Here is a 938207-nt window from a genome sequence, read left to right as displayed (position 1 = left end):
TCGCAAAGAATGCAAGGCTGATATAAGCGTAATGAGTAAGATTAAGAAAGGGACGCTTAGATGGTTTGGGCATGTACAGCGAATAAACGAAGAAAGGGGTATAAGCAGATTGCATGACGCGAATGTGAAAGGTAGTAGAAGTCACAATCAAGTGAACCAGATTAAGTCGGGCCATGTCAGGAGTCAGAATAACCGAAGAAATGTATAAGGCGATGTATGAATGTGTATGAGGCAAGGTGTGTGTGCCAAGACCGAGTTATTTGGAATAGTTAGTTAGTAAAGTATTTAATATATGAGTACCCAAATCAGTCAACAATGTCCCCAGTCTATAACGTCCCGAACGGTTCTTATGACGTCAGAAGTGTGAGCTCGTCACTCGGTCGAACCCGGAATGTTCAGATTTAATAAATAAACTCATACATAACATTTGCTGTTAGTTGAACGATGTCGGGAGGACTGGACACCCGATTAGTTGAATCCGCCCCTGTCATCACATTACACTAGGTAACTTCATGTTGACAGTGTCAATATATTCAAGTTATCAACAAGTCACATTTTTGAAGAGTCTATTTAGAGACTTTTACAAACGCGACATTCCGATATTGCCTACACGTTATTATTATTTTATGTTGGTATTTAGTTCAATACACAATCGTCTAGACTTTCTAATGATAATCGTATTAATAATAACCGACGGTGACGATACACGGCGACCATATTGAAAAAATATACCTACATACCTATTCGATGCGATTAATAATTTGTTAGATTTTACAAATAATAACTACTTATCATTGTTTTCTATTATAATTGATTATTATGTACCTAGTACTTGGGACCATTGCACACCGCTGTTCGACCAAGTATTTTATTAAGCTCAAAGGTAAACCAATAAATGACACTAAATCTTTTGGAATTTTGCGAAACGAAATACATTAAATCATTAAGCATCAAACGTACACAGATCTCAATAATTTTGAAGGCGGGAACCATTTATTAGATAACCAATACCTCTGCCTTTGGTCACCCCAAGTGATTCGTTGCGTTTGGTGATTTAGCAGGGGTGCCGGGGTTCATCGGGTGAGGTGTGTTCAGGATACGCCTGCCCACCAGCTGTGTGACGTGCCAGATCGGGAGATGCTGGTTAGGCTGGCTCTCCGACTGGAGATATCCAACTGCAGTGGGAGGGATATATTTACATGTCCGTCAATCCTGGACACACTGATCAATAGATTCCTAAACAACCCTCATACCTTTTACCTTCCCAGAACTTCTTCTCTCTCCTTTCCTTAAGAAAAAAACACTAACATCGTCAAAAATAACATAGAATATGAGGGAAATTATTTTCCTCAGGGCCTTCTGTGTGTTGTTGAAGTAAAAAAAATACTGCTGAAGTATCTACAGTGCTTTTGTAATAAAGTAAAGAAACCTAATGCCAATCACCCACCAAATCAAATAACTAAAACTATCAAAGCTCTAACTGAAACTATCGAACCCGGTCTACGCGCACCGTTATCGTGTTCTAATAGTTCTAATACCTTTCGACGAGATATTAGCGCCTCTAATAAGATAGCCATACACCCAAAGCACTTAAATAATAAATAAGTCCAGTGGTGGGCGATATTGCCCACATTGAGGATTACTGACTGAAGTGTTAAAATTCTTTGTTCGCAACTGAAATAATATTTTTTTTCCACTTAATTTTTTTAGGGATGCTGTGCTTCCCAAACTGAAAGAATCCTGAAAATCTCCATACAAAAAATTTTAAAAATATTTTTTTTTTTTCAACCACAACATCAATAATGTCGTATTTTAAAATCTTACCACTCTAGCTCACCGAAAAGTCACGGACCGCCACTGATATACATAAATGTCCATACTTTTTTTTTAATATCAAGCGTTATGCAAAATCTTATTTTTTATCTATCCAGTACCTACAACACTAGACAATCAACGGTCTCAAAAATTACATGTCATGTTCTAAAGCTACAGTAGGTGGAAGGAAAGAAATTGGTTTTGCTAGGTAACTTTCGAAGAGCAGATGTGTCTAGGTACCTAATTGTTTTGTGGGACTTTTATTTCGTATCTACAATAATGGCTTACATGGTACCTACACACTTTGTACAGATGGCAGATGATTTTTCAGCTGTCTTGACTATATGAAATACATTGGTTGTTTCTTTCTTTATTAGAAACTGAAGTTCGTTGCAGTTACAGACACTTAGATTAGTCACCAATAAATATTTATAGATACTTCATTTTTTACTTAGCAAAAAAAATGATTAAAGACATTGGTCGACTAAATAATTTCATTTGTTTGAACGTTAGAATGTGGAAGAATAATATTCAAGTATAAATTAACAAAAATACATAAATAATACACAAATCTTCCCGTTTTGGAAGTTAGGGAAGAAACGTCCAAAAAGCAATTTATCAAATATAACAAAATGATCAAGTATAACAAAATTATCAAATATAACAAAATGATCAAATATAACAAAATAGACAAATATAACAAAATGATCAAATATAACAAAATGTTCAAATTTAAAAAAATGATAAAATATAACAAAATGATCAAATATAACAATATTATCAAATATAACAAAAATGATCAAATATAATTAACAAATGACCGGTCGGTGGCCGAGTTGACATCGCGTTTGGGTCCCACCCAGGGGTAGTGTGTTCAATTCCTCGGCTGGCTAAGTCCTCCATCACAACACAAGCAACATTTTCAGCTTACTGTGGTGGCAGTAAGAGTTTTTCAAATATTGTCAGGTTATTCGTAACCCGGGAATGTTTGACTTTCTTTTAAATTTTTTTTTTTAAAATAACAAAATTATCAAATTTAACAAAATGATCAAATATAAGTACGAGTAAATCATCAAATTACGTTATTTTGTGGCTTTATCACTGGACAGGTTTTGATTATTCAAAGATTTGTTTTAAAGCATAAAATATTGTGTTTTGATGAATGATTCTTAGATTGGAATTAACATATTATGTTAATATAAAGTTACAATTTACGGTGAAAGGATCAATTCCCAATTTCGGAATATTATTAATTAGTATCATCAAGCATACTGATTTCCCTTGTGAGTCTGTCTTTTAGTGATCGTACGTCTTCACGGAGAACTGATATTGCAAATTTACTAAGAAATTCTTCAAATTATTCGTAATTGTTAAAAACGGGACTGCGGGCCCTTAACGAATGAATTCATTTTAATAGATTTCATGTTAAACTTTTAGTAAAAAGGAATGTTTTCATATATTCATTGTTTTTCTCATTTCGTCATTTCCAGGGGGAAAAATGTAAAAATAAAACGTTTTTATATCAGGGCAAATGCAGGTGCATGAACACGTCTTGCGATATATTCGGAAAGTTCTAAAATTTTATTAGGAAACGGCCTGCTGTCGAATTTTTAACAGGATTTTAATAAATCGGCATTACTCATTTTTCTCCATGTTGTTTGACGAACTCGGGTTTATTTTGATTTTAAGAGCTATTTTTTAAATTGAAACTGATTATGTCTAGAATTCAGATGAGTCATAAAGTACCTACTTACTACTTGTAATACAATATTTAAAAAAAAAAAACTTTAAAATCGGAACTAATGTGTCATGTATTAACAAATTATTTTTTTTCTTAATAAAAAAAATATTGACCTTATTCTGATTTGTTCTTTAGATTAACTTTCAGCTTCACAAATCCTAAAATTTAAGATTTTAAAATTTTACAATTGGTAAATCGCGCGATTTTTCATCGTTGATCATAGTATAATAATAATTAATTAGTAGTTTACTAGAAAACATAGCTTTAAAATCGATTTATGGCGTTATTTGATGAAAACATTTGGAACACGGTTATTACGATAAAATGAAAACGATTAAACTAATAACAGGTATCACGCGGAAGTCCTGTTGGGGTAAAGCGATCAATAGTACTTTTTATCTTATCTCAATAATTGATCCACAAATGTCCATAATTACTATAATTAGGATAACGATGTTCCTATGAAGGAAATTACATACATTATTGGGTTTTTAGAATACCGACTACATCCTGAATCCTGATGGTGAGGCATTTTTTTGTGGTATTGTATACCATAGTTTGTGAAAAACATGTATTTAATTTTTTCTTATTTAATAAATCATTTCTAAATTTTTCTATCAAATCATAAGATTTGTAAGTAGGTACTTTAATACCTACCTAATTCAAATATAAATATTTCGCGTGACGTTTTTATTTCGAACAATTTTTCAAACTTTATTCAGGCTGGTGAGTATCATAATGTGAGTGGTTTATTTATGATCATAATATTGATTATGCCTTTTTAACAGCTCGTAGTAGGATCCGGGCTCAAGCGATCTCTGGCGGGATATTAAGGTAGCATTGTTCTTCCAAGGGTACTATCCAACACAGCCACCATCTTGAACCGGAAACGGTACACATAATCAAATTATATACATACTAAAAAACGTGGCGTAAATATTACTAGGGGCGTAAGGTCAGAACAATGAAAAACTTGACTTACGTATTACCATGGCGTTTGTTTGTTTAACCAGGCTCAAGGTCGGCTTTACCACTTCAACGTTAGACGAGCGTGTAAAAATCTAAATAGTAAGACGAATAGAGATTATTTTTAAAATAACATTACAACAGCTACAATTAGAGGTGCTACTGCGTACTAATAAATATTTCGTCGAAACTTGTTTCACTATTAGAACGCAATAAGCGGTGCAAGTAGATTGAATTCGGTAGTTTTAGTTAGACCGTTGAGAGAGTTGGAGGTCAGTTGGAGGAAAAAAAAGCGAACCCATTTTTTCGCTTCATTTCTCATCTAAATATAATACATCAATGGTTCGAGGAAAGCATGATGTATTTCGGTAGAAATTAGGAATGCCGGAAAGCGGATTATGGTACAACATCCTTATATTGTTTCGGGGCACTACACCCACACTAACCTAGTTATATTTGTATAACTATAAATTGATAATCAATCTGAGTGGAGACCTGCATCCATCAGTTAACTTAACTAAACAAATATCTTTAAAAAAATTATAACTTAACTGAACAAATATTTTTTTTAAAACACCATAGTGTCGCCAAGGAGTTCTACATTCATCTGAACACTGTTATGTACACTTGTACGGCTTCTGCATTCGAGACACGATGACACGAACCACAAACCTGATTGTGAATTTGAAAATTAATATCATGATAATCGGATGCCAATGATTCAATTAAAACGACTCCATTACGTAATCCGTACCATGACGCTAAGTGGAACAACGTATTATGATATTATGCAAAAGTGATTCAATTGAACACGTGTATTTACATAGCAGGTAAAAATAGATCGGTTCCTTTCAAATATGTATGCATACGAAAACGATTTTAAGAATGGAAGCTAGCTGACAGAATGCATAAAAACACTTGGTTATTTTTTAAATCAATTTTTTACGAAAAACGAATATCATTGTAGGTTTTGTAAAGCTGAAAGTATAAAAAAAATCCTTTTAAAAGAAGTAACTTACCAGTAAAGTACCAAAGTTAGAAAACCAATGATACTATCAAAAATACAAGGCACGTTATATTCATGTTGTAGAAATGACATTCCAGAGGCGTATGTGTGGTAAAACAGTGTATTATCGTATGAGAAATGTGGAGATTCGCAAAGTATACAAGGTTTATTTTACATTAGCTCTACACCATGTCAATTTTTGGAATGCTGTGTGTGGAGTTTTTTTTAAGGAAAGGAAAGAGAAGGAGGAGAGGAAGATCTGGGAAGAAAAATGGTATGATGGGTGGGTATTTGAATTCATCTCTCCCACAGCGGTGCAAGGCGATGGGTCGAGAGAGTCCTGCTGGAGAGGTAAAAAAATCACCCTCAACCAGTCTGTCCAAATCCAGCCCGCCACACACAGTAGGTGGGCAGACGCATCCGCTGCCAAGACCTAAACAATCCTCACCCCCATAAATCCGGGCACCTCTGCTAAGTCACCAAACGTAGCGAACCACTTTGGGTGACCTATAGCAGAGGTGTTGGCTATCCAATGAATGGTTCCCAAGGCGGCGGTACCCGTATCCTCCTCCTAAATTGAAAGACTGATGTAAGCGTAATGAGAAAGATCAAGAAAGGGACGCTAAGATGGTTTGAAAGAGGAAAGGAGTGTAAGGAGAATATACGACGCGAATGTGAATGGTGAAAGAAGTCAGAGACGATCACGAAAATTAAATACCTACTTGTGTCGGGCCATGTCGAGAGTCAGCATAACAGAACAGTATGGATGATACGATATATGATTGTGAATGAAGCAAGGAGTATGTCCGTCCTCTCTGCCTACCCCCGCGGAGAAACGGCGTGATGGCTAGTTAGTTTGTTTGATTATGATTTGCGACATAATTTGACCGTGAGATAAGAAATTTTTTTAATTTATTTATTTATCGTTTCTTTACATTGTATCTTTTTTTAAGTTAGAATTTTTAACCTCACTAGGACAAGCCTTTGTTGAGGTTAATAATTTTACAAAATATCAAAAAAATAGTACAAAGATTATAAGACATTTAAAATAGTACAAATATTAAAAAAAAATCAAATATTAAGATAACAATATTGTTACATTGACGTTTCTGCGAATTGGATACCTACATGGTACCTATTAGCCTATTCATTTCAATATAATGCTGTAAACATGTAGGGTGACCATGATATTTAATTGCAATGAAAATGTAATAAACTGTTATTTTTTTAAAAACAGAGAAGAAAGAAAAAGAGAATAAAAATACATTAAAAAATAAAAGGATGAAAAAATAAACTTTTTCTAAATATTATGCCACAATTTAAAAGGACAAAGATTAAAGAATATGTTGGAAATCTTCGAAAGGCAGAAATAATTTAACAGTGGTGGTAGTAGGAGATTTTCAAACATTGTTGGGTTATTCGTAACCCGGGAATGTTTGTCTTTCTTTTTAAAAAAAAAAATATTTAAAAAAAAAATGTACACAAGGAATTTGACGATTTAATGAAAGGCTATTAAATAGAAGTGGAGCCTGGTACAAATAATGTATCTGCCCAAATGAGGATTTAGGGTGAATTGCCATAAAGTTCAGACCAGAGCCAATTCTAGAAGTACGAATTTGTTTCGTTCTTTTCGCAGAACTAATATTGTTAAAAAATCTGCATAGCGTTTGTATGATAAATAGTTGTTTTAAATTCATGATATTACATTCCTTATAAAGTAACTGTGTAGGATATGTAATTTTTTTCCTGTACATAACTAAAGAAATGCCTCTCATATTCTGCAATTGTCATTATTATTTATTTGTTTGCTAAAAAATCATAAATTTTATCATTTTACTGTTGATTTTAAAGTGTTACAAGCCTTATTTAAATTTAAAAAGCCTAATTTTAAACGATACAGTACCTACCTACCAAGTAATGAGTATTTTTCAGAATATACACAACGTACTACCAATATTATTGTTATGAAAAACTAGAAAGCGTTACGGTTAATATAAGTACCTACGAATTTATATTTTTATTGCAGTACTTTTACGAGTAAGTGCCTTAAAATATACGTTTATTAATATAATTATATTTTAATCTTCTAGAAAATTAGATGAAAACTAGTTGATAAGCTACATAGATACGAGTACTATCGTTAAAGTAATTTGTCTATCAAAACTTTCATATTTTAAGATGGTTTAATAATAATATGAAAGCTCTTCGTGAACAATAATAATTATCACTCGAGCTTATCCGATGTTCCTCAAAATTAACAATGTTCATTAAATAGGCTGGGAAAAGATAACTTCCTAAATAATGTACCAACATTGTTCCCATCTTGTACCTACTCGAATATGTTAGAAGAACATGAGATTACAACTGTATAAGATGCAGTGGACCTAGAATCAAAACAGTATTAATCGTGACATTCAATTATAACAAATAAAGGGAACATCTATCTGCAGAAAAAAATACTTCTCCATCTTCATAAAGTTTAGAAATTTCTAGGATAATAAACTATTGTCAGCTCACAACGTCATTGCGTGAGCTACGTAGCTATATTTATTTATTTATTTATACTGGGTTTTTACAGATGTTCTCACTTTCGTGAGAACTATCCAGTTACATAAACTCAGTTAAGTTACAGACAAAAATCTACAAATTACATACATACAAGTAAAAATGCAATTAAATACAGGTTACGTACAATTAAAAAATCAAACAAATAATAATATAAAATTATACATAAGTTCAGTAAAATGACAAATAATACTAGGAGAGACAAGAGACACGAGAGTTACAGTGATACATAATACGAGTATAATTATCTAAATATATTATTTAGCAGCAGCAGAACATTTTTTTTTGAATCTGTGTAGATTATCGACGAAAATATCTACTTCAGCACACTCAATCTTGTTATACAGAATATCACTTTAAATGTCAAAAGCTAATACAGGAAGCCACCCGGAGAAAAATGAGTACGTCTTTTTTTATCAAGATACTGTTAAAAATGTGCAAGATCATTTCCCAACAAAATATTGGTCATTCAAAATATAATTGAACACATGTTCACGAAGCTGCACTTGTTCGAATCAATGTGAACACGTGTTCTAACTTCCTCATAACATATTCGTGCTTTACTGGTAGTTTGTGATGGAATTTGTCAGATCATTATAGACCTCCTCTTTTAACAAGAAAACTAAGAATTTGACCAGATTTTTAATAAATTAATAATATTTTATATAAGTGAGTTTTCTCCGTGCGTAGTAATTTTTAAAAGTATTTTATTCTCTTCAATAACAGATATCTCTTAATAAATTGTTGTTTTCTTATTGACGCAAACATAAATAATCTTCCGGTAATGACATTTAAATTGACATCGATTTCGATTTCATTATGTACAATCAATTCGTTGGTTAACTCTTGGTGAACCGCCGCAACATTTTCGGCATGCACCATCCAATTCTATTTTCGTCATAGTTTACTTGTTTTTGCAAAATTATGTTTTTGTAAATTGTACCGTCTTACCAGATAATCTGTCAATATATTTACAAAAATAGTATATACCTACTATGCAACATGTTGTTTCTTCAGAATTTTTTTACCGTAGTCATGAGACTACATTACAAAATGTTTGGAAGTAAGAGCTTCATAGATGCACGCACAGATGGCAGCGCATAGAGCTTGCGTGGAAGTCCGCAAGATGGAGCCAGTAGCCAGTAGTCGCCAGGGCCAGTGGGAAGGCTCTCAGAGAAACTTATGTTTCAGATTCCAATTAGGCAGCTTCTAGTTAAGTCTACTATGGAGTCACCATTATAACACGCGGAGTATTAATAATCCCTGATTAATCTAAACGAACCAATTATTTATAAACTCCTTCCAAGACGAGTTGGAGACCTGTTTGTACGAACACAACACAAAATAAATAAATTGTTAGGGAAAAAAAAATCCAGAATTGTTTCTTTAAAACTATCACATTTATTTTACTACCAGCTGTCATTCAGACATTCCTTTTTTTGTTTATTCAGTGGTCAATATTGATGAATCGAAAATAATCAATGTAAATTAATAGGTTGCAAAGTATGATAAATGCCAATGTTCATATGGTATAAGTTAGAAAAGCGAACTCGAAAGTGATTACATTAAATGTATTTATAGATTTATCCAGTGAAAATTGTGGAAATTCACTGAATTGCTCTGCACAAAAGTCCCAACCTTCTAGAGCAAGTGAGACTACGGCATCCCCGATTGAGGTAAGTTGTGAGGCTGAAGGTAATGGGGTAACGTTTGAATTCTGAATTGTGGTCTTACACCAGGGCGATACTAAGAGTATCATCCTCTCTGGAACGTGCTGCAAGTATAATTTCATTACTTGATACGGCCTATTCATCTACCATTTAATTTACTTTTACGCAAAACAGTTACACATTTAAAATGTTAATTTCCTCTTTCATCACTGAAAAAAACCCTTTACCGACCATTTAACACATGTTGCGTTCACAATATGATTGCATCCTTTATTTAGTACATTAGAGATGCACTGCGGCGCGTCAACGAACCTCCGCTATTATTACATATATTTTTATACCATATCCCACCACGTTTACCATCATTATTAGGAATATACTGCCCATTGAGCCCATTACCGTGTCTCGTCTCGTATCCCACGGAGTTGGGTATTTTTTACCGACAAAATGTCAAAGTATTGTATTCAAATTTATACGTGACACTGACCTTTCACATTGTATTCTTGTTCTCACACGGTTTCACTATAAATTATTTTATAATTATCTAGTAGTTAGCTATTTCATGGCTCTTTTAAATAATAAAACTAATTTGATTATCAAAAATTTAAACAAATGGATAAAAATTTACTTAATTTTATACGATATTTTTTTAAACATCGCTGTAAAGAGCTATGAAATACTAAAAGCTATGGTTAAAATATGTTTCGATCAAAGTATCTCAAGTGACCTACCAGGAAAGTATGGTACTGTATATTATCTGCCTGTATAAAATGTAAATAAATAATAATAATAATAATAATATATGTACATTCTAGCATCACGTTCATCAATCAAATGCATTGTGCATATGCTATACTGCTGATTTATTAAAATCCTGACAGTGACAGCATGTTTTTTCCCAATACACTATCAGTACTTTCATAATATATCTGAACACGTGTTCAAACAGCTGCGCTTATCCTGTTATGATGTAATGAAGAAAGGCAAAAATATTAGTATTTTATGAACACGTTTTCCGACGTCACGTCGCCAAAAAACATTCGTGTTTTACTGATATTTTATTAGAAAATCTGTCAATTCATTCGTTAAAGGCCTGTGGTCCCGTTTTCAATAGGATTGCGAATAATTTTAAGAGATTTTCAATAAAAACAATATTCAAAACCAGTAAATTTTATCCGTAAATAACAGACTGTTCGAACAATGATTCGGTGGGTACTAAATTAACTTAATAGTGACATTAAGTTAATTTAGTATTATATATTTTCCTGGGGCGTCTCTGACTTCTTCTTCTATCCATTTTTTCATTTATTATCGTTTTTTGTTAATTCTTAAAAATCACCATGACATTCATCCAATTACCATTGATCCATGTGAAAGCTCAAAGGCACGTAAGCGCAGACATTCGATGAGACAATAGTCCATCTTATTTAATTACGACGGTATTCTTTCCATATTTAAGGATACACTGGATGTCAGTCATAAGACGAGTATCTTCCGACGTGATACGTGACTGGACTAGTGAAGGGGTGTTTATTCAAATGGCTGAGTGCATCCCATGTTGCAACCAACCCCATTCAAATCGCCGTCTGCCTGACATCAATACAGCCTGATGAAAAGGTGATTGATTTTCTAAGTGTTTATCTTATTGGATATATTTTCAGTGTTTACGTAAAGGATTTAAAAGTTCTAAATTGCTCGATTGAAATTCCTTTTGATCTAATAAAATGAAAATAATAAAAATTTTATCATGATGTGTTATTCAAATCTTTTGTTCGTTAATTCCTCCATTTTACGTTTTTATTGTAAATTGTATGTTAACAAATAATTAATCAGGATGCGAAGACACAATACGTTTAAAAATTAATTTGTCTGAACAAACCGACCGGTCAGTGGCTAAGTTGGCAACGCGTTTGGGTCCCAGACGTAGTGTATTCAATTCCTTTAATAATAATAATAATAATACTTGGATGAATTGTATAGCGCCGTTTTTGTGCAAAAACACCTCAAGGGCGCTGTAAAAACTTATGCTTTGCTTTCTATGTCCTCCATTTTCCACTTTCTGCGGTGCTAATAGGATATTTTCAAATATTTTTAGGTTATTCGTATCCCGGGAATTTTTGTGTTTCTTCAAAAATATAATAAAAATTTAAAACCACTACGGTACCGGTATGGTACGGTATGTATTTTTAACATATTTTTCAATATTGAATTCTCACTAAAATCCAGAAGAAAAATATTATTTTTTAAAGATAGGAAGGCTAATAGAGATATTTAAAGTTTAAAATTAAACAATAACTTTGTAAACATCACTTACTATTATTATTATACTGCCCTGATGAAGCTACGGTTGTAGCGAAACCCGGTCGGCATTAAGTATTTACCTATAAGTGATGTTTACAAATGTCACATCACAAAGTAACCGCTTCATATGAAGAAAAGATATTTAAAGTGATCCGCAAAGGATATAAATGTAATTAGAAAGATTAAGAAAGAAACACTCAGATGGTTTGGGAATGTAAAGCGAATGAACGACGAATGGAGTGTAAAGAGAATATATGACCCAAATGTGAATGGTAGAAAGTGTCGGGGACGCCCGAGGAAGACTTGACATGATCAAGTAAACCAGAAACTTGAGTCGGGCCATGTCGAGGGTCAGAGTATCAGAAGAGTATGTAGGAGATAACGTATGAATGTGAATATTCCAAATCCGAGTTGTTTGGCGGTTCATCCTCCCCGCCTACTCCTGCGGAGAAACGGCGTGATGATTGGTTAGTTAGATTTATTTTTTGTCTTGCTGGAGCAATCCCCATGAGTTCCAAAACTCATCTTAGGAATGGAGGAACAATACAAGCAAATAATTACGGTAATGGAGGCATTTTAATTTCATTTTGATGTTGACGAATTCCATTTTTATAATAATTTAAAATGTTCCATTTTTAATTTTCCGCCAAAATGACTGATGTTTTTATTCATAAATAAGGCGTTGTTGACATCGGCCAAAATAGGTGACAGCCGTCATACCGGCTGCATCGTAATGACGTTGTAGCAAGTTTGAACCGTTTCGGAATGTGCGGTTTTAGACCGTTTTTATAATCAATGAAATATTATAATTAAATGTTCTTATTACAGTGATCAGAATCGGAATAATAAACTTTAAATCTTCCGCACATTTTGAACGGTCCCAATGCACAGATAAAAAATACCATATTATCTCTTAACATCATTAAAATAAAGTAGCTATCCGCGTCTGTCTGTTTGTACGCTTAGTTCTTCTAAACTTCGGAACGGAATTTGACAGGGTTTACACTATCATTTAGAGATTTTTTTCCGAAAGGTTTACATATATAATACATGCATTATGCATATAATATTTATAGAAATCAGAGAAAAGTCGATGTTTTATAATCAAGTCGTAAAAATATTTTTTCGGTACTACATTGTTAATGCTGGCTAAACCTTCAAAATAATGTACTACGGAATTATATATCTTAAAAATCGCTACAGAAAAGTGCGTTTTGTTATATGTCTATCTCTTAAGGATAACCCCTAGCAACGCCAGGTACACGTCAGCTAGTTGTCCAATATATTAGTGTTAAATTATATGAGAGATTCCGTGCAGTTACTAGTAACGAACCGAAAAATATTTTTTTTTAAATAACAAATATCATAAATTTGAACACTAATTATATTTTTGGCTTTATTTTAATTTTGTAGTATGGATAATATGAAGTAATCATAAATATATTGTGTAGTGTTTTTCTGAAATAATTATAAATATATTACACTGTGTTTTTAGTGCAGTTGAGTAGTTTTAGTTTTAGACTGATTTGGTGTTAGCATATGTTCTATTTCTAATATCCCTGTGTTTGGTATCCAGCTTTTTAATTGAAATTTAAAGGTTATAGGAGAGGACGGACCGCAAATCAACTCGGTCTTGGCACACACTTCCTGTTTCATTCACATTCATACATCGTATCATACCTACTCTTCTATTATTCTTACTCTTGACATGGCCCGACTCAAGTATCTGATTCACTTGATCGTGCCATGTTTTTATCGGGCGTCCCGGATTTCTGCTACCATTCGCATTTGCATCATATATCCTCCTTACACTACTTTCTTCGCTCATTCGCTCTACATGCCCAAACCATCTAAGCGTCCCTTTCTTAATCTTACTCATTACGCTTACATCAGCCTTGCACTCTTTGCGGATCTTCACATTCCTTACACAATCATACATGGTTTTACCGGTGACCGGATAAATCATCAAAATGATAATTCATCACACCTTTAAAAATTCATATAAAGTCATGGAAAGTGATGAAACAAAAACTTTAGTAACTGGGTTAAGTAGGTTAGGTTAGGTTAAGTTAGGTTCGGTTAGGTTTAAAAAATATATTTTCATCGTTTCTAATGACTTTAATCACTTTTTATAAGTGTGTTGAATTGTCACTGTGTTGAGTTATCATGGAACCGGTTTTAATACACACACGCCTCAGGGATATAGAAGCTTTATTGCCCAAATGTTGTATTTGTAGTTGTTTGTTGGATTTATTTTTGACCCCAAGGTCTAGTGTTCATAATAAACATGTTATATGCAATTTCTTGTGTTTTTTATTTATATTTTCATTTGCAGTAATCTAATCTTCACCCACCCTGTACTCCAGTCTATCTATCTGCATGCAAAACATAAAACATGGTGCCAGAAAGACGTATTTGTTTTACTTCTCCCCTCGCCATTATTTATTCCCGTTTAAAACGCAATGTGTTAAACCCGGTACGCGTGATGAATACCACGTCATATCGAAGCGATTCATGATAAAGTTCCTAAGAGTCAAATTCCCACTACATCTACCTACCTGCTATTTATAGGTATCAGGATATTAGGATTCTTATCACAACTCTGCAGGAAGCGAGATATTCAACAGCTGAATCATTCTGTCAGAACCGGCCTATAAAATTTATTGTGTCAATATCAATTTTTATTGAAAATATTAGGAAATTAAAAAAATGTGCATTCAATAATAATATGCTGTTACCTCAAGAGGGACCTTCAGAAAGATAAATAAAAAGGTATAATTCATTTTTTTAGAAGTTTGATATATTGGAACAGTAATACAAAAACAATTACAGTGTAGTACGTAGCAAAAAATCTTTCAAAAGCAATGTCTGCTCGTTTAAGATAGATGTTAGTAGTTGTTATAACATTTCTACGATTTAACAATAAAACATCAAAATGAGGTGAATATTTTCTTTAAAAATATAAAATAATGTTTAAAAAAATCGACAAATAAAATTAAAACAAAAATAACATATAAAATGACATTTTCAGTGGAAATTTTAAACCAACCATTCAAATGTGGTATATTAATAATGTTTTAAAAGAAAAAGTTTTATAAAAAAGGAATTTAATCCCTAAAAATAAAATAAATTTATTATCAGCAGTTTTTTTTATTATTTAAATATCCTGTCTTAATTAAAAAATGATAATTGCATAAATATTCACAGTTGGTTCTTATTCGTTGGATAAATTATGTTATTGTGAATAGGTAGGTACCCCCCCTAGAATTCCCTCTTCATTGATTTATGGACTATGGCACCCCCAACTTGGGGTATTTATTTATATTTTTGTTATTTTATTACTCTTTTAACATATAAATAAGTTTACACTTCACCACAATTCACGCTCTGCACATCTGTCCTGATGATGGAAACTAAGGCTATCCGAAACATTGGTTAAAGAGGTAGGAAGTAGGAAGCGCACCACAACATAATAACCCAGAAAATAATCACTTTAAACTTCTTTCCTTCGTAGATTAGTGGGTACTTGGCACAAATATTAAATAAAAATAACCATCTATGTATTCTTTGGCGGCCCTGTCCCCAATTAACGTGCAAATTGCAGGGCTTCCTGTGACCGAAACGGGAGCCGCGCCGAACAATGGGATTGCGTCAAACACCACGCGCCCTGCTTCCCTATACGGCGGCGGGCGGACCCTGCACCGGACTTGACAAGCAAACTCAGGTGCAGAGTTAAACTTTACTCCTTCTTAGCATGCGTTATTTAAATTTTCAATTCATCATTTGTTCTATTCAAAAAATATATTTTATATCTTCTGCGTGCATCTTAAAAATGACTTTTTAAATTTAATAAATGAGCTTATTTTATTATTATTTAAAGGACAAATAATTTGAAAAATCACATTCTTTTTATTTTTCTTTTTTCTTAAAAATCGTGTTTTCAGGAAGACGTTGTAAACATGAAAAAAAATAACAAACTACAGAAGAAATAAACATACAAAATGAATGATTAATTTCTTAAAATTTTGCAAATTCACTTTGTGGCATCAGGACATCAATTGTACTATTATACTATTTAGTACAATTTATGTCCTGATGAAGAGAACATCGTTCTCGAAACATGTCGATTTTTAAAAAATAAAGATTATCGTGGTAAAAACAAAGTGTTTTAATTTATTTCATGCAAGATTAATTGTTTGTTTTCTAAAACGGAAAGATTTGCCAAACACTCGCCGGCACACAAAAAACTAATTCGATAATTGTGCAAAGTGTTACTTCAAGGGTTTTAAAATTGTGTTAAAAATTAACTCACGGTTAGAGTTTAAAATACCTTGCTTAGTTTGTTGGTCACTAGTTGAGGGTTCCTAAATCTATAAATTTTGTTTAAGCCGTGCTTAAAAGCCCAAATTACGCTCTTCCTATTGCTCATCCTCTGCCAATTCCATAGGACGCAGGGAATCCAATCACCAGGATTTAAAGGATCAAAAAAACTTGATAATTAATTAATTCGAGACCTTGGTGTGATTTCGAAGCCAATCTCTCTTTCAATTCCCACATATCTGACATTAACTCCCGCGCCAGCAAAATGCTTTGATTTTTTATTCGTAGTGCGATATTATTATCTACCGGAATCGCCATGCAGAGAAAATATGAATCCCTTTTTCATAGTATCCTGAAATATAGCTCTAGTATTTAAATCCTTTCTGAATAAAATTATACCGTAGAAATAGAAAAAGTACAAAATAAGTGTACGCTTTGTCTATATTTGAGAGAATATAGTATGTACCATGGATTTATGTATCCACCTTGTTCTTAACAGGAATGCTCGATTTCAACACCTTAGAAGCACGTCAAAACTACCATACACTTTTTTAAACTCCGAAAGCAAGGACATTTGCATATCAGAATGCGCCAATCAACAAAGCGCCTCAATTGCGTAACGAGTCTGCATTAACCATCGACAATTTTTACGTCACTTTTGACGTATGTCAAAAAATAGTAAAACTGCTCCCATGACTTTTATACTTACATTTACCTCAAATTTGTAAATCAGCCTAGCGGTGTTATATAGAATATGAATAAATAAGAAAACTTTTTTGAAAGATTTGTTGAAAAGATTAAGTACTTTAATGAGATTAAATACTAATGGAATAAAATTTAAAGATTAAGTACTAATGGAACTTACCTTTTTAAGCTGTCGTACCCTTAAATTAAATATACCATTCCTAAGAGAAGTCCAGTTATATTCAATTTTCCAATTATGTTCTCAATCCTCTATCTAAATTTCCCTAATAAACAATTAGATAATGTTAATTAAGTGTTAATCTCAAGTGACCTACCAGGTAAGTATTGTACTATATATATTATCTCCATAAATAGTTAAGTTATAACATAGATCACTGTAGAAATGTATTATAAGTTTGTAGAGCGCCCTTGAGGTGACTTTGCACAAAAACGGCGCTATACAAGTCATCCAATTATTATTATTATTGCTTTATTGACGAAAAATCTATTGAAATTCAAAATGCAGTTATTTTTGTCGGTATTTTGATTTCTAAACACGCCATTAAATTGAAGTGTCGCAAACACGGCTGTACAATTTAAAAATCATTTATTTATTACTAATATGTTTTTTCCTCACATATTTTGATTAATTAGTTGTGCAATTGAATATCTTCGCATGGGCCCTTTGATAGCATGGCTCCAGTCCCCGGGCGTCTGGCCAGGCGGTCGGGGTCGCTTAATATTCATTCCACCAATAATTTATTGATAGTATATTTGTCACTTACCGGTTTCGCTTTTACATGAATCTCCTCGGGGCAGAATATTTAAAATTTTTGATAAATTGGCATACAAAATACAGAGCTCAGGGCCAATTAGAAACCCTACCTAAATAATTGATTACTAAATGGTTTTAGGTTAAAATAATCAACTAACCAATAATATACATTCATTAAACATTCACATAATGTTTTAATAATATTTGGAGATTTTTGTGCAAAATTACCTCAAGGGTTGTTCAGATATAATAATAATAATAACACTGGTCAACACATTTTTTGTCCCTTTAACGAAAGTAGCCAAATCTGACAAGAAATTTCACGCTCATTTCAGATATGATTAGTTTTTTTCTATCGCGTCAGGTTTTTATGGGTTTTAAGTTTTACTAAAATGTGTATTAATTCATATTTATTCGTGAGTTATAATTGATTTTTTGATTTTTCGACCATCCATTCCACTTGGTCATGCTGCAAACATGAAAGAGAACTATGACAACATGAAGCTGCTGTTAACAAAAAATAAATTTGTAAAATACGAATGGAAAATATGTGGTGATCTCAAAATAATAGGGCTCCTACTAGGACTGCAAGCGGGATATACAAAGTATTGTGGTTTTCTGTGCGAGTGGGACAGCAGAGGCAGGAAAAACCCTTATGCCAAGAAGGACTGGCCTACTAGAAAGCACCTTAAGCCTGACACGAAGAATGTTCAACATGCTCCCTTAGTAAAATCTAAAGATATCTTACTTACACCCTTACACGTTAAATTGGGTTTGATGAAAATTTTTGTAAAATAATGGAAATGGCATGATTTACTTAAAGCAAAAGTTTCCTAAGATCAGCGACGCAAAAATTAAAGAAGAAATATTCGTGGGACCACAAATAAGGGAGGTCTTGACTGATCCGAATTTTATAACAGTGTTGAGACCAGTCGAGCTAGCCGTTTGGTCAGCCTTCAATCTTCAGCCTTCGAATGTTGTCGAGAAATTTCTTGGAAGTCATTAAAGTGAAGACTATATCAGCATTGTTTCTGAAATGCTCATGGCCTATAAAAATGTGGGATGTAACGTCACTAAAAATACACTTCCTTCACTCTCATTTGAATTTTTTCCCAGAAAATATGGAAGATGTCAGTGACGAGCACGGTGAACGATTTCACCAGGACATTGCGGCTATGGAAAAGCGATACCAAGAAAAGTGGAGTCCATCTATGCTAGCAGACTATTGCTGGACCCTGCAGAGAGACTCTCAAGATACTCATAAGCGCAAATCAGGAGCAAAAAAAAATAAATTGAATTAGTTTTGAAATTATGTTAAGTAAGTACCCGTCATACTATGGAAAAATTATATAAAAAAACTTTGTTAAATAATAAAAAAACCTGACCTATTAAATTTTTTTTTTGTTTCATTTCGTGTTTATGGATACTAAATACATATAAAAAATTAGCTATGCTTAAGGGACTGCACTTGAAAAAATAAATGTTGACCAGTGTAATTGGATAACTTGTATAGCGCCGTTTTTGTGCAAAATCACCTCAAGGGCGCTGTACAAACTTATAATACATTTCTACAGTGATCTATGTTATTACTTAACTATTTATGGAGATAATATACAGTACAATACTTACCTGGTAGGTCACTTGAGATTAACACTTAATTAACATTATCTAATTGTTTATTAGAGAAATTTAAATACAGGATTTAGGACTTAATTGGAAAATTGAATATAACTGGACTTTCTCATTGGAATGGTATATTTAATTTAAGGGTACGACAGCTTAAAGGGGTAAGTTTTTAGTTTAGACCTGAATTCTGTTGGACTTGTTATGGATCTTAGTTCCGGAGGGAGTTTATTCCAAGCCTTCGGCCCAGATACTCCGAAAGCGCGATCACCAAACTTAGTATTTGGCTTGCGCTTAGGTTCTATCAGTCTGCCTACAGCTGATGATGTTGCCGATCTAAGAGTTGACTGCCTCAGACCATTGTTTTTTATATGGTTTATATTTACATATAATTTATATCTATATATGGTTTATATCTATTTTTGTGTTTGTATATCTATTTTTGGTTTGTATCTACACATGTAAAAGAGTGAGATAGAAAATAGCATTTGAAAATAAAAACAGTGAGATTAAAAATTAATTTGAAGGACAGAAGAGAGTTTAAAAAATGGCCTTTGCCGTTATGGTATTTTTTAAACACACTCCCAGTCCCAAGGGCTTCCAACCGTCTGGAGCCAGTGAGACTATGGCAACCCTTATTGGGGTATGTTATGAGGCTGAAGACAGTGGGGAGGGAAAGAAGGTGAGAAGAGGAAGATGGGAACGTACCTGAATATTCAGATCTTGCAAACCTATTCCAAACACGGATAGGGCCATTTTAAGCGACGTTTGAGTTCTGAATGGTGGTCTTTCACCAGGGAGATACTGTAAGTATCTGGTATTATTTAAATAAAGTATTTATAAAATAACACAAAATTAATTGAATTAAATTTATTCTCGCATGACGGGATTAAACCCGATATTATAACTAATTAATTACTTTCTCCCGTTGCTTATTGTCAATAATAATATTTAAATGATTTGGATAGCACCGTTTTTGTGCAAAATCCACCTCATGGGCACTGTACAAATATATAGTAAATGTCTAAAATGATATTTCAACTATAGACGGTCAAACTTTTATTTGGAATGTACATATTTTATTTTAATTATTATGTTAATTAATTAATATTTACATATTTAATTGTTATAATGTATACAGAACTTTATTTATTAAGTCGTAATTTTCAGTAAACTTTGTATCCAGGTGAAGAAAACTGTGGTTTTGAAACAACCTTTTGATTTTTTGGTTAAATATTGATTTGAATAGAGTTATTAGTTATTACTTTCATTTAACAATATAAATTTTAAAATAAAATACATACTAACTCTGCTTCTGCCACTTGCATTATAATAAATGTTAATGGAAAAAAATGTGTTTACTTTCTGTCCTTACCTATAATAATATTGACATAGCATTTATATAGTGCAGTTTAGTGTCGTTTCACTTCAAATGCGCTTTACTATAACAAACTTAAAAACGGTAATTTACTGTAAGTTGTCTTTTTCTTAAAAATATTCCTACAGTCTGACTTACCCAATACAGATTGTATCTGACCTATGTTAACCATTGTAATCTATGTTAAAATAATGGGAAAAAAGAAGTTTAAAAAAATAGCAAAGGAAGATAAAATAGTAACTAAAAATGTTGTGTAATCTGGATGTAAATTTATCTGCACCAAGCCAGGGCTGGATTTGGAATCAGAGCAGTCTGCCCCGGGCACTGAATCGAAGCGCTGATAACACCTAACTCTTAATAGTCCTAACACATCTCCCTTGAGATTATTTTTCACTAAAACGTCGCTATACAAAAATACAAATCTAATATTATCAATTACAGTGATCACCTTCCAAGGCGTCCATTGGTTTTTTTAAAGGGGTCGTCAAAATTTTATTCGCGCCAAGCGCCGTTTTGCTCAGGGCCAGCCCTGCATCAAGTTCTAATAAAATTGTGTTTATCTGAACTGTCTTAGTAAACTTACCGTGCATATACATTATACAAAACAGATTCAGAGCACACATAAAATAATTTGTACGTGTTCTGATTTTTTGTACCTAATAAGATGGAAGCCAAAAGTAATAACTTGTAATTCTAAGTGATAAGTTATAAGTCTATGTGATAAGTTATAAGTCTAAGTGATAGGAATAAACAAAATGCATAAATTAAGTTGTTAAGCGCCCTTGAGGTGATTTTCTCACGAAAACGGCGCTATACAAATAATCCAATTATTATTACTAAGCCATATATTTTGTATAGCGCAGTTCAGGTGATTTTTCACAAAACTATTAAAGTTATCCTTCATTATTATTATACAAAGAATCGGAATAACAGAACAGTATTTTATATAATTTAAAGCAAAGGAGCGTGTTTACTGTATATAAAGATAATATTGTGTGATATTCCACCCCTCTGCTTACCTCTATAGTGAACGCTTACTTCTGGCGTGATGATTAATAAAATAATAGAATAAAACTTATCGACAACTTTAAAAAACAACAAAGTGTTTCTTCTTCTCGTAAGCATGGCGGTAGTCACCGATCGCCATAACTCACAGAGTTCTAATCCCTCGAAGTCACAACGTTAATCAAACATAATTAACTCCTATAGCCATAAATCGTTTAAGTATAAAGATTGGCTATTAAGCTCACTGCGCTAAGTAGTCACCTCCAGATGCTGGGATATCGTGTTTTATCACCACCCAGCATCCAAGTTGTTTCCAACATCCAAGTCGGTTTGTTTTTTTAGTCGACTGCACATCTGGATACCACATTTTGATCTTATTCGGGTTGCACATCTTTGGTCAAACTACAACACTAATCCCACTAAAAGCTGGGTGCTCTAGCTTAAACCAGACAAAGAAACTCTTATAGATTTTGAATGATTTTAGTATAGAGCATGGGACTTTGTGTTTTGGGGAATTTGTAATTTGTTTGAGGGCTTTAAACAGATTTGAACTCGTTGACCGAAACGCATATTTCTTTTCATTTACAACTTCCCAGTTCATTGTGACTTGTGACGCTCTTACTATTGCTTGTATACGAATGTCTAATTTACATCACGCTGCTTTTGAAATTGGCTTATTGTCGAAACAATTGTTAGAACATCACTCTTTTGTTATAAGCATTGCATAACTTAGGAACAATGTTACGATATTTTGAGCAACATTGCTGTTGTACAATTATTGTTTAGGTATGAAGAAATACTTTTATTCTATCGTTGTTATTATTTGGTTATTTTTCATGGTCTTACCCAGACACCAATATATTACAGAGAAGATTACAAATTTAGAACACATAAAGGTAAATGAGAATGGTAAATAAATTTACGTTCACATAAAGTATTTGTATATTGAAGATTTAATAAAGACAACAATATCAAAGAAACATGCAATAGTTGACAATATTGTGTTATGTTACGTTGGTACAACTAGAAAACGTTGTTAGGAAATATAGCAAAGTGAAAGTATACATTGGTAATGTGGACAGTTTTATTATTTTGTGGCATGTTTCAAAAATGAAATATGAAGTATCACGCAGGGGTAGGCAGAGAGGACGGGCGGCCAAACAAACATCATACATCGTCTCATACATACTCTACTGTTATTCTTACTCTTGAAATGACCCGACTCAAGTATCTGGTTCGCTTGATCGTGCCATGTCTTCTTGTTCCTTCTTCTACCATTCACAATCACGTCACATATTCTGCTTACACGCCTTTCTTTGTTCATTTGTTCTACATACCCAAACCATCTAAGCATCCATTTCATAATCTCACTGATAACGCATACATCAGCATTTCATTCTTTGCAAACCTCCACATATTCAGTCTACTTTCGGCCTTACACCGCCTGTTTCAGGACTGTATTACCATCAGGGTAGGCTCCAGCGCTCCATTGTGGATTACTATTTGTACAATTGCTTGGTTAGCGCCAACGGCATTCTGTCCTCTATTAATGGAATATCCAGCCTTTACCCTTCTTTCAATATCTCTATCAGCCTCTCCATATCTCCTACAAAACTTCAATATGATTAATTTCTTCAATTACCTCCACAATACACTGTCTTTGTTCAGATGGTTCAAATCCAATTCGCGGCAATAACCCTTTTCTCCTTTGATTTATAATGCTTACAATATTATCATAATTAATATTATAAGAAATGCCGAATTCACTATTAATTTTGTATATGAGTATGAATAAATTATCCATTGTTCTGAAAGGTAACCGCACGACTCCATTTTTGTTATCTCTTCCTCATCCGGTTTACACTACAATGGCATCGTTTCCGAATACCTGGCGTGGCTGAAAATTGCAACGCCTGTTCTTATTAGTGCCAGGAGTGTTTAGAAGTTTGAATGGTAGTAGAAATCGAGGACCCCCGAGGAATATTAAACGCGATATCTCTCTACAGGATTGAGCACGGAGTTGAATTAAAGTCAATGTAATGTAGTTTTTTAACAGTAACACTGTGGTATACAGTGGTGAATGGTGAAAGAAGTTGGAGACGCCCGAGAAAGACATTAGTAATAACGAAGCATTGCGGGTTTTATTGGTGAGATATAAAGTACATCTTTTAAAAAAGCATTTTTATTGAAACGAAAAATTTATGTTGAAAATAAATTTTTCATTCATAAATTAAAATTTTCGACGCTTTTTTTCCATTTTTTATTTCATTAAAGTGACATAGCAGAAAGGGCAATAATGGCGCTATACAAATCATCCAAATATATTTATTATTAATTTTTTTTTAACTCTTTAAAAATTTTCAAAATAACCTAAAAAATAATGAAAATTTGAATTCTTTAATTGCCTATATTTTAAAATTTAAAACAGCAATAAGTAAAGGGTCAAAAAATCATTTTTCAGTTTGGTCTAGTATTTTGGCCTCGAATACCAATTTAAGTTTTGTAATGATAAGGCCAAATGTTTTCATAATTTAATATCATAACAAAGGTTAATAAGTATAACAATGTTGTACAGGAGAATTCCAGATGTCTATTGGTAAATGAATTAATCGTACCAAAACTAATCTGAAGGGCCTTTACTAAAGCTTAATAATTTTATAATTATCCTTAAATTTCTTAGATAATATTGTATTTAGTAGTTCCATCTTGAAAGCAATTCTCTGTCTAGACTTCATATTAAAATACTAATTAACAAACAAATTGTTCAAAGAGCACAACATAATTTGCTAATTGCTTTGGAAATTAACCCGGGGGAAGGGATTTGTCTGACCTTCTTCGGTTGTCCAAAATTCTAATTTACCTATTGGGATACCTACCTCATAATATTTCTAAAGTGTAACTCTATTTAGTACTAGATTTACTACTACACGGCTCCCCCGAGACTAATAAATAATAATCTTTTATTCCGTGGTATGGTACACAGACAAACATTCCTCCAACCACAACCAAAACGACTTTTGGACAAAGAAATATGCAATATTTAATTATAATAAAAGTAATAATTGGGTGGTTTTTATAGTGCCGTTTTTGTGCAAAATCACCTCAAGGGCGCTGTACAAATTGTTATAATACATTTCTACAATGATCTATGTTATTGCTAACTATATATGGAGATAATATACAGTACAAAATTAGTCGTAAGTCACTACATATAAGCCTTAGAGATAAGTCTGTCGTTCTAGTATTAACTATTTAAGAAATATATTTGTACAGCGCCCTTGAGGTGATTTCTCACGAAAACGGCGCTATATAAATTAGCCAAATATTATTATTATTACAAAAATACTTACCTGGTAGGTAACATTAACTATTGTTTATTAGCGAAATTTAGATACAGGATTTAGGACATAATTGAAAAATTGGATATAACTGGACATTCTCTCAGGAATGGTATATTTAATTTGCGGGTTTGACAAAGGTAAGTTTTTAGTTTAGACCTGAATTCTGTTGGACTTATTATGGATCTTAGTTCCGGAGGGAGTTTATTCCAAGCCTTCGGCCCAGATACTCCGAAAGCGCGATCACCAAACTTAGTATTTGGCTTGCGTTTAGGTTCCATCAGTCTGCCTACAGCTGATGATGTTGCTGATCTAAGAGTTGACTGCCTCAGACCAGTGTTTTTCGGGACGCATAGTTCAGAGATGTTTATAAAATTATTTAATATCCTCACTCTTAATTAAAAACTATTAAAATTATAACCTACTTGAAAAGAAGTACTAAAATATGTATTATGGATTCGGGAAGGAAGAATAAATTGATTCAATGTTGCAACCTAACAAAGATTAGCGCTTATATCATATTTTTCTTCTAGATACTGTTTTATAATTTCCCTCTTGTAATATTTTAATAAATATACATACAAATACTTACTTTAAAAAAATGAACATGCTTACAAACAAAACTTGACTTAATTTATAATTCATACGCCAAATTTTTACAATGTGACCTTATAACTTGGTACCCCTGTAAGGTCTCATTATTTTCGACATTGATAAAAAAATATTTAAAAATTAAAATAGAATATTTTGTTCCGTGGTATTCAAACAACTGAAAAATACTGAACGAACTTGACAATTCAAAGTTTCGTGTCAACAAAACTCAACGTTGGAAATTTTTTAAATCATTTTCTTTTTAATCGTTTCATTTCTGTTGTAACTATAAATATATTCTTCCATTTTCTTTTTGCATGTTTTCTTCTGTTATAAACGTTACAATTGAAATATATATCTACGGTAAATAAGAGCCAATAATAAACCAGTGTCCACGTCATCAAGTGCTTACAATATTTTAACTGCTATAAACCCAATTTGGTGTTTCAACGCCTTGAGAATAAAGCTTTTAAATCCAGAGTTCCCCAACATCCATTTTATCAACAGAGATGATATCGAGTATCGACCAAGATGCTTATTAATAAATCTCATCAGTGGGAAGATTAAAGAATCATTTTAGGTGGTCGTGAACCTGTTAACACGCGCGCGCCGATAAGTAACCCTTTCACTTTCATCCAGCAAACTGAACTCGCTCCGCGTACAATAATATTTTACATCACATTCCTCCATATCATTCTTGAACCAAATACCTTCGTACAGCGGCACTGGGACCAGTTATGCAAGCCTTTCGTCTTACTGCCTTACATCGATTAAGTCTTACCTTACCTGATTTACCTCTGGCTATAAGTAAACCTTATTATAAGCACGTTCAAAAGTACAAGCAAAAGCGATCAAGCAAGTATGATGTAGATTAAGTTAAGAAATTGATTATTCAATGAATTTCTGTCCTAGAAGACAATGATTTCACGTTATCATAATTTATTAAATTATAATTGAGAAATATTTATCTTAACCTACCTCTGGCTATAAGTAATAAAACAATAAAGTATTAGTTAATAAAGTAAGTAATTTCGAACGATAACAGGCATGCTACACGGAGAAAACGTGTAATGCTGTGATTTATTGAAAATCTCTTCAAAATAATCCTGTGAAAATCGGGACTGCAAGCCGCTTACTGATATAGTGTTGGTAAATTCGTAATAATATCGGAACATTTGTTCATTCTCCTGCGTTTGTCAAGACGAAATGCAAAAATGGTAGGATTTTTATGATTACGTGTTCGGACAAAACATTGGTATTTTACCTAAAGTTTATAAGGATACCTATCAATTCATTCATGAATGGCCTACAATCCATTTTTTAACAAGAATATGAATAATTTGAATAGATTTTTTATTAAATTAGCAATATTTTTTATCAGTAAGTTTTCTCCGAGTGTGAATCTGAAGTATTCTTCATACAGTTCCTATGTCCAAAAGGGTAAAATCGTTTTAAAAAATTTAATTGATTTTTGAATGGAGGACACTGGAGTCCCCAGTCCACAGGTTAAATGTTGAACGATTACTTTATTTGGAAATTTAAAAAAAAATTTGGAAAACAAGAAAGGAAGAGACTTCTATTTATTTCAGGAAAAACTAAAAATATTGAAAATATAGGTAATTAGGTTCTTAGTTTGGGTTATGAAAAAAATTATGGGTATTTCGTAACTTTCAAACTTAACGTACGAGAAACGTCATATTAAAAACATGGTGGTCGAAACTGTTAAAGCACGTGAAGTTTTGAACTTTCCCCGAGGTAAAAAATGTATTTTATAGTAATTAACATGAATCGATCAGTTATTCTAAACAAAATATTCATACTAGGCGTGTCCTGCGATTCTGAAATTTTCCATTTATTGACTTATGTCCTCGGCTTGGAGGCAACGATTTCGAACATGTTTATAGATTTACATATTGTTATTAATGTTTGAAAAGAAATAAAATGTACATAAGTTTTAAGACCTCTGGCCAGGTAAAAAAGTATAAGCTTCGGCGATCAGATAAGTATGGTATACGTAATAAACTACAATATGAATGATAACTTAATTTATAACAACTGTCTCTTGGGTAGCGACTTATTTAGATGCCGAAACGCCAAGTTACTGAAACAACAAGTATTGTATATAACAAGTACCGACGTTTTCACATAAATAAGTGGCATTCTATATTGAAGTTATGCAATTTAAAATCATTTTGCTATGTAATGAAAGCATTGTTCGATTTGGAGAGGTCTTTAATAATATAATGCTTTAAACAATGGAGTGCTGGTACCTACCCTGATGTATGGCAGTGAGGCATGTAACTGGCAGAGGAAAGATGAGAGTAGACTGAATGCTGTTGAAATGAGTTCCCTGAGACGTGTGTGTGGAAAAATCATGGATGATCGTGTGCGAAATGTGAAGTTCCGCAAAAAAATACAACGCTGATGTCAGCGTAATGAGTATTAAGAAAGGGACGCATAGATGGTTAGGACATGTAGAGCGAATGAACGGAGTGTAAGGAGAATATATGATGCAAACGTAAATGTTAGAAGAAGTCGGGCACGCCCGAGGAAAACATGGCACCATCAAATATATCAGATACATCCGAATAATAGAAGAGCATGTATGAGACTCTCTGCCTACCACTGCGAGGAAACGGTGTGATGGTTTTGTAGTTATATAATTAAACAACAGTTATCCTTTTTTATATATAAGTGGTTCGCCCGAGATCAGTTTTGATAAAAAGTTACAAACATTATAGCGTCTTGCGTTAATTATTGATAGCTTAACAGATATATCAAATCTCCATAGCTCATGATGATTCCTTACTGTGAAAACTGTATAATATTGATTACGCCAGAGCTAATTTTCTGAGAGTATAAGCTATTTCCGACACATCAAAATTTCTACAAAATTTTTCATTTAAATTTTAAGATAAATCAATTTGCCCAATAGATTAATTTTAATAGATTTAATTGGAAACACATTTTAGCTAGGCTATAAACTGGATTTTTTAAATCACACCACCATACATTGAAAAGAATCAACCATAAAATGTATGTTATCAAATCTCACCCTTTTCATTTGGTTAAATAAATACATGTATCTCTCACGGAACTTCCGCCAGAGTAAACATTATGTTAAATAGGTCCTTTGAACTCGGTGAGACTTGATGAATGGAGCTATTTTTTTTATCCCAAACAAGGATTAAAGCTCGAACCCTCGCCGGTGACCTCACACGATGGCCTGACTTGGCGTGGTGCATTCTACGAATCATTTAAACCTTCGAGCTTAAAATAAAGTTACCTCAATACTCTTAGACTTAAAAAAATATCTTATATTATTCTTAAAGTTAGAATTAAATACTATCAACGCAGATAAAAAATAATAAAATTGATATTTTTGAAACTATCATAAATTAAGTAACGATTGCTATGACTGCTTGTGAATTAAAAATAATAAATAAAAATAACATATGATAAAAACATTGTGGCTTAAATTTTGTTACTGCTAATAATGAGTTATCTAATTTTGAATGTTTTTCTTTTGGAAAGTTATAATAATTCTTTCAGCTTCATAAATAATATGATTATAATATCCAGTGATAGATGGTTTGGGCATGTAGAGCGAATGAGCGAAGAAAGGAGTGTAAGGAGAATATACGATGCAAATGTGAATGGTAGCAGAAGTCGGGGACGCCCGAGGAAGACATGGCACGACCAAGTGAATCAGATACTTGAGTCGGGCCATGTCAAGAGTCAGAACAATAGAAGAGTATGTATGAGACGATGTATGAATGTGAATGAGGCAAGGAGTGTGTGCCAGGACCGAGTTGTTTGGCGGTCCGTCCTCTCTGCCTACCCCTGCGGGGAAACGGCGTGATGGTTAGTTAGTTAGTTAGTTAGTTATCCAGTGATTTTTCACGGGTCTGCGCTAGTATTTTCAAAACATAAAATATGAAAAATAGCTGTGTCAAATCAAATTTAAGGTTTTTTTTTTAATTCACCTGATAAATTATTAAATTGTTTATGATGATAAAAAAATCAGTTTTCTTTAATACATATTTTAATGGAAAACACACATTTTACGAAACGATATGAGAGTAAAAACACGTTTGTTAAAAAAGCTTGATGTTTTCATCGCTGAGTTGAGAGAGGTAGGTTCTCTAAATGGACCATAAATAAGTCTCGTCATTCAAATTTTTACTCTCGCTGCATCGTAAAAACGTCGTTAAACTTTTTTCAAGGATATTATCCTCATCCCTGCGTTCACCTCGCAACAGTAAAGCTCCTGTCGTAAGTTCCCATACGAGATAGTTTATGAGAACATTACGAAAGTTTGTTTGGAGACACCCCCTAACTTCTAAGCTTGTTTGTTATAAATTGTAATATCTTTTAAGAAGATAACTTGTGGTGCCGAATGTGATTTCTTTGTAGTTTATCGGTGAATAACGATTTTATTTTGAAGCACTAGCTATTATTACATTACAGAACGGATATATGTTGAATGTTTGTAGTCTGAGGCAGTAAACTCTTAGATCAGTAACGTAATTAGTTGTAGGCAGACTAATGGAACCTAAGCGCAAGCCAAAGACTGTGTTTGGTGATCGCGTTTTTGTATCATTTATTTGAATCTTTCGTGTACATTGGTATTTCAACAAAGGGACTTTTTACTATTGAATTCCTGACACTTGATAAGCAATGCGTTTGAAGATTAATGAAATAAGTCATTTTTCGGTTAGTCATTTTATAGCTTGGGTATTTCTGAGTTAGTATGTAGATAGATATTTTCATTATTTTCGAAGATATGGCGATTTAAAACAAATTAAAATAATTCGCGCGGAACCTTTATTTTTGCCCCTCACCAGCGGTCTGCCGGCGCAAAAGATACCCGCCTAAAGTGTGTTAATAAAACATATTGGTAAATTGTAAGTACCTGCCTATAAAAGCTTGCTTTATATATGACAATTTTAACAATAGTTGAGTGTTGCGCTCATAGATCACCCGCCTTAATCCTCTTAGTAGTCTAACCATTTATTATTGTCTCCTTAACAGTTTTTCTCGGCATGGCTAAATAAATACTTTTTTCTAATAAACCAATCTCCAGAGTTACCTGTACATGTGCGTATCCCGTATCCGGGCGCCAGTTTTATCGCATTTCCGTGAAATGCAATTTAATCAAAAGAGATAACAAATTACTCACATATATCGTTTGCGCGTTAATAAAAAATGCTTATTACACAACAAACCATGTAGTAATAACAGACAATACGTTAATACTAGAGTATTTTTCGTAGATAGTTAACCTAGTCTAAACCAGTCTTGTTTGGAACATGCATATAAAGTGTTCATGCAAATTGTTATTAATGGTGCGATGAATATCATCACCGTCATCGCCTATAACGGAACTATTACGTGGTCACCGCTACATGGTAATGGATGTATTGCTATCCGCTATAAGTTTATGATAGGTAGTTTCACCTAGTGAAAAATAATTCATTGAAGACAACTTTTGACAACATTCATTGAAGAAAATCAGATAAAGATTTGGTCGCATCTAGGAAATGTACCCAAGACCTCAGCATTACAGGGGCTTTGCTGTAATGTTATATCAGTAAATTTAATTTGAATATATAATAATATATTTTCTCCATGAATATGTTACGGATAAGATCACAAATTTGAGGAACATGTAAGTATAAAAGGTCATGGGGGGCAGTTTTACTATTTTGTGACATTGCGTTCTCGCTTTCAGAGTGTGAAAAGTGGGATGGGATCATGGGATCTTTCACAAGGATTAAGTAAGTGGATTAAGTATAGTTCCAGTGATTTGTTTGAATTTTTTTTTGGTCTTTTAATTTTTTCAGTTTCATTTTTCAGCGTGCTCTAAGATGTTGAAAACGAGCATTCCTGTTAAAAACAAGGATGAATATAGTATTGGATATCTAATATATATAGTTAGCGTATAAAACTCTTTTGTACTTTTTCTGTTTCTATGATATTGATTTGTTTAGGAGGGCCCAAATATAGAATAGAACTATATTTTTGGATACTGCGAACAAGAGCTCATTTAATTATAATATCGAATACACAAATCTTAATATAAGTGTATAAAGAGGTATATTCGTATGTTGATTTTATTGTTTTGTTCTAGAGTGGAATCACCCAAGTCAGATACCACTGCTAGAATTTAATAACCAAGTATCAAGACATGATACCTTTTTTATTACACATTTCCTACGCATTTTTTTGTTTTCCTACATAACCTTCTTTCAAAAAGACAGCATTCAACACTACAACATATGTTTTTTTACCAAAGCTCACTATTTTAAAAGAACAGATCTTTACTTTAGAATTTCGGAGGCTAGTGATTTTTTCTGTCTACATCACTTTAATCCATTGTGACTCCCGGCCAACGCCGGGCACCGACCATTAGCTAAATAATGTCTATCGAAATATACTATACTTACTAATTACTAACAGTAAGTTCTTTGAATCCTGCGGGGTATTTGATATTATTAGACGTACAGAATAATTTAAGCGGTCATTCTGTATATTAATTTGTCTATTCTAATAATGAGCTAGGATGACGAGAACCATCCAGGAAACGCTCGGAATTAGTCTAATTAAACTGTATGATAAATATTAATGGTTCTTTTGATAGCAGATCATTTAAATGAGTGTGTGACTGTTGACAAGGCATCATTAGCTAATGGAGGACATTAGCCTTGTTGCGTTTTTACGCTTTGATGAATTAATTGAAGCTTTTGTCTAATATAAGCTTTTTTAAGCCAGTGAAACTATGACATCCCCAATAATTGAAGTATGTTGTGAGGCTTAAGGTAGTAGGGAGAATAAGTAGATGGGAAAGACGAAGGTGGGGAAGTATCTGGCTCTTCTGATCTTGCAACCAAAACGGCTAAAGTCAATTCTGAATGGAGGTCTACACCAGGGCGATACTAAAATTATCTTGAAAGCTGAAAAATATTCTCTTAGATTTTAAAAATTGACGTACACAATTGAAAATATAAAAATTTTGAACCCACGGATAAAGATTTTTGATTGGCTTGCCGATGGATTTTATTGTATATCCTGTAATTGCCACTCTACATGAAACTAAAACAACACGTTATTTAGACAAATGAATTATAAAAGTTATTGTCACTTAACTTTTGTTTCGCCATATAATAAAAAATAACTATATAATAACAATTTTTCAAAAGCCAAATGTTGTTACAATGAATTATTTCAAAAATTTCGGAAGCGTCGATGATACAGCTTTTAAATACATTTACAAAGCGTTGTGTTCTCTCTTTCAAACTCTGTTAAAACATATATCACCCCGTAATACGCAATGAGATGTGTCACTAGGAGAAATGTCTCCTAAAAGGACTCCCAAAAACACCAAAAATAAATTGGCGCTGATTGACCTGATCTAAGCTTCGCCAAAGTACTGGTATCGATACAACAACAATTATGAAGACCCAGAACCTTAAAAACATAACAAAGTAAGTATTCCCATAGATAAAAGATGAAGAGCCTATAAATGAGCGGTTAACTAGTCACGCCCGCCATTAGGGGGTCGTACCCATAAAACACTCCGCGTCACGACCTCCACAGATTCATCTCGATCGCTAATAACTTCATCCCGCGCCTCCCCGGGTCAAAGGGCAACTTCTGCATCGTCAGCCTCCATCTGGGTACCTCTGCCGAGGTATTGTGCATTTTAAATGCTACAAATTGTCATGTTAATTTATAATGCAGGGTTTCTATCAATAAATATCAAAGTTGCATAATCAATACTGCTTCTAAAAGTTCAAAAGGCCAATTACATCTCAAAATTGGGTTATATTCCGATTTCTAAAAGAACTTTTCGATTTTGAGAGTGGATTTTAGGAAGAAATTGCTTAAAAAGGGGTATAATCTACATAAGCATCTGTTTTCCCTGCTTAATTTAATCAGCCTTTTCTAGACGTACACTGCATTAATAAGAGCCAAGAAGAAACAGTAGAAAGCACGACGAGGAATGAATGAATGAATAATAACAAAGTAGAAAATAAAAGAAAAGGCAAGATTCTTCTGAAAAAAAAAACGTTGAAATTAGAGAAAGAAAAGAGCAACACAAAAAAAGAGACTAGAATATGCAAGAAGAGCCAATGAGAAGCCGGAAGAGACTAGTGAAGCCATGCATAGGCGAGAACAACCACAACGAGGCAAGTTCCACGAGCCAAAAAGAAGTAAGAAGAAGCCAGAAGAACTAAGAAGAATCAATAAGGAGCAAGAAGAGAATGAAATAGTGAAATAGTGAAGAGGCAAGAAAATGGCATGAAAATTTCAGAAACTCGAAACAAGATGAAGCGGGAAGGAGAACCTACCGGGACAAAAGTGCTTCTGTCTGGGGTGATGCAATCATATTCCACAGCTCCTATCTTAACCCGCATCATAACGTTGCCCAACCGGGTGGCGATGTAGATCCCCTAACTTACAGACAGGGGTGCTCTTGGGAGTTGTCACACAAAAAATTAAAAAATACGCCTCATGATATTTAAAAACTTGACTGAGGCCCTTTTAGAAGCAAGCGACTTTATGTAAATACGTCCCATTTTTTACTTCATTCTGTTTGCACCTTTTTTGGTATCAAAATCTAAAAAGTCCAAAGTAAACGGATATTCAAAATTCATACTGCGAACATTGTCAACAAATTTAATCTACACAAATTGATGTAGGTAATAAATACATTATAACCATATAAGAAGAAAATCAGTCAGTTGCATAATGTTTCTGCCACAGCTAAAAAGCTCTAGCGTCCTGAATTTTAAACAGTTTTTCCAACCGATACATCTAAGTCAACCAAACTGTTTTCAGCTCACAACCTAACATAAAATAACACTAGTTGAAATTCCCGATAAATATAATTTCCTCCTAAAACAGGATTAAAATAAATTGTGATACCTTTTTACGACTTGTACAAAACAGAAATATCAGTAATTTTAGAAAGGAAAATTATTCATATTTATTATTTTGACAAAAGTTTACGTCTGAAATGTGTAGATACCAATTAATAATATTTATTTTTAGTATGCATATTTACACTTCAGCCACCATGAAATATTTTTCCAAAGTTACAGATGACTTCATGAATTCAAAATTCATACAAGGAACGCGCCGTCACGCTTCACTGCACTCTTCCAAATTTAAAAATGCACTCGCGCCACGTGAGGAGACGATTCACGTGTTTTCCGGTACTATAATATTTTTACGATGATTTCAAGAGGTTAAATATAGCATCAGTTATGGATGATGGTTATTATTGCGTTTTCCATGTGGCCACATCATTTGTTGGTATAAGAATTCCTGGACTGAAGAAGGAGAAAACAGGATATTATGAAAGCAGTGAGATGAGAATTCAATTTTTGTAAAAAAAATTGAATGAATGCTAAAATGATCATGGGTTTTCTTGGATTAAACGGCCTCTTACGATACTTCTTGCCTAGCGAACATGAAAGTTATCCAAAATCTGTAAATAGAAGTCGATGCTTTGATGGGTGATGAGCTTCGTGGTAGAGTGGTAACGTCCTTTGCTGCGGATCCTGAGATCAAGGGTTAAAATTAAGACTGGTCCAAATAAAGAATAATAAAGTGGATAATCAGGAAATATTCGACACAACCAGTTAGAGACCGCTATTCGTAAATGAAAAGTTTGTTTGAGAATACTTTGGCTATGATTATTTAATTATATTATAAAACAAAACAGTACATTGGTTACAATGATGAAACAATGTACAGATATTACATATTTCAAGGTGGCTACCTATGACATGTTTCGTTGTAATGGTATCTATGTATATTCAGTAATTACCGGATGACCTGTGAAATGTATAGGTGCATGTTTGTATGTATGAGTGTTTATATATGTATGCGCATTGAACAGTTTATAATATTATTGACATGATGCAACTTTTAAATTTGGACAGTTATCCGAAAAAATGTCGATGTTAGAATACAGAAAAATATTATTGAATGTGTGAAGGGGGAATAATATGCTGCATTTGTTTTGTATTTAAGCGTATGGAATTGCGCTGTGTTTGGTGTACGTCTCAGAGGTATGTTAAAATTAATTAGGGAGAAAATTTTAGTTAAAACTTACTGCGCATCTTTTCGCTCCACAACATTATTGAAATCGGACATTCCGTAGTCCCACTGAATGGCTGTGGGTAGTATTTTTTAAAAAGCTATTGTTTATTGTTTATTTTCAGGTCAATATTAATTAAATGGAAGAAAAATCTTCAAAGAATTTCAGAATTGATACATGGGAAGTTCAAGTTGATTAATTTCTTAAAAATTTATGATATCAACAAACGTGGCACTTCCGATATGATCAAACACAAAATCCAAATAATCTCCAGAAAATCAACGAGGTTACGTTATGTTTAAAATGAGTTCGTCTAAAAATAACTTATTTAAAAAAAAAATTGAAATTGAAATTGTCGGACAGTGCATTAGTGCATGAAAAATGAAAGTTATTTAGCATCCCACTGGTAATAAGTCCCAGGTAATCCCACGGTTCTGGAACAAGCGCACGATGCATTGCTCTATCCATGCCTCGCTCTATGCTTTGTCTCAAATCATCTTTTCCGGCTCATAAATTATAATCAACATTATAAATTCGATGCACCGGCGTCCAACATTTCTTTCCTGCGAAGAAGACCTAATTTACTGCGGTACTTAATTTTTATGAGATTAGAAATTTATCATGTGAAATGATGATGAAAAATAGGAAGAAATTTGAAAATCTGGTTATAGTACCCGCCTAAAGTAAAAATGATTTCTTTATTCCACTTAAAATATATGTAACCTGCAAGCAATTTTACGTAGTTAATATTGTAAGAAATGTGAAGCTAGAAGTATTGATTTGTGAAGCCAAAAGTATAAAACAACAAGCCCCAGACTTCCGTTACAAATATCGATTGGGAGATTTAGGCAATCGATGAGTACAAACATAACTAGGATGACAGCTTCGTTTGGCTCGCTTATGTGTTCCAATAGGGCAGAACAGGGGTATATAACTCCGATCGAAAATTGAAACCGAAATATTGTGACGTCATATGATTGCCTAACTACAGGGTTTTCCAATAAGAGGTGTTATTTTGATATTCAATCGTAAAAGGTCAATGGTTTCGTTGCTTGTGGCACGTAGCGCCGTCTTGTTGAAAGTAGACGAATTTCGGCCATGAAAAATCATTAACTGTAACTGTTGCCCCAGCCTCATTTTCGAAAAAGTAAGGTCCAATGACTCCGCCTGACCATAAACCGCACCAAACAGTCACACGTTGAGAAAATAAAGGCATTTCAACAATAACTCTTGGGTTTTCCGAGCCCCAGATGCGACAATTTTGCTTGTTGACGAAGCAACCGAGGTGGAAATGGGCCTCGTCACTCAAGGTGATTTGCATTTTATTCACTCAAGTGAATTTTAATAATTTCAATGCGTTGTTGAAGCGTGTATCGTTCCATTTTTATTAATGGCGTAGTTTCTACTTGTCAAATTTAAAAAAATGACAGCTTCAAAAGTAACACCTACCGAAATAGCGGGCTATTCAAAATAACACCTCTTATTGGAAAATACTGTATATTGGAAAATACTGTATAATGGAAAATACTGTATATGTATATACCAATGAAAAACTTTGAAAGTATATAGAAGAAACTGTCAGAGTTGTATAATTGGTGTATAGTATAATAAGTAGGCTCCTTATGAGAATTTTACTGTCTATATATTGGCAAATCTGTGGTTTTTTAGGTTCAATTTGTTTCATAGAAAAAGACCGAAAATATCGATTTAGTGAGTGGTTTATTTATGCGGCAGAGCAACGAGAGACGCATACAGGCGCGATGAGACCAGGGCAATGATGGCGACTCATCGCGTTTTACACGTAAAGAAATAACCTTTCATTTTATTTAGTTTTCTTTACTTTAACTATTGGTTCATTTAGCTTCTTTATTTATTAACTTGTTCTTGTTCATTACATTCAAATGTGACTTATAAATCATATAATAAAGTGGTGACACTTTGTAACTTACTTATCAGAAATTATCTTAGAATTTCTGACCTTGATATTAATATTAAATAAAAATAGAGTCCTTCTTACAATCATGCATAGATCTTATTGTTTAGAAAATGTCAACAATAACAAGCTCAAAATACCATGTCTTTAGGTACTAGTCTAACAGTGTAAACTGGTCTACGATAAGAAATAAAACCTCTTCCGTTTTGTTACCTAACCATGCACGTTGTTTAAAATCATATTATGTTAATAAGTAAATAATAAAATTATATTTTGTTAACAGAACTTGATTTTCATTTAGATTAGCTTTTTTATTTTATGCTTTTATGTCTCATTTATATTTTTGTGGTAAGTTTTTCATAATAACACATGTCAAACATTAAAAAAAGAAATTCACATTATCAATAAAGAATTATTATTCAAATTAAATCATTTTCTGATTATAAGTAGGTAGTATCTTGTTGTCTTGTCTGAATTCACAATTTTACAATCAGTTACAATTTTGAAAATGTTAAAGCCAATTTGAGTTCATCATACAGAAATATTTCACATCACGCACAACGTTACCAACAATCGTTTTGGTTTGTTTATTATGTGCATATCGCACAAGAGTCCGAACTGCTCCCAACCGTCTGAAGCCAGTGAGATTATAGAATCCCCAATTAGGGTGTGTTGTGAGGCTGAAGATAGTGGAAAGGGGAAGAAGTAGGGGAAGAGGGGAAGTACCTGGCTATTCAGATCTGGTCATCAAACACGGCTGAAACCATTTAAAGAAAGGTTTCAAATCTGAATGGTGGTCTTACACCAGGGCGATACTAAGAGTATGTTACACTCTGGAATGTGCCGCAAAAATATACTTTATATTATTTTTAACTATGCTGACGTGTACGCGGCGTTACTCGAATCTTCTCTACTTTCTATAAATATAATATGCATGTATTATATATATAAACCTTCCGGAAGAAATTCTCAATATATGAAAATTCGTTGCGTAGTTTAGAAGAACTATGCGCACAAACAGACAGACGCGGATAACGACTTTGTTTTGTACTATTGGATATTATTAAATTCGTGAAATAACACAAAATAATTGCGACCTCCGGATTGCTAGTCGGAGGCCTTAAAGTATCAGTTAAAGTAGAGTCTTTGGAGGAATACTAATTAAATGGATGAGACGGTATATAAAATAATTATTACAGAACACACTCAAACTCGAACATCTACATAAACTCCTTTGCCGTCAACGCTTTCACCGGGTACTTAAATGATTTAATAGCTCTATGGCTAGGTTTACTAACTGTAACGGGGCTGTATAAAAGCTGAATAAAATGAGGAATGGTGGCTGTCGACATCCGCAATTAGGAAGTATCCATCAGTCCTGTGGAGATGATTATTTTAATTGGAATCGGTTGCACATGGTTGGGCGTACAGTGCAAGCGGAGTGCGGCAATGGGGATTCGAACCTAGTGAGCTTTTGGGTCTTACGCACCGGTACCTACTACCTACAAGTTACAAGTCGTAGGTACAGGCAAAGCATTTTGAATGTAGAAGACTTGTTTGAAATGCACATCATTGAATATATAAAAGTTTTTTTTTTCAAACTAAAAAAGAAACAAGGAACACCCAAAGATGCTGGGTGCACAGCGACGTTTATAGATTCCATTTAAATTTAGGTCACGTTTCGTTATGACGTTTGTAATTTTTTACATGGAACAGGCATGCACCAAGGAAAAAGTGTGGCAAGTAACAATTCAACCGTCATCGACTAAAGACCGTAGAGAAAAACCGCCATTTAATCTAATTATTCGTAGAACATGCTCACAGATAGTGTGCATTAGTTCATATGAAAAGGGGTGACTTGTGATTAATCGAACGTTCTTCTCAAGTTCAGTCCCCGCTGGACATCAAACCAAAGAATTACCAAACGTGGTAAGTGCAGAAATCTGGCGATTACTTTGTGCGTTGGTTGGGGTAGTGCAATCTCCATCTCGAATTAGTCTCCTGGAACAGCGAAAGTATAACGCTTTTCTGTGCCCCAAATTACGGTGACGCAATTCCAAGGTCATAGTACAAGATCACGATTCACCAATATTATTTTGTTAAGTATTTGTTTTGTTTCTTCAGCTTCATTTTTTCATGAATATCCAGTACTCATACTACCGTACAAGCAATGATGTCTTTAAAATCATTTAAGTGTACACGTTTCAAGAAATAAATGTGGCGTCGTTTAGTAATTAAATCGTCTTTATTGTCCCAAGTGCTTTCGAAAATTAAAAATCTCTTATTAATGCAATTATTGCTTTTTTACAAATGTTTCTGGCTTTCACCCTTCCTGGGTCATAATTTCAAATTATTGAGAGAGGGAAAGTGAATTTATATTTTAATTTTAATTTATATATCAATTATTGTTGAATGGTTCAAATTTATTTGACTTTCTTTTAAATCGGTGGTTAATGATAAGTAAATTGAAATTGTCACTGTCGGATTGGAAGAATTTTTTTCTTAATTGTCAAATTTTATGATATTGCACCGATTGGGTCTAATGTAATATTTGACGATATTTTATCAAATTTATGCTGACATTTTTGAAACCTGGCATTATACCTGGCTATTCATATTTTGACGAACTACCGATTTTTATTTCCAATCTACCGATTTAAGAGTTCTTTGTTTCATATTTTTTTTATGTTTGGTTCACCTTAACACAGTAATATTTTCTGACTCACTTAAAGATTTGCTAAATTAACAAATTTGACTTTATTTTGCACTTTGTAACTGCCATTAAAATTTGTCCATATGAACTCTTATTAATGCAATTATTATCAGAAATTATACTAACAAAAGTAAGGTGATATAACATTTATCTGGATACCTTGTAAAATAAGTCATTTACTATCGTAAGAAGATATGTTTGTTAAAAGTCCACTGTGCATAAATTATACATCACCGGCCGGATATTGGGCAACAGCCCTTGGTGTTTGTTTTTAAATTTGGAACAGTAATGAAAGGGCGGGAAGTCGCAGATGTTCCGATATGGCACGATCCTTGATCGGAAAACAAATAAACAAATACAAGGGAATGTTCGATAAAGTTCGATAATGCACAGAAATACCAAATACACGTAATAATAAAATTATAAATTAATGCTGATATGTTAATTTTAATTTTCTAGAAATAAACAGGAAAGGAAAACAAGCCAACATATAAAAATATTATAATTACTAGTTTACATCGGTTTCATGATAACTCAAAACAGTGACAATTCAACACATCTTTAAAAATATTGATATAAAGTCATTAAAGAGGATCAAAAACGCAATACATGATATAACCGATAAACCTATCTTACTTACCTTATTTAACCTACTTTTTTTCTTCACTTTTCATTACTTTGTATGACTTATCTGGTCACCATTTACATCGTATTGGGTTCTTTAAATTGACTGCGTTAATCACTAACAAACGCTGACGGGCTGAGAAACGGGAAACGGTATCGAAGGGGCTAATGTAAAAAAAAAAATAATGGGGTTGATTTACGATTTGAGTTCAATGTCAGATTTGATTCACAGCTTTGCCTAAGATATTCTTATATTATTAATGAGTAGATCGAGTTCTGATTCCAAATATAGACGATTATCCTTTTGTCAGAGCGAAAATAAGAAACGTGATCTCCAAAAAAATCCAAAAATATATAATGCTGTAAATATTTCATCGTTGCATTTTAAATTGTCTTACTTCCTGACGCTATCCTCCTGGGACTACCCTAACAACAAACAACCCCTCTTTAATAATAAGTGATAACTTACAACAGACTGCAGAATTGTGGCGACCACAATAGCCACAATGGCATCAAACCACACAAAGGTGTTCCGGGGAATCTTCTTTGTATTATAGTGTCAAAATAAGGTCCTCAGCAAAGACAATGTCAACCGAAACGTCTTTGAACACATCTCGCTGGGGGGCAGGAATGTCAATGTTTGATTAGCAGCTTCAAAAGGCAAAACTAATTCAAAGATGACACCTTTGGGTGCATTGAAAAAGTTGTTTAGTTTGGCAACATTGACGACTTCTCTGTTCTGTAAATAATTAAGGTACCTATTACTTAAAAAAATTTCACTTCTTTCTGTCTTGGCTGACTTCTCAACCCACGAGTTTTTCCCCTATTAAATAAGTTTAAGATTTACGAAATCTAGTAATGTTTTCATATTTAACAGACTTTGGGTTACGTTCTCACCACACTAAATAATAATTTATTTAACCTCGCGAATGATGAAACGCCTTTTTCATACAAAATATAAAAAATTTAATTTAATTTGAGCCCAAAATACCCAACGATTTTTTTTATAAAAAGAAAGACAAACATTCTCAGTTCACGAATAACCTGACAATTTTTGAAAATTTCCTACTACCATCACAGTAGGAAACACAACAGTTGCTTGTTTCGTGATGGAGGACTTAGCCAGCCGAGGAATTGAACACACGATGTCAACTCAGCCACTGACCGGTCTGAAGAATAATATTTTTTTAATCAAAAGTCTATGAAATTTTGGTGATATTTTTATTTTTATTTTAAAAGTCATATGCATAACCGGAAAGGTTGGAAGGCCAATGTACATCATATTTTCTATAGCCGGACAACTCAGGACAAGTAAAAAATCAAAATTAAATAGTTCCAGTAGGTAAGGTTTAAGAAACTTGATTTGTCACTTTCCTGATCTTCGCATACTCCACTCATGGAACCTCCATATTCACCACCCCTGAAGTCGATTCAAATCTCCCCATCCATAATTCTATTGTACCTTCGTAATATATGGTTTTATACACCTCAGGGGTCTCATTTCTAAGTATTCAATTTTATACCGCCCTTGTAGAATTATTCGAATTCCACATAGGGATCTCATTTCTACTGAATTTAGTATTTTGCCAATTTTACAAGGTTACTACCATATATTAAAAAAAATAATACAATTCTTAAATACATTAAAAAAAAGTATTAATAATATTATTTCGTAACTTCAATTAAAATTTATTTATAATATTATCTTCTAATTGAATTGTAATTCAACAAAAATTTTCATTGCTCACATCAAGTATTTTTGACTTTTTGGTTTGTTTTTTGTCTAAAGGTACTTCTGATTTAATTAATTTTCCTTTCCTCGTGTGTGTGATTATGCTGCATGTTTTCAATTTTACTCAGAAATACAAGTGACATATGGAAATTAATTATTTTTTTATTAATTTTATCGATAATTATTAGCTTGAAACACATAAATAAATATAGAAAAATCTTCTGAGAAAAAATACATGCCGCTAACGGGAATTGAACCCAGAGTCTTTTGACTGTCGGTCAGGTGTTCTACCAATTTGTAGATTTAAAATATAGTATTGAGAAAAATAATTTGTTTATATGACAAGATATTCAATCCCTTCAACATTTCCTTGACTTTCGTGTATCCGTTTTTCTTCAGTATTGTTCTCAAAGCTCTTGTAGTATTGTCGATTTATTGTATCCATCATTTGCTAAGAATCAAATGCAGCTACAATTTTGTGAATAATTATCGTGTGGTACATTAAATACATTGTCTAGGTACATTTGTGTCGTATGAACGATAAATGTATCAATCTTATTAACATCTTATCATCAGAATCTTGAATTGATGTCATACGATTTGGTACATGAATGATTCTTGCATCTTGGATGTTTCGACATGGAACGATTGCATTAGTCTGTCTGAATTGCAATTGCAGTCGCAAGTTGGTAACCATCTGTAAAACCAATTATGAAGCATAAATGAATGCTTGAGACATGTTGATTTGTCAACGTGTGCAATAAAAGGTCCGCTATTTCTTTAACACACTAACATGACTGAACATTTACTTCAAATAGTAACACTTTAGGTTTCTACGTTGGCAGAGTGTAACAGCACGTACCCGAAGGATTTTATATAACCAGCGATTTCAGTAACATATTGTAGAAAAGATAGATGTCATAATGGTTTAAGGCGATGCACTACGTCGTGTAATATTTTGAATCGAGCCGCTATCAATAACACTCCTTACGTAGATGGCGATAAGGCTTAAATTCCCGCTTCACACCATCCACCTGTTTTGATTTATGCAGGAAAAAAACATGGCCAAAAAGTGCCTTTTATTTTATTTTATGGATGTTCAGGCACAAATATTTAAATTTTTTTCGATCATTTTATAAATAACTTAATTTGCCACATTGAACAATAAAATCATAACCGAAAATGGGTTCGTAAGTAGGAGATTTTGAACTTAAAAGCATTATATTTTTCTGGGCTTATAAAAAGACCTATTTAAAAAATACTCAAATATTTCAAAGGCCAGGATGTATTCTACTCGCAGTATTTAATTAAAGCATCTGAAATATTTCTAGGCGACCAAATTTTCAAAAAAAAACCACATGATTTTAAATTACTACGTAGTGCATTGCCTTAAACGTTTAAACAAAGTTAATTACAATTTTTTTTGTTATTTTACAATTAATTAATTTAAAAAAATCAACACTTAGTTTCTTTTACTAATTACATAATACGTCTATTTATAATTTTCGACCTAGTTGCGCCATCTCTTGGGCCGGCTAGTAGCCAATATAAAAGAGCAAAAAAATAGTTTGAGAATTGAACCTTCCTCTCTAGAGACTGGCTCTGATGACTGAAACTGCTGTGAACGTTTAAAGTGTGTTTAAAAAAAATTGTTGAGGATTAAACCCGCGGATTGTCAACACCGCTAACACCAAAGTCAAATCCTAATTGGAGAGAACAGACGTTTATTTCGTAATATTACGTTTATTAACTAGTATAAATTTGTAAATATAATGTCATTCAATTTCAGAAAAGTGCGTGTATGTGTATGAGTGCCACCAAAAGAATTTATTGTTCTCTTCCTATTTGCCGAGCTTCAGCTCGATCGGATGTCGGGAATTGGGTTAATTTCCACTTCCAGGACTTCATTTCATTCACTCATTTATTCATTCAATCAAGCAAACAAAATTTAAATTCAAATAGATGTATTTAAAAATAATATACAGTATTTTGGCGGAAAGTTTTAGAGGGGAAGATACTTTCCATTTCTTTAAATTTTGCTTCAAATGACTCAAGCCATCTTTAGAGATAAGGAACTCTCCCATTTTCATTTCTGCCTCTCAACATACCCCGATTAGCGTTGCCATTGTCTCACTGGCTCCAACCAAATCTTTGCAATGTAAATGCCCAAGTATAGAAACAGTGTACCAATAAACATACTTCGGTCTTACAATAAATCTCCATTTTAACTGGTCAAATCACATTGACAACATACTCATATATAATAGATTAAGATCTGTTTTAGGGAAATTTTACTTCCTAAAAAATATTGTCAGCAAAAATATATTATACCGTATAAATAATGCATCAGCCGAATCAATTATACGATAAGGTGTCAATAGCTATGGATTAAGGTACAAAACTTACTTAAATAAATTAGAGCAAATAAAACTCCGTTTCCTAAAATTGATAGCAGGCAAAAAAAATCAAATTATGTGAAGGCGATTATAAAAAAATGTTTTCATTGTTTAACGTACTCCCCATATGTAATAGGGTAGATTACCAATTAACGCTGGATGAATTCACAGACTTCAAAAAACCTATTAACCACAATTACCCTACTAGACACAGAGAAGCACAAATTTTTATACTTAACAAATCAAAAAATGTGTAAGGAGATAGATTAAAGAGGCATAAAATCCCTGAAATGTTTAACGCATTACCTGAAGACATAAAAAGAGAGACATCTATCACTAAAATAAAAACAAAAATCAGGTCTTTCTACCTCCGTAGAACATGAGAACGTATACCTAAGTATAAATGAATGTATAATACCTAATATGCAATCTGTAAAAAAACGTACCGTACCTATAAGATGGACGTCGTAGAAATCAATCCTAGTTTTAGTATACTGCAAAAATTTAGTAAAATGCATCGTATCAATGAATAAATAAAAGTTATTTGTTGGAAAAAAAAATTATGCTTATTGAAAAAATGTAACAGTGAGACATTTCTTAAAATTAAACTGAATACTACTCAGTTTTGTAAGACACTATGTAAAACACAAATGTAAAAAAACAACTGAATAAATAAATCATCAAAAAAAAGCGGTTGGGTGCAGTTGGGGCTGCGGGATTCACATAAGACTGGGAAATATTTATGAAGTTGAGAAATGTTTATTAAGTATGAAAGTAATATTACAACTCGTATATTGATAGCAGACTAACAATTGCAGGTAGGTTTCTCTCAAATCAAGAAAATTGATGTAAATATTCATAAGTGGCCAATTTTAGGTGATTGACTATTGTTCCACCGTGAATTTGTTCACCTTTTCTCCCTGACCCATGACCATACAACACAATGCAATGAAAAGAAAGTTGCAATAAATTAAATGATATAAGGCGAGCACTTGTGAATCAATCGTTTGAAGAGCACTGAGGTATATAGATAAAGCTAACATTGGCTTTCGAAGTATGAGCCATAAACAGACAGCCGCCACACCCCCTTCCTACTTCCCTTCCTTTTTTAATATTTTGCAACGCTTTACTAAAGAATGTAGACTCTATTTATATAAATCAGTGTTGAAAAAATGGTATGATTTGTGGAGAAAAATAATTATTAACTATTTAAAAATAATTGTTATAATTTAACATCACAATAGCGATCCTCTACACCAGTGACCAAATTCACGTAAGCTTGGAAATTTACTATTGATACAAAAATTGCTGCAAATTTTCATAAATTGAAAATGAATACAGTAGAAAATATTTATCTACCAATAGAATGTAAAACATTTAAATCCATTGATAATATGTTTGTTTGTTAAGGTAGCAGAACTGCATTTTTCCATTATGCTATTTTACAGCGAAGACGTTTTTGATCAACGAAATTAGGGATCAATGAGTTATTTCATTTTGTTTGTGTCTACACACAATTAAATTTTGCAAAACATATACAACAAATAATTAAAAAATGCAAAAAGACCTGAAATTTATAATCAGAACGGTCAGACTTTGATTCGTTAGAAGTTATAAAAATCATAATTGTATATGTGTCGTTGGTATGCAGCTTATTAGAACATCGTTATATAGTCAACATATTCATACAATGTTATTCACATAAGAAATATTGAACGAACGCAGCGTAAATTTTATCGTTTTATTATCTTCTAACTACACATACTAATTCAACATTCTTATTAACTCCTGAAAATGGAAGAAAAGCAAACTACTTTTTTGTTAAAGATTATTCACTCCGAAGTACTGTTATTATTTTTTCTATGCCTGTTGCGAACATTCCCACACCTAATCAACTTCAACCTCATCGAGCTACTCGGCAAAATATACTATTCTGTAAAAATCATTCCGGGACTAACTACCACATAAATTCACATATTTTCATTTGAATATATGAATGCTAGTTTAACCTTATTTAAGAGACACATGAAAAATATTTTAAATATGGGTGATATTATGGATGACATGTCTAATAAGAATGCCATCAAAATTACTTACAGGTTACAGGTATATTTACAATCAATTAGTACACATTATTCAACATAGATTATTTAACCGAGAAGGTGGTGAGCGAACACGGGAGCGCCTGGCGTGGTGTGAAATCCTCGACAATCAGGAATTGAATTAATCGGTTCGATATCGCTCGGCCGGTCGCGGTGCTGGAGACCGTGTCAGTTATCAAGTTCGATATTGATGGACGAGTAGCCAGTAGAAGGCACTTCATTGTGAGACTGCTGCTGTGTTTGCTTGCCAAAGTAGCAATAATTATTTAAGAGTATCCCGTCAATATAAAAACTAAAACCATTTTTTTTTCTTTGTGTCATGCATTGTGTCTAAAAAAAATGTTATCTGCAACTGTTTTTTGCAAAGCTTTATCGTTATAATTTCCATACCAAAAGGAAGAATAGAGCATCATATGTGAATGCATACAAAATATAACACCGAATCAACGAAGATAACAAACAATCCTGATATCTGAAGAATGTATCCACCTGAAATAAAATTAATAAATTAATGATACTGATACTCTTATTGCACAGAATTCTGGCTTTATCGGGGTTAATCTCAATGCAACAAGAAAATACCAAGCAGACCAGTGATATCCCTTTCAAATCGTTATTAAAGTATATAATAATAAATCGCAAGCATGACCCCTTCGTGCTCAATGTCCAATGTTCAATAATATACTATGATCTTCGTTCTCCCAACTAGCTCGAGAGATCACGCGAGGACCAGCTGCGATGAAAAATATCAGATTTTCCCATCAAGATCAGATAAGGCAATTGGCAACACAGCCCTCACTCCTACATGAGAAGCTCTCGGAAGATAATGGGGATATCTCGGTCCATGATCTGTAGAGTCTGTCTTCCAGCATATATCCAGAATTAACTGTCTCTTGTCACGGAGCTGTACATCTGTAGAATCCCTAGTTCTGGCGGGACGAGTAAGAGAAAACTCGCGAAGAATCATGATGGAATGCGAGGAATTTGCTGGCTTTATGCTTTATAGAATGGTTTAAGGGCTTAATGATGTGGAATTTAAAAGATATCAAATAAAAATAATAATATCACGCGAGAGTGAGTTCAAAACTTGTATTGAGCTAAGCTTATAAGAAAGGAAAAATAATATTATCCTACAATCTTAGCTACATCGCACAACGTCGATGATGTGAGGTACAAAAAAATAACCTTTGGCCCTTTATCCACAGGCTCTGCATCCTACACGCATGTTATGAACTAACGTTGCAAACAACTTGTCTCTCACATTCCTTACACATCGCTACAGAAATCAAGAAACACATGTCACCACCAATCATAAAATCTCGAAGCGTCAAAACTGTATAAATTTCCAAAACCTCAAACTCACACACTAAAAGAGTTGCTGTAGCTGTCGTTTTTATATCCAGTCATTTCTTGGTTGTCTACTGTTTTTGCCATGTTTAAAGTCTCGATGACGAGAGTGACGAAGGTCTCGCCCGGCTGGCCGTCTGTGCCTTCGCCGACAATCATTTAAAATACGAGTATTACGACAAAATGTCGGCAACGTGTGCCCGTATCGAGTATCGGATACTTGCGAATCAATGTGGACGATACGCCTAATGGAATAATGAATTTTGAATAACATGCTAGAGAAAGGCAGGGCATTTTGCTTATTGAATTTTTGCTATAGTGAACTGATCAACCTTAGAAACAGAAGCCTAGAAAGAAACTTTTGGGCTTCTTGGCAAAGAGAGTCGTGTCGTTGTTACTTCACCCGAACCCAAATCATACATTAAAGCTATTTTTGGTTCAATTAGAGATCATCAATAGATGTTGATTGCAAGCAACAACAAAAACCCAAGTGCTTTTAAAGTTTCTTCACGGCAAAATCGCATCTCAAGGATTTGAATTAGGGTCGTTACTATTCTCAATGTTTTAATCACTATCTTCGGCTGGAGTTTTTTAAGCCCTGTAGATATTACTATACGCTAACTGAAGAGATAAACTGAAAGAAGTGTATCGTGAGCGTATTCGCCCGAATTAAGCTAACTTTTTCTTTACATCTAGTGAAATTGACCAAAAAATTTTGATATCAAAATTATTTCTTGAAAATACAATAAATTTAATTGGCCTTCGACTAGTTTTACGTAAAGGGTCATCAATTTTTTTGTCAAATCGCAATAACAGATAACACTTGGTATTGTGTCATTAGTGTTTCCCACGTTTTGCAACAAAACATAACTTGAACAACACTTTACATAATGCGTAGATTGAAAGAGATGTACAGTCCATTAAATATATAAATTCTAGAATTTCTGAGTTCTGAGTTCTACATAATGAATATTAAATACAACGGCTTGACATTAATCATGTTGGAACATGGACATTAATAATATTATGACGCTTGGCTCATGTGTTGCAATCGCGTACAGGAAACAAATGTAATTATTCCCACAGATTATTTAACTATGAGATGCATTGCGGCTTGCACGTGCACACGAAAACAATGAAAACCATGACTTCAGATGCATACTGATATACTTGCATCAAATGTCATTTATACACATCACCATTATTGGAGTACATAATACATGCGATGTTACAGTTTTTCTGTTAGTTCAACGTACATGAGAATGCTTAAAAGTAATCAAAAATTAGAGTTTTATGTAATAATTGTAAATGTGCGGTACGCTACAAAGTTGTTTTGTTCATTTATATTGTATTATAAAGTAATTTCCCTCAGGGCCTATGTCATCTTTGTGGATGCTGTGTTGAGGGTATTTTCAAGGGAAAGAAAGAAGGAGAGGAAGTAATGGAAAGGAAAAACTTAGGGGTGGGTAGCAATGGGATCAGTGTTTCCAGGAGTGAAGTACGAGTGATCTATCCCTCCCGCTACGCGCAAGGAGAGGTCAATGGGTATACCCAAACCAGCCTCTCTCTCAATCCGGCGCCCCACGCAGCTGGTGGGCAGGCAGGCGCGTCCTGAACACACCTCACCCGATGAACTCGGGCACCCCTGCTTAATCACCATACGCAGCGAACCACTTAGGGTGACCTATGGCAGAGGTGTTGGTTATCCAATAAATGGTTCCGGGGCGGCGGTAGTTTGAAATAGGAGCATCCTTCGAAAAATTAAAAGAAATAATAAATAAATAAGCGCACTGTTCTATTGTTAAAAATATTTGTATTCCCTGAAGGGTATTCTGTATACACTATATTGCATCGCTATTTCACGTAAGACGGAAGAATTTTTTACAAAATAGAATTACATGGAGAATTATAACGAATGGATGTTTAGTGATTTATAACGAAAATCTTCGAAAAAAAATGGTAAATTTCACAATATAAATGGCCATTAATGAGTAATAATAACTCGTAAATAATGGTTCCTTTGTAGGAAATACATTAAAAAAACCTTTCATTTCGATCAATCAATCGAAATTATTCTCAAGACAAAGACAAAATACACACAAGTGTTCAAATTGGCGGTGACTCATCACCACGAATAGAAAAAAAAATCTAAAATTGAAGTGAACAAGGTATTTGGATGAAGAATGTAGTTACTAGAATACCACCGTCATAGAATAAAGAAGAACACAAGAAATGTGACGTGGGCGTGTTTCCTGTTCCAAAAGTCTGACCATTGTTCGCTTAAATTTCATTTTCAGAAATTCGGTCTTTCAGTACAACTTCAAAATCACACGGACTGACGATGTATGATGTCAGGCAGTGTAAGGACAGTGTCTCGAACCTATAATTAAAAGGTACTATGTCACTGGCGAGATTGGTTTCCATTTTAAAAAAACATGTATATATATATATATTTGAAGGTGTGTGTATGTCTTTGTGTACCTATTATCTATTCAGTGACCATCGCAAAAACAAATAAGTGTTTTTTTATTCCTTTTTCGATCATATTTATTGTGATTGATTAATGAATTTAAATACTGTGTTTGCGGCTTGATAAATCATGCTATCAATTTGTTGAGAGGCTGTATCAGAAGGAGATAAATGACCATGATAAACGGTTTGGTATTTTATTGAGTTTCCGATTACAAATTAATTGGTTCCGCGTGCTTAAATAAAACAACCGATTACACCTCCCAAAAAAAGATTTACGAATTGCTGCTAAAAATATACGTGCCTTTAATCTCTATATTTAAACATTTTTTTGGGCATATTTTTTTAAACATCATCGCATTTTTGTTCACAATCAGAAATAAACCTTCGAGAAAAATTACAATTTGTAAAAACGAAGGCACGTAACTATATTTTGCATAGCTTATATTATAAATTATTTAGAAAATTGATGATTTCATTTCTATTGCATGATAATAATACAAATAAATTGGATTATTTGTATGGCGACGCCTTAAGGTAATGACCCACAGGTCCCACGTACTCAATGTACGCAACGTATTGACGAATCTGAACAACTTACGTTCCAAACATTTTCTAATAACACTTCAGAACACACAATCCTACGCTTCCCATACAACGCCGCTGCCCAGATCGGCGTGGGACATGTGAAAGAAGTTGGTGGAAGAACTTCCAACGAGTTGATTTGACCTGGCATTTGGCGCTAACTGACATGTGATGCTCGTTTGTTGTTAAATGGGAGATAAACAACTAATTGATTTGAACGACGTTACAAAGTGATTTATTAAGTAAAAACCAATGAATATCTCGATACCACGACTCACATTGGCATTGCATGCCTAGTATTAATGTGCACGGTGGCCTGGTAACGTGGGAGTGGATGCGTTGCGTATTTGGATCCGGTGTGTCCTTACCTTAACCCGACATTAATGCATGAAGCTTTCAAACAGAGTGTTGCCCGAATAAAAAGAGCTCTGCAAGTTCACCAGGGTAAGAAAGAAGCAGTGGCTACTTTGTGGCAACGCGACTGAATACAATGGGCCTGCTTATAGTCGTGTGAATAACGTGTGGCTTCTCTTCCGAAAGGACTCGGGTTCCCGGCATAACTGGGCCCCGGAGGAATTTTTATTCGCTCTCAGCATTATTTATTTAGGACGCGGAGATACTTGAGGAAGCTATCGTGCTCTTTTTGTACAATATTTAAGATTCTTGAGGAGCGGTTTACTATTCAAGAGGGTATCAACAATTTTATCTTTTGTCCACAATGCAATCCAAGTTATTCGACTATCGATAATAATATTAAAATGCTGGAAAATAAATCACATTTTTTTCTAAACTCGGGTTACGAAAAACCTAACAATGTATGATTTCCATATAAATTACCATCATGTATTTTAAATTCTGAGTAATGGCCTGAATTCGAATGAGCTTATCAATTTTATAACTACACACCATCAAGACCAGTTTTTCATTTGCCCGCATGCAGAACTAACCTTAGGAAAAATTTCTCGATTGCCCAAATATGTGCTTAGTATAACAATTAATAATGTCGACATTTCTAACAAAATCTTCATTGGTTAGATATTCAGTAATATCGAACCAATGCTAGAGTATGGAATGTATCCATAGCATCTCTTGTCCTTATCCTATATTCCTCTTCATCTTCCCTTTACCTTATTATTAATCTAATATTAGTCTACGTATAATGCAAAATAAAATCTATCCAACATTTGCATAGGAAACTTTAGTACCTATGTGTAGTTATGCACAGTTCGCAATTATTATTTTATTTTATTTAACATGTTATCTCGCTTTCTACCCCCGAAACATGCACTATCGAACGAAGAAAATATTGCTAATTTGTTAAGAATCTCTTCAAATTATTCGTAATCCAGTTAAAAGCAGGATTGCAGGCCTGAATTTGTAGGTTTCCTAATAAAATTTCAGTAAAACACGATTATTTTATCGCGATGTAGGAACATAAAATGTTCATAAATATTCTAATATTTTCGCATTTCGTCATTGTATATTATCAGGATAAATACAGGTGCATGAACACGTGTTCTAATATATTAGGAGTGTACTAAAAATTTAATAAGAAACTGCCTGCAATCCCGTTTTTAACCCAATTTTTACCCGTTTTAATAAATCAGCAATACTCATTTTTTTCAGTGCGTAAACTAAAATCTTTGTGGCATGAGGTTTGAAAAGTCTTTTGTAAATTGACGATATCAGTTTTCTATCAAAACGTTTTTGATAACACTTCTAGGAATTATCAGGTTCATTGGTAACCTTCTGATATAAATGGTATGCTTCCAAACCTTATGTTCAAGGCAAAATAAGTCAATGTCTTTATTATCAAAGTATTTATTGTTCTCATCGGGTTTTGAACCCGCTACATAATACATGGAAACAAATTCTATTATGAAACTGGTTTATAGATGATGAGCTGAACACTTGGTTTTCTCTTCAACAGCAGTATCATGACATTACTTACCTCATTAATGTAGGTAGGTACCTTCCTATAAGTATTTCCCATTGATCAGAATCGGAAGAGAAAATTTCGTTGACATTTTTTAACAGAGAGAAAACTCAGCACCAGTGAGTCGCTTCTAACTTTCAAATATGTATTATATAATATGTTCCAACACTGTAAAATAGTTTTATTCTGTTATGTATTATTATGTTGCAGTTCCAAGCTGGCCCATTGTTTTGTGTTGGAACATGGCTCATAATTATGTTCGAGGCAAAATTGAGAACCTTTATCGGATAAACGCCCCCAAACTCCAAAACAAATACTGCTCCTATTCTGTGGTTCTAAAACTTTCGGATGCAACGGAACATAAAAAAAAAAAAAAATTACTTAAGCGCATTATTTCAACTGTGTTCTACAGATCAAATCACATATTACGTAGATATTAGGGAGGAATGAATTTTTTTTATTCACAGAATTTCAAATTCTCAACATGGTTCAAGAATGAACCTGGATGACAACTTTGAGTGGCGCCATTAACCTTAAATCTATTAAAAACTATTTTTTTACATGTTACTAGAGCTCATCGTAGCGCATTTTAAGTAACTTTTATGATTATTATTGTTTATGGTGACATATTATGTCGGACTGTATTTTCTTGCTTGTACAACTCTTCTGACTTCAGTTAAAACAAATAGTCGAATATTGTTTTTTCAAAGCGCATAAAACTCAAAAACACTCCCGCGCATCGATTTCCTGATGCCACATTTATGTATTTACTCAAATAATTTATTTAAAGAAAAGTTTCGTTCGTGTCTTGTGTTTGGTGAACCAAAACCGTTTAAATACAGCATGTTACCGACGTTATAAACTACCGTTTGGGGGTGAAAAAAAAACATTTATTATTCTTGATAATGGAAAAGTGTTACCGATTTGAGCAGATTAGCTAAGCATTTAGAAAAAGGTGAAATGCCGTAAACCATCAGCAAATAATTTAACATTTTTATAATAAATATGAAAGCATAAAAAAATACCAAATAAAATATTGTACATTATTCTTATATGTATAGTATTGTGTCATACATTAGACATCGGGATTTTGAAATTCAAAAAAAAAAATAATTCACTTCATATTATAGGTGTCTTTGAAAAGGATAATTCAGATATTCAAAACACAATATATTTAGCGTTGACTTTTTGATATAGTTTTACATAACTTTTCGTGTCATTTTCGATACCTCATTATTTTCTGTTCTTATCCATTTAGAAGCCAAGTTGGGCGTTAAAACCGTATAAAAAATTAATTACAAAATTTTAACGTTTTTATTTATTATAAATTTTCAATCAACTTTCCCAACGTGAATAAAGTTAGTGAAACTCTGGCCTTTTGCATTGCAAATGTTTATTAGCTAGAACAATCTGCATTGTTGCGGAGGCTCGGTGGAGTATCCACAGCAATTTATGCCCGTTTTATAAAGCATGAAGTGGGCTGCATTTGCAGGATTTAATGACGGGACGTTGGCGTTACCACATCAACACCGTGACGTTGGCAACACTGCAAGTACCATAAACTATAAAATGTGAATATACAGCCGAATCTGTGCATTCAGCTCTATAAACCTATCTAGAGAGTGATTATTCACGACATTCTAGGTATAATCCGAACCATTTTTTTTTAAATATTTTGTTTAAAAGCTGTACTGTGCTCAGTATCAATTCGCATAGGTCGGTATGACATGTGCGTAGTCAAACTTTTGCAGACAGCCTTGTAAAACAATTTTTCCCACCACGACCTACGACGACCCCCAATTAGTTTCTTTCGTAGACTTTAAAATTTCATCCATCATCACTGAAATCCCCAGAGTTAATTCAATTCCATTCACAACCTCTCGGGAAATCACTACGATTATAAAATAACTAAAAACGAAAATCCCCCGGCCCCGACTCAATATCAAATAAACTTTTAAAATGTCTCCCTTCCAAAGCCATTTGCGCTCTCACCTTTATACTTCGTACTTTCCCAAAAGACTATAAAATCGCAGACGTTATTCTCATCCTTAAACCTGGCAAAGACTTCCGGCCTAAAACCACAGACCAATCAGCCTCCTTGCGTGTGCAAGGAGGAAAAATAGTAGAAAAACTCACACTCCACTACTCTCCATCAACTCTTGCGGGTGGTCGAATAAATTACAAATGGTTTCTATAATCGCCAACACACAGTAATCCTCTCCCTAGACGTCTGCAAAGCATTTCATAAAGTTTGGCACAGGGGTCTCATTATATTACAAAATGCACCTCCTCGGTACCCCCCTCTCAACTCATAGCTAATTTTATTGAATATACGTAAATTTAGAATCAAAGTAGATGGAATTTTCCGCACAGTAAGATCAGTAAGAGCCGGCGTCCCTCAAGGCTTTATTCTCTCACCAGCGATATTTTACAAATATTTAAGCGATATCCCCCGCCTCAGTGTCAAAACCATCGCACAAAAAAAGTAAATTTGCAGACGATACTGAAGTCATGTCAACCTCGGAAAGTGCAAAAACAGCTATCCGTCGCGTCCAAGCCCACGCTTCAAAACTACAAATTTTCTTCAAACAATGGCATATAAGCATAAATCCCTCCAAAAGCGCTGCCTGAGTTTTCTCGCGTAGATTTCCTAAATTGCCACCTAACATTAACATCTGTTGGAAAAAAAGCATCAAATACCTAGGAGTAACTCTTGACAATAAACTCACCTTGCAAAATCATATAAATGAAACCCTTAACTCAGCCGCCCTCTACCTAAGAAATAATAAACTATCAGCAAAAAACAAACTCCTAACTTACAAAACTAACATATGCAAGCCCCATCTGGGCCCACGCTTCATAGTCCCACTAAAAAAAACTCCAAACATTTCAAAATAAAGCCATACGCATAACCGGGTACAATAAAAACTTATATACCAAACATAAGAAACCCACACAGATCATCCGTAAAGATTAATCTCCCTATATTGCAGCCATGTTCCCTTGAAAATAATTATTAAAAACAAACCTAAAATACATATTTTTCCAACAACCATTATTATAAATTCATTATGAAAGAGAAAATGACCTTTTTGGCCCGGAGCTCAGTATGCCAATACATGAAAATTCAAAAATGTGCGTAATCAGTTGTTACGCCAGATCTGTAATGCATAGACACATCGACTTGTAGACCTAATCCATGCGCACTGCGCAGGCTTATATTTCTCCTCATTGCCATTTTCCCAACAATTATTATTATTCTGAAACGCCGCTCAATGCAAATGTAATTTATGCAGTCGTTGTAATAAACAAGGAACCCAATAGAAAATAAATCATATTACAATACGCATAACTCAATATGTTTTCTACTGATGACGTCAATTCTATAAATTAATATTTCGAACATATATTATGATCAACCATTGTTACGAGAATTATAATATACGAGTATATCCATCTATTTATATAAAGGAGAGTGTCGGTGGCGGACGGGCGGCGTTTTGATTTTTATACAAATCTAGGGTTTTTTTCCGAGATTGATGAAATTTTAAATACTTTCAAAACAAGATTAAAGTGACTATCTACTTTCGAAAAACTATGTGCAAAGCCCGGCAACGCTGAAATATCAACTAGTCTATAACTATACAACTACCTATAGTTAATATAGGGTTTTCCAATAAGAGGTGTTATTTTGAATAGCCCGCTATTTCGGTAGATGTTACTTTTGAAGCTGTCATTTTTTGACATTTGACAAGTAGAAACTACGCCATTAATAAAAATGGAACGCTACACGCTTCAACAACACATTGAAATTATTAAAATTCACTTGGAGACGGTTCGTAAAACTCGAACATTTTTGGGTCGTCGTGAAGCACCTTGTCGGACCGCAATACAGAAATTGGTGGAAAAATTCGAGCTGTTGGGACAACTTAGTGAAGAATAAAACCCGTGCACGTCGCTCACGAACAGCCGAGAATATTGCTGCTGTACCGAAAGTGTTGAAGAAAACCCAGGTTTGTCCATTCCTCGTCGTTCTTTGGAATTAGGCATTCCACAAACGTCATTACACCGTATTTTGCATGAAGATTTGTGTCTTAAGGCTTATAAAGTTCATTTAACACAAGAACTCAAGGCGGCCGATCATCAACAACACCTCTAAAATAAAATAACACCTCTTATTGGAAAACCCTATATGTAATATTATAAATACGATAGTGTATTTTTTGATTGTTTGTCCTTCTTTCACGTCGTAACGGAGTGACCGATCGACTTGATTTTTTTGTCATAGGGATAGCTGAAATAGTTGGATAGTGAAAGGTACAATAATTATAACTCCGAGATAATAAGTATACTATTTATAAAATACAACCGGTAGACGGTCAAAATGGAGAGAGCGACGAATACGCGTACTGGCCATTTATACCTCCGTTCGCGTCGTACATTGATCAGAGACATACGTTCACTATTATTCCATCGTCTCCAACCTACATAGGTACTTTCAATACGCGACTCTACCCTAAAATCAATCCCTCGCTTTAGCATACAGACTAAAAATAATAACAAATAGATTTTTTATTTACAATTAAAAATGTTATCATTTTCTTCTGGTAGTCTTTCCCGAGTCTTTCTTCTGGGTGATCGGATGTTGATCTGGCTGGATCTGAGTCTGTTGAACTATGGCTCTGAAGTTCTTGCCTCTGGTATTTGACCTGGCAACAAAAATTTCTTCTGTATCATTTTTCTCCGAGGCAAAATCAGAGACATACGTTCCCTATTCTTCCAAAGTCTCCAACCTGCGTTCATTACACTTTTCATCTCGGAAAAACCCATTCATACCTGTAAAAAAAATGTTTGTACAGTAAATTCTCCCTGATACCACGCAAGCAAACCCGCAGGTACAAGCTAGTCATGTATAAAGAAAGAACGACTTCTTAAAATTTGCTCTGTTAGATGATGTTGGAAATATCTCTACCTATCACTTGAAGACTTATTTTTTCGCTTTGGGATTCTGTTTCCCTACCGATCTAGAACCAACGTTTTGAAATTGAGTTAGTTAATTATTACCTTAGTTCCTCTTTTGGCAGGCATATATATATATATATACATATATGTGTCAATCTGTAAAAGAATAATGTCTGTCGTCTTAGCACAAAACATGAAAAAATTTTATTTTTACCTACTTACAAAAGCACCAAAGCATTTCTAAACATTATTAGTGACATAATCCCATTGGTTCCAGGCAGTTTGGACTTTTATCAGGTAATATAATATAATATAATAAATTTATATACAGCTCAAATAAATAATGGTATCTTTTAAAACGTCCAACCAGTCTCGTTAAATCGGACTCAATAAAACGGGGACATTGCGCAGACGCGTTTTTAAAATTCAAACTGCGTTCTCGGAACAAACGCATGCGCATGAACTAAGTAACGAGAACGCACAATGGCGGGCAAAAAAACGACAATGTCCATTCTCGGTGCAAATATTCAATTCAGAAAACCGCTTTGCGACGCGGGAGACGCGGCCCGTCGGCGAATCTAAAATGAAAAGAAAATGAGAGGAACGACAAGCGAGTATTTTTCTACCTACCGCTGGCATAAATGAATCGGTTTTAAAACAAAAACACGAAGGATGAAATAACGAGTCGTTTTGGCGGAGGAACAAAGACACGGGCAGCGTACCACGCATGCGCAGCTCTCCTTGTATGGTCGGTTGGCGCACGCGCAATTCATAGAAGAAATTGGAAAACTTATCAGATTAACAAACAGGAAAATTATTCAATGTCACGTGGTTTCTTGCGACTTTTTTTAGAGCAGTCACAGTCGTTCCAAACATTTATTATGTTTTAAATATGCAACTAAAATTAAATTTTTACATGCATTATTTTGGTTTGTACAAATTTTACACCAAGAATTCGGATCTCTTCGATAGAAACACTTCATCGACTTCACTGAGTTTTATTTGACAATGGAACAAACACATGCTGATTTTAAATATGTACATACGTGTAGGTATAACTTTTGTTGAAGCAGTCGTACCTGAAGTAGATTATTTTATTTATTATTTATAGCTATTGGATTAATTCATCATGTCAATATCTTGTAGTGTACAATAAAAAAACTTCCTCATATAAGAAGTAAAAAAAAAGGCGAGAAATTCTGCAGTAATTGCTTGACATCGGATCAAAAAACCACACGGCCGACGACGCGCGACGCCATTTCTAGGCAAAAAGCTGAACACCCATATAAGGCGGGTCTTCCATAGAGATAATGTATGGATAGTGGCGATTTATTGCGAGACAGTTTTGAAATTGGAACTTACACGGCTATTAATGCAAGGCGAATAGGAAACGGTATGTTGGATGCAATTAGGTACCTGACACGGTACTTAAATCTAATTCATATAGGTGCATACCTAAAAGCAAAAAGGAGCCGGTAGGTGCTCTCAGAACCGCCCTGGAAGACCACAATTGAGAATGAAACCTTGCTTGAAAGGACTTTACTTTTTTGTTGAAAGGGTCTGAATAGTCAGATATTTACTTCCACGCGTTCCTTTCCCCACTACCTTCAGTCACCTCATAACATACTGTAATTGGGGATGGTGTAGTTTCACTGGCACCAGACGGTTACAAATCTTGTGCGAATCTCACATTAAAAAAGAATCAAAAAGGAAAGAAAAGCCAAAACAAAGCTGAAAGAACCAATTCCAACCAAGAACGAGCAACTAAGAAATAACAAGAAGAAGCTAGCAGAAGCGAGAAGAAACGATCATAAAACAAGAAGGACCTAAACTAAGCAAAAAGAAGCTAGAATTATCATGAAAAATAATGAATGCGAAAGAAAATAAGGAAAAAACAGTGCTTATTACATCCCTTTCATACTTTTTGTCCTGCATTCCTATATTGTTCCCAAGTTCCTTTGTGTACTGGCTGATTAAACTCCAACCTCCCTTCTATCCTCAAAGCACGTGATCCGATTCCTAACAACTGCCCTCTGGTGTACCGTTCACACTGGGACACGATTGCTCCTGACTGGGGTGGTTTATTCGTATTGCATCGTACCGTAATTAACATACATTCTTGCATGCAAGATTAACGTAGTCCAAAACGTTTAACACCTTGAGATTACTATCAATTAGAATACGACCATACCCCGCCTCATTCACATAAGGTGTATTTTGATTAGATATTAGATGGTCCTCATTTTCAAAAGGAGAAAAAATCAAAATAATTTAAAAATACACATAACAGGCCTTTTCCTAATAAAATGTTAGTACATGTTTTCCGAATAAATCGGAACACGTCTTCATGCATCTTGGTTTGCCCTGTTAATATATAATGACGAAATGCGAAAATATGTTTTTTATGAACACGTGTTCCGATATAGTGTTAATTCCTTGTTTACAATTTTTTTTACATGAAACCTATCAATTCATTCGTTTACGGCCTGCAGTCCTAATTAGTATTGGCTTAGCATTACTAATAATTACTACCAATTCTGAAAGGTCATGTGTTTAATTCCTCGGCTGGCTAAGTCTTCCGTCAAAACACAAACAACATTTTCCGCTTCTGGGATGGTAGAAGATTTTCAAATATTGTCAGGTTATTCGTAACCCTGGAATGTTTGTCTTTCTTAAGCCCCCGAATACCCGATTTATAACAATTTTCTCGTTAGCACTTAAGTTCCAAAAAAGTGTTATTTTTAAGATAATATCTATAAATTTGTTATGCCGAAACGTTAATTATATGAAATTTCCTCGATAAATAAAAATCGCAAAGTAAGCTCCGAAAATTATTAAAACACGTTTTGTTCTGTTATTTAATATGTTATAGGCATGAAAAAATTCACAGTATATCATGAAATGCAACAAAAGCATTTCTCGAGAGATTTTTGGTCTATTTCAAACGAGTTGTGTTTTGTTAAATATTTTCACCAAATTATTACCATTTTTAATATTAGTGCGCTCTCTCTAACATTCGTATTTACATATTTCCCTTTCAAACCATCTTTGGACGCTTAAAACAAAACGAACAAAAAAAAGTTTTTTTACAAATTAGCAATATTTTATATCAGTAAGTTTTGAAGCAGAACTTATGAAGCGAGTTGAAATTAGTCAAGTTGACTTGGAAACTACATGCATAAAAAAGTTTTGCTAATATTAAAGTAACGTGAAACGTTTTCACTGAGACACCCACACAATTTGTTTCCCTTCAATAATCTATTATTATATTAAGAATATAAATCATCGTCCATAGCAAAAGTTTGCTCTTGATACGATATTTCTTATCGCATTCTCTCGAACGTGACAATCATCGGTTCCATAATGATGATTTAACTAGTGGACATTGAATAGGAACTTGAACACACAGGATGCAGATTTCCTATAAAATACTCGAGACCAATGGCTGTCGTGGTGAGATTATTATTGTTCTGTGTTCTGCGTTACTTCACTAAGTGACATATTTTCCAATGCGTGAAAGTCCGCGATCAGATCAGCTCCCAATAATGGTACGGATTCTGCACTCCATCATTATATTACAGTTTCCAATATTGGACGTTGGTTAGGTACTTGACATCAATGGAGATATATCCCATGGATATCGCTGTTATATTTTTTTCCTTTCAGTGCTGATTAGTTAAAGTAAAAAAATATACCATTTAAAAATCAAGCACCATAAATTGTGGGACCTTGTAATTTGAAGTTAACACAACTAACGAACTATCTATTTAAAAATATATAATTCAGACGATCGTCGTTTTAACACAAACAACTGGAACTGTTATGTTACCTGCTTCGAATTGACCAAGTACCTGAAAGAACAGTCATTTGCATCGAATTGACCAAGTACCTGAAAGAACATTCATTTGCATCGAAATGAACAAGTATCTGAAAGAACAGTTACCTGCATCGAATTGACCAAGTATCTGAAAGAACAGTCATTTGCATCGAATTGACCAAGTATCTGAATGATTATGAATCAGAATCAGTTTTTGGAATAACCAGGTTTCTGAATGACAAGAAATGACGGAAATTTGATATTAACATAAATATAATTAACCAATTTGGAATCTGTAATATTACTAGGTATCTGAGATTCGAACCATTAAACATTAAGGCGACACATGACTCTAATCACGGGGGTTTGCTCGAGGCTTACATTTTATTTAATTTCGGCTATTTCGTAATTTCGAAAGATCTCAATAAAACAGTACTTGCAATATATTTTTTTTTATGTAACCGTTTTAATATTTTATGAAACGTTTTTCTACTATAAATTAGCGGTAAGCACCAGATTTTATGTTTCTAGATGATGAGTAGTTAACTTGCCGAGGGATTCCTCTAGAAACATCTAAGATTTTAGTATTACATACATCAGAAATAATTTTTAAAAAAACCACGGAAAGATCAATTTTCTAGGCCTGCTAGGGCAAACACGCCGAATTTCATCACGTATACCGCTAAGATTGCCACATTATTTAAAAGATTTGCTAGGGCACATTCAACCGTAGGTCTATCCGATACACGAGGGCCGCGCGTCCATATTTGTGTGCACGGTTTCTTTACTTGCGTCGTTAAGATTCCAACTTTATTTTAGCGAATTGTATCGTCTTAAGTAAATCAATAGCCAGAGGCTACAATTTTATTAATGTTAGCATTTTGATGATGAATTTATTATAGGCAGTTATTCATAGTTAAAGTGCAACAATTTTTTAATAGTGGCAATCATCCTGCATCGCACATCCGTATGAGAATCGACGGAACACTCTCTATTCATGACGTTGTGACAGTGTGATCATGATCTTGTAATGATACTTCCCATTTATAGAAGAATTTCCCCGCGTTACATCGTCGCTTTATAATGAGATAATTTATTTTAGAAGTCGGACAGGCTTAGTAAGCTAGTAAGGTATATGAGTGAGCGTCTGCATACGACGTATCGACATATCGACCTATCAAATTGTTATTTTTTTGAAGCAACATATAAATAATTTTTAATGAAAATTAAATACAGTTCCTTAAAATAAAACAATTAGTAAGTTTTTCGTAAGTTTATCAGTGTAGTGACTACTAGAAACTGGAAGAAACCGAGAATGGAAGATATCCATAACTCTGATGAGAGACTATAACACATAATGTTAAAAAAATTGCTTTTGCGTTGTAAAGTTTAGTGAAATTCTACACCACCAAACGCCCTTGGGGTGATTTTACCAAAAGATGAAAACTGAGCTTTCCATTAGAAAATATCGGCACTCGTACTTCAATGCACCCAATTTTTTTTTAATTTTCTGGATAACGAAGTAAATCATATTACAAGGTTTTCTGCACGAGTCTCTTTATTCTGCATCCGTTGGCAATCCTTTGCATCAAATAAACATACAGATGCTCCGATATACAAATGTGGTTCCAAATCGTTCGCAAGTCAAACGGTGGATGCATTGAAGATGGTATAAACCAACTATTTAAAATATTCAACTCACGTAACGTCCCTGCTTGGCCAAAATGTTTATTATCCAAGAGAATTTTCTTTCGTTTTGTTCAATCAAGTCCTTCCTCTTAACCAAACATCTTTTTATCCTCTCCATTCGCTTTGTACACTTCTTCTCTCTCGTGTTCAGGCTGTTTCCCTTCCCCCTCTTATTCCTCTCCATTTCCTCCCTTCTCTTTTCGTTTCCGTTCATGAATTCTCTCCAGTTTTGGAAGATGTCAGGAGAATCGAAGAATTTATCAATTGTTTGCAAATAGTGCAGGTGGTCCAAATCAATTGCAGTTGAATGGTTATAAGAAGTTTCTCATCAGCAAAAAAAGGTTAAAGTGGTTGAATAAACGTAATATTTTGTTTCGTACGAACAAAAAAATTTGTGATTTTTGCAATTTAGTTATATAATATAATGACATTACCTAACAACTCGGTAATCATTAGAACCTTGACGCATTTTCACAGTAATTTATGTCTTTGGGAATTATTTGTTATTATAATGTTTAATTTTTGGAACTCTTAATTTACAGTTTTTTTTATATATTCAATAACATTATTATTCAATTTATTAAAAAAACAGCATTAATTATTCTAAATGCGTTATCAAACTGATTTTATAAGGGAAATAATTTTCCTCGGGGCCTATGTCACCTTTGGGGGGCTGTTTGGTGGGTTTTTTTGAGGAGCGGAAGGAGGTCTTGAAGAGATCCATGTTGTCGAGATGTTGAACGAGTCGTAGAAGCGACCCGTTCTCATGTGACAAATGTCAACCGAGTACATATGTTGGGCGCGCGTTTAGCGTGTTTCCTGACTATGCACCGGTGCCGAAGGGATCAATGACGCTAGTTCCTCGGAGCATCTTCCATTATAATACCGACAGAGCTAGGACAGCATACCTACCTGACGCCTTTGCTTTAAAGATTGCAATCCGTTTGATAAGATAGAGGAATCTATCAAACGGATCGCCCGTTTCTGCACAGTGTCAAGGGTTTTTTCAGATATTTGGAGCTCCAGACTAGATTTGGCTACCAAATTCAACAGTGGGGCGTGCTTGCGATTTGTACTAGCAAAATATAAAAGAAAAACATAAAATCTTTGGGAATTCTCAAATAATGGTGTTTTTCTTAATTGGTGTATGCAAGACTGCTCAGTTTGCAAATGAGTGCTGATGTCAAATCTAGTAGAAAGTGCATTTATTTTGTTTTTAATTACTGAAAATTTTTGCATACATTACATCATTCGATTACATTACTACTCTACTCTTTTGTAGAGAATCAGAGTGTACATTATAAATACTACGTATATATGGCCTAATCTGAAAAGAGGGAATCCAAAAAGTAATGTAAAAAATTATGCTAGTGAATTAACAGTTTTTTCAGTAATACTAAGATAGTAATAATATATCAATAACTACGAATCTGAAACGCTAATAGATGGAATACAGAATAATGACATATCGGGAAAACATGGTATAATTGAGTGAAACGTTTACTTAAGATAGATCAAGATCTGTAGCATTAGATTTAGTTGAAACAATACCCTAAAATAAAGTCGGAATCTTAACGACGTAAGTGAAGAAGACGTGTATAAAAATATGCTACGCGCGGCCCCGGCGTATTGGACGGAACTACGGTCGAATTTTCCTTAGCAAGCCTAGAAGATTGATCTTTCCGAGCGATTTATTTTAATTCAATCTCATAAACGTATTTCTAAAATTTCAGATATTTTTAATTGAATACCTAGGGAAGTTACGAATTCATCGTTTATAAAAATATAATCTGGTTCTTACCGCTAATTTTATAGTATGTTTTTCAAACCGAAGCCGGTGCTGTTTTTATTAATCTTCAATATGTATGTGTGCAATAGTATGTGTGCAAATTACTTAAGATTTGGGCCTCGAGAAAACCGTGTTATTAGAGTATTGTGTCATTTATTAACTTGAAGTGAGTTGGTATTATTTGCTGGTTAAATCAATCTTCAGAACTTCTTACGTATTGTATTAATTTCATGTATTGAGGTACAGAATAGCAAATATGAATAAATATTATCCCATAAATAATTAATAATTATATTCGGATGATTAGTATAGCGCCGTTTTTGTGCTAAATCACCTCAAGGGCGCTATATGAACAAATAAAAAATGATTCCTAAATTTTACTTTCACAATCCAAGTCGTATTTATTTTGTACCAAGAGTATAAATAATATATTTTAGAAATAACATTATTATAATTAAGTCATAATGATAACGTTTCTGAATGAAATGTCGAATTAAAAAACGACATGCAACATGATTGACATTCTTGTTATTAAGATGACAGGCGATAACCTATGACGTATTTGAAAGACCCGACCAAGTTGAATACAACATCATATCTCAATTTCAGAACTTCGCCATTAAGAGTTACAAACAATACAATATAATATAATTTGATCACAGTTTCACAAACAGACCTGCTGGGCGACTTAATGGCTTTAATTGCTTTAATTAAACACCGGCAACACATTCGTTTCACATCCATCAATAGATGTAATCAAAGACAACTGGCAGTATACTATGGGGGAATGGTGTACCCTACATGGCCTGATGATAGCTGCAACTCACGGCGGCTTGCATCTTGCTAAACAACTCTACACGAATGGCAACAAAAACTCTGCGGAGAGCTCATTGTTTGGCCAAAGACAATGAATCGATTCTTGGTCCAGACTTAATCACACAGCCACACGATAGCAACCCTTTCATAAAAATTTCCTTCTTTCCTCTGGCATTGAAAAGCTCGGTGGCACATTCAAAATTCACAGAAAGGTTGACCAATCTGTGGCTGGGAGATATTTGAAGGTATGGCCGGTTGTGAGATTGACTTTAATAAAAATAGACGATATACTAATTAACCAATATGACATTTATACGCTAAGAGAGGCAAGAAAGATGAACTTCACAAAACTCTGCCTTAGCTATTTATTAGACTCCTTGTTTTAGTCAATTCACACACCGTCTCACACTCTTCGATTATTCTGACTCTTGATATGACTCTCTCAAAGATTTTTTTTATTTCTCTAGATGGTGCTAATCTTTCTGGAACAACAATCTCTTGTTATTATTTATTTATTTCTAGAAAAATAATTGTCAATAGACGTGATAAAGATTTTAGATTTTCTCAATAAAATATTAAGATTGCAAAGTTCAACATTATTTGCTGTAGTATTTGTAAATAAGTAGTTTCAATGCCGCATAACACATGTAATTAGAATGTGTAGTTTCAAGTTAGAATAAATAGTTTATGTAGTTTTAAGGTGTCTCCATAGGTGTCAGTTGTAGAACCACGTGTTAGAGATAACTCTCGGACGTTTGGGTCTAATACCCGAATGATTACGAAAATCTACAGGCGAGGATCTTCAGTAAGCGTTTTTTCCGTTTCAGAATTCAAAATAATTTAGAGCATCTATAGAACGGACCTGAGTTAGATATTCATTGTAAATAGATTAATTCCAAACGAAGTAAATTACACAGTTACTAAACTTGATAGTATGGGTTCCTGAAAACATATTATATTTCTCAAAGACGATGTATAAAGACACTTGAAGGAAAAAAGCACATTATTTGACTTGGCCCTTTTTACTGCGTGTCCTATATTTGTGTGGTGTGTCTGTTGGTTTCTGGTTCACGGTTTTAATGAAGTCGATGCGTCCGACATGACGATTGACTGCCTGATACATTTTGGAGAAGTTTCATTGAATAACGCAGGTAGCAAGTTGCAAGTACAGGAGGCACTGCGACCGCGTTGAAAAAAGTCCAACATGAGGCAAAATGATTTAAAATTCACTGGAGAAAAAACAAAGCGCTTCACTTAGAATGGATTGCTTGGATTCTTGTGATGAAGTACGTACGCTCTATAAGGCAGACCGCTGATAGTTCCCACTTTGTCGTAAACATTGTATGTAACAGAAAGGGGGATTACAAGGGAGCCGTATATATTCGTGTTACATCATACATCACAAGCACCACATCGTGTAACATTTGGAATAGGGCCTCTAACAATAACACTCCTTATGTAGATGGAGATAAGGTTTACATTCTCGCTTAACACCAGCCGCCTGTTTTAATGGATGTATTTTAATTAGTTTTGCGAAGTACAGATACAAATATTTAAATGTTTTATTATCATTATCTAAAGAACTTAATTTGCCACAAAATAAATTGAAAAGGGGTTCGTAAGTAAGAAATTTGGAACTTGAAAGCAGTTTTTATAGTCCTAATCAAAAATATTAGAATAAATTAGTTTATTTTATTTTATATTTCAAAGGCCAAGTTGTGTTCTACTCGCAGTATTTATTTGAAGCAAATAAAATATTAAAATAATTAATGGTGGGGAACCATTTGGAACTTATAAAATATTTTTAGTAACGAAAAGCAGATATGAAGTTAATGTGTTTATGTCCCAGAGAATACCGGAAAACTTGAAAACGTAGGTGCCCCAGATGAAAACTCCCAGAGGCAGCGATTTCAAATGTGTAATTTTATGCCCTGTTGGCATTGGTAGTAAAAATTACCCAACACATTTTTGCCATCACAACCGAGATTGTTTTCGTAGCAACACATTTTTGAAATGCCGTTATTCAATATAAAAAATATATTCCCAGGTGCTTTTTTCGCCCTATCTACTTATTTTCGAACAGGAACGGTAAAGTTTTGTTAAGGGAAAAAATATTTTGTTGTAAAATATTATTTGATATTTATTATTATTGTTTAAGAAATAGAACGAATAGTTTCTAACTACTAGAAAATTATTGGTGAAATTTCAGGGAAAATATTGCATCCTAATATAGGGAATGAACATTGTGATATTGAATATATAATACTAGCGCTGACTCGCGAAAAATAACGGGATATTACAATTGTAGTATTTGTGACGAAGAATATATTTATAAAAAAAATATTTTCTCAGGAGATGATCAGAAATTTAGTTAACTTAAACAATTACGACATCTCGTCTGTCAATTATTTTACAAAAGAAGTACACATTTCAAATACTGTCTTAATAAATCTCGTCTGAATTGTTCCTACAATCAGTTCCAATTTAGAAATAGACTCTCAAATTCAAAGCAAATCCAAGTTCTATTATTCATTGAACCGGATTTATCACAAAGTAAATTAGTATTTTTTTAATAATATCACATTTGAGCACGACGCCAACACTACTGTATCGGATTTGATCGCTGATCCATTGATGTTAATGTCAAAAAAACAACATACAACTAATATTTCGTGGTTCTTCTGAATATTGTATAACCCATAAAATTTGTAACGGCTTACGTAAATAATGTTATGATACTTTAATTAAATAAAAGCCTCGAGCCAATTAATAATTGAATTTCGACTTCTAGCAACTCTCCTTTTTATGTCATAAATTCCAAATTCCTCCACGCCACCTACCCAGCATTATATATTTTATATTCATTTAAAACGTGCGTATCTAATCTTATGGTAAAAAATCACCGGCAGTATTCGACAAGTAGATCAATGCCGAATGAGAACATTTTTAATAATTAATCAAAACATTTTATATTTTAAGAATGAAATTTATTTAATTAACCGTACTTCGATACGTATCAAGTATTATCTACACAAAATCTCAACATCGTCAAAATGCTTCAGTTATCTCGTTTGTATCTAGATATATTCTAAATAAATCATCAACAATAATTCAGGGACTAACTACCACATAGAATAACCTATTTTTTGCCTTCATTACGTATCACTAAATAAAAAAAGTTACACAAAATCTCGGCACCGCCAAAACGCTTCAGTTATCTCGTTTAAATCTAGATATATTCTAAATAAATAATTAACAATAATTCAGGGACTAACTACCACATACAAGCATTTTTTTCTCGGTTTCATACGCTTTGGATAATTTTTGATCTCTGGTGATTCAACGTGTTGTTCTTGTATTATTTTGTATTTATTATGCTTATATAATTCACTTGCATAATGTGGATTGAATAGATGATCATTTGTGGAAAAGGATGTGGAAGGGTTTAGTTTTTTTGTGGGGAAGATTTAACCCGGACATAAAGCGGGAAAAAATAATAACATGGTATTTATACATCGCAGTTTAGTGTTATTCCACTTCGAGTGCGCTTTAGTAAATATCGACATATTTAATATAAGTTTTCCAGTATTTTATAGATACGTATTTGATATTTTCGTGTAGTGTAATATTATTATTTAGAAGCATCGAGCGATTGAAATTGATTTATAATTATTCTTTTCGTCCACTTATTTAATTATGTATTATGAAACTATATAATTATTTTCTTTGTTTTATTATATATTATATACATTCAAATGCAACTTTATATGTACAATTTTCATTTTATTTCAAGTTTAGCTACACATCAGAAAACTCTTGTTGTCTTTGTATCATGCTGTAATTCATATGTATTAATTATGACGCTCGTCAGGCGTTTATAATTAATAAATAAATATAAATGTTTCAAAAAGAGTTCAAAGATCAGAACTAAATCGTAATAAATGTTGTTTAAAAATTGAAAATTCGTATTTAGATTGAAACAATGTTTTGAAAATGAAATGTCCTTATGTAGTCACTTTATTATAAAGCGCCCGACGTATTCTCACTGGCATAATTCGAATTAAATTGCTTATAAGTTTTCCAGAATAAGCCTGCATTAAACTTCGTAAGTACGCTGTAAGGTTTTCAAATACGTGACTGATTGAAATAAGCTCCAATCACAATAGGAGTATTCTAGCGCGACACTATTGTGGAATATGACAGGAGTTTACACACGAGTATGTGTAGTTACTAATATATTAAAATTGATGTTAGCTAAAATAGCATCAACAATTTCTAAAATTCGTTCTTTTCATATAAAGAAGGCCAGAAGGTTCTCATTCACAAAAAAGTATAAATATCAATAAATAACAACCAGCTGATTTGCTAATAATGTATTTCAAATGATCAAATTTTTAATTTCAGAACTTTATGACAATGGATATGTGGAGAGTGTCTGTGGAGAGCAAAGGGTGGGTGGGCGGTCTGCGTGATTTGATTTTTTTAGAAATCTACGTTTCTATTCAGAGATTGATTTTTCCACACTTAACCTTTAAAACAAGAGGAAGGTCACTGTCTACACGAGATTTCCAAAAGAAATTGCATTTTCCCATCCCGATGTACCACGTGGTGTATAATTCGGAATCGGGCCGCTAACAATAACACTCCTTGTGTAGATGGCGATAAGGTTGATTCTCACTTAACACCAGCCGATTGTTTTGATTTATACGAGAAAAAAACATCGCCAAAAAGCGTGTTTATTACATTTTACTAAGTTCAGGCACAAATTTAAAAAAATTAATTAATCATTTTCTAAGGAACTTATTTTAACACATTGTACGATAAAACCAAAACCGAAAAGAGATAAGTAGGAGATTTTGAAATCTATGAGCCTAATACCTTATTTTTTTCTAGGTTTATAAAAAGACTTAAAATTCTGAATTATTTCAAAGCCCAAGATGTTTTCTACTCGCTCGTCCAAAATATTTCTAAGTCACCAAATTTTCAAACCAAAAATCATGCTTTTGCATTACTTCGTAGTGCTATCGCCTTAACCCAGAATTTTGTTATTTCTTGGTGAAAATTGCACACTTTCTTACGAAAATTTCTGTCTAAATCTGATTTAAAAAGTCTGCGTAAAGCCCGGGCAACGACCGGGATTTTAGTTATTTAAAAATCTCACAACTTAGACTTTACAGCACAGATTACGCCTTTGGTAATAAAGTATTTACTTCAAATTCCTAATTACTTTATTTACTTTATTTGCTTTATTTACCAACGCCATTGAAAATATCGTATCAATCTGACCAAAGATATCTTAATTCTATCCACACCATAAAGAGTAGGTTATACCAAAGACAATCACTAAAAAAAGATTTTCGGTAATTCTACATGTATTGTCCGACTCCGGATATTGCCCATTAAAACAACTCTAAATAGGTTGGTAGGTACTTACATACAGTGGCGGCCAGCTAATATGTGCTCCCGAGCGCCGAACAACCAACAAGATTTCCGACATGACTAATCACAATACGAAACTCGGTTCGGTTATAATATCTCATTCAAAAGGTACCTACTTATTAAGCGCGCTTAACTTGCAGACCGACTTTGACTTGTGCCTATGTTCGTAGCAGTTCGTTTTCGATTGCGATCCAAAATTTAACTGCTTTGTCGCATATTCTGTGGAACAGTCGAAAGCGTGGGTACATACCAGTTCATACTATTCTTTGCAAATAATACCATATCATGGACGGCGTTCGGGGTTTTACCACCACATCAGAAGGAACGGTTTATTCAGTAGAAAGTTAAACTAAAACGCGTATGTTTAATGTTATTGTCGATATCGTGGTTTCAATTTACCATCTGCTATTTTCAGCGAATGTTTCGCTTCTTGGATACAAGCATTTAAGATAAAACATGTCATTGAGAGATGAGTGATGGTCAGATTACTTATTATCAGTTTAGTCAGTACTCGCCGTTGCCGGGCACGGTCTGTTGAATTAAAAAATGTTCTTACTCTGCGAAAGTTTTTAAGTTTAATTGCAGGTTATATCGATCTTGTATATCAATTATTAATAAGGTATATCAATTGCAGGTTATACTAATTTATGATTACTTTTGTGTTTGTTCCAAGTGTAAATTAAGAATGAGTTTGAATGTGGAATACATTAAGAACAATAGGTCGAGTTTTGAAAACAACGTGATAATGAAAAATGCCTGTCCACCTAAAATCTGAACTGATAATAAAACATGAGTGAAAATCTGGATCGAAGAAGTTTACTCGATCATTTAACAAAACAATGTATAACAAAGCTTCGTAGCTCTGTGCATGTGATCAATTGAATAGTTTATTTTGTTTTACGTGTTTAATTTACGATGTTGATTCAGTTTGGACAATCAGCGGTGTTACTGATGTAACTCACCTTTCTTAAAAAATCAAAAAACATAATTCTTGTCATTTACATTTACAAAAAGTTTTGAGCTTAAAGGTTTTAGGAAAAGTTGACATCAGAATGCAATTGGATTCTGGCTACCGTGCCTAAGTTAAACACCATAATGAGCTATTTAATAAAAATCGATACAGGTCAAATTTCCCAGAACATGATTTCAATGTTACGTTTAAAACGTATGACTTCCTAAATAAAGTTCAGTAAAAGTGAACTCTGTAGAATTTACGCCCGCGACGATTTTTCAAAAGCTAACGGCCCTTTATCAATTTTACAATTTTTTTATAGTACTTGTTTATAAGAAGACTTTCCCGAGACTGTGAAATTACTAAAACTTTTGTGCACCATTCGTGACCTTTGGAATTACCTCAGTTGAAAGCTAAAGATGTTTCTCAACGTTAAAAAGAATAAAATCTTTTTTAAACACGTTGAGCCAGGACAGACTGATCGCACTATCAGTGTTAAGCATTGATAGAGGTCTTCGCTAAACAAAAGGAGCAGAGAATAGAACTTCTTTATAAATAGGTATGTACCTTTATTTAATTTATTTTATGACTTAATGTTGTAATCCGGTGAACCCCCATATATTTTGACCACCGGCCGCCACTGCTTACATATCCGAAGTATTTATGGTTTAGTGTGGGCAAAGATCGTTTATAATCTTCAATTACAGACAAATTTAATAGCCCGCTTCTTCTTTTAAATGGGGCAATCGATTATTTCTTTTACAACCTAATTGGACGTCAAATAAAAGGAACTTGGTAATTTGTTGGGTAAACAAACTTGACAACGATTCCTGGATTGAGACAAAAATTTCAAAGGAATCACACTAGGAGATTTATTTAACTACTTTAAAATATATTATTCAGTGGATTTTTTTTAATTTACAGACCTGTTGCCATTCTGTCAACTATACCCAAAATATTTGAAATGATTATTTATAAGAAATTACATCACCAAATTATGCCGTTTCTAGGAGAAAGCCAACACGGTTTCATGCCAAGAAAATCCACGGTATCAAATTTGTTAACATTTTCGCGATTGGTGGCCGTCGGACTGGACTCGAGACACCAAACCGAGGTAGTGTATACGGATTTTGCCAAGGCTTTTGATCGAGTTGATCATGATATTTTATTACTTAAAATGTTTAAACTTGGCTTCGATCAACTGACACTTATCTTCTTCACGTCATATCTAAAATCCAGAAGACAATATGTATCAATAAATGGACAGGAATCTAAACGATTCCCCGCCTTGTCAGGTATTCCCCAAGGGTCAAACCTTGGTCCTCTGTTGTTCCTAATACTTATAGACGACATCCAGGTCTGTGTAAAATATAGCAGATGTCTTCTATTTGCGGATGATCTCAAACTTTTGATGGAAATAATATTTTACGAAGACTGCTTAAAAATGCAATCTGACCTTGATGCTATAGCAGAATGGTCAGATAAAAACAAATTAGAATTTAATATTAAAAAAATGCGTAACAATGACATATACCCTCTCTCAGAAGCCCGTAGTTTTTGACTACACCATTAAATAGAAAAAAATTATGCCGAGTCAATAGCTATAAAGATCTCGGTATCGTCTTTGATCCCAAACTAACATTCTCGGACCACATATCACGACTTACTACAGCATGCTACAAACTCCTGGGGTTTATCACCAGAACATGTAAACAATTTCACGACCCAGATGCAATGATAGCCATGTTTGATGGCGTCATACGAAGTAAGCTGGAGTATGCTAGTGGTGTGTGGACTCCGCACCACACTAAGTATATTAATATGCTGGAACAAATCCAGAAAAAATTCCTCAGGTATGTCTATATGCGGATGCGTGGAACTTATCCAAGGTTCATGCACCATGTGGACTTACTTGAGGCAACAAATAGATTTAGCTTGGAAACTAGACGTCATGCAAATCTTGCAATACTTAGTTTTAACATAATCCATAACTATATTGATAGCCCGTTCCTCTTGGAATGCTATGGTTTATACGTGCCCGAAAACTTCAGCCGTAGTCGTCGACACGACTTATTCAAAATACCATACGGCAGAACAGATATTCTAGCACAACATAGCATGACAAGAGGAATGGTGCTATTGAATGAAATCTCAGAAGCACTAGATATATATAATTCTTCTTTAAATAGCCTAAAGTTTTTTTTGTATAATAATTATCTTCATAGGTGTTAAGATTGTCAAATTGAGAATTGTACAGTAATTGGATAATCTATCTGTTGTGCAATAAATAAAAAATAAATAAAAAATAAAAATAAAAATTTAAAAAAAATTTTTAAAAAAATTTAAAAAAAAATAATGCCCTGGTTAGTTTAGGTTATGGTGTATCGAAAAACAAAATATTTTGGAAATCCATGTTATGTTATAAGCATGTTTTTACCTGTCACAGATGACATCTATATTATATAGGTATATAAAAACACACACGTATTCGAATGCAACGTCATCTCAAAATTTTAAAGCGATCGGTGGAGAATTATCGGATATTTAAGAATTTGAACATAATTTTTTTTTTCTTTATATTTATATATTTCCTCTAAGAGACTGAGCTTTATTTTGAGTAAAGCCCGGATTACACGTCACCATTAATCTGACTTACACAATAAGATTATCGCATCTATCATTAGGGCATACCAAACCACTTTTCGTGTAGGTCTACAACATATTATTCAATAAATAAGTCACCATAACTCGGTAATTCTTGCTTGATGGTTAATCGGTGCTTAAAGTCGGGTTAAAAATAACCGACAAAGAATTAAACTCACTGACAATAAAATACCAATCAGATTTTTAAACTACCTCAGTAAATAATTTTAATAACGAACGGTTACAAATTAGGTCAGATTCATTCACACATATTTGACCACAGGTTGAAATGTTTTTATCTTCGTGAAGGGGGAATATAAGCACAGAAGTATATTAATGCAGGTACCTGCCTACATTAATATAATATTTTTAAGCAGAAAATTATTTTTTAAATAAATTCTATATTATTTTTAATGTTTTTCTTTTTTTTTTAATTTCTTGATTAAAAAATATTAATCTTAAGCTTGTAAAATAGTAAATAGATGTCGCACATTAAAATATAGGATATATAATTTATTGAAATACACTATCTAGATTGCATTCAGTTCCGGAAGAATCTTTCAATCATACATAAAGATAGCAACCAATAAAAATATGCGTTAGTAAAATGAAGATATTGTTGGTAGTTCTTAGTTGAAGTATGATACAGTTAAATGTGATCGTAGGGGATAGGGTCAGATTATCTCAGTGGTCGAGCAAAGCTCCGGCAAGGCTGAGGTCCGAATCTTTTTCTGTTATGTTATATTCTATAATGATTAAAAATTATCATATTCAGCAAGTAACTATTTAACAATGTTTTTTTTTATTTTATCATCCTTGAAGGCATTAGAATAAAGGTAACTTTCTTACCGGTCAGCACACCTTTGCAATAGTGTCGCCCCCCGCAGTAGATACAGGCTGCAGCAAAACAGTCAGAACACCAATCTTTGCAATGTAAATGCGCAAATATAGAAAAAGTGTACCAATATAGATACCTCCGTCTTACAATAGATGTCAATTTTAACTGGTCAAATCACATTGACAACATATGTAATAGATTAAGATCTGTACTAGGGAAATTTTACTTCCTAAAAATTATTGTTAACAAAAAAATATAATAATCTATATATAATGCATTAGCCGAATCAATTATAGGATAAGGTGTCAATAGCTATGGATTAACGTACAAAACGTACTTAAATAAAATAGAGCAAATACAATTCCGTTTCCAAAAATTGATAGCAGGCAAAAAAAATCCCATTACGTGAAGGCGATTATAATAAAAATGTTTTCATTGCGTAACGTACTCCCTATACGTAATAGGGAAGATTACCAACTAACGCTGGATGAGTTATGGAACACAGAATTCAAAAAACCTATTAACCACAATTACCCTACTAGACATAGAGAAGCAATAATGTTTATATTTAACAAATCACAAAATGTTTACGGAAATGGAATAAAGAGGCATAAAATCCCTGAAATGTTTAACGCATTACCTGAACACATAAAAAGAGAGACATCTATCTTTAAAATAAAAACAAAAATCAGGTCTTTCTACCTCTGTAGAACATGAAAACGTATATCTATGTATAAATGAATTTATAATACCTAATATGCAATATTTAAAAGACGTACATATGAGATGGACGTCGTAGAAATCAAACCTAGTTTTAGTATACTGCAAAAAAATTTGTAAAATGCATCGCATCAATGAATAAATTAAAGTTATTTGTTAAAAAAAATGTATGATAATACCTTTGCTTATTGAAAAATTGTAAAACTGAGAGATTTCTTACAATTAAACTGAATACTACTCAGTTTTGTGAGACACTATGTAAAATACAAATGTAAAAAACAACTGAATAAATAAATAAATAAAAAGACAGTGCAGTTTTGAAGGGATCTTAAAAAAACGGCGCAACTAAAAGAAATGGGGTTTATTTCATTGTATTCGGTACATCATGCCGTTTTATGCATCAAGTCTTGAAACCGACACCAGAAAGATAGTGGCCCCCAGAAGCGATACATTGATGAAGGCGAATTCTGTAGTTTTCGGCCGCATTTTGGCACATCTCGGAGATTCCCTCCTGAATTCGATCCTTCAGTTCTTCCAAGATATGAGTCCGAGGAGTTTCCTGACACAATGAGACCCCTCCCAGGTTCCTACCCCACCACACGGGATGTACCAGCCCTTCAAAACTGCACTGTCTTTACTTGTTTTGCTACACCCTATGTTTTAGATACAAAAAAGATCCTCCTACAAAATTAAATGTGTCAAGCTGTACTTCTAGCTAGCTACACCATTCAATTGAGTTACTAGTATGTATTCACAATAACAAATGCATATTATTTACCTTTCAAAATGGCGGGGGACTTTCCTGAATGTAAAGTGACCTCTGTATACGTTCGAAGTGCACGTCAAGTTAAAACCAATGCTAATATTAAATCTTATAACATTATGATTCTATTTAGGTAAGAATACACTCATGCATAAAGTCATCATAGAACTAGCGACTTGGTAAATTAGCTCATATCCTGTAGACAGGGTAGAACTCCTGATAACTTTTATTAATAGTTTCTAAATGGACACAGCAGGGCTGTCCGAAAAGTTGGCTAGTTGCGTATTACCCCAAAAGTCCAACAACCTAACACATTTGGCCGGGAAAATCTTAAATCATGGTTTTTAATATAATTAACTCACACGATTACAGCTACCCGATTAGAAATGTTTTGAGGAAGTGGATAGGAAAAGATTGGGATGATGGAGGTTTGTGAAGTCTGAACCTATACAAAATGTTATCACTGACTTATAACAACTATATTCCTCATAAATCCTTACGTCGTCTAATTCCGTGTCAGTTTTGACATCTTTAAAATGATTAGTGTTTTGGCTGCGTTGCATATTTCTCAGTAGGTAGGTAGGTACTGTCGCTGGCTTTTCGAGCCTAAACTCCATAATGTAGTAATGTACACATTTGACCTGGTAACGTTAAAACGAATTGCGTCTTTTTTAAGTGTAATATATATACTTTTTTAAATAATTAATCAAATTAGAATATGTTTTGAAAAATACTGCACCCCCTGCAATGCACCGCCCAGAGCGACCAGTTTCAAATTACGCCTACCTAATAACGGGTCTGGCAACATGTCCTAAAAGCTTTTCTATTTACAAGAATTCGACTCTGTTATCCCATGCAAAATATCAACGTTAAGTCGACTATATAACAATGTATCCTTGACACGTTGTCAATACTGGGGAAGCTTTTGTTTACCAACCAGTTGAGTAACACTCGGAAATGGGGCCTGTCATGGAGAAATTATTACTTTCAATTTCCTGCTGCGGTTGTATTTCAATTCAGGCGGGTTTCTCATTGTGCGGAAGACATTGGCTGAATGCAAAACGGCTAAATAAATGTTGCCCATTAGACGGATTCAGTTGTAGTGCATATTGATATCTAAAGAAGTAATATAAAGAACATACTAGTCAGTGGCGTTTCGTGCAATAGAGGAAAACGAGAAAATACTAGTAAAAGGAAGCTAAAGTTACTTTATTTTATATATATTAGGTACCTACTCATATATTTGTTCGATTTCACTAGAACTGGTTGTCTTCACAATATTATGTATCTCATCATAATATGTAATGTATTATTTGCAAGTGCGCGGTGGCTGGCCCAGCGCGGATTCCCGCTCGCCAAGCTACTAGCTGCTAAACACTCCAAAACGCAGTAGGTTAACAACTACATATGTCATGAGGCAGATGTAGGGCCCGCCTCAGAGAGCCGTTGATTTCATGTAGGAGGAGGGGGTGGGGATGTCACATGGAATCGAAATGAATGGTAGCCGATATGGTCACGTTGTGTTTAGCTGGAGGCGCGCCTCAAATAACGAACAGTTCCAAAATAGCACCGATCATTTACGATTGGTTTTATGATATGCGGCAGTTCGGACAAAGTAGGAAGTACTGCTATTTTGAAATTACTGCGAATTATTTGCAGTTGATAGTAGATCTGTTTTTGTGTGCGAGTAATCAACTTGTTGCATTCTTACTAAAAAAACGTGGTGTAAATATTACGCGGTCAGAACAGTGAAAAACTTGACATATTACTATGAAATTTGTTTGAATAAAACGGTCTTAAACCAGACTCGAAGCCGGCTTTTCCTCATCAACGTTGAACGGGCGTGTAAGACTCTAATTAGTAAGACGGTTAATGTTTAACAATGCACATTATAGATTGACATTTGGCGTTATTAGTTAATTTCTTCGTGTTTATTAGTTTATTGCACGTTATTATTATAGTAGATGACTTCTGCGGTAGTGAACATATCAAAAGTTGAAAATGCAAAGACGTGTTATTATTCTCTCCTCGCGAACGCTTCAAAACCTAAAAATCCTAAAATAAACTCATTTGTCCAAAGAAAATTGTGGATGGTAAAATAGGTACAAACAGTCTAAATAGAGCACAGTAATTATAATATTATGCTAGGAATACAATAGAAAAAAGTTACTTTTGGCGTTTCATTTTTTTCTTCCAATTGCCAACGTCGTTCCACTATGTCACGCGTCAACTCGATATTTTAAATAAATCTAACTTAAGTTGATATCGAAAATTCAGCATCTAGGGGGGGTCGGGTGCTGGCCGCTGGGGGCGAGGTGACCATTGAAATTATTTTCTTTTCCGGGGGGGGGGGAATTTGCGGCAAGCAAGAATTTCTGAGATAAAAACAAGGATTTCAATACAAAAATAACCGATTGCTGTAGAAATAACTAGATTATCTGAAAAACGAGCTAAGAAGCTAAACCACTATTTTGGAGCTGACGGCCTCAATTTAGAGCTAAATGTAGCTCTAAAAGAGCTGAGTTGGCAATATTGGTCCCGCGGGCTGCAGGCTACTGGAGACAAGTCCGCTCGTCTCAGGGTCATCGCCTGATGATGCATCATAAACGTACTTATTATAGTTAGAGAGCTAATCGCCTTGTTACTACCAACCCGTGAAAAATTTTCCCCTGTCTCCCCTATGGTCACTGATTATTTTGCTGACTTAAAAGATCATCTCGTTGATTTGATCTTCCGCTAACGAGGTATGTAGGTATAATTATATGCTTAATTTCAATACTAAAAAATGTATGTTAATCTCTCCCCAGTTTTCAACCCCACGAACCGCCACTGCTACTAGAATCATTATTACATACATCTTATCCCCTTATATTTTATGCCTAACTATCTAATGGTGCGATACATTTGCGAACTGGAACGCGAACCGAGCCACGAATTACGGGAAAGGAACGAAGCAACTGCAAGTGATCTATTGCGATTGCTTCGTTTCTTTCTCCTAAGTTGAGTACGTATGTATACGTATCATAATGTATCGTGAAACTAAAAAATCCTTTACAGCTCGAAACTTTGAAATTTGCAGACGGCCAATGGATTAATTGGGAGATTATTATTCGTACCCACAAAAACTGCACTAACTTCGCCACCGACTGCAAAGTTAACTGTGTCGTGTTATTAATATCACGATGAAATTTGAACACTTACTACGCTGAACGCTTCAGACGAGAATTTCCGAAGGCATTGAAATCTTCAAATCACATTCGCGTGATCATGATGTTCGAATAAGTTATAGTAGAATATTGTTAAAACATTTCGTTTAAATTTGGATATTTATTTTACTCTCAGAATCGGATATTTCGATTGGAGTTCGTTTATTTCCTTGTATTGATTTTCTACAAAAAATAATCCATGTAGGTATGTACTTTACTCGCAAATTACAAGCATTACAAGGTAGTCCGCTTTCAAGTACTGTATTAACATCGCGTCTCTTATATCCCGTATGGTCTAGTGGCTAGGATAGCTGGCTTTCACCCAGCAGGCTCGGGTTCGATTCCCGGTACGGGAAACCTTTTGCATTTATTTATCCAAAATTATTTTTTTTGTAATCAATATTTATTTTTAGGCAGATGATTTCGATGATTAAAAATAACTTGTTAGTCAAAACTCTTCACCAACAAATATTATTTTACGATCGCCATAGATACAAATTATATTTCTTGATTTTCATATCACAAGACATGAAAATAACACGTGGTGGTAAAAGAGATATTTATGCAAAAATATTTTTTTTACCCTTCATAAATGTTTGCATTGTATAAAATCAATGTTCATCGAGGAATCAATTTTATTTTTCAACCTCAAAAAACCAAAGAACGGCCATTTTGTAAAATGTAAAGCGAAACGAAAAACGTTTTTGTATTGAAAATTATTAGTTGTGTACTATTTTACGAAGGGAAAATTTGATAATAATGACTCAAGGATTTGCAAACCTACCAAGGAGATGCCAAGGAGGAACTAATGAATAAGATACCGAACTAAATAATTGCAAAAAATTGTTTTTTCATGACTTATTTACTGCCATCTGTACATATATTAAAAAACTAAAATTAATTAAAAACATCGGTACACAATTTGGTGTGTACGCCATCTATGGTTTAAAAATAATAATAACTAACTTGGGGGCAGTCCACATCGAACGTTGGATAGTTTGTGATGAAATAGAAAACCAATAAAATCAAATATGGGAAGCTATGTAAAGAAATATTAAATATTATTAGTAAGTGTTTTATTATATTCTCTTTCTTTGTAACAAATAGACATAATGATATGCTCACTGGGTTTTCCTTTGCTGAGGATTTCATACATATTATTAAAATTTAGCAGGATGGATAATATATAATATAAAATAATTATAAATATTTTAAATTTTTTTTTTGTTGAGTTGAGAGGTTTCAATTTCAGTTTGTATTTGGTGTCAGTATATTATCTATTTTGGATCTCCCTATGTTTTATAATATGCGTGGGATTTTACTGTAGAGTTTAGTACCATAATATAGGAAGCTTTTTTCCCAAATGTTATATTTGTAGTTGCTTTTTGGATATGTTTTTGACATGGAGATCTAGTGTTTCTAATATGTGTGTTAGTTGTTATTTCTTGTGTTTTGTATTTACGAAATGAGTATTATATAATGTAAAGGAGTATTATGCCTCAGCACGGGTAAACAACCCAGTGAGGCCAACATTACTAAATTGAAATATGAAATATTGTAAAAAAAATGTATCAACAATAAAAAAAAAATAAAAAAAAAAATTGTTTTAGAATAGAGTTGTTTTATTTTTATTTATATATACGCCTTAAAAAGGCTTTTACATAGAATTGATACATGATGCAGTGTACATAGGAGAATATCTGTATTATACAGGAGATACTGACAGTAAATAGATGTAATCCATTGCAAAGAAGGTACAAAATACACAATAGTTAAATTAAGATTACAAGTATAATGATAAAATATTAAGAAATAATTTTTTTTTAAAAACGTAAGAAAAGAAAAAAAGTTTTAAAACGTAAGAATAACATAAAGTAAAAAAGAAATTACAACAACACTACATATAAGACAAATCATTAAACTAATTTACCAACGCTACTCTAATTTGTAGGATTCAACAAAGTGTTGGTATAGATTATGCTTAATTCTATAAATGGAGTCAATAAATAAATCAATAGCACCCCCATACTTTTAGCCCAGATCATGCATCCTATTGGTCAGTGAGTGTGTCTGATAGTTGGTCGTGAATGTATTGCAGAAGAATGTTATATTTTGTCTTGTATTCCTAGTCGGCACATGGAGTTTAATAGTTGCAAGGATGGCAGGACTATCAATTAAGTTGTTGATGATTCTGTGTAACACAACAAGGTCTGAAATAATTCTGCTGTCAGACAGTGTTATTAGATGCAATTGATTCATCAAACTGACATAATTAATGTAATCAACAGGAATTCTGAGCTTAAAATTTACGTACGAAATTTGTGCTGAAGTTTTTCTATATTATTTTAGTGATATGATTTTGAGTTTGTTGAAGATTTCGTCAGTGCTAGTTCTTATGGTTAAACGCAACGCTCGTTGTATTCTACGTGTTCACAGATGGCGTTAATTAATTAATTTTGTTTAAATACGCTTTTGCAAGGTATTGCTTTACAGTATTAAGACAAATTATTTGTTTGCGCCCTCATATATGCAATATGAATATGAATAAATAGTTTTGTCCATATAAAAACTCAATTCTATCGAGAAAGGCATACAAATACAATATTGGATTGAATCATCGGTAAAATATTGTATTTGTGTGCCTCTCTCCAAAAAATTAAGTCTTTAAACGAACAAAACTATTGATTCATATTCATATTGCGTATATACGGGCGCAAACAAATGATTTGTCTTAATATTGTAAAGCAATACCTCGCAAAAGCGTATTTAAACAAAATTAATTAATTAACGCCATCTGTGAACACGTAGAATACAACGAGCGTTGCGTTTAATCTTAAAGGGACTTTCAGAATAATTTTCATTATGGCTTTTTGGGTTTTAATTAGTGATTTTAGGATATTGTCATTTGCACTGCCCCATCCGATAATACCTTATTCTAATGAGAGCAATTGGCAAAGAACCATGTAGATCTTTATTTTTTAACAGCCTGTTTCTACTGAAATTGTGGATAATCCCACAACTTTCTTTTAGCTCATGAAACTACGCAGATAGGTTTTTATAAATTAAATATTTGAGAAACTCCTCTCTGCCTTTGAAACTGATTTCGTAAAATGAAAAGGATACGAAGAGCTACAAACAAATTAGATAAACCATTCTCTAACTTGTTTTGGCGCATTAGTTCAGGACAAATCATTTAAGTCTTTAATTTTTTGTACTCAATGACTTATTCATGAAAGTTGCCATGTTAATATCCTTTAGAAAAGATGAGTTTTCTTCAGGGCTATGCAGGGTTAGAGCCGTTTCTAATTTGATACACAAATCCATGAGTTCTTTTGAAGTTTTCTTTTTGAGGTCATATTTTGCATAGAAAATCAAGTAATCCCTCAATTTTTATATCAACTGTGGGAATCGTTCTTTTACAGAACCAATTACTATGTCAAATATTGGAAATAAGCAGAGATGTGCAAAATGGGTACCCAAAACCATTTGAAATGCAAAATGGAAATGGGTCAAAACTTTTCCATTTGGAAATGCAAAATGCAAAATGGTTTTTAGAAAAGCATTTCAAATGCAAAATGCAAAATACCTATTTTCAAAATGCATTGAAAATGCAAAATGGTTTCTCAGGTCAAACAATTAAAATAATTATAGAATTTTTACACAATTTTGTCATTAATGGACATCAATGTAGAACAAACATATAACATGATGGTAAATCCAAAAACACCACGACTACAGATTATGAAAAAACAATTTTGCGCGGGACTAATGTTGCCAACGTAAAAACATAGAAACTGCTATCTAACATTTAATATTACAGCGTCATGGCCCCATGTTCAGTATTTGAATCAGGATTTTTTGTAATGGTATCACTCAATTGCCAGTGCTACTACCAGGGAGCAACTTGATAAATATAAATTATCTCTCATAGCGAGGTTGAGGACCGACTGATATTTGGGGCTTATGAAAAAAAGATGAGTGGAGATGGTAGGAAGAATGTTGCAAAAAAGCATTTAAAATGGAAAATGCATTGAGAAAAGCATTTAAAATGCAAAATGGTTTTTAGAAAAGCATTTAAAATGCAAAATGGAAAATACTAATTTTGCATTTTGCATTTCCATTTGAAATGGATTTATTTGAAATAAAGCACATCTCTGGAAATAAGTAATTTAATTTGAACACGCTTTGTGGTCAGCGATAGGCTCATCTTCTCATTCATCAAACAACAGTAAAATCTGCTTAAAATTGATAGCATCAACCAAACCTCTATTAAATTCCAAGTCACTCTTCATGTTTTTTTCAAATACGCCTCTGACTTTTAAGCCCATTTACTATTTTCTCAACCTTCAATTAGCTCAATTTTTACAATATTTGATTACAAATTTATTTTAAGTCTACACATTTGCCGCCCATTTAACGCCTTATGGCGAAAACGGCCTGGGTTTTGATCAACATCTTACCTTCAAATTCAAATAACACAATACGTACAGTAGAACCCCTTTAGGTACATTTCAGATTGACAAGGTTAATTATGCATGGCTATTGTGGATAGAAAAACTGTAAATATAAAAAATATTTCAAACATTTTTTAGTTCTTCCTTTGGCCGCCTACCGAGATAAGTATGTGATGCTTTTATATTGGTATGCTTTGTAGAATATCCAAAATTTTGTCAACATCTAAAAAAAAGTATAATAATGTCTACATCCTTTTCTTAAGAACCTTGGGGATATCAGAATAATTTAATTTTAAGTCAAGAACATTATAATAATAAAAAAATAAACCATATCGCGCCAAGTTGAGGAAGAATTTTTTTTTTTAAATAAATTTGTAGGTAATTATAATTATTTTATTCATAACTGGGAAATTTTTTTTACACAGTGGCAATGAAAAATAAAAAATAAAATTATATTTTATTATTTCTATTTGCTTGGTTGCTAAGGAAAAAAACATTCCTATATTGTGTGATTGTGTAAATTTTTAGTTCTGTATAAAATAAAGAGAAATGCGTACCTGATTGAATATGCCAGAAAATTAATTTAAAATTATCCAACAATAATTAAAACTGAAAAATAATGTCACAAATAAAAATTGGTTCCCAAAGAAATAAAAGTGAGAGCCTTTTGAAATATAATTTAAATAAACAGTTCATAAATTGTACATTCGCAGGACTTGAGATGGAAGTTCATAAATTAATAGTAAAAAAGAAAACAAAACAGGCATTGGTGCACAAACCCATTGTGAAAAGAAAAAATTGCCCTCCTCAAATAATATCAATACAATCACAAAACGATCACATAATTAGGATGAGAAAGTTTTACCTTAGTAAGAGTATGGGTGAAATGAAAGTGTATGATAAAATTATAACACCATACAATGTACAATCCAGATACAGAAATATCACACCTTTCCGAGGTCTTCGCATTTCTACCAATAATTCTCTAAAGTTCAAAAATAATTCTGTGAAGAATGATATTTCAAATTATAGTTTTAAAAGAAATGTGTCTCAAAATATCATTACAAGCAGGAGTAAAAATAATTCAGTTAATTTTTCATATCAGAGCAGCAGCCAGTGTTCGACCAAAGAAAGGTTTGAACGAATTAAACCAGTTTCAGCCGTGTGTTTTATCAAGTCAAAAAATATTGTTCAAGAGACTCCTTCAGATGCCGATGAAGACGAAATAAGTAAAACAAGAATGTCATTTCCAAGCAGGTCAAAAAATCAAATCTTTACTGATATAGATAATGTAGACGCCAACGTTGAAAAGTTAATACAGAAAATAAATATTACGGAGCAGATGGAGACCCTGATTAAAAGGACAGAAGAACTTTACACATCAATGGAAGAAATTTTATTTAGAATGAACCAAGGCGATTATGACCCGGTTATAAAAGCCAGTAACCAATTGTCAGATAAACCAAAGAAGTCACACAAAAATTATAAGCTGACACAAAATGGCAGCGATCTAAGTGTTAGTGAAGCAGATACGGATCTAACGAAATACTTATCAACTGTGGAAGAGTCTGACCAACAGGAAGATGAAAATAATGAAGAGAATTATGTTTACAGTGATTTAGAGAGTAGTGACGAGTATGAAGGAGAGGATTCGGATACTGCAAAACAAAACTACACTCAGGATCACAACGTGGATGATGAGAAACATACCAACATTGAATTATTAAACATACAAAACAACGTGCCCAGAAATATCTCATTAAATATGAATAATGACTCTATTTACAGAACTCCAGTCAGTAATGCATATCAAATAAGGCCCAATGAAAACATTACTATAAACCAGGCATCAGTAGAACCAACTATTAATTTCAAATCACCAGAAAGAATCAAAGGATTAAACAAATTTATGACCAACAATCCACATTTTAGCAATCAAAACTATTATTTGGATACACCTGAAACCAGTAATGCTTTCACAACCATCACCCCAATAGTTGAATCCTTTCAACCAACAGAAAAAGAAAATTTTGCAGGACGTAGCATGAAACCAAACAATATTTATTACACACCACCTTCCGAAAGCTGTAACAGAAATTATTTAAAATCAAACACTCTTAAAACCAATATACAGAAGTCTTTAATAGAATCCAGGGAACCTATTGACAATATTACTTATGCTGCGACTAAACTGTTTGGGCCTCAAAGTAGTAACGGGTATGTTGTGAAATATCCGGTTATGGAACATAAGCAATCAGTCGAATACTGGACGAATAACCCTCCTTTACCTGCTGAAAGGATATCCAGAGAAACTGCCAATAGGACCCTGATGGACATCGTAAATAGTCTTAAACCAGAAGTAAAAAGGGCAAATGCTAATTTGAATGTCCATTCCATGAATAATAATAATCAAGATGAATTCATTTCAGAAGTCAGTAATAATACTATGCTAGCATATAAAGGTGATCCAAATAGGCACCACCAAAATAATATTATGGAATATGATGAACAGGAAAACTCATTTTAGGATGTGTGGCCCTGTGTCAAAACTTGTTAAAAAATATGTAAAATTTGTAAAATGTGACATGTTCAAAATAATAAATAAAAAAAACGTAAAAGAAAAATAATGGCTTGAGTTTCAAACAGGCGGAAAGAGAATAAAAATTCAACATTGTGATAATATGACTATAACAAATTATTACTTTGTTTTATGTGATGACTGCCAGAGTCCCAACTGCCGGATCCAGTAGGACTATGGCACCCCAATTTGGGAAATTATGTGTAGGCCGAAGTGAGGGGTAAGAAATGGGAAATAGAACTTGGGAAAGATGGGTTGGGAAATAGTATTTAATAATATTTAGATCTGGTCAGACTGTATTTCAACGGAAGATGGTCTGAGGAACTTGCGTCACTGATCCCTTCGGCACCGGTGCAGTCAGGAAACATGCCAAACGCGCACCCAACATCTGTACATCATTCGCACATGAGACTGAGTAGCTTCTACAATTCATTCTTGCGTTCAACAGCTTTGCTGTGGAAAGATTCGCCAGCCTCTGAATTCCCTCCTACTACACGGATCTCTTCCAAAACTCAGGTTCACTTCTTCTCTTCCTCAAAAAAGACTCCACACAACATGTCCATAGACGCCATAGGTCCGAAAAGAAATTATTCCCCCGCGGGCTATGGTTGTTCTGGAAGAAAGTATTAATTCGTTAGTTACAGGGTAAGAAAATTACAACACATAAATTGTTTTACAAATATTTATTTTAAATATCTTATAAAAATACATTTTGTACAAAATCAGTAGAAAATCTTATCATGCACAACAAAAACAAAGATCACACTTACCAAACAAGAACATTCATACAGAAGACATTGTTATGAACACATATTATATATTTTTTTAAATAATGTAACAAATGTATGTTCCATAAGTATTTTTTATTTTGGTAAGTTGTACTGCATATTATGAACACAAAAATCACATTACATTTTCCCAGAAAATAAAAATACAAACGTGCTTTGAATTTTTTACATTATGAATGTAATTTATTTTTTTTAACTTTTAATTTCGAAACGTTATTTTTCATAAAACACATTAAAAAAGGTACCAATAACTGTAGTTTTCGTTACACGCACAGAATAAACATTTAATCCACATGTAAATAATAATGAGGTTTATTTCTAGAGTAAATCGCTATTTACATATTAAACAGTACTGACTTTAGTCAGTATCGAAAAATATCAGTCAGTTCTGGACGGAGATTGATATTCGATCGAACATTTTTATAACATAATTCAAAATAACTGAAATAAACGCTGTTTCAGATGTATGGAATAAAGTGGCATTAAAATCCACTCTGTCTACCTCCACGGAACGTGGAATGATATTACTAGCATTCATACTTTTAAATTTCACACCTACCAAGTCCGAACCACGAGTTGAAAGGCAAAATTGTAACGTACATGGCAACGTAATTTATCTATTTTGCCATGGTCTAGTTATCCATGTCTTAATGTAAAAACGATCTAGTCTTAGTTACAAAAATGCATGACTTAAGCAAATCTTCCACAGGGATATGCAAGTATCCAATACTCATATTGTGTACGTCACAAACAACTTGTCGCGTACAGACCGTATGCATCACGAGCCAGCATCGCCACCAATCATTACTGAATTCTTGAAACATCAAAACTAGAAGGCTTTTATAACCCACTAACAACCAAACAGTTGCTGTAGCTGTCATTTTTGTATTCGGTCGTTCTTTGTTGACTGTTTCGTTCCTAGTAGGTATTGATCTAAAGCGCATGCATTGTTACAAAGTTGTTTACAAAATTTCGGCAACGTATGCCTGTGTGTGAACCTCGGTGCAGATGTATGGCGGTGGTTGTCAAGATAATTGAATCATCATATCGGATATTTGCGTATCCCTGTGGAAAAAGAGCCTCATTGTGGTAGAATTGTAGAGTAAAAATTAAGTTCATACAATGAAAAATTAGACATTAAATTTTAAAAATTGTGCGTCAGAAAAAAAACACTAAGGACGGGTTGTTTCGGAGAATTTGAACAATTCATCAAATTTCAACGTTCATTTACGGGTTCTGTGAAAGTCCTGTTCAAATTCTGTTATTATATCATTATAGGCTAGTTGCTTGACAGAACTGAAATAAAAACAGATCTTAAAAATATCTTTCACAGAACTTGAAAATTAAATTTGAAGAATTGTTCAAGTTCTGCGAAACAAACCGTCCTAAGGACGGGTTGTTTCGGAGAATTTGAACAATTATTCAAATTACAAAGTTAATTTTCAGGTTCTGTGAAAGATTTTTTCAAGTTTTGCTTTTATTTCAGTTCTGTCAAGCAACTACACTATGCTGATATAATAACAGAACTTGAATAGGTCTTATAAAAAAAAGGAAATCAACATTGAAATTTGATGAATTGTCCAAATCCTCCGAAACAACCCGTCCTAAGGACGAGTTGTTTCACAGAATTTGAACAAATCTTCAAATTTCGAAGTAAATTTTCAAGTTCTGTTATTATTTCAGTTCTATGAAGAAACTGGCCTATTATGATACAATAACAGAACTTGAATAGTACTTTCACAGAACATGCAAATTAACTGTGAAATTTGATGAATTGTTCAAATTCTGTGAACCAACCCGTCATAAACACTTAAAATCGATGAATTGTTCAAATTCTGTGAAATAACTCATCCTTAAATTTTAATTGATGGTTTGAAGAACAAGAAAAAAAACATTAATATGGAACAGGGTCATAATAAAATTTCAGAAACAAGGTTTGTCAGTTTTATGACTCAAGTTAGACATTTTTATGATTTAATTCGCAACCTAATTAACAGTAAATATTGTTTGTTTTTGTGGTGGAAGAACAATATCAGACATGCGATGATACTAAATAAATCTTTATATTATAATATTAACTAAAAGCATCAAAGGAGGCTAAGGATGCAAGCGTGGAATGCAAATTCAAACAGAAAATTTAACATTGTTTTTTTTACATTTCGCTACAACACTTTGTCAGTGCATATCAACCTAAGATAAGTTTCTTTTGGGTGGTAACTACACATAATAATAAGATAAAACTAATTGGCAATATATTTTGACAATACATGCACTTTCGGTAATGGAATGAGGCAAGGTGTATAGGAAAATTGTGTTTATGAAACTAATTATTAGTTTTATGTAAGTAAATGCAAAGGTAAAAGGTTGACAACCTCTTGAAAATTAAGGTGTGAACTATTTGTTTTTTATATTATATACGATTGAACCCCAAAAAAAAAATGTTAGCGATGGTGATGTGCATTTTTTGTGGCATTTATTTATAATAGTTAAAATTAAAAAGCCTATATTAATATTATATAACTTAAAAATATAATTAACTAGATTTAACAATACAGTACTATAAAAGGAAGTGTATAAGTTTAAAGGCATTCTGTGATTGTGAATTTTCTATTTAATATGTTATATAATAATATCATTATTTAAAGTTACATAGGCAAAATGTTACACCTTCGGAATGCTTCTTACAAATTTATATAGAAACCAATGCTTTATGCTAGAAAATATTTTATTACTTGGTGTAATTTTAATAATGAGATTCTGATTTTGTTTTCAGTATTACAGAGATACGACATGATACAATATCAAACCCTAAAAAGTACAATATCTTATGCAATTACAATTTCAAAACATAATAGAAGAGATTTAAAAACTACACATAAAAATTATAACATTGAAAATAAAACAACAAAGAGTTCATTTAACTCGTTTTGGACGGATAATTGTTTTTTTTTTAAATGTTACTTCATTCATTCAGGGATTCAATTAGTAAAAATTGCACATATAAATTGTAAAGGGGACAGAACGTAAATATAATATTAGTCAAAGCGATAAAAAAATATTGCGTTAAATTTTTAAAATATCGTTAACGAATAAACAATAAACAAATGCAAAAAAATTATATAAAAAGATAACATTGGAGCATGCAATGAAGATCAGGAGGTTAAGATAAACTGACTGTTCAGATCTAGCCACTCAACATAGTTGAGGGTATACTTAGGATTCATTAACTGCTCTTTTGCAGACGGCTATATATTAATATTTTAAAGCATAACTTGCAAAGTTTCTTTTCCTAAAACGCCATCTATGAAACAGCAGATTATGAATTCTTTTAAATATACCCTTAAAGCCATTACAATGGAATCTTTCAATTATTTTTAAATTCGTGTTTCAGATACATTTTTTATGTGATCCAACTGGATCAGTTTGGAGAGAATGTTGTGATGCCGAAGGAAGGAAAAGAGAAAGGTTTGGTTGAAATGGCTATTGTTGTTTCATTTGGCTTTTGATGATTAAAAAAATACTAAAACCTAAAACAGTATTTTACTAGAATCTTATTAAATTGTTATTTGCACGAAAAAAGAAGTTGACGGTAATTAAAAAAAATAATTAATCAAAAGTCACTTTTGGATGCGGTGTTTCAATTTTATTATTTATTCGTCAACGATGTCTAAATATTAAGAATCAATAGATTATTCACTGAAATAAAATTAAAATTCAAACAAATAACTCAAATCATCATCACCGCCACAACTCGGAATCAAAAATCTTAACATAGCGGTGACATGGAAAACAAAAATCCCAACAAAATGAGTAGGCGATCTTCTTGAATAGTAAGTCACATCAAAACAATGTCAGTGAATAACGAATCGAAAAGATTATTATTAGAGATTCCCGTTTCAGCCTTATATTAAATTCCTTTCGGTAATAGAATTGTTCACTTCACGGCCAGAGCAGCTCAATGTTGGGTGATTGCATCTCCTCAATTATCTGATACTGTGAATAGACACACAACCAGCAGTACAACTGTAAAGAAGAAAATTCAACATTATCAATTATTCACAATAGAAATGATTAGCACCATAAATCACAAGAGTCCTGACTGTCTAGAGCCATTGAGACAATGAGACAATGAGAATATCTATGTAAATGTTATTTGTTCAAAATCTTAAATCTCCAAAACTTCTTCACCGATTGCATTGAAATTTTGACACAATATTGCATTAGAATACACATGTGTTTTTATATACCTAAATTATATAGATTTCACCTGTGACAGGTAAAAACATGCTTTTATTTAAACAGCGCCATCTGTTGGACGTAGAAGCAACACGCGTTATTGTTTCTCTATCTGCACAGAGAGACTGAGCCACAACAATGGTGGAGGGGTACAGCTAGTATAATAACATAATATAACAACTGAACAAAATAGTCTATACAGTAGAACCCCGTTAATTCGAACCCCGATAATTCGAAAAAACGCGTAATTCGAAATTTTCGCAAAAAAATTTCCGCTGAAAAATTTTTTCATACAAAATTTTTTTTAATTCGAAATTCGTTAATTCGTAATTCGAAATTTATTTTTGTCCGCGCACGAAAATTTGTTCGTGTAATTCGAAAAAATTTGATTTTTGCGAAAATAAATCATAATATTTCGTAAATCTGAATCTAAAAGTCAGCCGTGGCGGTAAAACGCCGAAAAATGTATTTTTACGTGGTTATACATCGTCCTAATTAGTATTATTATTTTGTAAATCTGAATCGATTTACACTGGAATGTCATATTTTTTCAAATTTATTTCGTATATCCGAGTTTAAAGGGCCGAGAAAATACATTTTACGCGGATATATGTAGTAGTTTTACGAGTTTACGCCAAATATCTGCATTTAAAGGGTCGGCCACGACGAAACTCGGCCGCGTAATTTCGATTTACGCGTAAATATATCGTATTTTTACTAACTTTACTTCGAATATCCGCGTTGAAAAAATACGGTGCGACGGAAATCGGCCGAAAATTTTCGATCCATGCCGAAATATGACATATTTTTACGAATTTACTTCAAATATCTGAACTTAAAAGGCCGACCGCGACGAAAAACTGCCGACAAAATTCGATTTACGCGGAAATATATCGTATTTTTACGAATTCAAATTCAGATATTTGAAATAAAGGGCCGGCCGCGACAGAAAATTACCGCGAAATCTTGATTTACGCGGAAATATATCGTATTTTTACGAATATCTCAATTTAAAGGGTAGGCCGCGACCAAAATCGGCAGCGAAATCTCGATTTACGCGTAAATATATAGCATTTTTATGAATTTATTTCGAATATCTGAATTTGAAGAGCCGGCTGCGACGGAATACGGCCGCGAATCCTCGTTTTACGCGGAAATATATCGTATTTTTACGAATTCAAATTTAGATATTTGAAATAAAGGGCCGGCCGCGACAGAAAATTACCGCGAAATCTCGATTTACGCGGAAATATATCGTATTTTTACGAATATCTCAATTTAAAGGGTAGGCCGCGACCGAAATCGGCAGCGAAATCTCGATTTACGCGTAAATATATAGCATTTTTACGAATTTATTGCGAATATCTGAATTTACAGGGCCGGCCGCTACGGTAATCGACCGCGAAAATAAAGAAATAATTGGTATTAATACGAATTTACAACTAAAATACCACACGGATTTGAAGAGGCGGCCGAGAAAATCGTATTTCGGCGTTTTTTTTTTTTTGTTTTTCATAAAATTTCGAATTACGTGGGAATTCGTTAATTCGAAATTTGATTTTTGATGTCCGCTGGATTTCGAATTAACGAGGTTCTACTGTATTTATAACTACTACCACGAACATGCAAAACATTAAAAAACAATAAATTAATATTTTTTGTTATGTTGTTTTTTTTTAGTTGATTGTTCAGTTGGTTATGTTTACTTTAGAAATAACGTCGTGTGTTTTTTATCAAAACATCAACTATACATACAATTGTTTATTATGGAATTGAGTACACATTGTTTCAGTGACAATAATAGAAGAAAAAATCTTACATTGTAGGCCATCCATATCCAATTCACTAGTGCTGCGTACACAGAATCCAACTGAAAAACACAAAATAAGCATTATTATAAGGTATGTACGTTTACTAAGCACCAGGAAATGCATGTCAAAATGCATAATTTGTTTCCCTTTTTTAGTTTTTTATTGCCATCGTTCAACACAAAACATTAACTTCAGATGTCTTTGAAGAATGAATGTCTTTCGTTGAAGATGTGTTCAGTGTTGAAAGTAAAACATGTAATATTTTATAAAGATTTATTACAGCAAGGATTATTTAAGTAATCGCAGCGCGAAAGGAGTAAGTTATTTTGATTAACGCTTTAAAACGTAGCGCGTAGTAGACTAACTGAGTACCTTCCCGCTGTCGCTTATATATAAGGTGCCAATACGATTCAAGTTGCACCTAAGAACGTTCCCGAACATTCTAGTTGCTATGGCTACAAACATTGCCACCCGTAACGCTGAGCAACGGCCGAAATTTCCAGTATGTTCTATGACGGCCTAGGTATCTTATCGCTTGCCACTGTGCACTAAGTAGTACTTGACACTGTCTGACACAAGTAGTGGCGTACCACTACAATAGTATGGTTAACATGGTTAACGTTATATAGTTAACACTGTCGGAGTTAACTCATAAAAAAATTTGGAAACAATTTCATTAAGTACATATTATATAAAATCAAAAGAAAAATTCCAAGTTGGTAAACAGGTTTTTTGGAAACTGGCAATGTAGAAGCATAACTCACATAAATATAATATCCTCCGAGAAGCCACAGTCCAAATACCAGTTGGAACAAGACAACAATGGCCATCAACGCTAGCCACGGAATCATCATGCCTCGGTTCATCTTGTTTATTCCCGCAACCTGGAATATAAATAACAGGAAATTTTTAGGTAGGCACATAATACATTAAAAACAATTTTCCAAGGGACTGGAGAAAAAATTTCTTTAAACCATTACTAGCCAAAAGAAGTACGTCGGAAAGCACGGCAGTCCTCACATAAGACCACGTACATTTCTCGATACCTTTCCACATATTCTTGACTTGTAAGAGAAAGCAAAATGGCAGTATAGAAACTGAGTGTGTAAAAAAGAATAAGATTACCCAACTTGTCGGAATACAAAGCTTGACTACTGAATTCGACAATGAATACCAGCGATATACGGCTTGATTTTGTGCTTTCAGCTAGTAACAATAACTGCAGATTATAGTAGTTGTTGGATAATTGAGCGGTGGATTTCTGAGAGAGTTATGTATTTTCAACATTATATACAAAAAACAATAGTAATCGCGAAGGTATCGGATGGTGAACTTACCAAAAGGATGCATGATATAAATAAACAGATCAGGTAGAAGATTAGCAACGCTCCAACAACTTGCATGGCTAAAAAAATAAATAAAAATAATCAAAAACATGTAAATTCAATAAAACAAAAACAAAAAACTAAAAATATAATAAAACACAACTTCGGACATACGGATGATGATTTGATTTCAACAGCTTATCAGACGGTTTGACGAATGTGTGAGTTTTCGCGATATTTCCATCAGAAAAGTCTTCAAGCCAGATTTTGGTCATCTATAGGTTAGCATCAGTCAGTCAGGTACTCCATTAAATTGATTCCAGGCCCATTGGGTATACAAAGTTATCAGCGCTGCACCTCAAGTTTCAGTTTATACAAATTTATCTGGTGTCAGCATATGAAGAAACCTCATTTCTCGTTCTTCCGCCTGTTATTGCTATTAAAAGATTGATTGAAATGCTATGCAATAGTGAAAAAACAATTAAAAATAATTGCATGCTACAATTATAAGGAGAGTTAATGAATGAACATAGGAAACGTGAATGCATTAGCACTTAGTAAATATGTATGTAATTGGTTTCTTTGTCCATTATTAGATTGTTGTTGATGATTCATAGATTGCATGACATTAAAGGCCAAGCAGTATTAAGATTAGTTTAGTTTAAGTTCATTGATTGCATTTATCAATGTTTATATTAGATAATGAGAAAACAGTTGAACGCAAGTAGGTACTCAGGACGGATTGTTTCACAGAAATTTAACAATTCGTCTAATTTGGAAGTTAATTTTCAAGTTCTGTAAAGCAGTTTTTCAAGTTCTGTTACTATGTCAGTTGTTTTCTAAAACTGAAATAATAACGGAACATTTACAGAATTTGAATTTTAACTTTGAAATTTGCTGAATTGTTCTAGTTCTGTGACGCAACCCATCCTTATTATTCATATCATAAACAATTTAAACGAAAAGTAAAAAAAATCTTTTTAATTTTCTTTATTTGTATGTACATCTTAAATATAGGCAGGTGAGGTTATATCAATTGTTAAAAATTTAATTAAAACCAATTCAACTGTTAAAAAGTATCTATCAGAGGTGAGGTTATATGGGATTCCAACACAATTGTCCAATAAATTGTTACGAAACAATCAAGTGCAAAAGAATTTAACTGAATTAGTTTCAGAGAGAGGTCATACATGATGTCGTCGTACTAGAAACTTCGGTCTTTTTCATTTTCATCTTAGAAGGAAGAAGACGATTGTTGATGACATAAGTGCAACCACTCTCTGGGATGACTATACAGGGTGTAACAGCAGGTACCCCTAGGATTTTAACAAGCGATTCCTGAGCACATTTGGAGTAAAAAACCTAGATGTCATTTTGCTGTTCGATGATATTGTTTTTTCAATTACAATTACATGTTAAGGAAAAAATATATTTTATTGTTTTAATTGTAAAAAACGATTTATAAATTTTTTTACTCCAAATATGCTCAGAAATCGCTGGTTAAATTCCTTTGGGTATGTGCTGTTACACCCTGTATAAAGCAAAAAAATTATTTTGTAGCAACATAAACTCTACCGGCGGGCTCTGACAACATGATTGAAATGACTCTGAAAACTGAAATTAGTTGAGTTAATCTAGAAATTCCAGACAGAATAAATAACAAAATTTCACAATGCCAGAGCTCACCGATTGGCAGTTTTTAGTGAGACACACAGATAAGAGATTTTAAGTTATATATTTAAGATTAAAAGATCTAAACAATTCAATCTGTAAAATCTGTACTCACATCCTCTGACATCAGACTCAAATAGCGGACTGTACAGCTGCGTGGAGTCTCCGCCCGCGAGCATGTAACAAACAAGGGTGATGAGGACTATGCTCATGGCTCCGATGTAGACGGCCACGGCTTTGCTGCCCACCTTCACGCTGTCGGACCAGATGCAAGGAGACCAGCACGATTGGAGTACAGGCATTTTGGAAGTTGTGGTTTACTGGATTGTCAAGCTAAAAAAAAAGAAATTATTAGTAAACTTGAATTTAAATTAAATTATGAAAAAATTATGGAAGCAGGAAGAAGCCACACTTTAAGGGTTTTTTCGGTCGATGGTTAGAAACCTATGAAACTGTTAAGAGTGCAGTTTTGATATAAGAATTAGATATATTTTCACCTTTTCATGTGATGATTGGAAAAGAGTTCCAATTTCTTGGATCCAGTAGAAGTATTGTACCCGGGTCAATCCGCATCAAATCATCCAGAAAATTTTGGATTTGTCACCCACCATCTCAGATTTTGATGAAACTTTAAATTTTTAATCCTTCCATATAGATAAGAAAATATACCAAATTTTACCTTCCTACCTCAACTCGTTTTTTTTTATGGGCAGTTGAAGTTTGGGCAAAATAAGCGTTTTTACATATTCCGAGCACTCCGGAAGAGCTTGTACCTTCAATGAAAAAAAATTGTATCTTTGTCATTTATAGTGCAAATGCAATGAAAATTTTCAATATTATCAAGAAAACTATGCTGATTGCAGAAAAAAATAAATAAACCCTTTACATTTATCTACTTGACTTTAAAAAATTACCAAAAGTAATTTTTTAAGTAATTTTTGGGACGGAAAAGGTACTTTACAAAAAAGCAATATCTCGGGAAGGTACAGTGTTAATGAAGTAATTTTTTTTTTTATTCATATCTACAAATAGCATAGAATCACATACAAAAATAAAATTCATGGCATTTTACTTGCTTCAATAAATAAAATCCATTTTAAACTTTTTTCAAACTTTTTGTAATTTTTTTTTTATTCTTATCTACAATAAACATAGTACAACCTAAAAAAATAAAACTCCTGGTATTTTGTGTGCTTCACAGTGTAGAAACGTTTCCGGAGTGCTCGGAATATGTAAAAACGCTTATTTTGCCCAAACTTCAACTGCCCATAAAAAAAAAACGAGTTGAGGTAGGAAGGTAAAATTTGGTATATTTTCTTATCTATATGGAAGGATTAAAAATTTAAAGTTTCATCAAAATCTGAGATGGTGGGTGACATGGCCTGGATGATTTGGTGCGGATTGACCCACCCCCAATTTGGGAACAAAACAAAATTTTACATTTCCTGCCTTAAAAATAATTATCGAACCGAGTAGCTACCTACTCTTAATATAAATAAATATTATAAACGGCATTTTTAACAGTTCTCGGTTTTAAATCAGCAAAACATACAACATGCAAGAACCCAAAATAGAATATAATATAGAATAAATAAACTCTCGATAACTTTGTTTACATAAGCAGTTTAGAATATTTTATTCAATAATACGGTATGGTAAAAGCATATGTGCTCTCATTTTGATTAGCGTGTTTATTTTATGACAGTTGATTTACGAAGACTGGAATAACAACAGATAACCAAACATTTTACATATTTACAATCATAATTTTCTACAATTAAATTTTTGAATTTGTAAATGACACGATTTGAGAATGAAATGAGAAAAATAATCACTTTATAACGCGATGTCAACCAAATATCAAAAGCTGGTATTTATTTAATATAATATGTGAAGATTTAATATAGAAGAAAATAATATTGATATAACGAAGTCCAGAGCAGTGACAAACTAGTTATGTGTCATGCCAGGAATCGTCATATTATTTTCTGTGGATACCAAAATTAAACAAATATGAATGAAGAAAACAATATAAACCAAATAATAAATTTTACACTCTTTACTTATTATTACGAAATAATCCATTGTAAGTGTATCACACCTGAGGAATTTCAGTCCAGGTGATTTCACCTTTATGAAATTATTGAGGTTGATTTTTACATCTCTCATTTCGGTTCGCTGAATGTGTTGATTAAAACACTTTAATTAAATATAGGATAAAGGGCTTAAAGGATTTACTTACAGAGTACAAATTAATTTGTTATTATCCTAACAAAACGGCACACCCACTTTTACAAACTCACGTTAGCACATACAAAATAATAACCAACACAAGTCTCTCAAAATCCCAACCCACGAGTCGTCATCATAACAATTACCAACTTGACAATCGCAAAAATAACTCTGAATTATTTAAATATAACATTCACGGGATGGAAAGGTGTTTTAACCAGTTGTTATATTTTATTACACGATTTAAGGTGACATTTAATTCATATTTGACATATTCACGTATTTGCAATCATGTACGATTAATTACAGATAAACACTTTAAATCACAAATAAGGAAGCTAAAACCAATTTTATATTCCAAAGCGCAAGATTTTTGAATACGCACCTCGCGGAATGAATGTGAACTATACAAATAATCATAGAAAATTTATAATATTTACTTTAAAGTATAGTAGTTACGTTTCTAGTCGGTAGAATCGCTACTTTTATAATATTGCATTTAATAAAATAGTTTCTTTCTGTATTAATAATATTGTTTGTTCGCAAGCGATTTTCATTGCAGTGCCACACCCAACTAACTTCACAGGTAAACAATTCCCTGGCGGTTGGCGCCAATGCTTGGTCGTTGTTGGCGCGAATTCTGGTTCATACCAGAAATGCAGAAACGGCTACGTGAGGTGGTGGACATTCGAGAATTCGAGCGCGCGGACAAGTTACAATAATTTATTTACCTACGTATTTCCAGGCGTGTGGGAATATTACTAAAACGTTGTTTTGCATTGTAATCATAATATTAGATAGTCTTACGTGACAAAGTCAATATAATTATAAAAATAATTCATAATCAATTATTTTTTCTACGCATATAAAAAAATAATTAAATTAAAAAAATTATGGCTTAAAAATACTTCCTCCTGTATTCGATTATAGTATTTACTTACAAATTTATTGTGTGCTTTTTTTAATCTTTGTGCTCTTTACGTAAATGAAAAACATTTCCTTTTATAACTTAACCGACGTAAACAACCTTCTCAGCGAGCTTATAGCTCAAGAGCAACCGATATACCAGGTCTATTATATCGATGAATTGATCTACATTTAACTTTTTTTCAAAAGGCGATCAAGCTGCCAGGGGAGCCTTTTACTTTACCATAATACCTACTATTACAATCAGTGATAATTATTTACCCTTACTTCCTTTCACTCATTCGACGATACCCATAACAAATCGGTTACTTCAGATTAGTCAACGGTTAACGCCTTGAAATAATTCGTTTTGTAATTCTAGCCACACCAATCTCCATGACTCAATGATAAATGGATCTGTCACTTGTACTTGATATCAAACCTTAAGCACTGGATTTAACATTCGCATTTCATAAATAGCCTCTCGGATAATATCCATTATTATTCTCGGAATCTGTGGCGGTTTCCACTTCCGCATGATAGTTAACATTGGACCATTGGGCAAGGAGAGTTTCAAAGTAATTGATCTGTAATGCTATACTGGAACCTTGTTATTTGATTTGCAACAATAACATTTGGCTGTCATCAGTTGTTTTGTTTTGCTCTATCTAAAATTAATTTTTTTCCATTCTATTTTGTTTTCTGGCCAAAAAAAAAGTGTAGTGTGTTGTGCCTTGAGGTTTCTTCTCCCTTCTGATCTTACAGGAGTCACTTTTCGCTGCTGATTTCCAGATATTTATAAACTTTTTTACTTCTGTCATTTTTCATACTATTATTGTAGTTGTTTACTGTTGTGAATAATGGAGGGAGATTTCCCTCCTGGACCCCCTACAAAGCCCCCAGATCCCTCTCCGGACCCCCCAGACGGGGAAAATGTAGAAATTTCTGACAGTGATTCTGTCATTTTGACTTCTACCAAAAAAAGGAAATTTACTCCTTCTTCCCCAATAAAACTTGACTCGCCTTCGACTTCACAGTCCCCACCAGCACTTTCTCAACTTCCTCCAACAAACTTTTATTCTCCTCATTCCCGTGGCCCATTCATAGTATACGCCCAAAAAACTGAGCAAGGAAAAACCATCCACCCTCTTGAATTTGGCAAATTCCTATCAAATAGCAAGAATCTTTCAATCAAGCCTGGAGGTGTAAAAGCCGAGGGTCGCTTCCGAATCTCCGTCGAATTCCTCTCAGGGTCAGCTGCCAACAGTTTCATCAAAAATATCTTCATTTCATCTAATTCAAAGTTCAAGGCATATATCCCTACTTTCAATGTCACTCGCATGGGCTTGGTCAGAGGTATCTCGACCGATCTGTCCATCGAAGAAATTCTGTCTTCACTTTCAACCCCCCAACACATTGGCAATCCCATAAAAGCCAGGAGGCTAAATTACAAGGACTCCTCTGAGGGTATAATTTCTTGGAAGCCCTCCCAATCTGTCGTTATCACCTTTGAAGGTCAATCTCTTCCCTCCCATATATATTTATTCTTCAACTCATTACCAGTTGAAATGTATACTTATCCCACCACTCAATGTTTCAATTGCTGCCGTTTTGGTCATACCAAAGCTGCATGCAGATCTCAACCCAGATGTTTTAAATGTGGAGAAAACCACGCAGCTGACCAATGTCCTTCTTCATCCTCACCTAAATGTTTTAACTGCTCAGGCTCACATACAGCTATCAACACATCTTGCCCAGAACAATCTCGCCAAAAAAATATTAAAATTTCTATGGCCTCTCAGAACTTGTCTTTTCTGCAGGCTTCTAAACTATTCCCGCCTGTCAAAAAATCATTTGCTGAGGCTTTATCCAGCAACTCCTCATCCAACTCTCTTCCCTCCACTACAACAACTTCTTCTCGTTCAACTAAATTCACATACAAAAACGCTATCTCTAAATCGGCTCCTGGATACGATCAGCCACAACACAACTCATTGCTCTTAAATCCCAATGGTTCACCTCTTTCAAATGCCACAAATGGGTGTGCAAATAATTATAATCCGTCCTCAATGAACTCTCTTAAACTTTCTGAAAAACTCTCCCAAGACAATTCTTCATTTATCCAAACTCTTATTATGCTTCTAATTGACCTTATTTCTTCTCAAACTAATCTACCGTCCAACGCTGCTACTATTATTTCCACATTAAAATCATTTATTCAAAATGACTCTTCAGGATGTCAGAATACTTCAGTGGAATAGCCGAAGTGCTATTTCTAACAAATCTGATCTCCTTAACCTATTAAATTCCAACATTATTTCTTTGGCTGCTATCTCGGAGACTTGGTTTACTCCATCCACCCACTTTAATGTGGGAGGGTATTCCTGTCTCCGCGACGACCGCCCGGAAGGTTCGGGCGGCGGTGCTGCCCTTTTTATTAAAAAATCCATATCATTTTCCCCAATAAATAATATCAAACCCCCCAATGCTGACTTTCAAATGGTTGCAGCTAAAATAAAGGACACATCCTTTATTTCAGTCTATCTTCCCCCAACAGCCCACTTCAATAAACAAACTTGGTTGCAAATTGTAAGTCAACTAAGCCCTCCTTTCTTTATATTAGGCGATTTTAATGCCCATTCCCCCGTCTGGGGTTCTGCTTTCTCCGACCGAGATGGTCGAAGTGTGATGGATTTCCTAGATCAATCCAACCTTTTCCTTTTGAATGACGGATCTCCTACTAGGATCTCACGCCCCAGCACAAACCCCAGTGCAGTGGATCTATCGATATGTTCTACTAGTCTGGCTTCTCTCTCCTCGTGGGTGGTGTCCCCCGACCCTTGCTCCAGTGATCATTTCCCAATCACCATTACTTATCAAACTTCTTTCCAATCAGACAAGTCTCATATTTCAGTAAGTTTCATATACCTATGTATACCAGATGTTATTCTTGTTTAATTTTCAACATAATTTCTCAGTAATTATTCTGTTTAACATAATACTGTTTCGCTCCTGTGAACCACTGTAAACATAACTCATGTATATTGTAAAAGCCTTTTACGGCGTCTAAATAAATAAATAAAATAAAAATAAAATAAAATAAAATATTTCGACAAAAATTAAAACGAAACACACCAAATGGGATGAATTTAACTCTCATATGGACAAGTTCCTATTAAATTCACCCGCCACCGATATATTTTCCGTCAAAGATGATTATAATAACTTCAAATCAATGCTCATAACTGCAATAAATAAATCAAATCCTCCCCCTAAAACTAAATCTCTCAAAAAACTCCCTCCAACTCCCTGGTGGGATGAGGAATGTTCCAAAGTAGTAAGAATTCGGAAAGCTAAATCTCTTTCCTATCGTTACAATATGACTATGGAGAACTATCTTATATACAAAAATGCTGAATCCAATGCCAAAAGGGTATTGAGGTCAAAAAAAAGATCTGGGTGGTACAACTTCTGCAGTTCAGTATCTCCGAACACTCCAATTTCGGAAGTTTGGTCTATGATCCGAAGATTTAGATCCTCCTTCAGTTCACCATCTCCTCGAGCGTCTCATTCTAAATGGATCGATGAATTTTTGGACAAAATTGCCCCCCCTTCTGTACCTAACTTAGATGAAATAACGCCCATCTATAATACTCCTATGTCTAATCATTGGCTAGACTCTCCGTTCACCTTAATTGAGCTAAAAAATTGTTTATCAACAGTCAAGGACTCATCTCCAGGCAGAGATGGTATACCTTACAGCATAATCAAAAATAGTAATGATAATGTTCTAAATCACTTCTTAAGCATCTTAAATAAAATCTTCCAGACTGGTATAATGCCTGATGACTGGAGTTGTCAAATAATCATCCCTATTTTAAAAACAAACAAATCACCAAATTCTGGATCCAACTACAGGCCAATCGCTCTTTCATCCACCCTCAGTAAACTTTATGAAAAATTAATTAAAAACCGATTAGAATTTTTTGTCGAGAGTAAACAGCTTCTCTCTCCATCTCAATTTGGATTTAGGAAAAAAAAATCCACTCAAGATAACCTTGCCATCATCAGTACTGATATTAATTTATCAATTTCTAAACAGGAAGTTTGTCTTGCCGTCTTTATAGATATAGAAGGCGCCTTTGACAATGTTTCCATCCCAATCTTGAAAAAAAAACTTCTAGGCCTTGGCCTTCCCCCCATGTTTGTTCAATCTATTATTAATCTATTTCTAGATAGAAAAATTTTCATTGAACTTCCAGATATTTTTCCTCAAAGTAGGTCTATTTGGAAGGGTTTACCACAGGGCGATGTATTGTCCCCCTTACTGTATAATATATACACATATGATATGCATGTCGCTATTCCCTAACAAGTAAAAGTTATTGAGTTCGCAGATGACATAGCTTTCTTCTTATCATCCAAAATCATCCCTCTCGCCGTCAAATATCTTAACGAAGCCATGAATGCCCTTTGCACATGGCTCACGTTAAATGGTCTTGAACTTTCAATCCAAAAGACTCAGTGTGTCACCTTCTCAAATCGCCATAAAAACCCCCCCGTTCAAATTTTATTTAAAAATTCTCCAATCCCCAACGCTTCTGAAGTAAAATTTTTGGGAGTAACATTTGATAGGAAACTTAAATGGTCTTCCCATATTAATAATTTAGTTACTAAATGCGAAAAAAATTTAAATATCATCAGATCATTATCTGGCGTTTGGTGGGGTGCTCACCCTACTTGCATTAAGTTGCTTTACAACGCACTTATTCGAAGCCATCTTGACTATGCCTGCCCACTTTTTAGTACTGCCTCAAAAAATGTACTTGATAAATTAGACAAAATTCAATCTAAATCTTTGCGAATTATAACTGGAGCGATGCAATCGTCACCCATCAATTCCCTTCAAGTAGAATGTTCTGATCCTCCTCTTTATTTAAGGCGTCAACTATTTGCTGACAAATTTGTTCTTAAATGTTTAAATTCTAAATGTCATCAGGTTATCCCCAGCGTCTCGTTGTTCATGCACTCAACTCATTCATCTACAATCAGAGCTTCAACTAAACCTCTTCCTGACATCTGTAAAAATTTTAAGTCTCTCTCAGAGCTTCACATTATCCAAAATGATCTACTTCCCTTATACAAATTAAAATATAGTCACATCACCCTATCCCCAACAATAATAGAAGGGATCGGAATCCTTAAAAGCCATTCCAATCTCCCGGCCCGAACTGTCAATAATATGTTCAATGACATTATTTCATCTAAATGGCCCAACTTTTCTCTTTTATTTACTGATGGATCCAAATCTCCCGACTCTCCTAACTGTGGTATAGGTATTAACGTTTACCACAATAATTCTAATGACAGAATATTTCATTCAATTTCAAATCAATTTTCAATATTTTCAGCCGAGTGCATTGCAATAATAGAATCTCTCAAATATATAATCAAAAATAATTTTGAACATTCCCTCGTTCTCTCTGACTCTCTCAGTTCCCTCCAAAAACTTAAATCCAGTCCTCTTCTTCATCCTGATGATCACTTTGTATGCCTTATTCGAGAGATGATAGCCTCCATTCAAAGCTCTGGTAAAACTGTAACTCTGATTTGGATTCCTGGACATGTTGGTGTCATGGGTAATGATATTGCGGATGCCTTGGCAAAACAAGGAGCGTCCAACCCTGTTGTTACCCTCGTAAACCACATTCCCCTATCTGACATTTTTTCCATCATCAAAGATAGATCCCGCAATGTTTGGTCGGAGTATTGGCACATTGCTAGTCAATCCAAGGGAGCCTGCTATGCCTCAATACAAAGGACTATTCCATCAAAACCGTGGTTTCAGCAATTCCCTCATTTTTCCAAAAAAGAAATTTCTTCACTCATTCGAATGAGGATCGGACATTGTTCCGTTCCTTCCCATCTTTTTAAAATTCACGTTGTTGACTCCCCAGATTGTACATTCTGTGGTCTAGAAGTGGGAACTTTAGATCACATATTTGTTGGTTGTCCCTCTCTAAACAAATATCCTCTCTTCTATCAAGCCTTATCTAAAATTGCCTCCCCTCCATTCAACATCTCATCTCTTCTAAGTCTGAACTCGACTCCAATTTTCATTATAATTTTGAAATTTGCCAATTTAAATAAAATTAATATTTAAATTCACCTTTCATTTCTCAATAATTTTAAATGATGGCCAAGAACACCCTTGAAGGGTGAAAGCCAGAAATAATAAGAAAAAAAAAATGCTATACTGAGTCATAGAAAGATTGTTTGCTATTATATTATGTGAACCAAGTCAGAGAGAAAAGCAATAAACCCTAAACTTATTTTTTTAATAAAATCATGTAAATCTTCAATGCAATTTGACTTGAGAGTTCGTTTTAAACAAACAAGGAAGACAAGTAACTCATTTTTTTTAAGTTTTTAATATTTGTAATTTGGTTCTGTGAATTAGATTTTGTTTTATTATGATTTTAATGGTGACCGGATAAATCATCAAAATGATAATTCATCACATTTTAAAAAAGTTATGTAAAGTCATGGAAAGTGATAAAACAAAAACTTTTTTAACTGGGTTAAGTAGGTTAGGTTTGGTTAGGTTAAAAAAAATTTTATTCATCGTTTTTAATGACTTTATATCACTTTATAAATTTGTGTTGAATAATCACTGTGTTGAGTTATCATGGAACCGATTTTAACATAGGTATATACATTTGATAGGTATATACATTTTAATATTTACATTTCAGAAAACAAAATAAATCGCATTTTCATGTAGTAACCTAATTAATTATTTTCCTTGCAAAGCAATTTATTTTATACCAGCTGTACCCCGCCACGCGTTGCTGTCGCTCTGTCTATCTGTGCAGATAGAGAAACAATAACACTTGTTGCTTTTACGTCCACCAGATGGCGCTTGTTATTAAAAAAGTTAGTATTTCCTCTCATAGGTGACATCTATATGATATAGATACACGCGTATTCGAATGCAACGTTGTTTCAAAATTTCAAAGCAATCTTTCTTCAAAACTTTCGGATATTTAATTTTTTTATCAAATGAACATTAACATTTTTATTTATATAGATTAAGATAGGTATATAAAAAGACACGCGTATTCCAATGCAACATTGTGAAATTTCAAAGCAATCGGCGAACTTTCGGAGATGACAAATGAACACTAACATTTTAATTTAGATAGGTATATAAAAAGACACGCGTATTCCAATGCAACATTGTGAAATTTCAAAGCAATCGGCGAACTTTCGGAGATGACAAATGAACACTAACATTTTAATTTAGATAGGTATATAAAAAGACACGCGTATTCCAATGCAACATTGTGAAATTTCAAAGCAATCGGCGAACTTTCGGAGATGACAAATGAACACTAACATTTTAATTTAGATAGGTATATAAAAAGACACGCGTATTCCAATTTAACATTGTGAAATTTCAAAGCAATCGGCGAACTTTCGGAGATGACAAATGAACATTAACATTTTTATTTATATAGATTTTACATTGGTTGCATATTTAACTTGCTCATCGTGTTTTTTTTTAAGTGGGTTTTCTATGTAATTTCACATGATGTGTTTCTCTTGCGTTATGCTTTCTAACTTATTTAATAAATCAAGTTCATGTGCTCTTACCATTGTTACTACAATAAAGAATATGTATATTAATTATGCATGTAATGGCCCAATAGGACGCAAATAATAATAATAAAATGAAAAATTTTAACACTTCATTTTTTAAATTAAGCAATCAAAATTGTCTTAGAATAATAACATATGACGTATAATCTAATATGATGTCTAATACCCTATTCATCATCTTTTGGAAAGTTGTAAATATGCACTTGGATCATACATTTACGTTTAAAATTTTACTAGTAACAATTGATTAAATTTCTAGAATATTATGCCAAGATATATAGGAAAATCGTCATAACCTACGAAATTTTCTTTCATTGTTCTTGTCGTTTAACACCGCCAATATTAGACCACGGAAGTTTGTTATCATGACAAATGAGTTTCCTATATTATATTAAATTGTTATTTGCCCTATTTACGTTAAGAGCTTGCAACACTGGTCATTTGTCAGCTGTATTATCGTTGGCAACTCTGTGAAAGCATTTTTTCTTTTAGCACCTCGTCCCACGGGTCGGTAAGCAATTGACATAAACCGAATGCTGCAAGACCCTGCGCAGAAAATTAAATTCGCTTTAGTAAGGGAACGGTCTGCAGCGCAGTTCAGTGTGGAACTTTTCTGCGCAGGGTCTTACGGCGTTCGGTTTATGTCGATGGCTTACCGACTGTGATCTCGGTAAGCAATCGACATACACCAAATGCTCTAAGACCCTGCGCAGCAAAGTTCCACACTGAACTGCGCGTGGTTAACTTACTATAATGAATTTATTTGTCTGCGCATATGTTATAGCACTCGGTTTATGTCGATTGTTTACCGACCCGTGGGCTTACTCCGTCAGTAGGATTAGGTTCCACGGCGGATCGTTTCAGAGCTTCCGAAACATATTCGACTCACCGTCAGCCGTCCTCTTTACAGATTTTTTCTCGAACGGTCCTCCCTACCCTCTAGAAAACTTTAAGACTTGCCCCCCCCCGTTACACCTGAGACCACCATCGCCCCACGCCCCCTATGGACCCCATAAAAGACCCATCAAGGGAAGTTTGTAAGCAAATGTTCTATTTTTTTTTAAATCCTACTTGTGACAACAATTTACTGCCGCGGGAAATAGTGAATTTGGGGCTTTTCCGTGAGATTTCTTCCATAGGCATTTTTTTTCCTAAAACAAATTCATCGATAGACATTCTTCCATTGGAGCACATCTGGAACCTCTCACATCTATATCACAGATTAATGACAGCAGATACCAATAAAAAACGCAATAGGGAAATAGACCACTGGTGTTAAAAATAGCGATGAAAGCGGTCAATTTCTGAAAAGCTTTGACACAATCACAAATATCTTAAATCCAACTCGTTCCCGCTGGGTATAGCGTACCGCAGAATATATTCTGGCACGTTGCCAGCAAACACGAGCTTATCTTTTGGAATGCTCTGGACTCCAAGCTGGAGATTCGTGACTCTTCGATTCCTCATTTGACTGGAGAAGGATTGCAAAAGCTGATATAATATGGGCGACCAGAATTAGCTGCATCAAACGGCCACCGACTAACGTCTCTAAAATCACTCGAGAGTTTGTACCCTTCGAAGAACAGCTTAGGTACTTGTTTATTTTCTGCTCTAATTAATGGCATAGTTAATTTTATGAACCGTGTGTGTGTAACAATTAATTGCATTGCGTCTTGACAGTTAATGCTAGTACTTTTCATACCCATGTACTTACTTATTACTACTGAATGCGGTAGTCGCCATTAAAATGTTATTGGAAGAAGCGAGACTAGCTGCCAGCGGTCCATGAAGGAGTTATGATATCAACCCAAATAAATAGCAGTGAGATTTGGAATCTGAAGGACGAAAACCGACTGAATACGGTGGAAATTATATTCCTGAGGCGCATGTGAAGATCCGAAAAAATAATGCAAGACCGAAAGAAGCATAATGAAAAGGAATGAAATAAGTGTAGGGAGTATTTGAGCCGAGTTATGTCAAAAGTTGGAATGTTTCGATTGTTGGTGCATGGGTGTGTTAGTCATGTGAAATATTCCTGCGTAATGTATAACATTATTCAAGTCCAATAAACTTTTAATTTTCAAAATCGGAACTACTTACCTATAGCACACCAGACAAGCGATAATTTAGTTACCAAATTATTTTATGAATTCATAATTCTTTATTCGAAATGCGTATTGTTTTGTTTACTGAGACAATGGGCGTGGTTTCACCGAATTGGGTTCAGTGGACATACTTTCTCATAATCGGAGCCATAAATAAACCACTCACTAGATCGATAACTTCGGGCTTTTTGTACGAAACAAATTGGTCCTAAAAAAACATAGATATGCCAATATATACACAGGAAAATTCGGAGCCTACTTATTATAATTTACACCAATGAAAAACTCTGAAAGTTTATTCCAGTCTTGCAGAGTTTTTCATTGGTGGATATAGTTAGGCAATCATGTGACGTCACAATATTTCGGTTCCAATTTTCGATCGGAGTTATACCTCCCTGATCGGTGCTACATTTTGTTGGATAAGTATGAATTCAAACTGTCTTGAATTTTTATAATACATCGGATATAAGTCGAAATTTTTCAAGTTTACTGACATTCGACATGTAAACTTACTCTTTTAAAAGGCAATGATGCTTAGGTTAATATTTGTTTTATAAATTCTTTCATATTCACAAATCCTACAATTATAATATTCCGTCATTTTTCATGGATCTGCGATGGTCAGGTCTGGTTTGGAATGTTAGAATGATATTTATTATTGGAATAAGAAAATAATATGTATAAGACAATGTAAATTAATCAATAGGTTTGCCACACGTACACTTGTTTACGTCCCCAGTTTGCCTTTGAAAAACGCAAAATCATTCAAATTATTACAATTTTTTGTATGAAAATTTAATGGTATTCTGTATTCCAGCGAATTCCAATTAATTAAAAAGTAACTACGCAATATTTTTTCATCGAAAATTCTGGCAATGGCTATTAAATATCCTCGAGAGAAAAATAAACACAAGCGAAACTTATTAAATTAGGCGTGTACCTATAGTTTTTTCCAGGTGGATATCACATAACCTACAAATGAATACAAAATGATTTTTATTAGTGTTTTTCACAACATTTTATGATAACAAAAAAACAATATGTACATTATGTTCAATTAGTGTCGCTGTATGAGACCACTTATCAGAAATTGAAACATTGCTTGAAATTGCTTTAGTATGTCTAATAACCTCACCAGAATAGACAGGTGGGTTCTTCAACCTTCTTTCCTTTCACCACTAAATCCTTCCACATATCTGTAGCTGGGATCCAAGATGATTGCAAGATTCTTCCCGAACTGAATGCAATCTGGATAGTGTCTTGGATAAATAAAACCACTTTTATTTTAATGTGCGACATCTATCGACTTTTCTGCAAGTCTAGGATGAATATTTATAACTTAATGGGTAAAACTCACAGACATAGGAATTAATAGACGAGAAGATAATGGCGAGGGGTAAAATCAACTGTTGAAGAACGAAGGGAGTGAAGCTGACTGTGATTCGTCAATAAATCAATCTGACAGTAAATAGGCATCTCGCATTATAATATCACCATTTACTTCTTAAAAGTAAAATCTGCTTTTGAATGAATAGACATTTTTACATGGGAGCGCAAATTACTCGCCACGTTATGAACAAATTTGCGAAGTCCAAATTCGGCAAAAAAAATCGGTTCTATTTTCAGAGTCGAATATTTCGTTTAAGTATTTAGTTAAGACACTTTTATAAATGTTCATAATTTACTTCCCAGCAACCAACCAGCTTTGTGTTTCGCGTCCAGACGTTTCTCGATGTGATAGTAACAACTGATTCATATTATACGATGTGAATAATATTCAATAATATGAATAATATAATAATATGAAGCATATTATGCTTAAAATAATGCTTATATATGGAATTTAATACGACAATTGGGTTTATTCTCTTTTTCACATCTATTTTTACAAGTTTTCATAGTACAAATCAACATTTTGCCGTGTTATTTCGTAAAATGAACCGATGATGCCTCGACCATAGTTCGCACAAGAATGATGACGTCACGTTTTCAAATTTCACTTGAGGCCATACGCGAGCACAGCCGGCTCCAATGGATCCGGTATGGGGAGTGGGGATAATACGCTTTTAATCACTTAGGGCAGGTCTACTAATATTCATATGTCTATGGTAAAACTTCAAATTGTAACATGTAATCATTGAAGACAATATTAGCGATTCTCAAACAAATCAGACTCTCAATGAAATTTACCACTTTTAAAACCAGGGATACTATTTTTTACATTTCCAGAATCTTACCCCTCAGAAGTGTGACAATTAAAAAAAACATGATTATCTGAGAGGTGTCTTTTTGAATAGGCACCCCAGGCGCAAAACACCTTATCCCGGCTCTAGGTAGAGGTAAGTACCTACCCACCCATTTACTTGGATTTTACTCGATAACTGCATGCCCAAATAATATACAATTTGCACAGAGAACGCAGTTCATTTTCGACGAAATTTATAAAGTAGGTACCTAAATGTAGGCATGCATCGCAATTTTTTTTGTACCTACCTGTAAACTTATTATTTCGTTCACCGTTTACAGTATTTATTTGTTCGGTGTTTAAATTATTCCATAAATCTCCAATTCAAAAATAGAACATAAATGACATTACACGTCCATATACATCAGCATATGAAAGCTTTGGATGATAATTTCACTTACCGTTATAGCTTTCTTAATTTAACGATTTCTGGAGCATAGCCAACCACAACATAAATCCAAACAATTTAAAGGAGCACTTTAATTAAGTAGTTTATGTCGATTTGAAGGATAGCTTTTATTGGTATGGAAACGTTTTAGTACAATTAAATTCTTGAATCAGTGAAGCATTAACGTGCCGTGACTTTTCTTGCCATTTATGATAATAGAGCATACGTAAGGTCCCTCTTCATTCAAGTGATGAGTCAACATTTTGGAGGAGGCCCACCACTTCCCCGCCCTGTTTTAGGTACTGATGGTACCCCTTCAGAGCTCTCGCAAGGACGCTAATTTTTTAAAAAACGAATCTACATTTAAAATTTCAAAACAAGACCTCCAAAATGTCCATGCATACGATGTTATTCGCAGTATGCAAGTGCTGTGTTTTAATAATTTTAGTAAGTTCTATTCTACTTGGTTAATATAATAAAAACACATTTACAAAATGTCAACAATAGGTAGAGAAGAATTAAAATAATACACAGCCACCTACAAAGAGAACAAAAAAGAAAAATGGTAAAGTATGCGCCTCTTTCTGTGGTGAAGGGGGTGTCGATACCCACTAACAGGCAGACCTAGGGAGAGAAAGCTGGGCGTTGGATTGGCTTCACGAGAATCAGGTTCCGCGCCCCTAAGCCAGGAAACCGGTTGTGCCTCGACGAGAAGTGTGAGTTGGGGTTGGGAATATCCCGAAGACCATGAGGAGAAAGCGTCGGAATACCTGGAGGCAGGGCGGAAGGTTGCCGATCCACGTTCGGCCCATCCTCAGTCCAGTTCCTGACCTCAGGGGAGGCGCTGCGAGCAGACGATGACACAGATCCCTCATCGTGATTTGATCTTGAAGTTTGATATGCACGGACGAGGTCTTCTGTCACCCCAGAGTTGGGGTACGCCGGACTGACACAAGAAAAATATAAGTTCAGTGCTACTACCAGCAAGCAGGTCACTCTATAGTAGAAAAGAAAGAACAAGATACAAAGCAGTGTATAAAAATAAAAGAAAATCTTAAAAAAATTATAAGCAGAATCAGTCTGTTACAAAATATCCAAAATAACCTGCAATAAGAGATAGAAAGTAAACATTAGATGCAAATAATAAACATTAGTATAATCAGGAACAGAAAATTTGTAGAATGCTAATTAATACAGTAAATAAACAGAAAGAAAAAGAAAAAAAAAACAGTTATAAATATGTACATGAAAACAATTGTCTCGTAGTCCATTGTGTCCAGGAGCAACACCTGGCGTTAAAGCTATCGATTTTAGTCTAGTACTCGACTCTAAGATCAGACCATCTCTCAACCCAGATCTTTGTATACTTCCTCAGACACTCAAAATTCACTTTGTTCGAGACGAGATCGGAGTTCCAAACCGGTCTCGTTGTTACTTTCAAACCGGCCAATAATTCATCTCTTGCATCCATCATAATCTCACAGTGCCACAAAATGTGCTCAGCGGTTTGATCAGAACTACCACACGCGCAGTTTGGATGTGGGGACAGGGAGAGTCTATGTAGTCTCCCCCTGAACTCACCATGTCCTGACAAAATTTGGGTCATGTGATGATCCAATTTAATGTGGGCTCCTTCCATTCTGATTTTAACTGATGGGAAGAAGGAGAAAGTCCATCTTCCCATATTCGACCTATCCCAGCGAGATTGCCACTCGTTGAGTGACAAATCACTCATTTGTCTAAGCAGTCCAGGAAGAGTCCCGACACCGCCTGGCGTAAGAGTTACGCCGAGATGGGTAGCGGGGAGTCCCCTGGTCAACTTTTTCTTCGTTAAAACCTCCCTAATTTCTAGATCGATTGGCAAAATACCGGCCAACACGGGCAAAGCGTCTGAAGCAACGGTTCTATAAGCACCGGAGAGCGCCAGCAAGGGGGTTCGCTGACCCCTCTTGAGAGCCGAGAGTATAAGCGAATTCCCCAAACGGTGCTCCCACACAGAGGCAGCATACGAGACTTGCGCCACGTATGTACCCCTATAAAGTAGTCGCAGCGCTGGGGATCGCAACCCCCACTCAGCTGTAGAGATTCTTCTCAGTTTCAAGAAGAGGGCCTGGGCCTTGCTGGAGACCTCTTTAACATGAGTTAAAAAGGAAGACGATCGATCTAGTGTTACACCAAGATATTTGACAGAGTCTGCAAATTGAATAGTGGAGGCTCCCATTCTGATGAAAGGATTTCTTCCTCTACTGAGGGTGCCTTTCATCAAGAGTCCCACGGTCTTTTGGGGGGCAAAGTTCAACTTGTTCCTCTCACCCCAACTGAGGATTGCTCGCAAACCTTCTTCAGCCTTTCTTTCCACTTCCCTTCTGCTGTCCCCCGAGACCAGATACAACTTATCATCAGCGTAGTCGACCGATGTGCATCCTTCAGGAAAGGGTAACCTGGAGGAGTCATCAAAATTTATATTCCAATATTTAGGTGCCAATATGGAGCCTTGTGGGCATCCCTTATCAACCTTACGCACTATTTTCTGATCACCATAAACGATCTCTATTGTGCGATCATTTAAGTAATCGCAGTTGATTTTAAAAAGGTCTGGTGGGCAGCCTCTATTTTTAATTTTGGTGATCAACATCGGCCACCACGCGTGATCGAAGGCACCAGTTATATCTAAGAAGATTCCAATGACATACTTCTTTGGACAGACCTTCACCCATTCAAGCGCATACATAATGGCGTGCTCGGTAGATTTCCCAGGGACGAAGCCAAATTGTCGCTCACATGCTGGTGAAAGATATTGCTGCAACCTGTTATTTATTAGTGTTTCCAAAATTTTGCTGAAAACAGGCAAAAGGGTGATTGGACGGTAGGCCTTCACGTCCGTCCTGAGTTTGTCGTTTCCCTTTGGGATAATCTTGAGCACACCTCTCTTCCATTCCGTAGGGAAAACTCCTCTACGCAGACATGTTTCCATAACCTGGAACAACTCTTCCTTGGCATGGATCCAGACGTTCTTCGCTATTATACCATTAAGACGATCGTGCCCTGGTGCCTTCTTCGGACCCAAACCCTTAATTATAACATCAATTTCAGCCTTAGTTACTTTTAGCGTTCTATCCTCACTGGCGAGGATCCTAGGTTGAAGCCGTGACAGAGCTCTTATCTGTTTGTGGTGGTCGTTTTCCCCGATTACTGAGTCTAATGGAACTAATTTATCCAACAAGGTGTTTAGTGTGCTGGTCACATCGGTACTCTCAGAGTTCCCAGAGGGATTATCCGATATGACGCTAGTCAAATACCGGTCAGAACCTTTTCCCGTTTTTTCGATTGCGCTGTGGATTTCCCACGGGTTGGCGTTACCCACTTGTTTTACCCAATTGTGCCATGCAGTTCGTTTTGCCGAGAGGATAGATAATTTGAAAGCTTTCCTGGCCCTACTGACACGAGTCTTAAGAGATGTGAGCATCTCTTGCGTGCCACCAGTCCTCTTTAGGGATCCAAGTGCCCTAAAAGCCCTCTTATAGTCCCCCTTCAGCAAAGTCAACTCACTCGACCACCACGGCGTTCTAATAGCGGTTTTTGGGTTTGATCTTCCCAAAGACCGTTCAGCAGCTGACACAACGGCTGCGTTAAAGTAATTCCCCAAATTATCCGGATCGTTTGCTGCTACGTTGTGAAATCCCCTTAGAGTGTCACGTAGAGCCTCCCCAAAGTTATCCCAATTCGCCCCTGTGGTTTTGAAGTTCCAGGAGGTTTTCGGAGCATGGGTCTTCTGGACCCCCACAGCAAAAGTAATTAGTCTATGATCGGAGACAATTGCGCTATCATGGACCTTCCAGTTTGACATCCTGGTCGCAACTGATCCAGAGCAAAGAGTTAGATCTATGTTGCTCTCCCCATGTATGTTTGCGAATGTGGTTAAGTGACAGTTTTCATTTAATAGTAATAGACCTTGCGCAGCAATTAGATCCTCAACGGCGTCTGATCGTTCCGTTCTATGATTATTATCGTCAAACCACATTGGGGAGCGAGCATTAAAGTCACCTCCAATAACTATGTTACGGCCTTTAAGCGCGTTAAGGGCGCGCGTCAAGCTCAGAATGTGTGGTCCGACAGGGTTGCTATATTTAAAGTAGACTGAGATTAAAATAATCTCTATCTGGCCAAAATTAGTAGATACACAGGTTTGGTATTCGTTCGACAGGCCAACCAGGAGGAGGGGGCTGATCAATGTGGTATTGACCAGGACACCCGCCCCCGGTGATCTGCCTACTTCAAGCACCGCCCCTGGATGACTTACTGGTGTTCTCCCTTGCCAGGTGTATTGCTCCTGGATGAGCATAAGGTCGATTTTCAGGTCGGACATGACCTTCAGCGCCTCGAGCGTAGCTGCCCGAGATCTCTGGAGGTTGATCTGACCTATGGTAAAGAGAGGGTTAACGGCCATAATCAGTCATTCTGACCTGAGCGTTTATGGCAGCCAACTGGGCCGGGCATTGTCTGTCACCTGTTGTGTGGTTGGACGGCTTCTTGAAACGGCTACAAGTAGCACAGACAGCCGCTTTGCCTTTGTTGGGGCAGACTTCGAAATCATGTCCAGTTGTTGCACAATGTCTGCAGATGGCAGCTTCCTGTGTACAAACCTTCGAAATATGACCATACAAATGGCATTTGAAGCATCTAGTGGCTCCAACGAAATCTCTAACCCTACAAGAATTCCAACCAAGGAAACAATGGCCACTGTCGATTAGAATTTTCCTGGCCTCGGGATGGCAGGTTAAGATCATGTTCATATACGGCCCGTCCCTCTTTCCGAAGAGCGAGACTCGTCGCATGGTCCTTATGTGATCTTCCTTGGTGAGGCTACCTTTATCTGAAATGTTATTAGTATAAATTTCCTCAAAAAGGGCCACGTCTGAGCTTGCTTCTCCTCTTGGGACGTCATACAAAACGATTTTGGGTAATCTGCCTTGGGGGGAGATCATCTTAATTCCTTGGGCGCTTAGTTTTTCTTCAGCCTTTTTGATGTTATCTAGACCTCCAAGAGAGGTGGTCTGTAAGGCCAGGCCAGCTCCCTTTATCTTACGAGTGCGCACCACTTGAAAGCCGTCCTTTTTAGGATCTAGAATTTCTGTGAGCGCTTTCTGTAGTTGTTCAGAAGTTTTACCCTCCGCGATCGAAGGGTAAAACAGCACCGTAGGTTGTTTTTGAGGTGTTGGTCGCTCTAACCCATTAAGTACAATGGTCTGTGATGCTGGGGCTCCCGAGGCTACACTGACATAACTCCTTCTTTGTGGTACAGTGACAGGCGGTTGTACTATGATTTTGTCCATTTTATCTGACATCTTTTGTTGAGCTTCCAAAAGTTCCTCAATGGTTGCACCTCTCGTTTTTACTTTTGTAAGTTCAATCGTCATGGAGGTCAAATCCGTCATGAGTGCATCTACCAAGGTGGTAATTTCCGTTTTGTCGGTTTTATTTAATCTATTGCTGCCATCATTAATAATTCTAACAATCCTCATCAGTTTTTCCATAGAGGGGATAATCCGTTCTTGTTCGCTATTAGGTGAATCATTAATTCTGGCACGTTTCCTATTTTCCTGGTTAGGTGAGTTTTCGATCGAAACTATGGTAGGGTTTGGTTGGTCATCAAGTAGCACGACTTGCTTGTCGCCTTTGTCTCTTTTATCACTCTTATTTTTTTTTCGTGGTTTCTTGTTTTTTTTATTGACAAATTCCATGAATTCTTTGATATTGTGAGTGGATATGGTTCCAGTAGACGTACCAGGTTGTTCTGAACCTGCGACATGCTTGTCACCATTGTCTTTATCATCCATTTTGTTCTTTCCAGAAATGAATTCCATAAACTGACTCAAACTGAGCTCCGCTTCTTCATCGCTTGAAATTTCATTCGTTGAGGACATTGTTTTCGAAAATTTGGGGAAAAATTTCCCTAAAAAAGGGAGAAATTTTTTCACTAGAAATCACATAAAATGTTCAAATACTTAATATCATTAAGCGAAAATATATTTACTAAATATGATAAATGGAAGCACCAAAAAAAAATATATATATATATATTTATTAAAATTAATTAAATAACTAAAGAGAGCCTGTCTAGTTCACTGGTTTCTGTGGAGAAAAAAAACATGGCCGGCGCCAAAAATGTCGAGTAATTAAAATCTTAAAAATAAGATTAAGTGTACAATCACTACACCGAACTGGGTATGGGGGGTGTCAAACGACGCAGGAAAATTTCCCGGGTCCGGATGACCGTAGTCACAAGTTAAAAAGAGCACTTAAAGGTAATTAAATTATTTAAAAAAAAAACAGTTTTAACACAAGTGTGATGAATTGTCATTGTGATGAATTGTCTGAAACACTCAACACAATAAAAACAACACTGAAATTGTATTAAGAGGATCACACGCAGATTCTACCTGCGTAGATTTTGACGGCGCACTTTTTAGTGTTATATTTGTCTCTCTAACACTATTATTACTAAAGTTATTACACTATTTATATTCGTATATCACAAGGATTATATTAGGCCCTCTATTTTTGAGGACTTAAATTGTTGATAAAATGCACAATTGTTGAATCGGTTTTCAAATATTTTTTTCCTATGCGTACCCGGGAAAAACGCGCACACAAGGGTTACCCTTAGGGGAACCTAAGGGATACGGGGGCACTTGGATGGCACCCAAACGGGAAGTTTGAATGCCAAATTGTTACTTTGAAAACTAAAAATACTAAAAAAGCACGGTTTATACACTTAAGAGAACTGAAAAAAAGCACAAGGCTTTAAGCCCGTCACTTATAATCCCGGTAACACACTTTTTTGTTCGATTTGCACGATATTAATGTTTTTTATGAGAAATATGGCGCTGAGCGAGAGAAAGTTTGACAGATCTGCTCAAAGGCGAGAACTGAACTGAAATGAGTCAACAGTACCCACCACTCTAAATCATTTGCACATTCTTTCACAGTTCAAGCAAAATAACTTTGGAACTACCACCATAATGTTTAATTTCCGCCAACTTTTATTATTTTCCTTGCCCTTCACCAATCCTCACCCATTTTTACTAATGTTTCTTTTAACATTCACACCATGCAGTGAATTTTTTAAATTCTCATCAATACCATCGTACTGTGTAAAAAATATATGGTTGTTTAAGTAGGTACCTACGTAAAAGGTGTAGGTACCTACTTAAATAATGCAAATCAGACAAAATGTTTTTCTAAAGATTCCATAATTTATTTTCCATTAAAAATAAAATCAATTTGAATAAAGAACAGAAATGTTTCGTAGACTTAAATGCCACTCAAAAACTTTTTGCAATGGAAGCTCATAAAGAAAGTCGTGGCACGCCCCTGCTAGAAAACAGTTTTATTTTTGACCGAAGGACATGAACATGTTCGAGTGGCTGTCGGAAAAAAAAACCTAAACATAGGAACAAGGAAAATAAGTAGTTGTGTTTTATCAGCGTTTTGAAATTATACCTAACTAGCTGACGTGTACACTACATGACGTGTACGCTTCATGGGGTAAGGTAAGTGTATAGCGCAGCACGAGGTATTTTTTTAACACCTTGGGAAGGGTTAATACGGATTTGTGACGTGGCTAAACCAGCGGCAGGAAAGTTTCGAAAGATACAGAGTAGGCCACCAGGTCTTGGTGGCGGAATACCCTCTACACAGCATCCCCTAAGATGACATAAGCCTTGAGGGTAATTATTATGTAAAAAAAGGTACAGGTTAGATACAAAAATGATTGATCAAATGTTTGCCAAAAATATATATATTTTCGAAATGTGCATCCACAGTGATGATTTTGCGGAACGAATTAGACCTCATTCATCCTTTCTTGGGATTATTGAAGAAAAAATGCGTAATAATATCTGGCCCCTAATACTAAAAACGACGATAATAATTATAGCGCTTCTTTTGTGAAAAAAATACAAATGGCGTTATATGTATGTATGTACAAGTCACTAGACTCGAGACAAATATGTAGGTAAAATACCTATGTAACTATTATATAAATATGTTTTGTTTGCTAAGCTAAAAAAGCCTAAAATATAAATTTTATTCACTGTCGTACGTTTGATTTCATAATATAATTAATATAGTATTCTATTTTAACATACTTGTTTTGTTAATTTTCCGACAAGCATCAAATTTGCAAGGCTTTTATGCTCCCTTGTTTTCTTGTTATTTTTTTTTAATGGCATTCTCTAAAATTTTTTCTCACCTACAGCACATCAATCTACGTAATATCTTACTTTGCGTTATCGTTCATATTGGAAACCACTCCCAACCCGAACTGTCGACTTCTACATAGAAGCCAACAACCACCAAATAATGCTTTACATTACCTACAAAAGCTCCCCAGAACTGCATAAAAAGTACCATTCTAGATCACGGACAGATCGCCGAGCCATAATAAATGGTTATTCATTGTGTCTTTTGGCCCTTGTTTTGCTATCCAATGTTTGTCGATTGAAAAACCTGTAAACCAAAGCAGCAAGGGAAAAGAAAAGAGAGATGTCGAGGAATAAAACGACTAAAGCACTCACCTATATCCGAGGCAACTCTCCGTTGCCATCTTTCGGAGAATACCGAGGCTGTTTTTTTATCCTCTTCTTTATACAAGAACGAAACTTTCGACCTGAATAAAGCAACTGTCACAAAACTAAAAAGTAAATTTAAAACACTTTACAAAAAAGTATCACGCTACAGTTGAGAAGAAAAGATTTAAACACGTTTATTTATTAAAGATGAAAGCTGGCGTGAGATATTGATCTTTTGCGGACCGACCCAAGAACAACCCGACTTGCAAACAACAGGTAAGCATTTAAGCACATAGTAACAAAAAATACGCATTATTCTGCCTACTTAAGCATGATTAGAGCGATGTTAAAACATTTTTGCTCGTTAGTATTTTTACTCCGTGATTTCAGGCTGTTGACCGCGGCTCGCGATCTCAGAGCGTCGAACAAACGAACGAGTCTGTGTAGTCACTGTAGTCTAGTCAGTATTCAGCGTTCAGTATTCTAGCGATCGTCGAGTCGCGTGTGTATTTTGACGCTGTTATTTTGGTGTGCATAACGCCGGTTAAAGTTCTGTTTTAACCACCGACTTAGTGGTTGGGCTAATTAAATTGCTAATAATTCCGCTATAAAGTAAGGGAACTGTTGCTTCCGATGTAATTGCAATGTGCATTCGACACCGATGCACTGGGCTGACCGTTGCATTTCACGAGTGCAGTTTGCTCGTATCAGATTCTGCGGTTTTACGAATCTGATGCACTCTTGGATCTTGGATGTATCATTGTAGTCATAATTAGTGGTGGAATCGAGGATTGAGATACAAGTATTAATTCATCTTGTGACAAATCTTCATTCTTATATTTTTATCTGATGAATTTGTGATTTGAACTTGTGTTATTTAACTAATTTTACTTGTGGCATTTATAATATAATAAAATAAATAGCTGTATTTAATTACATTATAATATATTTCTATTTACAAGACAAGCCTTAACTATATTATGTAGATGTAACGTAGAAACTTGGATAAATGGTTGTGTTGAGATCTGTGCATTTTTAAAGCTCGTAAAAGTTTATGTACATCAATACAATTGAGTGGGAAAAAGTACATAGTAAACAAAATAGGTGCGTACCAATTTGTTAAAAAAATCTCAGAGGATATACTGTCATTTATCACTATTTCTATAAACTTGTGGAGAGAATCTTTTAAATAGTGCAATTAATTTGTAAAATTGAGAAAATTTTAATATAGCTTGACAAGTAGATGTCACAAGAAATTTCAGTGCAAATAGTATATTTTGACAAGTTGACAGTAACTTGTGCAGTGTTTGTCACACATATTTACGATAAACGTGTGTTTCTGACAGTAGGTAACTACTAATATAATATTTTTTCTTATCATTAGATCTTCATCAAACAATTTGTTTTATGATATGCATGTAGCAGTGACATTAAACATGTGAGTTTTATGATTGCATATTATGCAAAGAACAACTATTGCACGTTGCAGCCAATTGTGTCGGTGACAAGAGCGCTTCTTGATGCAGTGACAACAACAGTGACTGGTGACAAGTGACAAGTTCAAGTGACATCTGAGAAGACTGGACCCATAAATGGATCCCTTTCTTGGAACTACAAGAACGAAGGAGCTACATCGAACCAGTAACAATAACAGACGATCTTAGGAATCAATTATTGGTAAACCATTTTCTATTATAATTACAAATTGCTAGCTGAAAAATTGATATAAATGTTGGCTTGGTAAGCTTCTATTTCTTTGACACTTTCTTTTTCCGATTTCTTACCCCGAAAACATCAAAATTTAAAAAAAAAGTTTAATAATTCGATTGTGTTTGACTCCAACCCTTTAGGGCGGGTTGTTTCACAGAATTTGAACGAAAGGAATTTGTTCAAGGAAAGATGAATTTTTATTTATATATTGTTTGACTGAGCGTAGAGATGTTCTGTTTTAACTCGATTCTTTTGCATTTCACCCGTCTACAATTTGTTTGTACATTCCGTTTCCGTTTCCAGATAGTGGCTGTTTTCATGGTTCAGTAAAGATTATTTATCAAATGTGAAATCGCCTTGTTTATTTGAAAATTATTATTCGCATTTTTTATTACTATGGTACCTACCAGCTTGAAAAGTTTGAAAAAATAATTGTCACTGTGATGGTGACGTTTCTTTGGAAAAATTGTATAATTCCTTATTATTTTTTTTTTAAGTTATATAAAATATTATTCGGTTTATAATTAAGGGTAGGTATTTAGCTAGCTACTTACAAATCTTATGATTCAGATGAAATTTAGTTTTTTATTTTATATACGAGAAAAATAGAAGCATGTATTATTTTTTTGACGCGAGGTCTACTGTTCACAGACCTACTAGTCCTAGATTACAATCTGAGTATACTTATACATAGTTATGGCCCGGTATATCAGTCGGTCCGTATCCTTGCTATGTGCGATATTCCTCGCTAAAGTTTAAGAGGGTAAAATCGGCCGTTCAAGCCTTGGTGAACCGCATAATAGTTTCCTTTTTTAGACGCCGAGGCGCTAGCAGTAGCCAATGGCAAACGTAACGTTCACGTGAGTAATTACGCACTCCCATCTCACCGAAATTTAAGTAGATTGCCTAATTTTCTCAGTATGGATTATTATGTTCATAGAGCGATGGGGGATGTACAATATGTACATGTTATTAATTGATTCAATCCAAAGTAGACGGATAGTCTTGTAAGAGGGATTTTTCACCATTATGACAGTTTTTCCAGCGGTCTATTCGTTATAATTTCATGAATAGTGCATTCACTCAAGCAAAACAAATAATATTTTAAATTAGGATCTTCGCTTATAACACCATGCTGATTGAAGTGGGGAACTTTATAAAAATATCAACACGTAACACTCCTAAAATATTTTCCGTATTACTAATTAGGTTCTTACACAACCGTTCAACGTTGGTGTTGTAAAGCCTGACTCGAACCTGGTTATAAGTCTTCATTGTTCTGACCTTGTAATAACCGACCTGACCGCGTAATATTTACACCCCTTTTTTTTAGTAAGGCTGTTTTGAAATCCCGATGACAGTAGAGAGTATAGATATACCACCCACGTAGACAGTAATTTGGTTTTCAAAGAGAAAAGAAGCAAATTCCTCTAATAAAATCATTGTGTAATATCGCCGATATCTGGGCTTACGACATATATACGGATTATGATCTAAGCCGCGCTAAGCTTGACATTCTAACCAAGCCGAGCTTAAAATCAAGTGATATACCAAGCTGGTCTCATGTTTACTTTTTGATGCCTATATGTCTATTATCTGTACCTGAATTTTTTTGTTTATTTTACTGATTTCTCCTGGATTTTTAGTAACCATTACAAAGTTATTATTATTATTAAAGTATTGCCCTGTTATTTTGCATTCTTCGCTTTTTTATTTGCAGTGTAGGTAATATTATGCGTTTCTCGTCCCATGTCCGTACATTCTTACATCCGTATCTGTTTATTTTATGTCTGTATTGTACGGATTGGTGCAAATGTGCGGTATCTAAATGATAAAGCTTTTTGAGAAATGTGTTTTATTAATTAAGGTTGAAGGCAAGGAATTTTTGAATTATCAATGCTCGAAGAAGTTGAAGTACCTGGTAGTTTTAACACTATCAAATGAATCAAATAGTCAGATGTTGTACAGCCTACGTGGTCGAAGGGTAAGGCACTTGACTACGAATCTGGGGATCGCTGTTTCAAATCCCGGCGTTCGCAAGTAATTTTTATCTTAATTATCAATTAAAAATAATATTTATGGTATATTTTCGGCACGTCCCAGAGACATTATTCTTAGTATCGCACTGGTGAAAGACCACCATCCAGAATTAAATCGTTGCTGGAAATGGTATTAGCCGTGTATCTGAATAGCCCGGTACTTCCCCATATGCTTCCCTTCCCCCACTACATTCAGCCTCGCAACGTATCTTAATTGGGGATGCCATAGTCTCACTGGCTCTGGATGGTTAGGTTAGTTGAAAATCTTGTACTGTATTCACATAATAAAGAAAATGTATGAATGTGAATAATGCAAGAATTGCGTACCAAGACCGATTCACTTCTTCCTGTCCTTGAAAAGATCCTCTACACAGCATCAAGTAATATTACATAGGCCATGCCATTAGGTAAAACGCAGTGCCTATTGAATAGGTACATAGGTACTGTAAAATCAGGTGAAATTTTCTAATCCACTTTTTCTACCCCAGACAGTTACAAACAAAAAAAAGCCTTACCAACGAACGATTTTTTAAATTTTACTAAAGGACAACCGTTTACAATACATCAATAGTTGTTTATCAGAAGTGTAAAATTTTAAACACGTTTATCAGTAAGATGGAATGTATTATTCTGCATGTAAGTAATAAGTAGTAATTAGGAACGTGTGTTTTGAATTTTGTGTTAAAATTTGCTCCATCTAGAGTTGGGCTTTCAATCCCGGGAATCTTTTTCCAGAATCGGGACTACGGTGCTACTCATATGTCTATGGGTGCTACCATTTTTCAATCCCGGGATAACAGGAGTTGTAACAACTGATTTCGACATGTCAGCAACTATTGAGATTATCGTTGTTTTGTTCTAACATCCAAACACACAAGCTTAAATACTGAATGTTATTTAGATTCAATAAAACTTTTCTTACTTCTAAGAAACGACATATAACCTACCCCAAAATCATTATTCTCAAGAATATTATGCAATAAACGACTTGCTGCCAATAAAAAAAATATATTCCCACGGTTGAAACAAGGACGTGAAACCTACAAAAAACCCGAAATACCGGGATTAAGACAAGTAGTCCAGTCAGTGGGGGATAAAAAAGGGCTCCACCTTGCAAAAGGTTAGGTAGTAGCGATTTTCACATATGTTGTTAAGATTGGGACTCTAAAGAAAAAAAAAAGTTTTCGACCTTGGGGGGGTCGAGCTCGATCCGCCATCTTGGATTGAAGGTGCCAAAATTTGTTTTTTTCAAAATAATTATGAAGTGGTTGATTTAACAAACAAATTTTTCAAGACAAACTTAAAAACAACTAAATTAAGCCCAGAATCTCAGTATCACAGGCAATGAGTTAGATGATGACATTGATGACGAAGACTGTTATTAAGTAACATAATTTATAGTAACATAATTCATAGTAATAATAATCTGTGAAGTAGACCTACTGGGGATACCACAATAAAAAAATTCGACATGTTCTCTACCTCATAGTGGTGTGGAAATGAGTTAGCAAAATTATTATAATTATGTAATGAATAACCCGAAAAATTTACAATGTTGGGAATTTCATCATTTTTTAGAAAAATATTCACATTTCCGCCACTGTGACTCGTTATCTATTAGACTTACAAAAAAAAACTTTCTACAAAAAATGTAGGTAATTTAGTTGTCTTTAAGTTTGCCCTCAACAATTTGGTTGTGAAAACGACCACTTCACAATTATTTTGAAAAAAACAAATTTTGGCACCTTCAATCCAAGATGGCGGGTCGAGCTCGACCCTCCCAAGGTCGAAAACTTTTTTTTTTCCTTAGAGTCCCAATCTTAACAACATATATCAAAATCGCTACTACCTAACCTTTTGCAAGGTAAAACTCCCCACTGACTGGACTAAAGCACAGCACCGGGATTACGGTGCCGGTAAAGGTCCGGGATTCCCGGGATATTGAAATCTCTAATCAATATGTATTTTAAAATTACACTAAATTAGTTAGGTGACAGAATGTGAACCATTTTTTTACTATGTATATTATCATTATTGAATCCGTTGATACATTATTGCATTAGATAATGATTTCATTATATATAATTGATTCAACAGCTGGCGCTATCATAGTATGGAATGTTTTAATCCAATCAACATAAACATTTTAACAATCGCATTAAATTCCGAGAATTATTTCTGGAATAATATAAATTTATTACAACACGTGCCTTGTCGCATTGTGTTGATCCATTCCTTGCTGTGAATCACAGAATATAAATAATTCATACTTCCTTGACTGATTGATTTGAAACTAAACACAAAAAACTATACGGAATATCACATCAACCTGAAGGGTGCTTTTTACCGTACAGGGCTAGAAAATAACTTTTATCTTTGTTAATATACTAACTTTTAAATAATAATATACCTAACTTTTAAACAGCATATTCAAGATATTAAAGATAAAATCACCCCCTTAATTAGCGTATTTAGCCATATAATACAAAACAAAGTAATCAAAAAGCTATTTCATTTCAAACCTAGAACATCAACAAAAAAATTATATATGGAAACAAAACTATTAAAATTAAGAAAATTATATGAATATAATTAATAAAATAAAGTTAGTTGTTTTCAGGTGAAAAAATGTAATAAGCAGTAATTGTTGAATGAAACACTAGTATATATTGAATTATTTCGCTGATAAGAGATAAGCCGCTATAGCTCAGTGGTCAGAGCTGTTGACCGGAAATCGAAAGGACACGGGTTCAAGTCCCGTTGGCGTCATATATCTTTTATCAGGAGATTTTTCAATGTGGATGAGTGTTTCAGGCTAATAATTATTGCTTATAAAAATAATTGTTGCTCTCAGTAACGTCTTGATAAAAGGCCACCTTTCAGAATTGAAAACTTCAATTGGCTTTCGCCGTGTTTGATGACCAGATCTTCATAGCCAGGACGTAATTCACCTTCCTCTTACCCATCTCCTTTCTCTCCCCATTACCTTCAGCCTCACAACATACCCCAATTGGTGATGCAACAGTCTCACTGGCTCCCGACTGTTGGGAGCAGTTGGGTTATCTTATACAATTGATTTAAAAAGAAATTTCATCTTCTTCTTCAGTGATTTAAATAATATTACATTGATGTGCTTACGAAAGTTAATTCAATAAATTGAATAACATATTATATTACATATTTATTGTAAAAGTATGATCCAATTCAATTGGATGACTTTTATATTACGTTGAAGTTTTGATTTTTATTTCCCCGTGTTGATTCTCACGTCATTAATGTAGAAATTTTAAGGCTTATAAAACGCATAAAGCGGTGTAAAATGAAACTGCAATTCGTTGAAATAAATGCAGGAATTCCAAATTACGTTCCCACCAACTGCATACTCCAATAAATAGCATCATACTTTCTCCCGAAGGTCTTTAATGAACAAGGTTATTTTTCATTGCGCTTTTTGATATATATTATTTAACTATGTACTGCATTTCGAATGCGAGACATTTATTGCATGTAAACAAGTCAAAATGAAGGTTTTACGCGGATATTTCTTATTTAAAACTACCTGACGTGTACCCGGCGTTGCTAGGGGTTATCCTTAGGAGATAGACATATCCATAGACATATGAATATTAGTAGACCTGCCCTAAGTGATTAAAAGCGTATTATCCCCACTCCCCATACCGGTTCCATTGGAGCCGGCTGTGCTCGCGTATGGCCTCAAGTGAAATTTGAAAACGTGACGTCATCATTCTTGTGCGAACTATGGTCGAGGCATCATCGGTTCATTTTACGAAATAACAGGGCAAAATGTTGACTTGTGATATGAAAACTTGTAAAAATAGATGTGAAAAAGAGAATAAACCCAATTGTCGTATTACATTCCATATATAAGCATTATTTTACTTTATTTTAAGCATATTCACATCGTATAATATGAATCAGTTGTTACTATCACATCGAGAAACGTCTGGACGCGAAACACAAAGCTGGTTGGTTGCTGGGAAGTAAATTATGAACATTTATAAAAGTGTCTTAACTAAATACTTAAACGAAATATTCGACTCTGAAAATAGAACCGATTTTTTTTGCCGAATTTGGACTTCGCAAATTTGTTCATAACGTGGCGAGTAATTTGCGCTCCCATGTAAAAATGTCTATTCATTCAAAAGCAGATTTTACTTTTAAGAAGTAAATGGTGATATTATAATGCGAGATGCCTATTTACTGTCAGATTGATTTATTGACGAATCACAGTCAGCTTCACTTCGTTCTTCAACAGTTGATTTTACCCCTCGCCATTATCTTCTCGTCTATTAATTCCTATGTCTGTGTCTGTAGGCCTTTTTAAGATACACAACTCCGTAGTACATTATTTTGATGTATCTCACAAGGTTTAGCCAGCGTTAATAATGTAAGATTATGATTACAAAACATCGACTTTTCTCTGCTTTCTATAAGGATAATATGAATGTATTATATATATATATATATATATATATATATAAACCTTCCGGAAGAAATTCTCTAAATAGTGACAACCCTATCAAAATCCGTTGCGTAGTTTAGAAGTACTAAGCGCACAAACAGACAGACGCGGATAGCGACTTTATTTTATACTATTTAGAGATTCAAAGATAATAATAACAGTTTATTTAAATAGCGCAATTTTGTGATAGATTACTTCAACGGCATTTTTTAATGAAAAAAATATATACAAGTACCGGCATGTTTTAAGACAAAATTGGAAGATGTAATCAGAACAACTGAGGAAGAAATCTATTACGGTAATTGTGTCGATGAGTGAATGTGGATGAATCAAGAACTGTATGTGCGTTACAGTCAGAGATGTGCAAAATGGGTACCCAAAACCATTTGAAATGCAAAATGGAAATGGGTCAAAACTTTTCCATTTGAAAATGCAAAATGGTTTTTAGAAAAGCGTTTCAAATGCAAAATACCTATTTTCAAAATGCATTGAAAATGCAAAATGGTTTCTCAGGTCAAACAATTAAAATAATTATAGAATTTTTAAACAATTTTATCATTTTGTAATGGACATCAATGTAGAACAAATATATTACATGATGGTAAATCCAAAAACATCACGACTACAGATTATGAAACCACAAAAAATTTGCGCGGGACTAATGTTGCCAACGTAAAAACATAGAAACTGCTATCTAACATTTAATATTACAGCGTCATGGCCCCATGTTCAGTATTTGAATCAGTATTTTTTGTAATGGTATCACTCAATTGCCAGGGCTCTTACCAGGGAGCAACTTGACAAATGTAAATTATCTCTCATAGCGAGGTTGAGGACCGACTGATGTTTGGGGCTTATGAAAAAAAGATCAGTGGAGATAGTAGGAAGAATGTTGCAAAAAGCATTTAAAATGGAAAATGCATTGAGAAAAGCATTTAAAATGCAAAATGGTTTTTAGAAAAGCATTTAAAATGCAAAATGGGAAATACCCATTTTGCATTTTGCATTTCCATTTGAAATGGATTTATTTGAAATAAATCACATCTCTGGTTACAGTGTTGTGTGGCGGTATATCCGTTCTACCTACCTCTTCGCAAAAAACAACCCACAATTTTTTTTTTAAGTTGATGAAATACACTTTAAAATTTAATCATTAGATTAAAAAATTACTAAAAATGAAAAATACTTATTATTGTCACCTCATTTTTTATTCGTTTCATTTAAAAATCTCTTAATAGTGCACAACTCGATACGTAATATCGCTGAAAATATTTATTCTTAGTGCCAGGAGGGGTTTTAGAGACTGGTTTGAATGGTAGAAGAGGAATCTGCATTGGAATGAGACACGGAGTAGAATTCAAGTCGATGTAATGTAGTTTTTTAACAGTAACATTGTGGTATACAGTAGTTAATGGTGAAGTCAATGACGCCCGAGAAAGACATTAGAAATAGCGAAATTAATTAACTGATAAAATAAAAAAAAATCACAAAGTTTCATTAGTTTTCTCAAATTGCTGTCGAAACCTTTGGTTTCATAGAGGTGTGCATTTAAATTCTTCTATGGTTATCTTCTAGAGATAGTTAATCTCTAAATACTATAAAATAAAGTCGCTTTCCGCGTCTGTCTGTTTGTGCGCTTAGTTTTCACTATCATTTAGAGAATTTCTTCCGGAAGGTTTATATATATAATACATGGATATTATATTTTTTGAAAGTGGAGAAAAGTAGACCAACGCCGGGTACACGTAGGCTAGTTGAACCTAAAGCGTGATGGTTTGTTATTATAATAACATTTAGATCATACTTCTAACAATGACAGTAATGGAGGCACAACGTTTTCCATCAGACCATATGATCTATTCCCAAAAGTGAACAACGCCGGGTAGACGTCAGCTAGTTGAATATAAAGCGTGATATTTTATCTTTATAACAACGTAGATCATACTTTTAACAATGACAGTAATGGAGGTACAACGAATTAACGATTTCCATCAGACCATATGATCTATTCCCAAAAGTGAACAACGCCGGGTAGACGTCAGCTAGTTGAATATAAAGCGTGATATTTTATCTTTATAACAACGTAGATCATACTTTTAACAATGACAGTAATGGAGGTACAACGAATTAACGATTTCCATCAGACCATATGATCTATTCCCAAAAGTGAACAACGCCGGGTAGACGTCAGCTAGTTGAATATAAAGCGTGATATTTTATCTTTATAACAACGTAGATCATACTTTTAACAATGACAGTAATGGAGGTACAACGAATTAACGATTTCCATCAGACCATATGATCTATTCCCAAAAGTGAACAACGCCAGGTAGACGTCAGCTAGTTGAATATAAAGCGTGATATTTTATCTTTATAACAACGTAGATCATACTTTTAACAATGACAGTAATGGAGGTACAACGAATTAACGATTTCCATCAGACCACATGATCTATTCCCAAAAGTGAACAACGCCGGGTAGACGTCAGCCAGTTGAATATAAAACGTGATATTTTATCTTTATAACAACGTTTAGATCATACTTCTAACAATGACAGTAATGGAGGTACAACGATTTAACGATTTCCATCAGACCATATGATCTATTCCCAAAAGTGAACAACGCCGGGTAGACGTCAGCTAGTTGAATATAAAACGTGATATTTTATCTTTATAACAACGTTTAGATCATACTTCTAACAATGACAGTAATGGAGGTACAACGATTTAACGATTTCCATCAGACCATATGATCTATTCCCAAAAGTGAACAACGCCGGGTAGACGTCAGCTAGTTGAATATAAAGCGTGATATTTTATCTTTATAACAACGTTTAGATCATACTTCTAACAATGACAGTAATGGAGGAATAACGATTCAACGATTTCCATCAGACCATATGATCTATTCCCAAAAGTGAACAACGCCGGGTAGACGTCAGCTAGTTGAATATAAAGCGTGATATTTTATCTTTATAACAACGTTTAGATCATACTTCTAACAATGACAGTAATGGAGGAATAACGATTCAACGATTTCCATCAGACCATATGATCTATTCCCAAAAGTGAACAACGCCGGGTAGACGTCAGCTAGTTGAATATAAAGCGTGATATTTTATCTTTATAACAACGTTTAGATCATACTTCTAACAATGACAGTAATAGAGGAATAACGATTCAACGATTTCCATCAGACCATATGATCTATTCCCAAAAGTGAATAACGCCGGGTAGACGTCAGCTAGTTGAATATAAAACGTGATATTTTATCTTTATAACAACGTTTAGATCATACTTCTAACAATGACAGTAATGGAGGTACAACGATTTAACGATTTCCATCAGACCATAATATGATCTATTCCCAAAAGTGAACAACGCCGGGTAGACGTCAGCTAATTGAATATAAAGAGTGATATTTTATCTTTATAACAACGTTTAGATCATACTTCTAACAATGACAGTAATGGAGGTACAACGATTCAACGATTTCCATCAGACCATATGATCTATTCCCAAAAGCTAAAAAATTACCCTGAGTGGTTAAGTAGATAATTATTGAGTATTTATTTATTTATTAGATAATTTGTATAGCGCCGCTTTTGTGAGATATCACCTCAGGGGCGCTTGATATTATTGTTGTGAATCTACTTCTCTTGTAGAAGCAAACTTGTAAGAAGATGTTATAGTCATTATTTCAGTACGTTTTAGGTTGATTATTTTGTATTTTATGAAGCAGTAATTTCATTTTGACGATAAAACATTTTTTGAAAGTTCACTCTTTTAACTTTAAATTACGCATGCGTTATCCTACCTTGAGATTTATAGCTATATTTTTAATCAAATAACTGTTTCCCCATTTCTTTCAACGGGTCCATTGTTTGCGAACGGGTCCAATAAAAATATAACTGGTGTTTGGGACCTTTAATGGAATGCAAACTTAAATGAATATACACATTTTTCGTGCATTGTACTCGGCGAGGTCACAGTTGAACCTCGCCTTTATGGTAAATTAAATTTGACAACTAGTATTTTTTTCCAGGAAGTCTGCTATGGAATTTAAAAATGGTAACGGTGATGTAGGTCAAAATTTATGCAGAAAACAAAGGTTAGGTTTAATAAAACTATACTTATTATATTTTAGAAATGCTCTAGTATGTTTTACACCCTAGTCTTAAAACTTTTTTTTATGTGAATACCGCATAAGAGTCCCAACCGCCTGCAGCCGGTGAGACTATGGCATCCCCATAGGGTGAAGATAGAAGGGAGGAGAAGAAGAAGGTGAAGAGAAAGGTGGGCAAGTACCCAGATATCCATATCTGGTCACGAAACACGGCTAAAGCCAATTCAAAACCACCAGGGCGAGAATCTTCTACACTCTAACGTGCCGCCAATGTACCTTAAGTTATTTGAAATTTTCGAAATGAGACAAATAAATCAAATAAATTTTCGCACGCCGGGGTTTGAACCCGCTACCTCCAGATTGCTAGTCAAGAGGCTTGCCACTCTAGCATGAAGGCAAGTTAACGCAAGTTCCACCTGGCAACAGTGTATGAGGAGTTTCATCACCGCCGCGTCATCAATATTCAATTGCGCGTGGAGAAACGCTATTCTTCTGAAAGGCAACGACTGCGACATTTGTCTGACAATTTTTTGTTAGTGACAAATAATGCTGACAACTGACAACATACCGATGCATGAAATAAATAGTCTGTAGTAGTCACGAATCAATTGCCTTACCGTGTGAATTAGTGGTAAAATCAGGATATTTAAGGTTCAAAGGGAAATTAGTAATAAAACTTTATGCAAATGTGAATGGCAGCAGAAGTCGGGCACACCCGAGGAAGACGTGGGACAACCAAGTGAATCAGATACTTGAGTCGGGCCATGTCAAGAGTCAGAATAATAGAAGAGTATGTATGAGACGGTGACCGGACATCACAATGATAATTCATCACATCTTTAAAAACTTATATAAAGTCACGGAAAGTGATGAAACAAAAACTTTATTAACTGGGTTAAGTAGGTTAGGTTAATTTTTTTTCAGCGTTTCTAATGACTTTATATCACTTTTTAAAAGTGTGTTGAATTGTCACTGTGTTGAGTTATCATGGAACCGTATGAGACGATGTATGAATGTGAACGAGGCAAGGAGTGTGTGCCGAGTTGTTTGGCGGTCCGTCCTCTCTGCCTACCCCTGCGGGGAAACGGCGTGATGGTTAGTTTGTTAGTTAGAGGAGAGTTTGATAGGTTAGGTTTGAATTTATGATGTTTCATAGTGAAAATGCCCAAAAATCCGTTCATCACAAAAAACACATCCCTTACCGTCAAATGCGAATGCTTCTGTAGTTTTTACGCGGATTGAAATAACTTATAAATTCTTGACTCTTTACAATCCATAAAAAAATATACATTTTATAATAATTTCTGTAATTCCTTTTTCAAACCCGATCACTGGATCCTTAAATCCTTTACCAGATTTTTTAATCTAATAATAATGTCACGGTTTAAGGACTCTGCCCACTACAATGTATCATGCCATGACCGTGCTATGACCGAGCCGCGAATTATGGGAAAGGTACGAAGCAACCGCAAACGGCGCGAAACCCCACTTGCGTTTACTTTGTTCCTTTCCCGTAATTTGTAACTCGGTCATGGTATGATCATAGAGCTACAATTAGAGGCGCTACTGCTAACTAATATCTCGTCGAAACATGTACCTCTATTAGAAGCCAATAAGCTGTGCGCGTAGACCGAAGTCGGTAATTTTATTTAGAGCGTTGGTAGAGTTGGAGGTCAGTTGGAGGTTTAATAGAGAGTTAAATATTACATCAATGGGTATGATTCGTTGTAGTGTTCGTGGCAGACTCCTGTAATATTTTGTTTTCTACCTCCATCTATTAATAATTTAGAGGCAATCCGGTTAAAAACGGGATTGCAGGCCGTTTCCTGATAAAATATTTTTTGTAAATTTCTAATAAATTAGAACACGAATGCACCTGCAGTTTCCTTGATAATATATAAATGCAAAAATATTAAAAATTTTATAAACACGTGTTTCAACGTCGTGATAATACATTCGTATTTTACTAAAAGTTTATCAGGAATCAATTCATTCGTTAAGGGCCTGTAATCCCGTTTTAACTGGATTACGAATAATTTGAAGAGATCCTTAATAAATTATCAATTGTAATTTTTCTCTATGCAATAGGGGAATTATTTTAACGCGATGAATCAAATGTCATACACAAATTACTAGCAGATTCTGAAGAAATAAATGTCAACTTACTACTTTGAAATGTCAGGTATTTTGTTTATTATTTAATCAGCTGTACTCGAACTACGATTAAATCATCGCCAGCATAACCAAACAAATAAAAATCGCATTTTTGCATTTTTTGCAACGTTTCAACATTTCATGTCCCTGTATTCCTGTAATTTTTCAAAGGGCATCCATTATTTTTCAAGTTTTCTTCCCAAAAGAACTTTACTCACCCAAGGGTGGACATGCGAACACAAAATAAAAATACATAGATGAGTACTAGAGTTTGCAAATACCGCACCTCTTTTAAATCCTGCGGGATGCGGGATTCGCGGGATTTTCAATCAATTCAATTATCTTTGATAGTAAGATATTATAAAAAAAGACACGGAAAGGGTAACATGATAGTAATTTAAGAATTTAAAAAATATACATATTATAAAAAGTTAATGGAAATTTAACATTATGCGTATTTTATGAAGACTTTAATGAATAAAAAAATATCGTAAAAATTATGAAAACAGGCATTTGAGATCATATTTGGTACTATTGATATTATAAAAAAATACACTGAAAACGTAACTAATACGTATTAACGACTGTGGAGAGTCTAGTCGCCAATATGAGAACGGACATTTCACTGCAACTCACAATCGCGTGCAAATCAAAACAGCACGTTTTTGGTGTAAATTTAGTATTTTTAACAATCCCGCACATGAACATTTTGCAAATCCGCGGGTTGAAATATTGCTGAAATCCCGCAGGATTGCGGGATTGCAAACCCTAGTGGGTACGGACCGGCGGACCCACCCGTTGAATTGTCGATTATACTATTATGTCAGAGTCGAACCCCATGGCAACAGACAACAAATGGCATAGATTAGAGTTCAATATCAAGTTACAAGAATATTCAAATCGTTAGTACATCTTAAATAGTAATCGGTAAGCCACGTAGCTTGAAAATACTCGATTGGAGCAAAACTCTCCGGCCATCAGAAAACCAGACAAAATGATAAAGCCTTATCCTTCAAAGCAAAGAAGCGGAGAGGCAGCAAGTACCCAGCAATTGGCAAATCGAGGGCTAAAAAGGTGATAAAAAGTACCAACATCATTGCCAGTCATTCTTTATTTGTTATCCGATGAAAATCTTTTTTTACCACGTTTTTTGCTGTGAGACTTTGTCAACTAATACATTCCACATCACATTTTCACTTTACTGCACACCAGCTAAAAATACGCAACTTTTAAACGTGTAGTACAGGGTTTTCCAATAAGAGGTGTTATTTTGAATAGCCCGCTATTTCGGTAGATGTTACTTTTGAAGCATTAATAAAAATGGAACGATACACGCTTCAACAACGCATTGAAATTATTAAAATTTACTTGAGTGAATCAAATGCAAATCATCTTGAGTGATGAGGCCCATTTCCACCTCGGTGGCTTCGTCACAAGCAAAATTGTCGCATCTGGGGCTCGGAAAACCCAAGAGTTATTGTTGAAAAGCCTCTCTATCCTCAACGTGTGACTGTTTGGTGCGGTTTATAATCCGGCGGAGTCATTGGACCTTACTTTTTCGAAAATGAGGCAGGAGCAACAGTTACGGTGAATGGATTGCGCTATCGAGAGATGATTAATGATTTTTTATGGCCGGAATTGGATGGTATTGATCTGGACAACGTTTACCTTCAACAAGACGGCGCTACGTTTTATTATACGCTAGTTGTTGTTGAAAAGCCTCTCTATCCTCAACGTGAGACTGTTTGGTGCGGTTTATGGTCCGGCGGAGTCATTGGACCTTACTTTTTCGAAAATGAGGCTGGAGCAACAGTTACGGTGAATGGATTGCGCTATCCAGAGATGATTAATGATTTTTTATGGCCGGAATTGGATGGTATTGATCTGGACAACGTTTACCTTCAACAAGACGGCGCTACGTTTTATTATACGCTAGTTTTTGTTGAAAAGCCTCTCTATCTTCAACGTGAGACTGTTTGGTGCGGTTTATGGTCCGGCGGAGTCATTGGACCTTACTTTTTCGAAAATGAGGCTGGAGCAACAGTTACGGTGAATGGATTGCGCTATCCAGAGATGATTAATGATTTTTTATGGCCGGAATTGGATGGTATTGATCTGGACAACGTTTACTTTCAACAAGACGGCGCTACGTTACGCTACACACAAGCAACGAAACCATTGATCTTTTACGATTGAATATTGAAATAACACCTCTTATTGGAAAACACTGTACATTCCACATCACATTTTCATTTTACTGCATACCAGCTAAAAATACGCAACTTTTAAACGTGTAGTATTTGAAACAAAAACAGATTTAATGGCTTTTTTATTTATATTGCAGCATGGCTCTCACTGTGTAAACAAAGTCAAATTTGCGGCATTAAGCTAGCCAATTAGTAGTCATAAACCCATATTATAAAAAAGAAAATGGCACAAAAAACAACAAACACCAATTGTTAATCTTTATCGTCTATTAGCGAATCAAACAAAAAAGGTGTAGTAATAAACTAGCTCGTTCGTTCAATCATGTTTTTGATCGATTGTGATTTTGATTGCAAGAACAATCTTAAGGCGATGCACTACGTCGTGTAATACTTTAAATTGAGCCGCTATCAATATTAACCCTTAAGTAGATGGCGATACGGTTTAAATTCCCGCTTAACACCATCCGCCTGTTTTGATTCATGCAAGAAAAAAACATCGCCAAAAAGTGCCTTTTATTTTATTTTGTGGATGTTCAGGCATAAATATTTAATTTTTTTTCGATCATTTTATAAATAAATTAATTTGCCACATTATACAATAAAGTTATAACCGAAAATGTGTTCGTAAGTAGGAGATTTTGAAAAAATCCGTTTTCATAGGCCTTATAAATTATTTTTTTCTGGACTTGAGAAGACCCTATATAAAAAATACTCGATTATTTCAAAGGCCAAGATATATTCTACTAGCAGTATTTAATTGAAGCATCTGAAACATTTCTAGGGGACCAAATTTTCAAACCAAAACACATGATTTTGCATTACTACGTATGGCATCGCCTTAAAGTAATTTCTTAGCGTCTTTGTATGCACATTCTATAAATTCCTACACCATATGTTATACGTCGGGTTAGGTCATGACTTGTGTAAAATTACATGTTAGATCTCTGACAAGAACACACTATTGCTGACTTAGCATTATTATGGTGCAAAACATTATACTGATAAAAAATATCATTAGTCGTAACAACAGTATTCTAGACGAGTAGACACTATACAGTAGACTAGTATACAGTAGAAAGGCAGTACAAAAGAACTGACAGAATGACAATCCATATTTTGAAAATTTATGATTGCGATTGCTGTGAATAATTAATAGGTAATAATTTTGATAAATAATTGTCGACCTATTATAATCAAGTAATAGCTCTTTATATAGTTTTCTTTAACATGATTATAATTTAATATACAGGGTTTTCCAATAAGAGGTGTTATTTTATATTCAAAGAAACTTTTCCCTTAAAAGATCAATGGCTTCGTTGCTTGTGTGGCACGTAGCGCCGTCTTGTTGAAATTAAACGTTGTACAGATCAATACCACCCAATTCCGGCCATAAAAAAATCATTAATCATAATAATAATAATAATAATAATATTGTTGTTATTATTGTTGCCGTTTTTGTGAAAAATCACTTCAAGGGCGCTGTACAATTTATTTCCTATGATCTACATTTATTATTTAGAAAAGATACCAAAACATACTTACCTGGCAAGTCACTTCCGACAAACACACTTATATTAAAAAGTTTATGCTTATACAAGATAAAACTGCACGCAGAGGACACTTTATCAAAAAACACTGGTCACCGCATGACCTTAAGTCTGCTATAGTTATCATTTTTATTTATTTATTTTTAATTATTATTTCTATTTATTTTATTTTATTTTTAGTATTTTTTACATTTTGTTTATTTAAATTGCCGTCGACTGTGAAAGTGGAGGTTTCTGAAATTATGGATACGACTGTCTGAAAAGGTGCGTTTTAAGTTTAGACCTAAATTCTGTCGAGTCTGCGATCATTCTCAAATCATGTGGCAGTCCATTCCAGGCTTTAGGTCCTGACACGGCAAAAGCACGCTCACCGAACTTAGTATCTGGTGTGCGCTTTGGTTCCTTAATCATCTCATCATCTCTTGATAGCGCAATCCATTCACCGTAACTGTTGCTCCAGCCTCATTTTCGAAAAAGTAAGGTCCAATGACTCCGCCGGACCATAAACCGCACAAAACAGTCACACTTTGAGGATAGAGAGGTTTTTCAACAATAACTCTTGGGTTTTCCGAGCCCCAGATGCGACAATTTTGCTTGTTGACGAAGCCACCGAGGTGGAAATGGGCGTCATCACTCAAGATGATTTTTCGAAGGAATTCTAATAATTAATAATAGTGAATTTTAATAATTTAAATGCGTTTTTTTATATATTTTTTTTATATTAACTCCACACAGGAGGCATGAAGAAAATAATTATCTCAGAGCCTAAGTCATCTTTGGGGATGCTGTGTGGAGGGTCTTATTGTGGAGAGGAAGGAGTGAACATGGGTCTTGAAGAGTCCCATGTTGTAGGAGGGAGGACACACAGAGGCCGGCAGTTCGTTCCACAGCCGAGCTGTTGAACTTAAGAACGAATCGTAGAAGCGACCCGTTCTCATGTGACAAATGTCAACCGTGTACAAATGTAGGGCGCGCGTTTGGCGTGTATCCCGACTACGCACCGGTGCCGAAGGGATCAATGACGCTAGTTCCTCAGAGCATCTTCCATGTTGAAGCTTGTTGCAAATTTTTATTAATGGCGTAGTTTCTACTTGTCAAATGTTAAAGTAACATCTACCGAAATAGCGGGCTATTCAAAATAACACCTCTTATTGGAAAACCCTGTACTTATACGGAGAAATATGAAAATTGCTATTTTTTTAAGAATCACTTAAAATTATTGGTAACTAGCTAGTTTACCCGGCGTTGCTCAAAGGATTTTCTCTGCTTTCTATAAGTATAATATACATGTATTATATATATAAACCCTTTGAAAGGAATTATCTAAACTATAGTGAAAACCACATCAAAATCCTTTGCGTAGTTTTTCTAAGAACTGAATGCACAAACAGGCAGACGCTGATAGCAACATCATTTTATTCTTTTAGAGATATTAAAATGTTTCTGATTCATAAGTTTCGTGTATTGAAATGTAATTTTATTAAAAAACATACTTAAGTACTAATTCAGCGATCAACTACTTGCAGGCGTTTTTTTAAATATATAAAAGGTTGTCGATTAATAGTACTGTACCTACTATTGATATTTTATTAAATTCCTATGACTTTTAATCAACCGCCCAATCAGTCAACGATTAGGTCAATCAACGGTTTGCAATACCTTTTTAGCGTATCCTTCCTTGCAGTGGGAAATAGTATGGTCCTACCACTAAGAACTCCTTTGTAACCTCTCTTTCTGATACTTACTGAAAAAAGGAGGAATTATAACGGAACTATCATGGGTACACATTTATCGGATGCCATCGTTGAATCATGGGTCCAATCAACAAGGAAATATGGCGAGGTGAATGTACCAGAATAACTAATGAGAACCAATCTTTAAACGTTATCCAATACTTAATTGAGTGATATTTGACGATCATTGCTGTGACGTATAATCAACGATTAAGAATTAACCGTTGCGGACAGGTAGGAATTAGTCGTACAAGGGACTTGGTTATTGATGTTGAAAACTTGAGCTTGATGTTTTAAATATCTTGCAAAAAACGCGTCCCAACTATAAATATTATAAAATTTTCGATTTTTCCTTATTTGCACGGTCTTACAGAATTATTTCACGTATTGAACTATATTTGAATGTCTAGTTCATACAATATGCCGTCTTTTTTTTACTGTGGTTATTTACGTTGATATTTTCAAAGCTTCATATTTGATGATGACTAATGAAATTGCAAGTTGAAAATAACCTATGTTAGCCTAGAATTTTTCAGATTTTTCTTCACTCTCTTCATTTTATTTCATGAGAAGTTTTATTGCTTCAGTACTAAGACAAACCTGCTATGAGTATGATTTTCCAGAACAAAAGATTTCGTCTACTATCTGTATGCTTATATCAATACTCCGTACTAGTTAGGTATATTATTATCTGTTTAATTTTAATAATATCCATTCATGGTATTCATATCCTTATGAGCACCATGTTATCTGGCAGATAAGGATATCAGCATGTTATTATTCTGCAGATTGCGCTATTTAAGTGTCGGCTCTATCTGCAACCCTTTCTGGACATTATAATACTGCCCCTTATAGAGGCAATATCTTTTCAACACACAGCATAGATATCTTGGAATTGTTGTATTCCATTCTAAATTCTAACACAGTTGAAAAATAATTGGCATAGATAACCTGACACTCTGTTTAATTTCAGAATAAATTTTTGCTCGAGCTCAACAATTAAAATAAAAACATGTTTGAGCCGTTCGAGACATATTTGTTTTTTTTTTACGAGGACGAGGGTATTCGCTTATGAGGTTTAAAGTATGCACGATTGTAGATTGTACGAGAATAATTTAGATTGCTGAAGTATGGGTGGTATTTGTTGATTGTTTCATGTAACATCGGTAAGTATGCTAGAGTCAGTGGATCTATCTCACTCGCAAGGGTGAATGATGACTACAGGATGTTTTGATGTGACGTTCACAGGAATCTTAACCGATTGGAGGCAATAGGATTATGGGACAACTAATTTTGAAAAAAAGTCCGAGGGATTTACTTATTTAATAATAAAAGTGAATAATATTTTTTTTCTTTATTCCGGTTTGTGGGAAGGTTAGTGCAATTTTACACATCCAATAGAGAGTACAATTACAATTCATATAAAATAAATTTAGAAAAGGTAGCAGTACATACTCGAGCGAGTGGTGTCATATAAGCGAGTGGTGTCATATTAGCGAGTGGTGTCATATATTATTTAATCAATACCATTCCTCAAAATATATGGAAACATATGAAAGTGCTTACTGCGGTTAAAGCCAATGAATCAACCTAGATTTCACCGTTTATCGTTTTTGCAAACTTGGCATGATAAGCCAAAAATTGCTCGGGTGGTTTAGAAAAATAATAAATAAGCATGTAAATGTAGTAAATAAGGAAAAATCATCGGTTAAGCATTTCTTTGTCGCTGTTGATCTATCGGATTGAATATTTGTAAATAACTATTAATTTTCTCCTTGGTTATCTGCTTAGAGTAATTTCGTCTAAAATAAATACTGGCGTGGTAAGAAAAAACACAGTGTCTTCCCTGAGACTCAATGAAGACACGGTGTTTTTACTTACCACGGCAGAATAGATACTTATTATTTAATATCTTAAAAATAGGTCGCGGGTTTGTATCCCGGCGATCGCAAATAAATTTTATTTTATTAATTTGTAGTATATTTGTCACACGCTCCAGAGTGGAAGATACTCTCAGTATCACACTGCTGTAAGACCACCATTCAGAATTAAAACTTTGCTTGAAATGGTTTTGGCTATGTTTGGTGGCCAGATTTTAATAGCCATGTCCCCTCTACCTTCAGCCTAAGAATATACTACAATATATTCCAAGACGGTTGGGACGGCTTAGAAAAAATATTGCAATGATTTGAGAAATATCAGAAATAAAGTAAAAACATTCAAAAGGTAGGTGCTACATACTTATACAAGATTTTTTATTAGAAATTAGGGAAACAAGCTAAAACAAGACCCGAATTCCTTATGTACGAAATTATGCAAATTTTAAAGGTTGTTTTCGAATAGTGTAATGCTTGCATCTGTCGCCAGGTGCGCTGCTAGTAGGCCGGCCTTTTAAGCAGGAGGTATTGGTAAGACCCAGGTACATAAGAAGCCACCTTGGAAGTAAACCAAATGCGACAGTTATAATGGCCACACTAACGTTTGACCACAGAGTCGGGATTAAGGTAATAAACTGCGCCGTGTGTGGTCACCCAAGAACTAAGAAATTTGAGTACCAAACTCACAAAACCCTTTACGACAAAGCTTAGAGAAGATTTTAGTCACTGTCCGTTAAAAATAATTTTAAGACCCATATAAAAGAAATGGTGTTCGGATTACTCCGACCACGACCTTTCCGACAAAGAATATTGCGCACTGACTATAAATACCGCACGCGATGATTCCACACAGAGATCATTTCATACTTAAAAAAAATATTTATAACACGTCATATTTATTAGTGTTTAATAATTTATTTATTATTTAGTTTTGGGACATTAAAATTTTGGAAAGCATTGGATACAGTATATAGTTTTTTTTACATTAACTCCATGCAGAAGGCTCTGAAGAAAATTATTTCCCTCAGGGCCTATGCCATCTTTGGGGATGTCGAGAGGAGGGTCTTTTTAAGGAAACGAAGGAGAGAAATTTCTGGGGGGAGAAAGGTATGAGTGATTCGGTTCCATGATACCTCAACACAGTGACAATTCAACACACTTTTAAAAAGTGATCTAAAGTCATTAGAAACGATGAAAAGAAATCATTTTTTCTAACCTAACATAACCTAACCTACATAACCCAGTTAATAAAGTTTTTGTTTCATCACTTTCCATTACTTTATATAACTTTTTAAAGATGTGATGAATTACCATTGTGATGATTTATCCGGTGACCGAGTGATTCGTAGGAATTTGCACGAAGAAAGAATCCTTTTAAATTATTGGTAATCGTGTTATAAACGGGATTGCAGGCCTTTAACGAATGAATTGACAGGTTTCCTGATACCCGTGTTCGAACATGTGTTCCGACATCGCGATAATATATTAGAAACTTACAAAAAGTTTTTAAGAGATTCTTACTAAATTAAAAACACTAATTTTCTCCGTGTGGGGGCGTGTCCCACAGAGACGGATGTTTGAATCCATTTCTCTCACTGATTTTAATATTATTTTGTAGGTACAATATAGGTAGTGTTCAATGTGCGCAATATTCTGCGACCGGAATTCTGTGTGGGTAATAATTTGTACGCAATTTTAAAAAGAAACATAATACCCTCAAAATTGTTAAATATTTTATTTGAAAATGATTCCTGTGATTTATTGCTGAATGAATTGATGAATAATATTCACAGATGGTTCTAATTTTAAAAGATTTGAATTCGGCTGTTGCCGTGCATAATTATTGGACACTAAATAATATCATATTCACGAAATGAGCCGTGAAAAGGGTCATGCAGTATTGCCATATTTTAAAAATTCGTCAAAGATTAGGTAGGTACCTACCTTTCTACATTGAGATTAAAGATTGATATAATATATATTATATCTGCTTCAAGAATTTTTTTACCTGGCAACCCTTCATCTTAAAACTACAACACTGAATATAATATGTTTGTGCTGTAAAAAATTAAGACAAAACGCAAAAATTTTAAATATTTGAAAAAAATCATATATTGTTGAAGTTTGGGTGAAGCTGCGCAGTAAAACTAGTTATAATATACAGGGTGTATCGGCAAGTACCCGACAAACTTTAACCAGCTATTCCTCAGCACATTTGGAGTAAAAAATGTTATGGGCGCTTTGCTGTCCGGTAACATTTTTTTCCATTAAAAACAAAAAATAAATAAAAAATCCACACTCCGTCACTGTCATTTGCCTTGTTTCTCGCGTTCAACAGCTGTTATTAGCAAGTGCGTCAAAAAGTGTCCTCGCTCTTTCGTACACACTAAAAATAATAGTTAAAAATTATACGAATGGTGCTGTGCCATTTCGTTGTGATTGTAAAAGCGCGCCAACGTAGGTACGTACGTACATTATTCAACGAAACTCGAACAAAATATTGTCAGACGGGTTTTCAAACTTTGACAAAGGATAAAACATTGGTGACATGTGGTGAAAATATGAATGGTAAATTTTTTATTTAAAAAAATGTTACCGGACAGCAAAGTGCCCATAACATTTTTTACTCCAAATGTGCTAAGGAATAGCTGGTTAAAGTTTGTCGGGTACGTGCCGATACACCCTGTATAGGAAAATTCAACAAAATGTAACATTCTTCTGCAATACATACACAACCAACTATCAGACACACTCACTAACCAATAAGATGCACGATCTGGATAACAAGTTTGGGGGTAGGTACTATTGATATATTTACCGACTCCATTTAAAGAATTAACCATAATCTATACCAGCACTTGAATCCTTCTAATTATAGTATACTATAGTAATGTAGTTTTAGTGATTTGTCTTATAAATAGTGTTGCTCTAGTTTCTACTTTTTTAAAGTTACTTTTACTCGTTTTACTAATATTGTTTCATGCTTTAAAAAGTTATTTTCTGTTCTTATAATCCACGTATAAGCCAAGCTGAATGTAAAACAAAAAAAAGTCTTCGAAATCTGTAAAAAAACAAACCCGTGACATTTCCGTTAAGTGGAGCTATCACTTACAAATTGAGGTTATGTTCCAAAATAAGCACACCAGAAGGAACAGATCGAAAATAATTAAGAAATTATATTTTGACAGTTGAAAATTCTCAAAATTAGTTGATCCTCAAAATATTCAATGGACTATATTCTTAAAAAAATATTGTTCTAAAAAAATAATCTCTCATTTTTCTTTATGCAGCGAAGAGCTTATTCTTGGAGCATTTGATATATTCTATTTATGTAGATGAAACATGAAGGGAAATAACACGTTTCACTTTTTTACCTCCAAGTGACCTCCAACTCTCCCAAGTAAAACTACTGAATCCGATCTACGCGCACTGCTAATCGCGTTCTAATAGTGGAACACGTATCGACGAGATATTAGTTTGTAATACTGCATCTAATTGTATAGCTCTATAGCTCTAATTGTAAGGCTGGTTCATATTTAAATATTCAGGTTTCAAAATATGTAAATACTGTGTTCACAATTTTTTAAATCAATTAGTTTGTTGAACATATCTATTAGAAATCGCCCAACGTATGCCAATTTCAATCAACTTTGTATCGTTACGACTCAAATGTCAATATTGAAACGGTCAAACGGAAGTAATTTAATTTAAGTTTTGGAAATAAATTTCAATGGTCTCTTTTTTACCGGCAAGCCTGTTTGATTTGAATATTGTCAATTAAAATGGTGTTGAACGATTGTAATTATATTTTGCCAGTACTAGGAACACGAGAAAGTTTTGGCATATAGAAGATGAGCCTAAACAAGCAAGGTAATTCCCATCAATCATTTGTAGCGCGTAAGACCGAATTTCATTTCACCAGTTTTTATAAACAAGAACTTATTTTATACTTACCCTGTACAAGATGCCCCGAGGTTTTCTTCAGAATAGTGTTATCTTTGAAGATGCTGTGAATTGTGTAAAGTGTGTTTTTAAGTAAAAAAAATCAACCCGTTTTAAAACTTAACAATAAGATTTGGTTAGGCTGACGATTGAACCTTCCTACCCAGGAACTGAAGTCGACAACTCTACCAGCCTCCCAAAATGTAAATCAGGTACGACCGACATTTATTTCTTGTATTAACTGCTGTAATATCATATGCCATCCGATTTCAGTGAAATGCGTATATATCCGCGTGTGTGTACGCAATTGACACCAAAAGTTGAGAATACATTGTCATTGACAACGAGACAATCTGCCGAGTTTCAGCTCGATCTGATGTCGGAAAGAGGGCTAGTTTCCGCTCCAAGATTTGCATTCATTCATTACTGAAAACAAAAGTGAAAATCCAATAGATGTTTTTAAAAAAAGGACACACAAAAGCGATTTACTGAAATACAGGGTTCTCCAATAAGAGGTGTTATTTTGAATAGCCCGCTATTTCGGTAGATGTTACTTTTGAAGTTGTCATTTTTTGACATTTGACAAGTAGAAACTACGCCATTAATAAAAATGGAACGATGCACGCTTCAACAACGCATTGAAATTATTAAAAATCACTTGAGTGAATCAAATGCAAATCATCTTGATTGATGAGGCCCATTTCCACCTCGGTGGCTTCGTCAACAAGCAAAATTGTCGCATCTGGGGCTCGGAAAACCCAAGAGTTATTGTTGAAAAGCCTCTCTATCCTCAACGTGTGACTGTTTGGTGCGGTTTATGGTCCGGCGGAGTCATTGGACCTTACTTTTTCGAAAATGAGGCTGGAGCAACAGTTACGGTGAATGGATTGCGCTATCGAGAGATGATTAATGATTTTTTTATGGCCGGAATTGGATGGTATTGATCTGGACAACGTTTACTTTCAACAAGACGGGCGTTACGTGCCACACAAGCAACGAAACCATTGATCTTTTACGATTGAATATCAAAATAACACCTCTTATTGGAAAATCCTGTAGTTTGCAACCATACACTGCATTTTTCTAATTTAATTAGGCATTTTGAATATATAAATAATCGTGTTTTGAGAGATGTCTCATTTGTATTATTTTCCTAAATTATTTGATTTTTTATAAAAGGACTTTTTTCACATTAACATCTCACAGAAGGCCAGAGGTATCCTTCAGAATCTGTGTTATCTTGTGGGATGCTGTGGGGTTCACATTTTTCACGAATGGAATGGAGCCTGGGTTTTGTGATACCAATGTTGTAGGAGAGAGGAAACACGAAGTTATAAGTGATAACAATTTCAACAGATCTTTTGCCTACTCGATCTGTTTTTGACGGATATGTCAATCATGAAGTGAATATTTAAGATCTTTCAAATTGTGTTTTTCTTCTGGTAGACTTAGGACAGGTTGTTTCGGAGAATTTGAACAATTCATCAAATTTCAACGTTCATTTTCGGGTTCTGTGAAAGTCCTATTTAAGTTCTATTGTTATATCATTTTAGGCTGGTAGCTTGATAGAACTGAAATAATAACAGAACTTGAAAAAATCTTTCAGAGAACTTGAAAATTAACTTTGAAATTTGAAGAATTGTTCAAATTCTCCGAAACAACCCGTCCTTAGTCTTTTTCTTTTGCTTCTCTTGAAAGAAACTCAAAGATGTTTTTTAAGAATGCCTGGTTTTCTAGGTTTCGAGTTGATACAATGTCACTATTTAACAACTTTGTGACTTTAATTTTCAATAATACCTACCTTCAATATTATTTTTGTGCATTACAGATTGGTGCAATCCTATTACAATAGACGTGAAAATAACAAAATATAATAAAAACATACAAAGCAATAACCGATATTTTTGAGTTCTTGTCTAAAATGACTTTTGAAATCTTCAAGTCCAATGTTGAAAATGTCAAGAGACCTAGAGGTATCATTTAGCAGCACCATACCTCTTGTCATGCTATGCTGGGCCATTACGTCCGCTCTTCCGTGTGGAATACAGAGCAAGTCGTGGCGTCGACCCTGACGGTAGTTGTTCGGTACAAACGATTTATAGCATTCCAAGAGGTATGGACTGTCAATGTAATAGTTCATGATGTAATAGTCCATAATGTTCTATCGCAGTAGGTATTCACGGGTACACCTACAATGCAATACCTTTAATAAATTATGCTAAATGTGTAGAGAATATGTTTATTCAAAAACGAAGAAAAATTCCAAATAATTCAATTTATGGAGTGTATTTGATTGTCTAGAAGGCCATCAAGGGGAAATACAACCTAGGAGCCATTAAATATTTTCCCACTGCAGACAATTAAACGTGCTTGCGTTGATAGCTATTTGCGTATCTACTTATTATGCCCGTTCATTGTAAGTATGTACTCGAATGTTGAACACGTCGATTCGATGAAAAAAATTGAGTCTTTGATTCGCCCGCAGTCGGTTTTGGTGTTCTTAACGAGATCAATTACGTCTTTAATCATCGAATATGTTAAAGAGAAGTCGGACGGTGACCAATGATTCATCTAGAATATTGGGACATTTAAAATAAACTGTTAATCTGAAAGTTGCTTAGGAATGACTCGCCATGTTTTGGTTTAGTTGCCAGTGGTCGCTGCCAAATATGGATGTCCGGAAACTTTAAACACTGTTTATGGATATCCTTGTACCTTTTGCCATGTTTTCCACTGCACCAGCGTTTCCCAAATCCCTTCTTGCGACAAATAATATAATGATTATATATACTGAACAGTCATTACAAAAAAGAAACATGGTATTGAGAAAGCCATTCTCAAAACTTAGTCCACAGTGGAGATCTATAACACACCCTGATGCACGACAGTTAGGCTTAAACTGGCAGAGGAAGGATGAAAATGGACTGAAATCAGCCTGAAGTGCATTTGTTGGAATACCACGTATAACATACTACCGTGAGTGAGGACTTGGAAAGTTAATAAAAAGCCACTATTATATTATTAGCTTTAACTAGACTTAAAGAAACGCTAAGATGGTTTTGGACATGTAAAGCTGATGGACGGAATAACGTATCGGGAGAATAATAGGCTTTTTTTATTTATAAAATGCTAGTAGACCCCGCAATGTTTCGCTATAGCTAATGTCTTTCTCGGGCGTGTCCGAAATCTTCCAACATTCTATACTGTATACCACAATGTTACTGATAAAAAACTACATTGCATCGAATTTAATTCGATTCCGTAACGCATCCCGGTGCAAAGATATTGCGTTAAGTATTGGCGTCCACTACTTCTACCATTCAAGCCACTCTTTAATCACTACTGGCACTAATAAGAACAAACTTTGAAATTCTCAGCGATATCGGTCGACTACTTTTGAGTTTTGCGAGCACAAACGATTTTTTATAAATTAAGAAGATTACCCATTTCATTAAGTAATGATTTCTGACATCTGGTCACCATGTAAATACCGGGCCTGTCAATTCAGATTCCAGCTACTGTCGTCTTATCTTCTCAATCTGTTCTGAGATGACTTATCTCCCTTGTACCCTGAACCTACAACTGGTAAATATGAAATATATATCCTTAATTATTATATTCCAGTCTGCATTCTGGCTATTATCGCGATCCGCTTGTAAATTATTCTTTTCGAAGGCGAGGTTTTTCGACATCGGTTTCGTATGATAATCTGACACTATAACACGCCTAGGTATGTGTATTTGAATTATGTGAGTTCTGCTAGCTGGTCTACTCAGGTTTAATATCATCATTTGTATTTTTTCATCTTATATCAGATTCTCTGAACCATTCCTTTCGATCTTTCGCAACTGCACCAATTTCTTTCCAAAGATCTTTGATTCTGTTATTACTGCAGGATTTCGGCCTATTTTATCCTCTTACGACATGGAAACATGGACTCCGAAATTCTAGAAATCTCAATATTTATGTCAGTTAATTATTAATAAAAGTATTATTCTTAATGTCACGAACACCTTAACATCAAACACTGACAAGAAAGATGGACGCCTCTGACCGCTTCCTTGAAATACCCTGGATAGATCGTTTGATATAAATGTAAAGGTTCTTCATTTAATGGCCAACTGATGATCCGAAGAATGTTTGATAGAAGATAAAAAATTTTCGTGATAAGAGTGCAGCTCTGAGCTGCAGGCAGGGCGAAGATTGCTCTGAAGACAGCCAACCAAAATGAAAGGACACCAGAAGTTAGAGAAGTCTCATCTTAATTTCAAGATTATGCATAATTTTGCTTATCGATTGTTCGTCCTTCAAGAGTTCGTCTTCATTTCCAATCGCCAGTTTTTTGGCTTTCCCACTCGTTTATTTTTAACCTCTTTCGTATTCTACTTACTACGTTCCAATTCAGGATGTATTCTATGAACCTCTTTTGTATTGGTGCTAACTGTTCTTGGCGTATCATAAATTATCTAAAGAAAGAGCTAACTACAATCTGGTTTAATTTTTACGGGTTTGGGCGTCAATTAGTCCATATCGAATTCGGATAGTGTAGAATTTTAATTTATTGTTAGAACTTGTTCTGGTCCATAGTGCTCTGATTGCTAACAACGGTAGTGGCTAACTACCTGGGACTTATATGTCTCAAGTTCCGGGGTTCCCAAACTTCTCACCACCATGACCCACATAAGTTTTAAGGAATATAAATAAGTTTATCGTTGTTCGGCTTGCAGTGTCGCGAATGATTTTATCGCCATTCGATTCGTATCATTCATTTTTCTCCGAGAATCATCAACAGAATGCCAAATATTTGTTAAAATACTCGTTTTTACTACAATTTAGACGTCGTGGTATTGATTGAAGATTTACATGTAGGAGATTTTTTTCTCTACGGAGATGCTTTGTAAGGGGAATCTCTAATAGCCCAGCTACACTACTCGCGAAGTTGATCGAAGTTGACCGAATACGATAGTGTGGGCACGAACTTCGCTTCGCTTCGGGCAACTTCGCTTCGCTTCGCCCGACTTCCGATTGTTGTCGGTAAATGCGCCCGAGTCAAAGGACTCGAAGCGTCACGGCATAAATAAACCAATCACTGACTGGTTGGACTGAGTTACTCGCGAAGTTGCACGAGTGTGTGGGCACGCACTTCGAACTTCGGCTAACTTCGTCGAGGACTTCGTCGAAGCGTCGAAGCGAGTAGTGTAGCGGCCGCTTTAGGAACGGGAAGAGTACACATGGGTAATGAAGATACCTTAGATTGAACTAACGGTAAAAAGACAATTTTCTCACCTGATTCTATGTTTTTATTGCAACCGTCCGTTAAAATAGAAGAATTTCCCAAACGGGTGAACGGATTGCTTGTTTTTGCACACTCAAATCTCAAATACTCGTAATACATCTATGTAAAAAATTTAATCGTTCCCTAGCAAATATTTTTTTTTCCAACTGACTATTCTTGTTCCGGAAATAATTTTGCATAACATTTTGCGCTGCAGACGAATACTTCCTTCCCGGGTAGTCAAACAATACACTATAAGAATATATTTTAAGACACGTGGAAATCACCAACAATAATTATTATTTTTTATTAAAACACAAATAACATTGTTTACATCACTTTATTTCGATACAAAATCTCAACATGTTTCATGAACCAAGTTCACTTCATCAGGAGCACAAGTATACTTGTGAGTACAAGAGTATACTTGTGCTCCTGATGAAGTGAACTTGGTTCATGAAACATGTTGAGATTTTGTATCGAAATAAAGTGATGTAAACAATGTTATTTGTGTTTTAATAAAAAATAAATAATGCCATCACAAAGTGAAAAGCAGTTAGAAGAAGTTTTCTTCGAAAAATTAATAATTATTATTGTAATTCGTTTCGAACTTTCATACTCTATACGAGTATATAATGGGTTGGTCTTGAAAAGACAGCCAGAACAGCGTTATATTTTTTATTTTTATTTTTTATTTTTTTTTTTTTTTTAAAATAATAATAATAATAATAATGTTTATTTCAGCTGGACAGAGCGGTGTGTGCAATGCTCTGCCCGCCATAAAAGTTTACATTTAAGTTGATACATAAAAATAAAATGAATAAAGATATAAATAAAAATAATAAATAAAAAATCAATACATTGATGTGCACATTAGGACTTTATGGTGGCTTGAGTGAAATTCTCCATCTCCGGTGTAGAGGCGCTCCCTGCCACTGGGCAACGGCCTGGACAAGAGTGTTGTCCGATCTCTGGTAGCGCTGACTCGTCCCGGCTATTCTGTGGCGCATCAAAGCAGCGAACCCATGCACCCTTCCTTCGGTGAACATCTGTGAAGCGCTGCATCGCCAGGGGAGGCCAAATAGGGCTCTGTATGCGTGGTTGTACTGTACTCGGAGTGTGTTCATGACGCCTTGTGTGTATGTCGTCCATAGCTCGCTAGTGTAGAAGCTCATACAATATGTTTGGAAAAGTTGCTTCTTCACCGGAGGACTGCATTTGTTGAATCTCCTGGCAAGCATGTTAGCTCTCACACTCAGTACTCTTCTTTGACGTTCTATGTCTTTTTTATCATTTAGGTCATCGGTGATGACATGCCCCAAATATTTGATTTCGCTGCAAATTGTCAGGTTGGCCCCGCCGAGACGTATGGGTGGAATGACAGTGGGACCAGTATTTGCTTTAAATATCAGCAGGGATGACTTTTTAGCATTGTACATCAGCCCATGACTGTCAACGTAAGCTTCGCATATTGCCAGAAGTTTTCTCATCGCTCTTATCGATGGAGCTAGTATGACCATGTCGTCTGCATAGCTAATATTGTTCATACATACCCCGGCAATATGGCATCCGATTCTTGTCGTATTTAGTGTTTTACTAAGTTCATCCATATACACGTTGAAAAGCACTGGGGACATTGAGCCTCCTTGTCTAACGCCGCACTTTAATTTGGCTGCTTCTGATAGGCTTTCATTCCATCTGACAAAGTTTTCCTGTTGGTTGTACCATGTTCTCAATATATTAACAATTTGTGGTGGAACTTGTCGTTCGGTCAGTTTTTTCCACAACGCATTATGACAAACCCTGTCAAAGGCTTTGCTTAAGTCTAGGAAGCATGCGTACACCGTTGTTTTTCTGGCTTTATAGTATTCGATTGTTTGTTTCATGCTATATATGGCCGTATCAGTAGAGCATCCAGCTTTGAAGCCCATTTGAGAGTCCTCTGTATTGAGCTTGTCTTCCGTTAAATTTAAGATGACCTTTTCGAAGATTCTTGCAATTATTGTGGCAAGAGATATGGGTCTGTAATTAACAGATGATGTCAAGTTTAACTGGCGGCTTTTTGGGATCGGTATTATTATTGTTTTGGACAGCTCTTTCGGAATGTGTCCGAGGCCGATCATGGCAGTGAAGAGAGAGGCAAGCAGTATTGTTAAATACTCCCCCGCATGCTTTACATGTTCTATCACTAGTCCATCGTGACCTGCAGATTTACCTCCTGCCATGTTGCGTATTGCTCGCTGGATCATCTCAGGTAATATGACGATGGACGGCTGTTGTTCTGGTTGATGCGTTTTTGTCTCAATCTCTTTAACCATTATTTGCGGTTGATCTGGTGCGGAGCAGAATGTATTTCTGAAAACTTCAGCAATATCTTTATTTACAGATTTTCCATCAATCTGGCTCGGTGCGGTGTATTTCGCTTTCAATACGGCATTGGTTTTATTCCAGAAAGATGAAAAATTCTTGCATTCAAAGCTGTTCGCTATTTTGTCCATTTTGTTCTGCTCAAAGCTTCTTTGACAATTCTTATATTTTTTCTTAAAAAGCAATCTGGTTTCTTTTCTAGCTTCCATGATGGGACCTTCAGTAGGTCGTCCATTCTGCAGCCAATTTATGTGTGCATTTCTAGACGCTTCATAATATAAGGCAACCTGCTCATTCCAACCCGCTGTAGCCTTCCATTTTCTCCCATTTTTTGGCCTTCTCCCTGTGTTAAACGCAGATATAGCTGAGTTACTCAATGCTTGTACAATTTTTTTGTATAGGTCATCGATTTGGGCTACATTCATCGTGGTGCTGTCATAAGTTTCTGTGTTGGTTCCATAAATTATCTGAAGTTGACCTATTGCAAATTGGGCATACCTGGAGTAGGACTGCACTTCTACATGACTTTTGGGCCGCCATCGACACGGATCCTCTACTTTTGTGTGACTTGCGGTATATGTGGGTAACCCATTAGTTCTTAGAGTGGTGTGCATTGGTCTATGATCAGACCAGTCGGACTTGTAGTCAATATACATATTTTCTATTGTATTGAGTACTGCCTGAGTCACTAGACAGTGGTCGAGCCACTTCGTGGTATTATGTGCATCGCTTACGTATGTGTAGGAGTCGAGCGGGAGTATGTCAACATCCGCAATTTGTAGGTTATATTCGGAGCAGAATGATTTAAGCTCACGTCCAAATGGCGAATTCATGTCGGCATTAAAGTCTCCCAGAATAATACAATTAGGGTTGTCTCTTTCCTCAATTATCGTGTGCATTTTCGATAGACAGGATAAATATTCCGGTAAATTATCAGTGTTGTCCACTGGCATGCATACACTCATGACAAGTAATGTTCCAGTGTTGAGTGTGATATCAATCGCTATTATCCTGGGAGTTTCACAGTCGATTGTCACTGCCTTGAATGATTTCCTCCATAGTATAGCTAGTCCGCCATATGGTCGTCCTCGTAGTGGGCCATTAGAGACATCTACCGCTGAGGTACCATAGCTCATGAATTCAGGGTGAATTTCGCTAAGAAAATCTAAATCAGTTGGTATAAGCCATGTCTCTTGCAACAGAATGATATCGTTTGTAATACACAGATCAGAAATAAATTTTTCTACTCTTTTTACAGATCGGCAATTGATCGAAGTGATGTTTAACTTATTCATTTTGTTGTGTTCCTTTCGTGGTTCGCTCGATAGCTTCTCTGTATCTTCTAAATACGATGCCTTGGGGCCAGAAATCGTGATTCATCACAGTTTTAATGTCGCTTTGCTGGATCATGATTTTAAATGTCCTGAATGGAGTTTCTTTGAAAGGTTTTAGGATTTCAACATTAATTACTTTTAAACCTTTATTTTCGCAAAATAATTTTACATCTTCTGTGTTTGTTTCAAGTGCGAAACAAACACAGAAGATGAAAAGAAAGACAAACATTCCCAGGTTACGAATAACCCAACAATGTTTGAAAATCTCCTACTACCACCACAGAAAGCCGAAAATGTTGCTTGTGTTGTGATGGAGGACTTAGCCAGCCGAGGAATCGAACACGCGACGCTCGGGTGAGACCCAAGCGCTATGCCCACTCAACCACTGACCGGTAATAATAATTATATATAATTGGAATTCATTTTTGACGAGACTGATAAATAGGACAGCAGTTCTTCATCAGTATTTTTCGATATCTTAACCAAATTGTTTACGGTGAGAGCGTTGCTTCGGGATAAATCTATATTCTACTAAAAAGCTTTTGCTGATTTCATGACGCCATCGGGAATTTATTCTGGGACAAAAAAAATCTTCGTTATAAATTCAGACTGCTTTCGTTTTATGGATTCGAAAAGAAAAAGAAATGGCTCAAATAATGCTTTCGACCATAATAAATATATTTTTAAAAATTCTCGGTTTCCTTCTCAAAATTAGGTAGCAGTCCATATTGGAGTGCTGGTGTCAACTCTGATGTGTGACAGTGGTATGGAATTGTCGGAGAAAGGTTGAAAGTATACTTAATGCTGTAGAAATGAGATTCCTGAGGAGTATGTGTGTAAAACCTGGTATTGCCATGTTACAATTGTGGAGTTAGTTAGATTTTTGTCAAAGTTTGAAGTCGTTAAATTAAGTATTTTTTTTTATATTCGAGAAATTTGATTTATTTCAGAACAGAATCTCGCTTATTCCACATATTGGTTACCTCTGCTCCGTGTGATTAGGAGGATTATTTACTGTTTTAACTTTTTTGTTTACGGATCAACGTCAGTCAGAATCATCATAGACCAATTATTATTTTGAAGATTGTATCAGAAAAGACTGTGGGGATATGCTTATTGAAAAACTTAAAACATGATCAGTACAACTAAATCGTAACTATAGATCTAAAAATATCTATGATAAAGCTGCAAAGTCTCTCGAACGTTGAGCTCTGACGTCAATGAATTTGATCAGCATTTCTGTCTAATTGTATTTTTAGTAAACTACATTTTTGGGAATTTATTGAACGATTCGTTTTAATTTTTTTGCTAACTAAATATATCATTTTTTTTTAAAATTATATTTATTCAATAAAAAAATATACAATGTGTGATATACATATATATATATTTCACTAGTAATAAGATAAAAGATATTATGATATGATTATTATTTATTATTTTTCAATGTTCTCCCATAATAAGCAATTGCTTGTGTGTATGGGATGAGGTATTATTTTCTTTTATTTATTTACGTTTTTTTTATTTAGTTTAGGTTTTCAGTATATTTTTTTAATTGTGTTTTGAATTCTTTGAAACTATCATTTAGTGATCTTATATTTTCTGGCAATTTATTGAAGAAATTTGTTCCTAAGTACCTATTTGTAGTTTTGCTGACCCAAAGTTTTTTTACAAATAGGAATTGGTAACATGTATTTTTGCCTGCGATTTGTTGTGTTTTTGAATGGTACGGTTTAGGATATCATCTTTGTAAACTTGTACCTAAGGTTGCGTGATACAGGAAAAGAGTATTTAATTTTCTGACTTTAAATTCTTTGAAAATGAGTTCAGATGAATATAAAAATGATTTCTTTAATATTATTTTAATTTATTATTTTAATTTAATTATTATTATTAGTTTTTGCGCAATGTAAAGAGGTTGTGTGTGAGTTTTATAGGCGCCCCCCATCCTATTATACCATATTGGATTATGGATTGACAGAATGCGAAGTACGTCATTCTCAGTAGTTCTTTATTTAGAATATGTCTCAAGCAGCTAAAAATAAAGGATAATTTTCGTACTCTGTTTTTGAGAATGGTTATATGTGGTATCCATTTTAGGCATTGGTCAATAGTGATCCCTAGATATTTGGTTGAAGTTTTAATTTTAATATTAGTACATAGTAAGTTACAGTGGTGTTGTTGAGTGTTTGGTGCAGAGTGTTTGGTGCAGAGTGATAATCATGTATGTGTAATAGGTACTATTATATTCTATCTATGTAATTTATTTAAAAAAGAGTGTCTGTGGTGGGCGGCATGGATTTGATTACTATACCAATCAACAATTTAATCTGAGATTGATGAAATTTTGTACACTTGACCTTCAAAACAGGAAGTAACTGTCTACACATTTATGTCATATATATATATATATATATATACATCAAAAATGTTTTGATAAACGGTTCTTGAAGCATCTCCCTCTAACATAAAAGTTCCCGCATTCCTCCAATTACCTGTTCCTGTCTGACAGTGTGGATTACATACCTACATCAGTAACATTACAACAATTGTACATTACCAGTCTGTTACGAAAGCCTCTGCGTGCCCTCAATGTGTATAATAGTCTATTATTGAATCTATTACGGAAACTTGTGCAGTGATTACCACCCGCGGTATCCCTCAGGGGCATGACATAGATTCGCAACAGGTGTATCAGTAGACCAGGGGTAACACAGAATCCCTTCCCAATTCTAACTGTTAACTTAGTATCGCAAATAGTTGTGTCAATTTTAAAAATTATAATCATTACACTCCACTTTATGAATAGAACCACAAGTTGATTCGCAGACAATATTTGCGACTACATCCCTAATATTCTTTTTTTAAATTTTTTTAATTTTTTTTTTATTTAGTTACTTTTTTAAATAATTAGGTACATTTTTGTATGGCACATGAAATAAAATATAAATATAAAATTAAAACAGATCATTGAAGTCCTCCTCACTAGGAGATCCTGTGCTGAGGGGGAATATATATGTTAGTATACGTTTTCAGCGACTAAGATGATGTTTTAAATATATAAGCTATTTCTTCTTCCGATATTTCCTTAAGCCAAGATTTGATGTCCTTAATGTAGTTATTTTTCGTTTTCCTTTGTTTGATGTTGAGAGGGAGTTTATTATATAATTTTATTGTTATAAGTACATTCAGTTGACAATTTTAGTCTGTAGCTATAACCTTTTACTGTCGTACTTATAAAGATTTTCTAATTCGCAGCTCAGCGTTGGTACAGCTATACGAGGAAGAGGACCGTATCGTGCTCGGGTTAAAATCGTTACTTATAGTAAAATTCACGTCAGATTATTTTATACTGGCATCACTTTGTTCCAAACCTTAAAAACACGGTTATTTTCGCATTTCGCGTTTTGTTGCCAACTTCACGTTTCTTCAGATGACATCTGTAATGTCATTGATCTGGTCCGTTTTTATTTGCAATTCGCCTACGTAATATGCATCCTGCACTTGTTTCGTTAAATTGATATTTCTATTTAAAATATTTCTTCGATAGTGCTGCAAATGGATATTAAATACATTTTCATTACGCGACAGATCGATATTTGTCAAACTTCGCGAAACAACGTTAGCAAATTCGTGCATTCTTCATATTACCGGCACTATCGTGACACTATAGCGGAGAAAACTTATCAATACAAAATTGCTAATTTATAAAGGATCTCTTCAAATTATTCGTATTCCGGTTAAAAACGGGACTGCAGGCCAAAACACGAATGTGTTATGGCGATGTCCGAACAAGTGTTCATAATAATTCTAATATTTTCGCATTTCGTCTTTGTGTACTACTATCAGGACAAACGCAGGTGTATTTATTTATTTATTGGATGATTTATATAGCGCCGCTTTTGTGAGATATCACCTCAGGGGCGCTTAACAGTTAATGCAGATATTACAAAAAAAAAATATATAAATATTACAAATTGAAATTGAAATTAAGTTAAATAAAATGAAGTACAGAAACAGGTGACACGAAGATGGAGAATCTGCTGCAAGAATCCTATGTGGTGAGGAAACTGGACCAGCTGCTGCAGCAAGAAAGTGCACCGCGTCCACCAACAGTGCCAGCACGAGGTTCGTCATCCATCCAGGTATGTGTCTGCTGCTAATAGAGCGCTGACACAATGTCCTCTCATGGATTCCAGACCTTAGCAGCACCGCTGTGACATTCGACGAAGGTAGAGGATGGAGACTCTGCAGCAAGAATCCTTGGTGGTGAGGAAACTGGACCAGCTGCTGCAGCGAAAGAGTACACCGTGCCCACCAACAGTGCCAGCACGAGGTTCGTCCCGTCCAGGTATGTGTCTGCTGCTAATAGAGCGCTGACACAATGTCCTCTCATGGATTCCAGACCTTGGCAGCACCGCTGTGACATTCGACGAAGGTAGAGGATGGAGACTCTGCAGCAAGAATCCTTGGTGGTGAGGAAACTGGACCAGCTGCTGCAGCGAAAGAGTACACCGTGCCCACCAACAGTGCCAGCACGAGGTTCGTCATCCGTCCAGGTATGTGTCTGCTGCTAATAGAGCGCTGACACAATATCCTCACATAGATAACAAACCTTAGCCGCACATCTGTGACGTTCGGCAAGTCCATCTCCTTGTACACTTGTTCCTGGTGATTATGTTAGTGGTGCATTGTCATAATAAATTACCCTGGGCACTTGTTAGGGCTTCCAAGAATTCCATTGAAAACATCTGGCGTACCTACAGTTACCGATTCTCGTCCCAAGTTCAACTTCATCGAATTTAGAATATTTTTTAGCACAATTTTCGATTATTCATTTTTAACACACTGCACTCTAATCACATTACTATAAAGTTCTGATTACTAATTGGTAAGTTAATTTTAAATGTTGATTGACTGATTTTTAAAATAATTTCAAAGGGATGTTGCCTCGTTTCCCTTGAAAATACTAAAAAAAACACAAAGCGGTTGGAAGACGGCATAACGCGTCCAGCTGCCACAAAGGGCGCTAACTAACTGAACACGTGTTCCGATATATTATTAATACTAAAAGTTTATTAATGGCGTGCTATCTTATTTTTAACAGGCCAGCCGATATAAATCTGACAGCTACTAATACGGCCGGTAAACACATCCGCAGCGATTATGAGTAACGTTTTCCACTATTCCGACCTTAAACACCCGTATAATATTTCTACCGCGATTACGGGTAAGAAAGTTAATTTTTAGATTTCATCACAATCATCACAGCTGTATATTGGAATTTATAGTAGGTAGGTTTTTAAACGGTTTTAATTTAAACAGTGTTTATTGTATGTTGCTAAAAGCTATAACCCGAAACGCCATGAAAGTAGCCCGTGCCACACGATTACCATCTCTCTGTAAAAGGGCGTGAGAAGTTTAAAGATTGGATTAGTAGACATACTATAATTAATTTAGAAACGAATCACGATTGGCGCTGTGTTACTTTAATCAAACATCATGCATACAACAGTTAATGGCCCATTTATAGCAATAACAAATATAATAATTCAGCTACATTATATCAAATCTGTTAGTTAATAGTCCAGTCTAGACAAATTATGAAGCTTATGTCACTAATTAATTTAAATTGTGTAGCGCAATTTAGTGATGTTGTACCTCGATTAAGTTTATAAATTTACTATTTCGTACCCGGCTTCGCCCGTGTTTCATCGTGCCTTTTTTGAAAAACAATATTTCAATACTACATAGCACACGATGGAACAGTTAATTTACCGTTTGTAGCAATAATAAATATATTTATTCAGATTCATTGTATCAAATCTAGGCTAGACACATTACGAAGCTTATAATACGTATGTCGTAAATGTACGGCACAATTAAGTGATGTTTTATCTCAATTATACATATACACGAGAGAAATAGATTTTTGCCTTCACGATAAATAAACATGCCTTATTAATAAAACGTCAATTGAAGAATGTTTTATCGATTTGCCTCAAATTTTCGTCATAGTGCAACAATAATCGGATTTTTAAGAACACGTGTTCCGACATCTTGATAATATATTCGTAAATTTATCCAAAAAGTAATTTTTTTCCGTGTATTCCCAGCTTATAAAATTACTATTTCATTGTTCGATACTACCCGGTTTCGCCCGAGTTCCATCTCGACTTTTTTAAAAACGAATATATCAATAAATGATTGAAATTTGTTTGCGAAAGAGTTGCACTGGCCAAAAAAAAATAGACAGAAGACGCTGTGCAAATATCATGACGCCTTAGTTCACTATCAGTGACATATTCCTGCATACCTTGCGAATACCTACCGCCTATTCAAGAAATGCTTGGAATATACACGAAATTTAGGTTCCTAACAATTTTTTTTTCTTTACTTTGTAGCTTGCCATTTGAAAGTAGGAAAACAGATTTTCTGCTTTATACTTTATAATAATAATAATGACCCAGTCACGCAGAATAAATCAGGCTTTTGACAGTTAGACGCAGTTATCTCTAGAGCCATTTTTCTCAGGTATTGGCGAGACCACCTCTTAAGTACTGTTTAAATCTTGCTCAATTTTAGTTTTCACACTTAATACTTCACCGTGAAGGTCGAAAATAATAATATCGACCCTCTTAAATTTCCTCTCGCTGTTTACTCATTAATCTTAAAAGTGTTGATCAATTTGTCATAAGTGTAAAACCTTCGCGTAATTCTCGCCCAGCGTAATGAAATTGCGAATTATTCATACGAATTCTTGCCGCTGCTCGTGTGTTAAAGGTACTATATGTATCCACTCCGCATGTCGGGCAGGTAACGCGATCGACGTCTCGAACTGGTTATTACCGATCATCTTACATTGGTTATAATACATTTCCAACCAGTGCTGGCGAACACGAAATCAATGGAAGTTAATGAAACGTAATGGGCGAAATAACAGACACGTTGAATATAACGACTCCTTGACAGGCTTTCTGCAGGGCACTAATTTGGAGCCTATGGCTATAAGCATTCGTTTTAATCAAATAATTCGCACGATATGAAAACATTCAAGTAGTCACAGACTTCCATCTAATTAGGGTTTTAAGATATTAATCTGATTTTAACAATTACTTATTTCATTAACCTGGTTTGACTGGTGTTCCGCAGGGTACCATAATGGGTCCTGTAGTCTTTTTTTTAAATAAAACATAGGGTAAAAGACTAAACAAACCGCTTACTGTTATGCAAAAAACATTTCGATTGAAATTCAAAATACTCCGTATTTGGTTATATTTCTTGCAAGGAATAACTTTTGATTCTGGATTGAATCTTTATGGTTTGTTTTATTTTTTTTTCGTATGTTCGAAATATTTTGTTGGTCATTGATCATTTTTGTGTCTGCAACACGAAGAAATACAACTAAATAAAGGAAGTAAGCCACTTGGGCACTGTTTCTAGAGGTATTCGGAAATAATCTGTTTACTAACAATGATTCATACAAGTCCTTGGAATTTGAAGCCCGTCCCCAATTCCCTATCTCTAGGCAGAATTAAATTAATGACATTAATATATCACTTGTCATTTTGGTAAATGCTAAAATGTCAATTGCTCTTTCCGCTAATATGATCAACGTCGATACCAAAACACTGAAGTTGACAAACAACGAATTATCTTAACTTGTTCGATTAATCTTATGTAAATTTAAATGGAGAAGTTTTCTGATTTGTTTGTTACCACTGTCGAAGGCTTGATCTGCTTTGTATAGCAGGCTGAATGGTGAATTGATACTCGCACGACTAATGTACTCTATATGGCGCATGTATCGATTTTATATTCATTGAGAGGAAAGAGGCAGTCAAATAATACACTGATTAACGGCAGGTGAAGATAGAATTCTACAAAATATTAAGCTTTAGGTGTTTTATACTTATATTGACAAAATAAAGAGTTTCAGTGTCAGTGGGATTATAAAATTTGAGGAATGGAAAGGTGGATGAGGATATTTGGGAAATATCAAATATTTTACATCATGTTACCAAGCAAAGCCATTACAAAGTTAGTATGTTCCATTCTGAATCGCGTCGCAAATTCACAGTCGTTTTTTATTTATTAATTTTCGGGAAATCGGCAGTTTACATTTAATCAGTTCGTACATAAGTATTATATAGCCAAAATAAAACCAATTATGGATTTTCTCCTTGTGACTATACTTCTACTGAGACAGCATAATATGGAATAAGTAAATTAAATTTGTAAGAAAGGAAAATGAATTAAAAAATTGATACAAAACATTACATTATATTAAACGAAAAATTTACAAAACAATACAATTATAGCCATGGAGAGAGGTTGTAGGTATAAATCAAATCATAATAGAAATATAAACAATAGAGACATAAAATTATTCATAAACCATCAGAGAAATATTCTTGTATTTGGTAAGTTCGCAACTGAAAATATCAACCTTGGATAATACGCTATTGTAATTATTATTGCATAGTCTGTTCAGGCAAGATTAAATGATTAAAGAGCAGATTGTTGGTTTTAACCCGAAATACAATAAGATCAACAAGTGACTAGTGAGTGTTTAAAATATATTTCATCGCTACATAGCTCATGAAGGAAATAGTTTTGCGAGGCGAAAACAATTATGTTGACCTAGAAAACAGAAAAGCTGTCCAAATTTCACCATTATGGATTTTAACATTATCTAGACGAATAGATTTCTGCTTTGTAGTAACATACCTACGAGTATTATACATAAAAATAAACAATAATAACACGAAAACGGATCAAAATCTGTGTTGAAAATCGGGGGCTACGCGTGTGATAATCCACGCCTTGACGACCAGTCCGCGTAAGTGTGCTTATTTCACAAATTATTCTTATACAATAATTTCGGGTCTCCCGACACGCAATTTAATTTGGGAGCCGACGAAGATACGAATGACAGCCGCGTGGGCTGAGAAATGTCTGGAAAAATGACTGGACATCGCTCTCAGAGCTTTGGGATTGTAACACTATTCTGCTGGTGGAATCTTTTGCCACAACAAACACCACTTATTCTTCATTATAAACAGGAGTAAGTCGCATCATCATTATTCGTACCATGATGTGGGAGGAATCATTAGATAAATTAAGATTTTAACTCTAAATTGGAGACTCGGGAGTTGATGGGACGCTGCTGGAATCATTTGTGACATTCACAGGAAGATCGTCATCGGTCTGTTACAATAATTACAAAAACTGCCATTCAGTGGCTTGGTTGGGAGAATATTCCACAATCAGACTTTCATAATTTCACCTAACTGTCTAATAACTCCAAGCATTCTCGGTTTATATATTACTAGCTGACCTGCACCCGGCGTTACTGGGGGTTATCCTTAGGAGATAGACATATACCATCAATGACTTTTCTGTAGGCCTTTTTAAGATATACAATTCCCTAGTACATTATTTTGATGTATCTCATAAGGTTTAGCCAGCGTTAGCAAGGTAGTGCCCGAAAATATAATTTTTAGATATGAAAATAAAACATCGACTTTCCTCTACTTTCTATAAATATAATAAGCATGTATCATGTATGTAAACCTTCCGGAAAAAAAATCTCTAAATGATAGTGAAAACCTTATCAAAATCCGTTGCGGAGTTTAGAAGAACTATGCGCACAAACAGACAGAAGCGGAAAGCGATTTTATTTTTGTACTTAGTAGAGATAGTATTTTGGGCGGAGCTCAATGGCATAGTTGGGAGATTATTGCATGTCTATCTTATTCTCCTGATCTTGCTTCGATCAAACTTTCATACTTTCTTTCCAAAAATTTCAAGCATTATCCATTTATATGTTTTGGTATTTTGGCTGAAGCTGTTGGATGTCATTTTTGAGGATTGAACAAACGTCTTGAAGATACCAATGTTATAGGATGAATGAAAGACAAAAGCCGGCATGTCGTTACACAGCCCAGATGTTGCCCAATAATGTTAACTATAATAAAATGTGCCAATTGGACTTGCGTTTGGCGTGTCTTCTGTGTTTACCGGTGCCAAAGGGATCAATCATGCTAGGTCTTTGTTTCCAATTAATAAGCTCTTTATACTATATGACGCGGAAGTGAATGGTAGAAGAAGTACGGGACGCCCGAAGAAGATATGTTGGGCCATATCAAGAGTTAGAATAACAGAATAGTAGGCATGAGACGATATAAACAAGTAGTGTGACCTAAGACAGAGTTATATGTCTGTCAATCTCAAGAATAGCAAGTTTTATTGTACTTTTAAAACATCCCGAATAAAGTGTTAAGCTTATTTTTAAATTTTATTCATATTTCTCAAAGCGAACAACAAACCTTAATGTACATAAAACATAAATGAATAACCTTATTAAAGGAATGAGATTGTATGTAGCCACATTTGGAAAATTAAAAAAAAAAAAAACCTTTTTATTTAAATCTCTTGATACGTTTGGTCTGACTTACACAGTTCTTGAGTTAAAATTGCAGCGTTTATACTTACATTTTCCAATAACTGTTATAATATGGGCAGTTGAAATTACAATATTCTAAAATCACTAATTAAAGCCCAATCCTAATCCATCGGTAGAACACAGGAGATCAGCGTCGAAGGGATCGTTCCCTTTCACTATATGCAATAGATAACATTTTTCAAAGATCTCAGATAAAAAACGTTATAAGTGATTTAAAAGCGAACTTATTAGGTTTATTTTATCTATGTATAGTTTGTTTCTAAACTAACATTCGTAAGGTGTATTGTAATTTGTTTTTCGAGTCATTTTTGTCTCAATGAGGTTAATGTGATGATCTTGTCTATACGTAATTTCTTTCACCGTCACTTTTTTAAAAGCACATTGCAATGCCATCAAATCTTTTTCCTGGTTACTATTTCTGTGGGCTGCGAATTGAGCGGAATGTTTGGCTTTTGAGTTAATTACAGATTTTTATGTGGTCATGTGATGCCAGGAATTTATTGAGGTCGTTATGCGTGTTGGCAAGGTGTAAAAACACTCTGATGTTTGTTTATTATTGCACTGTTTGTTTACACAATACGATAATATTATTACCTACCATCTTATTCTGTTTTTATAGGAATACAAATAAAACAGATTACTCCAGGGAGATATTACAAACTAGAAATAAATAGAGAAGTTTTTATTTATTTATAAAATAAATATCAAACTAAATTTAACAGGTGTGTTGTTTTGAACTACTAAATTTATTTACTGTACTGTTGTATTATTGAAGAAACCTTCCTTCGTCAGAGCAAAAATAATAGAAAAAGAAATTTGTTTTTTCTTTGATTCGAATTCTTGTACCTACTATTCCCTAATATTTCACTAAAAATGATACTGATAATATACTCGTATTTGTGCTTTACTTGCAAGAAAGAAAGAAAATCTGAAAAAAATCACGGATGCATGATTAATTATAATATTTAAAACATTTTGTATTTTTATTATTGAAAATACGTTACAAACAATATGGCGTTATTATTTGGAAGTTTAATGTATTTTTAAAAACTTAGACCTTATTATGATGGTAATGACGTTCTGATTATAAGAAGTAAAAATGTGAAAATTTCGTGACGCCGGAGCTCACCGTTAAATAACTTTTGACGCTGCGTTCTTTCAGTTTTTATGCTTTATAGTTAAGATCCGCGCATACCAGTGAAAAATCACGGATTCTCGAATCGCTTCCAATTTTTCTGTTAAAAATATTGACTAATTACTGGTACTTTATCAATTTAACTTTTTATTATTATCAAAATCCAAGTTTTAGAGATACAAACAACAACCAAACAACCAAAATTATTTTTTTAATGAAACGAATACATTAAACGGCCTTACTATTTAATGTAGTTTAAATTTTACACAACTGATAAACAACCATTAATGTGCGTTAAAATGTTGTTGATGAGTTGTGATAAATTTAAAACACATTTATTAACTATCCCGCAATCATGTGGGGGAGCAGGTAGTACCCAAAATTACTATCCTCCTTATATTAGCTTAAATACTTGATATATCATTTTAGTATTTCTGCGCAAATACATACGCTACCATTAATAATTGACTAAATAATCGGGATTTCTATGGTTTAAAAGCCCATAAGACAGAAAAATTCACCTGGTCGTCGGAAGACCCACTTGGTTACAGACGTTTTGTTTGGCATCTTGGCCTGTCAAGAGTTAATAAGGGAGCAAGTGTAGGAAATGGCAATTCAGGACAGTAGCAATCAACATACTTTTAAGTCATGAAAAGTGATGAAAAAAATAGGCCAGTAAACCAAATCCAAAATCACCCATTTAACCTAGATTTTTCATCAGTTTTCAGCACAGTCTGTTGAAGTGTGTTGAATTGCCACTGTCCTGAGTTGTCCGGTTACCGGAAAATGCACAGTAAAATGGGAAAAAATGATTTAGTATTTTATTGGTCCAGTATGATGCTGCAATGTAGCATGTACGTTACAATATAATAATGTCATCTCCTTCATCCATACTCGTTATTAGGTCGCGACTTCTTGAGAGGATCAACAACTAGGGCTGGGCAACACATCGGTCAACTTCTAAATATTTGATTATACTTTTAACGTACGTTATGATATTGTTGATATTGTTAAGTAATTAAATATGGAGAAAGATATTTAAAAAAATTATGATTTGCCTTCATATTCATCTTTTGCATACGATAGTTTCTCTGTTCATCAAGAAACAATGCTGTTTTTTTTTAAGAAAGACAAACATTACCGGGTTACGAATAACCTGAAAATAGTTGAAAATCTCCTAGGACCACCACAGTAAACGAAATGTTGCAGGGAAATATTACTTGTACTGGGATGAAGCCAGCCGAGGAATTGAACACACTTTGCCTGGGTGGGACCCAAACGCGATGTCAACTCAGCCATAAAATATACCTACGCATCATACACGCTTAGGTTTATAATATTATACTGAAGTAATTCGATGTTATTGCAGTTTACTTATTTTGGTTCACAATTCAATTGGACGGATAAATTAGATACATCACAGACTGCGGAAGAAATACCTGCCCATAAGGGCGAGGGGAACAAACCAATTGCGGGGAGCAGGGGAAGTGGCGTGTGTCTCTCCCTTTCAGTGATTTGTCGATAAATTAATCTGACAGTATACATGCAGCTCGCATTGTAATATCACCATTTAGTGCGCTAAAATAAAATCTGCTTACGCTACGTAAAAAAACTTCACTACAAATCCCAAATCGGGTGAGACAAAATGCGAGCTTGTTTCCAAAACAGAATTTTTTGTTACACTCTTTATTTACACACTTTTACAGAAGTGTTATAACTTACCAACCTCTAACTGATTACTAACCGTTGCCTTACTTTAGCGAATTTTTATTTTCTGCTCAGGGTTTTGTTACTTTAATGTGCGCTCTTCGGTGTTGAGAGTATGACTGAACTCATGGTGTAAAAAATATGGTCACGTGGTTTGTCTCCAGCTCGTCGAAGTGATATCCCACGGAAAAAACACGATTACGCATTAATTATCAAGATACTGTTAAAAATGTGACTGCATGACCATTTCCTAATATAATATTAGTCATTCAGAATATATGTGAACACGTGTTAAACGGAGGTGACCTTGTCCGAATAAATACAATGTACTATATGCGAAAATATTATTATTATGAAGAACATGTACCGGCATCCTGATAACATATTAGTGCTTTGATGATAGTTTGTTATGGAATTTGTAAATTAATTCGTTTTAAGCTCCGTTTTTAATTTCTTAGTAAAAAAAAATTGACTCGATTTTTAATAAATTAACAAATTTCATAATAGTGACAAGTCTATCAAATTGGATATCTATGAGATATACTCATTTGAGATCAGCGTGTCTTAAACCAATTAATAAAATTTACTTACGAAATTTTGCTTTATTGTTTATTTATTTAGACCGGTCAAAAAGTCGGTCAATTGACCGGTCCGTTTGGCCACCCATGTAAATAAATAAATGAGGTGTGACTCGCTACATGAGGCTAAATTGTTTAAATTATTGAATTGCCTCCATGTTCCGTTGTCACAGTTGTCACTGAACCAAAATTAACAACGGTAGGTAACAAAACTTCCACTGTAAAATAAATCGTTTTCTTTGAACGAAATATACGCATGAATAAATACAATTTTTTAATGGATTTCCATTTTTATTTTCTCTTACTCTGACTGTGACTGTCTTTTAAAACGAATTTTCTGAAATATTCATTGCTACCTCTTCACCACGTGTTACAGAAATATTGGCTTTAATAATTTATTGAGCTTTTAGTGGTAGGACCGTAAGTACTAACTTCTCAACGTATTGTAATTGTATGAGTATTTTTGTAACAAACTAACACAGATCTGGGAAAAAACACGGAATATTATAATTGTGCCATTAGTAAAGCCGAAGGAATTTGAGACGAAAATAATTGCCTCGTGATCATTGCCTTTCAAGCGAAGAAATATACCATTCCATTGTTGGTAAACATGAAAAATTACGACATCTGTCAAACATTCAAACTAAATAAATTAATAATAATTAATTATTTAAATAATGTTGGTACCTACTTTATCGTTTGTCTGATATTATTTATACTTATCAGTTCCAATTTTGAAAAGTTCTTGATTTTTAATAATATTACGCATCACGCAGAAATATGCATCACTTCACGCATGCACCGACGCATTTTAAAAACAACGTTTTACCATTTGACGTGTTGACTAACTGACCAACAAACTAACTAACCACCACCACTTGTCTGTCTTGGGACACGCTTCTTGCTTAATTCACATTCAATCTTACTTTTGTGTTATTCTGACTCTTGATCCAACTCAAGTATTTTAATTACTTGATCGTGCCATGTCTTCTTCAGGCGTCCCGACATTTTGAAGTTTGAATTATTTGTCTCGTTTTTACTTTCCCATAATTTTAATCATATCATCGCACTAATCAATTATCAGCTCTCCAAAAATTGTTAAAATAGTCGCGGCCGCTAATAATGTTCCCTGTCAAAATTTCCTGTTAAAAATGTCCCTAGTTAAAAGGTTCCCTACCAAAATGTCCCCGGTTAAAACGTTCCTAATTAATAGTCGCACAGTGGAAAGAACTGAAATAGAGAAATATTTAAATTAGGAAAATTTTGGTAAGGAACTTTATTACTGGAAACATTTTGACAGGGAACATTTTTACAGGGAAAATTTTGACAAAGAACATTGCTACTAGAAACACTATTACCTAGAACCTAATATAATATATATTTAATACATTATGTGTATAACAAGCACAGGTTAAAAGGTTAGGTTATGTTGAGTTATGTTGGGAATATTTTGGCACGGAACATTATTACTGGGAACATTTTCACTGGGAACATTTTGATAGTGAACATTGTTACCGGGAACATTTATTTATTCTTCATTATAAATACTCGCTAAACCGACAAAGCATTTGGTCAGTAGATTAATTTGAAAATATTAATTATAGAACTAAAGCACACATACTAAAACTAGAACCCACAATGTAGAAAATATATACCTAGAACCTAAAACAATATGTATATAATTAATCAGCTCTTAAATTATGTGCTTTGACTAGCAAATATTTTTTTCTAGAGCACCAGGATGCCAAAACATTACAACTCGTTTTAACGCAATACTCTAATAAATATAAAGTTGTTTGTTTATTTTACAAAATCTGGGTCATCATTGGTTTCATGGCGTAGTACAAACCCTCCATCAGTAATCAAGATGGGTGTCTATTTAAAATTATGTAAACAAGAGCGTTCTTCAAATTTAATAAAACCTCGTACTGGAAATATTTAAAAAGATCATAAAAATATCAAGGTCTTTGCTTTGATTGATATTAATGCGGTATCTAAAATAACTACCTTTCTTTAAATCAATCAAATTTGTTTGATCCAGCTTAGCAACCGCTGAACATAAAATCCCTAGAAAAACACACTCAGCATTTTATGATTTCTACAAGATCAGTGGCGGCGGTGCCAGAGGAAAGCAAATATGTGGTCACGTCGATAAATAATAATGTCGTCGAAACGCTGCAGTTTCACGGGAGGATTACATTATAATAATTTTTTTTATTGGTTGTAATCAGTGAACAGAAAATCCCTAGAAATGTAATATATACCGATTTGAAAGAAAAGGGATGTCGTTTTCTTTCAAATACAGATTTATCTTTTATTTTAGACAGGTCTATCAAACTTAATCCGACAATCACTAATATCTGACCAGCTGCGATAAAATTAGATGAATTAAAAAAAATAGAAATGATTTTTTTTTTGCGGCGACAAGAGATAAAAGCTAAGAAGAAACAAGAACAGCCAGGATTAATCAAGAAGTGAGACAAGAAGTGAGACAAGAAGAGGCAAGAAAAGCCACGGAGAGTCAAGAAGAGGCAAAAAAGCCAAGAAGAGCCAGGATCAATCAAGAAGAGACAAGAAGTGAGACCAGAAGAGGCAAGAAAAGCCAAGAAGAGACAAAAAGAGCCAGGATTAATCAAGAAGAGACAAGAAGTGAGACAAGAAGAGGCATCAAGAGACAAGATGGAAGGCATAAAGAAAGAAGAAAAAAAACAACGCTCAATCAATTCCTTTATTCCAGTCCTTCATAAATTCCAATATTAGTTTATTAGGTCGCCATGTATACTAGGGTGGATCGATTTTTTGTTTTTATGTTTTTCTTAGGAGCGGGGTGTGGAATGGATGCTCTATGGGGATACTTTTTAAAGTCATTATGACAGCATTAAGATATTTTGAGTGCAAGTACTGCCCCAAGTCAATTCAAATTTTTAAAAAAAGCGTGAAACTAGAAAAAGAAGGGTTTAATCTTTGCTCAATAAAAGTAGTTAAAATATAAAAAAATTAACTTTTCATTTACTAATAATATTATCTACTAATCAAGAAACAATAAAAGTACCATTGCTACACAAAAAAATCACAAACACTGTTAAAAAATATAGTCAAAAATCATAAAAGTTATTGTATTTTATAGTCCTTCTTCGAATTCAATACTGGCATTATACGACAAGATTCTAGCTTGTTTTGTATCCACCCTTCACGTCTTTCATGGCCACAAATAGCAGAGCATGATGCCGTTACCACTTTGATGCATCTTTCCGTGGCTTGCATGTGACAGGGCATCAATCGGAACTTGAACAAAATGTTGGATTCGATAATTTCGTGGTCTACAATGGCATCAATTAATGTCTCGCTAGATATCATTTTTGTAAGAGGTGCTTCTCATGGTTTTTCCCAGTAGATTAAGTCAATATCAATAGTCTTCTGCGTTGAAATTTAAAGTAGGTAGCTTAAATACTCTTATTGGAGAGAACCCCAACGTAAGTTCTCGGATACTTAGAATCCGTCTGAGAGCCAACTCTCTAATCTGTCTTCGTTCGTCGTTTAACATACTAATAAGTATATTTTCGCTTGGCCAAAATACCCGATGCGTTGAATTACGGGATCTACCACCTTTTTCAAATGCTCTGGAAGGTAAAGAGACAATTTTATCGTTTTGTGGAGGTATCTCGCCGGTTGAAGTCTGCTCTTGGTTGTCTCGAAGGTTGTGTTTTTATTTTAAACCACATCGGAGCATACACTTTTAGCACAAATTCAGTCAATATCACCTGATTTCTGTCGGATTCTTGGTCGATGTGTAAAGATGGAGAATTCTATTGGCTGTTGTTGACCAACACGAATGACAGATTTTACCCGGGTTTCTTTTCGCTAAGGTTTCATTACATTGTCCTTCGGCGATTGCTCGGCACATTTCCAATAAATAAAACTGGTCTGTGTTAAGGTCGTCACGGGATTTTGTAATTTCATAAGTAAGGTTCATAGGTAAGTTGCATTATATTGTTTGAAATTCTATCACAGGAAGATGTTCACAGTTCTTGAGTAACTTTACTAGTTGGCCGCTAAAGCTTCTAGGACCTGTTGTCAATCCATCAAGGTATTCGAAAAGGTGTCTCAAACTTAACTCTTTAGCATGTAACTGAAAGACCGAGAAATGAAGTGGATGATGGAGCTTTTCTTCAAAAAGTCGAATAATGCCAGACTTAGTTCCAGTATTAACTGCTGTTCCGTCACATCCGATAGCCACGATGCACGATAAATCAATGGATTTTGCCACAATATATGCAAAAAATTTGTGAGCTATTGTTTTAGCATCGCCGAACTTAACGCCCATGTGATCAATGTATTGTGAGCTAGGTTCTTTCAATAGACTAATATGTTCTTTTATCACAACTTTTCTGCGTCCATCCTCCATGATTAATGTTTTATCCTTTGACCATCAGACGATATGCAAATGCACAAATCAAAATGGGGCTGGTTGATGATAGTCAGTGTGGTCCTAGTTTTGGCACGAGCACGTCGAATCTTATTACGATCGATCACGTTTGTTGTTTGTTGTCACTAATCGGATATCTTGCAATGTAGCGCAGACGATGGCAGCACCTGCCTGATCAGAAATACTGTATCGATCCAATGTTCTGGATACAACAGATAGTCCACTGTCTGTTGGATTTATTACATAAGAAGAAGGAGTAGATGAAGCAAAGTAATGTTGGTCAGTTGGAAGATCAAAGTAAGCAAAACTTGAAACTGTACTGCGAGATATGGACGGTTGATCTAAAGATGCGCGGTGCGCGAGCGAGGCGCGAGAAAGTGGACTAGGCAATTTGTCAAATTTTCGCGGGAAAATATATATTATCGAATTTTTTTAATATTATTATTTTAGGCGCGGCAATTTTTATTCATTATGAAATGTAAAAGTAAAAATTAAATTATTAATATTGACACAAAACTGTTTTATAAAGGGACAATTTTTTACCAGATTTAAAAAAATTCAACTGCTTTGGGGCAGTACTTGCTTTCAAAATTTTAAATTGATATTTTGTATGCTTCATTGTATGTACCTAGAGCATCTATTCCGCACCCCGCGAAAACTAATTTATAAAAAATAAAAAATTCCATACAATGGCGATCCACCCTAATGTATACGGGTCGATACTACAACCTCTTTCCCAACCTAAGAGCGCGTCTTCAAGTCCTAACAAATCAGTGCTCCCTGGTGTACCGGTCGCACCGGGACAGGAGTGCTCCCGGTTGGGGTTGTACAATCGTATCGTGCGAGAATCATTTTTTTGCAGCACATGGACTCGAACCCGCATCCTCGCGAAACAGATTCAAAAGTGTAACTACGACACAACCGAGGCCAATGCCTTTGTGTATCTTTCCAATCACAAATTATTTTTAGTCGCGTTTGCTTATTTCGAGATCGATCCACGTGCTCTTCCCAAAGAGTCAGCGTGTTGAAACACGGGATTGGCACACCAATCTCTGATGCGAGATCAAAACTCAACCCGTACATCTCATAGTTCGCGGGAACTAGATCGGATAGGCAGTTTAGACTACCGATCAATCGACGACACTCTAAATAAACTCTAAAACACTTGTGCGTTTTATTACCGCTTCCTCTCAACGGGCCTAATGCTTAAATCAGTCCTTGCCAAACATAATACATTGTAAATGCTTTGAAAAAAATATGCTGGGATAAGACAATATGAAGTCGGAGATACTCCTGGCCTCCCGGCTGAGTTAACACTGAGGGTGGTTCTGATAAAGAACATAGTCTCTAATCCGGATTTCAGTGTCAACGATCAACCTCAAGAATTAAGAAGAAAAAAAACTCGTACACCCTTTTATAATGACAACGAGTGGGTCTTTTATCAATCGAATGCGCTGTTGTCATAAATGTGAATGTTGTCGTTACTCATCATTGCTTCTCCCGGACGGTTTTGTGAAGGGATAATTCATAATAATTTAATCGTTTATTTTATCTAATGCGTTATCTTTGTAAAATGTTTAAAAACATTGAATATCATTATATTTTCCAAATTGTTGACGTGTTGCAAATTGGTCAAAAGCCAAACAGAACTAATGAAAAGTAACAGATCGTATCAACGAACGAAAGATATTGGTACCAATTGAAACCGATGAATAAAGAAAGACAGCATAGTAGGGTTATCAGGAATACGTGAAAACGAAAACATTATAGACATTATTCGTGGTCTCCAATGGTACTAGAGTCCAGGGGAACGCTTTCCACGTTTAAGAAACTCCGTTCTAATGAATCGTCAAGTAGTCACTCGTTGCGAGGGATAACTTACATCTCATACAAATTAGGAGAGGTCAATGATGAGAGCAGCGAAGGATATATTAAATTGTTTCTGGGGGAATTCTCGAAGTTAAGTTTTTCATGTGGCCGTTTTCATGGCTATCGATTATTATGGGTTAAGTAAATATATAAAACTTTTGACTGTATATAGGACAGCATAAGAACGTAAAATTAGAACCGAATTATGACCTAGCTTAATTATAACGTTCACAAATAACGATAAATCATTATTAATAAGTATCACAGGTGAAAATCTGTTTTTTTTTCTAATACCGCAGTAAAAAATTAAGCACAAGCTTGTCTTCATCACTAACATAAACATCTTCACTATTTTTAATACTATAATATATTGATATTATAGTATGTGTCTATCAAGCTGCTAATATTGTTACATCAAACGCCCGGCATACTGTCCAAAATTCCAGAGTAATTCGTGGAAAACGATGGCAGATCTACATATTTTCAAAAAATTCATCATTATAATAAGTTAATTCTATTAATATTACGAACTATTCATTCGAAACTTCTTAGCTATTTAAGAGGCAATTTCATTGATAATGTCTTGTAATATTTTAAATCAAGCCGCTATCAATAACACCCCTTATTTAACATTTCTAGGCGACCAAATTTTTCAAACCAAAAACACATGATTTTGCATTACTACGTAGTGCATCACCAGACCAGATTCGGTAGTTTTAGTTACAGCGTTGGGAGAGTTGGAAGTCAGTTGGAGGTAAAAATGCGGAACCTATTTTTTCGCTTCATATCTCATCTAAATATAATACATAATGCATTCATCATAATTTTACTGGATTCTTAAGCCAGCGAAGTTTACGAAGGTGTTCTGAAATGTGCGAATTTTCAGAGGCCGGTGATGAGTAATGCCGCTGCTAACTATCTTAGATATTTTGGAAGGCAAAATGATCGAATCTAAATTAACACCAAGAAGTTTGCTGTGACTTTCGGTATTATATTTGCTGGCGTAAATAGAAATTGTTAAATTGTCTACGAAATGTTGTCGTTGGTTAGTCTAAGATGGATTCAGCTTCTGGTTATTTGAAGACATCCAAAGAGTCGTTTACCCAAACATATATTGTAATAGCTTCCTAAATACAGACGAATTTATTTTCTAGCGAATCGTGCCTTGTATTGATTCACTGCTCATAGTGTTCAATCGGGCACAATGTGGTTGGGTGTATGTCGTATGATAAAACATAATAACTGGTTCGTTTGCTATAGCGACAACAATGAACAATATCTGGACGCAATAAGTTCGGTTTAGCAAATGAGCCTGGGACTTTCTCTCGCCCTGCCGGTCGTTGGGAAAAGGCGAAAGTTGTGCTGTTTGTTGTTATTTGTTGTTTGTTGCGATGTTTATCATTTGGCTAACTAACTAGTTGACAAATAATAATATCTTGGTAAATTCAAGCCACTATAACTATTTGTGCGAATCGCTGTTGTTCTCTGCTCGCTGTGATAATAAGTACAAATGGTTGTTTATTTATTGTTTTTGTGTTTAATTCGTAGAACTCCATTTAATTTTTTTATAAATTTAATTTAGATTAAATTTGATAATATTATTATTAAGTTCTGCAAGTGTTTTAGTTTTTTATTATTGTGACAGCTGTTTCGGCTTACAAGGCCATTTTCAAACTGTGGTTAGTCCACATTGAGACGACGTTTTTATACTATTTCAAATGTAAATTTTGAAGGTGCATACATTGATTACATTGATTGCATACAATCAATGTATGCACCTTCAAAATTTACATTTGAAATAGTATAAAAACGTCGTCTCAATGTGGACTAACCACAGTTTGAAAATGGCCTTGTAAGCCGAAACAGCTGTCACAATAATAAAAAACTAAAACACTTGCAGAACTTAATAATAATATTATCAAATTTAATCTAAATTAAATTTATAAAAAAAAAAAAAAAAAAAAAAAACAAATGGTTGTGTTTTAAAATGCGCCGTAGGAAGATTTGCTTCACAATTTTGCAGGGGACCAAAATTTTTATCCATTAGATCAAAACCTTGCATGTAAAAATTGAAAAATCAGTTCCATACTTTCTGCTCGCCGTGATACGAGAAAAAATATATATGCTTGCTGTGATACACGAACAATATACATGCTCCACGTGACACGCGAATATATATCTGTAAATTTTACATGGACGGTAGTGTAATGGCGCGAATAAATTTGCAAGCCGAAACGGGAGTCGAGCCTCGAATTATGGGAAAGGAACGAAGAAACAGCAAATGGCTGCGGTTGCTTCGTTCATTTCTCATATTTCGAGGCTCGGCTCGCGTTATATTTTCGTAGATTATTAAAGACAAGCAAAAATGTGACGCAGTATTATTTTTTCATCGCTTATTTCGTATACCGGTTGAGCTCCCATATTACCGTAAAATTCCACTCATTCCAAATTCAATATTTGAAAATTATGCAGGCATCGTTGGAAAATTCCCTTTTTTATAGTTATACCATTTGTTTTTTTTTCAATTCTTTTCAAATATTTTCACGATCTTTAATGTTTTCGTAGGCCACCTGGTTACCCAGGTAGAAACTGTCCTATGTAGTGGAAATTGTGGCTTAGGGGGACTGAAGATTGAATTACGAGTTCAATGAAAACATAAAAATTGTTTTTCTTTTCTTTTACACCAAAATTATACAAAAGTTCACATTACTGTAATAATTAATAGAGAGATTTAAAAAATACGTATTTTCAGGTACAGAGTGAGATAATTTGATGTGATAATATGTCTAAATATAATTGTATTTTCGTCTTATGCACTTGCAGCAGTCAATATTTTTGCATCTACCCCTTTTACATTATCAAAAATGGTAGGTAAATTATCAAGAACGTTGAAAGACATGTGTTATTTTCCACATGGTCTCGTGTTTGATAGGGTTAACAAGTTTCGGGAAATTTTTAACCAAGGGTTTCCGGAACCATGTATTCTTTAAAAGTCCCTTCCTTACCCCCGTCACAACATCTCCCAACCCGATGACGATATAGTTCCTCTGGCTACACTACGATAATAGTACCCCATTACATTGTACTCAATGAGCATGCTGTTGGAAATACCCACATCACGCATTGCATGACCGTATAGGAAAATTACATTCCTTTGATTGATATTGGCTAAAATTGCAGATTCATGCCATTCGCATGTTCCAATACAACAGCAGACAGTTAACAGAGATACTGATTTATAAAATGTTTTAACACTACTTGTTGTAGGTACTAATAGTTCTCCGGTACACTGTATTTAAATTGTACTCTTGGGTATTGATTTTGATCGCTAATCTTAAAGAACATGATATCGACCGACTAGCAGTGGCTGAAATTGAAAATAAATCAGCTTTATTAAAAAAAAATAAAACAAAACAAAATTATTTGTTCTTACGAAATGTTTTTGAGTATTATTTTTGAATCATTCCAAAAGTACGACTTTCAAGAGACACAATATGTACAAGTAAATGCACTTTTCAATTACGAAATGCTTCATCATAAAACACTAACACTTAACAGAATACACTTATCATCTCTGCACTCTAATTACGGAATCAACTCTATTAGACACATCGCATTTGTTCTCAACACAATTTACATTAAACAATGAAATTAAAGTACCAGTAGTAAACAATCCTCTTGGTATGCTACGATAAATTACCGTTTAATAAATGCAAAGCTAAAATGGACACAAAAATAGGTGCTCTCCGGAACAAACTCGGAAACTAGGGATTTGTCCGAACGAATATTTTAATAATGAATAAGGGAAAACAAGAACGTAGGAAAAACAGCAAAGGTAAAACGGTAAAAAGGAAAAAAAAAGAAAGGAATAAGCGGAAAAGAGAAAGGTTGAAGGAAGGAGGACGGAATAGGAAGTAAATAGGGAATAAAAGAAAAAGAGAGGTCGAGGAAGAAGATAGATAAAAGGAATGGAAAACAGAGAAATAAACAGTCTTAATCATATAATATTATCTAACTGTACAAAACAAAATAAATAACAATAAAAACATATGTACATTTGTAGAAATGTATTACATATTTGTACAGCGCCCTTGAGGTAATTTCGCACAAAACCGGCGCTATTCAAATCTTATTATTATTATGTTGGAGAGAATAGGGCAATGAAGAAAGGACAAATAAAGGAAAAAAGTACACAATTATTTTCACCCATCTACATTGTCTCTAGGCAGCCTCCCATCCTCAGAACAGATGTTCAAATACTCTTGCCTAGGATGAAACATTCCTATCACATCGCAATTTTGACATTTTACATAATCCTAAGCGTTCCTGCTTTTATCGGTATCCAAATCAAGCACTGGAACTCGAAATCCCTTTATACGTCGAGTACAACAGATTCTTAATTTAAAATTATCACTTTAATTTGCTCACTTGGTTTATTATTTTTGCCAGAAATGCTGATTATATTTATATGCTCTTCTTTTTACGGCTTTGTGGCAATGGAAAATACTTTTTTTCCTCAAGAATTTATTTTACAACCGGGGCTTATTGTGTCATGAAATGATTCACTGCGACGTTCTTGCATATAATATGAGATGTGTCTGTGGTATGAAGGAATTTGAAAGGTCAATAAAAGGATGGCTCCACGAATTTATTTTTGCATTAATATTTTGTTTAATGTCCTTACTTAGGTACTGGATTTTTGCGGAAGGTTTTGAGGCATGTTTTGTTTGATCTGTGATTATTGACTTTGGAATTTTTTCTCTAGTATAAATAATTTTGTGGAATGAAGGATTTACATTTCTACGATTATTAGTCATTGTTTATTTTCTTTGTTGTTGTATTTTTATCCCGAATTCTTGCCATTTTTTATTTGATGTGTTAGGTGAATCATCAGGTCATCAGGTGTGTTTTATGTTTGTTTGAGTGACCAATTTCTTTGCTATTTGTGGTATACTCAGGTATTTCACATTGTATTTATCCTGTTACACGTTACACAATATATGACCACCCCTATAGATATGTAAGCTCTGCAAAACAAAAACGCATTTGCCTCATATTTTTAGACATTTAAAAAAAATTCTCAGGATTCCTTATAGTGTTTATTATTTTTATTTGTTCTAGCCATTTGTACATCTATGATTACAAATGTCAAATTTATTATTAATTACATCACGCATTATTACATTTTCTTTTGATTAATATGGTTCCTACAATCCAGTTTGAATCTATCAATTGGTGCAGACTTTATGGTTTCGGGCAGCGCATTATAATATTGCATTCCTTTGTACAGTTAACTACAGGGTTTTCCAATAAGAAGTGTTATTTTGATATTCAATCGTAAAAGATCAATGGTTTCGTTGCTTGTGTGGCACGTAGCGCCGTCTTGTTGAAAGTAAACGTTGTCCAGATCAATACCATTCAATTCCGGCCATAAACAATCATTAATCATCTCTCGATAGCGATCCATTCACCGTAACTGTTGCTCCAGCCTCATTTTCGAAAAAGTAAGGTCCAATGACTCCGCCGGACCATAAACCGCACCAGTCACACGTTGAGGATAAAGAGGCTTTTCAACAATAACTCTTGGGTTTTCCGAGCCCCAGATGCGACAATTTTGCTTGTTGACGAAGCCACCGAGGTGGAAATGGGCCTCATCACTCAAGATGATTTGCATTTGATTCACTCAAGTGAATTTTAATAATTAAAATGCGTTGTTGAAGCGTGTATCGTTTCATTTTTATTAATGGCGCAGTTTCTACTTGTCAAATGTCAAAAAATGACAGCCTCAAAAGTAACAGCTACCGAAATAACAGGCTATTTAAAATAACACCTCTTATTGGAAAAACCCTGTATTTTTTGTATTGGCTTTGTCCTTTTTAGTCGTCTAATTTCATTGCACGTTCTTGTGTTATATCTGTAAATATCCTTCTTGTTTATAATTTTCTTTGAAAAGTAAATTGGTAATAGGTTATTCATTATTTTATGTCTAAATATCATTGCGTTCAAAGTCAGCGTATATTTCACTGTTAGCCAATTTAGTTCCCTTAAAATTTTAGTTACTATTGAAAGTCTACTTCGCGTTAAGTTCTATTTTGGAGAATGAGCTTATTTTGTTCTCTGTCATTACATATTTGAATCGAAAAGAATCGTTGTGCATTAGTTACAATGTAGAGCAAAAATTGAGTTTTATATAATATATTGATTGTAGTTTTTGTGGAAATTTTAAAATTCTCTTTTGGGTTATTATGCCGTGTTGCGTTACTTATTTAGCCAAGTTTCAGACTGCATTACAGTGTCCATCATAGCTTGGATGCTGTGATAGCCCAGCGTCAAAGTGTCCACAATTTCAGGACCTGCTCAACCTTCCTGCCTATAACGTAGTATTTTTTTTAACAAGAAAATTAATTTATTTGTCTATCCTAAGTTTGAAATGCGTATTTCTTTTGTTTAAATTTTTGACAAGTAAAGTCAGATTTTGTGATACCTTTTTCAAGGATATCCGTTTTTTTCAATCGTTATTCACTAAGTAACTGATGAATTTTTTAAGGTAAAAAATACAAAAGATAAATTTCTGATATAAAAAAATATACTATGTAGAAAATTGTTGATATTATAATAATCTTTTTAAGAATAAAATATTCCTGCCGTGGATGCATAAGACCCTCTGCTGCAGTTAGCGGCACTCTCGATTCGAGTGCGATGCAAAAAAGTACATTCCCGACGCAAGCTCGTGCAGGCAGGAGCATAGCAACCACACGTGCAATGCGAGCGGCGCACACGGGCGGCTGATCTTAGGGGTGAGATTAAAAAGTAAAAAAAACTCCTATTAAAAAAAAAAATGGTTGATCTAAAGTGCATCTTATTCCAAGTGCCTGCTAATTAAGATATCGGAGTCCGTTGTCAATTAAAGTATTTTTTTCTGTTGAACCTCAGTTTTATTTAATAAGAGAGTTTGTGAGAAAATCCGGAGATACGACACTATCTCTCATACACACGTCATTTTCTGGTGAAATCTCATCATTCTATGATATCATCTGTTTAATAAGTGCTTGCTGCCAGGTAGAAATTTCTTTTAACTGTCCAAGATTCTTAGTGAAAATTAAATATGCACGGAGTGAGTGTAAATAAAATTGTAAAATAAAAACATTCATCAAAAATTTGAATTACGGTTGTCTGTGCGTCCTGCGTAACTCTGATTAACTAAACGTCAATTTGATTTGAATTTAAGTGTCATTTTCAAAAGCTATTAAGTACCTACCGACCTACCTATTATATGTATGCATAATATTATACACAAATTTTTGTTTTTCATTTTAAAAATTGGAGCCGATTTTTTTAAGAATTCAAACTGTCACATAAGATTTCATAGGTCTACGTTAGTTTCAACATAAAATCAATATAAATAATGTGAAAGTAAAAATATTTTTTGGTAGGGAGTAGAAAAGAGAAGGATTTTAGGTGAGCGGAAAATTGAAATGTGATCAATTACGCCAGTGGGAACAGAAAAAATTCTTTTCATTGAAGATGTGTTTTGTGAGACATGAGAACCAAAGTGTAAATGATGTAGAGTGGTACGGATTTCAAGGGTTTTCTCAGAACTTGATCCTATGTTCGATCCTAGGCATATTCTTATTTTCTTACAACAGGCTTATACCTACAAACTATCACGTTTACATTTGCTTTTTACTTGCTTTTATATGTCAAATGGTGAAGGTTATATTATTGCTTTACTATTCTATATTTATAATCTTCACTATACTTTTTATATAAAGTATGTAAAATATGTATGTAAAATGGCAGACCGAACGCCCTCGATTTAACAGGCCACGACAACCTGTCAAACGCTCTATATTTTGCTAACAATACAGGCAATAATTATTTCGTTAACTTTCTAATTCAAAGGCCTCATACACTATGTGTCGTATGATATCATGTTACTGCTGCCACTACCTAGTATATACATATAAACTTTACATTTCTTTTTAACTAATTTACGTTTGTATACCTTAGGAGTAGGCATATTCTTATTTTTTTACAACAGGTTTATACCTACAAATAATTATTGTATGCATTTACTATTTACTTGCTGTTATAAAATGGATACGGTTATATGTATTATTACTGTTACTACTGACAACTTACAATCTTCAGAATATAATTTTTTTTATGAACTATGTATGTAAAAGCCCAATGGGCGTATAAATAAATAAATAAATAAAATAAAAAATAGTGTATCTGCAGGTATATGTTGTTTCTCCCAATTTTAAATTCGTAGGTTCGGCATTTTTATTTCTCGCTACGGCCCTGCACGCGGTGCAGTACGCTAAGTAAAAATAATAATGGCTCATGTATATCTGCATTCTCTTCACTGTTTATTTAGTGCCGATGTTGTCTTTACTTTGCATTATCAAGCTTCAAGACGTCTCCCAGCTTTATTCCATTATTTGTTGACTGCAAATTGAACTGAATTCTTCGCATTCCTCAGTTTCAAATAAATAAAATAAAAACGTTGCAACAATAATAATGTTCAACGGGATATTAATTGGTGGTGTGGTTTTAGTTTGTCTTGGACATTCTTAAGATAACATTTTGCCTGTTAATCGTCATGTTTATTAACTTTATAAATCTCTAAATAGTATAAAATAAGGTCGCTATCTGCGTCTGTCTGTTTGTGCGCTTAGTTATTCTAAACTACGTAACGGATTTTAATAGGGTTTGCACTATCATTTAGAGAATTTCTTCCGGAAGTTCAAGATGGTGACCGTTAAATCTTATTCGTTTAAAAAAGAATTCTCTGCACTATCATTTAGATATATATATCATTTTTAAATGATTGTGCAAACCCTATTAAAATCCGTTACGCAGTTTAGAATAACTAATAGGGTTTGCACTATCATTTAGAGAATTTCTCCCGGAAGGCTAATATATACAATATATTCATAATATATTTATGGAAAGTAGAGGAAAATCGATGTTTTTTAATCAAGTCAAAAAAATAATATTTTCGGGCGTTTACATTGCTAACACTGGCTAAACCTTATAAGATACATCAAAATAATGTACCACAAAATTGTATATCATCTTAAATGACAAAAAAAGTCCACGATGGTATTTATATAAAATATATATCTATCTATCTCTTAACGCACTTTGTACGGGAAGGGTAGTTCCACCTTTACACCAGTTCTGCTTGAATGGCGGAAAAGGCATTGCTGTCCGATAATTTTACAGAATTTTTTTATACCAACCTTTTTGTAAGGGTCCCAACTATATGTATATTTATTTAAAAATGTGAACCAAGAATTCCCATATCTTTAAATCCTCGTCTTTTGTATGGAAGAATATTTTATTAAAAGTAAACTATATTTGAACCCGTAGAACGGGTAAAACATCCTTCCACTTATTGCACCGGAATTGCGGTATTTTTTGTTTTTTTTTGGTATGTGCAAAAAAAAAATTGCAACGCCATACAAAAAAAATAATGGCCCAACACTGACTTCAACTTCAGATAATTCAGTCGTATTACAAAAGTAGGCTTAATTTCAGAGAAAAAAATTTACGGTAGGGGTGTGGTACCACGTAAAAAATTTCATCAAAATTTTCGATTTTCTATTGTTTGTTTTTTCCTGTTGTTAAAAATGAAATTTGTAATTGTTATGTACTTAAAAGCCCAATAAATAAAGTCAATAAATAAATAAAAATATGTATTACTTTCATAGATATAGCTTTTTAAAAACTAAATCCATTTTCTCAAATAGGACCCTTATTTCGCCCGTATAAAGTGTGTTAAGGATAACCCCAGTAACGCCAGGTACACGTCAGCTAGTCTAATAAATAAAAATTACAGATACTAACTGCGCAATTCTTTTTATTCTGAAACGGTTTTATTTTGCCTATGACATATATTGCACTATTGCAACTGATTTCATTTCATGTTCCTAATAGAGTGACGCGAACAAAAACTAGTAGCTCTGTCAACAGTAAACCTTTCGTCCAAAAACTATGTTCACCATTTTCTGTTAATTCATAAATCAAAAACCATAATTTTCCTATGAAATCAAATAATTTGGAAGTAGGTACTTAAGAACACAACTACTTAATTATAAACCATATATTTTATGTAACTCTATTTCAAATAAGGAATTATACAATTTGTTAAAAAAAAACTTCACTATCTCAATGGCAATTATTTTTTTAAACGAATAAGAAAGTCCAAAAATAAACACGACAATTTAACATTAAAAAAAAATAATCTTTATTGAACCATTTAACGGCCACCATCTTGAACTGGAAACAGAATGTATAAACAAATTTATAGACAGACTAAATGCAAAACGCTCGAGTTAAAACAGGACCCTGCTACGCTCAATGAAATATCTTTCACTGCAAAATGTATGTATTACAGGTACATAGTTATTAATTTTAATAGTAGATCAATAAAATGAAAAACAAATACATGTATGTACGTAAACATAGATTGCTCCTCATTCTTGGCATTCCCGAGGCTTAAATTAAAATAGATTTATTAATAGAGTAGGTTCATTTATGGTCAATCATAAAACATTCTAAAAACAAGATAAGATGGGATAAAATGTTTACTAGGCAAATATTATTATGAAGGTACTACCAATATCATCATGTTTATTTCAAAGTTTTTTGTATGAAGATACATTAAACCTGGGGATAAGATACATTATACCAGGGCTTCCCAAAATTTTTTCAACTGTGACGCCCTTGGGAAGTTGCCATATTTTTGCGACGCCCCCCCCCCCGGACTAAAAATCTTAGCCCCCCGCCGCTCATTTGTACCAAGCGTAGTATTTTGAAGCCCTCCCCTTGAACGGGTCACGTAGTATGGGTACGTTACCTAATAACAATTTGTCAGAAAAACTCCAAATAGTATCAATTTTTTATTACAAAATAAAGAACACAACATAAAAACAAAAATGGAAGCAAACAAAAAAGATAAAAAAGCAATTTTTTTCTTTGGTATTAATGAGAAAGGATGTGCTTGTTTTTCTGAGAATAGTTTCTCAAAACGAGGTTGAAGTTTCGAAATCGCCACTCTCGTCTCTGCCTCTAAATTTATTTTTGATCTGTACTTATTTTTAATTACTGCAACTGCAGAGAAACCTGTCTCACACAAGTATGATGTCACAAACGGTAATAAAACCCTTAACGTTGCAGTGCTGATGGAACGATATTCTCGCTATAAAGATTGCCTCACGACGCCCCTGGGATGATCCCGCGGCGCCCCGGGGCGTCGCGACTCACAGTTAGGGAAGCCCTGCATTATACATTAAATAAAGCGAAGCGGAAAACGTGAATTGTTACGTCAGATATTATTTGAAATTTTCACGGCCAAAAGTATTTCATTTTTGGGTTATTATGCGTTGTGATTCCTCCTTATTTAGCAAACGTTACGTGCCCTACAGACCTTTCAACTTGGTTGAGTGGTTGTATCAATCTGCTTGAGTTGAATGTAAAGTTGAACCGTGTGGAGACGTGTTATGTGCGATATGGGGGCGTTGCTATCACGTTGAATAGTTGTAACGCCAGAGTACCGTAAATAAAATGCGATGCATGGCAAATGAACGCGAAGTTTGACGGATATTTTGACATAAGGATTTAACTTGCTCGTTGGATACTACTAGCAAGATTTACTCCGATAGAGATGCCAGGAACGTTCTTTTCATCCCTTTCAAGCTGTTAAAATGTATTAAAAAGGACGCAACGAATAAAATAGCTATTTTTTTCCTCTTAATAGCTTCATATTATGACTGATTTTTTTTAGTTCCACGAGCCATTTTCTCGGACGTTTGTCTTTTCTTTTCGTGTTAATAGTTAACAATGCTACCAGAGCGATCGCAATTTTATGTGTCTTTGATAAAGTTGGAGGCATACACGTGTGTTCCCTATAGTTACCAACTGACGAAATTGAACCAACCATCTCGTCGTCTGTACGCAACACTCAACGGTTGACACACAACGGTTGAACCAACTAAATTGAATGATCTGTATGGGGTTTTACAATGTCCATCACCAGAGCACATGTGCATATTATGTTGAACTGTGTGTTTTTATGTATGTATAAGTAATACCGTGTTGCAAGCGTTAATCATATTAATGTGGTTTTCTGGGTTTAGTTTTGTTGTAGCCGTCTTCTTATATATTAGATATAAAGAACTAATTAAACTGAGCCCCGTCGTCCCTAATAGGAATGAACACTGTAACGCTGTGCGAAGCGTTCACCAAAGTAGTTCAGCAACAGGCATAGTAACCCAACAAATAATCATTTATCAAATTTAGTTAAAAACGGAAAATATGTTATTTTTATTTGCATACAAATGTTAGTAGTCACTACCCGGTTTTCGCCAGGGATTTCTGTGACATGCATATTTGTGCCAATTTTAGCAAAATATTCTTAAATTTTATCACAAATATTACAACTCTCCAATAATTATGATGTAAAAACTTAATTATTGCGTTATTAAAATTTCGGTCAAATGTCTTGACACCAAAGCTCACCGTTTGACAGTTTTTACTGCCTCAGACAATCAGATGGTTGAGATTAAAATACGTTTGTACCAAGTAGTTTCAATTGGCAGGTTTTTTGTCAATAAAGATGATATCTGTATTTTTAAGGTTATGTTTTTGTGATTTGTACCTTTGTATCTACATAGTTAATGGGATGTTTATGTATTTGTGTCATGGATAATAATATTTTCATGTTTATTCTTTAATATTCAATGAGGCACTGGGCATCTTCAGGACAAGGACAGCATCTGGGCTGCTACAAATCTGATTTCGAGTTTGGGGGTTGCGGGTTCAATTCTGCATAAATGCAATCATTTTTTATACATGACCAGCTGACGTTTACCCGGCGTTGCCCGACTTTTTCTCTACTTTGTAGAAATATACTTGGCGTGTATTATCTATATATATATAAACCTTCCGGAAGAAATTCTCTAAATGATAGTGAAAACAGCTTTGAAAATCCGTTGCATAGTTTAGAAAAGCTAAGCGCACAAACAGACAAACGCGGATAGCGACTTTATTTTAGTACTAGCTGACGTGTACCCGGCGTTACTTAGGGGTCGCTTAGGATATAAACATAATATACCATCACTTACTTTTCTGTAGGCCTTTTTAATATTTACAATTCCGTAATACATTATTTTGATGTATCTCGTAAGGTTTAGCCAGCTTTAGCAAAGTAAGCGCACGAACATATTTTTTTATTACGTTGACTTGATTCCAAAACATCGACTTTTCTCTACTTTCTTTAAGTGTAATATGCATGTATTATATATGTAAACCTTCCGGAAGAAATTCTCTAAATGATAGTGAAAACCCTACCAAAATCTGTTGCTTAGTTTTGAAGAACTAAGCGCACAAACAGACAGACGCGGATAGCGACTTTATTTTATACTATTTAGAGACAATAGAGATATTTATCATGTCGGTATGTTGTTGGTTGCTGAACTTTCATACAACGCTTGACATTTTTCGCATGGATAACTGTAATACTGCACGATTATTTTAAAAGTTTAATTGTCTGTATTTGGTAAAAAAATTCACGTGTTTTGACAATTCGACGGCCATGTTTTTTTCTTCTTTGTATGATCTGATTGATTTTTTTTTTTAAATTTGGAAGGCGGGTTTGGGAACCGTCGCCCCTGGAACCATTTATTGGATAATCAACATATAGACCCCAAGATGGTTAGCAGAAGAGGGGATTTTTTCTCAGGGCCTCCTGTGTGGATCTAATCTAAAAAAAAATCTGAGTTGGAAGGAAATATCCATAAATTATTATAACCCGAACTAAGAACATAATTACCTATTTTATGCTTGTTTTTTCATACCCCCCGACGTTAACTGTTGTTTTTTTAGTGATTAAGTAGAAAAGAAGTTGAATTTCAATAACTTAATCGTTTAAAGCATGAAGCGGAATTCTGCAACCTTTTCCGTGTGTAATATTATACTTATTTAAGAATTCTGAAGAAGGCTACTACAAGAAGTTTTATATGCCATGCCTACCATACAGAAGCCACAATAATAATAATGAACCCCGTTGGCGGGGTTAAAGGTTTGATACATGATAATCTTCATCAAAATATACGTTGCAACATTATTATCTTTGTTTCAGACACAGCCTCGGCGGAGGAAGGACGTTAACATCACAACACCCAGTCAAAACAACTCGGAGGTTAATAAACACGACATTACTACCTTAATTGAGGCAGTTTATCCGTCAACCAAGCAACTTGTTTACGAGCCGAGATGAACGTACTGCGTAGCTTACTGAACAATAAATCTTCCCGCAAAATATTAATATTGATATAAATATAAACAAGAAAATACGTTGTCGGGTCGTGTTAGTTCTACGCTAGAAAGCATCGAAAACACAATATTTAAATATGCGAGGGAACTGTCAGATCGGATAACGCGGGAAAGCGTTGACATGTTCGACGTTTTCGACGTTTTGGAACGATGGGAGGGGGGATAACTTGATCGGCGGAGCGGAAGAAGCAAGATGGCGTCCCGCTCGCGCTCCCCGTCGCTGCCCACAGATGGCGCCAGTCCGCGGGAGAGCTTGCTGCGGCCGCCGAGAGATGCCAGCGACTACCCGCGCGTGTCGCAAAGAGTCAACGATTGGAACAGGTATGCCTGCGGGCGGCATTTTCAATTTACTTTCACACCTATCTTTACTATAATAAAATTACCCTAGTTTGTAAGATATTTTGGAATAAGTAGTTCATTCGAATGCATCAACATAAATTCATCTTTCACGGAATAATAATAAAAAAGGTATGTATCTTTTTTACTTCTAAAATCATGTCGAATAAACCCCCAAAGTTAGCGTGCTTTACCCCGGACTCCTGTATATTACAAACTTTGAATTGTCTTTATCTTAATTTAAAATGAACTCTAGTATATGTACCTTCCTATATATTTTTTAAATTTTCTAACCTAATCATTTATTTAAATAATAATACTAGCAAGTAATTTTTTATATTTTCTTCCATAATTATAAAATCACTTGTTGGCGCCATTTTAGTTTAAGGTTAAACGCAACGCTCGTTGTATTCTACGTGTTCACAGATGGCGTTAATTAATTAATTTTGTTTAAATACGCTTTTGCAAGGTATTGCTTTACAATATTAAGACAAATAATTTGTTTGCGCCCGTATATACGCAATATGAATATGAATCAATAGTTTTGTTCGTTTAAAGACTTAATTCTTTCGAGAAAGGCACACAAATACAATATTTTACCGATGATTCAATCCAATATTGTATTTGTATGCCTTTCTCGATAGAGTTGAGTTTTTATATGGACAAAACTATTTTCATATTCATATTGCGTATATGAGGGCGCAAACAAATAATTTGTCTTAATACTGTAAAGCAATACCTTGCAAATCGTATTTAAACAAAATTAATTAATTAACGCCATCTGTGAACACGTAGAATACAACGAGCGTTGCGTTTAACCTTAAATAAAATCAATAAATTTGTACACACCACTATTTAATCAAAAAGGATTGATATGTTTCAAACCCAATAGTTATAATAATATTATACGTTTATCCTAACAATTAAACCATTGGTTTTGAAAAAAGTAGATATCAAAAATTTAAATTGTTTTTATGAAGTTATTTATTTTATTTAAGTTAATTAGTTTGTACAGCGCCCTTGTGGTGTTTTTTTTACAAAAACGAGACTGTACATTTTATTCAATTATTATTACATTTTGTTATTTTGACAGTTGAAAGGTTCCCCTTAAATGACGATTCTTAGCCCATTTCAGCTTTTGAACAAATTGTGATAAGCAGAAGAGGACAAGTATCATGTTGTTAATCTTGTCGGCTTATCGAAATTTGATAGAAGACTGAAACGTACATAGAATCGGCATTTAGCGTGGACTTTTCAAATGTCAAGAAAACAAAAGGCACTGAATGTCCAGTTGATGACAATGTTACATTTGAATGTTTGCCAAACAACTGGGGCCTTAGTGTAATTCCCTTCGAAAAGTTGATGTAAATTTGTGTCGATCGCTTTATTGGCGCTATGTTAACTGCTAAGAATTTTATTAATACTATTGCAACAAATTGGGTAGCATTTCAGCTTTTGAACAAATTATGATCAGCAGAAGAGGACAAGTATCATGTTGTTAATCTTGTCGACTTATCGAAATTTGATAGAAAACTGAAACGTACGTAGAATCAGCATTTAGTGTGGACTTTTGAAATGTCAAGAAAACAAATGGCACTGAATGTCCAGTTGATGACAATTTTACATTTGAATTTTTGTCAAACAATTGGGGCCTTAGTGTAATTCCCTTCGAAAAGTTGATGTAAATTTGTGTCGATCGCTTTATTGGCGCTATGTTAACTGCTACGAATTGTATTAATACTATTGCAACATATTTGGTAACCCATTATATTCATTGTCACGGGAAAGCAGTATTTTTCACTGCAGTGATTGTACATTCATAAAGAAAATTGCAGCCCCAGTTAGATCATAAAGTACATAGTGGTTAATAAAATATCCCATCTCACATCGATTATAGTCCGGTTAGGTACCGTGAAGTTCTGCAGTAAACCCGTCAGGTAGGCACTAGGTGCAAGGCACGCCTGTAATAATAATAACACTTGCGGCAATAAAACAATATTAGATTCATTCATGCATGGGCCGGCGGGAATATTTCATGCCGACGGGCGGGGAATTCGGAGTTGGATTCTAAATTTAATATTGGGACAGTTTATTTTTAAAAAAAGTTTACGGGCGGCGCGAACGCCTGTCACCGGACAGCGAGATGCCAATTTGTGGACGATGCCATATTTGAGTTAATTTGCTGAGATTCGTTCGATACGTCGCACAATTAACGTAATGTTTTGATATATTGTAGCGATCTATGCGTGTTTTTGACGATACATTAATTTTGGATTTTATTGCACAATTCCTTTTTCTCCGCTTTGGTTTATTCGTAATACAAAAAGGAGCTGAAGGTCGGAGGTTTTCAATAACTGGAACAGCGTTCCGGTTGAGTAAAAATTTGATAAAGGCATACCGCTGAAATCGATTGATTGGATACTTCGATACTTTTTAAAACCTGCTGAATATTGTATTGGTTTTGTGAGATCTATTTAGGGATGATTATAATGTTTTTTATCCCATACTTATTTTCTTCATCTTAGTATTTTCGTTGTACGAATAGGATCGGAAGATCCGATGGTTTTTATTATCCGGAACAGCGTTCCGGTTGAAATACAACGCTTAATAAAGGGAGAGCTTCAATGGACGATGCTATATTTGATTCAATTGCTGGGATAATTCGACACAGAATTTGCATAAAATTATCATTAATTTGCAAGCAATAAATTAGAATTGTATTTATCCCATCATTTTTCTATTATTTCTCAATTGTTTCAATTCCTACCGAAGTTCATTCCTGAATTAGATTTAAAATGCTTTGATTCAACCGGAGCAAGGCTCCGATTCGTGAAAACTACCGAACGTACCCGTTCGATATTTGTCCAATATTTCGCGCTTGCGAAATATTGAAAAAATGCCTTACCAATTACATTCGTAAATTTTTAAAAAATATTGCTACCTTATACAAGCTAGTTTCCGCCACAGTTTTAAATAATTTTTATCTCAGAACTGAAACAAGAAAATCGTTACCAAAATATGGAAATAAACCGGAACGTTGTTACGTTTCGTGAAAACCACCGACCCTATCGAGCCCGTTCCTGATATAATAAACGTTTGATAAAGTCTTGTGTCTTATGTCTTGCCCTAATTTTCGCAAAAAATATTTGTAATTTATTTTAAATCAGAACAAATTCGATATTTCATGTGTAACTTTCATTGTTTAATAAAATTTTCCGGCGAATGCAAGTTATTGTTTCAAACGATTGTGTACATATGAATTTGAACTTAACACGTTTTTGCCTATCGATTTTCGGAAGGGATGTTATATTTTTCATTACATATTCCCAATTTCCAAAACCTGTAATAGTCATTGACTGTAAACGCTGAAATTTCTCCAACAAAAATGTTCATAGGCAACTCATAGACCTAATCAGATGTCTAAACACAAAATAAATTAAATCTCTGCATGTATTATCCCTTAAATGTATCTCGTGATAGAATCATAATCTATAACATGTCACTATATCGTCTACGAATTTATTTGGATTCAAAATAACACCAGACTGCGCTTTGTTGCAAAAAAAAATTTAACTTTGTTTTCTTATACAGGGTGTATCGGCACGTACCCGACAAACTTTAACCAGCTATTCCTTAGTATATTTGGAGTAAAAAATCTTATGTACACTTTGCTGTCCGGTAACGTTTTTTTTAAAATAAAAAATTAACTATTCATATTTTCACCACATGTCACCACTGTTTTATCCTTTGTCAAAGTTGAAAACCCATCTGGCAAATATTTTATTCGAATTCCGTTGAATAATGCACGTGTGTGTGCCTATATTTGCGCACTTTTACAATCACAACGAAATGGCACGGCACCATTCGTCTCATTTTTAACTATTATTATTTAGTGTATGCGAAAGAGCGAAGACGCTTTTTGACATACTTGCTTATAACAGCTGTTGAACACGAAACGCAATGCCAATGACAGTGATGTAGTGTGGAAATTTTAATTTTTTTTGTTTTTAATTGAAAAAAAATGCTACCGGACAGCAAAGGGCCCATAACATTTTTTGCTCCAAATGCGCTAAGGAATAGCTGGTTAAAGTTTGTCGGGTTAGTGCCGATACACCCTGTATATTTAAAATTATTTTAAATACATTTTTCCTGCACTTTGACAAAAGTTTATTTTTTGCTGTGTTTATTATTTATTTAATTATTACATTTGACTGAAAAACATGATTTTTTATGAAAAATGTAAATTAAAGTGAATGAGATTTTTCAAATTATTTTTCCTCTCATCTGAGCACAGACGTAAATTATTTCAAATCTAAAAAAAATCATGCCATTTATGTACAAATTTAGCTCTTTCATATAACAAACGTCGTGTACGTATATCAAAGAGCTATCCTTATATAACGCATTATTAATAATTTGAAAAGTTGGAGGTCTGACAAAGTTTTGACCTCCGTAAATCTTTTTTGGGAATTCGCATATTAATTTTATGATGGATGCTAGATGCATATGACAGATAGGAACACCTGTCCAAGTTCTCGAGAATATTATAAACTTTATACCATAATATACCTGGGCAGGTGCCTGATAACTGATACGTCTGTGGTCAATTTATGATATTTTCAAAAGTAGTTATTTTGTTAAAAATGTTACATTTCATAAGTTTGAGTTACCTTATCAATTATATTATAAAATTCACAAATGGTCCACCGAACCAAGTAAACCCGTTAAATCTTTATGACTAACGCGTGTTTGCTTTTTTTTTAAATTTCTCCTTTTTTATATGACACCTCACAAGAGCGCCCATGTTTGTACAGTGTAAAGACAGGGAACTATATCGCCACCCGGCTGGGCGGCGTTGTAAAGAGGGTTAAGATAGGGACTATAGGAATTGATTTATTAATGCGCCTTTTGAGGCCCGGTTAATACGAAGGAGGAAAAATAGGTGCCGGAATTTTGTGATGAAAAAAAGTGATCAGTTATGAAGATAAAGTAGTTAAATAAAACTTAATTTTATTTTCTTTTTCATGTTTTGAGGAAACAAAGTATTAGTCTCTTTATCTTTGGACTACACGCGTTATCAGAGAGCCATAGACTTTTCAACCTTTCACTATTCAATCTTTTTCTCCTCCCCACTTTGGTCAACTTCACAACTTTGTCATATAGTTCAACTGGCAATTGGGAATCTTTTGCGGTACTCATGATAAAACAAAAACTTGTTATTCTTCGATTTGCAAGGACCATTGAAGGTTTTATTCTCATAAGAAATATAATTTTGAAATTATCATATTTTGACCTAAGAATTATGTAGAAAAACAGTAGTGATGATGTGAGATAATTGGTGGTTGTTTGTTGTTTAACAGTGTTTGTTGTTTGTGTGTTTTGCACGTGGTTAGGGCGGCGGGCTTCGTGTCAGTGGGCGGCGTGCGGTACGGGGTGAGGCTGGCGGCAGCTAAATATAGCAGCGGGCCGCGGCGCGCGCTAGCCGAGTGCTGCGGCCAGTCTCCCGCCTGCTGCGGGCCGCACTCCGTCAGCGCCAAGCCCGAGCTGCCCGCCTGCTTCCGGGCGCCGGCCTCCACCGCCCCCTCCGCCCTGGACCGCCTGCAGCGCTTCCGCTTCGGCGGCCGCTCCGGGGGCGAGCGCAAGGCGCGCCCCGACAAGGCGGAGCGGCTGCGGGAGCTCACGGAGCGCCTCAAGGGGCGCGCGCCGCCCCCGCTGCCACCCCCTCGCCTGCACCGGGGCGCGCGCGTCTCCGCTCCCGAGTCCGTGCTCGAGCCTCCGCCTCCGCAACACCATGCCAACCTCGCGCCGCGCGCCTTCAGCGAGTGCGACAGCCCCAAGGAGGACGACCGGTTCGACGCCATCGACCTCAAACCGTGCAAAGTGGAGTCCAGAGCCATTGTCGGCTCTTACGCTCAACGTACCATCCCTTTCAGAAGTGCTTCCTTTTCCCAAGTGGACTTTAACGCGATCGACGGGAAATATCAGAGAAGTAATCCCAAGTTAGTGACAGTGTCGCGCAACGCGTACAAGCTAGGAGAGTTGCCGACGGTCGAGGACTCTCCGTGCGCCGGCTCCTCTGTGTGCGCCGCAGACTTGACTTTGCCGAGAAAGCGTGACGTCTCCTCTCGACCTTCCCCCAGCGCGGCAGATATTTCGCTCGACGTCGGTTCAACGCCGTCTGTCGATTCCGCAGTTGGGTCGGACGAAGGATTAGCTATGGACGTTTCGCTTTCCAGAATTCCGACAGTCGTTCCAGATCTCTCGCACAAGCACTCGGGTACCAGATCGCTGACCCACCCGCTGCCTGGCCGTAGTTCTAGTGTTGACAGTGACTTGTCATTTGCGGGTATAGACTGTGGAGGTCGTAAAAGTTTGCAGTACATTCCCAAAAATCATACTTTGCGCGAAGTCTGCGAAGAAAGTGATACTTCCCTAGCCGATAGCGCTCGGGCGCACAGTGACACGATCTCTCCCACCGAAGGGCCCTCTGAGAGGTTTTGCCCTTTCGATTTCCCTCTATCGGAGGGTGTGCAAAATCCGACTGATTTATTGTTATCCTTACCTTATGAACAACAAACAGACGTCGCTGTACGTATACAATCGACTGAGAATATTCAGCTAATTGACTCGTTGTCACCTGGGAATGTAATTTCTGAAAATAGCAAAGATCAAAGACAAACACCTGTGATTGAAGTGACGGCTGAGTGTACTCGCGCGCAAATATTTATAGAAACCCCCGAGGGTAAAGTTCTCAAAACTGCTACGGCAAGTGTGATACCTGTGCCGGTGTATGAATGCATAGTTAAAGAGTGGTCCAACATTCCTTCGGAGAGATGGGTAGGGGAAGATTGCGATGATGAAACGAAATTGTCAGACGCAAGAATGATCGATCGCCAGAGCACAAATGGAGACGGTAAAGAATTTTCAAACCAACAGAATATTTTAGAAACGCCTGATGACGAAACTATTACAAGTGAACAAGTAGAAAACTTATTGGCCACTGTCCAGAATGCGAGTAAACTGCCTCCCCCAGTATCCGAAGAAAAGAGACGCGTCCTAGATAAATCTAAACGAAGGAAAGGTATATACATAACAAAGTGGCCCATTCAAGACGAACTTAGCGGATTAATTTTACCGGAATCGGTTATCAGCGCTCAGTTCGGGGAAAATTTGATCAAGGATGTTCCAAACGGGGAAATTGTGAACCTTGAAACGGGTGATTCCGAATTATTTATTGGAGATAATGGCAGAAATAGGTCTCGAACGCTTTCTGACAACACGCGACCGATCGAGGTTAGGCAACCGGGAGATTCAGCGCGTTGGACTGGGCAAGACACGGCGTGCATCTGGACCTCTCCGCAAGATGAGCCCATGAGCCCCGAAGCTGACGATCAAGCTGCCCCGCTGTGGCCTAAGTCACTCACGGAGCCTCGATGGAATTCCAGACCGGCCTTGACTTATCAGAGTTCAGAGGAAAAGGAAGAATTTAGTATTCCTAAATTGAATAATAAGAGGTGCACCCTGCTGGCCAGAGCTGACTCTTTATCCGAAGGTGAAAGTGAATCAGGAGGACTGTCCACCCCTAACAGAGATAGAACATCCCCTTCTCCATTCAATCCTTCAGACGTGTCTGATAACGAGACTAGAGGTCAGCATACCAAAGAGAGGGGAGTGCATGCTCCTAGACGATATTCTAAAAGACCCCTTAGAGGTCCTTATGGTCAAATGTTAGAAGCAGAAATGAAGAAGCCAGAAGGAAAATTATCAAAACACGACGAAGAATTGAAATTCTTGGATGAACTAGTCGGATCACCCTCTGGAAGACCCATAAGTCCGAATGTTGGATCTAGCAGAACTTCCTTAGCTTCCAACACCAGCTCTCTGGGAATACCAGAACCGCGAATCGTAGTGTCGAGGAGTAGAGGTGCCGGTAATCATTCCTTGGACGACACCCAGTTGAAAAATTCTTTCGGTTTATCAAGTTCCCCTAGTCAGAAAACGGTGATTCGTTCATCTCCGAAGCGTAAAGTAAGTGCAAATATTCCCTACTCCGCTCCTAACCCAGTGACTTCTCCCTCTGAAAGTGTGAGTCGTGGAATAGTGTTTCACCAGAGGACCACCTCCAGCCCTTCCAAGCTGGAAGGGTTCTCTCCCCGGAACAGTAATGCCGATGACAAGAAGAAGCTGGAGCCGAGTCCAGAGCTGCTAGCAGAACTGTTGAGAGGGAGCTCAGAGAGACTCCTCACTGACACTTCTCTTGATGGCATTCCTTTCTGCGTCCAGCGACACAATGTAAGTTCTTCATTTATATTTTAGTGTTAAGCCAAAGCCTGTTACCAGACGATATTATTCTGCAATATCCGCTCGTTAATCTTCACCGATTGATGTTTGTTTTGGTTTTCTGTGTTTATTTCCAGCAATTAATCTACAGATCAAAGGAAACTTTTTGAATATAAAAACTCGCTTTACCTTAAAAAAATTTGCGATACGGTTAACTTTCCTATTTATTATAATAATAATAATGAATTCCTCAAATTCGTCTTCTTTTTATGAATTTTCTGGAATTTTCCTCGGTATAATTAATCGCCTTTAGATTTATAAACAATGCATTAAGTTATTCACGTGTTTACAAGATTATAATGGTGGAAATCTCAATCAACATTGCAACTTGCAACGATGCAGAATTTGCATTTCCGTCGACATTCTAGAAATTGTTGCTGATTTTTACCTAATAGTTAGATTATAACTACGTTGTGTTTGACGTATGACAGGCGTCTTCTATAACGGGTTTTATTAAAACAAATCAATTTTTCCTTTTAGCAGATTTTAAATAGAAATATTTCAGACATTACAAAATTGTTTTGCATCGAACATTTCGCCAATAAATACACCGCAATATCTTGGATTTGACACAAGAATATAGTTAGTATAAGTCCTTTGAGGTGATTTTTTTCAGAAAAGCTTTACCTTACAAATACTATTATTGATAAAAATGGGGAATGATGTACAAAAAGAACTCATGCAGTTGTTGGTAATAAAATCTTGTCAAACGAAGCGAGGCTAGCAGTCCACTGTGGAGTTCTGACTTCAACCCTAATGAATGGCAGTAAAACATGGAATGGGCAGAGTGAGAAAGTAGAATGCAATAGGAATGAGACCATGTAGTGATAAAACCATGCACGACCGAATGACTAATGAGTAATGAGGCGAATAATGCAAAGCCGATGTAGCTTAATGAACAAGATCAAGATAGGGGCGCTTATTTGGACGTAGAAAGGCGTGTCTGGAGAATTAACACTGCGCAAGTAGATGGAAGTCCATGTCTTACGGGACGCCCGGTAAGACATGGACGGCACGATCAAGTAAATCAAATATTTCAGATGTGTCGTGACAAGAGGCAGATAAAAAGAGGAGTATCTACCTACTCCTTGTATTTTTATTTATTTATAAGCGTTACAAACAGGATTATTTCAATTATTATTAAATTAATTTTTATAAGTGGAAGATTATTATCATTGACCAATAAAATAATGATATTTAAAATTGAAGAACAAAATTGAAAAAAAATAATTTAAAAACAGTTGATAAAGTGCGTCCACTTAAAGCTAAAACAATTGTAATTATTAAATACTTAATGCCTGGGGTTATGTTAACTTGGATATAAAAGTTATTTTCTTCAATTCAAACTACTGAAATCAATAAAGAAAGGAAAGATGATGATAAAGTAATGTTTTAAGAGAATGTTTTTATGCACAGCACAAAGGATAACAAATTATTAAGTAATAATTATTATGCAGAGCGGTTCCATGATAACCCAACACAGTGACAATTCAACACACTTTTAATAAGTGATATAAAGTCATTAGAAACGATGAAAAAAAATTAAACCTTACCCAACCTAACCTAACCTAACCTACCTAACCCAGTTAATAAAGTTTTTGTTTCATCACTTTCCATGACTTTATATAACTTTTTAAAGATGTGATGAATTATCATTGTGATGATTTATCCGGTCACCATACTAAATAACATATTAAACTAAGGTTGAACCATATAAGCAGGTACAATCCAAGTTATCACAAGTACTATGAATGTAGTTAATGTGTTGTGTTGTAACTTTGTTGATCATATAAGAGTTTTAAGGTTCATCGAGATATAGTTTTCGTCATTTCGCGTGCGTTGAGAAACATATTTCAAAAACTTTTCTGAACTCTTTCTACATTTGATTTATATGTAGAACGATGGAGGGTTTCACAATGTTGAAGCGTACTGTAGGTGAATTTTTGAAATCTGAACTTACTTTAAGTACAGGGTTTTCCAATAAGAGGTATTATTTTGGATAGCCCGCTATTTCGGTAGATGTTACTTTTGAAGCTGTCATTTTTAGACATTTGACAAGTAGAAACTATGCCATTAATAAAAAATGGAACGATACACGCTTCAACAACGCATTGAAATTATTAAAATTCACTTGAGTGAATCAAATGCAAATCATCTTGAGTGATGAGGCCCATTTCCACCTCGGTGGCTTCGTCAACAAGCAAAATTGTCGCATCTGGGGCTCGGAAAACCCAAGAGTTATTGTTGAAAAGCCTCTTTATCCTCAACGTGTGACTGTTTGGTGCGGTTTATGGTCCGGCGGAGTCATTGGACCTTACTTTTTCGAAAGTGAGGCTGGAGCTACAGTTACGGTGAATGGATTGCGCTATCGAGAGATGATTAATGATTTTTTATGGCCGGAATTGGATGGTATTGATCTGGACAACGTTTACTTTCAACAAGACGGCGCTACGTTACGCTACACACAAGCAACGAAACCATTGATCTTTTACGATTGAATATCAAAATAACACCTCTTATTGGAAAATAAATCCTAGCTTCTTCAAAGCCTTCGACGTGGTTGAAAGAGACAGAGTTGCATGTTGTGAGCCGTTCCACTTTCTTGTTTTTTTCTTTTAAATATAATAATCTTCCTATCTCGCAATGAATAGGAACGGTGCAGGTATATTTTAAGTCACGACAGATGAAGACCTGATCAGTGTCTTTTTGATTTAATGTTATATATAATTATAGCGAGGCGTTGCGACTGTCTGAGTTATTAGATTATTATTATTTGTTGGTGTTTATTATTAACATTTTGCTGCTTTGCGTAATGTATTGCGCTGGTCGCTGGGCGCCTCTAATCCTTGGATTGTATAACTGAACGAGGATCATGAGAGTTGAAGAACGTTGCAAGGATATACACTGAAAAAAACTATGTGTTTCGTTAGTTTTGCTACCCACCCTATTTCGTCCTGATATATTTATCTCTCTTATCAGGTAGTCTTCGACTTTTTTCTATACTTGTTCTTATCTATGCAAATAAGAGTTGCCCGGTGAGGGATTGGAATGTTCTTTAAAAACAAATCCACAGTTTTATTCCGCGATTGATGTAATTTTGCACACTTGAACTTCATAACAGGAGATTCCGACAAACTACTTTCACCCCATTACCCATTTGATACTTCTGGATGAAATTTTGCACATTTTTAATGTAATTTTTTAATAAGATGAATATTTCTGTCTACGTTTGATTTCGAAAATCTCTGTTTAACCGGGCAATATATTATGTTGTTACTGATTAATATCGAGCAAACAATAGTCTGAGACACCTTAATAGATATTTAACGCTCCATATTTCAGAATGTTGTAAATGAAGCTAAAAGTAATTGCGTTCAGCTCGAAATCTTAGTAAAAGAAAACTGTTCACGTCACTAGAGCTTCACCCTCTTGCTTGATTTTCTATTGTAAAATTATATTGTTTAATAATGAACGTATTACTAAGATCACAAATGTTTCTAGAGGGACCCCTACGGATAGAAGCTATTTATATTTAAGATCAATAAAAACAGGACCTTAGCATTCAAATATTGTATGTAAAACGATTTGATAATTTTATAAAACGTTTTTCAACTGTAAAATTTCTGTAAGCACCAGAATTTATTTTTCTAGACAATGAATTAGTAACATCCCGAGGGATCCCTCTAGAATTTTTTTTGATTTTAGTAGGTACGTTCATCAGAAATAATTAAAATAGACCGCACGGAATGATCGATTTTCTAGGCCTGCTAGGGTAAAGCCGACCGTAGGTTCGTAACCACGCCGGGCCGCGCGCTGAATATTGTTTTTACGTGGCTGCTTCACTTACGTCATTAAGATTCTGGCTTTATTTTAGGGTGTTGTCTCATCTTAAGAACTACGATAACGCTTTTCTGCGCGATATACATTGGTGTTAAATATTATAATTAGCAGATAAAAACCCACTGATGCCGTTTGCTGTTCTTCATATAATCAACTGTTATTTTTGAAAATAACAGAGGGCGCCACTTCCGTTAAAAACAATCCTAAATTGTACAGTCATTATGATAATAACACTATCAGATATTTAAAAATGATGTTTTTTACTGTTCCTAAACAGCGGTTTCTAGGTTTTTTCCGTGGAGATCGTTAGCTGTCTAAAATGGCCAAAATACCACTTGACAAACATGTTATTAAAACTATTTTTTCAGCATTCAATAAACTCAACCTTCTCTATAGTTTCTAAGTCTCTGATCTAAACCAATATGCTACAAATTGCTACACCGTTGAAAGGCAAATGAGAAGGTGCGACAACCTAATGTTAGGACCGGGTAATAATAGCTCATGTCTTCTTTTTCTTTTTCCCTCAGAATATTACGGTTGACAAACATTAAGCTCTCTATGCGTTATAAATCATACGAAACTGTCACATTTCTTGGTCGTTGAAGACAAAAGCGTTACTATGTTAGAAAGATACATCGTTAAATTTGTCTTTTAAATTTGAAGGATGGTTTTGCCTATTCTGATATTATATATTTCAAGAGTTTAAGTAAAATACAATGATTCCTCCCAGTTTTTTAAAAACTTAAGCAACAGATTGTAAGTTACTGTTTTAAGGTTAAAGTCTTGATACTATTTTCGTCAGTTTACACCTCGGTTAACGAAGTTTTTGTGAATGTCGTAAAAGAAAACTTTAAGAATATTTTGACTTCTGCCTCAGTAACTATCTTTTGTGATTGTTAATTGATAAATAAAAGATGTCCACTGTCTCGGTGTAATTATTTCCCTCCATTCTGGGCAATGAGGAATACATATGGTAGTTCGTTCCAGAACTTCTAGTATTACATAGTGGAATCCGAAAGCTTATTAATGAAAGCAATCTGGACAATCAAATGAAACATTTAAAATTTTATATATAAATACCAAGGCAGTGAAAATCTTTCAGTCAAGTTTTATTGAAAGAAAAGAAAAAAACGTTCGAGTGAAGAGGGATTTGACGCCTGGATAAACTTGGTTAAAACATCTCATTTCGGTACTACTGCTAGGATCATCCCATATACTCTACTTTAAAAACAAAAATAAAACGTAGGATCCAAGCAATTATGTAGGATATGGACAAAGATCTATGTTTTTCACCGGTACTATAATAATTCTCAAATATTTGTGTTTATGGCTCTGCTGAATGCAATAATACGAAAACTTCCTATTTACAATATCTATTTTTAGCTCGGATAACGGTGTGTTTGGTGGAGTCGAGCATTACCTAACATTAAGAAACTTGTATTTTCTGTTCATAATACATTACAATGCAGTCATTGAATTCTCCATAATACATTACAATGCAGTCATTGCATTCTCCATAATACATTACAATGCAGTCATTGCATTCTCCATAATACATTACAATGCAGTCATTGAATTCTCCATAATACATTACAATGCAGTCATTGCATTCTCCATAATACATTACAATGCAGTCATTGCATTCTCCATAATACATTACAATGCAGTCATTGAATTCTCCATAATACATTACAATGCAGTCATTGCATTCTCCATAATACATTACAATGCAGTCATTGCATTCTCCATAATACATTACAATGCAGTCATTGCATTCTCCATAATACATTACAATGCAATCATTGCATTCTCCACAATACATTACAATGCAGTCATTGCATTCTCCATAATACATTACAATGCAATCATTGCATTCTCCATAATACATTACAATGCAATCATTGCATTCTCCACAATACATTACAATGCAGTCATTGCATTTTCCATAAAACTTTTTTTATGTAATTTTTTTCTTTAAAAAGAAAGACAAGCATTCCCGGGTGATGAATAACCTGACTACATTTGAAACTCTCCTACTGCCACCCCAGTAAGCGAAAAATGTTGCTTGTGTCGTGATGGAGGACTTAGCCAGCCGAGGAATTGAACATACTACCCCTGGGTGGGACTCAAACGCGATATCAACTCAGCCACTGACTAGTCATTACAATGCAGTCATGGCATTCTCCATAATACATTACAATGCAGTCATTGCATTCTCAAAATACGTAGTCAAATATTGCTTACTTTTTAGCCGCTTTTGGAGAAATATTTGAAAAGTTAAAGACTCCGGCCAGGGTTTGCAAATCCCGCACCCTTTTCAAATCCCGCGGTATTTGCGAAATTTTTATGAAGGTGTATCAAATTGAAATATTATCAATATTTCGTTAAGAGGAAGCTACAAGCCAAAATGTCTATATTCTTGGTATACCTTATATTGTAGGTAATAGGCATTAAAATCGCTTGACAAACGGATTCTAGAAACGTTCGATTTCAAGCACAAAACTGGTTTTAATTTATTTTGTAAATAATTTTATAAGAAAACAAAAAAGTTAATCAAGTGGAACTATCACAGATAATCTTAGCTATAATACTGCATTTTTTACAAGTTGTTTCTTTTACGCGTTCGTACATTTCTGTTGAAAAAATATTTTTTTTAGTAGTTTGCATTTATATTTTTTATTGAGTAATTTTTTATTTTTATTTTTTATTCTACTCAAGCGAAACGATAGGAAAACCTTTAATTTATATAAAGCATATTTTTGGTATTCATAATGTACACCAATTCGTTATAAAGGTTAATCAAAATAGTGATTTGGCATTAAGCTTCGCCTATTTTTTATATTATTTGGTATCAACTATTTTTGATACTAGTATATTATAAAAATAGATAACATAGCACGTCATTTAAGAAGATTTTTGGTATCAATCATGTTTGTTACTAGTAAAATTATAGCAAGATATTGAAATGGAAATAAAATAATTATTTTAAGAAGACTAAGAAGACAAAAATGGTTCGTAAAAAATATGAACATCGTAACTGTCACTAACAAAACTCTTCATAGCCTTTTGAGATGAATCATCTTTACTATACTAGTAATACTAATTATTACTACATTAGTATTACTAGTGTAGTAATCATCTTTACTATACTAGTAATACTAAAAAAATACGTTCAAAACAAAAAGTAATAAGTATTTTTAAGACTTTGATGAAAAATATCATTGTATAAACTGACTTTTAAAAGGTACTGACTTTTGGGCATTCTGGTGCTTGCGTATTATATGACTTCACGTGCAAATAAAAAAAGCAAGTTTTTGGTGTAAATTTTAGTATTTTTATCAATCCCGTAAATCCTGCACATGGAAATCCCACAAATCCGCGGGATCAAATATTGCATAAAACCCAAATATATATATACAGGGAGTATCGGCACATACCCGACAAACTTTAGCCAGCTATTCCTTAGCACATTTGGAGTAAAAAATGTTATGGGCACTTTGCTGTCCGGTAATATTTTTTTAAAATTTTATATATATATGTATATTTAAATTTACAATATTTGATATTACGCACCAAACGACACAAATTAAGGTCATGATTAGTTTCTTAGAACAGGCACTGCCTATAGAGAAACTAATGTTGATTGCTTTGTTAACTAGGCCATAATGTATTCACGCCTGTTTTGCAGCTTTTCCTCGCCGTACATTTTACCTGTCAATATCATTGTGCATATATCCAATATACATGTATAAATTATTTGGCCTAGTATGTAACTTATAATTTTTCTACATCAAATGTAGAATAATAAATAAATAAATACATACATAATAACTACTGTAAAAAAAATAGTTATTATAAACAGAAACAAGCTGCATGCATTCGTTTCTAGAATATGACAATATTGGGCTGTCACCGGTTTTCCCTAGAATTGTAAGCTGGGTTAGGTATAAATTATAACATCTTGATATGACAACATCCTTGTGAAAACTTAATTATAATAGAAATATCATTTGATTGAATATGGTTGCTAATTGCTTCTGTTACTGATAGGGTGGGTTGTTTGGGAGAATTTGAAAAATTCTTCAAATTTTAAAGTTAATTTGCAAGTTCTGTGAAAGATTTATTCTGTTATTATTTCAGTTCTGTCAAGCAACTATCCTACAATGATATAATAACAGAACTTGAATAGAACTTTCGCAGAACCCGAAAATGAACGTCGACATTTGAATAATTGTTCAAATTCTCCGAAACAACCCGTCCTTTCTGTCGAGATTCAAGAGAGAGATTTTACCAATATTTAAAGTTTATATTTATTTTCAATGATATTTGAAACAGCTGTTTGAAAATGTTCGTAATATTGAACTATTGAACATTAAATATCAAAGAAAACAAATGAAAAATACAACGTTGAAACCTAATATGGTGCATAATTTCACTCCAAATTAGTCAGCTGACATCTTTAAACACTGGTCAAGAAGTAGTACCTACATGGTTGAATGCCACGTTTTTTTCCCAAAATAGTTACGAAAATTGGCGAAATCAATTACAAATTAATTGATAACATTGAACTATCTATGTGATCCCATTTGTCTTCTAAATCTGACATTAGATTTATTTTTTCGAGTTTTGCGAATGGATAAGTGTTAGCCAAGATGTTTCATTGAATGTAAGATTTAATTTCCATTTATTTACTAGAGTTATTTGGACAAAAACGCACAATTCAACTCTTTGAGCAACACCCTTCACTAACTATTCTTCCTACTTTTTTAAAAATGACTAAGAAATTCGTAAAATTATTAATTTGATTAGCTGGTTTTACAATTAAAACGGCGACATATTCAACCGTGACTAAAATGCGCAATAAGTTTTTCCCGAAAATTGAAATGATTTATTACGCTAAGGAAAATACTACGAAAAGCGTGACAGTCGGTAAGTAGGCGTCTACTGAGCATCCAACAGATGTAATTATTTAAAAAAAAGAACACGAATTTTCTCTCTGGAAAAGTGGATGATCTATTTGACATGATGATAATATAATTCTTTTTAAAAAACTCGTATGTGTGGTGTCACCGATGGTCTTTCAATTGAAACGGTCATGATAATATTCTTCTTTTGGCGCCCTCTCTTATCGGAGGTTAGCTACCGTTAGTGAAATCCTCACCCTACAGGTGTTTGTACCAGTTATGTATGCGTAGATTTCGAAGCCATGAAGTGTGGTGTTTTCCTCCGCCTTTTTTTCAATCAATTTGATTTTCATTTTAGTAATTTGTATTTGTCGCTCATCATAATAATATATCCAAGATATTGGGGTTATTTTCTCGTTTATGGAGGACTTGCAGAGGATTATACCTTCGTCGCCTGGCTTAACGCACGTTTTAAACCATCTAACCACAAGTCGGTCGAACAACACAAAAAGTAATTCAAGTCAAAGTCTTCCCGTGGCAGTAAAATCGTTTAAAAATGGAACTTGAGTTTTTCCCGCAACATCCAAGAACTTCCATTTGACACAGTGATAATAAAATAATTTAAGAATAGAACTCGAGTTTTTTTCCCCCTTCAACACAAACGATCTTCCATTTCACAAAAAAAATGATAATAAAGTCAATTAAAAAAGGAATTCGAGTTTTTCCCGCGGCAACTCCGATCTTCCATTTGACACAGTGATAAAAAACATTTAAAATGGAATTCTAGATTTTCCCGCGGCAACACCAATGATCTTTTATTTGACAAAACACGATAGTAAAGTCATTTAAAAAAGGAACTCAAGTTTTTCCCGTGGCAACACCGATGGTTTTCCATTTGAGAGCGTTTTAAATTTGGAACTCGAATGTTGTGACACATGAGCGATGCCGCGGGCCGCAGATCTGCGGCTATATCTCCTTTATACACGCATATTATTATGTATTACTGCCCGAAATACATGCCAGCGATACCCTGATGTGACTCAGCACAGCATCAGCGGTGTGTGTTGTGAAACGCCGCTCCTGTTGTTCTGTCTCTCTGTTTCTGCAAGTTCAGGCGTTCGAGTCAAGCAGCTGGAATGAAGTCAGCTGTGTACAGTACCAACGCGGTTAACGAAGCTCCTGACAACCAAAAGTCTTTATGAAAATTTGTCTGTTTTCATACCACGCGTATAAATCTCTTTGAACCGAACTAAAAATTAATAAAAAAAATTATTATTTTGATAAAAGCACAGATATTGAAAAAAAAATCATTGTTATGATGTCATTGTTTTCACATTAGCAGTTATTTGAGTTGTTGTAGATCAGTGATTAACAATCTTTTTTGGGAGTTGTCAGCGAAATTCAAATTTTAAAATAAAAAAAATCTATAATCTAAATTTAACAAAATAAACATCAGCAGAATCGGAACATCATAATAATAATTTGAACATCGTGATAATCGAAACTTCGTGAAAAATTGAAAAATCATGATTGATTCTGAATTATTTCTGAATTTTTAATAGTATAATTATTAATTTCTGCCAGTATTTTTTGGTTTTTGTTATTGTTACAGCTGTTTCGGCTTTCAAGGCCATTTTCAAACTGTGGTTATAACCACGTTTAGACGACTCATTTATATGTTTCTATTTTACCCCCTCCCAATTTAAAATGATTTATTACCGGTTAAACCGATTTATTGATAAAATAATTGTGACAATGGTTTTGATATTCGGTTATAATCGCAGTTTGAAAATGGCCTTGAAAGCCGAAACAGCTGTAACATTAAAAAAAAAAACAAAAAATACTTGCAGAACTTTATTTAGATTTTAATTAAATTTACAAAAAAATTTAATTTTTTACTTTTAGCTTTATGTAATAATAGTTTATATTGGGAGTTTTTACATAGGAATAGTTTATATTGGGAGCTTATAGTTTATAGCTTCTAGGAATAGTTTATAAAATTATGCAAAATCATATTACTACCATACAATTTTTATCTATATTTTATCAACTGCCCCAGCATCAGTCTTTTGTATTTAAAAATTGATAACTTATATTTTTCCACTGAAGAATGCACTTTATTCACCTGTGTAGTATTTTAGCCAATGAAGAGTACATATTATGGTAGTTAGTCCCAGAATTTTTACATCGAAAAAAAATCCCGACCTCTAGTAATCTGGTATTGGCGGAAACTTTTAAATGAAACGCGAAACTACGAAATGGAAAGCATAAAAATGAAAAATCTTGTACAAACTTTCGTTAGTTCGTTTAAACAGTGTGAAGTTTTGTTGGCAATCTTCAGACACTCCAAAGATGAACTAGTGGCTCTATACATTGTGCAATTTTTTCACAACTAACGAGAGGGTCCCTGTCTGTATAAGGGCAGGGAGCTATGTCGCCACCCGGTTGTACAGCGTTGTGATGCGTGTTAAGGTAGGGGCTGTAGGAAAGGGATTTATTAATGCCGGTCTTGAAGAGGCCCGGATTATATGAAGGAGGAAAAACAGATGCCGGCAGCTCGATCCACACAAACGTGTCAAAGAAGCGGCCCGTAAAAATAAATAATAATATTATTTGTATAACGCCGTTTTTGTGCACAATCACCTCAAGGGCGCTGTACAAATATATAACAAATTACAAATACATTTCTACAATGTTATATCTATGTTATTACTAACTATATATGGAGATAATATACAGTACCTACCATACTTACCTGGTATGTCACTTGAGATTAAGAGCGGGAGCACACAGAGAGCGGTCAGGAGTTCCGAGTTTCGCGTTCCGCGTTCCGCGTTCATTAGAATGTACTGATACTATAACAACAACGCACACATCGGGCAGTCAGACCGCGGCGGTCAAAACGGAACGTCGCGTTCTAAGAGTTCTTTTCCCGCCGAGGCAGAGAACGCCAGAACGCCGCGATGTCTGAGGTTACAAACACGGAAAAGTTAATTGAATTGGTTAGGGAAAGGAGTTTATTATACGATTTAAGTGATGTAAATAATCTATTCGTATATTTTGTTATTATTTCTAAATATTCTAATGTCTTTTCTTATCCTTAATAAATAAATACATACCTTAAAAATACAGCCAGCCTTTCTTTTGATGAAACACAGTTCCTCCAGTTAGTATTTTGTTTTTTCGATATCGGGTTGAATGATGTTGTACAATTCATTAAAACTATTAATCGACATTCGAAAATAAATATAGAATCGTTGTTCATCTTTAAGTAAATCCTGAAAAATACTAGTAAATTCGCCTTGTTTTTCTCGCGTTGTGTTGATTGGGTGCACCCAATACTTCCTTTTCTTTTTAGAAGCTGCTAAGCTCCACAAGAGCAATAATTCTTCATCGGATAATGAACTTTCTAGTGACATGTTGCATATGCAAAGACCCAAACGAAACTAGAACGCGAGAATTTGAACGCCGCTTGTGTGCTTTGGAACTCTTGAGCGGTCAACGGTCACTAGAACGCAGAACTCTGACCGCTCTCTGTGTGCTCACGCCTAAGAGCGGGAGCACACAGAGAGCGGTCAGAGTTCTGCGTTCTAGTGACCGTTGACCGCTCAAGAGTTCCAAAGCACACAAGCGGCGTTCAAATTCTCGCGTTCTAGTTTCGTTTGGGTCTTTGCATATGCAACATGTCACTAGAAAGTTCATCATCCGTGAAAATATATTGCTTTTGTGGAGCTTAACAGCTTCTAAAAAGAAAAGAAAGTATTGGGTGCACCCAATCAACACAACGCGAGAAGAACAAGGCGAATTTACTAATAATAAAATTAACTTAAAATTTAAATTTACTAGTAGCAATTTCAAACCAAGCTTCTACTTTTTTTTCGCGTTTTTTATAATTTACATCACTTAAATCGTATAACAAACTCCTTTCCCTAACCAATTCAATTAACTTTTCTGTGTTTGTAACCTCAAACATCGCGGCGTTCTGGCGTTCTCTGCCTCGGCGGCAAAAGAACTCTTAGAACGCGGCGTTCCGTTTTGACCGCCGCGGTCTGACTGCCCGCTGTGTGCGTTGTTGTTATAGTATCAGTACATTCTAATGAACGCCGAACGCGGAACTCGGAACTCGGAACTCCTGACCGCTCTCTGTGTGCTCACGCTCTACACTGTTTATTGTTTATTAGCGAAATTTAGATACGATTCGCACGCACAGGACATAATTGGAAAATTGACTTTCCGATATTAATTTATTTTGAAAATGTACATTTATTTTCTAATGAAGCTAACATCAACTGTGAACAGGTGTTCCTCTCGTGTACGTCGAGTTTCACTCACGTGCACTGAGGATTAATGCTTTTAGCTCCTTAGATCAGGCTCCATTAAAATTCCCGTAAAACAGACTCAATTTGCCCACATTGCGTCTGGACCTCCCTCCTTTGCACAGAATCAAGTAGGTTTATCAATTATTGTGAGGCTCTAGCCCAGAGGTGGCTCCCAAATACATTTATATAGGGTTAGCAGCTGGTTACTATTAAAGAATCTGTTAGCCCATACAAGAATTATACAAGAAGAAGCCAAATTTATCCGGGCTTCTTTAAAGCCCCGATAATAATTAAGCCGGTCTTAATCCAAACATTCCAATGCTAATGTTCAATTCATATCTTCACGCTGTTATTATTAAATGCCACAACATTGGGCATCAAAGATAGGAAAATCAATGGCCGGAGCACCATTTAAGAGGAAGCTACAAGACAAAAATGTGCACATTCTAGTTATACCTTATATCGTCGGTAATAGGCATTAAAATCGTTTGACAAACGGAGTCTAGAAACGTTCGATTTCAAGCACGAACTGGTTTTTATTTATTTTGTAAATAATTTTATAAGAAAGCAAAAATGTTAATCAAGTGAAACTGTCACAGATAATCTTAGCTATAATAATGTATTTTTAAAAGTTGTTTCCTTTTTGCGTTCATACATTTTTATTGAACAACTTTTTTTTTAGTAGTTTACAATCATATTTTTTAATAAATTTGAGTAATTTATTTTTATTTGTATTCTACTCAAGCGAAATGGTAGTAAAACCTTCAATTTATCTAAACCATATTTTTTGGTATTTATAATGTACACCAATTTTTTATAAAGATTAATCAAAATAGTGATTTGGCATTAAGCTTCGCCTTAATGACATTGCACTTTCGCATTCGAGTTTTTCGTGAGTTTCAGAGAATACATTCTATCATTCAGTCTTTTATGCAAGTGAAAGAATATTCTTCCCTTTCTCTACGACGCATCGTAAGTAACAGGATTCACCCGAAGTGACGTGCGTTGTTTTACAAAATACCAGTGTCATTTTATTATTATCTTTATAACTCAAGTATAGCCAATTTTGGGATATTCTAAAAGCGTCAACGTTACACCAACGCCCGCCGAAATCCACTGGCTATTTCCGCCGTAGTCTGACGTCAAAGTTGCCCACGAAAATCTACGATAGTTAATTAAACAAAGAATAACGAGCACCTACCTCACTGTTTAGTGTTTACCAACGTCATTTATAACTAAATAAACTAACTAGATACCGAAATACGTATTTGTGCAGTCGGGGGCGTAGGTACTATAAATATATATACTGTGGAAAAATCGCGCTACATAAAGAGTGGAATACACGGATTTGCTACAAGCAGTCGATTTTCGAAATGCACCGACGGCAGTGCTGTCTGTCCATGACAACTATGCGAAACAGATATCGATTGCTTGTTAAATGAAAGCAGTTCGTGGAAAATTTATTAGAATGTTTTTATGGGACTTACTACAATTTATTATTTACAATTGATAAAAGAGATGGTGTTGAAAATATTGTTGTATTTCTAGAATTATTATCTACGACTAACATTCTTATTTTTCTTATGCAAAGCTGTGGCCGATGGGGTGGGCGGGGAGGGAGGGGGGGAGATTAGAAACCCACTAAACTCCCTTTATACAGGGTGTTAAGGGACGTACTTGACTTACGTCAATCAGTGATTCCTGACATTATTTGGAGTAAAAAAAGAAAATTTAATTTTTGTGTCCGGTCACTTTTTTGATGATTTTTTCCCCTAAAAACATAAATTTGGAAGTAAGTCAAGTACGTTCCCTAGATGTTTTGTAGGTAGTGATAGTTCGTTATTTAGGTCTTCTTTTAGCCGTCTGCACTTATATAGTATACAGATCTGTACGTCAATATAATAAGTTCTATATGATACGATACTTCAAATAAGTTCATCCTTAAAATAATGTTGGTTTAAGTAAATATAGGAAGCTTTCTTACGGACAGTGTACTCGTGAGGAGTGAACTGTTTTTAGCGATGACATCTGGCGAAGCGGACTAGAAGCATCGAGCTTTTCCTGGAAAATCATTAATTTCAATAGCTCCTCCACTATACTGCGTACTTATTCTTGCATCAAAGACTCGACCATGTCATGCTACTACCATTCAAATTTGCGTCGTATGTTCTCGTTACACTCCTTTCTTCGTTCATTCGCTTTACATTCCCAAACCATCTAAGTGTCCCTTTCTTAATCTTACTTATTACGCTTACATCAGCCTTGCATTTTTATTAATCTAAAAAATAAAATCTAATTTCTAGAGCATTCAGTCTACTTTCATCCTTTCTCTGCCAGTTCCATGCCTCACTTCCATACACCAGGGTGGGTACCAGCACTCCATTGTGGACTACTAGCTTCGTTTCTTTGGATATTTTTTTATGCACCGACTGTGTTCAGTTCTCCATTAATGGAGTTACCTGCATTTACCCTTCTTTCAATATCTCTCAGCCTTCCCACCTCTAGTAAACATACTCCCTAAATACACAAACTCATCCACCTGCTCCAAGTATTCCTCATTCACAACTATATTGCGCACTTTTTTCTTACCCTCTCTTTCAAACACCATTTCTTTAGACTTACTTATATTCACATACATTACACTCGTTCTTCATACATACTTCGTCCATCCTACATTACATTACATTACACGCGTTCTTCATACATACTTCGTCCATCCTACATTACATTTCATTACATTACATTACATTAGACTCGTTCTTCATACATACTTCGTCCATCCTACATTACATTACATAACACTCGTTCTTCATACATACTTCGTCCTTCCTAGACACGAGAGAATGTAGTTTTAGTTTATTAGGGAAACAAACAGTTATAAATATTTTATTGAAATTATTACATGTTATATGGTTGCATGAACCAGTAAAGTTTCTACATAAAATTCGTATTATATACAGAAAATCATAAATAATAACAAAAAACACTTGAGTGAACACATACAAGAAAACACATAGATAGTGTAAATTAAACTAAGTACGGAGAAAAATGAGTGTTGCTATTTTTTTAATAATCTCTTCAAATTATTGGTTATCCGGTTAAAAACGGGATTGCAGGCCTTTAACGAATGAATTAACAGATTTCCTTGTAAACTTTTATCACGATGTGATAATATGACCTTAATCCGGTTAAAATCGGATTGCAGACCTTTAACTAATTAATTAACAGGTTTCCTCATAAATTTTCATCGCGATGTGATAATACGTATGTCCATAATTTACTGAAAGTTTATCAGGAAACCTATAAATTCATTCTTTAAAGGCCTGCAATCCTTTTTTTAACCGGATTACCAATAATTTTAAGAGATTCTTGATAAATTAGCAACACTCATTTGTCTCATAATACTTACATCACACAATAATATTCAAAGTTAAATAAAATTAAGAGAGAAAAATACCATAATTAAAATAATCTGACACACAGTATGGTTCGTAATTAACAATTAGCTTTATTTTTTTCCCATATACCATTAGTAAAAGTAAAGCGTCTGTAAAGATATTCTTTATTTTGTGCATGTCCTTCTGAAAAATTAATGTTGTGTATAGTTAGTTTTTGAGTGTTGGATGTGGTATAGTTGTTTCATACTGGTCAGTGGAAATTAACGTTTTCCACAAGGTAGTCATTCTCAACAGCGTTGTGAATAATTAGAGTGAATGAATATGAGTAAGAAAGAAAGATAAATTAATAAAATTAAACATGTTTTTAACATAGTGCATAACTCCATTGATAGCCATCCTTCTCGAAATGAAAACGGCGAAATTATAACCCCAAACCTCTGAATAATTTCAGAGAGTTTCCAAGATTATTGTAAAAGGTTAAAGATTTTGGCGCTAGGTGTCAGGCACATCCTTGAATAAGATAAAATGCATTTTCTTTATTTATCATCATGAAAAAATACCTCGGTTAGTTATTAGTAAATTACCAATTTTTGATTAAAGTAAGTTTTACACGGGGTGAACAAAAACTGGAAAGTTTTTACAATTAATTTTGAACTGTCAATTTAAAAGGCTGCAAAGACGTTTCTTTAATAAAAATCGAAAGAAACTGGGTCTTTGAGAAGTTATTAATTCTGTTTTATTTTTATTTTTATATGAATACCGCACAAGAGTCCCATCTGCTCCCAACCGTATGGAGCCAGTGAGAGGCAGTCTGCAACCATCCCCAATTGGGGTATGCTGTGAGGTGAAGGTTTTCGTGTGGGAAAGAGGAATGTGCGACAGTACCTGGCTATTCACATCTGGTCAAGCAACGTTTCAATTCTGAATGGTGGTCTTATACCAGGGCAGTACTATTTTGAATTTGCGATAGTATTTTCCACTCTGAAACGTGCCGTAAATATACTATAAATTATTTTTTATTAGTAATTTGTGAAATAACATAATTTAATCAAATAAAATTTATTTGCGCACGCCGGGATTTGAACCCGCGACCTTCAGTTTCCTAGTCGAAAGCCTTACCCCTCGACCACGGAGGCCGTCAAACTAACCGTGTACTAACTTCTCAAAAACTGTTGGAAAAAGCTTAGGCAACAATGATCGAGAGTGGCAGTAGTCCTAAAATAAAACAAGTCCTAAAAATACCCCAAAAATACATTTGTTATTGAAACCAATTGGTTTTCCACAATTTTGTTTTTCTACTCTTCAGGCAGCTTTTAAAAAACATTAAGTTTAGTGGAGTTTATCTCATTATTTTCATAATTGAAATACAGTTACATAGTAATAGTAAAATTAGCTCCCGTCCCGCCCCCGCCCTTGCCCCCGCCCCCGCCCATCGCCTCTTGGCAGGCCGCTTCCTGAACTATGTAAACCGACCAAATTTTGGGACACACTTACGTATGAATGAAATTAGGTAATACAAATTTTCACACGACTTTTGTCTGCATGACGTATCGCGTATTAAATGTGGACTGATGTTTTTTTTGTATTTTAAATCTACAACGATTTTTTTTAGGTTTGTGGTAATTCTTGCCAGAAAAGCAAGCTTTATTTATAGATATTTGCTTGGAAAGTTACACGAGTCTTCCAGAGTTGTTGAAACAAACAAATCTGGAACAAAACAAACTATTTCATTCATTCCCTAGTACGAAAACTTCGTACAGTTCCGTCGAAATTTTCATTTATTCCATATTAAAATGAAATAATATTTGTTTTACTAACACAATATAGTTATTTGTAATTCAATTTATGTATTGATTTTTACCATTTAATTTCCCATTTCATTTGATGTCGGTTTTTGCTATTTATATCTATGCTTTTATCTGTCGTTTCTACGTGTATTCTGTTGATTCATTTTGTTCCTATCTTATTTTTTTATATTGTATATATGCTATAGTGACAGTATTGATAAATTGAATTGCATATCCCATTCATGTAGCCGGAAAAAAAAACAGTTTTTACTGATGTACACAATTTGAATACACTAATGTACACAATAACTGATAGTAGAGTTTAAGTATTATTAAAAAAACCCTGAAGAAGTGAGCTTTGCTCATGAAACATGTTGGTAATAAACAATAAAAGTGGTAAAAACGAAGTATTTTATTAATTTCAATATAGTAGAGTTGTTTAATGTAGACAAAAAAACTATTATAACTGCCCATATTACGATTTTTCATAGATATAATTTGTAATAACGATATGCGGTCTGTGGCGACTATATCTTTATAGATTCTTATAATCCGTGCTTACGGTGGACTTTAAATATTCGTAAAGTATGTGGTTTTATATGACACCTAAAATAAAAAGAACCTTAAATATTCTTATGATCTGCGGTTACGAATTATAATCTGTCGTTACGAAGACCTTAACATTACTATAATCTGGGACAACGGTCACTTTAAAGATACTTACATATCGACTATGTTTGGTAAAACCCTTTAAGGCACAAAATGAAAACTTTATAGGAGACGATAAAAGTGATATTCAAGCATACATGAAACTAATTCAAAATCTAGAAGTTTATATGAAAGCGGTTTTTATGTCAAAATTTTGATGTTAAAGATTGTAATCATCAATATATATTATAAAAGAAAATGACAATGTGCATGCCGCTAAAACTCAGAAACAATTCCCGGTACGATCAAGGGAGTTATATGATGTGGTAGCCCTCTATCCATCATCCATGAAGAAGGTTCCCGTTTTTACCTGAAAGCCGTGCTTTTGAAGATATAAGGGCTAAACATTCGAGAGTATTCGGTAGCATCGGTAGCAAAACATCCCAGAACATTCTGGAATGTTGTGGAATGTTTGGGAATAGTTTGGAACGTTCCTGAACCTCCCGGAACATAACAAATCACAATGAACGAAATACGGGATTACAGGCCGTTTCTTAATAAAGTTTTAGTAAATTCCAATTCTATTTCGAATACACGAGGAAATTTATTTTTTTAGAAAAATGAGAATTGTTGAAAGCCCAGTTTTGAGGGGATAGTCCTCAGGCATAGCAGGCTCCCTTGAAATGACTAGCAATGTGCCAATACTCTGGCCAAACTTTGCGGGATCTATTTTTGAGGATAGAAAAAGTCATATATAGGGGAATGTGACATGTTGTACTATTCTGTATGAAATCTTTGTGGAGTAATATTTCCAAAAAATGTGGCTTGAAGAGTTTTACCAAATCACAGTCGATATGTATGGAGGTAACGATAACATCAAAGTTTTAAATAATCTGTTCTTACCCCTCTTCCCTCAGCTCTTACTAATCTCCAGAATTTGTTGAATTTAAACGGGCTTTAAAAACAAAATTATTTAAAAAATCCTACCATCCATAAATCTTAACTTGTTTTCAATGTTTTATAATAAAACATATTCTCAAACTTTTTGGTTTCGGTTGCCTCCTTATTGTACCTTTTTAAATGTCTATTCAGAATATTCTCATTTTTGAGCACAAACTGCCTCATGCTCTATATTATGTTTTAGTTTAAATGTTCTTCTTTTATCTTGTACTATAAGAGCACTGTTATTGTTATTCTTTGTTTTGTCATAACTTTGTATAAACTCTACATTTAGTGTTATATTATTACGCTAAATTGCTATTTTTATGTTTGTTATAATAAAGCGCACTTGAAGTGAAATGACACTAAACCGTGATATATAAATGTCATGTTATTATTATTATTACGGTGCAACTTCATCGTAATAGTAAAATCACTATGAATACTTCAATACTTGGTGATTTCAATAATAACTTTCTCATTATGTTTTGAACTTAAAATGTATGAGTGTCTCAATAACTACGGAGCTATTTACTCCTTTCATATTAATTTATATTTTCCATGGAACATGATTCTGTATAATTAACCCATATTGAATAACCCTTTGAATTCTGGATATTTGTTTCCCGCTGTTTAATTGGTGTAAACATCCTTTAATGTTTGGAGCGCTTTGACGTTGCTCAAAGTTTTAAGCTAAGTAATCACATCTTTTCATCAGAATGCAAAGTTTTTAATGGACTGCACGCTCAATGTTTATTAAATGTTTTTATAAGATTGTATTTTGCACAATGATAAATATTTTTAAGTTATCTTTTAATATTTCCTGAACCAATTTGATGCCCGACGTATGTTTGGACATACTTCAGCCAATCAATATTTAAATAATTTAGATGCAGTAGAATAATTTATACTAGCTGCCGTTTGGGCTATCGGGTTTTGCAGCATCTTAGATTTAATCGCAGAATTACGAATTTACGAAATCAAAGCTAAGGGTAACTAGAACAATAGATCGATAAAACACTATATCAAAACAATAGTTGGGAGCATGGTAAAATGATTTCAACGCTGTCGTATAAGCTGTCAATATAAACACCTTTCAATGTTGTTCGCTATGCAAAATAATTGGCTTGTTGAATTAATGAAACTCTTAGAATTGAAAGAAATCGTATACACCATCCGTAGACTTAATTATTTCATCTAAGACGCGATCAATTGTTTCCGTTCCAGCTTGAAGAAACAAAGTTAGTTATTAGTTGTTTTTAACTTTTACGTAGCCGTTTGACGATTAGTAATGTCGATTCATAGACAGATGCGCCAGTGTTGCCAGCATATGTCGATTTGCATTATCAATATCGATCTGGCTATCAACAGCGCGACTATGCTCGGAAAATCGGTATAAAATCATCGGTAGTTACGCCTATCGTTCCGATATTTTAAAAATATCAATTTCACCGTGCTAAACCCCTTTCATATTTATTTATTTATTTATTTATTTATTAACGCCGATTATAGCGGCTTTTACAAAAGCATAACAATTGTTTTACTTATTATAAATACAGAATATACATAGATAAAAAAATATAAATACAAAATACATAAAAGAGAACAATAGAAATGGTTATTATAAATACAATGCAACAATGTGTATATATAAATACTAATAAACAATTAATTTACAATAAATCCCGGATAAACTAATACTTTAAAACTGTATTTGGTTATATTCAATCAGAGAAGCGCTGACATACAGTTTTAATTAAGTGGTGTTTGTATGAGGATAAACTAGCAATGTTTATAGATTCATCCAAAACATATGTATTACCAAGTACATGTAGGCGATTCATTATGGAATTGAGTTCAGCGTTAGATCCTGTATTGTTGCAATGATAGGGTAATTTGAAACGAACTGATCGACTAGGTACACGGAAACATATTAGCGAAAGAAGTTCAGGGGAGTTCAACAGGTTGGTAACGATTTTAAATAAATAAAATAGGTCAAAACAAATTCTTCTTTCTTTTAATGTATCGAGTCCCAATAAATGTAACAGAGAGGGGTAATTAATGTTTTCGATGAGTATTCCCAATTTAAAATTAATATAACGTAAAAATTTATGTTGGACTCGCTCAAGGGAATTCTCATGTACACTGTAGTAAGGACTCCAAATGGTGGTGTTAAATTCTAGTTGGCTTCTAACAAGTGAAGTGTAAAGTAATTCGACAGTTTTTAAATTTTTAAAATCCTTTGAAATCCGTAAGACAAATCCTAACATTTGCATTGCTTTACTGGTTATATTATTAATATGTTTAATGAATGTTAATTTAGTGTCAAAGGTTATACCAAGGTCTCTTATTTCATCAACAGATAATAAGGTGTGATTATTGAAAAAGTAGGTGAACAACAATGGGTTTTTTTTTCTGTGGAATCTCATAAGTTGACATTTTTTTACATTAAGTGTTAATTTGTTTTTAAGACACCAATCGTTAAAGCTATTAATATTAGATTGAAGTGTTAGACAGTCCTCTATATTGTCAATAATTCTATATATCTTCATATCATCAGCGAACATTAGAATGAGAACACGGGTGAATATGTTTGTTACGTCGTTAATGAATAAATTAAAAAGTATAGGACCAAGATGCGAACCCTGGGGTACGCCACTGGTAGCTTCGAACATGTAGGATAAGTGATCATTAATACAGACAGTTAACTGACGCCTAAGTAAGTAACTCTTAAACCAAGATAAAAGGTTTCCATTAATTCCGAGTTTCAAAAGTTTATTAATGAGGATTTTATGACAGACCTTATCAAACGCCTTACTGAAGTCGGTATATATAGAATCAACTTGTTGTTTGTTGCAAGTGCATTGGAAATAAAATTTTCATATAATGTTAGGTTAGTCAAAGTTGATCTGCCGGAGATAAAGCCGTGTTGACAAGTTGCGATACAAGAGTTTACAAAGAAGCTGATTTTCTTAAGAATCAATTTCTCAAAAAGTTTAGGTATAGACGATTGAATACAGATAGGCCGATAATTTTCAACAAAGGATTTATCACCACTTTTAAATACAGGAGTTAAGTAGCTAAGTTTCCATATTTGTGGAAAGTGTCCTGTGGAGAGTGACTTATTAAACAGTATATTAAGCGGAACAGATAAACTTTGGACACAATTCTTAAGTAAGATGGAAGGAATCTTATCAGGTCCCGAGCTTGTTTTAGGTTCAAGTGATTTAATACAGACTATAATGTCTTCAATATCAATGTGTATTTGCGATAAGTGTAAATTTATATCAGTATTGAAGTAAGGAATTAAGTCATCTGGAATATCAGGTTCATACACGTCCTTAAAGTAATCAGCAAACATGTTAACAATTTCATAAATTTTACTGGAGCTATTTTGTCTGTAACGTATATTACCAGAAATACCAGCATCATTGTTTTTCATTGATTTTGTGTATTTCCAAAAGTATTTTACATCATGAAGTATCGTGTTCTCAACAGAATTAATGTAATTTTTATAACATCTTTTTGTCATTTTTTTGCAATCTCTTCTAATATTGTTGAATGCCATATAGTTGGGAATTGTTCTGTGTTCTTTATATTTTTTATGTGTTTCTTTTTTAATAATAATTAACTGAATTAATTCTTTGCTGAACCATATAACAATAACATTGCTTACAACTGCTGTCAAACTTTGCTCTTCCAATATTTTTTTTAATAAAATAATATATTGCGATCATTTTAAATAAGTTATAATTTAAAAAAAATTTATTACATTATATAATAATGACAACGCGATCAAACTCTAAGCCTGCCAGCAATCCGGAACTTTTGCAATTACTGGACAACAAGTTTGAAGACTTCAAAATTCATTTCCTAGAGAAAACCTTTAAGGAATTTAAAAACACTATAGTCGAAGTCATAAAAAATGAATTCAAGGAGGAAATTAACGAGCTTAAAAAGAAAGTGTTCCATTTGGAAAAACAAATTGAAAGCAACGACCAATTTAATCGTTCAAATAACGTCATTATAAGTGGGATCCCCGAAACCAAAAACGAAAATGTGTACGACATTCTCTCCAAAATTAGTGCTACCGCTGGTTGCAATATCACCCGACAAGAAGTGGATTTCGCCAGCAGAATTGCTCCCAGAAAAAATCATGATGCAAATAATGGTAAACCAAGGAACATTATCGTCAAATTAACACGCAGGTACCTCAAGGATGAACTTATAGCTGCAATAAGGAAGAGGAAAGGGATGCTCGCTTCTGAATTACAGCTCCCTGGTGCCGGTAAAATATACATCAACGACCATCTAACCCCAAAAAACCAACATCTGCTGAAACAATGTCGCGACATAAAAATAGCCGGTAAAATTCGCTATTGTTGGGTAAGAAACTGCAAAATATTTACTCGTATAAGCGATTCAACCCCCATAATCCTAATTGCTGACCAAGAGGATGTCAACAGGCTATCAACATTGAAGTCAACACAAGATGCACATTCTACCAGATCAACCGGCCCTTTAGGAAATATATAAATCTAACATTATTTAATTACTGTACAAAGTCACTAAAAAACACGATTCACACGATCTGTCACTACTCTCATGAATTATTACAACCTGCTAAGTACAAAAAACTATTACACATCATTGCAAGTAATTGTGCTATTACGACACAAATGTTATGTTTACAATCAATTAACCTAATCATAAATGAACTTCTTAACCTAGTTCTGTCAATATCTGATACCATAGACAAAATCACTTACCACAAACAAACAAAATATTCTCATGTTCAAAATTGCCCCCTTTCAAAGCATAATTACTTAATAACACATAAATTATTTTCACATCAATTTTACAAAAATACATATTTAGTAATGCTTAATTATATACTTTCAAAATGCATTCTAGCAAAACGGCAATAACATTTTACTATCAACATGTACGTGGTTTAAAAAGCAAATTAAATGATTTGCACTGCGAAGTGCTCAGTTGCAATTATGATTTAATTTGTCTTACAGAAACATGGTTAGACTCCTCAATCTATGACCATGAAATAGTAGATGATCGATATAATATTTACAGACGAGATAGGGACACATCGAGTTCTTTTAAAAAATCAGGTGGTGGAGTTCTAATAGCCATAAAAAAAGAAATGACATCTATCACAGTCCCAACACACAACTCAAAATTTACAGAAGATTTATGGATTAAATTTAAATTGTATGAAACATCTAGGCAAACCATCAACTTATGTTTGGCGTATTTGCCTCCAGATATTCCAATCGAAAATCTCAGAGATTTTTTCGAAAAGTGTCAAACAACATATAATAATTTATCATCAGAGGATGTAACAATAATAATGGGCGATTTTAATGTACCATCTATTCAATGCCCACTAAATGTCAATGAAATTCACACCAGACCAGTCATATATAATAGCCAAAAATCAATATCCCTACTAGAATTTCAAAATTTGACTGGACTTAATCAGTTCAATCACGTCTCTAATAATATAGATCGAATTTTAGATTTAGTGTTTTCCAACAATCACCTTGAAATTCAAATTGCTTCACATGTGCTATCTAAAGTTGACTCCTATCATCCTCCCATTGAATTCGAGTTTCTAATGTCTAAATACAGACTCCTACCCACCAACCCAGATCACATCAAATATAACTTCAATAAAACGGACTACACTAAATGCAATGAAATGCTATCACTAAATAACTGGAACGATCTTAATACTCTGAATTGTAATGACTCCCTACTACATTTTTATAACCTATTATGGCTATCAATTGAAAAACATACTCCGCGCTTAAGAAACAGCAACAAAAGGTTTCCAATTTGGTTCAGCAGTGCTTTGATCCACCAACTCAGAGAAAAAGAAAAGTTTAGAAAAAAGTGGAAAAAATACAAAAATCAATGTGACTATGACAGTTTTTCCATCTTGAGGGCTAGAGTAAAATTATCCATACGTTCCTGCCTTAAAGCCTATGTAGATTCCATAGAAAATTCTCTCCCTAACAGTATAAAAAATCTGTCAACCCTCATTAAATCGAAAAGAGTTTCTAATTCTCTCCCAAAAATCATGCATCTCCACGACAAATCAGCAACAAATGGCAAAGAAACATGCGAACTCTTTTCTACTTACTTCTCTTCTGTATTTAGCTCACCATCTAATTCTAAAAGTGACTCTAAACATTCTTTCCCACTCTATAATTATCCACTATCTCATATCAAAATAACCCTAGACGAGGTCAGGGTGAAGTTGAACACTCTCGATATCAATAAAGGTTCCGGTCCAGATGGTATTCCTCCACTATTCATTCGAAATTGTGCAGATCAACTTGCAGCACCTTTACACAAATTATTTGTCAAAAGTCTGAACGAAGGGGTATTTCCAGATCTGTGGAAAGTTGCCCACGTCATTCCGATCCATAAGTCTGGCAGTAAAAACGATGTAAAGAACTACCGTCCTATCAGCCTTTTATCTTGTTTTGGCAAAATATTTGAGTCCATTGTATATAAAGAAATATTTAATCATGTAACACACATACTTAGCCCTTTTCAACATGGCTTTGTAGCTAAACGATCCACAAACACTAATTTAATCGAGTATATGGAATTTCTGTGTAAATCAATGAATAAAAAAACACAAGTAGATGCCGTATACACCGATTTCAGTAAGGCTTTCGACAAAGTTAGTCACCCTATCTTAATGAATAAACTGGATAAAATCGGCATACACGGAAATCTGCTTCGTTGGTTAGAATCATATTTATCAAATAGAAGTCAATTGGTTACTGTTAACGGTTTTAACTCTTCCCCAATTTTAGTCACGTCGGGCGTTCCACAAGGATCACACCTTGGACCCTTGCTTTTCTTAATCTTCATCAACGACCTTACATGTAAACTCCACTGTAATTTTTCTCTATACGCTGACGACCTCAAGATATATAAAGCAATTAAATCTATGGAAGATTGTGAACTCTTACAACAAGACCTTAACACATTATCTGCCTGGTGTATTGACAATGAAATGGAATTGAATATAGCTAAGTGCAAAGTTATAAATTTCACCAAGAACACCAACAAAACTCTATACTCATATAGCATATGTGGTCACAATCTGGAAACAGTTGAATCGATCAAAGATTTAGGAATTATATTCGACAACAAACTAACGTTCAACCAACACATAGAATACATTGTAAATAAATCAAATAAAGTACTAGGTTTTATTGTAAGATCAACTAAACTGTTCAAGAACTCTAATAGCCTAATAATTCTATTCAATTCGTTAATCCGCAGTGTTCTTGAGTACGGGTCAACAGTCTGGAATCCACATTACATTACACAAGTATCCAGACTTGAATCTGTCCAAAGAAAATTTACACGGATTTTGTCTTATCGATCAGGTGTCTACCATCTTCTAAATGGGTATGAACAAAGACTTACATATTTCAAATTAGAGAGTTTAGTTAAAAGACGAAATATAAATGACCTCTTAATGCTTTACAAAATTGTGAATAATCGTGTTAATAGTAACTTAGTCAATCAAATCAATTTTTACGCCAGGCCCAAATATACTAGAAATATGAACATATTTTGGACCGAAATTTTTGCCAATAACACTGGATATTTTAATCCTATGTCTAGAATGTCTCGATCATACAATGATCTTGCTAAAATACACACTGTCATAGATATTTTTGCAAATAATATAACGTGTTTCAAGAAATATCTCCACGATTTCTGTACTTAAAAAAAAAGAAAAATAAATAAATAAAAAAAATGTTTAGTGGTTTAGAATTTTTTTAATATGTACTCTTTAAATTTTTCTACTTATTAAGTGCTTAAATCTTTGTAATTAAGTTTTAAGTTTTGTATTTAAATACTGTCATTATTTTACATGTTTGCTTATGTGAATGTGCAAATGTGATTGCTGCAGACACATTAGTCTAGGGATATTTATAATTGTACTTTTTTATTTTGTAATCCATTATTAATGTTTTTATAAATATCCTGTTTGTGTCTCGAATAAATAAATAAATAAATAAATAAATATCGGATACTTTCGTACTTTATGATGAATTAGAGGAATTGTGTCGGAAATGATACTATTCAGTTGAGAGTAAAATAGTTCTACGCTATAGTTGAGATCACCTTCCTTGAGAACAGACCAATTTACTTTGTTAAGTGCATGATTAATGTCCTGGTAATTAGCATTAATGAAATTACGACTACAATTTTTAATTAGGGGGTCACACTCTATTGTAATAGGTAATAGTATTGTAAGTGGAGGGTGGTGATTATCAATTGGGTCAAAGGATTCGGCTGACTCATAGACTTTTATATCCTCATCAGTAGAGAAAATTAAATCAAGTGTCCGATTACTACAATTCGGCACATTGTTACATTGAAATAGACCTAAATAGTTCGACATGTCTAAGATTTCTCTCTCGCACGCCGTTAATGGTAAGTAATCCAAATCATTAAATTTACAATTAGGTAGGTTATAATCACCGCAAATTATAATATTGTGATTAGGGTGGTTAGATTTGAGCAGCTCGACATCTTCACAATGATTTTTATACATTTTTATATTAGAATTTGGTGGAATAAACACATACAATGAAAGTTTTTTTGGATTTATCGTTTAACATTACAAAAATTTGCTCAACATCATTGTTTTTGTTTTTTAATAATTTCGATGAAATTTTTTTATTTACTGCTATCAGGACGCCTCCTCCTCTTGATTTGGAGCTGGTGTTCCGATTTCGGTCAACTCGGTAGATACTGTGGTTAGGTAGACCGAGCTCCGCTGAGTATATCGATGGTTCCAGCCAGGTCTCAGAGAGTATGATGATGTCCTGTGTGATGGTGGGTGCATTAGTTCTAAAGTCACTGAGTTTAGTCCGAAGTCCCCTGACGTTCTGGTAGAAGATGTAACGTGGCGCGGTTATAAGTTTTTTGGTATATTTGTTATAATTTTGGGTCTATTGTTGATATATTTGATGGTTAAATTATTTTCTCCCTTGCTTTTTCGATCCTCCAGCTCCTTCCACAAGTTTTGTACTTCTTGCCGTTGAAGCATTGTTAAGTCGTTCTTGGTCTTGATAATTACATTTCCATACGGTATTCCTTTTTTCTGTAGAACAGTTCTGGCTTGATATTTATCGGACAGTTCGACCTTGATGGGGCGTGTTTTATTAGTGTCCTTCTTACCCAATCGATACACTTTAATTACCGAGGTATCTACATTATCAACATTGTTAAGAATATTCTTGACATTATTCAGATCTTCGCTCATTGTTGCAGTTTGAGAATTGCCCGAGCTTTCAGGAACATTGAACATTATTACATTTTTAGATCGCGATTTTCTCTCGTCCATTTCATTCAAAGTTTCGCAAATTCCTGTTAGTTGTTCCGTTTCGATGTTGGTAGTTGACACATTTTTGGAATGATTAGGTGAAATTTTCCTGTAGGCATTCAATTCACCTTCAAGAAAACCAACTTTTGTGGAAACCAAACTAATATTGCCTAATAACACTGAGAGTTGAGGCGTTAATTTACCCATTTGTTCTTTAGTAAATTTATTAGTGGGATCCATGATGGTCGTATTTAAATCACGTATAATATTGTTTGCTAATGTGATGAATGCATATGTATCGCAGGAGTCCATGATAAAGTAGCTGGCGAGATAGGTTTAGCTGCCCTGACTTGTGTCGGCGGGAAGGAGTGAGTACTTGCGCTGACGGCTAGTACGGACACACACACAGTCACACTAGAGTAGTAAGTCGCGCTTGGTGGAATTAGGTACCAAATAGCGGTAATGGCGGATTATTTTTAATAAACTTAGGTTTTGAGTTAACACAACACGTATGTAGTAATGCACTACTTTCACTGCACTGTTACTAAATTAGCACTAGAGTAACGTATTACTTATGATCAGGATCTATTTAAATTAGTTATTTTTTTAATATTTTAGCAGGAGCTGATTCAAACACGTTAGTAATGTGTATATTCGTATTGTTGTATTCATACTTTATATATTGTATCGCATACTTTAGGGGGAGTCACTATATAAGCACTATATAAGCATAAGATTTTCCTATCGCTTCGCTTGAGTAAAATACAAATAAAATAATAAATTACTCAATAAAAAATATAAAAGCAAACTATTAAAAAAAATATTTTTTCATTAGAAATGTATGAACGCATAAAGGAAAAAACTTTTAAAAATACAGTATTATAGCTAAGATTATCTTTGACAATTTCACTTGATTAACTTTTTTTCTTTCTTATAAAATTATTTACAAAATAAATAAAAAACAGTTTTTTGCTTGAAATCGAACTTTCCTAGACTCCGTTTGTCAAGCGATTTTAATGCCTATTACCTTCGATATAAGGTATGCCAAGAATGTAGCTTCTTCTGAAGGGTTAACTGTCTCTTTCTGCTGTGCAACAGCGCTCGCCAAATGACTTTTCAATCTGCTGAATCCTCCACGATGTACAAATAAACCATTAGAATTTATTAGCACATTTTGTTCGTCACTAATATTCCATCAGTGCTTATTAAGCGCATTTTATCTCAGGATTGAAATTGATATCATCAATTATTTAAAGTGCTTGAGGACTGCATCATAAACAGTAAAAACATCTGACTCGCGATTCAGTGGTATTCCTTTATTGTTTATATTGTATTAATGCATTTTGCAACTGCACTTGCAACACATGCACTAAAATATTGAAGTATGCTTTAACCCACATTTCAAAACAAAATGAAGAAATGCCCAGTTTCCGAGTCAGATTTGTTTATAAACAATTCAAACGAATCTTTGTAATAAGGAGTTAATACTTGTGTTTTATTTTTTAATTTTGATTTAGAACCAATTTACTCTGCGTGACTCACAATCGACTGCAGACTTCAATCGGTTTCCATGCCAGAAAACAGATTTGGAAAAAGCTGGAAATCCCTGGTCATAAAATTTACACGTTTTACAAATAATTGGCTAGCTAAGAGTAGGTTCAGTAAACAACAGCGAGATTATTCGTTATTCTCAACAATTCCTTTGTACAATGTATTGGTACACTTTTGCATAATGATACACAGTGATTATAATATCTCCAGCCTCATTTTCGAAAAAGTAAGGTCCAATGACTCCGCTAGACCATAAACCGCACCAAACAGTCACACTTTGAGGATAGAGAAGCTTTTCAACAATAAGTCTAGGGTTTTCCGACAATTTTGCTTGTCGACGAAGACACCGAGGTGGAAATGGGCCTCATCACTCAAGATGATTTGCATTTGATTCACTCAAGTGAATTTTAATAATTTCAATGCGTTGTTGAAGCGTGTATCGTTCCATTTTTATTAATGGCGTAGTTTCTACTTGTCAAATGTCAAAATGTGTCAGCTTCAAAAGTAACATCTACCGAAATAGCGGGCTATTCAAAATAACACCTCTTATTGGAAAATCCTGTACATGAAAACAATGATGAAATTCACATTGGTGTGTAAATTATTAAAACAATATTTACACATTAAAAATTCTGTACACATCTCTCGTAATTTTTTTTTAACATTTTTAAATAATTTCATGAAATGTCATCTTTGGGGATGCTGGGTGGAGGGTATTTTTTAAGGATAAGGTAAGGAAAAGGATATGAGGGGTGAGTAGGAATCTGGGGATCAGTGTGTCCAGGAGTGAAGGACGAATGAATACATCCCTCCATCTGTGGCGCAAGGCATTGAGTCAAGGAGAACAGGGAGAGGCCCCAAATAGTGGAAGGCGCAATCAAAACACACCTCACCCGATGAACCCGGGCGCCCCTGCTAAATCACCAAACGTACCACTTGGAGTGACCTATGGCAGAGGTTTTGGTTATCCAATAAACGGTTCCCAAACTAATTGTAAAGATAATTTTCACACAATTTGTAAAACGTAATCGTAGGAAATAAGGCAAAATTACAGGGATATAGACCAACTTTATTCATGAATGCGTTACCCGGGCTTTACACAAGGTTTTTCGAAATCAGATCAGTGACTTTAATCATCAAAGTATCAAGTAACAGGAATTTCTCTCTCATTTCATCACGACGTGTCTGATTGGTAGGAAAAGGGGATGGAGTGGTTCTTAGAAATTTCATGTATACAGCGGTGACCTTTTTTGTTATTTTGAATATCAAGTGTGCAAAATTTTATTCGATCTTGGAATAAAACTGTAGATTTGTATAAAAAATCAAATCCACGCTACCCGCTACAGACACTCTTTTTTATATGAATAATTGTTCAATTTTTTGCCCTGTTTTCCCACATTTGTGGTAATTATTTTCAACATTCAGTGTTTAGTTTTAATGGCTACAAGACTAAATTAAAGAGGTGTAAATTTTACTTATCTAACTTCACTGGAGTAAGAGTATGTATGAGAGGATGTATGATTGTAAATGAGGCAAGGCGTGGGTGACAAACCGAGTTGTGTGGCGATCCGTACTATTTGTTAGTTTTTTTAACTTCACTGATTTCACCTTACCTAACCTAACATATTAACTTACTATTTATAAACATATTTAAAAAAATATGAATTTCAATAAGTGCACGGAGAAAAATGAGTATGGCTGATTTATTAAAATCCTGGTAAAACAGGATTGCAGGCCGTTTCGCAATAAACTTTTAGTTTATTCATAAGAAACACGTGTTCATGCACTTGCATTTGTCCTGATAACGTATACAATGACGAAAAGCGAAAATTTTAGAATTTTTATGAATAGGTGTTCCGACATCGCAATAACACATTCGTGTTTTACTTATAGTTTATTAGGAAACCTACCAATTCATTCTTTAAAGGCCTGCAATCCCGTTTTTAATCGGATTATGAATAATTGATTAAATTCTTAATAAATTAGCAATATTTTACATCAGTAAGTTTTCGCTGTGTATAATTTAAGTAGGTGTGATTCTCTCCATTTGTAATTTCGTCCATGTGTCTCTTGTCCGTGAGTAATTCCGGCAGTATCATATTGGTATGTGAAATTCACGTCTGTATAATTTCGTCCTGATACCAACTTGTCTACCCTACTTTAGAATGTTTCCTTTTAATGTCACCAGAACTTCGTGACCTTGCCCCATATTGTAATGTGTTTTCACTGAATCAAGGAGTCAGTACATGTTGTGTTGTACTCACTCTAGTCTCATGTTAAATAAACAGATTAAATTACAAGTCTTTATTCTAAACTATACACAGGTTGGTACAGGTAGATTGTAATTCGTAACCTAGTGGTAACTATACTGGTGGTTATGTGAACGTAAACCTCGTTTCCAAAACAGCATGTTTCCAGTTTTCTGTTATTAATATCAAAATTTACTCTGAAAAGAATCCTATGTTGGTACTTAAATAACTACCTACTTCATTATTCACATGTATTTTTTTATTATTTTTTTAAATTGCAAATAAGATATTATAAAATTTGGTTCGTTGATAACTCAATACAGTGACAATTTAACACACTTTTAACCTAACCTAACCCACTTAACCCAGTTGATAAAGTTTTTGTTTCATCACTTTCCATGACTTTATATAACTTTTTAAAGATGTGATGAATTATCATTGTGATGATTTATCCGGTCACAATAAAATTTGTACAAAAAAAGTCACTATCTCAATGAGAAATCTTTTTTTGCAGGTGGGTAATATAATACAAAAAAAATCCGTAAAGAAAATCCAAACATACACGACGAATTCACTTTTTTTTTAAATTATAAAACTTCTATTTAAAATAGTCTTTTAAAGAAACAAATGAAATTAAACGAAATAAATGCCGATCGGGTGGGACCGACATTTATTTCGTCTATTAACATTAGTTTTCAGAGAAATGCGGATATTTATCTCATGTGTGTTTATTTGCCACCAATATAGAATGCGTCGCCATCGATAACGAGTCTATCTGATAAGTTTCAGCTTAATCGGATGTCGGGATGTGGGTTAATTTTCACTTCACTAAAAAAATTGTGAAATTCAAATAGATATATTTGAAAAAAGAATTGTTACTGATCCTTAAAAACGGCCACCATCTTGAAAAGGAAAAGGAACGTACAAAAAAAAAATACTGATAGAAGAAATGCAAAACCGTCAACAACTGGCTTGCTAACCGGTTTCGGTAGACCCGTGTCTTTGCTAGGGAAAAAATAATCTTTACACGTAATTTAATTTGATAAAAAAACTTTTAATATGTTCTATCACCGAGTTTTAAATATTTTATTTCTGGTTAAGGCGATGCACTACGTCGCGTAATATTTTAAATTGAGCCGCTAACAATAACAATGGTGATGTTTTAAATTCCCGCTTAACATCATCCGCCTGTTTTGACTTATGCATGAAAAAAACATGGCCAAAAAGTGCCTTTTATTTTATTTTGTGGATGTTCAGGCATAAATACTTAATTTTTATCGATCATTTTATAAATAACTTAATTCGCCATATTATGTAATAAAATCATAACCGAAAATGGGTTCGTAAGTAGGAGATCTTGAACTTTAAAGCAGTTTTCATAGGCTTTATGCATTATTTTTTTCTGGGCTTATAAATATACTTAACTATAAAATACTCCATTATTTCAAAGACCGAGATGTATTCTAATCGCAGTATTTAATTAAAGCATCTGAAACATTTCCAGGCGACCAAATTTTCAAACCAAAAACATATGATTTTGCATTACTACGTATGACATCGCCTTAAGATATCAGTTCAGCCCATATACCTTTTCCAATTTAACTTTCATGTCAATCTTAAAAAATCGAATTGTGTTTTTAAGTTTGATGTTAGAACTCTCATTGGAATCTGTATATTTATTTATTCGATAAACAACAGTTCTATTTTTACGGGTTTAAAATTAAACTTTTAGTTAGTTCGATTTCCACCCAGGGTGATTGTATTCATTCCGCATATAATATTGTAACTTCGCTAATAATTCCGCCAACAAAAGTCAGTATTTTCGGCCGCGGCCGCCCACTTCAAATTCCCTGCATGCCTCTACGTAATGAAGTCACTACGTACATGAAAACATAGATGCCATAGTCCTGCCGACTGAATGTTGGTGTGACTCATAGCAATAATATTCAACAATGTGCTATAATGATTTAATATGTTCTTTGCGAGAAACTATACTACAGTCCCATTGGTCAGTGGAACTTGGCAACTAATATTGTATAACCATGGGAAAATAGGGGATCTGAAGGAATATGGAAAGACGAATCTGTTAACTAAACCTCACTTAACCCTTAACTTAACTTTAAAAAAACTAAACTTTAACTTAACCCTTTCAGCATCGCTCTTTTGTATCCACGCAATTTACCTTTAGTATATTATTTCGTGCTCGATAACACCTTAGATACAAAATTATTTCAAATTTTATGGCGTATTTGTTGTATATGTAGATTCTTTTACTAATTTTTTATTCCTCAAAGCCTCAAAGAGTTATTTATAAAATGAAAATAATTGTTTTTTTTATCGTTTAAAGTGTAATATTAAGGGGGTGACAGATAGCACTTTATGCATCATGGCTTGGCCTATTTCAGCACATCGCTCACGATACAATCCCAATGGGTATTCATAGTGAGCGATATGCTTAAAAATGACAATTCACGAGGGTATATCTTCTTCTTCTTCTTCAATGGCGCTACAGCCCATTTCGAGCCTTGGCCTCCTTTAACATGAGCCTCCACCGCCCTCTGTCCTCGGCCGTCGTCTTCCAATCTGCAACATGGAGTAGTCCTCTGGCATCTTTCCTGACATCGTCCTCCCATCTCAGTCTAGGTCTGCCCGCCTTTCGTTTGCCTCCCGGGTGTCCTGTTAGAACCTTCTTTGGTACACGTGTGCTTGGCATTCGGTGCACATGTCCGGCCCATCTTAGTCTTTGGAGCCGTAAATGAGTAGAGAGTCTGGGAGCTTGGTAGATGTCATATAGCTCCTTATTGTGACGGATTCTCCATGCCTCTCCCTCTCGCACCGCTCCTAAGATTCTTCGAAGCACGAGGGTATATATATAGCGCGCTTATAGCGTGGTCTGTCACAGGCTTTATACACAAATGGGCTTCGTTCTATACATAGACTTCATGATATAAAATATTGCTAATTTATTAGGAATTATTTTTAATTAATCGTATTTCTGTTAAAAAAGGGACTGAAGGTCATTAACAAATGAGTTTATAGGTATTCTGATAAACTTTAAGTAAAATACTCGTGTTTTGTTACGACATCCGAACGTGATTTAGTCATGATATATTATTAACACAAACAAAAACATGAACGTGCATGAACACGTTTTCCGATATTATTATGAATTTACTAACTCTTTATCAGGAAGCGGCGTGCAGTCCAGTTTTTAACAGAATTACCAATAATTTCAAGATTTTTTTCATAAATCAGCATTATTCATTTTTCTCCGTGTACGTATCATGAAACCATTCATTAAGCCAGAATTAATCAGAATTCTTGCCTGGACAGACTATGCAATAATTACAATAGCGTATTATCCAAGGTTGATATTTTTAGTTGCAAACTTACCAAATACAAGAGGCCCATAAAAGAATATTTCTCGGATGGTTTGTGTATAATGTTTATGTCTCTATTGTTTATATCTCTATTATGATTTGATTTATATCTTCAACCTCTCTTCATGGCTGTTAATGTATTGTTTTGTAAATTTTTCGTTTTATATAAAAAAATTTTCTATAAATTTTTTAATTCATATTCCTTTCTTACAAATTCAATTTACTTATTCCATATTCTGCTGCCTCAGTAGAGGCAAAGTCACAAGGAGGAAATCCATAATTGGTTTTATTTTGGCTGTATAAAATACTTATATACAAACTGATTAAATGTAAACTGTCGATTTCCCGAAAATTAATAAATAAATAAGCCTTTTACACTTAAACTACTATATGTGGCATACGTAATATATCATGTCAAATTTAAATCTGTCATTTAGAATCCTCCATACTAAACTTATATTAACCGAATTGAAAATATGCAAACAAAAATTTTCAAACACCTATCGTATCGTTTTGAAAATCATTAGTCTAACCCTTTTACTCTTTACATGTTTAAATTTGAAATTATTTTGACCTCCTGTATCTTTAAAATATTGTGAAATGCCTTATTGATTCACCAATTTTATTAGAAAGGATTGCATTTCATTGCCCTAAACGCAATATCAGACCAAACACAGTATTTTATATGCAACAGTCCAAATCGATATACGCACAAAACTTTTTGTTTGGAAATTAAAAAGTGTTAAATTAGTATACAATAATAATAATTAAAGCAATTATGTAGTTTTATGCACTTTGCAGTAACTTATTTGACTTTTGCGTAACCTACCATTAGTTAACCTACCTATTCGAAGCCTCAGAACACACTAAGCGTACTGCGCAAGATAAATATAAAAAGTCGACGCAAAATCTCAAGAGGAAGCTACAAGCCAAAATGTGTATATTCTTGGTATACCTTATATTGTAGGCAATAAGCATTAAAATCGCTTGATAAACGGAGTTTTGAAACGTTCGATTTCAAACACAAAAGTGGCTTTTATTTATTTTGTAAATAATTTTATAAGAAAGCAAAAAAGTTAATCAAGTGGAACTGTCACAGACAATCTTAGCTTTAATACTGTATGTTATAAAGTTGTTTCCTTTACGCGATCATACATTTCTATTGAAAAAACATTTTTTTGTAGTTTACATTTACATTTTGTATTGTATATTTTTAAAAAATTTGTTTTCTACTCAAGCGCGCTCAAAATATACCGATTATATATTATTAAGTCGCGTAAAAAGGCCAGCCAGATGCGCGCGAGATTTTGCTCGGCGTAATACGCATGGTGAGGCCGTGCATAAGACGCGACGTTAAATGATCAGCTTAAGATACGCTGTGTGTTTCCCCCCTAAAACTAAAATATGCAGGGTTTTCCAATAAGAGGTGTTATTTTGATATTCAATCGTAAAAGATCAATGTTTTCGTTGCTTGTGTGGCATTTAGCGCCGTCTTGTTGAAAGTAAACGTTGTCCAGATCAATACCATCCAATTCCGGCCATAAAAAATCATTAATCATCTCTCGATAGCGCAATCAATCCACCGTAACTGTTGCTCCAGCCTCATTTTCGAAAATGTAAGGTCCAATGACTCCGCCGGACCATAAACCGCACCAAACAGTCACACGTTGAGGATAGAGAGGCTTTTCAACAATAACTCTTGAGTTTTTCGAGCCCCAGATGTAACATATTTGTTTGTTGACGAAGCCACCGAGGTGGAAATGGGCCTCACCACTCAAGATGATTTGCATTTGATTCACTCAAGTGAATTTTAATAATTTCTAATTTTTTTTATTTTTTTTTTTTATAGTGAATACCTCACAAGAGTCCCAACTGCTCCCGTCTGGAGCCAGTGAGACTATGGCATCCCCAATTGGGGGATGTTGTGAGGCTGAAGGTAAGTGGGGAAGGGAAAGAGGAAGGTGGGGAAGTACCTGGCTATTCAGATCTAGTCACTAAACACGGCTAAAGCCATTTGGAGCAACGTTTCAATTCTGAATGGTGGTCTTACACCAGGGCGACACTGGTAGTATCTTCCACTCTGGAACGTGCCGCAAATATACTATATATTATTTTAATTAATTAATTGTGAAATAACACAAATTAATCAAATAAAATTTATTTGCGCACGCCGGGTTCGAACCCGCGACCTTCGGAATGGCAGTCCAATGCGTTACCACTGGACTATGCCGGCCGTAGTTGAAAGTTAAGCCGTTCAATGCGTAGTTGAAGCGTGTATCGTTCCATTTTTTCCAATGGCGTAGTTTGTATTTGTCAAATGTCACAAAATAACATCTTCAAAAGTAACATCTACCGAAATAGTGGGCTATTCAAAATAACACCTGTTATTGGAAAACCCTGTATTACGTCTTTGAGGTAAGGTAACATAATGTCGTCCTTTAATATAATTTTGTTTAATTCTTTTAATATTTCACCATCCCTGATCATGTCAGCGTTTCGCGTTCGTCGTATGCTTGTGAAAAAGCAGCCCGATGAATAAACAATCGTTGAATACTTTTTCCTCCTAAATATAGGCAAAATATATAGCACCTCACAATTTAGCGATTTCGGAACATGGATCTGATTAATTATGTCAATCACTCTCGTGCCAGTGCTAATTATTTAAAATATATTGGCTCACAAAGTTGGCTAAATCTTCATCGCTTTTATAAGTAAATAAATTCTGACCGATTATACATACCGTACGAATTTATTGCAATATTTGTTAATAATGGAAACGAACGAATTGGCGAGTTACATTATAAAATAATTTTTACGCAATACATATAATTTTTTTATGTATTAAGTAATATATTAATTATATGTAATTAATGCTCAATTTAATGTTAAGAAATAGATACGTATATTTATATTAACATTAGAGTTACAAATTTTACGTAAGCGTTGCCAACGTTTACGTTATAACAATGAGCTCTATACTCTGTTTAAGGAGCTAATCGTCACAAAGTTCATAAAACTGGGAAGACTTCGGTGGCTAGGTCATGTGGAGAGAATGACCGAGCATCAAGAACCAAAGTCCCTGCTGAGCTTAAGACCGATAGGGAGAAGGAGCCTGGGAAGGCCAAGGTTAAGATGGAGCGACAACGTCCTCAAAGATTTGTCTGCCTTGGAGCTTCGAAACTGGAAAGAGCTGGCGCGGGGCCGAGATGAGTGGAGGAAGGCTCTTGAGGAGGCCAAGACCCACCAGGGGTTGTAGAGCCAAAAGTGATGATGATGCCAACGTTTTCAATTGTTTTTCTTAGCAAATAGGTGATATTCGATTATTTGATGCCCACAGTCTCAAGATTATGCCAAAGTAGGTACTTAACAACAAAACTTACTCGATGAGGTATTTTGAGGTTGTAGAATTCATTGTTTTACCCAATTTACCTAATTTGAATTTATATAGTTTTCGTACTAGTCGCATATTAATACTCCCCGACTTTCGTAGCCACCTGTGGACTGCAACCCTAGATACCCCAATAAATCAATAACTCTTCCTGCATTTATGTGTATTTTTTAAACACGTCTATTTAATTTTTTAGTTTTGTTTTCGGTAATTAATGAATACAATTCATGGAAGCAGAAATTAACCCACTTCCCGACACCCGATCGAGCTGAAACTCGATAAATAGCCTCGTCGTAGATGACAATGCATTCTATTAATTTTCGTGGCAATCATTAATACACATGCAGACGTACACGGATTTAATCTGAAAAAGAATGATAACAGCAGTTAATATACGAAATAAATGTCGGTCCCACCCGATCGCCATTTGGCGAGGTTGGTAGACTTGTTGACTCCAGTTACTAGGAAGAAAGGTGCATTCCTCAGTCAAACCATGTTTATTAAAGTAATAAACATTTTGAGTATTATAGCTTGGTTTTTTATTTATTTTAGATTCAATGAGAGATTGGGCCTCAGGTGAAAATTTACCATGTCGTAATTGTGTTTTTGTTGTGCATATGTTATTCCTATTTGAGATCTTAGCGTCACTAATTACGCTTCTGAAAACTTGTTTATTTCACATAAAATCCTAACACCAGAAATTTCTTGAAATTTTCTAATTAATGGACAATTGCGATAAAAATAAATCGTTCAACTTATTATTAAACTCTGTGACTCAGACTTTCAAATGCGCACAAATAATATTATTATTAGTTAACAAGTCTCGGTGTAAACCTATAAGCCACATAGCACACTCGAACGGAGCTTTGCTGCTATAACCGTCCTTTATTAGGTGTTAGAAATATCTCTGTCAGTTAGCGAATGTATGACAGACATTGGCTATTTCCTATATATTATGTAAAAACGCTCTTCCGAAGCTCTTGGAAAGTGTCCAACCAAGCCTAGTTCAAAGTCAAACACAGCCGATATTTAACGCTCGAAACAGCGCGACATTATTTTAATGTGTGGCACTGAAATGTTCCACTTGTACGCATTCCGTTTGATTTATAAAATTACTTATGAATCATACGTACCTCTTATATTATGAATTCAAATTTCTTAAATTTCTCCTTTAAGGGCGGAGATCTACAACCCGTTTCCACAATAATTTTCTAATGGTTGTATTCGAATATTTTATTGATTATTAGTTGACAAGTATCCGGCGTTGCTCTTCTTTTCTCTACTTTCAATAAATATAATATTGGTGTCTTATATATATAAAACTTCCGGAAGAAACTCCCTAAATGATAGTGAAAACCCTATCAAACTCCGTTGCACTGTTCAGAAGAACTAAGCGCACAAACAGACAGACGCGAATAGTGACTTCGTTTTATACTATTTAGAGATACCAATGTATACGATTACGAATTTTTAAAGTGTATCAGGAAACGGCCTGTAATTCCGTTTTTATTATGATCTGTGATGTTCCGGGAAGTTCTGGAATTTTGTGGAATGCTCTCGAATACTCTCGAACGTTCTAGATTGCTAGAAATTTCTAGAGGGCGAAACTTCCAGCTATATAACTTCAAAAGCACGTACTTCAGGTAAAAACGGAACCTTCTTCATGGATGGGGGATAGAGGGCTACCACACCATGTAACTCCCTTGATCGTACCGGGACTCGTTTCTGTTTAGCGGCACGCACATTGTACACTTACTTTTATAATATATATTGATAAGAACAGAATATACCTAGTTAGCTATTGGTTAACGCTACTTTAATTTTTAGGATTCATCAAAGTGCCTTAGTTCTATAAATGGAGTAAGTAAATATATCTACAGTACCCCCAAACTTGTTTCCCAGATCTTACATCCTATTGGTATTGAGTTTGTCTGACAGTTGGTTGTTTATGTATTACAGAAGAATGTTACATGTTGTCTTGTGTTCCTAGTGCGTACATGGAATTTAATAGTGGCGACGATGGCAGGGATTTCAATGAAGTTGTTAATCAATATGTGAGGTATTGAATTCTATTTTCTAAATGCTACAGGCTTGCATTTCTACTAAAGCTAATCGACAGTACAATGTAAAAACCGAGATCTGTTTCCGTAAAATTTGTGCACAATGTATCATTAAATGCAGCTAAGGCATTTGTCGAGAGGTTTTTGCTCTATTTTAAACGAGTCAAGTTAAGTAAATATTTTTATAATTTTCGCTTAATTATAATGGTTTTTAACATTATCGCTCTCCCTCTCACATTTGTATTTACATCTCCCTTTTAAACCATCCTCGTCTTTTTCTTGAACGCTTACTACAGAGCCTTATTATAAGTTGTCGTTTCATCAATTGCATATGTGTGTGAAACATATCTGTGAAAAAGCTTTCGAAAGTCTTAGTTAAGTCTTTTTTGTAAACTATACACGAGTGTCATTTTAATTGTCTGTTTTATAATCAATGACCCAATCCTATGAAAGTGTATGTGGTCATCGTGATTAATTTTTACGTTAATATGGCGTGTGGCGCTTCTTTAGCCAACGTCGATCCTGTTAATGGACACTGTAATGCTGTCCGAAACGTTGGCTAAAGAAATAGGAAGCGCAACACGGCATAGTAACTAAAAAAATAATCACGACAATACTTTGTGGTGATCGTAAATCACATCTTAATTGTTGTCGAATTATTTTTTTAACAGACATTCCAATCGATGTATAAATTAAAATTGCAAACTTATGCCCATCAAGCTTTTTGCTCATCGATATGGATTCATTTATTTGTAGTTACATGGCTGTGTGTTTAATTTTGAAGTAATAATTAAAGATTTACGTCTAAGTTATCATTATAACATGCGTGTGTTTTCGATTTTCAAACAATCATAATACTATTGTTGAACTGTTCTCCTATTGATAAGCTACTTGCAATGGCTTGGCGCGTACAAATCCCCATGGCGTGAAAATACTATTCTACGATAAAACAATGAATTGTCTGATGCAGTGAGACAGCACATCAATGCTGACATGCAATATGCGTCTGTATCAAAATGATGACCAAAAAAACTTGAATTGAAATTTTGACGAATGAACTTACAGTCTTACATATACGAGGGGGCGTAATTAAGTTTGCGTAATGGGTAGGTAGGTGATTAGTGGGGGTGTCGCTGAATTAGGTACTAATTGAGCAACTCATTATTAGTATAAATACCGGGTTTTATCGTGATTACGTCATTAGTCTTTGAGCTATCGTCGACCAAACAAGTCAATCAAGGGGAGAGTTGTGAATATGGAGAAAATCGAGTTCCGCGCTGTTATAAAATTCCTTACCAAACAAGGAAAATCAGTTCAGATCATACTGAAAGAGATGTCATCCGTTTACGGGGACTCTTGTCCAAGTAAAACTATGGTTTACAAGTGGCATACCCTCTTTAAACAAGGCAGGGAGTCGCTTGAAGACGACCCACGGCCAGGAAGGCCTATCGAGGTGACCACTCCGGAAATTATTCAAAAAGTCGAAATAAATAATAGAAGATGGGCTAGCTGGTGAATATATTGAAAAGGAAAACTAAATTTGGATTTTTATTTCCACTCCTTACCCCCCCCATTCCACGAAATTAAACACGTTTCCTCGTATTATGAATAGTATATGACAGTATATTTTAGCTTCACAATATTGACGTCCAGTTCTGTGCGTTTGTTTTCAAATTTCCACTAAAAAATTATACTAATATATCTGCCTTCTAATACAGCTAGCTTTCAGCATATCAATATTGACTTTTAGTTTCTTATCTAAACATGCGCCGGTTTTCAAATTTCGGACAATAATTGCAATAAAAGTGTCTGATATAGAACCCACGTCGGAGAGCATGCGCAGTGGGTCCCATCCTAAGGCGCGTGCTCATGGAAGATTGTTCTGAAGTTGCCTAGCATGTGTCCAAGTCAGTACCAGGCCGATCGTTCGCCGAGACGCGGCGGTTTGCGAACGGAGCTTTACATTTTGACAGGTCTTGAAACCAATCTAGTTTGGATTAACGCAAACTCGGCAAGTCAATTGAAGAACAAATTAAATAGCTTCAGGTACGGCGCGGTTAGCTCAGTTTTTCAATGATCCCATTTCAATATAGTGGCATTAGTGAAAACATTTCAAAGTGAAAATGGACGCGTTTCGTGAAATTCGGTTTAGTAGGAGCGACGTATGAGGGGTGTGGTAAAAATATTAATTTATTATTTCAAAGGTATTTTATATTACCTGTGATGAGCTTTACATGAAAACTCCATGCAATTAGCCCCGGTGAAGGTTGTTTTACATGTGCGAATTGATTTCTAATATCTCCGAAAATAACCCACTTTGGTATCTCCCGATTTTTAAATGTTTACACGCCAAATCTCAATAATAAACACAACTGACTCATTAAGTAAACTGTATTGATTTAATCTTTTCGATTGCATCTGGCCGCATTTCATTTTGAGCGGGAATATTTTGAGGATTTTTTTGCAGTGAGATAAATCATACCTCTAGATATATTCCGATACATTTTAGAAGAGGTATGACCGAAATAATTAATTTAAGTTACAACAAATAATAATCTTACAATACTACAATAGTTCTATTTTTTTTCAATGTTTCAATGCCCGTACCTTTTAACATACCAAATTAACTCCTTTTTAACAGCGGCTTTGTGAATTTTTGGTCCCTACGCCATTAAAAAAAACATTTTGTTTTTATTGTCATTATTTCGTTTCATATAAAAATGAATTAATAATTTAAAATCCCGGTGAAAACGTTTCATGTTCATTTTCGTCATATAAGTATAATGTCGTCCTGTCAAAAATTGAGGTTAGGAATATAAGGGAGAAAAGAAAAAATGTTATGTCATGCCTACCCTTTCTGCAGTGTCTTTCAACTAATTTCGGTTGTCGGTGGATTAGTGCGTGATTCAAAATTGTATTCCTGTGTAGTGCGTAAAATTATTTAATTTCAATGAAGTTTTAATTTTCAGAATTTGAACTGTTAAGTAGGTGCTAAATTTATTTTATTAATTAATCATTGACAGACTTGGAAAATATTTTTTTGCAATAAAACTTTCAGTTTCATAAATCCTACAATTATAATATCATGTGATTTTTCACGGGTCTGCGCTATAATATTACCCAAAATCTAATCGTTGTTACCTTTTTTGTTCTTCTACATAATTTTAATAGCAACGTGATTAGTAAAGATTTTTCATGTCAATTTATATTAAGGACACTATTATTTTTTAGAGATTTTGAATTAACATCTGATTATATCCGTACTACGTACCACAGTTGACTTAACTCGTAATGCAGGGCAATAATGAAATATAATTATGTACATATTTAGTTGTTGTAGCAACGTGGTACGTACTAGAATAAGGGGTTTATAAAAGCTTTTAGAAAAATTAATCAACACTGCCTTAAACTTAATCCAAAAATTTAATTTTTGAGTTAGTTCTATTAATATTTAACCTTCTGGCATTAAAATCCTGGGCGTCACTGTTATCAATCCAGTATCATTTATCTAGCTCTGTTTACTAACAGCGTGTTTGGCGATTTACGATTAAAACGGTAAAACGAGATCAAGAAAATAATCACAAAGCTCAGTCCAGCCAAATAACAGGCTTAAAATGTTTTTTAACTCGGAAAAGCTTTTAAAAAAGTTTCAAATTCTTGATTAATCACCGTACAAATTAATTCAAGGTACATGGAATCTTTTTTGTAGTAAAACAGTACAATAATAAAATTTATTTACAAAATATGTTAAACGTACCAATATAACTGGAATTCTCTTCTGGAGGGTAGGCCTTTTCTAGTGTAAACTTACCCCTACTATGTGGGAATTCTGTGAACTTTATGTATCAGCATGGACGGAAATCTCTAATTAGATCTTATAAATGTATTTTATTATAACTAGGTTAAATAGAAATTTCAACAATATTAACATAAAGAAATGTCAGTTCATTAATTTTTACAGAATAAATAATCCAATATTTTTTCAATATACATTAAATGATAAAAACTTAAATTGCGTCAGTGAAATTATTGACCTAGGTATATTGTTCGATAGCAAACTAACTTTTGTGTATCATATTAATAACATTATCAATAAGGCTCTTAAGACTCTTGGATTTCTTTTGAGAGTTTCAAAAGACTTCAATAATTTAGGCACATTTATCATGTTGTACAAAACCCTTGTTAGATGCCAACTAGAATATAACTCTACGTTATGGTCTCCCTTTTACAATATTCATTCCGATAACATTGAAAAGATTCAACATAAGTTCCTGAAGTATATAAACTATAAATTGCATATTCCTGTAGAAAAGATTGATTATAACTACTTACTAGATAAATTGACCCTATTAAAACTTTCTAAAAGAAGAATAAACACAGATTTAATAGTATTACATAAAATACTTCATTAAAAAATTGACTGTCCTGAGTTACTCCAATTAATCAGCATCCACATACCCAAAAGATCTTGCCGAAATTTACTACCCTTTTATTTTTACAACACCAGGACACTGTCTTATCAAAATTCCCCGATTCCAAGACTTCACAGTCTCGGAAACAAATATTCTAATCTGGGAGATATATTTCATCTTAAAAATAATCAATATTTCAATTCTTTTATATATCGAGACACAAATAGACATCTATAATTTCCGCAACATAATTATATATTTTTATTTTTTGTTTTGAATATCTATTTATGTGAGAGTTCTTATCATTTTTACTAATGTATCTTATTTTATTATATGCTTTTCACATAGCACTCTTTTTAGGGTGAATTGCCTAATACAAAAAAAAAATATATGCTTTTGTTGTAACATTCAATATTTTTTCTTTTTTCGTTGTATTATGTTTCTCAAGTACAATTCTCCCGTCTGGAACCCACATTACAATATTCAGCTATTAATACAAAATAATTTCTTACGTTTTCTATGTTTTAAAAGGGGTATTTCTGCAATTTTGTTAGCTAAAACACTCTTTTAAATTAATATGCTTAAATTGTCGGACAGAAGGATTTTCACTGACTTGGTATTTCTATATAAAATTCTAAGCGATGCATTTGATGGTCCAGAATTACGTGCATTGATAAGCTTTCGGATTCCACTACGTATTACTAGAAGTCGAGATTTATTTCAGCTCAGATATTCTGAGACTAACTACCATGTGTATTCCCCATTGCCCAGAATACTTACGGAGGGAAATAATTATAGCGAGTCAGTAGACAGCTTCAATTTATCACTTAACAAATACAAAAGAGTGTTACTGAGACAATGTAGTTTTGTATAATAAATATGTAAATTTTTTACACTAACAAATACTATTAATATATAATTTTTACTATTCATATGTAAAAGCACTTAAAAAGGGCGTTCATAAATAAGTTAATAACAGACTCCGTTGTAAGAGGCCACGTTTGGCTTACTTGGAAATTACATTTGTAATACTCTTTTCAAGTTATCGCTGATTTTTTGATGGCTTTCACGAATTTTTAGATTTTTTCAAGAAATGCAACATAAACGGTTAATGATAAAAACTGTTTTGAAAAGGCAAAATGTTGTTTAATAATCGACCTGATCTAACTGTCGAAAATAAACACCGGAGATCAACCTCATACCATTGATGAAGTTGACTCACTTGCCATTTGAGAAGTGTGCTTCAATATTTGCGGAAGAAATTCATCGAATTGTGACAGATAGGTACCTTTTTTTCCACCATTGCAATGCGCGTGCAATGAGTGTTATGCAGTTTTTGGCCAAATATCCCGCGCATGTAGTTGATTTCACGTTGTGTGACAATTTTGATTTCTCGATTAAAAAAATTTCCTATTTGGAAGTAATCAAGATAATGAGTTCAAACATTACCTTGAGCCGTAAAAAAACCTCAATTAGTCCATTGCATCGAAGAAAGGTCACCTTAAAGGTGACCGAGGAACAAACAAGTAAAAATAAATGCCTATTTTTAACCACTCGACCATTGGGAAGTATTTAATAAACGTCATATTTGTCGATATTATATTTAAGACTGTTATATTTATAGGTTAAGACGCCTGTCCCGGTAAGACAATGTCCTGGGTTCGATTCCTAGTTGTGACCGTTATATTTTTATTTTCTGTTTCTTGTTTAGATTTATTAGTATTATTTTCTTCTTCATAGATAGATTATTAATAAATTAGCAATATTTTGTATCAGTAAGTTTTCTCTTTGTGTGTGAAGTAATTGATTTACATTAAAATCATAATTATTCTATTTACTCTTATTTGAAATTAAAATCTAACAAGCGCAGACTAGAATTTGTGAAATTTTATCTAAAGAACACACCACAACAAGGAAAATTCCTGCAGAATGATAAACTATAAACGATAATTTATAAAATGATAAAAAAATATTTTTTCTTGAAAGTGTGCTAATTTTTAGGCAGGTACTTTATCGCTTGTCTGAATTACATATTGTCATATCAAGTTCCAATTTGTGATGTGACAAATTTAAATTATTTTCTCTTAAAATATTGTATTATAGGTAGGTACGTTATCGGTTGTTCGAATTCTTTACACGTTTTCCGCTTTTGAAAATGACATTTAAATTCAAAGCAAATCAGAGTTCCAGAGTTAATTGAACAAGGATTTGCAGACGGACAAGGATTTGCAACAGATGGTTGCACGTGACAGACGCACAACAAAATTAATATTTTAAAAAATACGGAATCCTCTACTAGATCGTGTATCCACCAAACTAGATTGAATCAAAATGAGTTAAAAAATATTCAAGTTACAAAACTACATTCGCACAAAGAAACTACATTTAATTTTCAATAAAACTCCACAGCATCCTTCCCCCAGATATAAAACGAATAGAAAATTTAATGAGTACAAATTAAAAGGATTGGTAGAAAGACGACAATGAAACATCTTTAAAAGACAACACTAAAAACGACGGAAGAGGAAAAATAAAATAAAATCAATTAACATTAGTCCGCCACAGTATCGGAAATCCTAGTGAGGAGGACTAAGAAATTAAAAACCATTACTATACTTAAATTTACCATTATATTTCATATGTACAATGTTTTATATAATCGACAAAAAAAAATCCAAACTACTGCTACCAGTAGTGGCTCGTGACTTTTGGGTGTTCTGAGTGCGAATATTACAAAAAATTGAATTATTGATGTTGTAACTGAAAAGATTTTTTTTAGAAAATTTTCAGCTACAACAACATCAATAATGCAATTTTTTTGTGATATTAGCACACCAAAAAGTCACTAGCAGCCACTAGTGCAAACCAATTTGTAATTCTCTAAACGTAAAACGTCCTCGTTTTTCCAAAACAGTATTTAAATCTATCAGTTAATCATTTTTATCCAATATTTGAAAGTAAAATAAGGCCAATTTGAAAGCCAAAGCAGACTTTTTGAGGCGCCACTCTCTATCTCCCGCTTGACCAGACATCACTTATTGATTATTTATTGGCAGCCGTTTGACTCTTGTATCTCCTGCTACCCGGATACCATATTAACAAGTGGAGATCCACGAGCTCACGTGGTCCCTGTTTGGTCGGAATACCAAATGCTCTGCCCCATTATTATTAATGACCTTTTATAATTTGGGATACCTAGCTCGAGCACCACTCCGCCTAATATCGGGTCTTTAATCGTCTTAATTAGATGCAACTTTGTTGTAAATAAATTAGTGCATATTTAAAATAATTGCACTTCAAAGCAAGTAAGTTATTTTAATACATAACTGAAATTTGGATTTGAGGCCAAAATAACCAACCAAACTGAATAATTATTTTTTAATTATTATTTTTTTGATAAATTAATGTTTTTAAGACAAGATTTTATTTATGCATAGCACAAAGGATAACAATTATTTTTATAAGCAATAATTGTTCGCCTGAAACACTCATCCACATTGAAAAAATCTCCTGATAAAAAATACATGACGCCAACGGGACTCGAACCCGTGTCCATTCGATTTCCGGTCGAAAGCTCTGACCACAAGTTAAAGTTAAAGTTACAAGTTCAAGTATTTCACCTAAAAATGTAGACCATTTGTCTCAACGCCATCTAGTGAGAGAGTTAGCACTTACAATGCCTTTCTCATATAAAATAAAGTTGGTTGTTCTCAGGTGAAAAAAAAATGTAACAAGCAGTAATTGTTGAATGAAACACTAGCATATATTGAATAATTTCGCGGGTAAGAGATAAGCCTCCATAGCTCAGTGGTCAGAGCTTTCGACCGGAAATCGAATGGACACGGGTTCGAGTCCCATTGGCGTCATGTATTTTTTATCAGGAGATTTTTTCAATGTGGATGAGTGTTTCAGGCGAACAATTATTGCTTATAAAAATAATAATTATTTTTTAATCGAAAGGTTCAACAAATATCTATTGCGTGTATGTGCTATTTAATTTTTTGTTTATTAAATTGTAGGCCGTCAAAGAATGAATTTTTTCGTGATTTTGGAGACAATTTTCGCATTTTTTCGTGAGTTTATTGAAATTAATAAAAAAATAATCATGCCCTTCCTACTGTGTTAATATAATGATATATGAAATAAAACATAGTAAAAATACATTTTATCTTATTATATATGACAAATTTGTAATTCAACACAAATACCTTTTTTTATTTATTTAATATTTTATATTCATCATATAATTTACATAGCAAATGCGATAATCAGTTTTTTAAATGATCCTTAACTCACAAATAATTATAATAATTAAAATAAAATAACTTTGTTTAAATACCACTTTATTTGAAATAAAGTAAATAAATACCTTTTCACAAATAATTGCCATAACTTTTGATTAAATAAACATTTTTCAATTTGGTGGGGTTACGTTAGGTTAAGTTAGGTTAGGTTAGCCACAAATACAAATTTAATTTTTTCTGAAAAAGTGCATGATTATTTATTTACGGTATTTGTAACGGAAGATTTCCCCTTGCGTTTTTCCCCTAGTTCTATTTTTCATTTCGCAAAATTTTATGTTTTGTTTGGCTGAGCTTCTATTTGCTTCTAAATTCATTCAACAGTGGTATTAATTCATAATCGGTCTACCCGACAAAATAATTACGATTATTTTGAATAAGCACTTTGCAAATCTTAATGCACATTCATGACCGGTCAGTAGTTGAGTGGGCATAGCGCTTGGGTCTCACCCGAGCGTCGCGTGTTCGATTCCTCGGCTGGCTAAGTCCTTCATCACAACACAAGCAACATTTCCGGCTTTCTGTGGTGGTAGTAGGAGATTTTCAAACATTGTTGGGTTATTCTTAACCCGGGAATGTTTGTCTTTCTTTTAAAAAAAAAAAAAAAAAATGTGTTAATATCCTGGGATCAAAGGAGTACAAAATAATTACCAAAAGACACAGGGCACAATTTGAACCCTAAGATTAACATAGTTCCCGTGAGCGCTCAGGTCAGAGGTCCATTCCTTTGACAGTAATCTTGTTTTTTTGTTGAAGTTTACCAGAGTTATCATTGAAAATTCGTCTGCATTTCCGCAACGTGTCTTCCCAGGTAGCTGAAACTTGTTCCCATCAGGGTGGGATATATGCATTATAAGTGAATTGGAGTCTCTTGACATGTCCTGCATCTATTGGCGTTTTCCTTTCCCAACAGCGGCAGAGGTGGCGGTGTCCCGTTAGTAGTCCTAGCAGTTCTCTCATTGAGTTCACTGTCCATATCGAGTAGTTGCCTTGCTCGTCTAGGTTTTGGTCCGTTTATGAGTACTTTGGATTGTCTCATTCCGGTACCCTCTCCTAGTCCTTCCTGTTCTGGGATTCTAGGATTTGATCCCCCTTTCAAAGATTCTGAGGTTAAAACTGAGGACGCAATGTCACGATCACTCAAAACCTCCTTTAGTTTGAAGGCTATGTTTCATCCTGCTGTATTCTGCTTTAATTTCTCTACATTTTCATCGTATGCTCAATTTTTTTTTAATTCGTCTTAGACATATATTATAATCTATGGGTGAGTGTCCCACATAGTTGTAATTTACTGTGGAGTTTCAAATCCATATCCAGTATTTAAATTAAGGGTGGTAGATACTCTCGGTGTCATCCTGGTGAGAGATCACCATTCAGAATCGAAACTCTGTTTTATATGGCTGTATCCGTGTTTGATGACCAGATCTGAATAGCCAGGTACTTCCCAACCTTACTCTTCGCACCTCCTTTTCTTCTCCACTTCCTTCAGCCTTACAACATATCCCAAATAGGGATGTCATAGTCCCGCAGTTAGGAGCAGGTGTAACGCTTGTGCGGAATTCACTTTGAAAAAAATTTTTTTTTGAAATTTTTCCGTTATTTGTTTTTTTTTGTAAAGGTTTCGGAAAATCTCACTAACTACTACACTCAACAGTGTTAAACTGAGGTTAGTTAATTGCGTCACAGAGTACAAGACTGTGAGTAAAGTCACCAAGCGGAACCATTCCACTTCCGAGACAATAGCCACCGGTGCTGTCCCCGGGTTTCAATAAACCCATTAAGCAGAGGCACTTCGGCAAATTGCCCGATTCCCGTCAGTGCACTTGCACTGATGCCCGTACCATCAACACGCCCCTTGTTACGACTTGGCGGTGATGGCTTGTCCTTGCACGCGGCGGATAATGGTCGTCGTAAAAATGAAATTGTTTGGACAAATGAGGATGCTTTTGTTTGCACGGAATTGTTTGGAAAATTACTACGTCGAAACTGGGGAAGATTTTCCGGCAAATAATATTTATTTTGGCTAGTTGTTTGAACTAATTTGACTAAGTTTTCCGTGTTATATAAACTGGGGGAGATTTTCCGGCAAATGATATTTATTTTGGCTAGTTGTATTGAACTAATTTGACTAAGTTTTCCGTGTTATATAAACTGGGGAAGATTTCCCGGCAAATAATATTTATTTTGGCTAGTTGTTTGAACTAATTTGACTAAGTTTTCCGTGTTATATAAACTGGTGGAGATTTACGGCAAATAATATTTATTTTAACTAGTTGTATTGAACTAATTTGACTAAGTTTTCCCACGAAAATTATATATTTATTTATTTATTGCATCTCAATATACATAAAACACTTTTTTTCACATAAAAATCAACCTCTCTAGAACTAAGCCTGTATAATAGACACAGATAAAAATATTAGGGTAAGGTTGACAATTAAAGATACTAATTTCGGTTATCCGTGCAAGGGTGGTGTGATATATTCCTCCGTTATTAAATTAATCAAGTTCAATGTTTCTTTTTCCTTTTCTGATTTTTCTGTTTCAGATTTTCGTTTAGAAACCACTAACATTGTCTTCAATATTTAAATATTACAATTTGAGGTTTTACTCAATAAAGTTATTCCGAAAAATATATATTCATTCTAGACTTGCAGAAAAGTCAAAAGATGTCGCACATTAAAATAAAAAATAAGATAGGTTTATCTAAAAAAAGACGCTGTCTGGATTGCATTTAGTTCGGGTTGAATCTTGCGATCATACATAAAGATAGTTGCCAATAAAAATGTGCGGTGAAAAAATGAAGACAATGTTGGTAGTTCTTATTCGAAGTATGATACAGTTAAAAGTGACCGAGGGGAATAGGGTCCCATTAGCTCAGTTGGTAGAGCACTGTCCCGGAAAGACAAGGATCCTGGGTTCGTGTCCCAGATGTGACTGTTTCCTTTTCTGATTTTTCTGTTTCAGATTTTCGTTTAGAAACCACTAATATTGTCTTCAATATTTAAATATTACAATTTGAGGTTTTACTCAATATAAATTTATATACTTTGTTTACATTTTTGAGAAGCATAAATATTCAGTAGATCTAAATCTGCATAATAATTATTAAAGTTTACTAACGTTCTTCGAATGGTAAATTTCTGATTGTCTATAATAATTTTTTTTTATAGGCAAATGTTTTAATACTTTCAGCTACACAAATACCACTAGTTAAAAATATAATCAGATATATTGATGCGTATGTGAAAAAGGGGAAGAAATCGGGGACACCCGAGTAAGGGATGGCACGATCAAGTGAACCTAATACTTGAGTCGGTTCCATGTTCGGAGTATTTACGAGACGATGTATGAATGTGAATGAAGAAGTGTGGCGGTCCACCCTCTCGCCCACCCCTTCGGGGAAATGTCGTGATGGTTAGGTAGTTACTTACAGTACATATATTGAAATTGATATAATATCGGGCAGAATAAAAATCTCCAGAATCATTCGTGTTATTTACGTATTCATGTTAAAACGCGAAACAAAATCCTAAAATAAAGTCGCACAAATATGCGACAGATCTACGGTTGAATTTGCCCTCGCAAATCTCTAAAATAAAGTCGGAATATTAACGACAACGATATAAGTGATGAAGTCGTGTAAACACAACATTCGGCGCGCTGCTGTTCGAATTCGCCCGCAGGCTTAATGGATCTTTCCTTGGAGTTTATTTAAATTATCTCTGATGAACGTATTACTAAATTCTTAGATGTTTCTAGAGGGATCCCTCGGGAAGTTACTAATTCATCGCCTAGAAAAATAAAATCTGATGCTTATCTCTAATTTTATTAAAAAAAAATGAAAATACTTTTATAAAATTTTGAACACTTGCTTAAAATATTTTAATGGTAAGGTATTGTTTTTATAAATCTTAAGTATAAATAACCTACATCCGTATGGATCGCTCTAAATATATATAATCGTTATGAATTCGTCGGAATTAATTAAAATTTGAGCTTCGAGCAAATCCTTGTATTAGAGTCTAATGAAGGCTTGATGTAATGCATGTCAATATTATTCAATATATATTTAATGTCTGCACAGTTTCTATTAGCAAATATTATTAACGCTATTGGACAGATTCAAATTTTTAGAGTAAACTATATTTTGTATGTTTATTTTGAAATAACAAGAATAGTTTGTAATGCCCGATCAGTGACATGTTTTAAGAATAACAAAAATTGCGTTTTTTATAAATACTGGTATCCTTGGACAGCCGCCCATTTCACATCATAATTTTGAGATAATACCAGGAGTGTGCGGAGAAGTGCGCCGTGAAAGTTTTTCCGTGTAAATTACCGTCACCAGACAAATTTACACTACTGTTACGTGATTTAAATCGTTAAATGGCCTTCGTTTTTGAATGACACTTCTAAAACCGAAAAATACTAAATTTAACGATTTGAATCACGTAACAGTAGTGTAAATTTGTCTGGTGAAATTTACACTATTATTATACATTTATATTCAATAAATTGAATATAAATATTATTATTATCATAAATGTATATTTTTAATTTGAGTTCCGCGTTCATTCCCACCTGTTTGTTCCTGGGACCAGTAAGACCTTGGTATCCCCAGATGGGATATGTTATAGGCTGAAGTTAGTGGGGTGAGGAAAGAGATGGGAAACATGAAGGTGATAGGGAAGTACCTGGCTAATCAGATCTGGTCACCAAACACGGTTAAAGCCATTTAAGACGTTTCGATTCTGATTGGTGGTCTTTTACAAAGGCTATGCTGAAAGCATATACTGCTCTGGTATGTGATGCAAAAAATAATATATATAATGAAAAGTGAAATAATACAAATTAATCAAATAAAATTTACTTGCGCACGCAGAGATTTTAACCCGCGACCTCCCGATTCGTAGCCAAGAATTGTAACCACTCAACCACTAAAAAAAATGTTTTGACTTTATTATAACAAGCAATGGTCATAATTTCACCAAAAATAAAAATTGTACTAAAGTAATATAAATTAATGCGATGGAGGCGTTAGACAATTTTTCGAAACCTTGGCTCTGTGCTTGAGATGCTTCCAATTTGTGTTTGTTTGTGTATTTCGTTTTTTTCGCAACCATTGAAGAAGAGTGCGCTTGTGCAAAGTCGTTTAAAAAGTTTGAAAACCGCTGGTGGGTTAAGTGTAAGACAACACAAACAATTAACCCTAAAACGTGCCATAATAAATCACATGCATATCATAAACTAATTCCTGTAACATAAACGCCCTGTAATAACAATATGAAGTTTAATGCTATTTTTACTGCATTTTAGTCGGCAAGGTTAACATTCTTGTCTTACGAAATACGCCCGCGCTAGGAAATGTGTTTGCGTTGCGATGTTCGCCTCGGATTCTTTATACATATTCAGCCTTACAAAGAACGTGGTGAAGAATTTATTCTATTGATAAACGACCGTTTATGTGAAAACCTTACTTATATAGAAACTGAAATAAAATAACACAAAAAAATAATACATGCATTGAATATTGAAAAATATCGCATTTTGCTTATACGTCCAACAAATGGCGCCGTTTAAAAAAAAACATGTTTTTACCTGACACAGATCAGACATCTGTATAATATTGGTATAAAAACACACACGTATTCGAATGTAACATTGTGTCAAATTTTCAAAGCAATCGGTGAAGAACTTTTGGAGATTTAAGATCTTGAACAAACGAACATAAACATTTTTATTTATATAGATAATGCTGAAATTATTGTTACTAAGAGTACACATTGCCTCACAATTTAAGGCCCGGTATATCAGTTGGTTTTAATCTCATCTTGGTTGGAATGTCAAGCATAACGTGTAACAATCCGTATCACCAATATTACACGTATTATCTATGATTTTTAGTAGAGAGTTTCTTTTTTCTGTACAAAACCAAACTACACTGTCATCCGTGGATAATTCAAAATGTCAACGACTGCAGTTTATTTTTACGCAAGTTTTCATGGGGACATATACGTATTTCTCTGAAAACAGATGATGTTACAGCAGTTAATAGACGAAATAATTGTCGGTCCTACCTGATCGTTGGTAGAGTTGTCGACTACAGTTCCTGGGTAGGAAGGTTCAATACTCATTCAAACCAATTTATTTGTTTGTTTTAAGTTACACGACATTTTAAAATACATATCGTTTTCTACGGGTTGATTTTTTTTGTTTTGTCAAAATGCGTGAAGGTTAATTCTTCATTTCTCTGATTTGATATCAAACCTTTTGAATATGAAAAAAAACTGCAATCCTCTGCTCCGTAGATATGGGAATGAAATCAAATGCTTAGAGATGTGTGAGAGAAGTGTTTATTGCTAGTTTTTCCACCTGTTAGCATCCAAACATTTTTTGTGAAAAACACATTGGAATAAAAATCACTGTAATTCAGTCTGAACCATCTCTCTAGGTACAGATATGCAAGTTGACTGGTTTTTTGATCATGCTAGCTTTTCTATGGTTTTCTTAAATTTTATCACCTTGAGTACGTTTTACCACCCCTTCATTCGCCTTAAAACTACGTCTATTACCTTCCTGTAATAATACAACATTTTTAATAACATAGGTGGTACATATCTTCAGTTTTCATAGATCATAACACAAGTGAAGTTAACATGATGTAAGATTAGAAGTGACTACGTTTAAAAGTGCTACGAAGTGAAGTTCGTTTTGTGCCATTTCTAAGGCATTTCCTGGGAACACCCAATCTATTATTTGTGAGTGCACCGTACTTCGATTCGTACCGATTTTATGCAACTTGAGTGTGGTTTCTTCAAGAAAAGTCGTGGCTATAAATAAGTTCCTCCGCTTGTTTTAAGTTACATTACGTTTCTGGGTTCGACAGATAATCTGTAAGCCATTTTTCTTGTTTTCTTCGTTCGGAGTTAAGTCACTAATTTGTACTCCGTTTGTGGATTCTTCGAGTGATTATTGTATAGATACGGTTCTCGTCGATTGAGTTATGTCAATCTTCAAGCCCGTAAACACCAGTGGCATCTACAAGTAACCTTCAAAAGCTATTCATTATGAATGGAAACGTTCATAGCACCTTCAAATGACCAATGTTTGCCAGGGTTTTCATTCTTTAAGTCTGTAAACTTCTACAGCATCTTCGAGTGACTACAACAAAGCTGAACCTTTCTTCTTGTCTGGAAACGTGTATACTATCTTCAAGTGACGACAGTACTTTTCAAGGAAGTTGTACCATTCTTCATGTCTGGAAAAGTGTCGACTGACTAGAATACGTTAGTTCAGAACCATGTCGTTCTTTAGCAAGGTGGTTCTTCGTCTCTCCGGCCTGTCTGCGGGCCGGGGCTGCGAGCGCGAGTGATGCGGCCCCACGGTGCCCCACCGAAGAGCGAGTGAGCCCGGGATGCGGGCCGGGGGGGCGCGCGACGGGCTGCGCCTGCGACTCAGCTCGCCGTGCCCCGAGGGGCGCCACGAGGACCCGATGGACGCCGACGAGCAGCAGCGCCGGCAGGAGGAAAAGGACAAGACGGTGTCTGCGGGACTACTCGCGGTAAGAATCGCTGTAAACAGTAATTACGCACGATCACTTCTGCGTATGAACTTGTCTTAGAACCTTGTTTTTGTTTAAACTTTGAATTTTTGTTTGTACGTAGCAGTAGCGTGCAACTCGATCATCGATGCTTTAGGACATAAATATGTAGCAGTACCGTGTAATCATCAGTGTCTTAGAGAAGTGTTTCTCAACATAGGCCACACGCTCCTCCGGGGTCATTTGAACATATTGGAGGAAATGCGCAAATAATTAATTATTCATATTTTCTTAAAAGTTTTTGTACAATTTATTTTATTTTTTCATATTAAATTTTATTATTTTAATTATTTTAATCATAGTAAATTTTCCATTTACAGATTTTGGTCGTATCTACGATTGAAATACATAATGTTATTTTTTCTATAATCTAAAAAGTCTCCCAATTTATTAGTGTTATATTGCACCGAACGAATTAAACCTACTAAAAATGTATGTATGATTATGTATAAGTAGAGTTTGAATATTGAACTACGATGTAGTTTACATAGATTTCCTCACAGATCCGTGGCATATAATGCATTTTAAACCCGAATGTATTAGACGCTAGAACCTTATTGCCTTGGAATTTATATATGTAATCTTGAACCACAATGTTTCGGGACTGGTGTATTTAGCAATGGAGTCATATGTTTTTGAACCTTGAATCTCACTGTCTTAGGTCGTAGATTCTTATATTTCTTTCTTCATATTTTTCATAAAATGCATTGTAAACCAATATATAACTGAGATTATTACAAATTTGAGGTACATACAGGGTGTATCGGCACGTACCCGACAAACTTTAACCAGCTATTCCTTAGCACATTTGGAGTAAAAAATGTTATGGGCACTTTGCTGTCCGGTAACATTTTTTTTTAATAAAAAAATTATCATTCATATTTTCACCACATATCACCACTGTTTTATCCTTTGTCACAGTTTGAAAACCCATCTGGCAATATTTTATTCGAGTTTCGTTGAATAATATACGAACGTACCTACATTGGCGCGCTTTTACAATCACAACGAAATGGCATTGCACCATTCGTCTCATTTTTAACTATTATTATTTAGTGCGAATGAAAGAGCGAAGACGCTTTTTGACACACTTGATAATAACAGCTTTTGAACACGAGAAACAATGCCAATGACAGTGACGGATTGTGGAAATTTTTATAATTTTTTGTTTTTAATTAAAAAAAATGTTACCGGACAGCAAAGTGCCCATAACATTTTTTACTCCAAATGTGCTAAGGAATAGCTGGTTAAAGTTTGTCGGGTACGTGCCGATACAGCCTGTATAAGTTGAAAAAGGTCATGGGTGTAGTTTTACTATTTTTTTTATATGCGTCAAAAGAACTGCTGAAACTGAACTGAATTGCTAAACTGTATGAGTAGCGTTGAAGATGTCGATAATCAATTCAAAATCGTTAAGCAGTTGAGTCGCTCTGTTGATTGGCGCGTTCTTATAGGCATAAATTCTCGCTTTCGGAGCATACAGAGGTGCATGAGATCTCCCACGAGTCTACCTGTTAGTCATATATAAGCTAACCTATTTCAAAATATTACTTAAGGCGATGCACTACGTCGTGTAATATTTTAAATTGAGCCACTATCAATAATATCCCTTACGTAGATGGCGATAAGGTTTAAATTCCCGCTTAACACCATCCGCCCGTTTTGATTTATGCAAGAAAAAAACATGGCCAAAAAGTTCTTTTTATTTTATTTTGTGGAGGTTTAGGCAATATAAAATTTATTTTAGATCATTTTATGAATAACTTAATTTGCCACATTACACAGTAAAATCATAACCGAAAATGGGTTCGTAAGTAGGAGATTTTGAACTTTAAAGCAGTTTTCATAGGCCTCGTTCATTATTTTTTTCTGGGCTTATAAAATGACTTATATAAAAAATACTCGATTATTTCAAAGGCCAAGATGTATTCTACTCGCAGTATTTAATTAGAGCATCTGAAACATTTCTAGGCGACCAAATTTTAAAACCAAAAACACCTTATTTTGCATTACTACGTATGGCATCGCCTTAATAGATTGACTTCAATGTTTTCCTAAAAACAGCAGCGATGTGCAATGACCTATTGTTCTTCATAACCTCACTTGGCATACACTCATTGCTTCATTCATATTCATACATCATCTCATACACACTCATGTATTTATATTTTCTTAACATCAAATTTTTAAGATTTTCTCCAAATTTTTTTCTTTTCATTGCAAGTATTTTTCAAACTACGTGAGTGATTCTCATTTTTTTTCATTATGCTGGCATTCATACCAAAAATCTACCGAATCTATAAAATAGATCAGTGAGAACAGGCTTCCTATGCGATAGATACCAAAAGTTTAATAGACTTCAACTTTTGTTCTGTGAAATAGACCATAGAACCCAGAATCTTACGGTCGTCCATGTTTAAACCTTTAGTGATCAGGGGTGAGGCACGAAATGAAAGAAAGTTGTGAAGGTCACATGTGTTTTATTGATGAGTCAGTGTAGCCGTAACGAGGAGATGACGCTGGACAGAAGAATACACCGGATGCTGGCTGTGATGTGCTGTTCAGGCGCGGGTCAGTGAGTCGACGCCGGGCGCTGGTGACCGGGACTCGATGGAGGTCAGGCACTGGCGAAGAGCGTAGGTCTTCAGGCACTCCAGTGCTGACGAGACGGCCGAAGGTGCGACGGACCTTGAAGGCGGTTGAGCGGGAACGGCGTGACCAGTGAGGATGCTGCGTGTCCTCGTGGTGGTCATGGTTGCGTGGAAGAAGCGCTGGTCAGAGACGCTGGAACCAGGGCGCTTGTAATCCGAGTAGTGCTTGCCAGGAACGGCGATCTGGACAAGGCACTAAGATGATGTCCCGATAGAGTCCATGATGGTACGGGTGAAGCCGGGTATACGTCTTTCGCGCTAGTAAGAAGAGCGCGGTTGATCACTCGTTGAGCCTCGTAGACTGACGGCTGGTAAATAACTAACTGACTGACTCGCTGCGTCGGGCATATTTATACTACACGGCCGACGGCGGCAGTAGGTAGGTGGATGGCAACTAAATCCTAGGCACTCGCACAGACTGGATGTTTCAGGAACCTTCGATAGCGTGGCAAATATGCATAGGCGGCAGACTCGTTCCTTCTGGCGAGTTCTCGTAATGTGTAAGACTGATAGCGCGATAGTATTGTCGCGAGTAGATACTTGAAACAGGTAGGTTGCTTTGTTTTGATTTCGGCAGCGAGTACGTACCTAAGTAGGTCGAGCGGTTTATTATTAATTATTTAATCTGGATTATTCTCGACGCCACAAACCCATAAGAATAAAGAAGAAAACAAGAAGTGACTTCCATACAAATATGAATGGAAACAAATTTTCCATTTAGTCCAAGAGCCCATATCCCTGTCTCACTTACACTCGTCTGACATCGTACATCTCCATCCCATTTGAATTTCATAAATACACTTTTGTTTTGTATAAGAAATTTAAGCCTCGATTGGATCGATTGTAAATAGTTGTATTATTTTGATCAAAAACCCGCCCACGAGGCATTTCTTGTATTTGTTTTTTTTTTATATTTTTACACTACACATAAAATCCAATACTAATTATAAAATCTCATACCAATACTAACAGTAGTCCCAGTCTCATTAATTTATCCATCTTTGTAACAATCTTCCCCTCCTCGATGAGCCACTTGTGGGGCGCGACCTGTTGCTGACCTTTCTCCGCCAGGCCCACAGCCCCCAGACGGGTGGCCTTTGACCTTTCCACGCCGCGCCCCTGCTCCCTAGCCCACCCCCCACTCGATGACAAGCCGCACCCCAGTCTCAGAAAATAACACCCCCTTCTGTGGAAATTTCCACCCCATTCTGTAATATCGCCGATTTGATGGAAACTGCCGTCTAATAATTACGATACACTGACCTTATGTTTAGCAAAGACAACAACCTTGACGCCCTCCGGCCTCGAAGGTCGCGAGTTTAAATCCCGGTGTGCGCAAGTAAATTTTATTTTATTAATTCGTGTTATTTCACAATTTATTAATTGAAAACAATATATAGTACGATTGTGGCACTGAGAGTATCTCCAGAGTGGGAGATACTCTCGGTAAATTCACTTTAAAAGAAACTGACAAATCTGTTATAAAGCTGAATGCACATTCTTTTTATCGATATTATTTCTATTTCCTCCCTATTCTGTAATTTTCTCGATTTGATTCAAACTCCTGTTTTATGATGTAATGTAGTCTGGTGCATAAAAGTAACATTCCAAAAAATAACAACCCTATTATTAAACTCAATGCAGATATATTTTTATGGATTTTATGTGAACCGTTTAAACAAAAATATTTTCTTCGATCCAATACCACTTTGAAGACATTTTTAGAGCTTATTGAGGTGTTTATTTTTGAGCTGAGATTTATTTGTAAATAACGAGTTTGTTTGCAATAAACAACTATGCAGGTATATAGCATGCACAATCAATATTCGAAATGGATTTAGAATATTATTTGATCGAAAAAACAAAAATATTTGTAATTTCAATACATTTTTAGAGTTGATTAAGTTTTATGTTTTTTAGCTGCGCTTTTTTTTCTGTTAGCTAAGTATATATTAATAATTGAGGCAAAAAGGCATATTGTAGTAATAAATATTTTTCAAGACTATTTCACGAATTCAGGGTTTCAGATGACTTTAAGACCAAGGTGATCTTAATATTTTAAAATTGAAAGTAATATTTGTGTTTTTTGAGTTACGCTTGCTTAATTTTTGAGCCAACATCTTAAAGAGCCTTGTAGTGTGCACCATCTACGACAAGTAACTGATAATGTTTTTTATTTTTTATTTTTTATTATAAGAACTTGTTGAACATTTATACATATTTTTGATAATTCAACCGCCATGCTAGGGATGTCCCTGTGTTATGGCGGGTGATATTTACAGATTGGATTTATAAAATAAGTTAATTATAAGTTATAAAGTTATGCAATTTAGATTAAAATATAAGTTAATTAGATTATACAATTAAATAATAAGTAAGTAATAAAAATATACAAATATAATTAAATTAAAAGTTATTAAATTATACAAATTTAATTGCATTACAAATATTAAAATCATGGTTTCTAAATGTATTTATAGTAATAAAAATGGTATTAAATATTAATAATAATTGATAATTAGTTGATAAAATTATAATATAATTTAATTTATGTACCAATTTTTATATATTGTGGTCTCCAAGTGAACTTATCCATTTTGATATTAGTTTTTTATGTGACTCTAATACAGTAAGAAACGTTGCTTTAGTAATAGTTGTGTTTTATATAAATAATAATATCATAATACCATAAAAATATCAGCCTAGGGGCGCTTTGCGAAGGTGAAAAAATCACAACATTTAGAAATAAAATTAAAAGATGTAATATATTTATATTAGTCTATTTATCGACATTCGAATAATATTTACCTGATGTAGGGACGTTGGTACAATATTTTATCGACATTATCATTTTAGCTATCCATAAATTACAACCACTTGATCAAAGAGTTAAAATTACTAAAACTCTCAGAAAGAAGACTTGTTTGTTGACTTTAATTTTTATTTTTTTAACGGCATTATAGACAGCCCTGATTTACTTAGTTATGCTCATTCGCTTAGGATAACAGTGTTAAACTGCTAAAATAAGTGAAAAATACATGAATTAAATAACTAATTATGCATTTGAATTTTATTTACGTTTGATAATATTCTACGCAAAAAACATGGCATTTAGTAAAAAAAACTATTATTTTTTTGGTAAACTAATGTTTAAGACAAGATTTTTTATGCATAGCACAAAGGGTAACAATTATTTTATAAGCAATAATTATTAGCCTGAAACACTCATCCACATTGAAAAATCTCCTGATAAAAGATACATGACTGTATTATAGTCATATTATATTATAGTTATATTATATTATAGTTGTCCCGTTGGCGTCATGTATCTTTTATCAGGAGATTTTTCAATGTGGATGAGTGTTTCAGGCTAATAATTATTGCTTATAAAAAAAACTATTTAATATAATCAAATACCCTGTTACTCTAAATTTAGCTGATTTTTAAAGTAACGAAGTTTTATCTATATATTTTTAAACTCGTTATTTGATTAAATGTCACGTGTTTTTGTTAATAGAAAGTTCAATTACAATGATTTTTCATAAATATCTAGTGTTAGGATGGGTTGTTTCGCAGAATTTGAACAATTCATCAAATTTTAAAGTTCATTTTTCAGGTTCTGTGAAAGTCCTATTCAAGTTCTGTTATTATATCATTATAGGCTAGTTGCTCGATATAACTGAAATAATAACAGAACTTGAAAAAATCCTTCACATAGCTTCAAAATTTACTTTGAAATTGAAGAATTGTTCAAATTCTCCGAAACAACCCGTCCTTATTAGTAATTTATTCGTGATTCAAACTTTTAACCTCAAAAATCTCAGAATAATGGGAGATATAATCTTGTTGTCTCAAAGACACGATGTCCTCATATCGTTTTGTCTCCAAATTTTGTTAAGGCTCCGTAGTAAGCGTTCAAAGATGGTTTGAAAGGAAGATATGTAAATACGAATGTTGGAGGGAGCGCGCTAATTTAAAAAAAAGTTAAAATAGTGAACATATTTAATAAAACACGACTCGTTTGAAATAGAGCAAAAATCTCTCGAAAAATGCTTTAGTTGCATTTAAAGATACACTGTGAATTTTTTCATACCTAAAACATATTAAATAACGGAACAAAACGTGTTTTTAATAATCGAAGCTTACTTAGGTGGTTTGGGCATGTAGAGCGAATGAGCGAAGAAAGGAGTGTAAGGAGAATATACGATGCAAATGTGAATGGTAGCAGAAGTCGGGGACGCCCGAGGAAGACATGGCACGACCAAGTGAATCAGATACTTGAGTCGGGCCATGTCAAGAGTCAGAACAATAGAAGAGTATGTATGAGACGATGTATGAATGTGAATGAGGCAAGGAGTGTGTGCCAAGAACGAGTTGTTTGGCGGTCCGTCCTCTCTGCCTACCCCTTCGGGGAAACGGCGTGATGGTTAATTAATTAGTTAGTTAGTTACTTTGCGATTTTTTATATCGAAGGAATTTCATATATTTATCGTTTCGTATGGATATTATCTTTAAAAATAACTTTTTTTTTGGAACTCAAAAACCTTAATATGTTATAAATCGGTATAAAATGGGGATGCGGGGACTTAAATGTTATAATGAGTAATTAATTATCTTCATTGATTTGTTGGATTTTTCCATCTTGTCACGGTTCATAACTACATTTTCGTAGGCGAAAGCAAATTAATTCGATTTTCCAACAAATTCGTCTCCACTCTCGCAGAAACCATTTTGCCGATACGGTAATTAAATTGCTGTTGCCAAGTGAGTGCAAAAAGCCTTACGACACACCCTGAAGCATCTTGCTCTCTGGAATGAATTTTTTGATATAGGAACAAGCGATGGGCATAATCGAGATATGTATACATTTTGAACTGATCGATTATGTTGAAATCAAAATATTTGTCAATACTAAAAAGTTCTTAAGCCCTTCATTCCAAATTTCTACCATTTTTATAACATATTTCTCTTGAACGCGAGTAAGTTTATAAGTTCCCAAAAAAATTAATGTTATTAGGTATATAAGATAATATCTATACATTTATAATGCCGACACGGTAATTATATGAAATTCAGTCGATAGAAAAAATCGCAAAGTAAGCTCCGAAAATTTATTAAAAACACGTTTTGTTCTGATGTTTTATGTTATGATATGAAAAAATTACAGTGCATCTTTAAATGCAACTTAAGCATTTGTCTAAAGATTTTTGATTTGTTTCAAACGAGTCGTGTTTTATTATATATATTCACCATTTTCGTAAATTATTATCGTTTTTTAATAACATTAGTATTTACACATCTCCCTTTCAAACCATCTTTGAACGCTTATTACGGAGTCTTAATAAAAAAAAAATCGTAAGCGACGCCGGGTACACGTCAGCTGGTATAATATTATAAAGCCCATAAAGGAGGCTTTAACGGATGACAACCTGCTTGACTGTTGCCATAGAACCTTTCTCAAGGGGTTGAGGAATTATTATTCTTTGATTTTTGACTAGCAACAAGATAAAAAAGCTCTTCCGATGAGACTACTTGAATCAACTTGTATTATAGAGTACATTTTTACGTAATACGGAAGTTCATATCTTACGACCCAATTTTCTTGCGATTTCGCACAGCCAGTGGAACTGAGGCAACCACTATTTTTCTATTTATTTCTGAATTCACGCTATGAAAGATTGTACGTCATGTTCATTGTACCAAGCAACACATTATTATAGGTAACTTGTAGCAAGCCATATATTATTATAGGTAACTTGTAGCAAGCAATACATTATTATAGGTAACTTGTAGCAAGCAATACATTTTTATACGTAACCTGTACCAAGCAATACATTGTTATAGGCAACTTGTTGGAAGCAATACATTATTATAGGTAACTTTTTGTAAGCAATACTTTAATATAGGTGACTTGTAGCAAGCAATACATTATTATAGGTAACTTGTAGCAAGCAATACATTATTATAGGTAACTTGTAGCAAGCTATATATTATTATAGGTAACTTGTAGCAAGCAATACATTATTATAGGTAACTTGTAGCAAGCGATACATTATTATAGGTAACTTGTAGCAAGCAATACATTATTATAAGTAACTTGTAGGAAGCAATACATTAGTATAGGTAACTTGTAGCAAACAATACAATTGGTGTCCGTAATAATAATATTTGGCTTATTTGTACAGAGCTATTTTTGAGAAAAATCACTTACAAATAAGTATATAATAAAATTACTGGCTTACATCTAAGATTTATAATTATAGCTAGTGATTTACGATTAAGACTTGTGACTAATGCCTTTAATATAGTGTCTTAATGACATATATACTGCTGTTGCTTATAGAAACATATGTACCTAACAGTTTATAAGAATATTTAATAAGAAGATAAAATGTAAGTATGCAGTTACAGCGTAGTGAATGATAGATTTCATATGTAGCTTATTTATCATAGAAAGTTGTACAAAATAGGTGAAGAACTACGAACTATCATAAAATCACGTGTATTTGGATTGAATTTTTTAGATGCTTTAACTAAATACTGCAAGCAGAACACGTCTTGACCTATGAAATAATCTATCTTTTTTCAGAAAAAATAAAGTAAAAAGCATATAAAATGCTTTGATGTACAAAATCTTCTACTTACGAACTCCTCTCGGTTACGGTTTTATATTCTGGTAAATTGAGTTCTGCAGAAAATGATCGTAAAAGATTTAAATATTTGTGCCAATAACATAAAACACACTTTTTGGCGATGCATAAATCAAAACAACCCGCGACCTTCAGATTGCTAGTCGGGAGCCTTACCTCTCAACCATCGAGTCCGTCATTGTGAAGTTGAAGGAAGTGGGGGAGAGGTTTATGTAGGGGAAGGATGTTTCTTACTATTCGAATCTAGTTACTAAACATTGCTAAAACCTTTTCAATCAAACTTTTAGATTTTGAATGGTGTCTTTCACCAAGGCGATATTTACTAACATAACTATACATTGTTTATGTTCTTATAAAACAATGTCTCTAAAATCATTAATGTAAAGTGAAAGACGTAGTTATCCATTTTAAATAAATATATCATGGTTCAAACAAAGTTAACTTATTTTAATGAGTTTAGATTTGTCACGCCTGAATATAACCTGTCTAAAAAGTTCAAAACTGCTGCCAAAATTTCAATATAAGAAACCAAAATTCAACACGTACAATTTATATTGAAATATTAAAAAAAAGTGTTCATAATACCCACCGAGAGAAAAAAATCGTTGAACTAGTTTGTCTATACCCGTCTCGTTCCCATAAACCATTAATCCCATGGCATGACAGCTTTACTACTTGAAGCTTCATTACCGGAGGAAATTGCACCCTTAAAACAATTAAGTGGTGCTTCCTACTGCCCCCGGACAAACTCCGTCGAGTACTGTTTACATTTACTTTTCGACGAGAAGGGAAATTATTAATGCCTTTATTTTTTTTTGTTATTTTCAAAACGAACGGTGCATAAATAAAATTAGCGTAAATAGTTTACAAGTTTGTTTAAATAATTACTAGGGTCGTTGCCGATGACATATATCTATGAAATATCTGATGTGATTGTATACATAACCGGTAGGGTGAGTAAATCGATAAACGATATATTTAAAATTGTGGTGTATATTTGTATGTATGTGAATTGCCTTAATTGGTGGAGCCTTGTGAGTGCGCAGTGAGTAAGTTACTAGTAATGTTTTTTTCTTAAATGACGGCAGGGAGTCCAAAATATGTCGAGAGTTGAGATGGGGCAAAGATTGTTGAATGTTTGGAGAAATCGAGTTTGCTGCAGCGCTTGTTTTGTTGTTTGATGTGTACAATAGGCTGGAGGCGGGTACGTTTAGATGGTATGTTAAGGTTGATTTGAACCATTACCTAAATATATCGGTAATCAATGTTAGCTTTCCAAAATTATTATGGCACCGTATATCAGTCGGTCCGTATCCTCGCCATTGTGCGACATTTCTCGTGCAAATTTAAGCCGCAGAATAGTTCCCTTATTAGACGCCGAGGCGCTAGCAGTAACATATCATCACTCTAGTTCGTTTTTGTCCAACAGACCAAAACGTAAATCGGGAGAAATAGGGCTTCAAAGTTTTTTTTACGAAAAACGTACATACAATGAAATGAGCTCATTCTAAGCTTACTAAAATGATTTAAAGTAATGAATTTATTATTTTTAACCCTTAAATGCATACTGTTGCAAAACTGCAACATACCGTTCAAATCACCTTTAACTCTTTGGTGTATACTTAATGCATGCCGTTTTAGAATTATCAAGTTCACGGTAATATATTTTATCGAGTGGCATCACCTTTTTTTCTTTCGCGAATGTCAAATGTCACTTTTTCTCTAACAAAGTGAAGATTCTCGAAAATTGGTTGGAGGTTAGAATTACAGTTTTGTTTTGCTGTTATTGTTTTGATTTTCTTAGGTAAGTAGATACAATAATACAATACTTATATGTAATAACTCGTATTTTTCCGGTACACTTATTAGTTTTGAGAATTTTTTTTAGGTTTTTTATTTTTTTTTCATACGTAAATTGTTCATATTAATTTTTATTAAATACATGGTGTTGTAAACCTGCAACAATTTTTTTTAATCAAATATCATTAAAAAATTACAAAAAAATAAAATTCTTTATATTTCCTTGCATATGCATGTAAATATCTACAAAATATATTTTTTTCCAGAAAAATTAATAAATCATGCATTTAAGGGTTAAGTAAAATTCGTTCCAAATGTTTAAAATTACGCAGAAAACACGTTTTTTTATTTGAATATAAGACACAGAGTTGGATAAACAAGCTCGGAATATTCATTTAATTTTGATGGAATTAAGACAAACTTGTCTTGAAAACACACTAAAATTTTTTTTTTCACTTGTATCGTATAAATAAATGTTTTTGGAGAACAAATGCATACTTAACTCAATTTCGCTAAAAATGGTCTGTTGGACAAAAACGACCTAGAGCGACGATATGTCAAATATGACGTTTACGTAATCCAATTTCACCGAAACATACGTAAATTGTAAATTGCATGATTTTATCAGTATGGACGGTTACAGTCATCGAGTGATGGGGGATGTTGATGTTATTAATTGATAATCAATCTAAAATAGACAAATAGTCTGGTAAGGTATTAAAAAATCAACTCGTAAATTAGCCCGCCTAAAACATTTGACATTTTGAGAGCTCTCGATCTCCGATGATGTAGACGTGACGATAAGAGCATAGATATACCACTCACGCAGAAAATCAAATACCTTCCTCTTACAAAATCATAGACAATACGTGTAAATTTTTGACACCTAGGCTTCCAACCTATATACGGATTATGTTATTACTTAAATAGTCAAAGGAAGTTATACATTCGGGAATAATGATAGGCAAATCATTTCATAGCAACCAACCATACGTTTGACAAAAATACTGGCGTCAGTCTATTACATAAAAACGGAATAGGTCTTAGGTTAGATAACTTAGAGGCGCTAGAGTTAAGGAAAGCCAAAAACGTCAATAGCGAAGTCATCAACAACCAAATAAACCTAAATAAAAGTCCTATACTCAGATTGTTCCCTATTGACAAAGAGCACTCGCCTCTCAATCTCCCAACTACCCCTACCTCTTCCACTGTAGCTCAGACAGTCCACTCACCGTGATATCATCACATGTTAATTTAGATTTTAGAAGTTTAGTATTATACTGCCCTGATGAAGCTACGGTTGTAACGAAACCCGGTCGGCATTAAGTATTTACCTATAAGTGATGTTTACTAAGTTATTGTTTAATTTTAATAATATTTGCTTAACAACTGTTACATCTATTAAAGACCTTGGTGTCCCTCTTGATAGCAAGCTTTCTTTTCGGGATCACATAACTGCAATCGTTAGTAAATCCCTCAAACTACTTGTTTTCATCACTAGAATCACTTCGGACTTCAAAAACGTAAATACCCTTAGAACTCTTTACTGCTCCTTGGTTCGCCCCCATCTTGAATATGCTTGTGTTATTTGGTCTCCTTTTTATGCTGTCCACATTCGACGCATTGAATCTGTTCAACATCGCTTCTTAAGAGGGATTGCTAGGAGGCTAGGTTTAGAAAAAGGCAAATACTCATATGATGAAATTGAACTAACTCTAAACCTCTCTCCTTTGGAAGTCCGTCGGGAAAGAAATGACCTCATTTGCTTCTTCAAAATTATAAATGGTATTATTGATTCACCTACTCTACTGCAACTCATTTCCTTCAATATCCCCTCGCAAAGACTCAGAAATAATGAACTGCTCTTCCTCAACCATCATTCGACGAATTATGGATATTATTCACCACTGTCCAGAATGTGTAGACTGGTCAACTCAAGTCAAAACCTTAACTTTTTTGGGATAAGTCTGAATGATTTTTGCCAGTCGCTAAACAAGTGCCGGAATATTATAAGTGTCCTGTGGTCCTGACCCACGGGGTATTCTTGACTTGATTCGACTTGTCACTTTATTTTCTTATATTATATCTACCATATGTCTTTGCTTTCATGTACCTTTGTCTACTCCTGTATTTTTCATTTTATTTTATTTATTATTATTTTGTAATTTGGACGATGTCCGTTAATAGATAAATAAATAAATACGTCCATACTCCTGAAAACACAGATCCCTAGATTCATAACCATACCTCATACCTTTTTTATTCCCACAACTTACTCTCCTTCCTTTCCTTAAAAAATGGTGTGCGGTCAACGTAAAACAAAATGAATGTATTAATTTTTTGAAAATGAACTCACCAATGAACGCATCCTACTTTGCATGTTATGACAGAAATAGTCTCCCATCTCCGCCCAACTTCCGGCAAATGACCTTTGAACTATCAGCCTGCATTTCCCGGGCGGTTCGATGCAACGAGTTACAGCCTCCCCCCTCCTCCTAACCCCCACCCTCCCTCATCAACCCACCACCCCCCGCTGCAGGCCTGCAGCGCCGGATATCCGGGAAAACTTGGAAAGTATGGAAAGGGAAGTACTAGAACAGGGTTGTTGGGAAATGCTTGTCAAGTAATAGTTATATAAGAAAAATCAATTTGGCCGCAAAAAAAATAAGTTTTTTTGTTTTTCGCGGATTTAGTGGATGATGTGTTCAGTTTAAATTAATTATCTGTAAAAATAACCACATGTTTTAAAACTTGTCAAACAAACGCATTTTAGGGGGTGTTTTACGAGACTTGCAGCTTTTTGATAGGTTTTCCGAAAGCTCGATTATTCCCCGAAAATGAGTTTTTCTAATCCTTAGTGTCGTTTGTCTGAATTATTGACACAAATAATTTTGTATTTAAATACTATATCACATGTAGGTACTTTATCGTTCGTTTGAATTCTTCACACAATTTGTTCCTATTTTGAAATGACACTTGACTTCAAACCAAATTCGTGTTTATTGAACTAGAGTTTCATTCGCAGTTCAATAAAAAAATATAAAGGATCAGAAAAACACGAATTTGGAATTCAAACACGAATTTGGTTTGAATTCCAAATAAACACCAATTTGGAATTTAAACCAAATTCGTGTTTCTTGAACTAGAGTTTCATTCGCAGACGCATCGAGTTCAGGGAATGGATCCATCCACTATCTCACATGAAATATTGTGTATTGTAATTGTAATTAGTATTGTTACTTTATCTCACATGAAATATTGTGGGTGTTGAATCAATCCTTGCATCACCAAGACATTTACCGTAGATTTCCTAGCATCTCACCGCACTTGCCTCAATTATATGGTATTTTGAACCTTAAAAGCATTTTATTTTTGCTTGCTTGGCAAGGAAAAAATATTTCTTGAAATTATTCTAGTTGGTCGTTCCATCATTTGCAAATATATTTATTTTATCTTAAAAAAAGTGCGTTGCAAAATTCCTTTCAGAACATCGTAATTTTTCATTTTCAAACACATAGTACTGTATTTATTTACAGGAAAGCCTCATATGACTTATATATATTACATAAAACGCTTATTTTGCTGAAATATATATAATATTTTCGTATGTCATCATTATACAGGGTTTTCCAATAAGAGGTGTTATTTTGAATAGCCCGCTATTTCGGTAGATGTTACTTTTGAAGCTTTCATTTTTTGACATTTGACAAGTAGAAACTACGCCAATAATAAAAATGGAACAAAACACGCTTCAACAACGCATTGAAATTATTAAAATTCACTTGAGTGAATCAAATGCAAAGCATCTTGAGTGATGATGCTCATTTCCACCTCGGTGGCTTCAACAAGCAAAATTGTCGCATCTGGGGCTCGGAAAACCCTAGAGTTATTGTTGAAAAGTCTCTCTATCCTCAACGTGTGACTGTTTGGTGCGGTTTATTGTTTGGTTGAGTCATTGGACCTTACTTTTTCGAAAATGAGGCTGTAGCAACAGTTACGGTGAATGAATTGCGCTATCGAGAGATGGTTAATAATTTTTTATGGCCGGAATTGGATGGTATTGATCTGGACAACGTTTACTTTCAACAAGACGGCGCTACGTGCCACACAAGCAACGAAACCATTGATCTTTTACGATTGAATATCAAAATAACACCTCTTATTGGATAACCCTGTATTATATTTGTTATAACATTAAAGAGATAAAAAAACAATTATCTTGAGTTGCATCCTGAGGAAACTACCTAGGATAGATATCTATAAACACATTATCTGGTAAGATGTTACATTTGTTATCATTTTGGAAAATTCATCCAATTTCTACCGATTTATAACATGTTTCTCTTTAACTCTTTATGTTTTAAAGTTCAAAAAAAAATATTTTTAATAAAATATCCATACATTTTTTTATGCCGAAAAGTTAATTATTTGAAATTCCTTCCATGGAAAAAAAAAACTCAAAGTAAGCTCCGAAAATTATTAAAAACACAATTTGTTCTGTTATTTAATATTTTAAAGGCATGAAAAAATTCACAGTGTATCTTTAAATGCAACTTAAGTATTTGTCGAGAGATTTTTGGTCAACCTCAAACGAGTCGTGTTTTATTAAATATTTTCACCGTTTTCGCTTAGTTATTAATGTTTTTTTTATTATTAGCGCACTCCCTCTAACATTCGTATTTACATATCTCCCTTTCAAACAAGGATCCATACTTCTTCATAAGTATTGTGGTGTCTAGCCTACACACGCCAAACATAATGCTCCCTCAAATTTTCGGTAGTCAGTTGTCTGTTTCCGTGCCCAACATAGTTCCACTTCACAAAAATCCACTCATTTCGCTTTCCATCTTTTGGAAAATGGATAGAAAATTACATTTAAATCTATAGTTGTTTTCGAATCATCCGGTAGGCGCATTATATAATTATTTACACGAATCACTGCTGGAGAAATTATGATCTCAATTCGAATACAGCTTCCATGGGACAGGTCGTCTGTTGGGCAGCGCTCTCCCGACCCAAATTTCTATCAAACTTACAGTCACAATGGACCGACCTTTACAACCCAAAGTAGGTAGAAATAAATATCGATGTTTTGCACTCAATGTCAATGTTTTAATCGATGTTGGACGATGATCCCTGTCACATGTCCTGCCAAGCTTTCTTTTTAACTATCGATGTATTTTTTAACTGTATTAATGTATCTGGATGTTGAACGTTGAACTTTGTCGTATGTCGAAAGTGTTGAATCACAATCATCGATTTTAAATATCGAGCTTTGTTTTAATATGTCGGATCTTCAGTTCTCGTCAACCTTTGAATGTTGAGCTTTGTGACCGATTTTCAGTCCTCGTAAACCTTTGAATGTACAAAATTTAAAACTTTAAGTTTTTTGATAACACGCTTTAAATATGCACTGATTGTTGTCATTTAAAAAAATATTAATATCACGGTTGTTCTACCAAGCGATTTGTTATATTATTATATAATTGTTTAATTATTGTTGGTTATATATTTAAAATTCAGATGTATCATTAATTTTTTTCTCCAGTAAAATATGTAGGTATCTTTTCCGTTCGATGTATACCGCCTTTATTGTATTCTCCTCATTCCAAATATCTTATAACCCTAGTTTAAAATATTTTTTTTTTCATTTTGCTTCCCTTTAAGTCAGTGATGCTCAACCCGTGGTCCAATTTAATGTTATATTGTAATTCCAAAATAAAATATTGAACAGTATGACACACCAGTGAAAATTCTCGAGAGCAAAAAACTGACTTACTGTAAGGGGTGTACAGTACTAAAGACGAGTGGCTTCACAGAATTTGAAAAATTCATCAAATTTCAAAGTTAAAATTCAAGTTCTATTATCATTTCATCATGGGCCTGTTGTTTCACAGTGCTTGGTTAATAACGGAACTTGAATATTAAAGTCTGGTTGTTTTACCGTGATTTGCAAATTCTGTGAAGGTTCTATCTTATATAATTTTTGACCATTTACTTCACAGTACCTACTGAAAACGCAACAGAACTTGAATAAAACCTTCACAGGACTTGAAAATCAACTTTGAAATTTGACGAATTGTTTAAATTCTTTGAAACAACCCGTCCTATCTGAACATACAATTAAATTCACAACTTCGAATCATTGTTTCCATTATTCTTTGGGTTACTTCTCCTTGGAAGCTCATTTAGCACAATACTTTATAAGAACGGGTTATTTCACAGAATTTGAACAATTCATGAAATTTCAAAGCTGATTTTAAAGTTCTGTAAAAGTTTTATACAAGTTATGTTGTTTTTTCAGTTTTGTGAAACATCTGGCCAATAATGATATGATAACAGAACTTGAATAAAAAAGTAATTTGTAACAAATTTGTATGACTATTAATTACCCTTTGAACCAATAGAAAAATATATAAATAGTCTGGTTCTATTGTTAAAAAGAGTGTGTACAACTTCCCACTCTTGTGATGTAACCTCTACGGAAGTTCGCAACCATTAAAGCTCTCCTCTCATGTTACTACCAAATGTTATGAAACAGTTGTGTTTTGCTCGTGCTTATGAACTAACTTAAAAAATTATAGAAAATTATGTTATGATCACTGTTTCATGTACCAGCCCCGGCACGTGGCGTAACTTAGGTAATATTGCAAATAAATGGCGTAACGTAATAACCTAATTTATATCGGAGAATTTCATACTGAATCCCAGCTCTTTGTTAGATATTCAATCAGCTGCCGCATACCGACATTGTTCGGACGCTATAGTAAATTAATAACCAACGTAACAGGTACAATGATGTAGGTAGGAAAATTTCATAGGAATTCTGTGTGCTTTTTGTTCCACTCGGCCTCGTCGTAACAAGGTTACAATCGGAAATTAATTACAGACGTAACTACTATCGCAACATTGCATAGTGATTTTCCATGCCCTTTGTTTTAAAATTCATTTGATCCCGGGGTAATTGGAACTCTATCAGAAATTAATTATTGGTGACCGTTCAATCCTTAAAACTCGAAAGCAAAATCGGGGAATCACAGGGGTCAACTACAAAAACTGGTGTTTTGAGTTAAGCTTGGTTTCGGTAATGCCATAATCATATTTATTAGTACATACAGCCGTTTATTAGATACAGTTTGGCGCATAGTTGGGCATATGAGCATGCCAATCTTTATTTGCGTTTATCTCAAAACTATGTTTTTGTTGTCGAACTTTTTACCGGCTTATTTCCTTCTGGAGGGAAGAATGAATGCTGCGCAACTCAATGCCGACACATTTATGTTTTGCTTCGTTATGGTTATTCGCAGGGTTAGGCAGATAGGACGGACCACCAAAAAACTTGACACACGCTCATTTAGTCATTGTATAAATTAAGATAAACGCAAGTGCACGAACACGTGTTCCGATATTATTACGAATTTACTAAAAGTTTATCAGTAATCGGCGTGTAGTTCCGTTTCAACCGATTTACCAATAATTTGAATTTTAATAATTTTTAATTAATCAGCAATGATCATTTTTCTCCGTGTCCCCTTCTTAATCTCACTCACTACGCTTACATCAGTTTTGCATTTTTTACGAATCTCCACATTTCTGACACGATCATACATGGTTTTACGAAACATACGCTCCACGGACCTCATTTCAACAGCATTCAGTACTCAGAGTAGGTATCAGCATTTCATTGTGGACTGCTAGCTTCGCTTCTTTTACAGTTTCTTGATAGGGTCAACCGCGTTCAGTTTTCCATTGGAGTCCCTGCATTTACCCTTCTTTCAATATCTGTATCAGCCTATCTATCTTACCAAGTCCAAATCATTTCATCAAAGAGTCATCGTCCAATTCTTGATCTTTCTTAAATCTGCCGTCCATTCTTTTTGACACCTCTTCAATCAAATTCATACCTTTTTAAATAATTCATAACTTATCATTTTTTTACTAGATTCAAACTGTTTTTGTGCTTCACTTGCCAGTTCCATGACTAACTCCTCATTTGGTACCTGAATTCCAATGTGGCCGGATAGTTTCGCATCCGCTGCAAACCTTTAAATTGAATTTCCTGGTGTATTCACTAACCAAGGGTATACGTAAAAGAATTCGTAATGTACTATTTCATAGATGGTGCTAATTTAATTTTAAGGAAAAAGCACTTATGCAAGTTATGCTTAAAAATATTAAGATAAATTATATGTTTACGTCCAAAAAATAGGCAATTCTTTCAAGAAAGGCTTACAAATAGATTCTGTATCGTTGATTCAATCAAATTTTGTATTTGTATGCCTTTCTTGAAATAATAAATTTAGTTTTTTATATGGACAAAAATATTTATTCATATTCGTATACTGTATATTTTGAAGCTTAACTGGAATAAATTGGTTTTTTTTTCCTTAAAATAATTAGTTGATGAATTATTTTAAGATGAGCTTTAAGTACACAAAGTAATTATTATTTGTTCATATTATATTTCTTGAAAGGATCTATTCGTAGCACAGTACCATTGTCTCCAGTTCTGAATACCTACCATGCACTGTTTGACTTTCCCATACGTTATAAAAAGATTTGTACTACGTCGGTCCGCTTTATCGTTTTAAGCTCGTCACTATCACTCCAGTGGAAAATCGATATATTTTATGAGTAAGTACACAAACTTGTGAATTGTAACATAACACAAAATGTTATATTCTAAGTACAGCAGATCTCTGCAGCAGGAAGCGGTTTATCTCACCTGTGCCACTTTTTACTATAACAATATGTGCATACTATAAAAGCACTCGTTCACGTTATCGATTGTTTTTCTGGATGAAATTTATCTGGCAGATGTGAAAACAGGGCAGGCAAATTGTGATTATTAAGTGGAAGCTACACGCCAAAAATGTGTATACTCTTGGTATACCTTATATTGTAGGTAATAGGCATTAAAATCGCTTGACAAACGGAGTCTAGAAACGTTCGATTTCAAGCGCAAAACTGGTTTTTGTTTTGTAAATAATTTTATAAGAAAGCAAAAAAGTTATTCAATTGAAACTGTCACAGATAATCTTAGCTATAATACTGTATTTTTAAAAAGTTGTTTCCTTTACGCGTTCATACATTTCAATTGGAAAAATATTTTTTTTAGTATGTTACATTTATATTTTTTATTGAGTAATTTATGTTTTTATTTGTATTCTACTCAAGCGAAACGATAGGAAATCCTTCAATTTATGTAATGCATATTTTTTGGTATTCATAATGTTCACCAATTCGTTATAAAGATTAATCAAAATAGTGATTTAGCATTAAGCTTCGCCTTAAGGAATACCTAGCGATTTGGTTTTTCTCGTGTGGTAAAAACTGGTGGCGAAAAAGTAGAAACAGTTATTGCATAGAACCCTTATATGATCGAACCCAAGCATCAAAGAACCCAAGCATCAAATACTTTGATAAAATTGTCACTTTCTAAAAAGGATACATGCAAGACATACATTACATAAATCATTGGTAGTTATGTTTTTTTACGTTGCTGATATGGTGGTTATTTTTTAAAAATACATATATTTATTGTAATTTATAATAAAATCAGCATCTGCCGCTGTCAGTATTTGACAACGTATTTTTAACACATCGCCCCCTAGCAAAATATTTTCTATGTGATGCTGTGTGGAGGATATATACTCGTAGGGTTGGGCGGGGCTAGTTGAACCAAGGGGCTAGTTGGGCCACGCCAATATCTTCGGAGCCGAAAGACTTACGAAGAATGCTGAACATGTTATAGCAAGCTAGAAGAAGGGGACCGCGCCACCAAGCATTCAGTAGGCACATGGCATCCGTAACGTGTGTACTGGGATTTTGTGTGATTTTTGCTCCAAAAGTAAAAAAAGACTATCGACTGCTTTTTTGAAAATAGATACCAAGGAAAAAGATACCAAGTCAAGGTAAGTCAATTTGAAATTGGTGTTTACTTAACTATATCTTGTTAATTGTAAAATTGTAATACATTTAGTGGTATATGAGTTATCCGATGAAATTTGTAATAAAACATGGGTGGGGCTAATCGAACCATTCGGTTCAACTTGCCCCATTCAGATTCCTTACTGTAATTTTATTACAACAGGCAAAGAAAATGTTTCTCCCAATATCAATAACAATACTGTAACATCTACATCTAGAAGTGGTGTTTACTTTTCACCTGAAACCGTTAGACCATTTCCAAAGGCAGGGCCTAAAAACAGCTGCAAGCAGCGAGGAAGAAAAGAAGAGCTGCTATTTTAAAAGACACTCCTGAAAAGGATTCTCTTGCCCAAGAGCAATCTAAGAAGCAAAAGACAGGAACAGATAAGGCAACTAAGAAAAAACTCTTCACATTGTCAGACTCATCATCCGACAATTGTGAAGAAAATGCTTGCATAATTTGTGATGAGATTTATTCAGAGAGTTTTCCAGGAGAAGAGTGGGCTCGTTGTCACGCCTGTCTAAAGTGGGCATACCAAAAGTGCACATCTGGAACTATTCCAATGTACATTTGCCGATTTTATCGATCAAATAATTCTTAGAAAACTAACCTGTTTTATTATACTTGTTTTTTTAGATAAAATAATCGTTCTATTACCTAATGCTGTATGCTTTCATTATTTCAATAAATTTACTTTAATATCTTAATTTGTTTTATAAAACCATGAGTGTCAATGATAATACATATATGACACTATATTGTTCAACAAGCCCCGTGGGGTGGTTCAACTAACCCCACCTATGTAGCAAGTTGAACCATTTCTCCTTCTGCGTGAAAATTAAAATATCTTGCATAAGGTCAACGTATTATATCATTTCATGAATAACATTATGAAGCCAGATAATGAAGCTATCTTAATAAATTGAAAAAACAAAAATAACTATAAGAGTTTCAACTCTGGGGTCAAATTAGCAAAATCATGTTCAACTAGCCCCGCCCTACCCTATACTATGTCCTAATTAAGAGAATCTGTAACATGAAGGAATAACCTCAAGGGAGCTGGTGTTATCAGCGCCTTGGCTCCTTTGCGCCTGCACAGGGCCAGCCCTGTATAGTAATTGCTTTTAATGTCGATTATTATCAGTGAAATCATTAGACATCATTTAATGGCGCTAATAAACTGCGAAGTAACGCAATCAATTGGAACGTTAGAAACATGGAGATACAGCCCTTAACCTCATTATTATTACAATGTAATTAAAGCTTGTAAGTTAGTAGTTGCATAGTTTCGCGTTAACTGCAGCTTAAACTTAATTTGACTCTTGCCTGCATTGAACCGCAAAACTAAAGCTTATATTACGTGAGGAAATCCCCCAGTGTTTAGCGTTATAATTTAATGTGGTTGATTTATATTGGTATATTCAGAAGGTTACGTAGTACGCCTGGGGGTTGCTTTTTAAAGTATATCGGCTTCACTAAAAGTTTTTCACGAAAATTCACGTTTCTGGAAAATTTTCGATAATATTTCCCTAGGACAATACCTCCAAACGAAATTATAAACAAGTGTTTTTTTTCTTTGTAACTTCGTGTTTTCTATGTTACCTAAATCATATTTTTGTTGTACTTAAGCATATTTTTATACAAAATTATCGTTGGTTGTACTTCTGCAATATCTAGGAAGTTTCTGACCCCTAAACAAAAATATAGTTACACACCTTTATGTGAATTTATTTACGTTTTCCACCACGAATTCGTGAGAAATAAATGATAATTATTTACCTTTTTACGTTGTGAGGGTAGTCAAATGTGAAGAAACACGTAACATTCTGGTTATCATCGTTTATGGTGATGCAGTGTTGGGTTTGGTTTGGTTATGTTAGGTGAGGTTAGTGTTTCGATAGCTCTTGGAAATAGCCGGATATATTTCCGGCCGCGAATTTCTTCCGAAAATATTGCACAGCGAATGGGGATCGAACAGGATAAATCAGAAGATGCCACAAGAATACTGAAATTCCTAACTTGGTTATGGTGTCTTCAATGCTCCTCTTCCGGCTAGCACGTAAATAAACTCCACGGTGAAATTGCACTACACGGAGTGCAACCTTACAGAGGCAGTGTATATGCCCGAACAGTTAGATTAGGTTAGGGTAGGTTTGCTTAGGTTAACTACATCTCCAAAGGATTTGGGGTAAAAAGTCGCGTGGCGTATATGTGTTAAAGGGATGTATTTCAGTATCAACCTTTATGACCTTCCTTTGTGAAATTAAGATTATTATTTCTATGTAGGCTAGGTATTTGCCACTGTCCTTTATTAAAATATCCACGATTGTGTATGCTTGTGATAAGCGACTACAGTCTTCACTTTAGTTTCAGTACTTTACTGAAACTACTGCAATTAGGAATTAATTTAATTAATTGATTTTTATAAATTTTCTTTCCAGGACACAAGGACACACGTGGTCGTGGAACTTTACGACACCGAGCGATCATACGTAGAAGCTCTGCAAATCCTTGTCGTGGTGAGTACATCTATTTATTTATGATTTCAACACAATGTGATGATGGAGATGTCACCGGAAGACAAGTACGATTTAATAATAAATAAAATCGGTCCTTGTTTTCATAGAGAAACCAATTTCTAGTTCATTCAGTAATTTTAGAGCTTTTATTTTCAGAGAAATTTCAGAAGAATGATTATTATTTTGAAAAGCACTAACAGTGCGATATTTTAAGCTGGTTGAAAATAAAACTATTTATTTACGTAGAAGAAATCAAAGTCGCGAAAAACATTCCTCTCGTAATTAAAGCAGACAAATGAGATTCCAAGTTATGTAAAAGGCGTACAAAATTGCTGTGTAAATATAAAATACTTTTTGACCATCGTGTTTTTTCCTCTTCCAACCAGTTTCGGAAGACTTCTTTTGTGGTGGGAGTAGGAAGTTAAAAAACGAGAAGGTATATGATATGTAGGTATGTCGTGATGGTAGCCAGACAACTCAGGAAAGTGACAATTCAACACACACCTGAAAAGAGATGAAAAAACTAGGTTATTAAATAGGTTACTTAATGTTGGATTTACACTACTGAAAAATTTAAAATTGCCACTGTCTTGAGTTTTCATGGGGCCGTCATTATTGCCCTCGATTGTAAGGGAAAATAGCGATGTTAAGAATGGAACTTGACTTCGTAATTTTCAATGTTTTCAAGTTGTCTATTCCTACGCTTTTAGTATCACGACGAAGAAAGTCAAGCTTTGTTCCATTGTCTAAACTGTGGTCCGTTAGCATTTGGTGACTGGAAAATTAAAATTCATTTGGGACAATTTATTTAGTTTAAAATTTTACAGGGTTTTTCGTGCTCTTTGATCCAAATTCCATTAGTTCTCTTTCTCTCTCTCTACCCCAATCTGAGTAGCTTGATATCCGACTGAACAAAAATAGGAAAAATTCATCTTATTTTGAAGTGATTTTTTTATATCTTCATCGATGCATAATTTTACCTCTATATTTTATCTGAAATTCTGCGACTAGGTACAACTAGAGTCCCATTATTTTTGTAATTTGTTTACCCTCCTATAAATTGAAACAACGAGTTCGCACTAACGAGCCGATGTTATAAATCATTAAACATGTTTTTTGAGAGTGGAAGATACTTTTCGTAACCCTCTGATGACTGGCCACTAATCAGAATCAATACATAGCTCGAAATGGCTTTCACTATGTTTTTTCACTAGATTTATATATTCGGCTAATAGCCAACCTTCCCTTACACATTTCCATCCTCTACACCCTTCTCCCTCACAATTTTTTTCATAAATGAGTTTTAATATAGTTGCCCTGGTTCTCCGGATAGTTGGGACTACTAACACATAAAAACAAAAATATAAAAATTATTCCCGCCTGTTAAATGCATAGAACATAGCATAAAAGTTTCACCGTCAAGAGTTACACAAAGAAAAATGAGTACGGATTTTTAAAATCAATATTCTGTTAAATACGTGACTGCATGACCATATATATCTGAACACGTGGTCACGCAGGTAGCCTTGTCCAAATAAATATATTGGACGAGATGCGAAAATATTATTTATGTTGCAAGAACACGTATTCCGACTTCCTCATAATATATTAGTGGTTTACTGATAGTTTGTTATAAAATTTGTCAAATCATTCGTTATAGGCCTCCAGTCCCGTTTTTAATAGGAAAACGAATATTTTGACCAGATTTCTCCGTGTAGTTGGGCTATTATTTGCAATAATAAATGTAATATTGGGGTACACCTGCTGAAATTTATAAATGTTGAAAGCAATATAATATATAGGTTGGAAAGTTTTGTTCCTTACCACTCTTCCCTCATGGGGACTTCAGGGAATTGTGGAACCAGAAGATATAACCTCATATCCAATGAAAACCCTCTTTTTTTATATTAACTCCACACAGGAGGCCCTGAAGAAAATAATTTCCCTCAGGGCCTATGTCATCTTTGGGGATGCTGTGTGGAGGGAATTTTTGTGGAGAGGAAGGAGTGAACATGGGTCTTGAAGAGTCCCATGTTGTAGGAGGGAGGAAACACAGAGGCCGGCAGTTCGTTCCACAGCCGAGCTGTTGAACTTAAGAACGAATCGTAGAAGCGACCCGTTCTCATGTGACAAGTGTCAACTGTGTACACATGTTGGGCGCGCGTTTGGCGTGTATCCCGACTACGCACCGGTGCCGAAGGGATCAATGACGCTAGTTCCTTAGAGCATCTTCCATTGTAATACCGATAGAACAATGACAGCATACCTACCTGACGCCTGTGCTCTAAAGATTGCAGTCCGTTTGTTAAGATTGGGGAATCTATCAAACGGACCGCCCGTTTTTGCACAGAGTCAAGGGTTTTTTTCAGGTATTTAGGGGCTCCGGACCAGAGATGGCTGCCAAATTCGACAGTAGGGCGCACTTGCGATTTATACAGGGTCAGCAGTTGTGTATTATTAAAGTATCTGCGGGCCCTGTACAGTACGCCTAGCTTCTGAGAGGCCAACTTCACTCTGGCTTCGATGGAGCCCCCGTACCTGAGCTGGTCACTTATAGTTATACCAAACATATCAATGGAAGGCCTGTTCGGAAGATTGCTTCCGTTGAAGGAGATTAGATTATCATTTGGATCCCTTTTAGACGTAATCAGACAGGATTGGGTCTTTGAAACATTACAAACACATGGTTAAGTTTATCACAGGGACCGGGTTCCTGTTAAAGGAATGAGGTAAAATGAGAGATAGCACAATGGGCCTATGGCTAAGTGCTTAAAATTGTGTTAACCGTTTCCGCTCTTTAACAAATAAATAATAAAAAAATTGTTCCGTGAAGTTAATCAGTGTTATCTTGTGGTTCTCCTTATTAATCAGTCTTATCTTCTTCTAAGGGTAAGACTCTCGACTAGTAATCCGGTGACCAGATCTGAATAGCCAGGTACTTCCCCACCTTCCCCTTTATTTTTTTCACCTACCCTCAAAACACACCCCAATTAGGGATTCCATAGTCTGAGCGGTTCCAGCCGCTTGGGAACTGTTGGCACTCTTATGCGGTATTCACAAAAAATCGTAAATCAAAAATATGGAAAAATACATTTTCCTCCGCTTTTTCGTTTACCCTCCCGTATTCTGCATCGTTATCACAACCATTAGAGTGTGTTAACACACCCTTACCTACCCTTGAGCCGAGTTCACCCCAATCTGGCAGAGTGGTCGTTACTTGCAACTCTGGGAGTAGGTCAGGGCTCTCCTTGACATTACCCATATGTAAAACAACAACTTACTGCTTTCTTTTTTCCATTTTAACTTTTATTGAAGTTGTGCTCCGGAAAGCATATTTGTAAATATTGTTAGTTCTTTAGTCCTGATAGCAGATTAACAAAGGAGTGTAATGAGATATGAGGTAATACGTGAAAGCGAAAAGTAGAAGAAGTCTAGGACGCCCGAGGAATAAATGACATTTAATGTACACCGGGTTGAGTTTGATGAGTAGTAGGTAGTAGGAACCAGTGGCGGCTCTTCTATGGCGGTCATTTGGTCAATGACCTCCCAAAATATGCTTCAATCACAGACATATGGTAAAATCAACTGTTGAAGAACGAAGGGGGTAAAGCTGACTGTGATTCGTCAATAAATCAATCTGACAGTATATAGGCATCTCGCATTATAATATCACCATTTAGTTCTTAAAAGTAAAATCTGCTTTTGAATGAATAGACATTTTTACATGGGAGCGCAAATTACTCGCCACGTTATGAACAAATTTGCGAAGTCCAAATTCGGCAAAAAAAAAATTCTTCTATTTTCAGAGTCGAATATTTTGTTTACGTATTTAGTTAAGACACTTTTATAAGTGTTCATAATTTACTTCCCAGTAACAACGATGCGTACACTGGAGAATCGCTACATTCGACCAGATGTATCTCGATGTGATAGTATATGTTTCTACAACTGATTCATATTATACGATGTGAATAAGCTTAAAATGATGCTTACATATGGAATGTAATACGACAATTGGGTTTATTCTCTTTTTCACATCTATTTTTACAAGTTTTCATAGCACAAGCCACAAATTTGCCGTGTTATTTCATAAAATGCCTCGACCATAGCTCGACGCTAGTTCGAACAAGAATGATGACGTCTCATTCTCAAGATTCACGGGAAGCCATACGCGAGCCCAGCCGGCTCCAATGGAACCGGTATGGGAGTGGGGAATAATACGCTTTTAATCACTTTGGGCAGGTCTACTAATATTCATATGTCTATGGCTTCAATAGTATTAATATGAAAAAAGGACTTAAAAATCTTCCCGATTATTAATTTAGTTTTAATATTCGTGCATATTCGTACGGTTCCAGTGCCAAAGCGGGTTCCAGTGTCATCTAGCGTCCAAATGTATGTACCTACCGTTGGTCTTTTTAACTTTTGTCCCCAAGCTATCTATTTTTTTTTAAATAACTAACAATTTTATATGTCAGCTGTTAAAAGTTAGTACTTGGTGAACAAAAGGTAAATTCTTTATTGTAAATAAAGTACTTTTGAGAAGTTGAATTCCATCGATTTATTGTTATGTTTTTCAAAGTTTATATTGCTACCGACACTCTGAAGAAATTACTCAACCAACGGACAGCGAATATAATAATTACTTTGTGTTTATTAAGCTAGACATATCGAGGAGAAGTGAAGTTCTCTAATTAAATTCAGATCTTAAATAACCTAGTTTCACTGCCCGTAGAGAAGGGATAAAAACAATTCATTATTTGTTAACTACTCAAATAGCGCCATGTATTGGTTTGAAACTTAGAGCAAATTCTAACGTCAGCAATATATCAAAATAAGTCCAAGCATGTTCAAAATACCTACTTCTACACGGAGAAAAAATTACCGATAAAACTATTGCTAATTTATTAAGATTCTCTTCAATATATTCATTACACGATTAAAAACGGGATTGCAGGCCCTTAACGGATGAATTGATAGGTTTCCTGATAAACTTTTAGTAAAGTGCCAATTAATTGTTACGATGTCGGAACATGTCCATAAAAATCCTAACATTTTCACATTTAGTCATTATATATAATTAAGACAAACGCAGGTGCTAGAACACGTGTTCATATTATTACGAAGCTTATAATAGAAGAAGAGTGAAAGGTACCTCGAATATTGTGTTGGAAGATACATATAGAAAATAAACAAGTTTTGCTTTGGAAAACTATCTCCCCTATAAATTCCAGTCATCTAAGACGTTCAAAACAACCATTAAAAATGGCGTTCATTCGCGAAAACCAAAATTGTCATATTTCACGTTGATTGCAGCTGACTTTTATTATGAACCTAGTTTGCCTTTCGGCCGTGAAAGTCTCCGCTAGTGTCGCGTCTTGCGCCATCTCTGGTCGTGGCGCCAAAGCGAGGCCGGGAAATGGCGCCAAGAAGCAAGACGCCACAAACCGATGACAACTTTGTCACCGCTGAACGTATTTATTCATAGTAATAATGTTATGTATTCTAATCTTCTGCATAAAACATTAAACCATCGCGACGTTTACACATTGGATATGTTGTGGATGTTTATGGAAAACTTCGACATTTCGCATTTAGTTATTGGCGTTATTACAAGAATTCAATAAATTGAATGTAAAATATAGGGTACCTACACAGATTTTTCAATATTTTCTCTGTAGGCGGCTAAAGGAGGAACTAACGAATAGACGAACTAATTTTTTATAACTTACAGTTAGATAGTTGATTTATGCTTACAGTCACGACACATCCCGACTGCATAGGTGCGTATATCTGACCACATCTGAATGCTGCAGGTTCTTTGTTCAGTTTAAGAGTCTAGTTTTGGTATTGGTAAATATACTATATATATTCTAGTGTCCGGACTAAATATTTGTTAAACCTTAGGGTTTAACATTTCGGCCTCAAATCCTAATTTATGTTTTATATGGAAAAGTCCGTTCCTGTTAAGGACAACAACAACAGAAATCTTTAAACAGTTCGACTTACTAAGTATGCATAAAACTTACTAAAAAAGAGAAAAAGGCAAACACCTCACATTACAGACATTATCTAGTGAAGCGGTTAAAGAAAACTATATAATTTAATTTAATTTTTAAAAAGAAAGACAAACATTCCCGGGTTACGAATAACCTGACAATATTTGAAAATCTCCTACTACCACCACAGAAAGCTGAAAATGTTGCTTGTGTTGTGATGGAGGACTTAGCCAGCCGAGGAATTGAACACACTACGCCTGGGTGGGACCCAAGCGCGATGTCAACTCGGCCACCGACCGGTCAAATAATAAAAAATCTAAATAAAATAAACGCACTAAAACTGAACTAAAATCATAAAACCAGAGCAAAACAAATAGATGCTAAATAATACACCTACATAAGTGTAATTACTACCTTTGCACAAAAACTTCTGAAATTTTACATTTAAAGTTATACAAGGTGGGGCGAAACTAATGTCATAATTTGAACAGCGTGAATTTCTCGTCGTCCTGCAACATGTGTGTGAACAATTAAGCGTTTGCCTTATTAGCGTCTCGTGCAAATCCTCAAATAAACTTTCCTTGAAAACGGAGATCCTTGTTTTTCATTTGTAACAAAATGGCAGCCATTCACATTATGACATTGCTTTTGCCCCACATGCGTTAAAACAACAGACCGGAAATTGGTCAATTAAGCAGTAACAATAATTCCGAGTTTTTCAGGTGTGTATCGCTCTATTGCATGTTGTCGACTAATGCTCTGTCTGTCTACAATATAAATGTCAAAATGTCACAGCACTGGATACCGTAGAGTGAAGACAATATTCTTTACCATTTTTTATATTTATGTCTTACATTATCTAAGATATCATCTTCTTAAATTGTCAAAATTATGTAGATAATATTTAATAATTTGTTGAAGTATGCTAAAATATGCACACGGAGAAAACTTGCTGATACGAAATATTGCTGATTTATTAAAAATACTGGCAAATTATTCGTTTTCCTGTTAAAAATGGGACCGTGGGCCTATAACCAATTATTTGACAAGTTTCACAACAAATTATCTCTAAAGCACGAATATGTTATGATAATAAATAAATAAAATAAAAGTTTCGCATCACATCCATTATATTTATTCGGAAAAGGGTGATACGTGATCACTTATTAAGACATATTCTGAATGACTAATATTTTATTGGGAAATGATCGTGCAAACACATTTTTAATTGTATCTTGATAAAAAAGCCGTAAATCTTTTTCTCCGTGCAGGTATGTAGGTACAGCGCACACGCATACTAAAGTTCTCCGTGTAATCTCGCTAGGAATTCTGGCGAGATATTTCCCTTGATTCAATTAGAATGCTCCTGTTTTCCAGCGGAAATTTGGATGCGACCATGAGGGGCTATTAAACTTGTGGATTTGATTAATGGGGATGACGTCACTTGGCAACCGTGACTGGAATGTAAGAAGCTGATCTACAACCTTCATTATAATAATATGATGATATTTTTTTTTTCACGATGAACAACTTTTTAAAACTTTGGTGACGAAAGGATTCTTAATATTTGCGGTGACGATTATTCCGTAAATATTCGATCGATTACGATAATAATTATTTCATCGTATTAATATTTTATGAATTTATAATTTGAAATTCATTGCATATGTGAAATACGAAATAAACCTCATTTTAAATAAGTAGGTATCTGTCTACGGGTAAAACGGTCATTTCGAATATCCTGTTTTTATTTTAGATTCATAAACATTTCTACTTCTTGAAGAATAGGTACTTACATACATAACCTTATTTTTAAATGGACATCGAATCACAATAGAATCATAAGCCACTCATCTCTCTAGGGAATTCCCATGTCGAGATGTGCAGCTTTACAATTATAGTCAATCAATAATAAAAATAAAATACATATGAATTAATATTATATTGAAAATATAAACCTATAAAATTATTACAAAAATAACCTTTTCAGTTACTCAAACTAAAATTACAGTTGGGCTAATGCCCAGTACTGTACTGGTTACAAAAACATTATACTTACTAAATAAGTATTAAAAAGTAACACTGTTGGCTTATTAGCCACAATCATAGGGTGACCATGACACTTATTATATATTTTTCCGACTTTATGTCCGGGTTAAATCTTCCCCACAGGATAAACTAAACCCTTCCACACACATTTCCACAAATGATCATCTAGTCAATTCACATTATGCAAGTGCATTATATAAGCATAATAAATACAAGAACAATACGTCAACTCACCAAAGATCAAATGGGAAAATAATTCCCTGATTCCAGATATTTTCATATCAGAGGGTATTTTCAATTAGTGCTCGGTAGAGCTTCTAACAGGGCCTATAAATCCTACTGATCCCTCAACATAAATATTTAAAAAATCTTTCGTAATCCTACATGTATTTAAAATTACTGATTTTTGCATTTTTTTATATAATTTTTTTTAGATATAATACGCCTAAATTTTGAATGAGAGAGCTAGGTATAATGCCAGTAGCCGAAATAAGAAATGGTAATATTTTTATATATAATTTTTTTTGTGTTTAATTTATTATTTTATCAAGAAAATGAAACCCGTTCAACTATCAAAGTTAAACCCTCTAACGCAGCACCCACCCTATTTCATTACAATGTTTTAAGGTTTTTTGAGAATCAATTAATAAATAAAGATCGACACCTCCTCTTTTGGCCGCCTGCAAAGTTAAGCAGGTCAAGCTGCAGGTAATGAACTTGATTTTATACATGATCTAGAGGGCCAAAACAAATATCGTAGGTTTTCGCCATTTTAATTACGTGAATGTAATTTATTTTTTGGGTATATAATTTATTATAATTTTGACCTTTGGTGTGTCTGTGCCCAATTCAATTACTTCCGCGAAAGCCTACAATATCTGTCTGCTTTGATAAGGTCAACTCCTGGCGATGGTTCCAGAGCGGATGGCATAACAAATCACCCCCGTTATGTGTATTTTGTTTTAGTGTGGACAAAACTCATATGCTCACAACAAGAGTGTTATCTCTAGAAAACACAAAACTTACTTCTGACAAAACTTTACTTGGTTTTGCTGTTATTGGAAAAATGTAAAATACATATTTTTAAGGGTCAAAATGTACCTTGACACCAGTAAAAATAATAAAATATTAATTAATAGGTAAAATGGACACGCCATGTTTGTAACTTTATGGAAATATCAAATATAATGTTAAGGTTTTTAGTTAAAAGATAACATTTCGGCGTTCGGAATCATAACTATATTTCGATTAGTTCAATTATAGAGGGGAATGGCTTACAACAGCCAAATTTTTTTACGATTTGAAAACATGACACGAAAAATGTTAATTTATCATACTTCATGCCGCAGTGACGTCAAAATTACATGGTTGAAGAATTTTTTGAAAATTTAATAGGATGTCACTTTCTGTCGCGTGCGCTAGAATTGCTTGGAATCTCAAATCTGACCACGAAACATCTTCAATAACTCAAACGGGATTCCACAAGCTCCTGGCATGGAGATCACGTCATAAACCTTTCTTATGAGCCACAGAAATCATGTTGTGGAATTTCAAGATTTTTAAAGAATGAAGTAGGGAATTTCAACATGAACGTAATATTTATTTTATTGGAATATCTTTTGAAGGTAAGATAATCATATAAAGATAGCAACCAAAAAAGATAAATTAGTTGAGGATAATATAGGTAATATATTTAGTTCGGTACTGAGGTACGAAATCGAAAAAAAAATCGTAAATTAATCAGTTCTTAATGGACGAGTTTTTTGAGGCGTTGGCCCGGTAAGACATATCCTGGGTTCGATTCCCAGTTGCGACCGTTAGTTACCTTTTTTTATTTTCTGTGTCTCTTTTCTGTTACATGTTTCATTTAGGTTTATTAATATTATATTCTTCGTCAATGATGTGCATAATACTTTGTGATCTCTTCTCTTTTCTACAGATGTATTACCAATAATAAATAGACAATGGATTATGCGTCAATCATATTATTCTCTTCCATGATAGTTAACCATCGATAGGAGAGAGCACCTCTTAAATTTCGCGTAACTTGAGGGGACGATTAGTTGAAAAATTAAAGAAAAAACACGTGATATAGATTTTCGAAAAAACCATCACTTTTTGTTTTTAAATTTGAACTTGGCTTTGGTATAGATTCTCTTTTTACTTTTAGAATGTTTACGTGCATCCAGTTTTGCAATATGAGCGCAAAAAACGTGTATATCTACTGCATCACTTACTTCTGTTATTCTGAATCTTGATATGACCCGACTCATTTATTTGGTTCACTTGAACGTGCTACTTTCTTTGTTCATCCGCTCTACATGCCCAAACTATCTAAGCATCTCTTTCATAATCTTAATCATTACGTTTACCCCAAAGTATTGCATTACAGTTTTGTTCGTTTAAAAACTCAATTCTTTCGAGAAAAGCATACAAATACAATATTGTACCGATGATTCAATCCAATATTTTATCGGTACCTATGCCTTTCTCGATGGAATCGAGTGTTTATAAAGGGTTTTCCAATAAGAGGTGTTATTTTGATATTCAATAGTAAAATATCAATGGTTTCGTTGCTTGTGTGGCACGTAGCGCCGTCTTCTTGAAAGTAAACGTTGTCCAGATCAATACCATCCAATTCCGGTCATAAAAAATCATTAATCATCTCTCGATAGCGCAATCCATTCACCGTAACTGTTGCTCCAGCCTCTTTTTCGAAAAAGTAAGGTCCAATGACTCCGCCGGACCATAAACCGCACCAAACAGTCACACGTTGAAAATAGAGAGGCTTTTCAACAATAACTCTTGGGTTTTCCGAGCCCCAGATGCGACAATTTTGCTTGTTGACGAAGCCACCGAGGTGGAAATGGGCCTCATCACTCAAGATGATTTGCATTTGATTCACTCAAGTGAATTTTAACAATTTCAATGCGTTGTAGAAGCGTGTATCGTTCCATTTTTATTAATGGCGTAGTTTCTACTTGTCAAATGTCAAAAAATGACAGCTTCAAAAGTAACATCTACCGAAATAGCGGGCTATTGAAAATAACACCTCTTATTGGAAAACCTGTATGTACAACACTATTTATTCATATTCATATTACGTGTGTACGGGCGCAAACAAATAATTTGTCTTAGTATTGTAAAGCAATACCGTGCAAAAATTGTATTTTAATAAAATAATTTGATTAACGTCATATTTGAACACATAGAATGTAACGAGGGTCGCGTTTAACCTTAAAACTCTAAGGTACACAGGTAAATTCAATAAAATTAATATATTATTAGTAACTTACGCCGCAGAGATCTCCACGTGCGCTATAATATTAAACTTTTCATGTAAGCTTAATTTTCATTGACGTGGCTTACACAAAAATATGTACACGTTTTCGAAAACTCTACAATGTATCACGTGGCAATACCGTGTTGCCACTCTGTGAAACAATAGACTAATATTTAACTGGCAGGCAGCCGTTGTTGGCTTCCTGCCAGCGATAATGCCGCCAAAATTTGAACATAATGGAACTTGAACAATGGCGATTGTTAAAGTTTTTACTTTGAAGGTTTTGTGTTGAGTTTCTGTCAAAATATTTTAGAGTTGGATCATAATTTCGGCCGGTAAATGCGCTCTATCGTTGAATTTCATAGAGCTGATACATTATTTTTAATTTACACTTATTTAGATTTTCAGTTTCGTAGCACCATTTTAAGTAGTTTTTAACGTTTTTGACTGCTGTTAGGAAATTGTAACTAGGCTGACCATAAGACGAGTTTTTATTGTTTTTTTTTAAATCTTTTTTTATAGTTTTTTCGAGGGACAATACTTTTTAGTTGATTTCCTGCTAACCCGTCATTTTTGTATGTCATAATCCACGCCTTCATAGATGGCGTTAATTTAATTATTTCACACACTAATTAATACATTTTTTGCAAGCTACGCTTTAAAATATAAAGACAAATTATTTATTTGCGACCGTATATACGCATTATGAATATGAATATATAGTGGGAAATAATTCCCCTCAGGGCCCATGTTATCTTTGGGGGTGCTGTGTGGCGGGTCTAGGGAAGGAAGGGGAATAAGTTCTGGAAAGGAAAAGGTATGAGGGTGGGTAGGAATCTGGGGGACATTGGATTTTACAAAAAATTTCGTTTAAATTTTTTTTTCATTTTATCTTTAATAATAATAATAATAATTGGATGACTTGTATAGCGCCGTTTTAGTTCATTTAAAAAATTTTTTTTTTTGAGATTTTCATACAAGTTAGGAGGCTGATTTGATTCAGTGTCCCGGCCTTGTGATTTAGGAGGTTTTGCTGCAGCTCCCTCGCATCTCTAACAGTGAACCCCACGAAAGACTAGACTCTTATAACTTTCATACTTATATTACCTACCTACTCTTTAGACCAAAACCACCTCAACAAAGGCCAGGACACTGAATAATATATGTATTAAAAACATCAGGCCAACATGATTCAATGTCCTGGCCTGGGTTGAGGTGGTTTTGATCAGACTTGGTGCAGCCGTGAATTTTAGGATGTTGATGAATAAATCAGCTATACGAGGTTTATTCGGAATTTAAAGAACAACACCCAAGTGTTCCACTGAATAATATTTATATCATATTCTTTGATTTACCTACCTAGACGAAACACTTCATCACAACATTTTGATATTATTTACGAAACTCTATAAGCTTGTAGAAATAAATTCATCTTGTTTGTGCAGGAAACTTCTGTCTATCTTTCAAATATTATTATTTATGTAATGTTATCAATGTAATACAGGGTTGCCAAAAGTTGAATGAATGTATCTTTTTTCACCACTTTAAAACAAAGTTCTGTGCCATAAGATGAATAGTTATATTAATAAACAAGCTTTACTCTCGCATATAATCTGTCGACAAAACTTAGGGGAAAAACAAAATCATTAAATATTTTGCATTGTCATAAACATCATGACAAATTATGTTTTTAGGTAGTAAGTACTCAAATATAAAGATATTAATTTTTTGTTGAAAATCTTTACTATTACGTAATTTAAAAAAAAAGGAAAATTTTGGCCTTTTTCAGTTTATACATGGTGTCCGGAAACTAGTACACCAAAAAAAACAAAATTAAAAAGTTTTTACTCAATTTTTTTATGGTAACTAAAGGATTAAAAACACTTTTGGGGTGGTGACAGAAAGTAAACATGTGTTTGATTTTTTTCAAATTTGACTTGATAAATTCCAACTTTGGACTCGATTTACTCGAAAAAAAAAGTTCAAATTAAAAAAATTTATAGCACAAAATTGACTCTAAATATTACTCAATTCACTAGTTTCCCGCTTGTACCACTTGTTTCCGGATGCCATGTATAATCCAATGTCTAATGATGAGTAATTTATTTAATTATGAATGCCTTTCTCCTTCCAGAAATACCTGCACCCGTTGAAAAGTCCGGAGAACGTGGGTCTGGTGGACGCGACGCTGGTGGACGAGATCTTTTACCAGGTGCCTTCCATCCTTGCGCTGCACGAGGTTTTCCTCGAGGAGCTGAGCCGCCGCCTGGAGACGTGGGACGTCAAGCAGAAAGTGGGCGATGTCTTCATCAATGTGGTAAATATATTAACCCTCAGTCTGCCAAGACATCCACCGTGGATTTCCTAGTAGCCTACCGCACTTGCCTCGATTTTATCATATTTTGAACCTTTAAAAATGGTCTTAGCATACTATTTTTTTTATTCGCTTGGCAATAAGTAATGTATCTTAGTAATATCTTGTCAATATAAAAAATATTTTGCTCAGGATCATTGTCTTTCAAAAGAAGAAGTTTATCTATTGGATGTTAGTAAATTTGAAAACTTCACATCTATCATATAAATTATATAAATTCAAGACACTTAATATTCATACATCTAACCAAAAATGTAACACCGCTTATGAAAAGGATAGTCATTCAAAGAATATGTGTATGAACGGGTCGCTAAAGTATGTCCACTGGGCCTAGTTCAGCGCATATAAACCACATGCATTGTCCCTATCAATAATCTGTCTAAAAGCATCTGTTAAGCATTTGAACAAAAGAAATACACATATTAATTAAAGCATATAAATACACAATTCATAAAATAATATTGGTACCAACTTTATTGCTTGTCTAATATGATACTTAGGAAGGGTTTTTTCACAGAATTTGAACAATTCATCAAATTTTAAAGTTGATTTTCAAGTTCGGTAAAGTTTCTATTCAAGTTCTATTATTATTTTAGTTTTGAGAAGCCCCTGGCCAGTAAAAATATAATGATAGAACTTGAATAGAACCTTCACAGAACTTGAAAATCAACTATGAATTTTGATGAATTGTTCAAATTCCGTGAGAGTGTCCTTGAGGCGATGCCATACGTAGTAATGCAAAATCATGTGTTTTTGGTTTGAAAATTTGGTCGCCTAGAAATGTTTCAGATGCTTTAATTAAATACTGCGAGTAGAATACATCTTGGCCTTTGAAATAATCGAGTATTTTTTAGATAAGTCTTTTTATAAGCCCAGAAAAAAATAATGTATAGGCCTATGAAAACTGATTTAAAGTTCCAAATCTCCTACTTACGAACCCATTTTCGGTTATGATTTTATTGTATAATGTGGCAAATTAAGTTATTTATAAAATGATCGGAAAAAATTAAATATTTATGCCTGAACATCCACAAAATAAAATAAAAGGCACTTTTTGGCCATGTTTTTTTCTTGCATAAATCAAAACAGGCGGATGGTGTTAAGAGGGAATTTAAACCTCATCGCCATCTACGTAAGGGTTGTTATTGATAGCGGCTCAATTTAAAATATTACACGACGTAGTGCATCGCCTTAAAGAGTTCCAGTTTTGAAAATTAAATAACGTTACACTTTACTCATAAATATTTCGCATTACTTACATGCCCATGCACGAATAACTGAAATTAGTATGTTTAATTATTCTTCTATTGTATGGAGGAGGTTGAAGATGAACATCACAATCAGTAAGCAAGTCCACGGCCTCCGGGCATCATCAGTTCTGCTATGCAATGCGGGAATTGTCCGTCAGCAATATTATATTCGGCAGTCTAGTACTAATTGAGTGTATCTATTTCCAGTTCTCCAAGCCCTCCGTCACCGAGACCTACACCTCCTTCATCAACAACTGGAAGAAGGCCAAGGAGACCATCAAGGCCACCTCGGCGGCGCGGCCGGCCTTCGCCAGATTCCTGGAGGCCATGGCACGCGAGCACAAGGGGAAATTGTCTCTGGACAATCTGCTCATTAAGCCTGTGCAGAAATTCCCCAGATACGAGCTTCTGATTCAAAGACTGATTAAGCATACGGGTACATACATTGTTTGTTTATCTTTTGAGTTAGTTTATTCAGGATTTTATGTCCGACATTACCCCTCCGCTGTGAAGCGGAAAGATGACTCAATGAATGGCCTTGGTTCGAGGCTCTGAGGAAGAGGGTTCACAAACTGACAAACCACAACTACATATGTATTTATTTTAAAGAGTCCTTTTGAATAATATCACTTCTTTGGTAACTGTTTTTTGGAGACCATAAAAATAAATAAATAAAATATTTAGATCATTGAAGAAGATAATAATAACAAATCTAAATGAAACATGAAATAGAACAAGACACAGAAAATAAAAAAGATAACGTTCACAACTAGGAATCTTTTGTGTATTACATTGATGATTTACCTTAAAAAAAGTTAAAGAAAAAGTTGTTCCTGAATATTTTTTTAATTTTTTTATTTATTTATTATTTTTTTTATTGAATAAATAGTTAATACATATCAAAAAACAAGTCCTGCTAAGCCAATTGAATTGGCTTGCCAACAGGTGCTTAATGTTTAGTTACATATACATTTTTATAAGTTATAATTTACATCTTATATCTACAGAATCAACAATTTTTTCAAACAATTTTTCATACATATTAAAGTAAATATATTTTTTCGATAGCCAATTTTTCACCATATATTTAACCTTATTCATAGACTTACATCGCTTTATAGTGTCAGGTAATAAATTAAATATCTTCGGTATGTTGTATTCAAACTCTGTCCGTATTTATTATTAAATTTCGGAACTATTAACACGTCATTGCGCGTGAATCTAGTACTATAAATTGATTTAGACTTTTAGAAAAAGTTAATAGGTGTCGCATATAAATAAAATCGGACAGGTCTATCCAAGACACTGTCTAGGTGACAAACCAATTCATTAAAATGTTGTGATCATTTAAAAAAGATCACCAAGTGTACTGTACAGCTACCAAAAATACTAAATACAATTAGTTGCAATATGAAATTATTAATTCTCAATTTGAAATATGAGATGGAAAAATAAGAACTTTAATAACTAGGTCCCAATGGTCGAGTGGTTAAGACACTGTCCCGGTAAGACGAGAGAACCTGGGTTCGATTCCTAGTTGTGACCATTATCTTTTTATTTTCTGTGTCTTGTTCTGTTTCATTTAGATTTTTTAGTACTATCTTCTTATTCAATGATGTATTACATTGAAGGGTTATAACCTAAAAAAAAGTTGTTTTAAAATATTTAAATAAATTTAGATAATATTGTACATGAATTTTAAGTAAAAGTGTTATTTTTAATATTATTTGTATTTTGGAAGAAGCCAATTTTTTATTTTAACACATTTTCGCTGGAAAGGGTAGTTCTAGCTTTTACATCGGTTCTAGTAGAATGGCTGTAAAGGCATAGCTGTCCGACAATTCTATATGAATATTTTAAACCAATCTTTTTGTAAGGGTTTCAACTATAAATACGTATACATATAAACAATGTGATATACAAGTCTCTCATTTTATTATCTTCTTGTCTCTTGTGTGAAAGAATATTTAATCAAAAGGAAACTATACTAAACCTTTAGAATGGGTAATGAATCTTTGCACTTACGGTGCTGGCAATGTGGAAATCATTATTTTTTTCTAACGGTTTGTTGCTAAAGTGAAAGTATTTTTTTTGGTAATGTTGTATAATACATACATTTTTTACACATAAAACATCACTAAATGTCCCAAAATTGACTTCAGTTGATGGAATTGTATTACAAAGTAGGCTTTAATTACAGACAAATTAATTATACTTGGGGTGTGGTGACAACTATGTTAAAAAAATCATTCTAATATATGTATTATTTTCAAAGATATAGCGGTTTAAAGTAAAATCCATTTTTACAAACGGGACCTTATTTTCGCCCGCTTGTATTGTGTTAACTAATTATCAAACTAACGCCGTCTCCTACAGGCGTAGGCAGAGAGGATGGACAGCCAAAAAACTCGGTCTTGGCACACACTCTTTGCCTCATTCACATCCATACATCGTCTCATACCTTCTGTTATTATGATTCATGACGTGTCCCGACTCAAGTATCTGGTTCATTTGATTGTCCCATGTCTTCCTCGGGCATCCTGGACCAACATTCGCATTCGCGGCATATCCTTACACTCCTTTTTTAACACTTATCACAATTATTTTTATCATTGTCACTTACAGAAGCCGTAAAGTCATCTTTAATCAAAAGATGTCAAGCACATCAATTGCACTGTCAAAGTTTTTTAAAAGATTGTAAAATTATGTAATTGTTTATTTTTGCAAATTTTTGAATCAGAAATATTGTATCTTGACAAAAAAGCTGGCTGATTGCATATTTAATTTGCTTTCAATTCATTACAGACCCCTCGCATCCAGACCACCAGCTTCTGATAGAGGCCCAAAAAGAAATCCATGACCTCCTGGTGAAAATAAACTGCACGGAGCGAGAGAGTCTGGAGATGGAGCAGCAGCAGCAGACCCTCAAAGAGCTGGAGTCTCTGGTGGAGGGTCTGGGGAACCTGGTCTCCGCTGACAGAACCTTCCTTAGACATGACACCGTCTCCATGCCATCGGGGACTGGAGCCACTAAGGAACGAGCGCTGTTCTTGTTCTCTGATCTATTGCTTATTACTAGCATTAAGCGGAGAACGGGAACTATAAGGAAACCATCTGCTGCGTGAGTAACTTGAACAATTTAATATAATTTACCTATTGTTGGTCCATCTAATTCATTTAAGAAATATGTATTTAACAAATTTTTAAGATTTATTAACTTAAAACTACACATATCTATTCAACCTAAAAAATATAATTTCTTAATAAATGCACTTAAAATACATTCCCTAGAAAATAAACATAAAATAAATTACTTTACTTTTTGCTAAAATTATTCATTCGAAATTTATAACTTTTTTACTAAAAACAATAATTACTCAACTGAAATATCCATACAAATTAAAATATCTCCCTAGTAAAAATAAATGCCGCGGACGGGAATTGAACCCGCACCTTCTGTGTGGGATGATAATGATGAGAAGGTACAAGTTTAATTCCCGTCGGCGGCATTTATTTTTACTGGGGAGATATTTTTAATTTGTATGGATATTTCAGGCGAGTAATTATTGCTTATTATAATTTGTTATCCTTTGTGCTATGCATAAAAAACCTTGTCTTATAAACATTAGTTTATCATTAAAAAATACATATTAAGTTTTTTGTTTAAAATTATTCACTCTGTAATAGACGCTTGTGAACTCGTGCACCTGATCAACTTTACAGTACCAAAATATATTATGCTGCAACAATAATTTCAGGACGTTAGTCCTGAAATTATTATAGTTAGGTAGTTATACCACATGCATGTACTCACCTTTATACACTTGGAAAAAAATTCACCTCAAATATTGTCAAAATTATTAAAAGTGAATAATAATAATTTACTACACAAGATCGTCTAGCTAAAGACAATCTACTGTGTTACTTGTGAACAGATTTTTTTATGTTGGAAGTTGGTATCTTTGTGGGGCAACATTATTAATAATAAATTATGCATTAAAATTCAATGTTTTGAACACTCGCAAAGAAGTACATCAGTAAAATGTATTATTTTCCTCGTTATTATTGACATACTTTTAACTACTTTCAACAACTTTAATTATATAATAATGTTTTTAATAGTTTCGAAAGTGAAAAGTTGACCGGTGAAGCGAAAAATTCTCTTTTTGAAATACTTTTTTCAAATGTTTTCAGAACTTGCCAAGGGAGTTTAGCGAGTACACTCGATGCCAACAAATACAAACTTCTCATGAGAATAGCACTGGACGATTTGGAGATATTAAAAGGTTTGTCAGGTTTGTTTTTTTTAATGTAAGATAAAAGCATTAATCGAACAGTTTTGAGCTCGGTAGAACTTGTCAACAGGGTTCAACTTATACTTGGTAAAGGGAATGGTCACTCGATGAAGAACTTCTACATTGTCACCTTTTCTGTTCAGCGTGTATTGAGAATGCTTCTATAGATCCACATCTCTTCCATGTTAATGCTTGGTTTAGTGTCCAGGTTTATGTATCATACAGAAGAATGAAGTAAACGTAACAACAAACCGTTCCGATTCTATAATTTAGTTTTAGGTCACGGTTACAGAAAGCTTTCCTGGCCATCGCCAACCGTGACTTCTTGAGTTTCATCTCATTTGTTGTCAACTTAACCTAAGTTAAGATATATAGCATATTTTTAAAAGGCAAGCTAACAAACTAACTTGCCAAGAAGACAAATATTTTTTGCACAATTATAGACACAATGCAGATGATTGAAAAGATTGCTAACTTTGTTATAACTTAAAATAAATTTCGATTTTTGTGGTTTCAGCTAAAGATGAAAACCTCCGCCGCATCATGCACGAGATGGTGACCCTGAATGAGGACATGGTGACGCTACGTCAGATAGCTGACATGGCCTCGGCGCTGCACGGCCCCGGGCGGGCACAGCTTGAGGAGCTGATCCGAGACATGATGGCCGGGCTGGCAAGGCAGCTGTCAGAACGTCAGGGAAGCGACTCACAGTTGGGCTGCATGGAGATGTCGCTTAATACCTCGTGAGTCATTATATTCAGAAATCAATGTAAACGATTTTTATTTCTTTTCTGTTTCTTGAGAATGAGAAATGTATCTTTAGAATGTGAGCGCCATTTAATAAAGTTAGTACAAATTAGAACAGCTATTTTAAGGTTATAGGGATCACAGCGCAGTCCAGATACTAAGTTTGGAGGTCACACTTTAAAACCCATTTATAAAGAAAGAAATGTTTAGGAATCCGTAAATTGACAGTTCATTTCAGAAAAGTATTTATAGTAATTTAACAATAGTTTAGAGTTTTCTTGCTTAGTAAGGCGGCCTTGAAGAGCTATAAATATTCAACACATTTTTTGTTTATATATTGTAATGTCCTTTAATTACGACTAATATTTAGTATTCCTTTGTGTACTGAGAAGTGTGTATCTTCAATAATATAAATGTGGTTCGTCGAGATTTCAAGTTGCTTTATTTATGATTAATAGTACTGTTGTAAGGACTGATGTGTTGTGCTAGTGAGTCTCTAAGTTATTCTGAGAACTAAGCGAATGACGATTCCCGACCTCACGATCGGTTAAGTCCGGAAATGGTTGGAACCATTCGGAAGTGCGCGCGCACATTCGCGTAGTTGCAAACGCAGTAAGTATATAATTTTATCAGCAAAGCTAAACAGTATGATTTAGTGACAGGGGTATTGAACAATTAGAGAGAATCGAGGGTTGGAAACAACCCTGAAAGTATTTTACACTAGACAATAATCCTACCTTTACATAATTACATATTTCCCCACCTTCCTCCTCCTCACCTCCTTCTCTTCAGCCTCACAACGTAACCCAATTGGGGATACCATAGTCTCACTGGCTCCTGACGGTTGGAAGCGTTGTGCGGTATTAACATTAAAAAATACTAAAATGAAAATATATAATAATAAGTGTTAACCTCTCAGACATAGAATTTTATTTATTATGTGTCCCTTTGAGAACTGTCAGAACGTGATAATTTTTGTGTTATTTACGAGTTTTACTAAAAGCTTCATTACTCACGTTTTGGGAAACGTAGCCTCATTCTAAAAAATGTTTTGGAAAGATTATGAAATCCACTATCGCATTGTGTTGTTATACGTAAATATTTGCGTTTCTAAATATACATTTTATGAAAACGTCAAAAATATGTAAGAATCGCTTACCATTATTTCAAAGCCGTGAAAAATGTACTTTTTTCTGAGTAGCATAAAGAAATAACACTTTATATATTGAAGAAATATATTTAAAAACTATTACTTACCTCAAAATATTAACCGTCCAAACTAAAATATTTTTAATAAATTATTTAGAAACGCAATAAATTATGAACGAACAAGATGACAGATTCAATCGGCTTAGATAATGCACTTCTACGTTCCATAGATATTCTTAAATACAGACGCGTAGCGTTATTCATTATCGATACTCTGTTTTTTAAATCATGGCAATCCGTATACTAGTGATGGAAATAAATCGATTTTTGTAAAATCTCGCGCGTTTACGTGAAAAGACGTTCTAATGTCTTGACCGCTATTATCATATTTGCGTCTTTTGACGTTCTAATGTTCTGAGTGGTTAATTTAAATAAAATTATTGATTTGATTGAATTTTGAAAGAGCGTTTAAATGTAGACAAGGTCCAACGTTATGTTGTTATATAGCTGAGAATTCTGACCTTCAAATTCTTTACACTGAATTTTGTTTACTTCCTGGGAACATAAAATAAAGTGCCCCAGCTGTTGATCTCATTAATGTCAACATTTTCTTTTTCCAATGTTTGCTGTATTGGTTAGTTCATGTTTGTGTTGTTTGAGATTTAAATCATTAAAATGATAAATAATGTGAAGGTTGGGAAAAACAACACACTTAAATTTAATGAACATGTTTTTGATTCCAGGAGCGGAATAGAAAATCTTTCATTTGCTTTCTCCAAGCCAGAAAAACGGACGAGTTGGGAAGAAATATTCAATGAAGCCAAACAGAAGATTGGTAAGCTTTGTTTGTGCACACAATATCAATAATTTATGTTGGAATCAATCATTAAATCAAAAAATTTCCTTGATTTGTCATCAAGTTGAGTTCTTTCCTTGGCTCTTATTTCAGCTCTGTCAGATGACAAGAGGCCTGCACCAGAGTTTGTTACCCCTGTGTTGATAAGGAAGACTAGAGCTGGATTGCAGTTTACCTGTGCGGCACCTACACTGGCTTGTGGGCCTAACTCCACCAGAGATGTTTGGGTAATATTATTAACTATTTGAGCGATGTTATTTATTATTATTTCAATATCAATTATTATTGCTTATCCTAGACAGTATCCTATACTAGGTGTATCAATATCACATAATAATTTTAAATATGCACAAAACTTTTGCATTTGAGTTTAAGTTATCCTAATTTATTTCACTATTGTTAGATTATGCTAGTCTCACATGACAGCTATTTACACTCTTATAATGTATGTGGGTTGGCGAGCGATATGTTGAATTAGGCCAAGTTCTTACCTGACAAACAATGTCAGGGAAGAACTTTAACATGTCTTGCACAAGAGCTGTACTCTCATAATGTTATAAAGAGACCAGCTAAACACCTTACCTGACATTGGTTGTCAGTTGTTCTTACTTAATGTATAGTTCCAAGCACAGCGATAGTTGCATCAGTGACGCTGCGACAGTATTATGCATTATACAAATGTTTGGGAGCATATTCAAGCACAACGATTCTGGTGCAGCATCAGTATCGCAACATCGCTGAGGTCGACGTGTAGCGGTAGCGACGGGGCCACGTTTGCGCACACTGCAGCAGTTGATTTATAGGTTTTACTGAATTTTTTAACAAGGAAGTTTCGTATAACGTTGGAATTTTCGTGACAAAACATCCATTATTGTTTGGCTTAAGTTCAAAATGTTACAAAGAAAAGATTTTGGATATTGCAAATTATCACCAAGACATTGATACATAATAATATATTAGTTTAAGCAAGACACGACAAGTAGGCCGGCGATCATTTGATGACCGCAGTCTGCCGGCAATAGTGTCGTAGCACTCGGATGTGACTAGCGCTTCAGCGACGCGTGATTGCAACTCTTCTTTTACCCAATATTATTGGAATTAGTTTTATTGACTTTCCTACCGTGTCTACAACAACTGTCAGATTGGTTATGGTTTACATTGTTGTTAAATAAGGCAACAGCTGTCTCACCCACAAGGTGCCTTTTTATTGTTAATCATACAATATCATTCTGTTTTGCTAAAATATTAATTTGAACACTTCTAGGTTTGCAACAGTGACGGCTATGTGGGCCAAGTCTGCGTATTAACACTTCTCCCTGAGCCGCAAGTAACTTCTTGCAACGGAGTTTGTAACGCACGCATTCTCTGTGTGGCGTGCATCCCTCCCATACCACAAGTCAAGGCTCCGTGCATCCCAGTCGCAGTCGGCCCTATTGTTTCAGGGTGAGTAATCGATTTATGTTTATAGGTTATGATTGCTGGACGACTAATGGCCTTCATATTGCCTAATAATCCGACGATTATATTAATATGAGGTAAACTTCTAGAATTCCACTTCAATCTTAATACGCATAAACTATTGAAATAACACTTCGTTTCAACTTAATTACTACAAGAAACAACTATTTACACGAGGGGAGGTGGTAGAAATGCATTAAAGTTACAATTTTTTTCAATCACAATTCGTCTTGTTAGTATGATGTGATGTTTGCCAGAAGGTTCCGTTTCAATATAAATATGCACAAATTATTTAAATAACCCAAACTAAAAACCTAAAAACTATTGTGTGCATGTTTTTCCATCTCCCCAGGGTAAATAGTTGTTTCTTTTACAAATTAAGATAAAACAAAGTGTTATTTCAATATTTTGTGCGTATGTATTAGAATTGAAGCGAAATTCTAGAATAGTAATATGCTTTACTTAATGGAAATATTGTATACGATGTTGATGTTTGTGATTGTTGCATTGTTTTGAATGGATGAAAATATCTGTTTCTTTTATGCTTTATGTAAACCGTTATTTCTATATTTTCAATTAAATGTCTATATACTCGATATACTGTGTACTATCATCTTGTCCATATAAAATATAACGGCATGATTAATATATCTCGTTATTTACAAATCAATGTACACAATATTGGTTCTATTCAGTTTAAAAAAGTAAACATTTTGGCAAAAGGCCAATTTATAAATTACATAAATTTTTGTGTAAAAGTTGCTTTTTTTGGATAATGTGAGTCATGTTTTTGTTACTTAAAGCGTAAACTTTCTCATTTCAGGAGTAAACCTCAAAACTTAGTCAATAGTAAGGCTGGTGTTAGTATTTCTATTCAAGCCGCAGACGAAGATCGACTAAATCTCAGACTTGAAAGGTTAACTATGTACAGTTTAATACATACATATTTTGGTTTTTCTTTTTCACTTTCACAAAGGCACCATTTTAAAGTGCAGTGAGGTTGACAATGTGCAGTAGGAAAGGCACAGTTCAGTGAACTAGGCACTGTTCAGTTGTGTAGACAGTAGATACTGTTCAGTTGTGTATACACTGATGTAGTTATGCATTCAGTGGCACACGGATTAAACATAACTGCGCTGTTACATAAACACTGTTCAGTTTTGTATGCATTATTCAGTATGCACTAATAAACACTGAGCTTTCAGTGACCACACACAGTGAAGTAGACACTGCAGTTTGTGCAATGGTGTAAACACTGAGCTTTCAGTGTCATACATGCAAACTAACAATGAAGTATTTGACACTGTTCAGTAGGGAAGGAATAGTTTGGTGACATAGACACTGTTAAGTTGTGTAGAAAGTATGCAGTTGCCTAGGCACTGTCCAGTTTTGTATGTACTGATGTCAACGCTAAGGATTCACTGTGCATAGTGACTTAGACACGGCTCAGTTGTATATTGTGCTGTTGTAGTGCACTTAGGCACTAGGCAAAAATACAGAATCAAACAATGCATGCTACAATATGCAATAATGAACCCATTGGCATTTCCTCTGACGCATTATGGGTTAAATCATCTTGTATATAGCTATATTAAGTTATGGCTATGTTGAGATATGGCTAAGCTGTGGTAAATCTTTTGCTTGCTTGATTTTTTTTGCTGTGAAATGTTTGAATATTGCTTGAAAATTTATCTGCATGGATGATAAAACTTTTTACTTTACTCATCATTTTTTATCTTTTCCACCCCTTATCTGCAGGAATAGAAACCAATTTCCTTAAGAAGGCCCTTAGGTGTTCCTTTATTAGATCTTGGCGATTTGGTGTACAGAATACTAAATGAACCTATCAGCTAATGGAAATATTGTTAAAAATGGTGTTAAGTATTTCAAGTAACCAGATTTAAATATACATCTTTCCTTTTCTTCTTCTTCATTCTCTCCCCCTCCACCACTTAATTCCGGCTCAAGACATTGTCATATTTGGAGAGCCATGATCCCACTTGCTTCGTGAAGTGAGAATCTTATGTTGTCACATAAAAAAGAATCACACAACCCTAATACTCCAATACAAATTAGTTTATATCCCCTTGAAAGAATCTTATATTTTCTACACCAATTCGTCAGTTTATTGTAAGACAAATAATGTAATTTATCTGTGCACAGTTCTTCATTAGTTTTTCCACCCAAATAACCACTTAATCCAGTAACGATTTATCCAGTTATTGTTTTGTTACACTAAAAGCGTTTTCAAACATCGATAATTATTTTGTTCATATATTTAACTTACTTGATTTTATTTCCAGCTCTTCGTCCAGTGATGAAGACGAGGAAGGCTCCTCCGCCGGCGAAACGGGAACAGAAGTGGCAAACAGTAACACACCCTTGCAAAGCAATACGACCACTAACAATTCCGTAGCGAACAGCCAAGGTAAAGCAGTCGCCGGGACGAACAACGGACAAAACATTCCTATCAATCCCGTCATGAAGTCGAGTTCAAATCCAAATGTCGATAAAACCGCCATGGGAATCGCCTCCGGTGGGTTATAAAGGCTTCATTTATTCTTTGTGCTGTAATCACCTTGAGGCAGTTAAATAAATCACACTTAATTAAACAGAGAGAACATCGCAATCACCTGTAAAAAAGTACCCACTATCATTCTAGAATAAAGCAATTTTCATGTGGATTTTTTAAGACGTAAATGTTGTGTTTGAAATCATTTGATTAAGTTTAATATTTTTTATGAATCATCTGCCATTTGGTTATTACCTCACATTGAAGAATCTCGCTTTTTTGTGTCTCTTTGTTAAATGTCTGTGTATAACTCTTGTTACACTTATTTAATTACAATACATAATCTAATATCACAACTTTAATAGGCGCAGCCTTCCCATTCATACCTGTAAATAATAATGCTGTTTACCTTTCTTGTCTTTTGATGTAAGAATAATAACCTCTAATATTGTTTACCTACAAAGTAAAAGGATGAAAGTCTGCTGTATGAAAACTGCATTTTCTATTGTTTTTCAGAATGGTTTTAAATATAAATATGAAATTTAAAACCAGTTCTAAGTTATTATCTTTTTAAGTCGGTAATTTTTGGGACTCCAATCTTTGCTTTGTAGGTACAGATTTATCAAAATTTATGTTTTGCGGTGTTATTGTTACCGTGAATCGAGAAAACAGTGTTATGATTGGAAGACTATCCCGTAATTTAATAATTTTTCTTTGGTTGTAGAAAGAATTGTTGAAGAATCACATTTGGTTCTTGTTATGATTTCGCCCGCTATTTAGCTACTGATAATACGGACCACATTCATCACAGCCTGGAAACTTACAGACTTGCGGTGAGAGCGCACCTGCCCTCCCACGGCTTCCAGAACCTTCAGGATTGCTCTACAAAGCACCACGCCTATATAAACGCCGCGCCAACCAGTGTCGAAGTTTCCAGGCTGTGATGTGTGTATCCCGTAATATCAGTAGCGTTTTACTACACATTATAACTGTTTTGTAAAAATAGAAGATGAGAGATATTGTGATGAAGCTTTTTTTTATTATCAATATAAAGTTTTTTTATAGGTTTTTTTTTTCGATGTCTGTCTCACTAGGATAAACCTGTGTCGAGACAGACGTATTTAATACATAAATTAATGTTTACATATTATTTGATACATATAATATTTCATTACATTAAATGACATTGTGAAAATGATAAAAAATCATAAATAATAATAATAAATGATGAATTCGTTAATCAGCATCTTGTTGGAGTACATACTTATGAGGGGATTTTTAATAAATTTTTGATCTTGGATCTGTCTTGGCTGATGATCCAAGACTTGATGTCTGTTTTATATTTCAAAAAAAATTTGTTCAGTCTAATGGCTAGTGGGAGAGCATTATATAGCCTTGTTGCAAAATATCTAAAATTTCTCTGGCCAAAAGTTGTTTTAGCGAAAGGGATTTGTAAGCGATTATGTCCTTTGGTTCTAGTATCACGAGCAGTTTGGATATTGTCCAAAGTAGTTTTGTTTTTGAAGAGATATAGAGAGGCTAGTATGTTTTTGGCATAAAGTTGCCTAATGTCCATAACACAGATTGACTTATTACAAACATCGTAACTCACGTAACTCATCGTAACTCAACATCGCATTTTCCCACCCAGGCGTAGTGTGTTCAATTCCTTGGCTGGCTAAGTCCTCCATCGCAACACTAGCAACATTTTCAGCTTACTGTGGTGGTAGTAGGAGATTTTCAAATATTGTCAGGTTATTCGTAACCGGGAAATGTTTGTCTTTCTTTTTAAAAATTAAAAAATTAAATTAAAATAACATAAATTGACTTATTACAAACGCCATTGTAATAAGTCAATTTTTTCACTATTATGACCTTACACCACATTTTTTTATTAAGGCTGTTAGTAAAACTTTTTTGTTAAAATTTAAATTTATTAGAGATCGGTTTGAGTTCGAAACTGTGATGTTGATTTTCATTTGATCACTTTATTATAGCCACTTCATCCCCAAAGCAGTCAATCGATGAAACCAACGCCAGCAACCAGCCCACCATGTGGCTGGGTACGGAGGATGGATGTATCCACGTTTACAATTGCTCGGATAACATAAGAATCAAGAAGAACAAAGTCAAAATACAACATGGTTCCGGAGTACACTGCATTGTGTAAGTTTCACAAATTGTTGTTTTTGAGACAAACACCTGAGGTCTAAATGACTGAATGGCGTGGTGGCAAATACTGTAGCCTTAGTTAGGCAAGCAAAAGGAACAAGAGCGAACAGTGCATGACTCGCAGGAGCAGAGGTGTTTCAAGGGTTGTAACACTGATGATGAATGTACGACAAGACACCATGGTCAGGGGCTTATACCATATCACCGCAGTGCAACGGTTATTTCACTACATTATAACAAAAGGCCATAACTCAATGATCATCTGTAAGACAGGAGAAAAGGTTGTTTATGTTAATTTACACATGGTGTCCGGAAAGTAATGGAACAAGCGGGAAACTGGTGAATCTATCATCACATTTGGAATCGATTTTGTAGTATAATTTTTTTTTGATTTGAGCTTTTATTTTCGAGTAAAAGGAGTTCAAAGTTGATATTTTTATGGCTAAATTTGAAAAAGAATCAATCATTACAGAGTTATTATCAGCTGTTAGTTGTCCTTTAAATGCGTCGAAGCGTAGACCCAGCTGCAAAAGTTTTTTTAATCATTTAGTTGCTAAAAAAAGGCAAAAATTAAATAAATCAAAAAAAGTTTTCTTTGGTTCTCATGTGATGTAAATTCACCAATTTCCCGTTTATATGCACCACTAGTTTCCGGACACCATGTATAATACTTGTATTATAAATTATTTTATCTTATTTTTTTCAGGTACATTGACAATAAAGTCTTTGTTTCATTGGCTAATGGGGACATCACGGTCTACGTCAGGGAAAATGGTAAATATTAATCTGTTGGCTTCCGTTATTTATGTTGTACGTCCTGTAATCCCCCTTTCCTGGACGGGCCAGGTCGTTAATGGTTAGAGATGTCTCTGTCTTCATCTGCTTTGAAGCTCTGTCCGTTTCAGGCCCAGTATCTTCTCGCACAGCCTCTGCATCCATTTTCCACAGCTTATGATAAACTAAACTTCTTCACCATATTAATTCGGTATTTTATATCAACGGTATAAATATACCATAAAAATTAATTGCATGTCACAGATAAATGACGGCCTTCGTAAGGGTAAGGCTTCGAGGGGTAAGGCTCTCGACTAGCAAGCTGGAGGTGCGCAATAAAATTTTATTTGATTATTTTGTATTATTTCACAAATTGCTTATTTAAAATAATATGTAGTATATTTGTGGCACGTTCCAGAGTGGAAGACACTCTCAGTATCGTCCTGGTGTAAGATCACCATTCAGAATTGAAGCATTTCTGAAAATGTGAGACTAAAACTAAGACTGAACATTTCAAACAGTCGCTTGTAGGTACAATATATTATATCATACATTGTAGATAACATGAAATTAGTAATAGGTACGCAGATGTAGCGGATCTGTTTAACTGCACAGAAGCTAGGTACAAAAAGGCTTTAATATCATATCTTTTATCATGACCAATAAAATGTAAGTCTATTCACGCTTATGTAAAAAGTCAAATAAATATGTATATAAAATGAACTGCCTGGGGCAACTGAGGAAACTTGGGTCAGTAATAATATTCAATACGGTAAACCAGCAGCTTGATTGGCACTTAGCTACTTTCAACCAAAAGCCTGAAAATAAATGCATACATTTTAGCTATTGTAATATATTATATCATGTATCTATACTATCATATATTACAATCAATACTAATCTAACCTAGTCTACCTATAAGTTTTGCATGTACTTGTATCTCTAACTTTTTAAATCCATCTAGAGTTTCTGTTAATTGTATATTTTCTGATGTCACTGTTTATAATTTACTGTATATGGTATATTTTATACCGTTGATATTAAAATAAATAAATAAATCATACTTCACCGGCAGAACTATTTAACTGCACCACCTTCCGTGCAGTTAAATAGTTCTGCCACCTCTATGTATCTATTACTTACTTCAAGTAATTTAGGTACGAGCAAGTGTTTGAAATGCTCAGCCCCGGTATTGTTACATTAAGGCTGGCCGCATACATACGTTTTCCGTATTCGATTTCCGAATTCGTTTTCCGTATTCGGAATTCCGTGAGACTAGCGCAAACATTCGTTTTTCTTCATTCGGAATGTATAAACGTCAGTACTAGTGTTGCCAACAAGGGCGATATATCGCCATTTAGGCTACTCAGAGCGAGCATCGGCGCCGAAAAAATCTAAAAGGCGACTGGTCGCCAATTAAGCTACTTCAAAAACATCAATTTTAAACATGTCCCGAAATTCTCTAGCCACCCCCCCCCATGAATTTTTTTTTATTTTCTGGGGACAAATTTTATTTTTTTGAAATTCTCTAGCCACCCCCCCCCACGAAATTTTTATTTTCACGTAAAAACATCAATTTTAAACATGTCCCACCTAACAGCAAATTCGGCTACTTTACGCTACCTTATGTATGAGAAACGGCGATATTAGGTCAAGATTCGTTGGCAACACTGAATTACTGAACGGAAATTTCCGAACGTTTGCGTCGGCACAAACAAAATGTATGCAATAGCTGCGTTCCACATGACGTCATTAGGTTTTTTCCATTCGGTTTCTCCGAACGCGCCGGCTCGCATTCGGAACGTGCGTAAGGAATTTGTTCCGTTCGGAATTAAAACGAACGTGTGCGGCAGTTAATGTATTTTCTACTGATTCCGTGCATTCGGATGTCCGAATACGGAAAACGAATTCGGAAATCGAATACGGAAAACGTATGTATGCGGCCAGCCTTAAACAGGATTTGGAAACGAGCAGCTCTCATAGGTATATTAAATTTAATGAGGTTAAGTAAATCAGGGATACTACCATTTATAATTTTTAACATAAATGTTAAGTGAGATATAATTTTTCAATCTGAGAGTTTTCATAAATGTATATATATGTATGGTAAAGTACCCAATGCCTGGTACTAAGGAAAAATAAAAACTTCATTAATTGAAACTTTACATGGTGACTAAAATGAGTAATAACTTTGCCCAATGAAAAACAATACATTTCTGAAGGCTAGTAAATTAACAAAATAGATCAAATAATAAAATTAACACTTTATTTTTATTAAAGAAAAAATTTGTTGTTTAATGTAATAACTGGCATAGCTAAATTCACTCTCACAATTTTGGAGGCGGGTTTGGGTACCGCTGCCCAGGAAGCATTTATTAGATAACCAACACCCCTGCCATAGGTCGCCCCAAGTGGTTTGCTACTTTTGGTGACTTAGCAGGGGGTGCCCAGGTTCGTGGGGTGAGATTTGGCGGCGGATGCGTTTGCCCACCTGTAGCGTAGCAGGTCGGATCAGGAGTGACTGGTTGAGGGAGACCCTTTGACCTCTCCATCCAGACTCTCTCGACCCATCGAGGGATGAATTCATATGTCCGTCACCCCCAGGTATCGGGGTGGGTACCCCTCATACCTTTTTCCATCCCAGAACATCCTTTCCTTCCTTTCCCAAAAAGACCCCCCACACAGCATCCCCAAAGATGACAGGCCCTGAGGGATTTTTGTTTTTCCTCAGGATTTTTTTTTCCTCAGGATCTCCTGTGTGGAGCTAATGTAAAAAAAATCACTCTCTGATTCACTCACTGGCCGCATTTGAATAAGATTTGACAAAAACACAACCATTCTTTTACAAAATCTGCTGCCATATGTGATTTACTGCTTGGATTAATGTAGCTCGTTGTTAAATGGTGCCACTAGGTCCATTCTACAGAAAATTAAGACAGTGTTAAAAATCAAATTTTAATATGGAGGACGGTTTTTATTGATGCCCTGCCAGTTATTGGGTCCGTCACCTTATGAACATGTTGAGAAATGTTATTAATGTGCAGGTAAATGCAATCTTTCAGGAGGCTGGATAGAGAAGACAAGTATATCAGTGGGAACAGTTTCCTGCCCGGTGACTAAACTTCTGCTGTCGGGAGGAAAGCTGTGGTGCGCGCAGCATACCAATGTGAAGATCATCAATCCAGTTACCATCCAGGTTATACCACCAACAATCAACTTCTTCATACCTAAGAACATAGATTGAAACCATTGTCAATAGACTGAACGTAGCGAAGTCCTGTTTTAACACGACCGATTTGCGTTTCGTCTGTCTGCAAATTTGTTTGTACGCTCCGTTTTTGGTTCAGTAAAGACTCTTTTTTCAAATGTAAAATCGTTATGTTTATTTGGATTTTCTTATTTGCACTTTTTCAAAATTATGGTACCTACCAGCCTGAAGAATGTTTGAAAAAATAATTGTCATTGACATTACTTACTACAAATCTTATGATTTCAGAAGAAATTTTGAATTTGATTTATTAAATAATAAAAAAAAAAATCGCTTTTTAAGGACACTACTAAACTACTACATAGTATGAACATGGAGTAATGCTCAATACCATAATAATATCAAATATTAACCTCAAACGTCTTCGTTTCCAGGTGGAAGACTCGTTCTGCGTGAGTAACGACTCCCAGAAACCTATCAGCCACATGGCCATCTCGGGCGCGGCCGTGTGGGTAGCGCTCAACAACACAGCCGCGCTCAAGTGCTACCATGCCAACACCAAGGAGATGCTCACTGAGCTGAACATAGCGCCCGCCGTCACCAAGATGCTGGCCGGTAATTATATTTCAAATTGGAAGAAGGCGATGAGTTTGCGTTAAGTGTTTTTTGACATGTCTTCATCATCACATCATTGCACTATCTCAGGTTAGATTTGACCTTCTACAGACTTCTCAGACCTTCTTATTCTGTCCCAATCTTCTTCGAGCTGCGTCGCTTTTACTGGGGCATCCATTTAGCTATTTTATCCATTTATTCCACTTAGCCGTGATTTTTTGTATTCTCCTGTGACAAAATGTTTTCAAAACATTGAAACATTTACATAAAACATAAATGTTTTTCATCGCACGTGAAAGAAAAAACATTGTGCATAGATTCTCCCCAATGTTTCAATGTTTTAAAAATATATTTGCGCGCTGGAGAACCGGCATGACCTACAGAATCTAGGAATGGTTTCATGGACAATTAGTTTTAACTATGGAATATTCGTGGTCATAATTCACATAGTTACAAATTGTGCATGGAGATTTTACGATAAAGGGTTGAGGTGTACACATTTCGATGCAACTTATTTTTCATTCCTTTCAAACACAGTTACAAAAATGCAATAAAAGTGATTGTGTTCATCACTTGTTATTCTATAATATATATTGAGATATGAATGCGATGAAAAGTTGAATAATCTCTACTATTCTTATTTACAGGTTGCGACGACATCATTAGGCAGCATAAAGCGGCATGCCTACGTGTCACCTCGCTTCTGGCGTGCCGGGATTTGTTGTGGGTGGGCACCAGCGCTGGAGTGCTGCTCACCGCCCCCTCTGCACCACCCCGCCCCCCTGCACAACCTACTCTATGCGGTAAGTCATACTATAACCTGACATAATTTACTAAGCACATCATGTCTATGTTCATCAGTTATTCAAATGCCTTCGGCTCTGTGCCACTGTGGTTTGATCCAATACATATTAACACAATGAGTCCTTAACCTTTGGAACGCCGAGCTCCCGCGATCTAATACCTCCGTCATGTGCCGACACCAAATTTTCGCACTGATTCTATTTTCATAATAACTTGTGTTTTCAAAACAATATTTTTGTAAAATGTATTTTCTTACCAGTTTCCCCAGGATAATATTATCTAATATTCAGAGAAATATTTTGTCCCTTAAGTTATATAAAATATTTTAAAGAAATACGAAAATATTCTTGAAGTGTTATTATGTTATTTCCATAAAGCTAAATAAGTGTTTTTCACGGAAACATACTACTAATACTGATAACAAACCACGCGAAAACGGGTAACAAATTGCCCATTGACAAATGACGATGTAGTAACTTTGTTAATTTTTTAAAATGGCTGCTATTTACGAAATGAACAGTAAAAAATCTTATGCCAATCGAATAAGATTAATTTAAGTGAGCTATGCACATTTTTTACTTTGCTAAATCCCTTGAAATGAAAAAGTATGTCTTGAATTTGCATATCGGCCACGGCGGTGACCGGATAAATCATCACAATGATAATTCATCACATCTTTAAAAAGTTATATAAAGTCATGGAAAGTGATGAAACAAAAACTTTATTAACTGGGTTAAGTAGGTTAGGTTAGGTTAGGTATAATTTTTTTTTTCATAGATTCTAATGACTTTATATCACTTTTTAAAAGTGTGTTGAATTGTCACTGTGTTGAGTTATCATGGAACCGGCCGCGGCGGCGTTCAACGGGTACAATTACTTCATGGCCCTTCCAGCGCTCAAAGAGTTAAGTCTCCATTAATTTGTACATTCCTGTACACACTACACCAGAAGCGATTTAAAATTGTTCATGCTTTCTGAGAGAGAACTCAGGTAACTTTATAGTGGGATCCACCAATAACGACTTATTGTCTTGTTTTGTCTTTCGTGCAAGAATCAATTTTTTTCAGGGTATTTGTGTAATATTTCAGGAATCTGACGATGAAACCATGTACATAATATGCCTTGTATGTTACCTTTCATTTTGTAGATGCGTAATGCTCAATCATATATCTTTTCAGGTATTCCTCAAGGCCACACCGGCCATGTCCGATTCCTGACCGTAGTGGAATCGTCCGCACTAGCCAGTGCCGGTTCCACCGCACACAGCACCCCCAGCAAGAGCAGTCAGAAGCAGTCCCTGCTCCGGCGCTCCACCCACTCCCCCAGCCAGCTCAAGGTGACCACAGAACAGAACACCTCCAAGCAGCTGTTGGTTATCTCCGGCGGAGATGGCTACGAGGACTTCAGAAGTTCAGGAGTATCCGAGATTGCCGGCAGGGAAGACTCCACTAATCACCTGCTGCTATGGCGGGTTTAAGTTGTTAGTATGTGTTAATAGGGGAATAAAGGGGTGTATAATGATTTATAAAGAATATTATCTCGTAAAAGACCACCGATACACTATTGAATAGCTTAAACTATTTATCGTTACAAGATTGTGTTAGAATCACTGAATATACAGAACACACCTTCAAATAGTACCCTTCAACTATTAGATCTAGACAGCCAATCAAAATTGCATACTCTTTCTCTCTTGCACTACCTGACAGCGTATATGTATCACCATTTCATTTGATTTTTAATTTGTATGAATTTCTGAATTTGAAATTTATGTGCAATCGCTTTTACTTTTCAATCACGAAACACGCCCACATTGCATTTCTTGTGATCTTCTGTTTTATTTGATTAGAATGAATACAAATATAGAATTAAAATGTTACTTAGAAAAATTAGCTGTTGAACATTTGGCAAACAATTTTCAAAAACTTTATGCAGCACTTCTTCTTCTTCTTTCGTATGGTGGGGGGTCAGAGGGGGACATCTAGATCTGCGAGCCATTTTAGGGCCTCAGGCGTCGCCATGTGGACCTCATCAATCCCGCCGGGGAATGAATGGAGCGGGCATTCGTTGACCACATGTTCGGTAGTCTGCACCGCACCACATTCACACATCGCCGACTCTTTAAGGCCCCATCTGTGCATCATGTGGGCACAGCGGCTATGGGAGCACCTTAACCTATTGATGGCGGACCAGGTTTTGCGAGGCAGTGAGAACCCAGGCTGTCTCTCGGTGGGGTCCTGTATGAGATGGGCATTTCCCACATTGGCCGTTTGCCACTCAAGTTTCCACCTATCTTCTGGGGTGAGAGGTAGTCGGAGGAGCCTCTCTCCTTCCGCCCAGAAGGGCTTTCGGGACTTCAAGCGGCATGCCGGGTGGGAGACGACATCTTCGTGTAGAGGTATTGCGCTTTTTTGCAGCGCCTTCTTGTATTCCCTCAGTGTTGCAATTTCTCACAGCAATTTCTCAATTTCTTGCAGCACTAACAATAAGTCTATTTCTTTGATTACTTGCACTGTTACTATCAGTATTGATTTAGTATAAATAAGTTTAGTTTGTAAAGACAGATTGAAAATTGTTAGTTGAGGTCCATGTTCAAAGCTGGAAACCAGGGTACCTAGCACGGTTGATCAATAATCAATACGATATCGACTGAATTTGTCATCTATGGTCAGTTAGTGTGATTTGCAAGCTTGGTCAACAATTGATAAGAAATGTTCCGACGATTGATAGACAAATTTTAGTGCGGCCTCCCAAGTGTCAGATAAGTTTCGGTTAACTGTCAATATACACATCTTTTTGAATAGTGCTGTTGGTTGTGCAAAATTACTGGTGTATTAATGAATGGGGGTGAATTATCGAAGCTCTTAGAATTGAAAGAAGTCGTATACATACATTTGAATCCGTTCGGTTCAATGACTTTACATTTGGTCTTGGAGAAACGAAAGATCAAATATAACAATTAGTGGCTAAAGACCTCATTAACTAAATAACTCAAAGCACTCTTTTCAGGGTGAAATGCCTAAAACCAAAAAAAAAAAAAAAATAACTAAATAACTCCTTTTTTAGATTCAAAAGTATATGCGGACTGCCAATGCATATTAAAGTTAGCATTTCAATTCGATATTGTCAATTTTTTCATATTTTTATGTAACAGTTTGATGTTTAGGAATGTCAATCCATTAACAGATCCGCCAGCGTTGCCATCGTATAACGATTTCTTATTTATTTTGTGTCAATATCGGTTCAGCTATCGACAGTGCAACCGTGCTAGGGATATCGTTATAAAATTGTCAGAAGTTGAGCCTATCGAACCGATATTATTAAGTTATCAATTTGATCGTGCTAGACCTCCAGAAGGCTAGTGGGGAAGATTTCCAAAATTACAGGTAATTGTTTTTGGTACTATCTGGGAAAAGTTTTATAAGTCATTATACATTCCTGTTATGGTCTCTGCGTAGATAAAATTATTCAATCATATTAATATTTGTATAAAGTAATACGTATTGCGAGACACAGGAATAGATCATTATCTAAGGGTATTTGTTTATATTATTTCCATCATACTGATAGTGAAACTAAATATTAATAATTACAATATCAACATTATTTAGTTGTACTATGTAAGGAGTTAACTTATTTACATAAATAAATGTTATTTTATAAGTGCCAAAATTCCGACGTGTCATTTTGATTGTATTTAAGAATGTGATTTGATCCTTAAAGTGCCATCTGCATTTTGTCTTGACCGTGAATATTATTTAAATTGTTCTTCATTTCCGTAAATTCAACATATTCCATTCTCCATTGCTTTAACATAAAATGTTTTATTTTTAAATACCTAAATTAGAAAACTAATCTCAGTCTATCGCCATAATTTATTTATTTTACTATTATTAAATTAAATTAGAACTAGAAAATACCTACTATCTTAAAAAAAGGACTAGTCATGATTTATTTATTAAGAATAGATTTTTCCCACTTTCTGGATGTTAAACTAAACTGATAACATAAAATGGTATTACTAAATGTGTAGAAACATAGTTATTTATATTACAAATATGTTAATCTATCCAATATGGATTCTGCAAGATTATTATTATCTTTGAAAATGTTTGCATGCTAAATTAAATATTGTTAGCACAATAGAAAGGTTCCATGCGTAGGTTATATAAATATACTTATATATTTATAATACTATTTTTTAAATATCCAATGATGCTTTTTTCCCCACTGTGCATATTTATTTGCAAATATACATATTTAATATCAAACTTTTTGAATTATTACTTGAAATTTCCATCATGGAAATGTTTTTGGTTTGTATATTTTGTAATATGGGGGCAATTCTCGTTCATAAAATGTGACTTGGTTCTCTTATTCTTATGAGAGGTCAATTGGCTCTTGTCAGTCAGTGTGAAATCATCATAGTTCTACTAAATCACATAAGAGAATTGCACCTACTTCGTAGAAAAAAAAGATATCAGTACAGATGGATTTTAAAATATTTTTTATTTTCTGCCATTATCGTGCATTTCTTAATTTTCATTTTAATGCTCTATTTAAAGTCCCACCTTTGTTCAAATAAATGTACTTATTTGCATAATTTAAAATTCTTAAATATTTATGTGAACTATTTAAAAAAATAGTCTAGTTTAATCTTTATTGTATTGTTCTATCATCTGAAACAATGTCCATTTGATTTGATGTTCTTTTGAAATGACGTTAATTCAAAATTGTTTTTTTGAAATGATATTAATTCAAATTGACATTCTTTTGAAAGTACATATTATGTTAATTTCAATTGATGTTCTTTTGAAATAACATATTAAGCTAATTTTAATTGATGTTCTTTTGAAATTATATTAATTTGAACTGATATTCTTTTGAAATTATATTAATTTGAACTGATGTTCTTTTGAAATTGTTACTTTGAATTGACGTTCTTTTGAAATTTTCAGTGTAAATACTACACAAGTTGGTGTTATTTATAAACTATAGATTTGGGGAGAAGTTTCAATGTAGGTATAGATTCTTAATAATATTGATTATATAGGTAAATAAATGGTATAGAAAAGAAGAACATGTAGAATTTGTTGCTGGTGATCAATCTTTTGGCTAGTAAATTCTTTTGCTCAATTGCTCATGTTTTTTTATAAGAAATTTAATAGTTTATTGCCAAAATTTAAAAAGAGAATAAAATTACAAATGACTTGAAATTTTAACAAAACAATAATAAATATTTATCATATTTTATTTTATATAAAACAGTTTATTAGAGTAGATATTAGCAGCTGTAATACAAAATATCAAACTGGTTTTACAAGTTTTGGAAACAAAAATTCATCAGCATTTCGTAGGACATCCTGTTGATCCAAATACAATAATTAGATATAAGTTTGGTAAAGCACAAGGTATTGAGAGCGAAATTGACATGTGTGGTCGAAACATCTTAAAATATGTTTTGATGATGGAACTACTACAAACTTATGCATTTTTTTCTTTTTACCTATTAATTTTAATCCAATAAAATCATGTTTCCATAATCATCACTTTTTGGATGTATTTTTTTATTATTTTAAATTAAAGTCAAATGAATTAATACTGACATAATAAGATTGACAATAAACATATCATCTCTAAAATATACTCTGAAAATATAAATCATAAATTTCCTTATTAATTTCATCACATTGCATAAATTTGATATGTGTAAAATAAGATTCTCAAAAAATTTTATTTTATCAGAAACTTTTAACAGGATAAAAAATATCTTTGACATGTCAATTAATCTATAATAAATCCATCCAATAAAAATTCACTACATCAGAATGTATCTTAATTAAAATCTGCATATCAATACAATTTAAAAATGTTGAAAAAATATGTAAAATTAATTAAATATATATTGTCACTACAGTTTTAAACATTATTATTTTTTATCAGGGATTAATTATTTATTAATCCCTCAGGCGTCTGGCGTATTTTTGTCAGAATTTGTAAGGAATTTCTGCTTTACAATAAAATATAAATAAATGGAATATTTCTGAATGTATCCAAAACCTAGAAACTGTTTTTTGAAAGGTGATAAAATACACTTTCAAATTTTATTGTCAGGCTATTGACGCATATACGCATCAATGCTTATTTGGGTATGGCCTATACAGATGTTGAGGTGTCACACTATACTATAATCTTCCTCTCCCTACCTTGACAGCAGACAGCCGCATGATCACGGCAGTTCCCTAAATTGATCTGCCAAAGGTAGAAGAGGGGGTTGCATCATTTTCAATTATCGCCTGGCTAGCAGATCACAATATATCTTCATCGCCACGCCTACACTTAAAACACATCATCTGACAGGACTGAATGGGGTTGTATGGCCATATTTGGTTGCGTATAGCGTAATGTGTCGGCACCTTTAGAAAAAAAAAACATAATTTCATAAGTTGAATGAAAACATGAAAATGTTTTAAAAATTGCTCACTTTATGTTTTTTCATCCGAACACTTGACTAAAATTTCTGATAATGAAGAAAATAAAAACAGACAATTTATTAGATAAATATTTAACTAACATTATTTTCACCTCACTTTTAGTCGCTTCATATAAAAATAATTGATTAAAAAATTCACAAAGTTTCATAAATTTTTCTCAAATTGCGGTCGGAAACGTTGGTTTTGGTGGTTAACTTCTAGATTTGAATATAAAGCGTGGTGTTTTCTCTTTCTAACAGTATCATGTATCTCACCATGACAATGTTTTTTATGAGAAAATCTGTTGGCAATGATATGTTTTTCCTTTAAATTACATAGATAATATCATTTTGATTACAATAAACAGTGTTTCTTAAAGCTAGTAGCAACACAATGCGCAGTGCAACGTTACCATAGTGTGTATTTTGTTGTGCACATGAACTGCGCACCGAACGGGCATGAACACAATGGTAATTTGTTACAACCTTTGATGAATTGCATTGCAGTGTTGACCCTGAACCAAACGGTGCCTGGCGCTAATAAAAACTTCAAGGGCACTGTCTTAGGTATTATAAGTGCCTAGGTTTCATTCCTCCTTGGCAACTTGGCAATTTGGCGCCCGGAATGGACTGCTCCAATTGCGCCTGCACAGGGCCGGCCCTGATATCTGTCCGTTGCTTTGCACTCAAAATTTTGAATTTTAGAAGAATAAATCTTTTAAAATATTAGATTTGGCACAGGTGTTATATCTACTTCATGAAAAATCGTAATGGATGTACAACTTCAATGTCATTCAAATCTTTCTGAAGGAATTCTGCTTTTAAATCCTTACCGCAAAGTTTTTCTCAAACAGAAATATTTTGCATGATTGAAATTGTTTGTTAAATTTTTTGATACATACTTAACTACGCATGGCAAAGTGTTTGGAAATGGTTTATTCATATTTTCTTAATACCGTTTAAAGATTTGTGTGATAATAGTTAATTCATAACATAATGAATGTTAAAAGAGAATAGATAATAATAATATAAAATATTGGTTTCATCCATTTTGTAAATAAAAGTAAAGAGCTTTATTTTAAACATAAGATAAATTCAAATGTTACATTTATGTGACGCAATTTATTATTATTGTGTGTCTGAAATATTCCATAAATGTTTTACAATATAAGCATGGGCGTAACCCTCCCACGGAAACGTTGTATCCTGCTGTATTATTACATATTTCAACAACCGTCATCCATTTGGTAGATGTTTGTGTACATATTCATTCATTAGATTGATTTCTGTGTACATTGCGTCAATCTTCATCTATTACTTTGAATTTTGTGTATATTGCGATTTTCACCCTTTTTAAAATTTTTGTGTACATTACAGTAATCTTCATTAATTTTTGTGTATATTATCCGGCAATCTTCATCTATTTGGTCGATTTTTGAAAACATTACAGCAATCTTCATTTGTTTGTTCTATTTTTGAATATTTTTTTTTTTTTTACATTTTAGCTCCACACTGGAGGCCCTGAGGAAAAAAATTCTCTCAGGGCATATGTCATCTTTGCAGTTGCTATGTGTCAGGAGAAAACACAGATACGGACAGTAACAATCAACAAAACAATATAAAAAAATAACTGGCAAATTCGCCTGTTTGCTAACTGTTTCTTGCAGATTCATTTTAATTGTCGGCAACCCGGGCGTTCTCTTTTCAGGGTGAAATGCCTAAAACCAAAAAAAAAAAAAAAAAACCCGGGCGTTTATTGCAATAACATAGATAAGCCTGAATAGCAGATAATTAAACCTTTACTAATAAGTTTTTTTTATTTGTAATTCATTCATCCATTTGGTTAATTTTTGTGTACACATTCGCAATCACACAGATGCAATCTTCATCCATTTGCTTGATTTTTGTACACATCACAGCAATCTAAAGATTTACTAATATGTAGATAACGATTGATGAATTTTTGTATACATTACAACAATTTATTTTTTAGTCTTTACTTTATATTTAGAGATTTTCATTGGTATTTTTGACAGCCTCTGTAGCATTATTACTTCTATTGTCTATGCATTTGATTGATGAGCTATCAAAAGGGACACTGTTATTACAAGTAAATAAATTCTGTTGGTTCCATTTTGTTAACAGAGAAAATAGGACACAGCTTTTCCGTGGGAAGATTGTACTCTTAAATGATAATATTGAATGTTTTATAAATATGGCCTGATTTTATAAAGTGATAATTTTATATAACAAACAGCAGCTATTTGCAAATTTCTTGTAAAATACTTATTGTGTACTAACCATCCGACTGAGTTTAAGTATCTAACTGAAGGTTTGCTCTGACCAAAGCAGATTCATCAGATGGTTAAGTCCGTCGGTAACCTTTAAGTAGGGCTTAACTGCTATAAAATCGGGCCTAAGTCAATTGTCATGTTTTTTTTCCCCTTTAAACGTACATAAATTGTAAACAGTATATTGTCATTACTCGTGAAATTAGTAATCCTTATTATTTTCTTAAACATTGTATTAGTTTGGTTATTCATTGTGAGATATAGAACGGAAGGTATTTCATATGTTTGTAAATGATTAAGTGTATTTATTGTTTTTTTAAAATAAAATTATAGACATTTTAACTGTTTGCTTTCACGTTTTTTCATTCATACCATTATTATATCATCATAAAAAAATATTATTTATTATTTTCTTTTGATTGAGAAATCTCCCAATTGATAAATCCAACGTAAGAGTGATGGAAGACATTGCACTTCGTAGCTTCGAAATCTGTGTGACTAGTATGAGAGTGCAGTTCCGTACAGTTGTTCTAAGCTGAATGTGATTCTAATGGTGATGATAGCCAACTTCCAAAGACAGAACTCATTTTATATATTATCCACTTGAGCGATTGTTGGCAAGTTTGCAAAAATGTTTTGAGCAAGCTCTTCACAATGTATCAAATTTATAGAACCTAAAAATATGGGATAAATGGCGAAATCTAGGGGGATTCATTGGCTTTAAACCGCAGTAAGCAGTTAATATGTCTCCATATTTTAATGTTGTGATATTAATTAAATAACTAACCGCTCGAGTTGATATAATATCAAGTGAAAAAAAAGAGTAATTTTCTTGAAAAGCGTCACTGGGAAACAGCCTTTTCAGCAATTTTCTCCAGGATTTTTGAAATAAATGGTAAGTTTGAAACGGGTCGATAATTACCTAAGTTATCAGCGTCTAGTTGTGAATTTTTCAGGATTGGTGTAACTACAGCTGACTTGAGTGGTTCAGGAAAGTCACCCGCGCTAAGTGATTTATTAAAAACGTGAACTAGGAATGGAGCTAAAACAGTAGAACCATGTCGGTATGGGATCAAGACTGCACTGTTTATTAGGCGAGCTTGAGATAATTTTTATTACTTCTTCCAGCGTTGTGGGTTTGAAGGAAGACAAAATTCCTTTAGAATTTAAAGTGAATATTGGCGGAGGGGCGTGAGATGCGGAAGCACGAATGGATTCAATTTTTTCCCGAAAAAAAATTGAGAAGGCTTCCGGGGTAATATCTATTTTCGTTGGAACAGTGACTTCAGAAATTACAGTCTTTATTGAGTTCCAGAGACGTAACGGGTTGGTTCGCTCAGAGTTAATCTTTTCTTTCCAATACTCTGTTCTTTTGGAATTTATTTTACTCGTATACTGTTTTTGAGCAAGGATCCACTCGTCTCTTGTAGTTACAGAAGAGTTTTTCCTATAGGTCCTCTCTAATTTCCGCATAAGTCTCTTCTGTTTTCGACATTCATCGTCAAACCAGCCGTCAGACTTTCGAACTTTCCGTGTTTTTGATGATGTCGGGGCATATTTATTTAACAGACATGAAAGTGTTTTATTATATGTCTTGACAAGTTCGGTAGGGGTCTTTGTTTCCCAAACATTGGGTGTAGATAAGAGAGAGGTCTGTAACTCTTCCAGAAAATCACTAAAGCTAAATTTACGCCATTCCCTTGATACAATTGTTGTATATGGTACTTTAGGCGGGTTGTAATAATATGAAAGGATGTAATTAAATAAAACACAATATACTTTTTTAGCTTATTATTTGCAAGTTCATCATGTGAAGTCGATAAAAATAATCCTAACAAATAAACTTTGATAAAAAAAATATTAAATCTTACAAATTCCAATCTTCACAGAAAAAAAGAAAACAGTATATAATCGAACACAACAGGTGAACAGACAGAAGTAGATATTTTACACAACTAAATATTTAAAATGACACTCTATTGCACAATGATTTAAAAATATGCACGAATTTTGAAAGAAAACCATGAAAATTGAGTTTAACTCATTTTCTTGTGCTTTGCAAATCAAAATTTAACATAATATACAAATTACTTCAATAAAAGAATAAAATAAATAATAAGACCTCTACAGTTCTACAGTCTATGTATTATGGAATTATTGCATCTATAAAACGAATAGTTCAAGTCTTATTGAATACATAAAGAAATGGACCCATAAAATGCTATAAATATTACTTATAGAGGTAATGGCTGAATGTAATAAATAATTAAAATGGCATTTGATTTGAGATAAACACGTTGTTATTTGTGACTTCAATCTGTAAACTAGTCAACTGATGCTAACTGAGGTTTTGAAACTGCAAATTAATTGCCTATTTACGTTTTGAAATTGTTCATTTGATGCAAAACAATGTAAATTAATTATATGTTGACATTTTCAAATTGTTCACTTATGACCAACTGTCAATTTTTTATATTTTCAAACAGTTAACACTTGCACTTTGAAACTGTTAACAAATTTTAATATTTTAAAAAATTAATAACAATCAGAAAGTTTACAAACGACTAATAACTTACATGCTGACGTTTCAAAATTATTCAATTGTTGTGGAAAAAAAACTGTTAATTTGTAGTCACGGTTATTTAATGAAATGTCCTGGAGAAGTTAGAATTGTATTTGAAACCTGTTAGCTTTATAATCATGACACTGGTTGGCTTCAACCAGTGTACAGTGGTGTTTAAAACAAAAACAAAAAAAACGCTTTTCTCAAAATGAACCTGGGTTACCTAGAAAGGAATTGTGTGATTTGGTTAGAATAATATTTTCTTCGGTCCATTAAATCCAGACACATTTCAGAAATTATCTTCTAGTCCTTAGTGATAAAATTTTCCACAATACTTACTTAAGTTTACGATTCTATGAATAGGTATTTACAACTGTTGTCTGGTTAAACCAAGAATCGACTTAAAGAGAAGCCTTAATATTTGTACATTGAAAGCCTAATAATACAAATAAACCAACTATTCGAATGCCTCAAAAAATATCAGCAATATCAATAATTATTCATATTTTGTTTTTATTTACATCTCATTCGATTGCAGTACTAATTTATTTAAATACTTAGTAATATAGTTTTTTTCGTAGTATAATAAATCCTAGCTGCTTCCCTTAATACTGCCACCAAAATGCCCATGACAAAATTAGCTAGAATTTCTTTGATTACTCAAAATATTATGTATTTTGTTGTTTTAGATTTATTTACACGCAAAGTTTATTCTCTACTTAATTTTGTACACCTTGTAAATTAAAACAACAATACATCAACGCGGTGTTGCAAATACAAAAAACATAGGCACATAAAAATATATTGTTAACGATTTAACCAGTTGAGTATTTATTGTAGTAAGAATTTTTGAATATGGCAAAAGTAAATTCACTTCCACATTGTTTAAAATAATTATTAAGATATTCACCCTCTTACTCATAATCGCGGTGTAAATATTATACGGGCGTATAAGGTCAGGATAGTGGAAAACGTTACTAATAATCGCTGCGGATGCGTATACCGGCCGTATTAGTAGTAGATTTATATCGGCTGGCCCCTTAGTATACCGTCGGCAATATGTGTTTTTGCGAAGTTTGATAAATATCGATCTGCTGCATAGTGAAAATGTAAAAAACAGTAATACCCATTACTATCGGGGTGATATTTTAAATCGAAATATCGATTTAACAAAGCAAATAAGGGACGTATAATCGAATGGCCGGATTTAGATGCAAATATAAACAGACCGGGTCAATGACATTACAAATGTCATCTGAAGAAAGTTAGCAACAAAACGCGAAATGAGAAATTGACAATGTTTTCGAGGTTTGGAATGAAGTCAGTCTAACAAAATCTGGCATGAATATCACTATTAGTAACGATTTTAACCCGAGCAGTATACGGCCTACTTATATACTTCTTCGTAGAGCAATACCAATGCTGCAGCGGCGTATTAGGGAATCTTTATAAGTAAGACTTTTATAATGTATTTTGTAATGCCTGTCTATTTTTATATTTCCTACATTATTAAATGTTGCCATTGTGAAAAATACATCTACTTACAGGTACCTACGTACACACAATTTATTGGACGATTATAATTTTTTAAATCTATGTTTCTTACGTTAAAATACGAAGTTTACTTATAAATATCAATGGAATGTCATGTTACAGTAGTTTAATTGTTTACATTTATATAATACCATGTTTCAATAATAAATGTCAATACTCTAAAACCGAAGACATTAGAATAATTATATTAGTACAATTTAAAACATATCCAAAACGAACAAAAATAAACAATTTATTTAACAATATTTATGGCATTAACAAACCAAATAAATTTTCAATAACAATGCAATAAGTAGTGTAGCCAACTTATTATGCAATAATATTATAACAAAATTAAAAAAGGGCAAAAAAAAAAACATTGAACAGAAATATACAAAAATAATTTTCGTTGCATTTTTTGTATCGATTATTGGTTTTATTCTGAAAATAATATTTATGTACTTTCTATTGTAATCAATAGAAAAAAAAAGTTTTTAAAATACAGGTAGTATACAATGTCCGAGTTAATATTTAACTGAAGTAGGTTTGTAACGGTTTTGTGTCTTTTGATTCAATTTGAAGTCTATCTATGAGAGACTATTATAATTAATAATATTATATATTAACATTATTATTCCCTAGAATACAACCAACGCCATCTATAATAATTTCCATCAATATGGCTTATGAGGAATATGGCGCAGAAGGATCATATAAATATCTTATTGAGTCTAGTAATAAAAGTGAGACTATGAAGCGGTGGAGTACCAATTGGATGTCGGAGGGGCGGCCTTGGCGGAAGGGTGGTACAAGTGGAAGCCAGATGCACTAGGGTAAAACTGGGACTGTTCTAATGGGGAAGAATATTCAAGGGCAGAGTAGACTTGAGGTTTTAAGGGCAGAGGTTGCGCAGGAGACTCCCCGGAGGGAATGTACCCATGCCGCAAGGATTCAGAGTACTGGCTTTCGTATCCTGGATGCTGTTGCTGCTTGTCCCTAGGAGAAACAGACCCAGGAGGAGTCATTGCAGTGTGGTAGTCCATCGAGTACGCTGGTCCTCCGTAAGTTGATACGAGGTTCTGGAAAGAGTCTGCATTCTTCTGTGCGTGGAGAGCGATGAACTGGTCACTGTAGGCAGAACCTTCGCTACCTGGTGGGGTGGGAAGTGGCCCGGCGGGGTGAGGGTGTGCGTGAGAGTGTGGGTGGGGGTGTGAGTGAGGAGGCTGCCCATGCCCAGCTGCTCTGATCACACTCTCTCTGCTGGCGTACAGTTGCCGCAGCAAGGCAGAGGCGGGGAGTCCAGGAGTGCCCAGCTGATGGTGTGCTCCTATCCACTGGATGGTAGATTTGTGCTGTTGCTGCTTCAGTAGGGCGTCGGTGGAGAAGTCTGTTGGCTGGTGTGTGGTGGGTGATCCTGTCTTGTTTGGATTGAGGATGGTTGTCGGTAAATGCTTAGACATAGCATTTTCTAAGTCTTTTACTGACGCTGTGTCCGCGATTGTTTCCTCTGTGGGTGCTGGGGCTATTTGTGGGCTGACTGTTTCTGGTGGCTGTGGAGAATTGGATGATCTACACGGGTTCTGTTCTGCATCTTCTGAAGATTGTTCTTCTTCTGGTTGTTGGGCTTTGCGTTTTCTAGCTCTCCGAGTGGGTGGCGCTGGGGGAGGTGGTTGCGTGGCTGGTGCTGGTGGGGCTGATTGTGATGGTGCAGGTGGTGGGGCAAGGTCAGATGCTGGATGGGCTCTGGGAGAGGAGGGACGAGGTCCTCCCGCCCTGTCTGCTCCCGCATCTGGCGATCCCTCTCCCGGGTCTCCTGTTACAGTTTCCTCTCGCTTCACTCCTTGGACGCCTTCTTCCATCTGGCAGCAGTCCATAATCAGATTGGCGTACTCTCGACCACTGTAAAGACAGAAAGCACAAAATTGAAAACAAATTATTACTATTTGGACAAATTAAAACAATATTTCGCGATTCATTCGTTCTGGAATCGTATTTCACATTTCAACTTAATCGGAAAAAAATTAATAGTGTTAAGTGAAATTTTTGGAAAATTTTTCCTACCACTACCGTTTTTAATACGCAAAAAACTTTGATTCATATTATTGACAGTAAAAAATAATTTTTTGCATTTACGATTATAGAAAATAGTATCATTAAATAAAAATTAATTTCGTACCATTTAATATAAGCGACTGACGCACCATTTTGGAAACGATAGTTGTAAGTAAAAATTGACCTCATTTTTTTATTTTTATAAAGAACGACCACAAAGTTTTAACTAAATACAGAACGAAAAAATATTTTTGTTTATTTGAAATTCCATGACCTACCTTATAACATAATTGACGCAGATGATGTTCTGCTCCTCAGCATTCTTTGAAGAACAGACGACAGTGGCACAAGTCTGTAGCCAAGTGTAGCCACCAGATTTATTCATCAGCCTGTAGTAGTGTGTCAACACCTGGCCCTTGTTGATCACTGGAACAAAAATAAATAACATAAGATTGTGCAATCTAATGATCTCCATCTTTTCTACTTGCCAAGTTTCCTTACCGAGTCTGTCACCTACTTTTAGTTGAATGTCAATGAAAGTTTCATGAAGTCAGAACAAATGTATTTAAATCAATGAATAGTTGTGGATCCCCGCCGAACCGGACTTGGTTATTAAATGAACCCAAAGAATGCATCCGCGACTGCATACTTATTATCAATTCATATTATATTGGAGCACAGTTTTACGCATGTAAATCGGCCGTGTGGAATTTATGCCACCGACAAAATCAGATAATTTCAAAGTCGTATTTACATTATCAGTCGATCCAGTCCGGCCTAGCGACGGAAAAATGGCCGACAGTGTGATGCAACCATTAACTTGCGGCATGCATAGCAATATAGTCGTCCATTAGCTAGTTCTGGGATGTTCAAACCATGTTGCACAGTGTTGGAAATGTGACAAGAGAGTGACACAACACGTGTCGGTAGCGAGAGGGAATGTTTACCTAATAGAAACGAGTAGAAGAGTTACGAAAACTCGGGAAAATCGTTGACCAAGAATCTACGTATAACGTATCGCCTTTTCAAGATTTAGAAATCTACGTACCTTTTGGTAAAAGTATCCGAAATTCGTTTAGTTTTTGAAAATGTTTGTAGTTTTGTATAGAATCTACAGGTTATTAGGTGAGGTTACCGACGGTTGTTGGTAGGGTTATTCGAAATCTATGCCGTTTTTAGACTCTAAGCAGGTTTGTTTGAGATTCGTGTTGATTGTCGGTATGTTTTTATTGATTTTTGTAGGTAACATATATATTTTGTGTTTATGTAATAAGATGAAGGGAATGTTTGGGAAACTCGGATATGATAACTATGAATCCTCGGCACCAAACTATCGCCGATTATTATTCAAGTCTTGTCCACAGCCGGAGCATTGGTCAGCCAACCACGTAGCGATAATAAAACAATTCAATTTATTTTATATACGTTGAAACTGTTCATTGTTTGGCAGGGCGGGAGCAAACGGCGCTCATTTGTGTGGTTCGATTCCTGGAAATGTGTCAAGCAGAGTGTCAGACTAAATCACTCGATAAAGAATCACGCGTTTACCATACTGATTACTTGCTGGAAGAATCATCCATACATTCTATTCAGGCAGACGAATCCACGAATACATTCTCCATGACGCGTTCCTTGCGATAGGAATTCTTTGTCTATGACTGTTATTATTCAAATTACTTGTATGATAACTTCAAATTCCTTATTCACGTTAATCACCTTGAATTTAGTAGTTCCTAGAATTTATTGATAAAAACGTAAACTAATATTTTGGAATCATAATCTCCTCGACGAACAGATCAAGCAGATACTACAGATACTGGTCCCAAAAAGGACCAAAGACATATAACATCGAGTGTCTATTGATAACCAAAATCAATCTTTCAAAAATCAACCATCAGACCTGTGAAGCTACAAACGGTGATGGATTCTCGTGAAGAAGAGCAACCAAGACAAATCGCAGGAGCGATTCAATGAAATTGTATCTAGTGGACGAGGCTGGTTCAACCAAAAACAACACCAATTTTTCAAAGAGCAGTCAATAAAAAATATTTTGTGAGGCAGGTACTTACAATCAACGTGACATTTTCTTAATTTGTTAGCATCTTCACCGTGGCAGAGGGCGTAGAGGTTCTTTCCTGTGAGTTCTTCAGCCGTATAGTCCAGGAGATCAGAGACTCTGCAAAACAAGAAAATACAGATTAGAAACTAATTGCTAGATAGCTGGAGGTACATTTGCATGCTTCGGCCAAGGATGAAAGTAACAGAGTTCAGTAACAGGAATATTTATAACAAAGTATTAGGAGCACATGAAGGATCGAGCTAATACTCACTTGGGCTCGCAATGCGCTATCCTGAAGTCGAAGTTGATCCTGGTGACGAACATATCGCACTCGAGGCGGATCTCGTGCACGGAGGGCGGCGGTAGCGCGATGGCGAGGGCCACCATGCCCAGCAGCGGGGGCGGGGACTTGCGGCTGTGCGAGAAACTGTACTGGGGGCGGAGGCGGCACAACATGAGCACAACCTGAAACAAATTAAATCATTAGGAAAATGGCATTTTGCAAAATTTATAATATTTCGATCGTTAATGTTCGTAATAGTTTTGCAGATTTTATGGTCATCAACGTACAGTAGTATCTCAACTCCATAAAAATGTAGTTCATTTATAGGCATAGAAAACAATACTAGTTCCAAATGTCACCCCTGTGGAACGCCGTTGGAAAATTCATACAAATGTAAAATAATGCAATGACTTTCGGACGGATATCTTTCAAACTACCTCCGAATATATAGATATCATTTTTTCGAGTTTCGAACGGTATTTTGAATCTCGATAACACTGCATTTTTTTAGTCATAATGCTGCAAATATATTTATAATTTTGCAGTCAATAAATGTACACATTTTATAACATAACCATGAAAATATCTATCTGCACATGAATTGTATACAATTTCTGTTTCGAAACCTTATTATGCGGGTGCAATCACATCCCCAAAACACGAGCAATTCCACTTGATAAGGAGCAATTAGCAACCGAATTAGTTAATCTATAATACCTTCCCCGAACCTGTAATAAACCCGCGCCATTTGTTAACTCCGGGTAGAAACATCCCATATTAGTCCCATACAGGGATGGAATTAACCCTTGGCAGTCGCAGATCATATCTCTACATCCTAACGACCTTTATTGCACTCAGGTGACGTCATAATTCAAGATGGCGCCGCCAAAACGGAGAAAAGGCGGGAAGCTCCCGCATTGGCCGGGAGATAAGTATATTTAAGTGAATTTATTATCGCCTGTATTACGCGGAGACCGTATCCTGCTGTAAATTGTTTCGGCTTCCTAAATCTTGCAAACTTTACTCCGGCATTTACGGAATGATAACTGGGGTTTACGATTATTGTCTGAATTTAACTAACGGCTGATATGGAGGATGTGGAGTAAACATGCTAGTTTTGTTACTTGCTAGGTGTGTATGAATAATGCTTGTAGATTTGTCTAGTGATTTATTACTATCTTCGTCCGGGTTGTTTAGTATTTTAGCCAAAGTAATATTAAAAACTAATGTATCTGTCTGATAAACAAGTTATTGCTAGATGTATACCCGTGTCCGGAAACAAACAAAGTACAAGCAGGAAACTCGTAAATCTATATCACGTATGGAATCCATTTTGTTGTATAACTTTTTTGATTTCAGCTTTCGTTTTAGAGTAAATCAAGTCCAAAATTGGAATTATTTTGGTAAAATTTGATAAAAATCGGTTTCTACTGGATTAATATTACTTACCTTATTATTTTTTAAACCTTTAGTTGAGGATAAAAAACGCAAAATATTCCAAATGCTTAGATGGAAAAAAAAGTTTTTTGGTTGGGGTTCGCTATGTGATGTAGATTAACCAGTTTCCCGCTTGTACTAAAGTTTCTGGACACCTTATAACAATAAGCTACATACTCACTACACTGTTTGCATTGCAAGAACTTTACTTTAAGACTTTAGTTATTACCGTATTAAATTCAGACAAAGTGATAGATTTTTCGACTGTCGAAATTTATCCTCGGAAATAGTAGAGCAGTGAAAAGGTCCATAAAAGCTTGGTACGAGCTTCCAGAGCTTTGCCGCTAGATGTCTCTGACTGTAACTTTTCTCGCTCCGAAGTTCCCTCCCAAATGGCCGCGGGGAATGAATTTTAGATCGGAGAATGGAGTGATCATGTCCCCAGATCAGAATCTTAATGGTTCTATGTGAAAATTGTGCCCACGAGGACTGCAAACAGTAATTGTTCCTCTTTGGGAAATTTAACGTTCTCAATAATAATAGTGCATGGCAATTAAACCAAGCCTCAGGTGCGAAATCCCAAGTTTTCATTAATAAATTACCTAATTATTATCGGAATTGCTTGTAAGATAAAATATTGTTTGAGGAATAAATCAACTGGGAGGACATGATTACCTTTATCGGCTTTTAATTTAGACTAATCTGTAAACTGGGAAATAATTTAGAGCTTCTTATACGAACTCCATGTTTCGGATCACTCGTCCATAAAACGGTATTAAAAAACAATATTATTAAGTTATTATCATAAAGTTATAACGTATTGGATTAGCAAAAATTTATCAGGAAAAGTTATAAAATACCATACAACCCGAAGAAAGTTGAGAGTAAAAACAAATCTACAGTAAAACTAAACGAAACTAGAGTGGATATTGAAAAATATAAAGATTTTTATGAGCCATTTTTATTTGATCACAGTTTCAATATGTCTGCAGTAAAATGAAGATGGTTTAAACGTACAGGTTTTCAATAACTTTTTTGTTAGACTTACTTAAAAAATCGACAGATCTGGTAACAAATGTAATTAATCGAGGTGTAGCGAACAAATGTGTCAAGTGCAATACATTAATACAATTATCACCATATTTGTGACACCTCTCAGATTGATTTAATTTACTTCATGTTTGTATTAGAAACAAGTTAGAATTTAACTCAACCATTTGGAATCCATTTTATAATGAAAAATTAATCGAACGAATCCAACATAAAGTGATGGGTCTTATTATGTTTGGTCTTACTTCATTAGCCCCTTCGTGATTTTTTTATTAATTATTTTTTATGCGATATAACAAAAAGGCAATAAGGTTTTTAATACATAATGATATTATTTTTCTTTTTTTTCGCTCCGTAAAGTGAGCCAAATAAATGTATATATTAAAATATATTTGTGTGAGTTGAAATTTTTAATATATGTTTATTTCTAATAAAAAAATTTGACGAGAGAAATTTGACACGCTTTATCACCTTTCAAAAAAAATTTAGCTTTCGGATACAATTACCATTCGGATATAAATTAATTGTTTTTGTGTTTAATTCGAAAAATCTAATGTAAATAAAATTTCATAATGTTACTATTAAGTTCTGCAAGTATTTATATTTTATTTTTGTGACAGCTGTTTCGGCGTTCAAGGCCATTCTCACACTGTGGTTAAGCCACATTGAGACTACTTATTTATATAATTATATTTCAATTTCAATTTTTAGGATTTCTAAAATGATTTATTACCGGTTAAACCGATTTACCGAAAAAGTAATAAGAGTGTAAAAAAACTGGGAAATAGTCAATTTTTTTTTGTTTTATTGCAAAGAGGAAATACTCTGACCTTCTGACATGATATGCCAGAGACTTGGGGGTTAAAAGTCTATGTTCTGACATATTTCATAGTCTGAACTTCTTTGGTGGATTGACTTTCATGTACCAAATACAGTGTTTTCCAATAAGAGGTGTTATTTGATGTTACTTTTAAAGCTATCATTTTTTGACATTTGACAAGTAGAAACTACGCCATTAATAAAAATGGAACAATACACGCTTCAACAACGCATTAAAATTATTAAAATTCACTTGAGTTAATCAAATGCAAATCACCTTGAGTGATGAGGCCCATTTCCACCTCGGTGGCTTCGTCAACAAGCAAAATTGTCGCATCTGGGGCTCGGAAAACCTAAGAATTTTTGTTGAAAAGCCTCTCTATCCTCAACGTGAGACTTTTTGGTGTGGTTTATGGTCCGGCGGAGTCATTGGACCTTACTTACTCAGAGTGGAAGATACTACCAGTATCGCCCTGGTGTAAGACCACCATTCAGAATTGAAACGTTGCTCCAAATGGCTTTAGCCGTGTTTAGTGACTAGATCTGAATAGCCAGGTACTTTCCCACCTTCCTCTTTCCCTTCCCCACTTACCTTCAGCCTCACAACATCCCCCAATTGGGGATGCCATAGTCTCACTGGCTCCAGACGGGAGCAGTTGGGACTCTTGTGAGGTATTCACTATAAAAAATAAAAAAAAAAAACTTTTTCGAAAATGAGGCTGGAGCAACAGTTACGGTGAATGGATTGCGCTATCGAGAGATGATTAATGATTTTTTATGGCCTGAATTGAATGGTATTGATCTGGATAACGTTTAATTTCAACAAGACGGCGCTACGTGCCACACAACTAACGAAACCATTGATCTTTTACGATTGAATATCAAAATAACACCTCTTATTGGAAAACCCTGTAGAATGGTTCATGAGAAGATTATCACTGTGACAATACACCAACTAACAGAAAATATAAAATAGAGTGAATAATTTAGAAAATAAGTAAGACATCGACACAACGGATATTAAAAGCCTATCAACTTATAAAAAATGTCAAAATGATTGTGTGCAATTCTTGACAGTTGATATTTACACCTGCACTTATCTCTTAATACTTTTATAATTTACCTACCTACACGGAGAGAACTCGATTTATGCCCTCACGCTAAATTAACAGGCCGTACTAAAACATCTATTTATATATTTCCCATGATAAAACCACATGATGATACACGTGTTCCGACATCATAATAATATATTCGTCATTCACTAAAACTTTTATCAGGAAACCTGCTAATTCATTCGTAATTCCTGCAATCCTGTTGTTAGGCGGATTACCAATAATTTGAAGAGATTCTTAATAAATTAGCAATACTCATTTTTCTCCGTGGACCTCTGAGGAAATGTTGAAAATTTCCACGTGACCTTTATGACAACATTCATTATTTTTTGCTCGTCAACAGATGAGTTTTGCACACATCGTGAAATTCTATCATCTTTGTGTGTTACAATTACAATTATACAATTATAATTACAATTGTTATTGAGAATTTAGCAAGGAGTTTTGGCCAAGACGTGAAATTCTATCCTCTTTGTGACACACAATTACAATTATACAATTATAATCACAATTGTGATCATCTTTGTGTGTTACAATTACAATTATAACTACAATTGTTATTGTGAATTTAGCACGGAGTTTTGGCCAAGACGTGAAATTCTATCCTCTTTGTGTGTTACAATTACAATTATACAATTATAATCACAATTGTGATTGTGAATTTAGCAAAGAGTTTTTTCCAAGACCTGAAATTCTATCCTCTGGATCTACCATAGCGATAAATGAAAAGCACGATGTTTATTAGTTACTTAGTGATGATATATAATCAAGAAAATTCGCGCGCATTAACACGAAGAAATGCAAACATATTCGGATTTTCATAAAGACGTGTTTCGACATCATGATAATGTATTTTATTTAGAAACCTGTTAATTCGTTCGTAAGACCTGCAATACCGCATTTAACTGGATTACCTATAATTTGAAGTGATGCTTAATAAATTAGCAATAGTTATTTTTCTCCGGGCAGGTAACCAACCTATGTATCAACGTTGGTAGGTTGGCTCAGCACCTTCGCTGTACTAAGCTTGAGAATTAAATTAATACTTAGAGGAAAATCTCTTTCAGGTTACAGGATATGAAACTGTCATAAAAATCTATACGCTATAAGTTTTAGTGCAACGACGCCCCTCTGAGTAATAAGGCTGACAGTATAACAGAAGATTAAACGAAAAAAAATCACTCAGCAGGTATATACTCGTAAACCTTCTATGTTTTAGGTCGCATTTAACACATTTGTATGTTACACCATCGAAATAAAATCAAATTTAATAATAATTGTAATAATCCACTCTAGTTAGGTTATTAGATACCCGGATGTATCAATTACCCGGTAATTTACCCGGTAACCGGAACTCTTGAAGTGGCAGCCCCTCTTGGTGAGGGTGGACTTCATTCGCACGCAGAAGGCGCGATCCATCCCTCGGTAGATAGAGCTGCTGCCCGCCAGTGTCATCTGGGCGGAAACTGTAACAAACAAAGCCTTATTTAGTTGACACTCCACAAAAACAATATAATATAGACGAATTTTATATAAAATGTTACTAATTTACTAAAAAATTCTTCGTAATTCTGTTAAAAAACGGGACTACAGGCCTTTTACGAATTAATTGATAGGTTTCATGTTAAACTTTTAGTAAAGGAATGTACGAACGTGACATCGGAACACGTATTCATAAAAATCAATATATTCGCATGTAATCCTTATATTTCAACAAGTGAAGTCATTTGTTTATTTGCCCATTTATATTTATATTTATTTTATCTCATTAAAATCAATTTTTCAACCGTTTGCAATACGGTTGGTTTATTCTTGTGAAATCTACTTAACTAGAAAACCAGTTAAAGTATTACCTATTTTACAAATACATTGCATTTAACAAAATAATATATTAAGAAATGAACATTTATATAATTATATACAAATTTCGACTACCATAATACGGACATGTGTCTAGTGTAGTAGTCGAAAAGCATGTACAAATATATAGAAATATATTTTACGTTTTAGAGAAAGAAAAAATATATATACAGGGTGTATCGGCACGTACCCGACAAACTTTAACCAGCTATTCCTTAGCACATTTGGAGTAAAACATGTTATGGGCACTTTGCTGTCCGGTAGCATTTTTTTTCAATTATAAACAAAAAAAAATAAAATTTCCACACTACATCACTGTCATTGGCATTGCTTTTCGTGTTCAACAGCTGTTATAAGCAAGTATGTCGAAAAGCGTCTTCGCTCTTTCGCACACACTAAATGATAATAGTAAAAAATGAGAAGAATGGTGCCGTGCTATTTCGTTGTGATTGTAAAAGCGCGCCAATATAGGTACACACGTACATTATTCAACGGGATTCGAATAAAATATTGCCAGATGGGTTTTCAAACTTTGACAAAGGATAAAACAGTGGTGACATGTGGTGAAAATATGAATAATACATTTTTTATTAAAAAAAAACGTTACCGGACAGCAAAGTGCACATAAGATTTTTTACTACTTTATATATATATATAAATGCAGGTGCACGAGCACGTGTTCCGATATATTCAAAAAGTACTATACTCAAATTTTATTGGGAAATAATCTGCTGCCCCGTTATTAATAGGATTTTAATATATGAGCATAATTTCTCCGTACGCCCAAGGGGAAGAAATTTTAACTTGGCTTATAAAATTCATATTCTTATCTACCAAAAAATACCATACTTAGAATACATTAACCTACAATTATTTCGTTACTGCACTGGATAGATGTACACTAAACATACAGTGTAAATAATTTAAAAAAAGTTTAGGTAGCTTCGAAAATTTTCGGACGGTGAGCTTTGCAAAGCTTTTCTTTTTGGATTTTGTAGATTGTAACGTGTTTCGCAATTTTCGGCAGTTAAGAGAGCGTTTTAAAATTCCATAGCCTACGATGTAGTTGCCAGCTCAAAATAGTAGCGTTGGTCTAGAAATTGCAATCAGAAAAGCTGTTCAAAGTTCGCGAAGTTAGAGCTCACCATTCAATCAGATTTTAATTAAAGATTACAACATCTAAATTTCACAATATTCAATAAACAATCGAAATCAAACGAATACTGAACAATTAGGCCCTATTGCACAAATTCTTAATAGTATTGATTATCTAACGATAACCTTCAAATAAGATAATCATAATCTTTCTATAATAAAAATGAACTCCAATCATTTTAAACGTTCTTTTCATCACGCAGCCACCGTTCGATTATCTGAAATGAATCGTGAATCAACACTTCCTTACGATGACCAGCGATTAATTCCTCAATCCATACTTTTCTCTCCTCTCCAACAATCGCCTCTTCCATACAACAGTCGTGGTCGCGTGTAATTCGCATCGATTGTTGAGTATGAATGCGTGCATTTTATTTTTTGCACGATCGAAAAACGGAAGAGTTACGATGCGAAATTTGAACGTCTTACAAAGGCGATTGGTCAAGGGTTGGAGATGAAGGGCTCGCCCGAGACAAATTGGATAATGGTGTTTTATAAAAATAATAAATAGCAGTTGAGGGACGTAAACGGAGAGAATATATTCAAGACTGAAATTATTGGACACGAGAATATCAGCTATTGGGTTATTTTTACTTCGATACGAGAAAATAAGCCATAGGAATTTTTTTACATTAAATAAGCCATTGGGATTTTTTTTACTTAATCGAATTTTAATTGACGAAATAAATTTTAGATAATGTATTTTTTTTGTTCAACTAAACAAGAAAACATAAAATACTTTAATAACATGTTTTATCGATTACCAATTTTTAACGCTTAACATATTAGAGCGCAGGTGTCGCATCGGGGCACTAGCATGCTGTCCTCGTTATACCGGTATTTCAATGGAAGATACTCGCGGAACTAGCGCCATTGATCCCATTATGCCAAACGCGCTCCTTGCATTACACGCAGTTCACGTTTGTAACAATTCACTTTTGTAAAGACAACAAATTAAATAATATTTTCACAATTTTCTTTAAAAACAATTTCTCTTTTAATTTTTGACGGTACCTATCAAAAATATCAAATAATTATAATCGTTTCAATTCTAGATTATTTCAATTAAAAAAAACTTGTTTACTCCTGAAAGATTTAACAATGCGTTGAATTTATTGGTTCAAAACACACTCTAAATATTACTAGGTGAGATCCTACCACTGAAATTTGAAAAATATCTACCCTTAGCTGCAATTTGTAGCTGTTATGTTTAGTAGCCGCATCCAAGTAACTTCAATCATACCCGCATTGAGGATGTCATATGCCTACTTGCTTCGGACAGCAGAAAACTTGTGCGGTATCACACAAAAACACAATCATTGAAGAAATGTGTATTGCATGTGCATCATACCCAAATTGGGGATACCATAGTTGGACTGGCTTCTGGCAGCAGGGAATCTTGTGCGGTTATCACAAAAAAACATAATGACTGAAGGAATTCGTGTTGCACGTGTAAGGACAGGTGTGCGCATCACCTTATTCAGAAAAACATGATAAAAATCCTTCTTGCCTTTAAAATAAAAAATATATATATTTCTTCTTTGATAAATTCCCTGGTTGCAGAAAAACAGAAAAGTAGGTTGCCTCGTTGTTTGCACAGCTCGTTCAATCGGGAGTATCTTACCTGACAATAAATATCCGCACGCCAGCGACGTGGGGATTGATTGATTTATTGAATCGATTTTTTTTTTATATGGTTATATTTTTTTGTAATTGCGTAAACTGTCACAAAGTTACGATGCCGCCAAGTACTTATGGGAAGTATGACGGCGAGCTGTACATCCCGCCGATAACTTTTATGGGATTACCGATAACTGGTAGCTACCTAGATTCCTGGATTATCGGGCGAATAGGAAACTTTATGTAACCAATGACAGTTATGTGCTATAGAATACCATATATGAACATTACACAGAAACAATATTTCTTAGAAACGCTTCCCTATTTCATTTTGTTCCATAAAATTTATCACTACAATTTAATATACAACATAATAAAGAAAGAACCTGCAAAAAACATTTCACATATTTTATGAAAAAATAATAATTAGCTAAAATAATGTTTCTTATAGCCTGATTGTAACATTTAGTTTTAGTCCCTTCCGTATTTAAAAAAAACGGACCACTAATGAAAGTAATTGGTGACCCCTGTCGTAAACGATGCTACCTAGGCAGAAAGGAGAAGAAAATGTTTTTTTAATTTATGTTTTTTGTTTTACTTTATTTTAAATTATTCTCATAACCTTCAAAACCTCTGTCCTTTTTCAAAACCTCTGTACTTTTTTGTACTTGCTAGAACCCTCTTCATATATCACAGGCAGGGACACTCTTGTGAGGTGTCTCTTCCATCTTCATAGAAATAATGTATTTTCTCAACATATTTATAAAACACTAATCGTCACCAGTTACCACCCGGCTTTGCCCGAGTTTTTCATGTTGAATAATTGAAAAATATATATTTTGTAATAAAATTACTGTTAATAATTTTATTATATAAAATACAGATGGTGTTTTGTCACACGGTATAAAGATCGTTATTAAATTAATGTACCCGACAGACGTACAACGTTTTAACAATGATGGCACACTTCAATTCAACTACTTTAATATGCAAGGAATTACGACCTTGGCGATAGATACCGCATCTCCTGGACCACGCCAGTTAAATAATGATGCTGCTAGGATCTGCAGGCTAACATAGCTATGATCGTCTCGGATCCATTCTGTTACGTTTTATTGGTTTTTAATTGAGCTGATTACCATACCAGTGGGATTGTGTGACCTTACTTGAAAAAAAATATTTCCTCAATAAGTAAAACAAAAACATCACTCCGTTTCTCCGCAGGAATAAGCAGAGAGGATCGCCTAACAACTCCGTCTTGGCACACATTCCTTGCCTCATTCACACTCATATGTTATAATATGCTGCAACTTATTATGTAATGATTCACATCAAAATAATTGTTACATAAAAGCCTTCAAGTAATGTATCCCATGTTCTTACATCGGAAAATAATTTAGTGTAATTCCGCAGAATTCATCAAAAACCCAAACACGATTTTTTGTGGCAAAAGTTTCTAAACCACAAAATGACATTTATGTAGTTCTAATGATTAGTAAAACAGTGATGTACATGTAAATAATTTACAGCATGTTGTATACTACTATGATACAGGATAAAGAAATTTTTAGGTTTTTTTTAACAGTTCTGAAAATTATAAAAAGATATGATATATTATTTTTTCATGCTATTCTGGAGATCGTGAATCTCTATGTTCCTGTTGAATATCTTAGAAAGTGTCATAAAAAATTATTAAATCTTCCTGCCATAAAGACCAATAGTTTTCCCAATGGAGAGGAGTATATTGATTCTGAATCTCTTCCAATATCCACAATCAATATTTTGCTCAATGAGGTGAGATTTAAAGTATGATTGATTGATTGATCCATTGGTTCTTGAAATAATCGCTCCCGAAGGACGCGATCCTTACAACCTCATATATTATTTTTGCAATTACAAATATTTGAATATCACTCTCTTAAAGTGAATATTACATTGTTATAGAAGTTTGTAATGCACAAGAAATTTAACTAAAAAATATATTAATATTTTTTAAAATTTTTTTTTGAAAAGCGTCAGAATCAACAGAATTTTTAATAGATTGATAGAACGTATAATATTTCTGATTGGGTTCGACGATTTTTCTAAAGCAGTGCTTTCGTTGATTTAACGTTGTTTTGTAATTCAATAAACAATAAAAAATAATGCTAATAAACTAACCATAAAACAGTAAAAATGGAATACTTTGATTGCTTTAGTACCTACGCAAGCTTTTAATGGTTTTACTGGTTATTTCACAATTTTCCCTCATACTATTTGAGAAGCTATTTATTCCCAGCACCTACCCCAATTCTATCTCCAGTTTCTCCATTTCCCGAACGTGCAGTATCATTTTAGTCTGATAGTTTCGGGGTTTTCCCGCCACCTTGCAGCTGCCCGTAAAGTGAAACGTTTATACGTATGTTTATTTGTCCGTATGTCTGTCGCCTGTGTGTAGTCTGTATGTTTTCTGTTCCTGTATATATATATATATATATATATATATAGTTTCTATGTATCAGGTGTCGTCTAACTTGGAAGAGCCATGATGGACCATGTCCCGTGACACACGATGAAGGAAGGTATAAAATAGAATGAAACAGAATGCTGCTGCGACAAAGGAGATGTTTCTAAAACGAAATAAACGCTTTAAAAAGAATAGAGCGGTTTTCGTTTCGGAAACTATATTTGATGTGAAACTTCGATATAATTTATTCACTGATATACGAAAATGACGTAGATGTTTTCGGGAGAAAGCCAATACTTTTTTTGATAAAATATTACCAGGAAATGAAATCCCTAAGTGAGCCCTGCGTAGTGCGCAAATAAGAGGATTCAGATTATTTGCGTATTTTTATGTACTCGTAAGTGTCATTATTTAAACCGTTAATACATAGTAATTTAACAGATTTGTCTTCTTATTATAAACAAACAGATTTCAATAATAATACTTTTTTTTTTTCAATAAACGCAAATTTACTTTGTGGCGATATTTTAGTTCAATGTGATTTCTGTATTTATTAATTATTCATTTCTATTCTCTTACAAACAGTTTAAAATGAAGTACCAGTTATACAGAAAAAAATTGATAATCAATAACTTCATTGGTTAGTAGTAGTGTTTTGTGAACACATCACTAGGAGAACCTGTGCTGAGATGTTCGCATATTTTAGGTAAGTGTTATTATGTCGTCATAAGTAAAAACACAACTTCTTGCTGGAGGAATTCTGAAGAAATAATTAATTATAAGTTAATTTTAAAATAATTGCTTAATAATTTATAATGTATGAATGATAAGGACACCTGACGAAGGTTCAGGCTGAACTAAAGCCGCTTTGTTAATATTAAATAGTGGTAATAAATTTATTAAAATCTTTAACCTCTTTGCTAACCGACTACTTCTTGTGAAAGTTTTTTACTTAAGAAGGAAGAAATATTTATAATTGCACTACACTATATGCTTATTAAGCTTCCCAAAAATATATCTCATTTTAAAGCATGATTTGATACCGTGTCCATGAGACTACTTTTTACTTTTTGAAATGAGTATCTAATTATGTATAGGTACTTCGTAACTGTAACCCAAAAAATGCAGTATCTTTTGTCCCAGCGGGCAGGCCGCAGCCCGTGTAAGGTTTGGGCGTGCTCCCGAGGGCGGGCTGGCGGCAGGCGGCAGGCGGCAGGCGGTAGGGCGGGCGTGCCGAGGGCGGGAGGCTGTAGCGTACTGCGGATCGATCTCCGTTACCCCCGCCCAATACTAATGAGGCCCGCCCACACTGCGCGACCTGTGCGGCAGTGTGCGTGGAACAAAAAACTCTTGACATGATGAAAAGCTGAACAGTACATTTGTTGTCTTTTCACAATGAAATATATATGTGCACATCAACATGTGTGCATTTTCTACGTGACATTTAATGAAATGCGAGTATTTCTTATTTCACCTGTTTGTTTTGATGAAATATTTAATACTTTTTTCATTTTGAAACGAATAAATGGATAATAGGACAATATATGAATTTCTCTTACTTGCCCACGTTGCTCTTAAAATATTACAAAATCGAATACTTAATGGCTAATACTTTGTAATTATTTGGAGTCAATTCTTTTGCTTTTCAGAACAGCGCATATGGTCTCATAAAAATTGTTGTCTTACTTACCTTCGTAGGTAGAAATATGATCTAAACGGTGTTGGAAAGAAAAAATACCAAGCTTTACGTTCAAATATAACAATAACAATAGAACAATTAAAATTTTCACCTCTATGAAACCAAAGGTTCCGACCGCAAGTTGAAAAAAAATTACGAACTTGGTGGATGTTTTATTAATTTTTTTTATGTGAAAGACAAAAGTGAGTTAACAGTATTGTTAACAATTTACAATACATTTGTTTAGTAATAATTTTCATATGAAATGACAAAAAGTGAGGTAACAGTATTGTTTACAATTTACAATACATTTGTAAAATTATTTTTATATGGAATGACAAAAAGTGAGGAAACAGTATTGTTTACAATTTTAAATACATTTGTCTAATAATTATTTTTATATAAAACGGAAAAAATGAGGTAACAGTATTGTTTAAAATTTACAATAAATTTATCTAGTAATTATTTTTACATGAAATGACAAAAAGTGAGGTAACAGTATTGTTTACAATTTACAATAAATTTGTCTAATAATTATTATTTTCGTTATCAGTAATTTTATTTCAGTGTTTAGACGAAAAAACGTTAAGTGAGCCATTTTTAAAAGTGTGATTCAAATATTAATATTTAAATAAATAAATATGTTTTTTTCTCATAATAAAATCTGAAATCATCTTTCAAAAACAGTTATTAGTTTGAAACATCCCATTTATTCGATTTATCGAGAAGCGAAAATACACACAAATTCGCAGACTATCTGACAGAGGCATCATAAAATTTAACGGTCAATATGCCAGAGGCCTAAAGAGTTAAATAAATAAAATAGCTCATTTCCGTACTAGATGTTTGCTACACCTTTTGATTTAAAAATAATTATTATTCAGTTGGGTTGAGTATTTTGTCCTCAAATCCATAAATAAGTTTTACATGAAAAAGGCCGCGCAGTCGTCCCTCTTAATAGTTAAATCATAAAGTATCAATTAATATCTACGACAGAGAAATATTTATAAAAATATTTATAGATATCCAAGATAAGTAGAGAACTTGGATGAATAAAACCGAGCCATTTGATGCCCTGTTATTAACGTCATCGTACTTCGTCAACAAAATCCATATTTCACAAAGTCTTCTAATATTCGGCCTTCAAGGCTCGACTCCTATCCCCATTCAGTCTGTCCATGCACCCCTCCTGCACCCACCCTTCCAGCTCTAGTCTGCATCATATCGCAAACAGGTCACGGAATGGCAAAAACGTGCAAAATGTCCGCGACACTAAATTTGTTGATAACTCCTCGAAAACGTGTTCTCGTTCGACTTATTTTATGGCCGACATTGTAGCATGATCTCGCTGTAATCCGTTAAGACCTCAGGTGGAAAGATGGGAAGGTGGAAGAAAGAAGATTTACGCATTGGAAATTTACTAGAATTAGGTGGTGGTTTAGCATCTTATACGATCAGCGCCACTAATCTTCTAACTGACGAGTGTTGGGTGAAAGTTTGCGAAGGAAAACAACAATATTCTCGACTGGCGTGAAAGAAAGATAATGATATTATCCTTTGCTCTAAGCCCAAAGGTTACGGTTTCAAAATCCTACATCCGGAGGTTGCGGGTTCGATTCCCGGTGTGCACAAGCTAAGTTTATTTAATTAATTTGTTTCATTCAACAATTAATTGATTTTCAGTACGTCTCAGAGTGGTAGATACTTTCAGTATCGCCGTGGTGAAAAACCACATTTCATAATTGAAACGTTGCTTAAAATGACTTTAGCTGTGTTTGGTCACCAGATCTCAATAGAAAGGTACTTCCAACCTTCCTATTTCCATCTCCTTCTCCTCCTCACTACATTCTGCTTCACAATATATTCCATATGCCATAGTCTCATTGGCTCCAGACGGTTGGGAGCATTTGGGATTCTTGTGCTGTTTTCACATCAAAAAGAGAAACACTTTAAAAAAATGAAATCTGGGTGAATAAACACCATTAACAATCGAAATGTTATTCGAAATAGCTGTAACTATGTTTAGTGATCAGATTGGAAAACCTATGTACTTCCCAACCTTCCTCTTAGCCTTTTCCCTTTCTTCCACGCTTATTTCATCATCACAACTCTCCCCAAACAGGAATGCCATATCTTCACATGCTCCGGGCAGTTCTCGAAAAACTCTGGTGGTGGAAATACATAAACGATCGACATGTTAATATTAATGATATTCTGCATCCAACAATCAAAAAGAGCAAACACACATTACAACAATAACGTAGGAAAGCCACAAAAAACAGCTTTACAACATTATCTCTCAAGGCTTTTTAGATTTGCGGTGATTCTCCGAACAGACAAACAGACCAGGATCAATAACAATCATCGGTTGAGGGTCATTATCCCCGCGTACATTGCTGACTGCCCCCTGTACACCATTATATCAGCTGACCGCAGCGGAGATGTGATGATGTATTTATAATGCTGTAATCTCTGCCACGCTTCGCTGGAGACGTCTACCAACCCTGGACCACTGCATCTTCCGTGCTGCGGCTGAATTATTCTATATTTTTACAGTTTATTTTTTATTAGACTTATAAAAGTCATCCAAAGCGGTGCAAAAAGATCTTATTTAGCTATAAATGATGTGAGATAAATTAAAATAGGGATTCTATAATGTACACATGTGAATAATATGACAAATTGCCTGATATTGCTATCAGATTCACCTTATTTTGGTGCAGAGCGTCTTCGCTATTTAAAAATATAAAAATGATCCTGTATTTTCCATTATAAATGAGAGCACAATGAAATTAACTATATAAATTATAATAGAATTACAAAATAGCAGAACATGGTCATATTCTTGAGTTGAATCTGCACCATCGTGCTTGCGAACAGATTTGTTTTGTAGTTGTAAAATTTTAACAGTGATATACTTCGGCTATTGAAGTCATCAAAATCTTCCAACAATAACACAAAATGAACACGGCCACAGAGAAACTAACTTCGTGGAAATGTAGTTCTTGGAATTCAATACCAAAGTATCCTGTCCACAGAACTATAAGAGACTATTAGGTAGCTGTAACTACAAGGTTTTTTCATTTGTACCTAACTCTTGAATTGATTACAAAAAAGTAAAAATAGACACATACTCGTATATCTGTAAGGAAAAACCCGATCTAACAATTCCTTCTAAATACGTTTTTTTATAAATAAGGCATTCCCATATTAACGGAAACCCCAAAACGAAATCAGAAAATCAATCAACAGTTCTCGTCCCTCTTCGAGGTACAGTTTCGAGCCTCTCCAATTGATTCTGTTTAATTCTCGATAGATCAAGTTGGATAAAAAACGTAGAAGATGAACGCGAAGAGCATCACAATGAGAGACAACAAGTTGGGAACGATTGTCACGATATAAATCAATTAGCCTTCACCGTTTTTTAAACAAACTATCTACCCACTGTTCAGCGGATTCCAAAGGAATTGTTAAGTTTTCAATTATCTGAAGGCTGGCGCAAAGAAGAATGGAGATGTTCACCTTTGTTGATGCATGTGCTCCTGGTAGATGGTAGAATCGATTCATTATTTCATATAAAGGTGAAAATTTCATCCATGCTCTTTTGACGTCGCCAGTTCTAAATTTAATTACTAAAACGTTTGCTTAAATCTATATCCAACTATATATTATAACTAAAATATCTCTATATTATAGCTAGCGTCCCGAGCATACACTACACTATAATTTTGGGTAAACAATACGTGAGAAATATATAACCATCAACGAGTCTTGTCTTATTTTTACAATTAAAGTGAGTTTCATGGCCCGTGAGGAAGATTATAGAAGGAGCCCTGCAAATTTCTTGATGTGAACTCATTTTTCAAGGTGTAGTATACTTCGTTCTTCATAAAACCTGTTTTCTGATTTATGGTCATTAAGATATTATGTAAAGACAATAGAACACTAACATTTTTAAATGCATTGCCAAAAGATTAAATGTATGGATTTAATATTGTGATAAATACAATATAATGGCAATAGTTCCAATGTTAGGAACAATGTTATGGTTCAAATCCAACTTCTTGCTGTTGTTCAAATTAATCAAAAATTAATAACATATCAATAGCATTTTGAAAGTTGGTTAGTACCTACATATTTATTTAAAAAATGTTAAGGTAAGGTTGAATGGTTTAATCGAACTTCTGTTCTACAGAAATAGGGTAACACAAATCCACATCTTTCCATCAATCCCATGTCAGGTAAAGTGTTCTAGTGGCCGATGAAATCTAGTAAAAAGCGCTTCATCATTCAATGACCAGATGTTGTAATGTAAGTGAAAACATCACCCGTCATCAAATCCTCACCAAAATTCCTGAGACAAGTTCAACAATGGGGACAAAAAACACCCAACATGATGACAATGTCACCCAAAAAGACACTATCATCAAGAAGGTGAATGTATCACAAATAAAAATAGGGAAAAAAATCACCACAAAGACAACAATATCACCAAAAAAGCTCGCAAACACCTTCCAGTAATTTTAAATTAATTATTTTCTATGGTACAAATTAAAAAGCAGGTCAACCATACTAAAACTTACAAAAAGAGGAGGCTTTTAAGTTGTATCATGACTTCCTAGACACTCTGATATTTTATATTCTCCTGTTACGGAGACAAATAAATTTCTGTTTCAGCGCTGTAATTTTTTTTCCTAGTATCTACAACTGTTCAAAATTCAACTTTAATCTGGTTCATTGGTTAAAAAGTTGAAATGAAATCTTTTTCTATACTGGCTATACAGCAATATATAAATTCTTTTCAAATTAAACATTCACGGTTAAAATTCATTCTTGTCTCTTGTGTTTTTCGGTACCAAATAATTTGAAAAAAACTACACCATAACATATTGAACGAGGTACTTTTTGTCAGTATTTTTTAATCCACGGGTAGAGTTAACTATGAACACAGTGTTTTCAATCGCGGAAATTCGATTGAAAAAAAGGCCATTCGATACGAATCCGATTTAAATGTAGTCTAAAATAAGGAAATCAATTATTATGTCTGTGAGGGAATTTGTTACTTGTCTCGAAATAAAAGAAACCTTTTTTATTGTAATTTCAGATACACATTAAAAATCAATTTATCGGCTTGTAATGATGGACGACGCTGACAGATTAGTTTTAAAAATGGATGAAGAGACTTTTTCAACGCTTCTAGGTGAGTTACCTGAAGCAAGGGCAGAGGTTGAAGATATAATTACTTCAGATAAAAACACTCACAGATCTAAAAGAGGTTTTTTTGAAACGGATCTTGAAATTACAATTTTAGGTGCACGAGTATATAATGATGAGATTTTACAAAAGTGCAGTATAATAATTTAGGAATTAGTATCTTTGGAGCGTCAATTGAATTGTGATGTTAACAATGTGGTTGTGCTTCAATTAAAAAAATTATCTCCAATCACCGAAGACAATATTAACGATTCTCCAATGAAAGATGTGAAACAGAAAAGTCAGAAAAAATTGAGTCGCATCTAAGAGTGCCTATATTCATCATCGACTTGTAAAAAAGTCAATAGATGTCGCACATTAAATAAAGTAGGATTATTTTTCAAAGAAACTATCTAGATTGCACTTAGTTCGAATGGAATTTTGCAATTACGCAGAAAGATAGCAGCAAAATAATGATGGTAGCTCTCAGTCGAAGTATGATACAGTTAACAGTGGATATGGTAGAATTAGCTCAGTAGACAGACCACTTCCCCGACAAGGAAGAGGCCCTTGGTTCGATTCCTAGATGCGACTGAACCATTTTATGTCTTTTCTGTTTCGTTTGAGAGTCGTTAATACTGTCTTCAATGATTAAATAATACAATTACTTGAGGTTTTAATCATTAAGTTATTCGACCATATTTAAAAAAAATTTCCGTTGGCAGAAGGATAGGAATATCGGCTTTGCGATACAGGGTCGTGAGTTCAAGTGCCAAAGTCGGTAAAATATGAAAACATTTCTAGAACACAAGTGTTACATATTGAAACGAATGTTATAAAACGCACAATAACATAATATTGTTAAAGATTTGTCGATAAAAATAAAGTAGGATATATTTTTCACAGACAGTATCTAGATTGCACTTAGTTTGAATGGAATTTTTCAAATACGCAGAAAGATAGCAGAAAAAAGATATGATTTTATCGCCTTGTGGGAGATCACTATTGTCAAAACGATTCGTTACTTGATATTACTTTAGCTGTAGTAACTAGATTTAGTTGGGCGCTTTTCCAAGACTTGAATTTCCTCCAATTATTATCACTCACGTTTCTTTTTTGTCTGAAACTATTCCTCAATTGGGAGTACGATAATATAATCCCACTGACTCTAGTCATTGGGACCAGATACTGTGTGAAATTCCCATTCAAAAGAGCCTCAGAAGGTACCTAAGGCAAATTTGTATATTTTTGAATTTCGCACCGAAAAGGATGTAAAATTTAATGTTTCCACTTAACGGAATCACAGAGTGACTCTTCAACGCCAAGTGGAAGTCTGCAGTTAAATTGGGTTAGGCAGTCCGTGAAGTTAACGCTGCGTCAACTCTCTATAATTTGGGTGAAAACCGAAACATGGGAAAATCACGGTGATTTACCGAAGATGCGGTTCCCATGGCTCGGGAAGATGTAAAGAAGAAGTAAAGTAATAATTTTTTTTAAATGTACCAACGAATATTCAACTTTTTTAAATAACCGTCCGTAAAAGTACTTTAGAGCATTATTTCATTATTGTTATTCAAGTGTTTTTTAGAGATCTGGCTATTGCGCGTTTAAAGGCGGAGAAAAGGTAGAAAAAATGAAAGGGCTATTATTTTGCTAAAGATAATTAAAAAAGGTTATTTTATGCTTTCTGTCTTATTTTTAACGTTTTTTTTACAAATTGATATTTTTTCAAAAGTAATATTACATATACACTCTTTTTTAAACGTAAAGTTCAATGCCTTATCGCTCCAGTTTAGTCATATAGTAAAAGTTTTAGATATTTTAACATGCGATCAAAATTTGATACCCGATGTTCATTCCTACTTTCGTTTGTGCAAATATACAAATAAGTACAAAAAAACCCCGTTGGTTCACACACAGGTTGCGTCATTGCAATTATTACAAATAATAGATGTTTAAAAAAAACCATTTAGGACGGGTTGTTTCGGAGAATTTGAACAATTCTTCATTTTGTGGGTAACAATAAACTCATTACTGACTATTATCATAGACAACTCATACTTCGACTTATGACAGGTCTTATACAAGCCTAGTATAAATTGGTTCAACTATTTTTACACTGGTATATATTTATTTTGAATTATGCATTGTCTTACTGCACTTATATTAACAACTGCATCACTTGCAATAGTGTTTTTGTGTGCACATTAATTGTTCTTTAATTTATTGCTATTATTATCCTGTTTATCACTGTACGCTTGTAATTCGATTATCACTGTATTGTAAAAGCCATTATATGGCGTTTGAATAAACGAATAAATAAATAAATACGTTTGAATCACAGACATAGGAATTAATAGACGAGAAGATAATGGCGAGGGGTAAAATCAACTGTTGAAGAACGAAGGGGGTGAAGCTGACTGTGATTCGTCAATAAATCAATCTGACAGTAAATAGGCATCTCGCATTATAATATCACCATTTACTTCTTAAAAATAAAATCTGCTTTTGAATGAATAGACATTTTTACATGGGAGCGCAAATTACTCGCCACGTTATGAACTAATTTGCGAAGTCCAAATTCGGCAAAGTAAATTTCTTCTGTTTGCAGAGTCGTAGTTAGTTTCAGAGTATTTAGTTAAGACACTTTTACAAATGTTTCATAATTTACTTACCCCAGTAAACAACGATGAGCACACTTGAGAATCGCTACATTGTGATGTGATAGTATATGTTTCTAAAACTGATCCATATAATACGGTGTGAATAAGCTTAAAATAGAGTAAAATAATGCTTACTTATGGAATGTAATACGACAATTGGGTTTATTCTCTTTTTCACATCTATTTTTACAAGTTTTCATATCACAAGTCAACATTTTGCCGTGTTATTTCGTAAAATGAACCGATGATGCCTCGACCATAGTTCGCACAAGAATGATGACGTCACGTTTTCAAATTTCACTTGAGGCCATACGCGAGCCCAGCCGGCTCCAATGGAACCGGTATGGGGAGTGGGGATAATACGCTTTTAATCACTTAGGGCAGGTCTACTAATATTCATATGTCTATGGTTTTAATAAACGAATAAATAATTATTTCAAAGTTAATTATCAAGTTCTGTGAATTTTTTTTTCGAGTTCTGTTATTATTTCAGTTCTTTCAAGCAACTAGCCTGTAATGATATAATAATAGGACTTGAATAGGACTTCCACAGAATACGAAAATGGACCTTGAAATTTGATGAATTGTTCAAATTCTCCGAAACAACTCGTCCTTTGTAATTTTATAAATAACAAAATTTACACTTATTTAACGTTCCAGCGAAAAGTGGAATACTAAGAAGTCACCCAAGCGAGAATGACGGAACAAAAAGCACAACCAAAGCGATCAGGTGTGTAATCCAATGCAGAGGATTCATTATTATACTTCTTTTCTTTCTTCTTCTAGGTTCAGTGGCCATAAGTTACATGGAAAACTGAATCCTGGGGTTCAATAATTTCAAAACGGGCGTTGTGGATATTTGATTTAATATAGAACCAGGTAACCACTAAGTAGAGATATTGTACCACTAGTTTAATACGACACAAAATATATTTGGAATCATATCGACGTAAGTGAAGAAGGCGTGTACAAAAATATTTGGCGCGCGGCCCAGCGTACTGGACGGACATACGGTCGAATTTACCTTAGCAGGCCTAGAAGATTGATCTTTCCGAGGGGTTTATTTTAATTAATTCTGATATATGAATTGTTAAAATTACAGACGTTTCTACAAGCATAAATCGCGAAGTGACTAATTCACCATTTGGTGTAACCGCAAATTTTATATTTGAAAAACGTTTTATGAATTTTTAAACCATTTTATGTAAAATGTTTTAACGGAAAGGTAATGTCTTTAAAATCTTAAACATAAATACTTTACATAGGTTTGAGAAAAAGAGATATTGTATTAACGAATTCATCGGAATTATTTAAAATGTGAGCCTTGTGCAAACCCCGATATTAGAGCCTTTTGTCGTTTTAACAAATATTATTAAATAATAAATGTTATTTCACAGTAACATAGATCATGATGAAAGTAATGTGTGAAATAAGAGTTAAAATAGTTTGGTTAACATAGAAATTCTAAACTAAAAAAGTGAGCAAACTTTTAACAATAGAGATTCGAGATAGATTCAAAGAGTTCGAGAGTTTTTGTTGTACCAGATTAACAGATTCCTGCTTCATGGTTAAAATATTTCTTTACTAGTCTTAGTATAAATCTACTTACATAAACTTGTACGATATTCCAACGAGAAAATTAAAAAAAACCACGTATTATATTTCAGGAAACGTTACAGTTCTATGTGCGTCCATTAGTCAAATTAACGCCAGGGAAGTGGTAGATACAAATCCATACAAATTATATTAAACATTGAAAATTTCAGAGAAGTTGCGAGTCGCGGAATCTAAATTAAAGATTTTTTCCATAAAAAAACGTCCGCATAAGATCGATCTATCGTGAATGTGTCTATTCTGGCGGCCTTATGCATAATAGATAACCTGACCTGATGATGAATGTTGCAAGGCTGTCTGAAATGTTGGCTAAACGAGGAGAAAGCTCAACACGGCACAATACCCCAAAATCAATTATGATGGTAAGATAACAAAATGCAGCGCAGATGGATTACGATGGGTAAATGGAGTGGAAAATTATGTGTAGGTACTACCCAAAACCTCATTTAAAAACGGCAAAAAATATCAAAAAAATGATCATAAGAATATCTACTAAAATGATTTACTCCTGAAATAGAATGAAATAAAAGTTGGAACACACATATCAAGCTGGTAAAGAAAAATATAAAAATGCCGTCAACATACCATCAGGATTATTGGTCCCAGTGTTGGGGGCCCCATCCTCGTCGGGGGCGCTCGAGGGGGAATTGACACCGCCCCCGGAGCCGCTACCGCCGCCCCCGCCGGCCCCCGTGCCCACAAGCGACAGTCCCAGGTGCTCCGCCACCTCTGCGTGGTCTGCCTGATGGATGTAGTCGAATATACTGCTGCCTGTCATCTCCACCTAGAATTAAAAACAATTTTTAATTAGTTTTCTGTTTTTCATGCATTCATTTAATAATTTTTCACAAAAACAGTGCATTTAAAATGATCAAAATGCCATAATTATAATAGTTTCTTATGGACTCCTTACACCTAACTTTTTAAAAGCAACTTGTTTAGCTCAATATACATAAGATTACTCTTCTTTGGACCTCTTAAGATTGATAGAAACCAAAACTTCAAACATGTTTCAAAAACTAAAACAAATCAACATTTTTTGATTATATTCTCGCTGCATTTCGCAATCAGAGATCTGTATTATAAACAGAGATGTGCAAAATGGGTACCCAAAACCATTTGAAATGCAAAATGGAAATGGGTCAAAATTTTTCCATTTGAAAATGCCAAATACAAAATGGTTTTTAGAAAAGAATTTCAAATGCAAAATGCAAAATACTTATTTTCAAAATGCATTGAAAATGCAAAATGGTTTCTCAGGTCAAACAATTAAAATAAACAAGTTTTAAACAATTTTGCCATTTAATAATGGACATCAATATAGAACAAATATATTACATGATAGTAAATCCAAAAACACCACGACTACAGATTATGAAACCACAAAAAATTTGCGCAGGACTAATGTTGCCAATGTAAAAACATAGAAACTGCTATCTAACATTTAATATTACAGCTTCATGGCCCCATGTTCAGTATTTGAATGAGTATTTTTTGTAATGGTATCACTCAATTGCCATGGCTCCTACCAGGGAGCAACTTGAAAAATGTAAATTATCTCTCATAGCGAGAGGTTGACGACCGACTGATGAGTGAAAAAAGATGAGTGGAGATAGTAGGAAGAATGTTGCAAAAAAACATTTAAAATGGAAAATGTATTGAGAAAAGCATTTAAAATGCAAAATGGTTTTTAGAAAAGCATTTCAAATGCAAAATGGAAAATACCCATTTTGCATTTTGCATTTCCATTTGAAATGGATTTATTTGAAATAAAGCACATCTCTGATTATAAATAATATAATACGTTTTGTCAGTAACATTATGTTGCAATTATGCCTATAGTTTATACATTTTAACTATAAAACATTGCACAATGCATTTCCGATCGTCATATTAAAGTCGTATTTTTATTAGCACAATATAGCAGTTTCGGGAACGCATGATAATGGATATTTGAACACAGTCCGAAGTGCGTTAGATTCACGCGGGTGGAAGCATCTATATCCGTCTATTGAAAACAGCTTTAAGAATGTCTAAATTGATAGTTTATTCAAAGTAATTGAAAATGTCGTAAAGTGTAAAGTGCGAACGAATAATGGCTTCAAGGAGAAAAATCTACCATTAATATTCCTAACCACATGTTAGTTTTGAAAAAGCAGTAACCGATTGCAAAAAAAAAATTATCACGTAATCATTTTCCTGGAACTTTATTACCAGGATTATTGCTTCTGACTGGTAAAGTTCATTCATACGCTTTCATTATCAACTTTTGGTAACCTGATCAGAGCCTTCATATATAGTAATAACAATTAAAAAAAAATGATTTAAGATTTTCACGGCCAAAAGTATTTTTGTTATTTGTTTTTGGGGTGTTATGCCGTGTTGCGCTAACTCCTTCTTTAGCCAACGTTTCGGACAGCATTGCAGTGTCCATCATCAGGGCAGATGTGTTATTTGAGGTTGTGTAAAAATGTGAGCTTATGTATGAGGTTGTGATACCGTGTTGCCAGCTCCAACCCTCTGAGCTAACATTAACGAATTATTTTTTTTATTTAAAGTGGTTTTCTTCGTTTAGCTCTGGTGTATCCGTCAATTACCGGATACCAAGAACTATTGAGCTTAGCTCCATCGTCTCTATTAATGTTTACGGGATTTTTATGTATTTCAATGGCCTCCGTAATCAGCCGTGCTCTATAAGTTTTAACAAAAAAAAGTAATAACAATTGACCAAGGCGCCTTTTGAATATTAAATGAACTGGATAAAAACTTTAAATATTAGTGCTATTAACCGAGGTTAATTTTAGACTGGTCGAATACGTAAGTTCGGGGATTGTTTTGAGGTCTTGACCGTACGGAATGAGAAATTGAAGAGTAAAACAATTAATGTTAAGATAACGACAATGTATAAGATAAAAGTTGGAAAAATTGCAAACGTCCAATGTACATGATCATATTTTGGTGAAAGGATAAGGCACAAGGGCTTAGCGGATTTCGTCATACCTAAAGTAGATATTAACACTTTTTTTCAAAATCAGCTTAGTGAACCATGAATTGAAAAGGATGAAATAAACGTCGTCTTGAATTTATTTGTTGTCAGCTTATGGAAATCTCCAAGCTCCATAGCTCATAATAAAAATAACATTGTGAGATAAAAACTACTGTTTTAACTGATATTTTTTGTATATTTTGCGACGTTTGAACTTATACGTCAAACAGATTGTGCAATTTCAATTCAGATGCCCATTTAAATAACATGTAAAAAAATGAGTTAGCCACAATCTTATTTCATTTCAATTAAGAATACTTAAAGCAAACACGTTCCCACTGACAACGAAACATATTTTCTATTTTATAGTTAGGTTAAGTTATATAGCTTAGTGCGTTGATGCAACAGCTGCCAAAGTAAAAACGTGTTAAAATAAATTCTGTCAAAAAATGTGAAATCGAGGTAAGACCTTTCTTCCCATGTCCACAATTGACAAAAATCAAGTCGTAAAACAAAGGCTTCTTCAGACAAGACCAAAAAGTAATGCAGAAATAAAAAAAACTTCGACGATAAAACATAAAGGAAATGATAAAAACCTCATTCAGTGGGAAGGTAGTTAGGTGGGTAATATGATGAAGAAATGTTCTCACTGGATGTATGCTTTGAATAATAAAAGGCTGGCCAGATATAAAGGATGAAGCGGTCATAAGCTTCTGTTACGATGAAGAGTTACATGCCTAGAAGGATGATCCCATGTTTCTTGTATTTCAGGACAATAAACAACATATGTAAACAAATAGTTATATCACCTAATTATGACATCTCTCTGAAAAATATGGTACATTTGGGAAAATATGTTATGTCCTTAAATTTTGACAACTTATAAAACTTCCATATCTCGTCATTGAAATATCGTTGTAAGTTGAAATTAGTTGCGTTGAGTTATTAATTAAGGACCGCAAAATAAGTGTTCAAATTTAATAACCCCAGAAGTCACTGTCGAGATGTTCGAGCATCGTAGGGGATGGTCAGTTTCCTTCGAAATGTTTGTGATAAAAGAGAATAGTAGTTTTGTTTGACAGTTATTTCACGTGCACAAAAACAAACCTTTATTTGAATATTGCCTCACTATGTCCTTCAAGTCTTTAAATAAAAAAAAGTATTTCTTTCCTACCTTACCAACCTTTGATTGGACAAGCAACGCTGTCGCATTGCATAACCCATTCATCGGAAAGCGCGCATCGGCAGAATAAAAATCGTCATCGAACGTGCTAATGCAATTATCTTCACGTAAAGGTGTCATTGTTCACTGGCCATAGTCTTATATACCTTCAGATTACTTATGAAATAATACACTATAGGCAAGGCGGTATTAGCCAGGTCACGTATGGTCTTCGTGACCAAACTCTTGCACAAGCAGTATCGGTCACTCGTTGAAAACTACTTGATACTAGAAAACGTTTTTTCAAACCTCACTCCTAGCCCATTCTTTACTGCTTGTAATTCGCAATTAGGTTTTCCGTTATGGATATATTTAAACAACAATGTATATTGTTTAACCTGTTTAATGAACATTGCAAGTGGATGCATCTAGAAAACGTTTTTCATGACAAACAGTAATGCATTCCGTACTCCTTCTAATTTGCAATTCGATCCACCTGTATGGTCGGTATGGACAGCTTCAAACAATAACACATACACTCAGAAACCGTGTTGAACATTTTTAATGAACACTAATACTAGAACACACATTTAGTTTTTTTCTAGCTAATTATTTACTACTTGCAATTTGCAACTAGATTTGACAGTATGCACACCTGAAAAATAATGCGTGCGTCCAGTAAAATTGTTTAGCATGTTCATTGCTACCAGAACACGTTTTTTCTTCACTCCTAATTTTTTATTTACTCCTGGTAATATGCAATTAGATTGAACCGTATTGGCAACAATAGTGCATGCGACCAGCAAATTTGTTTATTCAATGGACACTGTAAATAGATACATCTAGGATCTGATATGATTTATGATTCACGCATGACTTACATTTAAAGTGCGTTGCAGGAGCATAACTTCATTTAAATGATGATACAATGATTGTTTCCATAGACAATAATTGCTAATCACAACATGATCGTAAAATCCTTGCAATCGAAGAAAAATGTGTGACACTAATAAATATCATTACCGGTATAAAAAGACAAGTAAAAATAGACAGATATACAGTGTCAAATATTCATTAATCAATATAATTAATTATTTTACAATATTATAAAACTATTGAAGGCATTGCTAGTCGTGACATTGCGGTACAAACCGTTTGTTAAAACGCGATTAAAATAACACAAAAACACAACCGTAACAGTCCAAAACGAAGTCTAGCAATGTGGTTTCTATTTCTTGCTTCTTCAGTGGGGAATCTAGTAAGGCATATTTTGAACTTATTGGAAACTATTGAAGATACACTGCTGATCATTACAGAATTTTTTAACCAAAAAGACGAATAGAAAAATTCAAATAAAAAATACAATGCAAACATTGCGAATGTGTCTTGTTTTTGACGTGGCTTCTGACTTGCTTCTTCGTTAGCGTCTAGTTTGGCTTATTTTTAACGCGTTAGAAAGCTAACACCGGCGATAAACTTTCACCTCACGTCCTACTCAGAAGTACCGACGGTTTGTGTACGCTGAGGAATTGATTTTTCTGTGTATCCATTTGCATAGGGTACGAAACGGTTGGGAATCAAAGACTCTCCCGACAGGAGAACACAAACATAAGGAATTTACAATACAAACACAATAACAAAATACATAAGGTACAAATATAAGATATAGAATAAAATACACAGAAAATTTTTACAATCAGCATTTTTCAAACACATTATGTAGGAGGAGGTTCTGATAAAATGAAATATTTCGGAATTTTCAAACATGGGTTGATTATAATATCCCCTTAATAATATTTTTATCACTTTATGAAGGGTGTTGAAGACAGATACAAAAATAAAATGTATTATATCAATAAAATGAAGAAAATAAATCACAATCGGTTTCGGAACAACTGTTCCATCCTTAGGGTAAATTATATGCAGTAACTTAATATTGTTAAATTATTAAGAGTGAACTTATATTAGGTGTTAAAGAAGGGGTGGAGGTTTGACTAGAGATTGGTGAAGAGTGAGTAGAGGAGAATCTTACATTTTAATTAGTGAGAGAAACTATTTTTATTTAATTAAGTGATTCTTTTCCATGAATCGTTAATTGAGCGTCATTCTTCATTCTGAAAAGTGACATTCAAAATTAAGTTTGCCCTATCATTTGAAAGGGGATTCAAAAGTAAAATAATGGATAGTAATTCAAATTTAACTTAAACATAGATTTTAAAGTATGAAATATTCTGGTTTTAATATCCTTGAATACGATTGGATGCGATTTTTAAAATGTTTTAAATAGTTATTATACCTACTACTTTCACCCGAACAAGACAACAAAAATGATGTTATTTTTTTTTTGCGGAATATTAGAAATTAAATTAATATTTAGAAGCGTACTTTGATATCTTAGATATTAGTTTAGGAGGTTACTCAGAGATGGCACATATCTGTCGAAAATGCTGAGATTGAGACTTAAATGAGATTGGGGTCCAGAATAATTCCTTCCGTCTGCTAATAATAATCTAAGCCAATTTTGAAATATCAAAAATAAAATTCAAAGTGTTTTCTTGAAGCAGGAACTATTATTTAAAGAGTTTGTTAGACAAGCCCGGAATCACAACAAATACAAATAATAATATCAAGCTAAATTTGGGAACATTATTTTATAGTGACGTCACAAATTAACCGCGATGATATGATTTCTGTCATATTTGATGGAATCACCACCAATAATTGAATAATCCCGTCATACGTATTCACCGTGTGTCAATCACAGGAAAGTTCAGATTGAATTAGATTACCGTCAATGCTCTGTACAATAGGTATTTGAATTATTGCATATTCCCCATCATGCACACAACAAAGTGTCATAATTGAGCCGTCGTGGTTCCCACATACAAGAAATAATTTGAGGATTTGGATGCCGAGAACGTGCGCAATGTACGTGATCCTTGGCGGGCACGGAGAACCTGGGGCACGCGTGCTGTTCCCGGCACACGTTAAAACTAAAATCATGCGTTTTAGGAATACCTAGGAAAACATTAATCGACTCGTATTTACATCTACAGAAACAACATTTACGAGTAAAGACGCTTTCTACAACAAAAAAATTACTTTTTTTTTCAATCATTAAAAATCGATTTTTTTCAATGTCTCAATGATGTGTGCCATTTAAATTAGCACATAAAATTATAATTTAATACAGTACCTAACTGAGGGATTGCAAATAACAAAAGTGCTAATTTATTACGATTTTATTCTAGTTATCTTATGTGATGGAATGTTACGGAAAAACTTACTATTGCTAATTTATTAAGAACCTCTACAACTTATTGGTAATTCCGGTTAAAACGGGATTGCAGGCCTTATGAATGATTAAACAGGTTTCCTGATAAACTTTTAGTAAATTACTAATATATTATCATGATGTCGGAAAACGTGTCAATGAAAATTCTAAAATTCTTTGTACCGTCATGATAAAAATCAAGGCAAATTGATAAAACATTCATAAATTGATGTTTTACTAGTTAACAGATCTTAATTTAAATATCGATTTCTCTCCTTGTGAGATGTCTCGGAAAAAACGAGTCAAGACAGAGTAGAGTGGTGTGCAATCTTTTCTGCCTACCCGTGTGCTGATTTGCATGATGGTTAATTAATTAAATAAACAACACACTACTTAGACACATTTTTTCGTGCTCGCATTATACTTTTTACAAGGTCCAAGTGTTCTGCTTTTAAAAAAAGGTTCACGTCCCCTGTTATGCATCTCAACAGAAATCGCCATCTTGGACGCTTCGAAGCTCCGATTTTATCATCGTCTTCCTGGTGACAACAAACGCCATTGCTTTAATAAAATCCGACTTCCTGCCTTTGTTTAGTTCTTGTCATATAATATTTTATTAAACATTTAATATTCTGAGGTCACCCCGACCATTAGGCAGATATGTCCCCATGGGAATATTTGAACTAAAATAATATGTATTTTTGGAAAAAATTATCTTTTTCTGAAAGAAAAGTTCCTACGTGGTCACAAATGCATCCAAATTCGTTGGTCTCGCCAACGAGAGCTCCACTGTAACCTTTATTTCTGTTACATGTGTTGTTTACGCTATTTGTAATTGGTAATAATAATTTATTTCCGATTTAATCAAAATATTTTGGAAATAGTTCGAATCCAATTTAAAAAGAGGACAGAAAAAGAATTTGAACACTTCCACCGAATGCCAGCTGATTACGTCCCAGTAGGTACTTTATTTAGTTCCTTATTTGAATAAAGCTGCTGCCATTGGCTGGCTTATCTAGCCCCTGTCGCCTGTCAAACGTAACGTGCTGTTGGCATATGCGCAGATCGAATGCACTTTGGTGTGCAGTGCGCATAGAGGCGCCTGCATAATAATTTTGAATTTCATTATCGGGTACAAACAAACGAAGGCTTAGTTTTGAGCAGAAGAACTAGATTAATTTCTGTTGGCATATTAGATAGCTACCTACCTATCTCGTTTAGTTATATTCTGTTAGGCATATTAGGTATATTAGATAGGTGCCCACCTACCTTGTTTAATTATATTTCAAGAATTGAAATATTAGTAAATTTTACACGGTGCGTTAGGTCAGAACAATGAAAAACTTGACTTATTACCATGGCGTTTGTTTGGTTAAAACGGCCTTAAACCAGGCTCGAGGCTGGTTTCACAACACCATCGTTGAACAAGCGTCTAAGAATCTAATTAGTAAGAGGGTAAGTGTTTACGTAACACTTAAATTACGTAGGCCTAAATAAGATTTGTATAAAAATAAGTATTTAAATTAGCACCGTAAAATACGTCTTATCAAATGTTCTTGCCATTAAAGAATCCACGAGTAGTTCTTATTGGATTAATTTTAATGCACACATAATTTTACTTGAAATTAAATCTACTCATTCATCTTCAGGTTTTAAATTAATGTACAGTTAAACCATCTTCTAAATACTAAACTCACTGATTAAACTCAATACGCGTTGATAATAGTTCAACAACAACAGTGGCCCATTGTCATGAAGTAATGTATTCAAATTTATACTAGATGATAATGTTATGTGCTAATGTGATATTACAGTCAATGGTGAACCTATGTGAGAGAACGGGCAACGTATCAATGGTTTTATTACGCAGAGGAACTTGGTTCGAATTCCGTTCGTGGGCGGGAGGGCCCCGCCTATGGGCTGTTTGGCCGCCTACTGTTGTGCCGGTTTGGCCTCTGGTAATTAGGGGGCGGGCTTGTGATACGGACCATGAGATAATGCAGGGTTTGATGTATATTGTAGAATGGTGTAATTGATTAGTAGCATTTCATGCACATGCCGTTTTATTTTAATCAGTTGCTTGGAAATGGAGGTGATAATACACCAAAACCTTCAGGGTTTTCCAATAAGAGGTGTTATTTTGATATTCAATCGTAAAAGATCAATGGTTTCGTTGCTTGTGTGGCACGTAGCACCGTCTTGTTGAAAGTAAACGTTGTCCAGATCAATACTATCCAATTCCGGCCATAAAAAATCATTAATCATCTCTCGATAGCGCAATCCATTCACCGTAACTGTTGCTCCAGCCTCATTTTCAAAAAGTAAGGCCCAATGACTACGTCGGACCATAAACCGCACCAAACAGTCGCACGTTGAAGATAGAAAGGCTTTTCAACAATAACTCTTGGGTTTTCCGAGCCTCAGATGTGACAATTTTGCTTGTTGACGAAGCCACCGACGTGGAATTGGGCCTCATCACTCAAGATGATTTGCATTTGATTCACTCAAGTGAATTTTAATAATTTCAATGCGTTGTTAAAGCATGTATCGTTCTATTTTTATTAATAAGGTAGTTTCTACTTGTCAAATGTCAAAAAATGACAGCTTCAAAAGTAATATATTTTTAAAATTGTCAATGGTATTATAGACAGCCCTGATATATTAAGCCTAATTACCTTCCATATACCCACTAGAACCACTCGATCCAAAATTCTTTTTAATTTCAATAACAATATCAGGACTGAGTCATTTAGAAACTCGCTTATACCTAGATTGCATGCAGTTGGCAATGCTTTCTCAGAAGTAGTAGATGTGTTCAACTGCACGGAATATAGTTATAAGAAGGCTATAATAACATACCTCTGTCGTAATTATCAATGTTATTAGGCATAATACCATTCTATTCATAAGTTATCACAGAACCTAAACTATGCACTTACATCAGATATCAGACAGAAGAGTGTTATCTAATAATTTTATATACTTAATCAAAACTATAATTTTTCCCAAAATTGTTATGAGATGTCTTACTGACAGCCCTGTTTCAATAGAGCTAACTCTTAGTTCTCAGCAAATTCAATATTGAAGGTAACAATAACCTCAATACTAAACTACTGTACGGATTGAAAATAAAAATGCTATTGTACCTATGTATACCAGATGTTATTCTTGTTTAATTTTCAACATAATTTCTCAGTAATTATTCTGTTTAACATAATACTGTTTCGCTCCTGTGAACCACTGTAAACATAAATCATGTATATTGTAAAAGCCTTTTACGGCGTCTAAATAAATAAATAAATAAATAAATAAATATCTACCGAAATAGCGGGCTATTCAAAATAACACCTCTTATTTGAAAACCCTGTAAAATCAAAGACAGAAAAACACGCAAAAGCTTTAATGTTTAGTTTCTATTAATGTACAAAAAGTTTTACGAGTAACTTTATTTGGAACGTTCAAGAGTGGTGGATACTTTCAGTATAACCCAGAAAATACCACAAATCAGGGAAAATCTGAACAGTAAGGTAATTCCTCACTTTCCTCCTCCCCACACCCATTCCTCTCCACTACCTTCAAACTCACAATATACCCCATTCGGGGATGATATAGTCTCACTGCCTCCTGACGGTTGGGAGCAGTTGTGACTTTTGTGCGAAAATATATTTTTTTAACCTATATAAATACAAATATTTGAACGTTGTGTTTTTAAGAGAGATTGGAATAAAGCCATGGAAGTTATCATTGTTAATACATCTATGATAATACTTTATGAAAATTTGATAACCCTTGGTTACCGAAATTGCAAAAAAAAACATTGTCCTTTTTTGCCACAGTCCGTGCCACGAATACACAAATAAATTATTCTTTAAATCTTGTATTTCACAAGGGTGAATCAAACGAACACACCCGCGAAGGTTAGAAATACATTTTTATATATTATTCAAATTGTCCACATTAAGATTCAAGTCGCGAGAGGGCTCTATTTGTAGGTTGGTGTTGGATGGGACCAAGATAATACATACAAACGTACATACGTACAGTAGGCAGTATTCACCTGCCTTTGATATAGTCATCCAATTTGTGGCTTCACCTCAAAGGTCTAGAGAGGGTAAGTACCTAGTATACTGTAGGTGACTAGGTAGGTATTGCTAGACACCTATGGAGGTATTAGTTGAACTGAGTAGTATTATAATGAATGTGTATAATATAGCTTGTTTGCCTTTGAAGCTGGCGAGAGTTGCACAGTTGGGGAGAGTTGCACAGTGGGGAGGGTTGCACAGTTGGGGAGAGTTGCACAGTTGGGGAGAGTTGCATGATTGGGGAGAGTTGCATAGTTGGGCGTAGTTGGGGAGATTTTCATAGTTAAGGAGAGTTGCATAGTTGGGGAGAGTTGCATAGTTGGGGAGAGTTGCATAGTTGGGGAGAGTTGCATAGTTGGGGAGAGTTGCATAGTTGGGGAGAGTTGCATAGTTGGGGAGAGTTGCATAGTTGGGGAGAGCTGCATAGTTGGGGAGATTTGCATAGTTGGGGAGAGTTGCGTAGTTGGGGAGAGTTTCATAGTTAAGGAGAGTTGCATAGTTGGGAAGTGTTGCATAGCCGGAGGGAGTTGCATAGCTGGAAAGAGTTGCATAGTTGGGAAGAATGTTGCATCCAAAACTGCACACCAATTATATAGCTTCAGATGAACTGGAAAATGGACTATAAATAATGGAAAATAATGCATTTTAATAGTTATTTCGTTCAAATTAAAATCGATGGTTCACTTGGCGGCCATTGTTATTAATGCAAAAGTTCTATGGTTACTTTTTTTTTAAATTTCTTTATTTAACTGAAAATATTTATATTCCAGTTCAATAGAATATTTTTTTCTTATTTTTATAAAATGGAGCCAAGAAGAAAACCTCATCTCTGCGTTAGCTTTATGAATGAGAAAACCGATAAAAATCTATCCTCTCATCGGTAATTGAAACTTTTGCAACGCGCAGTGCCGTCCTTGGAATGGTGATGGTCGTTTGGGAAATTGGTTTCGAAGAGGAAAAAGCATAAGAACGACCCCCGACAGACTGATACTGATCATAAAGCGGCACTGGACGGACAATCGGTGCTACAAACACATTTGGTTTAGCTGAGATGCTGAGGATGCAGTGAAATGCACTGCCGTACCGTATTATTCAGTTGCAGTTTTAACCATAACCATGTTAGTACCTACTTGTATTTGCATTAAGATCTTAGATCGATGTGTGTATTTTTAAATTGTGTAAACACTGAAAAAATCTCCCTTCTTGTCAGCACCCAGCATAGAGACGTGATTCAAACCTCAGAACTATTTACACAAGGCGAAATATAAATTGATTCCCAAATGCCACGTCTTTAACATAACCTAATATGGCATAAATATATATTTGGATGTATCGATTTTTTTGCTAACCCTCGTTTGTTTGTGTACATTAATACACTAAAATAAAAATAATGTGTCCCAAAATAATACGTGCATTAAAATAGAGTAAAATTTTTTTGATAGATGTCTTCAGAGCATTGAAAGAAACACTGAATTTTTTCATGCGTAACATGTTAAATAACAGAATTTGATGAGTTTTTTGCAATTTTCATAGCGTAATTTGCGATTTTTTCTATGGGCGGAATCTTTCAACTTAGCTAATGATTAGAGATTATCTTCAAAAATAACATTTTTATGTTAAGTATTTGAAGTATTTTATAATATATCGGTAGAAATTCCGAAAGCGTTCTAAATTTAAGTCTAGAGCTACAAGGTGTTCTAATTAAACATAAAATGTATAGATTCATAATGCAATTTGAAATAAGATTCAAATTACCTATGTATTTTATGAATTTTCCGTAGAAAAGAGTTCGCTTCCCATTTACGACTGCATAATTTAGCCAATATGAAAATCCGGACGCTTTACTAGTAGAATAAATCCAGAAATGAAATTCAATAGCTGAATATGTACTTACTGAACGTTCTCGCCAAACCGATTTTTAAATCCCCTCATAAAATTTGTTCGAAGTTTTAGTTCGTCTTTTTAAATAAAGAACGTCAGCGCTCAGAGCGGCGCGCAAACTCAAATATTTGCGAGAAAATCGGTAGCTGATATTATACGAAAGCATAGAATAAGAAAGAAACTTTTATTCTACATACGAAGGTAACTATTAAATTCAAATTCCGAATTGCCAAAATTAAAAATAAAACTGCCAAGCACCTACTTAAATGTGTGGGTCTTTTTTTGAACACGGTTGCATACAAAAAAATGATATATCCATGCCAAAATTTTCAGCCATAAATCATAGCAATAATAGGATTATTTGTTACGTATGTAATACAATCGGAACGGATTTACAATAGAATTTGGCTGTCATCAAGCTTGATTCAAGAGGAATGCCATTCAATTTGCGGAGATACATTCCATGTAGATGGGTAGCTACTTTCAAGTTTATTTTGTGAATGAATAATTAATGCTAGGTACCTACTAAGAAGAATCTTATTATTTATGAATTGGTATAATAATGAGATACATATAAATAGGTTATTAAAATCAAGTCAATTTTAACGGTGTGAATATCGCGCATGCCAGAAAAAGTTGGCAGAGCTGGCGAAAACATTTCCACACATTTAAATCTCCATAGATAAGATATAAACAAATAATGACCATCTTGGTAAGAACTTATGCAAACCTGGCGACGCGCGACGTTTCCAAACACTAAAAATTCCATAGATAAATATGGAACAAAGACAGCTCGGTAGGTATTAGGAACTTATTATTTCTGACTAGGTGCGCCATTCGCACGTAATTTGCAGAAGTTTGGGAGCGGAACTTATGTCGTTATGCACAAAGTTGACGGCTGACAAGAGCGGTGGAGATTACCGGTTAGGTACCGAGCTACGACGGAGTTGCCATCGCTTTCAATTTTCGACTCGTGCCGCCATTTTGGTGGCGGGAAACTATCTCGGACTTATGCAGCGAATGTTTGAGAAAAATAACAGGTCATTTCACGGACATTTAATAGACAATGGTTTTAATCAACTTTTGAAACAGGGGTTAGTTAAGAAATGAAAAGGATTCATCGGTACCTACTCGTACTTATAAGCGTTTTAGAGAGCTATTATCTACGTAGGTACCTACACAAATTCAATAATTATTATTATAGATAACGAAATTTTTGGTGCTCGTGAATGTATCGTGAAATTGCTTGAAAAAATTTGGGTGGGGGGTACTTAATTTTTTTAAAGAATATTCTGAAGATGCCAAATTCCGATGTGGAGAGGACACCAAAAGTCAAATCTATTTATTTACCCCCTCAGGATAGAATTAGGATCAGACCGCAATTTGAGAAAAAAATAGCAAAACTTAAATTATTCATAAATTATTTTTATATGAAAGACCAAAAGTGAGGTGACAATAAAGTTGATAAATCTAATAAAACGTGTATTTTCGATATCCGTAATTTGAGTTTACTGTTTAGACGATACAACCTAGAGTGAGCCATTTTAAATTTTTTTTGCATAAAATTTTCAAAATTTTGAAAATCATAAGTTTATTTCAGATAAAAAAATTTAAAGCTTATTTTATCACCATTCAAAAACAATTTTTAATTATCAGATATATTAAAAAAAATATTCACTTTATTTAGATATTATTGCAAAGCGACCTTCTGACAACATCTTTAAGAAAGATAATTGTCAATATGCCAGAGGCCTGAGTGACTAACAGAAATAACTGATAACACAATACATTTATGAAATATTTATTTACGACCTAAAACAAGAACTTTCATATATGAAAACTAATAAACTAATCCGTTGTCCTATTTCCGTTAATTAAATGAACTAACAGGATTTCTGGTTGTCGTAAACACACCACAAAAGGATTAATTACTGACTTTTTTGCCAAAAGTGGTCATGAATCTCTTTTGTTATTGAATAACGACGATAAAATATAATAATATAAATGACGTTAGATTGTTGTGCAGTATTATTATTGATTTATAGTCAAGCAATTCACGATCTCAAAAAGCTTGCCTCATACTTTATTGACAACTTCCATTTTGGGCCGTTGGTAATGTTGTAACAGTTCATTCACACGTTATTACGTTCATACACTTGTTACTAAATAAACCATGGGCGTACGTGATTTTCCATGGCCCGGGGGCGGGCAGGTACCTGCCGCTCGCACTCCAGGGGCGTACGTGGGGTGTGGGTTAATCCAGGTGGAGGGGAAGGGGGTGGGACACGTGACCAGCATGTTTCCACGGCCGCCATCTTGCCGGTGTGACGTCACACGGCGGATCATGAGAGATTTTCTTTTATCGTGAAAAATGAAGTTTCTTGACTAAGGAGAGTAGGCAGAAAGCCTTAGAGAGATCGCTTTTCATCTGGAGGCTTTCTGCAGATATATGTATAAAATATTATAATTTGAATGTGTGAGTGAAGTTCTTTATTCAAACATTTATATATTGCCCTTGATGTTGGTTAAAACAAAAAGTTTTCCAAGTATTATTATTATAGTTAGGCATTTGACTTTGAGATGGAAGGTTGCTAGTTCGACTCCTAGAATTTAACAAATCTTTGATAAACCTTTTGAAAACAAGAATGCAGCAGGCGTTGACAACATTGATAAATAACTAACATTGAAAGAAGACGATAAACATATATAGTGAAAGCGTTTTTTCAAGTAGTTTGACCACGAAATTCCACATGAATAACGAACAAATTCGAGTTCGAGAGTTTTCACTCTTTGCACATACATTTGCCTTGATAATATATCACGACGAATTGCAAAACATGAACACGTGTTCTGACATCGTGAAAGTATATTTGCAATTTACTAAAAGTTTACCAGAAAATATATTAATTCATTCGTAAGCCAGAATTACCAATAATTTGAAGAGATTCGTAGTAAATTAGCAATAGTCATTTTTTCTATCTTCTTTGTTACGAATAAGAAGACTAATAATACTATTTGAGAATCTCCTACTACCATCACAGTAAGCGAAAAATGTTACTCATGTCGTGATGGAGGACTCACGACGACTTTTCGTTAGAAACCAATCCCAACGAAAAGCTAAAACTAAGGTTCTGCCACTGAGAGCTACATCATAATCTGTCGTCAAACAACGTCGTTGTTTTTAAGGAAGAACAAGAAGGTTACAGCGGATCTCTCAGTGGTATGCATATACTTTGGACCTACTAAACATGGACGACGAAGTATCAATTATCGCCTTGCGGAGGTCGCTAGCTGACCGGACATAATTCGGCCTCCCTTCCATATTCCCGCCACGTAGTTCCCAGACCAAGCCCGACATCTATCGCACGCTGTGAAAGCTATCAGACTGAAGGAAATTCCCACAAAATAAACGATGGTTATTTATCTCCTCTGCTGTTATGCTGGCCTGGTAGCTATACCCATATTGTATCGGATTTGGAGTATATCTCCTCTGCTGTTGCTGGCCTGGTATTGTATCGGATTTGTAGTTGAATTAGTAAATATTTTTTATAATATCATTAGGATTATAGATGTAGATATACAATTCCAATGTTTCTATCGTTCTCATTGAACAATAATTATTGGAAAACAATAATCAGCTTTTGTCAATTTTTTTTTAGAGAAATCAATATTTCGAAGCTCCATATGTCATGGTGGAAATGACGTAGCGAGTTGAATCTAGTTTCATGTCACTAGAGCTCACCGTTAGATATTTTCTTCTGCATTTAAAATATATATTACGACTTACCTGTGATAATCCGAGGTAAATTGAAACAGTTTCAGATATGTAAAGAAATCTTCCATCGGCCGCTACTGACAACGCGAATCCGTCCAGTGACTGAAACAAGAATAAAATATTGTTATGGTTTATTTAAACAAAACAGCAGTAATAATGATTAGAACAGTTATCTTAATTGCAGTCTTAACACAGCAGTAAAAAGGAAAATTCCCAAAAGTAAAGTATTTATTACGATATAAAAATACACGGATAAAAATGAGTAACTACGGTTTTTATTTATCAAGAAAGTGTTAAAAATGTTACTGCATGACATTTACTAATAAAATATTAGTCACTTAGAATATATCTGAACACGTGTTCTTGTCCGAATAAATATAATAGACAAGATGCGAAAATATATATTATTTTTAAGAACACGTGTTTCCTCATAACATATTAGTACTGATAAAATTTTCCATTTCATTCGTATAGGCCTCCAATCCCGTTTTTAACAGGAAAACGAATAATTTAACCAGATCAATAAATTATCTCCTTGTACATTATTAATCATCATTAGGTACTGATATAGCAAAAATGTGAAACAAAATCGTAAAAACAGCAGTTTTAATGACAGGTATTTATTTTTAAATACGTATATAGATAAATAACAGCAGTCTACATTAATATAAACATGAAAATACGAGAATTTTATAAATAAATATTAATAAAACAATAATGTTCAGCTTATTAATTACGCTATCAAACCAAAGAGACAATCATTTAGTATCGTTATGAGTATATAGACTGTAATATTTCACATTCAAAATTGAGAGTAAATTTGTTAAAGTACTTAGCATAGGAATAACTATTCGCTGACCCGAATTATAAAATGCTGATCTCTTTTGATAATAAATATATCTAATAAATATAATAATGTGTACAGTAATGGAGAATAAAATAGCATCTGTAAATCTTGTAGCATACAGTGTTTTAAAATAGTGTCCTCTGTCTTCAAAGTTGTATCTTCTCAAAGCTTAAGCTCAAATAAAGAACAAAAAGAAGATAAAATAATTTTAGTTCCTACTTTATGGGTTGTGTTATAAAGTAGGTAACGCTGATATCTGTTTCAAATTGAAACTGCATTGTGATTGATTATTTTTTTTGAAATACGCAGGTATACAATTTAAAATCACGGGATCATGTACCTATAACCGAAATTATGTATGTTTAGTAAATATAATAAGAATAAGAAATAGAAAAACTCTTCATTCTGCAACTGTTTTTTTACTGCAATAGAAACCCAACCTACAGTGCAAAAAGCCACAAATTGGTTCGACTACCGCATCGCATTGCAGCTCTGAATAACTATGGTGCTACGTGTGAACATTAGAATGTAACCTTTACGGAACACTGCTTGAAATATCCCAAATGAATTTACTGACAAAAAAAACATTTTCGAAAGCGAGTCTAACCGATAAGCACCCACATGTCGAACGAATTGCGACAAAACCAATTTTTACGGTTTTTTCACCTGCAATTCGGTATGATTCTGATATTACAAAGTGCTCTATTTAAACTAAAACTTGTATTTGAAGTCTACGTGATTACGTTATCAGCGATATTTCTTTTGTAATAAAACATTTAAATGCATTGTATGCGATTATATGATAAATTATGTATTTGCCTTGAACGGGAGAAATCTTTTAGAGAAAATTGATTTGGGTTTTCGCGACCTACGCATGTACGAAAATCTCATTTTACGCAAATTATTTACATTATGATTTCGTTATGCAAGACAGTGAATAGAATTGATAGATATGGTTAAGTTTTGCGCCATATTAAAAAAAAATCTGTAATGTAATGTTTATTGACTTCAATAATAACGTATTAGAAAACAGGGAGACTTAATATGTCAACTTTTTTGAAAGGTAGTTTTTTACTATCAAATATACTACTGCAAACCCTATTAAATATAATCATATACTTCTCATGCCAATAATTTATTGTTTACGAAATATTAATTTTCGTCAGAGAATATTAAATTTAAAATTGTAATGTATTTGTTTGGGTCTGATATTCATAATACAGTGTATTTTGGGTCTGATAATATCATAGTATATATTATATTATAGTCAATTTAAAAACAATAATTTATGCTAAAAAACATTGCAAACAAAAAGGTCACTAACACGATATCGCTGCAAGATGGTTTTGTGGTATTTTCATCATATTTAGTTGCAAAATATGGACTTTAAAAAAAAATTATAAGTACCGATGTATCATTATATTTTTATATTTAAATATTGATAAAGTTGCCTATATAATCATAGTGAAATGATTGAATTGAAAAACGGACACATTCCTAGGCTTAGAGTGGACGGGAAACTGTCACGTCTCAGGATAGATTTTGCAATTCAGACCTAAATCATGAAATAAAAAGTTACCCAGGGTCAATGGTGCAGTCGGAAAAAATGACTATGTGCCGCAGCTACCGAGAAAAAACTCACCATAAAATAGCAACCACATGGATACGAAAAAAAAACTACCTTGTGAATGATATCCATGGTCACATTAGCAGTCACAAGGATAATTAAAAGATTAATAGCTCGTGATGGAAATTATGTTTTGAGCTGAAAATAGTTGGAATGGTGTTACAATTTCAGTAAAAAAGATCTATACAAATTTCAGGAAGCAAGAGCTCACAGTTCAACAATTGTAGCTGATTCTCATAAATAAATTTTTTTCAAGTTTTACTGTTGTCATCAGCGAATTTAGTTGGTAAAGTTACCTTCTCGTAAACATAACAAAAACAATGGAATATTACAAAACATAAATATACGAGTATGTATTCTTGAAACCTCTTGATCTTTTAATTTCAGAATTTTTTTCCTCAATGTCACTGAGATTTTTATATTTTGAAATGTGATTTTATCTTTAATCTCGACCGAAATTTTTCTCCCGATTTTTTTTCAATGTTTAATTTATTTCTAACTTTAAAAATAAAAGTGTGATTTGTTATTTTATATGAAACACGCCATCTGTCTAACATCGTAATAAAAATAGTAATATCTTCCACACTACCGAAAAGAACACCAATATTTTATAGCAAATACAGAAAAATATTAAAGCTCAAAAAAAATGTTCATATAGATCAATTAACGTTGATTCTAAATATATTTTATTATAGGTATAATAAATTAATCGTAATTAAAACCGTTCGAGATATAAACACTCTGTGATTGGTCGGCGGGTTCTGACAGATCTTACACAGTTACCTCAAGGGTCGGTCAAATGCGGAAAAAAATGTGCAAAGTTGCGCTACGTAAGACTCGAACATGGGTTACCACTGTGGCATACAAATCATTTAAAAATTTCATGTTTTTTTGAAATCTTAATAAATATTTAAATTGGCATTTGTTGATTTCATACCGGCCAGAGTGGGATTGACACAATCAAGGTTCGAACGTCGTCACGCGTACCTCGTCAGATTTCGATCCTCTTGAAAATTGTAAACTTTGAAAATATTATTTTAACTGTGAAATCAACAGTAGTAAAAAATACTGGTATTCAAGTTAGAAGGTGAACTTTGAGATTTTTTTTAATTCCTTATTCTCATTAGACATCAAAAGTGTCCTACCTCTGCCAGTTTTAATTCATGTCTGAATGGGTTAACAGTCTCTCTTACAATACATATTATTATGATCGTAAACAAATTTATTTCAAGCCTGAACGGTTTTAGGATAAAAACTCTACCGTCTGTATTTGTAATGATACACATTCAATTTAATGGTTTATGGTTACCTAATGCCGTTTGATAAATTGCAGGAGCTGTCGAAAAAAATCAATTCGTCATTATTATTTGTTATTCGCTATCTTGCATGTGAATGGAAATCATATTTTTATTTGTTTATTTTTGGAATAACTTATTTTTTTCATAATTAACATTAACCTTCACTTGTTGAAAAGTCGATAGATTTCGCACGTTAAACTGAAATAAATTGGATATAGAATCTTGCAATTATACCAAACATAAATTACCAATCATAGTAACTTTTATTTGATTGATTTGTGTTAATTCACAATTTAATCAATATTTTTGTGGAAGATACTCTCAGTATCCCCCTGGTGTAAGACTACCATTCAAAATTGAAACGGTGCTTGAAATGGTTTTATCCGTGTTTGGTGACCAGATCTGAATAGCCAGGCACCTCCCCACCACCATCTTCTCCTTCTCCTTCCGATATATTAGGAATGTACTCTTAGGAATGTATTGTACTCTTTAAATAAATCAGCAATACTCATTTTTGTACGTGCAGTATTTCGTTGGGTGATAGACAAGTGTTTTATAAGCTCAGTGACTAGATCTATATAGCCAAATACTTCCTAATCTTTCGTTTCCCCTTCTCATTCCATCCTTCCCCCCAAAATTCCTCAAATGGGGATGACAAATTTCAATTATTGGCTGCGGTCAGTTGGAAATTAGAGTGCGTATAAAATAATTAACCAATTAAAAAATATACCAAATTTATATGTTCTTTCGCTACGAATTTCCAAATCGGTTATTAAGTCACTCTGACTCTAAGTAACTTTAACAATTTTCAATGGTAGACGGAATTTGGGTTATTTGTCAAGTTTATTTTTAAATTCCTAAAACGTTTACTCACTTCTCCAGTAATTCAGACCGTTTAAATTCCGCAGCCAGCATGTCTACTGTGTACTGTCTACTGTGCAGTGCCTAGAACCTAGGTACACCAAGTTACGCTGTTATTATTATTTATTTTCATTGAAATAGTTTGACCGTCAAAAATGTAGCATCATCCTCTCCATTCAGAGGCTGGAGCTGGTCTTGGACCATTAATTCCTAAGCTAATAAGTATCAAAGTGAATTTCATAATATTCTGTTAACGGTTCTGATGCCCAGGGTCGAGAATGAGAGCTACATTTAAATATATTTTTGATACAATTTCCCTTTTTTATTTATGGCAAAAATTAATTTTTAAATACATCAATTTGAATTTGAGTTGTTTTTCGTGAACGTATGCAAATCTTGGAAGTGAAAATTAACCCACTTCCCGATATCCGATCCAGCTGAAACTCCACAAATAGACTCTTTGTCGATGACAATGCAATCTATCTATCTTTCAAATATTTTTTTTGGTTCGACTGAGGGTTGAACCTTCTTCCCCAGGAACTGGGTTCAACTGCGCTAACCGCTGCGCCGACAACTGGGTAGGACCGACAGTTTAATAGGAAGCTTTAAGACAGTTTAATAGAAAGTTACAAGCCAAAAAATTGTATATTATTGGTATACCTTATATCGTAGGTAATAGGCATTAAAATCGCTTGACAAAGAGAGTCTAGTAACGTTCGATTTCAAGCACCAAACTGGTTTTTATTTATTTTGTTAATAATTTTGTAAGAAAGTAAAAAAGTTAATCAAGTGAAACTGTCACAGATTATCTTAGCTATAATACTGTATTTTTAAAAAGTTGTTTTCTTTATGCGTTCATACATTTCTATTGAAAAAACATTTTTTTGAGTAGTTTGCATTTATATTTTTTATTGAGTAATTTATTTTTTTATTTGTATTCCACTCAAAGGAAGCGATAGAAAAACCTTCAATTTATCTAAACTTTGTTTTTTTTTGTATACATAATGTATACCAATTCGTTATAAAGATTAATAAAAATAGTGATTTGGCATTAAGTTTCGCCTTAACAGCTTTATTATCTTCAAATTTCAGAGAAATTTATAATTATAATGTCATCCAATTTCAAAAAAATTGTAGCCTGCGCTCAATCTGTGCATGAGCACTACAGTAATTAAATGCATTGTCATCAACAACGATTCTATCTGCCAAATTTCAGCTTCATCATACATCTGGAAGTGGGTTATTTTATTCTTCTAAGATTCGCATTCATTCATTCATTCCCTAAAACAAAAGTAAAATTCATAGATGTATTTAAAAAAAAATACAGAAGATACTAAAATTATGATGTCAAGTACGAGGTACAACCTCTCTCTGTGTGACTTCGAAGATAATGGTGCCAAAGTTTAGTAAATAGCTGGCAGAGATAACAAGTATTGTTGTATTTTACTTCAAAGCACATATTGCAGTGTTTTTGAGGTTTTGTTCCAGGTTCAGAATACTGCATGTTTCATTTAACGTTACCAGGAAGAATTAAGTTTCTCAATACAAAAATAGGTTAATTAAAAAAAATAAGTGTAAAAATATTGTTAGATTTATCGCCAGCCCTGACTGATATCAAAATCCCAGATTAAAATTCGGTAAACCAAGTGTTCACCTGAGAAGCTACTCGAGCGTGAAAATTAATTTACAGAATGAATTCAGCTTCTGAAAGAGAAGACTATTTCTGATACACTTTCAAATTGTATTTTTTTCGTAACACAAATCAATTCATAATTTTCGAGAGGATTTTGATCGTATGGATAAAGTGTATCGTGAAATAAGCAAACTTCTTTAGAAATCCGTGTGAGAATCCGTTAACGGTGTATGTAATGTTAATGGTCAACGATAGTGATTGAATGATGATGTCTTTTTGTAAAAGATATTATTCTACAAATAAATATTTGTTATCATTGAAATTAGAATATTAGAAATACAAAAGTATCTCAATATAAAAAAAAAATTTCAACATATCACCTAAACTCAAAAATATTATTTCGGCAGTGATTGTGACATTGGTTCATTGAACTCGGATTTGCTTTAAATTTAAATATCGCTTTGTTAATTGGAACTGATTGTGTGAAGAATAAAATAACGAGTTTTAAGTGTAGTAAAAATTATACTATAACAATGGGTATAACTGAGAAACCCAGTAGAAATATTATGTAAAGTATGTGTATAAAATATAAAGTAAAATAAAACATTGAATCACAAACCAGCTAGAACCAAAAAGCCGCAAATTAAGTAAAATATAGTTAACAAAGTAAAACACAGTAAAAAAAGTAAAAATAACGTGTAATAAAGTTTAAAAAAATATAATAAAGTATCACAAAGACTAATAAAGTAAAAACAAGTATAGAGTAAAGTAAATTAAAATAAAACAAAGTAAAATAAATTAAATTAAAAAAAAATAATAAACATCGAAACACAAACCTAAAATCGCCTCTAATAAATACGCCGACCGAGTTTGAAAGCTTCGTATAGCGAGTAAGTTTGAATCCCATGAAAAAAGCACATTATCACGAAGAACAACCGTATCGATTGGTAGAAACAGAACATCCCAGGTACACGCCACACGTACGGTGTACGAGGCACGCCTATATGCGTGGGTACAAAAAACGCATATCTGTTGTGTCTCCAGTTTCCAGACTTTGTTTGAAGTAGAGCCTTCGTGTGCCTTTCCTAGGATTCTAGTCACGGAGCGTCGGCCATTCTTCATTATCCCCGGCCGTTAGGGGATGTTGGATGCTGCGGGGGCGGGGGTGGTAGGGGGTGGGATGGTGCTACAGGAGGGTCCTTCACCCTGCGAAGGATGGAGGATTCTCAGACGGAAGAATTTACCCCGAGAATTTTTCAGACTAATGGCAACTACATCAATCTTGAAAGCAATATTTTTTGTGGAGTATATTGGTTTGTATAACATGTGGCACTAATTTATGTATGTAACAATATTCCTTACGGCAAAAACAAAGGCATCTGTGTAAGGTGCATCAAATACAACATGGCAAAAATGGCAATTGGGAAACCCGCATCTAATGAATTCAAAGACAAAGGTGTAACCATTAGACTAAGGAGACCCTTGTCTTTAGTACGACGCTTCTCAATGGCGAAGGTTCAAATATATTAATTTAGGATTATTTCAATCTTATTTTAATACAAGAAAAATACATTTGAAAAACAATTGTCCTTGTACATAGGAACGAGAAAGTTTAATTTTGAATTATTAAATAAATGATCAACTACCAAACGTTTGGTCGGTAAAGTAAGTTTTAATTTTCTTTGAATTTCATTTAATTATGCTTTTTCAGGTGTGCTTACTTCGGAATTCACTTTTCATCAAGCACAGCGTCATAAAGTTTTTTTTAAAAGAAGAGTTGAGGTCTATTATAAAGATTTGATACATAATATAAAGATGAATAATTGTTGTTCGTTTTCGTTCGTTGAATGTGCTTTTCATTGTATGATCTTCTCGTGTGTCGATAGGTATTAAAATCTCTAAATAGAAAAAAATAAAGTCGCTATCCGCGTTTGTCTGTTTGTGTGCTTAGTCCTTCTAAACTACGTAACGGAATTTGATAGAGTTTTCACTATCATTTAGAGAATTTATTTTGAAAGGTTTACATAAATATATAAAACATGTATATTGTATTTAAATAAGAGAAAAGTCGATGTTTTATGAATGATCAAGTCGTAAAAATATTTTTTCATGTACTACATTGTTAATGCTGGCTAAACCTTATGAGATACATCAAAATAATGTAGTACGAAATTGTATATCTTAAAAAGGCCTACAGAAAAGTTGGACGATAGTATATGTCTATCTCTTAAGGATAACACCCAGTAACGACGGGTAAACATCAGCTAGTCATATATATTTAGTTTTTGTATACAAATATATTTTAGTTATTTTTAAATATATGACGTTATGTAAGTTTAATCACATTTTGTAGGTTTTAAGGTAAAACCTTAATGTGCATGATAAATTGATAATCTTACCTGTAATATGTGTGTTCCTTGGTGCTGTTCAAATAGTTCTAGCGCTAGTCCGGCAGGTGTTCTCCTATTTTGAGCACCTGAAACAAAACGAAAACCATAATTATTAAAATAATTCAAAACAAAAATAATTAGCAGAAAAAAGTGAAGAAAGAGTCTGTCAGATTTCATGTAGGAGATGTTAAGCGCGAGGTTCCTTTGTTTTGTGTGCAAAAAAATAATATTTTCGTCAAAAAGTTGTCATGGTTAGACTGCATCAATGCTTGTAGTCATCTCTTAATTAGATAACTATTACAATTTAGTTAGCTTTTTGATCTGTAGATTCTTGATTCGGACAGACGAGTTTTAGCATTGTCTAAGAAAACCAGTCATGTAACAAGCACGAGATATCTCTTGATTGCAAATTCCTGGAAGCTCTTTGGTTCTCATCCGCAACGCACGAAAAATTAAATTAATCGAAATTGATTAAAAAAAAGTCAATATATTACATTTCGCAAGTGATTAACGTGACAGAAACTTATTCATGAAAAGTAATTTTAATTGATTTTTAAGAGTGTGTTTATCTAATAATGATAGCAAATTTTTGCTGTAGCTTTAAAATATGTTTTTTTGCAGTCATCGCCATATTTTAGAGATACTTTACCGCCTGTAAGAAATTCCACCATCTTTATCCCTAGTCTTCCTTATAAATACGGTTTAATTTTAGGTATCACATAGTTTAATCACCTGGTTTTAGACACCTAGTTTTGTTCCACTTAACGCCCTACCCAGCAATGTCGTCAAGGTTTTTACGAACCTTTAGAATTGTTTTTATAAAGATAAATAGTAAATAAAAGCGTAATTTAAATAATCATGTACACAACCTTCGAAAGCAATGTCAGGTGTGCTAACAAGTACACGATACACATGCAAAACATATTGTGAGTGATAACATATTTTAAATGAATAAAGATACTTACTTCAAAAGCAAGACGAAAGACACACATTGCTAAAAGATGACATTTATCTGTTACAGTGCATGATTGTAAGGGATTGTTTGAAAATGATTTTTTTGAAGAGGTGCCACTAATTTAGTTGAAAACTTTTAAACATTGTGCATTAAACGCAGATTCATAAAGATCGGTTTTCGCACAAAGGAAAATACAATCTAAGATCGCCTCGCTGTAAGTGATATCAGATTGAAAGCTTTTTAATAAATATTACGTATTATTTTTACCTTGTTCTGATATCAAGTGTGGCGGCTTAACGCAATGGAAAAGGCAACTTAATCATATTTTAATCAAAAGCTGTAATAAATATGTAGACTTTGAAATTGATCACATCTTAACGCCCTTGCATACATTTTATAATTTTTTTTAAAAATGGATACAATTTTTTTAAAATCTGATGATAATACAAGAAGTATCCCCGATTTGGAGTATTTTGTGAGGCGGCAAAAAGTGGGAAGGGGAAAGAATTAGGAAAGAGGAAGGTGGTTTTAGTACCTAACTATTCATAACTAGTGATTAAATCAAATTAATAGTATTTTTGATAAATCCCCAGGGCGATGTTTCGAATATTTACGATTCACCTAATAAATATGGAACTTTACTAACAATGTATTATTTTACTTGTTTTATAATAACATTGACATTGTTTTTTTTATTTTGTAAGAAACAAACAGCTTATTAAATACGAAGTAGAATAAAAATATTACGAAGTTGATTAAATTAAGCCAACAAAGTTTCTTATGTTAGTTACTTAGAGATACTGTCTTAAAACTAATAAGTATGTAAAGGGAAGAGCGGGAAGGAATATAGAATAATGATAGAATATACTCGAGATACATACCTTCTTAAGTATTCATTTATGATCGATATTTCTGATGGTTGCTAAGAATGTCTACATTGTGAGATTTTATGTAATACCTACTGCGCATCATTCTTGCAGATTGCTATTTAAATATAAGTAAGCTTGGAAGCTAGGTATATATATACATATATCATATTATCATGAAGACGAAAATGATATAATTCTTAGGAAAAAGATATAAAAAAACAACTTCCAAAAATACATCTTCAAACGAGCACACCTGTGAAACTACATCCTCCAAAGAGCCCAATAGCTTTTTTGTGATAATATATCTTTAACCACATGCTTCCACTTCCAAGAAGCCTACATCTTTCATCTCCCCACAAATCTACGTGATCTTCTTCCATTATATTCCCTCCAGTTACATTTTATGAATGAACCTCCAAAAGTTACGCAACCACGTCCAGAGATGTCACTTGTTATATGTTTATTACCTCGCGGTGGAGAACTCGGCTCCTTCTCATGTGACGCGTCTCGAGTCCGGCGGCCGTAGGTTCTTATCCCGACAAAGATCTCTCAAATAAGAATGTAACAAATTAAAAACCTTTTGTTTTTAATAACAAAAAGGTTTATTATATGGCGGTAGGTACTTTTCGAGTAACCGGAGGCAGTAGACAGTAAACGTAAGATTTTATGTATTCTGGTAAGTTGGAAGTAAATAAGTACCTACCTGCCATGCACCTACTGAAGTGTTATTTTATTCATCATAGATTGGCTATTGTCGAGAAGAACTTAACACCAGTAATGCTAGTTTCAAAGCCAACCAATTTATTGAATGTAATAAATTTATTAAGTTTTCTTAGTATTAGTTTGGTGAAATCGCATTTACTATTTGGTCAATTTGATTCAGCTCTAAATCCATTATTGTAAGGTTCGTCTTACTTAATAATCAATATCACAATAATAATAATTATTATTTTTATTCCAGGATGTGGGAAAGGTTAGTGCAATCCAAAAGTTCCCATATATTTATGCATATTGATTGTATAAAATATAAGTGATCATAATGGATTCGATTTTGTGGCATAACTTTTTGATTTGAGCTTTCGTTTTTGTCTCGAGTAAATCCAAGTGGAGCCAAATTTGGATTTTTTTTGGTAAAATTTGAAAAAAATCGATTACTATCACCTGTTTAGTGTAATTTAAAATGTACCTAAGGATAGTCGCTGATCCTAAAGTTTGATTCCGAAATTGATGGAAAAATTAAAAAAAAACAAAACACAAATCGATTTTTTTGGGTTATCTATGTGATGTAGATTCCCGCTTGTACTTCAAGATTCTGGATAGTGTACATAATGAATCATTCATATGGAGACATTGAATTCTGTAATTCTATGTAAACAGGTAGGTACCTATAACTAGTTACGTCTTTACCATAAGAACACGCGGGGCACGAGTCCAGTAACTCATAGTATAGAGACATTATTTTGTTGTTGTCCTGTACGTTTTTGGCTTTCAATAAAGGCCCTCAAACATATTGCAAAAAATTCATAAAATTTAAAATGTCAAAATATATACCTACCACTAAGACAAATATTCTAATACACATGATTAGGTAGGTTCGATAATATTTAGTAAGTAATACAACATGCGTAGCTGCCAATTTTTCAAATCAAGTAAATATCCCAACAAATAACCCCAAACCCCACAATACAGTCGAGTAATAAGCAAACCGGGCAAAATATCATACGATATTTTATTACAATTTGTCCCGGCGATAAAACGTACGCGGAGGGCAGACTCACTAATTTGGTGGTGTGTTTATCTCCTACCATCTATATCTATACGTTCTTGGTTCTGTGGATTTCAAAAGGGTTTATAGCTAAAGGATAACAAGTTAAATACATACGAAAAATTAACAAGATTTTGTACTATAAAAGTGTGTGGAAAGATCCTAAAATATTTTGTGCTTTAATTTTAATAATGTTTTATTATCCAATCTAGGATCCGAGTCAGCCGTAGGAGTAGCAGCTTGCCACAAAAAATTACATATTGATAGGTGGGTCAAATCCCAGCACTGCAAAGAATGGGAGAGGGCACCTGGAGTGAGACAATCCAAAGTGCTCATAAAAGGAGCAGACCCTAGACCCTAGACGAACCAAGAAACTCCTCTATATGGACAGAAACTCGCTGAGGGAACTGGTAGGACTACTAACGGGACACTGCCATCTCAGGAGACACATGCTGTTGTTGGGAGTAGAAAACACCAATAGATGCAGGAAATGTGAAGAGGATGAAGAGACTCCAATTCACCTATGGTGCCAATGTCCTGCCCTGGTGGGAACTAGGCTCAGATACCTGGGGAGACATGCAGTAGAACCAAAAGACATATAAAAACCCTGGTGAACTCTATTAAAGGCACTGGGTTGTTTTTAAAGGATTGAGGTAAAATGGGAGATAACACAATGGGCCCATGGCCTAAGTGCTCACGGGAACTACGTGTAAACCGTCTCCCCCCTTAAAAAAATAAAAAATATATCCTAATCAAATCATTAAATATAAGACAAATACAACATGCCATCAAAGCTACTGATGACCCCTATTACTTCTATCAAAATATTTAAAACATTTTTCTTCAGAATCCTTTAACAATCTTCTTGTAAGACATACAGAAAAAAGTTCAACCCTTTTCAACACAATTCTCTGCGGTAGCTACATAATAAAATCATATTAAAAAAAAAACAATAAAAGCGAGATATAAAAACTGCCATAAACGGAACATTTTATTAAACTTAATAAGAATGTTTACCGTCGCACATCTCCATAAAAATAATAATTTAATTAACTTGTACCCGTTGCACTTCTCGGCGGCAGATTATCCACGTGCGGGTTTATTAGAGATTTAGACTGGTGCACGTGTGCACGTGTTGGGGTTAGTCTCATCTCTACTCCTAGATCTATTATCACATCTCATATCATAACATTATTTGTTTTGTATGGTAATACGTTAATATAGAATGCCACCACAGTAAAGGATTTCATAATGCTCGCAGTAAATGGTATAAAGACATTAAATTAAATTTATAACAAAACGTTTTTTTTTACATGGAAAGATGTGTATTTGTTTATACACCGTGTTCCACGCCCATATCGCGAAACTTTTGGTTGGGAGGGTTTTTTGAACAAAGCAATTCTAATTACTAAAAAAATATATTCATTTAGTTTTGCAAGTAATGAACGAGATTGTATAATAAAACAGCCATCCTCACATTTCAAATCTTAAATAGATCAGCTGACCCAGTGGAAAAAATATAAAGGTATGTTCATACGAACACTTTGTAAACTTAAAGTAAAAATAAGTATATGTTGTTTTACCAGATGGGTAATTTGACAGTATATTGTAACAATATTAAATTTGCACAGATTTTTCTGGATGAATTTTGTAGGTTTCCCAAACTTTTTTTTCTGTTGCCAATTTAATTTCTATCACGAGCAATGAAGCTGTCCATTCAATTGTCGGGTAGTTAAACTAGTAACTAATACAGGTTCTAAATGATAGACAAAACATGTAAAAAATATGAATAACTATTCCTTATTATCAAAGGCAGCTCTAGCGATGAAGTGTGATAGGTCATTTGAAAAAAATGTGTGACTAATCTTTATTTGTTATTGTGAAAAAAGCCAATATGTTATATATCAATTTATAGGTAGGTACGTCATGATTTCTCGACTCTAAACACATATTATGTTAATATATTAAATTATAAATAAGGATAAATGGGAGTTTAATGCAATAAAACAACAATATTTGTATTAGAATCTTGTAATATCAGAATCATAAAACGTTTATCCAAAATTCCACGCTGCAATACAGTATGAAATAACAACGAAATTGGTTTTGATGTTAATACGTAAAAGTTTAATATTTAAGGCTATTAAATACGCAACAGTCTAATTGACTTTTGAAAAGCGCAAGGTTGCCCCAAATGAAGAAATACCATACAAAAGCCTAATGTATATTTAACGTTGTACAATGCATGGACCAGAATTGAAACTGATGAAAACCAAACGCCATGAAGAAACATCGAATTACGCTTGAAGTTGCATGCACAGTTCTTTTGTAACGTACCAATAATTTATTTTAGTAAAAAAATATAAACATTATCGTTCATGGCGTAGTTGTTGTAAGCGAACAGTATTTGGGAATGGAGTTTTGTGGTTTGAATCATTTTATTAAATTTATAAACAAATATATATTTAACCCTTAAGTGACGTGGTGAACAAAATTTACATCCTATCCGTGGACCCACATCATCACTTAAGGGTTAAACAATAAATTTGTATATATACCGGTCAGTGGCTAAGTTTGCATCGCGTTTGGGTCCCACCCAAGCGTCGTCGTGCGTTTAATTCCTCGGCTGGCTAAATCCTCAATCACGACACAAGCAACATTTTCCGCTTACTGTGATGGTATTAGGAGATTTGGAAATATTGTCAGGTTATTTGTAATCCGGGAATGTTTGTCTTTTTTTAAGAAATAATAAATATATAACTGAGTTGGCATCGCGTTTGGGTCACAGCCAAGCGTCGTGCGTTTAATTCCTCGGCTGGCTAAGTCCTCCATCTCGACACAAGCTACATTATACGCTTACTGTAGTGGTAGTTGGAGAATTTGAAATATTTTCAGGTTATTCGTAACCAGGGAATGACTGTTTTTCTTTAAAAAATAGTAAATATATAAAATATACCTATATTGTAGAAACAAAACAGTACATTGGCCGTAGTGATGAAACAATTAACAGATATTAAATATTTTATAGTGGGTAACTACTAGCGATGAGTCATTCATGAATGAGCTGCTCAATTGAGATAGCTCTTTTTGATGAGCCGTATTTGAACGGCTCCGTACCACGGCTCTATTGAACTGTTACTTTTTTTAAACCGGAGATATTTTAGAGAAATAGCACTATTAAAATCATGTTATTATTACGTACTCGGAAAAGTGAACGGCGCGCGTCTGATAGTCTATGACGTCTGATGGACATATCTGGACACGTTTGATAGGCATATGTATCTACACCTACCAACTACTACCTTAAAACCTTCCTCTTACACTAAAATTACATTCCATTCACAACAATACATCTTAAATTTTTTTTAAATATAACTGAAAATAACATAATTATTATCCGGTTGAAATTGTCAAAATCTGAAAACATTTCAACAAAATTCTTTTTTTTCTTTCATTTTCGTCTTCCGATCTCTTTTCATAAAAAACCCGCATCAATTTCGAAAACAGAGAACACATGTCGAAAGTGAACTTGAGCAAGCTTTTAGATGAGAGCTTCTCGCTCGAATTACTCCGTCTCTTGCGCCACGGTGCCCCTGACGACAGCGAATCAATCATAACTCTATGAAATTTGAATTATTTCACTTAATAACATTTGGTTCCGAGAAGCGTTTACTTTTTGGCCTGATTTATTTAGTTTCAACAGTGAAAACGTTCATTTTTTTCAGTGGACACGCTGAATTTATGTAGAATTTTCTTCATGTTGAACTAAATTAATGTGCAACTCGCAATACATGCAAATTACATGGTTTCAATTGAAAACATGTTGTGAAATGTTTGTTTCAACAGTAGAATTTGAACAATTCTTCAAATTTCAAAGTTAATTTTCAAGTTCTGTGAAAGATTTTTACAAGTTCTGTTATTATTTCAGTTCAGTCAAGCAACTAGCCTATTATGATATAATAACAGAACATGAATGGGACTTTCACAGAACCTGTAAATAACGTTAAAATAAACAAATTCTCCGAAACAACCCGTACTTAGTATTGAACACTAGTTTAAATTAATAGAATTAGTAATTTTAATTAGAACTCCGAATTACTTCAATCTATCAATATCCATGTTCCAAAAAAATCATGCCGACATTTCTTACCTTTTTACTTCAATAACACCAGGACACTAGCTTACCAAAATTCTCCGATTCCGAGACTTCACAATCTCGGAAACAAATATTCTGATCTTTGTGATATATTTCATTTGAAAACTAATCAGTATAAATGTTGTATATTCTATCACTTTTATTCTTCTAGACATAAATAGACCTATGTACCCATATGACTTCTCCGCTTTTACTATTTTGTTTTGTTGAATCTTTTAAATTCAATTGCGTGAGGATTCATTTTTGCCACTATGTTTACATTCTACTTTATTGTATTAATTTTTAAGTGTTTACTCTGATACAAAATGATTGTATTTTTTTTAAAGAAAGACCACCAGGGCGTGTAATAAATAAATAAATAGAGTGGAAGATGCTCTTAGTATAGCCCTGGTGTAAGACCGCCGTACAGAAATGAAAGTTGCTTGAAATGACTTTATCCGTGTTTGGCGTCCAGATATGAATAGCCAAGTACTTCCCCATCTCCCCCTTCCCCATCTATCCCATCTATCCCTTCCATATCTCCACCTTCCCCATCTCCCCCTTCCCCATCTCCCCCTTCCCCATCTCCTTCCCCTCTCTACTACCTTCAGCCTCACAACATACCTCAATTGGAGATACCATAGTCTCACTATCTCCAGACGGTTGGGAGCAGTTGACACTCTTGTGCGATATTCACATAAAAAATAACAAGTTAGTGCGTCCGTCTCTTAAAAGATGGCACTGTTCCCAATCATTCCCATCTTGTCTCAAAGTTGTTTGCTTTTCTGCTGAAGCTTTTGTGTCTGTCCATCAGCGAGGGTCCGGCGAGCTTTGTCCAAATAGCTAGAGAAAAGTCCGGTATTCCTTAATCAACTTTTACCCTTCGCTAGGAAAATAATGAAGTCTTAAGGGGTAGTTTCCTCTCCAACTTATTCGCACCCCCTTACAAGTATCGGAATATGTCGGATTAAACCGAACCAAATACCGCCCAGTCGATGAAATTGCTTACAGTCGAGTGATATCATTTAGGATTATTTTTCTGATTATCTTCAAGGCGTAGTGGTCCTTACAGCTACGATTAAATCAGGAAGTTTATTAAACACAAAATTCATAACTTTTATTTTCATAAATTAATTTGTTTTGCAGATTTCTGCATTACCGATAAAATAGAAACGTTTTTTGAATTTTGAATTTTTAATAGGTGTATGCAAAAACCTTTGATTGTTGACGATAAGAAAACTGAAAAAATACTAAATTCAGTTGTCGGTGCGTGAAATTATTCACCTTCAATGAACTAAAATTTGCTCTGAAATCTTCAAAATTGGAAATGATTGTGAATTTCGACAAGCGGTAAAGTAGATACTTACCTACAATCAGAAACTTATTTATTATATTATTAGATTTTCTATAAATAAAATGTGTACATATTTCTTTTGTTTTTAATTTTTACAAATTTGGTGATTTTTCAAGTTTACTAATGTTGTTCATTAAAAAGGCAAAATTCTGATGTCAAACATAATGTTTCATTATAAAAATAATTGGTAATATGTATTTTTGTCAAAGGCAATGTTGTGATTCCAAGGCAAATATTTCATAAATACTTTCAGGTTCACATATCGTACAATTGTAATATCCCGTGATTTTTCGCGGGAGTGTGCTAGTATCTAATAACTTTCATAGAATAATGAGCAAAACTTCTCATTGTTTTATCGATAACGAATGCTTCTTTGTATGCAAATTCGAAAGGAAACTCATAAAATACATTAGAGGAATCTGTCAATTTCAAGAAAAACGTCGTAGGTTGCCATTGTGCGTTTTAAGATTTAATAATTTATTAATAAAATTATTTTCTTTCCTAGAAAACTAACAATTTATAAAAAAAAAATTTAAACGCATTGTTTTGACATTTGCTCTACACAGAAGCCTCTGAAGAGACATTTTTTCTAAGGGGATGCTGCGTGGAGGTTAGGAGTAAGGAGAGTCCTACTGGAAAAGTCAAAAAGCCTTTCTCAATCAGTCCTTCGTGATCCGGCCCGCCAAGCAGTCGGTGGGTGACGCATCCGCATCCGAAACCTAAACAAAACTCATCCCATGAACTCGGATACCCCATCTAAGTTACCAAACATAACTTACCTATGACAGAGGTTTTGATTATCCAATAAATGGTTTCCGGGGCGGAGGTACGCATTCCCGCTGCCTACTCTATTAAAGCGTATCTTTGGTTATAGACAGTAATTAAATAGTTTGTTAAAATCAATAAAACTCTATATATACTTTTCACAGAGAACGATTCGTTATTATCATAATAATGACTATCGATTTTATAAATCGTATCGCACTCGTTAGACCCTGTAAGATATATTCATGAGATATCAGTAATCAGTTGGTGGGTAAGACCTGCCAATACCCTTCAACCCACTCAGTACACAGTACACACCCCTCGGCGGTTGAAGGGTTAAAGGGATTAATATAACGGAGAGGATGTTAACCCCTCACTGACTGCTTAAACAGTGATACAGAATGAATCATTCAGTGTTCTTTCAAATAAAGAATCGACCATAGATATCCAAATTGATAGATTTGTCCTAATCGGGGTATCATTTCGACAAGTTGGAGGCAAACCATGTGACTATATTTTTGGCTCCAGGAGGGTTCGAGAATACTTAGAAAAAACCACGACATCAGTCGTACCTTGAGCGCTGAGGAGCGCACATTGAAATAACCAAACCAGATCGCTAAAGTAAGGCAACGGCTTGCAGTGCCTGTCTATTATGGGACTTTTATGAACAGGATCTGAATATTCGTTTTTAACCGAACCGACTAGCGTAGCGACGTTACAAATGAGTAAAGTGGGTAAATTATAACTCACTTATAAAAGAGTCTAACTAAATTAGTGTAACAAAATATTCTATTTTGAAAACAAGCGCGATCTTTTGTTTACCCGATTTGGAAAATGTAGTTAATTTTTTTAAGCAGCCATCAATTTGCACGCCATTGTAAAAAAATGACTAGAATTCTCTAGCACATTTTATTTTTGCGAACTAAATGGTGATATTACAATGTGAGTTGCCTGTATACTGCCAGATTGATTCATTCATAAATCACAGAAAGGGATACGGTCATGCTTCCTCCCGCTCCGCGAACGTGGTTTGTCTCCTGTCCCCGATAGACTAGTCTATCAACGATTTTATTAATTTCATCACATCCTAAATTCAAATCAATAACAGAATTGTTTTTAATGAAAAAATTTTGTAGAGTCGGTCCTTCCAAAGCTTGCAATATTCCAGAGTAGACATCAAATTGTGTTTTACCTATATTAAATGGACCTTTTTGCATTGTTCACAGTTCAACTGCAGACAATGGATACTTTTCATTGCGCTACATGTGTGTAAGTTTTTATACGTTTTTGGCCATTGCTGGTATACAGTTCGGTTCTTTGATGTGAATCATTTTGAATTTGTAGCGGTGCACATCGATATTTGTTGATTTTAATAAGAATGTTTTTGCTGTCTAGATATTTACAGAAGATGGCCAGTCGATGACGACAAAATAATCGCTTTATCTTTTTGAGGTGCATATTATGCGAACAGCAAACGAATCAATTACTAAATCGATAAGTTAGATTCATGTACAAGAAGCTACAAAAAATGAAAATCTAAACTAGTTTAAGAATATTTTTGCCAAATGTTAAAAACATTACACCCACTTTGTTATAAATTTGTATTCGTTTTAGGCGTTTTAGGTCACTAGTCATAAATCTTAGTTGCAATTTAATAATAAATCTTAGCTGTATATATGAAATAAGTTATTCTATATTCGATGGCCATCAGTTATTAATTATTAGTATAAAAATTATAAATTAAATTGTAAAACGCTCAAGAGGTGATATGGTCACGAAAACGGCGTTAAATAAATGATTCATCATTATATTCAAACACACTATTTTCTATTCAATTCTTTGATAAAATTTAGCTTCTTATTAAATAAAGTCGTATGAATCAACTCCATTGATTTACTAAATTAATTAACGTTGTTTATTTCCGTTTGTTATCATTTCTGTCTCTGTAGAAATCTTATTAAATGCTGACCGGATATGCCCCAAAGGCACTATACCACACGGCCAGTTCTACAAGGGTCCGAGGATCAGCAGTTATCCTAAAGGATTATGAGACCCGCTGGTCAATTGTTTTCTTAATCAAGCATAGTTGCCTGAACGACATGTGGTCAAGGAAATTATTAATCAAAATAACTGGAGGCTACAATCTAAAAGCTGGATGAAATCTATTCATAGAAATCACATGGAAAACGGATAATTCTAATCATTGGTAAAATGTAACACAAGATTAGTGTCAAATATATAAAACTTTTAAGCATTGAGCTTTAAAAAAATTGTGTAAATATCGTAGTTAGTTAGAAAGTAGATTAGTTTAGGGTTACGTTAATGTCGTGTAACGTAAAATCATCCTAAGGGCGCTGTACGTATTTATATTTTTCCAAAGCTCTATCTTATATTACTGACTGTTTGTAGAAAATGTAATTATAACAACTTATAGCACAGATATTAAATTCACCAGTTCTTCGATAATAAATAATACAAAAAAACGTACAATGCTTTTGACCAATGAACGTAATGATGTACATATTATTACAACTGGAAGATATTATTAAGGACAAGTCTTAATATAAATTATTGAATTTTATTTGGTATTAGCTATGTTAATATTTCGTTTTAGCTAATAATTGAACCACAATGTAAATATTTTTCTAGAAATAATTTGGAGTACAAAATTTGTGAGTTAGGTATAAGAAATTTCTAAATACGAAAATATGAATCTTTCATCTTGTTGAGTATAACCCTAGTATTGTGTGATTCCACGAATAACTAAACGAGATTATTTAACTGGCCTAATTACTTCAGTAAACGTGACTGTATTCCTAAGTGTTAATAATGTCTTCATTTTAACAACATTACCGCCGAGATGAAAATTTATTCAAGTTTACTAACTTCCATAAAGGCTCAAAAGATGTCACTGGATTACGCACATTAAATAATTGTCACGGATTTTATTAGACAAAGAAGTGTCCACGCGTAGCACGTACGTTGGTAAAAAAACGTAGAAAATAATAATGCCTACATAAATGTACTGTGATGGTTCCTTCTTAGATAATTACAATGGTAACATTTTGATTAACTTCTAAGAAGAAAAAGCATAATAGTAATACACGAAAACAACTACCCAACATTGGTACCTAAGTATATTCTACTTCATCACTTAAAAAATAAACCGGAGGCAAACCCCTCTCACGATCATAAAACCAGAGCCAAGCAAACAGACATGCTAAATATTCCTAAATGTAATTCTACCTTTGGACAAAGAAACTCTGAACTTTTAGCAATTAAATTATATAATAAACTTCCTCTCAACATCAAACAAAGGAAAACGAAAAATAACTACATTAAGGACATCAAATCTTGGCTTAAGGAAATATCGGAAGAAGAACTAGCTAATATATTTAAAACATCATCTTAGTTGCTGAAAACGTATACTAACATATATAGTCCCCCTCAGCACAGGATCTCCTAGTGAGGAGGACTTCAATGATCTGTTTTAATTTTATATATATATTTTATTTCATGTGCCATACAAAAATGTACCCAATTATTTAAAAAAGTAACTAAATAAAAAAAAATAAAAAAAAGTACGAAAGTAATTTAAGAATTAACAATGGGTACTAACTACAAGGTTTTCCAATAAGAGGTGTTTTTTTTTAGTTTTTCCAATGGTTTCGTTGCTTGTGTGGCACGTAACGCGGTCTTGTTGAAAGCAAACGCTGTCTAGATAAATACCATCCAATTCCGGCCATAAAAAAAATCATTAATCATCTCTCGATAGTGCAATCCATTCACCGTAACTGTTGCTCCAGCCTCATTTTCAAAAAAGTAAGGTCCAATGACTGCCGGACCATAAATCGCACCAAACAGTCACACGTTGAGGATAAAGAGGCTTTTCAACAATAACTCTTGGGTTTTCCGAGCCCCAGATGCGACAATTTTGCTTATTGACGAAGCCACCGAGGTGGAAATGGATCTCATCACTCAAGATGATTTGCATTTGATTCACTCAAGTGAATTTTAATCATTTCAATGCGTTGTTGAAGCGTGTATCGTTCCATTTTTATTAATGGCGTAGTTTCTACTTGTCAAATGTCAAAAAATGACTTTAAAAGTAACATCTACCGAAATAGCGGGCTATTCAAAATAACACCTCTTATTAGAAAACCCTGTATTTAACCACTACGCCCTTTTTGCAGCAGGGGTGGGCATAAATTATGGATCGCCGGACAACTTTATCTTGGCACTGACATCTTGTTTCATTCAAATTCATATATTGCTTCATATCTTCACACACTTCTGTTATCCTCTGGAAACTGATACTGTAAATTAATTAATATTTTGCTATGGAATTTCGTTTAGCACTAAGAAAAATATTGATATCTGCCATCATAGAAATAATTCTAGGCTATTATTGAATAAATTGAGAACACTTATTGGTTGCGAACTCTTTTTTGTTTTTTGGCGATCTGCTCTCCTGCTCGGAAACGATGAAAAATTATATACAAAACCTTTATCGATCGATCGTGCTAGGTAACCTGTGGGACTTAAAATATAATTTATTATGTACAATTTGTAAATATACGGCTTAAAGACGGTAGGTTTAGAAGATGCAATGTTTTAACACTAAAAATATTGGCTGTTTTTATTAAGTTTCAATACTTCGACCATTACTAATTTTCGACCAAAATTAGATATATAATTAAATTTACTACCTCTTAGACATCCGTGTACAAGTTGTAAGAGATAAGTCGTATGGTATCTGTCAGGTTGCATAAATGTATCTGAAGATGAGTCGTCACATAATTCATGAATATGCATGAATCGAGATGAAAACTGTGGGGAAGAAAGAAAAACTTTCAATTGACTGAGTCCAGATGAGTGGGGAGGATAGGGATACTGTTCCCAGTTTCCCAGTCTCATCTCGGAGTGTCTCTGACATGAGATCAGATTACAAACAAAGGTACATCATAAATACACTTTGTTCTGAGCCGAGACGGAGATCCTAGACGAATATAAATTATAAGTTCTGCTTTGAACAACAAAACACTTTTCTAGAAAATATGTTATTTTGAGTTTTACATTATTTTTGCCCATTTTATAATGCTTTAAAAATTATTTCAGATTTGTCGATTGATTTAACAACTAATAAAACGATACAGCTATTGTTTAAGCACCGATGACAAAACTAAATCAGTCTAAATAAGTAATATTTATTTAACGATAAAAACAATGTGTTTTCTTGTAAATAAAATATTTGCAGTAGATAATAGGACATAATTAATGAAATGTATTTTTTCCTAATAAAGAAAATTTATTCTATATTCAGATTTAAGGTCATTACCATCAATTATGTACCCTGTGAAAAATCTCAACAACTTCTGAATTACAAATAAAATAATTTTCTGTTAAAAATCTCGTATTTTAGGTAGGTACCTAATATAAAACTAACGATTTCTTTTTTTTTATACTAACTCCACACAGGAGGCCCTGAAGAAAATAATTTCCCTCAGGGCCTATGTCATCTTTGGGGATGCTGTGTGGAGGGTCTTTTTGTGGAGAGGAAGGAGTGAACATGGGTCTTGAAGAGTCCCATGTTGTAGGGGGGAGAAAACACAGAGGCCGGCAGTTCGTTCCACAGCCGAGCTGTTGAACTTAAGAACGAATCGTAGAAGCGACCCGTTCTCATGTGACATATGTCAACCGTGTACAAATGTTGGGCGCGCGTTTGGCGTGTATCGACTTTCAAACAAACAGTTACAATTTTGAAAATGACATTTACATTCAAATAAAATATTAGTTCATCGAACCAGATTTCATGCAGGACTAATGAACAGACAACCGAAACTAAATTAAATGTGTTATTATGAATCAAATCAAAAAGTGTTCTTTATCGAAAGCTTCCAATAGCTTGATATGACCCAGGACTTTGAACCATGTTGAATTTGTATTTACAAAGAGATTTTGATTTAATTATACATTACTAATTGACTAATTGTGCAATTTTATGAAGGACTAACTACTATTAACTTCGACTAATTAGGTTAACGTTTTTACGAATTATTTTTATAGTAATTATTTTTGTTGTAAGACCTCACTACGTATGTGTCGTATCCCTTCTGACGTCCACATATTACAGTAAATTGTTGTTTTAAATTATTCTTTTATGATTTGAATCTGTAATATAAAAATAAACAAAAAGTAGATCTTAGCGTGTTGCTTCTGTTAGTTGCGTTGTATACATGGTGCGTGTTACAAATTAGGAGGCGGGAATAAGTACTGCCGTTCCGGGGACCATTCATTGGATGACCAACACCTCTGCCGTATGCAAGTGGATCGCTACGTTTGGTGACTGCAGCGGTGCCAGGGTTCATGAGGATTGTTTAAGTCTTGGCGACGGATGCGTCTACCTACTGTGATGTCTGTACGAAAGTGGATGAGTGCAAGCGAGATGGAATGCTTGCAAGATCTTATAAAAGGCGATGCACGTTAGTTGTGTGCCTCTTTTGTTACAAGCAGCTCCCCAATAAATATCAGTGCAAGATCACGTATCATTATTGTGTACGACCTTCACCCGCTTCAATAATACTCCAGCCTCTACACCACATTGGCACCACCTAATCTGGTCTTACCAATACATTTGGCGTAGCCACGGAGAAGGTTAAGAACCACATTTGGCATACATTACACCCACCAATTGTATGACGGGCTGGATTTGGAGAAACTGGTTTAGGGAGATATTTTTACCTCTTGCCTTGCACCGCAGTGGTAGGGATGAATTCAAACATCCCATAATCGTGGACACACTGACCCCCAGATTCCTATCCACCCCTCATAACTCCTTCTTTTCCTTAAAAAACCACTACCCAGCATCCCTAAAGATCGTGTGGAGCTAATGTAAAAAAAATAATAAAACTCTTTCAATGCAGATTTTAATGAATTTGTTTAGCAGTGTCACCGTCTCGGCACAGTTTGCATACCATCCGTGATCAGTTCTTCAGTGTCCATTGTCCGGTAAGGCCGTATACGTTGGATGGTTAAGGTATTTTATTGATAAATCTGCATAATGGTTTCAGATCTTATTGACAAGCGTCCATCCATCTGGCTTTAATGACCTCGAGATGAAACAATGTGATTCCGCTTCCTTCCATCTTTGACCTTATAAGGATATCCTATTTAATTGGCATTATTTATTACGTGTAGGACGCGTGCCCACAAATTCAAAATAAGTCCCTTAATTGTAGCTACGGGATTAAGAATTAATCAATGGTTATAGGGAAGTCCTTATTTAATATTAAATAAACAAATTTTTGTTTCATCTATAACTAATGTCAATACTTTTGTGATTTGTAATTGTAATGTCCTTGAAAGTATAAATTAAGGTGTAACTGTGATGTAAATATTTTTCACAAATGTCACTAACACAACGACAGGTGCACGGAGATAAATGTATTGCTGATTTTGGAAATTCCAGTTAAAAACGGGATTACAGGCCAGTAAAGCACGTCTCCATGAAAATCCTAATATTTTTTTTGCTATGCATTTTTCATTGTAACAATGCAAATCGATACAACCTTCATGTTGATGTTTATCAATAAGGGCCGCTAATTTATCGTGACGACAAAAATCGATTATAACTGTATGATTTTGAAGAGAGATGGGACAACCCTGCATACTCTTTTCATAGGTACCTGCATGCTGTCTCTCTCGTACAATAATTTATCAATCAATGTTTTATCTTATTAATAATTATGTAGTAGGGAAATTCTAGAGATATTTTACCAATATGCAGGCGTTCAAGTAGAAAACTTTAAGATGGAAAAGGCGTGTGTGATTTTTTTTCTGACGAATTTTTGTTTTCAAGAAGGTTAGACGAAATTAACACCCTTCGAAAGTAAGTAATTTAATGTAGTCATTACCTACCTACCTACAAACAATATTGTTTTATAATGAATACTAAATTAATATTTTTTAATATTCATTTAACTTTTGCCAAGTCAAAAGAGGGGTTCATCCGAAACCGGTTGTCATTTCAAAGAAGTTTAGTTGTTTTTTCATTAATTTTCGCGATATATTTAATAAAAATGTCTTCACATCTGACGTGAATTAGAACTGGAATTGTTATAACTTAGTTCCATGTAACGTGACTTATTCCTGTAAAGTCTCGTTCTGAGTGTTCAACGAATATTTGTAACAGCGCGTTTCCTAAAAAACTGGTTCAACGCAGTCAACCAGATCAATCAAATGACATTATGTATCATTAAATCCACATCGCCGATCAATTAATGCATTCGCTGGTGACATTGTTGCGGTTAAATGGTCCCGTTTAATTGATCTCTTTGCCATATTCAAAAGTATGCACGAAGAAAGTATTTTATAATTGATACTAGAAATGCGCAATGAATATTGGCGGTGCATTTTTTATTGTTTTAAGTCATGAGTCATCCAATTCAATTATTTATGGACCTCTTTTTGATATTCAAAGCCCGAGTTGTCAAATTATATTTATTTAACGTTTGAACTACGCTTTTTTAAAACTTCAAACAACTCACGGACAGTTTATTTTACTCATTTAGATCAGCTGCCTCCCTCTCTTGAAAAAAAAACACTACCCAACCGTTAAACTGTGTTTTAGTTACACATTGAATAAAGACTATACGAGCTCAAATTCTATTTGGTATTAATAAAAAAAGTCTGTACTGTGCTCCGAAAGATCTCTCAACGTTGCATTTCAGCAGACTGACAGCCGTAATTCCCGTCTTGGAAAAGTGAGGTTATTTCGAATAGTTTCTAAACTATTAACATATACTATTTTATTAGTTACTCTATTCAGATGCCGAGTTGAAATTATAATTGCATGAAATTCGCTTAATACAGAAAAAATCGAAAAGTATGCTTCTAAATTTATAAAAAACACACTTTATCCTATAATTTTTGATGCCATATGTATGAAAAAATTCACAATGTTTTATTAGATGCTACTTCAATCTGATGTCGAGATACTTTTGCTCTAATTTAAATAAGTCGTATTTTATTAAATGTTTTCACAACAGTCACTTACGCCTATTAATTATCGTTTTTAGTACTCATTAGTATTGACATATCATCTCCCTTTAAAACCATTATCTTCCTCATTTTGAAAGATCATAACGACGATAATAATTAAGTAAATTCAATAAAACACCATGATCATAATAATATAGGTAGATATTTATTGATTATTGTTTGTTGAAGCCTTGCTTTTAAGTGAGTCAAAGCGAAACCCAGCGGGCATAAATACTATTAATTAATAGAGCTATGTCACTGTGTTTAATATGATTTCAGAATTACTTTGATTATTATATTATTAATGAAACCTTTGTTCTATGAATAACAGATCTGTTAAAATCTCACGATCTGGCGGTGGCGCACTGCAACTCACAAAGTGGGAAAAATTAAAAAAAGATGGCGTCCTTTAAATCTTGAACACACAACAAAAAGCCAAACTGAACATCCTAACTAACAAGGAACTAACCCAACACAAGTTGTGATTTTGTTAGAATTGTAAAATAATGCCCTTTTTGTATTGTGAACTTATTCGTTCCAGAGTTCTCGTTTGTTTCTGGATACGTCTTGAGAATTGTCTATGACGGTGTTGCCAGAATGCGGGTAGGAAACAAAGCTCGGATAAGCAAGAACTAAAGTGCCTACCGCCGACAGAGAGAATTAGCATTCTGCTCGCGCGGTCGAAGCCTGCTCTCAGCAGTTGACTCTGCTTACGAACGCTGCTGTATTATTATTTTATTTACGGTATTGCCACATGAAAATATTCGACCAAGACGATGACGGCAGGATAACATTGCAGGATTTGAATGAAATTTAAATGCAAGCTGTCCTGTCCCACGACCGTTGCGCTGGCAGGACTTATTCATGCTTCTTTTGAATCACCCCCATTGAAGTCATACTAAGCAGCCACTTAACTAAGTTCATATTTTGATATTAAATCAAGTTAAATTATTAGATCACAAGCCTGCATGCTAAATTTCCGTTTGAGAGGTGGGTAACTTTTTGGGTATTCCGTACATTACAAAATGTACCTATTTGTGTTTAATGGTTTTACTAGCTACTTATCTAAAGGTAAGTTGGTATAGTAGTTTCAAGAGAGTGGTCGTACGTATGTCTATTCTATACAATTCTTGTATCAAAATTAAAAAGACTAGAACGATGCCACAATATCATACGAAGAGTTTATGAAACATAATTTTTAAACAAAACTTTTATAAATTTGAGTATGTTTTCTGTAAAAGTGAATATTGAACAAGAGTCACACGGCGTTCAAAGTCAGTGCTATGAAATGAGCCCTTCTTTCTGCCTTCAGTCCCTTATTAGATGGAAAATATTAAAAAAAAAACGCACTTCCTGAAGGGTGAACAATATAATAATAATAATAATTTTTATTTCAGGATGTGGGGAGGTTAGTGAATACATTTTAGGTTTTTGTATATAAATACAGATTTTATTCACATGTTTATATTTTATAAGACAAATAAGATCTAATACCTACACTAAAAAAAAACTAATTTTCACTGCAAGATGAAAAAATAGTAGAAAAGATAATACATAGATTTTGAAACTACTGGAAACACCATTAAAGAAATAAGTCCATAGAAAATCCTAAGTGTACTGCAAAAAAGTTCTATGTAAAACATTTAAAATTATTTTTTAGGACAACAAGGTTTCATTTACAATTCATGAGCAGCTTAGTAATATTTAAAAAGCTCAATTTTTATTTTCAGAAATTACGAAACGTGGACATACATAACATATTGTAATTGAATTATTTATCATTACTTTACAGAAACGTTAAGGAAAAAGTAATCAAATAGAACCCTGTTTGCTCTGATTTTCAAAGCAACGAGGTTCTATCTGTTTTTTAAACATATTTAGTATTTTGGCTAAATGCCATTTAGTAATATTTTTAAACGTAAAGGAAATTCAATAACATATTATTTATTTTCATAGAGTATTGGAAATACGTGTTACGGCTCAAGCCACTGGAAACAGAATGAAGAGGTTTTTGAAATGTGCTGGCTAGTTCGGGTAACGCAGTCGTACGTGCATGCGTCCCAGTGTGAGGAATAAATAAATATTGCCAGCGCCTAACGTTAGATTCTAAATAAATAGTTCCTACTCAGGTAATGAAATTGTAAAAATTCACTAAAGAGCAAACAACTCAGTTTAGCGTATAAAGTGAGATACCCAATGGGATAATACCATGTTTTCTCGCTAAAAACCCTGCGTTGGAATATAATTAAACAATGAGATCGCAATACGCTACATATATAATAACATCCTACATGTACACATTATTATTTATGTTTGAAGTTTTTAAAGCATTAGCACTAAAACGAACTTTATTTAAGGCGCCTAAACTTCGGGCATTGTGGCAAGGTGAGACTTGTGTTTTATCCAAAAGCCGGCTTTACGGTTTCGCAAACTTATGAGCTAAACTTTACGATCACGTGACTAGCTTTCAGAATCGGTTTAAGAACTGTTTCGCATGTATTTAGCGGACTAGCGAAGGTAATGTAATCAGGAAATTAATATAATAATATCTACCTACAAATAACTTTAGCAAACATACGAAGGCCAGACAGTGGAAAACTCTGTGAATTCAAACTACCGCTCATAAAATTATATAATTAATATAAAATAATCAGAGCAGAAAAATGGGTATTAAGCACATTTTTTTATAAAACTCTGTTTTTATAGAAGTAACATTTTAAAGCACACAAAGGCACCATCACATCGATGACATTTTTATGTTCACTTCACGCAAGTACCATACCATGCAAAAATCCGTTCCAACTGTTTAGAAGCAGTGAGACTATGGCATCTCCAATAGGGGTATGTTGTGAGGCTGAAGATAGTAAGGAAAGGAGATGGAGAGGAGGAAGGTGATGAAGTACCTGGGTATTCAAAACTGGTCAACAAACACCGTTAAAGCTATTTCAAGCAAAGTTTAATTTCCGAATGTTGGTCTTACACTAGGGCGATACTGAGAGTATCTTCCACTCTAGAACGTGCCGCAAATACACTATATATTATTTTTAATGAATAAATTGTGAAATAACACAAATTAATCAAACAAAAATTAGTTACGCACGCAGGGAATTGAACTCGCGACCTCCAAATCGCTAGTCGAGAGTCTTACCCCTCGACCGCGGAGGCCGTCAAATGTAATAAGCGTGTAGGAGATATTAAACGGACAGTGTATTTTGAGATAATTGCTTGTCAAACTGTGGAGTCCAGCTTGGAGAAACTCGTGGTCACTGGCCTGTATCTCCTCCCTCCAAAAGCATGTTCACTCCTTCCCCCGCAAAATACCCTCCATATAGCCTCCCCAAAGATGACATAGGCCCCGAGAAAAAATATTTTTTAAATTTTGTGTTTGGTAGGTGAAGCAGAAGAATGTCACCAATGTGCTGGAGTGATTGGAGTGATCACTGACTTTCCTTGGGTCTCCACGCAGTTCAGAATCGCGAGGAGTGGAAGAGCCTTATCCACCATGGAAATTGTTGTGGAAGTCACGATCCTCAACATGAACCGATTCAAGAAGAAGTGAACCGTGTTTTTCGGGCCATAATATAAAAAAAAAATTATCACTTTTATTCTATTTTTTTTATTATAGACTCTAATAAAGAAAAAATATCAGCGTTTCACTGTATAAGTGTGACACAAAAACAACAGTTTAACATCGTGTTTATTTCTTATTGGTTTGTAAAACAAGGCAGGTCAGATGAGCCCATCTATGTTTTCCGAAATACAAACAGAAATAGGGTAGAATAAAAAAAAATCACCTTGTCTTTCCAGCAACACACATGGTGTCCGGGTTACATATTGAGAATTTGTCTTAAGATTTATGGCAGAACCACACATGGGGCAAGTATAGGATTGTATAAGGCTAGTATGAACCTTGTAGGGCGGCTCCAACGGAGAAATTATGAAATATTAGACAGAAGATAAATCAGTCGGTTCGCCGGACAGCCGGGAAAATAGAAAACTATTTGTTAACATGTTTCCCTCCGCTAATATGTGGATTTTGTTTTTCGTACGGGGAAAAATAAGGAAATATAAAATATTATAGTAAAAAGCATTTATTTTGTCGATGGGTTAGAACACAGATTTTCATAAGAGAAGACTCAAATTGGAAGTTTGTAACTCTTGAAAAAAATTAATTTCATTGTGTAAATAGATATATTTATAAGCATACTTGGATTATTTTTTTTACATTAACTCCATCTAATCATTACATTTTTTTACATTAACAAGAGGCCCTGCGGAAAATATTTTCCCCCGAGGCCTACGTCATCTGTGCTGCGATGCAGTGTGAAGAGTATTTTTAAGAAAAGGAATGAGAGGATGTCCATCCACAGAAGGAAAAAGGTATAAGAGGTGTGTAGAAATGTGGGGTTCAGTTTTCCGAAAATCCGATTTGAGAGGTGAGAGGATCTCCCTTAACCAGTCGCTCGCTACGCAGCTGATGGGTAGGAACATCCGCCACCAAGACTTGGATAATCCTCACCCCATGAATCCGAGCACCCCTGCTAAGTCACCAAACGTAGTGAACCACTTGAGGTGACCTATAGAATAGCTTTATGGTAAAGATTTTTCTCTGGGCAGTGGTAACCATACCAGCCTTCCAAGTTACAGTGATTTACATGTTTTTAAATAGAAGGAATTTTGGGTTCCTTATTTAGGGAGATTCGATATTTTTACAGTAAATAATCAGTTCGTAATTGTTCAGTTGTCTACTTGTCTGCAACCTTATGAAAAATAATTGTTTTCGCGTAACTGTTGATTTTTTTTCATATCGTGTTCATATTAGCAAACTTCTATTAGCATTATAGTGTTCATTATAACTTATAACAATTCTATTTCATGAATTGTGAATATATCTAAATATCAGAAAGGTAGATAGATAGATTAATTATGCAAAAAAAATATAAAAATGAATCAATTGATTCAAATGTGACCATAGCAATATTCTAAAAATTATTTCATTTGTACAAAGAGATCGCAAAGAATCCCTTACTAATTAAACATACTAATATGATTATATAGCCTGTAAATAATCTAATGATATAATTTCATTGTTGTACCATTTAAATATGCACCGTGTTAAATTGAATCAAGCTTTGGGTTTGAGGAATGAATGGGGTGGTTGGTAAGGACAAGTGGAATGGGGAGGGATGGATGTAACAAGGCTGGTAAAGGTATCGTTAGCGTGATTGTTAGTTAGTTGAATTAGCGCCGTGCAAAGGGAAGATACTTTAAGGGTGGTTTTGCGGTTCACAAGATGACTGGGTTTATTAAAATTGTTACAATTTGACATAAAATCACTGATTTAAATCCTTTAGAAAGATACACACGACGTACACTCATGTTTCTTTGACTTGGCTGTTAAAAGGGCCAATATAAGTTTTTCTTAAGCCTTAAAATTTGGTCATCTTTATGAACCTTTCGATTTCGAGAAAGGATTTTCGATTTTCGGAGGTCAATGTTACACTAAAAACTCGCCTTTATATTAAAACTTGAGGCCTCGTGAAATTTGTGAACTGAAATTGGTTCTTTTAGAAGCAAGCAACTATTTAAAAAAAACTTTACAAAATTACCTAGGACCCATCAAGTGGAATCATTAATAATGATCAGTTTGTCCGAAGCAGAAAATACTCTTAAATTGTGTTCTCTACCGTTATGAAATTCAATCGAAATTTTCTGCATGAAAATGCACCGTTTTCAATATCCAATCATTATTTCCATCTTGACTATAGAGCTGAAAATATTCATCAAACCTACTAAAAGTATGATGGTGATTTATTTTTGGGGTATAATGCCGTGTTGCGCTACCTGATTCTTTAGCCAACGTTTCGGATGGCATTACAGTGTCCATCATCTAGACAATTGTGTTTATGGACAAACGTTGGCTACAGAAGGAGGTAGCGCAACACAGCATAATTCTCCAAAAATAAATCAGTATAATAAAATATAATTTATTAATCCGTTTAAAAATAAGATGAGCTGTCATATTGTTTGTTGCATAATTTTCAATATTTCAATAAGAAAAACCCAACCAGGATAATATGAGTTGGAATGTAATAAAGTTTGCTGAAGTTTTAAAATTAGATCGAAACATCCTAATCATCCTGTGATAATGGGTGACGAATCTAGCTGATTTGTATGCAAGGCCAATCGGCTGTCGCAAAGTTAGTGCTCTGTTTATTCATCGGAATTAGGGTGCACAGGGAGTTCGTTGCTTAACTTTGCTTTATTTATAATTCAATTATTCGTAAAGATATTATATCAAAGGATAATTTGAGCGGATTTTAAATCAGATTCATCACAGTAATTCATATTATTTGTACAATATATAGTTAGCCAAAAATTGGTGAGGTGATGAGAAAGATTGAGAATTACTGACCGAATTCAGATCACTGGACTTCTTGGAATTCTTGAACTCCGTGGTCGAAGGGTAAGGCTTTTAACTACGAATCCGGGTTCAATTCAAATTTTTATTATTATTTTTTTATTTCACGGCTCGTTCATTAAAAATAATATACAGTATAGCCCTAATGAAAGACCATCATTCAGAATTGAAACTGCTTTAGCTGTGTTTGGTGACCGGATCTGATCTTTTCCCACCTTCCTTTTCCCCATATCCTTCCCTCTCCACTACCACCAGCCTCACAATATAACTCCATTGGGGATGATATAGTCTCACTGGCTTCAGATAGGAGCAGTTGGGATTCCTGTATGGTATTCCCATTAAAAACGTTTTAATTTTGAATGGTAGTCTCTCACTGAATATTCAAGGAACAGTATGACAAAAACTATGATGTACATTTTACATTATTAACCGCAGTTGAAATATCAATTGTAATCATTAACCACCTGAACAGGTAGCTGCGATGAAAGCAAACCTCCGATAGTAGACGGCACCGTAAGAATAAAAACTTCGATGAAGTTAAATCTTGTCCAAAACCATCTTCCAACCAATAATCTTTGAAACATTGACCATTCATCAAACCACATTTTTTTAATACCTAATCAACCCCAACAAGTAACCACGCACTGAGTTATTGCAGCACATTGACAGGGGTGCGACTAACTCGATCATTTCGCCCCTAATCGCAGTGGTTCCCGAGGACCCATCGCTCCACTGCAGCAAATATGACACAACTTTAAATTTCAACAAATTTGATTATTTGATTTCATACTCCACGCTAACGGGGTGAATTGACAATTTGAGGTTTTGCACAAAGTTAGTTCAAATATAATATGGTCGTACGATTGTGAGGGGTGTATTTATAAATGTGATTGGATTTTGGTTCGTTATTTAGAGTTGAGGATGTTTGGATTGTAACAGAATAGACCTGATTGGTACCTATTTATTTAGTACTTATGCAAATACATCTGTAAGCCGTTGGAACAATAATGAATTAAATTATTTACAGTTGTATCTGATACAAAGTAAACAAAATTGTAAACCGAGGAACGGAATAGTAATTAATTAATTAGAAGTTAATTTGTTTCAAAACTACATGGAAAAGACTTACTGACATGAAATACTGTTAATTTATTGAAAACTGAGTCTTCATCAACACTCGACATCAGTTTTAATTAAGGCGATGCACTACGTAGTAATGCAAAATTATGTGTTTTTGGTTTGAAAATTTGGTCGCCTAGAAATTCAGATGCTTTAAATTAAATACTGCGAGTAGAATACATCTTAGCCTTTGAAATAATCGAGTATTTTTAGATAAGTCTTTTTATAAGCCAAAAAAAAATAATGTACAAGGCCTATGAAAACTGCTTTAAGGTTCAATATCTCCTACTTACGAACCAATTTTCGGCAATGATTTTATTGTATAATGTGGCAAATTAAGTTATTTATAAAATGATCGGAAAAAAATTAAATATTTATCCCAGAACATCCACAAAATAAAATAAAAGGCACTTTTTGGCCATGTTTTTTTCTTGTATAAATCAAAACAGGCGGATAGTGTTAAGCGGAAATTTAAATCTTATCGCCATCTACGTAAGGGCTGTTATTGATAGCGGCTCGATTTCAAATATTACACGACGTAGTGCACCGCCTCGAAGGACCACATTGGATACAATTATTATAACATCAACCATAAAAATATATGTATAAAACGTTTTTGAGAGATTTCAAGAGCTAGCGAAACTGAGTTTATTAGTACAATGGTGTTATTTTTTTATAACAAGTCTTTTCAGATATATAATAGGTGTTACTGCTTCAGAAATAGACATATTATATTGACTCCATTATACGAAAATGTTTTCAAGGTTTTTCTTTTTTATTATATCGTCGTCTCAATCAAATCCCTTTTTATTTCTTTTATATTTTCTCGGCGGTTGCTTTGTAAATCAAATTGTGGAAGAGTGAATAGGGGAGAGAGCGCTCGGTAAACAAATTGAGTCAATATTAACTATGTGAACAGTGAATGACAGAGGACCGGGCATTTTAAATCTAATTTGGCCCACACTCCTCTTTTTGCTCCACCCATAATCATGGGATTGTGGTGGTTTTTATTAGTACCTATGCAATAATTTATGCTTTTTACTATATGCGAGTGTACCTTCAAATTGGGGCTTCAATAAATACGCGGAACACAGTTATAAATTAGGAGAACACACAGAAAACACGCGTGAACTCGTACATTTTAAAAACTGTTTCCGTTATCAGTTACTAAAAGTGAAAAAAGAAATCCTCTTTGGTTTCGACAAGCAGTCTCCAGTCTCCAAGGACCCTAGCACGGTCAACGTAGGCTTAGTTTACTTTGATTTTCTGAGCATGGTTTTACAAATCACCCTACGATAGCAACGCTGGCCACTGGCGGGTATTAATAATAATAATAATAATACTTGGATGACTTGTATAGCGCCGTTTTTGTGCAAAAACACCTCAAGGGCGCTGTACAAACTTATAATACATTTCTACAGTGATCTATGTTATTACTTAACTATTTATGGAGGAAATATACAGTACAATACTTACCTGGTAGGTCACTTGAGATTAACACTTAATTAACACTATCTAATTGTTTATTGGCGAAATTTAGATACAGGATTTAGGACTTAATTGAAAAATTGAATATAACTGGACTTTCTCTTAGGATTGGTATATTTAATTTAAGGGTACGACAGCTTAAAAACGTAAGTTTTTAGTTTAGACCTGAATTCTGTTGGACTTGTTATGGATCTTAGTTCCGGAGGGAGTTTATTTCAAGCCTTCGGCCCAGATACTCCGAAAGCGCGATCACCAAACTTAGTATTTGGCTTGCGCATAGGTTCTATCAGTCTGCCTACAGCTGCTGATGTTGCTGATCTAAGCGTTGACTGCCTCAGACCAGTGTTTTCCGGGAAGCATAGTTCAGAGATGTAGGGTGGGGCCATTTCATTGATGGATTTAAACACCATCCAGCACAGTTTGTACTGGATTCTTTTAGGGCACTTGAGCCAGTGAAGGTTGCAAAGGTGTTCTGAAATGTGCGAATATTTTGAAACCCCGGTTATGAGCCGTGCTGCTGCATTAAACACTGATTGAAGTTTGTCAATTTGATATTCTGGAAGGCTGGCATAAATGCCGTTGCAGTAATCGATTATTATATATTGTCCATGAATAGGCATTCAGAAACGCCACACGCAACATTTTTAAGATTGATTATCGTTGATATACATTTTGTTTACTAAGATATCATATTAATATTGAATACACTCACTCTAATATACATTGGCAGTTTACTTGTACTTTTAGACACTAAAAGGGAGTTAATTGGTCAATGAGGTCTTTAGCCATATTCTAAACAACTATTTCTTTTCTCCAAGCTTGAACGGTTTCAATTGATCGCTTACACATCGTCTGTCAATTCTAAGAGCTTCTTAGTGTGTGTCCGCTCATTAATAAGCCACTAGTTTTCAGACAGAAGCCGCTGTAGGAGCATAGAATAGGGACGCCTGAATGCACGTTCGCCTATAAATGGGTTCCCACCCAGAATAAGACAAAGCAAAGTATGTGATGGTGAAATATGAACAAAATCTTACCTTTAATGGCTTTGGAAGGCTGGGTATCTCGGCTCCAGGGCGGATCACCATGCCCGGAGAAGTCCCTTAACTTCAGGTAGCTGATTGTGAGCCTGATGATGGATGCCTTGTCCAGTTGCGAGGTGATTGCCGCGGGGAGGGGCAGCATCTTGGCTAGCTCGTAGAACTCGTAGTTCTCCTTGCCGCGCCGGGAGCGAGCTGCGTCTCTGGACTTTTCCTTGCGGAGCTCGAGGATGCTGTAATAGAAGATTACTGTTAGATTTATGGTGCCTATTTTAAGAAAACAAAGCTGTGTTCTGTGTGTAATTTGATTTAAGCCATCTAAAAACAATGCACAAAAATCATCTTCTTGTATTATAATAATGAGTCGTCGACTAAAGCCAGTTTATGATTTGCAGGTGTTAAGTATATTCTAGATAACGAATCTCAATATAGACAAGTATGTTACACAAAGATCGCTGAACCTCATATTATACGATACGAAACTAATACAGCACCATTGTCAAATCGTTATATAAAAATCCATATACCGGCGAGGAACACAAGACAAAATGTAACATTTTTCTGCAACACATACACAACCAACTATCAGACATACTCACTAACCAATAGGTTGCATGATCTGGGCAACAAGTATGGGGGTACTATTGATATATTTACTTACTCCATATATAGAATTAAGTGTAATTTACCAGCTTTTGGGTGAATGCTATAAATTATGGTAGTGTAGGTCAAGTAGTTTTAGTGTTTTGTCTTCTAGTATTTATTCAGTTTCTATTTTATTTTTTACATGTTTTACCAACAGTGTTTTACGTTTAGTTTATCACTTTTAAATTACTTCTTGCTTTATAAACCTTTTGTAATATTTTAAATATCTCATTCTTTTCTTATAATCTTTTTTTTTTTTTTAATTTTTTAAAAGAAAGACGAACATTCCCAGGATACGAATAACCCAACAATATTTGAAAATCTCCTAATACTACCACAGAAAGCCGAAAATGTTGCTTGTGTTGTGATGGAGGACTTAGCCAGCCGAGGAATCGAACACGCGACGCTCGGGTGAGACCCAAGCGCTATGCCCACTCAACCACTGACCGGTCAATCTATGTTTAAAACCAGCTGGGCGTAAAAAAACACAGTAATTTCCAAGAATTTCATATCTTAATCAATAAAAGAAATGGTTTACTTGCATGAATTTTTAATGTGTCAAAATGGGAAGGACAAGACTACTAAGACAATGAACGAAGCCCAGCTATCTGATTACAACTGCTAACCTAAACCTAACTAGCGCATTGCATGCGGTTTGCATGAGTCAAACAACAAATTTTGTATGGCTATGGTAAAGTGAATACGTAAGAACAACAATAAATTGTGTTTTAGATAGATCTTTGACGGCAGAAGGACCTGTTTTAGAGAAAATCAATGACAAACGGCGTTAACTTAGCGAAACGAAAGTTGGGTGTCGTTTGTAGATGTTTTACTTGAATATTAGCTGATATTTTTCAAATATCAATTCCGACTTCAAAACGTAACACAATAGGTAAAATAACAAATAAGAATGCTGGAGCTCCTCACTTAACCAATAAAAAATAAACTTATATGGAGGAGTCAAAATCAGGTAACGAGACAAGGACCTCCATAGAAATTTGAATAGCGGAAGAAGATGATTTAGTATGATGTAGCAAAGTTTTAAAAGGTTTTAGGTACATTTGTGGTCACAAACAAAGTTTCAATTTAATTATTTGTCAGTTTATTAGTGTTTATCCTTAAGTAAAGAAGTGTTTTTCATTGACCCGTCTCCTGGATAAGTTATAGGAGGTTACGCGTCTGGCCGGAAATGACGCCATGCCCATAAGTGAAGAAATTTCCGGGTGTTCGATATTCAATTGTAAAGTGACCGGAAGTCAGTAAGGCGCGCGCATTCAAATAAGGCTTGAAAAGTATAATGTGTCAAGTGGTCTGGCTCAATGAAATGAAATCGTAGTTTTCGCTGCCATATTTTTGATTTTGGTCTTAGGAATAAGTAAGGCGGCTATGAATTGAACAATGACTCAGTTCTGATATACCGATGTTAGAACAATCAGACTTGACAGCTTACAGGTACCTAGTACTGAGCTGTACAATGCAAGCCATGACAGCATGTAGGCGCCGATTGCAAAAACGCAGACTAAATGACCCACATTAATAAAACTTGAGTGAGCAAATTTAAAAAAAAACACTTCACATTTAAAAGGAAATGCGGGCGCCGAGAATTATACAAAAAAAATCGACAAAATTGACGTCTTGTATTTCCTTGTTTTCTCCTCCCAAAATTGACATATTTTTAAGATGTTTTTCACCTACCGTATAAGAATAAAATATTCTATGCGTGTACGTTTTTTAAAAATACATTGTCAAGTTTCAATGGCGTTCAAACTAGGCATTTTTTAGGATTTTTGATGGTCCTAACTCCAATAAGAAGGAAAATCAAAAAAGCAAAACGTAGGGATATGCCATAGGTTGATATCTGTATTGCATTAGTGTTGAAATCCAGAGAGAGTAAACAGGAACTAATCTGGTTCACAGATGGGTTCAAGATAGAGGAGGGAACAGGGGCCTGGGTCTGTTTACAAGGTTCCAAGAGGGAACTTAGTATACCTCTAGGAACATGGTAGCCCTAATGTCACTGGAAAGTGACCGATGTGACTCCAAACAGGTGATGGAATGCAAGACCATTCTTCAAGAACTTGCTACCATCAATAAAATAACTCTGATCTGGGTACCAGGAAACAAATTAACTGCGGGAAATGAGCGGGCTGATGGACTAGCAAGGAAAGGGGTGAAAGCACCACTTGCGGGATCCAAGTCAGCTGTAGGAGTAGCAGCTTGCCACACCAAAACACATATTGAAAGGTGGGTCAAATTTCGGCACTGGGAGGAATGGGAAAGGGCACCCGGAATGAGGCAATCATCAAAGTTCTCATAAACGGACCAAACCCAAGGCGAACTAGACAATTACTCAATATGGACAGAAACCCACTGAGGGAACTGGTAGGACTACTAACGGGACACTGCCATCTCAGGAGGCACATGCAGTTGTTGGGAGTGAAAAACACCAACAGATTCAGGAAATGTGAAGAGGATGAAGAGACACCAATTTACCTTTGGTGCCAATGTCACGCTCTATTGGAAACAAGGCTCCTAGGCGCACCTGGGAAGAAGACATAGCCACAATGACAAACCTGGTGAATCTTATAAAAAGGACCGAATTAGTATTAAAGGAATGAGGTAAGAAATGGGAGATAGCACAATGGGCTTATGGCCTAAGTGCTCATGGGAACCTTAAGTCAACCGAATCCTAAATAAAAAAATAAAATTACGCTTTTAAATTATTATTAGCTTACGTAATTGAGTATTTTGCGAGAGACTTTATTTTGTTGCAGAACATATTCATTTTACCCAATAGAAGTGATATCTAAAATATTTGGTAAATTTCATAGAACAATTTTTACATTTGTTAATTATTTTCGTAGAATCAAATGTAATATGAATAATTACAATTAAAATATAACAAAAAAAAATTGAAAAGGTTTGAAAGGTCAAATTTTTTTTTTTTTTTACGATGATGCTTGAGCCAAGTGAAACCGGTTGGTGAGTAAATTAAAATAATTTTGTGGGCAAAACAAGGGTTGTTATATTGAATTATATTATTCTTGTGTCGACCAGGATAAAATCTTCTAAAAATTCAGCCAATCTTCCCTTATTTCTTCTTATCTACATATTCGTATGTAGGCTACATAGTAATGTATTCCACTAAGTCTATTATACTAAAGCCACAAAACATTTATGTTTACGAAGGATGTGCCAGGAATGTTAATAAGCGACCATAAAAATATGTTTACAGCGTAGCTTCAAATCTACATAAAATTGGATGCCCCATTTTCAGACAATTTCTTTTCAAAATACAGACAGAAAAGCAAAAAGTGGCAAATTCTGAAAACAAGCAAAGGCATATTGCAAATAATGCTACCGCAAAGCAAGTGTTTATGAAGGAAAGAAAGCAGCGCAAATCTAAACTACATAAAACATGAATAAAAGGGAGCATTTTAAGTGAATCGGTTGTAAAGTTCCGCATTGGTGGGGGAAGAGTATACGAAGTTGTGTTCCTTTGGGACTGTGCGACAATATTAGACATAGGAATTTTTGTTTTATTATTCAGGGGAAATAATATGCGAAAATTCGATCTATGTAGCGTCTAATATTATACATATATGTATTAATAATGATTTGTATACGAAGGATATTGATTTCGGGTTGAAGAGAAAGTAAAATAATCTTGATGAGTACCTTCGCATACAAATCATATAAATATATGTTTACGAAGATACTTTTCAAACTTATTTTAGTTACTATTGAATCCATGCAATTGGATTTCGGGTTCAAGAGTAACTAAAATAATGTTGATAAGTACCTTCGTATACAAATCATATAAATATCAATATATGTATACGAAGGTACTTATCCAGATTATTTTAGGTATTCTTGAACCCACGTAACTGGATTTCTTAAACTGCATTTTTTAAATTCAATTGAAATTATAAAAACATTTACTGTACAAGTAAGTATACATGAAGACCCCAATTTACAAGGAGGTATTTGACTCATGGAAAGTGTTCGCTTAAGATATAGTGACATTAATTTGTTTGAAAGGAATATTTTTTAGTAATTATTAAAAAAAAATGTGTTTTTTCTATTTTTATTTTTATTCAACGGATTTTTCCTAATAGATGTGAGAAAAAAATTGCAGGCATCTAAATAAGAATTCAAAAACAAATAAAAACTAAATATTTTTGTCCATGAGAATTTTAAAATTAGATTCATTAAACTGTGTAAAATCTGCTGCTTGCTTCTAAAATAATTATTTTTTTTTTTAAATTTCTCGAGGCCTATGTAGAATTTGCCCTATTTAGCGAGTTTTGATTTTAATAAAAGCGATTTTCTAGTTTAAAATTGTGTTACCAAAATACACCAATTTTAGAATTCGGAATATGATTAAATTTTGAGGCGAAATCGCAAAAATATGCATCGCCCCTTTTAGAAGTAAGCCGTAGAAATAACGAAGAAAAATCTCTGTATGCAATTTTTTCCGTGGCGCAAAACGAACCCCAAACTTTCCGTATCTGAGTGAAATGCGACCACCTATTATTAATATATTACTTCAAAACCCTGTTTTGTAAACTTGTCTTAAAGCTGTTAACATGAAAAGCTGTGTTTGCTCTCGCGAAGTATTTTCCTTTTTTTTAAATGTAAAAGCTTGCTCTACATACCACTCTATGCAGATTCTGAACAGACATTGGTCTATACCTGAACGAACGATTTTGAATTTAGTTTTATACCAATTTCATCACAGAGCGCATGGGATGCCATAAAATGAAGGAAAAGTGATGACGGATCAAACGTCACCCACCAAACACCCAGCTCAGCGGGATCATAACGACAAACTCTGATATACTGTTATCTTTCTGTATGTCCAAGCATATATTCCCGAACGTGATACAGGTAATTTTGTACTTTTTGTACCTACATCGAAAAATTGCGTTAAAAAAACGAGTTTATTGTACTCGTATGTACATGTTTTTTTTGTGTTGTTGTTGGCCTTTGTCAAATTACAAATTTTCTCAGTGTGTGGGTAGATTGTAATGTAAAATTACATTTAGCTGATTTATGTAGCGTCTTTTTTGAGAAAAATTACCCCGAAGGCTCTGTGAAAAATTAAGACAAATAATTAGTTTTGTTAGAGAAGAAATAATTTCGAAAACACAAAATTTATCATTTAACATTTTTTGTGTTTGAACTGAACGATACATGTTTTCAGACCGGCCAACCCCACCAATCGCTTTTAAAAATGGCTTTGGGTGTACAAATGTGTAACTACTTACGTATCGTTCGCAATAAAAATCCATACACACAATAGGTACACTTTAAATCAGAACTAAATTTTCATTTAAAACAGGAACCCATAAATTATCCCCTTACAATGTACGCATTGTGCCAATGTTGCCAGAAATCCAAGATAAACCCAATTTCTTATTTTATTTCTCCCTGGGGGCAGTTTTTCACATTGCGCTAACTCTCGTGTTCCCCGCAACCTCTTTAAAGAACTAAATAAAATGGTTTCCCCGCATCGAAATTAAATTGGAATCTCAGGAATTACAGAATAAATGCGTACCGAAGTAGTTAGTAGAGTTATTTATGAATATCGTTCTGAAACAACCCTATTATTTTGGGTTTCATAATATTATGGTAAGATAAACTGAAAGTTATTGGTATTTAAAGTTCATAGAAAAGAACCTTTCCGCCCAAACGAAAAAATTTGTGTTTTGAAAATGGGAATATCATACGCATAAAAAAAATTAAAATGATAGCTGTTTCGTCTTCGGAATGTACTTATTTAATATTGTACCAATAAACTTAAAAAGCGAAACATAACCCTGGTTATAATACAGCTGTTACTTTGTATTAGCTAAATTGAGTGAGTTTATATTATTCAGCGTTGACAAAGCTTGATTACTTAAATTTAGAAATAATTAGCATTAAGTATAGAAGCATAACTAACGAAAGACGGTATTTATTTTTGCGACTTTGCTTCATTTGACCCAATTAATCTGTCTTTGAAAGCAAGAAGCCAGTATTCAGTACTTTTTAAATACCAAAATGAATTTTTCTTCTTACTTTGTCCACTAAGAAAGTAGCCCAGGAAAATGTAACATTAGGGAGTGAAGGTGTAATGGGGGAGGGGGGGAGGATGTCGTAAAACCAGGTGTGTCATAAAAACTGTCCTCTTGTTAGTCCTGAGGTATCGGGGGTGAAAAAAGTCGTTTGGATGATTAGAGTAAATGCGTTTTCAGTACACTTAGTACTCAGGCTTCTACAGTGGGTAGGAGTAAATAGGATTATCGGAAAAGGAGATGGGGATGGTAAGATTTTATTATTTACTGTTTAGGGAGAGTGCGTTGAAGGATATTCTCTTTGAATAGATTTTAAATTGGTCGAAGGAATTTATTTGTTGATAATAGAAATGTGCCCACGAAGCCCATACTTACAAATAGTTAGTTACTCATGAAATTCAACTTAGTAACGTTATGTATGAGAAACGTTATGGATGAGTGCGGTTATGTATGAGTGCGGTTAAGTATGAGTTAGGTTACGTATGAGCAAGGTTATGTATGAGTAAGTTTATGTATGAGTGCGGTTAAGTATGAGTTAGGTTATGTATGAGCAAGGTTATGTACGAGTAAGGTTATCTATGAGTGCGGTTATGTATGAGTAAGGTTATGTGTGAGTAAGGTTATGTATGAGTTAAGTTATGTATGACTAAGGATATGTATGAAAAAGTTTATGTATGATTATTATTTAACGTTCAATAATATTATATCATACTACGCTATTTGGACCAATGAGCAAAATTGTAATTTCTACATATCACTATTTTTGTTCATTTTCACAGTTATTTATCCCGCATGTTCGAACCTTTTCACTGCAAGTAATACAGTTATTCTGAATTATTATTGTTTGCTTCATAAATCCATTAAAAAAAGCAAATTTTAATTTTGTACAGCCCTCTTGTGGTAATAATAATAATATATCCTTACAAATTTGATTTAAAAAATATGGCCAAGTATTTTAACTATGTTTACTGTGTAATTGAAAAATGTAGTCGAAAAAAAAGCCTTATCGAAAAAAATGTAGTCGAAAGATTAAGACCCCATACTCTGTAATCTGACTTTAATAATTGACAAAGTAACCCACAAAATAGACATCTCCAATTAGTACCTTCCAATACCTACACTAAATTCCTCAGCCACCCCATTTCCTCCCACACTACGCCTCCTAACCTCCCAGGGCCGCATACAATATAAGGTAGATGTGGATTGTGGATGTCCCCAGCGTGTCCGTGACTACATAACGTCCGAGCAGGACTTTTATGACGGAGGTCCATCAGTGTTTGGCACACCACAGCAGAATTTAACCCGCCTGGGAATCGAACTGGGCCCGAAAAAACACCCCTGCCTGCCTCCCTAACTGGGAGTCACCTAGCTACTACTTTGTTTATGTATGTAGGTACCTTATTCAATAATAATTCAAACCTAACTTAGCAAGTGAGATATGGTACAATATATAATATGGACAGTAAAATTTATGTCTACATCGAAAATTATGGAAATGGAAGCAGAAATTCTCGTATTTGTTTTTGTTTATTGATAAGAACATGATTTGTTTTTCGCAGAAAGTATTATAAAGCACAATAATATTCGATTTTTCAATTCGTAAATTAACAAGCGTGGATCCGTGAAAAATCACGGGATATTTTGTTATAAAATACTACTTAATAAATAACCCTCTCCTGAAAATGGAAATTGTCGCAGACCCTTAAAAAATCATGAAATCTGACTTTATTTGTCAAGATTAACCCTAAGAACAAAAAACAAATATATTAATCGCACATGTCAAATATAGGATTAAAATAATTTTCTGGCAAGAAATTTTATTGCTTGTCTAAATTCGGGACACATGAGTTCCAATTTTGAAAATAGCAATAAAATAATTTTCTGTTAAAATATTATATTATTATAGGTAAGTACTTTATGGCTTGTATGAATTCATGACACAATTCCAATTTTGAAAATGACAAATAAATTCAAAACATATTCGAGTTCATTGAACCAGAGTTATAATCTCTCTCAGGCAGACCCACAACTTAAATCAGTATGTTTTAAAATTTCAGTTTCAACAAAGATTTAAAAAGTAACTGTCAGTTTATTTTTATTTTACCAAAGTCTCCCTCTTTCCTTTAAAAGTTGCCCATCTTCCTCTTCTGCAAATGTACCAATGGTAACTGGTAGGTAACTACTGGCAATATACCGGCCATTATGGCAAAGTGTATCCATCATGTGTTACTGTTCCGGGACGGTCGTGCGTGTTGTGTTACTACCTCCCTCTAGACCCGGGATTAGGTAATGGAAGACTGGTTGCCTACGTGATGCATGCTTTATCGTCGTTTGTTTACATTCGCATTTGTTGGTGAACCCTGGCTTTTTATTAAACCCAAAACCCAAATGGAGAAACCAAAAATCATATACGATATTTTATTAAAATAACGTGATAAAAATTATGATATATGGTGACCGGATAAATCATCAAAATAATAATTCAACACATCTTTAAAAGGTTATATAAAGTCATGAAAAGTGATGAAACAAAAACTCTATTAACTGGGTTATGTAGGTTAGGTTAAGTTTACAAAAATTTTTTCATCGTTTCATTGACTTTATATCACTTTTTAAAAGTGTGTTGAATTGTCGATGTGTTGATTTATCATGGAACCATTATTAGAAATGAGTGTAAGGAGAAAATATGATGCACATGTTTTTTTTATTGTATTTAAATTTAAAAACGAATCAATTTTACAATTTGAAAATATCCTTCTACCGCCCCAGTAAATGGAAGATGTTACTTGGTTCATGATGGAAAACTTAGCCAACCGAGAGATTAAACTCACGACGCCTTGGTGAAACACAGACGATGCCAACCCAACCACTGACCAGTTAGTGGTGAACGAAGTCGAGGACGCCCTAGGATGACACGACACAATCAAGTGAATCGTATAATTGAGTTGGGTCATTCCAAGAATCTGAATAAGTAAGAGATTTATCTTTGAATGTGAATGAAGCAAGAACTGTTTGTCGAGACAGAGTTGTGTGTTGGTCTATCCTCTCTGCCAACCACTTCCGGGAAACGGCGTGATATTTACTAATGATACTACTAAGGATTATATTAAAATGTCACCCATCTCACCCTTCAGACCCACTTTTTAAAAAATTCGCAATCCTAGACATTAGACAATTATACGTTACGACAATTCTTATTCACATAAGGAAAAATGATTTAACATTCAAAACTCAACACAATATTTGCACCCGCTACTCAACACACCAAAAATGTAAAATTCCTCCAACAAAAACAGCCTTCGCCCAGCGACAGTTCTCTTATATAGCGCCTAAAATGTTCAACTTACTGAGTATTGATATTAAGACATCGAAAACTGATGATCTTTATCCCATTAGTGTACAGAACTGGTTATTTGCTCAAGGAAGGAAATATTATAAATAATGCCTTACAACTTAATAGTGTTCTTATTTTTCGAGTAAAAATTTTATCTCTAATTTAACTTTCAACAAAAACTTTATATTACGCTGATGCGATTATTTTTATTTTCTATTATCCCTAGCATTATCTATTATTTTTATTTGTATCCTACCTTATTTTTATCTTTATGTTTACAAGATTCACCTACTCCTATTCCTTTCCTGTATGTGATCATGTACATAATATTATATATTCAGTATTGGTTATTTATTAAGGGAAAGAACTATTTTAAAGAATACCTGACATCATTAAATAAGTTCATTTGCTTTATTATTCTTTCTTTTTTCATTTCAATTCTGTTTAAAATTTCTTTTTAAAATAATTATTTAATTTATCTTTTATTTTCATCGCTTTCTTATTTTCAGTTAAACCTATTTAACCTATACCTATTTTACTACTGAATGAATCATGTATTACATGTATATAATTATACACAAATTTCGACTACCATAATACGGACATGTGTCTAGTGTGGTAGTCGAAAAGCATGTAAAAACCTGTATCCTAATATATTTTTATGAATAAATAAAATTAAAAAAAAAAAAAAAAAATTAGTTAGTTAGGACAAAAACACAAAGTCACCAAAAACACAGCTAGTACCATCTTCCATAATTGATCATAGCGTTTAGACAGAAATCAGGACATTTGCTGAAGGTAAAAATAGTCCAAATGAGAATAAATCAAAGTATGATGGAATGAATTATGGGAGAATCATCTGTAGAGGATCAGGTTTTTCATCTCTAATTAGAATTTTTATAGGAAATGTCATGGTACATTCATCACTTATTTGTGGCTTTTATTTTATACGGTTTTCGGTCGCTGTGGTTCATGATATCCATAATCACCTTATTAAGTACGTGATAATGATAAAACGCTTGTAACGATTTCTCAAATTGAATAAATCAAAGAAACTTACCAATCAACACCGAATCAACAGAGGGACAATAAAAAATTACCCAAAAACAGTCAAATTATGAATGTTGTTTGAAAAGGTGCCATATAAATTGCTATTTTACGTGGCATTGGCAGTAGAATAACAATTCGATGCGATAAAAACGCAACGAAATTTTGTTAAAAAAATATTATAGACTCTAAAACTTCAAAGATACTAAAAAGTTTCTTCAAATAAGTTAACGGTAGGTACTTAGTCGAAGAAAAATGACTTGTAAATAGTTCAACATCATTAGGTGAGTTAGCGAATATGAAAAAAGTTGCGATTCATTGTCAAAAACAGCTTAAAGTTGTGATGGAATGGATTGCATTTTTGCTACGGAGGAGCTTTTTTATTTGGGCATCGGGAATTGTTCCCCTTTTAAGGTTCTGTTTGTAAGTTACCCCTGGACGGTGTGAAGTGGTCTGTTCCCAGGAGACATGAAGGATCTTGCGAAGCCTTTTTACACTCACGATCACTTTACACAAGTTTAAGGCTAATGCTGGTGGATGATTTGCATTTATCTTGGGGAAGGAGGGTCAATTTTTCTGCAGCAAGGACTTTGATATAAAGTTGTCAGAAAAAATACAGTATTTAAAGGGTTAAATATACTAAAAATGTTTAAAGTTTTTAGGGTTTCAATGATTTGATGTAAGTATTAAAAAAAGTCTGTTATTTTAGGAAAATAAGCATGAATTGTAAGTAATTCTGAAAATAGTTTTTCTGTGAAGAATTTTACTTATGTATCAGTAATACATACAGTAGGTTCCTTTCAAATAGTTCCATATGTCTAATTCATTCGATTTTGTTAATCACAAAACCATTAATATAGGTATGTGAACACCCTCCGACCGAGCTGAAACTCGGGAGATAAACTCGATGTCGATGACAATGCATTCTATCAAATGTCTTTGGTGGCAATTACGCATACATACGCGGATACACACACATTTATTTGAAATTTGATGACGTTATTGCCGATAATATACGAATCGAATGTCGGTCCTACCCATTGATGTATTGATCCTACCCAATCGGGTAACTCAGTTATTAGAGGAAAGTTCAATCATCAGTTAAGCAAAAAAAAAATACTTTTAAACACAAATAATATTAAAAAACATAGATGTATTGTAGTAAAAAAACATTATTTTTTACGGGTTGATTGTTTATTTTTCACTTTCAAAATAAACCCTTTGCCAAAATACAAAGTTTCATTGAACCAACTTCTTCCTAGAAATCCAGTCTCTTTCAATAATAACCAGCTACGACTTTTCAACTATTAGGTTCTTTTTTTCGCTAGGAGAGGCAAAAAGTCCAAAAGGGAGGTAAAAAGTGTGAATGAAGGAAGACTGGGGAAGAAAAAAGAGAGTGATAAAACGTAGGACGGACCCCGGACCCCGGGCCCTGGGGATGTAAAAGGTCCCGTTTCACTCACACCCGAGAGGGAATCGGACCAATTTGCAGGCACATAAGTGAGATATCTGGTATTTTGTTTTATTTGTCATAACAAAGGTGAACGAAAAATAAAATATTTTTTTGTCTTGGGGAAATGGCAATGATGAAAATAAACACCTACTACACACCTAGAAACGTAGTACTGCTTATAAAAAGTAATAAAAAAATAAGATTACAGCAAAATGAAGTATTTATTAAAAATAAGGGATCATTTTTAATCTTATGTTTTAAGTTTATTTGGTTAAATTATAAAACTTTTCTGTATAAATTAATACTTGCTAAGAGTCACGGCAATGACTGAAACTAGTGATATTCTATTATCTCTGCTTAATCTTTCGTGGAAACGGTGAATTATTATCTTGTTAAAATCAATATTAATAGTGTTTCAACTTAATCATTTAACTCTTAGATTTTTTTCTTAGGACGGGTTGTTTCGGAGAATCTGAACAATTCATCAAATTTAAACGTTCATTTTCAAGTTCTGTGAAAGATTTTTTCAAGTTCTGTTTTTATTTCAGTTTTGTCAAGCAACTAGCCTACAATGATATAAAAACAGAACTTGAATAAGTCTTTCACAGAACCCGAAAATGAACGTTGAAATTTGATGAATTGTTCAAATTCTCCGAAACAACCCGTCCTTAGCCTTTTCTTAGCATCGGTTGTTCAGCAATTAAACACATAGTTTGTAGAAAAGAACTCTTATATTACTATGCTATTATGTCAGTCGATAACATCATGAATCAAAAGTTTATATCATTGTATTTTTCAATATTGAAAAAAAAATGTAATTTGTAGCTTATCTTATCTTAAGCAACGATTGCTCAAACTTCTTTCATTTTAACGTTGAACACATTCCTTACTGACGAATATTTATTGTCCTGCTCTTAATACCTCACGGTCAGTTAGCCGGGGGGTGTTTTCAGTGTGGATGGGCGGGGGAGGGGGAGGGGGTGTTTTAATAAACGCGCCTGGAATAGGGGAGGCCGGGCGATCCGAGTCGGGGGACTTGAAGGCTAATGTTATTTTCACACCACCAACTAGGTACGGAAGAAAATACACTTTGCAAAAAAAGAGGACGTGCTGAAAGCTAATGTAAGATTGTTAAAGTCGTGCTGGGGAGGAAATGGAAGGTGTGCTTTTATTTGGTATAAATATATAAAGAAATACTAAATTTAAAATATAAATATTTAATTTGACACAAACATTAATATTAATCAAAAACATCCGTTGGCTCAATTATTTTTGTAGACTAACTTAGTTAATAAGGTAATATCACTAGGGCATATCAAAATAATAAACTATAAAACTACAGCTTAGTACAATTATTGCAAATTAATTATTGTAAAGAGTTGATGTTATAATATATAGATACTGGGTGTTAAGGGACTTACTTAGCTTACTTAACCATTGACTCGTGGCATTATTTGTGTTATGGTTATGAGTAAAAATATTAATGAAATTTTGTGTCTCCGGTTAATTTGTTCAACAAAAAACATAGAAAATCAGTCGTCATTGGACAGGTAGGGTCGATGTGAGTGACACGTGGATGATTTTTTAAAATTGTTTATTAAAATGAAAACAAATCACAACAAAAGTCAGCGGAGACCAACATTTAATTTAATTTTTTTACTGCATATAATTTCATGAATCACAGGATATAGTAAGTCAAGTACGACTCTGAACACCCTGTTACTTATTACTTCTTCAATAATTGCAAATTCACTTTGTGGCGTAATTTTAATTTAAATGGTTTGTGAATACAAAGTGATTCATTTTTTTTCAAATATGCACACATGTTATCGCCATAGAAAATAATGCAGATATTGCAAAAAAATAAACGAATTTGTGATATGAGTTTTCAGAAATTAAATATGGATTGAAATGATCATAAAATTTTTGCCAACCTTTCTTACCCAGTCCCCTTCTTTTTCCCAATTTCCTTCCAACAAAGGATTGCACAGAACTAATATGTGCGAGTTCATTCAAGAAATCATTCCTACTTTTCCATAACCATTTTCCCATCGAATATCACATTCAGTACTTTAATAACAGTAATTTATTCCGTAAGTGGGGGTTATTTGAGCGAACTAATCATACATAGCACTACGTAGCTCCGGAGGGTAGAATGCGCTAAATATCACAATTAATATACGACACGAGATGACAGCTTTGCGACAGAAATTATTATTGCCAGGGGTGCATTTTTATCTCAGTCCATTTATCCAAGTTAAGGGAGGCTGTAGGCTCCAGAGAGATTAATGGATACTGTTAACGTTTAAAAATGGAAAAATATTGTGTTAATGTTAATTGCCTACCAATTTTATATCATGGCCCAACTTTTACACTTAAATGGATGTAAATATCTTTCTTTCATTGTTCAACTGGTAATTTTTTGACAAATTATTGTTGTTCATTCAAATATTGTCGTATTTTTTAAGATAGATTTAGGATATGAAGATTGAATTACGAGGTGTAAATCTAATATTTTATTCGAAATGTGTTTTTCACAAGTACATAATTTATGTAAAATTCAAAACTTTTAAATGAAAATTTACTATTTTAGTTTTAGTTTCAGAGCCAATAAATTAGCGTTCATTGTAGTATTATTTTGTACAGATTTATAAAATGATAATAATAATTACTTTTTTCCGAAATTTAAACATAATGATATTATTGATGATTAAAAAAAAATTAAAACTGTTTCTTTATGGTTGCGTATAATTTAACGCAGTTTAACATATCATACATTTTCTGGGCGTATCTTTTAGATTTTTTTTCAATAATGGACCATTTAAAGACATATTTATAGTGATAACAAAAAATAAATAAATAACAAAACAACTTAATTTGTAAAACAGCAAAGAGCATTTATTTTTTTATAAAAGAAACCATATATGTAGGCAGTAGTTTTTATTAAATTTCGACAACTAAACCTCCCCTAACACCTAAACATTTGCCTGCAATAATGAATGGCAAGGCGCGTGACCTGACTTGCCCAAGGGAGGGCCCGGGGCTTGGAAATGCATTGCCCAGTGCTCGTGCCCTCGTTCAGTGCTCACTTCTTTCCAACTTCAAGCTAATTTAATAAACTACCTGCATTTTTCCCTAATATCCGTAAAAAAGATTATTATAATATATTTATATTTCATGACGCTAATCCTCACCTTTCCAGCACGTTTAATACGACAAAAAAAAACAAATTTTCCTGCCGTATCGTTAAATCGTAATAAAAGTAATTTTGAAAAATGGATATTTTTTTAAATATATCAAATAATAAAACCAGTTAAACACACATCGACAGAAAATACTGTGGAATGTTTCAAAATCTCACCGTTCGAGTATTCTGGCTTTGCTCCTGAAAACAGATGATTTCTGATTTCTCTTATTTATTGTTCACTTATCTGTATTTGATACTTTGAACACCTTGGTGTCGTGAAAGTGCGACTCCACTCTATTAGTTGGTATTGCTGGAATAAGCCCCACGCAACACACACGAAGAACCAGTGCTAGAACTATGCTAATTGCGATGTTATATGGGACAATTCATTATTTAATGCATATGCTAAGCTTGATAGACAGTACTCCCCAATGTTTAAACTTGGGCTTCTGGAACATAAGAAAAGCCCAGATTAGATTATAGGATAAAAAAGAACTCACCCGTCGCAGTCGGGGCCAGTCTGCCAAATTCTGGATGCACTCGAAATATGAATATTAAAATATAATTCACAATGATTAATTCCACGGTTGTGGTTATTTTATAGCTCAATCCTACCTGTCTAAGATACTATTTTATACTGATTAGATCGATATCTTCGGGATTTTTGTGTGAAAAAAATTGGCCCTAAAAAGCCATAGATATGCCAATATATAGTCAGTAAAATTCTCATCCGGAGCCTACTTATTATACTGTACACCAATGAAAAGCTCTGAAAGTTTCATAGACTTTTAGGGTTTTTCATTCGTGGATATAGTTATGAAATCATATGACGTCACAATATTTCGGTTTCAATTTATAGTTATACCCCCTGTACTGAGCTTTGCAGAGCTCCAAACGAGCATAATGTCATTTTATTGACATCTTGCATCAACAACCGGTCATGGTGAAATTATTGGGATGGGTACATTAGGTAAGTAGGACAATTGCAGGACTTGAGATTCCATATCCACCAAGTCTTTGCGAACCTACCAATCCAATGTATTGCGTGAACATACCGCATAGTGAAGACAACTGTTTTTAACAATTAAATTTGTTTGGGTTGACTATTTTTTTATTCAATAACCACTTAGAATATTAACAACACTTAATTAATGTGTACCCCCATTCTATCTGATGCCAAACGTTCACAGTCGTCTTGCCTAAATTGACCGAGTAAATATTCATTATATCGTTATATGTCGGTTAAAACAGTTAGGGGACTTGACACAAGTCACAATGCGACAGATGAAATATCATTATTGAAATTAGCATTCCTCAATTAGGTGTGATGACAGTTGTTTGAACGGTGATTAGGAACTGTTCAATAAAATTCAGCAGTTTTTACATGTTCTAGACACATGGGTGTGTTATTACATTTGTTTGAACGTATAAATTTGTGTGTATATGCTAAGAAGAAATAGTATTAATAATTTGTTAAGATTCTCTTCAAATTATTCGTAATCCGGAAAAAAACGGAATTTATGTTATTTCACAATTGATCAATTTACTAAATTCTATAGTACCTATACTTATATAAATAGCAGAAGATGCTCTCAATATTACCCTGGTGTAAGGTAAGATCGCCATTCAGAATTTAAACGTTGCTTGAAATGGCTTTAGCCGTGTTTGGTGAACAGATTTGAATAGCCGGGTACTGCCCCACCTTTCTCTTCCCCATCTTCTCCTCCTCCTCACTAAGTTCGGCCTCACAATATATCCCGATTGGGGACGCCATAGTCTCACTGGCTCCAGACGGTTAGGAGCAGTTGGGACTCTTGTGCGATATTCACTTAAAAATAATTTAAAAAAACCCATCAATTACATATTTATAATTTAAGAAGATGATAAAACTAATAAATCTAAAGGTAACGGTCGCAACTAAGAATCGAACACAGGATCTTCGTCTTGCCGGAATAACGTCTCAGTAAGACAAGATCCTGGATTTGATTCCCAGTTGCGACCATTACCATTTTATTTTCTGTGTCTTATTCTGTTTCATGTTTTGTTTAGATTTACTAGTATTATCATCTTCTTCAATTAGAAAAATAAATATTTAGTTGGCCAGTTTTTTAACCTCTGATCTCTGGATATAACATTTTATTAATGAAATCGAAATTATTTCCGATTGACGTTTATTTATAAGAGGGTCGATGAGAATCAAATATCACGTAGTACTCTTTACATAGACCTAAGCTAAAACACCCCAAAAGTTCAAAAGTAAGGGTAGTAAGTCTATAATTTCGGCCGGTGCCTATAGTTCATCAATTGATCCAATTTGTGATTGATTCCTCCCCTTTTGGAGTAGAAGAAACTGACCACATGTACAACAATCTTCCCTGATTGCTAATAAGGGATAAACTAAGTTATCCTATTTTTCCTTTGACCAATCCAAATCGGCCAGGGGTGTGGATTTTCCTCCCCGAACTTGCAGTATTTGAAAAAATAGTTTTTTTTTGATAAATGGGCTGCTTTATCGAATCTAATTGGGGATTTTTTGTCAATTTTGAGGGGAGTTTGAACAGTTATTTTGTAAAGAATAGCCATTTATGAAAAATAACATGGAGCTTTACTATGTGTCATGGTGATTCAAATAGCCATTAGCTCGAATTATTACTTACACTTTTTTGCACATAACAAGAGAGAACTGAAAAAAAAATCGTTGAATTCAATGCCGTTTAATGTTTGATTTAACTAATGATTTTAACATTTGCGAAAAATAATTTAAAACTAGTGAAATTGAATACAAAACATCAGTCGATAATTTTTTTTGAGAGATGCAAACAGATTTCTACCTAATGGCTTTAAGTGTACAAATGAACTATTTTATAAAAAAAATATTGTTGGGATTTCTTCGTTATGTAGATTACAACTTTAAGTTAATACCAACAAATGTTTCAAAAAGTTTATTTCTTTACAGACATATGTCGAAATATTGAAATATTTTATTTGCACTGCTATCGGAATTGCACAACATTATAGTAGATATGATTCAATGCATCCAAAATGCAAAGAAAATGTATTCCCTAGTTCCGCAGAGTCATCCGAGTAATCATCGCCGCTTATCTCCGCATCGAAAAAAATCGCAGGCTTTAATGCGGATATTTTGGGATCCGGGCAAAGTGACGCGGAAGTATAGCAGGACCTAACGAATAAGTTAAAAAACAGGACTATTATTATGAGAGGGGAGGAACGGAAGTACTGTACTACTATTGAACAAGTCCCCTCGGATCTTAAGGTCCCAAGAGTGCATTTCAATCAGCAATAGTAATCCGGAATAACATTATTTCGGGCACTTGACGGACAAATCAAGAACGAGTATTTATTTTGGATTTCGATGTTTTTTCATGAAGCAAAATTAAAATCTGTTTTATTTCTCTAGTTTAGAAAAAAATTGTTTTGTGTTTTTACAAGAATACAGGAAATTTGTACGAAATTCATTTATTTTTCACAGATGTGTAAAAACTGGATCACCAAATACGCTGAAAAATCACCCTGTTGATTATGAATATTAATGTATTTTTATTAATGACATATAAAGATGCCTACCTTAGTAACATCATAATTCCCCTTTTTATCATTCCTTTAGGTAATACTTCCATATTTACGAGAATAATGAGTACTGTAAATCTATTAAGAATTTCTTAAAATTATTGGTAATCTGGTTAAAAACGGGATCAAGACGTGCAGTGCTAACGCTTTTCTACACCTTGACTAGCGAAAATATTGCCAGAAATAAAATTCGTTGCAATGGTTCAGAGTAATCCAAAAAGACACGAGAAATTCCACTGCACATGTTTTACAGGAATAAATCAGTTAGCGCGTCTAGCCGATTGCGCGCGGCCAAACCTTCTGCAAGGAGGGGGTGCGGGCGGTCCGATGTCCGAGCCTCATTAAGGGTAGTTTGGATGCCGCCCTCATCCACCGGGCGTTCAGATTTCAATATAACAGTTCCACCCCGGGCGAGGTGCGAATATAAGCCGCATATATGCAATATTGTTTGTTTTCATTGCCATTCCGGTCACGCGTGCGCGATTCATATTTTGTTGGCAGCTTTCATACGGTTTGAATAAAGTATAATGAAGATTTTCAGACGGGATTTAATGTGCTTTATTATTTGTGATGATAATTGATTTGAATGAAGCTGCTAAATAGTAGTCAGTTGTAGAGAGGGTCCACGGATAAAGGAATGTAATGACTTTGAATGAAATGAACGAAGAACTCGGGAAAAAGACATGACTCAATCAAGAGAATCAAATGCTTGAGTATTGTCATGTCATGAGTCGGGATAGCAGAAGAGTATATAAATTAATGATAATGGCCAAGACAATTGTTTGACGTTTCATATGGGCAATGGCGTTAATATTAGTTAGTTAGTAATAAATATGAATTAAAATGTGTTTTTAAATTAATTGAGAGAATTTACTGAAAAAAAGAGTAAACTACACAAAAAATTGACAATGCTTTGAAAGACGGTTGTTTAAAAAACTAGAATCATACTAGTTTCCCAGTAGATTCTAAATGGATTAAATATGAAATTATCGGAAAATAAATCTTCTTAACAAAGATTTTTGAGAAGTTAAATACGATAAAAAAACGTTCCTTTTACATACTATATGAAGTTAAAAATAAGATAGGTGAAATATTAAAATATTAAGATACTACTTTCTAATGGGACTGAACCTATGTATAACCTAACCTTCCATTGGATAGGAACTTCTGTGAAAACATCTCAAAGAGAATTGTTCCCACAAAGAAAATACTCGGACACCTCTTGAAGAGGTTCGGTAATCTAATAAAATATAAAATATTGTGCCCCGGGGACAGGACGGGGGTGAAATGCTCCGCTGATTATTTCCTCCCTTAAGAACAAAGAGGGAGGGGTGTTAGAGAAATAGTTATCATATATTTCACTGGACAAGAGATATAATAAAAGATTTTACAAGAGATGCGCTCAGGTTGGATACAATCGTAAAATATTTGTTTTGGACTTGGAACAAGTATTACTCGTAAAAAAAACTTTGTTCAGTATATGTCATATTAAATAAGAAACGTGCGATTAATAAGGCAGAAGATCTTGATCAATTAACTAACGTCCTGATCACCGGTATCCCCTCACGGACGATGAAAATGTATTATGGGAAAGAATATTAATCAGGAATAGTTGAGGATGTGGATATTCGAACTTTTCTCTATGGGTTTACCAAAAATATTGTGTTTTGCCATTTGAACACCTAGAAAATAGAAAATACTTCTGAAATATTTTAAAGCCATGCTTCCATAACACGGACTTTAAAAGGATTAAATTTCTCTGAAGATCTGAAAAAATCCATTTGTTTTTTTAAGCAACACGAACATTACTAAAAACCCCACAGTATTTTGACTCTTTCTCCTACCAACAAAATCAGCGGAAAACGTTACTTCTGTAATAATGGAGGATTAGCCAGGTTAACCACGATGCGCGCCTTGGTCGAAAACCTCAAAACCTTTTAAAATAAATATTAAACTGTTACAGCATTTGAATGCCTTAACCTTCAATTTCATTAAACAATAGGGACCTGCAGAAATATCCCTTAAGGACCTACAGCAAATGTTGCAGCAATAAATTAACTAAACTGATGATCAAATATTGTGTTAATCTTAGTTTACGAATGTCAATACAGACACAGAAGACCTGCACGTTTTTCTTCATTCAGCTTAAAAAAAACAGAAGTTCCACTCTTTCCGGGTTGTGTATTTTTGTCGTACTAACTGTGTCGCCAGGAAAACGTGATAGGAAAAGGCTAATTCAACAAGTCCGACTGACACTGGGACCTAGGAGTCGTGATAATCACTTTGCTAGTTGACAAGGCTTTATGAGTGGTTGACTTGGTCAGCCACGTCACGACGATGTTTGATTAGTGAGGTTGACAGTTTCTTCAAAGGTAGAAATTTGAAGTTGACAGTATTTATTTTCACCACACTTTTTTTGGTTTTAACAGTTAAATTGATATTACAAACTTCCATAGCTCGTGGTAAAGCCAAATCTAAAAATTGAGACAGGAAAGTTGTTCAAATTTCAAGACATTAGAAGTCTCTCGGCCATATTTTTTATTTATTTATTTATTTTATTATAAGAACTTGTTGAACATTTATACATATTTGTGATAATTCATCCGCCATGCTAGGGATGTCCCTGTGTTATGGCGGGTGATGTTTACAGATTGGATTTATAAAATAAGTTAATTATAAGTTATATAGTTATGCAAATTAGATTAAAAGATAAGTTAATTAGATTATACAATTAAATTAAATAATAAGTAAGTAATAAAACTATACAAATTAAATTAAATTAAAAGTTATTAAATTATACAAATTTAATTGCATTACAAATATTAAAATCATGGTTTCTAAATGTATTTATAGTAATAAAAATAGTATTAAATATTAATAATAATTGATAATTAGTTGATAAAATTATAATATAATTTAATTTATGTACCTACCAATTTTTATATATTGTGGTCTCCAAGTGAACTTATCCATTTTGATATTAGTTTTTAAATTTATGGGGTTGGGTTTCGGTTTTTAAGTTTTCAGGGAGAAGGTTAAATATTTTGGGAGCTAGGTACATGAAATGTCTTCGAGCTGACGTGGTATGTAGTGTAGGTACGTTGTAGTGTCGGTTAGTTATTGTTCTGGAGGTGTAATTGTGGTGTACGAGGGTTTTTTTCTTATATTTGTACAAAAAATGCATTAGAGTAAATTTTATGTGGAGTTGCCGTATGTTTAAGACATTGTATTCAGTGAAGAGTCGAGTGGATGAGTATCTTGTCGGTCGCTTTTTGATAGCACGTATTATCGTTTTTTGGGCTTTTTGTAATGGATCAATAAGATAATGTGCATATATAGTGTCAAATATTATTATTTTCACATTAAGGTCGGGATATTTCAACCTTTACCGCAATTGATTAGCAAGCATATCGACAATCGGCCCATGAATCTGTTATATATTTTAACAGAACGTTCATGATGCTATGCTTGCTGATTGACCACATTGTTTAACGAGGACCGTTCAGTGTAAAACAATCCAAATAAATTTGGTCATCAATCAAAAATAACGAAAGTTGTAACAACCTAACCTTAATTTTTTTTTCTCAGTTTTACTTCTCCATAAAAGATTGAAAGAAAAATAATCTATGATCAAGCTACCTGTCAAAATTCAATACGTTTCACATAGAAGATAATCGAAAAGTTTGTCTTTCCTTTATCATGCAGCATGATAAACATAATAAAATGCAACACAAACAAAAGTTTGTGTTTCCTTTATCATGCAACATGATAAACATAATTAAATGCAACACAAACAAAATTTTGTCTTTCCTTTATCATGCAGCATGATAAACATTATTAAATGCAACACAAACAAAAGTTTGTCTTTCCTTTATCATGCAGCATGATAAACATGATTAATGCAACTCGCGATTTCGTGAATTGCCCCTCAAACAACTAAGTCTTTGAGAATAAAGAACTCACCGACAAACATCAAAGAATTATGAACAGAGCGAAGGCTATTTATTCAGGTTTTTATTCAGAACTCTGCCCGTCTTATTTTTCCTATTGTTTATTTGGCTTTCTTTTTTCAATCTGTTTGGGCTTGCGTGATTTATTACGGTTTCAAACGTCTTCACGGTCGATTCAGATATTTGCACCAGATAAATGCTAATGCCTAGATGATAAATTGGTCAGAAAATAAAAAATACAGGAGTGTTATGATTACACAATAAATTAATAATGTGATAAGAAAAATGGGGTCGATTTCGGAGTATAACTTTCTTGATTTGTTCCTCCGTTTACGAGTAAATCATGTCCGAAGTTGAAATTTTTTAGGTCAAATTTGAAATTTCTTTTGAATGTGTCTAATAGACCCGACTCCAAAAGATTTAAATCTTTATTTTATTTTTTTTCGTTTCTATTTAATATACTATATCTACACCAGTTTAAAGCTTGTATTGTGAGTTTTCGGATACCGTGTATAAAGGTAGGTACTAAATCACAAACAAAAAATAAATGGAAAAAATCAACAAACTTCGGGATGTGATTCTACATGATAGTGCAAGAAAAATGATTTTTTCGAAATTTTAACGATTTAACCGTTTGGGTGCCAATCGTCGATTTTCGTCGATTCGTGTTTTAACGAAGATTGCCGATCGTCGATTTCCGTCGATTGCGTCAGTCGTGTTCTGATTCGCGCGTTTTTTCGAAACGCCTGGACTTCGGGATCCTCCTCCGCGTGATTCTAAACCAATATTCTTTAATAAAACACCGAAAAAATCATCGAAATCCTTGAAAATTCAAAGAATTTATGGGGTTTTACAAAAATATATAGTTTCATAAAAAATAATATTTTTTTGGTGGCATTTTACAAGCAACTGTATGAATTTTTTTGACACTCAAACGGTTAAGGTAGTTTTCAGGTAAAAAAGCTGAATTGTTTATACGAAGAAAAAAATATTCTTTTGTGGATAAATATTTTCGTATGGGAAAAGAACAACGGAATTTCGAATAATGTTATTTTTCTTTTTTACTTCTACCATCATGTAAAATCACCTCCCGAAGTTTGTGAGCTTTATCCCCAGACACACTGTATTATAAGAAGAAAAATATTATTTTAATCTTCTCATCAAAATAACCCGACGTTGCTCCTGGTTGCGAATGATTTGTAGTAATGTTTTGACATAAAACATTGACATTTAACTACTTTTTATAAACATAATATGATTTATTACATATAGAAACCTTACGGAAAAAAATCTCTAAATGAAAGAATGAAAACCCTATCAAAATCCTTTGCGTAGTTTAGAAGAACTAAGCGCAAACAGACAGACGCGGATACCGACTCTATTTTATAATATTTCGAAATAATAGATTGATCATAATTTAACACATTTCAACTGTAGTTGTCTGATATATAACGTTTATACTGCAACTATATTTTTATTTTTTCTATTCTGTTATACAGGGTTTTCCAATAAGAGGTGTTATTTTGATATTCAAAGAAAAATGCCATTTTTTAAATATAATTGATCGAATGTTTATTTCATTATGAAAACGAAAGTATGCCGTTAATAGTAAAAAATAACATCAGTCAAATGACCACCACGACCACGCCTACAGGACCATATCCTTTTCATAAAATTTTCCATTACCAAATGGCAAAGTGGCTGCCTTATGTCCTCGATAGCCTCACGAATTCCATCTTTTAGGTCTTGAATCGACGCTGAGCTGTTGGCGTAGATCTTTTCTTTCAAGTGGCCTCAAAGGAAGAAGTCGCAAGGTGTTAAATCACAAGATCTCGGTGGCCAATTGTGATCACCTCTTCGAGAGATAACACGGTCCGGAAACTTTTCCCGTAAAAGATCAATGGTTTCGTTGCTTGTTGTCTTGTTGAAAGTAAACGTTGTCCAAATTAATACCATCAAATTCCGGCCATAAAAAATCATTAATTCCTTAATTAATATTCAAAATAACACCTCTTATTGGAAAACCCTTTATTAACTTAACCGTGTCATTTTATGAAGTGTTGTCTGTATGTATACCTTCTGACAAACTGCAAAAACAGTTTAGCAGGTTTAAATTGTAAAATAAAAAAATGTATATTTTACTCAGATAAAAATACATTCAGTTGAACTTAGTACGTACCTTCTAGTTATGCTAGGTAAAAATAATCTGCATACTAAATATGACGAAACATCTGTCTCGTGTCCTACGATCATTGATGCAACAATCACATTATCATTGGTAGATACTTCGAGTATCACTAAAGCAAACGATCTGTAGGGGCATTGCACCGGTTCTGGATCTTGTGGTCGGCAGAAACCACTAATAACCCCTGGGAACTGTTCGGCACTACAGCGCATTGAAATCACATGATATTATTATAATACCACCGGTGATATCATTCCGTTGATTCAGTGGGAATGCAACTGGACTTGATTCAACTCTTTAGAACAGCAAATAAACAAACATTTATTGATAATATTATTCTTATTTATGAAGTTGTTAAAATCAAGAGTTTCTTATAAAATAAAATATTTATATAAGCCAACCAGAAAAAACCTTTTTTTTCAATTACACATCTATTTTCAAATGTCAAAAAATGATTTGACTGAGGATTGAACCTTCCTACCCAGAAACTGTAGTCGAAAACTCGGAAACTAGGACTGAAATTTATTTCGTATATTAACAGCTGTAATGTCATCCGATTTCAGAAAAGTGCTTATGTGGCCGCGTGTATGTAAGTGATTGCCACCAAAAATTGAAAGAATGCATTGTCATCGATATCGAGTCTATCTGTCAAGTTTCAGCTTGTTCGGATGTCGGGAAGTGGGATAATTTCAGCTTCCATTAATTCATTACATAAAATTCAAAGTCAAATTACGTTTTAAAAAAACACGAATGATATGTTTTTTTTAACTAATTATGAACTGGATAGTGATTATAAGGTAAAATGGCTAGGTGTGAGAAAATTTAAATGCTTTGTGTTTTTGCTTGTAGCAATTTTTATTCTTATAGCATTCCTAGTCCCTTGTCGTTTTTTGTCACAGTGATAATGATTTTACAATTTTTAATAGATTTCTTAACTATTTAACTATCGCAAACGTGAATATTTTTGCAATTAATCAATATGCTAACTACGCTTTATGTTTAGCTAGATTTTGATAGTAAAGCCTAAAAATGTTTGTTTGAGGGTTTAAATATGTTTCCTTTGGGAACTATTAACCTTTTTTCAAATGTGAATGAACTGCATCCAACCGTCTGGAGCCAGTGAGACTAAGGCATCCTCAATTGAAGTATGTTTTAGGTTAGGTTAAGTTGAAGGCTTTAGGTTGTGGGGAGGGGAAGTAAGAAGGTATGAAAACAACTGGATATTCAGATCCTATCACTAAATAAAACTACTAAACTTAGCTATTTCAAGCAACGTTTCAATTCTAAATTACACTAGGGCAATACTGAGAGTACTTACTGATTTTTTATATTTTTTTTATATTAACTCCACACAGGAGGCCCTGAAGAAAATAATTTCCCTCAGGGCCTATGTCATCTTTGGGGATGCTGTGTGGAGGGTCTTTTTGTGGTGAGGAAGGAGTGAACATGGGTCTTGAAGAGTCCCATGTTGTAGGAGGGAGGAAACACAGAGGCCGGCAGTTCGTTCCACAGCCGAGCTGTTGAACTTAAGAACGAATCGTAGAAGCGACCCGTTCTCATGTGACAAATGTCAACCGTGTACAAATGTTGGGCACGCGTTTGGCGTGTATCCCGACTACGCACCGGTGCCGAAGGGATCAATGACGCTAGTATAAAATTAGCTATATAAAATTACACGAAGAATACTTACTGATGTAAATTATTATTTTTTTTTAAATACGGTCAAATTATTCGTTTTCCTGTTTAAAACGATACTGCAGGCATTTAACGATTGAATTGACAGGTTTCATAACAAATTATCAGTAAAGCACGAATATGTTATGGGGAAGACGGAACACGTGCTCTTAAAAATGTTTTCGTCCATTATATTAATTAGGAAAAAGCCACCTGCATGAACATGTGTTCAGATATATTCTGAATGACTAAAATTTTATTAGAAAATGGGCATACAGTCACATTTTTAACAGTAATTTAATAAATCATTTATACTAATTTTTCTCCGTGTACTTCATATTAATTTAATTAATGTGAGGAAGGGCAGAAAAAAGCTGGAATCTTTAATAATATATTAAAATAAATGTCCAGATGTGTGCTGAAAGTAACGTAACATTCCCTAAAGTAAAAACATATTACATTATATTGGAGTAAAGCGTTAATTTTCTTTGAAAACTATTATAATCTCTTAGCCCTGATAATATACCGTTTGTATGAACCTACCTATTTAAATATAATAATTTTATTCTCAAGTAATTATTCTAGCAACTTGCCCGGCGTAGGCAAATTTGAAAGGTAAAAAAACTACCTATTTTCAGACAGTATCAATCGATATAGGTTATATAAAATATATTGAAATGTAAATTGCCTGTGCAAGTCAATACTAAGATTTCTAAATACATATTATTTTACTAAATTCCTATCGATAGATCGATCTAAAAACTCGCCATACGGTTAACCATGAGACCGCAGATTTCTTTCAGCTTCCAATTGGAGTATGTATTTCGAAATTGAGTCATTGAAATCATGTTGTATTACCTCTTTGTCAATAGAAATCGATTCTGTATATTATAGTATAACGTATAATGGTTGATATTTCAAAACCAAAGAAACACGAGAAAAAAGAAATGAATTTATAGGGCCTGCGCGAAGCGAACAACGTAAATAAATAATAACAAAAATATATAAACAAGTTTTCACATAGGTAGCAGAGAATTGAAATAAAATGGTGTTACGATAATCACTGTGCTTGTATTTGAAAGTAATGTCGAAATGCGTAAGTTTTTTATGTTTGTCATTATGATAAGATGAAGTCTGAAAGTCATTAATGTAGGCATTACAACTGATAAAACTAATGTATTTAGATGACTAAAAGAAATTAGATATTTGTCAAGAAAGTAATCATTAGATATTGGTATAAAAAATAAGCTAGTTATGTTAGGTTGTTTAAATAATGAAAGATAAAAGATCAACATTGTTTGAAAACAAATTGGAGGTCAATTCGACTCTTTTGTTAGATAATCAAATTTTCACATAAAAAATGACAAAATGATCAAAAAATACAATAATACCTCAAATAATATATAATACTTTTGGACAAAGGACACAGTACTACTTAGAAACAGGGATATTTCATATAAAAACCAACTAAAAAATAAAGAATAACATACAGACGTACCATAGAGGACACACAATAAGATCTGTTTTTGGTTTATTTTTGAGTTAGAGGTTCAAATCACTATAGAATAATGCAAAACAATATACTGTAATATGTAGACTTCAGATAAGGTATATTGTGAGTTCTGTATTTAAAAAAAATCAAGCCAAACCCAATTTAAAAGTAGGTACACGGAGAAAAATGAATATTAATAATTATTAACAATCTCTTCAAACTATCAATAATCCGGTAATAACGGGGTAGCAAGCAAAATGAATTAACAGGTTTCCTAATGAACATTAAATTTACTATTTCATTTACATCAGTAAACCTATTTATTTGTTATAGACCTACAATCATATTGTTAACCCGATTACCAATACTTTGAGGAGATTCTCAATAAATTAGCAATACTCAATTTACACATTTTGATAACTAATATTATTATTTTAAAAGGCAAGTAATTAAAAAAAAATATATATTTTTTATGAATTAACTAGCTACCATGATTTTATACGTAAAATTTTAAACGCGATTCCACATTTATCGTCGACTAAATATTTTTTTTCATTATTCTTCGTATGCTGACAAATTTTGTAACTCAATACCAAACCATGGCATTATTTGTAGCTTTAAACTTTACATTATAAACTTTATATCGTAATTAGACTTCGTGTGTCGGTTGCGTTATTTAACACAGTAGCAGCATTTTGTTTTTTGTTACAAAATTTTGAATTTTGTACAACTTGGTTTACCGTCTAACTTTATGATACGGTAGCCGATTAGCCCGGGGCGAATTTTTAAAAATTAGTTAGCCACCAATACTCATTTTAGTTGTTACCGACATGAAAAAATCCAACCGTCTAGTTTCGTTTGACCGCAAGCTATTTGGTAAATTCGGGAGTACGAGAAGAGAGAATACTGACTTTTATGAATGGGAATGTTACTCAATTATTTATTAGATTTTTTTCAAATTACGAACCCAAGAGAAAAATATAAAATCTTTAAATGTTATTCATACAGATCAAGAAACGCCGATTCTGAATTAAATATATAATATATATTCACGTAAAATTAATCAGTTGTTTAAAATTAATTCATCACCATTACGTTGGCATCCTTGGTTGGCGGGTTCTGACGTCACCATAAAAAAAATGAAAACATTCATTCTGGTTTCGTAAGGATATTTTATGTGTCGATTTTGTTTGGATATTAAATTTATGCATTTTTGTAGTTGGTGAAACTAAAACTTAATTTTGGCAACAAATTTGAAATATATATTAAGAGTTTAAAAAAACTTTTGATAATGACGGAAATATCATATTATAATGGGAAAACCCAGGGAAAACCGACAGCAAACTACTAAAATTCTATGACTGTATTTTAAATAAGAGTATTATTATTCTTGGAGTTGAAGTTTTTAAATAGGTAGGCACATAACTGTATTAATTTCTTTAGTTATGGTTTAGTATGAATATATACAACCATTATATTATGTACATAATTTTTTTTTATTTGACCCCAGATATTATATCCTCAAAAAAACGAATCAGAAATTCAGTACACGTAAAAAAAGGACCGACCCGGAAAATGATTGAATTTTTATACGTTGGTATAGTGCAATAACAATAGTGAAGAGATTTTGACATTTTATAAATACGCTCTCCATTAAAATTGGTTAAATTTAAGGACAAAGTTGGAATTCGGCATATAAAATTCAAACATAGTATTTTATGAAAATTTACGTATTTAATTTAATTTTTGCTTTAATAATGCAACATAAATACGAATATTTATTGTAAGTACCTAATTGGTAGGTACCCTTATTTCACGAAAAAGTGTGGCGAAATTAAAGTCATGTAGGTACATATATATTAAAACATTATTTTTCATAAAGTCGTTTAAACTATCAAACTATGCGTCTACGCCAAAATAAGAAAAAAAATCCTAAAATTGCCGTTTTCTTACCGATTTTTTTTTATCTCTAATGTCTTTAAATTTTTTAATCTTTTGATATTCGCTATAATTCAATAAAGTAATGTTACATTTGAGAAACAAGCGACATTTATAATCTATTTATTTGCAATAAGAACAAGGAAGTTTAAAAGCATCGCGTCAGTAAACTTGATTGATGGAATTGATCAACCGAAATGGAATTTAATAAAAAAAGTTCAATGGTAAGCCGACGTATGACAAACTAATTCATTTTGAATGCTACTTGGTAATGAATTAGTTACTTCTGATAAATTTGCTAGAAATATGGTAGAACCTTTACGATACTAAAGTTATATGATTTTCAGACACTGCCAATAAACTTTAAAAAAAACTTTTCCAAATAAAAATCACCATGCGTTCATTTGAGGCCTAATGTTCAGGAACCGGTATTAAGGACGTCTGTCTGGTCCTTTACATCCTTTGAACCGTCTATTAGTTCCACTCTTCATAATTCAAACTATTATTATTTTTGTGATCGGGTTGTTTTGAGTTTTTTTTAAACAATTGACGAATAAAGATACAATTACAGAACTCGAATAGAACCTTCACATAACTTGAAAATCTACTTTGAAATTTGACGAAAGGTTCAAATTCTGTGAAAAAATCCGTACTTAAACTGTCCCAGTATTCTTCCACAGAAAAAAACATATCTACGTTCAAGTGTAGCAAAGCAACAATCGAATGAATCAATGGAAGCAATTGAATCAATTCCCGCAACCAAAGGTGGGCACCAACGATAAACATTTCATTCAAAAATATCCAAGCATGCAATATGCTATAAAACATGAGCTCATGTAACTTTGAACGATAATGCTGGTTAACATGCTCATTTAGGTTAAAATCCTTAAGATGATATTTGAAAAATCCACAAATAACCGAAACATAAAAGCGCATGCTTTCGTCATCATCGTATATTCATCACACCAAAATAATCAAATTTTCGAACGAAATAATTTATTTTGTAATACTTAAATAAGATCGTTTCAATATCGATTCCCGATCTCGGATGTCGATGGTGCATTGAAAAAGATGATTAAAAATATAATGGAATTAAAAAAAACCTGTGTCCAATGTCCAATACAGGCGTAATGCTGGGTGCATCAGGCCCAGTGACTTGCACATAAACCACAGGATATAAGAATAACGATTGCTTGCATGGAAAGGGCGGTAAAGTGCAGGAAGATTGAACTAAATCTATGGGCGGTTTTGCCAGAGGGAAAAAAATTTAAGTTCGTGTTGATGAGGTGGTTTGTGCTGCAATTATGCTAGAAGGTGTCTATTCAATTTTAGGGTAAGCTGTACTTGCCCTATTTCGATACAGTAGGTACGGTACACGGTTCAATTATGTTGTTGCTCTGAATTCTAAATAAGTCCGTTTTTAAGTCATAGTCCCTCCTTATGCGGGCTGGTAGTTACCGCAAATTATCTGGTAAATTATCTCATTATAATATTATAGACAGCCCTGATTTATTTAGCCTAATTAACTTCAATTTACCGATCAAAAATATTCGTTCAAAAATATATTTCATTAATTGCAACAACAATATTACTAAGTCATTTAAATACTCGCTTGTACCTAGATAACATGCAGTTGGCAATGCTTTCTAAAAATAGTAGATGTGTTCAATTGAACGGAATTTAGTTACAAGAAGGCTATAAAAATATACCTTATAAATAAAGATTAATGTCAGATCATGTTGCATAATTTTTTTAAGAAGTTTTACTTCAAAGATACTATTGTTTGTAAGAGTATAAATAAATAATTAAACACCAATCTGCTATTTTCTTTTGCACTATTTTCATTCTACTTTAGCTATCTTCAACAAATTTAGAATACCATAAAGTTTTGCTTTAATGAGAGGATGAGTCTTTGAATTATATAATATAAGTAGGTAGAAGTTTTGCGTTATAAATGTGAGACTATTGAAAACGAATGAGGACCTTTTAAAATAACTAAAACCAAAGCAAACAGAGTTTTAAATACACTGCCGATATCCGTCATCTCATTTACATAAAGTAATACAGGTTGGTCCGTGATAAAAAGATGTAAAAGAAAGAGATCAAATGGAACTCCATTACAAGCATGACGCCTCTTAAATTAGTTTCCTCTCTATTTTACCGCCATACAAAAGCTGAAAGGATACTGCTTATGAATGAAGGATTAGCCATAGAGAAGATCAAAATACTGAGAAAAAATCAATCCAGAACCGGTTTCAGTGAGAGCAATATGTAGATGATATCGCTGGGTAATCCGGGAGTGATGTAAAAAGTGTGCTCAACGTCTTGTTATGAAATTAACACTCAATTTATTGCAGCAAACTTTGACACGTTCCACGAAACAAGTTTGGATATATGTGGACGGCGATCTATGGTATGTCTTTAGACGTTAAAATGGCAGAAAAACTGTATATTCTCTACTTTTAACAGAAAATACGTTCCTTCATAGTAAATCGTACTTATCATTTTTTCGAAACTTTGTTTTTGGTGCTTGGATTTCTTTATTTAGTCATTTTCAAAATAACTTTAAATTTATGAGTCAGTAAATTTTTAAAAGTATCTTGGCTGGAAGAAATGCCTAAATTAGATGTGTTTCTTTGTATGCAGTATGAAAAGAAACCCGCATTGCTTCGTACACGGAGAAAAATGAGTATTGCTGATTTATTAAAATCCTGATGATTCATTCCTTAAAGCCTGCAGTCCCGTTTTAAACAGGCATACGAGTGATTGGAAGAAATTTTTACTAAATAAGAAGTTTTCTCCGTGTAGAAGAGAAAAAACTGCATGTTTTGAAAGCGAGAATCTTGCTCAGTTCAAAATGAAGGGAACATGTGAAATCGGATAACAGCAAGTGTTTTGACTTATTATAAATAAAATATGAGAAATTAAACAGGATAGATCCATCTTCTCTCCCTCCACAGGTAAAATATAGGTATGATGAAAGGATACGAGTCAGAGTTCTTAGAATTCTAAGAATCTAGGATGTGAACAACAAAATTCGAAGCGAATCTCAAACTTGCTGTAAATTTACATAGATTATGGTTATATTTTGGCAATGGGTATGTGAACTTTACATAAATAAATTCTGGGTATGTATTTAAATGAGCAGTGAAAAGCGGCGGTAAGTCAACATGACTGAATTATTTTATTGTACTGTGGGAGCATCGCAGAACATTGTGGGAACACAGTATTCTCTCACACTAAATAGGATGAATAATTGCTGGCTATTGTTGTCCTGCTCATTTTAGCATAGTAATTCGTGAGGCTGATTCATCAATTGTCTTAAGTGATTGAATATTTATAAACGCGCCTGTGGTTTACATGCACTAATGCTCTATTGTGCTAAGCTGCATATGAAATACATAAACAAATACCTCTGGTTGATTTATTTACTTGGACAAATTCTTCGGCTAAAAGATGAGAAGATGTGTTTTAAATAAGTATTGATTCTCAGACTCATTGATTGGCAGGAATAAACTTTCGTATGTAATTAATTAAAATACGTCAAATTGAACACGTAGATACCTTCTTACAACCTTTACAGAGAAGAAATAATAATGACGACACATGGTGCATTGAAGATAGTGGGACGTGATGCATGATTATAGTAGAAACAATTATTCGACATTGTTGCTTGTCTGAATTCATTTCTGATCACTAACATCTTAAATAAGTTAAATTTAACGTACAGATAGTTTATAATATAGATAGGAACTACAAAGAATAGACGGTAACATTGTACGATAGGTAGGATCTACAAGGAGTAGACGAAAAAATTGTAAGATAGGTAGGAACTACAAGGAATAGATGGTAAAATTGTAAGATAGGTAGGAACTATAAGGAATAGACCGTTAAATTGTAAGATGGATAGAAACTACAAGGAATAGATGGCAAAATTGTAAGATAGGCAGGAACTACAAGGAATAGACGGTAAAATTGTAAGATAGGTAGGAACTACAAGGAAGAGACGGTAAAATTGTAAGATAGGTAGGAACTACAAGGAAGAGACGGTAAAATTGTAAGATAGGTATGAACTACAAGGAAGAGACGGTAAAATTGTAAGATAGGTAGGAACTACAAGGAAGAGACGGTAAAATTGACAAAGTATGTTCAGAGTTCAACATCATATATTGTTAGTTCCTTTTACGGCTTATTATGTTTGTTATGAAAATGGTTCTTTCCTGGTGTATTTATAATAATTTGGGTAATTCCCATAGAACTTGTGCTACTGGGTTCAAAATTACAACCATAAAAGTTCATGGGGGAATTAACGACGATTTTTTCAACCAAGCTGAAGATTTTGGTGTGAACTTTCGCCTTTCACTCTTAGCACAAAGAAACGAACCAAAAATCGCTTTGAAATATATCAACAGTAAAAAAATCACCTTTGTCACAAAAAATGTTCCGGCGGTTTTTCAAGTGGGTAAAAAACGGCTTAGGATAAATTTCCTTGCAGGTAAGGTATCTAGTACCTTGATATTTTGGTTAAATCTTTTGTGGTGGAAGCTTGCGGTGTGGAATTGTCTCGAAGAGTAAAAAATAAACACGCCAGTAAAAACTAATGGGATAAAAAAACCTATGAATTGACACTGCAATACTTTTTGGGTAGATGTAGACTGCTACCGAATTGCTATTTATAAGCCAAGATATTTTGCTGTAATAGTTGTTATAAAAAGTGGATACGTTTCTGGGAATGTGTCCTTCGATTATGAAAATAATTAGTTCTATGTATTGCTGATCGTTGATTGTGTCGAGTTATCAGACAATTCAAAAACGTGTCTGAGAATAATGTTTTTATGTTACGTTTTTTAAGTGCAATTAACATTAATATATTTAGGAGATAATATTTAAAACGTATTCAAGTTAATAGTTTTGGTGTTTTAGTTATCAATAAATTCTCATAAGCTAAGCGAAGCACATCGATGTAAGCACATGTTATAATAAAGACTTTACATTTTGTGTAAATGACAAATAAAAACAATGGGTATAAAAAGTGTAATAATCGGTACGTAAGAAACAAAAAGATAAGAATATTTGGGATTAACAAAGACGACAAAATTGCCATTCAAATTTAGTTATATTTTATGTCTACCAGTGAGAATTTCGCTGTGGAAAAAGCCTTAAAAAGATTAATCGGTAAAAATGTTTAATTCATCTTATTGTAAAGTTGGATGGACTTCGTTTTTGATAAAATGTTACTGATATCATGTTTGTAATAATTTGTCTTCTGAACAAATTTAAGAAACTGTATCCAAAGCGGAATGTTTGGTAAAATATAGAGTTGTTTCCTTTGCCAAAGGCGAAATGTGGTGATCTTAATGAGCTTGAAACCAAAATGAACTGAAAAAAATAAGTAAAACATCAAAGGAAATTAAACCAAGTTGTTTTATGTCTCAAGATCCAGAGTCGAAAACAGCTTGAAAATAAACTAAAACAATATTAACAGAAACAAAACAATATTAAACTGTCAGAAGGTGTAAAAAAAAATCAATATCAACAAAACAAAGTGATAATAAAATTTCTTCCGGATTGAGTCAAAAAAACAGAACATAATCAACAAAACAAAACAATAAAGAATGATAAGAGTATAAATATAGAACATAACATGCCCGGGTTCAAGATGTGATTGGTTTGTGGTGTTCGGACGGCACAGATCGCCGGCCGGCTGTACGAACCAGGAGTGTGTGAAGGCGGGGCTGCCTAGCCCCATGACCCCGGGCACCCCTTGGCCCACCCCGCGCTGGTGGTGGAAGCCGGCGGAGGCCACGGCGTAGTCCATGGCCACGGCCTGGTAGGGCAGCATGGCTGCGGACGCTCAACTCGCTCAGAAATACATCTCTTCACTGACTGCACTGCTATCTTGGTTGTGGTCCTGATTTGACCAAGCTACTAGTCCAATTTTGGTCTGGTTTTGACTCTCTCTTCAGCTTTTGGGAGATCAATATTAGCTTCTAAAAAATGTTCACTGCACTTCTTGTTGATTTTGATGATGCCAATGTTTTCAGGATTTTGAACTCTGCTTTGGATTTGATAAAGATTAATATTTCGGTTTTGCTTTAAAATATCCACTTGTTTAGCTATAAATTTTGTTTTACCACTTGGAAGATCAATGATGGCTTTTAATTGACCAAATCTAATCACAATTTATTTATTGTCTCTACTATTTGGTACTTTAATACCCAAAAGCCAAATTCCAAGTAAATTCGAAATATTTATCAACGAGGTTTTGAAGATTTCGAGTTCCCTTTGTCATTCAACTTTAAAAGCTCTCTCTGTTTTGGCCTGCGATCACTTAATTTACATGTCATTAATATTTTGTTGTGTCCTAGTAATTTACAATATTCAGTCACTTTCCAACAAGCACAAACCAATAGTTAAAACTGGTGACTTCAACGATAGGTCATTAGCATAAAATGATTATTGTTTTTAATTAATTCACTTTCAACTCAACTTCTAATATTTATAAAACAGACTATTATAATATTGTCAAAATTTCTTTAAACTTTTATTGTCTTTATCCACGAAACCTTCTCAAAATAGACGCTAGAAATCTGGCAGATTCCAGTTAGTTATATTAATCTATTATTAAAATAGTAACTTTGTTTATATTATTTTATTTAGATTTAAATAACACGCACTGATTTGATATGTTTAGTAGTATACAGTAAGTTAGGTTAGGTTACATTCGGGAAAGTCACCGTTGCTCCCTACTGTCAAAAGTATCGTAATCTCGATACAGAAACTTGGTCTAAAACCGACACACTCTCTCTCCAACACTGAAAATGTGCGACTGACAAAAGATCTATTACCAAAAACACTTGTAGCCGAAAAGTCCCCGAGGTGGCAACTCTGTACCCCCGAAGGCTGTGTTCGGGTGTTTCCGTATTAACTCGGTTTCGTCCGCCTCGCGATTGGAGAATGGAGAGTGGGCGTGGTCTCGTTCGATCACCGACTGAGCCCCCTGATTGGCTGGTTGAATTGCGAGGTGGTTTACTTGAAGGATCGGCGCCCAAAATGTGCGCCCAGATATTTTAATCCCCAAAAATAAATACAAAAAACGTTTTATTATCATTTTATTTTAAATGTAGGTAATGTCATCATCGTGTTTACGCGAGTGACGCATTGACATTTTAATTTGCATGGAAACCGGAGTAAAAAGAACAATAACGAATATATATTTTTTTTATTGACGTATTTTCAATCGAATCAAAATATCAACCTATTTGACAATGCGAATCACAGGTGTTGCGGTTTGTAAACTTTTTTGTTTTACTGTCCTGTATTGGTTAGCAAAATCCTAACCCAATATACTTAATTCCTGTGTTTTTAGATTTTTAGAATATACCTTATAACCTAGGTAGGTAGTTTTCCCTCAGGAACGATGTCATCTTACGGGATGTTGTATCGAGGGTTTTTATAAGGATATTTTGAGCCCGGGTCTTGAAGATATCAAAATTGTACCAGAGAGGAACCAAACCCGGCATATTTTTCGATAGCAGAGCTATATATTACGATTAAATAAAAACGAACCGTTCTCACGCTGTAATTATTAACCCGCGTGAGAACCTAATTCCTACCTATCTTTGGAGTATCTTCCATTGGACTACCGGTAGGTAGAACAATCAAAACAGTAATTACACTATCACATTTGTCATTCATGCAATCATTGTTGTCCATTCAATCCTTGTTGTTCATGCAATCCTTGATTTTCATGCAATCCTTGTTGTTCATGCAATCATTGTCGTTCATGCAACCCTTTTTGTTCATGCAATCCATGTTGTTCCTGCAATCCTTGTCGTTCATGTAATCATTGTCGTTCGTGCAAACATTGTTTGCTATGCAATCCTTGTTGTTCATACAACCCTTGTCGTTGATGCAATCCTTGTCGTTCATGAAACCCTTGTTGTTCATGTAATCCTTGTTGTTCATGCAATCCATGTTGTTCCTGCAATCCTTGTCGTTCATGCAATCATTGTTGTTCATGCAAACATTGTTTTCTATGCAATCCTTGTTTTTCATACAACCCTTGTCGTTGATGCAATCCTTGTCGTTCATGCAACCCTTGTTGTTCATGTAATCCTTGTTGTTCATGCAATCCATGTTGTTCCTGCAATCCTTGTTGTTCATGCAATCCTTGTTGTTCGTGCAATCCTTGTCGTTCATGCAATCATTGTTTTCTATGCAATCCTTGTCGTTCATGCAACCCTTGTTGTTCATGAAACCCTTATTTTTCATGCAATCCTTGTTAAAATATTTTTGTGTAGTGATGGAGGACATTGCCAGTCGAGAAATTGAACTCACAACGTCTTGGCGTAAAACCAGTCACGATGCCAACTTAGCCACAGACTGGACGCTTCAAATTGCTTCCACTATTAGTATCAACACAGACAAGAAATCATAACAATTTAATGCACGTAAAAACCTATCAAATAATGTCAAAGACCACATGCCAAACAACAACACTATTCGACAATAGATGCTAACGTAATATAATATTTATGTAGAGTGTCTAGTACCTAGGTGTAGAGCACATCGGACTAATAATCGACTTGTTGAACCAATAGGGGTCAGGAATGAATAAGTAATATTATGTTCTTTTGAATACCGCCTCTGACCCGCTTGGGGCGGCACGCGGGACCCCATGACAGGACCGAAAGTCACGCCCGCCGTAAGGTCAGGCCGTATTAGTCGCTAGTCACTAGTCTAGTCACTAGTCACTACTCGCACAGGCAGGGGCTGTCAAACTGTTAACAATGGTGAACTATTAAATAAATTTGAATTACGTCTTTTTTGGCTTAGATACTATCTTTGATATAATTCATGGATACGAAAACGAAACATAAATACCAACCGGAAGCCATTTTTTTTACTATATACAGAGTGTCTGCAGGTGCAATTGGAGCAGTCCGCTCCAGGCGCCGAATTGTCAAGGCGCCAAGGCGCTAATAATAATTATTAACACCGAGCATTCCTAACACATATAGCCCTTGATGTTGTTTTTCACGAAAATGGCGTCGCATATTTACACAAATCATTCGAATATTATTGATTGCACTGATCGCCTACTAGGCGTCTACTGGTTTTGACATGGAGCGTCAAAATTTCACTCGCCCAGGCGCCGCGCCGTTTCGCTCACCAACTTCGTATACCAACTTCGGGGAAGTGATTTTAAATGATAGTAGGTACAAGTGAAAAAAGACAAATAAAAAAAAATCTGGTAAAAAAGTTGAATTGTCTGTATAGTCAGATAAATATTCTATGGAAAAACTTTTTTTTCCATAAAGTTGAAATTCGAAAAAAATTGAAATTTCAAAAAATTTTTTTTTTTACTTCTATCATCATGTATTATCACCTCACAAAGTTAGCGCACATTACCCCCGGACATCCTGTAAATGTATTATTTATCTGCCTTTATACCTACCTACATATCTAGAAGTAAAACAGTTGTATGTGCGATAATTTCACAGTGAAAGTGATAAAATATATACCTACATATAGATATTATATTTTCATGATCTAACTAAATGGTTTTTGATAATAGCCCACACTGAGAAAATTAAGTATTGCTAGTTTATTATAATTACCTATTCTAAAATTATTGGTAATCCGGTCAAAAACAGGTTTTCAGCCGTATTCGGATTTTCGTGAACACTCATTCTGATAATATATCTATTAGTAATTTACTAATCAGAAAACGTGTAGGTACTTCATTATCAATTCCTGGAATCCCGTCACAAATAATTAACAGGACTACAAATAATTTGAAGAGATTCAAAATAAATTAGCTAAACTCATTTTTGTGCGCGAATTTAAAATTATAAATGGTTCTATCCAACATGTTAACGTGCTACCTTTTATATTTACAAAAAAACAAAATTGGTGCTTAGGATTCGGTTATGTTAACAAATAAAGCAGACATGTTTACATACATATTTTATATTTAAAACAAAAAGTGTCTACCTTCAGCATAATAAGCAACAACAACAACAAACACAAATCCACCCAGCGAACATCCGAAGTAGTCGAAACAACTTTAAAAGAGCTTAAAGCTTACACCAAAGCTTTAAGATATAACCAACGACACCTACAACAGGCCACAACCAAAGCCCGGCTACCCCCAGACCACGTGCCCGATGGAAGATGAATTCAAATGGCTGTATTACCGGTCTGCGTGACTGCTGCGGGTGGGTGGCAGTCATCCCTCCCCCTTCTGCGCTCCTGATAAGACGAGCCCTAAAACTAACCCATTCACTCGTGCAGCCATTCACACGGCCTAGTGATTGACCCAAATTATTTGTTTTTAACAGGCGTGGATTTTTGTCGTGTCTAAGGGGTTAAATTGCTATGACGTGATATTTTTTGAAAATATCAAATACTTTAAAATTAAAAACCGAAACAATTTGTTTTTTATATGTTCGTTTTTTGACATGTCTTTTTGTAAATATCTCATAAGCGTGCCTAGTGTCCAGAGCTAGTAGGACTATCATCCGAATTCAGGAAGGTTTTGAGACCCAATGAGTGTCAAAATGGGATTAGGAAGAAATGAAAAAAGTTGAGATGGAACGATTTTCGATTCTGGTCACCAGATAAAGTCAAAGATAAAGCTGTTGTTTTGATAGCGTATCTAGCAAAATTTCTTGTCTTGTCTTATTTTTTATAGTTACCTAGATATTATAACTGATAATAGTGTCAAAAAGTGTGTACTACTCGTAATTACGACAGAAATTGTCGATAGAGAGTTTCTGTAATCGAAAAATTCTAATATCGGGTGTCAATGCGTCCAGCGTAACTATGATTTGCTTTGAAATTGAGTGTCATTTTCAGAATTGGAACTGATTATGTGAATAATTCAGATAGAGTAAGGTACATGTAATATAATATTTTTCAGGAATCCACACTACCCAGTGATTACAGTGATACAAATATACAGTACCTAGTAATTCCAAGTTATACATGAAATAATTTTATATTTGATAACAAACGCAAACAATATCATAAAGCAATCTATCTTACCGCTACTACATTCCGTAACCTTTGCGATCCCCTGGTAAATTTGAGGTAAAGTTGCCATAAACAAAATCATCCAAATATCTCACCATTAAATAAGGCACTAAAATAAGTAACGTTATATTTCACGCATTAAAAAATCAAACTTATTATAAAAACTAAATTTTGAAAGCAATACGACAGTACGAAAAACTCACCTACAAATTTTATCGATTTTAGTGATGTCCATACAAAATATCGATTGACAAGGTAGCTACCCTGTCTATCCAGCTAGTTTGTATCGATTATTCCGTGCCCCACATTAAGGGTAATAGTACCACCCTCCTCTCTTATATCAAGACAACCCTAATAAAGGCAGTGCACTGTTGCAATTTATGTCTGTACCTACCCCTCGCGGTGCAGTCTGTCATAGTAAATTGTAACAACCCCAAGATATTATTCGCCTAGAGATAACTACACGAATAAATTTGAACCTGCAGCAGAGCGAGATTTACGATTTTTCAATTTTGTGTGAATAACTACTTTTTTTTGGGTTTTTGTATTCATGTCTAAATACTGTTTGACAATACTTATGTATGTGAATCCATCACTCTTAACTATTTAAGGTATTAAACAATAAAGAGCACTTTAGTTAAATAATTACATTAACGTTGGTGGGTTGTAGACAAAGTATTTTTAAAGGGTGGTGTACCTAATTACAAAGACATAATTTTAAAATAACGATTATCATTTGACAGTTATGTAGATGTTTTCCTATTTTAAGTAATTTCGATTATTAAATTTAAAGCACGGAGAGATCTCTAGCAACTAACATTTAATTTGAAGCACGGAGAGATCTCTAGCAACTAATATTAAATTGGAAGCACGGAGAGATCTGTAGCAATAAACTAAAATATAAGTTGGAATTTTTTGGGCCGAAGATTAGGATGCTTTTAAATTTTACATGGAAAGAATTGAAAACGCTTATTTTGCAGGTTGATAGTCTCAATTGGTTAATTTTTTCACCTAAAATGTAGTTGCTAAAAAAATCATTTGCCACTATTCAATTCGAGTAAAAGCATTCTCCAGAAATCTAGTGAAAATTTTCAAAATATCGTTGCATGATACTAAAGCATTTATGCAAGTCTCTTCATCTCAGTAGATATCAAAAATGTGATTAGTCAATAGCAATGCTTTAATAGTAATCCGTTTCATTTTTAGAATGTACCTAGCTTGTATAAATATTACATAAACATTGGTAAAAGTATTAACTATCGTCTTTCGTAAATGGCTATTTATTCAATGATGAAGTTATGTTCGTTTTTTAAAAGATAGAATTTAGATCATAGAAGTTAATATCCTCCTTATCCATTTTATAGGAAAACAGATAATCCTTTTCAAAGACTACACGATTTTAAACACACAAGCAAAGCCAACAGCGTGAAAGCTTTCGTTGGCAAAATCAGATTAAACACTTGAATGCCAAGAGGGGTGGAAGCATAACCTTATTGTTACCCCTTGCATAATTAATATGCCTACAGGGTTGCTGGAATTTTAAGGGATAGAAATATAATCTTATTTTATCTGACTCTTCCATTACAAAGTTGACTGCTAACTGATTATTTTAAAATCAATGAATAAGTAACGACATCTTATCTAGCAACATTTTGGATGTTTGAAAAGCTGACTCTTCAAAAAATAATTAGTTTTCCTAGAACATACCAGACACCTTAAAAAAATACATGAAAAACTGTTAAAATCCCCCAATCTTGTATTTACCTGCATTCCCCAATGCTTTCACAACTCATATGCCGGTGTGCCCCAAGGATCTCATTTCGACCATAATCAATATAGTGAACCCATTATCTATATATTTTTTTTAAATGTTACACTGCGAAACTGTCAATTTATGTTATATTGATTTACTGATGACCTTCAAAAACTAATGTGCTTTGAAGAAGGGGAATTATAAAGATTTGATTATCTTAAGTTCATACGCAAATGCGAACTTTGGCAAAAAATATTTTTAGTGATTCTGTTGGTTGTAACATCATGATCTCCCGTTTTCTTGTTTAGACCACTGTCCGAGATGTACCAGAGAGGCATAAAGGATAAAGGCCTGATAGAAATTAAGATATTCTAATTTTAACTGTCGCAGCCTCCCCAAGGTCCAATGGCCCATTGGTTAGGCGGAGATATCCCATGGAAATTAAGCGGATGACCGCTGGAGATTTGCCAAATTGAATTAGTTAGGGAATGCTTAATGACTCATGTTGTATTTTATTGGTGGTTTCATACTGTGGGTAAATTTTATTAGGTTTTGTCAAGGGATTTTGGTGAAGCGTTTTACTTAAATATTTTATCTGAATGCTGAAACTACTAGTCTCATTCTTAGAGAAAGTGGGACTATGATACTCTAATAGGGTAATTCGAAATTGAGACTTTAAACGCAATTAGAAAGGAAAATTGTTGAGACCTGTTACTAAACATAACATACGCCATTTTCTGTTTGATATTTCACCAAAACAAAACTAGGCTAATTCAGTCACCGTGGAAAAGTGTTCTAAGAGTGTAAGGAAACGTATGTTTACATTTATGAGAGAGAGAAAGCGCCGAGTATGAATGAGAGAGCACAATAGTTGGTATGCAATGTAACGCCTCACAAAAGCGCCCCCGTCTACACAGTGTAAAGACACGGGAACTACATAGCCATCCAGTAGGGCAGCGTTGTGAGGCTGGTTAAGGTAGGGGCATTTATAAGGTATTTATCTTCTCCTTTCCTATATATATTACAGTAGTACCTGTGTACTCTACCCACACGAATTATTATTACATTACCCGAATCAAAATATTTGAATTGGTGGCCATCGCCATTAACCCATTCTATATTGCTACATTACAGATGTGTAATCATTTTTAGTCGTCTTAAATCTGTGAAGGATCATCAAAAAACAAGGTCATTATCGAACGTAAGTTGCTGATACTGAATAAAAAATTGGACAGTAGGATAAAATTGGATATTAGGATAAAATTGGATATTAGAATAAAATAAGATAGTAGGAACAAAATTTAAAATAGGATAAATTTGAAAGTAGAATAAAATTGAATTTGGCTGTTGGCAAGAACAGAGTCAGAGTAAAAGCACAGTCGCTCTGACATAGTTGGTTTTTAGGTTATGGTAAAAATAGTATATAAAAGTGAATCTAGAAATATTTATAACAATGATAAAATAAAATGTTACAAAAACTTAAAATAGGTCTTAATACGTTACAGATTTGCAGAAAAGTTATCAAAAAAATGATTTTATCACTTACCCAAAGTTCCTGTAGGTGGGCGCGAGCAACCAGAGAATGGAAAACCAAATTGAATTAGTATTTGTTTATATAATAAAGTATAATAAATAAAAATACATTAAATCAACAAATCATACATTAATCAAACTGACAGTGTAACAATAATAATTACATAACAGAACTTGTTCATAAATAAAACGAGATAAATTATGCATGGAATAGAATATGATTGAATACATAAACGAAAAACTTAAAATTAGTGAGTTCTACAAATTGAATATGATATCACTAAATAAATCATAGCTATTGGAAAATATCAAAAATAAATTTATCTTTTAAGAATGGTTAGTGGAAAATGGGCAATAGACATTTGGAATGTACTAGTACATAGGAATGTACTTGTACATAGGTACCACGGAATAAAAAGAACACAATAGATGCGGACGTGTCTCGTGAGCCAAAAGTCTGACCATTTTTTGCTTAAATTTGAAAAACAGAATTTTGTTTCATAATCATGAATGAATCTTTCATTTTGATCAATGGTACGGTCATTTGCGATGTCATGGAGTGTAAAAGAGACAGAGCGCGTGCTAGTGACGATATCAGTTTCCATTCAAATCTATTTTGAAGGTATTTCTAGTGTGTATTATCTATTCAGTAGGTGATCTAAGTCTTGAGATTTTCTATTGTAAAAATATATTACTTATATTATTTTATTACTTGGAATAGCCGCGATCAAAGAAAAAAATTGTAAATAATAACTGTTACAGAATGAAACGTATTTCTAAGAAGAATACCTACTACGTGCTGAAGAAAAAAAATTTTCAAGTTTTTAACATTTGATCTGAAAAAATCTGACATTTAAACCATGTTTGTGTTGGACGATCACACAACTTGGCATTTATTATTAGGTACTTATTATATTGCCAAAACTGTAAAAATAAAATGCTTAGGTATATGTGAAACCTATCAAACATACTGTATATGTCATACATTTAATCAAAACTTCTGCGCAAACATAAACATAAACGTACTCCCCGCCTCGAAAATTCATTTTCAGATATCGGTTTGAATCCAAGACACAACACACTTTTGCACAAACGCATAGCTATGCAATTTACTTGCCAAACGAAAGGTTTTTTCTGTCATATATAATAATTAAATACTAAATACATCTATCTATCAAAAATCCACGACTTACTAAAGTACAAATCTTTCCAATATAACGAATAATATTTTTTTGTTAGGTTGTGCTCTCAAACTATTGCACGGACTGTTTGACGTATTGTACAATGGCACCCTTAAAACATACCAGAACAATGGGCGTCGCACGCGAAATCAAATTACGCATGTCAATTTGTTACCAGTCAATTTTGTCCCTACTCCCCATGCATCTATGTGTCCCTGGTAGATTCTACAATATCTACTACTACTTTAAGGATGCTGGCTCCCCTAATCACATGACATTTGTAGCTAAATAACACAAACGTAAAATAATGTAGGACTTACAATCAATTCAAGCTGTAGTCTATATTTTTTTAAACTTTTATGTGATACCGCTCCATAGTCCCAATTACCCAGAGCATGTGGGATTTTGAAATTAAATATATGTGTTAATTCGTTGAATTCAGGATAACAACTCAGTAGGGCGATACTGAGAATATTCTCTAATATGGAGCGAGGTGCAAATAAACATCAACATAATTCATATCAAATAACAACCTTAAAGGTAGGTACTATACAATAATGTGTATAAGAGTCTTACATCTATTTTAAATTGCTGTTTTTAAAATAAATAAAAAAATCTAATCACATATGATCGAAAAATTGCATTTACTGCTTTTTAAAACTTGTAAGACATTTCTTAAATTGTTAAAATTGTCTATTGGAATCGAGTGAACTTCACGCCGAAATGTTTGTGGATTGAGCACTCCTTCGCTAAGTTTTCCGCTAAGGATACTAATAACCCAAAGTATGTATTTAGTTCAATTTCTAAACAATAGCATTCTTAAAACATTTGCCTTACAAAATTTTCGTTATATAAATATATTCAAATCTACATATGTAATTTTAAAATACTGCTCAATGCAAATAAATAGTACACGATTTGAAAATGTTAAACAGGTGCAATCAAAAACACTGCATGAGATATTCAAATCACGATCTCAAATACAAACACATAGAATTGTGGAATGCAATGGATGGGTGATTGCTGAAAATCAATGCATTTTATGCAAGTGAATAAATTTATAGTATTGGCAGATTTAAATTCACATGTGACTTTAATTTGACTAAATATAAAATGTAGGAATAAATTGTTGCGACAGGGGTTTTTGGTTTGTGTAAATAATTTATTGTGTGGTAAAAATTGATTTATCACCCCCTCTGAACACAATATATTTTATAAAAAATATAACTATGAATTTACGCTACGGCTTAAATATATTCCAAGTCTCTAAAACTCGAATATATAACGATTATCTCTGGTGTAAGGAATGTATGTCCACTATTTTTGTGATTTTCTTTGTGAGCTACGGAGTTTTTAAAAATCATTTAAACTGTCAAAAATTAGATGAGAAGCGACACTGTTTGTTCCATAATATTATATTCCATTTTAGATAAAATTTAAAAAAAACTGGGAAATTTGAGCGTATAATGTTAATAACTATTCACTAGTTATTATCTAAACTACACAAAAATTCCATCCCTCTGAAATGCGGTAAATAAAATAAAACAATTGATCCTGAACCAGTGCGTCAATGGCGAACAGAAAGCTAGGGGTAGTTTTTATAAAAATCGTTTGGATTAGACGGTGCATTTCCTTATTCGATGACTGATGCGGACGGGTTGACTCAAACGAATGATTCGATCTGAGTTGACTCGAACACAGAGATAGCGAGGATGTTTCTGATGGCTAACCTTACAAAAACATTTTATTTTTAAATACAGAAAATCAATATATTTAAATAATTTTTTATAAATTGACTACAGGGCGGAACATTTGTATGCCGAAGCAGGAAGAAATTCACAACATTCATGGAGAAAAATGACTGAGAACCTCCTTAAATTATTGGTAATTCCAGTAAAAAATGGGAGAGCAGGCCTTGCGAATGAATTAACAGGTTTTCTGGTGAACTTTTTTTAAATTACCAAAATATTATCATGATATCGGAATGTTGTTCATAAAAATCCGAATATTTTTGCATTACGCCATGGTATATTATCACGGCAAATTCAACCAGTAATTTAAAGAGATTAATAATAATTCAGCAATTATCATTTTTCTCTGCGTAAAATTAGGAAAACCCTGACTAGAATTTCCAGGTAATGACTCCTATTTTTAACTCATGATGTATGTAATTTCCATAATGAAGTATGAAGCTATGAATACATGCATCATAATAAGCGACAAGAGTGTTGTTTTTATTATTTTTTATTTGATGATTTCGAACAAAAGATTTAAAACACTGTTGAAATTTGGGCAAATCCAGAAAGGGTTTTTTTAACTCAACTGTTCACCCCACAAATAGTGCAAAATAATCAATAAACTTACATGATGTGTCGGATAACAAAATTGACGCAATTATATGCCCCATCGACTCAATATTTAGGGAGATTATAGACATTTTTGCAATGAAGCGAATACTCTAGCCTCCAATTCAAATATTCTTTTTCATCTTAAATCGAGCAGAAAGTTCCTTTACTTTACAATATAATTATTCAAATATATTAGTAGCATGTTAACTTACGACATAATGTAATACCAAGTAATCCAACTTTGAATAAAGTAATATGTATAAGTATCCGATGGATGCTAAAAAAATATATACCTGTTCGCTTTCCAATACCTTTTGTGAGTTTCCGTTTTTCATTTCTTAAGGGATGAAAAATCGACTGAAAGACGACTGATCTCTTCTCTTTTATTAGTTTTTTCCACCCTTATTGACGATTAGCTTCATTTACATGTTTAACCTCCCCTATTTCTTCGAGTAACACTTAAGTGAGTACATTCTTGGGAAATAAATATCTTACAAGTGTTTTAATATTTTAAAACAAACTTTAAGACTCTTCTTTAAGAAGTTTCTCCGAATTTGAATGAATCATTAGATTTTTTCAACCGAGCGTTTTCTCAGAATCTACATAATATTTGGCCAATTTATATAGCGCGGTTTTCGTGAAAAATCACCTGAAGGGCGCTGTACATAACCGAATGGATTAACATTTTGGATACATACTCAGAATTACAGGCTGAAGTTGAATCAATTACAAAATCTGCAGAAAATAGCATTTGCGGAAAAAAAATTCTTACGGGAAGAAATGCAAGACTTTTTGGTTCAAATTTACAAAGCCGTTTTCTCAGTATCTACAAGGCCGAATTGACTGAGATTTTGGAAACGTAGTGAAAAATTTGATCAGAAGTTGAACAATGACAACATCTTCAGAAAATAGCGTATGTGGAAATATCACCCTCATTCTTACGGGCACATGTGCGAAAATTGGGTTTGAACTTTAAAAGTCGTTTCTTTCAAGATTTATGAATTAATTTATGATTATAAGAATAATGGTTTGAAGTTGAATAAATAACAAAATCTGCAGAAAATAGCATTTGTGGAAATATCATCATTCTTACGGGCGTAAATGCTAGACATAAAGCCGTTTTCTCATGATCTACATAACCGAATGGACTGAAATTTTGGATGCGTACCTACCGAGAATTGTGTTCTGAAGTTGAATCAATGAAAAAATCTGAAGAAAAAAGCATTTGTGGAAATAACATCATTCATTGATTGAAATAATAACACATCTCAAATAGAATTTTCAGAGAAATTGAAATTGACATAATTTTTTGGTATTATATTTTTATTTAGAATCGTAAAAACAATTATCATAATAGAAAACCATAGATTAAGCTTTATAAGGGCAGCATCAAAGTTGTAACAATGTTTCAATAATTAAATTCTCACTAAGTTGAAACCAAAATCATTATTCATTTTATAGCAAATGTAGCCGAATATTCATATCGAAAACAAATATACATCATTGACGTTCGTCCTTCAAAAATAATGCAAATACATTCATTTACCGAACCGAAAAAACTATTTAATCTGACTAAATCATTTCTTATTATACATTACTTTGTTCTGTTAGTCAATTATCTTCTGAAGTAAGGAGTATTAGTTTCTCTAAAAAAACACAGCTCAACTACCTACTGTTTTTTGTACATCCAAAGTAAATTAACCAATTTAACCGTAGCGGTGAGATAACTGACCTTGGTTTCGTTGGTCATATATTTAATGAAAAAAATAAAACTGTTTTAAATAGGTTGATTATATTCCTGTATAAATCTGCTAAACAAGATTAATTGCATTGGATTAGCTCACAAAAATGGGACTAAATTACAAAAAAAAAGTAATGGAACACGAAATGAAAACCTTTAAACAAGAGTGACTACCTCAAACAATTCAACTGATCTATTGAACAAACTAACTTTATCTAATTCGCCTTAACTAGCTAACTAACCAACCAAGGCAGAGAAGACAGACCGCCAAACATCTCGGTCTTGGCACACACTCCTTGCCTCATTCACATTCAAACATACTCTTCTATTATTCTGACTCTTTACATGGCCTGACTGAAGTATATCGTTCACTTGATCGTGCCATGACTTCCTCGGGCATCCCCGACTACTTTTACCATTCTAATTCGCGTCACATATTCTTTTTACATTCCTTTCTTCGTTCATTTGCTCCGTATGCCGAAATCATTTAAGCATCCCTTTCTTAATCTTAATCATTAAGTTTACACAAACCTTGCACCCTTTGCAAATCTCCGCATTTCTCACATGATCATACTTGGTTTTACCACACATACGCCTGAAGGATTTAATTTGCACAGCATTCAGTTTACTTTCATCAGGGTAGATACCAGCACTCCATTGTGGACTGCTAGCTTCGCTGCTTTGGACATGTTTTGTTAGCGTCAACCGCAGACACATTCATAGGCTTATCTCTTTAGTGCTGTTTCCAGTTTTGTTTTCATTCGTGTTTCAGAATCAAGTTTAATTTAAAATTAATGTTTCTTTCATTTCTACTATTTTTTCAATCTTGCTTTGAAAAGTGTTTTGCTTTTATGTTGGTGTGAACATTTATGTTATTATGGGTTTCTTTAAAGTTTCTTAAAGTATCTTAAATAAACCAAAACACTACGACTTTTAGGTAGATTGACTTAATTAGCAGGTAGTTGAATAATGTGAACTTTGACCCTGAGGTTCCCACCATATTTATTATATTCTCGGTCTCTACAATACCTGACAGCTAAACCTCATCTATGGGTAGCCAAATAGTCAAAATAGGGTTATCTATTGAAGAGCTCTTCGAAGATATTACATTTATCTAAATGACCAGCTGGGCCAAGCCAATTCAAGCCAAGGATGATTCAAAGCCTAAGCCTCCAAGCAAGAAATTCAAAGTCATTTTGTTTGGCGCAAATAACTTCATTCATTTGTAAACTTTTGAATATATTAGATTAACGGTGTAAATACGTGGTCATATCGTGTTACGTATTTTATTTTTGGCAGCTATTTTTGATTTTGAGTCGGGAGATTGTTGGTAGTATTGTAAGCAGCTCGAAGATGAATCTATAGATTTTTATGATGAACGCTGCCAGGACATTAAAACATTAATAAAACTTTAAGTAATTTAAAAATACACAATTTCATTCACGTTTAACAAACACCCTCATTCTAGGAAACAAGAAGGATTATTTTTATATGTAGAAAATATTTGGTAATAACTTTTAAAAGATTACGCAGTTAGCTGCGACAGTGTTGCCAGGACACCGGATGAAGGTCCATCACTCGGCACGAGGCCAGAATTCCTAATGCGAAAGGTTTTTCCCCTACCCTGGCAACTTTGCTACTTGCTACATACACACAAATGTACCTCTATACAACACTGATGGGTATATGGAGAGCCTGCGCATTTTATATGTACATACATTTTTGTACCTTAGTTTATGTAACGTTTGAACACAAGATGAAATGAAATTCGTAGTTTTTACTTATAAATAAAAAGGGTGTCCCTTGGCTTGACCGGAGATCAATGATTAATGGTGTTTCGTTGAAGGAATTAAAACTACCCCCTATTTAAATGTCTCACAATATTGAATATATATACAATTCTTTTAGGGTTGTAGTTCAACGTAGCGCTCATATGTGGTAAGTCATTATAATTTATAGAGCAGTTGAATTTAATATATAAAGACGAAGATTTTGATAGGAAAAAATCTCTATACGATCGTAATACGGAAGCTATTAAAATTAGTAGATATATGACACCCCCTTACAAATAACAGTGTTTTAAATTTAACGGTACTGATAAACAACAATGAATGTAGAATAGATGGTTGCTCATTAGTTGTTTAAAATTTAAAACATGTGTTTTATTAAGGCCCTTATTATGGGAATTATGATGTAGATATATAAGGTTCGAATAAGTTTTCAATGTAAATGAAGTAATTTCAAAACAGTTTCACGAATGTCACCTTAATCCTAATGCTAATGATGTTCTTTGTCGTAATATGCCCAAAGCACCCGGCTATTTAAAATTGGCCAAAAAAACTTAGCTAAAGCTATTCAACGTTATTTTTCTGATTAGCGGACGTGGATAAAAGATACATGACGCCAACGGGACATGAACCCGTGTCCTTTTTGTCCCGTTGGCGTCATGTATCTTTTATCAGGAGATTTTTCAATGTGGATGAGTGTTTCAGGCTAATAATTATTGCTTGTAAAATAATTGTTACCCTTTGTGCTTTGCATAAAAAATCTTGTCTTAAAACATTAGTTTACCAAAAAAAAATAATAAGTTGTAGTTGTGTTTATTTTTTTTTAACTACGTAGGTATTTAAAAAATAATACTTTTATTTGAATGAATGCAAATCTTTGAAGTGAATATTAACCCACGTCCCGACATCTAATCGTGCTGAAACTCGGCTGAATACTCGTTGTCGATGAAAATTCATTTTATCAACTTTTGGTGGCAATCACGCATACATGCATACATATACTCATTTCTCTGAAATTGAATGACATTGCAGCGGTTAATGTACGAAATAAATATTGGTCCTACCCAATGTAGATTTGGCGCATTTGTAAGTGCGGTTAACTCCAGACCCTGGGGAAGAAGGTTAAATCCTCAGTAAAACAAAAATTTATGTTCATTATTATTCTCTCAAACCTAAGAAAAAAATAACTATTAAATATGTAGGTAGGTACCTAACACAAGATCTTCTCGACACTTATATGCGGCCATCAAGTGCGTCAGTATAGGTGTGATATTGGGGAGATGAATCAGAAGAAACGGAGCGAGATTGGAATGTGAATGCAACTGTTGACCATTCAGACGTGTGAACTGATAATAGTGTTTAGTGGGTGGGATGGAGAGTCTGGAGGAGAACTCTTTTGACGGGAGTAGTTGGTCGAAAAGATCAATCATAGATACAGCAACTGTAACACGTGAAGAATCGGAAAGAGTCACTACTGAGAATAGACAAGAATGGACCTTATTAAATTCCTGCTAGGTGTTGGATATTCATACGTCGCGCTCCCAGTAATAGAGGCAGAAAACGTGTCTTTTGAGAAAGGTAAGTATTGTTTTCGGTTGAAACACAGTATACCTCTGTGACAAAGAGGTATAATATTCACATAGAGAAAACTTACTGATATGAATTACTTTTAATTTGTTAAAAAATGTTTAAATCTGGCATACCTACTAATCTAAAACACTGTTTATATTGTATAAACTATCTAAAAGTATACGCAAAAGTATTTTTAACGGCCGTAAATAAATAAAAAACGTATTCTCTATCATATCGCTTTCTAATGCCATAATAGGTAGGTTCTTTATTCTATGGTAGGTAAATCTACAGTTCATTTAGAGCTTTTCCTATTTCTTTTTATAAAATAATTTATTATGTATATTTTGATAAGTACAACGAGCGCATTATATGTTAGCATTTGTCATTTTATAACAACTCGTACGTGAATGAATTGAACATATATATTTGTTATTCTTGAGTTTATTGCAATCAAAGCACGCATCTTATTCGGAAATGATTCAGCGAGACCAGGCGCTTAGTAAGCGGTCAAATCGAGCAGATATTTTATGAATTTAAAATGCAGATAAAAAATTAAAGAAAGCATTCCATCGAAATGACTCATAACCGTTTAAAGAATGGTTCAACTTATACAACTCGATACAATGCATGCTAATAGTTTTAGTGCCGTCGAACTGGTACATCAGTTTTTGATATAAGAAGGTATGTGTTCTGTTATTTCGCCCCGAATTGGATAAGCTTCCAAATAATAAAATAACCTTTCGATTTCAAGAAAGAATTTTTCGATTTTCAGAAGCTATTATCCAGAAGAACTTGCTAAAAATAGTAAATTCTAGCCACAGAAATATGATCGAAGATAGTGCAAAACTCAATTAAATAATCTAAGTAAAAAAACGTGCAAGAATATGAACGGTTCGTACCTAGAAATTTTGGAGCACAAAAATGCAATTGATCAATAAAAAAACCGTACTTGCCTAGCTAAAATATAGTGATATAAATGATTTAGTCGAAAGATTAACATTTTGTACGGGTTTCTCTCAACTTAAGGGTAGGGAATGGGGATACTATGTAACAATGTAAGTTAAGAGGGTTGTGACAGACAAAATCTACTGTAAAATTGCATTAACGTTTTTTATGAAGCTCATTTTATTTGGATCTCAGTTTCCACAAATAATTTTCCACATTGTGAAAAATTCATTATTTGGGGCTTCAGTTATCATAACGTTGCGATGATGTGTTATTTAAAAGTTCTCTACACGGAGAAAAATGAGTATAGCTGAAATATTAAAAATCCTCTCAAATTATTAGTAATCCGGTTAGTAACGGGATTGCAGGCCGTTTCCTGATAAACTTTTAATACATTCCTAATAACGCTGCACCAAACCTGCCTTGATAATATATAATGACGAAATGCGAAAATATTTTAATTTTTATGAACACGTGTTCCAACATCGTGCTAATAATTTACTCTTTTACTGAAAGTTTAACAGAGAGCCTATCAGTTCATCGTTAAAGGCCTACAATCCCGTTTTAACCGGAGTGTAAATTATTTGAAGAGTTGATTCTTAATAAATTAGCTTCGTGTATATAAGTAATTTTTATCCGTGTATAGAAATAGAACGTTTTTTCCTTTCAGGATAAAGATGAAAAAATGACAATTTTTAACCTACAGTAAAAAAATCGGCACCAAATCAAATATAAAATTTTCAACGACATTTTACTATACACCACATATATCATTTTGACTCACACCTACGCATATAAAAAACCGAAGGGTTTATGTTTTAAGTCAATTTCGCATCAAAGAAAACCTCCCTTGGGGTGTGTAAAAGAAAGAGTCAGGAGTTAACATATTTTACCGATTTATAACCGTAGCACCCTCTCCAGTTCATCCCCTTACATAGTTTAAAAACAAAATACACCCCTACATAATATATGTCGCATTACCGTGTTTGAGAATTGGCTTCCTTTATAGAAGTCGCTTTAAATCCAGGAATTTGTGTGAATGTTCTACGGTTTGTTTTGTTTTATTCCTGTTGAAAAATATAACTCATTGTAAGCAGGAAGTACCAATAAACTGATTTAACGAAGTAGCATTTTTTAAGAGTATTTTAAAGTTTAATAAATGAGGTAGCAATTCTTTTTACGTGCTTATTATGTTATTTTGGAAAATGCGATGCATTTGCAGTGCGCCCTACTGTCGAATTTGGCAGCCATCTCTGGTCCGGAGCCCCTAAATACCTGAAAAAAACCCTGACTCTGTGCAAAAACGGGCGGTCCGTTTGATAGATTCCCCAATCTTAACAAACGGACTGCAATCTTTAGAGCACAGGCGTCAGGTAGGTATGCTGTCCTTGTTCTATCGGTATTACAATGGAAGATGCTCTGAGGAACTAGCGTCATTGATCCCTTCGGCACCGGTGCGTAGTCGGGATACACGCCAAACGCACGCCCAACATTTGTACACGGTTGACATTTGTCACATGAGAACGGGTCGCTTCTACGATTCGTTCTTAAGTTCAACAGCTCGGCTGTGGAACGAGCTGCCGGCTTCTGTGTTTCCTCCCTCCTACAACATGGGACTCTTCAAGAGCCATGTTCACTCCTTCCTCTCCACAAAAAAACCCTCCACACAGCATCCCCAAAGATGACATAGGCCCGAGGGAAATTATTTTCTTCAGGGCCTCCTGTGTGGAGTTAATATAAAAAAAAATAATAATTTGAAATGGAGAAAATCACCCACCGAATAAAGTTGATTCTCGCCACCTACCCATTAGAATATTTTATGAATTCATACGAGAATTAAATATTCGATTAGATCTTCATTTTGGAAGGCGGGTTTGAGGAACAATTTATTGGATAACCAACACCTCTGCCATAGGTCACGCCAAGTTGTGAGATGTGTTCAGGATGCGCCTGACCATCAAATGCATTGCGTGCCAGATCGGGAGAGGCTGGTTTGGGGAGACTTTTTGACCTCTCCAACTGGTCTCTGGACCCTTCGCCTTGCGTCGCAGTGGCAGGGATATATTCATTCCGTCACTACTGGCCACATTGATCCCTAGATTCCTTCCCAACCCTCATACCTTTTACTTTCCCAGAACTTCCTCTCTTTACTTTCCTTAAGATCGACCCTTCACATAGTATCCCAAAAGATGACATAGGCCCTGAGGGAAGTTGTTTTCCCCAAGATATCTTGTGTGGAAATGTAAAAAAAAAATTAAATCCAACTTTGCAGAAAAAAACCTAAAAATAATCCAAGGGAGACATAATATGTACAAAATTACATAATTTTGGGAAAAAAAAAGTTTTATCCCTCTTTCTCACCCTTAGCTGTGTCTGATATTGCTTCCATTTCTTTTTGGATTACTACACAAAAACATATTTTATTTGTGCATGTACATATTTTGATACTTAGCTATTCGACTAACATTCTAAGAAAATCAATTATTATTCTTTTTTTTGTAAAGACAAATCGCTTTTTCTATTTCTTGTTTATGGCGATGCCATACGTAGTAATGCAAAATCATGTGTTTTTGGTTTGAAAATTTGGTCGCCTAGAAATGTTTCAGATGTTTTAATTAAATACTGCGAGTAGAATACATTTTGGCCTTTGAAATATAATCGAGTATTTTTTAGATAAGTCTGTTTATAAGCCCAGAAAAAAATTGTGTAAAGGCCTATGAAAACTGCTTAGTTCAAAATTTCCCACTTACGAGCCCATATTCAGTTATGATTTTTTTGTATAATGTGTCAAATTAAGTTATTTATAAAATGATCGAAAAATAATTAAATATTTATGCCTAAACATCCACAAAATAAAATAAAAGGCACTTTTTGGCCATGTTTTTTTCTTGTATAAATCAAAACAGGCGGATGATGTTAAGCGGGAATTTAAACATTATCGCCATCTACGTAAGGGTTTTTATTGATAGCGGCTCAATTTAAAATATTTAACGACGTAGTGCATCGCCTTAATGTTGCCACATAAAAGACAACCACTCTGCCAAAAAAGTTACTTTAAATCAAATTTTAAACACAAATAAGTCGTCCAAAATAAATTATAATATTTTATAAAAATTTTATCTAATGAAATTACGCAATTGTTTTATCAGACAACCCTCATCCACGAGGGTCGCTTAAAACAGAAACCTCGGATGGGGTTAATTTATGTTTAAAAGTAGAATGTTTTGATATGGAATTCTATTAATTTACATATTTTTGCCAGTATTTAAAGCCAGAAGAGCTACAATCTCGCTTTGCGAAATATCATAGGGAACCAAGAAATAATCTCACCTTCAGTGTGCTTATTTTGATTTTTAGCAAGTTTAAGTTAGGGAAATTTTGGAAGTGAGAGGGAAAGTGTTCCAAATATTCTGACCTAATTACTGAACAAAGATAAAACGTTGCAAGCATCGGTTAAATTTTGAATTTTGATATATCACTCTGGAATGAATATTATTATTATTAGGTGCAAATATTTCACAAGACACAGAAAAATAATAAAAAGATAACGGTGTCGGGAATAGAACCCAGGATCTCTGTCTTACCGGGACAACGTCTTTAACCACTCGACCATTATGACCTAATTATTATATTTGTTAGAAACTTAACAACTTTTTATAGCAATTTCGAATCATTCGTCTTAAAGTAACTGATATTCAAAAATGATAATTTCAAAATATCATATTTTCGAAAATCATGTTTTACGAAAATCATAATTTAAAAAAATCATATTTTTTCAAAAACCAATTTTTTCAATAATCAAATTTTTCCAAAATCGTTTTTTTTTATTTAGTTAAGTTTGTCAAGTAGCCCTGCAATATCAATATAGACTTTTTTCAGGAATGCATTATGATCCTAGGCATTTACTGATTGTCAAGTCAATTTCAGAAACAATGATTTATTTATGAACCATTAACCATCAGAAATTGTTTTGACAATTTAACAATATTACACGGAGAAATCGTTTTGATATGAAATATTAACACATTTATTAAAAATCTAGTCAAATGATTCGTTTTCCTGTTAAAGACGGTACTGGAGGCCTACAACTAATAAATTGACATATTTCAGTAAACAAACTACCAGTAAAGCACGAATTTGTTATGAGGAAGTCGGAACACGCGTTTTTAATAATAATAATATTTTTGCATCTCGTCCATTATATTAATTCGGTCAAGGCCACCTGTGGGAACACGTGTTAAGATACATTATGAATGACTAATATTTTATTTGGAAATGGTCTTGAAGTCACAATTTTAACAGTTTCTTCATAAAAACCGTACTCATTTCAATGAATCATCCTCGTTATAACATCACACGATTGTATGAAGATACTTCTAAACTAAAATATCATTAGGTAATTGCTCACTGTAGCCATGAACTCGCTATTGCCATAATCGTTATAACCAAGTTTAATTGTATTATTTATTAGAATCGAAAAATCAAAGTTCTTCTGGCTCACCCTGTTAATTTCCATAAAATATCTTTGTCAAGATGTGTATTTAAAAATACATTACTGAGAACAAATTATTTAAAATACGGGACAGTGTAAAATGCTGGTTTGGTCTGCTAAGGATGGTAGGTGGCAAGGGGGAGGGTGGATCCGGGGATGAAAAGATAAAATAATATCTTTTTTCTCCCTACATTAATCATCGCGCCCACAAAAGTATATTTATTTCCTTTAAAATTTATAAACTCGCTTTTCTTCTTAACTGATAACAAAACGGTAATGGTTTATTATGAAGACTTGCTTCAATTGAACAACAGAGCTTCAGAACCAATCTTATTAAGTTTTATTAAAAAATAACCTAATAAATATCTGCAATTCAAATGAACTAAATATTTATATGGTGTGATGGTAATAATCGGAATCATTTAAAATACATTACCAATTTAATATTTTAGTGTTGCAAAAAACGTTTCACATAACATTTTGGAAAAAAAAATAGTTAAAATAAATTAAAATAATTCTTACCTAATAACAATAAAAATCACAGCAATTATATTGGTCATGATCATAGTACGTACACATGTATATAGTACAGACACGTGAATACATTAGTATTATTTATCTACATTCATCAACGACTCGAGCGATTTTTGGCATACTTTGGTAACAATTATTTTACAAGCAATCATTATTCGCCTGAAACACTCATCCACATTGAAAAATCTCCTGATAAAATATACATGACGCCAACGGGACTCGAACCCGTGTCCCTTCGATTTCCGGTCGACAGCTCTGACCACTGATCTATGGCGGCTTATCTCTAATCCGCGAAATAATTCAATATATACTAGTGTTTCATTCAACAATTACTGCTTGTTACATTTTTTCACCTGAAAACAACCAACTTTATTTTATATGAGAAAGGCATTGTAAGTGCTAACTCTCTCACTAGATGGCGTCGTGACAAATTGTCTACATTTTTAGGTGAAATACTAGAACTTGTCAAATATTAATTATAATTTTTGTGGTAAACTAATGTGGATGAGTGTTTCAGGCGAATAATTATTGCTTGAAAAATATTTGTTACCCTTTGTGCTTTGCATAAAACATCTTGTCTTAAACATTAGTTTACCAAAAAAATAATAATTCTATGGTAAGTTTGCAAAAACGTTTAGAGCGTTCGCTCGTCATAATTTGCCAAATTTATGGTACCTAAAAGAATGTGATAGGCGGCGAAATCTAGGTGGTTTAATTGGCTTTAAACCGCAGTAAGCAGTTCATAATGTTTTCATGTTAATATATATAAATATAAACAATCGCTCAAGTGGTTATTATTTGTAAAAGTTTGTTTTGGCGTGTATATGTACTAACTATATAAAGAAATCGTTTAGTTAACAACTAGTGAGTGTCGGAAGAGATAGTAGTAATGATTAGTTACCATTGAGGTTGATGTCAAATAAATAAATTCAAGCATAAGTTACTGTTGAGTGATTATTAAAATAACTCAAAAGAAACCATTATCTTCAACTAATAAAACAAAAATAATAGTTTGTTGAAACATGATCACACATAACTCAAAGCACAAGTAACAAAACCGACTTGTATCATAAATTTATTGGCACATAAAATTGTCAAAAACACCCCTTATAAATATTACAAGAATTATGCCATCAAAAGATCTGACACTCAATAACTAAATACAAATACAAAAGCCTTACAGATTTCATAACGGGCCAAAAAACTCCAATGTATTATTCTTTATTCAATCTTCCCAGAAAGTTGATTTAAAAAACTGTAGTTTGTATGATATTTCACTTCAGAATATCTCTATCTTTCCTTAAAGCAATTAAATAGTGAAATATTATAATCTGATAGAGTTAGAGTTTGTAGGGTTTTGAGGTGCCCATGGCGCTTGCTACCCTTAGAAAGGATAGGGATACAGGAGAGGCAAGGGGGTGTATTTTTAAGGTAATAAAACGGTGGCTAATGGGGTAGGGATGACGGGGGATGAAATTTATGACAGGAGTGAATGAACTAATCTGAGATCTTCTAAGTTCTAACGATCTTGAGAATAAATTATAAATTGCAATGATACTGCGATGAATTCAAATTGTTTTGAGTTTTGTGGCAATATTAGTAAGCAGAGTGGATAGAACGCTACATAAGTATGCCCTGGTACGACCTCATCGTTTCATCCGTAATCATGTATCGTTTTATGCATTTTCAATAGTCCTTAACTGTTTTTTCAAGTATTTTTCATTTAACTTTGCTACGAATCCGGGGTTCACGGATTCATACCCGAAGTGCATAAGATTAATTTGATTATTTTTTGTTATTTGCAAATATACGAAACGTTGTTCAAAATGACTTTAGCTATATTTGGTGACCATATCAGAAGAACCAGGTACTGCCCCACCTTCCTCTTCCCTATCTCCTTCTCCTTCCAAATACCTTCAAACTCGCAACATAACCTGATTGGGGATGTCATACTTTCACTGGCTCCAGACGGTTGATAGCAGTTGGGATTCTAATGCGGTGATCACATAAAAGAGGTATTTGATTTATTATTCATCTTTGCGTCCCTTTCTTTACCTTGTTCACAGAAATTATATCCATCGTGCCTCATTCGTAACATCAAAACGCTCATACATTGAATGAATGTTGAAAATAGTGACATGAATATACAGAGAAAGAGGATTAAATATAAATAGGGGATGGCCCAAAAAGACATAACATGATCAAATTAATTAAACCCTTAAGCTAATTTGTTCGCTCTTGGGAAGAGCTCATATAGTCTAATACAAATTGTTGTCTCCCTATCTGGCATGGTTAGAAATATGAAAACGGCGTTAGAAAGAGAAAACGCTTTGTATTCAAATCTAGAAGTTATAAAATGTACACCTCTATGAAACTTAAAATTCTGACCGCAATTTGAAAAAAAATATATGAAACGTGAATTTTTAATTTATTATTTTTATATGAAACGATGAAAAATGAAGTGACAATAATGTTTATAAAACTTTTTTTCTAATAAACCTTTTTTTTCTTCATTATCAGTAATAAATTTTTGTTCAGTGTTTAGACGAAAAAACGTGGGCCATTTTTAAATCCTCTTTCATGTTTGCATTCAAAATTTGAATGTTTCAAAAATTTTATTTATAAAATGTATGTATATTTCTAATAGTAAAATTTGAAAGCCTATTTCATCACCTTTCTAAAATAGTTTTAAGATTTCAGATACATTAAAAATAATTCTATTTATATGGATGCAATAACTTCTGCCAGAATATGACGGGTTAAATTCAGGAGTTAAAGAGTCAAGAGTGTAAAATTTAAATAGCAAAAATTAAAATGATTTTTTTCTTTAAATTTGCAATGGCATTGCATCCTTTTCACTTGCCTCTTGAAATAACGTGTTTTCAAGTTAGTTACTTTCATATTACATCAACCAATAGATGTTTAACCATTAAAATTAAAGCACTTTATTATGTCCTTAATCTTTCATAACAATATAATAATAACATGTCCATGTATCCGGGATACGATGACAAAATTCAAAAGCCTTGTTTCCCTATATCCTGTGACATCAGGCTCCTTCCAGTGGAACCAACCCCACCCAATCCACCCCCGGCATTGCCACGGTCAATCACTGTCCAGCTCGAGGGCGGGAAACATTCATCATGAAGGGATTATTTTTCAAGACAGGCTTCGTATTATAAAAATGACGAAAGGGTTTAAAAGAAAAGCAAACGAAGATTTTGAATTACAAAAAGATATATGTGATTTTAGATTTTTACGGACAAAAGTATCATCGTACTTATTTTTTGTGTTATTATGCCGTTTTGCCATTCCTCCGTCTTTAGAAACCGTTTCGGCCAGCGTTACGATGTCCATCATCGGGGCAATATACTTATATAGAGCATAATCGTGATTATAAAAACCCAAAAATTTATCACGAAATTACTTATTTATTTATTCATTTTCGGGAAATCGACAGTTTACATTTAATCAGTTTGTACATAAGTATTATGTAGTAAAATAAAAAAAATATATGGAGTACCTCCTCGTGACTTTAACTAAGATAGCATAATATTTAATAATTTATTTAAATTTGTGAGAAAGGAATATGAATTGAAAAATTTATACAAAAAAAACGATTATATAAACGAAAAATTTACAAAACAATACATTTATAGCCATGGAGTAAGGTTGTAGGTCTAAATCAAATAATAATAGAGATATAAACAATAGAGACATAAATATTATTCAAAAACCATCAGAGAAATAATATTTTATGGACCTCTTGTATTTGGTAAGTTTGCAAGTGAATATATCAACCTTGGATAATACGCTATTGTAATTATTGCATAGTCTGTTCAGGCGAGAATTCTGCTTAGAGTTCGTTTTGCTATGATCAACCCTGAACAGGACACAAGTGCGTGTTGAATGGAATTACATAAAAACCATCACAAAGTTTTTTAGCATATTAAAGCAAGTTTACACAAACGTCTCGAGTGATCGCTTACGATATTAATTAATTGTGATTCTTTAAATAATGAAATACTTTTCAAACTTGCTTTGTGGATAATTTTGAATAGAATCTTGTCCAAATATTGCTATGGAAATGGAAGTTATGGTAATAATTGGAAAATTTCACGCTTATGTGTTGGTCAATCTTATACCTCTAATGAAATGACTATCAAAATTGAGTTTTCTTTTTTCACAATTCGTGGCCAATGGGCGAAGAAAATCTCATTATTTTCCGAAATAAAATTATAAAATTTATATCATTCGTACAATGATAAACGTTGAGACAAATATTGAATAAAGGCCACAACATGAGGGGCCGAACCTTTCACGGCTTGGAAAGCAATTTATGATATTTAATTTTTCGAAGAAAACTTCTTCTAACTGCTTTTCACTTTGTGATGGCATTATTTATTTTTTATTAAAACACAAATAATATTGTTTACATCACTTTATTTCGATACAAAATCTCATATGATATTTTATCCAGCATGTACCACCTACCCGCCATAATATTCCTTTTCACCATATTAAACACACTAATTATGGTTGTTGGTGAATAATAGGAGATGTAAAATATCCATTTGTATTCCTAAGTAATGCATAATACTTATTCAAAGTTACAATTGGTATTTATTTATTCGAAATGCTGTAATCTTTTCAAATTTACTAATATTCTAAAGGTAATGTCTGCGCCAGTTTGTATTAATATTTAGGACAAAAACTTAACAATACGAGCTCGTAGCTTGAATACCACACACTTAAAAAAATATCACTTGTGTAATAAGTTTACCCGCACAGTATATGACAGGGGTAGGTAAGGGCAAGAATGAGAAGGCTAGAAGGCAAAGATCGAGGGTTGAACTGTCCTTACCAAGGGTTGAGTAATGATGTAAGAGCTCCTCCGTGTCACATTTATATTGCTTAGGATGTATTAGATCATATTGTTCTGATATGATTGGTTTGCCAGTAGCCTCCTTGAGGGGTGAACCTCCCCTGCTATCGGTTAAGGAATGTATCAAATATGTTGTAATGTTGTGACATTTTTTTAGACAACCGATAAAGAAATAAAAGTTATTTCATGGAAAAATCTAAAATTTAAACGAAAAATCTTCAATCGATAGATTATTAACTGGTTGTCACAATGTTTTATATTTTCTGCAGGATGTGGTATTTAACATTAGGGGTGTGAATGTTATTATTATCTTCGATGCTTGTATAAATACCATCCCTTATTCATCGAATTTGAAATTATCCATGGCTCAAGTACCTAGGCATATTACAGATAATGCTATTTTCAAGAGGGTGATATTGCATCAAACCACAAATGTGTGGGTTTATGTTTTGATATGAAGAATATTGTATGATGAATGATTGTGCGTAAGTAGGGTTTAAACGAAAGCCTTTTATTTAAAGCCATAAAAATGAACAAGAAGTAGATGGTATAACTTGAGATTTTCGCGGCCAAATAGTGATTTATTTTTGGGGAATTATGCCGTGTTGCACTACCTCCTTCTTTATCCAACTTTCGGACAGCATAAACAGAGAAGGAGGAAGCGCTACATGGCATAATACCTCAAAAATAAATCACTTAAATAAGTAAATGCTTTGAGGCAAATACAGCGTCATTACAGCAATCAATATTCGGGAAAGTTTGCTCTTGGTCTGACAAATGTGCAAATTCAGATAGAATTGATTATTTTTTACCAAGTTATAGTTTTCATAATTTTATTTTTTTATTCTCCATTACCTCTGTTGAAAACACTGTTATATTACCCTGGTTACATATTTGATAAAATTTTTGCTATACCTAGGATGGGTTGTTTCAAAAAAATTTAACAATTCATCAAATTTCAAAGTTGATTTTCAAGTTAACCCGTTGATATTTAAAAAATTTCTACTGACACCACAGTAAGTGGATATTTTTTTTACTTGTGTTGTGATAGAGGAATTAGCCAGCCGAGGAATTGAACACACTATGCCTGGGTGGGACCCAAACGTGATTTTAACTCAGCCATCGACCGTTCAAATATTTGCAGATCAAATATTTTGTTCTTATACCTACCGATGATTTTTACATTTAAATTCATTTATCCATAGAAGAAACCAAACAACCTGGACGTCTGCGATTTTAGTCCCAATTTGATCATTTTACTGTTTAGTAAAAAATAAATAAATAATTCTAATTTCCCGAAGTTTCACGTAAAAAAATAATAAGCAGAAAGCATTCATGAAGAATATTAGTAAAAAAAACGCTTAGAAAAGGGGATTTTCTTTTAAATATTTTCAAGAAAAACATTCAAGGCAAACGTCAATGTATTCCAAAACGGATTCCTGTAAAAAATGACTTAAAGGGAAGGAACATGCTGTTTGGATTTCAAAACTACTGCTCTCGCAACCCCCGCTAAGTCTAGTGAACTTGAAAAATGAATTGAAGCAAATTGCCTCTGAACGAGAAAAATGGAGCACAATAAAAAGAAGGAAAATGCCACACAGACAGATAGTAATAGCCCGTTGATACCTACTTACTGTATAGCGTTCAGTAAGCTGGGAAATAAATTGGTTTAAATTAACTAGGAACATACCTAGTGGGTACACACACAGTTATTCAATTATTGTAAGCTATGCGACTTGTTTTAGAAGATTCATATAATATTTAGAAAACTTTGAAAAATCTAAGATTTACAAAACCAGGTTCACCAAGATGCATAGAACTACAAGGTAGAATAACAGAAAACTGATAACATAATGGCGTGAATCCTTGTAGCAAATAGATGATTGTTGATGTTCGCAAACGAGATTCGCAAGTGCCTTACAAGAATGGTATTAAATTGACTCCTCCTGCAGCCAGGAGTGGAACTTGCAGAGCAAAAACTAAAGCACACTTGAAACAGTGTAAGTGAAATCCCTGTAGCCTGGTAATCAATTTGTTATAATTACTATGCATTCTTAAATGTTTTTGACATATAGAACAAAACTCATATTCTCATGTATCCATATCGTGAAACAATACAAGAAAAGAATAAACATATTTGACTCAAAAACACGTGCTTTTTAAATTCTTATTTAAAAAAATGCAGGAGTCACTGTTCATAATAATTCAATTCAGTATGTTAATTCTATTTTATGTATTTATAAACAAATATAAATTATCGCTTCCTTGCAGCGAGGAGTCGGGAGAGGAATGACAATTGAACGAAAAGGCTTATATTATTTAGCATAGGAGCCTTCCCTCGCGAGGCTTCCATCACGTACACAGTGAATGATAGCTTTATTATATATCCGCCTCAAAAGTTGATTCAATTGTCACATTGATGTCTTCAAGAAAGATCTAGAAAATGATTGGATAATGTATTCTCTCTTTGCTGATCACAAGATATGAAGGAGGATTGACCGCAAACTCTTTGCAGCGAGAGAGATAGATCGAAAATATCCTGTACAAAATTTGTAGTATTTACCAAAGTTAACTGATTCACTATATGTTAAATGGCTAGAACAAATACACACAGGTTCCTACAATCTTCCTGTATTTTTCTCTTCTTATCGGGAGGCGCCTTCTCTACAGGAATTATTCATTAGATAACTAACATCTCTGCCATAGGTCACCCCAATTGGTACGCCATGTTTCTGGGTTCATGGGCTGAGATTTGTCCAGGTCTTGGTGGCGAATGCGTAGAAGAGATGGATTCACATGTTTGTCACTCGTGGACAAAAAGAACTTCCTCTCCTTCCTTTCCTTAAAAATACTCTCTATATAGCAGCCCAAAAGATGACATAGGCCCTGAGGTAAATTATTTTCGTCAGGGCCTCCTGTGTGAAAAAAACTTTTATGGTTTTTAAAATAAGATTTCCGCACTAGAGTCCCAACTATTCTCGATTATCACGAGCCAGTGGTATCTTCTAATATTGTATATTGTGAGACGGTTGAGAGTGAGTAATTGAAGGAGGTGGAGAAGAGAAAGGTGGGAAGTATCTGTTTATTCAGGAATGTTGACGAAGCGCGGCTAAAGTCATTTAAAGTAATCTTCCGGTTCTGAATACTGGTCTTTTCTTAGTGAAATCACTTTCAATTGTAGTGATATCTAATTCTCTATGATGTAGATCTCTGAGGAATGTTTTCAAAGAGAAAATTAGGTCCGTTTTGCAGCCGAGTACTCTAAATCATCGGGTTGAACAAGCAATAAAAAATGTCGCTTTTGGGTGTTAGAATATCTTTAAAAAAACTTGATGAATGGGTATTATTGGAGGTTCTGAATCTTCAATGGCCACTTATAAATCTATTACTCTTCATAGTATTGTTGTCAAGCCCTTATATTACCACAGTCAAAATAATGAGAACGATTTTTGTTATCCTATTATTACAGAAAATGGATGACACTGCTAACTTTTCCGCAACATACACCACGTATATACGCCACCATTTAGTTATTCACCACACACTGCATACCGATATGGACTTATTTCTACCAATTCAAAATTGAGGTATCAATAGAATTCAATGAAAAATTATTAGGCAATTTTTAATTGATACATTTGAAGTGTTTAAAAAATATATTGTTTTGTAATTTGGGCCTCACTGTATGCTCTACCTTTGCGACCAAATATCCATTATTCAAATTTTTGTATTATGACCTGACTCGCATCACCTTGCCAATTTTATACAAATCCATATACTATCAAGACCAACCCGACAAATCGAATTTTTAACGTATACAGAACTAAACTTTAAAAATTTCACTTGATTTCCTCTTAACAATAACCTTCGTAAATATCGAATCGAAGTAATGGATACGATCACAAATTAGTGCGTGAGTATAGAATGTATCGAGCGCATATCCTATCCCCATCCTATCCTCCTCTTCTTCTTCCCTTTACCTTCTTGTTAGTTTAATAGAAAACCAACTCTTCTCTCTAACCAACATAAGCTTGCAACTTTTTGACTTAAGACAAGACAATGCCCTAAAATCAAGCTAGAATCTTAATGACGTAAGTGGAGCAGCCGTGCACAAAAATATGCGACGCGCGGCCCTGGTATATTGAACAGACCTGCAGTTGAATTTGCCCTATCAAATCTCCAAAATAAGTGGGAATCTGAACGACATAAGTGATGAAGTCGTATAAAAACAAGATATAGCGCGCGGCCCTGCGTAATAGACAGACCTACGGTCGACTTTGCTCTAGCAGGCCTAGAGAATCGATCTTTTTTTGTTTATTTATTATTTATTAATTATTTCTGATCAACTTATTACCGAAATTCCAAAAGTTTCTAAAGAGATCGCCCGGTAAGTTAATAATATAATCTAGTGCTTACTGCTAAATTTATAGCTGAAAAACTTTTGATAAAATATTTAAATGGTAAGGTACTGTTTTTGTTAATGTTTTATAAAAATAAATTGCATCCATAGGGATCCCTCTAGAAACATTCGAGATGTTAGTAATACGTTCATCAGAAATAATTAATGCGTTCAGCAAACTTACGTTATTAAAGTATTATGTCGTCTTAACCTTGTTTAACCTAGTGTATCTAATTTATCTTTGTATTTAGAAGCCTTTGGTTTCTTACAAACATAAGTGATATAACCGGAAAACCGTATACTTAAAAATTGTATAATATTTTGAGGAGCGGAATAATTAGGTTAATATGAAGTTGATACATACATTTACACTATGTGCATTGGTACGTGTGTAAATAAATTGTTCCAGTTCACGCAACAAGAACCCATGAATATTATTCACAATACGTTAACTAATTAATAAAACTTTTAAATACCAAATTAATGAGCATTGTAACATGTGTGCAATATTTCTTCGAAAAGCAGAATACATAAAGCTGTTTGCTGTCCACATTTTCAAAGGCGTTGAATTTGAATAGTTTGTCAATTAAATTTCTTTTATTCTGAGAAAGCATGTGATTGAAATTGTATTGAGTTTCTATCTAAAAAAGTGGTAGGCAACCAGTTTTTCAGGATACAAATTAAAACAAATTTTAATTTGTTAGTCTGCGTAACTCTGGTTCAAAAAACACAGATTTGCTTTGAATTCATGTGTCATTTAAAAAAAACTGATTGTCAAGAATTAGTACCTAAATACCTTCAAAATTAAAGTTACCCAAGTGACAGGAAATACTATAATGTGAGACTAAAACTATGGAGGTTTTTATGGCTTTCATTTTCGAATCTAATTTACTGAATGAAAGCTATTCGATTAGTTATTTTACTGGTGCAATATTTATTTTATGTTTTTATTTAGGCAGTTACTATTTTTAGCATAACTACGTTCTAACTTACAATATTTTAAACCAGAGTTTTTGGGTTGAATTTCCACCTTGATGCCCTATATTTGTTCTACAAAATGCCGCTGTATGACCGGTGTGTACAAAAAATAGAAGAAAATTGATAAACACTGGGTCTCTGCAATACACAACATGGAGTGGCTTACTTCAATTGCATCCTATTAAGATCGGGTCTGTCCAAGTTGAACAATGCATATGTAAGAGAGACGAGGGACAGACCGGCACATGTACGCACTGTTTTTATTTATTATTGTACATTTGGTGTTGAAAATAATATAAATTACATATTAGTATACACGGATATTATATTTATGCACAATGATGTGTAATAATATAACATTTACGTCGAGGAAAAGCTGTAATACAGCGCGAATACATTACAAATGGCCCAATCAACATTACTTTCCAACTAGGCAGTGCCTGTTCTAATAAACGAATAGTGACATTCGTTTTTATTGTTTGGTACGTAGTATCAAATTGTGTTTTTTTTATTCATGTACTTTTTCAGGTAATATACTAGTGGCGAATAGAAAAAAACATATGAGAAAAATTAAAATTTGAGAAAAAAAAAATTAAATGGAATATACAACTAAATGGAGAAAAATGAGTATGACTGATTTATTGAAATCCTGTTAAAAACGTGATTGCAATCCATTTCGCAATAAAAATCTATTCATAATATATCGGAACACGTGTTCATGCAGGTGTCCTTTTTTTAGTAAATATAAGGACGTTTGGAGAATTATGATTAACGATAATTTAAATGGGTTGTTGGCTAAATGGTTCTGTGGTTCCCCAATCCACAGAATCCAAGGTTGCGTGATTAATCTCGGTGTGCAATAATGAGAATTCGGATATTTATAATTAAGTTTTTATATTAACAAAACTCACGTTACAATAATTTTATGGACAAAACAGATCGCGTACGCTAGAGGAAATTTAGGGCTATACCGACGGCTAGACCGTTGGAGACAGAATGAATTATTTGCCGCGCGAGGTTTACAATGATACTCACAAGAATGTGGGTAAAAGTAATGTTGTCATTATTTTCGGGAGATGTAAACTCCCTATAATTTACCCTACAGACGAAATGTTACAATATTAGAACTTTTAATAAGATATTCGTATTTTACCGACAGTTTATTATAAAACCAATTCATTCGTTAAATGCCTACAATCCCGTTTTTAACAAATAATTTCACGACATTTTTAATAATTATACCATTAAGTTTTCTATGTATGTATTTTCGTAGATTACCGAAAGAAAAGGTTCAACCCCACTGATAGATGACTTACCGTTGGAATTAACCATTCCCTCCATGTTTGGTCCGCGGGCTCGGTGTGTCCAAAATTTTGGGCTTGGCCCATAAAAATGTTAATAAAGAGGAACCCGCCAATGGCCGCGATGGTAAATGCAGAGCGTCGCTTAGTTTAAATGATTTCTCAATGGCCACAGGGGCCCCATACTAAGCAGTAGCACATCGGGCCATGGTGTCCGCCGGTGCAGCCAGCCAGCGTAGAAGAACTTTTAGTCACAGGATTGTATGCAAATGCGGGCAGGATCAGCTAAATAATGAGACTTTAATTTAAAATCAATGATGATCGTGACAAGTTATTAAAGCTCGTTTTAAAGAAGAAATCTTCAAATTAAATAAAAAACACACTTTGTAATACAGTACTGGTTTTTGATCTTTGTTCATTCAAAAATAAAAGTGCTGTATTACTGTTATGTATGGTAATTAGTTGAGTATTTAAGCTATAGATGGCGCCAATCATAAAGCTTACTCCGCTAGAGCTCCGATGTCGCTAGAGTGTAACAGATGCTTGTGAGGTTATAGTGACAGGGAACAAGCTTCTCTAACCAGAGAATTACCAACCTTCGGGTAATGAACAGTGTAGCTAAATCCAGACCTATTATTTGTAACGTAAATAAACACCATTATAAGTAGAATCTTTTACTTTTTAACAAAGAGTTACCAACCCTTAAATCTGCAAAGTAAGACCAGATATAACAATTACAAAGAGTGTTTTTTATTTAATATATAATGTCACACCACACAGTATTTGCTTCCTTCGAAAAAAAAATCTTCAATCGGAACGTTGGATTCTTAATTCGATGGAAAAGATTTGAGTTGTATCAAAAATTTTAAGAAATTCAATTTCATTTCAAAAATCTGTTTGTTATAGTTGAATTCAATCTCCGCATTACATTACAAAATGTTATGTATTGCAGAGAATTGTGTTAAGTGAGAAGTAAGTAGTTAATTTCCACGTAGAAACTTTTTATATTCCTTTACAAAGAACCAACTTATTCTTTTAGCAAACCCCACTATGGTGGCAATATTTTGGACATATTTAGCAGTAGCCCCCAGATCTTTACTGACCAATTTCTTATCGCCACTTTATCGCGACGTCACTTGGCCCATAATTTATTGTTCCTTAGTCATTATTTCACATAGTTATTATTTTCTACTTATATATTATTGTACACCGTTATTGGAGGCTTAGAATTAATTCTTTGTTATTGTCTGTTGTGTATTGTTTACCTACAGTATAAATATAATAAAATTAAAACCCCATTTGTATTTAATTATTCCACACCAAACAAAATTTTTGTATTATGTATTTACTATCGAATCTATCAGCATATCCAGAATAAACATTATTTGCTTTAATTTATCTAAGAATCAGTAATTTTAAAAATGCGTCAAAATTTAAAAAAAAAACATTGATTAATAAAATCAGTCACCTGACTTTATTTCCTTTCCGCCAAATGAGCACTATTTGCATAGCCTTTTTCTTCTCGGAACCTGTTAAATCGTTAAACTTTCAATTGCGATAATCTAAAAGCGCAAACAAAGCCGTAAGAAATCTATTCCATTTTTATTAATTTGAGATGTCCGCCAGCTGCATACAAGATGGCAGCCGGTCATAAACAGTCATGGCGCCGAAATAAATCTAAGTAAATGCACATTCGTATTCGCGATACTAAATAAGATATTCATCTCTTTTGTTTGAAATAAAATTTGCATCCTTATTTAATTCCCTGCTTATGAATGAACATCGATCGGAATGATTTATGACCGTCGATAACTTTTATTTCGACGAACAAAACCATCTTAGAACTGCTCACCCAAAATAGTGGGTAGGTACCTACAATTTATCAAATGAAAAAAAAATTCAAAAAAAGAATTATAATAATTTTCCTGTAATAAAATATTACATTATAGGTAGGTAGGTACCTACTATACAACTCGATACGTATAGAGCTCGCTTAAAGGCGCTACTGCGTAGGTACTAATATCTCGTTGAAATTTTTTCCACTATTAGAACGCGATAAGCGTTGCGCGTAGACCGGAATTGATAGTTTTAGTTACATTGAGCATTAGGAGAGTTGGAGGTCAGTTGGAGGTCAAAAAGCGGAACCTATTTTTTGCTTTATGTCTCATATAAATATAATGCATCAATGTTGATGCATCAGTTACAATTTTGAAAAAGAAAATGATTTTAAAACAACTTTGCAATCATTCCAAACCAAAAATGGCAACATATACATATACAAAATAATTGAAAATAATGTCAGTGATTCTTAAATTGAACTATGAGATGGATAAAAATTACATAATTTGATTTGGCCTCAGTACCTCATTTGGTATTATCACATCATTCTAGAACAGAGGTTCCCAAACTTTTTTGCCCCGTAGACCACTTGCCAAATTTTTTTTTTCCGTAGACCTCCTGCCCGCCGAATATTGAATTTTCCTAAAACTATTAACGTCCCATGTGATAATCATTTATTTTTTTACTAAAAAAATAAATGATTACCTTGCCTGACCAACAACTGAGTGGCGGTATAGTTGCTCTGTCTTTACATTGTGCAGACAGGGGCACCCTTGTGAGGTATTACACCAAATGAAAATGAAGATGAAAATTTCTTTCTGTAGCTAGCTCTACAGAGCTGCCCCTCAAGTTCTTTGTCAGTGCTTATTTCGGTCATTTCTTCTTGTCACATGTTTTCCGATTCTTCAACAATCCATTTCAATAATCAAAATGTGCTCCAACTTAGTAATCAAGTCTGTGTAAAGTATATTTAAATGTTGAACTTCATTATTATTATTAGATTTATAAAAACAGTTAATTATAAACAAGTTCTGCTGTGTAATTATTACTACGCGTGACAAGTTTGATAATGCCTTCAGAGGGCGAAACAGCTGTCACGCGTAATAATAATTACACAGCAGAACTTGCATAAAAATAAACTGTTTTTATAAATCTAATAATAATATTATTGAATATATAAAAAATTAAAATTAAAATGGATTTCTACAAATTAAACTTGATAACAATAAATAAGTCACTATTACCCTGGACGTTTTTCGAAAACAAGTTGGGGAACTGGGAAAATTCGCGGCTTCCAATGTGCAATGTTTTGCTTGAATATATTAATTCTGACAAGAAAAGGAATGTAGACTCTATTTATATACCTCAATCAACAACTTTACGAAATATAAAAATGCAAATATCAAATAAGTAATTTCTCAGTCTATTATATTTGTGTTAGGTCTATTGTGTCATTTACGGAACTCCTAAATGTTGACTTGAGGTAAATGGGGGTCGGCTCGTAAGTACCCCCATTTGAATCTCGAGGACCCCCAAATTTTTTTCTCGCTAACATAGACCCCCAGCAAGCCGATATCGACCCCTGGGGGGTCCATATAAACCACTTTGGGAAACTCTGTTCTAGAATATCACTAAATTTTGGTCACCTGTGTTTAATAATTTTATTACATTCGTTGAAAGTGTTGAAGTAAAGTGATGGATTTTTTTTAAATATATAAAATTCTAAATTATCATCTGGGGTCGTGATGTATTAATGTTGATTAACTTTCATGTTCCTACATTCGATCAAGGTATGTATATGCACAAGCACATTACGGTTTCAGGCAAAAATTCGGTTGTAAATAGATTACACACCTCTGGTAACTCTTATGTTATGGTAGCTGATATTTTCAATATGTCTCTATCGAAATATAAATCTACACGTTTTTTATTTTCGGTGTCGCATTAAATTATTTTTTTTAAAGTTGTTTATAATATTTTAAGTGATTAATTACGAATAAGTTGAAAAGTTGTAAAAATATTGAAACCATCACTAAAATCAAACGTTTGAGATAGATCATGTCTTGGTTCATCGTTGGAATAGTGGGCAAATTAATGGATTCGTTAAATGGTGATTAACTGTTTAGCCCGTAGTCTGCCAAGCTGTGTGGTCAGTATCGTGAATAATGTTTGTCCACCTCAATATTTTTACTGCTAGGTACTGGACATTATCACCTGTTCGTCACGACAGCGAATTCATTCTAAAAATCGCACGTAGGCCAACGAAACGTTAACCTTATTTATATTCAGACGTAGTGGGTAGTCTACGTAGGTAGATGTCGTACCTGAATAAGTAAACAATATTAAAGTAAAATTACTGCCTACTACAGCGGGGATATGCCCTGATAACATAGCTATAATTACTGCCTACCTTGGTGGGAATATGCACTGATAACATAGTTATAATTACTGCCTACCATGGCGGGAATATGCCCTGATAACATAGCTATAATTACTGCCTGTCATGGCGGCGATATTCCCTGATAACATAGCTATAATTACTGCCTACCATGACGGGGATATGCCCTGATAACATAGCTATAATTACTGCCTGCCATGGCGGAGATATTCCCTGATAATAAAGCTATAATTACTGCCTACCATGGCGGGGATATGCCCTTATAACATAAATACATATAAACAAATAAATATAACAATATAAATATAAAAATAGACAATATGGCATTTCCTAAATTGTAATTATCAAGGCCGTAGCTGTAGCATTCACATGGTGGAGGGGTTCCCGCCTGGGGGGTGGTGGGGGAAACATTTTTCATGATAAATATTTACTATTAAGACATTCTTAGGATGTGTTGCTTTGGAGAATTTGAACAATTCAACAAATTTCATTATCGGGTTCTGTGAAAATCCTATTCAAGTTCTATTATTATATCATCATAAGCTAGTTTCTTGACAGAACTGAAATAAAAAACAGAACTTCAAAAAATCTTTCAAAGAACTTGAAAATAAACGATGAAATTTGATGAATTGTTCAAATGCTAAGAAACAACCCGCCTTCAATAATTACATAGTTCACAATTACCAAAAACAGCACTTCGTTTCAAGTAAATTAATTAATTTAAATAGCAATTTCGTTCAAATTTGAGAGGATAATAACTTCCTAACAGTATGCGGCCATCTTGAATATTGATAGAAATATGTACTATCAATAACAGTAGATACTTTTTCTTGCGGTAATTAAGGACTGGTTGTTTCGGAGAATTTGAACAATTCATCAAATTTCAACGTTCATTTTCGGGTTCTGTGAAAGTCCTATTCAAGTTCTGTTATTATATCATTGTAGGCTAGTTGCTTGACAAAACTGAAATAAAAACAGAACTAGAAAAAATCTTTCACAGAACTTGAAAATGAACGTTGAAATTTGATGAATTGTTCAAATTTTCCGAAACAACCCGTCCTAAGTATTGGTTTTTGGTGTTGCGTTATTTAAGAGTGCGTCTAAATAGGAAATATTTATTAGAACACTGGAGGTTATTTTCTCACGAATATGGTGATATAGAAATGATACAAAATTAAAAACAAAAAATTATAAAGGGTAGTTTTTGGGATCTCTACTCGTAGCAACATATTATTTACACAAATTGCCAAAAAAGATTGGTGCAAATAATGTTATTGTATTTTTAAGAAATATAATCTATTAGTTTGTACTTTTTTCCAACGTAATATTTAGGTGGATAGTTGTGGGGGGAGGGGGTGTTACCCTCCCTCCCAACTCTCTATTTTTGAAGAGAAGTTATTATTTACTAACTAACTAGATTTACTCATAAATATCACGGGTTTGCGCTAGGTGTAGGGATGCGCCATCCGCGTCTGTCTGTTTGTGCGCTTAGTTCTTCTAACCTACGCAACTGATATTGAAAGAGTTTTAAATATCATTTAGATAATTTCTTCCATAAAGTTTATATATATAATACATGAATATTACATTTATAGTACGCAGAGAAAAGTCAATGTTTTTTTAATCATGTCGTAAAAAGATTATTTTGGGTCACTTAAATTGCTAACGCTGGCTAAACCTTATGAGATACATCAAAATAATGTGCTATGGAATTGTATATCTTAAAAAGGCCTACCAAAAAGTTCACGATGGTATATGTCTATCTCCTAATGATAACCCCCAGAAACGCCGGGTACACGTTAGCTAGTACAAATTATAGCTGAGATTTGCGAACGATTTTAAACATTTTCCAATAAACTGATTCTTCTAAAGGTTTTTTCGAAAGACAATATTTGGAGTTTCTGATGTATTCAATTCTGTGAAGGATATAAATCAAATCCGGGAGATCCTGTCCAATCAGACCACATTAAATATACATCTTTTATGGTAGAGTATTAAAAGCCTCGATTAAAGGTACAGAGATCGCGGTTTCAAAACCCGACAAAGTGCAAATAAAATTACGTATAATTATATGCAGATACAAGTGGATATAATGTCTCACTGTAGGAAGTTTCCGACATTTCTCAATTTCCCAGAACATCAGATCGGATCTTTGCTAAGCAATCACGTCACGTATATTCACTTTCCGTGAAACCTGCGATTCCACTAATAATGTCGAGTTACTTAACTCTATCAAACTAATCTATTGTAATTAGCAGTTGGTTCATACCATCAATATCATGTTTGCCAACTTGTTTTCTTCTTCAATCGAACAGGATTTTGTAAATAAATATTTTGGCAAAAGATACCCTGCCCCGAGTCACTGGTAGTTTGACAACATTAATTTGAATCTTACAGAAATGTGCTAGTAGAAAACAAAGACATTTTTTTTATTCAAAGTTTCAGCTTTTATTTATTTAAGACTACTGACGTGTAGCTCGGGAAGTATGAATGGTTTGAAGTAAAGTTTTGAAGTTGTGATTTCTAGTGTACCTGCCTGAAAATTGGGTGAATTTTTAAGGTGGATATAATATTAATCTAACGAATTGAAATGTTTATTTTTTAAGACTTGTTTTCACTTTATCGTGCTACTTCTTCCTTGGGCGTACCTGACTTGTTCTACCATCGTTGGTATTATTAAAAAAACTACATTATTTAGACTATAATTCGCGACGTATTCATTTCAGTGCTCACATAATGCGTTAAGTCTTCTCAATGTGTACCGTATTGTTACTTTAAAAAAACTACTCAGTATCTCATTCTAGTGCAGTGTATGAAATGAATGATCCTCTCTAAACACTCTGGCACTAATAAGAACAGACTTTGAAATTTTCAGCAAAATCGGTCCTGTAGCTTGCGTCTATATTTTTTCAATATTAAGATCAAAATCGATGACGTGATAGCCCATCGAAAGGCGAAACATGTGTCATACAGAAGAGTATTCAAAACACACGGATGACATCTGGACTTTAGACTTTCGTCAAACCATCAAATTTTAATTACTCACTTACAAAAAAAATCTATTTTGAACCCTCTGTTTTACCTGCCTGTCTTCTAACTGCTAATCCAACAGCGTGCATTACGGATTCATTCCACGCCGTAATTCCACGCGCATGCTCAGTCGGTATGGCAGTCGCCTGACGCGCAGTTTCCTGTTGACCCCGCCACGGCGGATCAGAGGAACACAGAGTAAGGAGTCGAAGAAGAAGAAGAAGAAGCAAAAGGGGAAAAAGAGGGGACATTTGAGTAGGTACCATTGCCCACCTACCTGAGCCACGACAAAGCCTGACAGGCATACTAATTTGATTGACAAACCTATGGCAGTGCTAGACGGTTTGGTCAAGTGTAATTTAGAAAGCAATGTAAAATACGAGGAAGCAACGGTTACGTAGTTATTACTTGTAGCATTTACTGCATATAAAAAAATGCATAAGTACATTGAGTCAGTCCTCGGAGTAAACCAGGATAAGCCGGAACGCGGTTCTAGTTAACAAATCCCAATTTTCTATCCAAATTCTGAAAATATTTAACACGACGCGACGATTCGGAAACCGAAGACTTCTAAAACCATGATCTTGCCGTACTTGCTACTTTAGTTGTTGTTTACTACGTACAAAAAAATGCGTAGAAACATTGAGGCAGTGCTCGGACTTCACAAGAACGATCCGGAACGTGGTTTCGGTCAACAAATTCTAATCCTTTTCATATTCCGAAAACATTAAATACTCGAAACCAAAGTCTTCAAATACCTCGATCCTACCAGCCAATGAATAAAATAGAACTGGACTGAGTTGACTAATGGGACAATGAACAATAATCTGAACTATGAATAAGATGAACTGCAAGAAAGAATGCTGAAGATAGCATGGACTATTCGGACCAAGAACAAACAAATTCAATTCAATCAGTTTCAAGAGGAGTAGAGAAAAAGCAAGAATATTTCGAGATTGAGTGCTTAAAAACTTTAAAGAAGACGTTAGAATAAACAAATTGGCACACCTAGGAGCAACATGAGCTACAAAAGATACCAAAATTTGTAAAAAAAAGGAGTGTAGGGCCAAATGATTTTTCTCGTGCCGTACCGTTTCCAGAAGAGGTTTAACATAATGATGGCCAACATTTCCTCCAATCAAACTGATTGCACAGTTTCATAAGATTTGTGTAAAATAAAATATTGTATATAGAACTGAATAAACAAATTTAAAAATTGTGTGAAAATTTAGACATCCTAAATAAACATTGACTGAAAACGTTCCGGTTGCTAATTCGACGATTTTCGGGCACAGCATTTTGGTGCTAAATTACTCTACCTAGTTTGAATTTTCATGCCTTGTTTATTATATCTGCATGCACGTTTTATTATTTTAGCAATCTTTGGTGAACTGTTTCTCGGCATTGAAAATCAAACTTCTTTTTTAATAACATAACTCAGACTTAACATTTTCTCACATTCGAACGTAACAAAGACTGATCTCCCCAAATAAGGAGTACGCTATGTAATAAAACTTTGTTTAACTTAATACCCAGCGTTAATCAGTATAACTTGGCATAATTTCGTGATGGTGGTTACTATTCATGGGGTGCCATCTATCGAATTCCGCTAAAACCTGATTCAATTTATATTCCGATAACAGCGGCGCGGATATGAAGTTTTTAATCATAGACTGTTTATATGGCGAGGTTCAATTCGTCCACGTTCTAATTCTAACACATGTAGATCGCGTGTTAACACGGGTGGTACGAAGCCACGTTTCACTGGCACGTTAGCGCGTTAGCACGTCGCACGCGGGTACGAATAATAGCACGCGGTATGTACCACGTACGTACCAACAGCACGAATCGTACAGACTCACGCACGCATGTTTGAATTTCGAATCCTAGCGGATTTATTTTATTTTGTATTAATTTGGATTCATTAATATTTTACGAACGAATCAATGGAAGTAGCGATGTAATGAATGCATGAGAAAATTTGTTCAAAGGAAACTGTGTTATTTAAAAAAATATGTATATTTAAAATGATACAGTACAAGAGTCTACTGGATTAACTTGCGTTAAGAAGGGGTGGGTAAAGTTTGGGAAGTTCCTAGCAATTAATAGGATATAAAGCATAATAATTTGTAGCAATTGTTCGATTCGGAATGCTGGACTTTCATCGGGGCTCTACTGAGAGTAGTTATATTCTACTTTAGACCGAGGTGCAAATATTGGTTATCTTAATGCTATACTTAGGTGAACTTATTATTAAGGGTGAACGTAAAATTTTAACTAACTAACCTAAAAGAACTGCTTATACCAGATACATATTTATATAATTATAACCACTCGAGCGATAGCTGTCCAAATTTATGTAGGTGAATTTAATGATTTTAAATGAATTATATATTTAATGATTTTACCCTAAAAATATTAGACAAGCGGGAAATTCTAGATGGATTCATTAGCTAGGGTAGGGCTTCCCAAACTTTTTTCAACTGTGACGCCCTTGGGAAGTCGCCATATTTTTGCGACGCCCCCCCCCCCCGCCCGGTGACTAAAAATCTAAGCCCCCCGCCGCTCATTTGTACCAAGCGTAGTATTTTGAAGCCCCCCCCCCTGAACGGGTCACGCAGTATGGGTACGTTACCTAATAACAATTTGTCAGAAAAACTCCAAAAAGTATCTAATTTTTTTATTAGAAAATAAAGAACACAACATAAAAACAAAAATTGAAGCAAACAAAAAAGATAAAAAAGCAATTTTTTTCTTTGGTATTAATGAGAAGGATGTGCTTACTTTTCTGAGCATAGTTTCTCAAAACGAGGTTGATGTTTCGAAATCGCCACTCTCGTCTCTGCCTCTAAATTTATTTTTGATCTGTACTTATTCTTAATTACTGCAACTGCAGAGAAACCTGTCTCACACAAGTATGATGTCGCAAACGGTAATAAAACTCTTAACGCTGCAGTGCTGATGGAACGATATTCTCGCTATAAAGATTACCTCACGACGCCCCTGGGATGATCCCGCGGCGCCCCGGGGCGTCGCGACTCACAGTTAGGGAAGCCCTGAGCTAGGCGATTCATTAGTTTATTTATATTTAAAGTGATGGGATTACTTCCGCATACCCAATTTTTACCGATATATAACAAGTTTCTCGTTAACTCTTTAAGTTTTAAAGTTAAAAAATATACGTTATTTTTTAAGATAATATCTATAAATTTGTTATGCCGAACGTTAATTATATGAAATTCCCTCGATATAAAAAATCGCAAAGTAAGCTCCGAAAATTATTAAAAACACATTTTGTTCTGTTATTTAATATGTTATGGGCATGAAAAACTTCACAGTGCATTCACATTTAAATGCAACTTTGCGTCGTTGAGGTTATTTTCTCTCGAAAAAGGCGCTATAAAAATAATCCAATCATTATTATAAGTAAAGCATTTGTTGAAAGCTTTTTCCTTTATTTCAAACGAGTCGTGTTTTATTAAATATTTTCACCATTTTAGTTTCTTCTACTTGCCCAAAGCACCTAAGCGTCCCTTTCTTAATCTTACTCGTCACGATTACATTAGCCTAGCATTTTTTTGCGAATCACAACATTTGTCCACATAAATAATAAAAAAATGAATCGTCGCTTGAAATAGTTTCTATGTAGTTACATTAATTTATTCACTAGAACTAAATATTCAGGGAGTCTAATGGGGTGATATTAACCCACTAGATCCGGCAGTGAAACTCTGTCAAAAAAAACTGTTATAAAACATTATCATCAATATATAACATTACTCACGCCTAGCTGCCTCTTTTTCATAATGTAAAAAACCAAGGTAAGCGAATAACCTTTTATTATAATCAGAAAAAAAATTCTATCCCTACATTCATGTGAGTTTCCTATTATGACATCAACTCTTCAAAAACCATGACTTTATGGTTTCGCTACCGAATTAAACTGACAATTTATATTCCGTCTCTGCTGGCGGTCCGGGGTCTATAAATTCACACATCATTTTCATTTTAATCTCCCTTACAGCGATGACAAAAAAGCTACCCTCAAAATGAATATCCTTCCGTGAATTGCATTGAAAAAATCACGGAGACGCAAACCATTCGAGAAGTGAACTATTGTGTGACCATGCCTGGTTTTTAAAAGGTGGCTTAGCTGTTATCATCAACACCACGGTTATGGGAAAATTAAATAAACGTTTTTTTTTAAATTATTCTTTGACTCTAAGTGTACATAAGAGCATGCATTTTACGAATCCAGAATCTTCTGCGTTTTGAGAAAACGTATTTTTCATGTGCCCTCTAAAAATCTAATCGTAAAAAATATAAAAATTAAATTAAATTTTTAAACACATATTTGAATTTTCTCTTTTGTTTCTTGAATGAATGAAGGAATCTTGGAACTGGAAATTAACACACTTTCCGACATCTGATCCAGCTGAAACTCTGCAGATAGGCTCGTTGTCGATTGCAGTGCATTCTATTCGATGGTGGCACTCACGCACACACGTGCGCATAATTGCATTTCTCTGAAATTATAAGACATTATTAAATGCACGCCTCCACCCACGCTTCAACACTTAAAGTTCACCAATTATTTTGTAATGTTATGTTAGTATATATTTTTGAGGAAGGAACGGAATAAAAAAATAATATAGAAGTAAGTAAACCATTTTAATAAACTGTGCTTAAACACCATGCACATAATTTGTGACAATAAACATGCACCCGATACGACATTTTTGGTTGATTTACCGCATACACACGGGGACGGTATACAGGCAATATTATACACTGCGGACAGCCCAACTACTATATATAACTTCATCCAGGGGTAGGTAAGGGTATTTATTTACGTGTATACATCTTCTGCAGAGCCGGCGCGAGGGGTACAGCCGCCTGCGAGCCAAAAAACGCTCCTCTGCCTTAGAAACAGTAGGTAAACCAACAATATATACTCGTAAATCGATACCTCAGTTCTAAAGAGCAACAACTTAAAAAACATAGTTCTGAAATATTAACTTGAATACAATTTGAAAAGGAATCATTTAGAGCAACCTGAAAGTAGGTACTCCTTCGATTGAAATTTTCAATAGTTTTGACGTACGAAATATGCCAAAAATATATTATTGAAACTATTTAAAAATACAGAATTTTATTCACTTGTTACATTCTGGAACTGATAGATATCGGTATTTTAAACATCTCATCCTACTCAACTCAAAACTGTTAATGTTTTTCACATTGGAACTGAGGTATAGAAATGGTCCTGGTTTCAAAAATACGTCATAAATAAGACAGTTGTCCTACGCTTGCAAGATCTGCTAACAAAGTTTAAAGATGGTTAAACTAACACTTTCATATTTATGAAAGGACTATTAATATTGTTAAACTCAAAAAACTCAATTTTTGAAAACCAACTTCAGTACCTTTCTGAATTTAATTTATTGGGTACCCACGCTTACATCAGCATTGTATTCTATTGGATCTCTTCGTTCCCCATTCGGTCTTCAGATTTGAAGAGTCAGGTACTTCTATACAGTCATCTTCCCCATCTCCCTCCTCTCCCTACTTACTTCACCCTCAAAATATTCTTCAAATTCAGAAAGACATATTGTATTTAGTGACGCTACCAGGATGGTTTGCCCTGCTTGCGTTTTTTTAAATTTACATGTTTGATTTATTAACCAACATAACTAGTCTGTTCTAATAGATAATTACAATAATACTTAAAAAAAACACTATGTTTCAATACTAAATACAATACAATACTAAATCTTACAAATCACATTTAAATTGAAATGGTTGCCCCTTGATTCCACCGCCCGTGTGCCCAACACACGGCTGCACATAAGAATGCGGTCCTGACTCTTCTACTTACAAGCATATTATATTCCCTTGTTGTCTCTCCAGGTAAAGACGTGTAACGCTTGTTAAACTACCGGATAATGAAAGTTTTAGGTTTTTTACGCCTTATTTATTATTTTTCGTAAAGCCCTTTGAATGAAGTGGCAACTACTACTACCGAGTAAACTGTAAACTGTTATTTATAGAGGTTACAACAACGCATATTTTGGGTAGTCAAGATTTCTAGTGAAAAGGATTATATTGTGATCGTGGATTGAATGAATTAATCGAAACTATTATTAGCTACCTACTAAAGGTCTACTTACTGCTACAGTATATAAAAATAATAATAAGTACCTAGGTACAGTACTTAGCTATGTACTTGAAGGGTCGCATGTAGAGATCTGATGGACAGGGGCAGTTGTTTCACAGAATTTGAACATTTCTTCATATTTCAAAAATGATTTTCCATTTTAAAAGTTCCTTTCAAGTTCTGTTAATATTTCAGTTCTGAAACAACTGGTCCATGATGAAATAACAACAGAACTTTGATCGAACTTTAACACAACTTCAAAATTAACATTATAATTTGATGAATTTTTTAAATTCTGTCAAATAACAGGCCTTAGTTGTAACAAAACATGAAATTTGAGAAAACTATAACGTGAAAATCTTCACGAAATTACGAAAGATTTAGAGTAAAGACTAAATGCAGTAAAAATAAAATGTTAGATGTACGCGACTTCAAATCTTGTGCTACTGAATTGCGATTGACGAAATCCGAAAATTGTACAAGACCGATGGAAGTAGAAGTTGGAGGCATATAGATACCTCGGGAATACATACCAAAATCATGTGCGGATTTTTCGAATTATTTGTTTACAGAATCCAATCATAATAAAACGTATAAAACGAACTAAGAAAAAAATTACATGAAAAATTTTCAGAAGTTATTAATGATAAAAAAGAAGAAACCAGGATGACAACAAGGATAGTGTCGAGTTGTGAAGGACTCCCCGGTAGGACTAACAAAAGGAAGCGTGCCTTATATCAGGCAGCTGTCATAATAAACCAAATTATGGCCTGTGACAACTGAACCTGAATCCTTTATGCTGACGCTAGGATACGAGGGAGCGCCAGGAAATCGAACAATAAAATTGGACCTTTGGTCTTCCAGGTTTTAAGATCTCGTATTAATTTTTTTTTAACATTATGTTACACTACCAAAAGTTTGAAATCATGCAGGACTAAGGACTGTAATGACATAATGATTATGTATTTCATTTCCAATAGTTCACATTACATTGGGAGATGCGTTATGTTGTTATTGATACAATCGCTTATTGTAAAAAGGTTTTTTGCGTAGGTACTTTGTAGTTATGAGCCATCACCACATCAGCCATAAGTTGCGAAAACTCAAATACCTACTGGTGCCCCAAACCATTAAATTAACACATAGTAACTTATGCAAAGTTAAGGATGGGTTAGTTTCATAAATTTTGAACAATTAATCAAATTTCAACGTTTATTTGCGAGTTCTGTGAATGTCCTATTCAAGTTCTGTTATTGTGTCATTATAGGCCAGTTACTTGACAGAACTTAAATAATATCAGAACTTGAAAATTAACTTTGAAATTTAAAGAACTGTTTAAATTCTCTGAAACAACTCGTCCTAAGTTTCGATTGCGTTTGATATAATTTTCGATTATAAACTTATAAACAAACAATAGTGCTCTTCACAAACATTCTGAACTACCGTACAAATATAAAAAAAATCTTCATATCATAAGTCGGTGACACACATCAAAAAATGTATCAGTTACATTATCGTTAACTTAGTTTTCTCTTGTTGGGAGAAACCATTTAGTTTATTGTCATACAGGAGATAATGTTCGGGACCTATCCGCGCACAGGTAGACTTTTTTGTACCCCGAAGACCGAATTATAAAGAGACTTTGACACATTCGAAAGAGTATATTGTGCTTATTGTGGATACAAATGTGGTTTCTAGTAACGTTGTGAGATTTAACCCTAAGATTATCATGAAGATATCATAAGATATAATATATATATTATGATGAAGTGAATGAAATATGAAGGGGTGGTTCAAGAAAACATTACTTAAAAAATAATCGTTTTAAATACGAACACTTTTTCAAGTTTTTGAAGCGCCTCTCTTTCCACCTCTTTATCTAATAAATGTTGTTATTTTTCTTCCTATGGACCCTAATTGAGGGTCCGAAGATTGTAATTTCTTTGACTGCTGAATTACTTAGTTTCTTAGCATTCTGATCAGAAGTTTCTGATAATCTCATCCGTGCCACCTTTTAATACTTTACTCAGGGATATCCTATGTCGGTACAGGCTAATTAATATACAAATATTCTATTTTAACGTTTTTATAAAAGCTTATTTTCCATGGGTATATTTTTTGATAAGTTGGAAGCAAAAATGTTTGATATGATTAAATCAGGTTGGTATTGCTAACAATAACGGACTAAGAACTGAAGTGAACTGGATGGATAATAATAAGAACTTTTAATTTAGATTTGGGTGAGTTGACTATTTGGTAGGTTGACATCCATTTTTATTCAAGATTTATAATTTGTTAAGATTTTTTAATTGTCTTGTTTTATCAGGTAGGTTATTGCATATTTTAGTAGCTATGTATTTAAAGTTTCTATGTTCAAATAATACTTTAATATAGGTGTCAACTGTCAACGAGTTTGGCAAAACTGAAAGACAGACATATTTTGCGGTTAAATAACAAAATCTCTGAAAGAGTAGTTTAATATTGAAACTTACAACGATTTTTGTGTGAAATTCCAGCTGTTTTCAGCTCTGCATCATTTCCAATATGAGCTATGAAGTTTTTTAATAATTCAAAATAACGGAAGCTTTCAAAATTGTGACGCGCGGGACACCACATTGTTTTTTAAAAATATATTTCAATCAAGTAAGAATGTTTTAAAACAAGTATTCCACAATAAATCTTTTTGTTTAATTTTAAACCACCCATGAAATTTGGTGGCAGTTTTTTCAAACAGAGTCAATTACTTACGTCTTCTTCTTTCTTTATTCAGCCTCATCGTGTTATTGCGTTTTATCGTTTCGTTGTGTTTTTCGCTTTAATATGATGGACACCAAAGATAAACCACTTTTTGACAGCATGGTTCATGGTTGCACCATAAAGCCACTGTTTTATTGCTTGAATTACGTCATTTCACCATTTTTTGTCTACAACCTGATTTAAATTATTGATTAGCGCCAGGGACTAAGCAACCCTAATAATAATAAAAAAATTCAATTGTTTGTTCTAATTGCTCCCACCCTAAAACGAAGGAATTTTTAGATCATGATGCTTGTTTTTACCCTAATTTTTATTGTCTGCGCTGGAGGTAAGATATTCCAGTTATTTGATAAAGGATTACATTAAAATTGCAAGTATCCTTAAAGACAGTATGTTTTTTTCATATTTTTTTCTGCCTGTCTTAATTCTAAGATGTAAAGCCAAGATAATTTTTAGTTATTATACGTATTTTTGAATGAATATTTACATTTTTGTCTGAGCGTAATAAAAATCTGTCACAAATCTGGTTGTCAAATTTGAAACCACAAGTAATCGATAAAATATTATTATAATATTTTTAAAAAAATATTTATGGTACATCAAACTTAAATAATTCAGCAATATATTGATCTTCTGTCTGTAAATTTGTTTGTACGTTTCGGTTTCATAAATCTGCAGTCTCTGCTTTATTATTCAAGCCATCCTTATTTTGAGTATATGAGAGATAGTGAAGTTTCTTTTTACGAAATAAAAACTGTTTCGCGGAAAATAATTTATGGAGGAAGATAAATTTAGAAAAAATATTTTTTTGAATCAAGGTCTACACTGTTCACAGAACTGCTAGATTGATATTGCATTATTTTTTTTTTCAAAATTAAAGATGGAAAAAAAAAATTTTTTTCAACTAGGTACAACAATATCAATAATTTCGTATTTTTTAATCTCACTAAAATGTCACCGCAACTGATGTACATGCAAATCATTTTAAAGATAGAACGTTTGAATGTATTTGTGCACACCGATAGTCGTTCAAAATTTTGTATTAGTCCAACGACATTGTACACACCTACACAATAAAGAATCTCTTCAAAAGGATTCTTCTGTAAAAGATATTACGTAATCCAAAAATAATTATAAAAATATTCAAATTATAACAGGTGAGCTTTACACTACTTTGGATTGAAAAAATATAGGGCAATTAATCTGGCGATTTATTGTTTTAGAAAGTCTTTATTCTAAAGATCTATACCCAATAATGGATCAGACGACTTTATGTAGTAAGTAGCATCCCACCGATCTGTTATTAAAATTTCTGACCCCTTCATAAGAAAATTAATGAACAACATGAATTTTCTTAGTAAGAAATGGGAATGCCGCAGGGTTCTCTATTAAACCCTCATTCTTTTTTGGTAAGGATAAGTCCTCAGCATCAAAAGCAAGTAAGCACCCAGTAAGTAACTACCCACCCAACGTAATAGAGAAATAAAACCACTAAAACAAATAATGTAAAACTCCCCTTTTCTTAGCTGCAATAATGCCACCTTATAATGCCGACATTAATCCTTTTAAGTGTACCTTTGATAGTTGGTAAGGATATTCTCCTACCTTTTCTCCGTCAGAGCAGAGCGGCCGGGACCATTATGTGGATTTTAAAACACTTTTATTGTCCCTTGATTCCCCTTTAAAAGTTCAAAGTGTCCCAACAAGCCGGAGCTTTTGAATAAGCTCAATCTGCCGACTGTTAGAGGTGGGTAGCGGAATGAGGGATGCATCGAAATTGCTGCGTTTAATATATCATTTTAATGAGGCTTTACAGTGCAAAAACAGTGAAATTTTAAACATATTTTAAAATAGACTGTTTTCCATTCCTTGTTTGTCAGTTAACTTCTTATATGAACCTACATTTTCTTATGTGATTATCGCACAAGGGTCCCAATTTCTCCCAACTGTCTGGAGCCAGTGAGACTATGGCACCTCTGGTATGTTGTGAGTCTGGAGGTAGTGAGAAGGGGAAGAGTAAGTTTGGAAAGTGCCTGGCTATTCAGATCTGGTCACCAAAAACGGCCAAAGCCATTTCAAGCAACTTTTCAATTCAGAATGGTGGTCTTAAACTCAAACGATACTGAGACTATATTCAACCCTTTACTGATTAAATTGTAATTGTTGCGTAATTGTTGTGTAAAATAGATTTTTTTAAATAACACCTTTCAACCAGTTTCTTTTCAAATCTGGTTTTTATTTATATGGGACATCTATTAAATTATATTCAAGTTGAACAGTTACAATAATTTACCTATATTATGAATAAATAATAATAATTATGTAGCAATAGAGGAATCAAATATACGTTCCTACCCACCTAAGGCAGCATTGCAAAGTGAGAAGATACACTTCTATTACAATTATAATTATTCACCCTTTCGTTTCATCGTACGAATCTCGCCGTAATGGTACTTTTGTGCACCATAAAAATAATCATAAATGCATTACAGGGTGCAATAATAAACTACAGCAGGCTGCAGTACGCACTGTTCACAAGAGGAAAAGTTTGGAAATCCAAAAGCTGGTAGAACGTAGAATACAAGGAGATAAGAGACCGGATCATGAATCCTATGTTAATCCGTTTCCTTTGGCTGAATTATATTGAAAGGATGAGATAAATAAGGACAAATATCTTAAGACAGACTCTGTGGGGATCAAATCTGCGTGATATTTAAAATAAACAACACACCACCAATGAATATGGATTAAAAAATTATGATTATATGTCCTGATTACTCGGAGTGTGTAATCAACATCTCATTCTCAAAATATTTACTGTGTCTAAATCATTTTACGACAAATCAATAATCAATTTTCAGTACCTACACGATTTCTGATTTTAAAATTCTCTACATTTGGGATGACCTGTACAAAAAGTCTAATAAATTAAATTGAATAACAATATTCTTCCTGTCGAGCTATGCTGTGCTAGAACATCTGTTATGCCGTGTGGTATCTAGGACACATCGAGATGACGACTACTGCTGATTTTTTTGAGAATTATGAGCATGAAGGGTTATGTGAGAAAGATGTAGACGGTAAATAGGAAGGTTAATAAGTGATCTAGCAAATCAGATCTGGTCACTAAACACGATCAAAGCCTTTTTAAATAAAATAAAAAAATACACAAATAATGTGTTCTCAAAAAGAGTGTTGATGTTTTAGGAACGAACCTCCTTACACCGGTTACTAAACACGGCTAAAGTCATTTCAAGCATCAATTCTAATCTAGATTGGGAACTTCGATCACCGTGTTACGAAATTACTTATTTTAGAAATCTTAAAAAAAATACGTTTCTATTCCAAAATAATTTTAGTTTAAGATCGCAAAATTGTTTTTTTAAAGCTCACCCTTTGCTAGTTGCCAAGAAAGGATAGGAAGTACCGAACTTGAATTTAAACGGATATTTAAAAGCACGACAATATCAAAGAGTGTCTTAACCCCGGCTATATATGCATTGTGCTAAAACCGCTCTTACTTCTACCCTATAACAAAACATCCCCCAGCACTTACACGTGAACTTTAATCCGGGGATTAGGGTTTAAAGGGAAGTCTACTTTTAAGAATACGGTTGGAGGTAATTAGCGAATTTAAAAGTGGAATTGATACTCAGGCGTTATAGCGTGTGAAATTAAAGGCAGTGGTTTAAAAAGCTCTTTCGAACATTGGAACATTGCATTCTTATTTTGAATGTCATTCAAAGTTTGGAGGGTTTATTCTTATTTCAAATGAGATCTTTTGGTTAACTAGAAAAGTTTGGTAAATGAAAATCTCAATTAGAGGGAAATTTTGACAACGAAAAAGTATGTTACCAGTAATGGGATTATTATAATATGGCATGAAGAGAAAAATTTTTACGTGATTAGTTTTTTAACATTTCAAAAGTTATTTTCTTTGTGAGATGACAATTATATAACAGTTCATTTGTCCAATGAAACCGTTTTAATCCAAATCCTATCAAGTATTTTGAAACATTTATCGTTATTGAAATTATTTACAACATGGTAAAAGCTCTGAAAAAGTACACAAAAAACGTAAAAACTCTACTTGATTTGTTAAAAATGTCTTTTAAAAATTAAAATAGAAGAAAAAAAATCGGTTTTGCTGAGGATTGAACCTTAGAACGTGCTACCGACCATACCAGATGCCATAGAAGGACAGACATTTGTTTCGTATATTAACTGCTGTAATATCGTCAAAAGATTTGCATTAATTCATTTTCTAAAACAAAAGTTAAATTCAAATAGATATATTTGAAAAAACCACAAAAAGGTGTGTTAGGATGATAATATTATATACGTAATATACGACATGACAGCAAGTTGTCAAATATATCAGAGACGCCACGACATGACATGATCAAGTGAATAAAGCCTGTGACAGACCATGCTGTAAGCGTGCTACATTCTCATGGCTCGGTCTATTTCAGCATATCGCCCGTCATACATTCGCAATGGGATTGTAGGCGACGCCATGATGCGTATAGCGTAATCTATCAGCCCCATAACTGAATATAGTATGCAAGAGATGTATGAATGTGACTGAAGCAAGGAGTATGTAAGAAGACAGATTTGAATTTCATGTCATCCACTTAGATCTTGGCATTATGTCGGGAAAGTGCGTGATGTGTCAATCCGTCAAAAATGATTTTTTTTTTAAAGATTTTTTTTCGTATAATTCAATTTCATTATTTTTTTTAATTTATACATCTCCACGGTCATATGTTTGTGAGATTCCTCCATGAATTTTCCCAAGCTCCGCGCTTCACCGTTCGCTGACCGAGAAACAAAAGTAAATTGACCATAAAATAAAATTCGAAAGAAACGACGCAAAAAGAGTTGACCATAATCGCCAGACAATGCTATTACGGTTACAGAAATTACACTGCCGAGATGGGACAAGAAATGACCCAAGTTACAAAGTACTAAAAGATGGATGTTACTACTAAAAACCTGGTACAAAGAATCTGGTAAGAAATAATACTTAAAAAAACTAAAACTATGTTATGTCGATAAATGGATTTCATAAGAAAATTAACGACACGCAATTTTTTGTGGTGGTCTTCAAAATTCTATTTAGGGTCTCAACAGTCTCCCGTGTAATCAATCATTCCAGTTAACTCTATTCAAAGATCTTTTTGGCAGATCGGGAAGCTCCTTTTCTATTTTCAACTAGACTTGGCAAATTCTAAACTTTAAAAGGGCAATAAAACGCATTAATTAATGCATATTAAGAATTATGTATTTGCACCTCGTTTCGCGGGGATTCGAAGCACATGCCTTCAAGCCCAGGAGGATCGATAAAGCCCTATGTAAATACGATATTTAAGAAATCCGTCATCTATGGTCGGAGAGCAATATTTGCAAGCACGGTCAGAAAATGATTCCGACAGTCGGTAAACAAAAGGCGCTAGGTACTTTTAGCGCGCCATGCAAGTAGCTCCAAGATGTCGGATATGCCGTCAATATGCACTTCTATTTAGATAATTCATTCGTTATGAAAAATTACTGACTTATTGATGAATGGGGCTGAACTAACTAAGCTCTTAGAACTGAAAGAAATCATATACACGATTAATAGACTTAATTAATTGGTCTAATACGCGATCAATTGATTCCGTTCCAGCATCGAGAAACAAAAGTTGTTAATTATGATTAATGGACTCTTTTTTTAGTGTCAAGAAGTACATGAGGACTGCCAATATATGTTAAAGTTAATATTTCAATTAGACATTGTCGATTCGTTAATATTTTTAACTTTTACATAGCCGTCTTACGTTTAGGAATGTCAATTTAGCGTACAGTTGTTCTGATTTATTGCGTTATCAAAATCGGTCTGGATATCAATCATCGCGAGTGTCCTCGGTATAAAATCATCGGTAGTTCCGTCTATCGATCCGATATCGTAAAATTATCGATTTCACTGTGCTAGACCCTCTGAGCCAAATCTTGCAGCTAATCTCGTTAAATGCATGGTGTGTAACCTCGATATAAAGGGTTGAATGATTTGTTTTACTCCATAAAAAGCGTAATAAATAATTATTAACATAAAATAAATTGATGTGAAATTTTATTTAAATTACCTAGTTTTCAAATTTGTTGATACGGTCATTTGCGCATATATTATAGTACCCACAACATGGCTCCCCTTGGATATTTGAGGCTTCTTTTATCCAAGGAGGGACATAAATCAGTGTTTCTTCTTTCCGTTTACTGTTAGTGTTTTCCACTCCTGATAACCTACTTCCTGTTGTTATATTCATATTATATAAAGTTTTCAACAGAGCTAATCTAATCAACAACAGCCAAGCACTTCCACTAACATACAAATTTCTTGGTCTGATCTGTCTTTGATTACCAACCAAGATAGATCAAATATCAACAATGTTTTTAAAACCTCCTTATGAGATTATGTATTACCAATAGTACGATGTTGATTGATTTTTATTTTTATTGTAATATTATGTTATAAACTGTGATTGTGTTGTAATCTTGATTTACTTTCTACTTTTTGAAGTAAAATGATAGAGTTGTGAAATAAGCCTGCTCTCTTCTTAGGATTTTCATGCGAGTCAGACACAATACATCACCCACTGATGAACTCTATAAAATTGAATAAAATAAATGTATAATTGTAGAAGACAAATAAGTGGGTGGTTCATCAGGGCGATACCGAAGAGTGAATCAACATCTCTAAAAGACAATGATGGTTGATTCGTTGATGTCAGATAATCGTCCGCAATTTCCAGAGAGTTAAAAAGTGCCACAAAAGTCAGGTAAGCCTTTAAGTTTTGTCATTTCACTCATTTCCTTCATTTCATCCACCATTTGCTCCCTCTTCTTCTCATCTCTCTTTTAATTCTGTGATCTTTTATGCTTCTCGGAGCACGGGGTTAATTGTCCGGCTAATTGGCCGTACCGAGAGGTGCGCGAGGGGGATAGAACGCCAACGCTTTAATTGGACGGCGATTATTGTCCTAATTCTGGAGTTGTGGTCCGGCCACGCGGAACCAAATAGTTGGAACTTTAACGTACTTCTTTGCGAGGGCACTTGTTCTTCTTTGATTCTTAACCTGGAGAAGTATCTAGTTAATTATTTAAATCGTTAGAGTTCTGCCATAATTATTGACAAATACCGTTTACATTTTTCATAATGAACCTATAAAACATATAAAATGGTACGCACAGATCATTCTAACATGGACATAACAAAATGCGCCCTTCTACTAGTTCCTCATTGATTGCTAACTCTATATATACGCGAATTACGTACACGGAAAAAGATGAGTATTTTTAATTTATTAAAATTATTGGTAATCCAGTTAAAATCTGGACTGCAGGCCATTTGCTGATAAATTTTTAATAAATTTCTATTATATCGGAACACGTGTCCATGCACCTGAATTTGACTTGATAATATACAATGACGAAATGCGGAAATATTATGATACATGATGAATACACATTTATGAACACGTGTTCCCACATCGTGATAGTACATTAGAATATTACTAAAAGGTTTTTACGAAACCTATCAATTCATTCATTAAGGGCCTGTAATCCTGTTTTTAACCGGATTACGAATAATTAGAAGAGATTTTAAATAAATCAGCAATGTTCATATTCAGTAGAATAACTTTCAATGAGATTACGGCATTCAATATGTTTAATTATTTGAAAGAAAATAATAAAAAACAAGTCATTATTCTATCACATATTTAAATTCCCACGAACACCTCGATACAGGCTTTTCGAGTGGGGTGTTTGTTGTGTTGTTAAATACATATTCACGGTAATTTTATCCCCTGTATAATGGCTGTTGATGTCGCCATGCTTGCTGAAATAATAAAATTAATTTTGTGGTTATGTGGTGCTACAGAGAAAAGAATATTCGCACAGGAGCAAATAGTGATAATTACTGTATGCGGAAATAGACTTACAGGTAGATACCAGTAGCATGCAGCCCATAAAGGCTAAAAAATATTGTACCTTCCTTCAAGATTGCTGAAAAAGTCATTATTCCATGATCGTTCTATCGTAAGAAATTGTTTCTGCTTTACCAATATCTGTGTTTTATTTTAAATTATCATGATCAATTTATTGTTTCTTAAACCTCATTTTTATATTTAATCATTGCAAATAGTACAAACGTAACATAAATACCTAGGTAAACATGACCAAAGTTGTTTTTTTACATCGACTTCACGCAGGAGGCATGTCATCTTTTGGTATTCTGTGTGGAGTTTTTTTAAATTTAATTATGGTGACCGTGAAGTAGTTCTATTGATAGAGTGTTGGTCCCGATTAGACTAGAGATCTGAGTAACCAGATTATTATTATTATTTTTAATATTAACCCTACACAGGTGGCCCTAAGGAAAATAATTTCATTCATATTCCAGTCATATTTGGGAGTGCTGCGTGGGGGGTCTTTCTTAAGAAAGGGAAGTAGATGAAGTTTTGGGTAGGTAAAAGGTATGAGGAATAGGTAGGGATCAGTGACGGATGAATGAACTATCCCTTGGAGAGGTCAAAGGGTCTTCCCAAACCAACATCCTAGAGACCTATGGCATAGGTGTTGGTTATCCAATAATCCAAAACTCAAACCCTCCTCCCAAATTGAAGATTAGAGTGACCTTGAAGTAGCCCAGTTGGTAGAGCGTTGGTCCCGATAATACTAGAGATCTGGGTTTCCATACACGATCGTTATATTTTTTAATATCGATATAGAATGGAAGATACCCAGTATTTCCCTGGTGTAAGACCATCATTCAGAATTTAACCTTTGCTTGAAATGGCTTTGGTCGTGTTTGGTAACAAGATCAGAATAGCCAGGTACTTGGCCACCTTCCTATTTCCCATCTCCTTACCCTGCGCACTGCGTTCAATCACACAACGTACCCCAATTGAGGACGCCATAGTTTCAATATCTCGGAGCAGTCACACAAAATAATCTTTTTCTGACCAATACTACCAATTGAGCTACTGAGACTAAATTAAATTCGGACATTTTTGTAGATGCCTTTTTTAAGAATTTTTAACATTATCAACAATTAAAGTAGGTACCGAGTAACGGAGGGTTAGATGGTTTGAGCATGTAAAGCAAACGAACGAAGAAATGAGTGTACGGATAATATACAGGGTGTATCGGCTCGTACCCGACAAACTTTAACCAGCTATTCCTTAGCACATTTGGAGTAAAAAATGTTATGGGCACTTTGCTGTCCGGTAACATTTTTTTTTAATAAAAAATTTACTATTCATATTTTCACCACATGTCACCAATGTTTTATCCTTTGTCAAAGTTTGAAAACACGTCTGGCAATATTTTGTTCGAGTTTCGTTGAATAATGTACGTACGTACCTACGTTGGCGCGCTTTTACAATCACAACGAAATGGCACAGCACCATTCGTCTCATTCTTAACTATTATTATTTAGTGTGTACGAAAGAGCGAGGACACTTTTTGACGCACTTGCTAATAACAGCTGTTGAACGCGAGAAACAAGGCAAATGACAGTGACGGAGTGTGGATTTTTTATTTATTTTTTGTTTTTAATGGAAAAAAAAATGTTACCGGACAGCAAAGCGCCCATAACATTTTTTACTCCATATGTGCTGAGGAATAGCTGGTTAAAGTTTGTCGGGTACTTGCCGATACACCCTGTATAACGTTAATGTGAATGGGGGAGGAAGTCGGGGACGCTTGAGGAAGGCAAGGGACGATCAAGTGAACCAAATACTTCAGTCGGGCCATATGGAGAATCAGAATAACAAAAGAGTATGTATGAATGTGAATGAGGCACAGAGTATGTGTCAAGACTAAGATGGTTTGCGGTCTGTCCTACGAGTATACGCCTTCCCTTGCCGCGAAAAGGCGTTGGTTGTCCTCAATTATTTTCCGGTAAGACTAGAGTATCAAGGATGGTGTCCCAGTTACACCCTTGTAAAATTTTTCGGTGTCTTACTTATTCTGTTTTTATGTTTTCATTGAGAGTTTTTAGTGTTATTTTCATATTTTTTGTTGCAATTTGACTTGAACGCCTCATCGCCCATAATGGTGTGATGTGTAATGACAATCGACACTAGCTGAAAAGCTGTGCCTACCCTAAAGCTGACACCAGACGAGCGTAATTTTTTGTCGCGTTTTTTGAATCGCGTAATTTACGCTGCATTCGGTTTCATATAAAATCCCGGTTTGTGCCACACGGTGACGCAAAATGAGTTAGTTGACTGCCGACCCACTAGTGAGAAAACTCAAAAATTGCGCTTGTCTTGCCTCAACCTCAGTCATTTGTTTACTATCTTGCGATGTGTAGTAGCTCTTCGTTTATTTTACTCGGTTATTAAAATTTTATGTTAAATACTTTCGTATTTCTTTCAAAAACAATTTATTTAGGAATGTCTTTAATAATTTCGTGCCAAATCAAAAATGCTTTTGTTCCGTGCTATGTGAAGGGTTGTGCAATGCTGTATCAAATAAAATAATATATAATTTTAAAAGAAATAAACAAAAGTTTTAGTAGGTAGGTACCTAAATTACATAACAAAAATGTTAGATAATTCTATACTATCCATATCAATTGAGGGCATAAAAATTAATAAACCACTATATTAAAATGATAACATGAAGTAATTATATACATACCTGCATTGGTAATATTTATTTGTATCTACCAACAAAGCCTCCTACCCAGATCAAAGCGCCGAAGGCTTATTGAATTAGGCAGAGGGAGACGCGCCCGCCATCTATTGTCAGAAGTTTGCACTACTCTTACTGAAAACTAGTTTTCTGCGCGGCCGCTAGGTGTCTCTAATCCCAAAGTAAAGGGGGAACGAAATTTGAAGAAAGGGTTAGATTTTTCTTTCTTTTCCTTCTACAAACTCTATTACGATTTATAACAATATTAATTGAAGAGAAATTTTAGCTAAATTTCATGTGAGGAAAGACGAATCTGCTCTTAAGAGTTTCCTTAACTTCTTCTTCTGTAACATGCTAGTTATGATAAATAAATAGGGACAGGGTATAAAAGGGCTATCAGTGGTTTCAACTTCGTTTATAATTTTCTTAAAAATATCTATAAAGAATTTATTTATTAATTTAACTAGCAAGGAATACATTATTATATACTACCTATTACTACCGATAACTTACTGAAATAATAAAAAATATATATTTTTATTGCAATAACTATTCTTTTAACTTTTGAAGGTTATAACCATCAATGTAATATATCATTGAAGAAGGACATAATACTAATAAATCCGAACCAAACATGAAATAGAACAAGACACAGAAAAATAAAAAGGAAACGATCTCAACTGGGAATCTAACACAGGATCTTGTGAAAATGAAAGAGTTAGAGGCGTTGTCCCTGGATATCCTAGGTTCGATTCCCAGTTAAGACCGTTACCTTTTTATTTGTATGTGTCTTGTTCTGTTTCGTATTTCGTTTAGATATGTTAGTATTACATTCTTCTTCAATGATGTATTAAAAAAAACATTTACCTTTGTTGATTTAGTAAGAGAGAATAATTTTCATTTGTGTACACTATATGTCCATAACTTTTTGTAGAGTCAACATAAAATAAAACAACAATAGGAAGTCTTGCCAGTAATAAGAAATAAGTAATAACTCAAAGCAAAATAAGAAGAGATGAAAGTTCTCTGAAGGTACAATCGTACCACCGGTAATCCCTCCCTCTCTCTCACAAGCAACGCACGCGACAGAAAGAGAGGTTAAAACAGAGCTCTCGGCGGCAGGACCATACCTCTCTGCAAATTCCTATGGCGGGTTTTTTATTTGCTCCGCGGACCGCCCGCCTTATCAACTCCGTTGGGATGATTTACTGGATTTGTAGGGACTTTATAAGCGTGATCAAAGAAAATGAAACATACAAACAGACTAAAGCACATTTACAATACTCGTTTTAAGTTTATTAAAGAACCACATAAATATGGACAAAGAACTCTAGAACACATACGATACCTAAATGCTTATAGGTTTAAAATAAAATAAAATCTAAAACTGAAGTTAAACTTGATTCAATTTTTTAAAGTATGTCTTCAACATCGAATTTGTTATATTAAACATGTCGATATCATTGGTAAATTCATTTGCTAAACTATGTGGCGAGTTTTCTACACAATTTTTTTGTAAATGGTGACATTGAAATTGCTTAAAATATCGAGTAAGTACTATTAAATTGACCAGACTTAGAAGTTCACAATAGCCGAGCTTTGAATTTTCAAATTTGTAAAAGAAACATAGGTCGCATATCCCACGTCCATCTTCAAGTATTTTGTTATATCTCTTTAGTTTTTACATCTTTTTAATTTTTAAAATTATTTTAATTACATAAATTCAACACATTTTAAGCTTCAAATAAGCAAAAAACACCTCAGCTGTCTATAAATAAATAATATTTAAAAAATAATAAATCTATATAGTCAAGATTATATTAAGGTAAATAAAAAAGCACTTACCCAGACTCTGGTAAGCTAGGAAAAGGAGAAAAATATTAATGTGACATAATATATGCATAACCTTTTATTTGTGAGATTTGTTGAATGATATTTTTTTTCACTTATTACGTTTCATTTTTGTCAATCTGACAAGTTTAAGAAACTTTGGAAGTTATTTTCGATTTTTCCTTTCGATAGTAAATTATTGAAAGTGAAACTATTAACTTTTTAAAATATTTTGCTTAACACATAAAATATTTTGTGATTGATGATCAGTGGATCACTGAATCACTGAATCACAGTGCATCAGTGAATCACAGTGAATTAGTGAATTACTGAATCACAGTGAACCAGTGAATCATTGAATCACAGTTAATTAGTGAATAGCTGAATCACACTGAATAAGTGAATCATTGAATAAAATTAAATTAATGAATCACTGAATCACAGTGAATAAGGATGGGTTGATTCGTAGAATTTGAACAATTCATCAAAATTCAACGTTCATTTTCGGGTTCTGTGAAAGTCCTATTCAAGTTCTTTTACTATATCATTATAGGCTAGTTGCTCGACAAAACTGAAATAAAAACAGAACTTGAAAAAATCTTTCACAGAACTTGAAAATTAACTTTGAAATTAGAAGAATTGTTCAAATTCTCCGAAACAACTCGTCCGTGAATCTGAAAGTGGCGGCTCGTGACTTTTGGGTGTACTAGAGTGCTAATATTAAAAAAATGGCATTATCGATGTTGTTGTAGCCGAACGTTTACTTTAACGTTGTTGTAACGTTTACAATGAAGATTTTCAGGATATACAAACTGAAATTTTCTAAAAATCTTAAGATAACTTTTGGACTAAAAAACATCAACAATGTAGATTTTTTCCAAATTAGCACGCTAATACACTCAAAAGTCACGAGCCACCACTAAAGCTCGTCTAAAAAAAATTTCATATATTGGCTAAAAAATTTTTTTTTTATTTTCACTTGTGGACTAATAAATTCCCGCGTGAGGAATGTATGAAGAAATTGCCGTGCGTTATTCGTCCCATTTCACCGCGCTTGTGGGGGAAAATTCTTTATTCTTCAGGACGTCTGCTATTCGGAAATATTCCATCCGAATCATATGATTATTATATGAGGACAGTTTGTCATGAGGCGTATTCATCTTGTGATTTAACCCTTTCTGAAAAATATGCTTTATTACCGGCGTATTTTTTCTTTTTGTGACCAAGTGAAAAACGAGCAGGATATGTTCAGAATTGTACAGAGTTTCTGAAGTTGTATGAACGTGAAAAAAGCCTCAGCTCTAAAGGTATTATCATCGTTGGCCGTTATTCGTGTAAGAGTGGGTTCACATTTCACTTAGTCCGACATCGTCGAGGGTCTGACTCTGAAAACCCAAAAAGTCGTAAGGAATTCTCGACAATTGTAAGATTTCTACGATTACCCACACTTTTCGGTTTTGGCGATTATTAATTAGCCAACATCAATTTTTTTTCTTGGTTCTAAGGACTGAACCTTCCTATTTAGCGACTAGAATAAACAACGCTAAAACTGAAACAAATGCCAATTGGGTAGGAGGACCGAAATTTATTTCAAAAGTTGATAATACGAATTAACATCGACAACGAGTCTATCTGGCGTGTTTCAGCTCGACCGGTTGTCGTGAAGTGGATTCATTTTCACTTCCAAGATTTCATTCATACATTAATCGAAGAAAACCCAATCTTAATTCAAATAGATATCATTGAAGAGGAACATAGTATTAATAAATCTAGACGAACCATGAAATAGAACAAGACACAGAAAATAAATTACATAACATTTAAAAAAGTTAAAGAAAAAAGTTGTTTTCCTAAAATAGTATTTAAAAATGGGTATAATGAGTAGTCCATCAAAAGTTGTATCCACTACGTATTTCAAATTTATTCCTACGACATCTTGAAAATTGCAAAATCAAAACGGTTGCGCACTTGAAAGTAGGTACACATGGTGTCAACATAGAGAAACCAAAAAACTTTTTTGTTGATCTTAGCATTCAGGTTATTTCTTTTAAACTTTTTTCGGTAACTAAAGGTTTCAATTTGTTTACCTAATAAATTGAAACTTCGGACTCAATTTTACCAAAACGAAAACTGAAATTAAAAATAAAATAAACAACAATTCGACTCCAAATATAATGTAGATTTATTAGTTCCCTGCGTATGCCACTATTTCCCGGACATAATGTATAACTATATTTTTGTTCTAACCATTTACTAAGTGTATCTACTTAGCATAGTATATAATTCTCATCACTGCATTTTATTATGCAATTCACTACAATTCCGTTTCGAAATGCCAACCTAGCTCAAGTCTCACTTGGTTCCCATAAAATTATTATTGTTGCTTAAGATTTTTGAAGTTTTTTTTTAAATCCATCTTCAAATCATCATTCACAGAGGTACTAAATAAAAACAATTCATCCTGGAAAAAATAATGTCTATGTCAAGTACCCAAGTAATAAATAAACATATTGAATTGAGTGCAAGTCTACATCAATTCTCATCAAATTGATGTAACACATTTTAGTGTTAATTTTACCCCATCAAACTTTTCCCTGCTAAATAGTATCATTATAACACCCCCTTGGTCAGCTTCCATGGCGGAACGTCATCACCTATCACCCATTTCGCAGGGAATTTCCGAGCCGAGTGCCTACTGCCTATTGCCTAGTGCCTAGCAAGCAATAAGTAATAAGTAAAATACATAGCCGACACATCAGCCATATGCGGCGCAATATGTTGGCGCTAATAAATCATGGTTAGCAATGACTCGCCGTCTTGGGGCTGCAGTAAGAACAGGGCTGTCACCTGACACATTTTTAACTTTAAAAAAACTATTGAGTTCTTACTTTGAGTTAGATAAATTATGTTTATCATCACAAATAGCCCAGATCAGATTGAGAACTTGACTAGAAAAACTTATTTTTATTTCGATATTCAATCAACAATTGTTTTATTATTATTTGATGATCTGGCTGTATTCTGCTGATGCTCTGATATCTGTTTTCACAATGAGTTTAACAGTAATTGAGTTTTTTTTTAATTTGATAAGTTTATCCATTCTTCTCTCCAGATAAAAATCGAATCGAGCTTCAAATTGATTTATATTAGTATGTAGAATCGATGACATGTTGTGGAAGTTTGGTCCATGCATCCACTATTCTATTTGCAAGGATGCGTTTCCTAGGATTGGATGCAAAAGGTGTTTTATTAAATTTTTTTCATGTCCACGAATATTTATATTTATGCTAGAGGTGAAGATTGCTTGATTTAGATGTAAATAAGAATACCTAGAATATCCATCTATTATCTATCGATATAACATATATTTATATAAAGAAGAGTGTCTGTTGGTGAGTAGCCTGGTTGTAATACAAATGTACAGTGTATTCAAAGATTGATTAAATTTTTGCACAATTGACCTCCAAACAAGAGGAGAGTATGATATTTAGAAAAATCACCCATATGCTCTTTTCCCACCCCTTAACTATCCCGCAGCCAAGTGGGGGAGTAGGTAGTTCCAAAATAACTATCCTCCTTATATTAGCTTAAATACTTGACATATCATTCTAGTATTTTACGTATTCCTGCGCAAATACATAAGTTACCTTTAATAATTGACTGAATAATTAAGATTTCTATAGTTTAAAAGCCCACAAGACAGAAAAATGCATGGGGTCGTCGGAAGACTCACTTGCTTACAGAAGTTTTGTTTGGCATCTTGGCCTGTCAAGAGTTAAATATTAAATTAAAGTATACTTCTTGATGAAATTTTGCACACTGAAGTTCAAAATAAGAGGAAGGTTACTGTCTACATCTGATTTTGAAAAACTCAACAGGTAAATTCAGCTAGTGTATTATAAAATTGTACTTCAGTCGGCGTTAAATCTAAAACATCGAAAACTCTTGAACTGTGAGGCCTCGCGTAGTGAAATTTACAAAGAATTTGAAGATCTAAGCAACTATATTCAACTCTAAGGACGGGTTGTTTCGGAGAACTTGAACAATTCTTCAAATTTCAAAGTTAATTTTCAAGTTCTGTGAAAGATATTTTTAAGTTCTGTTTTTATTTCAGTTCTGTCAAGCAACTAGCCTATAATGATATAATAACAGAATTTGAATAAGACTTTCACAGAACCCGTAAATGAACGTTGAAATTTGATGAATTGTTCAAATTCTCCGAAACAACCCGTCCTAAGCGTCATTTGAATGAAAAATTCTTATTTTCAAATAACAATACGAAAATAATGTAATCGAAAAAGAGTGATGAAATAGGGTTAGAATATTAAAAATATGCGCATCCCTGATTCAGGTCCCCCTAACCAACTCATTTCAAACCAGCATCCCCTAAGTAAGTACTGTCTTAGTAACCGTTAACCTCCACTACAGTGCTGGGAGTAGTGTGCGCTGACTACTTTCACCGGGTCTGTACTGTACTCCTTGGGTGGTGGTGGGAGTATCAACTATCATTTATATGCAAATCGGTTCCTGTACCCGCGATGACTTATCGCCGTAACAAATTATTATTATGATGAACAGGAACTATTGGTGCAATTTACTTACTAGATAGAATTACCTTTATGATTTTTAAAATTGGAACCTCACCTTAAGATGAGGTACCTGCTCATAGAGTTTTTTTTTTGGGTAAGAATGTATATGTGCTCCTTTTTGAAAGGAAGACTTTAACAATGGTTTAAAAAAATGACTTCCCATGATGGCCTCCGTGGTCGAGGAGTAAGGCAACCTACTGGCGATCCGGGGGTCGCGGGTTCAAATCCCGGCCATCGCTAGTAAATTTTAATTGATTAATATATATTGTAAAATGTAATGGCCAGGTACTTCCATACCTTCCTCCTCTCCATATCCCTCCCCTCCCCATACCTTCAGTCTCATAAAATACCCCAATTGGGGATGCCATAATCTCACTGGCTCCAGACGGTTGGGATCAGTTGGAACTCTTGTGCGGTAATTATATAAAAATACATACTACCTTCAGTCTCACTACATACCTATATTTAAATGTATTTTAATTTTACCTGTTAACCCGAAGACTGTGGAATCAAAAGTCACATCGTAAAGCACATTTTTTAAATGATTTATTAAGTACGTAAACACGTACTGCTTTCTAAGAAATTAAAAAACTTACACTACTTTCATAATAATTTACGTGATCTTGTAATTTGTTATTTGTAATTTGAACCGTCTTATTTCATTTTATTTTATATTATATTAACAAACAGTACATGATTTACAGAGATGAAACAATATGCAGGAATAAGATACTTTATGTTGGGTACCTATGATATGTTTCCTTGTAATGACTGCTAGGTGGTATGTTTTTACCTTAATTACCAGGTGACGTGTGTAGTATATAGGTGTGTGTGTATAGTATAAGTGAATGCTTGTGTGTATTTGTGTGTGTCTGTATGTATGCGCATTGAACAGTTTAAATTATTGACATGATGCCAAGTTTGAATTTGGGCAGTGAATCTGAAAAAATGTCAATGTTAAAGTTTAGACAAATATTATTTAGAGTATGAAGAGCTCGGTTACTTGGCAAATTAGATGCTGCATTTATGCAGATCTTACCAGACAATGTGTTAATAATATATCTCCATAAAAAAATATGTCATATCAGGCTTTCCTGTAAATAAATACAGTACCATTTCTTTTGAATATCGGACATAAACAGAGATCAACTCATTTGCAAGTGATGAAACGCCAAGCTAGAATAATATTAAGGTACATCAATTCTTTATCAAGCAAATAAAAAGTGTAACATACTCTTATTGTAGCTTTAAATGACTTAATTTGTTCAGTGACCATGTTTGAATAGTCAGAATACCTCCTTACAATTCTTTTCCCCTTTTCTATCCTTTTCTTCCCACCCTTCTAAACAAAATATGTTTGTAAAAAATGGGGTATATAAAGTATCTAAGAATATGTAGTTCTAATTGCAAATGTATCTAGGTATTATTTTCCATCCGAGATATTAGTCAAATAACGAAGGTTTCCGTAAATCCACAAATCAGAGATTTGATAAATGGACAAGTCCCATATTTCTCCCACCCCCAACCACTCCCCGCTAGGGGAGTGAGTGGCCCCCGTTCTATGTGGGGTAAGTGGTATTTATATGGTAATACGGACATATATTACGGCTTATCTCAGATCAGGCAGTCTGTGAAGATTCCTCTGTAGGCAGAGAGTGATGGAAGATGATTTGCAATTTTCAGAACTAAATTATTTTGTGACTATGTACATTTAGGAAAACTGCATAACGAAATATAGTAGGTATCTACTTTTTTTACATTTACTTCACACAAAATTCCACACGTATAATACACTATAATCCCAGATCTGCACTAGCTTTAGACAATTATATCTGAGCGAACGTACGATGCACATGAAAAAATACACTAAGGTAAAGATTACCCAATTCCATTACATCATATTTGTATGATCGTCATCTCAATTAGATTAGCTATTAATTGATGAAAATATTCAATCTTAGCTTATTTTGGCTTGATCTACGTACATACTAAATATTGTAAATAAATTTAAAAAAAAACATATGACTCAGCCAAATTCATGTTTCTATTTTTTACAGGTATTGGTGACTATTTTACTGAGAACTACAAACCCCGAAACACTGTTTGGCAAAAATAAGTGGGTCTGTGGGTCTTGAAGGGTTCATATTATAGGAGGAAGGAAATACAGATGCAAGCCAATTGTAACATTACTGACTGTTCGGATTTACTAAACAAAATTGATTTAAAAGTACCTTTACGACACAAACGTTCGTACAGTATTTTTAAAGAAAAACAATGTGAAACGAATTCAAACCAAAATTCTTGCCTTAAGAGACTGTGGTCAATAAATAATATAATTCTCTCTGATGTAGACAGATATCTTCAATTGCGACGAAAATAAATCTTAAAAAATCCGTTAAAAATGTATTCACTAGTACATCAGCTAAACCAAAGTACATAAAATATAATGATATAAGATGCAATGACATGTATTATGGAGTATCTTTTTTGTGTTTTTATATGTAATATCTGTTAATTTTATAAAAATACTGTTTAATTATTTAATGTATAATTTCTCAGAAGTAAATTGCACATGTATAAACCAACAAAATTGTAAGGTACTCTTGATTTCCGTAAAATAAATAAATAAATGAATAAAATCGTTCTGCAGCCGAGCTGCAGAACTCAAGAACGAGTCATCGAAGCGACCCGTTCTCATGTGACAAATGTTAATCGTGTACATCTGTTGGAAACGCGTTTGCCGTGTTTTTTGACTATACACCAGTACCGAAGAGTCAATGACCCTAGTTCCTCGGAGAATCTTCTATTGTAATACCGGTAGAACAGCACACCTGAAATAGATGTTGAGATAGGGGAATCTAAGAAAGGGACCGCCTGTTTCTTCACAGATTTAACGGGTTTTTCTACGGACTACAAACCAGAGGTGGCTGCCAAATTTAATAGTGGGGCGCACTTACGTGCTTCAGGGTTGTACATTTGTGATTTTTACAGGGTCATCAGTTGTTTGAGCTGAGCTGAACTTGACTCTGGCTTCCATGAAGCCTCCGTGCCTTAGCTGGTCACTTAGAGTTACACCAAGCTTATCAATGGAAGGCATATTGGGAAGATTGCTTCCGTTGAAGGAGACTAGATTGTCTTTTAGATCCCTTTAAGACGTAATCAGACATGGCTGGGTTTTTAAAACATTAAATGCGAAAGGGTTATTTTTACCCCAAGAGGAAACTCTATAGAGGTAACCATCCATTATCTGCTTCAAATACGTAAATACGTAATTCAAAGCAAATTCCTTAAAACCGTACAGTCATCAACTCAAAGCAATGCATATTGCGAAATGGCACAAGGCCATATAACATTATTAAAGCATAAAATAAAATCTAATATTGCACTCAAAAGTGCACTTACTGAGTGTAATATTTCCAATATAATAGTAAAAAAGCAAATGAATGTAATCCTCTAAAGGTGGACATTGCACACGCTCCTTTGAGAAATGTAAAAGGGGGATGGATTGTAAGGCAGAAAGGGCGGAATGATGTAATCCAAATGATTTACTGCCTCCCCTCCCCCGACCAACTTGGCTTATTGACATTTTAATCGGCTCCAATGAGCAATGGAGCATGACGATATTAATATCGAAGACGTTATTAATACCCGTTTACTCATAAATGTTTTGAATATAGAACTTCATAAGGAAAAATAATTTCAATATTACCCTAGCAAGAAATCTACACTCAGAACAGAAACATTATTTAATTGACTTTAGTTATATGCAATGCGTAATAAACAGACCTGATTTTTCCATCGTTCATCCCCTACTTGAACAACATTACATAATGGGAAATGTTCGATTAAAATAATTAAAAGGAAAACTTATGTACCTAATGACTGAGATATACCGATTTTCCCAAAATTCGAGTCGTAAAGATTCGGTAAAAATTAAGATTTTATGGCGTTTTGATATTGACGGCCTATATCTGAAGCTGGATTTTCAACAAGATGCACAGGGCGCCTCCGACTTATTCCACCATTCTCTACTGTATACCACAGTGTTACTGTTAAAAAACTACATTACATAGACTTAATTTCGACTCCGTATCTCATTACGCTGCAAGAGATATTGCTTGAAGTATTCCTCAGTCATCCCTCACTTCTTCTACCATTTACACATCTCTAAACACTCCTGGTACTAATAACAACAAACTTTGAAATTTTCAACGACATCGGCAGATTACTTTTCGAGTTTTGGTATATGAATTTTTATATATTAAGATTAGAAACCAGTTAGAATTTAACTCAACCATTTGAAATGCATTTTATATCATTAGACGTTGTCCGGTCACAGACCGCCTTTTATGTAGGAAAGTTAAAATTTGTGGTTGTATTTATTTTTGGATGAGAATTCTCAATTTCTTTAATATCTCGACGACAGCGTCACCTATCGGGTCCAAAACTATATTTAAAACAGGAACCAACCATACGTATTCGAAAAATTTCATTGAAATCAGTTGAGCGGTTTGGGAGATTAGCGGGTACGAACACAGTTACACGTGATTTTTATGTATTGATATATCGAAAGATGAATTTATTAAATAAAACAAAAAAATAAATATCCTAAATATTTTACTACCTAAATTTATTGTATTATTTTCAATTTTTCGTTATTATACACAAATCAACCCTCAAGGAGCCTCGTGGCAGGATATCCTGCAGAGTTCAAAGGATAATGTGTTCCCTCTGAGTTTAAGGGCTGATGACGATTTGATTCGAATGACGAATGCATTTAATGTCGCTAACTTATTCAGTTGTTCGCAAATTCACTTCCCCTAATTTACGGCAAGGAGAAAATCCGATTTGGGCATCATACATCATACAACTATAAGCAAATGTGAGTTATGATATTAATGGGACTAACATATTGGGTTTTGAAAAAATACCTGCCAGATTTTCATGAAATTCATGAATAATAAACTAGGAACTAAATCACTAGATTTTCTTTTCAGTGTAGATTTTATCCGTTATTGATACCGCCTAAGATTTTTACTTTAGCTCCACACAGGAGAGAATAATTTTCCTCGTGTCATCCTGGAGGGTTTCTTCAAGGAAAGGAATGAGAGGAAGATCTGTGATCCGGCGGTACCCGTACCCGCCTCCAAAACTGTCCACTGTTTATGTTCATCGAGTTACATAATTATGAACGAAATATAGGTGGCCTAATACGCACATGCGCCACGGGACCCGTTGGCGTCATGTATCTTTTATCAGGAGATTTTTCAATGTAGATGAGTGTTTCAGGCTAATAATTATTGCTTGTAAAATAATTTTTACCCTAGGTGCTTGTAAAAATCTTGTCTTAAACATTAGTTTTTAAACATTTCATCCACTTTTTATCCATTCTAGATGAAATATGTAATGAAAGTTTCCCACGAAACATCTATTTACAAAGTAAGTAACCCAAAAAATTGCTTTACAAAACATGTAATTATTTTTTATTTAAAACTGCACTCACACATGTGTACGCTATGCCATCGATGCACGTATTTATTTTATTCGTACAAACTTTTTGCCTACCCAATATCTAGAATACCTACGCTTGTGATTGCAGAAACAATATGGGCTCTCCCATAATTTACTCTAGTGTCTCTACACGGATAGTACATAAAAAAGAATGTTGGAAGGGTGTTAGAAATAAAAATAAAATATTTAATTTCTACATTCATTTAAAAATGAGCTTACCGTAAGCAGTTTTGTAAAATTCAAAAAGTGTTTTCCTCTTACCTGTAACAAAGAAAAAAACATGTATTAGTTCAACGTCAACCTTCTTACGATATGTACATAATATATTAGATACATGTGCAGACTTGTAACTGGTACTTTATAATACGTATTTAGTCAGTAAAATGTTATTGTTGCCAACTTTAAACATGCTGCCCAGCTGTAATTTTAGTTTGAATAACTGTTATGTTTTTTGTAATAATTTTTTAGGATTATGTTTACAATATTATGTTAAGTATAAAAGTTTTTATTATTATTACATAGGTATTATAGTTGTAAAGCTGTACATTTCGACGCAGGAATTCCCAAGCGAAATGGCTTATGATTTAATTGTAATATATAATTTTTTTCAAATAAAATAATCTAGAGAAAATAAGACAATTTAAAAAAAATATTACATGTAAAAAAAAAATACGATGATTATAGTGCCAGTTTTAACACATTTTTTATAAACAAAAAAATTGTATAATTTTGGTTAGTAATCAAGAAATTAAACTCTGCAATAAACACCTTTTATAGGCATTGAACCAATCCCCCGACCAAAAGTTCTTAGTTTACATTCATTTCATTTATTAACACCAATCGTGCCATAAATCTATCCATTTCAATTTTCATTTACACAAAATAAGCACGTTTTATTAAAACAATATAATTGAAACACGAGTTATTCTTGTACGAAATGCCACAATTTCAATCGGCCCTTGGATCTTTTTGTTTCTGTGAGTTGCTATTATAACCTGATGCTTTACAATAATTCCTATGCTCGGTGCATTACAACAATGGGATGCATGCGCAGTATAATACGATATGTTGGTCCGTATGCGCATGTGTCAGAGGTCATCTCCCGCAACCTTCCTATACCTCGTGGGAAAGCAAGGGAACCATGGGCTGCATATCATTCGAGATAATTATATATTATTATGAGGCGACTTTTTACAAAAATTGCTCTAAAAATATTACTGTCAATATTTTTATTAAAATAAAAAATTTTCTAACTACTGCTAACGCGTGACATTCTGATCAAGATTTGAAGTCAACAACGTAAATGACTAAAAAAAATGAAGTGCAATTTTACTATACCAGAGATCGCCATTCGCGAGAGTTTTTCTGGTTCATTTCACCAATATTTTGTTAATTAATTTGGTGATAATAAATATAAATCTATACTTGTTATATTGTCAATGGGTAAAGTTCACTAACTTCGAGAGGCGATTCTATGCGATGTTTAAGTTAAAAAGATGAATAAATTTTTAACCGAAATTCCTACCGAAACCTCCTGATGTTAGTACATTTTACCCCCCCCCCGTATATAGGGGCCTTTTGAAAATATTTAAAAATGCCCCTGCTGAAAAATTACAAAAGCAGATTATTAAAAATCGATAAAAAAAATCAATGTGATCTGAATTGCAGTTACAAGTATGAGTGATTTCATTCAAATTATTCGTAAAACCATTAATTTGTTGCAGATTTTTCTCGCGAGATTTAAAAAAGCTTTGAGTATGTTTTTTCGCTTCATTTCGTAAATTACAAAAAAAGTAATATTATTTAAAATCAAAATATGTATCATGTTTATATTTTGGTCACCCCACAATTACCAGAACCAACGGAGAAATATCGATGCAGTCATTAATATACACCTCAACAATATTATGCAGGTATATAGGTACCTATTGTTGATTACAATTTAATTAATTACCACTTCTTAATTATTATTATATGATGTAAAAAAAAATTGTTACATCTATGAATAATTTATGGGTTATAAATCATACGTAATAGTGATGAAGACATACCGTAATGTGCATAAAGTTATGTAAGATTTAGCAATGCTAATTAATGAATTATTAGTAATGGTTTTCATTAAATTTCATTGTGATTATAGTGGTTTTAGTTTTCAGAATTAAATTGCTTTGTATGATTTATGTATTATTTAATGGAAGGTGTCGGGAATGTCCCAGGAAGACATGTCTCAACCAAGTTATTCTCGTGTATCCATTCATTTTATCTTATAATATACAAACCTACTTCCAGAATATAGTTACATGTCTCTCTGGTAAAGGGCTTAAAATCAAAATCAAAATCAAAAAAATATTTATTGTAAAATAAAAATTACAAAATGTGTAGCTTATGGGTAGACCCCATTTCTTCCAGCTAACCACATTAATTTAATTACAATGTTTATATAATATTATTTGTTTTATTATTATAATTACAATTTTTATACAGATAAAATAACAATATACCAATGAAAAAATAAAAAAATACAAATATATATACCAATAAAAATAGGCGTTTCATTTACGTGAGGTATTCACTCAACGTGTAGTGACATTTATTAACAAGGAAAGTGTTTAGTAACGATTTGAATTTGTGTGTATCTTGTATTTGTTTAATGTTATGTGGAAGGTTGTTATATACTTTAATGGCCATGTAGTATGGTCCTTTTTGGAATATTGTTTTGTTTGCTTTTGGTATTAGTAAGTTTTCTGTGAGCCTTGTAGCATATTTATGTGTTGAGTTTTTTAGCAGGAACTTGTCTGTAGATGATCGCACTAACATGCATAACTCCATTATATATATGTCTGTGACTGTCAGAATTTTCAGATTTTTAAACATAGGTCTACATCAAGGCTGCCCAACCTTTTTAACAGTTGGGCCAAATTGACGATTTTGAATCACTGGCGGGCCACTGAATACCTGACGGTTCCTATTTCCATGGGGGGGGGGGTTGTTAGAGAATTTCTATAAAACATAATTCCTCACAAAAAAAATTCAAAATGAGTACTCCCCACCAAATATTTGAAATCAGTATGTAATGTATAATGTAAGTTCAACAGGTTAGATTTTTTCGTCGCTGATTCTCGGTCTGAGTAGCCCAAATAGCAATACTTTTTCAAATTGGCGGATTGGCGGGTTTTTTGAAAATGGTTCCTGCGGGCCACTTATAATTCGTTCGCGGGCCACATTATGGCCCGCGGGCCTGGGGTTGGGCAGCCTTGGTCTACATGAATCTAAACGATCAGAGTTTGTAATTTTTCTCATGCATCTCTTTTGTATGATGAAAACATCTTTAGCGTTTACCGAGTTTCCCCAAAAAATAATATCAGATTAAGTGAATTGTTCAGGTAACAATATCAAAGTTTAATATTTTTCTTAAAAAAAACATTGTCGACTAATGTACCTCGAAAGATATCAGCTCTTTCACCATCGCACTTTATTTCCACATAAAGACCATATTTTAAACTTTACAACACCTTAAACAATTATTTGAAACTTTTTGGTGAAAAAAAAAATTTTTGGCTATCTAATTTAGGTTTTTTCTAATTTGATTTTCACTATTTTTAGGTCTCAAGGGGTTATTTTTTATTAGATAAGAAAAAAGGCTATCGGAAAATTTTTTAATTGAATAAAAATTAATTTAATTCACAGTGTAACATGCATAAATATAAAGATAACATCAACAAATATGGATCCCACTCCAAACAAAACAGCCAAAACAGGATATGTCATTATATTTACAGTATTTGTTGCTGGAATAAAAGTTGCAACCTTGCATAAAAAATAGACGCCATCAGGAATATCTTTCAAAAGCGATACGCAAAATACGGGGCGATTTGTTTGATAAAATCAAAATATTTTATTTTTGTTCTTGAAACTCTTGTATTGAAAGGGTTCAGAATACTGAAGGTGTGTTGGACGTTATACCAATTATTTATTTAAAAAGTTCTTCTTTAGGGTACACAGTTATATCCGTTTACCCAAAGGTTGAACTATAATACGCGACTTGTACTCACATTTCTATGTTAACTAGCGGATATAAAAAACCTTCAATAATCAATATTCTGCTGCATAAGTTAAATGTGAATGTGACCACAGATTCATCTGACAAGCTATTTTCTTTATCGTTCTTTTTAGCAGCTGATTTGCGTAAAAAACATACCTAGATATTTTCCTTTATTCAAACATAACATCACATTTTTCTTTCTAACTCCCTTGTCATATACCCACATTCCGCTCATAAAAAGTAATACCGATATTAACTGTTTCTCAAATGAAGATAATGAAAAAATCATTCGATCTGTAAACTTAACTCCAATTGAGCAAAAATTCTAGATATACCTATTTACCCGAGTGCTACGGATACGTGGGTAGGAGTATTATACCCCCATATTAGTAAAATTTTCTGTGTCCTAACTTCTTATCTATTTTATTCACCATGTCTTGTCATTTATCTAATTTTACTTTAACTTTCTTACATTCCCCTTTCAAACACTGCAGTATAATATAAATAATGTGTATTTTTATAATTTAATTGTAATACACCGCGATATGCACGAGTTTAAAAAAAATGAAACAGTTTCTGACACAATCGTTTTTTAATGTCATTAAACAGATACACTTGTGTGAGAACCTAGTTTGGGAATTACATTTGGCCATTGTAAATGATAAAAACTGCAGTTGCAGAGAGTTTTAATGATAAATAGTGTGTATTGTTTACGTATTCCACCAATATTTATGAGTTCTTAAAAAGTTAAATAGTTTTGGACACACCCGTTCTTCAATATCATTATGAAGACACAATTTTGTCGGAAACTAGTTGACTTTAAACGAATTTCATTTCGTCCAACTATCGATGCTAGGTGGATATAATACCAACATATTTCACCTAAGCGTCTCAGTGTTTCGATTATTGTGATGAATTATGACCATATTTTATTTATAAATTGTACGGCCCCTGAAATCACCAACCAATGCAGTTTGAGTGTTGGTAAATGACGCAATAAAGGTTTCCGGCCTTTAGTGTCGATATAATTGAATACCGATGTAAAAATATACTTCAGACGCAACCAAGTGGCGATTACATGCGTCATAAAGCTTTCACTCTTGTACAGATATCTGTGTGAATCATAATATACAGAAGTAAATAATTTTATTTATGGTTAGCTAGAGGGAAGAAATTTGGGAACCAACGACATGGTTTTAAAAAAAATTTTAAAAAATAAAACGTTTAAAAAAAAAAACGCAGCGGAAAGAGGACTCGACATTTTGAAACTGTAGAAAATTTCTCGGAAAATAATGATCGAATCGAATGGAACCTTTTAAGACAGTAGCATAATTAGTTTAGCTTCTATGTATCTACTACGTAAAGTTAACTAATGCTTAGCTTTACGTGCCAAATATTCCTAAGAATTAAAAAGTGTGCATAATTTATTTGTATGCTTACTTTCAACTGGACCAGAATCGACCTATTGTCTAAATCTTGAAACTAGTCTGATTGGACTGATTCCATTGAGAGTGAACGTAGAAAAAAAATTATAATATTTAAACATGTATTATATACTCACATCAGTTATGTATGCTTCCAACAACCAATAAAACTAACGTGTATTTTGTGTTGCTAGTCCATTGGCACTAAAATAATATATATTTTCTAATATTTAGAAGAATAGACCTTTCTTTGATACTAAGTGAAATACTAAATACTAAGGAAATGAACTGATATCAAACAGAGCAATTAAATATCTACTAAATGAGCTAATCTACCCACTGACGTACCTTGTAAATCTTTCAATAAGAAAAGGTATTTTTCCCACACGTCTTAAAGTTGCTACGATTATTCCAATATACAAAAGCGGTCCCAAAAATGATATATCTAACTATCGACCAATTAGTCTATTACCTACACTATCGAAAATATTGGAAAAAGTAATAAAAAAACAAATGGTTAAATTTTTGGATGAAAATAAAATATTATCAACGACACAATACGGTTTTAGGGAAAACCTGGGTACTGGTGATGCTATAGCTAAAGTAACAAATACAATTATAAAAAAACTGGATGAAGGTAAAAAATGCTTGGCAGTTTTTATTGACCTTCAAAAAGCTTTTGATACAATTGACCATGAAATACTATTTTTTAAATTAAAAAAAAATGGAATAACACAAACAACTCTAAATCTAATTAAAAGTTACTTAACTGGAAGAGAGCAGTATGTACAAATTGGTAATAAAAGTAGCAAAACACTATCAATCAAGTACGGTGTCCCTCAAGGAAGCGTATTGGGTCCAATACTATTTCTCATTTATATTAATGACCTTATGAGTCTTCCCATTGAAGGAGACATAATGAGCTTTGCAGATGACACTGTCATTATATTCTATGAACAAAATTGGACAAGCACACATAAAAAAGCGGAGCAAGGTCTGACTGTACTCCAAAACTGGTTAAAAGCAAACTCCCTTAAATTAAATGTGAGTAAAACTAAATATCTAACTTTCTCTAAAACCAACAGAGGTCAACCAACGAATGAGCATACACTCAAATTACATGAATGTCTAAATAAATATCCGCAATGTTCTTGCCCGCATATAGTCCAAACTAAAACAATTAAATATCTTGGGATCGTAATTGACGACAAACTTCATTGGGATGCACACATCGAAGGAACCTCAAAAAAGCTAACAAAACTCATCTATTTCTTCAAAAAATTACGAAATATCTTGTCAACTACAGATCTAAAGAGAGTATATTATGCGCTATGCCACTCTCTACTGGAATATGGAATAATAGGATGGGGCTCAGCATCATCAAACCATATTAAACTACTAAAGAAAACTCAAAATTGGATCATAAAGACCATATTAAAGCTCCCCGTAAGGACGCCAACTACTGATATTTTTAATCTGTTTGATGTTCCAAGTTTACAAAAAATCTATGCTAAAAATATTCTAGTTCATCACTTAAAAAATAAACCAGAGGCAAACCCCTCTCACGATCATAAAACCAGAGCCAAGCAAACAGACATGCTAAATATTCCTAAATGTAATTCTACTTTTGGACAAAGAAACTCTGAATTTTTAGCAATTAAATTATATAATAAACTCCCTCTCAACATCAAACAAAGGAAAACGAAAAATAACTACATTAAGGACATCAAATCTTGGCTTATGGAAATATCGGAAGAAGAACTAACTAATATATTTAAAACATCATCTTAGTTGCTGAAAACGTATTCTAACATATATAGTCCCCCTCAGCACAGGATCTCCTAGTGAGGAGGACTTCAATGATCTGTTTTAATTTTATTTATATATTTTATTTCATGTGCCATACAAAAATGTACCTAATTATTTTAAAAAGTAACTAAATAAAAAAAATAAAAAAAAGTAATTTTCAAAAAACAAGATGATCGAGATATGTTTTTTCATTACTCCCGCGAGGTGAATATTGTGAAAATCACCACACTTTCATCACAATTTATTGAATTTGGGGAAGCTAAACTAATGAACCTTGTGAGATAAATCAAATCACTGATTACTACGATAAAAAATGAATAGTATAGCTATAATGGAAAGAAAAACAACATGTATGAAAGCAGGGAAATGTTAAATTAAAAAAAAATTGTTTGAACATATATAACGGATAAAGCCCTATTTTCTTTGATCACGCTTTCTTTTAGGTTTATAAATCAAAGCTGCGCAATACCGCCACATCGGGTGTACCTCAAGGCTCATTTAATGGTCCATCTTGACCAAATGGCTTGGCCTCCGCACATCGGCATTATGTCTTACTCGGCCGCAGGACAATTCTATCGGAATTCTATTGGCACTAAAGCCGAGCTGTCGTCACCATTACTTGGCCAAATGACTAGAGGGGGCCTCTGTTTATACTACTTGTGCTTGGGAAGAGATTCACTCTGGTAGAGACTATGAAATAATAGTTGGTGTAGTTTATGCTAAGCAAATGGGTACTCGATACGTTGCATTGTCTTTTATGGTATTATTTTATTCTTTCTTCTGCACGTGGAAAATCATGGACAATGAGGTTAGGAGTTAAATAAAACTATAAAATAGTGTGCAGAGATGAATTTCTGTTTTTGGCAAATGATAGATTAATTTACTAGATTTTCTTTTCTTAGAGACGTTATTTTGTCAAATATTGTTACCGATTTAGACATGTTTTAAGATAAATCAATTTGCACGATTATAACAAGCCAAAATTGTGATCTTCTAGATTATCACATAAGAACACACACATTTGTGGAAACGCTATGAAGAAGGCTTTTTAAGAGATCAACCGAGGACACAAGAGATCAAGAGAAAACACAAATTGAGTATTGAGTACATGAATAAATCATCAAATGACCGTAATATCAACCGCATGCAAATATTTGACTCACATTATCTTTTGGGTTCACCGATACCCAAGGAATTAATAAAATACTTCCAGTTGACCAAATACAATTTTTTAAAGATTGCAATCAGACCCGATCCGTCAAGATTTAAAGCAATAGTTGGTACAAAATAAATTATTTGGTACCTACTTCAACGGCATAAAGATTTTTTTATGTTGAGAAACACAAATTATTAATAAAATTTCTAAAATGGTTCACTAAAGCTACCGACCATATAAAAGGTTTTTTTTTATAGTAAAAATAATCGAATGTAAAATTCTTACAGGAAATCCATATCTTGATCTGGTCAGTGAAATAAACGCAGGGTTCAAAAGAACTCGAAAAAACTTAACCTGACCAACTGGCCATAACAAAGCCTCATAAAGTGACCTTCGGAAACGTTTAGACGGGCATTTTGATAAGAAAATATCCCTTTTGTTTCCCGCAATCATCCTAAATAAAGATAGCAACTGATGGACCGACCGATTTAACAGAGGGTGCCAAACAGGGGTGGGCTGGAATTCAAAATCGGCTTTGCTAAATATCGATATTAATCCTTCTGTCCTTTATTTCATATTTAAAATTATGTCTTCAAAAAGAATCAACTGCAATCCCCCGACGTTACAGTCAAGTGCACAAACTACTACTATTACGCTATAGATTCCAAATGAAATAGCAGAGGCAATATAGAAGAGAGAGAGAGAGATTACCACCATGGCGTATTAGTCAAAACTATGCCCATTGTTTGTCGGTTGGTGGTATTATGTGCGATTCTCGGTGACAAGAAGAAAAATATCAATGTGAAATAATTTTTCCCAGTAACAATATTTTTTTTCTACGATAAATGTGTGAGGGTTTTAGTTAGAAATGTTTAGCTCATGTTCGGCTAGGTCAAGTTAGTTCCACGTCCACAAGAATACGAAAGTGGAATGAGAGATGTTTTAAATAATTTAAAAATTGGCACTAGAAGAAAACAGCATCTTCTATATTTCGAGTTGAGAATAATAAGAAGTCCTTTTAAAATTATGAGAAACCATTAAATACTATCCCAAAAAAATCCCCATAACATGTCGGCCCAGTCTGCCTCTGGTGTAAAGATCCTCTGGGAGGCTGGACTCTGAATGACCGCATTATGGAAATAAGCGGCGAAGGAGAAGCAAGGAGCCCTGACCCCCGACCCCTGTTACTACCATTGACCATTTCCTATTTGGGGCCGCCGCAAAGTGTCACAGGATAAGTTGAACTTAATGTGAATTGGATTGTTCTGAGAGGCGATGGTGACATATGGTCCGGGATGGTCACATCGGTCACGGGTGAAGGATAAAGAAAAGTTTAGTTTAGAGAGATGAATTATTAATAAAACTCTAAAATTATACCTCTGTTTTATTATGATGATTCGTTTTTGACGTTCTGTTTGGATACAAGTCGTAGTTTTAAGCGTTCACTGAGAGTAAATAAATTTAGACAAAATAAGCAAATTAATTAATCGCAAAAGCGCATTAATTGATACACAAGATGATGGCAATATATTGCTTGTTGGCTGTTGCCCTTCGGGCCTGAATGTAGCAATATTATCTAGTATTTTTGACGACTAACAATATTCCTCCGAAACACAGTTCATAATTACATTATTGCATTTCTTGCACGCATTTATTTTGGATGCAAATAGCACATTAAGAAAAATAAGTCATGAAAATTACTTAACACTAACAGACTAATAAAGGTGATGAAAATTTAATACAATCGATAAACAACCATGTGTGTGAAAACCTTAATAGTAGAAATGTTAAATAGAAACTGACATAAAATAGTTCGTTGAAAGATATACACATGGTTTATAAGCCAAAAGGGTTGTTTATCTGTAGCTTAGACTTATTTCTAAGTTATTTTAAATGTGCTATTTATTTATTAAGATTAAGATTTCATAAAACAAATGCCATTTTATATACTATATAAAATTGCTCTTTAGGTTATTGCATGTGATATATAATTTAGTATTTATAAATTGGAATATTTTAGTTTCAAATCCGATAAAAATTGAAAAGAAAACACATGTATTTTTTCTCCAAACGTCGAAAAATTGAATTTTTCCAAAAAGACATTTTTAGTAGTACCAAATGAAATGTTGGCCTTTTCAGTATTTTTTCAACGTATAACCAAAACACAATTTAACTTTGGAAAGTGTATATGTTTTAAATTAGTTAAAATTATAGCAATCGAAGCTGCCTAGGTTAATTACGAAAAAACCTGTTGCAAGTTTAATTACGTAATTCTATTTCTTGGACAATTTCATTCCAAGTCACTTTCTGAATAATATAAAGATACAACAAAGCACTTCTTTCTACCCACCCTTAGATGATATCAGGGGTGTATCGGAGTTTCCATGGTTTTATTCATAATATCAATGGGGGTCATAAAATATCCAATATTTGACCCATAACGGTTGACCATTGCCATAAAAATACAATGCGCGCCGATCGGACTAGATACCGTTTCAACTGAATTTTTATATTACAGATATCTCGTGTTATTCGTTTTATTTTATTTATATTACTCCTTTAGGCCAAACGGGTGCAGCTGAAATGATAATATTGGAATAATAGTAATAAAAAATATGTTTATAAAATATAGATAGTTTAAAGCAAACTAGTTTCAGAACAACCGTCCTGGTTGTCCAACAAATCTCCGGGGGGGGCACTAAATTACGTTAAATATCTATTAAAAACAGGTCAACGAAAATATTTTTATATAAACTTGCCTAGCGCCAAATCTGGGTATCATATCAACGAGTTGAAGGCAAACCACATGAACTAATCAGACTTCGCGAAGAAAAATAAAATTCGCTATAATTAGGCATCGGTTTTCAACGCAGTCCATTGTTGGACTTTTCTGTGCAGGACCTGAATGTTCGTTTTTAAACGAACCGCCTAGCGAAGGGATGCTAAAAATGAGTGAGGTGAGTAAATTATAATACATTTGTAAAAGTGTCTAACTAAATAGTGTGACAAAATATTAAATTTTGGAAATGAGTCCGATCTTTTGTTTACCCGATTTAGGATTTGCAGTTTTTTACGCATTCAGTAATTTGCGCGCCATTGTAAAAAAGTCTAGCAATTCGTAAATAGATTTTATTTTTGAGGACTGATTAGTGATATTACAATGCGAGTTGCCTGTATGCTATCAGATTCATTTATTGACAAATCGTAGAAGAGGAGACAGCCGCACGCGCTCCTTGCAACTTAGTTGTTCCACCTTCCCTGATTGTTGGTCTATCAATTCGAATCTTGCAATCACGTTTAAAAAAAGAAGCCAAAAACATGCGTTAAGAAAAATGAAGAGGATGTTGGTAGTTCTAAGTCGAAGTATGACACAGTTAAATATGACCGAAGTTAATTGGGATGAATTAGGTCAGGAGTAGAGCAGAGCGCCGAAAAAACTGAGTTCCTAGATGCGACCAAATCTTTTTCTCAAAACATTTTTGTTTAGTTCCGTCAAAATTAGACCCGTTTGCACAATAATGGGGACATTAATTCCAAAATTACCTCCAGTCTCTATTGTATGAAAACAAGACCGTAATTAATTATCATTTGGTTTTCAGTTGTCCCTTGATTATTATAATAAGTATATAAGTATAAGATTTTACAAAATCAACCCCCCTAAATTTGTCTCTGCATTGCACAAACCTAACCTCACTACTTATTCCCGTTCCTCTTGGATAACCAAGAAAATGTCATTCAGTCAACATGACTCGACTGATTTAAACAATATTTGCTGTACTTCTTGTTCGACGAATTATTTACAAGCAATGACATTTTACCACATAAGACGCCCTAAGGAAAAAAAATCCCTCGGGGCCTATGTCATCTTTGCGGAAGGTGTGTGGAAGGTATTTTTAAGAAAATAAAGGAGAGAAAGGCGGACGGATGAATTCATCCCCACTGCGGTGCAATGCGATACGTTGAGAAAAAGTCCGGCTGGAGAGGTCAAAAGGACTTCCTCAGCCGATCCTGATCGACCCACCACGCAGTAGGTAGGTAAACGCATCAGCCTCCAAGACCTAGACAAACCTCACCCCATGAACCTCGGTAACAAGTCACCAAACACATTGAACAACTTGAGGTGACGTTTGGCAGGGGTGTTTGTTATCCAATAAATGGTTCCCGGGGCAACGGTACTCATACCCAAATCCCAAATTTAAATTAGCTTGGAAAAAATCAATAAAGTTCCTTACTCTATAACATAGAAAAAACTGTTTGTTTAATAGTCCATAAGAATCCAATACAATTTTATCATCGTTTTATCCATAATCGAGCACCGACAAGTACCTAAATACATCCTTGAGTTTATTCATGATAAGGTCAAGGGAGTGGGGTGGGGGCGGGGGTGCAGGTCATCCCAAGGGTCGGGAGACCCCTTACATAACTAACATCCAAATTACTCACTCCCTACGACTTTTACAGCTCTTCGGAATCTTTTACGATGCCCCGGCAACACACGGGACCAGCCTCTAGTCCTGCGGGAGGAACATATCTGAAGTACAGTTTGGTAAGTAGACACGTCAAGATACCAAAATAGTTGACATATATAGTCACACGAAAGCAATAAGCTTCCACTTTTCATAAAGAAACAAGGAGAAACAATTTGACAACCCCTCTGGCAATGTGGTAAGATGCTTTCCTTAGTGTAAATCTATAAGCGATTAATTGCGTTGTTTTTTCTAATGAGTAATTAAAGTAAAGCTCACTTTATTACAAAAGCAAAAGATCTTTCATAATCACACCGGTGAAAGAACGCTGTTCAGAACCGAAACGTGGGTAGATTAATAACGATAACAACGAGTAAGTGCAATAACTAGATAATATCCACATAATTCACAAACTATCCTCCAATCTCACATCCTTCATGGTTGTGTCACGCGACGCCATACTCTCAAAGCGTTTTTTGGGCGTGGTCTATACAGTTTTTAATATTTTGTAGTGCCACACGGAAGTTATAATCTAGCACGTGCTATTTTTTACGAGATCTATCATCTTCCTAAATTCGGCTGCCTCCTAAATCACATAATCATTTTCAAATATCGTTCGTCTAGCAGATCACGGCATGTCATCTAGGCTACGCCTACACGTATGATATTATTATCTGTCTCGTGTGACATGGGATTGTACGCAAACAATATGTTGATTTAGGCCAAATCCAAAAGTACGCTTTGATAGTATAGAGTCATTTGACACAACCAAAAATCTCAGTGGGCATACATCGGGGTATTTTCGAAAACCATAGATACTGTTTCAAATGCATGGAATACCTAAGAACGTGCAGGTAATTTTAATATTCTCATTCATAATAAATGATTGATTTAAAAAATTGCACATTCTTAAACGGTTTGAACTAGCTATAACGTCATTATGATGTCGAAAACGATGTCGGAAGTGGTAAGACGACGCGTCAAAATCGCCATATACACGAACAAAAATTAACATGTCGTTTTGGCACATTTCAAAGTTTCTCGTTAACTAAAGGAAATATATTCGTCAGCATAAAAATATAATTAAAATGACTTCTTTTTCGTAATTTTTTTCGCCAATAAAAAACCAGATATTATACCCCATTTCTATTTCTAAAGTATTTATCTAAATTTCCTGGATGTAAGCATAGCAATCATGAAATCAAATATTTTGCCACAAACATGATAACAACATCTAACCACATTCGTAAGGCTTAACTTTTCATCCGAGGCTGTCATTATTTAGGTTCCCGTAATGTTCCTCCCTCCTTCCCATGCTTCTTCCCTACCCTTCTCCCTCTCTCGTCCTTGTGCCAGTAATGTGGTAATGGTGTCTGGACCCTCCAAGTAGTCTTAAAAACATATAAAAGGGGCAATGAATGGCCCCAGAGTGGATATTGCATAATCACACCGTAAGATGGCACTTCTTATACGTCTAAGAGGGCCAGTGGCGTACAAATATTTTTTTCTACTAAGTTTGAAAACTTATTTAAATTTAAAAAAATATTAGTTAACTTTTGCATTTAGGAAAAAAAATATAAACACTTGTTGATACATTGTTGATACATTTTTTTTTTAACCATATTTCATATTTCAATTTAGTAATGTTGGCCTCACTGGGTTGTTTACCCGTGCTGAGGCACACTAATTTAATATTTTATTTATTTATACCCAATTTATTTATACCCAAAAAGGCTTTTACAGACAATTGATATGTATAATTATATATTATATACACACATAACAGAAATCTTTAATAAGGGCTTAATAATGTTGGGATTTATAACTAGGCTAACCAGAAATTTTAACAATGTAAACTGTATTAAATTGTTATATTTTGCCTATGTAAGAAGTCAACTTGAGAACAATTCTACTGTCTGGAACCCACATTATAATATACATGTAAAAGCTGTTGAAAGAATACAAAACAAATTCTTACGTTTTATAAATTTTAAAATGGGTGTTCCAGATATTATGTTGAATGACAACACTCTGTTAAATTATATGAATATGCTCAAATTGTCAGACAGAAAAAATTTCACTGACTTGGTATTTCTGTATAAAATTCTAAATGATTTAGTCGATAGTCCGGTATTGCTAGAATTGATAAGCTTCCGGATTCCACAACGTAATACTAGAAGTCAGGATTTATTTCAGTGCAGAATGGAGGGAAACAATTATACCAATTCAGTGGACATCTTCAATTTATCATTAAACAAATATAAAATGTTGTTAATGAAACAATTCAGTTATGTACAGTATATTTATAAATAATGAATATATTTCTTAATATTCATGTGTGAAAGCCCCGAAAAAGGGAGTTAATTAATAAATAAATTGTAAATATACAATTTACACAGGATATCTGTATTGTATAGAATATGTAAATAATTATTGTAGATGTGTGTAACTATAATGTAGAAACAAAATAAGTTTATGCATAAAGCCTGTGACAGACCACGCTATATTTTCATGGCTTGGCCTATTTCAGCGTATTGCTCGCCATACATTCCAATTAGTAGTGTATAGCGAGCGATATGAATAGATCAAGCCATGATGCGTATAGCGTAATGTGTCGCCTTCTTAAAGCTGAAATTATTTATTTATTTAAAAAAAATTTTTTTTTTCATCGAAATGGTTATTACAGTTACTAGGAATGTTTAGACCACCAAGTTAGGCACATGCCTGTGTTGTGGTGGTTGAGAAATGATACAATTGATAATAGAAAATACAGTGAGAATACAATGAAAAATTATTAAATCGAAATTAAAATACTACAGAAATACTCACGTAACTATAAAATAATAAACCAGATTTGTTGTAAGAGTACATTAATTTCAAATTTGTATTTCAGATTAAAATATATCCACATTACAATATTTTCTACAGTCTCTGTATGTACGAGTAAGGGGCAAAGTTGGTAAGAAATGGTTCTTTATGAAATGGAACTGTAATTATTGTAGCTTCCAATATTGCAGACGATCGTATATGATTTGAGATATTCGCAGCCTTTATCAGGATTAATTTTTGGGTAATTAAACAGTGTTGCGCTTCCTATTTCTTTGGCTAACGTTTAGCCACGTTTCAGCCAGGGTATAACTTATACATGCGTTCACATAAAACCACACTTCACGACAATGTACACATCTGCTCTGATGATGGCATGATAACAAAACAATCAAGCCCAATAATGCATTAGAGATAGTTTGAAATAAAATAAAATAATGCAAGGATACGACCGGTTTTCATCTTTATTATCTTGCGTTATACACGGTGTCCGGAAACTCGTAGTACAAGCGGGAAACTGGAGAATCTTCACCACATGGGGAACCCAAAAAAACATAAAGTTTTTTGATTTGAGCATTTTCAAAAAAAAAAAAAAAAATATTTTTCGGCTATTTTAGGGTTAAAGTTTTTTCTGGTGTTTAGGGTTGAACAACAGATGTTTTAACCCTGCAGAGCAGAAATATTTTATGATTACACCGGGTTAAATGAAGGGTGATTTCAAAATAATGCTTCAAATCCGAGTTTCTTCATTTGTTTTATGTACTTTCAAATAGTTTTAATTAGTTGGGTACTTTGATCTTCAGTAATAATTTATAAGAATTTGATTAAAAAAAAAAAAAAAAAAATTAACTTCAAACTCGATTTACTCGATAGCGAAAGCTCAAATAAAAAAAAATATACTACAAAATCGACTCCAAATGTGATGTAGATTCACCAGTTTCCCGCTTGTACTACGAGTTTCCGGACACCCTGTATTATGATAAATAGACATTCCATGGTTATATAGTGCATGATGGAAATGACTTGAAATGCGTAATTCCAACATAAAGTTATGTGCATGTTTTAATTACGCCAGAGGTTAGAAAGTTAGTGATAATCATAAATCTGATTCATGAAACAAATTTATTTTTTTCTAAATTTAGCAAAAACGCAAATAACTATCCCAAGAAAAAAGGCGAATGTGTTCAAAATGTTTTCCAAGCTATCGACTTTTTGGTCTATTAGTTTTCACATGGGTTTACAGCTTTTTCATTTTATTGTCATCATAAGTAATTAATTAATGTTGCTTTTCACCCCGCGCCAATGTCCTTGCGTTAATGGGTAACCCACCGTTGACATTCTTAGCACTAGTCATATCCCCTAAGTGCCGCCTTAAGATCCTCTAAAGATCCTCGCAGCCTCCTTAAGGACTCCGAAGATCCCACTAATTTGTGTGAGGCCGGAAACTGCAGCCTCCGAAGTGCCGGGAATTCGGAAATGCTAATCCAAAAGTTAACTCTGAACTCAACGTGATACTCTGAAAGTTTTCTTGAGTTTTGTCAAAATCTTTGAGCTCGACGATATTGCACCTTATGATAGTGTGAAATTTAGGCAACAAAAATCTACCAGTATATATTTTTTTCTGAGTTAGCTGTATCTACTTATTGGCTAGAACATCAACATCTAATCAATGATTTATAAAAATTATTATTAACTATGCATCGAAATAAAAAAAACAGCCGCCTCCTTGAAAAATATCATAAATAAACCCATTGTTTTCATTCTTTAATAATTACAAAAATTGCTTTGTGTCGCAATTTTCATGTATTTTATTTTATTGATATATGATTTAGAGAGTACATGTGGTTTTTTGGATGTCCATGTATTATGGCGGGTGAATTTTACAGTTTGCGGACATAGAATCTATACATTACTATAATATAAAAAAGAAAAATGATGTATAGCTAGTTTGGGTTGCAAGAAGAGAATGGAGAAGTTAGAGAATTATAAAAAGATGAAAAATTTGAGAAATTATTAGTAAATAAATCACACTAATTAATTATGTACATACTATACCGGTAAGTTAGGGAATAAGGATATATTATGTTTTGTCTGAAAGGTGATTAAATTGATAGAGTGTTGAATGAATGGGTATTGTAGTTGTAATGTATTCCTTGTGTAAGGATCAATTTCGTAATTTTTTTTAAAGGAAATTATTTTAGGAGCTAGGAAGAAAAATTGTCTTTGAGCTGACGTGGTATGTAGTAAAGTTACTTTGTAGTGACCGTTGGTTATTGTTCTGGTGGTGTAGTTGTGTAAATAATAATTAACCACCGTTTATTAATTTGTTGCCAAGTGTGGCATTTTGTCATGGCTAGCATAAAACATAAGCCTAAATTAATAAGTAACATACAATAGACCCTTATTAAATTAAAAATATATTTTTTAAATTTTCTAAGGAATATAGGATCTTCATTACTCTTCAAAGGAATTTCTTAGTTATTGGTTAATGGCTTATTAATTTGAAGAAAATCGATTAACATATGTTTAATATCCTTGATATTAGTGTACGAGCTCACCCATATATGACAGTAGATTAGCCTATTAGGCCACCCATAGACAGCGTTAGCTGTCTAGTGTTGTAGAGACCAAGGGGATAATATATATGGGGGAATCTCAAGGTCAGGGTCCAGATTATTCCAACCGCATGCTAATAAAGATATTAGATCACATTGTAAATCGATCAAATTTAAAGTGTTTTGTTGAAGCCGGAGTTTTATTTAAATCGGAGAGTTCGTAAGAAAACAATATGTTTTAAGAATCTTTATAAAAATTATGTATTTTATATACTTTATAAGAAATTTGAAGCTAAGAGTAAGGGAGAAATGAAATCTTGATAGAAGAAAGGGGTAAGTCTTTATAATTCTTGAATAAAATAGTAAATTTTATTAGCAGAATAAAATAATTAATTATATTAGCAGAATAAAATAGTAAATTTTATTAGCAGAATAAAATAGTAAATTCTAATAGCAGTATAAAAAAGTTCCTCCAAAGTTTAAAGGACTTTTCACATCTCATTGAGGAAAATATTATTTAAATTTATAGTGCAATTTATTTGCGAAATGTACAACAATATGCATTCCGAAATAATGAGGGCGAAGAGCGTGAAAAAGACCACCTACATTTCATTCTTATCCCCGAATTATGCACATTTAAAAGCGACTCCTGTCATGTATTTCCGGGCTCTCCAGTGACAGGAAATCAGGAGACATTTCATTTCCTCTCGCCTATACCCCTCACAGCATCCGTATAATGGACCGAAGAATTCGGGATCAGGGGTGAAAGGCTTTGTTGGCTATAGAGGTAAGGGGATGAAGAGAAATTCACCCCAAGTATTTAAATCGAGCCGTGTGAACAGAAAAGAGAGATTGATTCGAGAAAGATGTGCATTTGATTGTGTTTTTGGATTCTTATTAGAGGTAACTACTACTGAGATCAATCTTCATTTTGACTAAGACGTCATTTAATAAATAACATGAATAAGAACAAAGATTAACACGATTTTATTTTTTACTATAATATATTTATTTGCAATTTTTTTTTTGTACTGAGGATTGATACTATCAAGTTCAGGAAATGGAGCTGACATCTCTACTAACCGAGACAAATCCCAATTGGATAAGACTGAGATTAATGCTGTAATATCATCGAATTAAAGAGAAATGCGTGTATGTCCGCATGTCTGTGCGTGATTAATAGAATGTTTTGTCGTCGACAACAAGTGCCCATCTGCCGAGTTGCAGCTCGATTGGATGTCGGAAGGTGGGTTAATTTTCATTTAAAAAAATTTGCATTCATTAACGAAAACAAAAGTGATATTTAAAAAAAATAATATTATAAAAGATAATAAAGAGCGTTATAAGAAAGTACAATACTGTTATATGCAGGTACATACAACTCTTACACATAGGTAGTATATTTATACAGCAGCAGTACACGATGGAGTACCAGTACCTACCCTGATGTATGGAAGTGAGGCATGAAACTGGTAGAGAAATTATGAAAGTAGACTGAATGCTGTTGAAATGAGATCCCTGAGGCGTATGTGTGTTAAAACCATGTATGATTGTGTGAGAAATGTGGAGATCTGCAAAGAGTGCTAGGCTGATGTAAACGTAATGAGTAAGATCAAGAAAAGGACGCTTAGATGGTTTGGGCATGTAGAGCGAATGAGGGAAGAAAGTGTAAGCAGAATATACAGGGTGTATCGGCACGTACCCGACAAAATTTAACCAGCTATTCCTTAGCATATTAAGTAACGTTTTTTTTAATAAAAAAATTACTATTCATATTTTCACCACATATCACCACTGTTTTATCCTTTGTCAAAGTTGAAAACCCATCTGGCAATATTTTATTCGAATTCCGTTGAATAATGCACGTGTGTACCAAATTGGCTCACTTTTACAATCACAACGAAATGGCACGGCACCATTCGTCTCATTTTTAACTATTATTATTTAGTGTGTGCGAAAGAGCGAAGACGCTTTTCAACATACTTGCTTATAACAGTTGTTGAACACGAAAAGCAATGCCAATGACAGTGATGTAGTGTGGATTTTTTAATTTTTTGTTTTTAATTGAAAAAAATGCTACCGGACAGCAAAGTGCCCATAACATTTTTTACTCCAAATGTGCTAAGGAATAGCTGGTTAAAGTTTGTCGGATTAGTGCCGATACACCCTGTATAATACAAATGTGAATGCACTCCCGAGGATTGCATGGCACGACCAAGTGAATCAGATACTTGATTCGGGCCATGTCAAGAATCAGAATAATAAAAAAAAGTACGTATGAGACGGTGTATGAATGTGAATGAGGCAAGGAGTGTGTGCCAAGACAGTTGTTCATCTTCTCTGCCTACCCCTGCGAGAAAACGGCGAGATGGTTAGTTAGTTACAGCTACTCGTATATGTAAGTACAATAATTTATATGTATGTATATATAATTATATGTAGGTACATACGGTTATATGTAGGTATCGGTAACCGGATAAATCATCACAATGATAATTCATCACATCTTTAAAAAGTTATATAAAGTCATGGAAAGTGATGAAACAAAAACTTTATTAATTGGGTTATGTAGGTTAGGTTAGGTTAAAAAAAAAAAAAAATTATCGCTTCTAATGACTTAATATCACTTTTTAAAAGTGTGTTGAATTGAGTTATCACGGAACCGTAGGTATCTACATATTGGTTTAAACTTTTATAAGATCAGTTTGAAATGTAAAAATCGTCAACCTTAAATGGCAGAAAGTATATACAAATAATAAAAAATCAATAACAACCTATGAGCAGTAAATTGTTTTATTCTAGCGACAATTTTTTTCATTGCGTCTTTATTCTAATGCATGATATTTACAAAGATTAAAATGTCTTAGAATACACCGAGGAACAAAGGAAGCTTAAACTTTCAATCCGGTGATTACTTTATGGGGCGTGAATTTCATTTAAACGTTTGCTGTATTGGAATGTTAAAAAGCATGAAAATAAATGCTATGACATAATATTATAGTCACTTGAACACAAATTAATGTTCGTCTAGGAAAACTCAATGTTCTTTATAATTTATTTTTGACGTTAAAATTGTTTATTGTTAGTTTTTCGTTCGTACATTCAATTTGTAAAAAATGTTTCAATTACAAAAAGTTCTGCTGTGTTATTCCTATTACGCGTGATAGCTGTTTCACCTTCTGAAGCATTATTATCAATATTTTTAGAAAGCGAAACACCTGTCACGCGTAATAACAATTATACAGCAGAACCTTAAAAACATTGTATAAAAAATGATCATCAAATTTTAAATATCAACCCGTAAAGAACAAACATTTTTTACTATAAAACATCTATTTTACAGAGATATTGAAAGACAAGGCTGACAGAGATATTGAAAGAAGGGTAAATGCAGGTAACTCCTGGAGAACTGAACGCAGTTGGCGCCAATAAAAATTGTCCAAAGAAGCGAAGCTAGCATTCCACAATGGAGTGCTAGTACCTAACCTGATGTACGGAAGTAAGGCATGGAACTGGCAAAGAAAGGATGAAAGTAGACTGAATGCTGTATAAATGAGATCCCTGAGGCGTATGTGGGGTAAAACCATGTATGATCGTATGAGAAATGTGGAGATCCGCAAAGAGTGAAAAGATGATGTAAGCGTAATGAGTAAGATCAAGAAAGGGACACTTAAATGGTTTGGGTATGTAGAGCAAATGAGCGAAGAAAGGAGTGAAGGGAGAATATACCATTCAAATGTGAATGGTAGCAGAAGTCGGGGACACCCCAGGAAGACATGGCACGGCCAAGTGAATCAGATACTTGAGTCGAGCCATGTCAAGAGTCAGATTAATAGAAGAGTTTGTATGAGACGATGTATGAATGTGAATGAGGCAAGGAGTGTGTTTCAAGACCGAGTTGTTTGGCGGTCCGTCCTCTCTGCCTTCCCCTTCGGGGAACCGGCGTGATGGTTAGTTAGTTAACATCTATTTTAAAAAGTATTTTAAAACTTTAAAAAATAAATAAACTTGGTTTTGCAGAGGATTGATTAAGGATTAATTAAGGATTAAGGATTGATTAATTTCTCAGGGAACGGAGTCAACCGGGCTACCGACCTTGCCAGATGCCAATCTTGTAGGGCCGACATTTATTTCGTATATTAACTGCTGAAATATCTTTTAATTTCAGAGAAATGCCTATATGTCCGCGTGTGTATACGTGATTGACACCAAAAGTTGATAGAATGCATTGTCATTGACAGCAAATATATCTGCCGAATTTCAACTCAATCGGACGTAGGAAAGTGGGGTCATTTATCCAAGATTTACATTCATTCACTATCGAATACAAAAGCGAAATTCAAATAGAATTACGTTGCCGTTTGTTAATAAAGCAATTTATTTATCAATAAGCATTTGCCATTTATCTTAGGATAGTTACATTTATTTTTAATACTCAAATATAAAAATATTTTTTGCATTCCAATATTGTATTACTTAAACGGGATCTCATTTTGATTTGTTATTTACACACGTTCTTACTTCTATTTACCATCCTTTGCTGTTTTACTCGCTCGTAATGGCTATTTATTTAACTCTCTTAAACAATTCTAATTTTATGTTATAGTTTGTCATATACCTACTATAAGTTATCATTTGTAAAATACAAAAAGCGATAAATATTTTTTTTAAAACTGTGGTTTCAATGCCGGACATTTGTGTACATCATTATTACATAACAGTTTTTAATGAGTTACCTTTAAATTTAATTAATTAAATGAAAAGAAATATTTAGTTTTATGTAACTTTATTGATAAATTTTATTGTCTACCGGTTTCTGTACCTCCGTACCATCATCAGGACTGTTATAAAAATTGTGCTATCAAATACAGAAGTATACATATGTATATATACACATATCACACATATTATCAAAAAGAAAGAGACTATTATGCTAGAGTGGGACAGTGCGTCAGTTGTGGGAGAGTGGTGGATGAGGCATAAAATTTATCAATAAAGTGACTTAAAACCTATCAATAAAGTATTTTCGTTTCATTTGTTTAAAATGTCAAGTCACAATGTGTTTGCTTCTTTTGAAAAATTTAATTTAATTACTGGTTAAAATCTTTGAACTATGTTAACCTTATTAACATATTTCTCACACGAATTGTGTAGACCTAAGTACAAACATCTTATACAAATATATTCGTGTATCCTTTGAACTCCATCCTCACAAGGTATTGATTATGTAGACTAAGATGCTTAGTAAACATGAGACGTGATCGAGATGTGGATGAGAATTTACTTTGTCTATACAGTGCTGAGCTGAGCCATCTACAGTGATCCAGGTATTGTCAACATCACAGCATCTTCAAAAACAACACAGCAACATCAATATTTCTCAACATATTATTTCAACAGATTTATTTGTGATCTTAAAAGATATCATCAAACATACCAATTTCGATCGTCTGTGATGATGTGCGTTGTTTGTTATTCTAAGTTTAATGAACTCAAATTTGATTTTAATTTAAGTGTAAATTTTGTTATGTTACGATGAGATAATGTGTTATGTTTATTAAGTACCCTATGCAATCAATAGTATATACTAGCATCTATACTAGCGTCTATACTAGCGTCTATACTAGCGTCTATACCAGCGTCTATACTAGCGTCTATACTAGCGTCTATACTAGAGTCTATACTAGCGTCTATACTAGCGTCTATACTAGCGTCTATACTAGCGTCTATAGCAGCGTCTATACTAGCTTCTATACTAGCGTATATACTAGGGTCTATACTAGCGTCTATACTAGGGGATATACTAGCGTCTATACTAGCGTCTATACTAGCGTCTAAACTAGCGTCTATACGAGCGTCTATACTAGGGGATATACTAGCGTCTATACTAGCGTCTATAGCAGCGTCTATACTAGCTTCTATACTAGCGTCTATACTAGGGTCTATACTAGCGTCTATACTAGGGGATATACTAGCGTCTATACTAGCGTCTATAGCAGCGTCTATACTAGCGTCTATACTAGGGGATATACTAGCGTCTATACTAGCGTCTATAGCAGCGTCTATACTAGCTTCTATACTAGCGTCTATACTAGGGTCTATACTAGCGTCTATACTAGCTGCAATCTGCGATGAGAGAGGGCTTCAGCAAGTGCATTACTTATATACAGTTAACTCTTTCTGCCTCTCTCTAACTTTGCTCAAGCCATTTAGCATTTTACTAATTTCACAATTTTCTAATTTGTAACTAATTGAAAACTAATTCAGGCCAGCGATAAAGTTGATATCTACCTATAATCATTTTTTTCAAACAATAATTCTATATTTGAGATTTATATTTGTTTTGTATAAATTTTCGACAGATTTTTCAAGATTACTGACGATTCGACAAGTAAAGGTCTGTGTAATTTGTCAACAAAAAATATATAATTATATTATGAAGAAAATGGACAATATTTATGTTAGTCCACGAGCTATTTTATTTTCTAATGCTTAAATTTACGGTTAAAATATTTTACTTAAAACTATGTTAAGTGACCAGTTCAAACGCTTGCTCCATCTCCTCGTATCATCTTAATAACCTCTCAAAATAAACAATAAGAGAACAATACGAATTACCAATAGAGAAGATTTAATGCTTACCTTAGCAAAAATAAGGTATTTAAGACTTTCAGAAAAAAATATTTAGGATTGGGCAAAAACTTGATATTTTCAAATACTAAAACGCAATATTTTTTGAGATACTGTAAAAAAATACAAAGGTATTATAGGTTTATATTTGTTACTCCTGCTTATTCATCTCCACAATACGCAGCATCCCTCGAACTTTTGATTAGTTTACGAACAATGAAATCAAACGACATATTGATGAGATCGTGAGGGGATCGTGCTCTTACTTTTATTAAATATTGAGATGGCATTTTAACATTAACATATTTCATTCCTTACAAAATATGAGAAAGAAAAATTCTTTTAAAGATGGGGGCTTTAGAAATATTTTCTAAAAATTTTAAATTCGTAATACCAGAGACAAAAAAATAAACTTTCAAATAAAGAACATTGCAAAGCAAGACGTCTAAAAAACGGTAATGAGCTCGAACGTCATTAAATTCACGGTAAAGTTTTTATACTGTTTTTTAAATTAGGTTAGAACTACGACAGAAAAAAATATTTTAAAAATTCCAAGTCCTACTTTATTAAAAAAATAATTTATATATCTGAATACTCCATTGCCCAACATAAATACTGAACTAGAGCAGTAAGCCAAAATATACTGGTTACTCACAGTTTGAACACCTGGACAGAGATATATTAAATTATATGCTACGAAATTATACAATGCTCTATCAAACAAACAAAAAAATAACGGACATACTCGTAAATATAATTAAAAAAATTAAAAACTTGGCTGAGATAACAAAGTGATATTTAACTTACAAACATTATGAAGACAATGTAAAGACAACTTGATACTAAATACAAAAGTTTAAAATCCATAGGCCGCCTCAGAACAGGAAACCCTAGTGAGGTTATATATAATTTAATCCTGCATCATGTACAATTTTTTAAATCGGCATTAATTTTTCCTATACCTATATAATTTATAGCCGCGACAATATTTTGTACGAAACCTCATTCTCTTCATTAGTTTTGTAGCGTTGAAATATCAATTTAACCGTGAACTAATAAATAAACTCGTAATATTCTTGTGAAATTAGAGCGAAACCGGGCACTAAAACAAATTATTAAAAATACGTAACATATAGGAACGTCTGCAAGGCCTTTTTAACACAAAACTTAAATTTGCTTTTGAGATCAAAATACCTAACCAAACTTAATAATTATTCTTAATTAAAGGGTATATTTGGTAAATATCTAGTACGGATATGTGCCACTTCATTTATTTGTCATTTAAATTATGATACCTTTTATCAACCAAATAATTCAATTTCGCTTGATTTTAGAGGCAACTTAACCATTTTTTTGTGAGTTGATTTTAATTATTAAAAAATATATATTTTGCCCTACCTAATGAAATATAAAATACAAATAAAACTTTATACTTCATCTTATCACATATTTTCAAAATGTTGTATGTAGTTTTTACTTATTACTCTCTGCATCCCTCTACATGAGACAGTTAACTAATAACGCTAAATATTAAATATGTATGACGTCACGGTTCTGAATTTAAATAACCTCAGTTCCCCATTTATTCTAGAAATGCCGCGAGGTTTATGTTAATTCAATTTCCTTTAAGCGAACAAGCCGCCACCTAGCGCCGAGCGGCGAAAGCTGCAAAGCTAATCAGATTTCGATTCATAAAAACAGTATGGTCTTATAATACGCCTACAAACTGATGATATAAAAAAGAGGATTAGTTTGCTCGAGACACGTTGAAATAATTATGGTTTGAGCCTTCGCTAAATAATGAAAATATGTTATTTTTTACACCCGTTTCTCATTAGACTTTCACCTTTAAGGCGATGCACTACGACGTGTAATATTTTAAGTTGAGCCGCTTACGTAGATGGCGATAAGGTTTAAATTCCCGTTTAACACAATCCGCCTGTTTCGCCAAAAAGTGCCTTTTATTTTATTTTGTGGATGTTCAGGCATAAATATTTAAATTTTTTTCGATCATTTTATACATAACTTAATTGGCCACATTATACAATAAAATCATAACCGAAAATGGGTTCGTAAGTAGGAGATTTTGAACTTTAAAGCAGTTTTCATAGGACTTTATATTATTTTTTCCTGGGCTTATAAAAAGACTTATCTAAAAAATACTCGATTATTTCAAAGGCCAAGATGTATTCTACTCGCAGTATTTAATTAAAGAATCTGAAACATTTCTAGGCGACCAAATTTTCAAACCAAAAACACATGATTTTGCATTACTACGTATGGCATCGCACGATGCTCGTGATATTCTACTTGTACATAGATGGCGTTAATTAATTAATTTGATTAAAATACGATTTTTGAAAGGTATTGCTTTACAATATAAAGATACATTATTTGTTTGCGCCCGTACATACGCAATATGAATATTAGTAAATAGTTTTGTTCGTTTAAAAACTTAATTCTTACGAGAAAGGCCACAAATACAATATTTTAGCGATGATTCAATCCGATAATGAAGATTGAAGACAAACAGTGCAATGAACAAAAAATGCACATACCAAAGAATCGCCTCTGGCCATTGTCTCACTGTGTGGTTTTCATATAAATGTAAAATAAAAAGATATAATATTTAGCATTATTGATTATGAAAGTATAATACCGCCATCTTGAATCAGATATAAGATTGCATAACTATTATGTGTGCTTTCATCCATATTCTGCATTTTATCCATTTCTATAATCGAGTCACAAACACCCCGGGGTTAATTTCCATCTACGAGCAAAGCAGCCCAGCTTCTTGTTTCGAATCTTCCCTCGATACTAGTATGACGACGATGGGAGATTTAACAAATCGATTTGCATAATAAAAATGAAAGCGAAAAGAAAATATCACGTATGTTTTAAAATTAGGAATATCAATATGAATATTTTATAAAGCATTACGTAGATTATTTTGAGATTTGGGATTGGGAAGCAGATGCATTTTTGAGTGGCTAAAGTTTTATAACCACCCGGAGATAAGGTTTAAAAATAAGGAGGTTGTTATAATGCAACGGGGAAGTAAATATAAAAAGTAAGTAGAATTAATTCGAAAACTAGAGGAATCAAAAATACTAAATTCGTTGGTGAATCTGTCCATCTGACAGTAACTCTAGTCCAATGAACTCGGATTTGCTTTGAGTTTAAGTGTCATTTTCAAAATTTGAACTGATTGTGTGAAGAATTCAGATAAGCTATAAAATGCCTACCTGTTATAATATTTCAAGGGAAAATTATTTTTATTCTATATTCGATATGGGGTAAATCTTGCAAGTCATTGTTCTGATTTTTAGCTAACATATAATAATTAATCATATAATATAATAATATGCCTTTATTTTTAACGGGTCTGCGTAAGCGTAATATAAACATGTATGAATGTAAATAAAACAGGTATTGCATCAGTGGAGAGAGGATATCTGCGTGAAAACTAAAATGGGGATAAGCGGTTATTTTTGAATCTGAGTAGGTACCTTAATTTGTTTACTGCGATGCATCCGAGAATGTGCATCAACTCCATAAAAATGTCCAATTAGCTAAAATTTATGTTTCTACTCACTTACGTGTTGTGAAAAGTTATGTAAGAAAATTTATAGGAGAAACCAAACAAAGTAAGGTTGGAATTAATGACTTCCTTCATATGCGCGTATGTATTAAATGCCAATAAATGTGCAAAATGATAATTTCATATTAGATGCTATTAAAATTATAAACATGGAAATTATTGCACCACTTGTTGAGTCTTCCATTGAAAACAGCGTCTACCTACTACCTCGGGAGGCAGACAAAGCTGTGGATGCCGAAATTCTACAATGAAACGCTACAAAAGCTCGAGAGTTCACTAATATTCATAATTTTAGAGCGCTCGTTATCGGTTGTACCTACGGAAATAATAAAGAAGAAAACTAGAAGTGCTTTCCAAAATACTTTCATTTAAAAATAATTTAAATAGCGCCATCTATGAAAGAGCTTTTTTATTTTTATGTTTTACCGATTGTCTTTATTCAAAGTTTAAATTATATATTACAATATTTTCACTAAAGTTAGTTCTTACTAGAAGCCATTACAAAATTTGTCTCAAAAGATTTAAAAAGTAATACCTAAATATGAATGTGATTCTTGATCGCATTTCAAGAAATAATAAACAAGATCAGCATAATCCGTTTACAATAAGAATAAACAAGTCTTAGGATGCTGTAAGCGTGTGCCGGGATCATCTGTAAGTGTAAGGAGGAAGAAGCACGACAAGAGATGATAAGTGTGTCTCCCGGGGAGTAGTCACCCTTTCTTGTTCAGCCAATTTGTAACAAACACAAAATTTAAAACTGTCGCTTTAAATTATTTTACAGTCGGTCTGCAAGGAACAGCGTTATCGAAACAGATTAATCAATAATTAATTACAAGAGTCATATCATTGATGCATTCTGTGATTGCTTTTACAATGCAAAATAGTACCATTACGAAACGAAATTAACAGCAACAATAAAATTTCGGATTAAAAACAAAATTATATTTGTTTAATAATCTTAACAAAACCAAAAAGGTGGTTTTTCTGAGGTAAAGCTTCCAACGGTGAGTGCTGGTGCAAAGAATATATTTTTTTTTTTAAAGAAAGTCAAACATTTCCAGGTTACAAATAACCTGACAATATTTGAAAATCTCCTACTACCACCACAGTAAGCTGAAAATGTTGCTCGTGTTGTGATGGAGGACTTAGACAGCCGAGGAATTTTACACACTACGCCTGGGTGGGACCCAATCGCGATTGCAACTCGGCCACCGACCGGTCTTTTTGACACCGGTATTTTTGACACCTTTTTTGTGTGAAACTTTGTCTGATAAAAACGTCATTTCAATAATGAGCCATGGAGCTTTAAAATTGTATTTGACAGTTAAAAAAAATTAATTTAAGATTTGAATTCTCGGTAGAGAATAGGTAGGTAATATAAAAGTATTAAAAATATAAAACATAGTTCACAGAATTTGAACAATTCATCAACTTTCTCTGTCAAAATTATTGTTCTATTCAAGTCTCATTATATAGGCATTCACAAATAATGTTAATTTTTTGTCTATTTTTCTAATCTTTATATTTTTGATAACTTCCCAATAGAGCCCCTTTAAAATAGGCCACTCTAAAGTCGGCCGCAAGTCATCGAGTGGAAGTTGTCTCACTAATTCACCTCATCTGCATTTCTTGATTGGCCTGAGAATTCCCCGATCTCCTCTCTCTTCTGCCCTCCTGCCTCATTCCTCGGCTCTGGTAGTTTGCCGGTGTCTGAGGATGTCGTCAGAGTCGAAACTCGAAACTCACCGTCTTGAGGAGGGAGGGTTACAAAAAGACGAGGGTGCAAAGTACTAGTACTTGTTCTTGTGATCCGGTGAATAAATTGCTTGAATATATTAAAGTGTTTATTGCTTGATAATATTTAAATTGCTGTTCTTTGACTAGGTACGTTCCTGTTATTATGTACGTACGCAGTAATAGGCAAATTGGAGACATGCTCATTTTGCTATAAAATTATTTTATATAATCGTCGATCATTTTACAAAGTGTCCACTTCATAAAGAAATACAGGGTAATGACATATTACGTTTATAAGTATCTACATCATACACCTAAACATCGAAACTTGATTGACGGGAATTTAAAACGTCTTCATAACACAAGAATCGATAAAATTATTTATTCATATATACCATAACTAAATAGTACATATTTTACAGGAAGCAATCACACTGTGATTAGACATTATTATAACTTGAATAAAAATAATTTAAATAGTTAACAGAAAACTTTTTGTACTAACGTGAATGTATCCTATTGCCTAGATGACCGGATAAATCATCACAATGATAATTCATCACATCTTTAAAAGTTATATAAAGTCATGGAAAGTGATGAAACAAAAACTTTATTAACTGGGTTAAGTAGGTTAGGTTAGGTTAGGTTAGGTTAGGTTAGGTTAGGTTAGGTTAAAAAACTTTTTAAAGTGATGAAACAAAAACTTTATTAACTGGGATAAGTAGGTTAGGTTAGGTTAGGTTAATTTTTTTTTCGTCGTTGTTAATGACTTTATATCACTTTTTAAAAGTGTGTTGAATTGTCACTGTGTTGAGTTATCATGGAACCATTGCCTCTGTATTGTTTGTTAGATATTTATCTTTTTGTCTCCCTCTTTATGTATATAAATTCACAGACTATGTATTTCTTGTTTTGTATTAATTTGTACCATGATGATACTTAAGCAAAGAGAAAGCTAATTTAGGAATAATATTAAGTTAGTATGAAGAGAACCACTAAAAAAACATTTATATTTAGTGCTGTAGGTAGCGGCAACTGCAAAATTGGTTTCGCCTTTACGACTCAAAACTTCAGGAATGAAAGTGCACGACATGCAGGACGATAAAAACCTTCCCGGATATAAAACTAGATTTGAAAACATTCCTGGGGAGGTAGAAATGACGCTTTAGTAAACTACTTGTTGACAATGTTTCTCAGTGTCGATAAGCGGATGTTCATTGTCATAAAAGCACATTATTTAGATTTGAGGCAATGAAACTTATCAAGCATTTTCAGATAGGAGTAAAATGTTCAGTACTTTGATTCTATAGTGTGGAGCTGTTTCAGTTATGGGTGATCTATCAGTTTTCAATTTGGGAGCGTTGTCGCAGCTCTCGCAAATTCAGTATAAAAAAAAACTGTATTTGAACATTGAACCTACCCTGTGTAAGAAAATTACTGATTTTCAGACGCCAATATTACCCGATGTCATCAGAAATTAATACATATATCAATAATTAGCATTTTACAAATCGTAAACCTGAAAAAAAAACTTTAATATGAGATGTCGTTTATACTCGAATAAGGTAGAAAATTGATGTGATTGAAAATGCATTAGTATAGTTATATTTTCATCAATCAACACCAAAGCAGACCAAAATGTCGTTTACATGTTTTACTCCAAATAATGTCAGGAATCACTGATTAATAAAGTAAGTCAAGTACGTCCCTTAACACACTGTATACATAAAAATGAATAAAAAATCTGTGTTATATGAATAACTATGATAAAATTTTAAAATATTTATTTATTTATTAACGCCCCTTTTCGGGGCTTTTAAATGAGGATGTTAAGAAATATACATTACTTATTGTACAAAACTGAATTGCTTCATTAACAACATTTCATATTTGTTTAAAGATAAATTGAAGATGTCCACTGACTTGGTATAATTGTTTCCCTCCATTAGTATTCTGGACAAAGAGGAAAACATATGGTAGTTAGTCCCAAAATTTCTGCACTGAAATAAATCCTGACTTCTAATATTACGTTGTGGAATCCGAAAGCTTATCAGTTTTCTTATTTATTTATTTTATATATATAAATTACAAACAATACAAAACAAAATGAACCTTTGTCTGTCCAACTGGGAAGGATTCCCGTTTCAGGACAGCCAAATTGTGTATTTAGTACATAATATTCTTACAATGAAATGGCGATGCTGTCAAAACAAATTTTGAGAACATTGTTGATTGCATTCGAAGTGACAGGATTGTTTCTTTATCCTTGAAAGAATCGCAAAGATGTAATTTATTACCAGGGTCAATTTGGATAACATTAGTAATTGCATTCAGAACAGATGATTGTTTTCTTTCGGGACATCACAAGTCTAAGATTCTTTCCAGGGCATTTTGGAGAACATTTTCAATTGTATAGTTAGTAATATTGAAGAAATCAAATAGTCGAAAAAATAGTCAAATAATCGAAAAAATTATCAAATATTGAAGAAATCTATAATTTATGGTATACAGCTCTAGTAAAAATGCATGGATGTGAGAGAGGAGAGTGGATATTAGATAAATTTCTTAGAAAATTAATGTGCGTTTGAATTAATTTCAATTTGAAAGTTCGTCCTGAGATTTCTTTTTTTCTTAATGTATACTCTTAAAAATATTTTTATTGGAGAATGTAGGTACGCATTCTCTCATTTCCTGGTCGTTCATTGTTTTACGAAGTGACTGAATTCCCTGAATTAGCATTACGATCATTTCAATCCCTCCGCCGGGGAAATAATTGGGGATCACCAGGACTGGATTAGCCGTCGCAACATTTAACTCGCGCCACCGACAAAAAAACCGGAGCAGGAATTTGCATATTAAAAGTACTGGCCTCTGGCTGCAGAGTGCGGGGTTATAACATGCAGAGGGGTGCTGTAGACAAATTAAACAGGAACCAATTAAAAAAAGTCTTAACAAAAAACCAAAATTAAAAATGCAAGCTATACCTACACACTGTACAGTCAGAAGGGGGCTTTGATGATTTTGTATAGTATTTTATTCGAATTTTACTTCGGATTTATATGAGTGTTTATACACTTATTTTATTTCATTTGTTATAGTTTCTATTATTTTTTAATTAACAGATTTCTTATCTTACATTAAATGCTTTTTTAGTAAGCTTTCTAAATACCTACTTAAAATGTTGGAAAATTCGAACGTGTGGTTTATTTCAGTTTCGATGTCAATAAGTAGGCAAATAAACGATGTGCAAAACTCACCCCACCTAACCAAGTATCTTAAAATTTTGACGAATCTGATTTTTTGATTCCACCTAACCACCCCAACTCCATTTCCTGTTCTTCCCCAATTCATTCAACCTAACAATATTACCAAATTCGAAGATGCCATAGTTAATTGAAAGGTAAAGAAAAAGATTCACAAAGACATAAAGAATATTTTAAAACTCCCGGTGTCTCAAAACTGTGGACTTTTATTGACGATAGATTATAATGGAGCTCGGACAGCCATTAGGTCAATTAATTATTGAAAAGACATTAGGTCAGATGCATCGCACTACATATCATATGTGGAAATTCTAGAACGTGTTCAAAATCGTTTTCTACGATACTTGGATTTCCGAAGCTACCGCCCACATCTAAGTCACCAAGATTCAGCAGCGTACTTCAATATACAATCATTAGAAGTTCGAAGAAGCTCGGACGATGTACTCTTTCTTCAAAAAATAGCCAGGTCCGTTGTTGATTGCCCAGAACTCCTAGAACGAATACAGATACGAGTTCCTAACAGACGAACCAGATCAAACATGATTTTTAGCCTCCCTCGATGCAACACTAATTCTAAGCAGAATTATTTCATCTATCGTGCGTCCAACACTTTTAACACACACTATTCACAATTTGACATATTTAACTCCTCACCACACTCCGTAAAATCCCACAGACACTCTCTCGATACCTTACAATAACAATAACTACAGATATCATCTAATACAACCACCACTCCATTAACTTCCTTTATACATACCTCAACCTAACCGATTAATAACTTAATAACTTGTCTCTTGAAATGTAATTTTCATTAGTAAATATCTCGGAATCACTACACTTGTATACAATACCTATGTGGAAACATGTAAATGGTTTAATTATTGTAACTCAATTTATTATTATGCTGTTATTAATGTAAACTGTTGGTATCCCAAATAAAATAAAATAAAAACAAAATAAAATAGCAGGCAGTAGTGATGATGACCTTGAGCTGGCAATCGTATATTTATATGATGGCCTCCTTGGTCAAGGGAAACGTTCCAGATCGGAAGATACTCTCAAGAATTGAAATTGAAGAATTGAAACTTGAAATCGCTTTGGCCGTGCTTGGTGACCAGATCTGTAAAGCCAAGTACTTTCCCCACCTTCCTCTCTCTCTCTCTCTCACACCGGTTGGGAGCAGTTTTAAAAATCAATTCCTGCATTATCGACAGCTCTACTGTTACCAGTTCCATCTATGAATAACCTTTTAAACTAATATCTAGTATATCACAAAAAATATTGAGAAAGTTGAAGCATAAAATATCAAATACTCCACTCTACTTGAAAGTCAAGCAATTAATCTGAGTTAATATCAAAGATAACCTATATAGATACAAAAGATTAAATGATTTTAAAACAGTTAACAAATCGGCCCCATCAATTTATCCGACTGTACGAAATCGGCGCGAACGAAACGCGCCTTTTTATTTCTTGTTGTATATTTGTCAGTTCATTATTGTCGCCATTTGTTTCTTTACAGGCACGGGGAGGAGGGGTCGCTTAAAGTACAGAGAGGGAATGCCCCCCTTAAATAAGATGCAATTTTTACATCGTAATTCCTGGTACCTACATAAATCGCAATTCAAAGTAATTAGACGGATACAAATGATGTACAACTCATCAACATCTTTTTGGAGATCTAACATTATTTAAAAATGTATCTTTGTTGAACAATTGTCATTTAAAGCACTATGTTAGGTGGAGTACACCTTGACTCTAACGAAGAACATCAACGTGCTAAAAAAAACTATGGATCGCTGGGATCTGACGTCATAAACATTGCAAAAGGTTTTTGATTTAGAATTGTTTGATCAGCCCAACTATTTTCAGTGTACAAAATATCCATTGCAAACTTAAGAACTTTCTTTAAAACATAGATTTCCTGTCGGTTGAGACTAAAGCTGGCATCACACCTAATATGTTCTATGATCTATGAAATAGATCAGTGAGAACAGACTTTCTTCTAGAATAAAAATGTTAAGTTGAATGGATATTCATTCCATAAATTGACCACAGATCCTTATAGAATTGGCTAGGTCTGAACGCAGTTTAATAAGACATGGGTAGCCATATTTTTGTTACACTCCTTGCAAATTTAAAAACTAATAGTATTTAAGTTCTACAAAACAAATTTGAACAAAAAAACTTTTTTTTCGTAAAGAATAAAACATATGTATAAAAATATATTACAAATGTACGCCATGTGACGAAAACTAACGTAAGTGTGATTGAAAATTGAAAAGTAGATATGCATTTTCATTATGCAATCAAAACTTTTACACTGATACCCACTTTTAGTAAAATTAATCTTCACAAAACGCAACTAAAGAACGCTTTATCTACAAATAAAAGCATATCTTTATTCGCACTGGGATTATTTATCGGCCAGATGTCACCACCTTTTAATTAACACAATTTACTGCATTAATTATTCGGCACTTCCTCCGGTCTTATTTTTTCTTTTTCTCCTTCCTTAATTCGTTCCATTTCTTCCTTATCCTGTCCTGTAACGCCTTCCCTACTCAAAGCTTGTTAGATCGGTTTTTTATAAATTTAATTTGTTTTGCCAGAATAATTAGGTTTTTAAATTTTTGTAAAAACGCCTACATCTTTACAGGAGCAGAGGAATTTGAGAGAAGACCGCCACAAAAAATCCACCCATATTAGTTCTTTAAAACACATTATGCATAATTTTGTTTTGTGTCAAAAAATACATGGAAGGAGAGTGATAAAAATTGTTTAATCAACTGGTTGAAAATTAAAACATGTAATTGTGGACCCTTTTGTGATAACTTTCTTTGTACAGATTTCTAATACCTAGTCATATTTTATATTTATATTTTTTATATTTTAAAAGTGTAATTGCTTGACATACTACCTAATTCATGTCTTTCTTAATCTTGTTATGGTTTACCTGGTGACCGGATAAATCATCACAATGATAATTCATCACATCTTAGATCCTAAAAAGTTATATAAAGTCATGGAAAGTGATGAAACAAAACATTTATTAACTGGGTTAAATAGATTAGGTTAGGTTGGGTTAAAAACATTTTTTCATCGTTTCCAATGACTTTATATCACTTTTTAAAAGTGTGTTGAATTGTCACTGTATTGAGTTATCATGGAACCGTTTACCTAAGTAGGTACTTAATACATATTTGTTTTAAAAAAAAACTAAATAATTGAATTTTCATCAATTCAGTGCAGTTTTTCAGCTTGTGAATCTTTTATTCCACACTGATTTATGTAAGAATCAAATTCGGAAAGTGTTTTAAATCATTATTAAAAATTTACAGAAATGTGTCTCGTCCAAGCCTCTTCTCTTCTACTTAGATAAAGAGGAAAGTCACAATAACTAAATTTCAAATGTTATGTCATTACATGTTACGAATTTTCTAATGGATTCGTTTGGCGTTTCCAATTTTCTTTTACATTCATAAATAACATATTTTTTCCCCTCCTCGCAATATTCATATCGAGTACTGAGTTCAACGAAACTTACATTAAAGAAATGCACGGATCTGTAGAAACAGGCCATTAGCATATACATTATTGTCAAGCACATTATCTGTGTGTATTCATTATTATCATAAGCTTATGTAGAGGGTGATAACTTTTCAAAATATGCTGAAACATCACAGATTAATTTATTTATTTTGCAAAAAATAAATCACTTTTATGAAAAAATATTATTATTTTTTTATTTCTTGCTAAAGCAATACCGATGTGTTACAAAATTCATTGTAGGAAGAGAGGAACCTATAATACATAGATGGGAGTTAATAGGTACAATATTACATTGGTATTTTGATATTAAAATTTCACAAACGAAACAGTATAAAAAAAGGAGAAAGAAATAAACAAAACAATTTACATTCAACGCGACAAGAATTACGTATTTTCGTTATTACATGTTTTAAAAAATATTCTTTTAAAGCCTTAGTTTGAATTCATGGATTATTCTGGCTGTTTTTATACATATCTGGAAGAGAGTTATAGAGTTTGTAGGCAATATAGTTAAGAGATTTTATTCCAAATTTCGTAGTGTGTGTTATACTGTGTAAACATGTCAACTGCAAATTGTTTTCAATAATATGTGTAATGCTTTTTTGTAAGTTATTTCGGTGATATTAAAAGACATCGCTATGTCTGCATATTGGTTTACTAAGCTGTGCATGCTTGGTTTAACGGAGTTTGTTTAAGGATTGGTATTGACGTTATTATTGAAGTGAAATATATTTTTAGTTTTCGTGACTCTATTATTAGGAACATAAAATTATATTAATTACCAAAATGCAAGTCTGAAAATAAGAGAACTAATGATTATAAAAAGAAAATGTCATCAGATTCCAATCTTCTGTTGGATATATTTTTTTTAATTTTAGATAGTTATAATTTCAAAATTAATATTAAGGCAAATTATGATTTTATAAAAGGACATTACAAAACCAAATAAACATTAATATATCATACATAGCAATTAAAAGGCGTGTAAAAAAATGTATCCAAATAAAAGCGCACAGCTTAATTGATGACGGTTGACTAAATATTTCAAAAAATTAGGAAAACTTAACTTCATAATGATCGAATTTGGGATTACTCAACATTTTAGGTTTTGAAATTGGGATAGTTAGAAATTCATTTGAAAATGTTTGTTTTAATGTGAATAACGTTAAGAGTCTAATTGTCCAGCGCCAGTAAGACTATTTCATCCCCGATTGAGATATGCTGTTATGCTAAAGAGAGTAGGAAGAGGCCATAGATAAATTTTTGGATGATTTGTATAGTGCCGTTTTTGTGCAAAATCACATCAAGGGAGATGTAGAAATATATAATACATTTTATTACTAACTATATATGGAGATAATATACTGTACCATACTTACCTGGTATGTCACTTGTACTTGTACCCGGATATTCAGACCTGGTAACTATAGACGGCTAAAGCCATTATAATCAAAGTTTTTATTTTAAACGGTGGTGTTACACAAGTGCAAAACTGAGAAGAAGTATCTGCCTACAAATGAATAAATACAATATAAGCAACCTGTATTCTCCATGTCTGTATGTGATAAAATGGTATATCGATGCAAAATTCCGTACGGTAATTGTTAAGTTCGGAAAACAAAAGAATTGGATGAAAAAGAAGAATAAGTCGGCGGCACGGTCGCGCAATGAAAATAAAAGGAGAAAAGAAAACAAATAAAAGATACCTAAGAGAATTTAAAGGTATTATTTGCTGTGCAGTTCTTGAACTGTTTTTGGTGAACTGCCAAACCTTAAACAGCATTATCTTAGTTCATATTTTGAAAACAAATAACTTTGTGAAAAGACGTCACTAAATAATTTTTTTGAATATTGTTATTTCGTAGAAGCATTTTATTAAATAAAATAGTTATTGAGTTATTCCTATAAAAACCAAAATTGAAGAATATTGATATAGCTATCTAGGTCTAGAAATTTTGAGTGGTTGATATTCTCAATGTCGCCCTGTTGAAAGACCACCGTTCAGAATTGAAACGTTTTCACTTTCTCCGGACGGTTGGAAGTAGTTCTCTTATGCGGTATTTATGTAAAAATCAAAAAAATTAAGACGAGAAATATATTTTTTAAATCAACACAAAATAAGGTAATGTGTCCCCACGTAATCTATACAACAATAATTTTGTACTTTATTTGTGTTATTTTACACCGGTAAAGAAGCAGATGGTTGTAAGACCCCCATACATTGCTGGATAATACGTCATTAGTCGTATTTAGAGATCAGCTCTGAATAGCCAGGAACCTACCAACCTTCTTCTTGACCATCCATTACCCATTCCCGCTTCCTTCAGCCTCAAAATATGATCTCCTGGCTGCGGGCAGCTGGAACTCTTGATTTGCTTCCTCATCCACATCTTCTTCCCCTCCAAGCTTCCTACGGCCTCGCAGCATACCCCAGAGTGAGGATGCGATAGCCTCATATATAATTTTGAACAAACTAACCCAAAGCATTTAAATACAATTTACAACCCCGCTAAAAGTGTTTGAAATCAGTAACAGATAATTCTTCCTACGTACCCTCAGTAATTTATTCGTATGCATTATTCACTATCGATACAAAACAATATGTCCAACGCCGCAACATGCACTATTGATGCCTTCTGCACTCTGGCAGAAGATGCTGTACACTTGGCTACTATTAGCATGGGTATGTAATGTTACCTGTGAGGTACAAGTTCCTGCGAGGTTAATTAATTGCAGCAAGGGTAATTAATTTATTCGGCGTGTTAACATTATTTATTTGCGATGCTGCAGGATTAAAACGGAAATTAATTCAAAAGCGGGCACGGACAGGAGGGCGAGTGTGTCAATGAGAAAATAACACAGATTAAGTCTAGACCGCCTGGAATAATCTTATGGAAAAGAAAACTTTCGACTGTACTCGGAAACATTTCACTAGAAATTTTTATCACTTCCTATCCTGTGAAATGCTTAATTAATATTGATTACAAATTTTTTTTCCTGATTAAAAATGTTCAACAATTGATTATCCAACTTACTCAGGTTATTGCTATGACACTGACATATAGTGTTGATAACACTGGTCAACACATTTTTTGTCCATTTAACGAAAGTAGCCAAATCTGACAGGAAATTTCACGCTGATTTCAGATATGTGATTAGTTTTTTTCTATCACGTCAGGTTTTTATGGGTTTTAAGTTTTACTAAAATGTGTATTAATTCATATTTATTCGTGAGTTATCATTGATTTTTTTTATAATATGGCAACACTAGGCTCGAATGTCATTTGAATCTCACAAACATGAAAGAGAACTATGACAACATGAAGCTGCTATTAAAAAAAATTAAATATGTAAAATACGAATGGAAAAAATGTGGTGATATAAAAGTAATAGGGCTCCTACTAGGACTGCAAGCGGGATACACAAAGTATTGTTGTTTTCTGTGCAAGTGGGACAGCAGAGACAGCAAAGACCAAGGACTGGCCTACTAGAAAGTAGGGGCAACTGCTGTACCTATGGACGGTTTTACCTATGGACACTATGCATATTTCACAAACTGTGCAACCTAAAATTACAAAAAAAATATTAACATGTAGTAATTTTGTTATATGGCAACAATGACTAACGGCCATTTCTCTTCTGTCCCAACTTGGTAAGCGCGGCAAACTACAATATTTTTTTAATAAAAAGTTAGTTAATCACCATATTGAAACGGTTTTCCCTAATATCTGAATCACAAATTTCGATATGTATTTAGTTTTACTTGAGAAATAACATATCATATACCCATTGACGATATTTAAACCTTCTTAGTAGATTATCTTAGCCATTATAACAATTTTAGCTTATAATGTCAAAATTTTACCTGTGGACAACACGATGATTGTACCTGTGGACTGTCCACAGGTACAATCAATATATCTTTTAAAGCTTAAGAATTTAGTTTGTTTCTATTTCCAGTGCATATATAGTGCGTATATGTCCATTCCCTAAAGCACCATCCAGGAAGACAGAAAAACGAAGAAGAAAACCTGGTAGGACTAGAATACTGACAGACACCCCCGAAAAAAATGAGATAATGAACGCATCTATAAAAAGAAATCACAACAAAATAAAGGCTGAAAAAATAAAGCTTCAAGGGTTAAAGGGGGTTCAAAAGGTCCCAGCATCAAAGATAAAACATTACTTGATTTAGACAAGCCCAGCACCAGCAAGATTAAAATAATAAGCGATGTTACGCTTTTTATATGCACAGTTTGTAGACAATATGAAAACAAAATTAACATCCTGACATGTAACTTATGCCAAGGTTATTATCACTCTAAGTGTGTTTCTAGAGCACACAAAGAGAATTATTATTTAGATGACGAGAATTCTTTCATATGCCAGAGATGCTATATACTATCTAAAGATACTGATGGAGATCAGGATAGTATTGATTCGGAAGAGTTATACAGAGCTGCATGTGATGCTAATAAATAAGACTATTTAACGGACTGCACACCATTAAAATGTTATTATTACTTGTTAAGTTAAGACGGTTTCCTTCTTATATTTCTTTATTTTTTGTTTGTTTATATTATTACTGTCCACAAGTACAAACGCGTCCACAGGTACAATGATGTGTGTCCATAGGTACATTGGGTAGTTGTACCTATGGACAAATATGCCGTTTTTTATAAATGTTAATAACTCGACACTGAAGTGGTTAAAATAAATTATTAATTGTAATTATTGTGTCTTAACTATTTATTTTCCAAATAAAATAATAATCTAACTAAAATGTTATACCCAAAAAATTAAAAATATTGTTTTATTGAAAAATCGGGATTTTGTCCACAGGTACAGCAGTTGCCCCTACCTTAAACCTGGCACGAAGAATGTTCAACATGCTCCCTTAGTAAAATCTAAAGATATCTTACTTCCACCCTTACACATTAAATAGGGTTTGATGAAAATTTTTTTAAAGGCTTGTCTAATTATGGGAATGGCATGATTTACTTACAGCAAAAGTTTCCTAAGATCAGCGACGCAAAAATCAAAGAAGGAATATTCTTGGGACCACAAATAAGGGAGATCTTGAATGATCCGAATTTTATAACAGTGTTGAGAACAGTCGAGCTAGCCGCTTGGTCAGCCTTCAAGAATGTTGTCGAGAACTTTCTTAGAAGTCATAAAAGTGAAGACTATATTAGCAGTGTGTCTGAAATTCTCATGGCCTATAAAATATGGGATGTAACATGTCACTAAAAATACACTTCCTTCACTCTCATTTGAATTTTTTCTCCGAAAATATGGGAGATGTCAGTGACGAGCACGGCGAACGATTTCACCAGGACATTGCGGCTATGGAAAAGCGATACCAAGGAAAATGGAGTCCATCTATGCTAGCAGACTATTGCTGAACCCTGCAGAGAGACTCTCAAGATACTCACAAGCGCAAATCACGAGCAAAAAAAATTAAATTGAATTAGTTTTGAAATTTTGTTAAGTAAGTACCCGTCATACTATGGAAGAATTATGTAAAAAAACATTGTTAAATAATAAAAAAAAACTGACCTATAAAATTTTTTTTTTGTTTCATTTCGTGTTTATGGATACTAAATACATATAAAAAAAATTAGCTATGCTTAAGGGACCGCACTTTAAAAAATAAATGTCGACCAGTGTAATCAGTAATTAATTTACCTCTCAGGAAAGGTTTTCTTAATAAGGGTAGTTCCTTTAATCCCTTGGGCAATTTTGAGAAATATTCTTCACAGACAACAAACAGTCTTTTTGGGAGATGTATACCCGAGCCTGACACGGTCTCATAAAAGTTATACTATCTCATTTTATATTAAGGTGACAAATATGATTTAAATAGTTTTAGAGAGAGAGAATACCGTGCTTTTAGTAGGTATTTATTAAAAATTTACCGAATTGTTATTCATCGAAACGATACAAACAGCATTGGAAAAATTGTTGTCAAGGCTTGCAATTTAAAATTAAATATGTTTATAGTAAACGACAAAAAAGAGAAGTGAATAACATCTATAACACCTTTGGCTAATTGAAAATGGTTTTTTTAGCTCCGTGTAAAGTAGTAATTGTAACAGTTTTCACGATAAAAACCATCGATAAGTAACTTTAAAATAGTTATCATTGTTTGTCTTCAAAATTTTAATATTTTAAATTGTATAATAATAAAATCTATTCTCAAGCATAGTATTTTATTTTGAAATACGTTAAAAACTAGCGAATTAATCAGGAAGCAAATGAAGTGCGAAAGTAGTTGTAAAATGTTAGAGGCTTTAGGGGTTAAAGTCTGTTTAATAAATCATGGGAATGAATTTAAAATATTCGTTGCAAATTGCTTCCAGTGACGAACACGGTAGGAAATTAGCTTCGACAAGAAAACAGGATGCGAAACCTTTGGATGAATATTCAAGGCGCATAATTTAATGAGCATCTGAAAGGATATATTGGAGAGAAGCTTGTTTTATCTAATGAGCCTAATTCGCTTTACCTTCCCGCCCCTATCCCTCTCATCTCCCCTGCAAAGTGTCACCCTTTGCAAGTTGTATGATGTCCTCGTGAGAATCTATTTATTACTTTTATGACAATGACATACATCTAGTTGGCAAAACATGATGGGAGTGATTAAGCGTACTGAACGAACCTAACAATTTAAATAATTTATATTTATTTATTAATGATTATTAAGATACATAGTATATTCCTTAGAATTCAGAATACAAACAAAGGTCCTTTCTTAACGTGTTTTAACACCTAATTCGATTAATTCAGTGATCGCAGAAGGTGTGATTTCGAGTAATGGCTCTTACCCCCTCAGTTATTAATACCCATGTATCGATTTGTCTCTTTCTCCCCGTATCATGTTCGCTAATTAAACAATAAATGGGCGCCGCGGGTTATTTTTTATCGTAAAAAGAATCAGCAATATTTTGTAAGGGGTGTTTTTTTTATCTGCGCTTACATTTATAAAACTGTGTTTTTAATTTAACATCGAAGCAACGGGTCTTTCTCAATGTGCGTGTTTAAAATCCATCCTTGGGTGAACAAATTGAGGCATGAAAAAAAGCAAACAAAGTGTTTAAATTCAAGTACTTTGTACAGATATTTTTTATCGGTTTACAAAAAAATTCAAATAATACTTTTTATAATTTAAGAACATTTTTAAAGCAAGAAACCAGTACTAAATCCTCGTCAAGTAACCACGTAGGGAAAAAATAATATTATGACTAAAAACTTTATTTACAACTTGTATCGGTTTATCATTGATTTCTAGAGACTATCTTCCAACAATTTCAATCTTGTTGAAAATGTAATGTGAAAACCCAATGGTTCTGTCCACATGAAGTCCGCGCATTGCGCCTAGCTTTCAACTAGCAAAAACGTACAGGTTATAATAATCAATTTTCAATTAATTATTAAATCCTACTTAATAGTTCTCGCTAGTCGCTGTGCGCGCGTTTTCGGAATGGAATCATTGATAAAGGCATTATTAGTAATTAAAAATATATATATATTTTTTAATTAACACATTTTAATAAAACTTTACCCGGTTTATTTATTTCCTTAATGGGTTAAGCACTGGAGATGGGTTCTATGAGTACTTGTCGTTACTGGGTACAATGAGTACAGGTACAAAGAAATACCTGGTAAAAATACTGGTGACAAAATACACAAAAGTATTTAATACTTCTAGTATTGATTCAGAATAAGTCCTGAATTCTGCCCACATATTCTGCACATTTTTTTCTACGTAAGCTTGATTCCCCCATTGAAATCCATAGGGGGGGGGGGGTTGTTAGAGAATTTCTGTAAAACATAATTCCCCACAAAAAAAATTCAAATGTGTACTTCCCCACAAAATATTTGAATTTAATGGGGGGGGGAGAAAAAAATTTCCCAACAAACAAAAATTCATATGTGATTCAACGCAATAATTTTTCCAAATCCATGGGGGAGGGGGTAGCTACGGAATTCCCTATCGAAAATCAGTCACAAATACCCATCAATAATACCTACTACAAATAACCATCAAAAATACCTACTAAATATACCCATAAAAATACCTATTAAAAATACCCATCAAAAATAACTGGTAAAAATACCTATTAAAAATATTTAGTCCAAGTATAAAATACTTGTGAGTACTTTGGAACCAGGTATCTTGGAGATTTGTCAGCACAAAGTATCGCACGAAAATACCCTGTACTGGGTACGATAAATACGCCTCACCTCTATTAAGCACAATTATACTACGGAGAAGACCACAAAATTGAGGTAGTGTAATTATATAAGGTAAGGGGAGGCAGTTTTGCTATTTTGGGACAAGAAAAAATGCAAATAGTTAGTCACATATAAGTTTAGCTTTTTTAATTTAAGTGGAATTAAAAATTTATTGAAGAGGAAAAGAGTAATCGTGACTCTTGTTATGATGGAAAGTCCGTACAAATAACAGCATAATAAGTAATTCATTCAAAATGTAACAATACTATTTGATATGGGGTGAATCCTTAAGCTCGACTTCAACCCCTATTATAAATCCGATCCTATTTCATAGGAACATTAAAAAGTAATCCCCGCGGCTCAGACCCTATTTGGTGTGTTGGCCACATAAGCCAGGAAAACCTCGGTCCGGCTGACCACGTGGATTTAAGCTTTAAGCTACGGTCACGGTCACCACAATTAAAAGGGAGCTTTATATTGTTTTTTTTTACAGGGGTTGATTTTTGTGGACAATTTTATTTTTTATTGTTTCATGAAGTGTGCACATATTAATTAATTGTGAAGTTTCTGTTTTAAATCTGGGCATAATCCTAGAAGTGTGTATGTCAAATTTGTAGCTAAGAAATTAAGATTGTTTTTGCCTTAAAAAGGCTCAAACAATACATTTACTTCTACATTTGATAGGTCATACTTTTACCAATCCAGAGCACCTGACGTAACACGGCCTCGAAGGGATAAGGATCTCGACAAGCAATCCGAAGGTCGCGGGTTTAAGTCCCGGCGTGCGTAAGTAAATTTTATTTTATGTTTTTATGTTATTTCCCAATTTATTTATTTATATATTTATTTGCGGCAGGTTCCAGAGTGGAACATACTATTAGTATTGCCCTGGTGTGAGACAACCAATCAGAATTTAAAAGTTGCTTTAAATGGCTTTAACCGTTTTTGGTGACCAGATCTGAATAGACAGGTACTCCCCACCTTCCTCTTCCCCATCTCCTTCCCATCCACACTACAATCAGCTTCACAACATACCTCGATTGGGGATGCCATAGTCTCACTGGCTCCAGACGGTTGGGAGCAGTTCGTACCCTTGTGCGGTATTCACAAACAACAAATAAGGGATGTTTTAGAGTACTTTCTGATGCCTTTATTGAATTGCCAAATACTGACATAGAAACTTCTAACATCAACCCCTAGAAAATATGATTAAGGAAACAGGTTGGTGCTATCATATCTGTCAACTATTAAGATGAAAAATGGCGCTTTTTACCTTAGAGGCTGAGCGGTAAAATGTTGCGAATTGAAATCTCCAAGGTTTAATTCATGCACATAACTCATTATGGAATCAAATAAGTAGGCAGCTAGTGATAACGATAGATAAGTGCCTATGTAACGCTATATATTTATGAATCTTTCTTAAAAACTATTATATTTTATTGTTAATCAAATTACTAACCATAACATTGTTTCCACAGAAGGGATAGACCGCCACATGACTCTTCTTTTGCACACACGTCATGTTTCATTCTCTTTCACACAAATTGAAGGAAGAGTAGTGATTTATTAATTTTGGAGTATAAATATTTACCAACCAACATTACGTGAGAATAATTATATCAAAGTTTATATTTAGGTGGTTAATCTGCATCTGGAGTTCATTAAAGTTTTATTAATTGACCTTATATTTTGGTCCAAATTTTAGCATCTGATGTAGTAAAAGGGTTGATTTGATCACATTGTTCTTCATATACGTGATTAATGTTAATGGCCATTTTATAATTTGTTCTTCACAAAAAAAAATGATCGTTTAATTTCCTTGAATGAGAGCTCCACTAATCCGTGGCCATCACTGAGGGTTTCAACCTTTTATTGAAAGTGTAGGAGGTGATTATTGTTACAGTGCGAAAAATAAGCATATAAGATATGACTCACCAATATTAGGGGAATCAACCCAGTAAGAGTGGGGATCTCAATCAAAGAAACTAATCATTTTTTTAAGATCAACCGTATGTTTAATGTAGTGAATTTGCCTGTCACCTTCATTTTTCCCAATCATTAAATGATAAATATACACTACATAAAATATTCTGCACAAAAGAAAATAGTTGCAATTACGTACTGTTTATGTGTTGACTGGTGTAGATAAATCCAAGTTACTGTATGTACACTCGTGCGAGTAACATTCTCTCCTTTAATAAATTATTCAACACAAAATCGTATGAGAAATGATACTCTTAATCATTAAGTTACAAAACTTTACTATTTATGAAGCAAACGTGAAGTTTTTTTCGATAATGCATGGCAATATTTCATAATTTGCTGCAAATAGACACTTTCAATGCATTTTAAATGAATTCAGGCGCGCGATCGGTTTATTTATTCCGTTTTTTACCCCATGTTTCAAAGCAACTCTATTTTCCAGCTATTTGCTAGCTATTTTCCAACACGTGTAATATGCATTAGGAATTCTTGCATAATTTATTGACTTGCGTTTGTATGAATGGGACTGAAGAAATAAAAAGTGCTATTTATCAGCCCAGGAACACAGGTGGATACAACTTAAAAGCAAATTATAGAGAAAATAGTGTTATTTATAAAATACACAACAACAGTTGCATCGTTATGAGTTTGTTAGCTACCTCTTTTCTTGAGTAACTGATTTAAATAAAGCAAAAAACGTTTCAAAATAAAACGTATATAATTTTATTTTACGCCTATTAAGGCTTTACATAAATATATAACAATATTAACGAAATTATACTCGTAAATAGTGCAGGAAATTACTATTTAAAACACTTGCACAAAAATTTAAATAAATAAAAATATTGTTGAATTTGATCCACACAATATGTACAAAATATTTATTTTCTTTCAGCCGACAAAATAATGTATGAATACCGTTAAAAATGTGTGCAAGATTTAAAGTTTATTTTTAAAAATATGTAATTTTCATTCACAATTATTGACGATCTAAAACCGCACATCCCGAAACGGTTCCAACTGGCTACACCGTCATTATGACATAGAAAACGCCAAATGTCTGGTAAGACAGCTGTCACCATAGTCGGGTGACGTCAACGCCGCCAAATTCAATAATAAAAACGAACATAGCTTTGGCGACATATCGAAAATTGCATATTTTAAATCGTCATGTAAAATTTATTCATCTTAAAATGCAGTTAACTAAAAAAGATATACTCATACAACGTTTAAATTTTTTTTTTAAATACTTGCTTTGCTAACTTTGATAAATAAAACCAAATTTCTTATAAACAAAGCACGCTGCATTATATATTACGATAAGCTCCAGGAAATAAGCTTTCTTTCCCTCGATATAAAATAAATGGCACCCTTTGTCCCGTTTGTTAAAATATTTTATAAATATGCTATCACTTTTTCCCATTATTACATAATGCCTGTTTTTGTGATTTGAACCAAAAATCTACCCCTAGTCACAGGGGAGGGTTTGGTAAGAAAGAATTGGGGTGGCGAACACATATTTCAACTTATTTTAACAGCCCTTGAAATTTTGTAAATTTCGGGGAATTGCATTTGAAAAGCTTTATGCATTAAATTACAACTTCATATTATATGATAAACTGCTTTCTCAAGTAGCAACATACGTAGGTACACATTTAATATATTTATTAAAAATGCGTTTTATAATTTGTCAAGCAATCTAATATACATGAATATTTAAAAGTTTGTTTGTTCTTAATCTTAAATCTCCGATAGTTCTTCACAGATTGCTTTCAAATTTTGACACTACGTTGCATTCGAATACGCGTGTGTTTTAATATATCTATATTATGTAGATGTCACCTGTGAGAGGTAAAAAAATGCTTTTTTGAAAAACAGCACAATCAGTTGGACAATTATTATTTTTTTAAACAGTGCCACCTGTAAAAGCAACGCTCGTTATTATTTGTATATCTGCACAGACAGACTGAGCCAAAGCGTGGCGGGGTACAGCTAATTCATAATAAAATGTAATAGATAATATGGGTTTCTATTAGAAGAAGCTTTTGAGGCAGCAATCAAATGTAACTAACTAACTAACCATCACGTCGCAGTTTCCCCGTGCAGGGGTAGGCAGAGAGGACGGTCCGCCAAACAACTCCTTGCCTCATTTACATTCGTACATCGCTTAATACATACTCTTCTATTATTCTGATTCTTGACTTGGCCTAACTCAAGTATCTGATTCGCTTGATCGTGTCATGTCTTCCTCGGGCGTCCCTGACTTTACCATTCACATGTTCGTCATATATTCTCCTTACACTCTTTTCTTCGGAAATAAAATTCTTCCATTTTCCTTATATTTGTTTCTTCTATTGTTTATTTGACTGAGTGTAGCGAAGTCATATTTAATCTCTACCATTTGGCATTTCATCTGTCGGTAAATTTGTTTCTTACGTTCTGGTTCCGATTCTAGATAATCGCCTTATTGGATACTATCTTTTTATCCCGCCAGAGTTCGCATGATCGTAAAAAGTTTTGTCAATGGGGTGGTAACGTCACTTTGGACAAATTGTATAATTCCTTATTTTAGAGTATTATTTATACAGGAGAAAATTAAAAACATAATTTTTTGGATGCGAGATCTACTGTTCACAAAACTGTTAGAAATTTTAAAGATAAGCTCTAAAAAAAAGGAAATAACTTAAAAACTTAACCTTTGTACAAAATTTAATTTTTGAGTAAATCAACAGGTTGAATCAATGTTTTCATTAGACCTGATTCTGATTTGACTTGATGTGAAAAGTGACACTCATTGACATTTTATATTTCAATAGGGTAAAAATATGATGTCTACATTAAATTTTATCACTAACTTACGTTTAACTTGGCTGACTAAGAAATTTTGAATTCTTTCGATTCAATGGTAAGGTAATCTCAAAGTGACCTTAAAGGTTTGAATTTCAAATGATGTATTAGATGCAATTCTTGATCCCCTGTCCTCTGTGCAGAATTTATTCCATATCGAGGCCGGGTAACGAATGTGACGCAACCGTCCTCGCTTCTTAGACAGTGAAATGTAGGCTTTGATCTGCCGACCATCCAGAATGACGCAGGGCACAAAACCCAGCTATACCTTTTCCCATACTTACACACATACATTACAAAGTAACGACGATCGGTACACAAATGGATAAAACATTCAGCCACGGTTGTCATTTTATTATTTTTTTTAAATTTTATGTGAATATTCGCACCGGAGTCCCAACTGTTCCCATCCGTTTGGAGCCAGTGAGACTATGGCATCCCCCATCTACGGGGAAGAAGAAAGTGGGGAAGTACCTGGCTAGTCAAATCTTGTTACCAAATACGGCTTAAGCCATGTCAAGCAACGTTCAATTCTTAGTGAATGGTGGTCTTACAACAGGGCAATACTAAGAGTATCTGCCACACTGAAAAATTGTATTATTTTGAAATTCGTATATTTAATAACACAAATTCATCATTTTTTTAAAAGAATATAATCAAATAATCAAAGAAATAGAATCATATAAATGAGTCGTCTAAACGTGGTTATAACCACAGTTTGAAAATGGACGAAAGAGCTGTAACAATTACAAAAACCAAAAAATACTTGCAGAACTTAATAATAATATTATTAAATTTGATTTTAATTATTTAAAAAAAAAAATTAAATGGAGTTAACCACAAAAACAATAAACACTATGGCGTACGTCGGGTTTTAACCCGCAATCTTCGGATTGCTACTCGAGAGCCTTACCCCTCGACCACGGAGGCCGTCCTGCGGTTGTTGAATTATTCAAATTTTTCAAAAACCGTTTCGTCAGGTAGGCACATCAACCAATTTTAAGCGCCGCAGGTAAACGTCATGTTCACATTTTATCACTATCTATTCATGGAGTGAATTTAGCAATTCTGAATTCACTGCAGAGAGGGATAGATACATAATACATAATAGATAAACTAGAGGAAGAATGGAAACAAAGGATTGACTTTGGGGTAGGAAGACAAATTTTCGTTTGCGCTTCCTTCTATACTTGGGAAAACGTTTTAGACAGGTTACAGTGTCAAACCATCGGGTACGCCACAACATTGAATGAAAAAAACTAGGCTCAAAAAGAAGAGGAAGCTAGGACGTGGCTTATTACCCAGATAACCAATGCGCTCGGTTAAAATCGGGATTGCAGGTATTTAATGAATGAATTATGCAAATGAAATATGAAAATATTCTTAATAAATTAGCAACATTAATTTTTTTCCTTGCACAAAACACGGTCGTTAAAATCCAAATAAAGAAGAAAAACCGTTACACGGTAAGCATTATAAGAAAATAGATTATTAAAATTCATCAAACAAGTAATAATTTAAAAAAATTGTGACGACGTTATTTTGACGAGCCCCTTTTATGTATAAAACCATTTTGAATTCTACTTATTTGCAGAAAGGCGCTTTGTCGCGCTATTTCAATGGCAACACCTTACCTCACTTAACCAGTACCCCGGGGTCCAGACTTACGACCTACAGCCACAAGATTTAAGAACATCGACACGGCGATGGCGGCCTTAGAGCGCGTCACACGTCCGTACGTCTGTACACGTCGCCGCTAGTCGCTACTATTACAGTAGGTATTGTCATACGTGTCCGGCCGCCTGTTTATCTGACATCTAACACATAGATGAGAAGGCTCGTCGGTTTACGCGTTTGATGTCCTTCCGTGTGCTAACCAGATTAGCAGATTCCAGCGCGACAAATTATTCTTAGTTTGATTTTCAATTTGTGACCTATACTCTTATTTCCGACAGTATATATATATATATATATATATATACTACATTCACTAGCTTTTATTGACGAGTACCGCCATCTTTGCGTTGAGGTCGGAAACTTTTCAGACCACCCTCGTACATATATATATATATTTTTTTATGTAAACTCCACACAGGTGACCCTGAGGAAAATAATTGCCCATGTCATCTTCGGGGATGTTGTGTGGAGGATTTTTTAAATAAAGGTGATTTGGAAGGCGGATTTGGGAACTATTTATATATTTAACCAACACTTCTGCCGTAGGTCACCCAAAAAGTGGTTCGCTACGTTCGGAGATTTAACAGGGGTGCCCGGGTTCATCTGGTGAGGTATCTTCAGGGTTTGTCTGCCCACCAGCTGCGTGGAGTGCCAGATCGGGAGAGGCTGGTTTGGGGAGACCCTTTAAACTCTCCAACTGATTTCTCGACCCATCGCCTTGCACTGTGGCGCGATGGATAGATCATACGTCCGTCACTCCTGGACAAACTGATCCCTAGATTCCTACCCATATCTCATACCATTTTCCTTTTCCAGAACTTCCTCTCCTTCCTTTCCTTTAAAAGATCCCACACACAGCATCCCCAAGGATGACATAGGCCCTGAGGGAAATTATTTTTTTGTTCAAAAAGAATAAAATCTAACGACACCTAACCAATCGAGAAACGATAGAAAAAATCTCCAAGGACGACAAAATGGAGAAAAAAACCTACACAAATTTGCATGAACAGAAGTTTTTTCATAATTTGAGATTTTACAAAAGAATTATAACAAATTCCTTCCTTTTCCTTAAAATTTACCCCGATGATATACACTGTAAAATTGTCCGAAACGTTTGCTCATTGGGAATTCATATTATTATTATTTTCAATTGTCAAGTACACGTTGGTATTGATTCCAAGACTGATACTTCGAAAAATATTTTCATCTTTCTCTTTATGACTTCTTAAAAACATTTATACTGTCATCGAAGAACGCTGATGAACAAGAATACATAAAGCGTGCAGTACCTACAACATACTTAGTAAAGGAAAAAAAACTACATAAAGTTATAAAATGCAGTAGAAATGTGATCCCTGGGGTTTATGTTGAGTTAAGCCTTATACGACCTTATGTCGAATGACGAAATAATAAAAAAAAACAATGAAAGCATATTGAACAAGATTAAGATACGGACCTAACCTTCCTTTAAATCTAATCATTTTCTTAGACTACTATAAGAGTTCACATATCTGTATTTATCATTTTTTTAAATCTTAAAGCCTATTATTGAAAATTCTTTTTATATTCTTCCCTTACTTATATCTTTTTTTTTATTACTTACAATATTTTATTAATTAATTATATGATTTTGTATTATTGAACTAGAATTCCCTCACCAAACACAAGAGCCTTGTCTCTTTATGATGAGGAATGGCAATTTTTATTGTAGATTATAAAACAAAATAAAAATACAAATATTAAATAATAAAAATTATCCCGTGATTTTTCACGGGTCTGCGCTAGTATTTCACTAAAGCAAATTCAGTGGACCTATATATATTCTCCTGTCACATTCAAATGAATTTATATGGACCCAGGGTCAATAGCTATCACAAAAGACAAACAGAACAACAAATTTAATTTATAAAGAAAAAGACTGGGACTGGCAGGCCGTGGCCTTCCGGAAGCTTAAAGTGAACGATAGCCTTAAGTGCAGTATCTTTTCAAGCAATTGTCAATCACCTCATACGATTTAAATGCATTAAATCCAGAGAATTATACAAGAAAGTCAACGGGTAACTACTCCGAAAATAGAGACAATTCACGCAGGGTTAAAATTTATAAAGCCCATTTTGCATGGACTATTGAACATAAGGATCTATGGATTATTGAACATAAATATATTTTAATTAATCAAAAACAAATATCGACCATAATTAAATAATAAACATTGTCCTTCATTATGACTTATTTTAAACCAAAATGGAACACATCTTAGATTTCATTACTGCGAGAATTTGTATTTATTTCTAACCGAATTTCTACCGATTTATAACAAGTTTCTCGTCATCTCTTTAAGTTTTTGAGTTCCGAAAAACGTTATTTTTTAAGATAATAATAAATCTATTCATGTGTTGCGCCGAAAAGTAAATTATATGAAATTCCCTCGAAAGAAAAAATTCGCAAAGTAAGCTCCGAAAATTATTTAAAACACGTTTTGCTACGTTTTTTTATGTTATATGCATGAAAAAAATCACAGTGTTTCTTTAAATGTAACTAAAGCATTTGTCCAGAGATTTTTGCTCTATTTAAAACGAGTCGTGTTTTATCAAATATTTTCATCATTTTTTTCATTCGTACCGTTTTTAAATATTAGCCCGCTTCCTTTTAAGATTCTTATTTACGGTTCCATGATAACTCAACATAGTGACAATTCAACACACATTTAAAAAGTGATATAAAGTCATTATAAACGATGAAAAAAAAAATTTAAACCTAACTTTACCTACATAACCCAGTTAATATTTTTTTGTTTCATCACTTTCCATGACTTTATATAACTTTTTAAAGTTGTGATGAATTATCATTTTGATGATTTATCCGGTCACCCTTATTTAAATATCTCCCTTTCAAACTATCTTTGAACGCTTGTTACGGGGCCTTAAACCTATTTACTTATTTGTAGGTGTATTTGATATTTCAATAAGAAGGACCATTGTTAACCGTATGTTACATATAAGATTTGTAACAGGGTGTTTGTGCAACACTTTACTTATATCGCATCTATGGTCCATTGTCATTTTGCTATTGGTCAAATTAACCGCCCTGGAATTCTGACTTGGAGAGTTGCCAAACCTGAGGGAGCAAGGATCTGTGATTTTCATTGGAAGCAGTCGCCATTCTTTGATCACCAGCCCAGAGCAGCGGGCATTTCCTCTTGGCTGAGGTTCGACGAACACATTTGCCAATTTTTGTGAGCATCATCTTTGCATATGGACCATTGGATTGATGGAATCGGATGGCATCTGCCGATACTCATTGGTTAAGAGGGACCCTTTTGGAGACCAACAGCGTGAGGCTGTTTTGCATTGGACTACAAGATTATTTTTTGGATAAATTATAATCTGGAGTTGCTGTGAAGAACCGGAATCTACTACTTCGCATCAAGAACGAACTGGTATCACACCTTCATTTTACCTATGCAAGCTTTTTGCCAGACAGATTATAAAGTAGGATGCTAATTAATTTCTTTTTTATTATGTCTTTTTTTGTGGTAATACATTTTTAGTATTCTTAAATATTTTTTATTTCTAGATAATAAACCCATCCTTACTTATGTTTGTTGCCACATAATCCCACGGTAACAAGTAGATCCCAAAAATATGGATTTACGGTGAAATGTAGGTGGCTTTAAACCGCAGTAAGCAGTTCATAAGTTACTGTAAAAAAATGTGGCTTGATACTAATTAAATCGAATAACAAACAACCATTCCTCTAGTGTGTATTTAAAAACCGATTGATGAAAACTTGAGTTTGCCAACACATATTTCGCAGATAATTTGCCTTAAATATGTAAAACTTTTGGATATTTTTAACAAAACTTAATCGTGCTGTACTATGTTGAAAGGCTCGTTTTCATTTTTTAAATTTCAATTTTTTAAATTGAAATTATAGATATAACCTTGCAATTTATGTTTTTTTATTTAAATTAATTTTCCCATTTAAAGTTGACTTTAGCCGTGTCCGCTATTTATTTATGGAAACCTTGTACCGCCACCGCCCGTCACTTCGAACGCATTCAAATTGAGTTTTTACGGGGAAAAAATCTGCAGTGCTGCAACCAGATGCAACCAGATGCAGAGGCTCGGAGTGATACCTGAATGGAAGCAGTTTGTCTATCTATCCGCCGGCCTGACAAGCCGCATCTATTCGAGCATTCGCACTGTCACCGCGAGCCACTGCGAGATGTGATGTAAAATAAAAGATTAATCCAAGTAATGTTAATTTGTCTGAATTACAACTAGTGTTTACATTTTCTTCGCCTTCTTGAATAGTTGATTTATCCTGTAAAAGGCAGTATAAAAATTGTTAATTTTGTTTTTATTGTTGGTGCATTGTACCCACTGCTGGCTACTATTAAGTCATTTGACCATGAGTCTGGAAGTTGAGGATTCGAATTCCGTGCCTATATATATATTAATGCTGACTGTTTGGGAAGTGTGATTTAATACACGTTTTAAAGATACAGCTGTCGTCAGAGACCACGGCATCTCCAATTGGGGTATATTGTGAGGTTGAAGTTAGTGAGGAAGGGATGGAGATGAAGAGGTGGAAGGTGGGGAAATTCCTGGGTATTTCTCCCCCCCCCTACTCGTGACCTCCTGATTACTAGTCGGGAGTCTTTTCCCTCGACAACAGAGGTTTCAGTTCGTAAACGCCTAGCAAATTCGATGAAGTCAGAGCTCACCGTTGAAGAGTTTTGCTACATCAGATAAGCAGAGATCTAGATTAGATTATTTACAGATGTAACCTTTGTCTCTTAGTTTTACATCTCATTCCTTCGGTATTTTCGCCACAAAGTCATTACATATTTATAAAAACTATCCACCCCACTGCAAAGTAATGAAGAAAAGTAACGGATATCTATATTTTCAAAATAACTTTTCTCACACGAAGATTATGAATTCGTTCTTAAATTACTCATTCATATTACCTTGACAAATCGGCCAAGCAGAAGTGAAAAATGGGCCCAGAGTTGCAACACCCAACCTGCACTTGGCTAACAAGAACTGCACCGAGTGCCATCCGTTGGCGATTCGGAAAAGTGTCAATGCACCTTTAGGCGTGATGTTGCACCTATATTCTTGTGTTATGAATAATGGGATGCATGTTTATGCAATTTTAAGACCCGTGTTTTATGACTGCAACTCATTTGTTATCTCGTGAGATGAGTTGTTTGGATTAAGAAGAGAGTTTGTGTTATTGGGTTTTCAACGCAGTTTTACTTGCATAATGGATTATTCTCAGATAACACAGTCGCTTTTACCAATAACATTAAGCGACTATAGTTGAAATGTAGCTTATTGGCACTATATCAGCTTTTTTGGATCAGGGTACACTCAATTTTAAGTCTTAACTTATTTTAATGTATTATACTGTCCAATCTCTCAATCAAATATATCGATCGCTAAGTTACAAATAAAATCAACAACACAATCTCCCCGTCTCAAACGCGGGACTAAACATTTTCTTTGCTCAGGGGCTTTGTCATGTTAAGACATAAAATTATAACTTATAACATGACTTGTTGAACTGGAAATTTGTCCAACGCAGTTTTTGCAGATCATTTGTAGATTTTACCATGAAAATAATAAATTATCTAAACTTAATGATTAGGTAGGTACGGTTAAGTAATCAATTAATTGGTATTATTTTAAAAAATGAAAATAAAGGCACGTTTCGTTCAGATTTATTAGGACGGGTCGTTTGACAGAATTTGAACATTCCAGCAAATTTCAATGTTAATGTTCAAGTTCTGTGAAAGTCCTTTTCAAGTTCTGCCACTATCCAAGTACTGTGAAGCAATTGACGCATGAAGAAATAATAACAGAACTTTCGCAGAACTTGAATTTTAACTTTGAATTTTGATCAACAGTTCGAATTCTATGAAACAACCTGTCCTTAGTATTATAATCTTCTCCTTCAAGTATGTTAGTTGTAAGTCTCTAACTTTAAGCCACAGTTTTAAATATATCTGTCATTAACCCTTAAAGACTCGGAAGGACATTTCTAGCCACATACGTCATATCCCGTTAGAGGCTCTCATGGACAAATCTGACCGGGACGTCCATAAATTATAAAAGTATAGTTATCTTTTTTGTATAATGCGTAGTTATGTGATTTTTTCTTTGTTGGAAAGAAAAATAATTATTCTTCTCAGATTATCTCAAATATTTATACATAATTTCATTTATTTATACATTGAATGGTAGGATTGTTCCATTATAAGTTTTTTTATATTTCTAAAAGTATTTATATTTCTTTATTGCACAAACGGCGTAAAATATGAAGAGACAGTTTTCTTACTAATTTCCTACATAAAAGGAATATGCTTTCTAAATACCGAATTCTTTCAAAATTACGGACGTTTCGTGTTAAAATGTCCCGGTAAGTTTTTTTTGTTAACGTATTATAATTTTGTTATTATGAAATATAAATGTTTATTTTAAATAAAAAATTTTCAAAAACAATTTTATCTGGTTCTTAAAATGGTATTTATTTTTACGACATCTTCAAAAATAAGCAATATGTAGCACATTTTATATACCTCGGGAGCATTCCGACATTCTATGACATACTCGTATCACTGTGTCGTTGGGACTTGTGGGTATACATTTTTTAAAACCTGAAGGGTTAAGTCACTAGTTTTAAGTCAGCAGTTATCAGCTTAATCTTAAGTCAACAGATATAAGTCTTGGATGTAAGTCACTAGTTTTAAGTCAGTAGTTATAAACCTCATTCGTAAGCAACTAGATATAAGTCTTAGCAACTTAGTTGTAAGCCAGTTATATTTATTAAGGAATGTTATTATTGTTATTGGATTCATATTTTCTTTGCGGTCTTGTTATTTTAGTTGATCAAAATATACTACTGTAGAAAGCCAATGTCGAACCAAAATGCACTCCGATGCCCAACACTGAACTCAAAGTGGCTTGAGATGATAATGACAGTTATGTGAAATAAATTACTTGCCTTGCACTAAAACCCAAAGTAACCTCAACATAAGGTTAATTCTGGTCAAATGAGATTAAGGGTGAGCAGAGATTAGGATAGGTGAAGTCACTTAAGGTGCAATAAATGCAGATTAAGCTAGGTTCAGTTATAAATAATGAGATTTGTACTCGGATAATCATTATGCAGCAATTTGACCAAGTGGCAAACGACTCTGGGTAGAACTCTTCGTCGATGGGTAGGTAATTCATGCATATTGCACATTGTGTGTATTAAATAAAATACTAATAATAATTCGCAATGGCAGGACAGAGTGCAATATAAAATCACGCGATGCGTCTTGGATAAAGATATTCACAGGGCGAGGAGTTCAGAGGTCGGAGGAGGTATAAACGCAGTGCTTGAAAAACGACCATCATTTTTTATTATCCGTTTTTAATATTCGCCATCGGGCCCACAATAACCGCAGTCCATTAATCCCAGCAGATTATTCTGAAGCTCACTCGTTTTGCGGAAACATTTTAACGCGTTTAAAGACTTTCCCACAGATGTATAGCGAAATAACTTATATTGGAAAGACTGTTTCCGTATTGTAAAATTCAATGCGTACGACTTTTGAGTCATGAAACGGGGTTGCGATATCTTGTTTTTTTTTATTATAATTATATTGTGGCATTGTTAAGTTAACTGTTGTGGTGATCTTGTGGTATCGTAGATATTATTTTAAAAGCTTACCCATAGATGGCGCATAGCTGTCGATAATGCAGGGATTTACACTTAAGGTTAAACGCGACCTTCGTTGTAATCTATATGAAAACATATGGTGTTAATTCAATTGTTTTCATAAAATACTCATATTGCAACTTATGCTTTACAGTATCAAGACGAATTTTTTGTTTGTATGCCCGCACATACACAATATTTATTTGTAAGAAACAAAAATACACAAGTGAACTGAAGTCAAGCCATAGAAGTTTCTTATGCTAAAGTTCATAGGAAATGAAGTTTTAATATCTTAAAATTAATTTATGGTTATAGGAAGGGGAGTGGAAGAGGAATATAGGAAGAGGATAGGAGATGCTCCCGATACATTCCATACTCTCATATCATATCGATCGTACGCATTACTTCATATCGATATTTCTTCAAGTTATAACTAAAAATGTCAACGCTGTAAAATTTTGTATTATATTGCATATATGAATATTAATAAAACTAAATTTTTTCAAGAGAAGTATATAAATACCATATTGTATTTGTATGCCTTTCTTGAAGGAATTGTGTTTTTATACGGACAAAACTATTTATTCATTGTCACATTGCGCATGTACGGGCGCAAACAAATAATTTGTCTTAATTTTGTCAAGCAGTACCTGGCAAGAAGCGTATTTTAATATAAATAAATTAATGAACGCCATCTATGAACAGATATATTATAACGAACGTCGCATTTAACCTAAAATAAATACGAATGCAACCGCAAGGTCAAGGCCTACTGTGATCCTACCGGCTGCGTTAGTTTATTGTAACTCTGGTTTTGTCTTAAAAACTCTTTGACTCGACCTTGAGGTTGCAATCGTATTTATTTAAATATTAATCCCGGTGTTATTGACAGCTACGCGCTATTTACGGGTAACCTTTTTTTAATAATTATATTTGTATTTATTAAACGCCCATAGGACTTTTGCAAACGTAATACCTAAATACCACAGTAAAACACAAACAATTACATGTCATCTAGACTAACCTAGCTTCACCTAACACCTAAGAAAGTGTGGACTTTTCCCTTAGCCAGGCATTTATTTAAAGAGGAGTATGTCAATAATTTTAGTTTTCATGGCATATTCATGGGTAGCAGTTATCTACCCTTTTTACCTGAATACTGCACTTGAGTCACAACTACCCCAACCATCCGGTGCTAGTGGGACGATGGCATCCCCAATTAGGGTAAGTTGTGAGGATGAAGGTACTGTGGAGAAGGAGATTGGAGAAGTACCTGGCTATGCAGATCTGATCATGAAACTGATCACCAAACACGACTCAATTCCAAGATTCTCAATAGTGTTTCTTCACCGGAGGGAAACGGAGAATATCTTCCACTCGTGGATTCTTATACAGTCTGAGAGTAACGAACATCCTTATTTCTAGATATTTCGTGCCCTAACAAATGTATTTTGTCTTTCACAACAACCATGCCCTACAGAGGGCCAAGAGGTCTCATAAATCAGGCCCTTATTACCACCTGGAAGATGTAAGAATTAAGAATATACCATGAAGTTTATGTTCAATACATCTGTGCATCTGAAACAGGTTGCAGCGCCTTACAGACCCAAGGTACGAGTTGATTAAATTTCATATTAACTTACGGCACCAATAAAAGTCTCACCGTTTTAAATGCCGTCCGATAATTGAATTAATATTTCTCTGGCAAACCATTTATTAATTTATCATGATTGCTAGTTTGTACTTTGGTTAAAGCGGGTGGGATAATTATGTACACAAACAATTTGAATCCGATGGGTTATGAATTATGTGTTTCAACGTGAAAAACATAACGGTCTTGATTCACCAAACGCTTTGAGACTTTTTAGACGTAAATTTGTATAGTTAAATCAAACCAGATTATAATAACTTGTGATTGATTTTATTACCTCCTTAATTAACAAAATAATGTCTAGGAGAAAGGCAAGGAATAAACTTGGAAGAGCGTTTAAATTCTAATCAGCCATTATAATTGCCTCAGTAGATATTGAGTTCGTTTAAGAGTAAGTTATGAACTGCCCATCGACATTAAGTTGTAGTTAACTAATCAACTATCCACCACATCGTGGCAAGGAGTGTTATTAGTGGAAGTAATTTCTACGTGTGCTGGAAATAGTTAATTAAAAATACTTAATTTATTTTGATATTTTACTCATGAATATCTAGTAAACTTAAGTTAGGTTATGTTAAGGCTATGTTTTTTCCAAGTGGGTGGTTACGATCCTCAGCCACGATTCTGGAGGGCGCATGTTTAAAATCAAGTAATTCAATGTCATAATTTGTCAATTTAAAATAATATTGTAAAATATTTGCTGCAAGTTTCATAGTGGAGGATACTTTAATTATCTCCCTGGTGAAAGAGCACCATTCAGAATCGAAACATTGTTTGAAATGGCTTTAGCTGTATTGGCCGACCAGATCCTTACAGCCAGACACTTCTTCCTCTTCTTCTTTTCCCTCCCCCAGCTACCGTTGGTCTCACTGTCACGGTTGAAATCAGGACTCCTGTGCGGAATTCGTATAATAAAATAAATAACGAAAATCAGCTATGTTTGGTGACAACATCTGAATAGCTCTTCGCCTCATATAATTGTCAAAACTAGGGATAACAAAGACACAGCGGTTTCGGGCATTTGGAAACATTGTAAAATATTTGACAAGCTAATAACCGAATTACTTTCAATATCGATCAACTTCAATCTGCGAAAACCTTAAAAAAAGCAAGCTAAAAAGCCATGCACCATCTTAATAACGGTACTAGATTAAACATCATCTCCTGCAATGTAAACATAGCTAGTAACATGAGGGCCCCAATTATGGTGCGATGTCTCGCGGTGCCACAGGGGGCCGAAGCCCCGCGTCGCTCCGCCGGACAAATGATGGGCCAGGCCCCATGGGGCGGTACCTTCGCAGCTGACGGGGTCCTACACACATGGAGATCCAGTGACGAGTATTTTACGTGGTTTTATGAGGTTTTATTGAGATCCTTTGTTGATGAGTATTGTGGTTGCTGATTTAGTCATTAATATGAAAGATGTCTAAATAAGTCTTAATATTATTCAAGGGATTGACGAGGAATTTAATGAAGATGAATTTTTGCGTAAACGAGTTCCCTCAAATCAAAATTCCGATAAGCGGTCTGCGCTAGTATTCAAAAATATTTATAAAATACAAATTAAACTATTCATATATTGCAAAAAAGTTGTAAGGATCTTTTTAAACTTTAAAATGATAAATTTGACTTAACCTGACTATTTTTTTTAATTCCCCGCAGATATTAAGAAAATGATATTATGTCCTTTTCCTATTATACGCATCAAATATAATTCGTTCCTGTTACGACAGCTTCCAGATATAGATGTTGGTTATACGGCATATCAGTTTTTGGGACATGATCATCTCTTCCTTTTTATGTGACCTCACAAAAGAGAAGTTTACAACGAAGAAAGGAATTTCATTGTCTGGGATTGAAGATTATCATTGACTGTCGTTTGGTTCCGCTGATTCAAAGCTTCACACGTAGTACAGCCTTTTCTCTTCAATATTGGCAAGAAACTGCAAACAAACATCGATAAACAGAAGTTGTAGTGAATTTATAAAAATGTCTCATCATGTTTTAAGCATCCCAAGATCCAAAGGATCTAATAAATCTTGCGAGGAAGTGCCCGAACCTTTGCCGAATTTGATTCTGACCATAAAACCATAAGATTCTGGACTCGTGCAGTTTTATTCGAGTTTTGGAACATGATGAAGATATTAAAATACATCAATGTCATCTCTTCATTAATATGGGATGTACTCACTACCTACTGCAACTGAATTAATCTACATCACTTACTAATAAATTAATACGTTGAATTTGAATAATCGTTATTAAAATCGTTGCTCCATCAAATTAATAAAACATCAGGAGAAGAAAGCATCATTGACAAATATTTGAACATCTCGAAATGTAAATACATAATCGAAACTAAAGGGTATACGAAGCAGACATTAACCATTTTATTCAATAATTTTCCCACATTTGCTGTGGACATCTAACGGCTGAATTTGGCCGATCATTCATTTTAATTTGATTAGATTAAAATGCACAGATAATCTCTTGCTGAATGGAGGAAAGGTTGGGTTAGGTTGGGTTACGTTGGGAAAGGTTACGGTAGGACCACAACATGGTTTACTGAAGCTAGAGCCAATTTTCCAGATCTTAAAATTAAACATTTCATAAGCTAGGGAATATTCCTTATAATCCCTTAGTTAGGTGATAACATTTTTCTTTATTGGTTATTTCAGTCGTTCATCAGATGTATAAAGAATAAATAAACTTGGGATTAATGATACAAATCCGGCTCGGAATAAGCACATCTAAATGCACCAAAACTTGACGAAAAATGTAAGGGTTTAGAAATAAGCTAGAAATATGGTGCAATCGTTAAAATATTTCAGACTTGAAATTGATTTTCATGTTAGGTATAAACACAACGGTAAAAAATAAATATTAAGACCTTAATTTAAATTAATTAAAAAAAAAAAACAATTTAACTTAGAATATTTTGAAATTTTGGCCAGGAAGAAATTATGCTTAAAAACTTCGAAAGTGATCTTTGCAGAGAGAGTCGGTTGAGTCGGTGCACTAATCACATGAAAAATGTTTTTTGATTAAAAAAACGGTGAAAAATACAAAAATGCAGAAAGCGCAAAGAAATAAAAAAACATTTGCACATTTAGTTTTATTCGGTCCTTTGTTATAATCATTTTTTAAATATTTTGAAGCACTTTTCAGGTAGTCACAGCTCACAGCATCGATGAAATGTGACTGCACCGGCGACAAATAGTTTCTACATATTTTCATCCTCGGATACCGAGAGACTCGGGAGATAATGAAAATAATAAACCGGTCAAATCACATCTCCTTGCGAGGGAATATGAATTCACACTCTTGGTCACATACCTGTGGCATTTAATATATTATCCTGTTTTAAATAATTGTGTGAACTCATCGGAGAAAGATTGATGAATCGCTTGTGAACTTTAAGGGTCACACTCCCTTACTTTGTGATAACATGCGAGAGCCCGTGATGTTAAATAGGAACGCACCTTATTAAGATAAAAATAATACATGGATAAAAAATAATATTATTTTCCCAAATATAATAATACATTTTTAAGTTTACCATAGTTATTTAAAGGCATAGAAATCAGTAGGTACCTAACTTTTTCTCTCTATATAGTTTATGTTGGAACATAAAAAAAACCTTCATTATTGTGAAGGGAACTATGAACAAATGGAATCTTTCTGAGGAGGGATTTTTTTTTTTTTTTTTTTTTTATTTTTTTATTTTTTTTTTATTTAACAATTTTTTATAAAAGATAATGTGTCCTTACTGGGGTACCCCGTTCTAAGGTCACATTGTACATGGTTATATGTTTGAAATATTATAAGTACATATGCTAAAATACTACATAGAAAATTAAAAAACAATATTTAGAGAAAAAATAAAACATAATACAAGCTTTAGTCTTTGTTGGGTTGCAAAATTATATCTATATTCTTCCTTCCCTTATCCATAATCCATTTCTTAATGTTTCTTTTGAAGTCAGTTATTTTTTTAATGTTTTTTATTTCAAAAGGGAGGACATTAAATAATTTTATAGAATAATACTGCATATTTCTTTGTCCAAAAGTTGTTTTAGTTGTAGGTTGGTGTAACATGTGTTGTAATGTGGATCTTGTGAGTCTGTCTGAGTTTGTCTGTGTAAAGTTGTCCTGGTTTTTGAATGCGTAAATTAGTATATCTTTTGCGTATAATTGTTTTGGTGTCATTACATTCAGGGTTTTAAAAACATAGTCGGTAGGAGTTCTGATGGGGATCCTAAGTATAATTTTTAGAATTGCCTTTTGTGTTACGAGGACTGGTTTTATAGTGGAATCGCATGAGCTTCCCCATCCGATAAGACCATATTGTAGTTGAGATTGGGCTAATGCGTAGTAGATTTGAATTAATTGTTCTTTATCTAAAATGTTTCTTATTGTTTTGAAGAAATAGGTAAGTTTTTTTAATTTGTTGCTCACATTTTCTATTTGGAAGTTCCAATTTAAGTTTTGATCAATAATTATCCCAAGGTATTTTATTGTTTGAATTTCAATCAATTTTGGGCAGTTGCAAGGAATTTCATGGTTCGCGGTTAAACAATTTTTATGAATTTTTATGTTTAGGTTTGAATTGACTTTATCTGTCTGTTTGTTGTAAATTTTGAATTTAATATATTTAGTTTTTGTATCATTTAATGTTAGTGAATTTGTATCAAGCCATTGTTTTACCTGATTCATCCCTTCTTCAGCTTTTACGAATACTGTCTCCCACGACTTTCCATGGAAGAGAAGAACTGTGTCGTCTGCGAAACTAATTACTGAGCCGTGACAGTTTAGATTACATAGATCATTTATATATATCAGGAATAAAATCGGCCCTAAGACACTGCCTTGTGGAACTCCGTATTGAATTGGTATTGGTTGACTTGATTCATTTTTAATCCTGACTAGTTGTGACCTTTCTGACATATAGCTTTGAATGAGATTCAGTTCACGACCTACGATTCCAATCTTTTTGAGTTTTTCTAGAAGATATGTATGATCAATTGTATCGAAAGCTTTACATAGATCTAAAAATATTCCGATACACTTATTACCATTATCGAGACTATGTTTTATACTTTTTACAATAGAGGCGATGGCATCGGAAGTTCCCATATTTTTTCTAAAGCCGTATTGATTTTCAGATAGTATGCGGTTTTTTTCAAGATATTGAGTGAGCTGTTTCTTAATAACTTTCTCTACTATTTTTGAAAGATTATTCAATATTGTTATCGGTCTATAGTTACTTATATCCGCTTTATTTCCGGCTTTAAAGATTGGTATAACAGAACCCAATTTAAGCGATGCAGGAAAGATACCATCCTTGATACATCTGTTCACAAGGTGGAGAAGTGGTTGGATTAGTTCATCTCTAGTTGATTTAATTATTCTCATTGAAATGCCATCTGATCCGGAAGTGAGTGTTGGTTTCAATGAATCTATAATGATTTTAATGTCATCTGCCGTAACTGTATTTAATTTAAAGGTGATATTATTAGTAAGTGCGTTGTTATTCTCATTAGCAGTACGAAGAGGTTTAATGATTTTTTTAGCTAAATTAGAACCGACATTGGAGAAATATTCATTTACAAATTGGACTATTTCCCTTGGATGTTCTTTCATATTTAATTTTTGATTTGGTGTATCCAGTTCGGAAATATCACTGTTTGTATTGTTGTTAGTATATGTCATCTCCCTAATAATTTTCCAGACAAGTTTAGGGTCGTTATTACAGTCTTGAATCTGACTTTTATAATAGTTACCTCTGGCATATTTCAGAAGTTTGGAACACATATTTCTATAATGTTTATAAAGATTTAGTAATGAAAGATCAAGTGGGTTTTTTTTAGTTTTCAAGTGTAATTTGTCTCTAATTCTTATACTTTTTAGAAGTCCTTGAGTAATCCAAGGTTTTTTTATTTTACGTTTGTGTGAAGTCTGTGTTGTGAATGATTCTGAACATTTATGAATATTTGTTTGAACAATGTTTGTAAATGAGTGCCAGCAATCTTGAAAATCTTTAATTTTAAGTAATTCTCCCCAATCTTCCGATTTTAGTAAATCCTTTAATTTGTTAACATTAATTCTTTTTTTAACAAGTGTGTTTTTAATATATGTTTGTGTATTTTGAAGTTGAATGGTGAGTAGTAGTGTAAAGTGGTCAGTAATATTGGATTGGTGAACGGCGGTACAGTATGGTTTATTTGTTTTTACCATGATGTGGTCAATACAGGAGGCAGATACAGTTTGAGCGTTTTCGTTATATCCTAATCTTGTTGGTACATTAACTGCACTGATCAGTCCATGATGCAGCAAAAGTAGTTGGTAGTCATCACACTGCGGGTGTTTCTGTCCTGTATTTAGTAGATTAATATTAATGTCCCCAATTAAGTACACGTTCCGAACATCTCGTAGTAGGGTTAGCTCATCATCCAGGGAATTGAGAAAGGGAGATATGTCTCTTGTTGACGGTGATCTGTATATCCCGAATATTGAGATGTCATTATTAATGTTTATCAGTAGACAGTTTGCGTCTCTGAGTTGAATTTCCTTTACAATTCCTTGGATCTCATTTTTAAGATAAATTATCACTCCGTCATTCTGACTTTTATGTTGCGTGGAGTTATATACCTTATATTTGTCCAGATGTTTTGGTGAATATGTTTCTTTTTTTATACGACATTCTGTGAGTATGATAATGTCGATTTCCTCATCAAGTTGCTCTAGCATCACTGTCAACTCTACGAAATTTTTGTTGATGCTTCTAATATTCTGGTGGAGTATTTTTAATGTTTTTGTTTTTTTGTTTTGTATGTAGTCATTAATTTCTCGTATTGTTGAAGTTGTGATGGTTTCGGGAGAAGGGTAATCGAATTCAATCTCCGTTAATGGATCCATTTTTGGTATAAGTGTTCAATATATTATAGATGGTTATGGAATTTATTGTTTGTTTACATTATTTTATTTTCGAGGTCGTAATGATTTTTTATTTCAAAAATTGGAGAGTCTTCGGATTTTCGTGCGAGTAATTTTCCATTTTTAAACCAAATGAATTTGAATTTTTTTTCTTTTGCCCTTATTTTAGTGTTCCATAGAAGATTTTTGTAGTATGGCGTCAGGGCTTCATTTACGTAATTGTTTCACAGAATTTGAACAATTCATCAAAATTCAAGTTTTGTGAATGTTTCATTTTAGTTATGTTATTATTTCATCATCAGTTGGATTTTTCATAGTACTTGGATAACAATAGAACTTTAAAAAGACTTTTCAACTTTCTGTGAAACATCCCTTTCTAAGATTATTTTCCAAGCTTTGACAAGTCTTTATTGGAAAAATGTTCGCGGTTGCACAGATTCATATCATTCCATATTTGGGGGAGAGAGAAGAGGAGAGTGATGGTTGGTCAGAACCTAGATGCACAGATCTGGTCACAAAAGATAGCTATTGCCAACTGAATGGTGGACTCTCACCCAGATGACACCGAGATAACCTTCTATTCTGGAAGTAAATGCAAATATTCAAACTCACAAACTCTCTTCAAAATAATAAGAATAAAATAAAATTAAATAAATATGATTTTTGGCGATTTTTTATTATGAATCAAACAGGCTATAGTGTTAAGCGACATTTCAATCGCATCACCGTCTAGATAAGGACTGCGTGATTTGGCTCGATTCCTGATGTTGCTTTACAACGCCTGTTTAAAAAGAATTTATAGTGATTTATCTGTGGGCTGTTATGCCTTGTTGCGCTTCCTCCTTCTTTAGCCAACTTTTCGGACAGCATTATCATATCCATCATCAGGCAGAAGTGTTTGTACATCTGCACTGATGATGAACACTGTAGTCCTATCCGGAACGTTGACAAAAGAAAGAGGTAGCGCGACGAGGCATAATACCCAAAAAATAAATCGCTTTAATACTTTTGGCTGTAAAAATCACAAATCAGAAGACCAACAGAGTTTTTAATTTATTAAATTTCTTAATATTATGTAAGGTACCTACATTAACAGCTGTTAAGATTATAATAGTTGTAATAGCAGACCGGTTTCTTTGATTACGCACAATAATACATCCTTTGCGTTTCCAATAGGGAAACGTCTCTTGCCCGGGACCTGGGCAGGGCCGCAGCAGGATTTATTTCGCCTTTGAAATTGTTGAGAGTTGAACCATTCTGCGGCCGACACGCCCCCTTTACGCTTGCAACTAATTTCGCATTGTGTAGTTAGCGGTTGGGGCAGTTTGCAGTATAACTATAGACTATGGAATATCATATATTATTATGGCGGTTGTGTTGCGAATGAGATTTCAGTGCTTGAAGAGGAAATGGAAATGCAATTTCGGATTTTGAAACCAACGTTGAATGCAACCTAACCTAACCTGATATTGGATAAAAGTCAGGAACTCTGCATAAATCATTCTACTCGCGACATTCTTTATTTTAAAGAACTTAACTCATAAGTATTCATTAACCAGAGAATGTGATAAATGATAAGAATATGTGAAACTATTGTGAAGTACTTGTTTTTCGAAAAAAAAACATAAATTCATTCGCACAAACCATGGACATAGACATTAATAGACATGCGCGGAGAGCAGGTGGAGGCGTGCCCGTCCCACTTTGGGTGATTTATAAATAAATGAATTTGACAGTATACAGGCAACTCGCATTGCAGTATCACCATTCGGTCCTCGAAAATAAAATCTGCTTACGAATTACTAGTCCTTTTTACAAAGGCGCGCAAGTTGATGGCTTCGTAAAAAAACTTAACCAGTTACATATCCTAAATCGGGTTGACGAAAGTTCGGGCTTGTATCCAAAATTTAATGTTTTGTAACACTATTTAGTTAGACACTTTTACAAATATGTTATAATTTACCCACCCCAATCAATTTTATCGTTGCTATGCCAGGTGAATCGTTAAAGAAGGAACATTCGGATCTTCTGAAGAAACGTCTCAGGCAAACCTTTTACTTATTTTAGCGAATCTTACTTTTCTCAATATAGATAATTTGTCAATGTGCGCTCTTTGGTGGTCAATGTACGACTGATGTTATAGTTTATTCAAAGCATTCTCGAACCCTACTAGTGTCAACAATATGATCACGTGGTTTTCCTCCTGCTCGTCGAAATGATACTCAGATTTCACGCTAGTCAAGTCTATTAATTTCGATGTCTATGGTATAAACCATTGGTCTATTTTTGGTTTTGTTTTTAGTTTAGTTATTTAACGTAGTATTTCGTATTTTGATCGTTCTATTGGTGAAAGCAATATGTCATATGAATTTATGTAATTAGACAATAATCATATGAAATTAATTTGATTCCCAAATTCTTAAAATTGAAATAAATTATTATATATTTTACAGATTACAGCGTTGACATTCAACAAGTATTTGTTGCTTTGAGTGTTAATAAGTTTTATCGCATTATCGTTTAATATTTACCTGTGGTATGAAAAAAAAAAACTTTGTGCATACCATTTTATTTCCATATCATAGGTAACTGTCAATTATTTTGATTTAATGTACACCATTTAATCAAAAAAAACATGACTAAATGGTGTACATTTAACCAAAATAATTCGACATGTGTTGAAATCGGTGGTGTCTTTGTCAATATAAAAGCATACCTAATTGACATAAAATATGTCGATTTATTTAAATAAACAGTGGAGTTAACAAATTATTTCATTTTAATGGAATTAAAATGACGCAACAAAGTGATTTGCGATTATTGTAGCACTAATAGTTACCTACATATTTTCACAACGAGAAAAGGTGCGGAATTGTATTCTGAATTAAAGTGTTTTCAAAATAGAATTATAGTGTGTATGAAATTAAATTAAAGTGTGTGTGAAATATAATAAAAGTGTGGATGATATAGAATTAAAGTGTACATGAAATAAAATTAAAGTGTGTATGAAATAGTCCAAAAGTATTTAAAAAGTTCAATTTCTCGTGTTTTTGGTAAAAGAGGTTTGGTAATACTTTTGGTTTACTGTAGTTAGTATTTTATAATTTTATTGAATAACAAACACATTTTGCGGTGCCAACTCAAATAGAGAAACATATTGGAAAACGTCTTAAAAATATGCAATGAAATAATTTCAGATTAAAAAAGTTTTTCAGTTTCCGCTTTAAGCACTGACTTCATAACAATCTGCTGAGGCAATTCTTGTACACAGTATGTTCTAGTCCGCCCCCTTGCAGAGGGTAAAATCACAAAATATCACCGACACTACCATTAATTCCTCACAGATTAAACCCAGCAAAGTTCGCATGGCAAATAGAATCCGAACACAAAGCTGAGGGAAGGTTACCATGTTGTAGTTCTGGTCAAACGGAATATAGCCTAACGATCGTTCTCTAGGAATTATTATAGCAAAGTTGAACATATTTGCAACAAACGTAATTAACGGAAAACGCTGAGAAGATTTATTTATTCTTCGTGTGGTCAGCTGCAGTATTGATGCATGTTGGCATAGTGGTTTACACGGGGATATTAACTAACTCACCACCATGCCATGCTATTTCTCTCCAAGAGTAACCAACACGTCTGCCATGGGTCACCCAAGTGATTCGCCACGTTTGGTGACTTAGCAGGGGTGTCCAGGTTCATCGGGTGGGGTGTGATCCTTGGCGGCGGATGCGCCTGCCCGCCAGCCGCGTTGCGGGCGAGATCGGAAGAGGCTGGTATAGAGAGACTTTTTGACTTCAGCAGGAGGAATCGATTCATGCGACCACCATTGATTCATAGATCCGTACCCACCCCTCATACCTTTTTGATTCTGAGAACTTCCTCTCCTTTGTTTCACTAAAAAGATTCTCCACACAGAATCCCCAAAGATAACATAGGCCTTGAAATTATTTTTCTCGTGGACTCCCAGACCTCTTTCATCCAATAGTGCATTACACATTCACCTGACATCCCATTTCTAGTTCATTATTTCATACGTTCAAACCTTCTAGGAACCCCTTTATTCATCAAATATGATTTAAGATTTTCACGTCCAAAAGTATTTTTGTTATTTGTTTTTGGGGTGTTATGTCGTGTTGCGCTAACTCCTTCTTTAGCCAACGTTTCGGACAGCATTGCAATGTCCATCATCAGGGCAGATGTGTTATTTTTTTCATGTTGCCTTTATTCATGCTGTTTGCCCTTTATTCATGTTGCTTATGTAAGTAATTCAGCGATGCCAATTTATCAAACATCTGGCATCTCATTCTCACTTTCACTGCATAGCACAGTATTAGTAGTAAAACTCTACTGTTACAATCTCTATTCTAGCTTTCAATCAAAGAAATACTAAGAAGAACAAATTACACTCCTAAGGTGTAAAAAATGTAGCAAAATAATATGGGTTTTAATTTTGAAAAAAATTGCAAATCCGATGTAAATATAATCATTATAAAGTAATACTTGTGGTTTGTCACACGTACAGCTTTTGAACGAAAAAGGAATTTTGAAGATAATAACATGAAATGGATAAAAGAAGATGTCGGGACGACCCGGAAAACGTTACTATCAAGCGAACTTGAGTAGCGGCTTATTGAGTGACGGAATAACAAATAGAACAAAACCACTAAGTACAGTAGATAATGTGAGATCCCCGAGACATTAAATAATTTTAAATCATGCACGAGACAGTAGTGCAAACGAGGATATCAGGAAACAAAGCAAACCCAATGGAATTGTAGTGAAAATGATTAATTAAAAGATTAAGAATGCTTAGAAGAAGGTAAGAAAGAAGATCATCCAGCAGGAAAAACAGAACAGTATTTACGAGAAGACATACCTACTTATTTTGAAGTGTACGAGAAGACAAAGGTATGATGTGGCGTTTCATCTGCTCTAGGTGGGAACCTAGGCACGGGAGTGCCAGGAAATGACATAATAGTTAGTTAGTTAATTAGTTATGTTGTAAATATGTCACTGGAGACATGTCAAAATTTTACAATAAAAACAAAAATACATTCCATAACAACATATTGACAACTTCACATGGTCCGTTCTCCGTTCATTGGTCGTTTTGGGTAGGTAACAATCTCATGACAAATGTTTTGCAGTAGTTTTATGGTAGAATCAATAGCGCCGCCTAATGAACAAGCTCTCAGAGCAAACACGGAGCCGAAGTAATAATATTTCGTCACCAAGAACTGTCCCAAAAGAGCAAATATAGAAAAGTGCTTGTACACGGTAAATAGTCTGGTCATCAAAGAATCTCCACCGGTAGAAAAGAGATTCTCAATCTGGGCGGATATTTTAGTTGTAAAAATATTCGTTTTTAGTGCTATTGTACCAAGGCCTTGATGAAACTTTTGCACAATTGCCTGTTTCACCTTGATACCTTATCCATTTTTGTATCAGTATTTGGCTAACTAACCACCGTGTTATTTATCTTTAGTGGAGAGCAGAAAGGATGGAAGGTCACATTTAATTGCATCTTAACATACATTCGTATATAATAATCGTCATTTTATATTTGATCCATCATAAACAATTCACTTTACAATAGTTGAAATATTTACCCATCCTCATTCGCAATACGGAGGTTGATCAAAATATGCCTCGAGGTTTTTTAATTCAATTACATTCTATAACAAATTATTATAAGCAATAAATTTGTCGCCTGAAATATCACATGATATTAAAAATAAATGCCGCTGACGGGAATTGAACCCGTACCATCTCATGTCCGGTCAGGTGCTCTGGACCACTGAGCTACGTCGGTTTATTCCCAACACGCCAAATAAGTCAATGTGTACTAGTACTTCAATCAACATTTACTGCTTATTATATTTTTTCACCTGTAAACAACCAACCTTATTTTTGTAGGAAAGTCTTTGTTAGTGCTAAATTTCCCACTAGATGGCGTCGAGACATATTATATCTACATTTGTTGGTGAAATATTTTGACTTGTCAAATACTATTATTTTTTAACGATAAACTAATGTTAATAAGACAAGGTTTTTTATGTCTAGCACATAGGATAACAAATTATTATAAGCAATAATTAGTCGTTTGTTATCCTAATTAGTTATTCTTTGTGCTATGCATAAAACATAGCATTAGTTTATCATTCAAAAATAACAATTACATCTTGTTTACTTTCATATTTCCTTTGCCAGCGCCATGTCTCAATGCCATTCATCAAACTTTATATCAGAACTGTAATTGTAGACAGACGTACCGTAAAAAATAAACTGATTTCTAGTAATTCAACCTAAAAGGCATTCTACTGAAAGCTTTCTCAAACCTCATCCTCTATCCATTATACAACTCATATGTGCAATATTCATATATTAAGAAAGATATCTTAACTTCCGATTTTTCACAAAAACGGCGCTATATATATATGTAAATATTATTAACGGCATAATGTTATGTCCACGTTCATTAAATAGTATTGTTTTACAAATAACATAAATTTATTGAAACCATTACTATTGGAACCATTTATTAGATAACAAACAACCCTGCCATAGGGAACCCCAAGTGGTTCGCTACGTTTTTTGACTTAGCAGGAGTGCCCGGGTTGATGGGGTGAGGTTTATCTAGGTCTTGGCAGCGAATGTGTTTGCCTACATATGCGTTTGACGGGTCGAATCGGGAGAGACTGGTTGAGGGAAACCTTTTGAACTTTCCAGCCGGACTCTCTCTCAACTCATCGCCTTGCACCGCAGTGAGAGGAGTGGATTTATACGTCCGTCACTCTTGGACACATTAACCTTCAGATTCCTACCGACCCCTCGTACCATTTTCCTTCCCAGAACTTTCTCTCCTTCCTTACCCTAAAATACCCTCCCCGCGGCATCCCCAAAGATGACATAGGCCACGAGAAAATTTTTTCCTCAGGGCCTCCTGTGTGGAGCTAATTCATTTATATCTTCATGTCTCCTTAAAACTGTTGTACAAAAATATAATGTTATGGAAAAGATTACAAATTTGAGGTACATGTAAGTATAAAAAGGTAATGGGGCACTTTTACTATTTTGTGACATGCGTCAAAAGAAATGAACTGTCTGTAAATGACGTTAAAAATGTCGATGGTCAATGCAGAATCGTTAAGCAGTTGAGTCTCTCTATTGATTAGTGCGTTCTGATAGGCAGAAGTCCTCGCTTTAGGATTATAAAAAAAGTGCACAGGATCTCCCACGAGTATTGGCCACATATAAGCTAACCTCTTTCAAAATAGGTGAATTAAGTATAGTTCCAGAGGTGTTTAAATCAATCATTCCTATTAAAAAACAATGTTGAATACAGGATATTGTGATATGATATTATATATTTTGAGGACTATGTTCCAAGTAAATTTTAAATTATATTAAAACACAAATAACTTTGTTTACATCTCTTTAATATATTTAACCTTTACATGTTTCATGAACAAAGTTCACCTCATCAGGAGCAAGTATATGATGAGGTGAACTTTGTTCATGAAACATTTAGAGGTTATATATATTAAAGAGATGTAAACAAAGTTATTTGTGTTTTAATATGATATATAATGACATCACAAAGTGACAAGCTTTTAGAGAAATTTTTCAGAGAAAATTAAATTTTAAATGTGAATCAAAGTTTCTAACTGCTTATGAACCTCTGTGCTTCAATAATAATCTGACCTTATGTCAGTGTGAGTGATCGCTCTTTGACTCGTCAAACAGTCAAACATTATCGTCCATATTCTTGTTTGACATGTCGGGATCTCACGGTGAAAGGTACTACACTAGTTCTTCTTCTCCGCATTTAACTACTTCCATTTCATGTCGTAACTTGACTGATGGCTGGCAAACTGTTAATTTTGATGTATGGGTTCACTTTTCATGGGATTTTGCAAGCCGATTAGTCTGACGACTGTTACCGGTGAACCCATTCTTGTTACATAAGTTTTTAACCGTATATGGAATGCGTATAATTCATAACCTTCTTGTCATTTTTCCGCATGTGCATGAAACCATATTTTGCTGACATCGATAGAAAAAATCGTCGAAATGTTTATGGTTTATGCTCTAAATTCTCAAGTAACTATCAATTTCAGTAATTATTGTATTGTTATCAATGTTTTTTCCCTCTTGACTCTTTGAATATCTAAAACAGAGCAAAATAAGACAAAATTGAAATTGATTAAAGAATTGATTTGTGAGGGAGGGAAGTAGAACACGAAGATGCCGGTTGGAAAGTTCCTGGGCAAATCTAAATAGATCTGGTCACTAAAGCGTTTCGATTATGAATTGCAGGCGATTTCGAAGTGGTATCTTTAATGTTAATAAACTTTGGGTTTAAACTTAGTATTTAGTATGGTGAATTGAATTTAATTTGGATACCGAGATTGCTTATTCAATTCCACTTAAAAACAGAATTTTGGGTTGGTTTTGAGATTTTCGATTGCGAAGTTTTGAATATTGTGAAATGTCTTCACGCTTATCCGAATTCTAAAGGTCTTACAAAATACTTAACAAGGTTTCGTTAAATCAGTTAAGTACCTACCTACGTGCCTCCACTTATACGAAGGTATTCAAAATCTGGAATTTTTCAACAGTAATAAAAAAAAGTAACGTAATGTCAAAGCATCTCATTTTATTTCCGAAAAGTAATGTATGCAACAAAAGTATCAAAAGATGATTTCTTATGAAGTGATGCTCCATTGTAATGAGCGGCAATTTCACGGCTGATCAAGAGATCATTCTCCTATTGCCGACAACGTTTCATCAGCGATGAAATCGTCACAGTAACAATAATTATTCATCAGTGATGAATAGCTAACAGGGAGCCGGTATGAGATACGCATTGTTGGGGAGACGTGTTGAACTGTTCGGCTACAACGATTCTTGGAAGAATTACGAAATATGTTCGAAAATTTTGCCTGTAATGTGTTGTGACCATTTAAAAATTATAATATATGAACCAGTGTGACTAATATTACGTAAAAAGGATTATATTGAACGTATTGATAGGTATCTGTGAAAAAATTATGCTCTCCTCAAAAATCATAATGGAAAACTATTTACCCAAGACATACGGAGCATTTCATACTTGTAGATGAACTCAGTGTGGCTCTGATGAAAGATCACCATTCAGAAGCTGTGTTTAGTGATATGTTCTCTACCCTATCTCCTGTCTCTATCCACTCCCTTCACCCGCACAACATATTATCTAAAGCAGGGGTGACATCATCTCCTTGAGTTAGATATACAAACCACGGTTAAATCATTTACCAATAGCTGTTTTTTGTGATTTCTTTATCAGCACTAAGGAAAATAAATATACAACCTTCAAATCCAAGGCTATCTTTCTTATTTTCAACCAATCGGAGCACCGGAACGGTGCAATGGAAAAAGTTATCCAACAAAATGAAAAAAGATCGTAATAATATCAGATTTGTAGAAAAGTATTTCTCCTCAATTTAGGTAAGGTAGACATAAACATCTCACTATAAAAAAGGTCAAAAATGCGTTTATAATATGATGTAAGAACTTAGGTCTGTACCGCAATACCATCATGCAAAATTAGTCAATATGCAAAATAAAGTGTTTAGTATCCGTGTTTTTGATTGAAACGGTTTCGTTATAGCGAGGTATTCAAATTCGAGCAACACTCTGAACACTCATAAGCCATTGTTAACTTGGATCTCCCCGCCTATAGAATGCCTGAATCACGATTCTTATTAAAATACCGGCAGGAGTCTGCGAGGTGCGAGGCACACGTGTAGTCGAAAAGGCAAACTCCCATCCTCTTTTGTACGAATTTTATGGAATTTTGAAAAGGGAGTGATTTATTTCAGTCATTGTAAAAGAAAGTTCATTACACTTAGTCACGACGAAGTCGAGAAAGCCACGTACATTAAAATTTTAAATAAATGAAATTATAAAATAATGGTTGAAGTTAGTAAGGCACTAGTATAATCGATTACGTTGTTTTTTTCAATAAACATTTTTAATTGGTAACAGTTTAAAATGTTTAAGTGGTATTACATAATCCTATCGATAGCGTATCGATTGGATAACGTATATTTTCGATTGATGGTTAAATAATTAATAATGTCCATGTTTACTATTCGGTATTCAAAACTATAAATAGTGGCTATATATCAGATAAGTAAGACGATCTTTCTACCGATGGCAAGAATTTATTATTTCATATTTGTAATAAGGATTTACTTTGTAGCTCGTCATAATTTACAATAAAAGATATAAATTTGTTTGAAACATATCTAGAGGAAATATTTCTAGTAAACCGCTCGGTTATTGCCGGAATTCCTGCAATTACCCCTCCCCCTTTGTTAACCTCCCACTCAAACACCTAAATTATATTTTTGTTTATATATCTGTCAATATTTTGTACCATAAGTTAGTTTTAATATTCTCCTGACGATGGAAGGGTGCTTCCGAAACCGCTAGAGTGTAATTAAAATTAAAGTAGTCTAAAACAAATTTTATCTTTTATTGTAATTTATTATTTATTTATTAGTGCCTATACGTTATCCTATGGATAAGCTATCGATAGGATGTGAAATACCACCTACATAAATCTAATTGGACTGGTCACTTGGATTGATTGTTGTTAACAATTAATTTGATAAAAGTAGGTACTTCTTTTATTTAAATACTAGTGCAGATCCGTGAAAAATCACGGGATATTATAATTGTAGAATTTGTGAAGCTGAAAAATTATTTTCATCGGGATACTTATCTTTAAAAAAAAGTACCTCTTGAATTTTAGTGAACTTGAAAAATTACGACACGTTATATTTGTACTAAAATATAGCATCGCCTATTAAAAGGATAGCCATTCAAGGAAATTCATTCAATTCATTCAACGGGCTGCTGTGGCATGTCCGCTGGACCTAGTTCAGTGAAACTACGCGCTTTGTCTCAGTAACGTATCTTCACTCAATTAATTCATCTAAACATCTGTCACGCATTTGAACAAAATAAATACGTTTTCCAAGAAATAATTATTGATTCGTAAAATAATTTTGTTACAAACCTTTATCTCTTTAATATTTACATCATCAAGTGAATACAACAGGGTAAAAAAATGATTATGAAAATTACGGCAGATTTGAAATAAAGTTAAAAAAGTGCAAATTATCTATTAACTAATACCTAATAATAATACGGAATAAACGGCGTTATTTAAATAATCTAAATATTATTATTATAACTAGCTGTACCCCGCTACGCATTGCTGTGGTTCAGTCTGTCTGTGCAGATAGAGAAGCAATAGCGCATGTTTCTTTTACGTCCAACAGATAGTGCTGTTTTTCAAAAAAGCATGTTTATCCAAAAGATGCAACGGTTTTTCAAAAAAGCTTGTTTTTACGTGTCACAGGTGATATATATATATATATATAATATAAGTAAATAAAAAAAACACGCGTATTCGAATTCAACGTTGTGTCAAACTATCAAAGCAATCAGGATTTTGAATAAACGAATATTTACACTATTATTTATATAATATATGTAGATAGAAGATAAGCTTGGACTATCCACGGTGAGTGGTGGGTGTAAAAATTGCCTCGAAGCGAAATTCATACGTTTCATGCAACAAAAAGAAATTCATATCCCGTTTCATGCAACAACAAAAAGAAATTCATATCCCGTTTCATGCAACAACAAAATAATCATATTCCGTTTCATGCAACAAAAAGAATTTCATATCCCGTTTCATGCAACAACAAAAAGAAATTCATATCCCGTTTCATGCAACAAAAAGAAATTCATATCCCGTTTCATGCAACAATAAGAAATTCATATCCCGTTTCATGCAACAAAAATAAATTCATATCCCGTTTCATGCAACAAAAAGAAATTCATATCCCGTTTCATGCAACAACAAAAAAAATCATATCCCGTTTCATGCAACAAAAAAATCATATCCCGTTTCATGCAACAACAAACAAATTCATTTCCCGTTTCATGCAACAACAAAAAGAATCATATTCCGTTTCATGCAACAAAAATAAATTCATATCCCGTTTCATGCAACAACAAAAAAAATCATATCCTGTTTCATGCAACAACAAACAAATTCATTTCCCGTTTCATGCAACAACAAAAAAAATCATATCCCGTTTATGCAACAACAAAAAAATTCATATCCCGTTTCATGCAACAAAAAAATAATTCAAGTGATTTTCTAATATGTACATTTTTGTAGTTATTGATATCGTCACAATGATTTTTTAATCAACAGTCGAAGCCTTGTAGAAAGTCAATACAATACTACTTACTGTGTAGGTACCAACTAACGTAATGGTAGAAAATAATTATTTCAAAGATTCTAACCATAGAATGAAAGAGTGGTATAAGAAGTAACAAAAATAAAATCTGAGTAGCAATTAAACACGCTTTCTTTAATGCTCTAAACATATTTTACCGCTTCTTGATGTGAAGATGTCTAATTCTTTACAAATAAAACTCCAGAGGTCCAAACTACCGAGGCACAGTTGTACCCTTCTTCAGTTCCAAGGGTCTGTGATAAATTGGGTTCCCTTTCTGGTTTAGTTCTGATAATGAACGGTGGGACGTGAAACTGCGGCTGCCAAACGGAGGCTGTGTTGTAAGAAGAAGCCGGGGTCAAAGGAAGATGGGAATATTGAAAATAGAATATCACGGGCAGCTCGGTGATACAAAACTACTCGTTACGTGTTAGTTGGTACACAAAAGGGCCCATTTACATCTAACAACTACACGATTACGGGGGATTTATTACGCACAGGGAGGTTAAAATGTATTTATCACTATAATATTGTGGAATTATAGATGAATTCGTTCATTATAATTGAATTATTATGACTACATTCGAGAATGCAGCAGTAATAAAAAATCAACATGTAAAATACATTTTTTACTGTAATGCTACGTATACATACGCGAGCAGAACTGCCGAGCCGAACTTCAACTTAAGGGATATATAAAAAATATATATAATTAAGACTGCTGTGAACTTTTAAAATAAGATAATACTAATGAATCTAAATGAAAAGTTAAACAGAACAAGACACAGAAAAATAAAAAGATAACAGTCGCAAATAGGAATCAAACCCAGGATCTCTCGTCTTTTCGAGACAGGCGTATATATTTTAAAATATCTTTTAAAACCTAAAAAATGTATTTGGTTTTTTTACTGGGGATTGAACCTTTCTTCCCCATTGACTTCAGTCAACAGCGCTAACAACTGAGTCAAATCCCGACTGGATAGGACCGACATTACTTCATATGTGTATATGCGTGATTGCCAACAAAAGTAGATAGAATGCATTGACATCGAGTCTTACTGCCGTGTTTTAGCTCTATCGGATGTCAAGAAGTCGTTTAATTTCTACTTCCAAAAATTGCATTCATTCATTTACGAAACCAAATCGAAATTTATAAACATAGATGTATTTAAAGAGGCTATGTTAATTTTGCAATCACGAGGGATCACAATCTATTCTACAAACTACATTTCAAAGCATAAAAACAATACATAAATAATTTCAGCTTTTTTAGGTTCATAAAGTTAGCATTTTTTTCGTTTAATTATTGTGACCTGAATTTAATTAAGGTATTTTTGCGATCTGAATCTAACCTAACCTAACTTAACCTAACCTAACCGAACCACCTAACTTAACCCAATAATATATATCTACGAATACATACACATCTCAAGTCAAATAAATTAAATGGTGTACGTTAGTGTCATGTAATTATTTCTATTCATAATTTTTAATTAACCCTTTTACTGCTTTTTGTGATGTAGGTACCTATGTCCAAAATCATTTGGCGATAAGAAAATATGGTAATTTTTTTTTTGCTTTGTTTTAAATATATTTAAATTGTTTGTAATTAAATTGTTGCCAAAAAATTCTTAGGTGAAATAAACGTATATAGGTTAAGAGATAATGACTTTATTGTGAACCTACTTAAATATACGAAGGAAACAAGAATATATTCTTTATTATTTTTTTGATAAATTAATGTTTTAAAGACAAGATTTTATTTATGCATAGCACAAAGGATAACAATTATTTTTATAAGCAATAATTGTTCGCCTGAAACACTCATCCACATTGAAAAAATCGAATGGACACGGGTTCGAGTCCCGTTGGCGTCATGTATTTTTTATCAAGAGATTTTTTCAATGTGGATGAGTGTTTCAGGCGAACAATTATTGCTTATAAAAATAAGAATATATTCGTTTGGTTTCTTCCGAAACACCGAATTTCCATAAAACTTATGAAGAAGTCACAAGTCAGCACCGGGTGGAAGCTTTCAAAAGTCCTTGCAAGTGAATCTTATCCGTAAAAGAATTATCCCGAGTGAAAAAGCTGCCTGCCACACGCCATTGTCATGGATATTGAGCCTATTCGTCCGTTCTAAAAGCGGCAAAACCAACCGTCTGACACCAAAAATATTCAGAGACATATTTCATAATGTCCGGACAATACGGGGGACATTACAGGTTATTGTGCGTGCGGTACGTGGTTTGAATCCGGCGAGATGTGTCTCAGTATCTCCGGAGACTGAATGTAAATACTTAAATACAAAATAATAAAAACGACAAATGAAAGAATATGAAGTCACGCGTTGAAGATTGTGAATTAATTCCCGCCTTTGTGCGGACAGACCGCCGCCATCTTGCGTAAAACGTCAGACAGAGTGCGGCCGGTAGTTCCTGCTTGTATTTAGTGTTAGTGTGTTTGCACTCTTAATTCATCGCCGCGAGTGACAAACAGAAATATATATTATTATTGTCCTCTTGAGATTCCGATGTCGGAGAAAATGGAAGTGGGACGGATATTTATTTCCATTTGAGGCGAAGTGTTTGCATTGGATTAGTGCTGCGGATCGGAATTTTCAAATGGTACATCCACTTCCCACACGAATTCGGCACTTAACTGTAGATATCGTCATATGGATATTCTCAAAACGCGTGATTATCATTTTCTTAGTGAAGAACTACATTGCAATATTGTTAATTCATCTACTATTATCGAATTCTTATATGGCCTAGAATAACCAATCAGAACAATGACATTTGTGAACTGTAAGGTTCTGAAACAGAAATATTATTATTTCATAATTTTATAATTTAAAACATGATTAAGGGACGAATATTAATAATAAACCTTATTACACGAAGACGAACAAAATAAAAATATATTTATTTCACAAATCAATGACAACTTCAGATATTAGTGTTTAAGAAATCTCATTTGAAAAACAACTGGTAGATAATACTAGTCCCAGCAAGAGGTCGTACGTATGTGATCTATGATCGTCTTCTTTCTTCGTCTGCATCTTGTATATAAAGGAAAAGAAAGAATATACTAGCACGATGATGTCACGAACGATCTATTTTAGGCATTGATGTATTTTTTAGTCAATGATTTTACTACTATTATACTTGTCAACAAATACTAAATCCAATAAATACTTCGAAACCAACACGAAAAACAGTGAAAAGTTATGTCGATATCGGTAATGGTAATGATTAATAAATAATATAAAATTCTTCAGTAAAAATAAGTGATATGGTAAAAATTATGATATTTACACGCATGGGGTTCGAAAAACTGGTTAATCTACAAAAAAAAAATTTGAGTCGATTTTTGGTACAAATTTATTCGATTTAAGCTTTTGTTTTCGAGTAAATCGAGTCCGAAGTTGGAATTTTTTATGAAAATTTTGAAAAAAATAGTCACTATCAGCCGTTTACTGTCTTTTAAAATGCGTCGTAGCATAGACACGACTCGAAAAGGTTTTTTTAACCCTTTAAAAATGCTCAAAAATTTTAAAAATAATCTTTTTTGGGTTCTCTATATGCTGTAGATTCCTCAGTTTCCTGCTTCTTACTGTTACCGGACACCGTGGATAGGTAGATATTACAATTATATTACTATTATACAAAAGAAAAACTTTGTAAAAAGCTTTATTTTATATGGGCAAAAATGAAACAAAAATAACATAGATAATAATTTTCAATTTCTGAAGTTTCACGGTGTGAACTATAAACGCTGAATCGGCGATGATAATCAATACATCCAAAGATTTTAAAGCAGGATAACAAATTTAATTGTAACTCTACTTGTTTCCTCCAAACGCATTTACCGAACAACAAAAATCCCTTAAGACAGAAGACGAATACAACCAAAATCAGCTGCTACGCGTCTGTTGCCCTAATGATTTGCAGATCACGATCCAGTCCTCCATCGCTGCTAATACCAATGAGCCGGAATACCAGAATACCAACAACATACGACTCCACACAATTCCAACTGAGTCCGCACTCAAGTCGGCTGTCACCAAAGTTGTTGTTATTGCGTATTGACGAGGTCAGTTTCACCAACTTGTTTATTTTTACTAAACTGTTTGTTACCTGTTCTGAGGTACTCGTATACATGTTACAATTATTGTTTTATATTATTCTTCTGTGGTGATTTGAACCTCTAATATAAAAAATAAACAATTTGTAGATCTTAGTGTGTTGCTTTTATTGATTGTGTTGAGCTTATGGTTCGTGTATATGCTATTCATTATTTTCCAGTTTGTTTTTTATGAAATCTCTTCCTGTTAACTTGGTGCAGTTTTTTTTGAAAACTAGATTTTTTATTTTGTGTTTTAATTACGACCGGAATAATATTATAAAATTTTGGTCCAAAGTAGTACAGTCTCCTTTGTCTGAAAGTAGTGTACATTTCAGGTGTGAGTAACATAATATATATATATACATAGTTTCGATTGGTTTAATTGTTTATGTAGAGTTCTTATATGATTCATTTTTATGTGTGTGATTTTCAAATGCGAATTTAATGCTAACATCGCGAATACATTTAGTTGTTTTATGCCAAGTCAAATTTCGTAGATATGTAGTTGGTACCTTTTGGTACTGGTTATTTTAAAATGGTTTTGTAATATAACTTTTTGAATAATTTATATTTTTATTTAAGAATATTTTACAGTGCCTCCCTCCTTATATCAATTTTGCGTATTCAATTATGGATCTTTTAAACAAAATACGTTTTTAATATTTGCAATGTGAATTGTATTGGAATGCGCAATATTGCGCAACGCGGTGAAGGACCAACAACCCACAGTTGTGGCTTGAAATTGTTTTAGTTTGCCAATCAATAGATGTTGGATCATTGTTAATATAATGATTTCACTAGATGCTTGCTAGTCGAAATCATTTTTAACTTTTCTTTATTTGGTATTATTATATATTTACGTATTTTACATGATCAACAGATTTTGATCGTGTATTTTAAATGATCAACAAATTTTGATAATGTATTTTACATGATCAACAATTTTTGATCATATATTTTACACCATCAACAGATTTTGCAGTGTACAATTTTGTGCATTATTATATTCTTCCATAATATATTAAAGCTGGTGCTTGTGTTTAATCATGGTTTCTAATTTATAAAATAGTATATCTTATGGCACGTATTTATAAACACAACAAAATTTCGGCGAGCCGATCTGCGAACTATGAGAAAGGAACAAAACAACTGCGAGAGTTTATACTGACTCTTACATTTAAATTTTTTTATTTGTTAGTAAATTTAGTGGGTTTAATAGAATATTATCTAAAATTTGAAGCACAGTATCAGTATTTGTCTGAAATCCGAAACGCCAAAAAATATCTTAATATGATCTCTGGCTCCAAAATTTGCATGGCGAAAATGAGTCATGGATCTTTGAAATATCGCTCACCTTAAAATCACCCTAGGCACCTTCTGTTTTGTTTAGAATCTCTGCTGACGAACATGAAGATGGATAACAACAATGGAAAAATAATCATTTCCATGAAAATACAAACGGCCCTAAATATATGGGTTTCGGTGGCACAACTGGAAGATGCGTCTTCCCGGATAGAGAAAGGTTCCGAGTTCGTGTATTGGTCACATATATAAGTATTCAAAATTTAGCTAGATCAGTACATCATCAAACAAACTAATTTCGGTCGTAGTCCGTCTGTAATGTAACTCTGGTTCAATGAACTCGGATTTTTTGACAATTAAGAGTCAATTAATAATTAAAACTAATTGTGTCAAGAATTCAGACAAGCAATAAATAAATACCTATATTCAATGATGTTACAATACATATAGACTTTCTATTGTCTCACAAACTCAAGATAAAATGTGTCAAGTAAGAAAAGCTCTTATTTTTTCAGTAAGTTCTTAATTCAAACAATGTTCATGTACGACCAAGAAAAGCACTACAATTGACTTACTTTTGTGTCAAGAATTCACACAAACTATTAAATACCTAACTATAGCATCAAAACCATCTTTTTAACTTAAAATTATTTTATTCTTTATTTGAAACCTGTATTTCTTTTATTTTAATTCCACGGGATTTTAACAGTTAAGTTTTTAAGTAAAGTCAGATTTTGTGATTTTTTTAGTTAACAAGCTATTATTTATCCCACAGCTATAATATCCCATGATATTTTACTTGGTCAGGATTAACTATAAAATAGATACTTCCATCGATAGAAAAAAAATCATTATTTTTTCTATGCCTGCAATATTGTAAGAGTGGTATTCTTAATCACATGCAGTGAGGGTATTTCAGCGCTTTAATTATTTTTGATAGTCAATATGATCTTGCATGCATATTGCATAATGGCATCTCCCAGTGCGGACAGCCTCAATATCGGTGCAACAATCAAAACTTGATGAGTAGGTCTGGAGAGCCCGTGTAGCCCCAGGTGTATCTGGAACATTCTCAGACATGTCCGATAGCATCAGATCTGCTTCCAATGTGAGTATTAATAATAATCGCTTAGACTGTGATTTTACATAGGTTTATTTAAGATTATCTTAAGATAAATTAAGCATTTAAATTATGACAGTAATTATCAACATAATTAAATTATAAATTAATTTAATTAATTTGACAATATTTTTTTGTGAGGTTTCGAGTTCGGCATTATTTTGCGAAAATAAATTGAAATGTACTTATTTAATCCATTTCTTATGTTGGCGCTACCATTGTCATAGGAACAGTTAGTTGTTTTTTTTGTTCATTTTTGGGAATATTGCTTTATGTTATGCATATCTAAGACATTATTTGTTTAAAGAGTTCGAGACGAATAACCGGAAAACACTTTGTGAATTGCTTCAAATTAAAAAAAAACACTCCTCCTGAGTGTTTAACTTTAAAAAAAAGTGGATAGTAATTTCCTTCAGGGCCTATGTTATCTTTGGGGATGCTAAGTGGAGGATCTTTTTGAGGAGAGGAAGGAATCAATATGGGTCTTGAAGAGACTTGAAGATTCTCGAAGAGACACATATTGTAGGAGGGAGGAAACACAGAGGCCGGAAGGAAAATGAGAGGAAACTCACTTCCATCAAAATAAGCGGAAAACGTGCATTGTGTAATAATAGAGATCTTGCAGACGTGGGTCGAACCCGATGCTTTAGACCATTTAGCTGCAGTGACCGGTCAAAAAACATAAATAATATAAATCTCAAACACAAAATTCATACATGAATAGTCAACAAAATTTGTATCTTTATATACGCACATAAGGAGTAGGTAAATTCACCTGATTTATCAAAAAAGTCTATGTGATTAAGAAAACAACAACAAAAATATATTTGCGCCTGTCCAGATTTAACCCGCGACCTCTGAGTACAAAAAAATATTTACTTTCTTTCACGGAGGTTTGCTGCCATAATTACGATGCACATTAATAATCATCCCAGAACGCCTAGAGATTAAAAGGCACTCAAGCCAGAACCATCATTATTCAATCCATATTAACCATGTACTACTCAACGCACCTATTAAACCATTTAACTGACAATTTGCTGTCTCCGTAAGACGAAAGATATTTATAAGATCTTGACTGCTTTCGGCTCCCCGTTGTAGAGTTACTTCACCCAGTGGCGTCCAGTCACAACATATATGTCATGCCATGAGTTAATAATATAATTTGATATACAATTTTATAACTAGTGTTATAAGGCTGGGTTTTACACAAACAGTCAATATTCAAAGACATTTTATATTATTTTTAATGATAAACTAATGTTTATTAGACAAGGTTCTAATGCATAGCACAAAAGAATAACAAATTATTATAAGCAATAATTATTCGTCTGAAATACAATAAATTGGTGAACAAAAAAAATTGGTTAAGCAATAGTGGTTGAATGAAAAATACTTTTACATATTGTATTATTGGCGGCTTTGGAATAAGCCGACTTGTGGTTAGAACAGCTGACCAGAAGGCCAATTCCCGCCGGCTGCATTTATTCTTTCTCGGGAGATTAGAAAAACATTTTGATAAGAAGGGCCCTTAATATGTTTTTACTATACTGCATCAAGTGGAGAATTAAATATGATGATTCCGTAACTGTGACGTGGGAATTATTGGTAATAATCTCAAAATGACAAAATACGTGCCTCTGAAAAACTGTTGCCCCAACAATTATATTTTGCAGTGCAGATATAAGTTATTTATTTTCCGTTAATTTTAACAAAAGTGTCGTGTATTCACCAAGTAGTAATTTTTACAATCTCGTTTTTTTTTAACTTGTGTACAATATTAATTTATTCACGTCTTTAATGATTTTTTATTTTTATTTTATTTTATTTTATATTATAGAAACAAACAGTACATGATTTACAGAGATTAAACAATATACAGGAATAAGATACTTCATGTTGGGTACCTATGATATATTTCCTTGTAATGTCTTCTAAGTGGTATGTTTATTCCTTAATTACCAGGTGACGTGTGTAGTATAAAGGTGTGTGTGTAATGTATGTGTTAGTGATTGTGTGTATCTGTATGTATGAGCATTGAATACTTTAAATTATTGACATGATGCCACTTTTGAATTTGGGCAGTGAATCCGAAAAAATATCAATGTTAGAGTTAAGACAAATATTACTTAGAGTGTGAAGAGCTCGGTTAATTTACTTGTATACATTATCAAACGTAAGTTGTTCAGAGTATAATAATAATAGTTCAGGAGTATAATGTAATTAATATACATATGATTTGAGATTTTCAAGGCCAAAAGAATTACAGTGATTTATTTTTGGGGTATTATGTCATTGCTACCTCCTTCTTTGGCAAACGTTTTGGACACATTACTGTTTCCATCAAGGCATATTTGACGTGACTGTAATGCTGCCCGAAACGTTGGATAAATAAAAAAAATCGCATAAATAGTGCATTATAATCATATGGACTGTGGATATCAGGAATATTCCTACAATTACACATATAAGCTACATATTTACTAAGCCATTTTCAATCTAAAAAAAAAAAACATTTGATCAAAGTTATCATAATGGATATTGTGTTCTATGCCTTATGGAAAGGGTGTCATTTTATTCGATTTATCAGTCAAAAAGAGTAATATACAAATATGATTCCTTTACTATGAACCGCACGCAACTGACTTCCATACCTATCGTATTACCCGCCTTATTCTCGATTCACAAGTCGATAAGGCGATATGATCTGATCCGCGCTCCCATCTGGCAGCTGTATTTGTTCTTGCTCCGGGCGATTGCGGATCCCTTTGGGAAGATAACAACCGGGCTGTAAACGCCGGTCGACATCGATGCCATAAACGATCCAGATGAGTTGGAAGCGATATCGTGAATCGGGAGCCGTATTTGCGGGTAATGACAATGTACAGAATATGGAATAGTTCACATTAGCAATTTAGAAATGAGATCCCTGAGAAATAAAACCGTGTATGATCGTTGGAGAAATGTAAAGATTCGCATATAATGCAAGTCTTATTTACGTGATTAAGAAATTAAAGATTAGATCTTAAATATTTAAAATAATATTAGCGATTTCCAAACGAAAATTTGATGCAGAAAAAGATCGGTCACACCTGGGACTTGAACCCAGGTCATTCGCCTTGCCGGGCGCTAATTGAACCCTATTTAATTTCGTCATATTTAACTGTATCATACTTCGAATAAGAACTACGAACATTATCTTCATTTTTTCACCGCACATTTTTATTGGCAACTATCTTTATGTACCTATGCTCGCAAGATTCAACTCTTAGATCTTAGATTGTTTGAGCAAACAAAGCGAATGAACGACAAAGGGGGTGTAAGAAAAATAGATATATGAGGCAGATGTGAATGGTAGAAGAATTCGGGGACGCTTAAGGAAGACGTGGAACGATTAAGTGTATCAAATATTTGCTTCGAATTGTGTAAAAGGTCAATATAACATAAGGGTAAAAACTCTCAAATACACAGGCGTCATAAAACGCGTAAGGGAAATATAGGCACAACTTTTCCGCATTAATATTCTATGCCAAAGAAACTATTGACAGATTGCATAACACAAGATAAGTAATGATACTTTGAAATATCCTTTTAACGGTCTAAACAGAAAATATGACATATTATTTGATGTATTTGTAATAACGAATACGTCATAGGATGTCAGAACATAAGAATTTTCTAAAACGTGTATTTATGCAAGAAAAGACACTGGGAGCTTTAACACATTTGTCAGTCCCAAACTCCCAATACGAATTAAAAATAGTTTAAAAATATAATATATAGTTATAAATTGTATAGTGTCCTTCTTGGCAAAGACATTCTATTTATATGAATATGTAACAAAATACAAAATTAAATAATAACCATACAATTTTAAGAAATTTCCTAGCATTATTTCTTAATACGTTTTAACGTTAATATTTCTGTTAACACTCCAGAGGCGAGTGCCTGAGAAAATTACCCAGTCCTCTCGCAAATTAGCGTTCCTAAATATCCCAGTCGGAGGGCTGAAGGACCTTCAAGTTTGAAGTTCAACGAGTGCTAATTTGAAGGGCCTCTTTCAGTCCTCCGAGGAACTTCCCGCCCTTAACGGCGCCAGGCGGAAGTACGCGACACTAGCGCCGCCTATGTATAAAAGGGCGGATATCCGGAGGAATGGACCCGCCCAAATAGCGGAGGACTGACATCAATTTAAGAGGAATTTGAATATATATGGTGAAATTGAGATGGAATAGTTAAGAGACTTCATAAATAATAGAAAGCTGTGGTGAAGAAATTAAATCCACGAGGTTTGTGATTAAAATTTGAAACGATTAAAATTAAGTGATTTGATTTGTTGATAAAAGCAAACCTCTTGAAGTTAAATTGTCTTTAAATAACATAAAAATCATTTTATTTTTGTCACCTTTGTCCTAATATAATCATACTAGCAGTTAAAAACCCGCTCCGCGGGTTTTTGCTACTAGGCCCTGCGGGCGGCACTTGGTTGGGCTTCGCCCACTTTACTAACAACAGTTACATTTAATAAGTAGATATTAGATCAATCCGAGCGCGGACAATGAGAGGAACACCCTTCACCCCAACATAAATCTCGTCAATGAGAAAAATGTTTCCTCTCCCATACCACCGAAATGATTTCATTTTTAAATCGAAGTTAAATTGAAAAAAAAAAAAAAATATATATATATATATATATATATATATATATATATATATATATATATATATAATATATGTAATTCGGAAATAAAAAATATCAACATATTACAATATTAAATATAACTTTGCTGAAATAATAATCTCTTACCAAAAGATTGTCAAAGTAAATAATTTTTTTTTTAAATATAAAGGATTATTTTATTGGGATAATTCCTAAAAATCTACATATTTGGGTGAAATAGTATTACGCTCTTACCAAAAGATTGTCAAAGTAAATACTCATACAACAAAACTCTCTTAAAAATTTTTCAAAGAAAAAATTCTTAGGCAGAAAAACCTTACATGTGGGATAAATTGACCTGAAAAACCAAAACTATTGTAAGCAAGTACCTACAATTTATTATACTTTTATTTTTTACAATTTACAACTTAATATTATATACTTTCATTAGGAAAAAATCTCTTTATAAACAATATTGTCCGTATACCAATCAGTCAGAATTTGCCCTTGTCTGGAACCGTCAATAATCTGTATAAATAACGATGACTGCGTTCGTACTCTGGAACAGGCAACGTACAACTGTCCATGAGAAAATACTGGTTCAGGAAGTAACAGTCCAACCCGTTCAAAAGTTTGTCCTTGAGATTTATTAATGGTCATTGCATAAGCTAATTTAACTGGAAACTGTTTCCTGCACATATTGAATTGTATTGTAACATCAGACAAAGTGTTTAAGTAAATTCTAGGAATGAAATGTACTGTACCTTTTCTGTTCCCCGTAATGATTTCGGCTTGAATTAAGTTACAGCTGAAATTTTTAATAACCATTCTTGTTCCATTGCAAAGGCCATCACCAACAGATAAATTTCTAAGTAACATAATGATGGCACCAATTTTAAGATTTAATATGTGTGGTGGGAAGCCATTTGGGTTTATAGAATTTAAATATTCAACAGGAAAGTTAGCCTGCTCGTTATAATCTAAATTTCCTTCTTCATTAATGATGGTATCAACAGAATGAAAAGTCTTCATTTGTCCTTCTAATCGTTGAAGTACATCCTCATTGATTGCACAAACATGACTATTTTTGGGGCACAAAATGGTACGTTGACTCATCACTAAGGCATCAGCAGTGGTATGTGTCTTACCATATATACATTGAATAATATCTTGGCAAATATTTACATTGGGAATAAGCACAGAGGACTCTAATGTTCCTTCTACGGGAGGAAGTTTTCCATCTCCCAAGTCCAAAAGCCATTTAGAAAATATGTTTTCACTTTCTAAAGCTCTGACATTTGTTTTTAATTGAAAAGTTTTGAAATGGTACCAAAGTATGCTGCTTTTTATGCAAGCGGCAATTAATTGTCCTCGTGAAGCACGTCGACACACTGGAAGGATCTGACGAAAGTCTCCGCCCAAAACAATAACTTTGTTACCAAAGACAGAATCACTTCCCATGATATCACGTATAGTACGCTCAATTACTTCTAAAGCTACACCTGGAGCCATTGGTGCTTCATCCCATATTATAATATCTGCTTCTGTTATAATTTTCCGGTTCTTTGATGTGACCTTACATGTTGTATTGTCCTGTAAACTGAGGGGTAAATTAAAAGCAGTATGACACGTTACCCCACCTGGAAGCAAGATAGCTGCAATGCCTGTCGAAGCGACTGATAAAACTTTTTTACCTTTTCCTCTTAGAGTGTGAATTAAAGTTTCGTAAAGGTATGTTTTCCCTGTTCCTCCTGGGCCATCAATGAAGAAACATTTATTGTCATCATTTTCATCTGAAAAAAACTTATTCAAAATAGAATTATATGCTTGAAGTTGTTCGTCATTGAGTTTGGCAGCCATCAATTCACCTAAAGTGTTTTCAGAAATTACATTAAAATCAGTCACTTGTCCAAAACTGCAACTTTCATCAGGTTCAGGTAAGCCCTGCATTCTGCAAGATGAATTCTCCTTCATAAGCATATCCTGTATGCTTAAAAGACAAAGATTAATAGCTGTTTCTTCAGCAACACCATGATGAAAAAAATCTTCAGACATACATTTGTTGAAATCATTCCACAGCTGCAACGGGTCCGAAGGGATACATTGTATTACAATTAAAACAAATAGATGTCGAAGAGTTTTAGGCATTTAATACAATGAAGCCTCCGTTATGCACTGCGTCCATTCTCCTATGTCATCAATGAGCTTCAGTTCACGCGCCGCATCACGAAAAGTAGCTAGTAAATTACCATCAACAGTTCGCAAAGATTCAAAGGATGTAGCTCCAGCCACCTTTATAAGAATCAGCCGTAAATGATACAGTTCTATATTTCTAGGAGAAATTGAAGGTATTCGTCCAATGATTTTGCCACCTCCCCGCTGTCGTCTCGTCCACTTTTTACCAGCTGAAAAGACATAATTATTTGGTACATCTTGATACAGAATAGAGCGTCCCTCAATATCTTGAAGATTCAATTGGAACCACGCTGTTAAAGAGGTGTTCCTTGTAGATGCTTCCCTGAGAGCCTGTTCCTCCTGCCCCTCTACAAAATACACAGATTGGCTGTCGGGTAAATGTAAAGCCAGAAGTAAAATTGAGTGAGATTGATCATGTATAGGATTTTCCATAATTTTCCAGACAGCTTCAGGGGCACTTACATATCGACAATTGATATATTGCTTAATTTCATCATATTGAATAACCGCACTCTCCAAATTTCCAGCTTCTTGTCTTATTTCGATTCTAACACAATCAAAACCTTTAGATATATATTTATGAATATATTTAATACTGGCCACTGAGGAACAAATTTCAACATTAATATGAGCATCATATTTTTTGCTAAGGTATGCATTATATGGAACAACAAATCGATTGTCGATACGTATATCCCGAACAACGTGATTATCAGAAAAATTATCACGTCTCCTGTACTCTGGGTAGCCTGCGGAATTATTATCAGTAGAATCTTTAAATGATTTGGGGAATTTTTTAGAGCACTTACCGTTTACCATGCAGACTGACCTTGGATTAAGTACGCCACATGGTCCATGAATGTTATTTTTTAAAATAATACGGTACAAAGCCGAATTCTTCGGATGGGGTAGTTCTGCAGATACGGCATTATCAATATCAGAAGCTGTATACAACTTATCTTGGCTGCAAAGTGTAAACACGCCATGTAGATGAGGGAGTCCTCTTTTTTGCTGTTCAATTGTATAAACCCAACAAATTACCTTTCCAAAAACATGTTTCTCAGTCATATCATGAATAAATTCCTTGACTTTTAGATGGAAAACCTTGGCTACTATATCAGGCCTGTCCGCGGCCGATTGATAATGTTCCAATTCGGTTTGTATTTCTGGCCATTTGGGATTGCATGTAAACGTTATGAATAGATCAGGACGACCAAATTTACGTACCATTGCCATTGAATCTTGATAAAGTTTATTCATATGGCGTGGTCCACCAGTAAATGAAGATGGAAGAATGACTATATTACCTGCACGTACTCCTCAGTGGCTAAATTTCTTACATGGTCTTGCAAACCTTGGTAGCATTCCACTCTGAGTTGTCGTTGGTTTTTCCTAATGTAATCTAGGCGACCAGATTCATAAATAATGTAAGCATGAATTAAATACTGTTGAAAAAGTTTACCCGCATAATGGATTGGATTAAATATGTTTCTTCGCACTGCTAATTTACTTGCATAAAACTGCATGGCAGTTACAGTATGACGTTGAGCAGTACAGAAATCAGCATGATGCTGAAAGCTTGGGGTCCAACCACATTCACCTGATGGAAATAGTAGTGGGAAAACCATAGGATCTAAATGCTTTGATAAAGTTGCCACCCTTTGAAGTCCTTCAACATTTTTAGGATAAACAGCGATATCTATACCCGATGGTAAATTCCCGTCTCTGTCTGCTACATATACCATGACGATATCGTGAGAACTGGTTGGAGCATTGTACCTCCGTTGGTCATCAGCTGATGAACGTGTAAATAATAGACGTATATCTCTCACCTGCCCACCGTCAGCCGCAATGCGTAATTCTTCTTCCTCGACAGCTTCTTTTAGTTTCTTATACTGATGAGCATAAGGGCTTATTTGGCGTATTTCGCTATCAATTATTTGCATTATATTTTGATAGCAATCGGCATTAGATGGATGACTCATACGCACTCTAACAGCCTCATCAGGATCATATACATAAAGCTGAGCATAGGAAGGTATTTCACCTTCAACATGTATACTTCTGGAAGTCAAATGATAAACCTCACCAGAAATTTTTAAACAATATGGACCATTACCTGGGATATTAGCTATTTGCGCTACAAATGAGGCAAATCCATTAGCACTGTTATATTGACGAATAAAATTCCTAACGTTTTTAGATTGACTACAATCTCCTGTCAATAATGCGTTAAGTGCTGGAGGATAAGCTAAAATTTGTGGTATTATTTTTCCATTATGACAGCAAGAATGTAACAGTTTACCTTTTTCAACTTCAAAATGAAGCGCCTTGCAATGCTCGATTGTACATTCTTTTGACATGACGCCGAAATAATTCTGTTCTGGAAGCACATAATTTGGATTATTGATTAAAGCACACTTCAAGAATACATTACATCTATTTGCTGTGGAAAACCGCCTTCTGGAATTATTGTGTTCAATTTGATTATCAGTCATATATTCTATTCGTCTTCGGGCACTTCGATCGCTCGGTAAACGTCCCTCTCTCATTCGAACATTCCGAAATTCGGCCAATTCTGGTAAAATATTGTCCACATTCCTTTTAGCCATAGTTATTAAATTGAAATAATAATCTGAAAACAAAATATTTATCTTTAGTGACTCACAGGAACTTTTTAAAAATAATTTCTAGGTTAGCACGTCAATTATTATGTAATTACCTAGATATTAAACATGATAGCGCATGGGGTCGGTGTTGTAATATCAAAAAATAATTAATTACGTAAAGTATCGAGTGGAGCTGGTTATTTTTGCAGCCGGCTTTAAATGGTGGTAATTTAACATTAACTATTTAAATGGTGGTAATTTAACATTATATTTTAACATTAACATAAAAAATATTAAGTTCATAGACTCGTTTGTCATACACACAACAATTTCAGACCATTATACCACGGCGCTCGGTCTAAGAAATAAACCCTCCTCTGCTGCTAAAAACAAATATATTTCTAGAATAAATTACAGCAGCCTGCTCGAGGAGCTACGTACAGAAAAGTGGCATAACGTACTAGATCAGACTGACACTAACCAAGCAATGGACGAATTTATTAAGAAATTGCAATTCTACATATCTAATAACACTGTCAACAAATGTATCCCAAACAAACAATTTAAACTCATGCCATGGATCTCCCCATGCCTTGTCAAATCTATTCACAGACGAAACCAACTCCACAAAATTGCGAAAAGGCAACCAGATAATATTTTACTACAAGAACAATATAAGAAATATAGGAACTTGTGCAAAAAATTAATTAAAACAACAAAAGAAAAATTCTACAAACAATATATATACGAAAACACATTAACTCCGAAACGTTTCTGGGATATATTTCGAAAAATCACCAAAACAAAAAATAATAAGTCGTCATTCATACAATCATTAGACACTAAAAACACAAACACTGCTGACCCCAAGGGGATGGCTAATTTTGCAAATCATTATTTTACTTCCGTAGGAGCTTCACTCGCTAACAAAATACTCGATAAATGTAAGAAAACTGAATCCAATCTAGCCAACATACCTTCAACTGTTTATAATTGTAAATCAGATGAAATTCAAACTACGACTAATGAAGTAATGAAAATGATAGATGAACTCAAGACATCGAATGCTTGTGGGCCAGATAAAGTGTCAACAAATTTGCTAAAAGTGTTGAAACCACTTATAGCTAGTACTATTGCATTTATCTGTAATCTTAGTTTCAAATCAGGCATATTTCCGAACCACTTAAAAGAATCAATTATCATACTGATTCACAAAAATGGAGACAAATCGGATATACAAAATTATCGGCCTATATCTCTACTAAATTCAATCTCAAAAATTATTGAGAAAATCGTCAAAAATCGTCTTAGTCTCTACCTAGAAAATTATAAGATCCTTTCCAAGAACCAATTTGGCTTTCGACCTGGTTTAGGAACAGAAGATGCTATTGCTAAACTGACTGATATTATTTCCAATAATATTGACCAGGGAGTTAAGTCCATCGCTCTCTTCCTTGATCTGGCAAAAGTTTTTGATACCATCTCGCATAAAATACTTCTGAAAAAACTACAGGCCATCGGCATTCAGGGACAGCTATTCAAATGGATGGATAGTTACTTAGCGAACAGATACCAAAAAGTTAAAATTAATGATACAGTTAGCGATCCCGCCCTTATAGAATTTGGTGTACCGCAAGGGAGTACCCTAGGACCACTTCTGTTCAGTATTTATATAAATGATTTATGTAACAGTAATCTCTCCAATCACATCATAACATTTGCGGATGATACTGTCTTAATATTTGAAGGAAGAAACTGGAATGCTGTACACAACAAAGCAGAAGACGGTATTAACCAGCTTAAATATTGGTTAGATTATAATCTTTTGACTCTCAATTCAGAAAAAACAAAATTTATACGATTCAGTGCGACAGAAGCGGGCCAACCCAAAGAATTATACAATATTTTCATACATAAATGCATCGAATCAACTAACTGTAATTGCTATAAATTAGAATGCGTGAACAGTATAAAATATCTCGGTATTGTTATCGACAAACATCTTAGATGGGACGGACATATAGACCTTGTGACTACTAAGGTTAGAAAGCTGACGCATATCTTTATGCCAATTAGAAATATCCTATGTCTAAAAGATTTAAGACTCATTTACAACGCTATGTGTGGGTCACTATTAGACTATGCATCATTAGGCTGGGGTGGATGCGCAAAAATGGTTTTAGACCACTTAGCAAAGGCCCAAAAATCCTTACTAAGGGTAATCATGAAAAAACCTTTTAGGCACCACAGCGATTCACTATTTGAAGAGTTACGAGTTCTAGATGTCAGACAATTATACATAAGGAAAATAATTTTGAACACTCATAAAAAACGTCATCTCTACCCATCTATCGACCACTCTCACGACACCCGACACTCACGGAGGAATCCAATCGTACCACCCACAACCAAAACTTCACTTGCTCAAAGACATTTTTCATTCCTAGGCCCAAAACTTTACAACTTTATACCTGATGCATGGAAAAAGGAAAGCAAAGGTGCTCTTCGTAAATCGATCACTGTCTGGCTTCACCAATTAGGGAGAAAAGAGTGTGAACTCACACTTTTCCAAAAATAAAACAAACAAAATATCAAACACATTAAGAAAACAAAAAAACAAACAAAACTAAACAAACCAAACAACAAGTTAACATCAGTTAACCTTATAACTTTTTGCTTTTAATCTTTTATAATAATATTTTCTTTTAATGTATCATTATTTTTTAGTTATATATATATATATTTTTTTAGTTATGTATATATTATATTACTTTTCTTTTTTTTCCTCTTTTGTTTTTGTTCTTACAAAATATGTATGCGTGCATGAATAACTCAATTTTGACTGTCCTAAAACGGGAATTCCTCCTAGTTGGGCAGTCAAAGTATTTTTTATCTACATGTGTCATTGTATCATCACCTGTACTAAATAAATAAATAAATAAATAAAAATAAATTTATTATTTATAATTATAATATATCTCACATTAAATAATCACACTGACATTGTACATTGCTTGACACTAACTGGCTATAAAAGTTTTTTACAATGATTGGAAATCCATATACGCTGGCAACACTGGACAATCTGTCTTTCGCGTGAATATGGCATGAATAATGATAAACGTCAAATTTTAATACGTAATTGTGGATAATTTTTACTGTAATGTAATGAATCCAATGGATTGTCAACTTTCTAAAACATATTTTCTTCGATATTATCCAAAAATTATATGAGCATCGTGTCATTTTCAAATCGTGTCTTAAATTTCAAGTTAGCCTAATTTAACCGAAACAGACAATTTAAATTTGACCAATCAGAGGGCCTACACCGTCCAGACGCTGGAGTAATAATATTATCAGATTAGGACATAGGTTTCATTAATTTAAAAAAAACGTTTTTTGGTATGAATCAATCACATATTAACACAATTTATGTTTAAATTTCATTATATTTTCGTCTAATTTTATTTTCTTTGGTAATTGGTAATTCGTCAAATACGAGTATCTTAATTACTTCGTCCATCAAAGACTTTGTTTTGTTTCTGAGGGTAAGTCTTATTTAATTTCTTTTCCTTGCTCATGTATGTGTTTGTGCTACAGGTTTTCAATATTTCTTAAAATTTAATTGTTGTATGGCCATATTTTTTTAGTAAGTAAATAATTTGTTTCAATGACAACATATTTTACTTCTTCAACATTTCCTTGATTTTCGGGCATTTATCTATTTTTTCTTTAGTATAACTCTTGTAGCTCCATTTTGTAGCATTGTCATTTCTTTCATTAATCCATCGTTGGCTAAACACATTGATATAAATGTCTTAATTTAAATGATTCATTACGAGTTCATGATTTTTTAGATCTTTATACGAGTAGTGTTACTTTTTTCTGAAAGTGTAGGAACTAAGGAGGGTTGTTTCAGAGAATTTGAACAAAACTTTTTTTTAGTTCTGCGAAGGTTTTTTTTTTTTTTTTTTTTTTATTAACGACAATTATAATTACAAAGTTAAGTATATTATTCGCAGTCCTCCTCACTAGGTATTCCTGTTCCGAGGCGGACTGTAGGTTTTTGTATAGGTGTAGATCGTGATTTCCTTGTTAATTTCTACAAAAAAAAATTAAAAAATTGTCTTCACATTTGTTCAGTTCATAATTTTATTGATTTCCTCATCTTCATGTTTACTTAGCCATAATTTGATGTTGTTTTTAAATTTTTGTGTCTCCGTTGTGTTTTTGAGTTCAATTGGCAGGGCATTATATAGTTTTGTAGCATGGAAATGATGATTTTTCTGGCCAAAAGACGTTTTTAATTTTGGGATGTTCAATAGTTTTGAGGATTTCTTCCTTGTAATATAGTTGTGTTGGTCGGCAGGGTACTCATATTTTTCTGTAAATTTGATTAGAGCATTTTTTGAGTATAGTTTTATTATACTGAACACTTTAAAATTTTTAAAAATGTCTTTTGATGGAGTTCTTATGGGTACTTTAAGGATGATTTTTATTATTGCTTTTTGAGTTTTAATAAGCTGCTTCATGTGGATGTTTGAGGCAGATCCCCATCCAATAATCCCATATTCTATGCGTGATTGACAGAGAGCATAGTATACCTTATATAAATCATTTATACTTAGTACATTGCGTATATTTCTAAAGTAGTATATAAGCTTTGTGAGTTTATTTGTGATACTATTTATGTGGGAGTCCCATCGAAGATTTTCATCAATTTCAATGCCGAGATATTTTATACTTCTAGAGTGTATTATGGTGGGGCAGTGGCATGATTGCGTTTCGTTTTTTCCTTGACAATCATGTAATTTTAGAGCATAATCCTCAGCTGGTTGTCCTCTAGCCGTTATAGAAAACGTTAAATATTTAGTTTTGTTAACATTAAGTGTGAGTGAGTTTTGCATAAGCCATTTTTGCAGAAGGATAAGCCCGTTTTCAGCTTGTTTGTAGGTGGTTATCCAATCACTTTCATTAAATAAAATGACAGTGTCGTCGGCAAAACTAATGATTTTTCCGTTGGTGTGTAAGTTGCAGATATCATTTATATATATCAGAAATAATAAAGGTCCTAGGACACTTCCTTGCGGTACACCGTAATTGATTGGGAGAGGTTTACTTTTACACTTGTCAATTTTAACACACTGTGAACGTTCTGACATGTAACTTATCAGTAGATTTAGAGTTGTGTTTGACATCCCAATTGTTTTAAGTTTCTTGAAAAGGATTTTATGGTCTATCGTGTCAAAGGCCTTTTGCAGGTCTATAAAAATTGCCAAAGATTTATTTCCCTGGTCTAAGCTTTTTGTGATCGTATTTATGATATCGTCTATGGCGTCGGCAGTACTCAAGTTTTTTCTAAAACCGTACTGAGATTTCGATATTAGGTTATTATCTTCTAGGTACATCATAAGTTGTTTTTTTAGTACTTTTTCCAATATTTTAGAAAAGGTACTGAGAAGGCTTATTGGTCGATAGTTATTGATATCATTTTTACATCCTTGTTTATAAATAGGTATAACAGTAGCTTCTTTAAGGGATGTGGGAAATACGCTTTTAGCTATAGATAGATTGATAAGGTGTGTCAGCGGGAAGGTAATTTCTTCACTGAGATGTTTTATTGCATTGGTTGAGATTACATCATCCCCTGATGACACATTTGGTTTTAGGGAAGTAATTATGTTTTTGATTTCGTCAGCGGTTATTTGTTTGAAATTAAGTTCTCTTTCCAGATTTCGAGCTTCATTTGGTTTGTCTGCATCATTTTTAACACGTAATGTAATTTGTTTGGCTAATTTTGATCCAACATTTGTAAAAAAATCATTAACATGATCAAGAATTTTGTCAGGGTTTTCGGCATATAGAGTGGGAACCTTGTTTATGTTCAGTTCATCGATTTTTGATGTATTACTGGTGGATTTAGAATTCGTGAGTTCATTTATGATTTGCCACATTTTTCTGGGATTATCGTTACATGCTTCTATTTTATTTTTATAATAGGACTCTTTTGTGGTGTTTATGATGTTTTTGCAGATGTTTCTATATCTTTTATAGTATCGTAGCTGGTGTATATCATAAGGATTTTGTTTAAGTTTTTTATGTAATTCATCTCTTTTTCTTATGCAGTTTATAATATTCTGTGAGATCCAAGGCTTTATGTGTATATTCTTGTGTGAAATTTTCTTCGTAGTTTTTTTGGTATTGGACACTATGTTATGTTGGATTATATCAATGAAGCTATTCCACGCATCATTTGTGTTGTCAATATTTTGAATTTTTTCCCATTCAGTATTTTGCAAATTATGCTTAACGGCATTCCAGTTTGTTTCTGTTTTTTCAATTATCGACGGTCTATTTTGAATTTTCCTTGCTTTGTTTTGGTTTATTGCTAGGATTGTTGTAAAATGATCAGTTATTGTTGATTCGTATATGACAGATTGCGTATGTTTTTTAGTTTTACTCATTATATGGTCAATGCAGGTTTTGGAATTTTCAACTTTTCGAGTGGGTTCATTTATAAGACTTTTAAGACCATGAGAGGCTAATGTCTGCAGATATTCATTTTTTTGGGGGTGACCGTTATCGAGAATATTTATATTTAGATCTCCAATAAGAAAAACATTTTTAGTTTCTTTTTGTAGAGAGAGTACCTCATCCAAGGAATTAATAAAAGGATCCAAATTGTAAGATGAAGGTGATCGATAGATTGCTAGTATAGTTGTTTCATTTCCAATTTTAATTTTTAGACAATTGGCATTTATTATTGTGGTTTCCTTCACTTCAGCTTTTATTTCATTTTTTACGTAGACAATTACGCCATCATTTTGTTTATTACTAATTAAGGTTGAGTAGGTAGTATATCCAGAAATCTCCATGGGTGAAGATTTCTTATTAATCCAACATTCAGTGAGAATTATGATGTCAAAGCGAAGTCCGATAGATTTTAGTAGAATTTGCAATTCATCGAAATTTTTATTTATGCTTCTTATATTTGTATGTAGAATTTTGAAGTAATTATTTAAAGTTGTTAAAATCTTTGGTTCAGAAGTAATTATTGTGGTATTCATTTTAGCAAACTAAATTATTAAGTGGATGGTAACGTTTTTTTTTCATATTTATTTTATATTAAATTATTTTCACTATATCATCTAAGTGCTTAATGTAGATAATTTTTTCATTTTGTTGTTTCCTCAGCATAACTTTACCTTGTTTATACCAAACAAATTGGTAATTTTTTTCTTTGGCTATTTGTTTAGATTTCCAAAGAATTTCTTTGTGGTACGGGCTTAAATCTTCCCCAATGAAGATTGGAGATGTAGTCAGATCCTAGTCAGGTTCTATTCAAGGTTTTGTTATTATGTCAGTTTTATGAAGCCCCTGGCCAGTAATGATAAAATAATAGAACTTTAATAGAACCTTCACAGAACTAGAAAATCAACTTTGAAATTTGATGAATTGTTTAAATTCCGTGAAACAACCCGTCCTTCGAGTGATGGGCAGAAAAAATAATTTAAAAATCGTCAATTGTCATTATCGAACGAAATTTAGTGTTGTTATTAAACTTGTGTTTTCAATTGATCAAAATTATGACATTTGATTATTTATTTCATGCCCCTAGTTTCTCAAAAACTTAATTGACGGTGGCTTGACAAACAAAAACTGCTTTTTTTCGTCCAGCTACGCAATATAATGCAATTTTTACGTGTCTATATAATTCATTTGTACATATTATAACCACCGTTGGCATGTTTATGGTTAAGTACAACAAAAAAATAAATATCCAGATAAAGAAAAATCAATTATACACGATTCATTACAAATATTTTAAAAATAAAATGTCAAGCAACAATATTATGTCAACTTACATTGAATTCTAAAGAAATACATTTAAAATATTACAGCTGAACATGTAAGGAAAGCTGTTATTTTATATTACAAAGCTGGCATTCCGAGCGCCTTTGTTGTATAAAAGAAATAGTCGATTTCGTTTTCAATGAATCCTCATTCGTATCCAATATGGACCATTTAGCATCTCGGTCACGCGTAAGGATCGCAAATCTTTCGGCAGTTTCCCTACAAATATCTCCATCAGCATTTGATTATGTTTTTTTTGTTTATTCTGAGTTCCAACAGATGTCGCCTGATAAACATTAATCCATGCAAGATTTAGTTTTATTTCATGCGAGTTCATTGTTGACAGAAACTGATTAAATTAGTTGTTAGTTTACATACCAACATATAAAAACGAGCTGCTAAATTTCATTATAGGGGTAGAAAGAGAGGATGGAAAGTCACAATAATAAAAATGATAAACAAATAATCTCCGGTACTGAGGATCCAGTTACATATTAATTAAAATTTGTAGTTTGGATAATATTAAGTAATTTTTCACATAGTATGTAATGTTTTTACTGAAATAATTAAAAATATATAACATTGTATTTTTAATGCGGATGAGCGGTTTAAGTTTCAGTCTATATTTGGTGTTAGTATATTTTCTATTTCTAATCTCCCTGTGTTTATTTGAGATGTTTTCACATTGTTTTGGATGAGAGCGGAATTTTGCTGCAAAGTTTAGTTCCATAATATAGGAAGTTTTTTTGTCCAAATGTTGTATTTGTGCTTGCTTGATGAATATGTTTTTGACCCTGAGATATATGAGTAAAACCTCAAAATAGTAATATTTAATTGTAGATGACAATATTAGGGATTCTTAAACGAAAATTTGGAACAGAAAATCAGAATAATACACGGTCGCATCTAGGACTTCAACTTGAACTCTACCAACTGAGCTAATGAGACGCTATCTCCTTCGCTCATATTTATCTGTTTCATACTTCGAATAAGAATTGCCAAAAATTATCTTCATTTTCTCACCACACATTTTATTCGCTGCAAACTTTATGTATGATCGCAAGATTCAGTCCGAACTCAATGCAATTTAGACAGTGTCTAAGATAAATACATCATATTTTTATTTGAATGTTCGACATCTATTGACTTTTCTGTAAGTCTAGGGTGAATGTTTTATTTTTTTAATTACTTAATGAACTGTAGCATGTAGGACTTGAATCAAGGACTCGAGGCGAAAGGCGAGTGTCCTGGGTTCAAGTCCTAGCTGCAACCGTATCTTTTTCTCGTTTTTCTGTTTCAAATATTCATCTAAAAAATCCTTAATACTATCTTCAATAATTAAAAATAGAAGTATTGTTTTGAAATAGAGTTGTTTTAGATAAATAGAGTTGAATTGACATGCTGTTTGAGAAGAAAGATTGTTTGAAGATTTACTATGCTAGATTCACATCCGATTCTCTCCCACTCTCCTGTTATTCCGACTCTTGATAAATCCCGACTGAAGTATTTGATTAACATCTCACTCTTTAAATTTCATCGTTATTTTTGTCTTTTTCTTTTTTGCTAAGCATCTCTACCTTGTGATGAAATATGAATATTGTTAACACTAACGCACTACTCAATGTTAATTTTATAAGAATACTATACTGTTTCTACTCTACACATGTTCCAAATCAATGAATCTATTTATATATAATAAAGAACATGATGTTCATACAAAGATAGTGTTATTCCTGGATTGATGATTTTTTGCGCACTTGACTTTCAAAAGAAGAGGTGGATCACTGTCTATATGAGATTTCAAAAAACCACCCCATCACCTTTTTCCACCTCTTTATGCAGATGTTTGAAACTTTTTGATAAAATTTTGCACAACTGACATTCAAAATAAGATAAAAATTACTGTCTACATCTGATGAAATACTCTGCGTAAATAAATAAAGTGATCGTGCTGAGGCGTCTAGGACTTTTTCAGTCAAAAGTTTCAATATAAAATCACTTGGAATTATTTTTAGTTCAGCATTAGTAAAATTTTGTCTCTTTCGTATACATTACTTTGATAGTGTGGTTGTAAGAATTCAAAAATACACCGTCAAGTACGAGCAGGTAAATGAGTACGGCTGATTTATTGAAATTTCGTTAAAAGCGTGATGGTAAGCCATTTCCTGACAAAATATTAATACAGTCAGAATATGTGTTCATGCAGCTGCGCTTTTCCTGATAAATATAAAAACGAAATGCGACGATATTAGAATTTTTATGAACACCTGTTCCGACATGCTTATAACACATTCGTGTTTTATTTATAGTTTGTTAGGAAATCTGTAAATTCATTCGTTACATGTTCAAATCAAAATATTTTCTCCGTGTACTTTAATTGATAAAAGATACATATAGGAATAACTAATTTATCATAGAAACGGTACCTACCAAGACAATGTTGTTTATCTCATCTTGCTTACTTTTTGGATGACAGTTTGGAAAAATGTTTTTGTTCAAGGATCAATTCAATGTTTATTAGTGTATTGATATTAGGAGTGCATGTCTACATTCATAAAAGTTGTTGACTTTGACTTGTTCTTTTGTACCTTGAACGAGGAAAATTTTTGTCTTTAAATAAATTCAATAAAGCACCGCTATCTTTCGCACCCCGACAGAAATAACACTACTATGTATAGACACCTCAGAAAATTTCCGGGTCGTGGGTGGTGTCGGGTGTCTGCTTTTGGGAGTCGGGTGTCGGGTGCCCAGCCCGGCGAGGGTGGCTGCCACCCATCCCAAATAATAAACGTTCCGGGAAAAACCCGCCACGTTCCTTAATTTGGTATTCAGCTCGCCTGCTAGCCGTCGCCATTGGCACACATAAACCCGGCGGCGGCCATCTTGGAAAAGCTTCCACGTGACCGTGTTGCCGTCTCTTTCTAACCGACCCCTTTCCAATCTTATATCTCGCTCTGCCGCCAGCCCGGGCCGGGACGTGACAGGGTTCCGAGGCCTGGTCACGTAGACTTTATGCCTCAGCCTGGAATGGTTCCTGCGGTCTAATTCTGAACGTCACGCTAGCGGCAGTTATCACGCGGTGTGAGAATAAGGTCGCACACCTATGCGCGCGCAGAGGACTTGTGTCAACAAATAACGACGAGAAAACTACGTTTTGATGTAGACTTGGAAAACAATAGTTTGGATAAAGAAAGATGGGTCAAGATCACAATCATTGTTTCGTTGTCACACATTTTTAGGTTAACCAGAAACGGTTTGAATACTTCGACTAGGAAATACTATTTTTTTCAAGGAAACTTATTTGAAAGAGCTTAAAAATCACTTAACTACAATAAAAAATATTAACATTGACAAAAACATTGGTTACGTTCACCAACGTCAATTCCTAACAATGCAGCTAACAAGTGCATAAACAATACCTTCTTAACTCTCATCGTTAGGCAATGCCTACGATATAGATACGGGTATCTTAAAGACTGGGCATTGCCGAAGATATTTTTGCCATCTGGCAGTATTTTCTCGGCTACTAACTGGTTCCGAACGGTAATTGCTTCCGCAATGTAAGTGCAGTATATATCCATAATAATACAGTTTCCAGGAGGAATCTAAAATTATTATATTTAATAGGAACGGATATAAGGTATCGTGTGTAAGATTTTATATGTTATTCAAATTAAACCAGATTAAAATATTAATATTAGTCTAATAACGATTCAGCCCGATAATCAAGAAAAACATTGTTGGTTTCCTATTATAGACCAAATGGAAGCCCCCACTCTAAAATAATAAGAGGAAACATAAAAAATAACACCAAAATAAATAATTACGCAAAAATAAAATATCCTTGGGCAATTTACAAGGACAACACAGACTTGAAGTGTGGACTATAAACATTTATTTTTATCTACTGGATCCTAAAAGGGCTAAGGCCGCCAGCCACCCTAAAATTCGTTTGATCAACGATATAAGTTTGGCGGAAATACGTGGAAAAGTAAAATAAGGATACGAAAAGAAGGTAAGTGAACCAGCTTAGATGCTTTTCACCTGACAATAGAGAGTCTCTGGCTGATTATCATATTGATGATAGATGGCAAATTTAAATATTTACAAAAACATCCCTTGAATTCATAGAAAAATTGAATTTTGACAGCATTAAAACAAGTTTTTTTCCATCTTTTTACCATGTGAAGTAGCACACGTATAACTAACTACCTATAACTAGCTATTAGTTTAGCATAAAATCATAAAGCTTCAGTCTTTGACTTTTTCCTTTTTACAACTTTTCCCAAACTGCAAGAAAATGCAGTTCTTCCGTGGCGTCTATTAGATGATAGAGCTTTTTTAATATCACTAGCGCAGACCCATGAAAATTCAAAGGATTGTCTGAATTCTTAACAAATCAATTCCAATTTTGAAAAAGACAATCAAATTATTTTTCCATTAAAATACGACATTAAAAGTAGGTACTTTATTGTATGTCTCAATTCGTCACACAATCAGTTCAAATCTTCAAAATTACATTTGATTTTATCACGGTTCCTTAGTTAGAAAAGTTCCAAAAGAAAAAGAAAATGGTTTGAAAAAGAAATATGTAAATAAGCTGCATTTAAAGATTGTGATTTTTTTCATACCTATAACATGTTAAAATAACATAACAAAATATGATTTAATAATTTTCGGAGCATACTTGCATAATTGTTTTCTATCGAGGGAATTGCACATAGTTACCGTTTCGGCTCTAAAAATATATTAAAAATATCTTCAAAAACAAGAAATGTATCAGAAACTTAAAACCTAATTTTTTCAAGAGAAATTTTTTATAAATCGGTAGAAATTTGAAATGCGGGGTATTAAACCGGACTTTACACAGGAAGATTTCAGACAGGACTAATATTTCACGCACAGGCAACCGAAAAGAGTATTTGAGATAATTTAAAAAACATTGAATTCCAATAATTCTTATTTTAACAAAGTGTTCTAAGAAAATTATTACAAATTTCCACTTTTCTCAGAACACTTTGCGATTTTCCAGTCTTAGAAGGAAAGCTCCTTCCAGCATCCAGCGGGATAACATCCGTATAGCAGGAGCAAGTAGAGGTGGCTATAGGTGGCTCCTTTCAGTGGAGGGAAATCGGAAAACTTTGGTAATAAAACACTTGTGCATAGCAGCCCAGGACGTGAGCGGAATATTCCGGCCATTCCAGCATTTATTATTAAGAAAAGGTATTAATAATTTTGCGTGCCATAAAACTATGAGGGCACTTTACCGGGTTAAGACTCAGAGGAAATTTTCATATTAGATGAATTTTTGGCTTTCTTAGTAACTCGGACAATTTTTGTTACATTTCAGCAGCAACGATTATTTTGACATTATAAACAGATAAACTTAAACGTACTTAACCTAAGATAGCAAATAAAAAATATAAAGCTGAAAACGCCAGACTAAAATTGTATAGTAATTTTGATATTTTTGTAATTTTTTTTATTTTAAATGTATGGCAGATTTCTAATTTTGTCTTCTTCTTCTGTAAAAAAATTTAATTTGTACCAATTATTTGAATAAGCTGGCGCAAATAGTGTAAAGTAAGATTTACGTGTACAGGATACAATACATCCTTCTTGTACTTGATAGACTAGAGCAATAGATAGTGTAGGCATACCACTGTATCTGTTACATATAGTGAGAGGCTGAGTCTCCCCTAAAAAAATAAACGAGAAAAGGTGAAAAAAGATGCACATATCAATACATTAAGACAGTGGTATAAGCCATATATGTATTTCAATTCAAATGTCACTAATTCATAAATTGTATAAGCCTAAAGTTACTTTAATATAATTATTACCCATTTATATTTTCACTAGTACTAGTTTCCTATGATATTATATAATTTATCATACCGGCAGGCCACACGTAGATTTCCATTGTCGCCGAGCTAACAACGTGGTACAAAATACACAATGAGGCAGCCGTACGGCCCGCCTCCGAAAGCTGCTGACTTCGTGTAGAGGGTGGGGAAGTCAAGTGGAATCGAAATGAACGGCAGTTGACATAGTCAAACATTGTTTAATGTGAGGCGCGCCTACAACTATTGTTCTAAAGAAGCACCAATCAATTACGATTTTATTTATTAAATTAATATTTTTATTGCATGGTTTTGGTTTTTTCGATCACCAATACTTGGCATTTTGATTAGATCACAGAGTATTTTGGTGACATGAAAGTTCGTTGCTTTGGTTTTATCTTTCGCTAACGTGATTTGTTGGTATGTAGGTAGGTAAATATACACATGTTTGTGCCTCCCTACTTTTCAACCCCACAAACTGCCACTAGTTACACGCGAGATTCTCGTGGCAGAAGCAAGGATAATAATAACATATACCTGGGAAAGAAGAAGAAAGTTGCAAGTATAATAGAGCATCTGGTGATAAAAAGAATTTTACGATCAAGGTCCAGGTGGCCGGTGGCCATCATCAAATATTCACCACTCGGCAGTCGCAGTGGGAAGGGTGAACGTCATGTTTGGGCGATTGCCTATTTTATGACGGACATTCGGTTCGACTCCGATCGATGCTCGTAATCGAATTGGGAGCCGCGCATTATTTCTTGACCCTTGTTTGCTGTGCATTTAAATAAATGCACGCAAAACTCATCAGAACAAAATAATAAAACCGAACCATTGGAAAAAATCACTAGGATGAAAGTGTTTTTCTTATAGAAAGGCACAATAAAAATATACATTTTATTTCATTCAAGGAATAAGGTGATTTCATATAAAATAGTATTTACATTGTGTTTGTACATATTGTGAGATTTGAATAATACTCTTCCATGGAGGCGTCGACTTGTAGTTGGAAGAGGAGTGAACAGTATATTAGTGTAGTTATTTATAAGGAATTAATAATATGATAGATATTAAGTGTTGTAATAAGTATATTACAGTGAGAATGTTAAAGAAATTGTATTACATGTTTATTAAATGTAGGTAGCTAAAACGTATCTAAAATAATTTTGATAGTAATAGAGACATGAAATTGATGATGTTTATTTTTAAGATCAATTCAAACAATTAGAAACAGTTTTTTTTGATAACATACTTCGTTCTTTAAAGTACAACTTGTATGACTGTGTGAAAAATGTAAGTGACTAAATAACACTAAACTAACTAACTAACTAACCATCACGCCGTTTCCCCGCAGGGGTAGGCAGAGATGACGGACCGCCAAACAACTCGGTCTTCACATTCATACATCGTCTCATACATACTCTTCTATTGTTCTGACTCTCGACATGGCCCGACTCAAGTATCTGATTCACTTGGTCGTGCCATGTCTTCTTCGGGCGTCCCCGACTTCTGCTACCATTCACATTTGCATCGTATATTCTCCTTACACTCCTTTCTTCGCTCATTCGCTCTACATGCCCAAACCATCTAAGCGTCTCTTTCTTGATCTTACTCATTACGCTTACATCAGCCTTGCAATCTTTGCAGATATCCACATTCCTCACACGATCATACATGGTTTTACCACACATACGCCTCAGGGATCTCAAATTCAACAGCATTCAATCTACTTTTATCCTTTCTTTGCCAGTTCCATGCCTCACTTCCATACATCAGGGTAGGTACCAGCACTCCATTGTGGACTGCTAACTTCGCTTGGTCATTTTACACCCTCCGTTCGCGTCGTACATTCATCAGGGACATACGTTACCTATTATTAAATAATCTGCGACCTACGTTCGTGACAATAACTATTTGTTGTAAGTTATAAGCATTGATTCCAAAAGTCTGACAGCAATATCCTGAAAAGACTGTTTGTGTGTAAGCTTTTGAAATCTAATTGGGAGGAGGACATGGGTACCGTCGCCCCAGTAACCATTTATTGGATAAAAACACCTCTGCCGGAGGTCACCTTAAGTTGTTCGCTACATTTGGTTACTTGGCAAGGGGTGAGATTTGTTCAGTTCTCAGTCGTGGATTCGCCGGCCTATCTGCTGCGTGGAGATTTTATTATTTTTTTGTGTTTTATTTTAATTATTTACAAAAAATCACATTAAAAGTCTTATAAAAATCTAAAACATTTTTTACGGAATTTAAGCATATCCCTCCAAAAGCTGCCAGGCTTTTAGCTTCTTTAACATCCATCGGTAGTTCATTATATATCTTGAAACTTTTATGGTAAAGATTATTTTGCCTTGCATCGCAGTGACAGGGATGGACCCATAGGTCCGTCACTCTTGGAGACAAGGATTCCCAGATTCCTGCCCATCCTTCGAACCTTTTTCTTTCTCAGAACATCCTCTCCTTCATTTTCTTAAAATTACTCTCAACACAGTATCCGCAAAGATGAAGTAAGTTGGTGGAAAATGTGAATTTTCAGAAAAAATGAAGGAAGGGTCACTTAGATGAGTCTAGTTTTTGGACTGTTAATTCGTGGTGGAATTCCATTGTATTAGATTTGAAATTTAAAGATGTTACATAGTAAATAGATATTATGTATAAATAGTATAAATGAATTTATATCGTTGAAAAGGTGTGTGATTACTGATATATTATTCGGCTAATGTTGGGATATTCCCTCCTTGTTGCTTAGGGCTTAATTGACAAATATTAATAAACTATGATAATTATTGTTTTAAGGGTTCTCCATATATTTGGGTTATTTAATAATAAATGTTATAATTACCAATCTGTACCTTAAATGAACAAAATAGCTTATAATACATTAAATTATCAAAAAATATAATCACTCATTATAAAGAGACAATATTGTGTACCCCTGCCTAAGTTTGTATAAATAGGGAATTCTCGTGCATTTTGTAAATAATTTATTTCAATAAGGATAATTATTTTATTATGTGCCTCTTTTTTTTCTTTTTTTAAATGCATTTTCATTTTTTTGTAGTTGTTTTAAAAATTGCGTGCTATTTCGGCTCTGAAAACGGTCATGCGCCATCTTGACCGCTACGTCACAAGTGCTACGTCACACCTTTGCCTCCGCCGCCGCCATCGGTTTGCAGGATCTACTCAGGCCGGTCAATAGTGACGTCATCGTTCGCCCTTGAACGCTTGATCAATCACCGGGCGTTCTTAGCTGCATTGAAATATTTCGTTCGCGCCTGTTTTTAAAGTCATTATAACTTTAATAAATGATTTTTGAAAATTATAAAAACTATGTATTCTTGTGTCTGAAGTGTTTCTACATATGAATAATTTATAATAAGTGATTTTTTGGTGTGAAGAGAATTCCCTATTCCGTAGCATAGGATTTCCAACTACCAGTCTGAAAATGTCCGTAGTAGGATGAAACCGGTTCTGGTGAAAATAAATAAGTGGAACAAAGTGCAAAAGTTGTTTAAATTTCAAATCTAAGGTCACTTAGATGGTTTGTTGAACCTGAGAAGACATGGCACGACCAAGTGAATTAAATAATTGAGATGAGCCATGTCAAGTGTCTGAATAACAGAAGAGACCATGAATGAATGAGAACTAAGCCAGGAATGTGAGTTTGATTAAAAAAATATTTTTAAATAACCACAAGAGGATCATAAGAAATTTAAAAACAGGATTAAATTAATTAAATTCACTGCAGGAATTTTGTAGCACTACGAAACTTTATATCAATGCTCTCAATTAATCTTCATTGTCCAATTGAACTTGAAATAGCGGAAGAACTAAATGTATTCAGGTGATCCAATTCACTGCCCTGAATACCAATATTTAATGCATCCCCTCTGGCCCGCCATAACACTCACTTGCCATAAGAAAACATCACGAGGGTGGGTGTTAAATAAGAAACGGCGATAGAAGAAGGGGATCGGAAAGGTCAGCGAGGGGAAAGGCAAGTGAATGTAGCGGAGACGCAATGATTTCTTACATAACATTGCAGAGTGTACCGGTCACTACGAACACCATTCGTTGCTTTAGAGTGCGTATACGAAAAAAATATTATTTTACGTGAGTACCCCACAGTCCCTATTGCTTGTAACCGTCTGGAATTGTCCGCAACCCCAATTGTGGTATATTGTGAAACTGAAGGTAGTGGGAAGAGAAGACAGAGATGAGAGAGTACCTGGCTATTCAGATGTAGTAACCAAACACGACTAAATCAAACGTTTCAATTCTGAATGGTTATCTTTGACCAGAGCAATACTGATTTTCTTCAGGTCTGGAACGTGACACAAATAATAATATACTGCATATTGAATTATTTCTGAAACAAAACAAATTAATTCAATTAAATTTACTTGCCCAAGCCGGGATTCGAACCCACGACCTCCGGATTCGTAGTCAATAGCCTTACCCCTTGACCACGGAAGCTGTCAATTACCCTTTTAAGAAGTCAAATTGAATAAAGTTTAATGGGTATTTTGCAGCTCAATAGTTAATAATGGAGGCGAGATTCTGAGATTAAAATAGCTGTTTCTATCTTGCAGTTCCTAACGGAAAACGTGTGCAAAGTTCAATGAACATAACTTTTAAATGTTAAGGAAGCCAAAAGTCTTGCAGTTTTTCATGGGTTATGTCTCAATGTTGTAAAGTCTAAATACTAGTATGTAGGTAATAGAATATTTTTATAGTAGTTTTAGAATAGATGCAAAATGTTGCATTTTATAACTAAATAAAATATAATATGCCAAAAAAATAATAACCAAGTAAAAATTGTACTAAACTATAAAACTGACAATAATTCAAAGTTAAGATTTACTACTGAATACTAATTTTCGATTACTACATTTGTTATAACTAAAACCTGCATAATAAAATGTTTCCGCTAATTTATTAATAAACTCGCTTTTGTTGATATAATGTAAGCAATAGTTTTATTGTTAAATAATTGATTAAGGCGATGCACTACATCGTGTAATATTTTAAATTGAGCCGCTATCAATAACAACCCTTACGTAGATGGCGATAAGGTTTAAATTCCCGCTTAACACCATCCGCCTGTTTTGATTTATGCAAGAAAAAAACATGGCCAAAAAGTGCCTTTTATTTAATTTTGTGGATGCTCAGGCATAATTTTTTTTTTTCGATCATTTTATAAATAACTTAATTTGCCACATCATACAATAAAATCATAACCGAAAATGGGTTCGTAAGTAGGAGATTTTGAACTTTAAAGCAGTTTTCATAGGCCTTATACATTATTTTTTTCTGGGCTTATAAAAAGACTTATCTAAAAATTACTCGATTATTTCAAAGGCCAAAATGTGTTCTACTCGCAGTATTTAATTAAAGCATCTGAAACATTTCTAGGCGACCAAATTTTCAAACCAAAAACACATGATTTTGCATTACTATGTATGTCATCGCCTTAAACGTAGCGACTTAGTCTTATTTTGACTAGATCACTTTGCATGAAAATTTGTTTGTGTGTTCCGAACTATCAATATCGCAGCCGTATTTGATAGCGCCTTTTTATTTCGTCAGAACACGTCAAGCAGTGAGATGGTTTCTAACTGTCAATTCGGAGTATTCTATTCAGAAGAAATTCCAGTTCACATCGAACTATTCTTACTTTAAAACTAAATAAATAAACTAATATCGATTCGCTATCATCAACGGATTCTAGTCTTGTCATAGAGCCGATTGGAATAGCGGCACGTCATGCTCCGTGGACGCGTGAAAAACTTTGTATTCGGTGCACAGTGTTTGGACGGCGTAGCAGAAACGTAGCCACTTTCCTCGTTGCTCACACCTCGTAGCTCGTAGACATTCAAGGGTATGTTATGAAGAGTTTTACATTGGACGTAATTTTTATTTATAAATCCATTTGATCAATTAGTTAAGAATAAGTGCGATAAATTAATTATATGTTGAATTATATGTTGATAAGGGGGGGAGTAGGGTTATTTTTATTTAGCTTGTTTCGACTTTTTACTAAGCTTGTTTCGACGTATAAGATATCTCTTTTTGGGAGATTTATATGATATGAAGTAAAATATATCAAGGCCTTGGGGTAACACAGGATGCTAAATTAAACTTTATTCAACACACTGATGAAATCATTAACATGCTGGGACTTATAATTCGTATAGCAAAACCCGTCCACAACATAAACACTCTACATTTATTTATTTATTTATTTATTTACTGGACAATTTGTGTAGCGCCGCTTTTGTGAGATATCACCTCAGGGGCGCTTTACAGTTAATGCAGGTATTACAAAAAATATAAATATTTAAAAAACATACATTCCTTTTACACCTCATATATTCGCCCGCACTTGGAACACTGTATGCCAATCTGGACTCCTTTAAATAAAATTATACCGAATCCATTAAATTTCATAATTTCAATTCCCTCCAACGACGTATAATTTTTGATCAAATCCTATTGTTTAAAATCCCAAATAATGGTCTGGACTCACCAGAACTTACAAAGTTAATACATTTTCGTATTCCGTTAAGATCAACCCGACAATCTGATATTTTATTTACCCACGTGTAGAACTAATATTAGAAAAGATTCCCCAATTCCTCGTGTATGTGCACAATATAATACAAAATTTCACAGCATTGATGTTTTTAGTAATAACCTAAATAAATATCGATATGAAGTAATGCGTACGATCGATTATTAATATGAGAGCATGGAATGTATCGGGAGCATCTCCCATCCTCTTCCTATATTCCTCTTCCTCTCCCCTTCTTATAACACAAAATGAATTTTAAGATATTAAAACTTCATTTCCAATGAATTGCATTAAAAATTCCGTGGCTTAACTTCAGTTCACTTATAGTTATATGTAGTTTATTTATCATTGCATATTTTGTAAAAGCTGTTTGTTTCTTACAAATAAATAAATGATATTTTGAAAGTGAAGTTGTCTGTTCTTCTTAATTTTGTTTAATGTATTTATGTTTCAAGTTGGGCGTACGTCACGTGAGTGAAATTTGATATTTCGTAAAAGGTTATTACTAATTATAACAATTAACTTTGCTGTCTTAGTGATCTTTGGTGATTTGCTGATAATTGCATGGTTATATTAAAGCAAGCAAAACAGAAACGAAAACTTAATCCATTTTTCTACCGAATTAGATCGTATAGTGAGCTAGGTTATGTCTAACATAAATATATCTACCATTGTTATCTCTTTATCATCATACATTTAATCTATTACTGTTTTTATAAATCTATTTTTACCTTGAACAGTATGCATGTTAAGTTTTCTGATATGGTTTTGATGATAAATACATAAATTAAAATAAATAAGCGGCTCGTATTGTCAGAAGAGTGAAAAACTCAACTTATTACCACAATGTCTACATAGTTAAGCCTGGTTTAGGGTCGGTTAAAACACCACACTGACGTTCAACCGGTGCATAAGAATATAATGAGAACGTTAGTGTTTTGTATAAAATATATAATTATTTGAGATGTTCACTTGTTGACATTTATTCAGAGAACACTCTACAAAAAAATCCTTAGAAAAACTCAGACAAATCATGATATAGATATTAGTTCTTTTTAAATAAATGAGTTTGAAAAATCTTATTAAATTTTAATTTACTTAGAAAGAATTAAAACATTGAATGAGACCGCCCAAACGCGAGCAAGGTACCTAATAAGGTTCGGCAGGAATTATAGTTCGTTCATAGACCATAGCAAAACGTGTGAGTACATCGGGTACGTGTCCAAAATCCTTCCAACCCAAACAAACCACTGATTGATCCGAACGGTCCAGGGCTTAACATCGTCCTCTCGTCCTCCTGCTTGCTGCCACTTCCAGAGACGTGTAATGCCCCGGTCTCTACGTGCCGGACCACGGAACTACGCCGCTACGGTGCACGCGAGGCACGTCTGCTCCTCGCGTGCCGCGTGCCACGTGCCGGCTGCTACGTGCTACGGGCACGGGCATATTACCACGTCGCCTCAATGCCAAACTTTCCATCCATTGACCCGCCACTTTGCAAAAACATCCATTCAACCCTCCCCCCGCAGCGAGGTCAGGGAACACATGATCAGGTTTTTTTATTAGTTGTTAAATATTGTTCAACCTCATTGTAATTCAAGAGAGAAATCCTTTTAGATTGAGGGGTTATATTTATTTTTAGTTCTTAGCAAAAACGTCCGATTTTAGACCAGTCTGTAAATAGGTCAGAGAACGCATGTTCAGAATTTTTTACAAGTTGTTTGATATTGCTTGCAGTCTCATTGTAATTCAACTCGATCTCTCGGAGGGAGGTTGAATGAATGGTTCACGGAGTTGAGATGGTCGATTATAACGCTGAGGACAAAAAGCCATAATTTGTTTTTATATTTTGATCACGTAGGTACACACGCTGAAGGTCGTGGTTGCAGGTTTCTACCTACTTTCACCAGGGTAGTGAGGTGTTTTATATAATATTATCCTTTCTTTACAGGACAAAGCAAGAAGGCTGCAATAAAAGAATTGAACAAAGGACTATGTTTTGTTTGTGTAAGAAAACCATTAAATATCCACAGTAAAACACATCGAAAAAACAAAACCATTTAATTTGACTCGTTTCAAAAAATTTCAAAGCCTATTCATTCGCGCATTGGAGCGCCGATCAAGCGTACCATTCCGCCCATTACTATCGTCGTTCCTTTCTTGCTTCCGCTTTCTTCTCTGTTCAGCCGCCTATGCCATGCGATGGGCGGGCTGAGCTCCCGCCCCCGGCTTAGACCGCCCACGCCTGGCGCCGGTATACGCCTACCAAAAATCATTAACGCCTCGCCTAAGTGAATATTTTCAACATTTTCCGAGAAGGCTGTATGTATTTGGATGTAAAAATTTAATGAAAATTTTGATTTCATTACTTACAATTCCTTTTATATTTTATAATGAAATACCGAGTATTTGAGAGATAAATCACTGTTTTCTGAGAGCGTTGAAAAGTTATATTAAATAAAAACTTACTCAAATGACTGACTATAGTAAAAAAAATAGCAACATTAATTAAGAATATATGTTTAAAAAAATGTAATAATATTAATAACTAGTATTCGCCACGCCGTGTATCAGCCTCTCACTTCCATGGTTTAACACGTCAAAATCGATATCTTACAAAATAACTAAGCATCCCGCCGTATCCTCGCAGGGGTAGGCAGAGAGGACGGACTGCCAAACAACTTCGTCTTGATATACAATGCTTGCCTCATTGCTCTGATTCATGCGTCGTATCGCTTCTCTTTTTCCGACTCGTGACATGACCCAAATCTTGTATCTGGTTCACTTGATCGTGTTTCTTCGGGCGTCCCCGACGTATTCTCCTTAAAATCCTTTCTTCAGTCATTAGCTCTGCATTCCCAAACCATCAAGGCGTCCCTTTCTTAATCTTACTCACTGCACTTACTTCAGCCTTGCTATCTTTACGAATCTCCATATTTCTCACACGATCATACATAGTTTTATCACACATACGCCTCGGGGATCTCATTCTACAGTATTCAGTCTGCTTTTCAACGATTGAAAAATATTGGACCTACGATGATAATACATTATCTCCTCTTCTAATCAATTAAATAACTATGCTTTTAAATTCAGATTTTTTAAATGCTTCACTTTTAATGTTCAGTTTTTTTGCAGTAATTTATTTATCCATAGTTTAGTTTTTGAATCGAGGATTATATTTAAAATCTAAATTGCGATAGAAAAAAATCATATTACGTATTTTATAGAATTTTTTACTAAAAGTGTTTACTGGATTATTAAGTTTTTATCGTGTTACAAAACGCCTTTTTCATAACATCTTACAAAACTACGACATAATAAATTCCTAATACACCAAACATGTCGGCACGCGTCGAACATATTTCACGAGAAAACCGGCACATCCTTTCGTCATATTAGGCTGTGTGAAGGTTGTATTAAACTATCTTTGGTCGAATTCACCAAGGGAGGTTTATTCGGTCACGTGCTGGTCTGATACGTGCTCGTCTGGTGACGGGGGGCAGAGGGTGGAGGAACAGGGGGTAGTGCGGAATTATCAAACTCATCCGCGGATATATTGAACCGCGCTGCAAGACTGGGTTCATATTTGTGGAGGTTCGTGATACAGCTGATCAGTAAATGTACGCTTTAATAAATGGTTCCGTCCACGCGACGACCGCACAAAGCGCTGAGCCGCTCCCAACTAGCAAGTAAGTTAATTAATATTGAAACATTGATGGAAAGGCCCGTATATTTTATTTTGACCTTTTGCTTGTTTGGTCGTTTTGTAGGGCTTTTTCGGGCTTCTTCGCCACAGCCATAATTTTGAAAATCGACGAAAAATTTGGAAAAATCATCTTACTAACAGGGTTTTAATTTGTTTAAGAAAATTAAATATGAAATAATGTACGACAGATTAAGCATCAATTTTCGGTAGGTATCTACCATATGTCTTATTTCAACATTCTAAATAAAGCATCTGGAATAATAAACAAAAAAAATTAAGGTTATTTAGAGAGTGATTAAATATGCCAGCCGTTTTAAAAATTCCATTCAATAGCATCATTCCTCTCATCATGCTATGCTGTGCTAAAACATCTGTTCTGCTGTGTGTTATCTTGAATAAGTCATAGAGAAGACATCCTGCATATGTGACACATCTAACCTCCGAAATAAGACGACATCAGAAGAAGGAGGACAGTTCCAGGGGTGACTAATTGAGAGATTCTTTGTCGAATGGAAGAAAATAGTTAAGAACTTTTAAGTAGGTATTATTTGGTAGTTATTTGGTCTAAAGCTCTAACTTATAATTTTTCTAAGTCTACAGAAATAGATGAGAGACATTAAACAGGAAGACGCCACATAGCTATTCATCGTTCATAACTGGTATATTACACTGAATAAATTATTGATCCTAGCTGCAGTGATCGGATTACCCTGATGATAGTTATGCTCTGAAAGGATAGGGCAATACAAGGAAAAGAACAGAATGGTGTCGAAATGTATTATTAAAAAATATACCTATAAATGTCTGGTAGGTTCAACATTTAACTTCAAACATTTTAATTCCCACGGCACTATCAAAAAATGATTACAACCGCCCCACGTCAATAAATTGTTAAGTTTATAACTTTGACCGCTGCATTTATTCGGCAAACTTTAAAGCCCGGGGGGTTTGCTTGCAGTAAAGTAAGATAGAATGGGGTGACTCGCCACTTGCTGCGTGATAGCAGGTAGCTTTACCTCCCTTCTCCCAGCTTCACTGGTCACTCCCCTAATAATCTCCAATTAGAAACAGCGAGAGAACATTTAGGAAATGGGAGAATAGAAGGCCTAGAGATTGGAATGTAATTAATTCTAAAGAGAAATAAAACCTGTTTAAAAACAAATAACAAAAATTATCTCCAATATTTTTTGGAACAATTTTCTTTTTACGTCAACTCCACATTGGAGTAATATTTGGAGATGCTATGTGGAAGGTTGTTAACCCCTCAAGCTAATTTGTTCGCTTCTGGGAACAACTCACGTGGTCTTGTTGTTTCTGCCTTATTGTCAAGGTGAGAAATATGATCTAAAAGGTGTTAGAAAGAAAAAAAACACGCTTTATATAAATTTCTAGATTTAAAAATCTAGAAATTTACCAAAGAAAATTTGCAATGTGCTCTTTTATGAAACCAAAGGTTAAGAACACAATTTAAAAAATAAATTTAAACTTCGTGAATTTTTCATTTTTTTATTTTATTTTATATTCGCATTATAAATTTTAATGTTTCAAAAACAATATTATTTATTTTTAATAAAGAATTGAATAGCCTATTTTATCACCTTTTAAAGATTTTTTTAGTTTTCGGTTACATTAAAAAATATTACACTTTTTTGGATTTTATTGCAAAACGGGAATACTCCGACCTTCTGATAAAATAAGGCAGAGGCCTGAGGAGTTAAGTAAAGGATGGAGAGAGGGGTAGTTAGGAATCTGGGGGTCAGTGTGTCTAGAAGTGACGTGTGTGACTCTCCTTCTAACTTCGTGGAAAGCATCAGGTCGAGAGAGTCTAACTGAAAAGTTCAAAGGGTCTCCCCAACCAACATCTCCAGATCTGGCCCACCACGCAACTGGTAGCCAAACGCATCCGCCACCTGGACGAACTTCACCCCAGTGCTAAGACTCAAGTAATGTTGCTGGTTCAGTCCAAATACTGAACTTCCAAATCGATGCTTAATTAGACGGATCGGTTTTCGATTATTTTACGTATACGTGAAATCGGTTATGCGAAAAAAATATTGATCGATAGGTTCAAGAGAAATATACGTGCTAAGAACTTTTTAATGAAGTTTTTTAGTCTACAATAAATGTCAAATTGCTATTACAAAATCCTCGGTTCTCGAAACAGTTATCTCAGTTGAACTGAAAAGTGCCAATAATGTAAATGTTAAAATTTATAACAGTACAAAATTTTCATATCTTGGCTTTGCTTCAACTACACGCGAAATCTTGTAATTTCAACTTAATAACCGAATATATTTTGAATAAATTCAATTCCAAGCGTTATCATTTCGTTCTCCCCTTCAATAAAATAGCGGCGACCCACAGCAACCCTTAATATAAATATTGGCCGGAAATCATCCCTAATCATATTAGCTTTAGTCCGAGCCAACTGCCCGGGGGCGGGAGAGGGGAGGCCGACACATAAATACAACCTGAGACTTGCGGACTTGTTATTTATTTTGTGTTCCGTTTCTTATTTGTTTTCTCGACCAAATCATGTTTTCTTAAGGAGAAGTGTTTTTCGAAGACACAAAAATAGTCGATAAATGTACTTTTGTTAAGAAAACATTTGTGATATCGGATGGAAAATGTTAATTAGATTCCAAAAATAGCAACATAATTAGTTCGTAATACAAATATTTGTTTAATCGGGCCTTAAATTTCCAATACAAATGTTTTTATGAAATTCAATTCGGATGGAAAACTACGATATCAGGCGAGCGTAAGTGAAACAGAGCGTTGGGCTTATAGGCTTAATGGAACATTTGTTTTCGTTCACATTTGTATGGAAGGCACTCTATGTATAGTTACGACTGCAGAATATCAAAACAATTAATACTGACTTCATTACAAATATGTACTATAATATTCTTTTTTACTCTGATTCATTCGTATTAAGAATTGTATTTTTGTACCTGTACTTAGTTTTGATATTGTGTTTTATATTTTATTATTAACTAACTGTATCCCACCACGCGTTGCTGGAACTCAGTCTGTCTGTGCAGATAAAAAAAATAGTGCGTGTTGTTTTTAAGTCCAACAGATGGCGCTGTTTTTTTTTACATTTTTACTTGTCACAGGTGACATCTATATAATAAAGGTATATAAAAACACACGCCTATTCTAAATTAAATATTTGTTTACTGCATGTAATCGCCGGTCACGTAATGTACAGTGGACCCACATAGCACCACATAAAAAATCTTCAAATATTAAAACGAAAATTTGTCACGGAATTTTGTTAGACGTGATAGGTAGTTGGTTAAGAATCTTAATTATTATAGTCGAAGCTATAAAAAAGAAAACGAAAATAAAAAAGGTTGGGCACTCACCGTGCATTAACGGAGGTAGGATTTCCAACTTCATCAACCGATGGTTTCCTGAAAAAACATAAAAAAATTGATTTCAATTTATTTGTCAGATTTACCGCGCCCGACCAACATTACTTCCAACAAGCTACGAAAAGTTTAGTTACAGATCTTGTCTAGAGTTGTGATCTTAACAGAAGAATATAAAACAAAAATGTTCCACGACACTAACGGAAAATCATTGTTTATATGGAAAACGACTGGATTTTAAAATTACATCCTTAACCGAACTTCTAGCGTTGTAAAAATGAACTATTTTCAACCTCCTATCGATCTCTTGCAATCTTCGAGATATTAATGAATCTATCGTTGAAATACTGGTAGCACAAATACAACATTGACAAGGCCTTCTACGAAGGAGACAGATTTTGAAGTGAGATGTCAGATCAAGTGATTGCCATCAATTATCAACAATTTGCAAATGGCGGCAATTGTCGTTGTCACTGCCAATTTTTGTATTGTTTTATCATACGCATACTAGACTATTTAAAAAAAGTGAAGTTTACTTGGTGATAGCACTGACTTCGAAATTTAGCAGAAGCGCGCCCAGGCCTACACTCTCAAAAAAAGCCCAATTTCGTACAGTTTAAAACCATTTTACTTTTTTTTTGGCTACTAAACTCAACAGTAGGGCGCACTTACATTTCGTACAATATCAGCAAATATTGTGTGTGTAAGGGTAAGGGTAGAACTATCGCCTTTTTACAAGAAAACTAGTATAGGAATCAAAATAGCATTAGCAATAAAAGTCTTACATCCAGTAGTTATTTCCAAATCCCGCATGGTGCGCTGCGAGCGGTGTGAATGCAGCGGCAGAAGCTGCATAGTGAAATTGGCTATGGAAACCGGCGGCAGCTGACATGGCGTACATCTCACAGCTGTTTTAATTTGTCACTTTTGAGGTTAGGTTAAATTCGAAGAAAATACTGTTTTATTTTTAACTGTATATTTATAAATAATTTAACACTATTCTGTAAGGAAGAATGTTCGTTTTTCTGTAAATATTTCTATAATTTAATATAAAAAATATGGGTCGTAAAAGTTGTTTTCTTTGAAAACTTTTTCACAGGCTATTTTGTACAACAGCACTACAAGAAAAAATACATTGTATTGAACGGCCATGCATTAATAATATATTTTAAGTGTTGTAATAACTCGGTTAAATCAATATCATTTATTGGTGGTAACTTAATAGATTCTATGACAGTTAATAGATTTTCCAAAGCTGAATAGCTCACGATGTAAATGACAATGAAAGCTCAAAAATAGTTATTTGACATTAGATAGATAGAAACGTGCAAATTTCATGACGCCAGAGCTCACCGTCCGAGAGCTTTTGCTGCTTCTGCTGCTAGATGTTCTATTTTATACACGGAGAAAAATGACGATTGATAATTTATTAAATATCTCCCTAAATTATTGAATTTACAGTTAAAAATGGGATTGCAGGCCTTACAAATTAACAAGTTTACTGATATTTTTTTAGTAAATTACGAATATATGCCGGTACACGTATTTATTAAAATCAAATATTTTTGATTTACAACAAAAAATCTTTGTATCGTCATTATTAATTATAAAGATAAACCCAGTAAAACATTCTAAACTTAATGTTTTATTAATAAGGCCTGTTAATTTATCATGTATTTGAGATTCGTTTGTAAGCAGAGACGAATTATTATGGAAATAATATATTTTTAAAACAGTGATGTAAAGTTCTCGTATGTGAGAGGTAACTAACTGATGTTGAGCTTAGATTGTGTGCAATTTTCTGTACGGATAAAGCAGTAAACTGTATTATCGACAGTTTCACAATCGCAGAATCACATCAGCAGCAGTGCGGGTCTCAAAAGAAAATTAGCATTATTATATTCCGAGACCTCGATTATTATTTGCAGTAACGTGTAATTTAGCGTTAGTCATTTGTGGGTCGCTTTAATATTGCCCGTACATTCCTGAGCTTTTATTTTCAAACAGAACACCGCCTTTTCAACGGGGATATTAGATTTATTTATGCGCTTGATGGATAGATAATATTTAAATTTATTTATGGATAAAGTGTTTTTTCTGATGAATGCAAGTTAATTTGGATATAAACAAAGATGTGTTCCTTCTGATATAGAATAGAATAAAACGTAACTAAAATTTAACGAATAAAACCTAACTTTACCTAAATCATATCGAGAAAATGGTGTGATAATTTTTGATACTTGTAAATTTTCCTATATCTTTTGACACTTAAAAACTAATTTAACAAACAGGCTTTGCTCGTGTATAAACACTGTTTTTTTTAATAGATAATAGAAAATACAATTTTGCGTCTTATGTATTTTACACATTTAGTATTTAAATCTATATTTCAAAGCTCAATATCTTATGATGGAAATAATATTAAAATGTTTAATATAAAAAGATAAGTCGACTCAGATATTCTAGATAGAAAAATTGTGCAAATTTACTAACACAGCTCGTCTATTTTTTTTTCTACTTGATACAAAAATACATATTTTGGACTTATCGTTATTTATTTTTGGAGTATTATGCCGTGCTGCGCTTCCTCCGTCTTAAAGTATTCATCATCAGGGCAGATGATGATTATGCAAAGCTGTCCGAATATAAATCACGATTAATACTTTTGGCCGTGAAAATCTCAAATCATATTTCTGGCCGTTCATAATTATTATAAAATAAAACATATTTTTGTTGTTTTAAAGGCTTTGTTTAAAAAACCGTCCGCGGTCATCAAAGCACAAATGAGACGTCAATTACAAATACCACTTGATGGGCCACTCTCAGTCGCCATCACGATTATAACACTTCACAGAAAATATTATTTCCTTATCAGCCCAAGATATCTCCGCTGACTCCACACTGCCCTACACTTTACGTCTGCACTGTATACTCTACAGGTATAGCTCCACACCAAGTTCGTGGTGTGATAATCATTATTTCAATTGGTGTTATTCCCTTTGGCATTAATGGGGAGTTAAAAAAAATTAGGGGCAGGGACGTATTAGGGATAAATAGAAATGCTTTATTTTCTTATTAATTGACTGGGTTAAATTCAACGATCAAGTGATTCAAACAATAAATTGATTCGGGTCATGTGAAGGGTTGAGGTTTTTTTTTATGTGACAACCCATTAGAGTACCCCTGTTTATACAAGGTAAAGACAGGGGAACTTATATAAAGGAGGAAAAACAGATGCTGGTAGCTCGTTCCACATGCTAGTCGACTTACACAACGAATCGATGAAACAACACGTACTCATTACTGTGAACGAGTGTTCCGTCCGTCAAAAATTAGATCAGGCTCCATTAAAATACATTTAGAAGAGATTCAGAATGCCCACATTGCGTCTGTGCAAAAGATATGGCAAAGGGATTATAAATTAGACACATAATTAAGGAGGCTTATCAACAATTTTGGGGCTCCAGCCTAGAGGTGGCTGCCAAAATCAATTGTTGGGCGTACACTATTTTTACAGGGTTAGCAACTGGTTACTAACGAAGGTTATGAGAATGTGAAGCATAAATGAAACGATTTATTAAGGTAAACAAAGATGTGACATTCCTTTCTCTCTACCTACTTCTGAACTTAGACGAGGTGATAGTTTTTTTTGTTATTTGTTTTTGGGGTGTTATGCCGTGTTGCGCTAACTCCTTCTTTAGCCAACTTTTCGGACAGCATTGCAGTGTCCATCATCAGGGCAGATGTGTTTTTATCAAAATAACACATCTGCCCTGATGATGGACACCGCAATGCTGTCCGAAACGTTGGCTAAAGAAGGAGTTAGCATAACACCCCAAAAACAAATAACAAAAATACTTTTGGCCGTGAAAATCTTAAATCATATTTGAGGTGATAGTTGGCTATTTAGATTAGACATCCCATGGTCAACAGTGCTGGAGAGAGATGATCGATGCTCTGAGGGGAACTCGCTTGCATTACGCGGGTATAAACTGTGCGCCCTAAATTTAAAGTTTAGATATTCGTAAACATTCAAAAAATTATCAGTAATTTGGAGGTGTAATGTCCAAAAACAGTAACCCAATTAATTTTACAAGATATTCTGTTTAGAATTTTAAGATTTATCTCCAGAAAAAAATGAGAAAAAAGATATTAAAATGAAAAAAAAAATACTGAAAAAAAATATAACGTTTATTGTTAAGCACATTTTTGTGCTACCTTCAAATTTGATCGACCTGCAGCCTCCAGTAGCCCCTCAGGTATACTCCTATAAGTACATATTTTGTAATGGATTGAGGCCACCAAACTAGCGTAAGATAGGGATGCCTGAGACGTTTTATCGAAGCGATTGGTAACAGAAAAGAAAGGAGGAAGAGGAATTTCAGAGCGTTCCTGGCACTTTATACGTAACATACTTTCACCCATTTCAAGAAAAAATGCGATTTTGAATGATGGACACCAGAACGGTAATAAATTTTATATAATTTTAAATTATTTAATTTTAAAAAGTTAATTGAAGAAGAAGATAAATAATAAATAAAAATAAGAACAAGAAACACAAAAAAAACATAACGGTCTCAACTTGGATTCGAACCAAAGATCTTTGTCTTACCTTGACAACGTTGCCCAACGATTCCCAGTTGAGAGAGTTATCTTTTTTATTTTTCTGTGTCTTGTTCTATTTCATGTTTCGTTTAGAAGTATTAGTATTATCTTTGTTGCAATCTATGAATAATAACCTTCAAAGTTATTAAAGAAAAGTTGATCCGATAAAATTTGCTCTTCCAATTTTCAGTAATTTAAACACGTTGAACAATCATCTGACGAATTATTTGAAATAAACGATTACATTCGGTAAGACTTCCACGTCTTATTTTGTACAAACCACAAATTTACGCACATTAAAAACGTAACAAACGCTTTTAAAATACTAAGCATGACTAAACACGTTGCTTAATCAGCCATATCTGATGACTTGTGCTCTACGTTTAGCCAGATCCATTGATCCATTATTTATGGTGGCATATTCTCATTTCTTCATCAGATTCTAGCATTCTTCCATGGTCCATCGATAGTGGGATGCTGATTTAGAATCTCAGCAGGGACCATCTCAATTACTAATCGATAAGTCGGAGATGACGAAATGAGTTGTGATTGAAGTAAGCGGTCAGGTAATTGCTTCATTACACGGGTAATTAGTGCTCTTAGACTAGGAGTGCGTTGGTTTTGTAAAAAATGATTTCCCATCACGATAAGAATTTAAAATATTTTTTTTCCTTAATATTAATAAAAATGCTAGTTTACAAAATCTAATATGGTTTACACTGTTACGCAGTTGATACATAAGAATTTATTGGTAGCAATTTTTTTTTTTTTACATCTTTTAAGGCGATGCCATACGTAGTAATGCAAAATCATGTGTTTTTGGTTTGAAAATTTGGCCGCCTAAAAATGTTTCAGATGCTTCAATTAAATACTTCGAGTAGAATACATCTTGGCCTTTGAAATAATCGAGTATTTATAAAATAAATCTTTTTATAAGACCAGAAAAAAAATAATGTATAAGGTCTATGAAAACTGCTTTAAAGTTCAAAATCTCCTACTTACGAACCCATTGTCTTGTTATGATTTTATTGTATAATGTCGCAAATTAAATTATTTATAAAATGATCAAAAAAAATTAAATATTTATGCCTAAACATCCACAAAATAAAATAAAAGGCACTTTTTGGCCATGTTTTTTTCTTGCATAAATCAAAACAGGCGGATGGTGTTAAGCGGGAATTTAAACCTTATTGCCATCTACGTAAGGGTTGTTATTGATAGCGGCGCAATTTAAAATATTACACGACGTAGTGCATCGCCTTGTAACACGAAAAAAACTTACTGATATAATATATTGCTAATTTATTAAAAAATCTTTGCAAATTATTCTTATTCCCGTTAAAAATGGGACTGCAGACCTTCCTAACAAATTATCACTAAAATACGATTGGCGATATCGGTAAACACGTGTTCATAAAAATTCTAATGTTTTCGCATTTTCATAATAACAGGAAAAACACAGCTGCATGAGCACGTGTTCCGATGTATTATGAAAGTACTAATAGTTTATTAGTAAATTGCCTGCTATCACCTTTTAACAGGACAGAGCAGCAATACTAATTTTTCTCCGTGTACGTTAAATATCCATACTTACAGATTTTATATATAAATCCAGAATACATGATAAATGCGATCCAGAATACATGATAAATTCAGAAAAAAATTGAAATGTACAAATTCGCATTCGCAAATTTAGTGTACCAGAGATGGAATAAATGCGTATAGTCGAAACGTCGCGTCGCATACCGCGAGATGATTTTGGTTACAAAAAATATATTGGTCATGCATAATAGTCCAGTCAGTGGGGGATAAAAAAGGGCTCCACCTTGCAAAAGGTTAGGTAGTAGCGATTTTCACATATGTTGTTAAGATTGGGACTCTAAAGAAAAAAAAAAGTTTTCGACCTTGGGGGGGTCGAGCTCGATCCGCCATCTTGGATTGAAGGTGCCAAAATTTGTTTTTTTCAAAATAATTATGAAGTGGTTGATTTTACAACCAAATTGTTGAAGGCAAACTTAAAGACAACTAAATTACCTACATTTTTTGTAGAAATTTTTTTTTTTGTAAGTCTAATAGGTAACGAGTTACAGCGGTTGAAAGAAGAAAATTTTGACAAAAAATTGTAAAACTCCAGTTTTCTTGATAAATTTTGTACGAACATATTACACAATATCATTTTAACGTATTTCTACGTTACAATATACTTATATAGCATCATCCGTTTACTCGATGACGTTGATTTGTTATAGTGGGATCCTAGTCTACAGCTGACTTGGCAACACTGATTGAGTCCTGGTTACAGGACGTTGCCTGGATGCTCATGTCTGCAGATGTTCTTTTCGATGAAACAATGCCAGTTCAAGTTTCACAAGAAAGATTTTTAGCCAATGAAAATAACAAAGTCCGTCTGATTTCGATGCTTACAAAGTAATTTGTACAGGATGATTTTACAGTTAAGCAGGCTGAAGAAGATGCTGATGAGTTGATTGTCAATACTGCGATTTCCTTGTGTTCATTATATGACGCTGTTTTCATTATTGGCGAAGACGTTGATCTCCTAGTTCTGCTGACAGCATTAGCACCACCCAAAAGTAGTATATATATTCGCAAACCCGGGAGAGGCAAAACTTTTGAAAGACTGTGTTCCGCGAATAGTGTGAAATACAAAGAGGCGGCTGAGAATATTCTGTTTCTTCATGGCATTTAAGGCATTTAGCGGCTGCGATACAACATCGTCCTTCTTCAACCAAGGAAAAACAATTTTTTTTTCGCTTGTGCAAAACGACACAAGACTCAATGCCATGATAGGAATCTTCAAACAACATGATGCAACACCAGAAGACATAGCAGTTGCAAGAACACGCTTTCTTGTTGCTTTGTACGGGGGTGACATGGATAAGAAAACCTTGGAAGAAGTCCGCTACAAACGTTTCGCAAAGTCGACAACAAAAAGCAAATTCAATCTTGCCTCTTTGCCACCAACGAACGACGCTGCACGGTACCATGCATTTAGAACGTACCATCAAGTCCAAAAATGGTATGGAATCCAAAAAAATCCAGAAACTGGGGCTGGAAACGTGACACCAACGGGCTTGTTCCAGTAAGAATGACAAAGGAACCAGCACCCGAGACTTTATTAAAATTCATTTCATGCAATTGTAAAAAAGGATGCGGCGTTGCATGTAGCTGCACGAAAGCTGGATTGAAGTGTTCTATTGTATGTGGGTGCTGTAATGGTCAAACATGCTGAAATTCGCTAGAGGTTCACATCGATGTCGAGGACGAAGAAGAAGAGATTTTGTCAATGAAAGCCCAGAATCTCAGTATCACAGGCAATGAGTTAGATGATGACATTGGTGACGAAGACTGTTATTAAGTAACATAATTTATAGTAACATAATTCATAGTAATGTAACATAATTTCGAAATCTACCATCGCTGGTATATCTGTGGAGTAGACCTACTGGAGATACCACAATAAAAAAATGCGCCATGTTCTATACCTCATGGTGGTGTGGAAATGAGTTTACAAAATTATTATAATTATGTAATGAATAACCCGAAAAAATTACAAAGTTGGGAATTTCATCATTTTTTAGAAAAATATTCACATTTCCGCCACTGTAACTCGTTACCTACTAGACTTACAAAAAAATACTATCTACAGAAAATGTAGGTAATTTAGTTGTCTTTAAGTTTGCCATTGACAATTTGGTTGTAAAAACGACCACTTCACAATTATTTTGAAAAAAACAAATTTTGGCACCTTCAATCCAAGATGGCGGGTCGAGCTCGACCCTCCCAAGGTCGAAAACTTTTTTTTTTCCTTAGAGTCCCAATCTTAACAACATATATCAAAATCGCTACTACCTAACCTTTTGCAAGGTAAAACTCCCCACTGACTGGACTATAATATATTGGGCACAAATAATATTTGGACACACATAATATATTAGGCACAAGTAATATTTGGACACACATAATATATTGGACACAAATAATATTTGGACACACATAATATACTAAACATAAATAATATATTGGACATTAATAATATATTGGAAATTAATAATATATTGGGAATAACGAATATATTGTGTACAGGGTCAATGAATTGCTCAATTACCTTTTTCAACCCTGGCGAAACTATTCATTCAAGTATTTAAAAAATGTATTCAAGTGTTTTGTCATGTATACGTGATTCCCAATACACAATACAATCTCAGATGATAACAGACCGTATCGATTCAACAAATGAATCGGTTCGATTTCGACAAAACCTCGATGAAAAAAACGTGTGTATTGATGAATTTCATTTATTGTTTAATTGTGTCGATTGTCCACTGTCGATTTGAAACGAAATCTATCGTTTAATAATAAAGACGTAAAAACATCCAAGACACCGAATGTTACGTTCTATCCCATGAACTGGAACCTTTCGACAAAGCATGTAGAGGAGACATGTTTAATATGGTCCACCGATGAAAAATGATCCCACAGGGTTTAGAGTTTAAACACAAAACTAATATACTAGTAGCTCTAATGTATGCTTTTAATTTTCGCTTATATAATAAATCATAATCGAAATTTAATTTTAAACGATAAGATTAGTAAATAGGTACTTAAATACCTACCTTCATAAATATGAACCATTTATTCAGTGTAACATTTTGTTCATTTCGAAAAACGAATTCTGCAAGTTGTCCAAAAAAGTCATAAATCTCAATGACAAATTCTTTTTTCAAACTTTCTTTTTGTATGAAGGTATCATAATATTGAAAAATGCAAAAATTAAAATTATACATGACGATTTCATTTTTGAAAAAAAAATCTTTACTAAACCATTAAAACGGCCACTATCTTGAAATGGAAATGGAACGTACAGACAAACAGACAATTTTTTTTATTGGTGGTTTTATAACGTTCAACCACCAAGTTGTTGTATGATTGCGTAAAGTTTGTATAAGTGAGATTAAATAATTAGCCAGACAGGTTTCAAGTCAAATAATTTTGAAAAAAGTGATGCAGCCGGTATGCAATGACCAAAGGATAATTAGACCCAATATTAAAAGCAATTTTATAGAAACGCAAAAACCCCAGATGAATCTTTCTCACATCATACAAAAACTTCAAGAATTTATTGTAATAGTTCTATCCTCCTTAATATAATACTGTTCATACACTCCTGTGCGAAATTATCTTTTGTTAAAGCGTGTCCTAAACAAGTTTGACTAAGAACAGTGTTATTATGAGATCAGAAAGACTACCATAAATGTTTTAAAATACCTATATATACCCAAGGTTTTCCCTTGAAGGGGTCATTTTACACACATCTCCCCTGAAACAATTGTTATACATGACGTATTCCTTCACACGCTAGATATAGGTACACCAAATATCGATACACCAAAATAGATACACAAAATATCATCCTTTCGGGATCATTTTACACACATCTCCCCTACAACGATTGTATGTACTTGTACATGTGGAACTAAAAGTACACACGCCAGGTATCGATACACAAAAAATCGTCCTTTCGGGGTAAACAAGTTTGAAGTCAATCTCAGGCTCATTGTACGTGTCCGTGTCCGATAACCGGTCCGAACAACTGACCACGCGAAATAATAAACTAACAAATCCAACAGAGTTACGAGTAACTCTGGACCCGAAAATCGGATGTTTTACTTTAACTTTGATTACAAAGAGAATCAGATCGCCGGGAGTTATTGCATTATGCATTATGCAGGTTGGTATCATTTTTATGAATATTCATGTGATAAAATGTTTGTACTCAATATACTTTCGCAACTAATTATTGTGAAGCGCAAATTTCTTACATTTACGCGAAGTCGTTAAATTTCTAAATTGCAGTTTGTTCTATCTAGGTATTGATTAGGTAGAAACTTTGAACCTCTGAATACTACTACCGGCTGCGTCAATGTTATGTGAAGATGAAAGTGTAGAATTTTGAATGATATTCTGTCGGTTTACTACACTTGGTTTATTAATTACGCGATACAATAAATATGGATACGGCTGAGACTCTAGCTGAGATCTGGAATGAGAGAGAGAAGTGAAACAACTTATGTACCGTTATCAATTTTTGTCTTAGATACTCTAACACTGCTGGAGTCACATAAGTATTTTATTAGTCCCACAACAATACACAATATAAATGTCTAACATCTAGATTTGAAAGAAAACCAAATACCCCACGGACTTAATACATTTTTGTTTCTAGCCCATGTAGTACGCGCTCTGTCTCTCCTACACTACTTGTTCGACATCGTGTATGGTAATTCCATTTCATATTGAGATTTAAACACAGTTTTTATTGGTAACTTAAAGCCTGATTAGCCAGTTTTTTGAATCATGAAACACATCCACGAAGCGTTTCTTGTGTTTTCCTTATTCTATAAGATTGTTATAATATGATAAACGTAGGTTGGTGATAGAATTTATGTGTGTATTTCAAAGGTTATGGGTTAAATAAAAAACTTAAGGTTAATTAGTTTATCTTTCAGAAGTAGGTTGACAAGGTGGTAGAACTTTATCCCAAACGTGAAAAATTCACTAGTTTCTGCGTATCACTAGTTTCCGGAAATCATATATACAAACACGGCTTAGGTTTGGTGAACATTTTAATTTTACTATTATCGTTCCGGAGAAATTTATGATTGAAAATGTTGAATACATAATATTGAACGATCTCTTGCTGAACCGTCTTAGGTACCATCTAACAGCTGAGCTGATGACATTATTATTAGGTGACCATTACAGGCCATCAACACTTGTGTCAATTGGCAAATGAACAATACGCATCTGATGATAGAATCCGTTGCTAACCGAATTGAATTTGTCACTCAACTTAAACAATCATCTGGATCAAGTGAAGGGGTCTACGTGATTCAAATCACTGACAAGACATGCGAAAACGAGTACAACTGAACCATTGAAGAAAAAAAAAATTTAGCAACATTAGAACCTACATTATTTGACATTGAACCGGGAGGACAGGGGTTCGATAAATTTTGTGTTCTGCTTGCCGATATAAGACCTTTGTATATTTAATGATTGAATTAAATATCTCACGAACATCCTTAGAATCATTACCAAAATTCTGTACACGTCGAACGGGAGTATACAATTGTGATTCCGTGTTGGAGTTGTCGCAATAATACGCAAGATATTTGTTTGCTAGGTACATGGAAATAATTCAACCTTAATTATTAATATTTTTTTCTTATTGTCTACACATTTTTTTTCATATTTATGTACATAATGTATGTGCGTACCCGATGCGTCTTTAAAAATTAATTTAAATATAAATACAGATATATTTTTTTAAATTTTGCTGACTTCCAACCTACATTGGAGAAAAAGCGTTAGTGCATTAAAAAAATCAGCAAATTTAAAACATTTAAATTTGTGAGCACAGAAACTAAGAATAAAAATATGATTCCTAATATTATAACATAAGAACATTTAAGGCGATACAATGTGAAGTATTACAAAGTCACGTGTTTTTGGTGCGAAAATTTTGATCATCTCGAAATATTACCGGTGATTTAATTTAATGCTGCCATTGGAATACTTCTTGACCTTTGTTTTAAATGAGCATTTTTTGTTGACTCCTTTTATAAGCCTATAAAACATAAAGTCCTATAAAAATGCTCTGAAGTGTAAAATCGCCTATTTAAAATAAAATGAATACTTACGAACCGTTTTTAGAACTTGGTTTTATTTCATAATGAAGCAGATTATGTTCTTTATAATTTGGTGTTATTATATAATGAAGCAAATTATGTTCTTTAGACTTTGACTAGAAAATAATTTTAATATTTGTGCCCAAACGGAAAAATAATAATTGATTTCTATGTGTTTTTTTTAATTAATCGAAACCGGCGAAGTGGGAACTTGAACCTATTGAAAGGAAAATTTGGTTCCCTTCAATAATACAATAACTAAAAGATAAATATACAATTCGAAATTATGACAATATAAGGCTTTATCCATATAAGGGTACATAGGTTCATATTTAATCCAGAAGCACCGAAATGTTAAGGTTAGGTGTAACTAGTTAGGTTAAGTATTACAATATCACTAAACCTTTTTTTATATTAACTCCACACAGGAGGCCCTGAAGAAAATAATTTCCCTCAGGGCCTATGTCATCTTTGGGGATGCTGTGTGGTGGTTTTTTTTGTGGAGAGGAAGGAGTGAACATGGGTCTTGAAGAGTCCCATGTTGTAGGATGGAGGAAACACAGAGGCCGGCAGTTCGTTCCACATCCGAGCTGTTGAACTTAAGAACGAATCGTAGAAGCGACCCGTTCTCATGTGACAAATATCAACCGTGTACGAATGTTGGGCGCGCGTTTGGCGTGTATCCCGACTACGCACCGGTGCCCAAGGGATCAATGACGCTAGTTCCTCAGAGCATCTTCCATTGTAATACCGATAGAACAAGGACAGCATACCTACCTGACGCCTATGCTCTAAAGATTGCAGTCCGTTTGTTAAGATAAGATAATACCTAAACACTTTTAAAAATATTTTTTAAATTATAAATACGTAAGTAGGTACCCACTAAAATATTAATGCCCTGCACTAAACAGGTGGACTTCTAGCGAGAATAATAATTATAAAACTGTAATCAAAGAACTAAATTGGAAAAAAAACAATATTTACAATAATTTTTTTTGAACCTCACAGAAAGAACAGTTGAAATTCTGTAAACATTTTTTTATATCCAAGTGTATCAACTGCTCCCAGTTGTCAAGAGCTAGTGAAACTATTACATCCGTAACTGGGGTATGTTGTGATGCTGGAGGTTGTAGGGAAGGGAAGGAAGAAGAAGAAAGTGGAGAGGTACCCGGATATTCATATCTGATCACGAAAAACGGCTAAACCTATTTCAAGCGTTTCAAATCTTAGTGGTGTTCTTACACCAGGACGACACTGAAAGTATCTTTCACTCTGGGAATAAATGTATACTTTACACGTCAATTTATTAAGGCGAAGCTTAATGCCAAAGCACTATTTTGATTAATCTTTATAACGAATTGGTGTACATTATGAATACAAAAAAATATGCTTTAGATAAATTGAAGATTTTCCTATCGTTTCGCTTGAGTAGAATACAAATAAATATATAAATTACTCAATAAAAAATATAAATGCAAACTACTAAAAAAATATTTTTCCAATAGAAATATGTGAACGCATAAAGGTTACAACTTTAAAAAATGCAGTATTATAGCTAAGATTATCTGTGACAGTTTCATTTGATTAACTTTTTAATAAAATTATTTACAAAATTAATAAAAACCAGTTTTTTGCTTGAAGTCGAACGTTTCTAGACTCCGTTTGCCAAGAGATTTTAATGCCTATTACCTACGGTATAAGGATTCCAAGAATATACACATTTTTGGCTTAAAGCTTTCTCTTAAGAAGTAAAATTATTGGTATTCTGGTTAAAAACGGGATTGCAGGACTTTAACGAGTGAATGACCAGGTTTCCATATACACTTGTATTGGAATAAATCATGACGATATCGGATAATGTGTTCGAACGCGTGTTCTGATATGGTGACATATTTTCGAAATTAACTAAAAGTTTATCAGGAAACCTGGTAATTCATTCGTTAAAGGCCTGCTATCCCGTTTCAACCGGATTACAAATAATTTTAAAAGATTTTTAATAAATTATAAATACTCATTTTTCTCCGGGTATAATCAATTTCTTATTTGTTAAACTGTTTTGGTATTCGTTGTAGATCAAGAAAATAGAATTAAAATACTGCCTCCGAATGTAAAATTTGTGGCGTCGTTGGCGCGATAAGTTTTTAATGAGCACATCGGAATTTACCATTAAATCGTAAATATTTTCCTCCTTATGTCACATTTCAATTCAGCGGAAAATAAATTTAAAGCTTTTCAGTGCTGCTGACAATGGCGGGCTTTTACATACGAATCGGTTGCAGTCCCAAACCTTGAACTCGGGACAGCTCTGACGGATGTCATTTGAATATAAGACAATGAGCTGAGACGCGAACCACGTCTTATTCCAGTCGAGAAACACGCCAACTATTTAAAGGTAACAATGCAAGGTAAGATACGAACCAAGGAATAACGATCCTTTCTATATAAAATATTATTTACATATGTTTATGAGCTGGGAGGACCGACAAACGTCTATGTTCTGATTTAGAAGAGAACTCACAAGTTGAATGACAGAAATGTCATTTTAAAATGAAGCTGCAAATCAAGAATAACGACATCATAATTTAAATCATCACAAAGTATCTTCTTCAAACGAAAATATGGAGATTTTTAACTGGTCGTAATCAAATACATTATCGTTAGCTTAGAGTTAATATATTGTATTTATCTAAAATGTGGTAGTTGTATTAATTTCCGATTATACAATATTTTAATTCTAAGCTTCGGATATGTTTGTTTTCAACACAGAAAAACTAACAAACGTTGACCTCTGCCAACATCTAAAAGAAAATTCTATTTAACTTTGCCTTTATTGAGTAAAGTATTCTGTAACCCCAAAAATTTCGTATTTCCATTGTGAGCTTTAAAAAATTAAATGAACCGAACGCTGCATAGTTTTTAAATGATTGACAAGAAAGAAAAAAATGTAAAAATAGATAATTACTGCATTACTTTATTCGATTATAAAGTATCTAGTAATCTGTATTTAAAATATTAACATTAATAGAATTTGCATGAAAACAGCCTTTTTTGGTTATTACAAAAAAAAAATGTTAATTAGGATCCGCCGTTGTATTTATAATTAATTACCTGTAGAAATCAACAGGTGACATGTCATACATAAATATGTAACACTTAATGGTTAACATTACGTTATTATTTATTATTATTCACAACACAGCGGATCCCAATATACTTAAATAATAATTATAACTTTATGCTTGGCAAACAATGTTCAATTTAATCAACCAGATTCAAAACGTCAAATTAGAAATTTTCTCCTGTATCCTGATTTGATGTTTCCACAAATAAACGAACATAATAAACAAAAAATAATTTTAAACGAAAATCTTGATATGGTAAGATTGTACAGTTTTCCATTTAAAATTCCAGTAAGGTTAGCGCGCTTTTAAATTGGTCTGAAGAATAATTACGCAATGCAAACAGTAAACAACGAACAAAGACGAAACGTCACTTTTTCGCGCGTAAAACTCTGTCATAGTCGGTATTTTGACAGCGCCGTCCGCGAGACGTGTTACGGGCACGGCTTATCAACCCGAAATGCCAGAGGGAGGACTCAGGACCGCGGAGGGTGGCTTGTGATACTTCCACCCTTTGCGGAACAGGTTGGAAACCTCCCTCTGTTTTCTTGTTTGATACTAGTGTAATCACCCTTTGTGATATTGGGTTTTCGACGCGTTTGTTTTCAATTTTAACCCATCTTGTTTCGGCTGCTTCGAATTTCGGACTGAAATATTCCAGCACAGTTTTATGTTGTTCAAACCTGTTATATATTACATAGAATGTGTGCCACTATTTTATTTTTATAGTTTTCCGATTGGTAAAAGTTGCGATTAGCTATGAAATCTTCACATTTGTCTGAGTGAAAGTAAAGTTGGTAAATACAAAATAGAATGAAAATACGGATAATTGTTAAGTATAATGACAGTATGTTGAAAGTTTATTTGATAGATAAATTAATACTTTTTACAGAATTTTGGCAGCTAAATTGATTTAAAAAATATAAGCAAAGCTAACCGGATTACGGTTCATGATAATAGCTCTAATAGAATCTGTGCACTGTGAACTGGTTAAGAACATTTAAAAAAAGTAGTTTTTTTCTAGAGCATGTAAACACTGCTTTAAATATACTTTGAAGACTAAGTGATATTATAAATATTCCATTGAGAAATTATTAGGTGTGGAGTTAATGTAAAAAAAAATTATGAATTTTATTTTTTTACTTTTCTTTAATTTTATGTTTTGTTTTTGAACCACTACCTACAAACACGCACACAAAAAATACATACAAGTCAAACAATCATCAAAAATTCAGTCACTCAGCCTAATAGCTACACAGAAATGCTGAACGTCAAAACGCTCGTCCTATAAATCTTCATTGCGACTACCAGCGCTGCTTGGTGCGCTCATGGCTCCCGGATCGCTCGTAAAGGGAAGCCGAGTGCCAGGGGAGTATGAACGCCAGGAGAAAGCGTCAACGGTCGTTGAGTTGGGGAAGAATATTCTGGCGATCTTGGTTTGTATTTATAATTATTGCTAGCGCAGTCCCGTGAACAATCACAGGAATATAAAAATTATACCCTATAATATTTCTGTGCTCCTGGTATTCTGTCCTTGTCAGCAGGTTTATGCTTTGACGTTTATTATTATTTTGTATAGGTACACCTCTTTCTTACTAACAATTTTTTTTAAATTTTATAATATGATGAACAACCATTAATCCGTTTTTCTAAATAGTGGTTCATCACTAGGGCGATATTTAAAGTATTTATCACTCTGGAAATTAACATAAAATGTTACTGATCATAAATACATAAGCCAGATCTACAATAGAACAACATACATCTACTGCTTGTTCAATAACGATGTGATAGCATGACAACAAAGATATTGAACAATACTTAAACACATAACCTAAGTGCGCGAAGATGCAACCTTTAAACCAAGTTAACACCCATTTCAAGGACAAGCATGTCCATATATTTACCTAATTCACAACTGACAGCAATAAAACAACTTTTGAATGCACGGATATCACGTCGGATTGCTATATTTGCTTTGGGCCGGTTTTTCATCACCAACTTAGTGATATTAAGAAGTTAATCACTTCTGACAACAATTTCATTCGTATCGACAGAATTGCGAATCTAGCTCAACAAAGATTATTGATTTCTTTTCAATGGAATCTGTCACTTTGACAGCTGACAGCCGCGTGACCACGGCAGCTCCCAAATTTATATTTTCAAATATCGTCTGTCCAGAAGATCACGGCATATATTATAGTCCACGCCCACACTTATAACACATCATCTGACTGGTGTGACATATCTGTGTGGGATTGTATGGCGAGCGATCTGGTGATATAGGACACGCCCAAAAAAAGGTTGATCCGTGTAGCGTAGTCTAAGAGTTTCTTTACTTCCAGGGCGGACACACGCGACATGCGGCATTTGATATTAAAACAAATTTAAACTATTTATACAATTAAAATACCATTTTCGATTCTGTTTGTAATTTCGGTTCAGTGAACTCGAGAATTTGAATATGCTTTGAATTTAAGTATCATTTTCAAAATTCGAACTGATTGTGGGAACAATTCAGACAAGTAATAAAGTATGTGACATTTATTTTTTTTTAATTAATTAATTAATATTTCTTTTAAAATGTGTTTATTTGTCTCTAAAATTTACAATATTAGTTTTTGAGAAGCAAAGTTCCTGGAATTCCTGAGGCATTAAATAATTTCAATTCACAAATCGTACAGTTCTAATATGCTGTGATTTTTCACTGGTCTTCGAAATTCAGATACTAGAATACTAAAAACAAAGTTTTGTCATGGAAAAATATAATATTACAAATCAACCTTACATTTGCCGGAGATTCGATAATTTACGGTTAATATGTGGAAATTTCAGTAGATTCATAAAAAAATAAACTTTTGCCGGTCGGCACTGGGCATGATTTGTGTGACGAATATAGTCCATAGCCAAAAATATTAGCCAAATTATTGAAGAATATTGTAAATAACTGTAATATATTTTGAAGATTTGTGTTTAATTTGATAAGGTAATATCTCTTATTTAGGTATTATTTATTTTTCTTGAAAGTATTATCCCGTTAAACTACAATAAACAGTTGGTCAACAGGATGCATATGTTCAATGATAACGTAATTATGTAAACATAATATTATAACTGATTATAAATGAAATAAAAAATCAGTCATTTTAAATACATGTAGGATTACGAAAGATTTTTTAAATATTTATATTGAGGGATCAGTAGGATTTATAGGTCCAATTAGAAGTTCTACCGAGTCGAACCCTCTGATATGAAAATATCTGGAGTCGGTGAATTTTCCATTTGATATCTGATGATTTGACGTGTTTTTTTGTATTGTTTTGTATGTATTATGCTTATTATGCTTTGTACGATGATCATTTGTGGAAAAGTGTGTGGAAGGGTTTAGTTTTTCCTGTGGGGAAGATTTAACCCGGACATAAAGTCGGGAAAAAAACTTATTATTGACACAGATTATCTAAAATATTATTAAATCTACGTAACAACTATTGATTGATAGTGATTACTAATATAAAGTATGTCTACCAAGGAGCCATAGTTTCAGCATATATGTGAATGTTTTTAGCACTTAGAAATTTTTGAAACACTTGGTAACATGTTGAATATTTTGGGTACGTTATACTCTAGGGCTCGCTATCCATATTTATTGATGTGTTTTTGAATAAGCATGGCTTCATTCTTTGTGAACGTTATTGCCTCTCATACTCAAATCAAGAAAGACTACCTAGGTAATAACTTTATACATTAACGAGGCTAAATAGCCGTTACAATATAAATAATGTAAAAATAAAAAAAATCTACTTTCCTGTTTCATTATATTTGCACTCCCGTATTGACTAAAATCATTAGCGTTTACAAATAAAACTTCTATGGAATGAATAATTCCGATCTGTAAACTGCATAATGTCGGTTATTTGCATAAAAATAGTCCATTCCACATATTGGTGTAAATACATTGACACGTCGTGTAAATTCACACTTGGGGTACTATCTGCATAAGTAAATCATAACTGGTTACACAATAAATAACCTTACCGGCTAATCCTGTTGAAAAACATTACTTATTCAACGTTCAGTGACTCTGAAAATCTGTATTACCGTAAAATATGTATTATGATGTTTGTGTACCGAAGACAAGTCACATCTTACTTTGATGTTATGATAACCGCTGTAAGAACCAATTGATTTTTACTATGAGATACAGAATTATGTGAATGTTTATCTAATAATTGTGTTGCAGTATGATGTAATTACATGGGGAAGCATTTATAAGACTAACTTGTATCCAATAGTAACAGCACAAAAAATGATTATTGAAGTTATTCTTAAACAACAAGTATTCTTTTCTACCGATAATATTTGATAAATTTAAGGTCCTACTGGTGTACAACTTTCTTTAAAAGTTTTTAAAGAATCCGAACTGACTTCAGCGCAAAGTGAAGACCTAGAAACTAGAACAACAGGGAATATATGTGTACCTAGATGCAACACGACAGCTGCACAACACCATTACAAACAAATATGACCAAAGCCATTTAACGTTTATCAAAAATATTTAATAAAAAGTGAGAAAAGCTATTCCAAATTTAAAAACAAACTAATGTTATATTTTTATCCAAAACCAACAGACTAATTTTTGATATTTTACCGATGATTTTCGAATATACTCCTTTGCAATTTCTTTTGCTATTTCTGTTGCTATTTTCGACGTATTTTTGCTGCTTCATTATTATCCAATATGTATAATATTTTAGATACTTACTGAAAATTTTTGTAACTAGATGTGCGTACTATATTTAAGCAATTATATTGTAGAGGTGAATAATATTTATTTATTTCAATATGATATTATATTTTTTTATTCTAGAAAGAAATACAAACATTCCCGTGTTACGAATCACCTGAAAATATTTGAAAATCTCCTACTACCACCATAGTAAGCGGAAACACACTAAGCCTGGGTGGGACCCAAACGCGATGTCAACTCAGCCACCAACCGGTCATTATTGTATTTAGTGGTTACCGGATAAATCATCAAAATGATAATTCATCACATTTTTAAAAAGTTATATAAAGTCATGGAAAGTGATAAAACAAAAACTTTTTTAACTGGGTTAAGTAGGTTAGGTTAGGTTAAGTTAAAAAAAATTCATTGTTTTTAATGACTTTATATCACTTTTTAAATGCGTGCTGAATAATCACTGTGTTGAGTTATCATTGAACCGTATTTAGTAAATAGATTTATTTAGTTGGAACCGATAATATTTCTCTATTATCCAAGTAATTAAATTGGTTAAATAAAAATGCTAAGGAAGATATTATTATACATTTTCTTAATAATATAATTTAAAATAAAGTAAATATTTAAAATCACTCAAACTCCTCACACTGTTGACACAAATGCAAATATGCGAAAAATTTTGTAGTTACACGAATGTATGTAGACTAAGAACGAAACTGGATTTTCGATAGCGAAGGAAAGCAGATAGTTTGTAATAATAATATGGCTTACGGGAAGAAATAAAATTAGTTAGAAAACCTTTAGAATTAGTTTAGAGGTCATAATGTGGATTTGAGAAGAAATATCAATACATTTTTCTCCGTGTTGGCATATATGTACCTACTTCGTAACAACTTTAAACAGTTAGCTATATTGCAACGTATTATTTATTATTTTCATCACACGGAAACTTTATAATGCAACTCTTATGTGATAACAAGCAGTATAAACACATCATTATATAACATTGAGCTTGGATTTCACAGAGAAAAACAGTCCATAACTCTCGACCCTAGCTGTCAGTTGCTGTTCTCGTCATCTCTGATTAGTTATGATGTATTCATCTCACGTTGGTCAGGTGTGCAAGCGAATAACACTCACCAATTTACTGGACCCAGGGTAGTGGGTAGACAGACTCTAAGATAGTATAGTGGACAAGTTTCTCTTCATTTTTAATTATTGGGAAATTTAAAAATAAGAAAACGTGTTTAAATCTATGACAAGTATTAATAAGTAATACTATGGCCCAGTATATCAGTCGGTCCGAGCCCTCGCGGTGAGCGACATTCCTTGCTCAAATTTAAGCAGACTAGTTACATAGTTCCCTTTTTAGACGTCGAGGCGCTAGTGGCAACAAATGTTAAATATGACGTTTACGGGAGTAATTACGTATTTCCATCTCGATTTTATTATGTTATTATTTTATAATCAATCTAAAATAGACAAATAGTCTGATCAGGTATTATAAGATGGTTCAACATTAGGACAGTGTTTTCAGCGGTATGTTAGTCATAATTTCATGAATAGTGCATCGATCGATGTTGGGAACTAGGGAACAAATAATCAGCTCATATGTTAATTTTGCCTAAAACATTTGCTATTTTGAAAGCTCTAGGTCTTCTGATAACAGTAGAGAGCATAGATATTCAACTGACGTAGATAGTTATTTGGTTTTACATTGAAAAAAGAAGCACATTACTCTATTAATATCATAGACATTGCGTGTAATATTACTGATATCTAGGTTTACGATATATACATACGGATTATGTTCCAAGCCATGGAAAGCTTGAGATTCCAGCTAAGCCGAGCTTAAAATCAACTGATAAACCGGGCCTATGACGTTGTAAGTAGAGTCATGACATCTTTGTCAGTGCGGCTCGCCCGAATACTTTGATAGTTCAACGCTTAGCGGAGTAGACTTCACTGACTGTAGAGATGACTAAGCATATTATAAGGCTGAGTGAAAATTACGCTCAACCGCTTTGATACCTATCAGCGTATTTTAACCAAGCTTAACTATCGCCACTGCTATTCATCTTGTATGATGAACCAAAACAATTCAATTTACAGTAATATAATAAAAGGTTTAAAACTTTTTTCCACTATATTTTATTTTACGGTTTCAGCCTGTTAATGCCATCTTCAGACTGGTACAAATATTTATTAATTTATGGCTTGTATATAAATTAGTAGGGGTACTAAAAATATATCACCTGTCATTAATATATCAAAAACCATTTTCTTGTACAATCGGTCTTGTACAATGTACTGACCGGTCGGTGGCCGAGTTGACATCGCGCTTGGGTCCCACTCGGGCGTAGTGTGTTCAATTCCTCGGCTGGCTAAGTCCTCCATCACAACACAAGCAATATTTTCAGCTTACTGTGGTGGTAGTAGGATATTTTCAAATATTGTCAGGTTATTCGTAACCCGGGAATGTTTGTCTTTCTTTTAAAAAATTTATCCAATTTATTGTACGTCATTCTTGTTCTGCTCTTTTTAAAGTTTGAATCATTGACACATTTCGATCGAATCGCTCTTCGATTAACTAATGAGTTTTAATGTTCGCCCAGTGCCCAACACATTTAACAACGTGGTATATTGACAGGGGTGACCGGTTAAATCATCAAAATGATAATTCATCACATCTTTAAAAAGAAATATAAAGTCATGGAAAGTGATGAAACAAAAGCTCTATTAACTGGGTTAATTAGGTTAGGTTAGGTTTAAATTTTTTTTTCATCGTTTCTAATGAAATTTTATCACTTTTTAAAAGTGTGTTGATTTATCATGGAACCATTGACAGGAGAGTCCTTTATTTATTATGAAATTTTTTGTTGTTATTCATTAGACAGCAAACAATAATACTATTAAATTTTATTAAATCAACTATTTTCCAGAAGTCCACTCTAACAACTCGTACTAAAAGCGCCACATTTCTATGTGCACAGTTCATTGTTACCTATGCGAAAAATCGCTAGGCAAGTAATACAGAATGTTGCTAACAATTTACAATAATATCATAAACAAGGAAATTCCTCCGTTTCACAAAACAACTTGTTTTTATTTTCATCAATAATTCAATAAACAACAATTTCTTCTTTCTGTCCCTCGCCGTGTGGGGCGTTATTAGAAGACCTCATTACTTCGCAAGGTTTGAGTCCGATTGAGTTTTTACGTTAAAAAATATTTATGACCTAACGAACAGATGTCATTATACGGAAAAGTAGAGACTTGCACATCCGTTAGCTCGTTAAAAATAAAATTTTCTTTCCAGAGAACAACATCTGTATTGTCATTTTTTACCTATACACCCAACATTATGTATGTACTAAAATGCGACAGTGGAAAATCACTGATAAAAGATATTTTGATTTTTAATAATCAGCATTATTTAGTTCCTCTTTCAACAATGATGGTTAAAAACACATATCGGGCGTTAAAATTGGATAGTAGTAATCTTATTCGTATTTAAAAGTAGTACCTATATCCAGGTAGTTGCATTTCAATATACCTACCTTATGTATATAAGTTTGGAATTTATCTTGTTCGTAATTGAAAGTGGTAAACCCAGTTAGCTACATTTCAATATACCTACATTATGTATATAAGATTGGAATGTATCTTATTCGTAATTGAAAGTGGTAAACCCAGTTAGCTACATTTCAATATACCTACATTATGTATATAAGATTGGAATTTATTTTATTCGTAATTGAAAGTGGTAAACCCAGTAAGCTGTATTTCAGTATACTTAACTAACATTTATCTTATTCGTTGTTGAAATTTGTATACTTGGTTAGCTGCATTTCAATATACCTACGTTTTATATACGAATATTGGACAAATTTATCTTATTTGTAATTGAAAGTACATTGAGAAAAATGAGTTCTGTTAATTCATTAAAATCCTTTTAAAACGGCACTGCAGACCGTTTCATAAAAAACTTTTAGCCCATTCATAATATATCGGAACACGCGTTCATGCACCTGCGTTTGTCCTGATAATATTCAATGATGAAATGCGAAAACATTAGAATTTTTATGAACACTGAACACGTGTTCCGACGTCACGATAACACATTCGTGTTTTACTGAAAGTTTATTAGTAAGAGGCCTGCTGGACTACTGGCAATTCATTTGTAAGAGGCCTACTATCCCATTTTTAACCGGATTACAAATACTTTAATAAATTAGAGATTCTTAATAAATTACAATATTTTATATCAGTAAGTTTTCTCCGTGTAGTATGTATACCTATATCTGTTCAGTATACCTACCTAATATAATTAAAACTTGGATAGAATTTATCTTATTCGTAGTTGAAAGCAGTGGCGGCCAGCTAATATGTGCTCCCGAGCGCCGAACAACCAACAAGATTTCCGACATGGCTAATCACAATACGAAACTCGGTTCGGTTATAATATCTCATTCAAAAGGTACCTACTTATTAAGCGCGCTTAACTTGCAGACCGACTTTGACTTGTGCCTATGTTCGTAGCAGTTCGTTTTCGATTGCGATCCAAAATTTAACTGCTTTGTCGCATATTCTGTGGAACAGTCGAAAGCGTGGGTCCATACCATTACATACTATTCTTTGCAAATAATACCATATCAAGAACGGCGTTCGGAGTTTTACCACCACATCAGAAGGAACGGTTTATTCAGTAGAAAGTTAAACTAAAACGCGTATGTTTGATATTATTGTCGATATCGTTGATTCAATTTACCATCTGCTATTTTTCAGCTAATGTTACGCTTCTTCGATACAAGCATACAGGATAAAACTTGTCATTAAGAGACGAGTGATGGTCAGATTACTTATTATCAGTTCAGTCAGTACTCGCCGTTGCCAGGCATTGTCTCTTGAATTTAAAACTTTTCTTACTCTGAGAAAGTTTTGAAGTTTAATTGCAGGTTATATCGATCTTGTATATCAATTATTAATAAGGCATATCAATTGCATGTTATACTAATTTATGATTACTTTTGTGTTTGTTCAACGTATAAATTAAGAATGAGTTTGAATGTGGAATACATTAAGAATAATAGGTCGAGTTTTGAAAACAAAGTGATAATAAAAAATGCCGGTCCACCTAAAACCTGAACTGATAATAAAACAAGAGTGCAAATCTGGATCGAAGAAGTTTACTCGATCATTTAACAAAACAATGTATAACAAAGCTTGTAGCTCTGTGCATGTGATCAATTGAATAGTTTATTTTGTTTTACGTGTTTAATTTACGATGTTGATTCAGTTTGGACAATCAGCGGTGTTACTGATGTAACTCACCTTTCTGAAAAAATCAAAAAACTTAATTCTTATCATTTACATTTACAAAAAGTTTTGAGCTTAAAGGTTTTAGGAAAAGTTGACATCAGAATGCAATTGGATTCAGGCTACCGTGCCTAAGGTAAACACCATAATGAGCTATTTAATAAAAATCGATACAGGTCAAATTTCCCAGAACATGATTTCAATGTGACGCTTAAAACGTATGACTTCCTAAATAAAGTTTAGTACCTAAAAGGTAAACTCTGTGCAATTTACGCCCGTGACGATTTTTCAAAAGCTAACGGCGCTTTATCAATTTTACCACTTTTTTATAGTACTTGTTTATTAGAAGACTTTCCCGAGACTGTGAAATTACTAAAACTTTTGTGCACCATTCATGACCTTTGGAATGACCTCAGTTGAAAGCTAAAGATGTTTCTCAACGTTAAAAAGAATAAAATCTTTTAACACGTTGAGCCAGGACAGACTGAACGCACTATCAGTGTTAAGCATTGATAGAGGTCTTTGCTAAACAAAATGAACAGAGAATAGAACTTCTTTATAAATAGGTATGTACCTTTATTTAATTTATTTTATGACTTAATGTTGTAATCCGGTGAACCCCCACATATTTTGACCACCGGCCGCCACTGGTTGAAAGTATAGTACACAGTGACCAAAAGCAATTTATCACCCTTTGGGAGACATTTTAAATAAAGAGGTGAATGGTTTTGTGCTATAATTATTTCATTTTTTTCTTTAACGCATTTTAATTTAGATGTGACGAATTATTACATAATTAATATACAATACGTATCAGGATTCCCACGTGGTCATCATGTAAGTTTTGATAAATTGTTTATCGTAATTAATAATTTAATAAAAGAGTTGTAACACACCCAAAGACTTTGAAAACTACATCTTCACAAGGGTATAAATCATAGTAAGTCGCTACAAATAAATTGTGGGTTCCGAATACAATTCATCCAATCAGCCAAACGTCTGGCCCAGTAGGCTATAGTTTATAGACCGCCGTAATGATGTAAAAATAAAATCAATCAAAATTCTATTTTGTACTGTTATGGAATGCAAATTATCTACCTTAAATGAATCACTTTGGGCGTGGATTAGGTACTCCCCAGTCTAGCCTTGATGAAATAATAACACAATGAAAGGTGATTGAATTATTTCATTCTGATTCAGGTATATATTTTTTCAATATCGAATGATCCGAATTGAACTATACATTCTTGCACAAGAGAGATGAAAATTTGTGTAGTTAACTGTTTGATTGAATGCATTCATTGGCTGAGCGTAGCGAAGTCATACTTTTGCCCGGACTACGAGCGATTTGCATTTCGTTTTTCTGTAAATTTTGTTGTTACGTTTCGGTTCCGGTTAAAGATGGTGGCTATTTTAACATGTCGTGCTCCGTAGTAGCCGAAACACACGATCCAAAAAATCATCTCGACAAATAAGTAAGTAGTTATTCTGGGGAATATACTTATGGTAAAAAGTGTACAACATTTATAAAAAAATATACTATCGGTAAAATGTACAAAAAAACAAAATTTGGCGTAAAATAAGATGTTATTACGAATAAACGTCGATAATTTCAGCAAAGTAAATATTATTTATCAAATGTGATCGCTCGTCAAAGCGTCGTGTTTAAAATAAGTAGGTAGGTATTTGAGTACCCCCTTACAAATCTTATGATTTCAGAGGATATTTGCCCCCTCCAGTATTTTATGGTCATATATGACCTATCTACTTATATTTGACATATATTCTTATTTTTTTTTTCTATTTTTAAATATTTTAATGGATGCCATTAATAAAATCCTTGAAATTTCCAAAATGAGTAATTCATATTTCGCGTCGCTATCGTGAATTTAAAAATTATTTCTTATTTTATTATATCAAGGAGATAAAAGTGAAGGTACAGTTTTCTTACAAATTCCCCAAACAAAACGAACATTCTTACGAAATATTGAGTTCTCTCAATTTTTCAATTAGTCCCGTTATTTATTAAATTTTATTATTCAGAAATAGTGATTTTTATTTTAAATGCATACACCGGAAAGATATGTTAAAGAGGTGTTAAATGTTACAATAAACGAACTAACTAACCATCACGACGTTTCCCCGCAGGGGTAGGCAGAGAGAGCAGACCGCAAAATAACTCATCTTGGCACACACTCCTTGCCTCATTCACATTCATACATCGTCTCATACATACTATTCTATTATTCTGGCTCTTGACATGGCCCGACTCAAGTATCTGATACACTTGATCGTGCTATATCTTCCTCGGGCGTCCCCGAATTCTAACATTCGTATTTGCGTTTTTCACTATTTTTAGCGTTCATTCGCTCTACATGCCCAAACCATCTAAGCGTCCCTTTCCCAATCTTACTAATTACGCTTACATCAGCCTTGCATTCTTTTCCGATCTGCACATTTCTCAAGGTGTTGATATTCAAATTCAATGCAAATTGCTCCAAGTTGCGTCTTGCAATTCAGAGACACAGCAAGTATTGATAGTAATAAGTTTACTATGGTAAACAGTTGTTTGTCAGGATGTCTAGTAGATGGATAAATGCAAATTTATATCTCTGTTTATCGGTGGGATAAATTAATAGTCAAAGTCATTCATAAATAAATCAAAGTCAATGACACGGATCGTCATCGACTAATTGCTTCGGTCAGCAAGTCTCCGATACAGACTGCAATAAGAATGTGTTATCAATCATTTATCGCACAAATATGATCATTTTCCCAGCCCGCAATACTTAGGAGGTGTTGGGGACGGATATAGCACCGTCGCAACGCGGAACAATAGGATTGGAAAAGGTTCGGAATGCCGACTTACCCTTTTCTATTCTTCCACGGTTTTCAATTCTTCTTTGCGCTGGTTCACAACAATTCACAAATTTCACCATGCGCGAGCTCACGATGGCTTTGATTTCGACACGGTCGATAAAGGGGGCTCCGTAATCAAACGATGTTGACAGGACGAATATTTTTTATCAACTAACGTCGGCATAGGAGAGGAGAGGAGGGGAGAGGTCGATAGGCCACAATAATTTTAGAAAGGATATAAAGGTAGGTAGCACGATGCTAGGTGCCAACATTTCCGCCCACCTAATTTGAACGAATTAATAATTATGATACAAAATTTAATAAAAGGTAAATTTAAATATATACATAGGTAAATTGTTCATTCAAGTTGTATCCGTAATGCCTCGCAGAAAACAATTAAAAAAAAATAACTTTTACTAAATTAAGTATAACTTTTCGAATAATGGTTCCTGGACCATAACAAAAATTTTGGTTTTGAAAAATATTTAAAATTGCTAATAACTCCTTTGGTCTAGAATCTGAGTAAGAAACAAAACGAGAATTAGAGTATAGACATCTAAACAACAACAAAAAAAATATATATAGATCCCAATGGTAAAAAAAATAAAAATAAAACAACAAAACTATGGAAAATGAAAACGTATTTTTATTTTAGATGTATATCTTAAGATTTATCACTAATAATAATTTTATTCTTCCGGTAACGGGCAAAGCTTTATCACTGGTCGAACCAACGAACCAGATTGAGTTTTAACAGTAGCTACCCTAACTATTCCATCCTTACCGGGATGAACGTGGATAATTCGTCCTAATACCCACTTCATCGGTGGAAGACGATCGTCCTTTATTAACACTAATTGACCTAATTTAATGTTTGGATTGATTTTGCACCACTTTGATCGTTGTTGAAGCGTATTTAAATATTCTAAATGCCAACGTTTCCAGAAATGTTGCGACATCTTTTGGAGATGTTGCCACCTACTTAAACGATTAGACGTGGTGTCAAGAAAGTCATATTCAGGCAAACCTAGTAGGAATCCACCGATTAAAAAGTGGCCCGGGGTGAGTCCATTCACATCCTCGGGGTCTGAGCTCATTGAACACAAAGGGCGGGAGTTGAGGATGGCCTCAATTCTAGTGAGAACTGTCGCAAATTCTTCATAAGTTAGAACGGTCTCACCTATCACCCGTTTTAAATGGTATTTTACAGATTTTATCCCTGCCTCAAATAAGCCTCCGAAATGAGGACTTGCTGGAGGGTTAAAAGACCAAATAATGCCGCTCTGAATTAGATGATTAGATATAACATCACGCTGTGATGCAAAGAATTTATTTATACCGAGTAGGTACCGATTTGCACCGACGAAATTGGTTCCGTTATCGCTTATGATTTCAGAACATAACCCTCGACGATCTGTAAACCGGCTAAGGGCTGCAATAAATGCTTCAGAAGATAAATCAGACACGATCTCTAAATGAACTGCTTTCGTCGCCATACATACAAATAGACATAAATAACCCTTTGACGTTTTTGCTCCCCTACGTTTGTGATCTTTCAAGGTGAAAGGTCCTCCGAAATCTACACCAACTCGAGAAAAAACACGGCTTTGTTGCACTCGAGAGGGAGGTAAATCACCCATTAGGGGAGGTAGCACCGAAGATTTCATTTTATAGCAGACAATGCATTTCGACAGTTGTGAGCAAATTTTGTTCCGTGCAGCCACTATCCAAAATTTACGCTGAATAGTGAATTGAAGGCTTCGTGGCCCAACATGAAGATATTGTTTATGATAATAATCTATAATTAAATAAGCTAAATGACAGATTTTCGGAAGTAAGATCGGAAATTTACTTTCATATGACAAATTTGAATACTTGAGTCGACCGCCCACCCTGATAATACCGTGGCTATCAAGAAACGGTTTCAAGTTTTGAATTTGCGTTGAACATGGACTGCCATTTCGCATATTACGTATATCAACAGAAAAATACGTTTCCTGTTCAATGCGTACGATTTTCATAAGCGAATCATTTAATTCGCGAGAACTTAGATAAGTCGAGTTTGAATTTCCACTACCAGGACGTTTCTGACAATTATTTACGAAACGCATTATCCAAGCGACGACGCGTTGCAATTTATAAAATGAAGAATATTTACTAATAATCGAATTAGGTACTATTTGAGATGATACAAACGTTTTAAGGTTGCATGTTTTGAGTTCTGGTATTTCTCCGTCAGATTGATTGTACACAGCTGAACAAGGCCAGAGTGCTATTGGTTGGTGAAGCCATTTTGGTCCCGTAAACCACAAAGGGTGTGATATAATGTCTGCTGGGAAAAGCCCTCTTGAACCAGAATCGGCACAATTTTCCTCCGAGACAACATGCTTCCAAACAGCATTTGGTGTATTTTCCAGTATTTGTACAACCCTATTAGCGACAAATGTTTTCAATAAATATGGTGGCGTTTTTAGCCACGCTAGTACAATAGTCGAATCTGTAAATAGAAAAACGTTTTCTATTTGTTCGGCAAACTTTACAGATGACATAATATACTTTACAAGTTTCGTGAGAAGAACGGCCCCACATAATTCTAGTCGTGGAATTGACAGGGTTTTCAAAGGAGCGACCTTCGATTTTCCCATTAAGATGTGAGTGGTATTGCTATTACGCTCTAATAAATATACCACTGCAGAATAACCCAATTGTGAAGCGTCACAGAACCCTACGAGGAAAAGACGACTTGTCATCACCGTGTTGTAATATCTAGGAATATTCAATGTTCGAAGTAATGAAAGTTGACTTACAAATTTACTCCACGTATTATGAATATGTGGTGGAACATCACGATCGTCCCAATCGACACCTAACTTCCATAGTTCCTGTAATAGACATTTTGCGAAAAATGTCACTGGGGTGATGATCCCAAGTGGGTCGAATAAACGAGCTACCGTTGATAAAATTGTTCTTTTTGTGCATATCTTATTTGAAGGTAGATCGACCTTGTAGGTAAAATTATCAGTCGTTGGACTCCACTGAATGCCTAATATTTTAACAATTTGATCAGTTCCGGCGTTATCAAAAGAATGACCATCTTGCTGGTGCTCTTGCGAAACGTGATCCAAAAGTGACGGTGTATTAGATTGCCATTTACTAAGTTCTAATTTCCCAAGATTTAACAATCCAATGATATCTTGTTTTAGTCTGAGGGCTGTGCTAATCGTTTCTGTCCCTGTTACCAAATCATCTACATAAAAATCATCGCATAGAACCTTGGCAGCGTCAGGATACTTTGATCCTTCATCTTGTGCTAGCTGGCGAAGGGTACGAATGGCCAAGAATGGTGAACTAGACAACCCGTACGTTACAGTTTGTAACTCGAAATCAATAACCGGTTCATTCTGAGATTCTCTCCACAAAATATTTTGGAATTTACGCTGAGATGGAATAATTAATATTTGCCTATACATCTTACAAATATCAGCTGTAAATACATACTTATGAAAACGAAAATTTAAAATCATACGTGGAATTTCAGTTTGCAATTGTGGACCGTTCAATAATAAGTCATTTAGAGATAAGTTATTTGGTTGGGTTTTTGCCGACCCATCAAAAACCACACGTAGTTTTGTAGTTTTAGTGTCAGGATTCAAAACACAATGATGAGGTAAATAGAATGCATCTAAATTCCGAGGTACCCGTGTCATGTGTCCCAGACCCTCATATTCTTGTATAAAATTTCCGTAATTAATTGCTAACATGGGATCCCTTTTAAAACGAATTTCTAGTTTGTTCAATCGCGATTCCGCAAGTTTTAAGGAATTTTGAGAAGGCATAATTTCTGATTTTGTTAATAATGGTACAACATATCTACCATCACATTCTCGATAGTGATTCGAAGCGTACATTGTTTCGGCTAATTCGTCGTCCGGATTACTCGTCACAATTGAAGGTGTTTCTTCAATTTCCCAAAATTTTCTAAGAGTATTGCTTAACGAATTTGTTTCAACAAATAAAGACGAAGGCGTTTGAAATGACGAGTTTTCCATCTTCCCCATTATAATGTAACCGAATACACTGTTTACAGCACATGGAGAGCCGTGAATTATTTCATGGCCACTATTAAATATATCCAAGTATACGTCAGCTCCTAACAAAAGGTCTATTTTGCCCGACTTGTAATATTTATTTATTTATTTATTTATTTTATTTACGCCCTAATGGGCTTTTACATGAAAATATACATTTACATTGATTACAATAATTGAACATAAGAAGATAAATGGAGTTAATTGTAAGAAAGCAACACATATAATAAAATTTTGTGCAAATTAGCAAAACACTAATAAGATGGATTCAATATAAAATATACCCAAGCATGAAATAGTAAGTAAAAGAAAGTTCAACATAAAAAGTAAGTAAGTGGGTGTGTTTAAACCCAGTATTAATTGTGAGTTTAACAAATCGATAAACCAATATAAATTAGAGTGTAACTTACTCGTGAGGTAAAGAACATTATAACAGAGATTTAAAAAAAAAAAAAAAAAAAAATAACAAAATAAGAGTTGCACCTGTAAAAAGCAAAAACTAATAGAATTTAGCAATATCGACATGAATAAGAAATAATAAGATCTGAGATGGAACATAGTGTTATGTATAAAAAGTAGTTAGTAGGTATATGCATACAATTATAAGTGTATAGTAGAGCAAATAAAAAACAAACAAATATGGATATAATTTACTTGAAAGGTTTCGAATGGGAGAAGATGTAATAAAATTATTAAAGCTATAAAAGTTAATTATTAGCCGATAGAATCGAAATAAGTTGCCTTTTAAAGCTCACAAAATTGTCAAAACCAAACATATCTATAAGTTCACAGTATTTATTCGCAAGGTTGTGAATTCTAGGAATTGGTGAAAAAATAGAATAATTAGTGTTGAGGTTCTTGTTAAATTTAAAAGTATCTTTACTGCGAGTTTGCCTAGCAGGAACATTAATGCAAATAAGTTCCAACAAATTAGGGCTGTCAATTAAAGATTTAATAATTTTGAATAAAAATAGCAAATCAATTAACACTCTTCTATCAGATAATTTAAGAAGTTTAGTTTCAGCAAGCAAGTTATTGTAATTTATAAATTCGATTGGAATTTTCATTTTAAAATTAATGTACCGAAGGAATTTATTTTGTACTTTTTCTAATGATTGAGAATGGACCTTGTAGTACGGTGACCATACGGTGGAATTGTATTCTAATTTGCTTCGTACTAACGAGCAATACAGATGTTTTAATGTTGACATACTTTTAAAATTTGCTCCCATTCTCAAAATAAAACCTAGTATTCTCATCGCATCGCTTGTTATTTCATCGATGTGTTCGTTAAACTGTAGACTCTCGTGGAATATAACACCAAGATCACGAATCTGTGATACACGAAGAAGATTAGCACCATTCATAAAATAGGAAAAATTAAGTGGATTTTTGCCTTTGTAAAAACTGATAATCTGGCATTTACCTAAATTTAGTTGCAAATCATTGACAGAACACCACGCACATAGTTTATTAAGGTTCAACTGCAAAATTGCGCGATCGTCATCGTCTTTGATTATTCTGTATATCTTCAGATCGTCGGCAAATAACAGGACTTTAACATTAGTAAAAATATTAACAATATCATTGATAAACAAACAAAATAATATTGGGCCCAAGTGAGATCCCTGTGGTACTCCGCTCGAGGCAGCAAATGTATAAGAAGTAAACGAATCTATCTTGACTGCTAAGTACCTTCCTAATAGATAACTCTTAAACCATTCCAACATGCTCCCTCTTATTCCCAACAATTTTAGTTTACGTAATAATATTTTGTGGTTTACTTTATCAAATGCCTTACTGAAGTCAGTATATATGGAATCAGTTTGATGTGATGCATTAAGGGCATTAACAATATCATTCGTGTACAATATCAAATTGGTAAGAGTAGATCTACCTTTAATGAATCCATGTTGAAGGGGAGAGATGGTTCGATTGATTCGGGATATCAACTTATCTAGTACTAGGCTTTCAAAAAGTTTGGGTAAAGTAGACATTATACATATTGGCCTATAATTTGTTACTTCGCTCTTATTACCTTTTTTGAAAATGGGCGTTAAAAGACTGAACTTCCAAAGGTCCGGGAATACACCTGATGAGAGTGACTTTGTAAATAACTTATGAATAGGATATGACAATGTATGCATACAATTTACTAAAAACCTGGGCGGAACATTATCAGGTCCTGCGGATTTTCGGGAATCAAGACTCTTCAGCTTAGATATAATATCGTCTATGGTTACATTACAGTCAGATATATCAAGAGTTTCAACCAAATCAAAGCACGAAATATTGCTGTCTTCACTTGCATTAATGTAAACGCCGCTAAAAAAATCAGCAAAAAGATTAACAGTTTCCTGAAGATTTTGGGATAATTTAGAATCGAATGACACACTACTAGGTATGTAAGTACCATTTTCTTTTTGGGATTTAACATATTTCCAAAAGAAATTTGAGTCGTCCATGATAGAGCCTTCGACATCACTAATGTAATTTTTGTAACATTTTGCGGAGAGCTTATTGCACTCTGCCCTCAATTTTTGAAACGCAGTATAATCGATGGCCAGGCGACTTTGTTTGAATCTCTTATGAGATAATTTTTTGAGGTAAATTAAGTCTATCAGGTCTTTTGAGAACCATTTTGGGTATAGAGTTTCTCTGTAAGTCGTTAAAGGAACAAATTGTTCAATTGCAGAATTAACGATGAAGTAAAATTTTTTAAGGTGTACATTAATATCATCGTCGCTATCAAAGAATGACCAGTCAGTCTGTTTAAGGAAATTTGAAATTTTAACATAGTCAGCTTTTTTGAAATTTCGAGTTTCTACTACCTTTTTTACGATAGGAATTGGTTTAAGATTGGACATGCATATTTCTAGTGGTGGATGGTAAACATCGACAGGTAATAGAATTTCGGTACTTCTCACAACACAGATGTCAGACACATTTGACAGTGCCAAATCCAACGTACGACCTCCTATATTAAGAACATTATTACACTGTGTTAGACCTAAGAACAGTGCCATATCTCTAATAACACGAATATTAACATTAGAACAAGAATTGACAGAATTCATATTACACCAATCATAATGTGGCAGATTGTAATCACCAACTAGAAGTAGTTTAGTATTAGGATATTTAGCACAAATTGATTCAACCTCGTCGCAGTGATTGCTGTAGCTTTGGACATCAGAATTCGGAGGTAAGTATGCACATCCCACTATTATTTTACCTCTAGAAGTGTTCACATTGACAAATAGTTGCTCGATGGATGTGTTTTTTGTGGATATTTTTGAAGAACTTAGATTTTTTGAGATAGCAATGGCTACACCACCTCCTCTCGTTTTGGCACTTGTTTTAGAATTCCTATCCATACGGTAGATGTTGAAATTAGGGAAGCCTAATTCGGCGGAATTGATTCCTGAGTCGAGCCATGTTTCGGTTAAAATGAAGATATCACTGCTGATAGTTGCCGCCGAAGTCAGCAACATGGGAAGTTTAGTGCGGATCCCTCTCACATTTTGGTAGTAGCATTTTATTTTTTGTTGTTTCAGTTTTTTGGCGCACATTCAATAATTTTAGGTACAGAGTTCACATATTTGATAGTTATATTGGTTTCACCGTTGTTCTTCCTCGTCTCGAGTTGTTGGCGTAAATCTAGAAGTTGAGTCCTCTGCAATGGTGTTTGGTCGTTACTGGCCTTTATACCGTTTTTCAGTTTTGCGTTCCTGGTCAAAACCTCACGAGCCGAGACAGAGTCATTGAATTCGACCTTAATCGGTCTAATTTTGTTGGACTTTTTTACACCAAGTCTGTACGACTTAACCACACTCGGTATTAATTCATTATTTATATCACTAATCGCTGAAACTACTTTATCGCTGTCCATTTTAATAATTGTTGTTGTTGATTCTGAAATACTTTCGGGAACATTAAATAAAATAATGTTCTTTGACCGGGTTTTTCTTTCCTCGGCCTCTGCGAGCAAATCATTTATTGAAGATGAAGTATTTGTCGGGTTAGTAACAATAGACTGAGTATCCGTTACACTTTTTAATGTTGACAATTCTCCTTCCAACATTCCCATACGAACAGCCATCAATCCTGTGGTTCCTAACAGATCCGTTGTTATCGGGGTGATTTTACCCATTTGCTCCTTCGTAAATTTGTTGCCAGGGTCATTAATAATTTTTATCAGCGAACAGAGTAGATCCTTGGCCTTGGTCATATAGTTAAGAGAGTTCTCGTTTAAATCCATATTAAAATTTATTTAAAAAGAGTTAAAAATATGTTAACTTTATTCGTAATTAGTTTATACACAAACGCCTGTTTCCCGCAAACTGTTTAGCACTATTCAAAAGTGACGACACTTTCGACCAATGGCGATAGTAATGACGGACTGATAATGCGCCTGCGCGTTTGGTATGTTTACCAGTTGAAAATTGTTATTTTAATATTTTTAAAACACAGCACTGCACAGCACACACGATAATTTAAAAATCTAACTGATTGAATATTTCGAAGATGAAGTGATTTAACTACTTCGACACTTTATGTTGTGTTTACTTGCAATTTTCTAATGTTTTGGAAGTTTTAATGTGGAGCGTATTCACTATCTGTGTAATCAATGACGGTAGGTATTATTATGATTCATCAGCTAATTTTAAATTTTTAAATTGTGACGTTCCACTCGATGGTAAATCATATGACGGATGATTAGAAGTGATTTCTGTAATCACGACAGTTTGACATTGAAGAATAGGCCCTTTTTTATTTCGAGGTTTTATAAAACATTTTATTTTTCCATGACAAGAATTTATACTAGAATTTCCTAAACCGTTCAGTGAAATACGATGTTTTTTAATTGACAAACCCAAAAGCTGAGCACATCTTTCCGTAATCAGAGAGACTTGACTCCCACAATCTACGACGGCGCGGATAGGTATATAATCATTATATTGATTTCGGACCTCAAGTTGTACAGTTCCTAACAACACGGTAGAAACGCTCGGAATCGTTGTTGCGGCCAGGGTTGCACTTGAATTATTAAATTCATTTTCGCCCGATGGTTCGGCGGCAATGTGCAACATTGAATGGTGTTTTTTATTACAAACCTGGCATGTGAATTTTGATACACAATCTTTTACATGGTGTTGTTTCAAACAATTGAAACAACGGTTTAAAGTTTTAATTTTGTCCCTCCTTTGATGGGGACTTAAAGATGTAAAAGATGCACATTTGTAAAGAAAATGTGCACCTTTACATAATGGATAATTAAGGTTATTATAATTCTTATTGGCAGATAACAACGTTTTAAACGAACCTTTTTTCTCTTTTGTAGTATGTGGAGATAACATTTCTAAAATACGCGTTTGATTTCTCAGAAACTCGAAAATTGAATCCAACCCTGGAATCTCTTCACCGGACAATTTGGATTCAAATTGACGTTTAGTAGTCAGATCCATCGATCGTATCATAATATGACCAACAAATTTATCAAAGATATTTTCTATCTTCATCGCCTTTATAGCGGCGCAATTCTCTTGAAACGTACTGAGTAACCGCGCTATACCTGACGCAGACTCGTTTTGTAATATTTTGAAATTAAGAATTTCATCAACATAATGCGTGAAAAGAATTCTAGAATTTTGGTATTGATTTACCAGAATATTCCAGGCAATGTCATAATTCTCTTCGATAAGAGGCAATGATTGTATAAGTGCCAGTGCCGGCCCTGTAATTACCGATAAAAGATAATGGTATTTTTCTACATTAGTATACGCATTGCTGTCATGTATAAGACTTTTAAATAATGAATGAAATGAGCACCAACTTTTAATGTTACTATCAAAAGTGGGCAGCTTTATCACTGGTGCACGAATCACCGAATTACTTGCCGTTTTAGGAATTGAATTTTGATTATTACTAGTGATAACGCTTTTCATTTGCATGATCTCGAAATACATTGAATCAACATTATTCGCAATGTTTCCTAGTTCTGACATTTCTGTAATCTTGTCTAATGACAGTAATTGTTCCTCAATCTCGTTTTGAACTGATTCAAATTCTTGTAACCAATCTTTTAACTTTTCACATCTAGCAAGAAACGTATCTTTTTTCTTACTATCATCATAAGTGCTCGCTATGAGCTCTTGCGTGATACGAATACGAGATACTATTCGCTCACGTCGGGATTGCAACAAAAGTACTTTTTTCTCAGCCATTGTATTGAGAAATTAATCTGCACAAAAATGCCGAGTGAATACAACAATTTATTTTAAATATTAACAAATTTGTCACCAGTTAAGTATTTTTTACTACCTACAGGCAATTTTCGCGAACAGCACGGCTGACGCGAATTTTACACATAGATCAACTTTTATGAACAATTTAACCTTGAAATAATTAAATTAACCACAATTTTTTCAATTAATATAAATTATCAGGCTCGAATGACCAATGTTGGGGACGGATATAGCACCGTCGCAACGCGGAACAATAGGATTGGAAAAGGTTCGGAATGCCGACTTACCCTTTTCTATTCTTCCACGGTTTTCAATTCTTCTTTGCGCTGGTTCACAACAATTCACAAATTTCACCATGCGCGAGCTCACGATGGCTTTGATTTCGACACGGTCGATAAAGGGGGCTCCGTAATCAAACGATGTTGACAGGACGAATATTTTTAATCAACTAACGTCGGCATAGGAGAGGAGAGGAGGGGAGAGGTCGATAGGCCACAATAATTTTAGAAAGGATATAAAGGTAGGTAGCACGATGCTAGGTGCCAACAGGAGGTATAATTTTATTTCAATATTAATCTTCATTTCTTTACAGCCTCGTTTAGTTAAAAAAATCTTAATTAACTGCAGTTTTAAGTTACAGCAAGAGGTAACAGATTATTCACAAATAATGAGCTATAAAAACAATTAGCTATCACAATTTTTTGAAATACATAATACCAAATGTCGAGTTACTCTTGTAACTACAGCAATTAACACTAAGACAAATCCTTAAAAATCCTTAAAAATCACGAGGTAGTCTGAATTTTTAACACGACTGTTCCAATTTTGAAATAATTTTCGGTTAAAATATCATATAATAGGTATGTACTTTATCGCGTGTCAGAACTCTTGACAATCAGTTTCTATTTAGAAAATGACACTTAAATTCAAAGCAAATCCGAGTTCATTGAACAATTACCAACAGACAGCGGAAATCCATATCGATGATTTTCTATATATTTCTGTAATGTTGCAATGGGAACACTTAAAATGACCAATATCGATCGATTATAAATTAATTCATGGGTAGAGAATGTATCATAAGCATCTCCTATCCTTTTTCTTCATTACTCTTCCTCTCCCCTTTAACTGTTAATTAGTCTTAATTCATAATAAAGCTCATATATTTTCTATGTTACTTTTTGGCTGAACCTCATATGTATTTTTTATTTTTTTATTTTTTTATTTTTATTTTTTTACTAATACATTTAATTAAAATAATGACGTACTTGAGTGGTTGTTAGCTAGGTTTTGTTTACAAAATATTAAAAAAATGAGAGATAAAATAAAATCAGTATTTTTTTAAGTATAAAAATTATGTATGAATGTAGAAAATTAAAACGAAGCTTGTATATTTTATTATATGAGCAATTTATAACTCACAAATTTATTTTTACTCGAGAGATTTTCAATTAGTATTGATATTTCAGGTGACTAATTATTGCTTATAATAATTTGTTATCCTTTGTGCTATGCCTAAAACCTTGGCTTATAAACATTAGTTTATAGTTAAAAAAATAATAATAAATAAATAAGTAACCAATCTCTTTTCGCATCAATAATATGTTGATGACTACTGATAATTTTATAAGGTTTTCCCGAGGTCGGTCGCGCTGTTGCTACCCAGACCGATATTAATAATGCAAATCGATAGATTTTGGCAACACTGGTGTATCTATCTATGAATTGACATTCCTGTACATCAGCAACTTAAAATTTAAAAATACTCATAATTTGACATTGTCGAATTGAAATAATAAGTTTAATTAACATTGATAGTCAATTCAAGTAAAGGAACGGAATCAATTGATAGCGTCTTAGATGAATTAATTAAGTCTATGGATCGTGTATACAATTTATTTCAATTCTAAGAGCTTAGCTAGTTCACTTCCATTCATTAATTAGCCGTTATTTTGCATAACAAACGACATGTTGTGCATATTGACAGCTTATCTTACACGGAGACTGTGCTAAAAGCAGCGGCTTCTTTCTACCGACCCTAGGAATCATATTCACAGCGTGCTCGCAAATATCACGAACTGCCCATAGATGACGGATTTCTTCAATATTGTATTGACATGGGGCTTTATCGTTCATCCGTGCTAGACCTCCAGGTGGGCGTAGATAGGTACAATAATAAATAAATAGATTTCCCTGATTCCTGATGCACAAAAACAAACATTAATCTAGATGACAAGGAATGTTTTATATGACGTTCAAAAAAATAAGAACGTCGTGTAATTCTTTCTGGTTGTTCAATATGGATGTTTCTCCGAAACATAAATACTTTCAACGATTCCATTGATACCCCATGCGCTAAGGTGTACGGCAGGAAGACGTGCGGAACGCGTGCCCAGCATCCATGCACGTTTATGAATCAATCGATGTGTATTTTATGAAGAACACATCCTGCATGCCACAAAGCTATCCAAGCAATGAGTAAAGATACCCGTAAGTACACCATTGCCCATGGCATTTCGATAAGGCATTAGTTGCTTTCAGAAAAACTGTCTCATATCTTAGATGTCCTGTCTCATATGATCCTGTCTCATATCTTTTTTTTTTTTTTTTTTTTTTTTTCATATCCTTGTTTTATCTATTAATATTTCTTTAGTTTATTATATCAGCTAAACAATAGTAAAAAAAAATAAAATGTCGTGGTATAACTGAAAGTATACTAGATTATGAATATACATTTGTATTACTTTACCAACAGAATTTCTTCAATTCAGTTTCATTTTCAAATTCATTTTATTGTTTTTATCTATTAATATTTCTTTAGTTTATTATGTCAGCTAAACAATAGTAAAATATGTCGTGGTATAACTGAAAGTATTCTAGAATATGAATATACATATGTATTATTTTAACAACAGAATAGTCAAGACTATAAATTACTATAATTTACATGTAAAAACATTATCATATTGGAATGTCCTAAAACGGGCAATCGCCTAGTTGGACATTTTAAGTTCATTAATTGTATTATGTAATATTTACAAACAAACAATAAATAAATAAATAAAAAAAGAAGCATTAACTTCTAAATATATACAGTTTTTTATATTGATTTTGCGATTTCGCTAATATAGTCACTAAATGCTGTGCAATTTTTCTGTTCTGAAAGGAGAACCATACAAGTTTCCACCTCCTAACAGCAAGCGGGACTATGGAACCATTTTTTCATCTTTCTTTACCTACATAAACTCTACACAGGATTTCGCTTAGGTCCTGTGTGATCTTTAATAATGCTGTATAAAGGGTCTATTAATCAAATGAAGGAGACCAGGTTCTGAGAAGATAAAGGGTATAAGAAGTCAGTAGGAATATGGAGGTCAGTGTGTCTAGAAGTGACAGATGTATGAATTGAATGGGTCGAGAGAGTCCAGCCGAAGAGGTAAAAACAGGTGTTCCCCAACCTGCTTCTCCCAATCCACCCGCCACGCAGTTGGTGATCAGGCACATCCTCCGCCAAGACCTGGACAAACCTCACCCTCATAAGTCATCAAACGTAACGCACCACTTGGGGTTATCTATGGCAGATGTGTTGGTTATATAATGAATGGTTTCAGAGACAGTGGAACTCACACCCACCTCCCAAAATGAGGGTAGGTACTCCTAATAATAAAGAATTTTGGGAAGTAAAGAAGGAAGACTGTTATTCACACTATTTCAGATATACTTATATTTTATATACGAGGTTAAAAAACCTTTACAAATTACTAATTCTGTGTGGCCTATCGAAGCTGAAAAAATAAAAATTGTAATATAATGTTTTGTTTGTTTCCGACAGGGGGCGCGAGGCACCAGGGCAACAGAGGCGGCCCGCGGATGAACAGAACCCGTCCGCAGTCTGCAGTCTGTACCGTCCTGCATAATGCGGCCCGGCCCGGGTAATGAGTGCGAACTGGTCAACAAATCAATCTCCGATACCTATCCTACTAACAGGGATGATACAAGGGGTAAATCGATTAGCGGTACTGGTAAAATGATATTAATATTTCATTTTTAACCGGTGTTTACTACCAAGTTGAAGAAGAGTATATTAAACCGGTAATGATAAAAAGTAAAGTTTTTTAAAATTTGTATATACTTGGTTTAGTTAATCGTAATAAAAATTAACTATACGAAAACTGATATACAAATATTGCAACGCGCGAGATATGAGGCAAAAATGTGCAATTAACTCAGCTGTTCCGGATGTGACAAGTTTTATATAAGCCAGACAGAACGGATGATTTCCAAAAGAATAGCAGAACACTTACGAGCATGTAAACTCGGCCACCCTGACAAATCGGCAATTGCTGAGCATTTAATTACAACTGGCCATTACTTTGGATTCTTTCCTAAAATTCTGGGAAGACTTAAAACACATATAGCACGCCTTATTAAGGATATTTTTTTATGAAACTCATAAAAATCTCATAAATATCAATAAAAACGACAGGGCTTAGCTCGATAATTCTTGGTATGCAATAAATGACGACTACAGCAAAAATAAACGCAAAAAACCATCTTAAATTATAATTTATTACCAGCTCTTCGAGGATTGGAGTTGGCAAATATCTACATACATAAGCCCACATTTCACCACAATCTTTATAAGTCTGCCCTGATGATGCACATTATAATCCTGTCCGAAATATTGGCTTAAGGCGAAGTTTAATGCCAAATCACTATTTTGATTAATCTTTATAACAAATTGGTGTACATTATTAATACCAAAAACTATACTTTAGATAAACTGAAGATTTTTCTATCGCTTCGCTTAAGTAGAATACAAATAAAAAAATAAATTACTCAATAAAAAATATAAATGTAAACTACTAAAAAAAATATTTTTTCAATAGAAATGTATGAACGCGCAAAGGAAACAACAACGGAAAAAATAAAATATTATTTATTTATTTATTTATTTATTGTAAGAAACAAACAGCATTTTTTTACAGGATTAGTTATACAAGAGGTTACATATGAGGTAAGCCAAAATAGTTTCTTATGCTAATGTTGGTTAATGTGATATAATACAAGATTGACTGAAAATGAAATTAACAAAAAAAAAAAAATCATTTAAATATATTAGAAGGAAGAAGGAATAGGAAAGGGCAAGAGGCAGAGGAAGATGGGATGGGGACAGGAGACGCTCATGTTGTACCTTTTCTATAACTGTGCATTAATCAAATAAATATTTGTGGTCGTGCGCTTGACTTCGTTTCGGTATTTCACAAGAGTATTATTAAGAATATCGATATTATTAAATTGCGTGTTATATTGCGCGCATATACGGGGGATTGGAGAATTTTTTCTAAGGTTGGTTCTGCACGCGGGCAAATGAAAAAAATGGTTTTGTCTGGTTGGCCTTGTAGGTATGTGAATTCTTAAATAATTTACGAGTTCAGGAGAGTCCAGGCCGTTATTCAGAATTTTGTATAAAAATATTTGATCAGATATTAATCTACGTGTTTGAAGTGGAGTAAAGTTGTGAAATTTTAAGGATTCGGTGTTATTTGCAAAGAGTAATTTAAATTTATAATTTATGTGTTTAAAAAAATTTGTTTTGCACACTTTCGATTCTGTCAATATGGCATTGGTAGAACGGTGCCCAAATTAGTGTGCAGTATTCTAAGTGGGGGCGGATATACGTGGTGTAAAGGGAATACATGGTTTTAATATTGCGAAAAGGTTTAGATATACGAATTATAAATCCCAACATTTTATTGGCTTTGTTGATTACTTCGTTAATGTGTTTGATAAAATTTAGTTTTACATCCAGTACTACCCCAAGGTCACGGATTGATTCTATTTCATTGATATGTGTATCATGAAAGTTATAATTAAAATAAATTTTATTTTTGTTGCGCGTAAAAGATAATTTGTTGCACTTAGAAATGTTTATGATTAATTTGTTTAATTTACAGTATGCAAAAAGACGATTTAGGTCTTCTTGAAGTTTTATGCAGTCATTGATAGATTTGATTACTAAGTATATTTTTTTGTCATCTGCATATGCAAGGTAGTTAGCATGTAAAAAACATTTATAAATATCAAATATATATACATTAAACAGTAATGGTCCCAGATGGGAACCCTGCGGTACGCCAGAGGGCACAGTTAAGAAACTAGACTTAGTTCCCTCAACTGATACGCACTGTAGTCTTTTCTGCAGATATGAAGTTAGCCACTTAAGTAAGTCGCCATGGATTCCTAATTGGTGTAATTTTTTAATGAGGATAGAGTGGTTAACTTTATCGAAAGCTTTCGAGTAATCTGTGTAGATAACATCTACTTGGTGTCCATTATCCATATTGCTTGTTAAGTATTCAGTAAAGTTGACTAAGTTTGTTATTACTGACCTTTTTTGTAAAAAACCATGTTGTTGATTTTGTATGCTGCGGACAATAGTTATATAAATTTGATCGTACACAATACGCTCAAAGAGTTTACTAAATACTGTGAGTATTGAGATTGGGCGATAGTTTGCAATGTTACTTTTTGAACCAGTTTTATGGATGGGGATTATAATGGCTTCTTTGAATTTTGTAGGAAATATTCCTTTTTTTAAAGACATGTTAAATAAGTTAGTTAAAGGAAATGCAAGATTTTTGGCACATTTTGAGATAAAAAATGGCGAAATACCATCACTACCCGCACCCTTTGTAACATCCAATTCATTCAAGTATTTATTGACCAATGAGTTGCTTATTTGTACGTCCCCGATCGGGTTATCATTATTAACGCAGGTAGAATTATCTATATTACTGGGATCATCCGTGCCCTCATCGCTTACGTAAGTAGATTGGAAGTGTTTACAGAACAGTTGGCACACTTGATGAGCACCGGTGCCTGACTCGTCTTTTAGGTTCATGATTTGTGGTATGCCATTTGTCCTATTTTTGTTCTTAGCGTAGTTCCAGAGACTTTTATTGTTAGTTGGAATACTAGACTCAACTGAATTTATATATTGGGTGTAACAATGTTTCTGTAAGTGTTTTTGTTGTATTCGTTTGATAGAAAACTCTATGTAATCAACTGGATTATTATTTGATTTCCATTTTTTGTGTAGTCTTTGTTTCTCATTTATGATTTTGATTAGGGGAGGTGAGTACCAGTTGGGAAATTTTTTCTTTTTGATGAAACGTTTGGGGACAAACTGGTTAATGGTGTTATTTAAAATGTCATAAAAAGTATAAATTGCTTCGTCAACGTCAGCATTATCGTGAGTAAAAGACCAGTCTGTTTTAGACAGGTGTTGGTTTATTAAATCATAATCAGCTTTATCATACCGACAAATTTCTTTTGGTGGAGCATTGATAGTTGGAAGTGTGTCTAATTGTAGTATGATTTTGAGCGATGGATGGTGTAAATCCTCTTTGACAAGAGGGTTGTATGCTTGAGATACAAGGCATTCCTCATTACAGATAACTAAATCTAGTATACGTTTATTGGCATTTTTGATGGAATTGTATTGGTTCAGTTCAGAGTAATGGATTGTGTCAGTAAGTAAGGAAGTAATTGAATTTAAATTTTCAGGTGTTAAGTGTGAATTTTTATCTTGTGGTTTCCATGTTATGGTGGGCATATTAAAGTCTCCAATTACAAAAATAATATCATCTGGGTTTTGATCTTTGACGTTAGCAAGCAAACAAAGGAATGAACTGAGAGCATTTTCATATCCATGTCCCTGTGGTAAGTATAGACAAGAAACATGAATGGTACGTTTTGAAGTATAGTTAGACGGGGGAATAGTTACCCAAATGCATTCAGCATTACAGACCAAGTCTTCGCGAGGGTATGCGTTAAGATTGTTATGAGTTATGATCATGACTCCACCGCCTCGACGAGAATCTGATTGGGTATTAATGCTATTAATTGTAATGTTATTTGTCCTATCCCGTCTAAAAATACTGAAAAATTCAGTTGGTGCCAGTTCCGGATCTAAAATAGAATCAATAAGCCAAGACTCAGATATACCGAAAATGAAGCAATCGTCATTCAAAAGAATATTATTGTGAAAAATATCAGTTTTAGTACGTAGTCCTCTACAGTTTTGGTATATAATATTTAACATTTTAATTTAGTTGAGTAATAGTTGGGTACAATTTGGTTATAATATATGAGTATAACTGAAGAGTAGTGTATTATGAATGACATGTACGATATTAAATTGATAGAATAATGTACAAAAGTGAGCATCAAGTACAGGAGGAGGGGGGATAGCGAGATAAAGATGGGTAAGGAGAGTGTAGGAGTGTATCTTCTATATTGGGTAGTATATACATTCCTTATTGTAAATATACAAAAATTAATATTGAAAACAGAACAGACTATTTTAGCAAAATTTATAAGATAACTAGGTATAAACGAAATAGGAAATAAAAATAAGAATAAACATAAAAAAAGAGATAAAAATAAAAATAAAAATAATAACATTATTCAATGGTAAGTTAAAATTAAAAGAAAAATGCAGATCGTGCGAATGATCTTAAAATATGGTTATAAATAGAGGAAATAATATGAACAGCTTGCTTATAGCTTGTAAGTATACGAATAAAATAAAGTAGAGACCGTATCGACGGTATCAGGATTATTGTTAGTAGGCATTCTTGAAATATAGACAATGTCTATTAGTAGCATTATAGATAGATATGTACATGAAAGATATACAATTATAGTTAAGATATTATAGTTAAGATATTATAGTTATTATATTATAGTTAAGATTATCTGTGACAGTTTCATTTTATTAGACCCTCCACACAGCATTCCCATTCATTTTATTAGACCCTCCACAAGATGACATAGGCCCTGAGGGAAATTATTTTCTTCAGGGCCTCCTGTGTGGAGTTAATATAAAAAAAATTAACTTTTTGGCTTTCTTACAAAATTATTTACAAAATTAATAAAAGCCAGTTTTGTGCTTGAAATCGAACGTTTCTGGACTCCATTTGCCAAGCGATTTTAATGACTATTACCAACGATATAAAGCATACCAAGAATATACACCTTTTTTGCTTGAAGCTTCCTCTTAAGAAATTGGGTATATTGGCACTTCAAAAATAAATCACTACAAATCTTTATTTTTAACAAAATGTTGAGAAAACGGTGAGGAATCAAAGTTTTTTTTATACCATTATGAGAATCAAGTTTGCAAGTTGATTTGTTTTAAATTAGCTCTACACAGGAGACACTAAAGAAAATATTTTCCCTCAGGGCCTAATGTTATCTTGTGATGCTGTGTATTTTTTTTAGGAAAGAAAGAAGAGCTCCAAACGAATTCACATTCTCTCATCGGGCCTGCCACAAATTTGGTGGGAATTCGCATTCGCCACCAAGACCTGTTCAATCCTTACCACATGAGCTCAGGCACCCCCGCTAAGGCGCAAAGGTGTTAGTTATCCCGCCTCCCAAATATTAAGTGTTATAACCAAAAGTGTTGGCAGGAGTAGGCTGCCACATCGGAGGACAGTGTCTGAATAACGTCAGTTATGCGGACGATATGTTCCTGATGGCACCATCTATAAGGGGACTGCGCATTCTTGTGAAAATCTGTGAAGAGTATGCTGAAGAAACTAATATGTTGTATAACCCCGCTAAAACGGCTCTATTGGTCATAAGACATGGGCAAGGCCCGAAAAATATTCCTCCAGCTACCTTGAACGGTGTGAACTTGAAGGTGACCGAAGGAACTAAATACCTTGGACACATAATCAATCACCAGTAATCTGATGGACGATGATGATATCGATAGACAAAGACGAGCTCTCAGCGTTAAAGCAAACATGCTCAATAGAAGATTTCGCCTTTGCAGTACCGCAGTAAAAAGGACGCTCTTCTTTTCCTTCTGCGCAACGCTGTACACGTGCGAACTATGGGCAAACTACAAAAAGAGTAGTATTGAAAGACTACGGGTCCAATACGACAACGCCTTCCGCGCAATGTTTTGTCTCCCCAGATACTGCAGCGCTTCCCGTATGTTCACGGAGGGGCTAGTTCCCGGGTATGCAGCCCTTATTAGATCCAGGGTAGCAGGAATGGGGGAAAGGATTAGAAGCTCTGGAAATATCCTCACGATGGAAGCCCGCCTCATTCCATCCTCCAGCATTGACGCACACTGGAGAAAAATACTAGCGCCTAATATAGTCACGGCTCCCTAAAGGCTTCAACTGTCTATTATTCTATTAATTTTATCATTTTATTCTATTTTATTTTCAATTTATTCCGTTTTTTGTTCTTTGTTTTTCTGTTCTATTTTTTGTTTTAGATCATATTATGTTTTTTTGTATCTCTATAAGGAATGTGTGGGACTGCACTAACCTCCCCACATACCGGAATAAACACTTTTATTATTTTTATTATTATAACAGATTAACCGTTTGAGAGTTCTTTCCGTTACGGTTACAAAGATTTTCTGCTTAATAGGTACGATTACATATCTGCCTATCTATATATTTGCAAAACTTAATTAAAAATGGAAAACAGATTATGATTGTGGTCTTCGAGCTGCTTTATATGAATAAATCATTATGTATTTGGAGCTTGTACCTTTTACTTCTACCGTCTACGGTCTTAATATGGGATTGATATTTGACACTTGACAATCAGGAATTATTTAATATCACATCAAACAAAAAAGCTTATCTAAATTTTTGTTTTAACAACCAGTAATATATTATTGTAGAAAGCAATCACTTTGTGGTTTGACATATTTAATAAAATAAAATACTTTTTTGTTTTAAAACCACGATATTTATTAATTTAAGAACCGACCGGTTTCGCTTTACTTAAGCATCATCAGGGTACAAATTAATACTAAACAAGAAGTACATAATGTGTGTATATATATAACAAAATATAGAGGGAGACAACATGATACAAATATAAGCAACACAAAGACGGTCATAAAATACATTAACATAAGTGCACAAGTAATGGATTTTAAAAAGCTAAAACAAATAGCCATTAATCGCTTCCTCTTTGCTAGTCCTTGTCCTCAAATCAATGATAATAATATTAATTATCAATGGCGGCGAATTTTATTTATTAATCACTTTTCTACCTTAAGTGTAAAAAACCTTCCTTCTGAAGTCAAACCGGCCTTTTATACTAATAACAATATAGGTAAATTTCTAATTAATTCTAAAGATAAGGACGATAAATTAAGTCATTCGGGGATTTATAGATTAAATTGCAATAATTGTTCGGCTTTCTATATCGGTAAGACATCACGTAATGTTAATATTAGGATAAAGGAGCATCTTCGTTGCCTCAATAATAACGGTTTTTCCGAATTCGCAAATCATTTGATCGATAAAGATCATACATTCTGTCATAGCACCGGTGCTAACATCTTACATAAAAACGGGCATGGTAACAGACTAAACAATCTAGAGGCACTAGAAATTAAAAAAGCTGTAAAAACCAAAAGTCAGATACTTAATCATCAATTAGACATATCAAGTAGTCCAATATTAGGTCTGTTTCCAATAAACCCATAAAAAAAAAAAAATCCCAGTTCTCCTTACCTCCTTACCACCATGCCAGTTGATGCTTTGTTTCTCCCGATTTATTGATGTAACCCATTAGTCTACATAATTATCTAGCGGTTTTTCCATTACTTGTGCACTTATGTTAATGTATTTTATGACCGTCTTTGTGTTGCTTATATTTGTATCATGTTGTCTCCCTCTATATTTTGTTATATATATACACACATTATGTACTTCTTGTTTAGTATTAATTTGTACCCTGATGATGCTTAAGTAAAGCGAAACCGGTCGGTTCTTAAATTAATAAATATCGTGGTTTTAAAACAAAAAAGTATTTTATTTTATTAGTAATATATTACTTTCATTTACCGGTTCTGTTTTCGCAGCCCTACAGCGAATACATTACAGACTATCTGCCTATCTATATATTTGCAAAACTTAATTAAAAATGGAAAACAGATTATGATTGTGGTCTTCGAGCTGCTTTATATGAATAAATCATTATGTATTTGGAGCTTGTACTTTTTACCTCTACCGTCTACGGTCTTAATATGGGATTGATATTTGACACTTGACAATCAGGAATTATTTAATATCAGATCAAACAAAAAAGCTTATCTAAATTTTTGTTGTAACAACCAGTAATATTTAACTTAAATTTACCGGTTCTGTTTTCGCAGCCCTATAGCGAATACATTACAGACGCATACCTCCGCAGCGGCCGCGGCGTCCACCGTCAGCGCACAGCCATCTGTTGAACGGTGGCAGGGAGAGGTAGCACCAGAAGGTAAAAGTACATGGATCCACAGTCCGAGAAGGTTTGTCAATCGAGCTGGTTTTCATTGATGAATAAAAAACACACCACGCAGAATGTTTAGCCGCTTTTGCGAACAATGAATCGAATTAATTGTGTATAATCAGGTAGAAGTGATTATACATAAAAGAGATTGGATGTAATATGTATCCAATTGTTTTTAGCCAATAGGTACTTACTTCAGATGCACCAGGACTTTTAAAGGGATACATATTTGTGCACAATCTGAATTCAAACAATGTTTTTTGTTCATGGCCCAACAACGAAATAATGACTTGCAACTTGACTTATTATCGGTGAAGAAAATCTGAAGCAACCTCTTTTGGTGCAATTATTAAATCCCTTTGTAAGTATGATCCTAGGGTCATGCTCTCTGTAGAGAAAGTGGAAGTTCCTTTAGTAATGACGGGGAAAATAAGAATTAACTCTAGTTCAATGTTGCATAGAAGAAAATGAGTGTTGCTAATTAAGATTTTATTTACATTATTAGTAGTCCAGTTAAAAACGGGATTGCAGGCCGTTTTCTGATAAGCTTTTAGTAAATTTCTAATATATCGAAATATGTGTTAATGCATCTACATTTGCTTTGATAATATATAATGACGTAATGCGAAAATATTAGGATTTTATGAACACGTGTTACGACATCGTGATGATATACATGTTCGTATTTTTCTAAAAGTTTATCACGAAACCTATTAATTCATTCGTTTGGGGCCTGCAGTCCCATTTTTTACCGGACTTTGTCCAACAATTTGAAGAGAATCTTAATAAATTGGTAATACTCATTTTTCTCCTTGTGGGCAAAAAGATATTAGTACATTTTACACCTTAAAATTTTAAGCAATGTCTAAAACAGCAAAACCCCTGAACAGTGATGTAGTAGTTATTTGTCCAACTTTGTCCCGCCCGCTACTTGAATTCCATAATTTTACGTTTAATTCCATATCCACTCGTGCAATTGGTTGTAATCAATATAATTTCTCAAAATATTAAAATTGAAACATATGAACCACTTACTGCGATTCTAAGCCAAAGGAATTAACCTAGTTTATTTCGTTTATCCCATATATTTAGGTTCTGTACATTTGACAGATTATGATAAGCGATCGCTCAAAAAGTTTTTCAAATTTGCCATAATATGCCAAAAATCGCTCGTGTGGAAATTTTTCCTCCCAATCGTAGGTGAAGTCAGGTGGTGAAGCTAATAATACAGAATATTGAAAATAGATACACACACAATTAAAAATTAATTTATGAACAGTTTCCCCATCGTTTGTACCATTCGTTGTAAAAGGGTTGAAGAATATTGAAGAGTGTCATTTTTTGTATAAATAAATTATTATAGTTATGCTTCGCAATAAAGAATCATAGACATGATTGATTTGAACATTAGTAAATAGTCGGTCTGCAAAAGGAAAGCCTTGCGAATTTACAAAGAAGATAGGCCCTTAAATAACCTAGGAATAGCCATTCGCCGCTAACCACTTTATTCTTGTTCTAAACATTTCCTTTTATAATAAATAGACCGTGGTAATATAATGCAGCATGGACGATGTTAAAAATATACTTTTATGATGAAAAAAAGGAATATATTTTCCATCCATATTTCATACGACATTCTCCCCGGTGCAATTTCAAGGTACATTAACCAACAACTACAAATAATAGTCACCGTTGAAACAAATCGTCAGCACAAAAAGCTCGCATTTACCGAGCGTATTCAATAAATCTTACCAGCGACAAGCAGTAATAAGTTGTGCCTTATTAATATGATGCTTGCCTCTGATATATAAATCGTTCTATGGGCGAATGCTCGACTTTTTCCCATCGATTCAATGCAGGGAATTTCCGTTTGAAGAGTGAATTTTGTTTTAAAAAAACTGCAATTAATATACCTCTGTTGATGATTTGTTAAAGCTGAAGAATGCTGTAATGGTGGCTAAAATGCGAGCAGCCGATTTGTAAGTAGAGTCTTGATCAATCAGGGCTCATTGCGCAAGTCGGGACGGTGGGTAATTGACAGGTAGCACGTAGATAGTGACAAACTAGCGACTCTCTTGTCTTACGAATGAGTGCCGAGGATATTGATAGCTCGACAAAGTGCCAAATGAGTGACTAATAATTTCTAAGCAGTGGAGCGTGACTGGCAAAATGGCTGGCGACATTAAAATAGTGCAGTACATGAGCACTGGATTGCGATGGGAATCGTGAACATGTTAGGAAAATACCTTGCAAACGTAATTCCAAAGAAAAAACTGTTTGAAACAGAGAGCTCAAAGACTAAATATTAAAGGCATTTCTTCTGGAGGCTGCAACAAAACCACTAGACGTCCACAATTGTCGTATTTTCCACGTTGACGTCTTTAGTACTGTAAAGAGAAAATCTATTTAGAAGGACTGAAATTATCTCTTGGGGAACTTGAAGAATTAGCCAGTGTCGGTGTTAGACATCGCTAGTAATTCGGTAAAGTCGGAGATTAACATCATTAATAGAGATTCCAATTAGCCAACTTCTAGCTAGGTCGACTAAGTAGACATAGACCAATATAATACGCGGAGTATTAATAAATCCATGATTAATATAAAGAACCTATTATTTATAAACTCCTTCCAGGACTAGTTGGCGATCTGTTTGTGCGAACACAACATACTGATATTCAATATAGTCAGTTTTATTCGTAGTTTCAACTGTTGATGACTTCTGGGTCAGAACAGTTTCTTAGTTCTAGTCTCAGAGGTCATGTTTCACATACAGAAAAAAGGTTATTTTAGGTACCTATATTTGCACCCTTTCCAAAATTTGAAAAAAATCTATTTCTATCGCACCGGTAATAGCAGTATTTGTCTGCAAATCAATTTGTATTTCCTATACAAAGTGACACAACTACGTGAAAAGTGCGGTGAACAGTGGATATTGGAAAGGAATCTGTAATTTTTAGGCTGCACATTTTTGTTGAGAATCGATATTATGGCTCTGAGGAATCACTGCATAAGTTACCATAATAGACTGACTGATACAATTATTGCAAGGTTATTCAAGTATGATCTCCACACTGTCAGACAGGGACACGTAAAGGACAAACAGTTTGGACGATATATGAGGGAACATGTGTTGAACTAAGGCAGATTCATATAGTTGCATCAACACCACCTTTCAGAAACAAACCACTCCTTGAAAAGATTTTAGGTACCAGATCTGACCATCTAGACATCTATATTATCTTCTTCCTAATTTTCTCACTATACCAAAAACCTTCAATCTGGCAATATTCCCAAAATAGGAATGAAAAATGTAGTTGTGTTCAGTTCTTCAATATTTACCAGGTTTACAACCTACTCCTGGACACTGGAAAGTTTAAATTTAGAGTGTATATAGTACGAGTACAAGGTAGACGAGGAACTAAATCATCATAAGTAACATAATACGTAATTCACAAAAGACTTATTGAAGCCATATAATCCATCAAATCTGCAGTTATAAATTGAAATCATAATCATAGATCTGAGAATAAAACGTCCATAGAAACATCGATCGGGTAGACCTCCCGGCGGAACCCGTGGAACGAGAGGCCAGGTCAGCCGGAGGTACTTAGTAGACTCATTTGAAATTATAATGACGTCACGGTCGATGTCCAACGTCACACGGTGGACAGGTCCAGATATAAAGATAAGCTCAAACGTCAGTCACCGGGCGCATAGAAAAAGCTCGGTGAAATAAGGCTGTTTGCACCTAGGTTTTCAGAATTCAATCGCCAATAAATATATAAAGAACAATGGACAATATGGCTAAGATACGGTGCAAGGATATTGAATTCAGATGTAAAGTGTTGACGTGGATGAATGAACGGGAAGAAGTTCCATGATCAAGGTGATGAGAAAGATAAAGAAATTCAAAGCACTCGATGCAAAATTATAACGCGAAACATTTACATAATAGGGAAGCAATTATGTAATTATTCGTTTAGTTATTAACACGTAGAAAGTGAACGATGATTGAAAAAAGGATCATAAATGTAATCGTTTTTCCGTTAGGTGACCAGTCCTTTTTAAATTTAATGTTATAACTAATAACCTTACTATCGCGTTCAAGGCCAGCATAATTTATTTATTTATTTGAATTTCGCACAAGACTCCCAACCGTCTGGAGCCAGCGAGACCATGGCATTCCAAATCGGGTATATTGAGAGGCTGAAGGTTGTGGGAAGGTGAATGAGATATGAAAGAGAATGATGGGTAACTGGCTATTCAGATCTGGTAACCAAACACAGCTAAAGCCATTTCAAGTAAAGTTTCAATACTGATTGGTGGTCTTATAAGAGGGCGATACTGAGAGTATCTTCCACTCTGGAACGTTCCACAAATATATATTCTATTAATTTGTAAGTGCATTCACATGTTAAGTGCAATTTTGATGTGAAGCAACAAAATTAATGCGATTATCCGCTTTTATCCATTCGAAATTTGATAAGTCATGTAAATTTCACACGAACACGTCAATTTTAAAATTTAGTAATCTTGATAAATGTATTCAAAACACGTAATTGTTTGTTTTTAAAAAATATGTACGCTAGGCCATCGTTTTTGTTTTCTGTCGTTACCCAAGAGAAATGGAGCAATAATGGAGTTATTTATTTAATAATTCATGACATATATGCTTATTTTTAATTTTCCCTTGTTTTCCCCGAAAACCCTTAAAATGTACATATTTGTTATTTCGTCAGATTTTATTTTTTCAAAATATTATTATTATAAAATTTTTACATTTAAATTAATGATAAAAGACTTGTTGCTAGGTGAAACAAGTGCTTTTATTTCTAAATTCTGCAAAAAAAGATTACATGATATCAGATCTCATCCCATTCAAGGGTTTTTTGCTTATTTGGACAAACAGGTTATCTGCTTTATATCAATTGTTGAACCCGATTCACAGTTTCACACTTAGGTACTGATTTTGGCGGGAGAAGGTGTGGAAATTATTGCCGTTTGATAGACCATTAAACGCGGTTGAAATTTTTTGACTAGGCTATCATTTTCATTAAATTCTTAAGACAGTGGCCTCCTTAGAAGGAATGCACTTTTTTACGCACAGAATTTAACATTTAATTCCACTTCAGTCAATTTTCTACCCTGCAGTCTAATAAAAACCAAATAATGGTATCGTGAACACACTTCAACCAGAGCCGTATCGTGGAAATCAAATTCCACCCTATTAATATTTCAACAACATACTTATTTAAGGCGACACACTACGCATTGAAGCAAAATCATGTGTTTTTGGTTTGATAATTTGATCACGTAAAAACATTGTAAATGCCTTAATTAAATACTGCGAGTAGGACATATTTCGGCTTTGCTACAATCCATTATTTGCTTCCTATACTAAACTTTTAAAAATCGAGATAAACACTCCACAGCCACTGTGACAAAATATGAACTGAATAAAAAGCAGGGGTCCCGGAACGATAAAAAATGCTAGCTCAATAAGCAGTTGAGACCATATTATTATTTCTTTAATATTTTGGTGAATACAGTCAATAAATTAAAAAAAGGACATAATTTTTTTAGAAAAACAGTAATATTTGTGGGTTGTCATAATAAAATGTCAGGGACTGTAGACATACCTGCAGAATGAGAAGTATTGCATGGTATAGAGGACAAAAGCACGTCCTTTGGTCTAAGGACGAGTTGTTTCGGAGAATTTGAACAATTCATCAAATTTCAACGTTAATTTTCGGATTTTGTGAAAGTCCAATTCAAGTTCTGTTATTATATCATTATAGGCTATTTGCTTGACAAAACTGAAATAAAAACTTGAAATAATCTTTGACAGAACTTGAAAATGAACGTTGAAATATGATGAATTGTTCAAATTCTCTGAAACAACCGTCCTAAGTGTAAGGAACTTAAGAGAGGCAGCAGAAAACAGAGAACTGTGGTTGACTTAGACTGATTGTCGCGCAAAATAAGCGTCAATAAACAACTGTGATATCAAAATTTTCTTCTCGCTATATTTGTGTTTGTTTTCCATATTAACTTCCACTATACTCTTAAACCTAAAAGGCATTTCTTCCCCTAATAACATCCCTGCAGCATCCCTGGTGACGGGTATTTCCTCTGCCTTGCAACAATGGGTCCCAAAGTGGAGCCGATTGAAACATCCGGACAAAACCTCCGCTGATATCTACTACAGATGCCGCCGCGGGCGCGGGAGGACAGATACTCGCACATATAATATAGCATAGGTTTAAATGGTTGCATATAAATAGGGCCCGTGCCGACCGCCTTTTTGCAGTCCTTCAAGTGGACCCCGCTTTCCAGGGAATCAAAGTAAATGTATCTTGTTTTAATTACTGCTGGAATTGCAAATTTGGAAGAAGAAAGGTAATATTGTGTGGAAAAATCGTGCAAATACCGTAGAATTTTTCAACAAACTGCTTAATTTTGGCTGCGGTTTGGTTTGGTTACAATTGCCTGAATTCAGAAACAATAAAATGGTGAGTATTAGATTGCAACAACTACCTATTATATGCATCCATTTAAACGTAGAAAAAATTATTGGCTGTGTAACGAATACGCCAATTTTTTTTAATTGTTAACAGTCCGATTGCGTATTTCCTTTTCCGTGCTCAATAGGGGGCAGTACGGCAGTGCTGCCTCAAAACACGCACGGGTTTGTTTCGCTAATTCTCTTTTTAAACTCTATTACTGCCTCCAATTGAACACGGATAAAGAAATACGCAATCCGGTTGCCATCTCTATTGCACAGACGCATTGCAGGGACGCTGAGTCTGTTCTACGGGTATTTACCGGATCATGATCTATAGAGCTAGCAGCAATGATCTCCGGTTCACCGGTGCACGTGCGTGAAACTCGACGGATACGATAACATACAATATCCGTTCACAGTTGATGTTGACTTCATGAGAACAGGTCGTTTCTTCGACTCATTTTTGTTTAAGTTGGCTTGTAAGTGGAACGTGCTACCGACATCTGTTTTTCCGCCTTCATATAGTCCGGGCCACTTAATAAAATAAATCCCTTCCTAAATATATTAACACGCTCCACAGCACTGCCCAACCGGGTAGACACCGAGTACCACCAGTCTTTATATTGAACAAATACATTTTACTTGTACTTACTGTGGAGACAAGAACGATCAAAATATAAGCCAGTTGTTAAAAAAATGAAAGCCGAAAAAAAGTATACCTAAATTAGTACAGATTTGAATCACTAAATGTTATTTTACTTACTTACACGATTTTAAAACAAACGATTTTCGTTGCCATATTTTCTTTTAAGTTTAATTCTCTCAAAAACTCATTTAAAAAAGTGATTAATTTAAATATCTTTTTATAGTCTATGCTACCTATAGACATACATCATGATACTACGAAACTTACTAGGCAGAATATCTTATATTTTAAAAACATACATCTTTTTAAATTTCGATATTGTTTTTTTTATTAAACTAATGAAGTGGAATCTTGGAGGTGAAAATTAACCCACTTTTCAACATCCAATCGAGCTGAAACTCTACAGATAGACTCGTTATAGATGACAATGCATTATATTAACTTTTGGAAGATCAAGCAAACACATCCGGACATACAAGATTTAATCTGAAATTTGATGACATTATTTTTAAAAATTTACATCAAAATAAATCTCGGTCCGTTCCTTTTGAGATTTGGCTTAGAACAGAGTTTCCCAAAGTGGTTTATATGGACCCCCAGTGGTCGATATCGGCTTGCTGGGTTCTATGTAGGTGAGAAAAAAATTTGGGGGTCCACGAGATTCAAATGGGGGTACATACGAGCGGACCCCCATTTACCTCAAGTCAACATTTAGAAGTTCCGTAAATGACACAATAGTCCTAACACAAATATAATAGATTGAGAAATTACTTATTTGATATTTTTATATTTCGTAAAGCTGTTAATTGAGGTATATTAATAGAGTCTACGTTCCTTTTCAGAATTAATATATTCAAGAAAAACATTGCACATTGGAAGCCGCGAATTTTCCTAGTTCCCCAACTTGTTTTTGAAAAACGTCCAGAGTAATAATGACGTTCAACATTTAAACGCACTTCACACAGACTTCAAAACTAAGTTTGAGGACATTTTGATTATGAAAATGGAACGTTGTCGAATCGGATATCATGTGACAAGAAGAACTGACCGGAATAAGCACTGACAAAGAACTAAAGGGGCAGTTTTGTAGGGCCAGATACAGAAAGAAATTCCCGTTGCTTATCTTGCTCCATTTGGTGTAGTACCTCAAAAGGGCGCCCCTGTCTGCACAATGTAAAGACAGAGGAACTATACCGCCACCCGGTTGTTGGACAGGCAAGGGAAGGGATTCTTTTTACGAAAAAAAAATGATTATCACATGGGATGTTAATAGTTTCAGGAAAATTCAATATTCGGCAGGCAGGGGGTCTACGGAAAAAAAATTTTTTGGCAAGTGGTCTACGGGGCAAAAAAGTTTGGGAACCTCTGGCTTAGATGTTAGCCCAGTTAGCGGTGTTCACTTATTTAAGTTAATCCTTGAGGAGGAACGTTCATTTATCAGTAAAAAATATTAAATTATCTATTATTAAAGATATATGAATAATACGATTTTTTTCGTTGTCATCTGGATGTATATGTATTACGAAACTACTAAAGTCAATAACAAATATTTACTGAAAACAACATTGATTTTCCATTAAATAATATTGAAGTGGATAAACATAAAGAACCTTCATAAATATTTTAAAGAGTTTAGCATGTACCTACAAAATTGTACCACGGCGTTATTTATTTTTAAAGTTTTTATTCAATAAATTTAAAAAAACCAAGTTGACCTTCCCAATTAACTTAAGTAAATAAATCAAAGTAAAAACAACAAAGTAATAATTTATTATTGAGAAATGCGGTTAAAACTTTTATTTTTATATTTTGACTGAGGATAGAACCATCCTCCCCAGGGACTGGCTCTTAACTGCTGCAAAATATTGTTCAAAATTAAAAAAAAAAATTAAAGATATATATTTTGACTTTACGATTGAACCTTCCGCCCAAGGGTTTAGAGTCAACAACTGGGCCAAACCCCGAGTGGGTAGGACCGACATTTATTTCGTATATTAACTGTTTAATTTCATCCAAGATAGAATGCTAGAATAATGTTGATAGAAAGCATTGTCATCGACATCGAGTCTATTTAACGAGTTTCAGCTCGGTCGGATGTGGGGATGGGGATAATTTTCACATCTAAGATTTTAATTAATTCATTCATTAAATCAAAATTGAGAAAGATAGCAGGAAGCCGAAAATTTTAGGTTGGTAGATATTAAGTAAATTGTTTTTCTAAAGATTAACGCAATAGAGTTAACAAAACCATTTTAATACCTATCGATTTGCTTATAAAAAAAAACTCAATTATGAAATAAGGAGGTCAACCGTCATTTTGACGAAACTAATCAGATTAACGCTTCCGACGCTTTCAAAGTAAAAAAAATGATCGTAACCATAACAAAAGATACACGTATACAGGGTGTGAGTTATTTGGTTAGATCGGTACTCAAGTTCAATTATTTTTAAGTGAGTACATAAGGTACTAAAATTTAAAAAATCAAGCCGTATAAAAAACATTTTGGTTACTATATTATAAATTCTGCTAAAAAATTACTGAGAATTGAACCTTAAATCAGGAACTGGAGTCTACAATTCTACCAACCTCGCCAAATGCCGATCGGGTAGGATTGAGATTTATTTCGTTTATTGACTGCTGTAATGTCATCCGATTTCAGATAAGTGCTTATATGTTCGCATGTGTATGCGTGATTGCCACTAAAAGTATATAGAATGCATTGTAATCGACAACGAGTCCATCTACTGAGTTTAAGCTCGAACGAATGTCGGGAAGTGGGTTTATTTCCACTTCCAAGAATTGCATTCATTCATTCATTACATCATAAAAATACATATTTCTCATTATTTTCAGTACATACAATGAACTTATGTCACCGTTTTTAAAACAGTTGGTGTAATGGTTAGCATAGTACCTTGCGAGCAATTGATTGGGGATTTATTCTCTGCCGTGTCATTTAAAAAAAGAATAAAAAATAATTAAATTTTCTACAAATTTTTATTACATTTTTTATTCCGTGATAGTCTGGGTGTTGTAGCAGTTCTCTGGGCAAATAATGCACTCAGCAACTTTGGTGACATCGAGACAAAGAGCGATAGCAAATGCTTAGCAATGATTAATATACCAATTTTCAGGAAGTGAGCATAAACAATAGATTATAGAATTAAAAAAAGTGGGTGTGTCAAGCCTACGCAAGACAGAAGTGAAACTTCTAGTTTCAGCTGATGCTTGGCGTGGCGCAGTTCGCTGGTGTCTGAGAGAGAGGAAAGAAGAGAAGAGAGAGAACGTTCGTGAGCGGCTCCCCCACCTCAACAAGGTTTCACTTCAAAAATGCCACAGCCGAGAATCGAACCTCGCTTAACTGATTGAAAGCCAACCACGCTGAGCACCAACTGTAAGCAAAGCCGCATAAATTGATTATATTATGTAGGTTCTGAAAATATGAGAGCTTGTTATGTTTTATAATGTTACCTACATCACACCCAAAATATAATATATTTTTAAAAATAATGTACAATGTACAGAAATAGAATCCCACACAAGATCGCGTAGTGCGCTCTAGCGAACGGATATTTTATCAGAGGGAGATAGTTTTAATTTTTTTTTCTGTAAATTATTACATATTATCAAAATAAATAAATTAATTAAATAAATGTAATACAATTATCATAATATACGGATTAGATAATAATTTTAATCCAACACAATAACGCAAAGCGCGCTCTAGCGGAGTAATGTTTTATCACAGTGAGATAAGTGTTTTTATTATTTTGCAATATTATTTTCTTTTAAAAAATGTTCTGACCTACTAAAAAATAAGATATTGAATGAAAAAGGCGTTAAAAACAAAAAAATAATGTGCGATGGCCGAGAATCGAACTCGGATCAACTGCTTGGAAGGCAACTATGCTGACCATTACACCACCAACGCCAGTTGTCGGGATGAGCTAAGAAGCATTTATATGTTACTTCAAAACTTTGACTAGATCAAATGAACTTTAATCGGTGGTGGGGGTACCCGCATTTTCGTTTCGGTCATGAGTCGGTTTTACTCCGGTCCTCGAAATTGCATGACGCGCGTAAAGAAGTTTCACTTCAAAAATAAACATAACAATTTTAATCCGTGTTTTTTTTATTCCACCTGTATAAGGTTGCTATCAACATCAGAAGACCCGGCGTTGCCCGTACCGCATCGGGGCGATCAGTTTAATCGATTTTTCGATGGATCGTTTAATTTTAATTGTAGGCTTGGCGGATGGGACCAACACGTCATAATTAATCTTGCATATATATATATACCGTTTAGGGATTATTAAGAAGAGATACTGATCTCCGCAATGGGAAAAGCGGCTTCTTGAAACAAGAAAGATTGCTTTGTAACAAAAGTGAAATCAACAGCAATGCAGAAAACGAGAGAACATTGTTAATGCAATAACCATTATTCCTAGAAATCATTCATACTATTTCTTGTAATTATTATTGGCAATTTTAATCAAGTCTTAAGTATTTTTTAATATGAACATGAATTTCCGACAGTAATTACAGAAAGTATGTAGATTGTAGGTGCTTAACAATTAATCGACACAACTTTTTGTTTTAATAGTTTATTCATGTTATGACTTATATGAGTTTTGTGGATTCGTATCACTGATAGATCAACTGTAACGTCTATTTCTTTCTTATAATCGACGCATTAAACATATTAAGCGGTTTTGATTTGATTTATATCTACAACCTCTCTCCATGGCTATAAATGTATTGTTTTGTTTAATTTATTAATTTTTTCGTTTTATATAATCTGTTGTTTTGTATATTGTTTTTTAACTCATATTTCTTTCTTAAAAATTTAATTTACTTATTCCATATTATGCTGTCTCAAGGAGGAAATCCATAATTCGTTTTATTTTGACTATATAATAATACTTTTGTACAAACAGATTAAATGTAAACTGTCGATTTCCCGAAAATTAATAAAATTTAAATTAAAAAATTAATGGAGTTCTCATGTACCAAATGTTTGAGTCCTTGAAATAAGGCCGCAGAACTAATGATTATTAGGAGGCTAAAGAAGAACGGCTACCCGGCCTTTTTCAAAAACAACTATTTTGGATTTGAGACAAAAATAATCAACCAAACTGAATACAAAAATATATAATCAAAATGTAGGTATTTCAAATACCTAGTACGGATGGAAGATATTCTATTTATTTTTGTTATTAATTATGAAATATGGGTCATTTTTCAAATTCAATTTTTAATTACAATTTTAGTGGAAAGTTCAGTAATTATTAGTGATTATTTTTTATTATTTTTTTTTACATTTGTTGAAAAGACTGTGACGTCACAGGGGTACACTTAATACTTTATTTTTTATTTCATTTAAACCCACAAAAGGCTTTTAAATAAAACGCAATACATCTTTTTTTTAAATTACGATGAAAAAATATAGGTATACCAGCTGATATGTACCCGTCGTTACTCGGGGACAGATGAATGGTTCAAGGTAATGTTTCGAGGATGTGAATTCTATTGTACCTGGAATAACTACGTCTATTTTTAATGTGGAAATAATCCTCATTTGACCACTAATAATTATTTGATTCATGTCTTTCTCGGGTGTCCCCAACTTTTTTTACCATTCACTTCACATAGGATCATGAAATCAAACCCTGTTACTGTTAAAAAAAACTACATGATGTCGATTTTAATTCAACTTTCTATGGCATTAGAGCGCAAAGATAATGCGTTAAGTATTCATCGGGCATCCCCGACTATTTCTACCATTCACTACTATATACCACATTGTTACTATTATAAAACTACATTATGTCGACTTTAATTTAACTCCGTATCTCATTCCAATGCTGGGATAATGCCTGAAGTCTACCAATTTTTTAATAATATAAACCACTCTCTTTAAACACTAATAAGAACTAACTTCGGTCCAGTATTTTATCAGTATATAGGAAACAAACAAACAAACATTCTTTAAGAGTCAACAAAAAAATAGGAAAAGAGCTAAGAAAATGCATTTTCAAATACAAATTAAATCAAAAATTTGTCACAAATTTCGACCGAAAAAAACCCTGTTTTGAGATTGGTTATTTTTCATATTTCATATAAGCATAATAGATTGAACCAGATTTTTATGAAGAGTAACTATTAACTCACAAAAAAAGTAAAAGTTGAAAAATTTTAACAATTTTATAATTATATAATATATAATGAACAAAATTAGCTAACATCTGAAAAACTGATCAGTTTGGTTGGCTATTTTGGTCTTATATCTAAAATTATATTTTTAATGAAAAAAGCCGTGCAGACATTCCTTTTAAAATAATGAAATCATTTTCTCGAGAATTGCTTTCCATCAAAATCATACAATTTAAAAATATCATCGATATAAGTGAAGGTACTACGTTGGAAAAGCCTAAAAGTAGGTAATCATTTCACTTCAACAAACAAAAAAATTCTTGTCGAAGACGGCACCAAATGATAATGACAATGTAAGTTCATGTACTAAATGCACTTTTGTGACGGTGTGCTGGTTCCCGTAATAACCCGTGTGCAATATGCAGGGTGCATTACCCACACAGTTTTGTAACTGATCATTTTGGCGTATAATCCAAAGTAGCCTGTTCCAATCATCGAATTAGCCCCAGGACTTTAATCGAAATCACAAAACCATACTCGTTTCACACCTTTCTTAAACTTAAATAAAATGTGTCTTGAATTCGCGTTTTGTTTCATTATGTAATTTAAACCCTTAGATCCCAACGTTTCATCAGAATTACAAAACGGCTTTTTTAAAATGCTGATTCTCGCTTTTTCATTAATGACCTGAATATTCAGGAATTATCACGATCTTCTTGCGGTCGAGGTGTTTTGGTTTCAGGCGATGCACTACGTCGTGTAATATTTTAAATTGTGCCGCTATCAATAACAACCCTTACTTAGATGGCGATAAGGTTTAATTTCCCGCTTAACACCCACCCGCCTGTTTATTCAAGAAAAAAACATGGCCAAAAAGTGCCTTTTATTTTATTTTGTGGATGTTCAGGCATAAATATTTAATTTGTTTTCGATCATTTTATAAATAACTTAATTTTCCACATCACACAATAAAATCATAACCGAAAATGGGTTCGTAAGTAGGAGATTTTGAACTTTAAAGCAGTTTTCATAGGTCTTTACATTATTTTTTTCTGGGCTTATAAAAAGACTTATATAAAAAATACTCGATTATTTCAAAGGCCAAGATGTGTTCTACTCGCAGTATTTAATTAAAGCATCTGAAACATTTCTAGGCGACCAAATTTTCAAACCAAAAACATATGATTTTGCATTACTACGTATGGCATCGCCTTCAACTGCTATGCCAAGTCGACCACCTATCTCAAATTAACCAAAAAAATATATTCATAATTTTCAAAGATTATGAATTAAGCTGATTATGACTGAGAATCGAACTCTAAGGACGGGTTGTTTCGGAGAATTTGAACAATTCATCAAATTTCAACGTTAATTTGCGAGTTCTGTGAAAGATATTTTCTAGTTCTGTTATTATTTCAGTTTTGTCAAGCAACTAGCCTATAATGATATAATATCAGAACTTGAATAGGACTTTCAGAGAACTCGCAAATTAACGTTGAAATTTGATGAATTGTTCAAATTCTCCGAAACAACCCGTCCTTAGACCACCATATATTTATTTAGACGCCCATTGGGTTTAACACATAAAGATGTAACAATAATATGAAATTTATTTATTTATAGAGCGGAGACGGTTTACGTGTAGTTCTCTTGAGCACTTAGAACACAGCCCCATTGTGCTATCTCCCATTTTACCTCATTCTTTTAACAGTAATCCGGTCCCTTTGATAAAGTTCACCAGGGTTGTTATTGGATATGTGGCTTTGTCTTCTGGTTCTACAATGTGTCTTTCCAGATATCTGAGCCTTGTTCCCAACAGAGTGGGACACTGGCACCAAATAATATGGTACTTAATAAGTAATCTTATAATCACTATAACAAACAACATATTACACAGCAAATTGATGTAGTTAAGGACAATTGCATATCTGAATGTATATTTCTTTAAGGAATCAATGTTATTAAAAATTATATGTTTCAGCAGAGCAAGTTTCATTTTCCATAAGATAAAATCTCTATTATAAGAATAAAATTGATGCGAGAAGCAACTACATGAAATGGAGCATGGAGTTTCATGTTATATGTGGGTACGCTATATCTCTCCGGGAGTAACGTGGGTATTCCTAACTTAACCAAATCGTTTACTGTCATTTTTAGTCTTATACTTAAGCGACGGGTTACAGTTTCGTTTCGTAATTTGACCCTTTAGTTCCCGACGTTATATAATTTGCTCCCTCAGGTAGGCAAGTACGGCCGCCTTATCGATTCCTCTTTTTACAGAGGCCGGGGTTTAAGGGGTTTTCACGCGTGCACTGAATAGTGATGCGAAGCCGAGGTACGGAGGCGCCCAGCAAATAGTATCGACTTATCTCGAATTAGAAGCTGCCTGCAGAATTCAGCACAATCGAATGGAGTATAAACTAATGGAACAATGTGCAAAAGGCTTCATAGTGGGCCAGCAAATCAATTAAATTTTTTAAGTTAAAAAAAATATATCCTTTTTTGCTGTACACGTGTACCGAAATAGCGTAAAGTGGTGAATCTATATAACATTGAGAGTCATAATGAACATTTTGAGAGCTGATCTGAGCATTACCTTGAAGCTTACATTTTAACTACGCGTACAAAGAGTTGTTCGGCCTCCATTGGCGATGCAGCGCCTCGCAGATGTTTTCAGAGGGAAGGGTTCGTGGGTCCGCTGATTTAATGCACCACAGATTAGCCGGAACGAGTCAGCGCTAACGAAAATTAAAAATAAAAGACACTCTCATCCAGGCCGTCGCGCAGTGGCAGGGTGCACCCCTACACCATACATGGAGAAATTCCTTCAAGCCACCGTAGTACAAGTGCTCAATATTTTTTTTTTAATTATTTGCTGTATTTAATTTTACATCATTTAATTAATTTTTATATAAACATTTATATTGCAGACAGAGTATTTCACTCGCCGCTCTGTTCAAATCTACGCTATTGTTATTAGGCTTTTTTTCAGTGTTAAAAAAACTCTTGGAGACGGGTCTACCCTTTGACGAATTTCATAAGAGATTATAAAGTTGACAACCCTAAGCCGACCGATTATTTCCAACTTCGGGCTCGTTTTGCTCGAACCCGAAATTAAAAATCTATAAAAATTAAACCACAAAATTGATTTGAAATGTAATGTAGATTCACCAGTTTCCCGTTTGTACTACGAGTTTCCAGACACCGCATATATGCTTAAAAAACTAGTATTTATAAAATATTGCTTTTTCTCGGGTTTCCACGTGTTTTTAAAAATTAATACCGTTTAGAAAATTTCATAACTTTTTTCTATCCTACAAAAAAAAATAAAACAAATAAATAAATATAAAAAAAAATGTTCGTTTGTTCAAAATCTTAAATCTCCAAAAAATCTTTAACTATTGATTTAAAATTTTGACACAATGTTGCATTCTAATACGCAGGTGTTTTTATATACCAATATTATATAGATGTCACCTGTGACAGGTTAAAACATGCTTTTTTGAAACAGCGCCATTTGTGGGACGTAAAAGCAACACTCATTGTTTCTCTATCTATGTAACAGCTAGTATTATTAAGAAATTATATCGATAAGTGCTGATTTTTTTGATACAGGCATTTAAAACCTTATTTGATACTGTGGTGAGACCCCTATTTTGCAATGTTTTAAAATTTAATAAATCTATGAAATTAATTAATAATAAAAAATATTAACGGGGTAACGAATCAGATAAATATTATGAGGTACCTGTATATTATCATTCATTCATATAATACCACGTTTTATTATTAAGTAAAAACCCCTACACACCATCCGATTTGCAGGACTGCTTGCAGAAGAGGTATGTTGAACCGCCAACCGAATTATTATTATTCCGACGGCCCGACAAAGGAAATAATAATAATTCGGCTGGCGCTCTTGTTTACTCACCATCCAATTTGCAAAACTCCAGCATGGTGTCCTACAAGTTATCCTGCGAACTGCTTTATAAAATATTAGTCATTTAGAATATATCGAGAACACGTATTCGTTCCTAGTAAATATCATGGCGGAATGCGACAATATCAGTATGTCAATATCAATATCAGTATTTGTATGAACACATGTTCCGCCGTCCTCATAAAAAAATCACTTTTGACTGATACTTTGTTAGGAAATCTTTCAATTCATTTGTTATAAACCTGCAGTCTCATTTTTAACAGGAAAACGAATAATTTGAGAAGATTTTTAATAAATTAACAGCATTTCATATCAAGTATTTCATATTTGAGATTTTCACATCCAAAAGTATTATAGTGATTTGTTTTTGGGGTATTATGCCGTGTTGCGCTACCTCCTTTTTTAGCCAACGTTTTGGACAGTATTGTAGTATCCATCATCAGGGCAGATGTGTAATTTAAGATGTGTAAATTACACATCTGCCTTGATGATGGACACTCTAATGCTGTCCGAAACGTTGGCTGAAGAAAGAGGTAGCGAAACACTGCATAATACCCCAAAAACAAATCACTATAAGTATTTCATTTCAGTAAGTTTTCTCCGTGTATTATGAAATTTCTGTGTGGAATCACAATTTTTTTATTTAATCCAAACATCATTTTTTTATTTGTATTTTTTGTTCTTTGATCCAAATATTAATTTTGTACGTGAAATGTTTTTGTTTTTTGATTCAAACATTAATTTTGTATGTGAAATATTTTGTTTTTTCTCTCGTTCTTTGTATTTAGTATAAGACTGTTAATTGCTTTTATTACCTGTTTTGCTTGCAGAGATTGAGTTTTGTTTGAAGATATTGTGCAATTAATCAACATGACCAGGAACTGTCTAATCTCTGTCTATTTTCCATAATTGAGTAATAATTGAGACGTTAGCAAGTTTGCGTTGAAGTCTGACTTATCTACCAGTATGCAAACATAACTCCATGTTATTACGAAACGTCTTGGGGCGGTGGAAAATCCTCGCATCATTACCTGCACTGTGGGATTTGCTAGAACTGCAGATATATAATTATTATTCACGATAATTATACATAATATTACCGGCAAAATGATTAATTATTAGTCTCGTGTAAATCACCTTTGCGTCGTCATCTGTCTGAAGGAAGATGCAATATTGAGACTAATAATAAATAAGTATGAATTTAAATATCCGAGTAACAGACGACCTCCTACCTCCCAAGGGGTAAGGCTCTCGACTAGCAAGCTGGAGACCAGAACTGAATAGCCCGGTACTTCTACAACTTTGTCTTCCCCATTTCCTTTCCGTCTTCATTACCTTTAGCCTCATAACAAACCTTAAATGGGATGCCAGTCGGTTGGGAACAATTGGAACTTTTTTGTGGTTTCACATAAAAAACATAGATACCTTATTTTGAAGAGGTTATTTTAAAACAACGACGAATGTAATTTAAAATTGATATATTGGGTATTAGTGACATTTTTTTGCGAATACAGTTTTAAAAATCTACAATAGTGTGGTTCTGATTATAAATAATTAATTCAGAACATCAAAACAAAAAATTAAATATCCGTAACTAATTCCGTTTCTACACTATAACAGGTTACATAATAGTGAATTCCCTTCATTTAGCCAAATTATTAATAAAAAATATTTTAAGGTGCTCGTAAAAAAAAAAAAGTGGGTGTGTCAAGCCTACGCAAGACAGAAGTGAAACTTCTAGTTTCAGCTGATGCTTGGCGTGGCGCAGTTCGCTGGTGTCTGAGAGAGAGGAAAGAAGAAAAGAGAGAGAACGTTCGTGAGCGGCTCCCCCACCTCAACAAGGTTTCACTTCAAAAATGCCACAGCCGAGAATCGAACCTCGCTTAACTGATTGAAAGCCAACCACGCTGAGCACCAACTGTAAGCAAAGCCGCATAAATTGATTATATTATGTAGGTTCTGAAAATATGAGAGCTTGTTATGTTTTATAATGTTACCTACATCACACCCAAAGTATAATATATTTTTAAAAATAATGTACAATGTACAGAAATAGAATCCCACACAAGATCGCGTAGTGCGCTCTAGCGAACGGATATTTTATCAGAGGGAGATAGTTTTAATTTTTTTTTCTGTAAATTATTACATATTATCAAAATAAATAAATTAATTAAATAAATGTAATACAATTATCATAATATACGGATTAGATAATAATTTTAATCCAACACAATAACGCAAAGCGCGCTCTAGCGGAGTAATGTTTTATCACAGTGAGATAAGTGTTTTTATTATTTTGCAATATTATTTTCTTTTAAAAAATGTTCTGATCTACTAAAAAATAAGATATTGAATGAAAAAGGCGTTAAAAACAAAAAAATAATGTGCGATGGCCGAGAATCGAACTCGGATCAACTGCTTGGAAGGGAACTATGCTGACCATTACACCACCAACGCCAGTTGTCGAGATGAGCTAAGAAGCATTTATATGTAACTTCAAAACTTTGAGATAGTTTTAATTTTTTTTTCTGTAAATTATTACATATTATCAAAATAAATAAATTAATTAAATAAATGTAATACAATTATCATAATATACGGATTAGATAATAATTTTAATCCAACACAATAACGCAAAGCGCGCTCTAGCGGAGTAATGTTTTATCACAGTGAGATAAGTGTTTTTATTATTTTGCAATATTATTTTCTTTTAAAAAATGTTCTGACCTACTAAAAAATAAGATATTGAATGAAAAAGGCGTTAAAAACAAAAAAAATAATGTGCGATGGCCGAGAATCGAACTCGGATCAACTGCTTGGAAGGCAACTATGCTGACCATTACACCACCAACGCCAGTTGTCGAGATGAGCTAAGAAGCATTTATATGTTACTTCAAAACTTTGACTAGATCAAATGAACTTTAATCGGTGGTGGGGGTACTCGCATTTTCGTTTCGATCCTGACTCGGTTTTACTACGTCCCCGAAAATTCATTACGCGGCTAAAGAAGTTTCACTTCAAAAAAAATGTATTGCCTATTCCCGAGTAATAATCATATTTGGGCAAGATTGTCGAAATATATAAGACAAATTCACAAAAAAACGATCTTCTGCAATAACTCCTCCAAATTTGTATACACTTGAAAAAATACCAAATTGTTTAATAATCTTGTTCGAAATTAACTCAGCTTTGGCGGAGGGTAGTTGACAAACAGAGATGCACAGTGTAACGGAGCGTGAAGGAAATAGATTTGACCCGGCAATATTGTCATAATATTGGTTGCTTAGCGAACTCACTGTTAAGGCCAAAATACGGAAATCTTGACGGAAATGCCTTGCCGGCAAGATTTATTGTCGTAAAAAGTTACTTATTTACCAGAAGCCGGCAATTTTCAGATGCACAATGTCGTGTTTGAATTTGAGTTTGTTTTGTTATATAAATAACGCTGGAGGCCTATAGCGTACAAATACTTTAAGCCGCTAAAAATATATTTTGTAATAAGAAACAGGATCTTAAGAAACCCCCGAATTTCGAATACTTATAACATATTTCTCTTGAACACGAAGTTTATAAGTTTCTAAAGTATATAATGTGTCGTTTTGAAGTTTGCAGAGCCAAAACGGTAAATATATGAAATAAAGGGATAAAAAATCGCTCTGAACTTATGTTATGTTATAAGTGTGAAAAAATTGACAGTGTATCAAAATGCATCATAGGTACTTGTCGAGAGATGTTTGCTCTATTTTAAACGAATCGTGTTTTATTAAATATTTTCGCGTTTTTTATATTTTTCGCGGGTCCCTCAACATTTCTCAAGCCATATTTTTCTTCTTTTTGAACGCTTACTAAAAAACCTCAAGAGCAATCGCTTGACAAGCAGAATATCCCGAGGTCCAAATACTGATCTCTGAAATAGCTACTTTGATGTGCTAAATCTAATCTGTTTATGATTTATAAAATTTTTCGCTCATTATTATAAAAATTAAATCATTATCCCATAAAGAAATAATAACAACTTTAAAAGTTCAAAATTTGTTGGATTCTTAATCCACCGTTCACAGGAGTACAGAAGTAGTATGGAGCACAGATGCTATCATCAGAATGTTAATCAGATTTCAGAGTTTATACTTTACCCCGTAATTTGGTCCCCGATTTAAGAGTCCCGATAATAAATCATAATTCGGGTACATATCCCTAAAACCCCGATGTAAAACACCCGCCGTTGTCTTATTCACTAAGATATAAAACGAGGTTTATCCCAGGTTCATTTCACGTGGGATTAATGCCATTATTATTTTGTGGCAGAACGCAGGCTTGAGTTTGGGGTTTGAGTTTGACCGCCAGTGTAAACCACAATACCCGATCCAATCTAGGCTAAAATGGGGTGGACCACTGACCAGACAAAGTTTGAAACTACTGTATTTTAGATGAATGTTAAAGACAGACACATCAGACAGAGTTTGAAACTAGTGTATTTTAGATGAATGTTAAATACAGACGCATTAGACAAAGTTTGAAACTACTGTATTTTAGATGAATGTTAAAGACAGACACATCAGACAGATCTTGAAACTAGTGTATTTTAGATGAATGTTAAATACAGACGCATTAGACAAAGTTTGAAACTAATTAATTTTAGATGAATGTTAAATACAGAACATTAGACAAGGGTTGAAACTACTGTATTTTAGATTTTTAATACAATCGTAAAGAGAGATAATATTAAAAAAAAAAACGATTGGATTTAATAAAGCATGAAGTATTTAAAATAGAGCAAAAATGTCTCTACAAATGTCTTCAGTAGCATTTAAAGAAACACTGAATTTTTTATTCCCATAAAATGTTAATTAATAAAAACAGATGTGTTTCAAATAATTTTCGTAACGTGGTTTTCGTTTTTTTTTCTATCGAAGGAATTACATGTCTTATTAATTATTATTTACTATGCTAAGTACCTGATTATCATTTCACACTACTCCAAAAGCTTTAAAACTAACCGTTTTACACTGACAATATTCCAAAAGTCCTGGCTGCTCCAGTACCGGATCCTCTATTATATTTGATTCGTCCACTTTACCAGGGCAGCAAGGCATGGGAAGAGATTCCCTAATTATAGCCCTTTGACAGAATGACTGATCGAAATCCCGCCGTCGTCTTTCCGAACCCTTTTCCTAATAATTTCAAAGAAAAAGAAGTTTCGAAAATTTCGGTCGCCATTATCTCAAATTGAAGAGTCTGCCCTACTGGATACTTCTTTTTGCAACATGATTATTGCAATCTTTCAAAGCATTCTTTTAATTTTATAATGCCTTTTAAATGGGTTTATTTTGTACTTACCGATCTGACCAGCAAAGGGCATCTTCTCTGTACCTGGAAAAAAAAATGATTTAATTGAAAGTCAAAACAAAGATCGATGAACATTTATATATTTATATAAAGAAGGGTGTCTTATTAAGAATATTTATACAAATCCACACTTTTCTTCTGAGATCGATACAATTTTGAATAAGACCTTCAAAACAATAGGAAGGACACTGAAAAGTTACAGTTCAAAAAACCACCCCGTCCACTTTTCCCACCCTTTAAAGCAAAAATTTGGTTTTTCTTGATAAAATTTTGCATACACGACGTTCAAAATAAGAGAAAAAATACTGTCTCAATCTGATTTCGAAAAACTCTCCGTAAAGCCCGAGCAAAGCCAAGGGGTTAAGCTAGTTGTAAATACATATTGCCACCTTATTTCGAGAGAGTTAAGATGAGGGTAACAAGTAGTGATTGAGAAATAAGTCAATGATGAATGTGGATATAAGATGTCAATTAGAAGAAAGGATAATGACCCACCGTGCCAAAACAATTCAAATTTACACATTGAGACCAACATAGGAACAGACGAGACCTCGTATAAGATTGGATTCATTTGGAAAACCACTGCGAGGATAATTAAATTTTACCTTACATTTGAAGAATTTCTCAATAGGCTGATAAAGACAAAAATAAATACCTACTTTTTGGAACCCACATTATAAACCAGTTTGGTTAAATTTGCTTATTATCTATAATGGATCTAACATACATATCAATTGGAAATAAAGGGAAGGTGGGCAGATTGATTGTATCTAATCATTCAGATTATATCATATCTAAGTGACATTACGTTTCAATACTGTCACAATACTACAGAATTTTACCTTAGCACAATCATTTTTGTACGAGGGGAGTGTTTAAATCTTTCGCCCGTCTAAGAGAAGTTAGCTGAAGGATTATGTACAAATTACGTTTGGGCGTAGCATAGATGAAAGTTTTAGCTAGGGACTTTATTTGTCCACTGACTGAGGGAAGTAGTGTGTGACAAGACCTAGTTGTTTGGCGATTCGTCCTCTCTGCTTACTGCGGAGAAACAGCGTTATGGTTAGTTATCTCTTTCATATTTTACTGAGAGTTGTTGGTATTATCTTCTTCAATGATTATACATTACAAATAGTTTGTTATTGATGTGATAGGTCTCTTAAAATACGTGAAAATATAAATTAATTTCGATGATAATTTTGGCGTATCATTCACTAAATAAACTACATTAAAAATATGATCATGACCAATTCAGCGACCGTTTAAATTCTGCCTAACGGGCTATGACGCAGCCAGCGACCAAAGGCCGCCAACTTTACTACCGACCAGAGACTGTAGGGTCCGAACCTGCTCTCCGTAGATTACCTCTGGTGGCTGGACCACTGTAGGCTGCACCCTATAATCATATCGGCGCATCTCATAGTGGTCCTTTATGCTTTCGTCTTTTATAATGTGTGGCAGTCGATATTATATTATTTTATGTTATTTAGGTAGTCCAGATATTGTAGCATATAAATGAGGTTGTCTCTGTTTTTTTTTTTATCAATTTAGTTTTTCGATTGCTCCAGAAATTACGAAATTATGAGCTTTCAAAGAGAACTTAGTTAACCGAATGCAATCATGTCTCGTAACGTCACAAGAGACAGGATTCAGTACAACTCATAATTCGTATTCGGTGCTATACTTTTTTTATTATTTATGTGAAACAGCATAAAGTCCCAACTGCTCCCAACGTCTGGACTATGTCTCCATATCTCCATCCGAAGTATGTTGTGAGGCTGAAGGTAGTGTGGAGGGGAATGAAATGGGGGAGAGGAAGGTGGGGCACAGTAACAAATTTTGACGGCTTATATCTTCGATTCTATTCTGTATATTCCAAAAAATTCAAGAAGTTGTGTCTTCAGAATGCTCTAATTAATATGATACATTTATAAAATACATGACATTTTGTTGCTGGAGACAACCTCTGCAGAATGTAATTTACTGGTTTATTGTTTGTAACTATTTTCTTCTTTTTTATCCGTGTCACTTTTCGTAGTGATTTCATTTTTTTTTTCAGTCTACAATCAGAGTTAACTAATTTAATCTTTAAGTTACTAAAGTTATTCTGATCAATATACTATGAATATTTAATGGATATATTCGGTGATTTATCACATCCTGCATTTCGAAAACGCCCAATTTAATCTGGTTTAGTTTCTTGGGTTATATTAAAATTTTATTTCTTATATCCTGGCCTGACTTGAACTACTTTTCTGTAGTGGAACATTTCACAAAGGTGACCGATTAACAAAAACGTATCACACATACAAACATACCGTTGTATTCAGGGGAGTCGTAACTATACACACTTTGTTAATTAAATTATCCAATTCGTAAAAAACCACTATTCGCCTAAACAATATATTTTAATTACCATGAAATGAATAATCATCTTCAATCCTTACTTTAATTCAAATCATTTCATCAAAATACCATCGTTTTACTTTTCAGTGATTAAAAACGCAATACATTAAAACAAATTCTTTTCACTTTAATAAAACTAATTTAAAATGTCTTTTAAAACTTAAAAACTTATTTAGACAGATAATTAATCCTTTCTAACCAGGAACAGGATTCCGCAACTCTACCAAAACAAACCAAACGCCGATCGGGTAGGACCGACATTTATTTCGAGTATTAATTGCTGTAATGTCATCCATTTCAGAGATATGCGCATTATCCACATGTGTACGTGATTACCACCTTAAGTTGATCGAATTCATTTTCATCGACAACGATTTTTCAGCAGAGTTTCAGCTGTGACCAGGGAAGTGGATTGATTTCCGCTTCCAAGATTTGCATTCATTCATTACTGAAAACAAAATTGAAATTCAAATACACGTATTTTAAAATAAAACAGGTTTCTTTCACTTGAACGAGCCAGAAGTAGCATAAATAATAATTTTATAAAAAACAATGTTAAGGAAGGTAGTGTTTGTGTACATTTTATTTTATTACCGCGCATTATTTTCGCGTGTTTTAGAGATGTTCATAAATGTCGATCATAAACAATATGGTAATGTATCCTGTGTTGCCTGTCTCAAAAAATTACTAAGTATTGCCAGAAGGCGGAACGAAAATGCCCTGTACGTAAGAACGTACCAACTTTAAACAAATTTAATAACATTATGCAGCTTTCGGGCAAAGTTTGCTGTTAAAAGATGCAAGATTATATGCGCAGATATTATAATGCAGCAGTTGCATTTTGTGGTCTTATGAAACCTCGCATTATGAACATAATAATATATTTTGGAGAAATTTTGATTATTTCATGAGTTCGTTGACTTTCAGTCCACATCTGACGTCTGTGTTACCAACATCTAAAAAAACACTATCTTACATAAGAAAATTCATACATACCTTCTCACATGTACTTGAATCCAGCAGACCCTAAATACCTACACGGACGATGTTTGGTCTGTTATTAGTTATCCTTTTCTATATTACCTACCAGTATTTAATAAATCCTGTTTATTTTTTTTATTTGGGATGCTTGCTTGGGTACCGCCGCCTCGGGAACCAATTATTGGATTGCCTCTGGTCACCCCAAACGGTTCGCTACGTTTGATGTTTTAGCAGGGGTTCATCGGGTGAAGTGTGTTCTAGATGCACCTGCTCACCAACTGCGTGGCGTGCCAGATCGAGAGAGTAGTTTGAGAAGACCCTTTCATCTCTCCAGCTGGTCTTTCGACCCATCGTCTTGCGCCGCAGTGGGAGGAATATTTTCTTATGTCCGTCAGTCCTGGACACACTGAACCCTAGATTCCTACCCAAACCTTATACCTATTGCCTTCCCAGAACTTTCTCTCCTTCCTTTCCTTAAAAAAGACCCTCCACAAAGCATCCTAAAATATGACATAGGCCTGAGGGAAATTATTTTTCTCAGGGCCTCCTGTGTTACATTAAACGTAAAAATAATGTGAAAAAAAGTCGTCCGTTTAAAGCCAGTGATGGTAATGAGACCGTTTATTCGTATGTCTGATCTGACAATAATAATACAAGCAGTTCGTAACACAAAAACCATTTAAGAACATAAACAATATTACCTATCCATCAATAAATAAAATTGACAACCTTACTAAAGTCTTAATACAATTAAAAAATTTTTTTTTCATAAGAATCAATTACTTTGTGGTTAGACATTATATTTTTTAAAATAAAACAAACACTTTGTATTTAACCACGAATATTTATTATTTTACACATCGATATAATATGTATTCAATTTCACGAAATCGGACAAGAGTCTACATGCCCTATTACGTAAGTTTTTATCAAGTGTCGTAAAAGAATAAAAGAATTGACTGTTGAGAGGAGGGCAGCGAAAAATATTCAGAACTTAAAAAATATTGACCCTATTCTGAAGGGGGATTTGAAAGCATTGCCTTGTTACGCGAATGGATCGTAACGGCTGACAATAAATGCGGATTACCAACCTACAATAACTCCTTGATCCATTATTTCTTATTTCATCGTTTTTTAGACTGAAAGATTATGCTGTAAGTTTAAAACATAGAATAATTATAGCAGTTTCATGCATGTTTACCAGACTATAAGTATTTTGAGTTAGCCGCCCAAGCATTTTTTAAGTATATTTTTCCATTATTTCAAAATAATAGAGGCCTAAGTAACCTTGAGTTACATGTAAATGAAGTCCATTTTGTTTGCAATATCAGTGTGAAATATTGTTCCCGTGCGTCCAGTACAAAGAGAGGTGTGGCGGCTGTCGATGTTGCCCGAATCCTTCTGACGGCAAATGTACTCAACGAACGAGTCGTAGGTCCCATACTTCGAACGCCAAAGCTGGCTCTATCTATATGCCCCAATGACGCAGGCAAATTTAAACTTGGTTATTTATTCGTTTTCAACATAATATGGAGTGTTTATTAGTGAAAAAACTATAAAAAAAAAATTTTAGCCGTAGGACGTGAAAATAAAAGTAAATAAGTCTTTATAATCTTCACAATGAAACAGTTCTTTGATTATTCCTGAAATATGCACAAATTCAAAATAAATCATCATTTAGAAAAGATCCATTGTCAATTTTAGTGAGAATGGAAGAAAATAAGCCGCACAGAGTTTTGGCGGCCAGGCGAAAAGAGCCGACGAGTCACGAAGCTGGCCTAGCGAAGCATCTTTTCGTAAAAGTGCGTCATCCCGTCTTACCATGTACCAGGTACGCCAAAAGATTGTTCACATAAAAATTACATCGAGTGTAGTAAAATATGTTTTATATTATTATATAGTGTTAGAACCATATTTTAAAGATGTTCAAAAAGAATATGCAAAAATGTTGTTTTACGTATTGTTTGAAATTCGAAATGCATCGAAATTGTATATAGTGCCACCGTAAGATATAAAATACATAAATAACATATAAGTAAAATTAAGCCCAACCATTCAGTATTGAAACATTGCTTGAAATGGCGTGTTTGGTGACCCGATCTGAATAGACAGGTACTTCCTTACCTTCCTTCGTACAATCTCCTTCCTCTCCCTACTACCTTCAACCTCACAACGTATCCCAATTGGGGTTGCCATAATCACAAAGCCTCTAGACGGTTGGGAGCAGTTGCGACTCTTGTTCTCTTGTCCTGTAAGATTATGTCATCTCCAATTAAGGAAAATAGAATAAGGTGGTGTTTAAAGTAAAGGAGATGGTTAAAAAATAATCTTGGGCAAAAACCAGCCTGTGCACTCCCGGTTACTAAACATAGCTATAGCCATGCTAATAAACTGTGGGTCTGGATTCCAACGCGAGCAACCTCCCGCTGGCCGAATAAAGGAGTGTTTTTTGTTCGTCAGTTGCAAAACACCATTTTTTTCATTTGTCCTTTTTGAACAGAGATGGCGTTCTGCTATCGACATCTTTGCATTAAAGAAATGGCACACTAAACTTTTACGACGGGTAATCAATCGATCGAGGTGAATAAAAGGTTTCTCAATTCGCTCTGCTTGCAACAATAATGGTCAACACCTCGACACATTTAATGATTTCCCGCTTCTTCTAGCCAAGATGGCCGCCACTCCTGTAGAGTTTGCGGTCCAGTGATTATTCCGACCACGAATATTAATTGCGCACGCACTATTCCGCACACCACGATTCCACACATTACCCATCACAAATATTACTCCACGCAAAGTTTATTCTGGACACATAACATAAGAAAACCGACATAAATTTTTAATGGTTTATTTAAATTGTTAATTTTAAAATTTTATGACTTAGTAGCATCAAAGCAGTATGATTATTTATGGTATTATTATTGTGTAAACTTTTGAAGGTTCTTTTAAAGGATGAAATTTCGACAAGGAAAAACCTTTTTATCGTCAATGCTACTATAATTCGTTTTAATCATTGAAGACAATATTAGCGAAAATTTGAAACAAAAAAATCAGAAAAAGACGCATCTGGGAAATGAACCCATGACATCAGCCTTACCGGGACTTTGCTCTACCACTGAGCTAATTCGACAATATTTTATATTTGTTTTTGTGTTTCTAATTTTAGTTTGAGAGTCGCTAATATCGTCTTCAATAATTAAATATTAGAGTTTGAGGTTTTACTTATTAGGTTATTCCAAATATTAAAAAAAAAAAAAAAAATTATTTCACCACACATATTGTCAAAAATTTCTCCAAATAGATTAGATTAAATACGTGAGTAGTTTATCTATATAATATGTGCTTTAGAATTAGGAAAACTTACTGTTAAAAAAATTGATATAAATTTTAATGACAATATTTGGGTGAAATAATCTGAGTTCGCAATTTTCCGTGTGGGGAATTATCTTGTTCCGGAGTTTTTCAAGTATGGAATAATTGATGCGCAATATTCCTGATCGCAATAGTCGTGATCGGTATAATCTGGGCTCCTTATAAGCTTTATATTACGCGAGTTTGCGCCAATTTACCGGTCACGTGACAGGCCCTTCCATCTGAGACGGTCTAATAAATCCGCCCGGCACCTGTGAGATGGTTATCTCGCGAGATATTACTCGGAGGCTGTATATTTTCTGGCGGGCTGAATTTCCCGCGCGTTTCTGACAACTTGTCAAACCATATTGGAGCGGTTCAGTTGCGGGAACGGTCGCCAGGGGCAGTGCACATAAAAATTATGGCAAAAAGAGGAACTAAAGAAGTAACGAAACCGTTTTTTATTTCTTGCCAACTGTAAAAAAACTGGAGCTGGAAATTAAACTAGTTGACCACGGACTCCGTGGTTGAGAGACAAGGCTCTTGACTAGCAAGCTGAATGTCGCGGGTTCAAATCCCGGTGTGCGCAAGTAAAATTTACTTGATGAATTTGTGTTATTTCATAATTTATTCAACTATATTTTATAATACAAGGTTTTCCAATAAGATGTGTTATTTTGATATTCAATCGTAAAAGATCAATGGTTTCGTTGCTTGTGTGGCACGTAGCGCCGTCTCGTTGGAATTAAACGTTGTCCAGATTAATAACATCCAATTCCAGCCATAAAAAAATATTAATCATCTCTCGATAGCGGTCCATTCACCGTAACTGTTGCTCCAGCCTCATTTTCGAAAAAGTAAGGTTCAATGACTCCGCCGGACCATAAACTGCACCAAACAGTCACACGTTGAGGAAAGAAAGGCTTTTCAACAATAACTCTTGTGTTTTCCGAGCCCCAGATGCGACAATTTTGCTTGTTGACGAAGCCACCGAGGTGGAAATGGGCCTCATCACTCAAGATTATTTGCATTTGATTCACTCAAGTGAATTTTAATAATTTCAATGCGTTTTTGAAGCGTGTGTCGTTCCATTTTTATTAATGGCGTAGTTTCTACTTGTCAAATGTTAAAAAATAACATCTTCAAAAGTAACATCTACCGAAATAGCGGGTTATTTAAAATAACACCTCTTATTGGAAAACCCTGTATATTCTTACGGCACGTTCCAGAGTGGAATATATTCTCAGAATCGCGCCGGTTTAAGACCATCTTTAAACATTGAAACGTTACTTGAAATGCCCTTTAGCTGTGTTTGGCGACCAGATCTGAATAGCCAGGTACTCTCTCACCTTCTTCCTCTCTATCTCCTTGCCTCCCCACGACCTTCAGCCTCAAAACATACCCCAATTAGGGATGCCATAGTCTCACTGACTCTAGATAGTCGGGAGCAGTCGGGACTCTTGTACGATATTTAAATAAAAAATTATATACATATAAATATGGTTCCACGATAACTCAACACAGTGACAATTCAACACACCTTTAAAAAGTGATATAAAGTCATTAAAAACGATGAAAAAAAAATTAAGCCTTTCATAACCTAACCTAACCTAACCTACTTAGCCCAGTTAATAATTTTTTGTTTCATCACTTTCCATGACTTTATATAACTTTTTAAAGATGTGATGAATTATCATTTTGATGATTTATCCGGTCACCATAAATATATATATATATATACTTCCCTCATATATTCCCTCACCAATAATTAAATCAAAACGTTGCCTTGTATGGCGTCCATCATATTAATGGTGAGATCTTAATAGCTAGGTTATATTCAACTTCGCGTTATTCTTCCCTTTCTCCATTTCGTTGAACATTTTCCCGAATGTTGAAACCATACCATTTTCTAACTTTAATCAGGTGTCGCACTAAAAAACGTAATTCAGTTTTTCGCGTGTTATTTTCCAGTAAAACCATCCGTTATTTCTCATATATTTTTATTCAAATACGAGCTAACATGCCCTTAACCACTGATGTACCTACCGACATAACCTTTAATTTAAAAATTCCCATAACCAACACGCGGCGTGCCATCAGCTGGCAATACCTTGCGTGAGATGTTATTATTCCGCGAGAGATACAAGACAGATATTGTCGGTGTTAGATCTGATATTGTCGGTGTTAGGTCTGATATTGTCGGTGTTAGATATTACAGTGTTGGGTGTTCGTGTTCGGTGCCGTATTATTATTTGTGTTTAGCTGCCTCTATTGGGATTCCCGCGGCAATATCCGCAGTAGCAGTTGTTGTTATATTAAAATCAGGACAGAGCGATCGTCGTTTTCAGGGGAGGACGATATGGAAAAAAAAATTCATAAGTATGCACACATTTAAAAAAAAAAAGTCAACTTTGTTGCCTCATTCTTATATTTATTGAATCAAATCTTTAAATTTTTAAGGGTAAATATTTTTGCGCTACGAAACAAAACGATTGGAGACTTCTTAACCGCGAAAACTCCAGTTCGGGTTCGATGATTAAAACACATAAACTGTGTTACGAGGACTTGAAAGCATGCTGCAAATAAGGGAAGAACGTTGTGTTTTAGTTAGTCGGTTTTAAAAGAAGCTTAGATTAGAGCCAATGAATTTATCAAGGATGGATGGCATTGCTTTTCTGAATATTTTCACTAATTTATCTTCCCTTATTGCTTCTTTGACTCTTCTGTTTTTTTTTCCGTTTTCAATTTCATCCCTTTCACCTTCTAATGTATTCCCTTTTCTTTATAAAAAAATCACATCTGACTACTTAAGTTATTTTTTGAAATTGGACACAAATGAAATAAAGTACGCAGTATACTTCAGCGCAACTGGAACTGTCATAATTTCATCTTAAATCAAAATATATATATATTTTTTTTTAAAAGAGAGACAAACATTCCCAGGTTACGAATAACCCAACAATGTTTAAAAATCTCCTACTACCACCACAGAAAGCCGAAAATGTTGCTTGTGTTGTGATGGAGGACTTAGCCAGCCGAGGAATCGAACACGCGACGCTCGGGTGAGACCCAAGCGCAATGCCCACTCAACCACTGACCGGTCATATATACATATATTATATATTATATACATATATTACTTACAAAGGGATTATTCTACTCGAAGAAGAATTAGGTCGTTTCCTACAATGAAACTTCATGCACGGAGAATACTTACTGATATGAAATATTGCTACTTTATTAAAAATCTGGAAACCTTATTCGTTTGGATGATGTCCTGATTGTCCTGATTAAAACGGGATTGCAGGCCTGTACCGAATATGCCTGTAACTGGGGATAAAACACGTGTTATAATATACAAATATAATATTTTTGCATTTCGTCGTTATATTTATTAGTAATACCAATATTTTCTGAATTTACTGGTGATTTTTTGGGCATGCTATCACGATTTTAATAAATACTCATTTTTCTCCTTGTGTTTTTTACAAAAGTTATATCATACTAATTAGAGTGTGCTGAGAACTGAATTTTTGGAAAATATTAAATAGTAATGATGATACAAGCGTTTAAAATGTTTGTTATTGCGATTTATCAAAAGATGTGTGACTTCACGGGTCACTTTTGGATACGTTTTACCAATATTCGCTTTGAAACCTCATAAATTCGTCATTTTTGGAGGCATTGGAAAACCAATTAAACTATCGCTAATAACTCTATAAATATTATATATTTGATTAATACGAATAAATTAATTAAAATTAATCGACTACCATAATACGGGCGTGTGTCTAGTGTGGTAGTCGAAAAGCATGTAAAAACTGTACACAATAATATTTCATGAATAAAGAAAAAAAAAAAAAAAAAAAAATTTGGAGACGACCTCATTCATGTTAAGTTTAAAGTAATAATGTGTGTTTTGTTTGTGATTTTTTCTGGTGTGAATTCAACCCTGCAAAGCCTCCACCCCCACCCCCGCCCCTAACGCGAGTGTTTACAACTTTTATTGGTCGTCATACCGCAGTGCTTTATATTTTACAGCATCTCAAATGGGTTGGCAAACTGCCTTCAAAAGTTTCAGATGAGAAATATGCAAAAGAAAATTCACAATGAAAATAAAAATAAACATCAATCGTTGAAACAACCATTTTTTATAAAGTCTTTCATTACCTATGAGCATAACTTATTAAACTTATTGTTTGTACTACAATGAGGCTCTCTGCATTAATTTTTTATTTTATCTATTTTTTAGGTAGCAACAATCTGTTTGCCCGTCCCACTACAAACTCTGTGCTCTTGCGTCATGAAATTATATTTCTATATTTCTCTTTCTATCTGGGATATCTAGGTAAATTTAATTTTTTCATTTTGCAAAAGCATTTCCATCATCTGCTACGGAGTTTTGATTAATAATTATAATATCAATAAAAATATCAATTAACAACTTTTCCAGTAATTTTCACTTGATCTCTAAAAGAAAATGTGTTGAAATACAAGGTGTCCGGGGGTAAAGTGCACCAACTTCGGGAGGTGATTTTACATGATAGTAAAAATTAAAATCTTTTTTCGAAATCCTGACTTTTTAATGTTATTTTTACTATCTTACTGATTTGTTTAATTTTATTTTTCTATGTTAAATTTGTATAAAATTAAATTTGATACAAATAGGTACATGTAATTTACCCGCCTTACCAGACGATCTGTTCGGAGTCGGGTAGAAAAAATTGTTAGATTTTTTTATTATTTTTGTTAATACTATTATTTACACGTAAATAATTATTTCAAAATATTTATTGAACTCATTTTTATAGTAGAGAAAAGAAAAAAATGAAATTATAATTAATAGCTAACTCTGTTAGTAAAATGTATCAACACAATACATATTTTTAAACCCTTATTAGTGGTTTATATTAAATAATATACACAATAGACAATTGTAAAACATTATTTTAGTTTTCGGATGAACCGCGAATTTTTTGTATTGTCTTTAATAAAAAGGGAATTTTAGCAGACTGTACGAGTATCTTGTATGTTTTCTTTGATGAAACAAGACAAAACACATTTTCCCGTGAAAGAGTCGAATAATCAGGTTATTTCGTATAACAGCCGCCGTAAAAACTTTTCTCGCCGCAGTATAAAACTTTTATTAAATTGTACATTGTATGATTATTTCGACAGCAAATCTCATCATGATTTCCATAAAAATATTACAACTTTATGGAGGAAGATTTTGATTACAGTATTGTCCCCTTAGATGGAAAATTTTATTTTTAAAGTTCATGTTTAAATATAAGAAGTTATTAAAAGTCTGATATTGACAACTCGGACTCGTAATCATAGAGCAGAAAAACTGTTGGTGTACTTACACTGATACACCTTAGAATGTAAATTTGAATGGAAACCAATGTCACCACTGACTTAGTATCTACCTTTTGGTTCTAGTCTATTTAGCACGCACACTGTCTCTCTTACACTTGCCTGACATCGTACATCGCCAACTTATTTGAACTTAACAATGATGATGATACACAGTTTTGTATTTGACGTTTAAGACCCGATTGACCAGGCTTTTGGATAATGGAATACATCAAAAGCGTATTTCTTGTGTTCTTCTTTATTCTATGTACCATGTAAAGCAGATGACTCACGTATAATGTTCTCGAATTCAGACATTATGAAATTTGCATGGTACCTATCAACTTTATCAATGCAATTTTCGGTAGTGACGTGGTTTCCATCAAGCAAAGGTATTTGAAATATCGAATTAACTACGAAAGAAGAATTACAATTTACATGAACGCAACTATATATTTCGCGCAGGGGCGAAAATTATATATTTTACACTGGAACGAGGTGTAGAAAACATGCCTATTTAATTTTTTGTAAAAATCATTTCAAATAAAAAAATTGATTGAATAATGTACCTATTCATATTTACATAGGACGTGTTTTTGTTGGACTCTAGATAAAAAGCCATAAAGCATTTGCTCTGCCTGTTGTTTTGGGAATGTCGTTATCTTTCCAGCAAAATTTTATTAAAAATATAATTATGAAAATTCCTTGAAAAAGAAAAATATTTTTTTTTTAAACCTGAAAGAATCATAAAAAATCTACTTTTTAACATATTTATTCAACACAGAAAACCCTATCTAAAAAAATAATTTTAACCCCTAAATGACCGCAAACAAGATCATACGTAGCAGGGTATTCTTCTGCTACATGATAGCGTGTGTTATTTGTATGAATAACGCCGCAATGTAGTAACACGTGCGCGGAATTACCCCAAATCTCGATTGTTTCGTGTGCTTATTTCACGTTTAAATCACCTTTTTAATAAATTAATTGTAATGCTTGAAAAAGCGTGTAACCATAATTATTGGTACATTAAAAGTACCTATTTGTGAAATCAAATTTGTATTTTAATTTACCCGTGCTTTGCCACATAAATATATCGTGATAAATGTTGTTTTTTTACATTTCATAGTACGTTTATATATTTTCAATGAAACAAATTAGTTACTTTCATGGAGATTGTTATTCTTTTTCAGTTATAAAAATATGTAATCCTTAATTTTATGCTGGAAAAAAAAATAAATCCCAGCACGCTTCTGTTATTATTGACGAAGTCCTGTTTTAACTGGACCATTTTATATTTCGTTCCATTTTCTTATATTATATTTTTGGACTTTCTTAGTATGCAGTAGGTACACTCGAATGTCTCTCGCATCTAAAAACTGATGTTTCTAATATTGTCTTATTTAATGAAAAAGCCAAATTTCTGAAACCAAAGATTTGTAAGTAGGTACTTAATGATGAACCACGTATTTCATGTAACATTTTTGTTTTGTTTTAAATAAGGAATTATTTAATTTATCCAAAGAAATGTGAAAATATCAATGCCAATTCTTTTTTAAAACCTTCTTTAGACAGGTAGGTATTATGATATTGATTATTCCGATTTGACAGCTCGTAGTAGGATCTCGCTCATAAAAAGGTAGAATCCAATATGGTCACCATCTCGCACCAAAAACGGAACACACAAACAAATTTACAACAGATGAAATGCTACGCTCAGTCAAACAGCTAAAATCGTCATCTCTCACATTTGCCACATGTGGGAAACGATGAAAAGTGAAGTTTAGTTCGAGAAGTTTTCATTTCTGTAAGCAGGGGTGAATTTGGCGGATGGCGAAGGGTGTGGCAGTTAAATCTACATGTTTATCCCATAAACATTCATCATGGTACACCACGTGGTCGCAAGTGCCGGCATTTTACATTTTAGCCGCGGTTACAAGTTAGAAGGTGCGATATGAGAGGTTCACTCGGATGTCACATTTCTCGCACACTTATTCTCAAAAATGAAAATTGTATGCGAAATTAAACGTTTTTTTCTGATTTAAATACAAAAAAATAAAAACTGTGTATACTCCACCATTTAATCAAAAAGGATCGACATGTTTCAAAACCATTGGTCTGTATTATTTCATAAACAAATAAAATAAGTTTTTATTTTAATTTTATTTAAATAAAGATTACGCCACAAAGTGATTTAGTCATTATCTAAAAAGTGTTTTTTAGATAATGGCAAAGCAAATACGGGACGCATAATCGAATTTTGAAGCAATTCAAAACAGACCGGGTCAATGACATCGCAAATGTCATTTTAAGAGACGTGAAGTTAGCAACTAAACGCGAAATGCGAAAATTACCGTGTTTTTGAGAATTAAAACAAAGTGGTGCCAGTCTTAAAATATCTTTCATGAATATTACAATGAATTAAGATTTTAACCCGAGCAGTATACGGCCCTTTTCACCATATATCTGTACAAACGCTATAACGGCGTGTTAGGGAATCTTTATAAGTAGACTGTCCAATTAATTTCCAGCTTATAGTGACGTTCCGATCCCAAACTCTGAAGTATGATCCTGTTTCAATTGAAACTAACTACAAGCTCAGTTTTTTTCACAAGATTTGAACAATTCGTCAAATTTCAAAGTTAATATACAAAATCTGTGAAAGTCCTATTCAAGTTTTGTACTGTGAAACAACTAAGCCATAGTGTTATAATAACAGATCTTGGTTTTTTACTTTGAAATTTGATAAATTGTTTAAATTCTGTTAAACAATCAGTCCTTTGTAATTACTAGAAACGAGGGCAAAATAAAAGCTTATTTAAGAAGTTCTGTCAAAATTCTGAAGTTATTTTAGCGGTTTCTTCAATTTTATTACGAAGGGTGAGCCACTGAGTAAAAAGGCATGATATATTATTTGACAAATTTAAGGAGCGATAACGGAAAATAATAGTTTACACTCTTTTCTCTGGATTTTATTTCCTTACCACGTGGCGCTGTGCGAATGCGGTGAAATAAGTTTACGATTATGCTAAACGTCTGTTTATTGGCCTCTTTTGGTGGTATTACGTAATAAATTTAGAAGTTATTGATATTGAATTGAAAACAAAGATGATCATATTTATGATGTCAATAAAAGATGGTTGATCTGCGTCGTTAGTTGAAATGGAATAAATATAGATACAGATTATTTTGATCTATAAACAGATAAGTAGCTGTCCCATAAGTGGAATAGTAATAACTAATAACTATTTTGATGGCAAGAAGATTTTTGAATCACAGATTTATAAGGAAGGGAAGAGACATTTATCCCTGTGCATTTCTTTCACTTTTTTTCTTTCGACTTTAAAACCTTTTCCTGTAATACTAATAAAATATAGACCCCCGGTCATATATGACCCTAAAACGCCAGAGGGGTTAAAACCCTTCCCCGTTTTATTTTTTTTTAAATTTATTTTCTTCATTGCAAAAAGCAAAATTTTCATTCATGATTATTGATTTTAAAAACCGCAAATTCTGAAACGGTTCCAACTGGCTACAACGTCATTATAAAATAGAAACCGCTACGGCGGTTAAGAGGAAGCTACAAGCCAAAAATGTGTATATTCTTGGTATACCTGATATTATAGGTAATAGGCATTAAAATCGTTTGACAAACGGAGTCCAGAAACGTTCGATTCCAAGCACAAAACTGGTTATTATTTATGTTGTAAATATTTTTTTAAGAAAGCAAAAAAGTTAATCAAGTTAAACTGTCACAGATAATCTTAGCTACAATACTGTATTTTTAAAAAGTTGTTTCATTTACGCGTTCATACATTCCTATTGGAAAAATATTTTTTTAAATGTTACATAATATATATTTTTTATTAAGTAATTTATTTTTTTATTTGTATTCTACTCAAGCGAAACAATAGGAAAACCTTCAATTTATCTAAAGCATATTTTTTGGTATTCATAATGTACACCAATTCGTTATAAAGATTAATCAAAATAGTGATTTAGCATTAAGCTTCGCCTTAAGACGGCTGTCACCAACTTTGCCCGGCGTGACGTCAACCTCGCCGAACACACGAATAATATGAACATGTCGTTTTGGCGACAAACCGAAAATGGCACATTTTAAATAGATTTATTTGTCAAAATAAAAAAATATATATAAATAACTTCATAAATAAACACTGTAAATACTTTTTTAGAGTAGGTACTAGATACCGGGTGACCAGATAACAGGTCCTGTCTATTTAAATGAATCTTAAATTACAAACATGGATTTTATCTTTGCCGTTTCCATATTATTTCAATCAATGCGTAGTAAAACTAGAAGTGGGTAATATTTTAAATCTGATGTCCCATCGTATAACAACAATTACGCTGTAAGAAAATATACTCAAACGTATATTTATGGTTTAAGTAAGATTGAATAGACTTATTACGTTTGTATAGATTAGTCCTGAAGTATCCTCTGATCGCGTGTCTGGATGCTGTTCCTCAACTGGATCTCTGGATATTGATGCTGTAAATATGCCACTGTGTTGAGATAAGGAATGGAATCATTAAAATTATCATCTTCTGCAGTCCCTAAATGATTATTTTTGTGGCTTTCACACTAACTTATCCAAAACACACCAACTTGTAATGAAAAAATAAATTATAGTTTTAAACACCCGCCCGCAGTGCCGTCTTACCCACAAAGGCCAAAATATACTTTGTGCGCAAAAACGTTCATCAATTCCGTTTAAATGTCAATTAAATACTAATTTTGTTTTGCGTTTCATTCTTCAGCTACCTAATAATAACTTTATCCATTGAGTTCATCGATACACAACCAAGTCTGCATATGATTTGAAATTTTCACGGCCAAAAGTATTAGAGTGATTTATTTTTGGTGTAATTCCGTGTTGTTCTACCTCCGTCTTTAGCTAAAGTTTCGAACAGCATTACAGCGTTCATCGTCAATGCACATGTGTAATGATTACACGAATGCCCTGATGATGGACACTGTAAAGCTGTTCGAAAGGTTGGCTAAAGAAGGAGGTAGCGCAACACGGCATCATACCCCAAAAATCAAACACTTAATCGAGAGTCCTAAAAATTAGTAATTTACCTGTGCCATCATAAATGATACACCATTATATTTAAGATGTCATCACTTCATTAATTGCTTACAATAAAATGTGATAACATCAACATGGAGCAAGTCCTGTGTTTGGTGAAAAAAAAAACAGAAACGCTAAAACAGCAATTATTCAAAGGGTTATACCTTTTTTTATGGGAGGAAGGTGTGGTAATGGGTATTGAACAAATCCATGGTGAAGGAAGAGAGAAAACACTCGAAATAGCCGATTTGAAAACATCCGACATGGGGTTAACAAAGTTTCCTTCGGATCTGCATAGCTGCTAAAGGGATCAATAACTCCTCTCAACTTTTTGATTTACTTTTCGATTATTTCGTAACAAATATGTGTATTTTGACATATTTTTTTACACCCTGCCGTCAGTTAAGAAAAATGTTACTGGTAAATTAATACGCGCTCACAAATTACAACGCTTCATTAGTTAACACAATTATAGGTACACATACGTGTTAACACACACATACACCATCACACATGCACGCACACACACACTCACACGAATGTATACACCCCGCCCGATGAAAGGTATTAAATCACTCCAGATATTGGTCATTGGTACCGACCCTAGTAATATTTGTAAAACCTTGTAAGCTCTACACTAAGTTTATTTGTGTATGTACTATTCGTTTCGAAGATAATAAAAAACATATAAAAAAATAACACGTAAATGCAAAATGTTAAAAGTGTGTTAACCTTCTATAGCACTTATACATTTTCAGGAACTCGACAGTTTACATTTAATCAGTTTGTACATAAATATTATATATTCAAATAAAACCAATTATGGATTTCTCCCTGTGACGTAAATTAAATTTGTGAGAAAAGAATATGAATTAAAAAAAAATATAAAACAAAAGATTATACAAAACGAAAAATTTACAAAACAATACATTTATAGCCATAGAGAGAGGTTGTAGATATAAATCAAATCATAATAGAGATATAAACAATAGAGACATAAACATTATTCACAAACCATCAGATAAATATTATTTTATGGACCCCTTACATTTGGTAAGTTCGCAACTGAAAATATCGACCTTGGATAATACGCTATTGTAATTATGGCATAGTCTGTTCAGGCAGGAATTCTGCTTAGAGTTCGTTTTGCTTTGATAAACCCTGAACAGGACACAAGAGCGCAGGTACATTGAATGGAATCTTGTTTAGCAACTCTGAGCATTGAATATTATTATTATAGTTACACACTAAAGTTGATTCGTTGATTGTGAAAGACCAGAAAGGGTTAATTCTACAGTCCACGCCTCCAGCATAAGTACAGGATGCCACGAGTGAGTCACACCTAACCAACAACCGCTCTGCGCGTGTCGCGAATTTGTTTATTTTCATTTAAATTCTCAGTCGCTGGTATTATTTATTCAGTTTTGCTGGCTGTATTTAAGTATATAACGTATAGCGCTAATAGGGGGCCTGTCGGAGAGCCTTCTTTAATTGAAATCCCGTGTCTTTTCTGTATATTAATACTTAATCCTCGCTCTGCCGTGTCCGCTTGTTTGCCGACTGCCACTTGTGAAATCCGAGATGAAAAATAAACCGCCTCGGCCACCTTTACTCTGTACTTTGCACCACTCAGTACTTTGTTTTGGTCATTAAAAGTGCTTGTTAATTAAGCTGGTTCCGTGTTTGTCAATCTTGAACATAGTTAGGTATGGGTTATTTCAAGTAACCGAAAAAAAAATTATTTGAAAAAACAAACTGGCCCATATGGCATATAAGCAACTGTTATTATGGCCTCCCTAAATTAGCGAAGTTTACAATTTGTTTATTTTTATTTTGTGAAATCGCGTTACTCACCATGGCAATTTTTGTAAGGCTCAAAGAATTTGGAGTGTTATAAGTTTTTTGCAGCAAACAACTACTGCTAGGAGCGACACCATGATCATATAAGCTTACCACATGGCAGAACAGGCGTATTGGCTCAGCGCAACATGATAAGTAGTATGGTTCTGGTATCTTAATACATGTCATGCTGCAGAGTTTAAAAATGCTCTTTTTCTTGCAAAAGTAAGGTGAAGGTTACATTTTAATATGTCTTTTAATAAAGATGTCCGTAGATTCCTGAACTCGCAAGTTTGACTCAGGTATTATAGGGTCGCAATAAATACACAGTAATTGTAGGGTTGCAATAAATACACAGTAAATCATTGATGTTAATTTAGTCTATGCAGTAAATATATTAAAAATTCAAAAATTAAGCTGAGACGCAAAAGAGGTGAGAGAAAGGTTGGAATAAATCAGAAATTAATAAAATAAAAATTTAGAAAGGAACGAATTATTTTTGAGTAACCTGCTTATTATTTTCCTCCAGAATTTCGATGGCCAGTCTCGCACAATTTTCCAGAGAGCCGGTTGTTATTGGCATTCTAAGTGCATATTTGTTTGCATATTTCGCAATTTTGATAGTGCATAATGTTATAGATGATCACTTGTGAATTTAATTTCGTAAATGGGTCGATCCTTCGCTATCACTTCCGCTAAGGCATTTTTTTTGTCTCTACTTCGATCGCTCAGTTTTTACTGGTAAAATAGGTCTTTTGTTCAATATTGATTAAGATATTTTCACAAATCGATTTCAATAATATGACTATTTATTAAGCTGTTATCGGACAACTTGCATTTTCATGACAGTTTTAAGAATGATTTTGATTTTTGAATGAAAAAACAGACGGACATACGTTTAAATTATAAAACTAAAAAGTATCAAAATTACATGTTTGCACTGATGGAATTTTCCGTCATAAATAAATTAATAATTATTCAGTACATTTCAATTTCGTAGATTACAAAGAATTAACTGACCCACGCCAGAATTAAGCCTACTTTTAGTTATACACACACACGGGCAATAGGGGTGGATATCAAACCGGAAACATCGATCACGTGGTATGCAAACAGAAACTAGGGTGTCGGCAATATCCGGTATGGCAGTAGGGAGGCATGCGAAGAGATTTCTCAGTATTGACAGCCCTTAAAGCCCCTACATATTGGCATTTCCCAATGAAAGTATTTGTCCAATTGTTTTGAAATCTTCGGGCAGGTGCGTCTTCCTATAAGACGTTATTTTTTGTTAGGTTTCTGTGAAAAAATCATCAGTCAAAGATTTTAAAGAAATTATTCTCAATTCTGAAATTTTAGACGAGCTTGAGTCAGGAAGCTGCACAAAATGCATCCTAGTATAAAATACAGAAGATAAAAACTACACAAGCTAGTAGCAATAAATCTCTACTAAAGAGATAGAAATATATTGTTTAGTGTCTTTGAATACGATTCCCGATGTCGCTTGTTCAAATCCCGACGTGCGCAAGTAAATTTAAAATGATTCATTTGTACTCATATTATTTCACAAGTTATTAATTAAAAATTATATATATCATAGTATATTTTACCGACTTCATAGTTGAAGATACTTTCTCTCCTCGAAATGGCTTTAGTTGTGTTTGGTTATCAGATCTGATTAGCAGGCAATCTCTTTCACCTTCCCACTACTTTCAACCACACAAAATATTCCGTAAGCGATACCATAATCTAACTGTCTCCAGACGATTAGGAGCAATTAGTCTCTTCACATAAAAAAGGTGAAAAACGTGTCTGGCTATTCAGATTGGGTCACTATTTAAAAATTATGAAAAAAATCTATTTTCATTGATTTTATTTTAAAAAAATAACCCCCCAGCCCTTCAACATTTTAAGATGTGTCTTCAGCAACATAAAATTTAATATGATTTGGATTTTGGAGTGTAAAGGGTGAAAATCAAAAACAACAAAATAAAACACAAAAAAAACCCTTGGTTTTCTGCAATCACACTTAATCAAAGCGTTACAAATGCCTCAAAAATTAAATGTTTCATTCAAACCCATTTAGAAATAATATTGTACCTGCAGTACAAGTAGAACAAATACTTATCAACTGTTTCGCCATCAACTCTACCCTCCTAAGAAATTTATAGCTGAAACCTGATGCTATTTTTTTCGTTAATTTCGTTTCACAGCAAAAATTACATCAAGGGGAGAATGAGTAGAAAGAAATAATACTCATGACGACTTTAGACTTCTTTTTTTAGGGAGTGAGAAATTTACATTGCTAATTTCCACAGTGGCAAAGACACCCTTACTTTCTTTCTTCCCTTATTTATGGTTTCTAGCACCTCCTGACCTGGGGGTGATTATTTCGTTTTAATTTTATTTTTTACCGTTTCCCAAATTGCGTTTAGGATTGCTGTCTTGTTCAATTTATTTCAATGCCGTCAGGGTTTTTTTAATGCTCAAGCGCCATTTACGTAGAAGAATTCATTAATTAATTTGCATCAAATCAAGAAGCATAATTGCTAACTACGGAGGTATTTTAAAATAAAGTATACTATATAAGTACATATTTTATTAATGCCTTTATCTCCCTATATATATCGATAGCTTGGTGGGTACTTTCCTTAGTCCTAAAAAAACTAATTTGTATGGTTTTTGTGAACACCGTCATTTCAATCAGTGAAATTACGATATACATTTTTTTTGTGCGTTTAACCCTCTCCGTAATTTTTATTAAAATTTTTGGCCGATTTGCAAAATTATTTGGACGGTTGCAAAAAGATTAACTAAAGAATTAAATAGGCAACGAATAGATTCACCAATGATCATTGTTTATATTTGCCATGATGCAGTAGCTCGTCTGCACGGGTAACTGATTACCTACGTTTATTTATTTATTTCTTCATGTTCTCCATAAAACGGTTACACAAATATATCGGGGAGAATATTACACATTTGAGGTTTATGTTAGAAAAGGTTATGAGTCCAATTTACTATTTTGTGAGTTTTATAAAAGATAGTTGCTGAATTGTCTGTTTCGGATGCTATTCCCAATCCTACTGACCAACTGCTGAGCCGAAATTTTAGCTCAACGCTACTCGAACTTGCTACTTCGCTATTTTCAACGGAAAGGTGACCACTTAGCGATCAACCAATTTTAGGAAGCCAAACTATTGGATTAAGCTTGCTTCAGTAAATGACTGAATTAAATGATATTGAAAGATTTTACTTTGATGTCATTTTATTGTCTGTGAAAGTGGGTCGGGCCACTTAAGATAATCAACGGTAAATATGTTTGGAAACAGGCGAATCGAACGTTACTGATCAAATCACTTGGCTGATCGTGTCGTTGAAAATGTCGATGGTCAATACAGAATCGTTAAGAAGTAGAGTCGCTCTATTGATAGGCGCGTTCTGACAGGCAAAGTTCTCGCTTTCGGTACATAAAAAAGTGAATGGGAGTCTCCCACAAGTGTGCTAGTTAGGCACATATAAGTTAAGGCGATGCACTACTTCGTGTAATATTTTAAATTGAGCCGCTATCAATAACAACCCTTACGTAGATGGCGATAAGGTTTAATTTCCCGCTTAACACCATGCGCCTGTTTTGATTTATCCAAGAAAAAAACATGGCCAAAAAGTGCCTTTTATTTTATTTTGTGGATGTTCAGGCATAAATATTTAATTTTTTTTCGATAATTTTATCAATAACTTAATTTGCCACATTAAACAATAAAATCATAACCGAAAATGGGTTCGTAAGTAGGAGATTTTGAACTTTAAAGCAGTTTTCATAGGCCTTTACACTATTTTTTTCTGGGCTTATAAAAAGACTTATCTAAAAAATACTCGATTATTTCAAAGGCCAAGATGTATTCTACTCGCAGTATTTAATTAAAGCATCTGAAACATTTCTAGGCGACCAAATTTTCAAACAAAAACACATGATTTTGCATTACTACGTATGGCATCGCCTTAACCTCTTTCAACATAGGTAGACGAAGTAGAGTTCCAGAGATTAACATAAGTAGATTATTGATTTCGATGGACAAAATCAGGCCGAGCAATTATAGTTGGTAATTGGAAGAATACATTTATTCGTTGTAACATAATAATTTATATTATTTATAAATGTAAAAATACTGTAAATGAAGAGGGAGTGAGATATTTGAACATCGATGAATTTCAAAAAATATTCGGTAACCATCAAAAGTTAATTCCTGAGCAAGTTAATTCCGTATCTCCAGAGAGTACCAGGTCATCATAAGCGAGAGAAGGAAAACTCCCCATCTCAGGCACGTAGTGTTCACGCGCCAACATTAAACGATAACACTTGTTGGTCGTTAGCGTTCGCTAATCTGTGATTCATGACCTCCTAATACCTTGCATCCGGCGCGAAGATCTTTTCTACCAGCCAACCAACCGTAACCGGAGAGTAGATTCCTAACTTTTTGTTAACGGAATCAGTAGAAAAAATCGTTGCTCCTTAATGGTAGGAACAGATCAAAATATAGACAGCATTAATTCCAATGAGGATTGTCAAATTTTATTGTTTTTAATCAAGGTACTTTTTAGTTGAATTTATTGTTTGTTTCTATAATTTTTTAAGACTTTTTTTAAACTCACCAAATAACCATGTGACAAAAAATCTGTTGAATGCCACGGTTCACTTAACTTCAGATCGTAATCGAAGCATTTAGATAAACATATTGGTACTTTTTAAGCTTCCTCATACCCAATTCCTACTGATTTATAACAAGTTTCTCGTCAACTCTTAAAAAAGTTATTTTTGAAGATAATATCAATACATTTGTAATGCCGAAACGTTAACTATAGGAAATTCCCTCGATAGAAAAAAATCGCAAATTAAGCTCCGAAAACACTTTTTGTTTCGTTATTTAATATTTAACATCGGCATGAAAAAAAATCACAGTGTATCTTTTTTTTTTTTTTTTTTTTTTTTTTTTTTTTTTTTCTTAGGTTTGTCAACAGTGATTCATATCAAAGCTCTCGAAATTCAATTACATTAATTAAACTTGGTTGATACTATCACTAATTACAGACAAACACAACATTGATGAACACAAAACTATACGTAAAGAATAATGTACATGTATGCACCTACATGCATACATGTATACACAAATACATACACTTACATATACATTTCATAACAGCAACAGTAATTATTTTATAGATCAACACGATAGGTAGCTTTAAGTCTTGTTTACGTTTGATTTGAAGGTGGCCAGTGATGACATTGACAAATCAATGGGATGACTTTTATATGTCTCGTTAAAATAACGGCACATTCTTGGTAAAGGTGAGTCATACCCCAGCTTAGTTTTATATTTTTTTATATGTAACGGAATATAATGTATTAGTCGGGAACCAATTCTAGGAACGTTGAACATAATTTGATAGAGTAAAAAAGGGCAGTTTATTAGAGCATTAATAATTTTGAAAAGGAAATTTAAATCAATATTTAGTCTTCTCTGTTCAAGGGTGCGTACATTGTAGAAATTTAGTCTATCGGTGTAATGAGGAAGTGATCGAGCTCGCTTATCACAATACGCTAGGTGGTACATAAAATGTTTTTGAACCCGCTCTATTCGCTGAATATGAACTTTGTAGGTTGGACTCCATATAGAACTTGCGTACTCCAACACGTTGCGGGTGAAGGAATTGTATAGCGTTATTTTTGATTTGGGATTCTGAAAATTTTTACTATTTCGTTTGATAAATCCTAGCATTTTTAGGGATCTAGAAATAATGCTGTCGATATGAGGTGTGAAAGTTAGTTTTTTATCAAATATTACGCCTAGGTCCCGAATGGTTGTGACTTCCTGGAGTTTAGTACCGTCGATAAAATATTGAGTTGAGATTGAGTTGCGTTTACGTGTAAAAGTTATGTGGACACATTTTAAAGAATTCAGAAACATTCTATTGTCAGTGCACCATTTAGAAACTCTGTTGATATCATTTTGAAGGAGTATTGAATCAAGTAATGTGTGGATAATTTTAAAAATCTTACAATCATCGGCGAACAATAAAATTTTAGAATCCAAAATAACATCGCACAAGTCATTAATAAAAACAAGGAACAAGATCGGGCCCAAATGGGACCCTTGAGGTACTCCAGACGGCACATCTAATCCTCTTGACTCATAACCATCAAATACTACTCTTTTTTCACGGTCAGTTAGATAGGAGTGAAACCAGTTTAGCAAGGTACCATGAACACCCATGCGTTTTAGTTTATGTATTAATAATCTGTGATTTACCTTATCAAAGGCCTTGCTAAAGTCAGTGTAGATGCTGTCTATCTGTTGACCTTTATCGACAGCTTCGGTTAAGGTAGTGACATAGCAAAGTAAATTGGAGGATGTTGATTTCTGGGAGAGAAATCCATGCTGTTTTGGAGTAATAAGATTTTTGAGATGATAATTCAGACTTGGACAAATTATTTTTTCTAAAATTTTAGCAAATGAACAGAGAATGGAGATGGGTCTATAGTTTGTGACGTCGTGAAGGTCGCCACTTTTAGGTATAGGTACAATATTTGCTTGTTTCCATCTTGTTGGGAAAACGGATGAAGACAACGATTTCCTGTAAATGATAGTCAGAGGGAGTGCGAGACTGTGTGCACACTTTTTAATTAGGATAGGTGGAATTTTGTCGGGACCCGGACCTTTGCTCTGGTCGAGGTTAAGCATTGCTATTTTTACATCGTGCACACTAATATTTACTGTGTGCAGAACGCCGTTTGATTGATCTATTGAAACGGGATGAGGTTGAGTCTCTTCGTTGCCTCTTATGTTATCTTTCTCATATACTGATGAAAAGTGTTGGGCAAATAGTTCACTGCTTTCCTCGCCATTGTTTGACTTTTTTTCTCCATACGTCATATTTTGGGGGATAGTACTGTTATTTTTTTTCTTTTGTTTGATAAATCTCCAAAAGGTTTTAACGCTATTATGATTAACCAGACACGATTCGATTTGTTGAATATATTTAAAGTAGCAATTACTAATGAGTTTGGAACAACGGGTGCGTAAGAGTTCGTAAGAATTTCTATCACGAGGATTTTTATATTTTTTATAGAGAATTCGAAATTTATTTTTTTCCTTAATAAGTTTAACTAAGTCTGGTGAGTACCAGTGGGGATACTGCTTATTACAATTTACAATTTTGGTTACGCATTTCTCAATTATACGATTCAGATGAGTGTAAAATATAGAAACCATATTGTCCACCGACATGAATTCAGGTAAAAGTAATGCCCAATCTAGTTCTTGTAATTCCTTATTGAATTGAATGTAATCATTTTTATTAAAATCATATTTAAGTAAGGTTTTATTTTTTAGCATTTTTGTTAGTTTGAAATCAAAACTAAAATCAATCTCTAAGGGTGGGTGATGTACATCAATGCGACTTAAGATATCGGTACTTTGCCTGACTTGTAGTTCATGTGAATTGGATAAAACGAGATCTAAGATTCTACCGTTACTATTCACAATGTCATTGAATTGATTGAGGTTATTTAGGGCAAGAAAGTTCACAAGATGGTTGCCGATGTCATTATTATAATTTTCTGGAGATAAGAAATGAGTCTGGTTAGGCTCATTGCGGGTCCAACGAATACCTGCCAGGTTGAAATCTCCTATAATTAACAAATTCGATTCACCAACGCCTTCCATAACATTGCTAATTTTTTCAAAAAGGTATTCAAAATTATCAACAAGCAACGGGGGGGGTATATAAAGAGCACAGATATAGAGACATCTCGTTAATTTGTTCTGGCTGAATTTGATAGTCACCCATACGTCTTCCAAGGTACTTTCCCAATGCTTACAGCGGTTTGTTTGGTACTCTTGTAAAACGGCTATCAATACACCCCCTCCGTCACTTTTATGGTTAGAAGAACTGTTACGGTCCCTTCTGAAAACATTATAACGCGAGCCAAAAATTTCTGCATCAGATATAGAGTCGTTCAACCATGTTTCAGTTAGAATAATAATATCAAAATTGTTATTAAGTATTTCTAGATAAACTTCATTAAGTTTAGTTCTTAAACCCCTGCAATTCTGGTAATAAATTCTTAGGTTGTCCATGTCAGTTTACATAATTCACAGATAATATACCAATTGAAATTAAACAAAATACGGTAGGAATCAGGCAAGCGAAGCTAACGAGTCCTGGTTGCGAATCACCACTACATGCGCTGAGTTTTCATCTTTACGTACAAGTATTTTACCATTACGGATCCACACGAATTTATAATTAGCTTCTTTCGCTTTAATCCTCGTGGCTGCATGTAGGGCCTTGTTTGCTGGTGTGAGGTGTTCGCTGACGTATACCGGTGATTTGATGCCGTCGATGCCTAGATGTGTTGAATTTAGCTTGGAGTTCATGTTTTTCTTGTTGTAGCTGACGACTGCAGCCAGGACTTCATCCCTTGCCCTTCTTTAAATGCATCTAAAACATTTATCGAAAGATTTATGCTCTATTTCAAACGAGTTGTGTTTGATTAAGTAATTTCACCATTTTCGCTTAATTATTATCGTTTTTTAAATATAAGCGCGCTCCCTCTAACATTCATATATACATATCTCCCTTTCAAACCATATTTGAATGCTTACACTGGGTCTTAAGTATTTTTAGAAAATAACTTATCAATTAGAGAAATAAGAATTATAATATTTAAACTTATTTTATTAAATCTAAAACATAACGTACGTGTTCATAGATGTCGAAAATTTTATTATTTCATGAAAATAAACTACTTGCAAGATGTGCTTTAAAATATTAAGAAGAACTATTTGTTTAGATTATAACGTATGTTACGTTTACCCAATAAAAAGTTTATTATTATGAAGAGATATATGTATATGCCCTTAATGTATCACATCAAACTGATTCCATATATACTGACTTCAGTAAGGCATTTGATAAAGTAAACCACAAAATATTATTACGTAAACTAAAATTGTTGGGAATAAGAGGGAGCATGTTGGAATGGTTTAAGAGTTATCTATTAGGAAGGTACTTAGCAGTCAAGATAGATTCGTTTACTTCTTATACATTTGCTGCCTCGAGCGGAGTACCACAGGGATCTCACTTGGGCCCAATATTATTTTGTTTGTTTATCAATGATATTGTTAATATTTTTACTAATGTTAAAGTCCTGTTATTTGCCGACGATCTGAAGATATACAGAATAATCAAAGACGATGACGATCGCGCAATTTTGCAGTTGAACCTTAATAAACTATGTGCGTGGTGTTATGTCAATGATTTGCAACTAAATTTAGGTAAATGCCAGATTATCAGTTTTTACAAAGGCAAAAATCCACTTAATTTTTCCTATTTTATGAATGGTGCTAATCTTCTTCGTGTATCACAGATTCGTGATCTTGGTGTTATATTCCACGAGAGTCTACAGTTTAACGAACACATCGATGAAATAACAAGCGATGCGATGAGAATACTAGGTTTTATTTTGAGAATGGGAGCAAATTTTAAAAGTATGTCAACATTAAAACATCTGTATTGCTCGTTAGTACGAAGCAAATTAGAATACAATTCCACCGTATGGTCACCGTACTACAAGGTCCATTCTCAATCATTAGAAAAGGTACAAAATAAATTCCTTCGGTACATTAATTTTAAAATGAAAATTCCAATCGAATTTATAAATTACAATAACTTGCTTGCTGAAACTAAACTTCTTAAATTATCTGATAGAAGAGTGTTAATTGATTTGCTATTTTTATTCAAAATTATTAAATCTTTAATTGACAGCCCTAATTTGTTGGAACTTATTTGCATTAATGTTCCTGCTAGGCAAACTCGCAGTAAAGATACTTTTAAATTTAACAAGAACCTCAACACTAATTATTCTATTTTTTCACCAATTCCTAGAATTCACAACCTTGCGAATAAATACTGTGAACTTATAGATATGTTTGGTTTTGACAATTTTGTGAGCTTTAAAAGGCAACTTATTTCGATTCTATCGGCTAATAATTAACTTTTATAGCTTTAATAATTTTATTACATCTTCTCCCATTCGAAACCTTTCAAGTAAATTATATCCATATTTGTTTGTTTTTTATTTGCTCTACTATACACTTATAATTGTATGCATATACCTACTAACTACTTTTTATACATAACACTATGTTCCATCTCAGATCTTATTATTTCTTATTCATGTCGATATTGCTAAATTCTATTAGTTTTTGCTTTTTACAGGTGCAACTCTTATTTTGTTATTTTTTTTTTTTTTTTTTAAATCTCTGTTATAATGTTCTTTACCTCACGAGTAAGTTACACTCTAATTTATATTGGTTTATCGATTTGTTAAACTCACAATTAATACTGGGTTTAAACACACCCACTTACTTACTTTTTATGTTGAACTTTCTTTTACTTACTATTTCATGCTTGGGTATATTTTATATTGAATCCATCTTATTAGTGTTTTGCTAATTTGCACAAAATTTTATTATATGTGTTGCTTTCTTACAATTAACTCCATTTATCTTCTTATGTTCAATTATTGTAATCAATGTAAATGTATATTTTCATGTAAAAGCCCATTAGGGCGTAAATAAAATAATAAATAAATAAAATAAATAAATAAATATGTTGGTTTTTATAAAATTATTTCATTTGTTATAATCTTTTTATTAGAAGTCCAATAGATAATATTGTGTTGTATCATGTTTGACGGATAAACTGAAAAACAGTTACATTACTAGAAACACATGTTAAAGTAATTTTTTGATCTATAACTAGCTGTACCCCTCCAGGCTTTACAGATAGAGAAACAATAACGCATTTTGCATTTACGTCCAATAGATGGCGCTGTTTTAAAAAAACATGTATTTACCTTTCACATGTGACATCTATATAAGTATATTAAAATACACGCGTATTCGAATGCAAGGTTATGTCAAAATTTCAATGCGATTGGTGAAGAACTTTAGGAGATTTAAGGTTTTGAACAAACGTTACATTTTGATTTATAGATAAGATTATATTCTTTCTTGTGATCGTTTAAAATATTATCCTTTACGATTTTAATCAAAAAGCCTCTCTCCATCGACCAAATAAGACATATCGATGCCTCACTCCCATCACAGAATTGCCATCGAACTTTCCCTATTAATTTGATGGGAGAGTTCAGGTAACGGTGGAATAATTATTCGTTGGTAGTGGTTTGAATGTTGTATAGGGAAATTAATGTCTAACAACAAAATAATTGCTTTGACAGTTAGTATTGCTCGATAGAAATGTATTTTTTTTAGATTTTGGTGGTAAAATCTCAAATTTTTAGAAAACTTGACAAGAATTTATTGCTGGTAGTTTTAAATTATTATAAATCAATCAATTATAATTTTTTTGGTAAACTAATGTTTAAGACAAGATTTTTTTATGCATAGCACAAAGGGTAACAATTATTTTATAAGCAATAATTATGAGCCTGAAACACTCATCCACATTGAAAAATCTCCTGATAAAAGATACATGACGCCAACGGGAAACGTATCTTTTATCAATTGAATAATTACGGGTTATAAAATAAATCAATCAATTTAATATTAAAATTAGTTGAATTCATTTGTCGCAATTTTCTAATACTTCCCATAAGCTTATGTAACGGATATATATATATACATATTTTTTTAAATTAAATTACGGGTTAACGTACAATACTGTGTTTTCCCTACGATATAAATCATTATAATAATAATATTTGGATGATTTATATTGCGCCGTTTTTGTGTGTTTTCCTTACGATATAAATCATCATAATAATTATATTTGGATGATTTATATAGCGCCGTTTTTGTGCAAAATAATCCCAAGGTCGCTACTACTATACTGCACGTAGAAAACCTACTGGTATAAAATATTGATAATTTATTAAAATCTCTGTAAAGCATTCGTAATACGGTTGAAAACGGGATTGCGGGACTGAAACAAATGAATTGAAAAAATATAATATTTTCACATTTCGTCATTGTATATTATCGGGACAAACGCATATACTAGTGAATTAGGAAATGTCCGGCAATCCCGTTTTAAACACGATTTTAATAAATTAGCAATGCTCATTTTGCCGTGTGTGATAATGCAATGCGAATGCATAATCATGGATTTTGGTTTAAAAATCTGATCGTTTAAAAATGCTTACTTTTTGGGATATGGTTTATTGTTGTTATATCTCTGCTAGATTTCTGTGTTGGGAATTCTTGATAAAGTAAAAGGTTCTTTACGATAATTGCGTTTATTCACGTTACAATAAATAAGTCTGGATTTAGCTACATTGTTCATTACCCGAGGGTTGGTAATTCTCTCTCTTTAGAAGCTTGTTGTCTGGCAATAATATCCCACAGGCAATTATTACACTCTAGCGACATCTGTCGGACTCTGGAGTAAGCTTTATGACTGGTGCCATCTATCGCTTGAAAACCCGACTTATTACCAAACATTACAATTGTATAATGTATAATTAAACGTTTAAACAGATTTATCTACAAACCATAAAATATAAAATACTCATACGATGTGACGATTAAAAACATAATGTAATAAACATTGGTAAATGTTGATACAGTATAAGATTAGTTTTAATTATTCTTTCTGTTTACTTTGTTCTGTTGTTTATATCATGATATGTTTACACTTTATACAAAAGAACTATATTCCATTACAACCAAAAGTTTATATAATGCATTGTCATCGACTACAAGGCTATCTGCCGAGTTTCAGCTCGATCGGATGTCGGGAAATGTGTTGATTTCCGCTTTCAAGATTTGCATTCATTAATTACAGAAAACAACAGTGAAATTTAAATAGATGACTTAAAAAAGATTACAAGTATTGCACTTTCAAGACAGAAAACTTTTCACAGAGGCTTGAAAACTAATATGGTTTATTAATGCATATCGTTTACAAAGTAATAAATTAATAAGGAGCAACAAATATTCACTTACACGTAGATAAATCTCCAAAATTGTTTTATTGATAAATTATCCAAATTAACATATTTTTTATCGAAACAAGAACCTCCAGGCCTCTGCAGGGGCCAGTGTAAACATTTTAATATTGGCTAGACAAATGATAGTCCGCCCTCATGAATAAGCCAACACGTTGAGCTTTTTGTGGCCCGAGGCCCTGGATTTAACTAATGCTAGGAATAAATAATTCCCACACGCTAATGGACAGCTTTACCTGCCACTTAACGACTGCATCGGTAGCCCATATTTGTCTTGGATAAATCAAGAAATAAGCATTTATTTTTGTGGCTGTTTATGATAGTTTATCGCTAGTAAATGGTTTTAAGAAAGGGGTTGATTTAATCGCTGCAATACAAATAAATTACACGAATTATGTAATCTATTTTGATAACTTCTCATTGTATGACCCCAAAAGTATTTAATTTTTAACATTGTTACACCGCTTATGTTTTTTGAAGTTTCTTGAGCTACTAGAACCATGATAATTCTTATTAGTTTAGTTCTGAGAGGAAATGGATGTGGGGACGTACCTGGTTATTCGGATTGTGTCACTAACTAAAGATAAAACCATTGAATTGTCATAAATAATTGTCTCCTCTAACCGCATCAATGTTAAATTGAAAGTATCTTCCAGTCTAGAGCTTTTGAATACGTGCTTACATAATATGTACTTTTCAAAATTCTTCAAATTTATAAATTTACCACTTGTTACAACTTTGAACGGGACGGTCTGTGGACACCTCTGTTTCTTAGAAATTCTATGCGAATGATCTACAAAATGAGAGAAAGAATTGAATCTGGGTCTTGAAGATACCTATGCTACAGAAGGGAGAAAACAAAAAAGCTCAATGGTCAGGATTTTTTTTGTTGTTTAAAAGTAAGAAAAACATTCCCGAGTTGCGAATAACCTGATAATATTTTAAAATTTCCTACCACCACAGTAAGTGAAAAATGTTGCTTGTGTTGTGATGGAGGACTTAGCCAGCCGAATAACTTAACACATTACACCTGGGTGAGACCCAAATGCGATGTCAACTCTGCTACCGACTGGTCAAATTTAAAATAAAAACAAAAACAAAAACAGACGAAACTGGGAAAATGTGTGACTACTTTATTTGTTTTGTATATATTTTACAGTGTAATGAACTATTGCTGTCTAATAATTTGGGGGGGGGGTCTAGGAACCATACATAGAATAAGCACAGCTTTCGGCGTTTGTATTGTGAAAATTTGAATCCTTTCGTCATGAAAAATTTTTGGAACCGGAATAATAACAAAGATGTGTTCAACTAATACAGTTAATAATTTCTAAAATAATCACTGGGCTGCAAAGCAATATGGAGTTAACGTCACGTTTAAATATGAAAATTGTTAATTTGATTTGAAAATTAGACAAGCGGTCCATTAACAGGAATCAATAAAACAAAAGCATTAACATCATCACGAATCAAAGATTCCAATCTAGTTTGATTTGTTCCGCATTTCTTATTCATATTCCCACAGAGAAAAAATATTAGATCTCTCATATCATTCTGGGCATGGAGAATCCTTGTGGCCTGATAAATATTCATTAGATCGTAAAATAATGTATACATTAGGACGTTAATATTATCTGTTGAGATTTGTTTATTTTGTAATTGTGATTTGTCTATTTGGGTGTGGAGATATCAGACAAGGAATAACCTTAATTACGAGGATAGGTATTGAAATGAAAGTTGGTGCAATTTTTAACCTTTTATCGCTGTGTTAATTTAACTATGTTCTGTGAAACACCCGATCTGGCGTAGTAAAGGTTTGCTAAATATAAACATGCTTTACAATAAACTCTTGTATTTATTTTTATAAATATCTACAAAGTTACTACACGTTGCTTTGTTACTACTTTCATACTACGTTAAATACTTATTTTGTAACTCTTGTTAACCTTAACCTCTCCAGCCGGACTCTCTCGGCCCATTGCCTTGTACCGAATGGAACAAATGGATTCATACGTCCGTCACTTCTTATTCCCGTCCACCCCTCATACCTCCTTAGAACTTCCTACTCATCTTTTCCTTAAAAGAACCCTTTTCACAGCATCCCTAAAGATGACAAAAGTCTTGAACGAAATTATTTTCGCTTCCTGTGTGGAGCTATTGTAAAATTTTACAAAAAAATGTAGACATTTTTACAATTTATTCATTACGTCAAGAATGCAGTTGTTGTTCACTCAAAAAATATTATATTTTTCAACAGTAGATAACAAAATGTTTTTTTTTAGAAGTTGTTGAAAAAATCAATCTTTTAAGTATAATTAATCTATTTTTTATCAATTGCAGTATTTAAAAAATGTTTTTCTTTTGGTTTGACTATTGAACCTTCCTTCCAAGAGACTGTAGACAACCGCGCTAACAACTGAGCCTAAACCCGATTGGGTAGAATCCGGCATTTATATACGTATATTAACTGCTGTAATGCCATTTATTGCGTGATTGCCACCAAGTTAAAAGAATGTATTGTAATCGACAACTAGTGCATTTTCCGAGTTTCAGCTTGTACGGATATTGGGAATTTGGTTAGTAAAAAGATTTGCACTCAATCATTAACGAAAAAAAAAATCGAAAATCAAAAAAATGTTGTATTTGAAAAGACAAAAAATGGATTTCCACTTCGCATAAAAATTTTGAACGGTTTAAATTAGATATTTTTATGATTAGATGGTTAGTAACTAACGTTAGTTAACTTTATTATAATTCACATTTTAGTTTTTTTAAGGACTTCATTTATTAAATCCAAATAAGTACTAACTACGGGTTTTCCAATAAGAGGTATTATTTTGAATAGCCCGCTATTTCGGTAGATGTTACTTTTGAAGCTGTCATTTTTTGACATTTGACAAGTAGAAACTACGTCATTAACAAAAATTAATTAATAAAAACGGTATCGTTTTTATTAATTAATTTTAGCGTGTATACGCTTCAACAACGCATTGAAATTATTAAAATTCACTTGACTGAATCAAATGCAAATCATCTTGAGTGATGAGGCCCATTTCCACCTCGGTGGCTTCGTTAACAAGCAAAATTGTCGCATCTGGGTCTCGGAAAACCCAAGAGTTTTTGTTGAAAAGCCTCTCTATCCTCAACGTGTGACTGTTAGGTGCGGTTTATGGTCCGGCGGAGTCATTGGACCTTACTTTTTCGAAAATGAGGCTGGAGCAACAGTTACGGTGAATGGATTGCGCTATCGAGAGATGATGAAATGATTTTTTATGGCCGGAATTGGATGGTATTGATCGGAACAACGTTTACTTTCAACAAAACGGCGCTACGTGTCACACAAGCAACGAAACCATTGATCTTTTACGATTGAATATCAAAATCCTACCTCTTATTGGAAAACCCCCAATGCAAAGAAATAAGCACTTTATGGATCTGAAAGGACGTTCTAGTATTATGCATTCGAATACACTTAGATAAAAAACTAATGCAGAATTTCGAACTGTTTTCATTGTGCTATTTTGGTTAATGACTCAATTAAAACATTTAATTAACATAATCAAGTTCCCTTTGTTTCTTTTCGCTGTATTGATTTAAGATAGAGATGTATTTTCCTTTTCAATTTATTCTTAATGGATTAAATTTACAATATCTTAAACGAATCATCTACATTTATAATAAGTTTAAGGTTCTTAGTAGATGGCATTTTAAATGTACATCTCAGTTGAAACAGAAATTATTTAAGAACCTATACACAACACGACAAAACATTTATTTCAGCAAAGATGAAATCATGATTATTTTCTTTTTTATATGAATACCGCGTAACAAGAGTCTCAATTGCGTCACGAACCAATGAATGGGACTATGACAACCGGATAAATCATCCCAATAATAATTCATCACATCTTTAAAAAGTTATATAAAGTCATGGAAAGTGATGAAACAAAAACTTTATTATCTGGGTTATGTAGGTTAGGTTAGGTTAAATAAAAAATTTTATCGTTTCTAATGACTTTATATCACTTTTTAAAAGTGTGTTGAATTATCACTGTGTTGAGTTATCATGGAACCGTTGTGAGGTTGAAGGAGGTTGTAAAGGTAGGGAGATGGGGAAGATGAAGTTCCTGACTACTCAGATCTTGCTAAAGTACGGGTAAAGCCGTTTCAAACAAAGATTTAATGGAGGTCTTTAAACAGATCGACAACTACTGTGTCCCAACTGATCCCAATGAGAAAATGGTATTCCCGATTGTAGTATGTTGTGAAGCTGAAAGTAATGGAGATAGGAAAGAGAAATATGGGGAAATACCTGGCTATTCAGATCTGGTCACAATTTCAATTCTGAATGGTGGTCTTACACCATATACTGACTGTATCTTCCACTATAGGTCATGCCGCAAATTTACTATACTAAGAATATATTGTGAAATAAAACAAATTAATCAAATAACATTTACTTGCGCACGCCGGGATCTGAACCCACGACCTCCGGATTGCTAGTCGAGATCCTAACCCATCGACCATGAAGGCAGTCAATGGAGAATCGACCACTTCGTGTGTTAAAGAAGTTCTGAAGATTTTTAAATCATTTAAAATTTTACCTTAACACACTATATTTTTTCAATTTTTTTAATACTTCACAACTTTTATTAAGTTATTAAAAGTAAGAGAAAAAAAACTTATATTATGGTGCATCAGAAGGATTCTATTTGTTTTTTTTACTAGAAATATCTGATTTGGTAGCCACGATGGAAAGATAATGTAATATGATGGAAGTCTTACGAAATATTTTAATGGTAAAATAGGATGCTTCGATACTGACGGTGGAAAAATTTCTTATAGGTATAACATTAGCCGCCTCTTGAAATTTAAAACCAGATTGAAGTCGTGATAAATTAAGATTTAACTACCATCAATAAAGAGCCGCTTCATAGTGTCGGTAATTCACTATTAACTAAAATCATCATGCTAGTCTATTAAGTACAAAAGTACCTGATGTATGTCAGAGAATATACACATTTGAAATAAATTGCAAAACTTTTGATAAAATTATAAAAACTCCCCTTCAATCTTAATTCGAAGAAATTATTGAAATAACAATTCGCTTCATCTCAATCATAACAAGAAACATCTATTTACGTCGGGGGAGATTCAAAAAAATACAAATTCCAATTTATGGTACTGTCAGACGACGCTATACGCATCAAGCGTGTTTTGGGCGTGGCCTACATCACCATATCGCTCGTGGTACAATTCCTTATAGAAATGTCACACAAGACAGATGATGTGTTATAAGTGTGGGCGTCGCCTAAATGAATTATCTGCCAGCCCGGCGATAATGATGCGACACTAGATACGAGAGGAGAGGGGATCACATCAATAAAGGAGCAGCCGTAGTCACGCGGCTGTCAGCTGTCAATGTTACAGATCTCGTAAAAATAAGTTATATGCCGTGCTCTCTCGCTCCCCCTCGTATGACAGTACAAAAGATCTGTATAGGCCACGTTAAAAAAACGCTTGATGCGTATAACGTTTGTTAAAATTAATACAAATATTTCTGATTATATTTCACTGATGAGTTCAGGCCATATTGAAACAGGAATATCGATTCCGGCAAATGTAACATTATAGGTACCAATAAAATTAACATGATATCAACTAATGTAACGACAAATTATCCTCTGTAAAAGGTATTTTTTTTTAAATTGGTATTTTTTAATAGTTGTTTTGCCGGCATAAATAATTGTTTTTTTTTTATATTAAGAGTATGAGAATTTGACTAATATTTTTACATAGTCGTAAACTTTGAATTCTACGAAAATTCCCTAATTTTTTATTTTTTTATAAAAAATTCAGATTTTTAAAAACTTCACTGACATTCGAAAACTATTTCAAAATTGCAACCCTAGTTGCAAGCACACGTATAAAAACTATTTTGAGAATCGCATATAAAACTTAGTGATTAAAAAAAAATCAGGAGAGGAACAACTAATAATATTTACTCATTTAAACGGCGGCAACATCAGAAGTTTTGATAACATCCTCAAAGGTTCAGTCAAATGTTGAGGGAGATTTCTTCATAATATTAAAAACTACAATAATACCTACTGATCTTAAAAAATCTTTATATCTTCACAATTTCTCCGGTCGTTCTATATTCAGTACATTTTTCAAAAGAAACAACCTTTCCCGGACACATCTGGCGCCCATGTCTGCCCAGAGTGCTAAATACAGGTCCGCACCTTCGGGCGAATGGCAGCCGCCACCTTTCTCCGGGCACTTATTAGAAATAATCACAGGTTAGGAATCAACGAAATTATTTTTCGATCCGACACCGATCCGTTGTGATTATTACGGCTTTTAAATATACTACGGGATTATAAATATAGTAAGAATATATATAAATGATATGGTGCCGTGATGGGAGTTTTGATGGGCGAATGAAATTATCGGTATGGTATTCTACGGGGCATTACCGGAATTTTATGGATTTTGAATGGCAGCAGTACCTACCTAATAGAGCCGTTGAAGCGATGAAATCTGCGCGAATTCGTGCATACCTTCTCGATCTACAAACACCTTCAAAAGGTCAAAGTGGGAACAGAAATGTTCAAAGCTTCAAAGGCCTTTGACGGTATCAATCGAAGCCGAAACGCAGCAAAGTGCGATAACTATGCGAAACGCGCGAATTCAAGCAAAACCTTTTTAAATGCAAAAATCTATTTGAATTTCACTGCAAACCTGGAAGCGGAAATTAACCTACTTCCCAACATACCATTGAGCTGAAACTCGGTCCTATCGTCGTCGTCCTTAGTCGGTTGTCGCGATTCCGGTTCTTGGACAGGATGGTTCAATCCCCAGTCAAACCAAAATAGAAACTTTGTTTTTTAGGAGTTGATTTTTTAAAACTTTATTTTAGCTACCTCTCGGTTTCTGAGCAGGTACATTTTTTACTGTAACTCCACACGAGTGATAAAAATAATTTACCTTCAAGGTCCATGACATTTTTGGGAGACTGTGTGAAGGATATTTTTAAGGAAATGACGGGGAAGTTCTAGGAAGAAAAAAGGTTTGTGGGGTGGTTAGGAATCTTGGGGTCACTGTGTCCAGTGAGTGACGGACGTATCAATCTATTCCTCCGATTAAGGTGCAAGTCGATGGATCGAGAAACTCCAACTGGAGAGGTTAAAGGGTTTACTCGATCCATTCCGCCAAGCAGTTGGTGGGCAGGCGCGTACTCCGTCAAGACCTGGACAAAACCCATGAAGCCGGGAAACTCTGCTAAATCACGTCGTGATCCACTTAGTGTGACATACGGCAGAGGTGTTGGTTATTTAATAAACGGTTCCCGGGCGAAGGTATTTATACCCGCCTCCCAAATATAATTTATTATAAAAAAACATATATCCAGAGTAGAAGATATTCTCGGTATCGCCCTGGTGAAAGACCACCATTCAGAATTGAAACGTTGCTTGAAATGGTTTCAGCCGTGTTTTGTGACCAGATATGAATAGCCAGATATTTCTTAACTTTCCTCTCCCTCATATCCCTCCCCTCCTCAATACCTCCCGCCTCACAACATGCTAGGGCTTTCAATCCCAGGAAGTTTTTTTCAGGTCGGGGATTATGTGCTGGCATTTCTCATCTGGAATTTAATTGTTTGAATTATTACAAATAAATAAGAGTTACAAAAAAAGTTTGTTTTTTTTTAATATTCACACGGTTGTAAACCAACAGAAATCACGTAATCCTTGTATTAAGACTAGAGCAGCACCGGGATTACGGTGCTCACAAAGGTCCGGGATTCCCGGGATCAAGTTTCTCGAGATACCGGCATTAAAAGCTCTACAACATACACAATTGGGGATGCCTTAGTCTCACTTGCTCCAGACTCTCATAAACAAATAAGGGAAAATATTGTAAGTTTTTGTTTATGTTTATTGTTTCAGATGACACACATACACTTCACTTTGAATTTGGTTCAAGATTTTGTTTATGATAGCCTGCGATAAGCGAGCCCTATAGGTCTGAAACAGAGGCATGAAATCGTTGGATCACGACACAATAGAATAAATTGTAATTTTTATTTTTTTGCTGGTTTTTATTTAGGCATTAGAGCCTGGAAAGAGTCTAAAAGGGTCGAGAAGATGCACTAAGTGGCATGAATAGTTAAGAAGTGACTAGAAGAGACTAAAATAGACTAGGAGAGATGAGGTGATTTTGCACAAGAGCGGCGCTGTATAAATCTTCCAAATATTATTATTATTATTATTAATAAAGACTAGATTTGATGGACTCGCCGAACGTCACAGCTGTGCTGCCAAGGTCTGTTATCTATGTGAGGATATTATGTCAGCGCTTTATTAGCAGCAGACACATACCTGGACGGATGACGAACCTCGTGCTGGCACTGCAGCAGCTGCAGAAGCTGGTCCAGTTTCTTCACCACCTAGGATTCTTGCTGCAGAGTCTCCGTTTTCTATCTTCGTCGAACGTCACAACGGTGCTGCCAAGGTCTGTTATCTATGTGAGGATATTGTGTCAGCGCTTTATTAGCAGCAGACACATACCTGGATGGATGACGAACCTCGTGTTGGCACTGTTGGTGGACTCTCTCGCTACAACAGCTTGTCCAGTTTTTTCACTGCCTAGGATTCTTGTTGCAGAGTCTCCGTCTTCTATCTTCATGTCACCTGTTCCTGTTCTTCATTTTACTTTACTTCTTCACTTTATTTTGGTAATATTTATAATTTATGTAATACCTGCATCAACTGTAAAGTGCCCCTGAGGTGATAACTCACAAAAGCGGCGCTATAAAAATTGTTCAATATGATTATTATTATAAACATCCGCCATCCGCCATTATTATTATAAACATCCGGCTTTGACGGCCGGCATAGTCCAGTGGTAACGCATTGGACTGCCATTCCGAAGGTCGCGGGTTCGAACCCGGCGTGCGCAAATAAATTTTATTTGATTGATCTGTGTTATTTCACAATTAATTAATTAAAATAATATATATAAAGTATATTTGCGGCACGTTCCAGAGTGGAAGATACTACCAGTATCGCCCTGGTGTAAGACCACCATTCAGAATTGAAACGTTGCTCCAAATGGCTTTAGCCGTGTTTAGTGACTAGATCTGGATAGCCAGGTACTTCCCCACCTTCCTCTTTCCCTTCCCCACTTACCTTCAGCCTCACAACATCCCCCAATTGGGGATGCCACAGTCTCACTGGCTCCAGACGGGAGCAGTTGGGACTCTTGTGAGGTATTCACTATAAAAAAAATAAATAAAAAAAAATGAAAAAAAAACGGATCGGAAAGCATTTTTTTTATAAAAGGAAGGTGTTGCCTGCATAAAAATTGTGGTAAGTACTAAAATACATATAATTTATTACTTAATGGTGACGTAGCAATAAATTCAAATTTCGAGCATTGATTTTTTTTGTTCCCATTATTATTAGTTCAGAGTTCAGCCGCCAGAGCACGAGCGGAGAGCCCCAATCGCGGGCGGAATTGAGCGGTTATTATTTTAAATAAGCGCGCACTTCGAACAAATTACGCAAATCCGAATTGCTAGTATTATCATTATATTGCCGCACTGAAATGGCTTGGATAATGTAACTTCGGGATGCAGCCAAACGATCAGTAAACATCACAATGTTAATTATTATTTTAACATACATAAATTATATATAAATTCTATATGAGGTGAAATGCATTTATAGGTAAGAACAAAACCAATGCGTTTGAAATGTATTACTTGCACGGAGAAAAACAAAAAAAAGTTTCCTGTTAAACTTTTGGTAAACCTGTTAATTCATTCGTTAAAGGTCTGCAATTCCATTTTAACACATAATACACCGTTGCTGTTTTAGAGTGCCAAAATTTTACCTGTTAAGGCTATTCTATGGCAAAAAATCATAATTCAGTATATATTTACCCCGCAGCATAAAGAAAAATTAGAACTTAAATACAGTACTAGATTCACGCGCAATGACGGGTTAATAGTTCCGAAATTTAATAATAAATACGGACAGAGAACGTTTGAATACAACATACCTACCGAAGATATTAAATTTATTACCTGACACTATAAAGCAATGTTAGTCTATGAATAAGGTTAAATATATGGTGAAAAATTGAATTTTTTTTTACTTTAATATGTATTAAAAAATTGTTGATTCTGTAGATATAAGATGTAAATTATAACTTATAAACATGTATATGTAACTAAACTTTAACCACCTGTTGACAAGCCAATTCAATAGGCTTAGCTTTGTTTGTTTATATGTATTAACTACTTATTCAATAAAAATAAAAAAAATAAAAATAAAAAAAAACGGAAGATATTTTTCCGGGTAAGTGATGCATTTCAAAAGCATTGGTTTCTTTCCTCCGATATCAGGTTACGTTTACGGACAGAAAAAAATGACATTTGGCTGCAAGATACGTCAGTATTACCCTGGTGAAATATCACCATTCAGAATCTAAACTTTGCTTGAAATGACTTTAACCATGTTTGGTGACCAGATCTGAATATCCAGGTACTTCTCCACCTTCCTTTTCCCCATCTTCTTCCTCTCCCCACTAGTTTCAGCCAAAATACACCAAATTGGGGATGCCGTAGTATCACTGACTTCAGGCAGTTGTCCAGATTCTGTTATTTTATTTTTACTGGGTTACGCATCTCTTAGTTCTTTCATCTTTTTGATAGCTATAATATACCTACGTACATAAGTTGGTAAGGTCGCTATCGATGAAACTCGAATGAAAATTGACCTAAATGTATTCCAGCTTTTAAGAGGTGAATTCGCCGACAGTCGGAGAAGTTCCATACCGTGATGGGTGTATTTCGTCCAAATGCGACACAGGTGGTATGCTCGGTGCAAACTGCACCCATTATAGTCTCAGGGGGCGTTTCTATTAGACGGATTTAATAATATATTCAAAAACTTTGTATGAACCTATTCATTAACTACTTTCTTGAAATACTTGGAATATATTATGCATACAGAAGTAAATAGCCAACATTTGTAGATACCATTTTTATTTTTATAGCAGCCAGTGTTTTTTTTATCTATGAATTCGCAAAAACCGAGTGATGATACATACATGCAAAGAATACGAAAAATCGTAATCTAGTATCGAAAAATTGATTTGAATTATCTTATTTAATAGATTATTCTATTTGCGGATAATTTTTATATATATACTCTCATTACCTATTTCTAAGTAAATTGGGTTTTTCAAATTTTATTGTCAACTGTACTTTGACATTCCACAGCCAAATAAAAAACCGAAAGATTTAATACTACAAATAGAAAAGAAACTAGTATACCCTTCAATGATTATTTCAGAATATGAACACAAAAATGCTACCAACCAACGCAAATCTCAAAAACATCTTATAATAAAATTTGAAACAAAGGGCTAAAAAACACTTCAATAAATATTCCAAATTCAAGCAAGGAAGTAAAACAAATGTTCTAATGTTGAAATTGTTCTAGGACGCCAAAGATACCAACAAGCATTTCAAATTCAAACAAAAAAATAAAAAACACCCAACAAACGTTCCAAAGCCGAAATAGAAACCAAACACCTCAACAAACATTCTAAAATCTAAAAAAGAACAAAAGTTTTAAATTTGAAATAGATAATTAACGCTCCACCAACAAACGTTCCAAAATCGAAATCGAAAACAAAACAACATCAAATAATAGACCTAGACAGAGAAAGAGAAACGTATGGGAAAAAAACAAAACATACGAAATAAGCACATAAAATCATCGGCATGATTGTATGTCATTAGAAATGATCTCGTACCGACAGGTGGTGCGGCAATCAGCCCGTGTGAGACGGCCATTTTAATTTTTCCATAAAGCACTGCTGAAGGTAACCCTTAATACACCGACTGACTGTAATCATAATAAATACGGTTTTACGATTGCAGCCAGAACGTTTTTCTTAGAGATAGTTCCAAAGCAAAAAAGTTGTTTTACGTTTTTATGCTAGTGGAAACACCTAAACTTTTTTTTCCTTTATTATTATTTTGCAGAGCTTGAGTTATGCTTCTCTAATTCTTGAATCAAATTTTCGGATAAACTTGCAGTTGGCATTCCTGTAGTATGTAGATACAACCAGATGCCAGTAATTGTGTCCGAAACTGCGGCACAAAAAGGTGGATTCCAAACAAAACTAGCTTTTCGAAATCCTTAGTATTTTTCTATTTTGTTTATTAGTAATACTTCAGCTTAATTTGTTTTTAATTCTTCTAAATCATTTATTATATTGACAAATGACAACAATATGCGTTATCCTAGAAGATTCAGTCAAATTTCATGATACTATTTAAAAGTTTTTGCTGCTTCATACACAACACAAACAAACTTATTGTATTAATTATAAATTAAAAACAATTTTTTTCAGCGGTAACAACGCGAGCTTCCTCTCCAGCTGAAGTAAGAGAACGAATATTCTTACTTTCCTCCTAAGTTATATGTAGAAGGGTGGACAAAAAAGTCCAGTGAGGTGTGTTACACTAAAAGAAGAAGAAGGAAAACTCCATCGAACTGATCGAAACGACAATGAAGATTAAAAATAAATTATTAAGAAAAATGATGATTGAAATACCGGACCGGAGTCGAACTCGTCCCGTCCATAGCCGTGTCATCGCACCAGCCCCGACCCATCCCGCAATCAGATTGATGGACCGATTTGTCCGATACAAATTGATCGTAATTTGAATTCAATGACAGGGAACACGTTGTGAGGTATGGACGAAAAAATCTGTTTATCGAACTATTTTCTATACTTCATAACACCTGAGAATTAAAAGTGAAATCTCACAAAGAAATTAGATTTTCTTTTGTGAAAGCAGTTAGATGTTTTAATGATTTCAACTATTAATTATTTTTAATAATTCTTAGAACGATCCGTTTAATAAACGTAGAAAAGACTCTGATCTAATTTGCATATTCAAAATTATCAACAGTATTACTGACACACCTGCTTTGTTGAAACTCATCCAGTTCAACATCCCTTCCTGTAGACTCCGAAACAATGAATTGCTGTTCCTCAATCAACATTCCACTAATTATGGTTACCATTCCCCTTTGTCCAGAATGTCGAGACTTCTCAACTCACCGTCAAATCAAAGCATTGAATTTTTTGGTGTAAGCCTAAATAAATTTGGACAGTCGATACGTAATGTGTAATTTTTAAAGCTCTTAAAACCTTCTTCATTCATTGTAATTGTAATTGTCTTGTAACACTTGTCTTATCACTTGTCTTCCATCTGTACTTTTTATATTATATGTATATTGTCATTTCTCATCAGTTATATATGCTCTCCTTTCACTGCCATCTCTTTTTCTTATTCGTATAAAATATTATATTGTTAATGGACTATTTGTCCGTAAATAAATAAAAATTAAAAAGTGGGTACAATTCAAAGTAGGTACGCACAACAGAATCTTACTGAGGGAACTGGTAGGACTACGAATGGGGCGTTGCCACCTCAGGAGATACAAGCAGTTGTTTAAAAACACCAATAAATTCCTTTAAAATTTGTTAAACTAATATACGTTACACAAGATTGAACCTCAAAATCAAAGACAATATAGAAGACAATATTAGCAATTCCTAAACGAATATTTGAAAAATCATTAAAAAAATACGGTTACATCTAGAATACGGTAAGTGTATAAGGACCATTGCCTTTTCGGGTCACCGCTCTACCAACTATTCAACTCGAACTAAACGCAATCTAGACAGTGTCTTAGATAAATATATCTTATTTTAATTTTACTGTGCGACATCTATTGACATTATCTGCAAGTATAGGATGAATATTTTATTTCTTTGGAATAACTGATACTGATACTACGGACTATCATACATAAAGATGGCAAACAATAAAAATGTGCGGTGAGAAAAAAAAAATACAGTGTGTGGCAAGCCTACGCACGACGGAAGTGAAACTTTTAGTATTCTTCTCTCTCTCTTTTCATTTCATATTATTATTATTCAGAATGCTGTACATTAGAGTTTTAAAAAGCATAAATTTATTTATAGGCGTGTTGTTAATAAATGAACGTTTAACTAAATTCCTAATATTGACATATTTATAAGTAGCATGTGATAAAAAAAAATTAAAAGTTATAAAAATATGGGATTCAAACCCGGGTCCTGCATAACGAGTGTCGAACGCTCTGCCTCTAGACCGCGAGGAGAGGTATCTCGCGCGACGAGAACCGCGTATACAACGTGTACTCCTCAAATGACTTGTCCCGCGAAAATTTTCGTTTCAAACACGGCAAATAAATAATATCACATAATATCTCGTTAACGCTTTATATAGGGTCGAATCGAAGATATATCGGCAGTGTGAAGTCATATCTGTCGTTTTTCAAAATATATCCGTATATCTGTCCGTTTTGGAAAAGATCTATCGTGTTTTAACAGTCTCATACCCGTATGGAATCTGAATTTGAAAAAAAATTCTAAATTTTGAAAAACTCACTTACGGCTGTGTTTTTTTACTAAAAAAACTTGTCACGCACGTCTGCGAGGGAATTAGTCGCGTTATCGGCCTTGATTAGTAAATTTAAAGATTCAAAATAAAAATAATTAATCAAAATACCGAGCGACTCTATCGGCTCGATTTGTAAGCTATATTTCGACCAAAATATCATATAGTCAAATATCTAAAAGTCGCAGCACGAGAGCATTTTATCACTTTTCCTCGTATCAAAAAAATCACAAAAAGAAAAAAAAAACAATTAAAGCGGGGATCGAACCTCGGTTCTTCACGACGACAGTCGGGCGCTCTGCCTCTAGACCGCGAAGCTGAGTTTGGAGAGTGACCTAAACTAGGTATATAATATTAGCTAGGCGCCTATAGCGAAATGATCACGGTTTTTCGTGACGGTCATGAGTCGGTTTTACTCCGGTCCTCGAAAATGCATAACGCGCGTAAAGAAGTTTCACTTCAATAAAGGCAATGTAGGTAGTTCTTATTCGATGTATGATACAGTTAAATATGACGGAAGAAGATAGGGTCCTATTAGCTCAGTTGGTAGAGCGGTGCCCCGGCAAGGCAAGGGTCTTGGGTTCGAGTCCTAGATATAACCGTATCTTTTTCTGTTTCAAATATTCTCTTAAGAATTTCTAATATTGTTTTCAATAATAAAATATTACAATTTGAGGTTTTACTCATTTATTTATTCCAAAAAAATCTTCTTTATTTATTTATTCTAGTTTTTGCATGTGTTTGCAATAGAATCTTGTCACACGTGTCGATACTGAAGGTCCACGTGATATATAATGTGTGACCAAGTGTGCCATTACGTTGGAGGTCAATGTTGCTTTCTTAATAATTGTGACCTCTCAGCGCTCGGCATCTTAATAGAATGACCTCTGCGCACTTTAAAAACTTAATCGAAATCGCAAAGTACGTTGAACCGTGTTTCAAATGCTATAAAGATAAAAACACGTTGATCATTAAACAACTTCCTTCGATCGAGGAATAAACGTTAACACGACATAATAGGACTCATTTTTATAGCTTATGATACACAAGAGTTTCGCTATTGGGAGCAAGGGATCCAATACCGCAAAGAAGGAAGTAAAAATACCTGATTGATGGATTGTAGAACCCTGCTATTCGATAGTATTAAGTCGTCATGTTTAATATTGACACAGCTTTGGGACCTGTTCCATATCCCAGGGTTCCGTCTAGAATATTTTCATCTCCCTTGTTTCTCTCTTTTCCCACATTTAACGCGATCATAAATTGTAATCTCTTTAATAATTAAAGAAATTTGATGTTAAGAAAATATTAACAACAAATTTTTCAAAACTACCAATTTCAACCTGCTTATAGTTGACTGAGCGTAGCGAAGTCCTGTTTACCTCGACCGTTTTGCATTTCGTTTGTCTACATTTGATTTGTACGTTCCGTTTCGGTTTCGAGATGGTGGCCGTTTTAATTGTTCAGCAATTTAATATTTCTGTTGTGAAATCGTCGTATTTATTCAGACTTACTTTGTCGCATTATTCAATATTACGGTACCTACCTGTATGTCTGAAAAAGTTTGAAAAAATAAATGGCTTTGAGGTAGTGACCGTTTCTTTCGACAAATTGTATAATTCCATGTATAAAATATAAAAAATGTTGCAAAAATCACATATGTTATAATTAAGAAGCTATGTGTTTACGTACCTACTTTAGAATTTTTTTTTCAGAGGAAATAACGTTTTTTATTATTTATAAAATAAGTAAAAAATAGTTACATACTTATTGAGACGCAACTGCTGTTCACAGCACCACTATTATTTAATTAATTTTAGTAATATCTACTAATTTTACAATGGAAACGACCTATCTTTTATCAATCATGCTCTCCAAAATGAAGTGATTATTCACAAATACAGGGTTTTCCAATAAGAGGTGTTATTTTGAATAGCCCGCTATTTCGGTGTTTTTCAGATGTTACTTTTGAAGCTGTCATTTTTTGACATTTGACAAGTAAAAACTACGCCTAAAAATGGAACGATACGCGCTTCAACAACGCATTGAAATTATTAAAATTCACTTGAGTGAATCAAATGCAAATCATCTTGAGTGATGAGGCCCATTTCCACCTCAGTGGCTTCGTCAACAAGCAAAAGTGACGTATCAGGGGCTCGAAAAACCCAAGAGTTATTGTTGAAAAGCCTCTCTATCCTCAACGTGTGACTGTTTGGTGCGGTTTATGGTCCGGCGCATTGGACCTTACTTTTTCGAAAATGAGGCTGGAGCAACATTTACGGTGAATGGATTGCGCTATCGAGAGATGATTAATGATTTTTTATGGCCGGGATTGGATGGTATTGATCTGGACAACGTTTACTTTCAACAAGACGGTTCTAAGTGCCACACAAGCAACGAAACCACTGATCTTTTACGATTGAATATCAAAATAACACCTCTTATTGGAAAATCCTGTAGTATAAAATTTCACTTGCTGGCCTAGATATTAACAAATTGTATTGTTTTTCACTTGTTTCGATTTTTTGTTGACATCTAGATTCAAAGCTTAGAACCGTAAGGCCATTCCGGGAAAGTGATAAAATCTGAAAGAATGCAAGAAAAAAAAACTACACTGGTAGATTAGTATTATTACTAATAAACGTATAAACGAAGTGAGCGATGCTCAACTGTCAAACAACAAAATAAGGTAAATACCGAATGCCTTTCTGGGTAAATACTACTTATTATGAATCACCTCTAAAATAACCGCCATCTTTGGTCCAAAAACGCTATTCGGTGATACGATAAAGCGGCGTACGATTATTTTGGGCATTCTTTTATATAAACCCATTACGACCTTTTGTTCTGGGTACGTGCGCATATTCAGAAATGCACCAATGATACGGTGGATTCAATTACTGTGGCCAATTTGTGATTTCATTACTGGAAGAGATCTTGCGGTTTCCACCGTTAACTTTGCGGCCGAGAGGCATTTTTTTGTTGTTATTTTTCGTTTCGTTTGTATTGTTGTACACTTTTATCTAAAGAGTAACTCTTACTGAAGATTTTTTGAATTTTCAAGCATTACGTGAACCTTTTTATGTTATTTCTTTCATGTAAGCTAGTTTACTAAGCCATTGGCATTACTAGATTTCAATTTTTCACATCCACATTTTATTCAACTTTTTAGAAAAATACCATTTATTGAATGGGTACTTACGTAGAATCGGAAAATGAACTGTAAATAACTAGGTTAGGCTGAATGGCTCTGATTTAATACGTAAATATTCCCTTTTTTAAGTTAGCATCGCACAAAAGTCCCAACTGTCCGAAGCCAGTGGGGCTATGACAACCAAACAAAATTGGGGTGTGTTGTAAGGTTGAAGGGAGTGGGGAAGGAAAGAAGATGGGGTAGAGGAAGATTTAAAAGTCCCTGGCTATTCAGATCTAGTCACCAAACACGGACAAAGCTATTTCAAGCAACTCACCGGTGTTTTATGGTGGTTCTTCACCAGGGCGATACAAATAGTTTACCCCTTTTAGGTGAGGTTTCTGGATATCATATATAAATAAACCTTACAGTTACGGAATAAAACACATTTTAACGATTTTTTTTTATTTTTTTTTATTTTTTTTTGGGATGTTATGCCGTGTTGCGCTAACTCCTTATTTAGCCAACGTTTCGGACAGCATTGCAGTGTCCATCAGCAATGCTGTCCGAAACGTTGGCTAAAGAAGGAGTTAGCGCAACACGGCATAACATCCCAAAAATAAATAACAAAAATACTTTTGGCCGTGAAAATCTCAAATCACATTTTAACGATGGTTATAATTTTCTTTTTGGCCATTTATCACAATTAACATTACTAAAAAGTTTATATTTCGGAGGAAATCTCCCAGGATAAATATCACAAAAAATGTTTGAAAAAGATATCTTTAAGATATTCACTAAGCATTATTCAATGCAAAATAGCTCTTTTTAAAATAAGTTTCAAATATTTCCTATCGTACTTGGCAATCAAAGTCTAAGACAAACCCCTTGCTGACATCTGATCTTCAAGGTCACCAGCCGTCACCGCATCATTCTTTCTTGTTATTATTGTGTGTGGCCAAATAATCATCTCCGTGCGTTTCTCTTCTCCTGGTACCGCCCCCGCGGAGGTCATCTAATCATCGGCAGGTACCTACTCTGTGCTAAGCAGCATCTCTGGTGACTGTAGAGATTATCATTCGCTGACCACAATGCTAATTGGCCGTGGGATGAAGACACGGGTCAGGCTCATTGTTCCCACGACTTCCTACAGACTTCCTCACCTACTTGCCGGTATGGGCTCCTGTTGAATTTAGACGCTGACATATTTTATAAAATATCTTAAATTAAAGATTAACGCACTATCCCGTGTGACTTTATGATTTCCACGATACGACCTGGATAAACCTTAACATCAGTCAAAGTTCAATGGTGTAATAACTTTTAACCTTTCTTTTATATACTTAAAAAACAAAATCGATCAATTTGAGATATAACTGATTGATTACAAACTTTGGAATACAGGCGACAAAATATTTGAATACTGTTAGTATTATTCAAAGTGCTTCTAAGAAATTGAGTAATCGGTCCAGCAGGTAGACACGACAAGTGTGTTCCCAATATTCGGACAAGCTTGACATTAGCTGCTTGATAACGGGAGGTTTTTACGACATGTTCTTTTACACAAAAGCTGGACTGTGAAACGTCTCACGCTTTATATATTTCCATATTCTTAAAAAATATTTTCAAATCCTTTTTCACATTTGCTAATCACAAAGATGAAAAAGGCCAAGAGGTTTCCCTAGATACCTCCTGCATGAAGTTAATATTACAAAATATATATTATTAGATATTTAACTCCACCTCATCTTTGAGCGATCTCTGTTATCAGAGAAAACCAACTAGTGAAACTATTCTATGACATTCGAATGCAATTCCAACAATCATCTGTTAGTCGTACTACGTCCAGCATAGTTCCACTTAACAATGTATATTTTGCATAACAATGGCGATATACTTTTCCTTTAATTCTTATAAGCAAATGGCCTTTGATGAAATGAACATTACGAAGGAAATCAATTTGCACTGAGCTCTGACGCACCGTAACTCCAACAAAAGATCCGTCGACAAATCCAATAGTCCGTCTTGAATTATCAAGCGATTGCACAACCGAATCAACTCTGACATATTCTATTTGCCATCAGTCGGGCCTATTGTGTTACGTGTGGAAGTACGAACCGATTTGGCGGTCTTTGTTTGAAAGCGCTAGAATCCACATAATTAACAAATGTAATGAACTCAATAAATAAATTGTTGAGTTTGAAACTATTTTAATATTCTGTTGATCCCAAAGACTGAGATGAGCTGGCCATGTGGAAAGAATTTCAGAAGAGAGGACATTGACCAAGCGACTGCCACAGTTAAAGATATCCAAAGGTAGACTGAATAAAGAGTGCAGACTGCGTGTAGAAGAAGATTGGTGCGATGCAAAAGTTCAAAATCACTGTGCAGTAGCTAAATAGGTTTATTTTTATGTGCAAACGCGAACATTTCAGGTTTAGTAGTACAATATCTTTGAATGGTGTGATTTAGAGATTCCACATTTTTACACACAAAATTTAGCTTCTCCTCTGGTTTTCTAGTCGTCCTAGTTCGTGATTCATTTTTATCAAAAAAGGTACAATATCTTGGTAAGCCTTTCTCATGTACAGGAATTACGCTTTAAGGTTTTATTTATAAATAATTTACAATGATCGTGTCAAACCGTGGTGAGCCTTTTTGAAATATGTACATCTTTAATGTTATCCTGAAACCTAGTATTTGGAATATGTTAAAATACAGGGTTTTCCAATAAGAGGTGTTATTTTTAATAGCCCGCTATTTCGGTAAATGTTACTTTTAAAGCTGTGTGTGATTTTTTTTATATTCGACAAGTAGAAACTACGCCATTAATAAAAATGGAACGATACACGCTTAAACAATGCATTAAAATTATTAAAATTCACTTGAGTGAATCAAATGCAAATCATCTTGAGTGATGAGGCCCATTTCCACCTCAGTGGCTTCGTCAACAAGCAAAATCTTCGCATCTGGGGCTCGGAAAACCCAAGAATTATTGTTGAAAAACCTATCTATCCTCAACGTGTGACTGTTTGGTGCAGTTTATGGTCCGGCGGAGTCATTGCACGTTATTTTTTCGAAAATGAGGCTGGAGCAACAGTTACGGTGAATGGATCGCTATCGAGAGATGATTAATGATTTTTTTTATGTAGAGAATTGGATGGTATTGATTTGCACAACGTTTACTTTCAACAAGACGGCGCTACGTGCCACACAAGCAACGAAACCATTGATCTTTTACGATTGAATATCAAAATAACACCTCTTATTGGAAAACCCTGTAGTTATATTGAAGTACAATAATGTACTGGTATCACTTACGTTGACGTTTTTTAATGAATACGTCACGTTAGTGTGTAGAACAATCACATCGTAAGAGTCTCCCTAAACGACGTAATGTTTCAGATTTCTTTAGCATCAAAATTTCAATGTAAATCTTATAAAATATAAAATATAGCACCCAGCAGAATAGTCCTTTTTTCAAATCATACTACACGGTAGCCGTAAGCAAAATAGGTAGGGAGTACGAACATCTACGACACAATGTACACAATGTACAGTGCAGCTCGCCGTGAAGTGCTGAAAGCCGAATTAACATTCCTCCCGTGGTACAACTGCCGTTTAACGAGGTACAATTGGATCGCTGCCGGAATTACAGCAATACATAGGCAAGCTAGGCAGTGGCACACTGGCGCGTAGCAAGGAGAATGTTCAGGATCAGCTGTCTCTAAATATATTCAATTTAAGACAGTAAGATGTCCTCGAGACGAGACGCTGCGGATTACATTCCCAGGAAAATATTGGTATGTTTTATTGGCACTCGGTTTGGGTGTGGAGATGTTGATTGGCCACACAGGTATTAATGATTTATTAAAACACTCTTCAAAAATCATTGGTAATCCGGTTAAAAACGGGACTGCAGGCCGCTTCCTGATAAACTTTTAGTAAAATTCTAATATGTTGCAACACGTGTTCATGCAACTGCGTTTTCCTTGATAATATATAATGACTTAATGCTAAAATATTATGATTTTTATGAACACGTTTTCCGACATCGTGATATTACACTCCTATTTTTCTAAAAATTTTACAGGTATACAAGCATTTAACCGGATTACGAATAATTTGAAAAGATTCTTAATAAATAAGCAGTACTCATTTTCCTTGCAGTGCAGTTTGGTAGACAATAGAAAAATGGTTCTACACCTGTCACAATGAGCATGGGTGAATAAAATCAACCTACTTATTTCATTTCGTTTTTTCAAATGAGTAGTTTAAAAAAAAATAATTAACATACTATCACGCCGATCCTCCTCAGGGATAGGAAGAGAGGATGAAACGCCACACAACTCAATGAAGTTTAATTTTTTTTTTACAACTACCGCTATCTTCTATCTTAATATCTCACCCACGGGGACCCAAGGCCGACAAATTTCATTGATTGAACACCGTTGACCGGTTCTTGTTTTCCAAAAAGAAGAGCGAAAACAATCCACCGACTGTCAGTAATATTTAAATCTAATAATGGAGAAAAAATACTGATCTAAAAATGCAATGAGAACCTTCGATGAATCATCCGTGCAACAATATGTTTTTTTTATTGATATAATGTTCATTAGTATCTTTATACGTATGTCGAGACCTGCTTGTTTCTCAATCAGTTTCTCTTACCTGATAAGATATTATTGACATGGTGTTTGTGCTTTTTATAAACATTGGTTGAATGTTGATAAGAATAGAGTAAATACGCTCATCAAAATAAAACAATACGTGATAAAAACGTCTTTGGTATAACGATAATAAAACAATACCATCGTGATAGGTGGAACAAATGAATGAATACTAACACTTCTAAGAATCTAATTTCATAAGAATGGTGACAGAAATAAAACTATGCTGTGATAACCAAAATTAAACAATTATTTTTATTCAATTTATTGGAATAACTTATCATCAGGTTAATATTTAATCATTCAAGAAGAAGATAATATTGATGAAACATGAAACTGAAAAATACACATAAAATAAAAAGATTACAGTCGTAACTGGGATTTAAACCAAGATCCTATCTTAGGCCTATCACGCACTGCGATTAAACGCAGTGGTTTTGGACAACACTATCCTTACTAAGCTACTGAGGCCCAGTTAAATTCGGTCATTTCATTGATCTAATGATCTTTCAATTTAATGATAATTAATAGTATTATTATCTTAGAGACTGAATAGTTTAGGATTGTTCTAAACGGAAGTGGCGCCCTCTGTTATTTGCAAAAATAACCGTTGAATTTTTCAAACTGCGGCAGCAACGTTTTTATTTTATAATCTTCAAAATGTCTTGTTGTCCCGGTAAGACAGATAACCTGGCTTCAATTCTCAGTTGCGACCGTCAACTTTTTATTTCGTGTCTCTTTTTCTGTTACGTATATCATTGAGATTTGTTAATATTCTTCTTCAATAATTAATTACTATTATGTTTAATAAGAGATAGCTAGCGGAGACCCGTCAATTAAAATTATATGTTAATTTTAATCCACAGATGTAAATATATGTCGTCAGTGGTATAGGTCTTTGTCGTAAGTAACTAGTTATAAATCTTAGATAAAAGTCACAAGTTTTAAGTTAGTAGTGATAAGCTTTAGTCGTAAGTTACTAGATATAAATGTTAGTTGTAAGTCACTAGTTATTACGAATCCTAGTCGTAAGCCACTTGTATTTATTATTTAATACATATATTTGTACAGCCCGATTGCGTTGATTTCTCGTGAAAACGGTGGTACATAAATCAGCCAAATATTATTATTTCCTTATTAAAGCTAGGTAATTGTAAAAAATTTAATTTGGTGATTTTTCACAAATTTCAAAACATATCGTAAAACATATCAAAACATCTCATCATTGCCATTAGTTACCGTATTTCTATCGAGATCTGAACGAAAGTCTGCCCGAGTTTTTTTTACTGTTTTGGTATCTTGTGTTTCGTTGTCACGTCTTGTTTCCGCCAAACTTGTTTATCTGGTAGATTCAGCAGGTTTTAGGACATCTCGTGGCCTGCCGTGTCTTCCTAAGCGCTACTGACCGGCTTTTGAGTCTTGTCTAACCAATGCTGTTCATCCTTGTGAGTCCTACTCGACAAATTTGCAATTGGTTTATGGCACGAAGATTATTGTATATTGTCCTCCACGCCAGGAGTCCACCTGTGTCGTGGGGGAATTTTTAAATGGTAAATTATATAATTATAACAGTGGACAGCTGTTTTATATAATTTATGGTGAATGAGTAACAATTAGTTTTAACAACAAAAATTCTTATAAGTAAGGTAATAAAATTATAACTAATGAGGATTGCAGCCAGTTCCATTTTTTTATTTTTTTTGTTCTGTAATTCTAATTGTAATTCTGTAATGTAATTCTAATAATGTTTTAAATTGTGTTAGAAGTAAATTGTATAGCTTTGAAGTCTGTTATTTTCATAAGGAAGGATTTATTTTAGGTATTTTTAGTTGATGTGCATGGTTTGTTCTAGTATTTAGCGATGTGTTAAAGGCATTTATGAAATTGTAAGGGAAAGTAAGTGTATGTTTTGAATATAATTTTTGAATTTTCAGCCTTCCAAAATATAAGGTATTTTATAACACGTTTGTGTTAAGTTAGATAGGTAATAATTTATGAAACGATTATTACAATAGCTTTATTTTGATTTGAAAAATGATGCTTTGTCGATGTTTTCCGTATTATTGTAAATTTAATAACTTTTCAATTTTTGCCTAAATCGCTCTTAAGTATTTTTGTATAGTCAAAAGTTATCATTGGAACACATGACAGTCTGGCAGAAATCAATTGTTATACGAAACTAAACGAAACGAGACGAAATCAATGTGTTTTGGCAATGCGATGGAAATTTAAAACATATATTTATTTTTTGAATTCAACAACAAAATTTAATAATGTAGTTGTGCAAGTAATAAATTGTTAACGCGACTAAATTATTCTAAAATTAAGAGGATTAAAAATAATTTCCCTCAGGGTTTATGTCATCCTTAAGAATGTCATATGGAAAATCTCTTGGAAAGGAAGGAGAGAAACTTGTGGGAGTGAAAATGTATGAAGGGTGTGTAGGAATCTGGAGGGTCAGTATATCTAGGAGTGACAAATGAACCCACCCACCCCCACCGTGATGCAAGACTTTGGGTCGAGAGATTCCGACTGGAGAGGTCAAACGGTCTTCCTTAACCGGCCTCTCCCGATGCATCCGCTGTCAAAACCTGGAGAGACCCCACCCCAAGAACCCAGGCAACCCTGCTAAATCACAAACGTGGCGAACTACTTGGGGTGACTAATGGCAGGGATATTGGTCGTACGATGGATTGTTCCCGTAAAATGAAATTGTTGAAAGATTTTTTAACCATCCCACCCACCAAAAATACAATTCGAATACTGTACAAATTCTTCCGATTCCACCCAATAACCCAACCGATATTGTACAACTTCACAAAATCCATTTTTTGCTCTCCAGAAAAAGCCCGTTATCTCATCGAGTCGGAATAAGCAGAAAATCATCTTAAAATCCCATCACCGTCTGCCTAACATAGAGGCGATCAATATCGACTTAAATTCCTACATTTAAGACATGAGAAAAAGGTTCACCAACTGCTTCATCTCAGAATCATTTTTTACTGCAACTGTCACAGCATCTCCCGTGTACCTATAGATGACTTCGGGAGATAAAGAACGTTCAAGAGTATAAACGATAGATGAAAGGGGGTTTTATTAGGGAATATGAGGAAAGTTACATTTTACCATCAGAACTTGTGATGGGAAGCAGCATTTCTAACTAGAATGTATTATCTTCGAACCATTCGTTCTGTAGATTTTTTTTATGTAGCTCTTCACTTTGATGTACACAGATAAATTTAAATCGATAATGGATGTGGGATTTATTAAGATGGTTGTATTTGGTTTCAAATCTTGATATTAAAAACAAAACAGTGCATATTTACTTTTATTTTGGCTAAAATTCGTGTTTGTTGAAGTTCATAATTCAAATATTACAATTTGAATCCTTTTGGAAATATTTAAAATATGTGAGGGGAAAACTTGTCAATCTATTTACCTCTGACCTTTCTGACTCAATTATTTTTAAAGCACCAAACTGAAAATGAAACATGCTGGCATATCATTTTTAAAATTTTCAGATATTTTCACCGAACATAGCTAAAACCATATATATTTTTTTTTTTTTTTAAAGAAAGATAAACATTCCCGGGTTACGAATAACCTGACACTATTTGAAAATCTCCTACTACCACCACAGTAAGCTGAAAATGTTGCTTGTGTTGTGATGGAGGACTTAGCCAGCCGAGGAATTGAACACACTACGCCCGAGTGGGACCCAAGCGCGATGTCAACTCGGCCACCGACCGGTATATAAAACATGGTGGTCTCTCACTGAGAGAATTTAAATTAAACTTATCCCTACTCAAATAAAATTGTAATGTATTTTGTATAGTATATATAATGTACAACGTAATTTATTAATGTATGTATCAATTTTTACGTTATGTTATTCTGTTGGAGAATAAAAAAAAACTTTTAAATAATATGTGTTCTTTTATAAATATTATTTCGTATTACTATTCCACGATTTCGGATTGGAACACATTACAATTACTTACACTGGAATTCAACATTGAATTAACAATTTAAATAATTGTCAACATGTGCGTATATTTATATTATAATTAAACTGCAACTCTGTTCCCTACTTAAGTTTACCTATAAGGAAATGTAATTTGCTAACGCACTAAGTTGCAAGCTCGCATAATTACATAAAGCAACTGCCAACTGCATTGATGGAAATAAAATAGTCATCAAAGAGCCTGAGTTTTCAAAGTGTCCTAACTTCCTAAGGTCTGCTGCACTAATGCGAAATTCTTTTTCTCGAAAAATTTATACTGCCGCCCTTTGGTCAAAGCATACCTGGAGGTATCCATAAGCCATTCTCGGGTGAATAGGCGGTACTGCCATTCTGGTAGCTCAGGACCGACTTTACGACCTTGTGGGACTCCTAAAGCTATCAATGGCGAAGGACAATACTAATAATTACTAAAGCAAACTCCCTTACATTAAATGTGAGTAAAACTAAATATCTAACTTTCTCTAAAACCAACAGAGGTCAACCAACGAATGAGCATACACTCAAATTACATGAATGTCTAAATAAATATCCGCAATGTTCTTGCCCGCATATAGTCCAAACTAAAACAATTAAATATCTTGGGATCGTAATTGACGACAAACTTCATTGGGATGCACACATCGAAGGAACCTCAAAAAAGCTAACAAAACTCATCTATTTCTTCAAAAAATTACGAAATATCTTGTCAACTACAGATCTAAAGAAAGTATATTATGCGCTATGCCACTCTCTACTGGAATATGGAATAATAGGATGGGGCTCAGCATCATCAAACCATATTAAACTACTAAAGAAAACTCAAAATTGGATCATAAAGACCATATTAAAGCTCCCCGTAAGGACGCCAACTACTGATATTTTTAATCTGTTTGATGTTCCAAGTTTACAAAAAATCTATGCTAAAAATATTCTAGTTTATCACTTAAAAAATAAAGCAGAGGCAAACCCCTCTCACGATCATAAAACGAGAGCCAAGCAAACAGACATGCTAAATATTCCTAAATGTAATTCTACCTTTGGACAAAGAAACTCTGAATTTTTAGCAATTAAATTGATTAAATTAATTAATTAACAATTAAATTAATCAACATCAAACAAAGGAAAACGAAAAATAACTACATTAAGGACATCAAATTTTGGCTTAAGGAAATATCGGAAGAAGAACTAACTAATATATTTAAAACATCATCTTAGTTGCTGAAAACGTATACTAACATATATAGTCCCCCTCAGCACAGGATCTCCTAGTGAGGAGGACTTCAATGATCTGTTTTAATTTTATATATATATTTTATTTCATGTGCCATACAAAAATGTACTTAATTATTTTAAAAAGTAACTAAATAAAAAAAAAAAAAAAAAGTTTCTGCCTCCCCACTTTCTCAACCCCGTGAGAGTTCACCAATCAGAATGCATGCGTGGCTTGACGTAGTTTTAGCTTGTGATTGTGTTCAGATTGTGCAGTGATCAGATCAGAATAACCGGATCGTAATAAACTTGCTCTTCCCCCCCCCCCTCCTTCCTCTCCCTAATTTAGTGTACGCAACAACATTCCCCGGATGGGATTAACATAGTTCCACTAACCACAGGCACTAATTAATAATTTTGCAGCCTCCATAAAACAAAACATTTTTTAAACTAGATGGTCATAAGAGTAAACAACCAAGTTATTAGAATGTTTATCTCCATTAAAAAAATCTTGATTTAGCAATCTAAGAAGAAAAATGTATCCTGCAACTGAAACCTTGGAAAATGGTGTTGGGAGTTCTTACTTTCTCCCTAGAAGGCCTAAATCAAGGCTTACTCCTCGAAAGAATTAAGGGAAATAAATGGGGCAAGAAGAGTTCAATTGAAATTTATTCCTCTGCAGGATCAGTGGATTGCCGCCTCGACATTTGTCAGGATTCGGGATCTAGGATATTCGGTCTTGGGACTTTATTGTTTTTGGTGAATATTTTATCTGGACCGATTGAGATATTTCAAGGGTGAATGTTACGCCTACGCGGGTACATAAATTGGTTTTAATTGGTTGAATTTCTTCGTACTTAATGAGAATTTAGTTAATGTTTAAAAATACAACTCATTATTTGCATTATTAACTTAAGAACTATTCGATATATTTGAATAATTACACCAATCCTTTCTCTAACCACTCTGTTTAGCCTCACAACATTTTTATATTTATATATATAAATATTTTTTAAGTACTATCCTGTTAAACTACAACTAACCAGTTTGTCAGCAGGATGTACATGTTAAATTATTGGCACACACAATCTATAATAACACTAAATCAACATGCTCATGATGATTTAGTGTTATTATAGATTACATACTGATGATTAGTATAAAGTATTTCTACTTATGACCCATATTTTCAGCATATATCTGAATCTATTTGGGAATTTACAAGCATGTATACTTATATAACGGGTTTTCCAATAAGAGGTGTTATTTTGATATTCAATAGTAAAAGATCGATGATTTCGTTGCTTGTGTGGCACGTAGCGCCGTCTTGTTGAAAGTAAACGTTGCTTAGATCAATACCATCTAATTTCAGCCATAAAAAATCATTAATCATCTCTCGATAGCGCAATCCATTCACCGTAACTGTTGCTCCAGGCTTATTTTCGAAAAAGTAAGGGCCAATGACTCCGCCGGACCATAAACTGCACCAAACAGTCACACGTTGAAGATAGAGAGGGTTTTCAACAATAATTCTTGGGTTTTCCGAGCCCCAGATGCGACAATTTTGCTTGTTGACGAAGCCAGCGAGGTGGAAATCGGCCTCATCACTCAAGATGATTTGCATTTGATTGTCTCAAGTGAATTTTAATAATTTAAATGCGTTGTTGGAGCGTGTATAGTTCAATTTTTATTAATGACGTAGTTTCTACTTGTCAAATGTTAAAAAATGACAGCTTCAAAAGTAACATCTAATGAAATAGCGGGCTATTCAAGACAACATCTCTTATTGGAAAACCCTGTATTATTGTTATTTTCAATAGGTATATAATTTTCTACGTCCTGATACAATCCTTATACACGTGTATTTTTTTTTACATTTTTCAGAATAAGTCAATCACACATAACGCTTAAGTTTTTTTAAATTAATATTTTCTTCTTATTTTATTTCTTCTGAGAAATATTTTAATTCTGCGTACATCAACGACTTTTGCTCAGGGTTTTTTTCGAAGGAGTCTTAATTAATTTCTTTTCCTTGTTTCATGTGTGTGTTTGTGCTGCAAGTTTTCAACTTTTCTTATAAATTCAATTGATTTATAGTCATTAATTTTTTGGTGATTAAAAATCAAGCATTGAAATAAATATTAAATGGCAAGATATTCAACACCTTCGACATTCCCTTAATTGTCGTAGATGTGTTTTTTCTCGTAGCTCTGTTTTGTAGTACAATCATTTGTTTATTTAATCCATTGTTGGCCTGGAACAGGCTACATGCTTATAAGTACTGGAATTTAAACGTTTTCTGATTGATATTTTAACTAGATGAAAAGAATTTTATGAACCCTCACCATATATCTAGTTAAATTTTCATAAAAAATTCGTAAATTTTTTTTCGCGCATTCCAGTTCAACAAATTTGCAAAACAATGTAAGATTAGCAACAAACTCAGAGCATGTAAAATTCACAAAAAACTGGTACATTTCTCAACCATTCAAAACAAAGAATCGTTACATTTCCAAGAACGTCACAAAGCGTCAACCGATTATTATGAACGTAGAATCATCGATAAGTATCTCTTTACGAAATAATATGCATTCCTGTTGGTAAAAAGGCAGTACGCGATCGAAGAGGCGAGTCCTTGAAAGGCATTAAGGCTCGCCTTTAAAAGGGACAGTAATAATAATTATTATTAAACTGGCGCTATTATTTTCTTAGTTATCAGCAGGGAAAAACTTAGGACTGATGAGCGGAAAATGGCAGGGCGATACTAGAATATTTCCCGCTTAGGATTTCTTTGACGTTCGGATGCAGCGATACGATGAAAGGGTGTCATCAAAATGTGTGTGATAACAGTGCTTGTCGTTATTAATTTCACCAGCCGGAACGCTCGGCTTTTAAAATATTTAAAAAATTAAAAATGAAACTCACGTTAAACAGCTTTCGCAAAATAATATTAAGTTATTTTAATAATAATGATATTTGGATGACTTGTATAGCGCCGTTTTCGTGCGAAATCCCCTCAAGGGCGCTGTACAAATTTATAATACATTTCAACAGTGATATATGTTATTACTAACTATTTTTGGAGATAATATATAGTTCAATACTTACCTGGTAGGTCACTTGAGATTAACACTTAATTAACATTAACTGATTGTTTATTAGCGAAATTTAGATACAGGATTTAGGACATAATTGGAAAATTGGATATAACTGGAATTTCTCTCAGGAATGGTATATTTAATTTTAAGTGTACGACAGCTTAAAAAGGTAAGTTTTTAGTTTAGACCTGAATTCTGTTAGACTTGTCATGGATCTTAGTTCCGGAGGGAGTTTATTCCAAGACTTCGGCCCAGATACTCCAAAAGCGCGATGACCAAACTTAGTATTCTTATCAGTCTGCCTATAGCTGCTGATGTTGCTGATCTAAGAGTTGACTGCCTCAGACCAGATCATAATAATGATATATAACACAATGTTTTTATTTATCAACATTAACTAGCTTTAGGTACTACCCGGTGTCGTCCTAGATTCAGATTGAAACATATGAAACATTAAAAAAATAAAGTATATTTCAAAGCTCCATAACTCAAGATGAAAACACACTAGGACATAACGGCGTTGATTTTTTTTTATTTATTTTATTTGGTACAATATTTTTTACATTTTAAGTTTTCCAGTAATGTAGGCCTCACTGAGTGGCTTGTCCGTGCTGAGGCTTTCATTTTATAATATGAAAATATAATCTACATAATACATTTAAAATTAAAAATAGATAATACATAATAATATATTTAAAATTAAAAAATAATACATTGAAAATAATCTTGTGTGTTTGTGAGTGATGTGTGTTTATATTGGTTTTGTGTGTTACGTGTAGGTTTTGTTTTTATTTTATGCAATGACATTTTGGTAATATTGTCTTTTTTGTTCTTTAATCCATTTTGTAATTTTGTGTGTGAATTTATTTTTATTTTCCTCAATTTTAATTTCAAATTTTACACTGTTGAAAGCTTTTATAGCATGGTATTGGTAGTGTCTTTGTCCAAAGCTTGAATTTACTGTCGGAGTTTTTATGTTTTCTTTGTACGCTAGTCTAACTGGTCTGTTAGTGTTATTTTGTGTATGTTGAAATTTGTATTTTTGTCAAAAATGTAGTTTAGTAGTGTTTTAAATTTTTTTTTTGACTAATAGAAAAAGTTTTATGTTCACCAACGTTAGAGATATGGTGTTAGTTTGGTCTCTTATAAATGGGTAGGTGCATTTTTTGACTTGTTTCATTTTGCAATGAACTCATAAAAAATATATTTAAAATAAATTTATTTGACATAAAATACAAATTATCTAATAGATACACATTGAGATGCAATTTAAAAAAAAATCAATAGTATGGTTATGAATTTAGCAGAGAAGCGGATTTTCGATTGACTCAAACTAACTAAACAAATTATACAAAATTATACAGCGCCCTTGTGGTAATTTTGCACAAAAACGGCGCTAGACATCATCCAAATATTATTATTTTTATTATATCATAAATATTTCACAAACACACTTATTGATTCAGGAACGGTGATGAATTAACCGGAGTGACGTTCCGGTTAACTGCAATTAATTATTAACATTGCAAAATACCGCAAAAAACCGTCTTAAAATCCCCAGTGACCAATAACAACACATCCTCTATGGTTTGACGCCCCGCCGACAGAAATATCGGCGAATCTTTCTCATCTACTAATTGGAGTAACACTTCGTGCCTAGCCTGCTAACTGCTCTCTGTAACTGCTAACTCGGTTTTATTTCAGGGCCCTAGATAATACCCATTGGGGATGTATCGATTAATCTAACTCGAAAATTAATCGCAACTTACCGATACTCGAGAATTTATTTTTTGTGGTCGGCGTCACATTAAGCACTTGGTAATAAAATAAACAAAATAAAACCTTCTTAAGTGGATAAAAAGGCAGGTATTTAACTTACAAAAGTTTAAAAAAACCTTTTTTATTAGAGGCTTTTCAGCACAAAATATTCTTATTAAATTGATGTAATTCGTGACATTCCATTATTATTTCATCGTCATGTTTATTTTGTGGAACTCTCACTTAACTAGAACCTAACAGGTACTTTATTGTATTTTTAACATTGAAAGAAGAAAGAAGGGTAAATGCAGGGAACTCCATTAATGGAGGACTGAATGCAGTTGGCGCTAGCAAAAAATTGTCCAAAAAAGCTAGCAGCTAGCAAGTTAGCAGTCCACAACGGAGTGCTGGTACCTACCCTGATATATGGAAGTGAGTCATGGAACTGTCAGAAAAAGGATGAAAGTAGATTGAATGCTGTTGAGATGAGATGTCTGAGGCGTATATGTGGTAAAATCATGTATGATCGTGTGAGGAGTAAGATTAAGAAAGGGACGCATAGATGATTTGGGCATGTAGAGCGAATGAGCGAAGAAAGGAGTGTAAGGAGGATATATGATAAAAATGCGAGGAAGACATGGCAGGATCAAGTGAATCAGATACTCGAGTCGGGCCATCTAAGAGTCAGAATAATAGAAGAGTATGTATGAATGTGAATGAGGCAAAAAGTGTGTGCCAAGACCGAGTTGTTTGGCGGTCCGTCCTCTCTGCCTACCCCTGCGGAGAAACGACGTGATGGTTAGTTAGTTAGTCTAATAAATAACAATTATTATTTTTTTATTTCAATGTTGTGTTTATTTTTTAACAGATAATACTTTATTGTTATGAAGTTTAATTTATAAAACTCAATTTTAAAGTTTTAGTTCGTGTTTTGTGCATTCAATACTAGTTTTACACAATTTATATAAAATAATTTATTTATTAACAAGTTTTGCTCTTTCTTTTTCTAAAGAAATATATTAATTATTATTATTCTTCTGTTTTCGGTAAATTTAGTTACACGCGAGTTTGCAGTTTTATAGAAGCAATTGTTGTGTAATTCACACATAGAAACATACAAACCCTGGAGATGGGATATAGGAACTGGATAAAAAAGATTTGTGGTTTAACATAAATAATATCAGAACAACTTAGCACTGACCCGAATGGCCTCCGTGGTCGAATGGCAAGACTCTCGATCTCGACTATCAATCCGAGGGTCGCGGTGTGCAAGTAAATTTTATGCTGTTGATTTGTGTTATTTCATAATTAAATCATATAAAATTTTATGGTTCACCAATCAGAATTGGTTGAAATGGTTTTAGCTGTGTTTGGTGATCAGATCTGAATAGCTAGTCACTTCTCCACCTTCCTCTTCCCCATCCCCCCCATCTCCCCACTACCTTCAGCCTGAAACTTACCTCAATTGGGGATGCCATAGTCTCCCCGGTTAAGAGTAGTTGGGACTCTCAGGCGGTAATTACATAAAAAAACTCAGATTTGAGTTAAACTAGTTATCAACTTTGTGAATTTAAATGTAAAGAGTTTTTTGCTGCGGTTTTCGCATCATCACAAAACCTCTAAAGCGTTAAAAAAGAAGAAGAAGATTGTTTGAAAGTGAGACAATACGTAAATACGAGTGTTAAGGAGCGCGCTAACATTAACTAACGCCCAACAAAAAAATTGTTGGGCGTAAGAGCAAGTCTCTAAATACTCGTAGTATAAAATAAAGTCGCCATCCGCGTCTGTCAGTTTGTGCGCTTAGTTCTTCTAAACTACGCAACTGATTTTGATAGGAGTTTCACTATTATTTTAAGATTTTTTTCTGGAATGTTTTCATATATAATAAATGCGTATTATATTTATGGAAAGCAGAAAAAAGACGATGTTTTCTAATCAAGTCGTAAAAAGATTATTTTTGGGCGCTTACTTTGCTAGCGCTGGCTATATCTCATGAGATACATCAAAATAATGTATTACGGAATTGTATATCATTAAAAGGCCTACAGAAAAGCCTGTCTCTTTACTAAGGATAATCCCCAGCAACACTGAGTACACGTCGGCTAGTATTTAATAACGAATGAAAAATAAATTAAAAATAGAGCAAACATCTCTCGACAAATGTCTTAAGAAGCATTTAAAGGAAGGATATGTTTTCTCTAATTTTTGGAGCATACTTTGTGATTATTTTCTATCGTGAGAATTTCATGTAATTCCTTTTTCAACTCAGCAAATTTCTTGAGATTATCTTAACCGTTTGAGTGCCAATCGTCGATTTTCGTCGATTCGTGTTTTAACGAAGATTGCCGATCGTCGATTTCCGTCGATTGCGCCAGTCGTGTTCTGATTCGCGCGTACGTCTGTACGTAAAATTCTCATTTTTTCGAAACGCCTGGACTTCGGGATCCTCCTCCGCGTGATTCTAAACCAATATTCTATAATAAAACACCGAAAAAATCATCGAAATCCTTGAAAATTCAAAGATTTTATGGGGTTTTAAAAAAATATATAGTTTCATAAAAAATAATGTTTTTTGGTGGCATTTTACAAGCAACTGTATGAATTTTTTTGGCACTCAAACGGTTAATAAAGAACATAAATTTTTTAAGTGTTCAAGAAAATATATTATAAATTGGTAGAACTTCGGAATGTTGGGTCTTGATACCATAAAATATAATTGATAACACAAAATTAAAGTGGACGTTGAGTTAAAACTGTTTTTTTTTAATAAATCTCAATAATCTTTTTAAAACTGTAAAATCTTTCATTGAACGGAACACAATACCATGATGAATAAGTGATTAATATTTTGAAGAAAGCATTACACATTAAGGATGGCTTGTTTCAAGGAAATTCAACAAATCATCAATTTTTAAACTTAAATTTAAAGTTCTGTGAAAGTTTTATAGTTCAATTATTATTTCCTCACTAGCCGGTTGTTTCACAGTTCTTGGATAATAACAGAACTTGAATTTTATCTTTGAAATCTGATGAATTGTTCAAATTCTGTGGAACAACCCGTTCTAATTGTGAATCTCCTAGACCCAAGGTTGATAGAATATTACCAAATATTATATATATATTATTATTATTAATATTACCAAATCAGAATTTCGGGAGGAATCGAATAAATTGTCATGACAATGGCGGGATGGGTGCCTTTTCCCTTTGTTCGTGCTACAGACTACAGAAGACTGTTAAACTGATAATATTTTATTCCAAGAATATCAATAGAAAATATACCAAGTTACTAATTTAATGTCCTATCATTATTTCATTTGATTACTTAGGACGGCTTGTTCCACAGAGTTTTAACAATTCATAAAATTTGAAAGTTGATTTTCAATTTCTGTGATGGTTCTATTCAAGTTCTGTTATTAGTTCAGTTTTGTGAAACAACTGGCCAATAATAATTTAATAATACATAGATCTTGAATATAAACATCATAGAACTTGAAAATCATCAATGAAATTGATGAATTGTTCAAGTTATTTGAAACAACCCGTCCTTAGTGTTTTTCACAATTTATCCATTAAAACAATGGGCACTTACCTATTTAGCATATTTGAGGCATATTCCAGAGTTGTAGATACTTTCAGTATCGCCCTGGCAAAATATCATCATTCAGAATCGAAACGTTGCTAGAAATGGTTAACCGTGTTTAGTGACCAAATCTAAATAGGCAGGTACTTCCCCGCCTTCCTCTTCCTCATCACATTCCCCTTCCCAAAATCTTCAACCTCCAGCATGGCCCAATTAAGATGCCGAGGTCTCACTGTCCCCAGACGATTGGAAGCAGTTGGGACTCTTGTACGGTACTTACGCAATATTTTGTTTATTTTATAAAATAAAACATTACTGGACATCTTCGCCATGTATGTACATGTTTTTATCCGTTTTTATGCTTTCCAATCCGTTACCTTTACGTTTTATTTTTATGTTTTCACAAATACTCTAAAAATACATACATTAGAAGATAGACGTAAAATAAACGATTTAACGTTCTTATTCAAAATACTTAACTCTAAATTCGACTGTTGTGAACTCCTGCAACTTATAAACATGCATACACCCACAGTAACAACAGGACAAAATACAATATTCTACAGCAGCACACATAAGCGTAACTACATTGCCCACTCTCCGATACAACGACTTCACACCATGGAAAATCATTACTTGGGTGATGTTGACATATTCAATACCAACTTGGCAAGTTTTGTGGATCATTTAAAACATTTATTTCAACAATACTCCTAAACACATCATGTAAACCTACAAATAGCTGTAATTTTCTGTTTTTTTTTCTTGTGTTTGTATGACTTGTTGCATAGCTTTTATCAAGTGTAATTTTATTCTATTTTTTTATGTTTCAAAGTATCTGTCAAATTAAAATTATACTACCAACCATGTAAAAGCCCTCTGGGCGTTAAATAAATAAATAAATACGAGATTACTAGAAGTCGGGTTTTTTTATGTTTCCACCAATACCAGATTACTAAGTCGGGTTTTTGTTCAGTGCAGAAATTCTTGAACTCACTACCATAATATGTGCCTAATTCTCATTTGCCTAGAATACTAATGGAAGATTACAATGTACATTCTTCAGTGAACATTTTCAATTCGTCACAACATGCTGGGACAGTACAGTTACTTACAAAAAAAATCTGTACAATAGTGATTTAATTTTTTATAATTTTATCAACTATTCTTATGAAAAGGCCATTAAAAATGACGTAGTTAATTAATAAATATGGTATTCATAATACGGATACTATACCAGAAATGTTAACAGTTTTTTTTTTCTTCAATGTTTGTTGAAATTTACTCAAGAACTGTATTTTTCATATTTTAAAGATATTTAAGATACCACCAAATTAATCTGACACATCTGAAATTAATTACAAAATCAGACATTGTTTCATTGAATATAGAAACAGGACATGGTACAATTTTTAATTGAAATAAATAAATAATAATATATTGCTTAGACAGTTGTATTTAACTAACTAAATAGTGTCAATCAATAAATTTGTATGGTAAAAATTATACTTTTCCCATATTCTACAATACGTAAGTATGAAAAAGCCAATCAAAATCGTGGGACATAACAAACACGAAATGTAAAATTTTTGGTAAGAATGCCCATATATCCTTACCTTTCGATTTGTTCTGCTCTGCAAAGAAAAACTAATGCCGAAGAGCTTTTGCAAATATCCGGGAAAAGGTTGTTTTAAAAAATTAATTAGCTGTGTTTCAATGCGATTTATTATGTAAATATATTCAATTAATTCACTTAAAAACCATTAAAATAAGGTCAAAAACCAAATCGATAAATCCTGCGACAGACGCAGAGCGAAATTCATTAATAAATTCCCCCTTTATACCTTGTGCCTCGAAAAAGCTCCTTTTAAACAGAAATCCATATGTCACCTCAATACAGGTATGGCCTGCGTTCCTTCGGCATTTTCTTTCTTCCATCAAAACTGGGTAAAGTCTACAGCATTTTTAATGGCAATACAGTCAATCTGAGCATTGTTTATTTAAGTAATTAATACTGGCGGACATGTTTGAAGTTATAATGAGTCGGCTTCAGGTTTAATTACGGCTACTAGTTCCCTGAGAAAAATCCCAGAAGCATTATGGCTGTTTCTTGAGTATTTTTAAGTATTGATGTTTGCAGAGAGCTTTCAAGTATTGATGGCTCTCATTAAAGCACATTTCGAAAGCATGCACGCTCGTAGTTGAAACAATTTATAGAAATAATATTCGCTCGACGACTTGGGTGTTGGGTGAAGGATAAATAATGTCTTGGATGTTAATTTTAAATATCTATATATGTTCATGTTGGACACTTACGCATTTTGTATGATAAAAATGACAAAAACTTCCCTGAAGTAAACGGTGTAACTGATATAAAGTTCATGAAAAGCTTTTCGTACACGAATCGAATTCACTGTATGGTGATTTTTTGTTATTTTTATCTATTAATTTTATTTTAATCATTTTCATATCCAAATTTACAAATGTCTTATTTATTATTGATTACAAAAAAACATTATCACATTTTCATTTTATTAATGTAGCTCCTACATTCCAGCGTGAATCTATCAATAGGTGCCGACTCTATGGTTGCGGGCAGAGCATTTTAATATTGCATTTCTTCGTACATTATAATATATTGCGTATTGGTTTTGTCCATGTTTGGACAAAACCAATGTTTGGGAGTTTGGAACCAAGGAGTTTGTTTTTTGTTGCCTTATTTCATTGCACGTTATTGATTAATGTATGTGAATGTCCTTATTAAGAACTGTGTAAGTAACTGGTAGTTCCAATTTTTTTAATTTCGTTATATTTCAAAATATCTATATATGTATTTGTAGGTATCTGGTACTTGAACATTGAGGCCCAATTGTTTCGCAGAAATTCAAGTGTAATAAAGTCATCAAATAGGTTTTCAGCGCCATTTTGTTTTTTTGACATTTGAAAGGTTCCAGTTGAACGCCGATTCTGGATGCGTTTTAGAGTTATCAAATCAAATTGTAATAAGCTGACAAGCTTAACAACATGATAGTCTTTCTCTTCTGCTGATCACAATTTGTTCGACATTTAAAAAGGAACTTTCAACTATCAAATCAAACAAAATGTCGCTGAATGGTCATTTGATGACAATGTGACATGATCCATGATTTTTGGATCATGGAAAAAAACACTGCATCCGCATGGCTGGAGATATCTTCTTTCGATAACGGAATGAGTTTGCGGGTCAAAAAACAAAAATTGTTTGTTTTCTAGAAAAAGTCGGGGACGTCCCAGAAAAACATGAAACAATTCATCATCATACGCTTTGTTACGTCGGAATAACAGAAAAGTTAGTATGAGGAACAGGACAAGTTCCATGCCGTTCTATTCTAAGTGACTTGGTACACCTGTTGTGAAAAGCGTTACCTTACTTTATATAGTCTTAAAAAACAATTAATTAACACAAATTAATCAAACAAATTTTATTTGATTAATTTGTGTTATTTTAAACATTACTCATTAAAATATATTCTCCATATCACCAACATTGCTTTAAATGGCTTTGGCCGTGTTTGGTGATCAAATCTAAATAGCCAGGTACTTCTCCACCTCCTTCCTCCCACTACCTTCAACTTCACAACATTCCCAAATTAGGGATGCCATAGATGTACAGCCATATTTTCGTAAAAGTGTTGTTGTTTTCAATTTCTAACAAATAATACACATGTCGTCACTGGCACTAGTCACTCAGTTCAATAACCGCCCAATACCGCACCCCGACCTTAACTGTTCAATACCTACTGTTTTTTAATACACTGGACATCTAAATAACACGTACTTTTTTCACTCCAAACAACCTTTGTAACTGTGATGTATGGTAAAAAGTTGGGTATTCAAGCGATAGATGGCACTAGTCAGAAAGCTTACTCCAGAGTCCGACAGATGTCGCTAGAGTGAAGCAATTGCCTGTGGGGTATCATTGTCAGACAACAAGCTTCTAGAAACAGAGAATTACCAACCCTCGGGTAATGAACAGTGTAGCTAAATCTAGACTTATTTATTGTTACGTAAATAAACACAATTATAATAAAAGAACCTTTTGCTTATCAAAGAGTTCCCAACACAGAAATCTGCAAGTAAAGCGGAGACATAACAGTAACCTTACTTAAAACACTGGTTAAAGTAAGTAAGGTAAGTTTTGTAACACCCTCTATGGTTTTAGTACCTAATAACTGTTAAAAAATGTATTTGTTTCCAATGATGCTTCTATCGTTGATAATTGTTAGCAATTAATAAACACACGTTTCCTGCTCCAACAGTTTCTGACCTCATCGATCCTTTAAACTACCTGCCGACACGGTTAACCGTTTTCTATCTGTGTTAAAAAACTCACCATTAATAATAAATATTGAAAAAATATATATATAAGAAAAGGATATACTTCCTTATAAGAGAAGGAATTTTTGTAGCAGTAATAAGCATATCCAACGTCCGTATTTGTGGCAACATTTATGCCAATCACAATAAAGATTTTTTGCAATAATTAAACTTTTTATTATTCGTTCCCAGGGGATAAAGACACAGCATCAAGATACAGTCACGCTGTACTATGGAAGACAAAAACAGGTGCTTTGGATAAGGTTTTATTGCGCGTATTCCTTGATATGATTTTTATGTGTGCAAAGAATCATAAGAGAGAATACTATAAGAGAGAGTTATGACATACCCACTATGAAGAATAAGGGAAGACTTGGGAAGTATCGGACTATTTAGATCTCGTCAATAAACATATAATTTACGAATTTTATGTTTTATTTCTCTTTTCTTCCGAGAGGCATTGCTAATGGTAAGTTAGTCCTACATCTCGGAAGAATGAATGGTTTGTGTCTACGCGCTCTTGCGAAGTTATCAGGGACGTAAAATAAAATTTTATTCAAAATTTCTGGATTGTTGATGTGACCGCTCAACAAGTTATAGGCCATCATCAGCAACGCAGCTTTCCGCCTGTTGACCTGTTGATTGATCGTTGTCAGGGGCGATTGAAGCGACTTCCATTCGAGACTTATAATTTTTTTGTTTATTCATTATCTCCACACAGGGAGAAGAGGAAAATCATTTTTCTCGGGGCCTGTCATCTTCGGGGATGTTGCGTGGTGGTTTTTATAAGGAAAAAAAGGAGAGGAAGAAGAAGTAGGAGAGCAAATTCTGGGAAGGAAAAAGGTATGAAGGGTGGGTAGGAATCTGGGGGTCAGTGTGTCCAAAATCAACGTACGTTTGAATTCATCCCTCCCACTACGGTTCAAGGTGATGGTTCGAGAGAGTCCTGCTGAAGGGGTAGTAAGAACTCCCTTGATCAGTCTCTCCAAATCCGGTCCGTCACACAGTAGGTGGGCAGACGCATCCACCGCCAAGACCTAGATAATCCTCACCCCATGAACCCGGACACCGCTGCCAAGTCACCAATCGTGACGAATCACTTGGGTTGACCTATGGTTAGAAGTGTTGGTTATCCAATGAATGGTACCCGAGGCGGCAGAACACATACCCTCCTCCCAATTTTGAAAATTATTGACGTAGAATGATTCTAATTTTTTTAGATAAAACTTTATTGACATTTAATCGCCCATCTCCGAGACACTTTATGTTTATTAAAATTAATAATGAATATCACAGTACCCAAATTGGGCATTTTCCTCAGCGAGATAAATGGGTAGGTACTGCTTATTAATTAAAAATCACTTCAAATTATTATGATACAAATTATATGGGATTATATGCCGTTTCATGTTAAACTTTTAGTACATTCGTAATTATATACTTTTAGGAGTCAATGACCCTGCACAAAAATAAACCACCAGTAAGTCACCAGTCACCCAACCTCACCTCACCTTCCCCTATCATGGGAAAATATCTTACGGTATTTAGTTCAAGTTGTTTTTTTTATTTTCAAATCTTTACGTTTTTGAAACTAAACTATAGTATTCATAAAATAAACAATTTTCATGACTCTTCTTGAAAATTTGTTTTGGCCAATGTTTATTATTTATATCACTATTTTCCTGAAAAACATGAATTTTCATGTAAAAATTGAAAAATGGGAGTGACTGAGATTGAGATTGTGCAAAATTTTTTCATGTTATCTGAGTAAAAAAAACGAAATGTATTCATATAATAAGATCAATATTAGATAAATTTGTAAATAATAATTTATGGGCAGTCAGTTGCCTTTTTTCCTAGCAGCATCTTACCAAATTTAAAAACAAACATAATTAATAATAATAATAAATAGTAGATCTGTCAAAGAATTGATACATAAAAAACAAAAATCAGTCATTTTAAATACATGTAGGATTACGAAAGATTTATATTGAGGGATCAGTAGGATTTATAGGTCCAATTAGAAGTTCTACCGAGCCGAACCCTCTGATATGAAAATATCTGGAGTCGGTGAATTATTTTCCCATTTGCTCTCTGGTGATTTGACGTGTTGTATTATTTTGTATTTATTATGCTTATATAATGCACTTGCATAATGTGGATTCACTAGATAACTTTAACTTTAACCTGGACATAAACTCGGAAGAGAAAAAAAATAGCACCGTTTGGGCTCCTTTTCATAAAAACCACTCCCTAGAAATAAAAAAGTACAAAAGAGTTTTCGTTTCCAATACATGAGAGAATAAACTTACTATCCATCCCTTTTCTTAAAAGGAGTACTCGACTTCAAAATATTTTTAAGAAAGTTTTTTTTAAACTAATCACTGGAACCATGCTTAATCCCCTATTGTGAAAGATGTTAACTTATATGTGCTTAACAACTATCTTCGGGGGAGACCCCATGAATTTTTTTTTGCTCTGAGAGCGACAATTTCTGACTGTCAGAACGCGCCTTTCACGATTCTGCATTGACCATCGACATTTTCAGCGTTACCTACGCATGTCACAAAATAGGAAAAACTGCCCCCATCACCTTTTATAGTTACTTGCACCTCAAATTTGCTATCTTCTCCATAATATATTGATGCATAACCGTTCTATGGAAAACGTCAATAACAATATAATAATTTCTTATCTAAATAGTCATGCACTTAAATGTTAAGAACCTAATAGATTTTTTGTGAATTTTTGACAACTGACTTATTTATTTATTTATTATAATGTTTGTAGTCACACAATAAAAAAACAAGTTCCCAATCCCAGGCATCGCCGCGCGCCGGCCACATTACAGCAGGATAATATATTTCCCAGCAAAACAATAATTTGTAATACGAGCTGGTAATAAATGCATTACCTCCTAATGCTATTACTGAATTGGCACACTTTGCGCTTTCTGCAATTGCGCGTCTTTTGTGGTTCTTCCTTTTAGGAATAAGTTCGCCTCCTAATTGAACTATGGGGAAGATAGCTGGAGAAGAAAATGATTGCGAACAAAGCGGCATCTGTTTGAGCGCCGGCGAATGAATAATAAAATCGCATTTATTATTATAATCGCGATATTCCGATCGATTCAAATGAAAATGGACGTCCGAACGGGCTCCATTATTGGACATCCTTAGTACGGGAAGAAAAACTGAGATAAATATGGATATATTCGATTGAATTTGCGGATAAGATGCATTCGGAACAAAATGATCGTTAATAATTATTTGTGTTGTCTTGAAGTTATTACTAAGTCTTTGTATTACGATCGTGGAAACTGGACTAGCTGCATTTAATCGACATCGATTAGGCAAAATTAACATTAATCAATGAGATAAAAGGAGAAATACCTAAAAACCATGTAAGTAACAAAATATGTTTCCTAAGCTTACGCAAAGCCGCCGCGAAGGAAGGAGTTCTGTTTGTTAAAAATGTCGTTCAACGTTAAGGTTTATCTAATCGCCAAACAGCTACACAATGGGTATAGATGGTTTATACTGAAGTTGCATTATACTGCATCAACTCTTTTCAAACAAAATGCCTTAAAATGAGTACATTTTATTACTAATTTAATGGCAACCAGATGTAGCGATTATTGTATTAAGTTAATGGCAACATAATGTGTTGATTGTTTAATTAATTAAATGGCAGCAAAATGTGTTGATTGTTTAAATAATTTAATGGCAACAAAATGTGCCTATTATTTTAATAACTTTAACGCTTTTCTAGCATTTTTTAACTTGTTAAGAAGTATTTGTTACAATGTATGGTAAAATCATTATGCTAATGTTCAATTTGATTTATTTTCACATGTTGTTATTTATATTTAATTTTTCATTAATGGCAGCATTAAGAAAACTTATTTTACTTAGACAAATGATGTTCGATCATTGAAAAGCTACAATTTTTGGAGAGATGTCATTAAAAACCTCATACCACTTATTATCATAATCAATGAGCCAATACAAGTCGATAATGACTCGAATTGAGTAAAAAACATAACAAAAGCTCACCATTGCGGTACACAAACAATCGTCTGTTTACAATATGAAATTACAGGATTGCGAATTAATTTCCCAGTTTATGACGGCGACTTCAAACAATGGAACGAGTCCTTAATCAATTTGTTTCCCTTATATGTAAAAAAGTCTCCTTTTCCAGTTTGAGCAACAACATCCAGCATCTCGATCTATCCGATACCATTATCATTTTGATCAATGGCCGCAGTACTGTGTATTCGTCTCGATATTTAATTGCGAAATCGAACAATGCTCAGTGAGTACGGTGGGTTACTAATGGACCTCGGTTCTTATCTCGCCGGTGACCAAACGAGTAGTCATCATTTTATAACAGGATTAAAGCTTGCTAGCAAATTGACGACAAGACGAAAGGCACGGAAAAAGCGGTCCATCGACGATGCGAGAATGTTATAATAGATCATATTTATGAGAAGAAATCACTGAATCAAGTACATTATGATAAATCAATCCGCTTTATCATAAAATGTAATATTTTCCTATTCGAATCCAATTAGCGGAACGTACTTCATGAATAAAACTACAAAAACAACAACCGGCGAACGGAGATTTGTATGATTACTTGCTTGAACTTCGAGCAAGTAAAATATTATCTCATATGAAGGCAAATAAATCAGAATGGTAAGTATATTTTTCGATCGGCGATCATTTTGCATTTAATTTGAATCACTTCAAGAGGATAAACTCCAGCATTGTTTATTATCTTCACGACATATTTAAAAGTCTCATCTCGTAACACGTATGTGTGGACGGGTATGAAAGTTTATTTATCAGAACGATGACACTTTCAATAAGCAAACTAATACACACTTAACAGCTGACGTTTCTCGGAAGACACTGCGTGCAAAGTGTCTTCTTTGAAATAAACTTTGTAGGTAATAAAAATAAACTGTACTGATTGCGCAGCATTAATCGAGTACCTCCCTAAGTACATATACATACGAGGGCCATTCGGAATGTAACCGCCGTTTGTCTATACATAAATAAAGACCAAAAAACGGCATAAAAATATTTTATTACGTGCCTCTTCAAACAACAGCTTTCCACGATTTTTCCGCGTTATGCCCATAGTTGCCATGTATATTCATGCACTTGTCATATTATTTAAGACGAGACAATACTATAAAATAAAGCAAGATTATTAACGGCTTTATTCAAGCAGCCATGCATAAAAATATGCGACGCGTGGCCAAGGTGTATTTGACAGACCTGCAGTTGAATTTTCCCTATCAAATCTTTAAAATGAAGTGGGAATCTTAACGACGTAAGTGATGAAGTCGTGTAAAAACAATATTCGGCGAGCGGCCCGGCGTAATGGACGGACCTACGGTCGACTTTGCCCTAGCAGACCTAGAAAAAAGATCATTCCGTGGGATTTATTTTAATTATTTTTGATGAACTTAGTACTAAAATCTCAAATGTTTTCACAGGGATCCCTTGGAAAGTTACTAATTCATCATCTACAAAAGTAACATCTGGTATTCATCGCTAAACGGGATCCCTCTAGAAACATAAAAATTTTTAGTAATACGTTCATCAGAAATAATTAAAATGTGAGAGTCGAACAAATCCCCGTTATTAAAACTGCAGCCTGCTAATCTGTGTTGGACCCCAAGTCACTTCTACATGTGAGTGAACAGGTGGAAACCAGATGGAGCCAAGTCCAGGCTGTACGAGGGCCGGATCCATTTCCTATGTTCACTCACTGGCTTGGATCCATCATTACGATATCAATGAAAATCTTCAAAACGCTGTGACAGCTGGACTACATTCCAAGGGCCGAGTTTTATGCAGAAGAAATTTTAAATATGTAAAACGCTGTTGCAAAAGCTTTAATTTAAATAGCGACTGTGTTGAAAACAGTGGAAATAATTTTTTTAAGAAAAATTTGTATGGCACTGACATTAAAAATGAGGCTATCTCTGGAATCATAAGGTTGGCTATTCTATACTTACACACAGATTTACTACTATTTATTTGTATTTTTTGACATACTTCGTATTGTGGCGCAACTTGCGATTTTTTTTTTAAATCGTCAATGGAAAAAAAAACTTTTTTATGTTGATGAATCATTTCAATCGGGATTCATTTCAATCATCAACATTAATTCATTCCTTCATTTGTACACGCAATTGCTTCATACGAAATTTTATAGCATAGTTATGATCAGCAGAATCCATTTCTAGCCAAAAAAATACCCTTGAAAATTCAAGTCTCTATGTCTATGAAATACGATTTTCAGCCCACTGTGCGGCGGTTACTTTCCGAACAGCCCTCGTATATTTTGAGATCTAACATGAGTCACTAACTAATCACCACACCTACCCCGCAAGTGGTGCAATGACACTCTACTAGTTTTATACTCTTCTGTGATACTGGCACTGACTGTATGTGATCCCCCTGATCGTGTTAATTTCCTAACATCGGCTATATGTACTTGGTTTTACCAAGCGTCCTCTGGAACCTCATTCCAAGTGTGTTCAAGGTAAGGCCACACTGACCCCACGTACGCAATGTTCGCAATGCATTAAGATATCTGGACCATTTACAATCCATACGTTTTTTATGAAAATAGATGCTTTAGAAACACACTTGTCACACGCAACACAATTCTATGATTCCCATCCAGCCGAATTGCGCTGTCCAGATGGGCGTGGGACGAATGAAACAAACACCACCTTCTCTTGGCATGGTACGGAGGTTTGTGTTTGTTTTGGCGTTTTTCATTTACTGACTTTAGTTTTGTTGTTAAAATGGGACATAAAAAACTATTTCGTGACAGGTTGAGAAGTGATTTAAAACGTATAATCAATCGAATATCGCGATACTACGATTCAAATTCAAAGTGCGTAGGGCAAGTGTACATGGGAAGCAGTAATGTACACGTTGCGCACATGGGCCCAGTGTGTCCTTACTTTCAGAGTTGGTACCTTCGTGCTTTCTCCAGCAGATGCATGCCTCACGGCAATACATCGGGGTTGATAAGAGGAGTCTAATTTACACATGTGGTTTCTTATTTAAGCATTGAGATATATTTTTATAGTAAGTAAAATAATTCTTGTAAATGACATCCATAGGTGAATGAATGAATTATCATGCGGTACGTAAAATCGAACGGTATAATCAATTGTACACTTTGCATTTCGTCTGTCTGTAAATTTTTTTTGTGTTCCTGTCAATCCCATCAAGATGGTAGCAGTGTACGTTAGTACCTTTTTATTCCGCCAGAGCACGTGAGTGTAGCAAGCTGTCACGTCGGAGTAATTAACGTTACATGAAGTCTACTGTTCACAGAACTACTAGTTACTTATGCACAATAATACAAGGATGAATTCATCAGGAACTTGAAGGTTGACTATTAGAATCATGCTTATGAGTAAAAATGATGTGTACGGTTATCAAATCGTACGGTATAAATATATACGCATACTTTAAGAATTTAAGATTTTTGTAATCGCTTCTACGAGCATGAATAGGTAAAATACAAAGTGACGTGCGGTGTGTTAGAGCGTCTTATATATATAATTATCGCTCCGATATACCAATAAGCTTCCTATGATATCACTCTTCACTCTATATATTTCCTTTCACTTTTTCTAATGTTTTATTTTTTTTATCATACTTACATTTCATATTTTATTTTATTTGTACCTACTTATCTCTGTACATAACATTATAGTTATATTTTATGGAATGTGTGGGATTGCACTCACCTCCCCACATTCTGGAATAAACAATTATTATTATTATTATATATATGTATGTGAATGAAGTCGTGCAGTGACGGCTCGTGACTTTTTACTAGAGTGTTAACAAAGTTACAAAAATTGCATTATTGATGTTGTTGTAGCTGAAAACGAATTTTGTTTTTCGAAAAATCGATTTTTTGTTTGAAGATTTTCAGGAAACCCGGCTAATCTGAAATTTCCTGAAAATCTTCATAAAAAAAACGATTTTTAGAAAAAAAATTAAAAATAATTTTCAGCTATAACAACATCAGAAATACCATTTTTTGTAATATTAGCACTCTAGTACGCCCAAAGGTCACGAGCCGCCAAGTCATATATTCATGGTATGAAATACATGACATGTATCTTGATAATCGATGGTTCATTTACTGTGTTGTATACATTCGCAAATTCACCGGACGAGATTGATTGTATGTAAATTAAAAAACGCTCGTAAAAGCAAGAACAAGGGAGTTTGGAAGATAGTGTCAAGTAGTAAATATAATTTCTTACATTGTTTGAGAAAAAGAAGAAAAGTGTCGTGTGGTAAGTAAGTGCGGATATCGTTTATTTTAACAGAATCTCATAGTCATTCGCGAATTCATATAACGTGATCGTTTATGAAAATGTCGCTTGTATTTTATATGTTCGAATGTTAATTTTATTCCGAAATAATATGATGGGTGCCGTAAATCATCTTTGATTTATGTAATGGACCAGCGTTCAGATTTGCTACCTCTGCCGCGCTGCGAGAAGACTTTTTTTGGCAGAGATCACGGCAGGCTTGGACCGGGTTTTCAAAAACAACAGACACCTATCATTATTACTAAAAACAAAATCCTACGCTTTTATTTCAGAAGCTAATATTCTTCTACAAAACAGTCACTCAATCAATTGATATATCGAGAGTAGGATTATGCATTCCTCAAATCAATTAAATCGATCTCTACTTTTGCAAGTACATGTTTATCTTCAGACGAGTCAAAATAAATAGGATTCTGATTAAAATCAATAATTTTTTTAGTTGAGGTTCTAAGTAGTCATTGATGTCAAGGGTATAAGGTATAAAAATACAAGGTTTGATAGTATAAATTTGCAAGTTATTGACCCTTACTACCCGAATTCACCCGAGATTTTAGTACTCGGTTTTCGGCAGCCATTTTCTTAAAACAACTAAAAATATATATGAAAATAATCCAACAAAAATGTGTTTTAAAAAAAGTTTAAGCGAACATTTCGATGCTCAATAGTTTATGACAGAAATTGAATTGCAAGTTGAAAATAGTTGCTATGAGAGAAAATTTTCATATTAATTCTGCTCACCGTCTTTTAATAAATATTAATATATATTTTTTTGATTACATGTATTTTAATTTCACGTTTCTTTCGGTAATGAATTAATGTAAATCTAGTTAGCAGAAATTAACCCACTTCTCGAGATCCGATTGAGCTGAAACTAGACTCGCTGTCCATCATACAACGCAATATTTTAGTGACAATCACGTACACACACGCGGACGTATACGGATTTCTCTAAAATCGGACGAAATCTCAGCAGTTAATATACGAAATTAATGTCAGTCCTACACGATTGGCGTCTGGCAAGGTCGGTAACGCGGTTGACTCGAGTCCCAACAGCTCCCAACCATCTGGAGCCAGTGAGGATGGCATCCCCAATCGGGGTATGCTGTGAGGCTGAAGTTAGTGGTGAGGAGAATGGGATGGGAAAGAGGATGGTAGGGAAGTACCTGGATATTCAGATCTGGTCACCAAATACGGCTAAAGCCATATCAAGCAACGTTTCAATTCTGAATAGTGGTCTTACACCAGGGCCATACAGAGATACTGGAACGTGCTGCAAATATAATTTAGTTGCGCACTCCGGGAATTGAACCCGCGACCTTCGATAGTCAAGATTCTTCCCCTCGACCACGAATAATTATGAATGAACTTTAATTGCTTGATTGTGTTAAATGTTTGCAAATACTTGATTTGGTCGATTTGTTGATATTTCTTGAATTTATCGCAGATCCCGCCCTGTTCTGAGATCGATACAAAATAAAAGGGTAAAGGTATGTCGGGCAAACTTCGCAATAATACCGCGGACTAACTGTCAAAAAACTGTCGCCACGTCTGTCACAAGCGCCGCTTCGTATGCTGGACGGGGCAAGTAGTTGCCATAAACGGCAGGTATATCTAGCCAAAAAGCCAAAAGGTAAATATCATTAAAAAATTGTTTTATATTGTTGGATGAATTCACTTTAAAAAAAATGGTTAAATATGTCGAAAGAGCCGATTTTGCGGATAAAGCAATGGATTTATAAAAATGCAGCTAAATTTAAAATAAAAAGGAATGCATAATATTTTTATAATCCTTTCAAATGTAAACGTGTAGGTATTAATGTTGTTTTATCATCATCAAATATACTTATTTCGGTTGTCTGTCTGTCTGTAACTCTGGTTCATCGAACACTAGAACTCGATTCACTTTGAAATTATGTTTCGTTTTCAAAATTGGAAATTATTTTAATAAAGAGATAAATCGATACAGTATTAACCTACAATTTTAACATATTTTTTTGCATTAATTTACTTTTAAAAAGGTCCTTTTTTAATACTAAGAGTACCTAACTACCTATGAAACTACGATATTTTAAAAAATTACGCAAGAAAATTATTCCAATATTAAATTCTATATTTGAAACCTTGTATATTTTTTGACAAGAAAATTTGGATTTCGATATTGTTCCAGAGGGGTATAACTCCTATCGAAAATTTAAACCAAAATATTGTGACGTCATATGATTGCCTAACTATATCCACCAATGAAAATCTCTGAAAATCTATGGAAAAACTTTCACAGTTTTTCATTAGTGTATAGTATTATAAGTAGGCTCCGAATGAGAATTTTAGTGTCTATATTTTGTTTTTCAGTTTACCACCACTTACTAATAAAAACAGCGTGTTTACAACAAACCTATTTACTAATAATGAGAATAAATCTACTGCATTTATTAACTTGAAGATAATAACGTTTTATTTACAGAACACTTATTGAAAAAAATATAACCGCGAAGATGCTGAAAGATAAGGAGGCCACGATGATTGAACTGGATGGTAATGTGGTCTCCAGTTTGCAGGAAAGAAAGAAGAAAAAAAGCTTACTATCAGATCAGAAGGACTACCTGGAGGCTGAGCTGACGTGGCAAAGACGCGAAAATTATTCGAACTTACTCATTGAAAAAAGATTTCACGCACAGGGAGGCACTGGCCAGTGAAAAAAAATAGTATTGCAATATTTCTACAGCGCAGTTTACGTGAGAAAATCCCCTTATAACTTGGGTCAAGAAATGAGACTTACAACTAGAAATTCATATCTAACACTCATATCTAGTGACTTAACACCAATAATTATGACTAGGGTCTAACTAAAACTATTACGCATTTATGACGAAGCAGATAATATATACCTCATAATATTTTTCTAAAACTTAATTCATCTTTGGCTTAAAATTAAAATATATATTTACATTTATAAAAACATGTTACGATTATAGCCCGCGCTGTAAATGGTAAAGCATTAAAAGATAAAGTATAGGAAATTATTATAGCAGTAGCGCGGACCCGTGAATATCACAAGATATTATAATTCAAATTTAGAAAATAATTTATTATGGGTAGGTACTTTTCGATTGTTTGAATTTGTTCAAACAGTTCTAATTTTGAGAATTACACAATTCAAAACACATTCAAGTTCATAGAACAAGAGTTACAGACACAACGAACACAACCGAAAATAGTTTTGTAATTAAGGCTGGTAATCAAGGAGAAAGTTCATATACTCGTATGCAAGTAAATCCCTTGAACTGAGTAACCAAAACCCAATTAAGTAAAACGGCCTTTAAAAATGCAGCCCTCAACAAAACAAAATGTTTAACTTTTAGAGCAGCTATGAAAAGCATTCATATTAAAAATGAAATCTGATTTTGTAGGTAGGTAAAAAACTTAACATTATATAGATTTTTGTATCACCTTTCAAGGTCAAAATTAAAATCCACCAAAAATAACGGGTGTATAATCATCTTAAAAACTTAAAATTTTAAGTATTGAGGTTTAGAGGTAACCATTAGTTAATTAGCGCAGACCCGTAAAAAATCACGGGATAGTCAGAATTACAGTTACAATTTTAAAATGGCACAAATAAAAATATTATGTTTGTTATTTGTAGATACTTTATTGCTTGTCCGAATTCTTTGCACTATCAGTTCCAATTTTTAAAATGTCACTTGAATTCAGAGAATTCAGAATCAGAGTTACGCAGGATGCATAGAAAATGAAAATTAATATTTTTGATGATGATGATGAAAACCAGTAACTGAGATAGCCACTTTCACTCTTATGCATGTGTTTATGTTTGTATCTTGTACTCATTACATGTAAGGCATAATATAAAATTAAGTTCACATCTGCCCGAAAAAGGGACGACCGTTCGTATAAATAAGGTGATCTGTACACTGTACAATGTTAAAGAGTTAATATTAATAAGGTTCAACAATACGATGAAATTTTGGCCATTTGGAACTTTTATAAAAACTGAACCCGTAAAAAACATAGTTTATTTAATGATTGAATATAATATTAGCGATAATTTGATACAGAAAAATAACAAAAGATACGGTCAACACGAACCCAGGACCCTCGTCTTGTCGGGGCGCTGTTTTATTTTGTTTTACTGAGGATTGAATCTTCCTCCCCAGGGACTGGAGTCAACCGCGGTAACAACTGAGCAAAATGACGATTGGGTAGGACCGACATTTATTTCGTATATTGACTGCTGGAATGTCTTCCGATTTCCGAAAATGCGCGGATTTCCCCGTGTCATGTTGACACATTGTCATCAATAATAATATCTGCCGAGTTTCAGCTTCAGGGAAGTGGGTTAATTTTCACTTCTAAGATATGCATTAATTCTTTCACGAAAACAAAATAGATTTTTATTATGTAAGCCAAGCGGTTAATTAAAAAACCTCAAGATTAAAATTTGATAAGATCATTATTCCGAATTTAAAAACTTTCAATGCTAAGGCAGAAGTTTCCTTACGTCGATAAAAAGTATTTATGCCATAACTTTCCTGCAGAAGTCGCAAGAAAGTTTCACCAATTATGGTTTAGCTAAACCCGACTCACAATGGTTCCCATAACTCTAATGAGATCCTCGAGCTCGAAGCTCGAAGCTCGAAGCTCGATGTCTAACGTATAATATTATATAGAGAGGTCGGCACCTAACTAAGCCATGGCTCAAGTCAGTGTCTCTTCCACGTGAAACTTTTTACACCGATCTGTCAATAATCGAGAAGACGGTCTTTAGACGAACAGAATAATCAGGTGTATGGAACGGATTCAGGATCGAATTATCTTCATCAAAATGTTGGCTTCCGTGGTCGAGGGGTAAGGACATCGACCAGGAATCCGAAGGATTGTGTTATTTCACTATTAATTCATTTAACTAACTAACAATCATGCAGCTTACCCGGAGGGTTCGGTAGAGAAACAACTGTTTTGGCACACACTCCTTGCTTCATTCACAATCATATATACTCTTCTTTTAAAGCATAATTCAGAATTGAAACGTTTCTTGGAATGGCCTTAGCCGTATTTGCTGACTAGGTCTGAATAATTAGTTATACTTTCCACCTTCCTCTACCGCATCTCCTTCCCCTCACCACTACCTTCAGCTTTCAATTGGGGATGCCATAGTCTCACTGGGAACAGTTGGGACTCAGACTGGATGACCAGAACTAAATACAAAACTTTCACTTAAAGAAAATAATTCATTGAGGATGATATTAGTGATTTTTAAACCACAATTTGAAACAGAAAATTCTGCAAAATATGCGGTCGAGCTGGGACTTGAACCACATGCGACCTTTTTTTTTAATTTTTTCTGTTCAAAATTTTCGTTTAGAAATCGCAAAAGATTACAATTTGAGGGTTTAGTCATTAAGTTATTCCAAAAATAAAAATAAATTAAAAAAAAAAAACACTTTGTTAACACCACTATTAAATCAAAATAATCGAAGTGTTTCGAAGCCAATGTTTTCCTTGTCAGAATAAACTTATTATGAAAATTTATAAATAAAATAATAAACAAATAAGTACTTATAGATACCAAGTCAGAGGACATCTTCAATTTATCTAGTCCGGTATTGCTAGAATTAATAAGCTTCCGGATTCAAAAACTTAATAATAGAATTCAGGATTTATTTCAGTGCAAAAATCTTGGGACTAACTACCATGTGTATTCCTCTTTGCCCAGAATACTAATGGAGGGAAACAATTTCACCAAGTCAGTGGACATCTTCAATTTATCTTTAAACAAATATAAAATGTTGTTGTTAATGACCCAATTCAGTTATGTACAAATAAATAATGTATAATATTTCTTAATATTCTCATGTAAAAGCCCCGAAAAGGGGGGTTAATAAATAAAATTAAAATAGTGGTTTTTACAAAGTGATTTATTTTAATTGAATTAAAATGACATTGAATGGAAGTCTTCTGAAAGTTGGCCAAAAGTTCGCACTACACTTACCAGGAATAGCGTAATATTACAAGTAGGCTGCAAAGGCTAAGCCTTCTACTGTACATATTCGACTTATAAATATCCTCTATTATTATTTCCAAAGCGAAAGGGTATAAGTTTAAAAAGGCCGTAAGCTATCATACTCCCGTGTGGCCCCCGTCTATTTGACTTATCCCCCAACTAATTGGTCGAGCCACATTACATGTGGATACAATTAATTAAACATGTATGAATCAATAAATTGATTTGCATTTTGATTGCCCACAGCCGGCGCCGCGCGGTGAGAAATGGGATACCCGGCTATCCAATCCCAGCCTTCATAATATTTGTTCCGTCCGTTTAACAAACTTATGAATATGATAATACCAACTTGCGATATTTTATAAGTGTTGAGACTGCAGCACAGACATGACATTATACATTTTAAATAACAAAATATCTCACATAATATAGATAGATAAACTCTATTTAAATTACATAATGTACAGGGTGTCCGGGGGTAAAGGGCACAAACTTCGGGAGGTGATTTTACACAATGATAGAAATAAATAAAAAATAAAAAAGTTTCCCTAGCAAAACTATTTTTCCATAGAAGAAAGTTTATTGTTCCTAGAAAGCTAACTTAAAACATTTGAATAAAAAAACATGATTCTTTTTTATTTGAACTATCATGTAGAATAACGTTACTCTTTTTGTACCATATTTTTTTTTGTAGACACATGATTTAAGTAGGTGCAAAGCATAATATTAGCATAAATTCAACGCTTTCTCAGTCCTCCTCACTTGGGTTTGCTGTTGAGGCGGCCTGTAGATTTTTAAATATTTTTGTATTCAGTTGTTTTTAAATTGTCTTCATCGTGTATGCAAGTAGATTTAAATTGTCTTCATCGTGTATGCAAGTAGATTCAAATTGTCTTCATCGTGTATGCAAGTAGATTCAAATTGTCTTCATCGTGTATGCAAGCATATTGAAATTGTCTTCATCGTGTATACAAGTATATTTAAAATGTTTTCATCGTGTATGCAAGTAGATTATCACTTTTTTCTCCCAGCCATGTTTTTACTTTTATTTTAAATATATTCATTCCTGTTATTTTCTTTACTGATTTGCTAGAGCATTATGTTCATGTTTCGTAGCAAGAAATTAAATATTCAAACTGGGAATAACCAGCAAGTTTTGACTTATTGTTGGTTGAGTATTTGGGTTGGGCAGTGGAGTATTCAGATGTGTGTTTTTTTACTTTAAATAAAATCTTTTGTGCTCAAGTTATTGACTATTGCCATCTTATTTTGTACGTTTGTCTTATTTCGACATACGTCGATTTATTTTCGAAAACAATGTGGGTAATACGTTTTCTTTCCCGTTCCGATTCACTTATAGCGGTAAGTTTTGTGCCACTTGGACGCTACATCTGATATATTCCAGAAAAAAGATACTGCCTTTTAGGTTTAGAAGGTTTTGAATACCGCAGTTTTCATAGTTTCCATGGATATAATTTTTTTAAATCTCAATCGGTGAAGAATCTTAATCCATATTTGAGGAGATTATTAAATCTGAACACCGTACAGCTTAGTAAATGCATTAGAATTTAGTGATGCAGCGATACTTTTTTTATGCGAATACCTCAAAATATTCCCAAATGCCTGGAGCTAGTGAGACATCCCCAATTGGGGTTTGTTGTGAGGCTGAAGGTAGTAGGGAGTGGAAGGAGATGGGGGAGAGGAAGGTGGGGAAGAACCTGGCTATTTATATATGGTAACCAAACATGGTTAAATCCATTTCAAGCAAAATTTCATTTCTGAATGGTGGCCCTACACCAGGTCGATACTGAGAGTATCTTCCACTCTGAAACGTGCCGCTAATATGCCTTATATTATTTTAAATGATTGAATTACGAATTAAAACAATTCAACCAAATAAACTTTACTTCGCCGGGATTTGAACCCGTGACCATCAGATTGCTAGTCGAGAGCTTTACCCCTTGACCACGGAGACCGCCATTACTTACTTGTGATAACGATTACTCTAACAATGATAATTCGATTAAGATTACAATTTTAATAATTTGATTACATTTTTCACCGTAAATAAATGCATTCGTATGTATATTTATCACAAAAAACAGGTACGTAGTTAACTACGTTACAATTTGATTAAATTAATTTGTTCAATTTCCTGGTAGGTGACTTTCACAAAAACGACGCTAGTGTATTAACATATTGTTATTATAGTCTAAAAGCCCAGCTACACTACTCGCGAAGTTGATCGAAGTTGACCGAATACGATAGTGTGGGCACGAACTTCACTTCGCTTCGGGCAACTTCGCTTCGCTTCGCCCGACTTCCGATTGTTGTCGGTAAATGCGCCCGAGTCAAAAAGCCCAGCTACACTACTCGCGAAGTTGATCGAAGTTGACCGAATACGATAGTGTGGGCACGAACTTCACTTCGCTTCGGGCAACTTCGCTTCGCTTCGCCCGACTTCCGATTGTTGTCGGTAAATGCGCCCGAGTCAAAGGACTCGAGTCCGAGAGACTGAGTTGGACTGAGTTACTCGCGAAGTTGCACGAGTGTGTGAGCACGCACTTCGAACTTCGGCTAACTTCGTCGAGGACTTCTTCGAAGCGTCGAAGCGAGTAGTGTAGCTGACACTAAAGGACTCGAAGCGTTACTCGCGAAGTTGCACGAGTGTGTGGGCACGCACTTCGAACTTCGGCTAACTTCGTCGAGGACTTCGTCGAAGCGTCGAAGCGAGTAGTGTAGCTGACACTAAAGGACTCGAAGCGTTACTCGCGAAGTTGCAAGAGTGTGTGGGCACGCACTTCGAACTTCGGCTAACTTCGTCGAGGACTTCGTCGAAGCGTCGAAGCGAGTAGTGTAGCTGACACTTATCACCAAATACTATTATTATTTTTTTAAGTTTTGCACAGATGGCACTATATAACTTACCTTTGGCAATGCTAATACCTACCAACTGTACGATATGGAAGTCAGGATTCCCATTGAACGTGGGATTATAAATCAAATTAAAATCAGGTTATATCTTACTAAATATTTTTTAGATAGTCATAGTAAATAATCATAAAATATAAATATATATAATCGTAGTTACAGATATTAAAATACCTGTTACCTGCGTTTACGAATAATCGTAATCATTACGTCACTAATTCTAATAATTAAGATTAATGCTTGGAATGGATATTTTCTACCGAGTCATATTTCAACCATCAAAGCATTCAATTAGTTTCTCAGCGGGTTGGGATAATGAGCCTTATGTCAATGTTTGTTTGGATTACAATCCTGTCATGTTAATTTGTGGGATAGGACATTTGGTTAATCGTTTAGCTGTATCTAATACTTTTCCTGCTGTGTCTAGTCAAATTCAATATGAAAGTTGAGCAATCAATCAAATTTTTGATGGTTTATTTATTATTTTTGGATGGGGAAAGGTCGTACAAAACGTTGTAACTGCTAAATTGGCAATTTTTATTCAAAACTCAAAACATCAAAACTGCGACGGAAAGTGAATCTTCGACTTTCTAACTCAACTTTATTTTTTTTTATTTTTTTATTTCATTTTTGGACTATGGCATATATAAATAGGATATGATGTCAACCTGAATGTGGTGGGAAGAGACGGAAATGAAGAGGTTATAGGAAAATACCTGTCTAGTCATTTAAAGTAACGTTTAGATTCCGAATGATGGTCTTTCACTATAATTATAAGCCCAGAAATCTACAACTACATAATATAATATGCGGATTTTATATTTAATCCAATTAATCCAAGAATTGTCCCGACAAGATGGCTACACGGAGAAAATTTACTAATATTGAATATTGCTAATTTATGAAGAATCTCTTCAAATAATGCGTAATCTGGTTAAAAATGGATTGCACAACAAAAGAATTGATTTGTTTCATAATGAACTTTTAGTAAAATGCGAACGTATTATCACAATGTCGGAGAACTTGTTCCGAAACTCACAATATTTTCGCATTGTACATTATCGGAACACGTGTTCCGATATGTTAGGAAATTAATAATGAATTATCAGGAAATGGCCTGCAATCCCGTTTTTTATCGGATAACCAATCATTTGAACAGATTTTTAATAAATTTCTCCGTATACCATAATAAATTCACAATCGCAGTGTTGGTTGCTTTAAATAGCTATTTTTAGCAAGTTAGATAACTCTAATACTTATTCTTATCCCTCAATTGCCAGTTCGCGTTCCAACATAGTCCATTCGGTCTCTGAGGTCAAAGAAACGTCTCACATTTTTTGCATTTTTTCTACAGAAGCCTTAAAAAAATTAGGTCACGATTCACGGCATTAACAGGTAATTTCTTTTTCAAGGGTTTATTCTAATACAATGACAAACATTTAGAAATATGAAAAAAATATTCGTTTATTCAATAAACAATCTTGAGTAAGATCACATTGTAGTACGAATATACAAATTTTTGGGTAAATAATCCAACATCTGTTTCAGTCGAAAATTTCTTTAAAAAAACATTCCCAGGTTACGAATAACCTGGCAATATTTTAAAACCTCGTATCTCACCTTAATAAGCGGAAAATGTTGTTTGTGTTGTGATGCAGGTTTTAGCAAGCCAAGGAATTAAACACACTACGCTTGGGTGGGACCCAAACGCGATGCAAACTCAGCCATTGACCGGTCTTATTATGTATTATATTATAATGAATAAAAAGTGTCAGTTATTTTTAAAGAAAAATTGTAAATCAGAATTTGTACTGCCCGGTACATGAGGGATGAGGGCTTGAATTTATCTCTTTTGGGTAGAAAATGACAAGTTTGAATTTCTCTTCAAATTATTTCGGTGTATTTCTTAGTCAGTGTTGTTTTCTTTAATAAATAATTCAATCTTTGTACAAGTGTGTATTATGATAAATATCTTGGTAATCTGTCAGCTCCATGAGAAGTATTGTCTCACTGACTCCGGGTACCAGAAATTTCCGTGAAGATTTTTTGGTATAAATTTAGGCAATAACTTGTGGATAGTACGCAAAAAGATTATAATGTTTATTTTTTTCGAGGAAATTTTTTGAAGAGTTACAACGCTCTTCCAAAACTAGCTTAATCGAGTACCTAAATAAAAATATGTAAAAAATTATAACGTTAAATGAAAAAAAAACCAATCACACTTAATGCAAAAATACTTCTAAAAAAATAGCTCCCGCCGGTTTCGAACTTTGCCCCGGTGGTTACTGTGCCCTGCTGCCAACCTCCCAACGCGAGTGTAATTAATTATTATTGCTTTCAGAAGTCTAAAAATTAAAAAAAAAATACTTAATTTATTTGTTTTGAGAATTTGCGAAGTAATGAGTTGCTTTGGCAGGTACCTACTTGTCAAATTAGAACCAGAAAAGATGAACGAAAACAAAATTCAGTTTAATTAAATTTTTTGAGCGAATGATGACATGCAGACGAATTTATATGAGGATAATACACCTAATCATCTTGAATAAGGGTTAAAAGGGGACTCTTAGTAAGATATAGCAAAAGGAAGTGAAAGGGGCAAAGAAAGCGGTGTAAATTTTGGCTTACGCACAAACCAGTTGCATGTCGTGTTTTAAAAGGTAATCAGACATCTAAAACATTGACAATTCAACACACCTTTTAAAAATAATTTAACGTCATGAAAAGTGATGAAACAAAAACTAATTTAAATAAGTTTAGTAGGTTATGTTTTTTAAGCGCTTTTAATGACTTTTAATCACTTTTTAAAAGTGTGTTAAATTGTCAATGGGTTGACTTATCACGGGAGCTCCATTTTTATAGAAGTTTTAAGATAAAAAACTTATGATTATCATTCTTCACCAATGTTTATTCTGATCTTTTTGTAACGCGATAAACTAAAATAATTATTTTCGAAAAGTGATTTTATGAAAGCTTTGCATTTTGAAAACATGTGAAAAATACAAAAAAATCCCTCAAATAAGGACATCTCCTGTAAAATTGCGAAAATCCGAGGAAAAACCACTACTCCCAAAAATTTAAAACGAACTACCTACCTACTTTAATATTTTGGAAATCTCACAACATTCAAAAATTTTACGAAAGTTAAATGAAATATAAGTTAACATTTTGAAATCAATTATGAAATGACTAACAGAAATAACTTTAATTTTGCAATATTAACTGGTGATATTAATATACACATAAATGAAAACAACAAAAGAACAAAATGTATAAATGAATGCTTAGATTGTTTGTCACATGCAGGATATCAATCATACATAAACTCACCAACAAGAGAAAATCTAAATAATTCCACGACTCTAGATCACATATTATATGATCACATATCATACACGTTATAACTAAATCTTCAACTCTAAAAACAAACATTACTGACCACTACCCAACATTCTACGGACACAACATCTTAACCACAAATTCAAAAGTATACTCTAACAATGTTGAAATAAATGAAATTAATTACATCACATTAAACAATTTACTTCTTTCAGAAAAATGGGACAACATACTATCAATAGCTAACCCAAATTCAGCATTAGAATTATTTTATAAAACTCTAGAAGCTTATATTTCGAAGAGTACAAATAAAATTGTCATCGCTAAGAGAAATTATAAAAAAATTAAGCCTTGGATCACTGTAGGACTAATAGTCTCTATTAAACAAAGAGATAAATTATACAAAGAGATGTTAAATTATCAAAAAGCCTGTCAAAAAAATAACACAAGAATTATGCCTTTCATGAAAACGAAATATTTAATGTATAGAAATTTACTAAATAGGTTAATAAGAAATTGTAAAAAGAAGTATTATTGTGAACAAATTGATAGTGCAAAAAATGATACCAAAAAAATGTGGAATATTATTAACGAAATCACGAACAAAAAAAAAAGTATCAACCGATGTCAATGAGATTATAATAAATGAAAATATTATAACTGACAAATCGGCCATTGCAGAAAACTTTAACAACTTTTTTACAAATGTAGTAGATCAAGTACTTGAATCTTCTAGTCAAATTGATAATACAATACCCGTAGACTCATATTTACACTTAGACTCAACTAACGATTCAATTAACTCCTTAGAATATTTTTCACCCATAACAACAGATGAAATTGATAAACACATTGACGGTCTAAAATCAACAAATTCTACAGGAATTGATGGTTTATCAGGTAACACACTAAAAAAATAAAACATTACATTTTAACTCCATTGCTACATATTTTTAATATATCTTTAAAAGAGGGAAATTTTCCCGAACAATTAAAAACCTCTATCATAATACCAATCCACAAATCGGGAGAAACGCACATATTAGACAACTACAGACCCATTTCCTTGGTCTCAAACCTCTCAAAAATATTTGAAAAATGTATCAAAAATAGAATAATGAATTACCTAGAACAAAACAAAATTCTGTCCCAAAATCAATATGGCTTCAGAACAAAACTAAGCACTGAAGATGCAATATTCGATCTGACTAAAAAATTATACACATCTGTTGATCAAAATAAAAAGAGTTTAGCTATATTTCTAGACTTAAGAAAAGCTTTTGATACGGTAAATCACAATCTACTTATAAAAAAATGAATCAAATAGGTTTAAAAAATGATACACTAAAAATTCTTACTAGCTATCTCAAAGACAGAAAACAAAAAACAAAAATAGGGGATTTTTATAGTACTGAAACAGGAATAAAAAATGGAGTACCACAGGGAACTGTGCTTGGCACAATTCTCTTTCTAATATACATAAACGATTTGTGTGATGTTATAATCCCTGGTAAAATTGTATCTTACGCTGATGATACAGTAATAATAGTGAATGGAAAATCCTGGCCTGAAACTTTTTTGAAGGCAACAAAATGTATAACATATGTCTCATCATGGCTAAAAAGTAATAGACTCTTCTTAAACTATATTAAAACATTTTACCTAACCTTTTCTAAAAATAGTAAAAATAAACCCCCCAATAACCTTAAAATTCGAATACATAACGTTAACTGTAATCAAGAAATATGCTCATCTTGCTTTGAACTCGGAAAAGTTGAAAAGATTAAATTTTTAGGTATTGTTATTGATACAAAATTAAATTGGCAGGCACAAATTAATAATACCGTCTGTAAATTAAGATATCTTACATACACATTTTACAAACTAAAAGAAGTGCTCAATGTTGAAAAACTGAAAATTATTTATTTTTCTTTGGTGCAATCTTCACTCATATACGGAATAATAGGATGGGGCGGTGCGCTTCATACACATATCAAACCTTTACAAATGATTCAAAATTATATCATCAAAGTTATGTATAGTCGGAAAAGAACATTTTCAACAGATGAGTTATACAAAGAATCTAAAATATTCTGTCTCCGTAAACTATTTATTTTGCAAACTATGAAATACATCTTTAAAAACAAAAATAAATTCGAAATAAATGAAAACAGAACCAACATTAGAAATAATAATGTATTTTATACCCCCCAAACGAACACGAAACAAATGCAAACACACTGCAGTTTCATTGGACCTCGTACTTTCAATCTTTTACCGAAAAATATTCAAGTGATTACTAAACATCCTCAATATTTAAAAGAATTAAAATTATGGCTTTTCGATACAGCAGTTGAAACTTTTTTTATTTAATTTGTATCAATTTATGTTTCTCATAAAATATTCACCATATATTACACTAAACACTTATAACTTCACTATACACTATTATAAACACTTTTTATACAAACCGCTTAGACAAAATGTAATCTTGTTTTTATTATAATTATTGTTTATTTCTAGGTACAATAAAATAATAATTTAAATATATTACCCACGCACAGGCTGCGCCTTAGTGGGTTCCCATTATTCGTATTGATTTATATAATATTGTATGTAATTAATGTAAAAATTGGGAAAAATAAAGGAATTAAAAAAAAAAAATAAAAAAAAATCCCTCATATTGACACATGAAAGGTAAATGCTGAGAATCAATATTGATGACTTCATAATAATTATTGCTTAATTATTTCATTTTGGTATTAAAATTTCTTTTGATTATTATTTAAGTAATTGGATACTTGAAGATTGGAGAACAAAAAGGCACCTACCTACCCGCGCATTACAGACTGTCTCCGAGTAGTATTCATCGAGCGACCCCGACTTCTTCTATCATTCAAACTACTCTCTAAACATTACTGACACTAATAAAAACAAACGTTGAAATTTTCAGCGATATCGGTCGACTACTTTTCGAGTTTTGCGAGCGCAAACATACCTGATTTTTTTAAAATTAAAATTAATCTGAAAATATTTATCTTTTCTACTAAACAAGTTTCAACATGCTAAAGAAATCATCCGCAAAAAACAGTTCACATTTTTTAATCATAACTGTCCACTTTACAATTCAACATTTTAAAATGTGTTTTATCTCAATAAGCACCCTTTGCATCGCAAAGCATAATAATACATTTATATGGAAAGCGTTTACAACGTAGATCACATTCTGTAACATGTAAAGTCTGTAAAGGAAATAAAATTACACTTGATTTCATTTAAAACAAATGGAAAAGAATGCACAAAATGCAATGCAAAGACAACCTTATTTAGATTATATCTGTGGGGGTAGTCACAGTAATAAGCCTTCAGTTACAAGAACGTCACGCCCTCTAGTGCCAAAGGGTTGAACTGAGAGTCGATTTCAACAGGTGAATTGTTTGAAGTAAAATGTCTATGTAAATATTCTCGTAAATTGCCATTAGGTTAGATTAGATCTACGGAATTTTTTACGTGAATAAAATCAGATATTATTTTTAATACTGCCAGTAATTGCTTTGCAGTATTTTTTTATTCATTCTTTTCTGCGTACCTTCTCAATTGTACTATTTATAAAAGCTGTACTATTTATAAATGCACTTCTAAGTATTATTAAATTTATATGATCCTATTGAATGAGATTTGTAAAGATATATATGTGTTTAGCCGTATTAAAAAATGTATACCTACATTTAAAACATTTACCCACTATTCGCAATAACTGTATAGAACCACTATTTTAATAATAAATAAATAAATATTTTTTAATATATGTGTAATTACATAATAACTAAGTAATTGTGTTACTCTATCAGGATACAAAATTATAACTTTGTATCCTGATGAAGAAACCATTGGTTTAGAAACATATTATTTTTTTTATATTGTGCTGCAAATTTATTTGAAAAATTAATAATTTAGTATTACTTATAAGTATTAAAATTACTATTTCCACTGTACTGCAATTGGATTTGATAGCTGTTGCGCATTCAATATGTCTTTTTAATGCTTGCTTCTAATTATAGACAAAGAAAAATTATTAGTGTTTGTGTAATGATACAAATGCCCGGAAAATCGTGGATAATGAAAAAAGTTGTATTTTTTGTATTACAATATACCGCACAGTGACCTTGAGGTGATTTTTCCCTAAAACGGCGCTATATAAATTATTAAATTATCAACATAACAAGACAAGCGCAAAGAGCAAAAATAACGATAATTTCATTTTAAAAATATTCAGGTTAAACATGATTTATACCAAAACAAAGTAACATTTTTTTTAAATCCATCGAATAACAATCCAATGATAAGTATAAATCATATTATAAAACTCTGTAGTTTTGGTTTAGGTAGACACTTTACCATTTTTTCAAAAATAAAATGCTTAACCGTGGAATTTTTTACACGATTTGTAGAATCTGTGTATACTTGATATCGACGTTTTAAATTCAATATTATAAATTAGAAATTTATTGATTCGTTTATGATCCACGAGAGGTAGCTACTTTTTAGTTTAACCTACCACATTATAAATAACGACGAAAAATATTTCCGAAATACAATTATTAACACCTACATCATATACCTACACCACACTGTAATGAAAAATGTTAAACGACCTTACGACGTTCACTGACGCCTTTTATAATATATAGACTAATTAGAAAAATAGGATAGGAAAGTAAAATCAAGTTTTCACTAGGACCTCTACTAATAAACATGCACGGTAAAAACTTACTGATTTGAAATACTGTTAATTTATTAAAAATCTGGTCAAATTATTCGTTTTCCTGTTAAAAATGCGAGCCTATAAAGAATGAATTGAAAGAGTTCGTGACAAAGTATCAGTCAAAAGCAAATGTTTTATGCGGACGACGGAACACGTGTTCCTACAAATACTGATATTGACACTGACAAAATTATATTGTAGCATCCAGTCGTGATATATATTCGGAAAAGAATACGTGTTCTCGATATATTCTTAATGACTAATATTTTATCAGTAATTTAGCATGCTATCACGTTTTGTGTTTTAAATTTTACACAATTGATAAATAACCATTAATGTATGGTAAATGATTGTTTAATGACATTTATTAGTAAGGGGGTAAGTTTAGTGTTTTATTGAATGAGGAATATTGTGAATTCGTATCGATATATAAACAACTTAAAAATGTTCCTATATAGCACAACAAACAATTTTTTTTAATGTGGTACATGTAATATTGGTTTACTGTTTGAATTTTTGTTTATTAATTTTATATAGCGGCACATTCCTAAAAAAACCCTTAAAACAACAAAAAAATATAACTCACCTATAGTACGGAAATGGCTGCGGAACGTGTAGATCCATGGGCATTGCAGCGCCTCCGTGCGCGTGCGCATACTCGTGCTGCATCACTCCTATACCGGCCCCTGCCCCCACATGGTGGCCCAGCACAGCGGCCCAGGGCGAGGGGGCAAAGCCCCCCGGGTGCTCCATAAGGGCTGCGGGTGTTTGCTGCCCCCCGTACGATTTGAACACGATTTGGTGGTTGTATACTAGAGATTCAGCATATTGAATGTCAAAACTTGTCGTTCTATTGATGTATACAAGATACAAGGATGTTTTGTTTAGATTAGCACTGAATTTATTTTTAAATTTTTTCTTTCATCAGAAATTTGAAACTTTCATCAGATTGTATTGGAATTGTGTATTTTTCCTGTGGTCGAAATAATAAAAAATAATTATTTTTTAAAGGCGGAAGAGATATAATAATATAAGTGCCTAAAAACTTTATTATTGAACGAAATAATAATATATTGACACGATACGTAGATATTTACTAGAAAGCGATAAAAATTAGGTATACGTTCACATCCATACCTACAGATTAAAGTCAAGCTATTCCAGACATTCCTTACTTCAAAACAGCATATTTTCATATTGATGCCACTGCAAATCCTAGTTTGCTGTAAAGTATGCGTTCAAGCAATAAGCACACCTATGTAAAAATCCTACAAACCAAACGCAATGATCTCCATAGTTTCTCATAATCCATTTTTTCTCATAATCCTACAAACCAAACGCAATGATCTCCATTAGCAATAAGCACACCTATGTAAAAATCCTACAAACCAAACGCATTGATCTCCATAGTATGGGGATTAGCTGTGGGTTTGGGGTTCGATCCCAATTGAAATCGGGATACCAGGGCGGCCCCGAGCCAAACGGCGCCAGGCGCGAGTAAAGTTATAGCGCTCCTTGTCAAAACCAGAAGACGCCTAGGTAGGTGATCACTGTAATTAATCATATTCAGATTGTTTGTATTTTTGTGTTATGCCGTTTTCATGAAAAAATGATCACAAGTGCGATGTTTTAAGACTCTTAGGTTGTAGGTATTATCAGCGCTTTAGCGCCCTGGCAATTCGGCTCCCATTGCGGCCGCCTAGAGCCGGCCCTGGGGATACCTATAAGACGTTTTTTAGACGCATGTATGTGTAGATTTAATGAATTTAACTATTAATTTAAAAACTTTTTAAAAGTGACTTCGCGATTGTCTTAAAGAAGATAGTTTATCGATTTGATAAGCGATTTTGTATCTTTTGTGAACAATAGTGAGAACAGCTAAAGATGTGTTATGAGAAACCTACAAATGAATGACGTATTGCCAATGCCTGCCTAAACAATTAAATAAACAATAAAAAAAACAAGTCAACTTTAAATATTTAAATATTTGAAAACTCATTTTAGTATTAGTTATCGTTTTCCTGAAACATTGCAATGTGTTCTAAAATATTCCTACAAAACTTTACTACAGAAATCTTTTCCTTCCCATAAAAACGCCATAATGTTAAAAAGTTATGAGTTATAATTTATAATAAACTAGCTGTATCCACCAAGCGTTGCCGTGGCTCAGTCTGTCGGTGCAGATAGAAAAGCTATAGCGCGTGTTGCTTTTACGTCCAACAGATAGCGCGGTTTTTTTTAAAGATGTTTTTACCTTTCACAGGTATATAGAGATATTTAAAAAAACCCACGCGTATTCGAATGAAACATTGTATAAAAATTTCAAAGCAATCGGTGAAGAAATTTCAGAAATTTGAGATTTTGAACAAACGAACATTTAAATATTTATTTATATACAGGGTTTTCCAATAAGAGATGTTATTTTTAATAGCCCGCTATTTCAGTAGATGTTACTTTTGAAGCTGTCATTTTGAGACATTTGACAAGTGGAAACTACGCCATTAATAAAAATGGAACGATACACGCCATTGATCTTTTACGATTGAATATAAAAATAACACCTCTTATTGGAAAACCCTTTAGATTATTGCAAGCTACCAATTTAGGGAGTGCAAAACTTTGGTCTAAACATCAACGACGCATAGATGTTAAATAACTTATTTTGATACCGCTTATCATAAACAAAGGTTTTTTGGCCCCTTTGTTTACGTTAGAAATTGTTCAATGCACAGAAATATCAGTAGGCAAATAAAATTGGCATTTTTTAAAAATTACTTAAACAAATTAAACTTTAGTCCCCATGCAAAACAGATTTATTTTATTTACAATGCGCAATTTTCCGTCAAAATTATTATGTTATAAAATTAATATTTAGATTTTAGGAACGCGAATACATTAAAATAAATCAATTGATAGCTTTATTATCGAACCTAAACTATCTAACGGTCCCGTTGTATTAATTCCGAAAGAAAAGTATTAAAAAAGTTCGATGTTTATTTAGCTGACAAACCTACGAGTCATATGAAAATTACAATATTTTGTCGTTGTTTTGGAAAATTCACTTCTGTCACATTACACTTGATTCATAGCTATATTATCCGAATAGGAACCACAATTTAAACTAAATATCACAAATAATATTGTGTCAAAATGACAGTTGTTGTTTGCGCACCAAACACGGCCAATCAGAATCGAGCTTGCATTCCAATTGACAGGTTCCAATTTCAAAACAAAACCACTGCTAAATACGGCGAAACACGGTACTATTAAACTTCGTGTCAGTATCTGAGATTATTATTATTTATAGTACCTACTGTCTAGACAATTTTCACAAAATGTTAATAAATAGCTTTAGTAACTTACGAAAAAGTTTTAATATTGCACTATATTTTAATAAATAGTATTTATTTGTATTTAAACACACATTTTAAACCGTTTTCTTTTAATATAGAGGGTACCGATAATCAGGTACCTACTTGAATTACCTAATTTTACTATAAGTAACACTCAAGTCATTTCTTTGCCGGGAAAACGAAACACAACCACAAAAAACGCGCACTTTTTAAACTCTATCGGAAAACTTTGTAACCAATTATTTTTTAGTTTTGGAACCGATCGACCGCGCGTTGGAAAATCCACGAAAATTTAAAATCAAATTTTTACCGCGCGCGATTCCCAACAGCGATTTTGCCGCGTCGTTGTTTATTGACTTCCTAACCTAAAAAATTAGGATTGACCATTGGTATGCACGTGTGTGGACCGAGCGAGTCGACCGGCCATTGAGTGTTTCTCCTATCAAACTCTGCTACAACTCTCAACTCCACAGAGTCGAGTCCTTCCTCCCCGGTCAGGCGTCTCTGAAGCTGCGTGAAGCGATTCGGAGATGCTCGGCAATGTCCGGAAACATTCGGGCGCTCGCGGTATCCGTGAGAGGCTTATATTATACTTTGTTGTTTATTATTATTTATTACAAACCTTTTGCGGAGTAATTTTCTTTACAAATTGTTGTTGAATTAAAATAATATGCGTTTTAAATTGTTTATTAAGTATGCACGATACAAAAAACCTGCGATTCTTTGATGTTATTAAGTGTGGCTTTGATGCTAGATAATAATAAAATAATGATCTATTCGTAGTCAGTAGGAATATTGGATCGTAAATTGAGTCAAATTATGTGGTGAAAATTTATGATTTTTTACAAGAATATAATAACAAGTAATTTACTACATCTTAAAAGGATAAAAATGAGTATTGCTGACTTACACTTTGAAAATCCTCTTATAAACGGGATTGCAGGCTGTTTCCTAATAAACTTTTACTACATTCATAATATGTCGGAACACCTGTTCATGCAGCTGCGTTTGTCCTGATAATACACAATGAAGAAATGCGAAAATATTAGTTTTTTATGAACACGAATTCGAACGTCGTGATAACACATTTGTGTTTTAATGGAAGTTTATTAAGAAATCTGTAAATTCATTCGTTTTAACGAATGCAGGCCTATTAAAAACTGGATTACAGGCCTTTTAACCATATTACGAATAATTTGAATAGATTCTTAATAAATTAGCAAAAAATGTCAGTAAGTTTTCTCCGTGTAATAGTTTTTCATTAAAACAATACACTAGAAAATGTTGTATATCGATAGAAAAATGTGTCAATGATTAACATAATTCAGTCAAACCTTCAATAATTTCTTCCAGAAAAAAAAATCATAACACATTTTTCTGATCTATCGTTTTATAGCTCGAGTGAAAATTTTCTCATTAATCCTGAACTAATGAATGTAATAATTCCTCCCATCCTATAATCTGCGGGCGTTAACTTTTATAGCGCACTTTGCTGAGGCACTTCTCGAGGCGAGTTGCGAGAAGCGTCAGCTTATTAGTCCAGTTCTAATAGACTATTAGGCGATATAATGGGAAACTAAATGCATGGTGGTCTCCTGTGTCTGTATACTAAAGATACCTATCTAATATAGACTTGTTGTGAATACGTCCTTTGAGTCCTATAGCAACAAACAAAAAACTACTTTAAAAAAACCTACTCTCGTTGTAGGTTGATCGCAGTTCTTTGACGGAGTATGAGGAAAATAATATTTTGTTCTTACTAGGTGGGTACATACCTATCAGAGGGTGAATGCCACAAGGCTGCCCAGTAAACACCCCCATGTTTTATCCACTTTTAAACCCAATTGACGATAAAGCCAATGTTTTAACGACCTGTTTTTAGGAACTCTATCCCGTTATCAGGTTGTCTTGATGTCCCAATGTTCCATTGTCCTGTTGTCCCGTAGGAACTCTTTGAATTCATTCGATATAGGCCCGCAGTACCATTTTTAACAGTGAAACGAATAATTTTACCAGATCTTTCATAAATTTACAGTACCTATTTCATATCAGTAAGTTTTTTCCCTGTGTAAAACAGCGCGCAACGAACGAGTTTTAGCTGCTTCAGCACAGAGATTTCTGCTTTATAGTTAAGATTTGAAATATAGACGAAATGAACAAAGTGTGTTACCTAAAGATAAAGAATATGAATGATCTTGTTGATTGCACCTCTTGGTTGCAACGGACCTTCATCATTTAATAATAAAGTGATGCCGTGCCGTGGCGCATCTCCGCGGGACAAGATGGAAGTGAAGAATTAAGGAGATTGCATCATATTAACACTATTGCAATTGGACAAATTTTTGTTCGTAATCCTCCTTTGTCGGATCTGTGGGAACATTCGAGTACATTATACTATTGTATGTTAGAAGAAAATCTGTGGCACAAACGTTTTAGATGCTTAGAACGTTTGGATATGTAGATCTGATGAAAAGAGATAGAAGATAAAATAAAAAGTGACAACGAGTGACACAACAGGAGATGTGGCACGATAAAGTGAAGCTAATACGTTTTGACAAAGTAAAACTATTGCATCTGCGAAAATGAAGCAAACACATACTTGGATAATGTGAAGCTTATATATACTCTGATAAAGTGAAACTAATACATATTGATAGAGTGAAGCTAATACATACTGCTGATGTGAAGCTAATATATAGGTACTTCTATAAAGTAAAGTTATTATATATTGATAAAGTGAAGCTAAAACATACTTCGATAAAGTGAAGCTTATACATATTGATTAAGTGATGCTAACATATACCTCTAAAAATTAAAGCTAATACATATTGACGAAGTGAAGCTTATTAATAGGTACTTCCAAAAAATTAAGCTAATACATATTGATATAGTGAAGCTGAAACAAACCACAATAAAGTGAAGCTAATAGACATTGATAAAGTGAAGCAAAAACATACTTCAATAAAGTGAAGCTAATACATATTTATAAAGTGATGCTTATACATTCTTCAATAAAGTGAAGTTGATAGGTACATATTGATAGAGTGAAGCTAATACATTCTTCAATAAAGTGAAGCAAATATAATATATATTAATAAAGTGAAGCTAATACATATTTATAAAAGTGAAGCTAATATATTCTTCAATAAAGTGAAGCTAATAATGAGCGTTAGACGACCAATTCATGTGAATGAAGCAAGGAATGTGCGCCAAGATTAGATTTTTTCGACATTCCATCCCATTTCTCTGCCTCTGCGGTAATACAAATAATATTATTATATTTAATCAAGTTATTCGTTTACTTTTTTTGGTAGCGACTTTTGTAGGTTGCCCAAACAGTCACTGGTAAGAATTTATAAAATATCGTGATACTAAAATCAATCATTTTAGATTCTTATTAAAATCCCACAATAATCAAGTACCAAAATAACAGTGAAGAAAATTTTCATATTTTTTCTTACGAATTTTCCCAGAAATGTATTGTTTTTTTTTTCTAGATTTGATTTTCTTCACTTGTCGCTCTGTTTGCATGCAAATCATTTGACGCGTGTCCATTGCTTTATTTGTTGGATTAAACCATAGTTTTATGTCTAACGCAAATACTTGTGATACATTTTTTCAGGATTCCTTTAATAGGCTCAATGAAAAGGGAAAATATAATTTTGAAACAATGTTGTTATTCTTTTGCCCTAAGTATAAGTGTAATCTACTCAAAATCTGTTATTAAAACTCCATGATAATCACAATTTCTTGCAAATTGACGAAACCATAATAAGAAATCATGCAATTATATTTGAATGCGCGAATTAGTTCAAATGAAATTTTAGCCATAAAGCAGAAATTTTTTTTTTTTTCAGTAAAAAAAACTATTGACTGGTGAGCGTTATAAAATTCACACCCTTATAATTTTAAAGATCAATGAAACTGTTGTCGTCTCATTTCCATCATGAGCTACGGAGCTTCCAAATATCCGGATATTTTCAAACACTATACGCTCTTTTAATAGTTTCAGATTGAAAAAATCACTAGTGTAAAAAAACTAGATTTGGCAAAAATAGTGTGAATATCTCGGGTGAAGCCGGGCAATAACAATTTTGTATCGAAAAAAAACATAATCTAAAATTGCTAGTTTAAAAAATACTCACGAAACCAGTGTTTCAGCATTTAAGGGCAGATTTACAATAAAACTGAATAGTACTCAGTTTTGTAAGACACTATGTGAAATATAAATGTAAAAAACAACTGAATAAATAAATCATTTAAAAAATATATTTTAATTCAAAAAATAAGACACTGAATGATGTCCAAAATAATATTCACTCACGAAACCATTTATAATATTCACTAACAAAAAATAAATCCATGATTAAAATTTCATTCGACCTACTGTACTTAATTCCATAAAACTCTATATTTCCCTATTTCCAACATAAAAAATGGTTTGCATAAAGAGATCCACTTTATTTCTCTAACGGAACATCGCCAGTTCCACTAATCTCCCGAACTGTTGCGAGGCCCTGCCGCTGTTTTTTTTAACGGCAGATTTGTGGAACAAAAATTGCCATTTCACAAATTGAATCCACACAATGCGGATTACTCGACTTGATATGCAACACACGCTTTTTGTGCCACCCATTACATTAAAACATTAATCTGCTCTTACTGAATTTGCTTTTATGGTATTTTTTTGTTGTTTTTTTATTCTTAAATCTTCTTTGTTTTTAGCCATGTTATTAAGTAAATTAATGAAATGTTAAAATTATCAACCAGTAAAAGCCTTGTTTTTCTATAATACATATATTTTAAGTGTCTTTTATGGGGTTTTCCAATAAGAGGTGTCATTTTCAATAGGCCGCTATTTCGGTAGATGTTACTTTTGAAGCTGTCATTTTTTGACATTTGACAAGTAGAAACTACGCCATTAATAAAAATGGAACGATACACGCTTCAACAACACATTGAAATTATTGAAATTCACTATTATTAATTATTAGAATTCCATCGAGAAATCATCTTGAGTGGTCAACAAGATAAATTGTCGCATCTGGGGCTCGGAAAACCCAAGAGTTATTGTTAAAAATCCTCTTTTTCCTCAACGTGTGATTGTTTGGTGCAGTTTATGGTCCAGCGGAGTCATTGGACCTTAATTTTTGGAAAATGAGGCTGGAGCAACAGTTACGGTGAATGGATTGCGCTATCGAGAGATGATTAATGATTTTTTATGGCCGGAATTGGATGGTATTGATTTGGACAGCGTTTACTTTCAACAAAATGGCGCTACGTGCCACACAAGCAACGAAACCATTGATCTTTTACGGGAAAAGTTTCTTTGAATATCAAAATAACACCTCTTATTGGAAAACCCGTTTTAACTTGACGATTGAACCTTCTTACGCAGGAACTGAGGTCGACAACTCTAGTAAGTAATCGGGTGAGACCGACATTTACTACGTATATTAACTGCAGTAAAGTCATTCGATTTCAGAAAAATTCTTATATGTCCATGTGTATGTTTGTGATTGCCATCAGTTGCCAAAGTTGATAAAATGCATTGTCATCGACAACGAGCCTATCTGCCGAGTTCCAGCTCGATCGGATTTCAGGAAGTGGGTTAATTTCCAGTTTCAAGATTTGCATTATTTAATTCATTCATTCACTCAAAACGAGACAAAATCAATAATCAGACAAAACTACAAATTATCTATTCCGAATGTTTCAACAAATTGATTTAAAAGTAGGAATTTTTTTTAAATAATTGTCAAATCTTTGCTGAAACCGACAAAAAATTATTTTTAAATAAAACTTCCTCATTTACGATATTTTTGTTTGTACAATAAAAATTCAATTTAAACAAAATCAACACTGAGTGAAAATTCATTAAAATAAAATTCTCAATACTATCTCCGTTTCGCCCCTTTCTCTCAAGCCCGAGCGAGACCTCAATATGTCATCAGCAGGCTTCGATCCGAACCTTCCCCTTGTCCGATTGGCCGAGGCGTGGGCGGGGGCGGGTCTCCGCCCTCTGATTGGTCGGTAGGCGTGGCATATGAAGGCTCGGTATGAACTCGAGTGAAATGAGTTTTCTGGCAGATATTAATTGGATGCTGTGGAAGAAGAACGTATTATTTGTTGGTATTATGATTAATGCTAATACAGGCTTATTTCTATGGAAAAAACATTTACAATATTTATTTTAATGCTATCTTATGTTTTTTTTTTGCTTTTATAGAGGGTTTTCGAAACTTTTCTTTATTAGATATGAATATTTTATTTAAGATTTTTACGGCATGAAAAATAATCGTAATTCATTTTTCGGGTATTATGCCGTGTTGCGCTTCTTTACAGAACGTTTTAGAAAGCGTTATGGTGTCCTGGCGACTATCTTCAACAGTAGCTCAGAAAATTTTCGAGCGTGTAAACTCAGCCACTCGGACAAATCGGCATTTGTCGAGTACTTAACCGATCATTACTTTGGATTTTATAAGTCTTGGGAAAACCCAAAGCGCATCGAGCACTAATTATGATTACAATTTAAATCCACAAAAACCCCATTAAGGCAATGCACCAAGTCTTATAAAAAAGCCCTGTTAAAAAATGTTTGATCATTTCAAAGTCCAAGATGGTGTTCCACTCGCAGTATTAAATTAAAACATCTAAAATATTTCTTAGCGATTAATTTTTGAAACAAGCCGTAATATATATTAGTAAAGACGACAATAGCTCATCGTATCCGGCACTTGACGTCTACACTGAAACTAAACGCGGAAAACCACATTATTTTAATTAATTATTATTTAATATTGGCCTCAAACAAACACTTCACGACAATCCACACATTTGCCCTGAGGATGGACACTAAAGCTGGCTGTCCGAAAGGTTGGCTAAAGAAGGAGGAAAGTAACACGTCATAATACCCCAAAAATTAATCACGAAAATACTATAAATTGTTATTTTAAGTTCTAAGCCAAATACCAGAAATAGAGAAATTTAGTAAAAACGCACAAAGGAAGGAAATAAATAGATGGGGAGTAATGTAGGTCAAGAAATAGAAAATATGTGGGAACTAGGAACCTTATTAACGTTAGATTTCTGTATCGTTTTCAAAAAAAATCAGTGAGAAGATGAAGAGATTTAAATTGTTCGCCCGTGGTGCTAATGTCCCGCCGTAAAATCCCACTCTCATTCAAAAATCACAACAATAATATAGTATTTAAATCTGATATAAAAAGCCGGAGACAAAACATGGGGAGGTCGGAAATAGAAAATATACTGACACTAAATACAGAATGAAACACCTAAACCACTTAAATGCACTTAAAAACACCGTGTAATATATTTATAATTACATCATATTATTATTCATACTACTATATTATAATCGTATTTAAATCAAATCCTCAGCACGGGAGATCCTAGTGAGGATATCATTATCTCTATTTGTTGCAAAAAAAAGAAAGCTAATAAAATATTTATTATTATATTGAAGACACATTGTGGAAAAGAAAGCAGACGTATATTCTATTCAATGACCACCATGGTTAAATTTAACAAAGGGACTGCGTTACTGTCATCTCTGGCTTACGCCATTGAACTAATAATCAAGTAAGACTAAACCTAAACTTTATGTTTTACTGTCAAAGGAATGAGATAAAATGGGAGAATAAAATAATAAATAAATAAACAAAAAGTTGGTATAAGAATATAACGTAACAATATTATGTTCGGGTTATAAACACTGAACACGTCTTGTGAACATATTTCCATTAAGTTGTAAATTCAATATACCCGACACTAATCATCCGTCTTTATCAAGACTCAGGTGTACCTGCCTACTTAGTAATTGATTTATGGTAGCGAGCCTTTGGAAACAAATTTCCCAGCCTCTACTGCAAAGAGAGTGAAATATATTAGCATTAACTAAAGGTTAGTTAGTTGGCCATTTATACCCGTGATTAAGAATTAAAATTATTTACCAGTGGCTTAGATATTGCCTGGGCAGCAGAGGCAGGCGCTTTGAGAGCTTTCAAAGTAACTGAAATATTCTTCTCCACAGCGGCTCTTACATGTCCACTTCCAAGCGAAAAGACGCCGTGACGCCGACGCCCCACTGCAGGCCACCGTACAGAAAAGTGAAGTCTGAAAGTAAGCTAACCGTTTTCAGCGAAGACCACCAGACTTCAATCGGCAATTCAGCGGCCTCAATCGGCGCGTTATCACGCTGTACCCCGTCGAGTCGCCTCGTAGTCTACGTGTAGATGAGCCTTATCTTACTTGTAGTAACTACCCGACTTTGACGGAGTTTTAGCGGTCTATGAAAATGTGGAACAAAACATTGTTTAAATGATCCATAATTTCTCACCCTTCCTTTCTTTATATCAACAATAATGTAGGTACGAAGTTCCTTCCTAGTAAGGTACGATTTTAAGTAGTTATTTTGTACGTAAAACCTTATCGTTATTTCATTTTCATTAACATCAGTGTATTTGTGATTTGTCGGCACGCCACTGTTAAGTATATTTGCAGTTCATAATTAAGCGATAAATACAAAGTATATCTTCTCATATAGTCAAAACATTGCTTTACAGGACAGGATGTAGGACAATTTATATTAGTTTTGTAAATTATGATAAATAATTGCGACAGGATACATCAATTTTTTCTCACTCGTATTTAAGATGTCAACAACTGGAAACTAATTCGTAAGATATCTAGATGAATCTCATAGTTCGTTTTACGACGTGATATTAACTATTTTAATACAGCTTTTTCGGTGGGACAACAATGAACCTGGGCGGAAAATTCAACCTGCCTCAAATATCCATAAATCATAAAATATCAAATATATATACATTCTAGAGTGTTATACTCAGTTTCGAGTTTCACCAACTCTTAATTATAAAATACAGCATTACTAAGTGCATGGAGAAGGAGAGAGGAGAGAGGAGAGAGGAGAGAGGAGAGAGGAGAGAGGAGAGAGAAGAAAGATGAAATAAGAAAGAGGAAAGAAGAAAGAAGAAAGACGAAAGAAAAAAGAAGAAAGAAGAAAGAAGAAAGAAGAAAGAAGAAAGAAGAAAGAAGAAAGAAGAAAGAAGAAAGAAGAAAGAAGAAAGAAGAAAGAAGAAAGAAGAAAGAAGAAAGAAGAAAGAAGAAAGAAGAAAGAAGAAAGAAGAAAGAAGAAAGAAGAAAGAAGAAAGAAGAAAGAAGAAAGAAGAAAGAAGAAAGAAGAAAGAAGAAAGAAGAAAGAAAGAAGAAAGAAGAAAGAAGAAAGAAGAAAGAAGAAAGAAGAAAGAAGAAAGAAGAAAGAAGAAAGAAGAAAGAAGAAAGAAGAAAGAAGAAAGAAGAAAGAAGAAAGAAGAAAGAAGAAAGAAGAAAGAAGAAAGAAGAAAGAAGAAAGAAGAAAGAAGAAAGAAGAAAGAAGAAAGAAGAAAGAAGAAAGAAGAAAGAAGAAAGAAGAAAGAAGAAAGAAGAAAGAAGAAAGACGAAAGAAGAAAGATGAATAAAAAACACGATTTTTGAGACCCATAAAGCCCATAAAGACCCCGTTTTTCTTCCCCGCTAAAACGTGTTTTTTTCTTTTCTTAATAAAATGATGAACCGATACATCCCTGCCCGCAGCGTTCTCGCAAATGCATCTTCCACACTCACGCACCGCTTATCAGATCAGCGCTCATCCCACGGTGTATTCAATATTCATAGAGCTCACAATATGTTCTACTACCTACAGTACCTACTAGACTAGTTACAGTTGTACCTGTGCGCTGTTCACGTCCTACAGTTTCATTAGAGCACGCAACCCACACATCAGGCGATGTTCATCTTTTTAGCAAAATTAACGCTTACATATGTTTACTGCAATACGTATATTTTTTCAATATTTAAAGGCAATACCTTCGCAGAGCTTCAAAAGGTAACAAAGGGAAACATATAATATTATTATTGAAAAATGTGACCGTAATCAACCACGTTATCTTAGGTAACAGCACTTTTATTCGATCGAAATTGCTTTATGAATTTAATTATGCTCTCAAAAAACACTTTTTTCATTGATTAACGCAATTCATAGTTTTATGAACACGAAGCTCTTTAACTTCAAGACAGTTACATTATTAATAACTTCTGGAGAGTTACAATGATGTTTACAATATTTATAACTTCGTGATATGTAGTTACAGTATTCATAACTTCATGTTTGTATCGCAATTCACAGCGTAAATCATATAAATAAAGTTATTAATACTATCATAATATTGTGATAACAACACTCCGTGATTATAACACCATTATTTTACAACGACATATAATATAAAAATGGCCATCATTTCAACAATATAAAACGTAATATTTACAAATCTAATTTGTTTTTTTTGAGACTACACGGAGAAAACTTACTGCTTTATAATATGCTAATTTATTTGGAATCTCTTCAAATTATTTGTAGTCTGGATTAAAACGGGATTGCAGACCATTAACTTATGAATTGATAGGTTTCACAATAAACTTTATTTGCTAATAAACTGGTGATAGTAAAAATTCACAAAATCAGAACAAATGCAGGAGCATGAAAATGTGTTTCAATAAACAAGAAATCTACTAACATTTTAATTGGAAACGGCCTGCAATCCCGTTTTTAACCGGATTTTAAGAAATCAGCATTATTACACATTACGCATTATACATTAATTTTCACATAAATCTCACACACTGTACTGAGATAATATTTTTGTCCTTTGTCCTACCTTCATTCCATTCCTGCACCTTTCTGTGCACAATAACCCGCATCGCTCATTATAAACCGCATTCGCGCGATAACTTATCTTAGCCCGTCTCGTGGAAAACAAAACTGTGTTCAGTGCCATTGCTGTGAGGAGAATAGACAGGAAGAAAACGAGTCCCCTTTTCTTGATGGTGAGTCCTTCCTTATATTCGTACAACATATTTTTGTGTTATGTGCAGTGGTAATTATGTACACTAACCTTCAAGGTCCTTCGACAAACATTTTTACACTCATTAAAAAACATACCCACTTTCAAAACATTCATTAGGCTAGGTAATATTAGAATCAGTAACTTTACTTTTTGCTCTTTTCTTACATTTTTTTTTCTATCCGCTCGCTCACCTCAAGTTGAGAACCTCTGACTTCGACTCTATTTCCACTTTCCACATATTCAGCGATGATTAATAGTTCGCCAGCTCTGCGTGCCTTTAATTTGATAGGTAAACCAACAAACAGAGAACGGTGCAGACGGGAGATGGGAAATGGGAGTGGGTAGTAGAGAAAATACGCGCTGAGTTGGAAGTGAGTGAATACGCACTGGGTTGGGGGTGAACACGTGGAAAGTTAAAGGACCGAAACGTGATTTTGGTACGTTGTATGATTCAATGAACCTCTCTTACCATGTGAATCAAAACAATTCGAAAAAAAAAGCATATAACATTTTTTAAGGTATGCACCGAGATTCAGGCTCATACCGCGAAACTATGCGGGGATATTATTTATATGATAATCCATGATAACAATCCTTACAACGTTTTTTAAGCAAAGCAATGTTAATTACCAAAAACAAAAAGAATAGTAAAAAAAATATATATTTTTACAGGAGACACAGGATTATGTCTACGTCATCTTTGAGGATGCTGTTTGCAAGGTATCATTGAGGAAAGAAATGAGATGAAGTTCTGGGAAGGAAAAGGCATGAGGGGTGGGTGGGTATGAATCTAGGGGTTTGGTGGGTCCACAAGTGACGTACATGTGAATCCATCCCTCCCACTGCAGTGCAAAGCGATGGGCCGAGAGAGTCCTGCTGGAGAGGTAAAAAGATCTCCCTCAATCAGTCTCTCCAAATCCTTCCCGCCAAGTCCTATACAAGCCACACCCCATGAACCCGGGCACCAGTGCTAAGTCACAAACGTAACAGACCGCTTGGGGTGACGACAGAGGTGTTGGTTATTCAATAAATGGTTACCTTGGCGGCGGTACGCATACCCGCTTCGAAACCATATTGGAAACTGTCTAGTTGAATCGTAGCTTTACTTTGTCGAATAATCAACGTTTTAGAATAACACAATACTCACATTTCAATCAGAAGAAGACAACAGATGACCGAGCGCGGAGTAATAATAATTATAAATGTGTGTTAATTATGGACGCTTTGTAAATCGCCCAAAAATAATAATTTATCATAATATTTTTAATCGGGCACTAATGAAAAAAATTACAACATCTTTTTGCTATAATAATCATCCCCCAAGATTAGCAGTCCACAAGTCCAGCTAGTTATGGTAATCGGACAATTCATAACGGTGACAATTCAACACATCTTTGAAAAGTCATGAAACGTGATGAAAAAAAGAACTAGGTTAAAAAGTTTACGTTATAGGCTAGTTTTTTTTTCATCACTTTTCAAAGTGGTGTTGATTTGCCACTGTCACGAGTTGTCATACAAAAGAGTCCTAACAGCTCCCAACCATCTGGAACCAGTGAGACTATGGCATCCTTAATTTGGGTATGTTGTGAGGCTGAAGGTGGTGGGAAACGGAAAAAGAAGGGGAAGTACCATAACGAAATTTAAAAAAAATAAGCCTTTTTGGAGGGTTGCGATTAGCGCCAATTTAAACAGTGATATTAACATGAATTTAGGCAAAAGTAATGTTGTCATTATTTTCGGGAGATGTAAACTCCCTATAATTTACCTTACACTTTGTTTTCAAGAAGTTTTGTAAATTGTTATCGTTCAACAGTAACACCTTTATTGCCTAATTTCAATTACACATACATGTGAGGGAGGGGTGAATAAAACGTATGTCAATTATAAATTCAATTGCTTTAAAATATGAAACGCATTGGCCGTTATGCAGATTTGGACAATAACCTAAATGGTTATAGCAGTAATAACGGCGGTCGGATCCACTTACCGCAATGTGTCACCCCTAATTACCTACTCCCCACAATAATATTTACAAAATAATAAAAATAAAATAAAACCGAAATTTAATAGGATTTAAAATATCCTATTTCTTCATTCTTTCCATGAACTCTTTGAAAGAAGTGATATTTCACAGGTTAACTACACATAAAACGGAAAATCACTTAGAAGAAGGGCATCAGTACTGAAATCATACAACAATACTATATTTGGATGAATTATATAGCACCATTTTTGTGTAAAATCACTACAAGGGCAGTGTATCAGAGTCTGTCCCCAACATGACAACTTTTTTATATTTCTCAAATCGCAGTGATGATTACGATACACCATCTTTCGTTTGAGCAAACCTAACCTATCTTAACCTATAGACTGCATTAGACAAGACTAAACCTAACCTAACCTATAGACTGCATTAGACAAGACTTAACCTAACCCATAGACTGCATTAGACAAGACTTAACCTAACCCATAGACTGCATTAGACAATACTTAACCTAACCTATAGACTGCATTAGACAAGACTTAACCTAACCTTACCTAAACTATAGACTGCACTAGACAAGACTTAACTTAACCTAACCTAACCTATAGACTGCATTATACAAGACTTTGTGGGTAGGTATTTAAGCACCTACTTATAAATCTCCATGATTTTGGATAAAATTTTGGTTTTGATTTATTTAGTAAGAGAAAATTAGTAACATCATTTTTTCGATGTGAGGTCTACTGTTCAAAGAACTACTAGTTTGTACAGTTTATGATTTTCCATTTCGACCCCTAAGGCCTCTGACATTTTGATCGTTATATTTAAGACGCTGCCAGATGGTCGGAGAATTCGTTTGTATTTCCGCTTTTTAATAAAATACAATTTAATGGCCTGATAAATTGTGTTAATATTGTATCTCTAGGATTTCTAGTTCAAAGCAATATTTAAACCTCGTCGTCGTCAATCATCGTCTCTTATAAGCCAAGGAGTTTTTTTAAAATAAATCAAACATTTTATTGTTATTTGAATAACGTTTCATTAAATCGATGAGCAAACACGCATTTAAATAATATATCTGTATTTTACCTGACTGGGTAATTAATAAGGTAAGGCTGTCAGTTTTCCTAAGGCTACCATTCAGAATTTAAAAGTTTCTTGAAACTTAAGCTTTTGGTGACCAGATCTGAATAACTAGGTACTTCTTCTTTCCCATCTCTTTCCCCTCCATACCACACTTCAGCCTTACAACATTCCCCAAATGGGAATGGCATAGTCGCATTTTCATATTTTTTTAATACTTCCTACTGTTTCATCCGTCATTCCTTATTTACACTGTGTTTAGGAGGTTGATATTGTTTCATTATTTATCCCTTGAGAATCGGAGCGGAAAATTGGAAAATCTAGTTTGCCAATAAATTTAAATGGTTCCGTTGGGAGCCGCGAACAATGCGCCCAGACTCATTTACATCGTAAACACCCTGCAGCAAGCAGCGAGTTGTCTCCAGTACCTTATCCGTATTATTGGAAAGGTAAAATTTTTACACATTTGTTCTCGTAAGGAAAGTAAAGTGGATTTTATATGCTTCATAGGATTGGTACTTTAAATTCGAATTGTAACATTCTACCAACTCACGAAATTATGTTTATAAATCTAATTGCATAGAAAATAAAAATAATAAAATCCAGCCAGCTGCCTGGAACAACTCAGAAAAACTGTACAAATCAGTCAGGTAGAGTTAATTCATCAAATTTCAAAGTTGATTTTCAAGATTTTATCCAAGTTCAGTTATTATTTCGGATTTGTCAAATAACGATTCTGTAATGATATAATAACAGAACTTGAATAGAATCTTCGTAGAATTTGAAAATCATAATTGAAATTTAATGAATTGTTCAAATTTTTTTAAACAAACCATCCTTAGATATTATCTTTCCCTATATACCTACACAAAATCTAGGGATGAGTACCTTCAAAATACATTCAAAACGTGTAACAAAAATAGCAAGTTGAAAACTATTCAACACCTATCAGTGTCACAAAGTTTTTAGTTCAATAACATGGTGCAATAATAACCTTCTAACATATGAGTTACATTTCTGTACAATATTCTGATGCAAATAATCATAGTGAACGAGAAAAGCCCGCGTGTTATAATAGGAGTGTTGTGACTTGTGACGTGCCTGATTACGATCAAAATTAACTGAAACTGCTGAAACAACTAGTGAAACATTATAATAATGACCTTGTCCATGAGAACTATGAGTACCTTCAATATAGTCTTATACCATCCTCTTGTTCGAAATTTCCTTTTGGTTTTTTTAACAGGTGAAGGTAACAAGGTTTTGGTAACAAGCACATGAAGTATTTTCAATCCGTATAAAATATATGCATAATTTAATAGATAGTTAATACTTCCTGAAGTGATGGATATGTTGTTAGTACCAAGCATTTAATGCCAGGGGCGGCACCACGGTCTGCTATGCACACCACACAGCAGAATAGATGTATTAGCACAGGTGTTGCTAAACAACATTTCCTTGAAGGTTTCAAGAGACATGCAAATAATGTATCTTAATTCATTGTGTACATTTTATGTATTTTGCAAGAACTCACTTCGATAACTCTTGTATTGCAATAAGAAATTGTTGTATTTTTGTTACTGTTCACGCGTTTGGTAAATAGAGACAGTCCATTATCCGTTTTAAAATATGCATATATTCAACATTCTTTCCGCGGATTAATTGGTGTTGTGTTGTTCGTTTCTCAAAATAAAACCAATTTTTGAACAATTTCACAGTAATGGTCATTCAAGAAGAATTCTAAATTAATCACTTTAAAGTTTTACCGTCTTACTCATAATATATAATACGGAGGGATAAGAATAGGTTAGTAGAAAACGTAACTCATAAACAGGCGCATGGTTACTGCAAATACCGGCCGTAATAACGCAGTATTAGTGACTGACAAGTTTTTAAACAGCCCGACCCCAAGATTAGAGACGTATTACGTTGGTATTAAGACGGAGATCGCAGACTTGGTTTGATTTGACAAATATCGATCGGTCGCGCAATGAAAATGTAAACAAGTATTAATATGTACCCATTGGCAACACTATCAGAGGAATATTTTAAATCTAAATATCGATTTACCAATGCAAATACTGAACGCATAATCAAATTGGCCAAATTTCAAAGTAATTCAAAGCAGACCGAGACAATGACATCGCAAATGTCATCTGAAGAAACGTGATGTTTGCAACTAAACGCGAAATGCAAAAAATGACCGTATTTTTGAGGATTGGGACAAAGTGGTGCCAGTCTAAAAAAATAGAATATTATTATGAGTAAATATTTCCTACTGCCTTCCTCACCACATAGCTATACCAGCGCTGTAGCGACGTATTAGGGAATCTTTATAATCTATTACTATTATATGCTTTTGTTTTCTGTGCTAATGTTTGTTTAGGTTTGGTTTGCCGGCCAACTTCAAATCCTGATTTCGGAGTGACTTAGTTGTAAGATCAAATATGATTTAAGATTTTTAGTTGTAAGATAAATACGATTTAAACTAGAGAACATATTTTGGTAATTATACAGAAATTTGGGACACGGTTAATGGGCACATTTTATTTTTAAAACTGTGTCTCTCTGTGTTAGTGAGAAACAACTATTTTAGTATCCGAAAATGGAAAATATTGCATTTTAATAGCCATTTCGTTAAAAAACTAATAATTTGACGTCGTTTCTTCACGTCATGTTTTGTCGTAATAATATTAAATAAGTTTTTTCAGGCAGGTTTTAGAAAAATGTATTTTTTTATTTATTTTAGGTTCTTAGATTAATATGTTGGTTTCAATAAGAGAAGAAGAAAATCAACTTTTAAACTTTCATAGTAATAACAATGGCCGCATCAATCAATAAGAAGTGAAAAGTCGATTGTCATTTGAACAAAGTAACGATTTAAATACATTATTTTCTATTTTCGTAAACTGAAATTATTACTTCTCAGTATTATCTAACTGATTCAGAGTGGTTATGTTTTTAAGTTCGTTTTAAAAAGAAATGCAAAACTAATTTCATTTACCTACAATTAGTAAAAATCTATGGTTAATTTCTAGTTAAAATATTTTTTCATAGAGACCTAACATTTCATTTTTGTATCGAAACTTAAATATCTTGCCCGTGCAGGCCTTACTATGGGACAAAATATTGATTGAGCATATATCTTACTATGAATATGAAAAGAAATTGGAACATGAACACAACACTAGATTCACAAAGAATGAAGGCATCCATGTTCCAAAATATAAGGAACCCTAGAATAAAACATTCCCAAAATGTTGCCAAGTAACATAAAAAATTGTAAATTACCAAATAGATTCAGATACATGCTGAAAACATGGCTCGTAAGTAGAAATACTTTATACTAATTGTAACATCACTATTAATAAAAAATTGTTATTTATTAGCATGTTGATATAGTGTTATTTTAGATTATGTGTGCCAATATAATAATTTGAATATCTTAAAAGTAGCAATAGTATTATGTATATTTACAATTAGTAATAATATTATGTATACATAATTACATTGTAATTGGATATGTACATCTTGTTTAAAAAGTGCTTAATTGTAGTTTAACGGGATAAAACTTTAAGGAACAATAAAAAAACCATGTCCCACTTCTCTTTGTATTTCCTCCTAAAAGGAATTTAGAATTACAATAATCTTCATTTTTCAGAGCTCCACGATTCCAAAAATACATTTCAATTGTGAGCATCTGTTTCTTGTTGTACTCCCGAAAGCATTATTTGCTTCATAAGATTTAATCTAACTGCTTATCTCGTGTTCCTATTCTTCCATTTACCTTCTTCCTGTGATCCGGTGAGAAGAAACGGAGGAAAATGAAATAAAAGAAATGAAGGAACAAGGGGGCGCATTTGCAAGTGCCGATCAATTGAATAACAGTAGTCGAAGGGAGATCTACAAACAGTATTATGATGTAAGATGGGAGATCTAAGATAGGAGATGTATTGGGAGATAAACAAGTACAATATGGAGTATTCTCAAGGGATTTCGGATGAGCAGAACAAGAATGACGTCAAAATAGCGTGTCCATTGGTTTTCAACATGGAGGCTTTAATTTTTCTGGTTAGGAAGGTTTCTGTCTCGATTTCGTTGCGTTACCGATTGACACATTTATGGACTCTATGCAGTCGTTATAAAAACTAATAATAATTATTATTAATAAATTGTGGAAGTCAGAGAAAGTGTGGAACTACAGAAAATATGTTCGAAGTGATGTTTGAATTTTTCATATGAGTACCCCACCAAAGTATACCAACCGTCTGGAGTAAATGAGACCACAGCATCCCCCCCACATGGAGAAAACTTACTGATATAAAACATTGCTAATTTATTAAAAGTCTCTTCAAATTATTCGTATTCCTGTTGAAAACGGGACTGCAGGCCTTTAACGAATGAATCGAACTATTTCCTAACAAACAGTAAAACAGGAATGTGTTATGAGGATGTCAAATACATGAACACGTGTTCCGATATATTCCGAATGGAAAAATATTTTATTTTATTAATAAGGAAATGGCTTGCTATCACGTTTTTAACAGGACATTAATAAATCAGCCGAAATCATGTTTTCTCATGGTATGTTGAAAAAAGATGGGGAGGAATAAGGTAGAAATGTGGTCACCAAACTTGGTTAAAGCCTTTTCAAGAAACGTTTCTTAATGATGGTCTTTCACCAGGTCATAATAAAAGTATCTCCCACTCTAGAACAAGCCACAAATATGCTGAAATTATTATTTTTAATTTATAAATTGTGATATAAAACAAATTAATCAAATGAATTATTCTCAATCACGGGTTTTGTGCAAAGGTGAAAAGGGAGATAGTGGATAAGTACCTTTGTTATTGAGTCTATTTAAAATATTTTTGAAGTGAAACTTCTTTACGCGCGTCATGCAATTTCGAGGAGTAAAACCAACTCATGACCGAAACGAAAATGCGGGACCGATTAAAGTTCATTTGATGTAGTAAAAGTTTTGAAGTAAAATATAAATGCTTCTTAGCTCATCTCGACAACTGGCGTTGGTGGTGTAATGGTCAGCATAGTTGCTTTCGAAGCAGTTGATCCGAGTTCGATTCTCGGCCATGGAATATTATTTTTTTGTTTTTAAGGAATTTTTTTTTTTTAATGGTTGACCATAATATCAATCCACTAAGTAATATTTTAGGCCTGTAGCATAATTGAAAAGTTAAAGAATGATATAAAATTTTTTATGATGTTAACGATAAAAAAATGAAAAAAAACATAAAATTAAAATAAAAAATGGGCCAACGGCACGCGGTGTTCCCAAGCGGTCACCCATCCAAGTACTGACCGCGCCCAATGTTGCTTAACTTCGGTGATCGGACGAGAACCGGTGTGTTCAAAATGGTATGGTCGTTGGCAAAAGTTAAACAATATTAATTTCTATTCTACCTGCCAATAAATATATGAAAATTAGTATAAAAAAGCCCTAATAATATTGAAAAAATTAGCAAGGTGTGTGCGAGGTTGATAAAAATAATCATTACATACGCGCTTGAAAAAGATCGTAATTACATTAATAAGTTTGTAGGAATTTTTTTTTTCAATGGTTGACCATAATATCAATCCACTAAGTAATATTTTAGGCCTGTAGCATACTTGAAAAGTTAAAGAATTTTATGATATTATTAATTATAGTAATGATAAAAAAATAAAAAAAACATGAAATTAAAATAAAAAATAGGCCAACGGCACGCGGTGTTCCCAAGCGGTCACCCATCCAAGTACTGACCGCGCCCAATGTTGCTTAACTTCGGTGATCGGACGAGAACCGGTGTGTTCAACATGGTATGGTCGTTGGCAAACGCTAAACAATATTAATTTCTACTCTACCTGCCAATAAATATATGAAAATTAGTATAAAAAAGCCCTAATAATACTGAAAACATTAGCAAGGTGTAAATATTATATACCTAGTTTAACTCACTCTCCTAACTCATCTTCGCTGTCTACAGGCAGAGCGCACGACTGTGGTCGTGAAGAACCGAGGTTCGATCCCCGCTTTAACTAATTTTTTTTTTCTTTTTTTATAACTTTTAATTTTTTTTATCACATGCTACTTATAAATATGTCAATAGACAGAAAAAAAGAGAGAATGAAATGAAAAGAGAGAGAGAGAAGAATACTAGAAGTTTCACTTCTGTCTTGCGTAGGCTTGACACACCCATTTTTTTCTTCTTACTATCGTAAGAGTACAGAAACATTTTCAGTTTTTTGTAATACACATCTGAAACGCTTCCAGGAAACATCACCATACTTTACTTCCTCCTCTTCACTTTTAGCACACCCCCTCCCGACGTAACGCCACCCCCCCCAAACCTCCCCAGCCGTAGACTCCTACAAGGGCGCAGAACTCGACCAGAATACTAAGCAGGGGTCCAAGTAAGTTATGGTTCGCTCTCCATACCATTTTTCAGCTGAGAATCTACTGAAAAGTCAAAATAATACAAGCCTGCTTTTGAGATTATTGTCGATAAGTCGGTTGTATGCACGCATCCCAAGAGGAGCGAATAAGCGTGAATTAGGATGAGGAAAATTGGCAACACGACAGATGCATGGGGCTTGACATCAGATGAACTTTAGAAGAAACAAGTCATAATTACCATTTCAGGTTTATAGTCCCACTAGCTGAAGCACTCGGTTGCATGGGTTTTATTCTGCTTCAAGGAATGGGGTGGTTTTTCTAAATCTCTGTTTTGAAGGTAAAAAAAAACCTCCCAGACATTCTTCCTTATGTACATTTATATGTGTGTTTTTGTTATTAATAACCAAACATTTCTTAATATAAAAAACATCACGTGTCACTGTGTTCGTACGTTTGTACTAATCTCCGAAAACGCCAGACGATTTTAATGAAAGTTTGTGAAAGTGTATGGTTGGTTCCAGCTTGAAATATGAGCTAGTTTTGAATCCAAAAAAAAAAATTTTTATCAGATATCTCATCAGAAAATATATACAACCACAAATTTTAACTTAGCTACATAGAAGGCGGTCTGTGGCAGGACAACTCGTTATATTATAAAATCCATTCCGAATGGTTGAGACAAATTTGAAAACTGGTTTTAAATCTTAATGTATAAAAAATTCAACCTGCGCATGTTTGTGCTCACAAGACTCGAAAAGTAGTCTACCGATATCGCTGAAAAGTTCAAAGTTTGTTGTTAAATGGTAGAAGTAGTCGGGAACGCCCGAGGAATACTATATCTCTGCACCGTAATGAGATTCAAAGTCGACGTAATGTAGTTTTTAACAGTTACATTGTGGTATACAGTAGTGAATGGTGGAAAAAGTCGGAGGCGACCGAGAAATTTTTGTAAGTTAAAATTTTTATTCTTTGTAAATACATGGAAAAGAAAGGAAAATTTACCCCATCCTTAAAAACTGTGATATTTCTATCAAGAACATAATTTAGAAAGATTATTAATAACGTTTATCCATCTAACTATCTTGCTCAATCACAGAAACATTTTACTTATTTTTTATCTTTATTTATGATTCTACGGTGCCTACACATGATGAGGAACGAACTGTATTTTACGACATCGATTGAATCTAGTGTTTACGTTTTTGTGTTGGTTTTTGGAAGAACTGACTCTTTTAACACTTTTGAATAAATAGTATGTTTCAAAGAACCAATGTGTACCTAAATGTGCGTCTCCAGCGACCAAATGTTTTAAAAACATTGGGTGGGGGCCATAACGTTTTTTATTTTCCATCAGCCATGGAAATAAAATGTGGCCCTGCCTCAATGTTTCATGTTTGCACAAACATATTATGGTTAAATTTTTATGTTCATTTTGTTCATATATTGTCTCTGGAGACGCGGTTTTATTGTCGCAGCATAAATTATTTATTTATTCATTTTCGGGAAATCGACAGTTTACATGTTTCCTAAAGTTGTAAAAACTTTCTGATAATGAGCTCTAACCCCATGGCATTTCCACATGTTTTTCTTTATGTAATTTCTTTTCATTTCGCAAATAAAAACCATGTTCAGGTACATACTTGAAAAACACATGACAAGACGGATATTCTTTCAAATATTCCATAAGAAAATGGTATCTATCGAAATATCGAAACCGAATATTAAAACTAGTAATATATAAGTCTGAAGCCCTCTGAATATGATCCCCGTGCTCCTAGAAGTCGTGGAACAGCTGTTTCCGGCGGAAAGTGCCGGAAAAGGCCGAACCCGCCCGATCGTCGCCGCTCCGAGCAAAGCCTTCGTTTCAAGGTGAAACTTTCTAAAACTACTTCCGCTAACGCGCTTGCAATTTCCATCCATGACAACCTCAGAATATAGTTCTACGATCTGTGTTGACTACCCTGTCACTTTGATTACTTACTCAGATCGAATTCTCAACGAATTATGAAATGTTTTGAATTGAAATACCAATAGTAATATATAGCGCCATTTTCGTGAAAAATCACCTGTATATATATGACATTACACTGTATACATATGATTGTGGCGTCATCATCTTTCAAATATGTAAATTCCATTCAAAATCGACAAGTGTCTTGAAATGGCACTAACCGCAATTGGTGACAGGATCTGATTAGCTAGGGATCTCCGAATCTTCCTATTCCTCATTTTTAGCTTGGAAAGGAACTAGTTATTCAGATCTGGTCACCAAACAAGACTAAATCCCTTTCAAGCCACGTGTCGCTTTCAAATGATGTTATTTCACCAGGACATTACAGGGAGTATGTATTTAACACTCTGTGAACCTATTTGGGTGTATATTCAAAATGAGTGGAAGATGCTTTCAGTAAGCTCGTGAAGATGAAAGATTTAGAAACATTGCTTGAGGTTGCATTAACATAGCCAGGTAACATCCAACCTTCATATTACCCATATCCTTCCCCTCCCAACTCCCATGAACCTCACAACTGCAATCTTTCACTAGGGCGACACTGAGAGTATAACTCTGTGAACGTATTTGTGTAAATAATGCTCACACATAATTAAACAAAATTATGTTTATCAAAGAAAAATTGACTATTTTATTGGACAAATAATCGTCGTTTGACTTAATGTTGTCATGACAACTGTTATCTGCAATATTCCAAAGGTAAAAAGAACAATTTATGTCAACATCAGCCCTTGTAGCGCTGTGACAGCCCGAAGCAAGAAGTTTCTTAGTTTGGCAGTTGTCTTTCAGAGAGGAATAAAAAACACGTGTGCCTTTATTATCGCAAAATCAGGTTTTGACATGAGCTGTACAAGCACGTGTACGATAGTCTTCCGTATGTGTGGTTGGTACTGTTGGTCTTATTCTTATGTTTATACACATGGTGGTCCAGCATAAGCTGTACCGATTTTAACGTACCATCAAAATTCAAATTATGGTAGACAATATTTTTTTCCGGAATGGAGACGTACTATTTTTATTTAAAATACCCTCCTCTATCATAGAATGCCCGGAACTACTTCAAAAAATTTAATTAAGAGTGTCTATCAGACAACCACAATATTTAACATCTCTCAACGAAACACTAACTCAAATCAAATCACCTTCATTCATTTCACGCGCTTCGTACACATTTAACACTTCATACAGTGAAATCGACTTATTTAACACAACCCCTCACATTTTCAAGCCAAAAATCAATAAATAAAATTCACACAATACATATTACTCTACACAAACTAGATCCATTGTCTTCTCCTCCCTTCCACTATTTATTTATTTATTTTAATATCAACGGTATAAAATATACCATATACAGTAAATTATAAACAGTGACATCAGAAAATATACAATTAACAGAAACTCTAGATGGATATAAAAAAGTTAGAGATACAAGTACATGCAAAACTTTTAGGTAGACTAGGTTCGATTAGTATTGATTGAAATATATGATAGTATAGATACATGATATAATATATTACAATAGCTAAAATGTATGCATTTATTTTCAGATTTTGGTTGAAAGTAGGTAAGTGCCAATCAAGCTGTTGGTTCACCTTAATAACTATTTTTATTGACCCAAGTTTCCTCAGTTGCCCCAGGCAGTTCATTTTATATACATATTTATTTGACTTTTTACGTCAGTATGAGTTGACTTACATTTTATTGGTCATGATTTAAACGATATGATATTAAAGCCTTTTTGTACCTAGCTTTTTCTACCTTACTATCCCATCCCCAAAGGTTAATATACTTAACTCGTTTCAATTTTATATTAACTAAATTAAGATACATCAGTGAAAACCTTTTATTGATTGAATAATTACACGCATTTCATTTCCTCACCATCTGGACTGAATAAAAATTGACGATTTTTTGTCTTCCAATTACTTACGTATTTTTTGGTGACCGGATAAATCATCAAAATGATAATTCATCACATCTTTAAAAAGTTATATAAAGTCATGGAAAGTGATGAAACAAAAACTTTCTTAACTGAGTTAATTAAGTTAGGTTAGGTTAGGTTTAATTTTTTTTTCATCGTTTCTAATGACTTTATATCACTTATTAAAAGTGTGTTGAATTGTCACTGTGTTGAGTTATCATGGAACCGTATTTTTTATTGAATTTTAGTTACTAATTTTTATATTTTATAAGGCGATTTTTGTGTTTTATCTAGACCGCTATTTTTCTCCCGATTTTTTGTGATGTAAATTTTTTAGGTATTTTTTCAATGTTTAGTGTTATTTTTTTTTAAATATTTAATAAATGTTAATTTTATTACTATGGTTTCGTAATTTATTGGGCCGCACTATACTTTAATAATATGTAAGCATAAGCATATATATACTATATGTACCTTACTTACCGTATAGTCCGTTTCGCATGCCCAATCGAACAATTAAAATTTCACATCGCCATCAATCATGTCACTTTTTCATTGACCTGCAAATCAACATCACTATATTAGGTACTGCAACTTGGAACGAACAACGAACATACTATATTTGGGACTTGGATAGGTGCGGTCGGGTCCCGATTAAAACAATTTTTTTTTTTAAATACTTAATATTTAAACAGAAACCCTTAAAAAATTCTGCCATTTATCATGATACGTTTAAATTATGTATTAATTTATTGATAATTTTACATTCCACAGCCACCGAATTTTGAATTATTTACGACGCCAAAAATATTTTTATTTGATATGCTGAAGCTTATGACGAGAGTACCTGAGATAATCTTTCAGAAAAATACCTAATTAGGGTGGGGGGGGGGGGGCTCGCGTGCTTGTAGTATTCTAATTTTGTTTAAAAACATTTCATATTGAATAATTTAAATGTTAAAATAAATAAAAATTATAAAAAATATACGAAAAATATTTAAAATGAAATATAAAATAAATAATTAAAATTAAACTGTTGAATGGCTATATCTTGTAAAACTTCTGAAAATGATGCACTCGATTTAACAATGGGTGAAGAAGGAGTATATACATCTAACATTTTTATATTATTTCGAACTAGTAAGAAAATTTAATGGAACTCAGTGGAACTTTTTTTAAAACTTAAGTAAATATTTCAAAATATTTTTTTCAAAAATATTGTTTCCTAAAACATATATTAAATCCACATAACGTTAAACTGTTTTGTTCAAATTAATTAAAGATTCAAAAAAAGTTATCATGATCTAAAACTTTTTGATTTTAAAATATAAAAAAGGAGGAGTGTAGCTACTTCGTCATGAATCAGGCGCAAATAAACAATATTGGTAGCGCGTAAAATAATTCAACTCTCGAGTGTAGACTATTGGTCGCGTTTACAAAATAAATTTTTGCGATTCATTTTATAGAGAAAGTTTCAAAGGTGTTTGTGATTAGTTGGAAGACAATGCTTTTACCTATTTTTGGAGCAGTCATTTCCTTTGGCCGTCCTTGTCAAAAAAATGGAAAACACTGTAATGTATTTTTGCGTTATTTGGGAATTGCTCTATTAGTCCCCGACATAAAACCAAATGCCTGAATCATTACCGATCGAAGGATGTTTTAATGTTTTAAAACGATGAAAAAACAATGTGCCTGGTATATATTTTTATAAATAATTATTGAAGACAATATTAGCGATTCTTAAACGAAAATCTTTAACAGAAAAACCATAAAAAGATATGATCACATCTAGGACTAATTAAATATTAAAATTTTAAGTTTTACTCACTAAGTTATTCCAAAAATAGATATTTTTTATAAATTATTCTTTTAAACATTTTTTTGGTTTATGGAGCAAATTCAACATCCATTTACTACTGTCGGTACTGAAAATGGTATAAGATTTGAAACGTTGTTTGAAATAACTTTAAGATATGAACAGCCAGGTCACTTTCTCACTTTCCTATTCTTCTTCTTCTTTCCCTACCCAATACTTTCAGCTTCACAACATACCGCAATTGAGTATACATTATAGTAACACTGACCTCGTAAGGTCGGGAGAAGTTGGAACTTTTCTGCTGTATTCACATTAAAAAAAAATAATAACTTAGAAATAAAACTAGAAAAGCTATTAATTTATTTGAAAAGCGTGACATTGTGTCTAGTTTTTCTTCACCCTCGGATGTAATCATTTAAGAATATATTCATAGTTATGTCCGATCATTACACATTAATTAAAATAAAAATTCCAGTAAACCATTCTATTGACCGCATATCCCTATGCGCCGATACCATAGATTTTTTCGCTTGAATAATGTTCTTCAACGCACCGACCTGTCTGCCAAGTATGTGGCTCGTCCAACTCGCTACGGTAGGGGTATACAACCTTTTGGGCTACCTTATATATTTCAAAACCTTTTGTGGGTGTTTTTGAATAGCAAATGTAAAAAAAAATACGTATGTTTTAATTCTAAGAACTGTGTGAAATTTGTGATTAAACATTTTTCAGATTTTTTTTCTGATATATTAATGCATTCTTGAAACTGGTTAATCTACAATTTACACGAGACTTTTTGATTTGAGCTTTCGATTTCGATTGAATCCAATCCTGGTGGAATTTTTTAAACGAAATCTTGAAAACAATCTGTCGCTACATGATTAGATCAGCTGTTTATAATACTGGGTTCTCCAATAAGAGGTGTTATTTTGATATTCAATGGTAAAAGATCAATGGTTTCGTTGCTTGTGTGGCACGTAGCGCCGTCTTCTTGAAAGTAAACGTTGTCCAAATCAATTCCATCCAATTCCGGCCATACAAAATCATTAATTCTCGATAGCGCAATCCATTCAGCGTAACTGTAGCTCCAACCTCATTTTCGAAAAAGTAAGGTCTAATGACTCCGCCGGACCATAAACCGTACAAACAGTCACACGTTGAGGATAGAGAGGCTTTTCAACAACAACTCTTGGGTTTTCCGAGCCCCAGATGCGACAAGTTTGCTTGTTGACGAAGCCACCGAGGTGGAAATGGGCCTCGTCACTCAAGATGATTTACATTTGATTAACTTAAAGTGAATTTTAATAATTTCGTTGTTGTTAGTGTATCGTTCCATTTTTATCAATGGCGTAGTTTTTACTTGTCAAATGTCAAAAAATGACAGCTTCAAAAGTAACATCTACTGAAATAGCGGGCTATTCAAAATTACACCTCTTATTGGAAAACCCTGTATTTTAACATACGTTGAAGCATAGATCCGACTCCGAAATTTCCTTTACCCTAAAGCTTAAAAAGGGTTTTTTGGGATACATAGATTACCCGATTGCCCACTTTTACCACTAGTTTCCGGACACTGCGTTTACGTACCCACCTATTTCGTTTTAATAAAAAATATATTAATCTGCAAAAAAAGTTTTTTCATTAATGTGTCACTTTTCAAACATGGATTTCACTTTTCATGAACATTTTACCAACCTTAATCCATCGAAATTTCGAAGATTGCTTACCAAATTGATATCCTATCAACAATAAATTATTCCACTCAACAATTTAATTTTTTTCAAAATTCATCTTCACATTGGAGTAAGGATATCAGAACGTCTCAAGGCTCTATAGAAGCCCAAGTAAACTGGGTATCTCACATAGGGCAGATTCTTCAGTAGTAACCAGCTGCTAACTTTTTACAAATCTCAAGTACGCCAACCAATTTAATTTGGGAGCCACCTCTGGGCTGGAGCCCCACAATACTAAATAAACCTACTTGATTGTGTGCAAAAGAGGGCGGTCTGTCTGATTGACAATCCATTCTTAACAGGCCGATTGCCATCTCTAATACACAGACGCAATGTGGGCATGCTGGGCCTGTTCTACGGGTATTTGAATGAGGCCTGTTCTAAAGAGCTAGCGGCATTCATCCCTAGTGCACCGATGCATGTGCTTAAAACTCGACGTACACGAAAGGAACACCCATTCTGGAACGGGCTGCTTCTTCGACTCGTTTTCGTTTAAGACGCCTCGTATGTGGAACGAGCTACCGGCATCTGTTTTCCGCCTTCATATAATTCGGGTCTCTTCAAGACCCGCATTAATAAAGCCCTTTCTACAGCCCCTACCTTAACCCGACTCATAACGTTGCAGCTAACTAAAAATAATAAATAAAAATGTCGTTTTAACTATTTTCTATGACAGAATTGTTGAAGTGTTCAGTGGCTCCAAGGCTGAGATTAATACAGGCTCAAATGTATTAATCTCGTCCGCCAAGAAGTTCCGTTCGTATCGTAAGACGTTTATATAACATCAGTAAATCGTTTTCAAGGTAAAGTTTATTTTTTTATTGTACGAACTAACATAATCAGACAAACTGTGATGTATGGTAATAAGTTGGGTATTCAAGCGATAGATGGCACTAGTCAGAAAGCTTACTCCAGACTCCGACAGATGTCACTAGAGTGTAGCAATTGCCTGTGGGGTATCCTTGTCAGGCTTCAAGCTTCTAGAAACAGAGAATTACCAACCCTCGGGTAATGAACAGTGTAGATAAATCCAGACTTAATTTACTGTAACGTAAATAAACGTAATTATTGTAAAGAACCTTTTACTTTATCAAGAGTTCCCAATACACAGAAATCTGCTAGTAAGCAGAGATATAACACAAACTAATTTCAGTAGTCTGTGAAGTTAGTTAGTTAATCAATGAACTCAAATATGCTTTAAATTTATGAATCATTCAAATTCAGTAACAAATTTCAATAATTCAGACAAGCGAATAATTTTTGCACCTTACTTGTAAAATAATATTTGAAAAGAAAATTATTTCAATTGTCTTTTTCGGTATTGGAATTACATATAATATAATATCCCGTGAATTTTCACAGGTCTGCTCTAGTTATTAAAACTTACTAATTTCTTTCATCTGTGCGTGATTGTTTGTCTCTGTGAAATTCGGCTCAATGAACTCAAATTTGCTTTGAATTTAAATGTTATTTTCAAATTTGAATCAGTTGTATGAAGAATACGGAAAGGCGATACTAAATCTATCGATAACATAATATTTTATTAGTTCAAAAATTGATGACTGATTTGTCAAGAATCGATAATTCTGACAATCTCGTGATTTGTCATATATATAACATATACTGCAATGAATTTTTTTGTTGAGTCGTAATTTAAGGTGCAAATGAAGTGATTTACTTAAGGCGATGCCATACGTTAATGCAAAATCATTTGTTTTTGGTTTGAAAATTTGGTCGCCTAGAAATGTTTCAGATGCTTTAATTATTCGACGGCCGGCATAGTCCAGTGGTAACGCATTGGACTGCCATTCCGAAGGTCGCGGGTTCGAACCCGGCGTGCGCAAATAAATTTTATTTGATTGATTTGTGTTATTTCACAATTAATTAATTAAAATAATATATAGTATTGTAGCGTCGAGAAAAATCTAAATTAAATAATTAATAATAAACCGCTCGACCTACTTACTTAGTATCTACTCCCGAATTATGTACCTGCAGTCCAAACCGCAACGTAAGCAACCTACGTACTACAAGACCTACTTGCCTACTCGCGACAATACTATCGCGCACTCAGTCTGAGATACTACGAGAACTCGCCAGAAGGTTCGAGTCTTCCGCCTATGCATAATTGCCACGCTGTCGAAGGTTCCCGAAACACACAGTCTGTGCGAGTGCCTAGAATTTAGTTGCCATCCATCTACCTACTGCTACCGTCGGCCGTCTAGTATAAATAGGCCCGACGCAGCAAGCATATTATCAGTGTTCAGTAATTACTATCGTTCGGCTGCACCTACCTACGATTACTACAGCTCCACAAAAAGACCCTCCACACAGCATCCCCAAAGATGACATAGGCCCTGAGGGAAATTATTTTCTTCAGGGCCTCCTGTGTGGAGTAAATATAAAAAAAAAAAAAAAAAAAGCTTAGTCTCGCGCGCATTCCTAGTATTTGTACACAACAAACGTAAAATATTGTGATTGTAAAATCAGCTGACAATTTATCAATAAACGCTATACTGAGTGAGAGATCTTTTCATTTATACACCACGATAACCACAGTGGTGACCTACGACGTGAGTTAAATTTTTATCGTGTTATCGTGTACAGCTGTTATTTTAAAAATGTCTCTCCCGCCCGGCGCTACGACAACATCAACGACAAGTTACGGAGGTTACGTTCTTAATACTATGGAGAAAATGGTGCTACAACTGCAAGAGGAAATAAACACCATACGACGGGAGTTAACAACTCTGCGCGCCCAGGAACGCCTATCCAGGAGTACCAGTCCTCGTCGGCGGAACTATCACTTGCGCGGTTATTCCAGGGGTCACCCTACGTTCAGTACCCAGACGCGCTCCTGCGCAAAACCCTGCAACGTTGAGCAGGGAGACGCCCCGCTCACACTGATGTCAACCAGCACCAGCAGCCCGACGCAATTAAGTCGCCTCTTCGTAACTGACCGGGCAACTCGCATCCAGTTTCTCGTGGACACCGGCGCGGATCTCTGCGTTTACCCACGACGCCTAGTCCAAGGCCGTCCGGCCAAGCAGTCCTACAAACTGGCGGCCGCAAATGGAAGCACCATCGCGACGTATGGAAGCCTGACGCTCAACCTGGACCTAGGCCTGCGTCGTGACTTTACTTCTCCAGGCCCATCATAGGAGCGGATTTCTTAGCACGTTTCAAGCTCCTAGTTGATGTCCACAATAGACGATTGCTGGATCAGGTGACGAACCTGACAACTACAGGCAGGCGCAGTAACAACATGACCGCTTCCATCAAGACTGTCACAGGGACATCCCCCTACCACAAACTTTTACAACAGTATCCGGACCTTACGCGCCCTGACGGCGCCATGAAGGAAGTTCGCCATACAACCCTTCACCACATTAGGACTACTCCAGGTCCTCCAGTCGCAGAACGTCCTCGCCGCCTCGCCCCTGACAAGCTCAAACGAGCCAAGAAGGAGTTTGAGACCATGGTCCGATTAGGAATTGCCCGGCCTTCTGAGAGCTGTTGGGCATCCCCACTTCACATGGTCCCTAAGAAGGACGACCAATGGCGACCATGCGGTGATTACCGCGGATTGAACGCCAGAACCATACCTGACCGGTACCCAGTCCGACACATCCAAGATTTTGCCCAGTCGCTGAGGGATACCAAGATATTCTCCACAATAGACCTGGTGCGAGCTTACAACCAGATTCCAGTAGCTCCTGAAGACATCCCGAAGACGGCAATATCCACGCCGTTCGGACTCTTCGAGTTTCCAGTGATGTCCTTCGGCCTCCGTAACGCGGCCCAGACGTTTCAACGTTTTATCGATGAGGTCACCAGAGGATTGGACTTTTGTTACGCATACATCGACGACATCCTCATTGCCTCATCATCAGAGGAGGAACACATGAACCACCTCAAGACCTTGTTCCAGCGCCTGCAGGAATATGGGGTGGTCGTCAACGCCAGCAAATGCCATTTTGGATTGCCTGAAGTAAAATTCTTGGGGTACCTGGTGTCTGGTGAAGGCACTACACCCCTGCCAGAGAAAGTCGACGCAATAAAAAATTACAGTCGGCCTGAAACGGTGAAGGATTTACGACGCTTTCTGGGAGCTCTCAACTTTTATAGGAGGTTTCTCCCCAATGCAGCAGAGACGCAAGCACCGCTCAATGATTTCCTCACTGGAAAACAGAAAGGCAAGCAGCCCATTTCCTGGACAGCAGCGACCTTGGAAGTCATTGACAAGTGCAAGGAAGCCCTTGCTCAGGCGACCTTACTAGCTCACCCAAAGTGTGAAGCCCCACTATCCATAGTCAGCGACGCTTCTGACACCATAGCTGGCTCCGCACTCCAGCAGCTCATCGCAGGTCACTGGGAACCGCTGGGTTTCTTTTCAAAGAAATTTAGCGCGGCTGAAAGAAAATACGGCGCTTATGACAGAGAACTCCTGGCCATCTACCTCGCTGTGAAACACTTCAGACACATGGTAGAGGGCAGGACGTTCACCATATTTACGGATCACAAACCCATCACTTTCGCCTTTCACCAGAAGGCTGATAAATGCTCCCCAAGGCAGTTCCGACACCTTGACTTCATTAGCCAGTTCACCACGGACATTCGACATGTAGCGGGCAAGGATAATATTGTCGCAGATGCCCTCTCCAGGGTCGAGTCAGTCGACGCTCCCCTGGACTATGCAGCACTGGCATCTGATCAGGTGAACGACACGGAACTAGAACAATGCTTAAAGGGAAGTTCTAGCCTACAACTTAAGAAAGTGCGCATTCCCGGCATCAACACGGACTTGTACTGCGATATGTCTACAAATACAGCGAGACCTTTCGTCACCAAAAAGTTTCGGCTTGCAGCATTTAATGCCGTCCATCAGCTGGCTCACCCAGGCGTCAAAACAACGGTTAAGCTCATAACTGAACGTTATGTCTGGCCGGCCATCAAGGCGGACGCGGGTAAATTTGCACGCAACTGCCTACAGTGCCAACGCAGTAAGGTGTCACGTCACGTGTCAGCACCCTCAGGAACTTTTCCCAGACCATCGGCCAGATTCGAGCATGTGCACATAGATATCATCATCATGCCCTCATCTGAAGGATGCCGATACTGCCTCACCTGCGTAGACAGGTTTACAAGATGGCCAGAGGCTTTCCCGATTAGGGACCAGGAAGCAGTAACTGTAGCGCGCGCTTTCTACCAGGGGTGGATTACCAGGTTCGGTACTCCGCTCCGAATTACAACTGATCAAGGAAGACAGTTTGAGTCAAGGCTGTTCAGGGAGTTAAACTGCCTGGCAGGTACGACTCAAATACGTACCACGGCTTACCACCCTGCGGCTAACGGCATGGTTGAGAGGCTACACCGCCAGCTTAAGGCAGCGATTAAATGCCATCAAAATGACCGCTGGACTGAGGCGCTTCTTACAGTGTTGATGGGAATCAGGGCAGCTTGGAGGGATGACCTCGCTGCCACTTCGGCCGAACTGGTGTACGGAGAGCCACTCCTCCTACCTGGTGAATTCCTCGTTGCTCGGCCAGCGAACGACGTCAGCACCAGCGATTTCCTCAAAGAGCTGAGGCAATATTTTAACAACCTAAGACCGGTTGAAGGTTCCCGACATGGCGAAAGGAAATGTTTCATTTTTAAAGACCTTCCCGCAGCTACCTACGTGTTTCTAAGGGACGACACCGTAAAAAGCCCGCTTCAGCAACCCTACACTGGCCCTCACCAAGTGGTACGCCGGAACGAAAGAACGTTCACCATTTTAAACAGAGGCAAAGAGGTAACGGTGACTATAGACCGCCTCAAACCTGCGTACATTGCCCAGGAAACTAAGGAAACTACGCAAGGAATAAGTTCAACCCTTCCTTTGCCCGCTACCAACCCGGATCGCACTCATACGACCACACATTCCGGTATGCGTGTTCGTTTCCCGGACTACTTTAACGCCTAAAGGCATGTTCAACCCAAAACGCTATCCTACGCTTTTTGATGACGAGGAGTGCTAAAGTGATCAGTTAAGGCACCACGGAGCATCATGCACCCGACCATCTCCGCACAAGCGCGGATAAAAGTGCCACCATGGTTATCTGAGTGTATCATCAGCCTGTGTTGTGTACATGTGTTTTACAAAAAAAATTTTTTATGAAGTGTCACACTTAAAAGACGTTCGTCTCCGAGCTATTTCTTCAATCGCAGCCCTCAGCAAAGCTGCTGGGAAGGGGGTGTTTGTAGCGTCGAGAAAAATCTAAATTAAATAATTAATAATAAACCGCTCGACCTACTTACTTAGTATCTACTCCCGAATTATGTACCTGCAGTCCAAACCGCAACGTAAGCAACCTACGTACTACAAGACCTACTTGCCTACTCGCGACAATACTATCGCGCACTCAGTCTGAGATACTACGAGAACTCGCCAGAAGGTTCGAGTCTTCCGCCTATGCATAATTGCCACGCTGTCGAAGGTTCCCAAAACACACAGTCTGTGCGAGTGCCTAGAATTTAGTTGCCATCCATCTACCTACTGCTACCGTCGGCCGTCTAGTATAAATAGGCCCGACGCAGCAAGCACATTATCAGTGTTCAGTAATTACTATCGTTCGGCTGCACCTACCTACGATTACTACAGCTTAGTCTCGCGCGCATTCCTAGTATTTGTACACAACAAACGTCAAATATTGTGATTGTAAAATCAGCTGACAATTTATCAATAAACGCTATACTGAGTGAGAGATCTTTTCATTTATACACCACGATAACCACAGTATATTTGCGGCACGTTCCAGAGTGGAAGATACTACTAGTATCGCCCTGGTGTAAGACCACCATTCAGAATTGAAACGTTGCTCCAAATGGCTTTAGCCGTGTTTAGTGACTAGATCTGAATAGCCAGGTACTTCCCCACCTTCCTCTTTCCCTTCCCCACTTACCTTCAGCCTCACAACATCCCCCAATTGGGGGTGCCATAGTCTCACTGGCTCCAGACGGGAGCAGTTGGGACTCTTGTGAGGTATTCACTATAAAAAAAAAAAAATTAAATACTGCGAGTAGAATACATCTTGGCCTTTGAAATAATCGAGTATTTTAGATAAGTATTTTTATAAGCACAGAAAAAAATAATGTAAAGTCCTATGAAAACTGCTTTAAAGTTCAAAATCTCTTACTTACGAACCCATTTTCGGTTATGATTTTATTGTATAATGTGGAAAATTAAGTTATTTATGAAATGATCGAATAAAAATTAGATATTCATGCCTGAACATTAACAAAATAAAATAAAAGACACTTTTTGGCCATGTTTTTTCTTGCATAAATCAAAACAGGCGGATGGTGTTAAGCGGGAATTTAAACCTTATCGCCATCTACGTAAGGGTTGTTATTGATAGCGGCTCAATTTAAAATACTACACGACGTAGTGCATCGCCTTAAGGCGGGTTGTTTCGCAGAGTTTGAACAGTTCATAAATTTTAAGTTCTGATATTATTTCAGTTTTTTTAAAACAACTGGATAATTATGATATAATAACGGAAAATGAGCAGAACTTCAAAATATTTGAAATTTGATGAATTGTTAAAATTATCTGAACCAACCCATCCGTAATGGAAATATTTTGTTCTTTTTTTCATCAATAGTCCATTAATGTTTTAATAATTAGTACTATTTGATGGTACTTTGTTGATACAAGTTTAAGCACCCCTGCACTACACGGTGCTCTGTGCTTCTACCACATACATGCATCGCGACTGATGGTGCGTACGCGGCGGGAATATTTTACGGTCACCCTATTCGGGCGCAAAAAATCCCATTAGACGCAGTAGCTTTTCATTTTATGCATGGTCCAAATTGCGTCATTGTTGGCTCCGAAAATTCTGAAAGGCGCTTTGAATTTTTAAAACACAATAGAAATTTTCTAAAAGACTAAATTTTTATTTTTATTTAAATAATATATTTTTTTAATCAAAATTACTTGTTGACCATAACTGACTGATAACAAACTCACAAATTGTTTTAACTCGACCGTTTTTAATTTCATATGTCTGTAAAAAATATACACTTCCCATAGATGATGGACGTTTTAATAGTTCACGAAAGTTTTTTTTTCATATGTGAATCGTCGTGTTTATTTGTACTTTCTTATTCGCATTTTTTCCTACTACAATATTGTGGTACCTACCAGTCTGCAACTGTTTGAAAAAATAATTATCGCTGATATATTGACATTTTCTTGGACAAATTGTATAATGTTATATAAAATATAATGTAGTTAGGTATTTAAGTACCTCCTTAAAACTCTTACGATTTCAGCGGAAACTTTGGTTTTGATATATTAAATAAGAGAAAATCAAAAACATAAAATTTCCACTTACTAGTTTTTTATTTGTAATATTGAAACTCTATCTATTTCCTACGCTTCACTGAGAATTCAATTGAGACTCGGGGAAAGCAACAGGCAACAATGTACTCATGACTGTACTTTTTCACGGTGGATACGTTCCATGCAATACCGTGTAAAAAAATGTACACAAAAATAAAAAAAATAAGGATATTTAGGTTTCCTTTTATAAAAATCAATACAATCCCAAGAATCCACTCAGCTTACAACTGACTGCACTTTGCTTTTCTAGTTCCAAAAATATTCAACCTATACAGAAAAGTCAATAGATGTCACACATTGAAATTAAAATAGGATATCCAAGACACTACCTAGATTGCATTTAGTTCGAGTTGAACCGTGCGATCATACTTAAAGATAGCAGCCAATAAAATGTGCAGTGAGAAATTTAAGATAATGTTGGTGGCTCTTATTCGAAGGATAATACAGTTTAATATGATCGAAAGAAATAGGGTACCATTAGCTAAGCTCCCCCAGCAAGGTGAAGGCCCTGGGTTAGAGTCCTAGATGTGACTGTATCCTTTTCTGTTTCAAAATTTTCCATTAAAATATTTTAATATTAACTATTGAATGAGTAAAAGTTTTTCCAACACTAAAAATCAAATACTTATTTTACCATCCAATTCTGCATGGGAGAACGCTATTTTATCTATTTGATTTTTGTTTTTTTTTTGAAATTTTTTTTAATAGAGTGAATAAATAATACACATTGATAGAAGTAAGTAAGATTATCAGTAAGTGTATTAACATTAAGAAAATTACAAATTAATAACAAAGTATATATACCAACCATGCAATGACGGTGTACAATAGTATGTTTTTTCAAATGATCTGCATAAGGGTAAATTTATAATATTGGTTTCAAGATGTTAATTAATACCTACCTAATTGAGAATAACTCGTGTTTATTTCTTCTTCATACTCGAGTTATTGATGTTGGACTGAGATCTACATAAACCAACTAATTGGTATTAAATTTGAAATGTTTCGGACGTTAAATGTAAATCTATTGGTTGCTTTGATGGTTCAGTAGTTTAGAATCGGGAAATTCTCTCTTCCAAGGTTTTAACCAATAACCATATTTTGATAAAAGACCGCGGGCACTTCTGGTGCGGCCTGTTGGAAGCACCGCACAAATAAAACAATTACATCCAGAATGATGCAAAGAAAAGGGTTTTCTTTCACGGTGAGGTGTGTCAAATACATTTTTAGTTAGTTAGTTAAATAGTATTTTTTCTATTTGTGCATTTAAAAATACGAATTTTGTACATTTGGATTTTTTTCCATTTTGACTTCGTAGATTGAGATTCGTAGATTTGTAATCACAATTAGACCAAAAAGTAAAAATTAAAAAAAAATCAGAACGTTTTTTGGAAATATTTTGTCGATTTATACATTTACCCATTTGAGTTTTTTTAATTTGGTCGTTGATATATTTTGACTCTATCTATTCAGATATTTATCAATTTGGACCGTGTTCAATTAGACAAATAAAATATCAACTTTTAGACGGGAAATATAAAAATTTTAAAATAAAAAAATCTCGGATATATTTTGTCCATTTATACATTTACCCATTTGAATTTTGTTCATTTGGACGTTTATGACAATTTACATTACAATTTTGCCGAAATTGTCATGTTTGTTGTTTTTTTTATCAAAATGGCCATAAATCAGCAATTGCCGAGCATTCCTTTTAAATTATCCATTACTTTGGATTTGTAAAGTCCTGGTATCACCCAAAACGCACAGAGCACACGTAATTACAGAGGCAGCTTAAATCCTATCACACAAAAATCCTATTAATATTAATAAAAACGACGGGGCTACGCTCAATAGTTCTAAGTATCCGGTAACTGACGGCTAAAACAAAACTAAACGCAGAAAACCACATTAAATCATTCTGTAATGAGCTGACAACACGGTATCGCATCTACACATTCTTCACCACAATCTTTTACACATCTACCCTGATAATAGACACTGTAATGCTGTTCGAAATGTTGGTTAAAAAAGGAGGTAGCGCAACACGGCATAATATCCCAAACATAAATCTCCATAAAGACACAATGTTGACAAAAATATGGTCGCAAATTTATCTCGAGAAAGGAAATCAATTGTGACGCCGGAAAGGCACTTTTCACAAAATATTAATATCCGTTGTGTGTCTGTCGTGTAACTCTGGTTCACTCAACTTGTGGTTCAAGAACTGATTGTGTCACGAATTCATACAAGCAAGGTTATGAGGAAGTGAAAACACGTATTCATAAAAAAAATCCGAATTTGTCATTGTATAAAAACAGAATAAGCGCAGATGCATGAACACGTGTTCCGATTTTTTATGAAACAATTAATAGATTTTTAGGAAATGGAATGCTATCATACTCATTTTTCTCCGAGAAAGTTAACCAACGCGATTTTCTTAAAAATTTAACTAATTGAAAAATGGTTTTGTTTAAAAAAAAATGGTAACTAAAGACTAACAATCACAATGTATCTTAGAAGGATTAGGCAGAAAAGAAAGACCCGACACAACTTTGCCTCTGCACATACTCCTTGCTTTATTCACACGCATAAATTCAAATTCAAATTCAAAAAAATATTTAGATATTAGACAAAAATACAGAGTACAACGGGTATAGCTTATAAGTTACATCCTATTTCTTCCAGCTAACCCAACAAATACAAATTATATGACATAACCCAACAATTACATGTTAACAAATGTATGTAAATAATAAATAAAAAACACTGGTATTTAATTTATGTAAGGTATTCATTTAAGGAGTAGTGACACTTGTTTAAAAGAAATGTTTTTAGTGATGATATAAATTTAAGTATGTCGGTTATTTGTTTGAGACTACGTGAAAGGTTGTTATATACTTTAATGGCCATGTAGTGTGGTCCTTTTTGAAATATAGTGTTGTTTGCTTTTGGAATTAATAAGTTTCCTGTGAACCTTGTGGCGTGTTTATGTGTTGAGTTTTTTTGTGGGAACTTTTCTGGAGATGATCGAACTAACAGGCATAACTCTATTATATATATGTCCGTCACCGTCAGAAGTTTGAGATCTTTAAAAATTGGTCTACATCAAGGCTGCCCAACCCCAGGCCCGCGGGCCACAATGTGGCCCGCGTGAACCATTTTCAAAAAACCCGCCAATTTGAAAAAGTGTCGCGGGCCCGCGGTAAAACAAACATTGCAGCTTGCGCGCGGTCACCAGTGTTCATCAGCGACGAAAAAATCCAACCTGTTGAACCTACTTTTTAAACAAAAATACACCGGTTTTTGACATAATATTTTTCGCGTCCGAAATGGAATCTTGTAGCCACCCCCCCCCCATGGAATTCGAAAAATTGTTGTGGGGAATCACATATGATGTTTTTGGGTGCGCGGAATTTTTTTTCTCAGCGAAGTTCCGTAACAACCCCCCCCCCATGGATTTCAAATATTTTGTGGGGAGCACTCATTTTGATTTTTTTTTGTGGGTAATTATGTTTTATAGAAATTCTCTAACAACCCCCCCCCCCCATGGAAATAGGAACCGTTAGGTATTCAGTGGCCCGCCAGTGATTCAAAATCGTCAATTTGGCCCAACTGTTAAAAAGGTTGGGCAGCCTTGGTCTACATGAATCCCAGTGATCAGAGTTTGTAATTTTTCATAGACACCTCTTTTGGATGATAAAAACATCTTTGGCGTTTACTAAGTTTTCCATATATCGTCCAATAAATATAATCTTCTGTTAAATATATGACTCCTGACTTAATCCTTTATAATAAAATGTTTAGAATGCATACCATAGATTATTAACTGCTAATCGTCATTGAAATGTGCAAAAAAATCTTTCCTCTCTGTCAAGTACAGAATTTTATTGGAGATCTAAATGTATTCACATGGATATACTATTGCCTTCTTTACTCGATCCTCGCTCCGTTCAGAACCTTATAAAGGCGTGGTTGGATTTCCCTTGCAATATTGTTTACGACACGCTTTTATTAATATGCTAATTCCTCGGGCACTTTATTGAATACAATTAGATATCACACATCCCCCCGTCTTGCCGACATTGTTTATACCAGATCGGAATTTCTTATTTGCTCTTGCATTACATATTAGTAAATGCAGATTTGATCGTTGAAATCAAATTAAGATTTAATTTGAAGCACTCCTTGTATGTGGTCTAATTTTGTTTGCTACTTGATTCATACAATAATGTTTTAGCAAATCACATGGCAATAGTAGAAATTTCTCTTTAACATAAATTGATACCGAAACACTGAACCTAATCCAACAATCCTAACACACCCACAGTACAAGGACCAAAATGTCAAGTAAAACACATTTTGGCCATAAATAAACATAAACACCATGCTACAAAAATATATAAAGCCCTTCTAAGTAAATGTAAAAACTTAATTTAGAAAAACAAGATTAAAAACTTCATAAAAATATGGCAAAGTAAACACGAAGATTATGATAAAATTTTGAAGTAACATCCGAAGAGGAAATCAACAAACATGAAAATGAGTTCTACAAACATGAAGATGAGAAATTCAATAAACACGAAGACAGAAATTCAACAAACATGTAGATGAGGTCTAAAAACAACCAAATAAGAAATCAATAAACATGAATATGAGGTCCACAAACAACAATTAGAAATATCACCATCATAACAACCTCCAGTCCGCTTCAGAACACGAATCCTTATGAGGAGGACTGTGAGCATACAATATACAATTTATTTTTAATAATCACTAATAATAATTCTATTAAAATAAATCTATTATAAAATTTAGCTTTATTCAGAATATTGTGTGAGTACCTATCTACCTGCCAAAAATTGAAACACTAAGGCAAAGCTCAATATAATTTTTTTTTTCGATTATTGCTGATTTATACCATGTTTTTGGCTAAGACTTCCAAACCGTTATCGTCTGTGCATTTGACTTTGTGTATGGATGTTTTGGTTTTTTAAAAAATCATACAGCACATTAGAGCTTGCATTAAAAAAACAGTAATTATTCACAAAAAATGATTTCAAAGCTGCTTTCGACATAGTAAAGGTTTTTGCAACTATTCCAAAAGTCTTCTATTTATTTATTATGTATTTGAATAGAAAAAATTATCTCATGTGACCCCCACAACAGGTCTAAGGAATTTGCGTGAAAGAAATTGCTATGGTAATAAGTAACGAATTTTAAAATCATCAAACTTACTAATTTCGATTGTCTTTGTGATGTATTTTATCCCTGCGAATAATTTTCACATTCAATGAACTCAAATTTGCTATCTACCCATAATAATATTTATATACATATAACATTACCTACCTATAAAAATATAATATTTTAACATTTAAAATTATTTTATTTGTCATTTTCGAAATTGGAATTTATATGATCTTTTACGGATTGATCACACTAGTTGAATCACTAAAGAGAGATGTTTGAGAAGCTGTTTTAAAAAGTTAATGAGATAATTCGCCACTGTCGAGCAATGACCCATATACAGCTTCAAGCCAAAATTGCACCCAGATAATCATACCGAATCAACCTCTACAGTTGGGTAGGTACCTACCTAATACTGATCGATACTTATTTATTACGCGCCCCTCTAAAGATCGCCCTCGGCGGCGGGCGGCATCGCGTTATAATAAAATCTCCGTACAAGGGACATACATAGCAAATTGACCACCACATCAAAAAAACCTAACAATTTTCATAACAACAAAATAAAGTCTAGCAAATAGTGTGATCTTTTCGAGAAGTGGTGCTGTTTTTCAAGCTTTAAATCGAGCTTTTCCTTACACGAGACCAGCGGTAATACAGAGCGTGGGCCGAATTGGAATCACCGCATTATGAATGCTTGATTGGTGATATTATTTTAAGTAGGGCAAAATACTGGCACCAAGCACAAAGAGTGCCACCATTTCCAAAACAGCATTTAATATCAAATAATTTTAAATGGTACTTTTCACACGTGTTTTGTTGCTTTTAGTGAATTTTGCGCAGCGTGTGCTTTATTATAGTGACGTTTTAAGTGCGATACCTTCCACCAAGATATCGATTGTTCGCCGATTTCTTCTAGGGTCCGGTCAGTCCTCCTTCAATCACTAGCATTATGGCTCCCGTGCCATAGACACGGCCGGTAGTTGCCGACCATTTAAGATAGCAGCCTTAATAATGGACCATATTGCTATTTTTGCTTGTGAAAAGTGCCGATTTAACTTTGCTATTAAAGTAAAACGACAAGAAATGGGTTTTTTCGCTGTGTGAACTGGCGTCATTAAGTATTTAAAGTGTATCTGGTTATCTGTTGTAAATTAAATATTACCTGAGACTAGCTATTATCTACTTGTATCGTACTGCAAAAGTTTTTAGGTAGTTTGTTGAGCATCGCCAAAAGAGATGAAACGCTTCCAGTTGTGGCTCGTTGTTTATTTATTGTGGTGATATGGGAAAAAGTTGCTATAAATTTTTGCTATAAATTTTTCTAACAGTTTTGCCTTTGTAGATATTATTCTCTTAGAAAAGTTGGGCAATGTTATGTTTCTTCATAATATGCCAAATAATAAAACAGATAGTCCCGACCTGCCATCCGTCATTGGTTTAAATGTTCCAATGAGGCGTACCAGGTACACTGCTCCTTTTCATACAGCAAATAACTCACATACGATATGACACGTTATGATTGCACCACCCCAGCAAGGAACACTCCTGTTCCGGTGCGACCAGTATCTACACCAGGGGACACTGTTTTGTTAGGACTTGTCACACGTGATCTGAAAGGAGGTTTAAGTATAACCAACTGGTATACACGGCAACCTAATAAGCCAATATTGGAATTTAGGATGGGCAAGAATAAAGTAATTGATTGAACGTTATTTTTTCTTCTTGATCTTCCTTCTTCTTGCCTCTTCTTAAATTTCCTTGCCTCTTGGTTCATATTGTCTCTTCTTGCTTCTTCTTGGCTCTTATTGCCTATTCTTGTTTCTTCTAGTTTATCTTGTCTTTTCGGGTCTCTTTTTGGCTCGCCTTGCAATCACAACTTATACTCACTACGATAAATTACTACACTTAAAACATCTTTTTTGCGTTATATTAAACATTTAAAACTAACTGTACTTAATTTTTCATCTACTTCTTGATTTAAATTAGTCTCTCTTCATCACTCCACACTCGTTCTTCCAATTTAGTATCTGTTTTTAATATTACTCATACCCAGAGATGTGCAAAATGGGTACCCAAAACCATTTGAAATGCAAAATGGAAATGGGTCAAAACTTTTCCATTTGAAAATGCAAAATGGTTTTTAGAAAAGCATTTCAAATGCAAAATGCAAAATACCTATTTTCAAAATGCATTGAAAATGCAAAATGGTTTCTCAGGTCAAACAATTAAAATAATTATAGAATTTTTAAACAATTTTGTCTTTTAACAATGGACATCAATGTAGAACATATTACATGATGGTAAATCCAAAAACACCACGACTACAGATTATGAAACCACAAAAAATTTGCGCGGGACTAATTTTGCCAACGTAAAAACATAGAAACTGCTATCTATTATATCTATAATATTACAGCGTCATGGCCCCATGTTCAGTATTTGAATCAGTATTTTTTGTAATGGTATCACTCAATTGCCAGGGCTCCTACCAGGGAGCAACTTGATTAATGTAAATTATCTCTCATAGCGAGGTTGAGGACCGACTGATATTTGGGGCTTATGAAAAAAAGATGAGTGGAGATAGTAGGAAGAATGTTGCAAAAAGCATTTAAAATGGAAAATGCATTGAGAAAAGCATATAAAATGCAAAATGCAAATTTACATTTTGCATTTTGCATTTCCATTTGATATGGATTTATTTGAAATAAAGCACATCTCTGCTCATACCCACATCGTTAGTAAGGATCAAGAATAGTAATTTTCATCACAGACGAAAATACTAAGACTTTAAGAGCATAGTTAATAGGTACATTTATTGTGCAATATTTAATATTTGGCACCTTATAACTTGTAGTAAAATATAACGCAAATGTCCAAGTAAAAATGTAAATGTCCGTTTGTTCCAAATCATATCTCCGAAAGTTCTCTGACACTACGTTGCATTTGAATACGCTTATATTTTTATGTATCCATATTATATAGTTGTCTCCTCTGACACGTAAAATATACTTTTTTGTCACATTTGATAGGTAAAAATATATCTTTTTTTTGAAAAATAGCGCCATCTGTTGGAAAAACATGTTTTTTTTTTAAAACAGCGTCATCTGTTGGACAAACATATTTTTATGAACAACGTCATCTATTGAACGTAAAAGCAACACGCGCTATTATTTCTCTATCCGCACAGACAGACTGAGCCAATAAAAAAGCATTTAATTTTTTTAAATCTTATTTTTGTTTTATTATTCATACATGTACGTTCAATCAATTTTATAATAAGTAACGAAACTAAAATAATAGAATAGTTACATGTTAGCAATATGCATCTGTTATTTATATATTTTTAAGTATCGAATACAAAACGATTTAATATTTGTCAATAATAAATTATCTTGCCCGATAAAAGAGAAAATAACCATGGGTCCCTAAGACCCAAGATCAGCAGTTAAATATTATCATGAATTAACGTCAGCAATAGTATGTTACAGTGCTAACATTTCACAAAATAAGTTTCCTATAGATATTTTCAGTCAGCTTGGCAATGGGGATCTAGTTAAAACTTTTTACCAGCACAAATAATTTCGTTCTTGCTGGAGCTGTAGCTCCACTTTACAAAAACGCTAATAAAAGTAACATTGATAAATAAATTAAAACAAAACTCAGGCAAGGGGATGAAAAAGGTATAAAGTAAATCACCCCTTGTTTAAAAAGAATTGACATATCTAATAGAGCAATCAATTGCTTTCTTCTTTTCCTGCATATAAAATTATTCAAATTACACCCCGCTGAACAAATATTTACATAATGTCACTACCATTTTATTTATCAAGAAAATAAAACAAATGATCACCTACTTCATTAAAATAAATACGGCTTCTTATGTTATTTCAAGTTTTATGTCTTTTTTGTTCTTGTTTATTTAGTGGTAACATTACAAAATAATAACAATAATATGTATAATTATTCCCAGTGAGCTTAAAAAACTCATTTCGGGAAAGACAACATTAAAAATAAAAATAAAATTATTACTCTTAGAACTGAAATAAATCAAATACACGAAACATATACTTAATTAATTCACCGAAGAATTAGATCAATTGATTCCGTTCCAGCTTCAATAAGCAAAAGTTCTTAGTTGCGTTAATGACCTCGTGAATTAATTATCTCCCTTTTTAGTGTAAAAAGTACATGTGGACTGTTAATTATACATAGTAATGTTAAATATGTATATAATATTAATATTAATAATTACAATTCGACATTGTCAATTTATTAGTATTTTTAACTTTTACCTAGCCGTCTGACTTCTGGAATGTCAACTCACAGAGAGATGCGCCAGTGTTGCCGGTGAATATCAATTCTGATTTATTGCGTTACCAACGTTGTTGGTCTGCATATCAATCATCGCGACCATGTTCTAGAATCGTTATAAAATCATCGATAGTTACGCCTATCGATGCGATATTGACAAGTTATAGATTTCACTGTGCTATTTTCACTTGGCTGTTAAAATCGTCAAGAAAGCTTATTCAGTAACAACAATATTATCTAGTTCTCACCGTAATAAATTGTTTATTCCAACTTATTGGGAGTAAATAACGTTTTCTTTTGCTTCTGTAATATGGTTTTCGCAAATAAAAAATATATATAATATGATTAAAAGTATCTATACAGACACTGTAGGGCCAGTTGTTTCATAAGATTGAAACAATTCGTCAAATTCCAAAGCTAAGTTCTATTTTAGTGCTGTTATTATGTGATATGTTTCTTTTTATTTATGTATATACTATAATAAGTGGTCGATCAACTCCAGTCAGGTTAAAATACTGCCAGACATTAGTCCAATTCCCAGGAGGGGTGTAAATTTAAAAACGTCAATTGCCTGCAACAACTTATTTCGAAACATTCTACCCTTAGTAACTGCCCAGTTTACTTATTCAATAGGGGAGGTTTGACAAATCTGTAATACTCCTATTCATTCAAGTGGGACGGATTGTATTAGATTTTTTTAATGCTGTCTTATATTTATTTTTAAATATATACATGTGTCCTTACATTTTTTTGGTACTTCTGACTAGTTTTTTGTTTGTTCACCAAGTAACTTACTAACCATCACGCCACTTCCCCAGAGGGTATGAACCACGTCCTTTGCTTCATTCACATTCATGCATTGCCTCATCCATACTCTTCTGTTACTCTGACTCTTGGTTTTAAGTCGGGATATGATACTACACAAATATTTGGTTTATTTGGTTGTGCCGTGTCTTCCTCTGACGACTCCGATTTCTTTAATGTAAAGTTAGATATTCTCCTGGCACTCTTTTCTTCATTCAGCCACTCTGCTCATCCTAATTAATAAATATTATCCCTTCTTATTCTTGCTCAACTTGCTCAATTGTTGTAAGGTCATGTATGATTTGTACTCATATACGCCTCGGGGATCTTATTTGTACAGCATTCAGTCTATTCTTTCATTTTTCATCCTTCTACTGCAGTTTTACGCCTCAATCATTTGCATCAGGGTTAGTATCATAATTTTAATTATTTAAAAAACGTGTTTACAGTCTTTTAAATGTGTCCAATTTGAAGATCAACAGAATTCAAATCTTAATAATGAAGCCTAGTTTTTTTACCGCAGCCCTAAATCAAGGCTTAATGGATAATGGTTTTCATGAAATCATCAATCGAATGTTCTAATCAATTAACACATAAGTAAAAAAACGTAAGGGTGTGTTAAATAACTGTTAGATTGTTATTTACAGACTTGGTGAGAACACAATAATAGAACGCGTGTTCCAATATAATGATTTATTAACAATTAAGTGCGGATTGTCTACGTCTTATCTCTGAGCTGTCGGTTTGGGTAAAGAGAGCGAGCAGATGCATCCGTCATCTTTTATACCCCTATCAGTCATCTCGCTCTTACGCATTCAACAAGCAGGCGTACCACCAAAAACCTTTCTTACATCCTCCCCTACTAAAATTGAATGCCCCTATCTATATATATCATACCCTATTACTACATATTTCATTTACAATTTTATTTTATATATTTCATTTACTAAACAATTAACACAACATATTTTTGAAGTGAAACTTCTTTAGGCGCGTAATGGATTTTCGGGGACGGAGTAAAACCGAGTCAGGATCGACACGAAAATGCGGGTACCCCCACCACCGCTCACCGTTCACTGTCCCTCTCTCACCATATGCGCTTGTTGAGGTGGGGGAGCCGCTCACGAACGTTCTCTCTCTTCTCTTCTTTCCTCTCTCTCAGACACCAGCGAACTGCGCCACGCCAAGCATCAGCTGCTTGGTTAGTATACTGCGTCGTGAGTGTAATACGAGTGAAATACGTAATTGATTGTGGTTCATACGGTTAATTTGAAAATAGAGAGAGAGGAATAAATTAAATTTGAAAATAGAGAGAGAGGAATACTAGAAGTTTCACTTCTGTCTTGCGTAGGCTTGACACACCCACTTTTTTTTTTTTTATAAAATTAACTATCATATGCCGCGTTTCTTTCTGCTTCCCTTCTCTTGTCTCGTCGCCCGTCCACTCCTCCTCCTGGACTGCGAGGTCCTCATCTTGGCCGAGTCTTCCCTGCCATGGGTTAGACCTGAAACATGGAGAAACAGTATTAGAGTCACTTCTATTACGTAACATACCTGAGAGATTAACTTCATCCGTCGACAGTTCCCTAGTGTCAGACGTACCGACTTCCGGCTTATCTCCCTCCTGCCATGAAACATGTAATTTCTTTATCTGGTCTAAATGTCTTTTCCACACCATATTAGACTTGTTAATTTTTATGATATATATTTTTCTACCTTTTTTCTCAACAATAACCCCAGGGACCCATAACCTATTACCCTGAGCTCTGAAATCTCTAGTCATCACTTTCTGACCTATATTCAAATCTGACTTATTTCTACCCTTATATTGTCTTTTCTGATTGACTTGACTCTGCATAACCTTTCTTATTACTTTTTGTTGACGAGTAGAACTTGAAGTATTCGTTCTTTCCTCAACCTTCCTAGGAATCAGAGAGTCAAATACTGTTCTAATTTTTCTTCCCATTAATAATACAGATGGTTCACACCCTGTTGTTGCATGAACGGTATTTCTATAGTCAGTTAAAAAGTTACTTAACTTTTCTTTATAATCTGAAGGAAATCTATTATTTTTACAAATTTTTTTAAGAAAATTTTTACAGGTTTTAACAGCATTCTCAGCTTGCCCATTGCTACTCGGGTGGTTAACTGGACTAGTAATATGTTTCATACCATTTTTCTTACAAAAATTTTCAAAATCCTCAGAACAAAAACACGTACCATTATCACTAACTAAAGTTGCTGGAAAACCAAATTGTGAAAATAATCTATGAAGTACTTCAACATTTTCTTTTGAAGACAGACTGTTCACTTCCAGACACTCGATCCACTTCGAAGAAGAGTCTATCACAATTAAAAAGTTTTTATTATGTAAGCTACCATGATCAATATGCACCCTGAACCATACTTCAGGTTCATAAGGCCATACTGCTAATGAACTCTTTTGTGATTCTGGTTTAATTTCTAAACAATCTCTACAATTTTCTGTTATTTTCTCCAAATCTAGATTAATTTTTGGCCACCAGACAAAGCTTTTCGCAATGCCTTTAGTCTTAAAAACCCCTAAATGAGATCTGTGTAACATCTTTAAAACTTCTTGTCTTAAAGACTCAGGAATAACAACTCTATGTTGATATAAAATACACCCATTTATCAATGACAATTCCAACCTTTTTTCCCAAAAAACTCTAATAAAATTAACATTTTGTGCCTTTTTTACTGATGCTGGCCAACCCTCGATAAGAAATTGTTTTACTTGACTTAAAATTTCGTCCTTTTCGGTCTCACTTCTTATCACGTCTAAAGACAAATTAAACCCGTTATTTTCAAAATAATTAATGTAACCAGACTCTATATTATCTTCACAGCTAACCTTTTCAATTGGACACCTGCTCAGAAAGTCTGAACAATTATTTTTCGACTTTACGTATTCAATCGTAAAATTGAACGATCCTAACATAACTGCATAACGCTGTAATCTTGACGCCGCAATCTTAGGAATTTCTTTATTCTGACCGAAAATTCTGACCAAAGGCTGGTTATCTACAGCTAAAATAAATTCTCTGCCATACAAATATTGATAAAACTTCTTAATCCCAAAAATTATAGCTGTTGCTTCAATATCCAAAATCGAATAATTTTTTTCCGCTTTATTTAAAGTTCTGCTTGCGAACCCTATTGGTCTTTCTACGCCGTTTTTAAATACATGGATTAACGTTGCTCCGATCCCATTCAAACTTCCATCCGTGACAAGTTTCACAGGAATATTCTCGTCGAAATGCGTTAAAATCCTATCCGAAGTTAATATTTTTTTTATTATCGCAAAACTGTTTTCTTGTTCTGTATCCCATTGAAACTTAACATCTTTTTTAAGTAAATCGTATAATGGTGACAATATATCTGCCATGTTTGGAATAAAATTACGATAATAACTAACCATACCTAACAAACTTCTCAATTTATTTAAATCACTAGGCGCTGACGCGTTTAAAATGGCTTCTTTATTCCGCTGACACGGTTGAATCCCTTGCTCACTTATTTTATAACCAAAAAATTCAATAACTTTTAAATTGAATTCACACTTTTCACTATTCACCGTTAAATTACAACTTTTTAACCTATCTAAAACGAGACACACGTTTTTTTCTAAGTCGACTTCATCTTTTCCTATAACAATAATATCATCCAAGTAGAACGTCATGTTCCGTAATCCTGATAAACAATTTGCCATTGCTTTAGCAAAAACTGCTGGCGCTGGTGCTAACCCAAACACTAAACGTTTATATTGAAACAATCCCAAGTGGGTATTTATTGTTGTGAAACGTCTACACTCCTTTTTCAAAACAAACTGATTATATGCGGATTTTAAATCAATTTTAGCAAAAACCTTGCCTCCATTCACTTTGGTTAATAATTCCTCAATTCTAGGTAACGGATACTTGTCAATTAATAACTGATTATTCACTGTAGATTTATAATCACCACATAATCTAATGCTACCATCTTTCTTAATCACAGGTACGATTGGACTCGCGAAATCACTATACTGAACTTGTTCTATAATACCGTTAGAAAGTAAATTACTTAATTCTTTTTCAACTTTATCCTTCAAAGCAAACGGCATTATTCTGTGATTACGAAATATCGGTACAGCACAATCTTTTAAGGTTAAATTCACTTCGTACTTGTTAAACTTTCCTATTTTATCCGTAAAAACTTCTGGAAATTTTTTCACTAATCGCTCTTTTAATGTATTCTGTTTTACACAATTAACGATCCCCGCTATTCCCACGTTAAAAAGATTCATGAAATCACGTCCTAAAATCGAAAGTGACGAACTACGCACGACAATAATTTTTAGTCGGTGTTGTAGACCATTATACTCTAGTATCGGTGTGAAAGTACCTACCACACCAATGAGCGTATTGTCAAAACTCCGTAAGCTCACGTTTTCGTGCAATAACTCAATACTGCTGAATTTATTGAGATAACATTCTTCCGGAATTACGCTACAAGATGCTCCAGAATCTTCTTCGATGGCGCTACAGCCCATATCGAGCTTTGGCCTCCTGCAACAGTCGCCTCCAACTCCTCCTGTCCTCAGCGGCTGACTTCCAGTTTGTCACCTGGAGAAGCTGTGCTGCATCCCCTCTTACCTCATCTTCCCACCTCAGTCTGGGTCTTCCCACTTTTCTCTTTCCACCTGGGTGACCAGTCAGAATTCTTTTTGGGACGCGTGTATCCGGCATTCTCTGTACATGACCAGCCCATCTCAGCCTGAGGAGTCTCATGTGTGCAGAGATGCTAGGGGCCTTATATATATCGTACAATTCTCTATTGTGCCGGATACGCCACTGTTCGTCCTCTTTCACCGGTCCACATATTCTTCTCAGCACCTTTCTTTCAAAAGTATCCAGCATTTCAGCCATCTTTACTGTCAGTGTCAGCGCCTCACATCCATATGCCAATACAGTTCTTACAATGGTCTTATATATGGTTATTTTGGTTTTTCTGTGGACACTACGTGACTTAAACACTGGCACCAAAGAGATGTATGTTTTGTTGGCTGCTGTGATTCTTCTTCTGATTTCTGCTGGATCCTCATTGTTCTCTGTCAGGCTGGAGCCCAGGTAGGTGAATTGATCGACCACTTCGTATGAGTAGTTGTCTTTAAATAGTGCACTACTTCTTCTTCTGTGCGAAGGGTTCCTGCTCTGTACCATCATTTTTGTTTTGTCAACATTAACTCGCAGTCCTACTTCCCGCGCCGCTATTTCTAAAGGGTCGAAGACCTCCTTAATGGCTGAAATTGATCTTCCGACAATGTTGATGTCATCCGCATATCCGACAACTTGACTGCTCTTGAAACAAATATTGGAGCCAGTGTCTATTAGTGTTTTTCGTATTACATGTTCGAGCACAATGTTGAAGAGAGTGGGAGCCAGACTGTCCCCCTGTTTAAGTCCCTGTGATACTGTAAATTCTTCCGACAATTCTCCGTCTATTTTGACCTGACATCTTGAGTCTGACATTGTGGCTTTTATGAGCCTAACCAATTTAGGTGGAATCTGGAATTGTAGTAGTATGTCATATAGACACTCCCGATCTATGCTATCATATGCTTGCTTGAAATCAATGAATAGTTGGTGTATGTCTATGTCAAATTCCCAGCACTTTGCCAAGATCTGTCTGACGGTGAACAGTTGGTCTGTTGTGGATCTACCGGTGCGGAAGCCTGCCTGATACTCTCCCAGTAGGTTTTCTGCATATTTATCAATTCTTTGTTTCAGTATCATGGTGTAGATTTTATATGCTGTGCATAGGAGTGATATGCCTCTATGATTTTCGCATTTTAATTTATCACCTTTCTTGTGAATTGGGCATATTATGCTTATTTGCCATTCCTCTGGGATTTTTTCCAGTGTCCATATTTTAGTTATTAAATTGAGTAGCAGATTTCTCAGATGCTCATTTCCATATTTGAACAACTCTGCCGGGAGGTTGTCTTTCCCAGGTGATTTGTTGTTTTTAAGTTTCTTTAGTGCAGCATTTATTTCTTGCATTGTTGGTGGATTCGCTGATTCTTCATTACTTGATTCAGTGGGGATGTTGGTAGGGTGACTTCTCAGGTCGCTATTAGGGTTGAGAAGTTTATAGAAGTAGTTTTTCCACACTGTTTTTATTTGTTCCTTATCTGATATAACTGATCCATCAGCGTCTTTGCATAGTGTTGTATTCGGTTTGAAACCCTTCTTGAAGAAGTTTACTCCCCTATATGCTTCTCTAGGATCCAGAATCTACCATGAATTTATTATTTATTCCGTCGAGTGAAACTTCTATATAATATGGCTCAATACTTAGTACATCACCAACCATTCCATCCGATAACAAAATATTCACGTTTTTACGTGTTGTCACCTGTTTACACCGTTTTGCTAAATGACCTTTAGTACCACAAATTTTACATACATAATTTTTGAATCTACATTCTACCGCCGTGTGATTATTATAACCACAAACCGTACAATTACGCTTTGTAACATGATGAATCGGCGAACGAGCCCGATTACAGCTACTGCTTCGCTTGAAACTATATTCATCTCTCTTTTTCACATGCGTATTAGGTGAGACACGACCTCCGCCGACTGTTAAATTAGCTAAAACTCTGTTATCAGCTGATTGAGATTGGGTTGATGCTACAAGTTCAATACACTCTGCTACTTGCACACATTTTTCGAAAGTATATGATTCACTATCGAGAAATAATTTTTCTCTAATCTTACCGGGTTTACAACCTAATACAAAGAAATCTCTTAATTTCTCTGATAAACTATTCCCGAATTTGCAATTGCTAGAAAGAGATTTTAAACGAACAGCAAAATCGCGAACTGATTCGTCATTCCTTTGTTTAGCTGAATAGAACTGTGACCTTTCTTCAAAGAAACATTTTGTCGTACAACAATATTCATTGAGCTTAGATATTAAATCTTTTAAATCAACCTCTGTTACTTTTTTTGGAATACACAAATTTACCAGTAAAGAAAAACAATCATCTTGCAAAGCATTTAGGAAAATAGCTCTTTTTTTAACATCCGATGCGTACTTTTCATCATTCACAAGGAGGTACTGCTCGAGACGGACCTTGAAGTTCTCCCAGTTACCGTCACGCAAACTGAAGGACCCCAATCCTGACTCCATGCTTCCTCTACCCAGAAGGTACCCACAAGACAAGAAAAGAAAAACAGAAAAAAACTTCCCAAAGATTTCTCCGCTCTCCAATCTGCTCCTTGGACCCTCTCAAGAAACCGCTCCTTGACCCTTGTTGCTGGATGGCTCTTCCCAGACCGCTCTGAGACCTGGCAACACCGATCCTTGACCCTGGTGCTGCTGATGGCTGCCCCCAGACCACTCTTGTGGCCCGGACCCCTCCGATCCTTTGACCCTTGGAGATGCTGCCGCTTGACGCCCTGGACCCTTCCGTGCTTCCCCCTTCCGAGAAGCTGGTTGGCTCCAGTGGCTTCTTCTTCTTCTTCACTCCTTTCAGTGAAGAAAACAATATTTTCGGTCCGGCCTTTTTTACCGACCCGAATAATATGTTGCAATCCGAACTTTTCGATACTATCGCGTATTTCTTTGAGCGAAATCTCGCGCGTTGATTCTTTTAATCAATGTCTTACTGATTTCCGTAGGCTGCGCCACTGTTAAATAACTGTTAGATTGTTATTTACAGACTTGGTGGGAACACAATAATAGAACGAAATTAAGAGATTTCTTTGTATTAGGTTGTAAACCCGGTAAGATTAGAGAAAAATTATTTCTCGATAGTGAATCATATACTTTCGAAAAATGTGTGCAAGTAGCAGAGTGTATTGAACTTGTAGCATCAACCCAATCTCAATCAGCTGATAACAGAGTTTTAGCTAATTTAACAGTCGGCGGAGGTCGTGTCTCACCTAATACGCATGTGAAAAAGAGAGATGAATATAGTTTCAAGCGAAGCAGTAGCTGTAATCGGGCTCGTTCGCCGATTCATCATGTTACAAAGCGTAATTGTACGGTTTGTGGTTATAATAATCACACGGCGGTAGAATGTAGATTCAAAAATTATGTATGTAAAATTTGTGGTACTAAAGGTCATTTAGCAAAACGGTGTAAACAGGTGACAACACGTAAAAACGTGAATATTTTGTTATCGGATGGAATGGTTGGTGATGTACTAAGTATTGAGCCATATTATATAGAAGTTTCACTCGACGGAATAAATAATAAATTCATGGTAGATTCTGGAGCATCTTGTAGCGTAATTCCGGAAGAATGTTATCTCAATAAATTCAGCAGTATTGAGTTATTGCACGAAAACGTGAGCTTACGGAGTTTTGACAATACGCTCATTGGTGTGGTAGGTACTTTCACACCGATACTAGAGTATCCTACCGGCTGCGCCACTGTTAAATAACTGTTAGATTGTTATTTACAGACTTGGTGGGAACACAATAATAGAACGCGTGTTCCAATATAATGATTTATTAACAATTAAGTGCGGATTGTCTACGTCTTATCTCTGAGCTGTCGGTTTGGTAAAGAGAGCGAGCAGATGCATCCGTCATCTTTTATACCCCTATCAGTCATCTCGCTCTTACGCATTCAACAAGCAGGCGTACCACCAAAAACCTTTCTTACAGGGTGGAAGCTGATTGGTAATTTCCTCCTCAGACGTATGGACACAGAATATTAATGAAATATTCTTAGCCATTCTGTGCCTTGTAATTTCCCGTAAGGTTTACTGCTTTTTTTAAGAAGATGACTGTTGAAGCTATATATTTATATTGGTATTGAAGAATAGAGGAGGTTGTGCTTAATTTTTTGGTATTAAATATGAACCATTACCTTGAAACTTTAGGTCATAGACGAGGGAGAAGATATTATTGGTGCAACTGCTTGCTATACTGGAGACAAGAAGTATACATGCCAACAGGAAGACAGCATAGATGTAGTAACGATTTTGAAACATGGAGGTAAATGACAAAGCCCTGGTCCAAAAAGTTAAAGCATAAAAAAGACAAAAAGAAGATCGATAATACCTAGAAATTGGTAGAATAGAGTAGTGACCAAATTGCCTGCAAGACCAAGATGATAAAACAAGTAAGAAAAAACCACAAAGGCCAACATTGCTGAAAGAGTAACAAAACCAGGCACAGAGCGACCAACCAAAATACGATCTACATATTTCTGAACATCTATAATCTATATGTTATAACACTATTGTACTGAACGAGATATATCATGCAATACTGTTATAGGTACAGGTTTCCACATTGTGAAACCTCGTTTGGGATATATAGTATTTTATTAAAGAAAAAACTTCGCATGTTAAAGCAGACGAAGAACTTAATTCAGACTGTAGTTCAGTTGTCGGTGTATGGGTGCGTGATTTATAATTGTATTCCTGCATAATGCGTATTACTTTCTGCTTAATAAATCTTGCAATTATTGCACATTGCTAGTCAATCTAAGAGAGGCTGCTATGCCTCAATACAGATGACTATCCCATCAAAACCCTGATTTCAACAATCACCCCATTTTTCCATAAAATAAATTTCTTCACTTATTCGAATGAGGATCGGAAATTGTTTCGTTTCTTCCCACTTTTTTAAAATTCATGTCCTTGACTTCCCAGATTGTAAATTCTGTGGTCTAGAAGTGGAAACTTTAGATCACATATTTTTGGCTATCCTTCTATAAACAAATGTCCTCTCTTCTATCAAGCCTTATCTAAAATTGCCTCCCCTCCATTCAACATCTCATATCTTCTAAGTCTGAAATCGACTCCAATTTTCATTATAATTTTGAAATTCAAATATTTAAATAAAATTAATATTTTGATTCACCATTCATTTCTCCATAATTTTAAATGACGGCCAAGAACACCCTTGAAGGGTGAAAGCCAGAAATAATGTTAAAAAAAATCTTGCTATTATATTATCCCGGTGATTTTTCACGGATCATTTTCATTTAAATAAAATGTTTATGTATATAAAAAGTTGCTTAAGGGCCTTCCTTACTAGCGATCTCAATCGTTGTATGAAGAATCATGAATTGTCAGATTCAAACGACAATCTAAGTTATTAATCGTCAAAATATCGATAATGTAGCCACGCTTGGCTATCGTAAATACATTTTTCTGTCGAGATATATGTTTTTACTAACAATTTATTTTCGTTAAATACTATATAATGAACATCTAAGAATTCTCCTACTCATTCGGCTCTATGAGGTGGCCGTGAATGCACGCTTTCTACGGTCCGTCGTGTCAATATTTTTTCAAAGTTCGAAATTCCGCGTAATTATTACACTTCCATGAGACGTTTCAACAATATTCCACTCTATGCGTTGCGCGTAGGGACTATAATAGTGTGTCGCCTTTTTTTATGTTTCATCTGTGCGTTTCCGTCGAAGCTGTGTAGTGTCAAATAGTATTATTAAGAATCAATTTATTGTTAACATTTTTTTGGGTTTCTAGGTAATAAACAATTTAATATTATTAAGAATTAATATATTGTTAACATTTTTTCGGGTTTATAGGTAATAAACAATTTTATATTATTAAGAATTAATTTATTGTTAACTTTTTTTCGGGTTTCTAATAAATATAGTAATAAACAATTTGATGTTTTTAAAATATAAAAGTATATAAAATATTCCAGCACTTACAATAAAATAAAAGAAGCACATCGTATAAAAATGTTTCAGTCGAAAAGATCGAATGCCGAAATCACTTACTTCGAAATTATTGCAAAAAACTTAAATCACTGTTAGAAGTATCCCTTAGCATTGAGGAAGATTGTGTCAAGCCGTATTTTACGCCTGAAAACGGCTGTACGTTGTGCAATAACGTACCGGAAGACTATGAATTAGGAAAAATAAAACAGTTTTATTTGAATATATTGAATGGTCCAAAACATGTATTTGGAGACCACTCACTATGCAAGGAACGGGCATACTTTTGCAAACGGGATACTGGCGACACTAATTACGTACCCAATATGACTTCGAGCTTGATAATGTCAAGAAACGCTTTTACAATTTTTGCATGCTACCCGAATTAATTGATCCTCGACATAATCGCTGCATGCCTATTAGAAATCCTGAGTATTTAGAAAAGTGCATAATAGCGAAAAGAAACAAAGTAAAATTGGTTTCAGCTAAAACCAAAACATGTAAAAAGGAATTGTTTCGAAGAAATCAATAACATTTTATTTCATTGAAGTGTCTTCAGAAGAAATTTCATTTATATTCCTAATGTATGTAGTCCACATTTTTAGAAATAGGGAAAAGGAGGGTTGGAAAGTTCCTGGCTATTCAGATCTAGTCACTAAACAACTAAAGAAACAAACTACCTTAAAAAATTGAAAATTAATAGTATTATTACTTCAATAGAAGAGAGTCCAAATATAATTACTAATCATATAAATTACTTCTTCAGTGACATTGGTCCAAGCTTCGCTAGTAATTTGTGCAGTGCTAATAAAACTATTGAGATGTGTCTGGTGAATGATTTTAAATCTGAACTTCACGTTACAGGGGACAATTTTTATTTTAAACCAACTAGCATTTCTGAAGTCACAAATGTGATAAATGATTTAAAAATGTCTTTCTCGTGCGGTATTGATTCTTTAAGTGTTATGGTGTATAAAATGCATGTATCCGAATTAGCTTGTCTCATATCTCACCTTGTAAATACAGGAGTTTTCCAATAAGAGGTGAAATTTTGATATTTAATCGTAAAATATCAATGGTTTCGTTGCTTGTGTGGCACGTAGCGCCGTCTTGTTGAAAGTAAACGTTGTCCAGACATTTTTTTTCGGTAGCGCAGTCCATTCACTGTTGTCCATTCTGTTGCTCCAGCCTCATTTTCAAAAAAGTAAGGTCCAATGACTCCGCCGGACCATAAACCGCACCAAACAGTCACACGTTGAGTGTAAAGAGGCTTTTTAACAATAACTCTTGGGTTTTTCGAGCCTCAGATGCGACGATTTTGCTTGTTGACGAAGCCACCGAGGTGGAAATGGGCCTCATCACTCAAAATGATTTGCATTTGATTCAATCAAGTGAATTTTAATAAGTTCAATGCGTTGTTGAAGCGTGTATCGTTCCATTTTATTAATGGCGTTGTTTCTACTTGTCAAATGTCAAAAAATGACAGCTTCAAAAGTAACATCTACCGAAATAGCGGGCTATTCAAAATAACACCTCTTATTGGAAAACACTGTATTAGCTTCGAGAGTGGGATGTCCCCTTCTCATTGTAAGTAATTCCCCTTTTTAAATATGGAGATCGTCTAGATGTTAATAATTACAGACCTATATTCTTACTCAATACTCTTTCAAAAGTAATAGAGAGATTAGCTATGTCGAGATTGGTATCATTCTTAGAAACATATAATATACTCTCTAGCAATCAGTTTGGTTTCAGAGAGAATACAGGAACAAGTGATGTAGTGTTGAGGGTATTGTCCAAAGTCAAAGTCAAACATGAATACAATGTCCTGAAGGAGCTTGCAGAACTAGAAAGCATTACCATAGAAAAGTGTGGTCTTTTCATACATGAAGAGTATCCGTATATGGGTGCGACACCAGATGGAATTTCTTCTGAATACACCGTGATTGAAATTAAATGTCCTTTCGCAGCACGCAGCATGCTCATATAAGAAGCAGTAAAATCCAAAAAAATTATGTTAGCAAAAATGGAGAAATTCTGGTAAATACATCTCACGATTGGTTTTACCAGGTTCAGGGCCAATTACATGTAACAAAAAAAGCTATTTGTATGTTTGTTGTATGGACTGAACTCGGATAAAAATCGAAAAAATTTTACGGGATGACGAATTTCGGCAGACTAATATGGTTGAACAGCTGAATCGCTTTTAAAATTTTTGCATGCTACCCGAATTAATTGATCCTGGACATAATCGCTGCATGCCTATTATAAATCCTGAGTAATTCAAAGTGCATAATACCGAAAAGAAGTAAAGTAAAATTGGTTTCAGCTAAAACCAAAACATGTAAGAATTTTTAAGAAGATCAATAACATTTTCATTGAAGTGTCCTCAAAAGAAATTTCATTTATATTCCTTATGTATGTGGTCTACATTTTTAGAGATAGGGAGGATGGGGGGTTGGAAAGTTCCAGGCTATTCAGATCTAGTCACTAAACATATCTACGCCGTTCTCAAGCAACTTTCAATCCTGAATTATGGTCTCTCACCAGGGTGATACTGAACGTATCTTCCACTTTTGAACGAGGTACAGATTCATTATATGTAACTGTATAAAATTTATTTTAATTCTATAATATGACATACTTATATAAATTAAATTAAATTTGTTTTGTCCTCGCCGGCTTTTGAACCCGTGACCTCAAATTAAACTATACAATTTAGTATTAACAGTGCCCCGCCGCACTGCGAAACCAGTCTGGAACAAAGGGAAGCCTTTTGTAACTCTTTATAATTGTATTTATCAAAAAAAAAATCCAAATAAAAAGTTATATTAAATGTTGTTACTGAGAACCTCCTCCATGAATCAAGCTATTGTAATATTGCATTACATTCTAAAATATATTTTAACATAATTTTCATAATCACAATATCTTTAATTAATAATAATTTGTTTTGCTCTGTGCGTGTCTTGTATTGAATGGAACGCACCGGCCAGCTGCCAGGTGCAGCGAGTTAGATATTCGAATTCGCGCTAGAAACATTTAGTAGCGAGGGCCGTTAAGGAAACAGCCTCTTGCATTACTACGCAGGGTCACGTGATTTTCTACGAACTGACAAAAATCTTTCAAAATATAGATAATTAATTTTAGGTGTGAATTTCTGACGGCTTTTCAACAATCTCATAATTTATTATTTTTGAAATAACACGAGTACTTTGCTCTACCACTGAGCTAATTCTGCCGTAACCTCTTCAGTCATATTTAACTGTATCATTCTAACTAAGAACTACCAACATTATCTTCATTTTCTAAACGCATATTTAGAGCAAAGCCCCTGCATGGCTGAGGTCCTGGGTTCAATTTTTAGATGCGACTGAATCTTTTACTGTTCAAATTTTCATTTTAAAAACGCTATAATATAGTTTTCAACATTCATTTTACATCTTCGACAGTTACATAAGCTTACTTCAAAAACAAGATGAGTGTTGCTTGAAGTAAGCTTATAACGGAAAGTAATACAAATTAATAAATTGTGATAGGAATCAGAGATTAATCGTTTTGAGAGTTGCTAATTATATTTATACGAATTGCTCTGAATTCGTGGTGTTCATAATAATTAATGTGATTCGATAAAAAAACATCCATCGAACGAGCTGAATGCGAATTGATAAAGATAATGAACAGTTTTATAGCATTTATTATTAATAAATACTATAAAACGATATTTGAATAAGTTCTGTACGTTTTTATTGCCCCATTCCCTGAACATGTCCGTGTTGCGTTATTGTCATGAGACATAACAACTATCATTAACCCTCGCGTATCCAAGATGGCACCCGACGTTACACAACTTCTAATTCAATATCTTATTACTTCCACAATAATGGCCAAAAATTTTTTAAAAATCTGAAGAAAACATATGTTTAGAACTAAAATACATAGTAATTATTCATTTTATCTGCCTAATATACATGGTGTCAGGAAACTTATAGTACACGCGGGAAACTGGTGAGTTCAATTATCATTATTTATTTGAGCACTCGTTTTCGAATAAATCTAGTCTGAAGTCCGCTATAACTAGATAGCCATAGGCTACACAAGTTTTTTTATCTCTTTGGATGCCGAATTTTGTTTTTAAATAAAAATTATTTTTGGCTCTTATGTCATATAGATTCACCACTGTTCCACTTGTACAATAGGTTTCCGGACACCGTGTATAAAAAGGACAGCGGCTTAGCTTATTTTATATGAAAAAACTCTGAAAAAAGCATTAAACACAACAAAGAAAACAAATAAATTAGAAGTGAATAACATAAGGTCAGGTCACCCTAGTGAGGAAGACTAAGAAATATAATTTATTGTACAGTTTTTAAATAGTAGCTATAATAAATTTTTTTATTTAATTATAATATATACAAATCTACAGTTATATCCCGAGATTGATCAAAACAAAAGTAAGGTCACTGTCTTCGTGAGAATTGGAAAAACTATCCCCACCCCCTTTTCCCACCCGAAGCAAGTCAGAATTTTGATCTTGATGAAATTTTACACACCCAAAGTTCAAAATGAAAATGGAATTACTCTCTACACCAGATTTCCAAAAACTGTGCGTAAACCCCGGGCAACGCCGGGAACTTCGACTAGTAGCATATAAAAGAATTCACTAAATATATATTTTAGAAACCGGTCAGTGGCCGAGACGGCATCGCCTCTCAGTCTCACGTAAGGCGTCGTGAGTTCAATTCCTCGACTGCATCACGAAACAAGTAATATTTTCCGCTTACTGTGGTGGTAGTAGGAAAATTTCAAGTATTTTCAGGTTATTCGTAACCCGGGAATGCTTCTCTTTCTTTTTTAAGAACTTCACAAATAAAAAAAAACGTTCACGATATCTTCTTTCGTGACATACTGCGATACGATCTAAAATTATAGTACAAGCGGGAAACTGGTGAATCTACGTCACATTAATCATTTGAGTTATCGTTTTAGAATAAGTCACGTCCGAAGTTGGAATTTTTTCGGTCAATTTTGAAAAAAATTGGTAGCTAACTTATAAAAAAGAATTTTACAAGAAAAAATAGTCCCCGTGTTCTTGTATTGTTACACACGGCATATGGCGTATACGATGAATCGAAAATTATTTTATGTGGTAATTATCAATACGGTTTTATCAGTGGTTTAAAAAAGCTTCAATAATAAAAATTTACTGTAGGTATTTTCATCGCTTAAGCTCGCGACAAAATCGCTTTCGTAGTAGAAAAAGTATGACGAATTGGAATCCATATCGTCTTCCATCTGCTTTCGTCGAAATCCCAAATCCATTTATGGAAATCGTGGTGATCGCGCTGTCCAAAACAGAACGCGAAAGCATTCCCTAAATTCCCTAAAGGCGTTATTGGACGCACAATATATGGACAAACGATTACATATATTATTTTTAACAGCATTTCTGACAAGATTGGCGGGATGAAATAAAAACATGTGTAATAATAAATTCTTCAAATTTTTACGCATCTTATGGTGTTTTTCCCCTACCTTACAAAATAGGAAACAGAGAAGAAAAACATGTACGTGCAGCCTTTACGCGAATACTTTCCTCTCTTCCTTGCATGATGTTGCGGAGAACATAGGGGGCTTCGAAAAAAGATACTATGCATCAATTAGGCTTATTTTTTTACAAAACCATCATTTTCTAAAGTTACTTTACTAAGAATTAATCTAAGCATTGATTGGATAGTCTCCCGTTTTCCCATAACCATTACGCTCAATGACCTTGCATTCTTTCCGCATATCTATATCCACACTGCAGAAAAATATGTCCCTAGTGCCCAACAGTCTTTTAAATGAAGTTATAATAATATATAGGCCAATTTTCCGCGTTACCGCACAATCGATTAATTTATCTAAAACATTTTGTATTATATCTCGAGGAGGAGAGGGGTTGTTGTGTGAATACATATAAGGGTTGCCATTATGCAACAAATAACAACTCCCCCCACCAATAGACTGTGACAAATTCAATACGCCCTACCAATTCAACCCCCCCCCCTCCCCTCCACCCACATTAATATTAGTTTAAATTATACAGGTGATGCCGATAATCAGGGTACGTTCATTTTATTGGTTGCTTATTACTTTAAGTATTCTAAAGTTTTATTTAAATTAATATAGTAATAATAAGATTATGTGTCCCACTAAAATTAAGATCCAGTAGCCGCCACTGCTTGTGGTAACAAGCTGTACTATAAATAGTTATTTAATCTTTTGTCACTCACCGATATATATCTTTGCAAGAAATTATTGTTGCGTCTATTTGTAAATACTGTAATATATACTTTCGCAAACATACTGATATTCTGTTCCCTCCATTAATAGAAGGAGCTGTCACTTTTCCCGCCCAATTTCCCGATGTTGCCATGTCTCCAGTGTTGCCACAGTCGACATTAATTCCGCGGGGCCAGTAGGTACTTTTTGCACGCCACTAATATTTGTTCGGGGGAGATTATTCTGTTTATTTCCCTTATTTGAGGCAGATCTCTGACAGTTATTGTATTCGAAGCTCGGATTAACTCAAATAAGTGACTAAAGTAAATATTTTGTGACTTGAGGAAGGATACGTATTATTATTTGATTATCCAGATACTAGCTCGACGTTACCCATATAATGTTCAACACATCCTCAATCATCTGCACAATCCAGCCTAAAATTAATTTAGCTATTTTTATTTCCTCCCACGAATATTTTAAAGTAAAATTATTGTAAAATCAATGTACACATTGACGTACGATCCTTAGAAGAACAAATATTTAAAGCCTTAACTATTTAATACAGTCGAGCAGTTTACTATGATCGCTCTTTTCGTGCAACTGGCCCACTCATTTGAACTAAACTTCCCTCGCGGTTCTTGAAGAGATAGTCAACACGATGTTGTCACTATTACAATATTATGATCTAAAAAAACATATTGTTAGTCTGAGAAGTATTTGGAGTTGAATAATGTAAGAAAGATTTGCGATATTGCTCGCTCGAATGATAAATGATTGTCCAATGTCCAGATCAATTATTAAAAAACTTCCCTCCAGTGACGCGTGCTCCCTCGCATGTTCAATATGGTATTACAAATACCTTCATATACCTACGATATTGCAATTTTGGTAACTGACCACCATACTGCCACATAATTAGCCCATATCATAAAACGATTTGAATAACTTTAACAACAAAAAACAGATATCAATATGTCACCTTCATGTCGGGTTTTATTTACATTAGTCAAATAATATGTTTCTCCAGCAAGCAGCTTTCAAAAATCAACAAGGTTAGCCCGGTTATACCCAAATACCTATTAAGTATGAATGCATTTCTGCATCGGAATGAGATTAGTCGATTTAAAATCGATCTATTGAAGTTTTTAAGAGTAACATTGTGGTATACAGTAGTGAATGGTGGAAGAAGTCAGAGACGCCCGAGAGAGATACTTGCAACAACGAAGCATTGTGAGGTCCATAAAAAATTAGTCTGTTGCTGAAAATTCCAAAGTTTCTTGTTATTAGTGCCAGAAGGGGTTTGAATGTTAGAAGAAGTCGTAGACGCCTGAGGAATACTTAACGCACTATCTCTCCACCGGAATGATATACGGGGTTGAATTGAAGTCAATGTAATAAATTTTTTTAACAGTGACATTGTGGTATATGGTAGTGAATGATGGAAGAATTCGGACACGCTCGAGACACAAATTAGGAATGGCTAGGCATTGAGGGATCCACTAGCACGTTATAAAATGTTATATCTGTTAGTTTTCCCAATAAAATGAAAAAATTAGAAGCTACCGTGCATAATATGGCTTTAAATAGTATTACATACATTTTTTCTTTAAACAATAATGCAAAACACTATCGCAAGTTTATCTTGCCCTTAGTCATTCCCACGACTTCTACTAAAAAGAAAACCGTTTATTTTTTGTCATAACCCCATAATATCCACCCAATAAATAAAACGGAAGAAATATAGGTCCCTACCCACTACATAATTTATAAGTGGGTGAGTACTCGCGCTTCAATAAGCGGGAGTTATTATCAATAAATAAAATTATGAGCTGTACATTATCTTCGGCTGGCAACACTGAGAGCGTTTTGAAATTTAAAATTCGAATGGGCTTACGTTTCACCTGGATAATTGCCAATAAATCTATTATGTAACTTTAAAGGTGCTCAAAAGGGAACACCGTGTTTGGCGGAACAAAACAGGCTTATTAAAAATGAGATATTCAGTACTTAAAAGTATTGCATTAAAGATGGGGTGGTGTTTTATGTTCTAGGAATATTACCTAATGGTTGTATTTACAAAAACAACGTTTTTTATGATCTTTAAAGATAAAGGGGATTGTCCGCATGTGTGTGCACTATAATTGAAAAACTACTGAATCAATCGATTTCGATAATCTGGAAGAAATGGCATGAAGAATCAAATACGGTAAAATGGTCAAATGTGGTGGCGTATGTGATGAACGAAGTAAGGGGTATAAAGAGAATTTATAATATGGAAGTGAATGGAAAAATAAGTCTATGACGCCCCAGGAAGACATGGCATGATCAAGTTAAACAAATACTTTAAAAGTAGCTAAGTTACCGTAAACCTTTTCAATTCTTTACAGTTTTTAGGTACACCAGAGTTGACAACCTTTAAACTTTTCTCTAAACCGATCTAGCTCGGAGCAATGCCGGGTACATATCAGCTAGTGTGTAATAAATAACCAACCGACTGTCTTGAAGATTTTTAAATAAAGGAACGTTTCCCGAATCGTTAACAAAATGAAACAAAATTACCTACTGTTAAACATTCATTAATAGTGGTAAAATTGTTATTAATTATTCTTCAAGCGATGCACGAGGGCTTTTCGGGAAGTAACCACCGTTTGGTAATAAATAATAACAAAAACCCAAATACATACAAACATTTTATTAAAGGCTTATTAATTCGCTTTTGAGTACAGCTCATATAAATCGTTGTGTCTCCCTTACTGTCATGGTTAGACACATGATGTTAGAAAGAGAAAACACCATGCTTTATATTCAAATCTAAAAGTTAAACTCAGAAGAATTAAAACGTACATTTCTATGAAACCAAATTTTCTGACCGCATTTGAGAAGAAATTATGAAATTTATAAATAAAAATGAGGTGACAGTTAATTATTGTCTGTACATGTGTTTTTTGATATCAGTAATTTTAGTGCAGTGTTTAGATGAAAAAATGTAAAGTGAGTCATTTTTAAAACTTATATAATATTTTTATTTCTAATAATATTTGGAAAACGTTTTTCATCACCTCAACAAAATATTAATATTTTTTTAATTTTTTGGATACGTTAAGAATTATTCCGTTTATTTGGATTTTATTGCAAAGCAGAGATACTCCTACCTTCTGTCAAAATATGCCAGAGGCCTGAGGTGTTAAAACTATACCTTTCCACTAGTTTTCAACATAGTCGCCATGTTAATTAAAGTAATTTTCATAGCGTTTACACAATTTTCAAATTCACTATTCATTACACTCGGAGGTCTGAGAATGTAGCCAACCTTTCAAACAATTTTGAAGATCGTCATCGTTATCGAAGTGCTGCGACCTGATTTCCAAACACAGCTAAAGTCATTTAAAGCATTGTTTTTATTCTGAATGGAGATCTTACACCAGGGCGATATTGAGAGTATCTGCAACTCTGAAACGTGTCGCAAATATACTACATATTATTTTTAATTAGTAAATTGAGAAATAACACAAATTAATCAAATAAAATTTACTTTAGCACGCCGGGATTCGAACCTGTGACTTCCAGCGTGCTAGTCAAGATTCTCACCAATCGACCACGCAGACGGTCAATGCCAGAAAAATACATAAAAAATCCTTTTGTAATGTTCATGTAGGGACATAGATGTTGTCTTATTACGACGCTAGTAGAAAATATCCAAACACTAAACAAGTTGTTTTTGCGCTCCACTTTTTGTGCTTTCGATATGAAATAGAACCTTATTAAAGGCTTTTATGGAAAAACAAGTTGTTGATTTTATCTGTTGCGATCGGTCGCGATAGTTGATGGGTTGTCTGTATGTTCAGCCAAGGCGCCCGTTTCAGTCGTTTTTCTAATTATTATATAATGTTTAAATATATACTCGGACTATGCAACTGTTTTTGCAATTCTCACTAACTAGCCATGAATCTTATGTTGCGCTTTCAATGATATTCTTTTATGGGCATTTGGTACAATTTATTCTCTGGAGTCTGATTCCATGGAAAGACTTTGGTGACTTGTAAAACTTACTTGGACGGTGTAACTTTTTTACAATTCTTACTAACTAGCAGCGAATTTTATACATCCAGAAATATATGTTTTCCAAATATAGTTCTATTGACAGATTGATGATTTGCAAAAATACTTTGACCGTGATATTTTTCCAATGCTTGTAAACTAAAATTTTACTCTCTTTTGCGCTATTATTGCTTTAAATGTTTTTTTTTACTTCGGTTCTGATTTCTTATTTTTTGGAAGGTATTAAATATGTTGACTTATAATAAAAGTCCAATTATGGAAACCAGATCATTAATTGTATGGGTCCAAAGGATGTGAGGGAGGGGTGTCGAGATGAGGAAGATAAGCCGCTTTTCTCAACTTTTCTCAACACATTAAGTATTTCAATTATTAAACACTTTTTTTTTTATTTCACTTCTGTTTTTGGGAATCAATGAATACAAATCTTGGAAGAGGAAATTAACCCCTTCCCAAAATTTGATCGAGCTGATACTCTTCAGATAGACTCGTTGTCGTATTACAATACATTTTATCAACCAACATTTGGTGACAATCATGTGCACACACGGAGAGAACCGATTTTTGCCCTCACGATAAATTAACAAGCCTTATTAATAAAACATCAAGTTAAGAAAGTTTTATCGATTTTTTTGATAATACATCAAGAGGATTTAAAGAATGCTCGGTTATTTAAAATATTTTTAAAATATTTGGATTTTCATGAACAAATGTTCCGACATATTAGTAATTTACTAAAAGTTTGTCAGAAGACCTGTGAATTCATTAAATTAAAAAACGTTATTTTTCTCTGTGGACGCGGACAAATAAGCATTTCTCTGAAATCGGATGAAATTACAGAGAAATGCTGAACGCTGCGAAAGGGGATTCACGGTGATGCGCGTTATGAGCAGGTTTGCGATTTTTTTTTTCTTTTATACCAATATGTGTAGAAATTTTGAGAGGAAAAACTAAATAATATAAGGCTTAAAACTGTGTATTAGGTATTAGATGGGGCGTAGATCTTTACTGGCATTGTCTGCAATGATCCTTAACCCCTACAGCGTTGTAGCGTCATATTTGACCGGGCGTCTTTTATTTTATAAAAGATTCTTTTTCTGTCATGCGAAAATACGGAATTTTACCTTATAAAGAAAAATAATAATTCTTTCAATCTTGTCTCAAATATTTATAATAGATGTCATTAATAAAATCCTAAAAATAGCCAAAATATTTACATTTATTCATATTTCGCGCCGCTATTGTAACAACCAACTTAGCTTTATTTATAAAAACTACTTCTAATTTCTATTATATCAACGAGATAAAAGTGAAGTTACAGTTCTCTTACAAATTCCACAAACAAAACGAATGTGTTTTAGAAATATCGAGTTCTCTGAATTTTTCTACGATTGGAATAAATAATTAGGTGAAAATGTGGTTAGCGTTTTTGACAACATTTTTCACGTTTGATATCAAAATTTTATTATTTAGACATAGTTATATTATTTTAAATGCATACACCGGGAAGATGATATTTGTATCTAGTTCCTAAAACAGTATTTGATGTTACAGAAAATTAAAAAATAAGAAGTATATAGCGCATTTAAAATACACAGAACACATTGCAAACTGAATAAATATATGTTGAAAGTACCGAAGGGTTAAAGAATTAGAAGAGGAAGATGCCCAGAATGTTATTTCTATAGCATCAACAATTACCACCGCTTTTTTCTGCACTGTTTGTCTCTATATCAATCGTAATAATGCAATCGATAAGCCATAAGCTGTCGTGTTTGCTACATATATATATATATATATATATATATATTTGGTTATCAATTTATTAATTTTTTCCGTATTGAGTTCCGTTTATGCGATATTTTCAGCGTCTGGCTATTGTACTATTTTCCTGTCCAAGCGCGTATAGACGCGGATAACGCGGGGGTAAGTACACTGTCCTGCGGAGATAGCCTCCCCGTCTATCTCTAGGGCAATGTCTTGGCCCATTGTCCTATCCTCCAAACATTGGTTCTAACTAGGACAATAGATCCGGAGCAGGGACAATATAATATTTTCCTGTCCTCGTGGCAAAAGAAAAAAAAGCTTCTTTTCTTTGTGCAGTGTTACGTTATATATTTTATTTTTTGCTACGTCTCACTGGGAGAAGTTCCCGTATCAGGAGAGAATACAGAACGAATCTCGCTAAATCTCATTGTTTTACTGAGAGTTTAGATTTAGATACATATTTCGGCTTTATAGTTAAGTAATATTTTAATTCTTCTCTGTATTTCTATCTAATGCATATACAAAAATTCCTAGCAACAAGAAAATCTTGTTAACTAACACATCTTGCAATATTTTTAAATATAATTGAAGGAAGGAATTGCATTGAATTTGAACTTCGGTTATGTGTTCAACAAAAAAAGCTGCATTAGATTTTCTAAAATGTATATTTCTTACTATCAAAATTGAAAATACACGTCTTAGAACTTAGATTATACAGATGAACCAATACCAACTAACCATCGATGTTTGTATATTCTATCGAAGCTTTTTCATCCAAAATCCACCTGCTCAAAAATCCCATCCGGCTCCTAATCAATCAGGAATGTATCAGCCTCCGCGAGGCCCTCTGACGACTTTGGACCGACACAACAAGGTGTGACCTTTTTGCGGCTATAAATTCGCTTCGGCAGCCGTATAAATCATATCACGGAAGAATGCAGAGGATATTATGCAAGACCCGAGAATTTGTAAGAGCCGAAGAGACGCGGGCTGCTCCCGGTTCCACCGCGGAATTTCGTCCAGTAAAAACGCCTCTAGAAAGTCACTTTGCGGAGAACAGATTGTTACAATGGTGGTTTCGGCTGGTTTTGGCGTTGGACTATGGCGTAGATTTTCATTTAAAGACAACAACATACAACTTTTTTTTAAAGTTTATGAATCCTGTCATCTTTACTCGCCTAAAAACTTCAAACAAATGGGATATAGTTTACCGGCTGTTACGCAGTACCCTACATACATACCTTCAAGGGGACCGTTTTCGTCCCAATATTATGAACTTACATAATATATGATCCCAATGACTCCTGCACGGAGAAAAATGAATGTTGCCCATTTATTAAGAATCTCTTCAAATTATTCGTAATCTTGTTAACAACGGGATTTCAGACCTTTGATGAATGAATTGTTAGGTTTCCTGATATTTTTGTAAAATACGTATATCTCGATGTCACAGTGTCGGGAAACGTTTTCATAAAAATCCAAAAGGCAAATGCAGGTCCATGAACATGAACACGTGTTCAGATATATTAGAAATTCACAAGTTTATCAGAAAACAGTCTGCAATCCCATATTTAAAAAGATTCTTAATAATTTGAAGAGATTCTCAACAAATTAGCAATACTCATTTTTCTACGTATGACAGGTCAAACTTATTTGGTTCGTAGAGCCTGAAGAAAAGGGCGTTTATTTGATCAGGGTTAAAATTAAAATTACTATTGAATACGCGTAATAAAAGCCTTATAATTAAAGAGGTGCTTTGTTACAATGTAGGTAAGGCTGCCGGACAAATATGTGTCCAATTATGCGCGCATTATTTAATCATTTACCAATAAAGGATTCATCGTCGATTTACCAGCGGCTGTAAAACACCTGCGATGTTCGGCGCAATTAAAGAAGGAGGACTTCATGAACACTCGAGATACTTGCGCGTCCTCCGCCGTTTCTTTTGGTACATTCTTCTCAGATGCTGCGTGGACCGGGGACTCGTCGAGCGGCCATCAATATGAACTTTATCATCTCACATCGGGGGCAAAAAATTGCTGCGATATGTGTCGAAAGAATGGAGCCCAAAGAACCGAAGATAATCGAATGGGCATATTTTTTTAAGCCTTTATATTCTTTGCTCAACACCGTGATTGGTAAAATGATAACATTAATGTGTATTGTTATTGATAGCGTTGAATACATTTCATCAGTTACGGTGACAAAAGGATAGCATCTAAAATGTAAGTCATGTTTTGTTGATGAAAAAACATTAAGAATAATGTTGTATTTTTATGATCTTTCTCTTCATATATTTTTCTCTTTTGGTGCCGTCTCTTTCAGGTTGACTAGCTTAGGATCAATCTTCACACTGAAAACTGCAGGAATACCAGTTAGAAGGACTGCAATCAGACATAATTTATTGTAATTTACGAATCAAAAAAAAAGTTCTCAATATATGGCTTAGAAAAAACTTAAATTTGCCACAGTTCATAATGTTGTAAAATCAATAAAATATGAAAAATCATATTAATTATAATGTTTGCGCATTCATTCATATTGTGCACTTAATAAACTGATTGAGTACCAAAGCCTACGAAGTGATGAAGTGTAATTAATTAAATTATAAGGTCTTAAACATACGACAACTCCACCTAAAATTTTCGCAAACACATTTCCTATTTAAATATAAAAACAAAACTCTTTTACAACACAACTACACCACCAGAACAATAACCAACGGTCACTACAAAGTACCTTCACTACATTCCACGTCAGCTCAAAGACAATTTTTCTTCCTAGCTCCTAAAATCTTTAACCTTATCCCTGAAAACCTAAAAACCGTGAGTCAACCCTATTCACACACTTACACACGGAATACTTTACAACTACAATACCCATTCATTCTAGACTCTATCAATATTATCACCTTTCAGACAAAACATAATATATCCTTATTCCCTAACTTAGCGGTATAGTATGTACATAATTAATTAGTGTGATCTACTTACTAATAATTTCTCAAATTTTTCATCTTCTTATAATTCTCTAACTTCTCCATTCTCTTCTTGCAACCCAAACTAGCTATACATCATTTTTCTTTTTTCATATTATAGTAATGTATACATTCTATGCCCGCAAACTGTAAAATTCACCCGCCATAACACAGGGTCATCCCTAGCATGGAGGGTGAAATATCACAAAAACCACATGTACCCTCCAAATCATGTATTAATAAAAATAAAAAAGTTCCAATAATTTTAAATCAATAAAATAAGGGTTTAAATCAATCTTTGTGTTTGCCAAAAAAATACCAAGTAACTGAGCAGAAATTCTCTTTCAGGAATTCTATGACAATGTTCTTGGAAATACACATTTCCAAGGCTACGAAACAAATTTCAATTAGCCTTTCATTTCCAACAAATCGCCCAAGCCTTCAAACTCTGAAAATTTCCAAACAACAATTATGATATTTTTTCAAGTCGATAATTCGATCTTAACCAGGAAACCGCAGTTTGCTATATAAGTGGCACTCATTACGATCATTACGATCATTACGCATATTTAAGAGATGCACGCATCGGAGAGGTGAAAAACTGCTAGCGAATCACCGCAGACGAATACGACCAGACACAAACCAAAAAAGAAGCCGCCAGGCGGTCTACCTAATAAGGGAACGCCAGTTTTTCATCCCAAAGTCGCGCGTACCTTGGGGGTATCAAGCAAAGAAGTCCTGGGTAAAAGGAAACATCGTCAACATTTTGACTCTCATATCATAATCAAAGAAAGAAGAAAATCACGTTGTTGTTAGGTTTAAAGATTAAAAAACATAAATTTTAAACAGTTTGTTCTTTCTTGAGTTTTTAGCTCATATAATCTGTTTTCAGCTTGGTATATTGTTTTACAATGATGTCAGGAGATAGACTCTGCTGGTGTAGAGTAAGACAGATACAATAGTATAAAAGTCCATGACAATGAATCAGCTTCATCTCTCTCTCACATCCCAGCTTGCAACTAGAATGCACGCTGTAATCTCTGTACTCAGTTAAGCAATAAACTAAAGTAATCCAAACTAGTATCATATTAATAATTCTATAACAGTTATGGTGTTTTGAATAATTATCCACTTAGAGAGAAAAAGTGAAGATTAGTATTCAAATTGACTTTAGACTCAGTAAATTATTTCATAACGTTTTCATTTTAATTAAACTTAGTTCTGCCGAGGACTAAGAATGTTGTGTTCGAAAATTGTAGTTACTACGCATTAAAAAAATATCAGATCAAGGGTTGGGTTTTATAACTTTAAATATTTTAAGAGACAATAAGGATTAAATATTGGTTTTCAAAAGCGCTCGATTAAAAAGAACACATTTGACAGCTCTGTTTACAGGAATATAAAAATAAATGTGAAAAGGTTGTATAAAAAAATTGTGATTTAAAACTGACAGAGTTTTTATTATTTCAAAGATCGTTGCGTGGTTTCAAGAAGCCATAAATCACCCCATTAATTACTTAAGTTTGCAAAATCTTCTTGGCACCTACTAATGTTGGATGTCTTTTGAGTCCGGTTTGTTATTTTGTCTGAGCAACTTGTTCCAGCCGGCAGAGATTGCGCGGAATAAGGCAAAAGTGATGCGCATTGGAGACTTGACATTCCGTGGTACGTATTATCGACACAAGAAGACTTGTAATAAATGATGTGAGAGTGAGATTGGACGCCTTCAATAGCACAACATTCCCGAAATGATCGTTTGTTGGTACCGAGTAACTAACCGCATCCGACATTAGTGCAAAATGTATTTTAAATTATTTAAATGAAGGATGAAAAGTGTTCGGTTTTATTTAGTTTTGTTTTGTATGTTTTTATATAGTTATATAAACTACGTTTTATATCTAGTGTAAACTTTTATAAAAACTAAAAATTTATTTCTATGAAATTTAGGCACAGTTTAGACTACATCTAAAACTTATTCTTGGTGGCATTTAGGCATAACCCACGAAAAGCAGCAGAGGCATTGGGAAAATAAAGGGTGTATTCGTGCGCATGAGTGAACTTTTTCCCACCTGCAGAGTTTCCGGACACCGTTTATAATTGGATTATCTGATACGCCATATAATCTATTTTTTTAATGTGAATACGACACAACAGTCTGAACTAGAGGTGGGCAAAATTGATTGAATTAATTCAATGAATTAATTCAATCTTGTAACACACTCAATCTGATTCTCATTTTCAAAAAGAATTGAATCTTCATTCCTTATCGTCAGCATTTTTTGTATATATTTTAAAGTTAAATTATTTCATGATAATAAAGTAATAATTAATAATGATGTGCAGTTTAAATATTACAGTGTTTCATAGAAATCTTATTAAATATTATTACGGTACCTACTGTGGCGGCGCGCCAAACTGTACTGTGCCCTGTCGCACTAAATCACGTATCTAGTATATCCCGCGTCCCGCGCCGTAATCCAAAAGACTCTCGTCATCGAGTCCCCAGTCAAGGAATTGATGAATTTATTTCTTATTCCGTTGTGACGTCACGCGTCGTAGACCAAATCTTATGTCCCATGTACCGAGTCTGTCCGGACAAACGCTCAATCCCAGTCTCAGGGAATAAGTGAAACCGAACAGAGACAGTGACACAGAGAGATTCGAGACAGAGTTCCCAATTCCCAATTCCCAATTCTCTTTCCTTACTAAGGTCCGTCCGCACCGTCTGCAGAACGCAAGTCATTAATGTCACAGCAAGACACAAAACACTTACTAGGCAGAAGTTCCCAATTCATTGCACTATGCCAGCTGTCAATCGGTTCGTCGTTAGTCCCCGCGTGGCTGAACCTTCGATTTAGTACCTAGTCAGGTGAAAACTTTCTACTTCGGAATCTCAATCCTAGTAAAAAAGCGAAAGTATCTCCTGTATTTTTCTCCCTTCCACATCCGAAAATTATGCAATAATTATGAAACAAAACGATGTTTACGTTATTGTTCTTAAAAGTATGTTTTTGTATGTACCTTCCTACTTGTAGACGTAAAACGAGATCAGTTGGCTGTCGAATTGTGTGTGATAATCACAAGTAATTTGTTTTGATTTCTGCATTTTTGTACTGAATTGTATATCACCCAATTTCAGTCTTTCAATCAGTTTTTATTTGGCGCATGGATTTAACATTACCATTGAGGTAAGTACCTACAAACATTAAAATAAATAAATATAATATATATTTGGTTGAAGCTTATTCCAGGTGACCGGGTCGATATACAAAAGTGGGATAATAATAATATCGTTCTTATTATTGCTTTAAAAGCGTATCTCATTGCCACTAAATGACTAAAATAATATTTTTTTATGTAAAGGTTATCTTAAGGTACCTATTTTTTGTACTTTTTGTAGTAAATATGTAGATAGTTTTAGGAAGAAAGATAATAATAATTTTTATTCTGGGATTCAGTTTGCCAGCATTATTATACAAAAAAAGAAAAATCGAGTGGGACTTTTTATTTTTGCTATCGTCTAATGATGTTTTACCTTCGTTTTTTAAAGGAAAAAGCAACATATTGAATAGCCAAGATGTCTTCAAGAAAAAGGAGCGAACTTTGGTGTCACTTTTCTGAAGTAGATGGAGGGAAAAAAGCGAAATGCGCGCATTGCTCCACAATTTTGAGCGCTGGAACAGGCTGCATGGGAAATCTTAATAGGCACTTAAAAAATAAACACCCGACTATTCCTGTCCAGGTCCAGCGCCCTGCGTCTACCATGTCCTTCGCGGCACCCATTTCAACGGGACGTGAGCGCTCACCAATAGGTTCAAGAAATCCCCTGGACGAAAATAACATTGCCGCCGAATCTTCTACGACTTCTGTTCCAAGACAGTTGAGACAGCAACCAGGAATAAGTGACTTTTTGGTTACCAAGAAAATTCCAATAAACAAGCGTATTCAAATAGATTTTGCGTTAGTAAAAATGATTGTTACCGAATATCATCCATTACACCTTGTAGAAGAGACCAAATTTATAGAATTTGTTAATACTTTATGCCCGGAATATCATTTACCGAGCAGGAAAACACTAACTTGTACTCTTATACCAAAGATGTACAGTGAAATATACGCAACTGTTCAAGCAAAAATAGCGAAAGCTTCGGGTGTTTGTCTTACCACCGATGCGTGGACCTCCATAAATAATCAAGGCTTTCTAGCTTTAACTGCTCACTACGTTGATGAAAATGCCAAGTTAGCATCAAATCTTTTGGGCATAGTAGATTTTAATGAAAGGCATACCGCTGAAAATTTAAGCTCCCTGCTGAAAAGTAAAGTGAATGAGTTTAATTTAGGTTCACGAATAACAGCAATTGTAACCGATAATGCCGCAAACATGATTGCGGCTGTTCGTTTGGGTGGTTGGCGGCACGTTGGTTGTTTTGCCCATTCGATTAATTTGGTTGTGCAGACATCCATTAAAGAAATACAGCCTACTTTAAGTAAAATTAAATCAGTGGTAGAGTATTTTAAACGGAGCTCTCACGCCCTTTCCAAACTTCAAGAAGTACAACGTCAAATGGGACTTCCTCTATTAAAGTTAAAGCAGGATGTCCCGACACGCTGGAATTCTACTTATGATATGTTGTTAAGGGTAGTGAGAGTTAAAGACGCTATTATTTCAACATTGGCTTTAAATCAGAGTCGAATCATAATTAGTCCACGAGAATGGGACATGATTATAAAAACCGTGCCTATTTTAGGAGTATATGAAGAGATAAGCCGCGATATGTCCGCAGACACTAAAGTCACATCATCCAAAATAATAACTTATTGTGAGGCGATGGAACGACATGCCAATAGCCAGGTTGTGGACCCCGATTTGTATCCAGAGCTTTTTAATTTAGTTGAAGTTTTGAAAAGTCAAATTAAAAAACGTTTTTGTGATGTTGCTGGTCCAGGCTTAATAGCTGAGGCTACCATTTTGGATCCAAGATTCAAAAAGATCCCATTTAATGATACCACAAAATTAGAAAGGGTCGTCAGTAGTATTAAATCAAAACTCTCCGATTTAATATTCAATTCCGAACAAGTTCGTCCGATACTAATTGAACCTGAACGTCCAGAACCGTCTACTTCCAACACCACGTCAGAGTGTCAGTCAATTTTTTTATGGGCAAAGCACGACGAGAAATTTACAAGCTACCAAACCGAAACTATGTTTAACCCCACAGCTGCTGCAACTATTGAATTTGACCAATATTTACAGGAAGAGCTTCTTCACAGAAATTGCGATCCGCTTGAATGGTGGAATGAAAAGAAATACAAGTTCCCAAATCTGTATATTTTATCAAAAAAGGTTATTTGCCTAATGGCCACCTCAGTACCATGCGAGAGAATATTCTCAAAAGCAGGACTTACTCTCACTGAGAGAAGATCACGTTTAACATCTTCAAAACTAGCCGAAATATTATTTTTAAATTGTAATTTGGAATAACTTTTTTTCTTCAACTTTTAAACTCATGGATACAATTTTAATTTCAGTGCTATATTTTACAAAAGTAATCAGTAATAATACTAATAATGATATGCGTAAATTATGTGGCTTTTCTATGTCTTTTGTGTGTGTAATCGTAATGTTATGTTATGACAATTAGAGTGTCGGTATATTTTTTTTAATTTTAAATTTTGATCTGTTATTGAGTATTCTATTATCTACGTGAAATTTCCTATTATTTGTCCTCTGTCTGTAATATAAAGGCAGCAAGATTTTATAAACATTTTAAAATCCGATGGCTTCATCCTTTGTTGTATTGATATTATTTAGAATAGACACTTGCCTTTCTGGTATATTATTTTTGTTTAATGTTTTTTGTATTTAAAAATGGTTTACGTATTTTTATTTTCAGTATTAGTAATATTTGTTGGTGGTTATTGTTTACGTATACACACATCACGATTTTATTAGTGACTTGTAAAATTACTTTTTTATTTTGTTTGTAAAATAACATATTGATTAAAAAAATTGTAACATGTTTATTTTGTCGTACGACATTTTTTTTTACTAAAGTAACTCCAAAGCTCTCTTCGCCTTATGAACTCTGTGCTATAAAGTGTAAAGCTTACAAATACAGGTTTTCTAAGTAAAGTTTTAAATGTACTTCTGCAATGAACAAAATAAATCGCTATATTTGATATTTTTGTGTGTGTATTTAAAAAAATATTTTCAAAACGAACACATTTCTTTGATTGCGAAAAAATCCTTCATTATTGCTTTCTTTGAGGTTCCTAAATGTGAGCATTCTAGATACAAAACCAAAATGAAGTATCGAATCAAGGAATTAAATGAATGAATTAAATGAATTAGTTCACTTGACCAGGTGAATAAGACTGAATTGATTCATTTTTGTGAATGAATCTGCCCATGTCTAGTCTGAACTGCTCTCAACTATCTGGAGCCAGTGGTACTACGGCACCACTAAGTGAGGTACGTTGTAGTGAGGGTGGTAGGTAAGTATGGGTAGGAGACCGTGAATAGGGAGGTGGGGAAGTACCTGGCTCTTGAGATCTGATCACCAAACACGGTTATAGTCATTTAACCCATCTTTCAATTTACTCTGAATTGTTATTTCACCGGGGTAATACTAAGCGTATCTTCCATTCCACAACGTGCCACATATAAACTGTATATTATTTTTAATGAATTATTAAACTGACTGAGCAGAGACTCCTTTAACTCAACCGTTTTGCATTTCGTCTGTAAATTTGTTTCTGTTTCAAGATGGCGACCGTTTTAATGGTTCAGTAACGATTCTCATTTCAAATGTGAAATTATTTTAACCTTTTTTCAATTTAAACCTAAAACTTACTGATATGAAATATTGTTAATTTATTAAAAATTAAGACAAATTAGTAATTTTCTGTTAAAAACGGGACTGGAGGCCTATAACGAATAAATTGATAAATTTCACAAAAAACTATAGTAGAGCACGTATATGTTATAAGTTCTTAAAAAATATATTATTTTATCAAATTTATTATTATTCAGACAATTCCACCTGCGTGATGTGTTCCAATATATTCTGAACGACAAATATTTTATTAGGAAATCGTTATGCAGTCACATTTTTAACAGTATTTTGATGAAAAAAGCCGTACTCTTTTTTCTCCGTGTACTTAATTAGGTACTGTAGGTACGTATTAAATATCCTATGAACTAACAACCCCTATGATTTCAGATTTTGGTTTGGATTTAGTTAAAAAGAGAAAATAAGAATTTTTTTTTTTTTACTTTTCACAGACTACAAGTAATACATTATTTTGAAACCACATAATATCGGTACTCTCCTACTACGAATCCTCTAGATTCAAGATAACATCCTGACGAATGATATATCTGCGTTCCATAGTAAATAACTTTTGAAACAATTTTGACAAAAAAAAACAATTAACATTAAAAATCCGACGGTTAACATAAGCTTTGGACAGACACCACAATTACCAGTCAATAAAAGCATCTAACCATTTTTCATTTGATTAAAAAAATGAGGGAAACGATAAACATTTCAGATACAAAATTTAAAGATGAATTAAAGAACAAAGAAGGCAATTTTACAAAAAAATAAAACCTCAAATAAAAAAACATATGTAGGAAATTCAAAAAACCATTTCAACACAACATCATTATTTACAATCGTACATCATAATAATTGCATTTTTTTAATTACTGCCTTTATTATTGCCATTTTATTTTGTTTTCTCAGTTATATTTAAATTTATTATTTCATATTATATTTTTAAATTGTAAACTCTAGGCTTCATTACGGGTAAAGCACCCAGTGAGGCCCACATTATCAAATTTTTTTTAAAAATATGTAAGGTTATTGACACAAATAAAAATAAAATAATAATTATGCTTTGGATATTAGTGACTCCCGCAGTATTGGGGCTCCTTGGCAGGAACAAACAGATAAATTAGCCGATACCGGCAAAATGCAATTTAATAAGCATGCGGAATGTTACATACTTATAGAAAAATACGGTACTCTGTTCATACTTTTAAAGTAATATAATATTATAATGTTATTTGATTAGTGGGCACATTGGCTTATTTATTAGTGCTATCTGAATTGAATGTACATTACCTTTTTACCTTATTTGACAGTGTTATTTGAAACGTATGTAATCGCCTTATTTGAATCTAACAAAGCCTTACTTGAGAGTTTTATTTGAAACTTAATGTACAATGTCTTGTTATATGTTAATGTTATTTGTAATGTATGTTCGTTGCCATGTTTGATTGTGTTCTTTGGAAGGTTTACTAGGTTCTTTGTTATTTTTATTTTTAAACCTACATTACTTTAATTGAAAGTGTTATTTTAAACGTACATTGCCTTTGAAGACGTTGTTATATCATGTTGTTTTAAACGTAGGGTGCCGTATTAGATGTTGTTATTTTAAACGTTCATTGCCCTATTAGATGCTGTTATTTTAAACGAGGTTGCTTGGTAATTAGATGTTATTATTTTAGACATACATGACTTACAGACGATGTTATTTTAAACATTTTCTATTCGAAGCTTATTTTGTAATTTTAAATGACACTACCCTATCCAAATTTGTTATTTTAATCTTCGATTAATTTAATTAAATGATGTTATTTAGACGTACTTTACCTTAGTAAAATATGTAATTTCAAACGTAGGGTGTCAAATTAGATTCTGTTATTTTAATCGATGATTTGAATTGTAATTAGATGATTTTATTTTATATGTAGGTATATGAAGCTCTTATTTTCAACATAGGGTATCATAAGATGCTATTATTTTAACCGTGAGGTTCCTTCTTAAATGCCTTATTAACAAAGGTGTTATTTTAAACGAAGATATATTGCATATTTGTAATAAGAATTTACTTTGTGGCTCGTCATAATTTACAATAAAAGATATAAATTTGTTTTAAAAGTGGTCTAAAACAAATTTATATCTTTTATTGAAGATATATTGTCTTAAAATGTTTTGTGCTTGGTTCGAAGTTATCATTTTAAACACATGTACCTATTGCTATTCGAAAGTAGGTATGTGACTTTGTTGGAAGATGTAAACAAATGTACACTGCCTTATTTATTTGAAAAAGTTATTTGACAATTTAACGTTTTTTAACTGAAAACTACCTTAAAAAGTTGGAATTTCCAAAAAAGAAAATAGTGTCTTTTATTATTTTTTTTTATTTTTATTATCATGTAGATCACCTCTCCTGAAGTAAGTTCACTTAACTCACAAATAAATTAACACATTGTGAAATTATACAAATAAATCTTATTATGAAATTAAAATTAAATTGAAATATCATAATACTGTATGCTCCCTCATTTTTCAACGGTTTAAAATTGCAAAGTTCTGTAAAACAAATTACACGTTGATGTGAATGTGGATTTTCAACAACTTAACCTAACCTAAATAATATAATCTCATCAAACTTAACTTCCTTAGCCCTTTCAGACCCGAGCCTAGTTGACAAACAATTTTTAGTTTTTCGTTGTAGTAATGTGACTATGGGTAACAAAAAAAGAAAAAAAGAATTTTTTTATATTTTTTATTAATCAATTTTTCTTGGAAAAGCCATACTCACAATTGTGAGTACTGGGTCTCAACAATTTCCAAAAAGAGATACTGGTTTAACAAAATATTCGAGGTAAGTTATCAAAAATCAATGATTATTTGCGATGAAACTTTAAGAAACAGTTGACATCTTTTGATAGGCATAAGTAGACATCACATTTTATACATTTGGTGCGAGATCGCTTTGAACATCCCTCCAGTCTGCAACACCTTGGAGCTTTGAGAGATTCGACAATGGGCCAGTGCTCATACCCGTCGTACCTCTTGTCTTCAAATGGAATTGCAGCTGGTTGGTATCTTTTTGAAGGTGACTGTATTGTTTGGGTGCTCGTTTCAGCATCTGCATCAAACTTTCGTTTGGGTGGCAGTCCTCCAAGCAAATACTACTAATACCAATCGTCAGCCTAAAATCCAGCAGGTCCAGTATATCTTTTGATCTGTAATTATTTTCGTTGAAAACTCTTCTGTACTCATTCCAGCTATTTACGATAGCTAAGTCAAACATATGAATAATTACTTTTAACGTCCATTTCTTTGTCTTGACCCAAGTCCTGTAACATTCCAGACTTTGATCACAACTATCGACTCCACCCATTTTTTCATTGTATAGTTTTACAACAGCTGAGCACTAAACTTGTATGTGTTTTTTTTTCAGTTTTATCACATCTTTCAACTTGAGTACTGGGCGTACTACCTACAAAGGAAAATGCCATTAGAATAGATTTGTTGTCTTTCCATTTCACAATAGAAACAGCATCATCTGATCGGCATATTTCTTCAAAATCCCCTCTCTTCATTTGTTTATCTGGGGTAAACTTGAAGCCTTTAAATCTGTTAGGCATAATGGTGCCTGTGCCATAATTTTTTTTCTCCTTGAGTTTATCAAATAAAGGCATTGTTGTGAAATAACGATCGAAGAAGACAGAGCTTTCTTCTGGCAGAGTTGAAACAAGTCGCAAAATTACTGCAGGACCTAGACCTAATGGTGTATTCGCACCTTGGTATATCTCGAAATCCAACACTGTTCCATTGGAACTAGTCATTACGAAATTTTTCAGTCCGGTTGGACGAGGTTTGTTTCTTACAAATTGGCGAACGGCACATCTTCCTAGAAATGGTATCATTTGCTCGTCAATTGAGTAAAACCCAAAGTCTCTCTCAATAGAAAGACATCTGTCTCTCACTGCTTTTATCACTGGATCAATTTTCCAAAAAATATTATTAGCATGGCCTGCATTTTCAGCAAATGTGTCAACGAAGTGTAAATTGACGCGGAACATAAAAAATCTGTCACGACTCATTGCTGATGCAATCGGATCAAATCGAAATCGAGAATGCCAATTTAGCTTGATCCTCGGAAATTTAATACAGCCAATCAGGGCATTTATACCAAAAAACTTTTTTTATTTCAGAAGCAGAAGTTTTCAGTATGTTTCCAGTTTTATTTAAATAATATTGTGCAGTATGTTTCGCTCCCAGCTCAAAAAGCTCCTGCGTAAAATACCTCTCAAAGAATGCGACTGGTGATATTACTTGAGATGGTACTTTCAATGTTGGTGTTGTTGTCTTTCTCACAAAAAATCTTTTCCTCCACTGGTAGTTTCTTTGTGCTGGTGGTTGATTATCTGGTTCTTCGTCTGGCTCAGAATCAGATGAACTGCTTACGGTTCTATTTTGTGGGGTCCATTCATCTTCGTTATCATCATCGCTAAATAACTCAATATCTGATTCATTTCCGTTCATAAGCAAGTCAGTAATGGCATCTGGATCATTTATAAGATTCTCAATGGTCTGTAAATAAAATACAAATCATAAAAACACAGTAAAAACAAAGGCGTTTTATTTAATGAATACAAATATCTTATCCCATACATTACTTACATTGGCAGGGTAGAGAACCAGAGCTCACAAACGTGAGTTGTAAAATTCAAATGTATCTAATCAATACAAAATACACTTTTAACTTGTAATAGAGCTACACTATTGTTTACTACACTCTTGACCAACGATAACTTCAAGAACAATTGAAAGAAGTTGAATAAAAGCAAAGTTATGAGCAAAAACAGGGAGACCGACAAGACTTTATCGAACTTTCATAAAAGTGCAACAAAAGAATCCTGGTGTTGCCACCGCATAGAAATTTTACCCAATTAAAAAATATTTTTCAAGTACCCAGCCATGCTCACAAACGATCGAGACTGGTCACACCCATAGAAGCATTGCACCGTCAGAAAGTAAATCAGTAACTTACCCTCACAAAAGTGAGTACAGGGTCTGAAAGGGATAACTACTTATTATATATATTACATATATATTACAATATATATGTTAATTCATCTTTTCTTTCTACATTTGTAATATTATTCTCTTGTGTTTTTATCGGAAAATTATTCTATTAACCTCAAACAAATAATGTTAAAATAATAATAATAGTACTTGGATTATTAGTATGGCGCCGTTATTCTGCAAAATCACTTCATCATTTCATCTTAATTTTTATCTATTATTAATAAATGTATAGATGAAAAATAATTTCCCTCGGGACTGTCATCTTTGGGGATGCAGTATGAGGGTATTTTTAAGGAAAGGGGGGAGAGGAAGTTCTGGGAAGGAAAAGGGTATGAGGGTGGGTGGGAATCTAGGGATCAGTATGTCAGAAGTGATGGATATATGAACATATTCCTCCCACGGAACCAGTTGGAGAGGTCAAAGGATCTTCTCAAGCCAGCCTCTCCAGATATGGCATACCACGCTGGCGTATCCTGAACACAGTTCATCCGATGAACCCGGGCACCCCTGCTAAATCACCAAAAGTAACGAACCACTTGGGGTGACCTACAGGGAGGTGTTGGTTATACAATAAATGGTGCCCGAAAAATACCTATAATCATAAATATATATATATTAAATTAAGAAAAAAATTCAAATAGTAGATACCCAAGTAAAAAACTACCAGCGAAAAGTATTTGTGGAATTAATTATTCAATTAAACAACCACCATTGATTATGATATAAATTTAAACCTCACCCAAGGATCTCAAAGGTACGTGAACCAAGAACTTTACTGAATAACATCTCATCTCCTTGTTCGTCCGGTCCTTTGGGAGTACAGCCTCCGACAACATTCATTAGACTTGTTTCTGTACCAACAAGATATCAAAATGCATATTTGGCATTCCACCTCCATACTGAGTTGATATGACAGCATTATTTAAGGATTGTCCTAAATGTGAAGTATTGTATTATTAAAATTAATTATTTATCATTTTGAAGGTAAAAACAGTAGCGTAAAATATAAGTCTTATATATTACAGATGATATAGTAGTTGAAAAACGACATTTATAGTTTCATGTCAAGCTTTGAAGTAATGACACGCCATCTAACATTATATTACGTTAACCCCACACAGTAGGCCATGAGGAAAAAAATCCCTCAGAGCCTATGTCAATAGTAATTTAGTGAAAATTGTGAAAATATTTAATAAAACACGACTCGTTTAATAAAGTAAAATGTTTGTTGTATTATTGTAAATTGCATTTAAAGATTTCCTCTAATTTTGTTCTTATCTATCACATGTTACACATTTGTTAAGCCACCCATTTGACTGAATTAAGCACACGTTTGTGAAGCTATCCATTTGACGGAATTAAGCACACATTTGTTAAGCCACCCATTTGACTGAATTAAGCACACGTTTGTGAAGCTAGCCATTTGACGGAATTAAGCACACATTTGTTAAACCGTCAACCTGACTGGATTAAACCTGGGTCAGCAAAATGTTAAAATGTGGATCGGGTTCTTTTTTTGCGGGCGAGTTGATATTTTAAATCATCGACAAAATAGTTCAAGCACATCGTTAAATTGAAAATGCTTTCACGATGATAGCAGGGATATTGAGTCTATTATTACTTTAGCTGCAATTTACAATATATACATAAATAGCATCTTAATCGAAAATCCTCGCAATCACCAGACGATTTTTAAATATATTTCTGCGTGTAGTCACTTGTACATTGTATAAATAACATCGTATCGTCAGTTCCGTGGACTAGTGTTATTAAAAGATGAATACATTTTTTTACATCGGATATCAACGATCAAATCAACAAATTACTATAAAACAACTTTCACCATTGTCGAAATAATGTTTACATTAAAATATTTCAATCGAATTAATGCAGTTGCAACTACGCTACTGTATTTCGTCCACCGTTTAATGCAGAGATTAAGATCTCTTCATAAATGCATTGAAATCTGGTTCTTGCGAGGAGCACCATATTATTATTATTGTTTCTAGAAGCCGTCGGTAGATGTCATTCTGTGATCATTTAACGTTTCTTTACGACTTTTCTTTTAAGTCCTCGGATTCCTGGTGTTTTTTAGCTCATCTCTTCAAGGTGTGTCTTATTCACTAGGGGTTAAACCGTCCTGAGACGTGGGCAGAACCATGTGATACGTAAAAAAAAAAATATAATGACTGATGCGTAAGTTTTTTATGCTGTCAAAAGCAGTGTTGCCATAGAAATATATTTTTTAACCTTGTAATTGACTGGATGATTTTTAATGGGAATTTTTCAAATCGTTTGAGTTACGCGTTGGCTATAGAAAATGGAAGGTATAGTAGAAAAACAAGAGTTTTTATCTTAGTTTTTTTTTTCATTTACGTTTACAGATTATACTCATTTATGATTTGAGATTTTCAACGGCCAAAAGGATGTGTGCACACATCTGCCCATATTATGGACACCGTAATGGTGTCCGAAACGTTGGCTAAAGAAGGAGGTAGCACAACACGGCATAATACCCCAAAAATTAATCACAATATAAGAAATTACTAATTTTTATTTACATTTTATATTGCTTAGTGTGATTCTCAATTTTTTTTTTTAAATTTATTAATTTGTGTATTTTTTGTAATTTCCACAGTGCATTATAACATCTCATCCATTTTGTAGAGTAACTTTTGTGCGTATTGTCCCATTTAGTAGTTTGATTTCATTGCACGACATGTCTTTGGTGTATAAAATTTTGTTAAAAAAAGTATTTTGGGTTATTTACTATTTCATGTATAAATATCATCGCGTACAAGGTTAACATCTGTTTCACTGTTAGATAATTTAGTTCCTTTACCATTTTTGTTACTTACATCTATTTCGCCTAAGTATAATTCTCATTGCTCCATTTTGAAGAATTTTCAAATAATTTGACCACCGTCGATACACGATAAAATAATAGTTGAGCAGTAGTTAAAATGTGGAGCAATAATTTTCAGATATATTTTTCCTGATGTTAGTGTTTAACTAAAGATTTAAAGCATCGAAGAGAGCTCGAATCATTTGTGTAATTATAGCAATTCTTGTAAAACAATAAATACTCGGATTCCTGTATTTCCTCTAAGTCTCCAGTGTAATTGAACGTTTATTACTATATATGGTCAATGCGAAAGACGTGACGGAAAATGGGGTTTTCTCTTCGACTTTGAGGCTAATAAACCAGACCCTAAGAAGTAGTCGTGAAACTTAAAATCGTCCTCAAAGCTACCAGGTAATAAAAACCCATATTTTCTGTACTATTTATGGATGAAATGTATGTTTAATTTTTAAATTGCATGCTGAGGTTATGCATTTAAAAATGTGGTTGAAATTAATTGTCAGACAAAAGTATACAGTGGGAGATGATGGTATGTTTATTTGCGATCATCTGAAGATTTCGATTATAATCTTTTTTTTTTCGCCACGTAAATATTTTTAAAAATCTTTTTGGGTTAAGTTTCGACACCGTTTGAAAGACAGTAAACTGTAGATAGTTCAACTACTGTGTCACAAAATTCACTCCATTTATGATATAGTTTCACCTTTTCCGCTTGTACCACTAGTTTCGGACAACATGCCCGTACCAGGTTGAAAATGGTCTACGAACAATACACAAATGAAAAACAGGTTATTAGCTAAGTAGGTACAAAGTGTAACGGATTTTGACAAATAATATATTATGTATAGAGGGTCTTATTTTTTAAAAATCTCGTACGCTTTGTATAGAGGTAAATAGAACCAAATTCAAAACATATAGAGGAGTTAATAAAAAATATGTCTATGAACATTATTAATGCGATAAAGTATTGACCGAGTTGTAAATTTGGGTTTTGTTGTGTATCAGTGTTTTATTTATTGTGGTCGAATGCCTACATTAATTAGGAAAAAAATCAGGAATAAAATCATAAAATTGACCATCAATTGGTAAAAAAAATATCAAGTCCTGGAATAGCATAGTTAAGGTAGTTTTAGACGTTTTAGTTTTATTTTATAAATTTATTATTTTTCATAAAATCACACCATATTTCCCTTAGAGAATACTTTTCGTTGGAATTTTCAGTTATCGTTGCGAAATTTTGACGGGAACTAAAATGTATTGAAGAATGGGTGTCTGGATATAGAAATAAATCATATTTCGGTACAATTCTGTGGGTACCAAGATTTAAAGGCGAATAAATATTTTATTTTCACCGGTCTGATAATTTTTAGAGCAAATTATTTTGCAATCAAAAATGGATATAAATACATCGACAAAAGACTCCAATGGTGGTCTGGGGTTATTTTTAGTTGCAAGAAAGTAAATTTATAAATAATTTATATCAGGGGAATAATTTTAATATGTACATCCGTTTAGTTGGACGGCGCATCGCCTATAAAGTAATAATTCTACTTAATTATCTAAAATTACTGCAACCAAGGAGCCGATAATTTCGAGTCACTTACGTGGTCGTAAGTGCATGCGTCAGTTATTATCTTCCCATGCATATGAAATTAATTCAGTACATCTCTTGATTCACACACTTTGTAGGTTAAGTTCAGTGGCGTAACGAATGTTTGGGTATTTTGTGTAACTGCCAAATTAGCCCATTTCAAGTCATCTTAAATAAACCAAATGCAATAAAGCCTTATCTTGAGTAAAAAAATAGGTAAGCAGTAAAATTCTATAGATAAAGTGTACAAATAAAACTCACCTGTAAAGGTGTAATTATAAAAGATTTTTACGCAATTTAGATATTACTTTTTTTAAATACACAATATACATGTCTCGCAAATACAATCTACATGTCCCGCAAACAATGTTCGTGTAGATTTTGTATGTAAAAATAAAGTGATGTAAACTAAATTATTTGTCTTCTTAATAAAATAAATAATGTTATCACATATAAACCGGTAGGTTAGGTTTTAGGTTACCTTTTTACAATTACCATCTGTTGCGTATCTTAAAAAACAATTACTGCAAATATGTTTTTTAAACATGCGTTTCTTATTATAGTTTTCCACAAATGATCATCTAGCCAATCCACATTATGCAACTGCATTATTTTAGCATAATATACAAAACAATCCTGACAAAATTAGTCCTGCCTTTCTAATTAACTGTGCATCAATAATAGCCAATCCACTATGTCATATATTTAACCAATCATTAAATTCTGGCTGCTTCCCCGACCTATGGAAAAATTGCTATCTAACACCTGTTTTTAAAAAAGGCGATATTCATGATGTCACTAATTACCGACCCATCTGCATGCTCTCAACTATCCCCAAACTGTTTGAAAAACTTATCCTCGATAAAATCTCCATACATATTAACAACATCATTGTAACTAATCAACATGGATTTATGCCAGGCAGATCCACACTAACAAATCTCTCCTTATATGAAAATTTTATAGCATGTTCACTCGAAAACAAAACCCAAGTCGACTCAATATATACAGACTTTGTAAAAGCGTTTGACAAAGTTAACCATAAAATTCTTCTCAATAAACTTAGTCAAATCGGAATTGAGGGTAAACTATTGGAATGGATAAAAAGCTACTTAACCCAAGTAGTGTACCCCAAGGGTCACATTTAGGCCCAATACTGTTTCTCCTTTTCATAAACGATATTGTTACTGTATTTGATAAAAATGTTGAAGTGCTACTTGTTGCCGATGACTTTAAACTATTTAAAATTATAAAAACAATAAATGACTGTATTCAAATTCAATTAAATTTAAATAAACTTCAAGATTGGTGCAAAACTAACAAACTTTATCTCAATATTAGTAAATGCCACATTATAAGATTTTTTAGAACAACACAACCCCTTAACTATCAATACAAAATTAATAATGTTTCTCTCGCCTCTGTAAGTGAAATTAACGATCTCGGCATTATTTTCGATTCAAAATTTAACTTTCTTTCACATGTAGAAACAGTCACCAACAAAGGATTAAAAATGCTCGGCTTCATTCTCCGAAATGGCAGAGACTTTAAAAATATTTCAACACTAAAAATCTTATATTCCTCACTTGTTCGAAGTCAAATCGAATATAATTCTCCTATTTGGTGTCCTTACATTAAAATCCACTCCGACTCTGTTGAAAAAATTCAGCATAAATTCCTAAGATACATTAACTATAAACTCGGTCTACCTATAGAATCAATAAATTACAATCACTTGATGAAAGAATTAAACTTACTTAAACTCTCAGATAGAAGACTTATTTCCGATTTGACTTTTATTTTTAGAAAATTGTCAATGGTATTATAGACAGCCCTGATATATTAAGCCTAATTACCTTCCATATACCCACTAGAACCACTCGATCCAAAATTCTTTTTAATTTCAATAACAATATCAGGACTGAGTCATTTAGAAACTCGCTTATACCTAGATTGCATGCAGTTGGCAATGCTTTCTCAGAAGTAGTAGATGTGTTCAACTGCACGGAATATAGTTATAAGAAGGCTATAATAACATACCTCTGTCGTAATTATCAATGTTATTAGGCATGATACCATTCTATTCATAAGTTATCACAGAACCTAAACTATGCACTTACATCAGATATCAGACAGAAGAGTGTTATCTAATAATTTTATATACTTAATCAAAACTATAATTTTTCCCAAAATTATTATGAGATGTCTTACTGACAGCCCTGTTTCAATAGAGCTAACTCTTAGTTCTCAGCAAATTCAACCAAATTTAATATTGAAGGTAACAATAACCTCAATACTAAACTACTGTACGGATTGAAAATAAAAATGCTATTGTACCTATGTATACCAGATGTTATTCTTGTTTAATTTTCAACATAATTTCTCAGTAATTATTCTGTTTAACATAATACTGTTTCGCTCCTGTGAACCACTGTAAACATAAATCATGTATATTGTAAAAGCCTTTTATGGCGTCTAAATAAATAAATAAATAAATACAAGAACAGCACGTCAACTTACCAGAGATCATTTGGGAAAATAATTCACAGATACTTTCATACCAGAGGGTTCGGCTCGCGGTAGAACTCCTAACTGGACCTATAAATCCTACTGATTCCTCAATAGAAACATTTAAAAAAAACCCTCTTGTTTACTTCATGTGATTGACCGAATTAGAACAAGTAAGATAATCATGCCAATTCATGCAGGGTTGTAAAAATTGCCTTGTTTAACAAAAACTTGAAGGTGGGTACTCCGATACAGTTTTCTATACAAACTTTGTGGAACCAATGACGGTGATAACAAAGATAACTCCTAATTTTGCTTCTAGGTGAGAAAAACCTTTCTTCGAAAAATAAAATATGTAAGTATTTTTTAAGTGTACGAGTTTAAAGGCTTCAAAAGACAAACCTAAGAAATGGAAATATTGATATTTTATTAAAAATAATACAACAAAACATAAACTATAAGAAAACAGGCGACAGTTATTGACGTATATTGACGTTCTATTGATTGGAAAGTAAATCAAATTAATAAAACATACTAATTTCGTTCGTACGTGCGTGAAATTATTGACGTTCAATGAACTCAAATTTACTTTAAATAATTTAAAAAATGGGAACTGATCGTCTAAAAAATAATGCAGATAAGCGGTAATGCAGGTACCTACTTTAAATACAATTCTTTTTGACAAATTTATTTTAATTGTGTAATCACATCCCCGGGCGTGAAAATGTGGCGTGAAGCTACCTTCACTACAATTGAATATGTGTGCGATGTTGTTTTTTCTTCTATTTGACTAAGATGAATGCAAGGACTGTTATAAAATATTTTCTCGGATGTGTCCCGTTTACAAACTTGTAACGTCTGGAAATTTGTCGCAACGCCACTGGAAAAACGGATACATTTTATCGACGTCAGTGTTAATGTTAATAATATTATGAATTGATTATTGTAAAAATAATGGACTTTTAAACGAATGAAACAACAAATAAATCAGCTGGACAGTTTATTGGTTGCATATTAGCTTTATGGCGGTAATATTCGCAAGAGACGTAAAGTGGACAGGACGCATTATTCATGCGGTTACTGTATCAGACGGATACGGAGAAGGAGGCTTTACCAGTGCTCGATTGATATCGGAGCTAAATGAATAATTTTATTAAATTTCTGTTTCTTTAACGTTTCAAGCATTTTTATGTACTAGTATTTTACGCCAATATTTCCATTTTATCAACCTTTAAGCGATACTCTGTATTTACTATACTTTAGAAATAAATATAATACGTAGACATTTGATTTTTATATACACTGTCGAAATGGTGTAGCATGTACGCAAACATTCATTATCAATGCACCAACAATTCCCAAATATGCGCTGAAGATGACACAATATGCACTGCCAATCCCCAAACATGCGCTATCAATTCAGAAATATGCACCATCAATGCCAAAATATGCACTATCAATGCCAACATATGCATTATCAATGCCAAAATATGCACTACCAATGTTTAAATATACAAATCAGTGCCATAAAATGCTCCATCAATGCCGAAATATGCACCATCCATATAAAATATATGCTAAATTATAAAATAAAAATATGAAATCTTCTTTTAAACCGTTTCATTTTGTAATTTTATTTGATTTTTAGCAGAAAGAAAAAGACCACGTTTCCAGAAAACATACTATTTATTTTATTTAACTTTCGGGTACCAGTAAAGAACAAAAAATACAAAAATATCGAAAATTTACAACAGATCATGTTTTGAAGAATGTTATGGCAATATGCATTAATGACGAAAAAGGGATCAAATGTACAATAACGTCACTGTGCAAAATGCGCTAAGGTCCAATGTGACTTAAGTATGCATAAATAATAATTCTCATATATTATAATCCGATATCTAGTAACCGAACCAAACCACAATAATCACTTGAACATTAATTAACACGTTAATTTTGACTTGAAAAAAAACAACGATAGCATTATTTTGAAAGATCACAAAGATAGCGGAAAGGAAGTAGATTGCATCTTTCCACTATCCCAGGATCTTGAAAAAAATGCAAGAATCTGATTATATCAGGCATCAAAACCTCTAGAACAGTAAGGTTAGTGTAATGAAATTTTAACAGTGTTTACAGTACGGCATAACTGAGAAAATTCGACTATTTTCAGCCCGCAAAGTGATTTCCAACATAAACTATTATACTTTGAAATAACTGCCAAAAAATAAGACATAACTCCGCATTATTTTTCCTAATTATTGATATTATTCCAAATCAAAATATGAAATTGTTTTTAAATTCAGACAACACCGGATATTAACTTGCACTTAACTAAAACAAGTAGGTACCTGTTTTGATGAAAAGAGGATACTTTTTTATAAAACATTTCGTACTTTTTTTAAATTGCTTATTCGAACACTGCTCAACATACCCTCTGTCATATCTTGAAGATATTAATACATGTATTTTTAATATGAACTACGAATTAAATTGCAACATCAATCAAAATAATTTGCCATATTAAATATTGCTTGCGGCCTAATAAAATCCACCACAGAAGGCACAAATTATGATCATGATATTTTTACCTACATTAATTTAAAAGTAAGAAGCTACAACATTATACGAGGAAAATAAAATTTTATAATTAGATTGCCAATAATTCAATTAAAAAATTTTTTTCTGTGGTGTAATGTTATAAAAAATACATCAAAAACGTAACACAATAAGTATTTTAAGAAGACTTTTATTAAAAAAATAAGAATGAAAAATATATAATATGGAGAGTCCTGTCACCTACACGTGAAGGGAAATTTGAGCACAAAAGCCCTGCTGCGGAAAATGCTCTGCTTCGACAGTAACACTAGTTGGTGGGACTGTCATCAAGAACGTTTGTGTTAACTGAAGGTATATCACCCTGATACCTTCTTTCTTAAAAAGGGTCATTTCTTTCTTCGAAATCGATTCCAGGTCTTGAAGTTTCCGAGCTTGAGATGCTGCTCTATTCTCCCTTTCTCTTCCTCGTATCAAGTTCAATACATCTTTCACTGTCAAAAATTGACCATTGTTATAGCACGGTTTTGGTGTATATTAAAGATGGGTTTATTCATAGAATTTGAACAATTCATCAAATTAAACTTTCATTTTCGGGTTCTGTGAAAGTCATGTTCAAGCTCTGTTATTATATCATTATAGGTCAGTTACTTGATAGAACTGAAATAATAACAGAACTTGAAAATTATGTTTGAAATTTGAAGAATTTTAAAATTCTTTGAATCAACAACGGGATCAAATTTGGCTGAAATCCCGCGGAATTACGAAATGCTAGATTACAAACCCTAAACTCAAATATTTCCCAACCATTTTCACTCTTATAATGAATCTTATACGGAATAAAATGATTATTGCTAATATATTATTTAGAATTTCTTCAAATTATTGGTAATCTGGTTTAAAACGGGATTGCAGGTATGATTTGAGATTTTCACGGCTAAAAGTATTATAGTGATTTGTTTTTGGGGTATTATGCCGTGTTGCGCTACCTCCTTCTTTAGAGAACGTTTCGGACAACATTGCAGTGTCCATCATCAGATGTGTGATCATATCTGAATCACATCAATGATTACACATCTGCCCTGATGATAGACCCTGCAATGCTGTCCGAAACATTGGCTAAAGAAGGAGGTAGCGCAACACGGCATTATACCCCAAAAAATCACTAAAAGGGATTGCCGGTTTATAACGAATGAATTAAAAGTGTTCCTGTTTTACCACAATTTAACACAAAGTTTTAGTACATTTCGAATACATTATCACGATGTCAGAACACGTGTGGTAACCGGTAATTAGCAGTACTATTTTTTCTCCGTGTAGAAAAACAAATAATTATTTGTAATTTCGATTTCTTTGATTTCGTTTATTACTCATAAAAAATTGAAATCATTAAAATAGTTTATCAAAAACCCTGAAGAAGTGAGCGTTGCTCATGAAACATGTTGGTAATAAACAATAAAAGTGGTTAAAACGAAGTATTTTATTAATTTTTAAATAAAAATAGTTTTGTACTAAAACCAGAATTTACCCACCTCAACATCACACAAATAAAAATAAACCTTCAAACTCACTTATTTTATTTTCAAGCGATTCAAGTTCTGGGGTTGGATGACTTTAGACGTAATATTATTTTCGTGGGAACCAACAAATGGAGCATCAATAACCGAGGACCATAATTGACCATTAATCAACCATAATCAAGTGATTGATTTCTCCAACCTTTAAAGGCTTGTGAATTATTTTACTCAATGTTATCAATTTTTCATTTATGCAAATTTATTAATTTATTCCTTGGCAAGATTAATTTGACATTGAGCTTAAAATGCGACGATAAAAAATAATAAATTTGCTACAATCATAGATTTTTAAATTAAAATTATTGTATTGAATATCGATTCATCTATCAATACGGGGATATGTTAAATTATTTTATATCAACATCAGTACAGTAGTATGTATTTTACCTTTCCGTGTAATCAATTATGTTGTAATTGATCGCCTGTCAATGTAATGTTTTAAAAGCATAAAGATGAATAGTTTTTAATGACATATCTATTGTCATTATTCAATGTAATGTTGTGTGCTTATTCCCAATGTTATCGTTGTATTTTTAAAAATAACTTGCTGAGGTGTACCCGGCGTTGTTTGGTGTTATGATTGTTTAAAGTGGAAAAAATATTATTCTAAGCAATTGAAAAATTATTCCAAATTTATAATATTAAAAAAGCTTCATTACATCGGCATTTATTCGACGCCGTATCTCATTACAGTGCTGAAATATGTTAGCCTTCCTCGAGCTTCCCCGACTTATTCTACTAGTCAAACTACTCTCTAAACACTCCTGACACCAATAAGAACAAGAAATCATTTTTATACATGTAGATTAAATTGTATAAAATGGTTAAATAGGTAAAATTTAATAGTACCTATGTTTAAACAATTGGGTAATAATTAGTTTAATTACTTGTATTTATAACATACAAGAAACACAACTAGTGAAAAGTTATTGTGGTAACTAAAGTAAACACGTTTTTAGCAAAAAGCTCATGTTAATTTAGTTAAAATAAAACATGTCTTGTTATCAACTTAGTGGAGAAAAAATAATGAAAAATTTAGTAGCCCAAATAAAAAATATTTTTTTATTATCTTTATCATGATTTATTTATCATTATGTAAATATCATGATTTAATTATCATGATTTATGTATCAGGGGCCGTTCAAGTATTATGTAAGCACTATAGGGGGGCAGAGGGGTATTTGCTTTGCTTATTTTTGATGACATGGGGGGGTGGGGGGGTCGAGAAAGTGATTACGTCAGCACCGCTCAGCAGTAGTTACTTTTTTTTTACACATTGGCAACCCACACATTGTCTATGTTTGAAAACCGAATACATATTCGGGGATTCCCACAAATAATTAATACGTTTAGGTACTCGCTTAAAAGCGAATGAGGGAATTACCGCTCGCTACTCACTTGTCAAAATTTCATCCATCAATCTATTGTTTCGTTTCAGTACGATTGACGATTTGACGTGTTGTAAGCAAATCAAAGCAAGTTAATATTTGTGTTACCGTTGATCCTCTTTCGCTTATGAATCAATAAAAAAACAGAATACATTAACAGAAAAATGCATATAGCTACCAATTTTTACGTAAGCATGGGAGGGGGGGGGTAAGAGCTTTGCTTACTTTTGGTGACAAGGGGGAAGAGGGGGTAAATAATTGTAATAAATCTGCTTACGTAATACTTGAACGGCCCCTCATGATGTATTTATCACTTTTTATTAAACGTGATTTATTTATCATCATTTATTTATCATGATGTGTTCGAGGGGTAAGAAGGCTCTCGACTGGCAATCCGAAGGTCGCGGATTCAATAGCCGGCATACGCAGTTAAAATTTATTTGATTGATATATTCTATTTAAATTATATTATAAGGTATACTTACGGCACGTTACAAAGTAAAATTTATTCTCAGTATGGACCTGGTTGCTTGGAATGGCTGTACACGTGTTTGGTGTTCAGATCTGAATAGCCAGGTACTCCCCCAACCTTCCTCTTTCCCTATTTCCTCCCCCCTCCCCATTACTTTTACCCTCACAACATACCCTAATCGGGGATGCCATGGTTTCATTGGCTTCAGACGGTTGGGAGCAGTTAGTACTCTTGTGCGGTATACCATAAAAAAATTAAACAAACGTTTTAGTGAAGAACTACTTAAACACCGAAAAAACAATAACTGTGCAATTAAAGAGGGGAAGATTTATATCCCTAAAGCGTTTTTACATGCTTGCCTTATTAAAATGGAGAAAATTTTCTTCTGATTTTTCTCGACGAAGATAAATCTTCAGAATGTCTCTTTGAGAATAACATACGTTTATAATTTTAACTACGGAATATTCAAGCTGCCGCAAAACAAAACGATTTTATCACGAATTCCATGATCCAAAAATACGCTTTTTGAGATTTTTGTTTTCGGAATCGGCAGTGGCGCGGAATGGCGGCCCGCGGACAAAAAGCTCGGCGGACCCGACCGAAGGTTGGCGAAAAAAGCCGATTGGCCGATCCATCGATCGTGGACAATGAACGCGCGACGCCGCAAAAGCAGGGCTGGTAAAATATTTTTTAACACAATTTTGTGTTTGCATTGTTGTGATTGGTGAAATAAACAAAACTCTCTTCACAAAAAACAAACTATTTTTTTCAAATGACGAAATACGCCCTAGTAACTTATTTCTTTAAAAATATATTTCCTTAATTATTCATTAAACATTGTTCCGATCTTTCTCGTCTTTTTAAAATTCACATGCTTGACTTCCCCGATTGTTCATTATGTGGTCGTGAAATGCGAAATTTATATCACATATGTTTGGTTGTCCCTCTCTTAACAAATATACTCTCTGCTATCAAGTCTTACCTAAAATTACCTCCCCTCAATTCAACATCTCATCTGAGTCTGAATTTGACTCCAATCCTCCATATAATTTTGAAATTTGCCCATTAAAGAAAATTGATATTTTAATTAACATTCAATTTGAAATGATGGCTTGAAGGGTGAAAGCCAGAAACAACTTTTGTTTGTTGATTACGATATTTTCTGAAATTTACAAACTACTTGAAAACTAAAATTTATTTCTTATCACTTCAGATTTCATTTAGCTTGCTCATTTTTCTGTTCACTTTGATTTACTTTAAGTTCTTGTCTAACATTAATAGAGTATGTAAATATATTATTGTCTATTTTTGATTCTTGAAATAACGATTTATTTTTTGTGTTGGACTTTTCGGCTGAATCATACTAACAAAATAATATAGTCAATAACGCTGCATAAAACATGGCAAACAATACCAATATTCAAAAGTATTAAATATCTAAAAGATTTCATTTTTAACGCATAATAAATTTCATTACAAGAAAAATGTTTCTTTTTTTGTTAAGGTGAATATACTGTAAGGTCCCAAACACATGACATTTCCAAACAATGAAATAAAACCTGATCAGAATTTCTTTTAAATGTTTATTTTCTTAATTTTTATTTTACCTATTCGTAAGTCGTTCGTGTCGTGATTTCTCAAACAAATGTAATTTACTCGTAAAGATCGTGTCAAAGGGTAAAATAACGGAAGAGAAAATAATTTTAACAATTTTATTTCATTATTCCGGTCAGGTGCACAGAACCACTGTGCTACGTCGGTTTAATTTTAAGCGTCAAATAATTCAATAAATACTAGTATTTTATTCAAGAATTATTGTTTTTTGGTTTTTTTCACCTTAAAACCACTACCAACTTTATGTTTGTAGAAAAATTTTCTAACTAGGTAGCGTCTAAATATATTATATCTTCTTTTAATGGTCAAATATTTTGACTTGTCAAATATTGTTATTTTTTTATTAAAGGTAAATGTATTTTACCTCGGAAGATTTTTCAATTTATATTTGTGTTTATGGCTAATAATTATTGTTTATAAATTTTTTTTTATCCTTTGTGCTTTACATAAAACCTTTTCTTGTAAACATAATTTAACCTTTAATAAAAAATAATTCAATCTACCACAGTCAAGGAAAAAAACTATTATTTTGAGAGTTGTTTCAGCAAGCAATCACAAAAAAAAATGTTGTCGGGTTTAGTACAACCCTGCGTGTGTTTGACCGAGGACGACGGCTACACCTTGACATATTTACGGACCAATTATGTGTACTGGACGGAGATAATGGTCGAATCCACCATCACACATAATGCAGCCAGTGGTATACACTTCGGTGGTACGTGTACTGCGGTGGTACGGGTAGTTCAGTTGTAGGTAATTCAGTGATACCAGTACTGCGGTTGTAGGTTCTTCTGTGGTGCAGGTAGGTACTTCAATGATAGGTTCTTCGGTGATGTAGGTAAGTACTTCAGTGACAGATTCTTCTGTGGAGTGAATAGGTACTTCAGTGATGTATCTTGTGGTGCAGGTAGGTACTTCAGTGATAAGTTCTTCTGTAGTGCAGGAAGGTACTTCAGTGATAGATTTTTCTGTGGTGTAGGTAGGTACTTCAGTGATATATTCTTCGGTGGTGCAGGTAGGTACTTCACTGATAGATTCTTCTGTGGTGTACGTATACAAGGGTGTTTCCAAATCAGCCTTTCTGCTGGTGGTCAGGCGCATCCACCGTCAAGACCTAAACACACAGACATGAACCCGGGCACCCCTGCTAAATCAACAAACGTAGCGAACTACTTGAGGTGACCTATGGTAGAAGTGTTGAATATCTACTAAATGGTTTCCGGTGGTGTCCAAACCCGCCTCGAAAATAAACTTAAAATTCAAAATTTGGAATTGATTGTGTGAATAATTCAGACAAACGATAAAGTACCTACTTGCCTAACTATTTACATAATGTTTTAAACAGAATTATATTTACATTTATTTAAAAAATTGGAACTGATTTTTCACGTTGTCGCGCTATTTTAGTATTAGTTACTATTCTTCAACAAATCATTGAAACTTCGGTATATATTAAACATTATTATTTAAATAGGTAGGCAGGTACTTTATCGTTTGTCTGAATTATTATATATATAATTAATATTTATATGGACGTTTGATAGAGCTGCAGTCCGTAGATTATAGATTGCCTTGTTGATACCAAACTTCCGATAGGAAAAATTCTACTCCAAATCATATCGATTACCACCGTAAAATTAAAAAAAAAACCTGACCACGTCATGTTATCAATCTCAACACAGGCAATATTTTTTACTGAAAGATAGCTACAACTAAATAACTAAGGGGCATCCACCATCGCTGCAATGTTGGGACAATGTTCACTTATAAATTGCGTTCGGCAATTCTTTTGTTCAATCATATTATGACTATTATTATTATTACAGTGTGTTTGTATCGATTGTCTTCGGCGCGGAATTTTATAATTCGAGCTCGGAGCGATGGGCTTATGTCATTGGCTGATGGACTGCCGAGGGTCGCAGCTGCGTGGACACCAATCATTCTGTTCTTTGTTGCGCATGCCTTCATTTGTGGAGTGCTTTACTGTCGAAAAGACAACTATAGAAGTAGGTTTACTTTATTCGTTTGTCAATTTACACTCTCCTTTACATGGTGTATATTGAATGACAGGAAGGAGAAAAATTACGCCGAGTTGTATCGCAATCGTAGTGTACATTGTAAAAACAGCCCTGATGATAGCTAACCTCCATTAGGAGAGGTACCAGAAGAAGATAGAAGAACGAGTTTAGATCTCACACTACTCAGTTTGTAAAGAGCTTTCTTACAGAACGCTTGATAATGGTTCAAAAAAAGCAAAGTTTCGGACAGATTTTTCATGATGTTCAGACAGACTATTTAGGTTTTTTGGCATGGTGCGAATATCAACGGATTTTTTTTTAATATGCGTAAAGTGGCAGTGCCAGGACGAAATACTACTTCAATTTTTTGATCACCATTTCAACTTAAAACAGAAGATTGAAAGATCTCTTTGCAGATTTGGTGGATTCCTGAGAAAACTTCCAAGGCTACTCAGCATTTCCAAAATATACAAGGACACGAGGTTTTATTAATGTGTATTCCCTTGATATGGTAGTTATAACAGTTGGTTCAAATGAGTAGGTACTAATTATGTTGAATCGAATTTGATAAACTTGTAACGTAAAGTGAACATTTTTGGCTAGGTTTTAAATTTCCTATTATTATAGGAGGAGATTCCCTATTATATTGAAGACTTCCTCATGATTATTTTCATACCGGTGGATTCTATTGAGGAGGTTTTTTAAAAAGTCTGTAAAATCGATACCTAATAAAGTGTGGAGAAACAATCGCGACCAAATGAGCGACAGTTTCTGGTGGGGTTTTTCGAACTTCAATAACTCAGCTAAAAATAAAAAAAGCGCAGATATTTTACTCTCCTTTTAAAGACAGGGATCAAAGTTTTTGCCAATATCACGCGTTCGCATTCGTCACGCGCGAAGTAAACGCATGATTTTCTTATTTCCGGATTCGACACGTGTCCACATCTCAGAGACTAATTATCCGATCCGAGTGAAAGAAGTTATGTTGATTTTTTGAAGAGTAGTGTTTATGTTGGACCTGGAGAGGTCAAAGGATCTCCCTGAACCAGCCTTTCCCAAACCGCCTGGTAGACAGGCGAATCCTGAACACACCTCACCGATGAAACCGGGCACCCCTTCTATATCACCAAACTTCTAACCATTTGGGGTGACCTATGACCAGTTATCCAAACCCGCCTCCCAGATTGCGGGCATGGTACAACCAGAATTATAACACTCGAGCACAAGATCGTGGAGCATAAAATCTCAAATAGAATGACATTGAAAACGCCAGTCCCGAACCCAAAACCTGCCCGTGCTCTTGCCTCCATACCTCAAGAAATTCTTTGGACAAACCAACCAAGAGGTATTCAAATAATTTCAAAGCTATAATGTATAATACTTCTCACTGCACTACCTTGTACTCAGTAAACGTAAGTTACAAATTAATCAAACAATTCACTAAGACAAATATTATAATTTCAATATTCTACACATATCTAGACATAGACGCCCTAAACCAAGGGTCACCAAATGGCAATTTTGTGCGGACCTTGTGTTAAAAGGTCCGCACAAAATAGATTCACAGATTTCAAGAAAATTGAGAATGTCGTCGAAATCCTCAGGAACATTTACTCACTGCATCCCGGTGATGAATGAAGCAATCAAGTTGCAAATATTTTCGGGAGTAATAAAGTTGCTCTCCAGATGGAAATGATCGATTTCCAAGAAAATGCAATATTAAAACACCAAAAACAGGAAGTTTATGGAAAGAGTTTTGGATAAAATTTGTTTGTGGTAATAAATACCCAGAATTAAATAAAATAGCCTTGAAATTTCTCACTTTGTTTGGGTCAAGTATGTTTGTGAAACAGCATTTCCCAAGATGAACTTCATTAAAAATAAATTCCGGAGCATACTCAGCGATGAACATCTCCAAGATTTAATGACAATTGCCTGCACAAATTTTAGTCCAAACTTCAGACAAATAGTCCAAAGCAAAAAATGACATTTTTCTCATTAAACTTCTATTTATTCATAACATTTGTTTATCATTTAACAAAATAATGTTCCGGAACCCATTCGTTTTATTCGTTCATTGATATTGTATCTACACATATTTAAATAGTACACTTTATTATTTTGGGAGAGGTTGTTAGGCTTTTTCCTCGGACCACGACGGTCATGTGCGAGTTTGTTAAAAAAAACGGACCCGTAATGAATTTTATTGGTGACCCCTGCCCTAGACCATACAAGATTGACGTTTTCATGGAAGTAACTGCGTTAGTGTCCGACACTGCCCATCTACATTTTTTAAAGAAGAGTAGTAAATCCTAAGGAGGGATGAACCACAAATGCCGTCAAGTCGTTTCACAGTTCCACAGCAGAGCTGTGATAAGCGCGAGTTATAAAAACAACCCGTACTCATAAGGCACCGTGCACGAATGTTAGGCACGTGTTTGTCGTGTCTACCGACGGTGAACCGTTGTCGAAGGGATCAACGACGTTACTTCTTCCGAGCACCTTCCATTGAATACCATTTGAAAAACACAGCGTTCCTACTGATGCCCGCGTTCCAAAGATCGCAATTAATCTTTCAAGATAAGCGAATCCATCAGACGGATTGCCTGTTTTGGAGTATTGTAGTTTAGGAATTGCTGTAATCTTGGTGCTTCATAACAGGGGTGGCTACAAAACTAAACTTTCAATTGTACACGATCAGTTATGCACTAGATAGATTTGTGGAGGTTAACTTAAGGCGAAGCCGGAAACGGCTCTGAGCCAAATGGTACCTGACCAAATCCAGTAGAGTCCTAGGCCCTTGGTGGGTGATCATTATAATGAATGATGTATGGATATTTGTATTTGTGTGGCGCCATTTTTATGAAAAATAATCACAAGGGTGATGTGTTAGGTGTTTATTATTAGCGCCTTGACAACTCGGCGCCCAGAGCGAATTGCTCCAATTGCACCCGTATCGAGCCGGCCCTGGGCGAAGTTTAACGTGAAATCACTATTTTCAATTTTTACTATGAACGGGTTTCGATAGATCACAAGCATAATTATATGAATTTGAAGTGAAGATAGTTAAAAAGTGTGTAGATTTTTCACTTTTTATGCACAAGTTATCAGCATTTATGAGTTCATTAAAAATGGTAAAATGTGATTATTATCTTCCCGCAGGGGTGGGCAGAGAGGATTGACTGCCGCACAACTTCGTCTCGGCACACACTTCTTCCTTCATTATCATGAAAAAAAAAATTGTGACATCTCACAAGAGCGCCCCTGTATGAACAGTGTAAAGACAGGAACTATGTCGTGACCCGGTTGGGCAGCGTTGTGAAGCGGGTTAAGGTATGTGTTGTAGGAGGAATTTTATTAATGAGGGGAAAAAAAGTGTCCGTCGAGTTTAACGCACATGAACCGTCATCCCGGGGATCTTGGGGGGCTGCTTGCTCACTAGAGCAGTTTCCATTAAAATACCTGCAGAACATATTCAGCATGTCTACATTGCTTCTTTGTATTTTAAGGTGGCAGTCAAACATTCATCCATTTTTAATAATCATTCAATTACCTTTATTTATCTCATCCATCAGATAAGACGCACGTCATATCCATTCATAGGACGCACGTAGATTTTATGTAGAGAGAAAACCACGTCGTGTTTTGAATCGGGCTGCTAACAATAACACTCATTTTGTAGGTGGCAATTAGGTTTAAATTCCCGCAATACGGCCTCCTGTTTTGTTTTATGCAAGAAAAAAACCTTTCCAAAAAGTTTTTTTTTTATTTATTTTCTTTTGGGATGTTCAATCACAAATTTGCCACATTAGGCAATGAAAATATAAACGATTCATAAGTAGGAGATTTTTAACTTTCAGATAGTTTTTCTAGAAAATACTCATCATACCTACATTGCGTGTGTGGGTAAGAGATATGTCTGTTAACAACGGAATACCAATCAATTGAACCGCCCTTCTTTGCACAAAATCAAGTATTGTGGGGCTCCAGCCCAGAAATAGCTTCCAAATTCAATTGTTGGGCGTATTTTAGATTTGTACTAGTATTAATACCTAACTGTACTAGTATTAATAAATAAATGTACTAGTATTAATACCTAACTGTACTAGTATTAATACATAACTGTACTAGTACTAATAATAAATGTAGCAAGTATTGTAACTTTTTGTTCGTTTCTATTTTGAACTATGTTCTCTGTAAGGCAGTAATGTTATCACAAGATTTTAATCATTTTAACATCTAAAACGAGTGCTTCAATCTCTCATGCATGTTTACAGGTTTTTCACAAACTTGCACCTGTGCTCTAAAAACCGAAAGCTCCGAGCTTAGCTTACAGTTTTAATTTCCACTTTAAAAGGTTATCCATAAGTAGTGGGTACCTAGTTAGTAGTCTCAGAGGCACTGTAATCTCGGCATAACATTATCGTTATTACTCTCGAACATGAACGAGGGCATTAACTGGTCCATATTTAGTCAAAATGTCGCCGCAAAAACCGAATGTTCCTTTTGCGAGCGTCATTGCGCGGAGTTATCAAACTACAATCTTTGAACAAATTGACTCCGACTATAGGTAAGATTCTCAATCTGTGAGGAAAACTAAAAATAATACGAAATTTGGCTGAATTTGAACTAGAGTTTCGAATTTTCCTCTTTTCCATCTCCAACTCCCGCACAGAGAAAAATGAGTATTTCTGATTTATTAAAAATCTCTACAAAATATTGGTTATCCTGTTAAAATTTTTTAGCGAATTCGTAATAATACCGGAACACGTGTTCATGAACCTGCGTTTGTCTTAATAATACATAATGAAGAAATGCGAAAATGTTTGGATTTTTATGAACACGTGTTCAGACATCGTGATAATACTTTGGAATTTTACTAAAAGATATTCAGGAAATCCATCAGTTCATTCGTTAAGGGCTTCCAACCCACTTTTATTACGAATAGATTCTTAAAACATTAGCAATATATCAGTAATTTTTCGCGGTGCGATTTGGTCTCATAACTCTCCCCGAAAAGGGGATGCCATAGTCCTACCGGCTCCAACACGGGCAGTATAATGGTCACATAAAAAAAACATAATTAGTCGAAGTAGTCAATTAATTGTAGTCTTCTGTACTATTTACTTTCATAGATAAGTACCGCACAAGTATCCTGACTGCCTTAACTATGTGACTATAGCATTCCAATATTTATATATTTGTTAATTCACGCTCTTTTTCGGGGCTTTTACGTATGAATATTAAGAAATACACATTATTTATTGTTCATAACTGAATTGCTTCATTAACAATATTTTTTATTTTTTTAAAGATAAATTGAAGATGTCCACTGACTTGGTATAATTGTTTCCCTCCATTAGTATTCTGGGAAAAGAGGAATACATATGGTAGTTAGTCCCAGAATTTCTGCACTGAAATAAATCCTGACTTTTAGTATTACGTTGTGGAATCCGGAAGCTTATCAACTAAATCATTTAAAATTTTATATAACTACTTGTTCAAGATACCACACTGCAGAACAGATGTTCTAGCGCCGCAAAATAACGAAATGAATGTTGATATTGAATTTATTAAAGACAGCAGATACTATATTAAATTAGTTAATTTTCAAATCACCTTAATTTTTTTGTACCATCTTAAATAATTAATCTTGTATGTATTACTTTCGGGTGATTAATCTGTCCTACAAAAAACGTACGTTGGGTTTACCTTTTGCATCGTGACTTTGGACCCAGCATCATGATGCATTTAATATTATTTACCTTAATTATATACATTGTTAATTTGATATTTTATGATACGTAACATACGGAGGCTCAAGTACGAGTAGCTAATAGAGTTTATAGAATCCTACAATAGAGTTCTCTAGAATATAGGTTTACCCCTCCATTTTCAGAACCGAGGTGGGATAGCAGTTAGGTTTCTAACAGTAAAGAGATTTTGAGAGTATAATATAGAGGACTATGGCCTTCAGGCCGTTCTACACACTAGTCTAAATAAATACAAACTGTTTTGTTGTGAAGAAGGCTTGTTATCAAGAAACCATTCATAACAGTCAACATACTTTTTGCACAACTTTTGTAGAGCTTTAGCCTCCTTGATGATGCCATTCGACTTCCGACGATCAATGGCTTTTTGCTCCCAGCAATCCATCTCTCCAGGTGGTCCAGCGTTTTGACTTCAAACACCGCAGTCTAAATGGTTCAATCCATTATTTTGGCCAAATGTTTTTTTTGATACTTTAATACCAAAGCTACACAATGCTCTTACATTGGCCATTTAACAGAACTCAACGTGCTTTAAGTGTAAACCAGATAACAAGTCTTGGATCAGATTTAATATCAAAGATTTTATTAAAACCAATTCATAAGTATGCATTTCCAATGGTACAATACTGATTGTTTTTCAACGTAAACATAATATTGCTTTGTTATTTGTATTTATGTTAAAAACCGATGTTAACTGTTATAAACTGAACCTGCTCTCAACAAAAACGTCCCTTGTGAGACAGGCGCAACATACCATTCAAATGATGATATTGATAAAAATTAAAAAAAATAAAGTTATTATCCAAACCGCTCGGCATAAGGGAACCAAACCACGCTGGTCGACTATCACTCACAGATCATTGAAAAACATATTAACAACTGTCAATAAAAATAATATAAGAGAATTAAACACCGAAAATAAATAAATAAAATGACGGCAGCAACTGGTGCTCGAACCCAAATCCTTTAAAACTTTAAATTTACCGGGACCAACACACTGCAAATTGAAACCTAAATAAATTAGACCATTTCTATTGATCTCATATTTCGATTGAATTACAAAAATTTTCCTCAATATATAATTTTTTTAATTCTTATTTTATAGGTTGCCTCTTTCGAACGATTGCAAAGCTAATTTGCAATTCGTGATTCATTCAAATATCAATAAAACACTACTAATTTTCCAAGTACATCGCCGACCTTTAAATATAAAAATTGAATCGAATTACAAAACACACCAAAATTAACTTACTAATGAAATCAAACACAATAGATTTGAAGTGAAGCAAAATTCAAAATATGTTGAATTAAAACAACGAAAAAATCGACGCTTTTCCTAGTAGTGGTGCAATTTTGAGCGTAAATTGGTGAGAGCAAATGATAAAACATCACGATAAAAATGCAACGTTTACTGTACACTGTTTGTATGTAAATAGATAATACGTCGATGTACTACAACAAAAAAAAAATAATATAAAAAATGGAATAGTGTAAAATAAGTGTAATTGTTTGTGAACACCTCACTAAGAGAACCTCTGCTGAGGTATTCGCAAGTATTACGTAAAGTGTTTTGTGTGTTAGGCTAGTAGCAGTTAAAGTGTATCATAATAGTATGAAAATTGTTACTATTATTAACAATGAAGTGAAGTAAAGCAATTCAGACGAAATAACTAATGGAGTAGAAGATTGGTAATCATTAAAAATTTAAGATTTGCAGTTCAATAGAAATAAAAATCAGATGTGGTCTTAGTAGTTTAATTGACAAGCGGTGAGTTGGTGAATTCCTCCCGTGTCATGTAACTATGCGCTGGCCAAATTTGTATGTGTCAACAAATAAAAATCAATCACCTCGTAAATTGCGATTAAACCATGTTCCGTAGGTACAATAAAATGCGATGGTGACAAAATATCACCTCCTTTTAGGGGTGGTACAAATGAACGGATTGTACCGTTTTTTCCCCTCGAGGCTTCGACGCTTTCTTTCATCGAGCAGGCTGTGTTTAAATACTCTCACATTTAGTCGAAAGCAGGATGCACGAGGACCTTTGCCTTTAGTTGACAAATAGTTTTTGGTTTTCAAACCGTAGAATGCTAAAATAATATATTGCTTTGCGAAATGTCCCAATTTTTTTTTAAAATCACCGTTATAAGTGGTTTTTAGGCTTGTTTGTCTCATCCATCGGTAGGTGGCCGAAAAAAGATTTTTCCAGATTTCACGTTGAGTGAAAATCTCAGCCTAGCGTCTAACCCATTATTTGCAAGCAATTTGAAAAAAATCCACTTATGCGATGTACCACATTTTTAATCGGGCCGCAAACAATAACACTTCTTGTGTAGATGAAGAAAAGGTTTAAATTCCTATTTAACACAATCACCTTTACGATTTAATGCAAGGAAAAACCACTGCCAAAAAGTGTGTTTTATTTTATTCTGCTTAGTTTAGTCACAAATATTTAAATGTTTTACAATCTTTTAACGAACTGAACAAACAACAAGAAAAATCATACTTTTGAATATGGCGGCGTCGAAAGACGGAATAACTAGCAGCTATTAACGAGAGCTTAGTTAATTAATTGAATATGTTTCAACGTTTATTCGTACTTTACTGTATGATTTAAATTCTGAACTTTACTTAAAGGACAACATCTTCCAAGTTGAGTTGTTAAAAATGTTTTATATAATGCTCTAAAAAATTGTGATGTATGGTAATTAGTTGTAGATTTAAGCGTTAGATGGCGCTAGTCATAAAGCTTACTCCAGAGTCCGACAGATGTCACTTACCGTATCAATTACCTGTGGGATGTTATTGACAGGCAACAAGATTCTCCAACCAGAGAATTACCAACCTTTGGGTAATGAACAGTGTAGCTAAATCCAGACCATTTATTTGTAACGTAAATAAACACAATTATATTAAATAAACTTTTTACTATTTACAAAAAGTTCCCAGCACTTAAATCTGCAAAGTAAGACAGATATAACAATAAAGAAAAATGTAATAAAAATTCTGCGAAACCAATGAACTAATCTGGATCTCTCCCCAATCGTGTTTTATAAACTCGAAAAACTACGTAAGACAATATATTCTATGGAAAGAATTATGGGAAGAATGCACGATTCGCCGACGCAATATCTATCTTCGCGTTTGTCCGCCAAATGCCGATGTATTTCTATTTTATTGATTTTCAAAACAACGAGACGCCACTGCATCCAGTCCCGTCTACGCTAGGGCGCTAATAATATTCCGCCGCCTCTGTTATGCGGAGCACGTACCGCCCCTGCCCTCCGCACCACCCACTTTCCAACCATTCTCTACCTACAGTCTCCCACAAGCCACCCACAATACACCCACAATACACCCACTTTCCGAAATTCCGGCCCATTGCCCATCGTCCATACAGCTTATAGTAAAACGTACAATAGTACACGTAGATTTAACTTGATATTTTTTAGTTTTTGTGTCCCACTGGTCAGGACAATCATTATTGGTTACATTGCACATCAGATGTCAGGGACGTGGAGTTTGAATGAATGGTGGAAAGCAATGAAATTTGTTGAGACCTGTATATTTAGATCTAGTGTATAGACTCAATAGTGAGATCTTGATTCTACTCTAGTCAATGATATGACTCTTTGTTGATAGAGCAATAGTTTAAAAAAACAGATTTCAAGAAATGGAAGACTTTGCAAGATTTATTGTTAATTTGTAGGGATTTCTCGGCAAACTGAAAACAATTATATATATTTATTGTTATCAAGTTTAATTTGTAGAACTCCATTTTAATTTTTATTTTTTATATATTCATTAATATTATTATTAGATTTATAAAAACAGTTTATTTTTAAACAAGTTCTGCTGTGTAATTATTATTACGCGTGACAGCTGTTTTGCCTTCTGAAGGCGAAAACAGTTTGATAATGCCTTCAGAAGGCCAAACAGCTGTCACGCGTAATGCATTATTACGCGTGACAGCTGTTTTGCCTTCTGAAGGCGAAAACAGTTTGATAATGCCTTCAGAAGGCCAAACAGCTGTCACGCGTAATAATAATTACACAGCAGAACTTAATATAAAATAATAAAATTAAATATATTAAAAACAAAATAATATTTTTAAATATATAAAAAATTTAAAAAATAATATAAAACAATAATCTCCAGACTGTATTTCCACAGGAAAAGTTGAATTTTGTTTTAAGTTTCATCCTAAAAATTTGATGTTGTGTTTTTTACGGAATTATCTACGGCAAATATAAACATTCTCCATCAACTTACAACAATAATTATATAATTTAAATAAATATAAAAAGGTATGATTGCTGTTGATAAAAACGAACGTATTCCATCTTTTGCTGCCCAGAGGTGAATATTTGAAATTTAATATATTTAACAGTGTCAAATGATATCCCGTAATATTAAGAGTGAAGTAGTCTTACTGGCTCTTGTGAAGTCATCCAAAAAACGAAATAATTTAGCGACACGCAACATAAAAATTTCATTAAAACCACCTTAAACTTTCTAATCACCTACATGCTTAGGTTTCCTTCCGGTTCCACCGCCCCCCATCACCACCCGCTATACCCCCTGGTACCCTCGCAACCTCACACCCCCTCCCCCACCCAGGTCCCGTCCCGTACGTGACTACACCCCTGTGCCGATACAATTCCGTGACGGGCCACTGGCGTCCCAGGGGAGTATTCTCTGAAATTATTTTATTATCATTTATTCAATCATTAGGTCGATGGTCAAGCAGCGAGATTAAACAATCATCAATATAATATAATACCCGGGGACCTCTCCTTTCGGAAGTTGACTATCATCGGTGTTAATTTCACCTTGCGAACTGCAAGCCCATAACTACTCTGCTAGGAACTAGGAACTGCACACGTAGGTAAGATGATTACGTAAACGAATTGGACGGAGAAATATAGATTATACATGTATTTATCTATTTATTCAATATCCACGGTATAAATATGCCATACACAATAATTACATGTCACAGAATACAAGCATAATCAAACACTAGTAATAATTTAAACAAAAATAACAATTAACTGTGGCATTTGATAATAAAATTACGACAAAAAGTATAAAATTAATACAAGGACTAGAAGGAGACACAAGTGCATACAAAATATTATTAAAACAAGTTTGAATAGACTTAGGTTGAATTAATAATGATTTGAAAGATATGATAGTACAGCCTTTTTGTACCTAGCTTCTGTGCAGTTAAACAAATCCGTTACATCTGCGTTCCTATTACTAACTTCATGTAATCTCCTGAGTCCTGGAATTGTTACACTTAAACAGGATTTGAAGATATTACCGCGTGACATGCTTAACTTTTCAACTGACCAAGTTAGAAACAAACTTTTTGTGGAGTCCAAAATGTCCAAGAATTACAGAGTAAAATATTTTGGCAGGTGGATATTATAATACTACTTCAAATTTTCAAAAAACCACTTTAAGTACGTAAACAAGATACATAATGTAAAAAAGTAGTTTTTTATCAGAATTTTTATTTTTAGCTGACAGTAATACATATAAATACATTTTAAAATCTTATCATTTTCTTTTTCTGGACAGTAATGGAAAAATCATCACTTCTCATACGCTTCAGAGGCCTGTTGGCTCCAGGAACAAAATATTTAACAGCAGTAAAGCCAAAACTAACCAAAGAAGCTGATTTGAAAACGTTCTTAACCAAATTATTTCCAACGTCAAGTCTTCTAAGATTTAGGGGGTCACAGATTAGAGTCTTTCGGACACACCTGCGCAGTCTGGTCCGAAGGACTTTATCAACATTGATGGCTGATGACCACACTGGGTCCACCTTCGATGCTGAAAGTAAGGATGTGTCATCTAATTTCCTGAAGATAATTGAGACAATCTCTAAAGGCAGTTTGCTGATCAAGTCTGTTACATCAGATACAACTCTCGTGGCACTAATCACACACAATAGCGAATATAAATAATTCATAATTATTTTCACTATTGTTTTGAATGTTTAGAATAGAGGTTTGGTTTTATTTAGTATTTTTTTTTTTTTGATTTTATGGATTCTTTCGTAATCCTCTAACTAGCTAGGGCTTATAACAATACCCTTAATGTTTCTAGCTGACTAGTACTGCGGCTCATTTGGCCTTATTACTATTACCATCTGATGGTTGTATTTACTTGACTGATTTTATATTACATTAATGAGTTTTATGAGGAAAAATTGAAGGAAAAAAAGGAAGGCCTATAATTTTCACAATACCGTGTTGCCGACACATATTTTCATTTTTATTATATTTTCACATGCGAGTTCTAACTGCCCGAAACCAGTGGAATTATGATATTCCCACCTGGGGAAAGTTGCCAGTCTGAATATAATCACAGAGATGATAGAAAACCCTTGGGAAAATCATCGCTATTATAGATTTGGTCAATAATATAGGTAGGTAACAAAAGCGATTTCAACAAAAAAAATTACTCTAAATTTTGGTGTCTCACCTGCGTATCGATTCTCCAATTCAGGCCGCTCGCAATCACCTTCGAAAGTATATACATTGGTCGACATTCTTATTCTTGAATCTTGTCAAATGTACACACTTACATACGCCAAACGTCAAAAGTCATTCCACTCGTTGTTCGAATGACTTCGTCATGAATCGAGGCCCAGGGCGCTTCCAATAGTCAATTCCAATCTACAACAAGAAGCCAATAAGATCTTCGTTTTGTGAAATAGAACACATAAAAGTCTTAATAAAGTTATACAAGAAGGTTGTAGTCACTAAAAGGTAAAAAAAAACGACCAAGGTAAAAAAACTTTATTTTTTACTCAAAATACTTGTTATATTGCAGTTATAATCCAACTTTATTAATACCAACTTGATATTTAAAAATAAAAATTTGAGCCTGATACGAGTATCTTGTAAAACACCTTTTAATTACCTGACGATTCATTTTCTCACTCACAGCTTCTTTGAATTTTCGTTAGGTTCGCTCACTTTCGGCACGCGCCCGGTGCGGTGTGACACGTGGAGCCATCTAGCGGGGGAGGATAAAGCTCCCGCACGTGACGTCACGTTCGAACATCCTTAAGCTCAAACACGCAGCGACTACAAACATAGCCAGTAAACCTGATGATCTAAAAGGAAAAACAGTCTCCTCAATCGGTGTGAAAGAGACGATGACATTGTTTTGTACCTTTTGGTGAGTGGTCGTGTTTCAGTAGTTGTTTTTGCAATGTTTGTTGGGTGATGCAAGGAGATGAGCTCGCCGTGTTGTTGGGGTAAAAACTAACTTTCTAAATATTGATTTTCGTCTCAACATTGTGGCACACTTTTTGAAAAGGAGTGTGTATGGTTTTTTCTTTGTTGTGACTGACAATCAAAATAATGTCATTAATTACGAAAAACGTTAATATTTTAGCAATATTACTTAGCGACGTTAGACATAACAAAAATAATTGTAAATACATTATCCTCAACAATGATCGCATAAATATCTTAATTTGCAAAAGTTAGATTCATCCCTAATTTAAAAAGTTGGTATTCCAGAACAAAAATTAAATATTAAAAAATACATTACTCCTCTAACCAAACTCAAAAACTTATAGACCTCAGCGTTTTTCCTCCGAAACTGTTTTTTCTCTCAAATAAACTCATCGTCCTGTCTTTTTAAAGATGGAACAAGTTCAAATTTGAAAGAAAATATACTAAAAGAATTGCTACTCTAAAATGACTGATACACTTTAAAAAAAGAACATAATATTCTAATTTTGGTAATCTACTTCGAAGTTACATCCGTCGTGGAAGTTACCTACCCAAATGGAATATATTCAAATTTTGGAAACCTACTAACTAAGTACTTACCCAAATTTCGTCATAATAACTAGGTACTAATGTTTTGAACAACTCACAAGAATTTATTATTACGGTTGTTTTTGTGCAGAAATATAATGGGAATGAAGGAGTGAGAAGTGAAGAGTGAGGGTTGAGTAGTGTAAGTATGGACCCCTTAATGAAGAACGTCACAGCCGCAGACAGGAGTGAATAGAATATGACATGTACTTGAAGAATTTCTAGAAGCGACGCGATGAGAGCTATAAATCAACAATAACCCGCTGATATTAAAATAGCAGGTGGGGCCAACTTAAACACCCTGCAATCTACAACATGTTTTCACTTTTTCTGTGATGTTCAAACTTATTTCCTAATGACAAAGCCTATGGAACTATGGAACCTCAAATAATGTAAAGGACAACTGAAATCGGGAATGAGTGGGTCGAACAATTATATTACACCTATAATAATAATAATAATGAAATTAAAAAAATGCTGACTACGTTAATTTTGATGAAATTTGTTGTTACATAATTTAATTCCTCTTGTAACTTGCATGAGTACTTCTATGCATGAGTACTTCTAAAATATTAGCTATACAAAATCTTGTAGGCACAGTTAATGAGTGATTAGTTTATCGTATAATAATTTTAATTAAATAAATATCGCTACTCAGGTTAATGTGTCAATTTGGATTGATTGACTCAACTGGCTATTGTAAATTAACCTTTCACTATTGGTTTCAACAGATTTCGAGAAATGAAACTTTTTGATTTTACATAGGTACTCGATTTTACAAAGTCAGTAATGTCTTCCAGTATTTAGGAATTTCTTCAATCTTCTGTTTCCTCAAATTTAAAAACTTAACCAGTACAAATTTCTTGTAAGGGATGTGTTTATGAACTATTAGTTATGGAATATTTATGGGAAAATTCATTCTAACTGAGTCAAATTATAACGTATTCTTGGATCACATTATTTTTCGCTTCCAATTGAGCTGAAATTCGGCAGATAGACTCAATTTCTATGACAATGTATTCTATCAACTTTTGGTGAAAATATACGCATTTCTCTTAAATTCGATAAAATTACAGCAAATTTAATAATATTATTATTAAGTTCTGCAAGTATTTTTCGGTTTTTGTTATTGTTACAGCTGTTCCGGCTTTCAAGGTACAAGAACAGTTTGAAAATGGCGTTGAAAGCCGAAACAACTGCAACAATAACAAAAACCAAACAATACTTGCAGAACTTAATAATAATATTTTTAAATTTAACTTACATTTAAATTTTAAAAAAAAAATAAATGGAGTTCTACGAATTAAACACAAAAACAATAAATAACATTAAAGCAGTTAATAAACGAAATAAATATCGGTCCTACCTGATTGGCATTTGGCGAGGTTCGTAGAGTTGATGACTCTAATTCCTGGATAGGAAGGTTAAATCCAGAGTCAAACATTTTTTTTATTTTTAAAAGCCGTTTTAAAATAGATTTTATCAAATTTAAAAAACACCTTCATTTTTTACAGGTTGAATTTTTTGTTGTGTAATCCATGTGATGGAAATTTGAAGACAACCCTGTGACCACTCCCTACCAAATAGTAAAGTAACATCGTTATCAACAATTAATAGAGTGACTTATTCCACATAAACGTGAAATGATAAAACATGTGAAATAGTACAGATAGAAGCACAATAAAACTCAGACAGTCCATTCATTTTAAAAGGATTACTTCAAGCTATTAATAATTTTCAGCGAGCCTCGATTTAAATCCTCTGCTTACCGTAGAAGGCTGGAAATAGTGCCCAGAAGACAATTCCTCTATTGAGTGAATATTAAACTGGAGAAGAACATAAAAATTCTTCTTGGGCCATAAAAATATTTGCAGCCATCCCAGTTGGGGGACACGAGACACGAGAGTCGAGGTACCGGAGATGTAGTTGGGGTGGACCAGCAGAGATGATGGAGAAGCACTGGGATTAATAATGGAGTTTAATTGTTTAGACATTAAAGCGTAGGTCGCAGTAGACTTCTGATGATCTCTTACATTTACCTACAAATAAAATAAATTCAAATTATTTATTGTTCTATTCATTTTGTGAAACTCCGTTTTTTTAAATTTAATGTAAACAAAATTTAATGATGTTGTCCGCTACTAACATTGTCTATAACTAATGTTGAAAATAATTTTCTCTTCAGCTTTGATTTATCAACTGCACGATAATAGTAGATTCCTGTTTTACCACAGTAACCATTTTAGCTTTGTTTTATGACATATTTATTCTCTTCAGATTTTGTAACTAAACAAACAGCATGTTTTATTATTATGAAAAGGAAATAAATTGGATTATAAAGGTAATAGTACACCATAAATAACTATGCTTTTATTTGACAAATTAATTTCCACTACCGTAATACGGGCATACGTCTAGCGTGGTAGTCGAAAAGCATACGAAAACTTGGTACAAAAACCTTACATAAAAAAATAAATTTGATTGTGTTTGTAATTATCAAGATTATTTAATAACCTGAGATTTTTTTACAGTAACAACGCGAAAACCTACCTGTTTCTCCATACATCTATCAACAACTACTAGAAACTAAAAACAGCTGAGGTAGGCAAGCACCTATTCCTGATGCATGCTTTGCATAAAAATAACTTGCTTTATAAGTTGTTTGAAGACCCCAACACTGATAAAATTGTATTAAAAAACAACATCTCTACAAAGAAGAAAGAAACGAAGAAAAAATCGTTTTGCATATCGGAAACATACCTACTAGGGAAGCACTTCATATATTTTTCATGTCCCATCTTGTAAATTCGAAGTTCGAACGCAGATTCGAAATTTGAATAATTCTTTAAAAATTCAAAGCCGCGGGTTTTTTCGCTTTCATGCGGCCCTTCCCCTACCGAACAATATTCAGTGTTGCCATCTGTTTAAAATAAAAATAACTTTGCATTATATGGGCACTACATCGGTTGCCACTTTATGCGATTATCAAATTTTTGGGGTACGCGATTTCTATCCTTCGACATGATAAAGTACATAACTACTTGCCTACCTGCTAGATTTTTTTTTAAATACAGAAATAAATATTATATATCGGGGGTTTAGGATCAAAAACACATAGTTTTGAGATAAACGCAAATAAATATTGGAATCCTCACATGCCCTCAACTGTAGCAAACATTATACCAAAATTTCGTATTTGCACAATATTATTTACCTATTTGCAAAAGTTGCATTAAATGGATTTATTCGTATTTGGTGACCAGAACAGAATAGCCAGGTAATTCCATCCCATCACCTCCCCACTTCCTTTCCGTTTGAAACTCATTTCAGACTCGCAACATACTCCAATTGAGCAATTGGGACTCTTGTGCGGTATTTACATAAATTATTTGTGTAGGCTGGGCCTACCCGGGACGGAGAACACTGAGAGTAAAAACGGGATTTTGGCCGTTGCCTGATAATTTTTTTGTAAATTCATAATGCACTTGCGTTTGCCTTGATAAAACATAATGAAGAAATTAATACGATTTTTATGAACACGTGTTCCGTCATCGTGATTATCGTATTTTATCAAAAGTTTATCAGGAAACTTATTAAGTTATCCGTTAAGGGCCCTGCAGTCCCGTTTTTAACAAGATTATCAATAATTTGAAGAGATTCTTAATAAATTAGTGCAAGTGTACCTGGAGGAGCCTAACAAGTAGAAGTTGGGATGAGAAGTATGCTGTATATCAAAAATAATTTGAATACTTTTTAGCAATAATTTGTAAACCATTAATTTTTTTGTAACAAATCCCCCTTTATCGGAGTTCGTTGGCGCCCCCTACCCGCGGGAGTTTATGAATAGGAAAAGAAAAGATTGTGTTAATAGTCGAACACACCCCGAAGGAGCCAAATTTGAATTGCAAATGGGAAGGTAGGTCTTTACCCTTGGATGCATCGAGCCCTTTCCTCGATGAAATGTGGCTCCATGTTCGAAGAGCAACTAGTACCAGAGCTAGAAAGAAAGATTATCTTCAATTAAATTAAAGTTTTTCTACGAGTGTTAGAATTTTTGCATAGTTGGCTATTTTTATTTTGGAAGATATTCAATCTCTTTATATGTACATAATAATAATGATAAATAAAGCGTATTTGCACAAAGATTTAATGATTTCATTAAGTTAAAAGTTATGGTCCTAAAAAAAGAGATAATTGGAGAAAGTCGATCACCTTTTACACTTAGGAAGTATGTTCGTAAGAGACTGGAAGTCTGATAAGGACAACGATGTAATGGGAAATTTAGAAACTGCAATTAATGGTTAAATAATTAGAAGTGGACAAGCAAATCGAGTACAACAGTCCACGACCTGACAAAACCACTGTGCAGGGACATGGGGGGGTCTAGATTATTTTTATACTAAATGTAGAATCGTTTAACCAAAAACAAAATAGAGTCCTTGTTAGAGCCCTGAAGGAGTAACCATCTGTTAAGTATACCAGGGCGTGTAAGCGGTGGATAATCTCCAGTCCGCGATGGGATTTTGATTCCAAACCTAATGACTGAATGATACATACTAGTAGAACTAGCAGAACAAAGAGATTTGGCCAAATTCTGGTAACTGTTCTCTGTAAATTTATCTCTAGGAGAAAAAATAGTGCGCTAGCACTAACAGTAAAATTTTTTTGAATCTCTTGCTATTTATAGACCACCAAATCTTAGTAAACAATCTTTTATAAATGAGCTTTCTTCATTACTAAACAAACATTCGAACCGTAATGAAAATATGTTAATATTTGGTGATATAAATATTGATTTGCTAAATTATATTGACGCTATAACGATCAACTATGAAAACACTCTTTCAAATAATTATTTTACTAAATGTATCAGTGACGTTACGAGGGAAGCCATAGCTAAAGGTAAAGTGACACGTACGTGCCTGGATCATATATTTGTTAGGTATATTAATAAGCACAAAGACACGGACATGCTACGTGCTTGTGTATGTGACTTCATTATTGCTGATCACTTTACAACAGGTGTGAGCATTCCATATTATAAAATGAATA

The 938207-nt window shown here is 34.0% G+C and overlaps 3 protein-coding genes and 3 non-coding genes across 14 annotated transcripts; 2 read left to right on the top strand and 4 right to left on the bottom strand.

Moving 5' to 3' along the window:
- Nucleotides 1-81644: 81644 nt before the first annotated feature.
- Nucleotides 81645-81716, top strand: TRNAE-UUC (transfer RNA glutamic acid (anticodon UUC)). Its single transcript has one exon. It is a non-coding gene; the product is annotated as a tRNA-Glu (tRNA).
- Nucleotides 81717-89166: 7450 nt separating this feature from the next.
- pasi1 (septate junction component pasiflora 1) lies at nt 89167-100614 on the bottom strand. Its single transcript, XM_089640429.1, has 6 exons — nt 100466-100614; nt 98339-98556; nt 96565-96632; nt 95992-96111; nt 95236-95286; nt 89167-93203 (listed from the first exon to the last, which is right to left on the bottom strand). The coding sequence occupies exons 2-6, from the start codon at nt 98523-98525 to the stop codon at nt 93120-93122; spliced, it is 510 nt and encodes a 169-aa protein (XP_089496555.1). The 5' UTR covers nt 98526-98556; nt 100466-100614; the 3' UTR covers nt 89167-93119.
- A 22180-nt stretch (nt 100615-122794) lies between these two features.
- On the top strand, nt 122795-324692 carry LOC149417587 (uncharacterized). Of its 8 annotated transcripts, none has more exons than XM_089640424.1 (21): nt 122795-122836; nt 123719-124011; nt 191461-191975; nt 197384-200282; nt 281965-282042; nt 295508-295690; nt 297205-297433; nt 299803-300118; nt 301192-301283; nt 301810-302035; nt 303932-304023; nt 304138-304271; nt 305309-305487; nt 306326-306418; nt 307806-308038; nt 310012-310180; nt 310893-310960; nt 314023-314156; nt 314603-314783; nt 315431-315586; nt 316766-324692. In XM_089640424.1, the coding sequence occupies exons 3-21, from the start codon at nt 191848-191850 to the stop codon at nt 317062-317064; spliced, it is 5889 nt and encodes a 1962-aa protein (XP_089496550.1). In that variant the 5' UTR covers nt 122795-122836; nt 123719-124011; nt 191461-191847; the 3' UTR covers nt 317065-324692. The 8 variants fall into 8 exon arrangements, with proteins under 8 accessions (XP_089496550.1, XP_089496548.1, XP_089496549.1 ...); XM_089640422.1 differs by having other exon boundaries at nt 122808-122946; XM_089640423.1 differs by having other exon boundaries at nt 122815-122909.
- Nucleotides 324693-328758: 4066 nt separating this feature from the next.
- Nucleotides 328759-819128, bottom strand: trh (PAS domain-containing protein trachealess). Of its 2 annotated transcripts, XM_089640096.1 has the most exons (12): nt 818837-819128; nt 815938-816324; nt 717490-717522; nt 410251-410486; nt 381316-381392; nt 372663-372752; nt 356076-356274; nt 338603-338727; nt 332829-333022; nt 332568-332674; nt 330777-330924; nt 328759-330345 (listed from the first exon to the last, which is right to left on the bottom strand). In XM_089640096.1, the coding sequence occupies exons 2-12, from the start codon at nt 816102-816104 to the stop codon at nt 329196-329198; spliced, it is 2526 nt and encodes an 841-aa protein (XP_089496222.1). In that variant the 5' UTR covers nt 816105-816324; nt 818837-819128; the 3' UTR covers nt 328759-329195. The 2 variants fall into 2 exon arrangements, with proteins under 2 accessions (XP_089496222.1, XP_089496223.1); XM_089640097.1 differs by lacking the exons at nt 717490-717522; nt 815938-816324; nt 818837-819128 and adding an exon at nt 446454-447622.
- Nucleotides 819129-837968: 18840 nt separating this feature from the next.
- On the bottom strand, nt 837969-838087 carry LOC149417585 (5S ribosomal RNA). Its single transcript, XR_016303368.1, has one exon. It is a non-coding gene; the product is annotated as a 5S ribosomal RNA (ribosomal RNA).
- Nucleotides 838088-838409: 322 nt separating this feature from the next.
- LOC149417584 (5S ribosomal RNA) lies at nt 838410-838528 on the bottom strand. The gene has a single exon (XR_016303355.1). It is a non-coding gene; the product is annotated as a 5S ribosomal RNA (ribosomal RNA).
- Between the last annotated feature and the right edge of the window lie 99679 nt (nt 838529-938207).

This window comes from Hesperophylax consimilis, chromosome 15 (assembly GCF_061612785.1).
Source record: "Hesperophylax consimilis isolate HC1 chromosome 15, BYU_Hcon_1.0, whole genome shotgun sequence".
Taxonomy (NCBI): Eukaryota; Metazoa; Arthropoda; class Insecta; order Trichoptera; family Limnephilidae; genus Hesperophylax; species Hesperophylax consimilis.
This window is presented reverse-complemented; position numbering and strand designations above follow the sequence as displayed.

What these genes read in the sequence shown, in the direction of transcription:
- pasi1 (XM_089640429.1), bottom strand. Translation starts at nt 98,525, where the DNA reads ATGCCTGTACTCCAATCGTGCTGGTCTCCTTGCATCTGGTCCGACAGC. An exon ending in TTATATCATGCATCCTTTTG is followed by an intron (nt 96,112 to 96,564) that starts GTAAGTTCACCA and finishes TTTATATTCCAG; the next exon opens with GTTGCGGGAATAAACAAGAT. An exon ending in TCGGAGGATATTATATTTAT is followed by an intron (nt 95,287 to 95,991) that starts GTGAGTTATGCT and finishes TGTGTTTTTCAG; the next exon opens with TTGGATTCTGTGTACGCAGC.
- LOC149417587 (XM_089640424.1), top strand. Translation starts at nt 191,848, where the DNA reads ATGGCGTCCCGCTCGCGCTCCCCGTCGCTGCCCACAGATGGCGCCAGT. An exon ending in GAGATGTCGCTTAATACCTC is followed by an intron (nt 302,036 to 303,931) that starts GTGAGTCATTAT and finishes TTTTGATTCCAG; the next exon opens with GAGCGGAATAGAAAATCTTT. An exon ending in CGTCACCAAGATGCTGGCCG is followed by an intron (nt 314,784 to 315,430) that starts GTAATTATATTT and finishes TCTTATTTACAG; the next exon opens with GTTGCGACGACATCATTAGG.
- trh (XM_089640096.1), bottom strand. Translation starts at nt 816,104, where the DNA reads ATGGAGCACCCGGGGGGCTTTGCCCCCTCGCCCTGGGCCGCTGTGCTG. An exon ending in TGGGACCAATAATCCTGATG is followed by an intron (nt 338,728 to 356,075) that starts GTATGTTGACGG and finishes TGTTTGTTACAG; the next exon opens with TTTCCGCCCAGATGACACTG. An exon ending in TGCGTCAATTATGTTATAAG is followed by an intron (nt 330,346 to 330,776) that starts GTAGGTCATGGA and finishes CTGTCTTTACAG; the next exon opens with TGGTCGAGAGTACGCCAATC.